This window comes from Ischnura elegans, chromosome 3, assembly GCF_921293095.1.
Source record: "Ischnura elegans chromosome 3, ioIscEleg1.1, whole genome shotgun sequence".
Lineage (NCBI taxonomy): Eukaryota > Metazoa > Arthropoda > Insecta > Odonata > Coenagrionidae > Ischnura > Ischnura elegans.
In genome coordinates, this window is record NC_060248.1 from 78,278,317 (window position 1) to 79,275,335 (window position 997,019).

At 39.1% G+C, this 997,019-nt stretch overlaps 12 protein-coding genes, 2 long non-coding RNA genes, 3 other non-coding genes and 1 pseudogene across 31 annotated transcripts; 8 read left to right on the forward strand and 10 right to left on the reverse strand.

Moving 5' to 3' along the window:
• Positions 1-40,916: 40,916 nt before the first annotated feature.
• On the reverse strand, positions 40,917-67,031 carry LOC124155044 (endocuticle structural glycoprotein SgAbd-2-like). Its single transcript, XM_046528789.1, has 4 exons — positions 66,955-67,031; positions 64,749-64,870; positions 55,073-55,241; positions 40,917-42,150 (listed from the first exon to the last, which is right to left on the reverse strand). The coding sequence occupies exons 1-4, from the start codon at positions 66,961-66,963 to the stop codon at positions 42,046-42,048; spliced, it is 405 nt and encodes a 134-aa protein (XP_046384745.1). The 5' UTR covers positions 66,964-67,031; the 3' UTR covers positions 40,917-42,045.
• Positions 67,032-126,206: 59,175 nt separating this feature from the next.
• Positions 126,207-126,304, forward strand: LOC124156675 (annotated as a pseudogene).
• A 9,422-nt stretch (positions 126,305-135,726) lies between these two features.
• Positions 135,727-139,345, reverse strand: LOC124156044 (peptidyl-prolyl cis-trans isomerase Fkbp12). Of its 3 annotated transcripts, none has more exons than XM_046530342.1 (6): positions 139,237-139,345; positions 139,074-139,148; positions 138,610-138,657; positions 138,410-138,522; positions 138,183-138,256; positions 135,727-136,988 (listed from the first exon to the last, which is right to left on the reverse strand). In XM_046530342.1, exons 2-6 carry the CDS (start codon positions 139,108-139,110, stop codon positions 136,931-136,933), a joined length of 330 nt encoding a protein of 109 aa, XP_046386298.1. In that variant the 5' UTR covers positions 139,111-139,148; positions 139,237-139,345; the 3' UTR covers positions 135,727-136,930. The 3 variants fall into 3 exon arrangements, with proteins under 3 accessions (XP_046386298.1, XP_046386299.1, XP_046386300.1); XM_046530343.1 differs by having other exon boundaries at positions 139,074-139,145; positions 139,237-139,322; XM_046530344.1 differs by having other exon boundaries at positions 139,221-139,237.
• Positions 139,346-150,621: 11,276 nt separating this feature from the next.
• LOC124156045 (vitellogenin receptor-like) lies at positions 150,622-173,528 on the forward strand. The gene is made up of 35 exons (XM_046530345.1): positions 150,622-150,788; positions 152,180-152,313; positions 157,857-157,978; positions 158,107-158,244; positions 158,322-158,427; positions 158,747-158,887; positions 158,966-159,076; positions 159,150-159,275; positions 159,779-159,994; positions 160,129-160,300; positions 160,657-160,858; positions 161,456-161,650; positions 162,196-162,316; positions 162,395-162,544; positions 163,483-163,599; positions 164,342-164,486; positions 164,569-164,921; positions 164,990-165,111; positions 165,190-165,314; positions 165,733-165,917; positions 166,673-166,777; positions 166,863-166,982; positions 167,742-167,952; positions 168,380-168,603; positions 168,918-169,028; positions 169,350-169,601; positions 169,739-169,891; positions 169,965-170,104; positions 170,172-170,263; positions 170,788-171,034; positions 171,136-171,310; positions 171,399-171,526; positions 172,182-172,348; positions 172,427-172,550; positions 173,226-173,528. The coding sequence occupies exons 1-35, from the start codon at positions 150,778-150,780 to the stop codon at positions 173,415-173,417; spliced, it is 5,433 nt and encodes a 1,810-aa protein (XP_046386301.1). The 5' UTR covers positions 150,622-150,777; the 3' UTR covers positions 173,418-173,528.
• LOC124156047 lies at positions 169,272-174,651 on the reverse strand. Its single transcript, XR_006864257.1, has 2 exons — positions 174,590-174,651; positions 169,272-169,587 (listed from the first exon to the last, which is right to left on the reverse strand). It is a non-coding gene; the product is annotated as an uncharacterized LOC124156047 (long non-coding RNA).
• Positions 174,652-174,685: 34 nt separating this feature from the next.
• Positions 174,686-184,249, forward strand: LOC124156046. Its single transcript, XM_046530346.1, has 5 exons — positions 174,686-175,240; positions 175,380-175,487; positions 175,737-175,978; positions 176,207-176,358; positions 180,899-184,249. Exons 1-5 carry the CDS (start codon positions 174,712-174,714, stop codon positions 180,966-180,968), a joined length of 1,101 nt encoding a protein of 366 aa, XP_046386302.1. The 5' UTR covers positions 174,686-174,711; the 3' UTR covers positions 180,969-184,249.
• Positions 184,250-188,039: 3,790 nt separating this feature from the next.
• Positions 188,040-198,120, forward strand: LOC124156048 (electron transfer flavoprotein beta subunit lysine methyltransferase-like). Its single transcript, XM_046530347.1, has 5 exons — positions 188,040-188,264; positions 193,269-193,484; positions 194,212-194,342; positions 196,585-196,753; positions 197,771-198,120. Exons 1-5 carry the CDS (start codon positions 188,203-188,205, stop codon positions 197,982-197,984), a joined length of 792 nt encoding a protein of 263 aa, XP_046386303.1. The 5' UTR covers positions 188,040-188,202; the 3' UTR covers positions 197,985-198,120.
• An 8,782-nt stretch (positions 198,121-206,902) lies between these two features.
• On the reverse strand, positions 206,903-214,502 carry LOC124156051 (mannosyl-oligosaccharide glucosidase). The gene is made up of 5 exons (XM_046530353.1): positions 214,338-214,502; positions 214,061-214,252; positions 213,814-213,971; positions 212,994-213,171; positions 206,903-209,539 (listed from the first exon to the last, which is right to left on the reverse strand). Exons 1-5 carry the CDS (start codon positions 214,356-214,358, stop codon positions 207,626-207,628), a joined length of 2,463 nt encoding a protein of 820 aa, XP_046386309.1. The 5' UTR covers positions 214,359-214,502; the 3' UTR covers positions 206,903-207,625.
• Positions 214,503-214,627: 125 nt separating this feature from the next.
• Positions 214,628-782,199, forward strand: LOC124156050 (protein neuralized). 4 transcript variants are annotated; one of them, XM_046530350.1, is made up of 10 exons: positions 214,628-214,767; positions 774,745-774,935; positions 775,448-775,562; positions 776,027-776,242; positions 776,768-777,164; positions 777,571-777,697; positions 777,862-778,069; positions 778,179-778,367; positions 778,748-779,304; positions 779,929-782,199. In XM_046530350.1, exons 1-10 carry the CDS (start codon positions 214,737-214,739, stop codon positions 780,193-780,195), a joined length of 2,298 nt encoding a protein of 765 aa, XP_046386306.1. In that variant the 5' UTR covers positions 214,628-214,736; the 3' UTR covers positions 780,196-782,199. The 4 variants fall into 4 exon arrangements, with proteins under 4 accessions (XP_046386306.1, XP_046386307.1, XP_046386304.1 ...); XM_046530351.1 differs by lacking the exon at positions 214,628-214,767 and adding an exon at positions 314,437-314,568; XM_046530348.1 differs by lacking the exon at positions 214,628-214,767 and adding an exon at positions 682,642-684,403.
• Trnas-gcu lies at positions 285,992-286,073 on the forward strand. The gene has a single exon. It is a non-coding gene; the product is annotated as a tRNA-Ser (tRNA).
• Trnal-aag lies at positions 541,491-541,572 on the reverse strand. The gene has a single exon. It is a non-coding gene; the product is annotated as a tRNA-Leu (tRNA).
• Positions 568,811-568,892, reverse strand: Trnal-aag. The gene has a single exon. It is a non-coding gene; the product is annotated as a tRNA-Leu (tRNA).
• On the reverse strand, positions 781,711-804,309 carry LOC124156052. The gene is made up of 5 exons (XM_046530354.1): positions 804,133-804,309; positions 791,925-792,195; positions 789,803-789,827; positions 786,975-787,071; positions 781,711-782,345 (listed from the first exon to the last, which is right to left on the reverse strand). Exons 2-5 carry the CDS (start codon positions 792,189-792,191, stop codon positions 782,297-782,299), a joined length of 438 nt encoding a protein of 145 aa, XP_046386310.1. The 5' UTR covers positions 792,192-792,195; positions 804,133-804,309; the 3' UTR covers positions 781,711-782,296.
• Positions 804,310-825,236: 20,927 nt separating this feature from the next.
• On the reverse strand, positions 825,237-828,779 carry LOC124156054. 5 transcript variants are annotated; one of them, XR_006864262.1, is made up of 4 exons: positions 828,164-828,779; positions 827,905-828,077; positions 827,647-827,819; positions 825,237-826,491 (listed from the first exon to the last, which is right to left on the reverse strand). It is a non-coding gene; the product is annotated as an uncharacterized LOC124156054 (long non-coding RNA). The 5 variants fall into 5 exon arrangements; XR_006864259.1 differs by having other exon boundaries at positions 827,905-828,080; XR_006864260.1 differs by lacking the exon at positions 828,164-828,779 and having other exon boundaries at positions 825,237-825,376; positions 825,819-826,491; positions 827,905-828,157.
• A 1,465-nt stretch (positions 828,780-830,244) lies between these two features.
• LOC124155207 lies at positions 830,245-832,621 on the reverse strand. The gene is made up of 6 exons (XM_046528924.1): positions 832,417-832,621; positions 831,939-832,217; positions 831,305-831,343; positions 830,921-831,177; positions 830,664-830,832; positions 830,245-830,576 (listed from the first exon to the last, which is right to left on the reverse strand). The coding sequence occupies exons 1-6, from the start codon at positions 832,619-832,621 to the stop codon at positions 830,464-830,466; spliced, it is 1,062 nt and encodes a 353-aa protein (XP_046384880.1). The 3' UTR covers positions 830,245-830,463.
• Positions 832,324-836,407, reverse strand: LOC124156053. The gene is made up of 3 exons (XM_046530355.1): positions 836,325-836,407; positions 832,708-834,800; positions 832,324-832,622 (listed from the first exon to the last, which is right to left on the reverse strand). Exon 2 carries the CDS (start codon positions 834,770-834,772, stop codon positions 832,718-832,720), a length of 2,055 nt encoding a protein of 684 aa, XP_046386311.1. The 5' UTR covers positions 834,773-834,800; positions 836,325-836,407; the 3' UTR covers positions 832,324-832,622; positions 832,708-832,717.
• Positions 836,408-846,628: 10,221 nt separating this feature from the next.
• On the forward strand, positions 846,629-868,879 carry LOC124156055 (nucleolar protein 9). The gene is made up of 8 exons (XM_046530356.1): positions 846,629-846,850; positions 846,920-847,146; positions 847,224-847,527; positions 848,022-848,347; positions 851,473-851,613; positions 865,629-865,814; positions 867,699-867,842; positions 868,231-868,879. The coding sequence occupies exons 1-8, from the start codon at positions 846,667-846,669 to the stop codon at positions 868,504-868,506; spliced, it is 1,788 nt and encodes a 595-aa protein (XP_046386312.1). The 5' UTR covers positions 846,629-846,666; the 3' UTR covers positions 868,507-868,879.
• Positions 868,880-872,839: 3,960 nt separating this feature from the next.
• LOC124156056 (oxidative stress-induced growth inhibitor 1-like) lies at positions 872,840-974,889 on the forward strand. Of its 6 annotated transcripts, none has more exons than XM_046530357.1 (7): positions 872,840-873,100; positions 918,444-918,561; positions 961,057-961,203; positions 970,152-970,459; positions 970,742-970,912; positions 971,888-972,191; positions 972,955-974,889. In XM_046530357.1, the coding sequence occupies exons 3-7, from the start codon at positions 961,137-961,139 to the stop codon at positions 973,974-973,976; spliced, it is 1,872 nt and encodes a 623-aa protein (XP_046386313.1). In that variant the 5' UTR covers positions 872,840-873,100; positions 918,444-918,561; positions 961,057-961,136; the 3' UTR covers positions 973,977-974,889. The 6 variants fall into 6 exon arrangements, with proteins under 6 accessions (XP_046386313.1, XP_046386316.1, XP_046386315.1 ...); XM_046530363.1 differs by lacking the exons at positions 872,840-873,100; positions 918,444-918,561 and adding exons at positions 946,621-946,631; positions 949,160-949,162; XM_046530362.1 differs by lacking the exons at positions 872,840-873,100; positions 918,444-918,561 and adding exons at positions 960,558-960,754; positions 960,866-960,938.
• Positions 974,890-997,019: the final 22,130 nt, after the last annotated feature.

Below are 997,019 nucleotides of genomic sequence, written 5' to 3' on the forward strand. Positions count from 1 at the left end.
AGTGTGAAAATATTTTCGTAACCCGCCAAGGTCGAGGAATTCGTACGCAAGATTGTTCTTGAACTTGGGAGTGATTCTTGGTTGTCTTTTTATGGAAATGAAATGTCTCATCCGTCTGTGCATTTAGTTGTTCGACAGACCTTATCAATACTTCACTCTTGTCACCACTATCGATTGACTCTTGCATCTGTATTGGTTTTTCCTTTCGCTGACTTATTTTCCTGGAACTTATGCTCCTATTCCCTTGATTATTCGCGGCGATTTGAAATTTTGTATACCTTTCTTTTTTGCTATTATCCATTTATCTTTTATAGACTTTATAACCATTTCTCGTTCCATATTTTGTGCTCTTAACCCTTGTGAATAGATTAACACAGTTTAATACTGCATTCCATTACGGATTTCATGATTCATTGCTAACAATTTCACTCATATTGCTGAAATTAGTATGTTTATCAGTTGACATAAAGGGATACTATCATAAATTTTACGATAGGAGAATTAGTGACCATTATGGGTGATCCATTTTTAGGAAAAAAAAGTGAAAAGGATCCATTTTTATTTTCAGGAACATTTACCTAATTTCGACCGTTTTGGAACTTGGATAGTCAAATTAATTTTTTTGTATCTTGGAGAGTAATTTGCAATTGATGAGTGCATATTCTTTTTACTTTGATGGGGGACGAATAGGTTTTGGCGAAGGATGAAGAAGTTTTGGATGAAGGACGAACTTATTCTTCTGTGTTTTGGCTAGGTGGAGTCAGGAGTGCAAGTACTCATTTTGCTGCTTTAGATAGATACAGAGAAAATTTTGAGTTTGTTGCATTTATTTGAAAAAGCCGTTTACGTTAAGGTGATAGACGTGAACATATTGAATCTATCTTGCAAAATGAGACGCAAGGTTAGTGTAAATATTTTTTATCATGCTGTTGGAGTACTTATGGTTAAGTGGATGTCTTAGCGAGGATTGCAAAAATCTCATCTTATGTGGTAGTGGATTTTTTATGACGATTTCCTTGAAACTTTTTCCCTTTAGCCTATCTAATTTTACCCTTAAACTTGTTAACCTGAAAAAAAACTTTTTATTGACGCCTATATTTTAATTGTTTACTAATACTTACATTTTGAACATTACTTTACAATAATATTCATTTATGTTCCAGTCAATCATCAAAATTTTCTAGAAATTAGTTTATCTCATAAATATCAAGAAGTTCCACACTGCATGTACAATGTACATTGCTTGATCCAGTACTCCTAAAAAAACACTTATTTTCCTTTCGCAATACTCCTAATATCAGCCATTTTGAAACTGCGGGAGTTATAGCTGATATTTTGTGGATTCCAAAAGTAAGTTGAATTGATGAGTGCATGCAGCGAACTGTGTAAAATCACGCACAGTATATCTTCGTCATTTAATTTTCCTTATAAAATAAAATGCCACCATCTGTGGCTATGACACGCGGCGTGTTCATTCCACAGTGTGTCGTCCATTCATTTAGAACAAACTTCTCTCCGCTCAACTGTTTGGTCATCGGAACAGCGGTTTTTACGACGGCACCCCAAGTGTTTCTCTTGAGATGGTTGCGAATTCAATTTTCTCAACTACGCGATCGTAATTAATTTCCGCGTGAAATTCAGCTCGGGGAGCAATGGGGGGAAAAGGTTGTGAAAATTTTAAAACGGCGACGCCGGTGGCGTGTGGGATCCATAAAATAAACTCTCCCACCTTTAAAAAATAACCACCGCTTGGGGTTTCCTTGTAAACCGCGAGAGGGTACGGTAAGAGTTAATTCGACGCATACCATCCGTTCGGATGACAAACCATAACACGAGGCTCACGACTCGTTTTCCTCATTAGCGGAATGGATGTAGATTTTGAGGTATGGGGACGGGAGCGATAATTTCTAAATGAACCGCAAATTTCACGAGCGTATTGCCAGGGCATGAGTTACGTTGGTTTACTCATCATTTCGTCCTTATTTTCGCCGTATATCACGGGGTGACCTTTCGTGGTTACGAAAGAACGCTTTACTTGCAGTCCCATCGGTAATTGTTTCTGCATTTGAAGGATGCTAATTGCTCTCCGTGGGAGCAGTCCATTATACGGTCAGCCCCCAATTCAGACAGGTGAATCGAATCCTGCCAGGATGTCATTCCGAACGGTTTAGTCCGATTGGCTTGCTACGCGATCTGAATTTGTAGTCTATTAAATTTATCTCCCCGACGACTCATAACTAGGCCTCAGCCACTTGGAATCAACTGTTCGGAATGAAAGCGGATCGGAGTGATTGCGATCGCTATCAAGCACATCTCGGCGTGCTTATCACTGATCGGCATTATTTCTATAGGGTTTTATTCCAAACAGGATTATTCCGATAGGTTTCTATGTAATTGGAATCCATTTTGTGGAACCCCCGTAAAGTTTGGGTGACACCCGTAAAGTTATCACCGTGGCTAGTCCCGGTATACTTAAAAAAAATAAGGAATCTATTTTGTTTGAAAATCTTCACCCCGAAGAGGGGTCATAATATTTGTCGCATTGAAAATTATCAATCACAACACATTTCTATCAAGGTGATAACCAATCGAATTCAACCGTTCGAAATGCGAATCGATGGGAATTATTCTAAATCAGCGACTAACGCAATCCACCCTCTCCATCCCTAGTGTTGCGATAGGAAAGGGAGATTGATGAATGGTATTATTTCACGCCTGTTTTGTACAGAACTTCGGCCGTATCTTAGTGGAAGTCAATCGCATTCGAAGAAATAATGTTTGTACTATTCCACAATATATTTTACGTTGTCGATTTCAACACTCCAGTGCCATTTTTAAGGGTCTCGGTATTGGTGAAATAACTGTGGAATAGGTACTACAATGTATAATTTTTCAAGTCTTGCACCGTCTTGTATGATGTTGGGCACGATATGGTAGAAGTTCTTAATCTTGGTAAAATTAGACATTGCAATATTTCCACTGAGTTTTATTATGACACATATCTAAGGATGAACTCTTAAGACTTGTTACACTTGATAATGTTGTTTGTAACGACGAAACGCGTTGTGTCATAGTAACACTCAGTGGAATTATTGCAATGTCTAATTTTACTAATCTTGCTCCGTCATTTAATGATTCGAGCTACCACTAGCGAAGCGATATTTCATGTCCCGAGATATTGGGAAGACCACTCTTTGAAAAGGATAATACGGAGATTCTTCTCTGTACCCCGGCTTCAGACACTTCAGACACTGTTAAGGTGAGGAAGTACCTTAGTTATGAAAGGTACACACCCAAAGGGCGGCCTGAAGCTATTTTTAGCAAAGCTATGCACTGTTGACAGATGGACCCAAAAATCTAATTCGAAGATATATTAATAAATTATTAAATATGTAATTCGAAGATTGTGAGTTGGCACTTACGTGTACAGACAATGTTTTTAGGATTTTTTTTATTTATCTGGCCAAAATATTATGTAGCATTCCGAGTGGCATTTTCAAGAGCTCTCATTGAGTATGGTAGGTAGTTGCCCAGTGTGTAATTCGGTAATTCGTATTTGTAGCTGCTAAAAGTTGTGTTTGTATCCCCACAACGTGGAATGGTGGCAAATTCTCTTGAAGTAGCGGAAATGAGTAGACCCTACTGTTATTTATTGATTTCTCAATCTTTATCCATTGTTAACTCCATGGTGAGTACCGAATAATTTAGTGGTACAGTTTGTGATGAAACTTACTCCTTGTTTCATCAAAGTTTCGATGAAAAGAAATTAATCAATTTAATTCAATATTGGAGTCGTACCTGCGTGCGGATAATTCCAAGATTAAGTTGCCATCCCTTCCTCTTGGTACATTCTCGCACATTAGTTAAGCTGATGTTACCCGCGAGTTAGTGGCCGTCTAAATTTAAACAGTCGATCATTGTCTACCCTAATGACTCCCATTAATTTTGTCATTTCTATATGGGGAATCGTGATACAACTGCACTGTACACAGCTTCAACCATTAAATTTAACATGTTGCTAATCTAGAGGCTAAGTTACGTTAACGCGGGCAAGCATCGTTTCCCAAGACGTTTCATTTCTTATGGAAAGTAATTTGCTTTGACCATTAAATTCCATCATAAGTGGAATGCTAATTATAAATGCATTCGAGCATGAACGTGTGAATTAATTAAAGACGAGCACATAAATTGCCATGAAAAATAATTCACTGCCACTGGGAAGTCAACCACAGATTTTCACACCGCAGGGCAAACCATAACCCTATCCTAGATCCGTAACTGTAATGGTATTTGGTAGAATGTTTTTCGTTCGGTTCCTATTCCAGCTGATTTTTTTCATGGCAATAAATTATTTGAATTCAACTGTTATTCACACAGCAGGGTTAGAATAACTACATTTCGGTGGCGGTAGGGTAAAGTCCTTGCCTGCCACACAAGAGGTCGCGGGTTCGAGTCCCACCTGGGGCCGTATTCTGTATTTCGTCGGTACCGCACCGATCGGTTTCCCTTTCAAGCCCACCGACTGGACATCATTCCGTACCGACGACGGCACTTTCAGCGATTCTGTAAGGTCGTCGGTTTCAAACCAGTCGGTACGGTTCCCCTTCCTTCCCAAACAGGGAAAATCCGAATATATCCGAAGTTAGAATTCATCTAACGTTTTACCACCAATGAAAGAAGGGTAAAAACAAGTAAAGACTCATTGGCACAGTTTGTTGTCGTCATTCTCAATCTTTTTATTTGCGGAAATTACGACTTATTGCTAGATTAAAATAATCGATATTGGGTAAGTTGTTAACAATGCTTATATAATGTGTGGTAGTGATGCTGTACCCACAGAATCGAAGGAAACAATATTACAACATCACAATAAAGTTTGTATGTGATGTAGATTGTTGTTGCTGGAATGAATTATTGAAACTATCCTTGAGGCCTTAGTTTCTTTTTTTAAATATTGGATCCATATATTGCTATTTATTCATGATTTGGTAATATAGTTGTCATTAAGTAAGTTCCGTCTAAATGTTATCAACGGAAGGTTATGCCATTGGCACCGTGGCAGACGAAAATCACATACCATGGAACGTGAACGTAGGATTCAAAAGCAAATGTAAATGTTATATTAGAGGAACAAGTTAGGAAATTGTTATAAAAATATGGAGCTGGGTGTAATTAAAAGAAGTGTAATGACTAGGAAGTAAAGAAATTGTGATTGGGTTAAATACATATGTTTAAGTTGCGCATTCCAAGTGAGATAAAATGATAATATTGCGGCAAACCTCATACTTATTAACAAATATCTTCTTTTATCGTCAAGGGAATCAATGGCCTACTGTAAAATGAAATATAGTTGCCTATTACAAATGAAAGAAACTGATAACGTTGTGGCAAACTTAATACTTAAATAAAAAGATCTTATTTCTATGCCGAGAAAAACGCCAATTGATGATTGAGTGAAATAATAGTTGCCTATTCAGAGTGAGATAAAGTGATAACATTGCGGCAAAACTCATATTTAATCAAAAATATCTTTTTAATGTCAAAGGAGCAAATAAATGATGATAGAGTGAAATAAACCCTATCACAAGCGAGTGAAAGTGGTAACATAAATGAGAGAAAGTCATTATATCTTAGCAAACCTCATGTTTATTAACCAATATCTTATATTTCTGTCAAGGTAATCAATATAGATGATGACACAGTGAATTATAGAGGCGTATTCGAAGGGGCAGAAAAAGATAACATTGCGGCAAACCTAATTATTTACTCGGTGATGACGTAAAAACAAAATAAAACGTACAATGCGCACCGGGGAGTTCATGAAACCCACTAGTCGGTGGCCGTACCGACACCTCTTTGTTGTCGGTACGGCTACCGACGATCTCCCGTCCTCATGTCGGTGCCGCACCGATCGGGTTCGTACAGAATCGCACCACTGCTTGCCGGGAGTCGGTGTGACGTCGCACCCGACGAATCGGTGCCACACCGATCGGTTTGGAGTTACAGAATACGGCCCCTGGTTGGGTTGCTCCAATGATGTTCGTGTACGCTCGTTTGTTAAGTTAAAAACCTCGATGTAAAACAGTAATGGTGCGGTTTTCTGTGGTAACGAAATATAAAAACAAATTAACTAGATAACCAATGAAGGTTATTCCTTTGTATCCTCGTAAGATATCAGTGCAGTGCGTCCTTCAAAAATTTACTGATCTTTAATATAACCGTGGATAATTTACTATGTATCTCCTGAATTAAGTCGCATCCCTGTTGATTATTAGTTATTTTCAGGAGTCATTAAGTCAGTGTTAATGTAAGTTATTGCTGACTCATAATTGGCGGTGTGCGATAACATTTCTCTACGGTTATCTTCCCTTAATTTTATGTATTAGGGTCACAGAAGGTCCAAGTGTGCCAATGAATCGATCTCATTGCTCATAAACTAAATGCCGGTGCTTTCATTGTGGGTAATGGTATCTATGATCACTAATAATACTGCGGCCAAATGATAGGTTGGCAAAGATGATTTATTTTGCTTGTTGAAGATGAAATGATGTCCGAGGAAAGGTGACGCCCACATCGGAGGAGTCTCTCTTGCAGTAACTTGCCAAGTCGAAGGTTACTGCCTTACGCAGCCGTATAATTTATGCTTTTTAATTTTTCTTGGCATTTCGTAATAACAACCTGCTTTTCTGTGAACGTGGGGCTCACCTAGTTAGGTACCTATTTGATGCAACTGAAATGTAAATAAAGGTACTTTTCCGTTGCCGTGGTGAAATCTGTATTGTTTAAGTATTGTGTTTGTATTCAGCTTTTTTCGTGAACCATCGTGGAAAGAGGCTATGTAGGTGCTAAAGAAACGCTGACTTTATACAGCACAAACTTAGGCCAATGTCGGAGAACCTCTGAATTTTATGTTGTAGGTCATATCAATAATGAAAGTTTTTTCCCTAGATTTTTCAATACCGATCAGAATTTGATCGATTGGTATTTCCTGAAAGCGATTTAAGCCATATTTTGTGCTTCTTTCTGTCATATTTGGTACAAACTGTGATTGCCCAATTCTTAACTCTTATTTTTACATCAAAGAATGCTTTTTTTCTTGCGTCAAATTACTTCTATTACTTTCTGAAAAGCTTTGCATTTATCGACCAACCTTTTGTTTTCATGCGTTATTTTTATTAGATAATTTCATTATTGTACTTCGATACATAGTGGTAATTAATGTGGAATAGCGTATTACAATAGATTGGGGTAGAGTTTGCCCCATATTGACCTAAAGACGTGCAAATTACATACTAATGGAGTTGGATAGACAGTTATTTTCGCTGGGCCCTGAGGTTTTTGTTTTGGTTAGCAAAGGCTTCAAATGGTACTATTTAAACTGTAGCGCCTGCCCACTAGGTCTCCTAAATTCCCTTTTCTTTTGATGAATTTGAACTTTTAAAATAATACACGATATATTTGTATGGAGCTCATTTTCTAAATATTTTCGAGAAATGAATGTGTCTCATTTTAAGTCTTGTCCTACTTAAACTGAATTCCTGCTCATCTTTGTTCTTATTTTTTTAAATATCTTTTACTACTTATAACTTCTCATTCGGTAGTTCTCCGTAGCTCTGTTTTCATAAATTAGTTATTTTTGATAATCTATGTTTATCATCCTTAAATTTTTATATAGATAAAGAAATTGTGCTTTGAACCATAAATAAGAATGTTGGCATTCAGATTTCGACAATATTTTGAGGTTTCTATCAATCATTTCGATAGTTTTTCAATCCAATCGGATTATATGTAAGGGTAGATATCGCCCCGTATTATGCTGCAGGCTTTTCTTATTCCCATAATTAACCTTTTCCAACCCGGAGCTGCTCCTGGGTGAAATTAAACTTGAAGATTTAATATTTTTTAAATGTGAAAATTTTCTACTCAATCATAATTATTGTGGCAGCTTTATATCTCGCCATTAAACTTTACAGCACAAAATAACGCGTACTTTAAATCTTTCCTGAACTGAACTGATAATTTATACATTTTTTATGTTACTTGGAATCAACATTGGGTTATAATGTAATGGGTAAAGTAAGGGAGACAATGCTTTACTACTAATACCAGGAATTTTTTCGGGGTGGTGGGCGGGGTTGTCCAAAGACTTCGCCATGAAATGGAAATCTATTACAAATACGGAACTCATATTCTAATCATGACTTACTTGTGGATCATTGTCTGGAGCCCCAGCCTAGTTACGGTTCTCTAAACGTGGAATATCAAAGGCTGTAACGTGAAGGGCTTTTTAAGTGCTGTAACGAGATGATATTCAGAATCCGCAGGAATGAATCGGCCTCTTTGATGCATCGCCGTTAAAGACAGCCTTTATTGCTCTTGCCCGATTGAGCCGGGGAAGGAAAACAAAAGGTTTTCCTCCCCGTGTTATTTGATGGTGGAAATGTGCGGCTCCAGTGATGGAACGGCTCCCGGAGGCACCATCTTATCGGTTTGACGTTTCACCTTTCCTCCCGCGCCCAAATTAACTAGTCATACAGCCAAGGCATTCTCTCGCGAGTCTTTCATAAAGTGAGATATTGTTCGACTAATCTCGATGAATAAGGACCTATCGAGTCGATGGATTCTATGCTAGAAACCTTGAGATAATACGGGATGCAATTCATTGAAATTATGATGTCTTGTTCATTATCCTTTCTTGTATACCTCTTATGAATCCTTGAACGATAGAAATGATATAGAATTAGGAGTTAGTAAGCCTGTAGTTTATTGCGAGTCGACTTTTAAATTTGAAACTTAAAACTTCAAGGTGGAATAAGTTTCGTCATCGATTTGTTTTATCGAAAATATTTTATTTAACCTCTATCTAATATTTTTTTACCATGACTCGTGACTCAGCTGTTAGGAGAGAAGCGTTGCCTGTAATTCGTTAAATTGACTGATTGCTGAAAATTGTGTAAAGTGCTAGCTATTCAACTTATACCCAGAAATATGCCAGCTCATTCATTCATTTAAGGTGATGCGATTGTGAAAGTTACCTCAAAATATAATTGAAACCGTAATTAATGTAGCTGCATGAAATTCTGAGTTTCCACTGCGTTTGGGTAAACTGCATTTTAGCATCTGCTGGTTCTTAATTTACGAAGGACGTCACTTTCGACTTGACCTCTGATCCGGTCACAGCCCTCGCAGGGGGAGCGCGTATGGGACCCCCTTATTAGGGCAGGGATATAATGGTTAAGGAGTCTCAAAAATGCAAGTTTTTATTTCACCATCTCACCAAGAAACGCTAAAATAATAGGAGGATACATTAAACCCGGTAGTCTATTTGCACCCACATAATCGCTGAGAGGCATTGCATACCACTTAGGCGGCGCGGAAAGTAGTGGCTAATTTTTTTACCAATTAATTTAAAAAATATATATTACAGCTGAAAATTTCAAAAAGCGAGTAAGCGATGTGCACATACTGGAAGAAAGAGCTTCGTTTGAAGACGAATCGCGCGGAGAGTATTCTTTTTACTTTTCAGGAATCCTTGAATATAGGATCTTTCTTAATGATTTGTAGTCCATTCAATTTTTGCTCGGAAAGGCCGCTCGCGGGAACTTTCTCGGGCCATTATGATATCATCCTTTCCATTTGTTTTATTGGACTAAATTATAATCAGAGGTCCGGAATGCGAACAGATGAAATCTCTCAAATTAGGTTTTATTGTTTGTTAGTTTTGAAATCATTGGAACAAAAGTGTTCGCTGGCAATTAACCTACCTCTACGAGTCAAATAAAGTTGGAATTTACCAATTAGCTGTCAGTGAAAGTTGGAAGATCTCAAAGGAAATGAGGGCTGTCACGTGATTTCCAATCTTGGCTTCTCGCTGGAGACAATAATCGGTACTCTGTCTGTAGGCACTAGTAAACCATTGAAACGGTATTGAAAGCGATTTCTTCCGTTTTGGAGTAACCATCGGGGCACTCAAGGGATCTTCGTTTCATTAAAAAGATTCCCTGAGGATGAAGAACAAGTCGTCCTTCGTAACGTCTGGAGAGATGCTGCCTATGACGCGGTGGAGAACCGGAGTATCCTCTCTATAGGTGGAGTAGGCTTCTGCTACCCAAGGGAATTTTTTCTTCTCGGCTAGACTCAAATCTGACAGGCCCGCAAGGCTCACTGGGGCAAGCGAGTTTTATTTGACGCCATAGCGGGTGTTTCGTATCATTAATTCTCGCCTTTCGTCCCGGCGAGCGCGGGGTATGAGGGGAGGGCCAAAATAGAGGGCATTAGGAATGGTAGGTGTTCCTCAAGGTTCTGCTCCCGTCTGCAGGACGTTGACGTTAGCGGTTAGACAGCGTTCTTTTTTCACGGTGAACTTTGCCGCCATCTAGTATGACCGCAGAAAAGTCTTGGTAAAAATGTATTCCAAGTCTTTTTTCTCTAATATATGAGCGATTGAAATCGGTGAAATTAAAATCCAAAATAGTAAGAAAAACTGCAGCTTCTTTCCTTATATTTACAACTTAAAAAATCAAGTTTTAAAAATTTTTCCTGTTTCAAATTTAGTTACTATTAATTTTGTTTTCTTTTTACCGCACTCTTATTTAAAATACATTAATGCTGTAATTTTCAAAAGTTAAATACGCTATCTGCTGTACGTTCTGGAAGAAAGAGTATCGGCAGAAATTGAATCCGTGGGCTGCATTCAAAAAGCTTTTCGTCGAATACCTTGGGTATTTGTCCACACTGCATTTGATTGCACTCCCACAAAACGGGAATATCCAGCGTGGTCAACTGCGTTCCCAAGGAACGACGTCGGAACTTATTATTTTTTTCCGAACGTGTTTTCCTCGGGTCGATTCGTTCATTTCTAATGAATCAACGCGGCAAAAACCCGTAGAAAAAAGGTCATTCAATAACCGCGAATGCCTCAGTAGAAACGATTATTCTGTTATCCAATTGTATCGTGACATGAGAATAGGTCGTCTTCAGGATTCTTTATTCTATGATTTTTATCCATCTCTTTTCAGTAGTTTTCCCATTTTTAAAGAAAGGATCGCTTCTACGCGGCCTATATTTCTTCTTGGTGTTTTTCTAGCTTAATACTGGAGCTGTCATCATGAAATTTCTTGAGCACATGCAGACGATGTATTTGACATTTTCCTGTGTCGAAAGCTAGAAATTTTCACTTCGGTGTCTCAAATGTAATTTATTAGAGATAAAAGTAAACGTTGACAAGGGTTTACTCTGTTCCCTGAAGATTTCAAGTTGGAGGCACAAGGTTTTGACGATTAATATTTCGCAGAAAGAGAAGGCATAAGAACAGTCGAGCGTAGTGTTGCATCCTCTTTAGTTCATTCCCTTTCAATGGATACCTATTCCATTTGTAGTCATGTGAGAATAGGGTTGGTGTTGTGATTATATCGATACCTCCACTGCAAAACGCTCAACAATCAACGAAATCCGCTCATCTAGTAGCCCAACAATACAAATACGCTCAGGTGGTAGTAGCCGGAGCATAAACGCTCACCTCTGAAGCTTGAAGAATTGTGCCAACTGAGCGGATACGTATTGTTGGGCCACTGGATGAGCGGATTTGATTCAGTGGGCGATTGTTGAGCGTTTTTGCAGCGGAGGTATGGATATTGTTGGTTTCCTGCGGGTCAGGATTCAAATCCTTGCGGTTGCGAAGATTTTCAGAGAATACTCGATACCTTATTGAGTTCCTCGTGGAAGGCACCTCAAGCACAGCACTGCGTCCGTCTCATGGTCAGTACTTGAGCAGTGGCCCCCTTTAGTTAAGAGCAGGCTCTTGCCAACGCCGGGTTTCCCTCCACCCCCGCGGAGATTTTTCAGACTGTCCAATCCCTACTTGAGAGCAATTAGGAGGGCGTTTCGAGCGCAACATTCCGTCCGTCGGTTGAGACGCTAAGCCGTGCTTCCCTTGACGCCATTCATTGAGAGCAGGCTAATGTCGACGCCGGGTTTCCCTCCACCCTATCTTGCCTACCCTTCCTTGATAGCACTAATGACCGTAGTTGTCGATCACCTCCTCCAAGTACTGCTTACTGTTGTTTATCACTTCCTATAGCGTTACTTATATAATTTAATCATTCCTTTCTGGGTTAATGGGTACTTCTTCATTCGATACTCCCACGCATAATCAGTTTTTCTCGCTACAGTGTGTTCCATTCCGATCCGGAGACAGTGAAGGAGACTTAGAAGGGTCATAGGCAGGGGAATAGATTGTCGTCAATCTCACATCCCCGTTCGAGATTTAGAGTGATCGCACCAACTGCCGCCACTCGAACGCTAGGCCCTGTACGTACAACTTCTCGCGGCGCCTCTCGTTCGCATTACCCCATACAATCCTTCAAGCTTTATAGCCAGTCTCTCGTCGTATCGTGGGCGTGAGATGGACTGGGTCGATGCTAACTAGTGAAGTATCGTGCAGTATTTTCGTCGTCGATCTCTCTCTACTCTGATAAATAGTCATCTTCGCGAGTACATATTGCCTCGCTCTGTCTTAGGAAATAACGGAACACAACTGCATCTACTAATTTAAGGTCTTTGCGCAACTGAGGAAAAGTTAAGGCGATGAGAACACATCCTTCCTGTTTCCTTCAATGCATCATAGCGACTACATGAAATAAAACTTCAATGTCACTTGACACTATTTTATCTTTCTCTATCACTTATCTTTATCTATTCTTTATCACTTACGTATCAATATGGCTTGTTCCACAACGATCCCTTGTTTTTCCTTCCATAAACAAGGCACCAGCTCAACACAAAACACAAAAAATCAAAAAGTAAATACAAAAAAAATTAACTGACGAAAATGAAACATAAGAAGAATGGAAACATGCATAAAAACATGTATAAAAATGATGTCGGTCATGCAAAGTACATGCATCACCTTGTCCTTAACAATAGGCGTCAAAGGGACCATAAGTTCTTTTCCTTTCCAACATACGGATTGCTTGCTGTACACCTAGTAACGACCGATTTTTTGCTTCCCTAATGCGTGAATGAAATGAGTGTGCACTCAATGAGGTCAGACCATCTACTTTAAACTCTCTTCTCTATACAACAATATTTGATCCAGTGTTCTCGCGGAGATAAAATTTCAAGGATGCAAGTAAAAAACTACCGGAAGAGCCGAGAATCGCATCGGCTTAGCGTAATCTCCGATGATCGCTTATTGTTATCCGCACTCTGCTAAAAATTTATGTCTTCGCTCTCTCTCTTGTTTAAATCATTTTCTACCCAGCGATTCGAAACCACAATTTATATAACAACGCACCAGCGAAGAAGCGAAGACTTGTCTTCGAAAGGGTCGTGAAATTTATCCATTACTATTCATGCCACTATCAAGATTGTACTACCTATTTATCTAGATAAAATTCCTTTTTTTCTTTTATGGGGATGATGAAACATCTTTCTAGTATTGGTGCCGAGAGTAATTCAAGCAGTTGTTAATTTTTTTGTGGAGATTCACAAATTTTTGTGGAGCACATATGAAGCGTATGAAGTACCTGTGCTATGTACTGGGACGCTTACGCGAGACACATAGGACTTATATTGAAATAGTGGAATAAAACCTTGCGTTGGAAAATCTTATTTAGGAAAACCGTTAGAATTGTAAACCCGAGGACTTAGGAGGGATTGGCCTCAACCCCTTCATTTCGCCTATTAAATCCGCACCTGAATGTATGGGCTGACAATTTTGGTAATTAGCTGGCTATGAGCTAATTAACACGCGACTCCAAAGTTTTAAACCCAATGTTTGCATTTATTTATATGCATAATAATATCAACTTATTATAATAAATGCAGAAAATGCTTCTTGAATCCTAATTTACGTATCTTCGCGGTTGAGGTGCGTCGATAAGTTAAATCTCTTTAATATATGAGTGGGTTTTCACAAGTCTTATTTTTCAGAAAGTACTCACCTACTCGCAAATTGACCGTACAAAGGTTATTACTATGGTTTATGTAATAATTATTTCCCTTTTAGATTTAGATATTGTATCTTTATTGTTCTTCCTACCTATGTCTTCTCTAGCTTAATGATACCAGCTCGGTAAATCCCTTATTGTAAACAGTATGTACAAAGTATGTCAATGGTTCGCACATAAGGCGGCACGATATAACCTTAAAAATAATTCAAACATAGGCCTTGACAACCTGGAATGTTAATTGGATTCATTTTCATATATTGTCTTTGGTGGGCACTCTGTTTACAAAAGATGCTTTTGTTAAAACTCTGTAAATATGCGAAATGTCTTTATGACAATATCTGGAATTTATGATGTCAAATTACGTTGCTATCAACAACAGACACTTTGTTATTTCCAAAATGTATTGTGGAAGTAACTAACTATTAATAATATGGAGCCTTTCCACCTCGTACAAGCTTCAAGTTTCGATTTAAATTATGTTGTATTCAAAATAGGAGTCATATAACAGACACCATAATTCCTATAAAAACTAGGTTGCAGTTAAGTAAGTATATTGAAAACATTGACCGCAAGGGCCCAACGTCAAGTATCATCAGCCTCGGTGCAATTGCCACCTCAAATCAGTAACCAGGACAGTGTAGTGGTGTAAACAGTGGCCTGAAAATCCAAAGGCCCTTAGTTCTAATCCCGCTTCAGGGGAAATTTTTCTCATGGTTATTCATCTGAATGTCATCACCGTCCAGGCCGAGGGATTACATATTTTCATCAAGTTAGTGAAGCGTAGAAAAAAAGTTACCCACTGACGTAGCTAGAGCCCAGAGGCCCGAAACTCCCGTGCGACGGAGGTTGAATGCGTGACTCACTGTGTGATGGGAAAATGATGCACGATGTGGGAAGCGATTTTGCGCATCCCCATTACGATATTCTGTAAAAACTTCGTACATGCCCACTTTAATGGATATTTTGCGCATTGTCATTAGTACCACACCCAGATCACGTCTTGGTTATGATGCGGCCACCCGAAAAAACGCCTCAGCAAATTTGGCAAATGAAATCGCTGCCAAGACTCGCCATATCTGTGCCTATTCACCTGCGCGTAATTTTTCAATTTCTTCCATTTAAGATGAATTTTCTGGCACATCTTCGAGAATTTTCCCTTCCAAAACGATCATCCCTCACGAATTTTTCTGAGTGCATCATTTTGGAGGAAAGGGAGCAAACTACTCTCAATTTGTATCTGTGTGTGACTTCATTTAGGTACAGAGCAGAGAGAGAGAGCGAGAGAGAGATCTTACTCGGAAAGTTAGCTGACGTAATGGTGGCAAAATCATGATGATTTCGTTTTTTTTTTTTGTTTTTTAATACGTTTACTACATTTTGAAAGGCCAGACTATAAATCGTATACTTTAAATGAGTAGGCAGTCACTGCATATATTTCACTCGGGTTTTCCAGAGGGTCAAGTTTCCTTAGCCGAAGTTTTGATGTTCGACTTATACATAGTCATCAGGAGAGATGGGTTATGATTTGGAGAAGAATTACTTCGCCGGGAAAGCCTTCAATCCTAATTCACTCACTCCTTGTTTTAAGCCGAAGGTTGGTGTGGATAGGTAAGCATGAAGTTCGCCTCTGATTAATCCGCAGGCATGTGTAATTCACACATTAGTTATTATTCATTTTAAATGAAAATTAAATTTTAAAGGACTAAAAAGTTTTTAATTGAAACCAACTTATAAAACCTCATGCTAATGGTCTTAATGAAATAAATACCATCTCGTAAACAGGCGCATGATATTAATATTTAAAATTACAATAAAATATTTAAAATTATTATAAAAATATTAATACTTTTAAAATATATATCTACTAATCTCTTTTTCACGTTCAGTTTTATTATTTAATTGTTTTGCTACTTAACATCATCGTTTGGAACCTTCATAGTCATTATAAATTCAGGTATATTGCGGGAAAGTGAGATGTATAATTACTGTATATTTTCTTCAAGGTGAATAGCAAGTCATACCAGAAAGTCACCTACGCACCTGTTGCTCCCGAGCAAAGAGAAGGGAAATGGTTGAATAATTATAAGAACTAATTTGTATTCTATGATGCTTCCTTTAAGGACTTAAAGGTCAATTAAAAATTTTTATGTCATGAAGAATTTATAATTCACTGTCCATTTACGGCAATTTTGTCGCTAAACACGGGGAAACTCGTAATCCGTCCGTAATGTGTAAAGACAGGAATTCAGGAGATATAAAAAATGTTTACTACGGGCAGCAGGGACTAAAACAAGTGTTACATATCCGGAGATTGGCAATGTACCTGTTTCTGCTCGAATTAAATGACATAAGATAATTAGTACTGCGTTAAGATTTGTACCTGATATTGTTGCGTTTAAGTTTATTAAGTCAACACATCATCATTGTCGTTGAAAATTCGGAATAATAATAATTTATACTATATGACGAAAGATGCTTTTTTGGAAATTGTATATAAATAATGTAAAATATTTAAAAAGTTTTGACCGTGCGAAAGAAATTGTCACTAGCCTAAGCCCTAGGCCACTGGCGGATTTCATTTGGATTTGATGGTTTGGTAAAGGAAGTTCATTTCAATCTCTTCCCCACACCAATGAATTTTTTTAAACTATGATGTGTAATTTCACGTTCATGTGATGGATGCGTTCATTTTCAGCTTGGGTGGCCATGAAGGCTGATACTGTCGAACTAGTACTTGGCTTGGGGGCGGCGTTGGGGGCGGCGTTGGGGGCTGAAGACCCTTTTCACGCCCCCTACCCCCCCCTCCCCCAAAACCTTTTTCCCTTATGATGACCACCCGTGCCTGCTGTCGAATCCTGGCAGAATCCTCGCTCTCAACCCCTTATTAATGCTACGTTTATGTGAATATTTTAATTATGCGATCTAATTACAGCTTCATTTGCATGAAGCCAAAAGTTTTAGCTAGAGTGTCCACAAAGACCGATACTTGTTGCGAACAAACCGATCAGATGACCGATACGAACAAGGGGTAGATTTGACGGTTTCAGTACCCTTAAGTCCCCACCCTCATGATTTTTTCCCTTTTGTTAGACACATGTGTCCTCGTATGCTCTTAAGGAGGAAAATGAAATTCACATTTTCTAGAGCTGCCTTAGTTAATATATGGACAATGGTAGCCAACTTTCGTTATTATATTAATTCCTTACCTCAGTCCCATCAGTGTCATAATAGCAACGAAGGGACTTTGTGGCTTCCATAGTTTATTTAACATTGAGCGATCGTTTTCGATCGGTTTCGGTTTTCAAGGCATTTTCAAGCACATTTAAATGAACTTGAAAAGCTTTTCATGTACATTAAAATAAACTTTACTTGAAAATGGCTTGACAGCTGAAACCAGTCGCTCTATGTAAAATAAACTGTGGAAAGTAAAAAGTCTCTTCACCGCTATTATGTAGCTCTTCCATAGATTCCAATTTCGATTTAATATCTGTCAGCGTCATTAAACAGCGTCAGCTGTTGGCTGCTTGCTTTTCTCACCCTATAAATACTTACGGATTTTTTGCCGTAAAACTTTGCTAACTAACTCTTTGGCTAAAATAAAATGAAGATTGCCCTCCGAGTTTTGTCCTGTTCTGTTACAAAGACCGCCCGCCGCGGGGCAGAGATGATGCGGGCAAGCAGCATGCTGTCGTCCTCTCCCCGCGTGAGAATGAGTGAGTTGGGTGACTCGGCTGTGAGTGACTCTCCTTGGATCAAATTGCTCGGTCGTGTGTAATGCGCCGAACAAATCTCACCACTCCGCCGCACTCCAAACGTACTCCAGTGCTCGGATGGTAGTCGTCGCTAGATCTCCCTCAAGTCACCCTCTCTCTCTCATATACGCAGCACTCCTAGTAGCTTGTGGAGGAAATGGAGATGTCCGTCTTAACGCGCCGATTATTATCACCTGTTAGTGCCCACATCGAGTCGTTACTCCCCCATGTTTAGCCATTAGCAGAGACGAAGAGATGGGCATTACGCCGTCTGTGGGGAGACATCGTTCTCTTTTAAGGTCTGGGCAATCTTTTTTTTTTCTTCCTTCCCCTGGAGCAATTATAGTTTCGACCGCGGATTAATGGTGCGGCGACCTCGTTCTCATTTGTCTGTCTCGGCTAGGCAGTCGATGATGTTTTCCATCAAAGCTCTCCTCACCTCGGAACATTAACTCAAGGGGAGAGAATAGCTAGTTGCCGTCATGGATGCTCGCATCGCAATAGCTAAACTATGACAGACAAGTACTTTCAAATATCGTATGTGTGCACTGTTCAAGCATCGCAGACGAAAAAAACGAACCATAAGTGTGATCAAACATTCGAGGTAATCATAATGTAGACTATTTGACGAAACCTGGTGTTGTTTTTTACGAAAAAAATTCAGCGAAAAAATTTATAAAATTGCGTAAAATGTTTGAATCGGCGAGAATAAATTTAACTCAGCCTGCGATTAATTTTAGAGAACAAGTGGTCTACTGATTTTTGTGTACGCGTTTCTTGCGAAAAATAGGTCCCCCAAATTAAGTAATGAGGTATTAAAGTAGGTTTATGTGAGTACCTGCTTCCTACGTAGACTCATATCTGGCACCGAGTCTTTGTGATGGTTTAAGGATCAGAGTGGTGTTTTGGCGTGCGTATAGGTAAAAGCCAAATTATTACTTTTAATTGTCAATAGTTATATATTGCATCACCGTTCTCAGTTCTTTTCTTTTTGGAGGGCACATAAGCCGTAACATCGGTCTGTCAGACGTGACTATGTGATCCACGTGCCTATTTTTGCCGGAGAATTTCATCCACAAATGCTAACTTTAGCGAAGAGAGAATATCACCATTGGTTTGTAATTGATTTTCAGAGTTTTTAGGTAGCTAAAAGGAAAATATATTTTGTGCGATCGTTGTATTTTGGCTGTCAAAAATAATTTTCAAATATTTCCGGTAGTAAAATTCAAGCGCAGTATCTTCCCTATGGAGCCAATTTATCTTGGCTTACATATTATCTTTTTATAGGTAAATAAAGTGAAAATCTCTATAAAAATGAATATCTCTCTGTATCAATCAATTAAATACCACATTCAAATTACTATTTTAATACTCACAAGAAAGACCTAACTACTGATCTATAAAAGCATTCTACTATCTGTTGTCTTGCATGGGTCAGAATTATGGCAACGAAGCTGGCTAAAAATACATGTGACAGTGTTTGAAGATAAAAATTTTACGATGCATTCATGGTCCTACAAACAATGATAGAATATGTAGAATCCGAACCAAGAGAGAACTACGAGAGCTATATATAGACCTAGACATATTAGCACAAATCAAATGTAGAAGAATCGAGTGGACAGGCCAAATATCGTAGAGAGGACAGACTCACAGTGATGAAAAGCTGTATCCGAAGGATTGCTAGGAGTGAAGCTACGTTTGGGACGACAGTGACCTAATCGTAAAAGATATGAGAAGTGTTTGAGCAGAAGTCGACTGGATGCAGGATCGATAGAGGTAGCGAGGTGTTGTTTGTGAGGCCAAAAACCTTCTGAGGGTTGAATGGCCTAATTGTTAATGCAAATAATGTGAAGGAGGCTTCAAAATTTATTTTTGAGAGGGCATCTGTTTAATACAGTGTTTTTCTCAGAAAATCCATTTTTTACGTATTTTATATTTTTTCTTTATTATTTGTGTAGTGGTGCGACAAATGGTTGTCATTCGTAATTATTAATCAATTATTACGAATTAATTACTCAATCTGCAAGGTAGCTTTTAGACAAGTATTTTACTGCCATTTTATTGTTAGAGATATATTTCCTGGTGATACGCTGTTGAAGAAAATTAAGTACCCATTTTTTTGCTGAATTGTTTTTAAAAAAGGCCAATGCTACTCTCCTTCTTTCCCAAATTAATCTCTTACCTCAATATTGCTGACTTTAAAAAGTGTTAGCTGTTGACTGCTTGATTTTCTATCCCAGTAATCATGTATGGATTGTTACCGATAAATAGAGAACTAGCATGTTTAAGTTGAAAACCGTAATGTAAAGTGTTTGGGACTTAAGGATCAAAAATATCAATTGAATATAGCTCGTGACAAAGAATTTTGCTTCACTTACTTAGGGTTATAGTGTCGCTATCATTCGAAGAGGGCTCAGCTTCCTAAATTGGGTGATATCCAAAATTGCACTTTCATTTACCCGATAAGGAAGAGATGACAGGTTAAGCTGGAAATGAGATAAGCCGAACCGCATAGATAACTGCGTGTGGTATGGATTTGCAGAGGGAAATTCTCATCTAATGAGGCACGACGGCTCGTTAAGAACAATCGTGGAAGGCAAAGTGAATGGCGAAGATGGCAGTGCAGGACATCGGATGAGATCGTGTGGAGCAGATAGCGGTAGACTTGAAAGCGAAGGAATTTGAAGGCGTGCTGAAGTTATCGCATAGGAAAATTGAGAGATCTCCATCGAACCTATGATGGAATTGACGAACTCGGATTATGACGTAAGAGTCGGTTTGATTGATCGCTGTTTGATCGGCGAGCCTATTGTAACTACCCATGAAATTATCGTATCTAATTTTTCATTGTTTTAATTGATGTCTCCCACGCAGGTTTGCTAAAAAACTAAGCTCAGGAGCCTTGTAAATATTTAATGAAAATTTATCTAAACGCATGCCAAGTTAATATGTGAAGATCTTACAAAGTATAGCTTGTCCGTCATATGCATTGCAAAACGTTGTCTTGGCGCTTACCTCCCTTCACTTAAAGTAGTGCCGAACGTCACACTCAAAAGTGGCAGCTCACATTATAAGCGCTTGATTGTCTATCCCTGGTGGCTGTTTTCATTTGTCAGGGTACACCTAGATGAGCCATTTTCCCATAAATTTCACACATTCGGGTACGGTTACCAGATCCTTTCCGAGGCCTGCATGCAATATCCCACGGTTATTCGATGAGGATCTTCTCTGAGATATGAGCTCTTGACTCTTCCTCCAGGAGTATATTGTTATCCAGAATACCTATTCCCGTTCCCCGTCTTCATTTCGTTTACGCTGTCCTCGAAATCCATCTGTTATTATTACGTTATTTTTAAAATCTCTTCTTTACCTCAGAAATACCCTAGCGGAGCAGGTCTTTTTTCACTTCTTACTTTAAATTTTAATAAAAGCAAGCTCTTTGGTGAAGATCGTAAATATATGGGAGAGTACAATGCATTTCGCCTTATACAGTTGTAGTACAGGACAGCAATAACAATAAATTATTTATCATTACGAATGTACCTGTATAATTGCCGAGATATGTTATATTTTAATAAACGCGTGGTTTCCATCAAATCACGTTAAGAAAACCCTACTCGTTAATTTATTCCCATATCAACCATGACTCTTCTCGGCTGCAATGGTAAAGTAAAATCACTTCACAACTTACTGTTGGAAGATTGAAATAATTATTAAAATATTTCTTCGCCTTTTTTACTATTAAAAATTCACGCGTATTATTTGATCACGTCTTCTTCGGATCAGAAGCAGTTAAAACATTACCTTACCGGCAAGTCCACTCTCGTGATTTCACGCCGCGGTTAATTATCGAGTTGGTAGACGGAAGAGCATCCAATGGCCTTACTTGGAGCGCAGTTTCTTACCCCAACTGCGGATAAAAGTCGGCAACTTGCGGGCGAAAGTAGACACGCAAGAGTTTGAGAAATGCAGGTAACCTGCTGACTAATTGACCAAGACGGCGCGTAGGAAGTATCCCCGATAAACATCTCCCCAAATGAATTTCACAGGCGGGAAGGAAGTGCACGAGTAGGGAAGCCGAAGAGAACAGCGTTTGATACACTTTACAATGTTTGGGGCTTATGCGTGGTCATGAATATTAATATGCACTCAGCATGTACAGTGTATACATGTCTTTATAATGCTATTTACTTAAAATGATTTAAAATGTGAAAGAACCAATGGTTGAAGAGGTAATTTGGATTAATTTACTTCCAAGAAGACTTTATTACAAAATCTGGCACTGTGATTCTGTCGAATAGTAGTCCCAGTGCCATTATCATTGAAATTGTTATGGATTCTAATCTTATATAATAAAATTGGTCCTTCATCATTCTTTTTAAATTGGGTCAAAGTGAGCAATTTTTCTTGATTGATAGTTCCTTATGCATTATGTAAATTTTTATGAGCATTCTATTCCATTCATGGCAACTATGGTTGTTATTTGTATGCACAATTAAGCATAAGTATCTTTTATAATGGCTTAGCTATTGAAAGTACACTACTTATTTTGTTTTTATCTTAATTTAAAATCTATCTGCTCTTTCAAAGTTTCAACGCGTTTTTTGTTGTTCCCACGGCTCGTATGACGAGAAGAAGCATTTAATTGCCTTACAGATGTTTCTATTATGCTGTCACAATGTACAGTGATTCACTTTCTATGACCGGGCTCTTTAAGCGTATTTTAAGTCCTGTAGAATGGGGTTCGACGTTCTTTAGCCACTCGACGTCTGCATGCAGTCTCGGAAACAAACGACGAACTTTAACTTATTGAGTTGTTGTTGAATTGGAATGTGGTACAAAAAATGTAGGATGACATGGTGATGGTAATGAAAAAGATGCACATGAAAAAAAATTATGTACATTTGTGGGTCGTGTTCATTAAAATTTCAAAATATGCTTTTATAATTGTACCTCGTCGACTGAAATCATCAAAAAAGGGTCTCAGTGCTAAAATTGCCACGAAAAGCATTTGAAAATTGCGAGTTTATTATTAATCTCTTTTATTGGGTCGAGCTTGAGACAAGAAAGTCCCTTCTCCACTTCAACCCCTTTTCATTAAACTAACACTCAGTATATACCTCATCAAGTAAAATTATTCATGATAAATTTTATAAGGCAGCCAAAGATAGAATGGATTAGTTTCATAAAAAAACATAGTTTTAAGGAGAATTACAGTAATGGAAAAGATGGCTATATACTGAACGAGCACAAAATGGTGATTGATGTGTGGAAATATATATGCACTTTTGGGAAAAACCTAATGATTGTGATTGGCATGTCCATTTAAGAAAAACCCACCGCGGATAAAGACCCCCACATTAAGGAGAATGTGGAAAACCTGCGAAAGCCTATTCAAAAACAGCTAAAGCATTCTTATCTCATGGCGATACTCAATTAATTATAGGAAAAATATTGATAAATACCTCAATGTATATTTCGTTTTGGCCAAAAAAGATGAAATGTTCTTTTTATGTTACAAATTGTTTATAAAAATAAAACTTAAGCTCGTCACTGGATTTATTTCTGCAGAATTAGCAAATAAATGCTGTAATTGAAGTCAAAATCACTTCAGTCAGGTACCTGAAAATGGTGCCTTGGTTGCCCCAGTTGAGAGGGCAAAGTGTCTCCTCAAAAATATAAGGATAGCTTTAGCCTTTTTCTTTGTACTCTAAAAATTTTCTTTTGTTTGCCTCGATGAATATCTTCTATGAACCGAAACATTTTAAATATTATTAGCGAAAGTTTTTAATTTTGAATAACGCCGTTGCGAGCCTACTTTCTTATCCCTTTTGTTCAGCCGAAGTGCTTAAGGGTGTAATTGTTGCCTAAATTCAGCTGGCACTTCAATTATTTATACATGACACATTTCGATAAAATACTGGTGTCTGTGTGAACGTGCAGCATTTTTTTTTTATGAACATGCGTAAAAATTTGAACGAGTAGCCTGCATTCGCGAACAAAGTAAACACAAAGTAAGAACAAAGTTTCCTTTACTAAAATACTGTTCCCGTCGGAGGGAGTAGATGCGGTAAGTTAGAGGCTGTCGGCAGTCTGGCAAAGAATTCTAGAATTCTGCTGATGGAGGGGCGTGGGAGTTATTTTTTGTTTCTCCTTTTGGTCGAGCACATGGAAGGGGAAAAGAGGAGGAGGGCTGGGAGAGGGGAGGGAGAGAGAGAGGTGTGGGAATTGGAAATGCGGGGGTGAGACGCGAACCCGGCCTCGTAACTTTGGGAGAAAGTTGTTGCGTCGTTGATTTATGCAACACCGTGCGGGGATGATGCTTCCCTCTGACCCGCGGCTCACGAATTACGGAATGAAAGGGATTTCCTCGGTGCACGCGTCCACGTCTGCCTGAATCTCCCTGCACGGCCTCCGTAGCTCTTGCACTAACCCGCTCGGTGGTTGGCGGTGGCTCTTCAGCCTCGGGGGGATTGTTGGAATCGTCACCTTTCTCATGGCTATGCGGAGGGCCCTCCCCTTAGCCAATACAGTTATCGCACCCCATACCAGTGGCGGAGGAACGTATTAGGCTATTGGATAGAGTGCTTGGTTGGATTCTGGGTTCAAATTCGAAACCGTAGCCCTAGGGCCACCCACTTATATTTCTAGACTGCGGCGTCCCGTTTAATCAACGAAAGAAAATGATAAAAAAATGTTTTTTTTTAAAGTCGCGCCTTTGTTGATCCCGGAGTATCGCATTTATTTTTTTATGTGCCTTACTTCCGTTTTTTGTTATTCAAACCGTGAATCATGGAATGAGACAAATCGGGATGAAAAACAACCTGAATATTAGAGTGGAAACGTTATTTCCGGGAATGCTATCAAGGAACAGCTCCGGCAAAGAATTTTTCGTTAAGTGTTTACATATTTTATCTGTCGCAATTCTTTTTATGCGTCCGACTTCAGAAAAAAAATCTTTTTCAAAAGCCAATAGTTTAATAGGGATCTTGGTGGCCTACGGAGTAAAAAGCGCTTGACTAAGGGTCCAGGGTTTAAGTCAGGGTGATACCTTCAGGCTTCCGAAAAACCGAAAACCTGGCAGTATAATGTAGCACACTGAAAATAACTGACTTGCATTCCCTATATATATTCAATTCTAGTGCATTTGGTGTAGGGCGGGGTAACTCTGCCCAAAACTATCGAAACCAACCTTCGGTTTGATGCTTTGGGTGCATAAATTATTCATCAATTTTTTACGTTCCTTTTTAATAATTATACGGGTGTAATCAGAATGAGAATTGGACTATTAAGAACAAAGGCTGCGTTGAAAATGGGAAAATTAATTAGTTCGTACGATCGATAGTGATGTTTGACTGCCACACCTTCAACTTATGCCTCCCCTAATGTTACAGATAGCCCTAAAAATTACGGAAGAAAATAAAACAATATTTGAAATGCCACATTCGAAGCTCATGGATTTCCATCAGTTGTTTCAGTGATTTTACGAAGATTGGTATTTTGTTGAAAGTTTTAGAAAATTTGACTAATCCTGTGTTTTGAGAGACGTCTAATACGTACTCTCGTGAAGTCTCGCTCTAACCCCATGGCTAACTTTTCTTTTATCGCTTGAAAAAATCATTTTCTGGTGATAATTGACATTACGGGGAAAGATAACATTTTCATTGATATAATTATTCACCAAAATTCATAATACCGAAAAGATATTAATGGCGAATTCTCTGGTCATTATCTAATCAACCATTTTATGTTATTTAATCATATTTATAATCTAATAATTATTATCGCTGATTGCGAGTGAATACCTAAATCCAATCAGCAATGAATTTTTGCGAGTCAAAAAGCTGTCGAGTAATCATTTTTATATAGTGCGTCTTGCCTGACTGTTACTATGGATTATTTTTACCCAAATATCGTTTCGAAAATATTGTTTAAAATGCGATACAATTACGAATACGTAACACCTGAACTCCACTGGACACTTTCCGTGTTGCGCTGCGTGCTTAAAAATTACTACATCACCTTGAAACTTTATGACCTACCCAACGGACAGTTTCATTTTTTAGAATTTCATTTTTAAATCAAAAATGTATCACTTTTACATCAACAATACTTTGTTGAGTTCAAAGTGATAACATTTCTTTTTGAAATTTAAATGAGCGGGTATCTCATTGTTATTCCTCTTTGAGATCAAAATCGTTGAACTGGTGGGTTTGGTGATAAAAATGATATCATAATCGCCTTATAAGTGATAACACAAATGTGATATCATATTGACTAGTAAGTAATTAAAAATTTATACAAAAGCATATTAATCTGGCATATGCTTTCTGCTGTACCTAGTATTGGATATAGGTACCCTTGCCAACACATGCATAAACACATGATTTTTTTATATACTTCAGACACATTTAATGCAACTAGTTGACCGTAATCGATGTGTCTTCTTCGAGGGAGAAATGGGCGACCATTGAAAAGTTGGTAGAAATGCGCTTATCGACCCGGTGGACTACCCGTTTAGTCATAACCGATAACATATGCCGGAAGAGCTTTGAGAAGACGCATACTTGCCTCTCGATCGTCAGGTCTTTTTTTTGTGATACTCACTCGAAACTTGTGCTATCCATTTAAATTTCCAGCCCAGATACATTAGATACTGATCAACATTTCCTGAAGGTCAGATTTGAAAATTTTACCTCGTCACTTTAACAGTTACAATTTTATTTGAGAAACCGGAAAATGTTTAACAAAGTGTGCTGTATACACTCTGAATAATGCAACATTCCATCATTCGAGTGACATCTTTTCAGGCTTGGCATGGTGGTGATGGTGATAAAAATGTTATCATAATCACCGTATAAGTGATAACACAAGTGTGATATCTTTTTGACTAGTTAGTAAGTAAATATGTACGCCAATGATATTAATCAGGCCGACACAGGCATGAACATACATGCATCCTTCACCAAAAAAGACAATGTGAGACTGGGCGAGACGGAAGTATTAACATCTCATTTCACTGCTCGAAATCCATTATATATATTGCAGTCTCAAATCAGAGAGCATTTGACGTTAAATGCGTTGTTCTCGTGTCTTCGTAATCTCTTTCCTGTCATCATTCTCTCATGATAAATCTGCACTCAACACAACTTACTCGTGTTTCCTCTTTCAGCGGGTGGGAAAGTTACCATCAGTCACGTGGGATGTCATGGTGCTCATCATTAGTGGTAGTGCTGTTCCAGTGATGCATAGTGGGTCACTGTGCAGGGCAAGAATGAGAAACACATATTAATAAATGTTCGACTGCTCTGTACGAGGGAGATTGCAATCAGTTCGGCTTCTCCAATTTTTCTCGCTCTGCTTTCTCAGGGAAGTTCCATTTGCACAATATCATTCAACCCACCCCAAGGAATTACCCTAGGAGGATTCATCCCTGGCTGTTTTTGATTTCCGGGTGTCCCCCATAACCTTCCACGCTGCAGTCACGCCTACACTCATCGAATTTATCGAGGTAATTAGTTTTCCTCAAATTTTCGGTGTGGACACTTTGTGGAAATGTCATCCGCGGAATTCGAAAACCGGTTTTTCGATGTGCTTGTTTTCACGCATCAAAAAATTGCCGTGTCTGTGTCCGTCGAAATATTTTACCGACTCGTCGTGTTTTTCAACTTCCTCCTCATACTCCGAAAATGGCAACATATGTCTCTTTTTGTCGGTGCAATCTTGTTTTCTGATCGAATTTAATCGTAACTGTAAACAATATATTTCGAGGAAAATTTACATTTTCTTATCGTGCACATCTGCGGAACCTAATTTTCGTGGGCCTTATGTTTTCAGAAATAATTTGGTAGGCCTCGATGTAGTCACTACAATGCTGAATAAAAAGTGATGGATTTTTACTAGTTTTAAGTATACGGAACTAGCCACTGCGATAACCTTTACGGGAGTCACTCGCAATGCACAAATTCTGCGAAATATCCACAGAGAAAAATGGAGTTTTGCGACTATTCAAACGTTTTGTTACCCTATTTTGTCCTTCATTATCGGATTGCTTACAGAAAGTCATTATAAAATGCATAATAGAGCTGATTAGTGTAGAGTTTATACTTTCTTCCATTTAAAAGAGTTTAAGCTGGGATTATTATTGATAAGCTAATGATACCTTATTTTTTATTTTTGTTTATTTTAGGAAACAACATCCATTCACTTAAACTTTACAAACGCTTATTAATTCACTCGAAACAGTATTTTTTTCAATGTTCCTGTGGTGTCGTGGTGGGACATACGCTTTACACGCGGAAGGTCTTCGGTTCGAACCCGGGCGGGATCATTCTTTTTCCTGCCTCGGTGGTGGTAGGGTAAAGTCTTCGCCTGCCAATCAATAGCTTGAGGGTCCGAGTCCCGACTGTGTAGGTTGCCCATATCCACGGCATGGTTGCTGGTTGGTGTAACTGTTAAATTTATTGAAAACCCTCATATACAAGGATATTATGAGCTGTTTTCGGTGGTTTGTGAATAAATGAGTAAATATTTTTCGCTCCTCCACATTCACTTTAATACTTCATAACTTCTCTCTTTTCCAATGTACTTTATTCTTACGGTTCCTCTTTGAGGATACTCTCAAGAGAAGCATGCAGTGGTTACATGATCTTCGTCTTGTTCTCGAGAAAGTAAACCAATGTTCCCAACCGTATTTTTCGATCGTCATCGCATAACAGTTTTTGTCTTTGATAATGTTTGATTTTTTTCGCAAATACCTCACCTCATCGCAATGAAAGCTCCTTTTCGGTGGTAGTCATTTGGTATTGGATGTTGGATGGAGCTTGATTATATTTTCAAAACTTAAAGTTGTAAAAGTGGGTAACTTAGTTTCAGCATAACTTCAGGTACTATTGTCTAAAATAGAGGTTCGATTACATATTTCCCTCTCCTTATTATATTACTAACAGAGCGGCTCGTCACCATATGGAAAACTGTTAGTAGTTATTTCTAAAAATGGGAATTCTCGTGATAGGATTTATTTTGTGTTGCTATGATAGAGAAGGAGGGAAGTATTGATACGGCATCTATTCTCTAATTATTTTAATACTCAATTTTAACAATATGCTTAGTGACCAGCTACCTGATATCATTTCATTTTTACTTTTCCTTCTAAGCTAGTGAGGCACTCTAAATGTCATTTTTTCTAAATGAAAAATTGTGGTTGATATTGTTTGACGAATTAGAGGAAGGTTGATTAATGCTTTGAATTTTTAAAGGGGCAAGAATATTGGATTCGGTGTCTATTTTGGGGCAGAAGAATTATTTCATACCTAATTTGTTTCAAGAAAAAATTTGGTTCGTAAGAAATCCTCATTGTCGACAACCAGAGTAAATATTTTGTCTGCCTTTGCTCTAAAGATTAGAGGTTGATATATTTGCCATATTTGTGATCATAATCATTTGGAGGCAACATCATCTGAAATCGAGTTCGTAACAATTTTCGTGACTAAACCAATCGTTTATTCCGAACCCGACCTCGATGTGGGTGAGTTGCTAAAATGCATTTAACATCAGTGGTTGTCTGTGCTAGAAAATTCCTACGTATTTTTTTGCTATTTTTATGGTATTTGCCACGCATTTATTCAATTATTATGCGATTTATCTGTCATAATCTCTAATAATTATTAGAGCATAATTATTTCACGAAAAAATCATAAGCTAAGTTGGATTCCGTTAATTTTTCTCATTCCAGATACTCTCTACTCTTCGGATAATCGCAAAATTTTGCTTAGCACTGACATTTTCTGAATGGCAGACACCCCTGCCATACCGCTTATCTGCTTCATCACGAAACCTGAGCTTAATCCTTTCTGAAAACCCTCAGGTGGCCACCCAACCGTAAAAACCGTGAAATACCCGAGAAAATTTTAAAAAAGCAGTGTTTTGAAAATGTTTCGTCTCATCGATATTTGCATCTAATTATGAGGTTCTGCGAAAACCTGTTTAGTTTCGCCCAGCGTAAACGCAGTGGTTTGAAGAAAAGAGTATAATTTGCTTTTTCAACTTCTTTATTCATTCTTGCCATCATTGCATGTTCATTGGTCGTTGGCTGAGTAAGTTTTATACGAAGGTATGTGCGCTGTCTTGAACTTTTGGCGTTTCGATTGGCCTATACGAAGGCTTATATTTTGACTGCAGGCGCTGTAGACGACGCCATTATTTATAACGTGCTACTAACTTTGGCATTGTGTTAATTTTAAAGGCATGCGGATATTTAAGTGAAAATTAAATTAAAAAAAGGAAATTAGGTAATTTTATTATACAGCCCTGAAATATTAAGATCCTGTAAGAATTTTCTTTCCCTATAATTACCTCAGTAATGCGTTAATTGGTACTCGGATAATATTTATATGAAAAAAATTTAAGTACCAAATTCAATAGGGTAGTTTCCTTCATCAAAGAAACCGAAAGGCATTGATTGCGATTTGTTACCCACAATTACTGTATTCATAATATACAAATTATTTCGTTTTAGAAATACCGGTTTAGACGAATGGCAATGGTCCATTTTTATCCTCATTTGAAAAGGGCCTGATTGGCGCCCATGCGATGCCACTCCACGTGACGTCACAGGGACCTAGTTTCTATAGGAGAAGATAGGAGTTATACATCGTCTGAGATTACCAATGCATGCATGAGGCGCAGAGCTCAGGGAAACATGTCTTAATAATCACCTATTAAAACTGGCTAAGGTCGGAAAGTTTTCTTCGTTTGATAAGGTATTAATAAACCTTTTTTAAGCCAAGCGCTACCACACAGCAAGGTACTCAGCTACCCTCTAGCATCCTGCGTCCTATCAGCGCTCAGAGCCTCGATCAAGGTCACCTCACAAGGCGGGAGGGGGAACCAGAAATACGTCACCAGGAGAGATTTCCTTACCCGTCGCGTTTTCGCGCGCTTGAAAATTTTCACTTTTCATTTAATCGCGAAAAATAGATATCGTCATTTAAAAATCTAAAAGCGTGAAATACGTACTCCAGGAGTAATAATCTTCCGATATAGGCAATAAAAAAATAATAGGAAACCACCCTATTTCTAATTATAAGTTGAGTTTTAAGTTTTTTTTCTTTTATATATTTTGTTATAGAGTACCCAAAAATTGCGGAAGATGATAAGGTATTCGTAACTTTTCTTAATAATGACGTACCGCAGTCAATAGCATTTGAATTGCGTATAACAAATCGTATAGAAAAATAATTTTATGCAAACCTACGCATTACCATGCTTCTACTCGTGAAATTCTTACGTAAATTATATTTAGACAATATTTCAAATTCTGCACAGAAAAAATATCCCTGTAGCTATGAGTTCCCAATTAGTTACAACCAAGTCGTCAAAAGTGAACTTGGTTTAGTAAACGTAATTGCGTAAATTTTTATTTTATATTTAAGTCTTGTTGGACGCACAATTTTCCTTAATTAAGTGTTCTACTGTTTTCACAAGGAGATAAATTTTTCTGAGCGTTGGCACCCTTCTATACGCCTTTTCTTTTAGTTGGCAGTCATTCTCATCAGTTAAAATTTTGTGAAAGTATGGTTCTCTCGATAAGTTTGCAAGGGCGAGAAGTAGACGAGAATTCCCACTTTTCTCGTAATATTAGAATTACGCAACTAATGGAAACTAAAATTTGTTTACGAGGAATTCCGTGGAAGCTATGCACCATCCCATTCTGAAATATTTATTTCTAGAAAATTACTTAAATTGGCGAAGTATCGCATATACCCTTTTACGCTGATGTCAAGAACTTAATCTATTAATTATTCTTTCTTCCGATGATTATTATTTAATCACGACTTTCGAAAACAGCTGTCATGACAAATCTGATAACAATATTATCCCAGAAATTCGTATTACTTCTGAAAAGAGAAATTCTAGCGGGCAAGTCGGTGCCTTACTTTTCGGAGTGACTGTCATGGCCCAACATGTGCGACTGAAATTTATGAAATTGATGAATCGATTAATCACATGTGTCGGAGCGTTTCATCTCCAGTCTTCCCTTTTCTGTTCGGCGGCGGGAATTTCTCACGGAATCACTTTTCATTAGAGGTTGGGGGCGTATCGCCCGACCCTGGTTGCGGATACAATGTGGGATACAACTGCTTATATTCTTTTTCTTTCTACTTCCAATCTCCCACCCCCTCCCCCTTACACCGCGCGGCAACAAATGAAAGAGCATGTAATAAGCCAAGTCGTAATGTTAACTGGCATCGATCGCCCCCCGAGGCCGCAAGTGTCTCGTAAACGCTCCGTGGGGAGGAAGGTCATAACATCCCCGCACACACCATATCGTCCCATAAGGACAACAACGGGCACTAAAGCGGTTTTACTGCTGCGGTTCGAATCTCGTGAGAGAACGGGACGAAGAAGCGGGTGGGAGGAGGATGGGTTCTGTTTTTCCGTGGCCACGCCTTATCTCCTTAATAATCTCTCATCTCCACCTACGCCTCCTCTTCCGTGGCTGTCCCTTAATTTCTGACGAAGAGCAACACGAATCGGAAACCTCTCCTCTCGTAATTTATAAGATGTCATGCCAGTCTTTTAAGTTTATGGAATTCCATCGCTGTCCAGGTGACCCGAAATATTTTTACTATATACCACAGAAAAGTATCATTTACCCATTTTCGCCCAGAAAACTTTCTGCTTGCGATTGTGGAGATGTTTAAGTACTTTGCTCCTATAGTCGTCTTCAGTAATCTATTCTTGTGACACGTCGACTTGTTTCTTCAGGGTTACCCTTAGTGATAAAGCTATAATGGGTGGTAACGAGGTGACATTCTAACGTTATTCAATTTCCTACAGTGATCTTATTGGAAAGGATTAATCTTCAGGGTAAGCATATTTTTAGATGAAGGAAATAGTATGAGCAATGCCATTTTCTGTTTACTTTTATGATACAAGCATGTAATTTACTAAGAGTAGGCGCCCATATTAAATTTAAAATCCGCGGAAGAGAGGAGCGTTTTTACTGAAGAGTAGTACGCTCTGATATAAATACAACTCAAACTTCTCTCACGTTTGGAGCTTGTAGCCTTGAATTTGCATATAATTTTATTCGTTTACAAGGACACGAAAGCGATTAAACTTATAATAATTAAAGAATTTTGATGAAATTTGGGAGGGGGCGATGACCCCTTGATCGCCCCCTAAATCCACCTCTGACGGAGTCGTATTTCTCTTAATTTCGGCCGTCCTTCGCTGAGCTCACACCAGCAGCGGGTTCCTCTACTTTCATCCATACCGTCTACTTCTATTTCAATACCTGCCCTACCGGTCTTAAGAGCTTTTCGTGCGGAACGGAATCGAAAGGCATTTCATTATTTATAGCACAAGAAGCTTAACGAATAAAAATCTATGTCGGCGTATTTCCTGTGCAAGTCAATGCTTCTACTTAAAGGTAACGGTATTCCCTTTCCGCACTCGTTTTGTCTCTTCTCCCTCTTTTCCGGATTTTTTCCATTCGTTTTATTTGTCATCGAGTGAGGTATTCGAATCACGAGTCTCATCGCTAGCAACTCCCTTCTCCTTCCTCCCTACCAATTTCACCCCTCTCCCCCTAGCCTCTTCTTATTGCTCGTTTCCCCTTTCCCATATGACTCCCCTCCCGCCTATCTCCGTATTTCTTCCTCAGAAGATCTTTTCTGTGCATGTGCTGCCCTTTCGCAAAAGAACGAATAAGTATCTCGGACAGGATGATGGGAAAAGCATTTATGGATTTATTCCCTTTTGCCTTAATTCCCTACCTCCCCACTCCCTAATCGAAGGATGATTGTCCAATCCGGAACGGGTCTTCGCTCTTCCTCATATTTTAAGCATTTTTTTTCTCTCTTACACACACAAATGTTGTTTTTGTCGAGTTGCGCGGACCTAGAACGATTTATGGGCTTTTGTTTGCGATTCGCGTGTGGTGGAAGGGGTTTTAGTGGTTTGTGCCCTCCAGTGATTGAGAGTATATATAGTGCGCACGCTCCTCTATTATGTTCACAGAACTCTCGTCGTTAGTAGTGGAATGTATATGCGGCGTCAGCAGTGAAGCAGTCTTTTTCTCTAAAAAAAAGATCGCATACCTCACTGAATTTTGCTGGTAATGAAGGATTCCCGAGTTCTTCGCCGTGTAGTGGTGCATTTTTATCAATTTGGAGAGCTAATTCTTTAGAGACCATAGGTGTTTTTATGAGTGACAATATGGTACCCATAAAACACCTTTGGTATATGCATATGGTAGTTATAATAACTTTATATTATTCGAAATTTTTCGTATTAGATAGTTTCAGTGATATTAATCTGAATATGAACATCCAAATCCAGATTATTTTTTTGTTAATAGTGCAATTAGTACTAAATTTCTTTATGTGTACACGACAAGTTTAGACTAAACAAGAAATCTTTATCTTTCGTATATTCGTTTATGGTTCGTATCAATGTCTCAGTTTACTTTTTTTCAATCCATTTTGAATTTGATTTTAAGGTATTCCAAAACAGGCAATGCCTAAAAGGTATTCCTAAAATAATCCCTTTCTATTTTAAATTAGATCCTGATTACAATAGTTCATATTATCAGTGAAATTTATGATTGATCAATGATACAAATACTTTTTATGGCTTTGACCCATCAGCCATCATCATTCTTTATACAAATAATTCTTTTTTCTCTATACTGTATTCAAGGCATGCATTTTTCTGAACCAGATTCGAAATACGTTGCCTATAAATGGTGATGGTACTTGGAGGAGGCGACCGACAGCTGAGTTCATATGCGCCATGAAGGGGTTTGGAAGGAAGGGTGGAGAGAAACCCGGCGTCGGCATTAGCCTGCTCTTAACGAAAGGCGCCAAGGGGACCACGGCTTAACGTCCCATCCGACGGACGGAGTGTTGCGCTTGAAATGTCCTTCACACAACACTCAAGCAGGAATCGGGCAGTCTCTGAAAATTCTCTGCCATTGTTTCCTATAAATTTCTAAGACTTTGGGCCAAAGAGCCTTCCTACGGAGAGTGACTCGACAGCAGTAAAGGAAGTGTGACCTGGTGAAGAATTAGATCCTTTTAACTGAAATCATATTCGTATTTTCTTGTTTTAATGCCCTTACCAACTATTTCCGTGGTGTTTTTTTTCCATCAGAAGGGTTGCCAAACCTCCCATAGTAAACTTACAGCCAAGCTAGTCGGATCTGGGATATTTTCGTGGTCTAGAAGATGATTTGTTTTAGTCAACCATCCGTGGGATTGTAGCCATGATTGAAACGCCATTATATTTATTTATCATCCAAATAAGCCACGTATTTGCTCTCTAAATATGGCTTCTAGCTACCTCTTGATGGTATGGTATTTGGAAGAGGCAACCGACAGCTAATTTCATTGCGCGCTTCCTCTCGCGCAAACTTTGATAGGTAATTGATATCTTTCTGTGTGGAGCAAACAAAGACGAAAACAATCCAGAGGCAAAAAATCGGCGCAGCGGCCGGCGCTATTAAGCCACAAAAATACAGCTTTCTCATAATTGCAAATTATTACTAATAATTTGCAATTATGAGAATTACTCGGCAATTTTTTGTGATTAGATTTTCTTTGATTTTTTTCTTCATGTAAGGGTGTCTCACTCAGTATTATAATAGACGTTTACAATGATTGTGTAAAAATCACTCTTGCTGACGCACTGGAGGGAGTCTCTTTTCCAGTAGCTTTATTAATTATTGAATAGTCAACCAACCGATAATTCGCAGAATTCCCACAAGTCCTTTCTATGGTGAAATTTGGCCCCGCCTTCGTGAATTTACATTATCATTCTCTCCCCGCTTGGTTGAAATGATGGCATTGAACTAAGGGTTTTAGGAGCTCGGTAGGGTTAATTGCTGGAAAAACCCATCACACGCGGGCTCTATAGTGGACGGACTGATGTAAAATGGTCTCGAAGCAGTTGAGTGTTCACAGAGATAGCAATCTTTTCGCTTCTGTACCTTTGAATCTCTGTATAAAGTACGAACTTCATTATTCTTAAATGCCTTTCCCAGCGTTATTTTTCAGTAAATGTGTCATTCGGTGGAATTAAAAAAACCACGATTAGACGAAATGAATACACGCGAGTCACTTACGGAAAAAAATATTCCTTGGATCAAATTTAAGGTGAAATTTTGTAGTAGAAGATATAGTTATTATAGAAACGGTTTAACGATTGTATCGTTATGTCCCTCCAATTTACCGCCCTCCCTACTTAGTGTCTGTTTTCTATTGCGTAAATACATACAATGCACACCCATTTATCATATTTACTTCTGTCATTCCCTTTTTTCCTAAACTTTATGAATTAAACTCCTTTTCCTCTAATGCTCTGTAAATTATAAAGAAACCTATTGTTGACACCTTTTTTTGTTTTTCATGATGCATTTCAAAAGATTCTTATGCTTTTCGGAGTCATCCTACATTATTTATGTTATTATTTCGTTAGCAAGGTAATCATAATAGAATATGGCGTATACTGAAATTATTAAAGTGCGTTTTTACGTTCCTAATACGTATTATTCTGACGTACCTATTTATATTTTAGCATTTTAGTATGAGATACTATTAGGGTCAAATTAGATATTTATTAAATAGTACACCACAGTAGTTCTTTAGGTTTCTCTTAAGGTTGAGACGTTTACATGCACAATAGAAGGCGTTAAGTACGAAAACCTGTCTCCAGACAAAGATCATTAGAGTTATTGGAACTGATATTCATCTTTCTAGTGTTAATAATTTTAAATCCATGATGACTGTAGGAAATTATTTCTCTCTCGACGATTGTAATATAATAACGTCTACCATTGTTTTTATAACTAGCAAATAAAGATAATAAGTAACTACGACTTCTAATAAGTGGGAAACTTTTTGTTGATACTTGGAGCCGAGTGAGCGTGAAATGCCCATTACCTCGCTTATTAATCGCTGCTGTTTCATTTCACACCAGTGATGCAGGCAGCTGACATAGGTATTGCTTTTTCCTTGAACAAGGGAAATGAATCTGCGAGCGTTTAACTTTCACGTCCTTCAGGTATATCTTCTAATCACATCTCTTCCATTGGATCCTAAAGAGTAGAAAATATTTCTGCTCAATGAACTGTCTGAGGTCAAATGTTAGAAATCGATTTCTAGAATATATACCATATCAAATTTTGGGTCATAGGGTTGGACTCTTATTACTCGAACTCTCCTTTTAAAAAGGATCTGATACTGCGAACTGTATTAGAAGAATATATAGGAACTTCTCATTTCTGTCAGGGACGTGATTTTAAATTTTTTTATAGGGCATGTGGAGTTGTAATGTTTTACTATCATGAGGAACATCGAATGCGTTATAATGATTTGAGCTAAATTTGTAGTAAATTGCTGACCTTTTTAGTTCTTTCCTGGACGTGTATTGAGGAGCGAGTATTGAAATTGATTACGCTAAAAAAAATGCATCAAAACGCTGCACTTTTTTCCATCTCTTGTTCTTTTTGATTCTTACAAATCTGAAATAAGGCTAAATATCATTATCTGAAGTTCAATGCCGGTAGATTTTACACGATTATGCTAATTTATGTAATTTATAATATGCCCTTGGCCGATTTTATTCGCAAATGGACGTTTTTTTCTACCTCAATTTTGCGTTAAATTCGCTTATTTTTATCACATGTTGCTCTTCATGTACCTTCTCGACTGATCCTCTTTAAGTTGTCTCACCTCAACATGAAATTCATTTGGTTCACATTGGGTTTTTTTTCTCAGGCATGGGCGAATAAATATTCACTTATATACGTTTTTATTAGCATTAGTTTTTCGTCGGTAGAATTTTTTAAACTTCCGACTGAATATCGTATTATTCGTCGCAGAGAAAAGAATTTTTGACTCAGAATGCTTGTACTATAATATTTATTTCCACTCAATATATGTGATCCATTTTTTCCCAAAATTTTTGTCCTTGACTATTGTACAGTCTATTGGAGATCCAAATTTCTTCGATAATGAATCCCCCTGACTTACCATACCCCCTGAATACCATGACTTGTTTTTTTATTAAAAACTTTGCTTAGTTATTATTTAAAATTCCGGTAGAAATTATTATGACTATGTTTCCATAGGGCGTACGATTTATCTTTGCGTTCCTTTTTATTTGAACATTGAACTGAAATTTTTATCTTCATAATACATTTTTTGAAAAATAAAGAAATATTTCTAGAATTGGCATGTATGCAAATCAAAATTATGAGTTACATATAAAGAAAAAATTACAGAAGATTCTCGATTTCGAGATTTCAATTTACCTCATTTAGATGCTAGTGAAAAATATTCATCGGGACCCACCCTCGTTTCAATTTGACGAGCATCATAATATGTATGCCTTGAAACCTCATTTGTGAGGATATTTGCTTTTTTTTTGCACAATGCATCTCTAATACAATTTATCTTTGACGCATAATTGATAGGGTGTATTTTACCTTTTCATTGTAATGAAAAAGGGTAGTATCTGATAATTTTTCATTCCCTGAATTGGTCAAATCATCTGAATCACTCATGAGTAGCCTAAATTTGTAATGGTCTGATGCAAATACCGTTCCCAGTTTGAATTATTAAAACTGGAAGACTTAGAAAACTTTCTTTTTGGGGGCCTAATTGATTCAGGATTGAAACAGGAAATAATAGAAAGAAATGTAACATCAGATAATTTAATCAAGACTTCACTAAGACATATATTTCGGAGATGCGTGATTTTGAAGTTTGACCTGAAATAGAGCCTGCCGATTATAATTTAATTCTGTGATATTATCGACAGGTGTAGATGAATCAGTAGGAAATGTACTCCGATGAACATCTCATAGTGCGGGCGAAAACCATTCTTAATTAATGCCCAGAAAATAATGGGATCTAAAACACAGAAGAAATTGAATATATTACCATGAAAGTGCTACGATAATTCTAAAATGACGGATGCCAGAAGATATTGATTGAGAGGGAGAACTTGGATAGTGGTATAACGTACGAGAAGCTTGAACATGAAATAGGTGATGTAATCGCGTGATAGTTAATCAGCAAATAGTCCCGTAAATGGTATTATTGGTAGGATGGTCCATTTTTTTTAATTAACGATTTTGGATGGGTTGGACTGTGGATTTCCCAGATCGAGTACAGATCGAGTTCAGGACATCCCGAATGCAAATCAGCGATATTCAGTCCTAATTAATCGCATAATGCCGCATTCAAAGTCGATCTTGTTTGAGAATGTATGGATAAAGTACCATTTATCGCGTAGGGAGATAATATAGGCTGTATCAAATCTAGGCAAGCTTCCCTCAAATCGACTAGAGGAAACTTTTATTCTAGTTAATGCAACTTCATGCATATTATCCACATGTAGCTCATGTAAATGGTCATGTATAATAAATTATTTAATGCTTTTCTGCAAGTGTCAGCTCTCAGTACGTTCCAATTTAAAACAAGATACCTTGAGCAGATTTCTTCTGAAGGAAGCCTTCGATGGTAAACATTACCCAATAATTAGAACTAATGTTTACGAATAATAGGCCGGGAAGTAATGAGGCACTAAGCGATTGGCTTCAGATTGAATGTAATGGAGAGTTGTGAGGATAATTGTTATTCGAGTTGATGATTGCTAATGGATATTTTCTCCAAAGGAGAGGCTGGGGATGATGTTGGTCAGATGAGGTATTCAGGCTAAAAGAGAAGGAATAGTTCGCATGCGAGTTTCTTTTCCTAATGCGAATTATATGAGCCTGCGATCCTCCCATGTTCGCCGGAATGCGTACCTCGTTATAATGATTTAGGAAGATATACCATTGAGAATTGGGAGAACTTTTTTTGGTGATATATTGTGGGGCGTTCCCTCATGTCACGTCTCCGATTGTACAACATACTGAATGAGTGGTACGTACGTGAAATCTTCATGCGAAAATCACCGAAACTGTTTCGGAACGTCGACTTTTTAATGCACTATGCAATATTCCATGATAATTTACTCGTCCATATGAACAGTTGGTTTCTCGGTTTACTTTCCTTTTGCGGAGAGTATTCCCATCCATCATGTTAATGTCATCGCTTTTGGTTCGCGGTGGCTTCCTCAATTCGTTACATTCTGTGACCTATGGTTTTACTCAGCTGTCATCCACTCTTACGATGATGTGCAGCTGGTATGTGTGAGAACTTTCAGTCAATCAACCTTTCACCAGTCAGTCCTCTTCGATGCGTACGCATTTACCTGTAGATGAATCCAAATCTACTATAGCCCGTTAGCTGGAGTGACTTTAATGGCGATCAGGACGGATAGTACTAATGCTCTCTGCATCTGAGGAAACAAAGCAAAGGATGAGTTTTAGGGGTTGAAATACTATTGCATGACCGCCTTAGTTATAATTTCCCGCTGAAGACTATAAAAATGAAATAATTTAGGCACCATAGCGCCACATATTAAAGTAGAATTGAGGAAATTATTGAAGCCATGAATTCCCAAACAGTTCTAGACCATTCGGCTAATTTTTGCAACAAATCACTTTCTCTGCTCATCTTCAATGATATCCTAGCAATTTCTTTTAACCTTTACTCTTTACCAAATATTTTATGCTACCTATTATCACTAATATGAAATGAAAACAAAGCAAGAGCTAAATTAAATCTTAAGAATTATTGGTAATCACGACTTTTATCGAGCTCTGTTTAATATTGCTTTTTTATTTTACGTGAAAATACTTTCTGCTTTTGTTTTGTAATAACTGAGTGGCCTTGGTTTTTTAACTCTGTCTCTTATATTTAACGTATGAAAAATCATGAATTTAAGGAAATATGTGCCTTGTTTTATAGAGAAGCCTGTCGCTAATGGAAATATTTTTCCAACGTAGGTGAGAGAACTATTATGTTCTGCAAGATTGTGCAACGTAGATTCATTTGTATGTGGTTTGTGATTGTGGATTTAGGAACGTAGATTCATTTGTATGTGGTTTGTGATTGTGGCTCTAGGAATTATGATTATTTTGGTTATGATGGGAAATTATAGCTTTAAATTTTCTGAAATGGAGAAATCAAATTTGACATCGGTGACCATACAGATAGTAGTAATCGTAGAAAATTTGAGCTGGTTTCAAATTGATTACCACCAATCGGCATACTTTAGGGAAAAGTCATGAGTTTAATAAAAATACAAATTTGCCGCATAAATAGCATGCGTAGGCAGATTTATTTCATGTATCAAAAATACACCATAGTAAAATAATATACATATTTTATTGAAAGACTGCCGAGGGTGAGAAAACTTTCTCTGCTCGACAGCTTTGATTTTTTCGATTTATCCGTTGCATTGCAAAGAAGGCTTCTTTTTTTAAACAATTTTTACTTTTTAGATATTCCTTAAGTAATCCATTCTAATCAGTATTGAGTGCAGTCCCTCATCGATTTCGGTGACAGGAAGGTTTAGGTAGGGCGAAGACTGGAGGGAGGACGTGACTTATTTTTGGAAGATTTTATATTGGTATTGGAAAGGTTGAGCGCTCAAGAAAAGTATAGCAAGATCTCCTGCCCTGTGCAGTGCGTATTTTGTAAGCTTTTCGCCACTCTTGGACATGGCTTGTTGCGCCCCGGCATTGTTGATATTTCCTTTTTAACTGCCTCGTGCTTGAAATGCTGGAAAATGCTTACATTGTTGTTTTCACTCTGACGGAGATATCTGGGATACCCTCAGTCAAATAGGTGTGATGTATTTTCTATTCTTTTCGGCACTCCATCACCTCAAGATCACTAGTGCAGTGAAAGACAGTAAGATAACGAATCTTGTTCACTCACTGGAAATGCATATAACTGGGCACCCACACACTTTTACGATTTTGACTCGCTGCTGGAAGTGCTGTCAGATGTAGTGGCAGGTTGGTGTAACTCACGGTAAACAATCTTGGGCGGTTTCACTCGGGGGAGATTTCGGGTAGGGATGTGCTGTAAGGTATAAAGTAAAGGTGTTCAGGGACATCTAATGGGGAAAGAGTAAGGAAATAATCCATTTTAGTTTTTAAATCCATTTCTTTTCAGTTGGTGTCACTTCACTTCCCATCTCCACCGCCGTTATATTTCGTGGATTGGGAAGAATAAGGGTAGGCACTTAACACGTGATTCTGGCAGGATCTCTCTCGGTGGTACACGGAGGCTCGTCCTTGGAAGGTGAGCGAGGAAAGGACGGGAATCGGAGGTTGTGTGCTCAGCTCAGTGACTTCCAACTCCCTCCCTCTCTTCCTTCACCCCGCATCGCCTCCGGGACCTCCTCTTCCATCGGACCATGGATGGTGCTTAGTCGCGGCCGTAGTTGGGGTTGATGGCCCTCTGCCTGGCGATGAACTCGAGGGACCTCTGGATGGCCACCGGAATGGGAGGGGCAACTGGAAGGTGAGCTCCCTGTGTCACAAGAGTAGAGAAAATTTATCTTAGCTTTTCTTGTATTAGGAACAATCACAGCTTTGTTGACGATCTGAAATTTATAGTGAGTAGGTCCAGCGCTCTGAACCGATTTCGAAATCGTAAACATGAATTCGATAGTACCTATGCATAGAGGCCGTTTTACACGGTACACGGAATTGCGCAAATCTGACGTACGTGCGAAGGCGCAATCAAAATTGCGTCGTGTAAAGCGGTGAATTGCTAGAGCACATGCGAGAATGCGTGGATGCGAGACGGCAAAATAGCCCCTGTTCTAATTTCGTTCATGCATTCGCGCAATTCCACGCCATTTTAGAAATTAATGCAGGACTAACCTGCGCAATTCCGTGCCCCGTGTAAAACGGCCTTAAATGTATGCATGCACGAATTTTCTGGAATTGGGAACGATTCGATTCGCCGGCCTCGATGGCGGTCGGGTAAAGTCCACACAAGAGGTAGCGGTTTCGAGTCCCGCCTGAGTAGGTTTTCCCTGACCTTTCCTGGACATTTTCCCCTGGATATTCCCATGGATGTTCGTTTGTGTTTGATTTTCAAGTTGAAAACTCCGATGTAAAAGGCCAATGCTACTGTTTTGGTGGTACAGGAATAAATAAATAAATAGTTGAATGGGAGGATGGACTGTTTTGTAAAAACACGAGGGTGATATGCTTAGTTTACAGCCTATCCGAAAGTATTTCGACCTTCTGTGGTAATGAATTGGAGTTACAGGAATATTTTTCATCGGAGGCAGTATCCATAGCACTATTTGAAAGTTATCGTAAAGCCACTTAATTACGTTGGCATGTGCCAATACTTGGAAAAAGAATTCTCTGGAATTGGGAAGTATTCATTTCGATTCCTCGGCTAGTGGAAATGAACTATTCCTAAATATTTCAGGAATACAAAAGTCTTCTTGGATTGTAACGTCAGGCATCCATTGTTTTATACAAGCCAACAACCAAGATAGTAACCTAATCAATAAAATTCTCCTTCCTTAATTTACAAATATTGTGAGCTAATGCTAGAATTGTCAGGGCTAACTAAGCGTAAGCTTCCTGATTTTGTTTACATTCGGATTTTGTAGAAGCCTGATACATTCAGCTTGATTTGATTTACTTCTTTTCGATCCGGAACATTGATGAGGACATTTTAATCGATCCAATCGGAAATTAAAATTCCTCTTTTCGTTGCATTTATGCAAAGAAAGGTTATCTCCGTGGGTGCTAGTAGGCGATTGGAAGATATGGGTCAAATCTGATGGACGCTATGGATAAGGGATTTACGAAAAGGTGAGCGCACGGCGCGGGCGATTCAAGAAGGCTGGCCGCGTGACCCCGGGAGGAAAATTAAGGTGTATTTTTCGGGCATAGTATTTTGGCTCACGCCCTTTTCATTTTTCCCGGTTAGTGAACGGTTTGGCCTTTGGCGGGCCAGCATTTTCGGTCATTCCCATTAGGTAAGGCAGATTGGGCGAGGAAATGTTTTTCTTAAACAGCTGCATTCCGTGCGAATAGTATCGAGAAAAAGATTTTAAAGCCTCAGGAATGAAATTTGCTCAAAGCATTCTTGATTAAAACGAGAGAAAAGTGAAACAAAATTTTATTGCTGGGAATTGCGTAGACCTTTATGAACGATCACTGTATCGTTCTATCCTATTTTTCTTACCTACCACTTAAAAATAAGTTCCGAGATTTAAATCTAAATTCACATTTATTTATCGCTAAAATCGAGTTTTTATTAGATAGGAGTCTACCTTAATTAAGTAATCCCACCATTCGTTCCCTATTATTTTTTTATAAATGAGCGAAATTTCTTCAGTGTACTTAGATAAATTAGTTTAATAGTAGGAACCTGCCTTATATTCAATAAGCATCGCGTTTTTAGTAGTTCCTATAAATCTTTTCCATTGGGATGGAGAATTAGGCTCCTGCTTCAGGAATCGCGTTTCCAAGATGCGAATACCCCCGAGGGTCCAAAATTATACAGTGCGGTTGAAAAGTTTCTCTTAGCTAATATGTGTGTTCTTTTGGTTTTACTTTCATCTCTCGCTTGCTTTGTGAAGTATAGAAGGTATGAAGCCTGGAATTTATAATTTAATAACTAATCTTGTTATATAGTCGGTGAAAAATAAATTAGGAATGAATGGTGGGATTACTTAATAGGCATACTTTTACCTAATAAAAACAAGACTTTCGCTACAAGTAAATGTAAATTTGGATTTCAATCTCACAACACATTTGTAAAAGGTATTGCAATCCATTATTTGCAATCGTGTATGCATTCGGTGATGGCAACTTCAATTTAAATATAATTTTGCTTTTCTCTTTACCCTTTATGTACTACGTACTCGTGATATATGATGAGATTGCATCTCCTAAACTAAGTTTCCCGAGCTATAAGAGGCTGGTGAAAGTATATCCCATTAGTTCTCGTTGAGCTGGGATCGTCAATGAAAAGAAATATTACGTCTACTATCTATAAATTCTCAGTTGCTGGACCTGCAAATCCTTAAAGGAGCATCGCTGAGAGCAATTTGTTTTTTCTTCCGAAAATGATGAATGGGTATTCTGCCCCTGACTCTGATCGTGTCCCGTTGTCGGAAGTACAACGACGCGCGAAATAATTATCGTAAAAAAGTGTGGTGAAAGAGAGGTGCTTTACAAAACGGAGAGCGTACTTTACTCTTAGCTCTATTTTTTTTATCGCAACTCTTCTTCCTCTACCGCTGGGTGCTCTTACGTCGGCGAAGGGTCCACCTCCCTCCCCAGCAATCATCGTTCGCACGCGCTCGTGTTTTATCGCGAAAGCGAATCAAAAGTTCAGATGCATCACTTCCTCAACTCCCTTGTGTGCCCCACGGGCGGAGATTCCAACGCCCGTCCCGCCGCCAACGACTCCGGGCAGCAAATCAGACTCATCGGCCGTTCGAATCTTATCAAGATCTCCTTATTGCTGGCGAATTGCTCGCCGATTTGCATTTCGTCGACTCCAGTCTCCGCGGGTGGCAAGATCTTAATTCCTTGAGATTTTACCTGCCTCCAACTCAGATTTTCTTTTCCATCAAAGCTGATTCATAACCAGCATTTTTTCCTGGAATTTCGGTATTTGTTTTTTTTATATGTAAGTATTCCTTTCTAGTTTTGAGAAATGATTGATTTCATGTTGTGATTAGTTAATGAAAGTTGAAACTTCCGAATTCAAAAAATTACTAATACTATTAGGAACTCTATGATGTTTATGAATATTAATAAGTAAAATTTTCACATATTTTTATCAGCGGAAACATTTACCTAGAAGGTTTCGTCAATTCAAAATCGATTACTATGCCCCACAGAGAAATTAAAACGGCATAATTATGCCGTTAGAAATCTGAGGACGATGTATGAGATGCAGTGCGTCTCTGTTTATATTTTATGGGTACTAGGCAATAAATGAATTATTTAGAGCTCTAACTCTCCTGAGTGTTGTTTCCCACCCAAAAGACTATATGAGAGCAATGTGTAAATGCTTAATATCTCCCAGTTAAAAAAGCATATTGGCTGAGATTGTCTCATATATGGACTTGTTCAATTTATGTGCTTGTGATGTTACTCGTATGCCTTAAATTTGTAATGTAATTATCAGAATTTTTTATTCATCGTGTTATCCTTATGGTTAATCTAATTCCAATCAGATTTCCCGACTTAAGTTAAGAAGGTTAAACGCCATAATGAGGAAAAGAAAACTCAGTGAAAACTTAGTGAAAGCTTAAATGTGAAAGGTCAATAACAAACATACAGGCCATCTTTTTCTAATGCTACCGGATAATTTCTCATGCCCGCAATGCTAACAAAAATATGGATGTTTTTTTTATCATTGGGATTCTCAGTCAATGTATGGCTTCTCAAATCCCAGATATATCTCAGCATATTGCTTCTCTAGCTCAGTCAACCCTATCCAGAATATCTCCTTAGGCATATTCTTTCTCTCATTTGTCTATCATTGGATAGAAGTTTTGTTTGCCTCGCACGACTCTATTATTAGGATGTCTGAAGAAAAATATATGCCGGAAGATATTGAGCTTCCATGATGTTCAAACTCACCCTTAATTTATAGCGACGTTATGAGAAAAGATAAATTGAGATCTATGTGTGCTGATTTTGTAATAGCGATCTGCAAATTTTTTCGGACCCCAACTTTCTCTCTGGGAAGGGCCTGTTCCAATTCTCCCGTAATATTTGTGTTAGCTTGGCGTTGCATAAAGGGAAGGGTAAAAGAGTTGCGTATCATCCAGTTGACCTTGCCAAATAAAGTCCGTGATGTCAAAGGCCTATTTTTTTCGCATTCCATGGGAGTGACCTAGCTTCGTCATCTCTCCGTTCACTTTCTTGAATGATGAGTCACTTTTCGCGAGATGCATTTACGTGTAAGGCTCTCTTTTGTAATTCAGTTGTGCTATACTGTGACACACTTACCCATCCAACAGATTCTCTTATTTTTTAGTGTCAGACTCACAAATCGTGCTCGAGAAATTTTCCCATTGTCCAAGTATTTTTTTCAACTATTTTTTGAGACCATATTCTGTTAGGAGCACTGTGATCTGGTGGTTATAGCGTTGGGTGGCTAGCTTACTATAGGTTTAGGTATAGTGCCGTTTATTTGATACACTCCATGATTTTACTATTGATCTATTTGTTCCAAGATCAAATCCGGCAGAAGCCACAAGGAATCCTCGCGGTCCGAAGTCGCATAGGGGAATTTTTTTCCTCCTGTCCTGACGCAGTTAAACCCACACGTCTGTCACTTGATATTGGGTGAACTCAAATCTTCTACTATTGCAATCGAGTGAGGCATTAGTTGCTTTAAATATGACCAAAGAACGTTCAATGATTACTATTACAACGCTCATAGGTCATTGAAGAAGGGCTTATTGCGAACTTTCATGCAGTAAATAGGGTGTACATCACAGGAATATTCATCGGAATACTTCTGAAGTTGTCAAAGAGCGTTCAAATTCACTAATTACGAAAGTCCAGTACCAGTATTTCTTGTCAAAATAAATTAAATTGACACATTTCTGCTCTATAATTTGTTTTTATATTATAAACATACGCCAAACTGAGGCTATATCCGCAAAAAAAATCCCCTATCAATCCTATTGACCGATAATTGGCTCCCTGTTATTTAGCAAGGCGAGTATAATTTTTCTACTCCTTTTGCGAGAATTTTTGCTGCGTGAATATTGGTGGGGACCTTTTCCGTCACTGCCGCTCATGAGAGGAGTTGATGAGATGGCTCACAATGCACGCACGTACAGCCGTTACCAAGGGGCTTGGAAAGTAAACGCGTCTCGGCCGATGCGGAAATGCAAATTTTGATTCGCTCGCGATCTCTCATTAACCCGGCCGACTTTGAACGCAAAGGCATCGGAGCGACGTTCGGGAAAATTCGCACGGCGTGCGCGAGCGCCTCCTACAGGGCCGTGGATATCTGTTCGGTAGTTTTACCGAGAAATGCTTTGGAAGACAGACGGGCTAAATTAATAGGTGCTCGCCGGCGATAATTGCGATTGCGAGGGCATCTGCTGGGATGAGAAGGAGAGAGAAGTGACGTGAGGGTGGGGAGGGTTGACCCTTTCTTCTATTTTGAGTCTGAAGTCTGCCCGGGGCAGACACATGGAACGTGGCCCCTCTCCGCCCTGCTTTAACCGAGCACGTGCCCTGTTTTCCTTGGGGGTCTCTCCATCTCACTCGGTGGGAATGAGATAAGGGCCTGATTAGAGGACGGTACGACGGATGAGCACGTGGGTGGCTGTCGGAATTAGATTTAGACTCGATCTCAGCTCACCCTAGTGTGGCTCCCCAAAGATATGAGTGTATGTAGGCGAGCTTTGTGAATCATAGTGGACTGAATCGGCAAATAATATGCGTGAAATATTTTCTATGCATCGAATTTCGCACACTTTTTTTAAATCTAAGTACTTAATAATCACGACTTTTTTTCGAATCATTTTTTTAGCAAGCGCGGTTTTACGTTGCATCGCATCATTTTCTGGAGGAACTAAGGAACTATATTCAGGTGAATTTAAGGCATTTGAATGCTCTGAATAAACTAATGATAAGGATATCACGTCACATCAAAAGTAGTTCACAATAATTATCGCGATTTTTATTCTCTAATATTGCCGTAAAATTTGTAATAGATCGTGGATAATTACAAAAGATTCTTGTGCTCTCTCAACTGTTATGTTATGTCGACCTCCTTGTGACTGACAGATTCTCAACTCTCTCCAACACCACTCAACTCCGAGGTGCGCTAGGCAGGACGAGGCATTTTTGCATCCAACATTTCGTCACATGCCCTCCACTCTCCGCCTTCGTCTTGATCGAACCGTTATCTCTTTCATAAACCACGCCGTGATTCCGGTTTCTTTAAAATATCGCATGAATATCGAAGCGACTCAAAACACTCTGAAAAGAATCTATATCTAATCAAACTATAGTCTAAACTTTGAAACTAATGTAATTTTAACCGTAATGAAATCATAACTGCAGATCAGACCAGAGAGAGATGATTTTCTGGAACGAGTCATTCCTCCTATTGACTTCATACAAGACATGTGCGCCGGTTACAGAATTCGATGGCCTCAAGCGGTAATTTTTAGGCCGCGACGCCGTCTCCGTCTGTAAAATATGAATTGGTACTTTCGCCTAAAAATTATGTCCCAGGAGATTACAAGTGCACGGAAGAGACGAAATATTGCGTATGCATGCCAGAACCACGCAACTTCTGGTAGATTCATGGTCTTATTTTGATCTGACTCGGCCTACGATTCTATTTTATACCTGTGCAAATATTTAATACCTCATGCTTTCTTTCCTAAGACCGATCCTGGAGATAAATATTGTTTTTTTTTACATTTCGGTGCATTCCCATAATGTGGCTATCCGAGTCGATTCCACTTCCAAGATATCGCAAAGCTCCAGAATATATGTGGCTATGCGAGTCGATTATATTTCCTTGAGATGGTAAAGCTCAAGAATGCAACTACTTTTCTGATTGTTCCCATACCATAGTTTATTTTCCCCTTCCTCCGCGATGTCCTCTCCCACCTGCGTCCCATCCTCCTCCTCCCTTTCCCATCGTCCCGTCCCCTCATCTCACCATCTCCTGACCCCCCAGTCCGCCTTCGCTTGACCCCTCCACGGTGATGTTGTTTGCGAGCAAGAACCATTTCCCTCTTATGCCTCAGACAGACGTGGTTGGCAAACGAACACTTTTTTTGCCCTCTAGTCTCCTCGTCCTTATTCCTCATTGCACTTCCATAAGTTGGTTTTTATTGATTCCGAAGAAAGCAATCCCACAGATAGCCATTAGGTCATTGCGAGCGGTCGGACAACAGATTTGTTACCGTCTACAATTCCATCTGATCCCAGCCATATCTTTTCTCCGTGCTTGATATCGATCTCACCACATAATATCCGAGCGTTTTCCTCGTATTAGCTCTATATCAATGAATTCGTTACTCCGTTGTCTGTTTTTTATTACCTCGCGTCAAGTTTGCATGACAGGTTACATTTAAATAAAAATGATAAATAAATAAAAATCATAGGAATTCTCTCTGCTAAATACATAGGTTTGTGAAAATGTTAAAGCAAAGCGCAGTTTGGGGATTCTTAAAATGAAGGTGGTGCATTACCAACCCTATCCCTCTTGAGCTGAAATGTAACACAAATCTTCGTTATTTTCAATGTACCACTGCATTTCAATTTTAAAGTATACCTCAGAATTTCGTGAACTGGGTTTAGGTGTAATCTCTCTTCCCTAATCTGCAATTTTTTAAATCACGAAAAATAAAACTTTCCGAATTTTGAAAATAACGAAATTCCTCACTGTGCAGGAATCAACTTCACTTAATTCTGATCATCGAGTCCGTGCTATCTTTTTACCAGTGAGCTCAAATCTTTGGAAGGATTTTTTTACACAAGCAACTTTTTCAAATGGCGCATACTCTGTTGAAATTTTACGTAATTTTGGTAAACCGGAGTTAAGAGTTTTCCTTTCATTAGTTTTAGTACTTTTGTGCCCTATTCCGCCGAAAAATATATTCCTCATTGTAATACAACTTACTGGGTTTAGTGAAGAAGTGATATGACAATGATGTTCGGTGCGGAGATGATTCAGAAGGATAATTCACCGGAGCTCGTAAGTTTTCGCGTAAAGTAGTCATTTTTTTAATTTAAGTGGAGATTAGAGTGTGATTTTCATGCGTGTGTGGCATAAATTTCGCACCACGGCCTTAATATCAGACTTCGTCAAAAATTCCGATCGCCTCGATAATCAGATTAGCTTTTCACTCCGTATGTGTTGAGGATCAGTGACATCTAGAAAGTCGAATGTGTGGTAATTTGAGTCGGAGTTATAAGGAACGGATGTTTATGTAACATATTTTGCGTAACCTAGCTATAAAGCGTATTCAATTTTTTTTAAATTGGGCCATTAGTCCACATTTTTTATTTATATGTATCTCGCTCGTTACGCAATCCGACGGACCAAAGGATGAAACCTACGACGGAGCTATATGATTCTTTCACTCATCGCTTCGAGCTTTCCCTAATGAATGAATTCCTCGGCTCTCCAAAGCGCAAAAAACCGAACCCCCTTTTAGGGAAAAGCGTGCCGAATGATTCTTAAGACTTTTGACATCTAATTTAAAATGAATTTCAGATGAGCGTTCGCAGGGAACACACAACCCCGGGTCATCACGATCTGAGATGAAATTCCTCCTCTGTAGTCTTTCCTGATTTGCCACTAAACGATATATTCATATTTTTTTACATAACGCCCATTGGATTGGAATCACGGCTGTTTGCTTATCAAATCGTTTAAAAAATCGATAATTTTTAATTTATAAGGTTCTCCCCATGGTATTTATTTTCGTAATAACAGCATCTTTCCGGGTTTTGCAGAACCTAATCTCTAGTTGCCAAGGAGCGACCGTAAAATGTATGAATAGTTCACAGTCACAAAACTCAATCAAAAGGCGAAGCTTTTAACGAATAAAAGACTTGACCAATTACCTGGTGACACAGCACTAGCGGGATATTTTTGGCCTTGCGAATAAATTATTGAGGCGAAGAATTGAAGTAAGATGCTGATACAGCCTATATGAGTAATAAGCAGTATTTAGATTTGTTCATATTTTATTTTCAAATGTATTGATATTTGCCTTGCGAGTATAAATCTTTACGTTGTGTACGGAATATGGTCTACGTGAAATAAAATTAGTTGATTAGTCTCGTCTTGTTGGTATTGCTAACAATAGTTCAAAATAAATAAAGCGATTTTTATTTTGTGATATATCCACGAGATTCCATATTTTTATTCTTTATTCTCGAGGATATTCACAGGAAAATTTTCTAAGTATATCAATATTACGCTGCGTTATTCCAGGCTAGTGATCGTATAATTGTGCTCCCCTATTTTGTCTCTGCTTGATAAATTTTGATTGGGAAATATAGATTCTTAACTACTGGTCCCTTTCAACGGTAGAAACTTTCACCTTCTTGATAGACTCCTGTCTACGTGGTTTTCAATTTCTTTTCTTATTTTTCCCGCATCACCCGTCGCGTATTCCATCATCCTTGTGACATTTAGTCCACCACGCCGCCAATGCAGACCTGCTTTAGTTCCACCATCTCCGCGTGACTTCTTGCGAGTCTGATTCAATCATTGTCATAACTACACCTAAGCTTAGCTCATCTTCCTTCGCAATGATCGGTATGGAATGTCAAAGGCCATTCTTGCGATGAAGGAGTGCGATTGAAGTTCTGTCTTATTCGTCTATCAGTCGTAACTTTTATCTTTGAATCTGTCGGCGCTGTATTTATGCAGAAAAGCAGTTTGAACTTTTACGGTTTATTTTAAACTCTAACATAAGCTTTCTCAACGTCTATATGACTAAGCAAATGAAGCTCGATGCTCGTGCTTTATGCGTGCTGGATTACTGCCCCAGCGCCGCGTGGAAAAGCGGTCAGATAAATAAAAATCTTTCAGATAAAATCAAATTGTACATTTTCAGCCTGTGAATTTATTTCATTCCAAAGATCATCTGATTATCAAATTTCTTTTCCATTCAATTTTAATATCTTTCCTAGTCTTTCTGGTCATTTTTGATTTGTGCAAAAAATTAATTTTCTCTGCTAACTATAATTTTATGCATGCTACTTGAATGAGATAATGATTCGAAAGTAGTGTTTTAAAGCATAACACAATGTGTATGTGTGCTATATATGTTTTCTGAAATATATTAATCCCATGCGTGGATATTATTTCAACGCTGTAGGGAAGAAAAGGTACTTTGAAACATTTTGAATGTTAGGGAAGCCTAGAATTCCTGTCAATCTAATGTGACAATAGCCGTCAACGTTGGTGCTGATCGTTCTGAGTTCGCGTCAAGACGTTCCAAACTCCGCCGCATGCCTTCATCAAATGTCAATACTACATTCTGAGCATATCATGGCAGACCGAATGGATCTTACGAACAAGAGAGGAAATCTTGGGCACTGAAGGCAATAGGCCACCCCTTAGGCGATTGGAATCTTCCGTACTCACCACCTTTCCTGGATGTTTCTCACATTGCTTCTTTTATCGCCGAGTCACGATCGCTCATGGGCAAGCATTGGGTGTCTTCCCGCTAGTTTACCTTCTTCGTCGATCACCCAGATTGATATCTGCTCGCTGAAAAAAATAAAGCTGCTACGAATCACTGACGGTCTTCATCTGAGCTTTATGCGTGTAATGGTGGTTTCCAAACATCTCGGATCATTATTTTCGTGCGCGAAAAAAATGCGGAAACGATGGTCGTAATCTTTCTGGCTTGAAAAATCGAGCAGCGACCTTACTTCCTCGCGAGAAATGTGTTCGCAACCGGTTGAACCACTTTCGGCTCCTGAGATTCATAACAATGATGGAAGGAATGATCCCACAACACTGTCCGAGCTGCTCCAGATTGCACGCTCAAATGGGCCCACCCAAAGAAATACTTAAGTGATCTAATATGTTTATCTGATTTCGGTATTTATAGCTACTCTTCCTTCTTCTGTTTGATCTCGTTCCCTTGACAAGCGATTGGTTTTTCGGAGTAGACTGAAGACAGCGATATTTTCTCTCAGTATTATTGAGATTAGGTCATACATCAAATGAGTGAAGCAAGACGAGATTTATTTTTTGTAATAGCTTTTCTTGATCCTCTTATAAACGAGACTCGATAACGATGCCTTTACGTTTGATATCCCAGTATGTTTCAGTCGTTATGAATAAAGCGTAATGGTAAATTTGTAATTTCATCATTTTCGGTCATTGAATCCCACTCTCTTATTCTGCTTGGTCTCATTTCCTTGAAAGAGATTAATTTACTATAGTAGTCTTATGGGCCAATGGTTTCCTTGAGTACCATTGGGAATTCATCTTTAATATGTGAAGAAAGACGGAATGCACCCTTTGCAATGGCTTTTATAGATCTTCTTATAAACGTAAATCGATTACTAGGTCTTCATATTTTTTTCCTTTGTTTTGATTTGAATCCTGCCGAACAATTTCATTCAGGTGCTAAATCATACCGATAAGGATCTGCAAATCAGTCGATGGTTTGGCACTAGAGTCTATAGCATAGTTACTTTGCATTTATTGGCATGGGAAAATTCGCTTGCCCCGAAAATTAATTTATGGACATTTGGCTTTGGAATTAAAGAACCTACATTGCGTAGTGGTCTGTGGGGTGGATCGGAAAGCCAAAGGTCTTTGGTTCATTATCCGGTCCAGATGAATTTTTCTCATGGCATTAATGAAATTAAACGATTTTCACCGCCATTCAACTAAGTTTTAAATATAACCTCTGTATAAGCATTCCTTTATTTTAAAAATTTGGGCGCTTAATCCCTAATATTTTCTCCTTCCTTCGTCCATGCATGATTTAACACTTTCCCGGCGGACAGAATAAATAAACTTTCCTCGGGTTTCCGAGCGGGTACGAAATTCTAAGAGCGCCCACGTTTCGGGTTGCGTATCGTAACGTATTCTCAAGGCTACTAAATGATTGGGAATGGGTGACGAGTCGGAACCCGAAACGTCGGCGCTCTTAGAATTTCTTACCCGCGCGGAAACCCTAGAAACGTTTATTAATTCCTTCGTATACTCTCTCCCCTACTAGGGTGGTTTCCTATTATTTTTTTATTGCCTAAATCGAAAGATTATTACTCCTGGAGTACGTATTTCACGCTTTTAGATTTTTAAATGACGATATCTATTTTTCGCGATTAAATGAAAAGTGAAAAATTTCAAGCGCGCGAAAACGCGACGCGTAAGTAGGAATGATGGGAAAAAGTCCGTGCGACGCATTTCTGGTTCCCCCTCCCGCCTTGTGAGGTGACCTTGATCGAGGCTCTGAGCGCTGATAGGACGCATGATGCTAGCGGGTAGCTGAGTACCTTGCTGGCTGGTAGCGCTTGGCTTAAAAAAGGTTTATTAATACCTTATCAAACGAAGAAAACTTTCCAACCTTAGCCAGTTTTAATCGGTGATTATTAAGACATGTTTCCCTGAGCTCTGTGCCTCATGCATGCATTGGTAACCTCAGACGATGTATAACTCCTATCCTCTCGTGTAGAAACTAGGTCCCTGTGACGTCACGTGGAGTGGAATCGCATGGGCGCCAATCTGGCCTTTTTTCAAATGAGGATAAAATTTGACCCTTGCCATTCGTCTAAACCGGTATTTCAAAAAGCAAATAATTTGTGTATTATGAATACACTAATGGTGGGTAACGAATCGCAATCAATGCCTTTCGTTTTCTTTGATGAAGGAAACTACCCTATTGTTGTCCTACGTGCTCGTATGCATGGGCTTTTTACTTATCTCTCACCTCAGCGTGGAATCCAGTCTCGTCGGCGAAATATCGGAGGGAGATGGGGACACCTTCGGGTGATGTATAGGAGTAAGATCCCTCGACGACATTAGCCTCGGCGTCTTTCACTCCAGGGTTCTTGACGTATCCGCGCTCCGACTGGGTGAGTCCGTTCCCGCCGGTGAAACTGTGGAAGGAAGGATGGAAAAAAAGTTAAGTCACGAAGTACTAATTATTGGGTGCTCTTTGTATCTTCAGATGAGGTTATTCAGATTCTGGGAAGACGGCTTCTTCCGAAATAACAATTCGGAAGAAGTTATTGGATGTGTCAAGAATTAATGTTCTTCCAAAAAAATATCATGGCCATGAAGTTCAAAGTTGCAACTAAACTGGTGCAATTGTTCTTCAAAAATTACCGCATAAAAAATAGATTATCAAAATATTTAAATTCCTCATTATCAAAATAGATTAATTATTATAAAGAAGAAAACCGTTTTTTTTTTCATTTTAATTATTTTTTTCTAATTTTCAAATTAATTATTTTACATTGCATTTTGGAATACGTTTTTGCTCCAGTTATATCTCTTTTTTCCAAATTCCTTCAAGAAAATGTAATTTGAAAAAGATATCCCATAATCTGTGTTAAAGCTATGGTACGTCAAGGTTGACCATTCAAAGAGATTATATCCTTTGCATTTTTCCTGCCCAACCTACGTATTTCACACAAATTCTCCTATTGTATTTATATTTAGGGCCAGATCTAACGAAAACATTTTGTTAAAAAGGGCTGACAGCACAGTAACAAAAGTATTCCTCCTATGTATTGAGTAGCAAGTTTTATATTCTAGACTTAATCTTATATGTCCTATCGCAAAGAAAACGTGATCGTGATATATATCCGTGCTCTTCTCCTTAGCCCGGTATGTCGACGTTCGAAAATTTCATTTATCCCGCCTATGAAACTCCGTGACTCAGTCGCCACCTGGCGTTCACAGCAAAGAATCACGATCTCATGGCAAATTGGTTTGAATTTCGAAAGCCACCAACGCAGAATACGGTATGCTTTTTCATTGGAGGATTGTGGCATTGTTTTCAGCATAATTTCAAAGTGAAACCTCATATTTTTTTTAGAATTGCGCCTTATCATTAATAAATGATAAGGCTGAATGGTATTGCATTCTCAAGCTAGGAGAACATTACTTTCGATACATATTTAGAGGGTTCAATTCCCATGATGTAGTAAGAGCACTTGCAGATTAGATTGTAGATTCTTGGTTATTAGTTGAAAAATCAATGCTGTTATTCGTTAGCGGTGAAATCAAGGTTACGGTTAACGTTTTTATGATGTGGTGAAGCTAAAACATTTTTCGGTTACGATCAATTAAGGATAAATAAATATTTTTACCGTGTAATCGGGATCAGATAATTTATTTACCATACGAAATCTCGCATGAGACCACATAATGCTTAGCCACTGTTTCTATACTATGGTGGCTAAGCATTCAAAGAAGAATGGTGAGCACGACTTCCTTTTTATTTTGAATGTAATATTATGAAGTATGGTTCGAATACTAGCATGTGGGAAAGAAATACTGTAGTCTGAAATAATTTCAGAATTGAACTCGTTATCTTTAGCCTTCCATGAAGACGTTGCATCTATCCGCAATCTCATTGCATTTGTCTTTACACGGGGCACATAATCGCGCAGGTTTTAACTTCATTAATTTCTCATTAATGCGAGCAATTGCGCGAATGCACGAACGAATTTAGAGTAGGGACTATTTTGCCATCTCACGTCCATGCATTGTCGCCTGCGTTCCAGCAATTCACCGCTTTACTCGACGCAATTCCGACTGAGCCTTCGTACACACGTCAGATTGTGCAATTACGTGCCTCATGTAAAACGGCCTTTATTATACCACTTAATGCTCGTGTTAAATATTGTGAATTAATTCTTCTGTAACTGAAAATAGCGTCTTATAAGGAATGGGTATAAATTGTTTTTCAAACTAATTTCATTGAAAAATGGCGCGTTTCACTTTTCACAGCAGCGGTGGCAAAACTTTAGCGTGCTAAAATTAAAACCTCGCTTCTTCTTGAGTGATAGCGTCGTTCTCGATTCGGTGTGTGCGTTCCGTTTTGCTTGGTGGCGCTGGGCGTCGAAAATTCAAAGTTCAGGAAGGGTGAAGCAAGTGTAGCCCATGGAGAAATGAAACGTTCTCCGCGTTTATACGTGGTCCTTTTATCTCGCTACCTCTATTCGCTTATGTAATTTTCTTTCACAGTGAGTGATATTATCAAAGATGTCGTTATTGACTGACCTATTTAATGTCTTCTTCTTCCTTCCAGGATTAGGCTAATAAGCCTGTTCCGGCTCCACATTACCATCTTTTCCTTGGTCTTCATGTGGCTATATTTAATATATCCGTTATACCAGTATTCATGTCCTTACTTTTGCCTAGTCGTCGTCTATTGAATCCTAACCTATTCCGAGGCTCCCTGTGAAGCTTATGAGTTAAAGAAGGTTTTACATGGGCAGGTTACCGGCCTGTCGCACACAGGGGCGCAGCTAGGAATTACGGCTGGGGGGGGGTTAAGGTGCAACTAAAACCGGGGTGTGTGGGGTTATGGAATACCCACCAGGATAAGCGGTAGGTACGAGATTAGTAAATTGCGGAATTTTAAGATAAATGGTTCAAAATGGTGAGTTTTACGGCTTTCTGAGGGAGATTTAATTAATCCTTACACTTTTTTATTAGTAATATCAATAAAATTAAGTAAAATGGATTAAAATCAAAATTTTCTCTGAGCTCTGGGGGGGGGGGGGGGTTTATCCCCCAAATCCCCCGCCCCTCGCTGCTCCACTGGTCGCACAACCCCCAACCTGGAGGACCAGTGGGCTACACTTAGTCAGTCCCCTACCTTTCGACCTGTCTGGCTTGGGTGGCCCTACCAGGAGCATACGCTCCCGCTAGCATAGCTCTCCGGGTCATTGGGGCACGCAAACCTCTCCACCACGATAAGGTGGTAGCCCTTGGAGAGGACCTATTTAATGTTTTACGATTATTCTGCTTTCTTGCTGTAGTCGCATTGATGTGTGCCATATTCAGTTTTCGGTTGGCGTTGATCCTTTCTGCCCCACATATGCTTAAATACTCTGGCATAGATGTTAAATATGGAGAAAAAAAGCTCACAGAAAAGTAATTTAAAAAAATAATTTCACCGCCGTTCACGCGGAAGACAAGGACATATTACATAGTTGGGATATGTTTACGTCGTAATCTTTTGAGACCGGTATCCTGAACTGAATCTATACGGTGAGTCAGTTTGCACTAAATATTTAATTTTCAAAATATTTGTGTTACTGAGGTGGGCAATGACCAGGTTTGAATTTACAACTCCACTCGTCATTCATCAATAATGAATTTAATAGTCATTATTCAGTCTCTGATTAATTGTCTAGGGGTATGTTTTGCTAAATTATATGATTCGCTAATGTTCACTATTTACTCAATCTACTGTTTGGAAATCTTGACCGGTTTTTGCTTGCTCTAATGCCCAGCTTAAAATTGCGGATTTCAATATCGTGGAGCAAGTGATCTTTTTTCTTGTAGGTCTGATTTTAAGATGTACGACTGTTGGTATGTTAGGCAGTACGTCCGATGCCCGTTAGCTCAAATTATTGATTGTATCTTTAATATTCCACTGAAATTATTACCTTATGCATATTTCAGCTCTAATATCACCTTCGGTTGGTACTCAATTGGAGTATCATAGGAAATATTACGGACTCATGGGCAAGATTTTAAGACATCTCATTCATATTGATTGAATCTCAGTTAAAATTTTTCCAATTTTACTACCACACTACAACAAGTTTGGTAATGTGGGATTTGCTTCGTAAATAGTTTCGATAATTCTTGTATATTTCCTAATGAATAAATCGTCTGGAACGGAAGTTAAAAGCGCGGACATTCGACGAATTAGATTTCAGCTAAGGTCACGAAGTTATCTGGAGTTAATCATTCAAAACACCAATTGCTGTGAACTTCCGTTTAATTTTATTATAGGTACATGGTCAGCGTTGCGGCCTGGAGAGCTACAGATCTTTGGTTTAATTCCCGACCTTGGTATATTTTTGCATAGGGGAGTTAATTAGAGCCCTCTACATTCTTTTGGGCCGCACGTCGTGATGAGGCAGATAGACAATTCTAATAATTTTCTTTTTATAATTTTTTGTAACGTTACAATCAACTCGGTTGTTAATGGAAAAAAAACACAGTGCATCAGCCATTTTTGATTCGCCCATGCGATTTATGCTTACTCCCCGTCCGTGATTACGTGCTGCTACTCGTCTATTTCAATCGCTTCTCCTCGTTGCACGCATCAATTATCGTTGGAGGTTAACTTGCTTCTGTACATCGCCTTTCCGCTCACAACCGGTTTGGAATCAATTCTTTTCATTCTTTGATTTCATTTAAATATCTTGTAGCAAGAAGGATGGGATTTCAATGAGCCTCTATCGCTAATTTTATGCGCGCCTTTGTTAGAGAGGGTGAGCCATGGGTTTCAAAATGTGGCAAAAAAAAGCTTCTCCTTTCAATCAGTTGAGTGGAGAGTATGAAATTTTGGCTTTGCTATAAGTGTGTAATATGCGACTAAATTAAACGGTGTTCATGACACAACCGTTTCCCAAATTGAACGGAAGCAGTTGTGAAATTATTCATTGTCATTCATTCCCTTGTAGTTTACGCCATGGCACTGTGTAGCAACTTTCAGTAATGAAAGTCTCTCATTGAATGAGGTTCATTGCATCATATCAATTCAGGGCAGGTAAATAGGTCGAAATAGCAGCGGTAAGAATATACCCTAACTGTATTATATTCCTATGTTGAAAAATATTTCTCTAGATTTATTTATGCCACCGTAATAGATTTCATCCCTGTCAACTTTAATAAGTGACTATCTTTGTAATCTAGTTATTATGTGTAAAAAACCGCCATTATAATTCCTTCATTGAAGTTTATTGTTTCCTTGGGAAAATTATTTTTAAAGTGATGGAATATACTCATTAAAAGCAAATGACTGAGTAAAAATATAGCTGAAATTTAAATATTGCTGAGCCCACCACCATTGGCATCGTCCGCTGAGGAATGTTATCTTTAATGACTTCAAGTTTACAGACCAATTAGCTCACAAATTCTATTTCCTGCGCTTCTATGTTTATAATATCGAGCAAATATGGGTTTTCGCATGATGTGAGATCTACTTATACTTTATTTTCCCCTTCTATCGTCTTGCTGTTTCCCTTGTCTCGATCCCACATTAATTATGCGAATCCGAAAATCGCCCCGTTTTTCGTTGTCTGCGAACGTACTTTCGGTTGGGTCATTCCGTGAGAAAGAGGCCAGCCAGAGACGCTATGCATCTTCCCGTGCTGAAACGTTTGCAATAGAATGCGGAATTGGCGGTGTGCCCCACTTAGTAAAACTCCATTCCCTGAGTTGCTCCCTATTGCTGTTCTTGAAGTCTTCTGTTCGCAGGTAGATCATCTAGTGAAACTGGAAGTTACGCTGAAGTTATCCCCGTTTCTATTTCAAAAATAGCTATCTTCGTAGTAAATACTTTCCTTTAAAGCCTTTCGCTTCCCTATGGAGATGAAGAATAGGTACTAGATTTCTTTCCCCCCTCTCCAGATCTCTTAACTTATGACGGAAATAAGTCTTAATTTGAGAGCGACCACACCTCTTCATCATCATTTCGTTTTGTAACACATAAATTTACGGAGATAAACTATTTGCCTTCGTAATGCCAACCATGCTTTGGTATAGCATTTTAATGCCATGGTTTATATGGGGTATGCTAATATTATCTTAGGCATTCTACAAGTTCTAGTATTTCACTTGGAACATTATAACAATTGCTTCATCCCATACTTCTACCCACATTGAGAATCTCTATTAATTTTCAGTAAAACCCATCGCATCCATGAATTCCGTACTCTTCCTCTCCCTTCCCCGATCACCCGATTATAGATATAATCGTTGGATTTCTCGACAATCTGCCGATATTCTTCTCTGGTTCTCCTTCGCGTTTTATTTTCATAGCCGAAGTTTCGATGGTTAACTCATGCATTGACATCAAAGCGGATGAGTGACTCAAACATCCTTGTAAGTGACTCTTCTGCCTTAATTACGTTTCACATGTCGAGCATTGAAACGTCGGCTATTGAAAATCTGACCCGGTGGAGAACCATATAACAATTCCTGCTAATCATCAAAAGAATCGGGAGTGGTTTACGAAGGCCTCATACTAGTATGGTATTTGGAGGAGGCGACCAACAGCTAAGGTCATCTGCGCCATGAGGGAAGGGTATGAAGGAGGATGGATAGAAAACCGTTGCGGGCATTGGCCTACTCTTAAAGGCTCGAAGGGGACCACGGACTAACGTCCCGTCCGACGGACGGAGTGCTGAACCTGAAGTACCCTCTACGTAGCACTGAAATAGGGATCGGCCAGCCTCAGAAAAATCTCTGCCGACGCCGGGATTCGAACCCGGACCATATAGATGGGAAGCCTGCAAGCCATCATACCAATCCGAACGAAGCCTTATATCAGCTCTGGCTATCACTCAGAAGATCTCTTTCGTGTATACTCCCGCATACAGTGAAATAGCTACCACATATGGATATTGCGACAGAAGCCGAAGGGTTAAATGCTCGTCGAGGGACTTTAAGAAGATTGGTTGGAATTTGGACGGGAGGGAGATGGAGGAGAGATGACCAAGAGGTAGAATTTCCCTCAGCCGGGGCAGTATCTTCAGCGCATTTATCCCGACGGACTGGATTCATCTCCACCTAATCCCGACACTCTCATCTCCGATCGGCCTGAACTCCTCCTGAACTTTAAAAATCCAGTCGACCTTCTCCGAATGAGATCGAGTGTGAATCGCCAAGGGGCATAAGGCGGTCAGCTGGTCGTCAGTTCAAAAGGTTTCCCCGAGGAAGTCTTGCTTTTTGCATCATCTTCTTTCGCTCGAAGACAGCTGGGTGCTGCTGATTTGCCTTTGATGTAAAGCCCAGAAAATATACCAGAAGGTAGTTGGTTGTCTCCAGCTTAACTTTAGGTTAATGCTTTTATTGAAGAAAAAGAGAATCGAAATTCATTTTTTCACTCACAAAGGATATATTTGCTCTCAAACGCGAGAATTTCTTTGAATTCATTGTGGGTACTAGTTATTGTCCGTCAGAAAATTAATCTATAACGTTGAGACGTGTCGGAGATATTAATACTTCGTTTCACCATCATCGGCTAATAATCCAGAGATTGATTTGACGCTGCTCTCCACCCATCTCTCCTATTAGCTACTCTCTATTTATTTTCATGCATTCGTACGTTTTCTCTTTTATATCCTTAACTCTAAATGTATAAATATCTCATTTGATTCTCCTTCTCCGTTCTTTCCGTCTAATGTACCGTTGACAATTGTCTGCAGATAACTATCATACGCAATGATTTGAGCTAATTACAGTGTGTTCCACAACATTTATTAATGATACCGACCCTGGTCTCCCCTAAAATGTCGTTCTTTGTAATTTTTTCTTGGCAGCACTAACGTCTCTGTGCGTTTATATAAGAATTAAAATTCGATATCTTTGTTACCCTCAATTAATACGCTGCGGTATTCATAAGGAAACGACTTGGCCTGTCAACTCAATACAATACAGGGTTATCATGAAGGATTAGTGCGATATCTGAAATTCAATGGAAACTAGTAGAGATCGGGCGGCCGAGATTTTTCAGAGGCTACCCAATCCCTGCTTGAGTGCCTTTGAGGAGGGCTCTTCAAATGCAGCATTCCGTCCGTCGGATGGGACGTAAAGCCATGGTCCCCTTGGCGCCCTTCGTTTGGAGAATATTAATTTCGACGACGCGACGAGTTTCTTCCTTCCTTTATTAATGGATGTGTATTAATTATTTAAAAAAAACTTAATTCTACAAATTTGAGAAATAAAAATCATCACAATGTAAGTAATTCCGTTTCCGTTCAAGCGAAGCTCGAAACCGCTCCATTTTTGGTATGGTATCCTTGTATTATAGGTGCGTCAAAACAAAATGGGTATATTATTCCAAAACATGCTTAAATATTAACTGCTGTAACGAAAACTTCTACTTATTGTCTTTGAAAAATGTAATAATACTTTAAGCTCAGTCCACCAGCTGCAAACGTTAACACTTGTTAACACTTAACTATCTTCACCAAAGTTTTTGTTATCTATTTGCCTGGCATGCGAGTCACTTGACCTCACCTGCCTAGTGCCCTGCTGACCCTTTAAACTAGTGCCTGCGCTCGTGCAAGATGTAGACAAGCGCGTGAAATACTACTTCCTGTGCGTCCTCAATCCCTTAATTACCTCGTGTAGCTCACAAATTGCATTTTGGATTCAATCAGTTTAGCTTGTGGGCATAATTTGCATATCAGGAATAATAATCTCGCAGTTGCTCAAATTTTTACTTTTTCACGGTTGAAACACTTGTATAGAATTGTATTCCAGCTTGACATGGTCACATATTGGTGACTGGCGGCTCTGTCACATCCTATGTCAACCACATTTTAATAAATTATTAAATTCCAAGATCGTTAAACCGTGATAGGCATTTATGAATGCTCAATGACAAAGCTCCAGTTGCATTTGAATAAAATGCCAACCAACTTCGTAAGCATTAATAATAAAGCATCAACGCGCAATTAAAGTGGCGCATATATTCTAATTTTCTTTACGAGCGTTAGGGCTCTTTGGGTATATCTCTAGGCTTCTTATTGTATGGTCCCGGATTCAAATCTCGGGATCCTCAAAGAAAAATCTTTGAAATGTGAGATGGTGAGAAATATTCCCTTTTTGGTCATAGGGAATTCAAGATACGTACTTTGGAAATGTCAACTTCATATTTTATCTGAACTGATTTTAAATAACATCCCTTTTATCATTTAATACTATATCAAGAGCTGTATCATAGGAATGTTTGAACTAATATTCGAACTCACGAGGAACAAATAGAAACATTTAGTTTTGCAGTTTTTTTCGGGTTATTGAAATGAGATGATAACCCACTCTCGCTCGTATAATGTAATTTTTTTAAAACCCTCGGACTAAGGACGTTCGCTTTATTGCAACCTTACTTATCCGCAACTTTAGACCTTAAACCGCAATTAGAATTTTAAGAATGCTTATCGATTAAGCTCCTGTGGCTTGTGAATAAAATGCGTATTCTAACCTACTTCTTAAGGCATTAGTATGATGCTTTAATTCTTTCATTGCGTAATATTTTGCAGCCTGCCGCATGAACGGCGGTGAAATGGATTGCCGAGGGAAAATAAAATTCCCCTGGACCGGACCGGAGAATCGAACCACGGACCTTCGGCTTTCCGGGTCACTGCGCAGACCACTACCTAGATAACACCCGCTACTTCCTTTTGGACCGCTGCCCGCAGTCCGTGGTTCGATCCCGGTTTAGGGAAATTTTTTCTCATGGCAATTCTTGTATTTACCCCTACAGCCAAGATAATTCGAAAATTTACTCATAATTACCATCTGATCTGAATTTATTACCGACTCGGGTAATACAACAAATGATTGTGTTAACTGATTTTGATTGCCAGAGGAATTAATGGAGTCTTGACTGATTTGCATACCTGTATGAGAAGGTGCCATCGTGAGAGTGGTCGCTGCTGTAGGCTGTGATGGGAATTATTGGTTTGAGGACTGGCACGAATTGGGCCAGGGAGACGGCCAAAACGGCTGACATAACCAGGAGCTGAAAGTAAACAAAAACAAAGTACATATTAAAGGAAAAAGCATTGAATTGAATGGAATGACATTGAAATTATGAATAGATGTATAAAAGCGATGTTGAATTGTCAATATGCCAACTAACTAACGTCTAAAATGGGAAAATTATCGTTTAAGGTGACGTAAACTTAGTCAAGTAAGTTACGAAAGAATTCCTCCGATACTTCAAGTTTCAGTTAATAAACATGGATCCTGCAAAAATGCACTCAGGGCCGAATGAATCTTTAGCTAATGATTCAAGTTCTCCTTTTTGAAAAAGCAGCAGTAAAAACTTTTCTGCCACTTGTCACTTATTTTCTGCTACTTGCTACTTTGTTTTAGTAGGGTAGCTATGCATCGCAGATTTTTTAGATCGTTTAGAAATTCTCTTCCTTATATTTATTTTGGTGCATGTCCCTTCTTGCGTGGCAGGAACCTCTAATTTTAACACTACGTCACTGCTTATCACAGATAATTCAACAGCCTGAATATTTGCAAATTTAATTTTTAGGGATTTTCCCCGACTCCCTGCAAGCTTTCCCCATGAATTACGCTTCTAGTTATTATCCCACTGTATTCTTTGGAGTATCAAAGTTTTTCAAATTTATATGTAATGTCGTAATTTTAAGATACCACTTAAATAATGATTTACAAATTTACTCCGAATGTCTGTTGGTATTCCTTAAATAATAGTGTGGAGTCAACCACGTCAGCCACGGAGATAAAATTTTACTGTCATGGGAGCAAGTATTTTAACCTTAACTGTCTTAAGAGACCTCTGTGATATTATAACTAAAATTCGTGTAATTTTGAAAATCTTGGAAATTACAAACACTACTTCCCCGGCTTCTTTGGAAACTATCATAACATGCCTAAAAATTACTGTTTCTTCGGAAAACATTGAATCAGCCAAGTTATACTGCTCGAGATATCTTAGAATCACTCCTTTTTGTATAATAATCATATTACGATAGTAAGGCTCGCTGTTAAATTACAACATTTATAAAAGTAACCCTAATTCTCAAAGATTATCCAAAATCCATTTTTTGGATTGTACACTTTGACGAATATATGCCACGAATCTTTTTGGTGCCAAGTATGTCCAAATTTCTTTCCATAAGTCTTAACTATTGCCATCTAACTTTTCTTTCTCGGATTTGATAGAACCCATAATAGATCTCCCTTGAAAATAGCTGAATGGTTTTAAGGCAGCGGATTAAACCGTTCAATAGTTCTTGAATGTAGTTCTTGAGAGAGATGTAATAACTATATAACTTCGTAGTTATTGTCTGTCTTTTTAAATCAAGTTCTATAAGCTAAAATCTATTCTCAAGAAGCTACCCCGAGCTTTTTGGGTCTGGGATTGTTTACACTTCGAGGGGAATGATGTTAGGATTTTCTCTTTTTTATATTACCTTGAAATTATACTGCGGTTGATTTTTGGTATCTTACACTACAAATTGGGTTCATGGTAGATATAATGTGCGCCAACATTAAAAATTCGATGACGTCGTCCTCCGGGCTTATTTCTTGCGCAGATTGTATCTACCATCACTTTTCTAGCGCAAGATACCGAAAATTAACCGCATTCCTAACATTACTCTCCTCGATTTTCAGACAATTCAGGCCCTGAAAGCTGGAGGCAGCTTCTTCAATTTGATCATGCGTGGAGTTTTGGAGGGGCCTGAGGAAGCCTGTCCCTGAAACTTAAATGGTAATTTGTCCGAAAAAAGTACGAAATCTATAGAAATGCCAAAACATTGTAGCCTAAGATAGACCTTAAAATTCTGTTTTCAGAGGGTTATTTAAGTAAAATTTCCAGTGGAGGGCCCAGGGGACCTCTCGTTTCATTGAGGGGAATTCAATAGCCCCTAAAACCTCGGCAAGATTGCTGCCCCTCTTAACATAAAACTCTAAACTCCGCCCATGCCAACGGTATATACATATTAAGTTCCAAGAATTAGGAAGGGCAAAGCTAAGCTAAGATTGAATGTTGACTTTTCATCCTAGTAAAGAGTATATAGCGTCGGCGCCGTCGACATCTCTAGTGCAGGATAGTAATTAACTCACCAGCTTCATGACTGTAGTTGCGATTGACGGCTTCTTAAGGTACCCAAGTTCGGAGATGTTCCTCTCGTTAGCTCGGCTGTGCTACTGTTGCATCTTCCGTGCCATCCTGTCCCTTTATATACCTACTTAACCACATCCACGGTCTCGCCAAAAACCAATAAGAATCTCCTCCCTCCCCCGTCGGGGTGTCCCTGGATTTTTTTCACACGCATCGTTATTTTTTCCAGCATTTTTATTCTTGCCAATTATTTTATTTTTCTCCTCTGCGGAGGATGAGCAGAGGAGAGAGGTGTGAGTCGAAGATGGACCGGAGGGTAAGAGATGTCCCTCCAGAGATGAGCTTGTCCTGCTACCCTTGGGGGATGGGACACACCGTGAGTGTTGAACGAAAGGGAAGGTGGTATGGGAGAAAAAAAAATATATATGTAGGTATTCCTGGTGGGCTTGACCACTTTTTGGGTCCGCGAACAAGTGATTCCGCTTAAAGGTCAGAGGATGGGCCGCCGCCTCCTGGAATGATTCTCGGGGCAGATGTGTAAGGTCGGGCCGTTTGTGTGGTTTGGGGGCGCGGAAGGTTACGGCAGTGTCTCGGGGGGCGGTGGGCGGAGGTCCCGGTCGTCTCTCGCAACCCCCAGCCTCGGAGGCAGAACCATCTCGAGTTTCATCTAAGAGAGAGTAGTGGAGGCAGTACAACACCGAAGTATAATTATTTAAGTTTTTAATTGTACAATTATTCCGTTTTCCACAAATGACCTTATATTATGTGAATGATTCTCAAACCATTTGAGATAGCTAAATATATTGCTATCGTTGCATAATATTGTTTTAGGCGAAACATTGGCACCAGAGTTGGAAATTCTGTAGATGATGACTCAAGCATGTCCCCGTAAGACACATTAAGTTTTAACATGTAAAATGGTCTATCGTTAGATAATCTTGTCTTAGGCGTAACATTGGCACAAGAACTGCCAATTCTGTAGATGGTAACACATAAATGTCTCCGATGTACCGATAAATTGAAGCATATAAATTTAAGGTAATTGCTATAAGGCATGGAATTATGCATTTTATTATTTATTTAATAGGTGTTGAGGTTCCCTAAGCCAGATTAATGTTTCTGCCCACTAGTAGATGGTTGAGCGAGCAGTAATTTGGGATATTTACTGTTTTGGCTCTTAAGAATTGCCAGTACCTCGTGCCCAGCCTCGTTGGATTTCTCAAAGTATTTCCTGTGATGGTGAATAGTATACTCATTCCCTTATATTCTCTAAAAAAATTTACTATGCTTAAAAACGGGTTTAATTTCTAATAATTTTTTTATAACCGCGAGCTATTTAGCAGTGAACTTAACAGAATCATTCACCAAAGCACTGGGAGCGAGATAAATCTTCGAGGAACTACGATTTACTAGTCATATGTCACCTTCATACCGTCTAACAAGTTTAACATTCCCAAGATATTATATTTTGATGTCGCCTATTATTTTTGATTGGCACTTATAACATATTAGTCTTTACGATACAATTAAGTTATAATTTTCTCCTTTTCTTTGTACGCATCAATGAGTCTTTATTGTATGTGTGTTAGACCGAAGGTAGGTTTAGCAAGTGGGGTTTGAGGTCACCCTTCACACCATCGCTGTTCAAACTGTTGACGTACTGGGTAGAGGAAGCAATTCCTTTTACAAGGTCACTTTATCCTAATTTTATTAGAATATCACATTGTGAGAATTTTAGTTAGGATTTCCACAGGAATGCCTGGAATTAAAAGCCGAGACCCGTTTGTAGTAAGCGACTTCAACACGATATCATTCGACTAATTCAGAATTAATGATAAAATTTACTTGTTAAAATAAATGGAAGGGAGGTTGTTATTGGACAAAAAGACATGAAATAACTCAAATACTTTGAAATAGTTTAACTGAGTGATTATTACTATTATCAAAGGGAGCTAATGTGCGAGTTATAATTTAACCAGAGAAATTATGTCGTCATTCCGTCTTTCACATTTTTTATATCATGATTCATGTGTCATTTTACTGCGATAGGCATTTTTATCATCTTCTCCTTTTTTTTAGAAATCTATTCACTAACATCAGAAGGTGAGACCTACTCCCCGTCATTCAAGCAAAGAAACTGTTATACGTTAACAAAAACGCTATGGATTACGTATCACAAACGTTTCAGTAAAAGTTTCCTGAGGGTCCAAATTCGTTTCGATTATTATAATAGTAATCATATTGTCAATATATTTATTTTTTCAGGAAACCCATTGAGGAACGAATAAAGAGCGGCAATGGACTGATTTCTGACGCAAAGAGCTTGATCTAGAGTGAATTTTCGCTGACCGTCACGTTATAAATTACAAATACCTATTACTTATAGAAACAGGGATGGATTATTGCTGGGTTTCTTTGGGCCTGTATCCTGAACTTCAGGATTTAGTTACCGAAGCTCCAATACAGATCCAATTAAGTTAGAGTCCTTAGAACTTAAATGCTGTTTTTTTATACTTTCATTTCCACCCATTCAGCCTTTAAAATTGTCTATCACATTAAGTGTGATTAAAGGTGGCCTTTGCTGCAAATCATAAACTTATTTATGATAGTAAATTTATTGAGCCATAAGGTGGCCGTCTTACCATGTTCTCTCCTGCTTTCAAGGCGCACGCTTAATCATTTGATAACATGTGAATTAAAATAAAATTAATAGGAATAAAGAAATGCTCGAAAGGTCCCTATCAATTCCACGAATGGCCGATATTTACTGATAGATGGTTGAATTCTTGGATGATTAATCGGATGAGATACTAGCATTATATCGCCGAGATCGTGAGTTGGCAATGAATTCCACGGTTAATACTAAAATTTCCGAAAAAAAAACGTTAATTTCGCAATATATTTGCACAGTAACTGTCTGAGTTATGATCAAAATGATAGAGAGTTGAAATTAAACGTTTGAGAAAGGATCACCTGTGAGCATTACTCACATTGATTTTCTTTAATTTAATTTATCATTCCTAATTACTCTTTCAGGGCGTATATTCACGCGCCTTGTGCCTTGGATTAATTTCGGCGATCGTATGTGATAACTGAATTACGGAAAGATACATAAACGACGTATTGTTTTCATTTATGTGTTGCGCAGTGTAGATTACCCTTCTCTAATCTACAACGTCCATTGAATTACAGTAAATTTTCGGAAAATATCCATCGCTGAAGTTCAATTCAGCGCATCGTATCATTGTCGAAGAATGAGTCGATACGGGAGACTGCTCGGGTCCTCCAATGCTACCGACGTTTCATTCAGCTCTTAGGATGAAATACGATTCGTACCCCGAAACGTCGGCAGCCATGAATAAATTACCCGGTGGAGCACCCGAGCAGCCTTCACTACCATCATACGCCGGGAAAGCATCAGATCTTTTTTCATGTGTCGATACAGGTTGCAGTATCATCTGTTACAACTTTATGATATCAAAAAAATCCAATTAAATATTTGCAAAAAAAACATAAATTCAGCAACATTGAATGAAGTAAAATCTAATAATTGGGTTAATTTTTTTTCTCTTCCTCCATAAGCTCGCGTGACAGTATGGAGTCAAAAAAATTGTTGGCTAATTTTTTCGATCATTCGCGGATATTGATGTGACCTTTCAAGCATTTCAATTATTCCTGTTTTAATTTATATTTTATCAAATGATTAAGTTTGTGCCTTGAAAGTAGAAGAGAACATGTTAAGAGGGTTCCATTTTACCCTAATGAATTTATTATCATAAATTAGAGAACGTTTTCAACGAATAAGTAAAACATGTGCCAAAGCATTTGCCTGAATTCAATGACGCTAAATAAAGATACGTTGCATTATATGGTTTATTTTTTCCCTCGAACTCGCTCATGTACTCATCATCTTCTCTTTTCCATTTCACTCGGGAGTTTCCCAAGTCTCTCAAAGCACTCCTAATTTGTTTTTGTTTTTTTTTTTAATCTTTCTCTTTCGTCTGCACTCGCCGTCCACCGCTAAGGGATTCCCTTCCACTCCCTTTAAACTCTTCTCTCTTTCTCTCCTCGTAAGCGGTCGAGAGATTTATGGCCAACGCCCCCTTCCCTCCACCCTTTCCGCCTCCCATCTGACAAGCAGCGGATCCTCCCACGGTCATCTCGAGGCGAGAGAGAGACTATCGAAAATGTTGTTATATTATCATATCGTTGCGTGAGTCTCCACCGCACGTTGTCCGCGGGGAAACTCGTCGCGATCAAGTTTTTGGACGACGACAGGTGCGGTTGGGAGTGCACACTTTAGTAGGGACGTCAGTTGAGCAACGCTCGACTTCCATTTGGCCCGAGTCCTGATCACTGTCTCCCTTTTTCTCTGTCTACGCGGTCCCTCTACTTCTCTACGCAGCAGGTGAGGAATAATTTGGCGTCATCTAGTTATTGCCGGGTTATAATCGTAGACAAGCATTTGGAAAACCCAGCTTAAATACTTGCAGTGAAATACTTACATGCCGATGGAATTTACCTAAACGCTGTATTTTTGTTCGTTACCGTCCTGCGTAGGATAGGTCCCTGTATTCTCAGTAACTAGTATCTCAATAGATAAGGGAAAAAATCAATCGCTTACATTTATTTCAGCAGATCACATCATAGTCGAATAATCAATCGGTGGCGGTAAAATGATTAGTTCGTATGGCAGAATGAAGTCAAAATATTCATGTAAAAATATGCGCAAAAAAATTGTGGAAGGTGACTAAGGAAAGGAAATCGGTGCCCGTGAGGGAGAACAATTAGTGCTCCATCAAATCCAAAGGAGGAATAATCATCATACTCAACGGAATGCGAACAAGAAATGTACCTCATCTAAACCAGCAATCTCATATTCCTCCCAGTATTAGATTACCTAGAATAATGTGAGAATAATGTGTAATGTGCATGAATACTGAGATGAGTTATGTAATATATATCCACCTTAGTTAAGTAATATATCTCGACCAAAGCCTCCTAGAACACTCGATTACCTCGATGAATGCAGTTCGCGGTCTCCAAGAATATTTGTCGCTTACCCATGTAGATATAGGGAATCGCGGTAAATCCTCCGACAGAATTTCCTCGGTTCCAATGTCGGGCAAAGATTCCGGACACCTCCGAACCAAAATCACCCCAGCGCGAGGTGTCCTAGGAAAAGTAACTGGCCCACCATCCGCGAACATGTGTGAAATACACACACCCCTCTGGTTCATTTCGGGTTGACCTCTACCCTCGCTAATCAAATCAGCCTCCCAGTTGAAATCACTTAATGAGTAAAATACGCATGTATCGGTAGATTGGTACGCTAGAGCCTATATTGTTGTTGAATATCTGTCTAGTTGCTTGAGCACTGTATTCGTGTTCATTTGGCACACTACAGTTGGAAATATTTCGTGGTGTAAAATATTCGTAAAATTATTCTATGAAATAGTTAATGCTATAAAGTTGAGTTTGGTCACGGCATGAACAATTTATAAGGCTCGGTTTTGTAAAATAATGTGGCAGGCTGTGTTTCACTGCATCGTTTAATACAACACTCAATGAGTAGAGGTGGTCATCTTTTTTCATAAGTGGTCCTCACCATTGATCTGCAAACCAATGGTTACTAAATATTTTCATATTTTTGTGTCACTAGTTATTCTAATACTATCCCTGTTATATATAGCAAAAGCTAATACCTCCAGGATCAGAGTTCAAAACCCACGTAATTTTATGGTGGGTTGTAAATGGAAATAAATGCATAATTGGCTGACTACTTACTGGATTTATATTTATATGCGGTCATAAAAGTCTTCACCTTTATTCGATAATAACTGGCACCAGGTAAGGCCGTTTGTTTTCATATCTCTTGTTCGGAAGCCATGGTTATTATTCTGTATTCTAGGTCCTAATTATTGCCAAAGGATTTTGCCGGCGGCCACTATTGCTGCTAAAGTTATGTAATAAATCGATTCTCCCTCGAAATTAATGAAAAAGGTTTGCTACAGTCCAAATGAACCCATGGGTGAATCTCACATGTAATTATTTTATTACATATTCGGAAATCATTCTATTATGAATCCGTGGTCCTTGATCAATTCGAGAAATCCTATCTCTAATCACAATAAATCTGGTTTTCTTATTCTTCCTCTGCATAGTAAAAGGTACGTATTGCTGTGATTTAAGTTTTTTCAGGCAGGTACCCCTCAAATTTTATTTATTTCTTAAATAAAAATCATATCTGCTCAATCGTTCATTGCCGGTTTTGGAGTGACTGTAAGCTGAGCTGAGCTATTGTTGCATTCTGAACTTCTTTCAGCAAGATTACTGAGGTGGCTTCAATTTGCTGTCTCCAATTTTTATAGCCTTTTTTTGATATCCCCTGATTCATTTGTCTATTTGAGGATTGTGATTTCCAAAAAGTGTTCTTATTATTTTTCTCTTTGCTTTTCTCGCCCATTTGTATTCACTAACGAAGTAAATTTATGATTAACATTTTTTAAAGAAGTAGTATTTGAACGCATCCCTCAATTCGCAGTAAACATTTTCTTGGTGATTCTTTGAACTAAAAAAGTAATAATTGCTGAATTGCCTACCTACCGGAAAAGGTAGTGTGACACCCAATGCTAATTATTGAGATTTCCGCATAGTTTTTACGTTTCCAAATAGTTTTATTTTAAGATGAAAGGTTTAAAAAACTGAGCAAGAGGTTACGAAACAACAACTTTTCATTTGACCCATAGTTGTGTGAATCAACCTTTGAAAAATTCCGTCACTTGACTACTCAAAGACTCATTGGGCTTGGATGTCGATGGCGATAGATAAATGACATGTTTGGGAAAGTTTATCCTCTTCGATGTGGCTTTTATTATTCACGAAGAGAAATTATACCATAGGATCTAAGGAAATTTATCACCTTATTGATGGCATCTTTCTTAAGATTTCGGGACACGCCTAGCCCGTATCCCTTCGTGTGGTTCTTTTACGCATAAATAAACATGGTAGCTTCATTCCTGATTCAACTGATTTCTTAAAAGAAAGCAATGCTAGTTATAATTGGGGTTCCAGCCACAAGAAATGTCATTTACATTGCAATAGTCTACAAGTATGTATTTAAGTGATACATCATCGGGAAGTTGAAAGAAATTTCAGCTCGGTATTTCCGCACATGGATTTGACCGATTATGAGACCCTTACATCGTGATATTATCAGGGTTAACTTACAGTTGAAGTAAACTCTATTTTCTATGAGAGGGGGTGGTGTTAGGCAGAGGTACTTAAGACGTTCTTTTTAATTGTGATTCTCTATTAAGTCTGTAGTTATAGCCTAACCGCAGTGAGTCAAAGTAGAGTCACTTTCAGATATTATGAAATTATAATTGTGTTTTCCTGTGATTTGCATAGCAAATTATGTGGTTCCACCGTGAGCATAAATTATCAACACAGACAGACTTTTCGAAACGATATGAAGACTTTGGTATAACGTTACGATGACTGGGTCATAATGTTTTTAAAGTTCTGTTTTTATTCATTATAGGCATTTGAATTGTTTCTATACGAGCAAATCGGTTTTCATTCAAACTGACCTAAAACTAATTATGCAATGAAGGGTAGCGTATGCAAACGTAAGTTTGATCCTATCGTATGCAAACGTAAGTTTGATGATGAATTTCTTTATTTTCTTCTTTTAAAAAATTGGTAATGTGTAGCTTCGCTATCTTTGTATGGGCAAAATGCAAAAAAAATGATAAAATGACTAAAAATCAATCAAAAATATTTGAAAAAACACTTACAATGCAAAAAAGATGACAAAATCGACGAAAACTCAAGACAGAACAGTGATTTTTTATTTTCATGTACTGTAGTCCAATCGGACCATTCCCGACCTCCAATGTCGGCTAGGTTTAGTCTTCATAGTTTTAGTGTGCCTTGCACGCGCTCACTAATAGCCTGTCTTTCTCATTCTTCCTCACTAACGCTGGTTAAGTTACTAAAGGTTACACTGGTTCCTATACTCTTGTTGTGCCAATTATACCCTGAATACGTTTTTTCGCACGATTCATCCCGCTGAAGAGGTGGTATATATACTCACCGGCAGCTGGCCCATTACCAGCTATGTAAGTTGGGCCAAATTTGTGATTGGTGGTGGCGGTATCTTTGTATGGGTTGGACAGCACATGAAATATTCGCTAGTAAGGGTTCACCACTGGTTTATTCAGCAGTATTTATCTTCATCAGCCATCAGGTCCAATCAAATCAATGCGTGTGAAAATGACAGGGTAATATATATTCGAACGTCGCGACGTCGTTTTGTTGCGGACAAACATTACTCGTCATCTTTCTGCCATTTTATTTTCACAGCAATCGTTCTTCTTTTTTAGCAAGTAGTGTTCTTAGCGACCACTTAAACAAAACAAACCTTCAGCACCTGAAAAATTGGAACATACTTAAATACGGCGGTACAGAATAAAAGGTTCATATACTTATATATGCTTAAAGGCTCTTTTTTTACAGGTAGGATTCATTGCTTTCTACTGTCGTAAAAATGTTTAGTATGTTGAACTGTTTATTATGGACAAAGGAGCCTAGGACTCATTTTATGACTGCTGCCCTACGATGCTAGATTATATCTCAAGCTTATATCCGAAGAATGTCGCACGCAGTAAAACTGAGTTTCGCCTTTTTTTTATCACGCATTTGCGTTTTAATAAGGCAATTCAGGTTGTTTCTGCATTTCGTTTTTTTCTGTATTCCTTGTCACGTGTGGTTTTCACATTATCCGCTCTTGTTCTCGGAATTTCCTTTCTTCAAATTTGCCACTCCTATTCCTTCCACAAAAATGTGCGCTTCCTTTTCGAGAAAATTCCTCCTTGTATTCATCCTTAACTATAGGCGTTTAATGGTCCTCGTTGGGCAGGTAGTACTGCTATAATTTATGAATAGTTTATTCGAAGCCCTGTGTGTGTTTATTGTCAAGGTAGAAATGGGGAAACGGGCTGATCCAGGCATCGCGTGGGTGGCAGTGAAGTTGACCGTTGACGCCTCTTGATGCAATAGTGCTTTCAGTGAGTAAAAGCGGTCAAAAGGTCATCCAAGGCGGAAATACTACCTAAGTCCTAGACGTTCCTTTCACCGAAATCGATTTATGGTAAAGAGATATTCTTTGTAGTTCTATCTATGAATGATTTGATGTTTGTCATTCGAAAATATGATTATAATATGAAGACTCACCCCGTTGAATTATTCGGTCGGATCGGCGCATCAACTTTATACTATTAGCGCTAGGTGAATGGTCATTGTCAACCCACCACCACAAAAGTTCGAGTGCCTCCGCAAACCTTCGCATTTCCATACCAATAAGGTCTTAAAGACGTACTTACTCTTCAGAAGTCAAATACGCGCATTAAAACTCGTTAATAGACGTTTTGCAATTATCAAAAGATTGCTGTAAATCATTTGCGATCACCCACGTACTTGAACGTTCTCTTCAAAGCGTGAACGAACTCCTTTCGGCCAATGTTTGGTGGGTCTGTTGGGCACATGTGTAGGTGGTTCTAACTCTAAAAAAGACTACCGAATCGATGGTTATTAGTCCCATGGCCCTGGTGACCAGACCGGTTCTCAATGTAGCGTCCCTAATAGGGTGGTTTCCTATTATTTTCATTCCCTAAATCGAGAGATTATTACTCCTGGAGTATGTATTTCACGCTTTTAGATTTTTAAATGACGATATCTATTTTTCGCGATTAAATGAAAAGTGAAAAATTGAGCGTGCGAAAACGCGATGTGTAAGTATGAATGCCGGGAAAACTCCCGTGTGACGTCGTTCTGGTTCCCTCTGGCGCAAGTGAGGTGACGTTGGGGCGAGGCTTTGAGCGCTGATACGACGCAGGATGCTAGCAGGTAGCAGAGTACCCCGCTAGCTGGTAGAGCTTGGCTTAAATAAGGATTATTAATACCTTATCAAACGAAGGAAACTTTCCGACCATAGCCAGTTTTAATAGGTGATTATTAAGACATGTTTCCCTGAGCTCTGTGCCTCATGCATGCATTGGTAACCTCAGACGATGTAAAACTCCTATCTACTCGTATAGAAACTAGGTCCCTGTGACGTCACGTGGACGCATCGCATGGGCGCCAATCTGGTCATTTTCAAATGCGGTTAAAATTGACCATTGCCATTTGTCTAAACCAGTATTTCTAAAACCGAATAATTTGTGTATTATGAATACACTAATGGTGGGTAACGAATCGCAATCAATGCCTTTCGTTTTCTTTGATGAAGGAAACTACCCTATTGTTGCTCCGCGATAGGTGGGAATTTAATCTAGGTGTGGAGACTGACAACCCCATCAAATATATCCCGTCCTTATCAGGACCGGGAAAATAAGGTTTTTGTATGTTTCTGTGTCAGATAGTTGGTAATGAAATGTACCTCCATTCGCGGCGAGCGTAAGTTTTTAAAAGAAGCTTCATTACTCAATAAGAATCTATGAATTGCAATGGCATTTCAAAAATAGAGAAAAATGTTATTTAGTTATTATTCATTTATTATTATTTAAAAGTTATTAAAGTAGAGGAACATTTAACACTCTACATCCACCAAGGAATGACAATGCAATGATTTCATTTGCTGTCATCAAGAATTGTAAACATGTAGGATAGAAATCTAGAAAAAGCACCACAAGGTGACATCCCTTGCCGTCGACTGACAACAGTGCACAGTGAGGATATGATCAGCCCAATATCTATTATTTGACATTCGCTTCTCGGAATACTCCCTAAAATGTATTCCTTGGCTATGGCTCTGGCTGTACAATGTATAATCATCCGTGCTCAATCTCATGGGACAAGTCTGCCCTCGTTGTTAAGGGATAGAAAGTTATCCATAGCATGGGAAGAGTAAACACTAATGAATACACATATGTATCTTTCTGTGTTGCTAGATATTTCCGGTGTGAGGTTTAATACTGTTTTCCTCGGAATTTTCTTGAAAGAAGAAAAGAAAATTATAAGGATCAAAACGATCGAAAAATGCCTTCTTTTGAAATCACAAAAAAATACCGCTTAAGTGTGGTACTTACTGTTTTTTTCGCAATCCAACATCGCCTCACCTATCAGCGTAATACTTTCTATTTATGTTCACACAGTAGCTCCGAAAATGCCAAAATATGATAAAATAATGAGATGTACTGGTCAGAAGTAGCTGCATAGCCAAGTGTCCTTATAAAAAAATTTCTGACTCTACCAGTCAGAATATCTATGTATCAGTAATCATTTTTCTGAATCACGTGATTTACTGAGCCTGTACTGTTAATATTTTTTTAGTTTCTTTTTTTTGTGTTAATATTCATTCTAGAAATTCTAATGTCTTATGTATTAGGTACTCTCATTTGTTCGTTGCTAGGCTTACGGGAGAATATCTTTCAACTCCCAAGCAAAGGGCCGATAATACGCATAAATGGTAGATAGGTACTTAAAACTAGAAAAACTGACTATCAGTTTTATTTTTCTAAGATTTTTAATTAACTTTAGAGTAATACCGTGAGTTGAATGTCACTTCCCAATCAATTTGCGATTTATCCGTCATTTGCAATTTGTAAATACTAATTCAGTATTCCTGGCATGCATAAGTTACCCGTAAAGCAAATTGAATGTGTCTGGCAGCTGTCGTATTAACGGATGGGTCTTCGGTAAGCCCAACTACTGTGTCAGTGATCTCACATTACAAAACGAAATGACTTAGGACAAACAGGATGACTTAGTGCTCAAGTCACATATTTAGATTCTGAAAATTACGTAATGGATTTTGAAACAACCTGCTTTAATGAGTCCGATTGATTCTGCCGAACCTAACTACTTCATGAAAAACGGTCATCGTAAGAAATGGAAGAATACATTCATGAAATTTTGGTACATGCCGAGGACATTCGACTTTAAGGCTAATTATTACTTCACCTAAAATCATAGCACTAATTATTTTAACGGATCGGAAAACACTTGTTTTACAAAAAGCCTTAACGATGGTTAGTTTGAAAAAATTTGCTCTAGTGCATTTTGTTTTCAGAATGGTTGAAATTATCTCTGGTTGCAAATGCTGAATTTTTTTACTGTTGTATTTATTTTTTAAAGCACTTTATCTTAAAATGGATACAGATATAAATACTCTTTCCTATTTTCCCTCATAATGCTTTTATGGATGATTTTCACGCACGGATTTGGCACGCAGTAATAAATTTCATATAGTGAAGAATGTAATGAGCTTTTCTTCCATAAAAAAATCAGTGGAAAAATATACGCTATCCAAGAGTCAGATTGGCAATACTGGGAAATTTGAATTCTCTCGGACGACATCTTTCGCATCCCAAATTTACCTCTAGGCTTTTGTCTCAAATTTCATATCCTTCGGATGTCTTTGATAAATTATTGCTTATTAGCTAATTTGCGCAATCTTTCTGGGTGTGCTGGCGCTTCTCAATAATGTCTCGTCTTCCCACGTGCGTTGAAGTCCTTGCCCATTACGGTGCCTGAGAGGACTTCTAAAAATTCTCGGTCCTCTGCGAATCCCATCCCATTGGTCAGATTTATGTATTTTTGCGACGTTTTATGAAATGAATCCGCAAGGATATATGCGTTGGGCCAAATCTGTGCGTAAAAATGTTCCGTAAAAGCGTTACGAAGGAAAATAACTCATTCGTAGATTACTCCGATGCGCTTTTAAGGAGTGGATACTATTCGGCTGGACTTTCGAGCTTTCTATGATAAGCATCTTATTACCGAAAACGCATAAATTATGTCCATGTTTAATTGTCCTCTTTTTTCCGTTGGGGAACGGATATATTTGGGTATGGGAGACGCGATTGATGAATCTAACACGAATACAATGAGGGAAACAAACAGCAGCTACGGCCTCAAAACTTTTAATTAAACTTTGGTATCGATATGTGGTTTCGCGTCCTAAATCCGACTTTTTTTCTAACACAGTTTTGTTGCAAAGTCATTCTTTCAGATTCATTTTGCTTTTGGAATTCTTGCGTACCCTGAAAATACAATTATTGATCCCAAATCAAATGCTATAGTATTTATGAATCAGATTTTATCCGATTACGGGCCGTTATAACATCAAATTTTCGCTATCCTTATCTATGTAGTGTGCGCTGAACAGCATCAATGAAATCGAATATCATTCCTCCTTTATGAACTTAACCCGCAATTTATGTAGTTGTTTGGGTACGTTGGGTTGTTTGTATCATGTAGTTGTTTGGGTATGTTTTGGGTTATGCTGATTGTGGTATGCTTGAATAAGCTCGTGCTGTTTAAATGCTACCTACATTTTCGTTTGCCCCATAACTGATGCTTTGTTTGTTTATATGGGGTAGGCTAGTGAGCAAAGTGACGGAAATTCGCTTTACAACCGTTGACCTACAGGTTAGGATTCTTTACGTCTTACGTCATACAATCCACTTGGTAAGATCGAGATTTCTCTGTAAAAACTACCCTCCTACTCACTGTTAGTGCTTAATTGGTCAAATTTTGGATAGTATGTTTGCAAGGAGATGTAGAATTGTGATATTTTTTCGAATATTTAAATGCAACATCATAAAAAATGCTTAGAATTTAAGTTATAAACCCTATACGGTTGCGGTGATGAGTATCAAACTAAGTGTCTTGTACGGTTAAAGTGAGAAATAATTTAGTCGCAAACATATTTGTAATGAAGTTTCCCTTGAAGATTTCCCAGTAAGGAAGAAATCCTCCTGGATGGGTGCTTCATTTCTCATACTGAAGATCTCCATGATGAGAAGCTTAAGATGGCGCGTCATTCCCTCTCCGTTGGGCCAAGTTGGGCTCTCACAACGGATTACTCTTTTAAAACTTAACGCTAACATCGACTAATTTTATGATTAAATGTAATCGATCCTTATCAGTATTTGCCTGTATCTTTAATGTGACATATTTTCCTCAAAAAAGGAGGATCCGATCGTATTTCCTAGAAGATTTCCTAGCAAGGAACACTTATTGCAATTTACTTGGCAAAATACAATTCAAAATTTCTTGGATGCGTAAATATGCGTAAAGTATTAGTCCTCTTAGTGGTTATTTCCTCAAGTCTTAATTGGCCAAAGGAATGCTAATATACAGGTTTACTACTGTTTAATGGTAGTTCACTGGTAGATTTATTGAATAGTCGTGTTAATGCATTACTCTTTTTGAAATCATATTCACGTTGGACGTAAAACATGATATAGGAATTAAGCCTCAGTAATATCTTTACTATTTTTTTCTCAGGCATAAAGAAAACACATCTTTCCGTCTTTTTATTTTCGCAACAATCGCCCTTCGTCTTTGTAAATAGTTTCCTTAGGGACCAATGAAAACACACCTTCAGGGCTTAAAATAGTTTAATAGACGTAAAACCATGCTTAAAACACGACATTACAGACAGATATAAAATATTCAAATGGTTCAAGATTCATTTTATAAAGATTCTATCAAATTGTGCAGTCTCTTAGCGTAAAAAAATGTCATTCTGAGTGCAATACAGTAATGCATTTTTATCGCTTTGAGCCCATCCAATTTATCCTTGGTCCACATGAGAGGCTGCCGTCGCTGCTGACATTGTCGTCCTCTACACTTGCTCGTCGCTCGTCCGTTAAGCTGTCTGTGTCTTCTTCTTGTTCTCTCCAAGGATACCCGGTTCCATCTTCCGTCCATTTGTTTGACTTAAATCATTTATATTCTCATCCTCTAAGATGGTTTCCTTTTTCATCGCAACCTTTTCACTTTTTCGCCTCTTTGGCCGAGTCCGGCTTCTTTGTCGAAGTTTTGAGACCGGATCTCATAAAGGGACTGGAAGAGGTCGAGGCTTTAAAAGTGTGCGCCTCGCCGATAAATCGGCCCGCTTTATATCTGACTTGGATTAAGATTAGGGGGTCGGAGCTGTAATTGTCCATTACGCAGCCTCGAGTTCCAAGTTGTCAACGGATGCGGTGATTCTCATGCCTTAATCATATTATCTCCTGGGGAAATAAATTAAGCTGAAAAAAGTGTAGGCCTTAAAAGGGGTGGCTTCATTTCTCATGCTGAAGATCTCCATGATGAGAAGCTTGAGACGGTGCGTCATTCACATGCCATTGGGCTTTTTTCGCAACGGATCACTCTTTTAAAACTTAACGCTATCATCGACTAATTTTCTCGTTATATGTAATAGATTCTTATCAGTATTTGCCTTTATCTTGAATGTGACATATTTTTCTCAATATTTTATATGATGTAAAATTATTATTTGGAAACTCAACGCTTATTTCTAACATTTTGAGGAAAATATTTATGTCCCTGCAGCGATTTCTTTTTAACTTTTCAGGTCATTTAAATAATAACTGCAAATTCCTACTGTAACTATGGTACATGGAAATTAGAGTCATGAGGAGCGCTGAATACCAGAAAAAATCACATTTTCACTTGCATGATTTGCATCCAAAGGTGAAAAATTCTAAATGTGAGCATATATACATTTTCTCAATTCCCAGATTTTATCTTCAAAAGTTGATTGATCGGCGTGAGTTGAGGCTTTAAATTAATGTAATTTTAAAATGGATATTATTATTATATTGTACAAGTTAAAAGTTGGCTATTTGCCTGGTGGTATCTAACAGTTTATACAAAATAAAAACAAAAATATTGCAAATGAGAAATACATTACCAAATGAAACTAGAGAGTGAATATTTAAAATTCAATGATATTCATTTTCCAATATAAATCCTCTACACCTCTTCTTGAAAATCCTTACGTTGTTAGGTTAGGGCTTAAACAGTTCTGCAGGGAGTCTATTCCATTCCGTAATCGTCCTGTTGAGGTACGAGAATTTCTTTACGTTAGTCCTTTGCGGCCAGCATTTCATCTTGTATTGGTGATCATGCCTACCAATATAGCTGAGGTATTCAATCTTCTTCCGTAGTTCCCCCATGCCTTTTCCCCTTTCAGTGTGCGGAAGAGTGCGCAAAGCCTATTTATTTTTCTTCTCCGTTCTAGTGTGTCCCATCCCAGTACTTTCAGCATTTTACCGACACTTTCGGTCTTTTTGTGTTTCCCCATGACGTACCTTGCTGCCTTTCTTTGCACCTTCTCGATTGATTCTGATATGTCTTATTAAGTATAATTTACTCTCCCCATTTACAGTGATAGTCACATAAATATTCAGGAGTTAAAATTTTAAATTTTCATTGTACGAGGCAGTGAATTCGAAATTATTACCGTAAAAAATAGAAATTGAAAAGTACTATCAGCTTAACATCTCTTTGAATATAATCGAACCTCATTTTAATTGAAATCATTAGATTGCTACCATTACAACTAATTGAGTCAGCAAAGATTAATCTATGATTGTGGCATTATTTACTTTACAATATCCCTCCTTAAACCTTTATGCTTCCTTGAATATACATTTTTATGTTCATTTACGGATGAAAATGTTGGAGAAATGTACTTTATGTATCGGTTAAATAATTCCTTCGTGAATAAATATCTTAGGCCTGAATTAGGTAAATTCGATTTTCACTTTCTCTGATATCTTGAGAAAATATTTCTTGTCGCAGGGAATAATACCATAAATCTCTGATCACAATTTTGCAACTCTCATAGCTAATGGCGTGTCTCATCGCGAAGGAACGTGAATTCAATGCATGAATTTTGGAATGCCATCGTAATAGTAGGTCGACCCGGGAACAGGTCGTTCAGACGTGAGAGCTTTTGCATGTTGTGACTAAAATCGAGTTATCCCGGGCTGGTTTCGCGAGGTTTACTTTTGTAGGTTATGGCACGATCTCAATTTTGTGTAATAATAACTTATGTGAATCATTTCTCAACGACACCATCTCCTGAAACTCGTTCCCCCGTGGTCACCTCGAACCTTCGTCGACGCCTATTTCGTGAGCTGTCGTCTCACCTCCCCGGTGGTTGGTTGAAGTCCAGTCAATTTATTTCAGTTAAAATTTTCGTAAAATGAAAACTGGAGCCTAAGGGTGCGTTCGGGCAAGTCATTTCTTTGCTATAGAAATGGAAAACGCGAATATAATTCTGATCCATCAGTGTTGACTGTATGGAAGAATGGTGAATCAAAGGAGACACGTAAAATACTTTATTGTATCATATTTCTTTCGATCAAGAAATAATCAAAGCTTATGACTTACATCTCTGGCATTTTTAACGGTTTCCTAGTTTTGATGTTTTGCATATTCTTATCTTTTGCGGCCGCTACCTCAAATCACTGCTCCTCAGTAACCTATCATGAAATATAGCTGGAAAAAGTTAACACATTCGACTGAAAGCACTGAGAAATGTAATCTGGTAATTAAGGCCAAACTTGGCTTTTCACTGGTTGAGCGTTTGTTTGAAGGCATCCTCGTATTGACTGCATACTTAAGGACATTACTAGTCTAAATTAATAAATTGCACGAAGTCATTTGAAATTAAATTGTACTTTGTCCTTTCGGTTGTCTCTTTTTGAAACGAACGCTGGAATATAGAAAAAATTAAAATGAACCTTTAAAGTTCCGACTTGGTCATATCTTTGAATCTTATTTGTGAATTAATTTTATTAAATATTCATTTGGTTAATTTTTAAGAGGGATGTTATTTGAAATCATCTCAAAAACTATTAATTTTAAAAAATATCAAGCGGTATCAGGAGATCGGAGCCGTTTGTGTTTTAGCCGATTGTGAATACTATCTTTGGGTATCACATTTAATTGATTGAGCTCCTACTTATTTAGCATCGACAATTCGGAAATTTTACGGACAATTCTTCCCATCGAAAGTAATGGAATAGTAGAAGGAAAGATTGATTGAAAGAGTTCAACATTATGAGCACATAGTTTCGCTATTGCCTTATGATACCAAACAGTAGGTTATCTTAAGTTGCATACATACCAGTTAAGATATCGTAAGTTTTTATTCGGATATATTCGACATCTGTTTCAGGTGTGACTACTGCCAATGGAATTACAACCGCATCAAGCCATAATCTCCAAATGGTAGCATGATTAAACCGTTGTAGTACGTGCAGTGGTGGAGGTGTATTTATATCTTTCAGTTGGATTTCTGTTTATTTTGTTCTGCTAACACAATTCCTGGGTTAGTCTACAAGATGCCTAGTTTGCTTTCTTATATTGAAGTAAAATTTCTGCTCCTCCTGCCATCTGGTCCTGCCGTGCCGTATATTTCAGGTGGTCATTACGAAAGCAAAGGGTAATCGGGAAGATGACAATCTGGTGCGATTTCATACCGACAATTGTGAGTTATATGTTTAACTCGATAAATATCTTGCAGCTTTGTTAGAGCTTTCCCTTGTTCATCTTTGACGTTTTTTATTTACAGTCTTTTCGATGAGAGGAATAACGTGATCAGTGAGTCATTTATTCTTGTTTTTATATGTATTTTTCCCAACTCTTTTTTATATCTTTTCTGCTGATTTGTGTACCGGATTTAATTTGCTCCCATTTTTCTTTTTCGCTACCATGTTGGAAATTTTTTGCAATATCGTCCATTTCCTGATCATATTGTCTCTTCAGTTCCTCTCTTGTAAAATTTTGTAATTCCCTTCTATTTTTTACTGTATTTCTCGTAAGAAGTTTATATTTGAGTGAGCTTTTCATCAAGGCTAGGCTGTGGTCGCTTTCTAGATCTGCTTGTGGATAGATCCAGCAGACTTTCACATGGTTCCTAAAACGTTATAGTACGTTCACTAACATGTAATCAATCTGTTGTTATCTTGAGTCTCCTGGTACTCCATCAGGAGTTGAGTGTTGTTCTTATATATTAGGAGAGGAGTTAGGCAGTATGTAACTAGTTGCAACTAAAAGCTTATAACCTGCAGTATTAAATGATACAAATCATTGCTCAAGGTTTTCATGGGGGTCAGCAAAGATTTTAGCACTAAGAATATGGTGAACAGCTATTACGACCACACCACCTTTGGTTTTAAGATTAGAAAGAGAACTCCTGTCTCTATGAAAGATCTGATGTCTAATTCAGAATCAATAATGGCTGGCGACAGCCATTTTTCAGTAAAAGCAATAGCATAATGCAAGGAAAATTTCAGGCTATTAAGTTTAGGTTCCAGGCACTGTACATTCTGATGGGAGATGAATGAGAGAGAGGAGTAATTAACATGCTCATTGAAGAGACTTTAGAATTTGTCGGAACTTGTCACGTTTTTCAAAACCGGGTCACTTGTATCGTTTTATATCGCCGATGCAGTTCGCGCAATTTGGCTCGATAGAAATCACGCTCTCGCAGATATTGTCTTTCAATCTTGGCCTTAACATATTTAGTTAAATATCTATTATATTAATTTTTAAGACAGGGAGAACGTCGTGTGGACTGGCAAACAAACTACCATAGGCCGACATTTACCGGCCTAAAATTTATCTAGTTTGTGAATTCGTGTATCATTTATACCAACAGGGACATTAACAATGATTTCCTTTATTACCTGCTATTTTTTTCATCACAGATACGCTCATCAGTTGTATCCACTTCAGGAACGTTTAAAATAAGACATTCATATGAATAGTATATCTGAGGTTCTTGGTTTGGTCCTAGGTATGGAACTTCTTTAGGAGTTGTTCGTGAATAATTTAACCCTGTGGCAAGAATATGTCGAAACTTTGACGAAGGAGTTAATCTTATGTAGAATATCGTCTTTATTAACGCAATTTTCCTTTCGGGAAACATTAAAATCTCAAGGAGATGTTGTTGGTTGTAAAAATGTTTTACTGTGAACCTCTAGGTCATTACGTCTCATTTTAACCACCTATTTTAAATTGATACATCTGTGGGTAGAGTAATGTTGAATACAAGAGAACTTGTTTCTGTGTTTCGTGCGGAGTAACACGGATTTTCTCGCTTCCATCAAGTCATTTCCCGCCAGTGGTGGGTCCACGTATCTTGGTGCTTTAATTACACGCAATCCCTCCGACTTGAAGGCGGAGGAAGAGCATAAATTATAAACTTGAAGACGAAAGAAAAAAAGAAGTTTGTTTCCCAACCACCGTGAACCCATGCGCAGTGGGAGGGTTCTCATCTTCCACGCGCAAAGTGTTGCTATTCACGTTCATCTGATTTTTCCCACCTCACAGCATTCCCTCTGCTCGCCTTCGGCTTGGAAAAAATGCAATCGTTCTCCTGTCTTGTAGAAGGAGGAGCCCTTGTACCGACTTAATAGAGTTCTCTTTTACATTGAGGGTATTTATCTAAGATACGTCGGTAGGATCGAGGCGGGAACGTTTTTTTATGACTGCGCGCCAGAAAACGCTGTATAAATATTCTTAGGGAAAGGTTATCGTTGGGAGCTTGTGGCTCGAGTAACAAGAACTCAGACCATTGTTAATGAAGGGCTTCGATTTCGTGATGAGAAATTCTTCTCATTATATCATCGAAAATTTTTTGTTTTGGGGAAAGAATCTGTATTTAATCACTTTGCTTTCTAAATGCGAGAATTTTGGAGGCCAACGAGCGGATGATGAATGTTTTCCTTATTTTTTTATGGCATTGATACCTACAAAAGGATTGGAACTCTCTTTTTTCAAATTTCATGCGTTTATGCTATTTATATCATACTTTCCCGGTAAACTCTCAGGTTCATAAAACCTATTTTTTGGAACTATTTATTGATTTTGAAAGAGGAAGCATTCGCATAAATTGGAAATATATGGTATGCACACATTATAGGGCCGAAAGATATCCTTATTTATAAATGACGTGGGCATGAAACTAAGTTTATCTTTAAGTATGTTGAAGTTCTAGGATATAGAATAACGTCGCCGTCATTGCTGCGATACTATGAAAGGATGAATAATTTACACTGCGAAACAAAAACATGCATTATAAATCTCTACTTTATTGTTCACTATTCTTTTTGGAGGTATTTTTGACGAATATTTGGAAGTTTTGTGAACTAACCAGTCGACTTTTATTTTTATAAAAAATGAAAGAATAATTAATTAATTATTTATTTTAAATTAACCAACTTTTCTTTTGCATTTTTCTTATTTCATGTCTCTGTTGGTAGTAATGCAATTTGGTAGCCGTTGGTGGCTCAATTAATTGAAATTTCTGTGAATAAAAGACATAAAAAATTCCTATCTGTTGAATAATTAATCGATCCATGAGCATAGCAATTGAATAGATAATTATAATTATTATTATTTTTCCTTTTCTTTACCTTGCTTAATATGCGACATAATATTTCCTGGAGTTCAGGTCAATTTTAAAACAAGTTTCAGCCAACGTTTCGATTTATTTTTAAATCATCATCAGGGCTATGTAAGAAAAAAGTATGAACAATATAAAATACAAAGATTAAAACGATATACAATATTTATTCATAAAAAAGAGACTCCAAACTCCAGGAAATAATATATCGTATAGCAATTGAAGCAGTTTACCTAGGTGCCACATTTTGAGCTCGTATCTTGACAATTCTTCTTCCGCGTTGATATTCCTATTAATTGACCGTCTCGTTACGTTTAATATAGAAAAAATTTATAAATCGTGAAAAAGATAGCATAACACAGTACAATACCTTTTAAGATTTTAATGCCATAAAAGAGGAAATAGCGTCGCTACATTAAAAAATGAGATGACCCATGTATTAGTGGGTATATGGTTCCCATTAAGATAAGTAACACGGATTACACGCAGCCTCTTGGCGTACGAAAAAATGTCAGAGTATACATCATCCTTGATATCTGTCCCTTATGTGGTGTTTTTTTTCCTCTCAAGTATCTCCCTCGGGAATCCAAGCATTCCGTCCACTAAAATCTCCCCGCTTCATTTGTTTTCCTCTAAGGTGGTTGTGATCTTGACAGGTTGAATTTAATCAGGTAAAAATATTCCCAAATTGTCATTTATTGTGTATTTTTTATTTTAATTCTTGTTTTCAAGGTTCAATTTCTCGGAAGACATATTATACTGCGTTCAAAATGATGGAAATATTTTCAGAGGAACTGTTTTTTTAAATATTTAATGAATAAATGTGCTCATCTCTTACGGAATACTATTATCTTTCGTAAAATCTAAGCCTTTGGAAAAATTGCGCTAACTGAGTCAAATCCTCATTTTCAAATGAAAAGTGAGTTTCGTGAATGAGAGTTTGGTCATTGATAGTCCATTAGTATTTAACCCTATAGGAAATTCGGGGCATTTAGTGGTAAGAATCTATTGTAATATCCTTAAATAAGCTTTCAGTTTTATCGCTAGGGGAATATGATTGTGTAACCACCGATATCACCATTTCGCACCGGAGATTTTGTTGCCAAGATAATTCGGACTTAATAAGTCACTCGACGCATCATACGGATTTCACCATTCGCAAACCGTGCTGACATTCTAACCCGGGATTTTCTATTGGCTAGCCTGCATAATTAAATTGATCCGCCATAGTTTTAGCGCCCTTATTTATAACTTGATTATGCTCACATAATTCAATGGAGTTTAAGATTCGACTTTGTCATTAGGCCCACACTTCTTGGTAGGCTGATCGTCAAACTTTTTGAAAAATGCAACGAAAAGTGGAAACTTGGGTAACAGATTAAATAAATATTTACGTGTACAAAATCTAGCCATTTCATCACACGTAAACAATTTGTTTGAAATGAAATTTTTAAATCAGCATTATTTCATTATCATATTTTGTGTCTTTAATTCTATAAAAATACTTATCGGATCTACATTTCTGGTCGGAAATAATAAGAATAATTACGCAATTATAAAGACAAATTTCTTAGGTTCCGTAATGTTTACGTCTCACCAAATAACCATTGACAGTATCGAATTGACTTCTTAAATTATACGAAGACAAGTGAAACAATTTAGTTTAAGTTAGCTTTTTTAGAGGGGTTATTGTTATTCATGATGGCATTACTGTAAAACCAAAAAGCTCTTTCGAAAATATTCGTGTTTTTCTAGCTTTAAGTTTATTCGCGATCGATGTATTAGCTAAATCAGTGGCAAAAGATCATGTATTTGGGGGAGGTCAAAATGAATGAAAGGTTAGGTGAACCCTTTTTTAATAACGGCACCCCATTATACTTTAAATTGAAGCATTTAATTTGTATAGTAATTTAAAAATATTAATATATATTGCAGACTAAGGTAAGTATTTTTTCCTCACTTCGGAAGCGGCTTGGACCCTTCCGATGATTGCAAAAAAAGTGTCCGAACCCCCTTTTCCTAAGCCCCTGACCTAAACCTTAGTGCTGAGTCTCATAGAATTATTATTATTAATACATAATTTGTTACAAGTCGACTATGAAGTCGGGTGGTAACATAAAGTTAGGAAGTACATGAAGACAAAAATATAAAATGCAAAAAATTTTAAAAAGCCCTCAAAATACCATTTTTTATACATGTCCCCATGTACGTAGCACCAAATCAGCAGAAAACAATACATGTCTTCATTTACATTACCCTCAAAATCCATTTTTACGCAATAATATACGAAGGCCAAAGTAAAAAAGACAAGAAACACCAAATTGTGAGTGTATCCTCATTTTTTGTGCAAACCCGCTTCATGTCACTGCATATGAGTCATTAAAGGAAAATGGAAAGCGAGAGCTATTTCTGTCCTTGCGAAAATGTCTCTCCATTCCTAAAGACGCCCTCATGCCCTCGTCTCGTCTCCGACTAAAGAAAAGAAAAAAAATTGGTCGAGTATCCAGTTTCTTTTTTATTTTTGTTTCAATTCTTGACTACCATCCTTGATCCTCCTCACTGCCTTGGGCGTCTTGCGGTTTTATTTTTCGCTTTTCGCCCAGCTCCGGTGTTGTCCCATTATGCTCACCTCGAGGATCTTAAATCTTCCGGCCAGTGTGCATTCCTCCCAGATTAATGCGGGTAGCCTTTGCCTTGCCCGCGTTCCTTATGTTCTCTCCGCGTCTGCCTTGACCTTTTTGATTCGTCCGCCCATCCCTCTTGCCATAACCGGGCGAAACATATCCATTGTCCAGCAAGGATGAGGCCATATTTGCGCACCGGCTTATCGAGCCATCTGCAACGAGCTGAAAGAGTGGTACGCGTTCGTTTTCCTCTTTTCAGGATCCTCCCATCAATCTTCCTCGCCAAGATCATCCGAAGATTTTTGTTACCCTCTAATTTGTCTAATAGCTTTATTACCCGGATTTCTCTGACGCAAAATTGAGCCCTTCCGCGTGGATGCATATTAATTATTCATAAATTATGCCGTCATCTTTGTTGCTTATTCCATGTTTATTTTAAGCCGTGTGAACTCAAAGAAAGTACAGGTATATAAATGGATGGTTTTATAAGATAATGATATCTAGAAAATGGAATTGGTAATATAAAAAGAGCTCTATGAATTAATCAACGTGCAATTTTAAAAAATCATTGAAGAGAAGAATTCAGTAGGTAACTCCTCTGATGAAAACTAAAATTGGTCAGAAACTAATTAAAATCTTTTATCTGATTGATCTTTTAAAATACCTGCCAAATAATTTTCAAAGTATAGACAAGGTTGATTCGTTGGTCTGCTCTGAGTTACGTTTTAGAAGATAATATGTGAAAGTATTTCATTTTAGTTCGTCTTGAATCCAAATTATGGTAAAAAATTATATTAATGCATACCGTTATTATATTCCTAAGTTTTACAATTTTTTATAAACGACGAATGTTATGGTAATAAATGAAATGAGAGGATTGAGAAAAAATAGTTCGGTTTTACTTGGTAATCTAGACGAGAGTCCTAATTTTCAATATATATCTGCCGTTGAGTGGGATATCTTAGTAAATCGCCGATTAGGCGTACGTTAAAAAATAAATCAGGATCCTGATATAATTTTTTGGAATAGGACATCGGTAACCTCAAAAAAGCATTTGACCACCCTCGTATACGCTAGTCGCGCCATTTTGATGCGAGTTAACGTAAGTACGCTAACCATTATGAATGACTTCAACGTCACGAGAAGGAACTAATCGAAGACAAAGTTAGAAGAAAATCTAATGCGATAGATTCGTCCTCCAAATGGGGCACTCTTGTCCCGGAAATGCTATCGTAATATCTTTACAATTCTTAACAAATATATCAAAAGTACTATAGTTTAAAATTGACCTTAGAAATCTAGATCCGTTTGAAAAATATAATCATAATAATCTCCGATAATAATAGTTCATGATCTCCAATGTCGATCGTGGGAATAAGGAGATAGCGAACGACGATTGTCTTCGACTATTAGTGATCATTATTGAGTTCAGTGGTTCAGTGGCAAATGTCTTTAATATGTTGTCGTTATCAGAGATGGCATTGGAATGCCGCTAGCTGTCGATCAACAAGGAGCGGAGCATTTATTCCGATGCTCTCTTGATACCATTTTTACCATCGACAATTAATTGGTCTTCAAAGTTTTCAACCACGACAACACATATATAGAATATTCATCATCGATCAAATAACTTCGTCAATTATTACCTTCTGTGAACAGAGAAGTTAAAAGAATTTGGTCAACAACTACCTAGAGTATATTTCTCTATTCCCGGCGTGTTTATTTTTCTTCGCTTTCTTATCTTTAATGAAAAAATCTTCCCGTGAGTTTTTCCAACGGCTTAAATTATATTTCACGGATCCATTAGTTTTGTATTCCGTTTGAGATATCTCGTTTGATGGTACCCATATTAGTTTCCGTTCTTTATGAGGCCATAAATTTCAACCGCGTCTTCTTCAGCTGCTCTTGGGAGCTTTTTGCAATGCGTTCCTCATTCCGTCGGCCATCTTTAACGAGGTCACGATGCTTTGAATCTCCGAACTAACGATGAGGCTTTTCCTTTTCTGAAAGGTTAAAACTCGAAAAAACGAAGAAAAAATTCTTCCATATAATACTTATCCTTGAAGAGCACGTTTCGAAGATATTTGAGTGAAATACTTGAAAAATCCAAGAATTATCGTTAAAGAATTCCTTTCCGGGTTTTTGTGGTGTGAGCGATTCCGTCGAGTATAACGTTCTTTCATCTTAATCCTTCCACAACCGCTCTAAAACCGGAAAAAGAGTTTAAATATTTGGTCATGAGAATGGGCAAGGTCCTCTTTAGCTTAAGATGAGGTCGGTCGTAAAAGTGCTTGCAGTTTACGATGCACCCATGATATGAATACCTGTCGAGTCCTAACATTGCATGCATATTTTTCGGCTTAAAAAATTATCATCTTGCTTCAAAATCTTAAGTACTCTAGCTTGACGTGATATTTTGCTGTGAGTTATGTATTTCATTACCAGCGTTTTAGCCTTCCCCTGCTAAATTCATCCCTTTGTCCGTCTCTGATTTGTACATTCAGAGCTTAAGAGGATAATTCACTTTCTCTCTATCGTTCATGTTTTGTCTTTTTTCGCGTCGAATTACTCTTTTAAACGCCAATGTTGTCATCGTGACATTTTCAGGGTACATAGAGTGAACCTTTGCAAGAAATTATCTGTACCTCAGATGCATTGATAATGCTTCTGAGAAAATACTGGGATAAAGTTTTCAAATTTGAGGAATAGACAAATGTTGACATGAGTCAATTTTTAATGTACTTAAAATTTCTTTTCTAGTTAATGTCTACTTTTAATACCCTTATAATTTCTTGTCTTCAACGAATATTACGTCACGGAAAAAAGCGGCCGAGTAGTAGTGACGTATTCTTTTTATGCTATTGTGCTATCTATGGAAAATGAAAGTTTAAGGGAGTTGATATGCGGTAGCAAACTGTGTAGGAAGCTTAGGTAAAAGGTCATAATCTCCATTTATGCTTTATTTTAGAGTCATTTGGTAACATAAAATTGTTTTTTCTGTGAACGTCCTTCAACGATGTAATTTTTAAATCTACCCGGAAAAACTATTATTTGGAAATTTGGGCAGCAGCTATTCGCATTGACATTCATGTGTTCTTTTCCGAAGGCTCTACGAGAACATTTTTTCCTCGGATCATCGTTTATTTTTCTCTAAATTGGTAAATGAATACATATGGTGTTCCCAATTGGCTACTCGTTGTATAACCATTAACATTTTATGATTCATTCGTTATTTTAACAACCAAAAGGATAAAATTGATCTTTAGTAAGCAAGGTGGCTGCTGAATTTTTATAACTAACTCTTTATGGCAATGAGAAAGACGTCGCAAATCTCGCAGTGAAACCGTGATGATGCTGGTAGTCAAATTTTACTGAGGTGTGAACTGCCCAAATGATTATACAAGGTTGAATATCAGCAAATTAATGAGCGCCTGAGATTTCAATTATCCTATTTTTTTTATGTAGATCCTCCTCTCTTTTGGGAAGATTTAATGGCCTGAGAAACGACCATATTGTGATTCCCCTTTACGCCGAACCCAGATGCTTTACCCACTACGCCACCGGAATGATATTAGTTTCAGACTATTTCCATGCAAATAATTTTGGCTGTGTTTGCAGATACTACATAACGTGCGAGAGTAAACCCCATCCCAAGTTAACCTTAGGAGAAAATGTAATTCGGAAGAAATGGAAGGAAGAATTAGTTGATGGGTCATTTCTGCTTTGCCATATATCGATACATAGATTGGATTTTAACAGTACCAAGAGTATGGTGATGACAAATTCGCGGCCATATGAGAACTTTACTTGAAAAAAAATTGGAAGACGGACTTTTTTCGAGTGTTTCCTGAGTTGGCCACATTCAGACACTAATGTGCCTAGCATTTATATTTTCCGCCACTGTACATTGAAATCAGTTCTCTCCTAAGTTGGAATTAATTAATGAATCAACGATATCTCAAAGGGCGCAAATCCTCACAAGCTATAATAACAATGAATTCAGTGCATTTTTAACATTCTTATGGTCCATAAGATGAACATCATCGTATGGACCCGCTGCGAACGATCGTTTCTTGACCTTATTACCGAGGGGTACAGCATGTCTCACTTCGTTGAGTGGCAAGTTATCCAGAAATTTTGCTTCGTACCGACGGATTTATCGACAAAAATCGTTAAAATTGTCTCACAAAATAGCAATATTTGTTACACAAACGTTGTGAAAGATAACGAACTTAAATTTGTCGTTTTGTTTTCTTCACAATTTTAAGTTTCATGGAAGCGAGTTGATTAGCGCGGTACAAAACCTTTCCTCGCCTAGGTGATTAATGTTTCTTATGAGGGCGAGGTGAATCCTCACGGGTCGCGCTAATAGGTACCTAAAGAGAACGACCGGACACCATCAATTTTTTGCAAGGATGACTGAGTTTTTTGCGGCCTCGCTTCCCGGATACCACTTGCGCGTGCGTTTTATTGGTTCATTGTCTCACCGAAGGATGCCGAGGCGTGATCAACACGCAACCAAAGGCACACGCAACGCGTGCCCACATAAATTTAAAGTAATGGTTTCAATTTACAATTTCTTTGATTTGAAAAAACACTATCATTAACATTGACCGTGAAAATTATTATAAAATTGTTTTCATAGCGTCCAAGGTGCTACCTAATTCCCTTTTCAGGAGTAAAATAATGAAGCATCCTAGGTACCCATACGCACTCCTTAATGCTTTCCTGTGGAGAATCACAATGTTTTAGGACAAATATTGGGCATCTTTGGAAAGTCTGACAATGATTTTTCGTTAGCCAGTCCGTCAGCTAGTCGGTTTGAATTGGTATGGGTAGCACTCACCCCATTCCAAGCCGCTGAAATTTGAAAATCACCTATTCAGGGTAAGGGGGCAGTTCCCTGGGCCATCTCTCTATTCGAGGATTTTTTTGTTTGTGGTGCTTCTAAAGCTGAACTCGGGATTTGAATCCTTAACCCATTCGATCTGTAACCCACTGCTATACTGACTGGGCCACCACATCCCTCCCTCTTCTCCCTTTCTTTTTTTCTTTTATTAATAGAAGCAACGTATTACCCAAAAAGTCAGTAAGATATTAAGTTTTTATTCAGGCTTTATATCTATTATAGATCAGTCATTCTGTAGTTACGACTTCCAATGCGAAGTACTATCGTATTTTGGCTGAGGAAAATCATTTAGTTAGAGTGAAAATTTTTACTTTTTGTTTGAGTTTTAATCAAAATTACGTTTAGGCCAAAAGGAGACACTTTTCCACAGCTTTTATTTTAAGAATACCCTGCGCATTTCTTATCTTATAGCATCATTTTAGTATGCTACAAGCAGTTTATTATTCACGTATTATACTTACACTTCATAATTGAGTTCTACGTGTTGAAACTAGCAGTAGTAATGAATGACAGCAGGCTTTCTCGGCGTATTGTATCGTGGAAGGTTGCTCGGGATTTCCACCGGGTCAGGTTCTCCATCACGGCCAATGGCCAATTGGCCTTGATGGATATTATAATCCGGTGGAAATCCCGAGTAACCTTCCACGATACAATCAGTAATGATCAAAAAACAGTGCAAAAGTTGAGCTTTATCATCAATTGCATGGCTGTGTTTTCTCTCCCAATAAATTTTTAACACTGTTAGGACTACGTAATTGCTAATAGAACTCTTCATTTATGGAAGTACCTCAGGCTATATGCTGTATCGCTGCCAAAGCTTGGCGGAGGGGAAATCAAAATATGTTTTCTATCCTCCCATGTCGACGGGGTGGGCTGTAAGGCTAAAATACGCTGCAATTTCCGATTCTGGCGTGAATGATGGTGCGGCTTAGTGGCATCGCAAATCAGTCGTGGCATCGATAATTCTAAGTTACTTTTTGAATGATAGGTAGAATCACGGTTTTCCTTTATCGCATATCCAACCAAATTTGGCTGTAGCAAGAGTGAAAAAGGGGTTTCTTGGCTATCAATACCGTATTATTTAATGAAATTATTATGGAAGCTCTTATTAAGCTATTTAAACTGATTGAGAGACAAATATTTCGTGGCTATACCTTTGCGTTGGAACTTAATTATATTTAACCCATTCGCGTATGGACAAGTGGGCTTGAAGATAAAGCAGGTATTTCAATGTTGGCAAAAGTGGTTTCCGTCCCAAGGAATTATCCAAAGATTTTCTGTTTTATCTTAACGCAATAAAAAAAGTATGAATGAGATTACTACGTTTTTATGATGTAAGTAATTGGCTTAGTCAGTCATTTTGATATTTTCACGTTTTGCCGTTTTCTCTTAACGTAAATTTCTAAATTTTCTTATCATGAACAATTGAGTAACCCCTAAAAAGACTTGATATTCTTGCCAAAAGCCTCTTAGTCCATCGAACGCACCATTTCAAGAAGAAAAGATTCAAGATTCCGAATTTGGTCAAGAATCCTTTGGAACTTCTCGTACAAGCCGTTGAAATCATCCATAATCTCCAGCAATTGCGTATTCAGCTGAAAAAGAGAAAACGATGAAACCGTATTTATTTATGCTCTCGTCCATAAGCTAAAAGCTGTACTTGGACCGCGCGATCTTGTGCCTAATTTTTCGGATTAGCTCCCACTTCGCAGTTACTTTACCGCTTTCCAAAATTGTATTTATTTTGCCTCATGTGGATTTTTGACATGGCGGAGTTCGAGCAAGTTTGTGTATCTCATTGAGTACAATAATCGATAGACGCTGTTTCGAAGGTGGGGGCCAGAATTTTTGTCCATCTGTAGTCGGGTCCGTTTGATGTCCTCTTGCTCCGCCCACGAATATACTGATGAAACGAAGGCCATTTTAAAAGCGCCGATTGATATCGCCGTGAAAAAGTGACGAAGCTATCGAAAAAATTTAATCCCTCCAACAAAGACCTTACTTATTATGTAAATGGATAACTGTAGTGGTCCACGTAAAAAATGCAGAAAAAGGTTAATCAATGTATCTGTGGGGCTCAAGTAGATTCAATGGTATACAATGGTGCAAAGCCTACCAAATTTTATCCGTTCACGGTATAACTTTCACAAATTTCAAAGTATAATCATTCATAATTCAATGCGAAAGCTTGTTTTGCAAGACACGGGCTAGAGTGTGTAAGAAGTAAAAAAAATGAAGAAAAAACAGTAAACGACAGCTTACAAAGATAAGAATAAGCTGGTTATAATTTTTCACGAATGTGATAAGAATAAAAGTGGCAAAATAATTTACTTTCCAGTTCTTTACGCAATACAAAGCCATAAGATCATGACGAAACTCCCATAACATGGTGAGCCCATAATGGTAGCCCATCTCTGAACATTTTGCATAATATAATAAACATATGTATTTACTCTTTATTTCTTTGAAATTATTTGGTATTTTTATTATTATTGCCATTAAATTACTAAAATTCCATGGCACTATAAGTAATTTGGCGTTTAAAACAATGAGAGATTTGACTTTCTAATGTGAAATTCCTTGCTTCTAAGTTGAATTTCATATTCATACTCAACGCAGTTTTTCAATTTCATGTTCAACGCAGTCGTTCCCGCGCGGTGCCAGTAGTCTTTCTTCAGGCAGTTGTACACAAGGCATGTATTTGCAAAATCTCACGTATGTGCGAGAGCACATTTTAAATTGTGTCGTTTAAAGCGGTGAATTGCCAGAACTCATGCAAATATCCATATTCTGATTTTGTTCATTCATTTGCGCATTGCGCGCTAGTTTGAGAAAAAATGTAGTTCTGAATTGTGTAGTTAAAATCCGCGAGTAAAAAAAACTTTCCTCTCAAAGCATACTGCTGCTTTATTGTCCTCCCTTACGGACTACTTCTACCCTACAATCTCCATTTGAAGATCAAACGGAACGTTATCCAAGTCACCTTAACCTTTTCAACTAAGGCTTTCATTGAAGAAAAATGATGCACCTAACTGACAGATAAAACCTAGATCTAGTGATTCCTTAGAGAGGGTATTGGCCCGTTAACTAAACTGTATGGGGGTCACATTTTCGAACCTTGAAAATTTCTTAATTTTTTACGCTAGCTCAAAATTGTGAATAATTCCTATTAAAAAGTTGATGTTGTCTTATCTGAGAATTATTGGAATATTACTGTTGGACATTGAAGGCTTTTATGAACTCACAATTAGTCATGTCAAAAATCTCATGTTATATTGCGGTTTACCACAATGAAGGCAAACAGGATATTTGCTATTTGAATTTGAATCCCTCTTTTTCACTTTATTATCGAGATCATTTGTATTTTTAAGAATGAACGTTGAAAGAATTACCGGAGGTTAATTACAACTCAGGTTCTCGTATATGATGTTATTTATATGAGAAAAATTTAGGAAAGGCAATCGAAATAATTTGATTCTCTTTTTCTCGCGTGCAAACTATAAAAATCAATTTTTATGATAGCTGTGAATGTGTCATTACGGGTGCTCTATCTGGCCGTATGGATGAAAATCAGATTTTAAATCGCCTCGCCGGACGATTGGAATCAGCCAAATCGCCGAAGCAAGTAGCAAGGACGAGCTCTGATTTATTTTCCAACGACTCCCATTGCCATGGTGATGACGGTGGGATATTTCTCGGAGCCGTTCGTTACGCTCATTTTCACAAGGACGACCTTTCGCGAGCTTGTTTGACTGTCAGGCTGAATTGATGCGTTTGTTGGGCAACCTCCAGGGGGAACGAAGGCGGGAAGAATCATCCTTCCAGCAAGGAAGATCAGGTTGTGTGCGATATTCCCATGCCTTGGAGGGGTTCCCTGCTGCGATTTACGATGGGATGAGAAATAACTTACGCGTTGCGCACTACGTTGCCGTAAATCGAGTTTTCTTCTAGGTGGTCACTCTGCAGCGCACTCATTTGGCAAATAACTTAAAATTTATACTTGATCGAAGGGATTCCCGGCGATTTTGGAAATCGGTAGCTTTTCAAGTTTTTCACCGAGTAAAAGAGGTCACTCTTGTCGACTATAGTCTAATCGATCTGTAATACCAACAGTTATCCAGTACGACGCCTGAATTACTCCTTATTTACTTTGAATTGAAAACTATCTGACTTAAATTAGCTGTTTTATCGCTGATTAATCGTAGGACCAGTCTAATTATGAATGGATAGCATTAATCGGCAGTAAATTTTGAATTATTCGAAAATTCCAGTTTTGCAAACATACTAAGAAAAATGTTCAGTTAAACTCGTATCCTAAAATCGAGGGATTTGTTAACTCAAGCGGCCATACTACGAAAAATTTTAACTAGACATCATAAAATCCGTCCTAACATAATAAGGTAGTTTCTCCTCGATGGTCACTAAGCAGCACACTCAATTGACAAATTACTAGAAATTGCGATTATGAAACATTTCCCTCCGACTTAGGAAATCGATAGTTTTTTTTGCGTTGCACCGGGAAAAAGAGACCACTCATGTCGACTATGATCAGCTGTTTTACCCGGTGCGGCGCCAGTATAACTGCTTATTTGCTTAAAGTTTAAGAATCTTCCAACGCTATATGATTTGCCGAAGATAACAAGTCATTTGATTTCTTCCAATATTTCAGTCTGGGACATGTATTCTAATTTTGCTGTTATCTTATCATGCTATCAAATAAAGTGAGGCACATTTTTTTAAAAATTATAATGGATAATATTGGGTTTTAGTTCTTATTTGGTAAAAATTCTTGATATCTTTAATGTAAGAATTGAATAGAACTCGCTCATGATTGTGCCACGGTAGTGGAACGCGTTGTGCGGCTTAAATAGCGTTGAGTACATAGAAAGCGCGGAATGTTAATAGAATGTCTAGTTTAGTTATAGCCTTCATTCAGAATGATACGATTCCACCGCTTCGGACCTGAAACATTGCTTCATGGAACTATTTGTTTAAAACCCATGTTTCTGTTACATTTTAATTTTCCATGAAATATCTATTTATACGAAATTATAGATCAAAATTAGCCCTATTATTTTACCGTCAATTTTATTTTATGTTGTTTAAATAAGCTATTTCTTATTTGTAATCTTAAGACATGATGGCCTGATGAAGACAATCGTCGAGGGACAAGTGGAAGGCAAGAACGGAAAAGGAAGACCTCGAACAAAATATATGGAGCAAGTAAAGAGAGATGTTAAAGAGAAGAAATACGTAGGTGTGAAAAGATTAGCTGATAGGAGAATTGAGTAGAGAGCTGCGTCAAACCAATCCTGGGATTGTTGACCAGTGATGATGATGAATCTTATGTGATTTATTTTAACTAATGGGTGCACTGATGCTTCTATAATCTCATGTATATTGTCTTCTCAGTGTCGCTGATAAATCTTTCCAATAATTATTTGAAATCTATGGTATATGTGCTTAGAAATAAGTGCAGTACCAATAAACTAAGACAAAATGGGATACTCAGAAATCCTGGCTTCTTTGTCTTCGGCACGATCTCCCCCAAGGGATTTTTGACCGGCTGTTTTTCATCTTTTACTCGCCAACTATACACCGATGTCACGCACATAGCCTGAGGACTTGGATCCTGCAAAATACGTCTCATCTTCTCGGATAAAGCAATGCAATCATTTCTCGAACCGGAACTGCGTGGGCTCTTCAGAAACTGTTACAGACTTCGGTATTCAATTATCCGATCATCACGCCCCATCAACTGGAAAATGGAGGGGAGAAGGTATTCTCAATCCTAAATATATTGCGTTCTGAACGACGTCCCACAGCTTTATAACTGCAGCGAAATGTAATTTCATATCCCTTTGCCGAATGTTATTTGCTCTCCGACGGAATCGGACCGTAATTACCGATTTGATCGGCAATTTTCCGCGCAGGATGTGCCGCACAATTTCAAATAGCTTTGGATGGAATGGCCTCCCCAAGGTCGAAGGGTCAAAGTATCCTTGGGTGATCGGAGTGGGCACATTAGGCACGCCTTGATCCCCGGATCGTCGCATCCGGCGTCATCCCTGTGCGGAATAACAGCCGTAGATCGATTAGTGTGACCGATAAAAATAGACTTTTACGTGGTGATACGTGAAGATGGGAGGGAAAGATCGGAATTCCACTCTCCAACTTCCATCCCCAAGGCCTTGGCGTTATTTCGAGATATCGGATATTGTCATGATATTTATATATATCTGTGTTGACTTCCCATCCCGTGGGCTCGGGTTCGGATCCCGGCGGTGGCTGAGAATTTTCATAGGCTGCACGATCTCTACGTGAATGATGTGTGGAGGACATTTCAAGCGCAATACTCCGTCCGTCGAATTGGGCGTTATGCCGTGGTACCGTTGGCGCCTTTCGTAAAGAGCAGGCTAATGCCGACGTCGGGTTTTTCTCCACCCTTCCTTACCTACCTTTCCCTCATGGCGCATATGACCTTAGCTGTCGGTCCCCTCCTCCAAATACCATATCATACCTGTAATCCAATGTTGATTATTGACCATTGACTATGTGTGATTGTCAGGCAATAATCGTGATACATGGCCCGATTGCAAAATATCGGGTTCCATAAAAAATATCACGGTGAATCATATATCTTGTCTGCGCACCGCCACACACCTGTTGAGGTAGCTTGCTGGGTGTTCAGGTGTAGATATTTATTTCCTTGTCATACAAAAAAGTTTTTAATATCAATCACTTAAATTCGGTAATTAAGTAATGGCTGCATTTCATATTCATTTAAATTTTAGAAGGAACTTGGGACCATACCAACTTGGGTTTAAGTACTCAGGAGATACTTAGTTATATAAAGATATACTGGAAGGAAACTATTTTTATGTTTGACATAATATTAAATATTCGCCTTTAAGTTGGTGATTCATTCTATCAATCGAGTTTTTGAATCTGTGATGGCAAGGAGAGTAAGTTTACACTCATCGCCGCTCTATAAAAATAATTTTTCATATACACCCGTGACACCAGTTTAAAGTAAAATTTTTAGCAAAACATGAAATGAGACAGAATACAAAAAGAATATAAAATCAAACAAAGAATAATCTGGAGGAGAGAGGAAAACATTCAATTAGCCGACAGATGGGACAAAGCTTGTATGGAGTAATTCTACTTTGACAAGTGAAAAGGATCAATGGAGGGATGGAGTTTAGAAGGGAAGAGAGGCGATATGAAGGGTAGCGCTTGGTTCGGGAGATCCTGGGAATAGGCAGATGGAGTGGGGAGCAGTGGCGCAGCGAGGGCGGTTTTGGGATATAAACCCCCCCCCCCCCAGATCTTAGAGAAACTTTTAAGTTTGATCCATTTTACTTAATTTGATTAATATACTTATATAAGAGTCCAAGTATTAATAAAATATCCCTCAGAAAGCCATAATAATCACCATTTTTAACAATTTATCTTAAAAATTTTCTGGGGAGGGCCGCCGCACCTCCCGCTTTCCCTGGTGGTTATAGCATACACCCCAGGTCTAGTTGCGCCTAAACCTCCCCCCCTATCCTTAATTCCTAGCTGCGCCCCTGTTGGGGAGATATCATTTATTAAGTGTGGGGAACTCCGCGGATCAGGTGACAGTGACTTTGTTTGCTTATAAATAGATTACAAGGTGATGTTTGAGCATACGTCAAAAACATTGCGCGGAAGGAAAAGCTCTATTATGACTCTAGCAGCCTCTAGCATCGTTGAAGCCTTTCAATCGATCATTTTTAAGCCTCCCTTTCATGAACTTGCAGAATGAAGAGTGATGGCATTGCCTTTCTATTATTAACAGCCCGACATATAAGTAGTCAATGATGATGCCTTTATAATCTAAGGACTGGAGCCAGTGTTTTATAACCGCAGTTCTTGATATTCTAGTGAGGTACAGTAAAAGACGCGATGAATGAATGTGGCAACTCATGTAATGCTAGACTGATAAATTAGATTGGCATTAAAAATGATGAGTTCACGCAACACTTGCTCTCGAGGAAGTAGTGTGATGTGATCTTTGTGAGTGTCTACGTTTCCTTGAGAAGTTAATACCAAGCTTCCGCCTTCAAATGACTTGAAGGTTAAAAGGATTTCAATCGATTCTTACCGAATAACGATAGAAAATCTGATTGCTTGTCAAGCATGCATACGCTTGACATTAAATGCGTATTTGGGCATTAGACAAATTAGCATAAGAAGTTATTAGTAAGAAATGGACAAGTTTTAGGGATCAATTGGAAATAATGCCGAATCTTAGGACTAGCGAACTACTCATTATATTTTTCCATTTTTTTCTGATTCTCATAGCAAAATATCATTTATGCAAACTCTTATGTGATTCTCATTTCAACGATTAAACGATTTATTTTCTCATTTTTTTCCTTTTTTAATCCGTTGACGTATCTAGCGTCAAGCGTTATGTCCTAAGAGGCATATACCTTAGGAAATAAGAAAAGCCCAAGATCTGCCCACCAAGTTTATTTTTTTATCTCACCACCAAGGCCCGTACGTTGGTTGACTAATAGATAAAGAACAATTATATAGAACAATATGATAGCAAAACTTCGAGATCAAACTAAGAAAGCGATTCAATTCGTATTTATTTATTTTTGTATACGGACCGTCAGAGGTGATATTACTTGAGTCTCCCACAGAATCCAGCACCGTCTATCATTCCATTGATGATGCAAATGATCGCACGAAAATTGGAATATGTGAAAGTGTCATTTTCTTCGCATTTCTTTTGCGGTAGCGCGGATAATTTCCAAATTTCAATTTATCAACGCATCGTTTCAAATCTGAAAACTGAATGCGTGAAGATCTCCAACCTACGTACCTAAAACTAATGATTTATAAATGTAGTTCTATCATCATTTACGCTAGGAAAAGAGTTTCTTTAACTCGATTCTGGTTTTCTGTTTTGTTAAGTTTCGGGCTTGAAAATATTTTACTTCCCAGAAAAGAGATAATCACTATTTTTAATAATTATACTGATGAAATTTTTACTGTTAATTTTGGAATGAGAGTGAGCAAAATGGCGGAAATTCCAGATTGTGGCTTAATAGGAGAAGTTTTTTTATAGATGTTTTCATGGCAGTTATTTTGAAGAAAAATACAATGTTTTGAGGCATTCATTGATCTAGTAAAGACGGCAAGCTTTGATTTTTCATCTTTTATAATTTTTCGTGAAATAAATTTTTTCATAATCAGTGCTTTAAAATAATCGCTGCTAAAGACCTCTTTTTTACGTCATTATCACTTATTTTCCTTTTGCTGCCGTATAACTGAGGAATCGAGATGTTTCAGACCATCAAGTGATTCTAAGTAGAGTATTCGATCACCCCACTTATATATTCATATATTACTTAACGGTTCAGGCTATGAGTGCTTATTATGATGATTATTTTTCCAGTTTAGTTTTTGACGGTGAACAGAATATATTATTTCAAATCGTTATGCCCCCCGATTTGTACAAACATTTGGTAAAATGAAGAATACTTTATTTTACTTTTACTAATTAAATTTTAGATATCCCGTTTAGCTTGGTATGCTTGTACCGTTATTTTTGTCGTATTTTATCACCATTCTTTTTCATTCAAATTACAAATAGTATCCGTTGAATGTCACTACTTCATCTTAGTTTAAAAATGCTATGAATCTCAATTATTTTTAGAACCGTGTAAATATGTGCCACTTTTCTTTTGGTCGCCTTTGTTTGAGTGATGTCCCTACTCTATTCTACAGCGTCCCAGTCTTGAATTTCTATCGAAGCCATCTCTGGAGGTTGTGTCACGCCAGCCCCCCGCAGTTTGCTGAACATGAGACGTTTTAATGAGGGTCGTTTTTGGCTGCGTGAGTCCAAGCGAAGAAATCCTGCCTTTCCCTTATTTTGTCGCGTGAATAGTTCTGCTTTCGCCGATGACATCTCTCAGCTACTGGAAAGAAAAATCAATCCGCTAAACTCGGAGATGAATGACCAGATAAGTATATATGACCATTGACCATTCCTACCACCGGCGTGGGGATCAATTCTTTTCAGAGAGTGCATGATTTTTCTGGATTTGCTTCGTCTCCTTCTTTGTCTATTTTATCGATTGAATCTTGTCATTGATTTTTAAACAACTTCCCATTGTTGGAGCGGCTTGAAAATTTGTACACTTGGTTGCTTTTGGTGACAATACAATATTCAATATTCAGACATTTGAAACTTTTTTTCCACTGTGCTCTCATTAATTGCCTGAATTTCCATTTGGAGAAATAGTTTTAAATATTCTCAATATATGGCGTTAGTGATATTTTTTGGCAGAAATGTCTGAAAACGGGTCTGGTTTAATCGATTACACAATGCAAAATGCAGATAATAAAATAAAAAATATCTTAAAAACAAACTGTTTCAAAAAACAGTGTTTAATGCATTAAAAGTAAAAAATAAGCATTTCATAATTCGGAGAATAAATCGTGGGTGCTGATTAGGTTTAGATATGAATATTGCGTGCCACTCCTTACTCACCTATCAGGCTCTTCCATACTCATTTTATTCAGTACCCACGCTTTACTCTCCGAATTGCGTGTGCGCAATTTCAAGAGATGTGCTGAGATACCATATGCATTGTCGTTTGTTGATTTGTAATATCAGAGTTAGTTTGTGAATCTTTAAAACGGAGAACGCATGTTCCTTTATGGTTGAAGTAACTAATTAATTTCCATCTGGCCTGAAAATCAATCCACGACAACAGTTTTAATCTATTTTATTTCAATTTCACTTACTGAATTAAATTATTCTATTTTCAATAATAAAACTTATGAGCTAAAATGAAAGTCATTATAATGAAACCTTAATTTTACTCCAATGTAATTTTATGGAAGAGCCTATTTCAAATTAGTTGACAAATGTTTATAGCATTAGTTCTCCGCGAAGAATTCTGTAGGAAGCGAGTGCAAAAAAGGTATGCCCATGGCTATTATGTGTTATATAAGTCACAAGATCACTCACTAGCTATTTTGCGATACTAAGTGCCCTCTTCATATTAAGAATACGCTAAAATCTTGAATTAGTATTACACGACGAAACCCCGTTGGTGATACTGCTGGTGATTTTCTCTTCTGGATTTTCTCAATCACTTACTTCTAATTGTGGTGAATTTCGTGGTCGGGGTATCTCTTAGAAACAGGCTTTTGAAAAAGCTTTCAACCCAGGAATTATTCTTGAATTTCCATAACTGGAAAATTGTCGAGATATTCGCAAATATCTGATTTGAGCGAGAAATTAGTAAAATGATGTAATAATGATACCATTATTTTACAGTACAACCCAACCGCATTGGTAACGATGCATTAAATGATGTCAAGATCAAGGAGTGCGTGTCTTTGTTTTGTGCGTGAGTGTTTTTTATATAGGCCGTCAAATTTTCATTTCTTGAATCTAAGTAGTCAGCTGAAGTTGTAGTATCGATTGCTGCGAATATCGATTTCTGCGAATAAACTGTGTGACTTAATTCTTGGATACCAATTCACTCATTATAGACGAAATCAATTGTGATAAAGTATTTTCCTTGAGAAAACTCCTTGAGTATCTAGTAAAAGTACATTCATCGTAAAAAAAGACCTACTTTAACCCTCTTGGGAAGGGATATTGCTGCATGGCCAGATTCTCATCTAGTTTTCCTAATGCATTATGAGCAGAAAGTTTCATTATTTTTTATTGAATCTTTATTTACTCTTGAAACACTACGCATTTTCTTGTTTTATTTTACATCTTTTACGGCCAGTTGGCGTCGGTGGCGGCGCGGCGGTGCTAACGACGCGTCGTTAGTCTACTGCTGAGAGAAATTCTGCCTCCATTCCCTTTGGGTAATCTCATCTTGGTCTACCAGGGTACGTATATTTGAAATCGCCATTATGGTGTAGTTATTGTATAAGGTAGAAACTTATGTCCTAAACTCGCTTATTTACGGAATATGGACACTTATCATGAAATTTTCAAGGTGGTAGCATAAGTTTAAAACGAAAAAAACGTTGATTACTGAAGTAAGGTCGAGTGGGAAGACCTCTTCCGTCGATCTGCAATGAGTTGTTGATCGGATCAAGCTTCTTTGTTCCTTCAGTACATTGGAACAACACTTCTCCCTTCTAGGAGTTGGAATCAATGAATGGAAAGTGTTTAGATACAAATTGCAAAAGAGTCTGAATAATTATTGGCACTAGTGCCCTTTGCTCTGGTCGCCATATTATTTTATTTTATTATTTTGTTTCTTCTTATCTTTACCTCGTTTAATACATGTTAAAATATTTCCTGGAGTTTAGGTCAACGTATATTATCCAAACAAGTTATATCCTACCTAACTATTGACTACTCGTTGGCTATAACTTGTTTGCATAATATACGTTGACTTAAACACCAGGAAATATTTGAACATATATTATTTTAATCCGTTTTCCAGTTAGCCACTACCTCTCGACACCTGGAGATTCATTCATGAGATATGAGTGTGGTAAATCACTATGTCAAATGATAAATACGTCTGAAAAGTACACGTTTGTTGAAAAAAGTTATTTTTTATTACGCACAAACTTGTTTTAGGCGCATGGCCTTCATTCAGGTTCTTTCATCGTACGGTTTATGATAACTCACTTTAGCTGGCCATTTGAAGATAATACAGTGGATACGAAACCCTTGGGCGGGCTCGCGGGGTTGCACTTTTGGGCCGAAGTGTGAAGCTACAAGCTTATCATCTCTGCACCGCAGAAGGGGGAGGACCACGCAGGATAAAGGAGGGAGACGCCGCCGCGATAGGAGCCCGTCGACGCCTTCTGGGATAGGATAGGGTTGGAAGGGAAGAGGAATCCCGCACCGTCACAGAGGCGGGCGGGTCCTACTACTAGCGAAACTATAATTAAATATTTCTACAGAAAGGAAAAAAATTCCTATGAGGAAGGAAATTTCTACGATTTTCCGCAGATTAGAAGATAATACAGCTATTTTTTTCGCTAAATGGAGTAAGCACTACCTAATTTTAACCTGAATGAATACTCTATGCGTTTACTGTGGTGCCTTTAGCGGCCGCTCACTCGAAGTTTACGAATAAATCAGCAAATTTCGCTGCCATTATTTGCTATGCTTATGGCTAGCTGATATCACCAAAAGCTAACCCTTGCCGACGATGGAACCGGATTAAAGGCCAAGGGTGATCTTTCTTTCGTAACTACTTTCAAAAATTCCCTGAGCTTATCGGAAGTATTTAACAGATTACTAACGTTTAAAGTTTAAAGTTTAAAGTTCGTGAGTTACTACGTAACGCCATCAATCTCAAAATAATCAAGCGTTGAGGAAAATATCGTATAGCTCGCCAGTTGGGTATAGGTTGCCAGTTGATAGAATCATCGTTTTGGCATAGGGTGCAGTTTCTGTAGAGGGAGACTTAGAGGAAAAATTAAATGACGGTGTCAGAAAACCCATAAGGGAATAACCCTGAAGCAGCAGCACTCTCTTTCGTCTTTGCGAAATTTCAAGTTCCCCCGCGAGTCACGAGTCTGAGCGTCCGGTGGGTGGTGGGAATGTGGAAGCCGTGACGCCATTAACGTGTCGAAATTCTTCGGGAGTGGACGGTCCACGACGGTGGCGCATGCTGGTATTTTGTGAGCATCTGCTCCCTCGTTTACGATAACAAATGAGGATCGTGAGGGAAATAAATTCTAAGCGCTAAAATGGCTTTAAGGAAACTTAGGGTAGAGTTTCGAGCGAAAAATGTGAAACGCGAGGAAGGAGCACTGGAAGTGACATCTGATGGATTGACGTCCGAAGTTCAACACGGACAGTAGACATACTGGACAGGAGTGTTCTAGAATGAAAAGGTTCTTAATGAAGTCCCTATGAAAAAATTAGTGAGAGTCATTTTCTTCATTCTTGTAGAGAATCGTTGCTCGCACTTAATTTGGCTATAGTTTGCCTATTTTTCATTGTGAATAAAGAGATAATAAGCACTTAGTGTATCCAAAAAACGATTCCTTTTTTCTTTTTGTCACTGTTCTTCTGCATATTTTTGTGGGATTTCGTGAATATAAATGTGGGTAAGTAATTTGCTTAATATACTTTGAATTTTCTTGCACTTTATTTCTTCGTAGAAACTTCGATGGTCACCCCGATACGCTCTCTGTTCTATGCAACCTCATTGGAAAACCTATGCCTCCGAAATATTGTATAAGTATAGAAATAATTATTATGTCACTACCACAAGGGAACTTCTTGTAGTTGATCTTTGTAAAATGCTTTTTATTAGTGTAAAATTTGATTACTGATTGATCGATTGGATAGGCACTGTTAATATGCCATCACGGAAAATAAATGATAGTCATTTTGGAAAATTCAATACGCCTATTCTGGTGTGGTCGGCTGATAGGAATGTTTATTGTGTGGGCTAATTTCTTATCAACGAGACATAGGAATACAGTTGAGGAATTTAGTGACGTTACAGAAATGGTTCTCCTTCGTGGGCGTAATCCTCGACCTGGTGATAACTTTAAAAATCCTTTTGTCACCAGGAATAAAAGCTGTGATTCCTTACTCTTCCAGCCTAAGCCGCACTCCCAAATGCCTCACTTCATCATTGCTCGTAGGCACAGTATCTGTTGATTGGAACAATTCCTTTCTCACGTGAAATAATGAGAAGAAACGTGATTGAAATCGAGTATAATATATTTTTAGCGTAATCATTTATTAAAACTACAGTTACCTCCCTCCAAAATTAGTTAATATAAATTTAAGTCATTTAAGGCCAGAGCTCAATGAATGAAATCGTAAATTGGGCTTCTACCTGGCATTCAAAAAAAGCTATCAATTTCGACGTAATAATCCTTTAATTCGTGGAGTGAACATACGGCGTGACTACTTCTTCGTATAAATTAAATAAATATAAAATAAATTCGTAAAATAAGTTTCTTCAAATTCACGGAAAATTGAGTGAAAAGTGAAATTAAATTTAAAAGCCACACTGTATTTTCTTCATTATTCTGGCGTATGTCGTATTTCCTTTCAAGAGGCAGTGCGCAACGATTCATGAAATGAAGTTAACTTAATCTATGGCCACAAACTTTCTATTTCTCGAAAAGGTTGAATCTCGGTAATTGAATTTACTGCCGTTATTTTCAGTATTCAAATTGAATACTCCAATACCATCGGCTTTAATTGGATATTGCAAGAATGAAATCATTTCAATTTTTCTTAAACCTTTTTTTTTACTTCTTAGTGGCTACGTTATTTCTCTTTAAAAGATCCGCGACTAGTTTTGAATGCCTGTAATTTCACAAATATAAGTTCTCACCGTTACCACAGCAGTTGCAGTGCATCATAGATTGTATTACTCGGCACATTATCTTTCACTAAAGAGTTTTCTCTAATTTTCTACATCCCATAATTATAATTTATTGCGAACTTAAGGGCTGTAGATAATCATCAGTGGGTTGTCTTTAGTCTAACAGTGGCATAGTCTGTAGAGGTTGTATGGACAATCTCTCCAGAGACAAAGTGGTTTTTATATTAGTATTTAAATTTCAGACTCTTTTAAATGCGTGCCCATTTTAATTTAACCTTAATTTTCTTGTACTTTGTATGATTTTTATTGAGAATTTTTGTAAAAAAACGCACTTGTGTTGTGCACCATGCCTTTCAGTTTGGCGAAAACGCGGAGAAGTTGCATCTTTGAGTTACCGACTCTGGAAAAAAGATTTTCCATTCACATAAGCTTGCTGGAGATTATCAAATTAATTATAAGCACCCCTTACCTTATGATTTAAACCGTGATTGACCTCATTTAAATCCAAATACTAAACAGAATTTTTTAGGGTCATTATAGATGCTGAAACTTTCAAGGAACTCATAGTTAATCGCTTTGAGCTAATTTGACAAATCTACGGTATTAAACAGATTCAAGCAAATAAGTTTACTGTGAATATATATATATAGTACGTACTTGTGACATAGTAAGAGAAAGTTGTAGAAGATATAACCTCAATTTGATTTTATGTGCCTTCTAAGTTATTACTACGACCATAACTAGGAGTTTATGTTAGAGGTTTTAAGGATATCTGTTGTGAAATGTGTGTATATTGAACAGAAATTTAAAAAAAATGAAATAATCGCAACCCGTTGGAGCGTGACATAGATTTTACAGGATCAATAAACCTATCACAGGAATTACTTCCAAAGACGATACCACCAAAAATATGAACAGAACTCACTATGAATTCCTTTATTTGAGGTCCACAAAGACGATAACAAAAATTAAACCTTCGGTCTCAAAAACCACACCATTGATTGAACTATTTTCTTGTTTCTCGTCGTCACTGACTGATTTGAAAATATATAGCTCCTATCTTATGTAAATCCAAAAAGCTATGATACCGCAAAAATCCTGTTCCTGACAGTAACAATTATGGTATTTATAGGTATGTTTATTTGGCTGTGTATGAAAGACAAATTACCATTATTAATATACACTGTAAATCATATTGGAAAGATATATATTTTTTTAAATTAGTTTGCAGTTTAATTAGAAATAAAATTCACTATTTAGAAAATAAATTAAATTTTAATAAAATTCATCATACTTGTATGTTATATTTATGCAATCGTGTACTTGATTTTTTTCCATAAGCCGTCACGAATTTATGTAGCAGTAATTGCTTCATTTTACGAAGAATTTTGTAGATGCTGTGTCCGAGCTCCTCGAAGTTATAACCGTGAAATGGATTTTTAAGCAATAGAAAAGTGTTGCATTTGAATATAAGACATTTTCTTAGATAATAAAGATACGGAATTTAAATTAAGAGAGTTTTTTCCAATGCTTTTGTCTATTTTTTACCTAGGTTCTTGTTTTGCCTCCATCCAAACGTTTAAAACGGAAACTTTGAAAGGAAAGTTTGAAACGTATGATATTCTCTCAAGTTAAATTTTTGTGAAATCGGTTGTAGATTATGAAGAATATAAATTTGTAATTACATTTAATTTTTTTTAATAATAAATTTGAGTATTTCCGTGTGAAAACAGTTTGAAATGATAAGCTTCAACGCCTTTTAGGAAAAAGAGGACGTGAAGCAATGAGGTTTAATGATGAAAATGATAGTTAAACATTTTAATACAGTATTTAATTACTTGCCTCTCAATTTTACGGGTGGATGATAATCTAATGCTGAAAAATTGGAAGAGGGCTTCAAAATGATTGATGGGGGTAATGGGAACTTTGGGGTCTTGGTAGGTGATTTTTATCTTCTATTTCCGCAATTTCTTCTTTAATTTCCTTACTTCCTTTCTTTTCTTCACTTTCCATCTACTTCTGCTTTGTTAGACTAGAAAATTTGAGGACGAAGAAGTTGATGATGGTGAGAACTCAATCACCGACCGCGAAATCGTTATGTGATAGTTATGATTCAAACACAATCTGCACACACGAAACAAAACCATCTTTCTCGGCTGTATAGATTTCACTTGTAGGGTGCTCCTACTATTATTTTATTATTATTGCTATATTACTATTATTATCTCTCAAGAGACTCTCATGGTTTGAAACCAACGGAATCGTTTGCTCTCTCGAAATAAACCATTCATAGTAGTCCTAATAGGTATATAAATATTTATATTTATATGTTGTATAGTTCAAGTAGCATATTATGTAGCTTTCATATATATATATATAGCTAAAATGACTAATATCAAATGGCTAGTTGGATTGATCATAACTCAATATCGAAGAACTAGACTCGCTTACTTTAATTTTCCTTTGGGTATATACACTAATTTTGATTTAACTAAAACTAACTAACTAAACTAAAAACTAATTTTAACTAAATTTCTCTAGGGAAAAAAGAATCGATCAAGTCAAGTATCCAGCATGACGTTACCTATCAAGTGATCATTATTCTTTAAAAAAAATTCATTCATCTACGTAAAATCGAGGTAAAATACTTAGGGAGAAAATTCAAAGCATAAGATAACCAAAAAATAGCGACAATAAAATTTTGTTTACATGATACCATAACGTGATTTATGCCAACAACACATGATAACAACCAGCACCTATGCTGGATTTTTAGGGTGCAACTTGTAATCACGTTATGCGCTTATGAATACATTTTCCCTGATTCCAAAAATTGGCATGCAACACCTCAAAGCCCAAATCTACCCATTAAAATTCAAAAAAGTAAATTTATAATTACTCAGAATCCATTCCATGTTTCGCAACTTAAAAATTGGACAAAAAAACCTAGCCTTTTGCATTACAAGTAAATCGTCGTGCAACGATTGTAGGTCATCCTTTAATAAGCCTAACATTGTCCCTGAAAGAATTTCACGTAAATTTAAAGTCGATACATCTCGAGAACGAATAGACTATTTTACGATCTTCCATCACCAAAACACGCAAACAGAGGATCCGAATTAAACGCTCCAAACCTCATTTAGATAGCTGGAAACCTAAGATAGCCAAAATGGGTACAGAACACGCCGCAAAATCATTATATGTATAAAGAAGGATTTTGAAGGCGTCCAACGGTGTTCGGCTTCGTTTGATGATTGCCTCTTTGAGGTGCAAAACATTTTCTCACCTGTTGCGGCTATTGGTTTTCTCAGGAAAATAATACATAAAGGATCCTAATGCGGGACGAAGTCGCGTTCGAATTGATTTTAGACACGCAAACCACGTTGTCGGCCGCTCCGATTATATTTCACAACTAACAGGGGTAGAACTGAAAATAATATCATTCACGGACCTTGCCGGATGTTTTCATAATTTATTCAACCTGGCTTGATTTTCATTGAGTTTTTAGTCTGAGGTTCGCCTAAGTGTAATATTTTTAATTCAGGATATTTAATTCTTGGTAATGGCACGAGTTGCCGAAACTATGGTCGGTTTAAATAAAAGTGTGTAGAAACAGACAAGTGGTTTTACTAAGCTGAACAATTGAAATGTTATTAGCTTATTTGCAATGAAAAATATGGTATTTTTTCATATTTCAATCGTAGCTTATGAAATCATCCATCCGAAAAATGACTTCTTCATCGTTCTATTATTCGCTCCATTTGTATACTTACTCATTTTTAGAATATTCAGTATGTTCATTTTGATACTTCCCATGACTGTAATAGGAATGAAACGGCTTTTCACTTGACTTGAGTTTTTGTCCTGTGCAGTACACCCGCGAAGCCTAGTGATCTCTTCTACCCCGTGCCTGATCCCTGCAGCCATTCACATGGATTTGAATCCAATCTCCGTCGTATTTGCTTTTGAAGGAAGGTTCCTAAACATCCCGAGGAATGCGGATTCCGGCTTTTGCTACCTGTGATTCGCGGAAACCCGTGGTGGCTTCGGCTGGTGGTTCAGGTAGGTGGAGGGATTGTATCGATTTCCTGCAGGAAAACTGCGAGGATGCAACCTCGAGGTCGGGTTCACAATTCCGTGACTTGTACGCCCTGCACCTCAAGAGTGGGAAGGAAGATGATGTATTGGAGAGGAAAAGGAGTTGGATGTTAGAATCCTGCGTCATCATGAAGGCAACGCGAGCTACCACTAGCGATGCCACCCACGCAGCAATCAATATCCCAACAAAATCCAGACAATATTCTCAGAGTTAACATATGTATGACATCCGTGCAATATCCATCTTAATCCAATTAACGTTGTATGTATATCTGTCAAATATCCAAAGGACCTGCCAAACCCCGTTGCAGCGATGTCCAACAATGGACATGGAGGTCAATATTTCAACGTCTCTTAGATATCTTGACAACATCTAATGGGTAGATAATGGGTGTGCTTACTATGGTTTATTAATGCTTATTATGGTTTTTAGTTTTACCCATACATACAGACAAAACATTTGAACGGAACAGAAACATTATATACAAAACATGCGCTACCTATGGATACTGTTTGACAGTGGCACAGCGAGGGGGGAGGTTTGGGAGATAAAAACCCCCAGAGCTCAGGCATTTTAAAAAATTTTAATCCATTTTACCAAATTGAATTAATAATTCTTGTGAAAAAGTGTAAGTATTAATAAATATCCCTCGGAAAGCCGTAAAACTCACCATTTTGAACCATTTTCCCTAAAAAATTTCTGGGGTGGGCCCCCCACTTACGCCTCGGACTCCCTTGTATTAGTTGCGCCAAAAACCTCCCCTAGCCTTAATTCCTAGCTGCGCCCCTGCTTTTTGGAATTGCAATTTTATTAATAACACGGGTACCACAACTTGGATGTCTATGTAACGTTATTTTTAGACCTGTTCGAGGACCTTAAGAATAGGATACCTATTTATGTAATTTCAAAATCTCCTTTGTGTAATATTAACGTATTTTGAATGTATCAACCTTATTTATATATCCGATGGATATCGTCTGCTGCTTGGGCAGAATTACTGTTCTCAGAGAAAGGGAAGATCGTTCCATGAGAAGAATGATCCAGAGATTTTTCTCTAGGTAGATGAGGCACTAGATTAGATCGTCCTTACATTCCTTCCACTGGTTTCGTGGGTAATGGCGGTCATGCCCAAGAGATCTCATCTTCGAAATGGACGCTCTGAGTTCCTCTAATGATGGAGTCGTACGTGAGTGACCGCGTATTCCGGGACGCTTGCTCCCAAAGTGCTTTGCCGAACTTGAAACTCGTTTTGCACTCAAGCGGTGATTTGCATCGACCACAATATCATTGGAGTAGCAGCGGAGATGCAGTCACACCGTGTACATCTCCATCAGAGCCCTGCCTTCCGCTTCAAAGACGTAGGCAATACACAATTGTTACGAGTAGGGTGAACCCGCTGAACTGAATTATGGGCCATAGTCATTATGACAAATTGAGATCTCGGATCGATTGGGACGAGGGGGAACATCGTGTTCAGTGAGGGGTTGCGTTGAGTCGCCTAGGGCACGTACTTATCCTCAGCATCGGGGATTCCAACGGGATTTCTTCTTGCCGGATCTTGTATTGGGGGAGAATATCGTGATCCATGTGCAACCTTCTGATTGTCGCGCATCTATGTCCAAAATGGTGGAAAATTGTTGAAGTTATTTATATAATATTGCAGTGTGGATTTCCACGCTTAATGTTAGGAGGGCGAACTAGAGAAAAATTATTATTAAAAATGGTTGCAACCATTGCAAGTCTTATTTTCCTCTACTTTATGGATATGAAAGTATTCCTTATTTTATTTTATGGATTTCCTCTCCCGTTGGGAATTATTTACTACTTGAAGGGTCAAATTTAGATAAAGTGAGGGGGTTTGGACAAAATATCGTGAAAAATACGTAGGTAAACGAGAAAAGAAAGTCAGCTGCCATTGTTTACTGACCACGCGGTTATGTGATTGGTCATGACCCCGCATTCCTCATTACCAAAACTCCTCCTACTTTCCTTTCCATCAGTTACATCTTCCCTTAGGTTAATAATCTTAGATTCAGTGGAATATTGGGACGGGACCTTTATCTCAAAATAATTACAGATCCTCCTCATCATCAGACAGGATTGCAGAAGAGAAACTGTACTCTTTTCAGAATTATATTTTAGAGTATATTTTCCTGTAGGGTAGGAAAATATATCTGATAGATAAATCATGACGTGGCGAGCAAAGGCAATGAATTATTAATAAAGGGGCTAAATTCCTCCTGAACTTAAAAGGAAAATTTTAAAAGAATAAAGCAGTTCCCTATTAACTTTAAGAAAGTGAATGATCTGCAAGCGCGTTATGGAAATGACAACTGCTAAAAAAATCAATTACTTCTTAAACATTTCGTTTTTGACCAAATATAGTAACGCTAAATAATAGCTGTAGTAAATGGCGTAATGTAGTAAAATCAATGCCTCAACGAATTCTTAACTTCATATTCTCAGATCTTTTTGACGTATGCCTATCTTATATCATAACATTTTACGCCGTACCCCGACCGACAGAGGAACTTTCACGTACGAATCGCAAGTTTTATGTGGCTACAATATTATTATATAACGCCTTCCTGGCACTTTGCTGGAGATTCGGACAAGGAGTGCTTTATTGACATTCAGGTTGCCCACGCTACCTATTTTTCCCTTATTCTGATTCATCGCAAAGCCATAAATTTCATTAAAATTTTGCGATGAATTACGTTTGCATTGTACTGAAATTTAAAGTCTTCGTTAGTTTTTCACGAAACAGCTGTATTTATTATGGCTTGGTCTCCGTATGCGTTTTTTTCCCATAAGTTCGCCTGATGTTTTCGTAATAATTGTAAGCATGAGTGCATTGGTGGTAATAGTTAATATTATCCGATTTGGAGAAAATTTTTGGATCTGAGACCCTGATCTCAATCCATTGTTTTTAATATCTGACAATGAGAGAAAGTCTGGGGACGTATTCCCCTACCGTAGTTGTCTCCTAAGGGGATGTATGACGAGCAGTCGCCGCAAGGGAAAAATATTTCGGGGGTGGGAGGGACTGACACCCCCTGGCTACGTGCCTGATCCCTCCCGGAAAAAAATTCTGGCTAAGGCTTTGCGGTAGAATTCCCATTTTTAATACCCTTCCCAATGGGAATCCGGGCCACACATTCGTGATTATCCTAATTAATATCAAGTAATGCGGCAATTAAATTGTCTAACATTGATGTCATACGGTTGAAAGAAAAGGGTCACTGTCGTAAGCGAGAGCTTCACAAACCTGTGTGAGTGCTTGTGTCCTACGCGGGAATTTGTTCCTTGGAGCAAATCCGCGAGGTGCGTGAGTGTGAGCATGTTTTTCTTAATTTTATAATTTTGTCTATTTCTTGTGTGTGAGTGGGTCGTTGCGAGAGCGTAAGCGAGAGCTTCACTAGCCTGTGTGAGTGAGTGCGTGTGTCCTACGCGGACATTTGTTCCTTGGAGCAAATCCGCGAGGTGCGTGAGTGAGCTGCGCGATTGTTTTGTTTCATAGTGTTTTAGCTTGTTTTCCGTGTATTACCCCCCCCCCCCCCCCTGTCAGCCTTGTAGCTTCTCACCCCCCACCTTGCCCACCAAAGAGTACGGCCTTGGGGAATTTATTTTCTTTCAACTGTTCAACGGCCGTAGTTCGTTCAATCACTTATATTTGATTTCATACGTTTTCCTGCTTAAATGAAAGGTGATGAATGTCCGATTTTATCACGCTTTGAAAGGACATGTTCGGTAGGCATGTGAAATATTTCTTTTGAGCTTTCGAGACGCCATTTAACGGGGAAAATGCAGGCTGTGTCCATCCTTTCGTAAGAATTGGGCAGGTTGCTTCTTGCGAACGTTCTCTTACGCGTGATTTATCGCCTTGCCTTAGTTCACCCGCGGATTCGCTCGGGAAGGAGAAATAGGGGAAACCCGAGGGATGGTTGATTTATCGTGAGAAGATCCGCGGGGTGACCGAACCGGAAAAGAGAATTCGTGCTGTGCGCGAGGACTCTAAACGCGGGATATTTCTGCGTTTACCCGAGCACGTCGTCGCCATATAGCCAAGGTCATAAGCTGATTAAAGGGGGAGGGCACGGGGGCACGTGACGCTTAATAAGCTGACAATATTTTAAATACGGTTATCATTGCGTTTTGTTTTGTGTACCGCGGAGCCTAAATCTATTAATTTCACACAGGGGCGGTCTGGGGTGATTGGCGGCAGGGGCGCAGCTAGGAATTAAGGCTAGGGGGGGTTTCAGGCGCAACTAACAGTGGGGTACTTGGGGTATTGCATACCCGCCAGGGTAAGCGGGAGGTGCGGAGGCCTTCCGCCGGAAAATAAATTAAGATAAATGGTTCAAAATGATGAATTTTACGGCCTTCTGAGGGATTTTTTATCAATCCTCACACTATTCTATAAGCAATATTAATCCAATTAAGTAAAATAGATTTAACTGAAAATTTCTGTGAGCTAAACCCCACTCGCTGTGCCACTGATTGGTGGCCCCTCTTACCGGGAGATTCGGGTCCTCCCTCGGAAAATTTTAGGAAAATCTATGCCCGGAAATGGATTTTGACGCTCTTTTGATTCTTAAAAACTAGTTAAAAGTTAATTTAAAAAATTAATTTCTTTTATGCGAAAAATATATTTTTTGGCTACTTATAACTTCAGCTGGTGTTCTAGGGTTTTCATAATGGTTATGTAAGCTTTTGGGTTGTCACCATGCCAATTTTGGGGTGCTTCAAATATATTCTGACCGATCCTGGTTGTATTGTCGAGAATAAGGCATAGGAAAGGTTTCTTCATAAATTTACGTACCCACTACAGGATTTCAGAATATCTGCTAGAGATTGGATGTCTTCACCCTAACTTCTCCTTACCACCTATATATTTGGCAATAGATGTTCACATTTATAAGTACATACATAACTCCATCCAGGCAAAACAGGTGGTAATAGTCATTTCCCTCGTAAAAGTGTCTAGTATCATTTGGGAAACATTGGTATAATCCTAATGAGGATAATAATCTTAAAATTGATGTGCTGACGTGACCCAAAATAGTTTTTCTTGTGTGCTGTTACTTTTAACGGTTTGGTAATAAATCCAAAGAATGCAAACATATACATGCCCAAAAAATAAATATAAGTATATATTTAAAATGCATCGTATGGTATGCATAGCATCTTCCTGCCCCTTCTGTAGGCATACTTCATTATATTTCCAGCATAAAATTAAGTGTATTATTTTTGCTTTGTAAGATTCAGAGGATTTTTTTAGTGTGTAACCCTTTTTATTTCCACTCAAGACTTCAGACAATGATTATGCAGTGCATGTTCAGTTTTCATCTGATTTTCTAATTATTGATGAAGACCCAGTTGATGGGGCAGTGAATCAATCACCACACATGGAATAAGTAGTTTTTGTTTCCAGGTAATATGCATAATTTTGCAAATAGAAAAAAAACTTTTACTTAAATATTTTTATAATACTAGTCATCAAAATAAATTTTTTTTCTCCGTCCTAGACTTTTTGCAGGAGATCTTAGAGGTGTTTTTCATGCTGATTCCAAATCTGGGCTCAGGTTTTTTCCATCATGTCTAGTTTTCTTAGGACAAGCAGATTAAATAAGGGCTCAAGGACATCTCAGGAAATAAATCGTGATTTTCAAAAATGTGAAAAAAATGGGTACTTTCTTTTTATCTTCTCACATATTTAGCATCTGGTAAGTCCTTATTCAGTGTCCAGCAGTAATCCGATAACATGTTGCTGAATTTTCCTTGTTGCCTTTTTTACATGTTTAAAATATCCTTGTGGAAATGATCCTGTGTTCATCAATAATAGCACCGAGGTTTGGTGGAAAAAAAAGTCAAATTGTGTGCCGAGAAAGTGAATTTTTAAATTCATATTGCAATTAATTTTTTTGGATTTAATTAGATTAGCCACCAGATCGCAATAATTTTCAGCCATGATATTTCCTAGAAAATGTTCAAATACATTTTTGAATGCATTCCACGCACTTTTTTCAATTGAACTCAATTGCTGTTGAAATTCCAAATACCCTAATCTGTGGCCCAATACAAATTCCTTCTTTGATCTTTGCCTCACTGACTTTAGGGAATTTTTGTTTCAAATAAGTAAAACCAGCACCATTTTTGTTCATGGATTTCACAAAATTTTAAAAAGTCCTAATTCAATACAAAGTGGTGCAAAAGAATATTTTTCGGATCAACCAAAGGACATTTTTGGATCCAGGAGCGAGTTACCAGGCTTTACGTGCCAACCAATATTTTTTCAAGTAATTTTGTTTTCTATCTCTACCACTACTATCACTTGCAGATGACGCAACAATATTTACTGTGGCCAAGCTGTAAGCCCAGTAAAATTGCAGTTATATGCAAGTCGCCACGCATTTTCCACTTACTTTTTCGTAGTGAATTTTTGCCAATATTTAGTAAAGGCATATTCTCGTAAGACTTTTTCATGTCAGTTCCATCAGCTATCAGAATTGAGGGGAGCACATTGCCATTATGTAAGAGAATAGCCTTTAAAATAACCTTGGATGAATCGATGAACAAATGCCAATCATTTGTGTTGAATTCAAAATTAAGAGTATCCCTTACAAAGAGAACATAATTGCAGAAATTAAAGTTGTTAAAATTTTTGATGCCATGACGAATTTAAAATAATTTAAATTCGTCATGGCGAGATGGATACATAGAAATTTTCATACTTGGATCCAGCAATTTTCAACCCTGTAATCGTTATACTAAGATTTAAATCTGCTTTTTGGACAACTGTAAAATGTGTACTAGATCTTTTAAATCCTCTTGTGTGATAAAATGAGATCCATCAGATGTACTCTGTCCAAATTTGGATCTCTCTAGTCCTAATCCTTTATTCTCATGTTCTTGATTACTTTCTGAATCTTCACTGAGATTTACATAATCCATTGGTTCCAGAACTTTTAAATTTTCAGAGTGAGGGATCTATGGTATTGCTGATTCCAAATTGTTTGGATATTTTACAGTGTGTTTCGACTTTGAAGTAATTCCTTTCATTTTTCAAACAAAAATAACAGCCTGAAAAATTATCCTTAGGATCCCGCCAAATCATGGGGACGTCAAAATCCTTATGATGTTTTATTTCAGTCCAATCAGTAAGAAGCCTAACAGTGGTGCCACACATCATATGGGAGTCCATCCTTTATCTTGGTCAACCAACAGACAGTCAAAATAAAGCTTATAACAATGTCTCACAAAGGGAGTAATGTTCCACCTTTGAGCCTTAATGGTAATTTCACTGCATATTACCATAAGCCATCAGGATGGATCACGCACTATCTAGGCCTGATGAAAGCTAAGCCACTTCTCACAGATTACTATGTAATAAGCTGTAATTTCCTGCGAGCAACAAAATTCTCAAACCTCATCTTCAGAGAAAAAATAAACATCTTCACGCACTGACAGTTAGTCACTTAATGATGTGAAGTGGCAGCTGATTCAGCATTGCTTTGAACAAAACGATAGGATAGTGCAAGTTTAAACATGTTTTGGCAGGAAAGTTTTATTTTCACCTGCTCATGCTATCAAGATATTTAAATGAGTTAAATTATAACTTTCGTAAAAGCAAAATCATATATTAAGCTGTCCTAAGAAAACTAGATATGATAGAAAGAATCTAAGCACAGATTCAGAACCAGCAGAAAAATTACGTCCACGATTCCCAACAACTTCTCTAGGACAAAATCTATGTTGACCAGTGTAATTCATTTGATAGCTCTCACCTGATGACTTAGATTGCTTTTCCTGGATAAGTCAGAGGTACATCATTTATATTCAGTGTGGCATGGGGACACACTGCCTCAAATGCTCAGCCAAGAAACACAGCAGCTCTGTAATGATATAAGGCAAGGGTCATTTCAAGAATATCTAGTTATAAATTTTGTTTGAGTGATATCTATGCTATTGCCCCAACTTTACAGCCAATAACTTCGGTTCATCACTACATATTGCAAGAATACTGAAGAAATGTAATATCTAATTCTTTGACAATAGGAGTAGAGTTAGATGGGAGGTGAAATTATGCAACTCTCACAGTTTATCAAGTATAAGGACAAAACATTATGCTATTCAATGTTATTTATTTTTTTATTAATTTGTAATTAAGTTTGTATATTTGGCTTCATCCTGCTATTCCAAGCATGAAGAAACAGAAAATTAAATTGTTGTTGCAAAACATATCTTGACAAACAAGTTAATGTTACATCTGCGGGTTGAATGATACTTAATTCATCAGATGGCATAGGATTTATTTCCAACTTCACACAGTAGTACACTTAAGCCAGGGCTGCTTCCCGCGAGCCCGGAAGTTCGTTACCCACTGCCCCTACTTACTCCTGCTGGACAGACTGGTATTCATATATTTACAAATGAACATCAATAAACACTAAGCGCACATACATAACAGATACAATCTCCCTAAATGTTTAGCAATTGATTTGTGGATAGTGTTTCAAGGAGCCTCAGGAAAAACTGAGAGGGGACAACTTTATCCTGGAGGTTGCAGACACTTCGAAGACAGCCATTACAGCATCTAGGCTAGTTGATGCCTGTGGTGAGAATCTGAAAATAACTCATAAGAAGAGAGCGATAAACTAGGTTGGGTTAAGCAAAGACATTTAAGGAGTAATTTTTGTAGCACCTGCCAAAAGCAGGTGTGTGTATTATGCTAAGGGGTAGAAAATAATATCCTTTCCTGAAAGGTATTAATTGAAGCAAGGCACACATTTGTGAGCATCTAATATTTGAAAAAAAAACTCTTCACTGTACTCCTTATTATCAGTAACTGAATAATTTCTCAATTCTTTTTTTACTATAGTACATTTCAGTTAAACTTGATTATGCAAAGTGCCAACTAATGAATTATTCTACTTCTTAAGAAGAAAGAGTAAAAATATTGAATAATTACCTTAGTGGTTGTATTTTTAACTGCATTCATAGCATGGCTTGTATAAAATATATATGAGAATATATATTTTATACAAGCCTCTCATATATAAAGATATATGAGAGGAATAGAAACAAAACCTCTCAAAAACAACGGAGAATAGTACGACCACTCAAAATGACAGGCGCTGGGGTTCTAGTATTAAATGACACTTCTCTGGAAAGGAACTTGTGTTGCATAAACCTGCTCACCACCTGTTGATTAAATCACACCTATAAGAAATAGGTGTGTCATCTACATGGATGAATAAAAGTAACAGAAGCAAGCGTTATGTAGTGGAACGACATTCTAAGTATTTTAAAAAATAACACGAAGATGGCAATATTCCACAGGTTTATTTTTCGTACGACGCGTTTCGACCGTTAGGTCATTATCATATATATATAATATGATAATGACCTAACAGTCAAAACGCGTCGTACGAAAAATAAACCTGTGGAATATTGCCATCTTCGTGTTATTTTTTAAAATACATGGATGAAGCTCTGTTTCAAATTATTAAAATGTAATCCTCTGCCAAAAAAACTGTCTCTTATCAAGTTAGGGGAATTTCTCTCTTCCCCCCTTCAATCCTCTGTTGAATTTTTAAAAAAGGTTTAGAGGGAAGAGGAATAAACAAGAGAAGTTGAGGATGTGGATCTGAAGCTTCCATGATTTCCAATTAGTTTGAAACAAAGTGTTCTGTTCATATTTTGGTGAAAAAAATAAGCCTTCCCCTGCTGGTAATGTACATTCGTGTGCATGTCTATGAACAACTGTGGGAAAGCATTGGTACGTACTTGCTCGTTCAGCCATCTCTTCCTTCCTGCTCCCTAAGTCCTTTCTCATTGTTGCAGACTTCTTTTATGGGGTGTTCATTTAACAAGCAACAATCAACATTTGAAAATGAAAATGTCCACAGATTTATTTAACTATGTATTTGTGATGCAAAATGGCATAAACAATGTTCCCAACTCAGAAACCAACTCACTACCCATTACTTTTCCTCAGTGGGCAACACTATCCTGCAACTATACTGTCAGATTAAATGGGATACATCATCATATGTTATAGGACTAAACTCTTTTCTTAAAAGGAAAATGGCTATTCTGACACTTTTTTATCCTAATCCCTCTCTGTTTAGGGGTAGATTTTCATTGGCGTGAACAGCGAGCCATGTCCCAAATATCCTCGATTCATTCTATTTATGGGTTTGTACCAATTATTTCCTTGGTGCTTCATATAGAATTCTGCAGAAAATTACAAGAAAACTTATTATGATACCTCTTTTGTAGATTTATTATACCTGCTAAAATGTTTTTCTGAGTGAACTGAAGTTGCACTAATCTGTCACCTAATGGCCAGGTGACCTGAAAGCTGTCACGAAAACAAACTCTCTGTGGGAGTATGCAATAGATAGAGAGAAAGAGGGCATATCCTGAATTTTCCTCACAAACATTTCCAAATGTCTCCAACTGCCCCTGAATGCTGGCGAACTGAGGTGGCCAGTTGCATGACTGCCGAGTACTCCATAGGCAAAATATCATTCGCCCAAAGGAAAACCCCTTCTCAGGTCCTTATACCCAATGATCTCTCCGAAGGGGTTGTTAAGGCATTTAGCTGAATGCCAGCTAAAACTGCGAACTTTGAGCGAATGGCCATGGTTGGCCACCTCCTTAATCTGGTTGCCTCCAAGCACAAACTCACATGACCAAGGACCCTGAATGGGGAGAATTTGGGTTTTACATTTGCTTGCAGGTCCCTAAGACCAGGACATTTCCAGGGGAGCCTCAAGAAAAGGGTCAGGTGGAGATTGCAAGGGTTCTTTTTATCTGCTCTACCCTACCCTAGCATCCTTTGAGTTTATACCACTCATTGTAGAGAACTAATTATTTAGGTGCCATAGCTGATAGATTAATCGCAATGTTAACCATCAAAAGTTACAACCTATAAAAAGAACAGTATTATGAAAATCACCCTTAATTGCCATGTGAGAAATATCACCTGGACCAGTAATCAAAACACAGACCATTGCATTTCAGGACCACAGCAGAGACGACTACTTTTTACTCTCTTTAGCAGCACATATACTCAAAGTTACTTAGATATGATGAAGAGAAAATTAGCATGACCCTTGCACAAGGGTGACACTCAAATTCATGGAAAATTCCATATCAATGTCGTATATGTATTAATTTATTATACTGTGTGAATTTTTTCACTGGGCAATTTATGTGAATTTCTTTGCCATTCACCTAGAGAAAAACCTGGATTATTCTTCTCATAGAATGATCTACCTTATCTCTAGGGACAGTAAATTCAGTTTTGCTGGTGATAGCCCATGTCACCCTAATAGCAGTGATGGGATTCTCCATCCTTTCCTTCCGCTCCTATCCCACTCCCCTGAAGCATCAGCAGTATCATTATATTGCAGTGGTGACTCCTTCCTTCCCCTGTCGTCCCCTCTTCTGTCTGACTTACGAGCCTGGCCCCAGGAGTGTATCCCTCCACATGGGCTTACCCAGCGAGGGGCAGCTGCCCCCCCCCCTCCCCAAGAAACAAAAATCGCAAAAGTCTTTAAGCAAAATCATTACTGAATTGAAACAAAAGTATTCAACAAATTTTCTTTAAACCCACGAAAAACTATATATATTAGTATAAGATACGTAACTAAAATAAAAATATTTTCATGGAAATGATCTCATAAATCCCATGGCTTGCCCCCCCTAGTTATGATCCTGGGTACGCCCTTGTCCCTCCATCCCAGCCAACCCTAGGTCTCAGCTTCTATTGCCATTCACATTTAAGGTGTTTTCATGTAACATACGACATTCACAGCAACTTGTGGCTTTCATCCAGGTATGACGTGGTTCACCAGTCACAGTTCCCTTTTTATGCAATTCTTGGTGGATTATGAGGGCACAGCATCTACCACCATAAACCTCAATAAATTGCCATGTGAATGCCAGACCTTGATTACATATGCCTGTGCCATAGCCAGTAAAAGCCTAGTTTGATTCCCAGGTTAGACAGTGGTGAAGTTTTGATCATACTTTCTGTCTCTGCATTAGCCAAGCAAAACATTATTGATTCTACACTGGCATTTTATATGAGTTATTATGCTTTGTAATTTGCCCTGACAAAAATAAACTCCACCATGGTGGGTACAGGAAGGGTGGCATCCTTCATGGTGGGTAGTTACCCTTGCACAACCCACGCCCTACCCACCATTAAAGGTAAGGGAAGGAGAGAAAAATCCTTCGTGTACCCTTCCTTGGAACTCCTTCCCTTACCATCCGTGTACCCTTCCTCTACCCACCATTAAGGGTAAGGGAAGGAGAGAAAAATCCTTCGTGTACCCTTCCTTGGAACTCCTTCCCTTACCATCTGTGTACCCTTCCTCTACCCACCATTAAGGGTAAGGGAAGGAGAGAAAAATCCTTCGTGTACCCTTCCTTGGAACTCCTTCCCTTACCATCCGTGTACCCTTCCTCTACCCACCATTAAGGGTAAGGGAAGGAGAGAAAAATCCTTCGTGTACCCTTCCTTGGAACTCCTTCCCTTACCATCCGTGTACCCTTCCTCTACCCACCATTAAGGGTAAGGCAAGGAGAGAAAAATCCTTCGTGTACCCTTCCTTGGAACTCCTTCCCTTACCATCCGTCAACCCTTCCTCTACCCACCATTAAGGGTAAGGCAAGGAGAGAAAAATCCTTCGTGTACCCTTCCTTGGAACTCCTTCCCTTACCATCCATCAACCCTTCCTCTACCCACCATTAAGGGTAAGGGAAGGAGAGAAAAATCCTTCGTGTACCCTTCCTTGGAACTCCTTCCCTTACCATCCGTGTACCCTTCCTCTACCCACCATTAAGGGTAAGGGAAGGAGAGAAAAATCCTTCGTGTACCCTTCCTTGGAACTCCTTCCCTTACCATCTGTGTACCCTTCCTCTACCCACCATTAAGGGTAAGGGAAGGAGAGAAAAATCCTTCGTGTACCCTTCCTTGGAACTCCTTCCCTTACCATCCGTGTACCCTTCCTCTACCCACCATTAAGGGTAAGGGAAGGAGAGAAAAATCCTTCGTGTACCCTTCCTTGGAACTCCTTCCCTTACCATCCGTGTACCCTTCCTCTACCCACCATTAAGGGTAAGGCAAGGAGAGAAAAATCCTTCGTGTACCCTTCCTTGGAACTCCTTCCCTTACCATCCGTCAACCCTTCCTCTACCCACCATTAAGGGTAAGGCAAGGAGAGAAAAATCCTTCGTGTACCCTTCCTTGGAACTCCTTCCCTTACCATCCATCAACCCTTCCTCTACCCACCATTAAGGGTAAGGGAAGGAGAGAAAAATCCTTCGTTTACCCTTCCTTGGGACTTAGCATTTATAACTGAAGAAAACATATCCTGAAAGAGTCTCCTTATCTACTTTCACCTGCGAAAGAGTATTGAGTTCCGTACAAGAACGTAAGCAGTCTTTGAAAGCAAAGATAGACGGGCTACTCAATTGTGTAGCCCGTCTTAGTTAACTAATCTTTAAAATTTCCTTAAGGAAAACAATAATATACATATTCAGTGGCGTATCCAGGGGTGGGGTCCGGAGGGTTCGGACCCTCCGCCCCCCGAAGTATAAAAACACAATCATTTTCCTTCATAATAGAAATCAAAATATTGAAAAATAATGAATTTAAAAAATATTTCTTTGACTATTGAAGTTATTTCGATTATGAAAAGTGTTTGAATAAGTTGAATTCCAACACTTACTATCCTGTTTTTCAAAACTTTTCCCACCTGGTTTTGGACCCCCCCCAAACGAAATTCCTGACTACGCCACTGTACACAATAGTTTCTGTAATTGTGTGAAAAAAGGTCATTTAGAAGTTCTTCCATTCACGTTTTAGGATGTAACCTATTTGTGTGGCTGACAATGAGACATCGCTAGAGTGATGTTCAGTATTAGAATGCCGATCTTATTTTCTGAAACGAAATAGGTGTGGTAGAAAAAAGTCACAGCTTTCTTCCACATAGGCCGGGGTGCGATTCTCATCTTAAGATTTTGTAGTTTAAGTTCCGTTGAGAAACTTCTTCTGTCAAGTACCTTGATAGCCGAGGTTGCTATATCTCTAGTTTGTGATCCTGTAATGCGTAGGTCCTGGGTTCAAGACCATGTGAAGGCTAATTTTTTTTTTATGCCCTGTAACTTTAGAAATCACCGTTGCAACTCATCCCCATTCGTTTAATTTAGTTTATTAGCGATTTTTTAAATTTTTATGTTAATTTATGGATTTTTAGTTTTTATTTTATCCTACCCTTCATTGAGGCTGGCCAAACCCTTCCCGTACCCTCCAGGAAGGAGAGGGCGTACCCACCAATGTTCTAAAATACCTTTGTGTACCCTTGCTGAAGGGTACACTTATCCTTCCTGTACCCTTCATCGAGGCTGGCCAAACCCTTCCCGTACCCTCCAGGAAGGAGAGGGCATACCCACCAATGTTCTAAAATACCCTTCGTGTACCCTTGCTGAAGGGTACAGGAAGGGTACACCTATCCTTCCTGTACCCTCAATGGAGGGTAAACCTCTCCTTAATGGAGGAGTTTATTTTTATCAGGGTGGTAGCTTGTGGGAATTGATAGGTCGCATTCATTTAAACCTCTTACCTCCATTTACATTTATTTTTCCTTTCATCACAAAGCCTACACCAGAGTAAATCTGAACAATAAACCTTGCTCTTATCTGCCTCCTTCCACATTTACCCAACAACATCTCTCATTGTCTACCATTCTATCATCCCTTGTTATGTGACTTGATCTGTTTAACTTCTCAATTTTCGGCAACAAGGAGGCAATCCTTGAATTTCCAAAGAATATCTGCTTTTTCAGTGACTCATTTGAGGTTTACCATGAAACTTTATCTTCTAGGATCACTTCATGATTTTGTGAGCAAATTTAATAAAGCATGGTGTTATAACTTACACTGGTTTTCTCCATAGGGCTCTTTGCTAGGAATTAAAATGAATTCAGCCCGTGGGCTTTGGGGAAATAATTCATGCATATGCCCGGCAACTGCAGAAAAAAACACCTTTCTATGTTCAACCCTCTCTTTCCTAGGTTGTCTTTATGATTTGAACTCATTGTTTTCTGTGCAGAATAATCATTCTGCATTCTTACCAAAATCATTACCCCTCTCACTATTTATGATCTGCCCATTTCTATACTTGTAGACACAATATTTGATGATACACACAGATGATTTGAGTTTGTGGCCATCCACACTTGCCATGTAGCTACCGATTTCTTTGGTCGAAGGTATCAATATTTATAACCAATACAATGGGTAAACTCTCTCACTCACCAAGAGTGTTACTCTTTGTTTTAAATAATCCCGTCTATTAACAATTTGATTTTTTTAAATAGTAATTCCCCTTGGGTATCCAATTTCCACTAGATAGAATGGTAATTTTTTTCAGCCCCCACTACTGCTGGAATTTTAAGCTCCACTTAGCCCCCTTGTCCCTCTCCTGGATACACCACTGCTAATGACTATCACAAGGACATTGATGAATATCAAATACATTTACTTATTACTACGTTTTCAGAATGAACAAGTTTGCATTGGAGAAAGCGGAAAGTGACTCTTGGCAGCCTCCTGCCTGTTGTTTCTCATTCACTAAGTACAAACTATGCTCTAATCACTAATCACTTTTCTCCAGAGCTAGTGTGTAAGACCACCATGTTCTGTGCTATTCAGTAGAAACCACCTCTATTCCAAAAAAAATAACGTCTTTCAATGCCGGTATGTTTCTGCAATTAATTTCAAACCTGCCAGGTTAATGGCAGTGAAATTTGCATGAATTTCCACTAGGTATGATTCCCCTGGATTGGGATTCATACAATAGATCTTTAGTCCTCCAGTCCTATGGGCATACCAATAGGCTATCTCGATTCTTTAGCACATTACTCATTTGACTCAGATTATTTTGGTGCTCAGGGCAAAAATAACCAATGATATTATTTTTCCATTAGGCATGGGCTTGAATGCATGACCTCTGGCATCCTGGCAACAAATATTGGATGCACATATGTACATATTTGTTTTTTGGGTGAAAAATTTAATTCCCATGGTAATTTTCCTGTGATTAATGATGCTAGATGTAATGACACCACAGTCTCTGAAGGACAGCAATGTAAGAGAGTAGAGCTTTAAAGCAGCTACATCCAAGGTTGAATTTGAATTGTCATTAACCTCTTACCAGCACCAAAGCTGCGGTTGGCAGTAACAGTGTTTTATGTTGAAACTGCAGCATGAAGTGCAGTTAAATTCTCGGAAATTATTTAGGGAAAAATCAGGAATCATACCATGCTGAGAGCTTATCCAGGTTCCTTATTTCTCATGGCATTTTTATTGAGATTGGTGGGCCAAGAATTCAAGAGTTTTGTACTCTCGGCCCATTTAGGCTGGCAATCCAAGAAAGTACATATACGTTTCAAAGTGAATCTCATACCAGCTCTAAAGTTGTTCTTGGTAGTAAAAATCATTGACTCCAAATTTAAGGCTCGGAGAGTGGTGCCACGAGATATCAAATCGAAACACTTTGCAGAGGAATTTTAAAACATTCCATATTTCTGGGTTTGAAGTCCTCAACTGTATTGTATGATCTCAATAAAGGAAAAACTTCTGTCACCAATTTCGGCTGCAGATACAGAAACCATAAAAGCATGATTCATTATTTTCCCTGGGAGGGCAGAATTAGATTTACCCAGTACGAATTATAACTGGACTATGTGTCATTAATGCTGAGAAATTATCTCTTTGTACCCACCCAATTATTCTGGGAGACTGAATGTCATGATTTTGAGGGAGGAGGAAGGGCTTCATCATTTTCCGCGCTGCCTTGATTGTATGCAATGCCACTCGGAGATATTTTGGTGCTTAGTATGTATCTCTTAGTAATCTACTTAGACAGGTGGCTTTAGGTATCCTTCTTTAGATACCTATCTTTAAACATTGCTCGCTGAGCTGGAAAATATAAACTTACATGGGAGAGCCACCTTAATGGTTGAAATCTTTTCCATTTTCCCAGAAATCATGCAAGTCACCCACCCCCCGTGGCAGTGGCGAATTATGAGTGGTGTTGACCTGGCCACTTCCCCTCCCACTTTCTGAAAAATTGAAAAGGTGGTCATCTTTTAACTGGCTCCCCGATGAAAAATTGTTCTTCACCAGCTAAACAACGTTTTAATAATGAATGATTAGTAGTATGTACGAGTTAAATGAGTAATGCAAAAGTATGGCCACGGAAAGTATTGATAGTCCAACATTTAAATTCAAAATATCAAGGGGTGTCATTTAAAATTATTTAACGTAACCTTAAAATAATATTTGTCCTCACCACTATACATTATCAATCCATCATCTTAAGTTATACCAAAGACTAAGAATGTGAGATAGATAGAGTAAAACCTGTAGGGCAAAAATTGCCTAACTGCATTTGATGTCCACAGCTTAAGTGTCTGAACAGGCCTGTAAACATTCTGTGACATAGGACTATGCTGTTTTAATGATAACGGAAGTCTCCTCAAAATGAAAACATCTATACATGCCGCTAGTAAATATGCTTCTTCAACTCGATTTACGTCCACTATTTCATCATTCCATCCATCAAGCTCATTCTTTCCCTTCCTCGATATGGGTAGCCTCACACACTTCCATATATCATTGATGCATGCATTTACTCACCTCTCACTGTCAGCATACTTCCGCATCCCAATTAAATCAGTCTCTACTCATCATATACCTACCACCTCCTTTTACTTTCTACCTACATCAGTGTCCCAATTTCCCGAATAGTCAAATAGATTAGAATAGAATAGAAAACAGTTCAATTATTCTGAGACTAAGTACTTTATTACATAAAATCACAGAAGAAAAAAATGCTACAATGATTAACAGCTAGAAAAACATCCTGTAGTCACTATCTATACTTTGGCTTTGGGTTAAAGCTCCTTCTGAAGTTGAATTCAAGACACTGCAAATATTTATTTTTTTTGCTATTGCTAACTGAAAAAGTTGTCACAATTTTGAACTCCTACTATGCTTTAGTTAATTTCCAGGAGGAAATACATATATAGTGAAGTGGGTTTCATCGATAGTGCTTGCTGCATTACAGATATGCCTTTTCTTTGGCCTATTTCATATGGCTATAAAGTTTGCACCCAGGAATAGTCTGAGGAGTCATTGGAATTCACAATTCTAAATAGCATTCAGGGAAGTCAACTGGCTGAATGTATTATTTCCATGTTAAATCATGCCTCACAAATAACTTAATTTTGGCAGATGGTATTTTTATGAACATCCAAGTATTACAACCTAGGGCAGTCCTAGGTTTCAAATCTTGAGTATGTAACGCACGTTGCCTTCAGGCCTGACCTGCTTTTTCCATTGGCAATTGAAGTAAAATCATTGAATTAAGCTACAGAGGAGGGAAGCTTTTATGATTTGAAGATGTGGATCCATCAATGAATGGAATCAGAGCTCTTTTTTAAACATGACCACATACCTAATGACCAGTGGTGGATCTATGGAGGGGACTAAGAGGGCTATAGCCCCCCCTTGGGTATCCAATTTACACTAGATAGAATGGTAATTTTTTTCAGCCCCCACTACTGCTGGAATTTTAAGCTCCACTTAGCCCCCTTGTCCCTCTCCTGGATATGCCACTGCTAATGACTATCACAAGGGCATTGATGAATATCAAATAATCAAATACATTTACTTATTACCAAGTTTTCAATACAATTTAAATTATGCATCTATAAAATTCATAATTTTCTCTACACTTTATTATTGCCTGGGGAAAAATCAACTGCCAGATGGCAGAGTAAGCTATTCCCCCAGAAAATAGACAATTATAACATAGATGAAAAAGTTACACCTCGAGGAACCAGCTCATATAGGCAAGAAAAATGTCCACCTCTATAATTCCATTTTTGGTATACATGTTTGAACCTTAAGAAATTGAGAAATTTACTTAATGTCATCTGAATCCATTCATATACGGCCCTTGTAGCTTCAGCAGAGTTGCTTCAGTCATGATACCAGCCCATTTATCAACTTAAAAGGTGCATAAACTCTAAAAGAAAAACTCATTGTTAAAAGAACTAATTGTTTTCATTTTTACCTGATACCCAAAAGTCATGCTTGAAAAAAGGCAAATAATTTGTTACGTACTTGATTTGAAACCTAAAATGGTCCTCAGTTATAATGCAAGGAAATCCATACACATTGCCACCCTCTGAAATAAAGTTATTAATTTAAGAGGCTAAGATCTAAGCTCAAACTAAATCAAGGGTGCTATTTACACCAAGGATGACATTCGCAATTAAAATCAGCACGATTAGCCTGGATTTAAATCCAGATAAGGAGATCCCAGTTCAAATCTCTACTGAGTTACACGATTTTGTCATGGTTGATTTCACCCTGGATGTAAATATTGGACAGCTACTATAAGCCCGTGCGTAAAACTCTTGAAATGAGAAAATTATATAATAACTGATAAATCTCATAATGCAATTTTTCCAAAGGGACTGCAGTTTCTGATAACCTTAAAGATAATGTAATAAACTCGAGGTAATGTTCTCTCTGATCTCTTTCTGCTGATCAGTGAAATTTCTAATGGGAAATATCACCAGATTATAATAATCTTGGCCATGGATCTGAAAATTCTCAAGCAATCTTTATCTCCAGTAAAATGTTAGTCGCATGGACACCAGGCACGATTGGTTTTTACAGCTTAGTCAGATTATGGTATGCATTCAAAATTAAAGCAATGTAATTGGGGACATTTGATGCTGATGACATACTCCCGACATGTCATATAGTAGGTAATTCTGTACTAAGAGGAGGATATAATATTCTCTTTTACCTCTCATGTATGGCTTTTTACAAACTTAACAAATTTCCCAGGCATCACATCAAATTATTTTATATTATTTCCAGCTACTATGACTATCCATTAGGCAGGAAGCAAGTAAGACTCCCCAAAGTTTTCCATTTATATTATCAACACTACCTTGGATTTTCCTTATTTCCATCAAGTGACTTGTCTGTGGTCAAACTCAAGGAGTATTTTACATGTCCATCCTAAATAGTATGAATACTCATTAATTTCAACCGATTAAATGCCCACTTTCTTTTCATAATATGACAATATATACTTTTTGTGGTATGTTACTTCACTAGCTCCTCTGATCAAGTGAACAATGGTAGGTTGAACCTTCCTATGCCAATTGATTTCCAAATTTTTGTGGCACTAGCCTTGCCAACTCAACCAACACAAGGTTAACTAGACTTGCTACATGTATAGGGTCTGCTGAACTCTAACCAAAGAATGTTTTTAGAGGGAGGCAGAGTTTCCGGAACCCAAGTTACAACAGACTTCATGTTTTGTGACAACATAGTAAATCTTTTCTGATGAAATATCTGATATAAGGAGCATGTTACTATTCATAAATGCAATCATGATTGAATTCTTCAATAAACTATCCATTTATGCCTGCACACTGTGTGACTATCATTTAATAAGAACATAACATTAATAAGACAGAAATACTCTGCAGAGGTTTACCAGTTGTTTATTATGAGTTTCATGTAACAACTTTTGTCAGCAGATAAAACAGGATTTATTTAAAATACATTTGTGTACTGCTCAGAAGTTTCGGACTAACCACAGGTACGAGTTTGAAGAATTAAATTTGTTAAGCATTGAACAGACATTTCCATGACAGATTTGACAGACATGACAAATTTAATACATCTCAAAGTCAAAACTGCAACTTAATTACTTTAGTGCAAATAAAGGAATAAATTGTCTCATAAAAAACTTAAGTCCATTGCAACTGAGCAGGCATTAATTTAATGGCTTTGAGAGTACTTATCTCTCAACTCTTCAAACTGAACATTTGAATATTCAGAAATTATTAGTTAATTTTCAATGTTATAAATTTACAAAATGACATTTTAAACCATCTATAAATCCTGAGTTTTTCTTTCAATGTCAATCTGTATTAATTTCAATCCTCTGGCATTCGTGGAGATTCTCTACCAAGGGTACAATTACACTAATGAATACATAACTCCATTTTTAGGATTTAAGAAGAGCCTAGGAGTATACATATTACAGACACAATATAAACAAATAAGAAGTTACCAAACCAGTAAGCTCAAGAAAATTACAATAATCCACAAACATTGGGAATGAATAATTTCATAACACCTTACACAATGTGTGTACGCAAATAATAAGAAATGCATTGAATGGCAATTTATCCTTAGACTAACATTGCATTATTGCATGAAAACCCTTACCACAGATTCCATCCAAGGAGTAATTGCAAAAGAAATCTCTCTTACATCTAAGTCTACATTAGTAAGTGTGGCAACTGGATAATACTCGGTGAGAAGGCATTCAGAAGACAGATATAGATGGTTTCCATAGGTCCATACATTGTGAGCTCAATGCTACAGAAGTCGACAGGCAAATTGAATATTTGTTTAAAAGGGCTAGGTTTGAAAGACTGGACGTGCTTAGGTGTGAGAGGTGTGGGACCTACTCCCTTCTCCCCATACCTTGCTCACAATTTTGCAGAAAATGGGAGGGGGGGAGTAGAAGTCTGGGAAAGACTAAAGGAGTCAGCGGATGATAAGGTATTGAGGAGGGGCAGGAGATTTGGGGTCATACATTAACATACACACACACAGACATAATTCTGGAGCAGATCTAAGACTTGTGTTGGAAGAGATCCCTTTCCTGCTCATGGCTCCACCTTCAGCAGCTCCACATCGAAGATGAGAGTAGCATTTGGTGGAATAGTGGGCATCAGTCAAGGAAATTTTACGTGACAATTGCAACAAACTGCATAAAATTAGAAGGAAATCAATTTTTCGGTCAACTTCACATTCAAACATTTTTTATAACACACTAACCATTTACAAGAAATCAAAATATGAAGGCCACTCTTCACTGTGAATGATCACCTGATAGAGCAGAAGAGAATATGTTCTAATTTACACTGAAAGATCACGTGCATGATGGATCATTTGCAAATTTTTCCGTTACACATGGCGAATGATTTCATTTGAATGATCATTCACTGTGTATAGCAGCTTTAACTGACATCTAATTTCTCCTGGCATGATAAAAACTAGAATGAAATTTTTAGTAGCCTTACCAGTAGCTCAAACAATACATTTTGTTTACTTAAATGTAAAATATCATTACCCTTTCAGGGATTGCTTATTTCCCCATGAATTTTAACATACCAAGGTGGCAATATTTTAAAACATTTCACGAGCTCTTTGATATACAAAGGGATCTATTATAACATTACCTACTCACAGCAAAAATAGTTGAACAATAGGTGCAATTATTACATCAACCATCCAACCACAGACAAGCCATTTACATAGCTCGTGTAGTTCATTAGGATTCTCTACATCTACTTACAGAGGCAAATAGATTTTATTTTCACTGTTTAACATTACTTGAACTCAAATTGCAGCTCTTGTGGGAGAATTGATCTTGATTGTGTCTACTCTTTGCTTACCAAAAAATAAAAGAAATGAAAAGTGACATAACGCCCTGTACAAATTCTTTCAGATTTCCTAAAGCCTGAATGGGATATTTTTAGCAAAAGGATAAAAAATCGACATTTTTTCCACTGCCTAAGAGTAATAACAGAACAACTTAACAATCGCAAAATATCACTGGCAGGTAAGGATATAAGACTAAAATAACAACTAAACATAAGAAGGAAGATTCGCCCACTTCACCTTGTCACCATGCAGTACCATTGACCTACTAAGTTAATCAACGATCAATGCAACTATTCAAGGTATAATACAACATGCATAACATACAACAACATATTGATGCACACGAAACACCTATATTAAGGGAAAATTTAAAAAAATATGTGCCAATTGATGTTACGTGTAAAAAGAGCAATTTTTAAAAGGGATCAAAATATATATTAAAATTATTCCCGTTACTATTCAAAAGGATATATTCCAGGGTGCCCTCTTGCTCCATAGCCGTAATCAGGGGAGCACGTAAGACGTGCGCGCTGACCAACACAGAGCTGAAAAAGAAGAGAGAACCAACGTCAAAGCTATATTCGCGGATGTATCCACCGATTACTTGTTCTGTTTAATCACTATCTGACATTCCAAATAATAAAAAAAACTGCACCCATGCGAATTTTAAATCGAAAAAGTAATAAATTATTAAATACCTGGGCAACTCCCTCGTCCCAGCCTTTGATGACTTCTCCTTTCCCAATGCGGAACTTAAATGGCACACTTCTGTCTCGTGACGAATCAAATTTTGTTCCATTCGTCAGAGTACCTAAAGCAACACATACGGTAAGAAATTCGAAAATTGGCCGCCTATACGAGAAAATTCGAATTTAAGAAACTTTCTTCCTCCACTTACCCGTATAATGGACTACTACGGTCTGCCCATACTTTGGATAAGTTTGCCCTGAAATAGACAATACGTCAAGTAAGCTTAAATACTAGCAACAATACTTCATTCATATCCTGCATTAATAATGGCATGCTCTTACGATATCTATACACGCCATGTTCATAGGAATTACCTCAAGGATTACCATCTATTAAATAGATACAACAACATTGATTTTTTTATTTTTTTTTAAATCCATTGTCTAACTTCAACTGAGCTGAGAAAACCACATCGGCACCAATGCGGCATCTATTCTTACAACTAACACCAACTAATTCGCACCAACTATACATATCATCAACCTGAAACCAAACATCAGCTGCTAATACCACCAAATAATATCTAATTAAAGGCACACTGAATTAGTTGAAACCCAAATAGCCTTAATAAATTAAAACCGTTACAAATTTCCCGTTAAAGACATTAATTACCATCGCCGGGAGAAATGCTTTCCACTTCAACACCCATGCTTCCTTCTTTTTGCTGGAAGTTTCTTCCGGAAACTACTGTAAAGAATAAATAGACGTAGTAGAAGTTACTGAAAGACCTATTGTAGGATGAATACAGCCAATGTATACCGAAATGGCTTCTCACTTTGGCTGACTTGGACGACCACTCCTTCCTCGGTGGATGCCGTCGAGGCGTTATCAACGAAAAGTGGTGCCACCTGGCTGTCTTTATTCAAGCTAACATATTTTTCTGTTCCTATTTATGAATTACTTTTAAAAAGAAAATTAAGTTGTAAACGTTTTATTTTTCCAACTGCTCTCTTTTTAAATTATTTAAAAGGCCTTTTATCACCCTTAAACTCTAAAAGATAGCGGAGACTGATATTTTAAATACAGCTTGATTTGGCCGAGGATTAGCCGCCATATTCAGTTGTATCACTTATTGGAAATGAAGGATATATACACTATTCACCTGCCTTAATTGAGAGAAAGCCTTACTTGAAAGACATTATATAACTGTAATTTTGATTAAGTCAATATTTTCACCTATTTTTATTGCTTATTATGATCTTAAGCAATTATAAATTAGCATTTGCCGCGCGCTTGATGATCAAGAGTGCTGCATGATGCAGGAACCGGAGAGTTTAGATACATGGACGAATTATGAAAGAAATGGATTTACGGGAATGTAGCAGGAGGTGCAGTTAATGGGTCTGAGTTAGGCAAGTTAAGAAGGAAGCAAAATTTTTCTACCTCCAAGAGGGCCCAAATCCTACAATAATAATTACCCTTTACGTATGGGCGTACCCAGCGAGGGGCAGGAGGGGGCAGCTGCCCTCCCCCCCTCGAAGCAAAAATCGCAAATGTCTTTAAGGAAAATAATATTTTTTTCAAGCAAATAAGTTTAAAAACTAATAAATAGCTGTTACTGTTTCCTTTAAATGTTGATTTCATTCACCTTTTCCACGCTTAAATATTACCTACAACTTGAACAACGATGGCTTACCCCCCCTCCCCCCCCCCCCTAGTTTTGATCCTGGGTACGCCCTTGCCTTTACGCATTATATATCCATTTTTTTGACGCCATTTTTCCACCTCGATACAAATTTGCTTTTTCCTCTTCCTTAGCGTTTTCATTAAACTGGCGATAACGAGAAGATATGTTCACGTGTTACGCAACACATTCATCCTCGAGCAATAAGATTGCCTCGCGTATGGACGTTAATTTACTCGCTCAGAGAAAGCGCAGGGCATGATTTTTCATCCTTCACCAAGCTCCACAACCGGTTCTATGCTTGGTGCGTGGAAAAAGAGTATGCACTCAGCATTTGATTTCCGTAAATATCATGAGTCAAAATAAAATTTTAACCATTATGATTACGGTGCATTTTACATATATTCAATTGAAAACATATTTCTCCAAATCTTATCTTGCGTGTCTATCTTCATTATTGAATTAGCTAGCTGTACCTTCAATCAAGCGTCATGCTAACAATTTTTCTGTTCTGTAAAAACTGTGGCGAGGACCAGCACTGGCACATTGAATATTTAAACGATGAACAAAACGTTATTACTATGCGGAGCTAACAAATAGAAAGTACCGCATTCAAGTTATAAGCCATAATCACATCACTAATTTCTTACGACGAAATGCAAGTCAGGCTAATTCATGGCCATGGCTAAATGGAATAGAATATGATGCAGGTCCTTGAACTTTGTTGGAAACATGTGATTGAACCAGCCCTGCCTATTACGACTCAGCTTATTGAGACACAGAAATCTCTCGCTTTCAAAAAGTTTATTGGAGATACTGCATATAAAATCCTTTTATACGCCGTGGGATTTAATGAGCTATTGGCGGTAGATAATCAAAAGTATGCCCATGCTGCCGCGGTCTTACCGTTCGGCGCAATGACGAAATTTGACCGACCAGGAAACTGCTTTCCGGCTTCTTCCTTACAGGTATACGAGGCCGTAGATAACGCCATGGCAAATGGTATACCGTATTTCCGCTCATATCCATGCATGCAGAGCAATGAGAGGTAGTGGCGCACCTAGTAATTGGGGAATACCGACTCACTGCGCCTACTGAATACATCCTACTGCAGGTTCAATGTAGGATAACTCATAGGCGTGTAATACGGGCGGTCCAGAGGGGGGATGCAAAAGGAGGATATAAAGGATAAATTAAATATCGTCGTCTGAATTTTTTAATAAAGGCAAGTGCCTTCTAATGAGCCTCGTGTAACTCAGAGAATCTCATAGTTTTTCTTTTGTTTGGAAAGATCGGATAGTGTCCAGTGTTTAATCAGGGGATTTGAAATTATTTATTTATGGTTTGTCTGAGTAATTCTTCATAGAATTTTTGTAGTTTTCATTTGTATCTCAGTTCTTTATTTCTGCCTAAGTATTTTTAAATATATATAATACTTAAAATTTGTCATGAATCATACGCGAGGGCATGGTGGCGACATGCAGGGATGTTCCGTATTCGTATAAAATATGAAATATCATGAAGTGTCCTTTTTATAAATAGGTTAATTTAACGTTGTAATGACCTTGCCCAATACCCATACTATTGTCGATCCCATCATCTCAAGTCGTTTCTGAACATCGTTAATCAAAGTACGCCAAATGGATAAAGAGAGGCAAATCCTTAGGGCCGAAATCGCCTAACTGAACTTGACGATTCTTCTCAAGTGTCCTGACAGGCGCGATCGCCTCTCGTCAACTAGGTTACTCTCTACCTTGGGGTCTAATTAACTTTTAGGTTGCTAATAATAATCGCGTCAGGGACGAATAAAAAATAAATGATCCAGTGCGTCCACCTCCCCCTTTCCGAAATGATCCTTTACAGTTGCTGATGAAGAGGAGGGCGGGGAGACCGCCCCACCCCCGTAATTCCTGGAAAAATCAATTAAGGTGTATCACCAATGTATGTTTTTATTTCACCAGCTCAACCAGCAGTGTGTAGATATTAGGATAATATCTAAAAACCACTTGTCTATAGGCAATCACGTTATCGCTGAGAAGCATTGCATATCTCCAAGACGCTGCGGAAACCGTACCCCCCTCTGCCCTCTCCCCCAATTACGACCATAACCGTCTCTGGATCTATATTCATCTCTAGGATGACTGCTACATTACGTTGCTCATGTGTCGCAGTACAGATACAAACGTACTTATATTTTTTGTTTCATTAGCCGCACTCAATTAAAGCGCTGTAACACACTAAAGATTTATTTCGGTTGATCTGAGATCTTAGGGGTAGGAAGGAAAGAAAGAGCCCTTTTGTTTTCTACCCCTCTCAAAACCCGTGGTCGAGTTATTAAATACAGGTAGATACTAATAACATTTAAGGTGCCACCGCACTATACCCTCAGTTTGTAATAAGTTTATAGTACAAACCCCTACTTTATTCCTAGGTTCAGTGCGATCGAGTACCCCGGCCCCGCAATTATGTTTTTCCACACGGTTTCTAAAATATGGCCCTATTAAAATACGTTGCAATTAAATACTGCAGTGTCGATTTACCCTGAAAAACGAATTAGAATTTGCCAATGTGTCCAACGATTTTTTCTCCTTACTTGTATCACAACTTGTTTGTGAACGGGTGGTCAAAATAGACGATGTGCACCCCCAAATGTAACCTGCCGTGAAAATGTGTTGCCCCATTACCGGTTAATAACCGCTTTGGATGAAATTCGTAAAACATATTGATTGACGAAATGTTACAATTTCATTATCAATGTATTTCACACATATGGCTTACAGTCACTCCATTGCTCAAATCAGGGGCTTATTCAGGACGATGTGTTGGGTTCTACCCACCGCAGTGGGTGGGTGGAGCGTCCCTCTGGAGAAAATGTGAACATTTTTATGTCAAGAAATCAAACTTTATGCTATTCTAGGCACATAAAATTACACAATTGATGGGTCGTCATGAAGCTGTTTTGCTAAAACATACTGAGCTTCATAATTCATTTAGCAAAAACGAGCTTTTTTTATAAATCTAATCACTATATAACCAATACCTTTTACTCAAAGAAAAGAATAATGGAATATCTTTCTGCTAACATTAATTGGTTTGGGGGGGACGTGCACCCCTGTGCCCCCTCCTGGCTACGCAACTGACTCTAATCTGTTATTGGTCTCAGGCGGGCCCTAGATTTAATTATTGATGGTATTTTAAAAATATAACTCTAGCACACATTTAAGTTCTGGGTAGCGAATTGATTAATGCATACAGTCTTCGACCATCTTCATTGGGTAAGGAATGATGAAGTTCTATAGCCTTTCAGTTGACCTCGTGGGCCTGCGGCTTGGGTGGCGTTTTCTAATTGAAGCCAGCCGGGTGCGTGAAATCCCGTCCGTTTGATGCAGTACTCCGAGCCGCGCTGTCTGTGGATATGAGACATCGATTAGACATTGAACTTCCGTGTCAATCTATATGCCTTCCGATGAGAGATGACCCATTCCTACGCCGGGATTTTTCTCTCCAGTGCATTATGTCGCCAATTCAACCAGCCTTTCCTCTTTCAAAATTTTCGATGGGTCCTGATGAGCAAGTATAGAGTATTTTCAGGCTATATCACATTGAATTCCACCATATTAAGAAATTAAAATTTACCTACAATTTTCATTAATACTTTGATTTCACCACCTGTTTCAATGCAGTTTGGATTCATCTTCAAGACCTGAGGATAATGCAGTAATACAATCTCAGAACCTGATGATAATACAAAGCATATCGATACCGGTTATTGCATTTAAGTATTTTTGGAAAATTATCGGTTAATTTTAAAATACATTTTAAAAGAATGAATAATCATCGGATCACTTCGCATATCGTGCATTTTAATAATTAGTATAATGGCATGGAGACAATTTTTAACCTGAATTTAATTTGAAAATACTTTTCAGTATTACTAATTCTACCCAGCGGTGTCACGTGTGTTGGTATCACTCACTGCTGTAGCTCATGGTTTCAACTCCTCATCCCGGTAATCATTTGGAGGAGGCGATTGACAGCGGAGGTTCTTTGCGCCATTGGGATGGGAGAGTGAAGCAAGGGTGGAGTGAAACCTGGCGTCGGCATTTGCCTGGTCTTAACAAAAGGCGCCAAGGAGACCACGGCTTAACGCCCCATCCAACGCTAGGAGTGCTGTAATTGAAGTACCCTCCATGAAGAATTCCAGTGGGGATCGGTCAGTCTGTAAAATCTCTACCACCGCCAGGATTTAAACACGGGCTCAAGGGGTGGTAGTCGAACGCTCCATTCTACATCAACTCTAGACGAACCCTATCACCCCTACCCTCTATCTTCTAAAGGAGTTAGGTATTACGCATGCTCGACCACGACGTTTTAGCAATTATAGCTGGCATAACAGAGACATTTTGATATTTCAGTGATATTTTTCTTTCGCCTGGGTGAGACGGTGCGTAAAAATAATTTCATAGCATAAAATATAATCATGTGCAGCAATATTTGCACGTAAGGGTCGTCTCATATGGCGGCATAACCTGGTGATGTCCTTACCCCTAAAATGACGCTTATGATTTACACACTGGTTTTAATTTTATACAAGCAACTCATGCCACTTGACGTGAATCGTCGTATCCGCCAGATGAAAGAGTTAACCTAAGGCTGAGGCACCAAATTATCACGGATAACAATTATAAGTACAGTAAATTTCATCAATATTCGGCCCAATAATTGAAGTAAAACGTGCAGACTCTCCCTAAAGAGTATCCATAACATTTCCATTTAGTCTATAACACAACCATGCAAAAACAAATCGTTTAACTGGATCCTGTGATTTCGCTTATCGCGAAAATTCGGTTCCTCTGACTATAGGCTAATCGCACCCACCATGTGAACTATGTTGTAAAGGAAGGACATCGCCACTGTCAATCACGAGCCAGAAATTTTCTTCGGGAGTGCTCGGGAGGTTTGCGGGTTACTCATACCGATGTTTCGTCGTCAATTTGCACGCATCGGAAAACCAGTAATTTCAATAAATCAGCTATATATATTACTGTTGCATGATAGTGAAAGGTCAATTTATATTTATTTACTGGCAGGCGTTATGAAATTAACTTTCTCGAAAGATGGTCCTAAATTAACGGACTTTCGCTAGGGAACAGACTAACTAAATCCTGAATGAAGTTATTATCTCCAAAGTTAAGGTACATCTAATCTTTCATCACTTAAAATTTTCTTGAAACTATAATTTTTAGCTCGGGGTGTCCGAGCATAGACTCCCCTCGGCAAGGGGTCTCCACGAAATATGCATAGCGGGTCGTCGCCAGTAGAGGAAAAATTTCGGAGGGGTTGAAGCCCCCAAGCCGAACCCCTGGCTACGTGCCTGGCCATTGTCGGTATTTCACCCTAGATCCTCGGAGTGTAAATCCAATACCCTAGTCGGAGCACTGGCCCACTATCCAATGTTTTGGCGCTTGAATCAATACTTGGCCCAGGGTCGTCATAGGGCCAAAGCTCGTCGCTTGGCCTAGAGTTCAAGCATGGGGCATAAAGGATACCCGTTTACAGCCTAGTCATCTCTACATTGGTAGTATTTTACCAATTTTACGAGAGTAAATCCATTCGGTTCGAGGCATAACTTGAAAATAAGTTGCCTATCACGAGGCCCACGCCTTCATTTGAATTAATTTTATGTGCACTAATAAAATTTATGATTTCACTTTTCTAGAAGTACAGTCATCAAGATAGTGGGTAGAGGACTGAATCATAGTGTGTTTGATTTTACTTTCATATTAATCAGGTATCCTTTATTTCACGAAATTCTTTGTTGTCTTGGATCATTGCCTTCGCTTCTATTCATTATTCTGTTGGTCCCTTTTCATCGCTTCACTGTCGTATTCCCATCTCTCGTAGCTGCAGTTTTAGGCCTCATTCTCTCTGCTGGGTGCGTACACCGTATACTCTTTGAAGCGTGTACCATTATTTATTCTGAATCAGATCCAATTCAGATAATCTAATTCATTTATGTCACCCCAGTTTCCCACGACCATAATCATCAGCCTTATAATATTAAATATTGCCAGTGTTCTTTGCCTTAAAAGCGCTTATTTTCGATGGGCTTGAAAATCGATGTTATTAGCGGTATTGTCCTGTTTTTCATCGCAATGGCTCCTACACGAGTACATACGTGAACCAAGTCTCCCCCTGGGAAATTATGGTCCCCTATAAAATGTAATGTGGTTGATGAATCCTCCTACTAACAACCCAAGCCCAAATGCCGCGGTTGTGTTCAATTGCATGTTAATTTCTTAAATAAAATAAAATTTAACAAAATTAAAAATTAATTTTAAATTAAACAAGACGACGCCTGTTACATGGACTCACATTTTATACCAAGGTCCTTTCGTGGAGACCATGGAAGACTGCAAATATCAGTCTGTAAGATTAGGACGCAAATATTTCAAGCAAACCGTTCTTTGGTGGAAAAACAAACCACCCCCGGAATTGAAGATGCAGTCTAGGGGTTCAAACCCTACTGTTTCATTTCTATCTGCGTACAATAATTGCTTTTGACACTCCAACCGATTACGCCACACGGAATGATTATTTCCAAAGTGGTTTTCTTGTTTAACGCGAATCCATACACCTGACCCCGTCCGCATTGCGACGGAAGTCTTGGTCGGTTGGAAATGAAACGATGATATTTAAGATTGGGGTCGCTTGCACGATGATTCTGGGCTAATTTAGTGATATAACTGATGATTTTAGGCTTAACTTTGTGAAAAATTTCCGTTATGGAAAATGAAAGAATAAACTTTGTTAGGAGATATTTTAGAAGATGCATGCATGATCGATGCACCTGACGATTTAAAGATGTCATGAAACCCAGGTCGTGATTTTTCAAAGGTATTTGTGACCCTAACAAAGGTTATTCTTTCATATTTCATAATTTCGTGATGTTTAAACCACGCCAGAGAAATACTAAAACTTCCTTTCATACCAGCACCAATATTCCGAAGAAGATTCTCCAGTTGACCTCTGTGTTTTCACCCACCGCGCATTTAAATGGGTTTACAAATGCCGCCACTCATGTCGCTGACGGCCGATCCGAATTTCTCGGAGAATCAAGCTATAAGTAAGGCTGATGCCAGAAATGCATTCAAAACATGGAGAAGTAAACACGAGAAGCTACATGTAATAAGTAGTCAAAATTGGAAATATAACTTAATTTGAATGATAATGGGCGTAGAAAGCTTTCTTTATAGTAGCCTCCCCATGTGGAAGAGGGGATGAATCGGTAGAACGTCTTGTAGTATATGCAAATTGTTCTCGGGTTATTAGGCTTATTAACCATTACCAGCCCTGATTACGATAAGAGAGTCACTCACCTGAACGTCGGCCTTCAACAGGCTTACCCGGTGCCTAACCCCAAAATATTTTACAAATATCACTCGTCGAGATAATCTACGATCTTTAATCACCTTGTAGTATTTGGCTCTTGCCAGCAGATTCCAGGTGGAATGTGCCGTAGGAAATCGCTTTAAGAGGACGAATCAGTCCCGTTCGACCGGGTGTATTTTGTCTGTTTACATGGCCAAGTGCTCCTCTAATTCTCACGATATAATCTAGGAATATTCACGGGATATCGAGGCGACCCTTTCGAATGTTTATCTTTAACTCAAATATTGAAATTTTACAGTTGAGGAAATAATGATTTTAAATTTTAAAAATCATGATATAGCCAAAATTTGAAGATGATGGCTTATTTTTTAAGCAAGCAATTCATTACAAAAAGAGACAGGCCGAGAGGGTGTAGAGCGTTCTCTTGAGGGATACAAGTAACAGATAGAGAAAAAAAAACTCAAGGGCGGGTCGCTAAATATAATTTGAGCTACCTTTACTGTTATCGTAATGAAAATAATCACGTTACATGCAAAGTTTAAGATAGTTTCATTTAAACTGATTATACGCATAAACAAAACAATGCTATCTTATGATGTAAAAAAGTTACAATTGTGGGTCTGCAATGCGGGCAGCCCCGCAAGGGGGAGGGGGGCCGCGCGCCCCCTGCGCCACCCATATGTATCCGCCACTGAGGGACACTCTAGGGCTACAAGGGTCACTCAAGTCGTCAGATAACTGATAAATAGCCTATTTTTAATTCAGATTATGTATTCTGCTATTTATTTAGTCTTCCATTCCGAGCTCATACTTACTTTGTCCAAAGGCTAAGGTGCGCTCAGGCCAGCAGCCAACCATCATGTCAATACAATTGGCCCACTTTTAAGTTTTTAAAAATAAAATGTTAAAATTAATACGACCAGATTTCATCGAATATTCAAAATCGTAAGACCATCGTGGACATTGTAAAATGTATTATACTACCAGACCTTATGGTGTCGAGTATTCGTGATTTGATACCAAACTGAAAGATGAAAGGTCGTGTACCCATGTCAACACGAACTGTTATGGGTGTTTTTCTGGAGATTAGACGGTTAAGATATTTCTTTAGCTTTGGCAGATGATTTCTTGTAAATCAAGGGAGCAAAGTGAAGTAGGCCTCTCTGTAATATGACAGGAGAAAACTGAGTCATGATTTTTATATTGCCACAATTAGGCATGTATCAAAAAAACAGTTTAATTGAGAAGGGAGGATTACCAGTCGTAGATCCATTCCCTGTTATTACAACCAAGCCTTATCCTTTTGAGTGGTGAAAGTGAACAAATCCCGTTGGCTCATATTCTAATTAATCGAAAATATCCGCAAAAATTGCAGGATTATTAACTTACAAATAAAACAAGTTTCAATATAAGATGTAACAAGTTAATAAACGCGGTTTTTGGAAAGTCGTACACTATAATATTGGGAAACATGAACAAAATACCAGGGGATGGTATCAGCGGCAAACGTAGGTCGTTTTCTGGTGGTTTGTTCATCACTGTCCGATGCGCCTTGGTGGGATCCAGTGGCGCCGACTCCATGGGGCCTGAGGGGGCCCGAGCCCCCTCAAAGATTCGTTTGTGGGGGCCGAGCCCCCTCAATAATTCAAGAAAATAATTAAGTTATATTATGCTTTGTGAAATCACAAAAATATATCAGTAATTTTTTTCCCCAAGCTTGACGATAGTTACCTTTTAAAAAACATTCAGTAATGAGTTTAAACGAATAATTAATACGGTAGAAGGCAGGTTAGCTGAAAACAAGTAGTGTGAATCATGATAGTGTTTCGGTGCTGCGACACACTTTGAATTTAACCTCTTCCCGGAGCAAGACCTCCGATATGGGCCCCCCCAATATTTTTTACAAGTCCTGGTGGGATCCAATACTGCTGCGCGATAATGTGTCTGATATTTGACATGTGTAGAAAAGTGGTGTTTTGATATTCATCAATTATTTTTAGATATTATATAAGTTGATGAAATAAAACCTTGTATTTGAGATCCACTTTTCAGATTACCGCCTTATCAATTTTTTCAGACATTATAAGGAGAGAAAGCCACCCCATAGTCCGCCACTGGGTAATAAATGCTCCATGCCTTGTAGAGAGGCCAGGAACTAGGTGGGGTAGGGAGGGCTCGTGCCCCGGGCGTAAGATTTCGGCAACGATTTCAATTTTGAGGCACAATAAATAGCAATTTTTTGCGTAGTTGAAACTGAGTTACAATAAAAACAAATTATATGTATTAGTCATATATAAGTGTATTTATACAGGTCTTTTTCAATATAAGTGTAATGTATGCGTTAATTTATTAATATGAATGTTATTGACTAGTGTTTTTCATTAATAAAACTTCTTAATAGCATGCATACGGAGTGCAATATCAAACGAATGCATCTCAAAAAGTATCTTACGGAGTTATTTTATTTTAGTGGTGGAAGTAGGGAGTGGGAAGGAGATAAATAGACCTTGGTCCCCCCTGGAAAAACTCATAGTTCCGGACCTACTTAAAGTAACAATTGTAATTACGAAGTAACAATCATTCCATGCTCATCGCAGACTTCAAATTCACTAGCTGTTACAAGGAAGCTCCCTGGCAACGTGACTCGTCACGAGTATTGAGGGAGCGAATTTCATCTTAGGAAAATCCCTCCCCTCAACTTCGTCCCCCCAACCCCGTCGGTGTCTCACTGATTTCGGGTGGTAGGTTTCAATGGCCTAAGACATCCCTCTCCGTCAAACCCGTGACTCTCCTCTCTGCTTGAGTACATTTCCTTATCCTTCCCCCCACCTCCACCACAGAACTTATCGGAGAGCACCGAGTCCATCGAGACTTCGGAGGTTCCATTCAACCTGACCGATTGCTGTCATATTCCCATTCGGAGTGTGCGTGGAAGAGTACGAATGCAAAGCTCGAAGTTGCAGCCGAAGAGCCGCCGCCAAATGGCACGGGGAACCGCGAGTTGACTCGAATCCAGGTAGAAGAGGAGACCCTCTTTTCTCGAACTACTGATAAGGATAACTGCGGCAAGGAGTCACGGCTTGGTGAGGACACATCAGGGGAATGAGGGAAGGTTACCGTTGAGTGTGAAGCCATCATCGGCCGAGTGTCCGTGTCTATAAATTGGAGTACACAGCACGTCAGCCCTCTCAGTCGGCCCTTGAGCTTCGAAGCTACGCACCATCTAGGGTTGGTGCTCTCGCTGTAAGGATTTTGTCGTCTTCACCTTCGGAGCATCGAGGAATTGCTGTGAATATTCGCATGAAGCCGAGGTTAGTGAGAATATTTCCTAGACTGTCATAAAGCTTTTTTTTTTAGTTTGTGGTTCATCCCGCATATTGTAAAGTAAATTGATGATTTTATAGGGCATGTGTGTGCTTTGCAATTAATTACGAAGATATTTCCAATAATATATTGTGGCGCAGTACAGAGTGATATGTGCTTATATTCAGTGTACATTTTCGAGGGAGTGAATTTTATGCATGAAGTAGGTGTGAGGCGTTCGTTACTTCCTCCTACGCACCATTTCAGATAAATATCGTTACGTAAGATTTAAGAAACATTTTGCTATGTAAGTCTTGAATCCTGTCCAGATTAAGTGAGTCCATGCGTGTGTTAATTCTCTGTAGTACCCTGCCGTATTTCATTCGTAACGGAAGTAATTTACGGGCGAACTCCATCTAACTGGGAAAGTTTTGGTAGTGCATGCTTCTGGCGGACAATTGTACGATGAAACCTCGTAGGATTAATAAGAGTTAAATAATATTTTATTCGTTAGGTATTTGATTGTGATCTGTCAGACGTTACCCGGGTAAGTTAGTGCTACAATTATGGATAAAAGTTACCATTTGTATTTGTGTGTGCCTCTATGCATGGAACGGTTACTTTATCCTTAACTTAAAAATAGAATTGTAAATGTTGCTCGACACAAGTGTTTTCTTAAACTCTCAAACATTTGAATCCTTGGGCATTGATGGTCTTTGCGATAATCCTTTCTGTTGTGTTGGGTTTAAGATGACGAACTTCCTGGTCTTACCATAAAATATTAAGTCTTCCTAGAGTAACTTTTTCTTAATTCCTTATATCCCTATTTGGTTGGTGACTTTTTCTTCCCGATTCGATAAAAAGTAGATACCATAACTGAATATTCTAGTCTCATGGCTATTGTTTTTTTTCAATTTACAACGGATTGTTGATGGGCAGAGATAAGAGAAGCCATAGCCCTTCTAAGCGTACATTTTACGTTACCAATAGTTCGGTATGGTATGAGGGTGAAGATTTGTCCCGCGACTCTTGGCCCGGGACCTTCTGTATGCGGCTCATGAATCAGGTGTTCATCAGGGTTTCTAATGGTGCAGTTACTAATAAGCGATTTGCTTCGATTTTATGAATATACCGCCGCAATTTTGTATTTATAAGTTTTGTTCTGGTCACGTCGATTCGCAATCATTTTTTTTTTTAGAACAAAGTTCTCGTAGACATTAAGCAATTTTATCCAAATTGCTTCATATTACGGAACAGCCTCTATCCTATGCCTTGGTGAATAAATTGAAAATTTTTCGTCAGCACTCAAGCGGCTTTCAGATTCCATGACTGGGCTAACTAGTTAGTTTGTTTTTACTATGTTTTGTCTCATGATTCATTGCTTCCTTTTGTTCTGCAGAGGCAATCTCGGAAGTCCAATGGGCCAAAACACCCCTCGATTGCGGAGCAACCTGTGGTGGCTAAGCCATGGAGCCTGTAACTTAGCATTCATCGTGGTCCTTTTCTTAGCGGCATGCTCCGGAAGTGAAGACTGTGAGTTTGGCCTTTCGTGTTTACAATTTCACTGACTGTTTTAGTCCATAAGATTACTGGGTTTGTCTCAATGTCTCAGCGCATATCTAATCATCAGTGCTCCCACGGAGTACGCTTGATCAACAAATTAACTCAAACAGTGACAGGCTTTGCGCCGCTTGATAAGTTTTCTCGAGATTAAATAAGAATAGGAAACTTACTTCCGAAGATAGGATCGTGGTTCACTGTCCTTAGTTACCTCTTCCTAATAACTTCGTAATGCTTGATTAGCTATTTTTCTCCCTACGCTAAGGTTAAAATTTTAGTTACGGTTCGTGCGAGAAGAAAAATAAATTTGGCAAACAATTGCCCCTAATTTCGTGACTATGCGTTGAAATTCTGGCAGGCGTTTTAAATGTTTTCAAGAATAGTGAAGTATGCTTGTGAAATTATGAGGTGTAAGAGCTTTCTCTACCGAACGTCATATTTTGGCGACCTATAGGGATCTAGGATCGATAGGGCTTTGCATCGTGAGGAGGCAGCGACTAGAGTACCGCTCCGCGTAGTACAAATTCAATTTTGTTTTAGGATTAAAGCCTAATTTATTGACATCACACAATCACGTAATGCCTTGAGGCATCACGCCTGAAATACCTTTCTATAGGGTCTGGGATGAGGCCACAGCCAGAAAAAACTGTTCATTACGAGAGGGGTACATATCTTGGGGAATTAGCTGAAACGGGTATAATGAAAACCCTATTAAAAATTGCGTAGCGCCAAGGGATCGTCTATTGGAGATAAGTGGTCCTGTTCTTGATAGGTACGGAAAAGATTACTTAAATCTTTGATGTTCTAATTAGAACCATTCATATTTGAAAAAATACTTGATCACTTTGAAAGCAAATTCCTCTTTTAATATCTAGAGATAGGCAAGAGAAATGAAATGTTGTCTTCGAAAAAAATATTCTCATATTATCTGCAGTTATTGTATACACAAAGGATGAAATTCGCCTAAGTTCAATGTAGTAATCTTATTTAATCTGGCGTCCGATGGAGAAAGTTTTAAGAGGAAGAATATATAGGATTCGGACGTCGACCGGGACAAGTTTATTTACGATGGCCTTGATCGCGACTATCTGTGGTGCTATCGGTCGAAGTGTATACAAAGATGAGTAACGTGCTTCTAGAGTTTTTGTATTTTATCGCTAACGAGACTGTTTTTATCGTTTAAAACACCAATTTATTCTTGGAGGTCTTATGCTATCGGATCGAGATTGCGCTTTTTTGTTCGTGCACAGATAATTTTTTTCATTTTACTATTTTTGTAGATTGCCTTTCAATCATTGTTTTTGTTCAATGCTTTGAGCTCCTACAATCCCGAGCTTCATTTACATTAGACAAGAATGCTGCAAAGCATCCCGCCTATCGTAAGCTCAGAAGAATTATTAATAGTCGGGAGCTTCTTACCAATCAAGCGTATCAAGTTTCGGCGAATATCAAAATTTTCTAACGTTTCTAAGAAAAATTCTAATGAGACTTATTTTTTATTTAATCTAAAATCAGTCTTTAATTGGGCCACCTTGGGATAGATTCTCAAGGGGGAGTGGTTGACTTAGGGCTGGGGTTGGCGTAAGACAATGTATATCCCAAGCATTTCCGGGGGTGGTTTGACCTCCTCCCCTCTCAGACCTTGCCCTGGTGTCATCGCGGCCAAGAGCGGATTCGGGCCTTAAAACGAGTCATCCTTGATTAAAATCTTAATTAATATTTCCCATTGAAATTTCAAGGAGAATGTGGAATGAAAAACATTCCATTGCCAGAAAAAACTCTAGGCGAAATAAGAGGGAAGGGGATTCGTTATGAGAGGGGGGGGGGGCATTTTAAGATCGTATTTCCCTAGCATTCTGGGTGAGGAATTTGCACCCTCATGCCTCTCCCTCTCGCTACGGCCATGGAAAAAAAAAATGCGCACAGGGTTGCGGATAAAAAGGGAGTCACTTCTGCATCCCTCACAATCACGGATAACCAGCCCGTTAAACATTAAGATTTAAAAAACGGTAGGCGCCTTTTTGCCAGTCTTAAAATGTCTTCTGTCAAATACCATATGGTAGACCAGGGGCGCAGCTAGGAATTTGGGTTAGGGGGGTTCTGGCGCAACTAATACTTACGGGTGTCGGGGTATTGCATACCTACCAGGGTACGCAGGAGTTGCGGGGGCCCTCCTTCAGAAAAATTTGAAGAATAATGGTTTAAAATGCAGAGTTTTACGGCTTTCTGATGGATATTTGATAAATCCTAACACTAGTCTATAATTAATACTGATCCAAATAAGTAAAATAAATAAAGATTAAACTTAAAAATTTCTCTGAGCTCTAGGGGGGGGGGTTTATCCCCCGAAACCACCCCCACGCTGTGCCACTGTGGTAGACTACTTGGTGATCAGTCGCCGGGGGCGGGGGGGGGGGGGGGGGAGCGTGGTACAAAAAAGTTTGGGAACCCCTGTTCTAGAGCCTTAGGCTTGGACAAAATTTAGTCTTTCATTTCTTGTCAAGTGTACACATGGTTGCCTGCATTTCAGGAAATTAGTTCCTTTATTAACACTAGAACTACCGATGGAGTCATTTTGACTCCTCGCCATTTTTATTTCTCTGCCCTGTTTAAAATTTTCCGAATTCCGGCCTGAAATTCCGTGACTTTTATTCATTTTCGTCACAAAATAAGGCTTTGCGATCAAAGTAATTCTAGAAAATAAAATAGTGCACGTTTTTCAAAATTTACCTTTAACTACCAAAGGGAGTCATTTTGACTCCCTAACGTATTTTGCTTGTCTTTTCACCAAATAGTAATATTTATACAAGTTTTTATCTCTTCTTATGTCAATAGTAATTAATTTAAATCAATCAAAGTCTTAAATATAGAATTATTTTCTTTTTGGCCCATATTTACGAGACTTTGAAAGCATTTCTTATTTTACGGATCTGTGTTTGGATCTACAAACTATGTGAATGTCCTGATATTATTTTACCTTGCGATAAAGTGGTGAATATGCAATTCATAGCATTTTCAAATCCATGTGTTTAGAATCCGTTGTGTCTGTCCCTCCTCCGTTACCCCTTCGAATTCCTTCTCGCCGCCCGCTAATACTGTGCATTGCGCTGCAGCACTTTTATTTCAGCCTTGACAGTGTGGAAGTTGATTTTAAAATATGAAAAAGTTCCTCTGATATACCGATTCCCCAGAAAAATTGATGTACTGATGAACCAGGAAAATAAATCAGTAGAATGAAATAAAGTTACTGTCCTAGCACGTTCGGCTCTGACAGCGCTGGCTGCCGGGTGCCGCACAGGAAAACCGTGCGCTGTCCTTTGCATTAGTGAATCCAGTGAACTCTCGAGTGGACTGCAAAACTCCTATGAAGCAAGGATTTCATTTTTCCTGACTGGGAGTATGGCTAGAAGAAGTAGGCGAAAGCGTGAAGAAGTCCTATCTATGTTGCATTCTATACCGGAAGGTGAATCGGAACGCGAAACAAAAGATCATTTCGGCTGTGACGAAGTCGAGAATTTTATTCCTCAAAACGTTTCTAGTGAGTCTGAAGATTCAGACAAAACGCGTGCGAAATATAAGCAGTAATTTACATTTACTTTCCCTTTCATGGGTAGTTACAAAAAAGGTATTATATACGATTATTTATCGATTCGTTTATACGGACTCACATAAAGCGATGTACAATTGTGGAACCACGCAAGCAAAATTACGAAGATTTTACACTTTCCGATGTGGAGCTAGTTGCATGTATAGCCATATTTTATGCCCGAGGAATATCAGGTACAAATGATTACTCTATTGAGAGTATTTGGTCAAACGACTGGGGAAGACCATTTTCTACTACGAACTAGGTTTGTTAACATTTTGCTATGTCTAAGAGTTGATGAGAAATCTAATTGATTCCAGCGGCTCAAAACGGTCAAGTTTGCCCTCTTTTCAATAGTGTACGACAGATTCATAGAGAATTACATTGCTTGTTACAAACCTGGTCCGTACATTATAGTTGATGAACAACTTTTTCCCAGTGTAATTAGGTATATTTCACTCTGTACATTCCTTCTAATCCGGACAAATACGGCCATGAATATTGGCTACCTGTTGACAAAGAGAGCAAATATCTTGCAAATGCCTTCCCTTATGTTGGAAAAGGTAGTTCACTTCATGCAGATTGCCGTTTAGCAGTACTGAAACTAATGCAGCCATTTCTGAAAAAGGGCGAAATGTTACTGTATATAATTACTTTACCTCAGTCAAACTCGCTGAACAGCAAAAAATCCAGGGTGGGAAATTGTGGGAAAGGTAAATAAAAGAAAATAGAAGAACCAAAAGAGATGAAATCACAAATATACCACAAGAACGTCTACTCAGTGATAGCCTATCTACTCGTTGGAAAATACTCCCGACTTAGCAGGTATTCATGGATAGTGTACAATGAGACTACCTAAAACATTTCGCGCAAGACGTTTTAGAAAAAGCTCGTTACAGAGTTGGCTGATCCTCATGTTAGATGTAGATAAAAGTGTTGCGTGTCCAATGCCGCAGATTCTTCTGACGGGCTTCTGCAAATAAATTATTTCCCGGCAAAACCAAAGTGCAAAAATAATCTATCAGTTGTGAATTGTATGACCTGCCAAAAGTCTTTGTGTGGGCAATGAAAATGAACGGCAATGCTTGAACTCTAAAGCACCTCAGACAAATGCGTGGCGTATCAACTGCATTTTTTTGCTTTATTTAATTATCTTCCCAACTACCATGTAGCCTAAGTAATATTTTTGATCATTCAAACAATATGATAAAATGTGTTGAAAAGTCTACGTTTGCTATTTTATCCAATTCCTCCATTATAATTCTATTAAAACAACATAACATGTAAGAAAAAAGAATTTCAAAGCAACACTGTCGAATTTCGCATTTAAAAAAATATATTTTTTTGTTAAAACGACGCCTGAAATATTGCTATTATTAACAAAAATGATAAACAAATGCAATCTATCAATAAAAACAGACATAAACAGCAAAAATAAACAATTATAAGGTAGGAGTCAAAATGACTCCATTCGGTAGTTCTAGGGGGGGTGTCAAGTCCGGTATTCCTAGTGTTAAGCGGTTTTCTTAGTGCCTATAAATGGGTAGATTTACAGTACCATAGATAGGCTGATGGGTCTTGTGAATCAATCCTTTTATTTTAGCATGCATATTTTTATTCAAATTATTGCATTTTATGGCTCTATGGATCCCTAGTGATTTTCTTTGCTCTCAAGGGTTAGCATGGATAGGAATCTTGTTCCTACTTCAAGTTACCTAAAAGTGACTAATTTGGGACTAGTTTTGCTATCGCATCATCTGGAAATCTTATTTAATATATACAGGTTAGTTTTCAGTTAAACGATATGCAGCAGTCAAAATGTCAAATATGGTTTGATGAGATATCCTACCAGGAGATTGGAATGGTTTTAATGGTGCGTACTGCATAATCTTCTGGGGTGTTAGCTAATATTTATCATTTAAATCCACAGCTTGTGAAGGACCTGATTGGTTCAGATGCCACAATGGGATTTGTTTAAGCCATCACTACTTGTGTGATCAAGAAAACAACTGTGGTGATTGGTCTGATGAGCAGTCCTGTTCAGAGTTCCAAGTAAGAAGCCTTTTATATAAATAGCAATTTTGATGAAATGAGAAATCAATGAAATAATGAAAAATCCTTCCCCTGAATGCTACTTAATGTGAGGGTGCTGGTATAATGATTAAACATTTCTCCCCTAGTACACACCACCTCCAGCTAAGTGTGGTAAATCAGAGTGGCTGTGTTTGGATAATATCTGCATTCCAGAATCTTGGGTTTGTGATGGAAAGACAGACTGCTTGGATGGAAGTGATGAAACATTAGGCTGTTCAACAAAGGTTGGTTTTCATAACTTTGTGTTACTTTTTTGTTCCTGTTCCTAGAAAAAGGTTCTAAATTTGAATGTGGTTTCTAGATTGACTGTGATGGATTCAGATGCAAAAACAAGCAATGTATCCCCTCAGAATGGCAGTGTGATGGTGCCAAAGACTGCACTGATGGAAGTGATGAGGAGAATTGTCGTGAGTATAATATTTCCCTACAATGCATAATTTTAACTTAAATTTCTTTGTTAACACATGCCCTGCCATAGATTTTTGATAAGTTACCCATTGCACCGAAATTTTTATTTTCCTTTCTCTTTAATACTTGGTTCCTTTCAGTTTGTTTTTTTTGTGCATTTGTCTGTGTGCTACCACGTCCTTCACATCATATAATTGGCAATGAAGTAGCTGAGACTAATGGTGTGCTAAGAGAGGCCAGAAGTGAACGTGTTAATTAATGAAATACATTTCTGTTGATAACTGGAGTAACATTTTTCTCTTATTTTGGAATTATCAGGTGTTGATGTGAAGGCAAAGGATTGTACTACTGCAAATGGATTCTTCCTATGTAATGACACTGTCTCTTGCATTCCACTGAAATCAATGTGCGATGGCAAAAATGACTGCAGTGATGGGTCAGATGAAGGTGGCAATTGTGGTAAGGAAACTTATAAGTTGATCTTAAAAATTCAGTTTTTCTGATACGTAGAATTTAATGATTAACTTTAATTCTCAGGGTCCAATCTCTGTGATAAGTTTGGATGCAGTCATTCATGTGTGATGGAGCCAACAGGTCCACAATGTATCTGTCCGAAAGGATATAGGCTTGATGGGAAAGTGTGCAAAGGTAGGTGCATTTTCTGAATTTATTAATGCAATACCTTGGTGGCTGATTTGTAATCCATCCTGGTTGATTTCAGATATTGACGAGTGTAAGAAATATGGAAGATGCAGCCAGAAGTGTACCAACACCCCTGGAAGTTACATTTGTTCCTGTGAAAGGGGCTACACATTGGATAAAAACAATTCATCATGTAAAGCAGAGGGTAAGCATATCCCTCTTTGTTAAAATTTTCCCTCTCTTGATGTATATCTGCCTGTAGCAGAGCATAGCCATCTACAAAAATAAGACTTAAACTGTAATCTACTCTAGATTTTCCTGGATTATTCATATAATTGACCACATTCCACCTGCGTAATTCTTATTAATGAAATTAAAGTAATACTTTGTTAATCCATGAAAATTGTAAATGTAATTTTAATCCATCCATGGATCAAAAATGGATTAACAACTACATTCTGTTCTTGATATTAAAATCAATGGCCTATGCAATGAAATCTTAGCAATATAGCTGGTGTAGTCTAGAATTCCAATGCACTGTAAAAAAGGAAAGTTGGTATTAGATGACATTGGGACGGGATCAAGTATTCAAACTAAAACTGAGGACTCACTTGCATAAAGGATGGCATACATGCTTTTAATTGAAATGATATACATAGTTCTTAATTTACCTTCAGGCAAGGCTCTAAAATGTCTCTAATATTCCAGGCCTTGATGCAGTACTTATATTCACAACTCGGCGTGAAATCAAAGGGCTCTACCTAGATACGAAGATGTATTTCCCTATTCAACGAAAGCTAACTCAGTGTATCGGTGTAGCTTATGATGGAGATAGGGTATACTGGACTAACATTGACCATGGAGAAGAAACAATTATGCGTTCTAAGATTGATGGATCAGAGATAGAGCCAGTTGTAACATCAGGTGAGTGCTTGGGGGTTGTTGTTCTTGCAGTTGTTCCTTAATGATTTCTGAAGTCATTGATCAAAAATGGACTCTCTGCCAAGATTTATTTTATTAAGAATTAATTTTTTTCACATTCTTGACTTTATTTCTAGGCCTCAGCCTTCCAGAAGAATTGACAGTGGACTGGTTGGCTGGAAACTTGTACTTCACTGATGCTGAAGCACATCACATAGGTGTCTGCACTTTGAATGGAGACATTTGCACTGTTCTAGTGAATGCAGATGTGGATTCACCCAGAGGAATTACACTTATTCCACAGCAGGGGTGAGATTCTGATTAATTATTATTAGGGGCATAGCCAGGATGATGTTGGGGGAAATGACCTGGGGGTAAGGGGGGCTGGAACCCTCCTCTAGAGTAAATTTTAATATTTTCATCTCTAAAAATAGCATTTTATGCTACTTTAGCTCATGAAATCAGATGATCGATGGGGCGTCAGGAAGCTGTTATGCTAAAACAGATTGTTGGGAAAGAATTTTTTTATGGGTTATTATTCTATTAAAATTGGTTTTGGGGGCACCTGCCCCCTATTTCCCCAAAATTATAAATCATAATATGTAATTATGTACTAGTATAAATTGCACAACATAGGTCACTTACAACTATTCTTCACATTACAGATATGTATTTTGGACTGACTGGGGGCAAAAACCAATGATAGCAAGAGCTGGTATGGATGGTAGTGATCCTGTGGCATTTGTAGACAGAGATCTTCAGTGGCCAAATGGGTTGGCTCTGGATTACCCTGCTGAAAGATTGTATTGGGTTGATGCAAAATTGATGATCATCGAATCCATAAAACTTGATGGGACTGACAGGAGGGTAAGTTTGTCTTCAAATTTAAAAAGTTTATTATCTTGACTCGTTAAGGGCACTGTTAGAACTTGCAAATTTTAAGATTGGTCCTTGATAAGCTTCAGATTTTAATGCAAAGCATTCTAAATATGTTGCAGACTTACTTTATGCACAGTTTGATTACAAAAGGGGGGAGGAAGGAAGCCTCTTGTGTTAATTCTCAAACCAACAAAAATTGCAGTGGGCACAACCTTTTCTTGTGTAATTGTTTGTTATTATGTCTTCCTAGTTTATGCTTCATTGTTTGGTACATTGCCAAGCATAGGTGTACTTGCTTGTCTAGGGTATTTAATAATTGAAAGACATAAAAGCTGGAAACATAAAGCTTGCACCATTAACCTTAAGGTATTTTACCATCTTCCAATATTAATTTTTACTAGCTTTGGGATTTAATGAAGACATGTATCCACATGAAGTGTAAGCCTTCCTCTGGTACAAAAGACATTTCATATGGGTCAAGTGTCATCGTGTATCCCCACCATTAATTACAAAGCTACTGCTAAGGCAAATTCTACCAGGATGAGTTAATTGGAATCTTAATGATATTTGTCTTTATATTTACAGATAATACTGAAAGGAATCTTAAAACATCCATATTCCATTGATGTCTTTGAGGATTCAATTTACTGGAGTGATTGGGAAGGTAGAGGTCTCCAATCATGCAACAAATTTACTGGCAAAGATCGGAAGGGGTTGTTAGCAGAAGATAGGAGACTAATTTTTGCTGTTCACATTTATCACCAAGCTCTTCATCCTCCAGTGAGTATTTATGGATAGTTAATATTCTTTGTTCATTTTCAATGCACTTAGTACTGGTTGACAATGGAGCTGCATATTAATTGCAATCTACATAAGAGTTGATTTAACATCCACATCTTCAATTTTACTTATTAATTTTTCAATGATGGCACTTGAAGTCATCTGAATATTGAAATTTTTCCATTAGCGAGCCATAGTGATTTTAAGAAGATATAGATTTGTTAATTTTCTTGAATTATTTTGCATAACTGATACACAGGGTGAAAACAAAAAGAACCAGGAAATACATATGTCAGATGCCTCAAGAGGTCACATTCCCTTATATTTCAAGTGTTTGTTCCAAATGCATTGAAAAGGAATATGCATACACAATTTTCTGGCACATATTTAAAGTTCTTGTTATTTCATAGGCATGACTCATTGAAATAGGAATTTGATAAATATAATAATGGAGCAATTAATATCCTCTCCCAGGTCTCGTAGACAATGATGGCTATTGTTGGTGTAATGTTTAAATCATGATTGCTATGACTTTCTTTTTCAAGACTCATAATCCATGCAGACTGGCACAATGCAGTCACCTCTGTCTCTTGGCTCCTAATGGTGGGTATACTTGTGCTTGTCCATTGGAGAAAACACTTACGGATGACAAACACCACTGCAAAGGTACTGCTGAAAATGTTCAGATATTTTTTTCCTTGTTCATTCTTGCAGCCAAACTAAAGACCAAATTACTTTTTTCAGATATGTCAAATATTCCATCCATTGTTTTAGTAAGTAATGGCCATTCCCTCAAAAAGATAAAATACAAGATGCTAGGAAGACTGGAGGAAACTGAGGTCCCTCTGCAAATAATTAGAAATGTTGATTCCATGGCATATTCACCTCATATGGGTAAGTAGAAATGTTTGGAAGGCTGGAAATCTTTATATACATTTAAAAGTATATTAACGAAAAGTGTGCTCTAAACTAAAGTTTGCCCAAAGACTTAGTTAAGGTGGTTCTGTTAGGTCACTGCGCAAGTAGAAAACTTTCCCTCTAAGAACCAAATGAAATTACTGAATGCTTGTGAAAATTATAACTAGATAAGCTGCTCTTATAACTTAACTAAGAATTAAGTCAACTATATAGCCTTTTATGGGCTAACAACCACAGACACTTCTACATGCATTAAAATGTTCAAATTCTCAATTCAAGCTTAATTCGCAAAATCAATGTACTAGTTACAATAATGCATCTGACAAACTCTGATCAAACACAAGAGGCACCCATGTTAAACTCCAGAACATGCCCTCAAAGCATTTAGAGAACTTATTTCTATTAGAAATCTTTAGGTTCTACAGCAAAAACTGTAATTTTTTTTCACATTTTCTGTCAGGGTATTCAACCAAAATTGGTGGTGGATCTATGATGGGGGGAGAGGGGTGGAGGGCAAGGTGACTATAGCCCTCCCCTTTGGCTGGAAACACATGCTAGATGAAAACTTAATTTTTGGAGGTTGCCGCTTTGTACAAAAGTATGAAGTATTATTTTCAGATATCTACCTACTTTAATAAATTAAAATGCCTACTAATTAGCTCTAAAATTAGGGTCCGTTTTACTCTTTTGACAAATTTCGATCCTGTCTCAGATCTAGAGGGGGGGCCAGGAGGAGATATTAAATTTTCGCTTGATAAAATGATAACTTTGGTTGGACTCACACTATTGCTGGGAGGTGACGTCCCCTACCCCACCCCATTGACCCTATCCTGGATCTGCCAATGACCAAAACCAATGGTAGTTTTGTTAAGATGGCAGTTTTACTAAACTTCCTATCCTGTGAACTTTTTCAGGCAGTGTAATAGTCTGTGACAACTTTCTGAAGTTGATGGTGAAGGTAAACCTTAAAACACTATCAATGTCAACCTTAATTAGTGGACAACTTGGAAAGGTTGAAGGAATGGACTTTGGTGAGTATTAAACAGAGAATGTTGTGTATATGTAACATCTTTTGTATACCTGTATCAGTGGTTCAAAAGCTATAACATGTCTTAGTCTTAGCACAAGTAAAACCTTTTAAATCAAATTGCCGTAGGTACTATAGCCTTACCTGAGAATACAACAGTGTTAAGTCTAGCAGATTATCTCAGCTTCAAAATTTAAATGCTTAATATGTTAGACATTTTTTAAATTCAATTTAAAGTAGTTTTTCACTCAGAGATAAAACTTATTGGCCAAATAAGTTTGAAATGAATCATAATTCCATTACCTGGTGGTATATTTTGTTTCTCATGCATCTCTATTTACTATAATTGTCATACATAATTATTCATAGTAATTGTGTAAAAGTAGGTTATCAAATACATTTATCATATACATGCAACCATTGAAAAAGTGAAAAGGATTTGTACATGAAAACAAGTGTTTTCGTGAACAAGAAAACACTTAAGATGAGAAATCTAAGTGACAACATTTTCAATTGAATGTCATGGGTTTAACTTTGGTGGGTTCATGTGCTATATGAATATAGTTTGACATCTCAGATGTATATTTATATAAAATTTAAGTCCTGATTGGGTGAGTTGCCCTTATCTAGGACATGGGTGTTCATGATCATTTATTTTTCTTAGTTTAAACCCCCTGACGTAAAATGCCCCAATCTGTTGAATTTGGAAAGAAATAAAAATATAAAGAAGTCTCACTTTTTTCCAGATTACCTTGGTAATAACTTGTACTGGTGTGACTCGGAAAGGAAGATGGTTGAAGTTTTGAGCATGACCAATCATGAAAGGGGTGTAGTTTTGAAAGACCTAGCTGGAGAGAGACCAATGGATATTGCAGTTGTCCCAGAGGAAGGGTAGTTGGCTAAATCACAACTTATAATACATGTATTTGAACAATACTTTACAGGTTACTTAAATTTTCATTTTGATTCACAGGGTAATGTTTGTCTCCCTGCTTGGAGTTGATGGGAAAGCCTATATTGACCGCTTTACTATGACTGGAAAAGGCAGGATACATGTAGTGCATGAGTCTTTGGGTGATGAGGGATTGCCTCTCACCTATGATCGTGACCTGCACAGGGTGTATTGGGCTGATCCTGCTGCTCATAGGATTGAGAGCACATCAGTGGATGGTCTTGATCGCCATGCTTGGAAAATATCTTTGTCTCATCCCCCAGTTGACCTGACATCTTTAGGATCAAAAATATTTTTTACTAGCTCGCACAGTGTTCATTTGTCTTGGTCTGACAAATATCACTCGACCATGAAGACAGAAAAATATAACCTGGGTAAGTGAGATAAATGGGATTTATTACTTTCATCTATTCCCCATCTGATTTTGTAAACCTTTTCACAGGTGGAAATGAGCTTCCTGTACGTAAGTTGGTGGCTGTAACACCTCACTTGGATACGGACCACCCGTGCCTAAATAGGAATGGAGGGTGCAGTCATCTTTGCCTATTGGAACTAAAGAAAATGGTAGCTTGAATGTTTTGGTTATAAGTGATGAATGGAATCTAAATTTATGGTGCAGACTTAACTTGAAATTTCTTTCAGGAATGTTTCTGCCCAGTTGGTATGGTCCTTGCTAAGGACAACAAGACCTGTGTTGCACCCACTCGTTGTCGATCTGATGAGTTCCTTTGTAAGGAAGATAAAAAATGCATTCCTGAGCAGTGGAGGTAATTATGTTTTAATGCTTGCTCATCAGATGAAAAATAATTTTCATCTCTACCTTTAAACAATTGTATATTCTAAATAGGCATTTTTGCAAGCTCCTTAAGAGAAAGATATTGTTATTGGTTTGCTATAAATTGTCTGGCTTAATGCACAAGGAATGCTGTGCAATCTTCACGGCTTTTTCCCCCTTCTCCATTCTTCACCCTTAAACACTTAAAACAGGCTACAACTTCTGCATTCTTACTTCATGAAGCTTATTTAATAAATGCTGTGTATTTGCTAAAGCAATAGTCTTTATAGAAACTTCCTTTTGTGTACCCTGTTGTGCTACCTTGAAAACAATGGATATTTAAATTTTGTCTTTGTGAAGATGAAAAATAATTATGCATCAATATTCATAATGTGCATTTTATTTTGTAGGTGTGATGGGAAGTTTGACTGTGAAGATGGACAGGATGAGACAAAATGCCGAAGAACTTGCTCCTCATCAGAATTTACGTGTGAAAATGGAGAATGTGTACCAGAAACTGCTCACTGTGATCATCACTTTGATTGTGATGATAACTCTGATGAGCACAACTGCTATAAGGAATTATGTGATGAAGGTATTAGTGGAATTTTAATAAGTATTGGTCACCTTTCTCTCAACTAGCTAAACTAAAGGATTTTAAAGGTACTGTATTTCATTACTTTCTTCCATCGAATCATTGACATTCAGCATTACTAAGTGAGATGGTAAAGCTTCCCTCATAATGATTGCAATTACTCCGTTGTAATTTTATCTGTCAATTATTGAAACTGAATGTAAAGCAAATTGATATCCATAGCCACCTGCACTAATGCATATGCTATTTGGATAGACAAATGTGGATGTTCTTAATGCAAAGATAATTTATAGTGGAATTGATACCTTCAAAACTCCCAACCAGCTGAAATGAATTCCTTGTTGTAAGTTCCCTAAAATCATGTCACCAAGATGATCAATGAACACATATTCAAGAATGCAGCACTTAAACAATGTACCACTATTTTAGAGAGAAAGTAAGAGAACTAGCAAACGTTTCAAATAAAAAGCAAGCAAAACTAAAACAAGTGAATATTCTGCACATTATATTTACATGATGATGATAATACGTAATGAAAATATTTTACCAAAAATTCATTAAAAAAAAAAAAAGGCTAGCAAGAACTATTATGACAGGATTTCAATCCCTCAATTGCCAGTATTGTGGTTTTAATTAAAATTATTTGCTTCATTGGCAGTTTTTGGGTGCTAACATAATCCTGCATGATACAATGTCACATAATTTCTTTCCCTGTTGATGTAATGGTAAATTTCTTTACTTATTATATTTTTTAGAAACTCAATTTCAATGTCTTTCTGGCGAGTGCATCAGCAGTAGATGGAAATGTGATTCTGTTAAAGACTGTATTGATGGATCAGATGAGGAAGTGTGTGAAAGAGGTAAGTGCCAATACACATACCTGTACTTCTGTCACTGAAGCTCTCATAGTTCACTTGTTGCTGGAACCCTTCACTTATCTTTCAGTAACATGCTCACCGGAGCGGGATTTCCAGTGTTCCTCAGGTACCTGTATACCATCTTCTTGGGAGTGTGATGGTGAAATAGACTGTGCTGATGGTTCAGATGAGCATGACCTTTGCAGACGTAAGTACCTATGTATTTAGATTAACAATTCACCAATCTTATCTTAACAACCAATAATATTGCACTTAATAGTTATGATCAGCATGTGGACATGTCAAGTAGGACAGATTATGGTATCTTTTCATGAAATTTTTTTTTTAAAGTGCACCATATTTTTATCAGAATTGGCTCATGCCTACAATTTCCGAAACCTTTTCAGCCTCATGCCAAGTGAACATAATTATGTAATGCATCTATGGCTAAATAGTGAATTACATATTTTTTTTAATGCTTTCTTGGCAAATCAGAATCGAATATAATTTCACTTGGAAATTTTAAAGCACATTTGAAGATCTTCACAACTCATAAAGAATCATGAAGACACCTGTGGTACATAACTGAAGATGGATTTGACCCTTTCAATACTAAATGCAGAATCTCGTATACATATCATAGGTGGTGAAAAACTACCTCTGACAAATGCTGAAACTTCCACTTTTGTAGTAGCAGTCAAGACATTAAATGCTACCCTTGTGTGGAGAAAAAATTGCTGCTAGCCTTGACCATTAATATGGGTCAAATATTTTGCACATGATTTAACCTCTCTTCTAATTCATAGATAGGACTGAGTTGAATCTTTAAATAAGTCAGTTCTCTGTACTTTGTCCTAGCTGTGAGTCTGTTTTACCTTTCCAGGAAGATAAACTATAATAAATGTTCAATGATATTAATGTTGATTTCTCTCATTACATTTGTGAAAACTTTACCCTTATTTTGCAGGGAAAACTACTTGCAATACAAAAGAATTCACCTGCTCAAATGGATTCTGTATTGATAAAAGGCTTGTATGTGATGGTCATGATAATTGCGGAGATAGCTCGGATGAGACATGTGAAACTGTAACTGAAGCTCATACTGAACCCCCTGAATGTTTTGATGGATTTTTCTTCTGCTCGCCTACTTCTGACATCTGTTTACCCAATTCAGCCAAGTAAGTTACTTACTATAATTTCAAAATGATGTTTTTACTTAATTTAAAAATTGGCTTATAGGTATGAAAATATTGGAATTGCAATTTCAATACAATGTGCCAATTTCAACGCACTCATATTTCTAAAATATGGAAAAGATTTAATTAACTCTAATTTATCCATTTCTATATCCCATTAGTTCATCATACAATGCCCCAAAATCTGCACTTGGTCATAGTGAAGATTATTTATTTTGACTGATGTTTGCAGGCTAATTTTATTTTATTCTCGGTGAGGAATTTCATCATTGGAATGTCTCAAAGTGGATTATGACTGCCCTTATGTTTGATTAATATGCTGAGCATATGCATTGACCTGGGAGTTGAAAGTTGGAAACTTTTATTTTTATAAAATATCTTTACTAGCAATGGTTTTATCTACTTCAAGGTGTAATGGAACTGCTGAATGTCCAGATTACGAAGATGAAGAAGATTGTGGTTGCAGGAATGGTGAATTTGAATGTGACAATGGTCGGTGTGTACCAAAGGACTGGGTCTGTGACAGAGTGGATGACTGTGACGATGGCTCAGATGAAGAACATTGCACCAATCAGCCAGCCTCTGGTCCCAGAAACAGAGGGAAAGCAACTGAATCAATGGAATCAACTACAGGTAGATAATCTTGTATAGAAAAATTATAATTTTGTAAATATAGACTGTTTCTTGTCATAGTTAAAAAAACTTCTATAGCTTCCACGTTAGTTTTCCCCTCCATTATTATGTTTTCCAAGTTTGACTAGAAAATGATTCACTGAACATTGGTGATTTTTGGCAATTTGATCCTAAACAATTATATCTTAGGCCGGGCTTCTAATGTATTCCTCTTTTGGTCACCACCTCCCATTTATTCTGGTATTAGTTAAACCCTCGTGCTAGATCATTTGTTTTTAATTTTGAGTGATTGTGTGCTGCCTTAAATTTTTCAGCTGAACCTTGCACAGAATTTCTTTGCTCATCGGGAGAATGCCTGCCCTACACAATGGTTTGTAACTCTGTGTCAAACTGTGCTGACGGGTCAGATGAAGGTGGACGATGTGGTAAGTTTATGATGAGACTTATATGCTTGAATATGCATCCATTACATGGTCATTTGATATGGAATATCTATACAATAAGGATATATTATTCCATAACTTTATATTCATGATGACCCACATGCTCAAAGTATTCCTCCTACAGCATGGTAAAAACCTGTAGATGTTTATAACCTGGAGGAACAGGTTGAAATGTGTGGTGGAAGTAAGAGGGGAACACCTAGTCATGGCATTAGAAATGCAATATTTCATTACAAATTTTTTAATATTGCACAATTACATAACATCCACTTACCATATTTATGTTGTCTACATTGCTTACAGAGTCATCTTGTAACATTAACAACCCATGCTCCAGTGTATGCCAAAAGACTCCATCAGGACCTGCCTGCTCATGCCTAGATGGATTTAAGCTCACTGGTGATGGTAAAACCTGCGTTGACATCAACGAATGTGAATTTGATGATGGCCATGGTCCATGTTCCCAGTTCTGTTCTAACACCGATGGTAGTTTTAGATGTGGTTGTATTGATGGTTTCCAGTTGCGATCAGACAGGGTGTCCTGTAAGGCAGAAGGCAAGTAAAATATACTTGATCTATAAAACCTTGGGCTCTCGGTGTGAAAATGCGTATAGGTTACAATGCTATTTTCCCACTTGAAGTAATCTAAATTGCTAATTTCCTTCGAGGCGTAACACAAATCTCTTATCTAGGATCACCTCTGGAGTACATATATGTTACTGGGGGGGAAATAAGGAGAGCCACTCATGACCTATCATATACAGATATTTTAGCATTGCAGCAAGATACTCCCATTTCTGGATTAGATCTCAATATTCAACAAAAGCAAATATATTGGATCTCAGGTAAGTGGTGAGATTATTTCAAGCCACCACACATTGTATAGTCCCAGAAGTAATAATTTTATTGTCTTTACAGGTGATACACTGAGTAGACTGAATGTGACCGATGGTAAGAGGAATGACATAAAAGGCCTGAACCACCCCACTAAACTTGCAGTTGACTGGATTACTGGAAATGTCTACTTGGTGGAGAAGAATCGGAATACCATGATAAAAGTAAGCTGTGCATCAAAGCAATGCTCTCTTGATTGTCGACAATTGTTAATTTTTCATCTTATTCCAGGTGTGCAATATGGATGAGAATAAGTGCATCACTTTGAAGGAGTTTATAGCTCCATACACTATCACCAGCATGATTGTAGAACCCAATTACAGGTCAGTAACAGGCACTGTTCAGTTTATCAGATATGTACATATTTAAATTTGGTCTGGCAGGCAGATTTTCACAGCTTAATAACAGCAATTTGAGTTGGGAATGCCATTTGTCAAAACTTAGAACTTATGGCCTTTCATTAAGGAGGGATCCATGAATGTTACCATAGACTTTCTATTTTTTTTTTTAAATACTTTTCTTTTGACAAAAAATGCTTTAAATTTTGGTCCTTAACGTAATGTCCCATTCATTAATCGGCTGTGTATTTAAAAAAGACACTTGGATACAAAAATATTATTGACATTAAGCATGTGGTTTAACAATTAGAAATTGACTTAAAAATTGTATGGCTTTTGCTCTTCCTTCCTTTTGCCATCTTTGGAACAACCAATATTCCAAGGGTTTGTTTTTTATGGAAATTTGAATAAGAGAGAGGACTGTACTAAATTCTGTTGACATTATGGAGAGTTTAGCTGGGATTTTATCAATAGACTGGATCATGCATGGTGCATTATTTTCTGTACAGATTACTCATCTGGAGCCAGTCATCTAACTGGATATTGGGATCAGCTGATAGTGAAATTTGGAGAATGAGTCTGGATGGAAGTAAGGTAGGGAGGGATCAAGCATTGGTTTCTGGTAATCTGAATTTGGTTAGTGGAATGGCTGTGGATCATGTTCTGCAGAGATTGTATTGGGTTGATCAGAAATTACAAACACTATCATGTATAGATCTGGATGGTGCAAATAGAAAGCTGCTGCTTCGGAAAAAAGTAAGTGCTTGGAATTCCTACTCCATTTTCATTTCACAATGTGATCAAGTTGGTATGAATTTTGGCTCTAATTCGGAAACTTCATCATATCACATTCCCAGGTTCATCATCCAATTGGCCTCTCCCTATTTGAAGATCATATTTTCTGGTCCACGGCTGGGTCTGGAAAAATTACTAAGTGTAGGCGCTTCCCTCCAATGCTTTGCGACACCATTGATATGAAAGCTGTAGACATTCAGCATTTTGCACTATTGCAGCAGTCTAGACAGCCAAAGAGTAAGAAACCTTTGCATATTTCTGAATTGAGAGATATGTATATTTAATTTTAACTTCTTCACAGTAAACCTTAAAAACTTTTCTTCAGGAAAAAACCAATGCTCCGGACACTTATGTGATGGTATATGCACCATTGCCCAGAAAGGACCAAGGTGTCTTTGTGAAGGTGGTAATACAACTGCTATTGGGCGACTCTGCAGTGGAGGGCTTGCTAAGGTTAGTACTTAGCCATATGATAGAACGTATGATGGGAAGCTTCAATTGAATTTTCAAATAAAAGCTTTCATAATACTGGAAATGTCACCCGCATAAAAAATTGTTAGTGTATATGATAGCAATGCATTTAAAGACTTCCTCAGAAGTATCTTGCAACATCTAATCAGCTATTATATTCCATGCTGAGGAATTGAAGTTCAAGAATTATGCTGATACTAGACAAGAGTATAAGGAAAACTGAAACTGCCATGGTAACTGATGCATATGCTTTAGCTACTCTTGTTTCAAACAAATTAGGTTTTCAATCCAATTTATCCTTGTAAAAGTTTTGCATACACTACTCTGGCTCCATGGTTCAATCTTCAAAGCTAACCATGTACCAGTTTCAGTGCTATCTCAATATATTTGTGACAGGCAGGGTGATTCCACATCGATAATTGGCACTTCCTCATATATTTCAAATTACCGTCACATCATTCAGTTAGTGCTCAAATTATCGCTTTCCTTTTGGCAGCCAAAATACTGAATATTTAAGATTTATAATGTTGTTAGATATGCAGTGCATGACACTGGTGCTACTATGAATGGATGCTCATTTTCTAATCTAAGAACTAGAGATGTATTCATCTCAACTCTGAATTACTTTTTTTAACAGGGCTACTCTGGACTACCTGGCTCTATAGATGACTTAGGCAGTCGTTCAGAAAGTAGTGGCACTCCTGTGGCTGGAATAGTGATTGCTCTCATCATTCTCACCATAGTCCTTGGTGGAGTTTATTACCATTACAAGAGAAGAAATGGGTCTGGAGTATTTGATGTCAGGTTTGTTTCTAATTTTAGGAGCTTACAATTGAACACTTGTAATTAATTTAAAGCTAACACCTGGATATTCTCTTTCAGGCTACACTTTCAGAACAATGCCTTTGGTCTCCCAGCTACAGATGGCACATTTGTTAAAGCAGAGACGTTAGTGCCTGGAAAACACTATTATGACAACCCATCCTTCAAAGCAGATGGAGACCAAGTGAGTTTTAATTCTTCAACAGTCATTTCTATAGATGCATAAGAAGTGGAATGAAGTGTATGAACTCCTAAGAATGACTTCTGGAATTGAAATGCCAAATTATGCTATTAATGACACTGTTATCAAAGTTTCTTAATTCTGATGGATGTATCAAGGATATTTAATATACCATCATTAAGGCCATAGGCGGATCCAGGGGGGGACACGTGCCCCCCCCAGACCCTCAAAAATATGCTAGATTTTTAATACGGTCCCATTATCATTGCGTTCGTTTTGTGTTACGAGGTATCCTTGTGCCCCACCCAGAACAAAATCCTGAATACGGCCTTGCTTGCGCCCCTCCCAGAAAAAAATCCTGGATCCGCCCCTGACGAAGGCCCTTCATGGATTGTCTGATTCTGCTCACTTTTTGAAAAGCTTGTTACTTGCTACAGCATTTTGGTGATTTAAGAGATATTTAATGAAACATAGGAAATTATATGAATCTAATATTAAGTACATTGGAAATTGCCTCCTGACAGCATAAAGGTGTTGAACTAAATTCGTAAATTTTAAGACCACTTCATGGATTCCTAATATTTGGTGCAATGACGTAGTGATTTGTATTTCTGGTCAAAGTAAGATTTTCTCACATTTCCTTTTGTCTTCTGACTAATTATGTACTTTGTTTTCCAGACTCCAGACTGTAACGTTGATGTGACATCGGAGATGGAGCCCAGCAAGATATTCAGGCGGCCTCCTCTTGTGAGGAAGAAAGCTGCACCTAGTGCTCCTCCCAATTCTTCAACTTATGAAAGCTACGAGGATGAATCTGAGGAAGAGCCAATACAATCGGACTCACATAAAACTAAACTTATCAGGCCATGAGTCTTTCTTAAACATTTTATCATTGCTTGTTGATTTTATTGAAAGTTTACTAAAATGTTATTTAACTTGGTTAAACAGGTTGCTCTTGTTAAATAAATGTAACAAAAACTATTTAAATCTTTCATTTTTACACCAAGATGTGATGGAACCTTCTGGAGAAAAATTATTCCCAATATGAAATAAGACATATCAAATCTCGAATCGAGAGTATACATCAGAAAAGTGATAAACTTAGGATAATAATGTGAAATGTTACCACACCCACTTCAGGTCTTCATGAGTCTGCAATATCTGGCAAATTAAATCAACTCTAAATTACTAGGAATAAGCATTCGTTAAATGAACTAACCATAAACTACTGCGTAGGAAAAATAATCATTCACATAATTAGGTGATTTTTCTCAAGAAGTAAATGGGAAATAGGCACTTAAAAATTTCTTTAAGCATAACGAAAGAAAAATGGAAACGGAAAAGATCAAAAGCGTATAGATACCACGGTGGTTCAGATTATCCTTACTAGGATACACTAATTTTCAAAAAGTCTACATTCGTAGACGTAGAGAAGACGGGAAAATGGCAAGCAAAGTCACTTGGGTACCATATGGATGCTATTACGGGGCTTATCACCTATAACTACCGTAATCTAGTGGTTCAAGCGACATCAAGTCACTTACACATCATTACATCGGTCCCGTAGATAGATGTTGCTCGTATTTTGAACTACGCTATTTACGAAAATAACATTGGACAAATAATGTTAGAATAAATTCTCTCTCAACAGTAAATTGCTTGCGTTTCAATGGACTGGGTGACTAGGGACATTTTAACGATTCGAACACTGTACATCGTGGAGCGTTGGAAGATAAATGATAGCACCTACAATTCTGAACAATGAATCATAATAGATAGAGGAAACACATGGCGAGAACCAATTTATTCCTTCTTCATCTCATGATAAACGCGACCAAGGACCATGAACGCGACATTACAACTACTCCATTAAAAACCATTCCTCCCTTAAAGGAGGTCAACATAACAGATTTGCTTTTTTTTACGAAATTACAATTTTCCATGCTAAGTAACAAAAACTGGAAAATTTTGAATTTATATCTACCTCATAAACATTTTATTGTATACTTTATTAGGGAATAAACACGAAAAATAATACTTACCATAGCAATGAAAATTTGTTGTGTTGCACAATACGTTTCAAAAGACATCCACCAGAGAGCGGTCGAAGGCATAGCTTTTTGACGTTTATGTCTAGCATTTGTTTTAAGGAGTAAACAACAAAATGTCCAAAAAGGTGCAACGGATTCTGTTTACTCTTGACGAAAAAAAGGTTCTATTGGCCCTTATAGATAAGTATAGGCATATATTAGAAAGCAAGAAGACTGACGCAGTATCTCAAGATGGGAAAAGGAAGATTTGGGATCGAATTTGTCACGATTTCAACATGTACAAGTGTGTCACGCACAGAACAGTTGCACAGCTCAAAAAGTGTTGGGATAACATTAAAACAAGGGCCAAACAGGATAAAACAGGAGCACTTCGAAGAAAATTGGGAGCAATAGGTGTACAACATACAGCACTTTCGCATGCACTATCGCAACATTTGGATGATATGATGCCAACCATCAGAGTGCCAACATTATGGGATAATGACTCGGAAAGTAAACAGATTCTTCCACCAGGGCATTTGGAAACGTGGCCAGCAAATCCTTCAGGATCCCAACCAGCTACTCCATCGTCTTCTGCTTCAACGCCATCACCACTTGCTCATATATTATCTTCAATGGCCAACAATTCTGCTATGGGGGAAGGTAAGCAGTGAAAATTTGAATGTAAAATAAAAATAAAGAGCTTGTATCTCACGTTAAGGGTCTTTACGACGTCTCTTTTTACTGTGGCGTTATTTTTCTTTGCTTGATGAGTTCTTATTGTTGGGTAATTGCGTTACAGAGCCCGAGGCGACGCCCAAAGAAGAAGTAAATACCTGTCAGGACCAGGATCAAGGGGACGATGATATGGATTCTCGCGGTATGCCAGAGCAGTATTGCCAAACAACAGGTGATTATTAGCTTCTTGGTATTAATCGCCTATGGACTGTAATAAATAAATGCATGTTAGAATTAGCATTAGGCGTATCCACTTGGTGTTTTGAAGAATCTCTGAAGTGGCTTTAATTTGAAATTTATTTGTTTGCCGTGATATTTTATTGGGCTAGTATAATCGCGTTCATTGGTTTATTTCTCCCATTTCCTTTTTAATTTTCATACGTTTTGATTTTGTGGCTAATTCAGTGTCTATTTTTTTTAGTGTCTCACATGTCTCCAGAACCACTCTCCCCATACTCATCTGGTGAAATGGGTAGTGGTGAAAGTGTTAGGTGGGAGGGTAGGCTATCACACATAGAAGGAGAATCTGATGCGCGAGAATTAGAGACCCGTTTGGTTATGCTGGAAGAGGAGCGTGAGCAAAGACGAGTCGAGCATAGGCTTCGAGTTCGTGAACTTGAATCTCGGGTGGCAGCTGCTGATGCTGATCTGTTACGGGCACAGGTATGATTTTATTTTGTTCCCACTTGAAATCAATTCGTCGCTGTTTCCCATTTTTTAAAGTTAGTTTATTTCACATATTTCCCCAATATATGTCATACATTCAAATTAATTTATCTCCTTATGTTCTTTTTCATCGGTTTCCGTGTTTGAAGTAATTTTACCCTTCAAGATCCTGCTGATTCAAGAAGCAGAATAAATGTAAAGGAGATAATGTTTTTCTCTATTCAGGCTCAAAGGGAGCTGGCTGCTGGAGAGCGTGTTCGTGCTGAAGAGATGTATCGCCTGCACCTTCGCAACTTGCGTCACCAGCACCGGCTTTTGGTTGCTCGCCTTTCCTTACGCAGGATTTCATGGGCACAGACATCTTCCACAGCTGTGCAGTAAGTATGCCTCATATTAAATAATATAACCCATTTTTGTTTGTATTGAGAGGATACTAAAGTCATTCATGCAGAAAAAAATGGGATTGTCCTAGCTCTGTTGAAGGAGTAAGTTCTGATGTCCTTTGTGCTATTAAACTTCATTTCAGCTTCTGGCAGTCTCTGTATGGTAGAATTTTTGGAGGATGTTTTGGATTTTAGTTAAATTAGTTGTTGGATGTTCAGTTTTCAGTGTGAATTTTTCATTGGAGTTCTTCATTCAAAAAAGGGCCTAATTTAATCACTGTTGCATGAAATTTGGTGATAATTTCATTAAGTTAACTGTATCCTCATGTTCATTCTTCAGGAGATTCAATACTATAGTTGACAGAGAAGGAAATGCCTTTGACATTTTCAAATATTATTGGCATTTTATTTTGTGTTCAAATATTGGTGTGTGTACCATGCTATATTAATGAGATTACAATGAATCTCTTACTGATCAAGAACCACCTATGGAAGCTGAAGCGAGGTCCAAATTGAGAAGGAGGCTTCAGGTTGATGGTTTCGTAAAAACTGTTCTTATTCCTCTACCAAAAAAGAAGAAAGTTGTAGAATGTGGAGGTTATAGGACGATTAGCCTAGTATTGAAGGTGGTGAATTTGGTACTTAGGATATTAAACGGATGAATGGAGGCGAGGGGAATTGAGTATTAAGGCGAAGATCAGTTTTGGGTTAGAAAAGGAAAGTAAACTCAAGATGAAATTGCGGTAATAAGGTCCCAAGTGGAGATAAACCTAGAATATAACCAGGGCGTGTATGCCTGCTTCGTGAATTTTGAAAAAGATTTGATGGAGTGGATTGGGTAAAGCTAATGGAGATTCTCGAGAAGATAGGCGTAGGTTGGAGGGATAGGCCACTCATTCATAATCTGTGTGAGGCCCAAACTGCACAAGTGAGGGTAGCAGATGGAGAATCTGGGTGGGCAAGCATGGGCCAAGGAGTGAAACAAGGCTGTGTCCAATATCACCTTTCCTTTTTAATGTTTAAGCTAAGAAGATGGTAAGACAGGTGTGGAGTGAATTGGAAGCTGGAGTAAATGTGGGGGGAATAATGCTTAAATCAGTGAAGTTCGCAGATGATAAAGCATTGATTAGCCAGTCAGGGCTGGGGCTGCAGGCTCTAGTGGATGGGTTTGACAAGAGCTTCAAGGAATATGGCATGAGGATTAATCACAATAAGACTAAGGTAATGCGGTTTTGCTAAGCATCGCGAGCTAGGAATGTGAGACTCCTGGTAAAAGTAGGTGGGGAAAATTTTGAGCAGGTGAAGCAATTCAACTATTTGGGCCGCACATAAGAGGAAAAATGATACAGCAATAGGACGTCAGGAAGAAATTTGCATTAGCAAAGGAAGTTTTCATAAACAGGAAGGAGCTTATGAGAGGATCTTTATGTAAGAGTTTAAAGAAAAGGTTAGTGAAGAGTTTGATCTGGATTGTAGCACTTTACAGACACTTAGGAAGGAGGATGAGAGAAAACTGGAGGTGTGGTGGAGAATGGAGAAGGTGAAGAGGACAGAAAAAAGAGGAATGAAGAAGTGCTGGACATGGTGGGTGAAGAGAGGCAGCTTCTAGATGAGATACGGAGGAGACAGAAAGTATGTATGAAGCGAGTACTTAACAGCGTAATCATTTTGAAAACAGTGTTAGAGGGTAGAATGCTGGGTAAACGAGGGAGAGGAAGGAGGGGAATAGGATTTTTACTTAGAGTGAAAGGGAGTAGGCCTTATTTTGATTTCAAGAGGGAAGTCCATGAGGGGAGGGGAGACTGCCGCATGCTTTGTAAAGCTCCTTGCTAACCTACCTTTATCGGTAGAATTCTTCAATAAATAACCTTTCTCCTCCTCAACGAAACTAGTTTTTCCACTGAAGAGGAATTAAAGGTGCAGAGAAAATATTGTGAAGAAACCAAATTAATAATTGCTAATAAAATAATCACATTTAGAATATCTTGCCTTTTCAATTGGGCCCACCCTTCTAATAAAATGGATATGTGAAGTTCTCCTGTATCCTTTTGCCCTGAAGTATTCGTTGGTGTACATTGTAACATTAGATCCATTGACTCATTTAGCTATATCATAAGTGCTCATTACTGCAGGGAAGGTACAGGCTTAAATAAGACATGATTTTTCCTAAACTTTCTATCATCATCATCATCGATAGTTAACAATTCTGCAAATAATTTGATGCGCCTCTTCAACTTTTCTTCTACCAGCCAATCTTTTATCTCTCTTGCATAAAATTTCACCATTGCATTTAAAACTTTCACCATTACAATTTTTTCAAACTGCCTACCTTCTTACTTAAAAAGTCAGTGATCAACTCTTCTGTAATGGTTTGGAAAATAAATGGAACATGTACAATAACTCTTTTTATGCATAAGAAACATTCCTGAATATCTTTTTGAATGTATTCTGATTCATGCATACCCTAAACTGTACTACATGCATATGGTTTGTCTGGTCAGTCACCTTTGCTCATACTATCTCCTTATCAATATCCTCTTTCAATGTATACTGTGTACATACTACCTCTTTCTCTATCATGGGTGGTGGTTGATTTTCAAAAATGAGAAATCTTGGGTAAGTATACCAATAGAGACAAATAAGCTCAAGAAAGGTTTTTGCCTAGCAATTTTATCTTACACATCCCCTGAATAAATTATGTTGTTAGATACATATATCCATCCTTTCCTTATAAGTCAGCTACTCATATTTATTGAACTGAGGTTAAGTAATAACTAATAGGTGGTTTCAAAGACAGCTTTTGGTGTGGCATCGTACCTGCCATTCCAGCCATCTTTCTGCCTGCAATGAGTCTAGCAGTTCAAAATTCCATTTTTAAATCTTCCTGTGATATAATTCCTCTGAATTTGACAGAATAAGCATTATCAATGCCCTGCAGGTACTATATAGCTATGCTAATGGCTTATAAATTCGTACAGTTACTTACTAACATAATCAGCACTTAAAACTTTTATCAACTAAAAACCTGTTTGTGGTGGAAGATAAATGATGAAAAGGAAATGGAAAGTTTGCAATGAGAGCATAAACGAAATCATTATTGCCATTGCATAAAATAGGTAGGGGCCAGATCTAGACAGCGGTTATGGGGCTGGGCAATGTGGTAACCCTGTGCTTGGTTAGAAACTCCGTCACCAGGACAGGAGAGCGGTGTGGCACAGTGCGTTGTCATGGTGAAGCTTTCAACAATCAGGAATTGTTGGCCACAAGTGGAAGACGTGTTTCTGCAGACATGAGGATGTATTCAGAAAGCACATCCACTTAGAAACTGGCATTCTCAGTCTTCCCAGTGGTTATGTACTCCCTGTGAACCACCACGAGATGGTAAAAAACGATGAGCTTGGATTTGACCTTTGACTAGCTTATTCTTGCTTTCTTCTCACGCTGTGACTTGTTTATGTACCAACCCCTCCCAGAACAGTTTCTTCCTCTCACTTACTGTTGAGCATCTCATGACAGCAATCTTGCAGCCTACCTCCATCATTACGAGGGTCTCCTTCACAGCTTTTCTGATTTTGACTCAGGGCTTTTCTGATTTTGAAGGCTCCCCGCTATCATGCCCAAGTGGTCCGGTCCCCCTCTATTGCTCCATTCGCACTATGGAAACTCAGTCCTACTACTATTTGATCCTACCCTGTATGCTTCCATTGTATAAGCAGGCTAGGTAGACAGTTCAGAAGCACATCCAATGAAGAGAGACACTAAAATTAAACTACATATTTAGAATCCTTTAAATCAAAATAATTGTAAATATTGACCTATCATTATCTCCATCTGATGTGGTAGTAAAAATCATGTTCTTTATTTTTTTATATAGGGTATTAGCATTTTTTGAAAGGATGTATACTTTGTCATTTTATTTGAAAAAATGTTTATTAATGGATTTCTGTCTCTGTCAATTATGTTCTTAAATTTTCCCCTGCGTTAGAATGAAAACTTATTATTTTTTAAATTTTGAATAGTTGTGTATTTTATTTTGTAATTTATGACAGAACAATTCCGTGAGTATTTCATCAAAAAAACTTCCATAAACTGATTGTTTTGTTGCAGTCAGTTTTTCAGGATTTCTTCCATTTTCTTTTGTCCTTGTGATGACAAATTTAACTTTTTCTATAATGTCTACCCTATCGTCATGAGGATTGGAAGAGCATGGTGGAATCATCTGAAGTCTTCCTTGTAATCAGCTTTTGGAAAAGAAATTGGTGACTATTAGGTCTTAAAATTGTAATTAATGATAGAGCAATATATTAATGTTATAAATTTTTAGAAAAAGAAAAATGAAAACATCACTGTTGTAAGCTCTTCAAATGTTAAGATGAATGGCTCATTTGAAACTGTTAACAAAAAGTGCTAAGCTAGCAAATTTTTCGTTGATGTTTTTGGCTGTACATATTTCGGTCAAGATGTGAAGTATTTTTGAAAACTTGAAATATGTAACATGTTTGCATCTTTCACTCTTATTTCTTCTGCCTAACAGGGTATCACCCCCTGAAATTGAGACATGCGGAAAGGAGACAAGGGATAATGCCAGTGAACAGCAAGTGTAACAGTTGTTTGAGGAATGATTGTGGCCATGTTTTGCAGGCCATTGCATAAGTCCAGTTTACATCATTCCAAGCATTAGGAGAAGGCTAATTTATGAAGAAAAAAGTAATATTTAATCGATTCCATTTACTATGGAAGTGAAGTATTCTTATATTTATAATTTTTGTAACATTTTATGAGATTTCTAGTCAGTCTAGCAAAAACAATGAATAAGAAGAAACTCCTCAATTCCACAAAAGTACCTAATACTTATTTATGATTTTTATATAATTTTACCCTAACAGAGGATTAGGTATTGCCAAGGTAAATTGAGCATTTTATAAAACAAAATTTTATACTATGCTATTTATGATAAAACTTGATAAAAATGGTATTTTCAAGAACTTTTATAATTTTATAACATATGTGTGTTTTATAACCTAGAGTATTTAATGTACATTTACTCTTTGCTTGATATTATTTATTTAGTATTTTATCATTATTTTAATCTAGTCTAGTCATTTGTACTGTAGTGTTGCTTATTTTTTTTAAGCAATATTGCTTCATTCTTGAGTGTTGCTAAACATGCATTGCAAATTAGATTGAGGCTGATAAGAAATATTTTTTAAATATTTTTAGGGGTTGAATATTTTGGCGCATTGAATAAAATTTCACCGCTATATTTTCCCTGCTTGGTCAATTTCATCTTTGTATAAAGCCTGTGAAAATGTCCTGTGTTTTGTGACTCTAGGTGTAATAAATTGGGTGAATAGACCAAATATAAATGAATATACACTGATAATAGGTTATGAAATATATTGTGATTCATGTGCCATTTGTACTAGTCATCAATCGATTTTTGCTACACTTTTATAATCAGCATTGATATTGCTATTCCAGTAATTATTGAGATGTGCTGTGCTCAATTTTATTGCATCCGGAGCTGATGCACTCAAAGATATAGCATAATAGCCTTTGAATGTGTCATAGTATTACCCCATTTCTCTTAACAGAATCCCCCCATTTTGGTGAGAATATTTATATATAAAGATTTGGGAGGGGCTATTTTCTAGTCCAAATGTCTTATTAGCTATTTCTTGAAATTAGGCTACAAAAATAGGGGATACTACATTCAGGGAGGCACTATATGCAGAGTCATAAGGTATATTTTGGCAAATTTATTTATATTTCAACCAAAAAAAGATTAAGACTTTTCAAGAGGTTGCCTTAGAATTTAAACGGCATATGTGCCTGAAACTTCTTTATATGTCACTATTTATTTGTATGATTGTACTAGTTTTAGTTTGGAATCTAGAGTGAGAGGTGTGCATAGAATGTAAGAACAACTAAACATTCCAGATCAAGTCCAAAAAAATATTCATCATATTTCTCCCAATATTTATTTTTCTTCAAAGAAGAATAAAACATAAGAATATATGTATAGATCTTAATACTGCTCATTCCAGTGTAGGCATTTAATTAGTGAGGCAGATGATAATATTGAAGGTTTAAAATGACAGAGCTTCTTCTGTTAAATATTTTGTGATGATTAAGGACATAAACATATGGAATATCATTGTGATTTCAAGAAAGGTATTTAGTTGACATTTCCTATCATTGAATTTATGTCAGTTTATGGCAGGGTGCCTAACTTATTGTCAACAAATGGTAAACTTTTTCTTTAATTTTTAGATCATGTTGTTCTAAATACTCAATACATAAATCAATTCTTAGTTGCCACTTAATAATAGAGTAGCATCCTCAGTTTTGTTAAATTACTTACAGAATGTCATTAATTTGTTTGATATCTTATATCAAAGACTCTTTTGAGTTTCTTATTCTGCATTTTGGAAATCTTTCAGTGATAATAGTATAAATTCAGCATTTATGCACCATGAACAGCTAGTGGGTATATTTTTTGGGTGTTATATTTTTTTAAACACACACATATAAATTAAAATTCTAATAATCCAATAGATTTAGTATGTGAATGAATGTAAGGAGAAATTTTCTACTGGAACTATTCTTGAATATTAAGGCAGAATTTTGGGAAGTAGACTAATTTCTGCTGATATAATAAGACTGCTTTGTAGATGCATTTTTGCTCACATTTGCCATGATGCTATTTTTATGTATCTAATTTTCTGTTATATTTTTGCCACGAATTTTTGGAGTAATTTTATGCTCAAGGTTAGCATTTTGGTATTTGTCTCGTGTTTGGTACATAAGTTTTCCGAAATCTTGGGATGGAATCTAGTCAAGCCAGATATTTTTACACTCATGGCTCATTTTTGTTAACTTATATTAAGTGTTTATTAGTGAAAAATATATCTAGTCATCCAATTACTCCATATATATAAAAAAAATTAATTTTGTAACTTTCAATTTCTAGTCCATCGTATAGGCTTGCCAAATATTTTTATCAGCAGTCTATGGTGTATCTGGTCACATTAATGGTGCTGTTAATGATTCACCAAAGTTTTTAATGTTATTTTTTTAAACACTTCTTGATTTTGAGTATGTGTTCAGCTTTGATGTGCTGCCTCAATCCTTCGCTATACTATGAAAGCAGTTGACCTGAACCTCAGCATTCACCTGCATGAAGCATAATGTGAGTTGGTTGTGGCCAGTAATGCTTGTCCAGTTTTTCCTCATGATAATTCATTGAATAATGCTATAAAAGTGATGTCTTTAGCCCATCAACACAACTTCTGAATGTTTAAGGATTTCACATTGATGTAATGCCTTGATATTGGAAACCTAAATGCCTATGGTGTCTTAATAATGTGATGGTTTGTATTTGGAGTAAGATTTTGCTAGTGACATGTAGTATTAATATTATGTCCTACAATTTATCTTCAAAAGCCTGATTGATGTGTCTGTGACATATTATTTCTTGGGTTCAGTTGGGAATGTATCCATCCTCTTGCTTTTGGTGAATTGAGGATGTTAAATCCAGAGATGTGTGGAAGCCCAGTGCTCTATAAATGCATTTTCTAATGTCATTCTAATGTAACATGGTCGAATGAAGGTTACAGAATTTATCCAGCATCTGGATGTGGGCATTCCAGAATTAAATATTTTTATTAATTTGCTATGTGTGTTATTTAATTTCAACAAGTGTGTGATTTGCTTCAAATTCTGTGAATTCCAGCTGAGATCTCAATCTCTACTATTTTATTTAAGACTTCAATAGACGTAACATGTGATAAGTGTACATTATTGGACCAATCTTTTGTATGTGTACTCTTGTGTAAACACTGGAAAATCTAGAAATTAAATATTTTACTCATCCTCTTTATAACTAAATCTTTTTCTTATATCCTTAAAACCATGAAATGTGTACTGGTGGTGGGAATTCAGTGGAAAAGATGTAGATGTTGGGTAGTGATATTTTTTGCTATGAACAAGTCAAAAGAATGATTGTTGTATATTTAACCCTTTCGAGACGATGGAGTTTTCGTCTTAGCATGACTGCTGTACTGAGCCCCAAGAGACTCTTCTTTCTCTTGGTGCGGAGCATTTTTGGAGGATATTCGTTAAGAGGGGTCTCGCGGAACCTTTTTCGACCCCTCCCCGCTGGGACTCCGCATTATCTCGGACTCTGAGAGTAGTTATGCTCCCTCCTTTCCGGGTGTACGACCATACCTGCGGCATTGGTTCGTGGTCAACTTATGTATTGCTTATACTATGTATTTAGCACATGGATAATTGTTGCTTGCACGTAAATTGCAGACTTTGAATTGAATGCCTCATTTTTTTCTGAGAATTGTGAAATTTTAAACGAAGTTCTAAGGTCAATATTTATGCATTTAATGCAGCAACAATTTCCATGTTGATGTTTATTCAGAACTCGAGATATAAGTTAACACTTATCGTAGAATTTCGTTTAAAAATTGTAAATGCAGCTCAAAAGACAAAGAATTCAATTCTTAGTTTATATTTCTTGAGAAAAGACCAAATATTTATTTCAAAAACTGACTGGATAAACAATTACATGACCGCGGTCCCTTACCGCTAAGAGGGGTCATAAAAGACGAGGGGTCAGGGTACCTGCTCCCTGATTCCGAGGGTAAAGCCTAAACCCCACAGTGTTGGGTTCCGAAACAAAGACGCCGTACACACGTGACTGTCATGAGAGTGGGAGAGGTAGAAAACTTATATTTTACGGCTTTCGTTCTCTTGGTCAGGAAAATCTCAGACGGAAATATGCGGCTTTCGTCTCCCGGGTCAAGAAACGTCCACACGTATATTTACGTCTTGAGCAGAGAAAAGGTTAAAGAAGACCAAAATGTAGCTGTAAGGTTGTGGTTGTCAATGTAGAATTTACGTTATAGGTATATGTTGAAATTATTTCTTTCAACTTTCCCACAGTAAATTATGGCTGAATTTACTGTAAATATTGCACAGGAGAAAATAGGTATTTGTTTCTGATGTTGAGCTTCTTGTGTTTAGTACAAGGTATCTTCATAACCAAGATATGTCCAAACCAAAAGTTGGGACTAATCTAATTGATCAAAACGTGTCAGTTGAGATCATATGAGGCTAGAACATTCAATTTTGTCTCTCTCCTCAATCATGAATTTATTTCTACTGAACTTGTGTCAAGTTGAGGAAAATCATCTGTATTAGAAAAGTAAGTTTACTGTGGTCATATTATTTTCATAGCATTACTCAGTTTTTTTCTCCTGCAGGATTTCATCATGAAAATAAAATAATATATATGCTAAAGCGACTTATGCAGGTCTAATTTTTTTCTGAAGTTACATTTGCAGCAGATCCAGGATCAAGTCTCTTGGGGACTACTGGAGGACATAGGTATCCCGGTGAGTGGCATGAGATACTCTTTCCTATGTTGATGGTGTGCATTAATGAATTTACTGAATCAGGGCAGGGGAGACGGTAGTTAACCCCTGAATCTCTCTCTAGTTTCTTATTGATTCCTGTGAGTACCACATGTATTTTCTCAAAACATCACTGTCAGATTTGGGTGAGGGCTTGTTCAAATTTTCTGGAATTTTTGTAAATACATATTTCAACTCCATTGTGGCAAAAATGCATGTTGTAATTGAATGCAAAGTTAAGTTTTATTGTATTTAATAAAATTATGCTGCACAGATTTTATGATTATAATTAACATTTTATCAATAAAATTATTTATTTTATAGGTCTTAAAGTTATTACCAAAGGTGCAGGGCATAAGGGAAAGTGTTCAACTTATTTTTTTAAGAAAGTTTCCTCCTGGCTCTACCCAAAACTGAGCATGTGTGAGAGGCAGTAGAATATGTATTAAATGTGTTTTAAGTCAAGATGAATATTTACAATAGCATTCCATTTGTTCTTTAGGCAGTTTATGTAGTCATTGTAAAAGCCTTCTCATTCAGCATTTACCATTTCATACTGGTGCCTACAAGAGGAAAACATTTTATGTGCTACGAATAGCAAAAGAATATTTTAATCTGTCTGCACGGAGCTCTCTTTTGGGGTGGCGTTACCTTGGTAATCTTGTTCCTCCGATTTGGGTCCCAACTCAGTGTGGTGCCCGGCCCTTGCCCCAGCCACTGGACTAGACCCTCTAACCCAATCATAGTCCCTCTAGTCCTGGGTTAACTTATCATGTACCTGTATTTTTTAAAAGCAAATATTGCATTTGATTTTCAATAATTTACTATTCTATTGCAATTATTAACATTTTTAAGCATTTTAGAATTATAAAATGATTTCTAGCGTCGACAACAACAAAGTTATAGTGAATATTAGGTACTAATACTATAAATATGTAAGACTGTAACGTTATATGTAATGCTAACATTTCATTTAAAAATTGCTTACGCTCAAAACAAAACAAAGATTTATCTCAAAGTATAAAAAAATTGTAGTATGCAACAAAATGCATCATTTCACAAACCATTGACAATATAACCATTTCACTATGTATTCCTGCGGTAAGGATGACTGTAAATGAGTGAGGGGTTTGGGCTAAATTGCAGAGGTCTTGCTTAGCTGGGTCTCAGGATGGGCTTGAATGCATCTGACAAATGCCACCTCAATGGCCACTTCCTTTCCTCTGTGTCGGCTACAGCCGAGTCGTATGCATTGAAAAATCCATGACAGCTATATGTATGCGACATTAGGTCTTCTGTGTATGAAAATACTCATCAGCTCCACCACATTTGGCAGAAAAGGGTTAAATAGCTTCTGCTAAGATTCCGTCATAACCAGGTGTACTTCCACATGGAACCCTTGAAAAGTACCCTCTCTTGAAAGCCCCCCTTAATTTTTTTTGTCTTGGCTGTATCTAACATTATTATTTTCTATAAAATTATTCTCTATATACATAACATGACACGAAAAATCTGAGGAAAACTATTGAAGGCTTATAAATTGTGATTTACTGTAATGAGCTGGTTTTCCATTTTCAGAGGTGTTGAGTCTTGGAAATGCATTGGAACACCATTTCCATTGTATTTTTTTTCTACATGTCCTTAACAAGATATTATTATGTTAGGTTTAGTAATTTAAGGGAAGTTGTGTATCTGTTGATTTTTATCTCTTGTTCGGCAAAATCAATTGTATCCAGAAGGAAATCATATCAGCGCAATTAAAAATATAATTGTGCTTTTTATGCAATATCGCAGGAATTTTTATTTTATTTACAAAATATTTATGACTTTACCACCAAAATTATTACAATGCAGTGGTCAATATGTGGACTGATACTGAAAACGTATATTTTTAATAGTTGTCATTGATATATGAGTGGTTTGGAAGCCAAGGGGTACAAGTGATTTCTTTTTCTATACACCGTTAGGCTCAGAAATTATATATAGAAAACAAACGAGATGAAATAGATATATATCTATCAAATGTATTTGATATAGAGCAAATTGGCTTCTTACATATAATATCGAAAGTATATAATATGAAAAGCGACAATATGTAAAAGACACGAGCAATTGATTTATTTTAAATAATTCGATATTCTTTGCTTATTTTATTTCCCTAATAAGTAGAGGACTTAAGTCTGTCAATTTGAATTCACCGGGCACGATGACGCCCCTGAATATTGTGAAGTTATGCAAAATCTTTGACGATGCCGATAGCGTGCGATAGCGTATTTAAGTTTGTAAACAGAGAACATGTGCTCACTAACTCTGATACAGTCAGAGTGCTTTATAAATATTTTTTTTTGTTTGACTTTATTGAAATGGATATAGGAAGTTTATTTTCGTGAGCGAGCCTTCAGATATTTGTACAATGGCCCTGAAAATCGCCGCGAGATACAGTTGGACTTCCTCGACCTTACTTCAATTGGGGAGGTAGGCTGGTCATGAACGTGAAGTATATCGTAACTAATTTGCTTATGATTTAAAAATATTTTTAAAATGTTTTTTCTTATCTTACCCCCTATTTTTGACAAAACACAGTGACAGTTGTAACCCTAAGGGTGCAATGCTAATTTTGTCTAATTCGACAATATACTGTTAAAAAGTGCAATTTTTTGTCACCCTTTAAAAAGGCATTAACAAAATACCAATGTGGTAATTATAAATTATCACGGGCTTTCGTCTTGCGTGGTTGAAAATTCTTTCATTCATAGGGTCTTATAAATCTTTAGGATCTTCTTTGCCCAGTCACTTCTTATGGTCTTTTTCACCTGCTCAGCCGTGCTCTTATCATTTTATATGGATCAATTCTGCTTTATTCTCCCTTTATTTAAAATAATTCTATAAGGGATCCAAAAAATTACTTAAACTAATCACAATGGTGACTGTTATTGTGTTACTTTCTTGTTGAAAGAATGTAAATTTAGGGAATTAAGGAGATATTTCCTTCATACAGCTTCTTTGCCTCGAATCCTAACATTTCAAGCATTTTCGCCGTAAAATTTGGCTTCATTCAGCATAAAATTGATTAGTCTGAAGCCAAACAGATTATTTGGTAATACCTTATCTGAAGTGGCGTTGCTAGGGGGGCAGGGTCCGGACCCCCCCGAAATATTAACAAAAACTATTTTCCTTCGTAAAAGAAAACAAAATATTGAAAAATCATGAATTTACAAAATATTCTTCAACAAATGAAGTTTTTTGGATTATGAAATATGTTAAAATTAGTTTCAAACCCTCTGGGCAGGTGTCATAAGCTGATCAACAGTCAGTTTAATATATCTAATGAAGAACTTTTCTGCCTTATCTCCTCCGTAATATTTCTTGCTTTTAGTCAGTATTTTCGAATATAATTGCCATCCCTTACACCGGATCTTTGGCCCTGCTGTTTAATATGTTTGCAATCTCACAATAAAAAATAGAATTCATAGAACATAATGTATGCCATCTCACTTCCTCAATTCCTCTTCTTACTTACCCATATCTTTTAATCCTCCAGTCTATTCTCATCCTCCTTCCCCAGCGTTTATCTTGTAAAACACTCTGCTTCCAGTCAGAGATTTTTCTAGCTTTTATTTACACTTTACGCAATGATCATGATCAGCTCCTTTTCATTAGCACTTCAATTGGATATGGAATTCTCTTCCTAATATCCATACCACTGAGTCTATTTTTCTCAAATGACTTGCATAAATAGTGAAACTGGTCCATCAGTTCAATTTTGTGGCCATCTATTTTTTAAATTAATGTTGTGATCACAGCATTACAGTTCGGCCGGTGAGAGTTGTCCGATGGCACTTTAAAAGGAGGGGCAGAGAACCCTGCGCAAACATGGTTTGCAACCAACCGCTGTCCCCCAAATGCACCTCACACCCTCGCCTAGTCATACAAGTTGTCACATGCGCATGAAGCACTGAAACTAGCCTGAACCACCAAAACAAGCCCTTTCTGCGAATCGCCAAAACAAAGGATTCTTCCTTTGGATCCTTCACGCTCGTCGTCCTTTCTGGCTGCTTTCTTCACGGAACTCTTTTGTTTACATGTGATGTGGGCGTTTCCCTTTCTTACCTGGCAACCTTGCCCCCTACCCCTTCTAGCTGTCAACGGACAACTCTCGGCGGCCGGACTGTAGGTGCATATTTGATTTCACTCTGTGAAGATGGGTATGCTGGTGTGACTATGAGTAGATTAGAATGAGTTGCTGTAACTGATTTGGTGGGAACCACTCACCTTAGAACAGCTGTAGAAATTCAAGAGGGGGACATATTTTAGGAAAGGAACTGCCAACATGTTATGGCCAAGAAGTTTTGGGTAGGAAAACTATTAGGATAGATTACTTGCCTTTTCATTTCCAAAATGCATTTTACAATTTTTCCATTGCATGCACTCCATTGTGTGTTCAGAATTTCTTATTGTAAACAGGAGCAGTGGAGGAGGTCCCAGCAAGGCATAATTGGTGTATATAAAACACCATCAAAAGTAGCATATTTTCATGTATTTTGGGCATGTTTTTTTGGGAATGTCACTCTTCCAGATAGAGTTGCGAAATTCATGGTAAAAATTTGCATTGTTACCTAAATTAAGTGATGGCCCATCTGTCTTGAGTGACCTCTTGCTATAATTATATCTTGTCAACTGTTAGAGAACTTAGTGACAGTAATACTATGGATATAATATCAGAGAAACTCAAAATTCTGGTATAACTAAACTGATTCCATTAGACATAATCTTGTCAACGTCAACCAGTCCATTCCAGTGCTCCTACATTGTCACGCTAACTACTTAGTCATAATCATCTTTTGGTGCCCCAACTCTGGAAGAAAGGGTGTTCATCTTTTAGCAGCTATAAAATTATGCCTTGAATAAATCTTTAGTTCTTGACACCAATCCTCTAAAATACTATGGAATACCCAACTCCCATCAAAGGGAAAACATTTTTTAAAAACCTTTTAAACATAAAAATTTTCTCAATCATCTCACAAACTTTCTTAAGTCATTCCAGCTCTTGGACCAAGCCCAGCATGGCTTCCTAGCTGGGAAATCCACCACCACTGCCGCATTTCAGCTACTTCGCCATATCCACAAGGCCCTTGATAGTGGAAATGGTACACTCGGGATCTTTTATGATCTTAGTAAGGCTTTTGATAGTATCAATCATAAGATACTATTCTCCAAAAACTCTCAAGGCTAGGGATTAAGGGCAATGCCATGCTTTGGGTAAAATATTTTTATGAATAAATCTAAATCTTAATATTGCTGCCAATCAGACACTGGCTATAACATAACTCTGTATAAACCACTTCAAGTATGCCAAGGTGTCCCCCAAGGCTCATTATTTTTGGACCCCTGCTCTTTATAACTTTTATAAATGACCTTCCATGTTCAATTTCAGTTGGTAAGCTACTATGAAGGAAATGCCTTAAGCCTTATTTTTCTTACTCTCAAACCTTTATAAAACCATAAGACCTTATCTTTTTTATGATTAATCTTTATCCCTCATTTCTTAAAGTGTTTATCTATGGCACCCACCAGTTTCTGCAAGCCTTTTGCATAATTGCTTATTAATGCCTTTCATCTTCGAATCTAACTGATTTGAACATCAAATCTCCTGCTTTAATTCTTATAACAAATGTCAAACAGCTTTGGTAACAACAGTTGTCTCGTCCAATGCTATTCCTCCAGACTCTATTCGCCAGCATGTCTTTTGTTCTTAATTAACAGTGTCCGGTGATACCCTGTGGAAATGTTTGATCTCTATGAGAATAAACTATGAATGGTGATAATACCTTGATAATGACACTACGTGTTGAAACTGGGTCGGTATTTAAATAAAATTGTGTGGAAGTTCAGTTTATTCTCATGTACATACGTCTTTTGTTGCCTGAGTTGTGCACATATTTTAAATTTTTTATCTCTTTTCCTTTTTTGCATTTTATAGCTTCCTTATCCTCATTATTGTGTAGATGTTCCTTGTTACGTTGTCTCATTGCTATTGTCTTCTTTTTCTCTTCATTCCTGAATGTTGATAAGTCTCAACAAAGAATTTTCATGATAGAGACCTCAAATGCCTTGCCTCCCACTCAGTCTTTTCTGGCATTTTTCCCTTAGGGTCAGGCCCTGTTTGATGAGTTTCTTGGGATCACACGTTGGAATGTTTTAAGGGAAGAGATAAGATGTTTTCAGAGTTTTCCATGCCCATTTTAAATAGTGTTTTTCATGACACTCCATCACATGAATTGTAATTATGTGACGCAACCAGAGAAGGGAACAGAGGTTTATTGCACTTGTCTTGAGAATAAAAAGGCTTTAAAAAAATATTCATGGAATGTTTATGTTTAGTGAGAGGAAAAGTGAAATTTCGAGGCAATAGGGTAGTTTCCTTCATCAAAGAAAACTTTTTGAGAATTTGAATTTACTCGCATTGAGTGTGTTATGTAGTTCTAAGTTGTTTGCGCTACATGCATTTCGTGATCAGCGCCACTGAGGCATTGCGTTTTTTTTGTACATTCTTCTACATCGTTCTCTCTCCAGTCAGACACTTACTGCCCGGCCGAGAGCAAACATGCGGAGCAACTAGAGAGAATAAAACCAGCTGCCGGAGAATTTCTATGCTCATTCCGTTTTACATGGAACAAAAACGAAAGGCATTGGTTGCGATTCGTTACCCACCATTAGTGTATTCATCATATACAAATTATTTGGTTTTAGAAATACTGGTTTAGACGAATGGCAATGGTCAATTTTATCCTCATTTGAAAAAGGCCACATTGGCACCCATGTGATGCCACTCCAAGTGACGTCACAGGGACCTAGTTTCTATACGAGTAGATAGGAGTTTTATATCGCCTGAGATTACTAATGCATGCATGGGGCACAGAGCTCAGGGAAACATGTCTTAATAGTCACCTATTAAAACTGCCTAAGGTCGGAAAGTTTTCTTCGTTTGAAAAGGTAATAATAATCCTTATTTAAGCCAAGCGCTACCAGCTAGCAGGGTACTCAGCTACCTGCTAGCATCCTGCGTCGTATCAGCGCTCAAAGCCTCGCCCCAAGGTCACCTCACTTGTGGCAGCGGGAACCAGAGCGACGTCACTCGGGGTTTTCCCAGCATTCATACTTAGCCATCGCATTTTCGCACGCTTGAAAATTTTCACTTTTCATATAATCGCAAAAAAATATGTATCGTCATTTAAAAATCTAAAAGCGTGAAATACGTACTCCAGGAGTAATAATCTTTCGATTCAGGCAATAAAAAAATATGTAATAGGAAACCACCCTATTCTATGCAGAGGGAGAACAAAATATTCCTTATTATGTTCAAATATTGATATTGTTTATATTCTAATGGTATTTTTTGAGTTTTGTGACTTTGTATGAAATAATCCCATGAGAGGGTATCTTTGTTTTAATACTCAGAATGCTTGCATCTTTTTACAGGCAAAAATTGAAATTCTGTGATTTTCCTAGTAACACATTAGAAATTAAGGCCCTTATTACGAAAAATACAGAAATAACAAGAAATCACCTTACTCCTGAAATAGCTCTACACTTAATAACACCTGCGTGTCCTTTATGGAAAGCTCAGTTGGAGGACTGCCCTTTCAATGATCCATTTTGGGGATTTTATTGGCCTGGAGGACAAGCGGTCACAAGGTAGGTACTTAAACATTTGAACGATAATTTAGAAAGAAGTGTTTTCTATTTTACGTCTACAAGTTTGTAGTGGTCATCCCTTTTTCTGTGGTGAAAAAATGATTGAATAATCAATACTCTTGGTTTAAAGAGCTGTTTTAATGACTTTGGCATTTGTGAAAAGTGTGGCTAGTTGATGTATCAGCTAACAAAAAAAAAATATCGCTCAACTTCATCATGCTGCCGCTATTGAATTTATTTTATAATTTTTTAAGTATGTAGTTGTTTCATTATGAATAATTTATAGCAAATGAAATAAAAAGTATAAAAAAATGTAGATATGCTAAGTAACAATTTCATAATGTTCTTTTCCCTAAGGTTCTCTTTTTTAATTACCCACTACAATTAGTGCTAATACCTCAGGAAAAAAGAGCACTACCATAGGTTTAAGGGGGTTAGTTTTTGCCAAATGTTAAAAAATGACATAAAATAATCTCCATTAGTTTAAAGTATACTGATAACTTTTACGGGAGTCACCCGCAATGCACAATCGTGCGAAAGATCCACAGAGAAAAAAATCATTCGCCTTCAAGGCGAATGATTTTTTCTCTGTGGATCTTGCGCATAATCTCCATTAGCTGTCAGCATGCAAGCAAGCATTAGTCCATTATAATTGTTGGAAAATTTATAAAGTTTATAATTTTAAATGGTTATCGCCATCATATTTTCCAATCACAACTTGGAAAAGATTTATTTTAGATAATCCAGCTGTTGTGAGAGGCCTATCTGTAATTGATATTGGGAGTGGCTGTGCAGCTTCAGCTATAGCATCATCAAAATGTGGAGCTAAACTGGCTATTGCAAATGATATTGATCTTGGTGAGTACAATCCTATCAAATTTTGGAATTTTTTTGTGATTTTTTTTCAATACATATTTGTAAATTAGGAAAGTTATTTTCTCTCCTGTTCTACCTTCAATTCTCAATATTAGAGTAGGACTCATACGGTGGGAATGCTAGATATTTTCATGGTGTTGGGTGACACATTTCTAATGCATACCCAGATAAATATTTTACTTAGCTTGTTCTGGGTTCAATTCATCAGATGCTACATATGGAGTATGTTTCTCTATGGAAGCGAGGCTTGGACGTTGACAGCAGCAGAGAAGTCAAGAGTGGAAGCATTCAAAATGCGGTGCTACCGAAGAATGATGAAGATAAAATGGATTGACCGTGTGAGTAACCAGGAAGTGCTTAGGAGAGTGGGAGAAAAGAGAAGCCTCCTAAAAACATTAAGCAGAAGAAGGGACAACTTAGTTGGCCACATTTTGAGGCATGATGGTCTGATGAAGACAATCGTTGAAGGACAAGTGGAAGGGAAAAAGGGCAAGGGACGGCCCTGAATGAGTTATATGGGACAGGTTATAAAGGATGTAAAAGAGAAGAAATATGTTGCTATGAAGAGATTAGCGGATAGGAGAGAGAAATGGAGAGCTGCGTCAAACCAATCTTAGGATTGTTGACTAATGATGATGTTCTGGGTTGGTAAGTGAAGTAGCAGATTTGACTGAGCCAGAAAACTGGTTGAATGTTTATCAAGCCAGGATGATCAGCTTAATTGTGCACTGAGTTCCTTCTGAATAATCTATCGGTAAGTAATGAAGTTGTAATTGTTGTCTGGCTGATGACTTAGTTGGTTGATGCTGAAGAATATCTTTGGCTGCTCATAAGTATAGAAGCGAATCCTAAAACAAAGGCTTAATTTTCTTGAAAGTAACTACAGCTGCAGTATCCATGTTTTTTATGCATCTCCGTTCTCTTTTGTTGTAAGACGTGATAAAAAAGGTGGTGTAGAAAACCATAAAATTATTACTGATTTGACCAAAATGTAGAATCACTTAAACTAAGCTGGAATTCATTAAGAAGAAAAAACATTTCACATAAAAACATCAAGAAAGTCCTTCATAATGAAGGTCTACATTTGAAGTCTTACATTATGTGTGATTTAATTCCCACTAAATGGGCAACCAGTGCTGGATAGGTATGGGTCTTTTTTAGGTTATTGAAGATGAAAGTACTCTTGAGATGTGGTACTAATCAGAGGTGTTGCCTATCCATGTATGTTGAGCTTTGTCTATTTGTCTCTGCTATATTGAAGTCAGCTATAAACCTTTGTGATAGCACTCTGCTCATCAAGTCATTTAATGTTGTACATACTTAATAAAAAGAAACCTTCGGTAATCCCTCACCGTGACATTCCTGTAGTATTTGATGTTTGGTGAACATTTAATATTCTAGTGTATACTGTCATATATGTAACTATATTATTTTAATCAACTCCTTTAAGATTTCCTCTCAAGTGTACCTCCTTTATTGTTTATATCTTTGCACCTTTGTGTGCGACTTAATCTCACTCACCTCTTAATACAGTATTTTTAATGTTTCCCATTCATGAGAAATGCAGTTATGTTTATATCCTTGGGGAGTGGCGTAATAATCAGATATCCTCTTCGTCTGTTCCTATATATGAACTTGCAATTCCTACAGGTTGTTTGGCAAACCTGTAATTTGTTTTAAAGATTATGACTTGGAGCGGCATAGCTGACAAGCTAATGAAAGATCTGGGTTCAAATCCTGGTTTAAAGTCAAATTCTGTCCTGCAAATTGTATTTGTTGTTAATTCAGTTGATTCTAGGCTTTAAATGAAGGATTAAGGCAACATATTAATTAAAGGATATTAAGTAGAGTTACAGCAGCATTAATCCTGGCATCTCCCACAATGATCTGCTTGAGTTTTAAACTGGAGGAGGATAAGATCCTTGTCTCCTGAAAAATGTAATATTTTTTATAAATCATTTCCAAATTTCCTTTAAGCATTTCCTTACATAAATATAATATGTGTAATAGGTTTTTTACGTATTCCCTTCCTTATAATGTCAATGTTAAATACATGTATAATGTATATAGTATTATTACCAAATCAACACATCTTTATGAGAAAAAACTAGGTTATTTAAAATTTTGCTCTAAGATTAACCAACCAAAACAAATTTTATCAGTTTTTTTTTGTAGCCTTCAACGAATTACTGTAATGAGACATTTTTCACCCTTCACATTGCAGTGGCAGGAACAGCTGCTCGTATGAATGCTGCTCTGAATGATACAGTTATAGAAATTTCTTCAGAAGACCACTTTGAGAGAAATGAGATGGAGAATTTTGCCAAACATCAGTACCCTTGGGATGTTGTCATCATTGGTGATTTATTTTATGATCCAGATATGTCAAAAAGGTCAGTTAGTGATGTCGCTTTAAATTATGTACTTATGGAAATCGGAAGAACATTCTGGGGATAAAAGGAAAATTAATTTCTACCATGCCTGAGAATACGTATATGTTATGACTTGGTGTCTAATGCAAAATTAGAGGTGGATACCCTAGGTAGGCATGAATTAAGGAAGGAATTTTTACTTCATAAAATATACCTTCCACTCACAGACATTCATTTTGGTGTGAAATTTTACTGTCCAAGTGTCTATAGTTTTTAAAATATGAGCAATTGAAATTTGGCAATGAACTCCATTGCTGAAACGTGCAATTCATGGTAATTTTCATGATATTTTGTTAATCAGCTAAGGCCTGCAAAATGATCCCATGCCTATCACTAAATCCCTGCATGAAATAGTTTTGCTGCAAAAAAGTAAAATATAAAAAAATTCCACTTGTTATTTGTTTGTATGCATCCACAGGGAAAAGCCAATCGAATGCAGACGCATGGTTCAGTTCAAAATAATCACCAATGCATGAGCAAAGGTTCTGCAAAAAAATCTTGAGTCAGGCATCTTTTTTTCATAAAAATAAGTGATTGTTACTTCTCGCCGGAAAATTCAATTTTTTTCAAGGCACAAAAGGCAAATGAAATGACTTAATGTAGAGGACAGGTATGCTTCTACTCAAGAGAGCAAACAATATTTGAGCATGCATTACTAAAATTTCATACAAAATATATTCACACCAAAATGAACATCTAGTTTAATGAAAATCCAAGTTGGTTGATGACAGGGCCTTGTTGAGAATGTTTGGCGAGTGAGTTTGAGAGAATGAGTTTGGCGTAGAATAAGCACTGCTCAAAATTTAATGTCACCTATGTTAAGGGTTTTCAAGTTTCATGGAGGCAAAATTTATGTTACTTATTTCCCCCGATTTAAATATTGGGTGAAATTTTTATATTCGTTGTGCACTATTGGAGTAGTTGTATGTACTATATAATACATTTTTCAAATTCTCCATTTCATTCCTGCTATTTCAGAGTAATGGCTGCGGTAAAAAAATGGTCATCAATGGGTGCACTCGTATTAATAGGTGACCCTGGTCGCTATGCCTTCATTGAACTTACGAAGACAGGTAGCCAAGGCAGTCATGATGTGCCTTGTTTGTCTTTGGTTAAGCAGTATCCTCTCCCAGAACACAGCTGCTTAGAAAACAATGGATTTTCTCATGCATCTGTGTGGAGATTGAGTTAGAAAATGTCAGATTGTTAATGTTATGTTTTTATACTTTTTATTTAAGTTTCACCAGTTGTCATTGGAGTTAAATGTTTTTTTATTTGTACATATTTTAATGACTGAATAAACTTTTAGCTACTTTATAAGACAAATATTACATGGGGATGACTAAAGATATTTGGTCTGTTGACTTATGTTTTTTTCGTCAAGTGACTGCTAATAATTCCTGGAGTATAGCTTTTCATGTATACAATTTTGCCGGAAACCAAAAATTTTATCAATGCCCATCGGGAAGCAGTACTGAATCTGCCATTGAGATACTACTTATGCTTGGCCAAAATCTGTAAATGTCCCTTTTTAGGATGTTCACCACTACCTTGTGTGTGGAGTGTCAATATTGCTGTAATTACATGTCGAAGGCATGCCAACCTCGTTGAATCTCGAACTAAGACCAAAGAACTACATATTTGTATAATGGGGAACTTGCAAGGGTTGTCGATTGTTGTAAAAACTATTTTGAACTGGTAAAACAGATATAATATTAGCTCGCGAAAATACATAAAGTTTCTCCATTCATCGTCAAAGGAAATGAAAAAATTGACTGAAAATCGAGAAAAATTTCTCTGAGCTGACCACTGCGTGAAGACACCTGAGCATTGCAAAGGCCAGGCGTAACATCATAGGTGCCTAAACAATCGTAGGGATTTGGGAAATATGCTGAGCGCATGCTGTAAAATTTGTTTTGAGGGAGTATTTAGCCGCTCATCGTCTCTTTATTTTGTTCTGTTATTCTTGGGCAAGTTTTCCTATTGCTATTGTGCCATGATTATTACTTGGGATATTCATAATGTGACATTGGGATGATGAAATACAAGCATTTTACCTCGTATAATTCAGTTATAAGAAAAATGGATGGTAACGTTGCTTCTTGTTCGAATAGTGTACCTGAAATTGATGCCATGACCCTCATGGAATTTGTTATGACAAATTATTGCTATGAATCGGCAGAATATCGCAACATAAAAGAAACCTGTAATTTTGGAGGATAACAATCACTTTAATTATGCACAATTGCCTCAATTTTCCCGATTTATTGGGATGATCCATGCTTCGGTGCATTTTCTAACCATGTACCACTCCATAATTCACAGTGAACGGCGATATCGGGTGGAAATGTTTTATATCCATGAGAATAAAATAAAATGGTAAACTTCCACACAATTTTATTTACAATGTAAATCAGTGAGGTAGGAAGAGAAGTCATAGCAAACAGGAGAGGAGCGGGTGTTGGCGAAGGTTAGAAATTAAAAAAATATCTATGTATTCGCAGAGCGGGAAGGAATGTTCTGGGTTAAAAGAGGCGATTGGGTAGAATACACTTCATCGTTACAAAGATTATGCGGGCTATTAACAATTTCAAATTTCTCGTAAAAGTCCAACTTTTGCCCTTTCTCTATGTAATGTAAAATATCAAAATCAAAAAAATTTGAATCATTGTAAACATTTTAGTAACTTTGATTTTGATATTTTACATTACATAGAGAAAGGGCAAAAGTTGGACTTTTACAAGAAATTTGAAATTGTTAATAGCCCGCATAATCTTTGTAACGATGAAGTGTATTCTACCCAATCGCCTCTTTTAACCCAGAACATTCCTTCCCGCTCTGCGAATACATAGATATTTTTTTAATTTCTTACCTTCGCCAACACCCGCTCCTCTCCTGTTTGCTATGACTTCTCTTCCTACCTCACTGATTTACATAATCCCTAGTCCCTCCCCCTCCTTCAAAGACCTTCCCTCCCTTGCTTTCCACCCTACCTTCTCTTGCTGGATGGTATATATAGAACTTGGAAAGCCAAATTGGTACCTTGATAATGACACTACGTGTCGAAACCAGGTCGGTACTTAGTAAATAAAATTGTGTGGAAGTTTACCATTTTATTTTATTCTCAAGTACTACTCCGTTTATTCCAGTTTCATCTAGTTTTATGCTGAAGTGAAAACACTTATTACTTGACACACTTGCAGATATTCAAGGGTTCTTCGGGAAGTATGTATCAATGGTGACCTCTTGTCACGGGTCAAGGGGAGAGTGGGAGGGATTGGGGGTGGACAAGAAAAGGGGAAGGGATTTTTTTTTGGGAGAGAAAGGAGATGGGGTGCGCGAGAAGGGAAAGGAACGTATGGGTGACCGTTTGGGGATCAGTGCACTTGAAAGAACGAGAGCCTTCTACAAATCCTTCGTTTAACACAAATGTAATGAAAACAGCAAATAATCGTAAGTACATAATCATACATCAGATTGCCTCTTCCTTGCGGATGTATCAGTTGCTCAGGCTTCACTTTGTGGAACCATGTATCTAATGTGTGAAATAAATCACTTTGTAATGTTCCATAAAAACTTTTATTGTTCTGACTAGTATACAATCATTACCAAGTTGCTATAATAATTATGATAGAGTTCATTTTGACTAATTTTTAAACCAAGTAGAGGGGTCATTCTGAGGTATTTCAAAATGATCATCATTCAGGAAAGTTCTAACTTTCAGTAAATGTCATTTTTTTTATCAAGAATCTCAAGGCTGTTGCCTTTATTACAGCTAAGTTGTCACAATTTATCTGGTCTATAAGTTCCTCACTGATAATGACTGAAAACTAGTCAAAACACTGGGTTCGAACAATAAAAACTTTTGTGGAACATAACTAAGTGATTTATTTTGCACAATACATTATTGATAATGCTAATCGTCAAATCTAAAGATGTAAATTTTTTTTACTCACCTCAAGGGTAAAAGATATAGAGGGATGTAAAATATTAAAAAGCATTTAAAATATTTGAGCTGGCAAAGGCTTCCAGTCCTTAAGCTTAAGAGGTCATATATTATGTAACAGCGCATGGTATGACATAAAAGTGGGTTCTTAGAGGTGAAAAGAGTGCTTTCCAAGCAATGTATAAAAATTCCCTTAAAATAGGAGATAGGGGAGAGTGCATGGATAGACAGTGGGCTTGCCAGTAGTAGTGACCGTTGAAAATGGAATAGTTCTGTGAAATGCATAAATGGAGTAACAAAAGTAGGAAATCAGATGGAGTTCAGGGCGAGGGAAATGACTTCTGTGGCAGGAAAAAACAGAGCATTGGGCTTAAATTGAAAGATCTTTATGAATGGAATTTCATTTTATGCCTGGCTTTAAGGAGCAAGAGGTGTCTTGATTTTTTGCGTTTCTTATAAACCCAGTGAGAAATGGGTGGTGGAATCCACGTGGAAATGTAACGTGGATACCACGTGTTTTTGGTCGTGGAACCCACGTGGAAATTTGGTGGAAAAATTAAAACAGCAGTAGGTGCTGTCCTAAAACCATTAAAACCTCAACCACTCTAAAGCTAAACCTTCTATATATGTGTCTACGATTTTTCATGTGCTCTCATGGCTGCCTTTCCACGAATTATATAAAAATAGAATGTGCGATACATTTTCACATAACTAGCGTGGTTTCAGGATGATAAATGACGCAATGTCACACCAGAGAGTTAAGTTCCACAAATTAGAAATTCTGTTTACCATTTTATGCTAATCACCACAAATCCACTTGAAATCACGTGGATTCCACGTGGGTCCAACCACTCAATATCCACCACCACCAAATATCCACCACTCAACGTGGATTCCACGTGGGTTCCACGTGGACTCCACCACCCATTTCTCACTGGGAACCATAAAATGTGGGGGAGGAGATTTGTGTAAGTTAGAAGGCAATGTTGAGTGGGTAGAACATTGGTGGTGATGAAAGGTAATAATAATTATGCCATTAAAATTATTAGGAGCTTAAGGTGATGAAAGGTAATAATAATTATGCCATTGTAAGACCCCCGATGCTCGAAGGGGTGTCGCCGATCAATTGGCAGGGATTTTTGGAAGGAAACTCATAGACTCCGGAGAGATGATTTTATTCACCCGTTTACATTATTCGCTGTCACACGTCTCACTCCGCGACGTCCGCCTCCCAACGGCCCCCTCCGCTGACTTCCCCTCCTCCCCCATCCTCAGCCATCGTTTTTTTCTTTCACCCAGCTCTGCAGTTTCCCACGGGAGGACGGAAACTGGCCACAGGAAACGAGGGTAAAGCGACCCGACTCATCGCAGAGACAGAAACTCATGACTCGGGAAGGGATATGAAGGAGAGTGTAGGTGATGGGTTGGGGGTGCGGAAAGGATGGGAACGGAAGTTGAGTCTGCTGTTTCTGTCTTTTACACCATATTTATTACAAGCGAATTTTGGACTAGATAGTCCTTTCTCACATTTTACTTACTTGAAAATCACCAGGTGGTGAATCCACCCAGGTGTTATTCGAACCTGTGAACTTTAGGTTGACAGGCGAGGGCAGTATCCCAGCACCACTAAGACCAAGAAGACGGGTGGTGATGTCCAACACCTTGCCAAAGTTTATTTTTAAATCAAGTATTGGGGTCTTACAGGAGTATTTCAAGATGATGATCATTCAGGAAAGTTTTAACTTTCAGTAAATGTTCTGTTTTAATAAGAATTTCAAGGCTCTTGCCTTTGTTAGCTTTTGTCACAGCTAAGTGAAACAATTTATGGTAGTCTTTAAGTTCATTACCAGCTATTCTTTGCTAATGCTCTATTGCAAGGGTGGGAATGGAATAAACAATGAGCTGCACAGCAGTCTGATTTTTTGAGCTTGTTCGAGCTTTGTAAAGAGCAAAATCTCAGTCATCTACGATTGAGAAAATTGATTAAAGTACCGTATAAGCTTGTGTAAGAGGCGCACCCCTATTTTGAGGATCGAAGCTATAAAGAAAAACAATTTTGCGACATTTTTTTTATCCAATCGTGCGGTGTTGCAGACGTATGCCTGGAATTTCGACAGTTATCGAAATGTCCTCTTTCAGTACTATTTGAAAGAGGAAATTTTGATAACTGCGGCGGTAATAGCGGTATAAGAGGGAGTAGAAAGAGTTCCGATCCTCTCTTTGCATACGCCATCGCTCTACGTTTCTTGTCCTACTCACGAACAATTTTGTTTAAAAGCTCTCGCAGGAGTATTGCAATAGAATTGCAGCCGTGGAAAATTTTAAGGCAAAACACGACAGGCAAATGGCATGAGATTTCCCAACAGATTGAACAACAATCGGGGCAATCTCAGCGCCGTAGGATAATAACCACGTCGTAGATTTAAGGCCCCTTGCACACGCACCGATCTTGGACGGCCGGTAAAATATCGGCCGTCCACATTCCAATAGTGAACAATGGGAGAGCATTGGAGCTTGCACACGTACCGACCACACGCCGGCACCGGCAAAATGCCGGTTAGCTGCCGGCTATTGTCACTGTGGATCGCCGACGCCGGCTCAAAAACTTAGCAACGTATCGTTTGACCGGTAAAAATCCGGCGTGTGTGCAAGCATCGCTTCGCCGGTAAAATATCGGCCAATATTTTACCGGCCGTCCAAAATCGGTGTGTGTGCAAGGGGCCTAACGGAACTACACTCGGCTCTCCATCAGCTAATGCCTCTGCCGTTTTTTTCCTTTCCGAGACTCCACAGGAAAATATCAAGTTACAGGGGAACAATGGAAACGTGTTTCATCCCTACCCCATTCCACCAACTAACCTTTTTCGGTCAACCAGGTTCAATTCCCCGAGTTTCTGGAGGTCAAATGCTACGTGAGTCACCTTCTGAGCTCGAAGATATCTCGATATCTTTCAGCAATTGTATGACACGCACGAGGTTCTAAAAAGAATTAGACCTAACGCGACGTATATCTTACAGCATTTAAGTTTTTTGAGCTCCAATTGATTGACGCAAAGATTTATAGCTAAAATAAGGCTACTAATATTCAACATAGTCCAAACAGCACAATTTCGGAAGAAACAAGCGTAGCATAAGCGCATTCAAACAAGACGAGACGGACTGGAAACTCAGGCAACGCAAACTGCGTATATCACAGTGCTGCGCCTTCGCCCCTTCGCTTTAAAGGCAACGACGTCACATGCAAGATCGGACGTGTCCTTCCCTTGCTCCTTCGCTCGTAGCTTTAAATACGGAGGGGAGGGAGCCCTCTTCCCCTCGACCTCTCCTTCAGCGCTCTTCACTTATAAGCATTTCCGATTTCTTCTATCCACCATTAAGTCCAACAATGAGCACACTCGTTCGAATTTTTTCAACCGCAGGTTTTGACACCAATATTACTATATGCAGTATAAATGCCGCGGGATGCCCACTCGTGGCAATAAATTTAGCGCGCGCTCCGGAGCGAATCACCCCGCGCGATCTTTTCAATGTTCACCTCTGGGGTACCGACGTGACGGCGCGATGCTTGCAAGAAATTCAAACAGGAGCATTTTAAAAATACGTCACTAAGGGAGAAACTCCCCTGCCTGCCGCTTGATTTTGACCCAGGGTTTCAGATGACTGACTCACGCTGAAAACCAAGGCCACTCAGTTCCCCTTGAACTTGCAACCGGTGAAGGGGAGGGGGGAAGATAAGAAGTTTGTGTAAGAGGCGCACCCCCATTTCGGCTGCAATATCTGGGAAAAAAGGTGCGCCTCTTACACGCGCTTATACGGTATTGTGCTGCATAGGGAGGATAGGGGAGACCTTGAGTTCTTTGCTTAGTAATTGCAATTAAAGGAGACTATAGTGATCAGATAGGTTAACAACTCTGGGATAGAAGTAAAAAAAGGCATCAAATGAGGTTAGTGAAAGACTAAATTTTGAAGGAGTCATTGGAATCAGGCCAGAATACTAGATACTGGAAAATAGTATTTATTCTTTTCAACTTACAATTTTTGTGATAGGTGAAATACACTATCATGACCAGAGGAATAATGTAGCATATTAACTCAAAAGGTAGAATAACCCTGATTGTTCAGTCAGTCCACTTGTCTCTTACAGTCATTCCCCATACTATGCAACAACAAACAATTAGTTATGTGAATACAATACAATGAAATTACAGATATACGCATGCTAAAGAGACTTAAGGCATACATAAAATTGTAGTTTCCGCTTATAGCTGATGTCTTTTTCGGCATTTTATTTAATGGAGAAGATAACGGTGATTTTATGGCATCTGGCTATCCCTTAGCGCTTTAAATCAAATAGGCTATTCATTTTGGAAAATAATTGTCAAAGTTAAGCAAGATATTATTTACTTTTGACTCTAAATGTGAAAGCACCTCATCAGGCATGGAACTATCAGCATTCGTAATTTATGATCAATTATGCTTATATGCATTGCTGTAAATCTTGCTGCAATTTTAATAGGCTTTTACAGCATATGTTGTGCAATGAGATTTATCATTGTATTGATGTCTAAACATTTCATTTAAAGGCACCTAATATGTCTAGGAGTTAGGATCTTATGAGGATTTTCCATGAAACTCTTTATTCTAATGTGGTAAATAACACCTGAATTGCGATACTGATAAATGAAATGGATTTTTACCGCTCAATCAAGGTGGAGATGGTAGACATATGCAGAAGCTCTACATTGTTTCCATGACAAAGTGAAGTTCCTGAACTATTTCTTCCTAGTCTTATCTTAGTACTAAACTAGAGCCAACAATTCTAATGATTCATTAGTACGTATTAGTAAAATAATTTGAAATAATTAAGAAGTGTTGGCCTTGTTTGTGATGTGTTCAAGTCCTTGCACAGCAGCAACCTAATGCATAATGCTAAAGGGAAAGGCAATTGTGATTCAATCTCCATGTCTTTCTTGTACTATCAATGAGCTGGTCTCAAGGGAAAGAAAATTATTCCATGAGAGATGCTCATGAATGAACATATTCAAATTCTGTAGAAGCTATTTTAACCCTTAGACTGTGGGAAGGTTTTTATTAATTTTGTACGCTGAGTGCTGAAAAAAGTTTTTAAACGTTTGACCATTGCTCGACTGCCTTATTCAGTTTCCCAAAATTTTTATTGCTACCTTGGTGGAGTGCAAGTGCACTTTTCCACACTGTAGGGATCGCTATTGCAGCTTAATTCACCCCGGCCATCCCAAAAATATAAAACGTTCCCACAGCATAAGGGTTAAGACAACTGGAAGAATTAACCATGAAGTAGCCCAAAAATGAGCAATAATTCAATGAGCCATTTAACATTATCCTTTGGTATAGTCGATTTTAGTCATTGAAAAATTTTTGGGTCGTCATATTCCTTCACTTTTCCTGATTGTACCATGCAATAAATCTAGTTTGGAATTAGTAGGTAGGTTGCTTCCACAGCAGGGTTGGAGCTAGGATTTTCATGAGGAGGTGGCCCCAGCTCTTAACCCATCAATGCCCATGGGTGCCATATGGCACCCAGTGCAGTGCTGAGCCAATACTTTTGCAATGCATATAACATGTGAATTTCAGCGTACATTTCAGAGCACATAATTAGTATAAGGTTTCCTCTATTATTCAGCCAGGTTTAATTGTGTTGAGCTCATAGGTGTCATATTTTATAAAAATGAACTATGTGTGATTTAAAAAAAAACTTTGGGGGCTGCGGGTTAAAGTAGGGGGGGGGGGGGTAGGCTTGAAGTTTCCTTTGAAAATTCTCGTAAATTAATTAAAAACAATTTTGAGGAGTCAAGTTTTCAGTGCCTCTTGCGAATATCTGACAGGGATAACATTAATCAGAACAAGAGATAAAAGGCTGGATTAAAAGTATTGATTGTTCAGTTAGCATCAAAAGAGGCAACTTAATGCCATTTGAAACTTATGGGATATAATTAAAATGGAAAACAAACTAATGAAATAATTTATTTATAAAATTTCTTAATAAGATAACTGGCACTTAAAATGGAATTTATTGGAATAATACTTCAATGAATCATGTTCATCTATTTCTCACACAATAGAACTTATCTTTTTTCGATCTTTACTCAAGAATTGCTATCCTTTCAAACATAGAATCTCTAAAAATCTGAAAAATCATATTAAAAGTACTAATAAAATTTCAATTTTGGCAGGAGTGGATCTGAGCCCTCCTAAATTGACTGATTTTCCACAGGTCAGTCAAGACTAGCATATATGAAATAAATAATTTGAACTTGAGGTATCTTGGAGAAACAGACACAACCTATGAAAGTAACAACAATGCTCCGTTTTCAGCACATGGGAAGTAAGTAAACAGCAAGAGAGAATTGAATCACCTCATACAGTCTAGCACCTGAATGAAATTGATGATTACTTACTTCATTAAGATTTGCAAGGCATACATTTGCAAATAAGTGTAGGAAAAATAAGTTCCCTGGATGTGCCACAAAATACAACAAGTTTTCAAAGACATCTAAGATCTCACACAGTTCACACTCGAGCCACAAAGCTAATTCTCCAAATATAATTTATGGTAAGTCAACAGACTTCATTCTTAATCAGTATCTTCATGGATTTCCCATTTATTATTCAGTCATTACTCAGTACTCCGTGGGCATCACATGTCTGTTGAGAATTCAAAATATTCTCTCAATATTTTAGGAAATTCTACCTTTATACTTAAGATTTAAGAGAGTTTCATGCTGAGAGATAAAAAGAACTGTCCCACGAAGGCAAAACCACATATGGCAGGAACCCATGTGTCTTACACATTATGACTCCAATTAAGAACAAACCCATAATAACACACTCACACCCAAGTACATATATCAATATAATTCAGCCATCATAAGTACTACAAGTGAAGACCAGCCAGTAAATGGCCTAGAACCCATTCCAGCTCCAGTTCGATCGTTATATTGCTCCCATATGTAACCTGTTTTTTTATATTGCTTCATCACATTATTGACAACATTCACTCTTAGACGTTCATACACAGCCTTGGCTTTCTCTGAATAAGGTCCTGGGAGGGATCCATAGTGATATAGTGCCCTAACAGCTAAGTAATTTATATTAATCCAAATCTGGCCCCGCCAATATGGTGGGTCATGTTCGGTATTATGCTGCATATAATAAGGTGAAGTGGTTGAGAGAGAACGCAATCCATAATCTGTCCAAAGAAGATCCTTCCTTTCCAGTTTGGAGAGTATCAACCCAAGGAGATCAGAGTCTTTTTCTAGCAACTGGAGAAAAAATGGGAAAAGTGAAACATAGCCAAATGCGGAATCAACATAACGGTAGTGAGGAGCCTCCAGCACATAGCGGATCATTCCGGGAGGTGGAAGGTGAGGAGAAGTGTTTGGCTTTCTGGGTGGGCGCTTAAGGATCAGTGAATCTGTATGAAGGCCATAGTCTGCAAAAGAATCTGAAATATCTGACCAGTGGTGCACTGCTAAGTGGGCATCATCAGAGAGTATTTCAAACGTACTCTTGTACTTCACGGAATTTGCTGAGATCAACTCAGCCACTTCAGCCAAGGCAGCTGCACCTAATGCAATCCAGCACAGGAGGTCGACATGTCGCTCGGATGTTGTGGGATGCGAGGCACGAGGGAAGTCGTCCAAACCGGATGCCAGAGTCTTTGGGTTGATCTCAGGTGATGGTTCCAACAACACTCTTCCCCTCCATCTGTAAGTGCCCGGCAGAGTACCTGCTTGTGACGTGTTTAACCAATTGAACCATGCTTGGAGGCGTGGATACAAGCGTTCTAAAGTGGCTAACCGCTTTGGCTCTAACATGTCCTCACCAAAGTTACTCAGGATGTACTGTATGGTAAGAAAGAAGGTGGGTGGATTTGCCACAGCAGAATTTTGCACCACAAACTCTTCAGGTACTTTAGCAAGGGCTTCTGATCCAAGAATTTGCTCCCTAGGAATCCAGCCCATAACATTCATCAGATCAAACCAATGGCACATTATGTCTAGTTCCATGTCAAGATCCCAGGCAGAGATTAGCAAACCATGAAAGCCCTCATCCCACAGGAATCCACGCGGAAAGAAAGATCTTGAAGGCACAGCAGTGAACAAAGGGGCTTTCCAGTATGGCACAGGACTGCTGTTATACTCTGAGATGACCCTCGATGAACCATAAAAATATCCAATGCTACCCATCACATTGGAGAGAACAGTTTCAGCAAATTTTACATGAGTCTTATTCCAATTGCCATGATCATTCAACTTAAACACTGAATTAAATTTTTGATGAAAGCTCTCCCTTCTTTTCTCGAGTTCTTCATCATACATTTCCCCAACCAAAGTGCCCGGTCTACGAAGATAACTTTTAGACTCAAAAACCACCTCTATTTCAAAAGGAACCCTGCCAGTGATCTCAGTAACAATAAAGTTTGGTCCTGTTTCCACCTTGCCACTTTCAGTTCTCATTTGAATCAATCCCGGGAGTGTTGCAATTGAATCTGATCTCTTGTATCGTAAATGAGAGATTACAGCATCTTTCAGCATTTCCAATTGTGTGACAGTGGTTGCCAGAAAAGAATGCTGAACAATTTTGCTTCTCGTAAAGTAACGGAGGGTAAAATCTCCCAATTGTTCTGTCCAACCAACTACACCAGTCGGAGATAGACTTTTCTTCTCAAAATTGTCATTGGGTGAGATCCATCCCTTGGTCTTTTCTTCTAAGGCAGTGTAAAAGAAAAGGGATACTATTTCACCAACCCCAAAATTTTTCTGCAAAGAAAAAAAGCACTAATTGAAATTTGAATAGAGCACAATAGCATTTGTAGTACACAGGGGAATCAAGTTAGCTTCTCATTAGCACCTACATAGCTGTTCTAACTGAACAGTAAGGCTTCATTTTCATTCATTAGCTAGCTCAGTAGAAAAAAAGGGAGCTCAAAATTATACACAGATATATCATGGGCGGGGTAATCAGGAAGCCACAAGGGATACTAATGCTGACAAATGTATGACGACAGCCAAAAATTTAGATGGCATTATTTATTTTAATACATATAACAAGAAAACCCAAGTAAAATAAAATAAAATGCTATACTTCTAGAAATTTCAAGCATCGGATAGTTACCAAGTGCTCAATGCAGCACAAAACATTACATTTTGGCTATTAAGTGTTTCTCACTTAAATTTGTGATTGGTCACCCAGGAAAGTTCAATTTGTAAGTGGTAGAAACTGAGAGAAGAGAGCAGTACAAAATGCCACTCGCAAGCTTGGCCTATTGCAGTTTTTACAATCTTTATTTTCAAGTTTTATATATTTCTTTATGATCTGTAATAAAAGGTTAGCAGTCCAGAAATGGACTACAGAATGTCATTTATGGACATCTCCTCATGGGAAGGTCATTTTATTAATACAAATACACAATCTTTTCAAAATATGAAGGCCTGGTTTCACGATAAATCAACATATACATGTTAATGTGTGAATTTATGAATGGTTTATGTGGAATAGAAAGGTACACGCACAAATGCTTGAGCCAAATCACTGTGAAACCTCTCCCTAACGAATATCAACAGTCCTACAAAATATGTCGGTGAGTAAGAGGTGATCATAAGTTGGATATGTCCCAAAGAAGACCACATTTTTACAGTTTATTTTAACATGCAAAAAAAGTGGAACTTGGTTATAACGGCATCGGCTGTAACGTCATCTCGGGTTTAACGTCACATTTTATACAGACCAGCCAAAATTGAACATTTTATGTTGTACGAAAACCCGTTTATATCGTCAACAAAAATTGCGACGCTCGGGTATAGCATCAAAAATTTTGCGATTCTTAGGTTGCAAAAGTGGTAGGGTGATTGTATTATGTCCCAAAGTTCATAGAAATGATGTGTAGAAACATCAAAAGCAAAAACAGGTCACAAGCTGGACGTTGAGCAGGTGACGGGATGCAACTCTTTTGTTTAATTGGTGTCTGGAGGGAGCGGGGGCTGTCCCGCATACCTGGGTCTTATCCTTTCCCACCCCTACATTCTACAAGGTCACTGACACAGGCACACTGTATGGTATTGTTTGTTTCGTTAGTTATGGTAGATCATCAGTCACATCACTACCTACCTCCGTGTGAGCATCGCGCATGTTAACATTTGTTTTATACGTCGTTAGTTGTGTTTTGTTTGTGCAATGTCAAGTTGTGGTGTCACTCAGATTTAAGGCTGCTTATTTTATAACGTCACTCGGATATAACATTAAAAATCTTCTGGTCCCTTTGATGACATTATAACCAAGTTCCACTGTATATACTGGAGGAATTTAAGACAGCTACTTTAACCACAAGCAGTTCTTCTTGTAAGTGTGGTCTGGAGACAAATTATTTGCCCTCACGTTCGTGAACCATTTGTAAAGAACAGAACCCACTCTGTTCCCTGAAGGAATCATGGTTTTAAAGTCATTATGATTTGCTATCCCGGACTTCTCAATGGTCTCCCTCTCCTTCAGAATATAAGCAATTTGAATCTTGTCAACACCAAAACAAACCACTAATTTACGAACACCACTCTTTTTCTATTAGCATGCTCTTACTCATGGGGATACCCAGCGAGGGGCAGCTGCCCCCCTCCTAGAAGCAAAAATTGCAAAAGTCTTTAAGCAAAATCTGTACTGAATTGAAATGAAAGAATTCAACAAATTTTCTTTAAACCTACGAAAAATGATATGTATTAGTATAATATATGTAACTAAAATAAAAGTATTTTAATAAGAAATAATCTCATAAACTAATAATGCACGGTTATAATTTTCTTAAAATGTTGGTTTATTCACCTTTTCCATGCTAAAATGTCACAACTTGGCTTGCCCCCCTCTATTTATGATCCTGGGTACCTACGCCCTTGTTCTTACACATTCACTTTCTCTCGCAAGGAGAGACTAACCCTTTGGCATTTGGTAATAAAATGGAGATGACCCCTAGTGCTGGCAGCAAGGTGGCTCGATTGGAGAGGTTCGAAAGATACTGGAGGTGCATGATCAGAAAAAAGCCCTTAGAGTTAAACAGTAGGGGACAGCTGGTTTCTGGCTTCACATGAATCATGTGTTTCACTGAGGCCTCCTTCATGTTTATGTCCTGGTACCCTGGAGGCTGAGGCCTCGGTGAGGGATTTCTTTGTTCATTCCAAAATTCCTTCAAGGACACCATTTTGTTTATTCCCTCTGCCAAGATGTGCAATCTGTACTCTGCTGTGTACCAATCATAGGCAACTACTGGCTTAAAGGTCCTGTGCACATCTGGACAAAGTGCTCTAAAATTTGGGATTAGCATATCCAGGAATGCATTCCATGTCACCCTTTAATTCACTCATTCGGGCATTTTGTGTCTTCAATGTTTGCACAATTTTTGCTGTCCTCTTTCCCCTGGCTATTTATAAATGCAATTTTTAAAGGAAAAATTTCCATTTTCAAGAGATGGGTTAGAAAACCCATGCTGGTGCTGTCTGTATAAGAGAAAAACGGTGCCCAACTAGGTGTCTGCATCCATAAATGGGAGTGTCCGTATGCTTAATGTTCAATTCTTAAACAAATTTATACCCTTCTGCCAAGGAATTGAATTCTGTCCCTAAGTCAGAGGTGTCCATGAATAGAGGTTTCACTGTAGTTCTTTTTGTCGCAAACATTATATAACATAGCTTATTCCATTTATTTGTGAATGCATTTAAACAATTAGAGTGATTACACAACACATTTTTCCTAGCGGTTGACTGGCTGAAATTTCTGCAATTACACTTTAACTAGGTATGCTATTATAATATTTCTTGCAACTAGACCTTAAGAGAATATTTTTTCCCTTCAGAACTTAAAGAGGCAAATTGGTTCATCTCAAAATAATCAGCAAATAAACATCTTCAATTCAAAATCTACATGCATCTGAATCAAACAAAACCCATGATAAAGATTGGCAACTTTGGCAATAGGATATTAGCATTTTTATAGGTGGTAAAATGTTATTTTAATGCAGATATGTTGATCAATTTGTTTTGAATAATTTTATAGATGTGAACTATCATCCATTATCATTCAAGATTAAGAAATATGGAATTTTAAATTCCACTGTTTCAACCTCAGCTCCATTAGTGGACAAGGAAACATAAAAAATATGAAATACTGGGGCTGGGAAGCAGGGCATTCAAAGATGATAAAAATTTGATGGATACATTAAAAAAGTCTAACCTCGGCAGACACAGCAATGCGACCACTCCAGTCTCCACCATGATTTCCTCCAGGGCGTTTCACAAATGATGTAACCAAGGTAAAATGCCCATCCTTTATTGTCTGAACTCCAAAAGTTCTTCCATCATGCTCCTCCCACCCATACTTACCAAGATTGTCACCCTGCTCACACCAGTGCCTGAAAGATATACCAATGGAAGCCCATATTCAATTTAAAGTCCATAACTTTAGAGATGATTAAATATTATCTGAATCATGAACAAGTAAGCACTCTTCACATTTTAGACAACATGTTACATTGAGTCATAAGCAAAAAAAAAATTCTACTAATCAAATAGAAACGAAGGCTTCAGCGGGTTGATGTAACTGAAAATGTAGCTAGATGGGCTTTACTATGCATTAGTCACTGAAGAAGCCAGTAGCAATATCGATAAAATTGCTGTCTGGAAGAAACATTGACTGAATCATAGTAAAGCCGAGAAGAGATACATACTCATATGCTCGTGAAATGCTGGGAATGGGGACATCTAATTTTAATTCACAGAAAAAAAGAATTAGTTGAAAAGCCACTACCACCAAGAGCTAAGCCAAAAGATTCGAATGTTAAGTCATTGTCTGTTCATGCAACCGAATCAAGCACTTTATTAGGAAATAGTTCCATAAATTGAATACAGGGCTAAGAAAACGTAGCTTGGATTATCTTTCATACAACTCCGGGAACATGATATATAGTAAAACTTGAGAAAAACCTTCCTTTTGTAATTATGTGGAAAATAGCTGAAAAGAAAGCTAATAATAGGTAAGAATAATAAAACCTTGCCTGATGTTGTTGGATTGGGATTGCATGATCCGGGGAAAGTACCACATTAGGCCCATCACCGGCGAGTATGGTGACCTCGTCTTCATTCCAAAATAAACACCGGGCCTATATGTTCCCCAGTACGTCTCGGGATCATCCAGCCCAGAAATTTGAACCACCTGTTTCAGAATGGAAAAATATAAATTTTAACGAAATTTAGCAAATAATAATGGTGTCCTACAAACCAATATGACATTATGGCCATCACCTTACGGTCGTTGAAAGGTGTATTCACTCGTGTCTCGCAATACCCTAAATAACAAGCGTAGGCCGCTACAGATAAGCCGACGACAGCTGTTAGGTAAAAAAGTTTGGAGTATCCATTTTTCTCATCAGGCTGGGGCTCATTATTTTCGAAAGTAATGTTTTTATGCTTCTTGACTCTTCGTACTACATAGGACTAAGGGCAAATTATTCAATTACACAGCATCGATTTTTATTGACAAAAAATAGAGAAGATAAAAACATTACGGCAATTTTAATACCTTAGGATCTTTATTACCCATATCGTAAGTTACTGCGTAACATTTATGAATAGAATATGTAAAAATAGTTGTTAAAAGATACTTATGCTTTCCCTTAGTTATCACTCATTTCATGCCCCACGTTACGGTCGCATCGAATAACATACATCAGCTGTTATACACGTGTGACAAGGCACTGTCAAAATGCGCCAAGGAATCCCTATTTACAGATGTCTCTTCTTCGGCTCAGCTGGTGAGCAAGATAGTTCGTTGTTGCCATCTTGAAATGGGGGTGTAACGCCAAAAGAGCTGTTTCATAATTTTTTAAACATTAGTGCATGTCGCGATAGCTTTGGAGCGTCTTGGATCTTTTTCATTTGAACATTCTGCTTTCGCAAGCATAGGCCAGGAATGTGAGACATGGGGCAAACGGGAAGTGTGGGGCATTTGAGTAAGTAAAACATATCTACTCATTCTTATGCATTTTTATTGTATTTGTTGCTAATCATTGGTCTATCTCTTATTTTTTAAGATAGGTTTAGATGGTACTATATGCTGCTTTATAGTTTTGTAGGATCGAGGCAAGTTGTCATTCAATAAAATACGACAGAAATACGAAAACGTTGTCGTATTACTTCGGCATGACGAGGGTAAACAAATTATTTGACTCTTTTATGTCCTCTAAAGACTCATTCATCGTAATTTTTTCAGCAGATTTATTGTAATTGTCGTTTGTGTTCCAGTCTAAGTGGTATATGTGACCTCTTGAATGAATTCACTTTACAATTTTATATTATTTCTTTTGTATTTTTGTGTTTACGATTGTTTCTTTCCATTCTTACGTTGCGTATTTATTTATGAAAATTTGTGGATTTGGTTGTATGAGTTACATATTTTCTGAATAAACAAATTAACACGCTTGTTTTTCTTACGTACTTTTGTTTACCTTTTTTTCTAATCTGCATCCGTTCTTCCTTTTCCTGCAAACTGTGACACATTCTAATATGCTTTATTTTACAACTGAATTGGATCCTTGTGGCTGAAGGGTGAAAACATAATAAGGTTCCAATCATGGCAAATGTTGCGGCCTCTTTGCATGTTTTCAAAATTGCTCATTGTGCCAACGCTTCATATCTTAGTAATGGGTTTTCTTTTATGTTTAAGAAGGAAATCATCCCTCTTAAAATTCCTAAATCCCTTGAAGTTGAATGATTCTCCTTCATTAAATGGTACTCCCGGAAGTAATGTTTATCAATTAAGAACTTGTTAAAATATTCAATTGCCTACACTTTTGAGAAGATTTTGCATACGAGCTCCCAGTTTAAGAATGACGGATGTATGTTTTGCATTGTAGATCAATTTTGGAACAGTTAACAGCAAAGGCGTTGAATCATCAATTTTGGGGAGCATCTTAATCACCGATTCTAAGTCACCGATTATTTACGCTCATGCTGTTTGAGAAATTTACCAAAATAACTAAAATGATTTATTTCATTAAGTTAGAGGATGCACTAGACGTATGGGAACGTTATCTATGTTATAAGTGTCTAGTCTTTCATCGGCTGGATGTCACAGTCAAATCTATATCAATGCAATGCCACGTGTAATGTCAAATTCATCATCAACGCCTATACAGATTTTGAAGCGAGGAAGATATAGGTATCAATCGCTCTCTAGTTGTTGGTGTAACTGCAATTACGGTTTTCCATAGCAATGGTGCGGTGAATATAAGTTGATCACAAGCCTTTTTATCACTTTTGCCATAGAGTGACAAATAATTCTTCTCTTTGGCGCAATAGCCTTCATTGGCAATTTTCAGAAATACCATTTTTGTAGCCGTTGAAAAATACACCCAATATACAGCTGCGCCTTTTATGAGGATTGGGTGGTAGTGTAATTTTACTGGAGAAAATTTCTCCTGACTTTTTCGGGTGTAAGTTTTAGTCAGTATGGCGATGTGACTGTGTAGCGTCAAGTGTCGGTTGAAGTTCAATAGCTTTTCAAATTCAAGGTATGTTTTTACCATCGATTTTTATATTCATCAGTGCGTTTTAATGTTTTTTTTAGTATCCACAATGTAATTAGATCATTTTCCCAATGTTCTAATTTAGTCATGGTCGCTTAATGCTGATGCTTGTACTTTGACTGTGCCGCCCAATGTGCGTTATAATCAATCGCTTGTATTACCGTATTTTTGGAGAATTTCGTGTTTAACATAGGCCTTGAGTTAATATGCGTGCCAAAAAACAAAAACATACGTACTAATTTTCCTAATGGATTCAGTTATTTAGACATTTCAGTTATTAGGACCATTTGACGTGATTGAAACGTTTACTGAATTGGCTTGAATTACTTCATCGTAAAGTTTCTTTCGGGAAAGTTTAACTAATTTTAATAAATTTGCTTCATAAATTTTTGTTTTTTCAAAACTTGTTCGGAAAATAAAGTATTGATGCCATTTTAAAATATATTTCTCATCAGTTTCCGGAATTAAGATTTTTGTTCATCAGTGAATGGAACCTCAGAAGACAGCTTTAGTGAAATTTTCTGTTACTTTTAAATTGATATTAATCACTCGATGTCTTGTTTATATTTTGATTCGCAATTAACTATATGTGAGGGTAATCTGAGGAATATTACTTGTCGACGAGGGAATTCATTTAGTTATCCATATTTTGGCGCCTTTTTCCATCGCGACGCCTAGAGGGAGCGATATGAAATAGTGCTTCTCCTTGTTGTTGGAGGATGTGTAGTGGCTCTCCCAGTGGTGGAGGTTGGAACTCGCTCTATGCGATTGATGGTTTATGGGGGGGTAAGTGTGGATGCGCTAACTTCCATTCGTTACCTTTAGGGAAGGTATTCCGCTGTTTTTTTTTGCGTTTGTACATACGAGTGCGATCTAATGTCCTCTGTAATGTTATGCTCGAGCAAGACCCTTAATTTGATCCAACCTTTTGGTAAAATTTATTGTTTCTGCAGTATTTCGCTCAAGGTGTTAAGACGTGTTGTAAGCATTGGATTTGTCGACACTATTTTCTGATTCAATGTGAGGTTGGCTATCTTTATATTGAAGTCTAGATGCACTATTTTGGACGAAGTATTTGTACTGTAATGGTAGCAAAACTTCAGTTCAGGCACATGGCCAATGTGCTGAAAGTGATTTGTCATTTTTTTGTTTGTGGGACTGAAATGTCTCATATAAGCGGAAAATAATTAAAAATTCCTTATTTTGTCTCCTATTAATTATTCCGCTGAAGTTGTTCGCATTTAGAAGAAAAGGAAAATTATTTCAATGATTTTAATTTTCATGAACACGGTACATATCTCTTCATTCGAAGAACTGCGTTTGAATTTCTAGTAAAATAATGGATGTTTCCCTATGCACCGTATCCCATTTCTTGATTGTTAAATTTAGGGCACAGCACGAGTCTCAGCTGATCATAATTAAAGATATTACCTCGGTTAAGGAGGTTTACATATTGTATTTTGCGAAAAAGTCCGCCTTTCACCCATTCCCGTATTAAATTCCTATTTAAAAATTATATTTTCGCCTTCTAATTATTCTCGTGTACCATTCGGTAACCTCGTAATCATCCACCAATGATGCTATACATTTTTTTCTTAGGTTCTCCTTGGAGTACACCGGAAAATATGAGGTATTTCGTCAGTTACCCAGTACTCCAAGCCTAAAAGTTTGAATAATAAGTTATTTAAATCGATTATCATTTATAGTAAATCAGTAAGGATAGTTTTTAATACTCATCATCGGTAGGTACCTACTTTAATCTCGATCGTGGCTCGAAACGTAGTGAAGTCCCCGGTATTAGGTAATACTTAACTTCAATCTGAAATTTTATCTGCTCAAGTTGATAAATATGTCCTGATATATGATGTATTGGAGGGGTAAGGGAAGGAAGTGAGAGGAAAAGAGAGCACATTAAGGGCAGATAACCAAAATAGCGCAAAAGCGAAGAAAGAGAATTACGAGCCGTATTAGACAATTCGACACTGCGGCGAATTGGCGGACCATTCAAATTCATCGAAAGTGAATAATAAATTTCAAGGCTGGCAACGAAAATCGTGAGCTATAGTCCGCCGCTGCTATCCTTCCACCCGCAGCAACTCGAATTTGGAGAATTAGACTTTGGTCATTAACGATCTCGTCTACTACGCAACACCGTATCAGCTTTCACTTGGACAGATCCTGGCGGTTATTCTGTATCTCCGAATTACAGCTCAAATTCAGATTACATATCACAATTAGCCCAGTACGGGTCAGTGGCGGATACAGAAAAAACTCAAGGGGGGGGGGGGGGGCGCAACATATCTTGAGTTGTCTTTACTTTTATCGTAATAAAAGATCACAGTCAAGTCACAGCCAAAGTATAAGAAAATTTTATTTAAAATGATTGTAAACATGTAAAAGATAATGCCATCTTATGATATAAAAAAGTTACAATTGTGGTTTTGCAATGTTCGGCAATACGGGCGGACCCGCAAGGGGGGCGCCCCCTGCGCCCCCCATCTGTATCCGCCACTGGTACGGGTATGATTTTCAAGTTCAATAAGTTAGTGCGAGTAGGAGTTCATTTCAACGGGAACGGTTCATTTCCGACATGCCATCGTTGTTACCTCAAGAAATTAATTACTCATGGAACGATTAATTTGAAGATTCAATAGCTCTCCACATGAGGCAGTTTTCTCTCAGAAATACTGAGTAATCCCCCTGATAATAATTTCCATTTACCGATAATGAGAAAAAATTTCGCCGTTCGGCCCTATATTTCGTGAACCTCTCTTGTAGTTGATCGTGATGAAATTTGTGGATTTCGGATGCGACCGCCTCACTCACGACGCTCAGCGAAGGGGCAGGAATCTTTGAGGCTGTTGAAAGAAATCCCCAACTGTTGCGCCGGGCGGTAGGCCTAATGGCTTGTCCTCCGGATTCAAAGCGACCGCCTTGGCCTCCAGCGTAAGGCATCCGCTGACCGTCGACAGGTGGGCCACGCGCGTGCTCTGGGAAGCGAAACCACCAAATCACGCACCCGTGACCCTCTGCGTCACCATCACGGCTGTGGAACTGAACAAGACCGGCGCGACGCACAAAAACTGGATGTTAGTGAAAGAGAAGTGCGTAGCGTACATATTTAAGGAGGTTGTGGAGTCGACGAGGCCGGATTACCGACAGAGTATTCCATTCAATTTGCAATCACACCAAAGTATTAGCCCTGAGGCTTTAAATTAGATGGTGTGCCTTTTTCATAAAAATCTCTCGGATTATTATGTTAAATCTTGGAAATCTGTTTTTTTTTTAATCTTTCATTATATTATCCCGCCTAATTAGGTCTGAAACTACATTTGCATCCGAAGTTTTTCAGTTTGTTTTTTTCTCTCGCGCAAATGGCATGCTTTGGTGGTGGGGTCCTTTGCCATCTTCCATTTCGCGACCCTTACAAACGAATATTATTTTTACCATCATGTATCGCTGCTTGATTCATTATGCATGACTGATTTTCGCGGTGTTCTTAAGGAGAAAGTGCTCTGCGACGTCTTCAAAATGCATTTTCTTCCAAGTGTGCTTTAAGTTTTTACATTGGCTTGCATGGAACGGTCTTAAGATGTGCACTGCTCTTCGAGTGAGGTAACTTTCCCTAAATGAATTTTTCCCTAACAAGAGAACAATATTTGTGATATATTCTCACTAACTTCGTATGCATTTTGTGACGAAAGAATCCGAAGCATAATTTGTAGTCTTAGCGCTTTTTCTTGGCGTTGCTTTAATACTGGGGAGTTGGCCACAATAAATAGCGTACAAAACTACAGGTAAGTCGTTGGAAAACCACGGCTTGCTAGTCAAATGCAGCTTGCTACATGGTTCCTTGTGTTTGGCTATTCTATACGCGCGCACGAGGTATTTCGTGAAAACGATCTCATCCAACGTACTTTAATCAATAGGTTTTTTTCCCTGGAACCGATTATGAGTATACTAACTTAATCAATTACAATGCGCGTCCCCACGTATCTACCTACTTATGTACAGTAACGGATAAAAGGAATTTATAAAGGAAACTATGTAAGTGCGATTGCTACGTGGACAAAACAAGCCTTTTTCCGGAGAGAATGGAATTCCCAATGGTTAGGGAGGAAGATTCGAGTTTCTTACCTGGGACAAATGCTGAAGGAATGCCCGTAAATGCTAGCATTTTTATCATTTTTGAAACTGAAATAATTTTTTTGTTTATGTAAATTTGCCGTGCCGCCGCTGCATGCTTTTCTCTGGGGGCACGGATAGCCCCTTTCCATTAAATCTATTCTAATTAATGTGCAGTCAGCTAATGTGGTATGCATGATGTCTAATTTGGCTCTCAAAAGAAATTTCTTTCCCAGCACTGCTGATGATTAACTCTTTGGCTATGGGATTTGCCGCCCACTAATGTAGAAAACTGACACTAAAGCTTCGTTAAAGTAAATTCCGTAATGTGTGCATATGGCTTTCAGTGTCGCTTCTTATTACTTCTATGCCAATTCTTGTATCAGGGATGGTCAGTTGGTCAATTATGATGGCAAATTCCTCCCAGAACTGATGCATACTAATAAATATTAACTCTATTCCTCCCTCCGCTACTCACCGAGGGCTAATGATAGTTGAACTTAATTAGACTTTAATGATCTTCGAGTTGGAATATAATTAATCCAAAAATTCGAAACGGGGGGATCACGAAGCAGGTCGGTGGTCTACATATACATAGACCCTACCAGCCACCTCTAAAGAGCTTAGCACGAGTTCACTTATCGTTAGCTGGCACATGCATTACGCCACATGCGTAATTTATGGTTATGAAAAATATGTAATGATAAATCTAACAGGTTTGTGCTGGTGGTATGAGCTCTCACCAAACACGCAACTCATTAATATTACGCAAATACACTTAGTACGTAGAAAGATAGAATTTTTTAACGGTTAGTAATCGAAATAAGTCTTTGCGTGCAAGATCAGAATCAAAACAAATATTTACTTAAAAAAAGGGTTTAGCAATTAGCAGAACCCAAAAATGATAAGATTAAAAAAATGCATCGCAAATGAGGGAAAAACTGAAAAATACAAATAGGAAAGGATGAAGGTACAGTCAATCATCTTAGCGCGTGCAGCGATTCATTTCGAGAATGGCACTATTTTTAATACCCGTGATAGTATGAGGACAGAATGACATCTTAAATCTCTCTTTTCTGCAGTCTTTTTCTTTCGTCTTCTCGTGATAACTTCTACAATAGTGAGACGGTAAGCGTAGGATATTTTTCACATCGTCTGAGAAAAAACTCATTTTCGAATTTGCTAAGTGCATTTTGCCTTTATTTTGCTCTACTCTATTGGAAAGATTACCCATCCCAACTCGAGTGGCATATTGGAGACGCTTCATTGTCTATCGTCGTAACTCTTAAAAGAGTTACTCTTTGATTCCTGTACGCTCGCAATATACTCCAAGTGAGGCCTTCTAGACTCAGTTACCTTCTTTATTTCACATTTCCATCTTATTCTCCAAGAATTCTCTTTGGAAATGCCTGTTTGCGGTTGGCTTTTCCCCATATTTCGCGAAGGTGTGTTTGCACCATGAGAGATCCCGAGTGATTGTGAGTCATAAGTATTTCAGTAGCTCTACATTTGATAGTTGAATGCCGTCAGCGGTGCTAATACTTCTTGAATAGATAGATGCCCTTTACCCAAAAGATTCATAACCACACACTTGTCAAGTACTGCTCCATTCATTTATGGTAGCGATGTGTTTTTGCCTAGCCCCTGTAAGGAAGTTTTCCATCTCATTGACATATATTAATGCCACACATGTATTTGGTTTCGTTTATTCTCGTGCCCTACCATTGCGGTTGTCTATAAATGCCTACTGTGAAGCGAGGCATATGCTTTCAGTACCTACTCTACGTGGTACGTCAACGCCTGCGAAAGGTGACTAAATGTGTATCTCAGTTCATCTGTAAGCCTATTCATTGCTGAAAGGCTGCACTGGTGAATTGGTGGTAGCAGTGTGTTGAGTGCCTACCTTCTTCGACTGAACATCCTAATGCCGCTGGAGAGGTAAGGACGTTACGCTTAATTATTCAGCTTCCTCGTCTGTTGATTCCTTCCACTGAAAAAGCTGAGAAACCTAGACTTGTATTTTGATATTAGCGTTTCTATCTTACTTCTATATTTTACTGTCCTCCATTAAAACATTTCCCACGTCAGTTGACTTCTTCATAATTGCACTTTTCTCCCGGAAACTTATTGTACCGTATTAAGTGTGTTTTGATTTTACTAAATACCTCTCCATATTGCCCAAGTACGCACTATGCTTGTGGTATCACAAAATAACGTGTACTGCAGTTGCATATGGTTTTCCATATTTCGTCCTCCCTGTGTATGTCCCCTCGTTTCTTTCATGGTCCGTTCATGTGACCGCATTATTGTTATGTTACAATATGTCATGACAATAAAAGCGTTCGGGCCGCATCTCCGCGTTAATGTCAGAGTGAATTCAATGTCGCCGATGCTGGTTGTTTTATGTAGAAAATGACTGGAAAGGACTTATTTGTAAATCTTCTATCTATATATATGTAAAAGAATGTTTGTCTGCTACGAATTATCATACGTCTGCACAGATTGCAACCAAATGTAGTGCGTAGGTGTACCTCATGCTCTCAAACCCGTAGTTCTACCGCAGATTGTGTCTGACCAATCCTTTTTTGTCGTTTTCTCATTACCGTTTGCTACGTCACATCAAACGACTTCTGTGATTCGACATCCTGCGGGGTTGGCACACCTCATGACACGCTCAAAGGGCAAACATAACGCATAGGATTCTACACTTGACTATGAGGCCTCTCAATGCAAGCCTTTTTTACTGGGCTATTTAGTTCACACGACTTCTCCAGCTTTGGTAATTGGGCCTCCTATCTTTTACCGTGTTCGTTTTCCTTACAGACGGCTATTTTCCAATGTTCCCTGCATTGTTGACGGTAACAATTTGACATTGGTTGGAGTACCAGGGAAATCATCGTCTCGAAGTGAAATGAACTCGCTGAATACCGAAAAGTACGGTTCCTATGATGCCGTTATTTTAATTTCTATTACCCATCACCGAATTTGTGGTCCATTGAATAATTTTGGCCAGATCACAAGGCGGTGGAAGACAACGACCGTAAAGAACGGCTAGTGTAGATGAATAGTTTATCAAAAGTTGATTACCGGATAGGCCTACCACATATGCAACTAAAGCTACTCCAGTAGGAAGGCTATACTATAATGAAACGATTGTATTGATTATTATGTGAAACTTAGCGGTACGACTTTCTATTTTCTTAAACCTCATAGTAATTAGCTCGGTATATGAACGTGGAAAGGAAGTTCCTTTTTATTAGACTTGGTGACTAACGAAATAGCAGCAGCGTTACGAATTTTCTTGCATGGGCAGTATGTATTACATACTGCCTACATACATACTATGTAAATGAGTATGAAGCGGCAACCAATGAATGATAACGATGGCAGACAAATAATTTTTATTGACATCAAGACGAGTGAACTTCCCCATGAATCGAATTATACGTATTAGAAGGTGTATTAACCCTTAAAGGACCAACCTTTTTCCGGTTACACCGTGGCCCAAGGGAGGGTCAAAAAATGTCCACTTATATTTTTTCGTTTTAACTAATCATGAAACAGAATTAATCTTTAACAATTGTGTTTTTACATTGCTGAAACATTTTAAAAGTTGTTTATCCAGCTGAAAGTCATAAAATAGCAATAAAAATATTGAAAATTTCAAATCTATTTAAACTGATCATAAACGAAATTATGATAAAACTTCTTCACAGAGGTTCCGCATTTCATGCCCTTATTTGAAAATTAAGTTTCTAAATCACCGATAACCGTGTATCTAAAATAACAATAAAGCATAGCATTTCAAATTTAAGTCAATTTTCAGCAACCGTACTCCAGGACAACAATTTTATAATTATTCAAAATAAACCTAAAATTTTCCACTCCGTTTTCAGTTACCTAATTTGAAAGTACATGATAAATCATAATATGTCTCCTAATTAAAAAAAATATGTTCTATATTGTTCGTAGTATTTATTTATCAATAACCATTTCATTCCGATAAAGTTATAAAATTATTAACATTAGCAATCACTAATGAATAATCAACTCGAATCTTCTGATAAGGCAGCATTATTGCCTGTATTGTATACATTAGTTTTTATGCTATGTTTACCGCAAATATAACTGTTACATATAGTACATATAATCATAGTTTTTTTATAATTTGCTTGGTTTTTCTCTTTTTGATGTGAGTGCGTTGCTGTACGCGTGGAAACTTCCTGTGCCAATTACTTTGACAGCAACATATGACGGCTGTATTTTTCTATCCGCGACCCCTTCCATCATCAATAAAATGTGGTTCTGTAAACCTATTGTCCTTTCCAACTAATACTGTATTGTGGCCGCACAAGTTCAAGGCCCTACAAATATGCCTAAATGATGTCTCCTTAAAATATTTTTGATATTTTACTGAGGAAAATGGGTATAAAACGAGAGAATCCATTTAGGGCAGCAATGTCGATTAGTGCAAAGAAGACAGATTGGCCAACTTCTTGTACATCTTGTGGACTCCCAGATCTCGGGTCTGTAAATTCAAACAAACTTGAAAAAATCTTCTGACAAGCTGTTCCCTTCGATTGTTCAAGAATACGTTTTCTGTTACTCTGCATAGTTCCAACCATAGTCAATCCATAAAGTTCTTCTGCTGGCTCCACAGAATTATAGTATCTACCCATTGACATATTTCCCCCGGAATTCTTGATTGGGACCACCAGGCGTTCGCTATTTCGTTTGAATCTCTGCTTGTTGATATTCATTATTTTCTGAGGCAACAATTTCCATGTTGAGCATATACCTCTCATAACAGTTGGTGAACATTCTTATAAGTATCCCCTGGTTATTGTTTCATGAATACTATAAATCTACACCTTCTCCTAAACAATGACAACATTTCATCAACTAACATATCGGGTTCACAGATGTAATATTTGGGTGATATCGCATTGACCATTTGGAATACCGAAAAATAAGCGCAACTTTGTCATTTCATCTTTGTCCTTCCCCGAGCAGACTTTTCATCAAATAAGGCAATAGTTCCTGATATCAGTTTCAACTCTTCGCAGCAATATAGGAGGACCTTCCAAATCTACGTAACCACCAATCATGCAATTCTAACTTGCTATCACCGTTTGCACCGAACAATATCAAAACTCCTACGAAGGATTTTAGTTCTACCGTATCATTTTTAGACTTCGAGCTCGTTCTGCTTCTTCATTTGTATGCCGTAAAATCATGTCAAGAACTTCAGGGTTGAAATTTTTTCAAATGACTTGCGCGTATCCTTTTCCTTACCAGCAGTTAGTAAACATTGCTTTTTCCGCAATATATTTTGAATGGTTCGCCTAGTCACGCGAGGAGGATCACTCATTTTTTTTCCTTGCCATTTTTTCAACGTACTCGATATCTTCCTAGCTGCCTCTTTTCCTAAAAAAGTCACTTCCTTCACCTGCTTCACTTTCATTATTTGAACTGATTTCACTAACATGGACTACAGTTTCACTCAATTCTTCATTGCTGAATTATTCTGTGTCACTTGTGATTTTCAATTCTCATTACATGTCACTCTCAGTCAAGTAGATAAGCAGATAGGAAAACTTTTCAAAGATATAAACCCTTTCACTCAAAAGCCACCGAATAGTAGCTCTAGATGTCAACATGAGGACCAAAATTTTACAGGAGCTTTGCCGACAGCATGCCATGCATCGTAAATGCTCACCGTATGATAGGTAATTTTGGAATTGTATCCTGATTGTATAAATTGCATTATATTGTATACAGATTGCATCTTGAATGGCGAGATTTCAAATCACGCAACAGCTGAGGGTGAAGGTATTGAGTAAATTAGCCGGTGTGTCATAAATTTAAAAACTCAAATATCACGGAAAGAAAGTGGGCTAGTTCTTGTTGCACTCATATATTCGCATCAATGGCATTCCAGTTTGACATGAAGGTAAAATACTTCGAATTCTTGCGAGTCTGATTAGATAGGTAACCAAAGTGTTTCCGGGGTATGAAAAAATTCATTTTTTTAAATAAATGCTTCAAGAATGGCTGGATAGAGCTCTTTGCGCCCTTTCCTGATTGTGAATGACTAAAATAAATACAGTGAAAAGGTTTTTGTGAAAGTATTATAGAGGGAATGACTTCAATATTCAACATTGCAGAAGGGTATTCAGAAGCTTTTTTTCGATATAATGTATCAGTTTATAATTCAGTCAAGCAGAGTCTATAAGAGTAAGCAAAGCAAAAAGAAACAGAGTATTTATTTTAAACATGTAGTTCAAAGTTTTTAACGAAAATTAATCAATAAGTAAGATAAATACATAAACTATTTTTACGAATTCGAATTTCTTAGAATAGAATAATAATTGAAGCTATGTAAAGTAGAAATTTGTGAAATAAAATCAAAGTAATTACATCCTATAGTTTAAATACATAAATGCAATATGGAGCCTATTGTTGGATTAAAATAAACGTTAATACTTAATTTAAACTAATTAAGTTATAAATTATAATGCCAAACAAAACTATTTGTCCCATTACACGATTCCATTCGGTCGAAAAATATGTCACAGATTGGACCAAGGGAGGGTTACTTTGTGTCCACCACGTATTTACGCTCTCATAACGTTGTATGAACAAAATTTTCCATATACATCAAGATGTATTTATCTTTTTAAACCTATATTTGACAATATAACGAAGTTACAAATCTGTATTGGGTGAATGAGTACTTAAAATATTGAAAAAATAAAAAGGTGGACATTTTTTAGCCCTCCCTTGGTCCTCTAAGGGTTAAAACCGTGAATGCATGAGTATAAATTGGCAGGTGGTTTGTTAAAGGCATTTCCTCCATTTTTTTGAGTTAATATTTACACCTGTCTGCCTAGTAAATGAATGGAGACGTGACCCGTTATTATATTTGTTTATAAATATTTTTTTAGTGCGATGTAAGTAAAATATGTTGCGGAAATAATATCGAAAATATCGATGGAAATAAGTCAAACGATTCGCTGCGCGGTAGTCATGAAGCATGTCGGTTTATTCCATTGCTCATTGTATCGGTCCAGTTAAACTATGATTGAGTATGTAGCATCAGTGGAAGCTGTAGGAATGCTGGTGAAAACATCACAGTGACCTTTATGGCAAATTATTTCTTTCTTTCACGGTGCTGGTAATATCACTGGAAAAAGTGCTTGACATTACAAAATGTTGTGTGAAAGTTATCATGCTTGTTTACGCTTTTATTTTGTGGCACAGCTAGGAAGTATGTCTGTATTCTCACCGTCATAGATAGAGTCGTAGATTTGATGTGGCATTTCAGTGTGAAAAAGATATAATTTTCTTTAATCTTAGCCATGGAGTGGATACGATTCGGATCTGAGAGAATCTGTACACTTTGTTTCACGTCTACCTTCATACACGTAACGAATTAGACGAGGGCACTTAATACTCGCGGAATCGTGCAGGCTATAATTCGAGTCTTGAATGGAAACAGAATTCAATAGCTTTTGTCATTTAAGAAATTGTAAAAATTTACGCACTCATTCCAATTTAATTGGATAATTAAATGCAGTGATTATTCAAAGCCACGGAGAAGAAGACTGCTGTCAATGCGGATTTGATTGTTCAGTCTGTTTTGTGATCAGGTTCTATGCTTGGACTAGGTGGAACCTGACTGACATTTTGCGGTAGTATGTAATGCCTGACTCTCAAATCGAATCTAGAAGCGCTAGTGACTATGGTAACTCTTCCATCGAAAAGATGGCTGTCATTGTCCTCATCTTCCGAATGGAAGTCAGAGAACTTTTCTTCATAGCAGTGCGCTGGGGAAACGTCTAATTATGAGTTTCAGAAAATTATTTTGATGTGGCAGTATGTACATTTTTCGTTCCAGTTCGATGCATGTTTATGGGTCAATTTAAACAATTCCTCAAACAAACCGTTGTTTCAATTATGGTTTTATTGAATTATAAAATAATGCATATACTTAATATCCGGCGATTCTCCTCTGGGGTATGGGGCAGGGGTTGACCAATCTCCACCGTGTTACAGGATCCCCGTGTGCACACCCCTCGGTCAGAAAAAACGTAGACTGAAAAAAAACAATGCATGAACATTCATGCTGATAGTGTGAATAACCACCAATAACGAATCGCTCTATAAAGCACAGGTCTACAATACGAATACACTTACATAGAAAGCTAAAATATGCTAACGGTTAGTAATTTAAATACAGTGTATCCATAAAAGGCTTGAACAATGCAAAGTAGGCACCACGAAGAAACTCCGGTGTAACATTGCTCAAAAATGATAAGATGAAGAAAAAGAAAAACACCGAGGAAATGCAGTAAGAACAAAAATATGAAAAGAAAAAAACATGAATATGTTGTCCGAGCGAGTGACGCCATTAATTTTCGAGAAACCATTCCTAGCCCTGATCGTCGGAAGGAAGAACGGCATTGTAAATCTCTCTGCTTTGCAGTCACCTCAAGAGTGATCTTCTTCCTTTCATCTTCTTCTCGTGATCCCGTCTACCATAACACGACGGTAAACTAACGAATTTTTTCACATCGTCTGAGAGAAACTACTCTCCAAAGTTTCGGAGTAATTTTAAAAGATTTTAGAAACAAATTTGTTGGAAGTGGAGTAAGCCCTAATTATGGCGTATGAATTTGTCCAAAGTGTGGTTTCGCTCGAAAATTGAGCTTAACTCCCGGTCCTATAATTCATAAAGATAATAGCAATAAACAACGGATATCTTCTTCAGTAGGGAATGATCCGCTCATTCTGTCACCTCTGTTCCTCGCTATCTCTAAGAGATAGAGAGGGAGGGCCTTTTGATGACCTGGGTCAGGGTGTCACCCCACCCACGCCTTTCTGGCATCGATGCTTTCTCCCTGTGCCCTTCTCATTTGTTGCGTAGGCGTGGGTCGATGTTTTCCTTCCAAATCGATCTATCGGAGGTGACCGCTCGGTCACGTGGGCGCCAGTTGTGTTCTCCAACTCTATCGTCACATCCGTCATCCAGGAGGAAAAAATCTATTTCAACTCGGGAAGACAGTCATAAGATACTCTATGATATGGGCTGTGCTCACGTGTCGTCGATGGGAAGCTATTTAATTCATGGTAATCGTGAAAATAATTTAAGCAGGCTTTGATGTAATCGTCAATACTACTACACTTCTTTCGGTACGGTATTAATAGGGTAGTTTCCTTCATCAAAGAAAACGAAGTGCCTAACTGTCGATGAAAACGAGTAATTTAAAAATTAATTTTCCTCCTTTCCCGCAACTGTGACGCAAAATTAAATTATTATTATCAAAAATAAAGTTACAAGTCGACCATTGGGTCGGGTGGTAATATATATTGGATTTACCAAAGTTAACATATGACGTTGCTATGAAAAAACGTAACATGGAGAAACACATAAACAGTAATACATACTATATCAACTTTACCCTAAACATATGAAACATACAAAAATGAGAAAGATCCTTTCTATTCAATATTTTTTAATTAATTATTTTACCTTATCGTGCAGGACTTCAGGTTCCGTGGGAAGGGTTCAAAACTATCTTTGATAGACCGTTCCAATCTCCTATCCCTCGATACAGGAAAGAATATATTTCACAGAATTTGGAAGCTGTTTCGGAAGGTCTATTTTATGCTTGTGTTCTTTTCTTGACAGACATTGCGGATATTTAAATTATTTGCGATGTTTATTCACGAAAGATCACCAGCTTTAAATAAACATTAAAAAAATTGGAAGTGAAAGCTTCAATGAAATTCAGGCTCTTTTAATTTTTTGCCATCGGTGGGTACGCTTTCCTTCGTTATCTGGAGTGAAATGGTTGTACTGGGTTCAAGACGCACGCTTCCATTGCCCTTCAACCCCCGTTCCATTAACTCCCCCCAAAAATATTCGGCGCATCCTCAAAACCCCCTCGGAACGAACCGACCCGCCACACATGTGCGTTGAGGGAGAGAGTCTAGGAAGATGAGTGTACGACTGCTGGTGGTGCTGCCGCTGAAGATACATAGTACATGGGCACAGATGTTCCCTCCACGTCTCGGCAGTGATTGCCGTTTTGAGGGAGGATTTACCTTCCTCCCTCGAGGGGAAGGCACTCGTTGCGGGGGTCTCTTTGTCTTCAAAAATTCGTGCCGCCGTGTGGGAAGGGGGTTGAAGGGAGGGAGGTTTTCTCTATTTGAGCGTGGGACCCTTGAGTGATTGGTGGCTTGCAGCAGGTCGGGGGATGTTGCGGCATCATTGTTCGGGGTTGGAGGTGGCTCAGGAGGTCGATTATTCTCGCTTTCCCTAAACTGTACGCGCAGATGCTACTCGTGACGGAGGGATGACATTTTATAGCATCCGACATGGAAAACATCCTTTAGAATGTTAGGTTTGCTGTGCTCAGGTACGCAAGAACAGAAAAATCCCTGAATTTTATATATAAATCGTTGTTGGCCATGGTATATTTCTTCGAGAGCTAAAACAAAAAAAATACTATAGCAGATTCCTCAAGTTTTGACCGGAAGTGAAGGGCTACATACTTATCAGACGTATTTTGTGTTTTTAGTTCACCTCCGCATCGCTTACTGTACGATGTACATTACCAGAATTTTAATAACGAAGAACCGTTTGCAATCGTATTTATTAATCCTACTGGATATTCCAACTTGTTACATATATGGAAGGATGGTTGCCTAGAACTTAGAAATCTTGGCTGCCTATCGAAGAGTCCCGGTATCAAAACCGGTGGCAGCCTACGGAACCTAACTCAATAATGAAAAAGTACTAGGTGACCCTAGGGATGGAACTGAACCCCACAAGCTGAATGTGCGAAATTCACTCACCTTTGGCTATACTCGGTGAGATATCTACCCTCATGTATCCAAAACTAGCCTACGGGTTGATTCACTGAGATAGTGAGCCTGCCACTTCCAACGAAGAAAATAAAATAAAATTGAGAAATTATTCTCATCATGTAACTTTCGTGCTCCATGAGGTCGTGTACTCATAATGTTGATCGAGATAACCCGGAAAATGAGGCGAAGCCAATCAGAGATTCTCGTTGTAACGCTGTGGAAGTCAATTGGCTAATGGGAAATTCAAACTTTATTTTCATCATTTAATGTTTGACTCTGAACAGCTGAGGATTGATCTCCTCCGAAAACCTTTCCAAAAAGTGATTTTCTGTGTATTCGTAACCTTTTTCAACTTTGGAGTGCTTTGCATTACTGAATCTCTCACCTGTGCAAGGGACTTCCTTATCATTATCTCTTACACTTATTTTGTATATGCTAGTTTCGAGACTTCTCCCTTAATCCCTGACAATAGACCACCTACAGTCATCTTTAGTTCCTTATTATTCAACCTTTTCTTTTACTCTTCCCTAAAAAGACAACAACATACTAAGACATTTGTCATAAAACTTTTAGTTTTCCTCATTATACAGAAATAGCTATAATAATATTTTATCTTGTTGCAGTCCAAATATTTTGTAAAAAAGGCAATTCACTGAAGTGAAAGCAAGTTAAGTTGTGGGAAGGCTTGAAAACTCTGCGAACAAGCTTTTCCCTTGGGAAAATGTCTCCGGCAAGATTACATAAGGGACATCTCTGCCTTTCAATCGTATCCCTCTAGTGTTTAGGAATCACTCCTAGAATTCCAATCTCCACATCACCCTGGTGGGGTCAGTTTCCCCATAATCTCGATGCTTCGATCGCATCTTTCACTTCCCACCATCAGGTCCTGTTCTCACGGTGACAAAAAATCCACCAATACACGTTATTTACACCGCGCCTATTTCTCTGTTCCTTGAGCTTCCCACGGAGGGATAATGCACCTGACCCGTCACCACACGGGCGAGTTGGACCCCGCCCTTATTTTTCCGCGTTCCGCCTTCCCGTGACCCTCAGAATTCCTGACCCTTATGTATCCCCCCCGCAAAGCTTCCCCCTATCTCCCCACCGCATTTCCCCGGGGGCGCGGACGTCTTTTCCCTGACCTTATATACCCTCGTATCACAATCCCTTAGGGTGGTCATGAAAGTAGGAAACCCAGCCCCCTCTACGATCTGTCCCCTATTCTTTATAAGATGTGTGAGATGGGTGGAAGTCATCTCTTCCATCCCCTAGTTAACTCCTATTTTCCTCTTCATCCGCCCCACTTTCCCCCTACTTGGAAGCATTCTGTCCCTCCTGTCGCGGAGCTTTCATGAAATCTTCCCCAAACCACGAGGGTGATGGAGTAATGGGCAGTGAGGGGATAATCTCGAGGGGATGGCCCATGGGAATCTGTTGCGTTCCTCCCTCCCGCCGAGAAGATGTCGAGGGAAGGGATGCTGTGTGGTCTGGGATGCTAACGGCAGGGGCTTTTGAGATTTTTTTCTCTAGGTTATAGTGAGGGCTTAAAAGGATGGGAAGGGATTTTATGTCCTTTTGCATCGATGAATAGGTCCATGCAATGAATATTTCTATGAATATTTTATCTTTTCTAACGACGAAAGAAGGATATCATTCGCTGGAAGAGTAAGCAAATGACTAAGCAGAAATCATTTGAAAAATTATTTTTGGGAGATTCTGGCGAGGTTATTGTAAGTCAGTCCTTTGAGGCATCGAAAACAACAAATATCTCCCTTTATTTGAAGACATTTCTGGGATACCTTATTATGCCCGCAGCATACGGAAAAGTAAACAAATTTATATTTAAAGTTAGACATTTTTGAGCTGTTTTAGTCCATTGAAAAGGACTTATTATACATTACGCATTCTGAGTTAAAATCCAGTTTAAATATTTTCGGCCCCAAAATATTATTGTGATGCCTGCATTTTATTTAATCATGGCTCTTAGCCTAAAAACATTGTACCCATTTATGCTGAAACAATATCTATATTCTACTTGTTACCTGCTTTCCCTCGCTCTATGAATCGAATCGAATTTCCGTCTTTTTCACGGCACAGCTAAAATTTTTGAGTACACTGGAAACTATTGTCTTAATCAATGTCATTGATATACTTCTCATCAGAACTTAAATATTACACTTTAAATTCTAAGATAATTGTTAGATATTTTCATGTTGATGTCTATTACAGTGGCTTGCCGGGTATTACATAGATTTAGATGCATAAAATTAATGGTAAATATACTTCTAGCAATTTTGTAACTTCATCGAGTACTTAATAAACTTTCAATATGATAGGAAAAAATGATTAGGTTCAAATTCAACTGAATGCGCTTTCAAAATAAAATGTCTCTAAAGTCAATAATGTAACCTTTAAAGTCAAAATTGTTTGCTAGATTTGTAGCAAAATTACTTAATACATTTCTTAAATTCTCTTAATTAATATCATAAATATTCTTATTATTAGAACTGAAATAGTACATTTTAAATTCTAAAATAATTATTTGAACTTTTTATGTTGATAAATGAATAGGTATATTTTCTCAGAAAATAACATACCCCTATTTGTCTTGAATTAGTGCCCTCCAATGGTCGGGGAATTCAGCTGTCAGCGCGCCCCCTTTCATCCCCTCCCATCGCATCTGTTGAGAGAATTGAGGGATGTTAAAATCCGCGTTTGGAAACGGAAGTCCCCCTTGGGAAAGTAGGGGAAGCGTTATTTTTCGTAGCGGTTGCCATTAGGAGTGGGTCGAGTTCCATGGCGCATTTCCTTAAGGATGGTGGTTGGTGCATTTCATTCGGCAAGAGCTATTGTTAGGGGATTCCTGACACTTTTATAAAAGTGATAGGGTCACGTGACGGGAGTGTGTGATGCTAAGTGCGAGAGGGCTTGATGTGACCACATTGCGTGCTTATATGGACCATCGGGGACCACACTTAGGGTTTCCAACTCCTTTTTGCCCGCAGTCAAATCGCATTACAGGGGATTCCATTATCGCTTCGCATAGCGAGTGGCCATTCATTCATACTCATGGAGGGACTATCTTTCTGCCTGGTGTGCATTCCTATATAGTTCATGGGCAGGGTTGTATGCAAAAAAAGTAATAAGGAAGGGGCGGGAGAAGGCGAAAGCCGACTTGTAGCCGGCACCCATGTTTCATAAAGATTTTTTAAAACTCCAAATCGTCATGTAAGGAATGTAGTGGAGGAATAATTTGAAAGGAAATTCTTCCGAGGAGGACCAAGAGGAAATAAGGTATTAAGCGAGGGAAAAGAACATTAAGGAAGTGAAAGAACTAGTTAGAGAGAAGGAGAAATGTAGTGCTACAGTTTACTATTGGAAGGATTGCAATACTATGAATGAATGAGTCCTAAAGGATATATAAGAAGATAAAGAATACCTACATAAAGAAATATACGGGAATAAATTGAGCTTTTATCTAGTATGTGACGTGGACTTTTTGAGTGAAGTTTCAGATCAAAGGAAATATAAAAACTAACCTTGAATATCTCACAACACCGCCTTCAATAATTTTGAATAAAATTAATTTAATTGCCCTGCGGCATCACTCTAAAAATAAATCACAACTAATTCCCTACACGATTAAAATTCCATGATTCCATGAATATATTCCTTTCCATTGTATTATTACCTGGATGATATTCATGCTGGTATATAGTTGTTTTATTTGAATTAGAAAGCTAGCAAAAACAATTTTTCCGATAGATGCGTGATGCATTCCTAATGAATGCATCACGCATCTATCTTGCAGTGAATGTAGAGTAGAAAGTACGGTCTTTAGGGATTTCCCACTATCAATACCTTACCGACTTATAAACTCTACAGGGGCGACATTTCAATGAGTTACCGCAATTGAAATTTATCCGTTTTAATTGACATTTGACGATTTAATAAGATATGTAGTCTTAATTTTCAATTTCGCGAATTGAGACATTTTTATCCTTTGAATCGTGTCGACCCATATAAGGTGCGTGCATATTCTGTTTACGTTGTAATCGGGGTTCCGAGTGAATGGTTTCCGATTAGGTCACCACCCTCCTCCCACTTTCTCGTTTAACCGATGTGGAACTTCGATTTCCGATGGCTGCCACTGTTTCAACGGGGCTCTCCAACCGAAGCGACTCACTTCCCAGGTGCTCGAAAAAGTGCAAGTTTTCGCCATGTTTTCATTTTTTTTTACCGCGAATCATCGACCTCGATTCTCGTATCCCCTTGGGGGGATGATGGATGTAAACGGTTGGATTCTTGGCGAACAATGGGAATGCATGGTGAAATAATGGTGGGTACATTTTTCGCTAAAATCCTATTAGTGCTTCGTTAATTATCGTTTTATTAATAAATGGAATACTTTTTATGTAATAGCTGAATATTTTGTGAAATAATAGGCCCGAATTGCAAAGCTAACATGATTTTTGATTGCAGATATTAGGAATTTTAGGAATAATTTTGTGATATCTTCCTTCGTATTCATGGAGGATATTACAAATGTTGGTGCATATACAGGTCGAAATATCGTACAATTTCTCTCTTTAATGACCTGTGAGAATATTGTTTTTTTTTACGACAAAGGTTTTCTCAAATCCTTGAATACAGCGTTCTTTGTCATATTTTGTAACTGACCAACTTACGATGAGCTTCATTGGTTCAGCCTCCCAATCTTGGTCTATTTTGAATTTTTATTTCTAATTTCGTAAATTTTAGAATAAATATCGTGCCTTTCACATTTCACATTGTTTAGAGCTTATCCTGACCCGATTTTTATAACCATTCCTTGGTACCGTGGTTCGTGTAGCCATAAGTGGACAACCAATTAATATATCGTGCAAAATTTGGGTTCAATTTTTCCGAAATAAGTAGGCGAGAACGTAAAACTTAGTGAAAATCGTTGTAGATAAAGTTTTTCGATATGTTCATGAAATAAAGTCATTTTTCTTCGTTTTACTGTGGGAATTCCATTGGTATCTCGATCCACGCCCTGACCAAGGTGCAAGTCTGCGCATCTGCAGCTAACTCTTGATCCTTTGTTCGTTTCTCCAGAGTCCCTTTCTCTTCATCCTCCTTCCCCATCAGCGCAAGGATTGAAGGTTCGACACATAATCTGCCTCCGTAGAGAATTTTCCTTCGCGAGGTCCGCATCTTCCCATCGCCTCGCCGTAGGGAGGACTTTTCACTTGCCTTCTTGCCCAACCTCCATTCACATCCCCATTGTTGCATTCTTCTCCTCTTTCTTTCATCCATTGTCGTCCTACTCCAAGAATTCCCATCCACGCGTCCACCTACCTTTCTGTGCTTCTAGGTGCAGTAACGTCCCTCCACGCATTTCCACATAATATTTCTCTGCCTCTCCTTTCTTTTGCTTCGTGGGGTGCGTGTGCCGCCGCACCCCTTACCCTGTCTCCGCATCCCTTCGAAGAGAGAAACGAACACCTTGCCCCAGAGTAGGGATTTCTCACGGCCTCCCCCCTCCTCTTGTGCGAACCCTAGGCTTCTCAGACAGGGTATTTTTTCCTTTGTCCACCGCGTCTCCTCCCCAAAGGCTTTCCTCGTCCCCCTCGACCTGTCAATCCTCAGAATTCCCACGCCGTCTGCTTCCCTGACTTCTCTAACCATTTACCCTTTTCCCCATCCCCCGCCGACGTAGAGCGGAAGGGATATATCTCGAAAGTGACTTGTGATGCAAGCCTTTTCTGTGGGAGATAGGGGACTGTGGGATGATTTACGTCACTTGGCTACTACCATATACCACTCATCAGCATTTCATACCTACGTTTTCATTGTCATATCAACAAAATACCTTTAGTCGTGACAAGTATTACTATCAATAGCGTCCTGCTGGTTGTTACGTTTTCATGTCATCCGTTACACCTTTATAAAATTCTTAAGGAGGTTCCGCCGATTCCGCTGATTGATCATTTCAAAGGAAACACTTTTCGCATATTTTGTTTAAAGAGTTTTGTTTTCGTGAATGACATCCGATGATGTCAAAAAACTAAATATAGTACAAGAAATGTGGACATTTCAAATCTCACGTTTTTAACCAATGTTTTTATAAGCTCAATAAGCTGACCATCCCGACGGTCGCACCTTTTCATGTAACTAAGGAGTTTTGAGCTCAATTACAGATTGTAATTATGATCAAACCACATAAGTTTGAGCTCTTATCAACATTTGTCTCTTTTAGGCTTGCAGTAAGTCCTTAGGGTCTATGCTAAAATTCAGATTTTACTAGACGATGTCTGATAAATACAGCATTTGTAGTACAATTTTTAGGAGATATAGAAGATATGTTAGAATTGTAATGAAAATTATCAATAATTTATTTCTCAGTGAAAGCTTCTTTAACGGGTGCAGGATTCGGATCCGCGGTCTATTCTTACTCAATTACTTACTAGCTTTTAGGGCCCCATTCCCCTCCATCCCTGTCATAGGACTTAACTCATCCTTCCTGGCATAACGGTATCCTTTCCTTTACCATTTACTAAGCAGTTAGCACCTCACATTATGTCTTTCAACTATCTTCTTTGTCTCCCCATTATTTCCTCCAAATGGTTCTAACATGTATCCGCCATCTTCCATGTATCCGTCTCATCTTACATCACAGCTTCTTCATCTTCCTTCACGTTCTTTTCAAACGCCTCTCTTCTTTTCTTAATTTTATTTCTCTTACTTCAAATTCATTCACCATTACACTTGCTACTTTTTACGCAAATATTTTCTTTGCCTTTTGCTACAAGCAAGTGTTCTTTATCAATTACTTATCTCCTGCTTAAAATCAACTCTTTCTTTTAAGCAAGCCTTAAGGCCTGTTTACACGGTACATTAACACGTACGGGTTAATGTCTAAATGTATGAACGCGATAATAAACGCAAAAATGAACCGTGTAACCACCCAACTTGTGCGAATGCATGCACAGAAAATTGAACCTGTTCTAATTTGGTTCATGCATTCGTACATGTTCCGTTCCGGTCCACAAGTTATTCTTGCAAACAGACATTAACTCGTCCGTGTTAATGTATCGTGTAAACAGCCCTCTGAGTAACGTTGGTGAAAACCTAGTGCTCCTTCTTTACCCATTACTTTTATATCATCATTAATCAGAATTTTTTCGGTATCCAACCTCTTTTGCGTTTTCAACCTCCTCCTGCCCCTTCACGTATTGAATCTAAAGTTCCAATGAGTTATCATGATATTCTTCTGCATACGGAGGGGTGATCATCCTCAAAGCTACTTGGAGGATTAACGGTATTTTCTGGAAGAATAAGCTCGTTCAATGTATCTTCCAGGAGCAGCTAGCTATATCATGCCTTTCCAATTGAACTTTTTTAGTTCGTAGTTTTTTTTCGCGAAAACCTGGAAAGAGTAGGATTACATCCGGACTTCTACACCTGGCGGTAAAATCAAACTTTCTTTGCCGACTTATCATAGTTTTTGTGTTATGGCGTACATGAAGCATCTTTCATTTCTTTATTATTTCCGGAGTGAGCGTTAAGTTATCCAAAATTATATGCCAAGTAATAGAAAAATAAATAAATAAGACTTTGTCTTCACCAGTTGTGTTTTGCTCATTACGGTCATATTTAGCTCAAAACATCCAGCACATCATCCTCACCTTCCATGGAAAAATCCCTTCATTACTTTTTTGCAGCATCACCGTACTACGGTGATAATTCCTCATAAATTGAAGTACCTACTACCTACTAAGTTTTACTCTGTGCAGTTTTCGGGCTGAGATACAAAATATCTCAACAAATGGAATGTGCAACAAAGTGAATTTTCTCTCGCCATCCTCCCCGCTGGGCTTGGAAGTCCTTTCCTCAAAGGCCTTCCGACAGGTCATTCCACTTCGCAGTGCTCCTCCCTCGGGTGTCGTATTTTTCGGCGATGGATGAAAGGATCCTCTCCCCGTTGCACGCGCCGTGCCACGCGGCTAGGTCGTTCGAATTGAACAACCGACAAACGTTTCCCGCACCCCCACATTCCTGCTTCCTTCCCCCTCCCTGAGCAAACAGGGGATTCCTTCGTGGCTATTCCTCCTCCGTCTTGAAATTGCCAGCTGGCCCTCTCCCACCCTCGCTAAGAAGCTAAGAAGGACCTTCAAGATGCAGCGGAGGAACCGTGTGCAATATCCTTGAACTATCTTCGGTTTAGAGTCGTCGTCTTCGGGCCTTGAGGGATGCCTCCTCCTCTTTCGCTATTCATCCTTATTCTTCTTGCGGTTTCCCTGGTCCGTTGAACCGGACAGATTCTTCCGTAAGAAATGGCACCATGAGGAGAGGTATGGCCCAATGTGAAGATTTTGGCGACTTCCCCGCTTAGAATGGTTTCTCCGAAGGCCTTCCCCGTGAAAAGAATGGGGCAAAGGAGCTGGTTCGTTGCGCAAGGGTTCGTTTGGTTGCTTCAGGTCGTGGGCGAAGAACCTCGTGAAAACCGAGGTATTTTTGTGTGTCACGGAGTTTCTGGTGGGTTACGTCAAGGTGCAAGACGGTGCAGGGCCGTCAGGGTCCTCAGCTGGTGGATAAACGGTGTTTTCCTTGTCTCAGGGGGCGACTTTCTTCGCCTTCCATGGTAACACTGCTGGAAAACCTGCTTTTTCGAAATCAGCTGCGTCCTTGGAAAACTCTTCTCGTACTTTATTTTCCCCAAGCTGTTCGCCAGGGTCTGTCCCGGTTAGTGTGACGGTGTTTCATTCAAGAGACTCGTTTTCCTCCTGCTGAACCCAATTGAAAGAGGAACGGTCCAGAAACTATATGAATTGCAATTGCTTCGGTGTCTCTCAACTTAGTTCACCTGCTTATTCACCCTCAATAGCGTGTAGCTGTACCTTAAGGTCAATTTTGGCCTAACCATCACTCTTTGCGCTAGTATTAATCTAATTACTCCGGCAAGATAGGTAAATAAATTGAAAGGAGATAATAAAGACTTTGCTGCAAATAATTACCAGAATCACTGACTTATCGCAGATTGAAAACACCGTGCTCTGGCTTCTGGATATATATGACTTATCTGCGACATTATATTAATGGCATCACTTAGAAAATAACTGCAATGAATGTAATCGTTTTTAATGTTCTCCGCGATTTGAATATCTCAGAATTCAGTTTTTGCAATTCATGGATTAATTTCAGTTAAATTTTGTCTCTTAATCGTGATGACGTCTCAGTTTTAATTTTGCCGATGTAAGTTCTGTTTTCACTTTTATGGCAATCAAAAACTTAATCGAATGAATGAGGGTTAGATTAAATATCCTCGAATCTACTATTACCTAATTCGCCGATTTATGTCAATGATTATACATGTAGAAACAAATATTAAACAAATGCTTTAGTCTCTACAGCTTGCAAACCTTCTTTTGCTATTGCCTATCTCTTGCATGATCATGGTGCTATGTGCTCAGCTTATCTGCCTTAATATTTTCATGTTATTAACTGCTGCCACGCCCTACTCCAAAAACGATTCCCACAATGTCCTTATTTCCTCGGTATTAACGGTCGACTTCAAAAGCTGGAAAAAGTGTTAACTTATATTATCCATGTTCTTTGTACCCTTGCTTCGTTTTGTAACCTTAATGATTGTCATATCTTCATACTGGCAATTGTTTTTTCATATAAAATTCGCGATCGTTATTTGTTGTGAATTGCGCGGCCTTAATCCTGATATATTAAGACTAAAAGTATTATAATAGCCTGGCTCCTCAAAGAAATATCATACACATACATGTTCATATATTATGCTTATTATTGAGAAATATTTATCGTTCGTATCTCGGCCAAAGCTTTTGCCCTGATGGCCCTTATTCTGCCCTGAACGACCCCTTACTACCGGAACGTATTTCTCCGCTTGCGTCAAGGGAATTCTCCCTTTTCCCTCGTCGACGTCCAATGCAGTAACCAGTCTCTCGTTAGTTCATAATCCTACAGGTGTTGCCGTATCTTCTCCTTAAAAAAAACCAGGTCTCGCATGTATTCGGATATGTATGTATACATATATCGTCGCAGTGTACTCACCCCTTTACATCCTCCCTTCTCAACCGGGAAGGTTCCTTTTTCTGCTTCGGTGCTTTGATAAAAAAGTGCGTTTCGCAAGCACAATTTTTACCCATCTTTCTCCCGCTCTGTTCATTTTTAAATAAAGCAGGAGACAGTGGTAGCCATTTCCCTTTGCCTTTTACACACTGTGTGCTTGCACCTCTAACCCTTCTTTATATGTATACATATTTTCTTCTCTAGATGAAGCCATTTGTTCTCGCATCTTCTCTTGTATCTTGGATTCTTCGCACCCTCTCGTTGTTTCTCTCTCTTGTTTTTTTTGTATTATTTCGAGTCCCGTGCTTTTCATTAACTTACTCCCTATTTTATATCTCTCACTCTCTTTCTCCCTTTATTTTCCTGCTTGGCGGATGTGATGTATATCCCCCTCGAGAGATAAAGATATAGCGGGTTGCGCGGCGGGCGTTGTTATAAGTTGGCTTCATTTTTACGAGTGTCGGGGAACAGTAGCGTGGAAAGTAGAATGAGTTTCTTCAGAGGACTGCGAGGTGTTAAAAAGAAGATAATTATTAATGAGCGCGCGAGGGCAGTTTCTACTTCAATGGAATTGTTGATGGGAGTTATTTTTTTGCGGTAAGAATTTGCGGAGAGGTTACTGCTGCCTTTAGAATCATGGGCTAATTTTTAGAATTAAATATTTTCTTCTTCTTGGTGACACTCTCCCCGTAAGGGAAAAAAAGGATTCATCTTTGTTTAAATCGTTCATCGTGTGTAATTTAGAGTGATATCACAGGCGTTCACTGACTGACACGCTGTTGTTCTAATAAGAGCTATTTTACGTAAGTATTGCAATTTTATAGAAGAGAGGAACTGAGATGGGAATTTTGAGTGCAAAAATCCCATCTAAGTTTACATATAAAAGAATAGATTTGGGACCTACCCCGCTGTAAAGCATCAAATAGTCTTCACGAATTGAAAAGCTTTTTATTCGACTATACGGCTTTGAAGTGAGTATGTCACCGTCTGATCTATTTGCTGATCGTCAGCAGATAGTTTATCATCGACCTGGTTCCTCTCGCCCTGCTTATTATTGTATTCTAAACTGACATGGACTTTTTTTCTGGAATTTCCGTATTTTTCGTTGTCTTAATTTACCATACGGAACAATATGTTTAATTTATCATCCCAGTGGTGTTTTACTAGGTTTACAATTTTTTGAAAAATTCGCGTTTTTTATCTTGCGAACACCTTTTTAGATTTACTTATTGTAGAAACTTCCGCTCCGCTTACGATCCATCCATTTGATTTTACCTTTCGGCATATTAGTCAGTAGTTATGTTTCATTCGGCATGCCTACGTTATGTATGGCGTCATGGCGCTGTGGAAATGAATCGACATTTTCGTGACTTTTTTCTTGTTTCCAAAATCAGTAACTGTTTTCTGACCTGCTATTTAAATATGATCCCATCCAATTCACGGACTGTTTTCTAAATTAAGCGTTGTTTGTTGCGCTTCCAGAAAGGTGTTAGCGGTGCAAGTGGGTGTGACCGTCCTTGTATCGTGAGTTTCAATTACGCAATTTCACCTCCATCCGTGCTATTATGACGCATATTCTCATATCCGCCGCGTGACCCATTTTAGCGAGTGGGAAGCACGCTATTTTGAGGCTTTTCCGAAGCATTCGTGTTCTTCTGCGAGCTGATGGAGGGCGTTATCTTTTTCTCTCGCCCTTTTCCGTAATATCCGATGAGAAGCTCTTCACTCCTTCGCCTATTTGGCTCTTCTCCAGTCTCTAACTAGATATCTTGCTTATTTTTGCATCTCTTCACTCTAGGTGGAAGTTGTTATCAGTTCATAATTGCACAAGTCCATCGGTAAGCCGTTACAGCTCTTTTTAGAATCCGTTCAAGCACCACCATGCATGGGCGGCCTAGTCAATCATTCGCGTGCTAATTTCCTCACTGGATCTTTTATTCTTGCCGTACGCCCTTAGGGTGATGTGCTTAGAGTGATTTACTGGTAGTCATTTAACATAATCAATAATAGCAGTTGTGTGCAGATTATATCAGTAGTGACCTGTGGGACTGAGACGTGGGCTGTAAAACACGATGAGGGTATCCGTAGGAATTTTGAAATGGATATCCCAAGGAGATCTATGCCCCAGTTAAGGGAGGAGAGAGATTGAGGATTATGAACGTGGTGATAAATTATATTGTGGAATACTTCAGAGCCTCGCCGTCAGTTGGACCAAAAATATCCAAATGAAATGTAGAATGTAAAAAGGCTTAAAATCCGCATTTATCGTGGAATGTCTACTATCAGTAACCTTTGATATGATACATTTATAGCATTTCGTTATTGATTAGATGGACTTAAAAAATGTTATGTGTCTGATTAAAAATCGGATTGTAAAAATCTTCGCAACTAACTGTACCACCTTCAGCTACTTCCACCAATATTAATGAAATATATATAGAATTCTATGGAACATTCTACTATTTCCGACTGCATTTCTGTTGAAAAATTAAGTCTGTCTAAACTTTCGCAGTGTGGTTCAAAATATGAATTTTAGATTGACTCTCTTATTTTTTGGCTATATTGAGGATTTTTGACATACTTCTAAGGTCATTACTTTTAATTTTTCGTTGTGAGTCTCAGAAAAATTGTGAAAATATTTCTTTTTCCGGTAACCGTAAGCCTCTTGAAATTTATTACAATGGGAAAAAACCCTATTTTTCCCCGTATGAGAAATAGTGGTGCGTCAGGAAAAGTGTGCAAGAAAATTTGGAGAAAGTTGCCAAATCCAGGGCATTTATAGTCAAGTCCAAATCCCAGACATTCCAGGAACCTTATAAGTCGTAGGGTGCAATCTACCTTCAGGCGTTTTCCCGAAGTAATAGTAGGTACCTTGGGCATTAATGCTTCAGGTTGGACGGGGCATTGAAACGGAAACCGTCGTCGGGGTTTGTGGATAATCATAATCCTTATAAGTGGTTTGGTTGAAGTAAGCCCATCAGAGGTGGGTCTTAATGCATGCGATTCTAAGCCCATGTATGGCTCGCATCCGTTCGTCTTCACCTCTTGCATACATCACTATTTTTTCCGCACTGGTGCTTACTCTACCTTCAAGCTGATTCCTGGTTTTGAATCAAGCTTTCCTTTTCTTATTCATACCCCTTAAGTCATTTTATTTCTACGTACAAATTTTCCAGCAGCTTGGCGTGAACACTTTTGTGAGATTTATTGTTTAAAGTAAAATCGAATTCTTCTTACCCAGCCTTTTTCCTATAAAATTATTTTATTTTGAGCGTAGCCTTGTAAATGCATAAGACATAAATTTTGTTGCGATTCAATTTCGGATTATGTTTTTCTTGTGGAAGAGTAATAATACGTAGATAATTTTAATGATTAGTATTTACGAATATTTAAGTATTCTGCCGAAGTCCAATAGTCGAAAGGACATGATTTCATCTACACTCCGCACGGTTTTATTTTGTTTCTCTTACGTTATCTGACATGTTGTTAAGAAAATAAGATTTTATAGAATATTTTGAAATATTGGGTAAAATAAAAGCAATATCATCTGCTCAGTTTCGGAGAGTTTTTTTCATGACATTCATATTGTGCTGGAAACGTAATGTTCTCATCGTGGCTTTTAGTGCCATTTTTTATTTACTTTCTCATTGCATGTGTCGAGTGTAATAATTAAGCATTCAATAGGATTTTTGTGTACTTGCGGTACTCCAAAATATATGAAAAGTTGTGCTTAAAAATAAGCATTCATGTCATTATTTCGCCGTTCTGGAAAAATTATAAAAGTGTCCCCCCTATGATCATCTATTACCGTTCCTAGCAATTTTTCCCTCTTATCCCATCATATAGCCTCCGCTTTTATATATTTTTTCCTTCTTTGCTCGAGCCCTGCGACTCATCAGCGCGTGTCGGTCAGTGCGTCGTAATCATGAGTGGCTTGGTACTCCCGTCCCCATTATGCTCCTGCACCTGGAGACGTAACTTGACTTCAGCTGGACCTAAATTTTACACATGCTTCACTTGATATTGCTAATCCGAAAGCTAGCCATATTTTCTCATACCCTTTATTTTGCTTAAAATTTAACATGATTTAATAGTCTCTTGAAGTGAATAAAATAAATAGTGGTGTGTATAATTAATGTTTTTAGTTTTTAAACAAAAGTCAATTAGGGTTCAATACTTGCAGATGAATTTGTTCAACGGATACATAGATAGCTACTTAATATTAGCAGCACGAGCAAGGTAATTTAATGTTGTTTATTTGGAGTTTAGTTAAATAATTTTAGGGTCTTGGAAGGTTAGATACTAGTAGGTAAGCAAGGAAATGGCATCGGCCAGTCAACAGAATTAAGATTAGGAGTTCAATTTCATTTCAAATTCAGTTAGTGGAAGGCCTTTAACAGTTACAGGACATACATTAAATCCAAATTGTTTAGTACTGTGTAGACTAAGTTAATCAAAGTTTTTGGATTAACTCTTCCATCAGTATTATTTCATCGTCATCATGTCAGCAATTTTCATTGACTTTTAACAATGCTCAGTAAAGCTCTATCTAAATCATCCTGTTCTATTACGTGAGGTGTGTTGATTAGAGAGAATTGGCTTTAATCTCTGACTACATCTAGCTCTGACTATAATGCTTGTACGTACTGATTTCCATCGGTAATACCTACTGACCGACTGGGTGTAATTATGAAATGACATCTTACCTTCCATCGGCGACGAACTTTCTTACCTAATGCTGACGCAACGTCATCCATCTCAATATCATCTCATATCGTTTGGCCTCAGCCACGTCCCATGGGTGCAGCGTTGCACTCACAACACTTCGAAGGCCTATGGTACCAGCGCGCTTTCGCATACCATCGCGAGGTTGATACCTACTGGAGAGAGTGGGAGAGTGTGTGAGAACATTGACGTCATTTCGGAAGCATCCGGCGACATTCCATTCTTCGTCCAAAGGGACGCTTGGCGTAGACGCGTGTCTGGTTGGATTCGTTTGATTGGACGCTTTCGAGAAAGAGAGTCAAACGTCTTTAAATGAGGAGGTGTTGCCGTGGAATTTCCATGAGGGAGTTTAGGTACTCAGGGCCCGTAATTGCGTGGAGTTGATTTGATTTTTGTCGTTGATTCTAACTTGTGCTCCGCTCGGACTTTACAGTGGAAGGGCATATTGAAACCAGAGAGTTGTCCAAAAAAGCTCGTGAAACATTAGGGATTAAATTTAATTTCTGAGTCAGAATATTGTTCACAGAATAAGACTAGTGCAAACTCGTGATGAAATAGCGTAGTATTATCCGAATATCCTAGCGTGATGGATTGGGTTTTTTTCCATAATAAAATAAACACCTGCAATTTTCCACAATGATTTATATTTTCCACAATTATAATTTTATAAAAAACAAGAGTTTATTTCCATATGAAATTGAATAATGAACCTTTTTAATGTTTTATTTTCAGATACAATGAATTTTAAGGTGCTTCATCGTTCATAAGCACTTCATTAATTTTATGATAATGTTGCGAATCGAATAGCATTTTACTTGGAAAGGAAATTGAGGAACCTCTGTAATAGTTTTCATTCACTCTCTATTTCTTCTATTGAGGTGGCAATATTTTTTAAGACGAGGCAGTATGCTTATTAGACGACTGAGAAATTATATGGATGCGGTAATGACCTTTATTTTATTTAAAAAAAACGTGTGAGGTTATTTGGAATTTTATAAATTTATCATTTTCCAAACAACCCTTTTTGGAAATTAGGGATTTATACTCCAGAGATAATGTTTTGAATTAAATCCCTCTCTCAAAGTTTATGATTTGATTACAGCCAAGGAAAGAAAACAGAGTACTTCATTCAGAAGGACGAGTTCAGTGTTGTTATGGTGCCGGAACGCGCCGAAACGCCGGCACTGCTTAACAAAAGGTTTAATAGTCAAATAACACTTTTATCAATTTTGCTGCCTCAAAATTTCTAATTTATACATTCGTAACCAAAACAATTAAAAAAATAAAATGTAAACAATGACTTGTAATAAAAGAACAAACAGAGTAATATTTTACTTTTAAAAAAAGTTTGGGGAAGTGCGTTCCGGCACTGCTAATTTTGCCATGAAGTCACTGGACGAATTATATTTTTGAATCACAAATTCCATGATCACTCATTTCAGTCTTTGCCGTTTCAAATGCCTTGTATTCGATTTTTATTGGATTCTTATGCCCTGTTCAAGGATAGTGACTTTATTATCACCTAGGTAAAATCCTCGTTATCGCTAATCCAATGCTTCATTCAATGGCACTTTTTTCATTCACTTCATTTCAAAGGAAAATTTTTCATCACTATTGCCTTGATGGTTCACATCACTCTATATTTTTTCTACCTTTACATGTTAATATTTTCAGGCATTAAACCGATTCAAGAATCGTGACTAAATTATAGCTTAAGACAAACAATCATTATGGATAATCGAGTATTTCATTCAGAAGCAGGAGTCACTTTTCATGATTAATGGCTAAACAAGTCATCCTTTTTTTGTGTTAAAATGTATACGTACGTGAGACTATACAACTTTTTTTTAGCGTGTATTTTTGTAGGAACTGCTCTCAGAGTTGACTAATGCATTAGCAGCTAATTAGACCGTTGGAAAAGCTCTTATTATTTTTAATGCAGCATGTAGATAAAAGCGCTGAATTTTGTTCTCTCGGACTTCGACAGAAAAAAGACCAATGTCATAACATCTCCCGCTTCAAGTTTCTAGGGTGAAATGTAGACGAGGATTTGAAATCGGTTCGTGTGTTGGCTTACGCATTCTGTTTAGAATGATTCGGCGCGTTTATTCTTGGAAGGTGACATTTTTGTCCGTCTCCGGCCGTTATTTCACCGCGAAAGCGCTTCATGATATGTTTGCTGTTTTCACTGCGTCGCTAACCACGCGCGAAGGTGATCGGAGGACGTTCATAGTTCATGGAAAAAAATTACGCGCACGCCTGGCTGGGATACTTTATTTGTCCTCCTATTGAATGTGGGACATGCAATCGAGAATAGTCCGTTTTCATGGGACGAATTGGTATGCTTTTTGGCCAGTGATAAATGTGTAGTCGTATACTATCGTAATATAGTGACATGAAACGTATCGCAGTTTATTGACTTTATAAATTCGCTGCTGAATACCTATGCTGATAAAATTCAGGGACGAAATTCAAATCGCTCACTTTTTAGAATTTGTGAGGAAGATTAGTAAAAAAATTCGTTTTAGGAGCAGTAATGAATAAAGTCATGAGGAACTCAATTTTTATTCGCTTAATAGGTAAGAAACATGAGCCCCAGTGCTGAAGGTATAGTTGAAAAGATTTTCCGGCTCACATGTTTGTCCAGCTAAGCCGATTGGCCACATTTCATTTCCGGACCGCCATGATTAAGCTGGTTTCTCGATTGCATTTTTAAATTGAATTATAAAATCAGAAGAACTTAGCGTGATGCTCTGGAATTTTTCCACATTAAAAGAAACTCTCGCAATTGTCGCGAGGAAATTATTACCGGTGAGGAAATTATTAGTCCGATGACGCCGACGCGGCAATATGTCTTCGCGACATCATGTCCCGTACGAGACAATTTTCCACGATTATAAATATTTATTCCCGGCCTAGGTATTGATGTTACTACATCATCTTCAAGGTACACAATGGTTCCACTTACAATTGTACAGTGCACAGTATATAGTCGTGGAAAATTGCAAGTTCTTCACAAATTGAATGAAATCTCAACGGTTGGTACCTAGTCTTATTTTCCCAGTCGTCTACGTGTAAAGAATATCCTGCGAGTCACCTTTAGGGTGCCGTTATGGTCTTGCTAATGTAAGGTATTGAGTGAAAAAAGGGATCCACTTTTATTAACGGGATACCTCCTTCGAATTCATGTCTGATTTGACTTTCAATTCATGCAGACTTTCATACCATAAGGCGAAATTTCTATTGCAATCTTTACTCTTTTCATGTAATAACATGGTCTTTATGTAATTATTGGGTGTCATAACATGAAAATCGAAAAAAATTGGGTATTCAATTACTTTGTAATCATTTTTCGTTTACGAATTCCTTTTATATACCGGAATGGTACGATCAATCAAATTTTTTTCTCCAAAGTCAGACGTATACTTATCTATTGTATCCAAATCTCTTCTCATCTCAATATCCTAGCGATCGGCCGTCGATGAACTAACTACGTAAAAATGTTTTGACGAATCCGTGGTCGAGGTGTGCTCGCTGGATCCTGGTTGACCATTTTTATAATCTGGAGATTCTGAAATTTTGGGCTTTCAATAACTTTTACCTCACTCAATGTGAAAGAAGTGTGGGAAAATATCAAGTTATGGCACGTAACCAGAAATTCGCTTTGGGGAGGTGCTTGAATTGCATGCTGGTTGCCTACATAATGTTTTTATCAATTTCCACGATTAGAAAATCATTAATATCATTGAATTAGCTAAAATTTCGTTTAGAGGCCGAAGCCCCCTCCCTGACTGTGTTCCTGCGGCGCGCCGCGGCGTTAGTATTCATTTCATATCGAAATAGAGTTCCGTAAAGTTATCTTGCCTACGACGATCTTATATGCATCTTTGCTCCTGAGAGCGTTTTATAAATTATTTAGTCAACCTCATGAGTATTTGCTAGTGTCGATCTCATTTGATGTCGATGGCCCCTTGTCCTAATTAAACCACCTGAGTAAAAGTCTTGATCCCCGCACGAGTCGTCTTGACGTGGTCCGCCACGCAAAGGCTCCGAAAGTACTTAGGCAGGAGGGGCGTGGCCAACTCCAGGCAGAATAAATTGAGCGCATGACCGCTCGGGCGAATCGGTTGACCACTTGCCACGCCTCGGGGCTCTGCGCGCGTGCACTGGTCTATGTCGCGAAGGAGAGTGAACATCTGCTCTCCTATGCCCGTCATCACACATTCCGAGACGCCGGAATCGTCGTCTGCCGACTCCACGGGAGGCTGAAATTAAAAGAGGATGGGAAAATTATGCTACTCCGTATTTGTGCTACCTCAGGTTTCCGCGGCGGCCTTTTGAATGACATATCAGGCGTTAGGGTTGCAGCCGCGAATGTGCTTCATGATACTGCATCAGTTTCTCTGCCTGAAGACGCCATCAAGAGAGGTGGCGAACTGTTACAGCAACAAGACACACTGTCATGGCTGCAAACATCAAGTCGGTGATATTAATTACTTTTTACTCGCGATTGCATCGTTAGTACGACGTATTGAGGGGATATTTCGATAAAATGTTAACATTTCCGCGAGCGGTTTTCCCCTTATAGAGAAAAATAATTTGATATTCATGTCCTACGGCTGGTGCTAACTAATGGATCGCTTCTGCTGTACGCTACCATTTTCTAAATACAGGCCTTCTTATCGGGGTATTAAGTCTTTGCCTGCGAACCCTTGGATCGCGGGTTTGAATCTCGCGTAGATAGAGCGTGCCTCATTGTATTGTTTTTAATTTAAACCCCCATGGTATAAGGCCGGCATGGTTTTTAGTAGGGGAAAGGTAGATAAAGTGATTACTAATTGACGCATTGGTTGAGATTTATAAGTTTATTATATAATTAGGGTAGTGATGTTGAGAAATTCGGCATCATTGAGTCTCCCGTTACCATTTTCAAAATCTTAATCCTAACATCTCTCCGTGATAAAGACTTATAAATCGGGAATGATAAAAATACTTAATTCACTCGGTATTTACAACTTGAAACAATAATATATTCGTTCAATCATCGTCAAGGTATTGGGTGTTGACGTCAACTACGGCTTTGCTCCATCTCCAGGTCCTAAATTGGTTGGAAGAGAAGATATTTATGACTTGCATGATAATTATAAAACTTGTGAAACGCATGGCGAAGCATGACTTACACGTTGGATTCAAAGGATGAAAATAAATTTGGACGTCATACAGCGCATGAATTCGGGGGTCATAAATTCTTATCACTGTCGAGGTTTATTCGAGGTTCATTAATGTGTTTAGAAACGTAATGCTCATGTAAAATTTGGCCGTAGGGTCATACGATGCTCTTTTGGTATGATGGGTTGTTTAAATTTTGTTTCACTATATTTTAGGGCGTTTATTTAGCCAAGTTTAGTGAGTACCATCAGACGTTCTTTCTAAATTGGAGGATGGAATACTTCGGAAATTTTGGAAATTAGCCAGAAATTTGGACTTAGGAAAACTCAAATGGTGAAAATTTAAACGGACACTGAAGAAATACATTCCCATGTGCTTTTAATGACTTTAAATACACCCGTTAACAAAAATATAACATTTGTTGTTAATTTTTGACCAACTATGGTGAGGAACTCATCATTTGAAGAATAGTCGCCCCGATTTATGTATAATTTTATAGTTGGTTCACTTGCCATTCTGTTGTTGTATTAGAGGAAGAATGCTATTGCATTTAAACCCCTTTAACAGAGGACCTTTTCCAGATATACTTCCGGTACGCACAGCCAATGTTCAGATTTACAATTTGTGAAATTTTCATACTTTTTTGCTTGCCATTGACTTCGTCGTGGTTCAACGATTATTCGTGGACCATTCAGAAATAAGTCGTACGAATGGTTTAAAATTCTTTAAAAGTCTAATTAATGTAAATCTAGACCCGTTCTAATTTTTCTTTCTTATATAGCTAGGCCGTTAGAAGGACATCGTAAGCGCAAATTTTGCTAGGCAGTGGCGAATATAGATCATACTTTGGATGATGGGGGCAAAAACGACGCCACATTAGCTGAATAAAATGAGTTCCCCAAGTTTCCCTTTGGTGGGAAAGTTGAGGGAGATTGGATATTTGTAGGAATCGGGTAGAAGAAAGGCAAAGAAGTCAATCAAATGGTAAAATACAACAAAAGATTAAAATAAAAAAAACAAAAAACTCAAACATGTACACACTCACGCGCTCACGTAACATCTTAACCGCTATGAAAAATCCGGTAGCAAAGTTTAGGTGAGATCTTAAGTAGTTTTACTGAAGGTACTTGTTGATATTCTGTATTTAAAATACAAAATTAAATGAAAGTAATCGAAGAAAGCACGATCCCACCAGTAGATGGATAGGAATTACGTTGCTAGCAGCCACATCAGTGACGACCTCATTCCAAATACCGTTCTTATTATTTTCTTAATTTCATTCATTTGATGCAGCCGGCGGACCCCTTGGCCGCACCTCCTTAATATTCTCCCAATTTGCGATTCGAAAACTACAAAAAAAAGATCGTAGGTACCTATATTTAAACTCCTCGGGCACTTTGGTAATCGTTCCCTCCACGGTTTTGTCTCCCTCACTTTATAGCCGCATCCTTGCAGCGAAGCAGTTCGACTCGCCATCACTTTGCGGGCGCTTCTCCTCGCGGTCGACGCTGATCACCTGCTCTCTGCATCGTCGTCGTTAATCGCCTCGGCGGCACTTGGCTCTCGCGCTCGCGATGAATTATGGGCGCGTGGAGCACCTTCCCCAACCTTCCCCCTCTCCCGCATCGGGTAGGAGGAGGAGGTAGGGGTATCTTCTTGAGGAGGGAATCCTTGGGGCGTCGTGCCAGGTGGCGCTTAGCAGCTCGCCCGCCTCTCTTCTGCTGCTGCCCATGCCGTCCGTCGTCTACTCAATGGAGTAGGCCGACGCCCTCCCCTCCACTCTCTCCTCATTCCCCCCACTACCACCACACCCCTCCCGTATCCACTCTGTTGACTGGGACCACTCCACCACACCTTACGCATTTTTTTTCTATATTTTACACCGTCTCCTCATCCTACCACTTTCGTAGCCTTTCGGTCGGCTGCGTTTAGGGTATTTTTTTCGCTATCGTTTTAACTATTCATTCTTTCCAAGCTATTCTACTACATCTACGTGCTACCACTCAAGCCAACTCAATAGGCATGTGGCAGGGAGTGTTAGGATACCAGCCGTTTACATGTAAAAAGGAAATGCTATAACGAAACTACGCTTAGCATTTATCAAAGTCTTTTTTCGTGCGGAGGAAAAACGAATTCCCATACCTGTCCTTGTGGCAAAATATATTTATTAACTTATATTTTTTGTCAACCTAGAAATATGGCGGGGTTCTAATATGACGTTCTCCGTGTCGCTCTTAAAGATATCCATTCTGAATAGCTCAAGCAATCTAATCCTAGCGCGTAGCCTCCGAGTCTCTGGCGGCTCCCAGACTAATTCGTTTAACATATGTGCAGCGCTTTGTGTACGCCCGTAGCATTTTTTGGCGGATCGCGCAGCTTTCCTTTGTATTTTATTTAAGTTCACGTAGAACGTCTCCTTTAGAACATTCATAAAAAAGTATTGTAATGTGTTCGTGAAATAACAATCCACACACCGGTATCACATTATGAAATTTGTTTTCAAGCAGTTATGTAGTGATTGTAATCTCTCTTATCTACATGACCCAATGGGGACGCGGCACTTGGGAAATGGACTTAAATCGAATTAAATATGCGCATAGAACGAAAAGTATGGATTCATTAACCCATCAAATACTTTTGAATTCAAGAAATACCTTCTGGTCAATAGATAGCAGGTATTTCCATCCATTAGCTTAATTATTTCTTTAAGGAGCTATCGCGATGAGGCGTAGGAGTACATTATCTAACTTTTAAAGGCAATAATTTGCATTCTGGAGCTTATGTACGCGGGAGTGATGAAAATAATTCTAATAAGTATTATTGTTTATACGTTTATTTATTGAGCCCTAATATTTTATAACACTTTATAATATTCATGGATAATTGAGTTCTCTGCTAAGCTCTCTATTCTAATTTTGCTAGAAGCACTATTAATATGTGCAGGTGCTCCACCATTCGTTCTGGCATTTACTAGATGCATGTATCCGCATAAGTGGATGCACGAAGACAATGACCTCGAAATTTTCGCTAGTATACACCCTTACTTTGCTGTTGTTATATATAAATGTTAATAAAATGGCCTCTATTCTAATTGCGCTATAAGCACTTGTAATATGTGTAGGTGCTCCACCATTCGTTCTAGCATTTAATCATGCGGACATATGGATCGTTCAAACACAACTTCACTATTGAGGTTTCACAAGGTTTCATGCACATTTGAACGTTACTCATTCCTTCAGGGTTCATGATTCGAGAACGCCTTATTGATGAATGCATGTATGTTTGAAAGGAATGTTTCTCGGAAGAGAAGATTAATGCCTCTACGTAAAACGTTCTCACATCAGCGCAATCATTAAATCAGTCCGCCCTCTTACTCTCCCTCTATCTCCGTTTCTAATCACGCGTGTCTTGCGCGTGCCAGGCTTCGTCGTGCGTGTCCTGTTTCGATTACTCGCATCAGCGCTCGGTCATGTGCGTTGACGACCTCGCCACGAGGGTGTTCTCGATACCCCCTAGAGCGCGCTCTTAATCGAGTTTCACCGGCGGTGACCTGAACGCGTGATGACCGGCGTGAGCGCCTGCTCTGCTAGCGTCGCCATGACTCCCTCCAAATTGTTTACGATTCAAATTTTTTCTTACGTTTTTGGTGAAATGAAGTCTCTGCTAAATTTTCCCTTACGATCGAGTTTTGCTTGAATGGGCAATTATATCCAATCTTTATGTTTTTCGCATGTCCATTTCCCTCCAATTCCTCTCTCAAAACTTTTCCATCACGATCCTTGCGTGACTTCTAAATTTCGTGGCAATCGCTGATTTTTACCATCTTCAGCGGGTCTGATTTAACCTCCTAAATCCCAAAGAGAATGAGTTTCTGGAGGTGATAATTGGATTTTGTGAAGAAGTGCGATGTTGTATTCTGAGCATGGCTGCTTTGGAAACGTAAGAAAACACCCTCCCCCTATTTTTCAGCTCTAATGGTAGTTTTGCACGGTGCGTGACATCAACCAGCGAGTCTCCCGATTTGCGGTGATCATTAAAACTTGAAGAGTAACTCTAAATAATATTCCAATAACATTTCTACCGAACCTTATCACGTGGAATCCAAAGCTTTTAGTACTTTGATAATAGGTGGTCAATTCTAATCATAAGTTAGTACTCTAATTTGATCAACTGATCTGAGTGACTTTTGTTCCACTTTGCTTTTTCATTTAAAATTCAATCTCTTTGAGTGCCTAATTATTCATTATGCTAACCGCCCCCGCCCTGCCCATTCCTTGCTTTCGTGATGAAAGTAGTTACAGCGCATAGGGACGCGTAAGGTCTGTTGATTGATGGAAACAATTGCCCCTTAGGATTATGCGCTCAAACGGTGAATCATAGTTTTTTGGGTAATTCCTATCGGGATTAGAATCTTAATCACGTAATAAGGTACAGAATTTTATGAAAAAGATTTAGGTGTAGTACTGAGTGCTGCATATACGTGTTACGTTATCCATAACCCCCTCTACACGCCTTAAGATTTAGGACTCCACTGCATACTAGTAGTAGTGGTATTGGGGGAAGATGTGATAAATGGATTATTATTATGTCATTTGCATTGAGAAGCAGCGGAATGGGTGCTCGTGTTTACAAGGTTGGCTAACTGTGTTTTTAACATTGCTAATATTTTGTGAACAAGCTTCAATTTTGACAGATTAACTTTTTCAATGTTAATCGTAAACAGGAATTGTTAAAAGCATCCTTCCAAGTAATTTGTTCAAATGAAGAATGTTCCACCATTCTCAATATTTTGTACAACCATCTGCGGCTTCTCCAAGTATCTCGACAAACTATCTTCATGCTGTGTGGTTGTAGGTGAGTTATAATTGAAGTAAATATTATAAAGGAGAATTTTTACTGACAGATCCAATGTCCGTAAAAGAATATGTACAACTAAGTTACTCTACGATGTTCCCAATCTTGAGCTATGGACTGAGTATTTATTTTGTCTTTCAAATTATAATTCGGGGTTTTTCTATGTGCTATGTATACTGACGGTGATGTATGGAAAATATAAACGCCATATTAGCGTATAGCTGCCTGATATTTTATGCATATGGTGCTATTGAACCCCTCAGAAGAATTTAGTTCACAGGAAAAAATTAACATAACATTTGATCTAAATTATATTGGCTGTAATTAGCTCGCTGTGTTTGCTTTTCTTAATTTCTTAGATACTACTTTTTATTCTTACTTGACTGACTATGACAATGTTTTCAATTTGTATTTGCAAAGAAAGATTCGGTTAGAGGCAATAATCACGAATCATTTGTAATGCGCATGCCGATCTATTAGACATGCGTTCAGGAGCTGCTGGTGTTGGCAAAGTTAACTTTTCGTAGTGAAACCCGCGGAGAATTTTATGAGCGTCTCTAGTAATGCAAATGTTCATAAAGCTTTAAGTGTTTGTCTCCCTATATTATGCGCCAATAATTAAATTATTGGTTTGCATACGCGTTGGGAGATTTTCCTACTGTTCTTCTTAGCTGTTGTCATGTTTTAACGATGATTTGAGGATGACATTTTTTCTTCCCAATCTATTGAGCCTATTCCCTCAAGTCAAACGTTATTGCTCCAATGTTTCACTATCTTATTCGTATATCAGATTAAATTTCAAAGCGTCTAGCAACTGTCTCCCCCATTCCTCAGTTACCTAATAGTTTACCTATCTCATGGTGTTACCATGGTTACAATCGTTTTAGGTTTCCATGCAAACCCTTTCGTGTTAAATAAATAAACGTAAAATTAATGGAGAAAAGGGTTTCTTTCCTCTCGAACTTAAAAGTGAAATATCGAAGCCCTTATGTTTTGCATTGCTTTTATCATAAAATCTTTTATGTGAATCACCTTATGAATGGGTTATATCATAATAATGTATGGCATTAACTTAAGTAGAAAATATAACTACATACTTCGTTTATAAATAGGCAAAAGCAGTTCGATAGAGCATCAAATCTGGAATATATTTCGAAGATTAACTAGGCCATGAGTGAGAAACCTGCTCGGAATCCGCGACCAAGAAATCTAGGCGACCCAATCAGCCCACCTTGTGCGCTGTCCCCATGGCAACAAACGCGCCCGCATTAACTACCGCAGCTCGCACGAAAGGTGGGCTCCAATTCGACCTTCGTCTCCTGACTATTATCCGCGAAGTACTTACTCCCAAAAGCTCCCCTATACCTCAACCCTTGGACCCCAGGTGCTAGGCAGAGCGGCTGGACGGGAGGGAGAGGGGAGGAACCTGCCAGCGAAACCCACTGTTTGGATGTCCACCGTGCATGGCGGTGGGGAAGTGCCCTCGCACCATTTCCTTCCCCCCCTGCAGGAGTCTTTGCATCGCGAAACCATGGAGGGTTTCCCCTCTTGCAAGCCTCTCTTTTGAGTGCATACATTCGCGTATGAGTATTCTCCGACGAGACTCGTCGTCCCTTACGGTGCACATGTCGGATCGTTCAGTCACCGGGTGCGTTGTGTGTGTATACCTGCCCCAAACCCATTCCTCCCCTTCCCATCCTTCTCTCCCCCCACCAAATATACTCCATCCTTGACGGCCCTCTGGCGGTGCTGTCTTCTCCCACTCTGGCTCCCGGGCCTCCTCCTTCCAAGGCACGCGACCAGGCACACCGCCGAGTGAGGGAATGGGATTCAGCCCAAGAGCCATGCATGGGATGAGAGGGGGGATAGGATACCCCCTCAACCCACCGGGACCCCATCTCTCAACCAGTCGGCGGCCTGCTGCTGCTTTGCCTCCCAAACCAACCCATGAACCATCCACCCATTCCCCCCTCTTCCTCAGGTTTTTTTTTTCTATCGGGCCGAGCCATTATCCTCCGCGCACCTGGTGAGGTGATGGTAGGATGAGGGAGCCCCTGTGTGAGTGTCCCCCCAAGGCGGGCGATGGAAGTGAGGTGGCGAAAAGACTGAGCCTTGAGGTACACGCATGGAGAGTAGACCGGGCGGAGTGGTGTTTAGTTGTCGGCTTCCCCCGGCTTCCTCGCCGGGGGAAGGTTTGAAGTCGGGTGGGAGAGGGAGTGGGGGTGTGGCTACAGAGGTTGCCCGGTGTTGGGGGCGGGGATAGGGGGTGGGTGAAGGGGGGGCGGCGGCGGGAGCATAAAGGCAGGTGGAGATGTAGTCGCGTGGCACCCGGCTCCTCACACCACTCACCGAACGTCTACCCCACACTCCCTTCCTCTTTCTCTTCCCTTAAATTACCCCCTCCCCTCGGGGATCAAAAATTAAGACTTCCCCCCCCTCTTTCTGCGGTGATCGCGCTCTTTTGTTTCTCAGATCGCTGCACTCGATGGATTTCATTTTTATATCCCTCCATCGGCCTGCACCTTTCTTTCTTCTCACCCAAATTGCAGTTGTGTTCTGACATGTGTGAAACATGGTGCATATCTCTGAAGTTTTCAGAGAATTTTGACAGAAAGGATATCATGGTGGGAGAAGATCGCAGGGACGTTTGTAAGAGTTTAGCTAACCTTAATTTATAGGGTCATTATTACAGAATTATGGTGAAAGAGAGCAATCACAGATTAAAATAAGTAGGCTAGACAATAAAATTATTGTTAACTATTGAAATGCCTTACATAGCTGTCAAAATAGGCTTTTGCAGTAGGTTAGTGTTACTTGTTCATTTTTGAAGCTGAATGGAAGGGAGAAAAATTAATCGACAATATATTTACTCACAAATTTTTCCCTAATGCGAGCTTATACAGTATTTACCTATATTGGTGCTAAAGTAATTTATCATTCACCAAGGAAGAAATCTATGTGAAAAAAACTTTTTACTCTCGATTATAATTATCGCTTTTGTGCCTTATGCTGCAGGATTTTCTGTGGCTATAACCAAGATCTTTAACTGTTTAGATTTTTTTCATGCTTTTCAGGATAATTGAAAGTCGTATTTCTCCGTTTCATCATCGTCAAGGAAAAGGCAACAATTATCTTGAAATAATGCTTACAGATCATAAATTCAATTGTGAAACGTAAACCTGAGGCCACTATCAAATTTCTGTTAGAAGTAGCCAATGTCAATTTTACATTACAATTACATTTCATGATTGAGTAGAGTAGGTAACGTTCAAGTAATTGATTGCCGCTCTTTAAAGCAAATTGAGGCACCTATACTGGGTTTTTAATTTACTGCCACGTTATAAAGTAATGTACACTCTTGCTCAAGCTCCTATCCTTAGTAACGGGGTAACTAGTCAAGATAGATGTTTTGATATTTTTATGACATATTAATCTCTACTCTCGAAGTTATCTCAACGAATTATTCCGGTCGGCTGTGATTTTATTACGCATTGCTTTGTTTATTAGTAAATACGTCCCAGCGTTTTGTTTTGAAGCACTTCCCTTGTTTGCGTGAAAAAGTGTTGATCCCCTCTTTGAGTTTTCTTCGCTATGCTCGCATAAAATAAACCAATGCCCACATTCCGTCGTCAAAATTATTAATATTCATTGATCTATAGGAACGAGCTAATTGTTGCAAAGTATAGGGAAGATAAGGTAGGGAACAGTTTTGAAAGGAACTAAACAGAAGCGACTAATATTTTGAGATTAATACGTTGTTGATGTAGTTTTTGACGTTGGTACTTGGTTCTGTATTTGTATATATTTCTGGAAAAATCCTTGCAGAAATATTTAAATCAATAATTCATTTTGTGGGTATATGTATGTGTCTAATCTGTTATATGTCTAACAAAGAATATGGTGATAACTTTTATGCATGAAAGAGTATATAAATGGTGATAAATTTACTTAAGGATGTTTAAAGTTGAGCAGGGTGAAAAATCAACTTAAAAATCAAGAACTGAAAGTTGATGGGAATATAGTAGTGAAGGCTGTTCGGGTGCTCCACTGGGTAATCTCCTTCATGGCTGCTGACGTTTCGGAGTATGACTCTTACCCCGAAACGTCGGCAGCCATGAAGGAGATAACCGGGTGGAACAACCGAACAGCCTTCACTACCAGCATACGCCGGGAAAGCATCAGATCTTTTTTCTTGATGGGAATATCTGTCGGGAGATAGAATACTGATTGCAGCCATTAATTGAATTATAAACTATCCAGGAGGGATGGATTCTAAAGTGTATCAGTGGAGTGAGTAGCTGATGATGAAATCGAATATTTAATATTATCTGGAATTCATTATGCGTCTCAAAAACAAAGGGGATAAGAAAATGAGAGAACTAGGGAAAGAAAATCGCCATTTAATGGAATATTTGATAATTTAACATAGCTTAAACGCTAAACTTTCTTCACCTTTGTTATCCGCTATTTATTATCGGTCTTGCCCGTTCATCCGGTACCGCTCGCGTTTTCCGCCTGGGGACCGTCGCGCGTGATGGGACACAAGCCGCTCGATATGCCGTTCCGTGTAATTTAGGCGAAGACGATCCGAAGAAGCCTCCTTTCCCGATATCGATTCTCTCGTCGGCTATTTGTGAGACGCAAGTTCTCTTTTTCTTTTTAATGGGAGGAGGAGGTTGGGACGCACCACCGCCGCCGCTGCAAAAATAGGTAACGGAGGCAAGATAGGAGCCGTGCGGTGAGACTCTTTACCCGCCGCCGACGCAATAAACAAAACTGAGGGAATAAAATAATAAAATGTCTCGAATCCAATCCCTTGTTCATCCTCGCGAGCCGTCTTTCTTCCTTAATCCACGTTATCCTTATATACAACGACCGACAGTGTCTCCCATAGCGAACATCTGCTCCCCTCGTGAGGGTAAAAATTCTTTTTATCGTGCACTCTCTGCAATCCTTTTCCTCATACACCCACCGTTATATCCCACTATTGACGTATACCTTTTCCTTCGGACGTCCCCTTTCCCGTCTGGCGCGGTTGAAATGTGCCCGAAACGTCTCATCAAGTGGGCGTCGTGAGGTGTCTTGCCTTGGGGGAGGTTCTTATGACTATTTTTCTTGTGAAGCTGATGTGTTCATGATATATAATCACCTGGAAGTGCGCGTTTTACCTTCCTGCCTTCTCTCATCGTGAAGAAGCTTCTGCCATGAGCGACTCTGATCATCCCAATTCGAAAGCTTTACGCATCCAAGTGACGATAAAAACTTGAATATTACTTGACACTATGGTTTCTCTTTATTATTTACATCTCAATATGGCTTCTGGTACAAATATCCTTCGATTTTCTTCCTGCTACCAAGGTGACAACTCAACACAAAACACTAAAGAATCAAAAAACAACTAAAATAACTACAAATGAACTTCAGAAAATAAAACAGAATGATGACGTGCATAAAAATATTTATAAAAGTGATGTGGGTCAATCAAAGTATATGCAACAAGCTGTCGATGGGCTCCAATGGTGATTGCTAAAGCGTCGAGCGATGGTGAATGATGGCCGTATGTGACAGGTCTGCAGTCGGTGGGCTTTTGAAAGTCGAAGGACTATCTATAATCGTTTCATCATTGGCTGTAGAAATTAAGCTTTGCATGCTAAGTATCGACGCTGCGAGCCACCATCGATGCCCCGGTGATTTGGCTGTAATTTCGATTAATCCTACCACCCTATTGGTGATTTCATTTTTATGACCTTTCTGCAAGAGAGAGGAGGCGCGTGACCTATTTTACTTGACCCGTAACTGTCGAAGTTTCCAGCTACTATGGTATTACGATTTTATCTGAACCTCAGCGTACATATTTGAAAGATAATGTGAGGATTATTCGCCATTAATGAGTGAGTGAATTGCTAAGAAATCCATGGATTGAAGTAATTTATTCGGAAAAACTCTATGTTAATGATAGCGTTAATGGTCCAAATTTTTGTACATACCGCTCGTAAGCATTGGTCAGCCGAGTGAGGATTTGTGAGGACTTTTTCTTATTGGCAATGATGAAATAAACCTTCAATATTAATATGAAGTGTAAATACATTATTCGTTTTGGATTTAGGCCTAACGCTTTCCTGTTTATGATATTCAGAATCACGGAAGATGCGCGGATATCTTGTGTGAATGCGTACTTCACGAATATTATACCGAGGAAAACGTCACATTGTGTGAAGTCTTGATCAAATTTGTGGTTAAGAATCGATTAGAAATTAAGTGTCGTCTATTATTTTTGTCTATACCAAATTTACGCTGTCTATACCAAATTTCACTCTAATAAAAAGTCCACCTGCTTCCACTTTTGAAACTCTTCTCAGTCGTTAAATTTTCTGAAGCTATTTTAATTTTGAATATAAAAGAATTATTATTGGGTTGTCTATTATCTCACTAAGCATCATTTCATCTGCTCATACATTCAGTTATAGACGTCGGGGGCGTCATGATTAGGTATGACCGAAGCAAAATGGATTCCGATATAAGCCGTATATCCCAATCTTCAAATGAAGGGGAACAGACCTTGTTATCCCTTATCGCACGTCCTCAGAAAGTGCTTGGCCAGCGCTGTCATAAATAAAATCTTAGGTTAACCTCGCATCCTTCGAGGTTTAACCAACCTCAAGGGGCACGGAGGCATGGTGTAGAGGCATGACAACTATTCTTAGTCAAAACTCTTTCTGAAGCTATTTTTATTTTGTACGTGAAGAAATTATATTGAATGGCCTATTGTCTCACTAAATGCCATTTAATCTGCTCCTGCCTTCAATTATAAACCTCGGGGACATCATAATTAGGGATGACCGAGGCAAGGGTGGATTCCATTACAAGCTGTGTATCCTAATCTTCAAATGGAGGGGAAAAAACCCTTCTCGCACGCGCTCACTGAGCGAACGTCCATTGGTGCCATAAATAAAATCTCAGGACACCCTCGCACCCTTCCCAACCTCAGTATCTATGGGTACGGAGGCAGGCTGCAAGGGGCACGTGCCGTCAACAGTTTGATTGCACGTTCGACTTGAAAAAAGTGAGTATCGAAGGAGGAGCCCGGATCGGTTTGCAGATCTCTCTCGTAAGGTATCTTATTTGCGAGTCCAATACCCTTGGAAGCAGTGCTGGCAGTGCATGCACCTTTTCAACCTCATGCGATGATGCCTTCCTCTCCGTATCTGCTCCTCTGGGCGCTTCCAATATGCCTCTATCCCTTGCACTTCGAGAGCTGCACCCTCTCCGGTTTCATTCCGCCCGCCGCAGAGACTTGCATCGGAGGTGGCCATGATTTGATGTAATCCATCCATCCTCCTGGATATATGGATGCTCATTTGCTTGCGGGATCACTGTTACGAGCGTCGATCCAGATTCTCGGAAGTTTACCCTTTAGCAAGGTTTCTCTTCTGGGTCGATAGGAGTTCAACCTGTCCAAGTTCAGCCCCACTCGTCGAGGGCGAACTGAAGCAGACCATATGGCAGGGATTTGTGTTATTTTTTCCTACGTGCTTCGCGCGCGTGGAAGACCTCGTAACTCAGGATTTTACGACTATTCTCGGACCAAGATATTAGATTATCTGCGCATTTAAGCCTTATTAACCCTTTATAACCCAATGTTACTTCTAAGCAACATCAAAAATGTTTAAACTTTCAGCTCTATCCAGGAAATATCTAAAATGCCCATTATTTTGTAGTGTAAATTTTAATGATGAAATAGTTAGCTGCCACAATAATTATCATTGAGTGTAAAATTTTCAAGTTTCAAAATGAAAAATCTTGAAATTCGAATTCTCCCAGAATAAGTTCTGGGTTATAAAGGGTTAAGACAAAGGCCTGATTCATAAACCCCTTCGGTTAAGGCGGAGTGGGTTGGGTTATTCCAAAGAGATTTTCACATTTATGTGAATGCAACATCTTTCCCGATTTACTGAATTTTTAAGAACCGAATCATCCAGTAAAATGTGGATCCAGACTGTGATGGTCGGTTATTTGAATCTTACTTCTGCAAAGGGCCGATCGTTTTGCGAATATGCTTGGGCGAAAAACTAATTTTCGCCCAAAATCACACCAAATATTCAATTATTGATGTTTGACTCACCATTTTCCAAAAAATGACGAGTAAGCTTTTTCATGTTGTCTGAGAACGTGGGATGAAAAGATGACATCTTGCTGAATGTAGCCGTGTGAAATTTGAGTCAATTTTTAGAGTGAAGATGTTAAAAAAGACCGCATTTAATGTTAAAGGATGATTTAGAAAAATAATATTGATGATAAAAATGAAGTACTTACTAGAATATTTTGAACTGGTAGATGGCCAATGGTATTAGTGGCTTCATTCGGGGATGTTCGTCAGTCAGGTGAGATGATGAAAGGGTGCAGATTAGGTTTAGACAGAATAAATATTTTTGAATCTAGATCATTTCAGAGCAATAATGTAATTTATTTATGAATTAAATGATTTAATACTTAATAACTTGCTTCATTGATTTAAAAAAAAAACATATGCCCTAATGCAAATATTTTATTTCACCCTGCTTGGTGGTTTCCGAAAATAATTGACGCGATATCCCCACGCTGGTGTGGGCGGGTAAAATACAAACGTCGCTAAATATCACGAAAGGGGAGAGGGTTGGGAAAATGGCCTTAAGTGGAGGACGATACGTGGACTTGTCCGTATCACGGTCAAAGATATGGCGCGAAAACTGTTTCTTGCGTCTCACTGGTTTGTTTCCAGTTTTTTTCTTTGAGCACTGTGTAATGTTTATACTTGGGTCGGTGGCCTGTTTTTGAGGAGGTCGAGCATATCGTTTAAGAAAGTCTGTTTTTACCACCGCGTGGCAGTGTTTCGACGCATCTCGTCTCTTGCACGGACTGCGGCCGTGTCCTGCCAGGCATCGGCCAGCCAGCCAGCCGCCTGCCATATGCCACCCACCCTTGGAAAAGCACACAAAAGGGGCCTGGGACGTGCATTTGCGAGATAGGCTGGGGGAATTAGGATGGTCGCCGTCAGCTGCGAGGAAATATTGCAATGCTGCCAAATGAATACTCAACTTACAGCCGAATCGATGGGGATGTGGCTCGTTATATTAGGTACTAATATTAATGAAATTTACATTGAGCTTAATTTAGAGCCTATTTAGATATCAAATTTACTGGCGTGTGATCATGCCATTGGATGGTTGTCGATTCATGATTAACGAGACTAATTTCCTGATGACGACTAATGCAGTGCGCTACGGTTTAATTTTCAACCGTTTCTTCAGACTTGGTCGTGGACAGGAGGAAAATTCTTGGTAGGATTTTATATAGTTTACAACCAAAGGGCGAAGCATATGTATGTGGACCACCATAATCAATTAGGACAAAATTATAGGTACTTTGATTACAAATAACGTAGTCCTGATGTGCCCCAATTAGCTGGTATGTTCTGAGTTTGAAAATGAAATATCAGAAACCACTTCTTAGGTTGACTTTAACCAACAGCAACTAGCCCTCATAGGTGAACATCTGTCTGGTTGAAATTACTAGGTTAACTAGCGAAAAGAATAAACAAGAAATGCGCGAAAGGACGTGAAGAAAGATACACAAAATATGAATATCTTTATTTCGTGTACTTACTTATATCTTTATATCTTCGCAGACTATGGGTAAATATGAATTTTAAATACCAATTTTGTATATAGGTATATGTAGGTCCTAACCTTTTTAGGGTGTACTTGGCGTATATTTCTCATTCTTTTATTCCGCGAGAATCTCATATTAAAGAAAAAAGTTATATAAGCCGGTCATACCCTAAAACGGTCAGGGGGCTAGATACATGTAAAAAAATTGGTATTTATTCCAGAATTTACCCATGGTATACGAAGCTTACGGAATAAATGTATTCATATTTTGTGTGCTCTTCTTCCTTTCGCGTCCTTTCGCGATTTTCTCCTTTATTTTTTCTTTAATTTAGTTAGTAGCCTCCACGGTGTGGCGAAGAGGAGGATGGTTAGTTCAAATTAAGAGGACCCGAAATAGAATTCTCCCTTCTCCTCATTCATATCTCTGAGAAATGAGTTAGCAGTGACATTTTCACCTTTCGATGTCCCTTTCATCCTCGCATCAGAAAGTCGTTCTCTCACCCTCAAAACCGAATTCACGTGAAAGATGAGTGCAAAGGAGGTCTTTGACATATGAGACCGTGCGGGTTGATTGTAACCGGTTAGGGGATGAAAATGTTGGAATGTACTTGCATATATGTGCGATGGGATGGTTAGTAATACGACAAATGGAGTGGATAAATCTGATTGTGAAAGATGAAAGGGTTAATATTCGCGATTCGATGGGGCCCTGCTCCTTCCCATGAGAGCAAAGATAGATGGCTACCTTTCCATGACAAATTTAGTTCTTGCGAAAGGCTGTGAAGACACATAGGTAAAGATTTTATAACTAGCTGGTACTTAACTTGGTATCTCTTCAGGAGGGAATATTTCGAAATTTGGTATTACAGGGTATGAATCATAGCTCATAAATGATACTCCAGCCATAATTTCGTGTTAAGTATCTGAGGATTAGCACAAAATTTTATTTTTAAATAGATTTAGTTTATTTTACATTTTTGTTGATTATAACCCTCCATCATCTTTGATAGGGCTATAACAAATAGCTCTGAGAAAGGGGGTGCATATTGGAAGCATAATAAAAGAAACATTGTTGTATGTTCCACAGAAGTATAAATGTGAATGGGTGACCTTTGAAAATGACATAGTGTAATGTCGAAACCTGGTTCGGTTAACTTCTGTGGAACATACAACAGTGTATCTTTAATTATGTTTCCTGTCACCAAGTTCCACCAAGTATCGCCATCAAACCTTAAGTTGAGGGGTGCATATTCATCGATTCTTTAATAGTTTGCATGCCGTGATCGGTTAAAAATCAATTGGTACTCAATATATTTATTTTATTCCATTGATATATTTTCGATGCATTTCAATTTCATATTTTGGTTACTTACATTAAGCTCTAAAATTTTGTGTACCTATGTCTGGAAAGAGTTGGAAATGCGTTACTCCAGTGTTTCGAAATCGTGGTAATATTTTCACTTTTCCATAAACCACTCATGGGTGGAACTCTGATTTCGAGGCTTCTTTGGCGGTACAGTGTGCTCTCGAGCATGAATTTTTCTGTGAGACTGCGCACATACGTGTTGGGCACGTGTAGGAGGGATAAGTTCGACAGATTTTGCGTGAGCGAAATTCGATGCTGGAGTTGAGCACGTGTGACGAGGATGAGTGGTGACTGGTGACGGTCGTGTTTTTTTAAAGATGTATTTCTATAATAGGTTTGGCAATACAAGTATATTGTGGTTGCATAGACTTAAATAATTTGGCGTGACCCTGTATAATTAATATTTAACAAATTGTTTCAAGTCGATCATGTCATCAGCCATTAATTTAAACCGAATTGAGGCCTGAAGCACTCAATATAAGTTCGAAATAGCACGCAAGGGTAGAACTCAGGAAAAATATCGAATATTCTTTTGAGGCAGAGGGTAGTCTTGAGCAAAAGTTGTTCTACGTGGCTGCATATGCTTTCATAGGCACGTGTAGGAAGGATGAGTTCGACAGACTTTTTCGTGGGCGGGTTGGGATGTTGGTGTTGGACACATGTGGTGGGTGGTGTTGGTTGAGTCGGCTGGGGTTGGGGTGTGTGGCAGATGGACGGAGTGTTTGAGGTGCTAGGAAGGGGGGGATGAGTTTGCATTTGAACGGCGGGAGTGTGGGTAGGAGTATGAGATAAGAGAAGACGGGCGGCGCGCGCGGGTTGGGGGGGGGGGGGGGGGCAACTGTTATTATTGTGTTTCCCCCTGAGACCTCGAGCCAACCTCCGCGGGACGTTAGTTCTGCAAACTTCTCTATTTAACGTACTCTTGGGGGGTCGTTTTCATCCTCTGTTCTTTCAAATTTCTTCCTGAAGACATTCCTGGAAGTTTCGACGCTTTCGTTTCGCCGGACTAATATTGTTGGAGCAAATGGCGCGAATATTTTCCCTGTTCCCGCCAAAATGATATAATCTAGTTCCTTTCCTCTAATATTAGTATTAAAGTCATTTTTGGTCACTATTTTGCCGTAATGAGTGAAGGAGGTGAGCTCCGAAGTCTCGAAAGTCGACCTGATTAATAGCCCGTTCCCAGTTGAACGTAATTAGTTTTTTTTGCAAGCCGTAGGTTATTGCAGTTTCTATAGTTAACTTTTGGCTAAATTCTACCTCTCTCCATCAGAAAACGTGGAGGTAAGTTTCCAACGTTTGAGTCTAAGCCCTTCCGCTGGGAGTCATGCTGCTTTTCTTAAAATAGATTATCAAAACTTAATTTTTTTACGATTTCAGTAGGTACATGTTTGGCATTTGAGTCCGTTTTTCTTTATTTTCAGTCATCTTGCTTTTCTCTATATAGATTCGAAAAAGTTATGTTTTTACGTTTTTAGCACATTTTTTGGCATTCTTGACGTTTTGAAACATTCACATTTTCATAACATTTTTGGCATCAATTTGTTATTAAATAAAAAAACTGATTTCACTTAATTTCAAAATGAAATCTAAATATCCAGTAGTGGTCTTATTCCTACCCATGGCATTCCAGCCATTGCTTCCTATAACATCCCCTCTCTTCGGATAAGGTTCTTGGACCGCCCTTGTTTTCATCCTCTCAAACGATCCGGCAGGAATACGATGAAAAGGACATGCGGTCAGTTTCAAAATTGGTAGACTTTAACGGTCAAGGGAGCATAAGGTTAGTTTCATTCGTTTAATTTGAGGAGTGAAACCTAATTGCCCAGTGAAGCTTAAATGTTACTAGAGCACTTCTCTTTTAATTTTCTTCCGGGAAATAAGTTGGAGCTACTTGGCTTGAGCTTTGGACTGCTTATTTAACAGTTGCTTGGCGAAATGCGTTGATACCATCACCTTATATCGCGGATTTACTGAGAATTATGTGTAAGATGATGACTGTGGCATATCTTTTAATATGAGCTCATAGAATTTGGATTGAATTTTAAACATTCTTAAAATTTTACTTGATACGTAGAGCAACTAGAAAAATGATGAAGACTCTCTACGTAGATTTTAGAATTCCATGAAGTTCGAGAAGAAAGAACGTACTTGTCTGCATAATGACCACGAGTTTACAACTGTCATTTTCCTCGTTAGCTTTTTTACGTTACATTTACTTCTCTTTATCGGACAAGCATAAAAACTACGTAGATAGATAAATATCGGCGATGTTGCATTATTGCGCATATTATTCGATTTTATTGAGTTAAAATAACAAGATAATTAAATTATCCATCGAAAGTAGGTTTTCTCTATCCCTGTGAATTCTGTTGTTGTCCTTTTTCCTTCTCGGGAAAAATGATTGTTTTGAACCTCTCTTATCTTGAATTAATTTCTATAATTTTTCGTTCAACGTCCAAACTGCAACAGTATATTGGATCTCTCATTGACTCCTGCAAATTTTCACCTTGAAACTTATTTAACGCTTACCGTGCTGACCTTAGTAGTGTATATCTATGCATAAGGACTGGCCATTTTCAATATTTCTTTGCTATTTCTTAGCAACCTATCTTTGATGTGAGGAATAGGTATTTGGTACCAATTTAAAGAATGAATTTTGCTTTTTTTTAGTTGTTTATTTAGAGGTTAGTTTCACTCTACTAAAAAATGGTAAACTACGATTTTTCAAAAGACGGATGGCGTAATATCACGCCCGTAGTAAATATTTAAGAATTTCACGTGGCGTAAGATGAAGCCCATAGCACGCAAAGTGTTAAAAGATTAACTCTTAAGTTTTAAACATTATATGACGGAATAAATATCACTCAATCGCCATCAATATTTTCAGTTCGAGTACGCGGATGAAATGTGTCTCTGAAAATAGATGGAGTAAGATGTTAGCCTACATCGATGAAGCGTTCGCAGATGCTGAAATAACGGACTTCCCGACGCGGTCTGCGTTTCCGAATTTTATTGGCCGCGGCTGTGTGCACGCGCCTCCTCCAGTGCATCATACATCCGGTGTATGAGGCCTTTTCACGAGGAGGTGGGTAGACGGATGATGTTATTGTGTGGGCCGATGAGACCGAAAGGTTCTTTCAAGGCCAAGGCTGGGCGCATGCAAGACAGCTATATCACCGGTAAATTTGCACCCTTGTGGGGGGGGGGGGTGGGGGGAGGGAGCCACCTTCATTCAGTACTTCATTTATTTCATCTACACACAAAATTACCCCCTCCCGAGTCACGCTGTGGGATGAAAACTCAAAAAAGCTGGCCATGTTACATATAGAAATGTATGCATCGTGGTAATAATGCTGCTGGAACTTCTAGGTTATGTCCAAAAAAGTATTCCGAAGTTTGCTTAGTTGAAGAATAGAGCACGCAGTGCGAAAGTTTCTTACAGAATGATGGTCAGGAAGCCAGACAAAAAGCAGTTTCTCTTATCTCAAGATTCTAATTCGATCATTTGCGTGAAATGTGTGAATAATCTAAACCAAAGTATACTTTAGAATACAATACCGTCTTGGGGGGTGTTAGTTTGATAGATCAAACCAACGCCCCCCAGTAGTTTTTATTAGAACGGAAAAAGATCAAGAAATGCCATATGAACTTATTTTGGAGGTTATTTGACGTTTCATTTCATAAATCTTTTGCAATTTCGATAGCTGTATAAACAAAAAAGATCGCCTAATCTTTTGTTTCAGGATATTCTCCAACTCTTTGTAAAATATGGAGAGTTGTCAAATACGACTACCACTAGGAGACCACACATAATTCAGTCGCCCGCCATCGAGTCGGTAGGAAAATTACCGCCTGCCGAAATGAAGTCCAGGCTGAAAGGGGTGCAGACGAGACATACAAGTACACAAAATGCGAACTGACAAGTTTATTCTAGAACTTCTGTAATACCTACTCTTAGAAGTTTGTCATTTAACATTTATAACGCTGCAAAATGATATACGGTTAGAATTAAAAATCATTGCTAATTTTCTTGTTGTTTATAACAGTAAATTATTGGAAGCACTGTAAATAATCGAATGACATTCAACAATATGCATTTCAAAGGCTACAGAAAAAATAGACTGTCGTAAGTTGTGAAATAATCCGGTAATAAAATGCATGTATGAGTGTTCTTGAATGTAAGCAAAAAATGAGGATGGAGATTCAAAATATTAAACTCAAAATAAAAAATATCATCGATGCACAGCGTTGTAAATTAACATTACTAGGTATGAGAATTTGACCTTTACAAATAAGTCCGGTATATAAAAAGTCGCGCTTGATATATAATATTCTATCGTAGCAACCAATTGTCATTTATTTTAAACTTGTTTCTCGACATGGTTTCACTATACATTTGCAAAAATGTGCTTTGAGAAAAATAAGATAAATTAATGTGATTGTAGAATCATTTATGCATCCTATATTTCGGGCAGAATATCGGCGCATGCCATTCTCTTTGCGATGAAAATAGCCTCGCCTTATTCCCTCTTTGACATCCCTCCCTCTCAACTCCACCTCCTCCCTCCTGAGGTAGAGGGGACCGCAGCCGGCAGGCCTTCCTAGACAGATGTTGAATCTCGACAGGAAGCTGAGGGACCCAAACAAGAGGGGAAGGGACCTGCCTACTTTCTCCTCAAACCCCCCTGGAGTACCACAAGGTACTATACTGGGACCGGCAAGTCTGTTTCCTCTCTTCCCTGCACATTTTAGTCCCTCCCCTTAAATCATTCCAATGCACCCTTACCATTCCCCCACCCTCTTGATCTCGTCCCCTGCCCATTTCCTCTGCCGCCCCTCCTTCTGAGTGCATCACAATGCCCCATACCAGTTCTCCTCTTCCGGTCTGGGGTGTTTAGGGTGAGGAGTTTTGAGTTAGGCCAGTTTTTTGTACTATTATATCTGGCATCATCTGTTCACCTACCCCTGCAGAGTGCACAGGCTTTCAGGGGTGGGGATAGGGTTCGGCCTCTTCCGCTCCGGTTCGGTGGAAACTGGCGCGTGGATGTTTTTCGGAGCTTGGGGGAGGGCAGGTCTCCTGTCTTCTTCAAAGCAAGTCCGCCCTAGCACTGAGTCTTGCGGCGCGATTCGGTATCTTCGTAAATGTGGCAACAGCGTGAATGGTGCGCGTGCTGGTCGCGTGCCGGTCTCGAGTCATCTTTTTCACTCAGCCTGACTTGACTCTGTGGGTGGAGGAAGTGAGGTTCCTCTTTCTCGTGCCACGCCCACACACAACCTTCCTCCAGTCCTCTTGCTGTCCACCCCCTCTCTACCATGGGCTCCCGAGAAAAACCTTGCCATCTCCAACTCACATTTGAGACAACGTTATGGGAGCATCTTATAGAAGGCCTCCGTATATTTTTTCTCAATAATTATAACGTAATCTTGACATCAGGAGCTCAAAATTTCCGTAACGTAAAATGTAAACGTAACTTAATTAAAAATATAGTTAATAGCGTTTTACTATGACGTGTTACTTTTAGTATAATTTGGTGGAGTAAATTTTAATTTGGTAGCATTTTGGCTGTGTATCTCATCTTGGTGATTGTCGATGTCTTGACAAGTGGTAGATCTCGCACAGGAAAGAGTGACGCTGTGCTTAATCTGTATGTACACCTATTATGGCAACGGGAGGGCACTTTCTCCACAAGAAACCCCGCAATTCTCAAGTGTATGAAGAAGTACCGATCGATTTTGTGAAACTTAGACGTCACGACCGCGAAATATCTTGGCTCCGTCTAGTATGAAGTCATTATTGAGTGAGACTCCTGGTTCTCCCGAGCTATCCCATCTTTCAAGTTAACTGGGTATCTATGTATGTAGAATTCGTTCTTAGCTTTATTAGCATTCCTTAAGGCCTTTTTAGCGTTAACCATGAGTCGTAGGCTGTATCATTTTAGCAGTTGAAGTGTTATCGCGTCGGAGGTATGTACAAGTGATCATATCAGTGTCGAGCTTTAATATCATAATCTTATGTATTACGTGATAAAATCCTTACTCGTTAGTGATGTAGCTCGTTAAGATAGCGATCTAATACCTTTGAGATAAAATGAATCTGGTATTGTTCGTACTTGTTCTGTTAATTTAGTATTGTTGTTGTTGTATTGTTTTGAATCATCCATCGAAACTTTGGACGTCAATTGTTGTCATCTAGGAATAATGATATTTTACATTTTTCCTTCCGGGTCTTTCGTCACGAAAGTATTTTGATTTCAATTCGCAGGAGGCTATTAAAACCGATCTAGGTTTCAACTACCATATTTGCAGGGACGTATAATGTAATTTCTTAAATACATGGGGCACACTCATTTTTCAACTGTTCTAGACTACCTCATGCCCCCAAATAATCTAAATTCATTTGATTCTTATCGTCCCCTGTATATTCGTGCAGTCGGTCTCCGTGCAGTTGCACCGATTTCTCGAAACAGCGTCCCCTCTTCATTTTCCCTTAAATCACTCAAATACTTCCCTCGTTACCATTAATTATCCTTCCCCCACCCAGGTTGTACGTATCTTGCTAAGGGACTGGGATCTGAGTGTGCGACCCATCCTAGTTTGGTCCCCACCCTGTGTTCCTCCATTTTATTGCCTTCGTGAACTATCCCGCGTGCTCAGCTCACATATTAGTTATCGCAGTCACCCGGGAATACAAAGATTAAATGAGTTCACCAAGGTTTCCGCCCCGCACCTATTCCATGAAAATCCTTCCCCAGTTGCACTACCCTTGCAATCTTGCTAGTGATATTTCCTTCCCTTCGTTTGATCTCATGCTAGCGCCATTAATTTAGTTCCTTTTTATTTTTCTTCCGGCTGTTTCCTCGTCGCTTGAAAAATTTATTGACGTTACCTTCCGTGCGCAGTGTCACTTTGTTCCATTCCACCCCCTCCACCCATCTCAATACATTATTCTCATCGCTCTGACGTTTTCCCTTTCAATCCAACGTAGAAATACCTTACAAATGGGTTCGTTCACAAATTTATTTTTGGTGTCTCGTTATCTGATACAATTTGAAAAATTGAGAAATTTTAATTTTACCTTTCTTTACTATCATTTTGAGCTATATTTGGAGAACTATCGCGTTTTTTGGCATATTTTCGTAAAGGGGCGTGGAGAGTCTACCATACCGAGAGTCTGTCATACCACTTGCTGGTAATGCACAATAATCATGGACGCTTTTTAGCGGAACCCCCATTCCTCGCTTCTCAACGAGCGAATTAAGGAGTGAGCAGTATCTCCAATGATAGCACGAACTCAGCGAGTGGTAGGCAACTTTCGAGATTTTACGTTACCGACAGATTAGATGATTCGCGATGTATCGGGAAGCGTGGGTTAGGGAAAGGGTAGGCAAGAAAGGGTAGAGAGAAACTCGGCGTCGGCCTACTCTTGGAAACGTGTAACTCCCGTTCAATCGCGCTATTGTTTTGTTTACGAGCAACTCTTTCAAAAGTTACGCCATCATCTTGGAAGTTTCATGAACATATTTGTATCTCAAATTTGAAAATTTTACATCGTCTTTTTCTGAGCTGAACATTTTTCGCATTTGAGACACGGGCAAATGTTAACAAACGCCTAGGCCTGCTCTACGTACCCTATAATAATACCCTGTAATAAAATTATAATGCGAACTGTTGAATTGTAAATCAGCAACCCAAAGAAAAAAGACAAAGAGACAAAAGACGAAGTTTGCCCGGTTGAGAAGGAGGGAGAAGCATTCTCGCAACGAAAAGCGAGAAGGTACCCACGGCTTAGTGTTCCATCGGTCGGACCTGAGTTTCCCTATACAAATAACTCAATTAGGGATAGGACATCCTGAGAAATCACCGCCACCGCTGAGATTCCAACCCTCGACCAGGTCAATACTCTAGGTCAATACTCGATCCACCGTACTAAACCATCACCTTTTGGATTCTATTTGAGTATTGCCATAGCGTTTTCCTCTCTCCAAACTTCCTGTTTTCTATCAAGAGACTACATTCTGCTAATACGAAAGGAATCTAAATAGGTTTATAATGCAGGAAGATTGACTCACGCTATATTCTAGCACCTAGGTGTGGCGGGTGAGACTTAGGGAACTTGCTCAGTACTGAAATTGAAATGAAACCTTTGAACTGAGTTACTTTTTGAATTTCATTTTCCATTCCAAATTATTTCATAAAAAAATCCTTCGATACCTTTGTGACTCCTTGTTTGTTTAATTCAAGACACGAGTTCCCGAAGTCCATGCGAGACAAGTTAGGTTGCGGTCACAAGAATACAACGCCGTCAAGTGGAGTATTTCGGCATTAACTTTATGCTATGACTTTATACTATGGATAGAAGACAGCTATAGATGTAAAAAGACAAACTAGCCCCCCTTGTAAATGTATTAACTCCAATAATATTATCCGAAAAGGATGATGTAAATGTAATGTATTCTACGTGGTTGATCTATTACCCCGAGGTTTGTTTGCTCTTCCTTATATCTATCTGTCCCTTCCATTTTCTCCACTAACTCCTCGGAGAACCATTGAAATCTCAGGCGTCCCTGCCAACAATTAGTCTCTCAAACTCGAACTCACTCACTCACCTTTCCCCAAATGTCCTCAGAATTCACTTAATACGCTAATGGATTAATCCGGAGGGGGACGAAAGCTTGGGATGAGCTCCATCTTAATTCTAGTCTTTAACCCTCGGTCTAGAAGTTTGAATCAGAGACGTTTTTCAATTTTTGATGCCGAAATACTCCTCTTGACGGCGGTATATTCTTGTGACCAGGGACAGCCAACCGCAACCTAACTTGTCTCGCATGGACGTCGGAAACTCGTGTCTTGAATTATAAATACCATTACGTTCATATGAATGATTTACTAGACCATTTGACTGACCCCTGAACTCAAGAACGCCAACTTCTATCAACTTTGCCATTTCAATGATCTATGTTCCTTTTCCTGCGTAGTCTCTCAATGGAGCGAAAGCGTTCACCTACGTTTCGCTTCTTATTTACCTATTGCATTACCCTTTCGTTCTACCTTTATACCCCAGCCAAATTAAATATAGTCTGTACCCAGCTGTGTTAGATAAACTTGATTCTTGTTGTTTGTAATTCCCAGGAACACATTTTCGTATTTTTAGCGCAGAAAATAAATTGCACATGGGAGTGCATTGATTTATGTGGTAAATACTTTAAGTTGATAGAGTATTATGAAATCATCAATGTCCAAATTATCAACAATGCTACGTGAAATATTTAAAGCGCAATAATCGAATATACATATTATGGATTATGTTCAATCACATAAAACCTATTTTCTTAGTTTCATTCGTATTTATCGCTCTGTCCTTATGATCTTGCCTACTTCATACTATCGGGTTAATGAGCTTATCTGCGTCGAAATTTAGGCCTCATGACCAAAGTAATATAATACTTCCATCGTTTAAAAATTTTTGTTACGTTGTAAATAGCATAGGCATGGCCAAAAACAAGTTTATCCAACGTTTTGGACAGTACTGGCAAACCGCGTTAAGTTTTTAGCTCTCAATAGCTAACTCTTTTTAAAATGTATTCTAATCATGCAACCTGATGGTCCCAAGCAGCCTGATATATGGACCAGGATTATGGTTTTTCAAATAATATTGAAATAAAATATTATTCGCAAGTTGTGTAGAGGAGATGATGAAATAGGCGAACCTTTTTAATTAATAACGTTTGAATGAGAATAAAAAAAATATTTTCAACACATTCATATTCAAATTTTTATAAAATTTTGTTTTTAATCGTGCAAATAATTAAAAAACCAACCGAGCAATCTTTTGCGAGTGTAAAGATGACAGCACTGAAAGTGTTCAGAGAGTATTGGGCTATGTATCAGTTGCTCTAAATTTGCTCTCCACAAAATACGGCGCGCGCACTGGTTGGGATAATTTAAATCAAACAATTGGAGGTAGGTAGGTACCTGGAAGTGGACTGAGCGCTAAGCGGCGACTTGAATTGGTGGAGGACACACATACGACTGAGTAAGAGAGTACTGGGTGGAAAAAGTCGACTAAAGGGGTGAGTGACGAATGAGATTGGGGCGGGGCCGGAAAATAGAACAAAGAGCTCGGAAAAAAATGAAGCGTTCAGACAAATTAACCGACCTTCCATCTTACTCATGGTCGTGAAATATGTGCACGAATGGTCGGACGAGCGCACACATACATATATACTGTATATTCCTCATGAGCGAGAAATCTCTTCTCTGATCTTCTGACTCTGTCGGTAGGGAATATCATTCGTAGAACCTCTCTCTATAATCTCGCTAGCGATGAAGGCATTTTTATCCAACTGTCGCGGTAAAAAATTACCAATGTATATTCCCAAGAATGACAAGCGCTCGTGCATAACGCACTGGTCAAGCTTTGGCTGTTATCCGCGCGTCTCCAGAATTTCAAGTATAACGCGCACTCATATTTTACGTGCAGGACACCTATATAACTTTGTCTGATGAAATTTAATATTATTGGATCGATTGCAATTCGCAATCAATATCATCATTTCCTTGATTTTTTAATTAAATGCTTGCAGATATTCTTCATAAAGTTTTAGCTCAGTAATAAGTTGGTTTCCTATTGCTTTTTTATTGCCTAAATCGAAAGATTATTATTCTTGGAGTAAGCATTTCACGCTCTTAGATTTTCGAATGACGATATCTATTTTTCGCGATTAAACGAAAAGTGAAAAATTTCAAGCGCGCGAAAACGCGACGGCTAAGTAGGAATGCTGGGAAAAGTCCGTGTGACGTATTTCTGGTTCTAGCTGTCGCCCTGTGAGGTGACCTAGGGGCGAGGCTTCGAGCGCTGATACGACGCAGGCTGCCAGCAGGTAGCAGAGTACCCTGCTGGCAGGTAGCGCTTGGCTCAAATAAGGGTTATTATTACCATATCAAACGGAGAAAACTTTCCGACCTTAGCCAGTTTTATTAGGTGATTATTAAGACATGTTTCCCTGAGATCTGTGCCTCATGGATACATTGGTAATCTCAGACAATGTAAAACTCCTATGTACTCGTATAGAAACTACGTCCCTGTGACGTCACGTGGAATGGAATCGCAATGGCCCCAATCTGGCCTTTTTCAAATGAGGATTAAATTGACCATTGCCATTCGTCTAAACTGGGATTTCTAAAACCAAATAATTTGTATTTTATGAATACACTAATGGTGGGTAACGAATCGCAATCGATGCATTTCGTTTTCTTTGATGAAGGTAACTACCCTATTCTAATTCACCGTTCTCTTTAAATTCTCGTTCTAAGACTCGTTCACCTTAAGTTTATGGCGCATCGAACTTGGAAATTTATGCGAGGAAATACATGCATAAAGAGCGCTTAAAGGCTTATAAAGCTTTCACAACGCATGTAAGATAGTAATTTTTCTTCTCCGACGTACGAACAGTTTATAATAGATTTACGATATCGACACTGGAGGATGGTATGGGTACGTGGCAGTGCGATGGAAAATAAGATAGAAGGAGCACGCGGAAGTGAGGATACGAACGATATGAGGAAATACATGTGTCGCGAGTAGGGTTTTAGAAAGATCAACAAAAACGAAATTTACACAGTGTATAGAACACTGCCAGATAAAATAATACGACTGCTGACCGGAGGGACACCAAGCTAAACAATTTTGAGCTTTGAATCATAGGCAATACCGTTCCATTCTCAAATAAATCGAGATAACTGCTCGTTTTGAATAACATTCTATGGGAAATGAAACAAAAGGGACCCTTTCCGAGGAGTACTTTCAGGCACGTGAATACATGATACGCGATCCCTCGAGGCGTTGATACCGACTCGACCGAAGAGAATGAAAACATTGGCAACGCATGACTGATGGCTGCTCCCTCTATCCTCGTTCGTCCAGAGCGAGTGGACATTGATTCCATCGCCAGGTGGAGTGGGACTTAAACAAATGCCCACGCTCCGAGGGGAAAGTTAAACAGTTATGGGTCGCCTAACGGAGAAGGAAACTCTCCCCTGTTTCACAGACCAATGAGAATACGGGGGGCAAGAGTTCGATAAAGGGGACAGGATGGAGGAGACCCATTTCCATCACATAGAAGGCTGATTTCTGTTGCCACTTCGGTCGCATTTTAATCGGATTTAAAAAATGTCCGCGGTGCAATGATGATTGCAAGGCGATCCACTTTTTTCCCCAATATTTTGCTGTATAAAGTTTTTGATTACGAGAAATGGCATTGAAAAGTTATGCATTTGCTATGTCGCGTCATCATGTATATGAATTTCGGTTAACACCCCTAATTATACCTTATTTCCCCGTGAAACTCGGATCACTTTGTCCGTCAGCAACGCGTGTGGCGGCTTTTGTAAACCTATCTATATGCGCGTCGGATGACAACACATTTAGAGGCCGTTTTGGAGATACTCGTTTGTTATACTCGTGGGTTCGATCCTTAAGACTCCCTCCAGTTGAGGCGGTATCTCGTCGTTCAAACCGTCACATGTGTGAAATAATATCTGACGCTTTTCCAGCGAATAATATTGGTAAAAATTTCTTGGGTTTCACACCGGGTGAATCTCTCCTCCCAAAGTTTCGACGAGTTTCATTACCTTCAGGGATCCAGGAATCCAATCCAATGTGTTGGATTTTTTGGATTCCTGAAGACAATGAGCGAGTCACTCGTCGAAACGTTGGGGAGAGAAATGGTAAACATGACCCGGTTGACATCCGAGAGAAATTTGCCCGCATCAAATGCATGTTGAACATTTTTTCCTCTGAATTAAATTCATTTTAGGATCATCTAGTCGGTATTTATAGAGGACGTGATGGCCGTAAGAAAATTAGACGTGATGTGCCTTTAATTGTTTATATAATTGTTAGCCCAATCGTTAAGGTGCTCTTCCATCATCTATGAAAAATATGTGCGTCAATGATAGTAACTTTAATGTGAAAATAGTAATTTTCATGTGGGAGAGACTACTTTTAGCCCTTCTGTCCTGGTATTTCTTTACGAAAGTCATCATAATTTCGTCCGCAGTAAATTATCACAACCCATTCAGCTATTATCATTGAAATATCAACATCAATGTAACCTTTAAATGAGAAATATTAAAAATATTGGAACTTTGGAAGTTGTTTTCTAATCATGGATACCAATGACTTCCATGTAAATTAAGCCTGAGACTCTTACTTCAACTTTTAGTTTCAAGTAATCTTAATGATGTTTTCCAACGTATACAATGCCCCAGATAAACCGCAGGAATTTTGGAAATAGTTCTTTGATTTCTTGACGATATAGGGACCGTTCCGTTCCCCTGTTTCGCAGTACTGTGAGACAGCAAGAGGGCAAGGGCAAGACCCCCACACTCCTATCCCCTCACCTCCCCCTTCCCCAACGCCACAAACTCACTAACCAATTCCCCGGAACTCACGCACACACACACTTCACAGCATTTTGACTTTGTGCGGAGTGCAGGCCCCGGGCTTAGCTGGAGCCGCAAAAGTGGCGGTGGGGAGGGTCTCCCCCTACTCCTTCAGAAGCGCCACGGTAGAGGAAAGGGGAATAAGACCAGGGCGCTGAGGAAATACGCCGAGTGGTGAATTAATGTTTAATTTGCTCGCAAATCCTCCTCCTACTCCTGTGCTCCTGGTTCGAGGGCATTAGGTCGGGGCTCTAAGCTTGCTAGGTTGGCTCCTGCTTCTTCAACGTTCTCCCCTCTATATTTCCCTTGCTAAAAGGGTGTCGAGAAGGCGGTTGGGTGTGGCGGAGAGGGATGGGAGAGAGTTTCTGGGAAATAGGTAAGTTATTTCGTGAGAGGAGGACGTGTACTGGAGTGTCGGGCGATATTATAATCCCCAGAATGGTCTTGCATGTTGGTATACGGGTGCATTTCTAGTGAACCGTATGACCATAGAGAATTAAGGCAACTTGGCTGCGGCGTATAATTTTGTTATTCGTTTTGAGGAATTTACGCCGATAAAAAATGTAAATGCCATTTTATTCAATGTCAGACCATCCAGAATATTATGATCTCCGGCTAAATGTGGCAATTTAATTCTACTTTTATACTTTAATTTTTACACATGAGTCACGGATTTACCCAAAATTTTCTTTCTGGAATTTATTTTATGTGCTAGCCACTGGGTGTGCTATTACTTTTTTGTCGCCATGTCGGATTCTCGGCATGAATTTTCAATAAGATTTTTAAATGAGTAGGTACATAAGCTCCATGACTAGTAACCGGTTACCGAATTACCTTCCTAGGATTTCGGTATAAGTATGCAAAAAAATAATCAAACTCACAATACGCAGCTGGCCATTTCAAAATTTTCAATGAAAAACCGTAAAGCTCTTCTTTGTGAAACAGCCGTAAGAGGTCGCATTTTACCCCTCGAAAGGTCTTTCTTCGCGACGCATAACTTGTTTGAAATGTATATAATCATATAATATCTTTGAAGAAATTTTCGTTAAATCCTTTTCAACATTGGCCTGTATTTCAAATAAAAGAATGTCTTAGTTTTTTAAAATCATTTTGAATTTTTATATACTAGAAAATGTTAGCAACAATCTCTCCTATTAACCCCTATAATTTTAGGTGTGGTGGCCTAAGATTTAAACAAGTAATTTCTCACGAAAAAAGACAAAATAAGGGCGGGTGAAAAGAAATGATGCGTCAAGGACAAGAAATGTTGATGTATATTGTCACCAAATTCTGACTCTTAACAATAAATATGTCATGAGAAAGAAATGTGAGGCATTAATTATTGAACGGCCCTCGTATATGTGATGTTTTTGACGAGGAAGAGGTTTGATGAAGGAGATATGAGGATGAAGGAAGAGTAGGAAACTAAGGGGTCGAAATTTTGGAGCCATGGAATGACCTTATGGGTCATAGGGATGTAGCCGCAAGTCCTATGGGTGGCTCAAGTGCGTTAAAATTAATTTATGCCCAGCTTTATAACGACCGAGGGAATCCTGCAGTCAAACACGTAGGTCATATCTGAGAGAGGAATTTGGTTTGGCAGAAGTACTGTCCGAAGGGTCGGCAGTTTCGTAATAGATAATTCAATCCTTCCCTGCTCCCTTCCAATTCTCATCCTGCGCCGACCAACCAGCCAAACCAAATACCTTCGCGAAGTCGAACCATAATTGTCCCCTTCCCAGCCTACTAAGGTCTCAGCCGGACGAGCAAACAATCGTTTTCCTCACCGTGTCTCAAATATATGTAGGTATGTAACTATTTGCCAAAGAAAGCTCGATAGAAAGGTACGTATTTTGTCACCATTAATAACTCCTCGATGCAAATTCGTGATTCATCGCATGAAAATAACTTGTTTCAGAATCGAACGAAATCTGAATGACTTTGTAATTAGCGCGGTCCGGTTTGTTTGCAATCAAATCGCTAATTACCTCGCGATGCGATTCAATTAAAAGTTAACGATCGCGCGGGAGGAACAGAACAAACAATCACCTATTCCAAAACAGGAAGATTTAAAAGTCTGTGCAGGGCGGGGAGGCGACCAAGCAACAAGCAGGATTGAGCACATGTTTCCATGAATGCAGAAAGATTCTCACCTCCCCGCGACCGATTTTGGCATTTGACTTCATTGCAGGACACAGGGGCATATATATACCAGTGGATGGCGCGTATTCCCCAATGAAATGCGAAGATATGTGTTTGTTTTCTAGGCTCTTTACCGCCCGTCGCGTTGACTTATGATGATACTTCCTAACCTTCTACTAGTACTAGGTATCGTATTTACTCATTAATTTTATGATTTCATATTTATATAAGTAACGATAGAATATAATGAAATGATTTTATTAAATACTTTATACCACATCTAGCATTGATCCTTCAAATTATATTTTATTTTTCCTTGGCCAAAAGTAGAAAAAATGGATTTGTTAAAAAAACTGTGCTAGTGGCAACGAAAACGTCGCAAAAGGGATGGCAGAGTTAGAATAATAGTGATAGATGTAATGCTGTGCTGTATCAAAAATTGGAGGATAATAATGAAGGCTGTTTAAATTGTTTACCCTTCTGTTAACTTAGGTCTTTCATTGATAAAGAATTCAATACATTCACAAAATTTACTGTGTGTACTTAGCAAACATTTTTGCGAGGACTACTATCCCTTCAAAGTGTGTTCAAACTGTTTTTTTTTTTCGTGTCGTGCGTGGCTGAAATTTTTATAGGAAATGATTGCGTTATATCTCAGCTGCTTTTCTAGTCGCTTTCTAGTTGATGACGCCTGTTCCGTTCATTAGCGTTTATTTTTCAACATGTGGCTCTTGAAATTTTTCGTGACTTGTGCTTTTTGGTGTGAGGAATTCAGCGAGCGGAAAGGCTTTTATTAAGCTCATTCGTATTTGTGTTTTCGATAGAAATCTGGGTATTTACAGAAGATCTCAATATGGACTCTCTTGCCTGGATGTTTAAATTCATTTTTCTGGTTCAGATTACTCCTATAATGCAATTACTTTAGTGAGTTGCTGCTAATAATTTTATTATGACGTAGATGCTTTTTTGCCTTGGATGCCTCAACGGAGGAGGTTCTTTTGCCTATCACAGTATTTATATTGCCTATCTATCTATATGAAGGCTATATTGCCTGTCACACATAATCAATTTCACTTCGCTAGCCTATCAGGGAATAAGTACATGATTAGCTTTTAAGAGTGCTGACTGAATTTTACACAGTAAATGAATTTTAATACTTCCTTTTACCACGTTCCTGCTTCATTAAACTCTAAACCCTTGGAGCATTGACGTGTCGTAAAAAATATTTAAAATGTATTAGTTATTTTATCAATTTATTTACTAGAACGGAATTTTATTACATAAATTATTTATTAGAAAAATCGTGATTTATATTTTAAATAACTAGTGCGTCCGATCGTAAAGTTGACGTGAACGTGTGAACCACCTTTCAACCGTAGTCGAGAAATACATTCGTGAGGGCCACTGCCCCGGCCTAGTTTCTTCCCGTTCAAAACCCTCTTTTCTCTTCCCTCCCCCTTCAAACCCTCGGCCCAACCCTTTAATCTGTGTCCTGTCCTGCTCGAAATCCAAAGCTCGCTTTTCGTACTTCTTTTTTTTCTTCTCTCGTCCTTCGAGGAGGAGAAGAAGAAGAGCACGGCTGCCGTCACCGAAGGGTCTTTACTCCCATCCTCCCACTTCATTCGCTCGCCGAATCGAACTCCAACCCTCTCTCCCTCTTCTCGGTCGGTTGTTCATTGCGAGAGCATGAATGGTACGCCCAGGACTTGGGCCCGGATAGTCATCTTCGCGCACTGCTCCACAACCGAAAGGTCTCGCGCCAACACCACCACACATTCTTCTTTGCCGTCATCTGTGTACTTACTTCATACTTCTCCTGCGACTACCCAAGGCAAGAGAGAGTGCCTCATATAATGGTCGTAGATGCTCATTTTTTAATCATTCTTCCCATCGTCGTTCCTCGTCGGGATGGATAGGGAGACGGAGAATAGGGTGAGGTTGATGATGACGGTGAAAAAGATGAAATTTTCAAATGTATTTTTTCCTCCTGCATCCCATTCCACTTTCTTTTCATCCCCTCCATTATTGCTCTTCTTTCTCTTCCATGAACTATATTCTCGGACGAATTATATAACCCGGAATTGCGGTGTTATGGTGTTCTATTTACCGGGAGAGGAGTAAAATACACAAATAAATACTTAATGATTAGGTAAATTATCACCTTATGGCCCATGTAATGATTAGGGGACATGAAAATTTATTTGATTTATGAACAGCAAAATATTACTGAACTACAGTAAATTTAGAGGTCAATTAACAAAAAATATTTTTATTTTCAAGACTGCACGTGAGAAAAGTTTGCAGATTGAGTACTTTTGCCCTTTCACTTTTTTTTTTGAGGAGGCCGCTTAAAAATTGCACCCGAAAAATGAGTGTGAGGGAAGTTATTATGGAAAAAGTCACGAAATCATGTTCTATTTACTATCCTGTGTGCCAATATCTATAATTCGCGTCATCGTAGACCGGAATTAGTTGTGTCAAAACCCGAAAGAAAAGCTTGCGCATAAATTCAGGTATAATGGGAATTTAGAGTTCGTCGTTTTGTATGAAATCCCGGCACTCTGTATTCACGCGAACCATTGCTCGCAACCCACACTCTTCTCTCTGTGCGAGTGCTTTGTCGACTACAATTTTTTTCTTTTCCCTCCAAAGAGGTCCCTGCTCCCTCCGCAGGCAGGTTGATTACACCAGTTGCGCAATTTTCCCTTCCACTTTTAAAATTGCGTATCACTTGATCGATCGTCTTTTTGAGGAGAACGAAATATTCGCGTCCGTGGTTTGAGGCGTGTTTTTATGCCTCTCCCAACGTACTTTTTTTTTTTTAAAGATTGTTATGAATCGATATCTTTTTTTTTCCTTCGCCCTCGGGTTTCGCTCGAGCATTGCCATTGGAAAGTACTACATACGTACACATGGCCATTGTTTTCTTGGAAGTTTGTTGACCCAGTTATCGGCTTTGCTTCGGGAAGCTCTAAGAAAAGACAGAATTGAACCCTCGGTCTCAACTCGCGAGCATGTGTTTTCAACTGAATGATTGCGATTATTCCTCATCGTTCCTCGATTTCGAATTCCTTTCTCTGGATTCGTACCTGAAAAGGAGCTTCAAGGATTATTTTGGGTTATTTTATTGAAATTAAATGTGGCACTGTGCATCGAAAATGCACGTTGTCGATTGTTCACATTTTAATAGTAAATTGTTATGAAAATAACCATATGTGACGAGGTGGCCGTGTGGTAAAGGCCTTGGACTGCTAATCCAATGTACTCTGCACGCGTGGGTTCGAATCCCATCCTCGTCGAATCTTTGCCAGGGTAAAGTCCCAGAACTAATAACCTAGAGGTCACGGGTTTGAATCCCGCCTGGGTGGTTTGACCACCATCCAGGGTATGGATGTATGTGATTGTAAAACAAGTTAATTGTAAGAGATGACTGTATAGTCCTAAATTTGCTTGTGAAATAAATACGACATTATTATTATTATTATGCTGGGAACTAGTGATGAAAAAATCGATTCGATTAATATCACAAATCGAGTTTTTATGGGAAAGAACGAGGAAATCGAGATCGAGCGTGATCTTCGAGTTTCGATCCAAACTCGATTTTTCAACTTTGACCACTTCTTTTGATATCAGCAGCATCACTACCGGCCGGCCTATGATAACGTCATCCGACCCGAGTGAAAAACGTTTAAGGCCAGTAAAATTGGAAAGGCACGCTCTCGATCATCAACAAAGAGTCTCAATGAGTTGATCTTTCTTTAAAATATTATTGAATCGAGTGGCTGCAAGTGGAAATCCAAAACTTTAATTTGCTTGCATTCTTAAATTTTTAGTAGTTATAATTCTAGTATTTATTCGAATTTTTTGTTTTGCAACTGCTCAATTGTGCATTTTGTGCGTTTTAAAATGAATAATAAACATATTTTTGTACAGACTTTTATTTTCAAATAATCGTTGATTTTTTCAATCATTCGATCTTTTGGTTCAAATATCGATTTTTGTTGAAAAGTCAAGGAGGTCATTTCAATTAAAAACCAATTGAACGAATAATCGATTTCGACCGACATATTTCCATCACTATTCAGAATACCTTACTTGAGGAAAGAGTTTATGAGAAAAATGATTAGCGGTAACTACGTACGACAGATGCCTTTGTTCCCGGTTTAATTATTTTTGATTTTGGATTTAATATGTAGAGTGCTGAATACAATAGTTTGTACATTTAATATTCTTACGGCTTAAATAAAAATGTAATTTGCTTATTAATTGTTTTTTGGAAAAAACTAAGGTGTCATAATTTTTTACTTCAAGTAAACACACGAAGAAGTTATGAAATATCATTATTTATAAATTACTTTATCTATTTATAATTTTAATTATTTATATATTAATATAAATTACTTTATAATTAATTCTTACTATTACAGAAAATTTAGTTTGAACTTAACTATTTATTATTCTTTAATGTAGGATAATAAAACATGCACTCTATACTTCAAAGGATATGTTTTTAACACATAAAATGCATCTCTAGTTTCTGAAAAACATTATATTTACTTTAATTCTGCATCAGCTGGATTTGTAGCATCCTCTCATTACTATATTTAACCGTAGCGGTAAAGCGCGTCGTTATGGAAAGTGTTATTGAAACGAATAGAACGAAACTATTTGGCTTGAAGAAGTAAGAATTTTTCGTAATTAATTCCACAAAATGCTTTCGAACCAGTTCACATTAAGGATCAAAAGAGAATGGTAAAGCTGATCATTAAAAAGTATCGTGGCCTCGCAGAATCCCATGCCATACGCTTTTCCTTCCATGAGTCATGGAAACGATGCATCTCTCTTTTCCTCAAATTCATATTGAAGTAAAGCGTTGTCCCCCTGCTGATAATATTAACGGCAACCCTCGACAAAGTCCCTCGTAATAACTTTGGCTTATCGGAGTAAGCATTTTTATCGGTCGATTGGATGACTTCTCGCGTCACTCGAGAAATGAAACACCTGTGGAGAGGCGCCCAGCCGTGTGGAGTGAGATGTATGCCAGACGTCGCGACGCGTCTGACTCGTCGTGGGTACAGTCATTGTTTGAACGGAAGGATAGTAAAACGTTGAGCACGTGCGGTTGTTTCATTGCGAGGCAGATGATTACTTGTATAAAGGGAGAACGAGGTCAGAATAGTGGTTGGAGGGGATGTTTATCTTCCACTCTTTCCAACTAAATTTGATGAAAACTGTCGTGGAAGATGAAAATGGGACTGTAATAAAGGAGTCGTGAATTAAACCCTCATATTATTTCTATTATACCATGAGTTCGTGTTATTTATAACTCTCTGAAGGTTCTATGGATATTTTTCCGCTTAAGTTTCCAAAGTTGTTTGAATTCTCTGGTATTCATGACCCACACGATAATCGTAATTGATAATAATGTACTTACAATTTGAGCGGAAGTGAAGGAGAAAAACGGATTGCGTAACAGGTATTTCCGCATGAATCCCTGATATTTTCTGTTAAGATTCTTTGCATATTTTTTATTTTACTTTTTCAGGCCATTATGAAATTATAACATATATGGGCTGTCTTTGGTACAGTGTCTGAATAGTTTTTAACTATTTAAAAAGTTTTTTTGCTGATGGAATCAGCTGAAAAACCTGTTTCCTTAAGGTAACCAGAGTGCGTTGTACTTTTTCGCAGTTTTGGCCGAAGAAGGACCTCAGGCACGACCCAGAAGAAAGGAAAAAGAAACCTAAAGGCAAAAGAAACCCAATTTATGGTACTAATTTTGGACTGGGAGCGGTAGAAATAGAAGTTATCTCTAATTTATTCATGCATAACATGCTTTACTTAGGAATTTTTCTTCGAATGGCCGAGTCAAACCCTCGAGTATATATATCGTCCACTACGGAGCAACCGCACTGCGTGTCGAGGCGAGAAAGGGAGATGCCGAGATCGAAGGGAGTCATGACCGAGGATGAAAAGTTAGTTCTCCCCTTCCCACGGAAACCACGCAAGTGAGCAGGGATGTGTTCATGGCAGGGGTATGGATGTTCCCTTTAAAAATGAGTGAGAGAGAGGTCGCGGGAGGTTAAGGAGTCGTTTTGAGCGGACAGGGAGGAGGGGTGGCTCTGGAGGTGGCAAACGGAGGGTGACCATAGTGTGAGTGTAATGGCTCGCCCGGGCATTGGTTTTAAGGAGTCCAGCGGCCAACCGAGGACGTCAGTGGTGGGGAGAAATCGGACATTCCCTGATTTGAGAAGGGTAGGGTTGCAGTCAACGCACTCTCTCTCTGTGCGGCCGTCCGCTGTTGCGGGGTGGAAGGGATGTTCCGGACGTTTTCGATGAAACTTTAAGAGCTCGAGCACGAAAGAGAAATAATAATAATAAAAAGCTTAATTTGATTTTCAAAAACTTTATTTTTATTTTATTGAAATAAATGAAAATATATTACTATTTTCAAGTACAATTATTAGGAATTAAGCATCTCAGTGGAAATTGTCCGTTTTTGTTACCATAATTTTATATTAGTAGAAGATGGCATATTACTTACATTTACAATTTACACACTTATATTTCAAATTTACGATTGTCTTCATCAAGCCACCTTTTCTCGTAATGTGGCCGATTAAGTTGTCATGCCATCCTCTTAGAGTATTCGAGAGGCTTATTATTTTTACCCTCTGTCGATGACTTTCTCATTGATGACTTAGTGGACCCATTTTATTTCTTCGTCATTCTTTTAGGGCACCACATTTCAAATGATTTCACCCATGACTTCTTTGCTAAAGCCTACGTTCTGCTCCGCTGTCATTGAGAAATATGGTCCAAATGCAGGATTAGTGGAATTGATTTTTTCTTTTCCGCTTGTATTTTCTTAAAGTACGGATAGAACACCTATTTCTTGAAATTTCCGAGTGATTTTTCTACCCTCTCCATCTGGCTACATTCTTTTATTCAACCAGTTCGGTGGTCGCTTCATTCTGGTTTAGTTGTGCTTCCATGGATGGCTTTCTTCTATTTCGTAAATCAAAACTTCGATGCATAGAATTTGGAAAATTAAATGCTTCCATTTTTTAAGAAACACTTTGAATCGGTATGACCTGACCATGGAACCATTTTATTTTTACCAACAAATCATGACTTTAATGTCAATGTAAATGCACAAATAACCCACGAAGGATAAATCCATGAATAACTCATTGAACCAGTCTCCTCGATTTGGGACGGGAATTAAAGGTCCCATAGCGTAGATAGCTCAGTAGGACGGTTGAAACTAGTGCTGAACTATAATTTTTCACCTTTTTTCGTAAGTGGATAAGTCAATGGACCACTGATTATGCATTTCGTAGTTATGCATGAAAACTTGAAGTTTAGTGAATGTATTCATTAATTACAGGCATGCAAATTATATTGGGTTGTAAAATGCTGCTTTTTGGAGAATAAAATGCAGAATTTAGAATAAGTATATTTTTCTCGGTTACTGCGCGAGATGCCGGTTGAAGACGTAGGGGCTTTTGTCTTTACCGAGACATTGGCGGAATATGAGCACCCTACTCCCGTAATTCTTGTGAAAATAGAAAAAAGGCATATTATTATGGTGACTCTCCGACTGTTTTCTATGTCGCCCACTCAGTGTACGGTATGTAGGGAACTCATTCGTTCTAAATTTTCGAAGGGGATGCCCGATAATAACAGCATCGCGTGAGAGGTATTGCATACTACCAATGCGTTGCGTAAATTGCAGTTTTGTCCAAATTTTCTCGTCCAACTTACCTGTGCTGATAGTTAGTAATACTAATCAAATTATTAAAAGTCATGACCAAGCAAAATTTATTTTATTCATTTAATGTGTTTAATTGATACCTAGTGAGAAGCCTAAGAGAGAGTTTATGGGTCAGATTATTATTATTAATATCTTGTATGATGTTAGGCACGATGTGGTGGAAGTTCGTAATGTTATTAAAATGAGACATTGCAAAATTTCCACTTACAGTTTTATTCTTACATAACGCGTTATGGGTCAGAGTTAACGACTTCATTGCGGCCTGATATTGCATGTTAACCAGAAGTCAAGCCATGACGGACGCCGTGTAAGAGAAAAAATAAGGACGAAGAAAATAGTAGAAGAATGAAAGAGGGATAGGGTGACTCTCTTAGTAATGACATGAAGGGTGGGAAGAGACGGCTCGACAAAAGGTCTCATGAAGCGTTTCTATGGTTAGCAATGGAGACAATGGGCTGAGATGCGTGGAGGGAATGAAGAAAGAATTAACGAAATTATATATATGAAAATATTCTCTCGCAAAAAAATTGGCGTTCTTAATCGCTTCCCTTTATTCTTGAAATAAAAAAACAGGAAGGAATAGCCTTATTTACAAAAAAGTACGAATTCTTGCTCCACTCACACACTTAGTCTTCCTCCTTCCATCTTTTTTCTTATTTTTTTTAACATAAAAGAAAATTCCTCTGAAGGCGAACGCCGGCTCTTCCGTGAGAGGGTCAAATGGTACCGCGAGGGAGAATTTTTTTTGCAATTTCTCATATTTTTTTGTTCTCTGGGGAGTTCAAATCCTTGGTGGTCGGCGGTACTTTCGCTTTGATGTCTCCCCTCTCGCTATTGTTCTCTCATTTTCTTCTAGGTATGCATAATATTCCTGTTTAACAGGGGGGAATAGGGATGTTGAATAATGAGTGTTTCCCTTCAACCTCGCGCCGTCGGGGAATGCATTGCAGAAAAGAGGGGTGGGCAAATAGGGAATGCTTTTTCTCCACCTGCCTCCTCCCTGGCGTCATAATGGATTTCTTGTAGCTCATCTCCTATCCCAGCGTGAATATTCTTTAAAATTCGAAGAAATATTTCGTCGAAAAATGTCATTTTTTGTTGATATCCCTTTTTTACTGGAATTTTTTTAAAATATTGGTATGTGCATATTTTTCTAGATTCTTTGCGTTCCAATGCGCCTTTAATTATTCAAATTATTAGTAGCCTAAAACATTATCGGTATTCTTATAAAATTTACATTGGAGGTTTCGTTTTATATACTGAGCCGCTTCTTGTACATCCGCAATGAATATCTAAATTTTATAGTTACTTCTAATATGAGGAATAAATATTCCAATATAAATATTTGGGGAAGAAATGGTGAAACTTTTGTCATTTGTCTAAATATGATGCATCTGAAAATATTTATCCTTGATTGTGAGGTGTAAAAGTGAGGTGTTATTGTAAATTTCTTTCCGTTTTGCTCAGGTAAATAAATTTTGTGGGATTTCGAGGCTAATTTATATTTTTAATTGACTGAAAGAGTTGTGAGAGATTTAGTCAAAGTTGGATATTTTTTCAGTTCGTAGTCATTAAAACTGCTAAATCTGATTTCTTTATCATATATCAATATTTGATCTTATTCTGTAACGTCCTGAACATACCTGTTTAAAAATGTCATCAGTTTTGGTGAACTTGTCCTATGCTTCAAGGTCATCGTTTCCATGTAATTCAGATTCAGTTCCGTAGCTGTAACATGGGTATGAGCTCTTCGGCCTTGAATACGGAATAGAATGTGAGAATGCTCCAATAGCCGTAGAGTGTAATTTTATAATGCTACGTACTAATTACGCATAATTTGCTTAACTATGGTTTAAGTTTCAATTTACAGCCTCAATTTAACCCTTAAACGGATGCAGTCGCACATATCGAACATGCTATGACATTTTTGACATTCCTACCAAGCACCAATTAAGAAAAAGTTGTGAAAAACAAATCAATAATAACTTGTAAATAAAATCTAATGACCCACTATCTAGACAACGCTTTCAAGTAGTCAACATTTTACAAATACAAAAATTGCCTCTTTTATTCTTCTATTCACCTCGTTAGGTTAACCAATAAGGTATAAAAAAGAAATGTTTTATCATGTTAAGCCGTTACGCTGACTCATATTGTTAGGTGTAGGTATGCTGTACAAGCCGCACTCACCCGAGTGACCTAGTACCCCCACAGAATCCTCTGATCCTAATTTTACGCAAATATGCCTCCATATTCTTTATTAAAATGGAAAACTGGAAACTTAGGAAAAGGTATAGGTGCGTTAATAGATTTTGATCACAAATAGTACCCATCATCTCTTATTACTTACACATAGTGTAGCCTAGCTTTTAATCATCACTTGCCACGTGTCCAATAAACTCATCCTGATCGGAGTGCAAGTTTTATTCTTCGTAACTTGCTAGAAATGTAGTATGCACTAAAAATTGATAGCTATGATAGTTCTCGAGGATTTAGGATCGATTAGTCCTAATATTAATTATTTTCTCTGCAGTCAATATGAAAATGTGAGGGTCGTTAGGAAAAGTGCGCATAGGGGAAGCTGGCTCCGCCTTTCCTGGAATTAGGATGACAAGATGGATTTATAGCGAGGTCTTAATGATCAGCGTCTCGCGTAATTTGTCATAGAGTCGGCCGATGCCTTGACATGTTGGTGATGGAGTTGAATGATTAATGGACGGGTAATTTTTTTCCCTCAGTGGTGTAGGGATGCCGAATGCGTATTCACTACGCCCTTCCACCACGTCAATCCGCAATAGCAGTCTTTACGGAATTTGTTGCGAAAATGTTGGTTACAGCAGGTAATACCTTCCGACAACGCTAATGTATAAAGATTTTCTATTATTCAGAGCGCCATTCATTTTATTCACGAGTTTCGAAGAGTAAATGTTGAATTGGGACCTCCTCGGTCCTTCAATAAGATGAAGGAAGCTTTTTCGTTAAATATCTTTAGTGCTTTGCTTGAACGCTGGTATTTTTTCCACTATTTGTTGCATGTGAATCATTTTGACATCGGCGCAAGAGAAGCTGGTTAATCAGGACGTGAACGACTCTCGCGGGAGCGTTCGGCTCACGTTTGAAGTTCCCCGTGCCGCACTTCATGACCCGCACGTCGTGAGGGCCACGAGCTCATAAGATTGCTAAAATTGTATTAAAGGGAAGACCAGCTTAAGAAATGACATGTGGCACATTTATTGAGGCCCATTAGTAGTGCCTACGCTTCTCAATCAATTCTGCCTAATAGGTTCCATGTTAATACTCCTAACAAAAACTGTCACGTTTAAATTTTCAGAAAAAATAATTGATTCAGAGGTTCATTTGCTCCAATACCTTCCCCTAAAAAGTTAATTTTCTCTCAGCTTTAGTCTCAAATGTTGGCTAAAGGTGCTCAGAAAGCTAAGTCAGATGCATACATCATAAGCTAAGTTAGCTAAGCTAAGTCAGATGCATACATGTATACATAGCGTTTGTTAAAATATTATAAAAACCTTCTCTCCTCAAAAGAAATGCCATATTTTCTCGTGGAAATTCATTATTTGGACGTTTTTGTTTGTAGAGAGATTCCACAATTGATTTCCAGTTATCTGAAAAGCACTGAAAAGTGAATTATGATGTTTGCCTCCCACTGAGGTAGAGTGTCGTCGCCCTAGATTCCAGCTCCGCAGATGTAATTACGCTAGAGTGATCGAGGCAAACGGAATTTCGATTTTTCCCCCAATGGTCCAACCTACGTGGAAGACTTCATTTTATCCCCGTACACCCAAATCTGATTCTAATCGAGCCGAGCAGTCGCTGGGATTTATGTCACCTTTCATTCTACGTGCACTCAGTCGATTGTCAGGGAAAACTGTCCTGATCTCTGCAAGATAACAAAACTTTCCATTCCCTCCGTGGCGTCTTTTGTGTGGGCGTGGTTTTTATCTATTTGAGTGTAATCTGAAGTACTGGTGAGGCTATTAGTTTCCTTATTTTTGAAGTCACTCAGCTCGGCCCAAAGGATGATATTCTAGAGCTTCGCGGTTTGTTTCATCTGCATCTACGATTAAACGTGCGAGCCACCACTAGGGCGTGTGGCATGGGGTGATTCCATACCAGGCATGCATCAGTGCAGCATTCATCCTAGCTTTGATAAAAAAACACCAAAAATAATGTGCTCAAACATTCTACTTTTTGGGTAAAAAGAGGAAGTCCTCTCAAATGCAGTGAGTCATTAAATAATTTATTTATATGAATAATTAATGTATTTATGCTTCCTCGGATTAAAACCGTCGAGAATAGTTGAAATAAGTGAATATCGACACCATTTAAATTATTTTCAAGCACTATCAAATGCAAGTCGGTACTGAGATTTTAATTTATGGTAGGCTTACGTACTTCATCCTGACCCGTATAAGGTCTCCCAGGATATATTTAATCGGAGATAAATCAAGAGTAATATTCAGCGGACCCTAGGCCATGTCCCTGGAGGTGTGGAATTCTCCACGGAGGGACTTAAAACTCCGCGATTCCAAAATGTTCTCCCGTCCATAGCAGGGTTGGGATGAGATGTACGGCGTAGGTCAGAGGCGAGGACGTAAAGTGGATTCCATCGTTTCACTTTTATTCTCAGATCCACCCCGCAAGGGAGCAAACACCTAATTGGATCGTAAATCTCGGAGTATCCCAGAAAAGTATTTCTCCCTCATCGGTCCCTCGAACTCTCATTTTGGCTCCGTTCCATTGCCTTTCTTACCCTTTGACCCCACCGCGGTCGCCACGCTTCCGTACCTATAAATCGTTTACAACAGAAACCCCACAACCTACGTTTTTTTTTCGATTTTGCCTTTTTGGTATATTTTGAATCAAAATTTTTAAGTACTTCGTTTGGTGCAAAAACTGCGCAACTGCGACTATTCTAAAAACTATTCTAGACTGAGCATCAAATTCTTCGTTCATTTCAGAAACCCCTAAATTGCAGGAGTAAGTAAAATTATTCTTGATTACCCTAAAATTTACAAATTGTTGGTTATTGCATTGCTGTGATAAACGATTCAACTTTATTTTCTTGTTACCCTATATATGCATCTACGAGGTACAGTGCAGGACACGCAAGGGCACTGGTTGATTCCGCACTTTGCATGCAACACTCATCGTTGCCTTGATCGGAAACACGCTCGTTCGGTGGGCACAGGTCAAGCACTAAGAACAACGACGTGCTATCAGAACATAAAATAGGAAAGTGAAAAGGACACGAACATGCTACCATGCTAGAAAAAATACTAGTTAGTAAAGTTAGCGAGTTAATGATTCATGCATGATTTATAACATCCATGTTTACTCACGTTTGTTGCGTTTACCTCCCCTTATCTCCTACTAACCTACATTCCTCATCCAAATATTATGATGAAATCATTACAGTTGTGGTTGATTTACTCGCTAAGGGAGAACCTCTCATTTTGGGAAGGAATCGTCTAACAGATAGTAAACGGCAATGAACCACGCGAGACCGAGGAAGAGATGAGAAGCAAGTGACGTCATAAATTTATGTGCCGGGTTAAGGTTTGCTTCAAACGCGTCGTTTCAGGGAATCCTTTAGCTCCGGGAAATACAATTGGGCTAAAATCGAGAAAAGTAGGAAAATTATACGACGTTTTTATTTTTAGGCACGTGAAACTTGGCAGCAGTATTGAGAAAAAAAAAGATCGGCAATCAATGAACGCGACTGTGGAGGCGTGAAGGGATATCCACTTGAGGAAATACACATCCGAGAGAGGGAGAGAGCCAAACGTTTAAATAAGAAAAATAATTGAAGCCACCTCTGCGGACGGTCTCACTCTTGCTACATCCGTTAATCCTCCCTTGCGCTCACAGCAAAGGAAATGAAGGATATTATTTTTTTCATTGTTATTATTTTAAATTGCCCGTAAAAGGAAACGGGAAGGTGAGAAGTGGGGGGGGGGGGGGGGGAAGCGGAACTTGGAAAGAGGGAAAAAGATGACCGTCTTTCGAGCATTTTTCCTTCCTCAGAGTTCTTTCTCTCTCTTCTGCCGTGAACTCCTCAGAGAGAGTGAGTGTCTCTCCATGGTGCTCCTTCCTTTTCCCCGAGACCCGCCCACTTCTTCCCAAAAACTCGCAGCCTCGGCTCTGTTTCCTCCCTTCTTCACTCCCCGCTACGTCTCGTTCACACCACTCGGTCTCTCCTTCTTGACTCCCCTCTCGTACAAACTCTCCATCTCATCTCACAGCTTTCCCCTCAAAAGGAACATCAATGCTCACGACTTCCCTTTATACTCAAACCACCCCGTTACTCTCCTCGACTCCTGCGAAAAACCACCCTCTTTTGCACAACTGGTCCTCTCTCTCTTTCTCTCTACATATATATATATATATATATATATATACCCCCTCTCTTTTTCGCGAGAAGGCCTGACTTCGAGAGCACGAGGCACTTCGTTTTTAAGTTTCTTTTATTTTCTCTCCTCCTTCTCCTCTTCTTCTTGTTTGTGGCGAAGGGAACGTTTATTTATGCATCTTTTATTTTTATTTTTTACTTTTGGTCAAGGGTTCCTCCTCGGCTACTCCTTTAACTCGAGTCGTCCATTTTCCTCTTTTCCCTCTCTCCCTTATCTCTCACTCTTCATCTTCCTCTCGTTTTGCTTCCAATTCCCCCTTCTTCTCTCTCCACCTCGTTCGGTTCCTTCTTTCTCCGGCTCTTAGTGCACCTCACGTACCTCTTCGCCTTAATTTGCGGTTTAAATCGTGGCGAAATAAAAAAAGAAAAAGTTTTTTTTCCACTGGGGAAGAGACTTGAGGAAAGACAGGTGAATTTCAGCTACAAAGATACTAATAGTTTTGGATGAGAAGACTCTCTTCTCCAACTCTTTCTTCTTAATTTCGGGCGATTTATAGGTATACCGTTACAGATTGTAGAATATTGGAGCTCTTTTGTTTTTATTTTGAAAATTTTCGGATTTCCTGGATTTTGATTTTGCTCGAAGTGTAGGAAAAATAAAATATCATACACAATGTCATAAATGTCATAACCAGTTTTTTTTCGCGATCTTATTCCCTGCCCCCTCAGAAAATGTGTCTGCAATCAAGCGCTTGTTATATTGTAGTGAAATCGAGGGAAATATGGAGATACTTATTAAAAATTCCTTGGCAGGATGAAACTCCGTATCAAATGTGATAGTTGATTATAACTCCTAACGAGTACTATGACTTTAAGGAAGTCCTCTCATGTGCAATCTTGGTAGTCTTTTTGAGGCTGCTCGTCTTAGGGAATTCATTAGTTTTTCGACACTATCCACACTGTGCTCACTATCGAGTGCAGTTATATCGCATGCTTAATTACTTTCAGCCGAATTATACGTTTGAATTATTTTCCTGCATTCATATGCGTCTATGAGTTTGTGAATGAGTAATTCGTCAAAATTGTGACATTCTTTTGTTCCCAGGTCCCTGTTTGTGATCTCAATAACATATTGGGATGTAAAAAATGAAACCAACTCAGAGGTGAGCGTAGTTTGTAATTTCAACTAGTATCAGTCGTCGGTTAGTTGCTAATTATAAAAATCAGAGTTTTGTAATCTCTGTGGCGTGAAATTTAACTCTGTGAGTATGAAACGGTTTTAATGCGAAATAAACTAATTGATTTCATATGTTTTATATTTATCAGTGATTCTAAGATATTTTGAGTTTTAGTGTGGTTCAGGGTTGTAGCAACTATCTCCCTCTGCTGTTTTCAGAAAGCAATCCCGCTAAAGTCATAAAAGCCTCATCTGGAGAAGTTTACTCTTTTTTTATTCATCCATAACTTACGGCATCGCCATTGGAATGCTTCCAATGTGAATTCAATTTAATGCCAATGTGGATGGAATGCCGAGTTTAATGACTTCCTAACGGTCATTAGGCAGAAAGAGTCTTTAAATACTTTTGAATAATAGAGCCACCACATCTTCCACAGTTTGCAGTTCTTCTTTGGACGTCTGCTGAATAAAATGCTCACTCAAGTGCGAAAATTATTTTGAGGAAAAAACGTCGGTTCTGGTCAAGTCAGATAATTTTTCTCCCTAGGAATAATTGTTGTACGTGAAATTACCTTAATTGTGTGATGTTGCGTTTAGCGCACAAATTTAGTAGGAAAGTGGAAGTAATGTGATCGAATTTCGGAAGGTAGTTTCTTTTATTAATGTCTTCTTTGATTTCATGTGTTTAATTTTCCTGAGTATAGTTTAAGTTCTATTGGTAAATTATGCCGATATTGTGCTTATTTTATGCCGAGCAAACAATATAAAAAATATATAAAAATAACGCAAGATTTATTCTAAGATATTTTCCCGAAATATATGGAGATTCACTCAAAATTAATGGTTAATATACAACTTTCATAGTTACGGATACAAAATGTTTACTTTATATGTAACACTGCGTATAAATTTCATACATTTTTTTCATTACATATTGTGTGAAAGTTTCTCTCTGCCCTATCTTCCCATCCCCGCCCTACATGGCAGTAAAGCTACTTCCTCCAAATATTGAAAATGCTAAAAATTCTTTGTTTCTTGAAATAAATGAATGCTAGGGAAAGGGGGGCGATTCGTACAAAAAACCTACTACGAGTGATCAGTGTTTCACAGCTTATACCTGAATTAGATTGGAAGCCGCGAGACACTCGTGGGATATGTGCCGAGCTCAGATTGGTTCAGACATTGGACAAGATCATCAATTTCGAAGTACTCAATATTTTTATTTGCGACAGATACGAATAGTTGTGAGAGTCATTGTATTGAACGGATGGGAGTGGGAATCCGCTTTTCCTTCGAGCAATGAAGGAATACAACAAAAGCTAATTCGAACTGAAGCGGTCACAACTCACACCTCTCACAACACGTACCTATTTCTTGTATTCTCTTTAATGAGTCCTAGCACCTGCCGCCTTAACCTGATTGAAGCGGCATCTGGATAGTGTGTAGATGTGGGATTGTGCGGAAATTCCACAGAGAAAAATATCGATACCCTTCACTGGAATTCGAACTGGGATCCCCTGATTTTCCTGGCGAGTGCTTTAGCTAGGGCAGGTGACTCCGTATAAATATCACCGTGGCTAGCCCCGGTATACCTACTTAAATTAGATGTACGATGCCGTAAAATGGCGAAAAACTCTTTTAAACAAGAGTAAGGGAAGGTTCGACTTATTCTGAATGAGTGCTGCTGCTCGGCCCAATGCATGAATGTACCTACGTGCTGTTGTCATGCGCCGACTCTCCCGGCAACAAGGCGGAAGGAGTAGGGACAGGTGTCGGGGGGCAGCGAGGGCAAGGTGCGCTGGCGGAGCTCCAGCACATGTAATGACCTGGGGTTCTCGGAGGTGGGCTGGTATGAGGGACAGGTTGCGCAACAGAAGAGGGAGGCTGCAGGCAGTCAGGGTTTGAGGAAACGTCTCCGGAGCTGACGCCTCACGGAGCATAAAGAGCACTTCTTCGGAACTCCCATTTTCGGAATTTAAAGCCCACTTCCATTCGTTCTGCACACGGGACGCTCAATGACGATTGTCCGCGTGCGCTGGTGAAGCTGCTTCAAGGCTTTTTGGGGGTGGTATCGGATTCTCCGTCCTTTCCATTCCTTATTTCCAAGGCCCCTCTTCATTTAAATGCCGAAATCAGTATGGTGGTGTCCTTTTAAAAATTTGCGGGACAAAAGACGCGAGGAAGTTTATTCCGGCCGTATTATCTCACCAGCTTTTGTACTACGAGTCTGAAGTTTTCTCTCGTATGCACCGTCACCTGGTGTAAGGTGGTAGATCGGGTTTTTCCTTTAAAATCTAATTTTTTCCATACTCAACCCTGAGAGTTTTCTTGCTTGTTATCGGGAAGTGTGTCAAATTTCACGTGCTGAAATCTCCCTGCCGCTGCGCTGGCCTCCATGCATAAACTCCCTGAGTTCTACATAACCATATCTTCATAATAATACATGCGAGCCACCTATAGGGTGTTTGGCATAGAGTAACTAGTCACCAGGATGCAGAATGTAATTCTCCCGACACATTCGCACGACATTCTGGAAGTGAGTACTCATATTCTGACCAAGAATTTCATCAGTATCTGAGGACATGATGAGAGAGGTCTTCGCTAATGTCGCATTGCTGAAAGTCTTATGAATTTTCGAATTTGTGGGAAAATATATGATCATAAAATCTTTTGTCTGGAGCATTGGAACGCGCTTAAAAATCATGGAGTTACAATTAGTGTTGAATTACCACTTGGCCAATACAGGAGAGTCTTGTTCGAACCGCTCAAGATTATTCAGAGAGAGAAAGACTCGCTGTAGAAGAACTAACCAACGCTACTGACAGCGCTTAAATTGCATACTACGTTGTTCATTTTCTCCTAAATCGAGCACTTTTCGTTCAAAATTATCTCTAGAGGCGAGCTAGCAGGGAGTTTGCCTTGGCGCCACGAACGCTTAGAGTGGCTCGGGACTCCTTTCTCTTGTCGAAAACTCTTATGATACGAATACTAATCGGGCGCTTATAGTCTAAGTCTACCCATGGTGCCATCAATGTAGATTCGTCCTGGGATACATGTATATGTAGGAATGGAAATACTCTGTAGGCACGGAGTTTCTCTATCCTGGGAGTGGCGGAAGGTATTTATGAAAGAGCGTTGGCGAAAGGTTGCATGCAAGGTGTATGCGCGAGGCAGCGGGAAGTGTATTGGTCGAATCCGCAGGTGAAGGTGTCGTGCGCGGAACAATGGTTGTTGGGGACTAGAGGGAAAACAATGGAGACGAGCGGAAGATGCTGTTTGGGGAAATAATGGTGCAGAGACCTCAAGGTGAGGAATAGGGGTGAATTAAAATCGAACATCCCTTGTTTTTTTTTGCTCGCAAAAATAAAAAGCTTTGTTGTGCTCAGGTGTTTTGCTCACCTTGTGTACGGAGACAGACAGGATAGGGAAAATGGTGGCGGTCCTATATCGGATTCTGAGTGCGCCATGCGAGCGTTTGTTGTTTCATTTCCTTTGAATTACATGCCCATCCAAGTCTTCCTGCTTAGACGTCAAAAAATTGTTTTATTTTCATTCTATTTTGCTAGGACGAATAATAGGGTGAGCAGAGACAGACCAAGAAAGTTCAACACAGATTTAAGAATTCCGGGACTAGCCACGGTGATAACTTTACGGGAGTCACCCGCAATGCATAAATTGTGCGAAAAATCCACAAATAAAAAATAATTCGCCTCCCGGTCATCCCGGTCAAGGTGACTGATTTTTTCTCTGTGGATTTTTCGTAAACATGCAGACATCATGTGGGTGTTCACGGTAATAAAAATTATATTTACTTAAAACTTTGATGCTGGATAGCTCAAAATATCTCCAAAATGTCTACCACACTGTTATATCATCAGAAAATATCATATGGGGAAATTAGTGTCATCGCTCTAAATATATTTACAGCTAATTCATGAACCATGAAAATCCCATGAACAGCACCAACATTTGATCTATAAATCGGCATTTTTCACTTCAGAAAAGGGTTTTTTAAATATGTCAAGTTTGAAGTAGTAAGTCTCAGAGAACCGAGTTGAAAAATACTACAACGCTGATTAAACTTGGAAACTTGGAGGACTTGGAACTCACATACTCAGTGATCGAACCCCAAGGTTATTCGGATAGGTAAGAATAGAGCTCACCCCAGACTTAGCCACTAGCTTCTGGATTCCACTCATTCAGGGTGTGGGGGCCGCCCAGTAGTTCGTGAATTATATTTGGGTGTCCTAAGACAACATCCGAGATTTGAACACGGTGCACTTCGTTCAGCAGCCATTTACTTTACCTACTAGGCTTTCATACTTCTCATGGCCCTATATTCCAAGAAACTTCGGAATTTTAAGTTTGTTCCGCATCACGTATTTGATGGAAACTCTTCGTGAACTCACCTGCCCCGCGTGCTTGGACAGGGTACGATCTGTGGGCAGCCGCGTGGATCTTTTCAAAACACACAAAATACGGCGGGGAGAAAGAGAATAGGCACCACAAAAAAGGGTTCGTTCGTCCCGCCTCCCATCATCCTTGTTCTGTCCGTCTCTCACTTGGTTCACCGGTCCCTCACCCCCTCCTCCTCTCATTTACAGCTGTGGTGGACTTAAAGCCTTATGCCATCTATTTCTTTTCTTTTTTTCTCTCATTTCTTTTCACCCTCTCTCTCCAGCTGTTTTGATTGTTGTTTGCCTCCTGTCTGCTAGAGTCAGTGCTACGCGAGGCTTTAATTTTATCGGGGATTTTAAAGTTTTTAGAAAGCATTTATCGAATGGATCTCTCTTGGTGTCGAATCATCTGAATCATAATAATCCAATTGATGAGTCTGGAAGCCAAGGAACACCAGCGGAATTTCAATAAGTTTAGAGGTAATTGCAGGTAGTGGTTTGTGGGAAACACAATATTGTTGTGCCAAAGGGATACAAGTGGATCACTGAAAGTACATGTATATACTTATCAGTGATTCACTTATACCTCTTGTCTTCAAGGGTCTTCAATTATATCTACAAGCGAGCCAACTTTTGGGTGTTTGGGAGGGAGTATTATGCCTAGCGCACACTAAGCTACACGACCTACAGTTTTCCGGGCTACCAAAATGGCATGTTCAATTGTGCGACATGGTTCAGGACACATCAAGCGTGCACAATTCACTCCGTTAGATAAGGTAGTTAGACCCAAAGCTACAACACGCAGCTTAAACAAAACAATAATTATACAGAGAGACCCGTGAGTACCTACAACTGGAAAATCTATGTGGTATCAATTGAGTATGAAACCTCATAAATAGCCACATTTCTTGACAAAGGACTTGTTTTTCAATTTTTTGTTGCGAAATTTTATCGCTTGGCGAACAAAAATGAGTATCTTAACCTCTATGTTCTCGAATACATTACCCTGATTTGTGTCTCTAGCGATGTTCTAGATACTACACACCGGGCCGGAAGAGCCTATTATCCTATTTCGCCCTCCTTATGATTTTGACCGTCGCATCGTTTTCTCCTGAATCCATTGGACCCTCTCGATACAGCCTCCCAGCACTTATCCCACTGTGTTTGACTCTTCTATGAAAGTTGCTCCGACGTGTCAATAAGGAAACGTCCGTTGAATCTGCCCCCGTGTTTACTCTGCTAATGGCGTTATGGGCTCGAGGAAGCTGGATGTAATGGCCCGTGGTGAAGTGCCTGGGAAGGTAATCGGTCTCCATCCACAAAACCTGGTCCGTATTCCAGGATTCAGTCACGTGGGATATGCTGTTATGAATTATCCGAAAGCATAATATGCGATCATATGGCAGGAAAATCCTGTGGAGGCTGGAAGGGTCATTGTTGAAGATATTTTAATATCCTTAGAGATGTAAGCCGCGTCTCCAGAGTAAGGGCTTTCATGCATGAGCATTTTTAACCGCATTTTTTTCGTGTGCCCTAGGTAACAAAGAAAGGAAGATATTCATAGTTTCACGTGATCCAGAATTTATTTTTTAAAGTTTTTGGTGGTACATTTGTAAAAAATGATTGTTTGAAATGACTGAGACATTTTGGAGATTATCGTGAAATGTGATTAACCGTAATTCTTCAAGGGTAGAGTGCCTAGTACCCTTACTCTAAAAGTATTTTTATAGCATATATCATTCTTATAATTCCATACCTTTTCATTAAATGTGGAAGCTTACTTTTTGTGATGATGTCATCCCTTTCTTGATTGGACTCTCGCCGCTTTCACTGCTTAGCTAACTTCTCACAACCTTCGTACCATGGAATTTTTCATGGTTCTTCTCCTCTCCGTCTTGAAATGCACCCTAGTTTGTTAGATTCGCTGAAAAATACGACAAATCTTTTTAACGGACTCGGTTTCTTCTTGTTTGAACGAGGGATTTTGATGTGAAGTCCTCTTCAAACCTCCTGTCTTTCCAGGCGGCGTTCATGTTTTTACAAGGGACCATACGGACGCACCTTGGATCGAGATCTACAATGGATTTTTCAGCTTTGTTTAGAGAGACTTTCTATGCCTATATAACTCGACGATGTGGATGGACGAAATTCAAGCGGGGTTCCATTATCGCGGGTGGCGTTCGCAAACAGGAGTTTTTTTATTCCTAGTCCCTTATCTTACTCCCTCGTTTCAAGCTTCCTCCCCGTCCTAGAGCAGTGTCTCGTAAACTCTCCTCAGCCTGCATAACCCTTTCCCGTATCTTCCGCCCCCCCCCCCACGGTTATACCTTGCTTGTTTGTCTCTCTTTCTGTCCATATCTTCGACGACCTATCTGCTGTGTTTGATCTCTCTCTTTTCCGTCTGCGCCCATCTGCCGTGGAGTTCAGGTAAATGGCGTGGAAAATCGTCCGCTTTGCAACTCTCGAATTCTTACGTTCCTCCCTAGACTACCTTTCTGGCCCAGTGCTTCAATATTCAATTCCCTCGCGACGCGTGGCGGGTCTACAGAATAGCATGGCCGAAATTTTTGGGGGGCCTCCAAATTTTCGGACAAATTACTATTCAAGTTGGGAGAGGGCACAGTCTCACCCTTCCCCCCCCCCTTAAATAGTAATTTGTTCGATAACAGTACAAAACCAGTAGAAATACTAAAATATTTTAGCCTTAGAGATGCTGTTTTCAGAGAATATGTTTAATAAATTTTCTAGGGGAGTGTCCCAGGGATCATACCGTTTCACTGGGTGGTATTCTATAGCCACTGAACCCGACGCAGCATTACTGGTCACCGCAACATCTACATAATACCCCGCAAGCCGCCTAAAAGGCGTGTGGTAGGGGGTGTTAGGACACCAGCCGATCTTACACAAAAAGGAAGTGCTCTAAGGAAATTAAGACTAGCATTTATTAAAGTCACTTATGGTTCGGGGGAAAAAAGATTTCCTGTATTTATCCGTTCGGAAAAACATCCCTCTTAATTTTTCACTTCTTTCGGACCTGGAAATATAGTGCGGCTCTAATATTATGTTCTCCGTGTCGTTATGAAAGATATCCATTCTAAATTGTTCAAGCAATCTAAACCTCGTGCGCAGCCTCCGAGTCTCCAGCGACTCCCTGCCTAATTCGCTTAACATATGCGTAACACTGTCTGTACACCCGTAGCGGTTTTTGACGAACCGCGCAGCCTTCCTTTGTATTTTGCTCAGTTAGCGCATTAAGTCTTTCTGCGCCGGATCCCATGTAAACAAAATGCTCTAAACTCCCCCAATGCCGTAGATCCGTCACGACGACCGAACTTCCTTGTAGACGCGGTGGTGGAAATATTGCATTGAGCTTTTTTTAGACGCATATGACATAGAGAAAACGTTTCATAGAAAAAATGCCATTTTTTACTTTAAAAAATAAAAGCTAAGGAATAAAAAAGAACACAGAATATATTATCTTTATGGGAATTTGAGGTTTTGTATTAGGTTAAAACCTTTGTACAGGTGTCGAGCGTCGAAAGAATCGCCGTTTCCCCGCGATTTTGAAGCGGTTTTTTTCGTAGGTGACAAAAAAATTACGAGATTTATGGCTAATTTGTGGCCAACAGTTTTCCTTCTGTTTCTGGAAATAAATTTTTTAATAGAATCCTCGTAGTCACCGAGTGGTATCCCTTGTAGGTTATTTATAATTAATATTATTAGAACAGATATTTCGATTCCTTCCTCAGTAATATTCTATAACTCCTCGAAAATTTGCGAATTAGATGTTGTCGATTTATATTGAGTGCGGCAGTTAAAAATGATTTAAATGAAGTTAATCACTTGCTCCGTGTGAACCGATCCATTAAAATTCATGCAAATGCCGAATAAATTTTGGAATAGGTTTAAATAGTTGCCAGACTTGCCAGCTTCATTTCCAATCGTACGTATTTGCATTAAGATACTGATTTAACTTCGTAGAAAGCAACAGCTATAATCCTTTATCAAGAAAAGTATTTTTAAAATTTTAATTCTAAAAAATGTACCTAAGATTTGATTGAGTTAAACATTTCTTTTACTCCAGCTCTAATAATTTTGAAAATGTGTATGTTTTATATGTACCCTTAAAATAAGTAACATGTTTATCTCTGTATTTAACTTTATTATTTATGGAAATTTCGTCTCTTCGCTAAATTCTCTTGAATGTATTTTGTAAGTGTATGCCATTGAAAACTAACTCTTTTGATTCACCCGTTCCCATGGCGATAAGCTCATTCAACCGTATGCACTCGATTGCGAAGGAGATCCATATCTTTTCACGTACTAAGTTGGCATTATGAGACCTGTATTTCCAAGCATGAATCTCTACTGGTCGTAAATAAAATTTTCTATTCTCTGGAAAAATACTTCTGGACTTATTTGGTTTCGCTTGTGGTAAGCGCTTTGAATCTTGTGACAAGCTCAAGATTTATTGAGTTTTAATCGAAATATGTGTGCTTCACTGGGTAGACCGCGATAAATGCGGTTTTAATGCATTGCGACTGCAAACCGTGAGACCATTGCTAAAGAAAACCAGTTTCTCTCTCCAGGTCTTGAAACATTTTTCTCACTAAAAACACTCGCGAATGTCATTCCTGTTGCTCTTATTTATTTTAGAGCCTTCATTTGAAGATCTTGATATAGATCTACGTTCTGCACCTAGTACGCCAAAGTCAGGTAGTGAAGTTGCGATTGTACGTCAGCTGTTAGTTGCGACATACTTCCGTGCATGGTCCAATCCATACCATAAAACGCTTTGATATGATGCAGCAAGTATGCAGTAGTTCTTTTGGATTAGTAAGGTTGTAGTTCTTTGTTCTAAATAGGAAATGGCAAAAAAACTGTTTAAAATCTAGTGATAGTATTGCAGCCCCTCAAGCTTTTGTGTTTAATTTATAGGAAGTGTTATTATTTTTGAATTATTTTGGCAGTAAATAGGCTTCTTTAATTTTATTTTTTTAAATGAATTTTTACATTATGGGTAAATTGTAGAATTCTGCGTTCAACGAACCATTTTTTTCCGGAAAAATTTTCCAATACCATGATATTTTTCGACGCTGAAATTTATCTTAACTATTCAACGTCAAGCATAAAATTTTAAATTATACGAAGACACTCGATTAAGTTAATGTTATTACCAGTATTGACTACTCTTATGTACACGCTTTCGTTACCTACAGCTTTATAAGTTTTGAGTCAAAATTTTTATTCATTCATGTAAAACATTTAGGGACATATGTTGCCTAATCGAGGACTGTTTCCCGGAATGGACTCCATTTCGTTTTTATTTTGCATTCTTTTATATCAATTTACCAGCTGCCTATGATAACACGCTAGCCTTGTAAGATGGATATGGATTTTTCTGTGGACATTTTCTGTTTTGAAATTTAAATTTTGCGAGTCCTAACTCCGAGGATGTTACAATTTATTTCAATACCTTAGGTATTTTTCGCCAGTGGCACTCCCAGTAGGTGGCACTAAGAGGGTTAATGTATTCGTCGTGCATCAAGTAAACCCCCTTTCCCACTCACATACCTAACTGCCGTGCTCATTTCTCGTGAATACTGCCTTCTGTTTCTCCGAGCGCATTGTAATGAGCGTTCGACCACTTTGGGGGTACGAGAAGGGGTTTCCTCCCCCAGGTTGGGGAGTCGCGGTGTCATGCCGTTTATTCGTGGTGCCAGGAAACTTTTCGGGGGTGCGCTTTGAGAGCGGGGTGAACTGGGATTGTCGATGCCGGTGGGGACGCGGTGGTAATTGCCTTTGTTTTCAACATTCTTCCCGGTGCACATTGGAGACGTCGGAGGGTGACTTTTGGGAACGCACGAGTAGACCCTGTTTGAGAACCCCTTCTCCGATTTAGATCGAAAAAATCGTCGGGTAAAGAGAATACCGTGCTACAATACAATTGCCGTCTTGTGATTAATTTAAAAAGGGGAAAGAGAAATGGGTGGGTGAATTATAGGTTATGATGATGGCAACTTGAGATAAGGGTATGTCAAGGGGCATAAAAATTCTCAAGTTCTTTATTCTTTATTCGGGCAGTGTAATGGGAGGATTCTGTTTCCGTTGCTGAAAGGAGTTTTTTTCATGGCACATTGCTTTCTTCGCATTAATGTCTTCGTATCTGGTACATTGAAGCTGAAATATTTAATTTCATGTGTAAAAATTGATTTTCACATATACTTCCTCGGATGCCTACTTCATCGGAATAGTTTCGAAACCGTATTTGAAAATATGGATTCAGATTCAAATTATTGCTGCTCTGTTATGTTTCTCTCAAAATGAAAAAAAGAGGTTTTGAGAACTCACTATGTACGAATATTAAAGAGCACTGTGAAAGGTGTCCACTTCATCAGTTCTCGGAAACGGATTGGGTAAATAGCGGATGAATTTATATGAACGTCGATCTCTCTGCTTCATGGCGTCGATCATTACTTCTTAGCTTCATAAACTTGCAAGAGCTATCTTGAGTGCTTACTTTGGAGCCTTATCATTCTCCTTAGATACCCACTGTATTCATTGGTTGAAGAAATTCAAGAAGTTGAAAATACTCATTGTCACGATTACACTTTGATGATATTTCTGTGGATGTCATCGACTATTGTCCTTGCAAGTCGAAATAACCAAGGTTAAAGTGTTGTATCTAGGTAAATACCCAATGGATTGCCCTGAAATAAACTGGATATAAAGTAGAATTAATTTATATATTACTTCAATATCGTCGGAAATTCATCATTACATTAAGAATATTTTTGCCCAGCTTTGTATGAGAAAAGTTACGGTTTTTAACACTCGGCTAATAGTAGCTCCACTCTGAACTCTATTTCTCGATAACTTGACATGAGGTTTCCTGCAATGAAGTAACAGACTCTTATAAATGCATATCCCTGAGATTAAAAATAGCATTAGTTCTAAAAATTGTTGCCAAAGAAAACCCGCTATTTTCGTTTTCTCAAGACTTATATACAATTTAAAAGTACTGTCAGCACCGCTTACACACCCATTCGACGACTGTTGGCGTAAAAATCATTAGAATCGCTTCTTCGCTATAATCTACCTTCGCTAGATCCTGGACAATTCAAGAATTAAAAAGAGTTTATGATAGGCATTGAAAAACACGATTCACCAACTAATAACTTTATTGCCAATTTGAATCTTATGCTAAAATGAAAAGAATGTTCATTCAAAAAATCCCATAATGGTAGTCATAAAATTACCCTTCGTGATATTCAGGCATTTATTTCTTGATTTCGCATCTAAGAAAGGGGAGTTAGGAATTAATTTGATGCCTAAATGGTCTTTTCGTGGGGCACGCTTTATGACGCCCAATAAGAATTCTTCCTCCATCAGCGAGCGGCGTGTTCTGACAGACAAAAGGGACACATAATTTAATGGAGCGAGGTGAACCTCTTCATGAGAAACGTTTCGACTTCCTCCCCCTCCACCCGTCATAGTTTCCTTAACGATTTTTACGAAAGGGGTTTGTCTCGCGTCGTGTTCGGGGTAGGATGGATTGGAAGGGGTGGGGGTGGAGGAAGCCAGTGGAATCAAGGGATTGTCGGTGCGGGGTGAGGGCAGAAGGGAGATGAGAAGCGCATGGTGGAGGGGCGGGAGGAGGAGGGGAGGTTCAGTCCCTCCACCTGTGCCCATGATACGACTCGTGTGGCTGGGGGATCCATTTTGACATTTTTTACGAGAGCGTTTTTTTACCATACGTTTCTTCCCAATTTTTGTCTTAAGCAGATGTGTGAGGGTTATATCTCCGATCGGGCTTCTCCTCTGTCTGGCGGTGCTTTTTCGAATAGGCAAACGTAATTGTGGTTTGGATATGTAGAGCTAGTTGCTGGTGTAGTCTTGTGGCGTAAAACCTCAGCCACCGTTGGACCAAATGACTTATATGGTCCTTAATGACGAAAAATTTGTGTTATAATAAAATATTTTGAAAAAAGAGGAATTTTTAGTCCACAGGTTGGTGATGAAAACAACTATCGGTGAATAAAATGGAATTTTCCATATTTTTTACTATTTGATGAAAAGGCCGTTATCGATGTACAGCATAATGTTTTAAATATCTATACGGTCTTCTCAATTTATAGAGAAAAAATGAAAAAATTGGATTTTAGTTGCCCAATAGATGATGGGAAAGTTGCATCACATCGGAGTTATTGTGGCAGCTAAATATTTCATTGTTAAACTTTACAGTACACAGGAATAAATAGTTGAAATCTTTCCTGAATAGAGCTGTAAATGTATACATTTTTGATGTTACTTAGAAGCAACATTGGGTTGTGATGAGTTTAGTAGTCGTGAACAAGGATTCACTCTGACGGGAAACTATCCTAGTGGCTGCTCAATAGGCCGGCCCTTATTTTTCATAATTGCGAAAAGTTATGTTTTCCTGGTCTCAAAATGATCCAAATGGTGTTTATATTCACGTGTTAAAATTTGGTTACTTTAAAATAACGGCAACCCGTGCCCCAAGGGCCCTAAGTACTAAGGACCCTCAATTGCCGCGGTGCGGGGTGGCGCCCTAGGGGGGGGATTGCATTACGACGGACAATATCTCCTAAACGCTTAGAGATAGGTTAAAACAAACAGAAAATCGGGCCTAAAGGACTTTACTTTTACGTTTTACATAGAAATAGCTCTTTTTCGGCCCCAAAAAACTCAATTGAGGGTCCTTAGTACTTAGGGCCCTTGGGGCACGGGTTGCCGTTATTTTAAAGTAACCAAATTTTAACACGTGAATATAAACACCATTTGGATCATTTTGAGACCAGGAAAACATAACGTTTCGCAATTATGAAAAATAAGGGCCGGCCTACTGCTCAAGGAATAGAATGACAGAATTCGTCTACTTCGCGCATTTTTCCCCGTTTGGCTATGCGTCGAACCCTCACCTTCTCGATAATGCCTTTTGCAAAAGGTCTCTCTCCCCATTACGGCCCCTCGTCTTACTCAAGAGTCCAAGAAAAAATGAATGCCTTTCGGAAGGATCTTCATCCAGTCATTTTTCTCATGAAAAGGGTGCCTACGAAGTTCTCAATTAATTGGTTGTCATTTTAAGCCTTTCCCGTTTTCTTCTCGAGAATAATCAAATTTTTGATGAGGACGAATCAGCGAAGACGTATTCTGGATATTCTTTGATTGATCGACAGTACTAAGTGGCATGATTTTTTTCCTATTAAATTTTGACATGATGAAATGGGACTGTCAAACGAGGGATAGAGTGCTGCTGAAGAATATGAGTGGGTTGACAGTTTGAGAACCTTGCATCACAGTCAAATTACTACTAAAACTGGCTATTTGTGACGACGAATTGAAACTAGTTACTGTTTTTGAAATGCCAAAAGGTATGTCGAAGAAATGGAAATGCGAAGAGAGCAGAATAAAATCGATAAATTTATAAGTTTAAATTTGCATCAATGATTTTTGAAAAGGAATTATATCTTATGAAATACTTTACGGGTGATTCGTAATTATAGTTCTCATCTATATATCTATCTTAAACGGTAGATGGTGAGATTTTGCAGAAGTACATTCTTATAGAGATTAGTATGAAAAAACTGATATCCGAGTGATCTAATTCAATTATGAGTATTATTATTTACTTTGAGGTATTGTCTTGAAGAATTACTCTTTTCCTGATGTTTTTGCAGTGAAATAAACCCAGTTGGTATAAAACATTTTTTTTGTATTCAGCGCACAACAATGTGTCACTATGGACGGGATCGAACTTTTCAATGGCGATATTGATAAATTGGGAAAACATTTTCTACCTAGTACACCGCCATGAAAACAAAAATTGCTTATTCATGCATCAATTTGCGTTATTATGACAAAAAATTAAAGAAAATTACACTACTCATAAATTGCATTAGTAAAAAATCTTATATTATATCTTTTCATAAAATATTTTTAATAATAGTAATGATAATTTTTTATTCCCATAAATGATAACAAATTTTTACTTTATCTAGTTAGTGGTACAATAATTTCACCTCCCTTGATAAGGAACTATGAATAAAATGAATACTTGCGGGCGTCACTTTTCCATCATCATTTTCTCTCATCTTTTCGTCGATGGCCTACTTGGTATTTTTTTTACCTCTCGGCATCAGGCACTCATTAGATAATTTTGTCTTAGGGCAATACTTAGGAGTGACAATCATCATTTTACTCCGCGGACCCCAGGAGAGGGTTCGCAAGGTGGCAGAGGGACCGTCTGGGGGGGCCTTCCTGCCCCTGGCCTTAAATCTTAAGAAAGGGAGGAAGAGGTTATTATCCTCTGCCGGGCCAGACGCCTGCGCCTCCCGCAGCGGCTCTCAAGACAGGTGGACAACATCCCAACGCACTCGCTCTTCCCCCCCTCTCACCATACGCCCTCCCCTCCGTCGCCAGGCGACGCGTGAGCATCTGTCCGTCTCCCTCGTCTGTTGTGCAGGGCCCCCACACACAACACGCGCACAGATGCCGGTGGTGGCTGCGTAAGCGCATTTGCGTGGAGGGCGGTCCCATTTCCTCAGCGGTGAAGTGAAGGCCCTCTTCCTCCGCGGCAGCTGCCTCGGGAGGCGGGGGGCGAATGTCGGGCAGGGACCCCCGCCGCCCATTTCCACTTTCTTCAGGGAGGGAATGACTTCTCGGTACCTACGCATGTTTCATCTGCTGCACGATTCCTTGGTATTTCTGGAGCAAATAAATCGGCCCCTATTTTTCACACGAAAAACCAAGTACGGAAGATCCTCGTTTTATGATATGAATCCGTAACGGAAGTCAAATCGTAAAGTGATTTCCATAGTATGTTTTTTATGCTAACTCTATCTATTTATTGGGTTTAGAGGGCGGTCCATCTAAGCGACATGGCTTATCAGAGAGTTCCACATACCTGCATACATACCTGCCTCTCTCAAGCCAAGATTGTAGCCAGCACATCATCCCGATCGCCTTCCTCCTCCTTCCAGGACTTTTCGTTAATTTGCTTTCCCAATTTCATCTGAACCATTCTCTATGGTAATTCAAATTATTCAGTGCCGAATGAGTAGGACTTGTAAAAGATATTAACTTCTTTGTTCCTCACCAACACTTTGACTTAAAAATATTTCTTTTTAGGGTAGGGCTAGAGATTTAAAACTACTTTCAGAACTTCTCCATGGAGAAAATTGTGAAAACATAGTGACCTGTATTTCAGCACATGAACTGTGTCCTACATTGCTTCTTCTGTCACACTCATTGCCCAATTAGTTTTCTCTTTTAGCGTGTATCCAATAATCAAACAATATTTAAGGTGGATTGGCTGTGGAAATAGTGTTCTTGTTCCAAGCCATGAGGGCATATTTATTTATGTTCGAATGAATTAATAGTTATTCAATGGAAGGTCAATCCCCAGTATTAATTTTTCCTGAAAAGCTCCTGTCCTTTTACACTGGTGTAATAATTGGGAGTAATCTACGGAAGAATGTTCTAGATGAATGATTCTACCGATGATTTCGTTGGATTGCTGCGGAGGAAACAGGGATACATTTTCATTAGGTTAGTGATGTACCCTCTTGCACTTTGGGTATAAAATTACGCCGGCTGTTTTGGATATCGTAAACCGTACAATTTATATTCCAATTTTCTTACTTGTATAAATTTAAGTGAATTTTCCATACAGTAGAGTATGTTCGGCTTACATAGTTGCCTTTGTTTTTATTTTATTTATTTGGATTTTCGCCGCAACAGGTAGTGCTCTCTGCTGATTGTTCCTTCACTATGGACTCATTTTCATTCATTTATTTCATTTGAAATCATTCAATCGCTCCAGCCATTTTTCGCCTACATCTCATCTTTTTTCTGTATTAACTCTCTCTTCTTACTATTTCCAGTCAGAAAGATGCATCAAAGTCCCCAATAGAAAAGAAAAAAGTGAACGAAAGGAAAACTGAAGGCTGGGAAGGATCGCTTCTCTTAGAGAACTCCTTTTACCGAAACTAAACGAAAACGTTACCGAGGATAGAAGAGATGTGGGCCGCTTTTCAGGCATTTGCACACGGTATGTCCAGATTCCTAAAACTATAGCAGTATATTTTGGTTGCTCTTTTTTTTACGAGCAGTATGTAGAGTTTCCTTTTAAAGGATAATCCCGTTTATAGCTTCACACCGCCCATAATTAATTTGGTTCTTATTCGTCTCCTTTGAGTTTCTTTGGCGCACGCTCAATTTATTCGCTTCTAATTTATCAGTAAGATGTTATATTTTTTGAATGCTATTTAGCCTCGCAGCCCACCTGAACGCCTGATTCAGATGAGTCAAACGCTTGATTTCATTAAATTCAATTGGAATTTAAATCGTAGAGGTGCTTTCTACTTTTCCATGTAATATATTTCGCTTCAAGTTTAGTTCAACTCACGCGTGAGACATGTAGTAGTTTCTTAATTTATTTTTCTTGTATTATATCCAAAAATATTGCTAAATTTAATTTACCATTGAAATTTTTTCTAATAGTTGCTAGATTTTATCCATAAATACCTTAGGAAAACATTACCTTATTCTATTAATTATCCCGTACTTTAAATGCGCGAACGCGCGATGAAGTCGAATATTATTTCGATTAATAACACATGTTGCTTTTTGTTTTCTCGTATAACGGAGGACATTTCGATCTCATTGTAAATTTTGTATTGGTGCTTAGTTTAGTGAGTCCAGCATTAATTTCTATCCACCTGGGAAACTTTTCCTCTTATTAGTGAAAATTGGAAATAATTACAGATCTTAATTTTATTCTCGAATTTGACTGAAATGAATTCTCCTTGGTTTAGTGAAGATAATTTATTTATGTTGATCGGAAATGATTAAGTATAAATTCATAATGTTTGGTGAATTTGCAACTATAGTTCATTTATTATCCTTGCCGTTTTACCTTTGAGAATAAACTGGAATATTTTACTCTTGGTAATCATTTATTCTCAAGATTTCCCAGGACTGTCTGAGCGTAGATATCATATTTTGCGTCTGGCTGTCTCTTAACTGTTAATTAAGCTCAATGGGAACTATTAAAGATGTTTTGACAAGTATGTAATTTTATTTCTGAGTTTCTGAGGGCTTTCATTCGGTCATAATAAACTTATGTGTACCGTCACATTTATGACTTCCGAAGCACCTCAGGTTATACTGTCACGTCTGATTAAGGATTCAATTGTGCGTGGACAATAAGAAGGCTTACGCGTATTGTAGCTTAAGGTTAACGAAATCTTCAAAGTTCCTTATGTTTGAGGAGAATATTTTGCAAGATGTCCTGCCTAGTTGTAGTACGTGTGGCGGTGAGTAGTGAGTGAAGTCTCAAATTGAATTATGTTAGCGGACCGTAAATATGCCTGATTTTGTGAACTTTTGGCTGTATTCCTGCATGTGGATACAGTTTTATAGTGATTCCATTTATTTCTCTTTTGGTTGATCCATTCCTTGCTCTGAAGTTGTACGTCTAGCATTCGTCAACCTAGTCAGAGTAAAAGAGTCAAAATTATGCTATTGTTTATCTGGGTGAGTTATTATCATGGAAAGATAGCTTAAGTAGATTAGTTTGCATCTCATTTATTTTTAGTCAAAGTCATCTTCAAGATGAGGCACCTCTGCTTTTTGCCATATCTTTTTCCTCTTGGTAATATGTGGGTATGCTTTACACTAGATGCTAGTGAAACATCCGGCTTAAAATAAATTCTTAATTGAAGTAATTGATTTCAGAAATATTTTTTAGGTGCCGTGCTGATCCCTCTGCTGTTAAGTAAGAAATGATGTGTCCTTCGGGTTTGGATGTCTATACAGACTGAACTACATTTCATTGCGGCGTTAGTAGTTTGTTCTGTTGAGAAGGTTTATTAATCTGGTACCACTTCTTGACAATTACTTACCGAAGGTTTTTATGATGCATACTTCGTTCAAACTGGCCCTCAGAGCCCATAAAGGCCCTTGCGGCCAATAGCCTAAATATAAGTTTTTCGCAGTTTCAATTTTTGCTTGAAAAGTAGTTTCTTTCGAGATGGAGGGCTGAAATTTATTGTATAGGATGACTGAATAACTTAAGTTTTGAATTCTTTCAATGCATTTCCTTTTACGCGATATATTTTATGTACCTGGAAATTCCAAGTGTATAATATCTAATATTTTGAAGGCGACAACATTGATATAGACGAATAAATATCAATGACAACAATAAAATTCCCGTTATTTTCAGAACACTTCTCCTATTGACTGAGGTAAATTAATGAATATATATATATACAAATTATTCCGAGGAGACACAGGCAGGGCAACGTCTGTCCGCCTTTTGCCAGTGCAGTAAATAGGTCGTCGCGGAGGAGAAACGAGATGCCCGACCGGGGGACGGACTTTATTAGGCGCGCTCACTCAACAGGGATGAGACGTCGCTGAAGAAGATGGTCGGCGAGAGAAAGAAAAGGGGCGTTCTTTTTTTTCCTTCCTTACACAACCCCCAGACTCATCGTTCGCAACATTTCGCTTCCCTTCACCGCCATCAACCCATATTCCTCCCCTTCCCCCCATACTTCGTCTGTACTCGGTATCCTCCGCCGTAATCAACCCTCTCGAATGGCCCAATCCAACCTCACAGACGACGACTGCGTACATATGTATGTATGTATGGACGAGATCGCTTTTATGCGGGGTTATTTTCCTCTCATTCCCTCGAGTCAGGCAAAATAAATGCATGCATCCTTTCTCTCCCTCTCCTCCTTATATATACTCTCTTTCTTCAACTCTTACTCTCTCTCTCTTTTCGGGCCTGGCACTATCTCGGTCGTCGGAGAAAGGGTGGAAAAAAATGAGATCTCTCTGAAAAATTCAAGACATTTCAATCCTAAGATTTGTCTTTTTTTCTCTCTCTCTCCAAAACGGGATGTGTCTTTAAAAAACGCTTCCCTTGAAGGCGCAAGCGGGGTGATTCGAAGCGATGCGTGATCAGGGAGGGGGCGGACGAGAAGCAGGATGCCGATGCTTCAAATTATTACGTGTGTGCTAGAGGGAGGACATACAAATTGGACCACAATGGTAAAGGACGGTTAATTCCTGGACAGTTTTCATTGTGTTGCGACCAAATTTAAAAAAGTCTACCTCGAGAAAAATAAATATTTCATTTTCCAGTCTTTATTGATGTGAATGATACACCTATAGAAAAGTATATAAACATAGTCATTGGCGCCATGTAAATTAATACTTGAATAAATATCTCATTTTCACAACCATTGACTGAATATCGGTGTACCATAAGAGTCATGTTGAGAATAAAGTGTATCTTAGTAGGCATGTCACGTTGCTGTTTTAGACTTGCACAAATGCTGAAGTGTTAAATTGCTGTCGTATCACGTTATTTTATTGAACATGGTGCGACCGTTGGATGAAATAGTTGGAAATTGTATTTCCTGCATATATAAGGATTGTATTAAGTAAATATATGCACACCCATTTTGCTTCTTTACCTCCTCGGATATCGTTTACGATAGCAAAACAGTATTCATAACTGATCTTGCACTCGCGTGCCAACCTCATAAATGATACATCTCATGCCATCCTTTACTTTCCCTCCTTTCCTCTCACTTTTTCTTAAAAAATTTCAGTTCATCAGACCATTATATGCTTGTTTATTTCACATAAATACGCTATATTAGCCCCGAATATGTTGGACTTGTGGGGTGATTTTTATTTTGCACTCTTCCATTTTGGATATGAAGAATATCGTGCCTAGGTGAACAGCAAAAACACTTTACGCCAGCAGTGTCAGTATAAATTGTATGTACTTATATCTAACGTTGTATTCGGTATAATAGATTTTGTGAACCTTTGCACGACTCGTACTCAGGCCTTATACCATTAGCAAATCGCATGTGGCTTCTAGGGCCAAAAAGTTATACTGTTCAATTGCCATCCATGGATTTTCTTATGAACGAGTTTTATCAAAATCGCTGATATAAAGGGTTATTGCTGTCCGACTTGGAATGGAATGCTTCATATTCCCCTCCCTACATACCTTTTCCCTTACGTAATTATTCCAATCTCCTTCCCTAAGTACCTTCAATATTCCTACGAGCAGTTTTCTCTTTTCTTGCTCCCTTTTAGATCGCGGTGGGAAATAGACTCCCCTTCCCTGCTATCCTGATGTTAATATTAGAGATTTTCCCATGTATTTGCAGTTGCTATGACGGAATCGGTACCTGCCTTTCCAGATTTAACTAGATTCTTCGAAGCAAAAAAGCCTCGAGTACAAAGTACTCGATTGTTCACCAATATTCTGCCTAAGAGTGGATACAACTAGGAATCAAAAGTAAAAGTAATCGTTAGTGGAAGTTGATAAAGGTAGAAATCGTGATCGTAAGAAATAGTCAGTGGAAGTTGATACAGGTTAGCATCGTGACTACGAGGAACCGTGAGCTATTTGAAGTGGATATTGCTGGTAATCGCGTGTAGGTGTACAAATGATCACTACGTAGTATTGAAATGTACCAGTATCAGTTGTAATGGATACTAGAAAGTAATCGCTTAGCAGACTTCTAGTTTACAAGCGCTTGATCTCCGAGGGAGAGAAAATGAAAGCGAGATCTCGAAACTTCGACCATATCTTGCGTCACCTCACACATTAGGTACATATCCGAAGGGTGAGCATGCATTTTGAGGGAGAAAAGATTCTTCGTCTTGATTTTTTCTCTCTGTCCCAAGACTTACTACATACTATACTATATAACCGTAACGCGTTTCTGCATGCGCTTCGGTACGTAGTCTTCAGTGAATAACAAGTGGGTGTATTTTTACGAGATTTTTTCTTCCGTGACGATTTCACGTTTACGCTAAATGTCCCGCACCGAAGAATGTTGCGGATTTTCTTTCAGGTGGATTGAGATATCAATGCTTCGCACCGAGAGAGTCGCTGAGTCTAGTTCTTGGGCCACCTTGGGTAAAATATTTCTCCTCGGGCTTCCCTAATTGTGCAAAATGCGTTGCGTGTACGCTCAACTTATGCCATTGATATTTGATCATATGGTTGAGACTGTCTTGATTTTCTCCGCTGAAAAACATGTGTGGCCTAGATTGTTTATACTCTAGACCTATTCAAGGAAGTAGTTCAATGAGGCGATATGTTTTCTCAGAAAATACGCTGTCTGCCATACCCCAAGGTTGTCTTGCTCACATTTGATATATATTCTAGTTTATAAGTTGTCTACTTTGCCAGGCAGTTATGTCTCACGTATTTTCGTCGAAATGTCTTGTTATGCCTACACAAACAATGGTTAGTGACGCTATGAACATGTACCTATCAAGTTTTCAAAGTGCTATGAGCACCCTTTTCAGAGCATCTTCGATTAATAGTTAAGACGTAGTACTTGCTTGCAAGATCGATACTTGCTCTGCTGCTGTTATAGATTAACATGTTTAAGGAAGTTAAGCTGCATGAATGAATTTTAATGCCTTCTGATTTCAGCATCTTTTTCGCTGTCTTGAAAGTAATATTTTCGCGGATAAGATACCTTAATATTTGAAGAACAAAACAAGATTGAGAAAAACATATTTAATTTATTTTCAGTTATATTTTTAGTCTATAGATTTTAGTCATGGATTTTTATAGTTATATTTAGAGAGAGACTTTTTCCCGTCTATTAATGAACTACTGTGCCGTTTTCCTAAAAATATCTTTATAAGACCTCTATGTACAGTAAATAATGTGTAACTCAATTTAGCCAGTTAGGGTTCCTAAAATTAATCTCTATTGCATATTAAGTGCTAACTATCTTCTTAATAGATGTTTTCCTGTAAATTTGCATTTTAATGACTCCCACATGCTGTATATTTTCTCTGGTGTAACTCATTCTTGCATTGACAGTTTTTTCTTATAAAGAGGTTAGGTAAGAATTGTTATCATACTTGGTTAAAGCATTGGCCTAGATTCGCGGAGGATCCTCTTAAACCTATTTTGCGTTCTTATTGGAAAAATTCCTCCGAAAGCTGGATCAAAATTCTATCTACGAAATAAATATTCGGAAAACGCTTTCTTAGAATGGGTAGAAAGCATCTCTTTCTTAAGTAACGTGTTCTCTAAGAAATGTTCGAGCCAAAGGACTAAATATTTCTCAGTAAAATGTTCGGAAAAATAACCATAGATATTTAGGTAATTTCCTCGGAGAAGAATTTTTGGTTATCCTATTTTCGTAGCGATTATCTATTTGGAATGTGAAAAATTTGCTGAAGTCATGATGTAAAAATATTGTTCGACTATACGGATGGCTCCATATGGTAGTAGGTACATACATTCCTCCCACGCTCCTTGACTAAATGGGGGTACATGAATTCTGGGCACGGGAAGTGCAGTTCATTTTTACTGCCGGCAGTCAGTGTAATTAAATGGAGTGGAGCACTGTAAAATGAAGACCGCTCGTCTGCTACGGTTTACCCCCGTCCTAGAATTTAGGACGCGTCCCGATGATCCGCGTAATCACAAAACACACCCTTGAAAGACTCCCTTGGCCCAATTCCCCCTCTCACGATCTTCTTCTCCGACAATCCTCCGTTTCATTTTGTCGAACAAATGGTGCGAGCCACGTGTGGAATGAGAAACTTCTACGTCGTTCGCTTCCATCCTTCTAACACTCCCCCCTCTCCCCTCCCCACGGTATTTTTATACATTAAAACTCCAGAAAATTTTCCACAGATATCCCAAATAGGTAATCGCTACGAAAACAGGTTAATGAAATATTATTATTCGAGGAAATCACCCAAATATCTTTGGTTATTTTCGTTTTACTGAGAATTTGGAATCCTTTGGCTCAAAATTTTTTTGAGAATACTTTGCTTAAGGAAAATATGCTTTCTATCGATTCCAGGAAATCGTTTTCGAATATATATTTCTTAGATAAAATTACACTGCGTTGCGCACAAATCACCGGCTCGACAAAAAAATTGAAGCTTATTCTCAGGGCCCCATTCTTCTTCCATTGTTCTTTACGTTAGTGTATCTTTATTGTATATTTATTATCCATCAAAAGTTCATCTGGGAGATATTTTTGTTATGCAAGGGTATACACATTATTACCATTGTATTTATGAAGGTGATGCCATAAAAATCAATGGCCTCTGAGGTCACCTGGAGCTCCGAAATTGGTTTTGTATCTATGATATCTAAATGTTTAAATTGTTTAAGGAACTTTAAGTATATTATTATCATTATTTAAAGTTTACGGAACAATTTACTGGAATGAATTTTGGAATGTACCTCGTGGTCTTCCATGTTATTTTAAATATTTTTCTTCAGATTTATTAAAATTTAAATGTATTTTCTTCTCATGCCTTTCTATAATTTTTTTACTCTTTAATATTGTATAATAAATTACTGACCGTACAACGACAAAATTACTTTCTGTTTGTGTAAAAAATGATTCAAACCCGAAGGCAGTGAAACGCGTCGTATAGAGAAAAAATAGTGTGGGCGACAGTTTATTTTAAAATGAATGTTGGCTACTAATCTGAATTGAAGCCTGAAGCTGTCAGTGGTATGGCGGAAATTCTGAATATAGTTTAAACAAGCCAATAAAATTTTCCCCCTTTAAATTTACAAAACCCACGACTTGATTCGAATGTTACATAACAGAACGAAACGTGTCGTACTTTAAATAAATTAATTTGAAATAAATTGCGATATCTCATCTGAACGACGACCTCTTCTTATCATTGCCTCAATAATTTGAAGAGGATAATGGAGTAGGTAGGAATGCGGTTGGAAAGTTTGGGGAAAATGGTACGGGGCTGTTCGAAACCCATTTAGATTTTAGTGAGGGGGAAGCAAATATAAAAAAAAAAAAAATTATTTTATGATGATAATGTCAGAAATAACGGACGAAATGAGGCAACATGTAGTATAAGCACGTGTGTTTTTATTTATTTATATTCTTTCCTGCCTGATTTATTAAGAATATTCTTTTATTATCGGTATAAAGAGTCTATTTAAAGATTTATTTGTTCCGTAAAAATAAAACCATGCAAACCAAACCATTCTTTGTATTGTTGACCATTGATTATGATATTGGATTGTTTTAGATGTGAACCCGTAGAGGATTGGTCTGAAACATATGGAATTATGTAAAAGTCAAACTTATCACCCTTTAAAGTAACTGAAGCCAGAATTAATGATTATGAAAATTCTGAATGTAGTATCTTAATATTCATTAGTGGAAATTTAGTTTTCAAACCGAGGAAAAAAATAGTAATGTAGCCTCATAAAGGTTTTAATCAACTTTCTTCTGTACCTTTGAGTACAGATGTGGCTTACCCCAAAATTCCTATCAGGAATCAAGGATAATGTAATCCTTAAAATGGAGCAACCGTAATGTCATTTTCCTTCGGTCTATGTTTTGACGAGTTTATACCTTTTGATTAAAAACCAATATTTAAGTTGATACCGGTTGAATAGAAAACCTTTGCAGAATTTGTTTCCATGGAGATGGTAACAAATGAATACATAATCACGTTGGTGATGGTGACGAAAAGAACCTCTTCATCTTCATGTTATGCTTTCGAAAAGTGCAAAAGCAGAATGTAACTAGCACTCCGTTTTTATTTGTGCAAATATAATGAGGCATTTTGAATAGATTTCTGCCCCAATTTCATCATTAAAAATTCTAATACACATATTTTTCACAGAACAGGGAAATTGGAAAGGAAAAAAATACTTTGATAATTTTATATTGAAATGGATTTTCGTGTGTCCGTGCCCGAGTAGGTTATGAGGTCATATCTTGCGTCATGGAGGCCTCATAAAAGGCAATCGTCTTGGGATAATTAGATGGCAAGACCGAAAAAGTAATACCTACCTATTACGAATAAAATGTATGGGACAGGGTAGAGACGTAAGTAAAGCAGAAGAATTATGTATGTGTTAAAAGATTAGCTAATCTGAGAATAGGGTATTTTCCTTCATCAAAGAAAACGAAAGGCATTGATTGCGATTCGTAACCCACCATTAGTGTATTCATAATATACAAATTATTTGGTTTTAGAAATACCGGTTTAGACGAATGGCAATGGTCAGTTTTAACCGCATTTGAAAAAGGCCAGATTGGCGCCCATGCGATGCCACTCCACGTGACTTCACAGGGACCTAGTTTCTATACGAGTAGATAGGAGTTTTACATCGTCTGAGATTACCAATGCATGTATGAGGCACAGAGCTCAGGGAAACATATCTTAATAATCACCTATTAAAACTGGCTAAGGTCGGAAAGTTTTCTTCGTTTGATAAGGTATTAATAATCCATATTTAAGCCAAGCGCTACCAGCTAACAGGGTACTCGGCTACCTGCTAGCATCCTGTGTCGTATCAGCACTCAAAGCCTCGCCCCAAGGTCACCTCACTTGCGGCAGCGGGAACCAGAACGACGTCACGCGGAGATTTCCTGGCATTCATACTTAGCCGTCGCGTTTTCGCGCGCTTGAAATATTTCACTTTTCATTTAATCGCGAAAAATAGATATCGTCATTTAAAAATCTAAAAGCGTGAAATACGTACTCCAGGAGTAATAATCTTTCGATTTAGGCAATAAAAAAATAATAGGAAACCACCCTATTGAGTGGAGAGCGGCATTAAACCATTCTTTGCACTGTTGACCATTGATTATGATATCGAAATGTATTAGATGTGAACTCGTAAAGGCTTGATCTGAAACATTTGGAATTCCCCTGAGGGACCTGACCTCTGAATGGGAGTGACGTAACGAAGGGAGGAAAGACCCTCTCCGGCCGTTCGCGTTATTTTGCCCTCCGCTCGATGGAAATACTTCAGCGCTGGGATCTCCCTTTCTCTCCTTCTCTCTCCTCGTCCCACGTATATACATATAATTTTTTTTCTTGCATCCCGCGGGGAGCAAGAAGGCATTGCAAGGCAAATGGACGACGGGACGGATCGATAAGCCTCCCCTTCCCTCCGCCTCAATTTAAAAGAGAAAAAAACATTCCCCTTCCCATGGTGCGTCTCAAAACACCCTCGCGTTTCACCACCGCTGTGCATAACGTCCGTTCAAGGTCGTTCGGTTCCCTCTCCGCCAACCCCCTCGACCTCCAGCTTCTTTCATTAAGCCTTCCCTCCGCGCGAAATATTTCGTCTTCTCCCACGCCTCCCCGAGAATCTCTACCCCTCTCTCGCGTCCATATCATCACCCTTGCGATCATCTTATTGACTTCGACTCTACACTCTAATCTTATCCTTGTTTGACTTTGTGACTATCCTTTAACTTTGTAATTTACCCCTGAATCACTAAACCTTTAAAATTTTTTCGACGCGCTAAATTAAAATCCCAAAGTTTTGAAAAATGCACTTTATAATAAAATATCACGCATTTAAATATTTTTCCTCAATAACTTTCATCAAAATTTTTTGCCATAAATCATAGAAGAAAGAACTATTAAAAATATTTTCAATAAAAGACGTATGACTAAAACTTTTTAAACATAAACTTAAACAAGTTAATTGGTTTAAAGCACAAAAATAACCCGATTAGAAGGTAAAATAATAGCGCCGTAAAAATGACGGAGGTTTAGTGACCACGTGACTCTGATCCAGGTTTAGTAATCTAAGGTTAATGCAAAACACAGGTTCATCGACAAGGACGAAAGCGTTGTGCATAAGCTGTGTTGTAATTCGCCTAATTGCTACGCTGTTGGTATTGGTCTAACTGGACGTCCAATGAAAACAGGGGTAGCTGAACATAAGAAATATTGGGTAAGAGGTGATCCAACCTCTAATTTTGCTAAGAATTTGTGAGATTGTGAACACATCTCTGATTTTAATGTCAAGGTCCTTCACAATCGAAGGGAAAAAGTTGGATATTTTTGAAAAATTGGAAATTTCTCAAGCTTGTCAAAACAAAAAACGAATGTTTGGTAAACGACCTTTTGCACCGCTCCAACTCCTCTCCTTTAATGTTGTTTCCCCTCGACTCCAAGCTAAATACCTCAGCCTGCAGACCCTGAGAAAGCCATATCCTTGTCAGCCATAAAGCCATATTATATGCCTCTTTCCCCCTCCCACCTTGAAACGACCTGTATTTACCCCTCTCCACCTTCCAAAACGGTGTAAATAAGCTCTCAAAATGTGAAAAGTCTCACCTTTGTGGCATGGTATTTGGAGGATGCGACCGACAGCCGAGGTCATTTGCACCGTGAGGGAAGAGTATGGAAGGAAGGGTGGAGAGAAACCCGGCGACAGCATTACTCTTAACGAAAGGGGCTTATGGGACTAAGGCTCAATGTCCCATCCGACGTATAGAATTTGCGCTGGAAATGTCCTCCACACAAAATTCAAGCAGGGATCGGGAAGTCTCTGAATATTCTCTGTCACCGCCGGGATTTGAACCCGTGCCCACGGAATGGGAAGCTAACACTAGCCACCAGATCAACCCGATCCCCATCTTATTGGGTGACTTCGACTCTCCATTCTTATCCTATCCTAGTTTAACTTTGTGACTATTATTTGTTTGTGGTACGTATCAATTATAGCGGTGACTTTCACATTGATTGCATGAAGGGGAATTAATATTTGGGCTGGAAAAAAAGTGTACCTTTTCACACACAAAATATTAAAGCAAACAATGCTAATTTTTATTTTCGCCCTTATCCGCTGTAAAATTTTCTTTTTTCTCTTTTGAAACGGATTCTTTAAAGCCAGTGTGTACCAAACAATCATACATCAGGCCATTATCACGGTGTGAACTCAATGTTGCTACCTAAAACTCAACCCAGCTCGACAGAGCGACCAAGAAAATTAACGAGGATGGAAAAAGTAGTATCAATGAAAGAATGCATATTGATTTGCATGGGAAAAAATTTCCCTTGTATCAGGAATTAAACCATGGAACTTCTGCTTTTTTGACCACTTCGGAGACCTGAACGCTATTCAGGGTCTTTGATTATCATGAAAATTTACCGAAGTTTATGATGCTGGGTTTTGCCAGGAAGCCAAAGGCCCGTTGTTCGATTCCCGGTACGGATAGCAGGCACAAAATGGTTGACAGGGAATCAATTTTATTCGAGGAAAATGTTTATAGATTGTATATGTTTCAAAAGCATTTATTATTTTCTTGATAGTTATGAATAAATTTCTACTCTGCGGGTGTATAATTATCGATGTCATCAAATTTTTCTTATCAATCTTCATAGCAAAGTATTTAAAGAGAATTTTTGCCCAAATTAGTTGACATTAGGAGGAAATAAACTTTGATTTCATGAAAAATCTATAGAAGAAATAGCTAAAATATGCTGATACTCGCTATCGCTTAGCCATTTATTTCCTTGCCTTATTCTTGAAAGAAAATATTTTCGAATTACTTTCGGATTTTATATCCAGATATCGCATATATCTCTCCTCTTCGTGCTCCCCTCCCTCCTCTCCTCCTTCTCCCTTTCTATTTCCCTCACTCCACGATTCTGTCGGATTATTTGCGTCGCTGAGGGAGAGATAAAAATAAGGCTTAAATAAAAAAAAGGATGCGAGGTCTTAATATTCCGAAACAGGTGGCGCGAGCTTATCATTTCTTGATTCCGTCTTACGCTAAAGTAATGCGTGAGATGATAGCACATGAAAGGAAGAGAGGTAGGCCTTACCTAATGATACTAGAACAGTGAAGCAGTAGGGCACTGATGTTACTGTTAATAATGAGATAAATCAGAGAAAGAGTATTTCAGTACTGGTAAAGATTATATATAATTAATCTTTACGTGCGATCGTTTCATTTTCAAACGTGGCTATAAACTTCAATCTACTCATTGTTTCCTGGCTTAGATTGATACTTTCTCTATAGACCTAAAGTTAAACTCTACTTTGATATCCACCCCAACAGGGGTATGGCGTGAGGCGTTTGAACACCTATATATGTAGGTGCCAAAAAATGAAATTTGGCGTAGGTAGTGTTATTTAACCGGCTTAAATTTGTAGTAGTCCTATGTTCGAGGTAAAAATGAATTCTCCTACCAATCAGTTTATCTCTAAATATCTCTCTTATTTTATCGTGATTTTCGGACCTGGGAATGTAGTGTGGCTTTCTCGTTCTGTTTCCTCATCGCTAGATTTTGCTACTTTAAATTTTTCGGTTCTCCAACGATTATTCTGAGCGCTGACTCAGAAGTTACTCACCGTCTCCGATTTTGTAAGATGCGGAAAAATCTCGTAAAGATATGGTGCGTTAAGATTAGCGTATTTGCGGAAATACTTCATGATTTGGGGACTGTGACTGTTAGCTGAGGCCACTCACTAATTTTACGAGTTCTTACTTGAGAAAATTGGGATTTTAACTTTGAAATTGGTGAACAGGCGAAAAAACCTGGGTACGAGAGGATCACTATCAGGAAAAGCGGATCGAATACATGTGACAGAGGTGGAATACGAGGTGAATATGCTCATAGTATTTCTTCAAGTCACTTCTATGATATTTGGTAAAGGGTCAGTGCTTTTACCTAACATGCTAATCGTTTGATGCCTTAAATTCTACCACAGGCGTATATAAATCTGTCTGGGATTAGCCATCACCAAATATGGAGTTTTTTTATGCTATCATAGAGCCATAAACGTAAATATCAAAACTTATGATATTACAAAAACTTTGTGTGTCGACTTGTCACTTATTAAAGCTACATTATTAGTTATTTATCAGATGAACATAAAATATGTGGCTAAAGCCTTCGAAAAAATATATGGATTTAAATCTCATCGAATTCTATTAATGACTTTTTTCATGTGCAAGAATGATGATTTTTTTAAATCCCTAGTATCTATTCTCCTACATTTTCTCTAATAGAATCCAGTATACAGCAATAAGGTGTCTCTGATATCTTGGAATTAAAAATGTTTTTTTTTCATGAATTAAATAATCGAGACTGATAGTGGTCCTTGGCCTACTTGCTGCAATGAACGCTTTACGCATATTGCATAACCAAATCGGCCTTCAATGTTCCTTGCAGGTCTTTGCTGCACACGGTGATGTTAAGAGTGTTTGTGTAGCCGTTTGGAACATAGATTTTTCTAAATTACCTTCATCTACGAAAGCCTTTCCCTTTATATCACAGTTTGACTCTAAGTGCATGAGAGATGTAGTTATGAATGCTCGTTAATATTTTGGGTGAATTGACGGATCCCAGTATTTATTTTCCGATGGTGAACCTGCTTCATTGAAGATGATGATTTCAATCGATAGAATCGTCTAATACATATCGCTGATTTGGTCTACGCAAGAGAAACACATAAAGCAAAGAATAAACAAGCGATTTGAAATGCCTTGCTCTTGTCAGTGAAATGATTGATGGAGGATTGATGTGGAGCTAGGAAAAGCACCTGCGTGCTGCATCATGGGAATGACTCATCCTCCGCTAATCGTGACTGTCAGTCATGGCTCGTGCAAACACATCCTTTTAATACAGGTTTATGTTGTGACTTTCGGAATCACCGTCTTCGTTTCGATCACTCACGTTTTGGCATTGGGAAGTCAGCACTTTTTGATGCAAGCGTAGTTTATTATTATTATTATTACTATGAGAATGATCTACTGCGTACGGTAGATCCGGTAAATTGATACGGCAGCAACAGTTCACATAGGAAAGTTAAGGCAATATGCGCTGTTAGTGCCCCATTTCACGTTTTTCCTTCGGTTTACATAATGCCTCTAATTATTCCATTTATTAGTATCTCTCTACCATAAATATACTTACCTTATTTTAATTCCCTCTTTCCGGGCTGAAAGTTTCTCGTAAGTATATAGTCACTTCATATGCTTCTTCTATTAAGTTATTCATAACGCGGCTTAAATAACATTGATCCTTATTAGCTAAAAACTGTGAATTGATAACTTTTTATCTACTAGTGACAATTTTTATTGAATGATGAAGCTGAAAATCATTGTAGAGACAATCTATATTGTCTATTTAAGGAAATAAGAGATCAGATTATCACCTGAGCTTTAGAAAAAAGTGCTTGGCTCTAAAACTCAGAAACTGCTGAGTAGATGATTTATTCTCATTTTGGGCGTATACTCAGGCCGTGAGTAAATATGTAGTGGGTAAATATTAATCTATTAATAGTCTAGCCTCTATGTGTTTTCCGAGTTTTCCGGGTGAACTTCCTCAAGACCTCTTGGGGCCATGTTTGCTCAACGCTTGTCGTGTGTGGGATCAGGAATTCATGGAATTTTTGACTCATGGGGAGCATCGTACCCTTTTTGGATTGTTAGGATGACTATGTTCTTTTAATATGGAACCTTCTATTAAGGATCCTCGAATAGCGTAGAACCTTTCGTGCCTATAAATTTTGGTAATCCATAATATATCTCAGGATGTCAGGATTGTATCTATGTCTCAGTAATACTCATATTGTAATGGAATATTGAAAAGGAACAGTAAAATAAAGGCTTAAAGTAGATTTTATCAAAGCCTGTTACTCTTCGCAGCACTCCTTCTGGTGGAATCATTGAATTTTTTCCTCACAAGTTCCCTACCCTCTTATCACACCAAAAGCAGGCTAGTATTCAAAGATGATAAAATAGGTAAAGCGTTTTAGATTTGCGCGCCTTCATTGAGCTTAACTGTCACCAATTAACACGATGGCATCCTTCTCCGTAAGTCCTTAGCTATTAGAAAACAGCTTTTTTCAATCGATAAAATATACTCAGTACTCCAAATTCAAACAATGATATCGACGTAATCAGCCAGTCACCGGTCTTCTCTGGCACGGAAATGTTGCCAGGGAGGGGCGTGAGTTACAGGATTTTCTTATCATTTATTGGCCGCATGGACAGTTGCAATACATCCTGCTGTACTTTCCTATCCTTATTTTAGGATATTTTTACCCCTCCAGCAGTGGAATTATTTTCTGATTTCTGCACAAAAAATGTATATTTTCTTCGCATATATGTACTTAAGTAAAAGTATTTCACAAGCCGTTTAAGAATAAAAAAATGTTCTCAAATAAGTCATAACAATTTTTGGCTGATTTGAATTAATGTCCCACTCTTTGAACGCATAAAAGAAATATTTATGACAGAAACGCAAAGACGCTAGGATTCGTCGAGCATGTGAGGAGGTTATTGGAAGAAAAAAGCGCAAGAGAAGTTTTTCCGCGTACTCGTTTACATATTGCGACCCTACTTAGCCGAATGCGGTATTGCATTTTTTCACTAGCAGACGATAGCTCAGTTCCTCCGTATGCATCTCAGGACCTTGCTGGAAGTTACCGTTATTTCGAAAATTGTGGAAAGAGAAGAGAGGTTCTCCTATCTTTTCGAAAATCAATACTTAAAGAAATAAATTCTGCAATCGAGTTTAGAGCCGTAGCGTGTGAGGGTCAGTCTGTTCAAATCCGCCGAAACGTTTGGAAGATACGGTCTTGAGCGCACGCCTTACAAATTACACCCCCTGAAATGTATTGCGCCCTCCAAACCTACAATAATCATGGGCGCACTACAAAAAATAAAAAAATGGTACCCAGTGGCGTAGCGAAGGTGGAGGTCTGGAGGGTCCGGGTACCCCCCGAATTAAAAAACCAAATGACTTTTTTCATAAAAGAAAACAAAATATTGAAAAATCATGAATTACTAAAGAATTCTTTGAAAAATGAAGTTTTCCCGTCCCCCCCCTGAATAATTTTTCTGGCTACGACCTTGATGAAGGTCCCTTGACTGGCGCCGAAAACTTTTCGGAACCTACATTTCATAAAATCCCTCGGCATATCACCGGGTGATGACGATCGGGAACACGGATGATCCCTCAATCGGACGACCACGGGTTCATTTTCCGCGAATATTCTCTCGGGTTACCTTGGGGTCCAGCGCCACCGTTAGAGAAGAAATCGTAGGGAGTTATGTGCAGTGCAGAGGGAAAGAATGAAGCTAACCCTCCCCCTAGTGTTTTCCCGTCCCTCCGCAGGGAATACCTTCAAAGAGTTCTCACCGCTCCCCACTCCACTCGTTTCGTCCGTTCGTCCACTTACCCATTCCTCCCTGATCGTTCCTCACGATCTCCTTCCCTCCCACTCTTCCCCGCCGATTCCCACGGGAAATATACCACTCTCACTGTCTCCCTCTCTCTCATGCTTCCATGTCCTTTCTCACTCTCTTTCTTTCCCATACTCTCTCCGATCCCTCATTCGCTTTTATTCTGTCCTTTCTCCCACACAAACACACACTTTGTTCATCTATGTGTTTCCTCCGATAGAGTGGTCATCTACGGCTATCGAGTGCCCCACGGGCCAACATCATACGCCGGTATAAATTCGGACCTCTATGTTTGTCAGGGAGTAACCGGTCACCAGCATGCAATAGGTTCACTAAGTGATAATGAAGAAACGTGAAATAATAAAAATAATACGTACACATTCATGCAGATAATGCGAGCTTCCAACCAGCTCGTGTTAATTCATGCAACCAGAGGCACAGATAAAATGGAAAGCCAAAATTTGCTCGGATATTAATTAATATAGTATATCCATGCAAGTCTATACGAATGCAAAGCGTTTGCCTCATCTTTCCATTCATTGGTCGTCATCAGTTTCCTTCCTCATATCATCCCCTACGAGAACCACTTCAAGAGTCAGCCATTCATTGCTTCTATCTTTTTATTGTTTTGAATAAGTGAAGGTAGAGCTCATCCCGCACTAAGGTTGTTTTCTAATCAGTAGTTAGGCGCCCTTCCTGTACGTCTCGATCGTCGGCTTCCGAAATTTGCGACAGTTAGTGTTGTTCCAATTCGCGAAGGGAGCAACGGAACTACAATGCCTCTTTTCTCTAGTCACTAAATCGAAGTGGCGTCAGTTTTTAGAGGCACTCAAGCTTATTGGGGGAATTTTCTCTTACTCCTGTTACCTTTACCATATTTTGTATCGCAATTACTGCTAATTAAGAAATATTTCTCTAAAGAATTTTATCCACATCATATGCTGATAAGACATCGAATTTTATCTAAAGCTTACGTTATGCCACGTTTTTGGTCTTAACGATTCATAGATGTGATTAGCGCCATGAATTTTCGTTTTCTCCTCATGCAGCGCTAGTCGACGATCGAGAGAAAGAAGGAAATAAGGGACTGAAGAAAAAGAGATGAAGTGTTCTTTTCCAATGGGAAGAAAACCCGAAGCCACAGGTGCCACACATTCAGGGTGTGGAGGCCTGTTCCTTTCCCTTAACTTCACGTAGCGCAAAGATTTTCATTTGGTGGTGCCAAAGGCTTCCCCAGAATTCGAACCTGGATCCTTACGATCAGTAAATCAACTTTTTTCCCAAACTAGGGTATTTTAGAGGAACCGCCTGATTACCATTCATGAAAATGAGAAGAGAAGAAGAAAACTTTTTATTTTGTACTTTGGGGCGATATTTAGTGATTAGAACGAATGACGTGCTGATTCTCTACGAGGTACGCGACAATCGTTGCGGCACTTGTATCTCGCGAGGATATTTAATGCTATGTAGTGTGTTTTTGTCTTACTATAAATGCTATATATTCAGAAAGCCTTACAATTTTATCCAACGCTAGAGCGTCTCCCGTCTTTCCTTGGCAAAATTTTGACGTTCGAAATTCTTTTCGTAAAATACATCATTTTTGTAGTATAATCCTGAAATGACTTAATCGTAGCTGAGCGTTGGAAAGGACCCGTGAATACAGGAAGATAGCGGAGAAAGAGACTGCGGGGCGAGGTTACTTGGAGCCCATCGATAGGATGAGGAAGGTATCTTCGCCCACTTATTAGCTCAGACTATTAAAGTATTAATATTATCTTACTATAATGTTGCCTTATAGACATTATACCTCTCACTCAATATGAAGTACCATCTATCCAAAGATTTTTTGGTGATGTTGTCGCTTTAATCAATGATACAATGTCTTTGATCTGAGGATATTTAAAAAATAGTGATGCCGGTTGTGATATACACGCCGTAATTATTCGTTACCTGGACCGGCATTTGAATAAGGGACCATTGGCTTTCTGGGTTATTGTGCAGATATTGCCATGACAGCTAAGAAACCTGGACTATATAGTGGTTCGCGAAATGGCCAGGATGGCTATAAATCCGAGGCTCGATTTCAGCTGGAAATTCTTTCCCTTAGCAATAAATGTGGATGCTCGCAGTTATTTTTTCCGGTGAGGAATTCACCATATCGATGGCTAAGTTCTAACAACACGTATCTCAAAATTCAGTCGGTTTGAGACAAGTATCTTAAACAAAGTTTAATGACACTTAAAAATAAAATTCAAGCAAAAAACAACTATATGTTTGCATATATATTCTTCTTTTTTAGTTTTATGAATTTTTGATTTTTAATTTCAGTGTAAAATTGAAAATATAAATCGTTTCTTTTGCTCTCCTGAAAAGTTGCTTTTTTTGAGATACGTGTTGTTAGAACTTAGCCATCGATATGCCGGAGATGAATTGGTATGATATTACTTCTCCAGTTCCTGGGCAATGTGCAAGCTCCTGTGGGTCGCGGTTAACCTTGGCATTCACCGAGAACTTGGCGTAGGAGAATGAGAAAGAGGATGTAGTAGGCGTCGCGTGCGTCGTAACTTTCCAAAAATTTCATCCTCCTTGAAGAGACCGTCCATCACTCTCTGTTTTTTTCTCCGACCTCTCCTTCCTTCCCTGCTTTTATCTTATCTTCCCCACGCAGATTCGTGGTCCCTCAGGGCCCGAGTTCCGCGCCGCGGAAATTCCTCCTCCTCGGAGAGTTGGCGAGGTGCCATAATCTCTCCCCGGAGGGCGCCGTGAAAGGTGTGAAAGAACGACGGGAGAATCATTCTCACCCCGTCACGGCGGACGACGCGTCAAAGTGTGAAACTCACGCACTGTGCTCTCAGTCTCGTCTTATGGAAGATACCCCTCAGTCTTTCTTTCTTCCCCCGCTAATTTTCTCTTGCTCTCGGTAAGCTGCTTTAGGTACTTCTCTCTTCACACTGTAGTCGGGTCACATCCTCAAAAGTGATGTTATGTAATCGTTGCAGTTGTTGGTTTCTTCAGGCGATGCTTTGAGGAATTTGCTGAACATTTTGAATGAATAACTTAAGGTTTGTTTTTATCACAGAATTTTTTATTGAAAGACGACTATGGTCTCGATGGTTAAAATCATCATCCGATGATGTTAAGTGTCGAAACCATTGTCACATTTCAATAAAAAAAAGTTCTCTGGAAAAACGAAGTTTATATTTTTCATTCAAAAAATTGTTTCAGATTTAACGTGATGGAAATAGAAATAAACAACAAATGGTAATTTGTACCCTTTAAAAAAATATATAACTCCACAACCAACCATGGTTTCGACACTCTATGTAATTTTCAAAGTGATGAAACAGATGATCTCTCAATCATTTTAACCAAGAGTCGAAGTAGGAGGAGGGGATATATGGAAGTGACGCGAAGGAAGTGGAAGGGGGACATTGTTTGGGGTGAACATATGAAGGTCTATGGCATAAAACTGACAACAAAGTTAGGTCGCGGTTTTTCATTTTAGCGAGGCTTACCTTTCACAAAGATATGTCAGTACAGAATACATCATTACAAAGTCCATCCGTGCTATTGACAATTCAAAAATTTGTCACAAAATATAATTTAAGCCCTTTGTCATTACAATGTAAAATATATATGTCAAGGTCGCTAAAATGTTCACACAGGCATGTATGATTTGAATCTATCACACTAAAGCAACATATTTTAAATAAATTCCTGGCATAAAGGGGACGCATACCTCTCGCACGACCGGTGTTTCTTTGGCTACGCAATACTCGCTTAGAACGTTTAACATTAACACTAATACTGCAGGCCCTCCTGATCCAATTTTTTTGGGTGCCAATCAATAAAATGTAGTTAGAGGAGAATATTTTGGAAAATGCCGCTATTAATCATTTATTTAGTTTCTCGATGAATTGCTTCTAAAAGTATTAAAAAATATTACTCGGATTTGAATGGCAAAAAGTCATTCAGGAGTAGTCCAATCAAATCAGGAGAGCCGGGGGAGTTGCCGAATAGCGGATGAAGTCGGCAGTTGTTGATAACCATGCCCGCGTCATCTGCCGAGGTCGTGCATTGCGGTCTTCGACGCCCGCTCATTTTCACTATCTTCCGTCCGTGACCCAGTGCACAATGAGTTCTCAACCCCAGGAGGGGCAAAAAAACATAAAAAAATAAGAGGCGTATAAGTATGAAGTGAGAGCTGAAGGGAAGGGACATCTCACGTCGACTCGCTTTATCTCTTTTTCGAAAGCCTCGTTCTAAATTTCATCGCCGCTTTCTTCGAGGCGTGATGTCAGGCCATGACGTCATCCTGAGGCTAATTTCATTTTTCGCGAGAATGGTGAAATATGCTGGAAAGGTTGCTGCCATTTAAATATATGGAGCGATGTGCCGGCAGTATGGGTTTTGAGGAAACAAACTACTTTATTTTAGTCTACGGAGCGCAATTGAAGTGGAAATCCGGTACAATCTCAGATTACTGCCTCACTGTATCAAATAAGTACACTTCCTTCTCAGATTTATGCCTACGTCAGATACTTCTTCAGAAGTATCTCAGTAAAATGTATATTCAAATTTCGTTTGGAATGGAATATGTTATTCATGGACCCGATGAGAGATAGTAATGTTTTAACCAATTGGAATGTTTAAAATAGAATTTTAAATTCATCTGTAGTGATATAACTATTTTCAGGATTTGATAACCGGAATGTTTTTATTTTTTATATAATTAGATTGGCTGTTGAACATTTAGAGGCTTTACCAGGATTTCTTTCATAATTGTGAGAAATTTGAACGATATACCTCAACGAAATTATCACTAATATTATAGACTCACCATCGATGATAAATTACTTCATGGGCCAGAAGTGAAAATATAATCACTCATTTGTGTTAAATTTTGAAGTATTACTCGGGGTAGATGATTTAAGTCTTGGTAAATTTAAATAATATGTTTTACTACTTTAATTATTGTTGTTTACTATCATGGTTGGGACATAACCAGTAAGGGGTAAGCACTTAAAAGTAAGGGCATCCCCGGTATTTCTTATATAGAATAGAGGAAAAAAAATATTTAGTAATCTAACTTCAACGCGGATTGTCATTGATACGCCGTTGTTGTAATACTAATCACGTATCATAAAAATAAATAAAATACCTCTTCAGAAGCATCCCAGTAATATTTAAAGATATATTAGTAATATATTCAGAAGTATCTCAGTAATAGATTCAGATCGGAATTCAGTATTTTGTTCTGGGCCCGATTAGAAATATCTATTTATTTCACAGATTGAAAGGTTAAAAATAGAATTTTAAATTCATCTGCAATGCTATAAAAATTTTCGGGATTAAATCATCGGAATATTTTTGTTTTGCAAAATTAGAGAGGCTCTTAAAATTTACTAGGATATTTTGCATGATCGGGAGAAATTTGCATGAGATACCTCAACGAAATTATCATTTATATTAGAATAATATAACCATAGATTAATTTATAGGACAGTTGTGAAAATATAATCACTTCTCCTCAGAATATAGTTCGTGGTTCGCTGAAAAAGATACTTTGTGTTAAAGTTCGAAGTTTTTACAGTGTACGTGGCAATACACTTAGAAAATTTAAATAATATACTTTACTAATATAGTTATTATGCCTTACTATCATGGTTAGTGCGGAACTACTGAATAAGCTGCACCCCCCAGTGTTTCTTATGTAGAAAAATTTTATCACTTTTCCTCAGAATATATTTCGTGGTTGTCTGCAAAAGATACAAGTATTTAGTGCTGAAGTTCGAAGTTTTACTCAGTGCAGGGGATAACAGTCTAGGAAACTATAAATAATACATTTTCAAATGGACACCCCCGGTATTCTTATGTAGAGTAGATTAAAAACATATTTGGTAAACTTACAAAAGGGAGGAACTTGGTACGGACTCCTCAGTCGCTGATACGCCGTTGTTTAAATACTAAGCACGTATCATAAAATTTACGATAATAGTAAGCCCATTTCATCGTGATAAAAGAAGGCTGTGTTGGTGGACACGAATACTTGGACTCAATTTCAGTGAGACAGCACCTTTCATTGGTACTATTTGCATTCATATGCCTTCTTGAGTGATTTTAGATTCGTGCGCTTATATTTCGCAATTCTTTTGTTTTTTTTTTCGCTAGACTTGCCCTCGTTACTGACAAGCCACCTACGCCCAACCTTGTTGACCTTTCGCTTTCCGACGGCCTCGGGCGAATTTCAGTCACGCAGGTCTTTGGTTAATCCATCCGACCACCTCTAGCAAGTTACGGAATAAAGTCCCTGCAGACTCGTCGAAGCGAGCCATTTTCTTGGGAGCTTATTCGAAGGCGATGACGTCTACTAAGGTCTGCGGGGAAGGAAAGTATTAATGGTTTAAACGCCTCCTTGTAAACTCGGAGGGATGAACCAATCCTTTAGGGTTCTGAGCTGAGAAAACGCTTTGAAGGATTTATCATTGACCTCCGATGAACTAGATAGCAGAGAACAATGGTACAAATTGCTCGCGCTCCGTGCTTACAATCGGTGATTGGTGAAGCGAGAGTTATGTGCCTATGAAAGTACATAAAAAACAATTGACGGCGGATATTGCGTACAATATGATTTTGATCAGAAAGCGTTTTGTCTTTTGCGAACATGGAATGGCTATGAAACAAGTTCCGTACATTCGATTGATTTCAATAATGGAATTACCTGATTACAACAGCTAATTTTTCTCGAAAAACTTCGATTTTTATTCTTTGCGACAATAATTCTCGTGGATGCTAGATATACATTATATAAAACATTTGAACAAGGCAATTGATGTTGCGGATATGTTAGTACATAGATTAAGATGGTGCGCTTATCGAGCATCATTGTATTTTAAAGGTGATTTTGTAATAAAAATTATTTATATTTATTTATTAAAGGTTATACTTATATTCAGCCCTGTTTTGCCATGTCAGTCAGTCCATCTCATATTGCTTATTCACATAATTCGGCTCTCCTCTATTCTTGTATTTTAATATTATTTTGTAGCATCACTTCACGTATTCAGTCACACAATCATCTCTAAGAACATCGTATCATCACAAAGTTGCAATGAATACTCAATATTTTTTGCTCCCAAGGCGAGACGCTCACTACTTCGAAAGATTTAGCGAGATAGGTGTGAACACTTGACGGCTGAAAAGCATAATTCGCCCGCAAAAGGAGTGAGGATAATTGAGGTGACAGACTAATGCACCTCGGCAAGCACACATTATCTGCCGTCCTCTATGATAACGTAAGGGTTGTCAGAGAAAACGCGATTATTTATGGAAGAAACTACAACTGTCACCGAGAGGTTCCGATTAACACCTTTCTGTTTATTTTTGTAAACCATCTGTCAGCGACTTTTGGACTGTCAAGTTCTGTGACAAAATATTTTAGGACTGAAGACAAAACGTGACATTTTGGAATAGTCGGGACTTCAATATTTGCATTAGATTTATGTTTTCAAGCATGATTTATGTATTCATCATTTATGAATATCTTTTCCAAGTTTCCACTCTTTATAAGGATTGATTATAACTCGCAAAGTAGTTCTCCGTCGTTGTAGAAACAACATCATTCCCAACTGACAATCTTTTACTTGAAACGTCGCATTGTTGCTAGGATTGTAATTCGCAATATTCTACCATATAAACATATATTTCTAATAATCTGAAGTATACAACTTCCATTTTCAAAGGAAAAAAAACGTGCGATAGTATATTACGGAGGTTATTTATTTGGAGAGAGGGGGTATTTTGTGGGCAAAGGTACCATTTGGAGATATGAGCACCAGAAACGGTATTTCCCGAACGTTTAGACTCTTAGAAGGAGGGGAATTTAGACTCTTAGACACCTCCACTACTCGCTAAGGCCGAGGTGTATAAGATAAACTCGCGCAAGAAAGTTGATGCGGGTTAATAGTTACTTAAAACATTAGTGAATAATTGACTACCAAGGAAATTTGGCAGTGAAGATTTATTGGGTCTCAATCCGGGTAAAGTCCTCCGTATCTCTTTCCGAATTTTCGATGCGCAACTCGCCTATCATCCTCAGGGAATAAAAGGATTCATTGAATTGGAGGAATCATTGGATCCTGAATCTCTGAGTTTGATGAGTGAGTTGCACATCGAAACGTTGCACATCGAAAAAACTTCACTACCATTGCTCGCCGGGAAAAAAACAGACATTACAGCAAGCATTTTTGCGTCAAATTTTCAACCGTGCTACTCCCTTCCCTATGCAACATACCCCTAATACCTAATAACTGGAAAAAAATCTCATTGAAGTCCTTTGGAGAGTTTTTTTTCTACTGAAATCTCATTTTTCTAGAAGGGTACTCAAAAACAAACTAAGGTATTTTATATTTGTGTTTTGTTTGAACATTTTTTTTTGTTTCTGGGATTTCTTCATTTGACTCAAGTGAAGGAGGCTGGGATTGGTCTCTTCACCGATGGATTATGATGATGATGATGAGCAATATTTCCACCGCCGGTTTGCGTGTCCCGCGCATTAAATCGCATGGCGTGCGGCATCAATCAGTCGTGGGACGTGCCATGAGCCTCCCGCGGGGGTGAACACGGAAAGCAATTTGGAGAGGCAAGCAAGCGCCTCGTCGATATGGCGTCCCGAGAAAGTTTCCGCCGCGATTTCCCAACGGTTGCCGATAGAGTTTTGAGCGTGGAGAGAGAGGGAGATGGGGCCGTGGGAGTTGTATCAGGGTGGAGTGGAAAAGGAGATAGATAGGAAGAGAAAGTGGAGGGAAGGGAAGGGGATGAAATGGAAAGGCTTGATGAGTGCGCTGGCTTAATCCTGAATCACACCATCATTTTTTCCTTCCCTTTAGAGCGATAGCCCCAGCGATCGCTCGAATTATGGCGGAAAATATGACCGTTTCGCGCTATCATTTTCCGCGATGACCTAAGGGATGGAAATACCGTCCCTTTCTCCATCACTTGGCGCGTCCCTAATTCCGTCCCTGAAATCATCGCTGATACCGTCTTTTAGCCATTCAAAGCTAAGAGCGATGAAAACGCTATCCTTGGATTTTAATTGCATGGCTGTTATAAATACGGACGGTGACGTAATACGCGATGAAAAAAGGGACGAAAAAAATGACCGTGTGATTCAGAAAATGATGGGTCGAGCGATCAGTCTTTTGGACCCTGTAAACCTATAACTCTTGAGGTACAAAATAGAATGATCGTGTGAATCTGGCTTCATTAAGGAGTAGGAATATAGATGAAATACGTATGTGTAATGTTCATATGTATTTATTAATTTAATTCGTCCGCGCATTCGTCTAATCAATAATGCATTGAATATATTATTAACATCTTGGATTTCTAATCTGTAACTGTGTATTTTTCTCTATCCTATTAAAGCTCACCACTTCCATGTGTCCATCTCGCCATATCCATCTTGATTAGCCAAAAGTACTTGTATCTTACTGTTTATCCAGGGACTATCCATTCAATTTTTCCTTTATAAAGTCGCGCACATGATTGCTCTCTTTCTATTTTATCGTGTTTTCTAGCATGTTATTCCGCAGGAAGTTTTTTCTCTCTGGTTATTTTTTTACATTTCTGCGTTTTCCGCCGATATTTTTGTAGTAAAAGATGGATGGAAATCACTTGCAATGAGGTTGGTGTAATAGCTAGAGAATACCCGAATTAGCTCTCTACTTCGAGGACCCAGGTTCAAATTTCAGTAGTTGCGGAGATTTTAAAGAGGAATTCCGATTTATCCATGGACATTGAAAGGGTTCGTCGTATGCGTCCAGTTCAGTCTTAAATCCCTTGATTACCATTAAATACCATAAATAGCCAAGCTTTTAGAACTTTATGTTTGAAAAATTAGGCTTATTCGAATCAAAAATTCCTAATTTTTGAAATAATTTATTTTCAGGATCTTCTTACGATATGATTCCTACTTATATTTTATGCTGAAAACTGAATATATACTAAATTTAATGCTATTATAACTGAATTTTGGGAGCATTGAGCGCTAGAAAAGGAATAATTGTAAGTCATTTTCTCAAGATCCATAAATGATAGTATTAAATTACTTAACAATTAATATTTATGACAAATTAGGATTGACTGGGTGGGTTAATGATTACCGTTGTAAGGATATTCTCATTCATTACGTTTCGCATCCTCCTGTGGAATATGGAAATGATTTTTAAACACGCTTCACAACAAGTAAAGCAAGATAGGGAGGGAAAGAGGCGAGAGAGAATATCAAGATGTTTTTTGGGGTCCAGAAGGTGGGAGAGGAAGAGGCGAACGTCGTGGGAAAGTAGAATCGGTCGGTCCGATGGAAGGGGAGTGGAGGAGCACTGGAGAAAGGCGAAAGGAGAGGAAGGAGGAAGATGGTGAGTGTGTGGTGGATGGAACTCACGGTCTGTCGGTGGGCGGCGAGTGCGGAAGACGAGAACAACCTGTCGTTCCACTGGCTGAATTAATTCGCCGTTTTTCACGGTGACTTGGTCGATTGAATGGCGACGACCACCTGTCCGGCGGCGGCAGTGACGAGGATTTACCGCCTTGCGCCTCTAGAGCGGGAGGGAAGGGGGTGTTAAAAGGGTTTGGGCTGCTGGGGGCTTTCAGGAATGGTGATGGAATAGGACGGTTGAAGACGTCGATTGGATGAGCGAGACCCGAAAAGCGTTGGGAAAGGAATCCTTCGCCTTTATGCATGAATATCGCGGTTCCTAACTTGAAGACGAAAAGAAAGGGCACTCCTTCTTTTATCTGATCAGGAAAAGGGCTTTCCTCCGCTCCTACGCAATCACAATCATTGCCTGGGAATATCTCTGGGATTCTGTACCCATCATTCTTTAACTCTAGTCTATTCGTTCGTTTTATGAGAGCTATCTGGCCATCAAATATCAATAACTAGGTACCTGACCAGAATTTTATTTTGGGGGAGGGAAAAGATACGTTTATTGCGAATCCACTGTTCCCTTTCCTTCCATCTTCAGTTCCATTCAGGAAGTTGTATTGGCAAATGAGGCAATTGGAGCGTAGGAGATTTGAAAGTTTTACGAAAATTCGTAAAAATATGCATTTGTAAACAAAAGAGGTTTAAAAAAATGTTGTACTAACCAACGCTGTGTTTAGTTGTTCGCGCACTATAATTTTGGGAATGTTGAATTTTCTTTCCATGGGGTGCTTTAGCCACTTTCTAAGTGCCTGTTCGTAGGCTAAGTGGCCTATCACTGGGTATTGATAGGTTTGTCAAGCGATTGTTGACATCGAAAGATGAGTATTGACCGTGGATGGTCAATGAATATCAATTTATCGTAGTATTGAAAGTCAACAGTGGTATGTGATGTAGGTATTCGACCACGTAAATATAAGCCCTGAAAACTGTTATTTGATACCAGTTTTAATTAAATATAATAAAATATTATATTAATATTTGATTTAATTTTCGCTAGAAATGAACAAACCGTCTCAATTCAAACGATTCCGTGAAATGAGACTCATTCGCCGTAAATTAACGGTCGGGGTGTGGACAATTCCCGCAAATTCCGAAATGTTCAAACTTGGAGCATAAGCAGATGCTATTAATTTCTCCTCGTCTTTGCTATCACGGATGAATGAAAATTTTCATCGAATCGGGTATTGTTTTAGGATAATTTTATTTGAATCGCCTCAGGTGTTTAAAGATTTTTGTCTCCATATTGCATATCCTGGCCTTTGGCTAATGTTTTCCGGTTACACAAAAGTTCGTTGATGGAACCCTGTTAACTTGAAGGCCCCCTACCTAGTAAGTCTTTTGCTTTGGCCCTTGTAATAAATCTTAATTAAGCGTAGCAGGAGTTTTTTGGGCGTAAATATTGAAGAATGTGAAGGGCATTAGATCACTTGTTAAGTGAAATACGGAAGATCGTGTTGTAACCCGCAGGAATTATTTTGTTGTCTTTAAAAATTTATCCATGAAATGGCTACCAATTAACAATTATCGAGCCTCTATTTATTTCGCTTTTACATTCTACCAAGCAGATGAGTACAAAGTTAACATATTATCCTATCACATCCGAGACTCAAAAATTAAAATTAGCTTTTAAATTAAAATTTTCCCTCGACCTCTTTTAAAATTTGAAAGTGTAAGATTGTGATGACACACTGAAAAATTTGATGGATGCAGTACATGGTACAGTGTCAATTTCGGTTGAGTCTTATGAAACTTTAATAAAATTGATGAGGATATTTGTGACAGCTTGAATTTATTCATCGGAAATAATATTCTGGAGACTCACGAGTTCTGCTTGCCGGAGCACCAACTTGAAACTTTGACATTTAAACTTCATAATTCACGCAGAGCTTGGCGTTTAAATCTTGGATTTCTTGCCGGAGAGTTGCTCAATCAAAAAAGAGTTGAGTTCGAGAATAATTAATATGCTTGAACGATGAGAGATAAGGGGTACAATAGGAAATGGGAATGTTGGAAAGCCCTAGTGTATAAGTACGTTAGTTTAGAAATAGTGGCTACTAGAGATGGAGAGAATATTACAGAAACATTTAATTTTTACTGAGCTGTACTTGTTTTACGTCTTACCAGGTGGATAATTGAGTGATTGGATGCGGGCGTTTACGGAAAGAGGCGTGAACACCTGTGGTCACAGTAGGTATGTTGGCAAATTGCTTAATTGGTGCGATAGTCCGCAAGCGATAGGAGTCTCGATTCGAATTCAAGCATGAGAGAGATGAGGTCATTCAGCGCTTTAACTTCAACCTCATCGGTCTTATTAAAAAATATTTCGCGAGCATGACTTTGGTCTAGGTGTTTATCAATAGTGGTTGCTAGATAGCTGGCTTAACCTCTATCGTATTTGTCGAGAATTTCTTTACGTGTTCTCTTCTGTTAGGCTTTTGATTTCCCGTGGCTTCAACATTTATTCAACCCATTCTAATTTTATTCTAATTCTATGTAGTTTCTAAAGATGAATAAATGGTAAAATTGAATTTGCCACAGTGACAGTAATTGTGTGTAAAGGGATGAAAATATCTGATAATTTTTACATGTGTTTTGTCATATGATTTGAAATTTATTGTAGAACGTAGTTTTTGACTCCATTATTGGGAAAGAAAGGCTCATTACCTAATGTAAAACGCCAGCTAAAGCAGAAAAAAATTCGTGATTGGCATGGGTTCAAAAGTGCTAATTGAAAGCACAGTATCTCCCGTATGGTAAAATAATAATTTTTGCCTTGAGTTTAGTGACTTTTCGAATGACTGCGGTAGTTTTTCAGTTAATTAGTTTGTTTTCAGTAAATTTCTGGGGAATTTTTACTAAATAATTTTACGGCTTTCACTGTGAACTTTTGGCAGCATTTGAATAACTCTAATAATCTTTTGGATTGATGTGGATCATAAATTACAGTAGCCATAGCCACTTTGTTTACGATTAACTCAACCCCTGGAAATAAATTGGGGTGTGTTTATGACATAATGAACACGCTTAATTCACATATATGATCAAGAGACTGGCGAGAGTTATTGCTATATTAATCGCAGAAGTTAGGGTATCCAGTGAAGCGAATGTTATTCTTTCATTACATGATTTTTCTATTCCACGAAGTCAGAAAAACTCGTTGGAAGCAGTATATGAGGTTTTTAGTGGCCTTTTTGGCTCAGTTTATCACCTAAACTTGAATTTATATCTGTCTATTAGTAGTATTCTGCACCTAGGTGTAAAATTTAATTACATCCTTAGCGCCTTTATTTTTGGTTTTTACCCATGTTTTTTTTCAGAACTTACGAATTGCGTAAATTTTGAGCATTCAACCGGTTTTCCTCCTTAGGTGCGAATGAAAATGTTAAGTGAAATTTGGTGGAAAGTCAAGTAGATTCTTATGTGCTTTTACACTAATAGCTGCACTGGTTGTGAGCGCATTAAGTAATAATACCGTCATTAAGTAATTGTGGGAACAACTCTCACCGTCACACTGGAACCGGATTACAAATTTTCAAGCGTGAGTTCAGGCAGGTTGAACCGTGAATAGGCAACCTTCGGGAAGGCCAAGGTCTTGCCTTATCTCCCAGCAAAGGTGAGATTATTACTACGGCTCGGTAGCAGCTCACTTTCCCAGTGGACTGGAGAATACATGGGCCTTATTTGTGAGGGCGTAGGGGCAACTATGAGCACGTCAGCGTAAGAGAATCGTAAATTAATGGTTTGGGGAGAGGAAAACATGGTTCCTTCGCTGATTCAGTGATTTCGGGGCCGTTTCGGAAGGAAGAAGCGAGAGGCGATTGCAGAACTGATATTTCAATTCGAGGATATAAGTAAATAGGTCTTCTAGGTCCGACACAAACGATAAAATAAGAGAGGTATTTCACCGAACGGATAAGTTCTGGAATTCATTTTCCCCCTGTCCGTTAAAAATTTTAAGTAAAGGACAAAACTTTCTCCAACACACTTTCACTGTGGCGGCTTGTGGGGTAGTAATTATGAAGGTGTATATGATGCGTATGTAGATAAAATATCTGGGAGTAGACAACAAAAAAATTTAAATATGATATGCATTTATGGGTCACGACGATGGCGAAATGCATAAAAAAATCGCATTTTTTTGGGGGGAACATTTTTCTGACTTTGCACCGTGTAAGTTTTCAAATAAGTTTTTTTTACCATACCAACGTTTGGAAGAACGACATGTCTCTCATCTTCTTAGCGTGATATCACTACTCTGAAATCCTAATAGAATGGTTGCCGCAGGAAAATATCCTTAATTTAGGATATTCAATTGATTTTAAACATTACTCTTAAAATAAGAATAACCTCTTGGAAGGTTAATGTAACTAACTATTATTTGTGCATATTAAATTCGTGAACGCTTGTCAGAATTAGCTATGAATCAGTTAGATTAGCTAAAATTGTAATCATCTCTTTGATGTCTAAGTTTGGAATATTTTGCTTTTAATTTAAGGCTTTTTTCTTGGTTTACCAACTTGATAATTGAACATAAACTGATACAAGTATTGCGTGATACAGACTAAAACGGGTCCACTATTACTTGAAATTGCGAATAATTTTAGCTTGGCGTCGGGAGATGGAAGCATCGTGGAATTTTTTTCCAGCGCGTTATATAAGGAAGCGAATAATTTGATCTGAAAGATTGGCGAGCAAGAACGAATGCTGTTGAGATGACTGCCCGTGGTGCGTGAAATATTTCCGCCTAATTTTTTCGCTTTCCTCTCACCGTTGGTTCGGCAAAAGCATTCGGCATTCTCAACCTTTTTTGCGCTTCTCTTTGTAGGTAAAGGGATAAAAAGAGCGAGATGCTTAGTTTTTTTGGTTTTGTTTTCAATGACGGCCCCGGAACCGCAGCGGTGGATGATTCACTAATGAATATTCCGATTCTTGTTCGCTCGCTTCTGTTTGAGTCCCGTAAATTCGTCCCGCGTGTCGACCTTCACTTTTTTTTTCACCCGATTCCTCTCCTGAGAAATTTTTATGCGCTACATTAGCATCTTCATGCCGTCGGTTGTTGAATTGCCGAGAGCTTTAATTAATTGCCTATTACGTCCCGACTTTCGGCGATACGTTTATCAAGTGGTTATTGTCGCAACTGATCAAGTGGCTGAGTTCCGAATTCATAATCAAATTCATAAAAATTAGAGTTTAAAAGTGCTATAATTTGACGAGTAAACAATTAAGTTAATCCTCCGGCATGCGTATTGCGTAAATTTTTATGCGTTACATTAGCATTTTCATGCCGTCGGTTGGTGAATTTCGAAGGGATTTAATTGATTGCCGATTACGTCCTGACTTTCAGCGATACGTTTATCAAGCGTTTATTGCCTCTACTAATCAAGTGATGAAAATAGCTCCCGAATCCATGAACAAATTCATAAAAATTAGGGCTCAAAATTGCTGTAATTTGGTGTTTAAACAATAAAGTTATTCCAGAGGCATGTATATTCCGTACATTCAATTAGTAATGTCGATTACTGGATGGCTGTCACGACCTTCATAAACCTTGAGGGTTTTTATTGTTTTATAATGATTCAGGGAAAGCTTGCGAAAGCTAACTGGTAACTTAAATTCAGTACAGTCTGATAAGGCATTGTAGTATTATATTGTGTGACTACATGTCGTCCCTAATAGGCCATGATGGGAATCCGCAAATTAATGAGAAATTTTATATATGCCGCTATAAAATTCTATACCCATTATTAATAGTGCCCACTCGAGCCTAAGATTCTCTATGTTAATAAATTGCTTATGGGCCATTCATTGGCAACCCTATAACTAGTTAAATTTATATCTTCTCATGTGTCATTTTAACTATTTTGGTCGTGTATTTGTGGCTAGACGGAATTATTATTGGGAAATGAATTTATCCCTGAATTCAATGAAAAGCACCGTCTCCAGTTGTACCCCAATTTTTTTCGGTGCATTTTCCATTTAAAGAGGAAGAGTGCTGATAATGGATAGTGTATCGTATAGTAAGGTTTCCATATAGTGCACATTAAGGCTTCCAAGCTTATGACTCTTGCCATTCAAGTGCTTTTTGATAGCCGGCTAAGAATGATAGACGATTGAATAATAGAGGATCAGGTACCTTAAGGATTATTTTCAAGTTGCTATCCTATTTATGCAACGAAGATGCTGCTTTCTTGCCCATTGGTGTTTAATAGCTACACGAATACTCTTCCTAGACAAAAAAAAAACTTTCTCCATCAGGATATCTACCATGGTCGAACGTCTGTTTCGGTGCAGTGTTTTTCTTCCCCTTGTGAGCATGAATGGAGCGACCATTAGGTGAGCATCGGGCGGAACTTTTATGCATATGTACATGCTCGGCCTCTCTTTCCCATCGCTAAGGACGTAGCGCAGACCTAACTAGAATAAGGGAAACGCGTAATTACGTTTTTTTTTCAATGGCGACGGTTGCCTATCTAAAAAAGAAGAGGTGAAGGGCTAATTAGGCGTGCTGTTCCCTACGTAAGCCATGGAACGCGTTTCCCACCTCATGTCGTTGACCCTTAGCTACTCCTCTTCCTATCGTCTTCCACCTCCTTGCCGAGGGGTCGTCATAATCTGGGCCGCAGATCTGTTAAACGTAGTCCATGACCCTTCCTCCCGTATAAGTCAAACACGTGCCGAAAATCTCCTCTTCATGCTCACTCCAGCAATTTCTTCCTTTGCTTCAATCCTCTTTGTGGGTGAGAATCGTCCCTGTAGGCAGCGATAGGAGCATGATTTAATTCTTGTGGTAAAATAGTGGCAGGCTTGGCACCCAAATGATTCCTTGTTATTGCAGAATCTGATTTTCAGGGACGATGTGCGTATATTGAATAGCTCTATAAAAATACGTACATATATGGTTACGTACATTCAATGCCGTTTACTATCATCTTTCAGAGCGCTGATTTCCAAGCATTTCGTGTTTTAGACCGTCTTAGTACGAGTCTCGTATATCACTTTTATATTCATGGACCCCCTAATAGTGTATCGTATTATTTATTACACTCAATAATCAATGATGATCCTCGAATACATGAGTAGAGACATGGGAAATTCATTGCAATACTTAATAGATCAAAAATTTGGAATATATAGTAGTCCCAATCCAAGGTGTGGCAAGGTTTATATTTTATACCGATTAAATAAATACCTTTTGCCCGGGAACCCACCTGATTTTGCTCGAACTTTGAAGGTCGTAGAATTTTCCAGATCTTAACCAGGTATTATATTTTAAATAGTGTCAACCCTTAATTTTCTGCCACTAATTTTTCCACGCAAGGTTGTTCAGGTAGGAGTTAAATTTTTACATTGTAGTCGTTTCTTTTTTGGCCTGTATGGGATTTCCTTTGAACTTCCGGCGTTTAGAAAATCAAATCGCGATGTTTACATGTGGGGGTGTCCTAAGACTTCGCTTGGAATAGAACGGGAGCCCTTCAGATGGAAGCCCATAGCTCTAAAAACTCGATCATCACGGTAACCTAAAATCATGCTTTCATGGATAAAAAGTTTTTACGAGGGACTTGAGAGATAACCTGGCGGAATTGCGATTTAACTTTATCGCTACGAAGTATTGAGTGAACGAATGACAGATTTAAAATTCCTATAACAGTATGCAAACGCAATCGTTATCAGTCACTGAGAGGTAGATAGATAAGTCTTGGAATTAAATTGGCCATAATAATATTTCCATGAAGCCACTTAAAAATCACTCCTATATTCCTTGCACTTGTTGGCGCTCCGTGATCGTATGTTGCATGATGTATCAATTCCACCCTGAGGCGACGCTCTACTGAGGCCTTAGTAGTGCGAATTTAGGTCTTCCTTGTCGGTTGCAGATGGCTTCTGGCTCTTATCGAATTACAGCAATCATAGTTGCATTTTATATTTGTCGACTGAGTCTTGTGTTTGCATTAGCAAAAAATATTTTTCCTTGTAATTTGGATGTTCATATTTATGAAGGTTCTAAAGTCTCATGCTAAATTCTTCAACTTCGTTGTCTAATCGAATGATTGGAGGTGAACCATGACATATTTAATGGCATATGATCTAACTAAAACTAAGAAAACATAAGATTTCCTTATATATTTAGTGGTTATTGTATTCCACCGAAGTTATTATCGACTTAAGTTTCGGTCGTATATTTTAGAGCGGTGTCATTTTTCCTTACCAAGCAACCTACGTTTTATTAATCTTGTTCAAAGAATTTATTCCGGAGAGCGTGATGAGGAATTAGACAATGCATGCTTTAAGTGATTGGTTAAATTTATCAAATGAAAGTTATAAATATCGCGGGTCAACAGTTCAAAGATTGGTTTGACGAAGCTATATCCACTCAATTCTTTTATCATCTAATCTTTTCACGCCTAAGTATTTCTTACCTTTCCCATCCTTCACTACCTGTTCCGTATATTTTATCCGAGGTTAACTATTTTAGTTTTTGACATCCCCTTATTCGTCGAAGATTGTCTTTATCATTCCATCATGCCTCAAGATATGACCGATTGTGAACTTTTAGTTAGTTTTTAATCTTTATCTCTTTATTTCGGATAGTAGTTAAACTACGGTATTCTCTCATATCAATCGAGTCATAGAATATCTCAAGTAATGAATTTTTTTTTCTTTTTCTTCGATACCAAAGTGCAATATTCATATCGACAGTATTTTGCGCTGTATGGCCGTGAGAAAAGATTAAGGGCACTACGAATGTAAGACCATGATTTTTTTCTCTTTGGCGGCGGAAAATTAGGAATTTATTCATGAGATTCAGTGGTAGAATATCTTTTTTGCAATCACCTCACTTGCCAAACATTCACCCCTTAGGGAAAATTGACTCTGGCATACCATTGATATGCTAAAGATAGCTGCAAGGATATGGGTAAAGTGGGGAATGTGAATCTTAAGAATGGGGCTCTCGGAATCTCGCTCAAGTGAAGATAAGTCGCAGGTCTCGGTTTCGCTAAAAATTACTTCAGCAAGTTTTAGTTCCATTTTGGTTTAGTTATTAATGTCCACACTCAACGGTCTCCCGAGAAGGGAAGGAGAAGCCGTAAAATTTAGCTTTGGTTAAACCGAAAATAACTTTGCTTAAAATAACTTTGGTTAAACCGAAGTCATTAAGGTCAACCTTCGAGGTATCTGATTTATTTAATGCGTGACGAAATTGTACGCCTTCTTGTCCTTGAATTTACTGAAAATTTTAGCACAATTTGGGACACATGCATATCTCAAGGCATTCTTATATTATTTGTATCATCTTTTATCATCAAATTCTATGCATAATCCCACCAAGACCCGTTTTTTTACACGCTACAGCATAAGTGATTAAGCAGTAGCGTGTACACAAAACACGCAAGCATCCTCTACATATATCTACTAGTACGCGGGCGCAATGAAAAATTTTTCCCGATTCACTGCGCAGACCCACTGACGACTCCCACGGGTACATGGCCTCTTTCTTCTCCCTTCAAGCCCCTCCCATAATATTACGTCAACGCAAGGACGTCCCCGTGCGTGCGTGCCTGCCTCGCTGGATTTCGAACCAGGAATCCGGTCACGCCTCCTGCATCCACGATCGTCCTGCGCCTATTCCCGCCCTCCTCCCCCGCAGATAAAATCCGATTCGTTCCCCAGCTCTTCACCCACATCCCTTCCCATTCCTTTGTGCTTCTCCCACGGCTCCCAAGTTGCGGCGGCACCACCCCTACAACGCGATTCTCACGAGGCCACTTCCACACAATCTACTCCCCGCAGGCTCTCTCCTCTCCGGGCACACTATCCGACACCCTCGCTTCCTTGTTTCATCCTCCTATAGCTAGAAATTCCATTCTCGCGCCTCTTACAGTCTCCGCAAGGAAGTGGTGGCTTGAATGAGTCGAGCGCTATGAGGACCTGAGAAGTACCATGTAAAGAATGATAGCAGGCTTCCCCGGGTGCTACGCAAGGAAGTTCTAGCTTTGAATGAGTAGTGCGTTATGATGATCTGATGATTGCATTGTATAGAATGATCGCAGGCTTTCCTGGCGTATTGAATCGTGGTAGGTTATCCGGGATATCCGCCGAGTGAGGTCCTCTATCACGGCCAACGTTTCGATGAACGAGTCATCCATCGCCACCAGGGCCCCGATTGAGATCCTAACCGGTGGAATTCCTGAATGACCTTCCACGAGAGAATCGCGGTGTATTTTTCGCCGTTGCATTATTTAGAGTATTGTTTATTTCTTCTTCTTCCTTCCAGGATTAGGCTACTAAGCCTGTTCCGGCTCCACATCACCATCTTTTCCTTGGTCTTCCTATACTTCTCTTGCCAAATGGTTGATATTCCATTGCTTGCTTTGGAATTCTTTCATTTGGCATTCGAAGTAAATGTTCTTTCCATCTATGTTTGTATTCTTTTAATTTGTCAGTGACTGCTTGGACACCCAGTTCATCTCTTATTTGAGTGTTTCTTATTTTATCCAATATTGTGCAACCTTTAACTGATCTTAAAAATTTCATTTCAGACGATTCTATCTGCCTTAATTCCTTCTTTTTTTTTTTTTCCAGCCATTATTGCTATTACTTCGTGAATAATCGATTTTCCTTACGACTGGCAGTTAGTTCGGTGCTATAATGTATCCATTGTTTCTAAAATGGTGTATTTATTCAAATAAATACCTTTCGAAGATACGTAAAGTAGTCACAGTTGGTGGTGTGGTGTCTAGAGTGTTGGCTTCCCACCCCGTGGGCTCTGGTACAAATCCCGGCAGTGGCAGAGAATTTCCAAAGACTACTTGCTCCCTGCTAGAATGAGATGTGGAGGACATTTCAAGTGCAGCACTCCATCCGTCGGATGGGATGTTAAGCCATGGTGCCCTTGGCGCCTTTCGTTAAGAGCAGGCTAATGCCGACGCCGGGTTTCTCTCCACCTTTCCTTACCTACCCATTTCCTCATGGCGCAAATGACCTCAGCTGTCGGACACCTCCTGCAAATACCGTACCATACCAATATTCATGCATCATCACGGAATATTTTCTAATCCAAATAGAGAAAGGTGAGAAGTGAAGAGAGGAAGTAGTGCTATCATATCAGTATCTTCATACTACCTTAAATACCCCATGGAAACCTACCTCAATCAGTATAATACTTAAATAATAAACATAATACCTATATATGGGTGCTGGTAATAAAAATTAGATGGCGGCAGGATCCGCTGCGCATTTTTCGATTTTAATAAAAAATAAAGTTACGTAACTACTCGCGTCGGGTCATATTGAGGAAGAATTTAAAACTTTACGGTAATAATGATTGGAAATAAATCAGTCATATGATTGGAAACAAATCTACCTAAATAAGAATTGTCGGCCGAAGATACGTAAATAAGCCACAATCAATTTTCTGCCATAACAATGGAATATTTTGTAACATATTAAACATGAATAATGCCTAATCATGTGATTATTTTTGAATCGCGAGGTCTCAGTGGTATCTCTTATGAAGTCTCGTCACCATCATTTCCCGGATGGGATGTTGTGGAATTCGTAGGTCTCTGACGGCCTGACATGGCCCTCTTTCACTTCTATGGCCTGCCTCAATCCATAATCTCCTTCCTTCTTTTCCTTTCACTCGCTCATCATTTATCAAGTCGACAAATAGATTTTCGATCATCCTCTATGCCCCTTACCTCGCCCACCTGTGGGCGCACTCCCTTTTTATGACGTGCTGTTTCGTTGGTTTCTTTTCCCTGCGAAGACTCAGTCGGACTTATATGAAGCGTAGTGGATTCTAAGAAATCGTGAATGCTAAAACGGTTGTAAAAGGAGTATTAGATTTCTATGATATGTTATATAAATATGATCTGAATGCCAGATAAAATTGGATGCCGGATAACATAGCAACACTTTGAAGCTTTTCATATTAAACAAGCTTGTAAGTCAGTGACGGATACAGATTGGGGGCGCGCGTCCCCCTTTGCGGGGCCACCCGTATAGTCAAACATAAGCAGAACCACAATTGTAACTTTTTTATATCATGAGATGGCATTGTTTTGAATATGTGTATAATCACTTTAATTAAAAATTTCTGAAGCTCTGCATGTGGCTTGATAATTTTTAATTACGATAAAAGTAAAGGAGACTCAAAGTATCTTTGGCGCCCCCTTGAGTTTTATCTGTATCCGCTACTGTTGTAAGCTAATGGTAAACTGATTCCTAGGATTAATGATGCCCTAGGATTCTCTCGAAGGCATCAAATTGTATAAGAAGCCTATATTAGCTTTATTTTAGGCCAACTACGACCGTATGTATGTTGCAATAACGTAAATGCATTAATTGGCCGCATTGGGGATCTCCGATGTCAGCTCTATTTCGGGAAAGTTTTCGGTCCACCCTCTAATCTGAAATGTAGCTAATCTTGAGAATTGCCTCTCGAGGGCAGCCACATATACGCATTTACGGTTGAATTGAGATGAAGGCATTTGTTGCAGTTGAGGGGAGACAGAAGGCCGGAGTATTTATGCTTTACGAATAAGGGTGCAGTTTCGGAACAACGCCAAGTTATTGCGGGAACCACTTCTTTTGGATGCGCCACTGTTATTTATATATTTTCGGCATTAATTATGGGTATACACGAACCATTCCTTGCAAATTAGATGGATCAAATAAGGGATACAAAATACCTGCATTTCTATATTTTATAGAGTATCTATAGCTCTAATCTACAAACCTTTTTTATTTAATTTAATTACTGTGGATCAAAATCAAATAAGTAGGCCCCTATTTTTCTCAAATTTCACATTTTAAATTTATATCAAAGTATTTTCTCAGGACTTCACGAAAGTTTCATTTAATCGCAGCAAAAGTGGGTGGTTTAAACAGTAAAAATATTTTTAAATTAGTTTTCTATCGTGCCTAGCGATTTTAACCCTTTTGTTGTATTTGTTTAAGAATAAGTTACCGGAAATTCAATACATGTTCCTCACTGTGGAAAATTTTGCTTACTCTGCAGTTTCGAGATAATACTTCGCGCTATATCACACTTGAATCGCAATTGATTTCTATTGTTTTTACGGAATTGCGCAAGCTATACAAGTGGCATTGTATAAAGCAAGTTATTGCGTTAGTACAATTTTACCGTGTGAGCTAAGTATTTCGGAGGCATATTTTTGCTATCAAAATTCACCGGAAGCACCACCGGGAGCACCGGAAGTTCCACCGAAGATATAACTGCAAATAAAAATACTAGAAAGTATGACTTCAAGATACAATATACCTATGAACGGGATGATGCCAAAGTTCCACCAAAATTTAATTTTTTCATTATCTCCGTGAGTTAAACCCTGTTCACAACAACTTAAGTTGGCGTGGATTCACTTATTATTACCAAGACCGAAGAGTCAATCATGTATCAATCATGAAATTGATTAAAGATAAAGTTCGATATTTCACATCACTGTCTATAAACTTGACTACTTTCCTAGCAACAACCTGACAACTGGTTACAGTTGTGAGAAATTTGCGCATTTCTCAACTAAAGACCAACACTTATCGAATTACGCTGCTTTAAGTTGTTGTGAACCAGTAGATATTCTTCTCAGCGTTTCAACTCCTTAGTCACTCCAAGTTAAGGAGCCGTTACTCGTCCGGGAGTTGAATTATGCAAACGGAGAACCTGAGCCTGCCGAGCTTACGACCCCTCTATACTCGTCTCTTCCCTGCGTCCTCGAATCTCGGGACTGTAAACATTATGGCACGGCAATGCTCACGATTCCCTCGCGGGAGTTGGCGGCCGAGGTTGTTGCACGAGTTGGGTGGTGTGATTGCGCCACGTCGTCCCTTTCGTGCTGTGAAGCCAATCGCTTCGCATTCGTGGGAGATCGTTCGGTTAGAAGTTTAGAAGTTGGCGTCTCCGTGAATGGCCATGCTCTTTCAGCGGCGGAATGAAATGGATAGGTCTGTTTTTACGCCACTGACCTCCAGAGAAAGGGTTGATATGTAGGTATTCCGTTCTTGAATATGCTCCTTCGATAGCAGGAGTTGAATGGTTGTACCAGTTTTTGAAAAGAATCTTGTTCGAATTGCTTAACGTTTCTTCCGAGGTTAAAGTTACAGGCACTGTCTCAACGAATTTTTATGTGAGGTCATAATCGGAAGAGCGTATTTAAATTAATTAAATCACATTGATATTTTATCTCTCGTAAGAATAAGCATATATGGTCGTATAGAGTAATCCAGATTGCAAAATTAACTGACCGAGTACCAAAAAAAGAAACTTCACTTTGACCCTAGAGTTTAGTTTACTTCAGCTTATTTTTAATTTTATATGAGTGATGTTCGTGTGACCTCGGAATATTAAGTAGATAACTTTATGCTAATCCTCGATCAGCTTTTTGTCTACATATTGGCCTGGCCCAGTTAATTGAAAGTATGGATTGGCAAATCCAATGCAGCATCCATTTCACTATTGCCTAAGGTAGGCATTGCTGCCACGACGCTTCTCTTGAATCTTATGCGAGGGTGCGAGACGAAACTTATGTTAAACTCAAGTAATATCTTATTTGAAAAAAAATTATAACTAAGTCATAAAATGCTTAGACAGTTGCGATCAGTTTTTTTTTACATTATAAACGATTAAAAGAGTGAATATTTGGCCTCATCTACTAAATTTAAGGACTGAGAGTAGTGCAAAGTGATCCCTTCTGTCGACGCCCCTGGAGAACTAATAATACAACGACTGTAGGGGTATTCAATCGATGGCAAATGATTGCATTTTGCATTCTTTGACTATCAATTCTGCTGCAAAAATTCAGCGAAATAAATAGGTATTACGGTTTATTGACTTCGTAGTAAACGAATCGCTGTATGGAATACACGGCCCTTAGTAGGCGCTGGTTATCGAGATTGACGTAAATATTCTTCTGTTCTCGCTCGCAAAGCTCGACGCTTCCGATAATTGGACTATTTTGCGGATTCTGATGAGCAAGATATAACTTTCAAGTTGAAGGGAAAAATGGTAAATGTTCGGGAAAATGTTTTTTTTTAACCCAAACTCGTGTCATGATCCGTTTCAAACGATGCTGCTCGCTAACTCCATGGGATTCCTCGGAAGACGTAACTGCCGATTTCCTGAAAGATATGTCATTCTTTATCTGACCCTCACGGAAAAAGCTGATCCTGTCAAACTCGTAGAGCGGTTGGTGGTGTATTTACGGGTTCATTACTGGGAGCCTGGGGAAATACGTTTCGAAGTCTGTTAGCCGAAGTGAGAACTGCTATGGGATACTGCTGGCGCGGATTCTTGGCTTGATAAAGTCTCTCTTCTCACGCGGGACTGTTGATTACATCGTTTAATTTCCTTTCTTGGGAATTCATTCTTTGTGGAGGGACATTCCGCCGTTTCCGATGCGGAAGCGGAAACAATTATCAATCCGGAAGATATCTTTACAAAACACACGCTGTATTTAATTAGCCCTGGGCACGCGTTGGCAGGAAAAAATGAATTAGAACGTAAGCTTAAGTATTTTCTCTTCTTCGTTGTCATTTTGGTGATGAAATTTCTTTAGGGGATACACGCATCCATGTTGAAAATTATTCATGACCAGAATTTTTTCTCGATCTATGTATCGACGTATTTTTAAGTGCCTGCAATATTACCTGTTTTTTTTAATAAAATTTTTGTGAAAGTAAATTCAGAAACATTTAATCAAAAATGTTGAGTATTTACATGATAGTTATGTGAAATTACTAAATTAATGTGTTCCTGGAACCCAAACTTTATTATTAACTTCGGCAGTTTAGACTTATGACACAATTAGGATTTTTAAAAATAGATTAGTTATTTAGAAAGAAATATTTAAGCATACGTCTTAAGATGCCTACTTGTGGTAAGAAATTAAAAAAAATGCGTTGAAAAGGCTTAAAAAAATTTCTCCAAAATTCTAAAAGTTGTAATGATAGGAATTTCTCCAGAATTTTTAGAAAATGGATGAGTATATCAAATGAATAGCTGATATGATCCTGGTACCCTATCTTTATTATTAACTTCGGCATATGACTCATGACATTATTAGAACCTGTTTTGCTAGATAAGTTAGTCAGAAAGAAGTCTTTATACTTCATTCTCCTTATATATAGTTTTTAGACGCCTCAAATGAATAAGAAATAAAAGAAGACACGTTTAAAAGTTGAAAAAAATAGGCAGCGATTCTTCCGGGTTTCCTTCCGCGTTTATCCATTTTACTGGCGAAATATTGTCTAGTAAAACGTGAAAACGTGGAGGGAAATTCGGAAGCATCGCTGCCTATCGTCATAATCTCCGCGGAAGCCTATTTGGGAACATTTGAAAAAAATGTCGCCAAAATTCTAAAAATGCTCTCAATTGGAAATTTCCTGGCAATTGTAAATAATTTGTTCTCATATCACATGAATATAAGTAGTCAATACGAGGATTATGAGGAAAACGTCTGGGCATAGCCCAAGATCAAAATGCCGACTGGTTTCTGCGCGTTCGCTTAGCTTGGACCTAGTTAAGTCTTCATATCCGGCGGCGTGCCGCCGTTAAAACATAAGCGCGAAGGAGAAGCAAAAGGCGTTGCGGAACCAGTTGCTTCTTATCTTTTACGATCAGTTACATTTTTACTTGCGCCACAAGATTTCGAATCGGATAGCGATGAGTAGAGTAAAATTTCATCCCAATTATAACGAAAAACCATGCTTACTTTTAAAAATAACTCTATAGGTTCATGAATGAATAAATAAGTTGAGTAAGCGATTGAGAGAGGAAATTTCTCTGAATACATTAGTGGGTTCGCGCCGTGGATAACGCATACTGGTCTAGAATGCCAACACTTTTGCTTGAATGGACAACCATACCAATATTTACCATCCGAAAAAGTGATGGAGGGCAAATACACCAAATAACCTTTAGATCATGTTGCGTATAAATCAACTGCGTAAACGCAAAATTATTCCATTCAAAGGTGTTATGACTTTTTTTTATCTCCTTCGGTTGTAAATCATCAAATTTATCTTCATCTTTCCCCTCTCACGCATTTATTCAATGAGTCTTTCATTGTCATTTATACGTTAACGCAGATAAATTTAAATCATATTACTTTATTTAAAACCTATTAATAAATTTGTATTTGATAATAACTGAAGTATTTTATACGAACACAATTCGTTTTACCTATTTTTCTGCTAGAGAAAGAAGTCAGTTGTTCATCGATTTTATTCTTCATGTAATCTGTATTTGATTCCGTTTTTTAAGAATTGGCTCCTTATCTGAATTGATAATTATTCCGCCCCGTTGGGTCGAGTTGGGTAATTGGGTTTTTCTACTCTATCGAAAAGGTCTTCGCATCCCTTCCTATTTTGCTTTGTTAGCCAACCAAGTGCTCTGCTTGTTCTTCCGAGCGGTATCCCTTTTTTTGCCTCGGGCCGAATAAGAAAGGAATCTTATTTTTTTGTTGCTTGGGATAAGTAGAAGCAATGTAAACAACAACTGGAATCCATTCAAAAACGAACCTGAGGGAATGACATTCGGCGTTGGTAGTACATTTGTCGGAAGGAGTGGGGAATTGAGAAGGGCTACTAAGAAAAATTGTGAGTCCTGCTGAGACATGCTTCACATCCAAAGTCGCTTTAGAACATAGTTGGAATTGGGGAAAGGGATGTATCCTGGCTTGTATTTTTTTATCTGAATATTTTTTAGTCCCTCTGATCCCTGTTTTAGCGATACGAAATCTAATGTTTCACTTGCCGATATTTCTAAAGCATCGCTCCGACATCGGTCGTGCGGGAGTTTGTCTTTTTTAATCAACTTTTTGCATTTGGAAATTATCGACTGCATCTATCTTGGGAAGGTGTGCTTGGGGACGGAACCAGCTTCAAATTTAGGACTGCGTTGATAGTTGACAGCGCAATAATGATCTGGTACTTTCTGGCGTATCAGTTAAATGAACTCTCATCGAGTTTTCCACCGGGTGAGTTTCTCTATTTCACTCGACGTTTCGACCATCGACGTGTTTGTCGTCATTCAGAAATCCTGGTGACGGCCAACGAGACTATTCATTTAAGAACAATATACCTCCTAAACTGCTCTAAATAAATGACTGCTCCACTATAGTTGAACAAACTCTGTTATTCCGCATTTTTTGTGATTGGAGTGTTAATTTTTCCGCCTCCTTTTTTTTAAATTGAAGCAAATTCCATCAAAATTCGCCCAACATAATAACTCCACAAATATTTTCAAAAACATCGGTTCTTCTCGTACATTGGATTCAAATCGGCTGAAAATGTACATGATTTGAAGACTGACCGAATGCTGCTGTTTTGTTTTTCCATCTACCACTCGGGAGGGATAAATTTTCCCTTCCTGTTTTAATCATCCGGCGCTTCGCGGCGTCACATTTGCTGCGATGCGAAGGCAAAACAAGCCCCAGGGCGTAATTAATTCCTAAAATGTAGAGGGCGGCATTAAGAAGGCGAAAGGTTTAAAAAGAGAGGGAGGAATTTCGCAAAGATTCGTTAACATGCATTTCCTTGGGGTCATTTCTCTCCTGGTACATACCATTCATATTGTTTCCGCTCTCATAAGCCATACAGCTACATTCCTTAAGAACTTTAAGACATGAAAAAATGAATGCATTTAAACCTGGTGTGGTATTTAGAGGAGGCGACCGACAGCTGACTTCATTTGCTCCATGAGGAAATGGGTTGGTAAGGAAGGGTGGAGAGAAACTCGTCGGCATGAGCCTGCTCTTAACGAAAGGGGCCAAAGGGACTGCGGCTTGACGTCCTATCCAACGGACGTGGTGTTGCGCTTGAAATGCCCTCCTCACAATACTTAACCCTTTCTAACCCTGAGCTGGTTCTGGGAGAAATCAAATTTCAAGATTTTTCATTTTGAAAACTTGAAAATTTTTCACTCAATGGTAAGTATCCTGGCAGCTAAACATTTCGTCATTAAAATTTACACTACAAAATAATATTTAATTTAGATATCTCCTATATAGAGCTGAAAGTTTAAACATTTTTCCTGTTGCTTAGAAGCAACATTGGGTTATAAAGGGTTAAACAGGGATCGGGCAGTCTTTTTAAGTCAATTTTGGCAATCTCCAATTTGAGAAAGCAACGTAACGAAAGTAAGTTCTGTAAATTACTCGTTAAAATATTAGATTCTTTTACTCCGCATACATTGATTTATTTACATATAGCTCGAAGTTATTGTATTTGTTGTGTTGCACTTTAATTTGATGCATTAATTATATGTGAATCATTTCATTTCTCTTTGCAAATGGTTCTCTTGAGTATATTCAGCTTGATTAAAAATGGACATTTCTCATTAGCGCAGCAATATTTACGAATAGCGGGATGAATTACCCCAATTCTGTGGCTTGAAATAAAATAATCATGTAACTCTTATCAGTGTTGGCTTAAAGTAAGCATTGGAATAGTTATTAACAGTCAATTATTCTTTTTAAATGGGCACACTTTTTATACTAGTGATAGAGACAGGGGAGTTAAAAATTTCCTTTTGGTTTTTTAAGATTCGTCGTAGGCAGCGTGTTAGATGCTCAATTGGGAAAGAGGGGTCCTGCATCGCAAATTGGGAACAAAAAGTTTTCTTTGCCACTGCTGGCGCCTCTGGCTTTCGTTTTATTAGCTTTGTTTTTGCTAGCTTTCCTCTCCCTTAACTCCAGATGGGAGTTCATCCATCCATCCTTCAATTCTCTCCCCCTCCTTCTATCTGCTGAACCCTGAGATCGCGCCAAATTCCTTGCGTCGCCGTTCTTTCTCTGCTGGATAAGTTGAGAGAGAGAGGAAGGAGGTCTCCTTCACTTCCTCCTCCACCCTCAAAAAGTGATGTCTCCCCTCCCACCTCCCAATCTCTTTCCTTCCCTTGCGTTAGCGTGTTGTTTTTTCGGAGAACCTCTTTCGGAAACGTTTCTTTAAAGCCCTCGAATAAGTTGGAGAGAAAATCACTTTGGAGGCTGGAGGGTTTAGGGAGGAAGAATGTGGAAAGAAGTGAAGACAGAGAGTAGGTATATAAATATTCATTGCTCGCTCAAGTAGCGGAAGTAGGGAGTTCGAAGTAATGGAAATGAAATCGGAATGCTGCAGTCTTTCTTTTTAGAGTTGAGGCAATTTCTGCATGCCTAGCGTATTTTATTTCTCAAGAGAATGGATGAAGGCAGCCGCTTCGACTCAGAATACTGTCGTCCCCTTTCGAATTTATTCCAAATCGGTTCTTTCCATTATATTCGTATTTCGACTTAGACATTCTTCTACGGAGGACATGGCCATAAAAATGAAAATTAAGTCCACCAAAGTACTGTAGATTTGAGAGCCGTCTGCTACTACGCTTATAATTATTGACTTCCAACTTAATTCGGATATTTATTCAAATGAAATAGTAAGAACCTTCCTTATACAACATAGTAGGATACTTTGCTCGCAATTTTTAGGCAAAAGTGAGATTTGTTCATGCTTTATGTCCAATTTTATTGTGGTCAAGCTCTTTAGTTTTTTTATAATTGAATTGATGAAATTCCAATTATCTACGAAAAATTGGATCCTACGTGATGTTATGATTACATCCTGTTACTTCGGCGAAGTTTCCTTCGAGTGGCTTAACTACAATTCTCCCGCTTTATTTGTTATACTGCATTCCCCTCTTATTGCATCTTTTTTATAACACCCTAAATTTTTCGTGGAAACTTTTTCTATTATTATAAAGTCGCAAGGATTTCCTCCACGTACCTAGTTTTATCACACTCTGCCTTATGGGCCCTTTTCTTTTCTCTCAAACCTTACGGCAAGTGTGCTGGCAGCTCGTTTCAGAAATTTCATAGGATAGGAGTAAAGGCGGGACTAAGTTTCGTCCTCAATCTCATTTTTACTGTCGGAGGTGAAATTAAACGTGAAAAGTTTTCCTTCAGTTAACTCGCCACACGCACGGAGTCACGGATTCTCTCACTTTCTGCGTGCTTTTTCTCATCGGCTCCAATTTCCTTCTCACCGTACTTTCGAATCATTTTACTCTTAAATTTTCTAATTAGCTCATTCCCCTACCATCGACGGGGCTATAATTGGTTTCCAAGAGAAAGAGATTTCAGCGTTGGTACTCTAGGAAGAATCTGAGGAAATGGCCGACCTAGGTTATGGTTATGTTTAAGGGTTATGGCGTTGCGTAAAGTTCTCATTTAAGTTACGACTTCTACTGTTTTTGTTGAGGCTATATATATATTTCTTTAAATTTACAATCTGATCCAGGGAGGAGTGAAATGCCGCTTTCACTGCCTCCAGAATATACGTGATGTCTTTTTTCTTTTAAAAGCTCGTCAAGATATAAATTTGGTGTTCCGTCCATTACGGAAGCTCATTCATAGGATAGACTTTGAGTATTTCTGTATAAAGTATATATCTGCGTGAATGAAAGAAAGGCTGTTTAGCCAGTGAATGAAATGGGAAAGGTACCAGAAATTTTTGACGTAGTCACCGTTGGGCCTTTCCAATCTTGCTCAAACTGCAGAGAAAAAAAATCGCATTAGGTGCCTACTTCATATGATGGCAATCACAATAAAAGACTGGAAAGAATTATATTTAAAAAAATGGTAGTCGGTGAATAGTAGAGAGAGTACATTTAAGTTTTGCTCAAAACTTTAAGAGTTTGCTAATTAGGGGCTGAATATTACTATTTCACATGAACCATTTCTCGGCCAAATTTTAAGTATGAAAACCAGAAGTCAAATTTTTTTTCCAGATAAGTGAGAGGGAGGGAGCTATGTATCAAAATAACTATATTGTATAATTAAATCATTACTATATTTTAAGTGTAAATTTTCATAAAATTATTTATGATAAGTATTGTTTTTTTCTGTCGTCTGAGTACCAAATCCTTTCCTGATTTTGAAATAATATCTCAAAGTATTTAGGAGAAAATACTTTATCCTTATTTTCTCACTAAAAATCGCTACATTAATAAAATTAACCTTGACTTAGTTCTGGATAATGGATTTATTACATTTCCATTTCTCCCTGGGTTAAGGGCCATGTTAGCATAGCTTCTATGTCACCTAAATCGTTGCAGGGGTTGCAAGAGTATTGTTAAAAGCACTTATAAATGAAAATTTTTAAATCTTAGTGCCCAGTTTTGATGCCAGGCTGAATAAATAATTAAATCATGAGAAAAACTAAATTGTGCTGGATACTATTTTTTTGATCGTTTTGTAGTGAAATGTTGAGAACGCATCAATGAGGAAAACTTTGTTTGTGTATACTGAGGGCTTAATTCATTGGCCAAAACCTTATTTAATTATAACGGCTCCTCGCTGTTTTTTTCTCATTAAAGGTCTCGATTTTTTCAGAAAGGCAGGTGTTCGAACGCAGAATTGCTCACTGTGTCCACACTGCCCGTTCCCCACCAATGTGCTCTAGATAGTCAATTTGCTGCTAAACGGTCGAAGATGCGAAAAAATGGACCATATTTTCGTTCCAAAGATTAGTAGCTCGGCAAAATTAGTTGGAAATTTACATAAAAATTGGAGTTTTCAGATATTCAATCTAAATTCGAGTTTTCAGCCTTATTTTGATTCAATTGCACAATTTGAAATTCGAATTTTTATCTCGGGTTCTCTTTACGTGAAACAAAAATTCATTCTAACAATTTCACATCTTCGTTTTAATGAGCTGAATTTCCCGGAGAAAATCAATTACTGTGATCCGCCCTATTGCACAGTCAAGGTAGTATAGAGTAGTATTTAATACAAGAATATTTCATGTATCTATGCATCTTTCAGGCTCTAGTTTCAGTATGTTGCATAGTAATGGCATAAATATACTCTCCCAGTTTAAAAAATACTCAGTCACATTTCGAGACAAACGAGGTAGCGGGACGGTGGGTAGCGATGGAGGCTGAAAGTTAACGAGGGTGGTTGTAGTAGAAAATGGTGATGGCGGTAAGCGGGAAATTTAGGAGACCCGATGCTTCATTGCGTGTCACAAACTCACTCTGGAGAATGGGGTGGGAGAGATTGAGTGAACCCATGAGAATATTGTTTCTACCCCATGCCACTGAAGGGAAGAGGGTGCACACAATGCGAGGCTAAAACAGAGAACTATTTTCGCAGCAGGCTTACTCCCGCGTTCTAGTATAAGCCCTGATGAATGTGAATTCATTCACCGAAACTTTGGAATAAAAGTAAAAATAAATGTTAGAAGGAAGGTTTTCGCGGTGTTTGTTTGATCTCTACTTTTCTCGGGTTTTATTCTGCGTCAGTTAGCTAGTGGACAACATTTTCGCTGATTATCCTACCTACCTCTTCAGGTTGAAGGTGTCGGCAAGTGCTACCAGCCTTGCTTATATACCGTAGGTTGAGATATGAAGTGAAACACTTTGCACTTTCTACATAAAAAATTATTAAACTACAGTCGACATGTTTCGTTACACTGCAAGACAAGAAGTATCGTAGGCTGGTTGTATGCTTCTCTCTGATAAGCTATTTCTAAGATCAGTCTTTTTCAGGCTCCATAATGGTGGTAGGATAGCCAGCAAAACTGTTGTCCTCGAGCCAACTGACGCGGAAGAAAACCCGAGAAAACAGAGACCAGTAAAAATAAATATTTTCTGACCAACTCTTCGGATACAGCACAACATCCTTGATTTGCTACGTCATAGACAGGCGTCAGGAATGGAAACGAAAAAGGAGCGTGCGAATAGTGGCTTACGTCAAGAGGAGCAATACTAGTTGCTGTGAATACTGGTGGCTTTTGCAGCGCTTCCGACCGAAGCTTGCTGGGGGGTCGTTCCCGAGTTGCCATTCCCTCTCACTTGAGCCCACTTCGCTCTCGCTTCTCACTCATACGTCTTCGCCCTGCGGGACATTACGTGACCCAAATTTCCCCCTTCCCCTCGCTCCACATCCCCAAAATCTCACCCCTCTTTCCGCTCCGACGTCCTTTTTTCGCCCCCTCTCTACCTTCTGTGACATCTCCGTTATTCCCAGGACTCCCAACGCCCCATTTATGTGTTCGCCCTTCCTTCTTCTCGAGATCTCTCTCGAACTTTCCTCCCCCCCCCGGTCAACGGTTGGTCACATCCTCTCTCAGTGAGTACTCTTTCTCAATGTATTTCTCACCTGCCCCCACAAGGATGAATATTGTGCGGAGTAATATTAAAGCACTCCGAAAATGTAATCAATATGAGATACATGCCCTACTTTACTGACCCTGAACCCTATTTAAAATTTACGTGATCATCACAATCGTAGTTTAATAGAGCCTTATAATTTTCTTGGCTATGAACGTATCATGCAGACCTCGCGAAAATGAACGTGTTGGCATAGGTGTTTACGTAATTAAAATGATGTAACTTTAAATTTGAATCCATTAAATCTTAGAGTGACCAATTTTAGACTCGATGGGAATCAGCCGGATTTGGATCGCTGCACGCAAAATATTCTTTATTCATCTAATATTTCACTCGTATAATTATCGTTTCAACCAGTTTATTTATTTGATAGATGAAAGTAGGGTTCCACTGGAACTAAACCTTTGGAGTATGAATAATACCAAACTCCTCAGTGCTGGGAGAAAAGTTTCTATCCCTAGGCCAGTATCGCTTTTTTGACGTGAAGACCATGTCGACGCCACCGTGTTCGTTGACTGAATGTGACATCAGCCTATGCGTCAACTTGGACCTGAAGAGGAAAGCAAGCATGACTTTCGGAACTATGGTCTCATAATGGGGACGAATCGCAATATTGTCGACCGTCCTTTCTGGTGAAGGATTAGTCCCTGAAAAATTAAGCTACCATTTTGAGAGTTTTAAGGTATAATATATTATCAGATATTATATTATGTAGACCATTTTCAACATAAACATGTCAAATTTGATAATTACACGTTTTAATCATTTCGTCAGATGAAATTTTTTGAAATATTTGAGATACTGACAAATTTTAAGTAGGATCTACAATGTTAAGCCAAAGAACGGGGATGAAGAACCCGGAATTATTCAATAATACGAATGAATTAATAGATTTTTGGATTTAGTGCCTGACTCAATTATAAAGACAACACAATAGACAGTGTCTCATATTACTAAAATGTATCTAGAAAAAATCAATAAATTGATATTCAAATAAAATGAACTTGGAACCGCTGAGAAATCTTAAACGATGAATCTAAGCAGGAAAAGGATAGCGACCTAGGAGTTCTCAACTTTGCCATCGTCCAGTTTCCACGTCGCGCTATATTACGGTAGAGTTAGAAGTAATAAGGAAGGTCATTTTTCTCGGAAGAGACACAGCAGACGCCGACTCAGCAGCATCTTGAACCCTGTTTACTGCTCCAATGCGACGGACGCCGTGCGCTAGGATTCCTCTCTCTCGACCCGTGAAACTTTCCTCTCCTGCTGTCCTCCGAACTAAGGCAATTCAGGCTGCTAAACTGGAAAATACTCTTATAGTGAGTCATGACTACTTAAAACAGAATGAGGACTATGAGATCTAGGATACCTTCTGTGGAGAATAAAGATATTGAGATTGATTAAAAATTATTTCCGCGTTAGAAATGTCTGAAAAATAAAAATAGATTACTGACCCATTGTTACATGTGTTGAGCCGGTTTAGGTTGGATGGAGCATTTTTCCTTCGTCCACACTTTTGTGTGCGCATTCCATTTCATTCTATAAATAATATCGTTATTCTCCTTCTTCCCGCTTTCCTATAAGTATTTCCTCTTGAACGATTTTTACATCACTTTATTTAGACCCTCTGCACCGACTTATACCTCCCGAAAATTTATTTTAATTTTCAAAATTATGCATCGGACTAATTCTATCGAAAATATGTCTAAGCGATTCAAATATTAGTCGTGCTGATTCTATTTATATACTGATAATGTAGAATGCGTAGGTAAATCTTTTACACATCATAGATAAAATACCTTCCAGTGTCCCACGGTTGAACCACTGGATAAGTGAAGTAATTTATAACTTTGTATGTTTCACAGTTTATTCAAACGGTTGAAAAGATGTGTCTTCCCTACATTGAAGGTATAATTGCTATCCACGCACCATAGTTTTAGTTTCGCAGGTCTTCCCTCACCTAACAAATAAATGTACGGTTTGAAAAGATGACTACATGAGTGAGATTGTAGTACTAAAGAAAGTTATATGTGCCGCATATCGATTTTATCTCATTTCTATGTATATATTGACGTTATTTTATATATTCTATAGCGAATGAATTGTATTACATAATTCATGAGGAATGTTACAATATGTAAAGGTATACAATTGATGTATAGATATGGCTAGAAATTGAAGGATTTTCAATTATATTTATTTAGATTCGATAATAAATATTTTAATATAAGAAAAATCAATTTGAATCTATCAATTACTATATGTGATAAATATTAAAAGATAAGAATCAATATGAATATTTCAATTTGAATAATAATTATGTACGTCTGAAATTAGCAATTTTGTGTGTGTTCAGATTTTATTTTTTTCCCCTTTAGATTGTCATACGCGTTCTTTTCATCTTTCTATTGACAATTTAGCTACCCTCGACCACCGTTTGTCATTGCTCTCCCGCCTGAGGGCGTGCTGAAATACTACAGGCAGTATTCGTGTTCTTCTGAAAGGTTCACGACGCTCTACTGCAAGACGAAGTAATAAATAGGAAATCCCTCTGAGAATGTTTGCTCGGTTAATAAGCAACCTTGTTCGAACGAAATTTGGGAATTTTTGAAACCATCGTTTCAAATACTTAATGTATCCGGAGGTTGTAGAATGTCTTGTCAGCAATGTAACAGAAGCAACGGTATACGATGTAAACTTGTGCGGTTTTAATTCCATCCATCTTGTGCCTCACAAACAAGCAATTCAAACGATTTTGTTCGGAAACTTATTAATTGGCGGCGATGTTTAATCAGTGGTACGAGTTCTCACTAGTGGTGGAGCACCGTGGACCCGTTGTTTTGGAATTGCTTGCAACCTCTATTTTCTAGGTGTTTCCACTAAAATTTCGCCGAGCAAAGTTCTCCCATGTTTGTTTTCAATCACGATCAGGTTCAGACAGGAGTTTTCTGGAGATTATATCGTAAATTTTCTTGATTAAAATTCAGTTTGCTTGGCTAAGAATATCGTTTTCGATCACGACCAGCCCATGCAGCATATAACCAACCCCTCGTGTTATAAAGCCCTTGGAGAAATGAGAAACAGTCTACGATCATTGGCTCGGAAACAAATCTCGCATCAGTTTTTCCGCAAACTTTCGTTTAATTAATTAATAGGGTTTTATTCATCAGTCGCAATTTCTCCGCATACTTCAGGTGTTTACACACATGTTTTTGCATTTGTTTTTAACTCACATCAAATAATGAATAAAGATAAGGACACAGCTAGTACTTGCTCATGAACTTGTCATTCTAATACATCGAAATCAAGTTGCTCATATTATTTGTTATTTTATAATTATTATTATTATAAAACGTATTGAAATCATTTCCCATCCTTTCCATTCTTGGGAGATTGCAGTGAAGTGCATATATGTTCGCCTTTTTCAACGTTAAAAACGAAGCGCGTGGATAGGTGGATTTGTGGGAAGAATATAAAGCATGACGCAATTGCGAAGACGAGGCTGAGACTGATGGCCTCTCCTTGGGGGTAAGAAATATAAGGTTGTTTCGTCCTCGAGTAGGCTTCCCCTAGCTGGTGGAGAAGGATAGATGGTGACAGAGATAAGAGCTCCTTGAATTCCCGGCTACATTAACGAGGAGGAGAATTCTGTTTTTTTCCGAGATTCATTGGTATCCCCGCAAAATTTTAAGATTTCTCCGTTGTACCCTTAGACTCAATAGGTCTTGATTTTAAAAATAGCGTAAAAGCAAATTTTTTACAGTATACTTCCTCTTTTCTTCACATTCCAGACTTGAAATCGTAGAAGAAACACAAATAATGCCTCACTCACCCAGAGATTTAACAACTCTAAAGTTGGTTTGGATAGGTAAGGGTAGATATGAATCCAGACTAAGCCATACGCGTTTGAATTTTACACATTTAATGTTGTGCCCATTTCCTTTCCTTGAGATTAGTTTTTTCGAGAGGATATTTGATAGGGATTTTTTGTTTGACTAGACCGAGGATTTGATTCTGGCATATTTCGGCCCGTGTTCAAACGTTCACCCCGTTAGAGTACCACACTTTCCATATGTAATGCTTAGTGATGATAACAATGACATTTTTCATTATAACGGAAAAAAACCTTTTTTCCACATACTCTTTTATTTGACCAACCTAGGTTTCGGCAATTGCCATTATCAAGGAATCTGTGTATAAATATGCCTTATAATACGCGTTTTGCATTTCCCCAGGTATTGCCTGCAAATTACAATTATCTCAACATTTGTTAGTGTATCGCTGGCAAGTTTGCTAATCAAGTGGGCAGAGCTCATGACTACTGATGGAAGGGTCCCCAATTCAAATCTCGGGTGTAACTTTCGGATACCCTCACATTAAAATCCTTAAAGCGCAAGGCGGCCTTGGGAAAGGAAAATAACCCTTATACCCTAAATGTGTAATATGGCTGTGTATGAGGTGAGTTCTACCATCGCCTATTCAAACTATCCCTCGGGTTGTATCCCTGAGTGAGTGAGAGAGTGTGATGCGGTACTCAAGATTGAATTCGTCACTGTACATCAACATATGAAATCGGTTCAGGCTTGAAGTGGTGGAAAAATGATATACACATGATAAAATATTAGACACCAATCGTAGTTTCCACACTCCTGATCCGGGTACGGCTTCGACACTTTTGGTCATTCTCAGGGTGATGAAACAAAATCTCTCACTTGTATTTACCTGAATTAGCCCCTTTGGCTCTGGAATAAATTAGAGTGTGTAAATTACTGTTGGTGTTTTTTTTTTAATTTTATAATGCTGTGCACTAAAATGAGAAGAGAAGGGAAGCCCCTTTGTTAAGGAGGGCGAACACTCGTGTCGTGGACAAGGGAATGCCCGGAAGAACGGAGGCATCGGGCTCATCGAACTGAGGCAAGAAGTAGTGATGGGGGAAGATTGGTTTCCGTGAGACCCCCACGTCCCCCGTGAAACAGCCACGCAAGCTGGAGGAGTCCAAAGGGGTTGCGGGGGTGGACGGGAGGAAAAAAAAGACTGTGCAAGACACGTGAGATCCCTGGGGAAACGTGAAAAGTCGCGCGCGCACCGAACCACACCTCACTTCTCTCTCTCTCTCCCCGAGCAGTATCGGGTGAGAGGGAGCGAAGGGGTGGAGAAGATGGCAAGGGACGTTGTCGTGCGTGGCGCAAGGGCGTTCGTTCCTTGTGTCTTTCCCCCGGAGGGTGTCGCAGTGCGTATGGGAAAGCCGACAGAGGGTGTGGGGGAAGGCCGACATGGGTGCCAACCTTCACAGGTGAGCAGGCTGGGGGGAGAGAAAAAAATAAGAGAGAGCTATGCGGATGCTTCGCGTAACTCTCCAATGCTCACCACCCCCGGAGTCTCAGCCTGAAAGATTAATCCAGTGAAATTAAAAAAAAAACATTGTAATTCCACATAAATATATTACTTTACGACATAGGTGTTGATGTGGACGTCATTATCCGGTACATTTCCTTCGTTGTAAATGTACCAATTGATCGCGTACCACATCGTAACCTAGGCGGTGCAGTAATAAATTTATGTGGAATTACAAAATTTTTTACATTTCATTATGCTAAGTCGATTACATGATATCACGCCCTAGACAACGAATTACCAATAGGATAGTAATCTGATCGACGAGTTTGCTCTATACCAGATGATGACGCTGGAACCTGGGTCGCACAGTAATAAATTTCTGCGGAATTACAAAGTTTTTTGCATTAAAGTTGTTTAATGGATTCCATGAAGTCGCGCCCGAAACAATACTAGAAATACATCATGAAAATACCACTTGAGGGGGAGTGATACGTCCTCTTAATAATGTGGCTGTGCAGTAGCAGGGAGACAATTTATTTTCAGCTTTTATTGATTATCAGTTTCATCTTCCATTGTTTATCACTGTTCTGCTATGTTAATCACACTATTATGTATTTTCCTACTACATAAGTTAACAATTATGGTCAATTACTTCCTGGATGATGAATATATCCACTGTCTAATGTTATGTTTGATATCGTCTATTTTATAGGTTGGTGGCTTAACTTCATATAATGAAATGCTATTTGTGATCCTTAGGAGCTCTGAAAAGTGTAGCGCCGGCGTTGTAAAGACACACAGGTATTGCTTCATGAGAAAAAGAATTACCTCTTTTGTAATCATGGACAATGTTTTAATAATATGGTGTAAGATTTTAACTTATTAGTTTGTTCAATATTCGAAATGTAGCCGGTGAGCCGTCATTGTGTCTTCGAATACTTTTGTTCTTTGAAGTGCTAAGACCTATAGTACAAACAAAAATATATTTAACTTTAGTTACCCGAAGAATCCGACTGCAACGCATGCGAAACTATCTTCATAAATCATGGATCCACATCGTAGGAAACCCGAAAGATGTGAAGTTCGACGGGTCTTTTCAGAGATTTGAACGGTCGATAAGTTTCGTTCTCAATGCGTTGCTGATTCATCGGAGTGACACCCAATTTAAATCACTGTGCCATGTTAACGTGCAGCGACATCTCCACCCCACCCTTCTCTTTGATTTTTTTGTCGCCTACCATGCATTTCCTTGAGTTCTGTTCTCCTAATCCCTCCAGTCTACGATCTTAGGGGAGGCAGGAAGGGCTATGCTTTGACGCATACCACCCTTTTCCACTTCCTATTCCACCAATTTAATCTCCCATCTCCCCATGCTCACGCTCATCCAAGAACTGCTACAGCTGTTTCACCATTCCTCCCCGTATAATCCTCCATCCCTCTTTGTCATTCGTCAAGGTGTCTCATGAAAAACCTTGATAGTCTTCAAGCCTTAGGGTTGGACTATGCGAAGACAAAATTTATCGTCCTATACCTGGAGAGAGCGTAGTTGACGGCACGGAGTTTGTGAGTAACGTTATTTTTTAGAGAATCTACAGTAATGAATGACGCGCGGTATGATTATAGACGAATTTCATAACGTAAAAATTTTTCAACAAGTCAACTCAACAAATGTAGCAAGTAGACTTCATTGAAACTAATAACATCTATTGAATTTAAAGGCAATTATTTTTATTTTAAGCATACCTCGAAGGGAAATGTCAAGGTTTTCTTTGCGGAAAAATTCTCGCTGTATGGATTCTTCAATTTTCTCTTCATTAAGGATAAAAATATGGATGGGATGTTGTTATAATTACTCCACTGTATCCGTTTTATTTAAGAGTACTACTCGCTTGCACAGATATATCAGAATACATTATACTCTAGCCAATTTAAATAATCTTGAAAAATTTTCAGTAATTTGTAGGCTTGATGGAAAGAGGCTAGTCTGACAAATATTAGTACCATTTTTGGTCGAAATTTTGGTAATCACTTATTTTTTGACCATTTTGTTCCTTGAACTTATTTTCTGAACATTTCAACCTGAACTAATGCTATGAGGAAGTATCAACATTTAGGCTAGTCTTTAAGAAAATGCGCTCTCGCTACGATTTTCGATTTGAAAATAGACACTTTCGATTACCTTGAGAAAAATAATGGAGCCTAAGAACCATCCGCGGTTGTCGTGGGATTATTGAATTTGTGTATGGGCAGTTTTGGACTGAGTAAATCGCTATCTAGTAAAGCGGGTGTGATAAAGTGCTTTGTGAAAATTTCCTCTGATGTTCCACTTCCTCCGTTCCTTAACTTATTGTGAGCGGCTAAAAAAAGGTGGCGTTTGCTTGTCTAAGCAGAAAAACCAGTAAAAATGTAATAAACGAGCGGTTGGTTTTTATTGGAGACCATTGGAAATGATGCCCTCATGGCGGGAATAAAGGGGTGAATAGGACCTAAATTCTCACGCTCGCCCACTGCCGCTTCTCCTCCTCCCCCTCTACTCGTTGTATTATTCTTGAACCCTCTTCTTTCTCCGAGTGAGATTTTTCTTTGTTTTTGTGCCTCCATAGCCCTTTGCCATAATTCTAGTTTTCGCTGCTTTATTCCCATTCGCCGTGGTTCTTTTGTCCTTGTCATTCCTTTTACTTTTTCCCATTTTAACTCATCTCATTCGGGATCCTTTTCATTCTCCTCTTAAACATCTTCTTTTATGCGTTAGCGGAATGGGACATAAAATTCTCAGCATTGGTGTTTGCCAGGAGTTAGCGGGGCAGATGGTCGCTTCAATCGTACCAAACATTCGTTTATTGCTACTCTTTCAATGTTCGAGGGATTGTCATGGGTATTTATTCTTACTCCTTTCGTGATATTGGTTTTCAGGGGTCTTAAGTAATTAATAATAATACTGTTTATTTTTAAGATTTGCAGGCTTGTAAAGTATTTTGTATCGTAATCATTATCGTCCAAAATTAGCGTATCTATAAGAACTGTTGTAAATAGAAAAGAAATTGCCAAGCTTAATCGGGTAATTACTGAAAGCGAGCGAAACTATTACAATACAATGAAAATATTATGAAATATTATTAATATTAATGAAATAATAATAAAATTAATATAATTACATTAATTTAGCAATAATTAATTAATTGAAACATTGATGTTTACTGCTGCCAAAATTCATCAGTTACACCGAGGATGAATTTCACGAAAAGCAATGCGCGTGACTGAGTACGAAGCACTTTTTACGATCTGCGGGTACATACTTCACCTAATTTCTATTTTATAAGAATTGGATCGAATGAGTACCCTGGCTCTGGGAGTTTTCTAACCCCCATAATATTTCGTGTCGGAGCCAATGTAAATACCGATTCAAGGACCTTTCCATTTTTTTCCCATCTCCTAATTTTTTTTCTCCGAAATATCGCTGCATCCATCGCAGTTTTTCCTCCACCCCTCCGTAATCCTCCTCGCAAACCATGCTTCCCTTCTCCTAAGCCGGCGAGATATGGGTACTTCGACCTTCGAGCTCCCTGGGTAGTTTCCCCGATTCCCAGGAAATTCTGCTCAGGCCGCGGTTAAGTCCCGGCGAATTCTTGCGCACCTGGCATCATCTTGCGGGATCATCGTTTTTTTTGCGCATGCGTGTTCGTGCGGGGAAGTCTCTTCAAGCCCTCTCTCCTTAATGCGGCTCGTGAGAATTCACCTAGAAATGGGGTCGCACTGGCGTTATCATATATATATTTTTTTGGGGTGTCCAAGAAGTAATTCAATGCGGCGCTGCGCGTTTGTGGTTACATGGTCGAAGCGAAGCTGAGGGTTAGTTGCTGAATCACTTGAGAAAAGATTCCTTCAATGGAAAGAACACACTTGTGCTTCCTAGGTCAGGTGCTGAATCAGCAATTGGTGTTTTTGAAAATCTTCCCGTGTTTAACCCCTTCCTCTCTTTCTTTCAACATCACCTTCCGCCTTGAGTGCCACCACTCCTTTCTGAGTCTTTCAACTTCAGAAAAGGACGAAAGAGCGCACGCAAATCCAATGTGAAATCGTTATGCCTCTCTGCCATATTTTTAACCACATCTCACCGAAGTTTTACTGACGGTGAGTGCCGGTGGTATATCATCGAGAAGAAATTTTAAAACATTACTATTTATTGGGGCGACAGAAACCCTAAATTGAGAGAGAAATTTTGCCAAAAAGTTGGAGGTGGAGGATTTTGTTTTCCCCCGACCAACAAAGGATAAATACTAGGAGGGACCAAGTACGAACATTTCCTTTTTTCTTTTTTTCCGTTTAACGGCTGGTATCCTAGCGCCCCAGCCACACGCTTATTGTGGAAGCTTGCGGGATAGTATGTTGTACCTGTAGATAACGACCTTTTTCTTTTCTTAAAATACATATATTGAGGAAAGGTCTTGGATAATTTAAATTACCTCTCGTGAACATAAGGTGCCTCCTTGAAATAATTGAGGAAAAATATAAGATCCATGGAAGAAAGTCAAGAGAAAGCGCAAATATTATTGTGGTTCAAGTACCACGAGAACGATAAGTCGACAGCTGCGAAAGCGTTCATCATTAACTAATACCTCTAGGTTTCTAGTTTCAATTTTCAATTCAGTTTGAAATATAACTAGTGTTTTCTACAAACATATAAAAGTACGTTCTTGATTTTAAACTTTAGCTCACATGTACTTTTGCAGTATTATTGGCATGACGAAAAAAACCTTGTATTGTAGGGATGCTTTGATGGGAGGAGTCTTATTGCTAAAATAGTCTAAGTTGGCGTTCGCCATAATAAAAAACCTTCATGTATTTGGCGGATAAATAATGTTTCAGTTTCATCAGTTTATGTAAATGATATCTCAGAGACAATATGACAAACTGAGATAAGTCACTATCCCACATTTATTTTCCATTACGTATTTGCGTGCATTGGCATCCTGCCTAGGTTGTTCATTTCTTTGACCTTGTGCAAACTCGCGGGCTAGCCATACATAAAACTCCATCATCGAATGAAGGAAAACATATTTATCTGCAAATTCAGACATTTTTGGAAGGAGAGGTTTCTGTAGAATTAAGGTTATCTGCTTATGTGGCTTGGAATTCCGTACTAATGAAATTATACGTGTATTTCACGTGAGTGCACTACATGCATGACTATATTTTTTTAATTCTTCATGTCTTAAACAGTTAAGTGTTTCGAAGCGACACAGGTCATTAATAGGTTCAGACACTCTTCGTCGTAGTTTATTTTAAATGTCAGAATTTTGCCTAACTTTTATTTTGAGGAATTTTTGAAAATATTTTGTGATGTAATATTTGGGAAAAATTTACAGCTAAATATAATTTGGTGAGGACGCATATTTGAGGGGTGGATTGAAAAGTGTGGGGGGTTGTCTTATTTATTTGGATCTTATCCTTCCGAGAAGGCCTCTTAAATACGGTCTCACCAAACTCCTTAAGCTGAATTCTCCCAGACTGAGTGACAATTTACTGTCGAATATGACTGGTATGGTATAGTATTTGGCGGAGCGACCGACAGCTGAGGTCATTTGCGCCATGAGGAAATGGGTATGTAAGGAAGGGTGGAGAGAAACCCGGCGTCGGTATTAGCCTGCTCTAAACGAATGGCGCCAAGGGGACCTCGGCTTAACATCCTATGCGACGGACGGAGTGTTGCGCTTGAAATATTCTCCACACAACATTCAAACACGGATCGGGTAGTCACTGAAAATTCTTTGCCACCGCCGGGATTTAAACCCGAGCTCGCTGGGTGGGAAGCCAACACTCTAGCTAACGCACCAACCCGATACCCTCGAATATGCCGCCACAACAACACTCATTCCTACTTCTTGTTACAACTGTTTACAATAAATTTTACTTACTTAGGGAAACGGGTAGGCTCTTTGTCTTGGTACCCATTCAAAGGACGTTCATTCAAAATTCTACCGTAAAACGCACGGAAATAAACGCAGCTCCGGGAAGATGAAGTTAGACACGGGTAATTCATCCCCGGCGCCACTTCTAGTTCTTTCCACCGCAGGGGAGATATAGACTGAGGAAAATGCTCCAAAGACTCCCCCGGCCTCTCACCCTTATGGCGGTTGAACAAGTACATTCCTGCCTTGCCTTAACGAGCGGGGGATGTGGCCCCAGATTACGCATGTCCTTTTGTTTCCTCAAGGGCTATTTGGGGGTTGGGAGATTTTAGACCTTTCTTTCTCTCCCTTGCGGAATACCCCTGAGGATCCGCGTATGGCTAAACCTTACCCTTCCGTCCAAAAAGAAGGAAGGAAAAAAAAACCCTCGTTTAATTTGATGCACTGCCGCCTTCCGCCCCCGCACAGATGTTCCCGTTCCCTGGGCCGGCGCATAAGTCTTCTCGCGAGACCCTGTGGTCCTCTCCCTCCCCTCAATTCACCCGACCTCGCTCGTCTTCTTGCCCGAAATCCTTCCTTCCGCCTGATGTCTCTTCCGCATCTCGCCCTATAGCCTTAATTTCCCTCCCGCGCGGGAACCCTGGGAGTTAACAGCACTGGTTCCCGCATCCTCGTGCTACCGTTTTCCGTAAAACTACCTACCGTGCGTGCAACTCCTATATCATCCCTCTCATCCACTTTGTGTTGCACAACTTCTCGTGCAAATCATCATGGTGCGGTGTTTGTCTGGACCTGCACTTATCTCCGCGTTTATAGGAGCCATATTATTTTTTAAACGAAACTAGAAATTTATTTTAATTTTGAAAATAAAGTAATAACGGTACTTTTACAATTTGTGTCGGCAATATATTTGAACGTTGCTCACAAATTAATTCATTATATCGAACATAATTTTCATTTGACTAAAATAAACCATTATTTCTTCGATTAAAAATGTGATTTATTAATTCTTCGTTAAAACTTTCGCGGGTACTCGTCATGTTAAATAAAAACTTTTGGGCTATGTCGCCGCGTCAATTTTTGGGTGGCCCCAACGTTTCCCGACCAATGCTGGTCGCTTTCTCAAGGAATTATCTTGGAAACGTTGGTGACACCCAAAAATTGACGCGGCGACATAGCCCAAAAATTTTTATTCAAAGTGTGATGTTTGTTTGAATGAATTTTTATGCCCATATGGAGTACCGTCCACCATGTGAGCATATTAATGTTTTTACTAAATTAGCCACAATATATCTTATACACATTATATTGCCCCAATAATCTTATCTTATCTCAGAGGAATATGTTTTCCTTATGTTAAAAAAAATAATGTTCTTAAATAAAGACATCATTCATGAATATCGGTCGATCCTCTGAATTAACTCTTCCCTTTTACAAACCTTCTGTCCTACTCCCTTTTATGTATAAGGATTTAATCGACCGTACAGGGTTCTGATTGGTGTGTAATTTATTAATACCTAAATGTTTATAAATTTTGGGTATCTGAGTAAAGTCCCAGGTTATTTAGCCTGAATGATGAGCAGATGAGTATTGTTCATGATAAGTCTCCAGTGAGGAACTTAAACTTTCCCACCCCCTGCCCTCTTCCTCTTCACTCTCTCATTTCCCCCTCTTGGACCTAAACACGCATCTCGAGTGTTACTTCTTCCCGCGGAAATTTCATTTCCTTCGGACCCATCCCATTCGCCTCGGTCAGGACAAGTCTTACTGAAGGGAAGCCAACGCCAGAGCACTGAGTGTCCCCCATCCGCTTAAGCCTTTCCCGTTATTAATCACGTCGACTCCCGTTGTCTCCCGAGACTTCTGAGCAGATGCCGCAGCCCTTTCACTGCTTATCTCTTTCCCACGCACTAGCTTTCGCACATACGCTTACTTGCATTCTTGATATCAAATTCATAAGTGTTGCAAATAACATTTTCTTAATTTCCTACAGATTATTTGGTCGGCCTAGATTTTAGTAAGTTTTTTTCATCATAAAAGTACCTTCTTAGTGACAATAACTTTTTCGAGGGTTACTTTTAGTATCCATTAACTTGCCTCAATATAAGTTGATCAAAATCCCTGAGGGGATTTATAAAATTCTTTATTTGATACGATGAACATCCTATACTTGCCCCAAATTTCGGCTACCATTTAAAAATATATTTTTTTTAATCTGATTTTTATTTCCGATACACTGCAGTAGTATTGCAGTCTATTACTCCCTATTGCAGTGACAGATCGTCCAAAGGTGATTGCCAAGCTCACAGACTTTTTCGACTGAATGTAAGAAAATTACGTATTTTTCGGTAATACGCAATCATAAACATAAGCAGTTATAACATATTAATGTCCATTCTTTACACGAGAAAGGGTTTATGAGATGAGTAGTAATGTTGGCTATCGAAGTGTCTCATGTAAGGTGTGATACGTGGACTCTGAGGGAGAATGAATGTCTCGAGGCGCTCTATATGTGAGAATAGAGAAGAAAAGAGAAGACAATTTACGGTAGTGTTGACGTAGTAGTACGGGAATAAGAATTTCTGTTAATGGTGGTTGAGGAGGGGATATTGTTAGAGGGGTTGAGGAGGAGACAGTGTGTGTGGATGAATCTTGTACTGCTGTATGAGGGAATGCTGAAAAACCTGACAGAGAGAATAATGTTGGGTAAGTGAGGAAGGGAGAGAGGGAGAACTATGTTCATGGATATAAGTAAGAATGATGGACGTTATGCCTAGCCGAAGAGAAAATGTGGGAATGGCGATAGGAAGGGTGATGAATAAAAAGGATATGTCATCCTCCTTCCTACCTTAACCGTTAGGTTATCTCAGTGGCACGTTGGTAATATTTTAAAAGAAGAGTGAATATAGTATCTTTTCCTCAGAATATTTTGAATAAAATACATATACTATTTAAGCAGCAATGTCATATTTATAGAAAAAATAGTTGTTGACGTTATGCCTCTGCTATGGTGTTCTTATCGTAAACAATAAATTATAATCGGTGTTTTAGACAGCCAATGCAGGGTTAAGGGTTCTTTCTCTACCGCCTTTAATCAAATAAAATGCCAAAGGAAAAAAAAAATTATTTTTGTGATACGGTGAGTATCCTAAGATGTTTATTTTCCATACTCTGCAGAAGTATTGGGTCAAAGACTCTGACCCTGTTACTGTGACAGATTGTCATGAGGTGCGCCACTAAGTTTCTTCCAGTGATGAAATATCGCACTTCTGCGTCGAAAGAATCTCTATGGAGTGGCTTGCTCCTAGAATCGACCTTGCACTTAACCATTACTCGCGAAGCTGGGCGGTGTAGGGAGCAGTCCCGTCTGTTTCCTCCCCTTCCTCCAAGCGGTCCATATCCCACCATCCATCCTTACTCCGTGTCCAGAACAAAGCGGAGACTTGTCACCTCCAAACTTTTTTGGGATGGCGTAGGTACCACTAAAGAACGACCGCGACCACGAGGATTCCGGCGTGCTTGCGGGAAAACAAATGGGCGTTCGTTGCCACGTGAAGTAATACACCGTGACTCGGTAGAAAAAAAATAAACCGCTCGGCTCGTCTCCTGCAGGGATACCCACGAACGTATGTGTGTGTGAGCACACCGACTTGGGAGTTCACGCAAAAAAATAGAAAACAAAGTGCCTCGTGGAATGCCCAAACATTCCGCCCTCCTCTCTCCCTCGCGTTTCGAGTGGTTGAGGAAGGTCCCGCTCTCCGACTGCCATGACCACTTCTTCTGTCGTGACGTGTCGGACGAGGGAGTGGGGCGGGCCCTCGCAGGAGATTTATCATTTGGGCACTCCCAATGCGAAGAGCTTGTCACGAACATGCTTTTGTTCAGCCCCAACCTCTTTCACTCTTTTCTTTCTTTCAATGGTTCATTTTCTGGTGGGAATTCGACCACAAGAGTACGCGCAAGAAGTATATCATCGCTGATTATGGAAAGTTCTTATAAATATTTGCAATCATGGACGGATTGACTCGCAAAATGTTGATTAAATAATTATTTTCAGCTCAAAGTCAGGTGAAAAAATAGTTGAAATTGTTATTTATTGCTCGATATAAAACAAAGCTGCAAGTGGGCAATCGGCTTAGTGCTCCATGGGAGGTAAATTCAAGTATCAATACAAGATCCTAACACTCCCTTCTCTCTATATCCTGACATGTGCCAACTTTGTTAAAGCAAACCTTGATAAATTTCCTTCTAATGCCACCTTCCACCATCACTACACAAGATCAAGTAATATATACACCACAAACAGTACTCCAGCTCCCTCTGTTTAAAGGGTCCCAAGCATTCAGCCTCTGCTATATTTAACAAAACCCCTGACGAAATGAAAGATTGCACCTCAATTTATGTATTTAAGGACAAGCTGAAACTTCTTCTCTCTAAAAAGCGCTATTACAGCATTTCCGAATATATGGAAGATAATTTGTAAATATGATGATCTCCATGATGCTAGTTGTGACATCTTATATTGTCCATACTATTGTATTGTATTTATTTATTTCATCAATTCTTATGCATTTAGAAAAATTATTTTTATTGTTTCTATGTAAATTGTAAATCTTGATGACACATCATCATTATATTTTTATTTTATATTATTATTAGCTTTTTTATGACATAGCCATGCAATTGTACTCTTGCCAATCGGTGAAATAAATTGTTGTTATTATTATTATTATTAAGTATAAATAAAAACATCAGTAAATCCTGTTACTTAATTCGAAGTATCTTTGAAGTAATTTCATTTTTGGGAAGAGCTGAAGGAATTCTTATCTTTGATCGATCCTTTCTAGTACCATCGTATACCAGTAGAAAAACATTTGTACATTTGTCTTTTTCGACCGCCACTTGTGACGCCAAAGCTGAACAGCTTTTCACTGAGGGAAAAAATCTGAATCACAGATGCGGCATCTGTATCCCGCCAACACTCAATAAATTTGCCAGTCTATCAGTCTCGGCTCACCGTATTGCCTATTGTGGAAAATCAAAACTCAAAGATATCATAGATTATACTCATGATTTCCCTCAACTTCATACAAAAATTCCTCACAACTGACGGGATTTGAACACGGGTCCGGGGAATGGGAAGCTATTACCATAATCGCCACTACAAAATGTGAAGATTAATTACTTAAGCGCTTCCTCCATTGATGAATGTAAAGAATTTAGGATTATATCCCTCCCGACATTTCCGTGGGAAAGCTGGCGTTGGTAGATGCGATTTTCGGTACCTTGCACATCTGCGAGGGGGTGAGCCTGTTGCAACTTGTCCCGCTGCATCAACCCCCAATGTTCCCCACCCCATCCCTCCACGACGGAATCAAACCATCCCTTCCCTTGCGGGCACAAATCCACCCCCACGCTCCTCCGTCGTCATCCCCCGCACACATGGCACCCATTCTATCGCCGCTCCCACCCGCCACTAGCCGTACACCCCCGCACCCCCTAACCAAAACCATCCCGTCTCGGCGCCCTCCATACTCACTGAATGGAAGCGTATATATACACCCCTAAAAATCTTTTGTTCCTCAATATCCTATATTCCCCCCCCCCCTGTTGCACCCCTCCTCTCCTTCGGGACCACTTCCATTCTCCCGCAGACCAAACCGCCGCAATTTCCGCTGCATTTCCCTCCCTTCCTTTCCTCCCCCCCTCATTCAAAAGATGGAATCCTAATGCACTCTCTCCCTCTGTGTCTATCCGCGCATCACCCACGCAATACTTCTTCTCACCCTCCCCCTTTTCATCCCTCCACCCACGTGGTGTATCTAGCGAGAGGGACGGGCTTGGGGGCTCGGTTTTATCATCTGTTACCCCCCTTGTCTTTTCCCTCGTAGCTTTAGAGGTCCCCCGTGGTGGTCTTGGGAGAGGGGGTTGGCTACGGCTATCCTTTTGTCGCCCCATATTTTTGTCATTTTTATTCCATTCCCGGTGCTCCTGAGGGCTTTACGTGAGTCATAGTTTTCCCTCCAGGGTCAGGCATTTCTCCAGGGAGACGGCCATGGTTGAGCATTTTAGAGTTTGCCCAACTTCCTGCGCGTTTGGTGTCGGTTGGCACGTAGGTGCAGCGGTAAAAGATTTGTTATTCTCAATGCATCGTTAGGACGGGGAGAAGTTGTAGCAAATGAATAGACGGTTGTTCTCTAGTTCATGACTCTTCGCTAATGACGTTTTTGTACCGTTGATTATATGTTCTCGTTTTTTTCAAAAGGGTCCATAATAAATAAAACCAAAGTTATTCGTGATTTTCGGTTATTTTTTGCAGCAATATTAAAGTCTTATTTTTAATCATTTTATTTGGCCCCAGAGACATTCAGATTTTTTTTCAGTGGTACCAATATTTTATTCTCGTATACTTATATCAAGCTACTTCGCGAGAAAAATGATGAATGTTTCAATTTAATATAATATAATATGGAGTAGAATTAAATTTTTACAGTGCCAAATATAGTTCTTCCATCAAATGTTTCTTAGCCATGTGTCGATGAATATGCGGACTTTGATTGCCATTTGGCAACGGAATTTTGGAATTATTATTTTTAGCTAAAAGGAGAAACGTGCCGTTCAGTTGTAACTTATTCCTTTGGGTTTTGGGAACTAATTTCCTTCCCTGAAACTGACATATCCGTTTCGGAAATAATAAAATTCTCTTTTAACCCAGGGTTCTACTGCCCACATATCTCTCGGATTTGCTTAAAAATTCAGTTGAAAAATAAATGAAGGTTAAACTTAAAACCATGCGTTTATGCAATTAAATCGGTAGCCTGATGCGAGCGGAAAACCCAGGGCTATCATGAAAAATATCTGAGGCGTCATTAACTTTTTTGGATAGCAAAAAGGGTGAGATCACGAAGCTCTTTGATTTACATACGTGCCTCTAGTGCTTAAAAATGAGAGAGTAATTCTCTTTCAACCCTATCTCACTCATTTATACTCTTTTATATCCATACATTCTCTCTCCCTCTGTCTTTCCATTAGAATCCATCCCCAATTTAAAAAAGACTAAACTGCACCCCTACTCCGTTTCAGCATCACCGACACATTTTCATTCATCCCGCGCCAACCCCAGTTCTTCTGACAAGCACAGCCCCCGCTCATTTCTCACGAGCTTGTCATTGAGATCAGCCCTTCCCACCCCATCCAGGAGATCTGTCGCTTCCGTTGGATATAACTCACCCTTAAAAAACTCCCCTCCCACCCCAGTTCGTCATCGCCCGACCTGCGTTTCTTCCCGCGTCAATTCCTTTCCGTTGGCATTGCATCCCCCTGTTGCACGGCCAACCCTTATTTTTTACTTTCGGCTCCCTCTTGCAACTCCCCGGGAGGAGGTAGGGTGGGTAGAAATTGGTGTATCACATCGACAGACTGCAACTTAACAGTATCCATCCTGTCCAACAAGAGGCTTACAACTTTATTCCAGTTACTTTCTATACGCGTGGTCCACCGTGGATCCGTCACCGAGTGGATCGAAATTTAAAAAAAGGTTGGCAAAATAATCATAAAATTACGTTTTTCGAGGAGAAAAATTTGTAAGAATGCTGAAAATGGTTGGGAAGCAGTGAATGTAATGCCATGTGCATCCGCCGTTGTTTACATACAGGCATGAAAACATGAGAAAAATTCTTTATGAAACATGGTTTTCAGCGATATTGATAAATATTACACATCAAAGTGCTTCTGACTGAATTGGCATATTTTTATGGGATGGCAGTGGAGAGCTGCGTCTAACCAATCTTCGGATTGTTGACTAATGGCAATGATGAATAAACGATCAACGTCTACAAAACATTCTTCGCCTCTTCCTGACTCCGAGGACTCCCTCGATGAGGAGCTCGTTCTCCAAGTAAATTTTATTATCGATTAAGATGAAGTTTGAAAAATAACAAAAAACCGTATATATCCGTTATTCTATCCATCGCTCGCATCTCGAGCTATTCGCTAGGAAAAATCTACGGTCTCCACCTTATTGCAGATGAGTTGATGACGTCACGAGGTCATGCTGACCGTGCCACCGCACAGCGCTTCTCAACTTGTACTCGGCATTTTGCAGGGTGGTTCTTTGTCGTGAACACTCTATTGAGTAATCGATATTGACTTGATTGTTATATTAATCCCTTGCTGAATGGTTCCTCTTGATAAATCAAACGAACGAAAGTTGTTATGACGTCATCAACTCATAAATGTGGGCGGAAATTTTCGCCTTCTTATATTTTTAAAAATAATGACTGAATGTCTGGATGAGTAAGACTTCAATTTTATCGTAGCAGATCTTAGCCAAATTCTTTTAGTAAATTTCGATTTCCGATTTGTACGAAAGACCCCAAACTCTGATCGTTCAAGTATGATCACGTTTCTCGCATCGCAACTCCTGCCACACACCATCTCTCAAACCTCGTTCTCTCTTCTCCTTCCAACCCCCGTGCTATGTATTATACCTAACCCTCCGTAGACGGCCGATGGAGAGGAAAAAATTGGCGCAACCCTTGGCGGAATCTAATCGGATGCTAAAGAGGGGTGCAGTGGGAAATCCATTCGGATCGTAAGATGGGGGTCACATGTGGTGGCTGAGAAAGAGGATTATTGGAAGAAAATGAATTATCTTTAATCCAACGAATCTCTATCCCTCTAATCAAGTATTCTTAATCTCTTAATCCCTTTAATGGGACATACAGTAATGGATCTCTCTCCGAATTTGATTTTGTCTTAACCGTTTTGAATCAGGATTGGTTCATCTGTAGCAGATGTGCTATCACAGAAATTATTTAGTAATTTACGCTGGTAGTAGTACGCTGAAATAAGTTTCCAATGAGCCTTTAATGCAAAAAAAAAACAGTAGCAACTTAATTATTTCTAAATTAAGCATCAATTCTAACTACCTTGTAGTATCTACTTTGTGATACATTGGCGCTTGTAAATAAGTCGGTATTGGTTACAAAATTTGTCAAAACTTTCGGATAAGGCTCAATAATATGAAAGTTGCTCGTTATTTGATTCAACCTGTTGAGAAGTAATTACTCGACGGGGATCTTCAATAGACCGTACGCTTGACGCGAAGATTGTATTTTACCAAAAACAAGTTTGATATATTTTTTGGATTTAGTTTTTGTATAGATCATAATATTCATGGCGTTACCGCATGCGTGCAAATTAATGTTTGATGATGAGCAATTTGAAGAAATTTGGCAATTGATTGCGTGCGGAAATTTCATTTCAGGCACCATTACTATTTTTGCGCTATGTAAGAGAGTAGGTAGTAAATAACTGTGAAATAAATCATTAAAATATTATTTTCCATTTATTTCCCAAGGAATATATAGTGTGAAATCATGGCGCAAGGTATTAATAAACTGAGTCCGGTTGCAACTTTATCGTAATGCTCCTGAAGTATAACTGTATCACCTCAGAATACCCGTGTAAGACCAGAGAGTCCGAGAAAATTTCATCCCAAAAGATATTCGCTACGAGCACCGCGGGCGGCAATTCTTGAGTACATGAGTAAATGCACTGATCGCGCTGATCCGGCCATTTGTTTTGCTACACTGTCAGCCCATATCCAGGAGTGTCTCCCCTTTGGGGTATCTGGTGAGGTGGCAGTTGGCAGGCAACCCCAGTCACCGTGCAGAAATGAACCGTCTTCGAGCGAGTAGAGTGGCTTGCCGGGAGAATGACTCCTGTCCCGGAGTGTAATTGAAGATAAGCCCAAATCTACGTTGAGGGGTGGAGACTCAGCGGCTTATCCCACATACCGCCGTCCCCTTATTCCATCTTCCTTCTCGCCTTGGATTTCCATTGTATCTTTTTGGAGGCTGGGGATCCAAGTCTCTCTTGAATTGTATTATTGCCTTACTTTCGGGCCCTGGAGTCGAATAATACAAGTATCACAAAATACAAATATTTTTTCCGTTACGCGAAATGTTTATGCCAAAAAGAGTCAGTAATATTATTAAAAAACATTTATTAACATTAATTATGTTTCATAATTAGCCATATTAATTTTTTCGGTGAATGATCATGAAAAAGAAATCATTTGCTGTGTATAACGGAAAAAAATTCGCGAATGAACCGTCATGCGCATGGTCATTCATTGGAAATTAGAACATGTTCTATTTTGCTCGCATAAAGCTGTGAATGATGGCATGATCATTCAGCATGATCATTCACATGATCATTCACCGTGTATATGATGTACCGTGATATACGTATGATGTACCTATCAGATATGATACACCCCATCTTTATACTATGTGGTTATCGAAGCAGACTCCAGGTGCCAAAGGGTCTAATTATGTTGAAGGAGGTCAGCTCTCCGCATAAGCAAAGAATAAGAGGATTTACGCGAGTGATATCTATATACATATATAATTAGTAAAGGTACGGGTACAAACGACAAGTTTTCAGTGAGTATATGAAATGAAAACCTTTTATGGAAAATTGCCAAATCTATTGTTGTCTATAACCATAATGTGCCATATGTGATACATGTTAAAAATTTTCCTTAAAAATTTAAAAAATTGCAGAAAATTTTATTAAAATACAGTAATTAAAGCATGTTTGAATATATTTTACAAAGAAAAAAATTTGGCGCGTACTTAGAAATCCATGCAGTTAAGGCTTTTTAATGTTAATTAAATAAAGTAAAAAATCTTGCCTAAAGACACATGTTTTGTGGACTACTTTGCTCTTTCTTTGCCCTCCCTCCCCTTGCCATCACTCCTCCAATCCTCTTTGTCGCGAAAAAGAGATATGAGAGAGTAAAGTGCGGGGTGAAAGATATAACGTCTACGGCGGCCACTTCTTGGGATGAGAAACAACATGTGGCCCTGCTGTTGTCGGAAACGAAAGTCCTATTGTTTCCCCGGACCGTTCCACGCCCCTCACCCCCCCCCCCATGCTCTTTTCCCCATCCCTTCTCAATTTCGCCCGAAAATTGAGTCCAGCTCTGCAGCCTTGGGTCCCGTCCCCCACCCTCCTTACACGATGAAAAGCCATCTGTGTCATTTATCTTTGATACGGCCGCTCCAACGCATGTATTCCTCCCCCAATAACATTCTCTCCTTGTGGGCACGCCTAAAGGGCGGGAATCTACTTATTTCTCTTCTATAACAGTTGTTGATTTCTTTTCTTCTTCTTTCCGTCTCCTACAAATTTTCCTTGTACCCTTAGCATTCGTGAATATTTAGATATTATCCATCTTCTTTGCGCTCAAAATTTCGCGCATCAGGCTTATCATCCTCGCAAATCAATAGTTGGTAACATTATGAGCAATCCCCAGGTTTGATTAAAGAATCTTCTGGCAGCGCAACAATAGAAGGATAAACACAAGCGTTAGATGAGAAAATATCTTCAATGTAGCCTTAAAAAAATTACTCGCTTGGGCCCTTTTTATTTAAGTGTGTGCTGGAGTAAAAAAGTTATTTAGAAGGCAATATGCTGTGTATTTGGCGTAATTAATTGCATTTAGTTGTCACCTATACGTAGGGCAAATTTTCCTTCTAAATCTTGATAAATTACATTTGCCTTCCAAGGGCGTACCCAGGATCAAAACTAGGGGGGCAAGCAATGGTTGCTTAAGTTGTAGGTAAGATTTAAGCATGGAAAAGATGAATGAAATCAACATTTTAAGGAAACTGTAACAGCTCTTTATTAGTTCTTAAAATTATTTGCTTGAAAAAATATCATTTTCCTTAAAGACATTTGCGATTTTTGCTTTTAGAGGGGGCGTTTGCCCCTCGCTGGGTACGCCCATATTGTCTTCAGTTTCTAAATGTACCAAGGCAATGGTAAAAACCGATTTATGAACATTTCACTCACGAGGAATTTATCAGCCCGGCAAAAATAATGAAGTTAGTATGATGAATGTCTCCACCATCTCATGAAAGAGATGCAATAGAACACGGCTATATCCTAGCGCCATTTCCTCGTCGCCCGAGGGAGTTCCGCTTCTACCTTGGCGAGAATTCCTATCCCATCGTCCTTCGAGAAACCTCCGTTGCCTTGCCACTCCCCCGCCGATGCCCGGAGCTTCTCACACTTATCGCATTGCAAGCTCGTTCATAGCGACTGAGTTGCGCACCGCATAGTAATCTCTCCGTGGAGCACGTTGGTACACGTTATGAATGACGGTTCCGTTGAATAGACACGCCATTGATGTGAAGAAAATCTGAGCGGCGGTCGAGTGCCGCGTGAATTGGTAGTAGGTAGGCAGCTTGGTTTCTCACGTATATATTTGAGGAATGGACTTAGAGGTCGCATCCGTATTCCGGACATTTTATGAAAGCCAGAAAAAAGGTCCGCTAATCCTTACATCTTTATTCCGCAAATGACCAGTATCGAGTTGTTCGTTTTGTGAAAAGAATTCTCCGGAAGTGCGAAACGGGCTACTTTTCCCTCTTGAGACCTCAGAGTACGCTGCCGGCATATGGGCTCCTCATGAGATAGTCCTAATAACGAGCTGGAGCTCGTGCAGTTGGTTTTTGGTTTAGTCAGTTTTCTCTAATATATGACTCGACCAGCAAGCAAACGCTTTTTTTTTTTACAAAGAATCAAAATGCTTTCTGCCCATAAGTACCAGAATTACATTTCTATATACCTATTTAAGCTCTTTGGGATGACTTATTGCCGCTTGCATAGCAGCAATATGCGAAGTTTGGACGCTCGCGGTCAGGGAAGCTGGCTTTGGGGTAATGTGACGAATAAGGACTGTTGCGGTTAAGGCAGGCTGGGGCACTGTGCGGAAAACGGACGTCATTGCCTATCTAGACAGGTAAAATGTGCGGAGTACGGGTGAGCCTGACTAAAACGAATCTAAACAAGCTAGCGAGTATTGATAGAACCAAGAATATTACAATAGATGATTCTCCAGTCGGCTTCTAGGAGTGTCGTCACCCACCGCACATTTAAGTGATATCGCAAAAGTTGCCATTCGCGTCGCTGACGGGTAGGCCATCACGAAAAAATAACGTGTAATTCGGTAAAATTTCATGGGGAATTAAAGAACCTAATCATTGTAGTGGTTTGTGCGGTGTCCCGGAAAACCATGGCTAGATTGCCGGTCCTGGGAAATTCTTTCAAAACAAACGTTTATATTGGCAATCAATCTGTATAATTAGGGCTATTAACCAAAATCTATATTCTCGATGATATAGCGCACTGAATTTGTAACTCTGAACCAGTACCATTCCTCGCGAGTACAAACAATTTATAGAAATATTGAGAATAAATGGATCGATCCTCATTCATAGACGCGCTACGGATATTTTTGAGAACCTATTAAAAAGTGTATGAAGTGGCAACATAAAATAAGCTTCTACGGAATGAAATTAAGCCTCCTCCATGTAGTTCCTTGGCTTAAGCCATTGAGTAAGAAAAGAAGGTGGCATTGTAGAAAGAAAAAGGCTATTTCCGACTGTTAACGGCATTTGACTTGACTAATTCTCAAGTAGAAATAACGCCGAAGTTGTTCATTTACTTTATTATAATACGTTAGATAATTTACATTTTCTTTGCAAAACTAGCCCGAAGAAATTCAGCAGGAGACAATTACGACGCTGTAGGATTCCAGTAAAATATTCAATGAAACATTCTGGTAATTCATATGTACATACTTTTATTCTGAAGCTGTTGCATTTTGTCCTGCCTGAAATATAATGGGCGGTATCGTAGGTGGTTTTCTGGGTAATTTTAATTCTTTAGATATAATTCGCACAATACAGCGGGTAAATTTATAGGTTTCATATTTTTTTTTAAAAGGGAGTGGATTAGCGCGGTGGCTTGAGTTTTTATTGGATTAAAAGGCCATGCGACTCACTCTGTTTTAAGTGCTTTTGAGCGAGCATGTTAACAATAGCAATGTCTTTTTAATATTATACTTGCTGTTATGATTTGGTCCCCTTGTCAAATTCTCTTTGGGTCGCATTATTCCCGCTGATATATGCTTGCCTTTCACATAACTTTCAAACTTTTATCCCCAGTTTTTCTCTAATTTATGCATGGGAAAGTTGAAATTTGTTGCTGAAGATAAATTTATCCTCACCACTTGCTCCACACAGTTATCTACATTCATCATGAAGCAAAAAGTTCCATTATCACATAATTATAGTTTGTACGTCTAATAGATGCTATTCCCTTCCACCCAAACTCATTAGTAACATGAATGTGAATTTTTATCTCTTATAAAAATCATCTAGGATTGACCAGCAATTCGTTTTGTCTTTAACGAGCTCGTTTTCCTTTTTTCCAATCCCTTACTTCTTCCCAGCGGAAGATGGCATTTAGTCGAGTGAAATTTGAGAAAAACGTTGCGATTGATGACAAGATTTAATGAGTTAGGGACCCGAATTACTAAACATGATACTCCATCTATACCCTGAAAGAAAATGCCCGAAGTACTCTCAAGTAATTATTCCTCAAGTCAAATTGATTCAATAACGCCTGAATGATTCCAGGAACAGACTCTTTGGCTATTTAAAAACTAATACTCTAGTTAGAGTTCTCTACGAATGTTCATGCCTATTGGAGTTACGTAAAATCTTCTTTCCAAAAAATAATCAGCTTGGCTGAAGTCCCTCATATCTCATCACTGCGTTTTCTAGTGAATATGCATGGTATTTTAAACTGCGGCGAAAGAATATAGGTAATTTATTTTTTCAAATATATTGCTAAACCCTGTGCCACGATGTTCGATTTATTTCGATTTGCCCGGAAAAACGGGAATTATTGCGAATTAGCATCTTACTTCGAGGACCAAGAAAGGACGAAGCTAGCTTATTTTCAGCCAGAATGCTGGTCCCACATTTCGCAAAACTGAAAACCTCATACGAGCGAGTTTTCTCGACCTTGTGCTTGATCCGGAAACGTGTGAGGTGGGCTCAGGCAACGCTAGTTCAGGTATGTAGGCGTTTATTACTGGGGGGGGGCGGTGGGATGGGGAAATTTTGCTGGACCTGGGAAGGCGAACGGAAACCGGATGGGTGCGGGAGGAAAGCGATAGGGTGAGAAAGTGAGGGAGAAAAAGCCCCGGAAAATGGGCGAAGGGCAAACCACGAGTCTTTTTGTTTCTTGCCTTCTTTTTTTTCTGCGGGGTCGAGGTCACCATCATATAGAGTCCTGCACCCATCTGGAGTGAGGCTTGAGGCTTTGCAGAAGGGATTTTTCCCTTTACCCTTGGGTGGGGGATATCTTTTTTTTTCCTCCCTAGTGGTGGTCCGAGATAATACACAAGCCACGTGACGCTGTTTTATTTTCTTTTTTTTTTCTCGTCCTAAATGAGTCCGCTGGGGGTCTGGAAAGAGTCACCCACTGCTCGTTGCCGACAATGTCCCTTGCGTTGAGTTTGAAAAATAAATTGGAAGAGGTTATTTCTCGGGGTCGGGTAAAATAATGTGTGTTTTTAGGACTTGGGGTTATTGAGGACTCCTTTTTTTATATAATTTTCTGGATCGGGTAATTTTTTAATCCGTTTAAGTTGATTTTACTCCAATGCAGGTTCTGCTATCCAAATGAAATTATTTGCCGCGATTTAAAACTATCTAGGGATGTGATAGTTAATGATCTTGGGTATTTCCATCTTGTTACTTTTCAAATGAATACCTTCTTTCGCTCCATTTTTCCTCAGAGTGTGTTCCAACAGCTAATTTTTCGAATTAGCCCTTAAATAAACTCACTATTGAAAAAGAAAAGATGAATTATTTTCCTCAAAATTTTTGGTAAATGGGGTAGGTACCTTCGGTATGGAATTTCTTGACGATGGAGTAAAGACAACTCAAAAATTATGTGTACATTCCAGTTCTCTATGGTTAACCACATACTCAGGTATATAGGTATTTGTGTTTCCGTACCTACTTTTTCTTTTTTCCACGAAAAATGCTTGCGACAGAATATTCGGAAGTGAAAGGACTACTGCTTTTATTAAATACATCCTTGCTACGCCACTGCGAATATGGTGCAATATTACACTTCTGAAAAAATATTCGAGGACTACCTCAGAGCCGTTACGCGCATATTTTTGGGCCTTATTACGACGTTTTCCCTGATAAATTGCCGCGGAAATTTTCGAAAAAAATATGGAAAGTCATGACGTTGGAACTCCCGTTGTCGGAAGGGTAGAAGGTATAGTAGTGGTTTCTATGGAAAGGGTTAAGAGGGGAGAGAGCGGTATAGAGGGTAGGGGGCGAGAATAGGAAGGGAAAAATATTGCGGTCCATATTTCAGATCGTAAGGGGTCGTGGGATATATGATGGGTGGGTCGTTTTCATGAACCAAGCGACCCGGAGCCTATTTTCGCCCGAATAATGCCTCCCTCCTCCCAGCCAGAGAGAGAGAGAGAGAGAGAGAGAAAATGCCCTGACATTGAGAAGCGAACTCAGCCAGTATGCGGTTTCGCACAGGATTTTCGTCCGCCGAGCCGTCGACGCGGCCATCAGCACTTTGTCTCAGTCGTGAATAATTGTGCCGAGTGATTAAAAGTCTTTTCGTCGTGGAGGCATATGGTATTTTATGCCGCCGAGTCACGAGACATACCTACACACGCTGCTAAAAAAAAAAGGAACGAAATTCGTCGACACATATCTTTTTCCAAATAGGTATTCTCATTTTTTCCGATAAAATTCCAAAGAAGTGCATTTATGTAAGTTTTAGATCAAAACTGTTCATTAAACTGCTTTTAAAATAAAATGAATTCGATATTACAAAGGTTACATTGAAACAAATACATTACCTTTTTTAAATAAATTATTATAAAAAAGAAAATATCTTATCACTCGTTTTACGCGAAAGTAGATAGGTACTCTGTCCGCTGACTTTCCCTGTTGAGGAACATCGTATTATAGTCATATATGCTTTTTAATTCCATTAGTGTTCGATATGCACCGTCGCTCTTTACATTGGTTAAAAAGCAGTTGATGTGATGTAACAGGGTGTTGATTTCTTCTCTTTTTCATATGACACGGATCAAACATGTGGGAATAGACCTAACAAGACTTATATTTCTAATATGTTTTGTTATTCCTCCCTTGTTATTGATTAATATTTCGTGCAAGTCCATAGTGAACGGGTGGCCCATGGGGTTTTTACCCTCCCCTTAATTTTTCGCAGCTATGGCCCTAAGTATAACCCCTCCAATAGAACCTCTCTGAATTTTTTTCTAGCTACGGCCTTGTTCTTATACATTATATACCAGCCTTGTTTGTGACATTAATATTCCCATGAGTCTAAAGGGCATTTTATTTCATATTGATACGTTAACATCAGTCGTTATTGCTACGGTATTTACTTTTCTTTCTCATATTATAAGAAATATATTATTACTTTTAGAAGAACTGTGGTATCTATATCTTATTACCATAGTTTTCAGGAGGCAATTATTGTATTGAGTAAAAATTTCAACCGACTATCTTACATGCTTCGTGTGATAATCGGGTGGTGATTCCCATTTTACTTTTAGTTCCATTTTCGGTGCCTAAGTGCACAAATTAAAAAAATTATATTAATTGCTTACCAAATAAGGAAATGATAATAGTCACTTCATGTAGCATTTACGAGATTACCACCTGGAATGATGTTGCTAGTGAACGAACCTTTTTAGTGATATTAAACAAGTCATGCTTAGTGGCACAGAGATAAACCATAATATTTGCGCTGGTATACTTTTCTCCCAATTCTTCGCATTCAATCCATTCTCGGATCACCCAATCATTTTTTCTGACATCTTCCTCTATTTTCTTCGTATCCTGGGAAAACATCTCACCCACCCTTCCCACACCGGTTCTCAGCTTCCTCTTTATCGGGGTCAAATCGGGCGTGAAAAACAAATTCCTCTGGACCGCGAAGTAGATCGAATCCCATCCATTTCCTCCCGCAACCCCACCACCCCCCCCCGTTATCTCATATGACAATACGACCCTGAAATTCCCTTCTTCATTCTCTTCCCCATATCTCTCTCTCCCTTAAAACATTTCTCTCTCTATCATCATACCTACGTTATCCATCTAGAGGGCAGTGGGGCGCCGTTACTAAACATATAAGGGGTAAGGGAAAAAATGGGGGAAAGATCACTTACTTAGTCAGTAAGTTTTATACTTATTTTATAATTAATGTTGTTTAAAAGGTAAAATTTTAGCTTTAAAACAATTTTAATAATATTATTGCTAAAATTATGCATTAAAAAAATGATACTGGTAATTTTTACACATTTTTTTGCGCAATTATTTTAATAGTTCGTGATTATCTTATATTACCCTCATCTTCTTCGTAAGGTTTAGCCTTTTCGTTGCAACGTACTCTAACAGAATTTTCTTTATTCATTTCATCATACGAAGTACTATATCCCATTATCCATAACCGATTCTTATTGATAAGGGTTTTTGGTGTTCCTTTTGTCTTCGTCTGGAATTTGTCTTGCAATACCTTTTTTGTGAAGGTGACATTCCCAAGTAAGTGGTCGGCGAGCTTGTCTGTTTTTGTTTATTTTCCTGTAGTTTTTGTTGGAGTATATGTTATTGACAAAATAATTTTTTTTGCAATATATGTATAGTGTGGTTGCAGCGCCAGAGTGTAGTTGGGAAAGGCGTTGCCAAGGTTGCGTTTATATTTGATGTAACAGTTTTTTTTGTTCTTGGTGTAAGTGTACGTAATAACCTCTTGTGAATAAGAGGTTTTTCCTGCGTGTGCTAACAGTTGTCCTTTATCTAGAAAACTTTTATCTAGGAACAGTATAATATTGGTTTCATGAATATCTATCACCTTAACCAATATAAAGGAAGTGGTATTCATGATAGATATTCATCCAAGAACCCATAAAATGGGATATCACAGTTAAAAATGAGTCAATGAATTTTTGAAATATCATGTTCATTATGGAGGTACCGTATTTTATGTGGAGAGGGGGTGGTATATTTGGCAGTTGCCATTGGAAGTAGAAGCCTAGGTTATGCCACTGCTTCAAGATCCCTTTTCCCATTTCCCTTACGCCTTCAATCGCTGACCCGAGAAAATAATGCCCTGGGACCTGCGAGGCTTCCCGAATCACCCTCTTTCCGGCCTTCGGCCCGTGGAAATTTTAATGGTTGAATTATGCTTGGGGCTACTTTGGACAGACGTTGAATTTACTATCCCCGCTCCCTTGAAAGTAATCGCATTATAACTCTACGCTTTCAGAGGACCGCGTGAATGAAATGAGTTAAGGGCCAGCTAGGGTTTCCCAATTGTGCGATTTGCCTCTGAGAATGTACCTGAAGGGAGGAATTTTGAATGTCCGTGAGATGAAATCTGTGGTGAATAGCGTGCTTTGGTAATTAGTGCATAATTTATAATACTTATCTCCCAACTTATCTTTCTTTTGATTCTAAGGTTTTCATTCATTGAAGAAATTTTCGTTATTTTTTTCATTTGAAACTTCATCAAAACATAATTAAATATTTATGAGTTACATCTGATGCTTCACGTGACAGCAACTAGCTGACGTTCTGCCAAATTTTGACAATCGTAGGTGCACATGAAACTACTTTGGTAATTAACGGTGTCTGAACTAATTCGTAAGGTTAAATATCTTTGCTAACAGTTAATTTAGGGAACATTTCTCGATGAATATGTGGTCATGGAGGTGCTGAATTTATTTATCTTTAAAGTGGTATTTTTAGTAAGAATATTATTTTTTCCCAATGAGAGATTGTGACTAACAGAATCTGACTTACCACTCAACAAAATGTAAAATATCTTTCCACATTTTTCATAAATTATGAAACGATTAGCCAAAGAGTATTAGGTATACTTGGGCTTTTCATAATTATGAATAAATAAAGCAGAAGGTTTGTTGTCAACAATATTATGAGTGTTTGTACTTTCAATGGAATGATATTTATTTTAATTTTTGATTAGTTATTCGGTGACTTGGTTGCATTCTTCTCTTAGTTGTCGATATGTTATATAGACGTTTTTCGTTTACTCTGCATCTAGACTGATAATTTACTTATATTGAAGCAAGTTTTTAACTTTTCCTTAGTATTTTCCGAGGGGGGATTTTAACATCCAGAATCCCACTGGCATGGACGTACGTAGCGAGGAATTGAGAATTTTTTTTCCGGAACGCCTTCCTTCGTCTCAACTTTACTAATTGTCCGAGCCAATTACGATCCAAAGCGATTCTCCTAAAAACCAGTCATGAGCCAACGCTATCTCCTGTGCGAATACCAAGGAGTGCTTAACCACTCTTGTCCGCTCCTAGAGTGGTGGGTGAGGGATTTTAATTGGAATCCAAGATGAGGCGTCATTGCCATTGGTAAGGTTTTCAATTACGTCTTCATTACGAATTCATAATGGGTTCTGCTATTTTCAGATGGATATCTTTAGGTTAAATGTCTTCAAATTAACTCATATAACGTGCTACACGAGCATAGTTACAGAAGTAAAGCTGCAACAAACTTAGCAAGTACTTGAAACTAATCGAAATGAGAGCGTGTCTCCACCTGAAAAATTTCCCAGGGATCTTTTTAATCGTTAATAACCTACCATTTTCTAGGGTACTGATTAAATTCTCTATTCCTTGCCGTAGTGAAACGCATGTATGATAACCGATCGTATTCAACTCTTAAGGGCAATATACTGTATTTTTAGGACTTTAGGACTTTGGACTTTAGGTATCATCATTTATAGTGTTTATTGCATTTCTCTTTGTTTTGATGTTTATTATGAATGGTAGGTCAGATGTAGGTGACCTTTTGTTACCATTCATATCGCCACGCCTTCTTGCACCAAATTCTTAACCCATTATAGCCCAATGTTGCTTCCAAGCAACATCAAAAATGTATAAATGTTCAGCTATATTTAGTCAATATCTAAACTATATATTATTTTGTGGCGTAAAATTTAATTAAAAAATATTTAGCTTTCACGATACTTGTTATCGAGTGCAAAATTGTCAAGTTTTCAAAAGGAAAAATCATGAAATTTGATTTCTCCTTGAAGCAGCTCTGGGTTAGAAAGGGTTAATAGTTTCTTAAGGAATCAAGAATCTCTGTAAGTGCTAAATTTCACATACCCCATCCGTTCAATGCTTCAACTGTTTACCACATTTACTCTGCTGCTCAGTACGTTTCTAGGTGGAGGTTTACTAATTCCATCACCATGCTTTCAGTAGTCATAAATTTGTATCATGTTTTATTTGTGATTATGTTCCTGAGCTGAAACGTATACGTATACGAATTGATTTTGAATGTGTGACAATCTTCATGCCTGTTTTTATATTAGGCTCTATGCCACGTGAATAGTATAGGTACCACAAATTTGGGATTGCAGGGTTAGATTAACGTATGGCTAACGTGGAGTCAAGTCCCGGCTAATTCTACGATATTTGTGTGTGTGACATGACATTTCAACTACTCATGCAAGAGGTTTAAGGACGATTTTCTCGTGGGTTGTATTGATAATTGAAATCGAGTGCAAAACTATCGTTCTTTCCCGTAGTTCATTCAGTCTGATCGGCCAACCGTGCGTGACTGATTGAAGAAATGACATCGAGCAGGTACCGTACCCTTACCTCATGCGAATTCATTTATCGCCTTGTTGGCGCTTAACCGGAAGCTATTTGCCAATCTTTTATTGATGCTGCGCATCTCCGGGGCTGAGGAGAGGGGAGCGGGTGGTAGAAAAACGCCTTGTTTGCGGTGAGATTCGCCTTCTCTCTCTCTTTCTCGACGCTTTTCCTCGGAATGGTATCCAGCGATATCGAGGCGATTCATGAAGAATCCGCCGTAGAAGAGTCCGTTCTCCTCATATCGGTTTCCGCCCGCGATTCTTTCCTCCCTTTCAGTATTCGTAGAGGGTCGTCGAGGGGGATGCTCCAGACCCTAGCCAAGACGCCAGGAGGCCTGTTACGCGCAACGGTCGTGAAGGGGCACACGTTTGCAGGTCGACCACCCTGTCCGTTGATCACTCCGACAATTACTGCGTATTTCCCGGGAATACCACCGGCGAAGTTCTCGGAGGCCTTAAAATATGTTGAAGGGGATCTATATTTTGTGATCAATCAAGATTTTAAGATTAATTGAATACTGAATAATTTAATGAAAAATATCTCCTGGAGTCCCGCAAGTTCAGTATGTTTCAATTATTAAATTAATTTTTTTGCCAGCATTACTCCTCCTATTAAAACTATCTTAAGGATCACAGAACTTTTTTCAGTTTCTCTTTAATGCAATCACTAGATGTACTTCACCTTCATCAGTTAGTGCACATAAATAGGTACTTGTGAAATATATTTTGTCCACGACCACCCTGTCGGTTGATCACCCCGACAATTACTGTGTATTTCCCGGGAATACCACCGGCGAAGTTCTCGGATGCCTTACAATATGTTGGAGGGGATCTATTTTTTGTGATCAATCAAGATTTTTAAAATTAATTGAATACTGAATAATATAATGAAAAATATCTTCTCGCGTCCCTCAAGTTGAGTATTTTTCAATCATTTAACATCATTTTTTGCCAGCATTACTCCTTTTATTAAAACTATCATGAGTATCACAGAACTTTTTTCAGTTTTTCTTTAATGCAATCACTAGATCTAATTCACTTTCGTCAGTTGGTGTACGTAAATAGGTACTTGTGAAATATATTTGATTTGTCTGACTTTTTCGTTTAAGTATATAAAAGTGAAAGGGAAGTTAATACAGTCAATTTGTCCAAATGAAACAATAATTTCTGAAATGATGTAGTAAATTAAAACCGAATGGTTACAAAAAGAATATCACTAATTTTAAAAAATATACCGGTTAACCTCCGAGATGCAAGTTGATGTTATTATTATAGACGCGAGTTGTAAGGGATTAAAAAATCACCTATTTATTAAAAAGATTTGAAATTTCTGTAAGTGGCACAATGGTCTATATATGCAAAGAAAACACTTTCACCGCGGTATTGATTCACTCTCTCTTGATAAAAACAGGGATCGGACGGTTATTAGCAAGGTGATTACAGTTATTACCTCGATAATAACGGTCGTCTGTTGAAACATTGATCCATTATTATGAGGAAAAATTTTGGATCTATACTATAACAAGTGGTTTCTTTGTTATTTTGGTGCAAATGACTTTGAATCGGTGCTGGAAATTGGAGAAAGCTTTGATAAAATGAGTAAAAATTGGGGTACATTGGTATGGTGAAACAGATGCATTAAAGGAATTGCCATTTTCTTCTCGTGAAGATATTTATTATGCTACAGTATCCTAGCTAACTAGTACTTTAGTACCCGTTCGCCGTGGGAAGTAACTGAATTCTTTTTTTCTTCCTCTGGGTTTTCACTTCCAGTCTTGTCTATAGTTTTGATTTCCGATGGTATAGGCGTTTTCTGGTCAAAGACGCTATATTATTGGCTGTGTGGGTTCGACGGAGTGTTTATAAGACGTATTTTGTATTAAGCAGTCATTAGGATGTGCAAATTATTGAGATATTTTTTTCTATTTGTTCCAATGCAACCAATTAAGGGCCATATTGAAGGATATGTAAAATTTCGGGATTAAACTTACTCGCATGGTTGGTCTGTGTTAGGTGTTTGGCAAATAGGCAAACAGAATATTTAATATTAAAATATCTGGCGAGTTTTACAAAAGAAAATTATGCCTTCCATCATGCTATTTTTTCTGCCCTTTTTCCTTGCGATAAGTAAATAGCCCTTCTTGATATCTCTTACGCGTCGTGTATTTTCCCATCTTTCACCTCTGTCCCTCCCGCTGGAGCACCTTCATCTTTCCTCCTTTCGCACCCTGGAGATTCCGTCATGGGATATTACCAGACCTCGCTGTTTCCTCACGGTCCCACCCTAGCTTGGCTCAATCTTGACCCTCGTACCCTACTTTTCCTTTCATCCTATCCCATCTTTCAGTACCTGCATCTTTTTCATATTTCTTCCTTTTTTATATTCTCAACGAAGCCTTGTTTTATTTTCCTACTCTTGACGTTCAATAAACCATTTGCATTGCTCTTTTTTTCCTGCCCTAAGTTCCTGGACTGAAATCCGTCTCGCCGTATTCTTTTTGACAATATATCCTCTTTCTTTTCCATGGATATGGTAATGATTCCCTCACAAGATCTGATAACGATAAATGATTTCTTATGTGCAGTGGGGTATGTTATTTTATAAGCAATAAATTGTCATTGAAAAAGTTTAGCTGCCAATTAGCACTTTTTTTGGTGAGATTTTCATTAGACATTTGACTATCATCTAGATTCTATACCTATGGTAAGATTCAGTGCCATTATTTCACGAACAATATGTATTGGTTTACGTATATAAAGGCAGTGACAATGAATCGAGGAAAATGGGCTACTTCAGTAAAGAGTGTAGCCCTTCTCTCTGCTTGGTGGAAAAGGCAGCTGCAATAAATACTTCAACCCCTGTATCCTACCTCTCCTGCATGCTGCTAACCCTGTTTCCTGCTCAGCTCCTCGTTGTTATTACTTATGGTTCTGTATACCCTATATGAGCTGAAGAATCACCATTCTTTAGTGTATCAGTGATAAAAATGAATGCACTAATTTAAACAATATGGTGATCATGAGATGTGGAAATTCTGTGAATTTAAAATTTCCTGGCGATAATTAATATAAATAATTATTATTTAATAATAATTATATAATAGCTGTTAAAATGGAAGTAATAATTATGTAATACCGTAAAAGTAAATTGGTTGTAATAGTGATACATCCTTGCTTTGCGTAATATAATTCAGCAGAGCCCACACAAGGATTCCTATGTCCAATCACAAATTCATACTGATTTGCTCTTGCATAATCAATCATTTATCAATGCGGTTATTAATCAAAGTTAAGAGATTTGAGATTTCAAGATCAGTTCTAAGGCATTCCCCTCCCAAATGAAACCCTCCCGGCTTTGTACCCTTCCTTTTTAATTTCACCCGGAATTTTCTCTCGGTAGATCCTTACCAGTCGTAGCTAGTAAAAATCTGAACGAAGAGGAAAATTTCCATTTCCTCCACTTGTAGAGAGTATAAAAATTCCGCAATAAAACCGAAATACTTCCACTTACACTCGGTCGTTACCTGTCCGCAATCAATTGCATTTGGAGGCTTTAATCCTTTCGTCCATGGCTATTTACGCCACTAATCCGTGCCTTCATCCTCTTCCCGTGACCTTCCCCTCTGGAACCTTCGTTACGTAACCACCGAATGTGCCGCTGCATGTTTGTTTTCCCTGGACCCCTAGCATTTCATTTTCCGAACCACCACGCTCCCTCAAACCCCCTCTCCCACCCCCATCACCTGGAAAATTTCCGTTCCATTACTATTATTATTATTATTCTCCGTCCATAACGTCTTCCGAACGCGAAAAATTCCTCGTTCCCCAAGTCCAATTGCGAATTCCGTTCCGATGTGGCGTTTATTAGTCGCTTCCCTCCGTCGCCACGGTCCCTCCTACCGAACGCTCTGGCATTGCCGTCACGTCCGGCCTCTTCCATCATCTTCCCTCCATATCCCCCTTGTTATGCCCTTCTCCTTCCTTCATCGTTTGAGTCCTTTCACCCCCGTTCGCTGCGATTCTCAACCCTGTCTCAAACCGTCCTCTCCACTTCCCTATTCTCTCCGAGTAGCGTCATCCTCTCTGTTCTCTCCGACCTTTCCTCGATTTCCTCCGCTCTACCCAGCCCCTATACTTCTTCTCCGTTCCCAATTTCTCTTATATACTATATTGCAAACAAGGAATTGGCTATAACATTTCTTTTTTGAAGGACTGTTTACACGATGCATTAACACGCACGAGTTAATGGCTGTTTGGAAGAATGATTTATGTGGACCAGAACGGAACACGTACGAACGCATGAACCAAATTGGAACAGGCTCTATTTTCAGTCCATGCATTTGCACAAATTGGGTGGTGCATTTTCGACAACATTTCGTTACAATTACACGGTGCATTTTCGAGTTCTTTCACGCGTTCATACATTTAGATACGTAGGGGTTGATGTACCGTGTGAAAAGACCCTTACATAATGAAAGCACCAGTATATTTTCACATTTTTTTATTTCTACCGGCCCAGGAGGCAAAAAGGAAACAACCCCAATGCTCAAGGTGTCTTCAAGCGAAAGAGAAGAAATGAAGATGTGAGGAAACAGACAAGTGCTTTCATTTTGCTAAATATCAAAGATTTTCACCAAATTCCGCTGGGAACTTTATCTTTTATGCAAAAGTTCTATTTATTGCATTAACTCGTAAATTTCTGCCAACAGTCTTTAATATCATTCATTGAGTCGAGTACATTAATGCCAAATTCATAAATCCTGGTGGGCCGATACTGGACCAGAGAAAATTAATGAATATTTGGTATGAACATAGTTTTAAATGTCACATTCCACTACAATTGTGTGAAGACTTGATATTTATTTAACAAACGATCACGATGCACAGGTACATTGATGCATCATTGCATCAATGCACAATTTATAATCTTTAATGCCACCCCACTATATGTAAACAATCTTTCTACAAATTTCCTGAATTACGGAACCATTTGCCAAAGAATAATATATATACTTGGAATTTTTATAATTTATACTAAATAAAGCGGAAGTTTTGTTTTCATCAATATTATGAGTGTCTGCCTTCTAGTGGCATGATATTTAATTACACTTGTGATTAATCATTCGGGGACTTTGTTGCTTTCTACTCTTAGTTGTTGATATGATATTTAACCATTTTTCGTTTACTTTACATATAGATTGATAATTTGCTTAGATGAAACAAGTTTTTAAATTTCCTCAAGTACTTTACAAATTTGCTACCACAGACTACAATAGTTGTTCGGTTCTAATTGCATCAATTACCGACCCCATAGCGGCACGCGTGAAGAATTCCCGTTCGGAGGAAAATTTTCCCTTTTATTTATACATTTTCCTCTTAGCTTGCATCGTCTCTCTCCTCTGCGATCTTCCCTCGATTTCCACTCCCTTTATCCCGTCTTCATCCCGAAGCTCCTCATCGGTATTCTCGGGGCATTCAGCGTTCCGCTTCCTCATTCCTTCCCACGGCCTTCCTTTGCTTTTATCCACCCCTTCTCTCCTTCCTCAACCCTCTCCGTTCTCTACCTGTTTTCTGCTTCCTTCTTTTTTATCCATTTGCTACCTTCCTGCTTCTCTCCCTCCTGACAAGATACGCCATACCAGCCGCCGTTCGGCTGTCTTATCCTCTGAAATACTCAACGAGACGATTTATAGTGTTTATTATGGCAAAAGTGATGGCTGTTTCCGGAGATATTCATGATTGACATCTTGATGACGATGCAATAAGGTCGCTCATGAGTCCCTTCGTCCTTTATAAATCATATTTTACTGTATCCATCATCTTTCTGTATCGTTCTACGATTAATGACTTCGAAAACCAGCGCTCATCTTCTGTCTTCCCACGCTAAATATAAACGCTGGAGTATTGTTCTGGGTAGTTTAAAATTGCATCATCAGATTCAGGCTGAATCGCAGAGTCTCCAAAAGTCGATCGAAATTTTACTCCACGTTGCTTTACGGTAGAACATGGATATGTCATTAGTCACAATAAACTGCAATGGAGGGGATAAACTGAAAGCAATAAGTACCTACACGAAAAAAGATCAAGTGATGACTACTTGAACAGATGAAGTGGTACACTCAGGGAAAAAAACAGATAATGGAGAAACTAGTTTGGGGAAGGGAAAAATGTGGAGCTACAACAAACAAATGTTAGGAGCAGTACTAAAAATGTATGAATGAAGGAGGAAAAATTTGATGAGATAATTAACATTTAACATAACGCATGATCTAGCGTTTCTCATAGCTACCATGTACTTCTCTTAGCGCTTCAGCCCTTCAGGAAACGAGAAATTCACCTCTGATCCGCTACCTATGCTTTAGGATTGACTGAGAGCTTAAAAACATTTCAAAGGTTCTGAGTCACCCATAGAATAGCGTCACAGAGAGTGTGAGGGTTCTGGGCGAACCCTTCGGAGGATACAACGCATCGGGGCCGGGAACCAAGCCCGTGGCTTATACGCCCGATCACCCGGGGAGGGGCTGGAGAGGAAGGAAAAAGGAAAAAGGAAAGAGGCGCCGCCGCGATGCGAGCCCGTCGACGCCTCTGGGAAGGAAAAGATACGGAAGGGACGGGACGAGGGAAAAAACACCCCAACGCTATAGAAGCGAAGGGGGCCCTACTATCAGCGAAACCAAGCATAAGCAATTAATGTTCCAGCGATTCTAGTGGATTTTCCTATGAGGAAAAAAAATCCATCGATCGAATCGCTAGATAGAATAGTGTCACAACCCTTTTTATGTCTCATGTAAGGTATACATGATTGATGAACACTTTTTCCTTAAGGTGAGACATTAGTACACCCATTTTGTTCCCCTTAATCGGTTTCTACCGAATGTCATCCTTCAAAATCTTCCCTGCCGCAGTGTCGCAGACCATCCTCTCGTCTTCGTCTTGGAGGCATTGGTTTAGTATTTGTTCCTGCTTCCTCGAATCTCTTGTGTCAAGTAGTAGATTTTTGCCTTTCATTCTTCGGTAGTTTATCCGGGAATTGGATTTGGAGATGATCGGATATTCCGAGAGACCTGGGGAAGAATTGAGAGGACGCATCATCCCTGCTCGAATGTATTATTTCGCGATTTGTAAAAAAATATTTAAAGCACACACTATCATCTTGAAATTTTCACGGTGTATTTACTCGACCTCTGCCAGAATTTCCATGGGCCTCTTATTTTAACATATTTTCTTAGGCATATTCATAGATGAAAACTGTACGTTTGAGGTACTGGCAAAAGTAGAAAGAAAATCCACTGTGTACATCCTGGAAATTACGAGATGATGGCATTTTGAAGTTTCATGCGATTAATACTTCAATGAGGAAAGACAAATTACAATCAGTCAAGAGGAAGCGATGCGTCCCGTAACATTTTTTTAGTAGGTGTACTAAGTTTTAACGTATTTCTACGTTCAAGGTGAGATTTTGAAAATGTAGTTCAGGTGATAAATAGAGATTATCATATTTACAATAGAAAAGATAGCATAAATATTTTCACACGATGTACTAAGCAAAAATCTTTCTTTCTTACTTTTGCCAGTAGACAGAACACCACATGATGAAGACAACTTTTTTACTGGTTCCTTATTGTCCCCCCGTAAAATATGTCGCTGCTTTTTCCTCTCCTCCAGACTTATTTCTCCACCCGGGTCCCTCCCGTATTCTTCCCAGCCCTCCTCCGCTTCCTCCATCCCGCTTTTTATTATTCCAGTTGTTTCCACTTCCTCCCTTTTATATATTCTCGCCCGATTCGCTTTTACCGCTGATTTAAGACTCCTCCCCATCGCTTTCTTACGCTCTCGTCCCCCCTTTTTTGTGGCAGAGGTAGGATAAAAAAAGGAGACACGGGAAGACCTCACTATTTTTTAAAAACTATTAATTCATGTGTTATGTGATGTCCTCTAATTTTCTATCGTGTAAGAGGGGTATTAAAGTAACGTGACCTAATCGTGCAAGGCTTCAAATAAATCGACTTTTTTTACGCATTTCATGGTGATTTTTTGTCTTGAAATGTTTTACATTGATACGGAGTTTATCCCATTTTTATTTCTCTGAACTTAAAATGTTTCTGTTCATACTCGTTCTTGAACTAAGTACAGTTACGTGTACGGGTAATAATCGGAATTTCAACAACTTTTCCTCTTGAGATTTTAATTTCTTGCCCAAAAAATATGTGAAGTGGCTATTATAATTTAAAAGGAGTACTAAGTTCTGGTTTGAATTCTCAAGCTTCGAAGTAGCTGTGGTTTTTTTTATTTCATGCAGGTCTCTTATTTTGTGACATTTAGACGTGGATTTCCTCTCTTCCTCAGACGTCGTCGAAAGAAACGATAGGACGAAACGATATCAATGGATACTTTCACCCGGTGGACTGTCCGAGTTAAAATATGTAGGCATCTTGCATGACCATAATAGGGTGGTTTCCTATTATTTTTTTATTGCCTCAATCGAAAGATTACTACTCCTGGAGGACGTATTTCACGCTTTTAGATTTTTAAATGACAACATCTATTTTTCGCGATTATATGAAAAGTGAAAATTTTCAAGCGCGCGAAAACGCGACGGGTAAGTATGAATGCCGGGAAATCTCTCCGTGTGACGTATTTCTCGTTCCCGCTGCCGCCCTGTGCGGTGACCTTGAGGGAGGCTTGAGCGCTGATACGACGCAGGCTGCTAGCGGGTAGCTGAGTACCCTGCTAGCTGGTAGCGCTTGGCTTAAATAATGATTATTAATACCTTATCAAACGAAGAAAACTTTCCGACCTTAGCCAGTTTTAATAGGTGATTATTAAGACATGTTTCCCTGAGCTCTGCGCCTCATGCATGCATTGGTAATCTCAGACGATGCATAACTCCTATCTACTCGTATAGAAACTAGGTCCCTGTGACGTCACGTGGAGTGGCATCGCGTGGGCGCCAATCTGGCCGTTTTCAAATGAGGATAAAAATGGACCATTGCCATTCGTCTAAACCGGCATTTCTAAAACCAAATAATTTGTATGTTATGAATATACTAATGGTGGGTAACGAATCGCAATCAATGCCTTTCGTTTTCTTTGATGAAGGAAACTACCCTATTGATGTACTTATGGAGTCCTTGATCTGTGCTAAGGATTGAAGTTTCGCAGCGAAAATGTTTGCTTTCATATAATTCATTAAGAGCCATCGTTAGAAAAGTCATACGCATCTTGATATGCTACTTTTCGGCCTTCAAACTTAGGATATGCATCTTTAAAGCATCCATTTATTCGCCGTAAAATATTTTTCTCCTTAATCCTCCTTAGAATCGTTTGGACTCTTTTCCCGATGGTAACAATTAAAAATTGACGCACGAAAGAGAAGATCGGTGTGTTTTGGTGCAAAAAGTTTCCTGGGTATGCATAGAGAGAATTCAAGGGAGGAGGTTAATATTTGTCCTACATCCGCTTCGCTCTCATTAAGGGCGTCGAAAATTTTCTTTATAAAACCAGATCCCCCATTACATATCTCGTCCTCCTTAATTTCTCTTTCAAAGGGTACGAGACCCTTTTTTTCTTCCTTGTCCTCAAACCGCAGCTCGCACTCTTGGGAGCCGACTCCACGCTCCCTTTCCATTTAACCCTCTGCGTATTCTCCTTATCTTCCAAAGAATTCTCCGTGCGACCCCTCCCACTTGCTCCACGCTCCACCGCTAGTGTTTTATTACTTTTAACTCCCAGAATTTTGGAGCCATAAGGTCTCAAGTTCGGGAAATTACTTTTTCCAGTTATCCTTTAGGATTCTGTGAAACTGACATTTTCATTTTTTTCGCGTGTTGCATTAGTTTCACTTTAGTGCCGCATTTGAGCGAATGTTGGAAGATGATTTTTCCATCATGTGATTTTTGCCCGATCACTATGGCTAAAAGTCGATTCCCCTTACAATCAGAGACAACAGTCCTGAACTTATACTGAACAACCATTTGAATAATGGAAATTCAGATATTTATCTATCCAATGCCTGAATTTTATTATTTTTGCCTGAATATTTATCTGAATGCCTGAATATTTATCTTAATTTTTAACTTGTTTTGAACTATTTATTGAAATGATTTCTCAAGGATTGAATTGCTTTTGCTGCTGCCATTCTTCTGTCCTCTACTAAAGCTGTATTGTATATTACAAGTACTTGCGTTTAGTAATTCTGGATAGTTACGAATTGGCATGCTTGTTTAATATATTCTCCAGTTTTTCAATGGTTTTTCACCATTAAGTAAACTGAATTCTCAGACGAAGAACACAAAAGCTATTCACAGTTTAATCAAACTTGCACCGATATAGGTTTCAACGGATTTCAGTCATTCTCATCACGATTGAAAAATTTCACCGTATAAAACCGGAGTCTATTGTCTACATTTGAATTCTCAAGCATTTAATTGCTGTGTATGGCTTTATGCTCTTCCCTCCTACTCTTCCAAAGTTCGCGTTGACCCCGAAGCCCCTTCTCCTTCCTTTAATTCCCTCACCCAATTCCCCACCCACCCCAAACTTCCCCCTGCACATCACCCCCCACCCCTTCTCCCTCATCCGGACCCAGAAGTCTTCTGGCGCTATTCCAGCCTCCTTGCCTCTTCATTATCCCTTATTGCCCCCTTGAAGGAGGCGGCGGGTGTCGGAGGCGCCGCCGCCTCCGTTCTCCCCGGAACAGGGCTTCCACTTAGCGCGACGCGGCGTCGGACGCGGGGAGTGGGGTGATGCGGAGGAGAGAGGGAGTTTATACGAGTCCCACCGGTCGTCTGCTGAATTAATACGGCCGTTGTGTGTGTACCAGCACTTTGAGTCAAGCGGTTTTCCACTGTTTGCCATTTGAGTGCATCAATTTAGGCCTCGGTCTAATTACTATCGTGGCTCATTACGGTAATCGAAGAGGCGACGGATTTGCCGCGAGCGGCTGACGCTTCTGTCTTTTGTCTGAGGCACTGATGGTTTCCGAAGAAAATAGTGAAATAGTCATTAGTCGTTAAAATTTCGTATTTTTATGGCATTCAAGTCTCTTGTCATACTACAAAGGTAGATAATGCTTATCAAGGTAGACAATGCTTATTCGTTTACAACACTAATATCCAGCTTGCTATAGCGTGTATAATGTACGTACAGATGTACATTATCTCTTATTTTGAACACTTATTTCCATTTTCTCAAGGGTAGTAGATTTGTTTATTGCCTGATTCAATTAAAATTAACTCTTTTTTTATACAATAATTTTTAAAAAATCAATCATTTTAGTGACACTGACCAAGGTCAGCTAAGGAAGGTAGTAGTACCGTAAGGAGTTAGCAGCATCTGAGTTCGGGCGGTAATTTGATGAAAAAAATCAATACCATATCATTTGTTTGAAGCTATACGATGTCATAGACCGTACAAAATGAGCTTATGATTTTTCCCCCTGTTGTCTATATTCTTGGGCCACCACGCACTAGGAGCATATCGCTGGATGCATCAATAGACTTCATCCGTAATTGAACACAGAACTCTTCGGACAGTACCTAACCCAAAATTAAAATTGGTGGATGTGGAAAAATAAATTCAATCTATTCGTAAAGACGGGGTTAGTTCAAGAACTGAACATGAGCTATTGAGTGTATTAGACCAATAATAATACATTTTATGCCTCATTGAATATCATACAATTTTGTTTATTCTCGTATTCGATCACGTTGAAAACTGAAATGCCGCTTTCTTTGGGGTATCAAACAATTCTTTATAACATCCATTTTGTAGCCCCTTCCCATAAAAAGAATCGTTCTTGGCATTTGGGCTTCCTCCCAACAATAATAGCCATGCTTGTTACGAAGTGGATCAAATTTGATTATTTTCTCAGTCTTTTCCATCATGGGCGGGACGCCAACTACTAAGGATTTTTCATTTAAATGGGGAAATAATTGGCTTGATAATAGTTTTTTTGAGAGGGCTGCTAACTCTGTGTTGGAAGTCGACTAAAAAGGATTTCTTAGAAGATTTTCCCATCTAATTTTTACATTGAATAATGAGAGGTAATCATAAATTTAAAGCAAAAAATTCCTACCAGAAATTGATTTCGTGTTCCTATTAACAAGTTTATTCTGTGGAAAGCGCAGAAAAATCGAACTTTAAATGGACTGATGAGAGTTGTAGGAGACAGATGTAAATTGCGCATATTCTGTTGTAAAGTTTTCTAGCATGATATACTGAGTAAGTTAATTATGCATTTCTAATTATTCATGTTATATGCTGTAGTTTAAATTTGCCTTTTTGAGCGCTAACCACCGTCTCGGTTTTTTTACAATAGTTACAATAGTGTTGCTTAAATTTATGTATGAATTGTGGCGTTTTAGTTAAGTATGCTAACTTTTCTCGTTTTCACAGGCGCCTTATGAGTTTTTAAACATAAATAATAAATTCTTAAAAGTGCCATGTAATGAATATTTAGAGCGAAGTTAATGTACAATTTTATTATTTATTTTAATGATCATGAATTTTTTATAATAATTTACGAAACGAATGGGGTACCAAATATTGTATTTATGTTGATCAAATGAAAATTTTCGATAATTTTCTGTTAGAATACGCGCGTGCACAAATTGAATATTTTCTAGTATAATGACATGCTTTTTAATAATAATAATGTTCGAATAAATACTGCTATCAATTTATTCACACTCTCTTTGCTAGGTTGCGTTAAATAGGGATCTTTTTGATAATATATTCTTTAATCTATTTCTTGTCTAGTAAAAAGCCACCACTTCGCGTTTCAATTATGAATGAGGTTTGTTTGAGACTGTTGGAGGTAGAAGGTTTTTTTTTATCGAGCCCAGGGTGGCTTCTTGTCCCGTTTCCTCGTGGTCCTCTGTCAACATTTTGTGTCCCCTCATGTAATTTGATTTTGCCTCCGCCGAGAGACCCACAAAGCTCAATTTTTTTGCTAATTAGAGCAAAGGTCTGCGAAAATATGCTAATTCTTCCCCCTTTGAAAGAACACCTGGTGTGGACATAGGTACTCCGTATGCCTAAGAAGGAAATGATTCCATAGTATTTCTAAAGCACTGACGGCATACATACAAAATATTTCTGCACCTTTTCAAATCCTCAATTCTTTGCCACCTTAATATCAGACTTTACGACATTTTATTTTATACTCTGGATTTTTTCTGACTTTTAAATAACTGATGTTGGACAAAAATTTGCGATTATAATTATCTGAAACAATATATATATATATATATATATATTAGCTATTGAAACGATATCTTTTAGAGAGTATAAAAAATACGATTGCGTGATAACATCCATTTTGAGAATAATTGTTACTAAGTAAGGAGTCAGTTACCAAGGAGTTGCGATCCTATATTTATGGGAAAAATAATATTAAAATAGTCTTCCTTAACACCATCTGTAGCAGATTTCTCCTTAAACACCCTGTATGAAATACGATTGCGATATCTCATTCATTTTGGGAGTAATTGTATCTAAGTAAGGAGTATGGAGTTTTGATCCTATATTTATGGAGAAAAGCTTAAAATTGTCTGCCTTACCACCTCCTGAAGTATTGCAGATTCCTCGTGAAACACCCTATATAATGGCCTAATTCAGTACATTACATTCATGTAGCAAGGAAGCTATTCGCATGGGAAACAAAGCTTTCCTCTTTTTGTCCTGTAGTGTAGTATCCGTCTTCCTCTTTCGTTTTCATATGCTTCATACCACCTCTTTTTTCCCTGAAGTGCCCGAGCCATTTGCCCCCGAGGAAAGCTCCTCCGGGGACCCTCTCGATACCGAGAAACCCCATTTAGCCTCTTTTCCGACCCATCTTGCCTCCCCGTCCGAAATCCCATTTGGAACCAAAGTGATCCTAAACCCTCTCTCTCTCTCCCAACCCCTTTTTCCTCTCCACATTCCCATCCTTCCTCCTGTCATCCCTCTCCCACGTCCATTCAACGAAAGGATCTTTCCCGGCTGTCCCTTTTTGTCTCACTTGCCCATTCATCCTCTTAACCTCCCGTTAGTTTTTTGAAACAAGTCAATAAACATTTTTGAAGGTATTTATGGAAGATTAATCACGTTGAGTTCTATCCGTGGCCCAGGTAAATGCCCTAAATGAGTATGATACGATTTTTTTCACGCCTTAGGTCTTAAGGCCTGTTTACACGATACATTAACATGTACGTGTTAGTCTCATTGCACGGCGATTTTGATGAACCGGAACGGACCAGGTACGAATACATGAATTAAATTAGAACAGGCTCTATTTTCTGTCCATCTATTCGCAGGAGTTGGGTGGTTACACGTTGTATTTTGGCGTTCATTCTTGCGTTCATATATTTGGACTTTAACTTGTACTAGATAATATACCATGTAAACCGGCCTTAATATTTTTTAGTCTTTTAGATTTTAATTACATATTGACACCAAAAGGACTTTGGGTAAACCAATGATTATTTTCAGTAGCAATTGTTCCTATTTCTTCAATAAAAATACAGGAAACGAATTATAGCCGCTTCCCTGAAATGAATTCACTCAAGCCAACGACATTGCTTAGCATCGCTCCGCTGCATTCATGGGCAGCAGCTATGATTATCGTGTAGCATATGTTAATGCACGTGGGTAACCAAGCAAGCATTTACATTATCGATAATAAACGAAGCTTCCGGCTACATTTTTTGGAAATTTAGTGTCCCGATGAACTACGTTTTTCCTTTTCGATTTCTTTTATTCACATCCGCTTCCTTTTATTTCTCATAGTTATAGTCACTACCTTCTTAAGACATTGTGATACATAGCCTGTGTTGAATTTTGCCCTCACAAAAAACGATTTCTGTATATTCACGCTAAAAAGCTTTTTCAGATGCCTCCTGAATATTTTTTTTTTTTTTGAATTCGCATGGCATTAATTTTCCTGGAGTATATATTCCCCATGGCGAAAGGGTTTCCCCCAATAGATTACTTTTCTCTCTCTCTCTCGCTGTGCTAATGGAAGTCCCTATCCTCATTCCATGAATCCTTTTAGCCACGGCATTCCTAAATTACTCAACGGCTTATCTTTCTTCTCCCAAATTACCCTACTTAGCTCCATTCAAATCACACCAAAGACTGCTCAACATCTCGGATTTTTTTAACGCCACCACTGGCACGGTTCAATGCCTATTTGTTTCATGGCTATATTGATAGTACAGCTATCCATTTTAAATTTCTGCATGATTTTCCATTTTCGTTAAATTTAATGAGACTATCTAATGAGAGAATGTGATTTAATTATTCCCTATCCTTGGGTAGCGTGATTATGCATGCGTATATGAGCTTTCACTTTGTATACTGGTAAAAGAATTTATCTATCTTAAGATACATAATGGAACACGTGGAATAATTATTGAAAACATTGATAATATTTGATACTACTAACATATTTATTAGGGCCTCAGTATTGTTCTGCCTCGAACGTGATGGAAGTACATTCAGTTCCACTGTTGCTGAGCTGTTTCAAATTATTCGAGTGCAATTGACTATGATTTATATTTCGTCGAGTATTTCATTTAATGAGCATAAATTCTGTCCGTACATTTTGTTGTTGGTCGTTGAGGATCTCTGAGGACTTTAATCTCCAGTTAATCGCATACACTGGATGGAAAATGGCAAATGTCGATAAGCCGGACTGCACGGCTTTAATGTAGATTTTATCTGTTGATCTTACATGCCATTATGTAATTGCTATTTTACGTAAACACCATAAAATTGGTTGGTAAAGTCATATATGCCTGCACAAGGATAAACTGCGGATAATTATTCAAAACGCGAAAAATAATGAAATAAAAGTAGATGCTTTACGATATCACGTTAATTTATATTTAAAATAGTTAATTTCACAGTTTTATTTTACCAATTTCATGAATCTATTGAGCAAAAATAAAATTTTAAAAATTTTTATGGCCTAAATTACGTAAAATGTTCACACCTAACCTCATTATTTCCGTCATTAAAATGCTGTTTTCCTTCCATGCTATGGACTTTTGCCGAATAACCCTTTTTCTACCGACGATTGGTAATACCGATGCCGATGCAAGCGAACATTATTGTACCCCTTCACTCAGTATCACGAGTCCTCCAAATAGTAAATACTTACCTCTAGAGGGAAATTTCATCCCTTTGATTCCGAATGGACCGCTGCCAGAGATCAGCTACTGAGCGGCGAAGAAATGGCGGGGCGCACCTCTGAGGAATCGATACTAATACGACTCCCTTTTTTATATTTTCATTTTTTTTAAAGTACCGTAAAGAAGGCGTTAAGGGCCTCTCCATCTCTCTTATCTTCCGCTGCTGTAAATAGTTTCGTTGGGAAATTGCGTGATTGAGTGCTCTGGAGCCGCTTCCCACCCGTACAGATCGTTCTAGCTTTTTATTATTTTGAAATGCTCTTTTCCCTCTCAATTTGATGACGCAGTTACGTTTTTTATACGGTTCTCTGTGACTGAAGGAATGGAAAAACGTGGGCCATTTATAGATAAAGAAGAAGCTAAATGATCTTCAAATCACATCGTCCTTTCTACACTTTTTCATGTATATAAATACAAATGAATCGCATTTTGTAGTCAATTGATATGTCCGGTTCGTCGTAGGAATTTCGGCTAGTGTGTGAAAATAATGTTTTGAAATTTCACTGCTCTTTATTTTTTATTCACGATTATTTTCGTTACGCTGCAGCTTAAAATAGCCATCAGGCGGAACATTGTTCATATGAATATGTAATATCGTACAGTAGTTAATGCAGGAGGCTATGGATTAAAAATACCTAACGTTTCTGTAGTGCAGTGAGAATATTTGTGAAGTAATATGATTCATCAAATAGAGGAGTTACCAATACTTGACGGATTATGAATTATGATATAATTCTAATTACGTCCGCTATTTAACACCTAACTCACGATTCATGGAAAAAGGTATGAAATGTCACCAATATATTTCTCTCGAGAGAAATAAAAGCTGTATAATTTTGCATCGTACGAACTGAATGGAGCCGTATATCAGCTACGATATTACGGTTAAAGGGCTATAACTTTTCGTTTTACACCTAATTTTTTTATTTGAAAAATTCAATTGGTATTGCAGGTAGCAATTTCATAAGCAACCTCTAAAGACATGGCTGCCTGCATTGCGGGTGACTCCGTAAAGTTTTCATCGTGGATGAGTATCAACCACGGTAAACTTAAATTAACCTCTAAAGAAAAAAACGTCGACATAATGTTTTTAGCACACTGAATTTACTTCCCATAGAACGTTCAATGAGGTGGAAAAATTATCGAGAATTCAAGAAGAATATGAAAAATAAGCCACACCCTACCTTGCTTGGTAATCATCATCTGGCTAAAAGGAACTATTTTAGCGAGTGCCTTATGTAATAAGTGGTTGAACAGGAAGGGTTGGGGTGCAAAACATGAAGGGCCATGGTAGGTGGACAAATTAGTGCAAAAGGCGACGGCCATCAGGAATATATATGGGGTGGGTTGGGTGTGATGAGGGGGATTGAGTCAGGTCTGGGAATAGAGAGACGGTATAGTCAGAAAAGCAGAATTGGACGCAGAATAGATAACACCTAGAGTTGCCTGAGAACTTGCACTGTATGGATGAACATTTAACCCGAAGTATATTTCACACTATTCGTTGCGCGCTAAGGGAGGCATTCGCTAATCGTTACTTGTTAGTATATTTATCAAAGGAATTATTTATCATTTCCCCTGACTGTATTACCTGTAAATATTAAGGACAATTGAAGTGCCATTATGCTAAAGATTTTCAACCGACATTATCTTTTGCGTGCACTTCAAGGCCAAGTATAAAGAAGAACATGAAGTCGTAAGAACATAAAGTTACAGCCCTTTAAATGTAAACCGACGTTTGTACAGTAGAAATGTTATGATAACAGTTATTTTTCCCGGTTCTTTGGACCCTTGTTTTTTTGGGAATAAAAAATTAGGTTCCTCCTAAAAACTGCGGCTTGAATTTTACAGTCAAAGCTTCTTCCCTCTTTTACTCAAAATATGTTTTTCTTTTTCCCTAACTTGATTCGACACAGCCTTTAGAGAGCTTTCCGTGGAGCGTCGCGCGGTTTTGAAAGGTGCGATTGTCGCCTTTCATCTGTCTTTTGTTTTCTGAATAAAACTAAAAGATGGCGGCAGTCTCTCTCCTTTTCCTGCCTCTTTGTTGGCAAAGACTTCCTCCCTCTCAATGTCTGTCTCTCTCCTTCTTTCTCTCCATTATCACCCTCCCTCCATCATTCCCTGCCTCTTCTTTGGCGGTAAATAAAGAGAAAAGAATGCAGATGCCGTAAGTAGGTAAACAAATGGAAATTATGTGCAAACACAGAACGTTTACTTGATTCATGCCCCCCGAAGGGTTGCATCATTACCATTCGCTCTGACGTATGCGGTAAGGGTCATGAATCATTCCCGAGAGACTAAATTATAAAAAAAAAGACGACTTGAATTTCCATTCTCGTTTGTCACTTAGCGGGACAATGAATGCGGGGCAAAGAGTCGGGATACTTTGCGCCCCGTCACGTTGAATGGAGAAAAATCCGTCCCGGAGTAACGTGATAATTTTTCCCGTTGGTCCTCTCTCTCGTGTGGTCAGTGTCCATTCCATCTTTCTCCCTCTTTCATTCTCTCCCAAGCATGTTTTTCATTCACCCTTATTATTCTCTGTGGGAATAATTCCTGTTTCCTCTCCGCTTGATTCAGCGGTCTTAAATAACGCACTCGTGGAACTCGCGGCGTGTTGTGGAGATGTTTGTTTAGCGTAGATTTGAAGGTTAATTCGGCGGGATAAAATTTCCTTGGCTTGTTCGCATTAACTCTTCATATGACGCCGGTCGAGAAAGCTACCATCATGGTTCCCATGTTCAGATGAGCGCAAATAGTGATTTTGGATGCTTCTTAAATCACCGTTGGGTTACGAAGCATGATTTCACTCTTGCATTTTATGATCTGAATGGCATTTTTGGCAACCACGGACATAATTAGGTGAATTTAGAAATGAAACTATAAACAATAGAAAACAATGTCTAATTTTAAAAAATTACTCCTATTCGAAATTTATTGTGTTGTATTAATGATTTTGTTTCTTTCGTTTGATGAAAAAGTACATCAAACTTATTTTGTTAGCCTAGGGAGATAATTGGTTTTTATTCAAACCCACATCCTCAGATATGGCTTTATTTTCAACAAAGCAAACGTCAGCCATATTATTGAAAATGTCTCAAAAATGTTCCCAAGGTTTTTTTTCGGCTATCCAAAGTATGGGGACTCAGACCATCTGTATTGAGTCCCCGCGATGGGTAATGCATAAATTATTCCCAATTGGGTTTGGAGGAATATACTCTCTTTATGAGCTGTGATGAAATTCTTTCGATATTATTAGAACATAGGAGTTTTTTTATTCCTTATTCTAAATTTAAGCTGATGTTATCACGTTGTAATAATACTCTGTGCCTCACGCTATAGTAGGTACTGTCTTGAAGGAAAAATTGATTCTTATAAACCTCTTAAAACATACAAAAGGATCCAAGCATAGAGGATTAGTTTCATGTAACTTCTAATGTAATTCTGCGTTATGCATAATTAAATAAGCCTTAATATGCCTAATTTTCATGTTTTTAGTTATATATGGTGAAGTCGGATTTATTTACAATTGTTATGTGTCACACAGTGTGATTAACCCTTCTAATAACTGTTTTTTTTATTATTTCAGGTAAGTACACAATTCCGTGTTTACCAGATACTTCATAGTAACTACAGTGGATGGCAGAAGTCAGTATGTATAATTTTTATTATTAAGTTGAAGCATGTGAAGAATTCTTGATTCCTTCGTTACTCCACAATGTTGGGCGGCCCCTATTCGCCTTCCAGTCAAATGGCTCGCGTTCTTACTTTAGCTTTCATATGTAATCACTTTGTGCAGGTGCGCTTGGTCCGATATTCCACTCCAATTGGTGGAAGTGAAGTGATGTAGGCGGTACCATTTGGGTTTCCCTTCTCTTCACCTCAGAGTCCTTCTATTTTCTTTCCCATGAGGTTTTCCCCTGGACCGTCACTTTCATTTGTCCCTCTCTCTCTTTCGTTATGACGTAATACGGAGGCTAAGCCTCATGCGTCACAGTGACGTGGTAAACCGTGCCAGCTGCTCTCCCATTTTGGGGGAAACTCATGTCTTTCATTTTTGATAAGCGCGATAAACTTTTGGGCAACTGCGGTGTTGGGTCATATAAAGCCCATTGCGATGCGACGCGACGAACTTCCTCGAGGACATTGGCGTGAGCTTGAATTATTATTGGAGAGAAAAGTTTCGAGTGAAAAGCAATTTCCACCACCCACCAAAAAGTTACTGTAACATATTACTCCTATGCTTAGTTATTGTTCTATCCACCACCTAGATTTTGCTAGATTTCAATCAAAATAACGAAATAACTACTTTCCTCTCTAGTTCACTACCCAATCTGAATTGAAGGCACCAATTCAGTTCCATGATAAGTACCTTTTATGCGGCATCACTTTTGTTTAAGCCACGATAAGTATTATGCGATTATTTACAGAGATGAAAAAGTGATGATCATTGGTATGATAAAGCATCTTACACTAAATAAATTGGAATTTGGGGTGGAATGAGTAGATTCCAGTCAATTACAGATCAGGGTGCCTGATTATATTCTTTTGAGATTCCTCAATTAAAGTGGTGTATTGAAGTAGGATTCGTCGTTCATTCAGCTATATCTCTTCTCCTCTGAGGTTCAAGAAAATATATGTAATCTATACATGTATATATATATGTATAGATTCATAGATCATAATGTATATATTCGTAGCTTATTTACTGTCTTCATCCAAAAGGCAATGGCACTGCTATTTTCTCTCAATTTTTTTTTGAAGTGAACAACATAAATTTGAGGCTGAAAACTAAGCACTCTTCGATGCTGTGAAAAAGTAATTGTCTTGATGTTATTCTCCTAGTTCTCCTTTAACCCTCGTCAAATCACCGGCATCCTTCTACTTGGACTGTAAGATTCAGCGATAAAGCTAGCGAAGGATTATTTTTGTACATTTTTTTGGAATTAAGGACTGGTATCATTCCTTTCCTCAGGCATGAAGATGGCTATTATTTCCATCCAGATTCATTTTGAGCACTAAAAACGATCCTTGAGGTTATGGCGTCATTTTGAAAGAGGGAATTTTCGGGGCAGCTGATGATTTCTAGGGCTGCGTATGCAGATGATACCGTCATTTCTTCTCGCATTGCCATGTTGCACGGGAGATCCGTATTGTTGTAATTCTCTCTCTTTCTCTACCTCTTTTTCTTTGGATTCACATCTCATTCTCTCTTTCGCATCGCTCACCCGTTGCCCTTATCCGCCGAACCATTGACCCACTGTGCATCTCTTTTCTTATTACTTCCTGAAAAAATAGTTACTTTTAGTGTGAGGAAGAATAAGCGAGTGAAAGAGAACGCAATATCAAAATTGGGGGCCAGCCATGGTCGTTCAGGTTGCGACATTCCAGCATGTAAAAGGCGAATGGAACCAGCATTGTAAGAAAAGTGTATGTAATTATTGCAGTGATTTCTTATTTATTCCAATAATTTTATTGGAATAATTCAATTTTAATACTTCTTACTAATATTTTTATCTTAGGTTTGAAAAAAAACTTGTTAAAAAATTTGCAACTATTTAATTTATTTTGATTCAGGGGGGGCAAACGGCTTCCCCCAACCCCTCGCTGGATATAACCATGAACGAATGCTTCATCTCACAGTGTTGCCACTAGTTCAATTACACTTTTAAGGACTAAAAATATGTAAACCATGTGCCTCAGTTTATTCCGGTGAATTTTAATAGTATCCAAATTCGCTGTAAATCTGATAACTGAGATTTGGATTACCCATCATCTTCTGGGCAAATTATTGAAGTTGATTGAATAATTAAACTGCGGAACGTTCCCGGTGTAGTTGGAAGCAGACGCCCAGCAGGAGATACAACATTTCAAACCAGTCGCCATCAGTAGGTAAATTTACTTTAATTATTTAATGAATACTTCTCCATCCTCGTCCAAACCCACAAATCGAACGCCTCCAGCCTTTTATAGTTCTTTTCTCAATGCCTACGTTCCGAAAATCGGAATTTTAGTATTGCAAAGGATTATGCAGAAATTATTTTACGAAAAGACTGACTTCGAGGCAAATAAATTTATACCGAAGACGCCGTTGGTAAACATGTGTGGGAATTGTAGAGTCATTTCGCCTCCCTCGCTGGCTTATCTTCTTCCTTTCCTCTCTCCTTGCCGTCTCTTCCGTATCGTTGACTTCTTGATGTTCTTTTTGCACGGCTTCCTCACTCCACCCTCAGCAACATCATCATCTTCGCCGTCATCATCATCGCGGGTCTATTTCACGGTCGTATTTCTCGCCAAGACACTTTCCCCAAAAAAACAACCCTTCCCCTTCCCAGTTTATTCCCCCTTCACCTCTCACCAATGTCTCCCCGCCTTCCTTCCTCCCCATTTGTCAATTCTTCTTTACTGTGTTACTCATTTAGTTGATAGTACTCGCTCTCAGGGAGATTTTTGTTCCATTTTTTCCCTTTAAGTAGCCAGATACGCTGTTGCCAAATTCAGTTTAAAATAAATAGTGCGCGATGCAACGTTTAACAGCATTTTATTTTGCAAAAAGATATGTCACATACTTTCAAAGAATCACATAGGCTTCTCCGGAGATATTGACCGTAGTCAGTGATTTTCCGGCTTTCTTTCCGCGTTTATCTATTTTCCTAGACAACAATTCGTCAACGTTCCAGTTGGCATCCGGGAACAATAGACCTGAGGAAACCAACTGGAATGTTAGCGAAATATTCTCCGGAAAAATGGATAAACGCGGAAGGAAACCCGGTAAAATTACGGCCTTTATTCAAAGAATGCTGTTTTGATAGAGTTTATTGCAAGCTCAAGGTAACATATATTCTTACTTTCAATAAAATCTGGACCGATTTAAGCGGTAAGCAAAGTCCGCGGCCGCGTAGGGCGCCAAGCGAAACGGGGCTCGTATAACCGCTCACTCCAATGTTCAGTATTAATCCTACTGCCTCTCAGGTAATTTTTGAGGGGGGGTGCGGAATGTTGTTTGATTTCAGTAGAAAAATCTTTTGAGAAATTGTCTAGCACCGGCCCTGTATGTAATGAAAGGTTTTTCGCTGAAAGCACGATATTTTTTACTTTGTCTTCCTCACTCAATTTTGAACAAGCCGTTCTAAATACTGGATGGAAACTATATGTTATAGTTTCTCCCACTACTTTCTCGTTAGTATAGTTTAGTAACGAAGAAGTCCTAAGAAGAGTAGGAGAGAGGAGAAGCCTCATGAAAACTTTAACAAGAAGACGGAACAACTTTATAGGCCACATCTTGAGACATGATGGCCTGATGAAGACAATCGTCGAGGGACAAGTGGAAGGCAAGAACGGAAAAGGAAGGCCTCGAACAAAATACATGGAACAAGTAAAGAAGGATGTGAAAGAGAAGAAATACGTAGGTGTGAAAAGATTAGCTGATAGGAGAACTGAGTGGAGAGCTGTGTCAAACCAATCCTAGGATTGTTGACCAGTGATAATGATAGTTACTTAAATTAGAGGCTAATTGAGCTGAACAGTTGATATGCCGATGTTTACATACGACTGTTGCCGCAATCTCATATTGTAGCCATACGCGCCGGAATATCCGCCTGAAATTCAATCGTGCGCTCGGAGGGAGGCGTGCTGGGAAAAATAATGTTCGTCATTCGGGAAATCATTGGATTGATACGAAAGCGTCGGCAGGCGAGTGGGGAGAGAGGGAGAGCGAGAAACGCCTTTCACCCTCATCCCGGTCAATCCATCACTTCCTCAAGGGTGAGTTTAGGGAGGGAGAAATCCAAGTCGTGTTCGTAAACAGTTTTTCTTCTCGGCTGCTCCTTCTTGCCGTCGAAAATTTATCCTTTTTAGACAGCGTGATAGCGTAGTAGGCTTTTGTAGCGTAGTTGCTCTAATTGGAAGGTCCGGGGTTCATTTCCCGGCTTTTTTATGTTCTCATGCTAACTATATCCTCGCGTTTGTAGGTGGTTTAGGAAAAGGAACAGGCCCCCTGAAAATGAAGCCGTAAAATTTCGCACGCCTGTGGTTTAATTTGGGGTGTCCTCTGCCCTCGTCTATCCCAACCAACTTTCGGACGATAGCTGAGTTTGTGTATAAAGCTTGAAAGGAGAATTTATCTGAGCTGGCTGGTCTTATATAATAGTCTATTGGCCTCTATTATGTGAAAATGTCTTCTATTTATAAAACTCCCATTTCTTTCCATCATATATCATGATTAAAACAAACCCAACTTATCATAAAGTGCCCATTTAATCGAAAAATATTAATTTAAGAATATCATATCCTAAAAATATTTAACTGGTTCAGGAGAGTCAAATAAAAATACATAAAATGAAGTTAATTTGACAATCTGATTTAATATCTTTGTGTATTACCAACAAAAATATCTTGCTGAAGTCTAAGGCTTCGTAGGGCGAACTATGGAAGGAAAGTCTATAGAATGACTCCTGAGAGGACTGGGTGAAGTCCTAGTCTTTGCTTGCACTCAAAGACAGGAATTTCTAGCGCTTCTCATATCTTCTCTCCGGGAACCCGATTCAGGGCAGGAGGGAAATGAAACGGAGTCGAGAGTAAGCAATACGTCAACCAAGGCGATGAGAAACGGATTCAGTCACGCCCTCTCGTGCGAATCGTAGGAGAAGAAGCGAGGAGGAGTTGGTTGAAAGACACACTCATTTCGTGCCCGCACCTTCACAGCGCGCCGCTTTGTTGCTGCACTCGTACGCTTTCCTCTGGTTTCTTTTTCTTGTCTTTTCTTCCAACCCCTTTCGATTACTTCCTCCTATCGGAAAACTCCTCTTTACGTATTTTGCTTTTTCTTGAAACCTTGCAAATTCAACGCAACCTATGCGTTTAATTTCTCCAGCACACTAAAGTTGAGAGGTCTCCTGCGTGTGGACTTAAAGGGATACTTGACACGTGCGGTCTCCATTGTAACCATTGTTATCCTTAAAAATGAAAAGCTTCATAGACAATATGGGTAACCAATTAAGGAATTTAAAGTCAGATGGATACAAAATTGTGATATTATTTCTTTCAATGACCCAATTTTTATCATATTTTGCGCCTTTCATCACAAAGCTCCAGAAAGCTCAGAAAGCGGTGATCGCAGTGGAATAGTTGAAATTAATGCATAAAATCACCCTTGGGGTTGTTTTCTGGCTACGTCAGTGGTTCAGAAGGCATTAATATAAGCTGAAATCCAAAAATACAGAAATAATAGAGTAACTTCTCTTGACATTCCTATGCTGGAAGCTTTTAAGTTTCACTTAATGCAAGGTACCCTCTTAAAATTAGTGATATATGGGTATATAAATTTAGTGATGGATATATGGATGGATATGATATTTAACATATTTCTTCTAGGGTCAAGTGCCTATTTTTCAAGAGTACTTTCGCTGTTAAGATTTCCGACAGCTAATAACATTAATTTCATCTTATTTCCAGAACAATTGCCAATAATATGTTGCGCAATCACTTGGTCATGTAACATTATCTTTTTTGTGATAAATATGAAGCCCCAAGATTCAATGTTCAAAGTATAAATATTTCATCGAAAGATGAACAGAAGGAGCCTTATTGATAAAAATGAAACGATTTAAATATAAATATAAATAGTATATTCATTATTACTTTTAAGGAAGTGTTAGTTTGAAGATGAAAATACTTTGTAACCGTGGGTATTCCATCTTTGTAAACACACACTTTTTTCTCTTTATTCTTTTGCGTATGTGTGAGATATTTTTGCTATGATTTCGCTCTAAAATGCGCATAATATCATTAAATTTCGTATGCCGCTGTGTCATACTATTCTTATTCTCTTAATCGTTATCCATTTTGGTCACGAGGGATTAAGGGCCTCCGAAAAGAATTTAGTTTTTTTTTCACTGACCAGATTATAGAAATTATTCCCTTCGCCCGTACCTGTCCTCCCAGTCTTCTCCAATTGCACTCCGTTCCTTCTTTTCCTTAATCCCTTACCTGTTGCTTGGATCTACTATTCGAACTTTTTTTTATTTTCCGTGGTCGGTTAGTACCTATTTTTAGTGACCAATTCGATTACTCCCTGCAATACCAAGCTAGCCAGGCTTCGTTTCAGTAGTCCTGAAGAAACTCTTTGCATATGTTGCATCTTTAAAACGGTGTACTTTCAATAAGGTTATAAACGTGGAAAACGATTATTTCGCAGACTGTTAGTGTCAAAAAATCCCTGGTGTATAGGCCCGATAAAATAAGCAGAAAATCAAATCCACTCCGAAGATGCGAAGACAGAACGAATTGATTTAATAGGGTGGTTTCCTATTATTTTTTTATTACCTAAATCGAAAGATTATTACTCCTGGAGTACATATTTCACGTTTTTAGATTTTTAAATTACGATATCTATTTTTCGCGATCAAATGAAAAGTGAAAAATTTCAAGCGCGCGAAAACGCGACGCGTAAGAAGGAATGATGGGAAAAAGTCCGTGCGACGCATTTCTGGTTCCCCCTCCCGCCTGGTAGGTGACCTTGATCGAGGCTCTGACCGCTGATAGGACGCAGGATGCTAACGGGTAGCTGAGTACCTTCCTGTCTGGTAGCGCATGGCTTAAAAAAAGGTTATTAATACCTTATCAAGCGAAGAAAACTTTCCGACCTTAGCCAGTTTTAATAGGTGATTATTAAGACATGTTTCCCTGAGCTCTGTGCCTCATGCATGCATTGGTAGCCTCTGACGATGCATAACTCCTATCCTCTCGTGTAGAAACTAGGTCCCTGTGACGTCACGTGGAGTGGAATCGCATGGGCGCCAATCTGGCCTTTTTCAAATGAGGATAAAATTTGACCCTTGCCATTCGTCTAAACCGGTATTTCAAAAACCAAATAATTTGTGTATTATGAATACACTAATGGTGGGTAACGAATCGCCATCAATGCCTTTTGTTTTCTTTGATGAAGGAAACTACCCTATTGCCATTCGAGCCATAATACCATTACTATTCGAGTTTTACTAAAAAAAGAGTATTCGCTCAAATTTTGAAGTGAGATGATTATGGTAATAGCCATCATCATGTTATTAGGAAAGTATATACCTGTTTTCTTTACGTTAAGTTAATATTTTGTCCCATCTAATCATCCGTAAAATGGTGAAACCCTCAAGCTTGTTTTAAATAGGTGGGGGTAGAGCTCATCCCATACTAGATAACTTGCGCATAAATTTCATGCGTTCAATTTAGGGTAGCCAGTTTCCCGGGGCCATCTAGCGCCGCTCAAGATCTACTGAGGTATTGATGGGAATTCCCAGCTGAAGGATTGAGTTGAGAAAAATGAATTCCGATTCCTTATTAATAACTCATTCAGGTTAACATTCTTAATTTTTAGTTAGTCAAATGAGAAGAATAGACGATAACTTCTTATATAATGGTAGTAGTATCATGCTAAAAATATATTGCTATAAATACATATTCACATGTATTTTATGAAATCATGTTTTCATGCCTTGTTTGTATAACAATGGTGTGTAGAGAGAACTGGTATTTGAAGAATACTCGTCTCCTATCGAAGAGTAAGGGAGAATTATAAGGTATTTTGTTTAGCGATAAAATGGCGCACACCTCACTATTTTTATTGTTTTATTCATGTCTGCTGATATATTATTATCGAATATTATGTATTTATCGATTTGAGGTCATGAGGAAGGGGTGCAGAGGAATTGTGTCACCAAAAATTTTAGTGAATTACATTGTGCCAGTGTACTACCTCGAGATTATTGTCCTAGTAATTATTATGTGCAAATTAGCTCCTACCGATATTATCAATATTACTTTATCTACTCAAGTGCAGTGCCCTCCATTTTGCTTGTAAAACAGAACTTGACAAAAGAGTCATAAAATACTCGGTTTTCTTTCTTTCCGTTGTTCTATATATATATCTCTCTCTGCTTTAAGAACTGTGTCATCTGTTTACTCATCTCTATCCCTTTTACCTCTCTTTCCGTTTTTTCCACTTGACCTTTGTCGCGTCTCCGTGCACCTCCTCCTCCCTCCGAATGCGTTTGGCATTTGACTCGAGTGCAGAGCACATACTGACTGCTGATGGCTCCACCCTCGGCCCATTTTTCAACCTCTTCTCGCGTGCATCGCTTCTTTTGTTATTTCCCTTCCCTCTCCTCTTTGCCCTTGTTCCTTGAGGTTGCAACGACCTCGCCGTCGCGCGGAGGGCATTGAATATTCCGTCGCTGCGTTGTAGTCCTGACGCTAATGGATGCACTTACCGGTTGCTTTGCGTGTATTCTCAGTTTTCGTAACTTTACAATGTGCTGAGCGGGTTTGATTGTTGTAAAGGTGAGAGATGTGTCCAGAACATAATGGGAATTTTAGTTTTGCGTAAACAAATATTAATTTTTACGTAAAAGTTTATGAAAATCATTTGATCCATTTATTTTGACAAACGAAAATTGCCGAGCTCCTAAAACATGTCTAACCCTAGCGGCTGCCACAGAAATAGTAAATGATGAGTACAGCTGAAAATTTTATCACACTTGAAAAGCATGCTTACCGTTCGATTAAAAATAAATTGACTACCTATCGGATTCTCCAAACTCGGGAGATTTAAAAATTCCCGTTATTTTCTGAACTCACCTCGTTTGTTCTGCAAATCTTATTTTTGCATCAGATCCTCTGCTGCTAATGAATTTTGCCCGTTGATTACCGTTAGCTGAAATGAATCACTTATTTTGCTCTTGCCCTAGGACTTTCAAGAGAACGCATCACGTCAATCCGTATCTTTCGGGCTTCTTACTCATTTAAAATATATGCTAATCATCTTGAATTTTTTTTAGAAGGAAAACGATGAAACGTTTAAATATTTTAATGAATCTCAAATTTGAAAATCTTACCTGAGTAATTTCTCGGATACAGAGAAATGTCAAAGTCCAATCCATGTGCCAAACGATATCAAGGTTGTAGAATAAGTTTTAACTTAATGATATGCCATGGATTGGTCAATATGGAGTAATGTATCCTTTCAAATCGTGAAAACGAATCTAGGCTGGTTAGATAGTTCATTTTTAGGGAATAAGGCCGATGATTTGTTCCCCATTGCTTGTTTAACATATCTGATGCAAGAGAGCTGTAGCTTCGCTTTCTATGGCAATTACGAATGTCTTGAAGGGACTGTGATGAAAAAACTAGCTGTCTTTCGCGCATCGATTGACTCAGGAAGCATGCATATACCATATCTGTTGTGATACGTACATGCACCCTTTATATGTCAGGTGGTATTCCTAAGTCGTTGACCCTAGCGTAACGTATGGCATCGTGGAGACGTAAAGAAAGGAGAGTAGTCTGTCAGGTTTTATAAGTTTTCTATTTTCATATGCATACCCAAACGCACTAGAATATCGCCTCTTTCCATCAAGCGATATTGAATCTTTTTGTCCCATTTTTTTTTAAAAACCTTCCTTCATTCTCTTTTATACATTTAAATAGAGCCATTCTTTTTTAAAATATGGTAGGTTTTCTGACGAATAATATTTGTGAACCACTCGCGGGCTTCGTGCAACTTTGAGGGCCTCACCATGTCTGAAACCCTCGATAAATCATTTTTATTCAAAAGAATTCCATCCTCTACAAACAGCTATATTTAAATAATTCGCTTGTAATGCGATGTTGGTTGTCGCTGTCATGTTTCGTTTAAATATATCAATTTACCACCCAGAAATTTAATATTTCATAGCTTTTCCATGTGCTAAAACTGTACCACACAAGTTATTTTTTCTATGGTACAATCTCAGTGAAATACAATTCACTTCTTTGAGTGCAACCTTTGAGAACTCTGGTAAAAGAACCAACCCAATCGCAATTTTGCAAGCACCGAAACACCTAGAAAGTGGTAAAGATAGGCTGCGAACAATGTAAATGCATGTAATGTTCTATAGATTCATGTATATTCTTGATGGTCTCAAATAATGAGTACTGTGGGCATTAGCATTTGGAACTCGTACCTTGGTTCACTGAAATCCTGAAAATAAGTTTTTGATACATATCTATTTTCAACTGATGTGTTACCAATAATATGTACCGTTATCTTAAAATCAGCTAGTATATTAATTATTCAACAATTGACAAAAATAGCAGTTAACTGGTATTTTTTTCTTTAGTACCTATTACTTCGTAGAATTTTGTTCTGATTATTAAAAGCAATCTGCAAAATAATAGTGATTTTTTGAGTTGGTACCTACAACCATCGTATTGTATGAAACGCGATTAAAGACGAGTCTTTTGAAGCGGCTGTAATACCTTAGTTAGTTTTCGCATTTTTTTAAGCTCTAGAATTGGGTAGGAATCTGAGGAGTCCCCCAGAAGCCTGAAAACGTTTTGAGTGATAAATTGGTTTCGAGAGAGCGGGTAAACAAGGGTGAAGGAGCCGAGTCTCTGGGAAGAAAGTGGAGAAAAAGAAATAAGTAAAGGATCTCTTATTGGAGGTGACCTCATCGGATCGCCGCTCTCCTTAAGACCAACCCTCTCATACCAACCTATCCCTCCACCTTTTCTCGTGTCCCATCAGCCCCCTGCATCTCTTGCAAGGTTGTTTTCTGTCCTCCACCAACTTTCTCCCTTTCTAACCATCTTTGCATACATCTGATACTCTCGTTCAACCGTTCAATCTGTAACTCTCTCTTGCCCCTAAATTTTTAAATAAATTTTCTCAATTTCGTTTTCTTTATCGTTTGGGTAGTTTGCTTATTCATCTACAGGACAGGTATACACTTCAAGCTAATTATTTAAAGCATTTTGTCTATTTGAGTAGATTTACACGAAGTTTTTGCGAATCACCCCGGCCTCTTGTCCTTCCCATAATGGACCACCCTTTCAAATTCACAATGAGGCCCATTCCCTTTCATTATATATAAAAATACTATTATCTTCCTCCTCCTTGTTCGCTTACCGGTTACCAAAAATTCTTCCCACCAACGCTGATTTTCGCTCCTCTTTCTTAGCACCCGCTCATTCCAGACCTTTCCTCCTTATCTCATCCAGAAGTTTCCTCGCCTACCATGTCTCGCATTTGATCTCTTCTCTTCTTCTCAGATTACTTCACCTTCTACATTCTCATCCACACTCATATCTTCGACACCTCTAATCTTTTATCTCCCCTCTCCTCATCGTCTGCACCATAGAGCTATATGCTGATATTCATGCCAATTTATTTTGGTTGCCTGGCGTGCATGCTGGTTAAAGTAGGTTTACATGAAATTCTGAAGTATTACTCCCAATACCCCATGGTATTTCAGCTCTTGGTATGCATTTCATTGCTGGACCTATAACCACGAAACTAGGCTTATCGTGGCCTAGTTGAAACATCTGTTTAGTTCCATATATCTATGTGTTCCATTTATTTATACATATTCCCTTACCACTAAATTTTACGTCTATATTTTGAAGGCTTTAAAGGGATGATATTGGCGTTAATACAGCTCTCTATTCCTTTGAATCAACCATTTTTCGTCTGGTATGGATGTTAAAACAATCCTACGGAGTATTTCATTTTCCGATCTTTCGAGCAATTTTTCCTTTGCAGAGGCCATTGTCCTACTTCTCGATGCCAGTCACTACTTATTTCTCATTCGATTTCAGTCTTCGCTTCACCATGTCTCCTTCGTAATCTTCCTTCATCTCATATAATATGATCGCTATCTATTTCTCTTTACCCACTTGCTCAGCATCCTTCATACTGTTTTTTCAACTCAAATATTTTGGTCTCTTCTCCAGTTATGCTTAATTCTCCCTGTTCCTTTAGTTAAGACATTGTCACGGTGACTAGGCATGGGCGTTCCAATAATCCCACAGTTGGACCGGCGGAAGATAAGCTAACTAATCCCAGTAAAGCCTCCGGGATAAGTCAATGGGAAGAAAACAAGAGGAATTTTAACGAATAAAATATATTTTATTGAGGTTTGATTTCATAGTCATCTTTTAAAGATTCTAAAGAAAAAAATTAATTTACTCTTTTAGTTAGAAATCTTAAGGTACTAATTTAAAAGATATACAAGGGAAAGAGTAACCATATTCATCGGATAACTACTTATAACGGCTTGCCTTTGAAACAACAAGCATCTCATTTTTGTAGTGAAATCGAGTGTTAGACAGAGTTTTTAGAAAAATATGAATTTTAAAAACGATTTTTGTCCAATCCATATGCGGAATTCATTGATAGTATAAATGAGTCAAGTGGCGTGTCTTTTCAGGAATTTAGCCTTTATGCGTATTTACATGAATGTTGTAAGGCAACCCCCCAAAACAGTTTTAAATTTTTCGACATTTAAAAATCCCGGTCGAGGTCGTGTAGCTCCTTTTTTAATTAAAGAACTGCAGCCTTCTTTTTCTTTTCCTTTCGACACTTTTTTTCTGCATCGGGGTAAGCAGTGCCGTGAGAGGTCAAGCTTCGAGGTGTTGCGAAGGGCGACGCGGCGACAAAAAGGTTCAAGGTTCATTTCTTCGTCGTACTCATTATCCTCCGGTGGTCTAGAGCCTTCATTAGTTTTCACGTCAAAGTTTTTCTTCGGTGTAGAGATTACTCCTTTGCCAAGTTTGTTTACCGTTTGTTTTTTCCCTCCAAACCTTCCTTGTCATCTTGATCAAATTACCGTGAATTTTGCAAGCGAGTAAACATTTATCAACTTACCATAGATATCCCGAAAATTTCTCATTTTATTGCTAAACTATTTGTTTACTCCTCCTGCTAAAAATTACTAATCGATTTATTTGTTAGCCGGCATATTACTCTCGGCTGCGAAGTTATTTTAATCGACGAAAATTAATTTTAATATTAATTGATATCATTAAAAACCATCGGAATTCGAGTGCATAAGTGGAAAAATTTTCATTACGAATTTTGTTGAAACATATTGGATGATGTAGTAAATTCTGTGATATATTATAAAATTACACCGACTCTAGCGTCGGAATTATATTTTTATTCCAGGGGTGTATTTTTTATGCACGACTGGGATTCCTAGCTCCCATGAAAAACCATGTATTTAAAAATAATTAGACCTTGATGTTTTGGAATGAAAGCCGTAGGCTAAAGAAAACTCAGTGTTCATAGACGGGAAAGCATTTTCCTATCGGTAAAATATTTTAATTTTTCAATGTCCAGAAATTACATATTTTGGGTACATGCAAACCCTCATTTGACGGTGATTTAACGAAGTAACTTTTACGTACTCGTACTTACACTCACTAATAAACTTGTAGAGTGACTTCAACGAAAGAAAAAATACTCATAATTTTTTAACTTCACAATCCAAGTCAGCAAAAAGTGTTTTTACTCAGTAAATAAGACAGTGTGCTAGTAAAATACTGAAATTAGAAGAACTCAGGTTTACACCAAAAGTTGAATGAACTCGGACTTCCAAGCGGGTTGGACTCTATGCCGAAGTTTCAGCAGCAGAGTCAGAAACTGAAATAATGCAATTAATTAATTTATATTTCTCTAAGTATCCTCTTGTACCTATGTGCGAATTTTTCCACGAATAGTTTTCTTGGAGAGTGACTCCTATTCACTTTTTACTTTCCTTAATGGATGAGCCTGACACTTACGAATAATTCACATCGGTTTTCTTTCAGAATGGTGATTCCGATTGGTTAGCAACGCGGTTTAAATACATTTTGTTTGAAAATTTCCATTTCGAGGACGATATAACCCTTTTAGTAAGCGTTTAAATTAACTACATCTAACTCAAAAACTTCCGATCACGTTGCAGCCAAATGTAATCAACCGTTCGGAATGAAAACCGATCGAAATAATCCGGATCAGTGTCTACCTCATTTCCCTTGTCTGTTTTTTGAGAGGTTATCGCACAGCGATTCTTCAGTCGTTGTTTTCAGCCATTTGTTCAGTCACCTCCCATTGGTTTCCTCGAATTCAATCATTGAGATGACCCTTTCTTAAAGTCGAGATCCCTTTCAATTTTAGAGACTGTCAAAATTTTCTTAGTAGCAGTCAACCTCCCTCCTCATCATCCCAAGCGATTATTTTGCCGTCCATCTGTCTTTACAACGCTGGCTTTCCCCATCGGGCGTATATAATTCGGGAAAAGTGCGAGGGAGGATAGTAAGGAGAAAATAGCATACGCCTTTACATTATAAAAACGAGGCCCGGGAATTTTTCCCACGGAGCACGTCTATTCCACGTGGGAGTCCGGCTCGTCGTCAACCATAACTTTTCTTGCATTCCGTGACTTCTTCGCCTTTTGCCTCGAGGTGAAGTGCCGACGACGCAGATGGGAGGCTCATGTCTTGTTCCTTCAGCTAGCTTTCCTAACGCGGTAACACTAAACCAGCCGTGAACTCTCTTAAGAACCACTATCAATTTAAAGAACGTTGAAGAAGCTCTATTCATTTTTAAAGTTACATATCCCAAAGTAAGTGTATTTCGTTAGCAGAGGCGTAGCCGGAGATAGGGAGGTTATTTTTAAAAACTCCCAGTAAAATGAACATGGTTTATCCGCAAATATTTTGGTAAAATAACATTTGATCGAGGAAAATAAGCAAAATGTTTCTTACAAATCTTTAAAAAATAGTATTTCGTAAGTTATTTGTGCAATTTTTATTGTTAAAAAAATCTTTCTATAGAGTGAAGTGACCACGATTGAAGAAATTTTGTAAGTAGCTCCCCGTAAAATTTTCCTGAGTCTTCGCGCCTCATGTACTTAAATGCGTGGATAAAAAAAGTGTATATAAATAAGGACAATAAAAATAATTTTCTTGCTTGTCAATCCTTGAGCGATCACCGTTAGGTTTTTTCTTACATTTTTCCGTCAGTGGGGTTAGAATCATGCTCAGTATTTTGTGAAACGTAGGTACTGTAAATCCACAGCAAGCTATTAGCTCCTATAATGATAACTCATGAATATGCTTCAGAAAACCAAATGCTTAAATTTTTTTTTAATTTATACCCTATTTGAATTTATTCATATGATAACTGTGGAATCTTCTTTATACTCTAATATTAGTTTGGCTTTCAAGGGAAGGTATCCGGTTGTTATGGAAGGTTTACGACCCTTTCCACTTATTCCCGACTCGTCTCTCTTTCTTTCCATTTGCAATTTCTCAAGCCGGAGTACTCCTCTCGGTGCTGCGCGTAAGATCTCCTCATTTAGGATGCTATATTTAATCGGCGCCACGTAAAAATCTCCTTAGACAATTGCGTCACCCTGTTTTCCAACCCCTCTCGATTGCGACCACCATCTTCTCACCACTCGCTTTCGCTTTCTCACCCCCCACCACTTCCCCGCATACCAACCTCACTCAGTCAGAAGAGAGCCCGGAATCTTTTTCTTTCTCCCTTCCGTCTTCCCACCCCCTCTCCCCCACCCTCCACCCCTCCGCCCCCATCTCCATCTTTCGCGTCTCAAGGAGCTCCGTGTCGGCGTTGAAGAGGCGTCAGTGGGGCTCTTCTCGTCCGGAAGAGTTTATTCGTCTTTCATACGTTCCGATGCCCCGGGTTCGCGCTGGGATTGTGCGTATCTCTTTGCCGTTCAAAGAGGGGTGCGAACAAATCGAAAGATTTGTTTCTTTATGTTTGGCGTGGAAAAAAAGCTAGAATTCTAGTTCTTGGAACTTCGGGAAACGCGTCTTGCGAAATTTCGGATTTATTTCCTCGTCTTCGCGGTAAAAGAGAATTACTTTGGTGCTCATACACTGAAAAAGTTTCACAAACTGACTAATTTATTGTTTAAATAAACGAAAACATCCGCTTAAACATTGTTTTGGTTGGGGGAGGGGACTTTATGAAGTGATTAAGTTTGTTTCCTAATCTCGCTCGTTCAAATTAGTGAAATCGGCATTTTTGATACTTGCTATAAATATCATACAATGATTTAAGACAAACAGTCCAAATCGCATAAATTTTCCAATTTGAGAGTTAACCGTATACATAGTTAACAATATTTATTAATGAAACAAGACATTATTATGATGTCTACGTCTTATTCCAATTTTGATATTAGAGAACCCAGCTCTGTTCTCTTATCAAGGAGGTTACCTTGGTAACTTAATCAAACATCATTTTCATGAAATTGTCAAAATAAATATCTACTTTATACTGTGACACTTGTGTATCTAAAAAATAGAGATGTCAGTGTAATATTTTTTGGGACTTCTTGATTTCATAACATCGCTCTGTTTTATTTGCAATGGGTATCTATTCGACGAAGAAACGACTGTAATATTTAGAATACAAGTATCGCATCAAAAATACAATTTTAACTGATATTCATGTATAATAGCATGAGTCGCTTCATAAAACATGACATGCATCGTTCTGACATGCATCTGTACTAGTCTGTGAGTTACTACCAGATTTACGCTGAGATTGAAGCATAAATACTTTTATTGCACGAGAATGGCACTTAAGTCAGGCCAACTATTTGGGAAAAGTGTAAACATGAGTGATTCGTCGAGTGATCCGTGAGCGATGACACCAAAATTTTCCTCTTCTTAATTGATGTATGTCAAGTATGAAACCTGTGTTTTTGACCAATTATGAACACGTCTTTTTAAAATATCATATTAGCGGCAAGACAACCCCTTAAACAAGAGGGTGTTGTGAGAAGAATTCAAGTTGCGACATCGGGTGAATCTGGCACGTGTCCTAAGAGTGCCATGAAAGCTGGAATTGGCTGAATTTGATTCCTTCGTCCCGGTTTATTTTCTTTTGACTCGAATTTACGAGGCTTTATACGAGCGAATTTCGCAATACCCTTCAGGCTTGATCTCCGGAAAAGATTCCAAATACTTTGCCTTTTCTCAAGTGGGAGCTAATATCTGCCGTGAATCTTTAGTAGCAACGTGAGCAGGGTAAATATAAATAGGACTTAGTTTTATTAAATCGATATTTACCAATGGTTAATATCCGAACTGAGGGTACCTATATTGTATTACTTCTGGTCCTAAGTAGCATTTATTTAACTTAGGTGATGTATTGATAAAAATCGCTTTAAATCCTATACATTTCTTTCAAAATATTCTTTTCTTCCTCATATAAAAAATGTATTTCATGAGTCATAAAAAAGCGATCGAAAATCAGTGATTGTGTAACCCGTATTTTACTCCTCTGCAATTTTAAATAGAGGATTTTTTAACTACAGGTTATCGTGTTAAGCTTAAATGCTAGGATATTTATTTATTTTAGGTTAGAGCCAGTGTATTTATTCTAAGAATAAAATTTCCGAGTGTATGAGTTATATCTGGCATTCCATGAAGGAGACGTAGATAAAGATTCCTCGGGTAACGCCCTGGATCATTTGTTGTATTCCAAGACGTAATGGCCTTTATCAATCCGAGCAGATGTTTTACAACGCCAATCCTTCGTATATTCTGGGATTTTTTCTCAGACTACCACAACATTATCCGAGATTTGCTCATCTTATTGTTTGTCTCCAATGTGAAGTCTCATCAGATAATCCATAATATCTTAGTTCCAGTTATTTCATAGCAAAGAAATAACCATTGATCATATAATAGGTTGTGGAAATTTACAACCTGAGTATTAAATCTATAAAAAGGATAGTATTGTCTGAATCAGAGTATACCCACCAAAGCCTATCATATACCCTACTTATAGCCTTTAAATATTTTCGTATTAGTTATCCTCTCTGTACTTATATTTAGTCTGGGGTGTTCGTACATCTATTCGTCTATATCCTGGTAATGGTGGTATACTTACATGCCCATTTTTAGTCTCGCGTGAGAGCACCCTCATAACTCTTTATACAGGTGTTAGTACAAGAAATATAAGTACAGGTCGTCGTTCACCAGCAGCGAATAACGGGTGGTAACACAAAATAACAGAAATAATGCTCCCGATGTACCCCTCCTATAATTTTGAAGGGACCGGTGTTGCCCATGGCCACCGTCAAAGTGTTTGCTATCGGCGAGACTGTTATTTTTGTAACGAGGCCGAGGAAGTTGAGGTGGAAAATTTATTAAGTCGGAATTACACGGCTGAAAGTCATAAATTTACTCTCCAACGAAAACTACGCAGTCATCTCAAATGAAAGGAATGCTTTTTCGGACTTCAGACAAGAAACAAGATTGCACCTTGTAGCACTCACTGCTACGGGTCCTTCTATTACTGGTACGCAGTACGTGATTAGCCACCCCAATTGAATCTTGCCCACAAAAGGATCATAAGCCCATTTTAGACTCAAGTTCGCCGGGCACGAATTTATCTGAGATACAAGTTGTTCGCCGAGTATTGTGAGAATAATTCTACCTAATAATGATAACCTTCAAAATTCTGTATTGGAATAAAAAGGTCGTCATTGCTAACATTTTCACTTGAAAGAATACTTGCACCGTCGCTAATTCAACCTTTATAAATGGCATCTTAAACTCAAAGTGGCTTTTCGCTTCCTCTATTGATGTCAGCATTTTGCTGTGCCCAAAAATTATTTAGGGTGAGCGGTCATTGTTTGCCGTATGTCTGGGTCAGCGTGAATGTTAGTTTTTTCCTAATATCCGGCCAACATTATTTGCATACTTTTTGGAATTTGTAGTTACCGTTCAAAGCTTCTTTCTAGTTGTGAAACATGCTTTAAAAATGTTCTCTGGTGACTAATTCGAGCAAACGACAGAAGGAGGCACTTATTTTCTTTCCCGGCTGAAGAGAAATTTGCTTTCAGTTTAGAAATGGCTCGTGAGTAATGGCTTGGTATTCGTTTTTATGACGCATTGCTTGCTTTACGTCGCGTAGAATATCGCTGCCCGTATGCTTTAGTTCTTCAAGTCGAGTAGTTGATGTTTCAAGTGTCTTAAGGACCGAATATGACGAACTTTCTGAGCTGCTTAAATACGAGAGAGTCCAAAATTTATGTTATTTCAATTAAAATTCATAAATATCACTGTCAATTAAAAGGAACCCCGCTTACTCTTAAGGTTCAAAATGACCTTCCTATGTTTTTCTTGGTTCTCCCTTAGGGATGGATTAAAAAATTATTTTTAAATCAGTAATTTAAATTGAAAAGAGCATTGAACTGTGATTTCATGAAAATTACGATGCTTTTGATCGTAATATCTACAAGACTCTACTTTCGTTTAAAAGTTGTCGTTTCGTTTAAATCGTGCTTCAGCGCATGACCATGACGTAAAATACGCTGAAGTTCCGCCCGTAATGTTTATATGAATTCAGTGCCCTGTTTTACCGTGTATGCTAGGAAACTATTAGGTACTTAATTAGTATCAAGAGTCTGATTTCAATATTCTCAGAATCAGCTACGAGGTGAAATGCTTTCTTTCTGTACCTAACGATTAATTTGATTGATAAGTTCATTTTGCTTTTCTTACTGTCCGTAAAATACCTTTTTGCTGTTGTAATTTAAGAAGACTGCCACCTTCTATCGCTGGTTTTATGCAAGCAAAGGTGTTTGATCAACCTATCTAGCTGAATAACGCTGGAATATCGACAGGATGTGATAAATGTGACTCCTTTTTAAGTCACCACCGATAAATGCTAACACAGCCGCACCGTTTGGATCTCCACCAAAACAGTCATGTTTTACTTAATTTTGTTTTGTCTTGTACGTGATTTTGTCTTCAAAGTATCCGTATCATAAGCGACAAAAAATAACTTCATCCTAAGAAACTTGATTTCCGTTGTACCCACAACTAACCATGGAATGATGTTCCTATGAGGACGCAACAAATAACCTTTGCGACCTTGCCCGTGTGAGGTAAAATACTTCTTCTCGAATGAGTAGCGGCAGGTCCCCATGTACGTTTGATGGATGACTTATAATCCGTCACGGCCGGATATCTTGCTATAATGTGTTATGATCGATTCTGATAGAGCGCGGCTGGGACGTGAAAGAATTTCAAAATATACCTTACATCGCCATGATAGGTACTCATTCTTACCGGTAATGACGTGTAAAATTCTATTTCCATTTTCTGTTTTAACTCCTAAGATGTGATTGTGAGAAAGTAGTTCGAGCATATAAACCTATTTTGCGAAAAACTGCTTAATTCATTTGCAGAATTAGTATGTATTTACATTCAGTTGTTGTTAACATCGAGAAATGTTTTATCAATCCTCAGTTGCTATTATTACCCCCTAGTGGCCTATAGCAGGATTATATTGTTGTATTATTGAAGAATGATTGGTGCCATTATTAGAGATAACTCGCTTTGTATCAAGAGCATATGGCAACTTTTATGATTAACCCTTAACCAGTGACGTGAAATATTTGTTACACTACCAGTGACGTGCGGTCTTGGAGACCGCAATAAATCAAAAATTCATAAAATGTTGCAACGCCATTGTTATTGTTTTGTTTAATATTTGTTTGAATGCTTAACTATTCTTAAACTTATATTAACATTTTTACACTCCCAATACGAATCACAATTTGTCATTAAAAATTGTGATTTGAAGCATGCTCAAAAAACTGATGCCCAAAACACTTGAGTTATAATTATTCTATTTATGCATCAATATGTCGCCAGATTAAAAAAAAGCCTTAAATGTTAAAGTTGGAAGGCTAAGTAGTAAGTAGCTATGAAATTTATCCAGCTTATTCCTTTCTTGATGCTTTCTTATGCTAGTGACGTACGGTCTCACAGACCACTAATCGAATTGAAATTCATATTTACAAAATTTAATAAAAGGAACATTAATTTTTAAGAGTGGGATGTCCTTGTTATGCAAAAATATGAAGCTAACGAGAATTATAGATATTTTGAAATATTAATTTTGAAAATATTCATAATTTTAGAAACGCAGCGGTTTCTCAGACCGCACGTCACCGGTTAAGGATTAATGGGAAAGAGCAATTTGTACTTTAAAAGGATGCTTAAGTAAAGAGAGGGGAATGGGAAATGATTTTATTGCAAAAGAAAAATTGGGAGGGATATTTTGATTGAAAGCTTTGTTTGGGAGGTAAGTGCATTTATTTTCCAAAACTTTTATTTGCCGCATCCACAGAAGAACACTCAAGATTTTTTTTAAAAGTAAAATTGGTGCATCCGTTGTACTCGAGAATTGAAGTAATTGGAATATTTTCACATACGATCGTCGTTGGAGAAGCGTGGTGACCCTGTGAGTAAAGCTCAGGGAAATTGGCCGATGGGGTGCCAGGTTCCAGAGAACCCTTTGAGCACCTCAAACAAATTTCCTCGAAGTTTGAGCTCTACCCTCACTTATCCAAACAAACCTTTCCGATGCTTCTTCAGTAATTTAGTGAGTCATCGATAGTAGATGACTTAGTTCTTAGTTAGCAAAGTGAAGGATGAAATTTATCTTCATTGACTTTTTAAGTTTTATTGAGACTTCAAACGCTTGAACATGATTTAAAGAGTTGTTTCATGCTTAATCTTACTATCAGGCTTATACATAGTATTAATTAATTGAGAAATTGCAAAATTTCCACAGGATATCCTGTGGAAATAATGTGAAAATTTCTATGTTCATAGTGATTTTATTATACTCAGTGATTATAATTATCCACATAATGGGGGATTGTATGCGAGAATGCCTGAATTAGCAGCAGAGGAAAGATTCCAAAAAGAATATGCCGCACATCATGCTAGGTGTTCTTGAGGAAAACTTATTATTGATGAAAAAATCGTTAGTTTCAATTTAAGCACTACTTTATTTTTTTTACATTTCTAACTTTGGGTCCTGAGCGATCATTTTCACGGTTTGAATCTCCTCTGCCATCAACGTCCTCTCTTCCCCTTTGAATGCCTTCTTTCTTTTTCTCTCTCTCCCTCTTGACCCCTCCCACCTTCTCCCGTCCATCGCCTAGTGTTTGTTTTCCTTCCTCTCCTCCCCACTTGCGCCCCCCCGCGGCCTCAATCCCTCGAAGACACTCTTTTCCCGTGGCATTGCCTCCCGTTCAGCTTGCGGTCGACATCCTCTCCAGATTCTACATTTCATCCTCACTCGTCATCCTCAAACCCTCGCGTATGATGGAAGCGCTTATAAACTCTTCGTGCGTGATATTTGAAAGCACTGTATGGCTTCTTCATGCGTTTGTTATGAAGCGACCACCGGTTTCATCTCCTCGAAAAAGTGCCATCGATTAGGTTGAGTAATAAGTATTCCCTCTTAGTTGCGGGTTTTTATGATGTTTCTCTTGTTATTTTATGACGTCTCATGTTTACGGCAATGGATTTCTTTGTGGAATAACTTGAGGAAATGATGTGAAATTTGGGACCATTAAAATGTCTAAATTTCTTCTTTTAAAATTCATGTAGTGATCTATAATGCTGCATCCGGGAATACGTTCCCGTGATTTATTTTATATAAGCGGTGTACTTGTGCAAATGATCAGTTTGTTTTCACCTGATATTATTTGCTTCGAATTCATTCCAGTACTATCAGTTTACCGAGGAGATGAAAAGCACTTTTATGCCCGGAATCAATTCGAATACGAGAGGATCAAAGCAAAATAAATAATTTCAACCTCATAAATGTACAATAGTAATACCCATTCATGCATGAACTACAATTTTGTCATCCAGATAAGGTATTTTAATATAAAAATAAGCTTTCAAATTATTATGCGTTGAACTTGCGTCTGAAAACTTCTTACAGTGCAAATCATCTTAGAAAAGTCTGAGCCCTTTTGGATCTTGCAGTGTTTGAATTTATCCCCCTAACTTTTACGAGCAGGTGGGTACTTTGGAGTGATATTAATATTCATTGCTAAAAGAAATATTTAATTATACTACAATCAATATAATTAAAATTTTTTAATAATGTTCAAAATCATTATATTTAACAAATTCAATCCCTTTTATTTCTACGTGCCTAAGTTTAGAAATTCTTGGAAATTCATTAATTGCCTGAGGGAATACATCCCTGTATGTGAATACTATGACTACAGTTTCCAAGCATACAATCCCTTAGAGATACCCCAGAGCTTTAATGTGTGGTTACAAAAAAAATATTTGGTCTTCTCCGTCACAAACCTTTCAAATTTACGTGTTCTTCAGAAGGCTGCTCTAAAAGAATTTTCAACAAATTTACTAATTTTTTCCAAAAAACATTATTCTATTAATGTTTACATATTCCTGTTGGAATGCGTGTAGATAAAAACAGTTTTCTATAGCCTTGATTTACCTATGCTTTTCACGTGAAAAGTTAATTAAATAATCAATGTTCAATTCCAGCAGGTATTACTCCATGCACTAATCTAGATATTTAGATGTGCATTCTTTTATGTGAACAAATCTACTTAGGGTAGATGAAAATATTTTTTTTCGGTTTAGAAATATGTGTACCTATATTTTGCTCTTCAATCTGAGGAAATCACATCCCTTCTTGTATTCAGTGAGTTATTGTCTGTAGGACGAGGAACACCATGGCAGCGATGTGTAACTTATGCTCGCAGATTTCCTCAATGAAAAGGAGCGTGATATTCCTACGCCTCCTTATATGGCTAAAGAAGCGTTACCGCCAACTGGTCATAAACAGGTTTGATCGGGTGCGGAACACGATGCGTATAATATTAAATGAGAGTTGGTGCTGAAAGCCCTGATAATTATTGTTTATTACTTCTGGATTCCGTTAAAATTTACTTCATGACAAGTATATATTCTCGCTTGCGTCTGGAGAGTAATAAGAGAGTAAGGGCTGCTTTCTCCAGAGAGAAGATTTTTCAATCAGTAAACCTCATATGAATGGTTTGGAAGCCAAGGGGTACAAGTGATTTTTTTCTCAACAGAGTTAGGTAAAGTTAATTGTTAGAATAAATACACAAAAATCTGGTTTCCGAGGGAAACGAGCATGTCTCTGTTCTGTGCTGACATCGAGTGGAAAATGAAATGCATCATTAAGTATCCAATTGATATCGTTTGTTTTCTTTACCCAATTTCTGTACCTAACACTGTAAAGAAAAGAGAAATCACTTGTACCCCTTGGCTTCTGACCCACTCATATATTTCTGAGTATTTTATTTTGGGTTCAATCCTAAGTATTTCTTCCTGTGAAATATTTATGTTTTTCCTCCCATGGTGTAGGAATAAGTAGACATTGGGTTTTTACAAAAAATCCCTAAACATAGTTCTAATTCAACGAGCTATCGCCTGTCCAACAACCAAGCTGGCGTCCAATAAGCAATGCATGTTATCGATAGGGCCTCCGCTTCTTAAGGTATTACGCCTTGAAACCGTTGAAAATAATTTGAATGAAATCCAGCGGAAAGACGGGAGAGAACATCCGCCCGGGTCTTCTGAACAGTTTAATCGAGGAGGTTGCGTCATTGGGGCTGGGACCAGTTGACTGCGCCCCTCGCTTTTGTTTTCATTTAGGATATTATGCGCCGAGACATATAATACTTGTCCTGTTGAGGAAGAGTCGAGTCTAAGTGGAGTCGGAATATTTATTTTACGGGTCTATCGGCTCGTTTGTGAAGCAGTGTGACTTCATCTGATGTCGACAGTGAACCACCGGTTGGTAAACGGAGGGAGGAATGAGACAAAACGTAAAAGCGGAATGAGATCCGGTATTTCGTATTTTGAGTGAGACATAAATTCTTTTTTCTCCGCACCCATATTCCCATCCTCTTCTTGTTTCTCTTTATGATTATGCTCTCACCCTCCGAAAGTCGGCAAACTACAATCCCACTGGGTTTCTCTTTCTCCTTCTGAGAAGGAGATTTTTAACTTTGACCTAAATTCATTATTTCTATTAAAATGTATTTGAATTTATCAATTCAATTTCGTCAGACGAGTTTTGTGGTTCCGCATGATAAGCTATTAATGGAACTTAGCAGTTTTGTGCTTTCTGCTGTCTTCAAATTGAAAGCTCTGCTCAGGTGATGGAGTAAGAATGGGGAAATGCACATGGAGAAATGTATTCCAATCTCGATACCTGGGTTAAAAATCCTTTGCTTGGTAAAAGTCAAAATATTATTACGTTTAAGAAATTCTCTGCTTATAGTAATTAGCATTATTTGTTTCCTTAGTATCAGAAATAGGTTTGTGGCACTTTTAATATAATATCATAAGGACTTGACCTTGCCATTTTGTTTGCCGATTTTTGATCGGCTAAACTCTGGAAGAATTCTTTTTCAGTCGAGTTGAAAGAATCGTTTTTGGTTGTGTTTGGCAGCCAGTTGGAAGAGTTACTTAGTGCATGTTTACATTTGAATTAATGTATTTAATGGATTGTTTGAAATTGGTTTATTGGGACAATTTTTAATTCTTAATAGTATGAGATTAGAATTAATGTATTATTTTTTTACCATGGGTGTCTTTTCTGTTTCTAAACTTTGTATTAGATAGGTACATTTGTTATTCATGTGTATACATCTAATGCTGCCACCAGACAATAGCTTACTTGCAGCAATGTGTAATAATAATAATAAATTCACCGATAAAATGTTGAGGTACTTATAACTAAGCTGAAAATTCACTGCGTGCAATTAATTTTACTTCCTCGTTTTTCATGCTTTTTTCCACAGAATTTTTTTTACTTTGTCATATATGCATTAGTTCTATTAAAAGGAATGAATTCATAAATTCAATCGCGTCAGAGGAGATTCATTTTTCATGATAAGTGGTTAGTAGCACTCATCAGTTTTATGCTTTCTGCTATATTCTAAATGAAAACTACCTACACGTGTTTCTACTCTATATGCTACAATTAAGTAACAAAATCAATGATAAAACGTGTAGTTTTTAATTTATTATAATTATAGACAGTGAACTGCTAATGAGATTTACTGTTTGATGCTAATTTATGTATCTTGATAATACATTCGAGTGTCATGCGACCACCCCTTCCCTTAATCGTAAGACAGAAGAAGAACCTAAGATCCCTCTTTAGTTGCGAAAACGGATCGGAAAAAAATTAATCGATTCGTGAGAATGTGGTTTAGATAGATGTTGATTCAGTGTCTTGGAGTATGGGTCTTGAAAAACACTAAATCAACTGAATCAACGTTAAACATAGAAGTCAAGACGAGGAAAAAACTCGGTGATAGATAAACAAGAAAGACGGAAATACAAATATAAGTGTGAAAACGTGACCAAAAAAGAACCGTTTGGCTGTTCTTCTCCCCCTTTGCGTAAATGAGTTTTATATTCTCATGAAATGGGTGTCCAGTGTGGCTCCCTAGTCCCAGCGGACCGGGTTGGTGACGTCATTGTATAATCTTGTTCACTGACGTCACTCGCTAGCATCTTTCCGTCCCCACTCATCCCCTCTCTTACCCTTAAAAACCATTTCTTTCTCTCCTACCCATCCTCCCTATATCTCCAGATCCGTGTTATGCATTCCACGGCTGTTCGCAACGGATACCCCGGGTTGTTATGAGGAAGGCTTGCGGCTGGCAGTTCAGAGTAAAGAGACGAAGTTGGCGGCTCGATGAAAAGAATTCTTATCGGAATAGGTTCAAGTGCGGAGTGAGTCGATGCTTCCATTTTCCCCGCAAACGATTAAAGATCACCCAAGAAATCATCTTAGCGTAAAGCATAGTCCATATGTGGTACAACTACATACTAACCGTGAGTCGCCTCAATAGGCATGTAGGGGGGTATTCGGATATTAGTCACAAATAAAAAAATAAAAGGAGAAGCGCGAGCTGAGTTCCGTCTGGAATTGTTTAGTTCCTTTTCTCTTCGGGGGAAAACGAATTCACGTACCTATCCGTTCGACTGGATATCGCTCGTAATTTATCATTTACTTTGAACATTGAAAGACAGCTATTTTCTAAGAATATGTCCTCCGTCTCGCTCTGAGGTAACTTAACTTAAGCTTAACTGCTCAAGCAATCTTAGGCTACCTCGTAGCTTCCGAATATTTAGCTCCGTAGTTTATTTCCTCTCTATAATTGGGTAGTATCTAACAATGGATCCACTAGTACTATACTACTGGCAATAAGTGTTTCCATGCATACAGCAACTGCATTTTCCATGAATTCTTGGTGGTGTTGAAAATTTGAGGAATGGTTTAAGGCCATGGGTTCTTAAAGATGTTGCCACCAAAAATGAAGTATAAACTGTATCCAGAAAATTGGAAACATGATAATTAATTTGGACGGGTTGATTTCGTAATTTGTGCTTCCTTTCCGTAGTTGAGCCTTGAATGATCTACTACGCCGAATATATTCATTTATTTGACGCGGCAATTTCTGTTGTAGCTCCTGTAAAAACTTAACGAAGAAAAATATTTGTAACCGTTTTAGGTAGTCATTCTACACCAAAGTAATTATGCATTTACTTTTACCTCGTGAAATAACGCGAGTAAATAAAAGTGGGTTGGCCGAGTTACATCTTACGGGATTGAGTCTCACAAAGCGCAGGAGGAAAATTTCTGGAAATCAATTAGTAAATTCGACGGCAACTTCATTTTCTGATGATATCGGCTATGTAATTTATTCAGAGGAGATAATTAATATGTTATACTGCTGCGGCGTTATAGCTTAGAGGGAGTTTCATTACTATTCGTGTGATAGTGCTTAGACATCGCATGTGTGCATTCGTATCTATTTCCATGTCAAGGTAACTCGTGAAAATCAAAGCGTCAAATCAATCTTATATTGCACCGCACTAGTTTTTCTGTGCCAAGTCTCGAAAGGAAATCGTTGTGTCGCATCTCACGTCCTCGATGTAAACTATCAGTGCGAAATGCTTTTTCTCCCGATATCCAGTCAAACATTGAACATCGGTCATACTCACCACACATTTCCCACCACTGGAACGAGACAAGGTTCCAAGATAAATCAGTAATTGCGCTGGATATATATGTGGGTCTCAAATTCATTGCCGATTACGCACGTCTTTCATAACTTAATTTTCCTCACATTCGTGGCATCTGAGCGTATATTTCGCATTGGAATGCGTCAATCAACCATAGAACGACATCCTTCAAGTCTTTGCAACCACGCACCTTACTGCCCTATCATTGCTTGAGGAAAGGATGAAAATTTGAATGATCCAATTTCTAAAGATATTAATGAGCTTAAGTCATATCGCTCACTGCTGATTCTCTTGCATAAACCCTCGCACGATGAAAATTTGTAACTTGCATAGTAAATGACTTCCAGAATGTTTGTGCGGGTATCAGAATGACTGAAAAGGGAATAGAACCAGCCCCAATACTATTCAGCGAAGTAAGTGATTTCTTTTTCATTCGTTTGCACAAAAATTACTCCTCTATAGCGCCAACGTATTAATTGCCATGAATAAGCTTTACTTCTGGTTTATACTCGTGCGTGAACGGTCCTGGGAAATGAATGATGGCCTACCAACATCAGTCACTGTATTCCAGGTGTTTGAAACATTTTGGCTCGACGCAATAACCAATCTGATTACCAATAACCTGATTCAGTGATGTAAGCCTTTTTGATACTTAACGCAGTAATCCACTCTACTCGAAACTCGAAAGTAATTCGCTGATGGTTTTATTTTAGCGTCTTCTTTCTCTCTTTTTCTTTTTACCATCAAATCAATCCAGAGTCTGAGGTTGGCAAGTTTCGGAGGAAAAAAGTTCATTCCAAAGAACCCAATCTCCTTGCCATCTTCTTCCTTGGTGTGGTGCACGAGTTCAAGTGTCAAAGGAGACTGAATGCTTTTATCTAGAGGTCCCAAATGGGTTAGTAAACGTAGGTTACTAGTCGCAGTTGTGCGTCTTGTAAAAGCCTGTGGTAGAAACTTTTTAGGCTCGCCACTGTGATCGAAAAACTTCTCTTACTTTCTTGTCTCTTCAATATATTTGACGGCTGAAATATACTTTCCATTTAGGTTTCTTGGGATGTTCTCACTTTAACCACTCCATGTGATATTGCATGACTGCCTCATTAGGCAAAGATAATATTTTTAGGTGCAAGATCAGGAATTCGGATTACGCAGGTAAGTCATTAGTGGTAATTGATCTTAAATTTATTTAAAAATTATGAGGAAAATAAAGTCCCCTGTAGAAGATGCATTGGATTTTACTGATTTTCACTGCATCTAATTGACTATAAGTCTACTGCTCAGTTTCGAAATTAAAATCTCTTGCTTATGATATTAAATTCTTGCAACTGATAGATCTTGACTTTTACCAACTACCCATTGTCATTAAACAGATACCAGCCAGCGTAAAATGATAATCTCCATAATTTTCCAGCATAACGTAAGCACGTTGAGGTAATTTGCATCACATCCACATCGAGTTTTATATTATTCAAAAGAACTTTTTTGCATATTGGACTATTTTTAGGTTGTATCTTGTGTTGTATAACATTCTGAGGGGACCACTCGATAATAGTAGACTCTGCGGTAGAACCGTAATGTTTGTCTCCAAGGAATGGCTTTTGAACGTTATTTATTTATTTAAAATGACTAAATATTTTTAATATGAAATATGTTACACAATGGTACAATGAGTTAGATTATAAAATTAGAACAAAATTCATATGAAGTGGCATCATGGAAATCTATCCAAGTATCTGTTACCGATATGAAGTCAGAGAGACTTGGCGTGGAATTTATAAAAGGTATCGTATTGTAAATAACAGGGCTTCGACCCGTTTCCTGATAACCCAAATGCCTCACTTACACCATCCTCTCATTTCACCCTTTTCTCAGCCCTACGTCACGAAAACAACCCCTGGAAACCCCACTTACTCGCCCACAAACCCTTAAACCTTACCGCACCCCCGACGCTTTAATAAGAGAACCCCTTTCTCTTCCTCGCCCTCCCCTTATCCTCAAATCCCTAATTCCCTCGTCAAGGTCACCAAGTCCAAAATTCGCGGAGAAAGCGAGGCCCTAGAAAATAATAAAATGATAATAAATCATTCCTCATCGCACAATCGTCCCCGTAATGAATTCTTGCCGCAACCTTTCTTTCCCCTCATCGGCGCCGGGCTTTCCTCTTCGTATTTTGCCCTCATCGTTTGGGCAAGATGCCGTAACATTCGACGAGGTTTGTTTGCTTCAGTTTTCATTGCTTTCGTTGAATTTGCAGCTCTTGTAACTCATTCTGGCGGGCTATTTCTTTTCAAGATTTTGACGCTGAGAACCCAGTTATCCAAATCAAGGACAACCATTTTAAAATAAGGATCTTTAGGGAAGCCCTGAAATGAGTAAATGCTCTAGGATTTTCAACAGGGGCTAAGGCCACAGTATGAGTAATTCCTGGCTCCCAGTTATATCGAGATAAAAACAATTGGGAATGCTCCACACGAACCATCTTTCCCTCTCCTACTTATAACAATCTGGAATACATCGCTCCTGAGGATGTCTCCAGCATGAGTGAGGAAACGTCCTGAGTAATGTAGGTTGCAGGATTTTCGCGGAGTTGATCCGATGAGCTCTACATTTTCTTCGGATTCTCATCGCGTCCGTGGGATTTTGTTGACAACAGTTTCGCTGACATGTCTGCACATTTATCCACCAGCATTTTTTTTTAGTCAAACTCCCCTTGACCTAGAACAGTCACGCAATGTACTTTCTCTAAACCTCCCTTGTTATGTAAGTAATTAATGGCAACATTTTGACATTCAGAAGATTATAATTTAATTCTGGTGAAAGCCATACCTGCAAGTCTATCTAGACTTATAGGTAGGTATAGCTTATTTTTAGTGGTTCCGTTCCTCTGACAGGACAGTTAAACGGAGATTTAGAGTTTTTTTGTTATTTCTCTTTTGAAATTGGATTCTTATATTTTAATCCCCATTCTTCGTTAGAATTTCCACGGTGGCTTTTCATTGACTAGAATCCGTAGACATCGGTGATTTTTAATTATCCTAATGCTCTTCAGATATCCTTTGCTAATATATGCTGTTGACATAGGAAGAATTCATTCTTATCCATTTATTAAGTGAAGAAACTTTAAAAAAAATCATCCATTCTCGATTAAATTCCGGCCGTAAGCGGTATTTAGCACTCGATTCTGCTCTGTCCTGTGCAAGCAGCATGCGACAAACACAGGATATATTTTGATAATTTTATTTTGCCATGCTGAGGTTTGCAGCATCAAAATTCAATTAAAAACAATTGTCAAATAGTAATTCTAAGTCGAAACCTTCGTGTGATATCTCCAGAGTAAAAATAGCTTGCGGTGACCTTCGAATGCAGTTATGCTTATTATTTTGAAGGGTGAAATAATTCGGCATGCCGGAAGCATCAGGACCTAAGTGAGCAAATTAAATTAGTAATTTAATTATTCAGTCTTGGCCTTAGCGTTGGAGTCTAAGAAATTTGTTTGCATCGTTTTAGAATACTAGCTGTAATAGAGATGTCGTGACGTTGTACGTCGAATGGCGTCTGAAGCATGAGCATGATATAATTACAGCAGTTCAAACGTCCTGCGTTCTATTCGAGGAAGTGTGAAAATTTTCTTGTTTACATACAGGCGATAGTTCGTTCTTTGGGCCGTGAGACGCTAGCGTAAGACTTTTTTTCAGCTTCAGATACTGAAAAATCTCTTTTGTTCTTCATATCTATTTCAAAATAGCCAGGAATAAGCGGATTTCTCTGACACCAAATTGTATTATCGTCCCAAAACCTGTTAAGTGTTTCTATTATGTTCAGGACACAGTATAATGTGGATAAATTCTAGGTATGAGCCCTGAAAAGTGCCACAAATAACAAAACTGCGTTGACTGTGATACTCTTTCGACATCATATAGGTCATGTTGAAGTTGAAGAACCTCATCCGGTGGGACACCTGAAATAACTTCAACATCATCATACGACGGGAAAACCTCAGATCTTTCATCATCTAGGTCAGTCACAGATTCATCATCTAGGTCAGTCAGATTTTTAGCTCTGGTGGTTATTGAAATACTTATAAACCTGGTGACATCATCGTAACTCTACAGCACGAATATATATATGGAATGTATTTTGCAGTTTTTATTGAGGATAGAAATAAGGAATAATGGTCGGTTTTGTGCGTTTTATGTTAATTTTAGAATTAGATAGATCGTTGATGCAGTCATACTTATGTAACAAATACTGGAATACATTATTCAACTTCCATAGCCCCATGGCTCCGTGCGAAGCGGGATGCAAAATGTAGGTTCCCAGATAGTTCTGCCCAAAGTAGCCGACACAGGCTGAAATAATTACCATATGGTATTTTATGAATTGATCATATACGTTGATTCATTTTTGGTTCTCTGATTCGGTGCTACCTAATCGTATTCTGTATCGTATCGCTACCTAATCAATTCTGTTTTCGCGGATAATTATTTTGTGAAGACTCTGAATTCTCTCTCTCCTGTCTCAGACTATTTTCTTGAAATTTTCAAGGCAAAGAGAGTAAAACCTCGTCAGCACTTGTCATTAAATTACAAAAAAAATTACCTCCACATATTATTGGATGAAAAATTTTCTTAAAATACCTTCGAAATTTGAAAGTGGCAATGCAAGTTTTAAACGAGTTTTAAACGCCACGAAAAAGACAAAATACGACCTGTCGAGCGGAATGATGCGCACTCTTGACCTCACTTGTTAGTGAGCGCTGTTCGTTCTTTTATTGAGAATTCGCCCTGAGCGGTGGTCGTAATCAAGATTTTATTTTGTGGATCGGAAACTCACAATGTAGTAATGTTTTCATCCTTGGAATCGGCGCCTCAATAGTTGGCAGCCGTACTCTTCCAGCCGCGAAGCACACGGTCGTGGCCTCGAGGTCGACTCCCGCGTTGGGAGACGCTTCGTTGACGGCGAGCGATTATGCGCGCCGTTCTCGACTTTGATGCACTTCCTCCTCCCTTGTAGCGATGAGTGCATCATGAATCACGGGAGACGAGATGCACGGAGAGGAAAAGACTGCGCCTCATGGGTGGCACCCTGCGCTTTCTCGCTCCGTGACCAGAGTGCTTAACACTTAGCGTACAAGAATCTTCGTTTTGCCATGCCGGGGTAACGAGAATTCTCGTTTTTACTGTTGATTCCTTTTATTTTTGCCAATTTAATATATATCATTCTTTGTTTTGTTCGTATGTAACGGGCAGCTGTCATTAATAATATTATTTTGCATAAGTTTTATACTTTTATAAATACGGCGTTATTTTTTGTTTTGACAAAGTCATGTTTTCGAAGTTTCTCCTTTCACGCATTCGTGTCACGCAAAAATGGATTACTAACATCATATCTGAGTAATTGTCTATTCACAAAAATTCCATAAAAATACTTTAAAAATTGTGAATAAATGCTATTTTAAAGAGTAGAGTGGCTATTTAAGTTCTCACGTTAAAATACCTGTCGGAATAGGGGAATGCGAGGGATTGAAACACTGCCGTTCCAAGTGTTTTAAGAGGATGCGTACCGCTAGACCGGTATTTCTTCGTGTCAGATAATTCTCGCGAAGCATATGCTGGCATCTTGAAAATTTCAGGCTCAGCAGAGTAGTTGAAATAACTTGAATCCTTCAAGGTCGTACTCTTTACTTGGCGAAAGATAATAAATATCAAAAATTTATTGTTGCGGTCTCATTGGTCCTTGAGACATAGATAAATGACCAACTAAAAATACAATTCAAGGATCCTGAATAAATGAGTACATTATAATGCATAAAGTGAATGAGAATTACTACAAAATATTACGTAATAGTCTATACTCCAGAAGATACTGCAATCAATTACAACATGTTGAAATCATCAAATCGAAAAATTGCGATGGATATACATGGCCTTTTGGTTATAATCGATGATGGAAAAAGAAGGGGACACATAAGAGAAGTATAATGAGTATGGAAGTTAGCGGGGACGTAATTGGGGTGAAATACAACGCATTTAATCTAAAAACACAAGAACTTGCACGTCTGAGCGAGCTCACTCTCTCACCTAGCAGATTTGTGAGGGGAACAAATTTCCGCGCAGGTCTTACGCGCGTACTCACTCAGGTCTGAGTAGTTTTATCCTCCCCCAATGATCCATTCACACCAATACAAAAAAGAGACGAAAAAACTAGATTAAGCTAAAATTAAAAACAGGCACACAATCACTCACACTCCTCGTGGATTTTCTCTCGTAAAAAGCTTCCACGTAGGACTCAGGTACGCACACACCTTTTTTCGAAGTTTAGCTGAGCAGACCCTTTCCGGTAATTCAGATATTAAAAAGATACGTCTGAGGAAAAAATCAAAAGGTGAACAGCAAACTTATCAAATCTCAGGCACAGGTATATTTTGACGCGGTGTACTTAATATTCATTGAGAATTTCAAAATGATACGCCTAAATTGTAAGCGAGTAATAGGGTGGTTTCCTATTATTTTTTTATTGCCTAAAGCGAAAGATTATTTCTCCTGGAGTATTTATTTCTCGCATTTAGATTTTTAAATGCCGATATCTATTTTGCGCGATTAAATGAAAAGTGAAAATTTTCAAGCGCGCGAAAACGCGACGGGTAAGTATGAATGCCGGGAAATCTCTCCGTGTGACGTATTTCTCGTTCCCGCTGCCGCCATGTGAGGTGACCTTGAGGGAGACTTGAGCGCTGATACGACGCAGGCTACTAGCGGGTAGCTGAGTACCCTGCTAGCTGGTAGCGCATGGCTTAAATAAGGATTATTAATACCTTATCAAACGAAGAAAACTTTCCGACCTTAGCCAGTTTTAATAAGTGATTATTAAGAGATGTTTCCCTGAATTCTGTGCCTCATGCATGCATTGGTAATCTCAGACGATGTATAACTCCTATCTACTCGTATAGAAACTAGGTCCCTGTGACATCACGTGGAGTGGCATCGCATGGGCGCCAATCTGGCCGTTTTCAAATGAGGATAAAAATGGACCATTGCTATTCGTCTAAACCGGTATTTCTAAAACGAAATAATCTGTATATTATGAATACACTAAAGGTGGGTAATGAATCGCAATCAATGCCTTTCGTTTTCTTTGATGAAGGAAACTACCCTATTCGCCATCGAAAAACACCGGTCTAGCGGGAAGTATGCATGCTCTTAAGTAGGCCGAAGCGTTTTCTTAAAAATGTAGGTATTGGTATGGAACTTCTTACACGCATTTATTTTGTGTTATCCCAGGGTAAAAGTGGGAAAACTTACGGTAATGAGTTAGTTTTTTTAAGTATTCAATGGTGTTTTAATATGCTGTCTAATCGAGCATGAGCACGGTCAAAATAGCATTGCAAATCAATTATGAAAGTTCAGATATTCTTCTATGGAATGAATTATGCGTTTAGGTAATGAAAGGGATTTCGACAAAATTAAGGAACCTCAACGATTACACTCATAGATAATTTTTTTTCTCTAAAAATTTGCTGCCGTCACAGACCAGTAATGCTTAATTATAGTGAAAGAAGAAAAAATGCGAAAGAAAATTTTTTCGTGGCTTCCATTTCTTCGAGTATCAATGAGTCCGATATTTTACTTAATCTGTCTTTAAAAGTACTGTGGACGTAGTTATCAATATTGGCCTAAAAAGAGTAAATTATTTTCTTAGTTATACTTAATTTTATTCAAGTTAGTGGTTTTAAGGAATATTTTGACTATTGCGAAATTTTTTTCATGGTCCGGTCGAGTGGAAAATTAACGAATTTAGTTCCGTATCTTTTTGAAAATACATATTTATCGCTTGCTTTATCACGTTTCTATCGCACCTGAAAATTCCTTTTGGAGGCTTTGCTATATCCATGATTACGGATGTGAGATCTATTGGTTTCTTTTGCTGAGATGGACGCGAGGACGTCTTGAGAGCCGAGGAAAGTGGGGGCTCAGGCAATGGGCAGGGCGAATGTGTTGGAAGAAGAGGCGGATCTTGCACCGATGACCCCCAACCAGCTGGAGGGAAGTGAGAGGCTCAGAGTCACGAGCGACCGGGCGAAGGGAAAGAGGTTGAGGGCCATGGGGCGAGGTCAGCGGCGAACGTCTCTTGTGAGCACGCCGTCCGAGCCGAAGCGGCAATACTTCTGCAGGAGATGTATATATTCCACAACATTCCAGTATTCTATGGTGCACTCTTTCCGCTCATCCTCCTCTGCGATGAAGGAAGAAAATGATTTTGGGGAATTAGGCAAACGTACTAAGGTTTCTGAGAAACAAAGTTAGGTAGTTTTTACTTTGAAAGTTTTTATCGTAAGTTTTTTTTTCATTTGTGGGAATATTGTGGAGGAGTAGAGGTTATAGTTACCATAAATAATTTTTACTTGTTTAAGATTATAGCTGTCATTGTTAGCATTTATAAACAAAATTTTTTTCTAGTGTCTACCTTAAAAATACGAAAACCGAGAGGTTTGTCCAGTAACAAATTTTCTATAAAATAAAGCTGACATTTCCACACGCGATTCGGCAGGGTCATTATTGTGCAATCAAGCTGATTTTTTATGTGGTTTGTTCTCGAATGAAACTACAAAATGTATCCTCAACCACAACTTTGTGTCCTTAGAGGAATTATTATGGGTGAGGACTCGGAGCTGGGGTCTTAGGTACGTTTGATGGTTTATTCGCGTCCTTTCCTTCTTGTTTCATTTGAAAGTCGTCAGGTTATTATTATGGCTCTTGAGGTAGCGTAGAAAAATGTCGTATGTTATAACGGAGCTGGTTCTGTGGTGTGCATTCGTGGATTCGAAGATTATTTTGTAATTTTCTGAGTTGGCATTTTTCCAGACATATTTTGTAAAGATGTTTTAAATTAGATGAGTGAGACTTCAGAATGTTTTCACAATTTCTAGTCGTTTCCTCAGAAGCAATTCTTTTCCTCCAAAATATTCCTCGTAAATATTTGGAGGCACAACTTTTTAAAACTAAGAGTACTTAAATAGTAATAAATTTTAGTAATTTATTTTAGTCTCTTCTTTATGGATCCGATTTAGTTTTTTTGATATTTATAATACTTAGCATCCAGTCAATCACAAAGTAAAGCGATGGAAGGTAATGAATAATAACTGACGTTCTAGATTTAATCATATCGTCATCCTTCTGCTCTGCATCAGGCAGTAGCCCATATCATGGTGCCAATGTGAAGCTTATACTGACAGCGTACAAAGTGAGGAATCCTGTTCCTCCAACCATGCTTTCGACGCCTCAGTTCTGAGAGGACAAAATTGAAAAAGTATACGTTTCTTCTTTTTCTCCTCAATATGTTGAAAATTTTTCTTTCAAGGTGAGAATCCCTATGCAATTAACAAACTTCGTGTGCAATTTCATAGTCAAAGAGCGAGTTTAGCTTTACTTTTCTATATAGAATAAACGATTCAACCGTAAGTTAAGCGATAATTTTGCGTTTTCTCTTCAACGACATGATAATGTGTATCATTTCACGTAAATTCTCTCCCAAAAGGTATTTCAATGTTTTATATAATTCGTAAATTGTTGCTGCTTTCTGCTAATTGTCCTCAGCGTTTCTATTTTTCGTTATACATGTCAAAAATCATGTAAATTCTTTCACTGCCGGTTCAGTTATTCAATGAAGAAACTATAGGCTCTGAATTTTATTCTGAGAGCAGTTAGGATTTGCGAATAGGTGAGACTAATACCAGCTTCGCTTTTTATTGAAAAAATAGCAAGTGCTTTGTGCGAGTGGAAGTTCGAAACTCAATGTGTAGTTTCCCTTAATTCATGCAAAGGTTATGGTCTAGGTATACCCGGGAAACTAAATATAATGCAATTGCCTCCCTTCTCCGGTGTATTATGATTGATAATTGGCCCCCGCGTAAGGAATCAAGGTCGGAGAATCGTAGAAGTGCATGGCCGAGAGGCGAGTAACAGCGGTGATCCAATACTTCGTGATTTTTTCTTTTTATCTCACGGCAAGAAAGTGGCTGCCTCGGAAGGGCTGCCTGATAAGGGGTATGAGGGTTGCATCAGAGGCGTTGGAAATGTCATGATCCTCCGTAGGGTCCGGTTACGAGACCTTCGACGCTTTGCGAATCCAATAGCCGTATAGGATCGTAAATTTTATGTCCCCCTCTCATCCAGCTGCCGCAGTTACTGTTGGACACACATCGGTAAGAAATATAAATATATTTATGGATCATTTCGTTTTCACATTTTTTTCCGTTATATTGAGCTAAGAATGTAGCTTTTAAGATTTGTATATTTCTGTGTCTGTTTTTTTAATACTAGATGCTCATTTCCGTTGCTACTGTGGGAATTAAGTTGCTGGATACTAAAGATATTCCAATGGCATTGCTGGTCAAATTCCCTCCACATCATTGCTATGGAATCAGGATTTTTAGAACTTCATCTTGTGCAGCTGAAAATTAAGCTATCTGTCGTTGTTGCTTCAAAATGTGCATGATCTCTTTCCCCAAACATATTGCAACAATTGGGAATAAGCTGCTTAAGACGAGATTGAACCGAAAAATTTGCCATACTATGAAAAATTTTCGTTGCTCCGCGATTTGTACGCCTCTTCATTTATTTATTCAATATATGTAATTTTTTACATTACCACGTTTCAAAATTTGCAGAATTTAGTTTTTATAATGCTTTTCTAGAATCATTTGGCAAGGGTTCTGCTTTGCCATACAGACAAGCAATTACTGTTTTCGTGTGGACTTGAAACATATCCAATTTTCAAATTCTTTCAATTGAAAAACGGTATATGTGGTTACTTCGCTTCACTAAGTTGGAAGCAGAGGTTGGGATTAGTTTCTTTGCTGAAAAACTTCCGCACTTAGAATGAAACCTCAAAGTTTTGGTACTTCGAGCTGATCTACTTGCCACTAGATTATGGTATGAGTGGTCTGTTTGAAATAAATTCCAGTTTATTTGCTTTTGTTTACTTTTTGTCGTTTGGATTTAAATAGCTTCAATTCACTTGAGTAACTCAAAATTTCATGGAAGACTATTTTTTTACCTCTCATGCTGATGACTGGAAAGCTAATTTAGCCGTTAGAGTTTTTTAGTAAGATATAAATTCAAGTACACTTAGAGGATAAATATTATAATTAAAATTTAAAATCTTGAAGCCCTTTTTTTGGGCGTTTGTTTCAAGTCGTCGGCGGAAGGCTAGGCCGCTACCTTTCCATAGTCTTTTGTTTTTCACTCCACTGCGTCACTTCCCAATTTCACTGTTCTTTATCTATACATCATAAAGTCCCCTAACGACCACTCATTCATTCATTCATTCACTCACTCATACAAATGTTTGGGGTGAACGAGACGAGATACGGCAAAAAGTCTAATGAAGACCCCCTCTAAAATTGTCTGAAACCCCAGGAAAACTTATGAAAACACTAAATTTACAATTATTTATCTGTCTATTCATATAAAATTGAGTATGGGGATTAGTTTAAAAAATGGCCACCAAATTCCAATAGCGGCGCGGCAGTCATACAAACGAACAATCATGGCAACATATTTGTTTATGCAAACAAGAGGAGCTAAATTGGGAAAGAAGATAAAGGAATTAAAACGAAAAACTGCTAAATATAAGGAAGGAGATTAAGAAAGTAATATTTGAAGTGTCTATTTCTTGGCGTCTTCTTTCCGCAAGAACAAACATCCGTTTAAATCAAAGCGCATTCAAATGCAAAGCGGAGAAGTATAAGGTAGGAAATTAGTTGTTGTTTTTGGTATATTACATCGAAAGTGTGGTGGTTATTAATTTCAAAGTTAATAAGTGCACTAAATGCCAATTTAGAAATATGATTCGTGCTGTTGACTATAGTTCGTATCTTGTTGGCGATACACGATTTTAGTAGAAAGACTTTTAAACAAGTCTTACATAATATAGGTAGGTATAAATGATTTTATTTTCATTTCTTGTGATGGTGATAACTTTTTATTTTTGTTTACGTTCTTTTTTCCGTTAATGTCCTTTTTAATGTACAATGTTATCCGTGAGCTGCATGAGTGAATAGGCAGTGAATAATACAATATGGAAGATAAGTGCAAATAAAGGTATTTCTTATTCAATTATTTGTCTTGCGAAAACACGTTTCCCTGAGTGACTAAGTTATTCAACTGTGAATATTATCGAAATCTTGACATTCACAATGGCTTGTACACCAAAGGCTGTGATCCGTTACTCACCAGATTTATTGCGCATTGCGTTGAATATTAAAGCTGAGATATTTGTGTATCCCGATTCATTAAAACTTTAAATAGAGGTATTTCTGAAGTGAAATCATTCGCGATCACGATCAATAATATTTCTATAAAATTCGTCATACTAGCCCCATTTCATGCTAAGGCGCATTTGTTTCTAGATATTGATATTCTGTCCCTACGTAATTCGCTTACGAAGGGGAACAGCTGTTACATCTTATTCGTATATCAAGAATTTGGTTGAGTTTTGTGGAAAATAATTAATAAACGTGTTTTTCATTGTAATTCGTAAAGTCGTTATGTTATGATATTACGTATGCATTGGGTGTTACAGTGGAACGTGGTCTCAACATTTTTTGTATTTGAATTGAATAAGTTAGAGAAACTCGAAGAAATTTATTTTACTTTTTTAGCCCTCAGAAAAACGTTTCTCTTTATAAATATTTACATTCATATGGTAGCCTACGTACCATGCGCTCGTTTTACGTGAAAGTGGAAATATTGCTTATACCTAAGCTAGCCAGTTTAAAAGTAAACGATCCTTAAGTTACAAGTAGCAAACAAAAAGTGTAAGGCCTCACACAGTGAGCATAACAGGCCGCAGGCCTTTTTCGGGGGGGCCTAGGGGGGGCAGAGCCCCCCCAGCGAGCAAAGCGTGTCAATTTATGTGACTGCTCCGGACCGGACTCACGAACAACGGTCTCCTTGGTTACCTTCCGGATTTCGGAACAAAAATCGCATTGTGATCCAATCTGGGTGGTGATAAATTGCCTCTCCTCTGCTTCGATCCACTTTTTCTGCATATTTTTATCTCCCCGCACGCTTCTGCTGATGATTTCTTTTCTATCGGACGGAGAAACCCGAGATCACAGTTCTCTTTCCGCTGGCTTCGTGGATGAATGAATGAAAAATTGGACTTGGGAGAATTTTCAGCACCTGGAGGGCAGATCTTGGCTCTCGCAGCTTTTTGCCTTGGATGCATGCATCTGGCAGCGGGTGAATATTCGGATTGTGCCATAAATTTAAGGAGCACCTGAAGTTTACCAGAATTTTGAAAAATTAATATTGCAGTAATTTTGCTGCATAAGTTCCCAAGTTTTTACGAGACATATTTATTCACAAGTTTTATTTTTGGTAAAATATTTTATATGCATACAAAGCTATGGTCGCGAAGCTTTCTGGTCGTTTAATTGAAATTTGAATTAATAATAATAAATGAGAATTATAGTAAATATTTGTTTCAAAGCGTTTCTGACCATATAACTTGCAATGCCGCTTATCCCTACTTCAAAGGAAGGTGGCAGAGGAACCAACATTCCAAAATACCACCTTCGTGCTCTTTTAAACGTGTATCTTTGACCCATCATTGGTATAATGTTTTACCGCGTGACCTTGTCTAACCTAACGTATTTTCAAGTGACAGCGTTGTATTGGAGGTAAAAATGTATTATTTTAGCATCACGTAGGTGGAAAACACCCTATCACTTATTAGCTGCTTTTTCGTCGCTTTAGTAAAAAATATTTTATTTGAACCCATATTTGTAAGGAAGTGAAGAATTCGTGCAAAGTTTACGAATCAATTTGATTACTCACGCCTTGCCAAGCCATTAATTTGAGCGAGTTATAACGTTAATCTTCGTATCTCATCCATTTCAACGTAAATAACTTAGAATTTTGACGTGAAATTTAAGTACGATCCACTTCCTGATCTCCTTAGAAACGGCCGAGAACCACCTCCACAAAGAAATTCAAATTCTAGAGCCCAAGCTTTTCCTGGTTATTCAAGCTAGGAGACATTGGATGCCTCGAATTCGATGATCGTTGCCTCGCTCTCTCTCCTTCCCTGAGATAACGAACCGACAGAAGCCCTGAGTCGGTCCGCGAGCGAAGAGTCTTGACTGTTCCGTTCCTTCCTGCCTTTCGGTGGGATAGAGGAAATAAAAATTTCATTCATTTTCCACCTTCATCCGTCGCTCCGGAGAGGGCTTCAAAAGATCTCCGAGACGTGCCTCCGATTCCGAATCCCTTTTGTCTTTCCCTCTGCATCAAACATTTTCCGAAAAGTACCCCGTCTCCCCTTTTCCCCGAGTGCCCTTATATTCCATACGGGCCTCTTCCTTTGCGATCGGGACCGAGGGAAAGATTAATCCTAACCCTTTTGATTTCAAAGCCTCCAGAGAGTCGCTTCCTCTCACTTCTCCTCGTCCTCTTTTATTTATGTACCTCTGACGTCTCATTTGTTGCATCACTCGATGGGTGGCTTTTTTTTATTATTAGTTTCATTCGTTGTCATCTTGAAGGGATTCTTCGTGACAATTGGGTTCAAGTGCCCGAGTTATTGTGTTTCCCCATCTAGTCATACGCGCGGAGCATTCATTCTGGTATTGTGGAAGGGAAAACAAAGGTAAAAGTTGGTGCATTTAAAGACAAAGAGGGAGAGAAAGAAAGGATATGTGAACATTTTCTTTATAGAGGTGGATGGATGTATGTAATTTATTTCTATTAAATGCATCGTATTTTTTGTATAGAAGAATGTTGTCAATCGCTGGTTAAGAGAATATAGCCAAAAATCGCTGAGGTAAATTTAAGATCCGCCATAAAAAGATAACGAGGGACTGTTCTGAGTTTTTTTAAACATATTTTTCAGCTCCTTTGTAGATAAACTTCTTAATATTTTTTACGTGACGTGTGACACTCCGTGTCCTTTTAGGAAATTTATGTACCTGTACTCATTCTTCTCTTCGATTTCCTTTCGTTAATTTTGATCAGGTGTATACTTTTATTCTTCTGAAAGACCATAGTTAAGTCAAATCCGAATCAATGATGCTTCACTTTTAAGAATCACTCTATCCCAGTACAAAGACGTGGTGATCTCTTTTTCAACAATTTTCAATAATTCCAGTGTCGAATTCGGCTAAATCTGCTTTTTTTATACTTATTCTTTCACCAATGCACCGAATACGTTATACCAAAACACAGAGGTATGCTTGTAAATGACATCTTTCTGCACACCGAATGTAAATATTTTTTGTAATACAGACTTCGAAAACCCTATTTTCTCATTAATTTGTGTTCCCTTGCTCATCGAATACTAGATATTTACTATTGATTTCTGAATTTTGTATTTTAGTTCAATAAAATGATTGTCAATTATTAGAATAAAGATATTCGGATTTCGGATCCTTCAATGTTGGCGGTGATTTGTCCTGGAATGATGATAAACATAAGAGTAATCACCTTAGTAATAAATTAGCACTTACATTTTATGATGATCACAATAGCTTTATAGCATTATTTCATATTTTTCACATCGGAACCACCCTAACGTTCGCACCAACTCAATATGAATAAACTTCGCTTATCATGGACCAGACTGATGAGTGACATATTTATTAAATCACAGCATAAACCTCCTATCAATCGTGACATCACACTCAGTATTGTTTTCGCGTCTATTAATTACAAAACCATCTGCTTTGCTTTTCGTTCATTTCAGTGCGAAAATTGAAGCGTAATACTATCCCATTTTAGTTACGCATTTGTAAGTGGATGTGAACAATGCTTAATCGTCTCAGAGCTAGTAACACCTCTGCTTATAGTCTCCAGGCCCTATAAATGATCGCAGTTGTGAGAATACTTGGAGAGAACTTGATCAATGGGTACGCTCGGCTAGGTGCCTTGCTACGCTTCCACAATCATTTTCTCGAGAGCTCACACACGTATCAAGACCCAATCGTTACACGACCTAGAGGAAACTTGATATCGTTTAGAGTGCTTTTGCCAGAATTTCCTCCTTTGCTCCGGTTGGTCCCCGGCGGAAATACTCGCTGCCATCTCCATCCCGAGCCCTAACCTTTCTTCTCATCATTGGAGCGGCGAAGGGGTTGGAAAACCCTTCGAATATTGCTGCGCAGGGAATTCTTTCATCCTCTTATCTCATCTGATTCACTCCACTTTATGAAACCTTTGAGGAATCTCGCACACATTTTTCCTTCCCTTGCCTGTATTTTATCACTTCCGCTCGCTTAGTTATTAGGTTTTTTTTATTCTTTGAAATGTTTGGATCTTAACTCTTTGTTGTTAATATAAAATAAAGATAACTTTTTCCTCTTGAAATTCTCGCTCGAAGGTGAATTTGATGAAAGCATTGCACTCACTTAAATCGGGGCTTCATTGTAAATAAGTATTCCTGAATGATGCGATATAATCTCGAAGCCGGTCGTGATTGATGAGCTTATTTTTTTCATTAAATTGGAATATTTAGCTTTTTGTTAGCATGTCTCGGCTTCCAGAGTTGCTTGTGTTTTCCTAGTCTTCTCCCAAATTATCGATGAGCCACAAGCTCATTATCATGAGTGATTGAAGAATTCTAGAGACTTTGTTCATTGCATCCGAACCCTATAAATAATCGAGAATGGGAGAATACCCACTAACTACTTTTACCGAAAACTTTGTCCCTGACTTTGATGGGCGTTATCAGGATCGTGAAAGCGTTGAAAAAAGACATGGAGGACCTCACCCAACGTGAAACTCAAGATACCCTCTCCTATACTGTTCTCTAATAGAGAACCAGACATAAAATGAACTGCGATATCGATTTTTTCCCCTTGCAACTATGGTGTGAATCACGCAGTATGACAGAATATTACTGCGAATGGAACTCTATTAATCGTGCCATTCTGGTCACATTTTCTTCCCTCCGGGCTGCGCGTGTCACCTTGTTTTCCCATCAACCACCAAGTCCCTTGTTTTCCTCAGCACTCTTGGCTGCTCCCCTATTCATTGCATCTTAATTCTCTTGAGGTCAGATCTCCTCACCCAGTTTATCAATGGCCAGAGATAACGGGAAAGAAAGGTACCATTGGGGTTGGCTAAAGTGGACGAGGAAGTTTGGAGCTCAGGTGGATGGAGAGATATCCTGAGTGAATAAGAGGGAAAATATGTGAGAAAATTTGCAAATTATCCCTCAAAACTGTCAAGTGATAACCTAACGCCAAAAAGAACCACGTGAAAATTTATGCGACACGATTCTTTAGCGCGTCATTTAAAATTAAAGCCGTTTTCTCTTCGTACTTTATATTGGTTAGATATTGATGATTTGATTGTCAAAGTAGGTTCTTAGAGGAATGATACACGAGAGGGTACATACTGACCGTGCAGAATTCAAAAGACGAGGCCAAAATTGAGACACCAACTTCCCTGAAAAACTTCAACTGAAAATGGAAAAGTTTTTGCAAAATAAGTACTACCTGTTATAAATGAAAGTGAAAAAACTTTGTGAATGTCCACAGTATTTATTCAAGTACGACGCATTTCAGCGAATCATCGCTATCATCAGGTAGAAATGCCAATGATAGCGATGATTCGCTGAAACGCGTCGTACTTGAATAAATACTGTGGACATTCACAAAGGTTTTACACTTTCATTTATAACTGCAATATGTTCCACAACATCTCAAAAATCATGCCAAACACCGTTGAATACATAAGTACTACAGGGATCAATTACAAACTATCAAACTATCGGGATAATTTCATAAGTACTACAGGTTAATACAGGGATCAAAATTCTGGAATTCTCTCCCTGAGGATCTTAGACAGAGGGGCTCCATCCATGCTTTTAAAATCAAATTGTACATGGATTTACTCAGTGGAGAGCTAAAATAAACTCCCACGAAAATACAGCCTATTATGTATCATTATTATGTATTATGTACTATTGCCCAATATTCCGTCTGCCTATGATGTCAAATTTCAATCCTTGTTACGTGTTATTTCTTTTTTTTATAGATGCGTATTAAACAACTTTACTTGACTTTTTTCATGAACTTTTGCTTTGATGAGCCATTTTTTTGTAAATTGTGTTTTTTGCTCCAAGGGTTTTTTCCCAGAGCATAATAAATATCTATTCTATTCTATTCTATTCTACTACCTACCTAATGTATTTTTTGTTACTTCTATTTATCATTTTATTCGTTAGTATTCAATTAACTGATTGTAAAATTTTGAATAGAAATAATCAGCGTGAAATTAATTGCTGTCGTCGCAGCCAGCCAATCATATCCATCATGTTGTTGTTCATGATATCGCCATTTCAAGCTTGGCCCCATGGTCTCTCGTTCGTACTTCGAATTTACGTGTTCCCAAGTGGTCGGACCCAAAATTTAACTAACAAGGGTAGGGCGTCCATAAGCAAGCACTTTAACTCTTTAATTCTCTACTTACACAGTAGACTCTCGCTGAACGATATTAATTCGTTCCGTCGGATCGTTAAGCAAATTCCATCGTAAGCTAAATTGGCATTAAATTTAGACACACTTAAAAGAGTATCAGCACATAATACATGTTGCTATGCTATAGGTGTTTTGTCTGCAAACTACGCTTAAAAAGGAATGAATGGTGATGAGATTTTGTGCGAGTGGAAAAAATGGGCGAAATTTGAAATTAAAAAAACCGCGCTAAGTAGGCTCACATCATTCATCGAATCCATTGTAATCCGGGGGTCTACTGTGAAAGATAGATAATGCCTATAATACACATAAATTATGCTTGTAGCGGGTTAAATTCTTTGAAGCGTGTGCAATTTCTTTATTCGGTCAATATTCATATACTTTTATAAAAGCACGAGGCTCTATGGGAAATCATGACCAATAAGATTGAGAACTGGGAACCTAGAACTATTACAGAAACTTAAAAAAATAACCCTTGATTGAACCTAAAAGGAGCTAGTATGAATAATTGCTCGGATTATAGGTTTAGACCTATACTCCAAGACGTTAATACAGGTACAACATTAAATAATTACTATGTAACGATAGTACCAAAGTCATTCAATGAGTAGATTGAACACTTGCTTTATGCCACAACCAAGACTTCAATTGTTAAGGTCGTTTAGCATCACTCTTATTACAAGTCCATAATGATTTAAGTAGAAGCATTTGACTTAGTTACATTTTGTTGGTCAGTAATAATAATCGAAGTAGATTATTCGTGAGGAGAATTAGAAAAAAACTCAAGAAATTCAAATCAATCAAAAGTTACAAATATGAACTTAGTTGTGTCGCACAAAAAATTATGACTCGATTCGGTTTCGTCAATGGTCGATATCATCATTGACGCGATACTGTCCACTCTAGAAGAAATCTCCGTCGTCTTATAATATTTTTTACGTGAAAGGTGGTTTTATAACGTCTGGTTTGCGTTAACATGATTTTGATTCTGCCACGACTTGATAACTTTTTAAAGTTACTCAATAGCAACGTAGTTCATGATAAGGTATACCAGAACTCGTGACCTGAAGTGGAAGAACATTTTCTCCACGGTTATCATGCCCAGCAAGAGTCTTATTAGACATTTTAAAACCTGCTCTATAATTATATCTTATCATTTTTTCCGTTACTGAGCAATTCCATAAAGTTAATATGGAATCAGTTACATTTAATCAAATGTTACAGTTAAGGCACTGCTTTGACAGATTTTTAAAATAATTCAATTGTTGTTATAAGTGGACTCGGGCGTGACTTAATGAAATCGACTTGATATATTTAAATGTTAAAATCTTCGTAATTCCACGTAAATTTAATACTGTACGACCTTGGTTTAAACCTATCCTATACTATCTTTTATCATTATAGGGCAGGCACTTCGTCATCACCAGATGATGACGTGCACCGTTAAAACGTAGGTCGTGCAGTCTTAAATTTATGTGGAATTACAAAGTTTTTATACGTTTCATTATTTTTATCATTTGTGCATCAAATTTATTGGTGGTTTAAAAAAACAGAACTTGCACGTTTGATATCTAAAGAAAAAGGAGGTCATATGCCGCGTGTTGTTGCTGAAAGGGTATAAGTAAAAGGGAAGAATGTGTGTGGGGGGAATGGAGCTCCAAAGTGTCGGATACGCGTCGGGAAAAGGAGGAGATGATGAGATTCTGAGAAGTGGGTGGGAGCGGCTTGGATCTTGGGGGTTGCGAGTTGGTGGAGGCGGCGGGTCTGCGCGAAATTGGTTTTGTAGATTGAATTTCGGGTTGACACGGGTGCGCTTCAGGAAAACTAAATATATGGGGCAAGGTGCGTGAGGAAGAGAGAAAGAAAGAAAGTGAGAGAGTAGGTAAGATATGGTTATCCTTTTTTTTTCTCTCGCTCTTATTTTTTTATCTTCCTACTTCTTTCACCCTTTTCCTTCACCATCCGTTCAACCTCCGTCTTTGCCCTTATACGAGGTGTAAAGCTCGATATCTTGAGAGAGCTGATTCTCTATTGCCGCTTTTTTTCTCCGAGTAGAACGAGGGATATGGGTGGTATTCTTCGATATGTTCTAGTTTAGGGTTTATGATACATTAATTATTGTTAAAATGTTGGTTTATCGTCGGTGTGCTATAATTATTCCCAGCATTGTCCTACACCCTCCATCAAAAAATCCAGCACATTTCATTTTCATTTACATTACTGTTTTCTTTTTCGACCAAAGCTATGTATTGATATTGTTCCTAAGGTATTAAAGGAATTCTCGTTATGATTTTCACGACCAACTAAATTTTGTAACTTGAAATTCGTTACCTCAGTTAATGTTGCCAGATATTTGAAATATTTCCATCAAAACTTTTCGTGCGATTATAAAAAAATAGGAGTTCCTATAGATCCTATCACATAATTTTTTGTCAGGAAAATTTGATATTAACAAAGGTTACATTTATACTGAGCGATGACCTTGTAGAATGATGTTTCCTTCTGAAGAAAGAATGATCCACTCCTCAATTGTTTTCAAGCTCAATTTCATTAATTATTCAAGTTTTGGTCAGATGATATCAATGATCATCATGACTTGTCCAAATCTTGGATATGAAATGCGCTTTCTCTCCTTGAAGAACTTTCCTTATAATATACCTAATTGTATTCTTTAGTTTCTTGTTCCGAAAAAAGTTTATTTTTCTTTTGTTAATCGGCCAGAAAGGCCAAGAAAGTGCTAACTAGTTGGCTAATTGCTGAGTTTTGTGATATTTCTTTTAATTTCGCACAATTTCAATGTAAGATTTGGTATTTTTTGTGGTATACCCAATGTTTGTTTACACATTTACATTCTTCATGAAAGCAAAGAATGTTCGCATTAATTCCGCTACCGGAATGGATGTATGTCCCGTAAAATTAATGCTTGTATTTGTTTTTTTACCGAATTAAATACATTTAAATTTTTTGCCTTTTTTACATAGGTTTATTTATTAACGATACGTTATCTATATCAAATAACATTATACCTGGCTATTGTATCTTAGATAATTACGAAAACAATAATTTTGCGCGGCGATAATCGAGAATAAAATACGGTGAAGTTGTACTACCTATTGTATTGGTGCTAGTTGTGAATGATAATATAATTAAAAGTTGAAGGTTCACTATTAAAGCGCCACCATTCTTTTGTGGAGTATAATTTAGAATTATAATTTTTGTGGCCAGGAGGTAAAAATTGGTGGGCCAATGATCCTTTCTTAATCGCGTTTCGCACAAGAAAGAATGATGGTTATGATTCCCGATTTATTTCAAGTTCCTTTTCAGAAACTAGTCAAAATTTGTTCTGATGATATAAATAAATATATTCAATTGTCCAAAAATTAGACTGGAAATGTGTTCTCTCTCCTTGAAGAATATACCTCATAGTATTCTTTAGTTTCTTGTTCCAAAATAAATTTATTTTCCTTTGATTTTTTCGCATCTTATCGTTGATTTTCTTTCTGCCTTTATCAATATCATTCATTTTTGGACTTTTTTATCGGCAGCCTCTTCCTCTAACTGCATTCACTTAAACGATTTTTTGGTACTTCCTTTCCTTGTTTTCTTTCCAAGTATTTTTGGCTCTCACTGTTTCCTCGAAAGCCCCAATGTTCGGGTTCTATCCGTCCTTCACTTGATCCCAGGTGAATGGAAGAGAGGTTAAATCTTGATGACCCAGATATTGACCATGAAATACTTGGGAGCAGTGTGATTTCAAGGATCTGACTGAGGATGGTGCACTTTTTTTCAATCGGGATCTGTGAGCAAAGGGTCCCGATTAAAAAAAAGCCCGAACCAAGTTAATGCGAGGTGGAGTTTCAGTAAAAGGAATGAAAGATAACGCAAGTACCGCGCACCAGGCGATTTCATTGCTTGCCGAGGTTGTATTTTCTTTTAATTCAAACTTCAGGACTTTCTAATTTGGTAAATTTTACTATCTGTATAGTGAAACTTACAATACTGATTAAGCACGAATTAGTGACGAAGATTTTTCATTCCGATTCAGAGTTACGATGTTACCAATAGTTTTTTCTTTGATGTCGAGCAATATTTATTCAATGTGCAGATTATGTATACTTTGATCATAAAATTAATTTCAATAGACTGTAGATTTTCTAATGAACTTTTTTCCTAATTAATCGAAAGTTATAGTGTCGTTCTTGAATGATAGCTCATAAAACCCCCGCTTGAATACATGAATTTATGTGACTAAGGGTCCTTCACGGTTTATGTGCACCGTGCATATCCTAAATAGCCGGATTGTTGACTGTTTTAAATAGCCGGATTGTTTTACCACTACATTTGCCTTGTTTAGTAAAATCTTGAGTATTTGAAGCATTCACCAAGCTTCAAACATTTCTCGATACTACTACTTTGGCTAATTTTAGTAGCCATGTAATTATGCTGTCCCGGAGAATGTGTTTTGGTTCCCTTTGAAACTTTGGGTATCGTACCAATTCGTCACCTACATCCTTGCTGTGAAATAATTCCGTACGCCAAACAAAAACCAGAGAAAATGGAGACCTCTGCTACGCAACTCTCCTCCACCCGTTCCTTTGCCCTTCTCATACCCGCAACCCATCCGCTGTGATATCTGCTATTTCTCCCCTATCTTTCCTCTCTTCACCTTTCCGTGGTCTTACGGAATCTCTAGCTCGGGAGGGTTCCAACGCGATAAGCATCCGTCGGTTCTCCACGGGAATTTTCTCGTGGAGATGTCAGGATCAACCCTTTCACAAAATGGGGCTGGGGGAAGCAAGAGTAGGTAATTTATCGCGGGGCCTAATTTTTTTACTCCAAGGTTTTAAACCTTATTCCAAAGGTCAGCCTTCCTCAAATGAGCTTCTTTTATCTCGCTAAGCCCGAGAGAGGACCACTCTTGCGGAAAGGGACCTTCTGATTTTCCAATTTTCCGGGATTTACGTGGGTTCTGCCTCTAGAACGGGCTCATACGCACCGTGTCGACTGATGTTTCTTCCAAGTGAGGTTCACAGTGTTCCCTATGCAAGATTTTATGCGATATTTCAACAAACTTGGATATTTGTCAAGTCGTTTGAAGTTCACTCCGAGAGTTTATCTGCGATATAAGATGCTGAAGAGTACGAAGATGCTTCATATTACTTGGGTCATTCTCCCACAATCGTACAAAATTATGCCCATGGACTGCCATTGAAAAACCAGTACTGCTAAATCAAAAATAAAGTGGCATATTTATGTATCCTTTTACTAATTATAGTGACAAATTAGCAAAGAAAAAAATATATTCCCCAAATTTAACGTCCACAGACTATGATTCGTAATGTCCATGGACATTCCCATATAGATTTTCGAAGAGGCGTTTATTGTATTAACAACCTTTACTAAATAATTTATAACAAAATTTATGATTGAAAAAGTTACAAGAATGCAAATATTCTAAAATAGTCTTTTTGGGTTGCTTTTATTTTAGAATATTTATTATAAAAAAATACATTTGTTCTACCGAAAAAAGCAATGGCCGCGGGCACACATGAAAAAGGGGGAATTATTCATAGGATGTGTTGGCAGCCCTGAAAAACCAGTGTGTAGAGAAAGTTATTGTCAGCTATATTGGGTTGTTTGAGTTTATACTTGCTTTAGGGAATGTTTTAACGCTGGAAGAAAAATTTTGGTTCAGTTTTTTGAAAAAGGCGAGATCATCAGTCATGTCCGTGAACAGGTAAAAATTAGTAAAAGTAAAATCATTAACCAATTACAATTGAGATATCTTTTTCAGCTGTAAAATGCAAGTTCAGTGTAGTAAGGACAGTGCCCGAGCTTATTGTAAGTCCCAACTATAACTTAAATAAGAGGAAATCGTCATGTCCGTGGACATCGTGTCCGTGGACGTCATATCTGTGGACATCATGTTCGTGAAATCTGCAGTCCAAGGACATGACAGATCGTAACGGACATGATGATACCTACCCTATGATTAGTTACGGAATATCCAATGACAAATTTTAAAAAAATTCTCGTGAGTAAACACAAAATTTCTCTTCTGATATGTCCGTGGACATAAATATCATGCCCGTAGACAGTACAAAAATAAAAATATAAATATTACCAACGATCCCTGCCAATTAAGTCATTAGATTGCATGATTGACAAACTGTAAGACACAATTTTGCTTCTAAAAAAACAAAAGTTTTTTTTTAAATTTTGCCTGCAGAAAATGGAAGTACGTTTCTGGAGATTGACCCACCTACTCTTGCTTACTCTTCATCTTCCGCAGGAGGGTAATTCATGCTTTCGTGATGAGATATGGTTTCATTAGATACTATGTCAAATCAGTATGATAATTCCATCTTCACGGTTTTGCGTTAAGATGATGACGATTTAATACCATATGGCGATAATGAAAGATCTTTATATTAAAAAATAATAACGAGGATTGGACAACAAAATACCCTCAACAATATTTTTTAGTTCGTGTATTCCTGAAAATTTTAAATCACGTTGTACCTTACGAGTAGCATAAGCAGTGAAAAAATATGAGTAACCGGAAAAAATGTCACAGGACTATTTCTAACTCATCACAGTTGAAGTCTTGGCAGTAATATGCTCATGAGTGCTGAAAATATTGCAGCATTATCAATTAACAACTTAGCCAAGCGTGTTAAGTTAACACAAGAAAAATGGAAATTTCACGATAGGACTGCGTTTATAATCCATATGTATTACATAATAAAAACAACCTTTTCTAACACAATTGATAACTTACAGATTTATAAATATGTAGAATGTGAAGCTTTATTGCTGGGAGAGTTTTTGCATTTGTTGCCAAGTGGCAAAATTTCCTTCGAGCATTTTATTTTTTAATAATCTTACAATTGTGTTCCTCTTCATATTTGCTCACTTTCAAGTAAATTTGCGCACTACGTCTAACTGCTATATTTAGTAAGTGAAGGTCACTTTACTCGCTCCGCAAAACGAAATACGACTCAAGTGGAGGAGGTTCTCCGTGGGCTTAAATGGTTGTCGAAGCGGTCGCAGCCATCATTGGCTCAAACGGAGTCCTATCGAAGGAGGAGCGATTCTTCGGAACTCAATTTACGAGGCGCAGTTGGTGCCTCGCCACCGCGGCCTTGAGACTTACAAGATGTGCGAGACGCCCGAAAATTTCGCGTACGAAGATTCACTTCGTCGATCTCCGATTGGTTTTCAACTTCATCTCTCCTGAAGAGGAACTCAAAAAGAAAAAGCTCAAGTAGCCACTCTTTTTTGGTCATCGATGACGTCAGAGGAATTTTTTGGAGCCGGAAACCTTTTTTAAATCCCCGTACTGGACGTTTCCTGGGGATGTATTTGCAGATTCCGAAAATTTATTATATTTAAAAAGCTCTTTACTTATTAAATGTCTTCATATTTTCCGGATGGAAAGAGTTGACTTCTATAATGTTCTTTCGTTTCTATCACTTGCAGAATTCATGAAATTATCCTAATTTTAAGCAGCTACTATGCTGATGGGGCTTCTATTTCTGTCGGGAACTTTTGACAAGACTGATTTTTCTTCCTAATTAGGTACCGGCAATCTTCTGCATGCCATTATTATCTCTGACTCTCAAATTTGCAGCACCGAATTTGATATTGCCGGAATAGATTCTAATTAACTATGATACTGAATGCATATAATTTCATACTCATGGTTCAGTTCATTAAATTTAATTCAAATAATATTTTATGTTTTAATTTAAATTTTACGTGATTTAATATTTTATTTTTTTCTTTAATTTTCTCCTTTAATTTTACCTCGAAGTTCCAGCTTCATTTCCTTATTTTCTGTCGCAAGTAGCAATTATCCAAATGAGGAGATTTACTTTGCTCAATGACATTTTTTGTCGCAAATTGTCACCAGAAATAGCAATATGAATGACATCATATGTTCATAAAAATATTCGTGCACGTGCTATTTGCTTTAAAAGTTAATGATGATTTAAGTCTTGATGCGTTTTCCCATAATTATTGCCCCGGTGTATTTTCGCACGGAGTAAAATCGGATTGGAAGTAGACCTCTGGCTAGTCTTCGTGACATTTTGATACTGGCTAATGTTTCTTCTGCCTTGCTGCTATCATCATCAATTTTGAAGTCCATACTTTGGGTCGATATTTGGGAGAAAATACAAGTATGCCGAAAGGACGGCTCATCATTGGAAACTTCCTCGTGTTAACTTTTTTTGAGTCCTAAAAGCATTGTACATACATGTCTTGAAGCCAAGTTTATTATACCTCCTTTTATGAAAATGAATGTAGAACAGCTACCCTCTCAGCTACAACGCCGTATAACAGTGACCATTTATTACGAAAATGTTTGCAGTCGCTCAGTTCATAATCGACATTTCCCAAATCGATTGTTTATCACTATCACGTGTGTGGTTAAACTTTAGTACCGTTATCGACCAGACCGTGAGAGTATTAGGAGTTGTTTTTTCAGCTCCCAATAGGAGCATCGAAATCAATTCTAATGTACACGCTTGTTTCTATGGGCGTCCGCACCGCGTCATCGCTAAGGTTAAAAAAAGTAATATCGTCGATGGCTTTCATTTTGCGAGGTAATAGAGGAGAGGAAAATGGTCCTGGATCGTAATATTACGTGGTGCGAATGCTATTTCTTCTGAGAGTCGTAAATCAGTGGCTTGTCAGTGAGAGAATAATAATTTCGGCGTGAGGACACGCCCTCAACTATGCACCACAATTTTCCTCACAGGTTGTACTTCTCCTCTTGTCTGCTCGCTTCACTTGAGAGAATACATGGTTCTCCAAGGTGGAGAGGTACCAATGGGCGCATTCAAGTGGCACTGGCAAGAGCTTACTGTGGTATGAAAAAAGAACCGTGGAATTCAAACTCTGAATGCAAACGCTACTTAGCAGGCCAGTTTGAGCGTTCAGTCATTGCTCGGAGCGGTCTTTTCGGCCACCTCTTGCGTGAGCACTTGTCGCTGACTGGCGGTAACTCAAATACTATTTATAGGTGGCCAATGGTGTGTAGTTAGATCATTTAAAATCTCCACCATAGTACTCAAACGATTCTTCTCATTCAGTGAGACTGTGAACATGCTAAGTAACGGTAGCAATAGCTGAGCGATAGCAATGAGCGCTCACTCCTTCTGAACGATAAGTTATTCTAAGCCTTTTTTAAAAAAATTATGCTTCTCCTAATTTAAATAACGCTTGAATTTAAGTTATAACTATGTTTCAATTTTCTGAAAGCAATCTCTTGAAATTCAGGATATTAGGTATTTGGGAAGCAGAAGGTTAACAGGAAATTGAATGAAAAATATTCACGAATGATCAAGCACAAGCAAGACCTTAACCAGAAAAATGTTTCAAGGGGAGGATTCATCTGGTGAGGCACTGCATTTCTAGGAGTTTTATCTCTCGCCGGGATGTGAATAAATTTGGAAGGGTTTCAGTTACCCATAATACTGTGCATCTCTACGGAAAGCGGGGGTTTGAATCCCTAAACCGTTCCCCACTCTCATCGGCCTCATCAGGAGGGAATTAAATGAACAAATTCTGAACGTAAATGTTGTTTTATAATTTTAAATGCCCCCTTAGTTTATAATTTATCTTTATTCAACACTGTTTTGAACTTATAAATGCCACATCTTGTTATACTTATGCCAATTCAAGTTCGTCGGCTCACATGCATAATTGGAAGTATCGTATGAATTTATTTCCATATATTCATGCATAGGGATATCCTGCGTTGAACTAGAGGTGCGAATGATTTCAACCTTCTAGTATTTAACTTGGTTAAACAAATCCCTGCCGATCTCACTTTGGGAAATGGTAATTTCGAACCGTGGGTGGGGCGAGGAAGATGATTCGCCAAATAGGTGTTCTCATACCAGCGGGCAAGTCGAGAGTTGAATGTCAATTTCACTTTGGAGAAGAAAGTTATGACTCGCCTCTCCCACTCCCTTTTGCCTTCGCTTAACCATCTGAATTAATCAATCCTTTGCTGGATCCTGTGAGGGGGAGAGAGAGAGACGTTCTATTCGTGGTCCAAGGATAACCGATTAAGTTGATTTCAGGATGGGCTAAGGAAGATTTATCATCAAAAGGTTTTGGATGCATTAATCAGTACCCTTGTCTCAGTGGCTGATAGAACCCTAGGGGGTGCGATAAGGGTTATAATTTGTTGTAATAGGGAAGTTTCAGATTACGTTATTGGAGACTTTCAGAGCCAACGTGATAGAATCATTCAATGTATTGGTTAATTTATGTCCTAAATGGTCGTCTACCTCTGTGGGTATTTTATGGGTTATGGATTCTTATCATTGCTGGCGATTTTTATTGACTCTATTCTTCAGCATGAAATCTACGCGGCCATCCAACCGTGCTCTATATTTATTGTTACTGACTGGAATCAATTCTTGCGTGTGTTAGTATTCAAAATACAGGCCTTACAAGTACTATAAGGGGACACTATTAAACAAGGATTTCCGAACAGAGTAGTTTCAGAATTGCGGCCAAACGTGGTTGATTTCTATAGTCATGTTGAAATGGATTCAGTGTCAGATATTTTTATACGGAATAATTGATGAGTAATCCGCTTCTCAGTTGTTTGCCAATAATAATTATTATTCCTACTCCGTATTCATAACTTTTTTGTTGCTAATCATACGTGCATATTTTTTTGCATGAATTCTCTCCCACCAAGTATAGAAATTTCTGACCGCTGCAAGAGTTGTTGGATCAGGGTGCTATATGAATTAGGCGGCTGAGAACAAGCAAAAGGTTCGCGGTTTAAAACTAAATGCTAAAAATTTAAATGCTGTACTTCACTAAATACTATAAAAATATAAATTTAACCTGACGTAAAAATAATAATAAAAAATACTAACAACAATGTTATACCCGAACCGTGTAACCGCAGATACAGGCACGAATTCAACAGGAACTTTATTTGAAGTACAATATTTAATGCCAAAACATTAATCTTTTTGGAAAAAATAGTATATAAAACGAAAATATGAAGAGTATTTAAGTAATAATAAAAATACAACACAATTATTATCATGCATATTTTTAGGGAAATGAGCTTATAAAAAATGAAAAATTTAAATATACTAAAGCATAATAAATAAATAAATTTATAATTCTAGGAGTTTGAACTCCTTAAGAAAATAATATTAAACTACAATTATTAATTTTTCTTAGTATTTAATATATCTAATGCTATCACATTTATTGATTTTCATATTATTAAATTACTACTACGAATATTCTGTCAATGTCAACTGAAGCATAGCAATAACTAGTACTTATTTTGCTAATGCGCATCTGATTAGGGTATAAATGAGTGAGGAGTAAAATAAAAAGCCTCAGTACTAAACGAAAGACTTTTTTCTACCGTGGTGGATTCTGTTTTGGTGTACGCAAAGCCAGTTGCGTATAAAGATTACATATTTGGGGGCGGTGGCAAAATCAATGTAAGATTAGTTTATGGAGGAGGACAACAAAATCGTTTTTACTTTAAATAAATGTGAAATTAAGAAAAGCTAAGGAAGTACGATCGTAGTAGTAGATGGATAGGAAGTTCTACAATAAATCTAACCGGTGGCGAGTGCTTGTCACCTTCAAATCTAAAAAAATTCTGCAACTCGGAGATCCTCAATCCTCTAGACCTCCCATTTATATACGCTGCTGCGTACTGCAGTAGACTCATCTCGGAAAACTCTTGGAACGGTTGAATTCGCACTGATAAGTGATGGAAAATAAATTCTGGGTGTGACAGCGAATTAAGATCGACGATTATCCCTCGAGGCTAACAACTACTTTCAGCGCGTGGACGCTCCCGCGTGAAGCCAGACCGGTTGTGCTCCAGACACCGAGGTACACTTACATCCCTACCTGTCTCGTGACTCTCATGCCCCTAACCCTCCGTGCCTCCCACCCCATGCCGATGAAATGCTTATTAATTAACGAAGAAGGCGACCGGCTAAGTTTCTCTCTCTCTCTATATATATATATATCCGTCCCGACTCCCGCAAATACCTTTCGGACCCGAGGGTTCAACACTTAGACTGCGGCTTGTTAATTAACTTCACCCGTTCTCCGTCTTTTTCTCCCGCCAACCGACCTCTCTCTTCCTCGACAACGTGAAGGTGGCGAAAGCGATTAAGCAGGGCAGACAGTGGCGGATACAGATGGGGGGCGCAGGGGGCGCGCGCCCCCCCCTTGCGGGTCCCCCTGTATTGCCGAATATTGCAAAACCACAATTGTAACTTTTTTATATCATAAGATAGCATTGTCTTTTACATGTTTATAATCACTTTAAAAAAATTTTCATATACTTTGCCTGTGACTGAATCATCTTTTATTACGATAAAAGTAAAGACAACTCAAGATATATTGCGCCCCCCCCTTGAGTTTTTTCTGTATCCGCCACTGAGGGCAGAGAACTGCAGGAGGTAGTAGAGACCATATAGGCACCCACTTCACGGGGCTTGCATGCTCTCCCTACCACATTTTTGAACCTTTCGTTTTCTACCCCTCTGCGCCGTCCATATACCGCCCCCGTTATTCTGTTTGTCCCCCCTTCACCACCCTCCGCTGAGTGCCTTGTCCCAGTGCACACGTGCGTGGTCTGCAAGTGAATTCAGACGGTACGAAGACCTACTTGGTGGGATTAAATTTTGCTAGGGAATATTTTTCAGTTTTCCCCCATGGAAAATTTTGTTTTATCTCGGCTTTTTTCCGCGTTTCCTGTTGTATGCATTGGTGGTGGGTCCTCCTTGAAGTGAAGTTGCTCTTATCCTAGCATAGAGCTTCCTCGTGATTCGATCTATGTATACACGAGGTGCTTCATAGATCGTACTAATGCTGCTCATGTGTCTCAATGCTTGAAGAAAATTTCGGGGATGTCCAAATCTTGTTGATTTCAAGTTCACATGTTCCCTAAACACAAAAACCCATCGTTCGAATCTTACTCGAATTTTCGATTTTTGGTCGTGAAAGATAATGAGAAAAAGGGCAAGATTGATGGATATAATGATGAACTGAAGTTCTATATAGAAATACAATTTAAGAATGTAAACTGATGGGAGTGAAGCCTGTTGTTTCCATTTTATATAAGTACGCTTTCACTGGTAGATAACCTGTTTAATTGTGGAAATATGATGGCCTTGCAGAAGAAAACAAGGTCTTTCAATGTGGGAAATTGGACATGCGAGGGTGATAAGTAAAATTGGTTAATCAGGTCCATATCTTAACCGTCCAAGCATAATTTATCCCTCATGCCTCAACCGATACCTGATACCAGTGATATTAATTCCATTGAACAATGTGATTGGGAAATGTGGTGGAAATGGAACTTTAGGTTCCCATCTGGAAAATGCCTCCCTCCCGTTTCCCTCTGTTTCAAAGTTCACAAAAATCGAAGGATATGCTTATGGACTTCTCTAAGCTTCATTAGGCGTTTTTTGTAGAGAATGTAAAATGTGGTAAGTACAATAATTTTTGAGTAATAAATTAATTAAATGAATAGTGGAGGCTGATACTTTGTGAAAGCCCGTTGTAGGATATGAAATTAGGATACTTTGCACTTTTCCACGCAAATATTCATTTTAAAAAAAATTAACATATTCCATTGCTCTGAAACATCATCAGGACTAACTTCGATGTTGGCCCTGATGATGCTTCAGTGGAGTGAAACATGGTGACTCATTTTTAAATGAATATTTGTGTGGAAAAGTGCAAAGTATCTTTATTTCATCTCCTAAGTTAAATTAGCATAATTTTAATTTGATTTTAAACGGAAAACCTAATTCTTCGCGGCCATTTTTGGCTCGGTAATAAGGCTCTCACCTGTGACTGCACCATTGACTTCATCTCTACTTTGGCCACCCTTATAACCGATGACTACTCCTGGCAACAATGTTAACGATCCTCCTTAAAGTGGCTACTCAAACGATACCACCCACCCCTCATCTTTCATTCTCTCCCTCTCTCTTTCCACGGCCATCAAGTTGAACACGAGAAACTGGATGAGTGGCTCGCTAATTCCCTTCTCTCTTCCATTTCGCGGCGTGTCTCCCCGACCAGTAGTATTCATAGCCTACATAGGTACGTATTCATTCCCTGAACAGCACTCTCGAGAGAATCTCTTCGGTGGTTAGTTCATTTTTCCGTATCCCTATTTTTTTTTTCTAATCTTTTATTCCCGCTGGATACCCGCGCGCCGGAGAGCCAATACTTTGCCGCGAGGCCGAGATGAGGCGGAGGAGGGGGAGGAGGACGCTGGGAGGGTGGGGTGGGGGAAGAAAAACAATGCACCATCGGGGGAGGGGGTGAATTTAAGGGGGACGTTCCAAGGGGTTCAGTGGTAAGTTTTTAAGGGGGATGATGGTGGAAGATTGAGGGGAGTGTGGATGGAGGGCAGCACAGTCGCGTCCTTGCTCCACTTCCCGCAAACCCGACCACAGGCGCCTCCCAGCCTTCCCCTCTGCCTCGTGCATGCCAATGTGGCCAAGCAATATTCTGATTTGAGCTTCGTCGCGGAGTGCATAGGAAGTTGGTTACGTTGTTTTGCTCATTACCGAACTGAACGGACTGACGGTCGCGTCGTTTCTCGATGATGGTGGTTGCACCCATTATTTTCGTGTTAATGGAAACGTTATTGTATATATTTTCATAAATTAAGTGATTCTACCTACAAAAATCGCATTCGATCCGTCTTTTTTTAAGCCTATTTTTTTGGTCCACTCACGTGCTCTACCTTATGGATTATATGTATATGTAATTTTCGAGTTAAAAGGAAGTATCACACCCTCTCGACGGACAAAGTAATCAAAATACATTGCAATTGTATTCTCTATCCTTATATTCATGACGCGATTATTAATAACAAAATAAGGGATCGCTTTGTAGGTAATGATGCGACATGAAGTCCTTTTTAGCATTATTTGTTTGCCCTTAGGCTGGTTGACAAATTGGGCAAACATCTACCCAAATTGACAAACCGATTCCCGTAAGATCACGTAAGTTAAGCAACTTTGAGCCCGGACAAGATTGAATGGGTTACCTTTTATGTCTTAACACAGGTATTCTTGTCAGCTGTCTTCAATTAGGAGGTTATCGATACGATTCACAGAATTGATCTAGCTTTGTCTAAGTGTCAGGAAACCTGACAAATGGCCGTAATGTCACGCAATATTTCTAATCTTTTCAGCAATTTATTCTTCATCGATGAATGGGAATTTTACTCAAACAATGAAATTCCTTGGACCCCCTTCTACCCTTCTTTATCATAAAAAGACTACTCCTTAAATTATTTCCGTTTCAAGTGCTACATCTCTCGCTTCAGTTGGAAGTTATGTTGTACGGGTTTCCAAGCCGTCGAGCGGGATGCATATGCCAGAAAGAGGGAAGAAACCCATAGGGATGAGAATTACCTCGGACCATTTGCCACTATGGTAGAATTAAGTATCGCAAATACTTAGGGAAATAATGCACTTAAGAATCATGTGAAATGACTCTTTTTGCTTACTAGTTTACTCTTATTTTATTTTCCATCCAACTTCCAGCATTCCTAAGGGTTCTATTTTCTCTGCGATTCGATGCTATAAAATGAAATATTTTTACTCATTTCCATCACGTTTATTAGAATAGATTTTCCGACTTCATACATAAATGAATGACATTGTCGTTTACCTGGTCGATTTATAACTTATTGCAGAATTTTATCCATATTACAATACACTCACAGCTGGTAGGTAATTCAGCGATGATGCCATAAATATTTCCATTTGAGTGAAATTAGAAATTTACTCTAATGTAATATGAGTGATTGTACTTATTACTCTTGGGATCAACGTGAAAAAATTAAATGATTCATTTCGTGTATTTATTTTTCAAGTGGCAAACATGGAGACCAATGTTAGATACTCGTAATTATTTATGTTTTTTTCGGTAGTAATTGACGTTAGAAATGAAGTTTATATATTGTCTTTCCAATCATTGTAATGTTGTTTCGGATATTAAGTGAATATTCTGTACATACTGAGCTTTAGATCTCATATCGACTTGAGTATAAGTCTACCATCCAAAATATATTTTTATTCAGTAGCTGTTTGAGTTTTTTTTAAAATCTTATGGTTTCAGTAATACCTAATCCGTGTTCCCGACATATGTACTTATTTTCTGGTATGGGATAAAATATCCTGTTGAGTTCCATTATTGTAGAGGATTTATTGACGGTACGGATTACTTGTTTCATGAATCTGTCATATAAGGCAGTCCTCTTCTCAGAGAGCGCTTTAATTAATTCCGTTTGAGTAACGAAAAAAGACAGTTGGGTATAAAAAATCTTTCTCTGGAAGTAATGGGGCGGCAAAATGTTTGCGTCCTCCTTTCTTTCAAGCTTAACAGTATCCCTTTATTGCAGATGACATTTCTTTGATATTTTATAAAGTCCCTATTGTATGCTTTGATAATATCCTCGACAACTTGAATTTACGAAGTTAATACCGTCTTATTCCCAGAACACTTTTCTTTTTCTATTAAATGTATTTAATTTCACTCAAAGAGGGAGACGAAGATTGGTACTAGGCGAATTTACGTAAAAGTATTATCTCGTTAATTATTTCTGTATGGCTGGAAGAATAATCAGTCACTAAGTTTAACAAAAAGCTATTGTGTAAAATCATTTCCTTCGCAATAGCCGTGGATTTTTCTTCGAAATGTGATATGTGAATAATTTTACCTTTAATAAGGTTTATTATCTTTTATAGAATAAAACAAGACCTTTCTCATATTTCTGTCTAAAGCAAGTCGTACGATTTAACTCAAGAACTAAATAAAAAATTGTAAAAAAAGTCATTGTCAAAGAGCGGAATTCTTGGATGAATTTACGTTTTTGAAAACAAATTTTCTTGGATGAAATAGGATATAAACAAACAGGGTGTGTACCAAGTTTTCTTAAAATTTGCAGATGGTCGTGGTAAGCTTAATATTTTTCCGTGTTATGAACAAAATTGCCTTTAATAAATCGATATTTAAAAGTTAGACTCGTTCTACCAAGTGAGGCGAACGTCGTCGAAAAGTTTTAATCATTTTTCCCCATGTAAATTTTTACAATAATTTACGAAGACCACCGTCCAATTCTGACGACTTCAAATGCTTATACTGCTTTCCAATTTTACTTCCCTACTCTTCTTGCTGCTGGAGTTACTCCTTTAACTTGCGCCAGCATCACTGTTGGATTCCATACATCCTCTGTACACTCGTGTTTTCTTCCCTTTTCATCTTGCTCCCCAATGTTTAACTAAAAATAATGCTCCTTTCATCGACCGGTGAGGGACAATCTAGGCGGTTATTTTCCGTTATGTGTCTCATCTTGCCGTAAGTTTCATTTGATTAGTCTTAAAAAATTCAGGAAATATTAATGCATAACAAATTAAGCAACATAAGGTTTGTAAAAGTAAGAAAGTTATTCGTTGAGCCTCGAGAGAGATACTAAGTACAATACTGTTCGTTGCTAGAAATCCTTGGGTTTTAGGAGCAAAATTAGGATAAAATTAATGCACATAATCTAATCCTTATCATTAGAGATGCGTGAAAATCGCAAATGCGATAAATGCGATATAGATGCGATGTGCGCAAATAAATGCGACATAGATGCGATGACTGGACTTTTATGATATTTTTACGCAAATTTGCCCTTTCGACGGCAAAATTCGTACATTTTGTTCGTACATTCGCAGTCCGACTATGACTGACATTGGTCCGCTGACACTCACCGCTTAAAGCATGTGAGCGACTGGCCAGCTGCTAGTTAGCTGAGACTCTTCGAGGCCGCGAACTACAAGTGGGCGCGGGCAAGCTACATCTCCGCAACCATATATCTTATTCCTTAATTTGTTATCGTTCTACAGTATAATTATTAAAAATATTCTGTATTTTGTCATATAACTGTGTTTCCTCACATTTTGTAATCATCTACCTCATTATGAAAATAACAAATAGTCGCTACAAAATGCGATATTGAAAGTGCGATAAAATAAAAATGTAAGTGCGATTTTCACGTATCTCTACTTATCATCTATTGGCCCTATTTCCATTTACCAATGCCATAAAAGTGTCTCATGGCATCAAAAGATGCATGTACACAAATAGGTGTGATTATTTCAAACGAGTCATTAGTCGGTAAAAACCTCTCTCGTTCCCCGTTTATTATTTGGCATGAGAGGGCGCACACACCCCCTTTCGACCAGTCTTAGTAATTTATCACTCCCGTAAAATTTTTACATTAATCTTGAAATTTGAAGGTTAAATTGAGTGGACTATTTCCAATATTTGGCTGTATCTGAACTTTAGGAAAATCGCATGTAAAAATAATAAAAAAAATACCTTTTAAAGGAAAAAGGTAACAAAATTAAAAATTTAGATCCAGAAAAATGTTGAAAACTGTCTTTAATGTGGGCCCTGAAAAAATTCAGATGATTGCATATTTTTTACGCGAGTAATCCGTCACTAGAAAAGACCGGTTGAGAGACAAGTAGACTCCATATCAAGGAGGTAGATTCCCGATTCCAAAATATTATTTAAAGCTCATGTTACTAAAACTATCTTGTCAACATAGACTAAAGCTTTTGAGTTTTAAGAGCAAAATTAGGGTGTAATCCACGTGGTTAATCTAATTATTATACTTTTTCAGGTAATAGTTTTCCAGTTACTTGATCATACTAGACTACATTGAAATTTTATATCAGTTTATTTAATCTAAACATTTTAAATCGGTTAAATGTTTTTCGTAGATCGGTATATCCATAAGAACAATTCCGAATTTTCAACTCTAATTTCTAGATAATAACGCGTGAAAACCCTTTATCTTTACTGGCCGTCAGTTGATGAGGCACAATAAGTGGAATATACTCTGGAATTTTCATTTGTAGGATATATATTTTGTTTCTTGGACCAATCTCCACTTTCCTCAGATTTTTCTTCAGAAAAAAGGATCATTATTTTGCTATGTACCATAGGGGTACTATTAAGACAAAGTCATTCCTTGTACTATTTTCCATCACCAAACGCTCAAGTTTGTCGCCACCTACACAATATTTATTGGGCTAGTAGCGATTCCCATACCGGATTTGCACCTTTGCGAGGAACTTCAACCAATGTAGAAAATAACTCACGGAGAAGATCGCGATCAAAAACTTGTGCTGAAACTTTTAAGCAAGAAATGACGTAAAAACTCGTGTCCTATCTATAAAAGTAAGTTATTACAATTCCTCAGCGAAGGAAAAACTTCGTCTTAGTTACAATTTTTAAAATGGATATCTGTTATATATATATATGCACTAAATTTTATGGACTGTAATGGTGTATATGTTGGGCAAACTGGTAACTGATAATTTAGGACCGCACTCGAGCCGGCAAGAGTTGTCCCACGACAGGTAAAGTGCTGGAAAAGGGGTAGGAGGAAAAGATTCCTAGCTAGAAATAAAAACGCCTAAGCTCAAAGACTTCTGCTAAGAAAAGATTATACATACATATCCTTAAAAGAGTAGTTGTAAAAGGAAGGGTATCTCTGACAATTCACGTTCTAGTGTCAACGTTTTATAGGAAGGCGAGGGTATGGTTTGTAAACGGGGACAGCGATTGGTCGAGCGACGTATACAATCACTATAGTTCTTCCCGCCTATTTTCTACCATGAGACAACTCTAATCGGCTCGAGTTTATCTTAAAATAATATCAGAATAATTTGTTGAACAAAGAACCAAAATCAGGTTTTACCAAAGACCTCATTGAATCCGGATTTTTGTGTATTTTTTGAAAAAATAAGAAGAAAATAATATTTGAATTTGCATAAGGAATAAAATGGTCCCCTGCCCCTCGTCCGTTTCGTCGCGATGAACGCAGGCGTGGCGAGCGGGGGCCAAGGGTCTTCTCCTGAGGGTGCGGGCGGGAGGTTTGACGGCCGGGGGAGGAGAGGATTTCACCGCGGCACAAACCCTGTCACCGACAGGCATTCAGGATATGCCCCGATGGGAGGAGGAGCAAAGGGGCTTTTGAGGAGGGAAACGTGGAATCAATTAATCCTCCCTCCCTCTCTCCCTCGTTTTACGGACCTCACGGGGTCGCTCCCCCCTTCATTCTTTTCTTCCCCGTCCTCTGCTGCTGGTCCTTCTGCGGAGTTTTAGAATGCGTACGGCGCGAGAGATGGTTGTGCAGCAGCGTGATTACCGCTAACGTTAGATACGCTGTATATACCAAGGGTAAATATTTAGTGATTTTTCCGGGTATTCTTCCGCGTTTATCTATTTTGTAGGATAATATTCCGCCAACGTTCCAGTTGGCTTCCTCAGGTCCACTGAAGTGACTCAGGTCCTCAGGTTCCTCAGGTCACTTGAGTGGACCTGAGGATGCCAACTGGAACGTTGGCGAAATATTGTCCTACAAAATGGATAAACGCGGAAGAATACCTGGAAAATCACTTAACATCATCATATTCTCCGCGGAAGCCTACTTGGAATACCAAGGGTAAATTTTGACATGAAAAAATTCTTTGGCTTAGCCGGGATTCGATCCCGGATCTCCCGATTGTCGGTCAGGTATGCTACCAGTTAAACCACCGAGCCATATTATTTTATGGCGAATCTCAGACTGGGTTAACCGAAGAACTTAATTGTTAACTGTTCGGTTAACCCAGGGGTAAGGGTTCAGTTAACCAAGCCATCTTTTTCCAAGGCGAATTTCAGAGTAGGTGGTTAACCGAACAACTTAAGTGGTAACTGTTCGGTTAACCCAGTCTGAGATTGGAGAAGAGAAAGAGATCTGAGATGGCTTGGTGGTGTAACTTTTAGCGTATTTAACCGGCAATCAGGAGATCCGGAATTCCAATCCCGGCTAAGCCAAATAATTTTTTCATGGCAAACTTTTAACCTTGGTGTATATACAGTAAATAACGTTTGCGGAAATCACGCTGCTGTTCAGCCATCCCTCTCACCATACAAATTCTAATACATCGCAGAAGGACCAGTAGCTGAGGAGTGGCGACTTTTGTAAACAAATTTGAAAGCGGCAAGGGTGACAGCACATTCAGTGGACGATTGGATAATCCTCCATTGTAATATTCGGGACGAACTCCTTGTTAACCACATCCAATGGAAATATCTTCAAGTGGGGGTACATTCCGGTCCCTCTTCGTTAGTTTCCTCCCCAAAGACGAGACTATCTTTGAGACGGTGGGTGTAATTCGCCGCCTCGTCGTAATTGATCGTCCCATGACGTCCGGGAAGAGGATCTTGGGTGCCATTTTCTCCGCTGCGGATACATGTTTTTCATCCGAGAAACCTTTTTCCGCCCCGGCTCTGCTGGTGGAGTTGTGCCGGGCAAAAGAATTTCTTGTCCAGGGTCACTAGGTCAACTCGGGTGCTCCTGTCTTGAAAAACTTTGAAACATCGGCCACGTACAGTTGCTAATTTGGTTTGTTTTCCAGAAGACTTGGTTCGACTTTAGTTTTTTTTTTGGAATCATTGGCGCATCATCTTGGTTTCTTTGTCCTCACTAGACATTAGGAGAATGTTTTCCACGTTCCAATTAGGTGCAAACGCAAGGTTACCAACGTAACTGACGAAGCGTATTTTTCTTCAGAGTATTATTACTGGTGAGCGGAGAAATAAAGGGTAGTAGAAATAAAGGGTGGCCTTCGAGAAGTAGTGCAACAGACGAATGATAAGGATCGAATAGATCGGCTGAGTAAGTGAGGGAGTCCTAAGAAGAGCGGGAGAGAAGAGAAGCCTCATGAAAACCTTGAAAATAAGACGGAACAACCTTATAGGCCATATTTTTATACATGATGGCCCGATGATGACAACCGTCGAGGGACAAGTGTATGGCATGAAAGGAAAAGGAACACTTTGAATGAAATGCATAGAACAGGTAAAGAAGGATGTGAAAGAGAAGAAATGCGTATGCGTGAAAAGATAAGTGGATAGGAGAATTGAGTGTACAGCTGCATAAAACCAATCTTAGTATTGTTCATGGTGAAACAAAACCCAGTACTATTCCACAAACTTTTATTATCTGTCAACTAATTTCGACGTTTATACCGTCATCTCAGGATCGTTAACCAATGGTGATGATTATCTACTCTAGACGGCAAAAAATAATTTTTTCTCGAGCCCTGATACCATTCCTACTGATTCTTATGTAAAATGACCTCCTGAATACTAATATGGCATCCGTTTTCCTCCATCACCCACCATTTTCGGGGGAAGCCTCCCCTCTAATTTTCATCACTTTTGCAATAATTTGGAGGAATGAAAAGGATTATATTAACATTTATATTTCTTATTAGGTTTTTGAGAGGTGAAAAGTTCTAAAACATGATAATTAATGGTAAGGATGTAGATTTGGGGGGATTAGTTTCCGTTATTGATTAAAAAAAAAAACATTAAAAATTATCAACCTTTTCTTTTTTCGCTATTTTTTCACTTATTTTCTTCATATTTCAGCTCCCATTTCATTTTTACCTACCCGAAATATCCCAGAATAATGGAAAAATATATCAACGGCTTATATAGGCAATAATAAAAATATTTTAGAACACGGCATAGAAAAAATAATGAAAATGTGTGCCAACAGTTCAGAAGGTACCACGCTGACGCTCTAAGTACCACCCACACATCAAGAAAGAGAAAAATAACTACTGTGAAGACGATGAATAACATAAGTAATTTGGTATTTGATTTCCCTTTATAGGTACACTGAGGTAGAAGTTTCTCATACAAAAATCACCAGCAGGCCTAATATACACACCAAATTTCCCGCATTCAACTTACATGAAAATCTCCTCTCAAAGTTGATGTTATCTTCATGGAACCGTCCCCAATGTTTATCTGAAACTGCTCCAAAATCTTCTATGAAAAGGTCTAGGTGTGAATGAAAGAAATGCATTTTAGTGATATGTTACACCCAATGGCCTAATACGCTGACAGAAATTCCTCGGCTTGGGCGAAATAATCATCACTTCTTTGTCATTAGTATTAATTTTCCTTTTATAGCTGCGAAAGCAAGAGAAGTGCCATCCAAGCCGGAGCGGGAGAGGCACTGCAAGGGCCAACGTAGTAAAGTGAATCTTCCGAGCTAATGCGAAATATTTTAATTATTGTTGCTATGCTATGCAACAAAATATTTTTATTGCTACTGCTGTTTCTTGTTGTATATTTTTATCAGTCGGGGGAGGATGATGTGAAATAGAAGCTGGAAGTTATTAAAAATACGTGAAAATTTGCGAAAAAATTAAAAAATGATCATTTTTTTATGCGTTTTTACACAATTTACGGAAACTAATTCCCCCCAAGACTACCTTTTAACCATAAATATTATTTTTTTAGAATTAGGCACCCCTCAAAAACCCCTAGAAAACTTTTGAATGATAAAATAATCCTTTTAATTCCTCCAAATGACCGAAAAGTCATAAAAATTGTAGGGGGAGCTCCCCCGAAAATGGTGGGTGATGGGGAAAAACGGAGTTCATACTCGGATTTAGGAGGTCATTTTACATGAGAATCAGCAGGAATGGTGTCAGAGCCGGTTTTCATGCCGTCCAGATAATTATTGGTAAATTGGTTAAATTCACATGAACTCATATTAATATCTGTCCCTGTGACAGGGGCGGAGCTAGGAGTTTTGTCAGAGGGAGCAAAGATCAGTTTTCCGCCCCTCTCTCATGATCCCCCCTCACTCGCGATATCACTCCCGTTGAGATCAGCGGGATAATCTACTAGTATATTAATATCAACGGATTGGCGATGATGGACTCATATGTATGTGATGGTGAAAAAACTAGACTGATCGAAGAGGATCCGATCCCGCGTCCGTGTCTCGATCTACAAAAATGTGGAGAGTAATCGAATGCCGAACAAATGTACGATCGGCAATTTTTTTCCTCTTCGCATCCTTACGTTCGACAGCGTGTTTCCTTTTTCCTCAGGGTCCCGCAGCATTGTTTTGCTCGGTCGCTTTCGTTCGTCCATTAGCCTTGCTTTTTCCGCTTCCCTCTCCAAGTTATTCCCCATTCGGTTTATTTTCTATCCCACTCTCTCATACTTTCGTTTTTCATTCGGGGCAGATTTCCGGGGAAAGGAGTGTATTTCACTCTTGTTATTTTTATTCCAAACAATGTTTTGTTCCGTGGCCTATTGTAATGTGGGGAAGGGGCGGTGGGAAGAAGAGAAGTCGTTCACTCCACCATTGTGCTTTTGGTTTTTGTATCCTGTTCGCTCTTTATTTTTTTATTCGGCTCAGAAGGTTTGGATATTTTCCTTCTGCCCATTTTACCGGTTGAGAGATGGTTCTTAAATTATTCCGTGCTGTCTTCCGTTTATCAGGAAGGGAAAAAAATGTGAGTCAGAGGTCTTTTTTTTACTTTAATCGAGTGAAAATAGTGGATGGGAAGGTTAATGCAAAGATTTCTTATCTAATGGTTGTTAATATTGTATTTAGTTATGAGTCAAACCTTCCCAATGATAAACAGGAATACGTGGCTCGCTATATCTGCCTCGTAGCCTGTACCAGTGTCCTTATTCTATCTGTCTGGACCTTTTGCACAATTTTTTGAGGCAACGAAAAATGAATATTTGTTTTTCGTGTTTTTACGTTTTAAAATGTTGAATATGTTACCTGATTCCTTCACGGTAATCGAATAACGTAGAATGGATAATATTTAAAAATAATTTGAATGTTGGGCTCAGACCTTCTATCGTAAACTTAAAGAAATGTGCTTGCTAGTTTAGACTGTGATATTGACGATGCATTCCTCAAAATATCATAACACCCGAAAGTAGCCAAATAATTATGGAAAAACCTTATTGCAGGACGGAAAAATCCGCCTATTTACACTACAAACTGATATGAGATAATGGAAGTTGAAGTTCATCACTAATATTGGAATGCTTTTTTCTTGGAATGCTTTTAAGGGAGCGATATTTCTTTCGATGCGGACTTCAGGGTTACAGTAGCACTACTCTTATGCAACTAGTTTCAGAAACATATTTATGCTCCTTTGCTTGATCCTTATAACTAATGGAGAAATACATTTTATTAATGTACAGGTACACGACGTACAAACCATTAGTCCCATTACACTCGATGGTTTTGACAATAGTACCTAATGGAATTGTTCTTTTCAGGGTCGGTAGTGATAGCACTGGCTAGTTCAGTATAAGTTGATGCTTAATACATATTTAATACCATGTTATCCCTTAACCATGACGATCAACACTAAAATACTCCTGCTGTGCTAAAAATACTATACGTTAACAAATAAGGTTTATAATTTCGTAAATGATAATTATTGAGCGAATGGTGACAAAAAGGCACGTAATCTATATATATAAAAGAAAGTCGAAAATCGTGTTAGTTAGAACACTTATAACTCGAGAACGGCTGCACCGATTTCAATAAGATTTGGTTCTTTGGATTCGTCACAGGCGGGTTTAACATATAGGCCATTAAAAAAAGGATAATTTCACAAAAAAAATTCATCTCTTTCCTATGGACATGCATTTAGGAGTTATAGTAACAAAACAATTGATAAGTCGGTCAAAACTACAAATTAAATAATTAGTTTTGTTTTTACCACTTTAATAACTAAATTTAGTAACAATATAACATTTTAATTACTAAATATATTCAAAATATTAATTAAATTGAAATTACATTTTTTAAATTTAATTCGAGCTGATTGTAAGCCCAGCCACGGCCGTCTTTAAACAGGCCGGAGGGATGATATTTGGCAACAACGCGGAGGAGGCCTGTTTATTATTTGTTTATCATTCTACAACAGTGGACTCGTGGTGAATAAGATACTCGACATGACTCGTTTGAAGTTAATTTTCTTCCTATAAACCCTATTTTTGCAGGAGATGACGTTAGAAGATTCATTTTTTAACCTATCATATTAGCTGTAGTCGAAGGTAAGTTATTTATTTGTAAGTTGAAGCGTTGGTAGATGATGAGCTCATACTCTATGAGCTACATGAGTTCGACCTCCTGGAAAGTATGAGCAAACCAATATTAATCACTGCCGAGGAATATTCGGGTCTCAATTACGTTTGTGGGTATGCTGTCAGGAAGGCATTGCAGCACTTAACCATTGATATATGTACATGTTCATGTATTTCAAATGAGGGTAGTGAAGATGCCTATTACAAAGACTTTGCACGGCACACGGAATTGCGCAATCTGACGTACGTGCGAAGGCGCAATCAAAATTGCGTCGTGCAAAGCGGTGAATTGCTAGAACACATGCGAGAATGCGTGGACGCGAGACGGCAAAATAGCCCATGTTCTATTTTCGTTAGAACAGGGGCTATTTTGCCGTCTCTACTTACTGCTTCCTCGGCACCACAGCCCGGTAAGGGATTTGGCCTCCGTCAAGACGCCTGTCCATTCTCTCCTGTTCTGCACTTTCTCCCACCATCTGACAATCCTCATAGCCTTTATCATAGGCGGATCCAGGGGGGGGGGGGGCACGGGGGCACGTGCCCCCCCCCCCCAGACTTTCAAAAATATGGAAGATTTTTAATACGGTACCATTATCATTGCATTCGTTTTGTATTACGAGGTATCCTTGTGCCCCACCCAGAACAAAATCCTGGATACGGCCTTGCTTGTGCCCCTCCCAGAAAAAAATCCTGGATCCGCCCCTGGCCTTTATGTCTTCTTCCACATCCTACATCCATCTTTTCCTCTGTCTTCCTCTTTCCATCCATATTTCCATGTAGAATCTTCTTAGGCATCCTTTCTTCACTCATTCTTTTTACATGACCTAGCCAAGCTAGCCATTGGGTCTTCACAAATCTCACTATGTCTTCGCCTCAGATAATATTTTCTATTTCCTTGTTTTTTCTTATCCTCCAAGTTACCCCATCTGTCACGGGACCATATATCTTTCGCAAAACCTTCCGTTCAAATATCCGCAGAGCTTGCTCGTTTCCAGCGGAGATGCTCCACGTTTCTGCTCCATATGTAAACAGATACATAGCTGATAGAGAATCTCCTTGTCTTACTCCAGTTGTTATCTTAAAGGCTTCACTAGTCTTGCCCCCGATATAGGCCTTAGCTTGAGATCCTTCCGTAGTCATATTTACCAACTTAATTAGTTTTTTTGGTATTCCAAATCCCTCCAATGCCTTCAACATTTTTCTTCTATTGACACTATCAAAAGCTTGCTGGAAATCAATGAAAAGCATATGTAGGTCAATGTTGTACTCATAACATTTCTCCATGCATGCATGTCTCATTACAAAGATTTGGTCGGTTGTTCCTCTTCCCGGCATGAAGCCACATTGGTATTCACCAAGGATTACTTCAGCATACGTGTTAAGTCTCCTCTGCAGTATACAAGAAAGTATCTTATAAGTGACATTTAGTAATGTGATTCCCCTATAGTTGCTGCATTGCAATTTATCTCCCTTCTTGAATATAGGGCAAATTAAACCAATCTTCCATTGCTCAGGCATCTCTTCTTTCTCCCATATTTCACATATCAGTCTATGTAGGTTCTTTGTTAAATTTTTTCCACCATACTTGATTAACTCCGATACAATTTGATCTTCCCCTGGAGCTCTCCCATTCTGCTGCCGTTTTAACGACTCCTCCACCTCCTCCATTGATGGCCTACTAATACTGGTGTCCACCCTCATGTCCAACATTTCTCCATTCTCCTCATCTTCCTCGTCTATCTCATTGACATTCAGCAATTCCTTAAAGTACTCGAACCATCTTCCCATTACTTCTTCCTCTGTTCCAACCAACCTCCCATTCTTATCCTTACATGCGTTTGTTCTTCGTTGAAATTTATTTGTCATCTGTTTGATTGCCTGGTTTAACTTTCTACTTTATTTTGTGAGTTCAGTTCCTCAATCTTTTCCACATACCCTTTTAAGTACTGTTTTTCTTTTGTCGTAGTATTTTATTTGCTTGTCTTCTGCTTTCTTTATATCTTTCGACATTTTGTCTTGTCTCTTTCTGGATGGTGTTCCTTCGATCTATATTCTTCCTTTCTAAAGCTTTTCTGCACTCATTATCAAACCATTCTTCATTCCTTGTTTTCTTTCTTTCTCCTATGGTCTCCTTTGCAGCCTCTTCCTTAGCCTTCTTTATATTAAGCCATTTTCTCTCTACCAAGTCATTTACACTCAGGTTCTCTGCTCCTTCTTCTAGTTTCTTACCCAGGATTTCCTGGTATTGGGCTACAATTTTGCCGTCTCGCATCCACGCATTCTCGCATCTGTTCTAGCAATTCACCGCTTTACACGACGCAATTTGTATTGCGCCTTCGCACGTACGTCAGATTGCGCAATTCCGTGTACCGTGTAAAACGGCCTTTAGACAATGGAGGACTTATTTCTCCTTGTATGTCTGTATAAGTGTTGGTCTTCATGCATTGGCCATTATGATGACTCTAGCAGAACCCAAGTATGAGGCTACATTTCTTAAAATTATCCTCCTTGACGATAATTTATGAGGAATTTATGAAGACAGCTGTTTTCAGTGCAATGTACCGAACAGTTATTTTTTTGCAAGATTTATTAAAACTCTGACAAATGCATTTCTAAATAATTATACTAAAGTGAGGAATAACAGATTGGATGTCGCTAGACACACTTCCAATAAGAGAAAATATTCTACAATATGTGACTGCTTTCAATTCGGTGACTATATTTCAATAAAATCATCTGTTTTATACATGACTAATTTGTATCATTCCTGTCTGCTCCTGCTTCACAATCAGCAATGGATGCACGATTATCCCGTGGTAAGTAAAACAGCAGTTTTTTAGTGGATTTCCTTGCCGCAAAGCGATTTCTTTTGCCAATATTCTACGCCGAAACAATAGACTTGGTCGCAGGTGAGAGCAATCCCGCAGGCCTCCTAGATGACGGGCGCGCGACGTTGCCACATCGGTCACTCCGGCCTGTTTAAAGACGGCCGTGGCCCAGCCGTGGCCCAGCTCGAGTTGACACTTCACTACCGTGTTTGTAAACAAATCTCCAAGCAATTGTTGACAAACGGTAATGTCCGTGTTCCTGTCGAGGAATCGAGTAGTTTTAACTCATTTCCTTGGAATGATTGCAAATTAGTTTCAGTGAGCTCATCAACAAAGAGTTCCAGAATATGATTGATCACCAAAAGAATCAAAGATGGTTGATTTAGCGAGCAAGAACGAAGATGTGGATGACTAAAACGAGGTAAATTCAAATAGTTCGTACTCTGCATGGATTCGAATCTTTTAAATGTGTAACAAACGAAGACGAAATCACCAACTATCTATCTGAATATTTTAAGTCCTTGGACGTACCTGGCTTACCAAGGCACGATTTACAGAAAAATGTAGTTTCTGTGCTCATGATCTTTCGAAGCCTAAACCAACCATAACTATCCAACGGAACGTGTTTGATCATTAAAAAAATTGGTGATGAATGTGATTCACGCAACTTTACTCAAAGGAAAATTCAAAGGTTAGGAAGTCCTCATTCCGTAGATTCCACGATCTCAACTCATATGCCCTTTTGAGCTAAAGCGTATTCAATTTACAATTCGTGTTGCATTCGTGATAACGATTAAAAAATCGCATGGTCATTCTTTCAGTTTTTGTGTTGTTTGTGCTCATGTGCTAATGAAAACCCATGATTTTCTCATGGTCAATTTAGCGTGCTCGAGTTCACGAGTCGATAAACCATCCTCTGTATTTCATCCTTCGCTTCAAGTGCGTAGCTAGGATAGGGGGTTTTGGGCGCAGCTAATACCACGGGTCTGTAGGGTATAGAAAACTCGCTAAGGTAAGCGGGAAGTGTGGGGGCACTTCCCTCAGACATTTTTTGAGATAAATGGTTCAAAATAGTGGGTTTTGCGGCTGCGTGAATAGTTAAATATGTTTTGTTTGTTAGTCATCCGTACCCCTAATATTAATAACAAAATCTTTCATAAAAAAATTCTCTAAGCTCTTGGGGGGAGGGGGGGGGGTTATCCCCCAAAACCTCCCCTCGCTGCGTCACTGCTTTGCTTCGCTATATTTATTTAGCTTCATCCGCTTCATCTTGCGCCTGATAACAAAACAAAAACTGTTGTTTCTCAGAAGGTGCTTGACGCAAGACATTAAACCCGAATGTGTAGGGCTCACCGTGGTGCGTTTACGCATGCAGTACGTTTACGCAGTGCAATTTTTCCAAACAGAGATACTAAAACTGGCGCGCCTTAAGTCATTTAATGCGAATGCTGCTTCATAGGGGCTTTTCTTGTACGATTTTGAGCATCAGTCAAGCGTCGGTCTGGGGTCGTGTCAACCTGCCCCCTGAATGGGCCAAGTGTATGCAACAGACTTGGACCTAAAAACATTTTTTACAGCTAATAACGCAAATAGCCAACAACTGAATGCGTATAATATTTATTTCATGAACTGCTTTATTAAACCACAATGCCCAAAATTTCTTAAGCTAAAACGTAAGAAAATTTGTTGAAAAAATCCGCGTAAACGTGCTCCGATTCACCCTATGTAGATTCAATAAAGAAAATATCTTTTTGACAAGCAATTTTGGTACTCATTTACGTATTTTTATTGAATTTGTACCCTTATTTTATTATAATAAATTAAACATGATTAAAAACGATACAGCCGCTCTTGATTTATAAATGGTGTAAGTAAACTGTAAGTTTATTGATTGTTAGGCGGTACGAAGTTCGCCGGGTCAGCTAGTTTGAAATATAAGAAGCACGCGCAAAATCAGCTCACATCGCATCCACCGTAACCGTAAGTCAGGCCCATCGTAAAGCAGAGGTGGACACTATTATGTGTTATATACAGTCCTCCCCCGTTTTATGATGGGTTTGACACGATGTGTTATATACCGATACCTCCACTGCAAATACGTTCAACAATCGCCCACCGAATCAAATCAGCTCATCTAGTAGCCTAGCAATACGAATCCGCTCAGCTGGCAGTGTCCGGAGCATAAACGCTCATCTCCGATTGCTTGTAGGTGAGCGTTTATGCCCCGGACACTACCAGCTGAGCGGATTCGCATTGTTGGGCTACTAGATGAGCTGATTTGATTCGGCGGGCGATTGTTGAACGTATTTGCAGTTGAGGTATCGATACAGTCCACCCCCTAAAAATAACGATGTGATTTTTTCTCTCTGGAAAAATATTGAGGCACTTCTAGAATCAAACCATTATTCTTAGGTACGCGGAAAAGTCATGCGCCGAAGGATCTGACGCTAATCGCGGTAACTAGGGAAGGGAGGGATGTTTTGGTGGATGGATGCGGGCCGCACTTACGAGGGCGCCATTTCCGTTGCAAGGCTCGTTAATCATTTCCTCGCCGACGTCGCGACGTCCATCGCGACGGTGTCGGGCACTTTGGAGACCCGCTTTCTGGAATTTCGGAAGGAGCGGATTCTTTTCTTGCCTTCTTGACGTCTTTCAAGCGGGAAGTACGTCCGGACATATCAGGCCTTCGGGGTGAAAGAAAAATACTCATTCCCGCCCCTCCTCTGCGACCTAAATATCTTGTTCTAATCTTTTTCCATTATTTCTTGTTCTCATGTCGTTCATCCATCATTCGAGGTGCTTCTATCTTCCTCTATTGAGAAGGGCCTTCGCAAAATTCTCATATGGTGGTTAGGCTTTAGCCTATCATACGTTATTCTTCGCCCTTTAGAAAGGTTCTGGGATTTTGGTAGTCAAATTCTGTAAGAAAAAAATAATTATTTGCTAACATAAAAGCTGACAGCCGTTGTAAATCCGAATCGTGTATCAAATGTTCATATAGCCGATTCTGTAAATCCAAAGCCATATGAATAAAATGGGGAAAATCAACTAGTATGCAAATCGTGACACATGATGGCCTGATGAAGACGATCATCGACGGATAAGTGCACTGGATGACGGCCCCGAACGAGTTACTTAGGACAAGTTATCACGTATATAAAGGAGAATAAATACGAAACTATGATAAGTTGGGTAGATAGGAGAGAGGAGAACAGCGACAAACAAGTCCTCGGGTTGAAGATTTATGATGATGATGATGGCGGCCCTGCAAAAGACTGTAATGTCGTAAACACACTAGTTTTTAGCAACCTACTTATTCCGTGAGTGAATACTCATTTGTAAAAAGCCATTAATACGTCAAAATTCCCGAATACACTTGGAATGGGTTTTCCCTTGCGCGCGGAAAAACATCATTACTTGCTAAAGGGCTTCTCCTCCTCCCTGGCATCACTCATCACATCACCTACCCTGTCTCACGAACTTAACCTTCGCGGTGCGGGTGACCTCAATCATCGATGGCTTCCCCGTCGCATGGGAAACCATCGCCTCCACTCCTTCTTCGTCGGACGGATGACTTGACTCACCGATGACCGCTTGAGAGGGGCGGCGGAATTGCGTCAACCCGTGGATTATTGCCTTCCCGCCGCTACCTGCAAAATATAGGAAGGTCACCACAGGAAAGCGAGGTTAGCCATCCAGGGAAAGCATCAGATCCGTTATCTTGGTACTACACTTGAGGAGGAGACATCTGGTTGAGGTCATCTCTGTCCTTAATGACTTTTCTGTAGAGGTTTCTTAAATTTTTTCCTGCGCAGGTAATTTATAGTTTTCTTCAATTTTTCATTTCATTACATGAATCACTTGATGATCATGAATAATGGACAATTACAAATTTCGCGCCTAAGTTTGATGGAAGGTTTTCTCAGGCAAGCACGGTATCAACCACGTCATCAATTCTTACATTGACAATTTACCGATATAACATCGAAAAAGTTAAAATTTACACCGGTTAAGTGTCGTCCTAAATTTAATTAAGTTGTACTTTCATCACTACCGCAAATTAAATTAGGATATATATATTGTAACGTTTTTTATTTCCCTCTTCAATGGTTCACAAATATTGTTACTATACAGTATAAACAAACGCGGGAGCAAAGAGACACCCGCACGCCACAAGTATTACCATCCAACTCCTCATAGATAGGCATGGGCAAAAAATACCGGTATTCGGTAGTACCCAGTACTATTTTTTTTCTACTTCGGTAGTACCGGCCAGTATTTTTTTGGCGGTACTACCGGAGTATCGGTACTAGAAATACCGGTACTTCGACGGCTCTGCCATCTTATGTGTTATCAATCAACTACCTACCCAGCTACTTAAACAATTGAGTTTTGATAATATATCTAGCGAAATAGGCCATTTCCAAGAAATAAAACTTCATCGCTATCACCAAGGCCCTTATATACATTATGTATATAAGGGCCATGGCTATCACCCTTCTCACCATTAGAGAATCTAGCCTTCATGTATTTTTCCGATAAATTTTCGTAAAAAAATCCTGATAATAATTTTTTCAGTGTATTCCTTCTGTATGTTACGCTAATTTGCCGAAATACCGGATAATTAGGGTAAGACAAGCGTTAAATCTCAACTTATTAACATATTTTATCAATTGTGAAAGTACCGGTATTTTTTCGCCGGTACTACCGAGAGAGTACTATTATTGCTTTTTAATACTCATCACAAAAATACCGGTACATTTTTAAGGACCGCCCATGCCTACTCATAGACTCCATCCCGCGCCGTCAACAACAATATCCCCACTCCACCTCTGCTGCTCATTATTGCCCGCTTCATTGTCCTCCTCCTATCCATCGTCACACCAAAATCAAATTCAAAACAACTCAAAATTAGGTGTTATAATATATTTATGTATTTAGGTGCCTATGTTAAAAATTTTCCATTACCATTTGAAGTGCTGCCGAAATCATTTTTAATTAATTTACGACGCAAATTTCTAGGTAAAATATTTATATTTTTTTCTATGACTTATTGGTAAATCGGAATTCCCAGACTAACTGTAAGACAGAAGCATGCGAATTTCACCCATTTAGATTAAGGGGACGAGGAGACACTTCCTTTTCCTGGGGCACCTCACAATTCGAGGATTTTTTTTGCTTGTGAGTCTCTCAAGGATTCTCGCCGTGAAAATTGAGTTACCACGCTCTTTCAAAAAAAGATGAAACAACGGTAATGGGCGTACTCATTAATTATTTATTGCTAGCAGGCCACCCGGCGTTGCTCTCGGGACGGATAGTACGCTGAGAAGTGGGAAACTTGGAATTCATGATCACATCAGGATTTTTCAGTAAAGGGACAAAGCAGGTATGGTAACGGTCCTTTCCCCAATGTACCCACGGTTGACTCAACATTGAAGTAAGATTGTCGATTGCTATTTTTATTGGGATCGAAAAATAAATGCATCCGTATTTTTCCGTTTTTCGATAGATTGCCTACTTCTCGAGTTTATCGCGGCAAAAAGATCGACGTTGGACATCTTTTTGCAAATGAGATGATGGCATCATGAGCTCATGGTAAGCGGGTCACCCCTTCTCAGCTACTCCACGGCCTTGTGCATGGGCCTTGCGTGGTACATTGCTGTTTCCACTTCATGAGGCCCATTGAGCGCTTCTCTCTGAACGAGGTAATCAGCCTGATCGCTAATGACGTCACCAACTAATGAAAATTGGGCGACAGCTTGGGTATTATTTTTTTTTTTTTTGAGTTTAGGAGAGAACGGCCAAAAGAAGTAGAATTTGTTTAAGATCGTTAATTATCTTTCCCTTCCATCTGCAGAATTCCGTTAATGAATTGCAATTTCAGGTCTGAATGAACTACCTGATTAGAAACAAATATTTTTTTGAATCATGTATTCGCGGTGGAGCCTTATAAAGGGCCATGAAGTCGTGAGAATCAAAGACGGAAAGGGAAGGCAATAGAGGCACGTCTTCTTTACCACATTAGGTCGGCCAAGATTCGATGACCCCGCAGTAAGACGTGGAATCTAGTCTTCTCATGTCCTCAACCTTTCCAACCCTCTAAATAACCATCTCGTCCCCAAGTATATATACGTCCTCTTATATTCCCTCTCGCTCCCTGCAAGTATATCTCCGCCATATTTATTATTAGATTGATGTTATTTTTTTCACTGGGTCTCATTTAGGGTTCCCCTTGCCTCCTTGCCCCTTTGACCCCGTTTCCTGAACGACAGCGACCCTGCTGTGACCGCAATCTCTGAGATAGGAAAAAAAATGTTTAAGACCTCGGTCGCTATCCAACCGCTTAAAGGAGTCAGCCTCCTTATCCGTTGGTCCACCTTGGTAGATTTTACTCCTACCCCGTCTCGGAATAGAATTTTAAAGTATTTCTTAAACAAAATTTTTCCTGTGTGATAGTTGTCGGAGGTATTTTTTAAAATGGATATCTTCTATGATACGAGGTAAGATGTGGTGGAAACTCTTAATATTAGTGAAATGAAATAATGTAATATTTTCCCAGAATTTATTAGAACACGGCGTGTTTTGTCGTTACAACAATATATATGTATAACAATGATATGTTATATTATATGGCAGTTGATAATTCTGTTGTAACAACGAAACGCATCGTGTTTGAGTAAATGCTGTGAAAACATTGCAATTTTTCATTTAGCTAATATTATTTTTATGATATTTTTGCTGAATAGTTTTGTGATGCTGTCAGTGGCCGATACTCGAAAAATACGGGTAATATGCTATGTAGAACAAACTCTATCATTTTCGATCTTTTTTTTCGATCTGTCTCTGTGGAGAAAGAAATAAAATCATCACTGGCATTTAAGAGTGCTGAGAAGAATAGTATTACTCTCGATTCAGCTAACAGTTGGTTTTTATTTAAACCCATGCTCAAAACAACTTAACTCGGAGTGACTACGGAGTTAAAAACACAAAAAATGTCTGTGGGCTCATAGCAATTGTACAGGGGTAATGGAGTTTTGGTTATAGGTAGATAATATTGAAAAGCATTCATGTTATTGCCGACGTTACGTTCTTCATTGCGAACATCACCAGGGCTTCATTTCATGAAGTTGTATCCAGAGTTGTATTTTTAAACTGAAGCCCTGATGATTTATTCATTGAATAACGAAAAGTTAACAATTAGTTGATTTTTTTATATTGCCAACTATCAAAACTCCATAACCTTTCTGACGCATTAAAGGAAGTGGTCTATAACAAGATAGTTCACAACAACGTAAAATGGCGTCACACGACTTAGGACAGCCATTCACCGAAAAAACTAAACTTTTTATCGGATTAAAACACTAATAAGGAATATATTTTATCTAGCGAGAGAAATAAAGCTATCATAAGTCTATTAAAAACATTTAGAGAGCCATGTCGGGATTTAGCTGTGGTTGAAGGATTCTGTTATTAATTGGGTTGGTTACATAAAGTTAATTTGTTGTTAATGGGGCTTATTACTTTCATATTATCAAATATTAGAATACTTTGAGTCTTCTTAAAACATAATATCCGTGAAAACAGGGCAGGAGGCGGTGGGCACGGTGGTGAACTAAATTTCAATTCAGCGCTGTGAATGTGTCATCAAATAATGGTAGCGGGGATGGTCCCTTGAATTTTGACCGTTGAAAATCCCATCGAAATAAGGGTTTTGAAGTTCACTTGTACAAACTACTTTGTCCTTGCGTCATATTGCAGTCACAATCTAACCTTTTGGGGGAGATTCAGCACACATGATAAGAGGGTAACAATAAGCGAGGATGCCGAGCTTTTTTCATGTGGCGAGAAAGAGAAGTGACTTTGGTTTCTTATCCTCGGCGAATAACAAGATTAGGACAGAATTTTTTCAGGTAGAGAGAAAGGGGAGCGAAAATCACATGTTATACGAAGGTCTCCCTTGCGAGAGAAAAGAAGAACTGAAGTGAGGGCGGATAAGGTGTTTCACAATCAAGGAGGAATTTGGAGATTGAAGATATAGGTATTTTATACAAAGTATACTCGTCCCCTGCGGTGTAAGCCTGAGTCGTACGAGACTTTTTTGATACCGAAAAAAAACACGTTATTTAGTTATTAGTATAGTTCTAGGTTACGTGCCGGAATTAATTTAAAACGATTCAATGATGTCCCCCCTTTTATGAGGACAATGATAGGTAATAATTTCCCGAAGAACTACCGAAAATTCGACTTTGATGCTCGGAGAAAGACGCAAATAAGACTTTATTGTTGCCTATGTCTTTCAAATATGTTTTCAATTAATTTAAAAATAAATTAAGTTTTTATGCTAAATAAGTGTCTATGGGACCCAGAATAAGTCTTTTCCGCAGCACATGAAATTCCCACATATACCATCAAACCCTCGTTTTTTTTGTTAATTCATACTAAGTAGATTTGATGAAAATATTCAATAATAAGTGAGATGAAAATCATCTCCAATCTACGAGAACTTAATACCATAGCATGCCAGGAAAGTTATTACCGTGCAAATGAACCCGAAAATTTAATTTACTGGTAATCGTTATTCATTTAGTTCATCATAGGCTCATTCTATTTTTCTATGTTTCTTTATTCATTTATTTATTATTCCTTCTGGTTAACTGATTATTAAAATGCACAATCAATATCTTTTGAAAGCCTAATTTATTGAAACTAAGAATTTTTGTTTCTCATATCAGATTGTGCATGTTTTCTTAGTCGGCAACTTTCTATTTTTGTTTTCTCTGCGCTCAGAGCACAGTTGCAGTTATGTGTCCATTCATTAAATTGGTACCAATTTGACAAAAATTGGTTTCTTTGTGTAGGAGCCTTGTTAAATCAAGTCCATAGACCTGCGCTGCTTTAAAAAACAGAAAATTCATTTACGCGTACGTTTCATACAGTTGTGTGGATTCAGCTGCATAAAGAAAATCTTAATTGGCGTAAAATTGGCGTTTTCCCCCGTAATATCAGGATCCGTTCATTATTATTTCAGATCCATATAATCTAATTTAAAATGATAATATCCAGGAATTCAAAATGAATAATTAAATGAAAAAAAATTCTTATAGTCTAAATTACTGTGCTACCTTCGGCAGAAAATTCTACCTTTCCTATAAGACCATGTGTGGTCGTCAGTTCCCTTGCAAGCCGCCGACTCCCATTGAAAATTCAAAGCTACTCCTCAGAGATCAACTTGAGGGAAATTGGATAGCTCCTTTGGGTGCCATTGGAGGGTTCGGTCCCTAAAGGTAGAGATAACCTTTTATCACCAGATGGGTCACTAGACGTGAAAGTTACCTATCTTCTTTCCGGAAAAGCTCCTCTCATCCTCTGTTTCATTTTGTCTATGGTAACATACGCTTTGTCGGAAGAAAGTTTTCCTTGATCTCTTTTTTGTTAGCTGATTTTTATATTCATTATATTTTTTTATTATTTCACAACTGTATCACGAGGAAAATAGTATCTGACATCTTAGGCAATTTTATTTGTCACGGTTCTGAAGTGGGTATTTCATACATACATCAGATGCATTTTCGCTCGTAAAACAAAATATTTCTTTCCCAATTTGTTTAAATAAATAACCTTATCTAAATGATTACATATTTAAATTTTTAGTTACTATTATTTTTTCAGCTTTCCTTCGAGGTTATGTTGAATCCATGCAGATTTGTATTTGAGTAACAAACATGTGATATTAGAGTAGATTGTATCATAACACGTATTGCATTAATATTAAAGAATCTATGCTATTTCTTAATGCTATATTGATTATTAATGAAAAGTATATTTTGCGTTAAATTTAATATTTTTGGTCTCATTTCCAAACTCGGATAAAAAGTAAAATTCCGTTTTGGAACTGGGGTTTTCAGTTTCCCTAGCAAATTTCCTATGCTCCCCTATATCGCTCGTTTGGATCCCAGCTCTTCTGAAATAAAAAAATAAACAAGTCTAAATCGAAACTTGAAGCTTGTACGTAAAGCTTGTAAGGCTCCATATTAGCTATAAAAGACACTTTATTACTTCCACAATATATATAAAAATTCCGCCGGTTTCGGGTGTTGAACCATTATCAAGTAGGTACATAAAATATCTATGTTTAGATAGACAATTAACGCTATATATAATGCTAATAAAAGAGTCTAAAAATTATATCATTCATCTTATATAATGCATATCATGTTTAAGAATTCGCTTACTAACGCTTTATTATTTAGTTATGTATTTTGGTATCTTAAACAGCATTTTTATCTAAATAAACTTCGTATTATATTGCAATTCCATAATAAATGTGGCTGAAAGAAAACATTTTCAGGTCAGATCTATCGCAGCATATCGTTACTTAAGGTTTCCGACAGTTGACCCCAATTTTTTGGAGAGTAGCAGGTATGCATTCTAGAAATATCTGTTCGTATGCCATTTTTACATTAACAAACTTCTGTTAAAAATCCTTCCAACTCTCAAACTGTTCAATCATTTTATCTCCGCTTTTCTGATTAAGGCAGATACACTTATGTCTACTTGAATCGCTGTGGGTTCATAAATAGGACACTGGGTGAAAATTTCCCTCGTAATCCCTTTGCTTGTTCTCTCGGGTGCTCTAGGCCTACCTCGTTTGCCTCTTAACTCAGTCGTTATGCTGTCGCGCTTTGATTTGCTCTGCGCTTTCAATTCCTCTTTTATTGACCCTCGACCTTGGGCTCACCTTGACTTCTCTTTTTCCTTTTTTTTGCAGAAAAATTTCTATCGGAGGTTCTGATCCCATCTAAAGAGGAGTTTCTCTCCTGCTTCAAAAAACGATTAAAAAACTTTGGTTTTATATTTTAATTTTGACATTGTTTAGAGACCTTAATCACAAATTCAGGGACAAAATACTATAGGAGAGTTGACTAAACTCTGGAGCTTAGGTTTATAGAATCTCAGTGATGATTAAGGCCTTATTTCCTGCTGCTTAATTTACTCAATACGGTTGCTTTCATCGAATAATACCTTATGCGTGTATGTTAGGAGTGAATCCGAATGAGATGGAAATAAATGGTGAATATTCTCTTACTCTTTATACTCGATTCCTGGGTGTCAATATTTTCGAACAACCTTTGTTGAACTTTTTCCATCACATTTTTGCATTAGTCTACGCACTTGAAAATTCATTCGAGTTTGATAACCGCGCTTAACTCGAGTATTAGATATTCTTTTCATTCAAGAACACTTGATAAGATATAAACATGACATAAAAATATAAAAATAAATATTAGACTTAAAAATATTTTCACAAAATTTAAACAGCTAGTGTTAGAATGGATACCGTGAAAGACGTACAAAATCGTATCGTTTAAATATATACGAAGAATCGTAAAGATATTAAATGATATTTTACCGAATGTTTGATCCGTTTCTAAAAGTATAAATATTCCATACTGTTGAAAAGCATGTATAAAATAGGTATTATTTGTTATTTGAATGCCTTGGTAAATTATTTCTAATTTGGTGGTTTTAATCAGATATTGAATTTAACATAGAAAGGAAAATATTTTTCTTCTTGACTTCTGACTCATTCTGATATCACTCACTCATGCCCCTTTTAAATAACAGGAGTCCTCTTTCTAGTGTCTTAGTCCATGGAGAGCTCTACCCTCAGATAACCAAGGGAACAATAGAAGTTTAAGCTTCGAGCGAGCGGATACATTGATTAATATTAGCAATAGGTTATTAATTTTTTTATTTAGTTTGTAAAAACTTGTCCGTGTAGAATGTAATCGAATCACATTTGTAAACCATTTATTTCAGGTGTATAAAATAAAGCGGGAAGGTCATGATTTCTTTTAAGTGTTGATAATCTTGTCAAGGAAAGTGATGTAATTTAGTGGATTATTCTCTTCTGTATAAGTAAGATTACTCTCGACTTCCATTCCCTATATAATTCCCCCTTTTTTAAGACGGATATAAGAGACCTTCTAGTGAGATAATACGATCTCAGCGTCTTTTCTTCCTGATTTTTCCGATGGTCCTTGCCACACACGAAAACCCTTAGCTTGAAAAAAATCCACGCTGTCACTCACTTGTTAAAAATTCGAGGCATCAGGTGTCGTCGAGAGAATAATAGTGAAAGATTTGAAAAACCCATAGGAGAGAATAAAGTGAGGAATGGGAATAACTTTTCGAGTATCATCATTTCCTTCAAGGAATATTGCTACTGGAAAAATATCTGCGCTTCATAAATTAAAAGAACTGCACGAACTTTGTACATCCTCCTCTATATTTCTATATTACTGACCATAGTTTTTGTAGAACAAAGCCTTTACCAATTTCAACGCCTGTATTACATCTCGTAAAAAGTTATTTATGTTTTTACGTATAATAACTGTGTTACACTAATAAAGAATACGTTTATTATAAAAAAAATGTAATTATAAAATTGTGCATTCGGCACTTCCTTGTTCTTAATTGAGTTCTTGACTATAATTTTTCTTAAGACAGTGGCCGGAATCGGTAGCAGCTAAGAAGGCAAGCCTACTTGGGCTCGGTTTAATCTCCTAAGGGGTTTAAATATTTTGCGGGGATAATTCAACGTCTACGTGGTTGCTATTAAGAGAAGACTTGAGTACGACACCTCTTCCGTCAGATAGGCTATTAAGCTGTGGTTCTTTGCTCTCTTTACTAATAAATGCCCAGCTGTAGGCTTTTCTTCACCTTAACAACCTCTCGTCCGCTTCTATTTAACACCATTCCTCTCAGCAGGATAGACTTAGAAATCGTTGTGGTAATTATGATATTACATCAAGGATAATTTTTATACTTTTTATATTTTATATATGACATTCAGTGGTGAAACCATAGTAGTGACCTGGAATGTACAGATTTTTTTACAGATGCAAGATCCTCTTCTTCCTTCAAGATCAGGGACTATTATTTTCGTGGAGAGGAACTTAATTGACGAAGTGTTTGTTCTCTTTTACCCTACCTCCTTTTCGAAAAGAAATGAGGAAAAAAGTCTGCTCGAGATATTAGCGTTCTTACTTTTTCTTCCTCTCCACAATACTTTCGGATTCTTGGCTCTGCGCCAGATGAGACCTGCCCCTCCCCTTTTACACCCTTTTACATCGCCCCCCTTCACCACCAGCCTCCGTCTTTATACCTCACCCCCTTGCTTCTCAGTGCGATTCTCGCTCGAATTTGAAATTTCCCTCTCCAGACTGTTGCCAAGGCGAGGTCCATAAAAAGAAAAGTTAAAGGATGAGTAACGTACCGGGATAGCCTAAATTTCAGCACAATGTACATTTTTACTGGTATTTTCCTATTACTATGCATGCAATGCCTATTTTCTCGTACTATGTGTACTTGAAATTTACTCCCTTCGTCTGGAAGAGACTTATCGCGGATGGTAAACATTACTGTGATACCGATGCTTTTATTTACTCTCCTAACACATACTTTGGTTTAGGTCAAAATGATTTGAGTCGGTGGCGCAGTGAGGGGGGATTTTGGAAGATAACCCCCCCCCCCCCCAAAGGGCTCAGAGAATTTTTTTATAAAATATTTTAATGTTAAATCGAAACTTGAAGCTTGTACCTGGTGGAAGGGCTCCATGTCATCAATAATAATAGGCACTTTGTTTCTTTTGCAATGTATTGATTTTTAATTTGTGACCATATAGAACGAAGTTTTGTAACGAATATTAGGGGGACGGATGACTTACAAACAAAGCATCAAAGTTTTTGCACGGCTGTAATACTCACCATTTTTAACCATTTATCTCTAAAATTTTCTAGGGTAGGGCCCCCGCACCTCCCGCCTACCCTCGCGGGTTTTCCATACCCTCCAGACATCCCAGTATTAGTTGCGCCTAAAACCTCAGCTAGCCTTAATTCCTAGCTGCGCCCCTGCATTGAATACACAATAAACAGAGAAGTTATTCAGGGTTCTGCGTTATTTGACGACTTAAAATACTCTGAAATGTTTTATTTTGTGCATTGAAGTAATTAATTAGTGTGATAATCGATTTTTTTCATAAAATTGACAAATGCCGCAATAATGGTTGAATACTCTGTCCAATTAAAACTTATTTGATACCGTTAATTACTGTTGACCAAAGGTTAGAGCAAAAGGCTACGGATGTTACCTCTTAGGTTTACGAATTGGTATCAAAATACTTAAGGTACCTTTTGATGAATGTCAGAATTATGTACGAATATTTTCGATGCCAATGCCTCTTTTGGGCAATGCAAATGTATGTTTAATTATATTGCAAATTAAATTTTCCAGTTAAAAATATATTTTTCATCACGTAAATCAACACAAATCCAATGTAAATAATTCTGGGCCTCCCTTTGCCTTTCTTCCCATCTATTTCTGCTTCGAGGACTGTCTTCATCAGACCATCATACCTCATGAAGTTGTCCTTCCCTCTTCTTAGGGTTTTTATAATCTCCTGTATCCCGTGTCTCCGAAGGATTTTCTCGTTTCTAACTCAATCGATGAATATTTTCGTCAACATACATCAATAGCACCACATTATGAATGCTTCCACTCTTGATTTCTCAGCTAATTAGAGAACTATATTCAATATTTAGATGTGTACATGAGGACGATATAAATTCGGCGCCGAAGAAAGAAAATCTCTCAATCATCGTGGCACTCCCATCATCATGACAAAATTCCACATAGTTGTGCCATCAGCGATTACAGCAATACCTGTATTGTGATCCTTGGTATCTACATTAAGGAAGTACTTCATGTGCGTGCTTATTGACCTTAATGCATTAGTTTGCAGCCTTGAATATGTATCAATCAAATTCCGAAAAAAATTCTTGGAGTGGAGTAAAGAAATAACCTGAGGACTATTCTCAAAATTTTCATGTGAGCATGGGGATGGGGGAACCGATTTGAACTTCGAATAAATATTCGTAGAGAGAAAATCTATCACTCATCGTGGCACTCCCATCATAGTGAAAAAATTCCACAAAGTTGATCCATCAACGACTTAATCAATGCCTGTTATGGTCCATAGCAACTTCGCTAAGGAATGATTTCATGTGTGAGTGTGTGTGGCACTTATTGCACTTGATTACAGCCTTGAATCAACTAGGTAAATTCTGAGTTGGAGTGGGGTAAAAAGTTACCCATGAACTATTCTCAATATTTGCATTTGCACATGGGGACGACATATATTCGGCGCCAAAGAAAGAAAACCTCTCAGCCATCATGGCACTCTACAAACAACTCGATTCCAGGTCTTCTATTCCCCCCTCCATACGCCTCTCCCTGCTGCTCCTCCACAACCGAATCCCAAACCTTTTTTCCTGCTCCTAGTCCCAACAACCTCCCTCGCATTCGCTCCTCTCGGCCTCACAAACACTCGCAGCAATTTCCATGCAAATTTCCACCCTCACTCAACTCACTCCCTTGATCCGACTCCCGCCTCTCCATCTCGCTCTCATAAGCCCACCTACCACATCTCTCTGCCTTCCAAACATCCCACACACTCACTTCATTACATATATATATACAGGGTTATCATAAAAGAATGGTGTGGTTTTGAACATGGTTTAAATGAGTACAGAGTAAAATTTATGTTCTTTATTTTTCGTCTCAAAACATTTTTTAGTAATGAATAATTTTCAATAATAGCGCCCTTAGTCGCTCGACAAACGAGAAACCCGGCGTCACTACCTAAGCCTACTCCTGAAGTGCTGACTTCCCAACCATAGGTTTGATATATAATAACCGGTTTCGTAGATCTTTTTCCCACCGACGCGACGTAATATTTAATTCTGTAAAACTGTATTGCTATACCACCGGCTCATTCTATTTTTTATTTTCTATATCCATTCTGTTTTTTTTCCAATTAATCTGTTTTGATTGTTAATGTATTCTCGTTTCTCAATTGTAAATGGTATTCTTGGTTGGCAAGTTTGTTATACTATTTTTATTTTCACTGGAAAGTTTCATTGCACAAATCATTTTTGTTCCCTTGGACTTGTTCCTAGAATAATAAATTAACTACTATTATTAATATTAGTATAATAATGCCCGTGTCTCTGGAGAAGGTTAAGGTGGCATGAGAATGTTGTTCAATATAAAAATAGTGATAGGATTGCCAATGGTTGAGGGTTGAGGTGAGGCATCAGGAGTTGCTATTCGGGTGTGGGTAAGGTTTGATAATACCAGCATTTTGGGTGAATTTATATTTGTAAGGAAGATAAAAATGTTGTTGCTTGAGGTATGCATAACCACTGGACAGTTGTAGTCAACCTCACCTCTCCCTTGAGGAAATTTCGGGTCAATAATGTTTTATGCCAGGAGGTATATTATGAATTACGGGTATCGATTTGAATTACGGGTATCTTTATTTATTGTTTATCCCGTTTAGAAATTTAGATTTTTCCTCTGCCCATTTTAATTCTCAAGATTCGAAAAAAAAAGTTTGTCTCCAATTGCAGCAATAAAGCCATTTTATGGCGCCACAGTGGTAGCTTATGGTTTGCAAATTTCACTTTGTAGACCAACATTAAAAAGTGTAATATTTTTAAAAATAACCGAGGAATGAAAGAAATTAGGTAGCTCTAGTAAAAAATGACGATAAAAAATAAAATAAAATTTCCCTTTTTTATGTTTATTCAGACACATTGTTCTAGAAGGTAACTATTGCAATGGACAGGTATTTAGGTAAGCATCACTTTGTCTTGTTTACCTCACGTTCGTTACGCGGCAGAGGAGGAGGTGATGGTGAGCGGAATGATTAGAACTCGGCGCGGATCTCCTGATCTAAATAGCGTAACATCGACGTTCAGTTTGGTGTAGGCATACGAGAGAGGAAGAACTTGGAGGGAAACTCACGAGATGAAGAAATGTGAATGGAGGCAGGCAGTTGGGAAAGTCGAAAGGAAGAGAAGTGGTACATGAAAGCGTGGCTGGAAGATAGGATAAACAGGGCTGTTTAATGAGAAACTCAGGTAACCCCAATCCCCATTGGCCTTGCGGAGAAATAACATGGGAAGTTTGGAGAAATTTCCCTGGATCGATGCTGATGGAGAGGATATTGGACAAGATATCAAGTGGAATCCACTTTGTTGAATTCTGCCCGCGATTACATGAGCGTAGATAATTTTGGAAAGGTAGCATCTGCTTAGAGTACTTCTGTCGTGAAGATACAGGGGAAAGTCTTCAACGGGCTCTTTCTATCGATCAGAGCAAAGCTAAACTTTTATTTATCTTCAAAATGTATGAAAATATTTCAGTCTCCTCAGTATAGGTAACTAATATATCACTCAGGATGATTTGGAAAAAACATTGGCCGGGAGTCTATTTCGGTCAAGTAGCACGAAAAGCACTGTATATTCTCTTGAGCGTCAATAACATTTACCCTGAGTAGAAACGCCTGCTCAGCGTTTAGAAATGAGAAAAAGAAAGAGTTTAAAAGCAAATTGGTTTGAAAGAGCAAAAAAGCAAATAAAAAGTTTATTTTTATCTACGCAGAAAAATCACCGTTAATTCGCCTTTAAATTTTTAGCCATGATAACGTTCTTATTTCTTACATTTGAACTGAGACGAGCCCGAGGCGATGCCTGGATATGACACTTTCTTTTTTCAAACGGAAGGTAGAGTTGTGGAAATAATATTTCAAATTTATTTGTCATAAATTCAGTTTCAGATGGAATTCGTATTCAGATTTAACAGAAAATGAAATATCAAAAAATGGAAGGAATGATGTTAGCTTCATAAAAATAAATTGCTTGGGAAAAAAACGAAACACCAGCTGTGAGTCGTCCGAGTGACTGACTTCAATAGGAACCTAAGTCTTTTCTATTTTTATCCAAAGAAATAAACATTTTGGGTAATGTCGAAGGAATGCCTGTGAGGTTCTGCAAATTCTTGACTGGGGTAACATATAATATCAATTTTAATTTCCACTTTGTTTCAGCGGATTTCAATTATAATTTTGTACATACCTATATATAATTTAAGGTATAAGAAAGTTTTAATTGATTCTAACAGTTTTTAACGAATAAAAAATAAGAAATTTCAGGAAAGTGATAAATTTGCTCGATAATTCCGCATTGCATTCCTCGAAAAGAGTAGATCACTTTTGGAGAGTTAGCACATTTCATATATATGTAAATATTGAATCTGAAATACATATCGACAAGAGATTTGGCAGAGTAAAATATAGCACGATGAAATTAATTTTTGTGTTTCACTTATTATTAAAATTGCGCCGTAAAATTTATCCGCGTTTAATTCTTTTCAAAAACTAAAATACATTATTTTCTCCTCATTTAAGTCTTAAATTGTCATCGGAAGAAATTTCCCTGACGGGAATACAAACCACGCATGTTTGTCTCTCTAGGTGACTACGCAACCACTACGTAATCCTAATAGGTATGCCGGATAGTCAAAGGTTCGTGATTCGATTCCTAGTCCAAGGCATTTTTTCCCCAATTGGAAATAATTGTGAGCACGAGTATGGCAAAGTGCATGCTCCAGCTGGCCCCAATGCCTGTTTCCCCACCGGGAAATCAAGTGGCTTTACAAAAGTCACCACTTGCGTTTCAAGCAGGTTAAGAGATACGACTTTCACGGAAAAATAAGGTGTGATTATTGCTGTTTACCGAAATTTATATCGATGATGATGTGATCAGTCAAATTCATAACTTTTCTATATAAATCCGGCAGGATTTTAAGTATTGCATGATAAATGTTGAGAATAAATATATGGCTATGGAATCATCGCCACGCAGCGGACATTTTTGAAAAGCGCTAGAAATGCGCCCTAAGCCGCAACAAAAATCAAGCTTAAACAGGACGGACAGGGCCTCCTACATACGGTCCCCTTAAAAATGACCGCCGTTCCCCTGGCAGGTTAGAAATATTTTATTTAATAAATTAATCTATCGGTAAAGGTAGGTTTGTATGAAGTATTTAAGATGCGTTTTGACAATTTACAATAAGGACACTCCCGTTTATTCTATCTAAAAATCCTATTTTTTTCCATCCTCTCCCTCGTTCCCAACATTCTAGCCTCTAATACGGTTTTCAACATCTCTTCTCCGCTAAGTACTCGCTCCATTCTTAGCTTCTGTCTCCTCTGAATCTCATTTAGAAGCTACCACTCCTCAATCACGATGTCACGATGTCTCCGCACCGCACCCACATCTCGACGCATCCAGTCTTCTCCATCCTCCTTCCATGTTTCTAAGTTTCTGCACCTTAAAGCGCTACAGATCAGACTCTTCACAAGGCTTTTATTTAAGCTCTTACTCAAAGATCCCCTCATAAGCTCCTTCCTTTTCATGAACGCCTCTTTTGCCAACGCAATTCTTTTCCCAATTTCCTTACTGCTGTATCTGTTTGCCGCTAGTGGACTGGTTAGAAATATATCAAACCCTTAAGCCTGCCGTGAACTCAACATAACCTGAACTGTTTCTTGCATCTTACAGCAACATTGTCTTCTTTCGATCCTATCCCACGACTTGCATTATCTTCCCTTGACCCTTTCTCTATTCCCTTTTCCGGGAATCCTTTGGAATCGAATTTAAAAGTGGTGGAGGTGTAGCTAGGAGGAAGACGAGTCCCTGGGGATGGGGAGCGGAAACAGTTGCAGGAAAAGTGTCCCGTGGGAGGTAATCCAACGGAGAAAAGCCGTCTGGAAGAATACTTGATGCTGCTCCCGGAAAAGAGAGCAAAATCAATTTGATGTCGCCGAGATCTCGGAAGCACTTTCCGTGAGGGGTGGACGAACTAGTAGTAGGCACGTCTGTAAGCCCGAAACCTTGTTAAATCTAATTTAAGTTCCGATACTCTTTATTTCAATCTACTCTCATTGGGCACTTCATTAAAACTTACTGTACAGATCTTAGTGGTGGCCATTTTCAATAATTTTGTGTTTTTTCTCAATAATCAACCTTTTATGAGAGGAATAAGTGTTTGTAATCATTTTAAAGAATGAATGTTTACATTGTTTTCTTTTTATTTGCTTTTTAATATGTTAACACTTTGTTAAAAAAATTGCAAACTATGATTTTCGAAGAGACGGATCGCGTAATAATAAAACCCATAATATTAGGACTTCACGGGGCGTAATATTACGCCCAATAGCATGCAAAGTGTTAATAATATATCAGAAGACTAAGATTCAATGCCAATTAATGTTAGACGGAAATAATTTCCGAAACTGTTATTTTTTACGAGAACGACGAAGATTCTCGGCTTTGGGCCCAGCCTTCATTCCGGGCACAGACAACGCCAAATAAAGTAAGCCTTTACTTTAACCCACCAATGACTTTACAACGCCACCTTGTGTAGGATACCAACTCTTCAACGTACATGATTGTGCCAAAGAGCACACTAAGGTACAAATGGCACATACGAGGGTAACGGATCAGTGTTACCTTTCCAGTATGAGTGAAAACTAGTTTTTTGATTGAGGCACCTTTCTTCTAACCTGCGGTGGGTTAACACCTCTTAAATCGAAACTTAAAGCACGTACGAGGTGGAAGGAATCCGAATTAATAATGAATGATTAATAAATATTTGATAATGGTGCAATAGCCGAAACCGGTAATGAAATAGAAATTTTTATAAACTTTTGGAAGAAACAAAGTGTCTTTCATTATTAATTAACACCTCTTCTCCTCCGTAGTGATTAACACTTCTTCTCCTCCGAAGTGATGGTTGCTTACGGCAATTGAAAGCATTGTTTCGGAGATATTTTCCTTGTAACTTTTATTTGAATCTGGATTTCCTGTCCGCGTACATAGTCACTTTAGTCAATTATCAGCCCATCTTAATTATTCCACTTTTATAATAAGTCGAAACCTTTTCACCGCTTATTTAACTTCCAATACTTCGTACCGAACTCCCCATCACGGTCATTTCGATCTCTCCATCTGCGTCTAATGCACTTTTCATGAGTGATGTGTTGTTTTCAGTCGTGTCCGTGATATGCATGTTTACATTGAAGTAACAGTAGTAAAGTTATAGTAACAAATAGTATAAACCAATAGTACTGGTAACTTTTATATGAATAATGCATTCTAATATTTAGTGTGTATGCTATAATTTGATTTTTTACTGGATATAATCAGATTATCTCCAGTTTATAACTAAAAAGCTTTATTTTTGGTCCAATCTTGCTTAAATGCTTACTAAAATAAAATTGGTATGTACTCCATGTCTATGTAGCTTAAGAAATACTGTTTTTAATTTTTTTTATTTTGCCTTTAAAAAATTTAACTCAAAATACTATTCATGCTGGTATTAGTGCCACGATATAATCTTTCTGACGCAAAGTTGCTGTTACATTTTGTCTTCAATACTTTAGCAATGCTATTGAGTTTGATTGCAATGTAACTCATTTATTCCTGGTCTCCTCTGAAAACTCAACCATAATTCATATTTTCCTACTAATTATGATTCATATTCTTGGAATTTCCACAACAAACTGCAAAAAAAACGGCGGATTTTTTAAAAAGTTTTCGTGATTTTTCTTTTGTGCGGTTCTTATTCTTCCGCAGAATATGACTTCCATATAACTTCGTACCACTAGGCCAGCGGTCAAATCCTACTAAATACTTGAAATATAAAGTAAAATGGTTGGTATCAGTTTTTTCGTATGCGTAATACATATTTCTTTTGCTATTTTGGTTCTTCACGTGATGTATTTTATCACTTTCCACTGATGATAGCACTGAAATATCAAATAAAAGTTATAATAATTGAGGGTTTTTTCCATCAGTTAACTGGCTAGACCTATTTGTTTCATATTTATTTTATTCTTTGAGAAAGGCAATGTATCTAACAATGGAAATGCGTTGATGAAAAGTCGAGAACTCGCGAACTTTAACTTAGAGTACGTACCATTTTACCCAAGATCATGAATTTTTTTCTTTGTCAACATTTCAATAACTATGATGACCAGCAATATATCTATTAGATAATGTGGATTTTTTCAGATATAAGCACTGTGAATGAGATCAAACATTTAATTAAATCTTGCATTGTTTGGTCAGTGTATCAAGTTATTTATTACAATCGATGCCGAAATAGTATTATAATGCATAATTTCCATCGTTAAACTTTATTTTTTTTAATCATTCTATCATTTCCCTTAAAATATTTTTGCCGTTCTCATGTGGCAGCGCTACAAATCATGGTAACATGCTTGATGTGGGGGCTGCCTTCCTTGTAGGATAGATGGGTGTTGAACAGTTTATAAACGGAACTATAAAATTCAATTAAATTTTAGATTTTTTTGTGGAAATTAGTAAATTTTTCTTTTGTGAAAAAATGAAAGATCAAATTTATCCGATTTCCTCACCGTATTATTCAAAATAAAATGAATGTTTACTAACGCAAGTTTCTTTTTCTCTTTCAGGTAAGTACCGGTTCTTTTCTCATTAGTTTTCAAATAGTATTTAACTGGCGGTGATTTGGTAAGTATTATTTGCGCCCGGTACGCTCTATATGGGTTATTTTGATATTTTTTGCTCTACTGTCTTTAAAAATGTCATTAATTAATTGTCCATAATAATTTATAATTGAGTATTTTATTTTTATCGTTTTAGCTATCACATACTGTCTTATCCTGTTGCTGATCAAACACCTCTGCTAGTCGAACTTATTTGCTGTTTGTTAGCAGTTTAGAAAAATATCCGTGCAATTTTCTGAAGTAATTACGGTGAAAGCGAACCCTAGATACCAATAGTTCCTCTTAGAGCATGTCTACGTAAACAAGGTTGTTTGCTTGTAGACTTTGACGTCACAAAACCTCTCGCGAACGTTTATGGCGTCCTTTGTTCGTTTATTGCGCATTATCTCTCATCTTTTGAACCGGGAATTGACAAATTTTCCGTCTCAACCTCAGAGAAAATATATACAGCAGTGGGCATAGGATTATGTATGTACGTCGAATAAAGATATAAATGGGCAAAACCTTGATCACGTAAAAAATACCTGATGTTGATTGTGTAAGAATCGAAATACATGTAGTAAGATGTTATATTAAAGTTAATGGACAATAAAATACCTTGTTTATCGTTCGATATGTTGTTCCACGACAAATATGTTGTTCCGCAAAATTTGTCTTTACTAGATTACATGATGGACCTGATGGGTCTCATGGGCCAACTGCGGCTATAACGCTTGCTTTTATGTGGTTTACTTAAAGTGAAAATTTTATCAAATTTGAAGTTCACTCAGACAAATAATTATCAGGAGATTAACAAAATCTGCAATTAAGTACTTACTATGTTTACTTTCTACATTCCCTATCATAATAATACCATGAATTTTGGATGGGAGATGGGATTTTCAGTGTTGACCTCTGCTCTTGGTTATTGCGCAGTCATGAAGCGCGCGCTTGTATACCTATATATCCTCTGAGGTCTCAACTCCCGCCGCATCGCGTCTCCCTCGACAATGTGGCGGAAAAAAAATCGGAAACGAACGGTAGGGCTTTAAGCGGCCCTGTTATGACTCGATCTAGTGGAAGGAGAGGGAAAAAAATGGAGAAAGGAAAACATGTGCACGTGTGTAGATAAAGACGCATTCGCATCTAGAGGCGGTGAAAAACGACCTCAAAAAATTTGCCGGGAAAAAAGCCGTTACACTCCCGATAATTGTGACATTCTCTCTCCCTCTCCTTCACTCTCCTCTTTCCCCACCCGACTTCCCCCTCCCTCCATCCATCCACATCCTCCCTTCCCTCTGGATATCATAAAGTATAATTATTTTCCTCCATTACCACGTCTCAATATCTTTCAACATTTATTCTAATATCTACATTATTAATTATAATTAGAATATTTGCTGGATTCAATACAATTCTCTTTAGGTAGCCACAAAATTATTTATAATTCTTATAATTTCGGAATCGGTGCCGTGTGTACCCTTAATGTAATGTTTCTTAAATGATTTTCCGAGATAATTATTTCTAATACCATCCCTCAACCTCATATTTTTTATATTTAACATGAAAAAAATAACCGTCTATTTGAAATTTTTAAATGCATTTGATCGTTTCCCTTATTATAAATTTTACCATATTCTCATTAATTCTACAATTATTTGTATTTTCGACATATCACTGATATTTGTTCTTGGATGTAATTTTCTTAAATAAAACTTATGATGACTTTTTGCCAGCATTAATTCTATATATTAACTTTGGTTATGACTTCTTGTTTTAATAATTTTTATAAATACAAAATATTGAAGGTTAGGTCCTTTTATAAAAAAAAGCAACGCTTCGGAAATAAATTTTCAATTTTTTAAGGCTTTTTATGTGGTTGTTTATCGTGTTAATTGCTATCCAACGAACGAGCTAAACAACTGCATAAAAGCCTTGAAAATGAAAAATAAGCACCCAAAACTTCAAAAAATATGTTTTTTATGTAAAAATACCTAAACCTCAACGTTACGTATTTATGAACATCAATTCTGCAATATTTTCCTTTTATTGACCCACCCTCACCCTCCCCATCCACAACCTCCTTCTCCCCCGGGTACCATTACGAATTAACCTTTACCCTAGTTCCCTCGCCCCCTACCTTTCCACATTTATTTTAATATTTCCTGCAATTGTTGTAGTTAATATTTTCTGGATCCATCTGGATTCTCTCCATTTTGCTGCAAAATGAATTTCAATTTCGGAAATGGTACCGTGTTCACTCACATTTTAATGTTGCTTAAATAATTTTTTATGAGACATATCTCTAATAGTATAACTCCTCCACATCTTACTGTGGCTAAAATATGGTGTTGCTCAGAAATTTTTAACATCTATTTTAATCTTTTCTCCTGTTATCTACAACTAAGCCTAGTTTTCTTGTGGGTATTTGTGCCCGGATATTTTTCTGATTCAAAAATGTTCTCACATTTGTCAACATTAGGTCTGTAACATCCCCTCTCTCCCATCATTTTCCGACCTGTCCTCATCCCATCACATCCCTCTTCCCCTCAGGATTTTACCATACCCTTCCCCCTCACGGTCCCCCTCCGTTTCCCCCTTTCCACATCCAAAGGAACTTTATGACTGCTGCGCAGTTTTCATCGGTGTCTGCGAAATGATCTTTCGTCTTCGTATTTATCTCCATCACTCCCTCCCTCTCTCCCCCTCCTCCCATATCTCTCCTCCCCACCTTCCCTGTCGACTCGGTCGCACACTAAAGGTGATAGCGCCACGCGATGTCTGCGGCGGAAAATAAAGAAAAGTGACGAAGCTAAGTGGGACGGAGGGGAGTGGGACACATTTGCAGTAGCAATGAGAGATACGTCCCGGAGACTATATCGCAATATGTTATTGTAGCCATTCCCAAACTTTTGTTCGCAAGCTCATTGTGATAATCCTATGGGTGTTATGTGATGCTTTACGTATTACCTATGTTGAAAACGTTTAATCACACATATAAAAAAGGAATGTATTTATGTCGGCTATTAAAATCGAATTATTAGTATTACTTCTCAATCATTCAGTGATTCAATTCGTAGGTTAGTTACAGAACAGAGAACGTCCGCCGATATACGAGGGGCGTGTGAATTATACAATAAGGGTAGTTTATGGGTACTTGGGATTCTTCCATTTTCAGCTAAGAGTTTTTTCCACCGTTCTAATTCCCTACGAAATTATTTCAAATGTGAATTGAAATAAGTAAATCCAAAAAATGATAAATAGTTCATTGATTTTTTAAAATGAATTAAACATCATATTGCGCTCGTAGAGGAAGCTTTTACTAGCACAAAATGTGTTTACCTGCCTAAAAAGAGGCATATCATCAGAATTATTAACATCATTCTCATTATCTCAGTGATTCGACTCGTAGGATAGTTACAGAACATGGTTCGTCCGCCGAGAAGCATGTGAGTTTCACTCAAGAGGCTAATGTATGTCGCTGAGCCAACTCTCGCTTGAGGGTTTTGCTTTGAGTTGTCCGAATATTTCACCTGGGACTTGAACTTGGGATCCTTCCATATTCAGCATACAATCAGTGCTTTACCCACCAGGTCACTGCACCACCAAATTATTTCAATCATGAATTTAAATTATTAAATCCGAAAATAAATAATTGGTGTAATAATCCTGGATGAGGCCAAAGCCATTGCAAGAAAATCTGCATATTATCCACGGCTTATTAGAGAGGCGATAGAAATTTCTAAAAGACCAATGAATTTTAACAGGGATGATGGATATAATTTAAGCCATGTGTGGAAGAGATACATTTCGAAAATTTAATTACAATATTCCACCTTTCATCTTCCTTTTTTTTTTATATTAGATGTTTTAAAGAAGTTGGCTTTTATTTTATTTTTATTTTTATTTACTTTTTTAAATACCTTAACAACAATGGACCAGTTTTTCCATCGGTATGATAGGTGTTTATATTTTCATTCTCCTGACGACGTTCCCAGTAAGTGGAACGAAACGTTGAGTTAAATATTAATAGCACGCAGACGTATTCCCGAAAATGAATTATAATAGTGCAATAATTGGTGTATTGATTTTTTTAATGGATTGAATGCATTAGCAAAGGAAGGAGGAAGGAGGTTATGATAGGATCATTATGTTGGAGTTTAAAAGAAAAGGTTAGTGAAGAGAGGAGTGTAGCGCTTTACGGTGTGGAAACGAGGACGCTGAGGAAGAATGACGAGAGAAGACTGGAAGCATTCGAGATGAGGTTGCGGCAAAGAATGGAGAAGGTGGAATGGACGGAGAGGAAGAGGAGCGACGAAGTGCCGGATATGGTGGGTGATGAGAGGCAACTTTTAGATGAGAGACGGAGGAGACAGAAGGTATGGATGGAGCGAGTACTTAGCGGGGAGAGGTCTTGAGAACTGTGTTAGAGGGTAGAATGTTAGGTAAACGAGGGAGAAGAAGGGAGAGAATAGCATATTTAGGCAGAATAAAAGGGAGTAGGTCTTATTGCGAATTGAAGAGAGAAGTGCTAGATGGATAGGTAGACTCTCAGAATTCTTCTTAGCATTCAATGGGAACCTACCTTAATCGGTGGAATACTTTAATAATAATAATGAACTAAACGCCATCTTGAGCTCGTAGAGGAAGCTTATACAATCACGAAATCGCGTTCACGGGGCCTCAGTCCTAAACCTATTGTACCTATTGTTATCCCTATGGAGTAGTGTTTGAGATAATTATTGCCTTTTATATCATACCCTCCACAGTTTATTACATCAAGGCTACACGTTTTACACGTATATACTTTATATAGGATACAGCGAGGTGATGAGTGGGCACCCGACTGGAGGACTCAATATTTCCCCTTTTGTCTAACTTTATCACAAGGGTAGTATCATTACAATGGATCATAAAACATGTAATTACAAATTGTCTTCCCTTGGTGGTACAAATACGACGGAAATATTTGGATTCAGCATTTGTCGATTTATTGTTTTATCAGGATTTATTTTCGCTAATTTTTAGAGAAAGATAATCCATATTATTAATATTACATAATTTACTGTCATCTTCGGCTATTTTCTCTTGTATCCTGCTTAAAAAACTCAAGAGGATATTGAAATAAATTAGAACTGATAGTAGCTTTCACGTTTCCGGTAATTAACGATCTTTGAAGTGGTTGATATTTAGGAAAAGCGATTAGAGGGTATAACTGCACGCATCTGGACTGGAGATAGTGAATAAAAATATCCGCTTTAGCTCAATAATTTCACTGAAACGGGTCCCCAGCAAACTAAGTGCGTTGGTAGTAGAATAAGTGGGGGGGAGTACTTTTTTAAATTTGAGTTATTATGATTAATCATCACCGAAATTCACGAGACTCTTTAGATGAAATAATGAAAGAGATTAAATGCAAAAGCAAAATAAGTCTCAAGTACGTCATGATATTGATTAATTCGAATAATCAATATCAAAACCTCTCTGAAAACTGAACATGTCCAACAATCTAACTAACCTCTTTACCCGCATATAAGCATGAGATAGAATCAGCCAAGGCTTTTATTTCATTAAAAAAAATCAGAATACAAAATCCAAGTGTTCCATTGATCGTTAAACCTCATTCTAAGAATGACTTGAGTAGAGCAATTACATGGGTCTTTTACCGTGTACCATAAAAACAGTGTTGATGGCCCCTAAATAATCTACCGGCTGAAGTTATTTTGAGAGTTCTCTTTTCCTAGTGGTCTCTTTCTCTCTCCCAGCTGTGTCTTTCTCCCTTTCCTCGGCGAAATGGAAGAAAAACTCCTTCTATGCCCTGGATCCATTACCCTCCCAGGCCACTGCCGCGCTGTAAATATCTGATCGCACTAATGAAGGCGCGTTTGAAAAGTCCTCGCTATATTTTTTCTTCCTCACAATTTTTATTAATCCATTCATTTTTTAACTTGACATACTTCTCTCGTGTTCCCATTTTGTTTCCAGAGTCATTCGCTCTTGTTTTCTTCTTTTTTTTAGCATTCCCCACACGTAATCTTTAAATGGTAAAGCTTTTTCTCTTTGCTTGGCGAGGCATCGTCCTTAATTGGGATGAAAATTGAAAAGAGGACTCAGTGCACGGCTCGACTTGGCATGGACAAGTAGGAATGAACTGGGAGGACGATCGCACGTAACGTGACTCGTGATGACGAATTATTTTTCTTCGATCGAGGCCCTTTTTTTCCGCCTTTCCCTTCCTATAAAATCTCGAAGCGTTTCACCTCATTTTAAGAGTGGGAGAATGAAAAGCATTATATTCAATTTGATTCCCGAGTGGATTCAGAGACCAGAATCACCGAGTGAAAGTTCACAACCATCCGTCATGTTTCGTGACACATAATCACGAGTCGCGACTCGCGTCATCGAACTGTATTTTGTTTGGAGTAAATTGCTCTTACGAATTTATTTCACTCTCGGTTAAAGAAAACGAATTTGGCAATCTTGTCGGAAAGTGTTTTTATTTTCTTATAGTGTTAAATTTTGATGCTGACAATCTTGGTGGTGGTGTAGGTTAACACTCTCGCCTGTCGCTTCATCCAATTTGTGTCATTTATTACAAATAATTATATTGATACCCGAAAAAGGATCTGCATGTATCAAAAGATTATTCCCATGCGATGGTGATGCTGAAACTGAAGCCAAGTATAACGACTACCTACTCTTTATTCTTTTGCTTCGTAAATATACAGCTGTATCCATGCAGAAATGTCAGACAAGCAAACGAGGATGCAATTCGGCAGTTACAGGACGTATGATGCTAATGATTGCAGCAAAGTAAAGCGTTAAGTTATGAGTAGGTCAGTAGGTTTTATGAAACACAGATTGAAAATCCATTATATTTTAATGAAATCAGAATAATACATCGGGAAACACTAGAACTTCCGGTTAGAATTTATATTTTTGTTCGTTCACCTGGTATAGGTAAATTTTTTTCTGAATTTTCCTTTGGGTTACTCGTACGGCTCTACCTTGAGGATCTATTTACCTCAGCACGGTATTTAAGTTCTGAAGATAGCTTTATTCACCAGTTTTATTTCCAGGTAGACATGGAGTAATATTGGGGACTCATTGTGAATATGAAGGAAACATTTTGTGATAGGTAGCTATTTTCTCTTTTACGAAGAATGGAAAAATATCGCTTTGTCTCCAACGGCTGGGATTTATTCTTCTTCCTTAGATGTCTGTTTCCATCGTCATCAAAGACATGGCAGGAGCCCCACGTCCAAATCTCAGATCTTCAAAACCTTGATTTAATACTCGGCATGTCCCTGTGACTAATCATTTCGGCACACTCCACTGAGCGCTGGAGCACTGCGATCGACATGGGTCTCACTGAAGTCTTTGCGTGCCCGTTTCTTTTGATGGACCCCTGTATTATATTTTTTTACTGCGTCCAAGCGTTTGTTTGAAAATTTCTCAGGTAATAGCTGAATCAAGCATGTTTCATTAAACTTGAATGGTTCCGATAACTTAGTGGTGGCTAACAAGTAAATTTCGCTGATTTATTAATTTTTTTCATACATTTATTTATGTATAAACGTGTTTTTTTTGTAGAGACGGTTGATCTCAATTAATTTATTCATTTTAGTCTTATATCATTGCCTAATATGATAATACCTTCAAAGAGATCTTTTGAAGTGATGTTTTTTGGAGGAAACATCACGTGGAAAGCGTCAGGTAAGAATGAAAGTCTAATGAATTTGCTTCATAATTTTATGTCTCTCCTTCGACTTCATGCCTTACTTTGTCAAGCTTGTATTTAGCTCCATTGTATAAATAAGCCAACATATATTATATAAATTTAGCCACTTCTTTATAATTCATTGTAAAACAGCTCCAGGGTTCACGTTTGCCTCTCATCTCTGAGAGAGAAGGGTCTGTTTAATATTAATGATGCCCCAGTAGTGATTGCCCATGTTCAGTTCCATAGACTTGAGCCTGAGTCCAGTTCTAGTTTTTTATTTATCACCTACAATTAAATTTCAGTGAATTAAAATATATATTGTAAACCCACGGAAATATTGATCTCAGAAATAATCAATATGCTGTGTCTTGTATTTGATAGTCAGGAGAACCATTCTAACTTATTCTGATTTGCTTATTGCTCCAATTTTAGTTGGTTTGGCAAATTTTGAAGCAATGGAAGTCTAAGCAGATTTCTTGACCAAGAAAAACTTTAAATATTTTAAGTTCTGATCTGTAGAAATATTTCATATTAGAACTGGCCTTCAGTGCAATTTTATTTAGTACTAGATAACTCGTGCGAAAATTTTGCATTTTCATGCTATCAGGGAATAATAATGTTAAGGAAACAGTGTAATTAGGCTTTAAATGGAATAGAAGGTGTACCATAAAGTACTTTCTTTATACTTGTTTTCTTGCAAAAATACACTAAACATGTGAAAAAATACAGGGAAGAGAGTTTGGTGCCAGTAGGAAAAATCATGAGGTCTGTTTCTGAATAATGTTACGCAGTTTACAAAACTTCATTAAAGACAATACTATAAGTAACAATGTTGTCGTCAGTAACTATTTGGCTATGAGTTTCTTTAACATGAACATAAATATCACGGAAAAGTGCGAAACTATGGGTTCTGGCAAGTACAATCCGGCTCCCTGAAGAGTCTGACCCTGTGCTTTATTAATTGTGATTGCAAAGGCCACTTTGATTGGGAATTGTTTACTTGTAACTTGGAAAGGCATCGTCGGTATTTTGTAGTTATAATAAAAAAATGTGTGGAGTCTAGATACCTCGTGCGAGTAAGCGGCTTGGAAAAATAGGAAATTTTAAGTCAAATTAATGCGTAAGTAGTAAATTTGAGATTGAGAATGTATTTTATACCAAAAGCCGGTGAGTCAGCGTTTATAATTATCCTACATTTATCACTGTAGGTACAGTATTAACAGAGCATATACGGAATGACAGAAAAAGACCTTTCTGTCAAAATACATGATGCGTAAACATTTGTAGAAGACCTCCAATGGGGCGAAGGGAATGCGTGTACTAGAGGGGAATACAGCCGAGCCAAATAGTTTATACGCCCGACACGGAATATCTCTAAATGATGCTCGGCCGGTACATGGCTTGGTTTCAAATGATATTCTCAAGTTCAGTTTGTAGTATAAAAGGTGTCTTGCAACACCTTGGTTTGTGACCCCTTCCGCTGTGGCTCGTAGTAGGCTCATCATGCAGTCCGCGTTACAGATTGAGATACAAAAGCTGAACAGGACAGGAAGTCACGTAGCGTTCGTGGAAACAAGCTCCGAGCTGTTTTATCTGAAAAAGTTGTATCTCTGGGGGATTATTTCAGAGGAGGTTATTGGGAATGCTAAGCAACCCTGAGGCTACTCGCTAGGGATGCTGAGGTGGACAAGTGAAGGTTGTGACACGTAGTTTATTTTTCATTGGTGGGATAAAAATTGAAAAATTTTATTTTAAGACACTTCCTCCTCGCCTATTTTTTATCTGACCTCACTAACCATTTCACCGTTTTTTTTGGAGCTTTAATTTATAGAAATTCAAATTACCACTAGTTCTCCAGCGTTGCCCTTTTACTTCGAAATTCGTTAAGGTATGCGTGTAACTTAGCAAAGAAAGGTTTATCCCAGAGTTCACCTGGAATGAAGTGGCAATAAAACCATTCAGTTACGAGACATTAATAAAGAATTCCTACCAGCATATTGTAACTTTCAGTGTTCGGGTTTGAACCGAATTAAGTCGTTAGTGAGGGAAGGAGTTCACTAAAACTTCGATCGATTTCGATAGGGCTCGATCATACAAGGAAATTTATTTACGAGTTTAATTTTTATCGCCAAAAGGAAAACACTTAAGAATATCAATGGGCATGAAAAATTGCGCTAAAATTATTAATTTTTTTCGAAAAGCCTTCATATAAATATTAGGATGAAGTTTTTACGGATCCGTTCACAGATAATTGTTTCGTTTTTCACTTATTTCATAAATCTGGCCGTCTTCTTATCACAAGCATTCTGGATGTTGATAAATTACCTATTACTTGTCGGCCTCGGTGGCGGTGGGGTAAAGTCATCGCCTGCCAAACCATAGGTCGTGGGTTCGAATCTTGCCTGGGTAGGTGATCCCTATCCAGGGCATGGATTTTTGTGTTGTACTTTGTTAATATTGGAAACCCTCGTTGTAAAAGGCCGTCATGTGCTGTTTACGGGGAAGTTGATAATAAATAAATAAATAAAAATAGACGACGCCTAGCTCATAAAATTCCCTATTTCTTCTCGGAATTAATTATTATTGGCATCTATTTCACAGTTATTCAATATTGTTTAGTTATTCAATATTTTCAGTAGGGTTTGGTTTCCTTTTATGGTGCCTATATTAAATTTGAGCCAAAATGGCATCTGAACCTTTAAAGATTTCCACGTATTTACCCAGATTGGTGTACATCTTGTACTAAATTTGTGGAATAATCGATTGTTATTCAATTTATATATTTTTAGGTGCTGATGAACTTATTGGTATTCTACATTGATAGTTCCAGTTAAATTAAATGCACAGGGCCACGACTTTTTTGAAAATTCCGAGCTGATTTAAAAATTACATTGGTTCATGAAAAGCAACTGTCCTCGGGTCTCCAATCGGGTAAGCTGATTTTATTCCACCAAACTTTTAATGACGAAGTCTGTCTTCAGAGTTTATTACACTATTGTCACTAAAATTTATCTTCAATAGACGCCCGCTTTTGTCCAGCATTTCCGCTTTTGAAAAAATTCTGGTTACCTTACGTAAATATCCGATTTCATTTTCAATATAATGCTATCAAAATTCTATTTATAAAGTTTTGTGAGCCGCACATATGTTTTTGCAGACTTCATACCGGTCTGGGAAATTGTGTAAATGTCAGGTGAGTGAAATGGGGATTGTGAAATTAATTAGATTATGTTCAGGGAAAAATTGTAGAGATATAGCAAAAGATAAAATCAGAGGGCAAAGAAAATGGTGGTTGAACGTGTGTAGGGTTGCGTTGCTGCGTATTAGCGGCTAGATTGGCTTTATATGCCGTCCAGGATGGGCAGAATTGGGTAGCAACGACTTGGCAATGCTTGACTTTATTTCTTCTACTTAACTTTATTTCACAGTATTGCTTGATGCATTTTTATATAAAATCCCTATATGCGACTGCGTTACCTAAGATACAAAGTCATTGGAAAAAATTGGACCGGAAATTACGGAGGAGTCAGGGAAAGTAAAAATGGAAATTTTGATATGAACCCTTATTTGTTGTCGTGGAACCCATAGCCCATGCGAAAGAGAGCCGTGACAATTTTTCTTTGTACTTCCATAGAATGACTTGGTAATTTTACTCCTAAACATCGCTTTCACGATGTCTCCAAGCTAGTAAATTCAAATAAGAGATTTGCGGCTAGAAAAGGGTATATAAAATTACAATTGGCTTCAAATGATTATTTACGATGTACTTTAAATTAATTCTATAAGTATTTACTTCTATGCTTGCTTTTACTCCACGTATCTCGGCAACAACGAAGCAATCACTGTTTTCTCAGGAATTTCCATTAGCCATCGAAAGGGAGCCGATCAAAGGTAAATTGTCTGATTGTGCCTTCATAAAACCCTCTTCAGTAATCTTGTGCCTAAAGGTATTATTATAATGCTCGTTAATGTTAATTTGCTTCGATTTCTTTCAATCGACCCTCTATATGCGTAGCTAGGTACGATGACGTCAGACCAATGACAAGTCGTTTCCGGTCACGTGAAATCATTCGATTAACTAGAAATTTTGATAAGCATATGATTATGAAATATGATTTGATGCTTTCCCGGCGAATTATATGGGTAAACTGTCCTCGAATTCCCACCGGGCTAATTCTTTCATAACGGCCAAAGATTCAAGCTCCGTCTCGGCGCTCATCGTCAGGGCTGAATTCATAGGAAAAAATTAGACCGGAAATCACGGAGGAGTCAGGGAAATTAAAAATGGAAATTTCGGTATGAACCCTTATTCAACCCTGATGATGGGCGCCGAGACGGAGCTTGAAACGTTTGTCGTTATGAAAGAATTAACCCGGTGGGAATCCCGAGAACAGTTTACCCAGCATATGATTAAAATATTTGCGACCAGCTGAGAGATTTTTTGGCCTTGGATATTCGAGTTACTGAGAAAATTACGTATTAAATGATACGTATAAGCAGGGTAAACAAATTTCGTACATGTTCCCCATCACGACTACCGCCTCTGCATCGCTTTAGCGTCATCAGTCACGATTTTTCCTCTTCGTGCTCGCGGTGATGTCGCCATAGGACTGATCCATCCTCCTTAATGCACATCAACCACCACCACCACCTTTTTACCGTCTCCCATTCAAACCTCCCCTCCCCCGCCGCCGATGGATGGATGGGGTGGGGGAGATGGACCGAAGGATGCTGGAGGGGAAGGGGGAGAGGCGCCGAAGGGGAGGGAGGGCATTGGAGGCGAAGGGGGTACGAAAAAAAAGAAGGGAGAGAGAGAGGAGCGATGGAGGTGGAAGGGAATTAGGTCGACGAACCTCGACCATAAACATTGCACTCACATTCAACCCCGAGCGGTGGTCGCGGAGGGAGGAGGAGAAATTTGTGGGGTGGGAAATAATATTTCTTTTTTCATAAATATGTCTCTCTCTCTCTATCTCTCCCTCTTTCTCCCTCACCCTGTCTTCTCATTTTTTTATTGCGCATTCTCTCCGTCATTTTTTTCCCGTCAAATCGACAGAAAAGCGACGGATCCCATGTGGAGAAGGGAAATGGAGAGGAGAGGGAGGAGAGAGAAAAAGTGAACGCCTCATCAAGTAAGGCGGGACAAGAGGGAACGGGTGGCGAAGGGGGGTTGTGACGCAGGGATTGAGGAGTCAGACGGTTTACGCCCCGACAAAGAAATAGAGAAGAGTTCTCACATTCCTTGAATTTTCCCCTCGCGCCGTGTGGGGACGACGATAATCAAGGATCTATTCCGAAAAAAAATCACCCTTTTGTTGCCGTTCAATTCGTGAGCTGTCGTTCCGAGTCGCAGTCTGTCCTTACTGGTCTCGTGAATCACTCTTAACTGTAAGTCCCGAGTTCTCGATAGATTATAAAAATGTATGCTTAAAAGAATAAGCTTACGTTTGATGTGAAGGGGATTGTGACGCATAGATTGAGGGAGTAAGCCTGCTTACTGGCTTTGTGAATCACTCTTAACTCTGATGTTCGCAATCCTTCACAGGTTAAGGATGTGTACGTTTAAGAGGGCTTATAATTGATGCAAATGGTATTGTGACGCAAAGATTGAGGGAACACACTGTTTTTACCCAGGATACTCATTTTCCTTCAATTCACTTTCCACGAATTTAGAGAATAAAAATGATAAATATCCCGAGTATCACCGTTGTCATTTACATAGAAAAATACATAATTCCATTGAAAAAGTATTTTAACGAGTTAGAGGTGAAATTAAGTTATCAAAAGTATAAAAATAACGGATACAAAACACTTCTCGCGAATAAGAAGGTAGGGTGTTGTTCGAAGACACTATCCGTGATCTCTGCTCTTGACCCTTGCTCCTAACTGTGATTTTCGCTCTTTAGAGGTCCTCCAAACTGAAAATAGATGCAAGCTTTAGAATTCCCGACTTATGTAGCATGTGTTTTCAGGCTTTATCTGTTAGAAGTCTGAAATGATAATGCAAGAAACTATTAATTTTTTCAAAAAATAATTTAATAATGACTGTTGAGCTGATGACATGACCCTGAAACCATTCAAAGTTAAAATTATAGCAAGTTTGTATGCACTGTTATTTTTGGAACCTACGTATTTTACCAAAACGCAGTACACATTTCTGGAAATGGTGCGAAAGGATAATGATACAGCGATCGAACGCCTCAAAAAGTGCTTATTTTCATATTCACCTTTGGCGTCTGTAACGAACGATAATCGAGCCTCTATCCGGAGCGTTACTGCTTTCACTGTTCGGTTGGTGAGATGCTACTCAAATTAGCAGTGGGTGAACACCGTTTTTGCTTTTCGCTCTTCACAATGATTGCCGCTATGTGGAACTCCTAAATTTATCCTCCCAAGGGATTGTGATGCAACGAATGAGAGAGTGGAAAGTTTTTATTCCCACATAAAAAGCCTGCTTACATTCCTTACAATAGTCTCTTTAATTACAAGTGAATGAGAATTCAGTATATCCAGAACTCCGCTTATGTCACAGTTCGTGAATTGTTGCTCAAATTCACAATCAGTGAACATCGCTCTTGCAAATCGGTTGTCACTCTGTCTGGTTGTTCTTTTAAGTTTAACGAAAGTTAGTCGTACAATAAGAGAAATTAAGGATAAACATTGCTAAGTGAAGATCACTACTTGCGATTCCCTCTCCAACGGAGAAATCATCCTTTAAGATCTTTTCTTTCTGTTATCATGATAAATAATACTCGTCACAATTTGTATAAGAAGAAGTGTACAATAGCAGCTTTTGCCTCAAAGTGGCCTTCCACTTTAAAAATCCTGTTTTTCAGTTTTCCATGAGAGTACGGAACAAGAGCACGTAACTGGGCCGAAAATAAATCTTGCTTTATATTTCATATTCGGTAGAAATTGCATCCCATTCCCCTCGTTTGTGTCACAGGGTTAAATGGTCATTTGCTGTATATTATCTCTCTTGGACTTTGCTGAAGCAAACCCTAGGAGGTCTGGCTTAATGTTTGTAGATTTATTTCTGAGATTTAAGGTGGGAATTAATGGGGTCATTAAGGTAAATGCAGCTGGGTAAGGAAATTCTTCGTTCGAAAGTAGCTCACGCGGTTCAGGTAAAATTATAAACGTATAATAATAGTGAACAGCGATTTATTTTTTGCGAGTGTGCTTACCGATGCCTCACATTGAGAAACAACTGAGATTTTAATGTCGTAAAAGGATTATTATGGCAGTGACATTGTACCAATTCCTTGATTTTGACCCTCAAACCAACTTTGGAATTCGTAATTTCGACAATACTCTCATTTAGTATCCCTGGTCTGGACCTTTTTAGATGGCCGTTTAAAGTACAAATCCTCAATACTCCACAGTGATAAATTGATATAATTAATCTTTCACACTAATTTCATCCATTAGATAAATTTATCAGCCAAACTTTTAGGAATCCAGCGCCACTTGAAAATTGGTGATTTTAGTCCTCCTAGTTAAAATCTACCCACCGTTTCCATGGTTAATTGATAATACCTTTAATACACCTTTTTGAGGCTAAATTTGAAAAGATTGAAGGGGTTGGAGGATCGCTGATTGACGAAGTCGTTTCCTTGGACCCGAAATCGCAATTTATTGAAAAAATTGGATGCACCATCCCCATGAATGCCCATTCTCTCATAGATTTAAAATAAGAAAACGCGAAATTTGACGCCCAATTTTCATGAGTTGGTGACGTCATTTCAGCTCTTGTTGTATTTATTTACTCGCCCGAGAGGACCCTTCGACGGAGAAAGGAAATGTTCACAAGTGATTTAACTAAAAACAACCACCTGAGGCCGATTCTCCAGTAAGAGTAGTGACGAATAATCAGTAATCCATTTGGAATGAGTTAGTGACATCATCAAATTTGCTGAAAAATGGTTAAGGTCGTCGATTATTCGCCGCTAGGATCTCTAGAAGCAGGCGACGGAATGAAAACCAGCATAATATGGGTCCCTATTATTTAAAGCGCTATCACGAACGAAAATAAAATGATTCGGTCAAGGAGCCCATTAATAATAAAATTACCGAAATAAGGCCGGCATTTCTAATTCAATGCTCATGTGAAGTCATTTTTTACTAATGGAAGAATTAAGGATAAGAGAGGAAGGGACTCGAAGGGTTTTCACGTGTGAGATCCTGTGTTAGGGATCCCCTTCTCTCCTCACCCTGCTGGCACTCGGCTACGCCGCAGACGGAGCGGGAGGCGGGTAGGGGGTGGGGGGGATGACGTGACTCCTATGGTCCACGGCCCGGATGCTGGGTGGGGGTGGGAGCTTAAGAGGGTCGGGGAGGGGGAAAGAGAGAAAGGAATGGTGAGAGGGAGCAAGGTGTTTTCTCGCCGTCTCCTCTTCGCTTTCGGTCTCTCCTCCGCTTCGATCGATCTTTCTATCCCAGTCAGCAACAGCGAGTTCGGTTTAAAAAGAGCACGCAGAGGGACGGCTCGAAAACCTTCCGTGCACACATACCCTATCTTTCCCTCTCTCATTACAAATCTAATAATATTATTATTATTAAAGTATTCTACCGATTAAGGTAGGTTTCCATGGAGTGTTTAAGAAGAATTCCGGGAGCCTCCCCTTAGATCATGCTCTTCCCTCTTCAGTGCACAATTAGACCTACTGCCTTTCATTCTATCTAAAAATCCTATTCTTTTCCTTCCCCTCCCTCGTTTACCTAACATACTTCCCTCTAACACCGTTTTCAACGTCCCATCCCCGCTAAGTACTCGCTCCATCCATACCTTCTGTCTCCTCCGTATCTCATCTAAAAGCTGCCTCTGCTCACCCACCATGTCCAGCACTTCGTCGTTCCTCCTCCTATCCGTCCACTTCACCGTCTCCATTCTTCGCCACACCCACATCTCGAATGCCTCGAGTCTTCTCTCGTCCTCCTTAGCATAATACTAATGAGTAGTCAATATAATTAATAGTAAACAGTGTCTAAAATATCAATTAACTCTTTTAGTGCCAGTCTATTTTGCCCTGTATGCTGAAAAATGCGAGGGCTTCTTTTTTTGGCGAATTTGTAGGTTTTCGCTCAAAAAAAAATAAAAGGTGTGAGTGTAAAAAAAACCGGCCGATAGGTCGGCCCTTGGCACTCTTCGCACAATGGATTGGCCCGCTGGCACTATAAGGGTTAAGTCCAAAGTTATACCCCAATGCAAAAAATGAGTGATCGCTCAAACTAAATTTAAATTATTTACATTTTTAACAGGTTTCGTGAAAATTTTCGAAATTTTTAGTCAAATTGGCGAACAAGATATTAACCGATTTAAAAAAATCATATTTTTAATACCCATCCGGGCACGCAACCTTTGCCGGTTATTATGATTCGCTCCTTTAAAAAAGTGGCAAAACGAGGCAACCTACTGGGCACAATAGAAAGAATGAAATGCAAAAAACTTTAAATTTCCATACAATGATACACAGGCAGTGTCTTCGATGTAAATGTACCAGATGATGAGGTGCCTCGTCGAAACCTAGGTCGAACAGCATTTTTATGTGCAATTATAAAGTTTTTTGCATTATATTGCGTCAACTCGATTCCATGGAGTCATGAACGAAACCACGAATTACACCAAAGAGATATGATCACGGCCTGCAATTATATACCATAAATTACTTTTTAATTGCAATGATATGGGATAAGGGATGAAATAGTCATATCCATTTCAAAAACTTTGAATATAGAGATAACTACAGAAAAAAGTACAGAAATTTTTACCACCGTAGACAAAATGAATCTGGTATCAGAGGAGTTTTAAAATAGTATGCCAATGATAATATCGGCAACGTGTGTAACACCCAAAGCAATGTGTGTAAAAGTTTGAAAACAATAAGAATAGATTAACCAATCTATTTGATGAAATCAAAACACTAGAATAATTAATACTTGCTCCTTAGTGAGAGGACTGTAAAATGTATATTAAAAAAACATTAGAACTAGAAAATTTTGTTTTTAATTACATTTAAATTTCTAAAATAATAATATAATCGATACAAAGATAATATATAAAATTTAGTAATTCTCTACTTAAAAATCTAACGCATAAATAATGTTACGTGTCGGTGACATCTTGGAAACAAGTATTCGGCATGTGTGCAAGGTGTTACAGTATACTTAATACGAACTTTTACTGAGAAAAACCTTAGTGGCCAAAATAATTCACCGAAGAGTATATCTGCAAGGAATCCTAGTCGATGTATTTCTTGACCGTGGGTATCATACTTGTAATTCTGCATTAAATTAACTAAAGTTTTTAACCAATATAGATTCAGCACTTTGCTTATTGTTCATCAATAGGTTTGACTCATGGCCGTTGAATGTTATAATAAGTCAATGACGCAATTGATTTTTTTTTTCAATCTCTCTAGTTACACTTATTTTAATACTAATAAGCGGTAATTTTTTCGATTAGGGATTTATTTTTAATTAGTAATGGGTTTTCGAGCCTAATCGCACTCGGTAGAAAATAAATTTCAATGTAGCTTTCAAATGTACTAATACTAACACCATCGGGATAGTGCTGAATTCACTATAATTATTTCCTTATCCTGCCGCGTCATCCTACAAAGTTAAGCTTGACACTTGTGGCTCTCGATATACTTGATTTAATTTGACTTGACGGGATTTTAAACCGTAATTAATGCGTGAGGGTGCTTCTGGGTACCATCAGAACATCCATATTTCTGTCTAAAGTTATTGAAAACCCGACGTATCCCACGATTCGCGAAACATTTCCTTCGCTGAGAAACCATTATGGGAGGGGAATGCACTTGGACAATATATCAGGATTATGTTTTTTCCGACCGCGAGGTTCCGGATTAATAAGGCTCAACATCCGTTACGCGTAATGAGATAGGGAACACATGAGAGATTTTCGGGAAACAGGTGGCAGGTTCGGGACGAAGCAATGGGTTTAACTACGCTGTTTAATTAGCATTCAGCCTTCTGCAATTTTATTATTCCTCAAATTATGCCAAAGAGGCCATGATAGTGTTTTTTGTAATTATTTTAAATTACCATTGCACACCGCCAGAGGCCTATATTCCCGGCATGAGTCTCCAATGAATTGAAAAAAATTAGACTTTTCTCTGCTGCCTGTCTTGTGTGATGGTAGCTAAAACAGTCTCAACGTCGTTTTTCAAAGAAGGGGGACGAATGGAAAATATCAAGTGAACCATTCCATGACTCTTGAACCATATCATTAATAGCTGAATGCAATCAATGGGGAATGTTGCAGTATTGTGTGTAGTAGTATATAGTGCAATGTAGCAGAGCTCTACTTTTGCTCATTATTATTGAAATATCAGCACGTGGTTCAAAAAATACTCAAGGTAATGCAAATGATATGCAACAAAATTTTATGACACATAATTTTCTTTCTTTACTTGTTCGTCAAGAACCTTGTCCTCCAAAAAGCCTTTTAAGTATATCAAACTTGTAATATGAGTTTTATTCGACGCTTTAAAACTAATGAAATTGTTTTTATTTTCAATTTAGAACAAGAAGTAATCTTTTGCATTATTTAACTCAAATGACCGTGGGCTCTCTTGGCACTAGTTCCTTAAATTCATTCAGGTAAGATAGTGATTAATTATCCGCTGACGTATATCAAACCTCATTTTGCTTAACGCCTGCTGTTAAAGTAACAAGTCGAGAGGTTTCTTATGGCTATTATTTGGCCAAGTGTTTGGAGTGTACACCTTTTGCTAGCTGTCAAGGCGCTAAGTGGTGTGATTGATTTACGTATACTCTGATGCTCTATTTGTTCTTGCTATTCATGCGCCCTTGCTCGCTTTTGTGAGGTTTACTAGGTGAGGAAAGTTGCTACAGCAATTGACTCGCCAAGTGGGATATTCTCGCAGCCTTGAGGCTGATTCTCAATAAGCCAATACCAGTAATGCAAGGAGATGTAGATGCCGTTTTTCTAGTTTTTATTAATATCCTATTACTTGCTGACATCTTAAATCAAGTAGTGCCGCAAGCTATGTTCATAACTGATCATAATTACGGGAATGGGATTCGTTACGTTTGTATAAACTTCACTTTTATTTTCTCTATGTATCTCTGGGTAAACAAAAGGAGTGGCTGGAGTTTACCGAAGTATTTTTAAAAGTTGTCATCAGTCTTGCGAGATGAAGATGGCAACTGATAGTGACCACTGGCATGGACAGAAATCTAAGGAATATTAAAATTCATTGAGTTGGCTTCTGGGCTCATCCCAATCTGAGCGCTTGTGCGTGAATTTCACGCATTCAAAATAGAATAGGTCCCTCTCTCTGGGCCAAATCGTATCACTAGGAATGTTTTTGAAGGCCTCATTCTGAGTTAAACTTGTGACATTTCCAATGTAGTCGCTTCATGTTTACCCTCTAAACCCCGACAATTCAACGCAAATTTAAATGGGAGATGTTAATTTTACTCATTCAATCTGAGGTTAATTTTATTAAGTGGGGGTAGAGCTCGCCAAGAGGATTAAGTAAAGAATTATTTTTCAAGGAGAAAATAATAAGGAAATATAGAAAAAATGAAAAAACAATGTAAACATTTATTTTAAAGTGTTTCAAGCACTCAGTAACTTAGTTTCTTGAGTAGAGCTGTAGGATTCGAGGCCATTATTTCATGGTGTTACTCCATTGTGACCCAGCTAATTAAATATATCACTGAGTGACCAACATAGTAGTGGAAGAAAGGGGGAAGTCAAATTTGAGGAGGATCTTGGAAAGAGCTTTCTAAATCTTGATTTCAAGCAGTTTCTGTTGAATAAAATAATTTGCTAACTAACGGAATATTTTGTTCCAGATGAACAAAATAATTTGTCGGCCTCGGCGGCAGCAGGATGAAGTCCCCGCCTTCTAAACAGGTCTGGGGTCCGATCCCGCGGGGGTAGGTTTCCTCAATCCTAGGAATACTTAAATTTGTGATCGTGAACTGATGTTCGTTGAATATCCTCCATGTCTCAATATCCTCAATAGGTCTTGTTGTGTTACTTTCGTGGTGATATGGATAAATCAAATAGAAACAATTAAAATAATATTTAAACGAAAAGCTAATAAATAAATAAAGTGACCCAACAGAGTGAGTCATTAGGTTCCGCAATAATTATTTCTCACCCCATCTTAAACAGAGTTGGTCCGTGATGTTCAGTGAGTCGCAGAGGTTTATTGTTTTGATTTTTATCACGAGAGAGAAATTCAAGACACGGTGTCATTGGCGCGAGAGGAAAGGACTTTTCGGATAGTAAAGTAAACAAATTTAATGCCTTCCTCCTCCCACGCTATCCACTTGCGTCTGAGCATATTTTCTGGGGAGGGGGGAAGTGGAAGTGGGCGGGTGTAGGGATGGAGAAAGTAGACGAGAGTGAACGGAATGCACGCGAGAGGAGGAGGGAGAGAGTGCGAAGCGAAATAGTCGACGGACGCGGAGGAAATATCACGCGACTCGTGGCTGCTCACATTGAAGTACATATCTACGCGACTGCAGCGCGGGCGTCTGAGTCATGTGTGGTGGGTGTTTCGCGCTCGGTCACCAACCCTTACAGTGCTTCATAATGAAACACAATAGTAAACTCCACGCAGAATTTTATATCGACCAATTCGGGTTTCGGCAGCTAAGAGCTATTTTCTAGGCAATGGCACTTCATTCATTCATATTTTTGCAATCACGAGGGTGTACCAATCATATGTCTGGCCACCATTTCTCCATATTCCATGCCAGTTCTTTGACTACCCTCAGGCTATTATTCACCGTAATAGCACTGAAAATGGGAAATGTCTCCGAGTTTTCGAAGCCGGGTTCGATCGATATTAGATGAAGTGTGGAATAACTCTAATGTGTTTCATCATGAAGAGGAATACTTACACAAAGTCATTTCCGAAGGAGTTCATTAATCATTTACTGCGATTATCAATTTACGTGGGAAAAACTCTTTTGGACTTAAAATCGAACCACAAACTAATAATACAATACCTCTTAAGTTACTATTAAAATCTGTAGATTATTACGAGATGGATTGGTCTGTTTCATAACCATACTATTAGGTCCAGTTTTTCAGAAATTAAATTCTTGTTCTACATGCGTTTCAATTTTACACCATCATCTTCACGGTCGAGATCCATCTGATGAAGATAAATGGAGATTACTGTTTCAGGCCCCTATAGAAGCCAACGTGTCTATTTAATAGGAATTTGTGTATTCATTTTCCTTTCCTGGCATACAATTTTCTGAACTGAAACTGTTCACCACTCTACTCTAGGCTTATTAGAAAGGACAATTTTGTGCTCGTAAAACTACAGAGTCCCTTAAGCCCCCCACGCTCCGTATTTTACATGTTTCTCGTGCAGACAAAATTCTCTTGCAGCACTTACCTTACCTTTTACCTTAATCGGTGAATTAGCGGAATGACTTATTTATCGTTGGTATTGTGCTAGGAGATCAACCACTAACCCTTTCGTCGTTAGGAATCGAGAGATATATATGAAGCGAATATATATCATTGTGTATATGTTTCAGATGAACACAACGGAAGAGAAAAAGCTGAAGGTGGGAGAGGAAAGCGGAGAGGAAAGGGACAGAAGGGCGAAAACAAGGCCTACTATCCGAGTGCCTAAGCGGCAATCTCTGGAAAAAAAATAACCCACCCCTGTGCTCCACTTACAACCCCCCGCGGTATTCTGCAGGGCCATACTCCCCTCATTCCCCTTCCTTATTTCCACTTTACTGCCTTACTACCCCTGCTGTTACCTCGTCTCCTTTGTCTCCAACAAACCTCCCAGTCCAGTGGGAAAAAGGAGGAAGGAAAAAATATAGATATACGCGTGCATACGTGAGGGCGGAATTCCCTCACTTTTTTTGCCAAAGCTGTCTCCCCGCAGCGTAGTCCCTGCCATTTCCCCTTTCCTTCCCATCCTTTGACGGCCATTGTAGTCACTTTAGGGTTTTTACCTCAGCGGTATTGTAAAGAGAGCAGCGATCGAGCAGTGTTGTGCAGTGCCCTGGCAACTAGGGGAGAACAGAGTGGGTATTTTTACGTTCCATGCGCACACACGGCAGGCAGTTGTGGAGGAGGCTGAAATTCAATCGCGATGTACTAATTTCGAAACATTTTAGAAAAGTTAGTCAAAGTAATTCTTACATGGAATTTTTGTTTGTGATGGTAGGTCGTTTGAAAGGCGCACTTACGCGTTTATGAGGTGAATTAATCCATTAATGAGGCTATGTATTTGTTACTTCTAAAGAACGACATAAAGAATCAACAACTTAATACATCATTTGTTTTTTTGTTAAATAGATTAAAAAGTGTCAAATAAATACATTACATCTTGAGATATTAAAATTTTCTCCCCTTTGACAATAAGCTCCAAGGTTTATGGACGTAGTGTGATACAGTTAATAATTTCAGACTTTCATAAGTGTTCGATATAAGACCTATTAATTCCTGACTTTGCGAAAATTAGTTTATGGGGAATGATCGATTTTTTAAATTTAATTGTTAGAACCTGCGCTGATAAAAAGAAATAAGATGGAATTTTTAATAAATATTCATTATTTTCGGCTTATTTTTCGGATTTTTGCAATTCTGTGTTTTCTACACTTCCTATTACCGCCCTGTGCACGAGCTACGTCTAACCGAACTTCAGCATTTTGTTATTTGCTCCTACTACAATCTGTGCTTCTTGGAAACAGAATAATGTTATGCTGTTGCTCATTGATGATTTAATAATGGGATTGATTTGACACCTCAAGCAGGAAATGCTTTCAAAATGCACTAATTCTTGATTTACTTTGTGGTATTCCATTATAAGTTTTCCTGGATATCAGACAATTACTTACACCACTTATTTTCTTCAGGCGCAAATTGCACCTGAAGATGATGATAATTCATTGAAACCCAGGTCGCGCTCTGATAAAATAATAAGTGGTATAAGTAATTTTCTGATATCCAGGAAAACAGGAAATGCTTTCACAACTGAATTATCTCGCCTTCCCTTGCAACCTGCCCGGAAAATTCAAATCGCTGGCTTAGACGTTAGACGCCTTAATGTGGCACCGTCTCGTCATGATATTACCCGTCGGCCATAAATACCTTTCCTTCCCACCTCTTCTCTTACGAGCCAAGATTTCGCGAATGCCATCGTGAGCGCTTCTCTAGAGTGTTTTGCCTCACGCCTGATAGAGTAGGTACCAACAGGCGTCTCGGATAATCCCTAAGACGCTGCTGTGCCTTGCACCCTTCCTTTGGCGCGTTGGCGATATCTGCTCCCAGCATGCCGCTGACACATCGCCTCCACCTACCAACTTCTAAAGATTCAGGCGTTTTTTCACGGATTTAGCATTCTTAAGGTTGGTACGAGAAATTAAATATCTGCCATTCTCATGGAAACTTCAAAAATATGCATTCATAATGGTACGTTTTCGACTAGTCGCCACAAAAATAGAATATCCGTGCTGTATTTTCTGCAAATTTTATTTAAAAGTACGCATTTTATACAGCTCCTATACGATACTTTTTGCCCCTGAATGCGAAAAAATGTTGATATATGATGTAACTTAGAGGAAACTGATATAGTTTGCGTTATACCACAATAATTATAACGAGGAATTTAAAGTAGGCATGTTACCGTCCCACATTTGGAATTATTGGCAAATTAATTGCACAGTTTAAGTCAAATCAAGCAAATTTCGTAAAAATGGCTCGGCAGCTAACGAAAATGGATAGATAAAGAAGTAAATAAAGAATTTAAGGGTGGAATAAGTCACATTTCAAGCAACCTAATTTTGCATTCAAGCCTCAATTTTTGTTTTCCATAATGGTAAATTTTGTTTGTACCATATACATTAGATATATTCTTGCAATCCTGCAGTTGTCAGTTAATCTCCTTTATATTGAGGCAGGATTTCAGTAATGTTTTAGCATTTTCCCATACTTTCGCTGCTACTTCTTATTTAAGATAGTGATTGTACGTTTTACTGAGGCCGAATGAAAGTTATCTAGAGGCTGTTCTTCCATGTTTCCACAAGAGCCTGCTCTTTCTAAAATTGTCATAAAAGTGAGAATAAAAGAATGGCAGCGGTGGGATTCGAACCCACGCCTCCGGAGAGACTGGTGCCTTAAACCAGCGCCTTAGACCGCTCGGCCACGCTACCGCTTATATGTAGTCATAGTGGAACTGCTATGGCCCCAAAAAAGTTAGAACGCTGATATTAAAGCATTTGCATTTAATTCTGCCGAAGCTTCATAGGGTCGTGTCATGTATTATTTTGCTCAATGGTTATTCTATTGAAAAAATGAATAGCTAAAATTGATTAAACGTAAGGATTTAGCTTCTACGGTCGGAGGAGTGCATAAGAACACGCAAAGAACTATGAGAACGGCGTGACGGTCGTCTTCTTCACCTCGTCACGGTCAAAATATTTGATTCGAGCATTTAATTGTATTTTTTATTGAGAGAACGACATCTTAGAATTACAAATAGCTTTTTACAATTAAATTTTACCCATTCTTTGATTTTTTATATGGCCTAAAGGTAGATTTCAATATCCTATGATTGATGTTTGAAAAAATATTTCTAAACTTTTGATGAAAGGAAATGTTTATTTGTTCCTTTTACTTAAAGTATACCACAAAAGCGAAAATCACCATTTTGGTATTGTGCATTGCCGCGGGGCAAACTCGATCGCTCGATAGTAATCAAGAGATTAAAGTAATTGAAATTCCTTTAGGTTAGATACATGTTTGAATATCAAACAAAAGGAATGAGCGGTCATTTCAGGAGAGAATTCAACACAGCTGAGATGGAAATTATCACATTTCGGACGTCTCATATGCTATGGAACTCCACTGCTTGGTAAATTTTTTTTAAATGTTTGAAGTCCTGACGCTAAGTTGTTACTTACCTTTTCCACTCCTACATGAGGTGGTGTCATTGGATGAGATTACGCACCACTCTCTCTAATTATTTTAATATTTAACATTAGAGAAAACCACGTATTCTTATTCGAATAAGATGTGACGTACACGATTGATTTCATTCTTGATTTAATATGATAAGCTCAGTCAGAAATATGTAGAATGGATACCATTCCATTGTATCAGTCGTAACTACGAGGAACTTGCTCATTAATAATTGTGATTAGAAAGAAATAGCTTAGCAATTCCACATGATTTTATAACTTAAGGAGCCCCACCCCCTCCCTCCGCCACACGGAATTATTTCCCTTTGTGGAGAGTTCCCGCGATACATTTCCTCAGGAGAGTAGCTCAGGAGCACTTACCCTCTCGGCGTGGCAGAGGAAAACTAGCTAGAGTTTTGAAATCAGCATACCTATATTATCTTGAAGCTCTTCAAAAATCGAATTCAACTGAATACATGTTAAAAATTGTTCCCCATTGTTACTTTAAAGTCCCCTTGCGTATTGCATACGTACAAGGGGACTTTAAAGACGTGGCACAATTCCATCCCTTAGAACGTTGATTTCTGTTACCACTTCAGTCGCATTTAAATCGGCTTTCAAGAATTTCCTCAGTTATTCAGTGCAAGGAATAGCGTTAAAGAGTTATGAATTCGATAATTAACATCATCATTTATGTAAATTTCGATTGACACCCCTTATTATATCTTATTTTCCCGTGAAACTCGGATCAATTTGTCCATCAGCGACGCGGGTGGCGACTTCTGTAAATCCATTAAAATGCACAGTGAGCGACAACACATTATGAGGCCGACTTGAGGATCCTGTATTGTAATATTCGTGCATACGTCCTTGGGCATGATTTCGTGTCGCCTCTATTTCCTCATCTTTCCCATCCCCCCTCCCGGGTTCGTTTCCTCGCCCGCCGCTGACGGAGTCGCCGCTCGTGACTCTCACGCTCCCTACGGCGAAAGGTCAAACGAAGGAAGGCATGCCCCCTTCAGTCCATTGATCTCTCTCTTTCTCTTCCTCCTCCTGCCCACCCACCTGCTGAGAGTGAAGAGGAAGGACCGATATCGAGTGGGAAATGCCTGGGAATAGGGAAATCATTCATTGGAATCAGAGCAGTTTATATAAAACATTATTTAAGGAGCAAGGGATTATGGCATTGTATAATCAACACATTTAAATTTCCAGTTAATGTGATAGTGAACCTAAAATGCCGTAAAATTGGTGCTGATGACCACCATCACAATACAAGGTAAAAATAATCCTCATTGTCGCTGATTGGATATTTCTAATATCGGTAATGGGATCCTATGTGATCCCTAACGTTATTTCCATCACATATTATATTCAGGATAATTATGGGTCGAATAGCCTTATACACCACTGCACGGCAAAGGGAAGCTATTAAAAACCATAAGATGATATTATTTTCTTTGAAATAATTGAAATCATACATTTTCTTCAACTTTTTCAATTCGAACGTCGAGGCTTTAGCTGCTTCAACCTCACTCAGCCGAAATCTCAATCAAAAACCCATTTTGAGTCTTAATTTGTCAGCAATAGTGAGCACGTAACTGTTTCTCATTACAGGTCATATTCCACTTAGAATGATTGGTAGCTACTTAAATATATGTCCGGATCTACCGCAGTTTTAAAAATAATGTTAATAAAGAAATATAAATGTACCTTTCCAAAGCATAGCTATATTTCTAAATTGATAAAGTTATACATATAAAGGGATTTCATCTTTCATGCAAGGGATGAGAGATTTCATCTCTACGGCCTCTTAGATGCAATATGAAGTAAAAAACACAATTTAAGTTAAAAAGTACGTTTAAAATTGAGAAAGCAGTTAAATGAAATAAATATGCCAAAATTCCTAAATTCTGGGGACGAGGTAGTGTAAAATCACAGTTTAAGTAATGTGACTTGACAAATACCGCCGCATACTTGACCCTATTTGAGAAGAATATGAGCAAACGGAAAAAAGTGTAACAATATCTATTTCAAAAGAGTATTTAGGACTATCTGGTTAGCTCTTACATGAATCCATACGATGAAAGAACACAAATATCAATGTCCTGGACGATGAATAAGATGTCCACCCAGGTGGAATACGACCTCGCGTCCTATTAATTTGCCGGTTTACCAATTGTGGATTGTGTGAGTGCTTGCAGATTAGAGATATATTTTTTTTCCGTTTTTCAATCCGTTCCCTACTTCTCGAGCAGTTCTCGGCAAATTATGATCGACCTAAAGCCTTTCGTAAATGAGTTGATGACATCACGAGCTCACAACGAGTCACACATCAGCTTCTTCTCGGCCCTGTGTATTGGCCACGAGTGGTTCGTAGTTGTTTACACTTCGTGAGACATTCCAAGTGAGAGCTTCTCTCCGACCGAGTCATTGAGCCAGAACTCTAAAGACGTCGCCAACTCCCGAAAACAAGGCGACAACTTTCGCATTTTCATATTTTAATTCACAAAACCATTTGTGGTTTTGTTAAATTACATTATGGATATAACATGACTTTCCCTCCCATCAATCGAATTCCATTGCTGAATTGCGATTTTGGATTCAGAGAACGACAGACGGCAGGCGAGGGAACTACCCCACGGCCACAGCCACCAGAGCCGACTAAAGGGTTTGACGGCCGCGAGGGGAGGATGGGGATCGTGTGGGATTAACAAGGAGATAATGTGGCAATGGTTCATCACGAAATTAAAAGGAAGAAATAAAGGGGCGATTCGTGTTAGGGTGAGAGGGTTCGGAAGGGGTTGGTGGATTAGGAAATTGTCCCACGTTCATCCCCCTCCTCCTTCTCCCCCATTCACGCCCTCCACTTCTTCCCCAGGCCTCCCACCCTTGTCAGCAATCGCACGTGTGCCATGGAGGGGAAGTGGCTTACCAGTGATTTACCAATGAGGCCCATAACTGTCTGTAGCGACACGTGTTGGAAGTGTGATGTATCTACCCTTCTTTGTTTACGTCGTGTTGCGGCATGTGACGATCGATGGGCTTCATGAGTATCATTTCTCTACAAGCAGTTGGTAACACATAATTTGCAGTATTAAAAACGCACTTTCTAATTATCTGGGTCCGTTTTTATTTATCGATCGCGTATCACGATAGTATAATCTGTAATTAGGCTGTAAAAAGTGTTTGTGAAAACTATGTAGTTCCGCAATAAGCGTTAAAACACCCACCAAACGCAAGAATTAGTCTCAGGCTTTAGCATACAGCGATGTCATTCGGAGGTTTCCATAGCATGAAATAATTCCTTACAAGAATTTAATTAGCAAGTGACTCCATGATAAGCAATGATATTGTAATCAAGGATTATAACCAAGCATTTCATATTGACATTGGATAAAAATATCTGGTTTTTCGTTTAACAGAATACATATTGCAGTACACGTAGATGTTCGAAAAATGCAGAATAAATCACCCCGTAGTTGCTTTCTCTACACCCATCGGACACCCCCAGAGAAAAAATTTCTAAATGCAAGGTGGCTGTGGGAAAGGATTTGGCCCCCCTTGCCTAAATATGAGGTATTAGATGTTATATTTTCAGTTTTATTTAGCAAGTCATGTAAACATATTCACCCAACATATTTATCCAATATATTAACTATTAAAACATATTTATCCAACTTCAAAGGATAATTTTCCACCCATGTATGCCGCAGCATCGAAGGAAGAATCTATAAAATTAATCATTAGAGTGCGGGGAATATGTTTTTCTAGCTTTTGCATTGACCCAAAGTTTTTATTGCTAGCTGGATTCACTCTCACGATTACATTAGTTTAATTCGAAATTGCTTAAATGTATTCAAACATATGAGAAATGCTCTTACAAGTTTGAGGTCCATCGTAACGATATGAAGGCAGGATTGCAGCGACAAATGAATTGTTATACGCCGGATCGCTGGCCATCAAAATGATAAACGCAAAAAAATTAATATAACGCCTCCATTAGTCATCATAAAGGACCATAGAAGTCTAACATTACGGATATCCAGTTCCCTCTTTAAACTAAGCCCGTATTTCTTTCATTGAAGAGAGAGCTCCAAAACCATTTATTTCTACCCAATACAGGGCGATGAAATTTTTTCGACGAACCGGTGCGCATCATCTTAACTCTTTTAGTTATTGGTTTCTGGTTCCGAATTTGTTGCCCACGGCTGGAAAAGTATTCACCCTCGTAAGAGAGAAATTCAGGAACGGTGAAGGAATCTTGATGCGTTCGTTTTTCAGGATTGAAAAAAAACCAAGTGTATAAATTTGGTCCGCATGTTTGGATCGTGTAGGCTCCTAAAATTTATGCGTAATATTCAAGGATCCTCGAGGGTGAATCCTCTTGCTGCGAACCTTAATCATTAGATTATTATCATTATATCAGCACTGTAACCTAAACAATTTTTTTCAGGCCACATCGTCATACCTTAGCCAAGGTGGAGAAACTACATCAAAGGAGGGAAGATGGCGTCGTATAGCTACTAGCTACCAGAATAACAAATTAATAGTACCACCAAAATGGTGCAATAAGCACCGAAAACATTGGGTTAATACAATTGCGTGAAGGATGGCTAAGGTATTATTTCTACCAGTGTGGGATGTATCCACAATTGTTTACCTCAAACAGCTGAGTTAATGGTAGAAAATATTTTAACCAGGTAATGTTACAAAAATGAGACTCATCAGACAAAAAATGCGGTGAAAGCCGGGAAAATTACATCCCGTTTACAGTAATTTTTAAGGTATCGAAAAAAACTTGAAAACGACTATATAAAGTTGAAACTATGGCCGACTACTCACAATGCTATGATAATGAAATTAATATTCAAGTAAAACTTTTTTAGTCACACTTTAATGTTTGTCTTATTGAATTTTCGCAATGTGAAGACAAAGTATCACATTTTTCAAGGCATGGTTCCACGGTGCATTAATCCACGCGAGAAAATGTTTAAATGCAAGAACGATTTTGGTAAAGCGGAACGGAAAATATACCATTGCATGCACTAAGCTAGGTAGGGTTCTATTTTTTGTAAAAGCATTGGCATAAGTCGGGTAGCTACACGGCGCGATTTTGCGTTTATTCACGCGCTCATACGTTTAGGGCCTGCTCTATAATTTCTTGTTAAAATTTCGCGGAGAGTGGGAATCGGAGTTGACATTTTCTTAAATTTATAGCTATAGCCTTAATCGACTTTTTCTCCTGTCTACTTTTCATCGCAGCAGATTTAAACCATTATCAAGTTCAGAATACGGCTGAATCATGTTATGGTTAACGCAAACCGAACATTATAAAACCAGCCCTCAGACATTAACATGAACGGGTTAGTGTACCGATGGCTTTTATACATACATTTTTGTATAAGGTTGATATCAACTATTCAACTATTAGTAAAACAGGTAACATTTGAAATTAAACAATTAAATTAATAAAGAAAGTGTTAAAGAAGAAATAGCTTGCCCTGGGAATGTTACGGTCAATGCTAACCAGACATTACAAAACCGGCCATTATTCATTGACATGAACGGGATAGTGCACCGTGAACCGCGGCCTTCATATAAGGTTAGTATCAACTATTGGCAAAACAGGGAACATTCGAAATAAAATACTTAAATTAATAAAGCAAGTGTAAAAGATGATATCGATTGTCCTATCAAGAGTCGTTTTGCCTGGCATGGTCAAATTGGAAGCCATCTGATCATTTCCGAATGAGTCGACCGCGGGGGAATTCCGTGAAGGGAGGAAACTGGAACCACAGCGCTCGAGACAATGACTTGGACGGTGGGTTGTAACTGCGCACGTGGGCATTCGGTAGCTGGGAGAACTCCCAAGCGTCACATAACACCCACCCACCCACCATACTCCCACCATAAAGCGAGGCTTCCGGTTCAACTTCGGATCATTCCCAGGGAGCGCGCACAAACCGGACTGATTGTTGGGCCTTCATTGTAACACGCTATATTGCGACCGAACTTGGATCATCATCCGTCTATTGCGATTCATCCGCAGAGTCTTGAGTGAAGCTAGAAAATCGCGCTTTCGGCCATCTTGAAAAGAACCTCGGGATTTGCGCTCCATTTTTCAATTTATGGGAAATCTAGAAATTTACTTTTTTTCTTCACCTTAAAAAATTCTGAAGAGGAATGAGTAAAGTCTTGGAAGATAAATAGCTATGGACCCAATCGACAAAAACGCGCTACTATTCCACTTGACATTTATACAGTTTCCAAATTAAAATGCATACTAGTTCAGATGAGGTTAGGTCTTGGAAAATAAATAGCTATTGATCCATGCGACATAAAAGCACTTCCCACTCACCATTTGTACATTTTCCCATGCATAGTGATGCATAGCGATTGGAGGACCCGAAATGGGTCCAGCCCGGATTCAACTGATCCTATTTACAATGTTTGGCGGTCTATATGTTTCCTTAAAAACCATTTTTCTATTCTTCGAATTATCGATTAATAATTATTGATTACATTTATGCAGTTGACCACTTAAGCTGTTGAAAGAGCACTTCAAAATTCTGTTGACATGTTTTTTTCACCCGAATTAATGCTTACATTTGAATAGTTAAAATGGGTTATCAACTGACAAAAATTAACTTTAAAATTTAATTTATTCATTCCTCGTATTAGATGTAGCGAACTTGGGAATCACCGATCACGGTAATGCTTGTCGAAATCATGGTTGATGTTCACTTAACGCATTCAGTTCGAACATTTGCCTGATGTTTTAGGTTAGGTATATCAGTTAACTTTAGATAGTTATCAAAAATGTCGCAAATTTCCATTTCAGCCAGAAGTGTCGAAAAAAGTAGTGCTCCAAAGTAGCCCAAAAAAGACTCTCTGGCATTTACCTGTTTTTCTGTTATTGTTGATATTCCCTCCATACATTGTCTCTTCTCCCTCACTGAGATTAATGGGTTATCCCAATGGAATGTCTGAAAAAATATTGTTAGTGCTCCTTGGTCTGTGTTTTTATGTTTTAAAATGTAGTTATTTATTTATGTGCCATCGCTCGAATCGTTACCCTCATGATTGTATATATGTATCTCCACCTGTATTTATCATTTCTTCCTCACGTTCATATAAAATATACAATTTAAAAAATGCGGTCAGTGGCGGATTGCAGTTTGCGAACTTCTACAAAATTCAATTGAGAGTAATAATACGATATTGTTCCCCCACGAATTCGTTCTATTCTCTTTAAATTAGCCGCTTCAATATTTGCATAGTAGCATTTTCAAGTTTTAATTTACAAATTTTACAGTGTGTTTTCACAAACGGTTCCACACACCTTGACTTTAGCATGCTTTCTCGTGGAGGCGAGAACTCATTCAAGGACTCCGAAACGTGTGAATTCTCACTCATCCTCGGCATTCCATTTTTTTCCGTTCCAAAGAGCCCTCTTTCTTTCCTTTTAGAAGTGGCGTCAATTTTCCGTGGCTTCTTCGCCGGCTACCTCATTCCTTTTTTTATTGAAAAAAGAATAAATCAAGAGACCCCGCATATTTTCGCCTCCGGGAGTAAAAGCTGTTGCATATGGTCGTGACTGAACCGCATCCCTTAATGCGTTAAGAGATTCTTTTGACTGTTCTTCCCACGGGTGGTTAGCTTTTTATTTTCTCTCGCCTGGGAATGGAATTCTTTCGGGTGATGCGAGCGTTTTTTGAGGAGAGAAAAAGCCCGTATGGAAATTTTGGCAGCGTTCCCGCTCGCTGAAATTTCCTCCTAAAATTATGAGTAGTTTGCAAGAATTTTAATTCTCTCTTTGGGAGATTTTCTCCGGTGTTAACTTAGGCACTCTTAAGCTACAAAATGAGCTGAGAATCATAGTACTATTTGGTTCAGGTACCAATAAATTCATCTTCTCTCTCTTGTATTTTATTTAAATTCATCAATTTATTTTCATACCACCGAAAACTGCAGCATATTGACGATGGCATCGGGGTTTTGTAACTAGCCAACAATAAATGAACATTCATGTCTTGACCAAGGCAGTCTACCCATGCGGGAATCAAACTTGTTACCTTTGTTTCTGCTTGCGAGGACTTAACCCATCGCCTCCAAGGCGGTAATTTTTAAGACTAAAACTTTATTCACATAGATTAATGTACCTATTTACACACTCCATAAATGAACTACATTAGCCCGGTCATTGATGTCGCGATGCATATATTTTTACTTGAGCGCGCCATTCATGACAATATTTTCAGCTTTTATACTTAAATATGTATTAAGATTTCGTCTTAGTCCAAAAATGAGACTATATGATACCTACTTTCGTAGAAATGCATATACATATAAAATTTAACAAGCTGTTATATTTTCCACTCGTATTGTTTTTAGTGTAATAACTGCAGCCGCTATCATTTTATAGGCGTATCACAGCTATTTATTAAAGTTTTCTGAAGAAAAATGCATCTCAATATTTTGCATGCAACTTCGGAACCTTCATTAAGAATTTAAAATATTTACCACTAAGTTTGAAGCTATTAAACTGGACTCATGTTTTTTGTCCATATGGTCCACGAAGACCCTGCTGAATATGAGGTAATTGGTACGAACAGTTGACTAATAATGATTAAGCCTTAATTCAGCTCCGAAATATGACCTTTGATTTATCCTCAAAGAACTACCTTTTTTTAAAATGAAACTTTCTTCACTTTGACCAGCCCTTTCAACTTGCTATTGGGTCAAACCATATGATCTATAATTGGAGGCATCGTAAAATTGTCTGATTGGAATATGATTCTACAATTTTGTGCCCATCATATTATTCATATTATTCACAGCCATCGAAATAATAATTTAAACCGTCGTAAAACGTTCTTCGTTAATTTTTCGGGTAAAAAGAGAGTAATTCTATGCTGATAAATGTTGATTTAGCGTATCAATAAATTATAGACTTGATTTCATGCTGTATCGTACACTTCAAATAAGGTCGTAGACATCGCGTCGATGGCTCACCATTTATCATATTCCTCAGTCAATGTGAACATTTATGGGTCATCAACTTCTCCGTATTGCACTTAATGTCGATATAAACCATTTATCCTCACGAATAGATGTCAATACCCAATCTCAGGCCTACTTCCAATAATTTGGCTTGACAGCCCGATAATAAAAGTTGATCTGACCCACTCCGACGCGTGGGACATCAATATTGGTGTCATTTTGACATTGTCTCATTGACCTTTCTCTGCTTTCCTTGCAAAAAGTCGAGTACCCAAGTTTGAAGTCTTCTATCTCGGTAACTGCTCCATCGTTTGAAATGAAAGATAGTCAAAATGAAAAGAAATTTATATTTACGTTTTATTAATCTCACCATTATCTCATCATTACACTAGCAATCTTTTATCGGGTTTGATTTAAAAAGCGTGCATTGTTTTACGCTCGGGAAACGGAAGATACGGTGTACACTATTGTCACCATGAATCTCTCGATGCAATTTATGAGAATCTATTCACGAAAAGCGGACTCATATAAATGCATATCCTAGAAAAAAAACTTGCAGTATAATTGTATTAGTAAAATGTTATTTAACATAGCTATTCTGTCTTCGTTATTTAAATAATAACAGAAAATTTGAAGGTACTATCGGTGCCGTAAGTAGCAAACTTGCTACTGAGTCTGACATCTTTTAGAATGGAATGGAATATCTCTGGAATTAGTCTGCTTCGGTTGGTTTTCAACTCTCACAATATTAAAACAAAAGAAAAACGTTATACAAATCACATCGTAATCAATACTCGAACTTGTAAAAATACTCGGTAACATAACTATTTTTTTAAATTATTAATTAATTATGTTTTCTGTGAAATAACCGTCACTTATATGACGCGTCGCCTATATTTTACGGTATATTTTCATTTAATGTATTAATCGGGGGCATATTAAATAGAAAATCGAAGTTTAGTGTAGTTTAATTGTTTCTCTATCGATGAATGGTGTTTTTTTCCCGCACATGAAGGAAAAGGTGTGGAAGGTCGATAGGTGGCTGGGTAAAGGTTCTTCTCTCCAAGTGGATTTGTTGAGCCCAAGGTGTGCGTTGTTTGTCAGGGACAGCCTGAGGCGGGCCGCTTCCTCTCTATAGCTTCCGGTCCTGGGCTCCTTCCCCCTGGCCTGAACGAAAAAGAACCAGTTCTGCCACCTCGGCCCCTAGTTTTATCTCGCCATATTAATGCCATATCTATGTTGCTGCGGTACCCTTAGGGTGTGGGATGTGTGCTAACCCTTTTACCCTTTTCCGGGGAGCCCTCGAGGATCCCTTAACCCTTCCTTCCTTTTTACTCTTTCCCGCGCGAGGGAATTGTGGACAAAAATGTGTTGCGGCAGCTTGCGTTTCCCTCCGTCATTTTCCGATCTCACCTGCGCGCCCCTTTTCGTTTTGGTGGACCGACCACTTCCGGAAGTGTGGAGCAGAAATGTTTCTCGTTCCTCCACACTGCGAGCCCCCGTATCGCAGTTTGACGCGCGTCCCCTATTTTCATCGTCACCCTTATCTTTGCACCTGCGTCTTTATCCGCGTACGGCGCGTGTGTGAGGGGCGTATAGGTTCGCATCTGTCGAAATTCGAGGAAGGAATGCAAGGTTGAACAATGACGGATGTGTCGGAGTAAAAAATTGAATTTTATGGGCTGGCTCCTTGGTGCTATCGTGTCGAGGCAATAGTAGACTTGTGCGCCGCAGTGGTGTACATCTACATCTATATCTACATAATACCCCGCAAGCCGCCTAAAAGGCGTGTGGCAGGGGGTGTTAGGACACCAGCCGTTTACAGCTATTAAAAAAAAAGAAGTGCTCTAACGAGGTTGGGACAAGCGTTTATTAAAGTCCTTTATTGTTCGGGGGAAAAACGAATTCCCATATCTATCCGTTCGGCAAAAAATCTCTCTTAATTTATCGCTTCTGTCGGACCTGGAAATATAGTGTGGCTCTAAGATTATGTTCTCTGTGTCGCTCTTAAAGATATCCATTCTTAATAGGGTGGTTTCCTTCATCAAAGAAAACGAAAGGCATTGATTGCGATTCGTTACCCACCAATAGTGTATTCATAATATACAAATTATTTTGTTTTAGAAATACCGGGTTAGACGAATGGCAATGGTCCATTTTTATCCTCATTTGAAAAGGGCCAGATTGGCGCCCATGCGATGCCACTCCACGTGACGTCACAGGGACCTAGTTTCTACACGAGAAGATAGGAGTTATACGTCGTCTGAGGTTACCATTGCATGCATGAGGCGCAGAGCTCAGGGAAACATGTCTTAACAATCACTTATTAAAACTGGCTAAGGTCGGAAAGTTTTCCTCGTTTGATAAGTAATTAATAATCCTTATTTAAGCCAAGAGCTACCAGCCAGCAGGGTACTAGGCTAGCCGCTAGCAGCCTGCGTCGTATCAGCGCTAAGCCTCGCCTCAAGGTCACCTCGCAGGGCGGGAGGGGGAACCAGAAATACGTCACGCGGAGAGACTTCCCGACATTCATACTTAAGCGTCGCGTTTTCGCGCGCTTGAAAATTTTCACTTTTCATTTAATCGCGAAAAATAGATATCGTCATTTAAAAATCTAAAAGCGTGAAATACGTACTCCAGGAGTAATAATCTTTCGATTTAGGCAATAAAAAAATAATAGGAAACCACCCTATTGTTCAATCAATCTAAGCCTAGCGCGCAGCCTCCGAGTCTCCAACGTCTCCCAGCCTAATTCGCTTAACATCTGGGTAACACTGTCTGTACGCCCGTAGCGGTTTTTGACGAAACGCGCAGCCCTACTTTGTATCTTATTCAGTTCGCGGATTAAGTCTTTCTGCACTGGATCCCTTACACTCGCTGCATATTCAAGGTGCGGTCGGACGAGAGCGAAATAGCACCTTTCTTTTACTTTCTCATCCGAAAATCTTCCCACAATACGCTTGACGAATCCTAATTTCTTCAGGGCTATGCCGCAAATATTCTTTATATGTGTTCCCCACGTGAGGTTCGAGGTTATCGTAACTCCCAGGTACTTCACTTCGTCTGTTGCCTTTATGTTAATGCCATCCACTGCATAAACATTGTTAGTGTTGGACGAATTCCGCAAAAAATGTACCGCCATGCATTTGCTCAGATTAAGTTCGAGTCCCCACTCTTGACTCCACAAATGAACGTTGTTTAAGTCCGATGATAGATTTCCATAGTCAGAGTGATCACTAATTTCGCGATAGATGACAGCGTCGTCAGCAAATAAACGTATTTTACTGCTAATGCGGGAGCAGAGATCGTTAATGTATATAATGAACAACAGGGGGCCGATTACACTTCCTTGTGGAACACCTGATGTAACTTTTACAACATCAGAGCTTATTCCGTCAAGAACTACTTTTTGTTTACGATCTCTGAGAAAGTCGCGTATCCAGTTTACAACTGTTTCGTTTAATCCGCATGACTGTAATTTGTATAAAAGTTTGTTGTGAGGTACAGTGTCGAAAGCTTTTTTAAAATCTAGAAATAGTGCGTCAACTTGTCTTTTCGATTCACCAGATTTTATAACGTCGTGAAGAAAGAGCGCGAGCTGTGTTTCGCAGGATCTATTTTTTCGGAATCCGTGCTGACAGTCATGGAGGAAGTTACGTCTGTCCAAGAAAGTCATGATATTACTAACAACGATATGTTCAAGTATCTTGCCTATAATTGATGTTAGGGAAATTGGACGGTAGTTGCCTGGGTCATTTCTGTTTCCCTTTTTGACTATTGGGGGGGAGGGTAGGAGGGGATAGATCCACCCCAAAGCCTCAGAGAAATAAAAAAATATTTAAAACTATTGATTGTTTGAGGCGTAACTTGGTGAAAGCGATTCATTATTAAAATTAAAAAGAATAACTTTGTGCTTTCGCATTATAATATTTATTCACAAATTTACGACCATAGTTTCAACGTTAGACGTCATCATCAGGTGACGTCATCATCAGACCTGATGATGACATCTAACGTTGCAACCATGGTTGTAAAGTTGTGAATAAATATTAATGTGAAAGCGCAAAGTTCTTCTTTTTAATTTAATTTAAAACTATTGTCTAAAGATATGAATTTCATAGATCTTATCATCAAGGATATAAATTTCGGTTAACATCCCAAATCATTGCTCATTTCTTCTTGAAATTTGTGGCGGCTTTTATAAACTAATTGTACTGCGCAGTAGCAAACTGTACATCTAGAAGCCGACTTGAGTATCCTCTCCTACAGAATTCTCTCAAAAGCCGCGATGATAGCTTCAAATGCCTACACTATAGCTTGATGAGAAGGTACTTAATTATTTTTATTTATTAAAGATACCGATCAACCTCTGATAACGAGAAAGTCATTATTGTTAGTTTTCTGTTCTGAAATCATACTAATAAGAAAAGCACAACAATAAGCGGTCAGTGCTCATCGTCCTACCAGCGGAGTATAAGGGAATATTGTTGTTCTGCGGGTTGGATGCATTTAGGCGTATTCCTGGTACTTACCGTCGCAAATATTTCGAAGAGTATTGAGCATGGCGGCTGAAAGAAAAACGTAACCTCATGGGCATCTATTTTCTATAGCAAACTTAGAACGAAATGTGGTGGTGATACTTGAGGGACTTTCCTTGTAAGGCTTGACTTGCCTATCAACGGTGTCAAAGGTGAACCTCTGACAATATATTCCTCAATGGTTGCTTCGATGAGGGCGGAATGAAGAGGTCTTAAAATGTTATTGGAATATCCGGCGGCGGCGTCTCCTCTCCCGTCCGCTTCCCTCTCGTTTTGTTCACCCGAGACACGCCCCTTTCCTTCCCCCCCTTCCTCCGGCCGCAGCACGCGAGAGACGGAACACATTACACACACACACATACTTCTGCTCCTTCCGTCGGATTCATGCTCCGGGGCGCGCGCCTATAGCGCTTAAATGGGGCATTCGTGTGTCCAGCCCACCTCCTCTCCGTCCGGGAGCACTTTTGTGTGTCTCCGTATTTACTGCGTGGAGAGTGGAGGGAAGTGAGTGAGAAAGAAAGAGAAAGAGGAAGAGGGAGGAGTCGGACTCACTACATTTCATTCATTCAACTCACTCGCTCAACCCATACCATTGCCGTCGGTCCCCTTTTATATAATACTACTTCCTGCGCTGATTTACATCCAAGTTTTTTTTTGTCCCGATGCTTCTTGGCCCATCACGTCGCCGCCCTACCTTCTCCCCCCACCCCACCTATGTCACTTCCTCCTCAATGGTATGCCCCCTTGCTGGAGGACGGGGAGCCAAGTTTTGGAGTGTCTCTCTTCAATCGCGCAGACGAGAAATGAATCTTTCTTTTTTTGTTTTCGAGGCTTCGGACGAAATTTTAAAATGGAAAATGAAAGAATAGAATTTGCTAGGTTCACTAATATATTTTGAGAAGCAAGAATCGGATTTTATTACATAGTTACTTCGTCAGGTTACATAGTATCAGTTTCATAATATACTTACATGTTATAGATCCCGGGTCGCGTATTTTCAAATATATTTGTGGCCCTAAAAAAGTTTAGTCTTTCATTATCCTTAATCTAAAGGTTTCACACAGTTGAGCCTGAAGTCATCAATTATAAAATTTAAATAACTTTCGTTGCCAATGTTTCGTTCTGTTTTTAACGATTCATCAGGGCTCATTTATAAAATAAATTAACAAAAACCGAAAAAAATGAAGAAATACTACACAATAACCTATCACAATCATGCCACACATATTCCAAGTTTTAAATGCCGTATAAAAACTTCAGAAATTAATAAAATAAGATTAATAAAGAAGTATAAAAGTCAACAAAGTAAAACACGGTAACACACAAATTTAGCACATAGTAAAAGTAAAGCACAAAAGAAAAGCGGAAAGATTTGTCAAAAACTGTGACGAATGAACGTTAATCCACATCCAAAATAACTTACCCTGGTATTTTTCATGGAGGTCATGCGAATCCCACTGAAAAACTTCATTCTATGCGAGGCACGTCTCGATGCTTATACAACATCTTCCCCTGCGTGTCCACCTTCATGGATCGTTTCCACCACACCTCACCTGAAGCTACCACTTTCATTCCTAAAACTTACCCTGGCCTAACTTATTTAAAACGCGATAATTGAATGCCAAGCTTCTTCAATAACAGCACAAACGGTAAACTGCGTAATCGATTTTCAATGGCCTTGCGATGGCTTGTATTTGTTGTAGCTTTCTTTTGATAAGCAAAACTTTCTTTCTTTCTTGTGGTTAATTTCAAGAGAATTCGTGAATTATTAACTAATGACAATCGTTAGCCGAGTTTCACCTCCTTTTAACCGGAGTGCGGTTGATAAAACCTAACCTCTGATAGTATCATTATGGGTCCTTGGATGATACTCAATATGCCTCTTTATTTTCTTATTTAATTTAATTCTGCTTCTTATAAAATTATTTTTCTATTTGAGGAAATGTTATGGTTAACCATGCTCAGGATCAAAATGACGGTTCTTGATGAAAAATCACGCGTTTAGCTCGAGGCTTTCATTCACTAAAACCTCATTACAGGGATAGAGGATCTTAACGAAAGAGCATTTTTCCCTCTTTCGGACGCTCCGGATATCCAGTCGCCTTGTTCCCCACCACCTCAATCAGTTAAGCACACGCGCTGCGGTGCTCAGCTCCCATTGCGTAGTAATTGCCCGCCTTTTGCATGCTTCAAGTGGATTCGGCGCCACCGTCGACAATGCGCTGATAAGCTTCCCGCTTCGCATAATTTTTGGCGCGCGCGGTAACGCTGCGGTGCCCGTGGATGAGGTCGTTGCCTCCGTCGTAAAAGAATAAGGAATGAGTGACCCAGTCGAGGAAGTGTGCGCACTTATTATACACGTCATCCTCGGATGAATGACGGAATGGTCGGGGTAGTGCGTTAGTTCCAGCTCGCGGTAGACAGGTATTGTTTGCTCGTGGAATGAATCCCATTTTGTTTCAACGGAGAAATGGAAAATATATTCACCCTCTTTAATCATGGAAAAATTTACCAATGCGCATTATTTTAGGATTTGATTTCTAATGTGTTTTATATATAGCTTCATCATGAGGAAGTAAACTTTGCGAAAGAAGTCATTTGTGATTCATGGAAATTATGTACTCAGCGAAGGAAAGTTTTAGCAGCATCGGAGCACTCCGAGAATACAAATTGTTGTTGCCATCATTCGGGTGACTAACATATTTAATTCTTAGTAGTGAAAGAACTTTTACACTCTTTCCTCATAGTTTTGTTCAACTCTGCCAATCACGATATCAACGCATTATGTCACTATCGATGAAGTTAAAGCACGCTCTTTAGCAGAGACTTGGAAATAAGATACATTTAGGGTCAGCTCCAAAAAAAAACGTTACTATTTTGATCTTGACTGTACTTATTGAACCAGAAGTCGGTGTTGTTTAACAGCTGTGTTGAAATTGGCAAGCACCTTTTTCACCCACTTCTCTCTAACATACCTTCAAATTTTACCATGTCTTTAGTGATCACTCAGGCCACCATACGCATACAGTCTATAATACATGCCTATGTGATGACGTACTCCATTTATATGCATTCGCCGTTACCTTTTGTAGTCTGTTTGGCCATAACATATTTTTTAATCTTTTTGTGTCCCTTAGAGGCTAAGAAGTGTATGTTTGGTAAAACAAATCAAAGGAAAAAGTCATTTTTTTTAACCATTTCTATGTCGTTGCCAAGTGGGAGAAATATCAACTTTTTGCGAAAGTTTATTTTCCCTTTAAGCTTAAAATGAATTGGCTGCTGGAAGTAATTTCAAACAAAGGAAATGCGGTCTCGAGGGCCGCAGCCTTTAAAAGGGCCGCCGAGAGAGAGAGTAGCCTGGCGATTTCCGCACGCGGGAACTGTAATGCGAGCGACAAACATTGTCGGCCCCCGGAATGCACACACGACTTGCGCATCTCGCTTTTACAAAACCCTTTAAACCCCTTCTCTCTGTCTCTCTCTGCTCCCTGTTCCCTTTTTTTTTGCTCTTCCGTTCTCCCCCCCCCCTCCAGAAACCCTCTGAACTCTGCACAACACTGTGTATACCCTTCCCCCAACTTTCCTCGAGGGGTCCCTCTCCTTCCGGCTCTTTTGTAAAACTCCCCTGCACTCCCTTTTCTGCTCCCGGCTGACCCTACCACAAACCCTCGCGAACCCTTTCCGCCCTTCCACCTTCACCGTCATACCAAAACCCCTTCTCTCTTTTTCCATCACCTACCGTATGCGAACCAGAGTCCGGAACAAGTTAGGATTCGTCAAGCGGGTTGTGGGTAGGTTTTCTGATGGGTAACGTGTTAAAGATGCTACTTCACCCTAGTAATACCGAACCTAGAATACGAAGCGAGTTCCATCGCGGGAAGACTTAATTCGCGAAATAAATAAAATACGAAGAAAACCTGGGCGAATCGTCAACAACTACAACGACGAACAGACGTCGTTACACTTTTTTTACGAAGTAGGTTAGGAGCCGCTAGGTACTCGGAGGCTAGATGCTAGGCTTAGATTTCTTGAGATATTATGAACAGATATCTTTCAGAGCGACACACAAGAATGTAATCTTCGAAAAATTATTTGTGTATGCCCCGGAGAAATGAAAAAATTAGAGATATTTTACTATAGACATAAAAATTCGCTTTTCTTCAGAATAATGGAGACCTAGAACTTTATAAATTCTAAATGGGATTCAGTCGCCGTATCTCAATGCATATTTTTTCTTTTTTGTGTTAGCGGCTGATGTACTCACAATCACAGCTACAAGCCCATCGCGGCGTCAGGTTTCCAGGGTTAAAATTTTGAGAAACAATTTTGCTCAACCTTCCATAAATAAAATAAAATTAGCGAACGAGCCGATTGATCCCACTGTGGGTGACGTACGAGGAGGAGAACTTTACGGTCGCGAGCGGGCGAAAATAAAAATAAAACCTACCACGGCCACTTTTCCTCGTTCTACGGCCGCATCTCCGCCTCCGTGTCCTGTTAACCCTTCCCTCCCTCTCTTTCGGAAACCCCTTTGAGATCACCTTTTTCTACAACTTCCCTTCCCTCCCTCATCCCATGCCCACCCGTGTGCGAGCAAGCTTTCGGGCGTTTAAAAAACCTCCTGAATAGTAATAAGCCCCGCTTCCGGTCCAAGCTCGCGCAAGAGAACACACACACATAGGAACAGGACTACCTGACCGGCTCCTTTCCTTCTCGCCCGCTCAACCTCACCGCCTCCCTCGCCATCATTTTATTTTATTACATAAGCGTGAAAAGAATGATATACCTACCATTCCTGCTGTGAGGCCGTTTCCTTTGTTCCATACCTAAACTAGCCTCTTCGCTTCCAATTATTGCCCATTATTCTCCCACACCATTTATACAGAGTCGCTTCAGGCGTAATCATGTGGCATCCTAACATATTAATAAAATTTAAAGCTACTTAAGTTACCTGAAGATGAATCGATGTAAAATTAATTGAAAGCGTTCTTGAAGAAAAATTTAACTCTTTGTGGAACATTGCCTGTAACTTGTGAGTTACTCATATCCCAATCCTTCTCTCGCTCCAAATGCGGTAAAATAAAGTTCCAAAAATTTTTGTGGCCTTTAAAACGTTCTAGTATAGTTTTTAGCGACAACCCTGGAGTGAGCCTTCATGGATTCAAAATTCCTAAATTATTCTGAAGAAATATCATTCACAAGTCGCATAAAATCAACTGATTTGGCGTTATTTGATGGAATAAAGCAAAGCCCATGGTAAACACAACAATTATTGACTCAACCATCTGTTTATTACTGTCAACTAGTTTCGACGACTCCTATTTTTCCTTACCCTTTCCGTTGTTGGATATAAAAGGCTCGACTTTAAATGTATCCATCCTGTTTGTATTGAGGCCGTTTTACACGGTACATGGAATTGCGCAATCTGACGTACGTGCGAAGGCGCAATCAAAATTGCGTCGTGTAAAGCGGTGAATTGCTAGAACACATGCGAGAATGCGTGGATGTGACGCGGCAAAATAGCCTCTGTTCTAATTTCGTTCATGCATTCGCGCAATTCCTCGCCATTTTATACATTAATGCAGCTCTAACCTGCGCATTTCCCCGTGTAAACCGGCCTTTGAAAATGATGCCATAGTCATCGATAATAGTTGACACCTATAAAAATTTTCTGAATTGTACTATTCTGAGTTTCATATGATCATTCTCCTTGACCATGATTTTTCACCTTCAGCCTCTTAATTGATACCCAGTTTTTTTAACTGATTAAGCTACCACAGCACTTCCTTGACGAATTTTTCTATAGTTTTATTGGAACCGATGTAAAAAAATTCCATGATCATCAAAAGTACCTACTTCAGAAGAAGTTGAGCTTCCTCAAACATCAAATTGATCTTGGACTTCCGGAATTCATTACACCAACCCGATCCCCTCTTCCGCTCGAGTAAGAACACACAAATCTGACTACCTGCTTGCTTTTATACCGGGCAGAATCTTGTCCTGCCTCCCCTATCCCTATTTAATCGTATTTATGCCCGTAAATTTTTTTAAAATAAAAAAAACACCTTTCCAGCTGTGAGCAGGCTTCCTGTGTTCTATGTCCACCCCTCCCCCATCACTCCCTCTTCCATTTAAAACCCTTTTGTCTTTCACTCCAACCCCCCTCTCTCTTTCCTTCGAGCTGGAAAATGAAAGCTCCGGAACCATTCATATCCATCGCCTTCCTCTCCTCACGAATTTTTTACACTCCCATTCTGACCAAACTTCTTTTCCCCGGTGGCGGCATCCACTCACTTACAGTTACACAGTTTCCGTCAGTGATCCTCTCGTGGATTCCATCGGAAAACTCATTTCTGCCGGTGAAACATTTATCTATATCGCCCTCAACTCGGATTGAGATCCCTCTAATTTGCTCTCAATCATCACCATCACTGGTCAACACTCCTAAGACTGGTTTGACGCAGCTCTCAACTCAATTCCCTTATCAGCTAATCTTTTTGCTCTCAATACATTTCCTAATCGACCTTTTGAGTGTCAACCGGTTTTCTAGGTGCTATACTAAAACTGCCGTGGCATTTTTGGTGACTTTGCAGTAGTTAAGGAAAATATTATGTTTCAAAGTGAAGTTAAATATTTAAAAAACCGAAGGAAAATTTAATTACATGTGTTTTCACCATTTGTATGTATTACCTGTCATCTTTTTTTTTACGAAATATGGGTTCAGTAATAGTTTTAAATAAATGTATAATGTTAAAATAAAATTACTATTGTCTTGCACTCTTCGTCATAGTTCTCCCATGCACTCTAAGGGTTAACTAATTTGTTCACAGTGACTAAATTATTATGTACCAACCAGGGGTGTATCCAGGATCAAAACAAGTCGCGGTCGCTCAAGTTGTATCACAGAAAAGGTTAAGGAAACCAAAATTTCAAGGAAATTACAACACCGCTTTATTAGTTTTTATTGTTATTTGCTGGAAAAAATATTCTTATTTCAATTAAATGTTTTATACTTATTATACTTTTCTTGGATTTAAAGAAAATTTGTTCAAAACTTTCATTTTAACTGCATTTACTTGGGCTTATAGGGGGAGCAGCTGCACCCCGCTGGGTACCTACGCCCTTGGTACCTTAGCAATTAGAAGGAAACTAATGTGGTAGGGACACCATTAGTGGGTGTGTTGGAGCAGGTTGCTAATAAGAGATTGCAAAATTCAGCATCTTTGAGAATTTTGTGGAGAAAATTCTCGTAAACATAGCGTAATAAATTGTATTGGTTATTTGTTTTGCTAGTTAAAGTGCATACATAATCACATTATTCCATTTTTTCGTTTATTTATTATCTTTTGTTTCCGTGCATCAATTTAAATTGGCATTAATGTTAATTTCTATTAACGCATTAACAAAAATTTCAATAAGAATCAATTAATTTACTATATTCATTAATTTTCTATTCATTTGATTAAATAATAGTTTATTTACAATGCGGACAGTGTACAATGATATTTACATTATATTCATTTATTTTATTTATGTCCAACTTCCCCGAAAACTGTACATAAAGGCTTTTACAATGGAGGATAGGGTAGATAGATTGAATCCCTCCTGGGTAGGGACCACCTACCCAGGCGGGATTCAATCATACGACCTATGGTTTGGCAGGCGTGGACTTAACTCCACCGCCACCGAGGCTGGCAAGGCGAGGCCGGAGGTATTCTGTAGTATTAGACACATATACAGCATGAATCCTGTTTAGGAAATTTACTCTTCAGGGGTTGTCAAGGTGACATTTCAAGTTTACATATGTTAATGAACATGTAGCAGCAATTGTAATACATATTTCTCTGGAAGTCTTTTCCTCCGTGATGGTTATTGGTCCGACATTCGTCCGAGAGGCAATGGTTCCCATTCACTATAAACTGTTTACCATAGTTCAGCAATTAGCCATTTCATTTTTGGATCCCTGAAGGATTATAGTCTACAAAAATCCAAGAATTCCTGGATCCAAGAAGGGTTGGATTCTTGGATAAGACCTTGGATTCTTGGATACCCGAAGGCGATGATCGTGTCGCACGTCGAACGTTTGAAAGAGAGATGGTAAACCTCACCAGGTGTTTAACCCGAGAGATATTCACTAATAATGTTCGCCGGGGAAACATCAGATGGTACTATAATTACGTATTGCTTTTTAAAATCTATTTGTTGCTAGAAAGCCACCTGGCGTTGCTCAGGAAGGATAGTACCCAGGAATTTGGAATTCATGGTCACATTGCGGGATTTTTATGTCTCCTCTTTGAGCTTGTCTGGAAGTATGCCTACCCGTCAGAATGTACAACCGCAGAAGTTGGATGACGTGACGTAACAAACGGCAATGAGAACACCACGAAAATGACGCGTCGGATGCAATCGAAGGTGGTACTACTGGGTTTGATAGCATGAGATGCACCTACATACTAACTTTGGTCGAAATCCGTGCCGCCGTATGGAAACGCAAATCAGACAGACACCCCTTTTCATATGTATAGACTGGGTATTAATGATAATATACAATTTGTTATAATCTTCACATTATGAAGAGGCGATGAAATCACATCTCATTCGCATTCATGACTTCTTTTCTCTACCTACGGCGTCAAGAAGTGCATTGGGACACTTAAGTTTTGATAGAAGTGGTGAGGTATCGTTTCGGAGCTACTGCCACAGCAGTCGACTTGGGAGTGCAAACGAGGCTTGAGCACCGGCCTAGTCACTCGGACTTTCATGTCATTGTTTGTTCAAGGATTCACGGTTCTGAATTTGCATTTCGTCTCGCTTCGGGAGGAGGGGATGATGATGGTTCCTTTTTGAGTTGGGCGTAACCCAGGGCGGACCCGTAACCAAATCCGCCGGTGTATCCCCGGTGTGAACGTCTTGATGGACAAATGAAAGACGAGATCCGCGATCGAGATATTTATATGCATTCATCATGGTCTTCCACAGATGTTCCCCCCTCGCGGCGCGTGGGCAAAGTAGAAAAAGATGTAAATTCATGCCTGAGTCACGTTCGTGCACAGGTGGGTCGGTAGGCACTCGCCCGTTCTGAGAGGCCGTCTTGAGAAAGATATAACGGGGAATGGTGGCGGGGAGTTGAGAAAGAAGCATTCAGTATTGGCCATTTTGACTTTATTGCTTGTCAATTGGGACGCTTTCCTATTAGCGCAGCGTGTTACTCTGCATTCCTTCATTCCTTAAGGCCGCTATACACGGTGAATGATCATGCGAATGATCACGCCATCATTCACGGGATCATGCGAGCAATTCACCGTGTAGAGCGGCCTTTACATCTGGTGCCATGAGCCTTGTTACAGTTGTCATGGGAATTCAAGAATCTGAATAACTTCGTGGTCTGTGTAGAGGCCCGGAAAGCCTTTTTTTGCGCACTACGTCTCTAGTTGCTACATGGTCGTACACATGAATTGTGCTGAGAATTAAAACTCCTGAAAGTAGTTCGCTATGATGTAGGGAGCATCAGAGGATCCTTGATTCCATGATTTTTGTATTAGCATTCGAATAAATGTCTCCTAGCAAGAGAAAATGGCATGATTAGGGAAGGAGGAGATATATATTCTGTATTATCTGTTGTAAAAACATTTATTGTAGACTTGGCTTAATATTTGTGTGTCCATAAATGACGTTTAATATCTACTGAGAGGGACATTAATAAAACGGTTATATAAACAGCTTAACAAAATAAAATGTTCAAAACAATTAAGCGCAGTATTCCTCCGATTATGAAACAGATTTTACGTTAGAAGAGTTTATAGGCGTTACTTTTTACAGCGGTGTCCCATCTTACGATTTTGATATTATTTTCGTTGAGATATAAATAAAATATGTCTCCTAGCAAGAGAAAATGGCATGATTAGGGAAGGAGGAGATATATATTCTGTATTATCTGTTGTAAAAACATTTATTGTAGACTTGGCTTAATATTTGTGTGTCCAGTAAAACGGCAAGGTTCTTCAAGAGCCCTGACAAGAGGTGAGCAATTCAATGGAAAATTGATTAATTATATCCATTTTTGTTTTATCAATCTGGCAAGGCAAAATGATAAAGGCGTGACGTTATCGTCCACATTCAGTGGCGGCGAGGTAATGTCTTGCCAAACCAGTGGTCACGGGTACGAATCCCATTTTTCGTTACCTACTTGCTTTATTTTTAATGAAAAACTTATTTTATCATATTAAAATTTTCGACACTTATAGATTAGGCCCATGTCAACACTTCCCACTGTCTGTAAAATGTAAATTTTATCTTAGTGTTTTCTCAGATGCACTTTTTTTATACCTGGATGACGGGCAAATTTTGAAATCTGCTCTTTATACACTTACATTTTCGAGTTTTGAACGAGTAGAGCACCTCCAGGAAGGACAAAATTCAACAAGTCGAAAGGAAGTGGCGCTTTCTCTTCTTGGTCGCTGCTTCATTTTACTTAACTTATTAAACCCATTAAACAACTATTCCACTTGTATACTCCACCTGTGTTACAGCCGCGCAACCACATAAACACAATTTTCCTTCTAACTGCCGATATCCTTCCAATGCACACATTGCATTTTCATGGTCGCACATTAATTTATTCGGATTGCATGGTTTAGCTATTGTTCGCAAATTCCCTTCGCTGTTATAACTCTTTTCTTTTGTATGACTCATCTATTCTCTCACAATCCATGAAAAATCAACGAAACACGATTATTCCATTTACGTGTTCCACCTGAGCTCCCATCCCTCATTGTGATATGACTCACGCCTTTCTATGGCCATTCCTCTTTTCCCCGCGCATAATTTTCACTTCAATTTCACCACGGTAGATATCACATTGATGTTTCGTTTGAATTGAGTTTATTCAAAGCTTATGGGCAGGTGACTTAGTTATGTTGTTGTGATATGCAATCACAGCATCTTGGTGTGATCCTTTTTTTAACTTGCGTAATATGATTTGTTTACGGAAGAACTTACACTCAGTAAATGTTTTTGAGATTCCACCAACCCAGGTATAATTATTTTTAAGGCAACGTTAAAAAGAGAAATAGATTAGACATGTCATATGTACGTTTATATAGTATAAATGTAATTTAAATTGAGGAATATAATTTTCTGATTCGCCATTATCTAAGTGAAAAAAATGCGTGAAGGAGATATGCGTGCAAAGTTTTCTTAGCCAGATTTTTTCTTGAATGGAATATATTTGGAAGGGTTTGTATTTGAGAGGATTGATTTCGAGGGGATTCGTGTAGATCGTGCCCTCCATAGATTTAATAGATAGATAGTTTTAAACCTTGACCCTACCTCGCCCTCCGCTGGTTACGGCCTTATTTTTACGGCCTGATATTTTTCCCAAGAAATGTAAAGGAGAAATCACTTCTCAACTCTCAACATCGTTTAATGTTTACCTCTTTTGTTCTATGTGGGTATTATTATTGATTTTTATACAGCCGTCTTTTTTGTTGTTGCAATTTATTGCGTCTATTGATTATTTTTTATTCGTCTTAGATGTTTCAGTTTTTCAACGCATCATTTGATGGTTTTTATTAGGTTATTATTAAAAAAATTACTACTAAGCGTCACTACTAAAATATTGTTCATTGAATCTGTCTGAATCCAACTGATGCCTTCTGGACTGTCATGCATTGCATTTACTGGGCCCGAATTTCTTTCAAGAATGTTTTGTAGCATCATTAACTCTTTATGATAAAGAATCTACCCATCTCTTTCTGAATGAGTGCACATTATACAAATCCGTTATGTTTTCTTTTCATCAAATGCGTGTTTACACCTATATTACTTTATATTCCTTTTCGACCACCATTTCTACAGTCAATTGAGATTGTTCTCGTATAATTCAATGATGGTATTCGAGGGCTATTCTCACGAATCATTCTCCTTCCTCATCCAAGTTCACAATCGTCCATTGTTAAACTTTCGGGGTCGTAGGGCACAGACAGCGTTTATTTGTCAAAGATTCCCATCGCACGCATTCTGTCGCATCCGAATTTTTTAGTATCTATTTTCAAGATCTCCCTTTCTAATACTGAGAGTGAATTCCTCAAGTTAATTTCCCTTTTTTATTTCGTGAAGTGGCCCGGTTCCAAAGAATGAATGCTGTTAGGCGTAGATAATCATTTTTATAGAGGTAGATGAATTAAGGCGTTTCCTAGCATAGTGACGAGATGCTATCGTTTTGAAAAATCTTACAAGGATTGTTTGAATTATTCTCATCGAAGGATTGCAAGTTGACTCCAGGTTTCTCTTTAAATTCATTAACAGTGGATTTATATCACTAATAATTGATAGGATCTCTCATGAATTGGAATGAAAATGAACAAAAAAACGCACGAATTGATTTCTCATCTTAACCACTACTCCATTGCCTTTTGAATTCAGCCTTAATTCGTCTTTCATTTGTTCCTTATTGTCACTACTTTATTGTGACGAGCATTGAAAAATGTGGCATTTTAATTTATAAGTTTAAATGTGTAACTATACGCTACAACCTCACGTCTTTTGCTCTTTTGTCTTACAATCTTTGTCACATGAACATAGAGAATTAAATTCCATGAACCAGAAAAATTGAATTTTTTCTACAAATGAAATCATTTTAAATGTAATTTTTTACCTAAAGCATATTAATTACCTGTGGCCAATTTTCTGCATAGTATGCTGTATTACAAAGACTTCTTAACGTATGCATAACAAATTGAAACCACGTCCAAAAGTAGTCTCTTTTCTTCTGTAAATTTTCATCTCTCTGTATTACAATGTGCGTAAGCGGGATTTTTAGTTATACTGTTGTTTATGATCATTGGCTGCGCGGGTGTTGCATTCATAAATATGTGCAAAAGAATTATTTCAATGCGTTAATTTGAAGAAGACACACTTACAATTGGATGATCAATTCGTCAAAAATTTGGCAGCGGTGGGATTCGAACCCACGCCTCCGAAGAGACTGGTGCCTTAAACCAGCGCCTTAGACCGCTCGGCCACGCTACCACTTGGAAAGCGAAAGTGGAGAGCGTGAAAGCAGCTTATCGCTATTGGCTGCTGACCGATTTATTGCGAGCAGCGAAATGAGGTGGCTCTCCCCTCCCTTTGCAGAGTGCGCCAGCTCTGATCTAATCAACAAGGGCGGTATTAGTGGCCATGGTGTTCCGGCCCCCCAATATTCCTGTATTTTAAGTAAAAGTCCCGCTAAATCATTTCTCCCTATAATCCCCCCTTTCAATGTGAGCACCCCTGATGACGAAAAAATTACCGACGACAGACTTGGCACGACCCTGTAATGCAAATTATGTATGGCAATAACAAAAATGATCACGTTAACTATTTTAAATTAATTTTCTGTGGAGATTTCATGTTTAGCAACTAATAAAAATGTTGTTGTTATTTCATACCATCGATTGTTCTTTGGGTCTTATTCTGATGCATTAATCCAATACATAACATCGTATCGGATGCTAGTTAGTATCTAAAAATTGCTTATCCTGGTATATTGCTAGGATTGTTATAAATAGATTCCTATCGTATCGTTTCCACTACCGTAATTTTCTCAACCACGGATATATTTCATGGAGGAAACGATAGTCAACGTTGTTAGGATTACAATTCAAACAACGCCTTTGCGTTGTTTGAATTGTAATCCGGATTACCTGAATCCGGTAACACGAGTTATAAAAATAGCAGTGGATACGAAAATTGTGTACGGTTTCTGACATGACCTCTAACATTTTCACTAATTAGTTCAATGACTTAAATTCAATATTTATATTTATTCTTGCCATGTTTCTCGAAAACATGATCTTTTTACTCGTGTTTATTTGTATCACTTACAAATATTCCCGCGCTAGAGCGCTTGCTAAAGCACTAGTTGGGTTACCCTTCATCCCTTCATTCTCTGACCAATGCTTAGCTTGCCTATTGGAAACAAGGCATAGGGTATCGTATCCCGTGTTCATGCTCTCTTCTTTTGTCTTCGTAAATCCATCGCAACTGTTCTTTAATGTGGGCCTCCTTCAACTCAGGCTGAATCCTATTTGCGAGGAACTCCATTTACGGTATAATTTGAGAGCGTTAATTTTTTTACCCTTCGATATTGATGAAATTCCCTCCGAGTTTTCATCGAATAACATTGATGTATATTATCTTTACGATTACCCTGGAGTCACTGACTAGTTCCTCATTTCCACGGGTCTCGAGTGCAACTCCACAAAAACGGACTAAAAAAGATTGAAGGCGCTCGAGTTGTTGGATTAGAGAAGAAAGCATCTAGTACCATGAACCTCAGCACAATTACCATGGGGATCGGACTGGTGTGGTGGCTAGAGTGTTGGCTTCCCACCCGGCGGGCTCGGGTTCAAATCCCGGCAGTGGCAGAGATTTTTCAGAGACTGTCCGATCCCTGCTTGAATGTTGTGTGGAGGACATTTTAAGCGCAACGCTCCGTCCGTCGGATGTGTCGTTAAGCCGTGGTCCCCTTGGCGCCTTTCGTTAAGAGCAGGCTAATGCCGACGCCGGGTTTCTCTCCACCCTTCCTCACCTACCCCTTCCCTCATGACGCAAATGCCCTCAGCTGTCGGTCGCCTCCTCCAAATACCATACCATACAAATACCATGGGAATTCAGGAAACTCGATAGCGTAGTGGTCTGGGCAGTGGCCCGGAAATCCAAAGGTCCTTGGTTCAATTTCCGGTACAGAGAAATTTTTTCTCATGGCAATTCATGCATAAGAATGGAGGAGGTGGAGTGGATGGGGTGAGATGAAGGAACTGCGAAGTTCTAAACATGATGGGTGATGTAAGAAAATTATCGATACATCAGTCAATAGCAACCCCTTGTAATAGAAAACTCGGCAACAATCAATCAGCATCACTGAATTGAGCATTCGTTCATTTACCAGCACGATTGAATTTCATGATAAGCTGCTGGAAATAGCAGATCAAGAGCTCGCATTTTCCGTCCTCGCTCTACTTACGACACCACAACGCACATATTCCCTTCCCATTCTGGTCATCAGTCCTTAACCCTCTGGCCGCTTCCTCAGCGGCGTAGTCGGCCACTCACCCCGTCCAACTCCTCTCAAGTATCACTCCGCTCCCCTCCCCTTTCATCCAAGGCGGTGACCTCACCACGCCGCTGCCAGCCGCCTCGCCATCTCTCGCGTCCTCCAAAACCCCGACCTAGGCTGGTGCGATACTCCGTTTTCACTGACGACCTTATTTCCGAGCGTTGTTTTCGAGTGGGTGTAGTTGAATTGACTCGACAATCATCATCGCTTATCTTGTGGAACATCTGCTTCCTCCGTACGATTCTAGCATCTGTGTACTACGTAGCCCACTTCCGATCACTGACTGACAGATTGATAATATTTTTATGGATGAAGAAGACGAGATACGTCAAAAATTCATGAAAAGAACTCAATCCGAAACCTTCTGAAACCTAAGGAATAATTATCGAAACGCCATGTATTTCTTTGAATGATATATTATACATGAAAATTTCAAAGTATTACAGTGCTGCCTCTATTCCTTCACTATTTGGATGAAATGGGGGGATCAGAAATCGATTTTTAAAAATGCCATTCTTCGAATCTAGACCACGCGAATCGTAAGAACTGGTGGGGTGACCAGGCGGACCAGGGGCAGACCCCATTCAGCGACCGAATGCGAGTATAGTGTTTAAAAACGTTTGGGTATTTGTTACCGTATTTGGAGAGAAAAGCGTCAAGCCGTCAGTCCAATATGAAGTTGAAAGGGCGTATAATACGACGTTATGAGTAAGTACCTGCCGTTGCCGTTAGCCTGGGGCTAAAAACGCCTAGAGGACCAAGTGTTAAGAGAACGGTCACATCGGAGTTATGTTGTCTACTTTCGTGGCTATTTACTGGCTAAAATCTTAACGCATCTTGTCGAAATATTCTCGATAGTTACATGGAGTATACCTCTGTCAATATTACCATCTGTCTGAAATATAGAAATCGTGTATCTGAGAAAACCCTGAGGTAAAATTTTCAAATTTGAGATCCGAGCAAGTGATGAAAATTGCCATTTGTATGCGCTTTTAAATTTTCAGCATCATAGTTTAGGTATTAAGATATAATACTACAGATCTTCACGAAAAAATATAAAATACTACCGGTTGATCGAGTGTGGTGCCTTGGTCGTCTCGGCGTTCATCACTTTAGGCAAACGACAAGGCCAGGTTTCTTCACGCCCTCTCCTTCCTCCCACGAGGAGAAAATGAATTAGTTTTCGGTCACCTCCCCCAATATAAAAATCAATTGGTGTTTGATATCTTCAGATTAATCACGCGTTTAGAAATGAAGCGAAAAACTTGTATGAAGTCTCGAATGAATCACTTTGGAGAAAATTATTTTTGACATGGGTTTATCAATCATGGTGACCACTCCGCGAATGGCATCAATCGAGGTCATGTGAATTAAATTCATGAAAATTTTCTGTCTGCTGTCAATGACATTTCAACTGAAGTCTATACAGAGATATCTTTGATTATCTTTGTCTACGCCTGCGTCCTGCCTCCTTACTTTTAATTATCAAGATGGAAATGTCAGGATTATTAGGAAATGCGTCATAGTGACGTAATTTATGTTATCATCTAGGATGAAGAAATACAATAAGTGGAAAGTGCAGAAGTCCTCCTCTCTTAGATATTTTAGCGTGATATATCGCTTCAATAACGTCATACCATTGCAATAAACCTTGATTGATGGTTGTTGAATGAAGTAGTCATATCATATGCTGCCAGACGGGTTGAAAATCGATCGTTTTGCACTCATTACATGTATTTTATTATTATCAAGTTTTATGGCCGATGGAGGGATTGAAGATAAGTAACGCTCAATTGGATCTTGCCACTGAAATTCGGATAGCCCTTCGTTTCATTGCGTAAAATAACTATCGCAAGTTTCCTTTATTGATCGTGTGGTTAGCAGCAAAATTATTCGAATTTTAGGGGTATCTGAATCGCATACCTAGCGGAAAGCTTAGACACAGGGTAATTGGAAGAAGTATTCTTGTAAGAGGAAAACCGTGTCTGCGTCCAGGATATGTTCTCTCATAACTTGTTCTAAACGTGGAACTGTTATCTTGAACACGGACAGCTTTCGGCATGCCAGTGCCCGCGTTTTCGGCTAAGTTTTATGGCGCATTGTAGAAATACGAAGCCCATTAGCGTGTCATACAGCAAAGAACGTGCCATTGTTCCGTGAAGTTTGACGACGCGCCGTGGATGCAGTAGTTGTCGTTTTTCCTTTGGTCCCATCGAAACATGGGGGTTGAAAAGAATTGCAGCCATCGCTCTCCACTTAAATTCCAATTACTGCCTCTTTGTTGCGTTTGCGCCCTTTTAAATCGCATGCTAGGGAATCTTGGTCGTCGCATCCTTTTTGATGAGTTACCGCGGGGCACGAATAGTCTTGCCCTCTTCTTTTTTCAAGCAAAAACTCCGGATGCATTCTTCTATTCATGCCGCCACACAAAGAATGCCATTCTATGCGAGAGAATTAGTCCCTCTTAACGGCATAAAATACGCTGATATTTTAGATTTTAAATACGTGACACACATCTATGTATGGTTGTGTTTATCATCAACCAGATCCACATATTGGTTGGGTTAGGAGGAATCGGAAAAATCCCCAGTACCGCGCCTCATTGGTCATTCGTGAGCATCGGATGTACGGAGTTAAACTTTGACCGGGGGCTCGGCCTTATACGGGTCTATGTCTATTCCATTGATATTTTTCTCCAAATCAAAAACTCGTGAAGAATTTATAGCACTACTGCACTACCACACGGACACGACTTTTATAAACAGCCAACGGTGGATTCACGAAATGAGTGCCACTTGAGCATATTTTTGTGACCTCGCAAAAATTGGGGAGCAAGATTACAAGAGTCACGATGTATTTCAAGAAAAAAAAGCGATCCCCTCTTTTATTTAATATATATTACAATCCTTTAATAGAAAATTGAGGTATTGTACTCACTGCAGTGAGAACTTCAGACTGGCACTAAATGAGGAGCAACTTGCCACAAAAAAGACATGCCTACTTCCTCTAGCATAAAATAATTTTCCGAAAGTTTCCTTCGATCGTCCCCCAAATACCAGAAAAATAAAGTCAAATTTACCGAAAAATCCATCGCGCAATGAGCCGGAAGCCTTGTCATTTTCATTATTCAATCTTAGGTATCACAAGAGATAGGAGGAAAACTGTCTGCGTTCAGGAAATGTTTGCTTATTATTCCTTCTAAACGTGGAACCGTTATCTTAATAACGATCATCTTGGTAATGTTTGACGAAGATACCGATGTTATACATTTTACAATGTGTGGGTTAGCTTTCGATATTAACGGGCACATAGCAAACGCCAGCTTCGAGAACATTTCTCTGCCTTAGCATCGCATAAGGTATGCGGCGGCCTTTATAAAATCGGCGGTCGGCCAATTTGCATTCAGCCTCTCCACCTCCACCCTCTCCTCAACGGAGGAATTTACAACAAACCTCCCCACTCCACTTCTCCACCCTTTTCCCTGAAGATTCGTCATTATTTTCGAGAAAGTTTTCGCCACAATTAAGAGTGTCGGAATCCTTGCGGCAAGGCAAAATTACGGTCGGGATGGTAATTTATATCATCCATGGTGACACGGGCAGGGAAGAATTCCCCAGGACTGGAGGGTTTCCGTTCGTTTTGGCGGAGGACGAGAGACAAGGGAGGTAGTTTGGGGAGTGTTTGGAGGAGCCCATCCTCATTCATTCGCTCCCGAATTTTTGGCCCGCGCGCTGGAGAACGGCGACATATGAATCACCACCAGGTCGCGCTGAAACTAAAGAGGGTCTACTATCTTTTTTAAAATAAAAACTTAGAGCGCATGGTCTATTTTTAAGGCGTGGTATTTTCTCTTTCAATTTATTAGTGGAAAGAATTCCTACCGCCAAGAGTCTGTTCGTATTTGCTTCTTATTAAAATTCTCACCGTTTTTGTCTTCCTTGATATCAAGTAAAGGTAAATAAAATGACTGAATATATATTTCGCCTTTTGAAAATTTTTCTGTGGTGATCATAATGAAGAATTGTGAATCGAAAAAACACTATTTCTTAATATCATGATAGAACGAGGTCAGGAGTAAGGGTATACCACGGAAAAGATAGTTGCAGCATGAAAGGAAAGACTTGAAGGTAATAGAAGTTTCGAGATGGAGGGAGAAATCTAAGAGAACCTAATGGGGGCGTACTGTAGAGCGCATTGTTATGTTGAGAATGTGTAATTTAATATGGATATACATAGAAGGCTGAAATGAGTTACTTGTTTGTCCGACCTGCCAACGTATTTATGTTTACTGTCAGGCCTCTTGGATTAATTTGGCCATAGAATTAAAGCATGCGTTTTCTTCAAACCCTACCTGATAAATTTTATCCTATCATTTTCATTCTATGCGATTTAACATTTGGACCCGTCCTTTTGAAAAATCTCAACATTGGCACATTTCAAGGACGTGTAAAGAAAAAAATTATGGATCTCATTGCTTAGCTTTTATCCAAAGTGGTTTATATTCCAGGTCATTACATATATCAATTTTCACTTTTAAATGTGGATGTGTTTTCACATTCCATTAATTGGCCAGAATACGACAGAATTACGTATACATATTCGGTATATTAAATGCGTTCAAAAAAAGTTTCTGCGAGTGCATCAATTTCTCGAGACAAATATTGTTAAATCGAATCTTCCAATGTCTACGCAGTTTTGGAAAACAATGTGCTTTATGTGGATAACCCACCAACAATTTTTTAGGGGTCGGAGATGTTTGTGAGCGTTTACCCCGGCAATTGTTTCTATCTCACTGGACCTGCTGAGATCCGACTCCAAAAATATCTCTCTACTCTGCGAACATCTCTTCCGCGATGAATGAATGAAACGGCCTCATAACCCATGTCTGAATGAATGCCTGCTTTCAAAATTCCATGTGGATTAGCAAATCGGAGCAAGAGCGGTATAATGCCCTCTCCCCAGATGTTTTTATTAATCGGTTTGAGACCATTTATAACGTACAAGAAAAAATGAACCCAAATCCCAAATAATTTTCTCTCTTGCACGCAGGGGGCCGATATTTTGTTGCTTTTCCCATTACAATATACGTAGTAGCATTATTAACCTCACAATTCTCCCATTATTTATCTTCAGCACTGATGAAATAAAACATTATTATATTAAAGTAAGACTAAAGTCAATGAAAAATCTGACATCTGGCAAACTCCCTGGAAACGGAAAAGGCGGTTAACCCTCACCCTCTCCCCTGTCTTATAAAAAAGAACCTTTCTTTTAGTAAGACAGGGAATGAAATAAGCTTGAATTCAGGGCATTCTAGCTTGAGTTTACGGCAACGTTTATATCGGCTCTCCCGTCGCTGACGATAGGTTAGAGCTAGAGTTCATATTATCGTACAACAATCGAAGCTAGAGTCACAACTTACTTCTCGAACTTGAGTTCGTAACTGTTAAATATAGCTAAAATAATCGCCGAAGTCAAATCAGAAGATTTTTCTCCTCCATAATACTTTCATTGAAATGATATTCTTCGACTATAGGCTTTCATCGCAGCGATACCCATGCAACGTAATTAAAACGCCGTCGTGAAGGAATCCCCTTCACCACCACGCACCGATAACCTCCTTTTATGAATAACGTCGATCTTTCATCTTCCTCCGCACACGCATTTAAAGTTCTCCCTGAATGGAGTGAGGACAGATCGAGAACTCTTAAGCGCTCTTTAAGAGAGAGAAAAAAAGGACATTCATAGAGAGAAATGGCTTCTCGGCTCATAATCTTATCTGCCGGAAAGTCAAGAAGCCGAAGATGAATGCCGTACAGATAGCCGACTACTCCTTCCCTCTCTACATCCCTCTCTCTCTCTCTCTCTCCTATGGGATCCGGATAAAAAGGCGATGAAGTCATCGTCAGGATTTGATTCGAGGCATTACTGCCGTCTTGGCGAATGGCTTTGCCACCTTCAAAACCCCATCCCACCACCGACCTCCTCCTATTTCTCCCGACTCCTTAGCCTTCCCACTGGCGGGAGGAGAGCGGGGCGAAGGCCGGTGTCGGTGGTGGCTGCTTTACCGTGCAGCTAACTGCCTTTGCCTTGCCTCCGTGCGTCGCTGGAAATTCCGTCCCTGATGAAAGAACGCGCTCGAAAATCTGAGGAGACTAAACCGCTGCGCAATTTAAACATCAGTGCGCCGCTGGCTTCGAAATCTTTCGTGAGAGGATTAAGTCATATTGCCTCCCTTTCAAAAACTGACGTCTCCGGGTATATATTTACATATGAAATGAAAGGCTTGAAAGCCCCATTTGCGCCGCCTATTCTCTCTCTCTCGAACACTCATTTCATGATGATTGAGTATTACGTTTGGTATCAGGAGTGACTCGGTAGGCAGTTTTTCAATCGTGATATTAAAGGGAGGCTTAAATATCTCCAATTTCTGCTATTGATCAATTTAGGACGTAATGAACTCTCTGAAAGCTACCTATATTAAACTCGTAGGTTTTGGGAGCAGCTTTGAGTTAAGATTACCTTTTTCTGAACAATTATTATGAAATAACACCGATGGTTTTTCGCGATCGGAATTTGTCATTTAATAGAAAAGTATGCATGATTTTCTTCGAATGGCAATCGAAGCGTGATTTTCGTTTGCATTCACCAGTAAGCTGTTTAAATTATATTTTTCTCAGTATTCTTTGAGGTAATTAATTCGGGCGTTAAAAATAATTAGGTTCATTAAAATAGCTTTTAGGCACTGTAATTATATCATTTTTCGTTTTTTTTAAATAATATATAAGCTTCAATTCTAAGGAGTAGTCTGGAATCCTTTCCACAGTTCTCATCAATTTGCTATTAAGCGATTTTTTTACTCGTTACTCAAAAGAAACGGTACTAAATGGCGATATTTATCTTCCAGTTTCATATATTTTTCCATTTATTTGGAAAATTTCGATCTGTATCACTGCTTACAAAATAAATACTCACAGTTTTAACTATGTGTGAATTTTCCTCTGGAATAGCGAAAAATTTTGAGGGGAACGGGAAACGATTAATTTCAGTTGCCCTCAGTTTTCAAAACACTGAAGAAACTCCTTTGACACGTTCATATTTACCTTTTCACAATTCTCTCCACCGTTAACTTGGAAAGATATCATTTTTTTCAAGTATTGATTCCTTTTTTTAACTGGTGCCTTTCTATTGTATCCACGCAAGTATGAGCTAAGAACTATATAAGAGGTACTAATTTAATTCCAGAATTCGCCTTCGTATCTCAAGATGCTTTTATTATATTACCCTGAAAATGATCTCTGTTGTAGTGGTTGACATTGGTTTTCAGAAGATATAAGTTATCCTGGCATAATTAGTTCTCTTTTTCACATTCATCTCTCTTATGTTCTCATTTGTAGCAACTATTTTTGACTTCTTATGGCTTTAATGGTGCTTCATCCTTCCCTCTTTTTTATAATAAATAATTTAACTCAATAAATATGACTTAAGTATAGTATGGAAAATACCTGCATAAATTACAAGCAATTACATTACCACTAAAGTTGGATCTCGACTCGAGATTCGAATCGTCGGCAGTTATGAAAGAACTTACACATCGAAAATCTCGAATAGCCTTAAATCATTTATATCGATAAACCGTACTTGCATTAGACGTAGCTATCAGTCAGTCACCTTTGTTTGTTCTCGTCTTTTCAATTTCTCTCTCTTTGGCAGAGAGAACTTAGAAATCGCTAATAATGAAAAAAAGTTTTCCTAAATTATCTTGGACATTTCATGCATAACGTTGGATCTCCTAATTCGAGAATTAGTGTGCATTATCCTCGTTTCACTCCTTATTAATGCCTTAAAAGAAGCAAATATGTATTTAATATTCTTCCATGCACCTGACTGGTTTGTCACTACCGTCTGACTACCAGAAGCGCGATTGAGTTCTAATTTGTTCTCTTCTAGAGCTCCAATTTTTCCTGTCCTTCTTCCAGTATTTGGCTTCTCTTACTTTTCGTCTAACGGTTGATAAGAATATTTCTTCCTTTTGAGCATGGCAATTGTCTGTTTCAGAAAAGTTTTTGATAGTTGAAAGAGGCTCTTCGTCTCAGGCCCAGAATGAGAACTTTTATCTGTGGAATGAGTCTTTTTACGCGTGTTCCATCCCAAATTGTTGTACGTGCCGCGTATATCTCCACCTCAATTATTCCCGCAGCTGCCGACGCAAAGAGGCAATAAATTTCAATTCTCTCGAATGTATATCCCTCGTTTAACTTTGAGAATTCCTCCGCCGTTGGAGGCGTTTGTGAATTTCATCGAACTCACCAAAGGAGCATCAGACGGAGTCGTCGCTCTGGAGTGGAAAATTACCGCTTGCGCTCCTAAATGAGACACACACAGTATTTCATCTTGGCTGCAGAAAGAATTTACGCCTTACTTCATCATCATTCTGTGGGCGACCATTTGTATTTTTTTCAATTTCGTTGTTGGTGTCTTTCGTAATCAAGAGGAGCATTAGTTTTCACATTTATCTAAGAGTTCTTTTTTCGCTCTCTGTTCCTGAAAGAATGACAAACTAATTATAAAACTCCAAGCAAAATTTTCTTGCAATATATTTGATCTTTCTTTGATACATTTTCTTGCAAGTGTTGGGTATTTCAATTTTATATTCATTATTGATTACTGTATTCTCGGATATGGTTTTGCTGATATGGTTATCATATACCTGCTGTTCTTTGCTATTTCAGTCGTTGTGCGTACCATCAAATTTGACCGAACGTTGGGTAGTTCTCATTCAGTGTATTTTTAAGTCATACACAATTGAAAATAATTTCGAAAATTTTCGTTTAAAGGTGTCTGAATGTTAAAAAGGGACTTTAACCTGTGCATTCGATCATCTTCAATCTATGAAGTAACACGCTTACTAAAAAACTTCATCATCACAGGTCAGCAATCTTAAGATTGGTTAGACGCCTCTCTCCACTCAATTCTCCGATCAGCTGATCTTTTCATGCCGGCTCATTTATTCTCTTTCATATACTTCTTTACCTGCTCATTACATCTTATTCGAGGTCCTCCTTTTCCGTTACCCTCGAGGTAGAAGGCGTGATAAGCGATAAGTGATCACAAGCGTGATAGTTCTGACCATAGTGGTTGGTACAGTGACATACATTTCATACCAGCGTGGTGGCGCTAATTATAAAGACTGCACAGAAAAGTCAAGGGAATCAAGTAGATGGGCCGCGTGAGCAGTGAGGAAGATCTAACAATAAGAAGAATAGGAGAGAAGAAAAGCCTTGCGAAAATCTTAATGAGAAGGCGAAACATCTTATTCGCCCATACTATATTAAGGCATGATGGCCTGATGAAGACAATCGTGGAGGGGAAAAAAGGGTAGCAAGGATGGAATAGGGTGACCTCGAATAGAATATATGGATCAGGTAAAGGAGGGTGTTATAGAGAAGATATAAGTAGGTGTGAAAAGATTGGCTGATGGTAGAATTGAGTGGACAGTTGCATTCAACCGATTTTAACATTATTGACCAGAGATGAACATGAGCTATGCGATTTTCAACGCAAGGGGATATCGTTACATTATTTTACCGAGGAGTAGCCCGAGAAATGTAGGTTAGGAACTCTAAAGACGCATAGAGGAAGAGGAGGAGGAGGAGGGTGAAGGGGCGCGGGCGAAAAGGCAAGGGAGGAAGTCGGAAAGAATGACGCATAAAGGACGAAGGGGATAGGTGTGAGCGAGGGCGTGATCTTTTTTCAACCAGGCCGGAAGATGTCGTCTTTGGATGATTGATGGAAGAGGTGAGGGTGGCGCTTTGGGAGGAACAATGATGGAAACGGGTGAGACAGTGGTCCAGGCATGAGCGGGAGGAAAGTATTAAGAGAAGAATAATGGCGGTGACGAGGGGTTTTCATAGGGTTTCGAAAAAGATAGGCGAGAAGTTGATAGGGTGGGGATCTGAAGGGATGAATGTGCAGGAAAAGGTGGAGGAGGCCAGGGACACTTATGGAATTGCAGTGTGAAATGAGGGGATTTTCAAGGCGTTTTTTTCAGAGCGTTTCGTGGTAATTTTTTGAGTGCTTTTTCCTTGCTCTATTATTCTATAGCACAAGCGCTAACACCTTTAAATTTTCACCAAATATAGAGCAGATCCTTGCCAGCATTTTCCTGCATCTCGACTTACAACATTTTATTTCTGTATTTTATTGTATGAATACAATTTCTATGAGGTATCCATGAATCACAGGTAATTTTCAAGAAGCGCGTATCTCATACACCCTTACAGATTGGAGGGTGATATGTTAAATTTTAGCGAGTAGTGTTAAAAAAAAATGGACAAATTATTCTCGACTGTGCGGGAGCGACGCGCACTTTTAATTTTTCTGCGTATATAGGGTAGACACTTTTCAGCATTTGCCTCTATCATCTCTAATTTTAAAATTTTACTGATTGACTCCAAAACGGCTTGCGGTACATTCCACTGCGTGAACATGTGACTTTCAAGTATTGGTTAAATGGATTTGTAAGTCACTGTCATGATTCAGGAGGATGATTAAGTGAAAATTTCCATAGAAAAATCGTGTCTTGGTAAAGGAAACTGCAGTAATATAATGGCTCCGTAAACGGTATCATTTGCGCATATGAAACTGAGAGTTCATTTCCGCAGCGTTTACGTAAAAATAGTGGGAGTAAAGGGAGAATCAAGTTTGGAATATAAAAATTAGGAATGTTTACTCCATTAAAGTCGTTTGAGCGGTCCATTTATCTCAACTTGAATTTTCGAACCACAGTATGACAGTTATGTAGAAACGATTGTAAGTGCACTCCTCATACAGAATAGTTCATTGTCGAAATGATGACTGGCTCCCACATAAATAGAACGTCGAATCTAAGGAGAAAAAATTTTGATGATGGTTTGCAAAGTGAAATGAACTATACAAACATGGATGAGGGTTGAATGGATACCCTACGTCTCAGCTGAAAGAAAAGAAAAACATTCGCCATGCCTTTGGTGCATTAAATCCCTTAACTTAAATCTTTTAGAATTTTAACTGTGCAAAAAGTCTGTTGTAACGGATACCATGTCTTTACTGTGTGCCATGATAATATGACAGCTGTGTTTGAATCTTTATGCTGCAAAATCTGTTTTTGAACACCAAGTTTTCGCCCCATGGTTGAAGTTTGTCTATACATGATATAGTTTTTTTAGGTGACAAAGATAAAATTTTTCATGATTTCTCTCATTATTAATGACAATTTCACCATATTTTAGGATCTACTATGGACGAAACTCTTCCAAGTGTACTATCTTTTGAGATGTTTCATTCAAGCTCGCAAATTCGTTGTGGTTACAAATGAGTGTGTTGTTTGGGTGATATCGTTTCGGGGATGCAGCATTCGCCCGAGTTCAAGTTCAAATCCCGAGCGTTACCCTGGCCGCGAAACTAGGCCGTGAATAAGGTCAGGCCAGATCAAGGCAAGGATAGACCGTGAACTAGGAAAGTTCGCGTCCCTTTGTACGGATCCAGTGCCTTTAAAATCTTTATTCCCTCTTTCCCATTGTCTATGAAATGGTCACTTCTTAAAATTCACACTCTCCATGATCTAATGCAAACCCTTTTTGAATGTTAAATTTCAATCTCTATTGAGATTCATAACTTCAAATTGATCTCTCTATCGTAATAACTAAAATTATTACTATGCCCTTCGTCAATATAAGGGAAATGCTGCTCCAGTGAAATAATAAAGCAAGATGTCAAAATTGTTCAAAAAATGGAAAGCAACTTGCTAGGAAAGTAAAACTTAATGAATTTTTTTTAATATATAAAAAAATCTCCTTTTAATTACGCCATGAAGATGAAGAAAATAATTTTGAATCAGGACCTTTAATACTTCAAAGAATACTATTCGAAAACTTGAGTTTATAGGCCGACGCGTTATTATTTACTTTCCTTCATGCACATTCCAGTAACCTGGGTTGCTAATTGTAAGATTTTCTATTACCATTATTGATATTAAGTAAAAATTATGTATCTTCCTTATGCAATCTCAAAAGGGAGAAGTAGTTCTTAGAAAGGAGATCTAAGAATAATGTATACATGCCATATTAATGCTTTCATGTACGGTATTTTTCGCGAATGATAAAGCCTGAATAATACGATCATTTTATCCGACCCTCAGAATGATAGCTCTAGCGATAGGTTTTCAGAAATAAAAAGACTAATAGATCGCCCCATCATTTTCTGAATTACCGTCTTGGTCAATCTTGGTCATTCCAACCGTCCCTGTTTCCATCGCTTTTCCATATTTTACGGTGTTTACAACTGTAATTCCATTAAAAGCCAAGCATGGCGTAACAATCGGTGTTAGCGGCAATGCATTCCGATTGGTCAAGGGACGGTGCCAGCGATGGTTTCAGCGAAAGGAAAAAAAAAACGTACCGAGTGGTGGAAAAAGGGATGGAATTTCCATCCCTGAAATCATCGCGGTAAATGATCGCGTGAAACGGCCATTTTTCCGCCATCATTGGAGCGATCGCTGGAGCTGTTTCTCAGAAGGGATGGAATGGAAAAAATGATCGCATGATTCAGGTTTAAGACTCTACATTTCATTTTTCGGTTCGCGTCCGTCTTGCACCATTGCTCTCGCGCATGAATCTTTGTATCTTGCCCGCCTGTGACCTCGCTGACCCTCACTCGGGGGCAGGTGTTCAAGATGCATGTGGATGGATATCGCGGATGACTCCCAAAAAGTCCGACGCACAGTAATGGCTCCACACTTGGTGCCTCTTTTTTTGCCGAATACGTTGCGTGGGATCTCATCTCACGACGACGCATATTTCTGCGATGCCGCGCTCGAGATAAGCACGCTCCAAGGCGCGCAGTGAGTGCCCTCTCTTCTCTTCTCCTTGTGCTGATGGCCCGGGCGATTTCACATCTTGGCTCGTGGCCTTGACTTGAAGGGTCTCGGGCCGACTCGCGAGTTTTCGGCGCTTTTGAAGCCCGTACCGATTTCTCCACACTTGAGGAATTCGTTGTTATCTAAGGAAAAAAACTGGATCACTCCAGCGAGAGAATTTTTTATTATTCCGAAAGCCCTTGCTTTAGTTCTGGGGTGGCCAACCAAAAGGATCCGGCGGACCTTTTTGAAAATTCGTCATAACTATTCGGTCGCATATAAAATTATATCTCCATAATTTTTCGTACTGTATTGCTTATTTTACACTTGCGCTAACATCTTTAAATTTTCAGTACGTATAGAGCAGATCCTTGTTAAAATTTCCTTGTATCACGAATTTTCAAATTTAACCTTAAAATTTTCTTGTGTGTATACAATGCATTAGGTATAGACCTAATACTGATATATTATTAAGTGAAAATTGAAAAATAAGGAGTTGATATTATTGTTTAGCATTATTACTTGTTTACTTTAACATCATGGGTTCGGTCGATATGGAATAAATTTACAAATTATGTATATTTTGGAAAGTGTAATAAATCCCTATAGACATAGGTGCATTTCTGCATTTCTGGTTTTATCTCGTGCTGGCCGCCAAAAATGGAGCCTAAATATGGATCCTGTTAAGCTTTAAGAAATTTTTTGCGTAATTTGCCTGTTATTTATGTTACGAAATAAACTTTAGCTTTCAAGTTGTCGAAAAATATGAGATAATCGTATTAAATCCCTAAACTTTGAGTCACTCATTGCTTTTATTATTATATCCACCGATCACCAGCCTGTATTAGTGTTAAATACTTTATCTTCCGTTAAGGTAAACCAAGCTGAATGATCCTGAGCATTTTTATTAGTGATTATCAGTCCAAACTGTTTGTAGAAAAGAAAAGTTGTTATTTTCCTAACCTTATAATGGATTTCTACAAAGTGAAGGCCTCAACTATTCAGTGCATGATTATAATCATCAGTCAAATAATATCAGTGCATTGCATTCAAATCTGATCGCTTACCTTGACTTTCCGTTCCAAGTTAATGTGACGGCGCATATCATTTCTGAAATCCTCCATACTTTCCCTGAATAGTCATCTTGATGCTGCTCTTAATATTCTTTCACCACCTACCTATCTATTTTTTCCATAAATTCACTGCCTTTGAAATCGCACTGGGGTACTTCCACCACAATTCAACAAACGATTGACCCTTGGGGTTTCAGATTTTGATTTTACTCTCTGTACAGTACATTATTCCCAAATTCCATACCTCAAGACCCTTTTATGTAAAATGAAATTTTATGCAATAGGCGTGCATTTGAACTTTTTTGCACTTCAAAAAATTATACCTTGAATTAAATAATCCCATATATCTCTCCCTCCAATTGCCGTGGAGACATTTTGTCAGCTCATTTTGAAGCTATAACTTTACCTTAAACAATTTAAATCAATGGAATTGATTTTAACTCTATCTATTTATAGCCAACGTCTCCGTAAAGAGCAATTAACGGCATTTTACTAAAGGGTTTCCAACAGTATCAATGCGCACCAAAAACATCCATGAGGTGGATAGGAACCACCTGCCCAAGTGGTACTCGAGCCCGCGACCTTCAGTTGGGTAGGCAAGGTCTTTATTCCACCTCCATCGAGGCCGGTCATTTCTGAATAAAATAAAATTCTATTTCCTTTTATTATAAAATTTTTATGGTCATAAAATTTTTAACCATTCGGAGATAGCTGAAAATTTTTGAATCAGTCCTTGGTATTGAACTCAAAAATGTTCCACCCAATCTGGCCTTGTCTACTCTTCTGCTCTTTGTTTCCAAGGTCTCATTGCAGTAATTATTCCGACTCATTCATTTTTCGCTCTCTTCCGAAGCTCATTAACTCCGTCCATCACGGCGCCTCCTCCCTCTTTCCCCGCTCCTCTTCCCCATTTCCGTTCCCATACTCTCCACACTTTCACTCCTGTCCGAGATCCACCACGCTCTTTCACGCACACATACATTCGCATGCGAGAGCTTATAAATACTTATTACACCACCACAGGAAAGAGCGAAAGTATCGGAAAAAATACTAAAATTCCCTTCACGGTCAACTTTTTTATTTTTTTGCCAGCGGAAAACCAAACAGCTCAAATTAGGTCATTGTGGTAAATTGAGTCGGAGGAAGGATGCGAAAATAAAAGTTTTTTAAACGATCGTATGGGTGTCACTGAGCGCTCGGTTTTTTTTTTCTCTGTCCTCATCTCGCGGTTATCGCCCGTCATTTTTTTTCTTCTTTTCTGCCCGAGCGTAAAAACTAGATGTGTTTGGGTTCGGTTATCAAGGTCTCCACTTTTATTAGCGCCATTTTTATCCACTCTTTTTGTTAATCCTTTTTGTGATTCTTTTTTCTATCAAGGCGTTTCCTCTTTCAGAGGTTGTTCTGCTTTCTAACTTCGTATCTTACGGTGCCAGTATTGCTTTTTTCATATTTAATAGTTATCAGTGTAAATATCACGGTATTCATTCTGAATGTTGCTACAGGTTTGGATATTTTCTCTACATTTGGGATGAATCGATCATGAAATTGAAGTTGCCTTTGCATCTGGGATCACACATCTCTTGCACGCTGCTAGTCCGTAAAACGGAGGAGGAAATGACTCTGAATTTTGCTGGCACCTTGTTCACTCTGATAGAACTCTATTCATAAGTATTTCTAATTAGAAATGGGTATAATAAATGCTTATTCTATTATACTCTATAGTTATATTCATGTTCCTCTCCATATTCAATCATCAAGCGATAGCTTTATTGTCAAATAGGTGTCCTCGAAGACATCAAGTTTATATTTGAACTTGTGGTTAGTAGTGCAAACTGTTCGTCCATGGTTCATTTTTTTCAGACTGAATTCCACGCGATGCCAGCATAGTAAGATGCAGTAAAATTTACCCTCATGAAGATAGTATTAAAATGCAACAATAGTTCGAAAAACATGAAGTCAATGGCAAAACATTCCCTTGCATTGATAAATCGTATGCAACTCATATATTTGAATCAATACATATCTAACCATGCAGAGTTTTTTAAATTGAAACTATACACCAAAGAGTATTTTTCCGAAGTTTTTTCCTCATGTTTACTTAAATTTTGATGCCGTACTTCTGTGGTTTGTTTGCTTATGCACCGGAAAAAATTAAATTGCGTATACCCAAGTCATTTATCATTTCATTCTCAGCGTAAATGTCCTGTTTGGCATCTTCTTGAGATTCTGTCTCTATTTTCCACCTCGGAATCTCATTAAGGCCTTTGTTTCTCAACTAAGCGCATTTCTTGAGGGCATAGCTACTTGTAATTTCTTAATGGATTCACTGTTCAGCGCAGTGACGCTTGATTTATGGATACACGGCATCTGTAGCCCATGCGTGATGCAGACTTCAGCGGACAAGGCTTATGTATTTCGCGCGAGTTGTCTTGATGCCTTTTCCTCCTTCATTTATAATCTAAAATAACGTGTAGATCCGTATATTTGTAATGATGGCACGTTTAGCTCTAAAATAAGTATTCTAGGACTTTTCCTTGAGTGGGTCATTTGATTTTACTGCTTGTTAACCTTAATCTAAACTATTTGAATGCTTATTCACCATATCTATTTATCAATATTTCTTTTTCTAACATCTCGATTTGAATTTGCTCCCATGATCCCGAAATGAATTCCTGGAAGAATAGGTTCAATTAGTTCAGAAAACGCAGCCCTATGGTCTGTATGCACTCTTGGAATCCCTATCTCGACTTTCCTAATTCTCGATCCAACTGCTGACGAGCCGAAACAGAATAAAAAATATATCATATTTAGTTTTTTTTTTTCAACTGACAATTTGACTCTGGTTCTTCTTTTGGGGACTTTTCCTTTAAATGTTTCTCCGTTGCAACCAATATAACCATTTGATTGTGAATATCTGCTCATATACTATTTTCACTCACTCTTTAATGCAACTTAAAGGCTAATTTGGATAGTTCAGGGTAGAAATCGCTCTGAACTAACAGTAAGTATGGGCGTGAATCTCACAATTGCAGGGTAAGGTGACTGGTTCCTTTTTCTGGGTCCTCTCGCAGAGCGAGGATTAACATTTCAGGGCATTCGAAACCTACACCTGGATATCGTTGGCTAAGTTCTAACAACACGTATCTTCAAAAATGGCCGGCTTGACACAGGTATATTAAACAAAGTGTATTAACATTAAACAATAAAATTCAATCAAAAAACAACTCTCGTTGAAAAATTTATGCTTCTTTTTCAGTTATATGAATTTTTGGTTGTTGATTTTAGTGTACAATTAGAAAAAATAAATCGTTTCTTTGCTCTCCTGAAAAGTTGCTATTTTTGAGATACGTGCTGTTAGAACTTAGCTATCGGTATGGATATCAGGATTTAAACCTGATATCCATCCATCAGCAGCCAATTTATCGCTCTTCTCCTATATATTGGAGTATTCGTTCATTTAGAGTTTCTCAATCTTAATGGTGGAGCACTTCAGCTCCATTTTTTCCTTATCTTATCTTTATATTAAATTTCTCCCTTTCCAAAGGTAGTTCCTTCAGTTCCCTGATGTTCTGTTTTCATGTTTCATTCTTTACCTGTCCATAATACTTATCTCTGGCTATTCCTTTGGGGACTGTCCCTTTAATTATTTTCTCCACATATTCTGACATTATAATAATTCTCCTCATATGATGATATGACCTATCCACCTAATCCTTCCATTGGTTTAGTGTTCCATAATTCCTATTCTTCGGTACCCTTCCTTGTTTCTCATTCTGTCTAACCTTTTGATCTAAAGCACACACCGTCCGCACCTGTTCTCGAAAGATTCAATTCTTATCAGGTCAGCTTTTCCGATCGCCCAAGTCTCTTGATCCTTACCACTACCAACACGAATGTTTCATACTTGTAATTATGGCTGCATACAATTGAATAACTCTAGATAAATTTGCATTAATTTCATTTGATGAGGGCAACCGCCTTCATCAATTCTCATTCCCCTTAGATTAATAGTAAAAAATAATAAGTTTATTTCTCCAAATTTCTTAAACTTTCAACTTTAGTTACAAAAATGAAGGAAATTTAGGTAGCTTCAGTGGTTAAAATACCAGCATGGAACCTAACGTCCTTAAATTTAATGTAATGCTAGTCACACCGGAAATAATTTTTTTATACATTAAAAATATATATTGTTAAATGTGACACATGGCAAAAAAAATGTCGTGTGAAGAAATTTAGATACGAGATGAGATAAATAAGATCATACAAGATTTTTTGTTACATATACATTTCAAGAACTGACAAATAGGCAATAAAGTAGCTTTTAAACAAAAAATAAAACTTTTTTCTCTGGACAAAAAAATTTAATAGTAAAATTCGGGGATAAGGGGTGGGGAGGTAAGTTCAATATGAGAAGTATAGGAAGTGAGAGGAAGTCCTCCCTTTTCAGAAAATAAAGACTGGGAGTCGTTGTTGTTCGAAGGGAGTTGTCAGCCATTGTCGGGATCGGAAGCGCATTCATGCGCCGGCAGCGGATGAAGCAGGAGCGGAGTTGTGGCTACTCCCCCCCTTGTGTTTAGGTGCGCCTTTCCCCCTGCCGGGTGGAAGTCTCCCATTTCCGTTTCTGGATAGAGAGAGAAAGAATGGAACGGGAGAGATCGAGGGGTATTGACGCGAGAGCGGAAACTGCTCAGTGATTTCTTCGGAGCAGGACGGGAATACAAAGAAAGAGAGTAACGGAAGTTGTCGTGCTGCCCTTCGCCGAAACATCTACGCCACCTTCATCTATCTGTAAAGAGGACGAATCACCCACGCTGAACCGGTCACTTTTTTAATCACGCATTATTGTGTAAAATTTAAGTTTACTATCATCATTATCATCATCACTGGTCAACCATCCTGAGATTGGTTTGACGGAACTCTACACTCAATTCTCCATAAATTTTATTGGAGACCGTCCATTATCGCTATTGCCATTGCAATGGAAATTTGTGTGAATTTCACTGCCATGCACGAGGAAAGTATGAAATATACTGAATTTGGAGAGTTGATTTTCATTACATGGGAAACCTCCGTAGGCTCATGATCATCATCACTGGTCAGCAATCGTAAGATTGATTTGAAAAAGCTCTCTACTCAATTCTCCTATTAGCTAATCTTTTCACACCCACGCATTTAATCTCTTTCACTTCCTTATTTACCCGTTCCATATATTTTGCTCGAGGTCTTCATTTTCCATTCTTGCTATCCACTTGTCACTCGACGATTGCCATCATGTCTCAAGATGTGGCCTATAAGATTGTTCCGTCTTGTTATTGAGGTTTGTCATGAGGCTTCTCATCTTTCTTACTTTTGCTTGGGCTTAAGTTTATTATACCATCTTGAAATTTAAAGGCTATCTAGAGTAAAATCTTCCCATCATTCGTCAATATTTTAAATTTGAAAATTAATTTTTTACGAACGGACGTATAAGTCTGGCCAACGATTGTGATCTCCTGCTTTCACATTCCAGTTTGTTACACCAAAGAACAAACATGAGAAGTTTTTTATTTCAGCTGAAAATGCATTCAAGTCTACGTAAGTATGCGCCATTTAAATTGGTAAATGGATAATTTCATGAAATTATTTGAGACCCTTTTATTCTCAACAGGTAAGTACTTTGATGGCATCGATTTAAATTTTAAGGTTTTCAAATTTTTAAATGAAAATTTCTTGAATTATCCCGGTGCCGTAAAAAATTATAAAGCTTTCACATATATGCATAATAAATCAAACCATCTTGCTAAGTAGAAACGTCGATAATTTTTTCATTAGCGTACTTGAGAGTTTAATGCGCATCGGAATGTAACAGTCATGGATTATTTTCTGTGAGTGATATGGCAGGAAACATGAGTAAATGTTATTTTGTACCTATCAAGAAAATAATTGCTCCTTAGAGAGAAATTTAGCCATGAATTATGGTATTAATGTTAGCTATACCATGAGATCATAGAGTCCTTTTCAAACATCCTTATAATTTATCCTCCTCCAAAGAAATCCCATCGTGACATATCGAAATGAAGGAAAACAGCTGCATGATTGCGATAAAATTAATACTGGATAAGATATCCAATCCATTTCAAATATATCATTGGCCTTTTAAACTTATCCGATAGCAATAAATTTTGCTCATACCCGTAACTTCTTAGAATAAATATTAACTGTAGTGTAATTCAGATTATTCTGTTGAGAGAATGAATCACATGGCACTCTCCGGACCCAGATTTGTTTGTCTTTGATCCCCTCCAGCAAATGATAAGTTATCACGTCCTTCTTACGTACTGATAAATTGAGAGATACTGCCGTCGAGGAGAAGTTAATACGGATAATAATTTTTCATTTCTGTTTGTCTTTTGGTGTTGACTTTATTTGGCTTTATATCAGTTGATATCTTTCATAGTGGCCAACGGTTTTGTTGAGTATGTAATCTACATTTACATGCCACCCGATCAGCTTTCACCCATTTCTTACGCGCGGAAAGGAAGCGCTAAGTCTCCAATCGAAACCTAGTCTACCTAGACGTCGACCGTCAAGGACGATTAAAGCATTAAGCCTGAGGAAATTTCACTATAACCGGTCAACAATCGTAAGATTGGTGTGACGCAGCTCTCCACTCAATTCTCCCACTAGCTAGCATTTTCGCACCTACGTGATTCTTCTCTTTCACATCCTTCTTTACTTTTTCTATATACTTTGTTCGAGGTCTTCCTTATGCGCTCTTGCCATTTACTAGTCACTCGACGAATGTCTTCATTAGGCCATCATATTTCAAGATATGACCCACTAGATTGTTCCATCTCCTTATCAAGGTTTTCATGAGGATTGATAAAATATTTTTTTTTATTCCAACATCGTTTCAATTTGGGCACCGTATCCCTTCCCCCTCGCGACTTCATGTAGAATCTATGGTTATAATGAGGCTTTCGGATTCCTCCACTTCAGCCGATGTTGCTTCCATTAAGAATTTCATTTTACATTTCCTATCGAGGAATTACCTCACTCTCTTCATTCCCTCTTCTTGGATTCCCAGCAAAGGTCTCTAGAGAGAGAGAGAGAAAACTAAGGAGACGTTCCTCCACTTAACTCGAGTCGCTTTTTTCCCTTTCCTCTTATTTTTCATTTTATTAATTCCCACCCACACCGCGGTCCTTAACGACTTAGAGTTTTATCGATCCCTCAACAACTGGAGGCTTAATATTTCATTTAACGACCTTCCCCAACCCACCCTTATGCGATCGAGAGAGTGAGTTATTGCCTTAATTTCTCGAACTCAGCGTCCACCCGTCTTCTCCTCTAAATACCACTTTTTCTCTTCTTCCCAAAAAAATAACTTGTTCTTCCTCCTCCTCCTTGCATTTATCCCTGCCTCAAAGATATGATTCGCGTAAATACCCGGTGGGAAGGGTATTAATAATGGATATGTACGCGTGGATTGGAAATACCTTTAATCAAGGTGTTTATGGTTTTATCGCCATTAAAATTGCTTATACCGAGGTGAGCTCTACCCTCACCAAGCCAAACCAATATATGGTATGGTACTTGGAGGTCCGACCGACAGTTAAGGTTATTTGCACAATGGGGGAAGGATAGGGAGGGAAGGGAGGTGTGTAACCCGGCGTCGGGCTTAGGCTACTCCAAACGAAATGCGCCAAGGGAACCACGGCTACACGTCCCATCCGACGGACGGAGTGCTGCACTTAATGTGCCCCCCATAAAGCACTCAAGCAGGGATTGGACAGCGTCTGAAAAATCTCTGCCACCGCCAGGACTTGAATACGGACCCACTGGATGGGAATCCAGCACTCTGGCCACCACACCAACCCGATCCCCCTATCAAACAAACAAATTCAAATTGAAAAACTGGGCGAGTGGATGATTTTTAAGCCAATAATTTGCACGGATATCATTTTTGTATCGGCAATGGATTTAGAAAGGACTTTGATGAGGTCATACACTATCTTAAAAGGGACTTTTATCCCCCTAGGGTAATAAAGATATAAATATCTGGCACCCAACCTTATTTAATTTCCCCTCTTATACGCAAACCGTTTTCCTTCATCCGACTCTGAATATTGCTTCGCGTTATTTACTCACCTTGAAGTGGTTAGCTAATTTTGAACGCATAAAATCGTCTTAGGTTTGCCGTGGTGGAAATGCGATACATCCGTGGTAAAAAATAAAATAACATATGGTAATTTCCACACTTAAATATATAATTCACTATCGACCATAGTTTCTACACTCTATCTCATTTTCAAAGCACTTTCAAATTCACAAGTCACCCTTAAAATGACATACTCATGACAAGGCGTTGAAAATGACATAGAGAGTGGAAACCTTGGTCGGTAGTGTAGTTATATCTTAAAGTGTGGAAAATACCATTTGTTCTTTATATTTTATCATGGAGTTAATTTAAGGCTAGATTATGGTGTAAATTATAAGTGTAAAAGTTCTTTGGGTATTTACACGCATATATACCGAAAGCGTATGTACCTGGGTACATTGAAATCTTGCCTGCTCTAGAACATTTTATGGTTTGAATGTCAGCGATTTTATGCAGCCCGGGATCGTTTTATCCGGCGCTCAATACCGAATACCAAGGAGCGGGAGTCTCGTTTCTTTTTATCTTTTTCCTTCGGTGTAATTGCGGGAATCCCAATGTTATCTCTGTGTGCTCTTCCTTGAGGTAAAAAAATCTCTCGTTTGAAATCGGGGGAGCTGGTGTTATTCTTTGATTAATTAAAAGACATCTTCCATTGCTTGTGCTTTTTTTGAGCGTTTTCCACTGATACCAAGGTCGCTTCGATGTATTTACAGCGGGCTCTTCTCTAATGCGATTTCTTTCCTGGTACAGTATTTCTCGCAATGAGGTTTAATGCACCCTTTGGGGGGATGATTTTTTTATTCATTTCACTTGGGGAAATTGATTAAATCTCGTTACATCCCCTTTATTTCATTTTTTTAAATACGCAAATGGCTTAAATTCTCAGCTTAAAATATTACCTATCTCCAAGCCGCTTGTTGGGGAGTTAGTTATAACCTGACTCGCCATTCACCCCATTTACCTGCTGATTATTTACGGATATCTTCGCGTCTTTTAAAATATCTAGTGTTTTATCTTTTGAACTCGCCAAAGGAATATTTACCTTGAGTTTTTAGTGTCTATCGTGGTTCGTCAGAAACTTGATCAGGTGGGACAGTTCACTATTTAAGCATCGCTTGAGTAAATAATAAACACAGCATATATCATTCATAGAAGATATAAGAGTTGAAGTAGTAGGCGTACATGAATAGGAAAGGGTTTCTGCTAGAAACATTGGCCATGAGAGTGAACAAAAGGGTGAACAACACTGTCAATCAGCCATTTATTCTGTAACAATGCATTATAAATTGAATAAGTAAAGAAATCTTTAATTGATTAGTAATATCAAATTCATATTGCGAATTATTGTATGTTTATTTTATGTCTGTTACAACAGGTTCATATTATAATGACCCATTATCCCTTTTTTAATTTTCGTTATACGTACTATTAATTTGTTAAATGTGGAAATCTTAAATCCTGCCTTTTAAATCAGGAACATACATCCTTTTCCATGGAGAGAAACTCCCCTGGCCGAGGAATTAAATCACGAAACTATGAATTTCCAGGCCGATGGACAAAGTACCATGCTATCCACGGAATACTTAGGTAGTCATAATACTTTGCAGAATTCCTAGGCGAATAAAGAAACCTGGATAGAGTATTAGCCTACGCTGAGGTCCGTAAATCCAAAGGCCTGTGGTTCGATTTTGGGTCAATGGAAATTTTTCTTATGGCGATTGATGGGAACAATTTTTATGCGTAATTCTTCGTCTTCTTCTTTCTCTGCAGCTATTCCCGGCAGTGGCGCAGCGAGGGTGGGGTTTTGGGGGATAAAACCCCCCCAGAACTCAGATAAATTTTTAAGTTTAATCCATTTCACTTAATTAGATTGATATTGCTAGTAGAATAATGTAACGATTAATAAAATATCCCTCAGAAAGCCGTAAAACTCACCATTTTGAACCAATTATCTTAAAATTCCGCAATTTATTAATCTCGCACCTACCGCTTATCCTGGTTGGTATTCCATACCCCCACACATCCCGGTATCAGATGCACCTAACCCCCCCCCCCCCCCCCCTCCCAGTCTTAATCAGGGTTCCCACTCAACCTTGAAAACCTTAAAACCGTGATTAAGCCGCGAATTTAGTCTACCGTGAAATAACCTGGAAAAAGCCGTGAATTTCGCCAAGAACCTTTAAAAAAATCTCTCAAACTTGATTGTAGAACTACGATAAATTAAAAGAAAAATCGATGTTTCGATCATGTTTCAAGGCCGAGTCACGTGCAGATATTGCCCACGCATTTTTCTGCACACGTGTATTCGAAGCGCAATAATTAATTGGTCCGTGTGCAAGGATGGCACATTGACCTTAAGCCTGCGATTGGAAGACATTAACCCTGGCAAAAAATCAGGCACTTTTTCACTTCCTTGCCACCCTGCTCTCTCCATTTTCCCACTCACAACCTTTAGCCGGACCTGAATTTTGCTAACTATAGGTGACGTCATAAGATATATCACTTTCATTGCTGCGTTATCATTCACGGCGTCTGTTTCGTATGTTACATTTTTAGTTAACGTGCGGCCGATGATTGTTACGTGATCAATATTTCTGCCTAAAATGCCTTATCTACAAACCGTGAATTTGATGACATTTAGACCGTGAAAACCTGGAAAAAACCGTGAATTTTATAATGCAGTTAGAGTGGGAACCCTGTTAATTCCTAGCTGCGCCCCTGATTCCCGGTAGGAATCGCTGTTCATACCTGTTCGCCTCCTAGTCACTCGATCCTTGGAAGCTCTTTCGGTCATACCTTTCTTCCTTAAATTTTTCTCGACTCAGTCCGTCCATCTTCTCTTTGGTCTTCCCCTCGTCCTCTTCCCCTCTGCTGACAAATTTCGAATTCTGTTCCTTACATATTCCTCATCCTTTCTTAAAATATATCCGAACCATTGCATCCTTCCCTATTGCACCTTCTTTGAGATCTCAACGACTGCTGCCATATCTTATGAGGAAAATTCAGTAACAGAATGATGACAGGCTGGAGGGATTTCTGAAATAGATGTTGCGTGTTAAATTCAAACCAAATTTAACCGGTACTTCAAGTATTTATAACAATTACTTAAAGGTTTTGAGTGTTTTCAACGGAAACGGAGTATTGTTCTCAGGGAGGATGCCGATATCCCGGAAAATAATCGTCATTTTTCAGCCCAACCTAATGCTCAACCTGTGACGAATATAACAAAATCGTGTCATGAAAATGCTTAGCCTGGAGCTTGGGCTTCTCAGGTGAAAATATAAGCAGCGTGACTTGAGTGGTTCGAGTTGACGTTGGCACCAGGTGACACACTGATTAAGTGTATGGCATTTACTAATGCAAATGATCGGAGATAAGAGGATTGGGAATCGTGAATGCCTTGCTTGTTTTGCTGCCCTTGGTCGCTGGGGCGACGAAATCGGTAAAGTTAAATAATAATAATTTTATTGGCCCAGGGATCAAGTTCATGATATAGGACAGTCCAGAAAATTATAGCACAGTTTACAAATTACTAGCACAAAACACAATATATAACAATATTTAATTCTGCCATTAATGAAATCAAAAACTTTTTAACAAATTTTATGAAGTAAAATTTTCCTTAATTTCGTACTTAAAAACAGAAAAACTATTAATGCACTTAAATTCGTTAGTTAAACCGTTTAGGATTCATTTGAATGTGGACCATACTATTCAGTTTTAGTGCATTGATATGGGACATGTGGGTCACTGGAATTTCTTGTAAAGTGATTGTGTACAGCACTCTTTTTATAAAATTAGGTACATAAGTTAAAGGAAGCAAGAAGCGCCTTCGCTAGGGAAGCAAGAGGTTGGGGTTTGGGGGAGGCTTGATGATGAAGAGCGGTGGTAAGGGGAAATATTCGGGCGTGCGGAACATTCCTGGAGAGGACGAGCATTTCTACAGGAACCACAGTAGGCTTGGCGCGGAAATGACCTCTCTAGGAGGGGATGTGGGTGGCGCTACGGGCGAGTGGGGAGGAAATGAGGTTGACTGGGAAGGGGGAGTGTAGGGGAAATGCTCCTTTGGAGTGGGGTGGGATTGAAGGTTTTTGTGACGTGGGCGGGGAAATAGGGAGCAATCTTAGCAATGAAAAGAACGGAAACTAATAAGTGAGCAGTCTGATGAGCCTGTGCATCAGACCGACCTCACCGTATAAGCGGCATTAGGTAAAAAGGCAGTGCCCACCAAATTGAAAGGACTTCGGGATGTGCTCCGATACGCCGCACTTTTAATGTATGACTCCACTTCTGACCGTAGTTACGGCACTCTATAGCATTTTCAAGGTGTCTATAAAGTGTCGAAACCATGGTTGTAGAGTTATACATAAAAAGCGTGAAAATAACGAATTTTTATATTTTATCATGGATATATTTCATTTCAATCACGTTAAGCCTAAAACGGTTTCATACTCAGATATGCGTTCACATTCGGGTTATTTCGCCAACATTGAGTCGAAGGTCGCCGTATGATACTACTGTAGATTCTGGTCATTTGGGCCTACGGATTTTGGGCCTACGGATTGATTGGTGCAAATATCCTAGAAAAAAATCCAATCCTAGAGTTAACTTTGATCAACTGGAATAAAAATTCATTTTAAAGGGCCATGCATCGGTGGTAAATGTCCTCAACTTATGTGACGATGTGCAGTTTTTTAAATAAGTGACCTGCAGCCTGTGTCAGGCCACGAAGGTGCTGCCTTTGAAGGAAATTGAGCCTACTACGAAACAGAATGGTCATCCGGTAGGAATATACCACTTACATATATGTAATGGTACACTAGAGGATAGGGGTGCCCCAGTAATTTCAAAAAAAAAATTGAAAATATGGTAATCGTTACATTGCTCACCAATGAAATCTTTTGTTTCACCAGCTTAACAAATACTTTTTACGATAATTCATTAATATCTGAAATCCGCTTCCCCATGCATATCAGACCCCAAGACACATTATCACTCAGAGATGTTGGATAACACCAAGGCGCAGCGGAAAAAAATGAACCGTCTCCCCGAAAAGATCGAACGTAATCCTCCCCAGTCTAGATTATCATTAAAGCGTATATTTTCGCGGAAATGAGAGAGAAAAATGAGAGACAAACAGCATACCAAAGTATTTTGTCGTAGTAAATGTCGGGGGCAGGTCTCTGTTTAGGGTTAGGCGTTGGCAAAAAGTTGTGACTGATGATGAAAGGGAAGACCTTATAAATGGGGTAGAATTACCCTTTTTATACGGGGAATAAGTTCGGATTCGTAGCACTGTGAACGCTGAATAGAGGAGGCTTTTTGTACATATTTCACTATTCACGTGTACTGTGTACTCGAGTAAACCGCTTAAGTGACTACACGAACAAGAGATAGAAAAATTTCAGGTGACACGGCTAAAGACGTTGGATGGCTTTATGGTGAAGCAAAAATTAGATTTTTAAGGCGCTGCAAGTCGATGACTGAAAATGCACTTCATTGGTGCTGTGTTCTTCTTTTCCCGGTTATTAATTTTCAAATTTGCTTTGAGTTCTAATTTTGTTCTACAAATAGGTCTTCATTTTTTTATAATCACTTCAATGCATGCCTTTCTGTGGATTTTTCCCTTTTTTTGGCTTGTTCATAAATTGCCTATGACGCCCAAGACTCAAAACCTGATTACATTTTCTCTCTGAGTCCTCAGAGAAGCTCATGAGCGGATAATGAAGGTGTCTGACCCGGGGAAATTCGGGCTTTTGTTCTCAAACGTATGTAGGCCTCTTTTATCATGCCTAAATTTACTATGCCATAGTTTTTAATGCCTTTACATCCAGTGCTTCTCGCTACTAAAAGTGTGAGAAATTTCCCATTTCATGCCGTCTTTTCCTGATGGAATAATACTTCTCACTTCCACAAGAGGCTATTACTTATTTATGTTGCACATACTTATTGCAGGATAACTCCCGCTCCGATTGACAAATTGGTCCGATTGTTTTTAAGTATAAACTATAACCAATTTTTGTCATTACTGCGTATAATGATGTTTACATTTGCTTATATTTTTACAATAATTTGAACATAGCTGCGTGGAAATCATAAAATTTGACGAGTTAAAAGAGAAAATTCATGTCTTGCGTGCCTCTTTTAGAACTGGTGTGAGTTGAAGCTAATTAGCGCTCTGCAGCCATCTAATTCACGTTTTCTCCTAACTGTCATGGTTGTTATTAAAAGTAATTGTGATTCTCCACGCTTTATACTATATAGCAATATCAGTCAACCTATGCATATATGTCAATTACTGAGAACATAACCCCTCGTTACATGGACATTGCAAGAGGTGGGGATCAGCTGTCTCTCACCCACCTTCAAAGGTGATGCTGTTGATCAATTTAATTCCCAACATGCTGGACAGAACTAGACATTTGGTTTTTGCTAATGTTTATCTAGACGACGCGTCGCTTAAGCCTGCAGGTCTTTTCGTCGAGCTACACATAAGAATGAGAAAAATTCATGACAATTTGTTTTTACGAAGCAAAAACGATACGTTTCCCACTACTTTCTTGGGAAACAATTTGATTTGTTGCTGTAAATTGCTCATGGTTCCCACTCTTCGCCGGTTTTGAAATCATTCATGCATTATGAATGAGATTGGAAGTGACAAATACGAATCGAAGTTGTAACTTTGTATATGTCGATGACGTGGCTACATACGCGGGAAATGAGCGAAGCTGAACATTTTACCGCGGCTTCCATTTCAGCCATTGGAGCTAAGGAAATGGAAGTAGTTAGCATGCTTGGCCGGATGCTGGGAGGCTCTGTATACGCACTGCAAGTTCTGCTCCACTGTTTTTGAAGGACTTTATTAAGATGCTGACTCAAAACTGAATAAATTAAGTTTGTACCACTCCTCTCTCTCTAAAAAGAAAGTTTAAACATGCCCGAGCGCTTGGATGAGAAGTTTATGCGGTTTAAACTAGCGGATTAGCATTCTCCAGTCGTCTCCATCGTAGAAGACACTCCTACCATTCCCTTACTCTTGTTTAAGAGGAAAATCTTACATCATGAGACTTCCTTAGTTATTTATTCTACTTTCTGCGATCTTATTATGATATGTAGCGTAAGTGATGAATAACTTTTATCATATTCAACTCCTGGGTGAACTTTGTTGCTCTCTGCTGCAACACCTGCAGCAATTCTTAAATCTACCGCAACCTCACTGATGCAGCAATTGGTACGCAGTTTCTGATCTTGATCATTCCTTGCTCTCCGCATTGAGCTCTTATTTACCACTTGGGGATCAACTGTGTTCGAAAGAAACTAAAACTACCCATGGCAACTCATTTAGCAACTCATCGATGTAGCACACACATATGCAGTTCTACACATGTACGGAAATGTGTGTTGCGGAATCCGCCACGTTATTTAAACACTCCAAGTACATGAGATAAAGAAATCCAGCTTCATAAACGTTAGCACCGTGTAATATCAAAGTTTCTCTAAAATTTATCCAATGCAACACGACCACATAATTAGCAGTTGTTGCCTAGTCTAAACTTCTTGGATAGTATATTATGCATAATCCACTACTCATGTGGTAGTATTTAGGTGGTGAAAAAAGGATTGCGTAAAAGCATTTATTAGTCATTTTTATTGTTTTTTTTCCAAGGGCTGCGATTTTCATCGACCACAAAGCCTTTGATAAATATTTTCGTCGTTCAAACTGTTTAATCTCCTTTGTTCTGCATTTGTCGTGAATGATTAACAGCTACATAAAAGAACGCCCTGACTGTGTGTTTGTATTCGATTCTCTCCTTGGCGGGAGAGAGATGCTCCGATTGGAAGGAATGGCCACTCGGAATCTATCGTCCTCCTTGACATTCTGCGTCGTCCCCTCAAACCGTGCGGAGAGAATTTTTTCGGCCCGAACGCGTAAAAATAAACTCCTCGACGGATCTATTCCTGCTCCTTCGGGAATCGAGGAAAAAAAACACATCCCTCTACCACATTCGCTCATCTTTCCCAATGCATGAGGCCCCTACTCCCTTTTGATGAGGAAGAAATGACACTATATTCGCCCGTCGCGGAAAAGGATGTCTTGTTTTGCCACTTTGTTCTCGGAAGGAATTATTACAGCCAGCAGCAATCGCTAACTACAATCGATATACAAAATGTGGTTTGTAATCCAAATCTGTACGCCTTGTGCCAGAAATTATGTATTAAATTAGATATTTCAAGGAAAAATAGTCTTATGGCACCGTAATCGAAAATGAGAATAAAAAATCAGCAAAAGAAGTTTGTTTTCAAAGTAAGGAATTAAAGCATTGTAAAATTACTTAGAAATGATTTTAAGTTAATGACAGGGATTTCTATTGCCATTTTCATTTGACGTTGTGTAGTTACAAGCATTCGTACACGAAAAAAATTCATTTAGGAACGCCGGTTTTCATAAATTCTTTTTTGAAAAAATCTTACTAATTAAGTAACTCCTAGGAGTAGCAAAATACTTATTTCAAATAAAATATTATCATATTTTAATATAATACTTCTTCTTGTCTATAAGTTTTTCTCCCATATTTTAAAATTGGTTTTATAAACATATTAAAATAGCGTCAACAGCTACTTAATCAATAACATTTTCCTACAAAACTAAAAACTACCGTCTTTGCAAGCCTGTATCTATACAATCGTGTAATTTTCATGGCAATCGGTATCCAATTAATTTATTATTAAACCGTTTCAGAGTATTTTTGTGTATTTCCAAGTTCCTAGCTAAAAAACGACTTTTACGTCTAACGTCCCAATATTTTCGAACTTATACTATTTCAGACTATTGTGCATGCATTTATAACAATCTACTAGTTCGTACCGAATATGTTTATTGCAATCAATTTTGATACATTATATCGTATTTTGGTTACAAGAAGTTCCACGACAAAAATCATGAATGATTCACCTAAGTTGCACCAACCACGATCGCAGTTCAGCACCACGCACCATTTTCTCGGTTAGATGGACTTCAGTTTTTGGTGATGAGACATCAATCTTGGTAATAATCAGCAATGATCATGGCCGTATGTTTGAGGAGGCCGCAATAGCATCGATCGATCGAAGCATTAACCGATTTCGATAATTCTCATGCTTATTATGTAGGTACGGGCTAAGAATGTTTTTGGGTTTTTACTGCGATTAAAAAAAGAGGTAAATAGAGGCACATTAGCGAGGAACACTGATTGTAATTGGTTTGAGCGATATTCGGCGTTACAAAATGCCCGTCAGCATAGGTATTCTTGAATGTTAGAGATAAGTAATTGCATAAGGTGATAAATACGATTTAAAATCATACTCTACTTATGACGTGGGATCCAATGAAGCTGAAGCGTAGTCAGAAATCAAATCTTGGTAAGGGGGTAGAATCGAAAGATCTCTTCTGCCATTATCAGCTTTCCCCGGATCACTTCACAACACGTGGAATTATTCTAGGGCGTCCGAAGGTTTAGAAGCCAGCCTAGATCAGAACTCGGGACTCTTCGCTCAATTGCCAATCCTTCTACCCACGGGTTCGGTGGCGTGGTTGACTGGATAAAACGGTAGAGGAAGGACTCACGGAGTGGAGTTAGGCTTAACGATCACTTTATAGTATCGAAAGTAGTTGTTCGTGGTACATTTCAGAATCATTTGTTAAGTTGCGATTACTTTGAACTTGATACCTTAGTTTTTTTAGTATATGTATACATCTGAAATGGTGAGTTGCGATTCCTTTGGAGAGTACGGTGGAGAGGGGACTCATCGAGTGAAGGTGGGCTTATTAATTACTTTCCCGTATCGATCGAATACAGCTGAAAGTGGTACAGTTCAATAGCAGTAACGGAGTAGCGATTATTTTGTGCTCGATACTTTAGTTTTAAGTATCAAGATACAACTGAAATAGCGAGTAGCAATTACAGGTACTTGGACACAACTCTGTCACGGAGTAAGGAGGATTGGGGAGGGAGTCAAATCGTTCGGCCACCACATTCAACCGTGTCTGGAGCCCGCGCAGTCTAAATTTAAAAACTACCGAACCATCTCCCTCCCTCCCCCAACAACCTCCCTCTCTGAAATCTCCGTCTTCGCCACTTAAAAGTCCCCCCCCCCCTCCAGATTCTCCAAACTCCTTCTTTCGCCCACCATCCTTCCCTGAATGAATGTCTTGGCGCGCCGCAGCCGCCACCGGAAACGCTGTCCTGGACCAACTGTGGGAGACGCAAAATGCTACTCTCGGCACCCGTTGCCGAAATTTCCAGGCAGATGAATTTCAGCCAACTTCTTCGCCCCTGCAGAAGTGAAATTTATCGTATAATATGTCACATTGACCTTCACTCGGTGAAATTTATGCGTATTTATGATTTAAAAATTGATTGAGGATGTTTTTATGGCTCATAATTTTGCATTGTTGCCAGAGCCTCAGTTGATTGAATATAATTGTATTATATCAAAATTGAGTACTTTTTTAAATCACGAATGGAATTTATATACAATAATTTTAGTCTCTTCAATCTGGTTAAGATATCCAGATAAATAAGCCGTATATGATGATTTTCACCAGTTAATTAAAATAATATTAGGGTATTAATAATTATATTTAGTTATACAAGCTCCAATTCATCGACCAATTGCCAAAATCCGTATTGAGCCGATAGTATGAGAACATATGGAGAGCGGCGCATAATCAATCTTAGATTATTGAATAATGATAATCTGCAGTGTATTAGGAAAATTAATAATTCAATATTTATTCAAAATGTATGTATATATTCAATATGGAATGTAAAAATGCCGCTAAAATTCGACTTTTCGTTATATTTTTGCGTTCATTCTAAGCAAATATTTCTACCTTTTGTTCCATGCATGTGATTTTGCATCTAAGGCTATTTGTTTGATGCAATCTAACAAAATTTTCAAGGATTGATAAATGCATACCCTTAGGCAGAGTTGGGCGTGTTCTGACGGTAGTGGTACGTATTGTAGTTAAACATAGTGTAGTTGTTCTACTTTTGATGTGCAATGTGCGTTGTGCGTCCATGTGTTATCAGAGCTAACCTTTTCACGACTAATTTTCTCGAATTTTTTTTTTTTTTAGTATAAGAAGTTGGTGGCACACATTTAAATCGTCTGACACCAGGCCAATGACCGCATAACATCGCCCATTCCATCTTTTAAACGTGTATGACAACAATCTGACTTCAGAGCCAAATGTCATTAGTAGCATAGGTTTCAATGGAAAGGGTATCTTTGCAGCCCCATCGAAGCCTTTCTTCATAGCATCCGAATGGAGGACGCGATCTTCTCCAAATGAATACTCAGCTCTGAGTGGGCTATTTTGCCAATTTTTTTTAATTCAGTTTTTTAAGTAAAAAGACCCGTTTAGCGTCTTATTAGTATACATGTGCCACTCTCACTTTCATTTAAAGATCTTGTGAAAGATACAAAAATAAATAAATAACTTTGAAAAAAGTAAGCCTAAAAATACCATTTGTGATTTGCAAAGAAATTTTTGGTGTGTCAGTGTCTAATTGATGGGCTTTTGCGTGTTGAAATCGTCTCTCTTTGGTATCAGATGTGTTCATGGAAGGTACCGTCTTTTCCAATATCCAGCGATTCATGTTTCAAATTATTTCGAGGTTCTGTACGTATTTGGCCGCGACTAAAACGTATAGCCGACAAGGAATACCGATTTGGCCGCTTATCATTGTGGAGGGAGTATCAAACTTACGCGTATACTCTTTGCATAAAAAATAATTTTATTCCACGAGTTTTTATCCCATGCTCACCCCACGCATGCTGTTATCGCGTGCACGTCGAAGAGGTTTGAAGTGAGTGCGCACTCATAGGTTCCAACCAGGGGAGGAACGAGAAGTATTTTTATTCCCTTTCTCACATCATTTCAAGAGCTTCATGGCTGCCCGCCGCACCACGGCACGGAGTTATGGCTCGTCATTAATAGGCCGCTTTGAGTGGACGAGTCGATGATTATCCCGTTGCGAGAGAAAATACGCTCGGAAGGCGTAAAGCAATCGTATCCCCCTTGTTATCACCTCTTCGCTAAATGTGCTTTCCGCACGGCACTTTTTTGCGTGAGGTTACGTTCCTTATTTTTCTTTTGCCTCTCTTCCTCAGAAATGCAAATGGATTGATTATTGCCTCGTAATATTTTCGCTTATGTTTATCATTTTTTAAGGATCAGGAGTTTTCTGGTCTAAGAAAAAACTGGTTACGTATTCACCATCTTTTCCACCAGGACACGCTCTCTGCTATCGAAGAATAATTCCATCTTCTCAAGGGTGATTATGACTCATATCGACAGTAAAATTAGCCATTTAAACGTCGGCGTTCGAAGAACTGACCGGGTGGAAAGTCTATGCTGGCTGGGCACAATTTTCATTTTTAGTATTTTTCTTAGATCCTAAATCCTATTAATATAAGTTTTCTTTACTGGGTCTCTTTTGTTTGTTATTTCTTTAACACCACAGACGCTCGAGGTCTAAATCATTGTTCCGAAACAATTTTGTCTTGTACGGTCAGAGATTCAACTCGAAGGTTTGCTTCGATAGGTGGAGGTGGAAGCCGCCCATTACTGAGCCGTTGATCAGTGAAATTCATATGACCACGGTGAGGATGCTAGTTCCACCTAGAGACGAGCGCCTTTCACACGTAAAACTAGTCTACGCCACGGCACCAACGCCGAGTCTGCTGCAAATAATATCATCTATATCCCAGATGGTGCTAAGTACTAGGTTTCATACTCATTTAATAGGAATCTAATGCATAAAAATAATATAAGTTTGTACTCATTGGTTCTTTGAACCTAATTTTTAATCATTGGTACCCAATTTGCATGCGCAAAGGCCAAAGGCGTGGACGTCGGCCATAATCTGAAAAAAATACCCCATAAACCCCCAAAATGGTAGAAAGTATACAATTTTTTTAGATTTAAGTCAAGTGTAAATACAGAATTGAGTGAGGAAAATGATAGTGTATTTCATACGTAAAACAGAGGTATTTGTGCATTTCACCGAATCAATTGTGTGAACGTCCTACGTTTTGTCTACTCTGTCATAGCCCTCGTCTGGATTCGCAATAATAATTATTATTAATTTCATCATAATACGAAATGAGGTCTTCGGTAGAGGAGCGTTTTCCATCCATACGGTTGTTAAGGAAAAACCCGACATTAATTCTATTTTTCACATGGAAACCACCCGTGAAAAATTGAATGGCATGTAGTAATTCGTTTTTCTGCGTCACTTTTCGTTTCCATTCAGTTATTTGTATCGGCAATCTAGTGCACGTAATTTATACCCCGATATTAATTATATTTTCCCCAGCGGAAATACTCCGTTTGCTCTCGATCCGCCCTCGGAAACGGACCGAGGACTCGCACGCACTTTGCCCATTGATCGAATAGGAAAGTAAGTATCTCCAGAGTCGCACGTCGTGTCTTCCTGGAGGAGAAATAACTCGAAGGCTCCCCTCGTATCCAGACGAGATTCCTCCTGGGTGCATTTCGCCCTTCTTCCGTCTCCTTCCTCCCACGTCGTGCGGGGGCGTCGCTGCTGAGATATGGCACGCAGCCGGTCTCCTCACGAACATTCTTCGCTCATTCCACTCCAACGGTCGTGTGAATTACTCCCCGTCATAAACGTGGTTAGATATTTTCGCCGCCTAGAGCAAGATATAATGAAACGCTTTAGCTTCATTTCTTGCTATGATTTGTTTTAATTTTCTCCTCCCTGCCGTACTGAGTGGTATTGAGTGTATATTACGAGGTGGAGAAAATTTAAAAACACATCATTTTTTGAAAATGTTATTAATAACGTGGAGAATCCTACAAAAAATACCTCAAATAGCAAAAAACATTCTTTGGGGAAAGTAAGTCATTCTCCATGACCCGTACTCGAGCGTATATCTCCTGAAACAGGTCCGAAAGATTTTACTAATTTAGCATCCTTATCCCCTTTGGTTTTTTCAAGCACTCAACGTGATTTTGGGGGAGCTTGGTTGGACTTCAGCGTTTTACATGAGGAAGAAAAAAAGAATTCAGGACGTTTCCAGAAGTGCCTATGACGTTTAGCACTGTTTTCATTGTTAAATAATGTCTTCAGCTAATGCGTTTATTTGCTTATTTCTCCAAATTAAACACGATGAGGTGCCCAAGTTTCATTTTTTTCACGATTCGCACGTTATGACTGGCCTCACCTATAATTTTCTTCAACACACCATTTATATTCTAGTAGCACTTACCTAATTTATACATTACCCGTACGCATTGACAACCATCGCAATATAAAATCATTTCAAATTACATAGAGGCGTTGAAACCTTCTGAAGTCTCGTAAAAAAGAGCAGAAAAAAATGTGTTCATGTTTTTACTACGACAAGTATATCTACTTGTGAACTCTCCAAGTAATTAATGTCATCGTCACTTAAAGGCTCTATTACTCACTGTTTTCAACCTTTAAGTTTGATTGGAATAGGTGAGGGCAGAAGTCACCACGGGTGTGTGGATATCAAACATTTAGGATATGTGGCCAGTTAATTTCCCTGGGCTATCTCGCTCTTTGAGGGTTTCACAAGGGAAAGTCCGTAGGCTTCCCCCGGAAAGCGCTCTACTCTTTAGACTACCACGCTCCCCGAACAGCCTATATAAAGCAAATATCTGAATTTATGAAAGAAATATAAAATGATTATTTTTTTTCTTCAGTTACAGGGAACCTAAAATTAATAACATTTTGAAACTTTCATGAACATTGCATTTACTTTGAAATTCTTTTTCTTCTTCTTAAAATTCTTCGGTTACTACTGCGTCGGGTTGCCGTGGCAGTATCTGAAAATTAAGAATTTCATCGCACCCCGCGGAAATCTCCGTTATTGCATTTAATTTTTTTCTGGTGCCTGAAGTGCCTCGCGTAAAGCGGCCTTTAGAAAAGTCGTGCAGTGCCACCTGGGCTATGTTCTTCTAATGGTGAGCCTAACTGTATTGCGTGGCACTTCTTCGCACCCCCTCTGAAACCCCCGCTTTCTAATCACGCTCTGAGGAGATAGATTTGGGACCTCGAATCCACCCGCGCGTAAAAGCACGCATCCCAAAAATTAGGATCACGTCCGCGGCTGGATCACGAAAGAAATCGTGCCCGCCGCTCCATTACTAGACTTCCTGCCCTTCTCTCTTCGTGTCTGATAGAGTTAATCAGCTTCGTGGTGGCCTGTGCTCCACCAAAGCATTCTCTTGCGATTTTCCGTTTTTAAAGGTTTTGTTATGTCTATCCTAGTTCATTTTTAGCGCAGTGTACGTATTCAACTTCATAATAACAATGGATCATTTGGAATTCAGTAAAATTCTGTCACCAATTGAGCTCTATGATTCATTTCTTGGTGACCTATGGAAAGGAAAGGTTCGATAGCCTTTCAGAGGTATGGAAATTCAAATTCATGTTAAATGTATTCATTAATCATCAAATAATTTCATGTAATGAAAGAAGCGTGTAATTTTTTTTAAGTAAATGTAGTGGTCATTTCTTCGATTAAGGCATTGAACCTTTGCTAGAGATGTTGGAGATGTGGGTATGGATAAGGCTAGAGAAGGTGAAATAGCCCAAAAGAGAAGCAAGAAAGTTCATGGAAGAAGATGCATGGTGGGAGAAGAAAGGTGGAGCGGGAGGCAAAGAATACGTAACGGATATAATTAAGAAGAATATGTCGTATGCCGCTCTGAAGGTGGTAAGTAAGACAAGCCAGAGTGATGATATCATTGTTCACCATGCTAAGCTACCTTAAGAGGAGGTATCAAACCCCCTTCATTGGCCTTTTTTCGTGGCCACTTGCTTCTTTAAAAATGAATGTATTATCTTCAACTTTTCAGAGCATCAAGAGTTGACTCTTGTCAAAATAAAATTTGACTTCTCAAAAAAAAGAAACTGTTGATATTTTTTTTATTTGAGGTACTTCTAAATGTTAAGAAGAAACTACTTTATATTTTGTGTAATTTTGAAGCTGAGGGTGTAAGTTTAAACAAGATAATGCAACAAAAAAGCAGAAAAATACGACCAGAATACCGGAGGTTATGCTAACCAAAATAATAGCTATTTGGTCTTTCCTCTAGCTTGCAATCCACTCTGCACAAAACTATGATATTTACGATACATATATTTTAACAGCGTTTCACACACCTGAGTAAAGTAATCTTAGAAAATGCTTCATCTTATCCGTGAAGTCATTGATCGGGCAAAGTAAGCACATGCAAGTACAGCCGGCTCCCAATATACCGATTGCCTGTGGTAAGCATATTTCGAATATCAGGATAGTGGTCAGAAAAAAAATTCGGAGGAGGTTTCGAAGAAAGGGGGTAAATTTCAGGGGGGTTTATTTGGGGGGCCTTGAATTAAGACCGTATATCGCAAACATGTTAGGAAGGTCTAAGCGCCTGACCCCCACCCCCACTCGCTACGGACTTGCGAAATGAGAGTTGAGATAGGCGATAGGAAGCAGAGAATCAGCGCTTCCCCTGGCTTCGCTTTCCCGAGCATTTATCCTCGGATTGATGACGATGCACATCTCGGGAATCGAGAGGTCTTTCCAGGCTCCATTACTCAGAAAAAGGGTCACGCTCCAGTGTTTTACCCGTCCCGAAGCAATCCTCCGCCGTTCGCATGTGATTTACGACCCTGACCTCATGTATTACCCGAGTCCGGAAGGAATAGAACCCAGGAATGATCTTGATCAGGAGTAGATGGGAGAGATATCGATCCAGTTTTTGAGTTCGTGACGTCGCGGCGCAGAAAATTCTCCGATATTTCCTTTCGCTTCTACTCCGCCATTTCTTCGTTCCCAAGGAAATCACTGAGTTGCCATTGATTGAAATTGCCACCGTCATCATGAAAACCAAGTGTGGTTAAATAAATTGGATAATCTTTTTAAATTTAAAAAATCTGGCGAATGGACCGATGCGAGGAAGGGAGGAATAGCATGGAAGAGGCGGCCTGCTCGGTAGGAGTGCGTGACGCTATCAATTTATCTGCAAGAATGTTAAGACCTTTAATTTTTCGCAACGAATAGACAAAAATTAGGGCACAAATAGAAAACCGAAAAAATCATGTATCTTCTTTTTCAAACTCCATTACAATCGAAAATATAAAAACCTTGGTGAACTAGTATATTATCACTAAAATTCGGAATACGAGCATGATAAATAATGGCCAAGTATATTTTTGTTATTAACATATATATTGGAAAACCGGTAAAAATGCGTCTTTTTTCCTTGCCAACCTAAGGAAATTTAAAAAAATTATCAGCGAGTCCGTTATCACTAAAGTTCGAAACACCAACATGTTAAATCATGGCAAAAGATGTTTTTTAAACTCAAGATATAATCGGAAAACATCCGGCATCGTCTACATCTATCGTTTATTATAGGTTTCCTCGAGATACATTCTTCTGCTTATTCCACAGAAAGTGAAGTTGGACGAAAAGATGGAATGACGATTGCTCCGTCTCATCGCTGAGAAAGTTTCCTCGGAGCTTGAAGGTATCAGCTTATCCAGGGAAATACATATGTGAGCGTTGTTTTATTTTTTTCCCCGGCGACTCTTGTTTACCGAGAGGAGCGAGTGAATGCCAAGGGAGAATCCTCAGAGTCAGTATCTCCGCGAAAGTGGCCGTGACTCACCCCTCTTTTCTTCTTTTCGTTGGCATTCGTCCACGGCGGGAGGAGAGAGAGAGTTCTCTAGCGAATCTCCCGACTGGCGATGTGCGAGGGAAGTCAGTTTGCCGTCTTCGGAATCAGAGCGAGAGGAGAACCTCAGTGTCCATATCAAAACTACAACAATGGCAACTTTCCCCGCTTACATTTAACAGCTGAGCGGTCTATGGACACAACCGACCATGGTTTCAACCAGTGGCGTGGCGAAGGGGGAATTCTGGGGGATCCGAATCCCCCCGAAATATAAAAACATAATTACTTTGCTTCATAAAAGAAAACAAAATATTGAAAAATCATCAATTTATAAAATATTTCTTTGACAAATGAAGTTTTATTCGATTATGAAATGTATTAAAATCAGTTTAAAACCCTCTATTTAGTACCCAGTGTTTCCCCCTCTGGTGATCCCCCCCGAACGTGGCTACCTCATTGGTTTCAACTAGCTGTGCAATCATCTGGTTAAATTCGAGTCAATAACCCCATCACTCACTCTGTGATTAAACCCGAAGGTTGTTTTGGTTTGGTGAGAGTACAGCTCACCATAGACTTATCCACAGGCGTGTGAATATCACACATTCAGTTGAGAGTAGGGGGCAATTCCTTTTCCTTATCCACCTAGCAATTAAATTAAGAAACAAAGAGCTATAGTAATTTTCCACACACAATTTTATTCGCTCCACCCGTTTCAACGTTTACACGTCGTTATCAAGAGAGAGCTGTCTTTCTTGATAATGACTCGAAAAAGTTGTAACCAATTGAGCGAATAAAATAGTGTGTGGAAAATTACTGCAGCTGTTTGTATCTTGTCACGATGAATTTCCACAAAGTGAACTCGTCAACAATCGGTCTAATTAGCACTTGGAGAAATTTTTTTTGGTGGTGTACGAAGGCTTCATCGGGATGTGAACCCTTGACCCTTCAATCAATTGCCTAGCGCCTTACCCAATAGGCTATCACGATGGCCTTCTACAGTTTGGCTCACGGCTCTGGTACTATCTTCATGGAAATTCATTCAAATGATGAAAATCATTTCCCTGAGGACGGTGCATGAGTCGGGAGGCAAAACGTTGGAGTGGAAATACTGACCCGGTTGGAAACCTGAAGGCAATACCTGAAAAGCTTCACTCGCCGGAATTGCACAAACTCATTTTTCATCGGGTCAAAATATTTCCGATAGTTGTTAATAATGTATTTTCAATTTGTCAATGTCGAGCTTATAAACTAATGATTGTTCTTTCCTTTTTCAGGTAAGTTTTATCCACGGCACTTCACTATTGCATGAGCATTTCTTCCGTTACGGAGTTTGATAAAACTGTGAGTAAAAACATATATCTGCCAATCGAGAGATAAAGCTAATAATCGTGATAAAAAAACTTTATCCTCTCTATATGTTTAAGTACTATATGTTCTTCATTGAAATATTACTTCCCCGCAAAGTCGTCCGGATTTCTTCATTTTTCCATGGTAGCACTTACTTAGGGACTTTTGGGCATGCCGAGGCCCACGTGACGTCTGTTGGTTTCTGTTTCTAAGGTGACTGATTGAACAGGAATGTTTTTATAGACTAAAATTTGACCACTTACCTCTCTTTTTTGTTGTAATCAAGATACATTAGTAGCGTGTGAAATCCAATGGTTTTAATTATACTACGAGCGATCCAGATGAAATAAATAAAAATTTCAGACTAAAAAAGCGTAATGGTAGTACATAATATTTTGATCGCATATGGCGAGATTTACCTGGAAAAAATTGCCAAAATCCGGAGGGTATTGACGCGTTCCGCCATATTAGGCCTCGAAACCGTCCCTATAATTTTGCAAGGTGCTCTGGGCCATACTCTAAATGGTAGGGAGAGAATCGGTTTGCGTGTAGGGAGCGTTGATCCGACAACCGAATAAATACGTTTAAAAAACGCTGAGAGGTTGAATTCGCCCTAAAAACGCGTCATAAAGGTAGTCGTTTCCCTGGAAACGTCTTTCTCTGGACTCTAACGAGTCGTTTCTCTGGAAACGTCGTTAGAACATTTTACATGGGGCACATAATTGCACAATGTGACGTGTGCACGAAGGCGCAATCAAAATTTCGCCGTGTAATGCGGTGAACTGATAGAACTCATGCGAGAATGAATGCACGTGAGATGGCAAAATAGCCTCTGTTTTTATTTCTTTCGTGCATTCGCGCTATTGTATGCTATAATGAGAAATTAATGCAGTTATAACCTGCGCAATCATGCAAACCGGCCTTTAGAACACGGCCCTAAGACTTCATTAACGCTCTGGAATACGTAAGGCCGTTGTACACGGGGCACGCAATTGCGCAGGTTAGCACTGAAAATATTCGTTGAAATTGCGAGAATGAGGGCACGAAATTAGAGCAGTGACTATTTTGCCATCGCGCATACGTGCATCCTCACATGCGTTCTAACAATCCACCGCTTTACACGACGCAAGTTTGACTGCGCCTTCGTGCATACGTCAGATTGTGGAATGACGTGCCCCGTGTAGAACGGCCTTCAGGCCTTAGCTAAAAAAACTAAGTTGGTTGGTGGCGTTGAATCTAATTGTTAAGAGTCGTCGCCTCAAAGATAACAGCCGTGAGCCGATGATGTTGAGGAATAGTTGAGGATGCGATGCTGAAGGGGTGGAAGAGTGCAGGGGGGATAGGTGTGAAATTCCACCTCGATCCCAAACTCTTCCCTTGGCGACAACGCCTCTTCACCCGATACCGTCGTCCTCTGCGCGCCCTTCATCGCACCCTTAAAACAAAAGGCGAAGCCCTCTCCAGGGAACCCCCTTTGACGAGTTCTTATCGTTCCCTCTCAAGTCGAAACCGTTCGCCCCTCCCACCCACCCAAAATTCCAACTTAATCTCCGCCAAGTGATGCCAGGGTACCAGGTGCATTAAAGTTTGTGCGTTGAGTTGACTGCTTCGGAATTCCTTTGCGAGAAAGAGACACTGGAATACTAACTCAGGCATCGGGCTCACGATACTTACAATGAATGGATACATTCGGGGAAAAGTAGGACCAGGAAATGCTTAAGGGATTGGTGGGAAGCGGAAATCTGGATGCGATCATTTATATATGCGTAATACGCCATAAGATTCATCAGGATTTTTTTTATTTTTTTTATTAAATAATTGGTTACAAGTCGACCATAAAGTCGGGTGGTAACATAAAGTTATTACACAATAATATACATAAACCAAAATGCAAAACAAAATACTTAGTACCACAAAATTTTTAAAAAGCCCTCAACAAAACCATTTTTACACAATACATGTCCCCGTATACCTAGCACTAAATCAGCAAAAACACAATACATATCTACATTTACATTGCCCTCAAAATCCATTTTTACACAATAATATACTAAGACCAAAGAAAAAAAGACAAGAAACACAAAATTTAAAAAATATACAATTACAAAGCCCTCAAAATTCAATTTTATCTATCCTTTCAAAATATACAAAGGAAAAATCACTGTCTATGATCTCGAATCAGCCTCGATATTGTGTCCTCAGGTTTTTCCTATTAAGATTCCTAGATTGAAACAGGTTAAGTTATTGACTTTAAATGCGGTGAAATTTATATTTTAAATAAAATACCATCCTATTCACTTCAAAATGTTCCTTATTAACTGTTATTGTGATGTTTGCGTATCATTTTTATCATTGAATCCAAAATCTGTATGCATTCCTAAAACTTTAAAGGATACCGTCATTTTGCGGAATAAGTGCCGATATGCACTCAATTATCGCCATCAATCATGCCAGTACTTTCAAGCTAGGTTTCATGGAACTGTTGACATCATCAGGCAGCAGAATTGCGCATGATGATTATAATTATTGATTTATTGGCATTCTAAGCATATTTATTTTTTAACATCGGAGGATATCATCGATGAAATGAAATCTTCCTTTTTAAACAATGCTAGTGCACGAAAAATTTTAATCAATTATTTTGATTCATATAGTATCGTAGCTATGAAAAGATTAGCGGATAGGAGAGAAAAATGGAGAGCTGCGTCAAACCAATCTTAGGATTGTTGACTAATGATGATGATAGTATCGTAGGAACTTCCTTTGCGAGGCCTACAGTATGAGGTTCAAAGACCAGGTTAGGAAGAGCCCGCCACGCGCCTTTTATCCACCCTTCAACGATCGAAGTACATTGTAGGGTCATGGGGGACCCAACCGCTTCCCGCCACTTCAGCAAACCATCTCGCTTGGATCAGCACGCCGGTGCAGCCCGCATGGGCCACCTACTCTTTTCCGTGACCACCCTTTGAGACCCCGACCCTCGCATCCGGCGTCGGAAACAGGATCAAGACATTTTGGATGGGATTAAAGAGGGAAGTGAGATATTTCGTGCTCTCGAGATGATCGTGTCGAGAGAGGCAAGTTGTCCGGCGGGTGGTCTCCGCTCCTTTCCTATTAGTTCGCTTCACTCTTTTCAGAGTTCGGCCACATGCCTTGCTTCATCGAATTTCCTCCAACCTCTTGTCGCTCACCCATCGTCGCCCACGAGACGGCTTCGACCTGAGAAAGTTCAGCTGACTGCGGAAAATTGGACCGATATCATAGGTATACGCATTGGGGATGGTGGCGGATCTAAGGAGGGGACAGGGGGGGTTTGCACCCCACTTGGGTATCCAATTTACACTTCATAGAATGGTAACTTTTTTGGACCCCCGCTACTGCTGTGAGGTTACCCCCGTGGACCCCACACCTAAACCCTCCTCCTTGACCATATCCTAGATCCGCTACTGTTTAGGGAGCTGCAGAAAAACTATTTGCTACGAATAGATTGATCACGTTAAAGCAGGGCTCACTAGAGGGAGGATGAATGGCGCAAATTGCGCAACAATAAACAATTTTGGGGATATGACATATTTGCTGGGATTTTAAAATTATTATTTGTCTTTCCAGCTATCATTTAATTTCTTGAGAAATTTTTATCTTTTATCAAATAATGATCATGCTATGCTATGTCTATTCTCGCCGTTTAAAGTTGTGAACCAGTACATGCTCTTCAACGTTATCAATTCGAAAGTACGCCAATTTGCCGTAAAAATGCTTATTTAAAAAAAAATGCTAAAATAATCATGTTTGATCACTCCTGTACCTTTAGAGGTCAGATGAAAGATGGGACTTTCTAGTCCCAATCTCGCCCAATAAAGTCGTTATCATTATTATTACCTTATAATAATCTTTGGAATTAATGAAATGAGAGATAATGTATCGAAAGAGATAATTTTTCATTTAGGGGTTAATACGAGCAATTTAAGAATAATTTATGCAGATGATGCCCAAATGTATTTTAAGTTTGAAGTATCAATGTTGAAACCATTTATATCAGAAGATAGAAGTGAAAAGTGTTTTCTGACTATCGTAGACTGATTAAATACCTACGCTTTGCTATAATCGCGGCTCATAGTCATTCCAACTCTTGTATCATATGTTGTACGATGAGGTGAAAGCTATTACTATTAAATAAAGTCAACTTTTCTGGAGGAATATCGTGGAACGGTGTATAAAATGATAATGCACCTAATTTTATTTCACACCTCTACTACACGCGTTTCAATTGGCTTGCAAATCATCATCAGGTACTTATTGATTGCAATCGAACCATAATCACACACACGCATAGAAATATTGAAATTTTTCATACAACTAATATCATTCCGACTTTTTTCTCCTCTTTATTTACTTAATTAAATATGATAAGCTTTGTGCATGTAGGTGCCGTGCTAACGCGGGATATGCTGCGGTCCCCACAAGATGACCCAGCCGACTGCGTCTAGATGGAAAATCTTTGCACCTTTCTCAGCTCTCGTTTCACTCACTCTCAATTGGAGGGATGAATGGTTCCCTATGCCCTGAATTGGCTAATTTGACTCGGTCATCGTCCCACACGCTCTCACTGAGGACACCGATCGTGATTTTTGGGAAGCCTCTGCCCCAGTATCACAATATCACAGGATGTCCTCCGATAGCCCGGCGACTGAATGACGATTCTCAACATGTTTAACCCATTATAACCCAATATTCCGTCTAAGTAATATCAAAAATGTCTTCATTTTCAGCTCTATTAAGGAAAGATTTAAAATACGTGTTCATTTGTGCTATAAAGTTTAATGGCGAAATATGTAGCTGCCACAATTATTATGATTGACTAGAAAATTTTCACTTTTTTAAAAATGAGAAGTGTTGAAACTGAATTTCTCCCAGAAGCAGCACTGAGTTATAAAGGGTTAATTAAAAAAGAATGAGGAGAAAGGAGAGAGGAGGAAGGGAATAGGAATGAATATGGTCCGCGATTATTCGGTTTGCAGACAGCTATTCGTCATCGCTGTGCCCCGCGCCGAAGGTTCATTACCCATCGCCGGCGGTCATCACTTCCGAGCAAATCTCTGCAAGGGCTATTAGCTCAAAAGAGGCCTCTTTCTTCTTCACCCTCGTGCTGGCCTTCAAATGCATCTTGATAGCGCGCCAATGGCCTTAAAAACAATGACATCATTATCCTTTGCAGGGAGGGGAAGGGAAAACAAATACCCAGAGACGCATTAGTCTTTCCTAGTTCATCCGGTTGCTATTCCGAAGCCGCGCCACCCCAGAGTCTTCTTCTTGGATAGTAATTATTCCCATTGTTTTGCTGGCGTTAAGCGTCTGGCCAAATCACGTTATATTATCCTGTCCGAGATTTTATTCATACCGTAGTGACGGCCGCCTGCAGCCCATTCTAATGGAGTTGGTACGGAGGGATGGTCTCGTCTGCTTGCATGTGCAATGATGATAAGCTTGCGAGTTAGGAAGTTAACAATTTTACTTGAATAACAGGAAAGAGATTAAAAAATATGGATGGGTAGTGTTTGTATAGAAAAATATAGGTATGCTTCTATTGTGTGAAATAAAATAAATTCATAGCTTTATATTGTAGCAATCGTTGTTGCATTGTTAAAAAAATATAATTCATGATATCAAGTTCTTCAAATCAAGTAGAATTTGTATAGTCTTATATGCTTCTTTTCTTTTGTCTTTGCTTCCTGTTTCTTGCGGCGAGATATTATATGTTTCTGAAAACTCCCATCGAATATATCAAGCGTAAACATTTTCTTTCCTGTATTCCTATTTTGGAATTATTTTATTGAAATGTTTTATATCCATCATGACTAAGATTCCGAGATTCTTGATGAAACATTTTATTTATGGCGATATTAAATTTCCCAGGTTAAATACTCATCTCTTAAATTTATTTTAAGGTAATTTTTCCACTGCCCTCACTTCCATAACGGTCGAATGACAGCTATAATCCCCTCGAAGTGTGAAAATCAATCCCTGAATACGATTTTTATTTCATCCCTAATTTATTCGGAATGATTCTTTGAATTCTCTTTCAAACTCGCGATGGCTGGTTTTCATGTAATTCTGGAAGTGAGAATTTACCGCTAGACTTTGGTGACGGAACCTCATGCCTTTCTCGCCGAGTTTTGACGAATCAAACCGCATGTTGAGCCATACTTTTCTCTCTTGAGAGACCCTCGTATCCAGCGATCGATGCGAACACTTACACAAGCTGTCTATTGACGATCAACACGAATTTCGACGCGCTCGACGTTTGCAAACGAATTTTACTGCGCGGCAGCGATGAGTGACGCAACGTGATTGTGAATCTAGGTAATTAATCCACTCCGGGAGTGAAGACATGTTTTCGTTTCCCGACGTCATCATTCATTACCCGTTTTATCCAGTGCATTGCGGGAGATAAGTGGTGTAATGCGGGTGGGAGGGGAATCTTGTGATTTTCTCTCCGGTTTTCTTGCTCGGCGAACGATTCAAATTTCTTTGGCCTTGACGGCGATTTGTGGAAAACATGTTTTTTTTCGCAGCTCAAGTCGTCGAATAAGCGTTGGATGAATCGCTCTGGTGAGTCGTACGGTATCTGGTAGGGCCAGATTTTTTTGAAGAAGTAAATGCAGGTAAAATCTTTGGTATATTTTCACTGGTAAATAAATCAAATGAAAATTCAGCGTTATATCGCAGTATTTGGTCCTGCTAAATTGAGTGTAAAAAGTTCTGCTTCTTTTTATTATTGAATATTATCCATTTTGCCGGGGGCGAACCTCGTATTTTTTTTCATTTGCTTCTACAGCTGACGTTTGGGTGATAGTGAATTATTACTTTTGGTGGTAAAATCTATCTTTCCAAAGAGTATGCACTAAGCTCGAAAGGGTTAAAAACTCCTTGTTGTAATTTAAACCTCACCTCTACCCCAATATTCTTATAGTTAAGATAAAAATACTTGCGACTGATGGTGATACACAATAACTCACCTCTGCCTCTTTAAAGGGCTACTATTAAGAAAACCTCAGGGTCAAATTTTATCCTCTAGACATCTCCAACAAAAAATACCTCTCATGCCATTTGTTGACGAAACCTCTCAAAATTATCACGTGATTTGGGGACAGAAACTGGCCTTCTAACCCTGCTTATGGGCTCACTGCTCGACGTCAATGGTCTTATTCAATAACTTGAAGTTGCGGAGCAACAGATATTGAACAATTCGGCAGAACATGATACCATGAGAATAAGGGAGAGATGGTGAGCCCCTGTTCACACCCTTTGTGTAAGATCTTAAAGATGTTGTGGTTTTGTTGAATAAGCTTATTGTTGTAAGTGAAACTTGAGTAACGTCTACCGTCTAAGAACTCGAGTTTCTATGTTTCTGGTATTTGTAGACCCATTGCTAAGGGACCTAGAAATAGGCTACGTATTATATGTCACAATTTTTTGACTCATGACCAATAGTGGTCATTACAGCGACTGCAGCTTGTTGATCGTTGAATTATCACCATCTAAATATTACTTACATATGGACGTATCTTCTTGAATTGTCATAGTATGTCGTCTTAAAATGACGCAACACTCCCACTCCATTAATCGTCTTTTTTCGCAGTAGGTACTTGTTTAAAAATTAGAAGACCTCCTCTATTTTTGTCCCATGAACGTTTCAGGATAATGGTGAAGTTTTTTACGAGTGAAAATAAAACTGATGCTAACTTAACTTTGCGAAACCTTTCTTGAATGGAAAATAAAATAATAAAACTTTGATAGGTTCTTTGTTAGGTGTAAAAAAAGCACTAAAGCATCAAAATACTAGCCGTTGAAGGCAAGCGAAACGTTCTCTTAACTTTGATCTTAATCTCAATCAATTTGAATGACATTATCTGAAGTTTTCTGGATCCGACCGACAAATTAAGAGCCAATATCTCGAATTGAAAAGTGAGAGACTTCACTCGGTAACTCTTCGGTTGTCCAATGCCATTTTTATTTCTCTTTCTTGCCCCGTACCTTTAAAAACCGCGACCGAAGTCGAGTTAAAGTTCACTTTACCGTTTCGAAAGACTCCGTTGATCTGTGATTTTGTGAAAACGATCGATTTCCGAGTATCTTTCACGTCCTGGAATTGATACGTCCCCCTCTTCCAATTCAGAGCCGATTGGAACATAATGTCGAGGAAGTGGGGGAGGCAAGGGAAAATCCTCAAGTCAGCTCGTTTCGGTGAAACGGATTCCCGCTCTTCGGGCTCCATTTGTCGTAAATCGGGTGGCCCCGAGAAAGATTGCTCGATCGACCGATTGGCTGCTTGCGATTCAAGGGACGAGAGAACGTAAGTACAGCCATGAATTCCCTTCCGCCGCCAACACCGAGCCGCGACCCTTTCGAATTTTCGGGTCGTTCAGCACGGCAAGACGTGAGCTTGATCTAGCCATTGAGGGTAGGGAGAGGAGACTTGATCGAAGACCGTCTTAGAAATCAAGGGATTATACACAGGAGGCCCCAGTCCATCTCGTAGAAGCTAGATTTATGTTGCCAATGAAGATGCATTTTCATAGGTGCGGGGATGAGCGCGGAGCGGTCCACTTTGTAACACCTAATTTTGAGTTGTTTTGTTTTGGAATGGATGTGACGAATGATGGGAGGAGGACAATGAGTTGGACAATAATGAGCAGCAGAGTTGGAGTGGGGCGATTGCTGTTGACGGCGCGGGATGGAGTGTATGGGGATTTGGATTGTAACAGTTGTGGCGTACGGTTGTCTCTTTGCTCCGGAGTTTGTTTTTAAAGTGTAATAAGAATATTTGTAAGTGCATTGAAGAGAAAATAAAAAAACGTTACAACTTTTTTCCCAATATTTACAATGCAGTAGTTTCGATAATGAATTATAGCATTGTTGAGTAAATAAGTTGATTGATTGATTGATCACGAATATAAATTCCTGTTATAACTTTGCGTGCTAATGGCGTGATATTACGACACGTGATTTTTCTTCGGGCGTAATATTACGCTATCCGTCTTTTAAAAATCGTAGCTTGCCACTTTTTTTAACAAAGTAGCAGTAAACTCTAAATAAACAGATGAAAAGAACAAAAGCAAAATTCCATGTTTAAAATTATACCAAGTACCCATTTCTCGCATCAGAGGTTGGCTGTTAAAAAGTAATACAAAAGTATTGAAAATGGCCAACACTGGAGTACAGATCTACTAAAGTCTGGGCTACAGGCATTACTAAGGTCAGCACGGTAAGAGTTGAAATCCCTAATTATATTATATATCTCAGAGGAATTCGGATCGCTCATGGCGACAGCGGCGCCAGAGGGCAATTGGTTTCCGCCCGGAGGTGTCAAGCTCATATTCCGGTTGAATCTTGAGTTATCCTCCAACAAAAATCTTCAACGTGAGAGTTGGCGCGAGGGAAAGAACTGAATGTGTGTACATCACACCTCTGCGGCATAATCCGAGATGAATACTACCCTCACTGTTAAATCACTGAGTGACTACATTTTCTGCGTCGTCAGCTGTAGAGCTGCGCAGATTTTTCGTGATTGAATCAAGGCGAATGAAAATGAACAATGTAATTTCATGCGGCAGAGAATAAGAAAATATCATTTACTGCAAGATTGTAAACTTGTTTTCATACATACTGAATTCCTCTTAGGTACCTAATATTAACTTTGTGAGTTACCAGGAAGTTAATTATTTCTTTCAAAATATGTTACTGATAAAATGGAATCGCGCTACAGTTTGTGAACATTGGTGAAAGAGTGTCTATTTATAATTGTTATGATAGCTTATTGTTTTAGGGTGAACATTCCTGAAGACGGTATAAGACTGCGTCATCGAATCGTCGGTTCAGTTTTACCTACATACCCGGTGGGAAACCCGAGAACAAATTATCATTAAGATTCATCTGGAGAAATTGAGATCGAATATCTTATGATTGCTTTTCTGTGGCTGTGTGCACTAACTTCACTTTTTCACGTGGAAGTACAACTTCAAGGACAGCAGTATTTTCAACCAATGCATTTAAGACCTTCCGAAATGAAGGTGTCGTTTTCATCATGTGGCCACAATGATACCACTCTAATCTCAATTCTGAAGGACAGTTGCGCTTGACTTCGAATACTTTAAATGTATATTAAATGTACGTTATCCGCTGAAATACATTCGATCACCCAGGACGGCCAACTAAGAATGGCCACAATATTGTACTATCTTGATCTCTTACTGTGACTGCAATCCAATCGGTCGGAATTTGTGGCTTGAAAATAACGACTTCCGTAGACCGTGGGTTTATGAAATTGGGACCTCGAGATTCCATGTGTGTCTTCTCTCGATCGAATTGTTTGTCTTGGCTGATCTAAAAATTCCTTCCGTGACGATGCCGGTGGTCTGAATACGAGAATGGTGGGTTATTTCCAATCCTACTGTGAATAGCTCCTTCATTTTTGATGGGAATGGGAAGTGCTCTGCCTCTAGGTTATTGTGAAAATGGTTCATGTGGTCAAAAAAATATTTTTTCTCAAAAATCTTCCATTAAAATTTCAAGCATTGGGTTCATAAGAATTGCCCCTTCAATTAATTCGTCTGTGAAAAAGCCACCCTTTATTCGAGAAAAACGTTTTCGATTTTAAAAAAATGTGAGTATCGTCACAAACCAAGCTGGGATCATAAATTTTTACTGGAGGCTTTTACAGCGCTGTTGTAATGTCACTTCTATGTATTTTGAATGGTATTTAATCGAAGTGATCATGGATTTTTTTATCTTACTCGCTTTTGTATGTATTTTTTTATTAAACTATTCTACCTATTAAGGTGGATTTCCATGGAGCATTGAAAAAGTATTCTGGCAGCCCCCCTTCCTTCTGGGACTTTCCTCTTCAGTTCACATTAAGGTCTACTCTATTTCATTCTATATAAAATTCCTAATCTTTTCCATCCTCTCCCTCGCTTATCCAACATTCTACCCTCTAACACAGTTTTAACATACCCTCACCGCTAAGTACTCTATCCATCCATACCTTCTGTCTCCTCCGTATCTCATCTAGATGCTCTAGGCTCTCCTCAGCCACCATGTCCAGCACTTCGTCGTTCCTCCTTTTTTCCCTCCTTTTTACTTTTTCCATTCTTCTCCTCACCCATATATCGAACGCCGCTTCCATATTCACCTATTAATACTTTACGACTTTGTACATGCATGGGGGGGAAAGCTAAAAGTGGATTGATAAATACAGCAGTGTTATAGGTAAGACATGATTTGCGCAAACATCTGCCTTGACAATGTAGCTGAGATGAATATTATGGAAGAATGGAAAAAAGTCATGCATTTTTATAATTTTTACTCTGTAATGGTTGACACTATTTTTTCTTAATTAGGCTTCCCCAAGTGCCGATTACCAGTGCCGAAATGATACGCACTCCTATCTATGAGCAATAACCGAGCTTAGTTATACTATGGAGATTGAGTGATGTATCAACGAACGAATGCATTGATATTCCCTTGATCACAGTGGTAACCCGTAAGAACTTTATTCTGGTTGCTTTTAGATAAAGGAGCACAAGGAAATCATGGATTTTCTTTTCCTACCGGTTTCCAATTACGCTATTTTTTACGTAGTAGTAATTAACTGCCGGCGGGAAGTAAAATATCGGCTCAAGGTCGAAAATCGTCTTGGGTCTAATTTTGTGAATTGAAATTATCAGCTCTCTCCGAGACAGAGTTAGTGGTACATTAATGGGTGGTTCACGATTCCGAGTCCCAGTGTGAAATTAGTAGCAAAGGATTGTAGGCGGTGGAACATTCCATTTCGTATTAGTTATGCAGTAGGTATGCGTTTCGGAATGAGTGCTTAAACAGACAATTTCTCACTGGCCATGTGAAATCTTGGTTTGCGGTAAACATTTATGGGAAATCGTTAAAAAAATACGGAAGGGTTTGCTAGCTACAGGATTTTTCCAAGGTGGGTGAAAAGCGGAAGAAAGGCGTGGCTTAGCAAATGGTATATTTTTGCGCACGTTTAGAGCTAATAGGACCCAGGGCAGAACATTTTTAACCGAGAGATAAATGAATTACATGACATAGGTTATGTGCTCGGGTCAGAAAACATCTTGCGAGGGAATAGAATAGTTTTTTTTTTATATTTTAGAGATAAAAGTTGACAAGACTCAAGGACTTCGAAAACATTTTAAACTCAGCTATCAAAGATAATATATTTCGCAATTTATAGGATATGATTCCATTCAAAGTAAGTCATTACAAATTCAATTATATTCCTTCGAAGGTCGCTTATAATTTTAGGTGCTCTGATCCCCTTTCTCGCACTTCGTTTCTAATGCTCTTACCTTACTGTGGAAATATGATGATAAGTATTCAACTGGCATCCATGTAGTGCAAACATATCTATTAATATACATAACGAATTACACCCGGAACTGATTGAAGAATTCCTGAAGGCCTTCCCACATTGAGTGGAAGCACATTTGTTTGCATCGTTTGCAAGTGACTCGGATTGGTCACTCCCACACGATGTCTCCGATAAATTTTCGTTGCTCCCAAAGATGGATGGAAAAATATGTTTTCGGCGAGTGAAATATACTCCATAATCAGCCCGGTACTCAATTCGCTCGTTGGAAATAGAGGAAAGGAGAATACCATAGGCCTCATATGACGAATTGGAAGGGAAGAAGAGCAATGTCAGTAAATTTTTAGGCTTCTTCCTTTTGAAGAGAGAAGACTTAGAGCTTCGATGGTTATTACTAATAAACTGAAAAATAAAATGCTGCCCAAACAACGGAAAAAACTTTCGTGGTCCACATATGATTCTCTAATGTTTTCGGGGTTACCCGTGGGTTTGAAGATAAACTAGAGGTGACATTTCATCTCCCTTACCCGAGATCTCTTCAGGGATGATCAGAAAAAGCTTCATAAGGCCTTGCCAGAGACCTATGATCAGCCTTTAAGCAGTTTGAGGCGAGGAAAAAAGAACGTTGGCTCTTCATTAACACGTTGCGTAGCGGGGTATTTGAATTTAGAGGAATGGCTTACCTGGATAGGGGTGTTGAGATTAAAATGACGAGTCTATTCGATTGAACTGTCATTGGTTTGAATATTATGAAAAAGCTAATGATTAACATATAACTTTACCTAATCAAACATACCAACACGTCTTTTGATGATGATAATCGAACCATAACTGAAAATGTGCTACCAATAACCCTAAGTACAGATATAAAACAGTACAGGTACCTTCTGTACCTTTTAAAACTGTTGAAGTTGACGCACCTTGATGACGAGAACATTCGCTATCTGCCTGGAATGCTTGGGAAAAAATGACGAAAATTCTCGCCATCGATACGCTACGTGTTAACATCAAGTCGTGGGTATCCCCAAAAACATGAACAATATTTTAGGTGACTGCTTATTTTTAATATTTCACCTCATTCTGTTACAAATGAATTTTGTGAGCGAGGTCATTTCATTCTTTCTTTGTTTAGAAGATAATATATCTCGGTTTTACGGAATGGAATGCTGGTTGGGTTCATCCCCCTCATCTGACCACTGTAAAACAAGCGTAGTGGGAACATGGGATGATAATAATAATGCGTCAGTGGTGGGAAAAGGGCATAAGGAGATGCCGCATTATTGTTTACTCCGCGGAACAACGTGCGCGGTTCTCGTGTTCTTCCGTTCCTTTCTCCCTCACCACCCCACTTAAACCGCCTCCGACTCGGCGTTCTGATTGGCTGCCTGCTCGGCGCATCCTCACGAAGACTCCCCCACCCACTATCTTAATGAGTGGTCTGGCGAGAGAGGAATTCCACGCTGACGATCACTATCTCCTAATTTCTGTTTCTTTTCCTCCGTGTATGCTCGAAAAAAATATATATTTTCTCCGCGACTTCCCTTCTCATTCCCATCTGTGACTCCTCAATAACGACCTCATCCTGCCTCTGCCACGATCCCCCATATTCCTGTTGCGCGGAATCGACTTCGATTGTTTCCACCGCCATTGTATTATTGTTCACGATCGTAACTGTTCTCGTAAAAGATTGCGCTGGCGGGGAATAGACTGAATGCTCCGTGTCGTGATTTTTTGCTCGCGCTACCGTTTCCTCGGAGATCGTTTTGGAGTCGCGACGTGAAAACAAATGGCTAATCAAAGGCAATCCGGGGAGGATATTTCAACAGGCATGCATTTTGTTCCGAAATTGTTCGAGTGATTGTTATATTTTGCCTCCATAGCATTCATGCATGTGTTTTTTTACGCTTTTAGAATAATACTAGCCATCATTTGTTCAATTAAGATCCAAGTAATAGATGTTAGAGGGTCCTTTGATGTGAAATATTCAATTATTTGTGATAGGGGGCATACCCAGGTTATGAGTACCCTTATATACGTTTATAAATGAGAAAACTGTGACTATAGTAATTGTGAACATAGAGGTGAAAGGCGAAGCAATGTAGGCTGCATTAGTGATAGGTTGTCAGAGAGACTGATGCTAATCATGATTGTTTATTAATATTGAGTATCTTTTATTTTCCATAGCAAGAACACCAAAGCTAATTGACTTATTGATTCATGAATTTATCAGTGGCATGTAGAAGTACATCATTAATAGTTTAGATATTATTTTGACTTTTCAAGCCTTGCATTTTATATGCGAGGCGTTTGACTGGGCAGAAGTGAAATTGTGAGAAAACTAATCCTTTCCTCTGCATCGGTCTTTTTTCGTGACAAATTATTATTTTAAAACTTAAGCTACTCGCGAATTCCACAAATTATTCGGTGCTAATCGACCACCTTTTCTGTTTACTTTATTGTGCCCATTGGCACGGAAAAAAGGAATGACTTTGGACAAGTTTAGGGAACTATATATATGTATACAATGTTTTGGAAATAGTTCAAGTCAATATCAATAAACACAGAGACACAAAAAAAGAAACACTCATGCTGGAAAATAAACTCGGAAGCTTTCGAAGAACTGTCTTCTTTCTCAACCTAGCTAAAATGGGGAGGAAAGGAGTGTGTTGGACAAGGGAAAAGAGGGGAAAGGGGAGAGGTGTATGGGGAGGGGGGGTTAGGAATAGACGTTAGGATGCGACGTTCAAACCCGGAAAGCTATTGGCTTGAAAGTGCCAAACTCAAGCCAATTCGAGGGTGTGGAGATTGAGGGCGGAGTCAATGGGAGGGAGGGAGGCAATAATGGATACTTTGAAGCATTGATTGAAGACGGATTCGTGTGACAGACAATGTGTAGGAACTGGTAGAGAGGAGTGGGGGGACGATGGACAACAGGAGGCGCGATGATTGTTAATTCTGAGATTGAGGGGGGTAGTGCATTGGCCGATATAGAAAGCGGGGCAGAAATTACAGTGAAGGAGGTAAATGATGTTGGTGGAAGTACAAGTAGTGGATGGGAAAATCGGTAGGCATTTAAGCTTGGGGAGAAAAGAGGCAGGGGGTGGAGAGAATATCTTGTAGGTTTTACACCTGGGACGATTGCAAGGTGAGGGTGTGGAGATAGTGACTAACTGCGACTTTTGAAGAGGGCGGGTGGCTTTAAATATGGTATTTAAATTCGGTGGTCTCTTAAATGTGATCCGAGGAGTGGAAGGGAAAATCTGAGAGGTGGACTTGTGTTTAGAAAGGATGGGGTACAAGTCCTTCAATATGTTTTGTAGCTCAGGAGCACCAGGAAAGAACGTAGTGAGCAGAGAAGGAGAGCAATATTTGTCCGAGCGGGGTTTATTGGAAATACGCCGCTTTTTTCTAATTTCATTTATCAAAAATTTTTCGGGGTAGCCGCGGTGAAGAAGAGAGGTGTGAAGTTTGGAGAGGAACTTTTGAAGGTCTTCGGGATTATTACAAATTCTGTGTCCCCGGACAGAGAGGGAATAAGGGATGGAACGTTTGGTGTGTGGTGGATGGCAACTGCTGTAGTGGAGGTATTGCTGTTTGTTTGTAGCTTTGATGTGAACCGATGTTTTGAATTTGTTGCCAGAGAATGAAAATGTCGTCAATGTACCTAAGCCAAAGAAGAGGTTTTAGAGGGTAATGGGTGAGGAAATTTTCTTCAAACAGGCCAAGGAAAAAATTGGCATAAGAAGGGCTAAACCTACTTCCCATGGCGCAGCCGGATATTTGCAGATAGTAGTTATTGTTAAAGGAGAAGGCATTAAGGGTGAGAATGAAATAGGAAAGGTCAAGAAGAAAGTCAGTGCTAGGGTTTTGAGGTGTGGGTCGTAATGAAAGATAGTGGCGGAGAGCAGTGAGTCTCTCAGAATGAGGGATTGAAGTGTACAGTGAGGTTACATCAATAGTGGCCATGATAATGGGCTGATTGGGGGGGAGGGAAATAGAAAGGAAGTCATGAGAATCTTTGATGTATGATGGAAGGGACTGAACGAAGGGTTGGAGATAGAAATCAACGAAGGCCGAGATGCGCTCCGTAGGAGAGTTTCGAGAGGAAACTATGGGGCGGCCTGGGGTATTATTTTATGAATTTTTGGAAGGATGTAGAAAGATGGCGAATTGGTGTGAGCTGGTAAGAGAAGGGAAATGTCCGACTGGCTTAGGCCCTATCTACCGATTTGATCGATAGATTTTTCTTCCTCATAGGAAAATCTACTAAAATTGGTAGCATATTAATTGCGTAAGCTTGGTTTCGCTGATGGTAGGACCTGCCCGCCTTGTGACGGTGCAGGATTCCTCGTCCCCTCCCTTCCTTCCCCGTCCTTCCCCTGGAGGCGTCGTCGGGCTCTCATCGCGGCGGCGCCTCCTTTCCTTGTTCCTTCCCGTCCTTCCCCTTCTGGTGGCAGAGGAAAAAAGCTGATCGCTTATAATCCCTGCTCCAGGAGTGTATCCCGCGAGCCCGTCCTAAGGGTTTCGTTCCCACTGGCTTAGGCCCTCGGAGGGACCTTTTGTTTTTAGTAGGGCATTCAATTCTGTGTGAAAATCAGAGGTAGGATCTGATGATGATCAGATCAGAGTAGAATCAGAGTAGGATCTGATATGATGATCTACTCCCCTCTCTCATATTAGCCCACAGCAGAAAAATATTCTAAGGTAAGAAAAACAATATCATGATAAGATCACAATAGATTCATAAATATTTTTAATAGGGTTTTCTTTGTTTTTTCCTGTTTTTAAATCTCCCCCACTACGTACATCACGCAAGTGTTGACTATGTTCTTACACTTAAAGCACCACGAAAAGTTCATGATGATAACGGAAGTTGTAAATGGTAATTGGCAAAAAATGAAAAAATACGAACGGTCGATGGGGCAGAGACAGGCCCTCTTAACAGCGCCGACCACGAAACGACTCATCTCAATTCCCACAAGCGATCGTGCTACTATAGCCGAGAAGCGGGCAGCATTCGCCGCCCAGATGTTGGGGGCACTTTGCGCCCGATGGAAGAACTTCAAGCCTTTGAAGCTCGACCCCACCTTGCCGAGTGCACAGACACTCCGAGGCATTCCTGGCAGGCGAGCGAGTCCGCCGCCGCGTTAACGCTGTTTGATTAGCAGAGTTCAAAACCTTTCCCGTAAGCACTCGACGACCTGCCTCGGTAGGTAGCTCGTCATTCTGTCAGGACCCAAGCGCTCAGAGATCGCACTTGTACGTTTGAGGCCGCAAGTAAGAGCTAGTGGCGTGGGTTTTTAATCACATAAAATTCCATCGTTGGCTTATCTTATACAGTGGAACTTGGTTATAACGGCATCGGCTGTAACGTCAACTCGGGTTTAATGTCACATTTTATACACACCAGCCAAAATTGAACATTTTATGCTGTACGAAAACCCGTTTATATCGTCAACAAATATTGCGACGCTTGGGTATAGCGTCAAATATTTTGCGATTCTTAGGTTGCAAAGGTGGTAGTGTGATTGTATTATGTCCCAAAGTTCATAGAAACCATGTGTAGAAACATCAAAAGCAAAAACGGGTCTCAAGCTGGACGTTGAGCTGGTGACGGGATGCAACTGTTTTGTTTAATTGGTGTCTGGAGGGAGCGGGGGCTGTCCCGCATACTGGGTCTTTTCCCTTCCCACCCCTACATATAATTTTTTTATCAACGTTTTTTTATTGTACATATTCCAATGTACGAGTAGATTTCAATAAAGTGTTGTATATAGTAGAACATTTGCGTTTTTACCTTGTCCTTTCACTCAGATTTAAGGCTGCTTTTTTTTTATATCGTCACTCGGATATAACGTTAAAAATCTTCTGGTCCCTTTGATGACGTTATAACCAAGTTCCACTGTATACTCTTTTTGAACTATGTTTCTAACTTAAGAGGAAGCATTTCTCCCGCTGAGAAAGGCCTTTTTCCACGAAGTATCACTTGCTTAAAATTCATACTATGATTCACATGAATTGTCATCGAAACGATTCCCCAAGACTGGGAAACGTACCACCGACCTTTGGATTTCCAGATCTCTACGAAGAAGAGTGCACTATCCAGAATTCTTGATTCAATGGCGAAGTTATAGCGCCGCGCACTTCGCAGCTAGCACCTTAAACCATTGAGAACCGTTCACGCGGCATTATTGAAATGTTTCTACTTAGGCCATTATATAGAAATTTTCTACGTCACCTCCTCCAAATAATAAATTGCTTCAGCCCCGTGATACAATTCCTGCTAAAAATCTTTGAAAGAATGAACCCTTACATGCTCCGTGAATTTTATTTTGTTTCATTTTGCAAAGACAAACTATACCAGAGTTCCACGGCGTCACTTGCTGCGCGAAAAATCGAGGCGTCACCCTTTGCGCCAGCATTGCCGTCGCACTAACCTATCGATGTCTTTGACTGTCAAACTTTGGCCCGAGGTGGCTTTGTTTGTTTGCTCGTTCACCCCCTCCATGTCTGTCTGTCTGTTGGAGAGCTTCCCTCAGAGTGGCCTTTGGGAGAGGTGCGAGCGGGGAAGGAGGAAGTGGGAAAGAACTGGAGCACTCCTACTCATTTCTGAGGGGCGTTGGCCAGCACAGACACCGTTTTGGCAAAGGGTTCCGGAGCATCGCCGCCAAATGTCCGTCTTAACCACTCATCCCTCTTGGTAGCGGCGGGAGACGATTCAAATGGTGGGGACGTGAGGTACATGCTACACAAAGCAGATAGTGAGTTCGACTTGCGATCTGGGGGCTTATTCAGTGTGTCCGATTTTGGGCTCAAATTCGGATGACGTTACAGATATAACCAAATGCGATCAATTTTCTATGAAGGCTTGGTTCACTTAAACGGCTCACATCCATGAAAACAGCTCGCTTCCATTGCGTCATCGATATTGCCTCGAGAAATGGTTGGCTTATTGAACGACTCATTTGGAAATGCGACGGCACTCCGACTTCGGTCATTTTCATTCGGGAATACTGAATAACTTCCTCGAGCTGAATTTGTGAACTATTTTTATTTCGAAATTTATATTTCCGCTCAGACAATATATATCATCGGTTGCTTATTTATACGCCTCATTTTTTAGCTTAAAAAATTGAAACTTGGCAACACTTACATGCGATGATGTTACATAAACTGATTCCTCATTGGGAGTGAAGAAGTTGCCATTTTATTTTTGTATACTTCAGAGCAGGATATTACGTGTGGCTGATTCCCAGTCAGAAATGTCGGGCAAAAAATCGAATAAGTACAAGGTGCACGCCCGAAAAAAAACATCACCAACATCTATTATAATCGCCAATAAAATAAAATTGGTGAGCCAGCCCATTCTAGGATTGAATGAATGATTCCTATTAGTAGATCTATTCGTTTCCTAATGACTCACCGGCAGTCATTGGGTGCTCATCTCTGTCCCCTTAGCGACTTGATGATCATGCTTTCTCCCTCAGAGCACTCGACGCGTGTCAGGAGCGCATTAACCTCCTCCAAGTGCATGTCTGCGTCCAGGTGCAGCTGCGGCCAACTCCTTCTTCCCTTACCCGCTCACTCCTTTCCTTCCTTTTGCATACATAGGTACTTGCACCCTCTTCCGTTCCTTTCTATTCCTAGGCATCACGCTTCCTCCATCGAGGGTCTGGGATATTCGTGAACGTTAGAGTTCATTCGCGAACATTCAGTAATTCGAGCTGAAGGTTGGTTTAGATTCCTGAGGGTTGAGCTCACCCCAAATTAAGTCACAAACCAGTGAATTAGTCACATTTCCTCTCCAAAAATAGGTCTTCCTACTTGTCTAGTGCCCGCTATAGAAGAGCAAACCTTATCTCTTGCCAGGTTACGGAAAATATTTCAAGGAGCATTTGCGACTTTAGGCCGTATTTTCTTTATTTCTTAGGTGTGTCCGAAGGCTTCAACGAAGACCCTTCGATATCCAATTTGACCCCAATGCCCTTTGATCAGCAAGCAAACACTCTACCATTCATTGCTTTTAAATTACCATCTCCTGTAAAAGCCCTGCCCCGGGGGAAGAGTGTACCGGATTGTTGTGTAATCCGGTGCCAGGTAAAATAAAACCCTAGTCAGTAGTCAAGTCAAGTCTCCCTCTAGGCCACCCTGTTCTCGTTGGAGTCAGTCATGTCCTTTATTCTGGCCTTCCGAAAAGTGACGGATTATGTTTGGGTGACCACTCCTCTCACGTAATTCCTCGAAAACAGAAAACTTACAGTCATAAACTCGCATGAATTGCCATAAGAAAAAAATTGCCCTGATCCTGGATTCGACCAATAGACCTTTATCTTTCCGAGCTACTATGCACACCTCTACGCTATCCAGGTCCCTTATGGTGTATGGTATTTGGAAGAGGCGACCGACAGCTGAGGTCATTTGCGCGATGAGGGAAGGGTATGGAAGGAAGGGTGGAGAGAAACCCGGCGTCGGCGTTTGCCTGCTCTTTGTAAAAGACGCACAGGGGACCACGGCTTCACGTCCCATCCAATGGACGCAAAGTTGCACTTGAAATATCCTCCAAGCACCATTCAAGCAAGGAGGGTCTCTGAAAAATCTCTGCTACCGTTGAGATTTGAACCCGAGCCCACAGGGTAGGAAGCTAATATTCGAGCCACCATACCAACCCGATTCCCCCAAGTTTCTTATTCAATAACTACTAATTACTTACTAATTCATTGAATTTTTTCTCGGGAATTACCGGGTCAAGAAATCGTAATTTGCAATTCATTCTCCGGTATGGGAGGGCGATAAAATTTTAATTTTATGTTCACCGCTTTCATCACCACTTTGTCTTCACTTCACCGCATCCTAATACCAAATATTGGATCGCCAAGACTTACTTCCCCGGAAAAAAAGATGCCTTCAAGTGACGGACTTTAATGCTCTTTTTCGTGTCTCTCACTGTTCCTGCGTATCGATTCTTGAAAGGAGAATATCCCTCCCTCCCTCTTTCTACATCTCTCGACGGCTCAAAAGGTCCTTCTCTTCCAGCCTCCTTTCCTGCATCCAATCTGCGAAAACTCTTTCAAATCTTCTCTATGTGGGTCATGGGGAATGCATTTTTTCCTTCTTCTCGAGCTTTGCAGGACGCAGAAAATCCATTAAAAAATATAAATAAATGTGTATGGAAACGCTTTAGATGAAGTAGTGTGTGGTTCGTATGCATTCGGCCTCTTACGTCTCTTTCCTGGTCCATAAAAGACATTCGTCCGACGGTCCATCGCAAAGGAGCGATATTTTGCCAAGGAGAAGGTACGGGAAGAAAAAAAACTCTTTGGATGGCAGATGTGGATTTATCCGGTGTAATCGTGAAAGATTGAGCCCTAAAGGAATACCATCTGCTGCGACTCCTATTTTTTCTCAACTTCCAAAGCATATTACTTGGCATAAAATTGAAGGCTTTAGGTTTTACTTTGTTGTGCCATTAATATTGGCAAAAAACATTAATATTTTATAACATATACATAGCCACAGCATTCCATATAATTGCAGACTCAGAATTCAGCCACATTGCCTAAGACCACGAGAAATATGTAGAGGTGTTTGTATTAGATTGCATGAACGTCTGTGATTGCAATTACTTGTCGAGCTCTTTTTAGAATTTCTAACTTATATTCTATGGTTTAAAATTTAAAAACATGGCAGAGCGCATTAAAAAATATTCATGAAGACCTGACTTTACCTGGAATGCGACTTTAGAAAGTCTTGATTAACCCTCAATCATGAATGAAATCATGACATTTTTCTCTCTAAAATTTAATTACTTCTTTCTATTCTCTTTTGGATTAAAATTGCTGAAATAATAAGAAACTTGCGAAGCCTCCTTCCATTTGTTTGTCCGCAATATGTTTACGAAGAGAATGGCTGGATTCAAAGGGACTCATATCTCACTCCATCAAGATAAAGTCATCTTTCCATCAATCTATTTATCCCTCCTTTTGTCTATCTTGCCTTCCCGTCCTTTCCATCTCTTTACCCCTTTCCCGGCTGAGGGAACGTTCGCCTGTAACCCTATTTTGAGTGGATCCCCTTGTCTCAAATGAGATTCGGTCCTTTTAGATGGTTTTCGCACCGTATAACAGCCGCCTAATTTCTCTCGTGCGCCTTGGCCCTTCCCTCTTCCACACGTCATTGATGTAATTTCCCGTTTCAGCTCTGTTATGGCTTTCTTTAAAGGATGAACTTGAAGCTTCAATAGCGAATACTTTTCAAAAATCCTTTCTTTCATAAACACAGAGCTCATATGCAAGAGGTAAATATTGCTGTTAAAAGTGCTCTCTTCTCATATCGATGCATGATTCTGAGGTTGAATATATTCTCCCAGAATAATATTTGAACTGTTTAAGGGTCTACTTGGTGGAATAAAATATCGTTTGAGATTTTAAAACACTTAGCAGTATTCCGCAAGGATTTAATATGCTCCAAGCGCTATCAACGGTAACGCGCCATTTTTAAGGTACGAGAGAAATTGTAAGAAAAATCAATTATATTATTTCTGCAATTTTCGATTTCACACATTTAGTTACCTCACTCATGCGCCTCATGAAATGAAATAAAATAAATCTATGAAGAAGCGGGTTGGAATATACCAATAATTCTCGGAAAGAAAGTTAAAATCACAAAGTTATCACCATATTTTCAGCTAGTAGTTCCACAGAATACGTGGAAAGATCAATGTAGGCACACATCATAACAGGAACGTCTAAATTGTTATTATTACAAATGAGGCTTTTCGCAGAACGGCTTTTAGCCGCTCTTTTACAGGCTGGCGAATATTTGGGAAAAGGATGTACCGCGAACTCATCTCCGTGAGGAATTCATGCTCTCTCGGTAGCCAAGGCTCATACGCACCCCTTAATGAGAATAACTTTGCTGGTCAAAGTCCTTTCCTCGGTGATCTACATACTCCTTTTAGACTGTACTAAAAAGAAGGCCACCATCCCAAATCTGAGGGTTTTTGTGAGCTTTGGGATGTATTTAGAAATATTAAATAAAGCGATAATCAAAATATTAAACAAATTAAAATCAATGATGGAATTTAATCCGCTCTCTAATCCCTCATGAATTTCTCACTCATTATTTAAAATATGATTTGATAAACAGTGGAGTATACTGGCCTTGTGGGTAGAGCACATGATCGAAGGGTACCAGGTTCAAACCTGGATTGTAGCCGTCGGAGACTCCCTAGTAAAAAATCCTCGGAGAGCAAGGTGGCGGAAGGATACGTACGGGCTTTCTGCCTTGACTTTGCAAAGCTCGCGCGCCTGAGGTCTACCCTCACCTTTACGAACCAATCTTAGCGTTGCACCACCGAGAAAGACTGATGTTGTAAATCTATTAGTAAGAAAGTGATTCCCTAAAATATCTGTAGCTATAGGAAGGGTAAGTACAGTAACGAAGCCGATATTCTTATTCAATGGCCGCACCATGGTTACCAGCCATGGTTTTGGTTACCATATTACGGCCATTGGATACGAATTTCTATTTCACTAAGGAGGCCACCTTACCTGTACTTTAAGTACAGTAATGTGAAATAAAAATATCCCGGCTCGAAAAGGGAGATATTATGCGAAAAGATAGCTCCACTGACTTTTAAACTGGGAGCGCAGCAGCTCAGATTCTTTCATCTCAAAAGAAGAAAGGGGAATTGCAGAAAATTAAACGGAACAGGAACAAACTGCTTCTTCCCTTCCTTGTTCCCGTCGTGTAGTGGTGGGTGGTCGGAAAAGGGGTTAAGGGGTATGAGTGGCACCTTTCCATTGTTTGATCTCATTTACGTGAGGCGCGTCACCGCCTGGCCGTTTTCTCTGATTTCATTTCGCCTCGCTTATTCCCCCCCCCCCTTTCACCCTCCCTCCCTCCCTCCCCCCTACGCACATTTTCGTCCGCCAACATCTCCCCGAAGTCTCTTTTCCCGTGTCTCTCCGTCTTCCTAGTTCCTACACGCATCCAGCTGGCGTCAATCTTTATCTCTTCCTGTTTTCACGATTCGTCGACAGATTAAAGCTGGGTCCAGTCAATCAATGAAGGATAATACCCGTAGTGAGTAAACTCTTCTCGGGATTCCCACCGGGTTAAATTTTCCATAATGACCAACGTTTCAAGCTCCGACTCGGGGATCATCCTCAGGGCTGAATGAGGATGAGCCCCGAGTCGGAGCTTGTAACGTTGGCCATTGTGGAAGAATTAACCCGGTGGGAATTCTGAGAAGAGTTTACCCACATCATTCGCCGGGAAATCATCAAATCATATTTCGATAATAGCCGTACTATTTATATTGATATCGTGCGAAAATTTCGCTTTTTAACTTAGATTTTATTTTTTTTAATTTTTTCTGCCTATGTTACCTTTCTTTGGTTTATTCATGGATTTAACGGGTTTTGAAAATTTTTATTTTTTTTTTTTTTAAGTTCAGAAAAGAAGTGTGGAGTTGACATACCTCGAGCGAGTAATCGGTATAGAAAATCAAAACTTTTTAGTCAAATTAATGGGTAAATAGTGCAATTTGAGATTGAAATTGTATTTTTCCTCAGAGGTTGGACATTCGACGTTTAAAATGAGACCTCATTTCTCACTATAGATTCAGTATTAACTAATTGTATTCGGATTGAAAGAAAACAAGACCTTTCTATGACAATATTAGTTGGTATTGGAATCACCCTCACAAAGGGTACACAATTTTTTAGGGAAACACGTTTGAGTTCGTGTCGCTCTGAGATAATTTTAGAGTACTAATTATCACCTCTAGCTACTCATCGTAGAAATAAAATAAAATAAAATTTTAGGGCACTCCTTTGAGTTAAAAATTAATTCCCTGGGTATGAATGTAGTCGGTAAGGTGGTTTGCATTTTTATCACAGAACATGGTTCAGCAAGTGAAGCCATTCAAATCATTGATTATAATTGTGGTACATCATCGTTACGGCAAATTAATCTAAACTTTAGAAGTGTAAAAAAATTTCTATAGCCAAGCAGAGCAGAACCTTAATTTTTTTACATCTAACGATTCAATGTTTTTTTTTCTCAATGTCCCTTGAAAAGCCTCATGAATGCTTAGAAAATTGAGTAGGTATATTGCCTTACTATTTCAGACTGACACGTGTCAACGTGTTTACCAGGCAAATATCGTTCAAAAGTATACGTATAAATATATGGAAATAAAATTCACTTGCTACGTATTACACTGAACATTTATTACCGACCATTATTTCGACAGTTTAACCAATGTCACATCCAGAATTTGATAATGACTTAATTTGTCGAAACATTGATCGGCAAAAACTTGAATTTTTCCCGTATCGTGCTTTATCAAGTTAAACTGAAAACGAAGAATGAAAAAGAAACTTTGTGCTTCCACATGAAATATTTATTTACACGACCATGGTTTCAACGTAAGACGTCACCACCTGATGATGGCGTCTTACATTGAAACCATGGTCGTGTAAATAAATATTTCAAGTGAAAGCTCAAAGCTTCCTTTTCATTCTTCATAATGAATCGCTTTCACAAAGTTACGCCTCAAACCATCAATTTTAAACTGAAAACTTTATAAAAATGTACATACAGGAAATTACGCTTATTCTTTACAATTTAGAAACTTTTTTGGATTCAAACGAAACTCTTTTCCGGCACCTTTGTTCCCGATGATCAATGCCCAAAGCTAATTCCTCCACGTGAAAACGCTCTCTCTCTCTCTCGGCCTCGCTCAAATTTTTGTACCCGCTTCCCTCATCTCACTTGTTTCTGCGCATCCGCACCTTCCTTCCCTGTTCCTCTCCCCCTCAGTGCTACGCGCCCTCTGCTCATCTGTTTATGAAAGGTTAATTTGTTCCGATCCCTCCTCCACCTTCCTTCCTCCTCTGCTCCCTTTCTCGTTTTCGTGCCGCATCCCATACCCCCAGGAGGGGGCGTGTATACACATCCAACCACGCCACCCACCCTCCCACTGTATTCAGCCTTCCCTCCAGACACTTATATTCCCTCTGTTCCTCTCTCTCTTCGGGTCTAATTGCGGCGACCGCGTCTTGCTTCCTCCCTCGAAGTATTGTCTTCTTGTCACTACACGCACCACCATTTAGGCCCGGGCGATGTTAACAATTCAATATCATTTTTTCCTCCTTATCTTGACCTAATTTAATTCATTCATTCAGTCAACAACCTACACTCCAAGAAATATTTTAACATCAATTCAATATCGAGACGATTTTTTATCAAGTGTTTCATCGTGATATTTGATCAAGACGATTTCTATATCTACGTACTATCCCACAATTCGCCTAAAAAGGCATGTGGCTGGGGGGTGTTCAAAAACCAGCCGTTTACATATAAAAAGAGAAAGCCCAAACAAAGGCACGACTAGCATTTATTAAATTCCTTCATGGTTCGGGGGAAAAAAATTCCCATATCAATGCGTTTGGCAAAGATTTGAAGATAGTTATCGTTCTGATATTTATTATTGTAATCGCGTATTCGCTAAATTGCTATTATAAATCGCCAATAATCGATATTAAAAACTATTGATAATTGGCGATTACAATAATCAATATCAAAGCGATAAGTATCGTTTAACATCATGGTCAAAAATCATGCTAAATCACTCGATAAAAATCGACTCCCGATCAAATATCGCCATGTACCAACCTACCTTGCACCATATTAGATCGGATGATGAATGGCCTTTATTGGATAATTTTCCGTAATATTTCATCGGGCGGAAATTATTTTCCCCATGGTTTATCACAATATTTCAAGGTGATAATATCAACGAGCGAAAATTTAAAAAATGTTTAAAGGCAAAATGTAACCGTAAGCGATATTTTATCGCCCGTTATTTATCGGAGAGCCAAATATCGCAAGTGGTAAAAGTTAATATCGTATTCGATATAATATTCGATGCCGATATATATTCAGCTGTTCTAAAATATCGCCCAGGCTTTTTCCTCCTCAATGAAATGCCTCCCCATTGTAGGGCTCCTTTTCCTCGTTTCCACCGAAATGCGCACACTTACTATGTGTTTTCTTCCACGCATTTTTTTCTCGAAATTTTTCTTTCCCCAAATGTTTTTATGCACGTGTTCTTCCTTCTATGTAGCAGTTTAACCGCCGCTCACGTTTGCTTTCGCCCTATCGTAAGACCAATTTTCAGCTCACGGCAAAACGTGCATAATTTCACGTACCTACTATCCCGAGTTTTTTTTTCATTCGCTACCCTTTTGAACTTCTCTTACGTGATCTCTTTTTTTACACTTCTATTTTCGTGATTAATCCTTTTTCTATATCTATCCATGAGCCAAATTTCCCTCTGGTGATTTGGTGTCGAACATAATTGTTCCCTGGGAAATCTATCACGGGGAAATCCAAGCGAAATGGACAGACAGTCCTCGAAATACGCGTGTGAATGACACATTTTAAAGTACCACCACATTCCCTACCATGTTTTACGTTCCTCTACGTTTGCGTTTCCAATCGTCCAAACATCCTTTTCTTTCCTTTACCTCGGCCCGTTTGATGCCTTTATGCATTTTATGCATTCACAACATAAAGTGGAGTGAAACATTTTTCATTCCTTTTGCCAAGTTTGCCAAGCAAGTCTTCATAAAATATGTTTGACAATACGTTTCCTTCCTTTTTATGTCGTCGTGAGGTACCCGTGCTGAATCGAACTTCTTTCCCAATGGAATCACCGTTAGCTCTTCATAAATGTTTCATGCCACCCTCCATCTCTGGAAAAAACATTTTTTATGTTCTCTCCGATATACCTACTGTTGGTAACTATGGATAATATTTTGTTTTTTCAAGACAGTAGTTGCTCAACCTTTTGCATCCATGACTGGTTTTATTTCATATTAGATTTTCGTAATTGTTTCTAGCTAAATTTTTGTAATTGACAGAGTGTCTTGTATGAGTTACTCGAGCGATTCAAACTATGTAAAAACATTTTCTTTCTCAATGCATAAAACCGTTGTATTATGTGTTTTCTTAGAATACATTATGAGTGCGACACCAGTGATTCATAAATAATTTTATACTGTCTATCTAGGAAGTCAATCAATACATGAAAATGGAATCAAAATAGTAAACATCTCCACAAAGACGCATTGCCGACCGAAATTTATAGGCTATTGATCTTTTCTCTCACAGTAGTGCTGGACATGGTGGGTGAGGAGAGGCAGCTTTTATGTGATGATACGGAGGAGACAGAAGGTGTAGATAGGGGGAGTGCTAGCGGCTAGGGGATGTTGAAAACAGTGTTAGAGGGTAGAATGTTGTGTAAACGAGGGACATAAAGGAAGAGAATAGGACGCTTAGATAAAGTCGAAGGGAATAGGTTTTATTATGAATTGGAGAAGAAAGTCCATGAAGGAAGGGAGACTGCCAGAATATTTCTCAAATACTCAGCCTTAATCGGTAAAATACTGTAATAATAATGTCATTAATGTAGTCCTTTTGCCTTCATTTACTCCGCCAATACTTGAGTATTTATGTAGATCTCAGCGTCACAAAAACGGAGGAAAAATTTTAATGCTTGTTTGTTCTCGTACTGTTGCAAATATGACCCCCTTAAATGCCGTATCAGCAAAAGCCATGAATTGAAAGAGCGGGGGTTTAATACGCTCTTGATTCTTTTTCCTGTTTCAGTTTCGTGGGTATGATTTTGATTAACTTCCCCGGAATAAATTTTCTTTCGGGTCGACGTTTCCCATTTCTCTCTCTTGCTCGTTACTTTGGCTCTGTCGCACCGCTAAAAACTTTTCACCGGGATGAGTTTTTTGACGCGCGCGAGAGAAGTTTACGAAATGAATTTTCGTGCTCTTAGAGGAAATACAGTGCAAACACGGAAACCCCATTTACAGAGATATAGGTGTAAATACATGCACATATTTTTGGCAGACGTTTCATTTCTTTTCCGTCCAAAAAAAAATAAAAACGCTTTGCTCGAAGCGAATCAGGTCTCTTAGCGTTCGGCCGTGTGAGTAAATCAATGGCTCTCTCTCTCTATCTCTCTCTCTCTCTTGAGTTTAGCCTGTGTATGCCAGCCGGCGCGGTTTTAATTTTCCGATTTATTACCTCTCTCTTGGGTGATGCTTAATATTTTTCGTCCATGGTTCCGGAAAATTCTTAGGAGTGTTGCAGTCACATTTACGTTCATGTTGAAGACATATTTTCCCGATTCCGAGCGAGTTACTTCGTTAGCGTCTAGAATAATGGGCTCTTTTACGGAGACCCTTAATCACATTTTAATTAGTGAATTCGGCGAATAGAAGGGTGTAGCTAGAAAAGTTTTGGGTGTTTAATTCCTCTCAACCAGAGATAGAAAAGAGGTTTTTGTGCCAAGCCTTTATAAATCGAGATTCTCTCGCAGAGGAAACCGAGGTTGCCAGCACTTTACAATAAAAACTTTCATTAAAATAAATATTAAATGGGTGGTCTATTTACTTACCACATAGCAGTAACGGATACAGAACAAACTCAAGGGGGGCGCAAAAGATAATTTGAGCTGCCTTTACCTTTATCGTTATGAAAAATAATCAAGTTAGATGCAAAATGTAAGATATTTTTATTTAAACTGATTATACGAATATACAAGACAATGATGTGTTATGATATAAAAAAGTTACGGTTGTGATTTTGCAATGCGGGCAGCCCCGCAATATAACAATGCTTCAATGTCCCCACCTGACTTACTTCTTTACCTCAGCTAGCAACCAATTATCCCTAAAATAAATCTATATTTGTCTCCTTATAATGTCAACTTACTACTCCGCGCAACCGACTCTTACTCCTCTTACTCTTGTCTTCGCTCCTTAAAGGAAAGGGCTTTATCGTGCATGTGAGCCGTCACTCGTCAGGGATCGACACACAGGAATATTCTTCATTTTAGGAGCGGCAGCATAGCTGGAAAATGACTACGGTGGTAACAATTTTCGGCAGAAGTTTTGTATCATAGTCAAATGGTTACTAAGACAATTAGAGCATAAAAATGAGTGGCGGTTAATGTATTGTTACCTTTGGTTTTAAAAGTAAACTAGCTGACCCGGCGAACTTCGTACCGCCTAACAATGAATGAACTTACAGTTTACTTACACCATTTATAAATCAAGAGCGGCTGTATCGTTTTTAATCATGTTTAATTTATTATAATAAAATAAGGATACAAATTCAATAAAACTACGTAAATGAGTACCAGAAAGACATTTTCTTTATTGAATCTACATGGGGTGGATCGGAGCACGTTTACGCGGATTTTTTTCAACAAATTTTCTTACGTTTTGCCTTAAGAAATTTTGGGCATTGTGGTTTAATAAAGCAGTTTATGAAATAAAAATTATACGCATTCAGTTGTTGGCTATTTGCGTTATTAGCTGTAAAAAAATGTTTTTAGGTCCAAGTCTGTTGCATACACTTGGCCCTTTCAGAGGGCAGGTTGACACAACCCCAGACCGACGCTTGACTGATGCTCAAAATCGTGCAAGAAAAGCCCCTATGAAGCAGCATTCGCATTAAATGACTTAAGGCGCGCCAGTTTTAGTATCTCTATTTGGAAAAAATGCACTGCGTAAACGTACTGCATGCGTAAACGCACCACGGTGAGCCCTACACATTCGGGTTTAATGTCTTGCGTCAACCACCTTCTGATAAACAACAGTTTTTGTTTTGTATCAGGCGCAAGATGAAGCGGATGAAGCTAAATAAATATAGCGAAGCAAAGCAGTGACGCAGCGAGGGGAGGCTTTGGGGGATAAACCCCCCCCCCCCCCAAGAGCTTAGAGAATTTTTTTATGAAAGATTTTGTTATTAATATTAGGGGGACGGATGACTAACAAACAAAACATATTTAACTATTCACACAGCCACAAAACCCACTATTTTGAACCATTTATCTTAAAAAATGTCTGGGGGAAGTGCTCCCACACTTCCCGCTTACCTTAGCGAGTTTTCTATACCCTACAGACCCGTGGTATTAGCTGCGCCCAAAACCCCCTATCCTAGCTACGCACTGGAAGCGAAGGAAGAAATACAGAGGATGGTAAATCAACTCGTGAACATAGCACGCTAAATTGACCATGAGAAAATCATGGGTTTTCATTAGCACATGATCACAAACAACACAAAAACTGAAAGAATGACCATGCGATTTTTTAATCGTTATCACGAATGCATAACGAATTTGAAATTGGATACGTTTATGCTAAAAAGGGCATATGAGTTGAGATCATGGAATCTACGGAATGAGGACTTCCTAACCTTTGAATTTTCCTTTGAGTAAAGTTGCGTGAATCACATTCATCACCAATTTTTTTAATGATCAAACACGTTCGGTTGGATAGTTATGGTTGGTTTAGGCTTCGAAAGATCATGAGCACAGAAACTACATTTTTCTGTAAATCGTGCCTTGGTAAGCCAGGTACGTCCAAGGACTTAAAATATTCAGATAGATAGTTGGTGATTTCGTCTTCGTTTGTTACACATTTAAAAGATTCGAATCCATGCAGAGTACGAACTATTTGAATTTACCTCGTTTTAGTCATCCACATCTTCGTTCTTGCTCGCTAAATCAACCATCTTTGATTCGGAACACGGACATTACCGTTTGTCAACAATTGCTTGGAGATTTGTTTACAAACACGGTAGTGAAGTGTCAACTCGAGCTGGGCCACGGCTGGGCTTACAATCAGCTCGAATTAAATTTTAAAAATGTAATTTCAATTTAATTAATATTTTGAATATATTTAGTAATTAAAATGTTATATTGTTACTAAATTCAGTTATTAAAGTGGTAAAAACAAAACAAATTATTTAATTTGTAGTTTTGACCGACTTATCAATTGTTGTGTTACTATAACTCCTAAAAGCATGTCCATATGAAAGAGATGAATTTTTTTTGTGAAATTATCCTTTTTTTAATGGCCTATATGTTAACCCCGCCTGAGACGAATCCAAAGAACCAAATCTCATTGAAATCGGTGCAGCCGTTCTCGAGTTATAAGTGTTCTAACTAACACGATTTTCGACTTTCTTTTATATATATAGATTTCAAAATCTTTTCTCAACATACCTGTATTTCAATTGAAAATGTATTTTAAACCTTGACTTAAAGCCCAGGGATCCACTTTGACTGTCGAATTAGGTAAATTTTTTTATATTCAGAGAAATGAATCACTCTTTGAATTTTTGTGACTTTTGAGAAAGATTTTCCATTCTGATACATTACACTCGCAAGCAATCAAAACGTGAAAAGATAATGTAACTGAGTGTGGCAAATTTCCCCAAATGAAAATAAATCTGATTACGAACTATTTGTAGAGTAACCAACTGCTCGGCAACATCTTTCCCCGTAGACGATTGTTACGCATCCCTTGAAAGGAGATGGATGTGAACAGAGGCGTCTGTGTATACATACATTTGTGCCGCTAGAGATTGGGATCCGAGAATATTGCATATAACAAAGAACTACCGTAGCAGGAAAACTACGTAGAAGGGAAGGGATTTGTAAAGTGTTATTCTATCAATTTAGCATTGATTCCTCTTTTCCATTATATATATTTTTTACCTGTTGAATGTATTCAAATAAAAAGTTGTTGCAATAAGGTTTAATATAATTTTCTGTGGTAATATCTAGTTTTTCATCCATGGATATTCAATCTCAAAAAATTCTTAATGAAAACTTATTTTGTCTCTCGGGACTTAACCATTCAAATTCTTACCTTTGACCGCTATTCTACCTCTGAACGTAGTGTAGTGCAAGACCAGTAACCATTAGTTTCATCATCGTGTTAACATAAAATTAATGTATTAATTAATATAAAATTAATGCATTTTGTCCGTGGTAATGCGGTTTACATAGTCGGGGTTCGTCTGTGGTGGGAAGGAATTTGGAAATAATTCCTTATTTCTCATGTGATTGCATCAGAATGTATTTCGGAATAGCCCACTACAAATCTGGTGCCAAAAGTATAGGAATATTCTTAAAATAAATATCGTTACATAGTGATCATACATAGCTTTTAATATTTTTTATGATAATATTTTATTGTTAGCCTTGAGAATGGATGACGAGTCGGAACCCGAAACGTCGGCGCTCTTCGAATATCTTTCCCGCGCGGAAACCCGAGAAAAGTTTAAATATTCTGTTCTCCGGGAAAGTATAAAACCTTTACAATGTGTCATTCTCTCTTCTCTACCTGGAAGTGTCTGCCAATTATTCCGAATGGAAATCAACGTGGAGCCTTCTAATTAGAATGGAAAATTACTGCTCTGCGCTCCCCTCTATCTCAAACCCTTCCCATGCATTCCCTGAAGAGAGAGGACGAAGGAAAGAAGGGGTTCCTCTGTGTACATATGAGCCACTAGGGATCGGGATATGGAAAGGTTGCCCGTAGTAATGCGGTTTACATAGTGAGGGTACGTCTTTGGTGGGAAGGAATTTGGAAATAATTCCTCAGTTCCTTTATGAATGCATCAGAATGTATTTCGGAATTTTGGAATAGCCCACGACAAATCTGGTGCCAAAAGTATAGGAACATTATTGAAATTAATATCATCATATAATGCTCATACATAGATTTTAATGTTTAAAAATTTTAATGATAATTTTTTAATTCTCATTTTTCACACCGACTGAGTCTATTACTTGAAACATCCAGTAGAAATCCGAGAATTCAATAATGTCCCTTATTAATCGGAGCGGTTGGATTAACTTCCATACCATTTCGCTATTTAATTCACGTTTTATTTATTTTCGACGGAAATATCCACACACAACCGTGAATATCGGCAAAATTACGCAATCTATAGTAGAAATAATGTTTACCTGTTACCGATCTTAATGGGTGTTATTTTTCACGTGATCATAATAGGCCTCATAAATTTCTCCTTTGATTGTTGAGCAGTGCAAGATCCTTCAAGTTATTTTATCTTACCCTGAAAAATGTAGAAAATTCTCGATACATTAAACAATGTTTAAAACGCGGAGTTTTTCGTGTGAAACGCTATAAGGCGATTTATCAAAATTTTACATCACCCAATAAGCCCGAGTTGAAATTAACCTGGATTCGTCTTATTCGAATGGTAACTTATTGCCCTTCTGTCTTCCTCTCTTGGTATCATCCTACGCATTCCGCCAATCTGTACATGTTGTTCGCAAGGGACTCGCTCCCGGAAATGTTACCCAATACCAACAGGGTAGCCATCCTACGATTTTGAATATGTAAGGGAACGTGAAATAATTCATCAATTCCGGAATGCGGTACAGAAAACCTCACTAAGAATCACACACTAAATTTATGGCTAAACTATTACAATAAATTACAATAAATAAATCGTTATTTTATTATTGTTAACTATTTTTTTAGTCTTAAATTTTCATTCTGCTGAAAATATATCATTTCTAATCTCGATCAGAAACCCGGGACCTAATTTTAACTTCTGTTTTGATTGAATCAACCTGTAAACCGATGGCCCAAACAGCACCTGAACTCTCCAATGATTATTGTGTGGTATCTCACTACCTCCTATTTGTAATAAAATTTTGAAGAGGTTAGAGAAATGAATTCTTCTTTAGTTTCTGTTATAATCAAAAATGTTTAAATATTTTAATATTTTATACCTACATATTAACACCGTCATTATTGCAAAAAGAAAATTTTTCAAAGGTTGACGTCGACCAATCAGCCTGAATAGAAAAATCAACCTCAAGTAGTCTTTACTTTTCTTATAAAATGTTATTCGTTTTATTTCTTTTTGATTAACTGACATTAACGATTTAATTAACATACTCGTGATGGATTAGTTTCATTTGAGAACCTTGAAAACTACCTAGAGCAACGTAATCGATAAAAAGCTGGAGCAGTCATATTAGAATAGCAACTTACTTCTCGAATCTCCCCTCCCCCTTACACCCTTCCTATGCATCTCCAGAGGGTAAAATGTGGAAGAGAGAAGGCGTTCCTCTGCTTATATTCGAACCGCCAGGGATTGAGACCTGGAAAGGTTTCCCGTTCTAAAAAGGTTTGCATAATCAGCATTCGTCTTTGGTGGAAAGGAATTTCAAAATAACTCGTCAATTTTCAATAATTGCATTACATTGCTTTGATAAATAGCTCACATCTAACCAGTTACTAACATTATCTCAATATTACTAAAATTAGCAGTTAATTTCAGGGGTTTCATGGAGCCGGAACGCGTCGGAACGTCGTTCCGCCTCTGGTTAACAAAAGACACAATAGTCAAATATAATTTTTATCAAATTTTGTTGCCTCAAAATTTCTAATTTATACATTCGCAACCAAAACAAAAAACTGTAATAAAATTTAAATAATAACTTGTAAAGGAACAGTAACATTTCACTGTTAAAATAAGTTAAGGAAAGTGCGTTTCGGCACTGCTTACTTTGCCATGACGTCACTCGTTCTTTCATAATTTTAGTGATAACTATTTTGAACCTGTTTCCTCGACTGAAAGTCTATCGTTTAAACTGCGATAAGCAATTTGGGACGCGGTTTTGAATCCTGGATTCGATAAAACAGCCAATGCCTCTTTACTTATGGAAGCTGTTAAAGTAACCTTCATACCACTTTGTACTAATTTAATTTACTTTCCATTTTTTATAGTTGAATTTCTGCACAAAATGTGAACTTAATAAATCAAGTTTGCGACCCAATAAAATTCACCTCACTCCAAACCTGAACGTCTTTTCTATTTCACTTGGTTATATCACTTCACCCTAACTTCTCCAGAGGTTATTGTGTCTTATCCCTCCCAATAATTATACTATTCTGAATTTTTTTCTAGAGAAATACTCATAATTTTTGAGGAGCTATTATACAGTGGCGGATCTAGGATAAAGACTAAAGAAGAAGATCTAGGATAGGTGGGGGTGCGAGTGGTAACCTCTCACCAGTAATGGGGGTCCGAATAAAATTACCATTTTATCTCGTGTAAATTACCCAAGGGAGGTCTAGCCCCTCCCTAACTCCGCCACTGGCTGTTAATATGTGTCGTCGATATATTTAATACCGCAAAAAACTCGAGAAGAAATTTTTTTTGAATTAGCCAAGAAGACGTTTTATCTAATTGTCCTGTTGGCCTATCAGCTTGAGTATAAATCATCCTATACTCGTCTTATTGGAATGGCAACTTATCGCTCTAACCCCTATACAGTACATCCTTCCTGTATGCATCCCCTCTTAGAAGAAGGAGGAGAAGGCGTCTCTCCTCTGTGTACATGTGTGTGCCGCCAGGGATCGGGACCCAGGACGTCAAAGGGAGGGAAGGGTTTTTGGAGGAGGAGGCGTGTTATATGCGGGAGGAGAGAGGAAGGGGGTGGGGAAGGAATTCTTCCCATTGGCTCCTTTCTCGTGCGACCTCACTCCTGGAACGTAAAGCGAATCGATAACCAGGAGAATGGAGAGACAGGGTGTGGGTGAAGGAAGGAGTTTAAAGGGGGCGCGGGGGAGTTTTGGAGGGTGGGGGGAGGCGAGCAGGAGTTGGTGGCGGCTCCCCCTTTTTGCTTCCCTGCTCTCTGGAACGGAGAAAGGGAGGGGGAAATTCGAGGAATCGGGGAATTGCGTATTAGGGGTTGCAACGCAGAGAGATATGCGAAGTTACATTAGTACATTATCCTAGTCATTATTTCATAAATAGGCTCTATTTTTGTCAAAGTAAAAACAATACCCCTCACATAATAACTACGTAAGAATTGTGCTATACTGTTCTGATATTTTTATAGTAAAATAAATACATTAATTAAAATCTTATTTCTCTTGAAATAAATTCATTAATAAATCTAATTACCTTTATCCTTCTTTTTTATTAACTCTGACGTCAATTTGATATGCAAATATCTGTTTTTACATCATTCTAAGCATCATTTTTAATAGATGCACTTACCCGTATTTTTGTCAAAACAAAAAAATGAGCATCGGATGAAAATGATGTAAGATTTGTGCTTGGTATTATTAAATGAAAATATGTATTAGTATTCTATTATTTACTTTTGTTGGTTATCTACCACTTTCTTTAAGAATTCTAATTAAATACAAACGAAATACAAAACATTTAAAGTTACTTATTTTTTTAAAAATTGAAGATATTCCTTAAAGTACTGGAAACTTTTAAACGCATTTCTCAAATCTACCGGTCTCTCTTTTTCTCAAACATTTTGTAGAACCTCAGATCATATGCCTACAATGAGATCATTTTTCTGCAATGGAACTGTTCACTCTAATCCTTACGTTTTCTTGCGTTATAGAGATGTATGTTACTCATTCCGAAATTTTGTGACTAGATAGTTTTTTATTTGATTCCATACAACTAAAGCAAAAATATATCAACATAAACATAATTTGCAGGTAAGCGATGAAAGAGGAGGACATTTGCTTGGACGTGGTTTAAGTCTGTTGCTGCAGCAAGTGAATATATAATGAATAATTCACTTTTTGAAATTGACATTAGAGGTGCCGGCCACGTAATCTAACCCTTTCTCATAATCACCCAACCCTGTGGACCCTTTCCGTACCTTCCTCTCCCAATCACCCCCTACATTACCCCATCATGCGTCTCCTCTCCATTCACCCAGTGCACAACCTCCCTCATGTTAATAAGTAGATCGAAAATGAGGGATATCCCTTAAACCCTTCAGTTGAAACTTCAAAAATTAAGGGCAAGATGTCCCAGTGGAGAATGCAAGAGAGTAAAAATTCTGTTAAATTGCTGATTAGGCTTTCCAAGCCAACCATTTAATGGAAAAACCACTATATAAATGTAGTTTTCTACATATAGTTTCATCTTCTATCGAAAAAAATAATTTTGTTGAAAAGATAATGTGCTGGCTAGCCACAGAAATGGAATCGTTTCCTATTAATAATTCATTCGAAACGCTAACACTGCATTATAAGTAGTCCGAGTGAGGGATATCTTCATGTTCCATAAAGTTCTTCAGTTCAAAATGAAAACTTTAACCCCACGCTCTAAATGGTTTCGAAGAGAATTTCTACTAATTTCTAATGCTACGCCATCGGATAAGCAAGTAAATATAATTGACGACTCTATTTCAGTTTTGAAATAAGCTATATAATTCGCATGGAAGTATGCCGAAAATAGTCATTTATGACCGAAACCCATTTTTTGTCGACCATTAAAATGTAGTCGTGCTGCTTCTTGTTAAGCTGCGTACAATTATTTCTCATGAATATTCTCATACATCTCTCACACCGTTTTTGGCGACGTGATCACTGCGATTAATATAATGCATCCGTAGTATGAAAAAATGATATAGAGGTGCTACACCGCCCTCGCCAGGCCACATCTTGTGGAACTCCGCAGAGAGCATATGGGATCCGGCGGAGAAATACTTATTCCGCAAACTTAATAAAATGTAAGCGAGAGCCACGCAATCCGTCGAAAACTGTAACGAGCGAAAAGATAGCTGTACATAGCTTTAACACAAATTAGGCTGGGAGCTGCTGGAGACTCTGGGACTACGCATCAAGCTTAAATTGCTGGAGCTAATATGAACAGATATCTTTCAGAGCGACACAGAGAGCATCATCTTGGAAACGATTTAATTTCTCCTGGTGAATTATATTGGTGAATTCCTCTCGGGTTCTCAACCGTATTCTACGACGGTATAACATCAAAACCATCCATCTACCACCACGTAAATTAAGGCACCGATTGGTGAGGGCGAAATATCCTATCGGACTGAAGACACCAGGGCTTTATCAGATTCCTTGTGAATGCGGTAAATTATATGTGGGCCGAACGATTTAGACGAGAATGAATGAGGCAGAAGGCATTTCAGATTAGCGCAACCAGAGAAGTCGGCCGCGGCGGAACACAGCATTAATGAAGATGCCATTAGATGGGGAGATGCAAAAATTCTTTGCCACGCACAACGCTACTGGGACCGCATAAAGCCATCCATCCAGGAAGCCATCGAGATCCGCCTCAATCCCAAAAATTTCAATTCGTTGGCTTCCATCTTAGCAATACACGGAGACCTGTTATCGGCTGCAAAAAAATAAGGGAAGCCCTTAAAGAATTCCAAAAGACCTTCAGCCAATCGGACGACACCTGAGCCTTAATGTTGTGCTCACTAAACGGTCGATCCGGTTCAGTGTGAAGTTGGACTTTCATTGAGTTACAGGCCTTGAAAATGAGATACAAGTCGTCTTCCGAAGAGTCGGCCTATACGACTGAGTTAATTTGGTTGAAAACCCGAGAAGAATTCATCATCATAGAACCTCACCATATTTCTAGTTCCGACATAAACTATAAATGGAGAGAGATATTTCAATGAACGGATAGTTATTGGAATTCGTTTTTCCCCCAAAACTAAAGAAATTTTATTTTTTTCTTCTTATCTTGACCTCGTTTAATTCATGTTAAAATAGTTCTCGGAGTATAGACATAGACCTAGTACATTGACCTATACTCCGAGAACTATTTTACCATAAAAACTAAAGAAGTGTAATAAATGCTAGATGGGACACAGTATTTACATTTATCCAACGTGCATCTCCATATCTTAATTTGGGGATGGCTGGTATCCTATCACCACCCTCCACACGCCTATTGATTAGGCTTGCGGGACAGTATTTAGATGTGGTATCAGTGACGTGCCTTAAAAGAATGGAGCTCCCACCTTTTCAGGATTCGGTGTGGTGGAGATGCTAGATGAGGTAGTGCGTCGGTCTGAGGTGATGGAGTGGGAATTGGTCGAGGAGAGAAAGGAATGGAATGGGAAGATGCCATCAGGGGAATAAAAGGGTCGGGAATCCTTGAAGGAGTGCTCTCTTGGCAGCGAGGCGGTGCTCTTTTCTCAGGACAATTGGATGTGGGTAAAAGAAAGGGCCGAATTTATGATTTGTTGGCATTTTATAGAATACTGGATCCGAAGGAATAATATGGTTGGCATGGATTCATGCGAGAAAGAAGGAAAGATAATAAAAGATATAGTTTCCTACGTAATTCGGCGGAAATCTTTGATTTTTAATATAACTAAAGTATTTGTCTATTTCCTCACTTCTTTATTTCAACCGACCCAGGTTCCGGCAAATAATGCCATTTCTTGAAAATGGCAAAGTATAATAAAAACAGGCACGTACTTTCATTATGTAAAATAATAGAGATAACGCTGGTTTCCACCGACCTCTCCAATTTGAGGGCAAGCTATAAAAGCAAGCTGTTAGCCTTAAACAGAACTCCTTACCAAGAAAATTAGCCCCAAACCGAATTTTAAGAAAACATAGCTCCGCTTGTCCCATTATTACACGGGGTTCGTCATTGCGCAATCAGACGTATGAACGAAGGCGCAGTCAAAATTGGGTCGTGCAAAGCGGCTAGAATGCATGTATGCTAGATGGAAAATAGCTCCCGCTATAATACCGAGCTCGCATTCTTGCAATTTCAACACATTTTTAAGGCCGTTTTACACGGTACACGGAATTGCGCAGGTTAGAGCTGCATTAATTTCTAAAATGGCGTGGAATTGCGCGAATGCATGAACGAAATTAGAACAGGGGCTATTTTGCCGTGTCGCATCCACGCATTCTCGCATGTGTTCTAGCAATTCACCGCTTTACACGACGCAATTTTGATTGCGCCTTCACACGTACGTCAGACTGCGCAATTCCGTGTACCGTGTAAAACGGCCTTTACGGTGCTAACTCGAGCAATGGCATGCTCCGCGTAAAACGTCCTTTACAATACGAGGTAAATCTTAGGCACCATATGTACTCTGTTAATTATTTCTGTTTTCATGATAATGGAAAATCATTGCTCAATGAGTGGATAGCTTGCGCGTAGATGGTTGGTAGAGAGACGCTATCCCTAGAATGTCTTTCCAGGTTAGTGCCCGATAGCCCCTTTTCTTCCTTCCTCCGTAACCCCAATCCCTCCACGTGTTTGCCTCCCCTATCTCAAAACCCTTCAGCCCCCAGTCTCCTCACACATACATATATCTCCCTCTTCCTCGCTCCCGTGACTTGCCTAAATCAGCGTCAGTAGTGTCTTCTTGGTGTGGGAGGGATATGCATGCGATTGTGTGAGTATATAGCTATACATGTGTGCCTTATGCGGAGCTGGAAAAGGTTTTCAGTCGAGAGAGATAGAGCAATGGTAAGAGAATATGCATGAGATGAATGAGGAACGGATGCTGAGAGAATGATAAATAATGCAGGTGATGGAGGAAATAATATTTGTCATCGTATCCTGGGAATGACGACGTGAGGACGTAGGTAAAAGTTCAACTTGCTGTGGGGAACATGATTGAAACTCGAAATGGGGTATAACAAGTTAAAGCGAAGAGAAATATCGCAAGGAGCGTCGGGAAGAATCTTAGCGTTCTACGGGTACGAAATTTTGGCCTTTGAGTGAATGTGTAGGCGTGGATTTGAGATTTTCAGTATTTGATGTAGAAATAAGATTTCTAGAGACGTATCCGAATGGAGAGATGTTATTCATGAGGCAGCAGGGGGATTAAGGTTTGCGGAGATATCCGATGGAAAAATCAAGGAGTTCTAAAGGGCACGTTATAAATAGGTTTAATTCTTTGGTGTCTGTAGGAGGCTTATTGTTACAAATAACTGTTTTCTTTTCTCTGAGTAAATTACATTTCTTGATGCTCTTAAAGAAGCTAAGAATATTCTTTTCGCAGAATGAATGTAATTTTGGAAATACAAATATATATAAATTACCATTTTCTGTTTCGGAGACTTGAAAAATTACATTTCATAAGAGGATGGAAATCAACTATGGGAGACGACAAGAATCTTGACAGGAAATTAAAAGCTAAAATATAGAGTTTAAAAGTGACATTAGTCTATTCAAGAAGTGACGTTTAAGGTCTCTTTGGGCTAGCATTGATGTTTCGAAATCTCTTTCTCTCCCATGAAAATGGTTGTTTACCTAATATTTCGGTCTTCGTAAACTTCTCTAACATTCGTTCTTCCTCCTTCATGTGTTATTCATCGGCTTAATGTTGAGTGGAAAATTCCAAATAACTTATAATCCGCCTTTTTATTGCGAGATTATTATGCAAATTGAATTTATGTATCAATGTATGAGCCTGGGAATTGGAAAAACCAGTATTTTTTTTTTTAACTCATGAGAAAATAATCACAAAAATACTACATATAAAAAAATGGTTTTCCTCTGAATGATATTTTTTCAACTTCTTGGAAAAACTAATTTATCCCAGCTACACTCATGCAATTGATAATTCCTTATTCATACCACCTTCATTGCTTTGCTTCTCGCCCCAATGCATTAAAGCTATTCCTTTGCGGGGTAATTATGATAACTTTTTAACTATTCCCGGATTTCATTTCATTTTATATCGGGGTATTTTCATCAATAACTTGCGCTTTACGTAAAACATGAGTCTCGAGGAAGTAGAAAGGAGGCGTTTTCTATGTCTTTGGGCGTGGAATGAAGTCCCGGTAATGTCATTTCCCCTCATGGATAAGAGTGTCGTCCTAATTCCTCGGTCTCTCTCGATCTCTTAGCACCCTCTTACATTTGTGGGCCGGATGAAGATTATGTGCGTTATTTCTTACCGTGCACTGCATTTCCTATATCTTTGCTCAGTATTTTGGTGTGTCGGTCTTCAAAAATTAAATGCAAAATTTTTTGGCCAAAGTTTCGGTATATTTTCATACCTTCAAGCCTTTTTTGAAACTTGATATTTTGTGGAAATGATTTTTGATTCATTTTTTTGGAAAAAACTGGTTGAACTATAAAAATATAACGAAAAATTGGCCAAAAAATTATGGATGTAATTCATAAAGACCTACTCTCCTAGACATTTATCAGCGTTAAAAATTGAGGTTAAGAGAAAAAACTCATATTTCTTACATCTCAATCAGTATTTTTAAAATTTGTTTGAAAAATTGAAAGCAAAAGGCTTTAAATACACGGAATATTGCTTTAAAAAATGACCTTATTCCGGTGTTTTTTATAAGTAATTGTGTCATTAATGAATAATACCTGACTTCTACGCAAAGAACTCAATTGAGCGACCCGAATCGCTTTTTTTCAACGAAATATGTATGAAGTTCGGGTTCATAATTTTCAATTAGTAATAAATACCCTGGAAAATTTGAATTTTGAATAATTACCCAAAGGAATACCAGTATTATTGATTATCATCGCTTCCCTTTGGGTTAAGGTATTAATCATTTCTCTAGGCTTAATAAAACGCCACCGAGTGGCAGAAATCTGGTGCGGCTTTTGTATTAAATTAGGTTGAAGTATTACCAGTGTTTGTTTCACTGTGAATGAAGGTATAATGCATCCGGAATGTGAAGCCACACTATTTTCTATAAAATGTCAACTTCTGAATGACAATAAAGTCAACTTTTTTCCGGAGAGATATCGTGGAACAGCATAGCAAATGATAAACAAAGATATCGTACCGCCCACTCAATTTTATTTCAGAGTCCACTTATACTACACATGGATCGATTTGCTTTCAATCATCATCAGGTACTGATGAGCACAGAGTAATTGTTGATGATTACATTCTAATTGAAACACGTTTAGCAGAGCAGGGAAATAAAAGTAAGCGGGCAATACGATATATTTGTTTATCATTTCAGTAATACAGAGCGGATGCGTTTAGTATTTACTAGCAGGCCACCTGGCTAGTATTCAAGAGAAGTAGGAAACTTGGAACTTGGATGATCATATAACATTTCTGTTTTCTCTTTTATCGTGTCAAGAGGTGTCCCTACCCGGCAGGATGCCCAACCGCGGAAGTTGTATGACGTGGCGTAACTAACGGTAATAAGAAAAAGATGGCAACGACGCATTTAACGCAATTTAAAGCAGCACTATACGGTTTGAGAGCATGAGATGAACATACGTGCGAACTTTGGTTGCAATCTGTACAGCCGTGTAGAAACGGATGGCGGACGTACTAACAGGCATCCTCTTTCATCTATGAGTAGGTGAGAAGCCAAGGGGTACAAGTGATTTCTTTTTTTTATACAGAGTTAAGTATAGAAATTAGCCTTAGAAAACAAACGAGAACAATTAGATACTTATAATTATTATAATTATTAGTGCATTTGATTTTCCTCTTGATGTCAGCACAGAACAGAGATTCACTCGTATCCCTTGGACACCAAGCTTTTGTATATTTCTTCTAACGATTAACTTTGCCTAACCCGGTAAAGAAAAAAATCACTTGTACCCCTCGGCCTCTAACCACCTCAGATATGTATTTGGGCGTGATGTTCAATGTTCCGTGAATTCCGCTTCCTCACGCGGAAATGGTTGACATCCTGATTTCTCGGTCTTTCTCAAACTCTTGTCTCTCCCCAACTCCCTTCCTCTCTTTCTGCACCTTCTACCCCCCCTCCGTTGACTCCCCACCCTTCTTCATCTCCAACCGAGCCAAAGGTTAGGGCTCTTGTCCTCTCTCATAGCCAAATTATCCTTTTCCTCATTTTACCTCCTCACTCACTCCGCCCTTTGAAAGATGTAATTAAATCACGGCATACGGGCATTATCTCTCTCTTTCTCTCTCTCTGAAAACACCGACCGAGGAAAATCTCCCAAACTGTTTTAATTAAATTTCTCGTCCCGGCATATGTTTTTTCTATCTTAATGTGCCTGTTTTGGGAGATGTTTAAATACACTTTTTTTTAATCCCCCCACCATATCCAGCTCGCCTCCATATTCCTACTCCTTATCCCGACTCCCTAGAGCTCAGTGAAGTGTCCTTATACAACAGTGAGTGTGCAAGAAATGTAGCATGTGGTCTTTGATGAAGGTGCAGAGACCAATTACTCGATAAACTATCTAACGCTCCTTTATTAGTCACTTGCGTCTAACGTGGATTGTCAAGAGAAAAATTCACCTTGTCGTGTCCTGAATGTTCAGTGCACACAACTAGAAACTAAGAAATCGACGCGAGTGGCTATGTCGATTATCGGATAAGGGTTTCGAGGTACCAAAGAGTTAAAACCCAAGCTATGCTAGTGGGAAGAGACTTTATCGACAAAATGTCCCGAAGAAAATAGCCTTTGCCCAGCTAGAGATAGTCTCTCCCCCGAGTCTATGAATTCGGGGGCTTAAAAATGATTTCCCGAATGGGTCAACGATGTATCTGCCGCGAAGTGGGGGAGGGAGAGGGGTTTCTCACTCAAAAGGGCTATATTATGAGAACTCCACTCGAAGTTGCATACACTCTTTTGGCTTTGAACTAAAATGCATTATTGAATGCTGGGGGTTATGAATTCTTTTCCCTACAATCGTTGAGGGTTGAAAAGTCAAGTAACCCTTGACTGCTCCACCTTATACCCTTCAATCGCTGTCTCTAAGATCCTGAGGGTTTTTTTTTTGTTTTAATACACGACAATCTGGCCGGTAGCCAAACCATGGACCGTCTAGCTTTTCAGGTCTCTACTTAGACGAAATTTTAAACATGTTTATCAACATGTTGTAGATTCATGTGCTTTTTCAGCGGCGAAATGTACTGCTTGCTTTGGTGAAAAATATGCACAGACACAGCCTCTAACGCAATGGACCTTCTTTACAATCCCATTAAAATCAAGGTAGCGCAATATCACATGCGAGGGAGAGGAAGGAAGAGAATAGGATTTTTAGATAGAATGAAAGAGAGTAGGCCTTGTTGTGAAGTGAAGAGGTAAGTCAACGAAAGAAGGGAGACTGCCAGATTACTTCTTAGGTTCTCCATATAAACCTACCTTAATCGAAAGAATATTAAAACAACCCGATTTGACCGAGTGAAATATATTTTTACATTCCATTCACCGGTAAAGTACGATAAAAATAAAAGAATTATTTAATGCTGACCTAATTTCGGAAGGATGAGTTCGGTTACTGAGAGGAAGCTTTATTTTCAGCATTGGTCCGAATTAGAATGAAGGATGTTAACCAAACTAAACTGGGTCGAACCGAAATGAATCCTCCCTCATTATTCCTGCCATAAATTTCTCTGATGCTCATGTTTCCCTGGAATGGGGTCTCAAGCTGTCGTCGATTCCTGCCTCGCAGCCAGTTTTCCAAGGGAGAGAATACGCGGGCGCCATTCTCCCATTTAAGGATAGCTCCCGCTCTCCACGTTCCCCGGCTCTTGATTCATGCGTGAGGCACCCGATGGAATGAAAATGCTTCGAAAGGCGATGGAAGATATCACCGGAACGCAATAAGGCTGGGAGTTCTCTCCAGCTCACTTCACCCTTTATGCCAGACTGCGAAGTCTTGTGCTGCGCAGCTAAGTTTCAACTAGGCAAAGGCGATCGAGGCGCCCACCCCAGGCGGCACTTAGGAGGTTATTTGTGAGATAGTAGTGTTGAATACCCTATCACTAGGGATAGGAAAATTTCGCGGTCGCGAATTTTACGAATTTTGACAAAAAGTGTCCTTATAGTGGCAAGTAGTTACAAAATACCCCAAACTGACTGGGGAAATGACTTGTGAACTCACGGAATGTCACGAATTGTGTCCCAAAACGCGAATTTTCATTTTTTTGGGGAAATGGTTGAAACTATCATTTCAAACGCAAGAAAAAACGGAATGTTTTCAATTCGATTAAAACGAACGCAAGTGCAAGTATTCCTTAGGTATGTGGAACAGTGCAGTTCCTCGTAGCATAACTAATGATACGATCTCACCTAATTAACATGTTCTTATGACGTAAATCATGGGAATAGAAGGAATAATAACTTTGCTATTTCCACACGATTACCATGTGGAAATATCAAAGTTATTAATCCTTCTATTCCTACGATTTACGTCATAATAACATGTTAATTAGGTGATATCGTATCATTAGTTATGCTCCGAGGAACTGCACTCTTCCATCATGGTTTCGTGGTAATCATGTGGCAATAGCAAAGTTATTATTCCTTCTTTTCCTACGATTATAGATTTCCATCAAGTTACGCCCGCTACTATTAATTATATTAATTAATTAATTAATGACTTAAATCATGTTTTCTTCCAGTTCTTAGGAAGGTGGCAGGCCCACCCAATTTGTGTTGTATGTTAAGTGCTCTTACTGACGTGTCTGATCGACCCAACTTGGGTCAAATGAACTCACGTGATGACCTCATCTAAGGCTTGGATCGTTGATGATAATAATGCTGAAACTCACATTATAAATACTCAATTTTTATGCTTCAACTTATTTCTTTGTCTGTCCTCTAGTGTTGTATTGTATTAGCTATAAATTATTAACTTAAGCAAAATCAAGTTGAATGAAATTTCAAAATTGGGTATGTTATAAAAAAAACTTATCTTACCGTGGGATGTTCATATTATGGCAAGTATTACTTTCCTTTATCAAAAACTTTGAACGGAGCTTAGCAGTCTTGTAGGTGGAGCGCCTCGCTGCTGAATGAAGAGCCCTCAATTCAAATACCTGGGTCTTCGGACACCTCGAAATTAAATTCTCGAAGTGCGAGGTGGCACAGGGAAATAAACTGCCCATCTCCCCCCCCAACCTGAGTTTGTGACATTCCCACGCCTTCATCTAAATCTGTAAGCTCTACCAGCCATACAAGCCTCCGGGTTGAATCACTGAGAGAGCATGGGAGTAATCAATTAGTATCTTTAAATAAATATTTATAATTTTAATGATTACTCATTAATATTATTTGTAATTCCTCCTCAGTTAAATTCTGTTGCACGAAACAGGGACTTGAGAATTAAAAGTTTGTAAAGTTAGTATATTCAAAAGTTAAATGTATACTAAGGATGATGAAATCGCCATAAAACATTTTTTGGCTCAGCCAGAAATTGAAACCGGATCTCCACGTTCCATCATACACCAATAGGAAAATCCGGGTTCGTATCCCGGACAAGTCAGATGATATTTTAATGGCGAATTTCATCCTCGGTGGCGATAACTTTGCATCCATTTGCGTTACTTAATTCGAAGTTGTTTCATGTGGTGCCTAAATTTATACAGTAGATTCCGGTCAATTGGGACATATCGGGACTTGTGCACCTTGCCCCAATTAAGCGGCTGCGCCAATCTGGCGAACTATCCTGTATATGGGCATAAACAAACGTTGAAATGATAGAAAGAAGACTACAGAAAGTTTATAATGCAACATACGTTTATTAAACTATTAATTTGATTAATAAATCAGCAAGTTTAGTTAATTTATTACCATTTTTAAGAATTATAACAATTTAATAAAAAATATTTTTCACAGCCTCGGGCGACGCTGAATGAATGTCTTTTACTAAGTCCTATTATAGAAAAGTCCTATCCTCTTGCGGATAGTATAACAACAAGAGCTTTCAAAATAGGGCAAGAATAGGAACATTTGTGAAATATAAGAGTTGTTCAAAGGAGGAAAATATAAATAAATAGTATTCTGAAAACAAAAAAGTTTAATTTCGTCGCGAGTATAGAGTCTATGTCGCCGACTCATGGCCCAATAAAGCGGCATGCTGTCCCAATTAAGCGGAGAATACTCTGGGATATTCCTCTATTGGGTTCTGTTCTTCAAGATCTGCCCCAAGTAACCGGTGGACCCATTAAACGGAATCTACTGTCCTTAAAATGACTATATCATATTTTTTGAACCGGGTGGAGAGAAGTATTTGACATCTCCCCGGGACGGCATAAACCTGCGTGAGATATGCGGTGCTACTAAGAGCGGGAGCAGTCGCCTCTTACGAGCGCCCTCACACCGTCTCTTCCCTTCCGCTTGCGGGAGAGCGTATTGCAGAGGGCGCCGGGGAGCTCACACCCCTGGGCGTGCCAAGTGAATTATGCCCTGACCCACTTCTCTCTTCGCAAACGCACAAGTTAAGTTGCTCCTCCCGCGGAGGAGGGCGCTTCCGACGCTTCCGACTACATCTACTTATGAGAGGGTGAGCCCTCAGCGGAATTCGGATCTAATGGCAGTTAGCATCGCATGCAACTCAGACAAAAGGGCGGAACAATAGTGACGCCGGAGACGGAATCACGCAGAATCCAAGTAGATGATGCGAAGGAGTATTTGTTTTTTAAATACGGAAAACTGGAGTCCAAATGGTTAGAAATAGGAGCACCGAGGACGTGACTAATAATTAATCCAGTATAATTCACACATAATAATCACCTACTGGTAAATACAATGTAGTGTTCTATTCTTCAAGTGAAAATTTTCAAATTATTTACCGGTATGAGTCATTGATTAGCCAGGAATTTCGTTCGGGGGGAGTCCAAAATCAGGGGAGAAAATTAAAAGACAGGGTACGAAGTAGAGAGTTTATAACTAATTATAACACTTTTCATAATCGACAAAACTTCAGTCATCAAAACAATCTTTTGTAAATGCATGATTTTTCAATGTTTTGTTTTCTTTTGTGACGGAAAGTAACTGTGATTTTATATTTCGGGGGTTGAGGTCCGGACCCCCCGGACGTCCCCCCTCGCTACGCCACTGGAGTATTTGGTTTTTTTTTAATATTACGGAAAACTGGATTTCTGATCGAATCAAAGAAGAGTACCTACCGAAGACGTAATCAATTATAACCCAGAATAATTCGCACATAAAAATCATCTACTGTTAAATAAGATGCAGTGTTTTAATCTTTAAGCGCAAATTTTCAACTTATTCACCAGTGTATTCGTTTTTCGTTGGTACGTACTCTCGCAAGTATCAAACAAACGCCAGTTTATTTGTAAATATAGAATAGAAGTAACAAAAAAATTAGCAAGATTAATTCTCAATTCCACTTCACGTCAACTATATTTTCCATTCCGAGGTGTCTTCTTTCACAATTCACGGTTAGAAGTAGCGAAACACGTTATCATATCACACTTAAAAAATTGAATACGACGTGGCGCATTCCAAATTTTCCCGTTAATTCAAAATCGACCCAACCCTACGCTAATTTCATTAATGTAATTAATTATTTTTTCATGAACGCCGTCATTGACGCACGGGTTCTGGAATCAAGAGAGGAACCAAGAGCTCCAAACGAATGATTGATTACTATTTTTTCTATAAACCGATCATTAGAAAAATGCAGAAGATGCCACCTACTTTTCATGAGTTGGTGACGTCATTAGGTACTCATTTACTCGTTCAGGGAGAACCAGTCACTGTGGGATTAAATCGCTCGTAAGGGTGTGAACAACATTGAAGCATGTGAGGCTATATGTACGGCCGAGTAGTAGCATAGAAGCGGTGGCCTGTACGGCAAAGATTCCTCCACTTTAAAACTTTGATTTAACCTTAACTTTCACTTGACCTTAACTCAACCTTAATCATCAGTGGATCGCCATGGAATTTTTAGCGTTTATAACTCGAGAAGTGAGCGAAGGATCAAAAGAAGGGAAAAATCCAGGTATCTTATTTTTCAAACTCAATCAAAATCGCCACAAATGATATGCAGTTGATTGGTGAACTACTCCATTGCTCAGAAAAATATTACCAGTCGATCTGCTGCTGTGTAATGTGTTCGGCAGCCCTATCTATTACTTTTTTCATGCAAAAAAAAATTAACTGGCCTCCCTTTGCCCCTTTATGAGGCTACATGTCTCTGTGATTGGTCCCTGGAGATCGCATTTTCGGGAGTCATGTGTTTGGAAAGGCTGACCTTTCAAGGGAAAGAGAGAGGCGATTCCAAGACGATCGCCATAATTTTTCTCCCAGCTCCATTTTATCTGTTGCATCTCCTCCGCACGGTCCCCACCTCCTTCGGCTAACAGACCCGCTCGTTTCACGGGATACGCGCGAGATAAACGACGGGTGGAGAAGGACATTGCATGCACCCGGCGCGGCCGACGGGATTTTCATAAAATATACTTTTCTCAAGATGCTGGTTGCCTAAGATACTAGCAGTGGCGTGGTTTGGCTTTTTTAATCTCCACTTGACAATATTGGTGTGAGTTATCGATTGAATTCTATTAAATAAAGGTTCTTATGAGAAAAAAATAGTAAAACCAAATTTTGTCAGCGGTAAATATCATTTCATCATTGATTAAAATAAAATTACAGGAAATAAAAATTTGAGATTATAGCCATTTGATTTTATTAATTTTTTTATATTTTCATGCGCAAAATTCTTCCTGTGGCGTGGGATGATCATGATGAAATACTTTTTCCACGTGAAAGGAGTCTAATTTTGCCTATGCTACTGATGAAATACGTACACATTGAAAAAGAAAGAGGAACAGGTAAGGTTTATCGATCACTTTGATCGATCATCAATTTTATGCGGAGGGATCCTAAAAAATGTCCTGAAAAATCCTGATTTGCCCAACCATTATGTCCAATGCCCAGGATGTGTGACTACGAACACCCGGCAGTAGCTAGGCCAGCTTTATGTCTACGAATCTGATCAAAACATACCTGAGAGATGGGTTCAGCAAATCACGGTTAGGTATGAATTCATTTACAAGGTAAGACTCCTTATAAAAAAACTTGACTAATACAAATGTTAATTCTGTTTAGAATCATTAAGGATCCATAGTTAATTTCGGCCGGAACGGCGTTCGGGCACCTCTCAGGGAAAAATTGGGCGCTATAATTCAGCACTGCGAAGAGGGTAAGATTATGATGAAGACAACATTGTGCTTTAGAAGTGTTTTTCCTGATTCAAGTCCGACTCAAAATATTTTTTTGGGCGAATGTCTAAAGTAAATCTGATACGATTTGTATTCATCTGCAAGTAGTCCATAAATGAAAAGTTTAAAAAAATCATCGCCTTATTTATGTTTGGAAAAGTATGATTCCTCGTTCTAACTTATATTACAAGTTTTAAAAAATTGAAATTTTTTGGAGGGGGGCTTATATTTAAAAATCACGTATGGATTAAATGTGTGGGAATGCGTGCCGGTACCTAACATTTTATAAACAAAGCACTGCTTAAAATAATGGGCTTAGTTAGATCTCATGCGATTGGATTTTCTTGATTTCACAGTATAATAACCATAGCACATACGGAGTTTTACCATGTAGCGAAAATCAACTCTCCAAATCCGATATATTTTATGCATTCCTCGTAAAAGGCGATGAAATTCACATTCTTTTCCATGGGAAAATTTTCCCCTGGACCACGAATGGAATCTCATACCTTTGCCTTTCCGAGCCACTGCGAAGTCCACTATGCTATCGAGGTTCCTTGATTCCCATTGTCAATCCTCTTGAAGCCAAAGGCCCGTTCATTCAACATTTTTTCATGGCAATTAATGTGAATCTCCTAATTCAGTTTTTACAGCAATGATTTAGCTGTGGAATCAGATCAGAATCGAAGAAAAAGCTTGATACGTCGTTGGAAGAGATTCGTTTGCAGAGCAGAAGGATGGGGGCGGGGAGAATACGACGAAAAAAAATGAAAAAATGAGACACGGGTGACAAATGTGAGCTGAGTGCGAGGGCGCAAGATCACGTGAGGCATGAACTCGAGCACTAAAACACGTGGGACCCAGATGGGCCGTCCTTGTAGGAAAGTTAAATATCCTGAAAGATTGTCGGTGCTCCAGTGAGTGGAGTGCTTTACTACCGATGAAAGGGGGTCAAATCGGGGTTGACGGGGGTCCCCTCAAACGATGTCCTCGAAGTGCGAATTTGCAAAGAGAAAGAATCTGGTAACCCTAACCCTGAATATGGGAAATTTTTAAGACGGGTAGTGTCTGCGTGTTGGCGTTAATCTGCTTTTATCGATAGGCGCCAAGGGGACCACAGCTTAACGTCCCATCCGACGGACGGAGTGCTGCACTTCAGATGCCCCTCACGCAACATTAATGCAAAGATCGGGCGGTCTTTTAAAAGTCTCCATCACCACCGGGATTTAAGTCTTGACTCACACGCTAAGAAGCCACCACATTTAGCCACCTTACGAACGCGATCCCTAGTAATGATGATGTTTTAGAAGGAATGCGTAGATATGAAAAGGTTAGCTGACGCGTGAGCGAATTGGAGAGCTGTGTCGGACCAATCTTCGGATATTTTTACTGTTGATGATAATGATGCGACCGAGTAAGTAATGAGGAAGTCTTAAGAGGAGTAGGAGAGAAGAAAAGCCTCATAAAAGCCTTGACAAGAAGACGGAACAACCTTGGAGACCGTATCCTGAGACATGATGGCCTAATTAAGACAATCGTCGAGGGGAAAGTAGATGGCAAGAACGGAAAAGAAAGACTTCGCATGAAATATGTGGAATAGTTAAAGATGAATGTGAAAGAGAAGAAATAAGTATGGGTGAAAAGATTAGCTGATTTTGAGAATTGAGTGGAGAGCTGCTTCACGCAAATTTTTGTATCGTTGACCTGGGGTGATGATAATTAACTTAAATTTTACACAAGTTATACGTGATTTAAAAAATACTAGTCCATCGCGAGTGATTCGTCCTCTTTAGATAGATGTAGACGGCGTTGATGTTTTGGTGAAGGGCAACACGACAACTTCGTTACTCTTTTTCTTTATATATTCCCGTCCTGCATCGTAGGTGTGTAAAGATTACCTGATTGAAGAATTGAGTGGAGAGCTGCGTCAAACAAATCTTAGGATTTTAAACTAGTGGTAATGATGATGATCATGACCTACTCCTTCCTCCATCACCACCAATTCTCCAAGTAACTGTTGAAGTAAGACGGTGAGGGACAGTCACGAAGCGTGGAGAGCACGGTTGGATATCCTTTCGTCCGCGACACCCGCGTCGCCTCCTCGCTCCACTGACTACGGGCCACGAGAATGGGGTGGATAGAGAGAGACGTAAAACGGGAAAAAATAAAAGACGAATGCGCTCCGCGACGACGACACGTGCGACCCCCTCAAGCAACCAAACACTCACACAGACGCGAGAGAGAGAGAGGGCACGCAACACGCGTTTTCGGAATATGGTGGAACTCTTCCCTCTGTGGGGGAACAGTGTGCCGGAAAAAAGGGACGCTATACTCCCCCACAACCCTCTCTCTCGAGTACAAAAACAAAAATAAAAGCATCTTTCTCTCCGCCGGGCAAATTCTTTCGCCGACCCAATAGCCACACTTCCTTTTATTATTTCACGGAATTGTTCCATTCTCTCCACTCAACGCTCTGAACCGCTCCCCGCGGAAGTGCGGAAGGAGTGGGCTGATTTTTAAGTGCATCGGGAATTATTGAAAACGAGTGTGGTAGAGACAATGAAGAAAATGAAATGCTTCCATGAATGGAGGAAACATCATTAGTTTTCATTTGGTATATGTAAAAAGTTTCATCGACATTGGCTGTCGTATTTATGTTGTAACAACTACTTGAATGCAACCACAGCTCAATTTGTTTGAGATACATGTTACTTGAAAAGTAAGTTTTTAACGCATAATATTGCGTGCTAAAATTATCAAATTTACAAATACTTGATTACTTTGCTACTTACCGGTCAAAGTCAATATTTATTTAAACGAATTTCCTTTGAAAATTATTTCATTTCACACCTTTGGTAGTTTTCCCTAATTTTGCAATATTTTAGGCTCACTCAAAGTAACTGACATTATGGAGATAACGTAATTTATTGGGTATTGTCATTAGTTGGGGCAATTAATGAAGAAAGACGATTTTTAATACCCATTCAGAGGGGGCTTTCGGTAGAATGAAATGAATATCAAATTCGTTATTGCTCCCAGAAGAACATTTTAATTCTATTTTTCAGTTAGCCAGGTAGCCAAGTGAATTGGAATATTGGCAATATGAGTAGAAAATTCAATAAAAATTCCGTAAATCGATAAATAATGACAGCTAATAATATATTTGACAAGTCTTGACAATGTTTGTTGCTAAAATGATGGATTACACCCTATTAACAGGCCTTTTTTGGTGAGCCATTATACATTTTAATCTCACACTTTCATTTTCAAATTTTCTGGGTAGGTGCATGCAAATGATACGTATACCTTGGAAACATTTGCATATGTATGTATCAAACGTGAAAGTTGTTAATCGGAGAAAATACTGACAATGAGATAAAAGTATCGAAATCCAGATACAGGAAAATTTTCAAAATTATCTACCCTATATTCCCCGAAAATTTTTAAGATATTAGCTCAACAATTGAACAACAAATTCATCGCAAAAAAAGAGTGATCGAGCTTTAGTGATGAGTCCTCTTAATGGTAAAAATCATATAATTGTATGCCTCTTTCACAATATTGTTTTCATAAACGGAGTTTTATTTCTTTTCCTTGGCATTAATTTTTAACGTTGACTGGTGTGCTGGAGTATTGGTTTTCAATAATTTTTGCCAACGTTTCGGTACACTTTTATACCTTCTTCAGGGTTATGAAATAAATTTAATTGATAAAATAAAGTCCATAACCATCCATTACCCTTTCATTTCTATGATAAGTTTTGCCTCGACTGGTAAATATGTTTGCTGCCCCTCATTTTTCCTCTTCGTTTCCTCACTTCGACTCGCCGTCAGCGTTGTTTGCCTCACCGAATGGCCTGGAAGTTGTTTTCCTGAAGAGTCGTGTGATACTTCATCGCCGTTCGACCCAGGTCCTTGTTTTGAAGTCGCGTCATAACGGTTGAAAAATTGTGCTGACGTAGTTTTGGGGGTATTTTATAGCGGATGCTTCCCGGTGACGCAGAAAAGCATTTATGCTCGTGAAGTGAGGTTTATGGGGATCGCGCTGATGCTTTGCATGGAAGTATCTCCTTGGTTAGATGGCTTACCATCCTGTAGTGTTCATTTATGGATGCGGGGATAGGATGAGATTTTTCACCAGACCGAGTATTTTTTTCTCCCGATTCGAAGTTGGAATTTCTTTTTTTTCCTCTTCTTTTTACATTCCCTATTATTCCTGACTTGCAACCGCGAATTGAGCGCCTTCAACTTAGTGATTGGAAAACATTTAATTTTTTCGAAATGAACAAAATATTATTTGACAATAGAAACTGGAAGTATTCTATTCAAACGAACGGAAGTTTTGTTAATTTCTAGCAGAAATTATGCTTTCTCTCATTGCACGCCTCCGAATTTCGGAATTGAGTGCATAAATATTTCTACAAATTTTTCAACGAAAGCATAAATATAATTGTAATTCATGCAAATATTTTATCTTGGTAATTGATTTTGAAATACTTCACCGGTGATAAATGTCCTTTAATCATAATTTTTTTAAATTTATTTTTCCGCCATAATTTTTTTCATTTCTTCAACTTAATCTTCACTTAATTTTAGGATTAATATGTTAACTTTGCCAAATGTCAGAAAAAACGAGAAATTAAATAACTTCCTAGTAGAAATATTCACAAAGATTGGCAAATTTGGGTAAATGTTTCATTGATTTAAAATTATTTTAAACATGTAAGTACAAACTACTCACGGTATCTTTTTGGTCGTAGGTTGTAAAGATGCAAACTGGAAAAATCGTCGTCCATGTTATAAAATTTCAAAATGCGATACTTTATTTATGAATTTATTGGGAATTGTCGTACTGCGAATAGTGTCAAAAATGAAGGTATGTACCATACTTAACTATAATTTATCAAAATATTTACTCATCAGGATCATTCGCTTTTTTTGAGTTTATAATTTCGGAGCAATAGCCGTATGGAAAAATTTAAATATCGAGGATAAGTCAGGCAAGAACTCCTTAATGCATGACTACGCGATATGTTGGAATGTAACCCATCGTACCGTCAGGGCTTGTAAGGAAAAATTGTAACCACATAAGAATAAGAGAGCATCATAAAGTGTTGAGAACATATAGTTCACTTCAGAATTAAAATTTCTTGCTTAACATGAAACGTCTGCTTTTTCAAAGATCGACAAAAATCACTCCACCTGTCGAAAATTACCTTTTCGCCATTTTGCAATAAATACCGTTTGTAATGTTTATGGTTCGTTTACTGTATCGCACCAAGGAAGTCTTAATTCATAATAACGATATTAGCCGTTGTCCATGGTCGGCATTGCTGAATGAGTGAGAGATATGAGGACGCTACACTTGATATTATTTGCAGTCTATTAGATTTTCAGTCAATTTCATATAAATATTAGTGTAAAATATTACTATTAATATACCTTTATCTTAATGGGAGATTAATAAGGTGAGAAAAGCATTACCATCCTATTTTCGAACACATCATTGGCTATGTATTTACGGAACAATATATTCAATTAGCGCAGATATAACTGTGGTAAGCGATTCATTCAGATATTATGGTGCGAAGAAGATTTAAATTCTGCTTTTCTTTATGAGTTTTCCATGGTTTCTATTTTCATGATTTTCATTTCGACTAAAGGTATTATTTCCGTTGAAATTAACACTATTGAAGAACGAGAACAATCAGTATTTGAATAAATCTATTCATAAGTATTCAACTAAAGAACTCTTTTGTTTTCCAAATCAAAAACTATGCTGGGTCTCTCAATATTGACTTCGGCTTTTGGTAGTTGCGCAGTCAACTACAAGTGCTCTTGCTTATCCGTAATCACTCGGAGTTCAGAGGTGAACACTAACCTCACCATTCTGAACGAATTTCTGCCTAGAAGCATTGACTGAGGATATATTAAAGTAAGAACGCATATGAAATCCGTTGACTATGGCAGTGGTAGCCATCATAAATTTAATTTGAATTATAAATATTCACTTTGTACTCTACAACACTTTATTTGCAACAGTGCGTGTCTAAAAGAAAAGACAGTATATGCGCTGTGTAAACCGCATGGAGAGTTCGTTGTCCGAACTCTAAATATAGCTTTGCGTTTAACACGAACGTAAATTATCGTATGATATGAGTCAATTCTACTTATCCGGACTGGGCGAGATCACATCAGTGTACAGATTGCTGGAGTGTAGCAGGATTAGCCGGAGGCAACCTGCGCGATATCTTCTTGATTTCGTCGTTTGCGGAACGTCTCTTAGCGGGTACTCCCCGTCAACTTCTTTTGGAGAGCGTCCAATCGCTTTAAGTGTGTCGCAAAAGTATGACGAGATGTCAAGTGGGTAAATATCTTCATGCTGTATTTGAGATAATTTTTTTAAGTTTCTTCATTTACTTCTTAATTGAAGCCTTTCAGGAATGGAAATTTTCCTTGACAACTTTCAAGTCCCACAGTCGTACCTTGATTTAGACGATCTAATGCTTCCTGTTTTTTCCCATTAGTCGCATCAAAAAGCCAACCAGGCGTCACAATTTCCCCTTCATCGTGAATGCGTTGTTTGCAGGTTTGTGTAATAGAAAAATTACGCATATGCGTCTGACTCATGAAGGCTATTGGAAAGTAGCTTCACTTTAAAATGGTTTCAAGGACATAGGTATTGCGGTTAATGTTTCACCTTGCCCTTCTTCTCCCATGTATTTCTTTTTTTACCTCTAGTTTTTATTTAGCATGGCGTAATTGCAGAAAAATTCCCTGAAAATGATGGTCGTCTGGGGAGTTAATAGGAACTAATAAAGAAGACTTGTCTACGGAGGAATAAGGGGAGCTAAAGATAGGTGAAGAGTGGGGAAGGTTGAAAAGACTCTTATTTCACGTAAAATGTTGTTCCGTCGCTATTATTAATTTCCTATTTTATATAATGTTCGAATAAAGTTTATTCCACATGTTGAACCGCCAAAATCATATTTTACTGGGGCTATTTGATCATTGCATATGAGGGAGTCGTGCGTGGCTTCCCTGGCCAAAGGAGATGAAAGTGATCCAGTTTTGCAAGCAAGAAATGGCGTATTGGATTAGATACGGTGGTCTGCTATGAAAAATAGCTGGAACTTCAAGAAAACCGAGGTAAATTCGTTTTATTTTATCTTTGTACAGGCGGTTTCTCCCACCCTTACCGCCATTTCTATTCCTGTAGTCATAATCTTATATAATCAAGTCGGTTAAATCATAATTTAAATAAACTCCATTATCTTGAGATCCGTTAAAATTAGATTGAAAGTCATATATCGGGTATTGACGTAATTGTGTTTTTGCCATATCTTAAACCGCATTAGAAAAAGGTAAAATAAAGGAAATTCACTTTGATTTTCTGGAGGTTGTAGCTGTTTTTCATGGCAGCCCACAGATATTTAATCCAGATATTTACAATACGCCATTTCTTGCTTGCAAAACTGTATAAATTTAATCTACAGTGAATCGATATCCTAAAGTTTCAACACCAGTGGATATGACCGCCCGAGTGAGGCAATAAACACTACGACACAAGTCGTTAACGTAAGTGAAGCGTAAATATCGCAGTTGCTCAAATATAGCCGCTCCTCGAGTGCCCATGACTCGATATTTTTTTGAAGAATGCAAAATGGATGTTTTGTATTCTGCCGTGGTTGCTATGCTTGCATTCTTCCTGCGCGTTAGAAGCGGCCTGATTATTTTCTGTGCTGCAGTGGAGAGCTAGTGTGAACTATTAAAATGACGTACTGACAAATGGCATTAGAAACAATATGAAGATAGGGATAAGTGTGATGACTTACCCGTTATTTTACTTTTGTCAATCCTATTATGACTGGATTGAGGGCAATGAAGAAGAATTGCCATGGACGTACAGATTGTGCTGCTCAGCTTCACAGGGTTATGCTGGGAGCAGTTGGAGTCGGGAGACTACACACTGGACTTAGATCGATTCAGCAATTAAGAATATACGTGGATGAAAGCTTCTCGGGTTTTCAATCGGGTCAGGATCTGAATGGTGTAGGCCGACGTTTCGTTGAAAGACTTTCCCAACATCCCCCGGGCTGATCCCTGAATTGTTCCAAAATAATATCCTCTGAAAATAAAGTACGTATATTATTAAAGAATCTGAGCTTTCTCCGGTGAATAGCATGGATGAAAGCTTCTCGGGTTTCCAAGCGGGTCAGGGTATGCATGGTGTGCCCTGGCGCCTGATCATCAGCCATGAGGATGTTGGGAAAGTCTCTCAACGAAACGTCGCGTCGGTCTACACCATGCAAACCCTGACCCGGTTGGAAACCCAAGAAGATTTCATCCATGCTATTCACCGGAGAAAGCTCAGATTATTCAAGAATATACGTACTTCATTTTCAGAAGATATTATTTTGGAACAATTCACTGTCCAAAGCAAATGATATAACATAAATGAAACATATAAGTATAAAAAAATTAAAATAAATCGCCGTACAGATAGGTGGAGTGATTTTTATCATGAGCAATAAGGGAGCACATAAATTAAAATGAAATCCTTTACATTCACTCATGAAATTCTAGTTAAATTTTTCTGATGGGATAGGATGGGATGGTGTGATATTTGGTGCTTTAGCCTCCCACCCCGTGGGCTCGGGTTCACATACTGGAGATTTTCAAATGATATTTGATGATTACCTCTTTGGAGGGCACTTCAAGTTATAGCACTCGCTCTATCGGACGGGACGTTTTACCGCGCAACCCATGGCGGTTTACTTTAAGAGCATGTTCATGCCGATACTAGGATTCCTTTTACCCCAGCTCTACCCTTAGATAAAGCGATAATAATCCCGAAGCGAAAATTTCAATATTTTTACAATATCAGGAATGTATTTTCAGGACATTGAATGCGTTTTCATTTATGGTACACCGTTATCGCTCATAGTAAAATGTCACTCTGCCTTTCAGTATGGCAATTTCTTTTTTTAGGTAACATCTTGTTTTATCATATTTATTTATTTTTGTAACACCGGATACATCCATGCATTCGCCTTTTACATCGGGGTTTTTAAGTTAAAAAATTAACGCACGCGTTCATACATGCCCAAGATAGGGGCACCCTACCAAGGAGGGACTCGAACCCGCGACCTCTTGTACCTATGGCAAACAAGGACTAACCCCGCTGTAGCCGAGGCCGGCATATAAAATGTTTTGGACCTAGTTGAATAGTATCAAAATAATATCCTCTCATAATAAGTCGCACTGAAGGATGTATATTCTTAATTGCTGAAGCTATCTAGTATGTAGTCGTCGGACTTGAGCGACTCCCAATGCATTTCTGAAAAATCTGTTGTCAATTCATACAAATACCAACCTGCAAAAAATTACTCTTGATAAAATTCAACATTGGTGCACCATCACCCGAGTCAAACTCCCGATGATGATACAAGTTAGACGAAGAATTTAGTCGTAGATGTATATTTTTTTCGCCCATTTTTTGCGAAAGAAAGAATCGTATTTCTCCCACGTTTCCTCCACTGACATTTTACGAGCATCGCACGAAATCTCGGTCCGTCCGCAGCCCTCGTAAAATACTCGCGGACTCTGAACTAACTTTCCTGCAACTCTCCAAGCTCTCGGTATAAGCCTCGCAGGCGCGACTCATAATTCGGACGTGTCGAATTATCTCGAGGAGGGATCTTTTCTCCCCTCCTTCATCCTTTCGGGACGCATTTAGGAGGATTTGCGAGATAGAAAGAGTAGGAGGGATAAAGGAAGGAGCATAACTATCATAAGAAACCGTTCGCCGTGGAAGAGGAGTTTTTCTTTTTCGATTGAATTCCTTTGGAGAATCCTTTTCAACCTCCCTTTCCGTCTCTCAATCTTAGTATTTTTTATGTAGCCTTCCATCTCTTTCTTCCTTCCTACCTCCCTCCGGAGAGGATCTTCCTGGGAATCCAATCGGAGGGCCGCTTTGCCCGTGCGTTAAATCCATTTCGGTTTTGATGGAATGGCTTTCGCACGCGATTCCTTTGTGAAGCCGTCTAGTTTCAATGGCCTCAGTGAGGAAAAATGAGGATCAAGCCGAAGAGAGATGCCGTATCGGCGTGGCACCTTACCTACCTTACGGGTATACCTACATCAATCGATGGAGCCTACCAGCAGGCTTGCGTCCACATGAGAAGTTCCGTTAGAAAGTAGTGGGGTCGGAAAAAATCATCATTCTATCGAGTGTACCCAAGTACCCAAAAAGGGGGGCTATAGCCCCCTCAGCCCCCCCCCCCCCCATATATCCGCTGACCTTAGTTAACAATTGCCTCGATCTCAAATATTTTTTAAAACAACTTTTGAGATAATACTAAGGTAAAACTTTCGCATTAAACCGCAAGCAAGGGTCTAATTTATGTATCCCTAAGTTTTTGAAGCTGATAGAATAAGTTTTTAAAAAGTCATAGGACACTAAAATAAAATACCGGTCGGGAGTGATGCGAATCCTGAAAGTCAGTTATAAAATTGAATCTCATGATACCTATACTGTGACTTACGCCAAATTAGTTTCACTAGGATCTGACATATTTTGGTCAAAAATGACGCTATGTGGTAAAGGTCCTATTCAAAAGGTGATCTTAATGAAAAACTGGCTTTGCCTACGCGTATTGGTACGCAACAAAGGCACTATATTTCTACAGATAAAAAAATATTGGCTTGATTGCGTGATAAATTAAACAGCAGCTAGACTTCAAACTTTTACTTTCAAAACCAGCGTGGTTGCATATTTCGCACCGTAAAACCAAGTAGAGGCCTTCAAAAATAGAAGAGGGGACTTCAATAATGTATTTATTGTGTTTACATCCACTTTAAAACATATTTTTCATGTTACTCTGGTAGCCCCGAATACTATTCATTATGTGCTATTGTCCATGTAAGCCATACCTCTTTTCTTCGTGTACAACCCTACTGTCTAGCATTGAATGTGCACTCATCAGTCCTAATTTATTAAAAGTTCAAGGTTAAAACTTCGCTAATCAAATATAGCACCGAGCGTGGTGACAGTTATGTTATCATCTATAAATATAAGTCGGATTCAAGCTTCAAGGGTGTCATTACTGAGGTTACCCAATTAAATGTGTACTTCTCACCGGATGATAAGGACCACTTGTACCTCTCAAAATAACTCGCGTGCGAGCATATCCTTAGCTGGGATAAGTCCCTTAACTTTCCTTCCTCCGTGGCCTCGAATGTATTTGGAATGATTCAGTAAAACCGGTTCCAGAGAAAGTGAGAAATTGCTGTGCAAGCATGATCAACAAGACAATTGCGAGCGAAGCAGCATTTCCTCTTCCTTATATGGGCCGCCGAATTAACTGCTATATACTCCGCGTTTTATGCCTTATTGCATAATGACTGCCTGTATAATTTAGTTTCATTCAGTGGATTTAAATGGCATTGATAAACGGAAAAAGGCATAATATGCGCATCATTTGGAGCTTGCTGGTGATCGGAAGTTATGATGATGTCATGACTCATCCAGGAGACGAGCTCTCAAGGAAACCATAACAGGCTTCTTTTGCTAGTCTTTCCATGTGTAGGAGGAAGATATAACGTTTAAAGAGAAAAACATTTTGAGACATGCTCGCACCAAATCAATTCAAATTTTTCCCCCAATTAAAGTCCTCGTCAAAAATTAAATGTATTTCCTTAAATAGCCTTGCCTTGTTTATCTCTTAATTTGGACTTGGTTCATACATGCAAGGGTTAGACGGAAAATGAGAGAGTTAAAATAATCGAGACAAGAAGGGAAATGAGTGGGTGAAGACCACGAAGAAAATACATGGAAGAGGTAAAGAAGGATGTGAAAGAGAAGATAAAGGTATGTGTAAAAAGATTAATTTATCGGGGAATTTAGTAAAGAGCTGCATCATACCAATCTTACCAATACCAAGGATTGCTACGGCAAGTTTGGGTGGATACTAGCGATTATTTAATGGAATAGAAAAACTATTGGTAACAATGAGTCATGGATAGTAGAATTGTTTCAAGTATTTTTAATCGAAAAATGCTTAAGTAAAATTAAATGAGAGCGTGAACAATTGTTTCAGTATTTCTGCAAAGATTTTTACGTATGTTCACTGAAAATATTGTGGTTGATGACTTTATTTTTAAGCACTACACTTTTTAGAAAACATTCCCTCTTCACAGTCGCCCATGAGAATTCTTTTGAATAATTTAGGCTTCAGCTTATCCCATACAAAGTGTGCGGCGATCATAGTTGTGTGGTACTGAGCCATAAGATAGTTACCCTTGTAAGTGAAATGAGAAATAACATTTTTTCTTAAAATTTCATATTATGTTGCGATTTGGGCGATGGATGTTCAATCGCTGGACTGAAGTGCGAAAATTTACGCAATTCAAAAGTACTTACCGCACTCACATTTATAGTTACCAGAGATAGCCCATTTAAATTGCGTGTTATTCCTTATTAGGGGAGGGTGAATACGTAGTTGGCAGAGCGTTTGGCTTTCAGCAGGCAACATAAATCTAGCTTCTACCGGTCCAAGCGAGGCTTCCTCTTTACAGGGTGGAGAAAAATTGTGTCACTAAATTTAAGCCTTGGATAGCTTATGCCAGGAGGAACCAAAATTACTGATGACGTTTAGATCGAAAACGTACCATTTGTAAACTACAGAAACTTTGAGCGAAGCGCTCTGATTGGCCGCGAGCTTGTCCTGTTGCCGGATGCCTTTGATACATCGCGATCTCCAGCAGGCAAAGCATTCGAAGTCACGAGTTATCCAGAGCATCCGGCAACAGCACAAACTCGCGACCAATCGGAGCGCTTCACCAAATTTTTCTGTAGTTTAAAAATGGTGCGTTGTGAAACCGTACACATGCGCCATTTTTTTCATTACTTTTATTAACTGGCTGGTTAGGGTGAGTTATTTGACTCACCGGTACACCTCAAGTATACGCGCCCTCGGCGCGGAGACTATGTGACTGTAACCAAGCATCAGTAGCAATTTTGGTTCCTCCTGGCATCAACTATCCAGGGTTAAAATTTTGTGACACAAATTTTCTCCACCCTTTATAGTCTACTTGGTATAGAGCCTCGAGGGCAAACGTTGACATCGTCAGGACTCCACCAATTGATTCAACAACAATGAGTCAGACAAGTGTCTCAGTCTTAAGTCTCACCCACAACTCACCTTCGAGAGGGCTCGTTGAACGAAGGCGTCCGGTGGAGTCTTCCGTGAGCAATAGCAGTCTTCCGGAGTTCGGTAACTCTACCACTCCCTGCTCGCTCTGCAGTGTCTGTTTTCCTAATCGCGCGGTAGGGGAAGAGACCACGACGTCCGGCGCTGAACAATAGCCCGAGGGAGTACGCGTTCTTAAATGTCCCACCGCTTTGCGTGTTATACCGTTCGGGTTGGGAGACATAACAGATACACACTAATACTGGGCACTTTAATGGCCATCTAAGTCAGTTCCCAACCTCCCTCCCTCAGGCGGAGAGATTAAAAAGGCCCCCTCGTAAAATGAAAGTCATGTACTATTGTTTTCCATAATTGTAGTCCATGCAGAAAACCCGTGGCTTCCTCCGACCATTTGGTTTTCTAAGACGTGAGTCATTTACATAGCCATTTTTTACCGCCAGGAGTAATTATTTTACTGTGAATTCATCTCTTGGAGGCGAGTTGCGGGGGCCAAATATGGTCCCACCATCACAGCCTAAGAAGTCTAAAATCATGAGGAGTTCAAGATAGTCAAACTGTCGTGTTATACGAAGTTGGCATAGTAAAAGGCCTAAACGGAGAAAACCCTTAAATAAGGCTTACGAATGATTCCACGTCACCAGTGATCCATGTTCCTCCAATCGATAATCCATTTTCTGCGGTACGACACAGAAAGAGTCCTTATTGTGGGAGTGCTTACTCATTCAGTACAGATGTCTCTACAGAATTTCTCCTTTTTCGGTCTCAGAATCCTTGATACAACCTTCTGAAGCTCTACTGGCACCATTTCCCCCGTTTTTTTATCCCTCTCCCATCATTTTCCCCTCCCGACCCCTCCTTCATGTTTTATGAGTGGCACAATTTCGATAATTCCTCAAGAAATCAATTTGTTCCACATTCGCGTTTTGCGTCTCGTTCCGTAACTTTCCATCGATCCTTGAAGACGAGTGGGTACATGGATGTTGCATATCTTATCCTCAGAAAAGAGGCAATGAAAAAGAAAGAGGATGAGAGTTTTTTTTGGTGCATGCAAATGAAAGTCTTATCGGGTTGATGCAATGTGGTTCCTGCTGCATCCAATTATATAAAGCCCAGTGGAACGAATACTTCATTAACCTAGTACATCTTCCTTGCATGGCAATAGAATGGTATAAAATTCACTTCTTATTCCAAAAACTACTACCTGAATGATAGTCATCATTTTATGAGCATTTACTTGGAGCTTACTCATAATTTTTTCATCAAATATCTACGTCATTAGGGAGAACCAGACGCTGATAGATATGGACGCCATACACTCCAACTCAAATCTGCATTCAGAAATTTAGGTTTGGAGAAAAATGAAATGTTACGTTTAATATTTGGATGAAATATTAGTAATAAAATATTATTTATCTTAATCTCTATTGTCTCAGTTTCAACCGCGAATCGCGAATTTCCATATGGATGCTCATATTTTGCAGAATTTGAAGAACATTTCGTCCTTTATCCAGAATAATTTTATTCTCCTCCTCATTGCATATTACTTGGGCCTAACTGACTTACGTAATCGATTTTAGCATAGGTTTTTTAGGGGCATCAATTAGAAGTTCAGTTTATCTGCACTTCCCGAACTTTATAGGTATTTATAAATGTGTCTGTTTTAATTTTCATAAGTGTTTAGTCAAATAATTATATTCATTTTATTCTCGGTCTGCGCTTTGTCAAATTAATTGATTTGTCAGGACTTAGAATTTTAACTTTAGCTATATTTCTGTTTAAAATGTCAAAGATTCATTTTTCCAAATTTCTTGATTATAATCATCAGCCATGAAGAAGGTAAGAAATTTGTTGTAACGTCGATCGAGAGTTAATTATATATAGCCCTTTAAACAGGACTTAAGTAAAATAAAAAGATGTATGCACTTTATACTCTATGGTCAAGATCCACATTAATTTTTTGAACATTAATTTTGAAAAAAAATGAAACACATCGTCCATGATTATGGTTTCGTGAGACTTAATTTTCAAATACTCATTGACTGATTCTGACAGGGTTTAAAAAGGAAAGTGGCACTTGTGTTTTTCGTTGCAAACCTTACAGTCCGTTGAGTGCGATGCATCCTTCTCAATTCGTTTATTCGTTTTAACCCTCAACGCACTTCATGTCTTCTTGTTTTCCTTGTTAACCATTTGAGTACCCTTCCTCCGTCCCCCACCACCAACCATTTTCACATCAGACGTCGAAACATCCCCACGGGTGCATTTCAAGTCTCTCCGCTTCACTTAACGATCCACAACCCCTGTCTGCACGCGGGAGCAACCAACTTCCCCAACGCCCCCTCAGAAAACCCTTCAAATAATACCGCGCCGCAGCGACTTCCCCTAGATACTACTTCCTGTGGTTTGCGGTCCACTCAATGGTGGAATGTTTGAAGACTTATATCAAACTGTGGCGAAAAACAATGGCTCTTGGGAATAGATAGATGAAGCTGTGTTATTTTTTTGTTATGTTTTGATAATCTTTGTGGATGTTGAGCGAGGTGGCCCCCGGTGGATAAGGCGTTGTGCTTCTGATCGAAGCGTTCAGGGTGCAAATGGGGTGGAAGTCTTCGGACTCTTTGTAGTTGAGATTATCGAAGTGTGACTGGAATCCAAGGATTGGAGCTGCCTACCCCCTACACTTATTGTTCACCTTCTAATTTGTTTAACCTTTTTTTCTCTTTAGCTCACCACAACTGAATGTGAAATTGACGCTCATAGGGGTATTACACATACAACAAATAAATATAAGTTACCTCCCCGATCTCCTCCCTATTCAAACTATCCTCAGTAACTATTCGAACTTCTTCCTTTATCAAGCTTAGCTAATAATTGCTTTCCGATCTGAATAATAATAGATTATAACCCTATTCCCCTCCAGTCATAGAATTTCGTTCTAGTTCCTTTCTGTTCTAATCTTCTGCGTGTACACGTTACGCTTCACAGACATGGAATGGATAGGATAAAGAAACATGTGAATACTGACTTCGGGTGTAATCACTAGGTGAGTCTATTTTTCCAAGCATTTCTAGACCTGATAGGTTTTACACCATCTTATAGTGCTTACGGGCTATCGGAACTATGGCAGTGATCTACCAATCGACCCTGTGGTAAAATCGAATATCTTGTCCTGGTATAGGTGTCATAAATGTTTTCCCTAGATTTCAACTAAATAATGATATATATGCAGTAATCTCAAATATATTAAACGTCTCTAAGCGTGATGCCTCTGTATAAATACACTACAGCTGTTTTATGTCCTTCCTGTGTTTACACAAACATCTTTTCGGTCTACCAAAGCGTAGCCTCTAACCCATCAGCTGTCGTCCCATCTCATTTGCTCCACGTCGTTCTAGTTCGTTTCCAGTAACCGTGTCCATAAAATTCTCCTCAATAATTGGTTCGCACTGTAGCAATATCCCTTATCGCATCGATTTGTTCAATAACTTAAGAAAAACTCTTATTCAGGCCTGATACATTAACATATGTTGTGATCCGTTGTCGTTTGGCGATTGATTTGTTGCACGAAAAAAAAATTTTGGGTCTCCTTAAATTTCGGGAACCTGAACGCTAGATTTTGTACGAATATCAATAGTACTTCGATAGCCGAGGTTGTAAAGGTACAAGTTCTTCATCTTCCAATATGTAGGTTCTGGGTTCAAGACCATGTTAGGCCAATTTTTGCCGGCCTCGGAGGCGGCGGGGTTACGTTCTCGCCTGCCATACAAGAGGTCGCGGGTTCGAGTCCCGCCTGGGTAGGATTCCCCGGTCCAGGGCATGGTCGTTTGTTTACGTTTACTTGTTAAATTTGTTGAACACCCCGGTGTAAAATGGCCAACAAGAGCTGTATCCGGTGGTTTGAGAATAAAGTAAAAATAAAATAACAATAAAATTATTTTCATACTGAGAGAAATTACTGCTTGCTATGCGTTTGATTATTCCAACGCTTGGCCCTCTGGGAGCTTAGTTTGTAGATTTTTTTATTACTAGTAAGTTTGAAAAACACTAATCTTCTCACTTTAACACCATTCTGTCCATGATGTCATCTCATTCAGGCTTTATCTGTGCTATACCTACCTGGCAAAATATAGATCCGTTATGAAGTATAGGAGTGATAGTTGACCGATATAACACATTAGATTTTTATAATCCGTCCAGTCTCAATTCATTATCACTTGCCTGTTTTGTTGAATTTGAAATTGTTTGGAATTGATTCTGTGATGAGATGTACAGAGGTATGCCCGCGAAAAGGTGCCATTATTTCCAATCGGGAGGAAAACTTTGTTGCCGACTACAAAAAAATTTTAGTTAATATATCGTACCTACGGGTTAGGTATATTTGAGCTTCCATGGCCGAAACCTCTTAATCCCGATTCAAAAATCACCAGTAAGCAGATTTTATTCGACACCCTTGCAAAAAACCGTTGGAATCAGGTCGAAGCAAAGAGGGGGAAGTGCTTTACCAGTGTTCTCCCTACAATTGCTTTCATCCCTTCATGCCACTGACTTAGCTTTATGCAAAACTTATCGTCATTCCTTGCAGCACATAGCACCTAGTTTACGTACTTTGCTCTTGAGCTAGTAAGCAGGTTATCGTTGGTGTCTTGCACCCATTCCTGTAGAAAATTGGATCGGAATTAGCCGGAGATATGCTCCTTGAAGTCCCACCGTTGCCTTTGCCTTCTACCGCGCACACTCCACAACGGACCGAGCTGGAGGGCTCCGAAATGGAGTTACCGGGGGAGGGAACAGGGGGTTATCCTTTTTGTGCGAGTCTCTCTCTCTGCTACCCCTATCCACACTCTGAGTACCCCCAACCCAGAACACACCGACGAGCGAACTCCCGAAAAAACCTTTTTCGGGTGGGGGTAGAGGGGGTTTGTTGCGGAGTTAAGAGCTCAGGGGGTGGGGGTAGGAAGTTAGGGTAAAGTAGATTTGGGGGAGGGGATTGTTAGGGACAGATGCGATCAGAGTAGGGGAGAGAAGCAAGCCGGCTGCCAGATATATATATATGTATGTATGTATGTATGTATTGCGTGTGTTGGTGGTGGGGGAAAACGTGCGTGGAGATAGGGGAAGTGGGAAGGGGAGGTTCTGCGTGCGAGACGGAGCGAGGAGGGTGGGGGGGGCCGCCAGTAGCGCGTGGCGCGGTGGGGTGGGTAGGGAATGGAAGAGGAGGAGTGGGGTGTGGGGGAAAGGTGGTGGACGCGGGAGCGGTGTGGAGGGGCGGGTTGTGTGGAGGAGGAGGATTTTCCCTTCAGCTGCTTCCATTGGCAGTCAGTCGGCGGGCAAACGCCGAGCCTTCTGCTTCATCCGACGCCTCAAGGTCTGAGTCGGCCGTGAGGAGAGAGACCAGTCGCTTCGCGAGCGTCGGACGGTTAGGACCGCCCCGTCAAGAGTAAGGAAGACATCCCCGTGTTTTCAAGTGGCCCGGGACACGCGTTAACGTACTAGGAGGGTAGCGTCGCGCCCAAGATTACAAACCCTTTATAGGAACAATCTTATCGCGTGTGTTTTCAAGTTTTCCTCTAACTTTTTTTTTGCTTTGTGCGATGCAAGCGATTGTCAGGATGTGTTCAGGAGAGAATCGCTTCGTTATCGCTGGGACTAGAGACTAGCGGCGGGAAAGGTTTCGCGAAATATTTCGTGTTTCCCAGTTTTTTCTGACTCCCCTCCAATTCCCCAGTCATTTTCCTGCGTGTGTGCAGTTTTGTCGGCGAAAAAGAACTTCAAAGAATGTGCAACCGGTAACGAAACTATCCCGTGGATTTTGTGTATTTTTTAAGGCCTAAGTTTCTTCGTAAACTTTCAGCGCATACCATTGTTATTTTTCAAGTTTTTTATTTATTTATAAATATTTTTATCGCTCCTCACTACACGCTCGGTTGTAATGTAAAGTATTTCCGCGCGTAGTCATAATATTAGCGCTTATTTACCTATATACTAATATACATCTGGTGCTGTCGATGATAATTGGTGCTGATTCTATTTATGTTTGTGTACCGTGTAGTTGAGGGGAAATAATTAGTCCGTGAGCTTGAGGGACTTGCTGCAAAAAGAACGGATTTTTTTCCACCTCTCCGAAACACATCGTCCTTGAATGAGCAAAAGTGGAACAAGGAGTGAAGAGAAAAAAAACCTCCACTTTTGTTTTTATGCATCGCGAGTGCCCTGTGGATACTTCGCTCGTCTCAACGCTGGAGGAGTTCCTGCCTGTTCATTACCGTCCGAAATAAAAATAAATACAGAAATTTTTATTCGACGGTCACCGAAACTTGTGGAGGACACAGGTTTAATATAACTCAGAAAGCTAGTGAAGCTTGGTGGAAAGGTGCTACAATCCTGTTCCTGTGAAGAGGAGTGTGCAGATCTGCAGTTGTAATGCATACTACAAAGGATTGTATGTAGGAAGCCCTTGAAGGACGCCAGTTAGGAGCAGTTCCGGAAGGGAAACTTCGTGGAACAGTGCTATCACCAAGTCGTATCAGTGGGGAGAGAGGATTGATTGTGCTACGTCTTGCATCTTTGACACCGTGAGTTGAACATGGGAGTCGCGGGAGTCGGTAGCCGCGGCGGCGGCGGAGGAGGCCCTCACAGCGGGGGCGGCGGACACGGCGGCCACGGAGGCGCCGGCGGCTGCATGGGACTCAAAGGAGGGTGCGGCGGCGGTGTCGTGCCGGGGGGTGCGGCCCCCGGAGGCGGAGTTGGGATCGTCGTCGGGGGGGGCGGAGGAGGCGGAGGTTATCACGCGTGCGGAGGCCACCACCACAAGTGCTGCTGCTGCGGCGGCGGGGGCGGCACCACGGTGTTCGTGGGCGGGGGCGGAGGGTGCGTGGGGGTCGTGTCTCGGCCGCACCACTTCTGCCCCCCAGCGCCCAATCCCCACCACCACCATCACCACCACCACCCACCGCCCCCAGTGGTGGCACCACCTCCACCGCCACCACCACCGCCCCCACCGCCTCCACCGCCCCCGACCGCCTCCAGGGCGCTCCTCGTCCCCATAAGGTCCAAGATGAAGGTGCTCAAGAAGATTCGTCTGCGCCTCGGCTTGTGTGAGTACACTCAAATGAAAGATTCTTTGCCTAACGCCTTCATATCGCCTATGTGAACCTAACGGATTATTGTCTAACCGAAAGTTAGTTATATAGCTGCGTTTTGTTTTCACGTGCGTGTCGAATCCAGTTTACTTCTGATGCCAGAACTAAGCTCGCACAGTCTCTCCTTGCTTAAGAGTTTTAACGTACCCTAAAATAATTACGGTTTCAAGGCTCATATGCACACAACTATATTTTTACCAACTTGATGCTGATTAAGTGTATTATCATTTTTATTAGCATTCGTTACATTAATTGAGTCCTTTAATATGTAACGACACGTATCGCTTACTGATACTAAGGCAGATTTTAGCATACATTCAATATTAGTTGGAGGATCTCTGCCTTAGTTTTCTATATTCTGCCCTTTTCAAAGACGTGAATGGATAAGATACGATGAATTCCCAAAAAATCAATATTTGGCTTGTTATAGCTGGTTATAAACCTGAATTAATGAGTTTAGAGAAGTAGCTAATCGGATAATACACTTTACTCAACTTTTAATGATATCGTGACTACTTTCGTTTGCAAAATGATTACGCTAGGAAGTAAACAACTCACTCGCTTGTGAAATATAAGAAAATGAATCGGAAGATAAGTACATTCTAGGGGATATCAGTTTCGTCCTTTTGCGGCGTTCCGTTTTCTTCTATCGGCTCACGTAACCAGCGTCTGCTGCAACCATCATCGTCATGTTTACATCCACATCATCACTCAATCAATGCTCCTCCCGCGGCTAAACTTGAAAGCCAGTCACTCATATCCATCTACCTGCTCACCTAGCGCGTTATCCTCAATACCCGAGGCGATTCTAACCCGCGCAGGAATCGTCGAAAGGTTTCGTGCTATCCAGGCGCAATCTGCGTGACCCCACGTGTCGGCAACTCTTTTGTCTAAAGGACCTTCTGACTCCGATCCCTCGTGATGGAAAAAACGAACCGCCGAGAATATTCAAGGTCTCCCTCCTTCGACGTTCGCACGCGAAAAAAAAAACCATTAGTACTCGATGTTCTTTTTATTTTCGGAAAAATATCCATCGTGTTCGCATATCCAAACGGCGAGAGTGTTGAAGCTCGTTCATTCGTCGACGAGAAATTCTCGGTAGAATGTGTTCTCAAAAATAAGGAGTGGTTGGAAGTGCCTATTGGTAATCACGCAGTGTGAAGTAATACGAGAATTTTTCTCTTCCCCTTATTGAAAGCCATGTTCGCATTACTTGCATCCTTTTACCTATCAAGCCGCGACTTTTAAACAGTGGTGAGGATTCCCGGGAGGGAATTTTTTGTTATTTTAGTTTTTCTAAAATGACGGGATTGGTTGATTATATTTGGGTGAGACGAAAGAGTGTATAAACGAAGAACTTTTTCTGGTATACTTGCAGCATGCTTTTCTTTAGATCGGCTACTAGAAGTTACTCATACATAAAATAATGTCTGTTCTAAATGTTGAGTCCCCTTCCTGTCATTCACGATTGAATTTTCTTATCCTCCAGGTAAATAAATTTGGCATCGTGTCACGGGCCAAAAGCTTGTTTTATTCCTTTGTAAAGTCCTTTTATCGGCGTGTATCTATATCTGCTCGAGTCTCGTTGTTTTCCCACGCACTCCCTTGATTGCCGACTGAAAGAGACGGAGACGAATGTTTCCCCTCGCTCGCTCGACTTCGAAGTAAAAACTCCTCCTCGGTCGCCATGTAAGAGTGCCCTGAATACTTCTGAGGTGTTATGATGCCTATTCCTTTTATTACTAAAGGGTAATGGAACAACACATAATTTTTTTTACAAATGAGTGATTATAAGGCAATATATTTTCGAGTGCTATCACGTTTGATTGGAAAAGAATGAACTTGGGACGATTACGAATATTTTTATAATTAAACGGAATGGGATTTCACTGTTGTATGTTCGTTATATGGGTGCACAAATTGAGCTCGCGCGTTCCATGTACATCTTAAGTGGTGGTGAGATTAAAAAACTTTTCCTAAAATGTCACTGATTGATTTCATCCAGTCCCAAAACGTAGAATTTTGTGTTTATAAGACGCTGACCACTGTATCTCAGGCCGATGATGTGTCGCATTTGATTCCAATTGAAGCATTGTGAAGAATTGTCGCATATGTGTCCGTTTCATTCCAATTGAAATTCTGCTTTGAATGTTGAGTTCAATTTAAGTCGCTGATGAGTATCCACTATTTTCAGTTGAGAATTTCTTCCATCCTTCGCGATTCTTTTCTTTTGTGACCTTAAGCGAGCGTATGCAGGCGCATTGCTTTTCATCTCCCTCTTTCTTTGCCTCCAAATCTGTTAGGTCGTTGTGCACGTGAGTGTCTGGATAATTTATTTTCTATTAGGGTTGCAGTTAAAATTAAAACAAGCTTGGATATTGTTTGGCTTTCCCCTCTCGATTAATGAACGGCCTCGTGTCAGGGAATTCCTACCGAGGAGTCAACGGATCGCCCTGTATGTTTGTGTGAGTTATGTTATATGTATTCCTCCTGCTTCCTGCTCCGCTGTTTGTTGTTTTCAAATCTCGAGATGGACTCGGCGCTTTGAATTTTTCCGCTCTCCTCTTATTTTTGTTCTTTCTCCTCTTGGTTTCGTTGGTTTTCTGTCTCTCTCTCTAACCCTCTCTTTTTCCCTTCTTTCGGATGGCGTCGACGTAATAGTTGTGTATTGCATGCTGCCGCCGTATATTTAGTCTTGATGGATTTCCTTCCTCCTATCCGACGAAAGCGGCTTTTATTCCTCTCTCTCTATCTCTCATTCCTTCCTCTCCCCCTTTTACCTCTCCCCCTCACGATCTTTCGATCAGGATCCAGGGTTTTCCGCATGGTCTCCCCCAAACAATGCCCCACTCTGCTTTGATTTGGTGAAACGATATGGCGGAGAGGGGGATTCTTTCCGTTTTTGGGGCACCTCGTCCTTGTTGTTTTTGTTGTTTTTTTAACTTCTTTTTTTGAACCCTTTTCGTCATTTTTTTTCGGTAGTCGCTCTTTTCGGAACTATTGTGGTCGTCGACTTCAATCGAGGTAAACGTTTCCGCTGCTGGAAACTGTGGCCATTCGCCGGCGCGTGCGACCGTGCCTCTTACCGTTTTTCACGTGATGGCTCGAAAAAGCTGCGACCGTGATGAGCTAGTTCCCGCTTATTGCGGGAAATGTTGAGGAAGTTTGGTTTCAATCAGCACAAGCTGATGAGACAATTACCCTTTCGTTGCTAATTAGGTAGCTTCGGATTTTAATGGATATATGCATTACAGCTTCATTGGTTTTCTGGCGCGTATTGATTTTTTTCTATGGGGCGAGTGGTGAGATCGGCCTTCAATGATGCATAATGTTTACTTACATTTACTTCAATACCTTATTTTTACACATTTTTCTCGTACTGGAGCATCCTGGAATATGGAGTTGAACCACGCCTTGCTACCACGCCTTTCCTCCGTGGACAGATGGTATATTTTTGGGGTGGTGGGCGATGAAATTTTTAGTTAGAGGACATACCAGGAGGGTAGTTTTATGTACATTTGGTATAATTAACCCTCAGTGGTCCAACGACGGGACTGGCTCGACAGGCCTGGTGGAAGCATGAGGTCATACGCCAAGTTGAGCTCAACATCAAAAGGTTATATAGGGGGTTTATTCAAGGGCAAAGTTTCAAGAGATCTCACACATAGATAAACTTAAAAAAATAAACTCTTTCATTGAACCTATCGCATAATATTACAGCCGGTGGAACTTTAATTTAATCAGCAAAATAAAACATTCAAAAGGGACCAATAAATCCTGTCAATTATTCCTTTTCTTCTAAAAATTAATTTGGATTATACTGTTTCAATGGAAAAAAATTGACCGCAAACGGTTAAGGATGAGACGTGGAATCAGTGGAGATAACACGTGCGGGACAGGAACGATTATGTCGCGGAGGTTTCTGCTTGAAAACCGATTGATTGAACTCCATATGATCCAATGAGTGAATATCACGCTTGAATCTAAGAGGTTACACCCGTACTTCCGCATTTTTTCTCCGCCTTCATTTCACTCAAACTGCTCACCGACTAAATAAACTGATCAGCGTGATACTCTCCCGTGCCGGGATCGAGGGCGGTGTGCCCACACACCCCCTCGAGATACGATTCTCTTTCGTTTGTTTACAAGTCCCTTCCTCCCGCTATTACCTACATAGCATTACCCCACATCCATCTTCACCACCACACAACCCTCTCTCATCATGGCCGCGGGCGCAAGATTCCCAAACACACTCCCAAGCGTTTGATTCCTTTCACCGAGTTCCTGTGCACGCTGCGCTAGTACGTTCCGGTCTCGTTTTTGCTTTCAGCTAGGGAATTTGGTAAGTGCCTCTCGAGTGGACTGACGGCACTGTAAGAGTGGGTATTGCTATTTCGCCTGAAGTGTTTGTTATAATCGTTTCCTCATTCTTGGTGGATCGGAAATTGAATGCTGCGAAAAAAATTCACTACCAGACAGCTACGGGTTCCAGGTTTCCATCAATTTTACCAAATTGCATTTCGCTAATCCTCGTCAACCTTGGCTTCAGCGATGACTTCCGCATTTGGCTTCGCAGATCTCGGGTAGCGTAGTGACCTGAACAAAATTCCGAATGTACGTGGTTCATCTCCGTTCCAGTTGGACTTATACCCTTGGGTATTTATGTGGATTCCATTACCGTTCTGGCTACAGGTTATTAACATGCATGCAGACAAATATGGTAGCGTGAAAATATCCAAGACCCAAAAGGCACAAAAAATACTGAAATTATGAAGATTTTGGCGAATTTACACACGCTTGACCAAACCATGAACAATCCCCGTCCTTTACGAGCAATGATGTAACGTCTTTTTCGTCTGCTTTTGCAAAGGCATGCATGTGAGATGACTTTTTCGATGAGGTAAAGATTTTTCCGGCCACAATGGGAAGTGGAACGCGCGCAGGGAAGGCGTGTTGTTCATCATCGCTTGGTTTTCGGGTTTCCCTCCACCCTTCCTCTCTCTCCCTCTCTTCGCAAACCCTTCTGGGAGGCAATTCATCCCTGAAAGCGAGTGAAGAGGGCTTTCCCCACGCGATTATCGCCTGCTCCCGGCGTGCGGGAAGCTGCGAGGCGCGGCGGCGGCGCTATCGGTAAACCACGGCTCGGCACCCTTAGGCGGCGTCGGAACTTGGCCACTTCCGCCTACCATCCCGACGCAGCCGCACCCCTCCACCCCGTCCATTGCACCCTAGGCATATCTCTCTCTCCCCTTACCCCTGACAGCAGCAGGGGGTCCCCACCCCCTCTGAATCTCCCTCTCTCTCCTCACTACAGAACCCAAGTGGGAAAATTTCCAGAGGACCCGTGTGGCGGCGCTGCCCGTCCCGTCGCAGGCAGCGGGGCCGCGCCCACTTTTCCCTGAGTGGCGAATTTAAGTGGGGAAAGGATTGTTAAAAAGAGCCCTTTTTTATTATTTCGGTAGTGGAGCCGACAGAGAGAGAGAGTGCGCGTGAGTGAGAGATGAAGAGAGAGAAAGGAAGAGTAATGGAATCCTGTGATAAAAATTAATTTTTTTAAAGTGACGAAAATTTCGCTTTTTCGCTGCGTTAATGTGTCGAGAATTATTTTTTATTTCTAATGAAGGGAGCAATTCAGAGTGGGGTTGTAGAGATTGTATAAAAATTTTATTGTAATTAATTTTATTTTTGGGCAGTGGGGGTTGGAGTTCGTGAAGGCCTGAAGTGACTGGCTGTTCGTGCCCATACAAAAAATATGTTCTCAAAATTCGGCTTTTGCATCAAATTCGTTTCCTCGTCGTCTAGAGACTGCTAAGTGATAATTGAGGAAGTTCGTTCATCTGCGACGACGCCAGGTGGAATATACCGGGACATCTGCTCTCCGACCCTCACCGATGCTATTTGGGTCGGCTGAGTGTGTTTTCGAGGGTTAGGTGCGTGAGGGAGTTTACTGACGAATTTTTTTTCTAACTTTATAAATGGCTAGTCTTTGGAATAGAAGTATCCTCCTTTGAGTGATGGAAGAGATGTAAATCAATTCGTTTTATGCAGCAGTGTTCCTAATGTCATTTTATGCCTCATCTTTTATCGGAGAAAAAAATGAAACGAATGAATTTACCTCATCTTAAAGATAAGCATTTCGTGTTCGAGTATCTAAAGGAACAGTCTACGTAAAAATAAAACTAGCTGCCGGATTATTATTTTTCTCCATTAAATGAAATATTTCTGTCGCTTAGTGCTATATTAATTAGATTTTTTAAATTTGAAGCTGTGTTCATCAGTATGAGAGTAGTATTATAGATTCTCCGCTGTCCACTCTGATGTGTCTATAATATTCTGTTTTTCAGCTTATTGTTGGTGTAGCTATAAGTCTAAGCGAGGATTATTACGTTTATTTCCTTGATTTAAAATAAAATTGTTGAATATGTAAAATTTATAGCAATAATTGAAGAGGGATGTGATATTAATTTTATTTTTCATGACGTTGACGAATTTTAAATATATTAAATAGTAATAATAAATTGAATTTCGCGGCTTGTGGTAGCTAAGAAACACTACAATAGGTTCGCCTTCGATGGTGTTCCTAGCGCAGACCTTGATGGCACCTGTCTTTTTCATCTTGGAGGCGCATCGTAAAGTGAATCCAAGATCTCGCATCCTAGAGCCATGCCACATTCAGCTGCCCCCCCCCCCCCCCCCACCCTCCCTGACCTCCACTTCCGGCGTCTCTTCTAAGCAGGAAGAGGAGGAGGCCCACTCAAAGGTGGCCAGGGGCTGGAGAGGCGCGTGGCTTTTTCCACACCTGCGATAAACTCCGCCGGCATTTTATGGCGCTCCGATTCGCAGCGATGCCTGTGGTCGTCTAAAGAGGCGAGAGTCCGCCTTTTCGTGGTCGGCGTTAATTCCTGGAAACTACCTTCCGATACTGCTCGCCGATGTCGTTTTGGTCACTCTTTACGGTCGCTGTATGGTTCAGTCTTTGATGTTGGCTTCGTATTGCTTCCCTTTGAATTTTAATGCCTAGTCCACAATGTGAAGTTTCAACCCTGCCATGAGAACTTTAACGGCTCCCTTGAAGTAATTCTTAGGGTCTTAATTTTCGTTGGAGACTTCCAGGTGATATAAGTTTAGTTGGACGGGAGCATGAAACTCACTTCTAATTCTAACACAAAGTCTTTGGAGGAACGGAAAATGAAACATTCAAAAAATCATCAGTAAAGTTTCTTCTCGATCATCTCTCTGGCGTTTGTTATTCTTTGCCGTCTCTTCATCTAGATAGTGATGGATAAATGCCGTAGATGCGTGAGGAATATGATATTTAGTGAAGAGTATCGATTTAAATAATAGCTATAAAAACATTAAATAATAATTTGGCTTCAATATTAATGCCAAATATTTCTGTCAAAAATTCGTGTTGATCGGAAATGCGCGCTCAATTACACATCTCTACACTCATTCTTCAAGAAAGCTCATTCAAGTTCCGTTATACATTGTTCCGTGTCGCCGGGCAGCGTTAACGAGGGAGTCGGCCAGGTGTCCACATGGCCAGAGTAAGTCCCGATGCAAATCGCACTCGCGCCGTTGTGCTAATGCACAAAATTTTCTGATGTATTCCGACGCCAGAACGGATTACTGACATAAACCTCCGAAAATAGGTAGATAGGCCGTGTATCGAATTCTTAAGAAAATAAGTTGGTTTTAACGCGTTGGGGAGTTCTGAGAATCAAAAATTAAGGGATTAAGTTTTAGTAATTTTCAATCATTTCTTCCGTTGTAGGTGGAAAATTAAACATCGATTTTGAAAGCGATCCCTCTCAATAATTATAATTGACATAAAATGATCGCCTAAGATATCAATTGAATCAGCGGCGACTATGAATCAAGGCGTAGGTGGTGGTGTGATGAAGCAAATTCGTGAAGTTCCGAATTGGATACCCTATTATCAGCGACGTAATTGCAACTGTTCAGTCTTGAATGACATTCACTAATTGAATTTGATGTGTTATCTTTATAATCACCCAACCCGTCCGATGGAAAACCTTACCTCTGGTGTAGTTTGAAGCGTTACTCTTCTCTGTAACGTCTTTCACAAGTTTTACACTCACCTACAGTCTGTGGAAGACCACGCACTCATTCAGGAACCGAAATAAAGGGGGAAATGTTGAATGAATGAACGCCAGATACGAGCGATTCCGCTTTTAACATCGGGTACCTTCGCTTGAGCCATGCTTACGATCGCCCGCCCTGATATATAGATGCGCATGGTAGCAAGTAACCTCGTTCATACTTCATCCCCGCTCTGGCATTAGGAGAAAAAGAGGGGTGCAAGGAGTAGGAAAACATTGAAGGACCGGCGGCATGTTGAGTGTGTGGTTTTTTTTAATGTGGAGAGGGAAGAGTTGTTAATGTTATTGAAGAGGAACAGGGTTGGATTAGGTGAAGAGGCTGAGAGGCGTTTTGGATGGGTGGGGGACCACCGTTCCAAAATAACCGCGGGTGTTTTTAGTGGTGGGGAGATGGGTATTCGTTGCCTGCGCGCGTTTTTGGAATGTATGAAAGGAGGAGGAAGCTGCGGTAAAGGGTGGAGGGAGTCTCGTGGAAGAGGTCGCTAGGAAGACATTAACGCCGTATTTATTCCGTAATGCTCAGAGCCGCAACTAGTCCAGGAGTCCCCAAGCAGAAAGGGACTCACAGTGAAAGTGTATTCGGGAATTTTGCATAAGCGTGGCTGTCTAAATTTCTGTATTATCATCTGAAAAGTCCGCGAGATATTCTAAAATTCCCGCTAAATAGTACATCTCATTTTTGTATATACCGAGCCACCTGCAATCTAAGCTCTCAGATTATAACATAGGAGTGTATATAATTCAGTGGTTTACTTTTTACTTAATCTTAGAGTGATTGTGTCCGATTTTCTTTCATTTTTCAAATTTACAATCTCTTAATTTACAGGAATCAATGGGTGGCTACTTAAAAGTTCAGCGATATCTATCCATCTATTTCTACTAAAAATCATACTGACAAGAGCATTTTACGTATTTTCCTCTGCCTGCTTTTGCTACCTTCCTGCGGATATATCTTGAGTTTTTCGTGTATTCATGGACCATCGATTAAGGGTTTTCATGGCCTTAATTCCGGCGCATCTCCGCTCTCCTTCGACGTCTGAGTGCGATGCCTTCGAATGAAAAAAAAATCGGAACGTCTTTCTCCTCTTTCTTCTGGATCCAGGACGATCTCCGACGCTGAGTGCTCTTCTCTTGTTCTCCTTCTGCCTTCACCCCTCCCTCTTACGTCCCCCGCCTCATGCCCACCCCCAAATTTCTCCCCTCCGAATTCGTCATCCTCTGGCTACACTCTCAAATGCCCGTGGGAGGAAAAAAGAAGTAAATGATGTGAAAGGTGGCGGGAAAAAGGCTTAGAGGGGTTTATTTCATTCCCTGTCGCTGTAAGGAGAGCCATCTAAAGGACTTTTTCGGGAGTAGAATCAGTTACGTGAAAGTTTAACAGTGTAACACCATATTATTACCTAGTCAAATATCCAAAATTCATAAATATGGTGGTATTTTTGGCTCCATTTGTGACAATATTTCGTTATAAATCAACTCCTTAATTTAGGAGGAAAAAACAGCAAATTGAGTCGCTAAAGTCAAGGGCTTTGCATATAAGCATATGTCATTCATTCATTAATGGTATTTTTCACTATGAAAAGGTAGGGAAAAGAACCTTTCCTTTTGTGCTCAATAAGTCACTTCCGCCCTTTAAAGATACTGCATACTGGGAAAACTAAGGAAATAATGAGAGTCCTAGTCCTGGATATTTACCCTTCGTCATGGGAAATGAGACTAGTCAACTCTCATTTAATAAGTATTCTTCCCATTGGGCATTAAAGCCTACTTACGTCACTACATCAGTACCCACGCCCAAATTTACTCCTTTTTCCTCCATTCTTTTTCAATTCGACTGATGCCTGAATACTCTTTCGAATACCTGTGAAAGAGAAAGAAGAGCATGATGTGGGCAAGGGCGCAGCTAGGAATTAAGGCTTTGGGGGGGTTTAGCTGCAACCGATACCGGTGTGTATGTGTATGGAATACCCACCAGGATGAGCGGTAGGTGCGAGATTAATAAATTACGGAATTTTAAGATAATTGGTTCAAAATGGTGAGTTTTACGGCTTTCTGAGAGATATTTTATTAATCCTTAGACTTTTATGTTAGTAATATCAATCCAAATAAGTAAAATGGATTAAACCTAAACATTTCTCTGAGCTCTGGGGGGGGGGGGGGTTCACCCCCAAACCCCCCCCCCTCGCTGCGCCACTGGATGTGAGAGTAGTTAAAAAAAAAAGACTTGAGTTTTTATTCGGTGTGTCTGTATTGAGTAGAACCCTGAGGAGAACTTTCTCGTGGTGCGATCCCTCTCCTCGTAATCCCTCCAACTCTTACCCCGACCGAACTCGTCGTCTCTTATTTGGTTCATGAATGATAATTCTTCTTCTCGCTCTTGTTCTTTGACTCCGTCTCCTCCCGTTAGAGAAAGAGTTCATCCCCTTTTACCCGAATTTTTTTTTTCCTTTTTGTCCTCGTCCCGGTCTTCTTGCAATGCACCCATAACGTGCCGACGACGGTGCATCGAAATCATCTGGAGTAATGCCGCATTCATTTGCGTTGATCGTTTCTCGACCCAAAGACGATAAACGACGTCCCATTTTTTGCTTGCATGATTGGGTAGAATATTTCTTCTGAAAATGCTATTTTTTAAACCCGAATTAAATTTTTATCTTGACGCAACTTTAAACCAGAAATCAAGCAGTAATTCTCTCCTAGACGTAGGGAAACATTCCATTTAGCCCATAAACGTATATTTATGTCATTATTATTGCTTCATGAAAGATAATCTAGATTGGAATTGATCTAATATTATGGAAAAGTGGATATTTATATCCCTTTGTCCACTTGCTAACTCTTGCGTATTTGTGAATTTTTTCCATCGCCTTGATGTTGTCATCCAATCTCTCGTCGAGCAAAAGTTTAATATTCCGATAAAAATGCAGATTCGTGTGAAATTGACGCATTTGAAGGAGCACCGAAAAGTCCTTAAGGATAAGCCTGTGAATCCAGCAAACACAGGAGGATATATGAAAAGAGGGTTAGCCAGTGAGTTTTGCGGACCCCCACCAGGGCAGTTTCGTCTGAGGAGATGGAGCTAAAGGCCTCTTCCTTCCGCGCGACCTACCCACGGGACGGAAATAACCTCGACGCGGATGTTTTTGATGACGGCGGACCTTGGGGGAGAGAGAGAGAGATTATAGCGCCGAGGCAAATTTATGATGGAGCCATCGATTCCAACACTAGACTCCTACCATGGAAACTATACGAACACACACTCCTTCCGAGACTGCTTCGTACTGAAGTTGGCCACGGGATACCTCGATGGTGATCAGCCAATGAGAGGCCTTTAACGCCTTAGCGGAAGTCTTGTAGCCGTGGCTGACGTCACCGCGTCATTCGTCGGAATGGCATCGCCTACCTTGGGAGAGCGGACGCGTGCAGTGTAGCGACTAGTGAGAATACGATATACCACCCAGTGTACCTCATGTTGGAAACATTTTTTTACTAGCGCCATAAACTACACTCCCATCCATTCTACCTTCACCATGCATTCGACGAACATCTATCGGGAAATAGTTGGATAACTTCGTCTTTGATGCGGGATTGACCCAATAAAATTGACTTGCAACACGCGCGGAAGTTGCATAAATGACTTCTTGTGATGTGCTACTCTATTTTCTAATTTCAACTGCGAAAAATAATTGTAAGTAATATAAATTTTTATCTCTTTCTTTTTGTATTTACCTACCAATCTTGTCTACATTGCCCATTGTAAGAACAGGCTATTTCAGGTGGAGATTAAATGGAATTTATTCTACCTTATCCTTTTCTAATCTTTTCATTTCACTCTCTTTCAATCGTGCTCAACTTAAACTTAATAAAAAAAATGAAAAACGCCCTCTTACAGTCGTTTCGGTGAAAGTGTCGGCAGCTAACGGGAAATTTCCTCTTTTTCATCCTCGAAAGCAATTTTAAAATCTTCTTTCCTCGGGAACACCCACTCAAATTTTACATATTAGTTCCGATCGGGAAGCTAGGGACCCATATTTCCGTTTATTTCCAAACCGCTTATCTACGGTGTTATTTTTAATACTTGGCCCTAGTGTCTATAAGTTGGCCTCACCTAATTCAGCGCGCGCTTTCTCGGCGAAGGATGGAATTTAGAGGATATTAATAAAAATGGATTCCTATTCGTATCCTTGATGAAGGTCCCGAAGAATTTGGAGGACGCCTGAGTCCTGTATATGGAAGTCGTTAATATCCTCCATATTTCACCGGTGAGTAGATATATACTTTCGCTGAGTTCATAGAATAGCAGTAGCTCTCTCATCTCATTTATCACGAACTTATGAATGAATATCCAAAAAATCGTTAAAAGAGCTCTTCTTTTCCACCTCATTCACTCTCATCAACGTACAAATACTCGTACAACCAGCTAATCAAAGAATATTGAGCTTTTTCATTATCCTGGGTTTCTTAAATTTATATGGAAGAATTTATCGAGAAATTAAAGTGAAAGCCTTCCAGAAAATCAGTAATTCGTTTTGGAGGCGAAAGAACGATAATGTGGATTCGCTGGAGTTTAAAATTGAGATAAAACGGCGCGTATTTTAGGCGGAAAATTGAGGTATCAATTCTAATCACGGATAATTTCGTGGAAGCTAAATGGCTGATAGGCGCCGCATTAATGGGTTACCTACTTACAGCCATAACCCCTATCATCAATCTTTCTGAAAGGTTAGCGATTGAACATTCCCTTATTGCTGCCGCAATAAAAATGTAGCTATTCAGCCTATCTTGGGAAATAGATGAAAATATTTTCGTTTACGATTTTTATGCATTGCATCCTATTTCGTGAGCAATACTACTAATATGCAATTTCTTATTGATACTGTTTCCCTTCATTAAGTCTCTTTTCACCCCACCAAGACCTACGGTTGGAAGTACCGAGATAGAATCGTGATCCAATTCATTTTTTTCCCGTGGAATATTCCATCTTTGTCTAAACACAGATTATGTTACATATGGCGTGGAGACTATGAGAGCTTTGAGGACATCTCGAATGTAGGTGGAGGCGGGGTAAAGTCGCCCTCAGTCAAACAAGAAGTGGCAGGTTCGAGTCCCACCCATTTAATAACCTCTTTCCAGAGCATGGCTGTTCGTGCACGTGTATTCGTTTAGTTTGTTGAACACCCCGATGTAAAATGGCAAATATACCTATATTCGGTGGTATGGATATAATTAAATAAAATAGATAAAATATTAACCGCGGAGTGTGTGGAAGGTTGGGGAATCTGAGGTTCAAATATAACGACCTCTTCCGAAGAAATCCCGTGTCTGCTAATTCCATGCATTTCTATTTTTTTTAGATTCCGCCGATTAATCTTACCCAAACAACTTTGAGGTGGCTTCCAAAGAATTATGCGGACGTAGATGTTTCCGCTTCCGCTATATTCCCGTGTCTCTGATCGCACCCACTTGACGTGGTTTCCACTGCTCATCCCAAAGGCGTGTCTGTAAGGGTGCTCACGCAGTAAAACCAGTTCCGTGAAAAGTCAATTGGCGACTGGCTCCAGTCGTAAAAAAGCTGATATGAGCCTTAAAACGGCGAGAAGAAAAAGTCAGCCAGGCGGGTCGAACAATTGGCTCCGTCCAATTCATTCTTCTACCCACCCCTTCTTCCGACTCTTTATAGTTTTCTGCGTATAATGCGCATACTTGATGAATTTTTAATGACCGTCTCGAATTGTGTCATTTGCACCTCAACTTGTTTTTGCATCACAATTCAGCATTTGCGCCCGATAATGTCCTCAAAAACCATGGCCGTAGTGCAATAAACTTATGTCAATGTAATTAATTTTAGTTCGCCGCCCTGGATGGATTTCATATATTTACTAAATTAGTAAGAGAACTATTTAAGTTTAATGCTCTCCTTGCGTATGCCCTTTGGGTTATAATCGCTTCAGTTTCACCAATCACCTTTGCTTCTGGATAATTCCGTGCAGTTCAATCGTGAAAATTAACTAAAGTAGAATTAGAAACCAATGAGATTTGATACTTTCCCTGCGTATGCACTTTATGTGGCATTAGTGTTTATGTTTCACCAATCACCTAGGCTCTTGGATAATTCCGTGCAATTCAATCGAGATAAGTGCGTGGCTACTAATAAAACGTTTTGCTGAGAGCTCACGGGTTCAATTTGCATGTAATAATATCTCATTTCCTCAGCCTCGAGATACTTCACGTCCCTCGAGGCCATTTCGCGTGTTTAAAGTGGACCGCTATCGGTCTTTCCTCGTCTCAAGAACTTCTCCAATCACTCAGATTTAAACTGACACCCGCGGGCAGTAAATCATTGAGAGTTTGAAACATAGGGGGAAAAAAATATGAAAGCGAGCTTGCGATGGTTCGGCCTCCGGATTTAAGAACGTACTATTTTTTTTCTCCGCGGTAGTTTATCTTCCTCACGATTTGTTCCCGCGTAAGTTTACGCTTCGTAAGTGAAATCGCTTGATCATCACTTTCAGATAACGGTCGACATGTTACGAGTTTATCGGGTGCATGCGTGATATAATGTATTCATGACCATTTCACTCAAATCATGTCCAAGCATCGAGGAAACTATGTCAACTTTCACAATGATTATCAACCCTACCCATACTGGGCTATCATTCAACTTACAATTTATATTCAAAGCGTCTTTCTGAAAATAGACCAGCAGAGTAGATCCCAGTAAAATGATGTAGTTTTATGTAAATCGGAGAAAAGAACCTTAATTTATGGGATCGCATTCTTCGTATTTCCTCTTTGAAGAGAGAAGGACATGGAAGATTTCTTACCCGTTTTTAACCATTTGCTGTTATTTTTCTCCCACTAAACTAGGCCTAATCCTCCGTGCATTCTATCTATCCTTTAGTCAGCTAGCATAAAATCCCGTGAGTGAATGAGTTAATTTAAAAAATTACTGAATTTTGGAGTGGGGTTCCTTTTTATTTTATGTGATGCTATATCAAAAAGAAACAATATTTTAATGAACTATTATCTTTTATTGTGTTATTGATTTTCTATTTGTTAAAGTAAATAGTATAATAAGTCAAATACATTTTTGGGGTTGTATTTGACGTCCAAGAGGCTTTGCTCAGTCTTGGGTAATTTCCACGCTAATTTCCACCCCATCTCCCTGTTGGCTCCTTGCAAATCGCACCTTCCTTTTTATTGCCCTGGAATCGCGTCTCAAAAGAGCGATGGGAAGCGGTCGGCACGGCCCTGAAGTTGCGTGTTCTTTAATTAACGGGGCGCGGATGCGTGTGGGTTAGAACGGGGTTGGAGAAGAAGATCGCACCCTTTTCAGACGCCGCTTTGCAGATTTAAAACATTCCAAAAAGCCTTCCGTGTCCTTTCCCCCGCCCCTCGTACCTCGTTCACGCCCAGACCTGAACCTTCGTTCGCGGTTCCCATGGCTTCGGAACGCCCAACTTCTGCCGTTTCCGAATCCTTTTCGGTTTTCTCCCTCCCGCTGCTTGCATTCCCATCTTGTTTGTTTCCTAAGTTTCCCACACACGCCCACCGAGCATTTCGACCATCGACGTTTATGAGTTGACGGCGGATAGGTTCCCGAGACTCACAGGGAAGCGGGGCTAGGGGAAGTTTTGGACTAGGGTAGGGGTGTACCCATGGAATGGATTACGTGACCAACGCATTGGGAAACGAAACGCAGAAGTATTCCACAGAAATGCTATATTTTTTTGCGACCGTTATTATATAACCGTTTGTCAATTCATAAAACACGTCTTCTGGGTGAAATATCTTCGTAAATTTATCTACTTTTCTAAAAGCTTATTGTAAAATGAGGTCGGTAATGAAATTGTTCAATCGCGTCCTAATAAATATGGTGAAAGCTTCCTGTTTTACATTGATATTTAGAGCGCATAATTATTCCAAGTACAATATAATTATTGTGTGTCAATAATTATTATGAATGAGGTGTAAAACTGCATCTTACTTACCAATAGTTGAAAGTAAGATTGTTGTTGCAGTCTTAACAAATAGTTACATGGAGACTAATTTCATTCTTATGACTTTATCCACAGACCAGAAGTGGAAACTTGAGGAAGTCTTACAGTTGCCTTTTACCATTCAATCGTTACTCGTTAATGCAGTTACATGTTTGGAATCACCTATATCAATGAGAAAATATTACTTTCTTCCTGTGAGGTACTAGTTGTACGGAACAACTTTTAAGAAAATATTTAGATGATGGGTAAATGGATTCAGAAGAATCGCAATGGACCAAGCGACTTGCCCTCTTAAATTTCCGGGTGCGCTGTCGATCTTTTCGGCGGTCTTCAGGGGAAGAGTAAGGGATATGGATAACGCTTTTGTTTTCGTTTAAACCCATACCTTTCTCCCCGTGACAGACACTTGGTCGGACCCGAGATGTGCTCGTGTATGATCCTGAAAAAAATTCTTTTGTAGGAATGAGTGGTTAAGTCGATATTGGTGGGTTAAGGTCGTACCAACTGCCTGAGGAAGGCGCCAAGGTTTGTTTCTCAGAGCGGGATAATGATCCCTTTCCCTGAATGCTTGGAAGGGGAAGGAGAGAGTTTGCAAGAAGGTTAGGTGGCGAGTGAGACTATAAACATTGACTGAACGATGTCCGTGGGAAAGTATTCGGGAGATGACAAATTATATTTTGCGTTTCGGAAAGCAGAATCGTCAAAATTATGGACTCTCCATTATGTGTTGTAGTTATTGCTTTCAAATTACTGTTCATGGAACCCATACCTACCTCTTTTAAACTGAGGGAGGAGTCCCTAAATTCGCGCCTATGTGATGAAAGACGTTTCAAAGCTGTTCATTAGCGCTTATTGAAGAATACGTACATAAAATTAAGTCGATGTTCGCAGTTTCTGGGAGAGTTACCCTTTTTGTATAAGCAGTATTGGTCTTAATTTAAGGGCCATGAAGTATTGTTGGGATTTTATGGTTGAGAGACGTACAGAGTCGAGTGAAAAGTAGGCATGTGGCTGAATTAGCAAAGTAATTTAATGGTTTCACTGTAAGGAAGGGTTCGATTCTGAAGGAAAAGAACTAGAATTTATTTACTTTATTTATTAAAATCGCCGACCGTTATTATCGCCTTATTATTTACAATCGCCCTTCGAAGCCTGTCTCCATGATTTTACCAAATAACATGGCTAAATACCACAGTAAGTATTTTTTTCGTATTTCAATTCAGTTTGAAAACCTTTCACCTTCATTGCGACGATTTACTAAACAACGTAAATGATTTTAGATTAGCGTGAGAAGGCTATGTGAGAACGTAATTCCACCCCGTGAAATATTGATAAAGCTCTTCCGAAACTTTCAATTGCCTGTCAGTCATGATCGAATCATGGAGAATTGAACGTCATTTATCGGTATCCTTCTTCATTCGGCCGAAATTGAACGGGAATAAAAAGACTGTGGGGAAATGAACGGTCCACGGCTCACGTTGAAAGAATACGATGGGGAGAGCGAGGACCTCACGCTTGAAGGAGCGTCCCATACGTTGAAGTAATGGTACAGGGTCGTATATGGTCCCGAATGAGAAGATTGGAGGGTTTGGTTGGAGATAATGGGGTTGAAGGGCAAGGTTGAAAATAGATTAAAGGAGCCGAGGAGGAAAAAGGAGGCGGTGCTGACGGAATTAATGAATACACGGACACATCGCTCACTCTATCCTAGCTGCAAGCCTCAAAGCCACAAGGGATACACATTATAATTGTGCGTACTCTCTCTGGTGCATAATAACATTTGAGATAAAATTATTGGTGTGTGGAGACAAATAACAATAAATTTATGTGCATATTGGGGTGGTTTTAGCGTGTTTATCTTTATTTCTAAGCAGTTATTATTACTATGTTCATTCGTAGCTGTGAATTTATTTCTGCAAAACATTAAAATCAGTATCGTTTGTACATTTTATATTTGGGGTGATTTTAAGATTAACTATTGGTTACTTATTTCAAAATAATGATACTTCACAATATTTTTTAAATACATTCAAAATAAAAAATAAGGAATTATATTATAAAACTATTGGAAAGCAGAACTAATATGTAAAGATGAAAATATTTTCCGATCGGAAAAGCGAGTTGAAAGCAGCCTCAAACAAATGTCCGAATTGTTCGGAAGTGTTGACGCTTCTCAGAACTCTTGTTCTTGTCTCAACATTGTACAATATCTTGCATGCATCGTGCTCGTCTTATCATCCAGGCCACCTCGTTCCATTTCCAGCGAGAGTGTTCTAGAAAGAGAAAGGAATGACCGTCGACCCAAAATGAGTTTACTCATGCATTCAAAGGGTATATTTTTGGGTAGGGTTTTCGTGAGTGGAAGAGTTGTCCGACGCCGCCGGTTTGGAGGATTACATCGTCTGCGAAAAGGAAAAGCTGGAGTTTTGTGCTCGCGAGGGTGGGAGTTATACAAGGGATAGGTTGGGGGAAGGTGGTTAAGGGGAGGGGTGTCCTGTGTAGTTAGTTCGAGGCGAGTCGGAATGAGATTGAGAGGGAGAGAGACGAAGGGGAAGAGGGTTGTTGAGTCGTGAAGGCAAACGGAGACTAATTGGTAGTTGGCTCTACAGAGGCCGGGGACCTGCAATGGCCGGTCTCCGACCTGGTCAAAGGGCAAACCCGCTTAAAACTCCTCCCCATGCCTCCCACCATCCTTTTTTGTTGGTTCTCACCTAACACCATCCTTTCCTGTACACTTTTCTTCTTCCTCTTTCTGTTCCGTCCTCTCTATCCATCCTCCCACTCTTCTATCCACGTACATTTCCTTCTTCCCTTTCTGGGAAGTCGTTACTGTGAACTTGTGTCTGTTTCCCTTTGAGTACCTCTCTCTGATTTTCTTAATTCCCTCTAATGAGCAGCTTAGTGCCGAGGGATTGCGTGCCTTTTGATTTATTGGACTGGGAACGTGAAGAACAAGGTGAAAGGTGAACAGCTTTCCTTACAGAATGAAAAAAAAACCTCTCGCATTTCCTATCCTCTTTCTGAACTGGGGCAGGAAACTCATGCATCTTCTTCATGTCATAGGGGCTAAGGGTAGAACGGCTAAGTTATGTAATTATCGTAATCATGGCTCAATCGTCCGGAATAATTTCTCGTGAACCTTGAGTTGAAGGCTGAGTGGGGAGGAGGAGGTTTATGGGTGCCCTGTGGGATCCCGGAGTTTGCTTCTGAGAATTGGGTGAAAATTTGACGAGGAGAAATTCGTGCGGACTGGGAAAATTTTAATGGTTTGTGGGTAATCTAGCATTAAATCCTACAAAAGCCATCCGAAAATCCCTCGGGGCCGCATTATTAACCGTTTAGGTGCTCAAGTTGAACCATAATCCTGTCGGTTTAACTTACACTGTAATGATTGTTTCGAATACAAGAGGCTTGAGATATGAAGGAGAAATGGTACTTAAATATTTATCGTACGTTTTATGCGTGAAAATAAAACTCGATGGCTGAACTTCTAAAACTCTTTCAAAATTTAATGGTTTACTGAATTGTATTCTTGCTCTGTAAAAATTATATTCGCGATATTGTATGCTACGTGGTCTTCAGACACCAAAAACTTTGCCCTGTACCGCAGCAAGGTCGCCTTTCAGCATTGTTTAAAAAACGAAAAGAAAAGAAAGTCTGTAAATCTTTAAGGCGGAACGGAACTTTTCTGGCGTTCTCTCCTAAATTTCTCTCCGTTCCTGCGTTCTGGTCCAAGTACGATGGCTGGTGGATCACGTTATTTGAGGCTTAGCGAAGCTCTTTCGGAGACCACTCGCTGCGAGCGAGACCCGTTTCCCGGGGTTGGCAAAGCGAGGTGAGTGGCTCCGCATGTTTCCTTGCAGACGCATGCGAGGTCGGATACGGTCACGGATGGGTCACGGATTATGGGTTTCATGTCGGTTCTTACATTCGACTCGATCACGAAGTGGTGCTTTTTTTATGCGGAAGCCCGGTCCTCCTGCCTTTTGGGATGAGGTCCTCGCCTGCTAATCTTGTGGGTCGTTCGTTACACCACCTTCCAAGATCCAAGTTTCGTTTCGAATCAACCAAAGTTTAGATTGAATGTCTGCTGGTTATATCGGTGGCTTATGAGAATCGCCGGGGTATTAATGACTGCCTACAGAACATTTCGGAACCAAGTTAAAAATAAATCAGGCCTGTATTTACCGATGTACCAAGGTTTGAATCAGCTTTGGCTTGAATACCGGCCACGCAAAGATGGTGATAGTTACCGCCACATTCTTGATTTAAAAGAACAACAAAACCGCGGCCACAAGCATTTCATTTTGCAACTTTTTCCTAGAATTGTGGAAAAAAATGTCTCGGAGCATGTCCGCGACGGAACAAACGAGTGAATGATGAGAAATCAATAGAAGAGGGTTAATTTAATACTGTTAAGCAGTCCAATTGAATGGCTGAGTGAGGAATATATAATCATGAATGAGAAGGCAGTGTAAAGGCACGAAGGGAAAACGACGAAAAAATATAAGACTCGGTGAAAGGGTCTTTTTTTCTCTTGATTCTCTGGGAGAATGACCTGCTCGTGCAGTAGGAATTGATTGAAGGATCTCTCTCCTTGCGATCTTCAAAAAATTCTTCCCATCTCCCACGGATGGAGGAGGGATAAAAAATATCGGGAGGCCGTGGGAGACGGGAGAGAGGGGGAGCACGCGATTCGAGAGAGGACCCATGGGAGATCCATTAGTTATCGACTTAACTCCTCCCAAAGCGATTCTGCATCTCTCCCTTCTTTCTCTCTTCCTCCACAAGTTCGACTCGGTCCACTTCACTTCCCGATTCTCCCACGAACACGACTCCTCTCCCTTCTTCTCTCTACCTTCGAGGGAATCGTCGGAGATTTTGGTTCGGAAAATGTCGGCATGATCGCATCAGTTAGAAATATCACGTGATCTAGAAGATTCATCGACATTGTTTACTGTGTTTGCTGGATGGATCTACGATCATACAGGTATTTGTGAAAGCTACCAAGTGTACCTGAATAATGAAACAGTCATTTTTTAAATTTTTTACTTCATTTTCACAACGCAATAGTTGCCTTCAATTTAGGTGCATTGCAGCCCATTCAGATGATTTCTCTCTTGAAATTGTATCGTTTGCTTAAAAATTTCTTTTTCGTGTTTTATTGACTATCCTAGATTGCAAATATCATAATATCATGGTTAAATCTCATGATATAACCATATAAATACGATTTTGCTGTTTTAAAAGTGTAGAGTTTTGGACATGGCGTTATTTTTCTTCTGCCATAATGCTACATAGCTTCGTCTAGCACTGGAAACCTTGTATTTAATTCATATGCATGCATTTTTTGGTGAAGTATGTGTTTTTGCTTCATCAACGCTTTCTGATGATACCGGTGAGACTGCTACTAATGTACGTAATCCGAATTTCTGGAGGAGGGCAATGTCTTGTATGCGAAGAACGGCTTGGGTTAGAGGGAACGGTTGAGCCGTAGGTATTTCGAGCACGTATCCCTTTTGCATACCGCGATCACGCGTTTGTTTCGACTTGCTTGCCTGGCTCCACATCCGCATTTGCTTACTGCTCATGGAATGGGGCCTTTTGCTTTGTTTTTCTTCAACGAGAAGCGTGCCCCTCAAAATACATCCTCTAACCACTCGCTGCACTCACGCTCCACAAATGTCTCCTTTTTTTGTGACACCCCCTCCTTCTATGCTAACCTCAGCCCTCTGTGTCCCCTCGCATTGTGACGAATCCGTACGTGCTCCGCGCCCTCCTGCGGTTTGCGCTAATTCTGTCTCCTTCTCTCTTCCTTCCGTCTGCTTCCTTATTTTCTCATGTGGGGTTTGCTATCAAATTCTATTCCTGTCAATTCCACTCACCATCGATAGCCTTCTTTACTTATTCGATTAATTGAAAAAACGGTCGATGATTTTGCTAATCGACAACACGGAAATTCTCATTGAAGGAAATTTCTAAATTTTATACGCCCGTGGTGAATGATGTGAACCGGAAAATTTATATGTATACTTAAGAATCAGTGATGAACTCTGAATAATAACTGTTAGGTTAACAAGTCAACGGGAAGGAAGAGAGTTGTTTTTTATGATTTACTGAAGATTTCTATCTCACATTCATTGAATCTATACCGATGAAACTACTAACGTTGGCAGACTCCTATTTCTCCCGTTTAAGTTTATCGTTTCTATATGTCATGCATGGGCCTTCTTTCCATTCGCCGTTCGTTTCAGACCTCTTCTAACCTTTTTTCGCGGTGGCGCGACGGTTTTTTAACGGTCGCGGAAGTCGAAGAGCGAATCGTATTGCCTATAAACCCTTTTCCGCGTCTTCCTGTGTTCTCTCCAAGCCTTCCTGCACGTACAAGCGAGGAGATCATGTCCGCTGTTGCGGTGATGGCGTTGATGATTGAGGCTTTACTGTTTGTTTTCCTCGACGTCCGGTAGGGTGGAGAGCAATCGCCGGTGCACACGAATGGGCCGTCAAATAGGGCATGGAGGAAAAGAGTGCGGAAGAGCGGATATTTGGATTTCACCGCGGAAGAGAGTTATTTCTGTTTCTCATTTTATTTTTTTTATTCTTTCGCACATCCCTTTTCGTTTGCTTTTCTTCCCTCCTTACGTTTCCTCCGTCCACCGCCAGGGGCACTTCGCGTTTCAGTGCCCCCTTTTGGTACGCAGCCAAAGCACAAAGTGTGAGTCCGAGTGTTATCGTGTTTTTTTTAGGCAAACGAGTAATGTCACCATGTGCATTTTCATGGTGCGTCTGGGAGATTCCCTTTTTACGTCTTGTTTTATAAGGGTTGAAAATTTGAAAAAAATCCACCGTAGGCATAAATTATTTATTCTTTATCCTTTGATCGATCAATTAAGGGAACTACCTGTTGCTCGCATTTTTTTCTCTCTCGGTTCCCTCTGCTTCTTGTTTCCCTCCTTCCCCCTTTTGCACCCCCTCCCTCCTCACGTTGCCGTCACACATTCACCTCCCCATGTCAACCCCCACGAATCCCGGATCTTCCGTTATCCGGCGCGATGATATCTGGTGTTCATTTGTCCCTCGTCTGTCAACGGTCTCGTGTTATCCGTGTCTTCGGAAATATTATGTACCTAATCCTTATACCACGAGTGTTCTCTACTTTTTGGAATATGATGACTCCATATCGAGTGGCGCAGTTTGGATATCTGATTACAGTCGTGCCATTAAGCCTTACCTTTCTGTAAGCAAAGAAATCGGTGTGGTAAACCATATCCTTAGCAGCGCTTTCGTTAGCTTATAGTTTTCATTATTTGATATCTCCTTCTTTGAGATTTTCAATGGCCTTTTAAGCCTGAATTTGGCTGATATTAGTATAAAACGAAGTAGGTACTGGAAACGCAGAAATATTCCTTTATTTACAATACAAATAATGCCCATTCATGTATCCATACTTTAAATAAATACCCACACAATTAATCAAACCCATATGCCGATTACAATTACTAGTTGAAGCTTAATTTTATTTTCTGATCCCCTATGTCGATTTATTACCAATTCTTCATCGTACGTTTAGTGAATGAACCCATTTTGTTAACACACATTTACATCATTCCATATTTTGGAACAAAAATACCACCTGATTGTTCCCTATTTACATACTGAAAATCTCGGTTGGGCGATATGGTTAGTCCTGCTTCCATCGGCCGGATTTGAGAAAAATAAGTATATTTATCTCAATTTACTCTGTTACAAAAGTCTTATGGTTAAAGGGCTCCTCACGTGCCGGAAAACGAGCCGACCGACTTCGCGATGGAGCGGCGATTGGGTCTGGAAAGCGGCGGCGGTGGCCCCCTTGCTATCGATCCATCGTCAAGACGGCTCCTCGTCGTCTCTCTGGCTTCTTGCATTTTCGGGTCGTTCTCTGGATTTTCAAGGAGGCGGAGTCGATGTTGGAAGTGGAGAGGTGGGTTTGGTGGAAGGGCTGTTCCTCTCTCTTGCCTCCGTCGTCACTGTATTATTCACATGCCTCGGCTACCCTTTCCCTTTATCGAATACCCTTTTTTCGACTCATGTTCTCCGCGAATCAAATTACATATTGTGCCCTTATGGTGACGTTCCTTTTTAGCAATAAGGCATTCTCCGGGGTAAATAACGATCTAACGTTATCGCATATCTTCCTTGTCGCGAAAATAGAAATGTCCCGCAACTCCGGTGTCAGAAAGTCTTTTGATCCAATGACGCTCATCAGCCAGCATTCTATACACATTCTCCAACGCACTCGCCTTCTCTGGCATTCGCATTTCATTTTCTTTTACTTCTCCATTCATAAGGGTGTTCCGTTGAGAGTGAGCTGGTTTGTTAATTTTAGAAGGTACCTACTATCCTAACGACGCGTCTAAGCCCACAGGTTTTTCTTACGAAGGTGCACACGCGGGTACAGGGAGCAAGGCACCGTGGTGGTGTGACAGATTTCACGCGCGCGTGCTAGACTCACACGCGAATACCTTGGTCACGACTGGAACCTAACTTTATGTTTTTTTCGATCATTCTGCACTTGCGGGAGGTTTTGGCCACTCGCATGGCCATAACCTCCCGTAGCAGAAAACGGTACCATATAATTCGATGTCGATGGGAAAAGGATGGGTGGGGGATGATTGTAGACCAGGAAGGAGGAAAAGACGTTTTGAGAAAGAAGGAGGGCAAAGAATGGAAAGGAAGAGAACCGAGGAAAACGCCGGAAGAGGAGGAGGATAGAGTGGAGGAGAAGACGAGGAAAAGAGTGGTTGGTTGGCGGGCTGAGTGGCAGAGTTCTCGGAGACAGCGTTTCCTCCAGTTGTAGAGAAGCGAGGAAAGATCTCTTAACGGGTATGCCTTAAAGGGGAAGTTGGTGTCTACGGTGGGAAAGCGACGTATATTGCGCCGCTCTCATACCCAATGCATTTTCTAAGTCGTCGCTATTTCAAATTAATAGGCGTAGTTCGCCCCGAGATACCTTTCATTTGTATTGGCTAACTTACTCTTAGATCCTTTACTTTTCTCCAAGTAGAACTATAAATTTACATTTTGTTGTTATTAAAAAACATAATGAGATATGCTGATAAGATTGCGCGGTCGAAAAAAATTGATTCGAATCACACACCATTTAAAAGATATGCAATGTTTTATTGCAAGCAGGAGTAGGTAACATTTAACCCATGAATAACGTGCGAATCTATTCTATTCACGTCTGGGTAATAATGACTATTACCAAAATTGTGCTAAAAATTAATGAAATGTGGAATAATCGGGGGGTTAGTTTCTCTCCAGCTGCTCTATTCCACCGAGTCAGGCCTGAAGACTCAAACCCTTTCATTCATCCTTGTGAGCTACCCGATGTCCGATGGTTTCACAAGCGTCCTCGCCTCAGTCACTCCATCAAGGACTTGATCTCCCCGGGATGATTCGTCGGAGATTTGGATCCCTTGAATCGCCCCGTGGTCGAAAATCGGGCGGAATTGGTCCATAGGGGGAGACTGATTGACGAAGAGGTTGGAAGGGGCAGTGGCCTTTCTGGCTGGCGGGCGGAAGTGTCGCGTCTTCGGCGACCGTGGGAGAGGAGACCGCTCGACCCTCAGAGACTTGTCGGCTGCCGTATAGCGGGTCGGTCATGTACCTCTTCCCTCTCTCTCTCTCTCTCTCCTCCACTGTTTCGCCTCCTCCTCCTTCTGACTATCTCCATCGTCGCGTCGTCCCGTGCAACCCCGTCTCATTGCCATGGTGTTAACGATGCGAACGCTGTAAGCGCAAATAATTGGACCAACGGTATCGCACGGCATATATGACGACAGGTGGTTGAGCGAATTGATTCAGCACAAGTTCGGCTGGTTGTTTAATTCAGAGTAGTCGAATCGAAAGTTATGGTTGCAAAACCACGAGAAGATTTAGACTAATGTTTCTGAATTGTAAGATTTAGACTAATGTTTCTGAATTGTATAAATTCAGTATTTTAATTCCGTAGCAAGCATTTCGGGGCGTCTAGGGGTTCAAACACTCCAAATTCATTGCCATAACCATTCAAATTATTTGTGCAAAGATATTTTTAAAACATTTTAAATTTATTTTTATCGTTTACTACTTTCGGAATTGATCTGAAAAATCTAAAACAGCTGATGAAATCCAACTTAGACCTCACCAATGGATATCCAAAACTATCCACCATGTCAACCCTGTACAAATATCTCTTGGTAAATTAGCCCTATCTCCAAATCGTTATGACAAATAACCATGATTTTTCAGCACGTCGATAAAAGTGACGGTTTTTGAGGCGAATAGCCCGCAACAAGTAGCATCTGTCTGGTGCCATCGCTTGGGCTAACGTTTTGTGCTCCAGTGACCCAGGATTTTGTCCGTCCGTCCTGGCGATTCGTTTGAATCATCTAATGTCCCGTGAACTGAAATGCTTGCTCTAACTTCCTTGAATCTCTCTTCTCCTCTTTTTCTTTTGACGTCCGGCCAACTCCGTACCTTTCCCTCACCGTTCCTACCCCTCCCCCCTTCTGTTTACCTCTTCCATCCAACAGGTGTGCGGCGCAGAACGTGCAGTAATCGAACGGAGGAAAAATTTTCGCGAAAATGTCGTCAATATGCCATCGCCCGCCGCTGTTCTTTTCAGCGCATTGTTACTAATCGAAGTCTCTCGCTGCTGCTCTACCTCACTCGGTCACCAACGAGCGCTCTCTGAACGATCAAAGGAAAACTACATATGTAATATGTGCTAGTTCGTAGATGGCAGTACACTTTGGCCATTCGTTCTACATGTCCCCATGGGGAAGAAATCCTGCCTTACCCTCTTTTTTTTATTTTTAGCCTCGTTGAGGGAAAAAATGATTTTTTTTAGCGAAACAGTGTGAGAGCCCTTTGTGACGAGTTTTGTCCTTGCAGGTCCAGCTGCCTCGTCACAAAAGCAGGGCTTCCAATGATCATAGGGAGGTGGTTTGGGGGAGTTTTTGTTTGCTCAAGTACATACATGCATTATGGGGGAGCTCTTCCTGTTTCAGACAGGAGTAATCCAATTGGCTCACCTTTTATTCTCTTGCCTATTCTCCCCCACTTTTAGAATCGAGGCTTGGGACTGATTCCGAAGTCGCTCGTTCGTATTGGTATTCGCCTGGGACTCTGGCGTTTTTGCGAGGTTTAATCCACCTTATTGAAAGAGAAAGAATCAATTTAGACAGTGGGAGTTGATACTTTGGAAGCGAGCCTTACTACTGAAAATGAGGAATCAGTCATTGAACTGTGTACAATCGAAATGTGACCGGCATGTATTTGCGAAAGATTGCAACCATTTGAGTTGTGTCTGCCATATATGGGAGAACCTCCATTCACATACTTGTATTCTTATTGAAAATACGGCATATTTGTATGTTGAGCAATTGAATTTTAGAAATTGGAAACTATTGGGTTGTAGCCATAGGTTGTATACATTGTTTTCGAAATACTTAATAAATCTCAATATAAAATCTCATTTACATTTCCTCCGGGTGTATCTAACACTGGTTTCCGGGAAAACGTTATAAAACCATGGAAAGAAAATTCTGGATCGTCACATCTCCATTTGAATCGTTGCCTTTTGGCAGTAGTACCACATTGATAGCGTGATGATCTTTATAGCCTTTGGTCGATAGTGAAATGTTTCTTTTTTTATGATGCCCACGGTGGCATCCTCGAAAATCATGTTTGTACATTTATGGTATACATTCCTGTCCAACATCTTGAATATAGTAATGGTCCTCGTATTTCCTTTGTTGGGTCAATGAAGGTCTCTCGTTCTGATCTGCTTCCTCGGGTGGCTACGCACAGCTGTTTTTGGAAACATTTCGAGTCCACTCCCACCATCTGTCATCAGGGACATTCTTTTTTGGGCATGCCCCTGCTTTCTTGAGCAATGTCAATTACATTCCGTTCCCCCTTATGGACGCGAGCGGTCTCCCGACCCGTGTGGGATCGGAGGTTGGGGCCGTGTTTGCCAGTCTTAAAGGGAATCCAAGTCGAATATGGGGGATAATAATTTTTATTTTATAAAATGATTACTGTGGAGGCTTGCGGCGGTTGTATAGTACGACGCACCACTTCAATAAAATGCGATTGTTTTATTGCCGCAATACACCGTCTGAAAAAAAATGTCGCGATATTATACTCATTGTCAGTTAAAGAGTTTAACAATTTATCAGAAAGGAGAAATGATTCTTGTCAATTATCATTTGTTTTTTTTACGATTTCTTAGGCTAGCTTCAATTGAGGATTATTTTTATTGACGTGTGCGAATCAATTTAAATCTTGTCTCGTGAATTTCAGCTATTTGTACATTGTTTTCAAAATCACCAGAATGTAGTCAGCAAACAAGTAATGGGCTCTTATTTATCACAGGATGTACCTCGAACAAATGATTTTCTAGTATTTCCTGTTCGTATTATAAAATCTGAAGATCTTCTTGATAATATGGGTCTATTTACCAAGTAGTTTACTTCGAGGCGCTACGGAAGCACCTTCCATCTCAAGTCTTACTGTCGTCAAATTAACGCACCTTTACTCCAAGCGCCCTTCTATTTCATCAAATTATGTTTCGAAATTCATATTTTCTTTTGTAATCAAACTTAGGGTTCTGTAAAAACGGAATTCGTCCCGTGGTCTCATTAGATAACTTCCCCAGCATCTTCTTCGCTGTCTCCACATTGTGTATGTTTGCCACTGCCCTGTTAGCGGGCGTATTTTCATTCACGTGGAATCCAGCCTCCGTATCCAGTTCCTCTGTCGAAATCGCCGACGGAGGCGGACGGCAGCAATTATAATTTGAGAAATATAAAAAGGAAAGGTCTAGTTCTTCCTCTCTTTCTTTCCGCCCCCTCCATGCCTTCTTCTGTCCTCGGCAGTCCCGATGAGGCGACCGTGGGAAAACTTCGCTCCCGTTTGAACTTTCCATTCCATTAGCAATTCACCGATCTCGAGAGTTCACGAAAGACGGACGGTTGTGGTGGTAAGGGAAGGGGTTAGGCCTCGGGAACAACCGTGGCGGTTAACATCAAGGGAAATCGGGAGAGTGAATGATGAGTGGAAGGTTTTTATATGCGCCGGGCCGGGATTGATGCTCCTACTAATATACATATATTCGGCAGAAAAATATCACAAACCTTTTTTATCCATTGTGATGATTTTTTTTGTTATAAAAAAGGCAATGAAAACTTAGACAAGACATTCCAGACGAGAGGAGAAACGTGTTGGAGGATACGTCGTCTTGTGTCTTCGAGCCTTTTAATGTGGTTCTGAATGACAAGATACCCAATGCGTAATTTCACTCCTCTTTTGTCGTTTTACTTTTCTCTTTTCCCGATTAAGGCCGTGGAATGGTGTTGCATCAGGTAACGATACGTGTTACTGAGGCCGTATACTTACATAAATTCTCGTTCAATCTTGCGTACGCTCCACTTTAGCGGGACTCGACCACACGACCCTGCGATTGGAGGACAAGGACGTTATCTCAAGGTGTTGAGGGCGGTATAACTTTTAGTAAATCTGAAAGCGGTATTTCAAAAGTAAAATTATTTATTCAGCAAATGTATGGGCTTGAAAGTCCTAACTTATATGTTTAAGTTCCGTATTCCATTACATCTTATTTTTAATTTACACTAATCATCGGTTTCATTTGCAGTTTATTTGCTCGATTATTTTTTCTCGTATAGGTATAATGTTATCATATTGCTCAACAATCACTTCACCGCATCATTAGATCATTGATAAATACTTAGTAGCGCATGATCCTTTGGTCCCACCGTTCGTAGAAAATCTTATTCCATGGCCAACTCTAAGAGTGATCTAATATGGGAGCCTAAATAATCTTCTCCCCTCTCTCCGAGGCTCGATTAATACCTTTGTCACACATTTCGACGTGCTAGTGAATAACTCTACAGCAAAGTTTGAGCGTCCATGTCGCCACCCCGTGTTTATTAGTTCACCAAAATTACGGACAGGTATGATCACCCACGGGATGGGGTTAGTCGTTACAAGGCTTTGCCTTAGAAAGGAAGCAAGAAGGTAAAGAGAGAGGTTATCGACTCCTTAAACATCGTGCGTTGGCGTCTCGAGAGAAGGCTCACGAAGTAGAGGACCCACAAGGAAGGAAGGAAACTTGCGTAAGGCCTTCCGCCGAGGGAAAGATAAACTGAAGAGAAAGGAGGCTTCGAGAGTAGGAAGGTGGTTGGGAGATGGGGTATATGTATGTATGTTTCTCCCCATCGCTCACTGGACAGCGCCGAGGTCGAGTTGCCCGAGGAGAGAGAGAGAGAGAGAGGTAGAGCCGGAGGCGAAGTTTCTTCCCCTCTCCCGCAGTCACGGTGTTCAGGAGGAGTAGAACTCTTCAGCACGCAGTCAGGAGGAACGCTGGTTCGAGCCGTGGGAAACTTCGCTCCGGTCTGACTTCTCTCTCTCTCTCTCTCTTCCCTGAGTGAGGCCGCATCCATCCTCTCCCTCTTCCAACCCCTCTCGCGGCTCCAGAAGGACCCGACCCCGCGTACATCCATGTGTGTTCCTTTTGAGTTTTTACTCCATCTCCGCCACTTAACCACGAGTGGAGGGGATGAAGTGTGCGGAGGGGTATAAGGGGTGCTTTATCTCAAACTTCCCCTCCGCCTCTTGTTCTTACCTCTTCCCCTAAACGCGCGGGTTATTCAATAATCCCTTTTCATTCATATTTTCCTAACCTCCCGTCCACAGGCTGGTTCCGTAGCCGTAATTTCAGGGTGACAAGTAATCGATGAGCTATATAAGCAGCTGTTAGCATTGAACGATATCTGTCGATTGATTGTCGATTTTCCAAGTGGTTTAAATTTGTCGATACTCCGCGATGATCTTCCGATGTCGAATGATCTTCTTGATGGATTACTAATGACTTTGTTTTCGGTTTAGCTCCCAGGACGCATTCTGGAAGCCACTCCTCATTGCATTTCTTTTCGTTTTTTCCTCTCTTTTCGTGGAATCGTTCTGCTTACGTATTTTCCATTTTATCTTCTTTTTTTAACTTCGGGAAATTTCCTCCCTTTACGTGACTACGAACGTGGAGCACCTCGAGCCATCTTTTCTCCCAGCGTCCGTCGTCCGTGTAATGAGCAATGGTATTGTTTTTTTATTTCAGCATCTGATTTCGCCTATCTCAAAGATGTACAAACCTGCACCCATTTTGTTGTTCCTTGTTTTTATACGTTTCTACATTACCTGTGAGTTTTTGAATGGATGTATACACATGCGGAAGTCGGACGAGATATGTGCTAACGTGTTGCTAGCGGTCTCGGATTCCCATTCCTTGTTAGTTTCTATTCGCACCTTGATACGTCACGTCTTTTACGATCAGCCTGCTTGTCCGCACCCGTGTTTTCACCTCATATTTCCCCACGGTATGCACGAGTTCCCATCGCCGAAGATGATGCTTCGATTTGCGTCGGAATTTCACAACTGCTGTACATTTCCATTTTTTTACTTCGTACCATCGATCCGTGAGTGGTAAATCTCTTGTATTTTTTTTAGATGATCGCTGTTACACTGCGCTCTAGGCATGGATCAGATTTGCGAATTCAGTGTGTTCATCAGCATCCGTACGAAGACCTTCTCTGTGTATTATTGTGTGTGTCAGTAATGGTTGGATATTTTGAGAATAAAAAATAACTACATCGATAGAACTTTCAAATCATTTCCTTGATTCAACATTAAGAGGACGCACCACTTCCGCACGAAAGGAGATTTTATGGCGAAGTGTTACTTGCTTAAAAATTAACGCTGCCATTCACTATTTTCAGCGTATAGGGAGTTGACCCTGATCAAAATCTGACTGTGCCAGAGATTTGAAATTTTTACCGTAATTAGTACAAATTTTCACCGATGAAAAATGCACATATTTGGAATGCAGGCGAATTCATGCGAGGCTCTTTCTTATACATATTTTGAATTTTTTATTATGATAATTCAAGTTTGAAGCAAATTATACGTCTCTACAAAACGGAAAAATACAACCGGTTGTGCGGGAGTGATTCGTTCCCTTAATTAATTGCAAGCAGTGTTCCAATTACCCACTTCTTTGATATCCTTGAACTTCTGTCTGCTCTACCTTCCAAGTCGAGTTTCATTCATTCTTGAGGGCTTCCTCATGACGTCCACAGCTGGCTTCCCCAAATCCAAAACTTTTTCGTTGCATCTCGCCTCCCATTTAGGCTATGGAAGTGGTGATGGAGAGGTTGGACCAACTCGAGCGCTATCTTTCGGCGCTCGAGGAAAACAGGCGCGCGTGGTTTTTAAACAGCGGCGGGTCATAAAAACATCGGTATTCATCATCGGCTCGAGGATTGTGGGCGGGTAGTCTCTGCGCTTTTGTTTTATTATTTTTTCTCTCTTTCTCCGTGCGTTGATTTTCGAGATGCCGGCGAGATTCGTGGAAGAGGCCGTTGCGAGAGTTTCTCTTCGCTGGTCGTGAGAAAAGAGGCGTCCCATCCACCACTCGTCTATTCTCGGTCTGGAAAGGACAAATTGGCGAGTGAAAGGTTTTTTTTTAATGGCACACTTCTAAGGAAAGCACGATTTGCCGGACGAGAAGGCGCGGCGGGTAATGTTATGTCATAAAGCAATCGTTTGTCGCGCATGCTTCAAATGTATAGTAATCACCTTTTTTTTGCAATTCCCTTTGAGAAACAGTCTTAAAAATATTCACACGTAACTTCAGTCGCATCTTAAATAGCAATCTGTATTTCGGCAAGCTATGTTATTATTCTTCTAACGACGTAAACTTCATGTTTGTGTTCCTATGCTATTTTCATATTAAAAAAGAAACCATGAAAAATCGTAATTATTGCCAGCAAAAGGAATGATATGGAAGGAAGTTGAAGGAATTGAAGTTGACTATATTTATCTTATGACAGAAAATAATCCTTCGTAAATAATTTCAGGACGTATGTAATGAGTGTTTAAATATTTTTCAGCAATACTATGTTTTCACGATTTGTTGAATGATTGCTGAACTAAGTGTCTCCACTTCATATTCATACTGCAGTGAATGTTTTATGCTTTTATTATGTTTGTAATTTTTCAATTTTTTTGCTATTACCTAATGATTATCCTTTCTTCTTATTCCAGGTAAGTGCAATCCATGAGTCTTCACTAGTGATAGAAATTTTACTCTGATGGGGAGGATGTAAAATGCGTGAGTAAAACAAGCATTTTTATCATGTACGAGAAGAGGTATTCTCGCATTTGCTTATAGGTAATTACTATAGCAACTTATATGCCGGGAAGTATCCCTTACAGCTGGTTAATCGGATCTGCCACTTAAATTCCCTCGTGATTCCACGAGCTTGATGCTCACATTCAGTAGCAGTCAGCCTTTCATTTTTAAATAGTCTTCGTGTCATCCGGGTAATGTTCATCCCCCGTCTTGTTGCCCGACCCCTCTCTTCCAAAGTATCTTAGCAGAGACGCTGATTGCATAATGGATTGGGACAGTGAGAGGGCGAAGCGGTGCTCAGAAAATTCGTCCGAAGATATGAATATTCAAATCGCGAGCCTTAATTGGCCCAGTTTCACGGCGTAACATCCTTGCCGGAGATGAAGAAATACATCCCTTTTTATATTTTCCCTTTGTTTTATCACGCTGTTCGGACCGGCTAAGAATAGAGGGTTAGATACAGGTGTTCGTGTTTGAGGTAAAAATATTCTTGGCGTCTCCAATATCTTAACATATTTGGCAATACCGTACATTTCTATACCATCTTCATAGCTGTGTTTGTAGTGCATATTATGCACTACTTTGAGGATACCGAGTGGTATTTAAGGCTTTTATCTTCCTATAACTTCAATTTATTCACGTTTTCCGTGAAATAATTTCCTTTTTTGTAACTTTGCTTCATAGCCACTTGCAGGCCACTAACCACTAAGCATTAGCCACTAACCACTTTCACCCACCATTACCCTAAGTATCAATTTTTGCAGGATAATGAAAACCTACTCACGTTCGTTTTCCCCTCTTTTCGTTAATACTCGCGCATAAACTATTAAAGAATCCATTCCCTGATAACATTCGAAGTTAATTAACATTTACCTTATCTACGACAATTTTTTTCATTAGAGGCTGAGAGTGTGGTGTGATTAGGAGTCCTGTAAGTAATGCCGAAAAGCTTCAGTTGGCCAAAAAAATATGTTTAGCTCCGGAAAATTATTCTGCAAACGTGACGGACTTTTCGTCCATTTTAGGGGAACGTGTCCTTTTTCGAGCGATTCCTTTATATTACCCGGATGAATGGAATGACGTGAGTAATGAAAGGGATGGGAAATTTCGGCGGGACGGTTTTAGAAAGGTGTGGAATATGTTTCCCACGATATCCCCGCAAAAGTTTTGTCCCCTCGGCGGTGTCCGTGTAATATTCAGTTTTCCCCTGTGAAACCTTTTCTTTCCTCCCGAGTACCAGCTGCCCGCAGTCTTCATTTCGTTTCTCTTTCTTTCCTTATTTCAGCGATGAATTCCTGAGGAAGGCTCGGGTTTTTGGGGGGCATTGTGTCTTTTGGGGAAGAATGCCCGATTTCTTCTTACCTGTGGGGTGGGATTCCGGGCCAAAAAATGTCCTACCCCACTCAAAATGTCCCCTAATATGTCCATTCTACCCAATATGTGTTTTCTCCCTTTGGTTTTAGACCCACTGCCATCGTTTTCGCGTCTTTTAATTTTCCATCGGTATGCGTGTATAGCCATCCCTTCGTAATGTCCTTTGAAGTTAATCAGTAGCTATTTTCGGAAGGTCGTGGAGGCTAATTACCAATGTATCGTACGCGTAGGTATTCCAGATGAATTTTTGATCTTGTATAACCTTAACAAATATCAAGCTATATTTTTATGATTAATAACTAGCAAACATTCCTTCCCAAAAAACGTTCAATGAGCAGATATCAATTCATAATATCTTCGATGCAATTTTTTTGTGGTGCGCTAATCTTAAAAGTTGTAACTGGTTATTGTTATAAAAATGGTATCGATTAATTTCTATTTTGTTTTCTCGTACAAACATCTTGCTGCATCTCTCTAATTTCCTCTTTTCTATTCAATATGTGTTCTGTCCCTTCTCCTTCTGATATCTGTCCTTTACATCATTCCTTCAAAACCAATCGCAACCGTTACAACAATAGCATTTTTTATAAATCGATTTTTGGTTGCTGATATCTCTTATTTCCTCTTTTCTATTCAATTCTTTTTATACCCCTTCTCCTTCTCTTTTCTTTCCTTCTCATCATTACCTCAAAACCAATCCCATCCGATACAACAAACGCATTTTTTACAATACGATTTTTGACGATTTTATTTCCTCTCGGTCTGGATCTCTTCCTTTCTCTTTTTAAAAAAGTATACCTATGAATGTCCCTTTGTGATCAATTCTTTACGGGATAGACCTTCCTGTATATATTTTTATCTGCATTGTCTGGACTTATTGCCGACCGTAACTGGCCCTTAGCCAGTGCAATCGTGTTCCCAAATCGCTGCGGTCGGCCCGGTGTCCCAGATTTCCCACCTATTATGTGTTATTATATGTTAATGCAACGGTCGATGGCAAGGCTATAGGAAAACTCTTATCCTCAACCGCAATCTCCAGTGATTACGACGCAAAAAAAGAGAGCGAACGTTTTTGTGCCGGCAAATTTCAAGACCTACTTCCCTCTCAAACAGCCATCGAAACTTCTTTCTTCAACTCTAAAGATTAAAAACGAAATTCACGTTTATTTTGCACACAAGGTAACTCTTTCGTATCTATGATGCTGGATAATACGTATCTGAGTACCTTTGCAAAAGGCTGCCTCTTCTTTTCTTTTCCACGGTGGAATAAAAAAATGTCATCTTGTCATGTAGGTATCCTATTCTTTCTTTCCTCACGATTCTCCCACGCCGCGACTCCCTTCTTTCGGTGTTATGGGGAAATAGGCGGAAATAAAGACGAAGGAAAGAAATATTGGGAGAGTGGGAGGGAACAAAGAAAAAGAGGCAGAGTAACAAAGGGTGCCCCGCTCAGTCGCAAGGTTGCTTCTTTGGACACGGTTTGAGTTAGGAGGACGATGACCTCAGCGAAAATTCGCTCCGTCAAATGATTCGCATTTGAGTCATTTCCAATATTTTCTTTTCTTTTCTCCCCAAAACTTCCTGTCGACATCATTTTATTCGTTATAATTTCTTACTTTCATTCGCATAGATACGTGAGTAGTGCTTAAAGTCTAGAACGAGTAAGTCAGGGTCGACGCATGAAAACTGAAAGCGGCATGAAAATATATGGTCTACCTTCTTTTCTAAGGGTTTTTTTTTCGAAGACTTACTCCGTCGCCGTATTTATATTCACGATAATGACCTAACTACATTGATTCGGTGATAGTTTCCTTTAACCGGAATCTTTGAAAATAAGAGGAGGAAAGCTTGTCGCGACTCCTGACTTTTGAATTGTGATTAGCGCCCACGCTTCCGTCGGGATATATTTGGCCTCGCTAAAAAGGTGTCCTGCGCCATTGTTGGCTGTTTTCTGGCGAATGGTGGGCGGAATACTCTTCGTTTTTTGTTTCTCGCATCCAAGTACTAAGCATTACCTCTTCTCAGCCTTGGAATCTAACATTTCGTCCCCTTTTCCTCGCCGCGCGTTTCTCGCGCGCCGTGATTCTTTTGTTTCATTATTGACGCACGTAGCACTCTCTCGGACCGGGTCCTTCCGCCTCGGGACCCATTGAGTCCCCTTCGGAGCTAATGGGAGGAAATGGAAAGATGCGATTTGTTCCGCTGCCAATGGTCGTTCCCCGGTGATAATGAGGCTTTCAACTGTTTCCTCCTCTTGGATTGCGTGCCTTGTTTTCAGAACGGATGACACCTCGTGGGAATGGCGTTACCCTTACTTAGTCCGTTCGATGTGATGTATATTATTTTTTTATTTTTTTTGCTTCCTTTTGAAACAAAAATGAGCAAGGAGCCTGTTATTTTTGCCTTCAGAGTGCATAATTCACGTAATTCTTTTCTTGAATGTGGTTCACAATTATCCAATATTTACTTCACATGCATTATGACTGCTTTGTTACGTCTTAATTTGTGCTCCACTCTAAATTACATGATATTGGACGAAACGAATCCAAATAATTAACGTGAAATATTTCTTGTAACACTCTTTTAGGCATTTTTACTCTCATATGCTTTCGTAATATCTTCTGGACTTTATTGTTATCTTAATTGCCAACAAGTTTTACCTTCATAAATGATTTTCAGTCGAACTAATAATTTCCTTTATTTGGCGATGCGGCATTATGTGCAAAAGGATGATGTGCTCAATCGAAGAAGTAGATCGCCTTAGACAAAAATTATTTTCGGAACTACTCGCCTCCAATCGAAATTTATCAACGACGAACATCATTTTAGAGGTTTCATTCGCTTTAAATTCTCATGCGGCCGGACAGGCGGCGAGCCTCTCGTTTTGCGGGCGTAATTTTTCGCCAATCCGACCGCAGGCGTTTTATTTCTCCAGGTGGCGTGAGCAGGAGCCATTCCTATCTGCAAGATAAGTCCTCTTTTGGCGCTCGCCTTTGTGCCGGGCGGCAGTGATTAAATCTTACGGGAGTCGCTCGGCTTGCGCAGCAATTAAAAGGGAGAAGATTGCGGAGCCACCACGATTCCTTTGGAACAAGAAATGTTTTGTGTCAATGCGTCACATAGTGATTCCCTGTACTCAGACGGACGCTAATCGGTTTCATAGCCAGACTTTGAATACTGTTGTCATTGAACCAGGAATAGGTTTATCCGAATGATTTTTCCTTGACCTTCGTAAACATATTAATGCATACTTTTTCCGAGCAATACCTATTCATGAATTTATTATGCACAATAAATCTCCTTATTGTTTTTTTATGTGATTTGTTACGTAGGATTTTCTGGTTGAATGCTCTTTTCATTGCTTAAAGGACGAGGAAGCTCTAATAAATTTGCCAAACTACGGAGCTAGGCCAAAATTAATCAATTAAAAATACTCATTTTTACTGGATAATATTTAGGTTGATGATTCCATCGTAGTTGCTAGCTGTTTAGAGTGTCATCTCTTCTTGAAATGCTTTGAAAGTGGGTGGTGGAGAACTGAAAATTGGATCTCCATTAAATGTACCAAAAATGATTAAAAAGGCCCCGATGTATGCTGTGGAGACAGTGGAAAAGATTATCATTCATCTCCTTGGAGTGTAATGTCATTGTAATAACATTTCTATTTATTTGCACATAAGTCGCTTGGTTCCCACATGCAGACCTGATGGCAGCTGAGGCGATGGGTGCTTGTTAAGTGCTTATGATGGTGGTGTTAACGTGAGGTGGTGATTGATTTAGAGGCTTTAAAGAAATTTGACGTCCCTCGGAAGTATTGTCATGGGCTTCCTTGGCTTACAAACCCACCATCCTTCCTTGTGGTCTCGGAATCGTGGTCCCCTGGAATCCCGGAAGTCGAGGCCCTCGGAGGCCCCTTATCCGCTCGTGGTGGTGGGGGACCCCCTCGTTGTTCCCTGCATCCACTCCACATCCCTCCACAGTCCTCATCCGGTTTCCACTCCTCAATCCTTTTAGACCTTAAAGGGTCCCACCCCTTCTAGAATTACACGGGGTGGATGAAGCGAAGAGAGAAAAAAAATATCCTCAACATCCACATTCGCTCACGTTCACGTCACATGTGTGAGCAGGACTACAAGACCCTCGTGTGCTATCCTCATTGGCAAAAGAACCCTCTCCTTGTATGTCAATCCCTGCCTTACCCCTCTCGTCAGTCCTTTTTACCAGGGGTTCCTTTGTTACCTTCAACCCTACATACCCGTATCGCAGGTAAATGGGAGGTTATAGTGTACCTTCTCCCCTCCACTCTTTGGTTGGATGGGCCTTGAGAGAGTTTCATGACGATGGCTGCCTCCGATACCGTGCTCTCATGGGGTGAGTTTTGGTCATTGTTTCACCGTGGTAGTTCCCTCTTGTGATTAACGCCCCCCCCCCCCCCCCCACCACGGAGTTTAATTGCTTCCCTCGCGATACAGGGAGAGGGGGGCAGCGCTGGGGTGGATTAGTTTTTCGCCGGCACCCGCCCAGGTTAGCCATGCGTGAACTCCTGGGAACCAAAATGGCCGCGAATTTCTCTCGTGTGTCGTTTGTGAATTCCCGAATGCCGGCCGCGTGGACGATTTTTTTCTCAGAGCTTTCCTCGAATGTAAGACGTTTGCGAATGTACGACGCTCCACTTGCGTTTCTGGTTAATATTGCTCTACCTGACATAATGCATGATAAATTGAGTGCACGCTAGATATTTTGTGGTGGAAAATACGTAGGCATATGCCAATGTATCATTTTGGAGATCGTTGAAGTAGAAGCATGGCGTGTCAACTTTCTCTAAGTGTGCTTAAAATTCGCCAGATAAAAATGCTATAACTCAATTTACACAATATTGCTGGTAAAAAATATAGTCTTCTGGTATTAAACTTGGTGAGTGGTGAAATATTGTGTAGGATAATTTTAATTTGGCGCTGATGAGAATTTTTTTGTCGCAGAATGATAATGCCTACTCGTCCAAGAAATTGAGCCCATGCGTGCGTCATTGCGCAATACCACCGTCATTACGGTTGGGCAAGTGAAATTATTTTCGTCCCAATGAGTTTCTCGTGAGTCTTCTGGTGGGCAGTCGTTGACGATGCCAAACTTTCCGGCTGAGTCGAGTCCCCGTCGCGTCGGTGGCGACTTCCTCGAATTTCGATGACTCGTATTTCGCGAAGAATCCGAAGAATTTCTCGAGAACTCGCTAAAGATCTGCGCGAACCGTTGCTTTTCGCTCGAGCGTATTTTTTTTGTACGCGGAATCTTTATCCTTCGGGTCGGTCCATACTACCGGGAAGCGGGGAGAGTCCTGCGTAATATGTCTCTACTCGGAAACGAGCCCGCCCAAGGGCACCAACTGCCGTGAAGGAGGCGAGCCAGTCCGCGGGATTGAGAGGCTGGGGTTTACTATCCCGTCCTTATATTCTGAGAACTGATTGCGCGCTGATCGTAGTATTTGAGTCACCGGTTGAGATTACTTATTGGGATAATTTAACTTTCAATCCTTAATTTTAAAAATGAAACTTGTATCGAATGAAACCGTTTCCGTCTTTACTCGGTGGAATTTTTTTATCGTGGAGGCAGAATAATCGAAACACTGCAATTCCAAACGTATAAATTCCACTTATTCATGTGGAATTGCAGTGTTTCATTTAATATGTCCCCTTGAAAATGTTAGAATTGCTGTCTACTCTTTGTTATCTTAATATAAATGTAATTTTTCCATCGGCATTTCCATTCATTCCCAACTTGAGCATGGTCTTCTGCTAACCGTGAAGACGATCTAGGACTATCAATGTTGAAGTAATGCTACTGGTTGAGTAGGGCCAATCGCTTCCCTCTGCGTGATATTTTTGTTTAATACGTCCTCATCGTAAGCCCTGATATAGATGAATATATTTTTTTATCGCGGAAAATATGGGTCAAATGCTCGTCCTGTAACCATGCTAAACTTGTCGGTGATAAGCCGATCCCCTTCGAGTGGTCTATCTGGAAACCCACTCTTCCCATATATTCAGCCACTTAATAAAGCAGCTTATATCGTGAAGGAAGGCTTACCTTCCCTGTTTTCAGGTGGACTACTTCCTGGTACTATTTCCTCATCGTCCGAAAATGACCGAGATCGCGTTACTCGTATAACGAGGAATAGAAGAAAGGGAGGCAGAGGAGAAGGAGGAGGAAGATGAGAAGGATGTCGTGGGGATAGTAATTGGAAGCTTTATCGGTGATAAATGCCGAGGAAGCAATCTCAGAAAGTGGCGCTCTCTTGGAGGGAAACATTTTCCTCCCCTCCCTCGCCCCCTGCCTCTTGTTACGGGTTACTCACTCTCGATAGATTTCTTCTTATCTTCGCCCGTCCCCCGTCCAGCGTTATTGCTGTGGGCAATTCCTCTTATTCAGGGACGGCGAGCATAAAATTTCTGAAAGCTGATCGCTTATTCCGAGAAATACCAAAATAACCGTGAAAAAGAGAAAACTATAAATATTGGAGGGGGAAAATTATGTATTTATATTTTTTCTCCGTCAGTAAAATTGGAGGGATGTGACATGTTTCCATGAATTTGAGCATTCAAGAAGGAATTTTTCATTTATTTTGGCTGCAGCATTCTCGGATGTTTTGCTGGAAGATTTTTCAGGTTTCTCACCGGATGGTAAATTCGTCGGTTACGTATCCAACGAAACTGCCGACAATGAAATTGGGGTAGCCAAATTTTGATGGTGGTTCCGTTGGGTATCCATGGAAATTATAACCCGTTGGGAAACCTGATAAAAAATCTTACGTACCATAAACGCCGGGAAAAACTGATATCCTCCTTTATTTTTTTTAACGATGAGTACGCAATTTTTAATGCCTTGAGTTATTATAAACTCGAATTTCACTCCGTTACTTGAACGGAAACGTTTTCGTAACGCTGTGCAAAAATTTGGGGATGAGACTTCCCCAAATTCGCTAATGTGTTCGATTTTTCGTTCCTCTTTTTTCCGTCTGTTTGCAAGGAGTATGCCTATGTAGCGTCCGCCCCGTGCTCTGTTGTGCGACGGGGATCGAACTCGGCTTCGCCGTGTGGGTCCTTGCCTTAGGGTGCCGTAAGCAATGAATTGATTCAAGCTGTAGTTTTTATAGATAGGAAAAGGCACTTTACCTTTGGGTCTCCCGAGAAGCGTACCGGCTTGAACAGGCGGAGGTCGCGAAGAGGCGGATAGACGTCGGGCGTTCGGCAAGGCTGATACTCTCGCTTTTCCCTTGGATGTTCGCGGGATGCCGGGAAAGTACTCGTTACCGACAGGGTATCTCAATACGGCACGGAGTAGACGGGAGATTGCTGCTGCTCCAAGTGACGACCCCTCGTGATACACACCCCGGTTGTCACTCCCCCAAACACCAACTGCCTTCCTTCAGATTTTGAGAGTTTTTATATTCAAAATCTTGGCCCCCTAGGTCCTATCCTCCCCTCCCAGTTGACCTATAGGACTATATGGGGCTCTAGGAAGTGGAGTGTTTGTTACGACAACTCCATGGTGTTGCATCTTCCCGTCCTCTCCAAAAGTATTTTTGTGTGCCGTATTTCGCCTTTCGCTTTCTTAGCCTCGAGTCATCCTCCCCTTCCGCCTCGCTTCGCGCGCATAGTCACCTGCTAGCGAGGGAGTAAACACTTTCGTAACCGAATTTGCCGCAAATATCTTGCGCTCAAATTCCGGTCATCACACCGCTCCCCGCTGTCTCTAAATTGAGCCGTCTCTATCACGAGACTGCTCACATTTTAAACCATTTTTTTTTTTTCTTTTTTGTGTGTGCTTCTCGTGAGTGTCCCACCCTCCAGTTAACCGCCATTTCCTCTTTATTCTTATAATACAATGCTTGTAAAGTCTTTGTACAACAAATTTCTTTTTGTTACTGTGGAGCTCGAAGCATCTCCATCTCCTCCGGTGCCGATGGTGTAGGCGGGGGTTGAATCGACCGCTTCCGGAACCGGCGGAAGATCGCGACCCCCGTTGCGCATATGGCGGCTCCTGCCGTAAGGATCAGGCCAAGGTAGGAGATGGTGTGCACAGATGGTACCCATGACGGTTCTTCTAGGGCCTCTGCTTCCTGGAGCATCTCGTGGACCTGCTCCACCGGAATACCTCCCTGGCTCCCGAAGATGCGACGAGACTGGTGGACGAGGTTCTCCAGTCTCTGTTGTTTCTCTGCCGATGGGTTGTTGATGTAATGATGCAGTGGGCCTTGCAAAATGTCCTTAATCTCCGGCATGTAGATATCCCTCCGTCGGGTGGTGAGGGCTGAGCTCCGGTGGAAGAAAGGGGTCAGCACCTGTCCCTCGCTGTAGCCGGAACATCCGGGTCGCAGCTCCACCACCCCGGTGCCGCTGAGAAAATCTTCTGTGACGTTCAAGGCCTCCTCTCTCCCGGGGCATCTCTGTAGGAAGTGGCTCCTTTGCGGGACGCTGTATACCCACCGATTGGTGGACTTGGTTCTGTAAAACAATGCTCTGGGGTGGGGGATTAGTACATTGTACCGTTTTGTCAGCTCTGCGGCCAACCGCGAAGTAACGTTACTAATCTTCGCGACGATTAGTTCATTTCTTCGTGCCAGAGCGTACGTGGAATTGACAATAGTCGCCTGCAACTTTATCAAATGCACGCTCTGCTGGTTGGTTGTTTTCAGCGACACCACATCTTTTCGATCAATGCCCTAACGGACGACCCCGACCTGAAGGTCCGACTGCGGCCCTGCAGCCCTTCGGAAGTACAGCGGCTGCCCTTCTACCTCGATCACCCCACCCTGGATGAGCGGCGGGAGCCAGCACCTTTTTAGAAACCAATTAATATTGTCCCAATTTATCTGTCTCTTGTATGCATAATTGGGAGGAGGGAAAAAATGTATATATATATAATATATATGTATATATCCAATAAAAAAAAAAGAATGAATTGGAGTTGCCCATGACTTATTATCCACCTGAAAACCGTTTAAATCCCACACGAAAACAACCGAAAATCTTTCACCATTAGTTCCGCGCGGCCATCCCGCGTTTCGTCACCCCTTTTTGTTTACACTTCCCTCGTCAGCTCGACCGGTCCTCGGCTGCGGAGGGGGGTACCGATGTGGCGGGGGAGAGAGGGTGGGTAGTGAGGGAGGGGAAGGTCTTGAAGGGGGACCCGTGTCCCACTCGACACCTGGGACGACACAATATGGCGGGAGGGGAGGGGAGGGCTCTTGCCTCCTCCGTCGTCGTCCTTTCACTTTTTCTTCGGCTGGTAGGGGAGGGGAGGCGGGGGCACGAGGGGCATCACTTAGTTTGCACTGTTTTAAACGATTCACATGCACTATTTGAGCGCCTTTATGCCCTTGTACACTTTTAATTCTATAGTTCACCGGACTGGTTTGCTCTAAGATTTCATATGGCCCTTCCCAATGTTTATCTAACTTTCTAGTTGTCCCTGGCCGTGTAGCGTCTTTTCGCACGAACACCCAGTCCCCCCGTTGGAACGATACTTCCGTAGCACGTTTGTTATACTCCTTCGCCTGTGCCGCATGTCCGATTTTTAGTCTTTCCGCAACGGCTTGGAACGAGAGTTTCAAGCGCGCTTGGAGTTCGGCTGCGTAATTGCTATCCGTAGCGTAATTAATGGAGGCTGGTGAAGTAATATCGTCGAACGGTAGTTCAATATGCCGCCCGTGCATAAGGAAGTAGGGGGTTTCGCGGGTAACGGAGTGTCGGGAGCTCCTATATGCTAACATGGCGAACTGTACCCAAGTATCCCAACTTCGTTGATATTTGTCAACAAAGTGAGACAAAATGTCCATTAACGTCCTATGGCTTCGCTCAATCAGCCCATTTCCGGAGGGATGGTAAGCAGTTGTCTGCAATTTTTTTATCCCTAAGAGCTTACACACTTCTCTCATGAGTTGGGAGGTGAAGTTTGCCCCACGGTCCGTCAATAATTGTCGCGGGACGCCGTGACGAGTAATGATTGACTCCACAAATACCTTAGCTACCGTTTCCGCTTTTTGATCGGGAATGGCTATCGCTTCCGGGTACTTGGTAAAGGCGTCCTGGAAGGTAAGGATGTATCGGTTCCCTCTATCCGTCATTGGTAGTGGTCCCACGATGTCCATTGCTGCCCTCTGCAGGGGGCCAGTCACTTCTGGTAAAGACTGTAATGGCGCCCTGTTTTGTTTCTGCGGGTCTTTACGCAATTGACACGAATGGCAATGCGTGCAATAGGTGATCACATCACTTATCATCTTTGGCCACCAAAATTTGGCCCCAATGGTCCCCAGGGTGCGTTTTATTCCCATATGGCCCGCCCACGGTGAGTCATGAAACGCTCTAAGCACCCTCTCCCGCATGCTCTTGGGAGCAACCAACTGCTCTTCGCCCCTTCTCCCTTTCCGATACAAGATCCCCTCTTGATCGGTATAAAAATCACTTTTTCCCCCGGATTTTTCTATTTGCTCCAACACCTTCCCACACCATTGATCCCTTGCCTGCTCGTCTCGTATTAATTGTCTATCCCATACAGGCTCGAAAGGTGTTTGAATAACCGCCACCGGGTTACGAGACAAAACGTCGGCATTTTGGTGTACTTTCCCGGGCCTATGTTGTACTTCGAAATCATATTCGCTTAGGAGAAGAGACCACCGAGTCAACCGTGACGATGAATCTTTTAGCGAAAATAACCATTTCAAGGGCCTATGATCCGTAACAACTGTAAAGGCCCTCCCGTACACGTAACACCTCATATACCTTACCGCCCATACTACCCCCAGGCATTCCCTCTCTGTAGCGCTGTAATTACGCTCCGCTTTATTTAATTGCCGACTAGCGTAAGCGACTACGTACTCCCCACTGGCATCCTTCTGGGCTAAGACGGCCCCCAAGGCTTCCCCGGAAGCATCCGTGTATAGTATGAAAGGTTTCTTGAAATCTGGGTACCGAAGCACCGGCTCATTACATAAAAAGTCTCTCAATGTTGCGAAAGAGGCAACGGCTTTCTGAGTCCATTCAAATTTCACACCCTTCTTAGTGAGTTCCGTCAGAGGTTTAGCTATTTGGGCGAACTTCGGAATAAATCGGCGGTAATATCCAACTAAGCCCAAAAATCCTCTGAGTGTCCGTAGATTATGTGGAGGGGGAAAATTACTGATTGCCCTAATTTTATTGGGGTCTGGCTCCACCCCCTTCGATGAAATAATATGCCCCAAATATTTCACCGAATTTTCCAAAAATTTGCATTTGGCGGGCTGTAATGCCAAACCCGAGGCCCGCAATCGTTCAAACACTTCCCTTAGGTTAGCCAAATGCTCCCCTGTGTCTCGACCATGAACAATTATATCATCAAGGTATACGAGACACTTGCTTCCTTTAAGCCCTGATAGGACGGAATCCATCAGTCTTTGGAAGGTGCTTGGACTATTAGCCAGCCCGAAGGGCATCCTGAGATATTCGTAATGCCCCTCGGGGGTCGAGAAAGCAGTTTTTTCCCTATCTCTTGGCTCAACTTCTATTTGCCAATAACCACTGGCCATATCTAGTGTGGAAAAATATTTCGCTCCTCCTAGTTGGTCCAGCGTCTCTTGAATATTTGGCAAGGGGTATTCGTCTCTCCGGGTAATCTGATTGAGTGCGCGAAAGTCTGTGCAGAAACGGAGCTTCTCCTCTCCGTTCTCTGATTTTTTCGCGACTAGCACCACCGGCGCACTCCAGGGGGATGTAGAATCCTGAATAATTCCCTGTGCGAGCATGTCTGTGATGTGAGTGCGCATTGTCTCCCGCTGCGTCTGTGGAACCCGATACGGTCGTCGAAATATGGGGGCATGGTTTCCGGTGTGGATTTCGTGGCGCACTCGCGACGTTTTACCCAGTGGTTTCCCTTCCCTGTGAAAAATGTCGCTATACTCTAACAATACTTCCCGCAACCTCTTTCCTTCCTCCCCTGGTAGTTGCAAACACTTAGTCTCTAATTCCTCGGGAAGGCTATTCTCCCTCCGACTAAACTCCTTATGAGCGGCCTCCGGAATTTTAAATTCCCGCGTAATGTTTCCCACCACCATATTTACGGGAATTTCCAATTCCTCATTCGAGACATTAATTAATTTCACCGGGATTTGATTTCCCTCCAATCGGCGCACAATTCCTCTTCCGACCATGATCCCATGGATAGGAACTTCGACCGGTTCCATTAATAATGTCTGCTCGCCCTGCCCTCCGTTCTTCCCGAGGATCCCCATAGTGACCACCTCACTGCGCGGGGAAATCCGCGTGCGCTCTTTCAGTCTAACCATCTGAGGATTTTCCCCTTTCTCTCGTCTCCCTCTCTCTTCCTCCCGCGCTAGAACCCCCGTGTCCCGGCCAAAGACAACCGCTTCCAAAGGGAAGTCTTCATTACCCACTCTCAACACTTCTGTTTTTAGATTTAGACTCGCTTCCATTGTCCGAAGGAGATCCAATCCTAAAATGCCGTCGGCGGGTAATCTTAAGTCCGACCCCACTACCTGAAATTCATGGAAAAACGTGCCTTTTCCTAACCTCACCGGGAGAGTCACCGTCCCCGTTATGGCTAGGTGATGGCCAGTGACTCCGCAAAGTTGTGTCAAGGGGGGGTGAAGGGGGTGGTTGGGGCGGGGGACTTCTTCTCTGAGGAGGGACAGCGTGGCTCCCGTGTCGATGAGAAGGGTCGCGCGGCTGCCTCCCACCTCGACGGACACGGCATAACCCGTTGTGTCTGCTCGGCGGGTTGACGGCGCCAATCTCTCCCGCTTTCCTTTCACCATCGCCGAGTCCCCTCCGCGCGGCGGGACTGGTGCCCGGAGGGAAGTCCGTTTGGGTGGGTGGGGCGTCGTCCTCTCTCCGCCGGAGCGTTTCTTCGTGGGTTGAACGCCGTCTTCGTCCCTCCCGTAAGGTTAGCATTGGGGGGAGGGGCTCGCGATCGGACGGGGGGAGGAGGGCTCCCCGCCCGAGGCAGTGCATAGTTCCGAGTGGAAAATCTATTTGCTCGACACTCGCGCCTCACATGCCCCATCTCGTTGCAATTAAAGCAGCGCATGGGGTTTATTACGCAATCCCTCGCGAAGTGCCCGTATTGTCGACACTGGTAGCACATTGGCCGTGATGGCGCGGGTAAAAAGGGCGGCGGTGATGGGGGGTGATTATTGCGGTCACCCGATGGCGTGGTGGGACCGGCCACTAAACATAGTCTATTTCTGCCTTGCTCGTCATTTTGTTCCTCCATTTTCGCGAGGCGTACTGCCTCTTGAAAAGTGGACGGCTCCCGGATTAACACGAATCTCCGGATCCCTTCCCTCAGCCCCTGTAAAAATTGTTGTAACATCGTCTCCTCCCGCACTTTGGCCCGCCATCGGCGTTCCTCCGGGTCGGTCACTGAATCTTGCGGAGTTTCGCCCAGAGCTCGGATTCGCTCCGCGTATTCTCTCACCGTTTCGCGCCCCTGTCGGCAATCTAGTAATTTCCTCAACCTAGCCCCTGCGTTTTCCCGTGCGGAGAATCTTTCCCTTAGCGCGTTTTTCAAGGCCTCCCAATTACTTCCTACTTCGGGCGCGAGCGTATTCACAAATAGCCTTGCCTTGCCCTTGATACGTAATTTCAATACCATTACTCTATGGTTAGGACTCCATTGGCCCAAAGTGGCCGCGGTTTCAAGAGTTGTCAAAAACTCCTCGACGGCTATCTCGTCGTCCTCCCCTGAAAATACTTCTACCGCGTATAAAAACCCGGATACATTGGCAGGAGCCATGGTGGGCGGAACGGTGGGAGGATCCGGCATTTTTAAATGGATTGTGAGGCACGGTTTACTTTTAAATGCCTTCCCGCGGGGTCACAATTCTTCGTGATGCCACCGTAGTGACCACACAGCAAAATTTTGACAAAGAGCCACGAAACTACCTGGCTAAGGTATATTTACAAATCGGAAAACACAAATTTTTACACGAAGAGGGAAAACATGGGGACACGAAACGAGAGACCCGAAAGTACAGCTTGTATGCAAATCACGCTTCTGGCTCCTGTAAGTGAAACCATTCAGGTCTTACAGTGCCCTGGCATTTGAGAGTAATCTTCTCACTCGGAGGCGAAATATCAATCCCGGAATGGGAATGACCGAACAACATCTTTCCTGAGTAAAAATTTTGATTGCCTCAAAGAGCGAAAAAAAATTTTAATTCCTCAATCTCTCAAAAAAAAATGAATTCGCCCCATGCGGGCATTTCAATTATCGACACCGCTGCCACCATTTGTAGCGTCCGCCCCGTGCTCTGTTGTGCGACGGGGATCGAACTCGGCTTCGCCGTGTGGGTCCTTGCCTTAGGGTGCCGTAAGCAATGAATTGATTCAAGCTGTAGTTTTTATAGATAGGAAAAGGCACTTTACCTTTGGGTCTCCCGAGAAGCGTACCGGCTTGAACAGGCGGAGGTCGCGAAGAGGCGGATAGACGTCGGGCGTTCGGCAAGGCTGATACTCTCGCTTTTCCCTTGGATGTTCGCGGGATGCCGGGAAAGTACTCGTTACCGACAGGGTATCTCAATACGGCACGGAGTAGACGGGAGATTGCTGCTGCTCCAAGTGACGACCCCTCGTGATACACACCCCGGTTGTCACTCCCCCAAACACCAACTGCCTTCCTTCAGATTTTGAGAGTTTTTATATTCAAAATCTTGGCCCCCTAGGTCCTATCCTCCCCTCCCAGTTGACCTATAGGACTATATGGGGCTCTAGGAAGTGGAGTGTTTGTTACGACAACTCCATGGTGTTGCATCTTCCCGTCCTCTCCAAAAGTATTTTTGTGTGCCGTATTTCGCCTTTCGCTTTCTTAGCCTCGAGTCATCCTCCCCTTCCGCCTCGCTTCGCGCGCATAGTCACCTGCTAGCGAGGGAGTAAACACTTTCGTAACCGAATTTGCCGCAAATATCTTGCGCTCAAATTCCGGTCATCACACCTACACGTGTTGCGCTTGTGGTTTATTTTTTTCCTTTCATGCCAAAAGAAGGCAAGAGGCATGATCTCATCCGATTGTTACCCCGAGACAATAATTAATTATGCTCACGTCGCCGTGTGCTGGAGAAGCGAAAAATTTTAATGCCCCAGGCAACAATTGCATGACCTCATGCCCCGAGCGTTTTTCATCGGAACGATGGGAAAAAATGGTCGATGCACAGCATCGAAAAATAGGCTTTGCTTGGGTTTGAGCACCGCTAAGCCCTCAATTTGCGAAGCTTCGGTCGTTGACGAGCGACACCTTTATCGATAGACCAACTCGGTGTTCAAATATGCGTGAAAATATTTATCTACGATAACTTCAAGGTTAAATCGTTAATTTTATCTACTCTTCATTGAAAATTGAGGGTTTTTTTCCGAATCAGGAGTTTGATAATGACGCAAACTTTTATTCACGTTGCTTTCTTCGACTATTGAAGTAAGTATTAAGTTTTATCGGGCTGTTTCAAAGAATCATAATAACACTATTCCAGGTATTAAATCGTGTTCAGGACGTTGCATAAGAAATGTCACTGTATACCAGTATGCTCTTTCATCGCTAGGGACTCTACCAATAAAATACTTACTCTCGAAACGTGACCTCATGCAAATTCGACGAATTTCTCCAACCTTTTTGAAGTCCTGACTTCAGAATCACGTCATTCCTGATGCTCGAACATTTCCGCGACCTTACTGAATAGGAGGACTCCTCATGATAACCTTTGTAGAACAATCGTTACGTTGCACGCTTAACAATACTGGAAATGAATCTATAGTAACCTCCGGAAAGTGGCCTATTCATATCGCAAGGCAAAAGCGTGTCACGCGAAATTCTCCCATAACTTGTTTCGCTCCCGCGGTGGTATTGTCTTACAGCGGTTGGGCCAACCTTACCTACCCATATAGATTCCGCCGATCGGCTCTCGCCGCCTTGGCCGGGTCATTTCACTCCCAGAGGGAAGGCCACTCGGCCGAGATTCCGCCAGCGGGTTGAAGGCTGTATGGTATCAAACAACTTCGCCTCCCCTCCAAATCCCCCACCCCTCTCACTTTCCCCACCCCCTCTCTCCCTATCTATCTTGCCATACATCCCTCCTCCAGTGAGTGAGGTCCCTTTATTTACCTTGGCTCGCTCAGTGACGTCACCTCACGCGTTTGGCCCTAAGGACGTGTTTTCTCTAGACTTCCCCTCATTCTTTTAACTCACCCCTCCTCCTTTACTCCTCGAAAACCGCCACTTCGGTCTCCTGTAATGGAATTTCAACGGCTTCTGAGACCGACTCGCCCCACTCCTCTTTAAGCGGACTGTGTCGTTCAAACTCCCAACGGAAAAGTGTTTTCTCTCCCCGCGTGTTCCATTTCCGTTGGGTCTCGCGCGCCCTGTCGCGTCTCATGCGCGTCGTTCGCGTTATGAGACTGCGCTTATGTGGCGGGTATCAACGGGAACGTGTCGTTGGCATTGGCGCTAACATGTGAGAAGATAAATTTCATCAGAATATTGCTAGCCGCGAATATAAAAGAGGTCACCAGCGTCAAGTTCTCGCGGAAAACGTATTGGTGTTGAAGAAAAAATGTAAACAAAAATGGTTGTTCTATTCAGTAATTATTTTGTATCTATTTATACATATGCATATCTGTAAGAATACGCAGTATGTATCAGTGCAAATATATTTTAGTGTTTTAAAGTCTAACTACCGTGACAACAACTTCAATTGCTCGAATTTCCGGTAAATTGTTACCGACCACTTATATCGTGCGGATTGTTTCCGGAATTTCCTGTTTACGGCTAGAAAATGTGTGAGGAAGCGTTTCCTCGTATGTTTTTCAGAAATGAGGGAGAATCGTTTTGTTCCTCGGCGTTGTAGGTCAATAGTTGGTCTGATTTTTCTGAGAAACGGAGAAATTTTTAATGCATGTTTCCTCCATTTATGCATTTTTAGCATTCCCCATCTGCCCTGAATTCTAATAATGATTTTGTCGTCTGAATTGATAACTTTCACGAAAATTTCAAAAGACAGTACCGTGCTTCATACCATTGATTTACCAAACATCTCAGCATGTACTCCAAAGAGTACAAGAGTGCATTAATTCATGCAAATAACAAAGTTAAATCTTTTTTCTGCCTGCCGGAAAAAATCGGCCACTGAAAAAGGTGGTAGGAGAATTGGTAACGCATCTTATATTTGATTTTTCTGTGAATGATATGCGAATTTTTTATGCTCCACTTCCCTTTCCCCATTTCCTTATTCTCAGGGTCCCAACACATGGAATGTGAAGTGATAACCACATGTCTCGCGCGTGAACCGGACAAGAATTGGCGCTACGCCCGTGACTCACATTGTTACATCAGACTTCGCACTCCGTTCTCCGGGTCACCGACCCTTGCGGCGAAAAATGCTTCTGTATGCAAATCTTTCGCGAGCGGCAGTCATGTCCTCACGTGGGCAGTAGCTTAGTTAACGTTAATTTCAAGATTTTTGAATTGCAGCCCTCCATTTCACCCTATCCCGTGACTAATATCTAACTCTTTTATTGCGATTTTTCCCATATTACTCTTTATTTCTTGCAAATGCTTCCGCGATCATAGTAAATATGTTTCCGGGTTTTCGCCGCGGTGTTTTACGCCTGACGCCGACAGTTCTGCTGGCTCTCCCACCAGCATCGGAATCGTCAAAGCATTTTTCTTTATTTACCGCTGGTAATAGATGGTGTATCTTCTTCTAGATGCCTCTCCATCTACTTTTTTCCATTTTATTTCTTGTACTATTTCATGCAGTAATGGGTGTGGATGTACGATTCCACTTTTTACAGCCATCTCCTTTTAGACGGGCCTCATCTAATTTTTTTTTCTCTTCAGTACAAAGGACTTGGTCACTTCTCAAACGTGACAGTTTCACCTACGTTATTTTTTCACTACGTTTCCGAAAGGTAATTTTCTAAGAAAGTGTACCTGAGCGCCTGTGCGATGTCAATTCACGGTCTCCCTCTTTGGACGCGTCTGAATTCCGATGAGCGCCTTTCGGTGATTTATCCATTTTTCCGATTCCGTTCCCTTTTGTCGGACAATCATTTCGTCTCGCTCACCCGCTATTTCGAACGAAATCTGTCGGTTTGGGATGGAAAAATGGCGATGTCTCGTGAAAAACGTGGCGGGAGAGCGTCGACTCGAAGCCGTAATGGCGTAATTTGTGGTCAGCCGTGATCGTATTGTCGAGGAAAAATGACGTGGTGGGCTATCATTGAGGCCGTGGACCGCAATGTAGGTGGCGGACTTTTTTTTACCATCTAGATGGCGATGGTCCCTCCATGCAATAAATTCGAATGGAGAAGCAAAAAAAAAGACATGTAGTTCGCCCAAAGGCTAGATTTTTTCCGTGGGAATGTCGACTAACCATCCTTGACTGCCGCAGTTAATCAACCAATTAACCCTCCGCGAAAGATTGGCGTGGTTCATCCAGAGATAGGAAATACTAGAACCCACGGTGAAGTGGCCTTTAAATGACGTACTCTTGGCATTCTGCGTTGGAAAATATATCAATCTAATGAGAATTAATTACTCTCCTACTTAGTTAGTAATATCAGAGTTCAGTCACCTTAGTGAAGGAATAAACTTATAGGATCAATCTCGGTAATAGCTTGCTTGGTTTCCTTATATAATACGTTTCCATTATTGCTTTATGCTTCTGAAAATAAAGCTATCAACTAAAATTATTATTAAGCTAAAACAATATTTAGAGGCATTTAAGCTCCAATTTCCATAAGATATGAAAATTAGCAATGATAGGTATGGTATCCCGAGGAGGAATTTTCCTTACTGAATAACTAAAAATTAAAAGTAAAACATTTCCAATTAAATAAAACCTTCTTAATTGAAAACCTTCTCTTGTCTTGATCGGAGAATCAATGCCAAATTTCGACAATCGCAATGAGTGGCCCTCAAAATTCTGCAATAGATTTTTAGAAAACTTTCCATTCGCTTTCTTACTACTATCAAAGTTTACGATATTCCCGCGAAAAGTTTGAAGTGTCGGTGACTCAGATATTCCCAATAGCGACGCTGTCTCTTTTCGCTCCTCATTTATCCTTTATTTTTGGTGCTCTTCGTAGGCACGCAGGCGCGTCGGCTCCCACGAGGAGGGGTAATAAAAAGAGAAAATTGTGGAAAACAAAACCAAATCACTCCTGCGCAGTCGCCTTTTGTTGTACCGCGTGCATCTCTCCAATGGCGACAAATGGGGAATCCCTCCTCCCCTGCTTGTTCGACATGCCGACGCTCCGGTAAGAGCGCGTCGCTCCCGCTAAATTTCTTTCGGGCGTCCGTCCTTCTCTCGAACGATTTTTTTTATTCCCTTCAAACGTTTTTCGATCTCATCTCTGAATTTTCACTTCTCTTCTCTCTCGAGCCCTCTCTGCTTGGCGAAAAGAGGGATGATTTTGTCGCTTTTTTCATTTTTGTGTTATTTTTTGGTAGTGGCCATTTTTTTACATCTTCGTCGATTTTTTTTCGGACCATTCCTTCCATTCTGTCCACGAATTTTGCATAAAATCGTGATGAAGTAGAAACGCACGGAATTTTCCACTTCCTTATGACTCATTTTTTTCAATTTTATTTACCTCGTCAACCGTTTTAACAGGTCTTGGTCCTTTTTTCACGAGCTCTCCCGAGGCTCTTACCTTTTCGTGCTTCTTAAAAAGTGTTTCTCCGTTCATTAACCAATGGGAAGTGAAGGAAAAAACATTTGAGCGTTATATTACTGAGATGATTTGCATTTTTCCACCAGTGGTTAACTTTTTTTCGCACTTATACACCACAATCTTATACAAGCTGGAGAAAAATTGTGTCGCGAAATTTTAACCCAGGAATGATGATGCCAGTTGGGATTAAAATTACTGATGATTTTTAGGTCTTCACCCAATGACTGTGCCGAAAATGAAACTTAAAAACTAAATAGCCCATGCGATTTTGTATTACAACAAAAATTTGTCTTTTTTTCGATAACGCACGACTTTTAAACTACAGAAACTTTGCACAAAGCGCTCCTATTGGTCGCGAGTTTGCCCTGTTGCCGCATTCCCTTGACAACTCATGGTCTCGAATGCTTTGCCTTGCGGTGATCGCTATCTATCCAAGGCAGCTCGCTAGCTCAGTGGTAGCACGGCAACAGGATAATCGTGGCCAATCGGAGCGCTTGGCGCAAAGTTTCTGCACGCTAATTATGGCGCGTTTCCGACCTAAATACCATTAATAATTTTAATTTCAACTGAAATCAGCTATCGAGAGATGAAATTTCGTGACGCGATATTTCTCCACCCTGTGTAATTTTTTCACTAGTATTTGTTCTCAACCTTTATCGTATGATGTTGATACATGTACGTAGGTATATGTTCCTCTATGACGATTCCTCGGTACTTATTTCCCCCTGCGCAGCGTCAACCAATTTTATTCCTTTCTTCTTCCAGCGTATTTATACTACTCTCATCCTCCCTTCTCTCCCTACCTTTCCAACCCCTTTCCCCATCCTCACTCCATACCCTCGCAGAGCGCTCAAATCGATGGGTTAATCAAAAAAAAGGGAATGGCAGAAGGGGGTTGAGGGTGGTGGAAACTGAGGGGTTTTGGTTTAGAGGGAGAGAGAGAGAGAGATAGGGTAAAAGGTAGGTTGGAGGGAGTTGGGGACTCTTTCAGTCAGTCAGGGGGTTGTGTGGGGTAGAAGTGGGGGTGGGGGAGACATGGTAGGCGGAGCTATAAGGACGCCAGACTGATGGACGGACGTAGGGAGTCGAATCGCTGATCTCGATCGATATATCGACGACTCCCGTCACGTCCGTCCTCTCCTGATGCTCTTCCTGTTACCTCCCGCACCTTTGGATGACTACTCCACCGAGCCAACCAACCCCATCTCCATGACACCTATCCTGATATATATACATGCACTAGAAAATCTCGGCAGACCTTGTCCTGACAGCATATATTTAGTCCTCAGTATGATTGTAAAAACACTGATCAGAAGAGGGAAATTCATTCCTATATATGCAACGAAATAAGAATGGATATGGTATTGCATTTCAAGCTCACTCGCCTATTTCGAAAGTCGTTTTTTACATTTCTACCTTTATTATTATAATCTCTGGTTGTCAAGGAAACATAAAAATAACTTATTGTATTTATTTATCGCAAAGTGCAGTGAAAATAGCATTTAGCAACCTTTATGTATCAGAATTAGCGATGAACAATCAGAAACACCCATAACCTCATGAAGGTAAACTAGGATAGACTTTTGATAGGTGTTACAGTTCCAGAGTCTAGCGAACGCAGACATTCAAACATTCACATAAATATATATATACTTCCAGAGAACCTCCCTTTGCATTCTGCCATTTTCCTATCAGCCTCACTATGCCTGCCTCTTGTCTACCTTGTCGGAAGACAGAAAAGCGAAAAGAGAAAAAAAGTGCATACTGTCCGTGATTTTTATGTGTCAAGGAAGGGACTCGTTGAATTTTTCAAAGTGCACATATTTTTATTTTGTGACTCTGAAGGAGGCGTTATAAAGGGTCCTCATGAAACCCATTTTCTCCGTTCGGAAATAAATATCACAATACGCAATCATTTTGAATGAAAGGTTTGGCGACATTTTTTTTTTCAATTTTTAATGAGAACGTCATCCTCACGTCGTATTTAATGCTTTCAGCGTTTGAAACTAATGAAGACGCCTCGCACAAAAAATCCATGAATGTCACCTTTTTGGTGTGGGGAAAAAAAATGACGCCTTCCATTTTTCTTTCGCGAAAAAAATAATCCTGAAATAAATTGGTAATTTAAACTTACGAGATGATAAAAAAAACTATCAGATTTTTTCTTGCGCCAAGTACTCATTAATTTGCCGTTTGGTTCCATGATTCATTTTACTATTTGAAAACAATGTAAGTTGTCCTTCTCTACCGGTTCATTCTGCGTCCATAAATTGAAAATTGCCTTGTTTTAATCAATGCATGTCTCTTTGAGTCTCCTCTGGATAAAAATGTTTCTCGAGAGTGAAACCTTGAGAATGTAGGTATTCATTTCTTGCCTCCGTATGAATTCACTCTAGAAGCCGTTTGATGTCTCTCGGCGTCTTCTCTCTCGTTCTCACGTATGTATGAATGTGCAGCCACTTTAAACCGTCGCGTCGCTCAAACAGGTCTTACCGGCGCTAATCGCATGGTATCTTGGAGAGAAATTCTTTTTCGCTTTCTTCCCACCAAACACATCGGTCATCTACCGCGAAGTGAGCGTGAAGTATTTAATCCTTGTGAGACTCCTATTTACATTGGCGTAGCCTGAACTCGCGAATAAATATAATTTTTTCATTAGTTTTCTATCGTGATCACCGTTCGCTCCGAAGTAAAAGTAAATCTTTTTTTATTTAAAATATCATTTTAAATTAAATTCAATCGATAATTTAATGGTTTGGTGAGTTTGATAGAAATAAAATACCCTGGGTACTTATTGGAGTTTAGAGTTTGCTGGATGGAAATTTTCCTAGCTATCGTTGCGAAGCAAGTTGATGAGGGATCTCATGCGGGTGGGAATGATCAAATTCACGTGACAGCGGAAAGGCAGGAGGGATTTTTTTTACGTATCAGACATGAATTTCAAAATTTCTCTCAAGGCTAAGTGGCCCATGAGGGTAATGGTCTTATTGAAGGATAAACCATTTGCAATCGAAGAGAGAGGCGGGGAGAGATATCCTCTGGGATTATAAAAAGGCTTTCTCATTCTCTCTTTTAAATTTTTATGCTTTATATTCCATTTTTTTATTTAATGGAAAGACGAAAAATGTATATTAATATGTATGATCTTCAGAATCCTTTTCTTACAAACAAACGTCGCTGATTGTCATTGCAAAATTAGTGTTAGGTATTTGGCAAATTACAATTTTCCTCATCTCAGTTTAAGGTTAGTATGGATTTAAATATTATATTATCTCGTTCATTGTGGTTAGTGGCTAAAAATGAATCAGTTGAACTTAAAAAAAAACCTTGTAAAAATAGCTGGTGTCCAGTGCTAAAACCTGTAAAATCGTTGATACACTCACACCCATTTATGTACCCGATTGTAAATGTCGTGATCTCTGTGTATTTGCCCGACTCTCGCCTCTAGGTTAATCCCTGCCTAAGACACGGCGAGCCTGCCCAGTGGCAGTCGAGGAATAGCGGAGTGAGTTTGTGGTGGACCGGCGTCGATTAAAGCACTCTTAATTGGCGGCCGCAGGAAACAGAGCGGAAGAACACCTCGCCACTTTATTCCTTCCACGTCGCGGAACCGAAAGAATGCTCACATCCCCCACTCTCTGCCACGACCTCGTCTCGAATGCTCCTTTTCAGAGCCTATAGTGTTCAGGCGAGCCACGCTCATCCTACTCTCGAGATTGAGACAAGACAGGTCCACTTTACCCCATTCACAGTCGTACCTCCAGTCGAACAGGAGATAGTTTTAATAACAGATTGAAGGCGTCTCATAGAAAAGTGCGAGAAGCAAATACGATTGCTTCTGGAAGCATACGTCGTTCGTCACGGCGACAAAAAAAACTAATTTTTAACACATTCAGATATTTACTCAAATTTTAAAGAGATTTTATGATCAACTTCGGCACAAAAGCTCTTGCTCCACTTTTATCCAAAATTAAAAAAAAATATTTGTACTAGTTTCATGTAATTTCTTTTATACAGCCAAAAGAGATGATGTTCTAGATAAACTAGATAAAATAGACGTTCTCTGCAGGCTAATGGCAAACTCTCAGACAAAATATTACTCTCCCCACTCGCAAGTTGGTGTTCATTTTCCTTCTCTTGTGGTGGAAATTTGCGTACTTGTATGGCGTCCCGTGTCAGGAATACCAGAAAAAGACCTTCAAGTGTGTCTCTTTGAAAGGTATCCGCCACTTCTTGAGTAAACATCACATGTCCTGATGCAGCTATGTGAGTTGCTAGAACTCGACACAAATAGAATTGCCACGAAATTTAAAACGATCTTAACCTCAGCCCTGGCAAAATACAAACTTTTACTCCTAAAAAAGAGGTAATTCATATCCCCTTCCAACTATGACATAAACCCAATCGATTATTCTTCGATTTAAACAACAGAAATCCCTAACGATCTGAATCGATCGGCTAGAATCAAAAGAGATCGATATTTCAAAACAAAAATTCTTATTCGATTCAATCGAAAATCGGAGTGAGATGATCGATTTTCTATTAAAATCGAAATCGATTCTCCAATCCCTACATCTCTCTTGGGTGAATAAATGTGTGATCTAATCCATCACAGTCTGGATCCAGTTGTCAGCCCATCAATCCCCGATGCATTATTAAAATGTCCATGTCGTTGATCTGTGGGAGAATACACTTATCATATTTTTTCGAGCGACCCCAAGGAAGGGAGGAAATTGGGGCCTACTATTGTACGTATTGGGCAACGCCAAAAATCGAGCGGGGAGTGAGATGTCGCAACCTTGACGTTAACTAATTACGGCCGAACCTTCGTGGACGCGAAGGGAAAGAGGATTCAGGGGAGAATTAGAATGGAAAGGAAATTGCTTTGGCTACTCCCAACTCAAACTTTCGTGGGCCAAACCCGTAGAAATATTTTATTTCTCAAATTGCAGTGCAGGAATATTATCTGTATTATTATTATTTATCAAGCGAAATTAAGGCTATGAATTCCTATGTCTAGCATTTTTCTGCTTGGAAGTCCCCTTACCACCTATCCCCAGAAGCTGGAAAACATACCCAGTCGGGATTCAAACCTATGATCATAGGATTAGCTCAGCTTCACTTCATTTACTCCAGCACCTCCGAAATGCAGCTCTTTCTTGGTGGTTATTTTGGGGCCCTTTAAACGTACAAAGAGTTATTCACTGTATCTAAGAATGTTTACGGTTATACTTATGGGAAAGTTATAATTATAAATTACTGCTGAAAGTTAAGTGTAACATAGTCAACGATGTACCCAGTTGGACTTGCCAAACTTTAGACCAGAGTAGCGTGGGAGGGATGAGTTTCCGGTTTTTGAGAGAATGCGTCATGAATGCTTAGAAGGATAGGTGCCCATGTATCTTTTTAACTCCCCTTTCGCCTACATCAAAATCCTCGGGGCGTTGTCCATAGGTGACCTCCTTCGACGTTAAACTAGCATATTTGCATTCGTACGATTTTATGTGCGGACTCGGACGCGCCTATTTATGCGTGAATAAATGTTTTCTCGATACACCTTACCATCCGTCTCGCTGACCTCTGTCTCCCTTTTTTATTCACCTCGGACGGGACTGCATTTATGTATGTGTATACCAACATCTTTCTCTTTCTCTCCCGCTATCTCTCTCTCTCTCTCTCTCACTCTGGCTCTATCTCCGTCCTTCTTTCGCTCTTCGGCCTTGCCTTCCTTTCTGGAGTGGACCAGCGAGTTGAAGTCGTTGTTGCTCTCGCAAGATCTCCAAGAGAGTCGCCATTCTTAAATATAGGTCGGCCTCTTTCGGGCTCTCAGCACTCCAGCGCACATAAACAACTCGGGGACTTACCTTGCACTTTTCGACATCTCCGCTTCAATTCTCATCTTTCCCCTTAAGGGAGTTCCTACATCAAAACAGTGTAGATTCCATGTCTCTGTATACGCGGGCTAGCTAAGTAAAATGACTTGGTTTCTGAATGTTCGCGGGTATGAATTGGAAACTTTTAGTTTAATGTTTCTGGGTTTCAAATGTGTGAATCAGTAAAACTAGGAGGAGAAAAGAACCCACAATTTTAATCGTAAGTGTAAATTATATTTTGAATGAAAAAGTTTCATACGCACACATTAACTCGTACGATTTAAAATTTATTAAAATGTGTGGTCCTTCAAACTTTAGTCCCTTTTCTATCAAATTTTTAAAACAACATTCGTGCAGTGAATGGGTAAGCCACTTAAAAATGGCTCTCCGGCAAGTTTATGAGTCAGAACAAATCCTCTCTAAATGATCACATCTTTAAGTGGTATTGGATTATGATTTGGTCTTCAAATAACCGTAATATCATACCAGTGAAAGAACTATATTCAGCAAAATGTCTGAATTCAGTACCAACTTCAATTGACCCAATTCGAGCAGAATTCCCTGAGAGCAAAAGGTCGCATAATTTTTCTGCCTCCTACACATTGTCCTCTCCTTGGTTTGCTGGGAGTCATATACTACATGACTTCTGCGCATGACATGAGGAACGGATTGATTTAAGTGTCGAGCGGATCGAATAAATCTCTTTTGGCCATTGTTCCTTCGTGGCTTCACCGCATTTAAGTATCTCTCGTGCAGTTTCCCGAGGGAAAAAATACCCATGGATTGTGGCCAGAGTTCTTTTTTTTATTTGGACCTACCATCTCGTGGCCTTGCCTCACCCACGATCCTTTTTGTTATCGAGAAAGTAATGTGCAATGAATTCATGGTGGAGCAGTCAATTTGAATAATTGGAGCAATTTAAGCCGTTTAAAACCATTCGTTCGTTCGACAACATTTTCTTCGCATCGTTATCTTCTTGCTGAGGTATGATCTCTATTTTTAAGTTGGAACTGTCACAAGCAGTGTTTCTGCCCTGCACTCTATACCATTTAGTAACTTTATTACGCCGTCTTTTTTTCTTTTTTAAATTTTTTTCCGAATGTTTTTTCTCAAGGGCGTATTGCTTCCTTTCTTTACCGTTACCTAAGGCTTTGCTTAGCGAATGAATTTTAAGTTAGACTTATGGCATGATCTGATCCAAATTAGGCAATCGATTTCGTTTGCGGATATTAAAGTCAGAGTGAAATTTAATATATTTTGACTTTAAAACATCAAAATTGATGTTGTTCGTTTGACATAAATAGGTCGATTCCTGTAGTCAACAAGAAGAGTCACCACCATCTCAGCATCGATGGGCAAAGATTACGATGACATTTTTAATGAATCAAAACATTGAACTAGTGCATTTGTTTCAATAAATCGAATCATCGAATAAATTATTTGGTTTCGATTGATCGATTAAACTAGTGGACCATTTGGTTTCCATTGATCGAATAATCGAATGGGCCATTTGTTTTCGATTAATCGAATCATCGAACTATATTGTCATTTTCTCGTTGTCATGTGCATATACTCGCTTCGGCGCCCATATTTCTGCATTTCCACTTTCAGCCAGTGTCCTCGTGCCGCGTTTCCCCTTCAATCGTTTCACCCTCGAGTCTCACTTACTCATCCCACCCGCCCTGACTTTTTAATACCTTGATGGCCATGTAAGGAGTGCGATGCATCACACCCCTCATAGCCTCTTTTCCCCTGCCTACTCCTTGTAGGAACTAAGCCGTTGAATCATCCGCCCCGTAGTCTGCGAATCTCCTCCATCCTCAACCATTTCACTCTCTCCTTCTCTCCTATCGCTTTCTCTCGTAGTCACAATCAATTCACTTATCTTTATGCAACATGAGCGGGTTAGCTAGGCGGGGACTTCACTAAATATGATTATTTTTTCACATTTAAAAGTCATACTTTTTTTGAATTCTGCTCAAGCAGTATTTCCTCAGAATTTCTGCTCAGACCGCACAATTCGGCTTTTCTGCCTAGAGGAATATTTCCTCCTTTTAATCGATTATCATTTCATCGCCGATCCCGAGGTGCATTGAAAATCTAATCATTGCGCTTATTGGGTGTTTCTCTCGTTTATTTTCATATTATGGTTACTGCAGCAAGGGTGTAGACCAATATTTTCTGTCTAGATTATCTGCCGAAATGGGGACCAAGATTCTTAAAAATTCTCAGATTTTTCAATCTCGCGAATTGATATCAGACCGACAAATCATTGATTATTTTTTGGCTCATGCAATCAAAAGGGTCTCCAATCCTCCTGGTCTGTGTCTCTCTGGTTAAGAGAAAATTTAAAGGCGTGAGATATGAATAATTTTTCATCCACTCGCCTTCATTTCAACGGCAGTTCGAGTTCCTCTCTCCACCTTGGCCAGAAGGAGACGGAGACCAGGCGGGAGAGGAGAAGATCGTATTTGCATACCCACTGCCTTACTTCCATGGTTTTTCAATTCGGAACCGGTGTCCGACGTCCATGTCTTGCTCTCTTACCGTATCGTTTGTTATTTTCGCCCACTTTCGTTAAGGACGCCCCAGTTATAACTCCCGAGCAGACGGCATATTCAAATTTTCTTCTCACCTGCATCGCTTTTATTTCAGCAGCGAGTCGTAGACGCCTTTAAGATGCGACGTCGTCCCTATAATAAAGAAATAAAGTAATCCCCCTCTGTTCATTTTTTTCTGCCAGAGCGACAACCGTCTTCAGTCTTTCTAAATGAGACTCGGCTCGCCTTAAAGGGATTTGCGTGTACCTACATCTCGTCGTCGAGTTGGTTTTCATTTTCTCACTCTAATACCGTCATCATCATTCCTCCGTGTTCCTACTGGGCATTATTTTTGCAATTCCGCATCGCATTCGGACATGTTGATGGAGCCTTACAAAGGTTACATTGTCCATTGCTATCCTATTGTAGATAAAGGATTTTCTTTTGAGGAAAAATTCCCAATTTATGGAAAAATGTTTTTTTTTTTTGTTCAGTGGTCAATTTTGATCACTCTGTATTTTGCGTATTCAAATGGGACATTAGTTTTTGCAGTGGCAAATGAAGAACGCATATTAAAGAGTATTTTTAATGCTGTTTTTCCTGCTTAATATCTCATTTGCTCTTCATTGGACCCTTAATTATAGATTCCCTCCGATTGTTTGTCTCATTTATTCTATTGTCAATCTTGTCTTGCTTTATTTTAAATTCCATTCCTAATTAAATGCCTCGAAAACAATATCGTTTATGCCTTTTCTAGCGTTTTTATCTGGTCCCAGGGATGAAATTTGACCATTTTTGTCAGTTTCATTCATCTTCTCGCTTTCTCATTGCCAGTATATCAATCAGTAATCATTGACGATGTGTCATATTTAGCCACGCTTCGAAAATTGGTCTTTAATCGCATCGGCCGTCCACGTATTAATCCCTTGCTTCCGACGGTCAAATACGCCGATTGTGCTTACTCATCGGTTCCTCGCACCTTGAGGGAAGTCTCTCGAGAACCTCCCACCATAAAGTCTTCTCGCCTCTAATCGGTCGTGCAGATTTCCCCTACACCCCTCGCACCCTTTCCCCCTCGCCCGCGAATCCAAGCGGTTGAGTGAGCTGAGGGTTAGCGCACTCAGCGACTCTCCCTCTCCGCCGCGGCAGCCGAGCGGCCGACGGCGGCGGGAGGAGAGGCAAGGAGACGGCCTGGGGAAGGCGGGGGAGCAGTGGGGTGGGGGAAGCTCTCAGCCGACCCCCCCTCCTCCTCTCCAACCCAACCACCCTCTCACACGCACACTCAACTCCTCTTTCTGCTTTCTCGCTAAGAGCGCGCGTCAGACGGCCGAGCGTCGCCAACGAGCGAGGAAGCAACGTAGAAGGAGTACCGCAAGGGACCGTGTGAGGTTCGCCACGCTTTCTTTCCTCTGCCGGGTGCGTGAGACCGTTGCGAGAGGGTTGTCGGTGTCTGGTGGTGTGTGCCGCAGTCCTCTAGTGATCTTTCCACGGTCCGAGTCGGTGGTGTCCCTCATCGAAAGGGCCCCGTAGTGTTTTGTTTGAGAGTTTGACGAGAGGGGTTTTACTGGGGAAAGAAGGAAAGAAACCGTGGAGGGACTCCCGACTCTTTTTACATTGTGTGTGTGGGAACGTCCCCCCCCCCCCAACTCAAGACGTCGGTGTGCCGTGTCCCCTCTCCCCTCCTGAGAATAGCAGCCGCCTGGTAACGTGTTCAGTCAGATGTGCGAACCCGCTTCGTTGGAGTCAGCAGCTGAGGAAGTAGTGTGTTCGTCGAGGCCCAAAGGCACGGTGCTTACCGGAGGATCCCACCTTGTCGGGCGCGAAGTGTTCTTGGTCCGTGCCCCTTGGCACGGCTATGGAGATGGAGATTAGGTGCAAAGTGATTTCCAAGTTCGCCCGCATCCCGCTTCTAGGTAAGGAGAGACAAAGTGCTTCGTCGTGCCTAACGAGGTCGACTTTTTGACCGTGCTCTTTGCGAGTTTTGATGTATATTGGCGTTATTTTTTATGTATTCTGTGCCTTATGCTCCTACCCCTCAGTACTGATGTGGGATCGGCTCTTTGTTGAACCTACACCGAAATAATTCTAGTGTCCATTCCGGCCCAATTGTCGCACGCTCATTGGTGATCAAACTGTCGACTATTCTGCATGTTGAGTCCCTGGTTTGGATCAGTGATCTATGGTTGACCCGGTTGAGTTAGATGTTTTGTTTCACTATTAGACAATATCATGCACTGGTCTACTGGTACTAGAATCGGCGAGGTTATTAAGGTGTTGAAGGTAAACATGTCTACCGACATGACTGTGCGAAGTAGGATCTGCAGTTGTATTTTTCTCGCCTCATTTCAGGACTGCGGCACCGGCTAAAAGATGAGGTGCGCAAACCTTTCAAATCGCTCTTTTTTCTCGATTTTCGTATGATTTCTTCTTGTGAGTGCTTATTACCTGCCATTCAATTCCAAAACGTTTTATTGAGGATATTGTGGATGCAGATGAAATATTCGCTTGTCTGAGGGCGATAATCAGCTGACGTCGCGGTAAATAGTACCTTTTCGTCTCATAAATTTTCATTCGTGAAGGGTAATGCAAATGTGTAGTGTTTCGGCTGCCTATATGTGCGTGTTGACACGAAAAGTGAACCCTAATTCCGGTTTCGTGCAGGGTAGGGTACGGTCAAGTGTGTATTTCGGCTCTTTTCTTTTTTTATGTTATTTTTGCTCCGTCTGCCTCTGAGTGTGGGAAAATGGACATCGTCTGGCCTTTTTCTCGTCATAAAGTCGGGAATTTTCGCTGCAATATTCATATTTTGTTGTGCTTTTTTTCTCCTTTCGTTTTATATATTGTTCGTCCTCCTTTTTTTCTCTCTTCCACTTCGCCGTTCTTCGTCACCGTAGTCTGCGCGGTTATCGAACGCAAGACGACGAAAACCCTCATCCCACTTTCGGGTTGTCCCCCACCTACTACCCCACCCCCACTTCCAGCACTTCATGTTCCCTCTTTATTCATTCCTCTCTCTCCGTCCGAATTTCTCCGTGGTCTTGTTGTAATTTCAATGATTTCGCTCCCAGCTGGAAAAATCACGATTAAAGACGAGAGAGAACTTGCGAGGGGGGGGGGCATTCCGCGGGAGAGCGCTTTTTTAAAGTGGCGGAGTTCGGCGAGTTCATTCCTTTTGCCGCTGCGAGGGATGCGAAACGCTTAGCGTGTGCGGTCTAGCGTTTTGTTCGCTCCCATGATTTTATTTTTTTCCTTTTTTTACATTCTCCTACTATACGTTTCTATGAGTGTGCGAGCGTTTGGCTCCCGTACTTCTTTTTGAGGTTAACGTCTTTTTTTTTTAATTTTTTTTCGGAAGTTCGCACCGAGTCAGCTGATAATTTCGCGGTGAAGGACCTCCGTAGCGAGTTTGCGACATATTTTTTCTTTTGTACCGGTTTATTTATTTTCGCCGCTTGTTATTCCCCTTGGGCCTCGCGAAATGGCTGCGAGAAGGAGGTCAGTAGATGTCATCCATTTTTATTTAGTATTTCCCGTCGAAATAGTCCTCCTCACCTCATTTAGTATAAATTTTAATGAGTTTGAAATATATCATCTCTGGATGCATAATGCATGCAAGATCAGTCACCTGACGATGTAACCAAGTTACGAAACCCGGGTCGAGCCCATAATTAAATAACAGTGAACCTAACAAAGTTTTATTTCCTTACTTCCAATCATCTCTGGTGTTTACATTTTTTGTTTTTGTGTATATTCCGGGAAAAATGTATTGATAATTCATAGAATCAATGTTATTATAGTTTGAGGGATTATATTTTAGGATGTTGTGCATGGGTATGCTCACATTTATCTATGAAGACTTCATCTCATCATGGTTTAGTATTAATCTTATACAAGGAAGTTGTTAGGTTAGTGTTAGTGGCTTCTCTGCTCATGTCCATTGTGTGATGAAAGCGTAAATTTCGCAATTTTGATTTGTTTTGCCAGTTTTTGATTCTTTGGCGAGCGTCTACAATATACAACGCCTTCGTATGCAATGTAAATCATGCGATCCGCACCGTTGCTATGCACGCTTTAACCTCTTGTCTGTTGTCATCGTGTATTCGCCCGCGCTCTGTCGCCAATATGAAATTGCACACTTCACTTCCTCCATCCGCAATGCGTTCCATACCTTGCGAAGCCCATACTTGAATTATTTCCACCCCGCTTTTCCAGTTCTAAAATGATTTTTTTCCGCACAATTCGTCACGGCTATAGACATTTTTTACGTAACATTTCTTTTAATCTTTATAAATTCGAAATTTTTCTCTCTATGCGAGGTGATCATCATGTGTGAATGGTTTCAAAATATAATATACGCACCGCTGCATTTTCCTGGTTGCGATTTCGGTTGTGGAGAGGTTTTTAGACTTGCGTTACGAATAAGAATGCTTGTGAGTGACGGCATTCTAACATTCTTCACATTCACAACGTGGTCTCTTGCTAATATCGTGTCATATTAGTCGTTTACGTCGACGAAAACCTCCGGCGGGTTGATCCCCCAATGCGATAAAGTCATTTACATTCTCCGAACGCCTGCCGGTCGTACCATTGGGGAATGGATGCCCTAAGGTAAACTTTTCTCGGTAATTTGCAATCCTAAAAGCCAATTTAAATGGAACGACCGATACCCTTCATTCCTGTCAGCTCGTCCATTAGGAACATAGTGAAGTCGTCACTTTCTCATTCTTTGTGCAGCTATTTGAAACTCGGTTGTATTACCTTTCCTCCTCCCCTCTACCATTATGCAGGCTTGTTGAAACCAAACTTGAGGATTCATTCAATTATTTTGGAGGCCTGTTTCCCGGTCTTTATGCTTATATAATGTTTTGCAACCCCATACCAACATCCATTCTGCTGGTAAGGTTAGTTCATCTCTTTCGTATTGCTCAAATCCACTTCTAACCACAGCTGATCTAAAAATTCAAGCGGAATTATTTGATAACCTCTCTTCCCTGACTTAAGATAGTGGTTAAATGATAAGGGTTTCAATCTCTTCAGCAAACATTTTAGATCGCACCTAATGCTTCGTGTTCCTAAAGTATTATTTTGGTTTGTCAATCTTCCTCTTTATACCTTACACGGGGCAATCTCTTGGATAAGATGGAAGTAGAGAAATATGCGTAAGGTGTGAGAATAAGAGATAGCGTCATCTTCTTTAAAGGAACACCCCTTTCTTCCTCCCACGCCACATCCATTGCTTGTCACGTCCTTTTGGCGATTGCGAATCAATGCAAATGTATTCTCGGCGCTCATTGACTGGCCCTCCCGACGCTAACTAGTGGACGTCGCGTCGTCACTCCCGACGGACGACAAGCTGGTATGCGACCTCCACGGTAATGCCGCGCGATGCCACTCCGTCAGGTTATTACTGCAGCCAGTGGCAGGAGAAGGTCGGGGAGGAAGGCGGTGGGTGTCCTCTGATGTAAACAACCAGCTCGGATACATGCCTTTGGACTTCGAACGTTTTCTTTGCCAAAGAGGGTGAATATGCGAAGATAGGAAATCCAAATTCCAACTAAAATAGAAGGAATAATAGTAACTCCGAAGCCGATTTCTCAATTGCCTTAGGCAATCATCAACGGAGGAACAGGTGTCAAAACGTCTGTTCATCTCCCTGCTGATGTTTCTCAAGGCAATCGAAAAATTTGTTTCGAGATATTCCTTCTAAGTACAATGAATTAAAATGTTCATCTCCTGTTTCCCGACGTAATCCTTTAGCCAATCAGGATCTCAACCCTAAGGTGTTTAGCTTGGGTCCCAATGCCCCTTCCCAAACGCCAAGATATGTAGGTTTTTAATCTGTTTATTTTTAAAATTCATGCTGTTACTATTTTTTCTACTATATTCATTAAATGCTATCAAGTTATAAATTAATTTACATATGAAATTTCCCTCGTGAGGCATTAGTATTGACCAATGCACAGTGGCGCAAAGTTACGTAGTAATGAAAGCGAAAAGGTATTTTCCAGATTTTCCAATCTTGGCTCTTATAATCTCTCGCTTGGCTTTCTGTTTTCTGTTATTTTTCGGAGCAAGATAGACATCCTGCATACATTGTTTCAAGTTGGCCTTCTGCTCATTGGTAGAGAATGAAGTACACAAACAATGGAGTCTATCTAGGAGCCATGACACGAAGCATCCTTTACCCTCAGTAATAAATCGTTGTTTTGGAAATGGTTTGATGCCGGGAAAGCGATAAATAAACTTAACTGCCGGCCAGTGAAAGATTCCTCCTTAAACCTGGTGATGCTGGCGTGGTAAATACTCTATTGGAAGAGTATTTATGGAATTCTATTCTCCCAAGTCTCTCCTGATGGCATAGATAATTTACTAAAATAGTGTATTTATCATTTCGTGGGCTCAAGCACTGACTAGTATTGCTAAGCACGATTAAAAAATTGTGCAGATCCAGAAAAGTTTAATGTCTATCCTAAAAGACAGCTTTAAATTTTCCGTGCTCTGCGCAGAGTATTTTAATCATTTGTAATTAATTAGCGTTCCACAAAACTATGCCTCATTCCTTCAAAATGATTAACATGGTTTAGGTGCTACGTTGATGACAGTGGGACTTGATGTTTTATTATGTTAATTAAATGAAAATTTGGTGGATTTATTATAATTAAATGAGAAAAATTGTGGATATTTGCCAGAAAATCGTCCACTACCTACCACTCTCACACGCCAGTGTGCCTGAAGTTGGATGATTCTCGTGAGCTTGAGGCGCCTCGACTCCGAGCGCTTTTTTTCCTTCTTGCGTGTGTGTACGGTTCTTCGCGTCGTGCACGACTCCCCAGTGACGCGGGAGGAGTCCGCGTGATGCATTTCAATTTGGCACGGCGGCGGCGGCAGTTGACCGCTGGGTCTTTTCCATTCACGACTCTTTGCGTCGTGTGCGCGCGGGTGGACTCCTTCTGGAGGTCGCACCGGGGTTCATCACACACACGCACGCATCGTGATGGCGAGGTGGGCGCGTTAATTATTCAAGAGAAGAAGGTGGAGGATTGCCCGTGGAAGAGAGTGAGGGTGGAGATAAAAATCGGGAAGGCTCGAATGCTGCTTACTGAGTCCGCTTACAACGGCACGGCCATGTCGGATGGAAGATTCCCACGCCTCGAGCGAGTGGCCGGCTCCCTTCTGGTGGGTTCCGAAAATTCCGTCTGCGTAGGTACTAGTACACATTTGTCAGTCTCTCCATGTTTAGGCCGTTGTACTCGGAGCAATTTTCTGTGTTGAAAGAACTGTGTGTACTTGACTGAATTTAATTAGACTAGTTACCATGTCCCTTTCCTTGTGCGGGTGTTCATAGAAATGTCCTCGCGCCACCGTTAGCCCCAGGGATAATTTTAACGTGTGTAATGAATGAAATGGTCCATAGGTGAAACCAAACGTTATAGCAGTTTTATGTGAGAAAACGACCTGAAAGTAATTTAATGAGAAGTTTTTTATTGTTTAAATAGAAAAATCTTACTAGTTATTGTGACGCCCATGATTCTATACACTTACGTATGTAACAAAAATTTCAAATGTTTTGTTGTACATAGAGGGGAATACAAGAGATGTGAAAGCTCTCTCTTTAAATGTACTCCGAATACACGTATTCGCGCTCCCCTCCTGAAATCCTAGCTACTTCAGGTAGTGCGCGTCCTGCCGAAAAAAAATGTTCTCTTCCGTTTCCACGCTGCTCGCGAAAAAAAAATCGCGCTGCCAATTAAAGAAGACGCGACGACGCGTGCTCTCATGGCATGCACGGCCGTGGGACACTCCTTGGCTTATTCTATTTCGCTTACGAAACTTCTTTTTGTGTGAGCTTCCTCACCCTCTAGACAGTTCACCCCATTCCACTTCCCCCATTGCACTTCCATCTCCCCCTCCCCTGACCACCTTCCTCTCCTTTTCGGTTTCCGCCGGATGTATCGCGGCACAACCCGTCCCTTCCCCCTGCTTTTTCCCTCACGGTCGCCGCCGCCTGCTTCTGGAACAAGGTGGGCCCTCAGCCGAAGACTCTGCCGCCCGATGTGCCTGAGGAAACTCACTCAGGGGGGCGTAACACGAACTCTCCTTCTCCGGGTTCTTTTTCGCCCTGCCCTCAGAAGACTTCCTCTGCACGTGTCCTCTGGTGCTCTTACTTCCTCTCCTTGTTTAGTGCTCAGAGTGAGTGAATAGGCTTGAGCGATAATTTGCTCCTTCTCGTGCGACCACCATTAAACCTAATTCCCTAAACTTCATGATTTTCGTTAGCGTTGTTTCAATTAAATTAGCGGGTTAAGTTTAACTAAAAGTCGTCATACTATTTCACGCGATGGAACAGCATGAATATTATCCCCTTAACTTTTCATAGTTTACTTTGATGGTATTTACTTTTACTGTCACAAGCCACTCACGGTTCAATGACATGGAATACCACGGATTGCCTTATTCTCTGGATTTGCGTACCCAGAGTAACAAATTTATAGCCGTTGAGTTTAGCTATCGTGTTGGGAACGAAGTATCAGTTCTTGATTTAATTTCTTCATTCACCAATGTTTCCCCATTCTACCCTTTGGCATTTTCCCCAACTTCGCTTGGTTTCAATGCTGGATCCAGATTAAAACTACAGCTCATTGTCAGCTACTACGCTGGGCGCTCTGTTAATGCTTACTATTGATGTTTCGGGTTCAGTAAGGAAGACGGAAGCCCGTGTATGCCTTTTGCGGGCGATGTCGTTTGCATAAGTAGGGATTGGTCTGGTGGGGGAGAGAGGTCTCTTGCGAATTCTTATAGCGTGTGACCCTTCTCCCATAGAGCCCTTTAACGGGCGGTCGTGCGTTTGAATCACGGCTGTGTTAAAAGGATGGACCAGCACGTGTCGGTCCCGTATGTTTCCAATCCAAAGTGCTTTGGGAGTAGTATTTTTCGTGTCATCGCAAATCTATTCCTGTTCTTTCGCACGTGATGGCGTTAAAACTTTGGAATGAAACTTCTTATGCTTAATGCTTACTCTATTTGTTTCATTTTGACATCATCGTTTTCTTGAATTAAGCCTGTCTTCGCTCCACCCTTAATCGTTTCACCTATTATTGCACGCTTTTTCTATGTTTTTATCGATATAATTTCATGCATTTTATATTGAATTGTCTCTTAATATGTGTGTTCCCCTCAAAACACATTACCGTAGGTTTCTTGACTATATAATTTTTACTGGTTTGAGATACTTTCCGATGGGCTCCCTCTTCTACCAAGTCGTATTCTCGAAGTGTTTTCCCCGCACGGATGCTTGCATTTTTCGTCATCTCCGAACGTCGCCAGCCGTGCGTGCAGAGGAGGCTCCTCCACCCATCGCTGGAACCCTCGCTATTCTTCCGTAATCAACTCTTCAGTCATTCTCAGGATCCAAGTCCAAGGTCCAGGTCAGGTCCCAAGCATTTTAATCTCACCTCTGGCGAGCCGTGTTGGATGAGTTCTCCCTCTCCAATGGATGGGTTCCACCATCGACTTTGGATTCCAAAAATTAATTGATGGATTCAATTTACTGTTATTGGAATTCGATTGTTACCTTTTATCTTGTATAGTTACCTTTTATACCTCTTTACGAAGTAATCCAATTATCAATGATCGTCAATCTTCGATGGTGATGATCTATTTACAATGTACCCTATAAGATGAAGTGTTAATCCCTTGAAACAATGGAGCTATTTAGGAAAGCTTTTAATCATTTACATGCATTGTTTGATTAAATGGGTCGCAATTTATTATCAAAAGATTGCATTTAATTTGTTATTAAAAGCCTGCCATGTACATTAGAAGCTACCATCGCATCGGTGGTGTCATCTTTCGATTACTCGACCAATTGGACAGGGTCATAGGATGATCAGCGCAGAATATTTCGCGCCCCATGCGAAAATAACTTCTGAGCCGTCCTCGGGCATTCTCACCGGTCGAAACTGCGCGTCTGAGCTGAGGCATTCTGCGTCTCGCATCTGGTTATCTCCCTTTTGTTCGCGGGGGAGCATCTCTGCCGCTGCTTCAGCAGCGTTTTGAAAGGGACTGTGTGCGTGAATGCCGGCTGCTCCCGAGATAAGGCGAAAACCCCACCCAAGGCACATCTTTTGTATCCTGTCCACCCCTCCTCTTGCGATTGAGCCGCAGGGGGTCCAGACTAGGGCAAGAGATACCTCCGCAACCGGCTCCAGGGGAGAAGAGGGATCTTTAAAAAAAAAAAATCCCTCCTCCCTACTGCTCCTCTCTAGGTACCCCACTCCTACCGGTGCAACGAAGTTGGTGAGGGGTTCCCCAAGTCCTTCTTTTTCGCCGGGCACTAATCCATTGGCATCTCCCTACTTCCGGCCCTTTCGCCTATTGGCCCATTTCCTCCCTCCTACCCTGCCTGCCGTTCTGTTTTCAGGGCAAGCTGTTCGTGTCTAGGGGCCCCCCTGTTTGTCTCCTCGAGCATTGGGGCCATAGTATTCCCCTTTCTCTATCTCCCATCACCTTTTCTGTATCTCTGCTCTTTTACCCCATACCTTATCCAGATAGAGGTTCTCCCTCCTTATGATGTGAGTCGTTTTTCCTTTCCTTTTCGGAATATTATTTGCTTCGGAAAATAAATTTTTGCCGGAGCATCTGTCGATTTTCCTCTTGTTGCTTCGGGTTGGGGCGGGAGGGTTTTTTCCCCACACTACACCCATTCCAAACCGGAAGTGTGCATTGCAACGCATCTTGATATGGGAGGGCTTGAGAGTGACTCCGTATTTTTCATGTTGTGCGTGTTTCAGGCGATAATCCGCTCGCTCGGCGAGAACCAAGAGGAAAGTTCTCAGCTCGTAATTGTCATTTCATTAATACCATTCCCTCAGGGACCATTTTTACGTCATCTTTGAAATTTTTTGGAGCTTTCTCTGTGAACCCCGGGGTAGAGGAAGCAATTTAATTGTGACATTTATGCTGTAATTTAATACATTATTCATGTATTCCACTTTGTAGTGATTAGTCCAGATGAGCCTTCTGAACTCTACCTTGGTAGGTTTCTTTCTTTTTAATTAACTTAATGAGTAGACAGTTGTCAGAGTATGCATCTACTACTACATCTAGAAATTTTGGAAAGTCTAATTGAAATTGCTGAGGCATGATTATCAGCTGATGCAGTTCGCATCGAGCCATCTTGAAATTTACGTGTGTAAATAATTGTGTCATTAATTAAACGTTGCATAAGTGGATAGACTTACTCATATTAACGCTATAATCCTCTATTTATTGTCAAGCATCTGAATTACTGTTCGACGATTCTCAACCAATGTTAACCAATGAAGTATCACGTGAATTGTGTAATTTATTGCCAAACTACTCATTGACGATCGAAAAATGCTATTGTTCAGGAAGGGTTCGTGAGTTAGATCATCCCATATAAATAACCCTATGCGCCTTCGCCGTTGTGCTCCGGTTACGTTCTCTCGATCGTCGGAATGATCCGGAGGATATTTGCGTCCCCTATGCATCACCGTCGGTCCCCGCGTGCGTGGGGTCCTCCTGGTGCATTGTCCCCGTTTTGCGGCGCCGGGACTCATCGGAGAGAGGCCGAGTGAATCAGTGCGTGCGTGAAAAGGGAGTCTGGGCGATCCTTCGCAATGCTTCTCTGCGATTCTCCCGCCCTCCCTCGTCCGCCATCCAACACGTCACCGCTTTTTGTCTCTCCCGCGGTCTATTTTTGAGCGTGGGCTTCGCGCGAAGAGAGCGTTTACCTACGCGCCAGTGGTAAGAAGTGTGATTGACTTGGCTCTCTTGGGAGTCGGATAGGTGAGGTAATGGGGTGAGGGTGGCAACTCCGATGTGTTTACGAGTCAAATTTGTACCATATGGGTAAATACACCCTTATTTTACGATCTTACCAGGTGTTAAGTCCCCCCTCTCACCTGTTATCCTATCCTTGCCAAAAAAATTGAAGAGCTTTCAGGGAATAGACTGACGCATTTTATTTAAGTTTTCCGTTTAATTTCTGAATAAATGTTAGAATATAAGGATGTGCACATACTTCTAAGAGTTTTTTTTTGCAAGTTTTACTTCAAAGTTTTATTTTATTATTCTTCCCCTATCGAATCATTTTAATGATCTATAACTCCTACGCTATCACCATAGATTATTAGATTTCAGTTGTTTATCTCAAGCAATCGATATACACATATTTTTGTATATGACTTTCCTCTCAAACCTTCCAATATTGTCTCTACTTAGTAGTGAATTTTCCTTAGCGCGATATAATGAGCAATTTAGTTTGAAGACGGATATGGGGAGTCTTCTCTGAGCCGCCGTTATGGGGCTGGTTGAAACTTAAATGAACTCTGGGTCGAAAGGTCAGACATTACTGCCAAAGCTTCCATTTCAGGATTAAAATTCACGAGCTCATTTGCTTTAATTCGCTCCGGAGTTGGGTGAGGCGTTGAGAGGACATGTTGTATGTAATAAGGAGTAATTACTCACCCTTGTGACTCTCTGAGCGTGTGGTATTCGGTGAATGCTCACACCACTCACCCTCAGACATGAAAATTTTAAGTTTATTTTTTTTTCTTTTTGCGGTTGTATTTTTGGATACACTGTTTCCCTTAGTCTACGCCACTCCTCCTAACTGAACGTGACCCTGTTCCCTTGGCGACGGCGGACAGTTGAACTTAACGCGCCTCTCAGACTGCTCGCCGCCATTGCACACCCCTTTTCGCGGCAGGGAAAAGAAATAACGCGACCCGCACCTGGACTTGAGCGCACTTAATGCAACGCTTGCAACGGGGAATCTAAATAGAGAGAAAGTGAGGTTTGTTTACTTTCTCGCTGAAACGCAGAGTCTTAAATGTGTATCTACCAAATCCTGAAAAAAAGTTTTCGGGAACAATTTTTGCTATTTTAACATGACTGCATCCATTACGCACCCTATTTCAGAAAGAACTTATATTTTTTATCTATCGTTGATTTTTTAAAATGTTATTTCCGTTGAATGTGCCCATTATTCCTTCAATTAGAATTCAATCAATAATATATCGAATTTCATTTAATTATCACGATATAAAAAATGTAGTTTATGCTTATGATTTGGGAACTCGTAATATTTTCATTAGGAAGGATGTGATGGATAGAGCGGAGGTTTAGGTGTTAACTTATTTTCAAGCGAGGAAATGGATAGGTGGTTTTGGAAACGTTTTAATGGTGTAGCAGCAATTGTGAACATTAAAATATTATCGGGACGTTTGAAACAGGACTGAGGAAGTGGATAGGGCCATTGAGAGGCCCTTCCCACCCCCACCAACGTTACGGTTCAAATAAATAATGCCATTGCATGCCTACTTTTCAAATGATTATCCTGCGCGGGTGCCAACCGGAAACAACTCATCATTTCTCGTGGACGCCCTCTGGAATGTTTTTAGTTTCCGTTCTGGGGTCCCATTGACTCGGCCTCCCGGCTTTGCCATGAGAATCACTGCTTAACGTCACGTGGATGGGTAAACGACCCCGATGGGAACGAGGAAGAATTGGAGATGGATTATACGCATAGGGGCAGGCGGTGACAAGATGTAAGATGTCGAAGGTCATTAAATCATCATCCCTAGCTGTCGCGTGGAAACCAAAATGAAAATGCAACTACGTTGAGTCCTGATTGTTTGTCAGTACCTAATTACAGGTGGATGTACGGTAAACTAGATTTCGCTGCAATTTTACCGTTTAAATTAAACATGCATCCCATAATTTTAATATCATTTCAATTAAATATGATCTCTTTATTTTATTCCTTGAAGTAAAAAGGTGAAAAATAAGTGCCTTTAATTTATTGTCGTAATGACTTATAGTTTGAATGGACACCTTTTTCAGCCATTTTTTTTTATTGCCAATTTCGTTCAACTTGTATATTTTGGTGTTTTTAAACTAATGACTCGTCAAGTAGTATGGCTAGAAGCCAGAGTTTTTTTTAGAGTAACTTGGTGATGTGTTTTGTATTCCTGGGTGTCTACTTACCGAAGGATATTGTTTATACCCGCTACGTATGTGTTTTTATGTCTTTGGGTAGGTGCTAATCATAGGGTTGATTAATACTTTCAAAGAATATTATATTCAATGCCGGCCCAAGTTACGCTAAGCAATATTGTCTGATAGGAAAGGCTTGATTTTGGAGCTAATGTACCAATTACCTGTTGTGTTTCTGGTCTCTGCCGCGATTGCTTTTGGGAGGAGCGGTTATGGGTGTGTTTTCCTCGTACAACCCCCATCATCGTCATGGGGAGGGGGACGATTTTGTCTCAGCCACATGCATGCACTCAAACATATCGAACGAGCGCTCCTCGCCAATCGATTAAATTCGGTTACGCAGCTTTCGATTCCTCCTCTCCTACCATCCCCCTGAATTTGTGTACCATATGCTGTTCCCATGGCCCCGGAAGAAGAGCAGCAGATCCTCTGTGGTTTTTCCTTAAATCTTCCTCCCTCCCTTACTTTCCTTGTGACAAAAATCGAAAAAAAAAAAATATTCAGCGACTAAAAAAATATTCGGCGACGAAAAAAAAATATTTTTTCGTGCCACTATTTTTCCTCGTTCCGTGAGATACATTTTTTTGTATTTTTTTTTTATTTCTTCCCCTTCAAGGATTTTCCATGCACTTCCCCTTCCATATTTCAACCCCCCTCACCTCCTCCGAATATACGTCTCGTTCCTTGTGTTGCATTTTTTTCACGTCTGTCCCTGGGTTGCGTGAATATATATTTTTTTCCTTGCATCCCTTCGCTAAAAAAATACACGAAGAACTTCTTTCTTTTCCCACCCTTCCTCCCCACACTGTTGTTGCCCTGGTGACGGAGCATGGTAGGCCAGCCATGGAGAAGGTTAAGGGGGGATGAGTTTAGCCGGCGTGCGTGATAATGTCGCGGGGGGTGGGGGAAGAGATCTGCCTCTTCCTACCAGTTGCCACCCGGCCGAGAGTAGTATCAAGAGCACGGGGGAGGGGGCGGGCAAACTGTGTGTGCGATGCCGGGGTGGTAGGCGGGTAGGTAGGTTCGAGCTGGCTGCAGCCTGCACGCCGGTTTACCCCTTTCGCGTGTGTGTGTGTGTGTTGGAAACAACGCGACCCCCTCTGTAGTGGCGCCAGAGCCTGCCTCGGAGGAAATATTTACGTGAGCGCGCATCGACTTCATGTCAAACATTAAAAATGGGAAAATACCCAGATGATGTGATCTGATGAGTCTGATTGGATGACCGCAACGAAAGCGTTCGATATTGTGCTGTTTATTTTTATTAATATTTTTTTCTTTTAAAATTTTTACTGACATGGAAGGAAAGGTATCAAAAAATAATAAAAAATGTTTAATCATTTCATTAGCTAACTGTTTTTTCCGTTTACCGTAATAATGTGGATGTTGGATGCTTGTCTCGACTCTTGTTTAATGCGCAGCCGTCATTCGCGCTCTTGTACATATTTCCTCTGAGGAGCTTGCAGGGATAGGTGGCGAGCTCTAATGCCAGGTTTTGGCACTAAAATAAAAGTCTTCTTTGAAAAACCCTTTTACAGTTAATTTGTACCAGTTTTGTTTCATTAGTCTCTCTAAGAATTTTTCCCGATTCAAGAAGAGTTTTCTGGTCCCTGGTTTAAGCAATTTGCATTTTTTGAGGCTATCGTGTTGTCAGTACCTTGAATGGAGTAAAAACACGAGTGTAGGAACACCATTCCTTAGACACTCCGTGCGCGCGGGCATATTACTGCGATGAAAGCCCTCTCTGTAAGTATATTTTTTAACTCCCCTTAAGGTAGAAAATCCGCTCACCGAGGGTTGCCGAGGGGTGCGCAAATATATGTATGCACTACGTCAGTGGCATTAGGGGGATGAGAGAAAGAGGGGGAGATCATCTTTATCGTCGTCTTCTTTTCTTGCCTCCCCTCCATTCTCATTGAAGAGTTTGGGAGACAAGTGTCTCGTCTGCAACCATAAGCATAAGATTTCCCCAAAGCACGTCTTCGCGACTCTTGTCCGCCCAGCTCCTCGGTGAAATGCGATGGGGAAGAGAATTAAAGTGAAGAAGTGCATCATGGGGGTTCTCTCTACTACTCTTTATAGTCGAGCATTTTTCTTAACCCGGCTGCCATTTTACGTGCGGTGTCAGTTAACTTCGCATTTTTGGCGTGATAATATCAAAATAAACTCGCCTTCATTGATTGGAACACCTCTATTAAAGAGGAAGTTTTTGCCCTGCCAGCTTTACTGCTTATTTTTATAGCGTTTTGAGCGCAATTCAATGATTATTTGTGCTCGATTCTCTTTGGCAGATAATTTTTTGTGGCAGTTTGATATGATGCTTACGTAGCTCCTGCTATTTCTAAAGTGGATTTAAGTTTGTTTTGTCTCACAAATATTTTTTCCTTCATGTTATGAATGATAAATTAGTTTTTCGGCTGTTCACTTATTTGGGACATCAGCTGGATAACGTGAGGCAGCTTCGAGAATTTTTTAAATCTTATCCGCAAACTGACACTGTCCCTTGCCTGCTTTGGAAAATTGTTTCACCTAACTATGATAAGATAAACTAAGTAAAATTGAATATTTTTTCAATTTTCCGTCACCCAAACAAGCAATCATTGTTAATTGTTTCCTTCCACTCTTGAGAAATGAAGATATTTTAATGAGTTCAAAGTACTGTTCGTGATAAATGTAATCGCCATAGAAAAATGAGCCGATGGAATTTGTCCTCAAGGTGGATATTTACTTTTGGCTGGATCATCGACCTCCTTCCCCTTATCAGTAATGCTCACGTGAGCTCCGCCATCCCAGAGATAGGTGCTTAACTTGACCGAGAACGAGTTTAAGAGAAAATTTCTGTTTGGTGAATAGCTCTCCTAACTCCTCGAGCGTGTGTGGTATTCCGGTATGGGATTGATGGAAATTGCCGTGCCTTGCGAAAAGGGGTTATTCTCGCGAGCACACTTTTTCATGGCGGGCGCCCTTGCGTTGTGGCAGGGTGGGGGGGGGGGAAGAGGGGTTGTAGTCGCGTGGACGGGGGAGCGCGCGGGGGCGAATATGTTGCCAGTCAACCACGTGTGGGCATAATATCGCACGGACAGCTGCGAGCCACGCGCCCGCGTTCAATACATTTGGTTCAACAGCGGCTGCGGCGTCGGCGGACAGAGGGGGAAGCCGGCGTGGTGCTGGACGCTTCTCTCTCTCTCCCCCTCCTCCCCCGCGTACATCCCTCCAGCCGTGCTCGCGAGAGCGCCGGAATGCCCTCAAATGTCTCTCTCCTCGGTAAGCGTCGGGCCAAATTCCTACAAGTATCATTGTGTAAAGAAACCTTTTTTGAATTTTAACCCTCGCCCAAGTGGGAGAAAGCACCTTATTAACAAAGTTGGAGAAAGTAACCAATCTTCCAGGTTGGTAGGCTTTTCGAGGAAGTCGCATTACTTTTTTTTCATTCAAGGATTCTTTTTTGGCGGATATTCCTCCCTCTAGCCCAAACTATTTTATTCTTCAGGAATCTATTTTCCTATGACTACCTGAATTTCTCGAACTTTTCGACGAATTGTGGAAAAATGATGTCCTAAGTAATGCGATCAGGCATCCGCAGCAACAGGAAGGTAATGAATGCTATTTTCTTCTCGGTTTTATTTCATGAACGTTTTTGGGACTAATTTTATCGTGAAGTGGTTGGCAGAAATGACAAAAGCTCCTCGCATATCACCACACCTGTGGAATTTGGTTAATAAATTGCTGTTTCATCATAATTTTTGTTTGCATTTCTTACGAATTTTTATCTTTGATACTCTTTTCTCCGTGCTGTATCGTTTATTTTTTGTTTGACATCTCTTTTCGATATCCCATTACTGAGCGATGGAGCTTCAGTTATGGCGTTCCTACGGTTTCTGAGATTAGCCGTTTTCGCAGTGTGTATAGGGGTGTAGGCACGCCACCATCAACAAAGAGCTGGGGACGATGTTTTAAAGAGTGGGGTTGGCGGGAATCGAAGTTGGGAGGGGGGAGTTGTGTGTTCGCGATCCGCGCCAGTTGCTAAGGCGACCCTCCACCACCTCCAACTACAATATAACTCCTCCCCCCCTCTCTCTCTCTCTCCCATTTGCTCGTTGTCGATGCGACTTTGGATCCCAATAGCACGAGCAGAGTCGAAACCTGTAGTCTCGCATCCGTCCTGCGCCTACTCCCTTTCGCTCTGCATCGGATGTGAGCGACAAGTTGTCGGAACGAGAAGCTCGCGAGTCCCCTCGATGGAAAATCACCAAACTATATCGCCGTTCCCTAAGCAATGCCAATTGGTTTTACTCCAGGGGAGATTCGTTTCATGGCTATGTACCTTATTCTGGCCTTACTCCTTATTGCTCAGCCATGAGTATTCAATCTACCCCAGTGGTTCAGTTCAGATTTTATGAAATGACTTCAACTCCACTCACCTGAGCTAGTGTATTTGTGGTAACGTTTATTGGTAAAATTTACAAAATAATACATGAACCTCAACTCTAAAAACTCATGGTCTCCTGCTCATTAAAAACTAGGCCTACTGCAGTACATTATCGTCAGTGGAAGTATTTTAGGAAAGATAATCAGGTAATAATTTCACCCCGTTCATTTATAATATATGTGAACTTAACGGAAAAAAACCTTCCAGAAATAATAAGGCGTACTTTTGACTTTCTGGATTTCTATAATTTAGTATAATTTGACTTTCTACGAATTTCGAGGATTTTTTAGATTATTTTATGTTTTGACGATAACCGGCACTGTATTTCTCTGCTGCCTACGGTGCTCCAGTGACAGCTTGCACATACGTACAGAGGTCCTTGCCAGTACTTCGACTACACTGTAAAACACCTTTTTATGCTCACCACAGTGAGCGCCCTGCTTGCGTTGGTTTTAATTAATTATTTTTAGTTAATTTTTCTTTTGGTCGCATTTGAAAATCTTTTTGCACCGCGGGAGGCGGAGGGGAAAAAAAACTTGTCATCACACAATTCTGTTTTTCCTGGCACTTTCGTGCCGGCCCTGACGCTACACTCGAGTCGCCGCCCACCCCTTTCTCTATATGAGTGCCCCTGCCTCCCAACCTCCCTGAGTACTCGCGAAAACCCCCCTTCCAATACGCCACATATTCCTCTTCGTCCCTCCTGGCTAATTTTCCACTTACCAGAGTCGGGAGAGGAGCCATCGCCGCTTGTGAGAAAACCGCTTCTCTTTTTTTATTTTGAGTGTCGGAAGAGGAATGTTTCGGTTTTTTTTACCTCTCATCCTCTCTTCGGACTGAATAAAATGTACAAAGTGGACAAGTTCTATTCCTATAAGTTTTACCGGGAATTGTAGAGGTGGCGTCATCATTTTATTTTCATTCCATGATATTTTGTATCCCTGGGGAAGAATTCTCGTGAACGTGACGTTTAAGTATTAGAAATTTTTCTTCTAGAATGAAGACTAGAATGTTTCTTTCGAAGAAAATAGTTATAACCATGTTTTTTTTGTGAATAGTCAAGCTATTTGGAAATTTTGTGAAGCAGTGTAAGTTTCATTGGGCCACTTTTGTTAATTAGTATTTTTAAGGATACGAGAAATCCACGGGCCTCTTTAGGCGTTAGGATGTGAGGGAACGATTCTGTGAGGACTTAAAATAATTAAGTAAATTTTCAGTTTAATGCTATTAGAAACAAGATTAACCGTCAATAAAAATGTTGGTGAAATCCATTTGAAGAAAGTATACCTTGTTTTCTTAGTGGAAAACAGTTAATATAGATCTTTCAAAGTTCAATAACCTCAGTTTTACCTCCGGTGTGTCCCTAACACCCCAAAGTTAACCCTCTAGACTCCGTTTTGGAGTAGATAGCCTGTGGGGAAAATGGCTCGCACTTATATTTAGGGAATGTGGTGTTATGGATGGAGATACAGTGTGTATTGTGTTGCGCGGTTGGTCAGAACTGGGAACGAATTTGGTATTGATTCTGTCCCACTTAACCCACTCCCCTAACGTGTATCCTCCGGAATAAAATAAAAAATGACTGCGCGGCCGCTTGTATCGTCCGCCAAAAAAGCTTTTATCCGAGGCGTTCCCTTGGATCGCGGCCTCGCCTGCCGCTAAGCAAGTGCTTCGTTTTGCTAGGTTTTTGTGTTTACTGTTGGTGGAAGGAGATGAAATTTGGTGTATTACACTTTTCGCCTGTTCTGTTCAGCCCTCTATTTCGATGAACCATTACACGATTTATCCTCGTTCCTTGCTTCACCCTCATATTTTCTGCTTCACTCCTCTCATTGTCACTGAAGGTTTTCTCGGTAGGTGAGGATGGAGTTCATACCGTCGTTAGCCATAGGATATCATCTCACGTTCATTAGGGATGGGAGAGGGACAGTTCTTTACTCCGAATTACCGGAAGGTTTATTTTACGGAGTTTTGGGGTACATAATAATTTTCCCATCGAGTTATGGATTTGAAAAGGGTTTCATTCGGGATTTGAACCCTTGACCCTTCGCTCCGTAGGTCCGCCTCTCCCCAATGTACTGTATAACCTCTATCTCTGTATCTGTCTATAGAATTCCCCTCGCGTTATCCAATTGTCCCATTATATTCACCCTCGCCGTTTGTCTTATTCATCCCTTTCGTCGCTAGCGTTATATATCGCTCATCGGAACCCAGCAGCACCATGCGGGGGAGGATCTTCCCCCAACCCCCTCACCCTTCCCGCTCAATCCAACCCCCGCCACCAACCCCCCCCCCCCCCACCTCGGACCTTCTCTTGTTAGATAGCCGCTGCCCCCAACCCCACCCCATCCCACCCCCTTCACCTCCGCCCCCGCGCCGCCTTCCTCCTTCGTCCGTGGAAACTCCCCAGCGGGGTCTGCGTCGTCATGGCAACCATCACCCTGGTTACCGGGGTTTCCGCGCGCGTGATGGTGTTTTCGGCCCCGCCGTTGACTCGCAGCGTAGTGTTCTCTCTCTCTCTCGCTCCCACTCTCTCTCTCTCTCTGTACCGACTTCCCTCTCCTCCCTTGGCCTCTTCCGATGCCCACCATCCCTTCCAATATCGCGTACATCCATCCCACCCCCTTCTCGCCGCGTTATTACATTAGCGGAGAATTCTATGCAGGCCGTTGCCGATTTTTCGTAGGCTGCGCTCAAGGAAAATTGCGGAGGAAAGTGGCTCGCTCGCCGCCATTCCTATTCTTGAGCCTTGGCTGTATCGAACTTTTGCGTACCTAAATGGGACATCTTTTCGTGGGACTGTTTTGTGAACTGACTTCTGTCTCCGCCTGGCTGAATTTATGTGAAATTCGTAAACAAAAGAACTTAATTCCCACCTAATTATATCACTTCACATGATCATAATAGGAATTAATTGAATGAAATTAAAATATGGTGTTAGATAAAATCACACGAAAGCCACATAGAACGACAAAATCTTAGGCATGCGTGTGTAGTATAAACTTGCTTTTTGATGTGTGTAGGTAGATACACCTCGCCATATGATTGTCAGGAAAATAAAAGGGAGGTGATTAGTCTCGCATAAATTTAAGACATTCACTTAAAATATTAAATTATGTTTCAATTACATAAAAACTTTATTCTTGATTATTTTATGTCTTTAGTGCAATGCACACGATACAATAGGGATCAAGCGTTGGGGTCAATCCATTTGAAGTGATCCAAGGTAGGTTGCTTGACCATTTTTAATAATTTTAATTTTTTTATATGTTTTTCCTACACAAACGGGAAGTTCAAAACCGATTAAAAAAAAAATTTATTTTATACCGTTTACATGTGGTGACCATTTTTGTTCTGAATCACGGAGCGTTTTTTCCCTTTGAAGACGTTTGCGTTAAATTGATTATCTCTGGACTGCATCGTGCTGCAAGATTGAAACTGGCATCATTTTTTTCAGTACTTTCTTCCAAACAATAGTGCTTAATAGCCATAATTCCCCATGCAAATCTTACCTGTCTAAATGGTCTCCAAAGTAGGGGGTCGAAAATTGAAGAATTCCACTTTTTAGAAATTAAAAAAACCATGAAGGAGAAATTTATCAGAGTTAATATATTTTTTGTAGTAAGATGTCATTGGGTACACACATTTTATAGAGTATCAGCATTGACAACTCACTCCTTAATTGTTTATGAATTTTTAAAATTTGGATTTTTTAAATTTTTGTAAAGTTTGAGGCTGCATATCTCAGATGGGACTGGATAAAAATCCACGATTTTTACACATTATGTAGTCCTTTATGATAGCAAAGTGGAGTAAAAATTTCAACATTGATATTTGACTCTGAACCAAGTTATGAATTTTTGAAAATGCGGGAAATCATCATTTTTGCAAATTATGCATATCAGCTATTATAGTATAAACTATATGTTAAACTGTCTTAATTTGAAAAGTTACCATATAAAGTGTTGAAATAGGTAACTTATTGAGTTGAAAAACATAAAAAATGAGCAAAATTACCATGTATTATTTTAGAAATTTACTGTACCTAACTACAATTATTAGTGCTGTACTTACATATTATTTACTGCTTAACCCAAGTGACCCTTGATGAAAAAGAAAGTAATGCCTTTTATATTGTCTTTGCAAAAGGTATACATATTCTCTACGGTGAGAATTTGATCTGAAATGGTTCTTTGCAGGCTAGCCGTACTAACTTCTCGCTTCATTGTACCGCCAACTCCGTCACACGAATTTTTACCATGACAAGAGGCAAAAAAATGTCACTCTGCTTCTAATTTGAAGTCTGCATTGTGGTTACAAATGTTGGAAAAAAAATTTCTGTTTTTATCCTGACTCCTACTTCCATCTGAGAAATATATCAACTTCTTAATGTTAGGAAGTGTTTCCAATATATATTGCATTACTTGCTTTTGGAAAGCATGGACGACCGAAGTGTTGTGCTCCAAGTAGTCACTTATCATGCAAATTGATCGATTACAAACTTTATCTTCTTCATTTTTGAAATACAAAACAAATGGATGCACCTACTCCTAGATCCTACTCAATCTTATCTAAACTCTGTGAAGGTATAAGTGTAATGCTTCACAATCACTTGGGTTAAGCAGTAAATAATATGTAAGTACAGCACTAATAATTGTAGTTAGGTACAGTAAATTTCTAAAATAATACATGGTAATTTTGCTCATTTTTTATGTTTTTCAACTCAATAAGTTACCTATTTCAACACTTTATATGGTAACTTTTCAAATTAAGACAGTTTAACATATAGTTTATACTATAATAGCTGATATGCATAATTTGCAAAAATGATGATTTCCCGCATTTTCAAAAATTCATAACTTGGTTCAGAGTCAAATATCAATGTTGAAATTTTTACTCCACTTTGCTATCATAAAGGACTACATAATGTGTAAAAATCGTGGATTTTTATCCAGTCCCATCTGAAATATGCAGCCTCAAACTTTACAAAAATTTAAAAAATCCAAATTTTAAAAATTCATAAACAATTAAGGAGTGAGTTGTCAATGCTGATACTCTATAAAATGTGTGTACCCAATGACATCTTACTACAAAAAATATATTAACTCTGATAAATTTCTCCTTCATGGTTTTTTTAATTTCTAAAAAGTGGAATTCTTCAATTTTCGACCCCCTACTTTGGAGACCATTTAGACAGGTAAGATTTGCATGGGGAATTATGGCTATTAAGCACTATTGTTTGGAAGAAAGTACTGAAAAAAATGATGCCAGTTTCAATCTTGCAGCACGATGCAGTCCAGAGATAATCAATTTAACGCAAACGTCTTCAAAGGGAAAAAACGCTCCGTGATTCAGAACAAAAATGGTCACCACATGTAAACGGTGTAAAATAAATTTTTTTTAAAATCGGTTTTGAACTTCCCGTTTGTGTAGGAAAAACATATAAAAAAATTAAAATTATTAAAAATGGTCAAGCAACCAACTTATTTATCTTTGGATCACTTCATATGGATTGACCCGTTGATGGAATTAAATCCTTTTAGTTTTTAAAAATTAGGCTGGTTCTTTTTGCAACGGAATTCACATTACGAACGACCCTGTGGAGCCGACTTTCATCATAAAGCCGGGGTCTAAAATATGCATCCGCCTAAGCGGGTCTGTATGGTTTGAGTAGGGGGCTGGGTTTTTGTAATGAGCCGTTTATGGTGAGGGAAAGGGGTTGGTGGTTTAATGAATACTGAAGTTATTCGGTACTTTTCTTTGATTTTTTTTACATATATTTCATCCTTTTGGCCCGGAGGGAAAAATATTGTTTCGTTTTGTTTGAGTGATTTCGTGTGTACGCGGGGACCAAGTGAGCGACTAGTGGTTTCGGTTGTTGGACGAAAAAGATTGAAATTTTTTTTTGTTTGGAACGAACATTTTTTTCTTGGCGGCATATTGCGGCGGGGTGTTTTATTTTTTCTGCGAGCGTAAATTTTTTTGCGCTTTGGCGGAAGAGTTTTGGAAGCGGCAATGTCTGGATTGGAAGTGATTCTCCAGAAGGTGGGGTTGAAAACTTAAAAGTTGCGTGGAATAATTATGGCGATAATAATGACTGTCGCAAAAAATGTGTAAACGCGATCACCATCGTAATTACTAACTATAATCACTATTTCTCGATATTTTTGAATTTGTACATTTTAAGAAACGATGCCCCGTGGCCATATTGCATAGAGCTCTGTAATAATGCTATAATACTATATCTTTAAATGAAATGTGGAAGAAGACTTCATTTTGAGAATTTCTCATTGGTTTGCTCGAGCTTTAATGTAAATTACATTCGTTCTCTCCTGGGTCTCGGCAAATAATCGCACAAGGATTGAAAAAATTTCAGTGATCGGAATGATAACATAAAAGCATTGTTATATTTCCGTTTCCGTCGAGATAGCCTTGTCATTCACAATATTATGCTGCGAAAATAATTGTCGGCTCCTTTGTTTCGTACTTTTTGACGCTAGTACATTACTTTTCGAATAACTTTGTCATTTCTCCACTGCGTCCGCTTAGAGAAAAAATAATACCCTGTGAGGAGGATCTCCGCACTTGAAGTCTGTGTCGGTAAGAGATTTGACAGTTTGGCTGGAGTTCGAGATTCAGAGCGAGGGAAGAGGGGGGGGGGTCTCAAATGAAGAGCCGCCGTTTGGTTGCTATCCACGTATTGCAACGGATTCCCCATCCCTCTCTCTCTCCGCCGCGATCCATCCCATCAAACCCCCTCCCTCTTCTGCATCCCATACCCTAACCCTTTTCCCCGCTATTTCCCCTTCCCTGGACCCCGACGCCCCGATTTCCCCGTCAGGATATCGCCTGCATCGCCTACAACCCCTACCATACACCCCATCCCGCCACCGGCTTATGTATGGGAACCCCCCTCCTCCGGTCCCCTTCACAGCCAACTTCCCCTACACTCGGGAGCTCCCTTAGCAACTAAAACTCTTCTCTCTCTCTCTCACTATCTGTCTCACCCTCCCCTTCTCTCTCTCTCTGTACCCTTATAAAATCTACCTCCCCTCACTGTTTTCCCCGTGCATTCCCCGTCGTGTCGGTTCATTTTTTTTATTTTTTATTATTATTATTTTCTTTATTTTTTCCATTCCCTGTCTCCTCGTCGAGTGTACTCGTTTTAGTTTTTGAGGACTATTTTCTGACCCTAATGCGTCTCACTTCTTGCTTTTTTTTATTTATCGTTTTATTAATTTTATTTTAAGGTCTTAGGCACTTTGTGAGTGATGGTTTTTGCATGTACTTGTTCGGATTCTTTATTAGTTTTTTTTATCTCGTGCATTTTCACAGGCATTGTTGTTTTAGTGAGCCCGCCATGTTCAGGGAAACCTGACGTGGAACTCGGTTAGTTTCGGCTTCCTTTTTCCGGCGATATTTCGTCCCTGAAGTAGGAGTTTACGGTATGTTTTCGTGTCATTATTGTCGTTTTTTTAGGTTCCTTTTCCGAAGTTTCGGTGGACATAGCGCCTCTGATGTCTGTGGTTATTTTTTGCATTAGGTCATTGGCATACATATGATGTCAAAGATGCTGGCCCTGTCTACTTGCTCGATGGTGTCTCAGTGGTGTCTTTCCAATAGCTTTTCCACTCAGGTATCTTTAAGCCTAATTTTTGAAAGCGCTACCAAGGGATATTGAATACTCGCAGGCTACTGCATTCGTTTATATTGCTTCGCTCGTACGTCATTCATTAGGGAAATTAAACTCAAGTACATCTCTATTTAGTTGGCATCCGAAATTTTTTGTTTCATCGATGTAACTCAAGGAAACGGAACCATTTACCGCCTCTGTTCTTTCTAATCCTCTATCCATGTATCCGAATGTGCGTATTCATTCGTGGAATACAATGGGCTCCGATTTAATGAGACATTTCTTGGGATCTCTCTCATCCTCTCCCGTCTAATTTACTCGGGAAGTGCTCCGCTTCCTTTGCCGTGCCATCTTTAATTGCCTCTCTTGCGGAGTTATCAGGACGCGAAGGGAGGAAGCCTCTTATCGTGTTCCTCTCTACTCCTCCTCACGTGGTCATTTAAAAAATAAATTAAGGACGGCTAGAAGGCACCGCGAACTTACAGATTACTATGAGAAGGAACGTATCCTGATGATTACGGGACTTTACTCTAGTCTGTGGAAATATTTGTCCGCGGCCGAAATTATTTTGAAACTTCCTTTCCTCAATTTCTTCGAGGGTCATTGCCCTCTTTGAGAAGTTGAGAGTTTTATCGATGGTTCAACATTTTCAATCTTTATTCATGGTCTTTTTATCGCTACTCTTTTTTTAATTATGCGATCGATTTGCAATTCATTTTGGGTTTTCCCTCAAATGTGATCTCCTTATGCACTCGATAAGTTCTCCGTATCTTACTAGATGAGTTGTGTGTGATGCTTCGTTTTAAGGGCCATTTTCCCATCTTGCTCACCTCCATTAATTAATTGAAAACCTTCTAAACGCGTATTTGGTTACGCCATTTGGTTTCTGGAGAACGCGCAAATTTCTTGTTACGCTGAAACATCCGTGAATACAGTGATGGAACCAGCGTGGGAGGAAATGAAGTATTATATTATAATTGTTTCGCCTGAGGTTACTAAAAGCAAGTGATGCCTCCTCATTTTCTCCATCGCCCCAGTTGCATCACACAAAAGGTCTCGCGGTGAGAATAACGATTAGCTGTCAAGGCGAATCAGGAAGTTAAATTTGCCAGCCAAATATAGTTTCCACGAAGGGGAACTCTCCGGATTCAACTTACCTTTCCCGTTTGTGATCAATAAATAATTGTTTTCAGTGCTATGTAATGTTCCAGTTGTAATTAATGTAATCATTTCAGTAGTGAGTTCAGTCGGTTGCCATTTTTGATGGTTTTGTTCATTTATGAGATATGTATCTTTTACGAAATTGGTGACATACGGCCTACAATTTTTCTGACCTTGCCCTCTTTCTTCTTGTCTTCCACAGCTCAATTTTCGGGAAATTTGAGTAGCTCCAATGCTGTCGCCGGGGGTACGAACAACTTACCTCCCCTGCTCTTCCACCCTGTCCACGGGGAGAACATCAGGGTGTCGGAGTGCGGTGCTGTCGCCAGGCGCGTGGAGAGCTTCTGCAAAGGGCTCACCTTCAGCAGCCGGCCTGTGCGGATCGCAGAAAAGGTAAATATTCCAATTTGTTACGGCGTGCAGGCATAGTATTATTTTGGGAGGTCCAAATCCACTGGAGGGGTTCCATACAGTAGCTATTGATTTTTGACAATCCCTCGATCCTTAGTTATTTTTATCTCACCTTTCTTGGTTAACATTCCATTCAATATAGTTATAGAGCGAATTTTGCTGGATGTGATTGGCTTGAAATAGTTTTTTTATGAACTTAGCTTGGTTAACGCTTTTAATTTTCATTGTGTATCAACTCTGCCAGTAAAAAACGATTTTTTTTGCTATGTTTTGGATATGAATCTAAGGGGAAGCCATTAAATTCCTTTTCCTAACACCTAGTTATAATCTAATCTGTGGTAAAGTCAACTGAATTTCTTGTTCAGGATAGAATATTTAACTTTATAATAACCAAAAAAGTCTACCCATATTATTTTGGGTTGGGTCATTTTGTTTCCTTTGTTTTGAAATAGATGTAGTAAATATTACTTACAATTGCATTTGTTTTCTCTCAGGTGTACGTGAAAATTATTGGTGTCTCCAACAACTGGAGTGGGGTCATCAGATTTGGATTCACGGCCAATGATCCCAGCACCTTGAGGAATGCCCTGCCCAAATACGCATGCCCAGGTGTGTATGAGAAATCATTTTAGGAAGAAATAATTGTGAAATCTTTAGTTTCAGGCTGTTCAAGTACCTCAATCGTGAGATTCTTGATTCAGCCATACCTGGGATACTTAGAGATAAGTGAAGAAAATACAAAATAATGAATGAACAAAACAATGAAAATGCCTTTTGAATGTCCTTATAATGCATTTAAGATTTATCCCACTGCCTTAACTTACTTGATTTTGGCTTTGTTGCTTGATGCCTAATCAGCATGCATCGAATTGAAAAGCTTAAAATATGAATTTTGATTGTAAATGGCAATTTATGTTACATTTCAATAATTTCTTTGTAAAGATGTATCATGAGGCTACTTATTATAGTTCAGAAATCAAACTTCATCAAGAGATGCATCATTAGGATTATAATTATTATTCATAGAGAAAATACGTGTATTAACATTTTTCTCCTTGTTTTGTTCTTCTCAGATATGACCAACAAGCCAGGATGCTGGGCCAAAGCGCTAGCTGAGAGGTTTGCAGAGGTCGACTCTGTGTTGTTCTACTACGTCACACAGACAGGTGATGTCCACTTCGGAATCAATGGTGAAGAGAGGGGAGTTTTCTTCACTGGCGTTGAAACCCGAGGTCCGCTATGGGCGGTGTTGGACGTGTATGGCAACTCAACAGCCATCCAACTCTTGGGTAAGTACAGCATGCAATCATCCTCCTTGCCCTTGCACCATCTAGAAATCTTTGATTCCCTGTTCCCATGAAATGGAACTTGAGCTCTCTTTAATTAATTTATGAATGACTCGGGTGCCGTCATCGTAGCATCAAATCATCAGTTTGATACCTGATTAAATGTCCGTTAAAATATATGTTGGATCTATCTAGTATTTTAAAATGCATATTGTGAGGTAGATTTCTTATTTTGGATTCTACCATGCATTTTTCTTCATTCACCTATCTTCCTGACTCTCCTTCAGTACATTTCCTTAATCTCACATCCAGATTTTGCTTACACTTTTAATTTGTTTAATCCATACTTATTTTCATTTTTATGCCATCACCAAAATTTTTTACTCCGTTTAAAGTCCATTCAAATGTTTGAGAGTCTTGCATGAATCTTTCAATCCTGCAAAATAAGGCTTTGCTGGCATAATGTAATCCACCTCTCAACACTGTTGGATCCTCTCTAATGAAACCCTGTTAAACTTCTCATTGCAGATCCACGGCAGCAGCTCAACAATTCCCGCCGCATCCAAGCGCCATGCTCCACTTCCTCTGGTGTGTCGGCATGCCAGCAGGGCCCTTCTCCGTCTTCCTCGACTTCTTCCTCGTCCTCCTCTTCCTCGTCTAACATTGGCATGGTGGACACGGTCTCGGATGTGGACCGCATCATTCCCTCGATCGCCTCCCTCAGCCTGCAGCAGCAACAACACTTGCAGGTCCACCTTCAGCAACAGCAGAACCTTCAGAGGGCCTCACAGATGGCCGAAGGGTTCTCACCCTCATCTGCAGTCACCCCCACAGCGAGTGCTGGAGATGCAGTAGAGCAAGTTCCTGTTCAGCTTTCCCGGTTTCAACCCTCTGGATCCCATTACTCACCCTTGCCATTCCATAGGTGAGTTTCTGTCCTTGTCTAATCTACGTTTCCTCAAGCTTATTTCTAATTGATATCCTTAGGCTCTTTACTATCTATAAGTTATTATGTTCTGAAAACTTTTTTGGTGAAAATATAATAAGAAAATTTATGAAGTTAGGGTTGTCCAAGATATATCTGATTCAAGCCCTGGGGTTTGTGTTTTCATTTTTCATCATAATAACTGGTCTGGAAATAACTGAATAAAATTGACTGGTTATAACAAATTTCATTTTGGATGCTGGAGCTACTGTCTGGCTGTTATTAATATTTTGTACAGTATTTTTTAAAGTTATTGGATTCTATAGATTAAAAGTAATAAGTTGTATTCTTAAGATTATATTTCACTATTTTTTTTCCTAATTTATCATGTGTTTTACATTTACAGAACCCGTGGAAGGAATGTTCGACTAAGCAATGATAGGTGTGTTGCTAGCCGTTTAGATACAGAGTTTTCAAGAGGCTATGTGTTCACATCGAGACCAATTGTCCTTGGTGAAAAAATTGTTGTGCAGGTAAATATATTGTGGATTTACTGAGAATTTTTTATCATAATCTAGCCAGATTAAAATTTTGGCATAAGATTATGTAACTAGATTATCTCAATGGCCACAAAAACCAGACTGAGGATGCTGTAGTTAAGCTTGTTACTAACTTTCTTTTTATGTATTTTGTATAGGTGTTGGCAACAGATGCAGTTTATGTTGGTGCTTTGGCATTTGGGCTGACATCTTGTAATCCATCCCAAATTCCATCTGGAGGAGCTGATCTCCCAGATGACTCGGACCTCCTCCTTGACAGGCCAGAATACTGGGTTGTCAGCAAAGATGTGGCAGGGGCTAGGCCTGAAAGAGGAGATGAAATATCTGTTTGTGTTACTCACCTAGGTAAGGAAGGCTACATTTTATTCCGCTAATAAAGTGTTGTAATCAAATACCTCTTAAATACTTTTTTTTACTTGTTTTGTTCATGTTTAATTTCCTCATTCAATTGCAGGTGAAGTACTCATATCTAAAAATGGATCTCCACCTGAAGTGAGGATGCACGTGGATCATACATTAGAACTCTGGGCATTTTTTGATGTTTATGGAACAACTCAGAAGATTCGGATTGTTGGAAGTTTCATTGAATCACAGCCACCCACAACATCCCCATCTCCTGTGCCTCAAATACCTGCAACCTCAGGTGAGTTCTTCAAACCTTATCTTCAGACTCTCTATCATTGCCCTTTATTATGGAAACATATTCATATTTAACACAATATTTGATATTCTAATGTAGATTATTTCAAGAAATAGCATGTGTACTTTTAGGCGATTTTTGATGGCATATGTCGGTTATTTATGCACAGAGAAGGAGCAAACACATTTAATCTTACTTTTGTGATGCTGAGATCATATGATGTTCTCATGATTCATTAGTTATGATAAATATGCTATAATTTTTCATTGAATTTTTATCATCTATTTTATGCTGAAACTTATTTTGTACTTTTTCTGTTACGAATCAATCTTATTGAACCTGATGGACTTGATTTTTAATAAATTCCATTTTAAAATTTTCAGGAATGTCTTCCTGCATAGCATCATCATCGCCTGCGACATCATATCCCAATTCTCGGCCGTCAGAGCAGCAAATGCAAGCTCCCAACCTGAGCAGGCTGAGGGTCTGCCTGCCCTCTTCATCGGATCACCCGACGCCCCCACCATATCATCCGGCTCCGAGCGTAGTGCTCACTCCCGTGGCCTCAGTGTCCGGCACCACTAGTCCTTCCCCAGCCCACCCCAACCACCACCCTCATCATCATTCCTCACACCACCATCACTCATCTTCGCATCAGTCCTCACCCGCATCGTCATCGGCATCTCCGACCCCCGGCAGCGGCGTCTTGGTCGTCAACCTTCCTCCTGCCCAGTCCAACTACTTGAACCAACAGCAGCAGTCTTCCCAACAGCCCCATGGGCACGGGAGCCAACAGTCGCATCAGGGATCGCAGCAGTCTGGCCATCACCAGAATCATCGCATGCCACACATGTCGTCCTCGTCTTCCCTTTCTGTGGTGGCGATACCTCCCTCTGGGTCTGGGACGCTGCTCTCCACTTACAGCCACACATACATTGAGGTGAGCTCGGTGAATTTTTTTTCAAGTGTTCTTTCTGAAGCAAAATAATGGATCTAGTTAAAGCTCAGTGGATTCGTTAATTCGTTATTGTAATGCTCGGTGAGAAAATGGAATTTCTTTATTGAACATGATATTATGTGTATGAATTATCCATTGTTTACTTTTATTAATCTTGGAAAACTGCTAAAAAATCAGCTTGAAAATTATTACTACTTAAAATCCATGGAAGTTTTAATACCTAAATGAAATAGCAAAAAAATACTCAACTTCTTGAAATTTTACTCGGGGATTTCTCTGGAATACTAATTTTTGTGCGTGGAACATATGCTTGGCATTCATGAGGAATTCCTGGCCTGAACTTAACTGAATTCATGCACATGTTCAAGATTATTCATTCTTCAGATTTAAAATTCAGTTTGCTCCAAGCAATAGTTTTTTTATCTCACTTGGCAAACACTGTGTGGAAAATTATGTTCCCACTTAACTTTTACTTGACAACATCTTAGAAAAATTGCCATGTATACACAAAAATTGTCAAATTTATTTTCCTATGTCACGTTCATATGGTAACTATATTTTTAAAGTGCATGTATCTAAAATACCTGTTCTCTTTTGACTTTACAGCCAGTGTCAGCCACAACATCTTACTCTACCATGGAATCGAGTGGAGGACGCACTGGTACAATGATGAGTGGGGCAGGTGGAAGTGGCGGTGCTGGTAGTGAGTGTTCAATTTGCTACGAGCGATCGATAGACAGTGTACTTTACATGTGCGGCCACATGTGCATGTGCTATGAGTGTGCTTTGCAACAGTGGAGGGGGAAGGGTGGTGGCCATTGTCCATTATGTCGTGCTGTCATCAAGGACGTCATTCGCACTTACAAATCCTGATAGCATTCTGCAAGACGTGGAGGCCCCTCCACGAGGAAGAGAGACTCTGTTGTTGGTGTAAATATCTCTGCAGGAAGGAGCAATTGTTGACATTTATGGAAACAGTGCGTTGATATAATTGACTCGTCAAGGGAAATGAAGCTGAAACGTGTTGGATCTTGTTTTTGTGGAATGGATGGATTGAAGAGAACCTGATGTAACCTTTCACAAGTGATCTGACTGTTTGGGTTTACGGCCTTGAGTGAAGTGTGAGTGGTTAGCCAATGCTAGCACAGCCATTTGGCCGGTTAACGGAAGACTCCTGATTTTATGTGAGATCCCAATGGCTGAGCTGTGAGATAGAGATAGTGCCTGCTTTATAAGAATGCCAGTACTCCTGTCTGTTAATAGCCAGAGGATTTACCAAAGAAGATGTGGAAATGATAAAGAACCTTGAACCTTTTGAGATATATTTATTGTTTATTAACATCTTTCTATTGATATTTATTGGACTTAAATTCAAAACATTCTAGTCATGTCATCGTACCTTCATTGCAGTCCCCCTTCTTTCATTGAAGTGAAACTATGGAAGTAATAGAACAGGGATGTGATTTATTCCCAGATTTTCTGCTCTCCGTGAGCAACATATGGCTTAAAATATTACCTCCTTGCATTTTCTCATGTTTCTTTCAGCTTATTTTTACCTGATTGAAAATTGCAAGCCATGACAATTCTTGGCCTGGCTTCATGTCCTCATAAGACTTAAAAGTATTTTGTATGTTTGTGAGCCCTGTATTAAATGTTCCAGGCTGGTTTCACCCTGTTACCCAACTTTTACTACCTCTATTTTCAAGAGGTAATTTTGTGGCATTTTAAGTTTCAATTGGATGTGTCTTCTTTGTGAACAACTTTCTTAACTAAATGTTATAAACTCAATTTTGAGGTAATTTATTCAAAGCCTAAACAATTGAAATTGAATTTGATGAATAGCAATCATCCAACATATAATGACTGAATTTCATCATGCCTTGGGATTGAAAGCATTTGCGATAAAAAGTTTTGTGACCCACTTTCAATCAAGAAACAATACCATTGGGGTCTAAAATAACAAATTATATCTATGTGAGAAAAGAGGAGGAAGTAATGAGTAATTCATTTAAATACCAATGTTATGTATGCATTGTTTATACCAGAGTTGCTTTATTTTTGGGTAGGAAAATTTATGATTTTTCACTGGTGGTTTTCTTTATATTTAGAATGGAGATGTGAAATTGCAAATGAGAGGTTCATTTCTCGTATTCCATTCGTTGTTTTCTGTTCCAATTCATTTGAATGAAAAAGTCTGAGATCTTTTATGAAGCTGTCACAAAGCTCAAATTTGTGGATAGTCATTAGAAACCATGTATTTCTCAGCACATAGTGTATTCTTTCTTTTTTTAATATATTTTGCTGTTTAAGTCTAGTCATGTTTGGGTGAGGGTAATAGTATCTGCAAGTGAATGATGTTTGTATCTCCAGAAATCTTTTTTTGCAGACTCTGCCTTTATTTATATATTCAATCAGTTGAAATTGCATTATTTAAATTGACTGGCATATTTTTATTAGGGAAGATGATGCATTATTTTGATATATTTTTGGCAAGTGAAAGGGATGCGGCAGATATTATTTCTGTATTTTTATAATTTGACATCTAATGGCATTGGTGGTACTCGTCAAGCACTCTGGTGGATGAAATTATTGAAGTGGACTATTCTGTATAATGGAAGATGTCTTCCCACTTTGATTTCAATTCTGCTGTGAGAATGTTGTGACATCCTTCCTGCCTCTCCTCAGCTGACTGTTCATCATAGTGCAATGTTTTCCACTAGCTCATGTATGCAAGTGATGTTGCTGTAGAGTTGCACTAACTCTCATCCTTACAGTACATGATTTTTTATCTGTGCATTGTAATGCCTGTCTTGGAGCATATATTTGTAAGTTTTCAGGTTGTATATCTTGAGAATAAAAAATCAGTTTATCATGAAATCTCAATTCTTATTTTTATTATAAATCATAAATGGTCCCCAAAAAAATCAAAATGTTTAAAAAAGTGAGCATACTTCAAATTGACAATGAAGCTAGATTATTGGATGAGGAAAGCACTGGACTTCAACCTTTTTCGCTCCCCGTACCTGTAAAATAATGAAAAATGGAATAAATAACTTGAGTCACCTGGAAAGCATTGTGTTCAAATAAAGATTTGGTAGGCTCATGATTATCTTTGTCTTATATTTGTCCATTGAAACACATTGTGAAACAAGAAAACTTCTTTTATAGCATGAAATGGGTATTGCAGATGTTCACAGTGTCAGATTAAAACACTTGGGGACTGCTGGCAGTTAAAGTGAAGGACCCCCTTTAGAGATGGAGGAAGGGTTAAAAGAGCCCCACGAGAGATCTTGGGGTTAAAATCTCATAGAATGGTATATTTTGCATTCATCCGATGATTGATAATAAGGTGGGGATGTGAAAATTCAGTATGCAAATGCTTATCTATTCACAAATTTGCATTCCATTTTTAAAAACTTTTTTAAATTTACTCAGTACCTATCTTAAAATATTCCAAGATAGTCACTGCAAAGAGAAGCTCATTTAAATAAAGGGAGATAAAGTTTTCCATACATATTTTTTGAATGATTTTAAAAGCCCTCTTGTTTCATAGAGATGTGGTCTAAATATGTAGTTTTCTATCATCAGTGGCCTGTGGTTTAATAACAATAATAATATTTATTAACTTCATTGGGATAATACATCCACGAGTTAAGTCAAGATAATGTAGGATAAAATACAAACAGAAAATAAAATACAATACACACGAGCTATACAAACACACAGCTAATCAGTGGGATTGAGGTCATAAGTTAATATACAACACCAGTTAAAAACACATTTATACTGTAGTAGCTGTTTTCAATTAACATGTGTTTCAGTTTGGCTTTGAATGGAATTGATGAGGAAATGGAAGGGATGGTGATAGGAATCTTATTGTACACAATGACAATGGAGAGGTTAGAAAGAGAGGAGAACCTTTTAAATAGAGGCTATAGGGGTGTTGGAGGAGGTGTATGTTGTTTCTGGAGTGTGTGTTGAGATTGTGTAGGTTGGCGTTAATAGGGTAAACATGAGGATTGTTTCGAACAAACATGGCACAGGTAAGGATATAAGTTTGGAGGTAATGATAAAGGATGAGGTGCGGTATAGGTAAGGTATAAAGGTTTGAAGTCACCCATCCTAATCCTTTCTGAATACACTCTGAGTGATTTTTCTGTGCTAATAGGTTGTATAAGTACCAAATCTTTAGAATTCCCCTACAGAGGACAAGTAGTGCACTGCTTGCCCTGGTGAATGCTGGCGAGTTTACAGCCAGCAAGAATTTGCCGACATACACACTTATCATCTGGTAGAGAATAAGGGTTTAGGAATGTGCACGCCAGATAATCTGCGTGATATGCATCAAGTAGAGCTACTGTATGGAACCCCTCCAGTGGATTTGGAACTTCCAACATAATACCATGCCAGAGGAATGACTAAGGCAATGTTTTCCATTGAGGAGAAGATGTTTTCCACTATGCAGGGGATTGATGCCAGGGTGACTGATATAAATCTGTAGCATAATTGAGCAGTGTATGCAGGTTCAAAGATTTTCCTGGTGTTGATCAGATATTCTCTTCGGGTTTTCACTGCATCTGATGGCTTTTGGCGACAACAGTTTAGACCTGAAGACGCTGACTACAATGCCAGCGAAACTGTTGTCGCTAAAAGCCAACGGATGCGGTGAAAACCCGAAGAGAATGCAGAGATCGAGCAGTGTATGCTCCTAATTTTTTGGCACTGAGTTAATTTTAAAGTTTTCACACATTTTATCGAGGTCGCAGGGGTAAGGAGTGGAAGGGGTTGAGGTGGCAATGGAGGTGAGGCAGCATATTGCTGATCTCACTGATCTTGTGCACCATTCACCATGCCACTGCCCACTGCTTCCATGCTCTTTTGAGACTTGGCAGCTCCAATTAATCAGCATAGAAATTCAATTCAGTAGTAATAACTAATTACATTAATTGAGTGGTCTCAAGACCCTGAGGATTCAACATCCTGAAGACGATGGGAGAATCAGCCATAGAAACATCAGCTCTGACTGAACGGCTCACTTGGTGGGAATCCCATGAAGAATTCATCCACATTGTGTGCCAGGAAAGCACCAAGTCTTATAGGAGAACTGGGATGGATACATTGGATATTTTGCTGAGTTGGGTTTACGTTGCTATAAGTATTGCTGGGGTCATTACCAAAAGGCATATGACCATTGCAATATTATCATAGAATTCATTTTACGTGTTGGGGTCAAAATTGTTCAATGGATTTATTTTTGCACGTGATTTCAAACTATGAGCATCAAACCTTATACATTGGATAACTTCACCTCCCAGTAAGCAATGATATTTGGAATACTAAAGTTTCAGTTCATTTTTTTAGATCCTCCTGCATTTGATTTGTTTGTTCATGCTTTTAGCAACTTAGATACTCTTGGCTGTCGCTGCTAGTAATTTACGTAATTTAAGTAATTCCTTCTCAGTAAAGGAAGAAGTAGGTTGCCTTGTCCCACACTCTGGCCTACATTTCACCATCATGATTCTCCATCAGTCAGTCACCTCACTTCTGTGTCATGAGCTTGATATTGATTAAAATTGGGTCATCTATCCCTCCAAACTATTTCTTAGGAAGTTCCATTAGCTTGCTATGAAGAAATTTCTGCTTATATCTCAAGCACACAAACACTCACAATAACTACAGTAGTGACCATGTGCTTACAAATTAAAAGAATGAAAGGAAAACAACACCCACTCACCTCGCAGATTTGTCCCTAGAGAAACAAATGTCTGCATAGGTACATGCACGCAGACTCAGAGGTTTCCAAAGATTTATTCTAGAGCAGTAACCAAATTTGTACTTGTAAAAATAAGCTAGATTAAAGAAAGCTATACATGTGATCGCTCATTCACCCCACAGATTTGCATCATGGAATAGGTTTTCATGGAGGTCTCTAGCACAAGGATATTTCCTACAGCAGTAACTGTCAGTGACAATAGGAAGAGGAAGGGGGTTTGTAAAAGTCCACAAGATTAATCTGCTGACACTTTTTTTGCCTAAGACTCAGGCCTTCATGAAGAAGTATACCAGAAATCAAACTTGTGTCATATCAGTTTAACATTTGAGGTGTAAGGTCGAATTCCTTCGAAGGGGGAGGTGGGAGCTGATGGTGGATAAGTAGTAGTATTTGATGCATGGCAGTAGAGAAGGGAGAGGGTAAAGGGGGTGGGGTAAGCCAGAACTAGATGTGGTTAGGTTGTGATTTTCCGTTGCTGTTGCAACGTAAGGAAAAAAAGCTGAAAGACTGTGACGAAAGGAAAAAAGTGATAGACTTGGTCCCTATTTGTAGTGTTGCCCATGTTTCTTTGAAAGTAGACGTATTCATAGAAGTCTAGTAAATAATCACAGGCATATTTTATAAGACTGAAGTTGTTGATGTTGATTGAATGGGATTTTGATGCCATGTCTTAAGCATCAGATGATTTGTTGAAGTGTTTTAGTCTGTGACATATGTGGCATTCTCAAATGGGTATTTTGATGTCTCTTTGTCACTCGGAGCAGATGACTTTTATATGCCTGATGGAAAGTCAATAGAATCTTTGGGATTACCGAGGAGAAACTCACGCTTTTTAACTCCTTAACTGGGGAGAGCGACTATAGTCGCAAGCGGACTCCGCTCCCCATGTGGGGAGCGCGACTATAGTCGCGTGTGCCGTCGCGTCGCAATGTTATGCGGAGAAGGCGTGAATATTCATTCTTTATGCATCATTGCATGTTTTTTGCTTTGTCAGAGGTTCTATACCAATATATTTTAAGTATATTGCCATTTTTGTGCAATAGCTTTACTATAAATTTTTTTTCGAAAACGGCATCTCCGAAAATCGGTGGATTTGCTCCCCACCAAGGGTTACTAGCTTATTATATACCCAGAATTCAGTCGTTTTTGTGTCTTACTTAATTTTAATTGTATAACTTTGAACATGCATTGATGGCTTGTCCACAGCTTCTTAAACTAAACCTCAAAGGTTGGATTTCATTATCTTATTAATTTTTCATATAAACGTCCATCATATTCACCCTTTCCTTTTGTACATCAGTGATAGTTGACTGACTCACACCTCAAATAGATGGCAAGAATATTTAATCCGTGAACTGAATAAAACAATGACAAGTGGTGATATTTTTCAAAAACTACAATGAGCTAACTGAGAGCATTACAAAGCTTTTACACCAATGAGACATTTGAGGCTAGACACAGCCAATGGAGATTCAGAAATCTCAGTTTCTGAGAGGCATGAGAATACATATCATCTTAGACTCTCACTATGATTCAAGGTCCTATACAGAATGTATAAAATAGGAAAGATATTTTTCCAAGCATATTGGTAAAGTAATTCTTTATATATGTATATAAATATCTATCGATGGGGAATTTTTCAGTACTTTCATTAGGCTCTGTGCAACTTTTACTAATTATTTTGAAGTGAAATTCAATGTGACTAGATAATATAGTGTTACAATTATTGTTTAAAAATAAAAGGAAAAACAGATTGACCATGCTTTGAAATTTTAAGTGACCAATGACAGAAGTTAAATTTTGTGGTTCACTGGTGCATGAGGTGAAATATTCATCAAGTATAGTATCATTTTAGAATGTTTCTATGAGTTTTACTTACTTGGGTCTCCCCTGTTTCCTTTTGCCATGTCTGTCCTTTTTGTGGCATTTCAAATCATTTTTTTCCGCATTTTTTCGTATTCCTCTTTTCTTGGTGCCTAGAAAAGAAAAAAAAATATTTAAAAAAATGTCTATTCTTTATTCTCAACCCACTCCTTCCTAAACTGCCCCAAAAACCGGCCGTAAACATTTCCCTGTCATGCATGAAGTTTAAATACCCATTTTCCCCACTGGTAGACCTATTTTTCTCCGCAATGAGTGGCACATGCATATGTGTTATTCATTAGTAGTAATTTCATGAGCATCACACTTGAAAAAAAGCTATCAAAGTACACATGATGATTTTTCCCTAAAAAACTTTTCATTAAATTCATTACAACTTGAGTCCCAAGAAACATTCACAATTTCTTATACCTTTTTTCCCTAGGTACACATTTCCCTGCAGCCATGGGAGCTTGCTAAAACCTAAACTTTAAATCCCCTCTTCGTTGGCTCTCCTTGGATGTATTGTTTTATGTAATGACATCCTCGCCTTGACCTCGACATGAACCATTGCCTTGTCAACACTTAATTCCCTACCTGGTTTATACTTTTGATGAAAAGTTTCCATTATATCAAGAACTGGCCTAATTTAATGCAATGCATCAAAACCCTCCTCTCCCTGTTTTTTTTCCTGAGTTGTATCACTAATATGGAAATATTGTGTGTATTTACCAAAGGTCATACAGCCACAAACAATTGAGTAGTCAATATATCTTGGCTATGCCAGTAATCACTGCTTTCAGGTAAATTAAATATTCCCATGTATACAAGCACTCCAATGTATGCTACCATTTCATCGCACGTAACATCTACCCGGTCTTTGTCAGCCTTTCCTGTGGAATGTTGAAGATGTTCTGCATATTTTTTTGTGTTCTTGACAATGTTGTAAAAAAAATCTTCACTCCCTAGCATATATTTCAGGAAGGAAAATTCACTGTCACCTATCGCCAAATTATGAATAGGCCCTCTCTCTTCTTTGAACTCAGACGGTTCTTCAAAAATCAGGCCATCGCTCCTAAAGTCATGCACCTGAATATTAACTGTTAAATCACTCCTACTTGGGGTAACGTCATCCTCCAGTTCTACTTCACTTGATTTGTCACTATCACTGTATCCTTCTTCTCCATTCAAACAACTAGAACTATCTGAATCACTCGAAAATTCACTTATGTTCACTTCCTCTGCGATAGCATCCTGACTCAAAGAGGCCATGGTCAGAACTGAGGGGCATTAGTTTTCTTTCCATTTGAGCTGAGCTTCGCCTCCTTGCCATATGAGATAGGAAAAGTGTGAGTGTGTGTGACCACCTACAAACAGAACTGAGGGGCATTAATTTTCTTTTCATTTGAGCTGAGCTTCGCATCCTTGCCATATGAGATAGGAAAAGTGTGACCACCCACAAAGAAATATTGCCATTAGATATGACAGTCACTCTAAATGACACAGGGCTGGCCTAAGGTTTTTGTATTACATCATTTCAAAACTGGCCATCATAAAAATCCCTTCGTAATGGCTTTACAATATTCTCTCTTTACTTCCCAGTTAATGTACCACGCTGGAACAAAGTACCTTATTGTCTCGGGATTTTAGCTTATGGTGACAACGTTCTGCTTCTTCTTAATGAAACTAGAGATAAGAAGGATGCTTGTGCTAGCAAAGATAAACACTCTCAAGATAAAACAGATGCCTATGAAGCTCAAAAGGCTGCCCCAAGTATAGCAGGGCAGGCCGGCCAGATTCAGCCAGCTAATGAAGGAGCGACTTAAATGGCGGTGGCTGGTTTTGGTGGTTGGTTAGGACGGAGTGGAGAATGAGGCATTTAAACTTCAGTAGGGAGAGGGTTAATTTTTGAATCCTTCATCTTAAATGTCTCACCACTCAGTAAGAATATGTTAATAGTGCACCTTTTGATAGTCACAATGAGAAAAAATAGAGATATTTAAACTTTCGTTTTAAATCACTTCAAGCAGTGGTGTAGCCAGGAATTTCGTTCGAGGGGGGGGGGGGTCCAAAACCAAATGACATTTTTGAGGGTTCAAGGAGAAAATGGCAGGCATTGAAAAAGTCCAGGTCCCCCTGAGTCCATTAGGGGCCCTTTGCCCAGGGACCTTAGGGGTTGTGATGATTCATATAATTCAGAGGAGGAGCCTGCAACTTTGAATTGATGATGACATAGTTGATGTTTCCATGTGTTAACTCTAGTTTATATTTATTTTTAATAATTATATGTACTAAAAGAATAAATTTCAATTTTTACAATTATATTTACACATTCACCCCAATGCATAGTGGCAATTCTAGCGGGATGTATTCAATGATATGAATATGAAACCATTTACCCCGGGCTAATTTATATTATCTTCCAATGGCTATACTCTTATAATAACTTAATTACATATCACATTACATTCTAGTAGGGTCAGTGTGATTCACTGGCAGGTCACACCACATCATATTGTGGGTACCATTATAACCCTCTATAGTAGCCCATGCCTGGGGTGAATGTTATTTGTAATCTGATAATTGTAATATCTACGCAGAGACACCAAGTGTTATGAAGGTGAACTATCTTCCTCTTTGTATGTTTTTTGTTTTTACTTGTATTTCCGGTTGTCGTTGTTCATCCGTGATCGCGAATAGACGTGTAAATTTAATATCCGTCTTATTTATTTCCAATCCTGATCCGTTCCTACAGTGAATGTGTTTAAATTCTAGTTCACAGGTGGTAAAAAGGGTTTGTTTTCAATATGATTTCAAAAAAATTATGTGTCATGAATATCTACTTACTTTTTTTGGGTTGTGTCCAAGGGACCTGGAAGGGAAAAATATTGAAAAATGTCAATAGATGGATATTTTTTAAAGTTTGAATAGCATGAATGCTGTAATTAGTGAGTTAATCTGATAGTATTTTGACATGGTTTTAATAATCTCAGCTACATTTCGCACTTATTCATAAATAACTGGTACAAACATCATTTGGTTGGAATGAAGTTTGACTAATTTTGGTTATATAATAATGAAGCAAATTAGTGAGCTGGTTTTGTTGAAAATATCTTAATACAAGGCTTTCTAGATTATTTAATTATTCAAAAGTTCCACTTGAAATTCGAGATGGCCTAGGGCTTGCAGGCATTGGTGGATTTTTTCGGTAAAAAATACAAGCAATATAGCATGAATTTCAGCCATAAGCAAACCAAAGTTATGTGGCATTACAAATATTGGATAGCAATATACATGAGGAGTTATATACTCCAATGCATGCACACACAGTATGCTCTCGAGTCTCGATGATAGATGGCTCTTACTGTTTCATCTCACCTCAGGGACGGCCCTAGCAGGTGCGGGGCTAGGGGCGAACCTTCAGTGCGGGGCCCTTCACTTAAAATATTAAACTCTATACCCCATCTACAAACTTGAGCATTTTGAATCCCTACCATCTATGGCTAAGTATGTGACAAACGCAAGTGCACAATAAAAATTACTGCATTATTATTCCTTTTTCATAATATTATTTTTTGTCCAGCACGAACTTTACAATACAGTAATAGTTGAAATTTCGTTTTCAAAACTATCGTATATTTTAATTTTTTTTCATGAATGCGGGGCCCGGGGTGGTCGCCCCGGTTGCCCCGCCCTAAGGCCAGCCCTGTCTCACCTGACAGCCTGAACTAGATCATATAATATGGGAAAATGCGTGATGGGACAAGGGTCTACTCAGGATCACAACTAGGGGGATGAGGGGGGGGGGCAAGCCATGGTCTAGGGGGGCGAAAGCCAAGTTGTTACATTTTAGTATGGAAAAGGGGAATGAAACCAACATTTTAAGAAAACTATAACAGCACTTTATTACCTAGTTTATGAGATTATTTCCTTGAAAAAAGTTTTATTTTAGCTACATATCTTTTTCTAATACATTCATTTTTCATGGGTTTAAAGAAAATTTTTTGAGTTCTTTCGTTTCAATTCAGCGCCGATTTTGCTCAAAGACTTTTGCAATTTTTGCTTCTCTAATCTTCAGCTGCCCCCCCCCCCCCCACCCCCGGCCCCTTGCTGAGTACGCCCATGTGATAGGAGACTACAAAATGTATAGCTTATTAATGAAAGTTATGGTTGTCCAATCAGTGCTTGCTAAGTGGCAATAAATTATCAAAGCTGTTAAGTGTAGGAGATTCAGGTGCATTGAAAATCTTAAAACATCTAACTAAGCCAATAGCAGATACAGAAAAAATTCAAGGGGGGGGGGCACAAAATATATCTTGAGTTGTCTTTACTTGTATCGTAATAAAAAATGATCATCTGCGAAAAGTTAAAGATCATTCATTAATATCATAGCGGTAAGTCATCTGAGACATTGAGATGTGTTATTTTTCAACAATTATTCAAAACTCCACTGGGGGGTTGCCCCCCCAGGCCTCTCCATCCCCCCAGAAGCATATTCCAAGTTACGTCACTGTGCCTATCTACTACAATAGGGATATAGCCCAAGGAAAAGAAAATACAACCAAGGGCATACCCAGGATCATAACAAGGGGGGGCAAGCCATGGTCCAGGGGAGGAGCAAGCCAAGTTGTGACATTTAGCATGGAAAAGGTGAATGAAACCAACATTTTAAGAAAATTATAACAGCACTTTATTAGTTCATGAGATTATTTCCATGAAAAAAATTGTTTTATTTTAGTTACAAATCTTACACTAACAGATATCATTTTTCATGGGTTTTAAGAAAATTTGTTGAATACTTTCGTTCCAATTCAATCCTGATTTTGCTAAAAGACTTTTGCAATTTTTGCTTCTTGGGGGGGGGGGGGGGGGGGGCAGTTGCCCCAACTTGCCCCTCATTGGGTATGCCCATGAATACAATTCTACTTTCAAAAATATGTACATATATTCATGCATTAGTTTCACTCACCAGTGCGTCTTCTGAGATAATATTGAATTCCACTTTAAACCCTTCCACCACTTCATCCCACTCAGGAGCTGATAGGAAACCCTCATGCTCAGGTGATGGCAGTGATGTTATGCAGTTCTCCTCTTCAGATCCTTCAGGAGTCGGCTGGTATTCTTCTGTATCATAGTCGATATAAACACCCATTTCATTTTCATCTTCATTCCCCATTGCATCAATAGCACAGTGAAATGAGCTTGAATCCACTTGAGAATTTGTTGATCTAAGCATAATTCTGTAATAAAAGCCCATTATCAATTGTCGTGATATTTCTCATAATTATGTGTCCAAATATGTACTTGCCTGACTTTAAAGCCTGGACAGAGTAAAAACCAGAATAATAGAAAGGAAGTCAAGGTATGTGATAATACATATACCTATGCTTCATACTTAGTACCACTTAACATCAGTTCCACAAGAAATATTTTCATTCTTTGTGAGCATTAGCTTCAGTAATACTTCTCTGCTTGATAAGAATTTTGATGGTTAATATTGAATGGAGCTATATAAACACTATTTTTTCACAACCATTCCCTTGGAATAGGATTTTATGTTGAAACTATAATAATAATAATAGATTTATTGGTCGTTAAGTAAATAATTTACACTTGACCTCGTCAGTTCAGTGTTAAATACATATAATTACAGTTTGCATACTTATATAAGGAACAGGATTATTCAGAAAACGATATCAGCTTCCTGAGTAAAAAACTCATTTATGGAGTACAGTGCTTTAGATGCTAGCCAGGAGTGTACAACAGATTTAAATTTAGTACTGTTGCTTCGTCTTGCAGACGCAGGTAAGTGATTGAAGAGCTTAATACCCATGTTTGAGAAGGAATTTTGTGTTATATTTAGACTCATTTGACCTGCAAATAGGTGATTCTTTCTTCTAGTGTCGTGGTCATGTATGTCGGATCTAATTGTGAAAGACTCGAGATTGTGTTTCGTATGTACAAGTAGGTACTCTATATACATACAGACTGTAGATAGTGAGTATGTTCAGTTTCCTGAATAATGGCCTACAATGTTCTGTAGAGGGAGAATGAGTTATTATTCTTATGGCTTTTTTCTGTAACTGAAAAATAGATTTTGTAGCTGGGGCATTACCCCAGATCTCTAGCCCATAACTCAAGTGACTGTTGAAAAGAGCATAGTAAATGGACTTGAGATGTTCTGAGGGGATTAGAGAGCTTAGCTTCCTCAATACGTACAGTGATTTTGAGAGTTATTTTGTGATCTCTGAAATGTGTGCAGTCCAATTTAGATTTGAGTCTAGGTGAAATCCTAAAAGTTTTACTGTGTGCACATCGCGCATTAGGGATTTTAGGCTACAGATGAGATTTAACGTTTTGTATTTATTTAGTGTAAAACCATTAGTTTTAAACCATGTTGTGGCTGTACTTAGATTGCTGTCAAGAAGGCTGTTGGCATCCGATAAATTTTTGCAGTTGTGCAATATTGCTGTATCATCAGCATACAGGATCGAGTCTGATGGGGGGTTGTTGGGGAGATCGTTTATCATTATTAAAAGAAGTAAAGGTCCCAGGACAGAACCCTGGGGAACTCCATATTGAATTTTAATTGAAGAAGATTTTTGCCCATCCAGATCGACACATTGAGTTCTACCAGAGAGATATGACTCGAAAAGGGATAAGTTCTAAACCAGAGATTCCGAAGAATTCCAGTTTCTTTAGAAGTAAAGGGTGATAGACACAATCAAAAGCCTTGGAAAGGTCACAGAGAGTTAGCAGAAGGTTTGATTGTTCTTCAAGAGAGCTTATGATTTTGTTAACAACCATTTCCAAAGCCTGAGTGGTAGTTTTTCCTGAACGAAAACCATATTGAGAAGGGGAGAGCAAACAATTGTTTTCTAGGTAAAGATATAATTTGGATTTGATCAGAGCTTCAAAAATCTATATTCTATCTTGAACTGGGGTCAAAACTGTGATGAAATGCCAACAAACCTGAATGGATAATAAGCTGTTTAGATCTCTTTCATTGTTTAATAATTACCTTGATATTTGGCAAAAGATTTTGATATTTAAAACAACTTCAGTGTCCCACAAACTGATCTTTAACTGTATAACTATTGGAATCATATGTTTGATATTTTATTTCACTGACATGGTACCTAGTTTGTAGAGTTTTCAATGGACAAGATGGTGAAAGAAAGTTTCAACCTGATTCTTCTACTGAGTAGTGCTGTTTTATATGTACATAAAATTTAGTGGCATAACTATGAGAGGGGATCTGAGATAGATACCCAGTAAACACAATGAGTTGCAGCAACGTTGCAGTCAGGTTGCACGAGGTTGCAGAGGTTGCAGGGCTGTTGAGGTCTCTTTGCTACGTCCTGGTAACGTTGCAGACAGGTTGCACGAGGTTGCAGAGCTACTAAGGTCTCTTTGCAACGTTGCAGACAGGTTGCTTTGCAACGTCCTTACAACAATTTTCCCTCATTCATTAAAATATGAAAATATCGAGTTAAAAGAATAGGTAATAGTTCTTGCGCTAAAATGAGGCCAAAGCTTTAAAGTTTTTAATTTTTGCTAAAAAAAAATTGCAAATAAGGAATAATAAAAAAATTTCATTTGAAACGACACAATTTAAAGTATTATTTATTAAAGGTTGCATCACGTTACGCTTCTGGTTGCGAAGATTTGTGAAAACGTAGTAAGGATTAAATTTTGGCAGTAAATTAGACGTTTTCACAACGTTGCATGAAAGTTGTTTGCCCAGTTGGTTGACGTGAGACGTAGCTGCAACGTTGTGGCAACCTATATGGTTTACAGAAGGTTGCGGGCAGGTTGCAATCATGTCACGTGTCACGTTGCAAAGATGTTGTGAAGACGTTGTGAAAACGTAGTACGGAGGACGTTTGGCAGTAAATAAGACGTCACAATGTTGCATGGAACTCCCAGTTGGTTGCCGTGAGACGTAGCTGCAACGTTGTGGCAACCATTATGGTTTACAGGGTACCCAGTAAACACAATGAGTTGCAGCAACGTTGCAGTCAGGTTGCACGAGGTTGGAGAGGTTGCAGGGCTGTCGAGGTCTCTTTGCTACGTCCTGGCAACGTTGCAGACAGGTTGCACGAGGTTGCAGAGCTACTAAGGTCTCTTTGCAACGTTGCAGACAGGTTGCTTTGCAATGTCCTTACAACAATTTTCCCTCATTCATTAAAATATGAAAATATTGAGTTAAAATAATAGGTAATAGTTCTTGCGCTAAAATGAGGCCAAAGCTTTAAAGTTTTTAATTTTTGCTGCCGATTTCTCCCGACGTGTCGAAAAACTATGAATGTGTTGAGCTTTACTCAGAAAATGTACGCACATTTCAGCTCCTTTCGTTTTGGTTGCTATAGCAAATGTTCCATACATGGAACGTTTGTATTATCGCCGATTATGTATTACAGGCGGTCCTCGACTTTCGTACACTCGACTTTCGTACAATTCGCACTTTCGTACATTCAAAATTGACACCTTTTACTCGACTTTCGTACGCTAAATTCGGACTTTCGGACGTTGGTCTGTAATTTTTTTAAAATTCCCGCGATGTTTATTGCGCATCCCAACATTCAATTGTTTCAAATGTCAGTATCGGCAGTATATACGAACAATACGAACGTATATAATGAAGGGAATTGTTGGTAATTGACTCAATGTGATTTATTTGGGAGGGAGACTGCCTGCTATAGACTCCTTTATCAAGAGAAGAAGAAAGCCTTCATTGGAGATATTTTTCAAAAGAAGTTGACTAGACATCATCGAATAGCTTTCAATAAAACTAGTAAGACCTTTCTAATTGTGTTTTTTCGTTTGAGTGCTGTTTAATTCATGTAAACCTTCAGCAACGATATTGCACGAAATATCACCCGAATTCCGTTTGTCTTTTGTCTTTTTTGAATAACATGCGGAATATACGCGATCACGAATGTCACCTGCCAAATATCGAATTTTGGTGTAAAAATTAAAAGGTGTCCAGAGTGCGGGTTCAACAAATACATTTTGTTATGCTTCTTGATATGTCCTTTTATTTATAGTGGACGTAATAAGTGGAATGTCAACTTAGACGCCAAGAGGAAGTTTCACTCGATAGCCAACGGAGTTCTTGTTTTTTAAACTTTTATTTGCACTTTCTGCCTATTTTCGAAAGAAATTAGATGATTTGAGGAGTTTTATTAACATATTATTAAAATTAAGTCAATTGAAATGAATTCCGTGAAAAAAAAAGTTTTAGTACGTATATTCCGCTCTTTTGGAACGCAACCCCTAATTAGTATGGAAGTCAATGGTTCGACTTTCGTACATTCGACTTTCGTACAAGTTTTTGGGAACGCATTGTGTACGAAAGTCGGGGACCGCCTGTATTGGTATGTTGTACTTATAAAATCATTTCAAAATGGGAACTGCTCAATAAAACTACTTGTGTCTAAAATCCTTACTAAAATTTAATTTCAGATGCTTTCCGTTGCAAGCCCACATTAAAGGAATATGACTATAAGCACATAAAGGAGAAGGCAATTGACTGGTTCAGGCATGCTGAGTCAAGGCATCAGAGGGTGGAGGAAAGGAAAAAAATTGCAAATAAGGAATAATAAAAAAATTTCATTTGAAACGACACAATTTAAAGTATTATTTATTAAAGGTTGCATCACGTTAAGCTTCTGGTTGCGAAGATTTGTGAAAACGTAGTAAGGATTAAATTTTGGCAGTAAATTAGACGTTTTCACACCGTTGCATGAAAGTTGTTTGCCCAGTTGGTTGACGTGAGACGTAGCTGCAATGTTGTGGCAACCTATGTATATGGTTTACAGAAGGTTTCGGGCAGGTTGCAATCATGTTACGTGTCACGTTGAGATGTTGAGAACACGCAAAGATGTTGTGAAGACGTTGTGAAAACGTAGTACGGAGGACGTTTGGCAGTAAATAAGACGTTGTCACAACGTTGCATGGAACTCCCAGTTGGTTGCCGTGAGACGTAGCTGCAACGTTGTGGCAACCATTATGGTTTACAGGGTAACTATGGTGAGGGATAGATTCTCCCCCAAAGCTTCAGAAAAATAAATAAATAATTTATAACTCTTATCTAGTTGTGACTTGGCCACTAGAGTGAGTGAAGTTAGCTTTGTAGAAGAATAGGTTGTTCACAATTGCACAATTGCACACGTGCTAATAAACCTGTTAACTTTTTATACAACTAATTGTAAATGTTTTAATTAGAAGAAGTACCACACAAAGTTTAAAACAGGTAAAATTAGTTTTTTTTAAATCGGTTGTTGAATCGAGCGATGCCATGTCTTATGAAATCATCGGAGTTGTGCTGAAGATGGGATGACATTTCTTTAAACAAAGCTCAGCTGATACAATAACCCCCAAATACATATTGATGGAGGAACTTCTAGATGGAAATTATGATTCAATATAAATACTTGTGGGGTGAGGACGAAGAACATGAGGTCACTCTCAAGTGAGTGCCAGCAGTTGTAGGATGCAACCTTGGAATCCATCCTCAACACTTATAGTGTTAAATGTGTAATAGTATGCCCCTATGAATTTTCATGTGCAAGATGTAATATTAGGTCTCCCACCATTTAAAATTTTAAAAAATTCTGCCCAAGTGAAAGAGATTATTTCATATTATATCATCCCACCTATCCTATAAGAGGAAGAATTAAACTTAAAATTAATGCATTGATACAAGTAGAATATGATTGACCGACTTTCAAAAATATTGTATGAAACCCATCAGGAATAAATGCACTCCTTTAAATCAAGCCACCTTCAAAATGTTATGGATGGGGATGAGCAGCCTAGAAATTAGATGTACTTAGCGCTCTTGAAAAAAAGTGAGCTAGGGAAGTTAACCTCTATAGCAATAGCCATATGGACTGCTATGATTTAAATAAATCCTGAAATGTTAAGTGTGGGAGCTGGGTCGCCGACTCCAGGCAAGGGTGAACCTGTAGATGTAGTCATGGAATTTGGCTTTGGGAAGTCACCCTAAGACCACTGACTATCCATGGGGGTATGTTGGGTAACCCCACTAAAAGTAGCAAGCACACAGCCAGGGGGGACTGTTAGCCTCCATCCCAATTTTTTTTCCTTTGTGGTGACTACCCGAAATAATCTGGTAAAGAGACCACTCTGACATTATATTTTTCATTATCGTTACGTTTCATAAAGTCTGTCAATAATTTCAATGATAACTTTAACTTTGAGCGCTATGCATTTATGGGTACATGTCTGCCAAGAAGGAATGTTTCCCCTCCAGAAAACTTGTTAAATTCAACCTTCTGAGAACTTAAATCAACCCTAATTTCTGATGACATGTTCTTTTGGTACTGGAATGGGTTGCTAGTGCTGCATGAAGTGTAGCTGCTGCAATTGCAAGTTGTTAAAATTTTCCAGGGGGTACAGAAGCCTTCTGAGGGAACCCTGATAACTATGCCCATGGATGAACCAAGAAATTAATTCCAGAAGGGTCATTACTATCAAATTCCTGCATTGTTGCCATTACATACGATATTTATCATTTTATCAAAAAAATTGGACGGAGGGCAAATTTCCTTTATCTGATTGTGGGTTCCTCCCTGACTTTGGGGGTGCTTGCATGCCCAGTAGTTGTATAGGGAATGATTAGTAAAAAAGGAGATAATGTTAAATATAGGAAAAAATAGTGCTTGATATACAGTAAAACCTCTTTACATCATAATGAAGGGGACCAAATTTTGGGCAATTTGATGTATGGAGGTTCACTATAGAGAGGTTTTTGTGATATGCACCAATTTTTCATATCCTTTGGAAATGAAAGACACTACTGTCTTTTAAACCATTATATTTATGCATTTAAATAAACATGCATGCATTAGTGAACATATATTTATTATCTAATGATAACACAAAGTGAGCGCTATCGTGTGATTTTTACCATGATTCGAGAGAAAACGATGTGATCTCTCTTAATTCAACAGTCACTTAAAGTGATTAGGATAGTTGGATATCTTTTTTCTTATTTACTGATAGGCATACTCTCGCACGGAACAAAATGGCCATAACTAACTGTTATGTATGCACATTGTTGCAGAATAAAGGCGATTGGTGAGTTCGCTCATGCCTCCCCTCCTTTCCCTTCTTCTCCCCTCTTCTCCCGATCGTTCGCAGTAGTCTACCTCGTGCCCTTCCCGTGGCATGGCGGACACCACCGTTGACAAATAACTCGTGTGTTTCATTCATTGAAGCTATTGTTAAAGCACCTATCCCACAAAATGTTTCCCAACTCAAAGGTTTTTTAGGCCTGGTTAATTACTACTCTAAGTTTGTGCCTAAGCTATCTTCTATTGCAGCACCGTTGTATAATTTGTTAAAAAAGGATGTACCCTTTGTTTGGAGTGTGCCTTGTAAAAGATCTGTTGAGATCATTAAGCAAAAGCTGATATCAGCACCCATCCTAGCTCACTACAATCCAGATCTACCGCTTAAGTTGTACACAGACAGTAGTTTTTATGGTTTAGGAAGTGTATTAACTCAAATTCAAGCTAATGGATGTGAAAAACCTATTGGGTTTGCTTCCAGGACGTTAACCCCAAATGAACTTAATTATTCAGTGATTGATAAGGAAGCAACAGCCATTGTATTTGGTATCAAAAAGTGGAACCAGTACTTGTTTTGTAGGAAATTTACGCTGGTCACTGACCATAAGCCTTTATTATCTATTTTCGGTCCTAAGAGAGGCTTACCAGCCTATGCAGCCAGTAGACTACAGCGTAATGCACTCTTCCTATCAGGTTATGATTTTGACATTGAATATGTCCCCTCTAAAGATAATGGACCAGCTGATGGACTCTCTAGACTACCGTTGAATTTACAGGATTTAACGTAACCCCCCAAAAATCAAAAGGAGTGGATAGATGTAAATTGTGAGGGAACTTACTTGCAGTGTTTGAAGGAGAGTAATATACCCCTTAATTTTAAGGATGTAAGGGTGGAAACTAAAAGGGACCCTGAGTTGAGTAAGATTTTAGGCTATGTTTTGTATGGCTGGCCAAGGAATGTCGATGATGCCTTGAAGGCGTATTTTCAAAGGATTAGTGAGCTCACCATTGAGCAAGATATCTTAATGTGGGGTCACCGGGTCATAATACCCAAATCCTTAAGAAAATTGATTTTAAATGAGCTCCATATTGGCCATTTAGGCATCGTAAAAATGAAAGCATTAGCTCGATCATATTTGTGGTGGCCGGGTATTGATGTTGATATTGAACAACTGGCTAATTCCTGTTTACCGTGTTTATCACAGAGGCAAAACCCAGTGAAAAGTATGTTGCATGTGTGGGAATACCCACAGACACCCTGGCAAAGAGTTCACTTAGACTTTTTAGGGCCATTCAATGCCAAAATGTATCTGGTTATTACGGATGCATATAGCAAGTGGTTGGAAGTAGAAGAAGTTACTTCCACCTCCGCAAAGCAAACCATTTCCAAATTGAGACCCATATTTTCAAGATTTGGTCTTCCGCAGCATTGTGTAACAGACAATGGTCCACCCTTTTCGTCTAGTGAATTTGACCAATTTCTGAAGGAGAATGGAGTGAGACATACGTTCACACCATCCTACCATCCAGCTAGTAATGGGCAAGCTGAAAGCTCAGTAAAAATTGTCAAGAAATACTTAAAATGTATATTATTGGGTAAAGAAAATGCAGAAATGGCATTAAGTCAATTCTTGTTTGCCTATAGGAATTCAGTTCATAGCACCACAAAAGAGACACCTGCTAAACTTATGTTCAATCGTAATTTAAGAACCAGATTAGATTTGATCCGACCCAATTTACAAGAAACAGTTCATAATAGTCAGACGAAGCAAACTCATAATTCAAATGTGCATAACACCCGAGAATTATGCATTGGACAACCGGTACTCTGTAGAGATTATAGAGGCAAAAGTAAATGGATAGATGGTACAATTTCAAAGATATTGAGTCCAGTGTCATATTTAGTCCAACTGGATAACGGCATCATTTGGAAGCACCATATTAACCAGTTGATTGGCGTCCAATCTTGGTTAGACGGAATTGATGTCAAAAGCCCTGATTTGCCTTTCCAAAATGATGTTGGTAATGACTTGCCTAAATCACCAATGGGCATGGTACATGGTTCACCACCACAAGAGAACACTTCCATTGTGGAGAAAACATCGGGTGAATCCACTGCAGGGGTGCCCCTAACATCAGCTGATCAGGTGGTTGAACAAGTGCAACTTTCAAAAAGCCCAATACGTCGCTATCCAGCTAGAGAGAGAAAGCCAATCTCTCGGTTGAACTTGTAAGAGTGTGTCTGTGAAATTATTATTAGTTATTTTCTCTGTGGTTTATTGTGAAATCGTATTTTCTTTCTCCTATCTGAATGTGATTGATGTGCTGATTGTATAATCATAGATATGTATTATGTTACAATTTTTTTTTTTTTTTGTTATGGAAGTCAAAAATTAGGGGAAGGAATGTGTTATGTATGCACATTGTTGCAGAATAAAGGCGATTGGTGAGTTCGCTCATGCCTCCCCTCCTTTCCCTTCTTCTCCCCTCTTCTCCCGATCGTTCGCAGTAGTCTACCTCGTGCCCTTCCCGTGGCATGGCGGACACCACCGTTGACAAATAACTCGTGTGTTTCATTCATGGTTTCAGTAATGAACTACAAAAGAGATTCCCTAACGAGGTGAGGCGTAGAATATAACACTAACGATTTGGGTGAAAATTACAGCATGTTAAAGGTGTAAAAGAAAAAAAAAGTAAGCGTGAAATATTTATAGCTGAAAATGTCATTCCATGTTTATGTGAATTAATGGTCGCTATTTGTCTTGGTACAATTTGTGGAGGTAGTGAGGCAGTCTCTGGGATGTCTCCTTGGTATGATAAGGGGAGGTTTTACGATATAAAGAGGTTCACTATAAAGAGGTTTGCCTATAAATTTACATGTAAATCTGACGGGACTGTCGGGGTGGTATGAAGTATGGAGGTTTATAATGTAAAGAGGTTCACTACATAGAGGTTTTACTGTAATATTTAAAATATATGAAAAATTAATTTTCACTATGAGACCATTTTATCTGATGGTAGGACCAAATATTTAATCAATTTCCAATCAGTAGGATGTCAAAATGAATGTGGCTGAAAATTTCCTAGAAATTAAAATTAGTATATGTATAAAATTCTTTTTGGTTAGGAATCGTCATAGGTTAGGGCATTATCAAGTCTAAATCCAGTATTTGATTATCATCAGAGTTGATCATAGTGACTCTTCCTTTGGCAGGGGGGTAGGTGGGGATGGTGTGGGCAAGAGTACCCTCCTACTCAGTGGCACCTACTCCATGGGGCCTGAGGGGGCTCGAGCCCCCTCAAAAATTTGCTATGGGTGTGAGGAAAAAATGTGTCAGGTTTATTGATTTTCCCCAGAGTGTCCAGATATCGAGATTCAAGTTATCAGGGTGCTAATCTTAATTGTATGACTCTTCTAAAATGCTTAAAAAACTTAAAACTCACTACTTATAAAATTTCTCGGGGCAAGATCCCTGGTTTGGGCCCCCACAATATTATTTGTAAGTCGGTATCCCTGCTCCTACTACCACATATAGCTCTCTTTAGAGCATAAGTTTATTTTAATTTACAGGTCACTGTCGCATGATGGAAAAATACCTCAATCAGGCAGATGGCCAGCCCCTTCTAAAATATCTGGGTTCCCTCTGATTGGTGTCACTGGAGGAAGAGGGTATTTTCTAATTTTGAGGTTTCAAAATTAATCCTTCATGACCATTCGATGTTGATACACTCTGATCAGGCGCATACTCAGCATCAAATTTGGGGGAGGGTCCTAGTCCGGGTCCAAGGAGTATAAAATACCCAGGGAGAGAGGGGCGTTTTTACAACAGGGAGTGCAATGCTCTACATTAAATGCAACTCAGACTTCTCTCACATTTGGGATTTGTAGCCATGCATTAGCATATGCAATCCCTTTACTCCTTTGGAAAGATTAAAAAAAAAACTATTAAACTAATAAAAATTAAGAATTTTTGATCAAATTTGGGGGTCATGACCCCTGTGACCACCTGTCTCTAATACTCCCACGAACGGGATCGAATCATGCCTGATTGAACCCATTAGATTCAGAATCTGAAGAGCATTCTTAAGAGAAAGCTTAACCAGGGGCGCCGACTTATAAAAAATATTGGGGGGGCCCATATCAGAGGTCTTGCCTCGGGAAGAGGTTAAATTCAAAGTCTGTCGCAGTACCGAAACACTACCATGATTCACACCACTTGATTCAGTTAACCTGCTTAACCTTATAATTATTTGTTTCAACACACATTGTTGAATTTATTTATAAGGTAACTATCGTCAAACATGGGAAATAAAAATTACCAATATATTTTTGTGATTTCACAAAGCATAATATAACTTAATTATTTTCTTGATTTATTGAGGGGGCTCCGCTCCCCCAAACGAATCTTTGAGGGGGCTCGGGCCCCCTCAGGCCCCATAGAGTCGGCGCCACTGCGCTTAACTCCCGTTTGACCCATCTTTTTTCGTAAAGAATTACTCATTTTAAACTTTGCGCTACCGTCTTGAAATTAATATCGAGTTGCCTGTTCCTCAAAATTAAAAATTATCCCTAAGTATTTTCTCGTATGTGAATATTTTATGTTTAAGATGAAAACAGATGTTTACACTATTATATCCTGAAAATGTCAAAATTGCAACCTGAATTGTGGAAAAAAAACAAATTGCGGACCAGTCGATAGATCGAGTGATGCGTAGCAACCGTAGAGCAGCAGATGCTTGGCGGGGTAGGGTTGGGGAGAGAATTGGATAATTTATATGGGTGTGATATGAGGTGAAATAATAGGTTGAATCCGAAAAAATAATTTAAAATTTATCTATTCACTCGTAATTAAATAAACTTCTAAAGAGCAGCGAAAGCTGCCACCCTCCAGAAAGGTGGTGACGTCGACTGCGCATAGTTAGTTGAAAAAAATGTGGCAGGATACGAAATCGGCGGTGGGTTTGGTGCTTTTGTTTACAGCTCTCTTTTTTTAACTTAACACGTTGATCTATCTTGATTGTTAAGGCAAAAGTTACAAAGACAAAAAGAATCATGAAATACAAATTCGTACTCACGTTATTTCGGCGCGTTCGATGCACTTTATGTTGACCCGGGAAGATCAAAGTCCGGCCTTCTTCGATTACGGCGGTTGTGGAATGATAGCTTGTCGAGATCGGTGTTTTCTAAAGCAATAATATATCATCGCAAAGTGAGGGCCCAAGCATTGTCGCACGAAACCCTTGATGGCAAAAAATAATTAGGTTCCATTGTGGAATCCTTTGGAGGTGAATTTTTATTATTCGCGACGCGGGGATATCTATTGTTGATAGGAATTTTTGCTCGCAGTGGGGAGTTCTAACAATCCTCTTGATTTTTAACCTCGGACAAAACATTAGCAAGTTGGAAAAGAAGGGTGGGGTGAAAAGACGGAGGGGAAGTGAGTGTTTTGAACACTCGGACACCTGCGGCCATAATATTAAATAATAAATGCTATTTATGATCATTCATGAATTTACAAGACGCTCTAAAACGGGTAACAAATTAATAGAAGTGATGGAAAAAAAGGATAGAAAGCAAAGAATATAGAGAACAACGCAAGATATGGTCAGGTGATTCCGAGAGCACCTATCCTATGGCTCTGCATTTTTCGATAAAGTGACATTTCACAATATTTGCCTATAAATAACTATTTATTTAACTTTAAGCATTGTGCAAACTAAAAATTTAAGTGATTTAATAAAAATTTTGGTCTTCCGAAATTATGGTCGCCACATCCGAATTAACAGCTAATTATCTGTACAGGCAGGATCGGTCTATTGGTCGGCTGGTCGTCAATCGCCGAGGGCCCCGAGTGTAGTGGTCCCCCACAACACTTGCGTCTAGCGTGAGTGCTGTAATAAAAAAGACTTAGTTTATTTAAACCCAAGTTTTTTTGCAATTATAAAATTCTACGTTTTCCTTAGTTACTTTATTTACAACACACTCAGTGTTATAAAAAATAAATTAAATAAAGGTGGCAGAATGTAAAAAAAATGAGAACCTAATGCTTTTTTGAAAAGGATATTCCGAAAGGCTTTTTTTTGTTTTTTTTTAGATTCCAGAGCAGTTTTAAGGAAAAAATTCACTAAATAGATAACGGAACCATAATATATTATTAAATTTTATAAAATGTGAAATTCTAACTTTTCGCAGTATTTTTTCTTACGAAATTTTATTTTTTATCGATATTTATCTAGGTTTTAAGAGCCAGAATAGCGTAAAAATCTATTTGTCGTAGTGGAAAGTATGAAGGATGATAGGAGTAACTGTGAATAGCTCTAAATATCAATTTTGTTTCCAGCTTAACGCAATCTTAGTTTTATGTCCATAATCTGGCAATTTCCAGGGTGAATAGCTTTGTCATAGGCAGATGCCATGAAATTGTCAATGCTTCTCTCAGTGCAGTTAAAAAAATGTGTACAACTTAATTGTCATTTGCTGCAATAGTAACTTCTTCTTTCTAACCCTTCTAATTAGCCCTTGCAACTGATTAAAATTCCAATGAATAACTTTATTAATCCCAGATACTCTGTCAGGTAGTGGCAGAAGAAGGGAAGGCCGCACTTAAAAAAAACTTAAAATATCTTAATCTTTCAGGTGGCTCTAAAAAGAAATATTTTATTTCACGAGCTTAACAACAATGTGAAAAATAATTGATGATTACCTGAAAGCCACATTTCTACGAATATCAGTCCTTAGACGCATTATCGCCAATATGTCCCATTCCCTACATATCACCAAGTTTCCGCGGAAAGTAATGAACTCTCCTCTCCCCCAAAATAAAAGTGATCTTAATCCTTCTCTACTTTCTAGTGCCCTGTCCATCACGGGACGTCTTGGCGCGGCCATCTCGGCGTATCTCAAGGGCTCAATCCAACAAGATTTGAAATTTATTGGTTAAAGATGCATGAACACCACACGAAAGGTTTAGTTAATATTGATTTATTTTATCTACCTCTTAAAAAAAGGAAGACACCCGAATTGGACTGCTTGCTTCTGCGTATGATGACATGGTTAAAAAATTCCTCCGCCCATTACTATTTCTTTTACAAGTTTGGCTTATGATACATCCTCATTAAATTACTTTATACACGGTAAAATATTTTTATTACGCATAATGAGGCAAATCTACAAACTACCAGGGTATTTCGCCAAAAAGAAAAATTTAATAACACCTTGCCCACTTTCGCGCCAATACGTCCACTTTCGCGCCAATACGTCCACTTTCGCGCCAATACGTCAACTTTCGCGCCAAGTGCCAAGGCATGTGCAAGTGCAGGTTCATCTGGCCCGGTCAGCTGTGACACCAACTCCTTCCTATTGTTGGAATAAGCTATAACTCGAAAATATGTCAAATTAGATTGAGAAGTACAGCTTCGTATTTTTATTTTAACTGAAACTTTTGATATTGGTATTTAACGCAAATTATTATTTTCATTGATGCATGTGTTTATGTTTTGTACGGTTTCAATAGACATTGCGCATCGTTCGCCAACGTGGCGCCAATATGTCCCATTCCCTCGCTAAGAGGTATTGCATATCACCAAGTTTCTGCAGAAAGTAATGAACTCCTCGCTCCCCCAAAATCTACTTTCTAGTGCCCTGTCCATTCATGAAAATTATATTTTCCCTATAGAAATACCAAGACTGTAGCCAGCGGGGCGTGAGAGTAAAGTGTCAAGAGGTACGAATCCCCTTACGTCTGAAATTTTTTTGGAGGTCCCCTGAACTTGGTTCAGTTTTCTGGGCACCTATTCGGAGTGAACTCTCCACACCATACACTTCACTCACCCCCCCTGGTTACGGGCTTGGACATTGTAAATGACATGCAAGACAGACCAACCTCTTCAGAAGTAGTCCCGCTCTCAGGTCCGAGTGATTTCTTGCACCGACTATGTTCTCCTGTGAGGGTAGATAACAGTCCTCGAAAATGTTCGGCACCGAAGGAATTCTCCTAGTCTTGTTCTGGGAACATTGACGGTATGTAGCCAGAGGTATCCGTGCATTCTGTTCGCATTGAAAGTGGAGAGTCTGCGAGGGAGGAGATCACCGAGAAAACTCCCCTAAGCACTGCTCTTTTACCCAGCTAAATTTACTCTGCCCTTGTTTGGTCATGGGTGCTTAGCGTCTTTCGCTCCTATTTACTTTCCCCTCACAAATTTTGATACTATTTTCCAACATCTTCGCATGGTTATCGCCCCTGCGAAATTCTCTGAAGTATTCTCTCTAAAATATCCGTTCGACTTGAGTCATAAGCCAAAAAGAAAAAATTATAATCTTTCTAGATGCCTGGAGAAATGTAAGGAAGCAGTGGCGTAGCCAAGGGGGTCCGGACCCCCCCTCCCCCCGAAATATAAAAGCGCAATTATTTTCCTTAATAAAAGAAAACAAATGAATTTCCAAAATATTTTTTTAACAAATGAAGTTTTTTCGATTGTAAAAAGTGTTAAAACTAGTTTAAACCCCATTACTTAGTGCCTTATTTTTCAAAAATGTCCCCCCTGGTTTTGGACCCCTCCCCCCCCCGAACGAAATTCATGGCCTCGCCACTGTAAAGAACTAAGGGTCTTGTGCTTAAACCATGTCATCATTGTCTAAGTAGATCAAAAGCACAAGGGTTAGTTGGGCTGGCACCGTAATTTGGCATGTTGACGAGGTCAAAAACCAGCTTTGGTTTGAGTGGCCTTAAAAGTTAATAAAAAGGTTTATCTTCCTAAAGGTCTTGAATAACCAATGTAGAGAACACCCTGGAAGTTTGTCTCACAACCAGGGGCGGATCAAGGATTTCTTTCTGGGGGGCACAAGCAAGACCGTATCCAGGATTTTGTTCTAGGGGGGGGCACAAAGATACCTTGTAATACAAAACGAACGCAATGATAGTGGGACCGTATTGAAAATCTTGCATATTTTTAATGGGTCTAGGGGGGGGCACGTGCCCCCCCAGGGGCGGATCCAGGATTTTTTTCTGGGAGGGGCACAAGGATACCTCGTAATACAAAACGAACGCAATGATAATGGGACCGTATTAAAAATCATGCATATTTTTGAGGGTCTGGGGGGGGCACGTGCCCCCGTGCCCCCCCCCCCCTGGATCCGCCTATGTGCCCCCCTCTAGATCAGCCTATGCTCACAACTTCAATTTTTCTGGTACCGAAAATAATGCAAGTACTTAATTCTGAGCTAAATTATTTTTGCTTTTCTGCAACAACTCATTACATCTTGGAGTAAACTTATTAGCTGGTGAGTTATTTCTGATTGGGAACCATATTGGTATGACACTCGGGGTACAAATAAAGTGTTCTGAAATTTTGAAAGTAGAAATATTATTTCATCCGAAATTCAACCATAGTTTCTCGATTTTAATTTTTTTCAACACTGTCTGCAGTCTTATATTTAGTAGTAGTGCCATATATTTTTTTTCAGAGTTTTAATATATTTTCTGAATGCTACGATATTTTCATTATCATTCAGGCTACCTTAATTGGAATGGTGAGTTTGGCGAATGGGCGTACCCAGCGAGGGGCAGGAGGGGGCAGCTATAAGAAGCAAAAATCGCTAGTCTTTAAGGAAAATAAGACTGGATTGAGTCCATAGTTTTCAACAATTTTTTACCTAATAGTTTAAGACAAGTAACTAAAATGTTTGTAAGCAAATAATTTTAAAAACTAATAAAGCACTGTTATAATTGTCTTGAAATGTTGATTTCATTCACCTTTTCCATGCTAAAACATAAAATTTTACAGCTTGAACGATCATGGCTTGCCCTCCCCCCTAGTTTTGATCCTGGGTATGCTCTTGGTTTGGTGATCACATCATAGTGCAAAAACCAACTTGTTAGCTGCAAAATATATGAATATTGCATGAAGAAGAGGATAGCCAAGTGTGTACAGAAGGTTTCATATGTAGATGACATACTAATAGTGTTAAGGATTGGAATGCTACCAAAATATTTAGTCATTGCCCAAGTATATATGCCTACATCAGCTTACAGTGATGAAGGCATTGAAAGGGTATATGAGAATATAGACCGTGTAATTGAAGATGAGGTGAACTGCTGTAAGATAATAACGGGAGATTTGAATGCTGTAGTCGGAGAAAGGAGAGAAGTACAAAACTTTGGACTGGGAAAAAGGAACGAAAGAGGGGAAAAATTAATAGAGTTTTGCAGGGAGAATATGTTAGTCGTAGCAAATACCTTTTTTGAAAATCATAAAAGAAGAATATATATACACATGGATAGGGCCAGTAAATAAAATGCAATATCAAAGTGACTATATACTAGTGGTGGAAAGATATAAGAATGCGGTGAAGAAAGTAAAAGGCCTACCAGGAGCAGATATTAATAGCGATCATGTAGTACCTACTTCTTACGATGGAAGTAAGAGTAAGATTAAATAAATTGGGAGAAACAAAAAGGTTTAGGAAGTGGAATATGGAAAGGATGAAACAAATGCAGGAAACTATAGGTAGTAAGTTTGCACAAGCATTAACAGAAGGAAAGGTGCAGGATGAAAACAGTGCTGTGACATGGGAGAGAATAAAGAATGGCACGTTGAAAACAGCAATAGAAGAGCTAGGATATTATGAGGGAATGAAGGGTAAAGAAACCATGGGTGACAGAAGGAATGTTAGAAAAAATGAAAGAGAGGAGGACATATAAGAATAAGATAGGAGAATGTGCTTGGGCCATGTACAGGAAATTAAACAATAAGCTGAGAAGGAAAACACAGAAAGCGAAGGAGAAATGTTATCAATCAAATGTGAAGTTTTGGAAGAATTAGAGAGAAAAGGTCAATATAATTTAATGTATAAGAAGGTAAAGGATATAAAATGGCAGGGAAAGAGAGGAAGAGCAAGAATTAGAGAGGTTGGGGATAAGGAAGGTAAAATAGTATACGAACAAGGGGAGGTAAGAGAGAGATGGAAAGAATATATGCACAGAGAAAATATATGCAACAGATGAGAAACCTGAAGCATTGGGTATAGAAAATGAATGGGAAGCATAGGATGAATATAAAGGGTCATCAATACTGGAGTGTGAAGTGCAGAAGGCAATGAAGGAAATGAAATTTAGGAAGGCAACTGGAGTGGATAAGCTTCCAATACAATTTTTCAAATCTTTAACAGAAGAAGGATTGAATGAGATAGTGGATTTGTGCAACAAAATATATAATACTGGTAAATGGCCGGAAGACTTCTTAAAGATTGTGATGATACTAATTCCAAAAAAGACTGGAACGAAAAAAATGTACTGAGTATAGAACGATCAGTTGAATTGCACACGCTGCTCAAATTCTGTTAAAAGTGCTAAATCGAAGGTTAAAAAGTACAATGGAAGAAAACGCTGGTGAGGAGCAGTTTGGTTTCAGGCAAGGAAGAGGAACAAGAGATGCCATAGGACTGATGCTTGTTAGTGAGACGTATATAGAAAGAGGAAAAGGAATAAGTCTCTGTTTTATAGACTTGGAAAAGGCTTTTGATAGGGTAAATTGGAAGAAACTGATGGAAATTATAAATATGAAGAAATAGACTGGAAGGAAAAAAGACTAATAAGTGCATGAATTGTGTTTGGGACAAAAGACAGCAGTGAAAGTGAATGAAAACCTGACTGAATGGGCAGAGCTAGGTGGAGGGGTTAGGCAAGGATGTTGTCTGTCACCAACTCTTTTCAATATGTAAGTTGAAGACATGTTAAGTGAGACATTAGATGAAAAAGAAGAAGGAATAAGTATTGGTGGAGTAAAAATAAGATGCATTAGATTTGCTGATGATATGGTGGTTTTAGCCAAGGATACAGAGTCACTGCAGATATTGATAACACAGTTGGAGGATGGAATGGAAACATATGGAATGAAAATAAAAGTTAAGAAGACTAAAGTGATGAAAGTAAGCAATGTAGATGGTGTGAGAGTGAAAACAAAAGTAGGTGAAATAGAGAATGTGCGAACCTACAGCTACTTGGGAACTTTGATAACAGAGGACTGGAGAAGTATGGGAGAAATAAAAAGAAGGATAGGAATGGCAGAAGAAGTTTTCAAGAAGAAGAAAAGAGTGTTGGGTAACAAGGGACTGGTGAAGTGTTATGTGTGGAGTGTGTTTATGTATGGATCTGAGACTTGGACGATGGGGAAGAGAGACAGGGACAGGATTGGGACGTTTGAGATGTGGGTTTGGAGGAAGATGGAGGGAATACGGTGGATGGATCGAGTAAGGAATGAGCAAGTGATGAACAGGGTAGATGAGGAAAGGATATTGATGGATAAAATAAATAAAAGGAAGAGTAACTGGCTGAGACATGTGCTGAGAGGTAATGGCATTTTGAAGGTTGCCTTGAAGGGAACAGTGGAAGGGATAAGAAGAAGGGGAAGGTTAAATTAAAAGGTTAAAGCTGCTTGACAGTTTGAAGATGGGAAAGTACAGAGACTTCAAAGAGATGGCTGGAGACAGGAGGGAGTAGAGATGGCATTGGCGTGAGGGACCTGCCGATGGGCAGGACACTAGATGATGATGATGGTAACTGCAATAGCCCATCGTGCGAATGGTTTGACTCATATATTTGTGTAGAGCATGTAATGGGATTTAAGTATGGATTTAATTTTGAAAGGGGGATTGAAGGCAATTGCGTGGATGGACATAAGGATAATAATTCAAAAATGCACCTAGAGGTATACAACTGGACGTGGAAGCAAAATCATTTCATTTACTTGGACATAGGATACAAATTCTTTTGTTTACTTCCATTTATTCCAAATATAATACAAAATGTTATGTGGACTAAGTGGAGAAAAATGTTCATTTAACAAAAATTATAAGCTTTTTATCATCGAAAATTCTCTTATGGCATTAGATCCCCCTTTTAGTATAGGCGATTCATGAAAATAAGGAAGTCTAGTGATGACTTGCGGCCATAAAAATTTGTGTTTGCTCTCATCACCAATGTTTTTTGCTCTCAAAAATTTATGGTGATCTGCAGGGGCGGATCTAGGATTTCTTTATGGGGGGGGCACAAGCGTACCTCATAATACAAAATGAATACAATGATAATGGGACTGTATTAAAAATCTTGCTTATTTTTAAGGGTCTGGGGGGGGGGGGCATGTGTCCCTATGCCCCCGCCTAGATCCGCCTATGGTGAAGGGTGTTTACTGAAAACCAGAGAATCCATTGGGTAACCCTCCGGTTTTTCAGGAGCAAACACCATTGGGAGGATTCACATAATCCACTCTCTGGGAAAAAAGGATCAGGCAGGGCTCAAACTCTCTGTCTCGGTAGTGGCCATTGAGGTCTTTTATCTTAAGCGCACATTCAGTGAAGGCGGATTTTAATGCAGCCAATAGTATGAAAGTGTAATGAATTTAATAAATTCATTGAGACGTACATTTGGTAATAAAATTGTTTGTGGTCGTTAAATATGTAGATCTATTTTTTATAGATCTTGTTATCTATGGGTGAAATTTATCAGCTAGGTAGAGGTGAAAAAAGGTTATCAGTCGAGTAAGGTGTTCTGATGCAAAACCGATTTTCTCAAGTTTAAATCTGGGTGAAGCCATGGGGCACTCGTCAAAAATCCCAACGCTGGCACTTTCAGGTTATTGAAATCCCTTGATGAATTTCTAGTACCCTATGCCCACATCGCACAAAATATCTTCTAGATGTCTAAAAAATATCTAGATCCAGCGGCGCAGCGAGGAGGGGTTTTGGGGGATAAAACCCCCCCCAGAGCTCACAGAAATTTTTAAGTTAAATCTATTTTACTTAATTGGAGTAATATTGCGTATAGAATAGTGTGATGATTAATAAAATATCCCTCAGAACGCCGTAAACATCACCATTTTGATCCATTTATCTTAATTTTTTTCCGGCGGAAGGCCTCCGCACCTCCCGCTTACCCTGGCAGGTATGCAATACCCCCAAACCCCCCAGTATTATAGTTGCGCCTGAAACCCTCCCTAGCCTTAATTCCTGGCTGCGCCCTTGTCTAGGACGTCTTCAGCTAATGTCTAGAAAATAACTTGTAATATCTTCTAGACATCTTCTAGATATTTAGTAGATATCTGAATGTCCCATTTTCTGTTATCTACAAGATATCTTTGAGAAGATATTTTCTAGACATTCATATTCAAATTCAATCCATTAGAAAAATTCAGGATAAATGAGTAAAATATAATATTTTTCGGTATAACAATAGTTTTTTTTCAACTGACAGCCTACTGGTGGAGCAGGAGGTGATGGTAGGCTGCCTTCTAGGGATTCCTCCTGAATATTGGAACCTCTCTGGCATTCACTTCTTTCTAATGGGGGCTTCCTCCTCCTAGTCCAAATTTGAAGTTACCAAAGTAGCTTATAATTTCCTTTTAGATTTCTCAAAGGAGTCTGCAACATTATCAATGAATGTTGATTCAGTGTCTTGCAAAATAGGTCTTGAAGAATGTTTAATGCAAGTTTTTGCCAACGCATTTATACACCTTCATCAGGGCTATGAGTGAATGATATTTATATGAATAAGTACATAGCTGTGATACTTAAAAGGTTATGGCAATATTTGTTACGATAGTAAAAAAATTAATTGTAAATTAATTATAAGAAGCAGAGACTAGAATTTTGACATACCTTTCATTCCATTGAATTGGATTTGCTTATTGATGGTAACTAAGCTGAGACAGTTTGATACTTCCACTGCAAAAACACTCAACAATCGCCCACCGAATCAAATCCGCTCATCTATTAGCCCAACAATACGAATCCGCTCAGCTGGCAGTGTCTGGAGCATTAACGCTCATCTCCTATTCCCCAATCTTGGAGGTGAGTGTTTATGCTCCGGACACTGCCACCTGAACCGATTCGTATTGTTGGGCTACTACTAGATGAGCAGATTTGATTCGGTCAGCGATTGTTGAGTGTTTTTGCAGTGGAGGTATCGAGTTCATAGTTACCTATCAATTTTGATTTCACTGGACATATATATGTACAAATAGAGTCCTCGCTCAAAAAAACGTATGCTAGTCATCTAGTAGATTTTTATGATATCCACTAAATTGAAGACATTTTCTAGACTTCTAGTAGATATAGAATCCGCTCAGCTGGCAGTGTCTGGAGCATTAACGCTCATCTCCTATTCCCCAATCTTGGAGGTGAGTGTTTATCCCACACAGCACACAGACACCTTTCGGACATCCGGTGATTGTCCGCCAAGTGGCCTATGGACGTCCTACGGACGTGCGAATTCATGCCAAAGGATGTCCGCTGCAAGTCCGCATGTCAGTAAAAAAGGTGGCCTACGGACGTCCTGAAAGTGTCCGCTCCGGACACCTTGAGGACACGTTTAGGTTAGGATTGCATTTTGTTCGATACAAATAAATAATAGGTCCAGACAAGAATTTAAATAAATAAGGCATCAATTCCATGCAAAATATTTATTTGGCTTCTTAAAATAATACAATGTAAGAAACTACATACATATTATTTAATTTTCTTCTTCCCCTGCAACCGCTCCTTGGCGTGCCTTAGCCAGTTTTGGATGGCAACCTCCACATCTTTTTCAGCGGTCATGCTCTCCTGCATTGCTCCTGTAATAATGAAGTATATAAACATTTCATTGTAGCAAGAAATTGTATCTTGTACGTAACAAGCAGATTACATAAGACAGGACGCTACAGTCTTATTAGTCACGTGTTTAACATTCTTAAGGTTTCAAAATTAGGAAACCTGTCCATTAGAGGCTGAATACATTTTACAAACTTTTCTTTGACTTTTTCTTGTTCTTAAATAAGAAAAGATTTTGAGTAAAAATATTAATATGTTAGTTATGTATATATTATGATTAAGAACATTTTTCATAGAACAATTGTTGCACTAGATTTTAATCCCAAATATGAGAAGACTGTTTGCCTGTTAGACCCTGGTGCACCATTTAGCAAAAAATTCTTTGATCCATCCTTGCCAGACAGCTAAATAGAGGTCTCGAAAAAGATATTGGAAAAAGCATTCAAATGGAGGATTTCTGAACAATTGGTCTCTGCTTGAAGATTATGACTACACTAGAGTGAATTGTGGAGGTAAAGAAAAGTGTTACAAAAGCTGGAGCTAAGGAAGACTAATGCAGAAGAGCTGAATATGATATAGGAGTAAAGGAAACTAGAAAATTTAAAGGAGGAAGTTTAAGTGGACTAGATCTCTTGGGATTAGTGTGAAAACAGCCACACTGATTTGGCACACAAACTAGTTAGCTGCATTGGCCGAGATGCAACTTAAAAAAATAGAAACTTTGAAAAACTTGCTGTAGTTAAGGCCATTCCATGATTTAGATCTCCGAATTCTTCCAATCTTAATAATTAAAATAGATCTTCTAATGTAGTCTGGTATCGAGGCAAAAGTGACAACCTAGCTCACTGGCAATATTCACATTTCGACAGAGACATAACAGGGGAATAGCAGCCAAGGCCTGCTGTGAGCTACTGAAATTTCTATAGCTCCTACAATAACACCTACTTCAAAACATCTTAGTTAGCTAGAGCTACTAGAAAATAGTAGCTTCTGTAGTACTGTGCAACTACCATCCCTGTTGAATAAGTTATCCCATTCTTAAGTTCAACAGGTGTTATACATCGAACTTTTATAGAGCATGAGATCCTTTTCAACCATGTTTTTGGTAATTATACCTCCCATATGCAGAACAAAAATTTTTTTCAAATGTTTGAATTACTTGGTAGTGGAATCTGCATCTGAAAATAATACATAACAATACTATTTTCTCTACCTTTAGCATGGAAGGGTGAACCTTGTATTACAAGATGTTTAATAATTATTTAAATTTACTTTATATGAGCTCCCTTAACAGTAGCAACTTGCCAAAAAAGTATCCAGACCAAAATTATTCCTCCTTGCCCAAACCTATATAATAATCAAACTAATACTTACACCTCTCTCTCATGCCTTGCTTTAGCATGTTCCAGCCAACTCTTCACTGTAACTTCCACACTAGAATTGATGGCTGTATCGTCCTGCCCTGGTGAAAATAAAGTGTGCAAAAACCGTGCAGAAAGTGTTCGTAAAGCGTTCTGAGAAGTGTGCAAGAAATGTGAAAAAAGCGTGCATTGTCCTCCAAAAGTGTGCAAAAAGTGTGAGGAAAGCGTGAATTGGGACTACTAAAATGTGCATAGCGTGCAAAGAGTGTGAGAAAAGCGTGCAAAGAGTCTGAGAAAAGAGTGCATTGCCCCCCAAAAGTGTGAGGAAAGCGTGCATTGGGACTACTGAAATGTGCATTAAGTGTGAGAAAAGCGTGCAGAGTGCCTTAAAAGTGTGAGACAAGCATGAATTGGGTCATTGCATTGCATTGCACGAAATGTGTGAAAGGAGCATGCAAGAATTTAGAATCATAACCCCAATGAAAATTTTATAAAGACTGTGTAAATTGTACAACAATTTGGCTTGACACAATTTGTGTACATAGTTTACAATTGACACAGTTTCATACATTGTATAAAAAAGTGTCCACTACACACAAATTGTGTAAAGCCAAATTTTTGTACAATGTACACATTCTTTATACAATTTGTAAACAATTGTACGGTTTTACTGAGAGCAATGGATAAATATCCAATGAAAGTTTAACACTTTCACTCACTTTCTTGGTAGTTTATTTCCCTTAACATCAATCTTTCAAATTATTTTATAAGAGAGGCAACACAGGCTTAAAATACCACCAATAGTGGAATAATAACTGCCAAAATTAATGGGCCAGAACCAGCAGGGAATCATTGAATTTAATTACTTTTAGGTAAATCATTAGATGCAGGGTAGCCATAATAATACGATCAGATAATGAATAAATCATAATGTAATCTAAACATGGAATCCCCAAATACAGAGTACGATTTCTTACAATGTAAAAGATTATGCATTTGATACCGATTTTCTTCATTCCTCTTTCCTAATGCTCGGAATAGTCTGAGGAATAACTACAGCCACACTCTCAAAATGATAAATCCAAGTTTTCACAGGAGGTACTATCACAAACGTCACATTCAATATTATTGGCAGGGGGGGGCAAAGAAAGAGACTTGATTTCAACTTTAATTGGAGAACTCGCAAATGTTCAAGAGCAGCCACTTTGCTCATGCTTGCTCCTATACATCATTAATATTTGTACCCCCTTTTAAGTAGAAGTGGGAGCCCCACTAGCGTTGGGAAGAATGTGGTCCTCCAGCATCAATTGACGAATAATGTATCTCCATCAGCCTCGTCGTTGCCATTTCTGGGTTAGCATAGTCCATTTGCACCTCCTTGGGCTCTTAATCCTCCTGCTGGAGCTTAAGAATTTTTCTCTTTCTAACTACAGGCGATCTGGAGAGACTAAGGTGTCGTGATCCTGGCATTCCAATATGAGGCGTCACTGTTTCCTTTATCCTCAAAGGGCCTCACATCATTTCCCAGTATGTGTACTTTTCTGCATCCTCTTCCAACTGTAAGGCATTTGTGAAAAATGTACAAATCAATTCTTAAATGATAACGATTGGAAAAAGTTAAATTGATGACTATGATTTAAACAGATTCTTTATCACCTTAATTCTTCGACATTTTCCCAATGGGTATTCATTTTCGAGAAAAACCCTTCATATACGAGTTAATTAAGATTGAGACTAATAAGAAAAATATGTTCCATATACTCACATTTACATAGCACAGCAGAGATGGGTTGATACTGATAAAGGTATCTTCTTAAATCACTTCGTGCCGCTAAGAGCCACTGTTTCCGGGAACATTATTCTTCCAATACCTTTTGCCAGTCTTCACTGCGAAACACAGATTATTTTCCTCCTCCATTGCGTACTCCAAAGTAAATTTGCTTGTAAAACAAGATTTTACAGCACAGCTCATATCGCAAAGTCACAAAGTAGAGTAACTACGAATGTAATCAAAGTTTCAGTTGCTGTTACCCATATTAGCATGGGGAGATGGCGATGTTCGTTGCGTTGGGTTGGGTCACATGACATACAAGATGGCCGCCGGTCATTTTGGCGCAAGTTTCAAAATATGATTTTTAATCCAAGATGTTTAAAAAAGTTCGTAATATAATTAATGGGCATAAATTTGTAACTTCAGTTTTTTAAATATGTCAAATATATATTTTCCGTAGTTACCAAAAGTTGTGCAAATACTTGCTTGTCCCTGTTTGCATATTTTGTTGCCTTAAATTTACTAAGGTGGATCACATATGAAGATTATATTAATGCCATTATATTGGTATATTACTAAAATGCTGATTAAGTACATATTATTAACACCTGATATCCAAGTTTCCAGTTTTATCGTTACCATGGAAGCATTTGTTTTTAATGCACATTTTAAACGGATCCTTTCAGAGGCGAAGCCAGGAATTTTGTTCGGGTGAGGGAGGTCCAAAAGCAGGGGCGGAAATTTTTGAAAAACACGGCATTAAATAATGGGTTTTAAACCAATTTTAACACTTTTCATAATCGAAAAAAACTTCATTTGTTAAAGAAATATTTAGTAAATTCATGATTTTTCAATATATTGTTTCCTTTTATGAGGGAAAATAATTGTATTTTTATATTTCGAGGGGGTCCGGAACCCCTGGACCCCCCTGGCTACGCCACTGGATTCTTTCGCATAAATTTTTGTATATTGTATTCACTTGTGTAAATTGTATACCGTGTAAACAATGTATGAATTTCCATACAGGCTCTAAAAATGTTTATAAAATGTCTATACATGCGGTATATAATGTACAACTTTTAAACAGACTACACAATTATATATCAAATGTGTACATTGTACCTATCCTGTGTAGAAAATTGTGAACAAATTTATCATTGGGGAAGTGTGCAGAAAGCGTTTGGTGAAGAAGTGTGCTGAAAGAGTATGAGCGTGCAAGAAGTGTGCAGAAAGCGTTCGGTGAAGAAGTGTGCTAAAAGTGTGAAAAGAGCGTGCAAGAAGTGTGAATGAAGAGCGTGCAAGAAGTGTGCAGAAAGCATTCGGTGAAGAAGTGTGCTAAAAGTGTGAAAAGAGCGTGCAAGAAGTGTGAATGAAGAGCGTGCAAGAAGTGTGCAGAAAGCGTTCGGTGAAGAAGTGTGCAGAAAGTGTTCGGTGAAGAAGTGTGCTAAAAGTGTGAAAAGAGCGTGCAAGAAGTGTGAATGAAAAGCGTGCAAGAAGTGTGCAGAAAGCATTCGGTGAAGAAGTGTGCTAAAAGTGTGAAAAGAGCGTGCAAGAAGTGTGAATGAAGAGCGTGCAAGAAGTGTGCAGAAAGAGTTCGGTGAAGAAGTGTGCAGAAAGTGTTCGGTGAAGAAGTGTGCTAAAAGTGTGAAAAGAGCGTGCAAGAAGTGTGAATGAAAAGCGTGCAAGAAGTGTGCAGAAAGCATTCGGTGAAGAAGTGTGCTAAAAGTGTGAAAAGAGCGTGCAAGAAGTGTGAATGAAAAGCGTGCAAGAAGTGTGCAGAAAGCATTCGGTGAAGAAGTGTGCTAAAAGTGTGAAAAGAGCGTGCAAGAAGTGTGAATGAAGAGCGTGCAAGAAGTGTGCAGAAAGCGTTCGGTGAAGAAGTGTGCTAAAAGTGTGAAAAGAGCGTGCAAGAAGTGTGCAGAAAGTGTTCGGTGAAGAAGTGTGCTAAAAGTGTGAAAAGAGCGTGCAAGAAGTGTGAATAGAACTGTGCGCACACTTTTTGCACGGTTCTCTGCACACTTTATTTTCACCAGGGTGGTTCAGTGCAACATCTGTAAAGAATGAAGACAAATAAGTATACAGACAATTATAAGAAGAGAGACATACAAACTTATAAATAGAGATAGGAACTAAATAAAAGTACAGTTAAGCTATTTTTATTCAACTCCACTACATGAAAGCTATAGTCAGTAAATGCCTCCAGGTAAATATATCAGGTTCACGATACTCTACACCAAAATGTGTACCGATGGCTGTACGAAAAGATGCACAAGTTCTATTTTCTGGGTATAAGATTTCATGCAGCAGTTTGAGCAAATAAATGAACCATGTAACATAGCCGTAAGGTTTGTTTACACAATATATCACTTATAATTAGACCTTGTTTAGATTCATCCCAAGTTTCTTACAGTCGTCCTATAGTTTCCACTAAATTAAATGCATGGATGACTAATAGCACAGTTACTTAGTTTGTAGTTAAATTAGTTTATAGTTTAGTAGGTTAGCAAAGTTTGGCAGAAAAAATATATTAAACGCTATAAAAGTTACGTCGGCATTGTAATTTTTTAATCCCTAAGCCTTATCTTTACTGACATAATAGATCATTTATTTATTTAGGACCTAAAATTTTTAATTATTAACCTAGTTCCATCAAACAGATAAAGAGTATAAAAACTTTTAGTAAAAAGGCTAAACATTGGTGGTTATCCTATCATAACATTAATTTTCTTTTTCGATGCGTGCGTGAATATACATATCGAAAGAAATCACACGGTGTAGTCCGATTTCAAAGAATTAATAATTTACGTGAAACCTATTAATCATGCATGCGTGTTGCAAAATCCCCCGGTTACACGTAAGTACAATTCCTAGTTATATTTATTGCCAAGAACCCTACTTGATTTGATTTAGGAACGGAACCAAACGGACCGTTTGGACTTCCAACAAATTCAGCCGTAGGCCGTAGCCTACGTTATCAAAACAACAGATTCTATTTTATACGCTAGCACTTACATTATTTCCTATACGTTCTCGCGTACAGAGACTATAGTACAAGAACTTCCACTTTAAATTATATCATGAAAACAAGGAACAAAAGCGAAAATTTCACCATGAACAACGGAAAAAGACGCTACCTTTAGTTGCCAAGTAACGGTTTTACCAAGACGGTCATGTTGTTCCAAGCAGAGCCATATTTTTCCTCGAGATGTTACAGGCTGAGTTATAAGAAATATAAGGAGCATGCGGAAACACTATACTGCCGCCAGTGAACGCCAAGAAAAAATTATTTAGATGTCACATCAAACTTACTTGGAATACAGCTGCATCTTTGCACCCGCCAAACCACCATGCTGTCTCCGGTGTTCCGTTCCGGTTCCTCTGTTGGAACGGAGGAATGTGGAGAAACATGGGAGAACACCTTCCAGTATCGCGGAGTAGCGGTAGATTCAAAATTCGTTCGCCACCAAAAAATCTAGAATTTCAATATAAAGTAAAGGTACGGCAGTACTTACCTTCTATTGCCTATCCTTAAATTGGACAATTACAATGTCTAATCTGGGAATGAGGCCATCGATGCCGTGATAATTTTAGGAGAATTCTTACCATTAAAAATTAAAATGAATTTAAAGCGTTATGTTTCATTAAAATACTTTCCAATCAATCGCCTCTGAGCTTTTTTAATCCCTAGAGAGTAAATATTAATTAATCAATAAGTTGAAAGAGTTCATTTAACCTGTAGGAATGGAATGTCCCCGAGACGGCTACGCGACGTCCGCAGGACATTGGTACATAATATAAAATTTCAGTAAAAATAGATAAATTCCATTATTCCTGTTGTTAATTTTTGTAAAAGTTGCTAAATTTGTTTACCTTTAAGTAATTTTTATAATCATGAAAGAGTACGCGGGTCTATTGTTCATCCAACGCTTCTCAACCGTACAACATGCGGAAATTTTTAATTTTTTGAAAGTTGCTAAATTTGTTTAAAATTTAAAAATTGTTATAAATAATGTAGAGTCATAAGTTCGTTCAATTGTTGTTGTTTAACCCGTAAGGCATGTAGAAATTTTTAACGCTCGTAAATGTTACTTAAATTGTTGCTAACTTTGTTTAAACTTAATTAATTGTTATAAACAATGTAAAACTTAAAAATAGCGTACATTTGTTGTTCTTAAACTATAGAAGCGGTAAAAATGTCAAATTTTTTTTTCGTTAAATAGTTTATAATTTCCTCCCAGAGTCCACACTCCAACAAGAGGATTACATTTGGTTACCTAAAATAATCCTCAAAATATCTCTTCCTCCACGAAAAATTTCCTCTTCCTCGATCGGGAGGAACCCTGAGAGCACAAAGTTTGCAGAATACCACATGTAAACCAGATGTAGACGTCTATATGTGGTATACAGCAAACCTAATGGTTTGCCGTATACCAAATGTAGGAGACTACATTTGGTCTACATCAGGTCTACATTCGGTCTACATTAGGTGCAAATGTCTTCCTTTTTTGGTCTACTGGTAACTTATAATGGTATAATTTTGGTCTGCGGTAATACCAAATGTAGACGTCTATATATGGTCTACATCAGTGGCAAATGTCGCCCATTTATGATAATTTTGTTCTACGGTTACACCAAATGTAGGCGTAATTTTTTTTACAAATACATACATTTTATACTGCTAATCTTATAGCAATATGTGATTTTAAACTGAAACGAATTTATGGCAATTTTGATGATTATCTCCGAAGAATTATCAATTATATCTATTATTAACATAGGATGCAATGCCTAATTAGCCGTGCTGTTGAATTTGTTAACGACGCATTAGCGGAGAAGGTGATTGATATTGGTATCCCTCCGAAAATGCTAAAAATCCATCACGAATACTTAGGAGAACCTTAATTACAGACAAAAACACTGAACTCCTATGAAATAACAAATAATCGGTTGCTCTGCATTCTTTTCGTGTATGTAGCGGGGTTTGGAAAGCAATAATGCCAATTCAGGGAGCAAAAGAAAACGCTTTCTAAAATAATGAAAAATAACTTTTAGGCAGTTATCTATGAAAAGCAATATACAGTTAAAGAAACACAAGACATGCACTTATTGTAGAAAGAAACTTTTATTTCATGATAACATGACAAAGCTTCACCATTTCCTTGGTTTGACGAATACGAATTCACAGCTAGTGTATGCACATAATTCACATTTGAAATCGCGAATCGGTTCCGCTGCCAACACAAACACACACAAGCAACAACGTATTTCAATAATATAGGTAAATCCACAAGCGATATACTAGCACATACCATAAAAACATAGTGGGAAATAGGCAAATATAATCATAAAAAACTGGAAGTCACTACCATACTTATATTAATCACGTCCCAGATAGCATGCAAGCTTGCAGCAAACTTGTCATAGGCTTGTCCTTGGCTTGTCACGACAAGCCTTGTCGTGGCAAGTTTGCAGCAAACTTGCTGTGACAAACCTATTCTGGCATGAAAGCTATGTACAAGCTTGAATAAAGCTTACAAGTTATGTGAACACATACAAGCCGTAGACTTGTACATCACACCTGCAGAATACATGCCATATTGCACCCATAGCAGATTTGTCATATCATTCCTGCAGCAAACTTGCCATATCACACCTGCAGCAAACTTGCCATATCAAACCTGCAGCAAACTTGCCATATGGCGCTTGCAGCAAACTTGCCATATCAAACCTGCTACTACCCACACATAGCATGTTAGCTAACGTGAAGCTTGACTTTTCCTTGCCATCTCAAGGTTGAATTTTTCATGCCTCTTTCCAGCCTATTTGGCTTGGTTGTAAGATTTTAATAATATGTACTTAATGAGAATTATAGTAATATAACAATATAATGTTATTTGATATAATTATCTTCATACTCATAAAAAAACTCAAGTATAAAACTTTTCCCATTATATTACGAACTTATTTTAATATTTTGGATTAAAAATCGTATTTTGAACTCGCGCCAAAACGCCCGGCGGCAGTCTTATGTACCACGTGACCTAACGGTTGCCGTTATTTTGTGATTGTGAATTTAGCTGTGAAGGCTGTGAAGTAAAATCTTGTTTTACAAGCAAATTTACGTTGAAGTATGCTATGGAAGAAGAAAATCCGTGTTTCGTAGTGAATACTGGCAAAAGGGGATTGGAAGATTATTGAATTCTCGGAAGCAGTGGCTTTTAGCGGCACGAAGAGATTTAAGAAGTTGCCTCTGTCAGCATCTACTCATCTCTGCTGTGCTGATCATGTAAATGTGAGTAAATGGAACATTTTTTCTATTCGATACTATGTATGATTAATGAACCGCCAATTACTATCCAATAATTATTTAAGATTATTCATTATTTTATTCTCAGTGTAATTGCAATTTAGCATGATCTTTGCTTTTGCTGGCATAGTGAAAAGACTCCATTCAGACGGTTTAAGTTGAAATATCAGGGTTCTCGCAGTAGAATCCACTTTGTTAGCAGTTCTTCATGACGTTAAAGTATTAGTCTCAACCTCAGTAAACTCGTTTATGAAGGATTTTTCTTGAAAATGAATAACTATTGGGAATATGTCGAAGAATAATAGCAGTTAATTAGCTGTTCTAAACATAGCCATCAGTTGAACTCCCTCTAATCATTATAATTTAGGCATTGATTTATGCTTTAGTTCATTTTTTTTACAAATGCCCATGTATATATCGTACATTTCTGCCAGTACATTCTTAACAGGCATGTTGCACTCAAGGGCATAAGTAACACATTTCTAAGCTGTTTCTGTGCAATAAGATTGCAATTCTTAAAATTTTTGAGATGTAAAGTACATAATCAATTACTCGTGTTTGTTGACAGAAAAAATAGTGGTGTATTAAAATCTATGGTTAGCACCTGTTTGATAAGCATTTAGGCAGGATTTATGATGATTAAGTACCAAGTGTGCTAAGGTAGTATAATATAAGCAAATCAATTCCCAGCTAGCACACGGGAGACTGTCTCCCCCGAATCCTTAGAGACTCTCTACAGAAACCAAAGAGACCGCCTCCCGGAAGCGGTAAGCGTCTCCGGAGACAACAAGGAGACGGCCGGACGATACGATGACGAACCCATGACGAAATGTCCGCACTACTCAAGAGACGGTCTCCGATTTCCGATTCATGCGCCATCAAGCGATAACCACGCGAACTACGTCGGACACATCAACTGTGCGACGGTGGCGCCATCTGTTGTCATTTATCAGCACTACGAGCAGCGAGCTACAGCCGACCGCTACTTCACTATTCCAAATCAGGACATATTAACCGGCCACTTATAAATCCGTGGCGTATGCGAATTGACATTAAAGCATATTACTTACGAACATGGTGTTAATGGACTGCTACAGCGATGACAACACACAAACAGAAATCTCGGTGACAAACGTAGGAAATGTCAAAGAAAATCAGGCATTTTCAAATATTGGTTTATTTACAAAAAGTATTAGAACAAGCCACATTGAATGTCAGAGGAACTTCAAAGATGAACTCCTATTACATAGAAACAGCTTTTCACAAGGCCACTGGACATCAAGGGACTGAAGCAACACCTGAAAAGAAAAAGCAGAATACTCGCATTAAGAAAATGCTATGACTACACAAAAACAATAATAATGCTTTGGGAACTTTAACACGTATTCTCTCAGGTCAGCTAAAATACTATGCAATGCCCACTTAATAGAGCCAATACATAATGAAAATAACATACTTGATACACAAGAACAAGATGAGATTTTAAAGATAAAATGAACAAAAAAGGAAATCTGTAAAGAATCCTCCCTGAATTAAAAACTGCAGAATCGCAATAACAAAGCTATGCATTTTAGAAAATAGCATCTTCATCCTCACAGCAATATCCCAAGAATGTCACCATGCCATATGTTAAACCCATACTTAAGAATAAACAATACACGAGGGATTTCCATTGTTCCCTATCTTAAATGAAACAACAGAAAAACACCAGGCATCTCTGCCAAGGATTAAGTGCACAACCTTCTAATTCTACTGCAGAATATCATGCCTGCTTCACTACATTGTGGAGATTCATTATGGCTGTGAACCATGCTCACCATCAGAAGGTATTAACATGTTCCATCACAAGGTAATAAGAACAAATTGCCTGAAAATGAAGAAATTAAAAAAATTGTAATCACTCAAAATATTGACGAAGAATTTACTTGCAGAGAACTTGGCAAGTTTCACATAACCACCCAACAACATAAGTATGGGAACAACTGCCAAAGAATCCATCGATAATAGTTCCTCTATTATATTAATATGCCCAAAACGGTACGGCTACTGCATGAGGAATGCAGATATGTGGTCAAACGGGTGTGGAAATGAACCATTTATATGTCACCTACTAAAAAAATTAAGAAATTTCTATTACTCCATTAAACTGCATCAAATATAAAAATGACAATAAAAAAGGAATGAGAGAGTCCATCAAGTACATTAACCAAAACTAATTAAATATCAACCATATATGAGAGGATAATGAGTAAAATAAAACCAAAGATTACGGATAAAGCTGTGCCTCCTAAGATTCTTCACCCAAAATGGCATAATAGGCAGATTGTCGCTGCAGAATAATCCTTATTGTGAATGTCTCCCACCAGCAAAAGAAACCAAACAGGATACATCACTACGACACCGATAACTCTGCCTATTAATAAAGAAAAATATCTGTTACTACAGAATTAAGCTACACAATAACCAAGCAAGATAACGACAACTAAGAACCTACGGAGTTCTAAACCATCATCTCATGTAAACACACAAAAAACAGCAACATTAAAAAATAAGCAAGCTGTATCAATACCACTTTCCACTCCCTATGTTTAAGTCATCCAATTCTCGGCTACGATACCAGAGGAAAATCATCCTCACAGAGAATTTTGGCCACCAGAATCAGAAGAACGATTATCCAATCGTGAGGTCCTTGCTTCACCACCTATTAACCCCTTAACTGGGGAGCTCGACTATAGTCGCGCGTGCCGTCGCGTCGCAATGTTATGCGGAGAAGGCATGAATATTCATTCTTTATGCATCATTGCATGTTTTTTGCTTTGTCAGAGGTTCTATACCAATATATTTGAAGTATATTGCCATTTTTGTGCAATAGCTTTACTATAAATTTTTTTTCCAATAACGGCATCTCCGAAAATCGTTGGATTTGCTCCCCACCAGGTGAAAGATAAGGAAATTTCTGCCCCCAACCAAGGGGTAAATGAAGATGTAAAAAATTCGATTACTCCAAACATATAAACAATAAGGGTGGATAAAAAGAAATAAAAAGAACTCACCAAGACTAAAAACCACCACTATTAACAGGAACATCCACTGAGATGCCAATCAACCTGTTCCACTTTCCATAGATATTTATGATACCAAGTCAGAAGAGAATCACCCTGGAGTAATTGTTGCCCACCAGAATCAGAAGAACGATGATCCGATCGTCAGGTTGTTCCTTCACCACCTACTAATGAAGATGTAAAAAATTTTTCTTAGTCCATACATATAAACTGTAAGGGTGAATATTGGTAAATCACAAGAAGCACTCACCAAGACTAAAAACCACCACTATTAACAGGAACATCCACTGAGATGCCAATCAGCCAGTTCCACTTTCCATAGATATTTATGATACCAAGGCAGAAGAGAGTCACCCTGGAGTAATTGTTGCCCACCAGAATCAGAAGAACGATGATCCAATCGTCAGGTTGTTCCTTCATCACCTACTAATGAAGATGTAAAAAATTTCTCTTAGTCCATACATATAAACTGTAAGGGTGAATATTGGTAAATCACAAGCACTCACCAAGACTAAAAACCACCACTATTAACAGGATCATCCACTGAGATGCCAATCAGCCAGTTCCACTTTCCATAGATATTTATGATACCAAGGCAGAAGAGAGTCACCCTGGAATAATTGTTGCCCACCAGAATCAGAAGAACGATGATCCAATCGTGAAGTCCTTACTTCACCACCTATTAATGAAGGTGTAAAAAATTCGATTACTCCAAACATATAAACAATAAGGGTGGATATTGATAAATCACAAGAGGCACTCACCAACATTAAAAACCACCACTATTAACAGGAACATCCACTGAGATGCCAATCAGCCAGTTCCACTTCCCATAGATATTTATGATACCAAGGCAGAAGAGAGTCACCCTGGAGTAATTGTTGCCCACCAGAATCAGAAGAACGATGATCCAATCGTCAGGTTGTTACTTCACCACCTACTAATGAAGATGTAAAAAATTTCTCTTAGTCCACACATATAAACTGTAAGGGTGAATATTGGTAAATCACAAGAAGCACTCACCAAGATTAAAATCTACCACTATTAACAGGAACATCCACTGAGATGCCAATCAACCAGTTCCACTTTCCATATTTATTTATGATACCAAGTCAGAAGAGAAATTCCTTGCAATATTAAAAAATTATTAGTATTTCCCCAACTGCACTGATTTATCGGTACAATAATTTACAACCCAATCATAGTTAAATGCAACTCATTGCAGGATCACATGAGTACTGCGTCTTAACCGATTAATCTGATTTGCATATTTGATTGAATTGAACGACCTAAGTTTGGTCGCCATCTCCTTAGCATTATGAATGATCAAAGTATTTAATTTCTCGCGCACTTACAAGTAAATATTGGCGCTATGTCAAACTACAAAATCAACTGACTACGTTAACATCAACAATGAACTGATAGTAACGAAATTAACGTAAAGTATGTGAAAATCATTTCGCGCACCCTATTTGTGAATAAACAGTGATAAATGAGCTGCCCTTATGATTCAGCCCTGATGATGAGTGCCGAGACGGTACTTGAAACGTTGGCCGATATAAAAACATTAACCCGGAGGGAATCCCGAGAAAAGTTTACCCACAATGATAAATCAGCTTTTTATGAGGTAAATCAACAATCAACCCAGATAGCACAAGATTTGTAATACCACTGCAATACCACCACAATACGATCATATTACAAAATGGAACTCTTTGTATTCCATTTGTATTCCAATTGTATTACAGTGTCAAATGTCCTCTAATACAATTGTATTATATTCGTATTACAGGGAAAAATACGAAACTTTTACAAATTGTATTTCTCCTGTAATACCATTGTATTACAGAGAAAATAAAAAGCTATTACAAATTGTATTTCTCCTGTAATACCATTGTATTACAGAGAAAATAAAAAGCTATTACAAATTGTATTTCTCCTGTATTATCTTCGTATTACAGAGAAAATACGAAAGTTTTTACAAAAGCTGATCATGTTAATTTTACATTTTTAGAGAGGTGAAAAGGAAAATATACTCTAAAATAAATAGTATAACTTTATTTGATGAAAAAAGCTATATTTAATGAAATATTTCTCATTTCATAACAATGCTACACAAGGATTTCATTTATGTAATATAAAGAAATTTCAAAGGTAAAGAATATAACGAAACATTGACAAAAAATTTTGCAAATCATCCTCAGAACTATATTCTGTGATGTGAATCATCACTGGTATTATCCTGAACAGTAAGAAAATGCTTCATGAACATCTGAAAAACACAATGTGCTAAGTGCGACCAAGGTCTTTACCTTCAGTGCAATTCTTATAATCATACTCTGCAATATAGTAAATGAAATATCTATTATTCAATGACTCTACTGTATACGGGACAAATTTTGTCAATACATTCATTGATAATTTGTCTTCATTCAATAGCTGTGTCCAAAACGGAATTTTAAATTTCTGTACTCCTTTGAATTTTCAAAAAAATGTTTTAACTGAAAAAATACGATTTGATGATTTGAACTTATCTCAAAGAGTACTCCAAGTACTAGAACAAAGAGTATTCCAAGAGTACAATTGTCCGTTGACTAACACTGTTGAAGTTTGACATTAAATGATGAAAGAGCACCGATCATGTTTTATCAATAACAATCATTCTTCAAACTTTGCCAGACATCTCATAGAATGTGGTCATGATAGTAATTTTCCACCGAAAATTCTCCACAAGTCAAGTAACGGCCCCAGACTCGACGCCTTGGAGCAGCTAGAAATTCTTCGAGGCCAAAATTCCCCGTCTGTAATGTTAGTCAATGAACAATTGTACTCTTGGAAATTCCCCCATTCTCAATGTGTTTTCTCAACCTTAACCCCCTCCTCCAACCCCACCTACATACTCCATCTCCCCTCCCATTCCTACTGGCCCGTGACTTGACGCTGTAAACTATTCCCCCAACCTCTCCCCTAACCTTTCATCCCTCCCAACTACTATATATGTGGTAATAATTGCATTAAAAGTGACTGATGATGATACTATGTAATCGAAAACAGTTGCAGTAATTATGAAATTGTGGAACCTGCCATTGTCTTTGCTTCCTGTACAGTTAAAATGCTTCATGAATATCTGAGAAATACCTCATGTTCAGCTGGGTAATGCCTCATGAACAGCTTGTTTGTAACATTTACGTGGGCCATAATACAGTGTGTGAGCGGTTCACCCCAACACTTCGGTAACAGATTCTGAACACTTGCTGTCACACTTCTGGAATGGTTCATGAATAGCTTATTTTCACCAGGGTAATTAAGCATAAATTACAATTTCAACCACTAAGAGGAACTATTTCGCCTTTCCGCCTATTACTCTGGTAGAGCCAGTTGGAAATTTCTCTCACAAACTTGGTGTCTTCGTAGATCTCCCTTTTCCTTGCAGCACCTGTAAATATATTGAGATAACATTTTTTGAGCAGATATGAATGAAAGAAAACCTTAATTATCACTTAATACGCATTTGTTAAAATACCTGCCAACAGTGATATTAAATTTTTTAAGCCATTCAGGGCATGTTTCTTCTTTTCACTCTTCCCCTGCCATGTGTACTCCGCAGCCACACAGTTACTCATAATTTTTATTAAATTCTTTCGGAGGAACTGTCCAAGATCTTTTGCATGTATCTCTCCCATAATATTTTCCTGTAATATTTAAAACTGGTCAGTTAGGACCAACACAAATCACTTTTACAACATTATCTTTTATGAGTCATGCAATGAAGTAAATTACCAGATATTCCTTAAAGGCAGGGTCTCTGCCTAAGAGATCTTCAACTTCTATAAGCTCTTCCCTGCTTTTTACCGGCAAAGTGATGGGAGGGGTGTAGACTCTGCATTGCGGCTCATAATTGTTATGCACTTGCTTTTTCCTAAGCAAGTCCAAAATTAATTTGGTATCTTCCTTTATAACAGCCAAATCTTTTTTGATGTGAGCCACATCTTTTTCTAAAATGGAGAGCCTTTCGGAAAAATCTTTCTCTTGAACACCTGAAGAGAGGTAAATTTCACAATTATATTGTTCAGCTTTTTACAGTCACATAAACTGGATTTTCAACATAATATATAGTCGTTGCGCCAATGATAAAAAAGTCATTAAAAGTAATCAAATACTCACATTCTTCACCTGGCTCCACTAAAAGCATAGATTCACACTCTGAAATGTAGAGAAAAAATTGACATTAAAATACATATTGGAAAATTTTTTTTCTTGTTTCATGAAGCATGATTAAACAATGGCGCAGCAGGGGGGGGGTTTGGGAGTTTAAACCCCACCCAGAGCTCAGAGAAATGCCTAAGTTTAATCCATTTTACTTTATTTGATTGATATTACGAATAGAATAGTGTACGGATTAATAAAATATCCCTCAGAAAGCCGCAAAATTCACCATTTTGAACCATTTATCTAAAAATTCCGCAATTTATTAATCTCACACCTATCTCTTATCCTGGTGGGTATACCATACCCTCACACCTCAGTATTAGTTGCCACCTATCTCTTTTCCTGGTGGGTATTCCACACCTCCAAACACCCCAGTATTAGTTGCACCTAAACCCCCCCAGCCTTAATTCCTAGCTGCGCCCCTGTGATTAAATACTTATATTTTAAAGCCACTACTGTTACAATAACTATTACTGAAACTTCAAAATTGTCATTTGCTTTTATATGTGCAAATTATTAATAATGGAAATTTGAGCAGTCTTCCTATGGTGCTACTAGCGTTACATGGGGCAATCATTAAGTTACATACCATCTCCATCTTCTATTAGAGATACAGGGTTTTCTAAATAATCCACTATTGGAGCATTTTCTTCAGCTTTCTCCCTCATGGATGGAGGAGAAGGGATTCTCTTTCTAGGAGGCATAATGATCTCTTCCTCCGTACTTTCCTCCCCAGGTTGAGTCCTCTTGGCAGGAATTCTTATCCTTGCCTTTCTGATTTTGGCATCAAGTAGCACTTTCTGTGCTTTCTGGCATGACTTAAGTTTAATAGCCAGGGTTTCCAGCTCTAGCGCTTCTTGGAAATCATCTGAAAAGTCAACATATGCGCTACAATCAACTCAGGAACCTGTCACACATTACCACATCATGGTTTTATTACAAATCAATTTAACATTATATGGGAACATTCATAATAGTTATGAACAAAATATTAGTCAAGCTTTGGATATGTAGCAATCGAAATCACTCCAACGGTACTTAATGAAAACTTGCTGAATACTACTTACAAACTGAGGATGACATTTCTAACACCAACGTAAGTGACCATGAATCCTCTGGCTGTGTTTTCATTTTGATGGCATCCATGACATTCACACTTTTACTAGGAGGCCAAAGGACATATTTATTTCCATCAATCACTTTTACCCAGTTTTCAGGTACCACGTTAAAAATGCAGCCATCTGCCTCCAGCATCTCTGCCACCAACCACATCCTAAAACATGAGATAAGAAATTTTTCTGTTAGATAAAATTTGATGAATGGATTGATTGTTGAATTATAATATCTAATCATCTCACCACTTCCACGTCAATTATCATGGAGACTGTGCAGTAATTCTGCCACAAAGTAAACATCACTTCCCAGGCCCATTGGTACCCTCAATGCTTTTCCTTTTACTTTGGAGATAGGCCATTTTGCCGGATTCAAGAGCTTTCCTGCTTTATAAATTCCAACTTTTGTTGATGCACATGGGTTGAGGAAGAAGTTTTCGACAGTTTCAAATTTTTGTCCAAGGATCACTTGGCTCCCATTGCACGTTCCAATGAAACGGATGACAACAATATCACCAGAGTCCATTATGACACAGTCATTAGGTGGTTTGGCAGCAATTTTGAAGCCGTTGCATTTGATGTATGAGTATGCTGGTTCAGTGAAACCTAAAGGTATAGCATTCTTCACAGACTTTGAACATGCTGCACCTTCAATGTCTGACTTCCCAAGTAATTTCTTTGCCTGTTGAGTTGATGACTGTTCTGTCAGCCTGCGACATAACTGCTGCAGCGGTTTATCAGGTTTTCTCAGCACTTTTTTAATTGTTTGCAGTCTGTTTTCAAACTTAAAAGCACTAAAAACATCTAGCGGCCCAAGGGACTTAACATTAGAGGTGATGTGAATCAAGTTGTGCACGTTATGTGAAACACTTTCCTCCCCATAAAGTGCAGGAAAATTTTCAACGAAGTAGAGAAGTAGCTCTTCTGCATAATCGACATATTTAGAAATCAACTCTTTACTTATCAAAATTCTGACAGCGGTATGCAGACAAAGAAAATGCTGAAATACTGTACTGCAAACAGAGCCATTTAGAACAAATGGGCCAGTATAGAGAAGAAATTGTCTGAATTCTGTAGCCTTCCAACGTAAAAGCTCTTTTAAAGATCTGGGCTTCCGCACAAAGTCTGAAGAGACAAATGACACAATATGTTCTAGACGAAGGTTGATTAGGTTCAGGTTTTGAGAAGAGAGCCGCACAGAGTAGCTACCTTTGGTGAATGCCAGTAAAACTTTCCTCATTACACCTAAGCAGATCAAGTGCATATAATCAATTGGAAAAGCAGCCACAATGTCCAGGTTTGGAATTTTTAGAAGAGGAGTTGTGCCAACATGATGAATGTCATCTCTTTTTTCCCTAAAACTTTCATTGGTCCTCAGACTACAGTGGCTGTCTAAGAAAGACACTCTGTTTTTTATGTAATCTCCCTCAACAGTGCATTTAGGGCAACTACTGTATGCCGTGTGTGACTTTATTTGCAGCAGAAATGCACGTGCTGGAGCATCACAAACAAATGAGTGAACAGACACCTTAATATTCCTACTACCGACATTAATTCCCTCATCAAGAGTGAGACACAATTCATCAATGAAATTGCCCATGAAATCATCGCAACTTTCTGGTTTCTCTTTCCCATGATACACCCCTACAGGAAAAGGGATGATTTCCGGTAATTCCACGATGGCAATTAGTATAGGCCATAACTGACTTCCACTGCTCTTAGAAATAGGAAGACCATCTACATTTATTTGCAAACTGATGCTGTCTACAATCTTATAATTATTTTGAAGTATGTCCAACAGCAAACACCGCAAGCCTAGATGAGCATAGACCCCACACCCCATTTTCCTCACCTCTGTATGTCGTGGTGTTTTAAGCAATGTTCGACAGTCTGATGGCAACTCTTTTAGATAAGGACATGATTTCAATATTTTTAGGAGACTGTTTACTTTGCTTTGAGGAATATCACTGGCCCAAGTTGATAATTCATTCCTAAATGTGGAAAAATCAAAATCAATTGGCAACTGCTCATCCTCAGAATCTGAAAGTGGTTCTAAAATTTCTATGTCTTCATCCTGAACATCACTGATATCACTCTGAAGCCAAGAAGTATGTCCCACATTTTCATTTTCATTAAAGATGTGTTCTGGTGATAATCTAGGTTGCTCTGTGACACCTGAACAACAGGAACCATCAACTCCCTCTCTTTCCACCTCAAAATCATCATTCGAAACAATTTTTGCTTTCTGAAGCAACCTGCGCTTGTGTCTCTCTGAGACACTTTCTATATTTTTATACCTATATTTTGGCATTGTCAAACTGAAGATTGAACTTTTGGTTCTGCAATTGAAAAGGGAAATTATTATAATATGCCAAGTAAAATTAGGATTCAAGTTAATTTTACTTAATTATAGCTTAACCTATCACAAAATTCTTAAGCAACTCTATGTTAACCTATGCAGTCTTTCTTTTGATGGCAACAGAAATTTCATTTTCCACTTCCCACAAGCATAGCAATTACCACTTCAAACTATTATCTTGAACAATTTTCCAATACTTGCATTATTTTTTTACAATACCCTCCATGTTATTTAGGCGCTACACCGGAAAATGTAGGGGTGGATTTTATTGAGATATAGGTTCCTATAATTAGTTTAGGGTATTTGGTTTTCCTCAAAGAAATAAGTCCTAAGATGAAGTTATTCCATGCGGTAACAATATTACCTAAAATTTCGTTGCATTGCAATTATCTCAATATTGCAACAATTGTTGCAATATTGAGATAAATGTGGTATTTGGCGGAGGCGACTGACAGGTACGATCAAGGCCGGATCCAGGATTTCGTTCTGGGGTGGAGGACAAGGATACCCCGTAAAACAAAACGAATGCAATGATAACGGGACCGTATTAAAAATCGACTTTCCCATTTTTTAAAGGGTCTTGGGGGAACTTGCCCCGTGCGCAAGTTGTTCTTTTTTCAATTAATATAAACTAAGAATTGAATTCTTTGTCTTTTGAGGAGCGTTTACAATTTTTAAACGAAATTTTACGATAAATATTAACTTATATTTCGAGTTCTTTATAAACATCAACATGGAAATTGATGCTGCATTAAATGCGTTAATATTGACCTTAGAACTTCGTTTAAAATTTGACAAGGCTCAGAAAAAAATGAGGAATTCAATTCAAAGTCTGCAATTTACGTGCAAGAAACAATTATCCATGTGCCAAACACACATATTAAGCAACCCCCATGAGTTGACCTCGAACCGATGCCACTGGTAGGGTCGTAAACCCAGAGAGGAGGGAGCACATGTGCTCCCTCCTCTCCGGAAGCACATCTGCTCCAGTCCTCACTGGAAGGGGTTGAAAAAGGTTGGAGCTGAAAGCGTGTGATTGTCCGCGACACACTTTAACGAATGTCCTCCAAAAATGCTCCGTACCAATGGCGCAGCGAGGGCGATAAACAATTATTTAAGGCAATGGGCACTTCTTCAAGTCTTCGCAAGGTTGGGTGCCTCTCTAACTTTCACAAAAAAGTGGTATTCACCCGAAATTTTCTCTTGCCTCACTAATTACATTCATTAAAATTAAATTTTTGTTGACATCCTCGGTCTAGTAACTTGTTAGGTAATCGTTGACTCTTTAACATAGATATATCCGTAGGGATTAATAATGAATAAAACGAGACAGCAACACGTCACTATTACAATAATTGCATTATCAATTGATACCAATGTAAAACCTTTAGGCGCCTATTAATAGGCGCCCTTAAAGGTTATAGAGAACAACCACTTCCCAAGCTTAACTCATCAAACATTTGTATGCATGCATCGATTAAACCAAATATTGCCATAATCTTACCTGCAGCAAAAACCGTAGGTGCTGGAGCTGGCAAGGTATACCGCTGTCGCAGCCGTAGTTTCAAAATCAAAATCAAAACGGAGCCGGGGTCAAAATCGGGAGGATATTCCAAAAACCAAACGAAGCAGGGGTCAAAACCGGGAGAAAAGGAGTCCAATGCGGTGCAGGGGTCAAAGTAATCTACAAAACGAATCAGAAAATGTGCGCCAGAGCTCTCACGACCTTCTCACAACGAGGTATCAGCAGGGCTTTTCATTAATTGTTTACGCGATCGCCAAGACGACAGATCAATAATAATAATAAATCTGTATTTGCCCGGAGATCTGGTACATATACATATATTATATACAATTGAGTATTTTAACATTAAGATTCAATAAGATATTCATCAATCGAATATAATAGGGATTTCGTGACAGGATCGCGAAAATCACATTGTTGCTCTTCACTAAGCCATTTCGAACATTCCGCCGCGTAAGTTTCGTGCTTCAGTTTACGCGACGAGAGTTATCAACGAAAACTCAGTTTCCGCCGCGTAAACAGCAGACCGCAGTAGACGACGGAGCCACATACTGTTAATATATGTCGTATATTTGCTTTGCCATGTAAACAGCGGTGTTCATTGTAGTTGTGGACGTAATTTCATTTCGTGCAAGTAATAATTTGCATATTTAACTGTTAATTTCATGAATTTTACATTATTCTTGTCTCTTATATGCTTCTCATATTCTCTTTTCGTAATGTATGCCTATTGGAGTTGGAGGTATCGTAATATTATTGTGGAAATGTTTTATATTTTAAAGAGTTACTGCAGTATTCATGAATAGCCCTGCAGGAAAAGAAGTTCGACGATACGTATTTCATCATTGTTTTGCGTATTCCGGGCGGTTGAGGGATTCTCCTGGTAATACAAAGCTTTTACAATTGTATTACAAATGTGGTATTTCCCTTGTATTTTGGCTTTGTATTACAACTGAATTGCGAATCATCTGTATACAAGAAGTTTGAATACAACTGTTATACAGTTGTATTACAAAAATCGGTACAATTTGTAAACGTACAGAAGATATACCATTTGTATACAAATGCTTGTGCTATCTGGGAAGGGGATAGTGAGCCTATATGTCACTAAATTTTCAGCATTTTTTCGAATACTTTCCCCAAATTCAAGGTAAATAACGCAGAAGACGAAATTCGAGTGCAAGAATGGGAATTTATTTTTCTTTCCAATGTTATATGCTCCAACTATGTGCAACCATTATCACTAATTTAAATATGCAAAAGAAAAGGTTGCAGTCGTTCATAACGAACTTTACCTGTCCTTCTTACGGAAAATATTCAGGGCCCATTCCAAGGCCACATATACCTCATAATATTCTCACCTTTTAAACCTTCCCTGAACTTTCACTCACCAACATTTTAAAATCAAAATGAGCCAAATCGGTTCTCGAGTATTAGCGAGACTAAAGGACATCAATTCTTATAATCTATATCAGTAAATGTGACAATGCACCTCGAGCCACACAACATGGCGGCTAGCCGAATATTAAACATATCAACTTTCATTAATTTTAATGTCTCAAAATAAATCTGCTGTTTACATTAATTTTCCTTATTATCGGGAATTCAACAAAACTTAATAATAGTCCACAGAGTAAATAATAGCGTCGGAAGGATAACGGCCATGCTTCGTGAATATTTTCGACTTGCACGAGGCGATTTGGGATCAACACTAAGGTAGGTACATTAGATAACGAATATTATCCTTAATGAGGTTAATGAGTGACACATGAAAATACATGTAAAAGGCAACCATAAGCGAATCGAATACACTACCGAATAAATGACAAAATCTAAGTCCTTTGGGACACGTGAAGACAATATGATAATGCCATAAAAATTAGCAGGGATACAAATTAATCAGTACTTACCTCAAAGCGGTGAAAATGGACGCAGTTGAAAAAGCGATTGCAAGAACCGGCAAGCTCCAACAATGAGGATAAACACGTGCGGTGATCGTAACTTCGAAGGCAGGACCTCTCAGATTCGAGTTACAAAGTGAAAGAGACGAAGCGGATGTTGCAAGGGGGAGGAAGGGCTCTTTTCCGGTATCGGCGTAGTCAGCGATATAATTATACTAATTAATGTCTAATTCGTGTTATACCACGACGAATTACCAATATAAAATTAGAAAATAATTAAATATACAGCCATGATCACTCGGTATCCGCATAATGCCTCTTGAAGATAATTTAATTTCGGAAAGGCGAAGTGTTGACCTCGGAAAGAAGCGGAAGTGGGTGGGGGTGAACACTCGAAAATTGACGAACCAAGGGAGAAAGGGGAGAGGGCGGCCATCTCCTCGGGGTCTCTTACCTGTCGTCAAGAGACAGTCTCCTGTGTGCTTGTAGGGTTGGTATTATTGTATTTATAACAATTTCATATTTACAGGCTGCAGTAAATTAAAACTAAAGAATGGGCAGCTCCTCATGTGGATGGGAGAAATGGCACCTGGGTTTTCTCACTTGGAGAGGAAAGTAGATGCTTTATTGGCTTGTGACCCAAAGCAAAAGGATTCTGCTGTGAAGGAGATGTATTTCAGCCGATTGCCATTGACAGCAGATGAGGATTTCATCAAACTCTGCCGTAGGATAAGTGAAGAAACCTCATTTGGGCCAAAGTTGGTAAGTGAATAATGATAATTTGTGTGCTACCTTCCTGATTCAAAAAATGTATGATTGTTTAATGAAAGAACAATTAAGTTTTTGTAAGAAAGTTTCAAAATTGATGTAAATCTGGAGCTCGCCAGACACTCGGTGTTTGGAATTCAAAGTGCTATAAAAATACTCAAGTACAACATAATTTTGAAGTGCGTATGGATTATTGTCCTATGAAATATTAAACAATTATGGTATGATTGGATTTTTGTTATTTCATATGCACTTGTGCACACATACTACATGTGCATACTAACCATGACAATTGTGTTAATTTTTTTGGTGAATTTTTCTTCTGGCTATAAACATGATTTTTGTTATTCTTGTATAAGCTGTTAACTCTTAATTGATCTGATCTTTTTTATCTCTAGATGCAATGTTTGGTAGCAGTTGGTAGAAGAAATGAATGAACACTTCTACAAAATATGTTGCGTCGTCTTAGAATGACTATGTAGCAGAGCTGTATTCCCTTATGGGCAAACTTCAGAAGAATTCGGTTAAGAAATCATTTTATAGCACTTCAGTGTGTCCTGTTATTTTTCGGGAGTGCATCCAATAGGATATTCTAAGATTATTATAATAATTGATCGTTGAAATGAACTTTTAACATACTGCATTAAGTATGTTTTTTATAATTTCATAGGTGTATGCAGAAGGGTCTACTCTGATGCATCAGATGTGGTGCTGATAGGGTGTCTGAGTAATTGGCTCAACCAGGCTAAAGTCAGGAAAATAAGAATGTAAGTAGTCGCTTCTCATTTCCGTGCCACATTAATTCGATTCGATGGAAGTTGAATAATTTACCGCCATTGTGAGAATGTGGGGGTACAATATGGACATATTATTTATTGAATCTGATTGCTTATTCTTTTTGGAATATTAGTTAATAATTTCTCAATTTACCTCCCTGATTTAAGCAAATGATACATGATATATCATTTCACATGGAGTAATTACTATTTTCTCTTCAGGGATTGGCAGGATAAACAGACCGAGGATCAGGCTGATGAAGACAATAAGTTTGCTTAATAAGTTCATCAGTAACGATCTATAAGTATGTAACCATGTAAGTTCCATGCACAGCCTTGTACTCCCATAACTTAACAAGAATTCAAAAGAATGAAGTTTTAATTTTAAATCCTCAAAGCCAATCAGCATACTTGTGAATGTTTTGATAAAATTCGAGCAATATGTTTTTACCTTTTGAAGATTTCTGTAATTTAGTTATTACCATGTGTGGCCTAGGGGGTCATACATTTTTTAAAGTGTTTCTGTTTTAGATGTTTCCTATTCAGTTTGTAAGTATTTCACTCACTTCATTAATAATGATTAACTATCGATGACTAGACATCTATCTTTGATATGTCCACCGCTGCCTCAACATGTACATAATTAATGAGAAAAATAAACTCTTCAGCATTTATTTGTTGCCCATTTTATTAAATAAATTTAGCAGCCAAATTCTGTGCATGTGAAATGACTAACAATTGAGAGAGTAGAAAATTTTCAATTTTGTTGTTGTAAATTGATCATTATTTAGGAGAGCATTTTATTTAGCAGAAATTTTAAGGCAGTTTTTCCTCAGCAAGTGTCACTACAGAAATGGTAGGTGTTGAACTAGTTTTCCTAGTATGTAGCAGGTGTGACACTACACGTTTTCAGCAGGTGTGATGTGACAAGTTTGCAGCAGGTTTGATGCGACAAGTTTGCCGCAGGTTTGTTGCGACAAGTTTGCTGCAAGTTTGAAAAAGCGTAACTAGGAGGTTTGATTCAAGCTTGCCGCAAGCTTGCAGGCTTGTCATGACAAGCTTGCTGCAGGTTTGATGCGACAAGTTTGCTGCAGGTTTGATGCGACAAGTTTGCCGCAGGTTTGTCGCGACAAGTTTGCTGCAAGTTTGAAAAAGCGTAACTAGGAGGTTTGATTCAAGCTTGCCGCAAGCTTGCAGGCTTGTCATGACAAGCTTGCTGCAAACTTGCAACTTTGTCATGACAAGCTTGCAGCAAGTTTAGCATGCTATCTGGGGTACAACTTACAATCATAGAGCTCGCTATGATGAAAAATACTATATATTCACCGATTTTGAGACTTAATTAGCCCATTCAAGTGGCACAGGTGACTTTTCTCACTGCTATTCGTTGATATACTAGAAAAATAAACTTCACACACAGCTTTGATCTTGATAGCTTGATTGTGATATGTCATACCCACGGTGAACAACGGAGGATAACACGCCACTGTCATTTTCATAACTGTCCATTTATCGATAGCGTAATAGCACTGTTTACAATTCAATCACGATGGAAATCTGAAAATACAACTCTTGGCCGATGTTTTTCAACCTTGTCAAACTTAACTGTCATAGTGCATTACAACCACTGCACTGTTATTTCCAGCAGTAGGTTAACGAGAGTTGTCACGATGAAAATAACACTATTTTGGCACAAAAGATGTTTTAGTAAAAATCGAAAATCTCCAAGCATAGCGAACTAAGTTGTATTCTCTTGGTGTTCACCTTATAATACAAGCACAAGCAGTCCTTAACGACGAATTTTCCAGTACCTACGAAGAAATGGATGAAATTATTGACTGTCAAAGCATAGCGGGCATTAGAAAATATCAAAATTGTTCTAATTACACAAATGGATGAGGTGACGTCGATAACATCAACTTACAATTAACGTATCCACCTCCAACGGCCGTGGCTCATTGTCAGACTGCTACAACGATGCTACTGACTTCTTGGTTTAACCACTGTTCCAGTTTATATTTTATGCGCTTACTCATGAGTAAGCGCATAAAATATAAACTATTATAAATAAAGATATTAATATTGTAAATAATACAAAATTTGAGGGCTTCTGAGCCTCTATCGTCGGATATTTTGCTTTACATTGGAAATAACCAACACGTATCACAAACGAAGCTCTCACAACTGCTCGCAACTCATAAACAATCAAAACAATACACTAACGTGGTCTGCAGACGACCAACTTGCGACCAACTGTGTTACCATCTCCGGCACACGGCTCGTTAGCTTAGGCAATTAAGGCATTGTTAGAATACGTCGCGTATATTTATGGTCTACAGGTAACTTCCATCATTTAAGTTACCTGTAGACTAGAAATATCCCAAATGCATACGCCTTCAATTTTTCGTGTATTATACGCCGTGTATATTTATAATTAGCTGTTTCAGGCGTAACTTTATGAAATCTACTTGACATGATGAAAATACATGGCATGATATTTGTGTGGAATAACTAATGTTTTCTTTACTTTTCATCACGCGTATATTTTTGGTCTACAGCCTTACATCGGTTAAGTTACCTGTAGACTTGAAATATCCCAATAGGGAAATTGCATACTTTTTATAAACAGTATGCTGATATACTACAGTAAACACTTAGTACCGCAATATACTTTTTTCCGCTTAAAATTCAGTTTATACACTAGAAAATGACTCCCAAAAGTCTCCCGAGTTTCGCGGGCTAAAAAATACCGCCCCCACTAATCTTTGGCCGTGACGTCATAGTTCAGTAGGAGTCCAAGATCCAAGCCCAGTAACTGCAGGTTTGGAAGAGCCACGTTGCGTTTAAAGGAGAACATGGGTGAAGTAAGGAAAAATTGCAAGTGGTGCATCGTTCCTCTGTGCAATAACACCCCAGAAAACATTTTCGTCTGAATTCCCACGGAGAAAATTAGAAGAAAAGCCTCGATGCATGCCGTCTGTCGGGATGAGCGTTACGGGAAATTAGGAGTATAATAAACGAAATGATAAACCCGTGTGCTATGTGAGCGAAGATAACTTTAATATAAATAATATTTCCATATTTCATTGACTGAATAACTTGAAACTGAGATTTTTCGATCATTCGGCCGTCGTAGAATAAAAACTCAACTTCACAACAAAAATCGAGATAGGTGTTTCTCGATGGTTACGATGGACTCAAATTATTTACGGCACTTGTTCAATTTCAGTCATGGAAGGACATAGAAAATTCCATATTGTTTAAAATCAAGGGAGGAAATATGAAAATATAGAGCAACGTTGCTCTATATTTTAATATTTTGTACGTACGTTGATCCTCATGCATTCGAGTGCCAGCCAAGAAGACAGCGTTTTCTTCTACTGTCGGCGTCAAAATGATGCGCCGCTGTACTTTGCAAATTTATATCCTGGCTTCACTACATGCTATAATAATGAACTATACGTCATTTTATCCTAAATTCTGATTTATTTTATTACAAAAAAATTGAAAAATGTAGACACGGTCAGTGCAATAAATGACTCTGCGCACCGAAAAATTAGCCGTTTTGTCAACTTCATGAACTTTGCAACTGAACCTAAGGAAAACTACTACGTGTACAGCATTCATCTTCCACATTAATTTACACTCATCAGTGCGGATTAATAAAATGGCTTTTGGGTATTTTTCGAACTTATATTTTGTTATAAATTAATGAAAATATTTAAACATTATCTTGTCCCATAGTTTACCCCGAAAAATAAAGAAAGTTGTAGATGGAAAAAGAATGGAATCCAGAGGTGGTCACAAAAATGAATCGCAGCATTCTTTGATTTTATTCTACGCCGTTGCTTGCTTTTCAAAAAAAAAGTTGAGTCACAAGAGGAATATACCTCTTGTGACTCAACTTTTTTTTTGAACATATGTTCCGCGGCCTTTGATTTGGAAACTATGGAGATAAGAATGGACATGTGTGGATCAGCAATTTCCATTCAGTTGGTTGTCAGGATAAACCAAGGATCCATTTAAAGGTTGTCAGGCCATCGTATAAAGATAGGACTGATGTGCACCACAGGGGAAATGGTGTGTTTGAGGGAAAGTCAAACCCAAAGTTGCCCAAAGAATGTGCAGTTCTATGTTGCTCTTTCCCCAGTTAAAACCAAATAGAAATTGGATTGGGATGATATTTTCACCACGGGTTCCAGTGATAGTGAGAGTGCAGGTGATCACGGTCATCGTCGAAAGTCATCCCTCTAGGATTTCCGATACGGAATTTTTAAGTGACAACCGATCGCAATGACGATGAGCTCGCCTTTAGAGAAGGTTTCAGATATATCGTGAGAAAAGCTCCCAAAATGTATTAAAGACTCTGTTTGGAAAACATGCACATTTTAATGCTAATTTAGGAAGTGTTTCATTTCAAAAGTAACTTATGAACACCTGAAGACGTTGTGTTTATTATATTGATCGAAGTGCGATTGACCGATTCTTTCTGCAGAATAGGAAGTGGCTTCGGGGTTTTTAGTCACAAGATGGTAGATTGTGTTGGAAGTTCGTCTATATTATCGCTACTAAATTGAAAAATTAATAGTCTGGCCTCCTCAGAGCTTCCTGTCGCCCTCCAGACAAGGTATTTTTAAGTTGAAAGTATCATCGACAGCTTCGAGGTGGAAATAAGTTCACCATAAGACTCTTCCGGACTGCCAAAAGAATACACATTTCACATGAGTATACGCTTTCGCCAATATTATACGCAAGTCTCACTTTGTTATGAACTATAAAACATTACAGATGCTCATCAGCTATCTTTCCATTTCTCGGCATCGACTTTCCGAGCCGACGAAGTCTACAGTTTCACTAAAATACCCTGTTATCGTGATGGAATCAGTAACAGGAAGCTTGCTAGGATCAGCCTAAGAATAACCATATGCCTTCATCTTTACGCAATCTATCGCTTTCAATGGATGAGAAATAGATCAAATAATAGCCCTGAAGTCACAATGAACAACTGCGATACGTCTGCACTTCAATAAATGAATCATAACCACGCCGTCGCATGTATAAGTATGCAACCTATACTATGGCCGTGCCGCCGTCTCTCCTCGTACTGAACTATGACGTCACTTTTCTACCAGCCAATCATCGGGCGTTTTCGCTTCTCACTTGCATTTGAAAATTCTCGTGAACTTTGATGCATTAAATATCGTAAACCACGTCATAAAATAATAAAAAAAACTTTCACCGAGGTATGCAAACATATATTTTTATATAATTTTGGGGCTATTGATTATATCTGAAATATATGCAAGTTCCCTATTGCGGTAGTAGTACATGGCGTATATTTTTGGTCTACAGCCTTCCATCGGTTAAGTTACCTGTAGACTAGATATATCCCAAATGTATACGCCTTCAATTTTTCGTGTATTATTTATCGCGTATAATTATAATTAGCTGTTTCAGGCGTAACTTTATGGAATCTACCTGTCATGATGAATATACATGACATGATATTTATGTGAAATAACTAATGTTTTCTTTACTTTTCATCACGCGTATATTTTTGGTCTACAGCCTTACATCGGTTAAGTTACCAGTAGACTTGAAATATCCCAATTGCGGTAGCAGTACATCGCGTATATTTATGGTCTACTGGTAACTTCCATCAGTTAAGTTACCTGTAGACTAGAAATATCCCAAATGTATACGTCTACAATTTTTCGTGTGCTCTCAGGGAAGTATTCTGGCTTCAGAAACGAGAGAGTTTTTTTTCTTTCTCCCCTCTCCTATACTCCCTACTCGGAGGAGGATCTCGAGACTTTCTCTCGGAGTTCCTCCTTGAGGAGGTGAGTGTTTTAAGAGGAAACCAAAACTCCGAAACCCTGCATAATGGGACACTAGCTGGACGTCCGCTGGACATCCAAGATAGGACAGTGTGCGGACGGATGGCCAGGACAGCCGGCGGATGTCCTCTGGCTGTCCTGAAAATCCGCGGACACTGAGAGGACGCGACGGACGCGCAGCGGACGTCCTCTGGCAACGATGTGCTGTGTGGGATGCTCCGGACACTGCCACCTGAACCGATTCGTATTGTTGGGCTACTACTAGATGAGCAGATTTGATTCGGTCAGCGATTGTTGAGTGTTTTTGCAGTGGAGGTATCGAGTTCATAGTTACCTATCAATTTTGATTTCACTGGACATATATATGTACAAATAGAGTCCTCGCTCAAAAAAACGTATGCTAGTCATCTAGTAGATTTTTATGATATCCACTAAATTGAAGACATTTTCTAGACTTCTAGTAGATATTTAAAATATCCAAGACATTGAAGATATTTTATAGACATCTAGAAGATATTTAAGATATCCAAGACATTGAGGATATTTTCTAGATATCTAGAAGATAATTTGTGCTATTTGAGTGGCAAGGAACAAGTTTCAGCCAACTAGGGAAAAATACCTTTAAGTTATTCCAGTGACGCACAATTCAAATAAGAGCCTACCCGATGTTTTTAGGCATGAAAATATTTCGGAGTAGAGGTTCTCATTTGGTATGAAATTGTATCCTATATAAATATCATATATTTAATTATGAAACGTCCCCTGAAACTCGTATAACGCACACTTTGGTACATAATCCGGTTTATGTGAGCGAGAGCTTCCACGGTCACAGTTACCATCAGTTTATAGTAATAAGCGAAAATGAAATAAGAAATCTTAAATAATTAATCCGCGAGTAGGACCGATCACCTTTCGGGTGCTATTGAGATTCCTAGAATATCAGGTTTCAAACACCGCCATTTACGTAAAACATTTCTCATTTGTTCGATCGGTGTTTGGTTTCGTCACAAGGCGGGCACGATATTTCAGCTGCTTCAAGATGGATCCCTCCACAGAAAAGCGTGGTAAACGTAAACGAAAGAAGGGTTTTCTTCAGAAAGCGAAGGGTTATGCTAAGAGAGGAAATTTTGGGAGGGGAACTCATATTACTGAAGATGTGTATCAGTATTTCTTTCGTGTGTTGGAGATGTCACGTCAGAATTTCGAGTCTGAAGAAGATAAAGGTAGGTCTTCTTCGTGATGTGCTAATTATCGAAAACATTGGAAGCTAAGTTATCTGTTTCCATTTTCAGAAGTGTTTGTCACTAATGCATTCGATGAGACCGTTGGACAAGAAATGTATCTTTCCTGCAACGAGCTCGTTTCCCGTGCCATAGAAACTCTTCTTCCTATGGCACCGAAGGAAGTTATTCAAAGATTCACCAAAGCTTTCAGTAAAGATTTGCGGCCATTATTTGGAGATCCCTTTGCAAGTCATGTTCTTCAAAAACTCCTGCTTGTTGTGGCAGAACAAACCAAGGTAATAACCGATTTCTGGTCTTGAATTACCTTGGCTACTTTCTTGGGGCCGTAACTGTATAATGTCCTTTATTCTAGGATACTATGAAGAAGAAAGGTGCGTCTTCCGGTGTGTTCGACGACTGGGTGATTCGTGTTGGACGTTTTGCGTTTAATAATCTTGAAGAGTTCGCGTGGGATACATACGCCGTCCATGTCGTCCGAACAGTGCTTCTATGTATCAGTGGTGGAAAGGAATCTACGCATACCGCGAATAAAGCAGGCCTTTTAAATCCAAGATCTATAGAATATATGGAAAAGTGTGACTGTGAACTTCCAAAGCAGTACAATGAACTGCTACAGGATTATCATCACAAACTGATTTCGTGGCCTCAGATCGGTGGTAAGCCAATTATACGCTTTCCTCTTAGTTTAGTTTATATGAAATGCTTTAAATGTTTACGTGAAAAATAAATTACCTAAAGAATATCCCCTTTTTACGGAATTTCGTGTGAACCTTCTGCTGTTGGAGGATTGCATGTGGTTTCAATTTATATTTTTACTTTGTTGTGATGAATATTTCGAAATATTCGCGGTAGGAATCAACAATAAAATTATTTGTGTTCTTTTTTAATGTTTCACGGCGTTAAAGCAAAAGGTATTGAGACAATCAGTCTATTTCTCTTTAAAGCTCATGAGTATTCGTTATTTGCTTGAATCTTCTGTCTTTAAATTAATGATTTTGTCTCCATTTCTCATATTGTAAGCTCGAAGGTGATCATATAGAACTCAGTATAATCTCTAAAGCATAATAAATTACTTTGGGTTAATTGCAATTGTGGAGAGTATAAATATATCACTAGTATTGAAATTATCGTTTTCACCTTATGTTTATAGATATGGCCTTTGAAGGACTGACATCCGGTCTTCTACAATCCTTATTGTTTGCTCTCAAGAGAGCAGGAGAGACAACTTTGTGTGATGAATGCGTTGATGTGCTAACTAAGAAGTGCTTCAAGCTGCATTCCACTGGAAAAGAAGAACTTTTTCAGTGTGATTTTTCCTTGCATCTCCTTGATGCAGCACTGGCTGTTGCATCTCCTGATTTTTACAGAAAGGTGTATGAAGATTGTTTTAAAGGGAAAGTTGTGAGACTTGCCCTTCACAAGAGAGCAAATTTCTCTGTTCAAAGGCTGTTTGGCTTCTGTCCTGACAAATTATTGGTAAGCGCTTACTCAAATTATTATCTTTTGTATAATCCCCAATTATTCTAATCTAAAATTTTCCATCATGAATGAATTTGTGCTTTTGGCATAACTTTTTGTGGAATGCACTTTTGATATCGTGAATAATTGGATATCAATTTTCCAATTTATAAGGTGACGTGGAAAAGTTTTTTTGCTGCTTACATTCAAAACTGACCTTATTTGTAGTTGTGAGCTATTTAGGTCTCCACTGCGTTTAGTTTTTAGACCTATTGGTAATGGATTTTGGAATTGCAGATATTTTGAATTTTACCACCTCAATGGACATGAAGAAGTCTCCTTTGCTAGCATTGTTTTTATTCATTAGCTATGTAATCATTTCATCTCATTATGGAGGATAAATTTGACCTGGTCCACTTGCAGTTAAATTTAACTAGAAATTTAACCATGGTTCATCGATGTGAGCCATTTAAATTTGACAGAAGTGGCAACCGGATATTTGGGCAAAAACAATTTGGATTCAGGAACTTTCTGGGCGTGATTTTCCCAAGGGAAAATACTTCCTGCAGTGTGTGCATTAATTTTACACAATCCTCTCAATCAAAAGCTTTTTAAAAACCCATAAACCTGCTTTATGGGTTTTTAAAAAGCTTTTGATTGAGAGGATTGTGTAAAATTAACCCTTTCACTGCTGTTCAATCTGCGGAAACCTTCTCCTCACATGCGGCGAAAATGTTAAAATGCGTCTCGTGGGCCCATGGAGCAGGTACTTCCAGGATGGGTGTGGTACACCCTCCGAAGGGTCACTAATCCCCGACCCTATCCTCGACGAACTCACCCTCGCAGGACCGTCTCATCGGCCCTACCAGCGGGAGCCCTACCTCCGGAAAAGTGACCGCTCTGACTGCAATTTGAAAATCAATCAATCAATCCGATCATCGAAATATGATAGTTTTCATCGCACTCCTGCCAATCAAGCAATCAAGTACGTCTTTGAACCGTGTCTCTGCGATAAAAAATAACGATTTTGTTAACTTTGCAACAAAACGTGGCTGCGGACCACCGGAAAATGGCCATTATATCAAAGTTAACAAAATCATTATTTTTCATCGCAGAAACACGGTTCAAAGACGTACTTTATTGCTTGATTGGCAGGAGTGCGATGAAAACAATCATATTGTGATGATCGGATTGATTGATTGATTTTCAAATTGCAGTCAGAGCGGTCACTTTTCCGGAGGTAGGGCCCCCGCTGGTAGGGCCGATGAGACGGTCTTGCGTGGGTGAGTTCGTCGAGGAAAGGGTCCTGGATTAGTGGGTCCCTTCGAAGTGCTTCGTGGAAGTGCTGACCGTATGGCAGGGAGGAAGAAAAAGTAAGTCCACCGCAGTCTGTCGTGCGGACGTACTAGGTACGTCCACAGCAGTGAAAGGGTTAATGCACACACTGCAGGAAGTATGCATAGACTGGAGGGATAGGTGACTAATTTGTAATTTGCACATGGCTCTAACTGAATGAATGAGGGTAGCCAGCTGAGAATCAGGGTGAGCAAGTATTGGCCAAGGTGTGAAAAAAGGCTGAACTGAAAAATATCTTCTTTCCTGGATTAAATTTGCCCTCTGCAAGATAGTTGTTTGCTCATACCAAGGCTTCAGATCCAATTTTGTTTTTCAAACCTCTGATTATATATACCTCTGCTGACCAATCCCTAAAATATTAAAGTTTGCAAAATTTCCGGAGGAATTTGGAGAAAACATATATGGAGATGTTACTAAATATGTAACCAAGTTTAAAGTTTATTTTAAAAAGTCTGTGTTTTGCAATGAATGAGAATGTTCTACAATGTTCTAGAGGAAGCTATCAGCCCCAAATTGTCTGGCTGCATGTGCCATTGTTAATATGTCCCTGAGAATGAATTTCCTGATAAAATTGATGGCTTAGCCAGTAAGACAACAATAGCTTAAGATGCAATCATTTCAAGTAGTTCCTCATTGATTGATTAAATTTCCAATTTAATGTTTGAGTGTAGAATAGGTAGAATATATATGTATGAGGAGTTAATGCTTACACTTTATTTTATCTTTCAAAAGAAAAAGGATCCCATGATATATGTACGTGTATAGAAACACTATTAATATGAAACCTCATTAATTCTTAGCTGCACTAGAATTTTGATTTGTCCCTCACTCCTGAAGCTATTGCTTGCTCTCAAGATTCCTTTTACAAAATTTTTCCTCTTAAAAACTATTGAAATTGGCTCACCCTTATTTTGAAGAGGTTTATAGGATAAGCAATCAATAATGGAAAGTTTGGTAACTAAAAAAGAGAATGATTGTGATGAAGTAACCAGCCATTAACCAGATAAAAAAACGACTATCGTCAGTTATATGAAAGGCATAACTGCAAAATTTTGTGAATGGAATCTTGAGAGCAAGCAATAGCTTCGGGAGTTAGTGGCAAGTCAAATAGTCAAATAGTGGCAAGCTAATAATTAATAAGGTTCTATACTAAGAGTGTTCAGATTCAATGGCTGTAGAAAAATGTGCGAAAGGAGTTGGTTATCAAGCTGTAAGTTTTTTTTCGACTAGTAAGTTTATTTAATGAAAATGAAATACTAAAGAAATATAAATGATAACCTCATCTCATATCGAAGATGTGCTTACATTTCATTTAGATTGGTGATTATTTCCAGATGGATTATGTTGTCATTAAATGAGAAATTTGTTTACTGGGATTTAAATGTTTCACTTTCTCTTCAGTTAGGGCAAAAGGTAATTTTTGCATTGTGCTCTATTTTTGATTTAAATTAAAATTTAACTAATCTCGAGATTTTAACTGATCAACCCTGCCAGGAGGCATCATTTCATTTCTTGATGATTTATCTTATACATATTATTATTCTGCCCTGTTTTTCTATTTCCATATTAAAGAATCTTTGCTCTCAGCAGGATTTTAGAGTAATTGGTATGGAATTGTATTTTATATTTGTTTACATACCTTGGTAACTTAGGCAAACCATTTATGTAGTATGCCTCGGTATACGTTATTTCGGCTAAGAATTAGGAATTATTTTGCCTAGTGTATGAAGTCATCATTAATTATGGATCAGCCTTATTAATTATTCATTTCTTTATCAATCACACAGCTGGAAGAGATCTTGGCTGAATTTACAGAAGCAGATGATGATGGCCTTAAAGCTGTTTTCTCAAGTGGCCATCATTTTGTTCTCTCTTACATAGCTCAAGCTTGCCAAAGACTTGGACACAAGCAAGGTGTCTTCATGCAGGTATTTACATTATTAGATTTAATGTATATATAGTAGACTCTTGTTAATACGAACAACGTAATTACGAAGCTCTCGTTATTACAAAATAAATAAACAAATCGTTGGTCCCGACGAAAAGGCCTCTCCAAGCTATTGGAAAAGAAACGTTATTACGTAATTTTCATTTTTACGAAATTACAAACCTCAGTCCTGGTCCCGGCTGTTACAAAATGAACTTTATTATGAAGTCCCACGCATAAGCAATGGCATTTAGGTGGATATTCACTACGCAAAGTTTTAATAATCGCGCCACGTTTAAGTTCTCTTTGTGTACTGTGACCAAGAGTGTCAATTATGGCTATTTCTTCACCATAAACGCAACATCATATAATAAGCTTCATTCCTGGAGAATCATGGTGACCGACTCATTACAGCTTGTAAATTTGATGCATAGTTAGTCCTCTTCCTACGCACATTCGATTGACGAACTTTCACAGATATGTACCAGCATGCAAAAATTTCAAATTTCGAATTTGGCGCCTTGTCATTTAGCCATTACTGCACGGAGCGGCGGAGGAACTCGCACTCTAGGCATAATCTGAACAAGGTATCATTGGATTTGGTGTGAAGTTAGGAACTGATCAGCGTTTTGCACGTTCTTCCTTGCCGTGGAGAGCAATTTTTTTCGGCTCTGGCTGTGTTGCACACCCAGCTAGATCAATTCGTCTCAATCGTTAGTTAGCGCACCATTTTTATGCAGTGTTGCATTCTGCAGGATAACTATACTCCTCGATGTCTTGCATACAGTCCGGCCGGCGAGAGTTTCCCCGATGGTGGCACAATAGGAGGAGCGGATAACCCCGCGCCAGCACGGTTTACAGCCAATCGCTGTTTCCCAAACGCACCTCACACCAGCGCATACTCATACAACGTTGTCAAAGCACCGACATTAGCATGATCCACCAAAACATGCCACATCTTCGAGTCTCCAAAACAAGTGATTCTTCCGCTGGGTCCTTCATGCTCGTCATCCCTTCCGGCTCCTTTCTTCACGGAGCACTTTGTAGATGTTTCCCTTTCTTGCCTGGCAACGCTGCCCCGACCTAGACCATTCTGCCTGTCACATGACAACTCTCAGCAGCCAGATTGTAGGTTTATCAACTTAGGAACAAGGTCTTGGAACGCAACTAGTTCGTATATCGAACTTACTGTATTCGGAAAGATATCAACCCTCGATTACCTCTGTGCCATAATGGGCACTTTCTCAATCCCTCTGAGACTCAATCCCTCTGAGCCTTAATCCCTCAGAGCCTTAATCCCTCTGAGACTTCATCACGAGGAGACGATTCGCGAGCTCCTGAGTACCAATCTCGCGAAGCGCCAGAGTACGTCGTGACTGCCTGATCCACGCGTGCCGCTGATCCTCGCGTCCTGTGAAGTGCTCACAATTTATAGTGAATTCACCAACGGTGTCGGCCTCTTTATGCCATGTGTGAACTTTAACCGCCTATTTCTCGTCAATTCATTCTCGCGACGTGTGTGTGCGTTGCACCTCATGCCGCAGAGAGCAATTTTTTTCGGCTCTGGCTGTGTTGCACTCCCAGCTAGAGAGCTTCTCTGTTGAGAAATTGAAATAAATTTTCCTGTTTATATATATTTCCGTGTAATTTAACTGCGTTTATCTTGTACGGTTTTTTCCACGATTCCTAAAAGAAACGTTCATACGAACTTCGTTATTACGAACCTCCTGTTTTTCGGTCCCGTGAACTTCATAATAACGAGTCTACTGTATTTAATTTTTCATTTTATGTAATTTATTTTATTTGCTATATTATTATTAGAATATGCCTTCGATTTTAGTGGCAAACTATTGTGTGTAGTCTGAAGATACCAGGTTGATTTTGAATATAGTCCATTTCCAAAATGATATTCCCTATGTCACAAGGATCAATAGAAAGCTTGTGATTCATTATTTGTATCCATGTTCAGAAACTTGATTCAAATTTTTTCTTGGCTGAGCAGAAAGTCAATTTGGTAGCAGTTCGACACCTCTTTTTCCATTTGTCTGATTTGGCAAAACATGTTGTACACAGGAATTAAATTTCTGAGAGGAAACCAAGTTAGTTTCATAGGTGAAATTCAATGTCGTCATAGTTTGATCAAACACTATTAAATTTGTGTTGAACATCCTCCAATCTCTGTCCTCCGTTTTGGTTAAGTTTATTTAAGGTGAGGATAAGAAATTTCAGATTTGGAATTCATGAAGTTATTTGGTGTTATAACTTGGCGATGTGACATTCAGAGAATGAAGGCTTGCATGGAAGGAGTTTGTTAAAGTGGTGAATGACATTGCTTCCAGTACCTTACTCGATCAGTACCCAACCATGGGTGTGTGGCAGATGATGTAAGGATACCAACTATGGAAATTATATAGGGAGATAAAAATGCTTTTTTTATTCATTTTTAGGCTAATTTTTTTATTGCCCTCTTTTAAAGATTATTCTGGAACCTATGCTGTTTGCATTATATGTACAGTGGAACTTGGTTAGTATGTTTCTGAAGGGACCACGAAAAATGAACGTACTAACCAGGAAAACGTACTAACGAGGAAAGTAAATAATAGCAGTCGGGGTTATTGCAATCAGTGAAAAAGTCGTCATAATTACAATTACTATCGGTAGTTCTCATAGGATCGCCTTCCTGAACTCTTTTCACATTTAAAATCAAGAAAATGAGTGCTACATTGAAAAACAATACCATGTGAATAAAAATCGCAATTTTTCATAGATTTCCGAAGACGATTCCATGATTACGGCGTCTATCTCCCGTGATTTATCCTATATATATTTACAGAATGAGGACGAGTGAAGCTCAGACAAGCGAAGACAAGTCATTTTTCTTTCTCACAGCGTACTCGGAGAATATAACAACAACCCGGAGTAAGTCAACTGGTTTTTTAAACATCATAAAAATTGGGCAAAATTATATTTACTTTCAAATTACGGCAACAGCCGTAGACATTCGCTTCTGGAATGATACCATTTCGATTGTAAAATCGATCGATATATCGACTGATGACACGCAAGATTATTAGATTACGACGTAATTACAAGAAAATTTTATATTAGACAGTTGAAATTTACTTACAAAACTTGTCTAATGTCGTCTGCTTTCGTTCCTAGATCAAGTATTTTTAAGCTAAGCTTCGCGTGGAGATCCAGAGGACCGTCTGCTCCCGCAACAGTAGTCAAGTAAATACGCATGATGTCGAGTTTATGGAGCAGTACTGCTTTAGATAATGTGGGAATTGTCTAATACCGTTAAGACTCATTTCTTCATCATGATAACTCGTGCAATAGCAACAATTGCCCACTCACGAACTTTGTGCGCAGCAGTGGGCACTCCCAAGCGCTCCAAAGGCAACAGAAGGTGAGGAGCTCGGGGTGGGGAAAATTGGGGCTTCTTATTGGCTGTAGTTTTTCGTAGTCAGACATTCCCGAAAAATGGGCGCATTTTATTTTTCATCACGTCACAAGAATTCAGAAATGCATTTGGATAAATTACGGTAGAAGAAAGAGATGTGGAATTAATGGAAGAATGTTAATGGCTAATAATAATAAATTAAATCATGAATTCAGACGTTTGCGACCCTTAAGAAGACACTAGAGAACGAATTGCGGGTCTCGTCACGGCAAGCAATTGAGCGTACTAACCAGGAAAGCGCAATTTTTTCAAACGTACTAACCAAATTCTTTTACCTGTATTTTGTTCGGATGGTACCGGGACCGAGGGAAATCGCCGTACTAAGGAGGAAAACGTACTAAGGAGGAACGTACTAACCAAGTTCCACTGTATTTCTCACATTTTTTTTCTGTCTGTCGTTGGAAAAGTGCCAAATAATATTTGCCATGTCATGTGAAGTAATTGAGAGATAATGCTCCATGATTTTCATCCATGCTCAGAAAATAAAAAATATGGGAGAGTGCTAAGAAATTGTTCAAAAAGCAAACATTGACTCCATAGATGTGATGCTTGATATCAAGCCAATGACCAAGAGCAAGTGGTATTTTAGTTTTAGCATATTTTTTTATAAAGTTTACAATGCCAAGAATATATCTTGGTAATGTATATGTATGTATTTAAAATAAGTGAAATTAATCTAACAATTAATTAATTAATTTATTTAATCCAGTCTAAAAACAGCACGAGGCCAATTACAGAGGATTTTAGAAATATATCTAAAAACCTCACTAGAATCCCAAATTCTTTGCCTACCTCTTCCTCCCACTTGTTAAAATCTATTAAGTCGGCCACCACAAACCACGATCTCATCTTCACCAAAGCTGACAAAGGTTCTAGTATCGTTATCCTCAACAAAAGTGATTACCTAACGAAGTGCTATGACTTTATATCGACCAATGAGTTCGAACTGCTAAACAAAGACCCCACCCCCATTTTTCAAGATCAACTTAAATCCATAGTGAACAGATGCACTTCCTTACTCTCACCTCGAGAAAGGAGACATCTTATTAAAATGAATCCATTGCCACCGAAAATGTACGGCTTACCCAAAACCCACAAGTCTAACGTGCCCATACGCCCTGTGGTTTCCCATTTTTCTGCTCCCTCCCACCTCCTTTCTTCAAAGCTAAATACACTCATACGGACCCTCTCGGGGTTCAAGCCTACGCACAGCATTGAAAATTCCTCTGAGCTAGCAAAACGTCTTTCAACAATAACCCCCCCACCAAATGGAAAACTGGTATCATTTGATGTTTCCAACCTTTTTACCTCCATACCTGCCAAAGAAGCCATAGATATAACTCTAGATTGGCTCAGAAAATCATCCGTCAATGACGACTTAGTGAGTGACATCAAAAAACTATTATCAGTGTGCATGGACCAAAATTATTTTCAATTCAATCACCAGTTTTATAGACAAAACCACAGCCTCTCTATGGGCTCTCCTCTCTCGCCTATCCTGGCTGATATCTTTATGGATAACCTGGAAAGTAAACTGTTCAGCTCTCATCACCCTCTTTTAAAAAACTTGTGCTACTACTTTAGATATGTGGATGACATTATTTGCTTATGGACCGGTAGCAAGAGACAACTGGCCTCCTTCCTTGGGCTACTCAATTCCCTCCACCGATCCATCAATTTTACAACTGAACTCGGAGGTGACTCAATCCACTTCCTAGATCTTACGATTTCCCTCAAAGAAGGCAAACATGACTTCTCAATCTACCGGAAAAGTACCTTTACGGATGTACTTATCCCCGCAGACTCAAACCATCCTTACTCCCACTAGATTGCAGGCATTAACTCTATGCTAAACAGACTCCTTTGTATCCCAATGACTGCTTCAAGTTTCAACCAGGAACTTGATGTTATTAAATCGATATGTTCTAATAACGGCTATCATGATGACCTCATCCGTAAATTACTGGCCAAAAAAACCCGAATAAGAGTATCGCCCACCCTAACCAGTTTGCTGCCGGTCCCCAAAACAGAACCCAAACGGTGGTGCAAATTACCTTTCCTTGGCCCCCTGTCTTACAGTGTTCACAACCTCATACCCAAAGACAAATACAGAGTGTGTTTTTACTCCCCGACCTCCCTTGGTAAAGTGATTTTTAACTCCAAGGACAAAGTGAATCCTGAAGACAAAAGTGGTGTCTATGCCCTGACATGCGACGAGTGCAACGGTGTGTACGTTGGTCAAACGGGCCGCAAGTTTAAAACTCGTGTCGATGAACACAAAAGAAGTGCTCGTTTGAAAGACTCCATTTCCCATTTTTCTAAACACCTGTCCGAATCCGGCCACAACAGTGATTTTAAAATTAAAATTTTACATGTACATGACAAAAGTGTAAAACTGGATATTTTAGAAATTTTAGAAATCACCAAATGCACTCTTGCACGTAACATCGAAATTTTTAATGATATGACTGTATTCAAATGTTCTAACTTTTTATCTACTGTTTTAAAATCTGACTTCTTCCTTGACAATCCTTCCTCCTCCCCTTCTCATTAACCTCGTTACCACCTGACTTTTATCTGCCTGCCCCCACCCCACCTCCCCAAACTTTTATACTTTTTGTTTTGAACCTCCTATCCAACCAACAATGCCCAACCAACAATGCTCAATGCTCCTCCTCATTTAGTTCCCCCCCCTCCTCCTTCCCTCACACTATTGTTGGATAAATAAGGCTGGATGTTGTATGCTTTTCTCAGTTAGTCTTGATAATGACAGTGTAAACGTTGAAACTAGTAGACTGAAAAAATATAAGGTTGTGGAATATTACTGTGTTTTTATTTCACCATGAATATCTCATCGTTCCACCAAGTAACGCCTAAATCTGTTGATTTTATTAACCTCTAAATCCTTCTGAGAGGTGACTGAAGGAAAGTGATGTCCAGATAATCAGTAATTTTTACTCAGGATAGACTTGCGTAGGGCAGGGTTCCCACTCAACCGTGAAAACCTTAAAACCGTGAATAAGCCGTGAATTTTGTCTACCGTGAAAAAACCTGGAAATATCAGTGCAACCTGGAAATAGCCGTGAATTTCGTCATAAAACCTTAGAAATCTCTCAAACTGGATTGTAGAACTACGATAGGCAGATTAAAAGAAAAATCGATGTTTCAATTATGTTTCAAGGCCGAGTCACGTGCAGATACTGTCCATGCATTTATCTGTATTCGAAGTGTTGTTTATGTGTATTCGTAGCGCAATTATTAATTGGTCCGTGTGCCATGACAGCACATTGACCTAAAGCCTGCGATTGGAAGACATTAACCCTGGCAAAAAAATCAGGCACTTGTTCACTTCCCTGCCACCCTGCTCATCCATTTTCCCACTCACACCCTTAAGCCGGACCTGAATTTTGCTAACGATAGGTGAAGTAATTAAAGGTAGCACTTTCATTGCTGCGTTTGCAGTCAAGGCATCTGTTGTGTTTATTACATTTTTAGTTAATGTGTGGCCAGTGATTGTTTCATGATCAATATTTCTGCCTAAAATGCCTTATCTATAAACCGTGAATTTGATGACATTTAGACCGTGAAAACCTGGAAAAAACCGTGAATTTAATGATGTAGTTAGAGTGGGAACCCTGGTAGGGTGAATGGTAGGCTGGTAGACTTGGCTGGATTAATTTTCAGACTCCAAATCTCAGGCCATTGGTCTAAGTTTAGTGTTGGCTTGTAATTATTTTAGTCTTCATACAAATGTCCCATGCTATATATATTCAGGCTTGGCTATATTTCTTCTATGAATTTGTCACCTAATAGAATGCTTATTGCATCATTCTGTCAGTATTGCAGTTACTGGGATGGCACAGAGAGATGGGAAAATTTTAAAATTGCTGGAAAAAATGCTGAGAAAATTTTCCAAACATACTTTATTTTAAAAACATGGTATCTATGATTGGAAATTTTATGTTACATTATATTCTATTTATTTCTCTTGGCAAGGGCATTTTGCTTTGCTTAAAATTGACATTTTGTTGATCCTGAAGATTTTTCATGGGGTACGCACAATGTTCTTGATGAGCATGAAGTTGTGGTGTTACGTCGTTAAATCTTGGAGATTGTGCTCGTAAGCCCCAGACATAGGGAACTCCAATCGTCGGTCACAAGCTGGTTCAGGGAAAGACTCCACAAACAAGAAATCAGCACTTAAGAAACAATTGTCAAAAAAATTTACGAGTTATTTTCAATCAGTATCTATTAGAAGTATTCAAAATCAGAATTATTACAGAAAACAACGATGATAACTAATGATCCCATAGGAAACATTACCAAACTAAGTATGTACTAGCTGTATAATTTTGCTAAAATCACCCATGTCAGTCACGGCATCCGTCTACCACGAGTGCCCGAGCAAAAAGAGGCCTTGCGTACTCAGAGACGTGTCAGGGTGGAGGGGTAAAAAGGGCGATGTTCAATCAGCTGCGAATCTGCCCTAAAAGCGCCCCTGTTGACTGACACCTCCGCCAAGCATCAGTCGTCCCAGCTGGGGGAGGAGGGGGGAACAGCATGCAGGCCGGAATTTTCCCCTCAATCTTCTGGGTTGGAGACATCACTCGAATCACTGGGAAATTCATTGGAATTCATGGAGGGGGGAGACATAGTGGGGTGAGGTGTTGGAGGGAGAGAGAGTTGTGATAGGGCTATGGTAATACTTCTCACTCCAAAATGTATACTTGTGCCTCAGCACCGATTTCCCCTTGATTGCCAAGGAGTAGGTATTCTTCCGCCGTACTACCTACCTATATTAGACTTGCTCTCCATGTATGGCTAGTTCGGAGGCTGGTTTCGGAGGCTGATTTCGGAGGCTGAATTTCGGAGACAAGAGTTTCCGAGACTTAGAGTCTCCGAGCCTTTGAGTCGAAGGGCCTTTGCGCAAAAATCCTTTGTGGGAAAAACCTTTGCGCGAAAAGTCCTTAGCGGGAGAAGTTCTGCGGATAAGTTCAGAGGAATTTCTGGGGGGGGGGTACCAGAAATTTTGGGCACTAAAAAATGCCACAAAGTACTCAAAGGAAGAATCCCTTGTTTTGGTGATTTGAAGAAAGGGCTTGTTTTGGTGGATCAGGCTTATTTCGGTGCGGCATATGAATTTGACAATGTTGTATGACTAGGCGAGGGTGTGAAGTGCGTTTGGGGGACAGCGATTGGTTGCTAACTGTGCTGGCGCACGGTTTTCCGCCCCTCCTTTTGTGCTGTCATCGGACAACTCTCGCCGGCGAGACTGTATGCAAGGAATCGAGGAGTTTTGTTATCCTGCAGAATGCAACACTGCATCACAATTGTGTGCTAACTCACGATTGTGATGAACTGATCTAGCTGGGCGTGCATTGCATGCAGAGCTGAAAAAATAGCTCTCCGGGGTAAGGAAAAATGGGCAAAACGCTGAACGGTTCCTATATTCACACCGGATTCAATGATACTTTGTTCAGATTGTGCCCAAAGTTCGATTTCCTCTATGCCAAACTGCATAGCATCGGCCAAATCGAAAGGCGCCAAATTCGAAATTTGAAATTTTTGCATGCTCTCATCTCTGAAAGTTCGTAAATCGTATGTGTGTAGGAAGAGGACTACCTGTATGTCCAATTTATGACTGGTTATGAGTAGGTAACCATGACTCCACAGGAATGAAGCTTATCATGTATATAATGTTGCGTGTACACTGAAGAAAGAACCATAATTGACACTCTAGGGCCTAGTACACGAGAAGAACTTAAATGTGGAGCGATTATTAAAACTTAGCATTTTGTATATCCACATGAATGCCGTTGCTTATTCATGGAACTTCGTAATAAAGTTCATTTTGTAACTGCTGGGACTGGGACTGAGGTTTGTAATTTCTTAATAATGAAAATTTTGTAATAACGTTTCTTTTACTATAGCTTGGATAGGCCTTTTCATCGGGACCAACGATTTGCTTCGTAGTAACGAGAACTTCGTAATAACATTGCTCGTATTAACAAGAGTCTACTGTAATACTTAATTCTCTAACACTATCAACATTTTAGTGCCTCTCCATTGTTCATTACAGGGCTACCATCATTAAAACTTCCCCATACTTTTTGCCAACCTGTATTTTAAGTTAAACTATTTTTCAGCTGCTTTCAAATTTAAAATGACGTCCTCTAAAGTGGAATCCTTTTATATGAGATTGGTGAAAACTATGCCGAAAATTTTTTGGTAAAAATTTTGCTGTCTAGTACATATGTATATGTACATCATAATTCTCCAACGATATTATAGCATTGATTGAAGATGTATTGGAAAGTGAAGATATCACTCATATGAAAAGCCTAAGCAGCCTAAACCAAATAGAGAATAGCATACACGTTTTGCTCCTCCATGTATTTTATTTTCATAGGACTATAAATTGTACCACTGATCAATACATCCTCTGCTTGTGCCACTCTTTCTCAGAAAATCCTCGTGAGGAGCATTGGATGCTTGTGGATGATTCTAGGGAAACGGGCTTTGATCTTTTAATTTGTCCCGGAGCATGTTAAGCTAGATGTGTAATTTTTTTATGCACTGGTGGCAGCAGGACAAAGTCCCCAACTGCTAAACCTGCAGTTTGTGAGTTCAAGTCCCACCTGGGGAATTAATCTGTGTTTATAAATCAAAATGACCTCATTCGGAGGGCTGTAGGATCTTTAAAGGAATCATTCAATAAGTCATTCATAGCTCATTGCAATAACAATGACACAATGGAAATGAACCATTCCTGTGGTAGTGAGCCGTCATTCACACACTGTAGGCTGTCACTTATTCAACTTCCCATTAACGTCCATAGTCTGGTAAATCTGTGATACCATAATTGGTAATTTGAGCCAACGGTGGATCTATGCGTGGGATTAGGGTGCTATTGGGTCCAAATACACTCGATAAAATGGAAATTTTTGGAAGTTGCCCCTTAGTGCAAAATTATTCAGTTATATTTTCTGATATATTTACCTACTTTAACGAATTTAACCCTTAAACAGCGGAGTTTTTTTTCGGAGTTTTATTATGTTTTTCCGTTAAAAACTGATTGATTACCTCCTAAGGATTCAGATAAACACTTAGTTTTAAAATTCTGTTGATTCGTTCTTGCTAGAGGGGGTGTGCCCATATGGGCACGCTAGCCATTCCGGCCACCGGTCTGCATTCTGCAGAAGAATCGCTCGAACCATCATAATTCTTATTTTTACTGCGTGATATGCCATATATTTTCGCATTTACCTATAGTACTTCTTTTATTTGGCAATTTGAAGTAATTTCAAGTCATTATACTATATTTTTTTCGGTTTAAACATTTTTTTGGCTGTCCAAAGATCTTAACAGTATATAACACAGATTTGAAAACAGTTATTGAATAAAAAAACACGTTATCGATGAGTTTATTAACAAAATTAGTCCTTTATTGCTGGTAGAGTTTTTGAATACTATATATTGGGTTTTCAATTGCCGGGTATTATAGTTAGAATTTCATTGAAGGCAAACACCAGGGCACTTAGCACAGTCTGAGCGCGCGTGGGAAGAATATTCTTCATAAGAACATCGGCGTCTATGAAACGGGACAAATTGGTTATCCCTGCCATCATACCTTATGTCATCAGACTGGCTATGATTAGTTGCACTTGATAGGGAATATTAAATACGACCACCAGCTCTGGGAAAGGTACATTTTCGTTACAAAAACACTTGTGCAATCTCTCGCCTAAAGGTTTACTGCGGTATATTTGAACCAGAATTTTCCATATTGATCCAGGCATTTACAATGACAGCATCAAGGAAATAGCTTCATGTGGACCATCACCATGTTTTCCTCTGATAGCATTCCTGTACCTGTTGATATTTTGATCCGTGAGATCAGTTCCGCCTATCTAAATATTGTATATAGAGCTGCTCTGCCACTGCTGGCTGCCTTACTTGTACCATTTTTGAGGTAACACGCGGGAATCTCGTGACCTTTGTGAGTGGGTGTACACATTGGCAAGGTGGTGACTTGACAGTCACTACCGAAAAATCATTCTATCTAACAACAACAATATTCCCTTTTTTCTCCCGTGCGAAAGCATGGGAGGAGCGGGGCCGCTTAGCTAGCTGTTTTTTCGACCTTTGAGTATCCTTTTTCTCACAACTGTTCCAGTAGCCTCACATCCTTGAGATTTTAACTGACTTATAAGAGGAAAGCTAGTAAACCTATTGTCAAAATAAATGGAAAAGATTTATCGCTTGCTCTAGTAAATTGTCCAACATGATAAGCAAATACGAAGAGCATTTACCTACGAATTTATGGTAGTTATTTTTTTCTTCAGCACTCAGTCCCTGCTATATGCTGAAGTCCACCAAGTAATCTTGAGGAGCATTCAAGCACTATAATTTAAAGCCGAAACTTATAGTTTCACCCCGTATGAACTGTTTGTAGCCATGATTGCCAAAATATTTTATCATGGATTCATCATGTTTTAGCTTTCTCATCCTTAACCCTTCCACCATGCACTTGATTGTTGGGTATATATACCAGTGGTAGAAAATAGCCCTATCATTCTTCATACTGGATAGTTGAGCAAAGTATAACGCAAGCACCATGAATAAAAGTGTTGAATAGTATAAAATGTATTTTTGTACTAAAAATTAATGGAAATATTACAAAAAAATACAGCAAAAAATATTGAAGTCGTTAAAATCGAGTGATATAAGAAAAAAATGAAAGATTGACAAAAAATTAGCATTTTACATCGAAATTATTTGATAACAGACCCAATAATGACGTTTGTAGCGAAGGACACCAGCCAAAAAAGACACCCCCGGCTACCGGCTAGCGTGCCCATATGGGATCACCCAAAAATAAATTCAAATTCCTTGTTTCATACGAAAGATATCACAATACTGGCAAAAGAAACCGAAGTTGACATCATTCATTATGAGGATAAGATTAAATACTTAGCCGAGTATAAAAAATAAAAAGGAAAAAAATCGCATTTATTGAAGACACTTCGCCATTTTTCCTCTTTTTCCACCTCGAACAGAGTGAGTAAGAATACCCATCATGCCACAGTCAACTGCTGGTACAAATGCTGGCCGTAAGCACACGAACCGAATAAAGTGATACATTGTAATCATTTTTGGAGAAAACAGCATGCTCTATAATGTTTGGGTCGGAATTTATACGAAATTATTTAGACCACTGCAGCTGTGCCCATATGGGCACGCTAGCCGTTCAAGGGTTAAATACAAATTAGCTCTAAACTTATGGCCTATTTTACTTGCTTTTGGTATGTTACAATCCAGTGGCAGATCCACAGAGGGAATCCAATTCACCCTAGTTAGAAAGGTAATTTTGCTTGGACCCCCACTACTGCTGAGAGTTTACCTCCCACTTGTCCCAATCCTGGATCGGCCACTGATTTGAGCCTAAACTTGGATATTAAGAATAACCACCCTGAATGGCTTTCTTACCTTCTGGGCATGTGTTTTGTAAAGTTTTCTGGTTTTCGTCCCAGGAAAAGCTTGATTTCAGGCTATGCTAATGATGACTTCTGGTTCATAACTGACATAATGTTACTACTTCCTACAGAATTGGAGAAAGAAAAGGATATGACTTATAATTGAAGTATTCATTGTGGCTTACAACAACTTCCTAGAATCATGGCCCTTCTTTTAGACTTCTATCTTTAAAAAACTGTGATGTCATAATGTTACTACCATCAAAGTTTTTCCAAAAATGGCTTTGGACTTGGGAGCCATAAGGAAAGTGGTGATCTGTACATTTGCTCAGGTTGCTCACTATCCGTCATTTAATCCAAGGTTATTTAAAGCCAATTTCAGGATTGTTGAGTTTTGTTCATGGTTAATTTTTTTTCCATGAAAGAAAACAAGTTGGCACCGCTAAATGTACACCTTATATAATTGTTAGAAAAACAGTGTCGTTTGAAGTGCTCTTCTCAGATAAAGAATAGGCCTATTTTAGGTCTATTAATTTCAGGACAGGTTGTATGGCCAGAGTGTACTATTAAGATAACATTAGTAATTTAAAAGAGTAAATTAATTAAATAAATGTTCTTAATTTAAAGAGTTAGTCAACGTTGCATAATTTAATATCCTTCAATCTCAGTTGTTACAGTTTGTGTAGCTACTAATTCCATGCTCATTATGACGTAGTGAAGTAATTATTGTCTTTGCGGAAGTACTTTTCATTATGCTATTGATTGAGTAATATTTACTGTCTTGTTTGTCAATAACTATGGTAAATGTGATGTAACTTGTGAGAATTTAATGCATATATTTTGACCAGTACTAACTCAATTGCTAGTTCCCTTTTCATGGAAAATTAAATTTAAATCTTTGTAGCTAAATAAGGAAAACAATGTCTCTTTCCTTACCATTCAATATGTTATTATGAAAATTAAGCTAGTCTGGAATTTCATAAAAATGTATAATTTCATCTAATTATGAATTAATTCATGAATAAATATCTTGTATAAAGCTGCCATTTACAAATGTTTCTTATTAAATTTTTTCAGGAGTTAATGAAAGTTTTTGACTGCTACCAACCTGAAAGCCGCCAACTTCAATTTGTTCCACAAGTTCTTCAAATGGCTGTGTACAAGGAAGGAGAAAGTGCAGGAGGATCTGATGAAAAGTTTAAGATTGAACTTCCAGGGTCTCTCATCGTCCAAGCCATGCTTCACTTCAACAAACCGATCAAAGTAATTATACTTGATATCAATTTACCCCATTGATGTGCATATTCATCTATTGCTCATCTCTCTCTTCAGTGTACTGATTTATTCTTGCCCTTTCACCAGATGGAAACGTACCAAGTAAGCTGAGTAAAATATAATAGTTAGTCAAACCAATAGGTTAGCAAAAGAAAAGATGAGTAAATTTTGCCAAATATAGATGCTTTTCTTGATAACTAGGTTATTAATCTAAAGCCAATATCAGCATTTTTGTGGGGAACAAGATACATGTATAGTTTCATGTTGTATGGCAGTACATATCTTGGGAAACCAAACCTAAGCTTTGTAATACAAAATGTCCATGCCAATATATACTCTCCATTTTCAACCACGGCCAATTTTTGAGTGGATTTCAACATGGGCTCAAAATCATCAGAGCTGGAACTGTGTCTTACTCTCTTATGTGTTTAGTTAGCCAGTATGTATCCAAATCTTATTTCAGATGTGGATTGGTTAAAATGAAATGTCTGTTGCATGGAAGCCAGTGACATATTTGGATCTTGCGTTATCTGAGTTGGTAACGTTATTGGTGGAGTTGCAACTACAATTTGTGCTTTCTGAGAATCTAGTTTTTGTAGCCAATGCAGGATACAACATGAGGAATATGGAAAAGTTTGAAAGTCATCTTAGACCCCTTTTTTATGAAAATCAATTGGAATAATAGCCTTTGTACTTTTATGTGGATGAGAAAAACAACAAGCCCATCTCCAAAAGGAATATTTTGAGGGGGGCTCACTTGACTAGGAGACACATTTTTGGTGGGGGGGCTGATTAAGAAGGAGTAAACCTTGGACTATGTCCCCTAAACATTCTTAATTCCTCTCCTCCCTTGCAATCCTACGGGACTCACTTACTGACAGAGTACTAATGCAGACGATGGAAGAAGCGCCATGTACAGCTACATACCATCAAATAGCCTAATCATAGATGGTAAAATGTTGATCAAAAGATATTAGAATGGATACAATGAGCTATTGTAGAGGAAAAATTTGTGTATAGTGCGACTTTCTTCAAATCACTAGTATGAATTACAAGATTGATTGTGATGATTGAGATTTAGAAACCTTCAAAAACTGACCAGAGAGGAGGACATTGATGGTCAAAGAGATGGAAAAAATGAGGAATGAGGTGGTGTACAAAATATTTTGTGGAGACTTCTGTGGAGCACCATGTACTTCATAAAAACAGTGGGGTTTCCAGTTTTATTAGAGTTAACAATTAAATGAGGAACTTTTTGGAAGGGAAAGGCAATTCCTCCGAGGTAGGTCAAGAAGAGTGTAGTCAACGGTGATAACAGGGGCAAGAAGCAGTTCATTCGGAATAGGGAGGAATGTAGCATTTTAGTAAACAAATTCTTGTTTTATAGCAATAATAAAAGGGAAGATGGTTTTATATGTAGTTTTATTGCTGAATTCATAGCATTTCAGTTACCATAATTTTTGTGCCCTTTATGTTCTTGTACCCTTTACGTTTCTGGTGTCTCACGAGCACTTTGCCATTGCTTATCAGATGATACTTGTGGGCTATAATTTTTGGGGAATAACCATGGAGTGATGTTGGAGTTTTTCCTGTTGGTCACGACTTTATCAAATCTATTTCAGTGAGATAAAGATTATCTATTGCAGTTATTGGAAATCAAAGCTTTCTAACCTCTTATTGTTTCGTAAGTATAGTCCTAAGTTATTTTTAAAGATTTATTGACACCAATATGTGTATTTCATCCACCTAATTTGTTTATGCCAGTCAATAAATACCTTAAATGTTATTTCCGTTCCACTCGTTATAATTCTGTCAAATATTTCCATGTTGTTTTGTTTTTGAACTGTAATAAATGGACTTTGAATCTTTCAGATCATAAACAGCCTATTGGAAATGCATCCTTCAGTCTTACAGGCTGTCTGTTGTGATCATAGAGGAAGCTATATAATGGATCATGTTATGGATAGTGAATTTGTTGGTGCTAAGAGTAGGGAGAAGATATTCAGAAAGCTGATGGTAAGATCGTGACTCTAACGTAGCTATATTACTCAAAGAAGACTCTGTGCTTGTTTAATGTTATACTTGATCACAGTTTAAGTTTCAGTCACTTTGGCTCTAGCAGTAAGGTTGTGAAATACACATGTAATTGATGCTATGTACTAATTCCATCCCTCAATAATTTTACATCATCAAACTTTATACTAATCTTGCATCAAATGGGCAAATTACTTGGTAGTCAAGATATATCTCTCTATTTGGGAATAAATGTTTGAAGCTTAAACGTGGTTACACTTCTCATTTTTTGATGCTGGTTATATACAATTCTTTAAAATTTTTATTGTTGAAACCAATTCTGAAGGTTATATGAATATTTGTTTGAGCTGTTTTCTTTCTTTCATACTAGGGTGCATATGTTGCATTGGCTACTTCCAAGTGTGGTTCCCGAAGCCTGGAATCCATGTGGAAGCAAATGGGTGTTAGTTTTAGACGACAAGTATTGGATGAGTTGAGTCCTCGAGAAAACCAAATAATGGCTTGTCCCATCGGGCGTATCATAGCATCCAAAACGTTGTTACCTCTTTACAAGAGGAATTTTGAAGATTGGAAACAGGCTCAGCTTGGGGATGAGAAAAAGAGGACATTATTTGCTGACATTATTGGCACTGGTGAAAAATCGTAATCTTCCTTTTTCAAGAGAAGTGACTGACAATATCAGTGTGAAAGTTTTTTATACATTCATTGTATAATCAGTGTGTAAGGTTCTGTGTGAATAGGAACTAGTACTGTGGAGTGGAAAGGTTTCAATGCATTTACTACGAACTGTTAATTTCATTTTTGGCGATTAACTTACTGCTTTAGCGGCACTCGAAGCTTGAAATAGTTTTTTTACCTTCATTACATTTTACCTAACTTACAAAACTTGGGTTTGAATTTACCTGATATGTTGTGATTATTTTTTTATAATTACTTATAAATTAACTTTTTATTTCTTTTGTCTCAAAGGTGATAGTATAAAATGTCTTCATGACTACGAATAAAACTGATGAAACTACTGCTATAACCTCTTTAATTTTTGACTTCATTTGTTGCTTTCATTAGTCAACTCTTTTATTATTCAACTCAATGAGGTCTGGGAAAGTTTGCCCACGTTGTGTCTGTTGAGAATCTTTTTTTTTAAGTATATTATATGCAATGTTGAACAATAATTTTTATGTTATTGATTTGTCATCTACATCTTTACCCTATGATTTTAAATTTCCTTTGTGTAGAAAAGTTTACAGTTATGTGATTCAACAAGGCTTACCCTAGAATGAACATCTACACAGAAGTCCACACCAATAATGACTATCAGTATCTTGTTTCTTCATAATGCTGGGCAGAAGTTATTTTGTATTTCTCTTTTTGTTATTCATTTGATACATAAAATGGAGATTATTTAAATATTGTCAGGACTAATCTTAATGGAAGGTGTGTGAAGAACTCCTCATTTGCCAATTATATACAGTGGAACCTCGTTAAAGCAAGTACGGGCTATAGCGACACCCCCGCTATTACGAGAGATAGCCGATGCACCGTCAATTGGCCCTATAATAAGCGTGTTAGAAAATTCGTTTTTACGAGACCCTTTCGGTGTTGGCTCTCGCCATAGCGAGGGTTTCACCGCCGGAAGACTTTCATGAAGACTCCTTAACCTCTGTAATTGCTAGCGATCTGTTAGAAATGAAGTTAATGGAGTGCTCAGTCTCAAATTTATGTGGTAAACTGTCGTTCGATAAATATAATTATGACGAAACAATGCTTTGCATGATTTTTATTCAGTGCGGCGCTTATAAATTGTTTGAATAGTTAGTCGTTATTTGAGTAAGGAAATTTAGTGATGCAAAAAAACATCGCCTTTCGCCTGGATTTATGCTTCCGTTTATCGGATAGATGTTTATCTGTCGCAGCAACACTCCTGTTCCTGTATATCTGTTCGCAACAGGTATATTGGCTATTATTTGCTCCACCTCCGGTAAAGCGACAATTCGCTATAGCGAGTGTTTATTAGTGCACCGTGGGGTGTCGTTATATCGAGGTTTCACTGTATTGAGCACTTATTTTGGTAATTTTTGATTTTTTATGAAAGTATTTTATCATCATCATAGAAGAGACCTAGGTGTAAGTGCCCAAGGTGTTAAAATTTCATCTCCTAAATTTGGCACCATAATGTGGGAATGAGAGATGTCATTCACTGGCTATAAAGCTGGACATAAAAGCCAGTGATCAACACCATGAATATGCTAACCTGGTTCGACCAAGAAATTTTCTTGTGCACTTATCACATTTTAATCATTTATTAAGATGGATATCATGTCTGTTACACGCTGTGAGGGGATTTTTAGGAAAATTTTGTAAATACATATACCTAGGAAAATTTTGTAAATACATATATCTCAAAAGTCTATGTACTTATTTTTGGTCAATTAATGTCCACTTGTGGAATGAAGGTTCCACCCTATGATATGTTGTGATTATTTTTTTATAATTACTTATAAATTAACTTTTTATTTCTTTTGTCTCAAAGGTGATACCCCATCATCAGCACAAACTGCACTACTTCCACTCTCCTCCCTTCTTACCACTCTATCACGTACAGAAAAGCACCAATCCTGCGCTACATTCAGATCCACCCTCCCATCTCTCCCCAGCACTGCCCCCCCTTCTTCTTCCTCCTCACCATGCAACCGCCCAAGACGCAAGATGCAAAAAATTTTCATGTTTAATGCATCAAAAAAGTTTCTTGAAATTTCATTCAGCCATAAGTGAGTGCGTGATGCTAAACTGGAATTTTTCTGATCAGTATCATTGCAAGCAAATGATTCAAGTGGTTGGAAACTATAATCCAACTTATGGCATGAAATTTTTCAATCCATGCACTCACAATGAGGCCTCTTATCATCATTACAATGAAAAATTAAATACACTCGAAATTCTGATTGCTTTGCCAATCACTCAAATGAAAAAATGATCGGAAAAAAGGGAACATCCAATTCATCTCAAGCACACTGCTTGTAAACTATCCAGTCCCATATTAGTCCCATGTGTTTCACATCACTCCCTGACTGACTCTGGACTTCAATTTCAGATCTAAAATGTTTAACCCTCTCAATGTGACTGACTGATATATTGACTTTAGCATCTCAGACAAAAAGAGTGGCGAGCAAATGTACGTATCTGCTATTGTTAAATGTGTTACTTTTATTATACTGCTATATTTACATACCTTTTTAGTTGAAAATTTACTTATCATACTTGAGAAGTTCAACATGAATAATTTAAAGAAGTCAAAACGGCATAAAAGGCATAAAAAATAACTTCACAATGCTATTTTCCTTAAGGTGCTTAGTTATATTAAATTGCTTTCACATTATTTCTTGTGCATCAGGATGAAAGCTAGTGTTGAGGGGTTTACTTTAATTCATATAGACTGAAGCAGTACTTCATTTCTAAAATTATGGGTACTGAATTAACACAAACCATACGTACATAATTTTCAAATGTAGCCTTAAATAAATACGCCCCCTTAAATTTTCGATTTTTTAGAACTTTTATTTTAAGTCACAATGAAGAATCATGTCTTCGAAATAGAAAAAAAAGCGATGAAATATTTTGGTATGAACCAGTTTTCCTGGGGAGGTGCTGGAAAGTGCATTCCGGCCGAAATTAAGCCCTGACCTCGGGGGCGGTGCTAAGGATTCAGGGCCCCTCCGTGCACAAATTTTTGTGAGGCCACAATTTTCCCAGTTCACTACATGCAGTTCACAGTACCCAGTGTTATAACCGCGGGGGAATGAGGGCATAGATCCCCCCTGCAAAACCTCAGTGAAATAAAAAAATTATTTAAAACTGTTGTCTAGTATTGACATATAATAACTGCATTTGCATTAAGTTAAAGATCATTTATAAATATGGCAGTGGGATGAGCCACAAACCCCTGGCCCTTACCTAAACCTTCGGATGTTGCCTTAGGGAGGTCGCACCCCCAAGCCATTCATTCCATCCCCACCCCAAAGCATGTTCCTAGGTATGCCACTGATATAAACTATGTTTGTAGTAATGGAAATGAATTAAAGGCTTCGTACCCACATAGCACAAAATATCTGCTAGATGTCTGCAAAATATCCAGAACGTCTTCAGCTAATACCTAGAAAATATATTCTAATAACTTGCAGACATCTTCAAAACATTTAGTAGATATCTCAATGTCCGCATTTCTGATATCTACAAGAAAATTGAGAAGATATTTTCTGGACATTCACAGTCAAATTGGACCCACTGGGAAAATTCAGGATAAATGACTCGAATATATGATATGGTTTGGTGTAACTAGAGTTTATTTTTCAGCGGACAACCAGGTGGTGGAGTATGAGGTGATGGTAGTTTATCTTCTGGGGATTCTTCCTGATTATTAGAACCTGTAAATTTGTTTTCAATTGGCAATGAGTCCGTAAAATATTCGTTACTAAATAATAGCCAGTTTAAATGACGAACGAACGATTCGCTGCACTGAATCGTTCGTTATTTAAACTGGTTACTATTTCCTTGCTCGTCTCGGTGGTCCCTTTGGCCGGGGCCGCCCGGGCCGCGGAGTTTTCGGGGCCCTTATCACCGCAACTGCTGAAGACCAAGGGATAACTCGAACTTATGACTACGAGTGGTTCAATTTTTCATTTTCGATTTTCCCGCCTTCTATCCTATTGTAAAAACTTCCAACTTTGGCCGGAGGAGATCGCAACAGTCGCCACTCCGACCGTTGCGAAGTCGATCGTATTCCGGCATGTCGCCCGGAGAACACAGTCGATAGAGGTCTCTGCGTCCGTGGGGGCGACTCCGGCGCGGAAGGAGAAGAGCGAAGAGGAGCAGCCGAAAGTGGATGGGGGTGACGAAGGACGAGGTCGGGAAACCTCCAGGTGACGTCATGACGAGACGTAGGTGCGCGGAGGAGAGGGAGTCGGCTCTTGTGTGGACGCCCGGGGGATGGGGGTGTCCTGGCGCAAAAGGGGTTTTCAAGGCAGTCCTCCCTCCCCTTCCCAGTCGCTGTCGCGGTCCCGTGGGGAGAACGTCGTGAGAAACGAGAATCGCCGGCCGTGAAGCACGAGGTGCCGTATCGAAGAAGAAGCCGAATTCTTTTCGTTGCCAGTTCGATTCCTGCAGCACAGAACCCTATATCCTGACACAGAAGTCAAGGGAAATTCCATCAGCATCCTGCTCCATTGCTAGTATTTCGAGCACCGGTGAGTGTGAGGAAAACCTTCGTATGTTTGTATGTGTGTGTCTGAGTGATTCGCTACAGGGCTGGGAGAACCGTGCGGGGTCGAATCAGTCGTAATTTGTGTAGGCGTGGTCGTTACCTAGCAACGTGATATCCGCCGCCTCCGAAAGTTTTGACCTGGGTGTTCGTGGTGCATTGCGCCCGGCTTTCCGACCCTGCGCCGGTTCGAGGAATGTTTATGAGGCGAGGTCACGTTAGGAGGTAGGGGTGAATGTTTTCATCCTTGGTTCAGCCCGGGGCTCATGCGGAGTACCGAACTGATTGATAATATTCTTCAGTATACTGGAAATTTTATATCTTGACCTTTGCACCCGTTTTGCGCTGTGCACATAGTTTGTCCTAATTATCTGGTGAACATTGTGTTCGTTCTTGTTGCTACACATATCGATTGCGCCGATGGCTGCGAAAAATCCATAATTTTTGCGTTTATGTGAAAGTGCCTTTTTTCATTGCTAGGAGCTCTATTTACCTGACCGTTTGATCCCCAGAATATGCTGTTGTTGTGAAAATTTATTTTGTTTACGAATTTTTAGCCCCTTGTTAATCGTAATATGCCATTCTATCATTTGCATCATCTGTACCGATACATTAAAGTAACCCCCATCGAAGTAACCGAGTCACGAAAGTGAACCCACTTAGTCGCTTTATAATTTCTGGTACGGGCGAATCTTAAATAATTTACCGACCCGTCCGGTGAATTTAAGAAAACGCGGCTCATGCCGGGCTCTTCGCTGGAAATTCGTTGCCGCGGCCTCGCCGGCCGGTCTTCTTCGCCTGCCCAAATCTGACTTACGCTGTCATTCCACTTTCATGCCAGCCTTTTCATCTCCCGTGTGATTGGAAGCAATTCTTGCCATTTTTCTATTTCAATTTTGTGTTATAAGTCTCCTTCAATCAGACACGTTGCGTTGGGTCCAGAGCACCTACTTGTGGAGTAGCGAAAATTTGGGGTTAATGACAGCCGCCCGCTAAGCGCTGTATGCTCTTGTCTGTTCTACATCTTTTATTTATTATTTACTACCTACATATTTCATTGAAAGTTTACTCCAGACCCGATGGGTCCTATATTTTATTTTTTTATTTTTCTCCATTTTTGTCGGACCAGGTCCAATGGTACTTTAATCAGTGTGATTAATGGTCCGCGCGCCAGCGGTATAATTAATAAAGGTCATTAAGGTCTTGTCAGCGTACATTGTTTCCAACACAGATTCCTTCTGCAGTGGTAGGCCGAAGATTTATGGTGTTAAGGTTTTAATTTAGTAAGGCTTAGTGATATATCTAATTCTGATAAGTGAATATTCTGTTGAAATCACTCATTCGGCAACACTTTTACCTGCGCTTAAGAAGAATATAATTACTGTCGGCGGGTTGAAGCGGCATAAGTTGAAAGATTCAAAATAAAAATCTGTTTATTGGGTTAACATAAATTATATAAAGTTAGAGTAAGGATTAGGTATGTAAATTTTGCCTTCCCTTCTTATTCATGTGTCCAAATAGTAGGGAAGAATGCATTATTTCTTTTGTTGCGTTTGTAATCCTTATGGAAATTATTATTGGATGATTTCGGTGAAGGTTGTGCATGCAAGTTGTGTTGGAGTTATAAAGATGACGGAGGTTCTTAGTTTACTGTGGAATTTATGCGCAAATAATTTCAACTGTCTGTCAACTTTCTCCACGGTTTTGTGGTAGTGCTTACGATCTTTGCAAAATTTGCAATTCATCAGTGATCGTTATTTTTTATGGAGTTGTTTTGCCAAGATGACCCTGAATTTTCTTTTGTACTTTGTGCATTGATGCTTTTGGTATATTCATAATAAGAATATAATAAATTTGACCTAGATGACAGAAGATAATTAGTTTATTTTTAAATAATAAAGAGATACATCCCAAAACAATCATATTGGAATATTTATTGTTGTTATCATTATTTGAAACCCATTTTATCATAGCTATAACTACTACAGATGGACGTCTTTTGCACGGGATGTGTAATTTCATTATGATACCGGAGATTATATGCACATTCAAGAAACGGGTGTATTATTTCTCGTGCTGACGTAAAAATATTTTGGGGGAATAATATATTCTATCGTTGCGTAAAATCGTGTACTTTTTTATTTTGTTTTTGTGTTGAAGTGTCATTTGTGGTTTATTTTTAAATATGTTTCAGCAAAATTTGTAATAAGCGGTAACGAGGTTTAATAAATCCTTTAATGGAGGTATTAGACCTCACCTTAATGCAAAATGTTATCTCTATCACTGGAGATAGGATTTTATAGCATATTTAATCATGTATGGAATAATTGAAGATATTTAATGGAAACAGTTTTGTTTTTTCGTGTGCACAAAGTAAAGTATGGATATTGTGTCGACGCAGGTATGATGCTAATACATGGGTAGTAATTGCTTAGTTGTGCAGAAGGTGGTTCTGAAAATCAGAAACTTTGCCGTTTTACTCTTTTAAATATACCTATTCCGATATGAGTTTTAATGAAAAGGTTTGTATTCCTAATGGTACCGCGTAAAGCACTCATCATAAATGGCCTTTTTACTTTCGTTCAATTAATTGTATTCCCAAAAACATGGTATATGGCTTCTAATGGAAAAACACCCCCATGTGCCCGGCAGTGTTTTTCAACCTTGACACTGTATTATGTGCTAGGGATTGGTGAGAAATGATAATACTGATTAAATAAGGGATTTTGTGAATCCATTGATTGTGGTAAAGATAACAACGGTATTTTGCGTTTCAATGCAATCGTGAGAACTCATTGGTAAAATTTCGCTATTTTTGTGCAGATTAGGTCAAAAATGATAGGTGTTAGCTCGTGACCTATGGGCGCAATATAGTATTTACTTTCCCTTCTATCCCATATTTTGCTGCCCGGTTTCACTGATAATGTTCCGGACTTACCAATTATTTTCAAATTTTTGTTTTGACGCAAATTCATTCCTTTGCATCCCCCCTTCGAATTAATGAATTGAATCGCGATTTTTGATTGAAAGTAAGCGACCCTGTCAAAGTTGAAAACGGAGATCAGTTGGAGTTTGGGCGTGGGGAGGGGGGGGGGGGGTCGCGTATCGACCCTGGAATCGATTGGTTTAAAGGAGAATCTTGAGCGCTTTCGCCCTGTAAACAATTTTTTTTGGGAAAGTTCGAAAGGGGAGAAAATGGAATTTGCAAAGGAGGTGAAAAGGCTGACTATTTTCGATAAAAGACATTGCCCCGGCAGAGAGTGGTTTAAATTTTTGGTATATATGCAGCGGGCTGGAAAAATTAAATCCATTGATATACGACACATGCGGATTACCATTGGAACGAATCATTTCCACTCGATCGGTCTTTTTTCTAGATGTATTCTTCGTTTAGAATTTAGGCTTTCATCTTGAAACTTTCACGGAATAAAAATTAGACCATTGTGAGCATTTTCCTGTGTTAAGTTTGAAAATTTACATCAATATGTTTTCAGATGTAAATTTTTTACATTTGAGTTGCGAGCGAATGTTGACAAAAGTACTTCTCTATACGCTCCTATGATTTCAAGGCGATATCATAAGTTCTTATCCGTTAGACGGTGCAAATACTACGTAAAAAGACTAAGTACGACCGGCCGAATGGGAATTGCACTTTTCAGAACATTTTGTTGTTCGCATTTCATCGGTCCTTTGCCTTTTTCTACCCAATACTTTTTTGTTACCATTCCCTTTCCTTGTCCTGTAGAAGAGCACGGCCTTGGGGGAATTATTTCACTCAACTGTCGCACGGCCGTAGTACGTTCATTAAATGAAACCGAATCCTTTTAATGAATTTCGACTTCGGGTCTGAATGAATCACCCCTTTGTAGAATACTGAATTTACTCCCTTTTGGAGGTTTCAGAGCACCCTTACCTGGATGCTAAAGCACGGCGCACGTGCTAGTAAATTTGTACTTGGAATTTGATTATTTTTATACAAAATCATTTGCAAGTATGTTCTATTCGAGAATATTTACCTTCCGTGATGATTATGCCCCGAGATATTACTATATTAATTTAATTACTATAATAATTACTTCGCCTCTGCTCAGGCTTTATTTACTTAATTTTGATTCTAATTTAATTCGAGATTTCATGCGAGATCATTCGAAAATTCGAGAGTTCATTCTTTTGTCCTCAATGATTGAGAGGATTTTTTCTCTCAAAGTATTGTAAAATGTGAAAATCGATCAGAAATAAAATCCCTGTCACGTATATCACTGTTAAGAATAAGTACTACAGAAGGTATAGAATAGAGTACGAATTAATTTTATTTCTCGCGGTTTTTGTCCCAAATAAATGCATATTCAAATCATTCTCATTTTATCAGCGTATTCATTAGGGATTGTTTGTGAAATCGTCACTGCTGAGGCATTCCCTTCGGTCGGAGTGCCGCCATTGCAACGAAATATCAAGCAACATTTTATTGGTAGTTATATATTTTTGGTCACTTTTAGCCCACCTTTGTTGCGTTAACGATGTCTATAGAGTTTTTGTCCATTTACTCGTTTAGGGAGAGCCTTCCACTGTCAAAAGGAATCCCTCGCAAGTGTCTAAACAACAACGAACTGCGCGAGTGTCATGTGCAAATCTAAGGAGTAGCTGAGAAGCTTAGCTGTGACTCGCACGGCATGAGCTGATGCAGTCATCCAAATTGTTTGCGAAAGGGTTAAGGCCCTCGCTATTTTTTGTCACGAATCGCTCAAGCAAACAAACGAGAAATTGAAAAATGTGTTCATGATAAAATATAAGCTCGAATAGTATTTTCCACGATTTAATTTATAACTCCACCACTTACCGTGGTTTCGACACTCGATGCAATTTTCAAAGTCTCCTTGTATAGTAGAATCATATATTTGTGTGGAAATTACTATTGGTGATTATATTTTATCATGGATATATCGCATTTCCACCGCGTCAAGCTTGAAACGTTTTCATACGTGGAAAAATACGATTCTATTTTTTTTACAAGCTCTGTAACAATAGGCTGTTAAAAATCTGAATAAGCCCATAGTCAAGGTGTTGTCTATATTGGATACTGATATTGTTTTAGTAAGACTTGTCGCCTTAAACAGAGATGGGCGTTACTGAGCACTGCCACGGTATCTTTCTTCATCTGTAAAGGAAGGAAGAAGGGATAGCGGTGAGTGACACTGACAGAAATGAAACTTGATAGGATATTCAGGCCCCTTGTCAAGTCGACCCTTTCTGCCGTCAGACGCGGTCTTCAGATAACCTAGAATATTTACGTTGAGCCAAAATGCTACCTCAAGAGTGCCAAGGCTATATGACTTCTTGTCTCAGACATTTTTCTTTCCAAAAAATAATAGGGATAAAGGAAAACTCATGGCAATGGTCCCACAGCGCCGGACTGCAGTCCAAGACGTTCATAGGATTTTGGTTATATAAGAAATTGCATACACAAAAGATTTTGGGCTCAATTTATCGCTGCTATAATTAATTTTTAGGAAAAACTTCAGTGGCAGATGTCTTTAATGTGTAATTACCCGTTTTTTTTCGTGTATTTCATTGCCCCTCGTGTGGGACTGCTTTACTGTGATTAGTCGTACCTGGCGGGTGTCGTTAATCTTCTTCAGAGGTATGTCTGGCAACGGTGGTGAGAACTTCAATTGCTTTTACTCTTTGATTGCCATCGGTTGATTTTCTGCCACAAAATTTATGTCGCGGGTCTAGTCTTTTTCTAGTATAAAGGAATTCGAGCTTTTCCGACCTGAGAGTCAAAGGAATGCATTGAATGGTGACACGTAATTGAGCATTGGACCCGTGTTTTGAATCTCTTAAATTTTGTTTGTTTTCGTAAAAGTTCTTTTGCGTAAATAAATTTCGTTTGAATGACACGTAATTCATTCTTTTAAATTGTCATACTTTTAGATTAGTTAAACGAGAAATAGAAAGTAGTATAATTTTAAATGTTATCTAAATGAGTAATTCAAAGGTAGAAAGGTTCTCCAGCTTTTGAGCAGAACAATAAAATTATTGCAGCACCTATCGACATACGATTCCGATAAGTGTCTTCATTCTACGCATTTTAATCAAGGCCGTTGCTAGAAAACTTTTCTGGGGAGGGTTTGAATGGGAGCGAGTATTCTTGGGGGGCTCACTGCGAGGCGGTGAAGCTAAGAGAGCACATTTCAAACATTTCGGAGTAGGTTTGAGCGCCTTTACCCCGCCTCCGCACGCTACGGCCTTTGATTTAATCTAATGTGCAGTAATTTATACTAACCAGGCAGCTTATACTTCATAGTGCAGCAAATATTTTCGTTCCTATCTTTTATAACTGTTTGGACCGATATGAATAATTCATCCGGAATTATGTATGTTATATCGATGAATTGTAGAATGCGATTCATCTCTTAGTCGTTTGATGCTTTATGACGTAATTAAATCGCAGATCGATTCGGAACTCAGTTCTCCAAATGATATTTGTGGATTATGCAGACCAGGCGAATATCGATGAATGAATTCATTTGTCTCATTAAGGAAGAGTGGAGTTGGTTCCCTGAAAAATGTTCGGAACCGATCCAAGATTTTTTTAACCGTGTAAATTTTTTTTAAATCAGTAGCCACGGTGCTTTACTATTTTTCCTGCTGAGGAGGGGTTTGGCCTTAATGAAGTTTTATATTATCTGATATAATTATCTACCCTAACAGAGTGACATTGAAATTATCATGTGTCGCCTTGATGTGTAAATGGAATGATGGGTCCCGTTTAAATGATAAATTAAGTTGTATGCATTTGTTCAGGTTATTAATTTGATATTATTTTCGTTCATATTCTTCGCCTAAGGTTTCCAGACACCTTGACCATACTACTGACATCCACGCCCGTGGTAAGTACCAGTTTCTTAATGATGATTAACGTCTCGGAGGTTAATCATCATTAAATAATTCCGGCGAAGAAAAAGAAATCGATATATCTAGTTATCAATTACTTGAGCTTCGCACTGTCTCATCGCCAATATAAACTTGGTATCGCAAAAGAAAAATTTTAATTTTCCAAATGAGATAGTTTGCGATACTAATGAGTCGAAGCCCGTGTTGCTTCCGCTTTCTATTCGGAACATTTGGCCAACTGCTTCCCCACTTGCCAGTTGAAGCGACGACTCCTCTCGCGTGCGTACGCACTCTGCGATATTTTTAGTTCACTGTCCAACGTAATGTCGCTGCACTCCCATGCTCTTTCCCTCTCGTTTCGCGGCAGGGGTTGCCAAGTGCCATCTATAATCTTTCCGTCTTCCTTTTGCTATTTATTCTTCGTCACGCCTGTCTTCTTTATTTTACCTCGGCGCAATCTCCATCGAGATTGCATGAGAGAAAGGAAGACCGAAGGGTAATGAAATACCCTTGTGGTAGCGGATAATTATGTAAGGACTCATGTCCTTGAGTGCGGTCTCATAAACACGAGCTATAATATGATATATAATGAGTTCTCGAGAACAAGGGATAATAGAGGTTATTTTCTATTGGAACACTCGGCAAATTGATATTTAAATAATGAATATGTACTCGTAATGGCCCTTGGAAATTGCACGAGCCTTTATGAATAAAATTATTTTGTGCCTGTGAAAATATTTTATTCTATGAGAGTCTTATCCTTCTTATCATGTGCTCATTTTCTAATATCAGTGTGCACTGGTATGCTGGATGATAATGTATTTCACATCATAATAATGGAAAATCAGGACTCATAAGAATCGTGCAGCCAAAATATCAGTCAACATTATTTCAGTTTTTTCGCGGACATATCGTCGTTATTTTATCGAGGTAGAATCGAAGCAACAAGATGTTAAAGCAATTTTATTTGGTATCACATTCTTTCCAATTGCTAACCTGCATAGTTTACACTTTCTTTCGTAAAAGAGTGGAGTCCTATTTGTAAAAAAAATAGTGTTTCCCTGATCACTGATCATTACATTTGTTGCTTTACTGTGGAATTATTATTTCATTAGGACTGAATTGCCAGTATGTTTAGGGCATTATAAAATGCCCATTTCAAATGATCTCATCTTTACCCTTTTCTGATATAGAAGTTTTGTTGAACGATAATTTGAATTTGCGAAAGAAGATGTACATTAGTAAATATTTTAAATTAGGTTTACTACTCGCACTTTGCTCTTTTCAATGGATCTGAGTAAAAATGATAATTTTTTATGTTACCATTCAAACTCTGCTTAACACAATCACTTCTCATGATACTCTCCTTAGTTTTTTACTTTCTAATGCCATCTTCACCACTCTATCCGGATAGACTGTCTTAATTACTTAGTTAGGTCATGCATTAAGCCTCCAGTAGATGGAGTATCTTTATCAAGAACTAGGTCGTATCCTAAGGCTCCGGTAATACTTTTTATATAATTCAAGGAATTCCAGGGTAGTTGGTGCAAGCTAGCTGTTCGCCAACCTAGAGCATTTTCTCATCTATCCTATACAAAACTGCAAATCTAAGTGGAGGATTTTGGTATTCGATTAAATTGTGAAGTTTACGTTGGAATGTGATAAAATTTCCTCGGTGCACCTACGTTGAATTGCGTCTTTAATTTCATTATGAAAGAGAGTTTACGAACCTGCATTATATTTTACGGTACTGTTTTTCATGAGATACAGCGAAGGAACTTGTCACAAGTAAGTCGATGGACATTGTCCATTGGACAATAATCCTTGTTTGTAATTATTTGATAATCGTGAATTTCTAATTTTTTATAAACTCGACCATTTTTATCGCTAGAAACACACTAATATTATTATTTCCTTTTGGCTCATATCGTCCGCTTACCCTTGTAAGAGTTGCTGTATTTAGTATCAAAATAGTAGGCAATCGGTCTTTAATGATTAGTACAGATGTAACTTTCTTGGTATGATATAGAAGAAAAAATCATTTCTATACCTTCTCTTGAAAATTGGTGGCAATTATCTCTCCCATTAATTTACGATTCAAGGTGATACATCGAATTTCTTCGCGAAGTCGACTCTATGACTCTAAAGCCGTCATTACGAAGTGATGTCTTTGAAATAACGAAGACTATCTGATTTTTGGTAGGCACCTGTTTCACAATATACCGTATTATCACAACTGATATGATAGGATCTCCTAATATTTCGGATCTAAATTATGAACAGTTGTTGTAGCTATAATGCAACAGCTTTCGTTTTGAGGTACGTAATTATATTTTGCGAAAAAAATATTTTCCATTCAATTTATTTTCCATTTTTTCTATTATCCGCCTCCTTTCTCCTGTTTATGCATGAAATCCAAACAGAATCATTTTGCACACGAAGAAGCTTTTTAAAAATCGACAAAATTATTGCTGATAAATGTTGCGGCGGCCACTGCGTAGAAGGCTCGAAATAGAAGTATCTATTCAAGATAAGGGCGGTATTTTAAATCCGCTTATCGAACGTGTCAAAACTTTTTCGGCGTGACCATCGGCTTCCGCTCTGCAGATCGGCTAATATGATGGATGGAGAAGTTGAGAGGCTGGCTTCCGGATGAAAAATTAGTAAGCCAGTGAATATCTTATAGAATAAAATGAAATAACTTTCAGCATCTAGCGCTATCGTCAGGTGATGTCACTAGATGCTGAAACCCGGGTCGTGCTATTTAAAATAAAGTGTGGAATAAAACAAAGTTATTTTCTTTTATTCTATAATGAAGCAATTCCACAAAATAACGCCTGAGACCGTGTCTTATATTAACAGTGATTATCTCTTTAAATTGCCATCATTATTTTCTAGGATCTAAAAATTACCTGCTTCTTGTACCGATGCTGGTGATGATATCGAAGCATCAACTCTCGAAATTTTCTCCCTGCTGTCATGGCGTGCAAACTTAAACCGTCCTCGGCTCGTGTTTGCCCAATAGTGGATGCTTTGGACTACGGAATCTAAACTCTCCGGTATGGGATGGGAAAGTTCTCTATACTCTGCCTTGCTTTTTCCGAGGACAGCCTCTCTTGTCCTCCTTTTTTCTCACTACCTCGTCCCATCTTCTCTTTTGGCTTCGTCCTCTGCGCCTGAATTTGACGCTAAAATTGCTTAAAGTTACCGCGAGGTATCTGCTGTGAGGTAGCTTGGTAGAATTTTCTGCTATATTAATCGAAAGAACATCAGTGGACTCTTTTTTCTACTCATAGACATCATCTATCCGCATCGCGTTGTGCAAAATCCATTTCCTTGGTAGTTGGTAAAACCGTCATGGATGGAATTCCACTGCAAGTCGAAGAGGTCTGCCGCATTCCTTGTCAAACATGTGGGAATGACTACATCAGCGAAACAGGCAGATCAGTGTAAACACGCTTAGGGAAACACGAGAGAGATATTCGACTGTGGCAGTCAACGAAGTCCGCGGTAGCGAAAACGCAGCGTTGGGCCACGAAATCGACCTTAAGGAAACAAAAATTGTCGCCAAGTAAAAGCGTTTTAAACGAGAGTCGTCAGAGACGTCATAGGAATAAAAAAAGGAAGAGAAGAACAATTTTAAAAAGAACACCGGCCTCAAACTAAGCCGTACTTGGCTACCCGTAATCATGAAAAACACCCAACAATTGACTCCTATCTCCTCGCGCTCCTACCCCCCAACCCATGGCACATACCTATGCAGGGTGGAGAAAAATTTCGTCACGAAATGTTAACAATAGATAGCCGATGCTAGTATGTACCAAAATTACTGATGATATTAATGTTGAAAACGCACAATTTTTAAACTATAGAAACTTAAAGCCAAGCGCCTGGATTGGCCGCGAGTTTGCCCTGTCGCCAGATGCCCTTAACAACTCATTGCTTCGAATGCTTTGCCTACCGGAGATCGCGATGTATCAACGGATTTTCAAAAGAATCCCGCCAGTATAGTGATTGGATATAAAAATTGAGTATTCTCATGAAGCAATGCCGATTTCCCTTAGAGACGAGCTCAAAGAATCTGTAGCTTAAAAACGGTGCGTTTTCGACATCATTGCTAATTTTGGTTCCGACTGGCATCAGATACCCATGGTTATAATTTGACGCAATTTCTCTCCTCCCTGTATGTGAGAGTATAATTTCCTTGTTCATCAAATTCCCTTGATAGAGCGAACAGCATTGGTCGGGAAACGTTAGGGCCCACTCGAACGCGGTGAGATAGCCCAAAAAGATTTTAACTACCATGACGAGTACCCGCGGATGTTTTAGCGAAGAATCCATTTCCTTGCCTACTCATGTCATCCCGCTCATCAATGTACAGTGAACTTTCAAACAAGCCGTAAAAAATGCAGTTCCGGATCCTTTCCCACATTAACTTTCGCTACATCTGCTGTTTCGGCTGCATGACGCACAACCGGCGAGCAATTGCCGCTCCGTGGCCGGGTCAACGGATCATCGTCCTTGAACATCCCCTCCCTGAAAAAAATTCCCTAAGCGTCGAGGGCAGTATATTTTTTCCCCATAAAAAATCAATCGTATCTCGTATTCCGTCGCCATGGGATCCGCTGGCCCTTTTAAAGGTTGACCCCGCGTCGTGAGGTTATTTGGACATTCAGAATGGAGGTTGGTGGGGAAGTAGTGAAGCCAAAAAAGAAGTCGGCATCTCAGCCAATCGTATTCGTGTGGAAACTCGTCTCTTTGGGAATTGGCATTGCTCCATGAGAATACTCAATTTTTATATGCAATCACTATACTGGCGGGATTCTTTTGAAAATCCGTTGTGCACGTGAAGCTAATGATTTATACGCTCGATTGAGAAAGGAATATGTGTGTCCGTACTCATCATGCCATGACACTGACGTAATCCTGGTTTTATTTCAGTTAGTGTCTGTGGAGTATAGTACTTAGCGCAGCCGATTTTTATCTCGATTTTCGTTAATAATGTTGTATTTTAGTCATTTTGGTTCTTATAGGTAGGTTTACACTATCCAAGCTGTGTAGTTGTATCCAATCCATCTACTTAAGAAACAATGATTCCTTTGAATGTATAGCGTTTTGCTGTTGAATGTGCGACTGGCATAATTGTTTTGTGAATTACGTGTAATAAAATTATTGTATTTTATTTAAACCTCATTTGTTATCACTAGTTATTTTATTAAATTACTATCAGATAGTTATGCTTAAGTGAAATGGAGTTGATACAACTTCTTTCGCTTCAATAAATTGTTATCCTTGTGAGCTTTGTACTTACTTAGTAGTGACCACGGATTGCACATGATCTCTCGGGTACTTACAGCTCCCGTTGAGTTTTGTGGTTATTTTGATTCTGCCAAGTCCAAAATTCCTAATCGGCCTCTATCCATTAATGTGAGGGTTCCAAAGGAGAGTAAGAGTGAAACAGCGTGGGCAATGACGTAACGTTTGACGAGAATCTTTATTTTTGAGTGCGGAAATAGCTATATTCGGTGTCCCGCGACACGAGATGTTGTCACTTTCGTGGTTACTATCGATCCTATTCTTTCCAAATTGGGCCAATTGGAAGATCGTTTCAATTGATCTCACATTTCAACGTAAAGTATATTTTACTATTTTCGTTTATTAAAGTTTTGACAAAACATTCTTATGCCTTTATATCGAGCACTACGAATTTGATGAACTATTCCTTGTATCTCTTTACTCGCCCTACTTCGTTACTTTTTACCTCTATATTCATGGCTTGAAGGAGCTGGCTTACGGAGTTGTATCTTTTCCTATGTTTGCGCTGTACTCCCCGTGTCTACCGACGGCATACGTTTTTCAAGCCGGGACCCGTGCGCTGAAAAAGTCATTTCTAATGTCAGCAAAGTTGATGGATGGTTTTTTTATGTTACTTATTGATCATGCAAAATGGTGATTTGTTTCCGGCTTAAAGAATCGATTATGGAGTGCTTACATGTTTTCCTTTTGTTTTTTCCATATTTTCATAGAAAATAATTGTTTGGTCGTTTCACGTCGGCGTCTCGTATAAGGAGGATTTGCATTTGGGTTAGAGGGGTGGTTCTCAAGTTTTCTCATTGGTACTCATCTGACCTCTCGGTATTTATTCGCTTTTCGTTATTCACATGAGAGAAGTCCCACTGCATACGGCAGAATGTGATATATTGAATGTCAACACTTGTCATATACCTTAACCAATGTTGCGCTGAATTTTTATTAAATGTAAGTACTGTTTAGTTTTTCAATTTCTTAAAAAAAACGAGAGATTCTCTCTCTTTCTATTTCGTTTTATTTCTCACTTATTGGTTACGTACATACACATAATTTGCATGGAATAGGGTAGTTTCCTTAATCAAAGAAAACGAAAGGCATTGATTGCGATTCGTTACCCACCATTAGTGTATTCATAATATACAAATTATTTCGTTTTAGAAATACCGGTTTAGACGAATGGGAATGGTCCATTTTTATCCTCATTTGAAAACGGCCAGATTGGCGCCCACGCGATGCCACTCCACGTGACGTCACAGGGACCTAGTTTCTATACGAGTAGATAGGAGTTATACATCGTCTGAGATTACCAATGCATGCATGAGGCGCAGAGCTCAGGGAAACATGTCTTAATAATCACTTATTAAAACTGGCTAAGGTCGGAAAGTTTTCTTCGTTTGATAAGGTATTAATAATCCTTATTTAAGCCAAGCGCTACCAGATAGCAGGGTACTAGGCTACCCGCTAGCAGCCTGCGTCGTATCAGCGCTCAAGCCTCCCTCAAGGTCACCTCACAGGGCGACAGCGGGAACGAGAAATACGTCACACGGAGAGATTTCCCGGCATTCATACTTAGCCGTCGCGTTTTCGCGCGCTTGAAAATTTTCACTTTTCATTTAATCGCGAAAAATAGATATCGTCATTTAAAAATCTAAATGCGTGAAATACGTACTCCAGGAGTAATATTCTTTCGATTTAGGCAATAAAAAAATAATAGGAAACCACCCTATTGAATAACATTTCCTGCGGTTGTGCAATAAGTGGGAGACCAATGATGTTCGCTTATTATTCCCTCATCTTCTTGGCATCGTGCACTTATCGTAATATACCAAGATCTCAATAATAACTATCGTTTTTCCTCTGTCTCAAGAAACGTGAGGCATTAAAACATGCGTGACATTATGTATCTTTCTCTTTAATTAAAAGTGATAAACGATCCTATTCACCAGCCCGCCAAGGTCAACTCCGTTAACTACGCGGAGGTATAATTTGCATAATAGATAGTGTAGCTAGTTTTCTTGTGAATAAAATTTACGATTCTTTAAAAAAAAATAACCGGCATTTTTTTAAAAGCCAATCCCCTCGATCTGCTAAAAACCGCGGGTGTAGTGTAGGTAGTTTTCTTATGGATGAAATTTTCAATTCATCTAAAAAACGGCATTTTTTAAGCCAGTCTCCTAGGATCCCTGCTGAAAACCGCGGGTGTGTTTGAAGTCACGTTTGCAAACGAGGCGTGATTGGTGGACACGACCATTTCATCGGGTCACGGAGTACGACTGTGAGAGTCCGGCCGTTGCCTCTCCTCCGCCTAAATATATTTTATTTTATCTCTCTCGCCCTTCCCCTCTCTATGGCTAATCTCCCCCGCGCGAATCTGCTCATAAGACAGTCTGAAATAAATCGTGAGAGCCTCGAGGGCACTTTGATAACGTCGCCCCCGGACTTGCATCTACGTGACTTCACTCAAGTTTTTTGCAAAACGTGCGTGAAAAAAAAGCTGTAAAACCCATCGGAAACCATCCGTTTATTAGGCTGTGCGAGCGCCTCGTGACTGGCTTGCGCTTACTTAGTAGTAGCGCTTGCGTAATCTCAACCTTGTAAGCTGTGAACCTTCTTCTTTCATAACTATGCAGGGGCCAGGGTGTATGCTGTACGTCTGGGGACTGCATAATTGAGTAGGAAACGGGACTTTTTCTTTTTGGGATTATTAAGAAGTCTACAGTGTCATGGAGGCATTGTTGATTTTTTTGTTCCAATTGATTAGTCTTACTCTATATGTGTTTGTCTTTACCTGTAATGGTAATTATTCGAATTCATGGGAGCGTGAATATATGTCTTTCTGCCAAATAACCTATTTTCGTAAAAAAATCGTTAATTTGAATTATCCATTTTATACCAGATTAAGAAACAAATTGTCAATTATTCTTTAGAATTCGACGTTTTCCTCCGTGACCTTCTATTCAGTTGAATAAATTAATAATGCCAGTATTATATTTCTATGATAGCACACATAAAGAGATATATTAAAGTTGGCGGGCTAAATATTTTTCGGTAGTGGTCATTTATTTGTCTCGCCACTTCTTCTCGCGACTTACGAATGGGAGAAACATAGATATAGATATAACATGGGAGATAGTGCCTTATTCACTAGCATATGAATGAAAATAGTTTAGTGTGGATAAAAGAAAAAAGGGTTGTGATGTACGTTGGATGTAATAACTATTCACCGAATTTCTTGAAAATAATATAATATTTATAGACACAAAATTAAGACCGATAAGAATAGGCTTGCTTGAAACACACACAAGGAGGGGTAATTAAAAACCTGCGAAAAAGCCCTGGTAGTTGCCAAGCCATTATATGGCTGAAAGGATGTTAAAAGAAGAGACGTAGATGCATGATATGTGTTGCTGAAAAAATGGGGTGAATGCGATGGAAACATAGTTAGAGTGTGATCGTGACTAAGGAGAGAATATCACGCAATGCATTACCTAATACGTAGTACATCTCGTGTTTGGTCTTTATTAAGTGGAGGTATAATTTGCCGTAATTATGTGGAAAGGGAGGGCTAGTCTTCCATTCACGATAGCTAAAGTTTTGCATAATTAGTATAGCTGTAATTTTAGATAATAATTCATTTGTGTGCAGACTCACAATTTTAACGCGTCTTTCTTAAGATTTCCGTTATCGTTTTTTATGTATTTCCTTCCATCTATTTCATTAATCCCGTAATTTCTATTCCTAGATTATCTATGAAATATAATAGTCCATGGATGCTAATTAACCTATTACTTTCATGTGTAACATTTTTTTCCTTAAAAATGTTTTGGTTTAGGCATCCCTAGTACGTCTCTGAATTGGCACTTTATTAAGAAGTATCCATCGTAACGGCTCGTAAAAAGAGTAGCTAGTCGAACTTTCGTATGAATGTTTGATACTTTTGTTGAGCTATTTCTTTGCGAACCTTCCCGCAAATTAATGACTATTCCCGGTCAATATTTGGCACGCCAGCTTTATTCAATGTCCTTTCGTGTGCCATCATAGAGATATAATATTGGCCTTATTATTCCGTGATATTTTATTGACCTGAAGAAGGATTTGGTTCTTTCCCGGCGAATGCTGTTGATGAAATCTTCTCGGGAAATCAGCCGGGTGATGATGGCCATTGCTGGGCAGCAATGGCCATCATCACCCGGCTGATTTCCCGAGAAGATTTCATTTTATTGACCTTATTAATCTGTAACCTTCTTATTCAACTGAATAGAAGGTCACGGAAGAAAACGTCGAATTATCGATTTCTAAAATAAGAACATTAACTATTCTTTTCTATATCTGGCGCAAATGTTTTTGTCTTTCTTAGCTTATAACTATATGTACTCTTTTTTTTAAATTTAATGTCTTCAAAGTTAACAAAAAAAGAATTGGAGACCCATTCATGTGGAGAATGAGATGATGAGCAAGGTTGTTTAAAGGTCACATGACTGATGCACGATGACCGCCGCCAATATCCACTCTGCATTGGAATAGACGATGGCCTTGATATCTGGTCGTTTCCTACTTGTGTCTCCTCCCAGTTCTTGCACAATACATCTCCCATCCCTCTCTCTGGAGTAATTCAATAGATTATGCATGATTCGGCGTTATGTACGAGCATTATCATTGCTTTTTTTTCTGTGCGACGATATAGGAAGGATATACGATATCTGTACAGTTCATTGGAGGAAATTAAGTTGATAGCTCGTGTTAGAGATGAAGCGACATCAATCTGTGAAATTGGATTCTTTGTTACATCACAAGAGTGTAAAGTGTGGTTAATTGATGCATTGAAGCGCCCCTGCCAGATCGCCAGTGGCATGTCAACCTTGGAAGTCCTATCGACTTTCGCATTCGCACTGCTGACTCAACAGACGCATTCTAAGATATGAACAGTTATGATTTTATCGGATGCATCAATTTCCTGGTAGAATAACTCAGTAAGTTTAGAAGTCCTCAGTTAAAATGTAATATGGCCGAATGGAGGTAACCCTTACAAGGAGCTCTCTGTCTTCTTTTTAAAATTTTTTAAAATTCTGTCACTTTTTTATCTCTCAAATAACTTTCGCTGTAATTCACTTCACAAACATTTTCAATTCCTGTATTATATACTTAAAAATAAAAAAAAAGAATATGAAAAACTCACCTTTTCGAAAAATAGTATAAAATGCACTTAAATGTAAAAAATAATCTTTCCATTACTTGAAGAATAAAGCGTAGGTGCTGATTTCATTATAAATGAGTGAAGAAGAGCCTGATACGTGAGTAAGGCCCAGAACATAAAACCTTTTCAGAGCTTTGCGATTCCTGGTTGTTATATATTTTAATGTGTGTCTGAAAACACCTGTCAAAAATTTCACCGGGAAATAGTAGTTTCCTCACGAAATAATGGCTTCTCTGGATACCCTGTCAGTCCTCACCTTGTTTTCTGGATTTTTATTTGCGAATATGTTATCTCTCCATTTGGGTGTCATTTGATGCTCTTTTTACTTCCTTCTATCCGAGGCAAACTTAAAATTTCGTCCACTTTGTTGTTTCGTAACAGTGGAGCAGTTTCGCAAACTCTGTCAGCCCGTTCAGCGAAGGCTGCCCCGTGATAATTGTAGGTCCTTCTCTCGCTAGTCACCGTGTCGGAAAAGGTTATGTTCTGGACAGGAATAGGATAGAATCCGAGATAATGGGTTTCCTATAGCTCCTAGCACATCTTAGGGGTGGGAAAGTGGAAGGAGAGAATGAAATTGCAGGGCGCCCTGAAGTGACGTCGCGGCGCCCGATCGACGTGCAGCACTGCAGGCGCCCCCGTTCCATGAAATTCGGTATGCTAATGCATGAATGGGTCAATTTTTATAATTATTTAAAGTTAGTATATATGGGGATTTTCAAATGTCTGGGATTTTGTTTACGAGTCAGTGTGAAAGTGACGAGAACGTTCTGGAGTAGGTACAAACTTAGCGTAAGAAATTATGGCGTAGAAATAGAAATTTTGTGGATATAAAAATCTTAAGGGTTCTTAAAAATTGGAGAAATTAGCACTTAATTACATATTTAATTGTAATTTGATGAAAAATAACTAACACGTCTTCGTGCACCTGTGCCTCTGAAAGTCTAGTATACAATGTAGTGCTAAAAATGAGGGTTTCAATCTTTTGTAAAATAATGTATGTATGTATTTAATTCCACTTATTTTTCTAATTGAAGTGTTTTACCATGGTGTGTATCGGGTTTTCGCTCTTGGACGAGTAAAATCCATAGCCGTATATAAGCACTCGAATCAGTTTTCATTTATAATGTTTAAATGAACAGAAATTTTAGAAACTTCTTTTAATTTTTATAAGTTGAAGAATAACCGGGGATTTTCATAAGCCCATTATTCAAAATTTGATTAGCTATAAAATAGGTCAATTTTTATCCACGAATAAACAAATGAACGACGAGAACTATTTTTGGAGTACAGGCATGGAAAATGAAAACATTTTATCAATCCTATTATATTTCTCATTTGGAGAAATTGAGACTCCATGAAATAATATCGTGTGATTTTCCCAGTATTAATTAATATGCCTTTCTGTGTCTGTGGAAGGTGTTTTCAAGCGTTTAAAATGCGCCATCTGAAAGCCGGGTAACAGTGCAGTATTATAAATAAAGCTTTCAGTGGTATAAAACGCATTGATATGATTTATATCTGGAGTATTGGAGGCGTCTCACTCCAGGATGAGTATTATAGACAGCCGTTATTGTTTAAATAGGAATGTATCTCTCTTAGTAATGCCTAGATTTTTTTATTATTTATAATGCGAAGGTTGTGGTGAGATGACGGAATTAGAGCTTATCGAAATATTTGTGTGGAATTCGCCGAAGTTATATATCGTAGACGCATTAAAAATGTGTGTGCAAATTTTTTTCAAATTTTAATCGTTCGCCGTAATTAAAATTGGTAGTTTTAGCTGTTTACGTGGGGTACTATTCGTGGATAGGTATTTTCGAATGAGGATTATCGTGCGAATGAAAAAATAATTTCCAGATGATTTGCTCGTGCTTGATATTGATGATTTTATTAATTACTAATAATTTGCTTCCGTTTATTATTTTTTGCGTTCATTCTTGTTCTTTTGAGTTGTGTGATGTATGTTAAAATTTTCATTGCGTACAACTATACCTTTCGGGCTGTATTTCAATTTTAATTCCCCTTGTTTGTCTTACATTACTGTTTTAATCATTTAATGGTTGAATATTTTTAAGAATGGAGATAATGATTTGTAAAAATCTTCCTTCCTTGCCTAACTTCATGTAGATTTGGAATTCCATAGCATTATAATTCTATTACTCACTTCTACGAAAGGATTCAATGTCTATTCTGTCTGGGCGAATGCTATTTTGATCTGCGAAGGGTGCGCCTAAATTTTCTGACGCAATATACGCATTGGTTGGGCTTCTCCCTTGTATAAGAGTTGAGTATGTGAGCGAAGGTGTAGTTCATAATACAGAGGAGCCGAAAATCGTCTAATTGTGAATGAAGTTTTGTTTCTGTCTAATGACACTGGCTTGCTTTATTTATTCGCATAACTCGCTCAAAATCAAATTTGGATAATTCGGCTATGCTAAGCAAAGGCTTTCGTTTTTCTTATCCTATTTTCCTTATCGTATGTTCCTAATCGCCCAAGTGTTGGGTGAGCATCGTAATGAGCGAATGTATTTAGGGATCCGGAAATGTTGGAAGATAGTTTGTTTCTGATTTTATTTGTGAATATCTCATGCCTTACTTAACATTTCCAAAAACCTTTGATTTTCAATTTTTACACGCTTTTTCTTAACTTTCTTCCTCTGCCAGTCTGTTTCATCGGTGGAATCTTGTAATTGATTACCCGTTTTTAATTGTCCGATTGGCTAAAAAATTTCATCAAAGATCAGAATTAGATAACAGTTCATTCTTACACTATTTCTAAGTCTTTATAGGCAGTATGGCAAAAATTTTCGACTATTAAAATTGGTATTACCTACTCGCTTAAAACTTTTACTATCATCTTGAAATTTTAGAGAAGGTAGAGCAGGCCCTGGTGAAAAGTTTCCTTTATTTTTAATTCGAAAATATTTTCATCAAGGCAGTTTGTTTATATTTGAGAAACAGACAAATGCGGGAGGATTCGTCGTCTTAAGGATTTTTTTACCGTTTGGAGTATTTTAAACTCTTTGAATAATGTTTAAATAAGGTAAATTAGGTAAAATAATTAAATGAACAAGGTTATTTTACAATCGCATGTTATTCGGTGGATAAAGGTGAGTAAACGTCGAGCATTTAGAGGCTATTGCGTCATGTTTTTGTAACGTATCACCACAATATTTTGCAGTTTTCCTCGAATTCAATGCGAATTTCCTTACAATATTTTGTAAAAACTCTTGATAATTTCTCATAGCGGTGTTTAAAGTTTCATTTTTTTTAATAACTGCTCATGGTTTGCGAAAGAAATGTTATGAAGCGTTCTGTAATAAATCAATCCTTCGAGATACGAATGTGCCCCACATTTGGTTTTGCCGTTGTTATCAGTCGTCCTTGCGTTTAATCATTTGCTATCTCAAAATTCATAAATTATCGCCACCTAATGCGGGGAAAAATGTGCTTTCCTCCTTGAAGGACTTCTCTGAATGTTCGTACTCATTTGGCGAACTAATTGATGTGCAAGTGCAGTGTTGACGAGTGCAAGTATCAACTTGAAAAAAAGGCTCAAGGACGAATTCCCAGACAATAATTACAAATCAGAGTGATGTCTGATTTTTATTTTGCCCATGAGGCACCTTTGAGGTTGCTGTTATTATCTTTTCAATTGTTTTTTTTTCTACTGCAAAAAGAGATCTCTTAAATTCAGAAGGCGGGGCCTAATGTGTGTCATTTGACAGAGAAAGCAAAAAAAGGAGGAAAAGCGTTGAGAATGTTTTGAATACGTTCAAATGTGGGATCGCCGATTACTGATTTAGCGCTATCGATTAAGTTTTAAATTATTTTAATTTAATGATTCAATGGATAAAAATTTGAAAATTGCGAACTGTACTTTTTTCTTAGTTTAATCGCTCCTCCATTGACTGCTTCTCGAATTCAATGACTCCACTGATAATAGTGAAATGATTTTGGTTCAGGATAGAATTACTTGTTAAATGAGTTTGTGGTGTATACCCAAGTACGTAGACAAGTATGGAATAATGTAGTTTTTTATATTAATTCAGTTGTTATGTTATTTTATTCCTAAAGTTTAAAGATGTGTAATTTCATACCCAGTTTAAACAGGCTGTGGAGACTTCCTATTGGTTTTCGTATTGTGTGTGCTGTACTTGCGGAATTTTTCGTGTTCAAACTCGAACTTCCGACTCGGTCGCTCCAAGGTTAATTTTTTATGTCGTTATGGCGTCCACCTGTCGTCGCTTTGACTTGTCCCAGTTGGAAAACTGCCGTCGTGGACTAGAGTGGTTTGGTTGTTCGTTTAATTAGCCCTAAACATTTTCCCAGTACCAGTGTGCTGCTTCTGCTCTTGGATTTCTGCCTCGTCCTTTTTCACAGTCCTCACACATCTTGAAGTAGTCGTCCCACGCTTTAGTTTGGTGTAGCGTCTTGCCAGCTCTTCGACGTTCGTCTCTCGACACACCATAATTGCGTGGTTTGTATCTCGTATACTTCAAAGCTCATTCCTTGATACCCCGTGCTGAAGTGTGGCGTGGATGTCATCGAAGTTCTTAGTGGCCCACGTCTTCTGTCCTTCGACTATGCCGGATGAATTTGCTGGTATCGTTTTCTCACGCATCTACTTGTTCAGACGGAGGATTTTGTAACATGGTTGGTGGAGGAACTATTTTTTTTAATTGAAAAGCCATCCGTCTCATAAAGAAATTGAAAATTTTCAGTAATATCGTAATCATCTTCTTTTTTTGTTAGCTATTTTCAGTTCGCTTACTTTTTGACGAATCGCAGAATTTTTTGACAACGAGCAGGAATATTCTTCATATAAAGCGTCAGTTTTCGTCATCCAAGTATTACTTTTAAGTATTTTACGAGGCTGATTGAGAACTTCAAATACTGCCAGTGTTGTTTTACGTATGATCATTAAGGTAGGGTGACATGAATTCGGGTCATTTTATATATTCGCGCAATTGGTTGCTTCTGAGGGGGGAGAGTAATGTTTTCCAAGGAAGTTTTTATTCGAGAGAAATTCGTTCGGCATGAATGCAAGGATAATGTACAAGAAAATAATTTCTTGGATTGTAAATACTAAACATATGAATTTGGAACGCAGCCGATGGTTAAGGGTTCGATTGTAGAAGTGTCTTGATAAAGTGAAATATAGTTTCAGAAGAGTAGACGATTAAAAATTGTCATTTATTTCAGCTACAGTATTTTAAATCATCTCGACCACTGCAATTTATTGTTGGTTGTCTGATTAAAAGAAAATTTCATCAGACTTGCATCAGGAAGTGTTTTTATTCGAGAGAAATTCGTTCGGCATGAATCCAAGGATAATGTACAAGAAAATAATTTCTTGGATTGTAAATACTAAACATATGAATTTGGAACGCAGCCGGTGGCATCAATTTAGGCCTAAAAACGCTCACATATGACTCCTACCTGTTCTCCAGGTTCCTCATAACTGACAAGTGATAAGTCTCGTTTAATGTTAATAATTATCCCTAGTATTTGCCAGGTGAAATTTCTAATTATTTAATCTGCATAATCGTGAGCCTAAGTCGGACGTCGGCGAAAAGATGGAATTGAAAGCAATTTTATTTATATTTTAAAATTGTGAATGCTCGTGGATAATAGTTATGGGATGATGAAACAGCAAAAAGAACTTAAATTTGGTCATACTGGAAGCCTATGCGTCGCATTTTTAGATGTGTTTTGGCCTGATTGCAGCCAAGTACCTACGATAGAGTTTTCGAGTGACGTGCTCTCTCTATTACCAATTGATAACAGAGCCATAACGCGGGGAGGAATATGCATTTTATATTTATAACGCTGATTTGTTTGTAGCTTCTGTAAGGTTGTCTCAATATTGGTAGTAAGAGTCTCCAACTTAACTTTCTCACTACTATCTCAGCTCTAAGATTCCCCTCGGCTATTATTACCTGCTCTATTCCATTTCTTGTAATTGTAGTCAGCCATTTACTGCTTCCGGAGTTCCAATGAATGCACCGGATTGATGGGAAATGTATTTAAAAACCCTCTCCTCTGGTGTCTCATTTTCCTTTCCCTCAGCCTCACCTATGTAAAAATAGATTCTGTGTATTTATGTTTGGCTTCCGCCCCCTTGCTCGACATGCGGTATATTATAGAAGTTAGATGATAGGGTTACAGAGTATCCCGCATTAGTAAATTTTTCAGTTGTGTACTACGGTTTTCAATCAGTTTTTCTGCTCACATAGCTAAAAAACAGTGTCGTCATCGTGTCAACAATTAAACCTATTTATAGCAGTTTGAAAGAAATGTTGGATGGTGGAGGTTCAAACGATCTCGTTATCACTCAGTGAATGTGTCTTAAAATAAACTGTTGGAATTTACGAAAAATTAAGGATGCCCCTAAGTAAAAAATGCCTATTTTTAGTATCATAAATGAGGTTTACTTAATTCGCTACTCCCTCAAGCTCTTTGATACGTGCCATCTTCCCAATCGCTCCTGCCACTAATATTTATAATATTAAATAAAAATAAATTTTTATAAATAACTTTTCTATCGCGGACCAAAAAAAAACACGAGTAAATTTTTGTTCGATCGATTTTTCAATGGAATTTGATGCAAACGATTGTCTTGTTATGACTCTATATCATTCTCGTCCCTTTAAATGGCAGAGCAATTCGAATTTCACAAAAATGTAACCATAATTTGGGCTCTATTTTTTCCATACCATATTCCAAACCATATTTTTTCATGGCGAACTTCATCCTTTGGTGTATTTAACTCTGCACCCGTGCGCGTGACTGCGTACAAAGTCACTTGTTCCTTCAGTGCTTTGAAAATCGTCGCCGCAGACCAGCGGAAAATAAGGGTTTTTTCTCCCCGACAGTGGCTTAGTAAGCACGACCCTCGCCACATGTGCCACAGTGTGGACTTGTGACGTCAACATCTTGTTCGGTAAAACCCATACCGAAGTTCGCTCTGAGAAGATGGCTTGGTGGTGTAACTGGTAGCACGCCTGACCGGCAATCGGGAGATCCGGGTTCGAATCCCGGCTAAGTCAAATATTTTTTCATGGCGAACTTCATCCTTTGGTGTATAATTTGGGCTGTTTACCGAGACAACTGTATTTGAGATGATTTGGTCTACTGAATTCTTTCTAACTTACTTTGGTCTACTGAATAACTTTTCAATTCTTTTACTCACAATTGCAGATATAATATTGTAAATTTTGAGGATAACAAATGTATCGCTCTGCCCTCACTGCCACGCTGCTGACATTTCTTAAAACCAAGGAGGTTGTAAATATACTGGAGGGGTACCACTGGTTCCGAGCTTTGAGCGCAGTGTGGCAGGAATGGGGGTGCTTGGGTAGGATAGCCACGCAGTGGCGCCGACTCCATGGGGCCTGAGGGGGCCCAAGCCCCCTCAAAAATTCGTTATGGGTGTAAGGAAAAAATGTGTCAGGCTTGTTGATTTTCCCCGGAGTGTCCAGATATCGAGAATCGAGTTATCAGGGTTCTAATGTTGGTCATACGACTCTTCTAAAATGCTTAAAAAAACTTAAAACTAACTACTTATAAAATTTCCCGGGGCAAGATCACCAGTTTGGGCCCCCCCAATATTTTTTGTAAGTCGGCATCCCTGTAGCCACGCCTACTTTGACTAAAACATTGATAATCCCATAAGAGTCAATGCTAACTATTTGGTGAAATATTCGGTCATGATCGTTGTTACGTTGAAATAAACTATCGCAAAAGAATACAGTAAACCTTTTTCTATCATTATGGGAAGGCTTCGTGAAAATATACCTCGAATATCTTTTCCCAAGGAAATATTATTGTCGATCAACACGGTTCCGCTGTGCAACTAGCTTAGCCGAAAATAACATTTTACAAGTGTAAAATATCCATTCCCCTGCACTTCTACTGGTAATTAATAACATTACAGCCAATGGAAATCTTACGATAGCGGACAGGTCGCAATAGTAGTACGAAAGTATGTTCACGACGATATATTATCACCACGATATGACTACTACAGATAGTTTAATATACACAGTAGTATGACGAACGATCGTAAAACTCCGACGACAATCAAGAAGTAATTGTTGCATTTTCATTTTATAAATCAGAGGCGATATAAGGAATAGAATACTTGATTATATGCGTACAGTGTTTGAGACTTAGTCCGAAAATTGTCAAACCAAGATGGCGGAATTTTGACCACGCTTAAAACTCGAATACAGCGCCTCCAGATGTTTACAATCTCATCGCTGAAAATCGATAAAAATTCAACCGACGTAAGAACTAAAATCAAACTTCTATTTGTCGGACTGGAGCCTCATTTATTTAGTCCCCTTGGTTCCAGCCTTTGACAAATGGCAGTGGCGCGCAAGTCGACCCTTTTTAATTATCAGTTTAACAAAGCAAGTTTCCTTTGTCCAAGTTCAAAAGACCCGCCCTGTTTAAGTCGCCGGTGGGTCAGTGGGTAGCAGAGGTCCAAAAATATGTATGGCCTCTGGGCTTGCGCTGCGGTTGGAGGTGGAAGGAATGGGGTGGAGGGTTACGTTATGTAACGAATGAGGGGAGATGGGAGGGGAAGTGGAAAAGCGTTGCTGTGTGAGGGTGGAAAAACTCGCGTTAGAGATAACGCGATTAGCAACAGATCGCCCGAGCCTCTTTCCTTAAAACATCACGCGTTTTATTGAATTATCCTTAAAATGCATTCAGACGCTTTCCGGTAATTCCCTAGCATTAGCACTAATTGCAGTTTATTTTGCAGCTAATATGCAGTGCCCTACATATCGATGGCTAAGATATAACAGAACGTATCTCAAGATTTGGCTAGTGTGAGTTAATGTTGTTAATAAAAAATTAAATTCAAGCAAAAACAACTCTTTGTTCGCTAATGTGTACTTATTTTTCTGTTTTATGTATTTTTGGTTTTTAATTTCAACTAAAATTATATACATTTAAAAAAATAATATTTTTTTCTCTCCTGAAAAGTCGCTATATTTGAGATGCGTGTTGTTAGAACTTAACCATCGATATCTGTTTTTAGTTTTACGTATCTTGTCTACGTTCCTAGAAGTTCTAGGTTTATTTAGCCGACAACTGCGTGTGAATTTATTGTTTAAGGCACCGAATATTTATGTTTGGGGAGTAGATGAATCAATTATGCTTAAGCGGCGATAAATTTGCCGTGACTTTTTAAGCATTCTCTGCTATAATTGTGTTTTTTTTTTGCTAAAATTCGTTTGATATTCAATTCTGTGTATAAAAGTGGATTTTAGCCACTATAATTCGCAAAATAATCAAGGCTGGAGCCTTGACGTGAAAAACTCGCGGAAAATGTATATTTTTTTTAAATATGGAGTTCTTGATGTTGGTAATTTGTTTGCATGTGAATAAGTAAATTTAGTTTTTTTTACTGTGATATGGAGTGCAGAATGGTTCTAAAAGTATAGCTACTCTCATGTATGACGCAATATGGGGCCTTGGTTGCATGCTGTGTCTCTTTCTGTTTCTCTGTCTATAAAATTTATTCTCTTTTAAATTTTGATTCTTTCTCTCTATGAGGAGGAATTGGATATCCCTTATGGATTATCCATTGTGAACAAATAAACCTTCAACCACTTAGTTACATGATATACCTCCGTGTGGACTAATTTTCAAAATGAAAAAAATAAAATGAATGGATAAACATTTCAAAAATTTTGATTTTTTTAGTCTCCAATTGTGAGAATTATTTTCTTCCAAAGAATTAATCATTTGGACATTGATACATAAAAGAAAATATTTTATTTTTTGACAAATTACCGTCTTGTTTCACCACAAACTCGCTTTACAAAAGGCAGAATGGGAAGTAACGCCTGTGCAGCTCGAGTGCATATTTCCTGCAATTAGTTGATCGCTCTTACGTATCGCAAATTCGTAAAGTACTTTAAATTATATATAAATTTTGTTTGTGTCGTTAGGAAAGTCATTTATACTCATCACTGATTACTGCCGGAATATTGGTTTCTTTTCTGTTACTGTTTATTTCGTAATTTCGCCTGAATTTTCGCAAAAGTTTGAACTTCAGGTTTCTAACGGTAGTGGTTAATGTTTTATTTTTATGATTTAACTTCACTCAGATCCGAGATTCTGAATTCAGTCCAAAACCTTTTTGTGCGGGGCGAATTTGATTCAGAAAAAGTCATGAAGCGGCCCACGTTGAGGTGTACTATACCAATTACAGGGATTAGAGTGTATAGTGAGTATGGCATTTTGTTGAGGATATGTTTTTTTTCACAGTCATTAAATATGGCGAAAATGTCAAGAAATGACCCCTTTGGCATCCTACCGTGATGCATGATTATACCCTTTGGAGCTCAGCGCCAGTCAAGAAATTTACGTCGTCAGTCAACTGTGAGCTCTCATGCTAGAAATAATTTCCATGCGTAATTACTGTCGTCATTTTTAGCGAAGCTAAAAGAATTATTTCTTCCAGTGGAACTTTCCTTCTGGAGGAACGTTAAGGGCCTCTGGCCAAGCATCTTTCGAGCTCCAAAAAAAAACCCCTCAACATTTGTAGAAGCTTCAGCAGTGGATTGTTTTTTTTTGCATTAGCGATGGAAAACCCTGGCCTCATTCAGGCCTTATAAATAGTTATTTATATTCGTTCTTTCCTTTGAAATATAATGATTAAAATGGAGTTCGTTGGAGTTGGTCCATCAAAAGCCTGTTGAATACGAAGTAATTATAGAGAATAATTCCTTCGAATGTCATTAATATAAATCCGTGTTTTCTCATTTATTCATCAAATCACAGACGTTAATGGATTTCATTTTTGTCTTTGTATGTTATAGTCCAATCTACGATTGCATTCATGACAAAAATGGCGCTAATTTGCTCCAAGGGCTTGGGAATGGAGAAAAACAAACAGTATGTGGAAGCATCCGTGTGGGTAGTGGTAGGCACTCCACAGATTAGGAACTTGGACAGTGAAATAGCTTACTAGAAAGGAGTCGAAGCCTTCGAGATCTGGTTCTGGCAACGGGTGGTGAACACCAAATGAGCGAATAGGGTGAGAAATGAGGTTTACCGGGGAATAAGTTCGTGGTGCACGTGGTACGTGGTTATTGTGGTGCGCCGTACGCCAGAGAAGGACCCGGTAGATAAACCATGTGAAAGGACAGCAGCTACGTAAGGATATAGAAGAGCAAAAAGTTCCTCCAATTTAGGTCTAGAGATAGGTAATTAAGGCCATTAAGAAAGAGCAAATGGAAAAAGAAAATTGGGCAACTGAAGGAACTAGGCTGGGAAAGGGAAATCTTAGGAATGCAGCATTATGAATGATTGTAGTTATTATGCAAATGGTGGATTGTTGAAAACTGATATTTATGCAGTAAGCATTCATTAATGTTGTAGGTATGATTGAACGGTAAATTGATTGTGATTGCTACAGTTGCCATACCTCCGCCAGATTCCTTCGCTATTGGAATCCAAATTATGCTCAAGACTATGCATTCCAGTCGTTCGTCGCTTGGAATGTGCTGCGATGGTTACATCATCATAAAGTAGCATTGTTTTCCTCTCTGAGTTTTCCGCTCCGAGTGAAGTTCCTCTACCTGGCATCTATTGCGTGTAGCAAATATATTTCATCTAATCGATTTTTTCTGTGTTTCCGTTACTAATGTCGGACGACCATGCACTTCTTCGCATGTTCACGGTGACCTGTTGCCACCGCTTTCCAATCCTTATGAGTTATGTACCCAGTAGTTCTCCACCCTTTTGGTAGTATTACAAAATAAAACCACGCGAGATCACTCAGTGAAGGTATGTTTGAATAGGTGAGGCTAGAGCTCACCTTGGCCACAGACGTGTGAATGTCAAAATTCTGGCTTGGGGAACAGTTCCATCCCTGAGCCAGCTCGTAATTAAATTTTATTTGTCGTTATTATAAGGTTTCACCTGAAATTTAAACGTAGTAACCTCCAGTCAGAACCCAAGCGCTCTATCCTCGCTCCTACGAGTAAAAAAAGAAATTTCGGCATTCGATAGGGTGAAGAGCGTCCTAAATGTCATAATTCGTATCGTGAAGAGCTACAATTTTTCCAGTTTCAATGGCACGTTGTCATCTGAGATCACCCATTCATTATTCACTCCAATTTGTCTGATGCTAATGCCTATTTCTCACGGAAGGGTGCGTGTGAATACGAAGTGATGAGTTTTATGATTGCGAAGTCGATTGCAGAGTGGCTGTTGGTTGTCGCGACTTTTTTCTATGGCGTGTCATTCCTCCCACCAGAAGATTATTTTGCTAATCTTCTTATCTCTTTTCAGCGAAATTACTCCATCCCGAATATGTATTAAATCAGGCAGTGTCATGTTTCAAGGTTCATCGTCGTTGACCTGAATTGGTAGCTTATAAGTTTTGGCTCCAGTATTAGCTGTGACCTCAAAAGTTGGGAATTGGTAATAAAAATTATTTGAGGAAAAGTGAAATATTGAACGCATGGATTGAAATTAATTGAACTAAAAGATTTTCACTTTTATATTAAAAGATTTCCTCTGGGGTATTTCACTGTCAAGCCGCAAGGGAATCCCAATAAGTCGTAAGCATTGTAGCTCTCTCTCCTTCTATGGGTAATTGCAGTTGATTTTTTTCAATCTGATCCTCCAAAATACGTATTATTATAATCATAATTTGGTGGTGCTTTCGTTTAGGCGCGACCTTCTCCCGCTTGTCGATATTCACCTGTCTCCTGAAAGCGCCGCTCATTCTTAGAATTCATTATCCCGTCTCTTTTCCTCGTGGCGACCTCATCCCATTATGCAAATTTTCTCATGACCCCCTCCCCTCGGGCCTGGAGGTGGGTGGGGCGTCGGACATTTACCTCCCGCTCGCCTCTGCTCTTCTGTTTCATGACCTTCCCGCAATCCGCTCCCTTTTTTATGGCTCGCCGCCGCCATGTCGGCAAGCCGGCCGGGGGAAACTCGTGTAGCTTTCCTGCTGCAAGGTGGAAGTCTGCCTTCCTCCCCCCCCCCCCCCCTGCTGGCTGTCTTATGGTCTCGTGAATAATATGCCAAGCCCATAGCGTCTCCATTTTTCTAAATTTAGCTCCGTCTTCCACAAATTCACTTGGCGTAACTTCAGTTGAAACAGCGCTTAAAACTTCACCTCACTCCGGTCACCTCAACGTCATTTACAATTGATGTGAATTAAGTGAAGGCATTTCCTTGCCTTCAGCATCGATCATCGCAACAAAATTTGGTTTAACTTATGTGGATGCATCACTCGAGCTTTGTTCGCCATAGCTTAACTCGGAATGAGTTAACGCATCTTGAAACGCTTACTCATTTCGTGCTACTTCTGTGGTAGCAACAATTTATCATTATTATTATTAATAGTATTTACAAATACTTATCTCAGGTCATCAAAACTGAATTTGGTGTATTGTAAGTGAACGAATCATTGTGCCTTCAGCTCCGTTCGCCAATACTTAACTTAGCATTACTTAAATGGACGCATCGCTCCCGCTCAATAATCACGTCATGATCGCGCCGAAGGTGCGATTAATTGCTGTACCGGTGAGCCTTGGCTCACCCCAACCAGCCAGTTTACAATGATCATATGCAATGGCGCACGTGTTCTGTTGTATGTGTATAATGTTGTTTGTGAGAGACTAAAACTTATAACTAGATTTTCATAATACAAAAATAAAGATCGATTTCATAATAGCATAAGATTTACATATTTTTTCAGAAGTTTGAATAACTTTTTTAAATGTCATTTTATTATTATTAATTTTTTCTTTATATTAGATCATATTTTGCAATTTCCCTTTTTGTTTGCTAAAATACAAGAATTTTCAGTAGATATTCTTTTTATTTCAATTTTTTTAAATTTTATTTAAATAATTTGAATCAATATTTGATGAAGAAACCTATGAGTAGGATATTAAGACAAGAACAGACTCATAGGGTGACTTGGTGAGGCAGTGTGTGTGTCTTTGGAATACTAGGATCATAATTCCAGATGTCTGTAAGTAAAGTGTTATTAGTGCCCTCTTCCTGTCGTATTTTATGCTTTTGTCGAGTGTTTTATGTGATCGCTCTTTCTTATACGTGGTTTGAGCTAATGACTATTGTAAGTTGCGTTCCGCCGCTTGAAGTGGACCAGCGGGCGATCTTCCTAAGTTATCGACTCCCTAGTTACGCCAAGTTAAGCCGCGTTAAGTTAGTTGTGAATGAGGATTAAAGTGCCTCCCCATAGCCTTCCAGAAGCCCTTGTGTGGTTTCATGAATGAGTGAGGAGATGGGGTGATGCGACCGGACAAGATGGTTTTGTGGGGTGAATTGGGGACGTGCTTGTGTTTATTTTAAAAAGGGTTTGGTTTGTGAAGGGGTCGGATCGATCGACCGAGTGTCGCACGGGATATATGAGGGTTCAATGAGCAGGAAGCAGTTGGTGTTATTTTTGGTTCATTTTAATAAGGCAATAATCACAAGTACAGAGAAATCACAAGTATAACAAGTACACAGCATTGCGGCACACTCACGTTGTTAGCCCAGAGGGCTAGGTCTGTCAGGTCGGGTCAGCCGTCGGTCAGCGCTGGGCAGCAGTGACACAGGCGAGCCGATCCTGAGGGGATACTTGGTCTTACCGGTCGGTCGTCGGTCTGCGCAGGTTAATGACACAGGCGAATCGATTCCAGCTCAAAATGATTTGACTTACGGGTGACGCCGATGCGGAAACTATGTCCTCGCGACACGAAAGGTGCCCTCACCAGCCCATGTTTCCATTGCGAAAAGATACAAGGGATGATGCTTTTCCACTTATGGTAACTTTCCAATGTAATCGCTTTTTTTCACAATTGCTTTATTTCATTTTTATTTTAGTAATAAATTTATTGCTCCATTAGATTTATCAATCTTCGCAGAAAGGCTTAAAAAATTGCGACTTTTGGTGATGCCTGGGAAAGAATTTATCTGCTGGTAAGTTCACCTCGAGGATATTACAGCAATTTTGGCCTTAGCACGATTTTAGTCATAAATTCTCCAGTTTGCATGGAGAACTCTTTAGTATGAAAATACGACCCACAAAAGAAACATAGGCCTTAAATGTTATAACGGCATATATTAGCATATTCTAAGAAACTCATTTGACATACTCATATACAGCGCGTTCCATGTCTAATTTTAGCTATTTTATTAGTTATGTCTAATTTACTCATTAGTTATTTTAATCTTACGTTCATCGCATATTTAACACGAACGGGAATGCTCATAAACTCATCATTTATTTCTCTATCTTGCTTTGTAGGGATTGTCTCGTGAGACATTTACTTTCTCTTCAATTCTTTACGTTTTAGTGCTCCTTGGTATTTATTTTCCAATAAAGCATTTGCTTTCCAAACTCTGTTTCGTGACCAAGATCGGAACTCAGTTCTTGCGATTGCCTATTGGAATGTATCACGCAGGCGCGTTCCCGCTGTCCCGGTGAACCAGTCCACCCTAACCGGCCAGCTGACATTGGAATGATTTTGTGCGCATTGTTTATGCTGTGGGGGTAGTGTTCTGTTTGTGTGAGCAGAAACTTATGACTAATAATTGAGTAAATTAACAATATTTTGGATTTATTACATTGAAGAATAAATTTGGGTACATATAATAATAGGTTTGGGTTACGTTGAAATATGTGTTACTATTACATTTTTATTATAATCTTATTTATTATTGGAATATAGTAACTGTGATTATACTTATCATAAGAGGTTCCAGTTGGCGAAAAATTGGTAATGTAAAATTTTTGAAATCATGATAAGATGTGGTCACTTATCTGCCAAACTTTAAAATCGAGATTGGATAACGTGGTAGTAGAAAAATGTAAGTATGAAATAGACCTGTGAGAAATGTTTATTTTGAATCGATCGCGCGGAGTTTCGCCTTATTGTAACTTAAATTTGTGAGCCAAAAAGCATTTACACTATGAAGCATATGGTGTACATATTAGTCCGGAGTATAATTTCTATCCTTTTCAAGCTTCGAAGGAAAATGTGTATCTATATGTGCGAGAAAAGGCCGTTCCCGTTTTAGTAATTCCGGGAATAGGTACCCCATCTTGGCTCTCGAAATCGCAAGTGGGCTTTCGAACGAGGAAAAGGATAACCTTTCTTTCGATTCCGTACCAGGAAAAAAGGCTTGCTGGAAAATTCTTCCTTGAATTCACCACTCGGAAAACGGATTTCCTGGAATAATTGAGAACAGAGTAGATTTGAAGGACCAGGAACCTGAGCTGGATATTTAAGCTGGAGAGATCAAAGTCGGAGAAAGGAAAAGAAAGTAAAGTATATATCAAGGATAAGGAAAGAATACGTTACATCTATAAAGAGAAATTAAAGCAAGTGATCGATGCAAAGGCAAATTTACCTGCAAATTTATCTCCTGGAAAAAGCAAGGCCCCAGTTTCCGTTCTAATCCAATTCAATCAGCGAATTAAATTACCAGTTCAAGGCCATATACCAGGAAGTTCTAAATTTTATAAAATCGTGATAAATCTTGACTGGAGGCGGCCAATGGTTCCTATTCTGTACGTGTGAAGCTCTCAGCCTTTGGCTTTTATTAGGGTTAGTTCTTCCCTCACCTATCCTGATTGAACTTCGTGTTTAATGTCTGGCTGAGTGAAACTTTGAATTTTGCTCTCTCGGTTGCTAAGAAGGATTTGATCATTAGATTTCTTGGATATTTCACTATTACTTTTATCACTACTTTTTTACGTAACGCGACCCGGGTTTCGATGAGTTATCATCATCTTCAGGCGTGCATTATATGTAATTATCTTATTATTGTTGCCCAGTTACCTAACGAAGGAAGAGATGAATTTTAAAACGGACGCCGGAATAGGGGAAAAGGATGGGTAAAGATATTCCTTCACCAGAGTGCTGTCCTGAATTTCAATAATTTTTAAAATTTCCAAATGCTCTCTAGAGTCCAATTCACGGCGGTCGTTGCATAATTTTAAAATGTTCATTTTAAAATCTCTCCTATGGCATTTGCGTATTAAGTGTTTAGCAAAATTACTTTTATCATCTTCGTTATTTTTGTAAGCACTTAAATGTTCCTTCTTCCTCACTTCGAAGCTTCTTCCTGTCTGCCCCACGTAGACACCATTGCAATCAAAATACACTACACATCTGTTTAATTGGTCTATCTGATCCTTACATTTTACAAGCAGTCTTCTCAGAGTGGCATTAGGTTTAAAAGCCATTTGTCTCCAGGTAAATGATGACCCATTTTAATAGAAAGTGCATCGAGGTACGCCACAGGGCTCCACTGCTTCTTTTTATTCTCGTCCGCCGAAAACATTTGGTCGATAGCCAATCTTCTGTGTATTTTAAATATCAATTTGCCTATATAATTTTGCGAATAACTGTTGGCTGAAGCAATTTGTTTAGCAATTTGTTTTTGTTTCGAAAATTCCAAAGGGAAAAAATCATTCCCCTTGACCGCTCCGATATAGTTATCACTGTGGCTAGTCCCGGTGAAGTTAAAACAGTCGCACTGTGGTTGGAAATCGGAAAAAGCCGGTCAGAATTACAAAATGGCTTTTTTCAAGATAAAAACTTGAAACTTCGCATGTAAACTCGAAAATGATTCGTTGGTATAAATGGAATGCCTGATGCGATGCCGAGCATTGGTGTGTCGGTCGCCAGGATCACGGATCGCCTTGATTTTTCGCTCGATAAACCCTGGGGAGGCCGCGTGACATCGCGCGTGAGATCGGAGGTGACCGCACTTGTTTCCACCACAAAGGTGAGGTTTTACTTTCGGAGACAAGGCTGCGGTGGTGTCTGGTGGCGTCGCGGTCCTTTTCAAGCCCCCTTTGCGGCCTTCAGAGATGGACTGCGGTTGCGTCATGCTAGCGGGATTTTTTTTGTGGTCATGGACGATTTGTTCAAACAGGATTTGGTTTCTAAATTTCCGCCCCTTTGGAAGCATTACTTTTCTTTGCACTCTTCCTTGGGACGCACTTTTAGTATTTCCTTTAGCCGTGCTTCATGAATGGTTTGACTCCCCTGCATCTCTTCTCCGACTCCTACTCATTTGTCGTTTTATTCTATAAAAAGATGCATATACGAATATAGTTGTAGTCTCCTGTAATTAAAGGTAATTGACTCTAATGTGAATCTAATATAATTCAACGGAGTGAAGCTTGAAGCTATGAAGCAATAATTTAGTTAGGACGTAGAGGAATCTCAACATTTTCCAGATCGTGATGTTTAGATTTCGAAAAATTTGGAATTGTATTTTATCGAATTTGGTGGTCCTTATGACAAAAGTAAAGTTTTTCGTCATCACTATCAACTATCCTGTAGTTTATTTGATGCAGCACTTCACTCGATTCTCCTATCAGCTAATCTTTTCACACCTACGTATTTCGTCTCTTTCACCTCCCTCTTTACCTGTTCCGTATATTTTGTTTGAGGTCTTCCTTTTACATTCTTGCCAACTACTTGTCCCTCGATGATTGTCTTCAGCAGGCCATTTCGTCTCAAGATATGGTCTATTAGGTTGATCTCTCTTCTTACCAAGGTTTTTATGTGGCCTCTCTTCTATCCTACTCTTCTTACTTCCTAATTACTAACTTGGTCGATCCATTTGATCCTCATTATTCTTCTGTACATAGCTCGGAAAATAGTTAGGCCTTGATGAGCTTATCTCAATACCTGATTTTTTCATCACTTTTAGGGTGTCGGGAAAAAGTTTTTTGTATGGAGAGACCTCCCTTTTGTTGGCGGATCCGTTAATTTTGCTGTTTTTCCCTAATGTTTTCTCGTGGCGGCATATGGTCTTTTGTTTTGTTGGTCACTATTTAATTAGTATTGAGTGAGGTAAGAAAATAAAAATTTATTGTTGCCGATATTGCATGCGTAGCGTTTAACGGAAGTAATCACGTATATTTTCGAAAAAAAAAATACTTTTGTTCTAACGTTTTTCTTTACCCTTCGTACTGATCTATCAATCAGTCGTTTGTTTCTCAGGAAGAGTCCATGATCGCTTCAAATCTTGAACCAAAAACTCAGCATTTTGCACGATCGCCTTGTATTTTACCTTAATGTTCACCTTCATGTGAAGGAAGGCGGAACAATTTCTGTCTACTCCTTAGTTATAGTATTTGGTGTGGTTACCTGTGTTTTAATTTTTTCAAAGCACGAAATTCACATCTACAGTTGCGCTGGTCTTGGTCTTTGAATTGGTTTTTACGCTTAATACTTACAAAAGGCCGTGAAGTTAAAATTATAACGATATTGCTTCTCAGGTTTTCTCAGAGTTTCGGTTGATATGTCTCCGTATTTTCGGACTTTTTTTTTAACAAGATCAGAGGTTGATAAACGACGGTTTCGCCTTCCTTCGATCTGAAAACGCCAGTATGATCTAAAGCGAAATTGTTGCGTCGTCAATCAAAACTTTGTGCTCGGTGCAAAACCCAAAAAGATGGAAATCACCAATTAAAACGATGTTTCGCTGATCAGAAACCTTATTTCTGGCTCGCTTGGGACACTTGAGAAGTTTGGACTTGTTATGCAATGGCTCAATAACCGTCCTTTCTCATAAACGTTCACGGAGATGCCATTATTAAACAAATACCTTTATTAATCCAATGGGAAAGCAATTTCCCCAACGTTACTAAAGTTCCCCAAAAGCATATACCATCTCTCATATAACCAGCACTTGATCATCTCAAGGGAGGTATGCCTCTTTTATGTATTTTGCGGTAATCGTTATTTATTTTGCTCACGCATGTCGTGCTAATCCGACCAGAAGAGGTGAGTTGAGCTTTTGATAATGACCATACCGTTTTCGCCTCAGCGAGTTGGGGTTTTCCCTTCGCAGAAAAACAAGAGAGGCATTACGAAAATTTGGCCCCTAGACTTCCTCCTTCGGTTTTCCGACGTCTTCTACTCGTTGAGTGCCCTCTTCTCTCGGAAGTAGATATATACGTCAGTCCAAACAGGAAAGAACTTCCGTCTTTCGACCTCGTCTTCTCCTCGCCGCGCCTCCGTGTTTGTTTACCGATATAATCTTGTCCCAACTTCGGTTCCCCCGTATCGATCATACCACGGAAAACCCATTTCATTCTGTCGAAGTAATTTCCTCGTTCTATACCCTCATCCGCTTTGTTAATATCACTCGTCGGGTGGGATATTATTTCTTTTTTTTTAATTTCGGAAACGTTCGAGATGGCTTTGGCAGAGGCCGCTATGTATCGTTCCATCATCTGTCAGATTCCTCAAAGTCGTTTGCGTGTCAACCTCGAGCGACTCTTTGTCTGTTTTGACTGGTTTTATGATGCGGTGGAAACGGTTGCTACCAACCAGTCTTTTTCGAACGTAATTTAGTTACTTATAAAATATTCGCTTGACACGAACTGAACTTCGGTCGGTTCGGTATTCTAGATTATTTTTGAGCAGCGAGGAGTTTTGATGGACATGTTTCGGACCAAAAAAAAAACTTGCTTTTCGTATGACGAGAAATTGTGCCGTTTTCCTGTCGTGATAAATAATAGGGAGAATGGGTTTGTTTGGAGACAGATTCATCATATTTGACATGTTTTTGTACTCGAATATATACTTCGGTTTTCCTCTCTTTTGATGATATTTCACGTTTGGTTTTTCTGAGGACGGTTTGATGTGAAACTTTTTTCCGTACCGCATCGGTGCCGTCTCTCTGTTGGAAAATAGTGGGAATCCATCGGGTTGCCGATGCGATTGAAGAGCGCGCCTGCCGGAGAAATCGACAAAACGATTTCATGTCACGGTGATGGGATGGGCTCGCATTTTGTCAAAGGAGACAACTTGATTATAGTTTTCTTTTTTGAGATTTAGTAATTACAATCATATCCAATGTCGCTCATTGAAGTATACTGTGGAATAAATCGCAGAATGGGATGTCAAAATTGAATCGATTTGCGCTGAAGGAAAAATTAGACGTGCAAATTTTCATTGGTGTCACTCTGCCAAACATGAACTAATTAAAATATGCACAAAGATACCATACGGTCTAACTTATTTTAATTTCAGGAACTCAACCACACGTGTTTCAACTAGCGCGCTTATCATCATGTACAGAGTACTCTGTAGACTGTACAATTTTTCGCCGGGAAAAGTTTACTTCGTGAGCTAATTACTTGAAGTATTGCTTGTAGACTTAAAGTAGAGACTCAGAATCGTTGATAATTCATCCCTAATATTAATGGAGAATCACATTGGTGGGAAAGCGTGGAGTTAGGATCGCATTTTATAAGTTTGACTCTGTTTCTTTTCTAGATTAGGCAAAATGGGTATTAAATCCATTTTTAGACCATCCTTTTTTTCTAAATCGCTTTAAGTATTGAATGAATGAGGTGATGGTGATAATTGTTTTCTCTAAAACTTATATTTTGTCTGAGCCGACTTAATTCTCCTTCATTGATTTAGTGCTATTTTTCGAGATTTTATTATTGCAATAAAATCAGTTTCTTCCTGACTTGATAGATGTCTATTGAATGACCTGCGACGGTTTTGTATTTGCTCCGAGGGTGAATGTTGTTTTTAGCCGTTCAAATATGAAATTATTATCTACAATATAGGCTGATACAACAGGGAAAAATGATTTAATAGCTTTGAAGATGAATTGAGCAAATCGTGTTTATTTAGATATTTTAGGGATGTTATATCGTGTCCAAAATATATGCACTTTGTCTTCTTTGACCTGTGATTCAGACGGGAGAAAAATTATTTAATACTGAAGATCCCATTTATTTCACGTTTCTGTCCAAGTCATTTTTATTTTGATGCCTGGTTATGAGCACGATTCCGGATAATATACGTTTTATTTCCTCAAGGCGTAATGAGTCGTGCCAATCTAGCCTTTTGAAATAGTTTGCGTGTCATTCTTTTCATTCCGCCTCTACCGTCGTTCAGAGGTTAATGGGTCGTGAAAAATACATGAAGCGTGAAGTGATAGTAGAAGCCATCTTCGAAACATTTATTGTAGTGCTTTCAAACGGCCTTGGTGGGATAGTTTCCGCACCTCTTAAGTATACTTTTACAGGTCGGTTATAGGGTTGTTGCTTCAGTCGGTAATCACTCATCGATGGAGGATATACAGAGAATTTGAATTAAGTTACTCTTTTCTCTTGAACTCTCGTACCAACCTGACAATTTTTTAGATCTTGCCCAGAGCGTTCATGTTGATTGATATTATAATCTTTCTTAAAACGCAGAAGTTGCGCAAAACATTATCGATTGCATGCATTGTGCCATGCCGCATTGAGTGCTGTGCACATATCTGGGATGTTTTATGCTTTACTAACAAACTCTCGGGCGCATTTTTCGGAGCTGACAGGTGGCTGGATATCGGTTCCTCTTCCGTAATTAATTTTGCGTTCCCGTTTATTGACCGATCACCATGGCAACGCCACCCACGTGTTTTGCTGGAGACGGCGATAAAAAAGAAATTTCGATAGGGCATTCAGCAAAGTTCATCCTCGTGTTTGTTCGATAATTCTTTTGTTGGTTCCATTTTTCCCATTTTCTGGAACGGCAAATATCCGGTGTTGAAGAATTATAGACGAGGCATTTGAAGCCAAGATCAATATTATATTTCAATGGGTTGTTACGAAAATTATGGGGGAAAACCTTTTGAAATTCATCGGTCTTCGGATAATTCAATTTATTTTCCTTCCTTTATGAAATACGGAAAATGGCGCTGTCTCAGGTATTCCATATCATTTTTTCAGTTATCAATACTCAGGAAGAAAAAAATTCTCTTTGGCAAACTAAGGAATTTTCAGATTATTGGCTGTACCAGCCTCGTTGTTCGCTCGACTGGAATTCCATAGCTCAAAAAATGCTTCTCAATGTTTTAGATTAATATCGACAGTTTCTTTTTCCGATGCTGCCTCGCATATTTTTTAGTGAATGATGAGTGCTTTTCCTATTTATGAAACAGTATTTTCATTTTTAGCTCTCAAATCTCCCGATATTTTTAAACAAAGGATCGTTTTGAATTATTTTGGGTTTAAATATTTTTATAAAAATTTGTGATTTACTTCTTTTCTCATTTCGTTTGATGTGCGTAGTATTGGCTCCTACTTTATTACGGTGTATTTTATCTCTTTCTTAACAGCTATTTCACCTGTGTTATCGCTCCTGACGCTCTAATTCCATGTAATGTTCTCAGATAAGGGACCTTCAATCAAGGAATTTAGGAGTAATTACGTTAAATGATAGCACGGCCGCATGAACGGCATTGAATACACATACATGGATCTTTAGTACCATTTAGATCTGTTCTATGGGCGTAAAACGTTTCCCATCAAATCCAAGTACACCACAAATGGTTGAACAATTTATGTGTCGACTGACTCCGACAGACGGGTTTATGTCGGCATTAGCGAAATTATGTGGGCGGGTCGGATTATGCCAGGTTGGGTCGGGGCATGGTTTTCGTCTTAAAAACATTAATTCGTCCATTTAAATTATATCAAAACCCTCCTGGTCACCCGAATTGATGCAAACTAATTTGTTCACCTTAGCAACAGTTTAGTTTTCGATCGTTTTTTCTCATCTATGATGGCTCCTGCAACGTATAAGTTATCCATCCGACACCAAAATAAGTAATGAATCAGTAATTTTTTATTTGTACTCTAAGCGCTTTCGCCCACCCCTAGGATTGTTTAGAATGTGAAATCAGTTATGTATACTATTTTTGAAGATCCGACAAAAATTGGCGATTCGATAAAACTATACTGTCACCGAATTTTGATCCTCATAAGTGCAGTGGTGGATACAGAAATAAATTCAAGGGGGGGTGCAAAAGATATCTTGAGCTACCATTCCTTTTATCGAAATAAAAAAAATAATCAAGTCACATGCAAAGCTTAAGAAAGTTTTATTTAAACTGGTTAATAGCATATAGCTACAAGCCAATGCCATCTTATGAATCAAAAAGTTATAATTGTGATTCTGCAATGTTCGGCAATGCGCGTGCTCCCCGCTACCCCCAAGAATCCGCCACTGCAGAACTGTAGCCCAGGAATAATGTGCAGCAATAGAGGGAGCCAAATCTCGTTTAAGAACTTTCCACTCGGAAAATTTTTTGACTCCAAGCCCCGAATTTAAAGATGAGTGTTAGCAATTTATTTTGGCTTTAGAAAGCCTAATATTTTCCGTATTGGAAAGTCAAGTTGCCGATAAGCCCCTTTCACTCTGGCTTTCACTCTATTCGTCCTTCGCTTCAGTGTACATCCATGCTTGTTTCGTGTGGGTGGTATTCTCCCAAGGCTGCAAATCATCCCTGTTTATCCCAGGGTCGTGTGTTGTTATCGCTCCCTGCTATTCCCGATTTATTTATTATATCTGTTTCCGTCTGCTCGATCGGCATCACTCAACTCCGTCGAGGAGAATGGAACGAGATTTCACGAATTTGAAACGCCCCTACGATCCCTGCCTCGAGTTTTTGAAGAGCCCCCTTCGTCCTTGAGCAGGATTCCTCTCGGTAACAGTCGGGAGGGCATTTCCAAATCAAGGTTAACTTCGTCTCTCTTAGGGTTGATTAAAGGGTCGAACGGAGAAAGGCAGGTAGTTCTAGTGCGTCAACCCTTTTGCCTCGAGGGAAGGGTGTTTCAGTTGTGGAGTTTCCCAACTCGCGTACTTGAGAGCCAGCCGTCTCTGCTTTACCTCCAAGGTTGAACGGCGACTTTTCGTGACGACGCACAATGTAATCACGTCCACGCAGAATACAGACATCAATTGAAATTTAACTCTCATTTCGGCAATTTTTGTGTGATGAACGCCAAATTTAGGTATAAAATCAAATGTTTGCGAGTCCACTTCATGGAATGGTGACATGATAGAATGAAATATGAACTTTGTTTCATTCTACACAGAATTTTTTAAAAACTCTACCGGTTTTCTCCTTTTGAGGTCATTTTCAAGAGACGAACAGAACCTGATAATGACCTGAAAAGGCTGAAAGGTCGAAAAGGTTCTGGTACCTCTTTGTTATGACCTGAAAAGGTCGAATTCGGTAGAATTTTTAAATAATACTGTGTGGAATGTAGCAAACTTTATTTTTCATTCTACCAAATTTAGGATTTATGACTTACATGTAGTTACGAGCGCCCGACGTACTATCATCCGAAGTTGAGACCAAAATTATTATTTTTAGTAACTTTTGAAAGATCCCAAAAAATTATTCTTCGGCGTCAATAGGTTAAATTTTTTTTTCGACAGTGACTTTCCTTACATGTATTTCATACATACAGACATATTCCCATGAATTAATACGAAGTCCGTTTTTTTATTTTGTGGGTAGAAGTTTCGGCCATTTTGTTTTAATTTATTACTTATAATGTTTTTGAAATTTTGAGATTAAAGAATCGTGCATAAGAAGTGCGTGTACTTCGCAGAGTGAATATTCTTCAGTCGGAAGTCAGCAGATTTGGCTATATTTAGCAATTTGTACATGATTTAGTCCATATGCATATGTCATTTCCGACTTACGACTAAGTCTTCTGAACGTATCATATTCGTAAGTGGGACGTGCAGTCAAAGTTACACTATCGTTCGTTGTTCGGCTTTTGACTTAGCCACTGCCTGGACATCCTACTAGATTGCTACTTACTTTTTATGACCTTTTTTAGCACAGCTAAGGTGATTAACTGAATTATTGAGTCATGTAGTGAGAAGGTGATTTCTGGGTAACGATCAATTGTATTATTGTGGTGTGGAGCAAGGTATACTCAATAATGAATGAAATGGAGCACGAGGAATCCGATTTCATAACAAACCATGTTGATTCACATTGAATAAAATGTTGTTTTTATATTGTGCTCAATGGCAGCTCAAGAATCGCTTTATTGGTGTCGTAAACAAAAACGAAGTTTTTTTCTTACGTTACATACGGTAAAGAAGTTATTTGTAAAGATTTCCCATTCTGTGTAATTCTGATGACCTAATATTTGCTGATGGTGTGCGATAAGGAGTTAAGTATCTTCGTTTCAATACCATTCATGCGATTTCATACCGTTGGCAACATTTTTTTTCAGGCACGGAGAGGTTAGTTAGAAATAGACAAGGAAAATAACCTGTATTATGTATGCCGTTTTTGGCCAAAAACGAAAAGTTACTAAATTGATTTCATTCTCATTGCTACGCTTGAATAATTGCTCCTAATTTTAGCGTTAATAATGAGCAGAATAAATTATTTCTTTACCTTTAAACACCAGCAATGGAGTTTATATCAATCAATTTTTAGTTTCTGCTCCTCTGTGACCATTAGCTTCCGATGTCCAGTCGGAACGGGCAAAAAGGTGATTATTACCAAAGGTTTTTAGTATATCTTAAAGACCTTGATTATTGCCAACGTGATGCATCATGGGGTTCACTATAATATTTATACAAGAGTTATTTATAAATAAACTTTAATATCATGGTAATGTTTTGCAATTCTTTTACAATCACCATTTTATTTAAATTAAATTAATTTGATGTTTAAAGTTTTCCATTTATAATTTTTGCGCTAAAAATGTAATGGTTCTACAAAAAAACTCGCTCAATTTAGGCTCTTACTCAAGTTGCGCATCTAACATTCTGGTGTGCTTAGCGTAACGATATTTCCTCATAAGGTCCTGCCTTTAATTAACATAAAAAAACAGAACATATTTAACCCTCTCTTGCTTTAAGATGACGCAGCAATCCCGCACAACAGGTCGTATTTTTTTCACGATGCATTAACCATTTGAAATTTTATACTTGCACTTATTAACCTGAAATGCATGCAGCGGAGTTAATCATGCTTTAAGAAGACTCATCACTTCAGCGAGAGCGGTTAATTTTCGCGACGAATTATATCTTTAAAACTCATGCTGTCGTCTTAAAATTTTCAGGGCCTATGTAGTGGATTCTTTTCTGCATTTGTCTGTGTATCAAATTCGAAAATATTATCTCCAGTGTGAATTTTTTGTGTTTGAAATACGGGGAAGTGTTGAATAGTTCTCATTTTGTGCGAGCTGAAAAGATTAGGATGATAATGTATGTTTTAAACGAGTATCGAGAAAAAAAAAGACAAAATATTACCTGCGGGTTGGGGTGCTGCGTCCTCTTAAGGTACTCAAATCTATCTCTGTGGTACGAGCAGTTGGCAGTGGGTTTGATTTTTTTTTTACAATTTCCGTTCGATTTGTCGGAAGGGAGATATATTTTCTCTTAACCATCGAGACTTTCGTGACCTCGCTCGAGTGAATCCCTTGTGCCGGAGGTCGCGTGTGAGTGACCCTGCCTTGAGCGAGGACTTCATGCCTTGACGAGCGGACGACGGGTACAATTTCAGCTCCGTCACGGCGGAGAAAAATGGGAATGGTGGCTCGGAGTCGGATTCCTGCGTTTTGTCAGGCCGTCACATTCCCACAGTCCAGCAGCATCCCTTTCTGGAGTGCCTCGAAGTGGGAGGGAGGCAAGGCTGTCCGTGTTCCTTTCGCGAGAGATGACGCAATGCCTTCTGGGAACGAATAGAGAAATGAGGAGGGGGGAGGAGAGAGCTTATGTGCGAGTTTTTTTTTTGCGCTCATTTTTTTTTTCCTTTTTCATTCCCGCGCTGCCATAAACGACACTCGTCACCGTGACTTGCGAGTCGGAGACTCTCATAGATCACCCCCACCATCTCATCTTCAGCGCCGTATCTCAACAAATCCGCAATTTTATGCGTCGCAACTTCTCGGATACATTATCTCGCCTCTCATTTGGCCAGGCTAGTTAAGCAGGTTCGATTGCGTCGCGAAGGAAAGTGTGTTTCTATTGGTCCTTTTGTGTTGATATATATCTGCGACATATTAAAGATTGAACTCAGTCCTCATTTTTGAAGCTAGTGTGACTGAAGTGGAATATTCTCTTTCTGCTCTTCCCGTTAGGTTTACCATTCGTCAGCGTCCAAGTGGCAAGAGGTTTTTCAGCTAGAAGTGCATCGGAGCGGTTGTATTGTGGAGAAATCTGCTTCCTCTGGATTTTTTTTTCGGAAGAGTGATTGTGGTGAGTGTTTCATGCATGAGGAATAAAGACTTACTACTAATGTATGTAAAGTATGAGTAAACAATTTCCCGGCAAATAGAATGAATAAACTTTTCTTGGTTTTTTTCGTGGGTAGGAAATACTAAATTATAATTATTATATATAAAGAAACACTTAATCGCGTCTAAACCAGAGAAAAGCTTATTCATTATATCTCCTACTTGAGTGATCTTTTTGGAGCCTGATTTGTCGCTTAGAATTGTACTATCATCCTGAAATTCTCAGGGTACATTAAGTAAACCGTTATCAGCATTTTCCTCAGTCATAAATTTTATAATTTTGCCTTTGACCTTGGTATTATTTTCTCAGATTTGTTTTTTTAATATTTGAGATAGAGGCAAATGATGAGCGCGGTTTCCTCTGCTTACCTTGTCTATTTTTCTATCTATTATAGTCTATTTTTTGTGTAGCTAACTTCGAATTGCGTTACGCGGGAATCGTAAGTGGTTTTAACCTGTTCCATAAATCATGAGGATTGATTAGGTATGTAACAGTGTTCCGAATGACAGTGTCCAGCCAGAAACGTTATTTAGAAGATCGTAAAATTTCCTCTTTAAGAGATGCTCACATTCCAAATGTGTTAAGAGTAAGTGATTGCGCAAAAAAATGAGATGTGCACTGAATCTCGACGAACTAATGTTTCAGTATATGTTCTTTGAAAAAATACGAAAAGAATATCCTCCTCTGTGAATATCCTGCACGTTTTTTTTCTAAATTTGTGCTCTGTGCAAATGGTTTTCTATTCCGTGAACGAAATGGGGTGAGACTATGGGGTAGGGGCAGAGCCTGTCTAATATTTTACGCCTTTCTGACTGAAAAAAACCGTGACCATTATAATATCTATTCAAATTTGTAGGGTTGAATTCATTTTTTAAATCTAATACATATTGCTTTAAATAATTCATGTTCAAAATTTATCGCCAAACGACTGTAATACCGTTAATAACTATAGCCCGCGCCTACGCTTTCTTATGCATCCGCCAGTTTTATTTATTATCATAGGAAAATAAAGTACCACTGCATTATTTTTGCATCCTCGGAAAATTTTCCACGCCCATAGATGGAATGCAGTGTGACTTATTAGTCTATATTAAGAGCTCTCAGCGTCCCCTTGTAGCCGTTGACTCATCATGTATGGGATTAGATTCCTTAATTCAAGGGCATTTCATCCTTAAAACTGAGAGCGGGCATGTTGGATTAGCATCGCTAATGGAGTTTCCGTTTTGTATAATTTCTGAGTATTATTTCAGTTCCATTTAATTTTTCGTATGTTAATATGTTACAATGGGGGCATCATAAAAATTTGTTCTGTGTTTCCCTTTGACAAAATCTTGGAGTATAAATAATAATCTTAGTGATTATATTTGGATACTTGAATAAATTTGGCTATATTATATTTATTTTCACATTTTCGGTGTGTTTTCTTTCTGTATCATAAAGCGTTGTGAAGGATAAGTGAAAGATCGTAATTTATGTGCGAACTTTTCGCGTAACGGTTCTACATAAAGTCGATTTTGGCATGCAATATATTTTAACAATTTATCAGCTGTGCTTGTGGTGCCTATTGACCAACGTCCGATTTTGTTATGATCATGATGAAAACGTTGTGTTTCTACGTGTCATTTGTTTAAAAATATTCTATATCTTCTTTAAAGTTTATTTTGTGAGACTTGAAGTACTTGCTTGTCATTTTTAGTGGACTTGTTATTTCACTATCGTTTTTTTATGAAGTAAATACTATTCATTCCATTCGTACTTCCTTGTTGTATTCATGTGGGTGAATTACTGTCCTCGCGAGAATTATTCTATAACAATATTCTATAGATATTAATGTCGAGAGTTCTCGCGAGGGCAATAATTCATCCACAAGAATACTACAAGGAAGTACATGTACTTGATCGACGCTTAATTTTTATGGAATAGTAATGTCGAGAGTTCTCGCGAGGGCAATAATTCAACCTCAAGAATACTGCAAAGAAGTACGTTTGGAATGAGTAGTATTTTCTTCCTTTGCTGCTGTTTGCTTCGAGACGTCCTGATAGAGGCTAACGCGAGTTGACCGATAAACCCACAGATGCCCAGTTTCATGGAGAAGATTCGTTCTCATTGTGGGTCCACCGATTTCTCCGACCTTGGCCCACTGTCCTCTCAGGAGTCATGAACTCTCCTTCATGCTTGCTCTTCCCCGAGTTGTTAGACTGAGTATCACAATCATTCCGTGTTTCCATTTATATAGCTTCGCATTTTTTTGTGTGGTATTCTTGTACACAACCCATGGTTCGCCGAAAATTTGCACGTCTACGTTGCTTTCACTGGAGTTTTGTGCTGATATTCAATAGTAATTGTCGTTTTTGGGGCCCATAAAATGCATTTTTGTGTCTTAATTTTATAAGTCGCAAGGTTGATTCACATCTAAACTCTATCATCCAGCAAAAATTCAAAGTTTTGACGGGAGATTTGGCAAAATGAGTACTTTTTTCCGGAGTCAGAATTATTCTAATTTTAATTGACGTCCCTATCACTTTTCGTTCACGTTGGAGTTCATTTAGCGTCACTTATAGCATCATGTGAAAGAAGATAATTTTATAACGCTTGAGGGATTGATAAAAGCAATAAATATGCTAGTGAGATTTATAATGTCTGGTTGACACGCGATAAGAAGTCGGAATAAAAGCCGTCAAACTCAGCCGTAGGATTAGGTTTCCTAGTTTTTATCCATGTGTTGTCATTTTTGATAAGCGTTGCTAACTGCTTAATGATATCATTCTGTTGTCAGGTGAAGAGTGCTAGGTCATCGCATTTAGGCAATATAAAATTTTTTGTGTCTAATGCCCACATTTCTTAGATAATAGCTGTAGTTCCCTGCCACCGTCAAACTGGATAATAATCCTTTATGGAGGGAGGGAAGAGCATCATAGCCTTCTAGGCGGTTAATATAGTTTGAAAACTCATAGTTTTTTAGTGCACTGAGGAAGACTTTCTCTTAATGAAGGTTGAGATTGGACTATATTTATAATTCATTAATATATTGTTTTAAATGTCTATCCTAGGAAAATAGGAAGTAAAGAAACGTGCTATGTATGCTCATCTTAATCCGTAGAAATCAACTGGGAAGCTGAAGACTTATCGGAGATCATACTAAATTAAAGCAAAATATTTGGGTCTCCGTTAGAAGTCAAGGTACCATTATTTATTTTCCTTTCCAAATCTGGCGATTATAGGAGAAAGCCCTTGTGATGGGTTGGTAACTCATAGTAAACTCAGCCTTAAGAAATGAAAAATTACGTGTGGGCACGTTGCCAAGCCTGCTATATACTGAACTGTAGTGATTTGTAATGAAAATTTATTGGCATCGTATGAAATCTTTATGGCCGTTGTGTTAATTCAGCATTTGAGGTAAAGCTATTTTAGGGCTCTCTCAGTCCGTACAAGAAACGGTAGAACTCTTTTTAACTAATTATAGCATATTTTTTAAGCCGTTGTAAGGAACTAGGAGGAACTTTACTATACATTTTCCTGTAGAGCTGAGAGATTGGTTGTATTGATTGAAATAAATACTTTTCAAGGCATATTTGACCACTATTGTGAAATTTATTTCTGCCCGTTGGATTCAGAAAATGCGTTTATACGTGTAACTATTGTGAAACTACTCCTTCAACCGTATCCATTTGAATCCTTGAGTAATACTTTCTTTTTAAAAACGTCGAGGAAGTTTAGGACTTGATTTCCTGAAAATGAGAATTGGAAAATTTAAATGAAAATGTACAATTCTTGTCTCTAGAGATACTCGTTGCTCGATACATCGTCACGGTGACAATGTAAAAATGCCTCAAGTGCTTTCATTGATGATAATATTAGTGATAACTAGCGTCAACAGGATAACAAATAAACGCTCGCTTACACTATGCATGAAGATGTCAATTTTAGAGATTTCTGAAAAACAAACTTCCATCTGAATGAGGAGGTGACATATATCCTGTGATACATTTTCTCTTAAGCGGAAAGATTTATGTAAGGGCATACGGTGACGAAGCCACAGGGAGGGTTTCCGGCTTATACCCTTCCCTTGCACCTATGAAAGAGGCGCCAAATCCAATTTATATATACTTTATTTTAATAAATACTCGTGTAAAATTGCTGTTTTATGAGTCCTAAAAATCACGTTTTCAACATCAAAATTCCCCGTACCATCTTGGTCCAGGGGTGCTTTCCATACCCCGTGCATGGAACTAAACTACGGGCATTTACCCAAGGGTAATGCCCACTTTTATTCTAGGCGAGGAAATTAATACAGAGGGAAATCTTTGAATGCAATCCCTCACTTTTATTCTAGGCGAGGAAATTAATACAGAGGGAAATCTTTGAATGCAATCCCTGCGTGAAATTTCGTAGCATTGTATTAGGTTTGTGGGTTGCACATAGTTTAGGGGAATGTTGTTGGGCCATTCCCCTCCGCGAGGATTCTTTTTGATTTGTGCCCTACCCTTTCCAAGCCCGATTATTATTTGATTGTTCTTTTATCTTTGTTACCAATCATCTTTGTACCTCCAGCGTTATCGTCCTTGCCTCGAGGCCTTGTCTAATACGCTATATGATAGTTTCCTCTTCATTAGTTTGATCGATCACTGCTTTATCTCAATACTTTTGATCCTTTTTATTGATTGTTTATCTCAAAAATGCCTTCTTCAATGACTCTTGTATTCATTACTCATATTTCTCGGTACTCTTGTCACCGCTGCTCTTCGCAGATATCTTATTGATACTTTGGCTGCCTTCCTTTAGACCCGAGTAGGGTTAGAAATTTTTTCTCTCTTGGTAGTGGTAGTGTTATAAATATATTCATGTGCAGTTGTAATTTTGTCTCTTATAAAGTAAGCTGCGTCAAGTACTATTCTTTTTTATAAAATTTAATGACTAATTACGTATTTCAGTTGTATAAATCGGACGTAATTAAGCATTATGAGGGATCGCTAATAAATTTTCGATGGCCATTTCAGGTCGATTTGGAATTGAGAAAAGATACAGACATGATGTAAGATGTATAAAGCGATTTGTGTGGAAAAAATTATTTTAATATGAGTGATTGTTAGGAATTTTAGTATAGACGTACACTATGAATTGCCAGCATCTGGAAAAATATTCCTGGTAACTCCCTCTCTATTTGGAATTTAACTTCTCTTACAATAACCACTGTAAAACCGAGTCCTCCTATGGTTTCGTCTCTGCCTGGTGGTGGTGAAAATGAATTCTAAACTTTTCAATTCTATCTGAGACTTAATGATATGTGCTGAAGACTTCCATAGGAAGTAAGTACTATAATTTTAACGAATGTAACATAATTTTTACGAATGAAACTGATGTTCATATATATGGGCACTGTTATCATCTGTCTGCGTAAACATACTTATAGATTGCCTCTTAACCGAAAATTCCATTATAGAGATCAGTACCGAATATGGGTTGATAAAAAATTCAATTTTTTTGTAATTAAGAATACAACTGATAAATTCAGGCTTGACTATGTGAAACCTCTCCCTATTGGAAATAGAAGAATAAAAATTTGTGAGGTTCACTTGTATAATATTTAAATAAGTACGACCCGGGTATGGTAACGTAGTTAAATATTCAGGTGACTGATATTAGAGATAGATGTCCTCACTGTCGCATTCATTTATGTATAAATATAAAATACTTGTAATATCAGTCATCTGAAGATGTAACTACGTTACGAAACCCGGGTCGTGCCTATTTTAATGTACAAGTGAGCCTTACAAAGTTTCATTCTTCTTTTTCCTGTAATTAAGAATGTTATACATTCTGTTTGTCCTCAGGTACTAGGCTAATTTTTTAAAGGCACCTATTTACTTAAATTTATAATCAATCTACTAGGATATCTTTAAGATTTCATAAGGTATTATCATAAAATCTAGCTACTAAATACTTCTACTGTTCGCCCTGTTCTAGTACCATACACGCTTTCAGGTTTATCATATCACCTAATACATATTCTTATACTTTCAGGGGATTTCCTATAAGCTACACTTAAGCTTATTACTTGCTCTATGAATATCGCTGCAAACTTAGGATAAATTGCCGTTATCATGCTATTCATAAAACTGTTGCCGAGAGCTTTACGTAAATCGAGGATAGAGCTTTTTATATCGCTGAAAATACGAAATTGAAATTCCTGGAAATGACATAATTAAAAAGGTAGCCCTGACATATTTTACGTCAATGGCTATGATGGTGATTCTCTGAAAAATCTTACCTCGCATCCTATTTTACTCTTCATTCAGTATTTTAATGTATTTTTCCGAAAACATAAAATATTTACTCTATACAAGGATTTGGGTTTAAATGTTGGTCGTGTTCTTAAGAAATTTTAATTGCATCGCTGATTTCAAAATTGCCCAGTATTCGTCGTCTTATGATTAAGAATTTCGTTGAATTTTCTTCGGGGTGTTGTCGTATCGACAATCTTTCCCGCATCATTTCAGTAGATAGACCAGGCTATTTGTCTTCTCTCCTCCTTCACGATCGAGAATTCTTTAGAAATTCATACCCGCTCCGAAATGTCCACGCAACGAGTACCTCTGAAGGAAGTCCTCATTTGTTAGCTGAGTATGGGAAGGGCGTGGGATTCTTCGCAGCTGGGGAAAAAAAGGAGGGCTTCCGTGTTTTGTGAAAACATCTCCTACTTGGCGGCTTGTTTTCCTCCTTTTGTATCGTTTTGTGTCACTGCTGCTGCAATGATAGTAACCAAGAAAGATGAAAAAAATTCCTATCGGGAAATTTCTAAGCTTACAATTTCATATGAAGAACTGTAACCATCTCGAGAACTCCTTCGATCGTCCGGCGGACTAGCGTCATTAATAGTTTGGTGTAGTTAATAAAGGCAGTGTTTCATTTTGCAAATTCTCGCGAGAGAGCCTCGTTCAATGAATTTTTTAAATGAAATAAAAAATGCCAATTGTCACTTCACTATGCGTGAATGATGAACATTATTTAAAAAAAAGCCCTTTTGAAGAGTATCTAATGCAGATTCTATTGCGTTAGGCATGACTTCGTGGAATTTACTTATCATTTTAAAATAAAAAAAGCTTTGAAAACACAATAATAGAGGCTTATTTTGTGATCAATTTATCACCTAAATTCAAATAAGTACTTGTTAGTTCTAAATATCATCAATAGGTCTATATCCTTTTCTAAGGTTATCTCGCAGACCACTAGTAAATGCCCATTTACCCACCAATCTGACCATATTACCGAGTGCTTCATCCGGCCACATCACTCCATACACTTTCAAATTCTCGAGGAAGTTCTTGCTCCTCGACTTTGGTAACTTTTTGGCTTTATTTTTTTGCTTCGGGGATAATCTTCAAATTTGCTTTTTCCTATTTAAAACACGTCTTTCATGAGTTTCACACGGTCCCGATGTAAATCCCTTTATCCTCTTCAGACCTAAAAGTGTATTTTCCTCAGAAACTTTGTCTTTGCCTAATTTTTCTACCGAAATACAACATAAAAATATAAATCCGCAAACAGCTGAGTATGATCTAGCTTGAAAAATTGATAATAGATATCTTTAAGAGCAACACGGAGAACATCGTCTTAGGCCCCCACTAATTTTCCAGGTCCGACTGAAGTGATAAATTAAGAGAGATATTTCACCGGACGGATCGATATGGGAATTCGTTTTTCCCACAAACCATTAGGGCAGTTAATGAATGCTTGCCGTAATTTTTTAAATATTTTTTTTATATGTAGATGGCTGGTGTCCTAACATCTCCTGCCACACGCCTTTTTAGGCGTCTTGCGTGGTAGTGCGTAGATGCAGCGCAAAATGTATAGAATACGATAATAATCGGTGCTCAGCGCTCGGAGGCACTCCACTTGGTCAATGGTAACTTTGTTAACTTATAATTTTATTTGTTGATTGAAAATGGAATTTCTTTTTCTTTTTATGTAATATCTCTGCATGTAATTTCATGAGCAACTTGACAATGTATTTAACTGCATATATTCCATGTTTGACGAGGGGTTAGATGGAAGATGGGACTTTCTACTCCCAATCTCGCCCAATAAAGACGTTTATTATTATTATTATGATCAGGAAACGATTAGAAACCAGGTGTATGATATACGTCATACACTGGGAGTGAAGAGGATATTATGCAGCCTGCAACGATTTGTTTCTCACGAAGGTCAGTCAGTTCGATGTAATCTCTCGCGCCTGGCAGGACCGCCGTGCATTTGCAGCGACTCCACCCCCACTCACGTCGTTCCTTCAACCCTGCTCAACCGCTGCTACTTTGATGGTCTCCTCCCCTTTGTTCCCCATACAATCCTCGCGCTCGGGGTCGCATTCTGGGAAATGAACACTCTGCTGTGCCGCCCTCCCTGACGAGGCGTTCCATAAAACATGTGACGCGCTTCGAGCGGAGAGGGTCGCGGGAGGCGTATCTGCGAGTGATTGGAGGAGAAAGGGGGAAGGTCACGCCTCCGTCACGTGTCACAGCCCCTTCTTTCTTTCGCATTATTAATTCGTTTAAAATTATTGAAGAATTTTTCAGTGGGTAGATGCTCTTCGGGTAGCTCTTGGATTAAATTGACATTTTTAAGAGCTGATTCAACTAAGATATTTCGAGGCTCTCAAGAGTAAAATATGTCTTATGTACTATAGCACTGTCGGAAAACAATTTTAACAGTGAAATATTTTATAATGGGATGAGAAAATTATCCTTCTCAATTATTGTAGTTTTTTTGGTGCTAATAAAAAATACGAAACGCATGGCAAACATTAATAAAAATACGTTGAAATATTTTCAATTAAAATGTGGATGGTTAGCATACTCGGAAAACAATCTTAATATTGAAATGTTTCATAGTGGGATGAGAAAATTATCTTACTCAAAACATTGCAATAAATGTGGCTCTAATAAAAACAAACTAAAATCATGGCAAAAAAAATACGTTAAAATATTTTCAAGTAAATTTTGAGTTGAAGCATATTCGGAAAACAATTTTTATGGTGGAATGTTTCATAATAGGATGAAAAAATGTTCCTTCTCATTTATTGAAATATATATTGTGCTGATAAAAAAATCTAACTCATGGAAAACACAAATAAAAATACGTTTAAGTATTTTAAATTAAATTTTGAATAGTTTGAGAGAATATTTTACAATGAGCATTCTTTTTGGTTAAAAATTGGTATTTTTGGTCCCTAAAAAACCTGACTGCGCCGCTAATTTGTATGATAAATTTGTTGCCTTTTCTTTGCAGTGTTCACTGTGAGCTTTAATGTATATTAAGAACGTTATGAATGTTTGACCATCCCTATGCAACGTGGTACCGTTAAAAGATCAAGAGCTCGTGCCGTTCCCTCTGATAACTATGTTTATAGACGCAATCAGTTTGTAATATTTTTATTTTTTCAAAAGTGTTTGAGTTATGCGATCGTGTCCTTTTTATCAGCGAAACTCCTTTATGTGCTGTAGCATGATGTGTTTTTTATCCTTTGCTTGATAAAGAATTTTTTGTCGGAAATGTTAACCGCTTGTGCAATAGATGTGTGGCAAGGTCACGGTGACCTCTAATGTGGATATAATGAATAATGTGAGCCGAGATAAGCGATGGCGATCCAATGGAAGTAATTTGACGTTTTCACGCATTCTTGAGGATATATAATGAGATAGAGCAGAAATACTTGTGTTTTTCCACTGTAAAACGCGAAAAGTTTAACTTCGTGTTGGAATGCTAGAAGCGTTGCTATTTCGAATTTGATTATAGATTTTAAATGAGTTGGTGAATGAGATTTCGCAAAGGACTGAAAATGATTGAAATAATTATTTTTTCATGTAGGTAATGTTGGCTATAAATGAATTTCGTTATTGTTCAATTGTAATGTACTTAACAATCAGTGCTGACATTGCGTATTTCATGTTTTGCTTTTGTTCCCCTTGTGCATTTGCTTTCGTGTGTTTAATTGATAGGTCTTGATATTATCATATTTGTGACAGGTGTATATCTCGTCAGAAAACTGAAACGCTAACCGCTTTCTAGAACAGCAAAAAATACTTAATTTTATTCCATAACTTATTCTGTTTTATTTTTATATTGTTGCTGTTTAAATTTCTTTAGGTCCCTCTGAGAAGTTAATGGACATGAAAAAGCTTAATAAAAATCATGCACGCGCTCTCGTTTTATATTTTTGTTGGAGGCACTCTTTTGTCTCTTTTTTCAATTGTGTACTTATCTTTTGAAGAAAAGTTTATGCATTCAACGAAAAATTCAATTCCAGTCGGGAATGATTCGGTAAAGTTTGTGATCGGGTTCGCAAGCTAGGAAGGGATCATACTTCGACTTACTGTCGCCATTGTAATGCATCTCCGTCTGTTTTACGAACTAAACCATCCCCTGGTAATGTCCCCACCCACTTTGATAGTGGACTAGAAATGAATCTGAGGATTGCGTGGGACGCAAGCAATGGTTCATCGGGTAGATTTTTTTATTCTTTCTTGTCAGAATGGAATATTCCATTTTGTTCCTCCGCCTCCACAGATATTCGTCCTCAAAGACTCATCCCTAAAAACCTACGCTCCCCAAAGAGCTATTCAGAAAGAGGTCAAGGGCATAGAATGAGTCGCACCCAATTCGTCATCCATATATCTCCTGATCCTTGTCTTTTTTTCGGACCTTTCCTTCTCCATTATAAGTTGGGCGTTACATTCTGGCTTTATTCCAGGAAACGCTAAGACAATTAATCGAATATATTGGGATGCTCTTGAACCGGAGTTCTGCAAGCGACTGACTCAGTAGAAAAGCCAGGGATTGGTGTTGTAAGTTTGAAACTTCCTGAGGCAAAATGGGTTATCCATTGTGGCCTTTTTTCATTTAAGGGTCAATAGAGGAAAACATCAGGAATTTTACTCAAAGGTTATAACAGAATTTGCAACTCGATCAATCAAGGGAATCTGGGTATGAAATAATGGATGCATCTTTTTACATAATTATATATGACATTTAAATTGTATGTACATTGCCTTTAGAGAAAAGTTATAATAATAACACTAGAACTATTTCAATCTCCCTCCTCTGGTTTTGGCTACCCCACTGACTCAACCATCGTACCCCATGGAAGTTCGGTTCATGACTTGCGGAAGTTTTTCCACCTTCAGATTGTTCTGATGTATCCTCGGGCGAAAATAACTCCCTCTCTTTGTGAAAGTTAAAATTTCCTCATTTTCCTTCCACTTTTCTACGTATGTTAAAACACTCATGAATGAATCTATTTAAAGAATGCACTGTTGGAATAGGTGAGTAGTAACATGTCTTTTGCACTACGTATAAACTATAATCAAAATAATTAAAAAAGCAAATAGTCCAGCCTTGTTGAGTCGGAAGTAAAAATTGGAAAATCTAGAGGTCTAGAAATTTGGGCATCGAGAAAATATTTAAAAAGCTAAACAGTTAATTTTGAATACATTTTCTTAGATTAATTAGAAAATGGAGCCATAAAAGTCCGAGTGATAGGCGTTCGACGAACATAAGTATATATTTCCCTTTCCAAATACTAATGCCTTATTACCTAATGCCTTAATTACCTTATGCCTAATACTAATATCGTTATTGAATGTTTGCTGAGTTCGTCGGGGTCATTTGGGCTATTTGGGGGTTAAAACTGTCTTGTCAGTACTTAAATTCTTACCAAAACTTCAATCACTCAATAAGTTATGTGTATACAACATAAGGTATTACATTTGTAATCGAGGAATTGTTCATACTGGATCATGTGTTTCAATGTGTGATAGGATTCCATTTGAAAGTTGACAGAGATCTATTTGTCATAGATTTACATTACAATCGATTTGAACAGTTATTCTTTTCTTGAACTGCGTATCGATATTCTTGTTATTTTTTCTGAAAAAAAATGTGTAAACAGAGCCAAGGGGAAACGTCACGTTAGTGGATCGTAACATTAAGAAAATATACATCGAAAGTTCCTCTTTTCGCTCTGTAAATTTGAGTGACTTTGGTGATATGTCATCGCAATTCTTATAGATGACCGATTGTGTTTTCTGTGAAGTTACTTTTTCGGAGCTCCTATCAAAATTTCGTGTTGTGGGTGAGGTTTTTGTCGTTTTTATGGCCTTGGTGATGAACGGTCTGTTATTTAGCGGGTGGGTGTGAACTCGGATGTGATGACTCACGTGTGGAATACTTGTTTGTCGATTAGACCATTTCTCATTCTGGGAAGAATGAACCTGACGTTGCGAAATATTGCCAAGCTCTCGATTTTCATTCAAGAGTGCTCTGCTCTTTTACCAATTAGCTTAAATTGTTCCTGTTTTGAAACACATTTTAGTGCTAGCAGAATGTCGTTTACCACCATTCTTAATGATGCATCTGTTTATATTACGTTTCCAAATAAATTTATTGTTGTTTGAGGGAAAATTTTCATTCATTTCCAAGTATATTATCTTTTGTATATTAATACATTGCATAGTCAATATTTTACTAGTTCTATCAATACGGCCTTAACCGGCATAGCGTTAGAATTCGTTAGAGCATTTTTTTTACGCATGGGTGCTTTTATATGTGGATCGTTTACAATGATATTTCTAAGCTTTGAATTTATCTGTAATTACGTTGTTTAATGCTGAAAATTGATTGACGTGGTCCATATAATTTCCTACAGCGTTGTAAACTGCTAGAAAATAATAAAAAACGTGACCTTAAGTTTCTGGAGTAGGGCCAGCGTAACTAAGTTCCTGGATAGTGAAGTTGAGTGTTGTAATGGTAAATTCTAAAGTTCACCTTGGTAATTTACTAATTTCATCTCACCAGTTTCGTCGAATGTACGTAAGGTACTGGGAGAAGAAGCATTATATTAAAATTATTTTGATGATTGAGGGAATATGTGTGCGTTTTTGTTTGCATAAGTTTAAAAACAGTCGGTTTTGATACGACATAGATTGAAAAAACCTTGCGTAGAGGTTTGGGGCTTTACCGTAGCAAGTTAGACGGTGTAGCTAAAACCTCAGAGGAAACATGATCACAGGCGCGGATGCTGCCTAATGCCGAGGCCAATATAAAAACCCCGTATTATTGTGGAAAATGGAAACATTTGGCAAAGTAAGTATTTATAAATACTTATATTAAATCCTGATACTCGTCTTTTTCGTGAGCATTATATTTTGAAGAAACGAAAATTTCAATCGAAATAAACGTCCTGAAAGCTAAATCCAACCACTATTAGCAAATCAAACCCATACATTTCGTCAAGCGATTACTTTTTTGCTATTTCAATCTTGGCTCAATACGCAGAAACACGTTTATATATATTCGCCGATGTTTTAACGTCCATATCATAGTGTAAGAGATTGTTCTTCCAACGATTAAACTTGAAGTTCTCCATAAAACACGTGAATCGTAGTCACGCTTGCAGGGAGTCCAAAGGAAAATATTTGCTCGCATCACTTCTGCTCGTTAAGGTCAATCCCGCCTTCTAACAACGCTCTAAACTGGCTTTCAAAGCATTAGCTTTTCCGTGTCGGATTCACTTATTTCTATTCTCGTGCCGCGGCGACGGTTCGTCTAGGTAAAGGTGTCACGTGGATCAGAAGCCGATTAGGATCTCCGGTCCGGAATTTTTTTTTCCTTGTGGACTTGTTGACGTAAATACTGCTCCGGTGGCTGAACGTCATTTAATTCAGTGGCGGAACGCGAACGGATCTCCTAGACTGACCATTTAACAGCGGTGAAGGACTGTGTGTGGCATTGACGCTTGAGATATTCTTCGTTTGTAGCGTGCGTGATGAAGAAGAATGAGTTATTGGTATTCGCCAACCGACGCGATGAAAACTGGAGGCTCCGCTATTCGTATTTGCGCGATTGTCCGATGTCTTTCGGTAAATCCAATGCGATTTCACATGCTTGAAACCTGATTTTAAAGTCGAGGAAGCTGACGAAGCTAGAAGATAAGACGGAAGATTGATTCTTGTAGCTGAATTGAATTGCAACGGCAGATTAGATAGTTCACATAAAGAATAAAAGAAACATCAATTGTTAGATAAGTGGCAGTAATCGTGAGTAGAGAAGAGATTCTAATCGGTAGACATGGTAATTGCTTTAATCGGTGTTTTAAATATACCATGGCAGAAATAGGTGTGCGTACATGCATGTATGTGATGAACTGTAGGATTTTAACAAGCCAATGCTCAATCTCTCTCTATAAATACTTTTATTTGCCAAGAATGTACCAACTCCGAGAATAATGTACAAGGAACTGAATGAATAATACAATTTTATTTATTTCAACTTTTATCATGGGAAATTTGACCTTGAGTTGATGCCTCGAGAAAAATGAACATTTCTGGCAAATATGATGTAGATTTCACATTCGAAAGGCCTTGAAAAATTATGATGTTTATTTTCAAATATTTGTTGCAATTTGGTTAGATTATCCTCCGTTGATCTCGGAAAATCTGTGAAATATATTTTCCTGAGCAATTGGAATTTTATTTTTAATTAAAAAGTGTGTTGGAAGATTAGAAATGATGAGAGTTGCTCATATGCCGAAGACTGGAAAGATTCTGTTGTTGGTAAGGCAGACAAACCAGGAAGTACGATGTACGGTGGATTAGGAAACTGGCTGCCGGAAGGTATGTGAAACTGGCATGTTTATTGGATTGAGCATAATAGGCAGTAATGCATGTGTAAGGACGCAAGGAAGGCTGGTGAAGTGAAGAAAGATAGTAGATGCTGCATTGTGTACATGTCATATGAGTGGGTGAGAAGCCAACCGTGCAAGTGAATTCTTTTTTCCAAGCATGGATAGGCACAGAAATCAGGCAAAGAAAAAAAACGAGATCAATTAGATATTTAGAAGTGTATTTAATTTTAGACTCGATTTCATCACAGAACAGAAAGCACTCGTATCCCTTGGCAACCAAGTTTTAGTATATATCTTCTCTCAATTAGCTTCACCTAACTCTGTTTGGAAAAAATCACTTATACCCCTTGCCTTTTCACCCCCTCATATGATATCCTATGATATCTTTAGTATTTTGTCTCTGATAGTTATAGTTCCATGTCAACCAATCTTCCGAGATATGAACTAAGAAAAAGTGTTAAAAAAATAAAACACATTCCTAGATTCTAAAGTAGCTAAATTCAACGATCTACAGTGAATTAAGAAAAGTTATAAAGGCGGAAAAACTTCTACGAGTTATTAACCGGCCTTCCATGCGCTACGTTTGTTGAGTGAGTGGAGTAGCCAAATGATTAAAGGGGTAGGCAAAATGAGTTAATGATCCGAGACTAATTTTGTCAACAACTTTTGTTAAGTGGGCCTCAACTTTCGCGGTTTTTTTTAATTTATGAGAGAATATACGAATGAGATATATTTTGTTTTATTGCAACTTATTTTTCTCTTGACATTGCCGATTTTTTTGGCTGTATTTCAATTTCGAGTCTTAAATGAAGGACCCCACTCTCACCTTTCCCTGGAAACATTAGGGCGTGCAGAAATTTCCTCTGCGCTTTCATAATTAATTTTGGCCACGGAGTGAATTTATGGATATTTTACGGAGAAAAGCGCGTGGGAAAGGCGTCGAATGTTATTTTCTGAATGATTGATGCGATTTGAGTGAACTGCGCCTCGTCCCCGTCTCGAAGGCACGTCGCAATGTTGTTTCACGTGTGTCGGTGAGAGTTGATCGATGGCCTTTAAGCTCTGGGGGAATTGGATGACCCTCACGGAACGATGTATCGACTGCAATCGATTTCTTCCCTCGCACCTTCCATTGTACTGTCATTCTCTTCATGTAAGCACTTGAGGTTGAGAAGGTTTGCTCGATAAAGTGTCCGCGTACTACTTCGCAAACAGAGAGGCTATCGATCCATCGTAGGTGCAAAATATTAATGTACACAACTGCGGTTTGTGTGTGACCACTTTGCCGTTACGTGCTCAATTGGCGCAGAAAATGCTGTGCGGAGATGATGAAGGAGTTTTTACTTCTCAGGTCAATTTTTTAATGCTTTAAGAAAGATGACTTGGCTGAAGGTTCTAAATAAAAAAAACGAGAATGTTCGCCAAATATTTTTGAAAATTGACAAAGAGTCCAACGATGAGACAGGGAAAACGTGCTCTTGGAAGTTCTTTAGGAGGAAGAATTGCTTTTAAAGGTGATCAAAATATTGGAGAAGAGTAAGAAAAAATGAAAGCTGTCTTCACTCTCTTCCACTTTTTCTATTCATAGTATAAGGGCAACGAGCGTAAATTTGTGCGTAAATTTTCATTTGTCAAGCTTAGCGATGTTTAGAAACCCTTCGCTCACTCAACGATTCATCCCGTCGATGGCTTTGATAAGCAAGGATCTGGACAAAGGCAAAGGTATGTGATATTCTCATTTTTATGGTAGGAGATCCAGTTCCATTCCTTGGGCAACCTCGCACTTCGAAAGTAGTTAATGGTTACTGCTGGTTAATTCTTGGGGAATGGCAATTATAACGTGCACTTTATGAATTGAAGGAACACTTTGAGAGGGCAAAATAAGAGATCAATGAACAGGAATGACTCTGGCTCTCTCATTTTCATTCCTCTTACCTTATCCCTGCTCTCATTTCAGGATTACTGCAGGTGCATCGTGATTTATTAGTTATTCATAGTTATTAATTTAAGAAAATTTTGGTTCCCTTAAATTATTTTCCAAATGTTAAAAAGCTTTCAGGGAAATATTTACTATCAATTAACCGAGAAAGGTCTCAGTAGAAGTAGAAAATACTTAGAAATAACGTAAAAATAGAACTTGCACCCTTTCTTCGACAACCTTTATTACGATGTCTGGTATTCTGGTAATTATTAAAGCGTTAAGTAATTTACTACGTAATTAATTAGTTTTGAGTTCTAAACGTTTCATTTTTAATGGCTTTTGCATATTGTAGATTTTTTCCGAGGAAATGTGACGTAAGTTAGAAACATTTACTCATATAAATGTTCGTTAATATTTTCTAGTATTAGAGACCATTTTAATATCGTTTCTATTTCGATAGTAATAGCTCAATAAGAAGAGTAATCATTACTCTTTCACATACGGTTGGGTTCTTTGCAATGTGCTCGATACGGGCTATAAATTTATTCTGCTAGTTTTTTAAGACCTGAGTAATGCAGTCATTAATGCTAAGTGTAGTTTTTTTCATTGGGTTCTTTTGTGATTAATGTGTGCAACTTCGAATTCACTGCTCAATTGCTAGCTCTGCATGGATCATAAAAAATCCAGTGCTGACGAATTGCTATCATCGTTGCAGAGTTTGCATCTCCTAGTTTTCGCACTCTTTCTGGTGGCTTTGACTTCGGTGCTATCGGCTTTCAAAATTCTCGGGAATGATATTTGTTTCATTCCTATCCACTTTCATTTTTACTTTTTTGGTTCTGCAGTTATTAGGTGCAGCATATTAGCTTTGATCTTCCATACGTATGATCACCAAGTGGTAATCGAATGGGGTGGATGTGAGAGCAGCCAGATGCCTTTTGTAATTTCAGCCGTGACGTTGTACAATCGGTTTGTTATTTTAATGAGAGTTATTCCTTTGAGTTTCCATAGTATTTCATTCTGACTCGGTGCCTTTTTAAAATGCGAATTCAGCGTTCTACATCAAATCGATATAACTCAATCCCCTCTGCGCATTTCAGTTATACCTTCAGTAATATTTATTTCTCGCCGTGAGCACAGCCATGGGGAAGTGTATTTGTATGTCTGGGAAGAATATCTTCTTCCTCAACATACGAATAAAATCATCTTATAACTAAACAATGTCAGTGAAAATTGAATATGCAGGGTGTCCCATTTATCTTGACCACCCGAAATAACTTTTTGTCCAGATGCAAATTCAAAAATGTGTCAAGCAAATGTTCATTAGCCGTCAGGGGGGCATTAATCAGCAGGATTGCCTTCCTTGTAGATTTGTTATTTACAAAGATATGAACAGGAGGAGTTATAGGAAAGGATATGAATTGCCGAATAAAAAATATAGGGTGCCATTTAAAAAAGACATTCGGTTGAAAAAGACACACCGTTGTTCATATCTTTGTAAAGAACAAAGCTACAAGGAAGGCAATCATGCTGATTAATGTCCCCCTGACAGCTAATGAACATTTGCTTGACACATTTTTGAATTTGCATCTGGACAAAAAGTTATTTCGGGTGGTCAAGATAAATGGGACACCCTGTATGTTCCTTTCGGGAAATGCAGCGTGAATATCATTAGTCCGGTTGGGTAAACCGAACCTCAGACGGCCACGAGAGCCGAACGGGAATAGCTTAGGTTTTTTGTTCGCTTGAAGGCCTCTAGTTAGGCTCTCCAGCAGAAATCGCTCCTTCGGCTCTTGCTAAGGAAGTCGCAATGGGGCAATGAGGGCATATAAGTTAAAAGGATTTCCACGCGGAATTTCCCGAAAGGAACATAAAAGATAAGCGTTTCAAATTATGTCGTCCCCTGAAATCTGTCGCCCGTGGCACGAGCCCCCTCTGTCCCGCCCTGGTTTGGGGCCTGGTCTTTGATCAGACTGATGGCTGGACTGTCAATAGGGGAATTAAATACCATGAGCCTGCGGACGATTGACTGCGTAAACGCTGGTCATTCTGAGGGGTGGTCGCTTTGTAGGAGTGATTGTAAAGACAGGTTTCACTTTACTTCGTTTGTTATGGTATTTAGAGGAGGCGACCGACAGCTGAGGCCATTTGCGCCATGAGGGAAGGGGTAGGTAAGGAAGGGTGGAGAGAAACCCGGCGTCGGCATTAGCCTACTCATAACGAAAGGCGCCAAGGGGGACCACGGCTTAACGTCCCATACGACGGACGGAGTGATACGCTTGAAATGTTCTCCACACAATATTCAAGCAGGGATTGCAGCAGGACAGGCAGTCCCTGAAAATTCTCTGCCAACGCCGGGATTTGAACCCGAGCCCGCCAAGTGGAGAGCCAACTCTCTAGCCACCACACCCAGCCGATCCCCGACTTTACTTCGTTTCTCAGAGTTCCCACTCAACCGTGAAAACCTTAACACCCTGAATAAGACGTGAAATTCGTCTACCTTGAAAAAAACCTGGAAGTAGCCGTGAAATTCGTCGCAAAACCTTAAAAACCTCTCGAAATTGATTGTAGATCTACGATTGGCGAATCAAAAGAAAAATCGATTTTTCGATCATATTTCAAGGTCAGTCTCTCGCAGACACTGTCCACGCATTTGTCTGCACACGCATATTCGAAGCGCAAATATTGGTCCGTGTGTTATGACGACACACAGACCTTAAGGCTGTGATTGGACGACCTTTAACCAAAGCGATCATTAACCCTGGCGAGAAATAGGACACCTCTTCACTTCCTTGTCACCCTTCATTTACCCTCTCACAACCTTTAGCCGGCCCTAAATTTTGTTAACGATAGGCGACGAAATAAGAGCACCTTCATTGCTGCGTTTGCATTCCAGGCGTTTATCGCCTTTGCTGTATTTTTAGTTAACGTGCGGCCGGTGATTTTTATGTCATCAATATTTCTTCCTAAAATGGCTTATAAACAGACCGTGAATTTGACGCAATTCAGACCGGGAAAACCTGGAAAAAACCGTGAATTATATAATTTAGTTAGAGTGGGAACCCTGTTTCTCCAACCAGCCTCCTAAGGGCCCCCGCGCACTGGCAACTTTTGCAAAGCAACTATTTAGTTGCTTTGTTGAAGTCCGTAGGAAACACACGGCAGTTGCAGCAACTAAAAAGTCGCCTGTGCGCGGGTTCACAGTCAATGCCGTGTCTTGCTGTGCCAATGCAGTCATACGGACTTCCTCAAAGCAACTAAATAGTTGCTTTGTAACAGTTGCCAGTGCGCGGGGGCCCTAAAATATCTGACACCGTTTTGTCTCAGATTGAGACTTTTTTTCTCTTTTACCGACAAGTAACTCTTCATTGGCTCGCCGCTGTGCACTGTTGAGGTCAGCATGTTTGCCCTTCGAGGAGGTCCAAGGATCGATATGCCAAGTGGCGGTTTCGGTCAGTGCTCCTCTTTCCGATAAGTGCGCTTATGGCGTTGATGTCGGTCGCGGAGCGCCAATCACTCCACTCTTCCGATACTCCCCCCTCCCTCCATCCTTTCTACCCCCTCCCCTCTTATCTTCCTTATCCGCTTCCGCTGCACGCGGTCTTACAATGTGCTCTCATGACTCGGACATCTCTGTTTAATTTTCAGCTTCTCTCGTAGCTGGATTCGATGCTTTCCCGATAAGCTATTGGAATGGAATCTTCTCGGGCTTTCAACGGGGTTAGGATAAAGCTTGAATCACACGGTCGTATTTTCTATCCCTTCCGAGTGACAGCTCCAGCGATCGCTCCAATGATGAGGGAAAAATGACCGTAACACGCAATCATTTCCCCCGATGCACAGTGGTCCGAAATCGGAAAAACCCGGACAAAAGTCCAAAATGCCTTTTTTTGAGATAGAGACTTGAAACTTATCGTAAATACTCATAAATGATTGCAAATTGTGGACTAGTATGCCGTTTTACATAAACTCGATCTGTCGCTGAGACGCAGTTGCTCAAATAAGACCAATTTTTCAAAAACGCGCGCGATCTCGTTTTTCTCCGAAAATATCTTTGATCTTAAGCTGGTGGTGTTGCGGTGGTATGATTTTTATGGAATAAAAGCACAGTATTCCTTTGACCATATTCTTTGGCTGTATTGTCCTTGATTTTAGAAGATTTTAGTTCACTTCCTTATCGTGATGGGTCCCATCCCTTTTACCACCTCTCGACACGTCCCTTTTTCCGTCGCTGAAAATCGTCTCTTTCATCGTCCTTCAGCCAATCGGAACGCACGGCCGCATAAAGCGATTGTAACTAGCTTTTAATTGAAATATAGTTGTGAATATGGAAATTGATGGAAAAAGCGAAGGAAAAAGAGACAGTGATTCAGAAAATGATGGGTCGAGCGAACACTTTTTTTCCCCCTGAAAACCTATCACTTGAGCTATTATTTAAAGGGATGGGAAAAATGTTTCCTTTCTGTAATTTCGATGGCGAAATATTCCATTAAAACTTCGCGCCGCGTCGCGCCACGGAGAGCCTAGCTCAATATTGATGACTGTATTAGCATGCGAACCGTATAACTCTGTAATGCTACATGAGGTAACGTTATCTCCTCGGGCGTCATATGTGGGAATTTATGAGAGGATTAAATGGTGGTGTTCTCAATCTGAGTGCCACTTCTCACTTGGGGGTCGAACGAACGAAGTGTCAGCCCAAATCATGCGAAAATTTAAATTTGCGATTGCGTTAGGCACCGGGACTGATTATAATAATATGCTTGGGATCCACCGTGAAATGAGGGACTGTATTATAAGGTTGCGGTTTTTGAATGGTTGAAATCTATGTTTTTTTTCTAAGGTAGGTAAGTCTGACGCCTCCAAAGGTATAGAGACCTCGTGGAATCATGATGAGTAGGTAAAATTTTCTCCGGTTTATATCTAGTTTTCGTTCAGCTAAAATTAAATTAAAAAAGGAGAACTTTGTGCTTTCACATTAATATTATTTCACATATTAATGTGAAAGCACAAAGTTCTTCTTCTTTAATTTAATTATGAATCGCTTTCACCAAGTTACGCCTCAAACAATCAATTTTAGTTTAGTTAAAAGTTAGGGACTCATGTGAAGTTGCACATTGAAGGAAATCCTTAAAATAGACGGACCTTTTAGTGTCTTCTTTTAGATTATAACTTATGTTGTTTTTTCATATTTTTCATGTTTTTTGGTTAATAATGTATGAAGGAGTTGTTTATCTCCAAGCAGATTGGTTAAAGTATGGTATTCGTCACCAGGATTTGATCTCGCGTTTACTGTAAGTGGAGCTTGTATTAGGAAAAATGTGTGATTTTATTTGACATGCGGCAGTAAACCGCACGCATGTCATTCCGCGAGTCTGGGTATTGTTATGCGAGTGGTGATGGCCATGGAATCTAGCCAGTGATTTTATTTCGCACGTGCCGATTGCACGAGGATCGATTCCGTCACGAGATCTCTGTGCCTAGATATTATAGTGGCATCTGGCTAGCGACGTCACGTCGTTCATTCCCTCATGTTTGAACTTGCGTGCGCGGGCGACAGCTTGAAGTGGCCTGCGGATGTTCAAGCGATAACTGTCCACCTCAACACCCTCGCTCACAGTAAAACTCTTTCACTCAAAGGCGGTTCTGGTAATACTCTCGCCAGGTGGTGAGTAGTGTTTATCTCATTGACCACGATGTTTCCCCTTAGTCATCTACAGATCTCAGCAATATAAGCTGTCTTTCTGAAGGCTGTGTTACACGGCGCATTTGCGAGAATAATATCTTGCGCGAAAGATTCCGAGGGAAAAGTAACGTGTAACGAAAAATTGTATGGTCTCAAATTCAATTGTCCTTGGTAGAAAGCGTCACTGCTGTCCTTCGCGCATCAATATCTAAAAGGAAATTGCAATTTATTCCGGTATATATGTAATAAATTTCTAATACCATTTGGCTAGCGAAAAAAAGATCATTTCATAATGTACTATTGAATGAAAAAATGACTGATTCTTAGCTTGTTTTCAAATTTTCATGCTTACTTTCTATTTTTTCTTTGTTGTTAATGTTATTTTTTAAATTTTAATAACGTTGCGCTGGGGCACTTACATTTTTAGCATATTTTTTGGGGAAGGGTGAATCCATGCAGTCATTATGAGATTTGTTTTCATACCAGTGACGATGTTGCAAAAAACCAGTCTTACAAATAATTTTTTTATTTTTTTTACTTTTCCTCATGCGTTTTTGTACCTCAAAAAGAATCGTGTACTTTATCAGCACTGGCACTAACGTACTAATTTTTATTTGTTTACCTTTAAAGCCTCAATCATCTGATGCGGCTTGAAAAATAATTCATCAATAGCGTGTTTTGCGAATGTTTTTCATTCATGAGGTATTCCTGGAGAACAATTTTGGTTTTAAGGAATTATTTTTTTGTGTCATTCCAAGTTATCCTTATGTGTCTGGCTTGTTTTTCTTCCACTAAGATATTTATTTTCTTGTTTTTCTTAGAGATTCCTCTCTTTTGATTGCTTGAGTTCTTAATTATATCCTGTAAGATCCCTGAGGAAAAACGCAAAAGATACCAATTTGAACAAAATCCACTAGTCTAGTCTATTGCCTTCTTTCCAAGGAACAGACGTATAAGGGGGGTTCGGAACTCCCAAAATAAGGAAGATAAAGAATAAGATACATTTATTGATCATTCAGAACGCCATGGCCGCGGCATTCATGTATACCCCATCACATGTTATGTTAAACGTGTAAATTTTTAAGTAAAATAAATGTTATGGGGCCTATTCACTGAAGCTGAGTTAACCTTACATTAATCTTGGCACACTAAAAACTTAAGATACAGTGGCGTTCAATCTGTGTTTGCCAATGTACTTAAATGCTAAACCTAAGTGTCGCTCTTTTAGTGTGAGGTTGAAATATTACGTGATTTCTAACTTCATCGCGCCATTTTGGAGTACCACCTAATCCCTCTACTTCCAGATTTTCGTGAATTATTTCTTTTATTGAACGGGAACGAATTTCTCGTCCATCTAAGAATTCATGTCGTTTCCAGAAAATAGGAGATCCTTTTTGCCCTCCGTTGAAGAAAAAAAAAGCTCGAGTGCGTAGCCACATCAGAGACGAATTAGCCTGGGCGGCTCGGAGAGAATGAATTGCAGCCTATCCTGGACTTTTGAGTGTGCGCCATAGGATACGTATTGCGCAGCGACCCAAGATCGTTTATCTTTCGTCCTTAAGACTTGCAGATAAAAATAAAGTACTCTTTGCGGTAACTGCGGCGGTGCAAGTGAACGACGCTCTTTGTGTCCCTCCGCACTTGGGTGCAGCGCCCAGACTTGTATGAAGAAACCCGCACGATCCTTCCAACTCGGATCATTGTATCATCACTCGGAATTTATGTTTTCGAGAACATTTCTGCCTTTAGCCCGAATTTCGTGACGATAAAATTTCTACCTTCAATTAAAAAAAAAACTGCCTCCAGAAATTTAAAAAATTCATAAAAATGTTGCGACGATATGGTATTCGACGCATGTATAGCGTTCGAGAAACGTTCAGTGCAGTGCCGAGACTTGTAACGGGTTGCTGATGGGCGGTTATTATCAAATCGTTGCCGCACTATACCTCAAATCCTTGTGAGTTTGCTATCTCGAGATTATTCTTGTATTCAGTTGGTATATAGTGACGATAACATTTCTATCTTAATTTTTTTATCTTGCCTCCAAAATTCTTAAACATATATAATTATTGCTACGATCAGGGATTGGACGTATATACAACATTATGTTCAGGCACCTATTTTGAACTATAGTGGACACTTGCTTTGCGATGTTAATCCGTTCTGTAGTAAGGATTGTAAATCGATTTCCATCGTGTGTTGAATCGGCATTGATTCCGGCACAGGAATTAGTTTTATCAGCGTCAACCAGTAGCGCCGACTCCATGGGGCCTGAGGGGGCCCAAGCCCCCTCAAAAATTCGTAACGGGTGTGAGGAAAAAATGTGTCAGACTTGTCGATTTTCCCCGAAGTGTCTAGATATCGAGATTCGAGTTATCAGGGTTCTAATGTAGATCATATGACTCTTCTAAGTTGCTTAAAAAACTTAAAATTCACTTCTTATAAAATTTCCTGGGGTAAATTCCCCGTTTTGGCGCCCAAATATTTTTTGTAAGTTGGCATCCCTGGCGTCGACGTATATTAATGTTGCTGTGTAAAATAATAAATTTAATTAACCTATAAAACGTAAATTACATACTCGAGGGCATTTTGTGCAAGTGAAAAGAAAGCGGCTAAGTTTTAAATTGTAACAAGCGTTCGCAACATCAGCTGAGATCGTATAATGAATCCTTTGCTAGTTGAACCCATCGCATAGCGGGGATCTAATGCGTTATGTTAATTTAAGATGACCTCATGCTTCGAAATTCGGGTCGTCTCAGGAAATTAATTGTAGGAGGAATTTAAACCTTTAGTTTCGGATTAAAAGTGTGAGTTGATTCCACATTCCTTAAGTTTCGGCTGAAAACACGTATTTATAGGATGTGATATTTCAACGTTGATATGTATATTTTGGGAAGCCGACTCTTCATCACGAATAGAGCGGTTTCATATCGGAGTGATAGTATCGCTCCAACCAGAATAAATACCACAAACGCGAGGGTTATCTCGACCAGAGTCATATGCATGATGCTAAAATAACTGTAGCGATAATATTGTTGTGACGGCATATCGATGACTCTGAACCCCGCGCGTTGCATATAATGCCCTCATTGTACTTTCGAGTGGTATCCTTTTTAGATTTAAAAAGGGAAACTCAAAAGGATAGTCTATGAAAATAGCTCCATTAGCTCATTTGAGACTTTCCCGAAAAAGCCTAAATTATTTTTGAAATGTCCCTTCGTCAGTTCGATTGTGCGTGATTGAAGTGATGCAACGATTTGATTAATTAAATTTCAATATGATGATAATATGTTGTTTGCCATTGCCTTCTTAGCTGGTATTCATTTAAAATAAGAGTAACTCTTTCCCCTGCAATAAAGTTTCTTTCCTTCGTGGTTCTTCCAGCGAAACTATCTCTTAAGTCGTGATTCCCTCAGAATATTATTCGTATTTGCATTTCATTCTCGTTGAAAAGAGGAATTGAAAAATGCATCAAGTGGCTAAGTTCCGTTCATCATCGCTTCCCCAGATGCGGTACATCTTTTCTTCGAAAAGTAAACTCGTTTTCGTTCTCATCGCGAAAGAGTTTGTTGTTCGCGTGTCTGCCGGCCGGTGGTCGACGATTTATGGGTAGAAAAACCGCGCTTTGGCCTGCGTCACGGGAAGTAAACGTCGCCAGTTTTCATGACTCATTCGTCCGGAACATTATTATCTTTGCCATCTCCAGGCTCGCTTCTTCAACCCTGCTTCCCCTACTCATTGAGAGTCGAGGGGTGGTTGCCACGGAAACGCGTTGCTTATGCAATCAGCTCGTACGCGGCGAGATGTCGAAACAGCGGCGGCGGCGCAAGGCGATTACGCTCTTCGCGAAGATCGTCTTGCTTCCGTCCGAAGCGGCAGTCGGCGTTGAGTGCTCACCCGAGTCGGTCGATCCGTCTTTCCTCTCCGCGGAGTAACAGTGATTCCCGCCATCCCGAACCGGCCTCTTCCAGTGATCGCCAAAAGGTACGCCTGTGTGTTTCGCGCGCGCTCGTTGCGCGGTGTCGCGATTCTTGCGACTCGATCCTCGCTCATTGTGGACGTTTAGCGAGTTTTCCAGTGATTTTTCGAAGTAGCCTGAAACAATTACTTTCCGGTATCGATCGCCACTGATGCTACATTTCAGTATCAGGTATTGAGTAGCGAATACTTAGTACTCGCGGATCCTGGCTGTATCCACTCCCACGGATGACGGTTCCCTCTATGTACTTACTATTTATTCTTTGCTGTAACCACTTCCAATGTGACGATTACTTTTACTCGCGATTCTAGATGAGTCCACTTCAATATAAATGCATATGTATAAAATTTATTTTTTCGAGGTCCATTTTTCCTGATATTAAGATCAAGTAGGACAGTTTTCTAGTGTATTTTTTCGAGGTGGACTAAACAATTACTTTCCAGTATCGATCATCAATAACGCTACATTTCAGTATCAGGTACTGACTAGCGACTGCTATGTACTCGCGGTTCCTATTACTGTATAGACTTCCTCTGACGGTTCCTTGTCCTCACTCTTCCTGGCGGTAACCACTTCCAGGGTGAGGATTACTTGAACGCAAGATTCTGGTTGTGCCCACTTAGTATACACTGCCACGGTGATAGTTTCCAAGAATATCAAGCTCATACATACTATCAGCTGGTTTCCTGTGTCGCACGTTGTGTAGCAGCTGAAAATGTTTTTCAAACAGAGGTTAAATGTAGTAAATGTAAAGGATACCGAATTATCTTCATGCGTGTGGCGTTATTTTACATGTTTTCCGTGGAACGTTAGGGCGTGTGCGATTTCTATATTCCATTTATTCCTTATAATGTGCAGTCGCAAGAAGCAGCATTGGTAGGGAAGTTTTTGTATCCATGCAATCCAACCTTCACAGTATTCCCTTCGTTATTTTACATGATTTTCGTGGAGCAGTATGGCACGTGTGTAGTTTCTGTATCCGAAATATTCCTTTGTGATATGCAGTCGCAAGAAGCAAAATTGGTGGAGAAGACTTGGTAAACATGCGATTGCTGTCACAATTGCTAACCCGTTTAACTTTTATCACTCTTGTGTACCGGCAGAAAAAATTCAATGTAGCATTGTTCCCCAAGTATTATAAGTTTTCTTACCGATGTAAATATCACGAAGGTTGCCCCGACATTTCTTTCGCCGGGAGTTTTTTCGTCTTGCTTTGAAGCTTGATTTCCCAGCGAGTAAGTAGAGAAATTTTTACGGCTTCTCATTGTTCTCGTTACGTCTCATGTTTAAGGGCCATCTGAAAACATAACCTCATCGTTCGTATGTAAAATTTAATGTAACATCGACCGATTCCAATTTATGAGAATGGAAACCAGATTAGCTCTTATTGTTGTATAGCTCCATAGATACAAGGCGGACAACGAGCGCGTTGGAATGAGATGTGACATACTGCGATTCTCCTTATCATAGTAGGTAATTTTGAACGGAGGTAGATGTAAGCGAGGGTTTTTCGTCCGAAGTAAAAAGGAATGGCAACTGCAATCTTATTCTTAAAGTTCAATAAAAGAAAACTCAATTGTGTTTTATTCACAGTTACCTTATTCCCAAGAATTTCAATGCCACCATACTGAAATATTATTTATACCGTTTTGGTAGGTGTACAGTTGCTGATGGGGATTTTATTTGGAAACAGTGTTGAAATTGAACCTAGCTTCTGCGCTACCTTAATATTTGTCACAAGCGCTTTCGGTAATATTTATTTCGAGCAGTCCGAAGAAAGGGTTGCTGTGCTGAGTAATTTTCTCTATGTAGTACACATCTGGTTGAGAATATTGCTTACACGAGAATTTCTCCGTGCGGTAGGTTCCTTTGCGTACTTTGGTGTAACTGGGTGAGCTTTTAAACTATAACCACCTTGTAAATCCAGGCTTGATTTTTCTTATCCTAGTTCCTAGGCCTTGTATCGTTAATAAGCATTAGGGACTGCTGTCATTTGGTACCATTTAATCCATTGTGCAATAATCTTTACTGTGATTTAGATCTCGCGATATCAATATAGGAGGAAAATGAATTGAGAAAATTCTTAAAGCAGCGGATTTACTTAATTTAAAACTTAAAGGTTTCATATGTTACGCGTTATCCCCGAAAAAAGAATTAATACTTTTAATGTAAAGATTCTGTAAAGGTAAATTAAGAGTTAATAATGTTATGGAAAGATTCTGCAAAGTTAAATTAAGAATTAATAATGTAATGTAAAGGTTCTACTCCGATTTTTGCCATTTTGTCTTAATTTTTACCATCGAAGAAGGAAATTAGCGCAAATTTTATTGTACAATGGTTCCAAGTTTTTAGTGTTATAATGTTCTCCCTTCTTCTTATATTCACTTAGATTCTTTTCGTCCTTTAGTATTGAGGTATTTGTGGTAGGCTGAATATGGACGATTGATACTGTACTTTAATAAATGCTAGGCATAATTTCGCCAGAGCATATCCTTTTTATGTGTAAAGGGCTGGTGTACTAACACCCCTCGCTATAAGCCTATTGACGCGGCTTTCGGGGCATAAATATGAGAACCTACATGTAGATTTTACTTGACGGAAGTTTGTCTAAGAGCAAAGTTTGGCTCAAAATAGTGCTGGGAGAGAATTTTCATCCACGGGAAGGAGAGTGAACTCCTCAGCATTGCTCTAGGCGTTGCATAATTTCACGGCGGAGTTTTCCCGCTGCGTCTGTATTAATATTTGAAGAGTGAGACGCCAGGAGTTATCCCGAAGTGACGTTAACGTCAAACAGAGTTCCGGAGCTGTATTTTTGCGTCAGGAATCCTGTGGCTTGTGCAAATCATCCTTCGTCTCTCAGCCCTTAACTGTTTTCCGGAAATTCCCGTTACTATTTTGTTAGACACCAACTTTAAAGCAGCGGATTTTTGGAAATACCATCTGGTTATCCCATCTGATTGCTTACTTACTTAGCCATACTATTTTCCTAAGAATTCAAGCCTCCGTCTATCGGTAGCCATTGGTATCTGCGTACTATCCATTCAGTCTCTTAAGTAAGTTTTTCTGCCTCTCATGTGTACGCATACTGAGGGTGTCTTCATCCATTATTTTTCCTATTATTTTACTAACATATCTATTTGGAGAATTTTAGTGTATTCATTTCTGTTATTATTGATATTAATTTTTTTAGGCTCTATTACTGGTCTGTATCTGGAGAAAATGTAAAAATATAGATCTATGCGGCTCTAAAGCTAATCCCGCGGCTTCGAACATTTCAAATCTATCGGGATCAAAGCAAAAGTGCAGTAGCATTGACTGCTTGAAGGTTATAGAGCGAACCCGTGTTTTGGCTCTCTTAATGTTATTTTTTTCATTGAGATTGCTGAGCAATTAAGGTGGTGAATTCAGTGAATAATTGTAAATAATTAATGTGAAGTGGCCTATTTGACTGATCAGCATTGATTTGCGGGTTTTTGTGCTCATGATTAAAACAATACTTTTCTCATGCCATTCTTTTCTTCATTAAAAAATACGTTATGTTGAAAAGTTTCTCTGGCTTCGCTCCGGATGATGTTTTCTTACAACACCGACGTTTCTATGGAGGAATTTTCCATCATATCTGAGCGTGTTCTCACTTCTTTAAATAATTTACTGTGTAGTGTTACTACATTTTGCAGCGAATATTAAGAGCTGTCAAGAATACTGGTGAATGTGCCTCCATTCTTTGGCTTGTTTAAAAAATAAGCCCATATTGTATGATATGTGGAGGGTATTAACATTAGTTAATGGAACATTGCAGTATATCCACTGAATATAATTGAGCACGACGCGTTTTGTTTGTTACAACAACATTCAAGCACTTGAGAATGTTGTCCTCTGTTTCTTGCAATGTTTCATTTATCAAAAATATACCAATGCTCTTCATTCAAGATTCTCTGACGAATAGAGTTCTGAGTCGATTCAATTCCGTTGGGTTCGAACCACTGAAACCGCCAAACTCGAATCGCCCGAATAAGAGTTGCCTACCTCCCTTAGTAACTACCGGGCCAGACGTTTTAGTTTGGATCGCACCTCGACCAGTTTTCTCTCTTGAGAAGAATTTTAGGTCGGTAGGTTTCCCCGATAAGGATCCAGTTTGGGAAAACTCTGTGAGCTCGAGGAAGTGTCCGTATGGAAGTGTCGAGGTCGTTCTGTCTTGCAGGGCAGAGCTACAAGGTAGACCTCAAGAAGGCTGCGAGCCGAACCAATCCCATGTCCCCGTCCTTTCATCCTTGTGTTATAAATTTTTGATCTTAGCCGGTAGGCTGGATATGAGTGCCTGATTTTCAACCTTCCAACCAACCTTGTCGATGCTCCCAATGTCCTTCACGCCAGTTTCCTTCCTTCGCGGTTTTTTGTGCCATTTGTTTAAACGAACTGTAGTTTATAGGTGGATAGGGAAGAAGGACCTATCAGTAGGAAGAATAAATAACTTAGGCGGCCCTGAAGTTATCTTTTTGCTCGGTGTAAGTACTGGATTTACGTCATCAAGTGACGCTGTCTGTGAGAGTTAGTTTTCCAATCTTCTACCTCTTCCACACGTCTCCAATTTTCCGTTCTCGCCCTGCGCGCGCCTTTGCAGCGTCTGTGAAAGAAACATTTATTTGGAAGGTAGAGAAAAAAGAACCATATGTTGGAAGAATTGATTACTTTTGGGGTCCTGGGTTAATTAGTTTAATATTGCTTCTGGGCATGATTTTAGCACTTTCCATTAATTACTTGAAGAATACGCCACACCATACACGCCACGATATAGAAAGTCTTTGTCTCATTGTCAGAATCAACTCAATCCATTGAAGTCGCATTGTTTTTATATATCACCTGAGGTGCCCATCCATTACTTAGCTTTCAGCTAGTTGTTTCGGGTTGTGCACACGCAGCGCGGCACGGAAGGCGTGTGACGTTAGTGGACCAGGGTAAGCTCCCAATGAAAATTTTTGTATGTTGGGGGCGAATATTTTGCCCTAGCAACGCATCTAATGTTTACTATGCTGAATTTTAGTGGCATAGTTTCGGTGTAGCGAACTTCGTGGTGTAATTTCACAATGGTAACGCGTCAATAGATGGCTTAGTGCGACTGATTTGGGATCACACTATAGCAGCGACGTCGAAAACCTAGTGTCAGTATTCTTGACCTTTTTACTGAATAATATTAGTTGAGGAAGCATGATTGCCAACGGCGTTTACTGCTAATGCCGTATGGGCGGCGTAGTGATCGCAATAGTTCAATATAGACATGTGACAACGCGTCTTTTGAAGTGAAGGTATCGGGTATCGACGTCACCGCATCGCAGCACAGGTAATCGCCTAGGTATGCGGTGGCGTCGTGAATCCAGTATCTCTATTCGTGCTTCCTTCTCTTCCCCGTTCCTCAGAGAGCCTCCTTACCTGTTTCTTGGACCTCTTGCGAGGGCGGGGGCCCTTCTCTTTCCTCCCCATTAATCTTCCATACCCCTTGCGTCTCCCTCTTCCCCCCTCTCCTTTCTCTCTCTACCCTCCTCCCCCTCCACTTCGTCGTGGAGAACCAAGGGTGTCCCCTTCCCCGCAAGTGCGTGTTATATAACCTTGCGTGGTCGAATGCTCTCTCTCTCTTTCTCTCAGCTCCAGAAAGCCTCCGAGCAGCCTTCTTGCGCCGATGGCAGGTAAAGTGAGGGACTCGGAAAGTTATTTCTAGATGTTAGTCCTAGAGCAGTGCTGTAGGCCCTAGCTTGACGATATTAATCCGTTCCCGTGGACCGTCGTTTGTTGAACTGTCATTATTTCCAGACGAGATTTCATTTTAAACAGCATCGGCACATATCTATGTTGCTATGTTAAAATGCGTTTCATTTACGAGTAAGATTTACAATTATATTATAAATGGCATTATGTGTGAGTTGAAAAGAAGTAGGCTAAATTTAAAAAAGTGGGTGCTAAATCAGCGAAGATCGTATGCTGAATCTATCGTAAGTCGAACCCATTGTAAAGCAGGGGTCTTCTGTATTCCTCTTCTCCTAACATGTTTTCTTTTAGTTGTACTAAAATGTATCTTGCTTTTTTATTTCATTAATTTGTTAATGTTAATTAGGAAAAGAACTTATTTCGTATTTATTTTACCCTCCGTCTGGCCGCTAACTTTATATGTCAATCGATGTAAGGGCCCTAATCCGTGATAATTTACTCAATTAATTTCCATGAAAAATGTCTAAACATACTTTGGGGCTGAAACTTCCTCTAAATCGGGCATCTCCTTATGACAGAAAGCTGATTCGATGTGTCTCTGGGTTTTTACTTTGGTAATTCCTACTATAACTCCTTTGACTGAAGATGTAGGCTTTAGCTACTTCACCGCATCAAAATTGACGTATTTTCATTTATCAGAGATATATTAGGCGGGAAAATGTTATCAATACATCAAGACCTATAGGATTTCTAGGCTTCCTACTCTGAATGCTCTTTATGTTTTTTATTTCTTATTAAATCGAATGAATAGAATTTTTATACTTTTGATTTCGTGTTTTAGTTTTATCCCGCGATATCTGAGTGAAAGCATGGCCAGATGTGGGTCAGGAATATTTTAAAACTGCGTCAAGTCGGTCGTTGACCTTCATTATTTTAGGAACACCAGCGGCTAACTTCCTATTGAGATATAATCTCATTCCAACTCTCAATGTTTCCAGAGGCCGATTTATATGTGATTTCTGTAGTCATTTCTTGGGAATTCACAGCACCAACCAAGGGCATACCCAGATCAAAACTAGAGGGGGGCAAGCCGTGGTCGTTCAAATTGTAAGACAGAAAAGGTTGAAAAAAAAACAAAATTTCAAGAAAATTATAACAGCGCTTTATTAATTTTTTAAATTGTTTGCTCGAAAAAATATTATTATTTTAATTGCATGTTTTATACTAATATCACTTTTTTTGAATATAAAAAACTTGCTTCCGTTTTTACTAAATTTATTTTGCTTCTAGGATGGGGGCAGCTACCGCCTGCTGCCCCTCGCTGGGTACGCCCATGGTACCAACCCATTTATTGGATACCTAAATCATTATTTTGAGAAAATTTTTCCCATAGAGCCCATGGTATTGTTCGCAGAAATAATCGGCTGGAGTTGAGGAGTATTAAGCAAACTGCGATCGAAATATGAGTGTTATGGCTAGCACATCTTGGAGACTGCTGTGTAATTCTCCTGCCTTAGAGTTCCGAAAACTTCCTTTACGCAGCCGGTATCCCGAGATCTGCATAGCGTTCTCAAGAGTTCTCGTAAATCCCGCGTCTGGGTATTTATCGGGCTTCATATCTTTTCTTCTGTCCCTTTTTCTCTTTCAAGCGATCAGGGTTCGCCGCCATCAGCGTCTGTCCCCCGTAACCCCATGCCTATCTACCTCTCTCGAACTTCCTCATAAGCGGGCAACTTCTTATCTTTCTATTTCCTCAAAATCGAAATATATATGTTGGGATGAGTTCCGTAAAATGAAATTTAGTTGCAATCGACGCGGAATTGAACATGAAAAATTATGCTGCAAATGTTAAAATAATATTTGGGATTATGCAAAAAAATCGATCTTCTGTAGTCTTGTGCACAAGAAGTTTACTTGGCGTTACTATCAAATTGAAAACTCAAAGAACTCTTTTAAAAAAATCTCTTTTGAAAAAAAACAGAAAAAGAAAAACTCTTTTGGTTCAAAACAACTCAATGCGTTATGACACGACTTAGGACAGCTGTAAGTGAGTAAAATCAAAATTCTCTCAAAAGGAACTAATACCACGTAAGATAGTTCTGCTGATAGGGAGACGTAAAAAAAAAACTTATGAGGCGTCTTAAAACGATATCACAATTGATGCGCGGTTTGTGCTCTGATTGAAAGAATATAATCGCACCAATAATTGGTCTGATTCACAGCGAGTCAAGTTACTCCAAGTAACGTTTTTTTAACGTCGCACAATAAAAAAAGAGAATTCTTGGAACCATCATCGGTGGAAATATTTATTTTATACGTTTTCTTTATGCACTTATTCGTACCGGGACTCGAACGGTCGCAATTTTTGCGCAGTCTGTAGGTTCCCTCATTTCAAGACGACGGGAAAAGTGGATGGAGCCAGTGCGGCTCGATAGGGTGGATAGGGTATCAGGCATTTGCCCACCTTGCTCGCGTGTCCGACGCCGATAAAGAAGACCGCCGCCGTGTCGGCCACTCTATCGCCGGATAATAGCCAATCTCAAGTCGCGTGGGCGGTAGGAGATGGTTCTCCGGAGAATACGCGATTCCTTTGAAAACCTGCCATTAGCTCGATATTCGTCTCATTTGTCGGAATTGCAGTTTTACCTAGGTCGCTTTATTTGAGTACCAAGCGAGTGGTGGATTTCTGCGGATGATTATGACGAAATGTGATTAGGAAGCAGAACACTTACCCTGAGGATTTTTACCCTGTTTTTAAATTAAGTTTTATTTAAAAATAGGCTACTAGAAGATTTTTTATTGCCTTATTAATGCTGCCATTTGTGGCAAAAACCGATCGAACCAATTTAAATTACAAACTGTCGTGTAAAAAAATGTGTGAAAATCATGAGCAGGTAATTTTATTTTGCTTTTGAAAAAAAAACAGTGTTAATGAAGCTTAAGGACTGATGTAGTTTAGCGTGGTTACAGAAAAGAAAAATCTATAAAAATCTAAATTTATAACTTTAAAAAACCTTTAATTTCCACAACGAAACCATTTTGTTTTCCTATAGCTTTTTTTGTAACCAATAACATGGCCAACGTTACACTGGCCGTAAGAACCAATGATCTCAATGGAATGAATGAATCGCTTTCCTTGACGTTTCAACTCAAGAGTTGGTTTTGGGGATTTCTGAAGGCTATGGTTACGTAACGACTCGTCTTCGGCGTGAACCGTTTGGGGAACACGTCGACGTGACTCGGCTTTTTTCTCCTCTAGCAACCAGCTGCCCCCTTTCAATGGGATCAACGGTGGAAATCTGGGTCTTTTGGGTAGTGAGCCGGAATTAATATCCATTGGGTCGGTAATTAAAAATTTGTGTTTAGCGATTACCTAAGTAACTACCCAAAATTAGATTAGCATAGAGCCCTTTTAACGAAACGCAATAATATCTAAAAATATCCCGAATTCTCTTTAAAAAGCCATTTTTCTAAACTTTTGGAAAAATTTATGCCATTTATTGATAACCTCTTCTCAATTGATCATTTTCACTTATGCAATCCGCTGTATTCTTTACCTTTCGTTGCTTCAGATACCATCACGGACATCAATTACCATGTAAGATATAAGTATTTGGGTATTATTGAATTTTTGGCTGTTACGCGGAAAATTACCCTGGGTGTTTACTGTTTACTCCGAATAAAACGGGGCTATTTTACGTAACTAATGGTGGGCGTGGGACCTTCGCTCCCCCCGTTCCTCTCCGGTTTGCGTGTCCCGCTGGAGTCTATTTCGGAAGGTGTGGCAGGTTTAATCGCTGGCTATTTTGGGGCCTTCACTCACGGGAGACCCTCGCCGACACAAGAGTGGTGAGACATCGAAGGATTCGCTCTCGGGGCGACGGCATTCCAGAGGGCAGTGCACCTTCAGTCGAACGGGGTCATTCGGCTGACCTGCTCTAGAGATGGCCTCTGTTTCACCGCTGCTAAACTTTCGTGTTTCCGAAATGAGATGGAAAATTTAATATTCGAAAAATACGCTAATAATATGGTTCAAACAGTCAGGGGCGCAGCTAGGAATTGAGGCTAGGGGGTTTCAGGCACAACTAATACTGGGGGGTTAGGGGGTATGGAATATCCACCAGGGGAAGCGGGTGCGGGGGGCCTCCCCCAGAAAAATTTAAGATAAATGGTCAAAATGGTAAGTTTTACGGCCTTCTGAGGGATATTTTTATAATCCTCACATTATTCTGTTAGTAACATTAGTCCAATTAAGTAAAATGAATTAAACTTTAAAAATTCTCTGAGTTCTGGGGGGGGGGGGGGTTATCCCCCAAAATCCCCCCCTCGCTGCGCCACTGCAAACAGTAATTGAGGGCTGGTTTTATAATGCCTGGTTGACGCTAACCATAAGATGATACAGCCGTCTCTTTTACCTATAGATGGTTGAAAGTCCCAGTTAGTTTCTGTATAAGACCAGACTTCATGCTAACTAGAACATTCAGCCACCGTCAAGTAAAGTGGAAGGCTGTATCATCTTTCGGTTAGCGCTAACCAGACGTTATAAAACCGGATATTATTGTGCCGAGCCGAAAGTTAGTTTGGATTGGTGAGGGTAAAGGCTACTCTGGTTACCCTAAGTGTGTGAAAGTTCAGGCAATAAGGGTGGGACAGCCAGTTCGTTTCCTTGGGCTACCTCTCCCCGCAAAAATTTTTATTTGCCAATGTGATCGCTTCGTGGGTTATGTATTTAGTGTCACCATGATTGGTTTGTACGTTCCTTTAAAATTTGATATTTATTGCTGGAATTGAGTTCGTAAACATTTTGTTTTGGATGCATGTATTTTTACCGTGATTGGCCATTTTTGCGTTGGATGTATCAAAGTTTAGTTATCTAGGGCAGTGGTTTCCCTGTTTTTTGCCTTATGAAAAACTTGGCTATTTTCCTAAAATTGTATCCTTGAAGGATTCTATCTATATGGATGCACAAAAAAATAGTTTGTGAGGTTACGGTGTTTAGAATTGTGAGGTAACATGTTTAGAATTTTAATATTTCGTACTCTTAAAATCTCTTTTTGGTTCATGCCGAACATTGTTTGCCTTGGTAATGTTCCATTTTTAATTTCGACATCATTGGCATCATAACTCATTTCTCCTCATGAAAAAGTTGTATTGACAGAACCAAAATTTTGCCCTGGTAGCGCATCAACTGTTCACATTATCTAAGACAAGAAGATTTAAGTAAAAGAAATAATATTACAATATTAAAATATTTTTATAAAAAGCGTTTTTAATGCGAATTAAAATGAACAAAATTAATTTTCTATCATATTGACGGAGTCTCTATTTAGAGTGCATCACATACATCGGAAAACTTTGGGCAAATGTTTCTATATAACGCTCAATTTATTCTTAACATCGGTGAAAATGTAATTCTGAGATATCCTGAAAATTTCAGCTTGTCATCTATTCGGAAAATTGGTAAAAATTAAGTTGGGAGATTTGACTCGGACAAGACAAGCAACAAAGCGAATTTAGAAAAACGTTATAAAACGAAAGGGTATTTTTTTCATTTGTTCCCTTGGTTGCGGTGTTAGTCGCCTTCTGTCACTCAAGGACCACTGACATCCATTTTGACCTACTTAACACTCATTGAGTAGCGTTGAAAGCACAAGAACGCGACTGATTTTTTTATATCTTTTTTCCCATGTGTCTCGGTTTTTTAATCGCTCAAGGATTTCTCCTGTCATATTTTTCCACTGTATAGAGATTGAAAGTACAATATTCTTAAACGTGTCAACATTTTTCTCGAATTATGACCTGTCTCATGCTGTCACTTATTTTTTTCTAATCCTTCCCCGGTACAAATTGACAGGATTGGATGCCAGAGCAAAAATAAACGAGCTTGTCTGAAATATAGGGCGGGCAGTTTTCCAAGTCCCCTGATCCACGTGCTATGGGGCTCTTAATGAAACACAAGCTGTTCCATCTGCTAAGTGGGAGCCATTGTTAAGATCTTTGGTTTTAATCAAATCAATGTTCCATAAAACCCAGTGTGATTTTTTTTCCTCGCCTGTTACTACATGTCATCTTTAAGCCAGTTCGTAAGCTCAAAGAAATTTTTTTTTGCCCTTTCATGGCGATACCAGGCTGAAATACCTTCAGTAGTTTAGGTTTTTCTTAGTTTTCTTAGTTTAGTTTTTCTTTTTTTAGATTTAGATGCACAGAAATATCATTATTAATGCTAACACTATTTATTATTACCAAACGATTAGGATATACTAGTTTCTGTCTATTTTGTATTCTGCTGTAGCCATTTAGGAAGGTGTGTTTAGTCGGATCCATGGGCGTACCCAGTTAGAGGCAGGAGGGGGCAGTGCCCCCCCCCCTTAAAAGGAAAAATCGCAAGTCTTTAAGAAAAACCAGGACTGCATTGTAACGAATTTTCAACAAATTTTCTTTAAATTCACAAAAAATGATGTTAGTGTTAGTCATGCAATTAAAATAAAATAGTTTTTCAAGCAAATAATTAAAAACACTAATAAAGCGCCGTTATGATTGTCTTGAAATGTTGATTTCATTCACCTTTTCCATACTAAAATATTACACCTTGAACGATCATGGCTTGCCCCCAGCCTAGTTTTGATCCTCGTCCCTCCTTGGTCGCATCTCTATTAAAATTATGGGGCAGTGCACCCCCCCCTTAAAAGGAAAAATCGCAAGTCTTTAAGAAAAACCAGGACTGCATTGTAACGAATTTTCAACAAATTTTCTTTAAATTCACAAAAAATGATGTTAGTGTTAGTCATGCAATTAAAATAAAATAGTTTTTCAAGCAAATAATTAAAAACACTAATAAAGCGCCGTTATGATTGTCTTGAAATGTTGATTTCATTCACCTTTTCCATACTAAAATATTACACCTTGAACGATCATGGCTTGCCCCCAGCCTAGTTTTGATCCTCGTCCCTCCTTGGTCGCATCTCTATTAAAATTATGGGGCAGTGCACCCCCCCCCCCCTTAAAAGGAAAAATCGCAAGTCTTTAAGAAAAACCAGGACTGCATTGTAACGAATTTTCAACAAATTTTCTTTAAATTCACAAAAAATGATGTTAGTGTTAGTCATGCAATTAAAATAAAATAGTTTTTCAAGCAAATAATTAAAAACACTAATAAAGCGCCGTTATGATTGTCTTGAAATGTTGATTTCATTCACCTTTTCCATACTAAAATATTACACCTTGAACGATCATGGCTTGCCCCCAGCCTAGTTTTGATCCTCGTCCCTCCTTGGTCGCATCTCTATTAAAATTATGGATTATCTTCTCTTTCTACATGAACTTATACTTCGTACTTAAGGTTCTGTGATAAATTTTTGAATTTCGATTGGGAAACTTATAAATAATTCAACGAACTTCATGCGGTGAAATTCGTCTTGATTATATGTAGGAAGTATTTATAAGGTTTTCCAGTGACGTATATGTACCTTATCCTTTGGGCTGAATTTTTTTTATGTAAACATGATTTAAGCTGATCTGTGATATGAAGATTGATTTAAATGAAACAAATTAAGGCAATAAAAACGTTTATTTGTATTATTAGGTCGGGTAGGCCCTTTTTCGAATTAAAAAATGTCTTTCACTTGAACAATGGGCATGAACGCTGTTTTGTTGCGGATTTTTATTTTTAAACCTACTGCGACGAGAAAATTATCTCCATAGAGGAACAAGCTGAAAATAATAAATATAATTTCTCCTGTCCTTCATTGCTTTCTAAATTTTACTCTTATTGCTGTTTCTTACCTTCGGTTTTACAATGGAATTATGATGGGAAATTTCATCAATAACTGTTTTTCAAGGATTTATGAAGAAATCTCGCTTAGCCCATATTAGAGCTTAGAGTGGTATTCTGCACAGTGCTGCTAGTCCTGCAAAGTCCATTAACGTGGTCTCTTTAATTAAAATGTCCTTGTTGCTTAAGCTTGATTGCAGGTGGGCATTAATAAGCATTAAAAATTGACCCAAATAGGTGTCATGCTGATGGGGAAGCTTCACTCTGAGCTTCACTTCACGGTTTGCGTCGTTTATATGCGTCTTTCCAAGAGGTGAAATAATATTTCTGAGGTTTTACACCATTTATTTACACATCCTTTTTGTTTAAATCATATCTTGTCCTTTTCTTCTTTCTCTCAATAAAATTATTTATTATTACAAGTTTCCGTGGTATGTAGGAATATGAGCAAAGATGTTTATAATGAAATGTTATAATAGAACCAAGATATTTTATTCATATTATTATTTAATAATCTCATTTTGTTCTCTCAAAAAAGGGGCACTCTGGACTCACTTTTTGACAAGTTTTTGAACAAACTCTTTTCTTAGAATCATTTTGAAGAACAATGTAAGGGATTTTCTGACTATGTCTGGATACTGGACATATTTATTGGAATCCTATCGTATTCTTTTTTTACCAGAATATTGGATACGAGATTACCAGCTATCAAGTTTTAACGTTATCTGTACGAAAATTTTATTTTAGGTGTTCATTACTACCAGCATTATTTACTTTTACAATTTTAGTTTTATGGCTGATTAGCTTCGGTTCGATTCCGGTCTATCGGACCTTTTCTTTGGGCATGGTATTATTTCTTATCGTCCTTGTTTTGGCGCACTTCTTGTTTATCTAAGAGAGTTCATTAGAGAATGGAACAAACAAAAAATTAACCTTCTCTACGCGGTCTTCAGGCCATTGACTCCCAACGCTATCTCTATCCTAAATTATATAATCATTTTTTCTTTCAAACTTTATCTGGTATCCGAGCGGTCCTGCGCACTAAATTTGGTTGTTCATCACCAGCTATCAATTTTTGCAATTTATAATCCCATCATAAAATAATTACAGCGCATTTTGTAGAAGGAGGAAACTATAATAATTTGGGCTACAATCCTTCAATATCGTATTTTGTAAATTTAATAATTTTATTGCTGCGATTAATTCATTTTGAAAACAATATAGGAAGTTTGATTTGATGATTTCCCGGCGAATGATGTGGGAACTCGGTGGGAATCCCGGAAACAATTTACCCATATCATAGGAAGTCATTCATGACTGTCATTTAATGGAAACTCCTTTTATGGAGGTTGGCTTCGTCATATACCTATTAAACGCTAAATGATTGGGGTTGCTCGTTTATTAGACTTCCATGGGACTTCGCAAGGAGTAGGTATAAAATGCTTATTCGCTCGTAAAGTCTCATATAATATGTCTGTTAAGAGAAAAAGGACCACGTGCGTTGATTTATATTGAAAGCTATTTCGAGCTCCACGGATTTGCAGACCTCACCTCAGGGCCGTATTCAATGCTGTCACTTTCAAAATGCAGCCGTATCCTTGCAACAAAACGTTTCCGTGTTCCACCGGGCGAGGCCCCTATTCGGTCGAGCTCATTTCATTAACTATGACTTTTCCATTTTAGAACGAGTATTTCATTTAGTTTCAATGAGTACAACTTCATCAGTTTACATAAACAAGCTGATTTAACTTCAATGTCTCTATCCGGGTAGACACTATTCCTTCTTTTTTACTTATTACCATCTTTCGACGAAACTTCAGGATGGCTATGAATTCTAAAATGAGGTCATTATGATATATTTATATATTTTATGTGTGCAAATATTCAAATTAGTCTCATATCTTAGCCATTAGACTTAAAAGTTGTTCTTTGAATTTTAATGAATCATCATTAATGTGTTTACAGAAAAAAATAAAATCGAAACGGCACTAGGAATTGTGGTTTTACTTCACCATTTCGTCATATGTAACTGGCACTTACCTTGCTTGGTTCAGTAAATCATAGACTGTAGAATAGAGATTGATAGAGATTATTCCGGTAAAAAGAATGGAAAACCATTGGTGTATTGTGATAGCGAGAATAACAAAAGCAGAGCAAAATATGGTTGGCATAGTGCCACAATTTGTTTATTTAATTTTTTTTGACATTTACACTATCTGCTATCTTGATTTTTCTTTTTTTCCTGTTTCACTCATCAATTATGAATGTTGTGTGTTTGAATTCCCATCATTTCAAAGTATTTATTCATTTTATCGATAATGATATAACTTGAACTAATTCATATCGTCTGTGAATTTCATTTAAATTTTGGGATTTAAAACAAAAAAAGGACATGGACATAGGCCACAAGAATTTGACGTGTGAGGCTAAATTTTAACGATGAGTTCACTCTCATTTCGTCGGATAAAATGCAATTTACTGTTAATTACATGGTAATATTATTATTACCCCTTGCTTTACTAAATAAACAGGGTTGTCGGCCATGAATGTTATCTACTTGCTCAAAATTGAATAATGGACCTCAACTCCTTTTGCTTTGTTCTGGTAAAGCTCATTCTTAATTTACGATGTTATAAAAGATCATTCACTGCCGATGATACTATGTCATTTCTTTATGTATGTTGAGATGTATGAACTTACCTAGTCTCATGTTTATTTGCAGGTGGGCGCGCTTTTATTGGAAGACAAAATTAGAATCATCAACTTTGGATCTGAAGCTGTGATCATCTCATAATCACTACAATGAGGGGATACTCCATATTGAACTGCGTCCCGGAGAATGCTGTTTACAAGGAAGTGGTAGTTGTTGGTGAGTATCCAATTTCATCATTTAATGTTAGCGCGAATTCAATTAGTATTCAAGTTTCCGTAACTGAGTCATAGTATCCTTTTCTTTTTAAAGTAATTTATTTTTTAGTTAAGTTTAAACTCAATCGTTAGAATTTACTGGCATGTAATATGCGGTCACGCGAATGAACCAATGCATAAATCGGAACTTCCGTGTCATTTTTTTGTAATACCGATTAACCCATGGACGAAATCTTACAATTCGAACGTGCAGGCGCTTATTTTCAATTACTTATTTGTGCAAAAAATCCATAATTTTCCATGCGAGTCTTCTTTGGGTGCACCGCTATTTTAGGAAGAGAAGAAATCGTGTTAAATGTCGTTCTCTATTAGCCCTGAATTTTAAGGTTAGATATCTGTGAAGTGATTTGAAAAGGATATTGAGGTCATGGAGATGGATTTATATGTAAAGCATGCTAGTATTCATATTAATCGTGGATCCAAGTATTTATACTGTCAAGTTATACTTCATAATTTAGTGTTGCATTACTAAAATACATTTGACCCTCTTATATTGTAGATTACTTCAAACAACTGCGTGTGGAGCTAGCGTTACATGATTGAGGAATGTTACTTTTTGCCCTTCATGTAGTACCTGGAAAAACTTTGGCCGTTAGCAATAAAAATATAGTCGTCAGTAAAGTATAGTAGTAAAGTCGAAAAATATCACTGCGCGGAGCAACTGTCACTCAAAACCTTGCTTGGGGTCGATAGTAACAACGTGAAACGCTCTCTTCGGTTAGAAGAGAACTAGCGTTTCCTCCGACGTGCCAAGTGGTTAACTTGCTCTCTGATAGTTGGCACTCAGTTGGATTTTCATGTTTCCACGTATTATTTGACAACTCGAGACCTTAGTATGCCTTCAAGTCATGTTTGCCATTAGGCGATCCGTCAAACGAGGAGAATAAAAATTTGTGGATGTTTCTTCGTCGTAACCGTGACTCAGCAGCTTTTCTCCCGTGACACTTTTCAGAAAGCTAGCGTGCTGGAGCTAATTTGGTTTCCATGCACTAAGAATGAAATGGTGGTGAGTGACGTGGGTAAGTGTTCCGCCTTGACCTGTGCACCTTTACGCCTATCGGAAACATTAATCACTTTCTTGTGTTTTTCTGCCATGCGAATTCCATCAATCGGTCTATGATAGTTAAAATTTTCGTCAATCTTCCATCATATTCCTCCGTCTTTCCTTCTCTTGACCGGAGAATGCAGCGATCTATCCTCTATTTAATTGGCTGCAAGGGTACCAAAGTCTTTGGAAAACTTACTATTCGAGCCTAGTTAATGATCATCGGAGCTGTTGGGAAATGTTTTTACCGGATGACTATTGCATTCTATTTTCTCTAAAAACTTGTGCTCTGTGAGGATATAATCTGAATATCTCGAGATTTTTCTCTTGGAAAGCCATGCTTGAGGCACCTGGAGGTGACACTTCTGATGTAGGTGACGTATGAGTGCTTGTCTTATGAGTACTAAAACAATCTCAACAAACTTATTAGCACTTCATGTAAGCTTGAACTCTTTGTCTGATGTCAGAATAAATTTTGAGGTGAAGCAATATTATATCATTAATTGATAATGTTTACCGTTATAGGAAGCAACGAATTATTATCCTAGGAAAAATAGCCTTGAATATATTTCATTATTTGGCTCAAATAGGTTCGATAAATCACTAAGAAAGGATTGCATGCTCTCAGTGAATGAAGTTAAGTTATGATTAGAGGTGTTGTCTCTGTCATTTTTGTTCTCTACACTCTCAGATGACACAAACTTCCACGCCTTTCTTAGAGGTTAGTGCTATAATCTGAAAAAGTCGCGTGTGGATTTAGGTAGACTTAGGTAGAACGTAGCCTTCTCGAGTAATTGGAAACGGGGTGTTTCAGTAGTCTGAAGCCGTGATGTGGTGTCGCCCGCTTCGCATCAATAAGCTCATTCGGGAGCCCTTACCTCTCTTCACGCTGCGGTGGGTCTCGGAGTGCTAAAGGAATCGATTGTGTCCCAAGTCGCCGATTATTCTCTCTCTACGTTTCGGGCCTTGGATGTTGAGAAGCCTGTGCTCCCCGTTGTTGTCCGGCAGGGGCGCAGCTAGGAATTAAGGCTGGGGGGGTTTAGGTGCAACTAATACCGGGGTGTGTGGGTGTATGGAATACCCACCAGGATAAGCGGTAGATGCGTGATCAATAAATTGCGGAATTTTAAGATAAATGATTCAAAATAGTAAGTTTTACGGTTTTCTGAGGGATATTTTATTAATCCTTACGCTATTCTGTTAGTAATATCAATCCGATTAAGTAAAATATATTAAACTTAAAAATTTCTCTGAGCTCTGGGGGGGTTTTATCCCCCGAAACCCCCCCTCGCTGCGCCACTGTTGTCCGGCATAGGATTTTAGTCCCGCACTATCATTTCCTCTTGGCCTCCTCCCTTAACTTCCAAGCCTGTAATCCCGGAGATCAATCAACCCGCGGTGTGCTTAGCGATAAGCGGCAGACAAGGAAAATTATGAGGGTAGATAAGGTGTGGATTATTTAGGCGTACCGATAGGGTGAGATGAGGCTGAGGTATCACTGTGTGCCTCGAGTACTATATTTCATGGTGCCGGCTCTGTCTCTTAATCTAATTAATTGCCTTCGTTATTGACCTTGCGAACAGACCCAAAACCTCAGGGTATTTGAAACATGAGTAATCAGCCGGTGCTGGCTACACACGTATCTCTTCTTTACTGACGTCCGTATTGGTGTGGCATTGCTTTGCGTGAGTGGCGAGTTTGTGCTATTCAAAAGACGACCCTCTTCGACCGGTCGTATTTTGTCTTTTTCGCTACAAAATATTCATTTAAAAGTTAAGCCATTATCTTCAAATTCACACGGTGTAGAGAATAGAACTTTTCAAAATAGAACTTTGCCTGTATCTCAGATATTTAAATTTTTCACCTGAAAAAATAATGCGTGAAAATTGAAATTTCAAGATGATATCTTAAGCTATAAATGAGTTACTCGTCGCTAAAATGACCGGTCGTGCGGTAGTGGTCCGTTATAGACCCTCGTCCTCGTCATGTTCAGAAGATCCCCTTAGGATGAAGAGCAAGTCGTTTTTTGAAACGTCGGAAGACATACAGCCAAATACCCGGTGGAAAATCCGAGAATCCTTTCTGCAATATCAATGAAAAAATGTGAAATATCGCGAGCATACATTTCGGTTAACCTCCGTTAAGCCACTTAAATGTGCGGTGGCTGGCAGAAAATTTAGTGGCCGACTGGAGAATCCTTTATTGTAAAATTCGTAGAGGAAACATAGTGGTCGGCCACATGTTCTCCGAATTCGCAGCGTTACTAATTTTGGCTCGGATCCAGGCACTTAAGAGTAACTCTGCGGTAATGGAGGCGGAAAATCCATTACGTAAGGTCATCGTAAAGATCTCCCCCGTTTGGGCTCGTCATTGGCCCTCCTTGAACTTGGTCTTGTGTCGTTTAGCTGGTTCTTTCGACGAACTCCTGGAGAAAATCCTCGAGCGTCCGTGAGTGACGCAACGCGTTCAAGAAGAGCGCGGGCTGGAGTGCGTTCGGGGCAATTCCAATGAAGTATCGAATTTGGAGCGCGGCCAAATGGCTTCGTTTTCCCCTTCCGAGAGATCGCATCAATTTTCTTCGCGGAAATTGGAGCTTTTTCGTCCCTGGGATTGGGAGAAAGACGTTGTCCGGACTCCTTTCTAGCGGCCAAAGTGACGTCATGTGCTTGAGTGTAGGAATCGGCGTCGTTCTTGAAAAAATAGACTCAGTGCTATTCCAATATTATATTGCTACTCAGCCGGTTTCAACTCTTCATTGCCATTTTCAATGGACTGACAAGTGTGACCTTTCGGTTAACCTTTTATAAAGCCCCAGAATGGAAGGAAGGGGTCGCTAAAAGCAGACATCATATCGATGCCTAAGGTCGAACAACACCTATCTCAAAACTAGGCCGGTCTCAGTTAATACTGCTAGTACTGTGTATAAAAAATAAAATTCAAGCAAAAACCAACTCTTTGTTCGCAAATTTATGCTTCTCTTTCAGTTCTATGTATTTTTGGTTTTTAAGTTCAATTTAAAAAATGCATTTTTTGCCCTCCTGGGAAGTTGCTATTTTTTCAGAAACGTGCTGTTAGAGCTTAGCCATCGCTATATTGTTTGAGGTTAATACAAGGTAATTTTTTTATCAAATGCCATTGTTTAACACATTCAAAATAATTACAAAATTAAGAGAAAACAGTTGCGGATATCAGGAAGGGATAGATTTTTAAGTATTCAAATTTCATTCTTTGTGGGAGTAGTTGATGAATCGTCTGGAATTGTTGTTATAGAGAGTAGAGAGAGTTATGTACAGCCTCAAAGTGAATACATATATTTAGTTTCCCCGAAGTCATTGTGGAGGTGAATTTCGGAATGTTTCGCAGATGGACTGCCATCGGTGTCGATGTTACGGTGGTATTTTACTTGTCATAAGTTTTGCATCGCAATTCTTAACTCTTTGATACTTAATGGCTGTTGAGCCCCACATTTGCCGTCGTAAGAAAGTTGATAGCATTCATGCAGGGCCGGTTTTTAGCGATAAGCAAAGTACGCGGCCGCGTAGGGCGCCAAGCAAATGGGGGCTCATGCACTGAGCACTCATTCCATTGTTCAGCACCAATCATACTACCTCTCAGGTTATTTTTAAGAGGGGCGGCCAAAATATTGTTTGCTTAATCTAGCAAAATATCTAGAACCGGACCTGCACTCATGACGTTGTTGCCTTCAACAAGCTTCTCCGCGATGTTCAAATTCCTCATTACATCGCCTTTTTAACTCCCAAATGTCCTCAAAAGGCAGAGACATGGAGGCAATTGGCAGCACTATAATAGATAGAAAATTAAGTGTTTCGATAATTTTTCATAGGGTTTCAGACGATTTCAGAAGGGGTCAATTCAATGAGTTTTTGTTGTACTTCGTCTCGTCCGTCCCAAACATTTGTATGACTCAGCCAGTCAGTTTGTTGTCGGAAGTGGATTTTACAGTATTGTGATATATAGTAATGTATAGTGATGTATAGTAATGGGTACACGTGTACACAGGGTCAGAAGTTTGGGGAATCATAGCCGCTGTCATTCAGGGCTCTCTTGCGATAGCAATCAGAATACATCACCGGCTCTGTATTTTGTAGGGGTGTCTAATGATGAGATGCCGCGATTATTCACCATTTGGCGGTAGCAGACAGCTCACGCTCGGGAAGAAAAAGCTCTCTCCAAAGCTCCCCCTCCTTTGCTGGGGTGGTTGCGTCGGCGCCTTGGGGCCAGGGCGGCGGCAATGGATTGGAGTCATGGTCAAGGTCGACGCTCTCTCTCTCCACCCCATCATCCCCGCTATCTCCCCTTCTAATCCTCTTGTCTCTCTGCCAGACTCCCTCGCGAATTTTGATGTTTCGCACAGCCACCATGGGGGATAAAAAAACTAGTCGGCCTTCCCCATAACTTTCGGGTTTGTGAAGCAGGTGTCGATGAGATGGGAGGAAAAAACGAAGCTTTTGAGATGGAACCGGGGTTCCTCCTCACTTTCTCCCTTCGTGGACGGTCCAGTGAACGCTGGATTGTGTTGCGGAGTGATGTGGTTATAATCATGAGTCGTACAGGGTACATGTCTCTGTGAATAGACGGGTAGGATGAGAATCGTGGAGGTGTTCCGAAGATGAGAAGAAGAAATGGAATTGTGGAGCAGCATACTACGGAGAAGGAAGGGCCCGGTGGATATGCCATGCTATTAGACGTAGAAATTACGAGGTTAAGAAATAATGGGAGGAAATTCAAAAGGAAAGATCTCTTGAGGAAGATCTAGCGACAATAACGTAGGAAATTAAAAAAAAGACTTAATAAGGGAAACATAGGAACTAACTTGGGAAAGGTAGAAATTCAAGGATGTTGTAAAACACTGTTGTATTCGTTATACCTGTTTTAAATTTGATAACAATGGCGAAGCCTCCCTATATTTACAATCGGGGCATCAAAATGTCAACGAATCTCAAGTCTTTTAATATTCAAGGAAAATTTCCTGACGCTATAATTACGTCATTCTCGTGGCTCAAAAAATTCGTTACCTCTCTGAAGAGTCTCATTTATTCTGAGCCGAGCTCTGAACACTCGTTATTTACATTTATTTATCTAATACAGATTAGTCTCTCCGTTATATTTTTCACGTAGGAATCACGGGCTGCTTACCACAGCTGATGCCTCAACCAGCGTACTAGCCCTAGTAAACTGCTCAAGGGATTAAAAAAAAAAGTGATGAGCGTAACCGTGCTCTGAGAGTTGGATTGCACTCTTCAACAGGTGTTGTACGGGAATGCTTTTAGCAATTTTCGCTGGTGTGAAATTTCGGTTCCTACTTTTAGTTACCCTTTCACCGGTCAGACGACGGGAGTACCTACTTGTTGATGAGGCCATATATGTGGTCCCCAAATACATTTTTACTCCGGTTCCTGTAATAGAATCCATACCTCATTTCAGCATATGTGTTATAAACGAATGAATCGTTTCATATGCGACCATTTTCTTGAAATGGAGTTGCATATTTACAGTTTTTATCGCATCGTCATCAGGTTTTTGTTCATGTATGGAATTTATTTAAATGCTCTTAGTTATCGTTAGCTTATATTTTATTTTAAAATTGGACTATGGAACGTTGCGATATAGGCATCAAGAATCGGGATCCGCTATTATAAACCATCAATCTACCGATTGGCTTGCAGCAGTTCTTCATTTCAACCTACAAATTTCCTTTGGCTGAGCGTGGTTGCCTTGCGGATGGAGGGCTTGACAGTGAATTGAACCTGATCGAGTAAAATTCACACGCCTGCCATTTAGTCTGGCGAGAGCTCTACCCTCACCTATCCAAGCCAGCCTCCGGGTTCACTGTGTCAGAGAGCGAAATCCACTGTATCTTGGCCACTTCATTTCGCTGATTCCTAGCACGACGAGATTCAATCTTTGCATTTCCTCTTAAGGTTTTCTAGCTTACCGCAGATCGTAAGTGATCACACTTTCAATGTTCCTATCCTGATAACTTTATTAAAGTTGACCGATGTACTCTCTGAATAGTCCCCGCCCGGAGATCCGAATAGGGGTCTAGTTTACCTCAGGAATGATGATGAGGGCAGGTTATTTAGGATGTAGAGGAGATGAAATACGTAACTATAAAAAGGCTAGCAGATAGTAGAGAGGAATGGAGAGCTGCGTCCAATCTATCTGAGGAAATTTGAGTAATTAAGTTTTCTTGGAATGAATAATTCTCGACGTCTTTGACTGTTTTTTTTTCGTACGCTGCTTCTAATATTTTGCTCAGTTTTTGCGAGGATGTAATACATGCGCCGTGAGGAATAATTTATATTCATCATTCTTCCTGCATTTCACTACTTAGGTTCTCTTCTTTTTTCGCCCCACCGAGTCATCGCCATTGTCATTTACATCGACCCCATTTGACTCCCTCGTCGCGGCAGCACTTGTCGGTCTTGATGCCGATCTCCCCCACTACACTTCACTCACTTTCTCCCGCTCGAGATCGGAGTGAGAGTCCTCTTTCGGAGGCCATCCGAAGTGGAATGCACTCTGCGCGCGGCCTCTGAAAGTCTTGGAAGAGGTGGAGGAAGCGAGGGGGTACCCCAAAAATCATTCGCGATTTCCACCCGTGCAGTCTGACCTTGAAGGAAAATTGCGTTTTCCCTCGCGCTGTGACGAGTTTCGTCTTTCAGGCCGATGCCAAAGATAAGGCATTCATTTATCTTTAGAACTGTGTTGCGCGAGACTCCAGGCGTGCTGATTATTAGTTCAGGTGTTTCGTATTGACGTGAGATGGGAATGAGTGAGATTGCTTCAGGTTTTGTATTCAAATGAAAGCGCAGAGTGAAGTATTATTGTGTTACGGCGCTGTAGGAAAAGTTCAGGACTGAATGAGGTTTAGCTGATAATAATTAATGAAATATGTACATGATGTCCCCTGAATATACTCATTTCAGCGAACAATTTAGGGATTAGAATACTTGGCCTAGTAGCATAATGAATTAAAGGAAAAATTGATTTTGTTGCCTGTGAAAAAAACTATAGTTCATTTTCAGGGGCAGAATAAGGTCGTTGCTTTTTCTGTTCTTTACTTTCCTCGGCTCAGTCGTGGTATGCAACACCTCTCAGCAATATTGCGTCTGAGACCTAATGCCTATTATGCCTAGACCTGTGGCTTTTAGCTAATCATTAATCATTTTTAAACATAGCGTGATGAACTGATGTCATAAAAACATACAAGGTCATTGTTCTTCTGTAACCTATGATTAAGGCTGCTGTCAGTGGCAGGTCAAACAACCTCTCCAACTCCAAAATTATGGGTATAAAGTCCTGCATGGAATCCCTCAAAATGACAAAAAAAAAGTTTTCTGGTTACCATCCTGTTATGTATTTCTTTATTAATGCCATCACGCACTCAAGTCAATCAATGAATGAAATGGACAATTACGAAATATTCTACTGAAGAGAAAGGAATTATGCGTTGACAATATTTTTCGTTTTCATTTTCATAGATGGTCAAAATTTAGTGAATATCCTTTCCTGAATATCGAACTTCTGATACTACTTCCAACCTCAATGCTATGACCGTATTAAGATAATTATGATTTAAGGCTTTTATTAGTGCACCATAAATCATGTATCTCCATACTCCATAGAACTGTGTTTGATTCTTAGATTTGAATATGGATTTTCATTTGTAGATATTACACGGTATTGTCAAATTTAATGGATGGAAAATAAAGCCATGAAGTAAAAACTTAAGTCCCTGCTAATATTTGCCAAAAATGTGACCTCTTCCTGAGATAATAAACATTAACTAATTTATGTCTCTATTTCTTATCCTTCCTCAGGTAATGGACCCTCTGGAATCACTCTATCTTACATTCTCTCTGGCCACTGGCCATATTATGCTGGCCACAAAATTCCTGAAAGTTTAAAGCAGCACAATCGTTCTGTAAAAAATCTTCACCATCAAGCACATCCTGCAGCCTCATCATCATTGCCTTCAAGCCAGTCACTCTCAAGGTTGAACTCAGAAGATGAAGATGATGATGCTCAAAAACTACCACTCAATCATCCAGATGAATATCTTACAGCACGACTCCGTGAAACGCCTGCAAGATCCCTTCTCCTGCAGGATTTGAGGTTCTTGTCTCAGGTACTACTCAGACTTAAATATGTACATATGAGAGATTTTTATTTTATATTCTGATGCTTATCAAGCACTTCAAAAACAGTTACTTTCTCTCTCAGAAAAATAATTGCAGTGAAAACATGCAACATTTCAAATTTTTAATGTGTAACTTTTTGGTTAAATTATTATTTCACGAATTAAATTTTTGATGTCATTCATTGCATTCTGCATCAAGGCTTGTCTATTAAAACTGATAAAAATGTCTTTTGTGAAAACTAATAATGCATATCTTATTTCTCATGTCAGGGTTTGGAGGGACGTTCTAGGAATCCCATATCCTTGCTGTTTGATGCCCTTTCTCATCCTGGGGCTGACCTAGGATTAGAACTGCCATCAATGCTTAAATGGAGGTATCATCCAAGCCGCAAAGTTGATCATGTGGTTCTCGGGAAAGGTCCTCCTGGTGGATCATGGCCTGTAAGTTGTATTATTTTATCATGGGCATTGTGCAATTTTTCTTAGTTGTGTGGACCAAAATTGATGGTTTGATGCCTCCATTCTAAATAGCAGTGACTCCAGTGTTTGTCCATTAGTGTGTTTTTGGGCAAAAAATTAATGAATTTTATGACCAGATTTGCACGATAAAAATATTTTATCATCTAATCTGGTATTTTCTGGGACTTTTCTGTGCCAATGCAGTTAAGGCCAGTTTGTGAATAGAAATTATCCAGTGTTGATGTATGTACTGAAATTTATGTCTATAGTCAGTCGCAGTATGAGCAATTAATGATGTTGTATATGCCTTCAACACTTTGTAACAGTATTCAAATGCTATATTAAAATATTTAATTCCTCCAAGCATACCCTTGTATTAAAAAAGCTATCATCAGTGGAATGAATTTTAGAGTAAACATTTTAGGCATCTAAAGAATATCTGTTAAGTAAGTTCAAACTACTCCTACATCAAGCCAAAATGTGTATTAATGACACATTTTGGCTTGATGTTTTCTTTAATTCACCTTAAAGTTTGAATGATTTCAATATCATGGGAGCTTTTCTCTTTAATTCAAGGAGGAAAGAAAATCTACCAATTATGTTCGGTATCGCTAGATTTTTCCTATCCTTGACCTTTTGTTTACTGCAGTTTCACCCACATACCTGCTATCAGCTTTCTAGCTGAACATCTTATAATATTTAGCTAGAAAAACTGTAGTCTAATGAAATTATTGAACATAAAAAAACAAATAAATTTAGCTGTTTCAATGCGGCTAATTTTAAAATGCACATCAAATATATTTTTATGCATGTATATTTTTTTAATCCTCCATTCCATCACATTGAATTATTGAATTCAGATTTAATCATGGCATTCATCCTTTGAAAACAATTTGATTGTGAGAGAACTGAAAGCATTGGTCAAAATATACATTTGAATTTTCTCTATGATTTTAGAGTATGAACAGCAGTATTCTGACAATAAGTTTGGGTAGCTGGATGGAGTTACCTGGTTTCGACTATCGTACCTGGGAGGCGGAAGCAAGGTCAAATGCTGGAGGAATGTCTCCAACTGGACCACGAGATGTTGCCCGTGCATCAGCTGCTAGCGTGGCATTGTATTACCAAGACTATATCCAGCACATGAATTTGGAGGAAAATTTCCAGTGTGGCACTGTTGTTACCAGTGCTCGACCCATTCCATATCCTTCAGCATGTGCTGCTTGCTGCCAAAGACAGTTGGAGATGGATGGAGAAGATGGTAATTATTATTTATAAATGCATTTTAATATGTTAAATATGGTGGAGTTACTCTGATAAATATCTGCGAAGTTTTCCGGCTTCTATAGATTTTTTTACCACTACTTTTTTCGATCTTTCTGGTAACTGTACTATCTTTTTATCATATAATATTTGGAATTGATGTATATTATTGTTGATTTAAATTTAAATTTCTCTTTCATGAAAAATATTTCTCCTGTTTCTTTTCTCTTTTTCTTGCCAGCCAAAAATAGTGATGCTAGTAAATGTTGAAATCTCGTATGGTGTTTATGTAGTGAAGTCCAAGGATACTTTGTTGGGAATACCTATGGTGTGGTATTGTTAGAAGATTGTATATTTTGTATCTCATCTATCTCATCTCTTTCATTCTCATCTTCAATCATGCCATGATAATCTGGCATACCAAACTAGCAATTTGTTCAGAATTTAATTCAGTCCAATCCACCCATGAGCCTGGATTCAAATTTCAGCAGTGGTAAGGATTTTTCAGAGACTCCCCAGTACGTACCTGCTTGAGTGTTTTGTGGAAGGCACTTCAAGTGCAGCATTAAGTCAATCGAATGGGACATAAAGCCATGATCTCCTTGCTGCCTAATCAGACGTGCAGGCTAATGCCAATGCTGGCTTTCCACCCATCCTTCCTTACCCTTGCCTAATGCCACAAATGACCACAGCTGTCGGTCATCTCCTCCAAATACCATACATAATTCATTTCAAAACTAATGAATATCTTTCTCTTGCAGGATGCACCTCTGAGGAGTATTGGAAGCCTTTGAGTGAGGAGGAGCAGCAATGGTGGCTTTCTTCGTCATCTGATGATGAAGACAAAGCACAGACTTGTCCAGAAACAGGAATGTCCTGTTTATCACGCCCTACTCTGTGGAGAGTTTCTGGTTATCAGGTGGAGGAAAAAGTGGAAGATGATGGCAGAGTCAGTGAGGTCTGCCACGAGTTTTCCTATGTGACTCCGCATTTAGTTCTTGCCACTGGGTGCTCGGATCGCCCGAATCGTTTGGGTATACCTGGAGAAACACTCCCATTTGTGGTGCATTCCCTGAAGGACCTTGACCAAGCCCTGGTGGCCCTGAGAAGTGGCTGTGAGGGAGGTGAATTAAGTGGGGCCAATGTGGATGATCCCGTTCTCATTGTGGGAGCTGGATTGAGTGCGGCAGATGCTGTCTTAGGCATACGTTTCCAGGGGATGTCAGTCCTGCATGCTTTCAGAAAGCCCACAGATCCAGCAAATGGATCAGGGTCTTCCTCGGGCATTCTGTTGAAGCAACTGCCTGGGCATCTCTATCCAGAGTACCATAAAGTTCTGCAGATGATGTCGGAAGGCAGGAATGGAGGCTCTTATCGAGGATATCAAGCCTTATGCGGAGGAAAGTTGGTGGAAATTAGGCCGGATCATAAAGTGTGTTTGGCCTTTGAGAATGATGAAGACCTCTCTGATACAAGAGAGATCCATCGGGTTTCACTGGTGGTGATTCTCATTGGTTCGAAACCGGATTTAAGTTTTTTACCTCATGGTGGTCGGCATTTGGCCACGGACTCATACTCTAACACTCCCGTGAGCATAAATCCTTATACCCATCAGTGTCGTTCTGCACCAGGCCTTTATGCCCTAGGACCTCTTGTTGGTGATAACTTTGTGCGATTCCTCAAAGGTGGAGCCTTAGCCGTGGCTAGTCAAATTCAAAATGAATTAAAGCAATCTAAGCACAGTTTAATTAGGACACTCCCTTCTGACTCTGATCATTCCTGAAATACCACATGAATATGCTCTCTCTTCATTTAAAAGTAGCAGACTCATCGTGGTAATGCCTGGTACAAAGAGATTGTCGAAATGCTCCATCAATACTGATTGGGTTTTGAGGTGAGTCATGTGATAAAAGCATCTGTGATTATTGCAAATGTAAGTTACAGTTGTTAACCAAAGTATTAAAACTTACAATACTCTGTAAGTAGATGAATTTAACAAGCATGATTATAAGCATTATGTACACTGTTTATGTGAGCATTGATTGCTCTCTAGAGGTGGAGAACTTGTTGGTAATTCCATCTAGTCTTTAAGAGTAGTGCAGTAAAATTACAGATCTGCAAGCTTTTAAAATCACAGCAATGTGAGAGAAACTCACGGAAAATGCAATTTTGTAAAAAATCATGAAACCTATGTTACTCTGCATTTCTATAAACAAAGGAAGTGGGTAAATTATTGAGTAATAAAAAGTATTTATATCACTGTATGACAAGTATTAAGATGTTTTTAGTGATTTTACTTCATTTTTTATGCCCCTTGAAAAGCAGCTTGAGAAAAGCTTTTCTATCAGTTATATCTTAAATTGGAAACTCTCAAGCATTCTCAATTTTTTATGGAATAGTCCGTGAGTCTCATATAAGTTATGTCTAAATTATTTGATGCAATCATTCCAGTGCGATCATTATCTGTTTTATTTGACTAAGACAGTAAAATGTGCATTATTTTAAAACAATATTAACGCATATTACGGTTGTTTAAAACCCATTTCTTTGTTATTTAGTGATAATTTTTCTAAAAGTTCTGTTTTAAAGGTGATTTGTCAGTGATGTGGGTTTTAGATTAATACTCTCATTTATTTAAAAGAAACCATTGGATCTTTTGTATCATATTTTCTACTAAAAGAAATAGTTTCAGAAGATTACTGCATTTTTATTTAACCTGGTGACCCTTTTCAAACCGAAAGATGCTATCCTTTAAGAATAAGGCACAAATAAAAATTAGCCCTGTATGATGTGAGGGGTATAGGTAATCATGAGAGAAATAAGAATAGCTCTACTTATTTATTTAGCATATTTCCCACACACAGCATACTTGCCAGTGTACAGTGGGACAATATAGCAAACATAAAACTAACAAAAACAAATTAAAGAGAGGCGGAAGAAGAGGGAATGTTTGGTCAGTGACTATCTGGGAATAGGAATATGGAGGAGTGAATGCATGTGAGTAGCTCCGCATGGAACTTTAAAGTTTGAATTGGAGATGAGTTCATGACAGTCAATGGCAGAGTTTAGAATGCTGTGTTTCAAATAGAATTTTGAGAATTAGATTCGGAATCAGATTTGAGTATTGAGAGTAAGTTGAACTTGTGAGGGACCTAGGAGATCTGGGAAACTTTAAAATATTATGTTTGCTAGAAATGTTTTGCTTTTGCATCTCTTCACTATTATTTGGACCATATAGAGTTTTACTACTACAGGAGGCTCCACTGGGGGGCAATTGCCACGTTAATGTGAAACCGGTCTCCGTTGTAACATAACATAAACAAGCCACCATGTTGTTTGTATGTAATTTCAAACTAACAATGGTAGTGAGGGACGGGGAGATTGTTGTGAAGGGAAAAAGGGCAGTCGTGTATGGAGAGAAGGAGGAGGCAGACGTGTTAAAAAGAAAGATCGGGAGAAAGACTAAAGTAGCGGTGTATTGAGAGAGCAGAGGAAGAGATACGGCAGAATTCAAAATCGGCAGGGAGAAGATGAGAACGCAGAGAAAAGGAAGCGCCTACGAGAGGAGAAGAGAACGGGAGGAAAGGGATACGAAGAACTCAAGATCCACAATGGTGCAGTACATGGCGGTGGTTCAGTGAGTGGTAGTACAAAATATAAATGGGATTGTGATAATCATGGTGGCTTTTTTTGATGTTTTTTTTTTGCTCCAAAGTTTTAAAATATAGAGCTGGTTTTTGAATTGTACTAAAATTATTTGTTTGGTTAGTAGTGGATATTCTTAAAACGTTACACCGTGCATTAATTCGCACTCCAACTTTGGTCACCAGTGCAGTGGTGCAAGGATCGGTAGCCTTAGTTTTTTTTCTCTTTGACTTCCCTTCAAAACTCCACAAGAATCAATACTGTCATGCACCAGTGGATACGGTGTTCGACTCCCACACTGAGGTTCTAAGATCAAGACTCGTCAATGACTCTCTTTTCAATATTACTTTCTACGTTTTCTTTTACATAAGCCTGATTTTCACAGTTAAGTATGATTTTCCATGAAATTTTCACTTTTTCTGTGTGAGGATTTTTTTGTGCTCATGCAGCATGTGATGTTTTCCCAGTCAGACGGACGGCATTTATTCACTCAGCAAGCTGACACTAATCTAACAAGAGGCTCCAGAGAAGCATCTTGTTGTTAAAATTTGCTTTTTCCTTCAAGAGAATTATCAATTTTAATCATCTAAGAATATAGATTTTCCTGTTATGTTTTTTTCCTACTCAGGCAGGCTGTTAAAAGTTCTAATAATAATGGAATCCAATTTGAAAACTAGGCATAAATGGTAAGAATGAGTTAACAATATCATTTGTCAACATAAAAGGAAACCAAATACACGTGTATCTTAGTAATGCATCGTATTGCGACACGAAACTGCAACAATTCAAATGAAGCTTCCTAAAAATGAGAAAACATCGGATGTCGCAAGTGTACAATAACATTTCCTCACACAATTAAAATAACCATTGAAAATCATGAAAATAATTGTGAATAGCATGTTTCTAAAAAAGAAAAAGTAGAATGAAATCATGAAAGAAATTACTGCTGGTGGGAATTGAACATGAAACTTGAGAATGGTATTCTAGTACCTTAACCACTGGACCATATTTACAAGTACATTATGCCGGCTAATATGTATGTTTTGAAGGGATTACATTGCTCTCATAAATGTTTACCTGCCTCTTTTTAATTATTGGATATGAAATTAAGCTTAATATTAATTAATGGAGCTTGATTTTGAGCGATAAACGATTACATTCAATGCGTAATGCATCTCTTGCGGGCTGATACATTGTCATACCTGTATCCTACCGACTGGAACACCTCTATTTATTGCAAATGATGGGAATCAATGGAACCATGAGAGTGGAGAATCCTGTGTAGAGTAGTAATGATTTGGGCGTTGCTGGGTATAATAGAGTGGTTCCATAAGATGCCCAACATCCCTCCTTTCCCCATTGATGAAGGTGTTTCCCCAGAAAATCTTAAATGTTGTAAAACTTCCTTCAAATATTTTCCAGTCCTTGCTAAATATGCCCCAAAAACTTTACTCATTGGTGCAACTTGTCTCCCCTTATTATTGACCATTTACAACTCATTATGGGCCATTTATATCCCCCGGAAGCTCTACTTGCTCCTTCAAGAGAGTGAATCCTACATGTATCTTCCTTCTCGATAGTTAGAAACTCAAGTGAAATTTGATCTTCTTCAGAACCAAAGCTGCTCCTACCAATGTGACAGTTAATATCTCTTTTTGTAGCTAATTTAGTAATAATTACTCTCAATGGGTAATCTCAATTCTTATCCACAAAATGTTCATGTAAATGTGGGAATTCCATCAGACAGGGAAAAAGACTGGACAAATCAGACTATTCTTCAACTACATAGAATGTTTCATGGAATTTTCACTAATTTCTTGATTGGCACTTGAAATTCCTGAAATTAATTAATTATAAGTGCTAATTGAATCAAATCACTATTTGAAGCTTAAAGCAGCACAAGGAATGTTGCATTATTAGATTCATGAATATTTGAAAATAGGATCCTCAAGTAGGCCTCTAAATGTGTTGTCACCCACCGTGCATTTTAAATGGTTCACAAAGTCGCCACTCGCATCACTGACGGACAAAGTGATCCGATTCATGGGATAATAAGGTATAATTAGGAGTATTAACCGAAATTTATGCACATGATAATGTGATATATAAAATTCATTACTTTTCAATGCTATTACTTGCAATGATGACCACTATTCTGCAAAATATTGGAAAAAAGTGGACCGCATCCCAGTGAGAAATGGGTGGTGGAACCCACGTGGAGAATTAACGTGGATACCACGTGTTTTTGGTCGTGGAATCAACGTGGAACCCACGTGGAAATTTGGTGGAAAAATTAAAACAGCAGTTGGTGCTGTCCTAAAACCATTAAAACCTCAACCACTCTATATCTAAACCTTCTATATATGTGTCTACGATTTTTCATGTGCTCTCATGGCTGCCTTTCCACGAATTATATAAAAATAGAATGTGCGATACATTTTCACATAACTAGCGTGGTTTCAGGATGATAAATGACGCAATGTCACCAGAGAGTTAAGTTCCACAAATTAGAAATTCTGTTTAACATTTTATGATAATCATCACAAATCCACTTGAAATCAATGTGGATTCCACATGGGTCCAACCACTCAATATCCACCACCACCAAATATCCACCACTCAACGTGGATTCCACGTGGGTTCCACGTGGATTCCACCACCCATTTCTCACTGGGATTGTACTTATCATGGCGCCTCTGACATTTTTGAAAAATGCGACAGAAGTGGCAACAGAAATCAGCCTTCAATGGGATGGAATTGGACCTCCTCTCTGTAGGCCATAGTTAAATTATTCATTCCATTGATTCTGTTGATGGATTCAAAACTGTATTTACCTTTACAGTGGCTTGCAAATTATGTGAGGACAAGTTCCTCAGACTCACTACTCTCTCATTGCTACACTCATATGCCTTTTCTCCTGCCTTTTTGCCAGTTTACACTCACAAACAGCAATTTATGGGGCACACCAACTGAATCATCCCTCCTAGATTGACCACTGGTATGGTGTGGAATTAAATTCCTAACTTGGATCCTGCAGATGGGAAGATGGTTTGAATTTGATGGAAATGTTAATTCACATTCCACATCGACTCTTTATTACTGTCCATGAGTTCAACATGTTATGTACCTATTATGATCACCATGAGAATGGTATAGGTCAATTAAAACGATGGTCATAACTATCAGTGTGTACTTCATCAGGTGGGGGTGCATCTAGGAATTAAGCGGGAGGTGTGGGGGCCCTCCCCAAGAAAATTTTTAAGATAAATGGTTCAAAATGGTGAGTCTTATAGCTTCCTGAGGGATATTTTATTAATCCTTACACCAGCTTAAAAGTAATATTAATCCAGTTTAGTAAAATGGATTAAACTTTATAAGTATTTCTTTAATTATAATAATAGACAGAAAGTTTAAAGAGGTTTGAATCAAAATTATAATATACTAATAAATTAAATCCAGTTATATCTAAATATTTAAAATGACAAAAATATTGTTTTGAAATAAATGAAACAGTTTGAAAAATCATTTACATGGTGTATGCGCGACTATGCACTGTGCTGCAGTGTTGCTAATCCAAAAGAAAATTTTACAACTGCGGGCTATGTACCTGCCACCCTCTTGACCTACAAACTATCCAACTCGATTTCTGTGAATAGTTTTATGGTTTGTTTGTGAGTCATCCGTCCCCCAAATATTACTAGCACAATTTGCCATATTAAAATATTATTATAAAAAAAATTCTCCGAGCTCTGGGGAATGGTTTTATCCCTCCAAAACCCCCCTCTCTTGCTGCACCACTGATATCATGCCAAGTTTTACTTCTCATTTTGTGGTTCCACAAATAAAGCCAAAAACATGAAAAAAGTAAAATCCCACAGAATGGTTTGGGACCAGTTGATTCCGAATTCAAATTCTGGAAAATCTGGAGGAAAGGCACTCACAAGATAATAACAGTAAAGGTCTGGACCAAACTGGTTGGTACCGCTGTTGCACAGGTTTATGAACTATGGAGTTGGAAGAGGTAAAAGAGGTATAGGAGGATTATGCTGAAGTAATTACACTGGTGAAAGGGAAAGATAACCTTATAAGTTTACAATATTGAAACGCTGTCATCAGAGGAGGTCACATTGGAAGAATAACCAGAAAGTATGTATGTATTAGGAAAACAAAATGAGAGATGACAAAGATCAATATAATTCTGTACTGTATTCAGGCTAGTGGTTGACACTTAATTTAAAAGTCATTAGCGAAGATAATACACTTGGAAAATGCCACAAGACATTATAAGATTTCAAGAAGACAATATCTTGGTGAAGCAGAGGTCAAAAAAGCCTAGTGAAAGACTGCAAAGATACCCTGGGGCAGTAATTGATTGACAGGGATGATAATTTGACAACATTTAATGATTATGAAATGCCCTATCAAAAATTCAAAAAATGAAATAAAAATGCAAAGAAAGAAGAAAACTAAAAGAGGTCAATACCAGCTTACATTTTAAGAGGGTGTAGAGATTAAAATGAGGTCGAACTGAACAAACACATGAAGATTGCCGGAAAGACATTGAAAGTGGACTAGGTGGCTGCAAAAGAAATTCATGTGGGAAAGAAAGCTGTTAAAAATAATTCATGAATCACAAATGAAGCCTTCCATGTTATTGAAGAAAGAAAAAAGTGCAAAAAATGAAAAAAAAACCGAGAAATGTAACTTCAAGATAAGAAAACTACGAGAAATAAGGAGCAATTTAAATTAAGTCGCGAAGTGAGGAAAGCTGCAGAAATCCCAAGTAGCTGAAGATATCCATTGGATATTTAAATAAGGGAAATATATCCAAAACATGTTGTTATTACACAATGGCTACGTTGATAGAATTATCAGGATAATTCTTCAATTGACAATATTTTCCTTGAGATAGCTCCCTAATAACAGGTGAATCCCTTTTAATTGGTGAATAAATGATCCAATATCATCCAGCAACGGGGGGAAGCAGCCTTGCACTCAACCTAAATATGACATGATGGCATTCTTGATGGTAATGTATTCTGGAGGTGAAATAGTCCTCCAATCGGATCTCCAGGTGGGGAATACTGGGAAGGTAACTTTAGCCAGGAAAGACAGATAAAGGATAGAGGCATGGAAGGTAGAGCGGTTGGAAATGACGAAGATGCACATGGGATGGCTGGAGATAGAAATACTGGGAGTTAGCGAGATTGAGTGGATGGGGCAGGATGGCTACTGGAGTTATGGATCCTCCATATTTTTTGCTAAGAGACACTGATAAGAAGATATTTAAAATTCTGTGAAATAAGAAGAATTGTTCATTTATTTCATAATATCTTCCCATCTTTCTTTCTTACTTCTCCTGCGAAGCAAGGTAACTAGTGACGGGAGAAGTAAGAAAGAAATTATCAGCATAATAGCTTGGGCGAAGAGAGCATTCCACCAAAAGAGAGACCTGCTTACAGCAGGAAACTTAAATATGGAAGTAAAGAAACAATTTATAAGAGCCGACATTTGGAGTATGCTCCTATACGGAAGTGAGGCATGGACAATGACTGCACCGGAGAATGCAAGGATAGAGGCCTTTGAAATGTGGTGCTACAGAAGAGTGATGAAGATCAAATTGGATCGACCGAGTTAGTAACGAGGAAGTCCTAAGAAGAGTAGGAGAGAGGAGAAGCCTCATGAAAACCTTAACAAGAAGACGCAACAACCTTATAGGCCACATCTTGAGACATGATGGCCTGATGAAGACAATCGTCGAGGGGCCAGTGGAAGGTAAGAACGGAAAAGGAAGACCTCGAACAATATACATGGAGCAAGTAAAGAAGGATGTGAAAGAGAAGAAATATGTAGGTGTGAAAAGATTAGCTGATAGGAGAACTGAGTGGAGAGCTCCGTCAAACCAATCCTAGGATTGTTGACCAGAGATGATGATCTTCCCATCACTAAAAGACATCAAAAGATGAATAATCTGCATATTTTGGTGAACTTCTAAAAGTTCACCACTTTGATTTTATGAAATTTCTTGTAATTTTTCAATTCAAATGTATCATAATTAGGCTTTCCAATTAAATATTGTGCCATAATGGGCACTTTCTCAATCCCTCCGAGACTCAACCCCTCTGAGACTCGACCCCTCTGAGACTCGACCCCTCTGAGACTCGACCCCTCTGAGACTCGACCCCTCTGAGACTCGACCCCTCTGAGACTCGACCCCTCTGAGACTCGACCCCTCTGAGACTCGACCCCTCTGAGACTCGACCCCTCTGAGACTCGACCCCTCTGAGACTCGACCCCTCTGAGACTCGACCCCTCTGAGACTCGACCCCTCTGAGACTCGACCCCTCTGAGACTCGACCCCTCTGAGACTCGACCCCTCTGAGACTCGACCCCTCTGAGACTCGACCCCTCTGAGACTCGACCCCTCTGAGACTCGACCCCTCTGAGACTCGACCCCTCTGAGACTCGACCCCTCTGAGACTCGACCCCTCTGAGACTCGACCCCTCTGAGACTCGACCCCTCTGAGACTCGACCCCTCTGAGACTCGACCCCTCTGAGACTCGACCCCTCTGAGACTCGACCCCTCTGAGACTCGACCCCTCTGAGACTCGACCCCTCTGAGACTCGACCCCTCTGAGACTCGACCCCTCTGAGACTCGACCCCTCTGAGACTCGACCCCTCTGAGACTCGACCCCTCTGAGACTCGACCCCTCTGAGACTCGACCCCTCTGAGACTCGACCCCTCTGAGACTCGACCCCTCTGAGACTCGACCCCTCTGAGACTCGACCCCTCTGAGACTCGACCCCTCTGAGACTCGACCCCTCTGAGACTCGACCCCTCTGAGACTCGACCCCTCTGAGACTCGACCCCTCTGAGACTCGACCCCTCTGAGACTCGACCCCTCTGAGACTCGACCCCTCTGAGACTCGACCCCTCTGAGACTCGACCCCTCTGAGACTCGACCCCTCTGAGACTCGACCCCTCTGAGACTCGACCCCTCTGAGACTCGACCCCTCTGAGACTCGACCCCTCTGAGACTCGACCCCTCTGAGACTCGACCCCTCTGAGACTCGACCCCTCTGAGACTCGACCCCTCTGAGACTCGACCCCTCTGAGACTCGACCCCTCTGAGACTCGACCCCTCTGAGACTCGACCCCTCTGAGACTCGACCCCTCTGAGACTCGACCCCTCTGAGACTCGACCCCTCTGAGACTCGACCCCTCTGAGACTCGACCCCTCTGAGACTCGACCCCTCTGAGACTCGACCCCTCTGAGACTCGACCCCTCTGAGACTCGACCCCTCTGAGACTCGACCCCTCTGAGACTCGACCCCTCTGAGACTCGACCCCTCTGAGACTCGACCCCTCTGAGACTCGACCCCTCTGAGACTCGACCCCTCTGAGACTCGACCCCTCTGAGACTCGACCCCTCTGAGACTCGACCCCTCTGAGACTCGACCCCTCTGAGACTCGACCCCTCTGAGACTCGACCCCTCTGAGACTCGACCCCTCTGAGACTCGACCCCTCTGAGACTCGACCCCTCTGAGACTCGACCCCTCTGAGACTCGACCCCTCTGAGACTCGACCCCTCTGAGACTCGACCCCTCTGAGACTCGACCCCTCTGAGACTCGACCCCTCTGAGACTCGACCCCTCTGAGACTCGACCCCTCTGAGACTCGACCCCTCTGAGACTCGACCCCTCTGAGACTCGACCCCTCTGAGACTCGACCCCTCTGAGACTCGACCCCTCTGAGACTCGACCCCTCTGAGACTCGACCCCTCTGAGACTCGACCCCTCTGAGACTCGACCCCTCTGAGACTCGACCCCTCTGAGACTCGACCCCTCTGAGACTCGACCCCTCTGAGACTCGACCCCTCTGAGACTCGACCCCTCTGAGACTCGACCCCTCTGAGACTCGACCCCTCTGAGACTCGACCCCTCTGAGACTCGACCCCTCTGAGACTCGACCCCTCTGAGACTCGACCCCTCTGAGACTCGACCCCTCTGAGACTCGACCCCTCTGAGACTCGACCCCTCTGAGACTCGACCCCTCTGAGACTCGACCCCTCTGAGACTCGACCCCTCTGAGACTCGACCCCTCTGAGACTCGACCCCTCTGAGACTCGACCCCTCTGAGACTCGACCCCTCTGAGACTCGACCCCTCTGAGACTCGACCCCTCTGAGACTCGACCCCTCTGAGACTCGACCCCTCTGAGACTCGACCCCTCTGAGACTCGACCCCTCTGAGACTCGACCCCTCTGAGACTCGACCCCTCTGAGACTCGACCCCTCTGAGACTCGACCCCTCTGAGACTCGACCCCTCTGAGACTCGACCCCTCTGAGACTCGACCCCTCTGAGACTCGACCCCTCTGAGACTCGACCCCTCTGAGACTCGACCCCTCTGAGACTCGACCCCTCTGAGACTCGACCCCTCTGAGACTCGACCCCTCTGAGACTCGACCCCTCTGAGACTCGACCCCTCTGAGACTCGACCCCTCTGAGACTCGACCCCTCTGAGACTCGACCCCTCTGAGACTCGACCCCTCTGAGACTCGACCCCTCTGAGACTCGACCCCTCTGAGACTCGACCCCTCTGAGACTCGACCCCTCTGAGACTCGACCCCTCTGAGACTCGACCCCTCTGAGACTCGACCCCTCTGAGACTCGACCCCTCTGAGACTCGACCCCTCTGAGACTCGACCCCTCTGAGACTCGACCCCTCTGAGACTCGACCCCTCTGAGACTCGACCCCTCTGAGACTCGACCCCTCTGAGACTCGACCCCTCTGAGACTCGACCCCTCTGAGACTCGACCCCTCTGAGACTCGACCCCTCTGAGACTCGACCCCTCTGAGACTCGACCCCTCTGAGACTCGACCCCTCTGAGACTCGACCCCTCTGAGACTCGACCCCTCTGAGACTCGACCCCTCTGAGACTCGACCCCTCTGAGACTCGACCCCTCTGAGACTCGACCCCTCTGAGACTCGACCCCTCTGAGACTCGACCCCTCTGAGACTCGACCCCTCTGAGACTCGACCCCTCTGAGACTCGACCCCTCTGAGACTCGACCCCTCTGAGACTCGACCCCTCTGAGACTCGACCCCTCTGAGACTCGACCCCTCTGAGACTCGACCCCTCTGAGACTCGACCCCTCTGAGACTCGACCCCTCTGAGACTCGACCCCTCTGAGACTCGACCCCTCTGAGACTCGACCCCTCTGAGACTCGACCCCTCTGAGACTCGACCCCTCTGAGACTCGACCCCTCTGAGACTCGACCCCTCTGAGACTCGACCCCTCTGAGACTCGACCCCTCTGAGACTCGACCCCTCTGAGACTCGACCCCTCTGAGACTCGACCCCTCTGAGACTCGACCCCTCTGAGACTCGACCCCTCTGAGACTCGACCCCTCTGAGACTCGACCCCTCTGAGACTCGACCCCTCTGAGACTCGACCCCTCTGAGACTCGACCCCTCTGAGACTCGACCCCTCTGAGACTCGACCCCTCTGAGACTCGACCCCTCTGAGACTCGACCCCTCTGAGACTCGACCCCTCTGAGACTCGACCCCTCTGAGACTCGACCCCTCTGAGACTCGACCCCTCTGAGACTCGACCCCTCTGAGACTCGACCCCTCTGAGACTCGACCCCTCTGAGACTCGACCCCTCTGAGACTCGACCCCTCTGAGACTCGACCCCTCTGAGACTCGACCCCTCTGAGACTCGACCCCTCTGAGACTCGACCCCTCTGAGACTCGACCCCTCTGAGACTCGACCCCTCTGAGACTCGACCCCTCTGAGACTCGACCCCTCTGAGACTCGACCCCTCTGAGACTCGACCCCTCTGAGACTCGACCCCTCTGAGACTCGACCCCTCTGAGACTCGACCCCTCTGAGACTCGACCCCTCTGAGACTCGACCCCTCTGAGACTCGACCCCTCTGAGACTCGACCCCTCTGAGACTCGACCCCTCTGAGACTCGACCCCTCTGAGACTCGACCCCTCTGAGACTTGACCCCTCTGAGACTTGACCCCTCTGAGACTTGACCCCTCTGAGACTCGACCCCTCTGAGACTCGACCCCTCTGAGACTCGACCCCTCTGAGACTCGACCCCTCTGAGACTCGACCCCTCTGAGACTCGACCCCTCTGAGACTCGACCCCTCTGAGACTCGACCCCTCTGAGACTCGACCCCTCTGAGACTCGACCCCTCTGAGACTTGACCCCTCTGAGACTTGACCCCTCTGAGACTTGACCCCTCTGAGACTTGACCCCTCTGAGACTTGACCCCTCTGAGACTCGACCCCTCTGAGACTCGACCCCTCTGAGACTCGACCCCTCTGAGACTCGACCCCTCTGAGACTCGACCCCTCTGAGACTCGACCCCTCTGAGACTCGACCCCTCTGAGACTCGACCCCTCTGAGACTCGACCCCTCTGAGACTCGACCCCTCTGAGACTCGACCCCTCTGAGACTTGACCCCTCTGAGACTTGACCCCTCTGAGACTTCACCACGAGGAGACGATTCGCGAGCTCCTGAGTACCAGTCTCGCGAAGCTCCAGAGTACGTCGTGCCTGGCTGACCCACGCGGGCCGCTGATCCTCGCGTCCTGTGAACTGCTCACAATTTATAGTGAATTCCCCAACGGTGTCGACCTCTTTACGGCATGTGTGAACTTCAATTACCCTCCGCCACCGTCTACCCAATTGTAAGGTGAATCGTCAGCCTGAAACCTGTTTCCCCTCCTCTGCCTACACCTCCCCTCTCACGCCTGCTTCGAGCGCCGCCGCGAATCTTGCAAGCGGTCTGGCGCTCTCTCTCTCTCTCTCTCTCTGCTACTGACCTCAGACAAGGAAGGAACTCGCTTTCGTGCCCGGCTTCTTCCCAACGGCAAGAGTACATTATCCTCAGGCAATTTAGTATTTTATGTATTGTGCTCCTAAAGCTTACTTCGGTCATTAAATGTATTATTACTGTTGGAAATCAACCATATTGTTTGTTAATTTTTTACTCCTAACCACCTATATTCTCGTCAATTCATTCTCGCGACGTGTGTGCGTTGCAAAATGGTGCCGTGACCAGGATATTGGTCGAATTGACAGGTGGTTTAACTAATGGAGTGTCATTTATTGTATTCTTTAAGTTGTCTGGGCACTGATTTCCACAATATTCTCTTAAATGGTTTACTTGTATTTCACTGCACCTTGATCGAGGTATTTTCTGCTATTGATATCGTATGTATTACTGATTTGCTTAGTTTATTCACTGTGTTCTCTGGTGTGCATATTCTTAAGTCACTTGTTTTCGTATTTACTGTGTTTTCTAAGAGTGTCGTGACATCGACTCAGGCCTTGTGGTGTGACTTATTTAGGGTCTCTTGCTCTGATAATTATTACCTCGCATCAGTGTTTGTGTGCTCTGTAGATTATTGCGTTCATGTCTCAAAATCCAGAAAACCCCTACGCGGTAGAGTATCTCACCACGTCGTCAGACCGGCGTGATCGTCTTAATGCTCGCCAAACTTCCTTGAATGCTGTAGAGTCAAACGTAGGCTCAGCTAACTCTCTCGAGCAACACGAATCCATAGTCAACATGGATAACGCGGACGGTCTGCGTGTAGTACGTCAATTGATTGACGAAATTCCTACTTCGTCAAGTTCGTCTTCTAGTGTATGGTTTAGTTTTATTTGTAAAACCTCAGAGTTGTTAGATTTGGCTCTGACCTCTCAAACTCACTTATTTACTCTTTTACTATGTAAGCTGCCACCAAATTGTCGACCCTTCTGGCTGGGTGTTATTCGTAGGAATGCTTCCTGGGAGCAAACTATCTCCGAAATTTGGGACACTTTCGTCTCCAATCGCGAGCTTGACCGTTTGGTCTCTCAGAAGCTCAAAAGATTTCAATTTCCTAACGAAAACCCTCGTGATTTCTATTACTCTATCGTGTCTGCAAATAAGGCACTAGGTAAAAAGTTTACCGATCTCGAACTCGTGGAAGTCATTCTTGATGGTATCAATCCACTAACGCAGTCCGTTTTGCTCTTTTGTCAAAAGCCCACGAATTTGGTCGACTTGGAAAAAATGTTGATTCATGCCGCTAAAGCTCTTATGACACGAGCTGAGTACTCAAATTCTGTTTCCGAATCGCGCCCCACTGTTCAATTTCCTCGTTCTCCTCAATCCTCTACTCTTACATGCCATTACTGCCGAAAACGTGGTCACGTTGAGCGAGAATGTCGAAAGAAAATACGTGATTTGAACGCTCGAGACAGGCCGTCTCGGCCACAGCTGACTTTTGCTTGCGGTGACTCATTCCTCGGCCTTGCTCATATCCCAGTTCAAATTCAGGGCGTGCCTGGAGATGCGTTGCTTGACACAGGGTCTACTCTGTCTTTGCTTGATGAACGATTTTGGAACAATATTAATAAATGCAGACGAAGTCGTAGACAAGGGTGTTCAATTCCATTACATTCTATCGCCGGGGATAAAATTATACTTCGCACTCGAGTGACTTTACGTGTGAAAATTAAATCGTTGTCATGGCAACATCAGTTCTATGTGTGTGCTCTCCCGGTTCCGTGTCTTTTAGGACAGGATTTCATTAAGAAGGCGTCTATTTCTATTCACCCGAATGGCTTTTCTTTTGCGTCGTCTCCGGATCGCGTATTTCCATTTCGTGAAAAACTGATAGAAGACGATTTGGATTCCACTATTTCTGAAAACGACGGTAGTGAGCATGATTTCAATTCGACTTGTGTGGCAAAATCCATGACCGATGACGAAAATAGTAATTTACGCCAAACTAATTCGCACTTGCTCGCTCGTGACGCTCCCGCTTCGCCGTTTGAACTTGAAAAACAAATGAGCAGCGTATTATCTCGTTTCTCCGATGTAGTCCGTCATTCTCACGGCGCGACCCACCTGTTACAGTATGAATTGGAGGTGACTGACAATCAGCCAATTCGCTCGTCCCCGTATTCTTTATCGCCACCGAAGTTACAAGCATTGAAAAGTCACTTGAAGAAACTGTTGGACGATAAAATTATCGAACCGTCTAATTCTCAATGGGCAAGCCCTGCGTTTCTAATTCCCAAAAAGGACGGATCTGATCGGTTGGTGGTCGATTATCGTAAGTTAAACAAGAAGGTAAAGGCGGATTGTTTCCCCACGCCCAATGTCGAAAATGCCTTCCAGTATTTGGGTAAGGCTAAATTCTTTTCTATTATCGATTTAAATTCTGCATTTCATCAATTTCCTCTCTCGTCAACGGCAAAGCAGTACACAGCTTTTATTACACCACTCGGTCTATATCAATATACTAGGCTGCCATTCGGTCTAACGACTTCACCCCAAATTTTTTGTAGGTTGATGGATTTGGTATTGGGTGACCTTAAATATGCTTGTGTTTTTCCTTATATTGATGATCTGTGTATCTACTCGAGGGACTTTGAGCAACATCTGTTGGACGTGGAAGCAGTGCTATCCAAACTGAGGGTGGCAGGACTCACGGTACATCCTGACAAGTTAAAAATGGCCCAAACATCCATTGCATTCCTTGGCCACAGAATTTCTGAAGGGGCACTTATGGTGGACCCAGATCGCACTGCAGCAATCAGAGAGTTCCGCACTCCGAGATCGGTGAAGGAGGTGTCACGTTTTCTTGGTATGTCTTCTTTCTATTCCAAATTCATCCCTAACTTCGCCGAATTGTCATCACCGTTGACTCGCTTGAAACGGAAGGGTGCTGTTTTTCGTTGGGACGGTGAGCTGCAGGAAGCATTCCAAAAGTTAAAAGAGTGTTTAACTAATCCACCAGTACTATCTCTCCCTGACTTTGACAAAGAATTTCACTTGTATGCTGATGCCAGCCAAGTTGCCCTAGGGGCTGTGTTAAATCAATATTATGATGGTCATTTAAAGCCAGTTGCTTATGCTAGTAGGATGCTCAATGATCATGAAAAACGTCTGCCCTCTTATGAACTAGAATCTATGAGTTGTTGTTGGGCTGTTGAAAAATTCCGGTCATACGTCCAATTTAAACCTTTTCACTTGTATACTGATAATAATGCCTTGACTTGGCTATTCAAACATCCTAAGCAGCTAGGAAAAGTGGGGCGTATGGTCTTAAAGTTATCTGCCTTTCGTTTTGTCATTCACCATGTAAAAGGCAAGCAAAATAGTGTTGCTGATTGCTTATCTCGCCCCAATGAGTCTGATACGGCTTGCCAGAGCTCTCTCTTTCTGCATCATGTCCCTCTCTCTTTTGTAAATATTCGTGAGCACCAAATTTCGGATGCTGGTCTAAAGACCATTATTGAGGATTTATCTAGAGACCCAGAGTCACACCCGGGCTGGAAGTTAAAAAACCACCTTCTGTGCCATGTCACAAACAGAGCTGAAAGGCCCAAAATTGTAGTACCGCCTGCTATAAGGCCTATGTTATTTAAATATTTTCATGACCTTCCTACCAGTGGCCACATGGGTATTGCCAAAACTTGTGAGAAAATTGGACGTCAGTTTTGGTGGCAAAATTGGAGGAAGGAAGTCACTGATATGGTCAAAAGATGTCACTCTTGTCAATTATCGAAGCCTTTAAATCGTCTCCCACAGGGGCAAATGTCTTCTGTTCTTTCAACTTACCCTTGGGAGAGAATTTATGTAGATTTTGTGGGTCCTTTGCCCCGTAGCAAGAATGGCAATGAGTATGCATTCACAATAATTGATGGATTCTCAAAATTCACTTTCATTGAACCCATCAGGAGTCCAAGTGCCTCCTTGGTTGTTAACCTGTTGTCAAGGAAAATATTTCCCAAATTTGGATATCCAAAATTTCTTGTGTCAGACAATGGTTCTGCTTTTAAATCAAGGTTATTTCATGATACAATGTTTAAGCTTGGTGTTTCTCATGTTTGCACTTCACCATATTATCCGAAGGCAAACCAAGCGGAGAGGGTTCACAGAAATTTGAAATGTGCCCTCTCGTCCCTCTGTCATAATTCTCACAATAAATGGGAGGAATTTCTTCCTGATCTGTCTTTCTCATTTAACTCAGCTCGTCATTCTAGTATTGGCCACTCTCCGGCTAAGGTGTTCTTGGGTCGTGAGTTGCCACACCCATTGAATAATGTCTGGGAAACTCCCCCTGAAATGTTCAATGATGGTATTGATACAAACAATATGTCTTCCTTTTGGTCTGAGGTACTAAGTAATTTGAATAATGCACATCAGAGACAATCAGTAAGGTTCAATAAGATGCACAGTGATGTTCAATTCAAGGTGGGAGACCAGGTACTTCTCAAAACTCACCACTTGAGTTCCAAATTAAAAGGTAAAACTGCCAAGCTATATCCAAAATGGGAAGGCCCATTCACAATTGTTAAAATGCTTACTCCTGTCACAGTAGCTTTGAAGGTGTCACAAAAAAGGGAGAAAATTGCACATGTTTCTCATTTGAAGGCCTACTGTAATTAATCCAGTCTACTTGGCTAAAACTATCGGATGTTATGTTTACCGATTTCAATTTGTGTTACTGGCAACTTGTATTATTATATAAAAAAACATATATTTGAGTGGTCTATTAATAATTTACTGAAAATATGAATAATATCTCAAATACTTTATGATAATAAGTGAATAATATAATGAATTTAGTATTCTCTACTCCGAAGTGGTGTGCAATTGGTATTGTGTTACCCATCTATATGTCGTCACTTACACCAGATGTCACTTGCCAGTCACTCTTGACTGATTCCATTTTTTCACAAATTTATGAGAGCATTCATTCTGTGAGTGGGAAAATTCACTGTTTGCCAATTGGTGAATTCATTATTTGCTATTTATGGGTCATGCCATTAACCCAAGTTTATTCATGGTCAATACTGCAGCCAACTCGCCAACCCAAGTTATTGGGGGCCTGATTTTGAAGTGATGGGAGCAACCCAGGGATGGTGTTAACCCAAGTTGGTTACTAACCCGAGTCAGCTGTTTGCTCGGGAAGATGATATTTGTTCATGGCTGATGGCCTGAACACCTGCAAAGCCCAGAATGGGACCTGTTGCCACTGATGGAATTGAGATTCCTGGCACAGATGGCTTATGTCAAGCCACAGATTGGCGTAGGGGGGTTGCGTTCCCATCGTCCGGTTGGCTTGCCTTCCGCAGTCAGCACCCAGCAGTATTCTGGCTGGTATTTTGGGGGGATTTATGGGGTTATCCTGTCTGTCGACAGAAGAATTCTAAATATGAATTATCAGCACCCAGCAGTATTCTGGCTGGTATTTTGGGGGGATTTATGGGGTTATCCTGTCTGTCGACAGAAGAATTCTAAATATGAATTATTGAAATACTGAATACTTGAATGTTGAATAAGGCTGTTTGTATAATTGACCATTTAACCTCAGCCATTGACTTGTTTTTATTCCCCTGTTTGCGAGCTTCTCAGTAAAGCTCATTTAATTCTTGTCCCACATTTAGCTGAATGCTCTCTGTCTTTCGATTCTTTAACATGCAAAATTACTTCCACGTTTCTTCAAACCCAGTATGGCACTGGCTAAGTAATATTTAGAGCATTTTGCTGGATGATTTTATTCAAATTGTTTATATTTTGCTTGTAATGCAATTATTTATCTGGTGTCTACGACATATAGTGGGCAATTGTGTTTTCTCTGATCCACATGTGGTTAAGCAGTGGACAAGATAGTTAATGTCATTTGTAAATGGGTAAGATGCACTCTTCATCTCTCACTGCCTCCTACTTGGTTCACGACTGATTGGTACCATCTCATCTAGTTTCTCGATGGTTACCTTGTGTAATTTTTCAGTGATGTATTTATACTGCATCACTACTTTTGAATTCTTTATATTCTCACCCTTGCATCCATGTTATCATGGGGAGTTTATGATGTCTATGCTTTTTGATGTCTGGTATAGTGAACCTTAGTTTTTCATGCTTTGGCCTAATCAAGTAAAAAGGTTTATGGTTCATTCTAATTAGTTTGTGTCTCACTGACATGGAAGAAAAGTTGATAATTGTGTTAATTCTCTTGTTCCAGTGAATATTTTCTTTGAATTCTTATCCAAAATGTTTGTAAGACGGTAAGTGTGGATCAGAAAAGATCTCCTTAATGGAGCAACAAAAGAAAAGAAAAAATGTTATAACAATTAATGAAAAAAAAAATATAATAAAATAAAAAAAAAAAATGTATATTCATCAAAATTGGTTAAAAAATGAAAGGAATAAAATATGAATGAATATGAAAAAAAAAAAAAAATACAACAAAAAATATAAGAAAATATCATTACAAAGATTGAATTATAAAAAAAAAAATAATAATATAACAAGGTCCACACTCGTCTATCCTATTTTCTATCTATTATGTAATGATTTATCACTAATGTTATTGTTAGATTTGTTTGATCTGTCATGATTATTGAAGTCTGTGACAATATTAAGGACTTCTCTAAAAGTCAGAAGTTGATTATTTCCTTATCATGTATCTTTGTTGTTTGCCAAAGCAGTATATTGTGTAAAATTAGGCAGAGATGGAGGCATCTAAATAATATGTATGTTAAGGGTTTCTTGGTAATTTCTAAACTATCGTTTCTCTGATAATGAATGATTACGTTGCCAATATTGTATCATGAGTGCAACGATAGTAATTCTAATAATAATGTCTGTTGAACAATTAATATTTGCTGATTAACATATGGGAACTCTACAATAATGTAATATGATATATCGAGGGGTTGGATTGGTCAGAAATAAATGTTTTTTCAATATTATTAATTCACTTATTTGCTTATTGTTCAGGGGAAGCTCTTTATTGGAAGGGATATCTGTTCTGGGTGAAAAAGTCTCACCCCCATCTTTAGTTCATTTTGTTCAAAACACATCAGTGGGTGGATGTGCCATAATGGGCACTTTCTCAATCCCTCCGAGACTCAACCCCTCTGAGACTCGACCCCTCTGAGACTTGACCCCTCTGAGACTTGACCCCTCTGAGACTTGACCCCTCTGAGACTTCACCACGAGGAGACGATTCGCGAGCTCCTGAGTACCAGTCTCGCGAAGCTCCAGAGTACGTCGTGCCTGGCTGACCCACGCGGGCCGCTGATCCTCGCGTCCTGTGAACTGCTCACAATTTATAGTGAATTCCCCAACGGTGTCGACCTCTTTACGGCATGTGTGAACTTCAATTACCCTCCGCCACCGTCTACCCAATTGTAAGGTGAATCGTCAGCCTGAAACCTGTTTCCCCTCCTCTGCCTACACCTCCCCTCTCACGCCTGCTTCGAGCGCCGCCGCGAATCTTGCAAGCGGTCTGGCGCTCTCTCTCTCTCTCTCTCTCTCTGCTACTGACCTCAGACAAGGAAGGAACTCGCTTTCGTGCCCGGCTTCTTCCCAACGGCAAGAGTACATTATCCTCAGGCAATTTAGTATTTTATGTATTGTGCTCCTAAAGCTTACTTCGGTCATTAAATGTATTATTACTGTTGGAAATCAACCATATTGTTTGTTAATTTTTTACTCCTAACCACCTATATTCTCGTCAATTCATTCTCGCGACGTGTGTGCGTTGCAAAATTTAGTTTAGTTGCCGCAACAACCCAGGTTCGAATCCTGGTCACGGCACCATTTTGCAACGCACACACGTCGCGAGAATGAATTGACGAGAATATAGGTGGTTAGGAGTAAAAAATTAACAAACAATATGGTTGATTTCCAACAGTAATAATACATTTAATGACCGAAGTAAGCTTTAGGAGCACAATACATAAAATACTAAATTGCCTGAGGATAATGTACTCTTGCCGTTGGGAAGAAGCCGGGCACGAAAGCGAGTTCCTTCCTTGTCTGAGGTCAGTAGCAGAGAGAGAGAGAGAGAGAGAGAGCGCCAGACCGCTTGCAAGATTCGCGGCGGCGCTCGAAGCAGGCGTGAGAGGGGAGGTGTAGGCAGAGGAGGGGAAACAGGTTTCAGGCTGACGATTCACCTTACAATTGGGTAGACGGTGGCGGAGGGTAATTGAAGTTCACACATGCCGTAAAGAGGTCGACACCGTTGGGGAATTCACTATAAATTGTGAGCAGTTCACAGGACGCGAGGATCAGCGGCCCGCGTGGGTCAGCCAGGCACGACGTACTCTGGAGCTTCGCGAGACTGGTACTCAGGAGCTCGCGAATCGTCTCCTCGTGGTGAAGTCTCAGAGGGGTCAAGTCTCAGAGGGGTCAAGTCTCAGAGGGGTCAAGTCTCAGAGGGGTCGAGTCTCAGAGGGGTTGAGTCTCGGAGGGATTGAGAAAGTGCCCATTATGGCACAATATGTATTTTACTTTTTTTTGGTTAAGGCTGAGTTAACGTACAGGCGGTATGCACATAAAGTGCTAAGCTTGTTTGGATATAATGAATCAACCAACAATTCACCATGAGAAGGTGGCTACACTTAGAATTCCACTCTCACCCTGCCAATCCATCAAATCATTATGAGGCTGTGGAGAAGATAAACTTACTTTATTCGAACAAATTAGCATTGTGTAATGAAAGGCTCTGAAGTTTTGAATTGCAGTAAAAAAAATTGTAATGCTTTTGCCTTAAGTTTTTTGTGTACCATATTATGTCATGTTTCAATTGCTTGGTGCTCATGAATAGGTCTGGTATGTCATTAAAATTCTTAAATTCAAACCAGACCTACATGCCTGGGTTACCATTTCATATGTCATCAGGATGGTAACCACAGTTGATTGCTTGACATAAATCAATAAATAACACTTCTCAACTCTTCAAGGCCTTGATTAAACATTTTATTTACCCTTATGGGGGAGAAGAGTCTATTAGTTGAGAAACTATTACTGGTAATTACTCACAGACAATGAGATTCATTCCAACAGGTCCATCGAATGGTCTAGAACCAGATGATTCTCCATCCAATTGCAGGAAAATCTAGTGGAAAGGTACTTGTGAGTCATGGCATTGGATCCTTTTGGTTATTTTTTTTGTAAGTTAATCCTGTTACAGTTTTTTTCTCTTCTAATTTTATATCGATCAACCATTTTTGAATCATCCTCTTCTGTTACAATTGTAATGTATTTCAGGACACTGGATGCTCTAGTAATTACTGCTTGATCTGATAATATATAGGTAGTTGTCACCGTGAAGTGCAGTGCTTTTAAGTGTAATTCTAACTGCAGTAAATTCTTCTCTGGATTTCATCCAGGTAATCTTCTCCACCTCCATCGCTGCCTACATTTCAATTGAACCCTTTTCCATCGTCATCAGGTCAGATGATGCCAGCAAAATTTAGCTATTTTCTCAATAGTTGAAGCCTTTGAGCTTGTAAAATGACTGATGGCACCGAACCATTACATTTTTTTTTCTGGTAATTTTCATGATTTTTAAATACCAAGTATGTATTATCAGGGTGAAAATATGTTTTTTCCTTGGACAGCCCCAGTGCTCTCGCCTCCTTCTGCCTAGCTACATATCTGCAAGGGTTGGGCTCCCTCTGAGGAAAATTTGTGATGAGTGTGTAACTAACCTTGTTGGAACACTAATATGATATATGATTGTACCCTCATGATCTGCTTAAAGGACAATAGCATGACTAGGCCCAGCAATTAGAACGTTAAGAACATTAGCTACTAAGAAGGCTGCAATTCGTACAGTTTTTACTGTACCACCTAAATTTTTCCTGACTTTCATTTATCTTTGGCCATGTATATTATTCTAAACATTGAACTATTTTGAGTAAATAAGAATGTAACTTTAAACACCCACTACCTAAAAAACCAAGACCTATCACAATGGTGAGTAGAAATATAATGATCCAGAAATATAAGAATTCCATGTCCCAAAATATACATAGAAAATAGTTGTTGTGTGACATTTCAGAATAGCCATCTACCTATGTCAAACAGCCTCAGGAACTATACTTTTCACTTTCGAGGGTGACTAACCTTCCTTTTTGTCAAAAACATTCTAGTTTTATATTGCCTATATAATGGAATGGTGGAGACACTCTTCAATTGTCCCACTCATCAGTTGTCAGTCAGTCAGAATGATTCATGAGTCTCTTTTTAGTCCGTGATCTACAATTAGTTACTCTATAGCTAATCACTGACAGTGCAGTAACAAAGTAGCCATCAGTGAGAGTCAAAGCACGGGCCTTGTGGCCCATGCTACTG

What these genes read in the sequence shown, in the direction of transcription:
- LOC124155044 (XM_046528789.1), bottom strand. An exon ending in GATGGCACCTTCTCATACAG is followed by an intron (nt 55,242 to 64,748) that starts GTATGCAAATCA and finishes TTCCTTCCACAG; the next exon opens with TTTCACCGGCGGGAACGGAC. An exon ending in AGACTGGATTCCACGCTGAG is followed by an intron (nt 42,151 to 55,072) that starts GTGAGAGATAAG and finishes CTTGTGACACAG; the next exon opens with GGAGCTCACCTTCCAGTTGC.
- LOC124156044 (XM_046530342.1), bottom strand. Translation starts at nt 139,110, where the DNA reads ATGGGTGTTGAAGTGGAAAGCATTTCTCCCGGCGATG. An exon ending in AAGCATTTCTCCCGGCGATG is followed by an intron (nt 138,658 to 139,073) that starts GTAATTAATGTC and finishes TGTCTATTTCAG; the next exon opens with GGCAAACTTATCCAAAGTAT. An exon ending in GGGACGAGGGAGTTGCCCAG is followed by an intron (nt 138,257 to 138,409) that starts GTATTTAATAAT and finishes CTTCTTTTTCAG; the next exon opens with CTCTGTGTTGGTCAGCGCGC.
- LOC124156045 (XM_046530345.1), top strand. An exon ending in TGAGGAAGTGTGTGAAAGAG is followed by an intron (nt 166,778 to 166,862) that starts GTAAGTGCCAAT and finishes CTTATCTTTCAG; the next exon opens with TAACATGCTCACCGGAGCGG. An exon ending in TCTGGAGTATTTGATGTCAG is followed by an intron (nt 172,349 to 172,426) that starts GTTTGTTTCTAA and finishes ATTCTCTTTCAG; the next exon opens with GCTACACTTTCAGAACAATG.
- LOC124156046 (XM_046530346.1), top strand. Translation starts at nt 174,712, where the DNA reads ATGTCCAAAAAGGTGCAACGGATTCTGTTTACTCTTGACGAAAAAAAG. An exon ending in CTGATCTGTTACGGGCACAG is followed by an intron (nt 175,979 to 176,206) that starts GTATGATTTTAT and finishes TTCTCTATTCAG; the next exon opens with GCTCAAAGGGAGCTGGCTGC. An exon ending in ACATCTTCCACAGCTGTGCA is followed by an intron (nt 176,359 to 180,898) that starts GTAAGTATGCCT and finishes TCTGCCTAACAG; the next exon opens with GGTATCACCCCCTGAAATTG.
- LOC124156048 (XM_046530347.1), top strand. Translation starts at nt 188,203, where the DNA reads ATGGCCCTGAAAATCGCCGCGAGATACAGTTGGACTTCCTCGACCTTA. An exon ending in ACCTTACTTCAATTGGGGAG is followed by an intron (nt 188,265 to 193,268) that starts GTAGGCTGGTCA and finishes ATCTTTTTACAG; the next exon opens with GCAAAAATTGAAATTCTGTG. An exon ending in GGAGGACAAGCGGTCACAAG is followed by an intron (nt 193,485 to 194,211) that starts GTAGGTACTTAA and finishes AACTTGGAAAAG; the next exon opens with ATTTATTTTAGATAATCCAG.
- LOC124156051 (XM_046530353.1), bottom strand. Translation starts at nt 214,358, where the DNA reads ATGGGTAATAAAGATCCTAAG. An exon ending in CACCTTTCAACGACCGTAAG is followed by an intron (nt 213,972 to 214,060) that starts GTGATGGCCATA and finishes ATTCTGAAACAG; the next exon opens with GTGGTTCAAATTTCTGGGCT. An exon ending in GCATTGCTGTGTCTGCCGAG is followed by an intron (nt 209,540 to 212,993) that starts GTTAGACTTTTT and finishes TTTTCTTTGCAG; the next exon opens with AAAAATTTTGGGGTTGGTGA.
- LOC124156050 (XM_046530348.1), top strand. Translation starts at nt 683,893, where the DNA reads ATGGGAGTCGCGGGAGTCGGTAGCCGCGGCGGCGGCGGAGGAGGCCCT. An exon ending in GTGAAAAAATTGTTGTGCAG is followed by an intron (nt 777,698 to 777,861) that starts GTAAATATATTG and finishes TATTTTGTATAG; the next exon opens with GTGTTGGCAACAGATGCAGT. An exon ending in ACAGCCACACATACATTGAG is followed by an intron (nt 779,305 to 779,928) that starts GTGAGCTCGGTG and finishes TTGACTTTACAG; the next exon opens with CCAGTGTCAGCCACAACATC.
- LOC124156052 (XM_046530354.1), bottom strand. Translation starts at nt 792,191, where the DNA reads ATGCTTAGATCAACAAATTCTCAAGTGGATTCAAGCTCATTTCACTGT. An exon ending in TTATCTCAGAAGACGCACTG is followed by an intron (nt 789,828 to 791,924) that starts GTGAGTGAAACT and finishes TTTCCCTTCCAG; the next exon opens with GTCCCTTGGACACAACCCAA. An exon ending in AGGAAACAGGGGAGACCCAA is followed by an intron (nt 782,346 to 786,974) that starts GTAAGTAAAACT and finishes ATTATTTTACAG; the next exon opens with GTACGGGGAGCGAAAAAGGT.
- LOC124155207 (XM_046528924.1), bottom strand. Translation starts at nt 832,621, where the DNA reads ATGTGGTTGGTGGCAGAGATGCTGGAGGCAGATGGCTGCATTTTTAAC. An exon ending in TCTAATAGAAGATGGAGATG is followed by an intron (nt 831,344 to 831,938) that starts GTATGTAACTTA and finishes TCTACATTTCAG; the next exon opens with AGTGTGAATCTATGCTTTTA. An exon ending in CTGCCTTTAAGGAATATCTG is followed by an intron (nt 830,833 to 830,920) that starts GTAATTTACTTC and finishes TAAATATTACAG; the next exon opens with GAAAATATTATGGGAGAGAT.
- LOC124156053 (XM_046530355.1), bottom strand. Translation starts at nt 834,772, where the DNA reads ATGCCAAAATATAGGTATAAAAATATAGAAAGTGTCTCAGAGAGACAC.
- LOC124156055 (XM_046530356.1), top strand. Translation starts at nt 846,667, where the DNA reads ATGGATCCCTCCACAGAAAAGCGTGGTAAACGTAAACGAAAGAAGGGT. An exon ending in TTGTGGCAGAACAAACCAAG is followed by an intron (nt 847,147 to 847,223) that starts GTAATAACCGAT and finishes CCTTTATTCTAG; the next exon opens with GATACTATGAAGAAGAAAGG. An exon ending in TTCGTGGCCTCAGATCGGTG is followed by an intron (nt 847,528 to 848,021) that starts GTAAGCCAATTA and finishes TTATGTTTATAG; the next exon opens with ATATGGCCTTTGAAGGACTG.
- LOC124156056 (XM_046530357.1), top strand. Translation starts at nt 961,137, where the DNA reads ATGAGGGGATACTCCATATTGAACTGCGTCCCGGAGAATGCTGTTTAC. An exon ending in CAAGGAAGTGGTAGTTGTTG is followed by an intron (nt 961,204 to 970,151) that starts GTGAGTATCCAA and finishes ATCCTTCCTCAG; the next exon opens with GTAATGGACCCTCTGGAATC. An exon ending in CTCCTGGTGGATCATGGCCT is followed by an intron (nt 970,913 to 971,887) that starts GTAAGTTGTATT and finishes CTATGATTTTAG; the next exon opens with AGTATGAACAGCAGTATTCT.